A 1,038,328-nucleotide genomic window follows, 5' to 3' on the forward strand; every position below is an offset into this window, starting at 1 on the left:
CCCTGAGGGCCACCAAAATGGGAAGAGAAGGAAACTCAGCTCCCAAAATCCTCCCACGAGTTGGACTGAGGGCCATGAGGGCTGCGGGAGGCGGAGCAGGCTCCTGACATGGGACCCAGCACCCCTCCTCGGGGTGGGGGCCCGGAGCTCTGGGCGCCCTCGTGATGAGGCCCGCTGCAGGGCGATTAATCTTGCGAGGTCTGTGCGTCAGACCCCCCACCCCCAAGCCTCCCATGGCCAACCCCGCCTGCGCTGCCCTGGGAGTTAATCTCCGCTCTGGGGGACTTCTCAGCCGCTGTCACTGCTGCATTAATTCTAGGCAGAGGGAGGCAGGAAGGAGGGGACGCAGCTGGGGGCTGGTGGGCAGCTTCCTTGGGAGGGTTTTGTGATTAAGTGGCTGGTGAGGAAGGGTCTCAAAGGATGGGGCCTGGGTCTCCTTCAAGGCCCAGCCCTGGATGAGGGGTGGGGGCATCCCTATTTTTCCCCCAGACCATCAGAGCTCTTGTACCCCTGGCCTCTAGCCCTCATCGTTCACCAGCTGAGCCCCAAATGCAGTTTGCAGTTTTGACAGCAGATGTCTCTGCTATTATGATTTATCAAAATGCTTAAGGTAAATAATGCACACATATTTATAGGAAAGGAGGAGGTGGTAGAAGGGGAGGGATTGATCAGGGTAAGGGGGCTTTGGGGCCTGAGAACTCAGAGCACTCCTGCCTCTGTCCTCAGCCCTCCCTACTTAGACCCAGGGTTGACCCCAGCCTGGCCCTGGGGAGATGGCTGGGTGACACCAAGCCAGCCCAGTCAGCAGCCCAGACCTGGCCCCCAAGAGGGCAGGGAGCGAGGCAGCCAGTGGCAGGACCTGTCTCGCAGGACCCTGCCAGGCCTGGGAGGCGGCCACCTGGGGGAAGCTGCTGAGCCAGCCTCACACCTCAGCCATGTTTCCATGGCTTCATTGCGTCCTTGCTCCTGAGGGTTCCGTCGCCTTATCAACGGCAGCGGCCACTGCTCACCCTCACTCCCAGCAGTTGCCTATGGACCCACTGCTGCAGAGCCAAACCTCAGCCACACGGGGTGCCCCTCCCGGGCAGGCCTCAAAGCTGGAAGAGGGACTAGGGACTGGGAGCCTGGTGGGAAGACACCAGGGAGAGCGGCAGGCAGGAGCCTTTGTGGATTCAGGCTGTACCCACTTCAGGCCCCCAAAATACGCACACCCTGTCATTGCAGGGGAGGAAGCGGTGATCCTAGGTTACCCCCTAATCCCCTATCCTTGCTCCAGACTGTGACCTTTCTGGGCTTGAGAACATTTGGTTAAATAACTTAAATAAATTTATTAATAAATTAGGTATTCCAATTTGAATAGCAAAGGTATAAAAAAAAAAAAAAAGAAGTGCAGACAAGTTTAAGTAAGTAATACTCGACCCTAATCCCACATCTGGGCACAATCACAGGCAGCGTGTGGGATGACGGAGGAGGTCCTTCCAGCCAAAGCCTGCAGCATGGCCAGGTGCTTAAGGGCTAGCTTCCGAAAGCAGACAGACCTGGCTATGTGACCATGTATGTCTCGCTACCTCTCTGAGCCTTAACTTTCTCATCTGTCAAATGGAGAGAACTGCCTAAAGCCCCCCTCATAGGTTGCTGTGAGCCTGTCAGTGCAATGGAATGGCCCAGTCCCTGGCACACAGGCCACAGGCTCTATACCTTGAGGCAGGAGGATCTTGTTCAAGGCCTCTAGCCAAAGGGTACGGAGGCTCCAGGGGCTGGAGAAAGGAGGCTTTTTGTAGTAAGCTTCCCTCACCTGTGGACAGACCCCCAATTACGCTGGAAATGCGTGACAGAAAAATAATGTCCAGAAAGAGGAGAGAATGTGTTACTCAGCCCACAGATGTTTCCTACCCCTTCCATGCGTCGGGTGCCAGCGCTGCCCTTGCTGAGCTGCAGACCACAGCCCTGAGACCAGGCGATGTCACCAAGAATGACCAGTGTTGTGATGGGCTGGGGGTGGGGGGCAGGGGGCAAGGGACACTTGACCCTGTTTGCAAGGGACAAGAAAGCTCCGAAGGCGGGAGGAAGGCATCATACAGGTGGGAGATGGCAACAGGAAACGAAGCAGCATCTGACGAAGCATTGGGAGGCTGCAGTAGGCAGCCACCTGAACCCCTCAGCTGTGCCCTGAGAGTCCAGTCGCTTTGCACCCAAGCCTGGAGCCCTGGAGGACCCGGCTCACCTCCTCTGGGACTGCCCTATCTTCACACCCTGCTGCTTGGAATCTGAGGCAGCCCTTGTTCTCTGGCAGGAGGGGAATTTAATGCCGCTGAGAGCTGGCACGTCGACAGGCAGAAAGAGATGAAAGTGTCTGCACTGGCAGCCTGGCCGGCAGCCTTGGGGGACCCTCTTGCACCTCCACCACCCTCCCCAGCCATTCTCTACTCCTGTGTGGCAGGAACAGCCCTCAAGGGAGATGTGGGCCTTTGGGGACAGGACTCCCTGCAGGGCTCTGTGACCCTAGGGGACAGCTGGGCCTCTCTGTGCCATGCCTGCAGGGTGTTAGGGCCAAGGTATGGGTTATTACCATGCTGGTGGCTGCCTATCCCTCCCCTAACCCTGGCTGGCTGTCTTCAGCAGTCCCTGGTTAGCCCAGGGCTGTGGGTGGGCAGTGGGGGGCTGGGGCCAGGCTGTGCAGTGACCTCCATCCATCCATCTCTGGCACCTGGGAGCGGGTGGGAGCCTGTGCTGCAATCAGGTCAGACCCAAGTGGCCTTGACTACAGCCGAGCCATGTAGCCATCACTGCCTCCTTTTTTGTGGCAGCACAGAGCTGGGCTGAGCCTGGGGCCCCGAGCCAGAATCTATCCCTGTTGGAGATGGTGTGGGTCTTGGCACTAACTGTGAGGTGACCTTGTTGCTCTGCAAAGCACCCTGTCAAGCTCACCACCCCACAACCCCTGGCTATGTTGTCCTTCTTTCTTGGAACACAGAGAGGTAAGGGCACTTGGCCAAGGTCATTCAGCAAGGACACACACATACACACACAAACACAAACATGGCTTTGACACATGGTGACCAAAAAATAAGTAGGGACCCATGTGTCCAGACTCCCAGGCCCCCTCTCCATTCTTTTGGAAGCACCTGGTCTTTCTCCCAAGGTAGCCAGGAACCTGGGTTCTAATCAGGTCCCTGCTACCATCTTGTTCTTGTTCTTGGGGAAGTCATATACCCTCTCTAGGCTTCAGTTTCTTACCAGTAAAATGGGTAATAGTCCTGTCCTGATGACCTCCGGGGGCTAAAGAAGTAAACTTACTGGACAAACTGAAACCACCCCTGGGCCTCCAACCAGCCTTGGGCCAAGGGGAAGTACCCATACAGACATCCCAGCTCCTGGCCCACAATCACCCAGTATAGCCGCAGGACCTATCCTGCTTCCTTCTTCCTGCACAGCACAACCACAGCAAGCTCAGAGCAGAGGGTCAAAGGCCCTGTCTGGAGTCCTGAGTCAAGTCCAGGGCATGGGACAGGGGCCTCAGTCTGGGTGGGGGATAAAGGCAGCTAGAGACTAGGTCAGGCTGACTGGCTGCTGTCGGGGGAGGGGGCGCCTGGCAGGCGCTGGGCAGGCTGGGGTAGGGGGAGGCCTTTGGCGGCCTCAGAGAACAAAGAGGCTGGGGTTGCCAGGATATTCTGTGGAGCTGAAGCCGGTGGTGATGGGGCTGGGAGAGGGGCCGCAGCAGCCGTGGGAACTGCGCCTGCTGCCCCCACGCCAGCTCCCCCATCCAGAGTGGGCCTCAGGGCCATGCGAGGGCGCAGGCTGCGGGTGAGAGGGGCTGTCAGATCCCCCACTCTCTCCCCAGAGATGCACGGCTTTCAGGGTGGAGACCCAGGAAATGCTGGAGGCAGACACACAAGGCAATAGCGTCAGCATCACTGAGAGGATCACAGGTGCACACTGACACAAAGCCATGACCACACACCCAGGGTGATGTAGGCAGTATCACAGGGTCACACCATAGTCACAGAGACATCACACACACACAATCCCTGGTCAGTCCCAGCCCACATCCATGATGGCCACACAGACACAAAGTCACACACTTATTGAATCACCCAGTTTTGCCACAGGGTCACACAATGCCATGTGTGTTGTAAACCCAAAGTTATACACTCACATAGAATCACCCAATGTCACACACTCATATAGAATCACCCAAAGTCACACATTCAGTTGTACAAGCCGGTATCACACCAGGTCTGTTACAGAACTGTACAATGTCACAAGATCACACATGCAATGTCACAGAACATTCCAAAGTGTGGCCACTGACATACACCAACCCATAGCCACAGGTCTCACATCTGAGTCTCCAATACACTGTCACAAACCCATCTGCATATCACACCCAATGTCACACATAGCCACATTACTGCACAAAGCCTCACGCAATTGTGAGGCCCTTAAAGCATCTCTCTCTCTCTCTCACACACACACACACACACACACACACACACACACTCTCTCCATGCAGGGCTACCTGGAGGCTGGACTTGTCTCCAGCCCAGTGTGTGCATGCAGCCTCTCAAACCCCGACCGTTCTGTGTCCAGAGCTGGCTCTGAATGCCAGATCACCCAGAGGAAAGGCTCCTGGGTCACCAGGAAGTCAGTTTCCCAACTGTAGCAGAGGAGAGGTGAGGGCACCTGAGGCGAGGGGAATTGGGTACACAACCCTGCCAGGGAGCCTGCCTCTAAGGATGTCTCCGTCAGCCAGGGAACAGCAGGGGTGAGCCTACAACAGACAGAGGACAAGATATAGAGATGGAGAGACAGGAGGGGCAGAGACACAGAGAGGCTTAGAGATCAGGAAAGATGGAGACCCAAAGACACAGGAGCGTCAGGGACTGAAAGAGACCTTCAGGACATGCAGAGAGTGAGCCAGAGACAGACAGAAAGCTGGTGCAGGCTGGGGTCGGCCTGCACCCAGATAGGGGAAGGGCCAGAGGCTTGGCCACTCTATGGAGGTGGGGGTGGCCAGGGCTTCAGGGAGGACACACAGCCGGGCAGAAGGTGAGGGACATCTTGGTGAGATTTAGGTGAATAATAGTTTAAAAATAGCAACACCAGCTGCCATTGACAGAGCTTACTACAAGCCAGGTCCTTCCCAAGTGTGATCGCATTTCATCCTCAGGCAACTTTATGGGGGAAACAATTATTGTCCCGTTTCCCAGATGAGGTAACTGAGTCCTCAGCATGTTTTCAGCCAGCCTCACAGCTGTCCCCACCCCTGGCCTCCAAACACAGAGGGGCTGGCTTACCATTTCCACAAAGCAGCGTGAAACTGGAACAGGTGAGGAGCTCTGAGCTTCGGCTGTGTGCTGGGGAGTGGGCTCAGGAGACGCGTTGGGCTGTGGGTTGGCACACTGAAAGGTACAGGCCGGCTGAGTCACAGCACCCCCTCGGGGCTGGCACCAGAGCCATCCACCCCACACCTGTAGGTGTGCCAACGAGGGCCGGCTGAGGCCATCTGCAGCCTGTGTGCTGCCAGCAGCGTGCGGGGGCAGGAAGGGGCCTCCTGCCCGGTGCCCCCTGCTGGCCAGGCTCCCCCCACTCCCCACGGGAGGACTCTCCCCACCCTCCTCGAGGTTCTGGAGGTGCCGCCGTTTGCCTTGTGCTGGGGGTGAGGGTGCCCCCCCAGCTGCAACGCCTCCCCCTACTCCCTGCTGGACACCCCCCTTCGGCAGAGCCGCCTGGAGAGATCACAGGCGGCCACATGAAAGGGAATTTTTCCCAGGCAGAGCTGAAGTTGAAAGCTGCCTCCCACCGCCCCTGCCTGCCCCCGCTGTGCCAGGCCAGGCTGCTGAGGCCCTGGTGCTCGAAGGGAGCTTGTGACACCTAGGAAGGGGTTGGGGGTCAGCGCCACCCCCACCCAACATCGCTGCTTTCTCCTCTCAGGACAATGGCAGAGATAGCCCATCTCCCCCACCTCACTGCTCACTCAGCCTCAGAAATCGCTCCAGCTCTCACCCACCTGAAGCCAGGGCCCAACACTGTCAGGAAGTCCTTCCTCAAGTCTAGCCTCCATCTCAGCCAGGCTCAAAGCAGCTGGATGACAAGAACGCTCCCCCAGAGGATGGCTAAGCCTCCTCCTTCAGGTTGGCCTCTGTGATGTACAGGGAGGGGCATGCCACTGCCACCCCTTCCTGTTCAGGCTGCCCTGGCCCAGACCATGTGGCTGTGTGGTGACTTCCCCAGACATTTGACCTCTGAGGTCCCCGACAACCTTGTACCACAAACTCTCTGAGAGTGGGGACAGTCAAAGCCAAGGACACCCCTATAACTCAGTCTAGCAGCCCTCAGGCCTAAAGAGAAATGGGCGTGTATGCACAGCCAGGTCCCCACGAAGCTGAGCTGAAACTATTCCCTGGAGAATGACACTGGTGGCTTCAGGAACACCAGATCCCTGCCAGGTAAGAAGAAAGAAAGAAGACGCTGAACAGGCGGCTCAGCCTTACCCCCACCCACCTTATGCTGCTGGTTGCTTTACTCATCGGGCCCTGATGAACTTCGGTGAACAGAGGTGGCCCCAGGTGAGTGAAGGTCCCTGGAGGTCCAGGTTCTGGGGCATGGGGTGCAACCAGGCAGATGAGGTACTCTGGTACCAGCGACTTCCAGATTAAGAGCCTTTCCCTCCTGTCTGCTGGGCTGGTTGCTCCTGCTCTTGCCCATTCTGGATCCAGAGGCCTCTATTCCCCAAGAAATTCCCATTCTAAATGTCCCTGGGCCATCCTTCTTCCTCCTCCAGGTGGTCCCAGACAACCCCTGCTCAAGAACGGCCCCCAAGTCAGCCCCCCAAAACCGGAGAGCAAGAAGCCAGCGGTGCTTCGTGACACAAACATGCATTCGTTTTATTCACAAAACAGCCTGGTTTCCTAAAACAATACAAACAGCATGTTCATCAGCAGGAAGCTGGCCGTGGGCAGGGGGGCCCAGGCCGCAGGGGGCCCCCTGGGCACCCACCCCCACCGGCAGGGGACCACGCAAAGAAGCCCTTTCTTCTGTTGCCATTAGAGAGGCCAGAAAAAAAGGACTTATTTTCTCTAAGAAAAGTAGCCAGGATTGGAAATATCGAGACGGGGCTCCCCAGATCGCAAAGGATAAACGAACAGAACTTTCATTTTTTTTTTTCAAAATCATCACTGTTGGGGTAGGGGATCCCAGTCTGGGGACTGTGGGTGCAGCTCAGCCGGCCTGGTGCTCCCTCCCCTTCTGTGAGCTCCCTGCTGGCAGCTCTGCACGCGTGGATGGATACAGAGGGGCTTCTACACAGCGCCATCAACATTCTCTTTATGAACGTGAGTGGATTCTCCAGGCAAACTATGCACTATTTCATGGTCGGAAAGAATCAAAGGAAGTTTAAATGAGGGTGGAGTTAAACTGTGCTAAATTACAGTAGTGCTTATTAGTAACTAGATTTCAAAAGGTTACAGAAAATTTACATTCTCTACACAAAAACTGCATCTCCTGCACAGACAACATCGACATCGACACAGGAAGGAAACTGATTGTCCATTCTTTGCCCAGGAAGTCTCGGTACTTTATAGATTCGCCTTTACCTCTTTTTTGTTGTTGTTCTTCCGAAAAAGCAGTTAAAATTTTTTTTCTTTTCTTTTTCTTTTTATACTAGGGACGTGGAGATGTTAAAACGACAACAAAAAATATATATATAAAAACAGGAATGAAATCTGTGAGAGAATATTTTTGGTTCTAAAGACGGGTGCATCCGTTTGTCTTCGCCCGAATCCCTTGCTGGAGACCACACGAGCAGTGACATTGCACGGAGAGGGCAGCTTTGGGTTCCGCCGCCGTCACTGAAACCACCGGAAGGCGGCTCCTGTCGGAAGCATCACCTTCTGGCGGGGGCAGGAGACAAAAACAAGGAGAGAGTTCAGTCAGGGTCCAGGTAGGCCTGGAGCAAAGACGTTCCCCCGTGGATGGCCTCATGGTGGAGGGACAGGCATGGAGGAAGAGCAGCCACCCCTCGGAGCTCCTGCCACCCCAGCCAGGCAAAAGGAGGAGCTCGACCTGCTGGGCTGCTGGAAGGCCCGGAGGACTCTGAGGCCTCCTGAGCCACTGTGCCCAGGAACCCTCCTTCCAGAGAGGAAGACCCTTCCCCTGGCCCAAAGGCAACAGCGCCAGGTGGCTGTGGCATGTTTCCGTAAATGAGCGTGCGAGCACGTGCAGCGGGTGTGCATATGGGTGTGTGCCTCGTGCTATGCTGAGCTGTGCGGTATGGAGCTGTGGGAGGTGGGTATTTGGGCTATTTCTCAAGCAGCCCTGTCTATGTGTGTGTGCATGTGTGTCTACACTGGACTAAAGTGGGTGCCTTTGTGTGTACATAGGAGAGCAGAAATGGAAGGGCTGGGGCTGGGGCTGGGGCTGGGGCTGGGGTTGGGGTTGGGGTTGGGGTTGGGTTGGGGAGGGTAACCAGGAGGCCATGGCTGGGATACACCACTGTTGTTTTCCAACCATTCTGGACATTTGCGTCAAGCCCACTCGTAGAGGGGCGGGGATAGGGGCAGGGACTGCAGGCTGAAAAGATGCTTTTGTACCCAGGCCTGGCACTCCAGCTAGGTTGCTGCATCCAGGGGCACAGGGACGGGCCCTGCCACAGGGATGCAGAGACAGCAGCATGGGAACCCCTTGCCTTCTCCAAGCCAATCCCACAGTGGCTAGGTCCTTGACCACTCTGGGCTCATGGTCACCTTCCCTTACCCCAGCCCCAAAAATCTGTCAAGTAGGTGCCCCAGACCAAGGGTTCTTCCAGGCCTCAGAGCAGGGCACCCAGCACTGGAGCAGCTCTATCCTTGGGTGGCCTTGGGGGAAAAATGGCCCTGGAGGGGCAAATGAAGGGCTTAAGGGCACAGAGCCTGTGAAACAGAATCCCTTAAACAGGGCAGGGGAGAGACGCAGAGTTCTAAGTCATGGACTGGATGCTTTAGGCCATGTCTGAACATCAGAAACTTAGGACCTGGCCGGGCGCGGTGGCTCAAGCCTGTAATCCCAGCACTTTGGGAGGCCGAGACGGGCGGATCACGAGGTCAGGAGATCGAGACCATCCTGGCTAACACGGTGAAACCCCGTCTCTACTAAAAAATACAAAAAACTAGCCGGGCGAGGTGGCGGGCGCCTGTAGTCCCAGCTACTCGGGAGGCTGAGGCAGGAGAATGGCGTAAACCTGGAAGGCGGAGCTTGCAGTGAGCTGAGATCCGGCCACTGCACTCCAGCCTGGGCGACAGAGCGAGACTCCGTCTCAAAAAAAAAAAAAAAAAAAAAAAAGAAACTTAGGACCTGTATGGAAATATCAATACCTGACCCAGAACCCCAGGAGAGGAATCAGAATTCCAGGGCCTGGCTGAGAATGCTAGGTCCTTACCTGGAATTTCAAGCTTGCCTTGCAAATTATGGCCTGATGGAATTCTCAGAATGTGGTTCTGACTTTTGGGGCAGTAAACTGGTGTCTTGAAGCCAGACCCCCAGACCCCAAGGACTGGGGGGGCATCCCCCAGACACTTGCCCAGGTAGGAAAGGTGGGGTCAGGGGATGGGGGTGGGTTTGGACTGCCAGACAGACACAAGAGCCCACACACCTCCCTCTAAGGCGCTGTTACCTCCAGAGCAGCGGAAGGCTTCTTTTTGAGTTCCTCACATTTTCTGAATTTGCAAATCTGATGGCCAGTCTTTCGGTTCCTACAACTGCTGCACTGCTCGCAGTTGATGCGCCGCCGGCAGGGCGCGCACATGCCGCAGCGTTTCCGCTTCTTCTTGCCGGAGCTGATGGCAGAAGCCAGCTCTCCCTGCATGGGGTACTCGGCCAGGCCCGCCATGTGCAGCGCGCTCTCGGCCAGGAACACACCTGCCGGGGTCATAATGAAGAGGCCTGGGTTGATGGGGAAAGCGCCCAGGTAGGGGAAGTCGGACTGGCCATTGAGGGCTTCGGCACCTGCCACAGCCTCCATGTCAGGCAGGCCAGCACCCGCCTCGCTCATCAGCGGGAGGTGCTCCTGCACCACGCGCTTCAGCATCTCCGTGGACTGCGCAAACTGCTGCAGCGTCAGCTGTCCCTCGGCTGCCAGCTCCGTGGCCCGCTCTGCCTTGCTCAGCAGGCTGGCCACAGCACCACTTTTGTGCTTTGAGGTAGGGTTGCTTTTGTCCACTGCCATGGCCGCTGCCAGGTCATGCCCATTGGCCAACAGGGAGGCAGCGGCTGCAGCTGCAGTGGCCTTGTCAGCAGACTCCCCGCCCATCATGCTGCCACTGCCACTGCCACTGCCACCACTGCTGCCAAAAGAAGAGTAGTGGGAGAGCGGGCGGGAGCGGCGCAGGCTCTTGTTGAGGGGCTCGCTGATGATACCGCTCTTGTTTCGACGCTCGGGGGGTGGTGCATCATCTGCCACGGAGGCTGGTGCAGCGGCAGCCACTGCTGCACTCTTGTCTGCTGCTCCTGCCTTTGGGCCACTGCTGCCACTGCCACCGCTGGCATTGGTGTTGCTGCTGCTATTGCCGCCGGTGTCCTGGGAGCCACCGCCGAGGCTCGACATGGTGGGGCCGAGGCCCAGACCCTGCTGAAGAGGGAGCCTGCCAACTGCCAAGGGTCCACAGACCAGGACCTGGCCCTGCTGCCCACAACAGAGATGCCTGGTGGGCCTCGCTGCTCAGGGCAGGCACATGGTCAGGTGTCCAGGTGGAAATGTCTTCACTCTGTCACAACAAGAGGATATAGGGTCAGGGCAGCAGTGAACACCTCCCTCTTCAACATCGCCACCACCGCCACTATCAACTGTCCTGTCATCCTGACCACCATGAGCTTGACCAGGCATTTATTAATCATCAGATCCACCCTGGTGAGAAATTTCTTATTTGTACTATCTCAGTTAAGATCCACAAGAACTCTAGAAGCAGTGGCTGGTAATTCTCTACTTTATAGATGATGGAAACAAGATTTAGGAGAACTACCACTCTATGAACGCACAGACACCAAGTGGCAGGGTGGAGGCCCTAGTCCAGGCCTCCGCAGCCCAAATCTGCCCTGCTAGAGTCTAGGAAAACCTGCCGGAAGCAGGCAGTCCTTCTTGTGCTGGGGTGGGAGAGTGTTGGAGATGCTTATTAGCTGGGTGCAGTGGCTCACGCCTGTAATCTCAGCACTTTGGGAGGCAGAGGCAGGCAGATCGCTTGAGCTCAGGAGTTTTGAGGCCACCCTGGACAACATGGTGAAACTCTTATCTCTGCAAAAAATACAAAAGTTAACCAGGTGTGGTGGTACATGCCTGTAGTCCCAGCTACTCAGGAGACTGAGATGGGATGACTGCTTGAGCCCAGGAGGTTGAGGATGCAATGAGTTATAATCATGCCACTGCATTCCAGCTTGGGTGACAGTGAAGCCCTGTCAAAAACAAAAAACAAAAAACAAAAAACTACCTCCACATCCTAATCTTCCTTCTCTGTCCGAGGGGAAGAGTGCTTAATGGTACAGATTATACACTCCGGAAGGTGGCCCCTGAATCCTCATCTGGGGATTCCTAATACACATCAGTTATTTCAAGGCTCTGACATGTCCTGCAGGCAAAGGAACCTGGTTGCCTTTGTGTAACCCAGAGTTTGCTAATGAGTGCAGAACACTTATTTCAGGGATCTTCTCCCCTCCTACAGGGCGAGCAGCACAGGGCCAGAGGACAAACCGTCCCCTGCCACAGTGAGAGGACATGCTTGTGCATACCCTGGCACACACTTCCTCCTCAACCCCCGAACCACAATCATTATCATCTCAGACCCCATTCTTGTCTCTACTCAGGCCTCACTGTGGTGCTCTGGCCTCGCTCCCAGATTGGGGGGGGCGGAGGCCTCACAAGGCCTGCAGAGTAGGGCCTGGGTGGAGGCCTCAGTGAGAACCCAGAGAGCCGGGGTGGGCTGTTGCCTCAGTGAGAACCCAGGGGCCTCTGGCTGGGGCAGGCTGGCACTGAGGAGTAGGCATGACCCTCAAGGGAGTGGAGCCCAGCAGGAACCTGTCCTCTGGCCAGCTCCACGTTTCCGAGGCAGCCCTTCATGGGACAGGGCCTGCTCTACTCAGGTCTCAAGGCTAAGGCGTCTGAGCTGCCTCCTCAGCTAAAGGAACTGGGCCAGATGGAGCAGGGCAGCGGTTTCCTCATCAGTCCTGGCTCTCCAGCCTCCCTTCCGTCTGCCTGCTGTGGCCTAGCATCCCCCAGGAGAGGGGTGGGAGGACAGGGCCCAGCCCCAGAGCAGCTGGCGGCTCAAGGGGGAGGTGCACATCTGGTGGGCCCCATTGCGCCCTGGGCTTGAGGGCAGCACACACTGGATCTTTGTCCCCAGGCAACCCCACCGCCCCCCTAGTCACAGGACTCAAGCCTGTCCCAAGAGAGCATCTAGTCCAACCCTCTGCATTTACAGAGGGGGAAACTGAGGCCCCCAAGTAGGGGAGAGGGAGGCTTCCCCAGGACTAAGGAGTGGCCAAAGAGGACTGCGTGTGGGGAAAGGAAAAGCTCTGTCTCTAGGGTAAGAAGAGTAGTTGGCATCAACAGCCAGGTACTCCCTCTCCCTCCCCAGTGGGCACCGAACCACCTAGGGCTCCTTCCTTGCAGAGGGAAATGGGTGGGGAGGAAGAGCTGGGCAAGCTGGCAGATTCCACCAGGACAGAGCCGGGGGGCCCTGGCAGAAAATCCATGCTGGGCTGGGGGGCATCAGAGGTCAGAGCTGAAGCAAGAAGACCATGTGTGTCCAAGGATAGCTGTGTTCCTTCCCACTTAATAAGGGCCAAGACCAGGATGGTCTTTTCAGCCCCTCTCCTCAGAGATTGGTGACCCCTACAGGAATCAGTGACTCTGGCTAGGTGTTGGGGACCAGGGTCAGTGAGATCAGAGACAGAAACCATCAAGTCAGCTCATCCAGCTCCTGCTCAACTAAGCACATCTGCCCTGCCCCGGATGACAACGCCGGCAGCCCAGATACTGGGTGAGGGGAGAAGGCAGAAGGCAGGTGTCTTGTGGGCTGGCGTGATGGGGAGGAGGGCAGGCTGTGCCCCAGACCCTGTGTGCATCCCCCGCCTCTGCGGCCTGCTGGCTGGTGGCAGAAATCGATAGCTGCATTAACGCTGCTCCTGCTCTGCTCGCTCGCCCCCTCCCTCCTCCCAGCTCCAGGATCTGGCTCTGCGTGCGGGGCGGGCAGGTCAATTAGAAGTCAGCTCCCTCCAACATAGCCAGCCTGCGCTCAGGGCTGGCACTCTGGCTGAGTGTCTCGGCTTTTGTCTCTGTCCTGAGTCTCTCCTGGTGGGGACCAAACCTCATGTTCTGTTCCTCTCTTGGAATTTCTCTGATCTTCCACTATTCTGTCCTTCCTCAGGGCCCACCCACCCCCACCCTCTGAGGTCCTGGGACATGCTGAGCTTGGGACCAGAGGATGTGATATGTCACCAAACAGGTGCTGCAGGCAGAACACTATGGTTTTTCAGTCACAGAAGTAGGAGGGAGGTGGGTACACAGGGGGACTGGCTCACAGGGACAACTCTGTTTTCAAATCCAGAGTGGACAGACATGAACATCTGGTCCTCAAGCTTGTTCCAAATCGGCCCTGGTACCTGGCTCATCTTCTCCTTCAGACCTTAGGAAAAACTGATGCCCTGGTCCCAGTGGACCACTGACCAAAAATCCCATTTGCCCTACTCATGGAAGGGGAGGACATAGAGGGGACGTTCTCCCAGGTCCCAGCCTTCTACTCTAGGGCGCACAGCCACCCCATTCCAGGCCAGGAAGGGCCTGGCAGTGCCCAGGCAGCAGGGGAGGAGTCAGGGCTGTGTTGAAGCAGAGCGGGAATGAGCGGGAGGGAAAGCTGGCGGGCAGGCGGGCGGCGGCGGGCGCATCCATCATCGGCCCTGCCAGGAACGCATCCAGCCCCCAAAAAGAAATACTGCGCCTGAGGAGGGACAACAAAGGGCTCCGTTTCATCAGCAATGCGGAGCCAGCGCCCCGCCGCCCCGCCAGCCGCGGTCAGCCCACAAAGGACCCCTTTGTCCATGCAGGAGCCGGCCAGCCGGGCGCTGGGACCAGGGGCTGACGGGCGGGGACAGAGCACGGGGGGCTGAGGGGGGGACAAGTTACGGAAAGCTGGGGGGCAGAGGGGCATGTGGGGGCAGAACAGAGACAGGTGGTGGGGGCAGAATCTTGAGACAGAGAACTAGAGGGGTGGGTCAGAGAAAAGGAGAGCTCGAGAGGAGGGGGCAGAGGGTCAAGGTTAGTGGAGACGGTGTCATGGGAAGCAGTGTCTGGGGCAACAGGGTTCAGAGACCCAGGGACCCACGACACCTTGTCTAGGCTCAGGGACTTAAGGGTCTAAAAGACAAGTAAACAGCCTTGAGGAGGGAGTCCCAGAAGGCAGCTGGGCATGCCCATAGGAGAGGGACGCAGAGGGAAGGGTAGAGGAGAAGTGCCGAGGACACCAGATCAGACCCACTGTGTAGCCCAAGGCCTGAGAAGAGGAGGTGGGGAGGAGGTGGGGAGGAGATGGGGAGGAGGGTGGGGAGAAGGACTGGGGGGAGGTGGGGAGGAGGGCTTGGGGGAAGGTGGGGAGGAGGCTGGGGAGGAGGGCTGAGGAGGAGGTGGGGAGGAGGACTGGTGAGGACTGAGGAGGAGGTGGGGCAATGGGTTCTTGACCCCAAAGCATGGCTGCAGGGCCCAATGCCTCCTGTAGGCTCCAGCTCACTGGCTGAGCTGGAAAGAGAGGGAGAGTCATACCTGGGGCCACCCTCCTGGCAGTATAGGCCACCCCATGCCTCTACCCTAAGGCTCTGGCCAGCCCCAGAAGGCAGGGAGCCTGCCCCCTTCTAGCCAGCCCCCACCACCTGTGTTGCCACTCCGGTTTCCTTAACCAATGGATCCTATCAACTAGCATTTACTGAGTATCCACTGTGTCCCATGCCCTGTGTTCTTATGCTTTACAAGTCTTAGCTCCTGAATGCCTCCCTAGAACCTGGGGAGACAAAAACTAATTGCCAATTTCAGACATGAGGAAATTTAGGCTCAGAGAGGTTCAAGCTGTCAGTCTGAGGTCAAACAGCTGGTGCCTAGCAGGGGTAGAGCTTGAACCCAGAGCCCAAGTGTTAGTCACCCTGCTCTGTGGCCACCTTGGCAACTGACAAAGTGGCCCACGGCAGGTGACCTAGGTACCCCTAAGGCTGCTCTTAATCCCCAGGATTGTTACCTCTCCGTGGTTGGGGGCAAGCTGTCACAGACCCCAGGAGAGTGCCCCCACCTGGGGGACTTAGAGATGCCCAGGGCCCGGAATGCTAAGCCAGTGACATCATAATGCCAGCTGGCAGTGAGGTCACTGGAGGTGGTGGCAGTGCCCTTATTCAACCCTCAGCCCTAGAAGAGCCTCACTTCACCCCCTGCAGGGTTCAATCTTGAACTTTTGGGCCAGAAAGCACTGGGAAGGAGGGGACATCCTGGGATGAGATGGTGCCATCTGCATACAGACATGTACACAGGTGGCCCACAGCTGGATGTTCTAGATATTCATTTGCACACATCTTCCCTGCACGTACCCGGAGAGCAGCCCTGTACCTTATGATACCGGAGAGACAGCAGAGCACAGACTCAGACTCCAGCACTGTCTTCCAGGAGCACACAGGAGCTGGGCCCATAGTCACATGAACCAGTGTGAAACAAGAGCCGGAAGGGGACACAGTGAACTATCTGGGGCCTTCCTGGAGGAAGGGACTGCTAGGCTGAGAGTTAAGGATAAGGAGAAGCAACGAGAGGGGACAAAGGCATGAAAGAGAGCCTAGGCAGGCGGGGAAGTGGGCGTGAGGTATGTCTGTGAGGCTGACAGGGTCCCAACTGTGCAGAGCCTTGAGGCCAAGGGCAGCATTTTTATTATTATTATTTTTTAAATTTTTTAGTAGGGATGAGGTCTTCCTATGAGGATCACGCAATCCTCTTACCTGGGCCTCCCAAACTGCTGGGATTATAGGCGTGAGCCACTGCGCCTGGCTGGCAGGATTCTTAAAAAATGGTTTTATCGAGGTATAGTTTACATACTATAAAATTCTACCACATTAAAGTATACATATAATTTAATGACTTTTAGTAAATCTACAGAGTTATGCAACCATCACCACTACCAAGGGCAGGGTTTGACCAAGGTACCATCCCCCCTCTATTCCTTGCTGGCTGACCAGCCTTGCAGTCATCCTGCCTACCAGGGAGGCTTGTGGAAGAGGCTGTGTTTCAGGACCACCAACACCAGCCCAGCAGAGCTGCACATCCTGGCTCAATGCACCACTTTCTACGCTTCCATGCAGCACTTGACACCCCCGACTTGCCCCCTCCCCACCACCTTGGTGGGCTGGTCTCCTTGGCCTCCAAGTGAGGCAAAATAGGCAGACAGGCTGATGGTGCGCAAAACAGACCACAGGCTATGGTGGTTGAACCAAGCCGGGCAGTGGGGTGGAAGGGAGGGTGTTCCGTCTCTGATTTCCATGATTCAGCCTGGGGAGTTTCCAGAGGGAAAAAAAGAAGCCCTGCTCAAGCCCAGGGAGACTGGTCTTGGAGGCAGGGAGAAATGCAGCCCCAGGCGGAGAGCACAGGGCACACATCCAGCTATGGATGGACACACACACCCCCACACACTGGCCACTGTGAGCACCCTGTGGGTGGACTGGGGTGAGACATGGCCTCAACCCCACTAGAGTCACCCCAAGACTGACTGCCAAAGACAGAACAAGGGACAGCATTTCTATGTCCCTGACTCCACACCCCTGACCCTCTTATACCGCTCCTCCCAGGGCAGGTACCAACCATGCCTTGGCCTGAGGACTAAAGGGTTTGTGCTGGGACACAAGGGTTTGAGCAAACCTGGAGTACGTAGAGCTCTGTTTTCTCCCTCTTTTTTTTTTTTTTTTTTTTTTTGACGGAGTCTTGCTCTGTCACCCAGGCTGGAGTGCAAAGCCCCGATCTCGGCTCACTATAACCTCTACCTCCCGGGTTCAAGCAATTCTCCTGCCTCAGCCTCCAGAGTGGCTTGGATTATGGGCGCACACCACCACACCTGGCTAATTTTTGTATTTTTAGTAGAGATGGGGTTTCACCATGTTGGCCAGGCTGGTCTTGAACTCCTGACCTTAGGTGATCCACCTACCTCAGCTTCCCAAAGTACTGGGATTACAGGTGTGAGCCACCACACCCAGCCAGACTCTGTTCTGTTTTAAAGGGCTCCCCAACACAGCTGGAGGAGGGGATCAGCCCATTCATGAACAGCAACACTGAGGCCCCGGGCAGATGTATGTTCTTTTTTTTTTTGAGACGGAGTCTCGCTCTGTCGCCCAGGCTGGAGTGCAGTGGTGCGATCTCGGCTCACTGCAAGCTCCGCCTCCAGGGTTCACACCATTCTCCTGCCTCAGCCTCCCAAGTAGCTGGGACTACAGGCGCCCGCCGCCTCGCCCGGCTAATTTTTTGCATTTTTGGTAGAGACGGGGTTTCACCGTGTTAGCCAGGATGGTCTTGATCTCCTGACCTTGTGATCTGCCCGCCTCAGCCTCCCAAAGTGCTGGGATTACAGGCGTGAGCCACCGCACCCGGCCAGGATGTATGTTCTGACCTGGGACTCTAGGGAGTGAGATGCCTGGTATGCCTCTGATAAAGACAGGCCCTTTCCTCAATAGGCACCTCTCTCAGGCCAGGTTCCTTTCCTGGAAGAGTCAAAGTTCAGGAAGACCCTTCCTCATTTTTTGACCGTGGGAAAAAACTGGCCTCCGAGACAGTTTTCCCATTTGTCACATAGGACCAACCACAGCTAACAGGTACGGGGCTCTTCCTACGTGCCACACTGTCCATGCTTTATCTCACGTTATCCTCATACCCCATCTCTAAAGGAAGTCCTATTATTGCCCCATTTAGAGCAGGCAATTTTATTAAGCAGGTGTGATGATGCCCTGCCTATCTGGGATCCCCTGAATCTTGTAGTAAACATTTTCCAATGTGGTGATCTCTGAGCTGACACCAATCAGAAATTAGGGCTCATGTACCCCCTCAGGACCTCCCTCCTGATGGGCCTCACCATGGGACAAGCCAGGGAAGGCTAGCCCGGGGATACATGAGCCAAGAAATCAGAGATGGGGCACTGTTCTTCTGGGGCTCCTATGTGAGGTGTGTTTGCGTGTCTGGGGTTTGGGGAGGCATATGTGCATAGGACTGGCTAGGGAACTGGAGTCCTGAGGTCTAGGTTTGTGGCTCCACCCTGTCCCTCCCTGACTAGTGACTTTTACCAAGCTCTTTCCCCTACTAAGCCTGTCTCCCATTTGTAAAATGGAAACAAATGGCTCTTGCTCCTCACCCCAAACTACTGGAGGAGTCACGATCCCAGGGCATACTATGGGGAAGGAGGTAGAGATACAGAGGGAATAAAAAAAGGATTCCAGACAGTGATCCCCTCCACCCTCCATACCTCAGGAGGAAGGCCCCAGAGGCCCCGATCAGTCACTGATATGATCTGCAGGTAGGAAACTGATTTGAGAGAAGGGTTTTGAGCAGGACGCAGGGCTGAGACTGAACCCTAGAAGAGGTGAGACCCATTGGGGCAAGGAACATCCAGTCCCTTCTACTCTTAAGTTCCCCAGAGGACATTAAAATAAACAGCAGGTCCTGGCCAGGTGCGGTGGCTCACGCCTGTAATCCCAGCGCTTTGGGAAGCCGAGGCGGGTGGATCATCTGAGGTCGGGAGTTTGAGACCAGCCTGACCAACATAGAGAAACCCCATCTTTACTAATAACACAAAAATTAGTCGGGCACGGTGGCGCATGCCTGTAATCCCAGCTACTCGGGAGGCTGAGGCAGGAGAATTGCTGGAACCTGGGAGGCAGAGGTTGCAGTGAGCCAAGATCACACCACTGCACTCCAGCCTGGGCAGCAAGAGCAAAACTCCACCTTGAATGAATAAATAAATAAATAAGTAAGTAAATAAAAATAAACAGCAGGTCCTAATAGCGCACACTCACTGTTTGCCAGGCACTGTGCTACGCATTTCACATGCATTTTCTCACCAGATTCTACTACCATTATTATAATCCTAATTTTACAGATGAGGCAACTGAGGTTCAGGGACATAAAGTCACCTGCCTAAGGTCACAATGTCAGTAAGTGGCAGAGCCAGGATTTAAATCCAGGTCTGTACGACTCCAGGGCCTGGTGCTCCAACCCTGGCTGAGGGCTCCACAGCATATGGAGGGAAGACTTCAGCTAAAGGGTGAGGTTCAGTTCAGCTCTCGGCTTGCGGAAATCCCTTGGGTCCTGGAGGGTGGCTCTCAGGGCCCTGTTGCAGAGAAGTCTGCAGCTGTACCCCATGGCCCAGGAAAAGATGGGGAAGGGGCTGCGGGTGGGCCAGACGGGCCAGGCTGGGCCAGAGCTCCGGGCATTCCGGCGGCCTCCGCAGGAAGCAGAACGGGACGGAAACCAGCTCCTGCCTCCTCCCCCAGAATCCTGTGGGCAGCCCAGCCGGCCGCACAGAGGCCCTCTTTGTGCCTGCCCCAACCCGCCACCCGCGGCTGGCCCAGGGTTTTGAGTTTCCTGGGGGGTGGGGGCCCAGCCACTGCTAAGCCTCCATCTAGCTCCCCTCCTGGGGGCAGCCACAGCAGTCCACAGCTGGAGGAGGAAGAGAGGGGATGGCCAGGGCCACTCTAGAGACCCTGGGGGCCTGGAGTCTGCCCACACCCCATTCCTCCAACATTTACACACCCAAATCAGGGGCTGAAGGTGGGAAGAGGGACCCAGAGACAGAGTTGAGGTCACCCCCCCGAGTCTGCCTCTGCCAGCAGCCACCAAGCCTGTCATGACACACCTGGAACCCCCCCCATCCCACGCCATCCTGGCGCTCTTGGGCCTAGAGTGGTGCACACAGTGAAGCTGGGCAGTGGGCCAGGCAGTCCATGTCAAACCATTTCCCACTCTCCGAGGCTCCCCGGACACACAAGGCTCAGCAAGCTGAGGCCTCAAGCTCACTTCCCAGTATTTTGGGGGACAAAAGCCCCTCGGGTGGCATAACTGCCCAAGGATGCTGGGCACGTGGGAGTGAGCTCAGGGGGCTGGAGTGTGTATGGTGACAAAAGCACTGCATACAGTGTGTTTTCACGTGTCTACCCGGGAGGTGTGCTGCACAACTGTGTGTGAGTGCGTCCAGTGGACTCTGAATGTGCCCAGTTGAGTGTGTAGTCTCAGATGTCGCCCTCTACAGACCACAGCATTAAAGCATATACCGGGATCATGTACCAGTGCTGGGGGAGATCTTTGACTCTGTGACCTCTGAGGGTAAAGTGGAGGTATGTGTGTGCGACCCACGTCTGTGAATGTATATGGATGTCCAAGTGCACGCGTGTGCGAATAGGGTAGTTTATGTGGTGAGAGAATGTTTGTGGGTTCTTCTGGTCTGTACATGTCAACATTATCTTTGCCGCATGAATGTCAGTGTGTGTGTGTTCACATGCACTGTGAGTTTTGTCAGGAGCTCTGGGCTGTATGAGAGTCTGGGGCCCTAATGGAACGGGGATGGTGTAGACAGGAACTGGTGCCAGCTGCTAGGGCCCCTATGGAAACAGGAAGCTGCCCACAGGTGCACCTGGGCTGTGGTGGGGGCTGGGTTCCATCCAGGTTCAGTTTGTGCCTCTATGAAACCAATCCAGGGTTCCACTAGCCGAGAATCTGTCCCAGCTGTAAGGGGGACACCTGCCTTGTCTGCTGTTCAAGGTCCAACAGCTCTGGCCAGTGTCTACCGCCTGCCTGGCCTGAGCGTGGAAAAAACTGGAAAACAAAAGCCCCCAGACCGCAGGCCCTCCCTGCAGAGGCGTAGGGGAGGCAGACAAGAGGCGGGAGGCTGAGGAGGAGGGAGGGAGGTGTCGCCGCAGCCCCGGAACAGAAAAATAATGAGGCGAGAGGGGCCATGGGGCCAAGCCGGCTAGTTCCGGAGTCGCTATCTGACCTTGACAGATGCCACAGCTGGGCGCCTGGAGAGGAGCCGCGCCACAGTGCTGCAGAACCCCCCCAGCACCTCCCCCAGGCCAGGGTCGATGGAGGCTCAAGCTGGCCCCAGCCAGAGGCAGCCACCCCATGAGGTGGGAGCCAGAAGGACTCGGAGCACCTCCCAGTAGGGGGGATGGGGTAGGGGTGTCTGGAGGCAAGGGAGTGGGAGCAGGGCCACTGCAGGGCACAAAAGGCAGTAGTGGGGTCTTCTGAGGGTACCCCTGCCCTCAGGTAAGGCTACATGTGTGAGAAGCACACAGAGCCTGCCATTGTGTGTGTGTAGCTTGGCTGTGGGGCTGTGTGTGTGGAGAAGGGAAGTAAAGCGTGAGTGTTGGTGTGACAAAAATTGTACTTGTGTGCATGTGTCCTCGGGGTCACACGAGGCTGGGAAGACAGGCTCATGTCCCTGAAATGGGTGTGGCCACATCACTCGGTGTTGGCACTGATCACTCCCCAAACTCATTTAGAGTCACAGCTGTCCTGGTGGGTGCGAGCTGTGCTGGGTCTAGGGGTAGGATGGGAGACAAAGAGAGCCACAAGTCCTGTCACTTGCAGATGGGGGAGAGGCGCCTCTCCGGCCCTTCCTGACCTACCCTCTCTCCTGCTATAGCGGTTGTCCCAGGCACTCAGTGATGGGCACGGGGCTGCGCACCGCCACTCTAGGGACATCAGCCAGGGGCTGGGGTGAGTTGCAGGAGGGGATGCTGGGCTGGAGGTGGATTAGCAATTCCGAGCACTGGCTGCATAATTAAAAAATCATTACGGCAGGCGGGCAGAGCTGAGTGTGAGCTCACGCTCAGAGCGGGCGGGGACACTGCCATGGCACTCCCCCTCCCACTGCTTCCCTGAGGAAAAATCCCACCTGCTAATATAATTATGGAAAAACACAAGCACGGAAATTTGGTTTCAGCAAACAACGTGCCTGAGTGCCCAGGGCCTGCCTGGCCCTCAGCACAGCGAGCAGGCTGGCCAGTGGCACCCAGGACTCACGGAAGTAAGGCAGGCCCTCCTGGGTCCAGACATTACCTCTACTCCCTCAGCAGCCCCCCAAGAGAGGAGACTGGCAGGGGGATACAAAGCCCAGCTCCCTAAATCCCAAATTCAGGAGAAAATGGGCTGGTGCTGATGGTTTACAAACGGGGAAACTGAGGCTAAGGAATCTACATAAGGTCACTGTGTTTGTGGCAAAGCCAAGAGGAACTAGATCCGTGCTCAGTGCAACACCTCAGGGCTCAACACCCCCTCCTGACTCCCCCTATCATCAGTCATCCTCCAGCCTTCTCCGCTCCGCCTGGGATAAGCGTATCTCTCCTAGAGACTGAAGAGAGCCTCCAACCCAGGTACCCCGGCATGGCCCAGAGCCTACTCAGACCTGCACGCCACGATGGGGTTCAGGGACAGGGCGTCCTGGGCTCGTCTGGGTTAAGCCAGGCGAGCAGACCTGGCTCCCGCCCCAAGAAACGCGGCCAGCTCTGGGGCACAGGCCCCAGAACGGCAGGAACAGCCGCCATCACCTCGGGCCTGGAGCGGGCAGCGGGCCTGGAGCGGGCAGTGGGCGGCGCGGGAGGGAGCCGGGCCTAATTAGTCGGCCTGGGACCCGGGCGGGCGCCGGGGCGGCAGACGCGGCAGCCAGAGCCGCGCAGGCACGTCCGCGTCCGGCTGGGAGGCGGCAGGGAGCCGGGAGGCGCCCTGAGCCGCGGCGGGACGGGCAGCCTGGGAAGGCCTGGGCCAAGGAGATTCCGCACCGAGAAGGCCGGCCTCCCCTCATTCCTCGGTGCCACCAGGCGCAGCAATTAGAGGCTTTCAAAGTTTGTCCTTAATTGGTTTCATTTTTGCCTCATAAATGATTCATGGCCCCAGAGGTCTGGGAGGCGGAGGGAGTGGCAGGGGAAATTTGGGGAGGCTTTTGCCTGGGGCCAGGCTCCCTACCTGAGGTTGGGGAGGGTGCCGCAGCCCCAGCCCAGGAAGGGATGAGAGGGGCTGGGAAGCCTCGGGCAGGTGGGACCCTGCAGCAAAAATTAAAACCCAGGCCCTCTCCTTGGAGCGCCGACTAATTAGGAACTGCAACTTCTTTTCAGCACACCAGAGCTCTGCATCCAGGCCTGAAGCCACCGCAGCTGCTGGGGCCCTGGGAGCATGAATAATAATGTGATGATAACAAAATAACAGTGTCAGTAGTAATAATAAGATGGCGAGAACAACATATACGTGATCTCTTTCAGCCACCCCTGCTCCCCCAAACACTAGTATCTGTTTTACAGATGAAGAAACTGAGGCTCAAAGGCCTGCCCTCTGACCCTCAGTCTGATGCCACAATCCCTTAGCCCCCAACCCCCCAAGCTCTCAAGAGCACGGGACTGACTATTCACCCTCCAGGAATAGTGCCTGCCAGGAGGGTCAGGAGCTGCAGGGCCTAAGGAAGACTGGGAATGGTCCTGAGGCCTGAAAAAAGACCCCAGTCGGTACCAAGTGGCCCCACACCCACCTGAGCCAGGCTGCCTCTGCCCCTCAACAGGCTGTGCAACCTCGCAGGGCCTTAACTGACCCTTCTGTAAAATAGGAGCACATGAGCCCTATGCCCCCACATTGAGTGCTAACCCAGTGCCAGGCACTAGGATAGACAGGAGATACCATGGACCCCATGGTTTAACAAAGTCTGTGCAGAGAACCCTGAGCGCTCAGTCAATGGGTAAAGTGCTGGGGAGCAGTACCCGGAGGGCTTCTTGGAGGAGGTGAGGTGGGAGGAGGAAATGCCTCTCCTCTGACTCCATAACCAGCCCACACAGGATGCTCAGGAGTGGGTGTGGTCCACTTAAACCCAAGACTGGGGTTGGACCTTGAAGAAACCCAGAACTACAGACCACATGGGAGTGACAGGGATGCAAAGTGCCCAGCTCAGCCTGCCCATGATGCTCCCTTTGATCCTGAACAGCTATGGGAGGTGAGGCATACTAAACTGAGCAGGGCCCACCTGGCCCCTGGAAATCCTGAAGGTGAGGGAACACATGAAACAAGTCGGAAGGTAAATGCTGGGTGGCCTGACTCCCTTGGAGCAGGGCTCAGGGTCTCACAAATATCATCTCTTGTATCCTTCAGTTCCTCTGACACATGCACCAGGCTCCCCTCTCAAAACCTGGTCCTCAGGCCCCAGCCACAGCACAGTCCCAGTCAGCTCGCTGCTCTCCCACCCAGCCTGCCTCCAGTGGGCAGTGAAACAGCCCGTGCCAGGGCCAGCACCACTTCAAGTGGTTATGCATCCCTGCACCTCTCCGCAGCTCTCTAAATGGCATCTATGATCATCCCCATTTCCCGGATGAGCAAAATGAGGCTTAGAGAAGCTAAGGGACCTGCCCAACACCACATAGCTCAGGAGGGCCCACGTTCCTCATCTTGCTGGCCTCTTTGTGGCTCAGTATCCTTGACCTGTCCCAGGCCTGGCCATTCTTGCCCCAACCCTGACCCTTCTCCTGTCTAGACAAAGACCACACCAAAGCCCACACTCCTCCAGAAACTAGGACTTGATCCGGCCGAGGCTTGTGGTCAGAAGACCCACAGGAGGTCCAGGAGGTAGTGGGGGTGTCTGTGTACCCTGAGACCCCTGGGGCATGGGGGTCTTCTGAGGCTTGGATGGGGTAGTAGGGGAAGCTCCCACAGGCACACACAGGGATGGGGGTGATGGGGGTGAGGGGGCTGGCCATATTCTGTGGCTTCCTTCCTGGGAAGAGTCAACTTCAAGGCCCCTATCACCCATACTTGGGAGGAGGCCGCCCATGGGATTCTGAAGCTGGGGCACACATCCTCTGGAAATGAGACCAAGTTCTACCTGCCCCTGCTCCACCCTGCTGGAGGACACTGCTGAGGAGCCGGGCAAGGCTCACCCTCTCCGAGCCTCAGTGGCTTCATCTGCACACTGGCCCGATAATGTCCTTTGAGCGCTTTGAAAAAGTTTTTGAGAATAGGTTTAGAGGTTTTCCTTGAGAAAAGGGGTTTGGAAGAACTGGTCTATTTTCGGCTGGGGGCACTTTGGACACTGGGGTCAGTGTACCATAGCAGCTTGAAAATGGCTTGTTGAACACACAAACAAGTGGCCAAGTTCTTATCCTCAGCAGGTCTGGTCAACAAATCCTTCCCAGGTGCCGACTCTGGGCCAGGACACTGGTCTGCCCTTTGCTCCTCGCTGTCCATCTACCTGTCTCAGGGCTGCCCAGCCAGGTCACTGGGGTCCCTCTCCCCAGCCTGCCCGGAAGCTGTACATCTCCAGTGGGTCAGCACTGACGTCAGCAAGACTGGCCGGGCGTGGAGCCCGCCACCTCCGGAACCGCCAATTAATTAACTTTTTCAAATTAATTTCCCAAGCAAAATTCCATAATTACATCTGTCTCCATCAGTCCAAGCTGGGCAGGCAAGAGGACCCTGCAATGAGATGGAATGTGGTGTAAGGGGGTGGCCATACCAGCCCTGGGGCCAGGTCAGAGAGGCCACTGGGGGTTAGGTTTCACTACAGTCGGGCACTGGCCTGGCATCCTTATGGATCCTATCTGGGAAGGGAGGAGGCTGAGAGATTAGAGCATTCCAGCAAGAAGGTGGGGGCTCAGGGAGACCCATGGTCAGCCCAGCTCATTGGGATGCCCCATCCCCCACCCCATTGCCCCTAAACCACAGCGGGTCTTGGCATGGCCCAGTAGCAGCACAGGCACCGCGAGGCTGAGAAGGCCGCGGCTGCGGCGTTCTAATTTCCCAAAGGGGCTGAGATTAATTAGCTCACACACAGGCGCAGAGAGGGAGAGGAGAGTGGGAGCAGGAGCGGGCAGCATCAGGCGAGGAGCTGGCTGGCACTCCCCCCTGCCCGCCCGGCAGGCAGTCGGCGGCCTTGACAGCCTGGGTGCTCTGAAGGTCAGTGGCCAAGCTGGCTGAGCCAGCAGATTGGCACTGTCTCCTTCCCAGAATCCTCAAGACCAAGGCTGGGGTACAATGACCAGGAGGATAGTCTGGGGGGGAGGCGCTCCGCTGTCACCACCCTCTGTCGGTTCTGTGCCAGGTGCTCTGTCCACATCATCTTGATTGATGCTCACAGCAACCCACAGAAGTAGGCAACATGATTCTCCCGTTTCGCAGATGAGGACACTGAGGCTCAGAGCTGAGTGGGGCACTGGTGTGGGTCAAGGTCAAGCAAGTGTGGACAGTGGAGGCGACGCTGAAATGCAGGCTGGCCCAACTCTATAGCCCACCCTTCTTCCCCTGGACCCCCGTGCAGGTGTGAGGGCTACAGGAGCTCTGGGCCTGGGGAACTGGAACACCAGTCACAAAGCTCCTAAGTGTGTGTCTGCAGGGAATGGACTTACCCCTGCTTCAGAGAATGTGCAGGGCAGACTTGCACAGTCATTTCACAGATGAAGAAACTGAGACCAGAAAGGGGAAATGACCTGAGGCTGGGACCAGCCCGTAGTAAAGTCAACCCGACGAAGTGAACTTTAGTGAGCCCTGACCCAGGGCCATGCAGCGCCTGGTGCTAAGTGACACACGGACCATGGGATAGGGGGTCATTGTGGCTATGTCCCTGTATACCAAAGAGGAAGTGCCAGCTCAAGGGCACTTGCTCAACTCCTCCCTGAAGGGTGCCCAGGAGAGGGAAATGGAGCCCCGGGGGAGAGGGTGGAGAAGGTAAGCAACCCTGACCAGGCCCCGAGGCAGCTTCCCCGGACCTAACCATGGATTTTCCCAGAACCTGTCTACAGAAGAACCCAGAAACCCCAAGGGGCATCCATCTGCTCCCCAGGGGTCCCCCGCCCACCCACCCGCCCTCTCCCCTGGAGTTAAGGGGTTAGGTTAGCAGTTCCAAGGCTCTTAGGTTCAAACCTGGACAGTGCCTTGAGATACCAGAGGGTCCTAGGAGAGTTAAGGTGCTGGGCATGGGGGAGGGGGCTGGCTCAACTAGAACACTACGCATCTTGTGTGTAATGGGGCAAGGGGAGCCCCTCATCTCAGAGACACAGGCTCAGGCCATGTCAGGGTCCAAGTAGGCTTTGGAGTAGGGATTCCTGTCCTAGCTCTGCTGTCTCCAGCCTAGGTGACCTTAGACAGGTTGCTGACCCTCGCTGAGCCCAACCGCTAGCCACCGAAATGCAGCTGCTGACAGCCCCCACCTCGTCAGGTCCTGGAGAGAACCTATGTGAAGGGGTCACTGTAAGGTCCCCATGCAGTAGGTGCTCAACTAAGGATAGCTGTGTTGTTGTTTTTATTGTCATCATCTGCCAGCATAAGCGTGAACGTCACGGACAAGTCAGGCCAGGCGTGTTGGGTAAGCCAGGTCATGGCCCCGGTTCTCTCACCGTTTGCTTTTGAGCTCTGAGGCAATCCTTCATGCCTCAGTTTCCCCAGCCCCAAATACAGCGCATTCCCCCTCTAGCCTGCAGGACCATGGGGAGATGGACATGTGGTAGAAGCCTGAAGGTTACAATGAGGGTAGCACCCCACTGGTCAGGCTTGCATCTCCTCTTCTGCCCAAAGGAAGAAGGCCTACCTACACTTCTGGACAGCCTTTCCTCCTACCTCCCTGGCCCTCAGCCCTGCCTGCTCATGTTGGCTCTTCTTACATCTCCCACAGCCCTGTCAGCCCTCACAAATGCACATCCCAAGCCTCTCGCTACCCTGCAAAGGCTCCATTTGCCACCTGGAAGTCCCTGCTCAAGTCTAACTTGTAGACTTGCTGTGTGAGTGTAGGGGGTGGGAGACAGAAATCCTTGAAACTACAGTCGGCTCTCTGTTCCCTCTGATATTAGGAAGCCTCCAGGATTTTCCACCCAAGGACCATGGGTTCCTCTGCCCTAGGTCCAACCCATTCCCATCCCTCCCCGCAACCCCTGGCCCCCAGCTCAGCCTCTTCACTCAGGTACCTCATCATCTCCATCTGAGAACAGCCCTAGAAAAGGCTAAAGCCAAGACCTAATTAAGGAGCCCTTGTTATGGGATGCCACCCCCAGAAAAATGCCAGCTCTAGCGGAGCAGGTGGAGGGGCACACTCGCTTGGAGATCCACATGTGACATAATGAGAACTGATGACAACACACCCCACCCTCTACTTCAGGTCCTGCAGCTTTGAGACAGAGATGAGAGTCATACCAATCTCACAGGTGACAAACATGAGGTCAGAGAGGTGAGCAGACTTGCCCATGATTACACAGCAGGCAGTGACCAATCCAGGTGTGGAGCCCAGGCCTGTCCAACTCCAGAGTCCGTGGCACAGGGGCATCCAGTTTCCTGACTGGCCACTGCTATTTGTGTCCCTCAGGATGCTTGGGTCCCTCTCTCCTCCTCAACCACGGCCCAGTCCTTTATGGAGACCTGTGTGGCCAGGAGGAGGGAGCCCAACTGGGCCTGAGTCCTTATAGTCATATGCCCTTTGACCACTGCTAGGCTGTCTCAGTACTGTAGGCCCAGAATGACCTGTAGTCTGGGTGTTAGGAGACTGTGTCCAAAGCCCTTCATGACCATGAAGCCATTCCCATCAGACTCACTTCTGTCATCTGAAAAATCGCTTTTTTGGCAGCATATGGAAAATGGGTATACCCTTATTTCTGCCCAGTGCGAGGAAGGCAGGTCCCAACCCCAAAGTGGGGCAGAGGCTTAAAAAGGCTCCCTGAGGGCATATCCTCTGCTCTCAGCACCCCAGGACTCCCTTATACACAAGCCAGCTCTCTACCCATTTTGCAGGGCTGTAGACTTAAGAACCAGGGCCATGGCCAAAATCTAAGTGGGGACACTGGATAATGAGGGCCTTGGCAACTAAGGGAACAGAGAGAAGCAGGTGTGTGGTAAGCAGGGAAGGTGGGCAGAAAGACTCCTGGGTCCATTTGATCAGAGGTATCATTCTTCCCCCATCTCTGGCACACCCCTGCCACCTCCCAAGGACCCCATGCCCTGGGTCTGGGAACCAGCCGGCCACTTAGTGGTCCTGGGGAAATCGACTTTCCCTGGCACTCCCTCTCCAGCCTTTCCTTTTCCCAGCTCCCCTATATCCCTCCCCCATGTACCCAACCCACTCTGCCTGAGGGCAGGTGGGTTTAACACTCTCATGCCTAATACTTGGGCCTCCTCCCCAGAGGGCAGAGCCAGGTTTGCTATGGGAACAAACCATCTCCACCTCCCGACCCACACCTTGTAGAACCCGGTGGACACAACATGGCTGAAGGCCAGGCCTCTTCTGTGTAAGCCTAAACACAGGGCGTCTGGGGGAGCAGAGCCCTGACCACAGCAGGTGTGCCTGTGTGTGCCAGTGCCCTGGCCCACCCAATGGCATCATCTGGGGGTAAGCTATGGCCTGAGAATGATCAGACCCCAGCGTGTGGGGCCAATGGGGTGAGAGTGGCCTCCTCGCAGGGGGCACACCCGTGTGTGCCTGTGTATGTGCATTCGCCTAGGTATGTGCTGGTGTGTGTGTGCGCCAGAGGCTGGGCTGTGGCTGGAACCATGAGTGTGCTTCTGGAGCGCCACATGGGAGCTGTGTGTGCATGGTGCATGTGACCGAGTCTGTACCATGCGTGTCGGCTGGGTGTGCTGAGTCGTGTGGAACTACGTGTGCTGCAAGTGACTGTGTCTGTCCTAAGTGTGTGCCCGGCTGTGCCGCGTGTGGGGTGCGTGAGTGTGCACTCTCCCTGCCAGGCCGCAGGGCCTCTTGGGGCTGCTGGGGATGGGGTGACTCACGTCTCCTGAGCTAATCCTGCCGCCCGCCCGCCCAGCTCACCCTGCTCTGCTGGGCTGATGGCCGCCAGCACAAGAGGTGGGGGGGTGGCGCGGGCAGCCACGGCGGGGAGGCTGGCTTGATAAATAACCTGCTGCTTCCCCAGGCCTCTGAGAAGGGGAGGCTGCAGCATGGGGAGGAGCATGAGGGCGGAGGTGGGGGAGGCTGTCCTGGCCCCCTAGGCTCCGGATGCCCTGGCCCCCTCGGCCCAGGCTGAGGCTCCGGGGTTCCTGTTTCATCGAAACCTGAGCTGGGAAAAGCCTATCGGGTCATCTTGCCTGTCCCGCCGGCCACCAGGCCCAGGCAAGCTGCCCCTCAGGGGACAGGCCCGCAGCCTGGCCTCCCAGCCAGTGGGTGGTTGGGTGGGGGGAGGATATTTCTGTCCAGACTAAATGCAGCTCTAGGCCTCTGTCTGTGTACCCCCCCCACCCCAGCAGCTGCTCCCAGAGGCGCCCTGGCTCTGCAGGGCTGACTAAATATAGGCCCCCCACCCCAGCAAACCCCCCATGTTCACCAATTCCCAGCGGCCCCACCCACATGAGGCTCCACCCACATACCCCCCCCTACCCCAACCAGAGGGGAAGGCTGAGGAGCCCACTGTGTGAGCTTGGGGCAGCGGATCCCCCTCTCTGGGCTCTCAAGCTACAAAAAAACAAGCATTTCTCAGCTCTGGGCCCTGCCCTACCTAATGGGTGCTTTTGGAGTATAGACCACAAAGGTGACTGGGTTGGGGTCTTCGCATAGGAGATAAGGGCTGAGGTCCCCTCCCCAGAGCACCCCAAGCGCCTTTAGGCTTATAAACACGGCCCCTCCATCCTGCCCATTCTTTGCCCAGGCCGGGCAATACCAGGCTTCTCCAATCTGCCCTGGCCGGATCCTGGCCAGGAAACAAGTTGTGCCAGGCTTGGGGTGGAGGGGCGGGAGCATGACAGCTGCTATTTCCTGGAGGCCACGGTCGGGCACAACCCGGATTCCTGCCTGGCTCCACACTCCACCAGAGCCTCTTCCAGGCTGCAGGCCCTCCACAAGGCACCCCCTTCCCCGTGTCAGAGCTATTATCAGACCCCACAGGATCATCCCACTCCTCTCACTGCACTGGCACAGGCAGGAGGAAGGTGCGTGAATGCAGCTCGCCTCTAGGACTGGGGAGAGGTGGTCTCTGCAGGGTTCCACAGACTGAGAGGCAGCCCCAGCTTCCCTCCTCCTGCCTGCCTGCCCACCCGGCTGCTTCCCCCAGCCCCACACGCACCAAATTCCCCACATGCCTGTCTGTCTCTGACAGCTCGCGCAAATACTTGGCTGCGCGGGCACCCGCTGTTCTGAGCCTGCTGCGCCTCCTCCCTGCCTTCCCGGGGGGCTCTGCAGACGCAGCCAGAGATGGGAGGGGGCCAGAGTCAAGAAGCTCAGTGGGCAGTGGGAGAAAGCAAGGGCAGGAGGGACCAGCCTCAATGCAGCAGCACCACCCCCATCCCCCGGGGCCTGAGGGACCTGGGAGGCCACAGAGAGCCAGCCCAGGCGGGGCAGCAGCTGCCGACACCCCCGCTGCCCCCCGACACCCCTGTTGCCCCCCGGAACTTCCCAGGAGGACCTTCCGGAGGCCTCCCACTTGCCTCGGCTGATGAAACAGCATCTGCCACCCCCGCGGCGGCAGCTCAGGACAGGGCGGAGGGCACCACAAGGCCCCTAGGGAAGGCTTTGAAATCTGGACCAGGGCCCAGCCCCTCTTGGCAGTCCCAGCCCCCCAGCATAGGCCCAGCCTCAGAGCATGAGGGGTGCATTCCAGCCCTCCTGCAGTGTGCAGGGCACACCCGCCCAGCTGCCAAGCTTGGGATGTCTCCACTTGGACTGGCTGGGGGCCTTATTTGTCCCCACTGCCCTCCTTCCTGCTAGCCTCGTCTCCCTCCCAGGAAACCAGTGGAGGAAACACTTCCTGACAACAGCTGGGATTCTCTGCTGGACACTACGCCTCACTGGCTGGCTCCTTACCTCCCCCCACCTCAGTCCTTCCCTGGGAGTCACCAAATCACACCCCCACCCCACGTCTACAGCAGAGGAATCCTCCCCTCCCGGCCAATCTGCCACTAGCCCCAGCATCTAGGCACAGCACGGGCACTGAATGAATGACCTCATGGGTAACAACCTCCATTCTGCAGATGGGCAAACCAAGGTCAGGGGAGAGCCCAGAGAGCCAGGCCTCCCACACTGTGCTCTTCCTGAAAGGGGCTCACTGCAGGTCCCCTCACTATTCCTTTGCCTCCCAACACACTTTCTGCCTCGGGAGCCAATTGAGCCCTCCCAGGCTTCTGGAGGCATTAGGATGACTCCAAACAGAACCTCTCAGTGTTCTGGGTTCAAATGCCCAGTTAGGCTGCTCTAGATGACGATCCCAACTCTCCCACAGCTCAGCAGTGGTCCTGAAAACAATCCCAAGGTATTGTCATGGTGACGTTAGACCTTGAATAAAGCCTCCTCTCCCCATTGCACAGATGGGGCTGCTGAGGACCCCAAGGGAGGGGGAGCTGCAGGCGGCCATGAGTCAGAGGGGGAGCTGGGAAGCTGCCCGGCCCTGCCGGCTGTTGCTGGAAGCAACAGCCTGCATTTCCTCCTCACGCTGGTGCCTCGGGAAGCGTGGGCAGCGGGCGGCGGGCACCGCCGAGAGGACCCCTCCTGTGCCTGTGGGCCAGCCACATCCCCTCACTGCCTGACTGGGCCCACAGCCCACTCTCCACGCCGGCTAGAGTTCCAGAGAGGGGCTGGCTAGGGGCAGAACAGGCATTTCTGTCCCAGGTATGGGCTCATGTCACCTGAGGGCACCAGGCCCTGTGACCTCAGGGCAGCCTGACCCCTAGAGCTTTAATGTCCCCTGGCATCAAACAAGGAGACTGAAACATGACCATTTACACTTCCTTCTAGCAGCAAAATCCATGGTTCTGTGACTCCAGAATCCCAACAAGAATCCTGACTTGAAAAATGCCTCCATTCCAAGCATTCTATAATTCTAGACTCCCATGACTAAGAAATTCTAGGTCACCAAGATCTGACACCCCCAGGAAGAAAGGGGACCAGGTCCACTTCTGCCTACTGCTATGAGGCCAGTTAACTAATTTCCCATCTAGCTCTGGGGGAGGTGGGCCAGGCAGGAGAGGGGCTGGGTCTCTCTCATCAGAGTCAGCAGGAACTGGCATGAAGCTGTGTGGGGCCCCTGGCCCGGACAGAAACTGGTCTAGTCCTAGGGGACAGGCCACCTCCTCCTGGCACACACAGCCACTAATGCCACAGATGTCAGGAAGTCAGCCCGCACCAGAGAGAGTGAGAGAGTGGGTGGCGGGGGGTTTGCATGCCTGCACCCCATCCTGTGGCTAGGAGGGAGGGAGGGCGGGCGTCAGGTCAGGGCTGGTCTCTCTGCTTCTCAGGTTCCAAGCCAAGCTCCACGCTTTATCTTCCTGTCTTCACCACCCACTGCTTCCTCCTTCCCGCCACAGTCCCCTCACCTCCCAGGCCAGTTCCAGCCCAGGCCAGCTGGCAGCCAGCCAGGGCAAAGGCTCCCAAGCCCATCTGACAGATGGAAAAATTGTGGTCCATGAAGAAGATAGGACCTGCCCCACTGGCTTGGCTCAGCAGCCTGTTGCTCTCTGGTCACATCTCTCCGCCTTGCCCCCACCTTGCTTCCCAGAATCCTCCACAGGGCCAGTGGGTCTCCACATGCCAGCCTGTCCACCAGCACACCCCCATCCCAGTGTCCCCTGACAGTACTCATCCTCACCACCAGTCATCCAGTCATTCATTCATCCACTTTTATCCACCCAACTAGCCTATCAGCCCATCTCCCCACCACATCTGGCCCATTGCCAAGGGTTATGGGGGCCTCAAAGAGGAAAGAGCAAGGCCTGTGCCCAGCAAGCATTTAAGGAGTCCCTTCTGTGTGCCAGGTAGTGTGGAAGGTTCAGGAAGCAGCATACAAAGGCCAACAGCCTGTCAAGGGCTCTGCCAGGACTCCATCCCACTAGACAGTGGCAAGCCACAAACTCCCAAGGCCTCAGTTTCCTCATCTGTATATGGGGATGCTAACAATACACATCTGTCCCAGGTACGGGCTCATGTCACCCGAGGCTACTATGGGGATGAAAAAAGGTGAAAGTCAGAAAGCTGTTAACATGGTGCCTGCCACAGAGAGAACTTTTGTTGGGCTACCCATTATCACTGACTTTGTTACAATCTATTCTAACAATAGCAGTTGGCCAGCGCAGTGGCTCACGCCTGTAATCCCAGCACTTCGGGAGGCCAAGGCAGGTAAATCACTTGAGGTCAGGAGTTCGAGACCAGCCTGGCCAACGTGGAGAAACCCCGTGTCTACTAAAAATACAAAAATTAGGCGGGTGTGGTGGCGCGCGCCTGTAATCCCAGCTACTCCGGAGGCTGAGGCAGGAGAACTGCCTGAACCCAGGAGGCAGGGGTTGCAGTGAGCCGAGATGGTGCCATTGTACTCCAGCCTGGGTGACAGAGTGAGACTCCATCTCAAGAAAAAAAAAAAAAAAAGACAAAAAAAATAGCAGTTAACAGTTGGGGGCCACAACTGATTACAGCAGCAGCTAAAGTTCTTCAAACACTTATTTGGTGCCAGGCACTGAGGGTACAAGAAGAATCACTGCCATATCCCATTGCAAGGCTGGCAAGGAGCAGGCTCAAAAAGCCCCAATAAGCATCTGATGAATGAGGGGATCAATGACAGGAGGCATAGCCCTGCCTCCAAGGAAGGTATAAGCCAGCATGTTTTCATGGGTGAGTGTGTCTTTCTGCACACACGTGTGTGTGTATAAGCAGGTGTGTTACACATACGTATGTATGCCTGTGTGAGAGACCTGGGGATCCAGTGATGCCAGGAGCACAGCCACTCAAGCCCACTCAGGCCCCCAGCTGACATTACCCCTGCCAGTGATCACAGCAGAGCTGAAAGGACTGTGGCAAGAGCAGGGGCCAGGTCCATGGAGAGAGGCCTGGAAAGATGCTTTGCATAGTTCTGGCCATCGGATTACAGGCCCAGCCTAGGCCCCTACTTAGGGGTATAGGGGCCACTAGGTGTTGCCCCACAGGAACCCAGGCCCCCAGTGCCCGAACATTACGCCCGTACTGGCATGGCACACAAGTGTTCCTGCTGGCAGGCTGGGCACGTCTGAGGAGGTCAGAAAAGGTCACAGGCGAGGGAGGGAGTGGTGGGTCCAAGGGTGATGTGGGGTGTGCCAGACAGGGGAAGGTGGGTACAGGGCTCCCCGGGGGCCACCAGGCAGGCCTGGCTCTGCCCTGCTGGGGCCGGCAGCTGGAGGGGAGTAAATATAGCTGGGGCGTCCCGGCCACATTCCTGGGAGGCCAGTGAGGCCCGCCTGCCCGCTGCTCTAAGCAGAGCGCAGCAGCCAGGGCCCAGAGCCGCCACTGCCCTCTTCCCAAACAAACAGAAAAATAAATAAAACCAGCTCTCACGGCCGGCCGGCACAGCCGGTGGGGGAGGGGGCAGGAAGGGATGGACAGGGGTTGGCGGGGTGGACAGGCAGGCGGACCAGTTGCCGCGGTTTCTGTTCCACTGGGAAGGAGGAGGCCAACAAAAGAGGAAAATGGAGGAAAAGGGCAGGGAGATGGTCAGAGATGTCAGCGAAGGGGAGAGAATCCCGAAGAGATGAAGGGTGTCACAAGGAGAGGTGTGGGGGAGGTAGGTCAGGAGGGACAGGGAAAGTGTCAGGGGCGGGCACAGTGGGGGACAGTTAGGGCAGAGGCAGCCTCTGGGTCAGTCATTCAGCAGCAGGGATGCCCCAGGGGGCGGGTGGCAGGCAGAGACAAAGGGGGCTGTGTGGGCTGGGGCAGGGGGCCGGCTTGAAGGGCCATTAAATATTAAAGAGCTAGGCCAGTGAGTGACAGAGGTCATAGGAAGCAGGAGACTAGCCGAGGAGCGATGGGAGACCCTGAGGCGGAGGGCTGCCCCACCTCTGGCCTGTCTCTCCACCACCTCCATCATAGCCAGTCTCCTGCGATGGAGGGACAGGCTGAGGGTGGGAGGGGCTGTGGGGATTAGTGATGGCAGGGAGACCTCTGCGGTTCCCTCTTCCCTCAGGCTGATCTGGGCACAGCCGGCCTTCCAGAGCTGCCAGCCACCCTATCAAGAAAGCCAGGAGGCCTGTCAACACAGCCGCTGCCATGGCACCTCCTGGGGAAGGAGCGGGAGACATCCAGCTTCTCCTTCCCAGGAAAAATCAGCCAAGCCACCACTTTCCACAGAGACCTGTGGGGAGGGACGACTGGGCCTCACAGCTCAGCTGAGCCAGCAGGTCACCCCCCAGCCCTCCCACCCTACCCCAGCCTGGCGTCATTACTAGCTTCACGACCTTGGTCAGTCCCCTTGTCCCTGAGCCTGTGTCTTCACCAGCTCCACTCCACCCTAGGCTTGGTGTGAGGAAAGAAAGAAGGCAAATAACACCTTGAAAACATACTGAGGCCAAGAATCTGCACGCATCATCCCAGAGAAGGGTACCATGTGCCCCATGGGGTCTGTCCTATTATCAGTCCCATTTTACAGATGGGGAAGAGAAAGTCAGACAAAGTGATGCACCCGCAGTCACACACCTGGTAATCAGCAGAATGGAGACAGAAGTGCTAGGTGTGAGCCACATGTTATTTTCTTAGGATTCACGGGGGATGTGCATTCCTTGTCTCTATAAAAGCCGGTGTTTACTGAATACAGATTGTAGGTGAGCACCTCCCCCTGCCAGGCACTATGCAACCATCTGTGTCCATCTGAAAATGACCTTGTGAGGCAGGCATTCTCTTACTGTCCAATTTCAGAGATTAGGAAACTGAGGTTTGTAGAGATAACACAACTGGCCCAAATGTCATACATCCAGCTAGGCCGTGACATGGCCAGGATTTGGAGTCAGATCTGAAGGACTCTAGAGCCACTGCTCATACACACTTGTCTGGGTGGGGGTTAGGAGGACCTGGTAGGAGTGGAGCTCAGTGGTTCAATTGGCTCCGACAAGGGATACCCAGAAAAGGTCAAAAACAAGGTCACAACTGCTGTGGGGGTTGGGGAAATGGCAACTGTTTTGAGGATGGGAGAGGCAGAGAGCCTGTAGGAGCTCCAGGTGAGGGTACAAGCTAGGGTCCTGGCTAGAGTAATCTGCTTGGTCTACCCAGAGCCCCTGAACCAAGTAACACCGGCCCTGCCCCAGTGTGAGGATACTGAGGCTGACCTAAAAAGGGCCAATGGAGCCCTGTGTTGTTGGTCCCCAGGGTTCTAACCTGTGCTCCGGGGCCAGAGTGCCTGGAACTAATCACCTCTTCAGAGCCCCCAGTGCTGTGGAAGACGGGGCAGGATCCCCCCACTCCCTCCCTCCTAGGCCCTGTGAGCCCAGAGGGAGGCCAGCATCAGAGGCAGGAAATGAAGAAGAATTTGCGATCTAATTGAGCTGGCGGGGGATTAGGCGGCAGAATGCAATTACAGGGGCTGGAGCGGGGCCAGGGGCACTGACACCCCAAGATGTGGCCTGGCCCAGGTGACTTGGCCCAGCCAGTCTCTGGCCAGAGACACGAGACTTGGAGTTGGGAGTATGGGTACAGGCAAAGGTTGGGACCAGACTGCTTCTCAACATATAGAGGACCGCAAGGTTCCAGCTCCACGTGATACCCAGAAGCAAGAAGTTTTCCTGGGAATCCTCCCCCAGGGAACAAGTCTATGGGTTCTCATCTGGGGATTTGGCAGCCAGACTCACATGCTCTCACAGGCTCCATTCATACGTGTGCAAGCATGTGCTTACACTCCCAGGTAAGCCCCATATATCCACATTCACCTGCATAGGGGCAGGTCTCCCAGCCTGGAGACACACAGGCCAGCCCTTTGCTGCCACTGGCTCCACCAAATGGTGGGTTGTGGGGGCACAACCCCTCCCTCAAGAAAACCCACCCATGACCTTAAAATCCTTTTATTCCCGTAATCACATGCTACCATTGCCGTGGATATACGCTGTCACCCTGGCCCTGTCTCCCTCTGTGGCTTCCAAAACTCCCAGCAGGCAGGCAGACGGGGAGGCTGCCCAGTTACTGCTGGGGAGGGAAGGGTTGTAGGGGTTGCAGGGGAAAGGACTGGGTGTGAGAGGTTCAATTCTACACACACACATTCAGGGCCTCAAACAACCAGAGAGGGAGATTCAGTAAGACAGAGATACAGAAAGAGAAAGGAAAACATAGCCAGCCGCCACCGCCACAGACAGAGAGAAACCACTGTCCATACAGCACAGACAGGCCCACTCCCACATTCACAATTCAGACACACTCTACTCAGTCAGATCCCCCAGATTTATAAGCATATACAAAGCACACAGATACACACAAATCACAAATCCAAACTCTCCAAAATTCCAAGCACACACAACTCACAGAATATATTCATTCCCAGATTCACAGGGACATAGCCAATCTTCAGAAATACAATCCCAGATTCACAAACACACATGTACACATACACTACAGATCCACATACTTCTAGATCAGGACAGACACACATGCCCTGATTCATAAATCCATGTATGTTCAGACTCTGAGAAGTCACCCTGAGAAAGACATTCAACACAGAGATTCACAAATACAGACACACGACTTAGAGACACACATGTCCTGAGTCATAAGCACACATCACCCAGATTCCCACATCCCAGAGCAACAGACTAGTGCCACACAGCCTCATCTCTGTCAGCTGACACTGCCTCTGGCTTTAGGGGGCAGGTGGAGGGTTGGAGATTCCTGGGTCTTTGAGGGGGCAGTCCTTTCTCATTGCTCGAATCCAGGAAGGGTGGGCTCAGTGTTGGGGGGAGGTGAGGGGGAGTAAGAGAAAGCAGGAAAAAACTTTAGTGGGATATTCTTGTTGGGCAGTAGCGCGTGAGTAACGGGGGAGGTTTTTTGTGGTCTGGTGAGTTCCAGCTATGAGTGAGAGTTTAACTATTAATACACTTAATCAAGGACACTTCACACACACATACACAGCCACACACACAGCGCCACACACACACACACACACACACACACGCACGCACGCACGCACGCACGCACGCACGCAGCTAGGATGGGACCAGGTGGTGGGGGTAAGAGAGGGAGAGCCCCAGAAAAAAGAAAAGAGGGAAAGCCCCAATCAGGGCCCCAGAGGGCGGGGAAAGGGGGCGGAGCTTCTATCCTGGGCCTGCCTCCAGAGCTGGAGCAGTGATTCATTTGTGCACCACCAGAAGGGTGGGGTTTGATACACAGTAGGTGCTCAATACAAACATATTGGGCCAACAAATGAATAACATATAAAGAGTGGGCAATAATAACAGTAATAACAATGTGTGAACCCCCATCGTTGTTCAATTAGAGCATGCCCCAGAGCATCATGCTTGTTAATTCGGACTAAATCGTCAAGCCACCAGACAGGGGCTCTAGGAACCCAGGCTTGGGTCTGGCTCACCCGTATTCCCTCATTTCTCCACCCTATCCTGCAACCTGGAAAGTCAGCCCAGCCCACATCCCTCTCTCCCTCCTGGCAAGACCCCCTCCATTCCATCCTCCCATAAACAACAAGGTGCAGTCACTCCTAAAGAAGGCAGGGTAGGCCGGGCGCGGTGGCTCAAGCCTGTAATCCCAGCACTTTGGGAGGCCGAGACGGGCGAATCACGAGTTCAGGAGATCGAGACCATCCTGGCTAACACGGTGAAACCCAGTCTCTACTAAAATACAAAAAAAATTAGCCGGGCGAGGTGGCGGGCGCCTGTACTCCCAGCTACTCGGGAGGCTGAGGCAGGAGAATGGCGTGAACCCGGGAGGCGGGGCTTGCAGTGAGCTGAGATCCGGCCACTGCACTCCAGCCTGGGCAACAGAGCCAGACTCCGTCTCAAAAAAAAAAAAAAAAAAAGAAGGCAGGCAGGGTATTTAATTCCCCTGGACTTGTTTCTTCACCCAGATACAAACCTGCCCCCACACTCCTATGGGTCTCAGTTTCACATGTGCCAAATGGGTAGGAGGCAGGCAGAGCTGGAAAGCGGCAGCAAGAGTTTAGGGTCACAGTGGGAACCCTTGGAACATGGGCCTTTGCTGGCCAGGGCCCTGGATGTAGAATCCTCCCCTCCCCTTCCCCCACCCACCCCAGCCCAGCCCAGCCCAGCCCAGCCCAGCCCAGCCGGGTGGACATTCCAGGCCTCACGTGATAAAGACGAGGCCACTGGCCCTCGGGTAAGTCAACAGGCTCTGTCGCGGGAGAGATAGGAGGCCCTGGCCAGGGTCACCTGCTGAGCGGCGAAAACAGCCAGGACCAGATACACACATAAATAAGGCACCAACCCGACAGCCAGCCTGCCAAGGGTCTGTCTTCTGCAGAGGCTCACCTTGGAAAGGGAGGTGGCATGGAGAGGGAGGCCAAGGCTGACTAGGGACGTCCCTGGGAAAGACCCAGCTCCTGCGCGGATGAGGGGTAGGGGGGTTCTACCCAAGTTCCGGGGGCTGGCTGGGAACTCAGAGGCCAACCTCCCTCAGCTGTTCCCATCTCTTCCCAGGGCAAAAATCAAACCGTCACCCCCTCTCCCTCCTCCCCAAGGAGAGGACAATTTCCGTTCTGGGAGGGGGGTGACAGCTGCAGAGCGAGCCACTCCCCACCCCCCCAAGCTCCAGCCTGACTCTCATCTAGGGAAACTGCTAAATCAACAATACGCAGTTACGGGTAGGTAGCCCGCCGGCCTGAGTCTCCCCGCACGGCTCTCAGAAAGGGGTTTAGAGGGGGCTTCGGTCTCAGTTCCCGGTTTTCTAGTGGCGGTTGGAAACCAAGGCACGGGCGTCTTTCAGGAGGGCGACCAGGTGACGCTTAGGCCAGAGGCCCCCCAAAACGTCCAATTTAAATACTCCCAACTGCAAAGGACAGACGCCCCCCACCCCACGGGCTGGGGCAGCTGAGGTGGCGCCGGGCGTTCAAATCGCGCTCCAAACAAGTCCGCAGCGACTGCGCTCGCAGCCCCCGCCAGGCGGCCCCAGCGGAAAACTTGAAAGGGACTCTGTTTGCCGGCGGCCCTGGGGCGGCTCCGGCGGGGGCGAGGGCCGAGCGATCGCACACTCGCCCCCTCCCCAACACTTCCAAAGAAAATGCGGGGGGCGGGGACAGGGCCCACCACAAATCCAAGGGCTCCAAATAGCGCCCGCCGCGCGGGGAAAGGCGGGGGTCAGGAGTCTGGTCCGCCGGCCACCCCCTTAGCTCCCCTCCCCCCAGCGCCGATCCGAAGACGCGACTCTCTCAGACCACCCAAGGTCCAGGGGGCAAAGTAGGGCGCGGTTGCCAAACCTTCAGACCCCTGTCGCGGGAGACTTCAGGGAGCGGGTCTTTCCGAATGAGGCACTACAGAACCCCCCAAATTTACTGGTGCTTCCTTGCAGCCGGAGGCACCAGTCCAACTCCGCACACCCCTTCCGATTCCCGGGGGGGAATAAAGAACAAAAAGAGATCTTGCTCCCACTTTGGGCACTTCAGCTCTTCTGACAGGTCCCGAAGGTGGCCCCTCATTTAAAAACCGGGGTCACTCACTTTCCGTCGATCCTACAAATAAACAAAGCCAGGCGCACCCCGCGCTCCCCGCCGGAAAGCAGCCCATTACGGGCGAGGACAACTTCCCCCAGCCAGAAAATTAACACATTCCTCTCGCGGCGGTTCAGCCCCTCACTCCGCTCCGGGGATGCGAAGGGGAGGGGGGCTCAGGCGGAACTTCATGGGTAAATTTGGGGCCGGAGCAGCGTGGCAGGCGCCTGGGACGTACGCCCCCCCACAGTTCCGCAGCTAGAGGAACACCCCCATTCTCCCTCCCAGGCTCTGCACGCTGCTTGGCCCACGCGGGGCTCGGGAGACAGCCCCAAAGACTCCCCAAGGCAGGGAAGGGAGGGAGGGGCCGCGGGGCACCGTGGTGGTGGGGTACTTTGATGGAAAAAAAAGGTCAAACTTCATCAGCCTGCCGGGCACCCCGCGGGCAGCGGGGGCGAGGAGCCGGAGGAGAAATGCAGAAGTAGCCGCCGCCTCTTCCAAGTGGTGGGGGAGGCTCAGTCACGCGTGGTCGAGGGCGCCCAGAGCAGTTAACGTCGCCCCTCAACACAGGGCTGCGAGTGGGGTCTGATGAGGGGAGTGCGCGCCAGAGATCTACAAGCAGCCTCCCCCGCAGGCTGAGCGCCCGCCCAACGCCAAGAGGTGAGGACCCCGGGCGCCCGCCGCCCCAGCGCCGGAGAGCTGGAGTAGTGGCGGGGGGGGGGGCGGCACCACGCAGGGAGCGTCCCAGCCCCACTCCACGGCGCCCAAGCCGCTGTCCCAGACCCTAAAACGCCTCTTTTTGTCTGAACTCAGTGATCTGCGACCGAGCATACTGCGGCTTAGGGAGGCTTGGGTATAGCAGCGGCCACCGAGCGATCACCGGCGCTAGGTCTCCCAGGCTCCCAAGCACCGCGGCTCATGCTGCGGGCGCCCCCCCGCCCCTCCCAAACACGGACCCCTCCTTCCCCGTCCCCGGCTCTCCGCACCTGAACTTAGGGGGAACCCGCGCAGCCAAACTTTCCGCCGACTTGCAGCGAACTCCGGCCCCGGCCGCGCACCGAACCCCGGGGGAGGAGAGGGAGGTAGGCGGGGAAGGGGAGGGGGCCGGCCGCCGGGGGGGTCGAGGGAGGGCCGTGGCCCGACACCTACCGGCTCTCCGAGTCGTCCAAGCCGCCACCGCCGCCGTCGCCGCGAGGCCGAGGGGGAGGGGCGGGGCAGGGAGCCGCGCTCCGCTCTGGGCACCGCCGCCGCGGTGCGCTCCGCTCCAGCAGCCAGCAGTGCCCGGGTCCGGAGCCGGAGTCGCGCCGCCGCGGCTGGCCCGAGGCGGGGAGGGGGGGGAGCCTGCAGCACCTGCCCCTCCTCCCCCTCCCCGCGGCCCAAATTAAAAAACAACAAAAAGCAACTAATCACCCCCGAGCGGAGCGCGGCTCGGCGGGCGGAGGGCTCAGCGTCCGGCGCCCGGACTCAGCAGGCGGCGCGCATGGCTGGGCGCGGGCTGGGCAGGACTGGGACGCGGGGCCCGGCTTCAGGGGGTGAGGCTCTGCCGCTCTTCTCGCTCAGCTCGGGCGCCTGCTCTTGCCGCCAGTGCCGCCTCTGCTGCCGCCGCCTCTACATCCCCGCTCAGGCTCAGCCGCCTCTGCCGCCGCCGCCGCGCGCCCGCCCGAGCAGGAGCTATGAACGCTGCCCGGGGGCTGCCGGCAAAACCCGGACCGGACTCGCCGCTCCCTCCCCCCCGCCAACCCGCCTTCCACCTCGGCTCACTTCCCTCCTCCCGCCGCCTCCCTCCCAGCGCAGCTCGGGCCACTTGGACGCCGCGGGCTCTGAGGCCGGAGCTGCAGCCGCTGCGCCTCGAGCTCCCCGCGCCCTTACGCGGTCCACCCAGGCTCAGCTCCCTGGCGCGCCCTGTCTTCGCCTATTTCCCCCAACTTTACAAAAAAAAAAAAAAAAAAAAAAAAAAAAAAAAAAGGACGACCTCCCCGCTTTGGTGAGGCGGTCTGGGTTTAGAGACGCACCTCCGGGGAAATCTGCTATCTTTCTGTGCCCTCTTCAGCGGGGCCAGAAGCTTCGAGGACCGGGAGGGAGAATTTGGCCGCGACCCCCAGCTCAGGTGCGCGGCGGGCCAGAGATTCCTAGCCTAGGGCTCTTGGGAAGGAGTCGCGTGTTCCAAGACCCCACCCTTCCAAGAGCACCTTAATGGATTCAGTGGGCACTAGGGCCCCGGGAGAAAAGGGGCGGAGATTCCCGTTCCCATTTCTCAGATGAGGAAACTGATGCGAGAAAGGATAGTTTGTCTCTTAGACAGGCACCAGCCTCAACTCTCGAGTCCCGGGGCTAAAATGACTACCTATATTTGGTACCTTGAGACCATGGCCTACGCACTCAAAACCCGAAACAATGCTTGGAACAGCAGCGCTCAATAGGTACTGGTTGAAAGACAGAAGGAAAACTCAGCCTTGCCAGAGTCGGCGCCCAGTGGGGACAGAGTTGGACCCACATATCCCGCTTTCACATCATTGACCCCCCTTCATCTGCTCATCTTGGGCTAATCCTGCTGCTGCAGATGTCTTCACCTCACGTACCCATGGTGCAAGCCCCGGGCTCATATAATCCCAACTGCATATAATCCCAAAGTGGAAGTTTTCTCCAATTCTTTGGGATTCGTGGGGGCGTGTTTGTGCAAGGCCGACTTTCATCTGCGAGGCGAAGAAAACGCGGTCCCCAGACCCGAGCAGGGGAGGGAGAGGGGGAGGACAAGTTGGGGAAGTCAGCCTAGGGTTAAACGTTACAGCCTGAGATCGATTGGGGCCCAGATAACAGGGAGTTAACTGAGGCGATCCGGGCGCCTGCAGCCACAGGCGCGGCCTCGGTGGGAGAAGCGAAACTGTCTCCCACCTCGCTGCTTCCTCTCCTCTGCTCTGCGCAGCCTGGCTGTCTCCGAGGCTGGCGCGAGGGCTGTGGAGCATGGATCTCCTGGCAGCAGCAGCTGGTGCCCACCTTCCACGCCTTCTATATGTGGCCTTGGGGCCTTGACCCAGCCAGAGTGGTGTGGAGGGGGGAGGTGTCAAAGGGCAGAGCTCATCTGGAATGTGTCGCCTCTCTCCCACTCCTGATATCCAAGACCACACGAAGTGACCCTTCCCCAGGTGGACACCTCCTCCCAACCAGTTCCTTCCGAATGCTGAGAAGTGGTCTCCCTTAACTACTATGCCAAGAAATGGCTCCTTTGGGGAGGTGTTTAGTTTCTCTCCTCCTCACCGGCAGCCCTTTTAATGCCTCCCTCCAAACAAACATGCCATGTGAGTAAAAGTAAGGTGCCTGCTATGGAAACCGTTTTAAGATGCCCATCACGCCGGGCGCGGTGGCTCACGCCTGTAATCCCAGCACTTTGGGAGGCCGAGGCGGGCGGATCACAAGGTCAGGAGATCGAGACCACGGTGAAACCCCGTCTCTACTAAAAATACAAAAAATTAGCCGGGCGCGGTTGTGGGCGCCTGTAGTCCCAGCTACTCGGGAGGCTGAGGCAGGAGAATGGCGTGAACCCGGGAGGCGGAGCTTGCAGTGAGCCGAGATCGCGCCACTGCACTCCAGCCTGGGCGACAGAGCGAGACTCCGTCTCAAAAAAAAAAAAAAAAAAAAAAAAAAAAGATGCCCATCACCCCCATAAGATTACTTCTAAACTGCTTAAAGATGGGTATTCTGGGCCTGAGTGTGAGTATCAGGCACTGCGTTGGGCACTGACCGTGCAAGGAAAAAGGAAGCAAAATCCCAGGTGTAGGATCTCCAAGCATTTAACCCACCTCCATCTGCCTTTTCTGGGGAAGCTGAGGCACAGACTGTGAGGGAGGACCTGTTCCCTGGGAGTCAGCAGCAGGTCTCAGAGGGTTAGGATCCATGAAGTGAAACTCTATGCCACAGATCTCCTGAAGCCTAAGGTCAGTACAGGAGTCAGGTCATGCACACCCCCCAAAAAGCTTTATGCTGGGGTCCATGGGGGAGGGTGGGTAGTAATTCCACTTTAGAGAATTGCTATTACCCACTTTTTTTGAGACTCATGCCCCCACCCCCACCCCCAACTCAGGCGGGCAAAGGTCAAGGAGCCACAGGCTGCAATTGAGGAAGGCCAGGTGGTCCCAGTGGTGATGGCTTCCGCAGGGAAGGGGTGTTGACATGTCTGGCCCAGTTTAGACGGTGGATCTTGGAGTTTTCCCTTGCTGGAAATTAACACCTCAGGAGGGAGACCTAGACTCTCACCTATCCAACCCATGTGGGAGCCACAGAGGAAAAGGGCAGAATTGTCCACACAGAAAGTGTTACAGAAACAGAAAATGTCACGTGCAAGCCATCCACAAAGAACTCTCCACCACAGATGCCAATGAGACAAGTGGGGGACATTCAGGAAGGATGGGATGAGGGTCTCTGCCCTTGGGTGAGACTGTCCCCAACACAGCCCCCTTCTCCAAGAAGAAGGGAAGCCTGGTTCACTATTCTCCCACCTCTCCCTACCTCAAAAAGGAGTATTGAAGTCTCACCTTGCTATTAAACTTTTTGCTGAGTTTTTTGAAACAATCAGCCTTCAAGTCAGGAAGAAGTTCCTTCAGTCTCCAGCACCGCTGGGGAAGATGGCCCCTGCATCGCCGGCCTTGTCTTCTAGGGAGGGGTGTGTCCACCCGGGATCCTGGATTGTGCTCTCCTGGATCCTGCTGATAACACCCATGGCTGGTATTTGTGCAGCCCTTACCCTGAGCAGGGCATTGTGCTAAACAGTTAAGGTACATTATCTCATTTAGTCCTTATAGCAGCCCCTGCAATAATGTCATCCCCTTTATTCAGATGAGGAAACTGAAATGAAATTGGCATCAGAGCTGTTCTCGAACCCCTGAGGCCATGTGCTGTTCTAGGGAGGCTTTCCACAGCCTCCAGTGAGGCTCATCTGCTTCACATCCTGCAGTGGTTCCTCACAGACTACCCTACTCAGCCTGGCTTCCCTAATTGGCCCTCTTCCCCACCAGGCCCTGCTGACCAATGCCATTGAACACTGGCAGTTCCCTGACACCCTAAGACTCCTCTCCAGGTTCCCAGAGCTTTGCATGTACCATTCCCTCTGCTAAGATAGGCCTCATCAAGCTCAGCTCATGAACTCCTCATGGAAGACCAGGAGCACATATCACCTGGGAAACGTCTCAGACTGCCACTTCCAGCCTGAGTTCGGGCCATACCTACAGGGCCACCACTAGCCTTTGTACAAATCAGAAAAAGGTACCCACTTTTGGCAGATACAGGAAACCCGAAGGAGGTCACAGACTGCCTTTCAGCTTCCTAGGTCCCTTTGCTAGGTGCCTTTTTGCAGTGCATGTACTGCACAGCTATACTCTGTGGCCTGGCTTTGGGTCCCTCATCTGGCTTTGGGACCTCTCCTATGGCCACAGTGACCACAGTGCACAGAAATAGCTTTTATTTGCTCATCTCACCACTCATCCCCTTGCCACCACCTCCCGCCATGAAAATCCTTTGAAGGTAAGGAGGAGTCCCCTACCTGCCTTGGGCCCGAAGCTTGGCCTCCAAAGAGATACCAGTAATAACAATTGTAGCCAGAATCTTTCTGAGCTCTTGCTTATCAGGGACCATGCTAATTGCTTTTTGAACATAGGCTTATTAAATCCACAGGCTTGGACACCTGTGTGAGGTTACAAAGTAGCAAAACCAGGATTTCAATCCATGCCTTTTCTGAGGCATTTTCCATGACTGCCATTTATCTGCTAATATCTGTCATTGATTAAACATCCAGTGACTGGAAATGGCCACATGGAGAACAGTGTGGGAGTTAGGGTCTCCAATAAAGATGGCCAATCTGGAACTTGGTCTAAGGTTTACCCTTCTTTGGGTACCAGTTCTGTCACCTGTATCACAAAGGATGGGAGCAAGGGCATTTGTGGCTCAAGCCTGTAATCCCAGCACTTTGGGAGGCCGAGACAGGCGGATCACAAGGTCAGGAGATCGAGACCATCCTGGCTAACACGGTGAAACCCCGTCTCTACTAAAAAAATACAAAAAACTAGCTGGGCGAGGTGGCGGGCGCCTGTAGTCCCAGCTACTTGGGAGGCTGAGGCAGGAGAATGGCGTGAACCCAGGAGGCGGAGCTTGCAGTGAGCTGAGATCTGGCCACTGCACTCCAGCCTGGGTGACAGAGCAAGACTCCGTCTCAAAAAAAAAAAAAAAAAAGAAACCCTGCCTGCTGGGGCAGGGCACAGGATAGTGTTCAGTGGGGTCATGCTGAACTGTGACCTCAGCCAAAATCCCAGGGCAGGCTTGGGGGTGCACACACGGGCAGAGGCAGGGAGGAGCCTAACCACACCAGACTGTGGCCCCTGGCCTTTGGGTCTGGGCCCTTATGCACTGACCGCTGGACTTTAGTTCCTCCCCACCCCACCCCCATGACCTCTGAAGGAGCAGAGAGCTGTAAAATGAAAATTCAAAAAGCCAGGTCTCTCAAGTAACCCAGGCTTGCCCACTCCTGAGAATACAGTTTGGTGGCTGATGCCTGGCCTTGACCTGTGTAAACAGAGTGGAAAGGATGAGGACAGAAGGGAGACTCCAGCCCCAGAACAAAATGACTCTGGGGACAGAGGCTGAGAGAGAGCAGGAAGCAAGTCATATTTCCCATTGCCCAGACACAGCTACACGTGTGCCACAGACAACCAAAAACAGCCCTGTTCTCAGGCAGGCACAGGGAACTCAGCCTGTATATGGGATATTGATGGGGAGAGGGACAGTTTGGGGGCTCTCGTGCCCCTGACAATAATCCTTGGCTTCTCTAGGCATAATCATGGTTCAACTCTGTCCTAAGGGAGTGGGACTGAGTGCTCCCAGAGGCCAAAGCTGTGGCTCCAGCCTCCCTGCCCCATTTCAGGAAAAGGGAGGGAGAGCATGGCTGAGAGGTGGGGAGGTAACTGAATGGGGCTTTAGGGGAGGCAGAGGGCACAGTGTCCCAATCTGGAGCCCTACACCTGGAGGAGGGGTGCCCTGGGCAGGAGAAGCCAGCCTGCCCTGAAAGTGCCCTGCCCGACCCAAAGCCTGCAGGCTAGGGTGTGGTGGTGTGGAGGAGGCCTGCTGGAGGAGGCAGGGTGGGGCTCAGCCTCCTCTCTACAAATCTGGTCCTGGAGGGCAGTGCGGGGTCAGAAATGGCCTGCACTGAGACTTCCAAAAATGGCCCAGTCTCTTTCTCTTCAGACCTGGGGCCCCAAGGCCCCAGCTATCACCCCCTACTCTGCCCTCCCCTTCAGACTCCAAGGAATGGGGTGCTCAGACAGTGCTTGGGGGTGGGCCCGGGATGAACTGCTCTTTGAACTGGTGAGACTGGTTCTGTGTCTAGCCGCCTGGGCAGTCACGGGTTGCCCGCCAGGCCTGGGAGGAGGGAGGCCTCTAGAAAGGGCCCCTCGTAAATCGTTAACTCCCAGAGCCCAGCCGCCGCTGGATGCCCTGGGCCCCACCCCCAGTCGTGACTCTGGTACTGAGAAGGCCCATCCCAGCCCAGAAGCCAAAGGTTAGAGGTCAGAGCCAGAGGTCCCAGCACCTGGGCAAGTCCTTCCCCCAGCTAGCAACAGGGAGGGGAGCAGGAGGGCCTTCTTTTGAGATCAACTTTTAATCAAGATTGCAGATTCAGAATCATCCTCGTCTGCCCCCCAGCCTTCCTGCATCCCTGACCTTTGCCTCTCAGGAGAGGCAGGCCTCTGGGTGGGCTTCCTGGGGCAACCCCTGGGCAAGTCCCAATCCCACCAGTCCCTTCTCCTCCTGGAGATAATTATGCCAGTCCCACTCACTCCACCTCAAAGGCGTCACCAGGACTAGAAGGTGAATGAGATGAAGAAAAAAACTACTGTTCGGAATTGGGACAGGACCCTTTGTAGAGGAACTGTGTTAAGTGAACCCTTCACCAGCATGCTAGGTCATCTGTTTAGAAATCTCATTCCCATTTTGCAAATAAGGAAACTGAGGCTTTGAGAGGGGAGTGACTGATTCACCCAGGCTATGGCAGTTGTACAGGAAAGGGCCTGGATTTGGTCCAGTTTTTTGCTATCAAGCTGAGCCTTGAATGGGGTTCAGCCCTCTCCTCAAATTCCTAAGCTACAGGTGTGAGGACACACCCTAAAGGCAGAATGGGCTGGACAACCCCTCTCTCCAACGGAAACACTGTCAGAGGTCCCTGAGATGGGGGCCCATGGGGGAGTGTGTGTGGGCAGGAGACAGTCAATGCCCCCTCCCCCCGCAACCTCTCCAAGCCCCTCCCCGAAGGCAGCACTCCCCCGGGTCACACCCCCCTAGGTGCCACCACAGAGGAGACTTGGTTGCTGTCCCCTACTCCACCCTCAAGAAAAATTCTCCAGACTAATGAGGAGGATTGATGGTGCTACCACCCTTTTCGCTAGGGAGGCATCTCAGAAGCCGAGGAGATGAGAAAAAACAACATCAACTTTTAATCGAGATTGCAGATTCAGAAAAGATTCATAAGTGAAATGATTCCCTAAGGAAATATAAAAAGTTACTTACGGCATTGCTAAATTGGGCATGCTTCAATCAGGGGCTGTTGAGAAATCATTAAGATATACAAGACGATGTTTTAGATACATGTGAGCTCCGTCAGGAGTGCTGGCTATTGCTTCAGCTAGAGAGAGGGGATCTGGCCCTGAGCTGGCTGGCCTCCTGTGTCACCCACTCAATCCAGGGGAAAGAGGAGAAAATGAAGAGAATCCCTACCTGCCAGGCCCCAGAGACCACTGCCCAGAGACTGCAACTGTGTCCAGGGGCCCGGAGACTATAGCAAGGGAGAGTGAAGCACTGGGGCTGTGGTTAGATGGAACTGTTTATTGTTGGAAGTAACTTTTTTCCTCTTTCAAATGGCATAATGGAGAATGGTAGGGCTATAACTATCTACTTCCCTTGAAACACTAAAGAGGGGACACCCCCTTCATATCCCCTGATCCCTTTCCCTGTTCCTTGAGTTGGCCTGAGGAAGTGGGCACCCTACTTGGAGACAGAATTACCAGAATGCACTCTCAGACCTATGCCTGAGATCTTTGTGGGAGGGGCGAGGGGTAGGGGAGATCACTCTGTTTGGTCACTCCCTCCAGGGAACACTAGGGGAGTGAACCATCCTAGGAAATGTTCTAGGATGATCACTAGCTTTTGAGGACATCTTCCCCTCCCACTGCAGCCATTTTCCCAGGTGGAAGGCTTACCGGAAGCTCCACCTTCCGCTCTTGCTGCAGCCTGGGAGGGTTTTTTTTTTCCTCGGGCCTAGGGACTTTCAGAGTGAGTCTGGGACATCAGTGAAACATGGGAGCGACAGGGTCACAATGCATACTGATCTCTCTCTCCTTCTGTGCACTCCTGGGGCTCAGGAGAGGGATAAGGCCTTACCCATCTCCATGCTGTCCAGAGCCTGGTCCCAGTTGGTGCTAAATGTTTAGGGACGGCATTGGGATGCGGCTGGACCAAGTCTGTCCCATGTCGGGGGGGTAGGGCACAGGAAAAAGAGATGGACCAGGGCCTGCTGTGGGGGCTCTAGTGGCCACACCTGGACTCCTTTCCTTAGATCCATCTGCCTAGGTGAGCCCCCTCCTCCACCGCCAAATCATCCGGGAAGGCAAGAAACCTGAGCCGGATGGTGGTGGCCACGCTGCCTTGCGGGTGACCCGAACCCGATCCTGGCCAGGTCCTAGCCAGGCCAAGGCGCTATTTTAAACCCCAGCCCCAAGCTGCCGCCTTAGCCCGCCAGGCCATCTCTGATTACAAAGCCACTGCCCACCTCCCAGTCACTTCTTCCTCCCTGCCCTGGGACCCCCTAGGCTGGTACAGGATTCAGTGTGTCTTGGGGCAGTCTGTCAACTGGCACCAATGCTCCTCTTCATCCCCCAGCTCTGTCCACTGAGGTACCCTCATTCCTCCCCACACACAGGAATCCATCGAGCTGTATTCTGACTGAGATTTCTCCCATGGATGAGTTATCTTCCCCAGCAATGAGGGTACACCCTGGCCAGAAAGCCTGCAATGCTGGGCCCAGTTTCTGTTGGGGTCAGAGCTTGCAGGCCATTATAGGGCTGATGCTATAGGAAGAAAGGAAGTAGGTTAGACAGATGCAGGAACTTCCCGGCAGTGAGACTGTGCACTAGAGTGCTTTCCCTCCTGTCTTCCTGGGCAGGAAGAAGAAGAAAATGTCTCCAGAGGGAGCCCCCTCCCCAACCCCCTGGTTTAAAGGCTGTGAGTTAGGAGACTCTGTACCCTTTAGCCAACCCATAGTGCCTTCCTCCCTCCCACCTTCCAGGAGGGGGCAGTTGCTCAGTGCTCAGGTGGCCCAGCTGTCAGCTGGCTGGGCCGGCAGGACCTGTGTCCACAATCCTTTCTCTTGCTCGGCAGTAGCAGTAGCCCCCACTAGCTCTGCCAGCCCCAACACCAGCCCAAAACTGACCGAGAGGGAGGAAGCAGAGACACTGCCAGGGTGCCAGGGGAAGGGAGAAGGCTGGTCATCTGTGCTGGCTACCCCTATCTCAAGCTGACTAGACAGAAGGACATCTAGGCAGCCCGAGTGCCCACTGACCATGCCTGCTTCCCTGCCCCCATGACTCGTAGCCTCAGCAGTGAGGTGTTGGCACCAGGCCTGGCGCAGCTGAGCAGTGACGCCAACAGCCCTGCCATCTCAGGCAAGCATGGTTTGCTCCAACCTGGCAGTTGGGACCATGGTGGTGGTGGGGGGGCCGCATCTCCCACCCTTCTGGGCCTGAGACAGCAGGGGACAAGGCTGTTTTGGAAGACCTCTCTCCCCCATTATGGCAGATCTTTGGCATCCTCATGGGGGTCCTCGCTACTCCCTCCAGGGGACTGGTCCTGAGGTTAGACTGGTGGTTCTAAACTAGAGAACCTCCCAGGGGATATTTGGCAATGTCTGGAGACATTTTTGGTTGTCACTACCATTACTGACATCCTATAATGCAAAAGATAAAGAATTAAATGGCCCAAAATGTCAATAGTGTGAGGTTGAGAAATTCCAGGTTAAACCCTGGAAGGAATTCCCTGACTGATCTGGGAATATGGAAGCCAGCAGGAGGCATTCTCCATCCCCCACCACACATGCAGGGGCCAGGGATCATCTCCCACCCCCACAGGCAGAGAAGGCCCTTCTGCCATTCTGGCTTCCAAGGCCCTTTGTGGCCCTAGGAATGTGGTAAACTGCCTGCCTGCACCCCCTATCCCCCCTACCCACACACCAGCCTTTGGGCTTATTAGAAAAGGTGTCCACGATGGAGAGTCTGGCAAAGCTCTTCACCTGGGCATGGAGCGGGGCTCACAAGTCCCATCTCTAGGCAAACTCTACAGACCCCTGCCCATACGGGGATTTTAGGGCTATGGAAAAGGGTGGGGGGCCGTCCAGCCCCTCCAGGGGGCTGGTTGGAAGCTCTGGCCTCCTCCTCCTCCTCATCTCCCCACCCCCTTTCATTTCTATTTAGGAGGCAGCCATGGTGGCTCGGCTCCTGTCTCCGGTTTCCTAGGGAGCTCTGCTGAAGCAGCCCAGCCTCCGTGGGTCCATCTGTCAGGGAGGCTGTTCCGCCCCATCGATTGCTGTTCCCAGGGGGCTGTGCTGCTCGAGGGACCCAATGTGGCCGCCAGATAGGAGGGAACCACATGGATTAGAGACGGAGGGGGGGTCAGCTTGGCAGTAAGCAAACCAAGAGGGGCTGACAGCGCAGCAAGAAGGCACAAAGCTAGACAGGCATGAGAAATGCAGAGGGCCACCGGCAGTGAGGCAGGAGGCTGGCTGGAATGACCTCTGAAGCTGGCTTGCACCCTCAGGATTCAGTTTTGCATTTAGACACACCAAGTTCTCACTTGCAGAGACAACAACAGTAATAGCAGCTGACATTTATTGAGCAGGAACAGTGTGCCCGGCACTGGGCTGGGCTTGCACATCTCTACTTTCACTAGGGGATCACACCCACTCAAAGCAGGTGCTGTTATTCTCTAGCAGGAGAGAAAGGGGCTCAGAAAGGCTCTAGCACTTGCAGGTAGCCACACTGAAGAGTTGGAGCTAGACTTGGAAGCAGGTCAGCCTGGCCCATGGCTGTGCCCCAGCCCCAGGCGGGCAGAGCCAGGCCCTAGGGGGAGGAGGCAGTCTCACCAGGCCTGAGGCCCAGCCTGTCCTCCCCGCGGAGCCGCCTCCTCCCCTGGGCTGCGTGACATCTGCCCCGCTTCCCAGCCCCAGACAGCTGCCCAGAGAGCCACGTCAGCACTTCCAACCGGGGAGTCTGGAAACTGGCTCAGGCCCCTGAGCAAGAAGGGGACGAGGGGGCTGCGGCCTCCGACGGGATGGCTCTCAGAGAGGGTGACCCACTCAGCTGAGCAGGGAATGGGTCGGCATGACCTTGGGCCGAGTTTCTGTGTACCTGTTTCCCGTGCTGGGGTGTGTGTGTGGCTTTGGGAAGTGCGCAGAAAGACAGCAGCATCCTGGGTGGAGGTGGCGCAAATAATCCCGCACAGCAAGTTCCAGGACACCCGGGGCAGCCTGTGCACTCCCCGCGACGCCCCTCCAGCCCATCTACTCGGGGCCAAGTGGTTATTAGGTGGGGCTCACGAGAGTGAGGGTGGGGGGCGAGGAGGTGTCTGTGCCGGGGGCCCAGTCCCAGCACACTGGCCGGCTGGGGCCAGAGATAACCGGCGCCTCCCGGAAAATCATTAGCATCTGTTTGGGCCGCGGCAAAGTTGGCCTGCCGGCGCCTCCGCCCGCCGGAAACAGCCCCGCGCCCCCACCAGGGCAGGCGCTGGGCTCACCCGACACAGCGTCCCTCCCCATACCCGGCCCAGCTTAAACTCCTGTGGCAACTACATCCACCCGCGCTGGGAAGGGGGGCCTGGGTGCAGAGGCCCAGGGCTGGCAGGCAGGCAGACGGGGGTCGGGCCACGCCATCGGGGGCTTCCTCGCGCGGTTTGGGCGGTCCGGCCCGAGCTCCGGGCGATCCAGGCCGGCTCTTCCAGGCGCCCGCGCTGGCGGCAGCCCAGGGAGTGTGTGGAAATGACACCGCCAGGGCGGCGGAGATCCCCCCTCCTGACATTGGCTGGAAAGTGGAGCAGCTCGTCAGGGACAATCAATGGCGATCGATCGCCGCGCGGCGCGGGCGGACGGCGCGGGGGAGGGGCGGCGGGGCCGGCAGGGGTAGGGGCACCCGCGGCCGAGGTCAAACAACACAGACCCGCAAAGGGGCACAGCGGCTGGGGGGGGGTGTCACACGGACACACAATTTGTACAAGGAGGTACCAAGTACCACCATAGGCCACCCACACCACAAAGGAGGCACGCTCACCACACAGTTACACGACAACAGTCTCTGACACAAGTCAGAACAGGACACAACAGGGTCAGACACACCTAATGATATGACATACAGTCACACTATTCACAACCAGTTCACCATACCACAACAGATGTCCCTACATTAGACACCCACAATATCACCGGGACACAAAATGAGTCATACACTAGCTGGTCTCAACCACACAGCAGAAGGGAGTTACATACTTTGGGTGCACAACAGTCAAACAATAAAGCAAAAAAGTCATATATCATCCATCACCACCACCTCAAAGAACATTGTCAAATTGGGTCTCTACACTGTACAACACAATGGTGCCCATACTGGCAACAGGATGGGACCAGGAGCCCAAGTATAGTATGGCAAATGCTGCCATAAGTTGCACCCCAGTAAGAGAGGGATAAAGCTGTTTTGCCTTCCCCAACATGAATATAATTATACCCACCCAACATGGCACAATAAACAAACACCAGGCAAACCAGCATAAACTTGCAGGGTTCTGACAGGACTAAATGAACCACTACAGGTGACGTGCTTAGCACAGCACCAGGCACATGGTAAGCACTTGACACACAGGTGGTCTTGGTCATTGCTAATGGTTCTATACTACTAAGTCATATCTATATAATAATGACTGCAACTACTTAGCATCATTCTCTCCATGTTAGTCTAGTCCCTCCAGGAACCTGATTCACCCCAGCAGCAGAACTAGTTCTGCCATCACATACACCTGGGAAACACAACTCAAGTGTTACAAACACAATTCACAGCACTGCACTCACCCACAGAGAGGCCACATTCTCACTTCCCCCAATGTACAACCACACCTACCCCAGAATCCCCTCCACAGGGGCAGCAGGCTGTGCTTAAACAGCTGAAAGCTCTGGCTCAGAGACCTTGGTGGGGAAACCCCCCCAATCTCTCACCAGGTGCAACCCAACTAGTGTGCACAGCTACCGGCCCCATTTCCTGCCACTCTCACAAAGCTGTAGAACACAAAGCACCTCCCTCCCAAAGGTCACTCACCTAGTTACAAAGGGTCCCAGAACCTCCCAAATAAGCTCCTTAAAGACTATCCCTTGTCAGTCCCCCTCTCCATTCCCCCATTTCCCCCTAGAGAAGCTGAAGCATCAGTTTCACAGTCCCCAGAAAGGCTCTCCCCATTCCAAATCCAAAGCAGGAAGCATGGCTGGCCCCAGAACTCAGCAATCTCCCCACTCCCATTCCCAGCGGTGCATGTGTGTGGGAGCAGGGCCAAGATTCGTCAGTCCTTCAGCACACCCTTAAAGGCCACTCCTGTGGTTCCAGTGTAAGGCCAGCTGGGCTGTAGCCCTCACTTCCTCAGTTCAGGCCTGGGCCCACCCAGGGGCTTCCAGGAAATCTCTTGTAGCCAGGGAGCTCCCCCTAAAGGTCCTGTCTAGAATGACTCCCCGCATTCCCTAGTTCTGCCTGGCTGTGTGACCTTTGTTAATTCCCCAACCTCTCTGTGCCCAGATCCCAAGTTCTGCCTACAGATCCGAGACACCCTTCAACCCCCTCACAGAGGCTCTCTTTGACTAGGGAGAGAGGTGTGGGCCTGTGACCTAGAATGTGAGAGCAAAGATGCTGGCTGTAGGAGGTGCCACGATCACTCCATCATTTATCCCTCTCCCTTCCCCTTCAAACAGGGCTGGGAAACAGCTGAGGGAGATCTGGCCTCCTTCCACAGCATATCCCCTCCTCCATGGCGGAGGCAAATCCTCCCCCAACTCCAGGGTTTTATTCACCAGGCAGGACAACTGGACTCCCTTTTGTCCCCCAAGGTAAGCAGAAGGACAGACAGATACTGGGCAAGGACACACAGGCTGGCTAGGCATGTCCATCCATCTGCCTGTTCACCCTGTTTGTGGGCACACTGTTGCAAGCCTTAACAAGTGGGCATGTGAGCCATAGGCTGCAAAAGGGCCCAGCCAGTCTGCCCCGGGTCCCTGGTTGTCCCAGGAGCTAGCCCATCTCAAAGAAGGGCGAACCTCTAGCTTGTACAGGAATCCAAGAAAGATGTCTCATTGTCCAGGCCTACCTCCCTGAACCATAAGCACCCACAGTCACAACCTTTTAATTTGATAAGGCCATTTTCCACCAAGTATTGCCTATGGGTCAGGCTGGGGACCAAGTGCCCATTTTCTAGATGAGAAAATCAAGGCAAAAGACAGATAAGTTTATTGCCCAACTGAAAACCCATGGTCTTGTGATTCAAACCCAGACCTGATCCTGCTTTTTCAAAGGCTACAGAGCCTTCGTGTTTATGCGTCACACCCTGATGCATAAACACTGAGGAGTGTACATGCTCACAATTCTCACTCTCAAGCTCCTGAACACATGTGCAGTCCCCTTCTGCACAGACACATACAAGCTGGCCTAAGCTCTTCCATGCCTCGGGCCAGTCAGCCACATTCTCCGTGGCTCCCTCCTTCTAACAGGGACCGGCAGGCAGGGAATCTAAATTCCCAGGTTTCGGCCCTGACCCTGACCCGCCTCCTTTCCCACTCAGAGAACACATTCCTCCTGCTACAGAACGATAACCAGCCCCAGAGGGAGGCCTGGGGGAGAATAAGCAATTCTGGGGGCCCACTGCCTATGCTCCAGTTCTTTCCCCGGGTTTGACATAATAATAAGTCAGCAGCTTTCCCTGCAGGTAGTTCCCACCCTCTAGAGAGGCTAGACCCAAGGCTTCCTTCCTTATTCCAGGAACTTTCTTAGTTGAGATTCCTTTGGATCCAGCAAAATCCCTCACATGATCAGGCACTACAGCAGGACTCGTGGAGCGCTCAATACACCCTTCTCTTTAGTCTATCAGTGGGCAAAAGCTTGGGTTCTAGGTACCAACAGCACCCAGGCAGCTTTCCCCATCTAGGGGTAGTGATTGTTGATTCTCACAGCCCTGCCTGGGGTGCAGCCACTTGGTGGGCTCAGCAAATCTGGAGATATTTGCATACCCAGATGGCCAAGCCTTGAATTTCAAAGATTTCCCCATGAAGAGGCAGCTGGCTTCTAGGTGGTGGTCCTGGAGGCTCACAGCTGTTGGGCTGGAAGACTGGGGAGACCAGGGCCCCAAAATATTAGATAGATTGAAACAGATGAGAACATTTCCCAGGCCCTATCACTAGCCCCCAACTCTGTTCCTTCTGTCCCCCCCTCCATCTTCAAGGTCTAAGGAGCCATGTGCTGGTTGCCCAGGGTAGATGGGCAGGCAAGTGATACTGGACTAGCTGAATGGGAGCACAGGGACTGCTGCCTCTGTGAAATGGTAACAGGTGGGCACCAGAGAGCTGCTAGAAATGTGGGATCTCCTTGTTCACGTGAAACAATGGACAGGTCTTTGCCTCCATGTAACCTGGAGCCAGGTGGGCAGAGGTCCTAACCTGGAGCCTGGTTCACCTGTTCACACACAGAGATATGGCTAACGTAGCAGCAGGGAGGGCAGACGGGAGCTGGCAGCTTGACACTTCAGGTAGGCTTTGGGCTGAAATACAAGTCACTAGCCTTTTCCTTCACTGCAAGGTTGAGAACCTGACTGAACTTGGCACTGGCCCATCTGGTTCTGGATACACCACGAACAAAGCTTAAGTCCAGAAGAATCTCCCCACTCCAACAAAAGCCCCACTTGGGTTCTGCCCATGCAGATGCACTGACCACACACCTCATGGTTGTCACAGCTATGGGTAACCACTGCCCTCTGCTGGCCACCCAAGGCACTAGCATCCACTCAGACACCAAAGCCATCATCTCACTCCCCATGTAATCAAACACACTTCAGTCATCACCGTCATCTGTGGGCACTGAAATGCAACTCCACTCAGCTGTCCTCTGAGCTAGGGGGCTGACAGGAGACAGGAAGAACAGGGACCACCTCAGGGACACAATGTATCAAGGGAGAAATCACAAAGGAATTCTGCTCCCTCTAATATACATCTGAAACTTCAAAAGGAAGTGACCCTTCCCCGTCCTTTTTTTTTTTGAGTCGGAGTTTCACTCCTGTTGCCCAGGCTGGAGTGCAATGGTGTGATCTTGGCTCACTGCAACCTCCACATCCCTGGTTCAAGAGATTCTCCTGCCTCCGACTCCCAAGTAGCTGGGATTACAGGCATGCGCCACCACACCCAGTTAATTTTATATTTTTAGTAGAGTTGGGGTTTGTCCATGTTGCTCAGGCTGGTCTTGAACTCCTGACCTCAGGTGATCCACCTGCCTCAGCCTTCTACAGTGCTGGGATTACAGGCATGAGCCACCACGCCCAGCTGGAAGTGCCCTTTTTTATGCAGCTTGGAGGTTGAATCCAGGAAATAGTACCTGCCCTATAACTTGTTATGCACCACAGCCTCCCCAACTTGCCTTACTTCCTCCAAAGGAGGACTAAGCTGAGGTCACCTGGAACCATCCTTCCAAAAAGCTCAACTTCTCTGGCAAGTTTGGGAAAACCTTGGTTTCCTTTGTTTCTCCTGTCACTCTGCAGCAGGTGACTGAAAGTATCGAGTGCCCTCTCAAACAAGGCCAGCTCCCCTCAACTCTTTGTTCAACAAAGGTAGGTAGCCACACCTTCCAAGATGGCAGTGATGCTGGCTAGAAGGAGAAACTGCCCACAACAACCAAATCAGTATTGCCCCTTAATCAGATGGGGAAAGCTCTAGACAACTGTCGCCACATAGGCAGCTTAGCATTTGCCAACTACCTCAAACATGGAACATTTCTCTTACCCAAGATAGTGCTGGCTCTGCATCCCAAATATCAGATTGTATTTGTGGGGTGTTTCTAGAAACCTCCAAGTCAGAGGGCCCAGGAGCTTTGGAGCTTGTAAAGCAATCTCATTTTCTATGGAGAACTTTAAACCCAAGAAAGCTGGCAATTTGAAGACTAGGTTTTAAGTCAAAAAACCAAACCCTCCCCACTTACATTTTCTAGAGGCTCTAAAGTTTACGGAAGGGAAACATCTTTTTAAGATTTAAGATTTTTTTTTTGGCTGGGCGCGGTGGCTCAAGCCTGTAATCCCAGCACTTTGGGAGGCCGAGACGGGCGGATCACGAGGTCAGGAGATCGAGACCATCCTGGCTAACCCGGTGAAACCCCGTCTCTAGTAAAAAATACAAAAAAATAGCCGGGCAAGGTGGCGGGTGCCTGTAGTCCCAGCTACTCGGGAGGCTGAGGCAGGAGAATGGCGTAAACCCGGGAGGCGGAGCTTGCAGTGAGCCGAGATCCGGCCACTGCACTCCAGTCTCGGCGACAGAGCAAGACTCCGTCTCAAAAAAAAAAAAAAAAAAAAAAAAAAAAGATTTTAGATTTTTTTTTTTTTTTTTTTTTTGAGACGGAGTCTCGCTCTGTCGCCCAGGCTGGAGTGCAGTGGCCGGATCTCAGCTCACTGCAAGCTCCGCCTCCCGGGTTCGGGCCATTCTCCTGTCTCAGCCTCCCGAGTAGCTGGGACTACAGGCGCCCGCCACCTCGCCCGGCTAGTTTTTTGTATTTTTTAGTAGAATCGGGGTTTCACCGTGTTAGCCAGGATGGTCTCGATCTCCTGACCTAGTGATCCGCCCGTCTCGGCCTCCCAAAGTGCTGGGATTACAGGCTTGAGCCACCGCGCCCGGCCAAGATTTAAGATTTTTAAGTACTAAAAAGGAAGTTTAAAAAGAATCAAGAACAAGTGGCTCAGGGCAGGGAGAGGTGTACCTGGGAAAATGGCAGTTGTCACTCCTTGCATCCTTAGAAGTTGGGAAAGGAACATGGTACATTCACCAAGGCTGCTGCTGCTCTTTTTTTTTTTTTTTTTTTTTTTTGAGACGGAGTCTCGCTCTGCCGCCCAGGCTGGAGTGCAGTGGCCGGATCTCAGCTCACTGCAAGCTCCGCCTCCCGGGTTCACGCCATTCTCCTGCCTCAGCCTCCCGAGTAGCTGGGATTACAGGTGCCCGCCACCTCGCCCGGCTAGTTTTTTGTATTTTTTTTTTTAGTAGAGACGGGGTTTCACCGTGTCAGCCAGGATGGTCTCGATCTCCTGACCTCGTGATCCGCCCGTCTTGGCCTCCCAAAGTGCTGGGATTACAGGCTTGAGCCACCGCGCCCGGCCGGCTGCTGCTGCTCTTTCCTGTACAGCAGTTCACAGGAGGCCTGGGCTGGACACTCAATGGCCTCTTCTTGGCTTTTCCAAATGGGATCCCCAACCATTTGCTTTCAGAGTACAATGTTGGGCAATCAGGCTCCTCGGCTCTGGAAAAAACCCTTCTACCAATAACAACTTACAGAGGACGTTAAGAACAAACATACAAACCAACCACCATTCAATCAAAGAAAACTATTAAGCTGCTGTCTTGGCACTAAGGTATTCATATAGTTTTACATCTGCTAAGAGGCAGATTACACTGTGTTTCTGATCAGATAAAGATCCATAAATAATTTAATTTAATGAAAAGTGACTGCTCATCACAAAAATGTCTGCCTCTGCCTTACCCAGACCAGGAGGAGACACAGAATGAGCAAAGCTGGTTGGTGACTGTATTATACATTCAGTCAGAGGACAAAGGCCTTAAAGGCTTACTTAGTCCTAATCATTGAGCTTTTCTCCTTACATTTACTAAGTCAAATATGGCAACAACGAAGGAATTGCTTCATGAATAGTAACCCTGACAATACGATCCCATCTCATTTCCCTATTTCTAAGCCCATCTGAGAAATTGGTCTGGAAATATTCAGAAGGGCCTGAATATCAACCACTTACACCAGTCTTGGCTAAAAAAGGTTCTAGTGCCAGGGAAACACTTAAAAAAGGCTTTTGTGGGGTGAAGAAAACTAAGAAAAAGCCAGTTTTCATCTAAGTGCATGCACAATGTAAAAGAAAATGGGCTGGGCGAGGTGGCCTGTAATCCCAGCACTTTGGGAGGTCCAGGTGGGTGGACTGCTTGAGTTCAGGAGTGTGAGGCTGCAGTGAGCCATGTCTGCACCACTGCACTGTAGCCTGGGCAACAAAGTGAGACCCTGTCTCAAAAAAAAAAAAAAAAAAGGAAAGAGAGAAAAAGAGAGGGAAGGAAAGTAAGGAAAGAAACAAAAGGGAAAGTGGGGCGGAGGGAGGCAGGCAGGCAGGCAGCCAAAGGGAGGGAAAGGAAGAGAAAGGAAAGGAAGAAAAGGAAAAATAAAGAAGGGACCAGCTGGGTGCGGTGGCTCACGCTTGTAATCCCAGCACTTTGGGAGGCCGAGGTGGGTGGATCACGAGGTCAGGAGATCGAGACCATCCTGGCTAACACGGCAAAACCCCATCTCTACTAAAAATATTTAAAAATTAGCTGGGTGTGGTGGCGGGTGCCTGTAGTCCCAGCTACCGGGGAGACTGAGGCAGGAGAATGGCGTCAACTTGGGAGGTGGAGCTCGCAGTGACCCGAGATTACGCCACTGCACTCCAGCCTGGGCGACAAGAGCGAAACTCAGTCTCAAAAAAAAAAAAAAAAAAAAAAAAAGGGACCAGCTCCAGGAGTGCCCCAAAGGAAGTCTATTTCCTCTTGTTGGATGTATAGTGCAAACAGTTTGCTACCTTCAGTTATTTTCATATTAAAATTCTGCTTTCTTGGCCAGACGCGGTGACTCATGCCTGTAATCCCAGCACTTCGGGAGGCCAAGGTGGGCAGATCACCTGAGGTCAGGAGTTCAAGACCAGCCTAGCCAACATAGTGAAACCCTGTCTCTACTAAAAACAAAAAATTAGCCAGGCGTGGTGGCATGCGCCTATAATCTCAGCTACTCAAGAAGCTGAGGCAGGAAAATCACTTGAACTTGGGAGGTGGAGGTTACAGTGAGCCAAGATCGCGCCACTACACTCCAACCTGGGTGACAGTGAGACTTTGTCTCCAAACAACAAAAAACAAACCTCCTTTCTCCTGCCTAACATCAACCATCACTTGTAATAGTGTTTCATAAAGGGAAAATGAGGAAATCAAAAGGAGATGGGATTCCTAATGCTAGTGACAGTTTTCTGTAGGGGTAATAAAAATGCTTACTCCTGATTTGGAAGGAAGGAAAGATGTGTTTATAATCCTGACTCAGGAATGGGAAAAGAGGTGTTTTTATTTTTTATTTGAGACTGAGTTTCGCTCTTGTTGTCCAGGCTGGAGTGCAATGGCGCGATCTTGGTTCACCACAACCTCCGCCTCCCGGATTCAAGCAATTCTCCTGCCTTGGCCTCCCGAGTAGCTGGGACTACAGACATGCGTCACCATGCACCGCTAATTTTGTATTTTTAGTAGAGGTGGGGTTTCTCCATGTTGGTCAGGCTGGTCTTGAATTCCTGACCTCAGGTGATCCACCCACCTTGGCCTCCCAAAATGTTGGTATTAGAGGCGTGAGCCGCCAGGCCCAGCTGGGTAGTTAAGGGGTGCCACACAGCACACAGAGACAAAGTCAGAGTTTCACCTTAATTACAGACAAGGGACAGTTTATAGGCATTCCAGCCATTATTTAGAAATAATCCATTTCTCCTGACAAGCTACCCAGGTCTCAAAATAACCTGCTGAAGCAAAGAGGAATGATTCAGAAAGCAGAGTATCTTAGCAGTTGGAAGTGAAAAAAGAATGCCTCTATTGCTATGTTAGCATAGAGAAAGGGTCTCTCTCTGACAACTACCTTTTCCTTCTCTCCAGGGACCTTCCTAACTTCTTCCTCCCCACCCCTACAGCCCTCCTTCCAAGTCTTTGTACTAGTCAAAAGTGCATAAATCTGCAGGACAATGCTACCTTTGACCACTGACTGGCCAATAGCAAAGCATGTAAGTATCTGAAGTGACTTTTTACCAAAAGACACTGCCCCAGCTTTAACCTGACAAAGTACTTTTGGCTATTAAGCAGCAAACAAAAGGAAATCATACACTTGATGTTCTCCTGTAACTTTTCCAAGATAATCAAGGTTTCTATAGACTGGCCTTTACATATGACAAAGCCATAGACACTTCTGTGATGAGCAACGTGGTCCCAGATGAAAACCACCCTGAGGGACTTTTTTTTTTGGTGCGTGGGAAAAGTGGCTTCCCTCACTGGGCTTTCATTCTGGCCAGGTACATATACACAGACTGGACCAAAGAAGCTTCATACTCAAATTGGGCAAGACTAAAACGCATTCAAGGGCCTAATGTTGTTTGTGACCATCCAAACCCCTTCATTTGGCACCTGCACACCTGGAGGATGGCTTTTATTTGGCACTTAAAAATACTTAAGAACATTCTTGTGAAAATATCCATATTATGATCTAATAAATGGTAATAAGATGGATGCTAAGATGACAGGCAAATATACAATGAGCTTTCAGGATCTGTGCAACTGACCCACGGTCAACAGTATATAGCTAATAGCAAGCCAATAATTGATGGAAGGCTGGGTATGGTGGCTCATGTCTGTAGTCCCAGCACTTTGGGAGGCTGAGACAAGAGGATCGCTTGAGCCCAGGAGTTCAGGACCAGCTTGGGCAACATAGTGAGACTCCTGTCTCTAGAAAATTAGCCAGGTGTGGTGGCATGTGCCATAAGTCCCAGCTACTTAGGAGGCTGAGGCAAGGGGATTGTTTGAGCCTGGAAGGTTGAGGCTACAGTGAGCTGTGTTGTCATGACTCTGACTGCACTCCAGCTCAGGCAAGAGAATGAGACCCTGTCTCTCTCTTAAAAAAAAAAAAAAAGATGAATTCCCACTTGCCAATAATACTGAGAATACAGGGTGATTTTAGGCTTAAGCTAAATTCTAACTCCTTTCCCCACGACTGTTAACAGTTAAGCCTTTTCTGCAAAGTCAAGGATACTAATAAGCATCCTTGAAATGCTTATAAGAGAACTGTAAGAGGTTTTGGGTTTTATCACACAAGTTCCAAGGTGGAGGAGCAGTGACAGTGAGAGATAAGACAAGGTGAACAAGTTTAAAACCAAAAGCAGTGGACATTTATTCCTTAATTTTTGTGCAAGAGTGTAAAGATGCATTTGAAAGAACCTGATGGCTAGAGCATTAGCCATGGCTTTCAGGTTGGCCTAGTTTACAATCAGGAAAAGAAGGGGAAAAAAGTTAACTTGCCTAGTTCACATGAATGATGTTTCTGGCAAACACAGTCGTTTACAAGTTTCAAGCTATATTTTACTAGAGTCAAGGGAAGACTTCAAAAAGCCACATACAGTACAATTTAAAATTGGATGAACATCCTGCAAATGTTAGTGCAAAGTAATTATGTAGACTCTCCAAACAAGATTGTGCTCTTGTTTCCCAGGTTTGGTCAATGTTGCTCTTTTATGATTACAATCACAGAGGCTTAACTTACCAAATAGCAATGCCTCTGTGTTTTATGTCCTGTGTACCAAGATGTCACAAGGTTTTGATGAAATGCAGCTTAGTTTCATTAATAAAGCAAATTTCTTATTGAATTTAACAATCAGGTTCCTGGAATGCTGCATGTGTTAAGTTTCATGGAAATGCTCTTAAGCTTATGCCTCTATCTTGTTCAACAAAATCACTCTTAAGATATCCTTTTTACTATGTAACTGGAATTGTTTCATGATCTTGAAATGTAACCAGTATAAATGAACATTTCAGAAGTGGGAGAAAATCCACCACTAATCTCAGCTAGACAAACTTCTTAAAAATCAAAAAGCCTATTCACACAAAATTATATGTAATGACTGTAGTAATCAGTTTATTACACAGATTAATCATTCTTGAACGTACAAGCTCCAGAGGAGCAACTGGGTCTTTAAATATACACAAGTATTTCCATCAAATGAATTTTCACCCTTACATCCAAATAGACCTAAGCGGTTAAAAACATAAGAAAAATAAGAGCTATTAGCTATGTATTAACTGAGAAACCACATACAAACCAAAGAATATGGAAGAAAGAAGGGATGAAAGGCCAAAGGTTGAAGGGGTAGGGAAATGTAAAAGAGTTGGGAACAAAGCCCATCACACTTGATGTACTAATAGCTCCAATCCATTTAAATGTTGACCAGTTAAACTTAGACCTTAAAATGCAGGATGTGGGTAGAGTTTAATCTGGTTGGTCATAACTTTCACCTAAGACGTAGCTCCTTCGGAATAAAATGAATACAGACACAGCTTCATGTTCTTCACCTTGCTTTTCATAACTGTTTTGAGTTTAAATGGATTCCACTTAAAAATAATCTCCTACAGGTGAGTGGAGCCTTTTCTTTCCCATCCAAGCTCACACCATACCCACCACCCCCCTCACACCTTGCTGTTATCCAAATTTAAGTCAGTAAGAAAAGCTTTTAGTCTCACACCTAAGTAATGCCTGTAGAACTGGCTTGTCACACACACACTTCTCTGCTAGGAGGCAATGTTGGTACAGAAGTACAGTATTTCTAGTTTGTTGTTCCAAGTATGTACAACACGCAGCACTGCTGTATCAGGTAAACATGTGCACAGGGGAAGATGAGGCGTGGGCTCATAGAAAGCAGTCAAATGGAAATCAAAAGGACTTTCTCTTTCAGAGTTCCCCTATCTTTATTTGTAGAGGTTATCCAATAATTTCTTTAATTACATCGCATACTTCTGAGTCCATTCCCGAGCTATTCTGTTGTACCTGTACACACAAAGAGAAGCTTGGCTTAACACAGGTGTGGAGTCAGTAAGCAACAGATTCCATTCATTATCCCATCAAGTAACTTGAAGAGAGTAACTCATAGGACATTCAAGGAAAGGCCCCTTTCTATCCCAAATTTCTGATAAGCATTAATTCAATGATAATGGGAAGGATGTGTAAAATGTGAAAGTCTCCTTTAATTGCGACTTATAGAGGGTTCTGATTAAATTTTAGTATTTGTTGGCATATACCTTATTCTATACTTGATTGGCCTATTTCTACAGAAGACATCAACTCAATTCATTTATTTAAAGTACTTGAAACTATATGATTCTACATTATATAGTTCTTGAACTCATATACTAATAATGATTAAACTGACATAAGGCTGGGTGCGGTGGCTCAGACCTGTAATCCCAGCACTTTGGGAGGCTGAGTCGGGTGGATCATTTGAGCCCAGGAGTTTGAGACCAGTCTGGGCAACATGATAAAACCTTGTCTCTACAAAAAATACAAAAATTAGCAGCGTGTGGTGGCGCATGCCTGTAGTCCAAGCTACTCAGGAGGCTGAGGTGGGAAGATCGCTTGAGCTCAGGAGGCAGAGGTTGAAGTGAGCTGATATTGCAACACTGTACTACAGCCTGGGTGACAGAGTGAGGCTCTGTCTCAAAAAAAAAGGGGGGGGAAAAACCCAACTTTCCTTTCATATCAATAAAACTGGTTCTGGTAAAACTTATTTCAACAATTCGGTTGACAAAATGAATGGGTTTATTGCTTCAGAAGAATGTTTGAATAAAGTAAGCAGAGCAAATGGTTCTATAATTCTCCTATTAAAAAAGGGATGCTAGGCCGGGTACGGCGGCTCACGCCTGTTAATCCCAGCACTTTGGGAGGCTGAGGCAGGCGGATTACCTGAGGTCAAGAGTTTGAGACGGGCCTGGCCAACATGGTGAAATCCTGTCTCTACTAAAAATACAAAAAAAATTAGCTGGGCGTGGTGATGTTCACCTGTAATCCCAGCTACTCGGGAGGCTGAGGCAGCAGAATCATTTGAACCTGGGAGGTGGAGGCTGCAGTGAGCCAAGATCGTGACATTGCACTCCAGACTGGCTGACACAGCCAGACTTCAGTTCAAAAAAAAAAAAAAAGATGCTAGAAAAAAAAGAAAGATAAGGTCAGGTGTGGTAGCTCATGCCTGTAATCCTGGCACCTTGGGAGGCCAAGGCAGGAAGACTGCTTGAGGTCAGGAGTTCAAGACCAGCCTGGGCAACACATCAAGACCTAATCTCTATTAAATTTTAAAAAATAAAAAAAGGGATGCTGAGCCTGGGCAACATAGGGATACTCCATTGATACAGAAAATTTAAAAATTAGCTGGTGACCGGGTGTCATGGCTCACACCTGTAATCCCAGCACTTTGGGAGGCTGGGGCGGCTGGATAACTTGAGGTCAGGAGTTCCAGACTAGCCTGGCCAACATGGCAAAATCCTGTCTCTACTGAAAACACAAAATTTAGCCAAGAATGGTAGTGTGTGCCTGTAATCCCAGCTACTCAGGAGGCTAAAGCATGAGAATCACTTGAGCCTGGGAGGCAAAGGTTGCAGTAAGCCAAGAATGCACCACTGCACTCCACCTGGGCAATGGAGAAAGACTCGGTCTCAAAAAAAAAAATTAGCTGGATGTGATGGCATGTGCCTGTGGTCCCAGCTACTTGGGAAGCTCAGACTGGAGGACTACTTGAGCCTGGGAGGTTGAGGTTACAGTGAGCTGTGATTGTGCCACTGCATTCCAGTCTGGGCAACAGAGCAAGACCCTGACTCAAAAACAAAGCGGGGTGGGGATGGGTATGCTGGCCTCGCATGGTGGCTCATGCCTATAACAGCAGCACTTTGGGAGGCTGAGGTGGGAGGACTGCTTGAGGCCAGGAATTAGAGACCAGCCTGTGCAACACAGTGAGATCCTGTCTCTACAAACAAATAAAACAAATTAGCCAGGTGTAGTGGCGTGTACTAGCAGTCCTAACTACTGGGTAGGCTGGGGTGGGAGGATCACTTGAGCCCATGAGTTTGACACTGCAGTGAGCCACGATTGTGCCACTGTACTCCAGTCTGGGCAGAAGAGCAAGACCCTGTCTCTGAAAAAAAAAAAAGTGGGGGGTTAGAGGGTGGAGGCAGTGCGGTTTAGGAAAGTTCTGTTCAACAGTGTTCAACATTACTCCATGCTGACTTGGGAAATGACTTCTGGTAAGCATTCAGGCCCACAATTCTAAATATTGGACAAAACAGTTCTCTAATCAAAAAAATTTGTGAATAAATTCACAAATAGGAAAAAGCAAGAACCAACTGTTAGAATACCCCATTCCCAGTGTTACCTCCAATAAAAACAAAAAAGTATCTATGCCTCTCTAATCCAGTAGAATTCAAGTAATTCTTAAATTCTTTCTATTTTAACTTTAATTTTTTTTTTTTTTTTTTTTTTTTTGTAACAGGAATCTTGCTCTGTCGCCCAGGCAGGAGTGCAGTGGCGCAATTTCAGCTCACTGCAATCTCCACGTCCTGAGTTTAAGCAATTCTCCTGCCTCAGCCTCCCGAGTAGCTGGGATTACAGGTGCCCGCCATCACGCCTGGCTAATTTTTGTAGTTTTAGTAGAGATGGGGTTTCAGCCTGCTGGCCAGGCTGGTCTCAAACCCCTGACCTTGTGATCCGCCCACCCCGGCCTCCCAAAGTGCCAGGGTTACAGGCATAAGCCACCGCGCCCGGCCCTAAAAAAAAACTATTCACCCTCTCCTATCTACTTCCTCTTATAACTTCACTGAATAGTACATAAAACAACAGATGTTATTAGTGCTGGGCATGGTGGTATATGCTTATAATCCTAGCTACTCCAGAGGCTGAGGTAGGAGGACTACTTGAGCCCACGAGTTTGAGACCAACCTAGGCAACACAGCAAGACTCCATCTCAAAAGAAAAGAAGAAAAGAATAAATGCTACTAGAATACTTTTAGCTACTATCTCTTTTGATATCCTGACCACTGTTCAGTAATTCATAGTACAACTCTAAAACACCCAAATTCTACAATCAAGTTTTGTTTTTAAAAGAAATTTGGGGCTTTCATGCCTAATGGCATTTATTTACTTTCTTCCTTTAGATTATGTCAAATGGTAAAAAATCAATTCTCTTTTCCCATTAATTCACAAATACCTATAGCAGGCAAATGGGCACTTGATGAAAAATGCTTTATATATCAAAAGCCAAGCATAAGACATTAAGCTGTTGAAAAATATACCATAGGAAAATTTTTGTATGGGCATGGTGGCTCACACCTGTAATTCCAGCACTTTGGGAGGCCTAGGCAGGAAGATCATTTGAGGTCAGGAGTTCGAAACCAGCCTGGCCAACATGGTGAAAGTCTCTATTAAAACTACAAAAAAAATGAGCCTGGTGTGGTGGCCTGCAACTGTAATCCCATCTACTCGGGAGGCTGAGGCATGAGAATCATTTGAACCCAGGAGGCGGAGGTTGCAGTGAGCCAAGACTGCACCACTGCACTCCAGCCTGGGTGACAGAGTGAGACCCTGTTTCAAAAAAAAAAGTTTTTGCAGACAAGAGGAGTCACATGAAACAATCAGGGATAAGACTGGCATCATCTACTTATAATACTCCTCAATGCATATATTCTTTTCTAGCCCCAGGAGAGTATATTAGGACTTCACTTTAAATATCTGGCCCATATTCAGCCCTTAAACAAGAAAGATTTGTGATAAACATCTCCATCCCACCACAGATAACTTTCCATCTTGAGGCCATACTTACTTTTCTCTATCTGTTTTGTAGATCCGAGCAATCTCAGGCACTAAAGGATCATCTGGATTGGGATCACACAACAGAGAACAGATGGATAAGAGTACTAGAATGAAAAAAATCGTATAAATTAGTAGAGGATAAAAGCAAAGGGTTGAGAGAAACATGAGATGCCAAAACAGGAGAAAATTCTAAGAATTTATATTGTAATGCCTAGCAGCTTTGTAAGTTTTACTTAACTTTATATTAACAGTAACCAACAAGGATTTTTTTTTTCTTTCTTTTATAGCAGAGTTGGGGTTTTACCATGTTGGCCAGGCTGGTCTCGAACTCCTGACCTCAGGTGATCCACCCACCTCGGCCTCCCAAAGTCCTGGGATTACAGGCGTGAGCCACAGTACCTGGCCTAATTTTTGTATTTTTAGTAGAGTCAGGGTTTCGCCATGTTGGTCAGGCTGGTCTTGAACTCCTGACCTTGTGATTCACCCACGTAGACCTCCCAAAGTGCTGGGATTACAAGCATGAGCCACCACGCCTGGCAAATAGTTTTTTGAGACGGAGTCTCACTCTGTCGCCCAGACTGGAGTGTAGTGGCGCGATCTCGGCCCGTTGCAAGCCGCACCTCCCGGGTTCATGCCATTCTCCTGCCTCGGCCTCCCGAGTAGCTGGGACTACTGGCACCCACCACCATGCCCGGCTCATTTTTTTGTATTTTTAGTAGAGACAGGGTTTCACCATGTTAGCCAGGATGCTCTCGATCTCCTGACCTCGTGATCCACTGCGCCCAGTCTACCAACAAGGATTTTAAGAAGCTTCAACAGACTTCAGGTTAGGTCATTAAAAAACAAAAATGAAGGCCGGGTGCAGTGGCTCATGCCTGTAATCCCAGCACTTTGGGAGGCGGAGGCGAGTGGATCACGAGGTCAAGAGATTTAAACCATTCTGGCCAACATGGTGAAACCCCATCTCTACTAAAAATACAAAAATTAGCTGGGCGTGGTGGCGCGTGCCTGTAGTCCCAGCTACTTGGGAGACTGAGGCCGGAGAATCGCTTGAACCTGGGAGGCGGAGGTTGCTGTGAGCTGAGATCATAGCATTGCACTCCAGCCTGGGCGACAGAGCAAAAATCCATCTCCAAAAAAATAGTAATAATAATAAATAAAAAATAAAATAAAACAAATAGCAGAAAATTAATGTTAAACGGCATCCTGGTCTCCCAGATACGAATATAAGCCCCTTTGTGCAAAGTCTCACAATAATCCCATAATATAAGAGTTGATATGACTGTCTCTATGCCTGAACCCCTAAGAGAGCTGGCCCAGACAGGTGCAGTGACGTGTTCAATGTCCCTGGCTAGAAATTAGAATAGAATTAAAACTTGATCTAAATCCTAGACCAAGAACATTTTTCAGATCCCATAAAATTCAATTTTTTAGAAGCCCATATTCAAGGATAAATGGCTTTCAAAATTCCAAAGACAGGCCAAGTAAGAGGGCTCACTCCTGTAATCCTAGCACCTTTTAGGAGGCCACAGCAGAAGGATCGCTTCAGGCCAGGAGTCTGAGATCAGCCTAGGCAACACAGTGAGATTCTGTCTCTACAAAAAATTAAAAAATTAGCTAGATGTGGTGGCACACTCCTATGGTCCCAGCTACTCAGGAGGCTAAGGTGGGAGGATCACTTACACCCAGGAGGTTAAGGCTGTATTGACCTGTGTTCGCACCACTGCACTCCACCCTGGGTGACAGAGTGAGACCCTGTCTCAAAAAGGAAAAAAAAAAAAAAAAAAGACAGCCACACTACTGAATATTCTTAGCAAAAATGACAACCATAAAATCCAACAATCACTGTTTTCCAGTGGCAGGCACCACATTCAGACAATTGTTTTGTTTAATTTTCAGTTGAAAACAATTTAGTCTACATCAAGAACATAAATGCAAACACTTGCCCCCAAAAGGAGATGGTCACACACTCATTACAGAGAATACAACATACTTCTATGAATGTCTCAAATTCTCTTCAGTGACGATTTAGAATCTCATCTAAGTCACTTCCTCGGTGACAATCTGGGATGTAGCAGACAAATCTCAATAGTGTAATTTCCTTTATTCAATCTGTCATTAACTTGTTTTAAAATATTTATTTATGGCCGGGCGCGGTGGCTCAAGCCTGTAATCCCAGCACTTTGGGAGGCCGAGACGGGCGGATCACAAGGTCAGGAGATCGAGACCATCCTGGCTAACACGGCGAAACCCCGTCTCTACTAAAAACACAAAAAATTAGCCGGGCGAGGTGGCGGCGCCTGTGGTCCCAGCTACTCGGGAGGCTGAGGCAGGAGAATGGCGTGAACCCGGGAGGCGGAGCTTGCAGTGAGCTGAGATCTGGCCACTGCACTCCAGCCTGGGCGACAGAGCGAGACTCCGTCTCAAAAAAAAAAAAAAAAAAAAAAAAAAAAAAATTTATTTATTTATTATTTATTTAGAGACAGGGTCTCACTCTTTCGCCCAGGCTGGAGTGCAGTGGCGTGATCTTGGATCATTTCAGCCTAAACCTCCCGGGCTCAAGTCATCCTCCCACCTCACTCTATAGGGGAGACTACAGGTGAGTGCCACCACGTCCAACTAATTTTCTTTGTATTTTTTGTAGAGGTTGGGTTTTGCCATGTTGGCCAGGCTAGTCTTGATCTCCTAGGCTCAAGTGATCCACCTGTCTTGGCCTCCGGAAGTGCTGGGATTACAGGTGTGAACCACCACACCCGGCCATATCTATCATTAACTTATGCATTCCTTACTGAATGCAAAGGGGGCATAAAGTCACTGATTACATTAAGTTCAGTAGCCTCTGACATAATGAAATAAATTTAAATCCTTCTATACTAATGCTAATAGAGAGCAGCCATCTTTCTTTTCTCTAAAGTTCTGTACCAAGAGATAATAACTCTCAGCCTACTTTACTCCCAGCACATAAATTCAGCAAGGAAAGGATTCGCTCATATTCCTATCAAATCTATCCTATATAGATCAAGGGCTTCTGAGAAGTAAAGAAAAAGTTGACATGCCCTATTCGGTTTGGTAACAAAAATGCTATTTCCTTGCCTTAAGAGTATATGAAAAGTTTTTTAAAAAAAATCAGGAAAGATGTTTTGTGACTCTTCATTCCTGTTGCCCACAGTTCTGGCAGTTGGCATTCCAAAACCATTTTCCCACTGTCAGGTGTCATCACCTGAAGCCCTCTTCAAGCATAGAACATTCTAACATCAATTAAGAAAGACTTCAGGTATTTCCTGGAAATGACAACAGGAAGTTAGAAATTTTTGAATGTTCCTTTAACTGATTCTTCTAAATATTCTAATAAGTCAACTTTAAAGCACAGGTTTTAAAGAAAGGGCTTTTCCTTCTTTCCAGGAAAGGAAAGTAGGGCACTGGCTATCTGGACCTTGTGAAGATTCTTAGTACACTACTTAGCTTCTTGAATTCATGAAAAATTCATTTTGGTTTATAATATACTGATATGGTTTGGATCTGTGTCCCCACACAAATCTCATGTTCAACTGTAATCCCCAACGTTGGAAGTGGGGCCTGGTGGGAGGCGACTGGATCATGGGGGTGCATCCTTCATGAATGGTTTAACACCACCCCTTTGATGCTGTTCTTGTGATAGAGTTCTCATGAGATCTGGCTAATAGTGTGTGGCACCTCCCCCCATCTCTCTCTCGGTCCTGCTACTGCCATGAGGCTCATGGCACAGGTGGCTCCCCCTTTGCCTTCTGCCACGAGTAAAAGCTCCCTCAAGGCTCCCCGGAAGCAGATGCTGCCATGCTTTCTGTATAGTCCACAGAACTGTGAGCCAATTAAACTTTCTTTTTTTTTTTTTTGAGATGCAGTTTCACTCTTGTTGCCCAGGCTGGAGTGCAATGGCGCGATCCCAGCTTCCTGCAACCTCTGCCTCCCGGATTCAAGCGATTCTCCTGCCTCAGCCTCCCAAGTAGCTGGGATTACAGGCATGCCCCACCATGCCCAGCTAATTTCTGTATTTTTGGTAGAGATGGGGTTTCTTCATGTTGGTCAGGCTGGTCTCAAACTCCCGACCTCAGGTGATCTGCCCACCTTGGCCTCCCAAAGTGCTGGGATTACAAGCGGAGCAACTGCGCCCAACAAACCTCTTTTCTTTATAAATTATGCAGTCTCAGGTATTTCTTTATAGCAGTGCAAGAATGGGCTGATATATATACCTTTTTCTGTAAAGATAATAACTCTTATTTCTATAACCTGTATAGTTTCTTCATTGAACTTTTACCTATACATATTCATCAGTATTACTTTTTTTTTTTTTTTTTTTTGAGACAGAGTCTCGCTTTGTTGCCCAGGCTGGAGCACAGTGATGTGATGTTGGCTCACTGCAACCTCCGCCTCCCAGGTTCCCAGGTTCAAGCAATTCTTGTGCCTCAGCCTCCTGAGTAGTTGGGTCTATAGACACACACCACCCTGCCTGGCTAAGTTTTGTATTATTGGTAGAAATGGGGTTTCACTATGTTGGCCAGGCTGTTCTTAAACTCCTGACCTTAAGTGATCCACCTTCCTCGGCCTCTCAAAGTGGATTACAGTCATTACTGCACCTGGCCAGTATTTTCACTAGTGTTACAACGACAGTTACTTTCACTTCTAAAAACATATAATCAAATGGCTTTATGGCACACTTATCTGCTTCCTTTCGTTTTTTTTCAGTTTTTTTTTTTTTTAAATATATATATATATTTAGGTCCCCATCATGGATCTTCAAAGTAGAGGAAATACTGGGTCAAAATTTCTATCCTTGAAGACAGACTATATGTTAAAAGAATAATATCATACAGGATTAAGGCGTTTCATAGAACTACTTGCCCATACATTCAATTTACAAAAAGGGAATCATTAAAACCTTAAACCTGAGACAGTTAATACAATCAAATTCAACAAAATGGCACTGCAATTATTTTAAAGGATAGCTATCCAGATAGAACCTAACAAATCAAACTTGTAACAGTCCTTATCATTTACAATAGCTGAAAAAAAATCAATGCTAGGCAAGAGAAGGGGAAGAACAAAAAGAGATACGGCAATAATTTCAGCTATCTTGCGCCTCCAACACCCCACCCCACCCCACCAAAACACACCTCTCACATAATTCCACTTATCTTGGTCCCATTACTAGATTTACATCTCTATTGCTATTTGGTGAAGGAAGTGTAACCAACGGGAACTTCACCAGGCCAGGCACAGGTCCATAAACACTTTCTCAAGTAGCTCTTGAATTGTAAGGGGGCCCACCAAAAGAAAAGGGGACACACTTCTCTAAAAAACTACTTCACTACAACTTTTTTAAAAATGTGGTTCTCTGGCATCCTGTTTCTATTTCTGCCTAGGACTCTAAAAATTTTAAATTAATGCCTCAGAGTTTTGTTTGCTTTAAAAATTAAATTTCTTTCCTCAGCTGTCGCGAAGGTGCTCGGTCCTTCCGAGAAAGCTAAGGCCGCGTTGGAGTGAGAGCCTCACTTCATCCGGCGACTAGCACCGCGTCCGGCAGCGCCAGCCCCACACTTGCCCGCGCTATGGCCTCCGTCTCCGAGCTCGCCTGCATCTACTCGGCCCTCATTCTGCATGATGATGAGGTGACCGTCACGGAGGATAAGATCAATGCCCTCATTAAAGCAGCCGGTGTAAATGTTGAACCTTTTTGGCCTGGCTTGTTTGCAAAGGCCCTGGCCAATGTCAACATTGGGAGCCTCATCTGCAATGTAGGGGCTGGTGGACCTGCTCCAGCAGCTGGTGCTGCACCAGCAGGAGGTCCTGCCCCCTCCACTGCTGCTGCTCCAGCTGAGGAGAAGAAAGTGGAAGCAAAGAAAGAAGAATCCGAGGAGTCTGATGATGACATGGGCTTTGGTCTTTTTGACTAAATCTCTTTTATAACGTGTTCAATAAAAAGCTGAACTTTAAAAAAAAAAAAAAAAAAATTAAATTTGTGGGCCGGGCGAGGTGGCTCAAGCCTGTAATCCCAGCACTTTGGGAGGCCGAGACGGGCGGATCACGAGGTCAGGAGATCGAGACCATCCTGGCTAACACAGTGAAACCCCGTCTCTACTAAAAATACAAAAACTTAGCCGGGCGAGGTGGCAGGCGCCTGTAGTCCCAGCTACTCGGGAGGCTGAGGCAGGAGAATGGCGTGAACCCGGGAGGCGGAGCTTGCAGTGAGCTGAGATCCGGCCACTGCACTCCAGCCTGGGTGACAGAGCGAGACTCCGTCTCAAAAAAAAAAAAAAAAAAAAAAAAAATTAAATTTGTGGCCAGGAGTGGTGGCTCACACCTGTAATCCCAGCCCTTTGGGAGGCCAAGACAGGCGGATCACCTGAGGTTGGGAGTTCAAGACTAGCCTGACCAACATGGAGAAACCCCGTCTCTACTAAAAATACAAAATTAGCCAGGTGTGGTGGCGCATGCCCTGTAATCCCAGCTGCTCAGAAGGCTGAAGCAGGATAATGGCTTGAACCTGAGAGGTGGAGGCTGCAGTGAGCCGAGATTGTGCCACTGCACTCCAGCCTGGGCAACAAGAGTGAAACTCCTTCTCAAAAAAAAAAAAAAAAATTTAAGATTGAGTCTTGACATCCAAGTTATAACATGACAAATACTCAACACTTTTGACAACCGTGCCTTTATCCCAGTTTTTGGAGTACTTACAAGGAACCAGTTAACTGTCCGTTTTTGCTTCTTTAATCTTCATAACAACAATGAAATATTTATTATTGTTCCTTTTCTACTGATGACAAAACTGAGGAATACAGGGGCCAATGTGTCTCAAGTCTCATTTATTAAGAGGTGGATCTGAGATCTGCACACAGGCAATTGGATCTAGAATCTATGTTCTTTACTGTGAAACTACGTTGCTTCCTGTCTAAACACATGCGTTAAACAAATGCTAAATTATAAGCAGATAATTTCTACTAAAAATACAAAAATTAGTTGGGCGTGGTGGTGGGCGCCTGTAATCCCAGCTACTCGGGAGGCTGAAGCAGGAGAATTGCTTGAACCCCGGAGGCGGAGGTTGCAGTCAGTCAAGATCGTACCATTGCACTTCAGCCTGGGCAACAAGAGTGAAACTCTGTCTCAAAAAAAAACAAAAAACAAAAATTCATACACCACATTTCACCACACAAATACCAAAACTAACATTATTTGTCTATTTCTGGCCACTTAACATCCTTTTTTTTTTGAGATGGAGTCTTGCTCTGTTGCCCAGGCTGGAGTGCAGTGGCGCGATCTCGGCTCACTGCAAGCTCCGCCTCCTGGGTTCATGCCATTCTCCTGCCTCAGCCTCCCAAGTAGCTGGGACTACAGGCGCCCACCACCATGCCCAGCTAATTCTTTTGTATTTTTAGTAAAGACAGGGTTTCACCGTGTTAGCCAGGATGGTCTCGATCTCCTAACCTCGTGATCCACCCGCCTCGGCCTCCCAAAGTGCTGGGATTACAGGCGTGAGCCACCGCGCCTGGCCTCACTTAACATACTTTTATATGTAACTCTTGTTACAGTGTATATGCCTTTTTTCTTTTTTCTGCTTTTCTCAAACACAGTATTTTCCTATTTTTGCAATATTTGTAAAGTTCAATACTTTTTTTTTTTGGCGATAGAGTCTCCCTCTGTCACCCAGGTTAGAGTGCAGTGGTACCATCTTGGCTCACTGCAACCTCTGTCTCCTGGGTTCGAGTGATTCTCCTGCCTCAGCCTCCTGAGTAGTTGGGCACACGCCATCACACCCAGGAGTGTACAGGCACGTGTCATCACACCTGGCTAATTTTTGTATTTTTAGTAAAGATAGGGTTTTGCCATGTTGGCCAAGCTGGTCTCGAACTTCTAGTCTCAAGTGATCTGCCCACCTCAGCCTCACAAACTGCTGGGATTATAGGCATGAACCACTGTGCCTGGCCAGGGTCAATACTCTCTTAAATGCAAGTGCTAGAACCCATTTATTTTTTCCTCTTCTGTAAGTAACCTCTAATTTTCAGAACTAAATCACACTGTCACAAATGTACTTGCATACAAAGTTTTTTCAGCATTTGGGATTGTTTTCTTAGTATAAATAAATGAAACTAGAATTATTGGGTAAATGGGCATGGATGATTAAGTATCTTAACACATACTGGCAGACTGGGCTCTACAAACCTATACCTCTACTTGAAGTATAGAGTATTCATTTCAATATACCTCATTAGCATTTTGTCTCCTTTTAAAAATATCTTTGTTAATTAAAAAGGTAAAAAAAGGGAATGTAACATTCATTTATTTATTCTTTGGTTCCCCTGTGTCCACTCATCTATTAGGATCTGAATTTTTTTCTGATTTTTGTACTTCATATTTTAAACATATTAATCCATTACCATATTTGATTTTTCTCTTAAACAACTGATTTCATTTTCACAAAAGTACATCCAGTAAGCTCTTTTATCACCTCTCAGAGTAGAGCGGTGAGATCTGATAAAGATTCTTTTTTTTTTTTGAGACAGAGTCTTGCTGTGTCCCCCAGGCTGGCCAGGCTGGCCAGGCTGGAGTGCAGTGGCATGATCTCGGCTCACTGCAACCTCCGCCTCCCGGGTTCAAGCGATTCTCCTGCCTCAGCCTAAAATACAAAAATTAGCCGGGCATGGTGGCGGATGCCTGTAATCCCAGCTACTAGGGAGGCTGAGGCAGGAGAATCACTTGAACCCGGGAGGCAGAGGTTGCAATGAGCCAAGATTGCACCACTGCAGTCCAGCCTGGGCGACGAAGTGAGACTCCATCTCAAAAAATATATATATATAGAGAGAGAGAGAGAAAATTTTAATCCAACTGTGATTTCATCTGGGAATAATGAGAGAGAGAGTATTTTAATCCAACTGTGATTTCATCTGGGAATAATGTTCAAGGGTTGTACAATTTCAAATCAACACATAAGACAACTACATCGCTCAGTTCATTGATATAGAAACCTAAAGACAAGAGCTGGTAAAATATTTACCAATATTTCGTTCTTCAAGAACCTAATGTCTATGTTCACAGTATAAGCATTTGCCTAAAGGGCTGATCTATTTCCTGTTCTGGAATAGTATCTATTTTTTCCATTCATGAATCTCAAGGTTGGAAGAGATGTTAATTGTGTTTATGCTCTAAAAAAACATTCATGCCAGTGTCCATCTTTTTTTTTTTTTTGTGAGATAGCGTCTCACTCTGTTGCCCAGGCTGGAGTGCAGTGGCATGATCTCCGCTCACTGCAAGCTCCGCCTCCTGGGTTCACACCATTCTCCTGCCTCAGCCTCCCGAGTAGCTGGGACTACAGGCACCCACCACCATGCCCGGCTAATTCTTTTGTATTTTTAGTAAAGACAGGGTTTCACCGTGTTAGCCAGGATGGTCTCGATCTCCTGACCTTGTGATCCGCCCACCTCGGCCTCCCAAAGTGCTGGGATTACAGGCATGAGCCACCGCGCCCGGCCCAGTGTCCATCTTCTAACCTATGCTTGAGTAGCACAACTGACAAAGTAGTCACTATACCAACGAACACTTTTGCTTGAAAAATCCAACTCGTTTTCAGTTCTCAAGGTCCATTTCAGAATAAGAAGCATTACTATCTCTTCTTAAAAGAAAAATAATCTTTTCAAAAATAAGTAACTCTAAAAAGACAAAAGACACGGTTGCGTTATCTTGATATCAAATACCCATTGTTACCTTTTGAAATAGTTAGTGCTGGAGACCACTGTGATCGTAGAATATCAAGACAAATGCTGCCATTACTGTTAATATTTGGATGATAAATTCTTGTCGTAAATGCAACCTACAGAAAGAAAGGAAATTTTCTATAAACTAGTTTATTAGTATTATAGAAAGCACATTAAAAACTGCCACATTCCAATTAATTACCTTAGGTGGTTTGAAGGGGTAATCTGTTGGGAAATGAATTGTCAAGAAAAATACTCCACCCTGATAGGGACTGTCATTCTGTTGATAAAAGAAAAGTGGGATTAAAATGAGTAAATTACATAAACTGCTTATTCTGAATTTAATCTGAATACTTACTGGCCCCATTATTGTAGCTTGCCAATGGAACACTGAAAAATAACAAGAAAAAAGTCACCATGTAACAATATCTACATTGTATCTGTGCCATAGTAACATATCATTCCCCTTCTAATCCAAATTCATTTATAAATAATATGAGTATGAGCAAGATGAGGAACATAAAATAACAGTCTAAAGAAACAAGAAAAATGACTAGAATGGCCTAGAACACTGATAAGGTGCTCAATGAAAAATATTTGGAGCCAGGTGTGGTGGCTCACACCTGTAATCCCAACACTTTGAGAGGCTTTGAGAAGTGGAGGCTGCAATAAGCCATGACTGCGCCACTGCGAGACTCTCTCAAAAACAAAACAAAAAAAAGTATTTGGGCTAAAACTTCTTGAAACTTCATGTCAGAGAAACAAACTTATTGACAAGGCTCATAGTTCTACTTTTAAATAGCTATTTCTTTACCTCACGGGGTAAATCATTTCTTCAAAACAATTACATATAATATACTTTTTTTTTTTTTTGAGACAGAGTCTCACTCTATCGCCCAGGCTGGAATGCAGTGGCACCAATTTCGGCTCATGCAACCTCCGCCTCCCAGGTTCAAGCAATTCTTCTGCCTCAGCCTCCCAAGTAGCTGGGACTACAGACAAGTGCCACCACACCTGGCTAATTTTTGTAGTTTTAGTAGAAACAAGGTTTTGCCACATTTGGCCAGGTCTCAAACTCCTGACCTCAGATGATCCACCCACCTCGGCCTCCCAAAGCTGGGATTACGGGCATGACTTCTTTTATAATGCTGGTATACGGGGGACAAAACAGTAAAGTCAAGGTAGATAATACTCAAATTAAGAAAGACTGGTTTTAACAATGAGAACAAATTTCTAAAAACTCTTGTGTAGGTCTGTACATTACTGGTCCTCATTAAAGAAACAAAAGCATCATCTCTTCTAACGTAGAGGATAAGTTAAAGAGGAAAAAAGAGAAAAAAAGGAGTGAAATTTAAAAAGAAAATATTAGCTAAAAGCCCAAGGTTGATTACAAGCTCTAGGGATACTTCCAATAAGTTATAAACTTGTTCAATAAATAAATATCTTCCAAATGCAGAAAATGGTGCTTGTTCCATGTTCTCATGTTACTAAGTGCAGTATGAGAGATCAAAAGCCAGAGTTTTTATTTATAAGCAAGCTACTACTTAGTATACTTAACATTCATACTATGATCTGAGCAACCTAAGGGAAGTTGTCACTGGGGTTATATTTGAACAACCCAAACCAGATAACTCTTGTCACAAGGTAGAAGAAACATGAAGACTAAGAAGCCATATAAAAATCCACCAGAATGTCAGTCCAAATCCTAAAGTTCCTTCCAACCTCCTTAATATGAAACTAATCCCTATGGTTGGTTTGTTGCTCACTGGGACTTGAACCTAAAAATAGCAGCAGCTCGTTGATTAGGAGTTAAAGGTAAAGGACAGGAATTGCTGAGGCTCCCTTCCTTAGATGAGCCCTCCCTAGTACTTAGAAACACTTATATTAACTCTCTGCCGACCATTTAATGGACTGTGTAAGCCAAGGACAAAGCCATTCTGGGCCACTAAAACTGGACCTAGTATCTTCAAGGGAAGTCCTATAAAAAGCCCCTTATATGCTGTTTAAAGACACAAAAGCAGGCACCTGTAATCCCAGCTACTCAGGATGCTGAGTTGGGAGGATGATTTGAGCCCAGGAGTTCAAGTCCAGCCCAGGCAACATAGCAAGACCCCGTTTCCGAAAAAATAAAAATAAAAACAAGACTAAAACACACACACACGCTCACACGCATGCATGCACACACACACATGAATCTCACTCTATTTTTAATCACAAATATACTTACAATTTGAGTAAATAAAACATTGATAACTAGAATTAACCCCCAATAACAAGGCTAAAAACACTATTAGACAAAAGAATGACCAACTGGCCAAGGGACCTGTTCTTCTACTTAATTCTTTTATGTTATTTAAATTTGTGGTTATAATGGAAGAGTATTAATTGTACCTGCATTCCCACGCAAAGCTGTAAGAGTTGGGTAAGATAATAAGAAAGCACTGCTTTTAAGTGTTCTCAGGCACTGCCTGCCACAGTGGCGCCCTCATCTCTAATGTCTGCGCTACCTCTAGCTTGCTGAGAAGGGGGATAAACAAGGAGGTATCTAGATCATGACTAGTAGAAGGTACATTATCAGCAAATTGGCAAAGTAGTAAAGCACCCAGGAAGCAACTGGCTACAGAAGTTACTCACAAGAGTGTACCTTTTACCGGAAGGGTAAAGAAACCTCACTGTTACAGGTCTGGTACTGTGGTACTCTGTGAAAATAGATCTCATCAGAAGTCCACTGAACTTCTGATTAGCAAACTTCCTTTCCAGCATCTGATACAAGAAGTTGCTGGGGACTTCAAAACAAATCTACACTTCCAGCTTTTGGTACTTTGCAGGAGGCAAGTGAGGCCTATCTGATGGGCCTTTATGAAGACACCAACTTATGTGCTACTCTTGCCAAATATGTAACAAGTATGCCAAAAGACATCCAGCTAGCATGCCAATTACATGGAGACTGTGCTTAAGATTGGGAAACATTTCATTCTCAAAAAAAAAAAAAAAAAAAAAAACAATTATTTTTCTTCTTTCTGTTATTGGTAGTTCTCTGTTAGATGTATTTTTCCCCCATGGGGTCAAAAGGTAACTATGTATATGACTGCGAGTGGAAAAATAGGGGACAGAAATCAGGTATTGGCAGTTTTTCCATTTTAACTTGTGTGTGAATTTCTAATATAAAATTGAGGATGTAAAGCATTAATTCAACTCGAACTATTTCAGTGAACAAGTTTCAGCAGTTCACCTTTATAACAATTATAAACAGACCTGTAAATTTTTTCTGGACAATGCTAGCATTTGGATTTTATTTTTGTCACTAGTTATATCATTAGTTTAATATAAAAGAGAGACATGGAAATTATTTACATGATGAAAGATTTCAGAACTTAAGTGAAATGGGCAGTTTCACACTGATGTCATTTCAATAGTGATTTATTTCAGTCTACACTTTCCAAGAATGTGGCCATCTCTTAAAAAAATAAAACTTGTCTCTGGGTGCGGTGGCTCACGCCTGTAATCCTAGCACTTTGGGAGGCCAAGGCAGGTGGATCGCCTGAGGTCAGGAGTTCGAGATCAGCCTGACCAACATGGCGAAACCCCATCTCTACTGAAAATACAAAAAATTACCTGGGCATGGTGGCAGGTGCCTGTAATCCCAGCTACTCGGGAGGCTGAGGAAGGAGAATAGCTTGAACCCAGGAGGCGGAGGTTGCAGTGAGCCGAGATCGTGCCACTGCACTCCAGCCTGGGCAACAGTGCGAGACTCCATCTTAAAAAAAAAAAAAAAGAAAAAGAAAAGAAAAGAAAGCACTTTTAAAAAAAGAAAGCAAGCACTTAATAAAGTATTATTTTATTATTATTATTTTTTTAAATACAGATGGGCGGCTGGGTGCGATAGCTCATACCTATAATCCCAGCACTTTGGGAGGCCGAGGCAGGTGGATCTCCTGAGGTTAGGAATTCGAGACCAGCCTGACTAACATGGAGAAACCCCGTCTCTACTAAAAGTACAAAATTAGCCAAGCATGGTGGCGCATTGCCTATAATCCCAGCTACTTGGAAGGCTGAGGCAGAAGAATCGCTTGAACCTGGGAGACTGAGGTTGCGGTGAGCCAAGATTGCGCCATTGCACTCCAGCCTGGGCAACAAGAGCGAAACTTCATCTCATTAAAAAAAAAAAAAAAAAAAAAAAAAAAAAGAGAGAGATGAGGTCTCGCTATGTTGTCCAGGATGGTCTTGAACTCCTGGGCTCAAGCAATTCACCCACCTCAGCCTCCCAAAGTGCTAGGATTATAGGTGTGGGTCACCATACCCAGTCAAAATATAAAAATATTGAGACAATTTTAAAAATTAAATTTTCCATTAACCATTTAAGTACTAATTCTTTCCTCCTAGTCTTTTCAAGATCAATCTTCTTCTTTTCTTGCTAATACTACTACCAGACTTAAGAAGTTATTAGAAAAATTTAAATCAGAATTTTTTTTTTTTGAGATGGAGTCTTGATCTGTCGCCTGGACTGGAGTGCAGTGGCTCGATCTCGGCTCACTGCAACCTCCACCTCCCAGGTTCAAGCAATTCTCCTGCCTTAGCCCCCTGAGTAGCTGGGATTACAGGTGCGTGCCACCACATCTGACTAATTTTGCTGTATTTTTAGTAGAGACGGGGTTTCACCACGTTGGTCAGGCTGGTCTCGAACTCCTGACCTCAGGTGATCCACCCGCCTTGGCCTCCCAAAGTGCTGGGATTATAGTCATAAGCCACCAGGACCGGCCTTAAATCAGAAATTTTTAGCTAAATATTTCCTTTTTTGTGATTCCCTGTTCTTCCTACTAACACAAACAAAGCACAAATAGACTGTGGGATCAAAATCTACTAACAATTGGACAACGTAGAATCCCCAACAGGGTTGAAGCAGAAATGTCAACAAGCTGCTAATGTTTACAATTATGGAAAGAATACCCTTCTTCTTCTTCTTTTTTTTTTTTTTTAAATGGAGAAAGGGTCTTGCCATGTTGCCCAGGCTGGTCTCAAACTCCTGGGCTCGAGCGATCTGCCTGCCTTGGCCTCTCAAACTGTTGGGAATATAGGCATGAGCCACCAGCAGTGCCCAGCCAGAATACCCAGAATACCCTTCTTTTTTTGAGACAGAGTCTCGCTCTGTCAAGGCTGGAGTGCAATGGCAAGATCTGGGCTCACTGTAACCTCTGCCTCCCAGGTTCAAGTAATTCTCCTGCCTTAGCTTCCCAAATAGCTGGGATTACAGGTGTGCACCACCTCGCCCGGCTAATTTTTTGTATTTTTAGTAGAGATGGGGTTTCGTCATGTTGCCCAGACTGGTCTCAAACTCCTAAGCTCAGGCAATCCACCCACCTTGGCCTCCCAAAGTGCTAGGATTACAGGCATGAGCTACCACGCCCAGCCAGAATACCCTTCTTGATAGAAAATGACAGAAAAAAACACATATTTTCAACTAATATTGCAATCTTTCATACCCACACTACAAAAAGTTAAAGATACTCTAGCATACTGTATATTTTATATATATGTATATATATACATACATATATATGCATAGATATGTGTGTGTATATATATTTTTTTAAGAGACAGAGTCTCACTCTATTGCCCAGACTGGAGTGCAGTGGCACAAACTTGGCTCACAGCAGCCTCAAACTCCTGGGCTCAAGCAATCCTCCCACCTCAGCCAACTGAGCAGCTGGGACTACAGGCGAGTGTCACCATGTCCTGCTAATTTTTTTAATTTTTATTTTCATAAAGATCAGGTCTTGCTATGTTGCCCAAGCTGGTCTCAAACTCCTGGCCTCAAGCGATCCTTCTGCATTGGCCTACCAAAGTGCTGGGATTACAGGTATGAGCCATTGTACCAGGCAGAAGATTCTTACATTATTGTGAACTTTTAACTCAACATCATAGGTGATCTCATCTGTAATCCATATCTATTTAGTTTAGTAGATCATATCTGTTTAACATTCCAATAGGACTAAACATATGTAATCCATTGGCGTTAAACTCTGAATAAAAACCTATTCACATTCTGATAACACTATGTTAATTTGTCTTCACTGTTATTAAGGTCAAATTCCATCATCAAAAAAATGAGCAAAAACACATGCACGGGACTAAGTCTTTAAAACAGGTGAAGGAGAAGGAAGAAAAAAATTACTCATGTAGCAACCAAGACAAATAATCTTTATGCCTCTCATAAAATGATCTAGAATCTACAGTACCAATAAAAAGGCAGAGAAAGAGAAACTAAAACCCATTCAGGGTTTATTTGTTTAATGAAAGAATTTAATTAATGAAAGCATTTAAAGGCCTACCATTTAAATCTTGAGAATTTTGTCACATTGGTTGAATATAAAGATACCTGCTAAAACCACTGATTTAGGTTACTCTCTGGAAGCCTTTCTAGACTCCCTAGCTCTTACAGGTACAAGTATAAATCAGAGAAGGTAGTGAGAGAATACCAAACCTGCCTCACATTACAATGTTTTTAGAAATAGCTCAAGTAGCCGGGCGCGGTGGCTCAAGCCTGTAATCCCAGCACTTTGGGAGGCCAAGACGGGCGGATCACGAGGTCAGGAGATCGAGACCATCCTGGCTGACACGGTGAAACCCCGTCTCTACTAAAAAATACAAAAAACTAGCCGGGCGATGTGGCGGGCGCCTGTAGTCCCAGCTACTTGGGAGGCTGAGGCAGGAGAATGGCGTGAACCCGGGAGGCGGAGCTTGCAGTGAGCTGAGATCCGGCCACTGCACTCCAGCCTGGGTGGCAGAGCGAGACTCCGTCTCAAAAAAAAAAAAAAAAAAAAAAAAAAAAAAAAAAAAAAAAAAAAGAAATAGCTCAAGTAGGCTAGGCGCAGTGGCTCATGCCTGCTCCAGCACTTTGGGAGGCCACGGCAGGCGAATCACAAGGTCAGGAGTTCGAGATCAGCCTGGCCAACATGGTGAAACCCCATCTCTACTAAAAATACAAAAAATTAGCTAGGCGTGGTGGCAGGTGCCTGTAATCCCAGCTACTCGGGAGGCTGAGGCAGGAGAATTGCTTGAACCCAGGAGGCACAGGTTGCAGTGAGCCGAGACTATGCCACTATACTCCAAGTGGGTGACAATGTGAGACTCTGTCTCAAAAAAAAAAAAAAAAAAGGAGAAATAGCTCAAGAATTACTAGAAATTCAAGTAAAAAGGACCCCAAAAATAGTTACTGAATGAAATACTGGCCCACAAATATAAAATATTGCTACATTTTACATAAACATCTATTTCAAAAATCTTTCATTTAATGATCCATCTTAGGATTGATCAAAATTGACCAAAATAAAAAGTTTTGATAGTAAAAAACAAAAATAAGTTCCCAGCACTATGTTGGTTTAATACTATCAAACCAAATTATGCAAACTGAAAGTTACACAATCTGTTTTATGAGAGTTTAAATGTGAAGTTCACAGATGAATGATTACTCTTTAATATTCTGAATGAAGCCTTGAGGTTAAAAGGGACAGGCTGGGCACACTGGTTCATGCCTGTAATCCTAGCACTTTGGGAGACTGAGGTGGGTGGATCACCTGAGGTCAGGTGTTCGAGACCAGCCTGGCCAACATGGTGAAACCCCGTCTCTACTAAAAATACAAAAAATCCATCCTGGCTAACCCGGTGAAACCCCGTCTCTACTAAAAAATACAAAAAACTAGCCGGGCGAGGTGGCGGGCGCCTGTAGTCCCAGCTACTCGGGAGGCTGAGGCAGGAGAATGGCGTGAACCCGGGAGGCGGAGCTTGCAGTGAGCTGAGATCCGGCCACTGCACTCCAGCCTGGGTGACAGAGCGAGACCCCGTCTCAAAAAAAAAAAAAAAAAAAATACAAAAAATTAGTCAGGCATGGTGGTATATGCCTGTAATCCCAGCTACTTGGGAGATGGAGACAGGAGAATTGCTTGAACCCAGGACGTAGAGGTCGCAGTGAACCGAGATCACGCCACTGCACGATCTGCTGCACGCCTGGGCAACAGAGCAAGACTCTGTCTCAAACAAACAAACAAAAAAGCAGGGGACGGTGAGAATATCTGATAGTATGAGACTGAATCTCCAGACACCTACACTTGAATGCACAGATCTCAAGACAGTCACATTTACCAAGTGTTCAAAACAAAAGAAAGTTGGGTGCGGTGGCTCGCAGCTGTAATCACAGGGCTTTGGGAGGCAGAAGCAGGAGGATCACTTGAGCCCAGGATTTCAAGACCAGCATAGAAAACATGGTGAGACCCTATTGCGCTCTCTCTCTCTCTCTCTCTCTATATATATATATATATTTTTTTTTTTTTAATTAGCCAGGGGTGTAAGGGCATGTACCCATAGTCCCAGTTACTCAGGAGGCTGAGGTGGGAGGATCCCTTGAGCCCAGGAGTTTGAGGCTTCAGTGAGCTGCAATTGCGCCACTACACTCTAGCCTGGGCAAGAGTCATCCCCTGCCTTGAAAGAAGACCAGAGGAGACTCTGTCTCAAAAAAAAAAAAAAAAAAAAAAAAAAAAAAAAAAAAAAAGGCTGGGTGTGGTGGCTCACGTCTGTATGCCTGTAATGCCAGCACAGGGGGAGGGGGAAAGGCGGGGAGGGAAGAGAAGATAGAAGGAAACAGATACATGGCCATTCAATCTTCAGCTTATTTTTTTTTTTTTTTTTTTTTTTTTTGAGATGGAGTCTTGCTCTGTCGCCCAGGCTGGAGTGCAGTGGCATGATCTCAGCTCACTGCAAGCTCCACCTCCTGGGTTCACGCCATTCTCCTGCCTCAGCCGCCTGAGTAGCTGAGACTACAGGCGCCCACCACCATGCCCGGCTAATTTTTTGTATTTTTAGTAGAGATGGGGTTTCACCATGTTAGCCAGGATGGTATTCATCTCCTGACCTCATGATCCGCCCGCCTCGGCCCCCCAAAGTGCTGGGATTACAGGCGTGAGCCATCGCACTCGGCTGTGGGAGTTTTATTTAACTCTCCAAAGGGAACAATTTTTCAATGTGAGAAAGAAATGTATAGTGCTAACTATGGCAGAAGCGAAGCAAAGCAAAGACAAATTACTTCAGCATGCTAAAGAAAACTTCAAAAATGAAATCAAGTCCCCTGACTCCAATCACTTTTAATTAAAGATTTTCAGCCATTCTTGAATTTACCTAAAACAAAAGCACTTTTCCAACTGAATAGAAAGAGTACACTGATGGATGTGGCTGATATGATACAGTGGAAGGACAAACTAGAATCAGAAAACCTGAGAACGAGTCCACACAGAGAATCTCCATGAGCTTCTCATGGGACTCTTTTCTAAAACAGTTTAAAATTTCTACTCCAGTCACCTAAATGAGTTGTGGTAAGGCTTAAATGAGACAATAGTGTGTAAGAGCACTTACTAAATCATTTTGTATGGTTTAGGTACTTAGTCTGCCTTGTTTGGTACCAAATACTACAGTTACTCACGCTAGGTAAGTCAGAATACAATAATGTAAATGAGTTTTTTCATGACATGTACTTGGACTCATAATTTATAATATTTATCTATTTTATTTGTAAAGTAATCCTTGTAAAAGGGCCTTGCTTTCATTCTTCACGATTTAGTAGACCAGACACATTCTTTTTTTCTTTTGTTGTTGTTTTTGTTTTGAGATAGTCTCGCTCCCGTTGCCCAGACTGGAGTACAGTGGTGCAATCTTGGCTTACTACAGCCTCAACTTCCTGGACTCAAGCGATCCTCCCACCTCAAACTCCTCCTGAGTAGCTGGGGCTACAGGCATGCACCACCAGGCCAGGCTAATTTTTGTATTTTTTTGTAGAGACAGGGTTTCACCATGCTGCCCAGGCTGGTCTCGCACTCCTGGGCTCAAGTGATCTGTCTGCCTCAGCCTCCCAAAGCACTGAGATTACAGGTGTGAGCCACTGTGCAGACCCAGACACAACATTAGTAAGAAAAATCAGGAGAAAACAATTAGAGGCCAGGTGCAGTACCTCATGCCTGTAATTCCAGAACTTTGGGGGGCCAAGGCAGGCGGATCACCTGAGGTCAGGAATTCAAGACCAGCCTGGTCAACATGGCAAAACCCCGTCTCTACTAAAAATACAAAAACTAGCCAGATGTGGTGGCAGGTGCCTGTAATCCCAGCTACTTGGAAGGCTGAGGCACGAGAATTGCTTGAACACGGGAGGCAGAGGTTGCAGTGAGTCAAGGTCGCGCCACTGCACTCCAGCATGGGCAAGAGAGTGAGACTCCGTCTTAAAAAACAAAACAAACAAACAAAACTATTAAACATAAGCTAATTTAACCCTGTACTCATTTTGACCTTAATCTACATATTTACACAAGTGTTTGTAAGTATGCATACTTTAAAATACTTGTTAAATGTTACAATTTTTTTTTTGGAGAGTGAGTCTCACTCTGTCACCCAGGCTAGAGTGCAGTGGCACAATCTCAGCTCACTGCAACCTCCGCCTCCTGGGTTCAAGCAGTTCTCTGCCTCAGCCTCCCGAGTAGCTGGGATTACAGGCGCCTGTCACCACGCCCGGTTAATTTTTTTAGTATTTTTAGTAGAGACAGGGTTTCACCATCTCGTCCAGGATGGTCTTGAATGCCTGACCTCATGATCCGCCCGCCTTGGCCTTTCAAAGTGCTGGGATTACAGGCATGAGTCACCAGGCCCAGTCCTGTTTTTATTTTTTGAGACAGCATCTCACTCTGTCGCCCAAGCTGGAGTATAGTGGCATGGTCCTGGCTCACTGCAAACTCTGCTTCCCAGGCTCAGGTTCAAGAGATCCTCCCACCTTAGCTTTCCAAGTAGCTTGGACTACCAGTATGCACCAACACACCTGGCTAATTTTTTCGTGTGTTTTTTGTAGAGACAGGGCTTCACCATGTTGACCAAGCTGGTCTTGAACTCCTGGGCTCAACTGATCCACCTGCCTCGGCCTCCCAAAGTGCTGGGATTAGAGACATGAGCCATCACACCCAACAAAATGTTACAGTTTTTTGTGAATTAGTTTTACATAGCACAGTCTCATTCAAATATCCCCTCTTTAAAAAAGTTCAAAGACACTATATAGGAAAAAATTATGTTGCAATGAAGTGGAACACAGAGGAAATTATCATCCAATGTATGCATTAAGACATCTCATAGATTATTTTAGACAAAATTAAGCAGATAAACTGGACTTCAAAAATAAAGATCTGCTTTTGGCCAGGCGTGGTAGTTCACGCCTGTAATCCCAGCACTTTGGGAGGCCGAAGCAGGCGGATCACCTGAGGCCAGGAGTTTGAGACCAGCCTGGCCAACATAGCGAAATCACGAATCTACTAAAAACATAAAACTTAGTCAGGCGTGGTAGCATGCACCTGTAATCCCAGATACTCAAGAGGCCAAGGCACGAGAATCACTTGAACCCAGGAGGCAGAGGCTGTAGTGAGCCGAGATCATGCCACTGCACTCCAGCCTGGGTGACAGAGCGAGACCCTGTCTCAAGAAAAAAATAAATAAAGACCTGATTTCACAAGTATGAGCCAGTAGAAAGTCAGACACAGACACATATACTATCATCCTTAGTATTATCTTACTCAAGAATAATAGCTAGCTGTAGGTAAAAGCTCAAATCCTTCACTCCAGGAAAATACCCAGAAGGAATGAAGGTCAGGTAGGAGAGGACCAGAACAACTATACAGCCAATACCTGGCAGAAGATTCAAAATGTAATGAACAACACAGATGATAATGGGATGAACACAGAGTTGCTCCATTCATGGGCCACTAAAGGTTAAACACTGCCTCTTCCCTATAGCGTAATTGTTTCTTTTTTTTTTTTTTGAGACGGAGTCTCGCTCTGCCGCCCAGGCTGGAGTGCAGTGGCCGGATCTCAGCTCACTGCAAGCTCCGCCTCCCGGGTTTACGCCATTCTCCTGCCTCAGCCTCCCGAGTAGCTGGGACTACAGGCGCCCGCCACATCGCCCGGCTAGTTTTTTGTATTTTTTAGTAGAGACGGGGTTTCACCGTGTTAGCCAGGATGGTCTCGATCTCCCGACCTCGTGATCCGCCCGTCTCGGCCTCCCAAAGTGCTGGGATTACAGGCTTGAGCTACCGCGCCCGGCATAATTGTTTCTTCACACAAAATAACCATTGTTATGCTATTACTCCATTATTCCTTTTAAATACTTACTATCATCTCCAACAGGACCTGCTGAACACTGTGCTGGAGGGTCCCGTGCCAGATCATTCAATTCCTACAGAAAAAAGAAAGAAAAGAAATATATTCAATGTAAATGTACCTTTTATCCATTATTAAAGTTTATATTGTTACCAATATTCTCTGTCATGCTGGTGAAACTCTTTTAAGAGCATTCCTTCAGAGTAAGAGATGAGTAGATTGGTGAATCTTTAAGGTATTTTGGATTCTCCAATGCAATGTGTATTTTTAAAGTGGGTCATTTTTGCTTTGTTCAGAGCTTAGTAAATAAATACAATGAGGAAGGTAAAACATGTATTATGGGCTGGGAGCAGTGGCTCACACCTGTAATTCCAGCACTTTGGGAGGCTGAGGCGGGCAGATCACTTGAGGTCAAGAGTTCGAGACCAGCCTGGCCAACAAGCCTGTCTCTAGCGAAGATAGAAAAAATTAGCCGGGCATGGTGGTACATGCCTGCAATACCAGCTACTCAGGAGGCTGAGGCAGGAGAATCTCTTGAACCAGGGAGGCGGAGGTTGCAATAAGCCAAGATTGCACTACTGCACTCCAGGCTGGGCGATAGAGTGAGACTCCCTTTTTTTTTTTTTTTTTTTTTTTTGAGACGAAGTCTCGCTTTGTCGCCCAGGCTGGAGTGCAGTGGCCGGATCTCAGCTCACTGCAAGCTCCGCCTCCCAGGTTCACGCCATTCTCCTGCCTCAGCCTCCCGAGTAGCTGGGACTACAGGCGTCCGCCACATCGCCCGCCTAGTTTTTTGTATTTTTTAGTAGAGACGGGGTTTCACGGTGTTAGCCAGGATGGTCTCGATCTCCTGACCTCGTGATCTACCCGTCTCGGCCTCCCAAAGTGCTGGGATTACAGGCTTGAGCCACCGTGCCCGGCGAGACTCCATTTCAAACAAACAAACAAAAACAAAAAACATGTATTATGTATTAAAGAGCCATAAAAACCGTTTTTTTTTTTTTTTTTTTGAGAAGGAGTCTCGCTCTGTTGCCCAGGCTGGAGTGCAGTGGCGCGATCTCAGCTCACTGCAAGCTCCGCCTCCCGGGTTCACGCCATTCTCCTGTCTTAGCCTCCCGAGTAGCTGGGACTACAGGCACCTGCCACCATGCCTGGCTAATTTTTTGTATTTTTAGTAGAGACGGGGTTTCACTGTATTAGCCAGGATGATCTGGATCTCCTGACCTCATGATCCACCCACCTCGGCCTCCCAAAGTGCTGGGATTACAGACATGAGCCACCACGCCCAGCCAAAACTGTTTTAATGTAAACATTTCATTTATTATTTTTCAAAAAAAAATTTAAGGCCAATTTTAGTATCTCAAAACTATTAGGTTACACTTGGGACAACCTTCTAAAGTCATAAATGTTCCAAAATTATACTGGACCATCTGACAAGTTGATACGTTTTCAGTGGAAGTCCACTACCAGGGTTCTAAAAGTAGAAAAAACTTTGAAAGAATATATTTTAGACTGGGCACAGTGGCTCATGCTTGTAATCCCAGCACTTTGTGGGGTCAAGGCGGGAGGATAACCTGACGTCAGGAGTTCGAGACCAGCCTAGCCTGGTGAACATCGTGAAACCCCATTTCTACTAAAAATACAAAAATTAGCCAAGCATAGTGAGTGCATGTCTATAGTCCCAGCTACTTGGGAGGCTACGGCAGGAGAATTGCTAGAACCTGGGAGGTGGAGGTTGCAGTGAAGCAAGATCATGCCACTACACTCCAGCCTGGGGCAACAGAATGAGATTTTGTCTCCAAAAAAAAAAAAAAAGTATTTTAAAAGGCTGACTGAAGTAATAAAAGCCACCATCCATAAAGCTTTGTAGCTCCCAGGAGCGATGGCTCACACCTATAATCCCAACACTTTGGGAAGCCAAGGCAGCGCCAATCACTTGAGGCCAGGAGCTTGAGACCAGCCTGGCCAACATAGCGAGACCCTGTCTGTACTAAAAAAATACAAAATTAGCTGGGAGTGGTGGCACACACCTGTAATCCCAGCTACTCGAGAGGCTGAGGCAGAAGAAATGCTTGAACCCAGGAAAGGCAGGTTGCAGTGAGCTGAGATCATGCCACTGCACTCCAGCCTGGGCGACAGAGCGAGACTCCATCTCAAAAAAGAAAAAAAAAAGCTTTTTAGTCAGAGACTCCTCTACCTGTAATAATGTTTTATAATCAGTTACCAGCTTCTCAGCTTTTTAAACATAAAAGTTCAGAAACTTGAGACTTGTTATTGGGTGGGGATGCCTGAAAAATTACAAGGCAGGAAATCATACTATATTCCATTTCCCCTCAGCTTGGTTTTTGAGACAAAAACAAAGTTCTCAAGAAGAACTAGTGTTCGATTATATTTTAAAACTACAACAGTGAAAAGAGAAAAGTCTAAGTTTTTTAAATCCAAAAACCATTTAGACTCTTACGTTGTTTCATCCTCTCTGTAAGTTTGGAGTACAAAGCATAAAGTACAGAGATAAAGTTTGAAAAAGGGCCAGGCGCAGTGGCTCCTGCCTGTAATCCCAGCACTTTGGGAGGCCGAGGCAGGCGAATCATGAGGTCAGAAGATCGAGACCATCCTGGCTAAGACGGTGAAATCCCATATCTACCAAAAATATAAAAAATTAGCCGGGCGTGTTGGCGGGCACCTGTAGTCCCAGTTACTCAGGAGGCTGAGGCAGGAGAATGGCATGAACCTGGGAGGCGGAGCTTGAGTGAGCCAAGATTGCACCACTGCCCTCCAGCCTGGGCAACAGAGCAAGACTCCATTTCAAAAAAAAAAAAAAAAAAAAAAAGAAAGTTTGAAAAAAAGAAGGCTCTGGATTGAGATAATGATTAACTTACTCAAATATCTCAATTTTTGGATCTTGTGTCTCTAAAATAGAGATTTTCTGCCCATCTCAAGAAAAAAAGTAATAGTTCCCATTCTCAAATATTACTGACAGCACAGGTTGGTATAACTAAGAACATCTGGCTTTATTTAAGACACTGCTGTAGCAACAGGTTATTAAAATATAACTTGAATTTAACAATTGAACAATTCTGAGGTCCTGCCATGTTCACTAAGTGGAATTTTACTTTTGATTTCACTTTAATCTTTTGCTCCTTTCAAACTGAGTTACTTTTTTCCATGCTGAATGACATCAAGGTTTTTAACTCAAGCGCTACGATTTATCTAAGCAGAATACAAGATCCATCAGTCTGTTTCACAAGCCAGTATGATATAATTTTAAAACCCTAAGCCAAACTTAGACTAATAGACCTTTAAAGCGCTCATTCAACACTTCCTTGGCTGACGGCACTGATACAGCTGAATCTCAAAAGCATACTGCTAAGTGAAAGAAGCCAGATATAAGGCTACATGATGTATGATTCCATTTATATGACATTCTAGAACAGGCAAAACTATAGTGACAGAAAGCAGATCCATCGTTCCAGTGGCTGGAGGGAGTTAGAGGGGGGAATAACTATAAACAGACATGAAGAAAATCTGAGGAATGATAGAAGTGCTCAAAATCATTATTTTAGTAGAGATTGTACAACTATATGCCTATTTGTCAAAACTCAAATTGTACACTAAATTTTACGGTATGTAATACTGTATCTCAAAGTTGTTTATTATTGCTTTTTAAAGGGGAGGTAAGGTCTCACTATGTTGCCCAGGCTGGTCTCTAATGCCTGGACTCAAGCAATCCTTCCTCCTCAGCCTCCCAAAGTGCTGGAATTACAGGTGTGAGCCACAGTACCTCGCCAGTTTTTTATTCTTAAAAGTACATTTGGGCTGGGCACGGTGGCTCACATCTGTAATCCCAGCACTTTGGGAGGCCAAGGCAGGTGGATCACGAGGTCAGGAGCTCGACACCAGCCTGACCAACCCCATCTCTAAAAAAAAAAAAATACAAAAATCAGCCAGGTGTGGTGGCACACACCTGTAATCCCAGCTACTGGGGAGGCTGAAGCAGAAGAATCACTTGAACCCAGGAGGAGGAGGTTGCCGTGAGCTGAGATTGTGATACTGCACTCCAGCCTGGGCAACAGAGCGAGACTCCAACACACACACACACACACACACACACACACACACGACAGAGCGAGACTCCAACACACACACACACACACACACACACATATTTGGATTCAGAAACAGATCTTTTTAAAAAAAGAAAAAAAGCACATACCTATCCATCTTTACATGTGCATAAAATATCTCCAAAGAATACACAAGAAACGCCAGGCACGGTGGCTCACACCTGTAATCCCAGCACTTTGGGAGGCTGAGGCAGGTGGATCACCTGAGGTCAGGAGTTCGAGACCAGCCTGGCCAACATGCTGAAACCCCGTGTCTACTAAAAATACAAAAATTAGCCGGGCATGGCGGCACACACCTGTAGTCCCAGCTACTCGGGAGGCTGAGCCAGGAGAATTGCCTGAACCCGGGAGGCAGAGGATGCAGTGAGCTGAGATGTCATCGCTGCACTCCAGCCTGGGTGACAGAGTGAGACTCTGTCTCAAAACACACACACACACACACACACACACACACACACACACACACAAAGAAACTAGTTAATAATTGCCTTTAGGAAGGAAAGCTTAGGGGTGAGAATGGGAACTATATTCCTTTTATACATTTTGAATTTTATAAAAGTGTGTATATTGCCTATTTGAAAAATAAATTACCCTTTAAAATTTTCTTTTTCTCTTTTTTTAACCAAGTGGGTCTGTGCAAGAATTATCCTGACTACAAATGTGGATTAAAATAGCTTTAAAAATTGTCATCATGGCTGGGCACAGTGGCTCACCTGAGGTCAGGAGTTTGAGACCAGCCTGGCCAACATGGCAAAACCCCATCTTTACTAAAAGTACAAAAATTAGCCGGGCATGGTGGGGGCCTCTGTAATCCCAGCTACTCAGGAGGCTGAGGCAGGAGAATTGCTTGAACCTGGGAGGCAGAGGTTGCAGTGAGCCAATATCGCACCAGTCCACTCCAGTCTGCATGACAAGAGCGAGATACCGACTTAAGAAAAAAAAAAATAGGCCAGGCGCGGTGGCTCAAGCCTGTAATCCCAGCACTTTGGGAGGCCGAGACGGGCGGATCATGAGGTCAGGAGATCGAGACCATCCTGGCTAACACAGTGAAATCCCGTCTCTACTAAAAAATACAAAAAACTAGCCAGGCGAGGTGGCGGGCGCCTGTATTCCCAGCTACTCGGGAGGCTGAGGCAGGAGAATGGCGTGAAGCCGGGAGGCGGAGCTTGCTGTGAGCCGAGATCTGGCCACTGCACTCCAGCCTGGGCGACAAAGCGAGACTTCGTCTCAAAAAAAAAAAAAAATTGTCATCATTTGCAGTGTAATCTAAATAGTGAAAACCCAATTACAGCAAATAAACATACAATCTATAAAATTGATTATCTCTACATCATGATGAAAACTGAAGTTGAATCTAGTTGGAACATGTAGGCAGAAAAAAATAATATCCAAATATATCAGGCTGTGTTTTAACAGTTGGCTTTAAACCTATACATTAATTTTAACTTTCTATTTTATGAGAAAGAACAATAGGGAAAGTACAGCCAGCCCTCTGTGTCTACGGGTTCCACCAACTGTGGGTCAAATACACTGGGGAAAAAATGATGTCTGTACTGAACACGTGTAGACTTCTTTGGTCATTATTCCCTAAACACCACAGCATAACAACTATTTACAGAGCACTTACACTGTATTAGGTTTTGTAAGTAATCTAGAGATGACTTAAAGTATACAGGAAGATGTGCATAGGTTATATGCAAATATTGTGCCATTTTATATCAGGGACTTGAGCATCTGTAGATTTTGGTATCCATGGAAGGACCTGGGACCAACCTTTTATGGATACTGAGGGAGGAATGTATATATAATTACGTTTAGAAAAAAGTGATAGGTAAGGAACTTTGACAGTTAAAGTAGAACATTCTCAATTTATAAAAAGATTCTCAACCCGGTGCAGTGGCTTACGCCTGTAATCCTAGCACTCTGACAGGCTGAGGCGGGTGGATCACCTGAGGTCAGGAGTTCAAGACCAGCCTGGCCAACATGGTGAAACCCAGTCTCTACTAAAAATGCAAAAATTAGCCAGGTGTGGTGGTGCGTGCCTGTAATTCCAGCTACCCAGGAGGCTGAGGCAGGAGAATCACTGGAACCCGGCAAGCAGGGGCCGCAGTAAGCCGAGATCGTGCCGTTGCACTTCAGCCTGGGCAATAGAGACTGTGTCTCAAAAAAAAGAAATTTTTGTAATCCCAGCACTTTGGGAGGCCGAGATGGGCGGATCACGAGGTCAGGAGATCGAGACCATGCTGGCTAACATGGTGAAACCCCGTCTCTACTAAAAATTACAAAAAAAAATTAGCCGGGCGAGGTGGCGGGCGCCTGTGGTCCCAGCTACTCGGGAGGCTGAGGCGGGAGAATGGCGTGAACCCAGGAGGCGGAGCTTGCAGTGAGCTGAGTTCCGGCCACTGCACTCCAGCCTGGGTGAAAGAGCGAGACTCCGTCTCAAAAAAAAAAAAAAAAAGAAAAAAAAAGAAATTTTAAGGAAAAAAAAAAAAACCGATAAAGTAGAACACTAAAACTTTGAAAGCCAAATACATGTATGCATCATACCACTATAGCGAAAAGAAGCCCTCTAAATTCCTTGAGGGGAAGGCATCCTTCAAGGGATGTGCGGATTTCCCTTTCACTATATCCTTGAGTAGGCAACTTAAGCTATTAGTCAGTAAAAATTAATGCTTCTTTACAAACCACCCTCCTTCCCCAATCATAACAATTATGAAACAAAATAAAAATAGCATGGGAAAGATGTGTTTACCCCTTTGGTCCTCACCCTATGGTGTAAGGTGAAAGGAACAAGATGGAAAACTGAGAGGGGTTATAATTAACTTTGTAGAAAAATGGCTCTGAAGTCAAGTTTTAGTAGTCTGAATATTGCTATACAAATCAAGGCTCTTTGGTGGTTAAAATCACACTCTGAAAATATTTAAACAAAGATTATGATTCATAGCATTGTAATTTCAGGTCTGCGCATGGTGGCTCACGTTTGTAATCCCCACACTTTGGGAGGCTAAGGGGGGAGGATGGCTTGAGGCCAGGAGCTCCAGACCAGCTTGGTCAACACAGTGAGACTCTATCTCCACAAAACAAAAATTTTTTTAATTAGCCCAGCATGGTGGAGGGAGCCTGTAGTCCTAGCTACCTGGGAGGCTGAAGTAGGAGGATTGCTTGAGCCCAGGAGTTCAAGGCTGCAGTGGATTGTGTCACTATACTCCAGACTAGGCAACAAAGTGAGAGCCCATCTCTAAAAAAAAGTACGTATTTAAAAATACGTTTTTAATATGTTACATATGTGTTTATTACATACACAAATACATATGTATTTGTGTATGTTATATATTATATACACAATATACACATGTTATACATTATATAACAATGTATACATTGTTATATATTTTACATATTAAAAACATATATTAAAATACATATGTATATATAAAATTTCAGGGTCATAAGAGATCATTTAGAACTATTCCCAATTTTATAAGAAAACAAAATACAAAGTATCTAACCCAAGGGTAAGGACTTGAGTGTTCTGCTATACCATGGTTCTTTAAATCTGGATCTAAAATATTAGAAATGTCCAAGTTAGAAATGTCTGAGAATCGGCCGGGTGCAGTGGCTCATGCCTGTAATCCCAGCACTTTGGGAGGCCGAGGCGGACAAATCACAACGTCAAGAAATCGAGACCAGCCTGGCCAACGTGGTGAAACCCTGTCTCCACTAAAAATACAAAAATTAGCTGGGCGTGGTGGCACTTGCCTATAGTCCCAGCTACTCAGGAGGCTGAGGCAGGAGAATCACTTGAACCCAGGAGACGGAGGTTGCAGTGAGCCGAGATCGCGTCACTGCACTCCAGCCTGGGTGACAGAGCGAGACTCTGTCTCAAAAAAAAAAAGAAAAAAGAAATGTCTGAGAATCTACATGGTATTTGGGAAATTAAGCTGAACCTCTTTTAAGACTACTGAACTGCAGCCGGGCACGGCAGCTCATGTCTGTAATCCCAGCACTTTGGGAGGCCAAGGTGGGCAGATCACGAGGTCAGGATATCGAGACCCACTCTGGCTAACACGGTGAAACACCATCTCTACTAAAAACACAAAAAAATTAGCCGGGCGTGGTGGCACGCGCCTGTAGTCCCGGCTACTCGGGAGGCTGAGGCAGGAGAGTCGCTTGAACCCAGGAGGCAGAGGTTGCAGTGAGCCAAGGTCGTGCCACTGCACTCCAATCTGGGCAACAGAACAAGGCTCTGTCTCAAAATAAATAAATAAATAAATAAAATTACTGAACTGCAAAGAAAGAACAGTTAAACCAGTGATTCTCAAAACTGAGATACTGACACAGCAGGATCACCATCACAAGGAAGCTTACTAGAAATGCAAATTCACAGGCTCTACCCCACAACTATCAGGTCAGAAACTCTGAGGTGGAGTTGAACTGTTTTAACAAGGCTCAGGAAATTATAATGCACGCCAGAGCTTATTTTATGTCTGATGAGTTAAAAAGTATCAGAGACAAAAGGTGATACTAGAAAACTCACTACCAACAAGATTTGAGGGGAAAGCAAGGGAAGGCGAACGACAAAATGGCACAAACTGAAATCAAAGAGATGAGACTTAGAAGGCCAAGATGTGTTCCAGGTTTTCTTTTTTTCCCTTTTTGTTTTTTTTTTAAAGACAGAATCTTGCTTTGTCGCCCAGGCTGGACTGTAGTGGAGTAATCTTGGTTCACTGCAACCTCTATCTTTCCCAAGTTCAAGCAATTCTCCTGCCTCAGCTTCCCAAGTAGCTGAGATTACAGGCACCCACCACCACGCCTGGATAATTTTTGTATTTTTAGTAGAGACGGGGTTTCACTATGTTGTCCAGGCTGGTCTTGAGAACTCCTGACCTCAAGGGATCCGCCCGCCTTGGCCTCCCAAAGTGTGGAATTACAGGCATGAATCACCGCACCCGGCCCCAGGTTTTCAAGACTGATTGAAGGGGAGCAATCTGTCATCACCACAGTACATGCATTCTCCCTGCCTCACTCCTTTCTTAACTAGGGATGCAACAGAAACAATTTAATTTTTACTACTTGCTTATGTTCCCAGCACAACACTTAAGCTAATATTTGAAAGTAACTGCTTGCATATTTTTAAATTATTAATTTTTAAAACTCAGGAAATATTAGTAACTCATAACCTAGATGACTTTGAAAGACATAATTTCTGACAAATCAGATTATCTGGTGCTGATAGACTTAATCCCTTAGCACTCTTATTTTCTTTTTTTTTTTTTTTGAGACAGAGTCTTGCTCAGTCGCCCAGGCTGGAGTGCGGTGACGCGATCTTGGCTCACTGCAAGCTCCGCCTCCCGGGTTCACGCCACTCTCCTGCCTCAGCCTCCAGAGTAGCTGGGACTATAGGCGCCCGCCACTACGCCCAGCTAGTTTTTTTTTGTATTTTTAGTAGAGACGGGGTTTCACCGTGTCAGCCAGGATGGTCTCGATCTTCTGACCTCGTGATTCGCCCGTCTCGGCCTCCCAAAGTGCTGGGATTACAGGCGTGAGCCACCAGCACTCTTATTTTCTATTTCTCTCTTAATATTGTTGCCTTCTAGTATAAAGACAGACAAACCGGGGGAAACATGTATCAATATCAATCTCTCCCTGAACTAACTATAAGCAGACATGGTAAGCTTATCTGAGATTAAAGTCTGTATTCCCCCTAAAAAGATTCAAAGCAACTAAAAGTATAGAAAATACCCACCATGGGTCGGGTGCAGTGGCTCACACCTGTAATCCCAGCACTTTCAGAGGCCGAGGCGGGTGAATCACCTGAGGTCGGAAGTTCGAGACCAGCCTGACCAGCATGGAGAAACCCTGTCTCTACTGAAAATACAAAATTAGCTAGGCTTGGTGGCGCATGCCTGTAATTCCAGCTACTTGGGAAGCTGAGGCAGCAGAACTGCTTGAACCCAGGAAGTGGAGGTTATGGTGACCCAAGATCTCACCATTGCACTCCAGCCTGGGCAACAACAGCAAAACTCTGTCTTTAAAAAAAAGAAAGAAAAAGAAAATACCATAGATCAGGCGCAGGGGCTCACACCTGTAATCCCAGCACTTTGGGAGGCTGAGGCAGGCAGATCACCTGAAGTTGGGAGTTCAAGACTAGCCTGACCAGCATGGAGAAACCCCATCTCTACTAAAAATGCATAATTAGCCAGGCATGGTGGCACATGCCTATAATCCCAGCTACTCAGGAGGCTGAGGCAGAAGAATCACTGGAACCCGGGAGGCAGACATTGCAATGAGCCAAGACTGTGCCACTGCACTCCAGCCTGGGCGACAGAGCAAGACTATGTCTCAAAAAAAAAAGAAAAAGAAAAAGAAAAAGATAATACCCACCATGAACCTACAACCCAGCTTTGCCCAGTCTTAACATCGCCACACTAGCTTTGGATCTAGGTCCCCTGTGTACCCTCCCAGAACTGATTAATACCCTTAATATATAGTGTTTGTCATTCTCATGTATTCTTTCATACTTTTTTCTAAGAGTCCACAAACAAGACAGCACTGTTTACATGTTTTTAAATTTTTATTTAGATAGTGTTACATGGCATGTATTCTTCTATACTTTGCTTTCCCTCAAAATATTGAGATATTTTTCCATGAAGATACACAGGTAGATCTAGTCTGTTCCTTTTTCTTTCCTTTTTTTTTTTTTTTATTTTTTTGAGACAGAGTCTTGCTCTATCGCCCGCCCAGGCTGAAGTGCAGTGGTGTGATCTCAGTTCACTGCAACCTCTGCCTCCCGGGTTCAAGCGATTCTCCTGCAACTGCCTCCCAGGTAGTGGGGATTACAGGCGTCCACCACCACGCCCAGCCATTTTTAGTATTGTTAGTAGAGACGGGGTTTCACCACATTGGCCAGGGTGGTTTATTCCTTTTTCTACTGCTTTTTATTCTGCTACTCTATGTCTAAACCACAACAGATCCTTTATTTCCTATTTTTCACTATCACAATGATTTGGTAAATATTCTTGTACACGAGTACTAGGTTAACACTTCAATTTAACTAGAAAGTACCAACCCCCCCTTTTAAATTATAATTTCCTTGTCAACCCTATAGTCAATGTTTCACACAACAAATGACTTGCTATTAATTTTTGCTATTTATTAAGTTGAGATGTTTCAACTATTAGTCATTTTCTTCTAAATAAATCACTACTTTCTAAGTGTATTTTAAAAACTCTACAGACAGTCTGCATTTCAGTAATTGTTTCCATCAAAACAAACACTGTATGCAACTGTTGTTTTGGGGTTTTTTTTGAGACAGGGTCTCACTCTGTCACACAGGCTGGAGGATCTTGGCTCACTGCAACCTCCACCTCCCAGGTTTAAGCAATTCTCCCACCTCAGCCACCCAAGTAGCTAGGACTACAGGCACACATCAACATGCCTAGCTAATTTTTGTACTGTTTGGTAGAGACGGGGTTTCACCATGTTGGTCAGGCTGGTCTGCAACTCCTGACCTCAAGTGATCTGCCCAGCTTGGCCTCCCAAAGTGCTGGGAATACAGGCATGAGCCACCGTGCCTGGGTTATTTTTTTTCTTTAAGAGACAGAGTCTTGCTCTGTCACCCAGACAGGAGTGCAGTGGCCTGATCATAGCTCACTGTATCCTTGAATTTCTAGGCTCAAGCAACTCTTTCACTTCAGCCTCCCAAGTAGTTGGGATTACAGGTGCAAACCAAAGATGCTCTGCTAAGAAGATTATTTAAAGCAAGAGAGGCTGACCATAGTGGCTCATGCCTATAATGTCAGCACTTTGGGAGGCCAAGGGAGGAAGACAGCTTCAGCCCAGGAGGTTGAGACCAGCCTGGGCGACATAGGGAGACCTTATCTCTACAAAACATTTAAAAATCAGCTGGGCGTGATGGTGCGCACCTGCAGTCCCAGCTATTCGGGAGGCTAAGTAGCTGGAACTACAAGCAGGAGGGTCTACAACTGGGAGGACCACTTGAGCCCAGGAGGTCGAGGCTGCAATGAGTAGCCACTGCACTTCACCCTGGGTGACAGGGCAAGACCCTATCTCAAAAAAACAAAGAAAGCATGTCAGGTTCCAGGAAATCCTTTAAAAATACAATCTGGGCCGGGCGCGGTGGCTCACGCCTGTAATCCCAGCACTTTGGGAGGCCGAGACGGGCGGATCACGAGGTCAGGAGATCGAGACCATCCTGGCTAACACCGTGAAACCCCGTCTCTACTAAAAAATACAAAAACTAGCCGGGCGAGGTGGCGGGCGCCTATAGTCCCAGCTACTCGGCAGGCTGAGGCAGGAGAATGGCGTGAACCCGGGAGGCGGAGCTTGCAGTGAGCTGAGATCCAGCCACCGCACTCCAGCCTGGGTGACAGAGCGAGACTCCGTCTCAAAAAAAAAAAAAAATACAATCTGTGTGACAATACTGACAGCTTCCAGTAGTGATCAAATATACAGCTAATACTTAATTTTTGGCTTACAATACTTTTTCTAGGTAAAAAAAGATTTTTCTCATGAAGCCCATCCCTTTTAATGATACGCTATATAAAGATATTAGCAAAATTTGTCATTTATGTAATCTAACTTGTTGTACTACTAAATTTAGATAAAAATTAAAAGCTTACACTATCCCTATCACAACCCAGCAAGTAAACAAGGCCCAGCCTGTCCAACATGGTGAAACCCCATCTCCACTAAAAATACAAAACTTAGCTGGACATGGTGGCACATGCCTATAGTCCCACCTACTTGGGAGGCTGAGGCAGGAGAATCGCTTGGACCTGGGAGGCAGAGGTTGCAGTGAGCTGAGATCGCGCCACTGCACTCCACTCCAGCCTGGGCGACAGAGCAAAACTCCCTCTGTCTCAAAAAAAAAAAAAAAAAAAAAAGGCTAAACAAGACAAGACAGGTGCAGTGGAGGCTGACGCAGTTAGACTGCTTGAGGCCAGGAGTTCAAGACCAGCAGAGCAAGACTCCATCTCTACAAAATAGAAACATTTAGCCAGGCATGGTAGTACACATCTGTAATCCCAGCCACTTGGGAGGCTGAAGCCGGGGTATCACTTGTGACCAGGAGTTGGAGACTGCAGTGAGCTATGATATGCCACTATACTTCAGCCTAGGCAACAGACTCTGTCTCTAAAAATATTTTTTATAAAAACTAAACAAGGCACTATATTGTATTTATGCTGATAAAGTAAATGGTCTAAAATTCTGTTTAACAAAAGAAGATGCTGATTACCCTAACGTAAAACAAATAATTCAAAAAACTAAAGAAATTTTTTTTTTTTTTTTTTTTTTTTCTTGAGACAGAGTCTCGCTCTGTCGCCCAGCCTGGAGTGCAGTGGCCGGATCTCAGCTCACTGCAAGCTCTGCCTCCCGGGTTCATGCCATTCTCCTGCCTCAGCCTCCCGAGTAGCTAGGACTACAGGCGCCCGTCACAGCGCCCGGCTAGTTTTTTGTATTTTTTAGTAGAGACGGGGTTTCACCGTGTTAGCCAGGATGGTCTCGATCTCCTGACCTCGTGGATCCACCCGTCTCGGCCTCCCAAAGTGCTGGGATTACAGTCTTGAGCCACCGTGCCCGGCCAGAAAATTATTATTATTATTTTTTTTGAAACAGAGTCTCGCTGTGTTGCCCAGGCTGGAGTGCAGTGGCGAGATCTCTGCTCACCACAAGCTCCACCTCCTGGGTTCAGGCCATTCTCCTGCCTCAGTCTCCCGAGTAGCTGGGACAACAGGCGCCCGCCACCACGCCTGGCTAATTTTTTTGTATTTTTAGTAGAGATGGGGTTTCACCATGTTAGCCAGGATGGTCTCGATCTCCTGACCTCGTGATCCACCCGCCTCGGCCTCCCAAAGTGTGGGGATTACAGGTGTGAGCTACTGCGCCCGGCCTAAGAAAATTCTTTTTTAGACTCATCATTGACCTTAAATGCAAAACCAGATCTACACTTGAAGAGGGGGCGCAGAGTGTTAGTTAGAATCAGGAAGTCAGAGAATAAGGTCTATCACTGTTCGTTAAGTAGAAAAAGTCAGCTATGGTAAAAGCAGTTTTAAAGTCAGTGAGTTCCGTCTAGTAAGTTATTTATATCCAATAAATTGCAGTTAAGACATTAACATTTACCTACCACGTTTAAAGTTTCACAAAGGATAAACCAATATGAAATTCTGAGATTAAAAAAAAAAAAATTCTAAGCTAGACCCCAGATAATCTTTATCTATCTTCACAACAGCAGTTATGGTTTTAAAACATCAACACTAAACATTGCAATTAAAAAGATTAGACTTATCTTTCTTAGGATGAAAAAAATCTTAACTCTTTATTCTCTATAGGCCTCCTTTTCCTAGGAAGCTATTTTATTAACTGTACTATATAAATATAGTATCATATATGGCACTATATAGCTATATATATATATATATATATTTTTTTTTTTTTTTTTTTTGAGACAGGATTTCACGGTCGCCAGGCTGGAATGCAGTGGCGCAATCTCGGCTCACTGCAATCTCTGCCTCCCAGGTTCAAGTGATTCCCCTCCCTCAGCCTCCCTATATTTCATTTTTAAATTATCTACAACTACCAGAAGTTAACCTCTGCACAAACTCATCTCTATCCCTTTAATGTTTAATTACGACTCCTTGAATGAGAGACAAGGTGTATCATATTCTTCACCGCATTCTGTAGAGACTGGAACATGAGAGGCACTCAAATGTCTGAGTGGGTTAATGCTTAGTAGGCTACCAAGCAGAATTAGTGCTTAAATACTTACAAAGGCAAATAAAAAATTTCCAACCGGAAGTCTAGTCCATTCAGCCCAATAACCAATAGTATCAGGAAACAGAAAGTCTACAGGCCAGGCACAGGGACTCATGGCTATAATCCCAGCACTTTGAGAGGCTGAGGCTGGAGGACTGCTTGAGCCCAGGGGCTCGAGACCAGTTTGGTCAAAATAGTGAGACCCTGTCTCTACAAAAAATTAACAACAACAAAATTAGCCGGGATGTGGAAGCACATTCCTGTAGTCCTAGCTACTCAGGAGGCTGAGGCAGTAAGATTACTTGAGCCCAGAAGTTTGAGGCTGCAGTGAGCTATAATCTCACCACTGTACTTCAAGCATCTTGTGGGAAGGGGTAAAACTCTGTCTCAAAAAAAAAAAAGAAAGAAAAGAAAAGACCTGCATGCGGCCGGGCATGGTGGTTCATGCCTGTAATCCAGCACTTTGGGAGGCTGACGTGGGCGGATCACGTGAGGTCAGGAGTTCGAGACCAGCCTAACCAACATGGAGAAGCCCTGTCTCTACTAAAAATACAAAATTAGCTGGGCGTGGTGGTGCATACCTGTAATCTCAGCTACATGGCAAGCTGAGGCAAGATAATCGCTTGAACCCAAGAGATGGAGGTTGCAGTGAGCCAAGGTCATGCCATTGCACTCCACCCTGGGGAACAACAGCGAAAATGCATCTTAAAAAAAAAAAAGTTAGTTTATAGTGACATACACAATATATTACGATGTAATTACTGAACTTGAATGAAAAAGGTGTTTTGGGCCAGGTGCAGTGGCTCACGCTTGTAATCCCAACACTTTGGGAGGCCAAGGCACGTGGATCACCTGAGGTCAGGAGTTCGAGACCATCCTAACCAACATGCTGAAACCCTGTCTCTGCTAAAAATACAAAAATTAGCCAGGTGTGGTGGCGCATGCCTGTAATCCCAGCTAGCAGGGAGACTGAGGCAGGAGAATCGCTGGAACCCAGGAGGTGGAGGATGCAGAGAGCCGAGATCGCGCCATTGCACTCCAGACTGGGCAACAAGAGCGAACCTCCGTCTCAAAAAAAAAAAAAAAGAAAAAAGAAAGAAAAAAGTGTTTTGGGGTAAATGTGGAAAACATGAGAGAATAAGGAGTTTCTTTCTTTGAGTACTTTAGCAACCACTGAGATGGAAATGTGTTTATGAAGAGAATATAGTCATGCTAAACTTAACAAAAAGCATACATTCTGAGAAATCTGTAGCTGTAGAACATCGAAGTGTACTTACAAAAACCTAGATGGTATAGCCTAGGCCACATGGTATACAGCCTTACTGCTCCTAGGCTACAAATCTATACAGCATATTACTGTACTGAATACCATAGGCAACTATAACACAATGGTATCTGTGTATCCTAAACATATGTAAACAGAAAAGGTACAGTAAAAACATGGGGGAGAAAAGGTAAAAAATGGCACACCTCTATAGGGCACTCACCATGAACAGAGTCTGCAAGACTGGAAGTTGCTCTGGATGAGTCCATGATGAGTGAATGTGAGGGCCTAGGACATTACTGATTATTGTACACTACTGCAGACTTTATAAACACTGTGCACTCAGCCTATAATAAATTTACTTTTTAATTTACTTTTTAAAAAAAGGAATTGCACTACATTACAACAGCTACAACGTTACTAGGCAACAGGGATTTTTTGGCTCCACTGTCTTATGGGACCACTGTCATAATATCGTCTGTCATTGACCAAAATGTCATTATATGGCATATGACCGTATTCTCTGTTCATTATTGAATATCAAGAACCTTTCTCATTTTACCTTTAACTATCCTTTGCTCATTTCACAATTTTTTCTTTTCCTTTTTTTTTTTTTTGAGATGGAATCTCACTCCGTCACCTAGGGTGGAGTGCAGTGGCATGATCTCAGCTCACCGCAACCTCCACCTCCTGGGTTCAAGCGATTCTCCTGTCTCAGCCTCCCAAGTAGCTGAGACTACAGGCGCCTGCCACCATGCCCAGCTAATTTTTGTATTTTTAGTAGAGACAGGGTTTCACCTTGTTGGCCAGGTTGGTCTTGAACTCCTGTCCTCAGGTGATCCACCCACCTCAGCCTCCCAAAGTGCTAGGATTACAGGTGTGAGCCACCGGGCCTAGCCAACTTCTTTCTTCAAATTGACAAAATTGTATATATTTGTCACGCATAACATGTTGTTCTGAAATATGAATACACTGTGGAATAGCTAAATTGAGCTAATTAACATATTATCTCACATACTTATTTACCTCACATACTTGTATCTTTTGGCAGTGAAAACACTTAAAAAATCTACTCTCAGCAATTTTTAAGAATATATGGTTATTGGTCAGGGGCAATGGTTCACGCCTGTAATTCCAACACTTTGGGAGGCTGAGGCAGGTGGATCACCTGAGGTCAGGAGTTCGAGACCAGTCTGACCAACCTGGTGAAACCGCGTCTCTACTAAAAATACAAAAATTAGCTGGGTATGGTGGCGCATGCCTGTAATCCTAGCTACTAGGGAGGCTGAAGCAGGAGAATCGCTGGAACCCAAGAGGCACAGGATGGAGTGAGCCGAGATCACACCATTGCACTCCAGCCTGGGCAACACAGTGAGACACTGTCTCAATAACAACAACAAAAAAAGGCCAGGCGCGGTGGTCATGCCTGTAATCCCAGCACTTTGGGAGGCCGAGGCGGGCGGATCATGAGGTCAGGAGATCAAGACCATCCTAGCTAACACGGTGAAACCCTGTCTCCACTAAAAATACAAAAAATTAGCTGGGCGTGGTGGCGGGCACCTGTAGTCCCAGCTACTCGGGAGGCTGAGGCTGGAGAATGGCGTGAACCCAGGAGGCAGAGCTTCCAGTGAGCCGAGATTGAGCCACTGCACTCCAGCCGGGGCGACAGAGCAAGACTCCGTCTCAAAAAAAAAAAAATTTGAATCTAAACCGCTCCAAAATCTGAAACTTTTTCTGAGTACTGACATAATGCCATAAGTAGAAAATTCCACACCTGGTTTCATGTGGTAGGCAGCAGTTAAAACACTGTCAAATTTTATTTCATGAACAAAATCATTTAAAATATTGTGTAAAGGCCAGGCACGGTGGCTCACGCCTGTAATCTCAGCACTCTGGGAGGATCACTTGAGGTCAGGAGTCCAAGACCAGACTGGCCAACAGGGCGAAACTCCGTCTCTACTAAAAATACAAAATTAGCTGGACGTTACTTGAACCCAGGAAGTGGAAGCTGCAGTGAGCTAAGATCACACCACTGCACTCCAGCCTAGGCAACAGAGCAAAACTCCATCTCAAAAAAAAAAAAAAAAAAAAAATCGCGTAAGGCCTATAATTCCAACACTTTGGAGGCCAAGGCAGGAGGCTAACTTGAGTCCAGGAGTTCAACGCCAGCCTAGACAACATAGTGAGGCCTTGTCTCTACAAAATTAGCTAGGCGGCAGTGCCTATACACCTGTATACACAGTGCCTGCAGTCCTTGGGAGGATGGCTTGAGCACTAGAGTTTAAGACTGCAGTCAGCCATGATCACATCACTGCATTGCACTCCAGCCTGGGCAACAAAGTGAGACTCTATCTCGAAAAAATTAAAAAGGCTGGCACGGTGGCTAACGCCTGCAATCCCAGCACTTTGGGAGGCCAACCAGCCGGATCACAAGGTCAGGAGTTTGAAACCAGCCTGACCAACATGGTGAAACTCCATCTCTACTAAAAATACAAAAATTACCCAGGCGTGCTGGCGCACGCCTGTAGTCCCAGCTACTCGGGAGGCTGAAGCAGAATAGCTTGAACTCGGGAGGCGGAGGTTGCAGCGAGCTGAGACTGCACCACTGCCCTCCAGCCTGGGTGACAGTGCGAGACTCCATCTCAAAAAAAAGGAAAAAAAAGGCCGGGCACGGTGGCTCAAGCCTGTAATCCCAGCACTTTGGGAGGCCGAGACGGGCGGATCACAAGGTCAGGAGATCGAGACCATCCTGGCTAACACGGTGAAACCCCGTCTCTACTAAAAAATACAAAAAACTAGCCGAGCGAGGTGGCGGGCGCCTGTAGTCCCAGCTACTCGGGAGGCTGAGGCAGGAGAATGGCTTGAACCCAGGAGGCGGAGCTTGCAGTGAGCAGACATTCGGCCACTGCACTCCAGCCCGGTCAACAGAGCAAGACTCCGTCTCAAAAAAAGGAAAAAAAAAAAGAAAAAACTAAACTAATAAAATTATCTTCAGGCTTCAAAAAAATTGTACAAGGCCTATATGAAACATAATTGAATTCTGTGTTTAGACTTGGGTCCCACCCCCAAGATACCTAATTGTATATATGCAAATATTCCAAAATCCAGAAAAATTCAAATCTGAAACACTTAGGGTCCTAAGCATTTTGGATAAGGAATGATCAACTCTATTTTTTTTTTTTGAGACGGAGTCTCGCTCTGTAGCCCAGGCTGGAGTGCAGTGGCCGGATCTCAGCTCACTGCAAGCTCCGCCTCCCGGGTTCACGCCATTCTCCGGCCTCAGCCTCCCGAGTAGCTGGGACTACAGGCGCTGCCACCTCGCCCGGCTATTTTTTGTATTTCTTAGTAGAGATGGGGTTTCACCGTGTTAGCCAGGATGGTCTCGATCTCCTGACCTCGTGATCCGCCCATCTCGGCCTCCCAAAGTGCTGGGATTACAGGCTTGAGCCACTGCGCCCGGCCTGTATTTTTTTTTAGTAGAGACGAGGTTTCACTGTGTTAGCCAGGATGGTCTCGATCTCCTGACCTCGTGATCCGCCCGTCTCGGCCTCCCAAAGTGTACTTTTTTTTTTTTTTTTTTTTTTTGAGACGAAGTCTTGCTCTGTCACCCAGGCTAGAGTGCAGTGGTGTGATCTCAGCTCACTGCAACCTCCATCTCTTGGGTTCAAGCAATTCTCCTGCCTCCACCTCCTGAGTAGCTGGGATTACAGGTGCTCACCACCGCACCCAGCTAATTTTTTTTGTATTTTTAGTAGAGATGGGGTTTCACCATCTTGGCCAGGCTGGTTTCAAACTCCTGACCTCATGATCCACCCGCCTCAGCCTCCCAAAGTGCTGGGATTATAGGCGTGAGCGACCACGCCTGGCCTACTTTTTCTTAATTAACTTTTAAATTTCAACCACTCCGGGACTATAGGAACACTCTGCCTAGAATATTCTTCCCATCCTCTCCTCCCCCACATCCACCTTCAGGCTTCACTTAAATGTTGCCCTTAGAGACCTTCCCAGAAGCCTCTTTCCGCCACTTCCATTTATTTCTTATTAAGTACTACGGTAAAGCCCAGGTTGCTTTAACAAGTTTATACAGTTCATATTTATCTGTGTGGTTTATTATTATTTGAGACAGAGTCTCACTCTTGTCGCTCAGGCTGGAGTACAGTGGTGTGAATCACAGCTCACTATAACCTTGAACTAGGCTCATGGAATACTCCTGCCTTAGCATCCCAAGTGAGCTGGGACTACTGGCACATGCCACCACGCCTGGCTGTTGTTTATTTTTAAAAATTTTTTGTAGAGGTTGGGTGCGGTAGCTCACACCTGTAATCCCAGCACTTTGGGAGGCTGAGGCAGGTGGATCATGAGGTCAGGAGATCGAGACCATCTGGCTAACATGGCGAAACCCTGTCTCTACTAAAAATACAAGAAATGAGCTAGGTGTGGTGGCACACGCCTGTGGTCCCAGCTACTCGGGAGGCTGAAGCAGAAGAATCGCTTGAACCCGGGAGGCGGAGGTTGCAGTAAGCCGAGATCGTGCCACTACACTCCAGCCTGGGTCATGCAGTGAGACTCTATTTCAAAAAAGAAAAAAATCTGTAGAAACAGGGTCTCACTCTGTTACACTGTCCCAGCTGGTCTTGTGCTCCTGGACTCAAGCCATCCTCTCTCCTCAGCCATTCAAAATGATAGGACTGGCCAGGCAAGGTGACTCACGACTGTAACATCAGCACTTTGGAAGGCTGAGGTGGGCGTTATCACTTGAGCCCAGGAGTTCAAGACCAGCCTGGGCAACATGGTGTAACCCCACCTTTACTAAAAATACAAAAAATTAGCTGAGCATGATGGTACATGCCTGGAGAATCACCTGAGCCTAGGAAGTTGAGGCTATAGTAAGCCATGATTGCGCCACTGCACTCAATGCTGGGTGACAAGAGTGAGACTCTGTCTCAAAGAAAAGCACTAGGCATGAGCCTTATCTATGTGAACAATTTTTTTTTTTTTGAGACAGAGTCTTGCCCTGTCACCCAGGCAGGAGTGCAAAGGCATGGCGTGATCTCAATGGCATGATCTCAGCTCACTGCAACTCCACTTCCTGGGTTCAAGTGATTCTCCTGCCTCAGCCTCCTGAGTAGCTGGGATTACAGGCACACGCCACCACACCTGGCTAATTTTTTCTATCTTTAGTAGAGACAGGGTTTCACCATGTTGGCCAGGCTGTTCTCGAACTCCTCACCTTGTGATCTGCCCACCGCAGCCTTCCAAAGTGCTGGGATTACAGATGTGAGCCACCGCGCCTGGCATCTATGTGATTATTTAATGTCTCTTGACCCAGTAACAAATAGGGACCTGACTTCCAGCTTTTTGCACAGAGCCTGGTCCATCAAAACTGTCCAGTAAATATCTGTTAAAGAACCAGATAGTTACAATTACAGTGATTGTCACTGATTGTAAGACTTTAAAATAAAAAAAACATAGCAGAGGCTGGGCACGGTGGTTCATGCCTGTAATCCCAGCACTTTGGGAGGCCAAGGTGGGCGGATCATCTTGAGGTCAGGAGTTCCAGACCAGCCTAGCCTTGCTAACAAGGCAAAACCCCATCTCTACTAAAAATACAAAAATTAGGCCAGGCACGGTGGCTCACCCCTGCAATCCCAGCACTTTGGGAGGCCAAGACAGGTGGATCACCTGAGGTCAGGAGTTTGAGACCAGCCTGACCAACATGGAGAAACCCCATCTCTACTAAAAATACAAAATTAGCCAGGCGTGGTGGTGCTTGCCTGTAATCCCAGCTACTTGAGATGCTGAGGCAGGAGAATCCCTTGAACCCGGGAGGCAGAGGTTGCAGTGAGCCAAGATCACACCGTTGCACTCCAGCCTAGGCAACAAAAGCTTAACTCCATCTCAAAAAAATTAAAAAAATTAAAATACAAAAATTAGCTGGGCGTGGTGGCACACACCTGTAATCCAAACTACTCAGGAGGCTAAGGCAGGAGAATCACTTGAACCTGGGAGGCGGAGGTTGCAGTGAGCTGAGATTGTGCCACTACACTCCAGCCTGGGCAACAGAGTGGGACTTTGTCTCAAAAATAAATAAATAACTAAAACTAAAACATAGCTGAAATCAGGCTGCATACCATAATCAATGGCATGTCAGCTTAACTGGCACTAAGTATACTTTCCTTTTTAGTAGAATAATGGTACATCTTTCAATTGACGGCATTTTAGAGTCACTGAAATAAGGTACATGGGAAGGCAATAACCTCCTTCTCTGATACTGCAGCCATGGGATCATATACCTAACAATACAGAAGTTTAGCAGAGTGCGGTGGCTCTTGTCTGTAATTCCAGCACTTTAGGAAGCTGGGACAGGAGGATCACTTGAATACAGGAGTTTGAGAGCAGCCTGGGCCACATAACAAGACTCTGTGTCTACAAAAAATAAAAAACATAGCCAGGTATGGTGGCACACACCTGCTGTCCCAGCTACTGGGAAGGCTGAGGTGGGAGGATCACTTAAGCCCAGAGGGTCAAGGCTGTAGTGAGCTGTGATTGTGCCACTGCAGTCTAGCCTGGGCAACAGAGCAAGACCCTGTCTCCAAAAAACAAACAAACACACACACACACACACACACACACAAAATATAAGTTTAGAATTTTGGCAACCAGAGCCAAGGTAGAAGATAACTAAGTAAATGAGAGAGACAGGACAGGAAAATCGTAGGGATGCCAGTAAAACTACTTCTACTTCTATAGCAAGTAGGGGAACAAAAGCATTAGAAAGTATACATAGTACCAAAAGCAGATCAGCTGTTCCTTGCTACCAACTCCAGGAGATGAGGAGCAGGGGTGGCGACTCCACAGAGAATCTCTGTCAGGATCTGAAATTCCATCTATTTTTAGTTACTGAAGCAGTGGTCCCTGCTCTCTACCCCTCTATGTCCAAAACAAGGATGGCACATAGCCAGGTAGACGGAAAGAGTCTATGTGAATAGACAGATGGTGGAGCACCTATGCCAAAAGACTTCACTCACTAAGCTTCAATGGAAACACTGAAATGCTAGGAAAAGGGCTTCTTTCCTGGCATTTGTGCCAGGCTCTCCTCCACCAGCTGAATCCCTCCTTAGTAACTACACAGCAAACCAGAAACCTGAAGAACTTATTTGTTGGGTTACTGACACCCTCTTCTGTAACACTAAATCACGCATGTACCATAGTACGAAGCTTGAGAAAATGTGGTAGCGGGGGAGATGAATGCTAATATAATTAACTTGGTGTGTTTCTGTGCTACTTAATATGGCAGGATAGTGGAGACCTTAAAGAGATGCCAACTGGCTGGCCAGGCACAGGTGTAGTGGCTCATGCCTGCAATCCGAGCACTTTGGGAGGTCAAGGCAGGTAGATCACCTGACGTCAGGAGTTCGAGACCAGTCTGACCAATATAATGAAACCCCGTCTCTACTAAAAGTACAGTAATTAGCCAGACGTGGTGGCATGCACCTGTAATCCCAGCTACTCGGGAGGATGTGACAGGAGAATCACTTGAACTCGGGAGGCGGGGGTTGCAAAGAGCCAAGATCACGCCATTGCACTCCAGCATGGACAACAAGAGTGAAACTCCATCTCAAAAAAAAAAAAAAAGAGATGCTAACTGGCATCCTGTTTTCTACTATACTCTGTAAAACTATGATCACCCAAAAGAACCTGCATGGGCCGGGCGTGTAATCCCAGCACTTTGGGAAGCCAAGATGGGCAGATCACGAGGTCAGGAGATCGAGACCATGCTGGCTAACACGGTGAAACCCCGTCTCTACTAAAAAATACAAAAAAAAAAAAAAAAAAAAAAACAACTAGCCAGGCGAGGTGGTGGGCGTCTGTAGTCCCAGCTACTTGGGAGGCTGAGGCAGGAGAATAGTGTCAACCCGGGAGGCGGAGCTTGCAGTGAGCTGAGATCTGGCCACTGCACTCCAGCCTGGGCCACAGAGCCAGACTCCGTCTCAAAAAAAAAAAAAAGAACCTGCATGAACTATTTTTAGTAAGGAGCATATAGGTAAGTTTCAGTACTCTGATGTTTTGAAATACAGTATGTAAAAACTGTTTACCTAAAACTGTAAATCCTGGAAACTTAAAAGTAATACTTTTCATGGACTTTACTCTTTCAAAGCACAGTTGGTTAAGTTTCTGTTTTACAAATTCTCCAACACTAACCTAGAGTGTTCAAAATGATGAGTCTGACCACAGTTACCACAGTCTTCCTACAGACAGGCAATCTCTATAAGATGGGTAGATCAATAGTCACATAAACTGTTAAATTTTACTATGCTACAAAACTGGCTCTATCTGTAAAATTCATAAGAATAACTTAAGAGAAAAAAAAAAATTCAAGTTAAAAAAAAAAGCCAGATCCAAGTTTCAAGCCTAGGAGTATATTTCAGAATAATTATTCAAAACACCAACTGACAAGAGATTTTTGTGGCTCCCTGGAACATTCCAGCCTCCAAAACTAGACATGAGACACTATTAACAAAAATGTCAACAGGTACATCTAAAGAAATGTCTTTTTAAAATTACATTTTATGTAAGCTTAGAGATGGGAGCCCCTTTGTCCACAATGAAAGCACCCAACATGGCATCTAATCAAGTATCATCTACTACAGTAATAAAAAGAATTTACTGGCCGGGCGCGGTGGCTCACACCTGTAATCCCAGCACTTTGGAAGGCTGAGGCAGGCAGACCATGAGGTCAGGAGATTGAGACCATCCTGGCTAACATGGTGAAACCCCATCTCTACTAAAGATACAAAAAATTAACTGGGCATGGTGGCACGTGTCTGTAGTCCGTCTCAAAAAAAAAATCATCTTTGGGTTCTGTGGATGGGCAAGTTTAACGACAAGTGGCCATGTAAGACACAAAAGAGAAGACACACACAGAGAAGGTAATACAAAGATGGAGGCAGATGCTGGAGTGATGTAGCCACAAAACAAAGGAGCCAAGGAATGCTGACAGCCACCAAAGTTGGAAGAGGCAAGGAAGGATTCTCCCCTAGAACATCCAGGGGGAGTATGGACCTGAAGACACACTGACTTTAGACTGCTGGCCTCCAGAACTATGAGAGAATATAGCTGTTACTTTAAGCCACCCAGTTTGTGGTAATTTATTATGGCAACCCTAAGAAATTAATACAGATGGTATAAATATGTAAACAGTTAATCTAAAGAAAATCACTCGCTCCATTAGTGTGCTATTATTTTAAGAAATCTAACACTCCTACCACTGAGGCTTTTGTAAAAATCAACTTTGATTTCAAGGCTTGTTTTGAGTCAGGATCTCGCTCTGTCACCTAGGCTGGAGTGCAGTGCAGATTATAGCTCACTGCCACCTTGAACTCTGGGCCTCAAGAGATCCTCCTCTTCCACCTCAGTCTTCCCAGTAGCTATGACTACAGGCGTGTGCCACCAAACCTGGCTAAGTTTTGCAGTTTAAGCTGAATTGCTCAGGCTGGTCTCCAGCCAAGTGATTCTCCCACCTTGGCCTCCCAAAGCACTGGGATTATAGGCATGAGCCACTGTACCCAGCTAATTTCCAAGTTTTTCCCTGACATAAGCCCTTAAGAATTTGGCAAAGCAATTCTATCACTTACATTGGCATGATGCATTACAGGTGGTGGGGTTAGTGCTCAAAGATAACAGCAGACACTTCTACAGTAAGATAATGTTTAACAGAATTGATCTCACAAATCTAGACCTACAAAAATATCACATGTATTAAAAATGTATTTAAGGTGACAGTATTTTGAAGTTTGCTAAAGAATACTGGGATTCAGTCCCTTTTTTAGTTTAGAAATATTATAAGACTTCATTCTTTTCACATTCAGGTTTTTTTTTTTTTCTTTTTTTGCTTGGGGTGACAATGAAGTAAAATGTGAAACACATATCTAACACTGACACCTAAGATTTCGAGATTATACCAATTCCGTAGGTCAACATTATTGGCAAGTTAAGACACCATGATAATATTTAAAAACCTTAAAAAAAAAAGTCCACCAAATCCAAGAAGCCCATTCCCTCTGTAATGTCCCTCTAGTGCCCTCTATTGACAAAGTCCAAAATTTTGTTCACTGCAAAGGTGAAAGAGTCCAGCCCTTCACCAGCTCAAATACATACTTCAGAAGTTATTTAGTCAAAGCAGAGCAAGTACTGGAGGGTGAACTTGGAGCTGACTAATAAACTGCTAAGTGGCAGGGCTGTTTCACTATTTGTTCCTTTTTACTGCTGAGTAATGCTCCAGTATATGGATTTTCTACATTTTGTTTATATATTCAGCTAATGATGGATATTTGAGTTATTTCTAAATATTGGGTACTGTGAATAAAAATGCCAAGCACATTTGTAAAAAAATAACAACAAAACTACCTTTTATGTAGTCCATAAGTGCTAAACCCTCTTCTGTCTAATCTTCCCCACAGGCTTGCAGGGTATAATTCCCAGGGAAGCTGAGCCTCAAGAAAATTCACGAAGTCACTTGCCTAACGCCACAAATGCTCCAAAATTCCACTTTTTCTTTCTTCTTCTTTTTTTTTTGCTACACCACCTGATATTGGCATTCACTGAATATTGTTGGCAAACATGGAATACCATGCTTTAGCTACTAGGAATACAAAGAATAAGACAAGAACTTTGCCCAGGGGAGTTCAGTCTAAATGAGGGAATAATCAATCATGTCTACACACTAAGAAACAATTCTGCAGTTGAACTCTGACTGCCTGTATGCCTCATGCATGCTTCCTAGAGAAGCCATTTTTGCTGGGTCTCCAAGTATGAATAAAGAATTTAGGAGGTGGGAGAGGGGTGAGAAGAGATTCTCTGTATAAGCAAAGGTGCTGAACAAAGATCAAAGAGAACATGATTCTGGCAAGGACCAACTAGAGGTGTTACAACTACAGCAGCATTCCCCGGGAGATACTAATTACTAATATATATTATAGTAATAAAGACAGTAACATTTTTGTTCTAAATTTTACTTTTTTTTTTTGAGATGGAGTTTCACTCTTGTTGCCCAGGCTGGAGTGCAGTGCGCAATCTCAGCTCACTGCAACCTCCGCCTCCCAGGTTCAAGCAATTCTCCTCCCTCAGCCTCCTGAGTGGCTGGGATTACAGGCACCCGCCACCACACCCGGCTAATTTTTTTTTTCCTTGTATTTTTAGTAGAGACAAGGTTTCACCATGTTAGCCAGGCTGGTCTTGAACTCCTGACCTCAGGTGATCCACCTGCCTCAGCCTCCCAAAGTGCTAGGATTACAGGCTTGAGCCACTGTGCCTGGCATGTTTTTTTTTTTCTTTTTTGAGACAGAGTCTCACTCTGTTGCCCAGGCTGGAGTGCAGTGGCTCAATCTGGGCTCACTGAAACCTCTGGCTCCCACGTTCAAGCGACTCTCCTGTCTCAGCCTCCTAAGTAGCTGGGTTTACAGGCACCCACCACTACGCTCGGCTAATTTTTGTATTTTTAGTAGAGTTGGGGTTTCACCATGTTGGCCAAGCTGGTCTCTAACTCCTGACCTCAGGTGATCCACCCGCCTTGGCCTCCCAAAGTGCTAGGATTAACAGGCAAGAGCCACGGCGCCTGGTCAATTTTATCACTTTTAACACGTTTTTAGGAAATACTACATATTTTTGTAGTTTTAAAGCAGTAATTTGCCTCAAGAAACTTGCACACAAGAAAGCAAATGATGTCTACATTTGATTTTCCATCTGTGTTCTGAGGTATAAACATCATTTCATCTCCAGCATTGTCTATTTGACCATCACAGATCTATCCTATGTTTCTTATCATAATTCAATATATATTTGAGAAGTTACTGCCAGGCACCGTGGCTCACGCCTGTAATCCCAGCACTTTGGGAGGCCGAGGCAGGTGGATCACCTGAGGTCAGAAGTTCAAGACCAGCCTGGTCAACATGGTGAAACCCCATCTCTACTGAATATACAAAAATTAGCTGGGCGTGGTGACGGGCACCTGTAATTCCAGATACTTGGGAGGCTGAGGCAGGAGAATTGCTTGAACCTGGGAGGCACAGATTGCAGTGAGATGAGACCACGCAGTGGCACTCCAGCCTGGGCAACAAGAATGAACTTTGTCTCAAAAAAAAAAAAAAAAAAAAGTTATTTAACTGAAGCTTATTATGTATTAAATATTTCAAGTGTACTAACCCATCCTCAATTGACTTATATCTAGGAGAAAGACATTATTTATTATTCATTATTATTTGTTTTTTGAGATGGAGTCTCACTCTGACACCCAGGCTGGAGTACAGTGGCAAGATCTCGGCTCACTGCAAGCTCCACATCCCGAGTTCACGCCATTCTCCTGCCTCAGCCTCCCAAGTAGCTGGAACTACAGGCACCTGCCACCATGCCCAGCTAATTTTTTTGTATTTTTAGTAGAAACGGGGTTTCACCATGTTAGCCAGGATGGTCTCAATCTCCTGACCTCGTGATCTACCCGCCTAAGCCTCCCCAAGTGCTGGGATTACAGGCCTGAGCCACCGCGCCCGGCTGAGAAAGACATTTTAAACTGAAAGCAGAGTCCTTTGATTCTTAAACCCAAGGAGTCATATTATGTTAAAATAAACACGAGCAAAGAACAGGCATTTATTTTTCAGAAAAATTAGGGTGACCTATCCATGATGGGATAATTAATGTCAGCAGCAGTCTAACTGCAAAATATGCAGTCTGTATTCTTTCCTTTGCTACCATGTATCTGTTTGAAACAAATTTTCATATACTGTAATAAAAACAACATACAGTAAGACATTTAAAGTGGTACCTGATGAGGATGACTTTTATTATGTAAGAAAAATACTATGCTTAAAACTGATAGCAAAATAAGAATGACAGATGTTTCATCTTGATAGTTCTTTTTTTTTTGGGACGGAGTTTCTCTTTGTCGTCCAGGCTGGAGTGCAGTGGCGTGATCTCGGCTCACTGCAAGTTCCGCCTCCCAGGTTCACGCCATTCTCCTGCCTCAGACTCCCAAGTAGCTGGGACTACAGGCGCCCACCACCATGTCCGGCTAATTTTTTTGTATTTTTAGTAGAGACGGGGTTTTATCATGTTAGCCAGGATGGTCTCGATCTCCTGACCTTGTGATCCGCCCATCTTGGCCTCCCAAAGAGCTGGGATTACAGGCGTGAGCCACCTCGCCCAGCCTCATCTTGATAGTTCTTAATAATTTTGTTTGTGACATAGTTTGATTATATATTCTAATTAATTTATCTGAGATTGGGTGGGGCATGACGGCTCACACCTGTAATCCCAACACTTTGAGAGGCTTAGGTGGGTGGATCACTTGAGGCCAGGAGTTCAAGACCAGCCTGGCTAACATGGTGAAACCTGCTAAAAATACACAAATCAGCCAGGCATGGTGGTGTATGCCTGTAATCCCAGCTTCTTTTCTTGGGAGGCTGAGGCAGGAGAATTGCTTGGACCCGAGAGGCAGAGGTTGCAGTGAGCTGAGATCACGCCACTGCACTCCAGCCTGGGCCCCACAGAGCAAGACTCTGTCTCAAAAAAATAAATAAATAAAAAAATAATTAATGTATCTGAGATACTTTGTGCTCTGAATTTTTTTTTTTTTTTTTTTTTAAAGAGACAGATCTCGCTCTGTGGTCCAGGCTGGAATGCATGGAATGCAGTGGCATGATCACAGCTCACTGCACCCTTAAACTCCTGGGCTCAAGCAATCCTCCCACCTTGGCCTTTTGAATAGCAGGGATTACAGGCACATGCCACTGTACCTGGCTAATTTAATTTTTTGTAGACACAGGGTCTTGCTATATTGCACAGGCTGGTCTTGAACTCCTGAGCTCAAGCGATCCTCCTGCCTTGGCTTCCCAAAGTCCTGGGATTGCAGGCATGAGTCACCATATCTGGCCAGTGCTCTCAATTTTAATACAAGTATGCATGATTTCATACATTTTGGCTTGTATTTCATCAATAATATTACTTTGATAAGCATTCTAATAAAGCTGGGAAACACCAGATATGAGGAAGAAGAAAGCAGTTTATCAGAAGCCAAAAGAACTGAATAAAAACGATGTCAACTATTACAAAAGTTAAACAAAAACTGAGGTATCCACTGAATGTGGCAATTAAGTAATCATTAGTGAACTTACTAAATAGTTCCAGAACAGTAAAAAGACTACTCTTTCAATAATTTTGGGACTGAAATGTCAGAGATGGGAAGGATAAAGATGAGGAAGGAAGTAGCTCTTCTTGGGGAGAGGAAGTTTAAAAAGTTATTTTACTGCTTTTTTTTTTTTTTTAAATGGGGGAAAATCTTCAATAAGTTTGGATGCTAAGAGGAATTAGTGGAGAAGAGATTGGAAGTATGAAAACAAGGACAATTATTGGAGAGCAAAAACAAGAAAAGGAAAAAGGTAGGAAGGAGGGAGGGAGGGAGGGAAGGAAGGAAAGAGGGAAAGAGAGAAAGAAAAGGATGGAAAGCAAAAGTTAACTTTGGCAAAGGGAAAAGTAACGCTTCTCTAGAGATTAGAGGGGAGAAGGGCAATGACTAAAACAAGTAAACCTGGTGAGACAATAACTCTACAGTCAAGATCACCTGTATCTGAATCCTAGTTCTTCCTACTATAACCATATAGTCTTAGGCAAATTTATTTCTCCCACAGTTTCCTTATCTATTCTGGGGAGAACAGAATTATTAAAAGATTGTTGAAAAGATCAAGTAATTCCTGATGCACAGTGAGTACTCTAAAGAGGATAGCTGAAATGTTTTTTTTTTTTTGAGATGAAGTCTTGCTCTGTCGCCCAGGCTAGAGTACAGTGGAGCGACCTCCGCCCACTGCAACCCCCACCTCTCAGGTTCAAGCACTTCTCCGGCCTCAGCCACCGCGCCTGGCTAATTTTTATATTTTTAGTAGAGACGGGGTTTCACCATGTTGGCCAGGCTGGTCTCGAACTGCTGACCACACAATCCACCCTCCTCGGTCTCCCAAAGTGCTGGGATTACAGGCATGAGCTACGGCACCCGGCCAATCTGTTGAACTCACACACAAGATTTCTTTTTTCTCTGCAGAACAGGTACTCTGTTCATCTGCTGAGATTAAAATAATGTTTATGGTAGAAAGACAGTGGTTTTCAATCTTTTTAGATATTAAGGCTGCTCTGCCTAGGGAGTAGACATTCTTTATTCCTTTACTTTCCTAATAAACTCGCTTTCACTTAAAAAAAAAAATCCGGCCGGGCGCGGTGGCTCACGCCTGTAATCCCAGCACTTTGGGAGGCCGAGGCGGGCGGATCACAAGGTCAGGAGATCGAGACCACGGTGAAACCCCGTCTCTACTAAAAATACAAAAAATTAGCCGGGCACGGTTGTGGGCGCCTGTAGTCCCAGCTACTCGGGAGGCTGAGGCAGGAGAATGGCGTGAACCCGGGAGGCGGAGCTTGCAGTGAGCCGAGATGGCGCCACTGCACTCCAGCCTGGGCGACAGAGCAAGACTCCGTCTCAAAAAAAAAAAAAAAAAAAAAAAAAAAAAAAAATCCATTTGACTTTGATGAAAGATATATGCAGAAAGCCGGGGGCGGTGGCTCATGCCTGTAATCCCAACACTTTGGGAGGCTGAGGCAGGTGGATCACTTGAGGTCAGGCGTTCGAAACCAGCCGAGGCGGGCAGATCACGAGGTCAGGAGATGGAGACCATCCTGGCTAACATGGTGAGACCCTGTCTCTACTAAAAATACAAAAAACCTCAGCCAGGCATCGTGGCATGCGCCTGTAGTCCCAGCTACTCGGGAGGCTGAAGTTGGAGAATCACTTGAACCCAGGAGGTGGAGGTTGCAGAGAGCCGAGATCACACAACTGCATTCCAGCCTGGGCGACAGAGGGAGACTCTATCTCAAAAAAAAACAAAAAACAAAAATTAGTCAGGTGTGGTGGCATGCACCTGTGGTCCCAGCTACTTGGGAGGCTGAGGCAGGAGAATCTCTTGAACCCGGGAAGTGGAGGTTGCAGTGAGCCGAGATTGCACAACTGCACTCCAACCTGGGCAACAGAGGTAAAGACTCCGTTTCAGAGGAAAAAAAAAAAAAAAAAGGCGGGGGTGGTGGTGGCGAGAATAGAATACCAAATTTGCAATACTTGTTTTTGTTGTTGTTGTTGTTGTTGTTGTTTTGACACAGAATCTGGCTCTGTTGCCCAGGTGGGAGTGCAGGGGTGTGATCACAGCTCACTGTAGCCTTGATCTTCCATCCAGGCTCAAGTGATCCTCCTGTCTCAGCTTCTTGAGTAGCCAGGACTACAGGCACACATCACCATGCCCAGCTAATTTTGTTTCGCTTTGTTTTGTTTTTGTAGAGACAGGGTCTCCCATTATGGACCAATCTGGCCTTGAACTCCCGGGTTCAAGCAATCCTCCCACGCTGGCCTCCCAAAGTGATGGGATTACAGGCACGAGCCACTGTGTCAAGCCTAAATAAATTTGCAGTTTTAAGAGGTCTTATGAGCAACCTCGCCAACCATAAAAAGGGAAGTTGAGGAAGATCTTCAGGTTCCAAGACATAGTTTAAATATCCAATTGTTTGAACAAAAGAAAAAAAGGCTGCATCCTCTGGATTTATATACCTAATAGCTATGTAACGATAACACATGGCTTGCCAGAAAATACACTGGACACAGTCAAGAAATCCAGGTTCTCTCTTTTTTTTTTTTTTTTTTTTGAGACGGAGTCTCGCTCTGCCACCCAGGCTGGAGTGCAGTGGCTCAATCTCGGCTCACTGGAAGCTCTGCCTACCACGTTCAAGCAATTCTCCTGCCTCAGCCTCCCGAGTAGCTGGGATTACAGGCATGCACCCCCACGCCCAGCTAATTTTGTATTTTTAGCAGAGATGGGGTTTCTCCACGTTGAGGCTGGTCTTGAACTCCTGACCTCAGGTGATCTGCCTGCCTCCGCCTCCCAAAGTGCTGGGATTACAGGCATGAGCCACGGTGCCCGGCCTTTTTCCTCTTTTTTTTTGAGACGAAGTCTTGCTCTGTTGCCCAGGCTGGAGTGCAGTGGCGCGATCTCGGCTCACCACAACCTCCACCTCCTGGGTTCAAGCAATTGTCTGCCTCAGCCTTTCCAGTAACTGGGATCGCAGGCATTCACCACCATGCCCAGCTAATTTTTATATTTTTGGTAGAGACGGGGTTTCACTATCTTGACCAGGCTGGTCTTGAACTCCTAACCGTGTGATCCACCCGCCTCAGCCTCCCAAAGTGCTGGGATTACAGGCATGAGCCACCGCGCCCGGCCTACGGTATTTTTAAGCAATTTTCTTTCTTATTTTTTTCGAGATGGAGTCTCGCTCTGTTGCCCAGGCTGCAGTGCAGTGGCAAGATCTTGGCTCACTGCAACCTCTGCCTCCCAGGTTCAAGTGATTCTCCTGCCTCAGTCTCCCGAGTAGCTGGGATTACAGGTGAGTGCCACCACACCTGGCTAACTTTTGTATTTTTAGCAGAGACGGGGTTTCGCCATGTTGGGCAGGCTGGTCTCGAATTCCTGACCTCAGGTGGTCAGCCCTCCTTGGCCTCCCAAAGTACTGGGATTACAGGTGTGAGCCACCCCACCCAGCCTAAGCAATTTTTTAAAATACAGCACTGTTCAGCGTTACAACTACTTTCTTTAAGATCATGCTTTGGTGGCCGGGCGAGGTGGCTCAAGCCTGTAATCCCAGCACTTTGGGAGGCCGAGGTGGGTGGATCACGAGGTCAGGAGATGGAGACCATCCTGGCTAACACTGTGAAACCACGTCTCTACTAAAAATACAAAAAGAAATTAGCCAGGCGTGGTGGCGGGTGCCTGTAGTCCCAGCTACTCCGGAGGCTGAGGCAGGAGAATGGTGTGAATCCAGGAAGCCGAGCTTGCAGTGAACAGAGATCGCGCCACTGCACTCCAGCCTGGGCGACAGAGCCAGACTCCGTCTCAAAAAAAAAAAAAAAAAAAAAAAAATCATGCTTTGGTAACTTCCCAATCTCAGACATTTTTAAAGTGTATTGTCAGTCTACAGAAAAACTCAAAACATGAAACAGATAATAATGGAAGATTAATACATAAACTTCTACGGGATCAATGTATTTACAAAACTGGTTTTCCCAAGACCTCACACAAAACTATACAAAAATTAGCAAATTGGCTGGGCGCAGTGGCTCACCCCTGTAATCCCAGCACTCTGTGAGGCCGAAGCGGGCGGATCACAAGGTCAGGAGATGGAGATTATCCTGGCTAACACGGTGAAACCCCGTCTCTACTAAAAATAGAAGAACTAGCCGGGCGTGAGGGCAGGCGCCTGTAGTCCCAGCTACTCGGGAGGCTGAGTCAGGAGAACTGCGAGAACCCAGGAGGCAGAGCTTGCAGTGAGCCAAGATCGCGCCACTGCACTCCAGCCTGGGCGACAGAGCCAGACTGCCTCTCATTAAAAAAAAAAAAAAAAAGGCAAGTTAATTAGAATTGTATTTAAAAACTACGTAAGGCCGGGCGCAGTGTCTCATGCTTGTATTCCCAGCACTTTGGGAGGCCGAGGTGGGTGGATCACGAGGTCAAGAGTTCGAGACCAGCCTGGCCAATATGGGGAAACCCCCATCTCCACTAAAAATACAAAAATTAGTTGGGTATGGTGGCGCAAGCCTGTAGTCCCAGCTGCTCAGGAGGCTGAGGCAGAATTGCTTGAACCTGGAAAGCAGAGGTTGCAGTGAGCCGAGATCACACCACTGCACTCCAGCCTGGGTGACAAAGCAAAGACTGTCTAAAAAACAAACTTAATCTTGCATAAAGCAATACTTTCAAACTTTTAAAAATACAGGAAGTACTGTTTAAATGACTTAATCTTTTTACACTCCTGATTACTTAATGAACCCCAATCCCTTGTTACTTTAATCCACATACTAAACTGATGTCGACCAAAACGTGTATTTTTTTTTTTTTAATTTGAATTAGTTGCCAAAAAAATCTGGATTTGTGGCTTCTCTGTTTTTTTTGTTTGTTTGTTTTTGTTTTTTAGTGGACCATATGGCAACACTGGGTCCAAAGATTTTGGCAATGGCAACATTTGCAGGGAGCTGGTTAGCAGTTGCCCTCATCTGATAGCACATGCATTTTCTAGCTCCCTCAAATTATCTCTGCTCACTTTGGTACCTGCCTGGCTTTTATAGACATCAGCGTTTGAAATCTTTTTTTTTTTTTTTGGACACAGGGTCTCACTCTGTTGCATAGGCTGCAGCGTAGCGGCTTGATCACGGTTCACTGCAGCCTCTACCTCCCAGGTTCCAGAGATCCTCCCACCTCAGCCTCCCACCTAGCTGGGACTACAGTCACCCACTACCATACCCAGCTAATTTTTTGTATTTTTTGTAAAGATCATGTTTTGCCATGTTGCTCAGACTGGTCTCGAACTCCTGAGCTCAAGCAATCTGCCCACTTGGGCCTCCCAAAGTGCTGGGATTACAGGCATGGCCCACCGTGCCTGACCTGATATCTTTATTTCATTGAGAACTTTGTCTTGAGATGCCTTAAAAGAAGCTAGCCATAGGCTGGGTGCAGCGGCTTACACCTGTAATCCCAACACTTTGGGAGGCCGAGATGGGCGGATCTCCTGAGGTCAGGAGTTTGACCAGCCTGGCCAACATAGTGAAACCCTGTCTCTACCAAAAATACAAAATTAACTGAGCATGGTGGCGGCTGCCTGTAATCTCAGCTACTTGGGAGGCTGAGGCAAGAGAATTGCTTGACCCTGGGAGCCAGAGTTCATAGTGAGCCGAGATCATGCCACTGCACTCCAGCCTGAGTGAGACTCTGTCTCAAAAAAAAAGAAAAAAAAAATCTCTATCACAGAAATAGATCAAGTGACAATCCTGGCATTACTTTGTTTGAAAGCTATGTATACTAAACATTACCTGCTACTAGTAGGACACCATTAAAATGTACAATGCACTATTACTGTTAAGAAAAGCTTTTAGTATCCAACTCTGGTCAGTCTTCCAACTCCTCAAAGAATCAAGATATTTAGCCTTTTACCCTTCCCAAGAATAGAGAAACTAACCAAATACTTCAACATTACAGCACTCTAAGAGCACCAAAAAGCCTCCTACATCTGTATAGCAAAAGTAAAGAAGAAAAACAGGATGCAAGTCAAAAAGGTCTCTGATCAGCCAAGGAAACCACACAGTTCACGGAGCACATGAAGCCCTCTTCAGTCAAGAGCCTACTGGATCTTAATTTAGACACAATTTTAATAAGCTCTGTGATCTGGTTTCTTAGCCCACAACAGATGAGATGCAGCCAACTGGAAAAGGGCTGGGGGTGGTGCTGCTAGAGGCAGGCACTCAAAGCATCAAAATCAAAGCTGAAGACCTAAAAAGTCAGCAGAAAACCTCAAAACATAGCAGGGTGGGGCCATGTGGTGTAGATACCAACAATCCCAAAGGATCCCAATCCCTGCCCAGAACTACACACAATGTTCATAATGACCCTCTTTGCTATGCTCTTTTATAGCATAGGTCAGGGGACCTTAAGATGTATATCAAAATAAAGTCCATCAGAAGCTTTTTCCAAAAAAGACATGGCATTTCAAAGACTGCCAAATTCACAGACATGAATAGTGTCCCTCTGTCAAAGAAACAAGATACTGAATTCCTGAAGATGTCACATGTCAAATGTAGTTTTTCTTAGAAAAATTTCATTAGAACCCAGATGCAGCAACTCATGACATATAAGTCAAGAAGGTATTTAAGTAGAATTATTTTTTTTCAGGGAATAATTGGGAAGGTTCAAGATCAAGATCAATTATTGAAGCCAAGCAATGGGGATTCCACTGCAGACACATTACTAGGACTGAAGATAAGATAGAACTGATCTTGTCCATGCCTAGTAAGTCTGCTATTCAACTTAACATTGTGGTACAAAGAGTTTGGAAAAAAAAATTCATCTCCATTTTGTTTTCACAATCTTTTTGACTGGTATATCAAAATAAATTTCATTTTTCTTATCATCAGCAGTCTCAGAGAAGTCAAGCCATACTTTGTGAAGAGCTCTAGGGGTATAAACCAGGGGAAAATGGCTAATATTGAATTTTAAAAGTTCAGGCTGGGCCAGATGAGGTGGCTCACACCTGTAATCCCGGCACTTTGAAAGGCCAAAGTGGGCAGATCACTTGAGGTCAGGAGTAATCACTTGAGGTCAGGAGTTCAAGACCAGTCTGGCCAACATGGTGAAACCCCGTCTCTACTAAAAATACAAAAATTAGCTGGGCATGGCGGCAGGGTGCCTGTAATCCCAGCTACTCCGGAGGCTGAGGCAGGAGAATCTCTTGAACCCGGGAAGCGGAAGTTGCAGTGAGTCAGGATAGCACCACTGCACTCCAGCCTGGGCAACAGAGGGAGACTCTGTCTCAAAAAAAAAAAAAAAGGTTTAGGCCAGGCAAGACAGCTCACGCCTGTAATCTCAACACTTTGGGAGGCTGAGGCAGGTGGATCACCGGAGGTCAGGAGCTGGAGACCAGCCTGGCCAACACGGTGAAACCCCGTTTCTACTAAAAATACAAAAATTAGATGGGTATGGTGGTGCGTGCCTGTAATCCCAGCTACTCAGGAGGCTGAGGCAGAAGTATCACTTGAACCCAGGAGGTGGAGGTTGCGGTGAGCCAAGATCATGCCATTGCACTCCAGCCTGGGCAACAAGAGTGAAACTCTGTCCCCAAAAAAAGTTCAAATTATTTCTAAACTTGATGTTATTAAAAAATCTTACAAAGGCATATTTTAGGGAAAATCTATTCTAGAAAATATGTAGCAACTCATAAGAAACCATATTACCAGGGCAAGTATTAATTAAAATGTATGTTTTATGTCGAAGAGATATTTCCCTCTCTGAATAAGTCCATTACACACATAAATCAATGTAGAGATTAAAGTCTACATTTCTTTATCTGTAAATTATCACACATTATACCCACTTGCTCTTCCTCAGGTTTTAAAATAAGAGCACAATCTTCTACAAGTATTTGATAACTTCCCAATTAGATTCTATAAGGACCTAGCAATTCCTAAATGCCTTAAAAATACATATGTATACATTTTATTTGGATGACTATTCCTGTGTGCTCCTGACCCTTAAATGGTTAAGACATCTTTGCTTAAGGTTCAAGCTTCTTTATGGTATTTAACAAATACCATTTCATTTTAGTACAAGATTTATTGTCTAAAATCTGCCCTTCTTCATTTGTTAGAAATCGAAGTCAAAAGAAGTTAAGGAGCTAACCTAATTATAGTAACCAATGGGACTGATTCCACGCTAAGTCTGAGCAAAAATGAAATTATGACCAACCGCTGAGCTGAGGTATTTAAATCATAAATCTGTATTCTTAGTTTAAGACAAGGTGAAAACTGGTTCTCTTCCTCTTGCACACCCATCCCATCATCCTGAATGGATAACCCCAGTACCTACTTCTCACTAAGTAGCTACAGGTATAGGCCGTGTGCAGTGGCTGATTGATGCCTGTAATCCCAACACTTAAAGGAGGCAGAGGTGGAAGGCTAGCTTGAGCCCAGGAGTTCGACACCAGCCTGGACAACATGGCAAGATCCCATTCTCCACAAAAAGGAAAAAGATGTACTGAAGAAAAAAGTAGCTACCGGTTTAATGTAGCCAATCTGAGTAGCCAGGTGAAACACCGAACAGAAATTAATAGTGGTGCCTCCCTACTTCTAAGGAAAAAAACATGAAAGTGGCACTAACAGGTTACAACGTCAGAAAGGGGAAAAAACTAAATTTTAAGCCAATCTTATACTCTAGATGTATTATTAGGAAAACCTCCTTATCGATAACTAAATAATCCTTCACTTTAAAGAGCAAAGAAATCCTTTTTAATACAAAATCTAGTAAAATCCCTTCCCAGTTAACAGTCTCCGTAAACGTATCACTTAATAGCGTCAAGCCCATTTTGCGAAGAGACTGTGAAAGGAACTTTTGTGTAATTTCTCTGGTGGTTTTTTCAATGTTCAGGTTTCTACCTCTACCTTTGCCAATGTACAGCTTTTCTATTAAATCCAATCCTGCAAAACGGAAGTGTTAGTTTCTAACTACATATAGCAACCTCAAAGAATAAAATGATTCTCCCTCTACTTCCCTCCTCCCTCATAAGTCACCTTTTTTTTTCTTCTGAACTTCCAACTCTTAACAGTTTCTGAACAAGCAGGGTGGACCGATGTGTGCTGCCACCCAAGAGGTAAGTGAACTCAAGAGATACTTGTGGATCGGGCAAAACGACTTCCTCCGTCAGCCCGAGCTCAGGCGGTTTTGTGGAGGGAGCTAGGGCAGGTGTGGGAGGAGGGAACAGAAATGGGGCGAGCAGCCCTTTCGACCTCTGTCGAGGGGTCCGCCCAACGCCCCAGCGCCCCCCACGGCCCCAACCCCGCCATCCTGGCCGGACAATGGCCCTCAAGTGCAGCGGTAGTCCCAGACTGGAGAGAAGCCCTAAGAGCCCACACCATGCGGGCCTGAAAGGGCAGACAGGGAGGAACGCTAAGACCGCCAGAGCACCTCCGGCCTAAGCGCGGGCTGCGCGCCGGGGCCTCCGCGGGCGCCATCACTGGGAGTGGGGTATGGAGGCCGCCCAGCGGGGCCAGCACCGGCAGCGGGATCCAAGGAGGCCGCGAGGCCGACGGAGACTACGGCGGGAAGTGCAGGCCGCAGCCTGCTCAGCTGGTCAGCCCCGCAGCCAACCTCCGGCCGCTTACCTTGTGGATTCTCTTCAGAGCCATGGTGGGAGGCGGGTGGCGGCGGCCCCCGGGGCGGGGACGGGGGCGGGGAAGGGACGGGGAAGGGGCTAGGGAGCCTGAGGCCGCCTCGGCGATCGCGGTCTGCCGGAGAAGATGGAGAGTTGAGGAGAGCGGGTCTGGCGGCACGGGCTGAGGGCCGGGGCCCACTCAGCTCCTGGGCCTGCCGCAGCGGTCACCGCATCACCCGGCGGCGGCCCCTTTATTCGCCGCCGCCCTAGCCGCCGCCGCCGCCGCCGCCGTAGCTGCCTCTTCCTCCCAGGATCAGCGCCGCCTAGTCAGCCGCCGCGGATCCCTCCGCCAGAAAGCAAAAGCCCAAGCTCGGCCGGCGTCTCTCGGCCGGACAGTCGGAGGGACTGCCTGCCTTCCTGCCTGCTGCAGGTGGACCGAGGGACGCGCGGGCGGGCGGGCGGCGCCGCCGGGGTGGGGCCGTCGGAGCACGGGGTGGCCCCGACCGAGGGGCAGGTCGGGAGGCGCGGGGATTGGCGGGCTAGGGGAGGGAGGGCCGAGCCGCGCCGGCGGCGGAGGGATACGGGCCGCCCCTGTGAGTAAGCTACGCACCGCCGCCGCCGCCGCCGCCGCCGCCGCCACGGCGGCGGAGCGGGTGATGCTGCGAGGCCCTGGGCGGAGATCCCGCGAGAGCCAGAGCGCGAGTTCTGCAGGCTCCCGCGCCGCTACCGTTGACTTCCTTGCTGATGGGAATCCACGCGCGTGTCACAAAAGATCAATAAACATTAAAAGGCAAATGTTGTCAAAATCGCACGACCGTCCCCGTACCAGTTCCGGGAGGAGGCACTTAGGCCCACTGCAACGTTCCTGAAGGAGGAAGGGACTTGACCAAAGTCACACAGCTCTTCTGAAGTCCTGGTACTTAGCAGATCTCTTTCCAGAGGCCGCGCAGCTGCAGCTCGGGCACCCGCCACGAGGGAGATGTCTCAAAGCCGTTCGACTTGCCATGAGATTGGCCTTCCGGACCAAGGCCCCAGATGGAGAGGATTTGAATGTTGTGTTCTCTTCAGCTACTGGCATGTCTGCCTTGGAGGTGCCCAGACCTTGCTCAGCTTAGTGAATTGCAAATTGTTACAGGCAAGAGCTGTACCAGCTGCGTCAGAAAAAAAATCACAGTATGTGCCCCAAATAGTTAAAACCAACCGGCTGGGCGTGGTGGCTCACGCTTGTAATCTCAGCATGCTAGGAGGCTAAGGCTGGCTCATCATTTAAGGTCAGGAGTTCAAGACCAGCCTGGCCAACATGGTGAAACCCCATCTCTACTAAAAATACAAAAATTAGGCCGGGCATAGTGGCTCACGCCTGTAATCCCAGCACTTTGGGAGGCCAAGGCAGGCGGATCACGAGGTCAGGAATTCGAGACCAGCCTGGCCAACATAGTGAAACCCCTTATTTACTAAAAATACAAAAATTAGCGGGGCATGGTGATAGGTTCCTGTAGTCCCAGCTACTGGGGAGGCTGAGGCAGGAGAATTGCTTGAACCCGGGAGGCGGAGGTTGCGGTGAGCCGAGTTCACGCCAGTTCACTCCAGCTTAGGCAACAGCAAGAATCCGTCTCAAAAAAAATTAGCTGAGCGTGGTGGTGGGTGCCTGTAAACCCAGCTACTAGGGAGGCTGAGGCAGGAGAATCGGTTGAACCCAGGAGGCAGAGGTTACAGTGAGCTGAGAGCGTGCTATTGCACTCCAGCCTGGGCGACAAGAGCAAAACTCCATCTCCAAAAAAAAAAAAAAAAAACCAACCTCCTGCTCCAGATACCCATCAGGAGGGTCCACTGATAATCAAACCTAGAATATGTGGAATTGTTTTTTAGGAGATGGAGACAAAAAGCTAAATCAGTGAGCACCTACCCTGTGCCCAGTCCTACACCATGACTAGTGTAAGATACGGAGCAAGCCAGGGCTGGAGGGTGCTTATTACCTTGCTGGAGGCCTTACACAGGAAATAGTAAGGAATATTTTGCTGGGAGGTAATGCCCACATTCTGAAATCTACCCCTGGCGTTTTCTGATTCTAAATGTCTCCTTTCCGCTACGTCCAGAAAGGACCTTGCAGATCATTGATTCTAACTCCTGAATTTATAGAGAAGAAAAAACTGGAGCCCAACTAAGGGAAGGATCTTGCCAAAAGCCACACAGCAGGTGAGTGGCAAAGCTCAGACTGCCTCACCTACTGAGAAGGTTGGACCATTAGGACAGAACCACTGTGCACCCAGTGAGAGAAAATTGTATCCAGTGGTTCAGGGTGGGTATGGTTGAGGTTGAGGGTAAAGTGGAACATCTCACAGCTCCAGATATTTTCTTCCTAAGAAATGTGATGGGAGGGGTACAGACATCTCCACTGGACAGATTTTTTTTTTTATTCTCAGTAATAACTTTTATATTAGAAAAGCTGCTGGACACACCTGTAATCTCAGTACTTTGGGAGGCTGAGGTGGGAAGATCACTTGAACTCAGGAGTTCCAGACCAGCCTGGGCAACCTAGTGGGACCTCATCTCTACAGAAGATTGTAAAAATTAGCCAGGCATGGCAGCATGCACCTGTGGGTCCCAGCTACTTGGGAGGCTGAGGTGGGGAGGATAGCTTGAGCCTGGGTGGTCAAAACTGCAGTGAGCTGTAATGGCATCACTGCACCTCAGCTGTGGTGACAGAGCAAGATCCTCTCTTTAAAAAAAAAAAAAGCAATATACATTTGTTGCAAGACATACCTAGACATACCTATAAGTAAAGGACGGAAATAAAAGTCACCCACGCTCTCATCATCCAATAATTTACCACTTTTGACATTTGGTTAATGTCCTTCTAGTCTTTTTTTCCCTTACATATAAATATCAATACATATTTTTCTTTGAAAAATGTGGGGTCATTGCATAATACTGTTTGGTAATCTACCTTGAAAATAAACAATATATTGTTAATTTTCCTGTTTCAAATATTTCTACCTTATTTTAATAGCTGCATATTCTAGCATATAAATGTACTATATTTATTTAACTGGTCACATTTTGGGGAACATTTGTTTCCCATTTTTACTATTAAAATAATGCTGTGGTAAATATCCTAGATATCCTATAGTTCGTCTTTTTTCTTTTTTCTTTTCTTGAGATGGGGTCCCTGTCTCTCCCTCAGGCTGGAGTGCAGTGGTACACATCAGCCTCCACCTCCTGGCTCAAGTGATCTTCCCACCTCAGCCTGCTGAGTAGCTGGAACTATAAGCTGGAGCTACCATGCCTGGCTAATTTTTATGTATTTTTTTGTAGAAACAGGATCCTTTTCTTTAAAAATCCATATGACTCTTCTTGATAAACAGACTCTTCATCTTTAAACACCTCTAACAGTGCTTTAGGATAAACTCCTAGAAATGAAACTGCAGCCTCAACAGATATGCACATTTTTGCATCTGTGTTCATGAGGGATATTGGTTTATTTATTTATTTGTTTATTTATTAAGACAGACTTTCACTCTGTTGCCCAGCCTGGAGTACAGTGGTGCGATCTCCACCTCACTGCAATGTCCACCTCCGAGTTCAAGCGATTCTCCTGCCTCAGCCTCCCAAGTAGCTGGGATACAGGTGTGCACCACAACGCTTGGCTAATTTTTGTATTTTTTAGTAGAGACAGGGTTTCACCATGTAGGCCAGGCTGGTCTTGAACTCCAGACCGCAGGTGATCTGCCCGCCTCAGCCTCCCAAATTGCTGGGATTGCAGGTGTGAGCCACTGCACCCAGCTGGGATATTGATTTATAATTTTCTTTTTTTGTAATATCTTCACCAAATTTTCATATCAAGGTTCAGCACTTTGGGAAGCTGAAGCTGGTGAATCACCTGAGGTTAGGAGTCCAAGACCAGCCTGGCCAACATGGTGAAACCTGTGTCTACTAAAAAAAAAATACAAAATTAGCCAGGCGTGGTGGTGCATGCCTTTAATTCCAGCTACTTGGGAGGCTGAGGCAGGAAAATCACTTGAACCTGGGAGACAGAGGTTGCAGTGAGCCAAGATTGCACCACGGCACTCCAGCCTGGCCAACAAAAGCGAAACTCAGTCTCAAAACAGAAATAAAAGTTGGCTGGGCACAGTGGCTCACACCTGTAATCCAGCACTTTGGGAGGCCGAGGTGGGTGGATCACTTGACCTCAGGAGTTCAAGACCAGCCTGGGCAGTGAAACTCAGCCTCTACAAAAAATACAAAATTAGCCAGGTGTGGTAGCATGTGCCTGTAGTCCCAGCTACTTCAGGGGCTGAGGCAGGAGAATCGCTTGAACCCGGGAGGCAGGAGTTGCAGTTAGCCGAGATTGTGCCACTGCATTCCAGCCTGGGTGACAGAGTGAGACCCTGTCTCAAAAAAAAAAAATAGAAAAGAAAATGCAAGTTAAAGTCACAATGACAGGCTAGTATGAATGATGTGGTGTTTACAACTAATTGATCACAACCAGTTACAGATTTCTTTGTCCCTTCTCCATTCCCACTGATTCACCTGACTAGCCTTAAAAAAAAAAAAAAAAAAAAAATCACGATGAGATACCATTTCATACCCACTAGAATGGTTAAAATTAAAAACATTGATGGAAGTAAGTGGTGACAAGGATGTACAGCAATTGGAACTCATACATTGCAAGTGGGGGTGTAAAATGGTATAATCAGTTAGGAAAACTGGTGATTTCTTATTAAGTTAAACATGCATCTACCATATGACGCAGCAGTTCTACTCTTTGGTAAGCAAGAAAAATGAAAATATATGTCCCCAAAAAGACTTGTACACAAATATTTATAGCAGCCTTTTTTGAATATAGTACAAAACTGGAGACAGCCCAAATATCCATCCACAGGAGGATGGAGTAACACATTATGACACATTCAAACAATGGAACACTACTCAACACCAACAACAACAGGTCAAACTATTGATGCACTCAACAACGTGGGTGAATCTCAAAATGATAAGGAAAAGAAAAACACAATATGGGCTGTATGATTCCATTTATATGAAGTTCAAAAACACAAAACTAATTTTTGGCCGGGCGCGGTGGCTCACGCCTGTAATCCCAACACTTTAGGAGGCCGAGGCGGGCTGATCACAAGGACAGGAGATCGAGACCATCCTGGCTAACACGGTCAAACTCCGTCTCTACTAAAAATACAAAAAATTAGCCGGGCGTGGTGGCGGGCGCCTGTAGTCCCAGCCACTCAGGAGGCTGAGGTGGGAGGATCACCTGAGCCCAGGAGTTTGAAGCCAGCCTAAGCAACATAATGAGACCCCATTCTCAGTATTACTCAGCCTGCATGAGCCTTTAAAAATAAAAAAAAAAAAGGCAATCAAGGAAATTTTCTAGGGTAATGGAAATGTTCTGTCTATTGTTTTGGTTGGAAGTTACACAAGTTTATACAATTGTCAAAATTCACGGAACCTTGGCGGGGCACGGTGACTCATGCCTATAATCCCAGCACTCTGGGAGGCTGAGGTGGGCAGATCACCTGAGGTCAGAAGTTCAAGACGAGCCTGGCCAACATGGTGAAACCCCGTCTCTACTGAAAATACAAAAATTAGCCAGGCGTGGTGGCGGGCGCCTGTAATCCCAGCTACTCAGGAGGCTGAGGCACGAGAATCGCTTGAACCCAGGAGGCAGAGGTTGCAGTGAGCCGAGATCACACCACTGCACCCCAGCCTGGATGACAGAGTAAGACTCCATATCAAAAAATTTAAATAAGTAAAAAACTCATGGAACCAAACATTAAAGATTTATTATATGTAAATTGGATATATGTATAGAAACAATATCATAAATTTTTAAAGAGTGTGAAGAATTTTCAGATCTTACATAATTGATTTCGCCTTGGGGTCCTTTTTCTTCCCACTCACCCCACGTGGATCATACAGGCCCTGGTTTACCTTCTGTTATCTTACTGAAATTGCAAACACACTATGTTCCTGGAGTTTGATCTCCCCTCTTGGTTGTTAACCTAGTGCTGCAAACATTTTAGTATTTAGAGGCTTTCCCTTGGCAAAGGTGTTCCCACAGCTGACAGCTGTCATACAGCTGGAGATTAAATGATAAGGAAGACAGTCTCATTAATATAAATAGGCAGATGCCTGCTGTGGTGAAAAGTACTACTGAATAGAGAGTACAGCCCAAGCAGTTTGGGAACTCCCTGTTTCTGGATCTCAGCAACCCTATAGGAGAGCTCATTGTGTTTTATGAGAATGGCTGATGAAGGAGTATTGAATAACCTGTTATTGATTTCCTAGCTGCATCAGTATGATCCCTTTTTCTGGTATTTCCTAAGGTACAGTTTTAAAATGTAAGATTGTCCCAAGACATTCTAGACTCTGTAAGATGATACCACTATTAGAAGTTAGCTATGGCCGGGCGCGGTGGCTCAAGCCTGTAATCCCAGCACTTTGGGAGGCCGAGACGGGTGGATCACGAGGTCAGGAGATCGAGAGACGATCCCGGCTAACACGGTGAAACCCCGTCTCTACTAAAAAATACAAAAAAATAGCCGGGCGAGGTGGCGGGCGCCTGTAGTCCCAGCTACTCGGGAGGCTGAGGCAGGAGAATGGCGTAAACCCGGGAGGCGGAGCTCGCAGTGAGCTGAGATCCGGCCACTGCACTCCAGCCTGGGTGACAGAGCAAGACTCCGTCTCAAAAAAAAAAAAAAAAAAAAAAAAAAAAAAAAAAAAAAGAAGTTAGCTATTAGAGGCCAGGAGCGGTGGCTCCTGCCTGTAATCCCAGTACTTTGGAAGGCCAAGGTGGGCGGATCACCTGAGGTCAGGAGTTCCAGACCAGCCTGACCAACATGGAGAAACCTGGTCTCTACTAAAAATACAAAATTAGAGGCCAGGTGTGGTGGCTTATGCCTGTAGTCCCAGCACTTTGGGAGGCCGAGGCAGGTGGATCACCTGAGGTCAGGAGTTCAAGACCAGCCTGACCAACATGGTGAAACCCTGTCTCTACTAAAAATACAAAATTAGCTGGGCATGGTGGCGCATGCCTGTAATCCCAGCTTCTCAGGAGGCTGAGGAAGGAGAATCACTTGAACCTGGGAGGCGGAGGTTGCAGTGAGCCAAGATCGTGCCTTGCACTTCAGCCTGGGCAACAAGAGCGAAACTCCGTCTCAAAAAAAAAAAAAAAAAAAAAAAAAATTAGCCGGGTGTGTTGGCATATGCCTGTAATCACAGCTACTTGGGAGGCTGAGGCAGGATAATCGCTTGAACCCGGGAGGCAGAGGTTTGCGGTGAGCCAATATCTCACCATTGCACTCTAGCCTGGGCAACAAGAGCAAAACTCCATCTCAAAAAAAAGAAATACAAAAAAAGAAGTTAGCTATTAGAGGCTGGGCAAAGTGGTTCATGCCTGTAATCCCAGCACTTTGGGAGGCTGAGGCAGGCGGATCACCTGAGGAGTTCGAGACCAGCCTGGCCAACATGGCAAAACCCCATCTCTACTAAAAATACAAAAAAAAAAAAAAAAAAAAAAAAAAAAAACAAATTAGCCGGGTGTGGTGGCGAATGCCTGTAATCCCAGCTGCGCGGGAGGCTGAGGCAGGAGAATTGCTTGAACCCAGGAGGGGGAGGCTGCAGTGAGCCAAGATCATGCCACTGCACTCCAGCCTGGGCAACAGAGTGAGACTCCGTCTTAAAAAAAAAAAAAAGAAGTTAGCTATTAGAGGTTATCTATTAGAGGCTAATCTATTTATTTGGAAAGGTAAGCTTTGTGAGTTTGTAGTAACTCATTTTTTCATGGCCAAAAGTGGGAACAGTGGTTTGTCCAAGGAATTATACTTGACTTTACATTCCTTTTGTACTGTTGTTCTCTCTCATTAATGTAATTAGATTTGGGATGTGTTCTGCTTACCAGCATTTATTCTATTGTTAGAAGTTGCTAAGTAAAAAAATGACACTAGCTTTGCCACTTACTTCCTGTAACACTTTCTTATGTTTGTTAGCAGTCTGGTTTTATAGCCTAAAAGTCACCTCTTTTTGGAAGTTTTCCCTAACCAGTCACCCCAGATTAGGCAGATGCCTCTAGGTTAGAGTCCTGTCACCAGAGATTGGTCACACTCGATTGTAATTGTTGGACAACTATCTCATTCAATAGACTGTCAGTTTCTGGAGGGCAGAGATCTTGTCTCTATTGTTCCTCTTTTAATCCCCAGAGCCTGGCATCTCAGAGACACTTGTTGAATGAATTCATGAATGACTGGCTGAATAATGAGCAATTCAGGAAAAAACACTTTATAGTCACAGGTTTTGGGTAAGACAGTAGCTCCCTTAAAACACACACACACATACACACACACACACACTCCATGGTATGCCACAGGACTACAGTCTACACTTAGTGCAAAGGGGTTCAAAATTCAGTAGGAAGGAGAAATATTGTCCCTCTTCTGTCCTTGGATAAGATATTGTGCAAGTGTGGAGTTCCCCTGGCGAAATATTCTTTTTTTTCTTTTTCTTTTTCTTTTTTTTGAGATGGAGTTTCGCTCTTGTTGCCCAGGCTGGAGTGCAATGGCACGATCTTGGCTCACTGCAACCTCTGCTTCCCGGGTTCAAGCAATTCTCCTGCCTTAGCCTCCCGAGTAGCTGGGATTACAGGCACCCACCACCACACCCAGCTAATTTTTTGTATTTCACTGTGTTAGCCAGGCTGGTCTCAAACTCCTGACCTCAGGCAATCCACCAGCCTCGGCCTCCCAAAGTGCTGGGATTACAGGTGTGAGCCACTACGCCCGCCGCCCCCGCCCCCCACCCAGTGAAATATTCTAAAAGGAGAAGGAGATGGTGTGCACACTTGTGCTTTTTCCCATACTGACTTCAGTGGTGCTGAGACCAGTGTAGTACAATGATATAGTGGTTTAGAACCAGGGCTTTTAAAGCCGGTCATGGTGGCTGATGCCTGTAACCCAGCACTTTCGGAGGCAGAGGTGGGCGGATCATGATGTCGGGAGTTCGAGACCAGCCTGACCAACATGGCAAAACCCCGCCTCTACTAAAAATACAAAAAATTAGCCAGGCATGGTGGCGCGCGCCTGTAATCCCAGCTACTCGGGAGGCTGAGGCAGAAGAATCACTTGAACCTGGGAGACGGAGGTTGCAGTGAGCCAAATCGCACCACTGCACTCCAGCCTGGGTAACAGAGCGAGACGCCGTCTAAAAAAAAAAAGAACCAGGACTTTGAAGTCAGTGGGTCAAGCCCTACTCTGCTATTTATTAGGCCATACTGTGAAGTTTGGACAAGTTACTTGACTTCTTGAAACCTGATTTTTCTCATTAGTAAAATGGAGATAATGTTAGTATATTCATAGATTGTGAGGTTAAATAACAAGTGGTGTGTATAAAGTTCGGGGTGTGAAGGAAATGCTCAATAAATATTGATTATGGCCATGATGATGATGATGATGATTTTTCTGAGAAAAGAGGGATTATAAAAGACTGGTCCTAGCCAACCTTTTGCCCATGAGGGAAATCTACAAGCTCAGTCCTTGTGAAGCTGGGGTTTCGGGTTCCCAGAGGCTTCAATCACTCCTTTTCCTGTGATCTTGTGGCTGGGATGACAGTACATCAGCAGAGGATGGATCGTTTCCTGCAGGCTCAGCCCACACTCCATGTGGCAATCTTGGGGGCTTTCTGTCTGAAAAACAAACAGTCTGGCGGTTCAATCCACAGACAGTCCCCCAACCTTCCTCTATATCTTGGAGAGGAGGTGGGAAAACGAGGAACACTTGAATGAGAGGCCGTGCATATATGAGTTATCTACAAAATCTGTCATTTTTGGGGGACGTTATTTGAAGGGGAGGGGAGGGGAGGGGAGGGAAAAAACAGAAAACAAAGAAAGAAAAGTACTTGGAGTTTCAGAGGAGTGTGGGACTCTTAGAGATTACAAGGCCAGGAGGGTTGTCCTGGAGAAATAGAAGGAGAGTTTAAGGACAGTGAGGCAGAATGGGTGGCAGGGTAGTGTAGACAGCTGAATAACCTCCCTATTTTTGAGGACCTGGCAGTTCTCACAGCCTGTAACCTAAAAGGGACCAGCTTTTTCACACTAGGGAGACAAGGACACCGAATTCAAAATCTAATGGCTTCAGCAGCGAGTAAGACGTATAGTATAACCTGATATGTAGTGTTTCCAATAGTGTGTAGAGACTATATAATATAGATGATCTATGTGGCATATGCATAGAATAACATCTGTATTTGGTGGTAATATGAGGGGAGATTATGAAGGACTTTTGCTTTCTAAGCCATACATTTCTGAAATGTCAAATGTTTTACAGTGAACATATGTTACTCCTATATGAAGAAAAAAATAAAATTTAGTTGGGCACGGTGGTTCACGTCAGTGAGCCAAGATCAAGCCAAGAAAGAGAGAGAGAGAGAGAGAGAGAGAGACAGAGAAGAAGGAAGGAAGGAAGGGAGGGAGGGAGGGAGGGATTGATTTAAGGCCGGGCACGGTGGCTCACGCCTGTAATCCCAGCACTTTGGGAGGCTAAGGCAGGTGGATCACTTGAGGTCAGGAGTTCCAGACCAGTCTGGCAGACATAGTGAAACCCCATCTCTACTTTAAAAAATACAAAAGTTAGCTGGGCGTGGAGGTGCATGCCTGTAATCTCAGCTACACAAGGGGCTGAGGGAGAATAATCACGTGAACCTGGGAGGTGGAGGTTACAGTGAGCTGAGAACTCACCACTGTACTCCAGCCTGGGTGACAGAGCAAGACTGTATTTCAAACAAAAGAAAATTTGGGCCGGGCTCGGTAGCTCACACCAGTAATCCCACCACTTTGGGAGGCCAAGGTGGGTGGTTCATGAGGTCAGGAGTTGGAGACCAGCCTGGCCAATATGGTGAAACCCTGTCTCTACTAAAAATGCAAAAATTAGCCAGGCGGCCAGGCACAGTGGCTCATGCCTGTAATCCCAGCATTTGGGAGGCCGAGGCAGGTGATCACAAGGTTAGGAATTCAAGACCAGCCTGGCCAAGATGGTGAAATGCCGTCTCTACTAAAAATACAAAACTTAGTTGGGCGTGGTGGCACGTGCCTGTAATCCCAGCTACACAGGGGCTGAGGCAAAGGAATCACTTCAACCTGGCAGGTGGAGGTTACAGTGAGCCGAGATCGCACCACTGTACTCCAGCCTGGGCGACAGAGGAAGACTCTGTTTAAAAAACAAAAAAAAAGAAAATTTAGGCCGGACTCAGTGGCTCATGCCTGTAATCCCAGCACTTTGATGGGCCGAGGAGGGAGGATCACGAGGTCAGGAGATCGAGACCATCCAGGCTAACATGGTGAAACCCTGTCTCTACTAAAAATACAAAAAAAATTAGCTAAGCGTGGTGGCGGGCACCTGTAGTCCCAGCTACTCAGGAGGCTGAGGCAGGAGAATGGCATGAACCCGGGAGGCAGAGCTTGCAGTGAGCCGAGATCCCGCCACTGCACTCCAGCCTGGGTGACAGAGCGAGACTCTGTCTCAAAATAAATAAATAAATAAAATAAAAATAAAATGCAAAAATTAGACGGCCGTGGTGGCGGGCAGCTGTAATCCCAGCTACTTGGGAGGTTGAGGCAGGAGAATTGCTTGAAGCCATCTTCAAGCGATTGAAGGAGGTTGCAGTGAGCCAAGATCGCGCCACGGCACTCCGCCCTGGGTGACAAGAGCAAAACTGTCTCAAAAGAAAAAAAAAAAAAAAAGAGAATTTAAGGCCAGGCACTGTGGCTTATTCCTGTAATCCCAGCACTTTGGGAGGCTGAGGCGGGTGGATCACTTGAGGTCAGGAGTTCAAGACCAGCCTGGACAACATGGTGAAACCCCATCTCTACTTAGAAAAATACAAAAATTGCCGGGCGCGGTGGCTCAAGCCTGTAATCCCAGCACTTTGGGAGGCCGAGACGGGCGGATCACAAGGTCAGGAGATCGAGACCATCCTGGCTAACATGGTGAAACCCCGTCTCTACTAAAAATACAAAAAACTAGCCGGGCGAGGTGGCGGGCGCCTGTAGTCCCAGCTACTCAGGAGGCTGAGGCAGGAGAATGGCGTAAACCCGGGAGGCGGAGCTTGCAGTGAGCTGAGATCCGGCCACTGCACTCCAGCCTGGGCGACAGAGCGAGACTTCGTCTCAAAAAAAAAAAAAAAAAAAAAAGAAAAATACAAAAATTAGCTGGGCATGGTGGTACATGCCTGTAATCCCAGCTACACAGGGGGCTGAGGCAGAATAGTCGCTTGAATCTGGGAGATGGAGGTTACAGTGAGCCAAGATCGCACCACTGTACTCCAGCCTGGGTGACAGAGCAAGACTCTGTTTCCAAAGAAAAATTTAGGCTGGACTCGGTGGCTCATGCCACTAATCCCAGACTTTTGGGAGGCGGAGGTAAGTGGATCATGAGGTCAGGAGTTCAAGACCAGCCTGGCCAACATGGTGAAACCCTGTCTCTACTAAAAATACAAAAATTAGCTGGGCGTGGTGGCGGGTGCCTGAAATCCCAGCTACTTGGGAGGCTGAGGCAGAGAACTGCTTGAACCTGGGAGGCGGAGGTTGTAGTGAGCCTAGATCACGCCATTGCACTCCAGCCTGGGTGACAGAGCGAGACTCCGTCACCAAAAAAAAAAAAGAAAAGAAAAGAAAATTTAAAGTCTGTTAACACGCAATATTAAAAAAATAGAAGACTAGAAGACAAAGCTGAGAGCAATGGCATATGCTTATAGTCTCAGCTACTCTAGAGGCTGAGGCAGGAGGATACCTTGAGTCCAGGAATTCAAGTCCGGTCTGTGCAACATAGAGAACCCTATCATATCTAAAAATAAAAAAATAAAATTGAAGACAATCTGTCCATCAGTTGGAAAAGGTTAATTAGATTACCGTAATTAATACTATGGAATACTATGCCAGCATAAAAAGTGTTAGTTAGATCTATATATCCCTATGGAAGAACTACCACAGCAATTGTTGAGTTAAGAAAGCAGGCCAGGTGCGGTGGCTCACGCCTGAAATCCCAGCACTTTGGGAGGCTGAGGTGGGTGGATCACGAGGTCAAGAGATCGAGACCATCCTGGCCAACATGGTGAAACCTCATCTCTACTAAAAATACAAAAAAAAATTAGCTGGGCCTGGTGGTGCACACCTGTAGTCCCAGCTACTCAGGAGGCTGAGGCAGGAGAATCGCTTGAACCTGGGAGGCGGAGGTTGCTGCGAGCCGAGATCGTAACACTGCACTAGAGCCTGGCAACAGAGCGAGACTACGTCTAAAAAAAAAAAAAAAGCAAACTGCAGTAAAATGTATCTGATAGAATTATACCCTTCCTTATGTAGGTTAAAGAAAGTCTCAGTGATATATTCATATGTAAAAAATTAATGGAGTTGCACACTTAACATGTGCACTATTTATTATAAGTTATACCTCAATAAAAGGTTTTGTTTTTTTTTTTTTTTTTTTTTTTTGAGACGGAGTCTAGCTCTGTCGCCCAGGCTGGAGTGCAGTGGCCAGATCTCAGCTCACTGCAAGCTCCGCCTCCCGGGTTTACCCCATTCTCCTGGCTCAGCCTCCCGAGTAGCTGGGACTACAGGCGCCTGCCACCTCGCCCGGCTAGTTTTTTGTATTTTTTAGTAGAGACAGGGTTTCACCGTGTTAACCAGGATGGTCTCGATCTGCTGACCTTGTGATCCGCCCGTCTCGGCCTCCCAAAGTGCTAGGATTACAGGCTTGAGCCACCGCGCCCGGCCAAAAGGTTTTTTTAATCTTCATAAAATTTTGGTATTTTTTTTGTGTGTGTGTGTGTATGTGTTAGAATGCAGTAGCTCGGCCGGGCGCAGTGGCTCACGCCTGTAATCCCAGCACTTGGGAGGCTGAGGCGGGTAGATCACCTGAGGTCAGGAGTTCAAGGCCAGCCTGGCCAACATGGTGAAACCCCGTCTCGGCCAGGCGCGGTGGCTCAAGCCTGTAATCCCAGCACTTTGGGAGGCCGAGACGGGCGGATCACGAGGTCAAGAGATCGAGACCATCCTGGCTAACACGGTGAAACCCCGCCTCTATTAAGAAATACAAAAAACTAGCCGGGCGAGGAGGTGGCGGGCGCCTGTAGTCCCAGCTACTCGGGAGGCTGAGGCCGGAGAATGGCTTGAACCCGGGAGGCGGAGCTTGCAGTGAGCTGAGATCCCGCCACTGCACTCCAGCCTGGGTGAGAGAGCGAGACTCCGTCTCAAAAAAAAAAAAAAAAAAAAAAAAAAAAAAAAAAAAAAAAAAAAAAAAAGAAACCCCGTCTCAACCAAAAATACAAAAAAATTAGCTGGGCATTGTGGCGGATGCCTGTAATCCTAGCTACTTTGGGAGGCTGAGGCAGAAGAATTGCTTGAACCCGGGAGGCAGAAGTTGCAGTGATCTGAGATCACGCCATTGCACTCCAACCTGTGTGACAAGAGCAAAACTCTGTTTCAAACAAAAAAAAGAAAGAAAGAAAGAAAAATAAATAGAAAAAAAATCCTTTGTCTTCTGTGGGGTTCCCTAAATCACTCCATTGATTTCAAGGGCATTCCTGTTGCCTTCAATGGCTCTCTGTGGGAAAAGAAAATGAGGTGAACGCCTACCAAAGGCTTCGTGCAAATTGTGCCTACTCCAGATAATGTGATTGCTCATTTCCCTCTAATTTACATTGAGGAAATTGAACTTTTGGTTGAGGTCAGTCTTTTTTGAAGAAGGAAGCAGACGACCTTTAATGTTATGGGCCTATTGTCACTTCAGCACTGCTGTCAGGAAAGAATTGGGATCTGGTGGCGAAGCTAGACATGAACCGTATCACTTTTTTTTTTTTTTTGAGACAGGGTCTGGCTCTGTCACCCAGGCTGGAGTGCAGTGGCGCGATCTCGGCTCACTGCAACCTCCGCCTCCCAGGTTCAAGCGACTCTCCTGTCTCAGCCTCCCGAGTAGCTGGAATTACAGGCATGCACCACCACGCCCGGCTAATTTTCGTAGAGACGGGGTTTCACCATGTTAGCCAGGCTGGTCTCGAACTCCTGACCTCAGGTGATCTGCCCGCCTAGGCCTCCCAAAGGGCTGGGATTACAGGCGTGAGCCACCGCGCCTGGCCCCCTGTATCACTTTTTAAATGCCTATTTTTACCGTGCCCTAGAAGCATTCATTTGGAAAATCTCCTTTGCCAGTAAAAGCCAATGGGAAGCAGGCGCCGGGGGCCTGAGAGGCGGATGCTGGTTTTGAGAGGCCCGAATCGCTAGTGAGAAAGCTGCTTCTGCGGCCAGGCCCCTCCCTGGCCGCCCGCGGCTCTGTCCCTTCCCGGTGTCCTCGCCGGGGCAGCTGGCGCCCTCCGGTGGGGTAGGGCCGGGACCAACCGGAACAGCGCCCTTCCTCTGCAGCCCGCCCACTGACGTGCAATCTATGCGGACATGAGGGAAGCTAGGCCCACGGAAGGCAGAATGGCCAAAGAGATGGACATAAAGTGGAGCGGGGAAAGGAGGACACCCTCACAGTTTGGCAGCGCACTGTGCCAAGCGTTCATCTTCCAGAATAATGTAACTAATGTAGGGTATATGTTCTCCATTAGTTCATAAAGGAGGAGTGTCACACAAAATTAACCTTCTTTTTCCCCCCGCCATGAAAATTTATTTAATATTTTTGTTTAATTTAAAAAGTAACATATGCCGGGTGCGTTGGCTCACACCTATAATCCCAGCACTTTGGGAGGCTGAGGCAGACGGATCACGAGGTCAGGAGTTCGAGACCAGCCTGACCAACACGGTGAAACCCCCGTCTCTACTAAAAAATACAAAAATTAGCCAGGCATGGTGGTGCGCGCCTGTAGTCCCGGCTTCTCAGCAGGCTGAGGCAGGAGAATCGCTTGAACCCGAGAGGCAGAGGTTGCAGTGAGCTGAGATTGTACCACAGCACTCCATCTTGGGTGACAGAGCCAGACTCCGTCTCAAAAAACAAACAAACAAAAAGTTACATATGTTTGTGTAAACTATTAAAACAATACAGAAACAAACCTGTAGAGCTGGCTTATTTTACTTAGCATGATGTCTTCTAGGTTCATCTATGTTGTAGCATGTGTGGAATTGCTTTCCTTTTTAAGTCTGAATTATATGGATATTTATTGTGTTTATCCATTCATCTGCTGATGGACACTTAGGTTACTTCTACCTTTTGGCTATTGTGAGTAATGCTGCTATGAACTTGGGTGTTCTATAAAGAAATTTTATTTGTCAAAACTATATCATGCCATGCCAGGTATGGTGGCTCACCCCTGTAATCCCAGCACTTTGGGAGGCCAAGGCAGCCTGATCATTTGAGGTCAGGAGTTTGAGACCAGCCTAGCCAGCATGGCAAAACCCCATCTCCACCAAAAATTCAAAAATTAGTTGGATGTGCTTGCTTGAACCCAGGAGGCAGGGTTGCAGTGGGCCAAGGTGGTGCCACTGCACTCCAGCCCAGGTGAAAGAGTGAGACTCTGTCTCAAAAAACACGCACACACACACAAACAAACAAAAACAACTATATCATGCCATGGGTTAACAAAATAGTAGGTTAGGGAAAGTTTCTCTTAATAGAATTCTTCCAGGCCGAGCGTGGTGGCTCATGCCTATAAGCCCATTTCTCTACTACTGTAATTTCCCAGGAATAACTACCGTTAACAAATGGTACTTATCAGTTCATACTTTTTGTTGTTGTTGTTGTTGAGACGGAGTCTTGCTCTGTCGCCCAGGGTGGAGTGCAGTGGCACGATCTCAGCTCACTGCAACCTCCGCCTCCCAGGTTTAAGCAATTCTCCTGCCTCAGCCTCCTGAGTAGCTGGGATTACAGGCACACGCCACCATGCTTGGCTACTTTTTGTACATTTAGTAGAGATGGGTTTTTGCCATGTTGGCCAGGCTGGTCTCGAATTCCTGACCTCAGGCGATCTGCCCACCTCAGCCTCCCAGAGTACTGGGATTACAGGCGTGTGTCACCATACCCGGCTAATTTTTGTATTTTTAGTAGAGACAGGGTTTCACCATGTTGGCCAGGCTGGTCTCCAACTCCTGAACTTCAGTGATCCACCGGCCTTGACCTCCCAAAATGCTGGGATTACAGGTGTGAGCCACTGAGCCCAGCGACTTTTTCTTTTTCTTTTTTTTCAGTAGGGATGGGTCTAGGTATGTTGCTCAGGCTGAACTCCAACTCCTGGAGTCAAATGATCCTCCCGCCTCAACTACTGAGTAGCTCAGACTACAGGTGCCAGCATTGAGCCCTACGTGCACCTTTTTTTTTTTTTTGAAATGGAGTCTAGCTCTGTCACCCAGGCTGGAGTGCAGTGGCCCGATCTTGGCTCACTGCAACTGCTGCCTCTCGGATTCAAGCAATTCTCCTGCCTCAGCCTCCCGAGTAGCTGGGATTACAGGTGCCCACCACCACACCTGGCTAATTTTTGTATTCTTAGTAGAGACGAGATTTCGCCATGTTGGCCAGGCTGGTCTTGAACTCCTGACCTCGTGTTCTGCCCGCCTAGGCCTCCCAAAGTGCTGGAATTACAGGCGTGAGCCACCGCGCCTGGCCCAGGTTTATTACTCTTTTTTTTTTTTTTTTTTTTTTTGAGACAGAGTCTCGCTGTCACCCAGCCTGGAGTGCAGTGGCCGGATCTCAGCTCACTGCAAGCTCCGCCTCCTGGGTTTACGCCATTCTCCTGCCTCAGCCTCCCAAGTAGCTGGGACTACAGGTGCCTGCTACCTCACCTGGCTAGTTTTTTGTATTTTTTAGTAGAGACGGGGTTTCACCGGGTTAGCCAGGATGGTCTTGATCTCCCGACCTCGTGATCCGCCCGTCTCAGCCTCCCAAAGTGCTGGGATTACAGGCTTGAGCCACCGCGCCCGGCCTCAAATATTCAATATTCTAAACAATACTATAGGAAATATTCTTGTACAAATGTCTGTGCCCAATTAACTGTTTCCTTAGAACACATTTTTTTTTTTCTTATGCTTTTTTTTTTTTTTTTTTTTTTTGAGACAGAGTTTTACTCTTGTTGCCCAGGCTGGAGTACAATGACATGATATCTGCTTACCACAACCTCAGCCTCCCGGGTTCAAGTGATTCTCCTGCCTCAGCCTCCCAAGTAGCTGGGATTATAGACATGTGCCACCATCCCTGGCTAATTTTGTACTTTTTATTTATTTATTTATTTGAGACAGAGTTTCACTCTTTCGCCCAGGCTAGAATAAGGTGGTGCGATCTCAGTTCACTGCAACCTCTGCCTCCTGGGTTCTAGCGATTATTCTGCCTCAGCCTCCCAAGTAGCCAGGACTACAGGCACACACCACCCAGCTAATTTATGTTGTATATTTTCTGTAGAGATGGGGTTTCACCTCTTTGGCCAGGCTGGTCTTGAATTCCTGGCCTTGTGATCCGCCTGCCTTGGCCTCCCAAAGTGCTAGGATTATAGGCATGAGCCACTGCCCCTGGCTAATTTTGTATTTTTAGTAGAGACGGATTTTCTCCATGTTGGTCAGGCCGGTCTCGAACTCCTGACCTCAGGTGATCTGCCCACCTCGGCCTCCCAAAATGCTGGGATTACAGGCATGAGACACTGTGCCTGACCTGGAATAAATTTCCAGAAGTGAAAATGCCAGGTCAAAGACTGTGCAGGTTTAAAAAAAATGTTTTTCTTTGCTGGGTGCGGTGGCTCACGCCTGTAATCCCAGCACTTTGGGAGGCTGAGGTGGGTGGATCACAAGGTCAGGAGTTCAAGACCAGCCTGGCCAAAATGGTGAAACCCTGTCTCTACTAAATATACAAAAATTAGCCAGGCATGGTGGTGCGCGCCTGTAATCCCAGCTACTGGGGAGGCTGAGGCAGGAGAACTGCTTGAACCCAGGAGGCGAAGGTTGCAGTGAGCCAATATTGTGCCACTGCACTCCAGCCTGGGTGACAGAGTAAGACTCCATCTCAAAAAAAAAAAAAAAGTTTTTAAATTTATGGTGAGATTGTTCTGTAGTTAAATCCCTGGAATTACCTGTTTTCTGATGCTCCCAATAATACACTGGTCCTTATCAATCCTTTTCTTTTCTTTTTTTTTTTTTTTTTGAGACAGAGTTTCGCTCTTGTTGCCCAGGCTGGAGTGCAATGGCGCAATCTCAGCTCACTGCAACCTCCGCCTCCCTGGTTCAAGCAATTCTCCTGCCTCAGCCTCCTAAGTAGCTGGGATTACAGGCGCCTGCCACCAGGCCCAGCTAATTTTTGTATTTTTAGTAGACAGGGTGTCGCAATGTTGGCCAGGCTAGTCTTGAACTCCTGACCTCGGGTGATCCACCTGCCTCGGCCTCCCAAAGTGCTGGGGATTACAGGCGTGAGACACCGCGCCCGGCCCCTTTTCTCTTCCTTCCAACCTTTTTTTTGAGGTATAACTTACATGCCATCAATTTCATTCATTTTAGGTGTACGATTCAATGATTTTTATTTTTTTTTCTACACAGAGGTTGCAGTGAGCTGGGAATGCACCACCGCACTCAATCTGGGGGACACAGTGAGACTCCATCTCACACACACACAGAAAAGTGTGTATGTGTGTGTATATCCCCTATTGAAGGATATTTAAGTTGAGGAGTTGAGGTTCTTTTTTTTTTTTTCTTTTTGAGATGGAGTCTTGCTCTGTCACCCAGGCTGGAATCCAGTGGCACAATCTCGGCTTACTGCAACCTCCACCTCCTGGGTTCAAGTGATTCTCCAGCCTCAGCCTCCCAAGTAGCTGGGATTACAGGCATGTGCCACCGCGCCCAGCTAATTTTTGTGATTTTTAGTAGAGACAGGGTTTCGCCATGTTGGCCAGGCTGGTCTCAAACTCCTGATCTCAGGTGATCCACCCACCTGGGCCTTCCAAAGTGCTAGGATTACCGGCGTGAGCCACTGGCCCTGGCTGAGGTTCATTTTTTAGCCCATTAAAAATAGTAGAACGGGGCGGGGCGTGGTGGTTCACGCCTGTAATCCCAGCACTTTGGGAGGCCCAGGCAGGCTGATCCCTTGAGGTCAGGAGTTTGAGACCAGTGTGCCCAACATGGTGAAACCTTGCCTCCACTAAAAATACAAAAACTAGCTGGGCGTTCTTGGGGGCACCTGTAATCTCAGCTACTTGGGAGGCTGAGGCAGGAGAATCGCTTGAACCCGGAAGGTGGAGGTTGCAGTGAGCCAAGATCGTGCCACTGTACTTCAGCCTGGGCAACAGAGCAAGACTCTATCTCAAAAAAACAAAAACAAAACAAAAAAAAAACGCTGGGCGCGGTGGCTCACACCTGTTATCCCAGCACTTTGGGAGGCCGAGGCGGGTGGATCATGAGGTCAGGAGATCGAGAGCATCCTGGCTAACTCAGTGAAATCCCATCTCTACTAAAAATACAAAAAATTAGCCGGGCGTGGCAGCGGGCACCTGTAGTCCCAGCTACTCAGGAGGCTGAGGCAGGAGAATGGCGTGAACCCAGGAGGCGGAGCTTGCAGTGAGCCGAGATCGCGCCACTGCACTCCAGCCTGGGCGACTGAGTGAGACTCCATCTCAAAAAAAAAAAAGAAAAAAGTAGAATAAATTCCTAGATGTAATATTGCCATGTCAAAAGATATGCAAACTTAAATTTTCTATAGATATTAACAGATAGTTTACTAATGAAGTTGTACTGATTTACATCCCCCACCAACAGTGTTTCCCCACACCCCCAAAACATCCCTCATCATAAATGAGGTCACGCATAATTAAAAAAACAACAACAGGCCGGGCGCGGTGGCTCAAGCCTGTAATCCCAGCACTTTGGGAGGCTGAGATGGGCGGATCACGAGGTCAGGAGATCGAGACCATCCTGGCTAACACGGTGAAACCCCGTCTCTACTAAAAAATACAAAAAATTAGCCGGGCGAGGTGGCGGGCGCCTGTGGTCCCAGCTACTCGGGAGGCTGAGGCGGGAGAATGGCGTGAACCCAGGAGGCGGAGCTTGCAGTGAGCTGAGATCCGGCCACTGCACTCCAGCCTGGGCGACAGAGCGAGACTCCGTCTCAAAAAAAAAAAAAAAAAAAAATGGCCGGGCGCGGTGGCTCAAGCCTGTAATCCTAGCACTTTGGGAGGCCGAGACGGGCGGATCACGAGGTCAGGAGATCGAGACCATCCTGGCTAACACGGTGAAACGCCGTCTCTACTAAAAATACAAGAAAATTAGCCGGGCGAGGTGGCAGGCGCCTGTAGTCCCAGCTACTCGGGAGGCTGAGGCAGGAGAATGGCATGAACCCCGGGGGGCGGAGCTTGCAGTGAGCCGAGATAGCGCCACTGCACTCCAGCCTGGGGCACAGAGCAAGACTCCATCTCAAAAAAAAAAAAAAAAAAAAAAAAAACCAACAACAACAACAACAACCCGGATCTTGCTCTGTTGCCCAGGCTGGAGTGCAGTGGCATGATCAAGGCTCATTGCAGCTTCAACCTCCTGGGCTCAAGCAAATCTCCCGAGTAGCTGGGATTACAGGTGCATTCCACTATACCCAGCTAGTTTTTGCTTTTGTATCTTTTTTGTAGAGACAAGGTCCCACACTCTTGCCCAGGCTGTTCTAAAACTCCTGAGCTCAAGTGATCCTCCCTCTTCGGCCTCCCAAAGTGCTGGGATTACAGGGATGCGCCACAGTGCCCGGCTAGGCATTCTTTTCTTTTCTTTTCTTTTCTTTTTTCCTTTTTTTTTTTTTTTTTTTTTTTTTTTTTTTTTTTTTTGAGATGGAGTCTCACTCTGTCACCCAAGCTGGAGTGCAGTGGTGTGTGATGCAATCTCAGCTCACTGCAACCTCCACCTCTGGGTTCAAGCAATTCTCCTGCCTCAGCCTCCCAAGGAGCTGGGACTACTGGTGCATGCCACCACGTCTGGATAATTTTTTTGTGTGTTTTTAGTAGAGATGGGGTTTCATCATGTTGGCCAGGCTGGTCTTGAACTCCTGACCTCAGACAATCTGCCCACCTCGGCTTGCCAAACTGCTGGGATTACAGGCGTAAGCCAACCACACCTGGCCCCAGGCATAATTTTCATAAGTTTATTGGCCACTTGTATTTCTTGTTCAGAGACTTGCATGCCTGTATCTTTCTGAAGTTTGGTTTCTTCATTTGTAAAAATGGGGATGTAGACTCCTGGTAATCCTAAGCATGAGAGTTAGAAGGTCAAAATGAATTTCAAAGCTTGTGCAGTTCCTGCCTCCTTTTCTCCTACCCACTGTGAGTGATAGTCTCATGCATTTTGGCTTCCCTTTTGAAGAGGGCTTCCGACCCTGGAAGGGGGACACTAGGAGCTTCTGCTCTGAGTGGTCTTTGGGTCCTTTTGGTAACTCACTGGAAGCCCCCAGCCGATGGTAGCAGTGACAAACAGGATCCCCATTTGCCTGTACTCCTAGGTCACAGCTTTATAGGGGGGCCAGAGATTCTGCAAATTAAAAACAAGAATCATTGAGAGGTATTGTGGGAGGCTCTAAATTGGACCCTGAATATGTGTGTTTAAGAGGCAGGGTTGCCTACTGGCTGGAGGCCTCAGCACTGCCACTTATTTTGCTGAGTAATATTGGGCAAGTGGCTTCCCCATCTCTGATCCCAGTGTTTTTATCTGTAAAATGGAAATAATAATGGCACTTACCCAGTGGGATTGTTGTAGGCACTGATAAGCAAATGTATGAAGAGCACTAGGCACCTAACTAGGTAGCTATTATTCTTCTTTAACAAAAGATTTTATAACTTCTCTGTAAGTAGCTCTTAACATTGCTGTCAGTCAGTAAATTCCCTCTGGCAGTCTAATCGCAATCCCTCCTACTGCCATTTCAGGTCATTTACTTGAGTTCCATAGTGAGAGGAGGTCATTTTTAAGGCCCTCCTGTAGCTTTTTCTCTTTTCTCCCTGGTTCCAGGAATGGGCTGTCAAACTCCGTGGGGAGGGGAGGGCAGCACGAGGAGGGTGCTCTTGGGGGCACCTTCCACTCTTTCTTTGCCCTGAACCAATCGCTGGAGACTCAGATACTATCTGCCGATGGTGGGGGTTGGGGAGAGGGGCAACAGGCGGCAGGCGTGGGATGGGGTTGGGGGTCGGGTGGACGAAAGGCTCACCTGGCCCGGCTTTGGTATGTGGCTTTCCCTATTCCACTGGGGATTTTCACACGTCTCCTGCCAAAGCCCCAGGGGACCATTGAGCCTTTCTAGAGAAGGAATGATTTGGCCAAGCTTGGAAGTGGGCCCCTGTCTAGGGCCTAATAATCATCAGAAAGGCCTTCCTGGCTAGGCTCCCAGGATCCCTGGAGCCTCCTAAGGGGCTTTCACATTCAGGATCTTCTGGCCTCGTTTGATCACTCCATCCTGAGCTGGGGGTCTAGGCTGGGCCTCCACAGGCGGCCAAGCAATGCATAACAATGGCCCCCTGGGACTCAGCGCTCACCACACTCAGGGCCACATCTTAAGTACTTTGTAATAATAATAGCTTGCATTTACTGAGTGTTTATTAGGTACCAAACTCCTCACAACTATTCTGGGTGGAAGATACTGTTACAGACAAGGAAAAGAAAGCGGAAGGTCCTTAATTGCTCAGAATGATAACGCAACAAAATACCCGTGCTGGAGCTCCAAAACCAGTACTCCCCATCTCTTCCTCCTGTTGGCACTTTGGCCCCCCGTCCTTCTGTATCTGAAGAGTTTTCTTCGGGCTCCTCTCTCACCTCATCTCCGCCCTCCCCCGACACAACTGGGATTTTCAATACCCCCCACCATCAATCATTGTCCCTCCAATTATTGAAGACACCCCTGAGGTCACAAAGAGATTAGATCCCCAGTCCCTCCCAGTCCAGCCACCCTGCCATCCTTTCAGGTGCCATGCTAGACAACCCACCTAGATATCAAAGGTTACCAGTGCTGAGAAGGGGCTCTGTCCACACCTTCCTCATCCCAGGGTCAGCTGCTGGCCCTGGCCAGAATGTGGCTCTTTGAGAAGGTTGGGAAATGGCCTAGGCTGCAGCTTCAACCCCTTTTGTCAATTTCTCCCCAGGGTGGCCAGGTCTGGTTGACCCAGGCAACCCAACCAGCGGGGCTGAGGGTGAAACAAAAAGCTCTGTCTCAGCCACTTGCTAGCTGCATGGCCTTGGCCAAGTCACTTATCTATTTTGTGCTTCAGTTTCCTTATCCATAAATTAGGACTAAACATGACACCTTCTCCCTCAGGCTTTCGTGATGTAGGATACAATAGATTCCTCTTCAAAGGTTTTAGCCTGTTAACCTCCTTTAAAATTCAAGAGGTGGAAAATTGTTAAGTACAATGAATTCTGAGTTCCTCTTGAAAGAATCAGTATGTCCTTGTGTTCAGCTTCCCTGTTCTTTGTTCTCCCCCCACTTTTTTTTTTTTTTTTGAGACGGACTCTCACTCATGTTGTTGCCCAGGCTGGAGAGCAGTGGCACGATCTCGGCTCACTGCAACCTCCGCCTTCTGGTTTCAAGAGATTCTCCCGCCTCAGCCTCCCAAGTAGCTGAGGTTACAAGTGCCCACCACTATGCCTGGCTAATTTTTGTATTTTAGTAGAGACGGAGTTTCACCATGTTGGTCAGGCTGGTCTCGAACTCCTGACCTCATGAACCACCCGCCTTGGCCTTCCAAAGTGTTGGGATTACAGGCCTGAGCCACTGCGCCCGGATGTTCTCCATTTTAAAGTTTAACTTCTTGGTTCTTTAAGTCTCCTTGCCCCTAGTTTCAGTAAACGACCCCCTCCTAGCCTCTATCACCTGCTCTGTCTTTAGTCATCCTTAGTCACTTGCTCTGTCCTTAGTCATCTGCTGCTCTGTCCTTAGCCATCCTTAGTCACCTGCTCTGTAACCATCCTTCCCGCCGAAACAGCTCACCCTGCCTCCCCGATCTCTTTAAAATAGCCAATCGGCATTATCTTAGACTGTGCGGTCCAACCCTAGCCAATAGGGGAAAGACACAGCTGTAGGGACTAGCTGCGTCAGGAATAAGAACCCCTTAACCTGTGCGCTCTCACGTTTGCTCCATCCGCGAGACGTGCCCTTCTATAGAAGTAAATTACGTTGCTGAGAAAACTTTGCCTGAGTGCTGTTTTCACTTTGCAGCACCGAGCATTTACTTCCAACAGTGAGAATTAAATTAGATAATACACATCAATCATTAACACAATTCCTGAAACTAAATGTTGGGGAAGAGCAGAATGGAATGGTTTAGGTCATTAGTTTAGCACCATTGGTCCCAAATAAAGACAATTTTACTCCCCAGTCCCCAGGGATGAAAGTTTCCCTTCCCTGCTAAATGATCCCTTGGGGGGCCCTGGGTGGTGGGGGATTGGAACCACATGCAGGAAAACTAGAGTGGGGTGGCTATCTGATTGCATTATTATTTTCCTCCCCGCCCTGCCCAAGACGGAGTCTTGCTGTGTCACCCAGGCTGGAGTGCAGTGGCTCAATCTTGGCTCACTGCACCCTCTGCCTCCCAGGTTCAAGCAATTCTCCTGCCTCAGCCTCCAGAGTAGCTGGGATTACAGGTGTGTGCCACCACGCTTGGCTAATTTTTGTATTTTTAGTAGAGACAGGGTTTCATTATGTTGTCCAGGCTGGTCTCGAACTCCTGAACTATGTTGACCAGGCTGGTCTCGAACTCCTGACCTCAGGTGATCCGTCTGCCTCGGCCTCCCAAAGTGCTGGGATTATAGGTGTGAGCCACTGCTCCCGGCCACCTGGCTAATTTTTGTATTTTGAGTAGAGATGGGGTTTCGCTATGTTGGCCAGGCTGGTCTCGAATTCCTGGCCTCAGGTGATCTGCCCGCCTCAGCCTCTCACAAAGTGCTGGGACTACAGGCATGAGCCACTGCACCTGGTCCCGTGATTATTTTCTAGTTTTATCTCCCAGAGCTCCTTGGAATAGCTGCAAACCCAGGCTGACTTCTTTTCCTCATGCCTACCCCTCTCAACCTCCCATCAACTTTATCTCCTAACTTGACTCCTAAAATCTAACTCTAAATAGGCCCATCTGTATTTTGGCAATATAGTCAAAAGTCTGTTCCCTTTGACTCAGCAAGTCCACATCTAGAAATGTATCCTGAAATAACTAAAGCGCCTAGCAAGGATTTTGTTATAAGAATGGTCTTATTGATGTTATTTATAAACAGAAACAACCTCCATGTGTAATGATAGGAGACTGGAGATATATGTCTCCAACACAGCATTCTACAGCCATTACAAATTGGGCAGCAGAAAAAGGTTTTAATGACAGGAGCAAATCTTCAGAACATACTTTATTTAACTTGTCATATTTTTGAGGAAAATGATACAAACTTACCATATACTTCTTCTTGTTGTTTATCTATGTTTTCTAATTTATTTGCAAATGAGCATGTATTAATCCTGTAATGAAGAAGGAAAAGCCCATATTTGGCAAATATTGTGTACAATATTGTGTATTGTGTACAGATCGGGGTTGAAGGCCTTTGACTGGCTTTTTTTTTTTTAATTTTTCTTTCTGAGACAGAGTCTCACTCTGTTGTCTGGGCTGGAGTGCAGTGGCACGATCTCGGCTCACCACAACCTCCACCTCCTGGGTTCAAGCAATTCTCCTGCCTCAGCCTCCCAAGTAGCTGGGACTACAGGCACGTGCCACCATGCCCAGCCAAGTTTTTAATTTTTAGTAGAGACGAGGTTTCACTATGTTGGCCAGGCTGGTTTCAAACTCCTGACCTCATGATCCGCCTACCTCGGCCTCCCAAAGTGCAGGGATTACAGGTGTGATCCACCGCGCCTGCCCTGACTGGCTTTGTATTTAGCCCCTGGATGGATTCTTGTCTCTTGGTAGCCCAATGAACACCAGAGTAAGAAGCCCCAGCACATCTAGAAGTTAGAGTCAAAATAAAAGTAAGAAAGAGACATGAGCACTTCTGTGGTCCCTTTTTCGATACTCTTTGTCATCCTCATTTATGTGTTTGATGATCTGGAGAGTTGGGGACATGATTCTGACAGTGCCAAGGGGCCTGGGAGTTCCTTTCTCTTTTTCTGATACACAAAACGGATTATTTCTTATTCTTTTTATTTTTTTCTTTTGAAGCTGAGTCTTGCTCTATTGCTCACGCTGGAGTGCAGTAGTGCTGTCTCAGCTGACTACAACCTCCGCCTCCCGGGTTCAAGCGATCCTCCCGCCTCAGCCTCCCGGGTGGCTAGGATTACAGGAATGCGCCCCCCTGCCCGACTAATTTTGTATTTTTAGTAGAGATGGGGTTTCTCCATGTTGTTCAGGCTGGTCTCGAACTCCTAACCTCAGGTGATCACTACAACCTCTACCTCCCGGGTTCAAGCAATTATTGTGCCTCATCCTCCTGAGTAGCTGGAATTATAGGTGTGAACCACCACGCTTGGCTAATTTTTGTATTTTTAGTAGAGGTGGGGTTTTGCCATGTTGGCCAGGTTGGTCCTGAACTCCCGACCTCAAGTGATCCGCCCATCTCGGCCTCCCAAAGTGCTGGGATTACAGGTGTGAGCCACCACACCTGGTCAAGAACTTATAAATCAGTTCTATCTGGATGCCTGACCTGGTTCCTGGGGAGGTGGTCTCCTCAGGGCTTGGACACCTTAGGGAGGTGGGGGGAGTTCTCTTTTTAATTTTTATTATTTATTTATTTATTTATTTGAGATGGAGTCTTGCTCTGTCACCCAGGCTGGAGTGTGGTGGCACAATCTCAGCTCGCTGCAAGCTCTGCCTCCTGGGTTCACGCCATTCTCCTGCCTCAGCCTCCCAAGTAGCTGGGACTACAGGCGCCTGCCACCACGCCCGGCTAATTTTTTTGTATTTTTAGTAGAGACGGGGTTTCACCATGTAAGCCAGGATGATCTAGATCTCCTGACCTCGTGATCTGCCCGCCTCGGCCTTCCAAAGTGCTGGGATTACAGGCGTGAGCCACCACTCCTGGACTATTTTATTTTATTTTATTTGTTTTTTATTTTATTATTTTATTATTATTATTTTTTGAGACGGAATTTGGCTCTTGTTGCCCAGGCTGGAGTGCAATGGTGCGATCTCGGCTCACTGCAACCTCTGCTTCCCAGGTTAAAGCAATTCTCCTGCCTCAGCCTCCTGAGTAGCTGGAATTACAGCACCTACCACAACGCCCGGCTAATTTTTGTGTTTTTAGTAGAGATGGGGTATCACCATGTTGGCCAGGCTGGTCTCAAACTCCTGACCTTGTGATCCACCCACCTCGGCCTCCCAAAGTGCTGGGATTACAGGTGTGAGCCTGACTGTGCCCGGCCTGACTCTTTTTATTTTTACTTAAAAATAAATAATGAGTCTCACTCTGTCACCCAGGCTGGAGTGCAGTAGTGCGATCATATCTCACTGCAGCCTCGACCTCCTGGGCTCAAGTGATTCTCCCACCTCAGACTCCCAAGTAGCTGAAACTACAGGCGCATACCACTACTATTTTTGTAGAGACAGCATCTCACTATGTTGCCCAGACTGGCCTCAAATTCTTGGGCTCAAGTGATCCTCCCACCTCAGCTCAAAGTGCTGGGATTACAGGTGTGAGCCACCACACCTTTCTGGGAGCTCCCTTCCTTTTCCCCTTCCTCATCCTCTTCCCATCCAATATCCCAGCTCACTCACCTCCTCAGCCATCTATCACCAACACACCCTACCCAGAAGTAGGACTATTATTGTCCTTAAAAGCAAGCATAGAGTGCTCAAGAATATCTATAATAATGACATAGTGTGCCTTAGTCTTTCCATTTTGTTACTGGTAAAAGCAGCAGCCAGGCGCGGTGGCTCACACATGTAATCCCAGCACTTTGGGAGGCCGAGGTGGGCAGATCATGAGGTCAGGAGATCGAGACCACCCTGGCCAACATGATGAAACCCCGTCTCTACTAAAAATACAAAGATTAGCTGGGCATGGTGGCTCACACCTGTAGTCCCAGCTACTTTGGAGGCTGAGGGAAGAGAATCGCTTGAACCCGGGAGGCGGAGGTTACAGTGAGCTGAGATCGTGCCGTTGCACTCCAGCCTGGGCAACAGAGCGAGACTCCATCTCAAAAAAAAAAGCAGCAGCAGCAGCAAAGATGTTCTGGGCATCTTAAAATTTTGGGATCATTATGGGGGAGGTGGTGCAGGTGGTATGTGTGATAGGAATGCTTTTATGTTGGTTCTCAAAATGTAAGGAGTGTTTAGGCAGGTAGAAAACGTGGCAAAGGAGTGTTCAGGCCAAAGCCTGTGATAAAGCACACAAACGACGTGGGAGATGACAAGAAATGAGATTGAAAGGGCTGTGCATGCCAAGCTAAAGGTGTGGACTGATCCTGAGGGCAGTCAGAAGCCACTGAAGAATTTGGGGCCAGCAAGTACCTTCCAGCAACACAGAGATAAGTGTTAAAATAGCTGATGTTGGCCAGGCACAGTGGCTCACGCCTGTAATCCCAGTGCTTTGGGAGGCCAAGGTGGGAGGATCGCTTGAGTCCAGGAGTTCAAGACCACTTAGAGAGACCCCAACTCTACAAAAAAGTGAACAAAATTAGCCAGTCATGGTGGCATGCAACTGTGGTTCCAGCTACTCCAGAGGCTGAGGAGGGGGAATGGCTTGAGCCCAGGCAGTTGAGGCTCAAGTGGGCCACGATCATGCCACTGCACTCCAGCCTGGGCTCCAACCTGTTTCAAGAAAACAATCAAGGCCGGGCGCGGTGGCTCAAGCCTGTAATCCCAGCACTTTGGGAGGCCGAGACGGGTGGATCACGAAGTCAGGAGATCGAGACCATCCTGGCTAACGCGGTGAAACCCCATCTCTACTAAAAAATACAAAAAACTAGCCGGGCGAGGTGGCGGGCGCCTGTAGTCCCAGCTACTCAGGAGGCTGAGGCAGGAGAATGGCGTAAACCCGGGAGGTGGAGCTTGCAGTGAGCTGAGATCCGGCCACTGCACCCCAGCCTGGGCGACAGAGCAAGACTCCGTCTCAAAAAAAAAAAAAAAAAAAAAAAAAAAAAAGAAAACAATCAAACAAACAAACAAAAACGCTGATGCTCATTGAGCATCTGCTTCGTAATGAAAAAGATGATTTTGTTTAGTCCCTCCAACACTCTTCCAGGGTTGTTAGTATTATTTCCATTGCGTTGTAAAGGAAACTGGGGTATGAGATTGTTTTCTCAAGGTCACTGCTAGGAATTGGTCCTGGATCCTCTTCCTGTCATCATCTTGTTGGTCTGAGAGAGGGTAGGGGTCAGGGAAGGGCTCTGAGACGATGAGGAGACAGGACTGATAACCAGACGCCATGCCCGTCTGGCTGAGGGGGAGGATGGCAGCGCTCTCGAGGGTGAAGCACACGTTTCTGACTCGGGCGCCTGGGAGAAGCAGGCAAAGGCGCCGAGATGTGAGCCACAGGTCCCAGGTCCGAGGCAGGACCTGAGAAGCGTGGGAGCAGCACCGAGCAGCCCCCGCCTGCCTGCCCTGTGGTACCCTGGCGCGAGTCCAGCCGGGCGGCGCCGCTGCTGAGAGCAGCGCCCTCTAGCGGAGGCCGGGCCTTGGCCCGGGCCGGATGAGGTCACCAGCCGGAGGCATGCCGGGAAGGGAGCAGCCGCGGCCGTCTCCACCCGCTGGGGGAGGTCTGGGCGCAGCTGCGGCCTGGTCTGTCCGGTCTCTGTCCAAACTGCGAGCCTGTGCACGCGCGAGTCTAGGCCCTCTCACCGAGAGTTCTGCGGTACCTTCCTCTGCCTCCCGCGGCCACGGTGGTCTCAGACCCCTCAGATTCCACATTGGATCCCTTCCTCCCGTCCTCACACTCCTCCGGCTTCTCTTACCACGTTTTGGCTCTTCGACACCCTCGTGCTCCCCGCCTCATGCCTCACATCTCCGGGCCAGTATTTCACCGGGTCCCCTCCACATCCCACTCGCTTCTCTCTGTCCCAACTGCCTGTTTCTTCATTCATGCCAATATCTACTCCAGGCTGGAAGGCCACACCAGCCACCACCAGTCCGGCTCTTCAACCCATTTTTTGCCCTGCAGCTGGAGGACGGAAAATTTTTTTGTTTGTTTGTTTGTTTGTTTGTTTTGAGACGGAGTCTCGCTCTGTCGCCCAGGCTGGGGTGCAGTGGCGCGATCTCGGCTCACTGCAACATCCGCCTCCTGGGTTCAAGCGATTCTGAGGAAGGATATTTGTAAAGATAATGTCGTTCCTAAGATTGATGATCTTCAGCAGCCTTCCTTTCGTATAAAGATCAAACTTCTCCATCTGACCCACCAGACTTTGAGGCCTGGACCCTGCACCCTCCAGCCCATCTTTCACAAAGCCTCCTTCAGGGTGGATCCACAGTCACCTTCATCAACATCACTGGTCGAACTTGTTTAATACACATATTCTGGGTCTCTGTGCCAGACCCATCAAATCAGAATCCCTGGGAGTGGCACGCATTTTCACAAGGTTTCCTTAGTTGAGACCCGCTTCTTGCAGCTCCTCAAAAATTACAGGGTTACTGTAATCCCAGCACTTTGGGAGGCAGAGGCGGGTGAATCACTTGAGGTCAGGAGTTCGAGACCAGCCTGGCCAACATGGTGAAACCCCGTCTCTACTAAAAATACAAAAAAATTAGCTGGGCGTGGTGGCGGGCGCCTGTAATCCCAGCTACTTTGGAGGCTGAGGCAGGAGAATCACTTGAACCCAGGAGCTGGAGGTTGCAGTGAGCTGAGATTGTGCCACTGCACTGCAGCCTGGGCGACAGAGTGAGTGAGACTCTCTCAAAAACAAACAAACAGACAAAAACAAAAACAAAAAAACCAAAAATCCCCAAAAGCCAAAAACAGGGTTCTCCTCCCTCCTAGCCGGTACACAGCACAGGAGGTGCAGTTTCCCCTTACTTAGACACTACACCTCCTCTGCTTCCTTCACATTGAAGTTATAGGTCATCCCTCTCCCGCTCTCCTGAAGCCCCAGGCTTACTCCTAAAACAGTGCTTAAGTGGAGTTTTGCCTGTCTGCTTCTTTGTCCCCCAATCAGAATGTAAACTCCTTATGGCAAGGGTTGTGTCTGTCTTGTTCACAGAGCAATGTGCCTGGCGTAGAGAAGGGGATCAATAAATATGTGTTAAGTATTGAATTAATGAATATCTGGGCATATTCCAAGCTTGAGACAATTCTAGGACCTGGCATCTGGTGAGAGAGAAGAGGAACTAGAATAAGCCAGCCCTGGGGGTGGAGAAGAGGAAGTGATTGGGGAGTATCAGGCCCTTCCAGTCCCCCTCTAGCTGTCACCCACAGGGGTCTAGTTTAAGGATGTATCTCCTCCCAAGGATGCCAAGGAGAACCTGTGTGCATATATCAGCTTTCTTCTCTGTGGTCTCTGTGGACATCTTGACCCATCTCTACCCCTCTACTGGGGGGTTGAGTCCTACCTGTACCATCCAGAGCAGCTGGCAGATGGCATCTTTCTTTTATTTTTCTTTCTTTTTTTTTTTTTTTTTGAGATGGAGTTTCACTCTTGTTGCCCAGACTGGAGTACAATGGCACGATCTCAGCTCACTGCAACCTCTGCCTCCCAGGTTCAAGCGATTCTCCTGCCTCAGCCACCCAAGTAGCTGGGATTACAGGTGTGCACCACCATGCCCGGGTAATTTTTTTTTATTTTTAGTACAGGCAAGGTTTCGTCATGTTGGCCAGGCTGGTCTCGAACTCCTGACTTCAGGTGATCCACCTGCCTCCGCCTCCCAAAGTGCTGGGATTACAGGCATGAGCCATTGCGCCCAGCTTCAGATGGCCTCTTTGTACTCCAGCAGTACCTTGTCTCTCTGATTTTTGACCCATCAGAGAAATCCCAAGCCCAGTCTAGATAAATAAGCCATTACAGCCTCAAGAAAGCTGGGTTCAGACAGCAGGGCCAGTCCCTGCCGAGCCCATGGGAAACCAGCCAGCTAATGCTGCCTGGAGCCAACATAGACCACCCTGTACCCTGTGTTCTGGTCCTTCTCTGGATACAGAGTCAAGGAACTCTGACCCTGACCTCAAGTACATTTCTCACCATTTAGCTGGGAGTTGTGGGAAGGATTTAAATTGAGCCTTAATTAGAAGAACCATGGTCATCGCAGCTGTGGTTCTTTTTATTATTTATTTATTTTTTGAGACAGAGTTTCGCTCTTGTTGCCTAGGCTGGAATACAATGGTGTGATCTCAGCTTACTGCAACCTCCACCTCCCAGGTTCAAGTGATTCTCCTGCCTCAGCCTCCCGAGTAGCTGGGATTACAGGCATGCGCCACCATGCCTGGCTAATTTTGTATTTTTAGTAGAGACGGGGTTTCTCCATGTTGGTCAGGCTGGTCTCGAACTCCCAATCTCAGGTGATCCGCCTGCCTCAGCCTCCTAAAGTGCTGGGATTAAAGGCATGAGCCACAGCGCTTGGCTGGTTCTTTCTTTTTTTTTTTTTTTTTTTTTTGAGACAGTCTTGCTCTGTTGCCCAGACTGAAGTACAATGGCATGATCTCGGCTCACTGCAACCTCTGCCTCCTGGGTTCAAGGAATTCTCCTGACTCAGCCTTTCGAGTAGCTGGGATTACAAGCATGTGCCACCACACCAGACCAATTTTTTTGTATTTTCAGTAGAGACAGGGTTTCACCATATCAGCCAGGCTGGTCTTGAACTCCTGACCTCAAGTGATCCACCCACCTCGGCCTCCCAAAGTGCTGGGATTACAGGTGGGAGCCACCACGCCTGGCATTTTTTTTTTTTTTTTTTTTTTTTTTTTGAGATGGATTCTCACTCTGTTGCCCAGGCTGGAGTACAGTGGCGTGATCTTGGCTCACTGCAACCTCTGCCTCCTGGGTTCAAGCTATTCTCCTGTCTCAGCCTCCTGAGTAGCTGGGATTACAGGCATGTGCCATTATGCCCAGCTGATTTTTTTTTGTATTTTAGTAGAAATGGGGTTTCACCACGTTGTCCAGGCTGGTCTTGAACTCCTGACCTCAGTTGATTTGTCCCTCTCATCCTCCCAGAGTGCTGGAATTATAGGTTTGAACCACAGTGCCTGGCTGCAGCTGTAGTTCTTACTGGATGCTTACCATGTGTCAAATACTATTCTACGCACTTGACACATAGTCTCTTCCACACTTCAAACAATCCCTCTGCAGATTAGGAAACTGAGACCCAGAGAGGTTAAGCCAGCCCATACACTTGAAGGGATGGGTGTAAAGCAGAGTAGTTGAGAGGAGGGAGCCTGGGTGAGTTGGGAGGGATGCACACTTGGTGCAGCCGACAGAGGCTCGCCTCTTTGGCTGGAAGGAAAGGTGCATGCTGGGCAGTCAGCAGTGATGTTGATGCTCCCTGCCTGCCAGGCTGGGGTGCTGGTGCTTGCTCCTCCAGGCTCCACACCAACTGTTTTCTTCTGTGTTTCTATCTTAGGTGGCCAGTGCTATGGCTTAATGAATTAGAGCTGGGAGTCCTGGCTCTGGAACCTTAGGCAGGTTCCTGCCCTCTCTTGGCCTCAGTGTCCTCTCACTGAAAGGAGTGTTGCTCAGGCACTTCCAACCCAGCCCACGGCTCTCTCTATTCATAGCTTCAGAGCACGATTAAGCTCAGATGCAGAAGCAGCTTTAATTAACATCAGCCTTTTCCCAAAATAGCCCCTCCCCTGCCTCACAGGTGCCCTAGAGCACAGGACAGGCACAAACGAGGGAGGTAAGAGAGAGCAGAGGCCCTTTTGTCTGCACATCCCTGAGTAGATGAATTTCTGGCCTCCTCCTACAGTCTTGGTTCGTTGCCCTGGTGGGTCTCCAGGCTAAAGAGACAGTATCTATTCCTCCTTTTCCTCTTCCTAGTCTATTCATTTATTCATCCCTGAAAGGGGAGAGCCTTCTCTTTGCCAGGCATTGTTCTAGCCCCTGGGATACAGCCATGAACCAGATAGACAGCTGTCTCTGTCCTCGTCCAACTGGCCACCAGGTGTCACCAGTGCCAGTCACATGGCCTCTTGCAGGCCTGAGAAAATATGGGCTGGGATAGGGAAGTATGGATGAGTGAACCTGGCCAGCTGTGCTCAGCCAGCCTGATAAGTTCCAGTTGGGCATGGTGGCTCATGCCTTTAATCCCAGCACTCTGGGAGGCCAAGGCGGGCAGATCACTTGAGGCCAGGAGTTTGAGACCAGCCTGGCTAACATGGTGAAACCCTGTCTCTATTAAAAATATAAAAATTAGCCGGGCGTGGTGGCTCACGCCTATAATCCCAGCACTTTGGGAGGCCGAGGCAGGCGGATCACAAGGTCAGGAGATCGAGACCATCCTGGCTAACATGGTGAAATCCCATCTCTACTGAAAATACAAAAAAATTAGCCAGGCGTGGTGGCGGGTGCCTGTAGTCCCAGCTACTCCGGAGGCTGAGGAAGGAGAATGGCGTGTCGACCTGGGAGGCAGAGCTTGCAGTGAGTGGAGACCGTGCCACTGCACTCCAGCCTGGGAAACAGAGCGAGACTCTGTTTAAAAAAAAAAAAAAAAATTGGGCCGGGCGCGGTGGCTCACGCCTGTAATCCCAGCACTTTGGGAGGCCGAGACGGGCGGATCACGAGGTCAGGAGATCGAGACCATCCTGGCTAACACGGTGAAACCCCGTCTCTACTAAAAAATACAAAAAAAAAACTAGCCGGGCGAGGTGGCGGGCGCCTATAGTCCCAGCTACTCGGGAGGCTGAGGCAGGAGAATGGCGTGAACCCGGGAGGCGGAGCTTGCAGTGAGCTGAGATCCGGCCACTGCACTCCAGCCTGGGTGACAGAGCGAGACTCCGTCTCAAAAAAAAAAAAAAAAAAAAAAAAAAAAAAAATTAGCCAGGCATGGTGGCACATAGTGCATGTATGTAGTCCCAGCTACTCAGAAGGCTGAGGCATAATAATCACTTGAACCTGGTAGGTGGAGGTTGCAGTGAGCTGAGATCGGGCCACTGCACTCCAGCCTGGGCGACAGAGTGAGACTGTCTCAAAAAAGTGAAAAAAGCAAAAACAAACAAAAAAAGCAAGTTCCTCAAGTGGAAAAAAAATCTATCTCCTCAATCCTCCCTCGCCATAAAGATACATTCATGGCTTCCTCAACAGCCCAGCTGGCGTGGGACCTTGGGAATTCACAACCTCTGGAATTCTTTCTGCAGCCTGTTCCTCATAGAGAGTCCACCAGCCTTCTTGTAAATCCCTTTGGTGACCACAGCTCACTACTTTGCAATGCAGTCCATGTTATTAGAAGGTTCTTCCTGATTTAGAACCAAAATTTGACATTCACTTTGACTTGTCCTACTTCTGCCATCTGTGTTCGTAAAGAGGAAGGCTCTTCTGCCAAACCTGGCCCTTCAGGCACTTTAAGAGATTGTTCCGGTGCCCTGAGTTTGTTCATTTATTTGTTTGTTCACTCATTCATGACTCTATACAGAGCATTTGCTGTGTGCCAGGCCTTGGGGCCATAGCAGATAATAAATAAGGTTGAGGCCTGTCCTCCTGTGGCTTATAGTCTGTGTAAGAAGCCAACAACCAAACCTACAGTAATAATAAGGCACGGTCACGGCCAAATAGGAAAGATGTGGGTGGACCTGGAAAAGGAGGCAAGGCCCTCACCCACATGGGGACTGGGAAGACTTTCTGGGGCCATCTCCTGTGGTTAGGCAGAAGGTGAGCAACATCCATGAAGTTCAAAGTTTCAAAGAAAAACAGAGAGTTTTGCTGATGCTCCGAGCTTAGTCTGCTCACTGGAAAATGCAGCCTCATGGAAGAGGGGATGGGAAGAGCCACCTAAGCAGTGAGAGAGAGTACGGAGTGTCTGGAGGCAGATAAGCCCAGTCTTTCGGGAGCACACAAAGGAGGAAGGAACTATGAGGGAACAGGCCCAAGATGAAGGAAGAAGCACCTTTGGGCCCCTGAATGCCATCTCAATGACAGTGTTCAAGGCCCAGATCTAGCCTGATGTAGGTTACCTCTCTTGCAGGCACTGCATTTCCACTAACATGGCCCAAGAAAACATCTGCCATTGTTTTCTATTTTTTGAGATGGAGTCTCTCTCTATTGCCCAGGCTGGAGTGCAGTGGCACAATTTTGGCTCACTGAAACCTCTGCCTCCCTGGTTCAAGCGATTCTCCTGTCTCAGCCTCCCAAGTAGCTGGGATTATGGATGTGTGCCACCATGCCCGGCTAATTTTTGTATTTTTCGTAGAGATGGGGTTTCACCGTGTTGGTCAGGCTGGTCTTGAACTCCTGACCTCAAGTGACTCACCCGCCTCGGCCTCCCAAAGTGCTGAGATTACAGATGTGAGCCACCACATCCAGCCAACATCAACCTTTTTTTTTTTTTCAGATGGAATTTTGCTCTTGTTGCCAAGGCTAGAGTGCAATGGCACAATCTCGGCTCATCCCAACCTCTGCCTCCCAGGTTCAGGCGATTCTTCTGCCTCAGCCTCCCGAGTAGCTGGAACTACAGGCATGTATTACCATGCCCAGCTAATTTTGTGTTTTTAGTAGAGATGGGGTTTCTCCATGTTGGTCAGGCGGCTGGTCTTGAAGTCCCGACCTCAGGTGATCCACTTGCCTCAGCCTCCCAAAGTGCTGGGATTACAGGCATGAGCCACTGCGCCTGGCCCAGCATCAACTTTTTGATCATAACTCGAAGTATACCTGTGGCCCTTCAAAGCCCTCAAGGAGTCTTCACTCAAACTGCTGAAAGACCAAGATACCCCCATCTGGGGATCACACAGCTGTGTTAATGAACCTAAGACCGAGTTTTATTTCCATTTTTCTCTTATTTCCTTTTTTCTCTGTTTTGATTATACAAGCAATACACGTCCATTTTAATTAAAAATTTAAAATATAATGTTTATTATCTTACAGTTTCTGAGATTCAGGAATTTGGGAGTGACTTACCTGGATAATTCTGGCTCAGGGTTTCTTATGAGATTGCCATCAGGATGTCAGCCAGGGATGCAATCATCTGGAGGCTTGACTAGGACTGAGGGTTCACTGCCAAGGTGGCCGGTTCATAGACCTGGCAAGATATTGCCTATTGTTGACAGCAGGCCTTGTAGCTCCACCACTTGGACTTCTTCATGGGGCTGCTTGAGTATCTTTATGGCGGGGCAGACGACTTTCACCAGAGCAAGTGATCCAAGAAAGAGATCGAAGAGGAAGCCACAGTGCTGTTTAGGACATAGTTAGTTCTATATTTGGGAGTGAAATTTGGCTTCCCTTTTTGAAGGGAGAAGTATCAGATAACTTGTGGACTTTTTTTGTTTTTGTAGAGACAAAAATCTCACCATGTTGCCCAGGCTGGTCTCGAACTGCTGGGCTCAAATAATCCTGCCTCAGCTTTCCAAAGTGCTGGCATTACAGGGGTGAGCCACCTCACCAGGCCTATACACATCTTTTTTTTTTTTTTTTTTTTTCAGACAGAGTCTTGCTCTGTTATGCAGGCTGGAGTGCAGTGGGATGTTCCCAGGTTCAAGTGATTCTTCTGTCTCAGCCTCCCGAGTAGCTGGGGGGACTACAGGTGCCTGCCACCATGCCCAGGTAATTTTTTTTTTTTTGAGATGGAGTTTTGTTCTTGTTGCCCAGGCTGGAGTGCAATGGCATGATCTTGGCTCACTGTAACCTCCGCCTCCTGGGTTCAAGCAATTCTCCTGCCTCAGCCTCCAGAGTAGCTGGGATTACAGGTACACGCCACTACCCCTGGCTAATTTTTGTATTTTTAGTAGAGATGGCGTTTCTCCATGTTGGCCAGGCTTGTCTCAAACTCCTGACCTCAGGTGATCTGCCTGCCTCTGCCTCCCAAAGTACTGGGATTACAGGCGTAAGCTACCGTGCCCAGCCGTAATTTTTGTATTTTTAGTAGTTATGGGGTTTCACTGTATTGGTCAGGCTGGTCTTGAATTCCTGACCTCAGGTGATCCAGCCGCCTCAGCCTCCCAAAGTGCTGGGATTATAGGTGTGAGCCACCGTGCCTGGCCTAGACACACCTGTAATCCCAGATACTCAGGAGGCTGAGGCAGGATAATAGCTTGAACCCGGGAGGCAGAGGTTGCAGTGAGCTGAGACCCTGCCACTGCACTCCAACCTGAGCGACAGATTCTGTCTCAAAATAAATAAATAAATAAAACTAAAACTAAAAGTTTAAAGGTACAAAAGTGCAAAAGCATATGCAGTTAAAAGCAAGTCTTGGCCAGGCGCAGTGGCTCATGCCTATAATTCCAGTACTTTGGGAGGCTGAGGTGGGCAGATCACTTGAGGCTAGCAGTTCCAGACCAGCCTGGGCAACATGGTAAAACCCCTTCTCTACAAAAGATACAAAATTTAGCTGGGTGTAGTGGTTCACGTCTGTGGTCCCAGCTACTTAGAATGCTGAGGTAGAAGAAGTACCTGTGCCCAGGAATTCAAATTTGAGGTGACAGAGTGACCCTGTCTCAAAAAAAAGAAAAAGAAAAAAAGGCCAGGCATAGTGGCCCATTTCTGTAATCCCAGCACTTTGGGAGGCAGAGGTGGGCAGATCACATGAGGTCAGGAGTTCGAGACCAGCCTGAGCAGCATGGTGAAACCCTGTCTCTACCAAAAGCACAAAAATTAGCCTGGCGTGGTGGTGCCCATCTGTAATCCCAGCTATTTGGGAGGCTGAGGCAGGATAATTGCTTGAACCCAGGAGATAGAGGTTGCAGTGAGCTGACACAGTGCCCCTGCACTCCAGCCTGGGTGACAGAGATTCCGTCCAAAAAAAAAAAAAAAAAAGACATCTATATTAGTGGAAAAGAATTGAGAATCCAGAATAAACTCTCACATTTACGGTCAGTTGATTTTTTTTTTTTTTTTTTTGAGCTGGAGTCTTGCTCTGTTGCCCAGGCTGGTGTGCAGCGATGCAATCTTGCCTCACTGCAGCCTCTGCCTCCCAGGTTCAAGTGATTCTCCTGCCTCAGTTTCCTGAGTAGCTGGGAATACAGACATGTGCCACCACATCAGGCTAATTTTTGTATTTTTAGTAGAGATGGGATTTCACCATGTTGGTCAGGCTGGTCTCGAACTCCTGACCTCAAGTGATCCGCCGCCTCGGCTTCCCAAAGTGCTGGGATCACAGGCATAAGCCAATGTGCCCAGCCCTGTCAGTTGATTTTTATTTTCAACAAGGGTGCCAAAACAATTTAAGGTGAAAAAGAATAGTATTTCCAATAAATGGTGCTGGGACAACTGAATATGTACATGGAAAAGAATAAATGTGAATTACTATCTCACACCATATAAAAAAGAACTCAAAATGGATCAAATACCTAAATATAAGAGCTAGAACTATTTACACTCTTAGAAAAAGACATAGGCATAAATATTTGTGACCTTGCTTAGGCAAGAGTTTCTTAGATATGGTACCAAAAGGAAAAGTAACAAAAGAAAAGGTAGGCCGGGCACAGTGGCTCATGCCTGTAATCCCAGCATTTGGGGAGGTAGAGGCAGGGGGATCACCTGATGTCGCGAGTTCAAGACCAGCCTGATTAACATGGAGAAACCCTGTCTCTACTAAAAATACAAAATTAGCCAGGCATGGTGGCACATGCCTGTAATCCCAGCTACTCGGGAGGCTGAGCCAGGAGAATACCCGGGAGGCGGAGCTTGCAGTGAGCCGAGATCGTGCCATTGCACTCCAGCCTGGGCAACAAGAGAGAAACTCCTTTTTTTTTTTTTTTTTTTTTTGAGACGGAGTCTCGCTCTGTCACCCAGGCTGGAGTGCAGTGGCCGGATCTCAGCTCACTGCAAGCTCCGCCTCCCGGGTTCACGCCATTCTCCTGCCTCAGCCTCCCGAGTAGCTGGGACTACAGGCGCCTGCCACCTCGCCAGGCTAAGTTTTTGTATTTTTAGTAGAGACGGGGTTTCACTGTGTTACCCAGGATGGTCTCGATCTCCTGACCTCGTGATCCGCCCGTCTCGGCCTCCCAAAGTGCTGGGATTACAGGCTTGAGCCACCGCGCCCGGCCTCCGGCTAATTTTTTTGTATTTTTTTTTAGTAGAGACGGGGTTTCACCGTGTTAGCCAGGATGGTCTCGATCTCCTGACCTCATGATCCACCCGTCTCGGCCTCCCAAAGTGCTGGGATTACAGGCTTGAGCCACCGCGCCCAGCCGAGAGGGACAGCTACAATACTGGAGGCTGACTTCTGCTCTGGCATTGGGATATAGCTTCCCTTCTCCAGGAAGGGCCCAATATTTGAGGAACCAGCGTGAGCCATCAGGTGCTCAGGAGTTTGAATGATTTTTAGAGACCCAAATGTGGTGATGGTCTGGCGCAGAGCAGTTGTGTCAGCTTCAAAGAGCAGGACAGTTGAATCTTTAGGCTTAAGGGTCAAACTGCCCAGTCTCTTCAGTCATGCAGAGACTGAATTGGCTGGGTCTTTGTTTTGGGTACACTCCAGTTGATGAGTAAGACAATTGAACTGGCCCAATAAGCAGTAGAGCTGCTGAGCCTGCTGTTGAAGTGTCTCCTTTTTTTTTTTTTTTTTTTTTTGAGACGGAGTCTCGCTCTGTCGCCCAGGCTGGAGTGCAGTGGCCGGATCTCAGCTCACTGCAAGCTCCGCCTCCCGGGTTCACGCCATTCTCCTGCCTCAGCCTCCCGAGTAGCTGGGACTACAGGTGCCCGCCACTGCGCCCGGCTAGTTTTTTGTATTTTTTTAGTAGAGACGGGGTTTCACCGTGTTAGCCAGGATGGTCTCGATCTCCTGACCTCGTGATCCACCCGTCTCGGCCTCCCAAAGTGCTGGGATTACAGGCTTGAGCCACCGCGCCCGGCCAGTGAAGTGTCTCCTTTTTAAGCTAATAGATGAGGTCCACCTGTTCATATAGCCACACCTCACGACTTCTAAGACATTCCAGGCAACAGCTTATGCAACTGTGAATCCGAGCTTTGACAGCTCACAAGTTATCTTTAATTTGCTGTTCAGCCTGGAGAACTCCAATAGCAAGCTCCAAGTCCCTCCATGCATCACTACACCTCCAAACGGGTTCTTGATTACTGGAGCTGCCACTCTGGTCTTAGAAGGTATTCATTCTGCTCACTGCTCCAGGTCCGGGTGCCTCTCCAGATGATCCGAGGGGACCTTGGGTAGTCTGAGACACAGACCACACAAACCTAGGGCCCAAAGCAATTTTTTGTATTTTCAGTAGGGATGGGGTTTTGCCACATTGGCCGGGCTAGTCTCGAACTCCTGGCTTCAAGTGATCTGCTGGCCTTGGCCTCCCAAAGTGCTGGGATTACAGGCATGAGCCACTGCTCCCGGACTACATTTTTTTTTGTTTGTTTGTAACCATTAGATTCATTTTTATATTTATTAAGCAATAAGGAAACAAACAGTAAGAGTTGGGGGAGATAACCTAAAATGGTTTTCTTTAGGAATAATTTTTTTAAAAAATCAAATAACTGTTATTATTTTAAGTTGCATGAGACTGAAGCTGCACCTGGAGAGGAATTTCATTTTCATGACCTGCAAAATTGATTAGGCAATGAGCTATTTTCCCCCCATCCCTGTGAACACATTTATAAACTTCAGTGGGGGCAAATTCCATCCAATACTTTGAAAACCATTTCTCATCTCATAATTTACCCAAATCATGTGCACGACTGCAAGAGGAAATAAACAGAAATCTTTAAGCATACATAAGCCACAATGTATTATTAATCCTGTACAGACAATCCAGCATTAAGACTAATTTGATCTTTTAAACATTTTATGGAAAACATTTGACATTTTCACTAGAAAAGCCCACAAGCTTTCATAACCCCAAAGGCATACAGCCTCAACAGGCAGGACTCCATCGGGGTCTTCTTGAACTGGGCACTCCTTCACGGGTAGAAAAGCAGTGAAGACATGTGCGTCTTTCTTCACTTCCTGTCTTCACTTCCTGCTTCTCTGCACACACATCACAATATCTGGCAGAAGGTGGTTTTTGTCTTCCTTAGAGACATTAAACACCTTCACGTCATTTCTGTTTCTGATTTCTTCTACAAGGGCCAGTGGCTTTCCTTTAGGGACTAGGATTGTGCCAGCGATTATAGTCCCTGGGGTAGATAGCATCTCACAAACAGCTGGCATGAAAGTCTGACTAAACAGTTTCATTTTCCTGCTCTCATCAATGACGTACACTCTTTGCCCTGGGCCACTGCTGGAATCTGCATTCCTCAAGACGGGAAAGCCAACTGCTCAAAATAAGTCAGGTTAACCACATAATGCCCAACTTAGCATCCACATTTTCCAGATGGAGGCTCTAACCCAACTCTGAATAAAGGCCCGTGGATGCCGGACAACATGATGACATCAAATCCTATTCTTCTCCTTCCCTGTCTGACTTCCTTTCTATAAAATGCACTGGGGTCGTGGTCAGGGTTGCAGTTGGGTTGGGGTTGCAATTCAGGTCAGGTCCGGGTTAGGGTCCTGATTCAGGCCCTGCTCACCCTGTACCATAGGCCCCCAGCAATTTATTTCATTTATTTATTTATTTATTCATGTATGTATGTTTGTATTTATTTATTTTGAGATGGAGTCTCACTCTGTCACCCAGGCTGGAGTGCAGTGGCATGACCTCGGCTCACTGCAACTTCCACCTCCCAGATTCAAGCGATTCTCCTGCCTCAGCCTCCTGGGTGGTTGGGATTACAGGCATGCATCACCACACCTGGCTAATTTTTAGTAGAGATAGGGTTTCGCCATGTTGGCCAGCCTGGTCTTGAACTCCTGACCTCAGGTGATCTGCCCACCTTGGCCTCCGAAAGTGCTGGGATTACAGGCTTGAACCACTGCACCCAGCCCCCAGTTTGTTTTTGTTTATTTGTTTGTTTGTTTGTTTTTCTGAAATAGAGTCTTGCTCTGTCACCAGGTTGGAGTGCAGTGGCACCATCTCGGCTCACTGCAACCTCTGCCTCCTGGGTTCAAGCAATTCTTCTGCCTCAGTCTCTCAAGTAGCTGGGATTACAGGCACCCACCACCATGCCCAGCTAATTTTTGTATTTTTAGTAGAGACGGGGTTTCACCATGTTGGCCAGGATGGTCTCGATCTCCTGACTTCGTGATCCACCTGCGTTAGCCTCCCAAAGTTCTGGGATTATAGGCGAGAACCACCGAGCCTGGCCCAAAATTTTTTTAAATAAAAAAATAAGATATCACTTTATATACACTAGATGGCTAGAATTTAAAAGACAGAGAATAGCAAATATTCACTAGCATACAGAGAAACTGGAACCCTCACACATAACTAGTGGGAAAGCAAAATGGTGCAACCACTTGGAAAGCAGTCTGGCAGTTCTTCAAAAGTTCATTTATCTAGAGTTACCACAGGACCAAGCATCCCCTCTCCCAGGTACATACCCAAAAGAAATGAAAATGTATGTCCACACAAACACCTGGGCATCAATGATCATTGCAGCATTATTTATAATAGTCAAAAAGTGGAAATAACTCAAATGTCCTTAACTAATTAATGGTCAATAAAAGTGGTATATCAATGGAATATTATACACAATGGAATGTTTTTGGCAATAAAAAGGATAAAAAGAAATGAAGTACGATACATGCTACAACATAGGTAAACCTGTAAAACATGATGCTAAGGGCAGGGCGTAGTGGCTCAGGTCTGTAATCCCAGCACTTTGGGAGATCAAGAAGGGCGGATCACCTGAGGTCAGGAGTTCGAGATGAGCCTGGCCAACATTGTGAAACTCTGTCTCCACTAAAAATACAAAAAATTAGCTGGGCATGGTGACTCGTACCTGTAATCCCAGCTACTCAGGAGGCTGAGGGAGGAGAATCGCTCCAACCCAGGAGGTGGAGGTTGCAGTGAGCTGAGATTGCACCACTGCACTCCAGCCTGGGTGACGGAGCGAGACTCCATCTCAAAAACACACACATGAAAAACAGCCAAAAAACCGGAGATGCTAAGAAGTCGGACACAATCACATATTGCATGATTCCATTTATGTTGTGTCCAGTATAGGCAAATCTATAGATACAGAAAGCAGATTAGTGGTTGTCTGGGGATGAGGTAGGGGTATTGGTGGTTGGGGGTTGATGGCTATATTAGTCCATTCTCACACTACTATGAAGAAATACCCAAGACTGGGTAATTTGTAAAGGAAAGAGGTTTAACTGACTCACAGTTCTGCATGGCTTGGGTGGCCTCAGGAAACTTACAATCATGGCAGAAGGCAAAGGAGAAGCAGGCACCTTTTTCACAGGGCAGCAGTATGGAATGAGTGTAAGCAGGGAAAATGCCAGATGCTTATAAAGCCATCAGATCTCATGAAACTCACTCATTATCATAAGAACAGCATAGTGGAAACCACCCAATCTTCCAATTACCTACACCTGGTCCCACCCTTGACATGTAGGGATTATGGGGATTACAATTCAAGATGAGATTTTGGGTGGGGATACAGTCAAACAATATCAATGGCTAAAGGTACAGGTTTCTTTTGGGCATGACAAAAATGTTTTAAAATTAACTGTGGTGATGGTTGCACAACTATGTGAATATACTTAAAACCATTGAATTGAATAGCATGCTTTAAGTTGGTGAGCTATATAATATATGACATATCTCAATAAAGCTATTATCAAAACGAATAAATAAGTCTGGGCGCAGTGGCTCACGCCTGTAATCCCAGCACTTTGGGAGGCTGAGGGGCGTGGATCACCTGAGGTGGGGAGTTCAAGACCAGCCTGACCGACATGGAGAAACCCCATCTCTACTAAAAATACAAAATTAGCCGGGCATGGTGGTGCATGCCTGTAATCCCAGTTACTAGGGAGGCTGAGGCAGGAGAATTGCTTGAACTTGGGAGGCGGAGGTTGCAGTGAGCAGAGATCACACCATTGCACTCCAGCCTAGGCAACAAGAGCAAAACTCCATCTCAAAAATAAATAAATAAATAAATAAATAAATAAATGGTAGATCTCTGCACCCGGCTAGATACCTCCTTCCAACAAAATGTGGGTTCATTGTTCACCTCCTGAAGATGCACCAGCTCAGCCAGCCAGCTGTGCTTCCCTGCCTCCAATCATGCCATCATCTGGCCCCTCTTTCCTTGTCATGTCTACTAGGATAGCACCCTGTTTAGGGAAGACCATGACACAATAGTTAATTCCATGATGGGACAATAGAATTATAACAGAAGGGCAGTTGGAGTCAGACCCAGAAGCCACCCCTGGATTAGACATCAAATCTCTGTGTCTGCTGGAGAGGTGATTTGAGCCCAAGGTAGAAACCAAGGTGAGAGGGGCTGGCAACTCCAAGAGTTTGATTGTCAGTGGTGATAATGATGGTGATGGTGCTGGTGGTGGGTGATAAGAGTTAGCAATTACTGGCAGGATGCAGTGGCTCACACCTGTAATCCCAGCACTTTTCGAGGCTGAGGTGTGTGGATTGCTTGAGCTTAGGAGTTCTAAGCCAGCCTGGACAACATGGTGAAACCCCATCTCTACAAAAAAAAAAAAAAACAAAAAAACCCACAAAAATTAGCTAGGTGTCGTGGTACAAATCTATAGTCCCTGCTACTTGGGAGGCTGAGGTGGGAGGATCGCCTGAGTCTGGGAGGTTAAAGCTGCAATGAGCTGTGATTGTCATTGCACTCCAGCCTGGGAGACAGACCCTGTCTCAAAAACAAACAAACAAGCAAACAAAAACAAAAACAAAAAATGACTGGGCAAGGTGGCTCATACCTGTAATCCCAGCACTTTGGGAGGCCGAGATGGGTGTATCACTTGAGGTCAGGAGTTTGAGACCAGCCTGGCCAACATGGTGAAACCTCGTCTCTACTAAAAACACAAAACTTAGCCAGGTGAGGTGGCATGTGTCTGCAGTCCTAGCTACTCAGGAGGCTGAGGCAGGAGAATCATTTGATTCCGGGATGCGGAGGTTGCAGTGAGCTGAGATTGTACCACTACACTCCAGCCTGGGCAACAAAGTGAGACTCCATCTCAAAAAAAAACCAAAAAACAAAAAACCTTAACAATTACTGAGCATTTACAAGTCAGGTCTGCACATGCATTTATGCATTTTTTCTTTCCATTCTCAAAATAATTCTGTCAGATAAAAGATGTTGCTATCCCCATTTTAGGTATAAGGAAATTTGGGTTTAAAGAGGTTGCATATCCGGGCCAAGGTCACACAGCCAGGAGAAGCAGAGACCAGATTGGAAACCAGGTCTACTGTGATCAACTGATATTAAAATCCCCCCAATGTCCCTGTTCTGGCAGGATTAAGGGGCACTGAGGTTGTGTGGGCAAAAGAGTGGCTCCGTAGAGGCCAGAGGCCTCCCTACCCCATTCACACTCTGTCCAAGGCCCAGGGTCCCCTGAATGAAAGCATGGGGGCTTATTTCTCACCAGAAGCACTGATGATGAGTTTCAGGGAAGACTTGTGAGAGCTGTAACTCAGCTGGAAATAGAAATGAGAGCCAGCACTTCCAAGGTGTCTGGAGGGAAGAAGCAACTACCAGAGGAAGAAGCAGGCGTGGAGAGGCGTGTGGGAACTCAGCACCACCGGCCTGAGAGCTGCAGCCAATGAGCCAGGCAGCCTGGAACTTGGGCCTAACTTCCCTCCGTGGCCCTCAGCTTCCTCTTCGGAGGACCAGATGGTCAGTCTGGAAGAGCTGTGATGTCCCTGCCTGTCAATACAGCTGATGTGTGTCTGACTGCTGAGAACAATCCCATGCATGCAGCTGTTGTGACGCTTCCTAGGTACTGAGGTCCTGGCCACAGGCCACAATGGTCCCACCCACCCTCCAGTCCCATTCTTATACCACTGACTCTGTTATGAATCAAGTTGTGTCTCCAAAAAGATAATGCTGAAATCCTAACCTGTGGTAGTTGTGAATGTGACCTTACTTGGAACTTGGAAATAGGGCTTTTGCAGATGCAACTGAGTAAGGAGAGGGCATTAGGGTGGGTCCTAATCCAACGAGTGGTGCTTTTTTTTTTTTTTTTTGGAGATGAAGTCTCATTCTGTCCCCCAGGCTGGAGTGTAGTGGTGCAATCTCAGCTCACTGCAATCTCCACCTTCTGGGCTCAAGTGATTCTCCTGCCTCAGCCTCCTGAGAAGCTGGGATTACAGGCGTTAGCCACCATGCCCAGGTAATTTTTTTTTTTTTTTTGAGATGGAGTTTTGCTGTTGTTGCTCAAGCTAGAGTTGCTCAAGCTGGTGTGATTGCAGTTCGCTGCAACCTCCGCCTCCTGGGTTCAAGTGATTTTCCTACCTCAGCCTCCCAAGAAGCTGGGATTACAGGCGCCTGCCACCATACCCAGTTAATTTTTTGTATTTTTAGCAGAGATGGGGTTTCACCATGTCGGCCAGGCTGGTCTCGAACTCCTGACCTCAGGTGATCCATTTACCTCTGCCTCCCAAAGTGCCAGGATTACAGGCATGAGCCACTGTGCCTGGCCTTTTTTTTTTCCTTTTTTTTCTTTCTTTCTTTTTTTTTTTTTTAGAGATGGAGTCTCCCTATGTTGCCCAGGCAATCCTCCTGCCTCAGCCTCCCAAAGCACTAGGATTACAGGCATGGGCCACTGTACCTTGCCTGGTGTCTTCATAAGAAGAAAGGACATGTGAAGACAGAGACACACAGAAGGGAGAATGTCATGTGACGAAGTAGGCAGAGATTGGGTCCAGGCACACCTGGGAATACCAGAAGGTAGAAGTGGCAAGGAGAGATCCTTCTCTAGAACAGGGGTCCCCAGTCCCTGGGCCTTGGACCAATACTGGTCTGTGGCCTGTTAGGAACCGGGCTGCAGTGGGTGAGTGAGCATTACAGCCTGAGTTCTGCCTCCTGTCAGATCAGTGGTGGCATTAGATTCTCATAGGACCACAAACTATTGTGAATTGCACATGCAAATTGCACATGCGAGGGATCTAGGTTGCGTGCTCCTTAGGAAAATCTAACTAATGTTCGGATGTGAGGTGGAACAGTTTCATCCTGAAATCATCCCCCTACCCATCCATGGAAAAATTGTCTTCCAAGAAACCGGTCCCTGGTGCCAAAAAGATTAGGGACTGCTACTCTAGAGATTTCAGAGGAAGTGTGGCCCTACCAACACCTTAATTTTGGACTTCTAGCCTCTGGAACTATGAGAGAATAAACATCTGTTGTTTTTAGCCACGAAATTTGTGATACTTTGTTATGGCAGTTCTTGGAAACTAACATAAGCATGTTGAAGGCAACATGCTTACATGCCCCAGCCACACCAGCCATTGCTCTGTTCCTCCACCGGCCTGGCTCCTTCCTACTCCAGGGCCTTTGTGTGTGCTGCTCCCTTCAGAATGTTGCAGACCCACCCACCCCCCATCACTCCCATCCTCCTCCCAAACTCAGCGTAAATGGCCGCCTTCAGGGAAATTTGACCCTGGGTATTCCAACTTCTGCACACAGCAGTAGGCTGAGTGCATTCCTCGTAGCCCTGCCACATCTGTAGTTAACTACTTACTCATACAGTTGTGTTCTGCCCATTCCCCTGTCCAACTGTAGATGCCATGACAATGAGTACTGACCTGGCACGTGCACCAGCAGTCCTATCCCATGCAGAGCACAGTACACACAGGGATAAACTGCATGGATAAAGGGTGTGCAGAAATCCTGGCCTGGCATTGGAAGGCTCAGGTGGCAGGGGGCCTCTGCTCCCTTCGCAGACTGCACTCCCTCCCCTACCTTATAGGACCTTTCTCTCCAATCAGGCCAGGCTAGGCTGGCCTCCTGGCTTCCCTGGCCCCCATCATTCCCACTCTTTTTGGCCAAGCCACAGCTTACTTTGTCTGCATGACCTGGCCTCAATGCCTTCTGAGCCTGCAAGGCCTGCATTAGAGCAGATTCAGATTCAGGGAAATGAGCCCAGAGTAGCAGGTAGGGGAGGGAGAGGGGACAGAAGGAAGTGGAAGGAGGTGGTTTTTTTTTTTTTTTGGTAGAGACAGGGTCTCCCTATGTTGCCCATGCTGGCCTCGGACTCCTGGGCTCAAGTGATCCTCCCACCTCAGCCTCCCAAAGTGCTGGGATTACAGGCGTGATCCATAACGCCTGACCGGAAGGAGGTCTTAAGACTGAGACAATGTTGGAATTCTCTCTCTCTCTCTCTTTCTCTCTGTCTCTCTCTCTCTTTTGAGACTAGGTTTTGCTCTGTTGCCCAGGCTGGAGTGCAGTGGTGTGATCATAGCTCACTGCAGCCTTTAACTCCTTGGGCTCAAGCGATCCTATTGCCTTGAGCTCCCAAAGCACTGGGATTACAGGCGTGAGCCACCGTGCCCAGCTGGATTTTCTTTCTTTACGGCATATTTTAAACATTAAACAGGCCAGGCGCAGTGGCTCATGCCTGTAATCCCAGCACTTTGGGAGGCCAAGGCAGGAGGATCACGAGGTCAGGAGATCAAGACCATCCTGGCCAACATGGTGAAAGCCCGTCTCTACTGAAAATACAAAAATTAGCTGGGCATGGTGGCACATGCCTGTAATCCCAGCTACTCTGGAGGCTGAGGCAGGAGAATTGCTTGAACCAGGGAGTCAGAGGTTGCAGTGAGCCAGGTTCGCGCCACTGCACTCCAACCTGGCGACAGAGACAGACTCTGTCTCAAAAATAAATAAATAAATAAACAAACAAACATTAAACAAATGATACATGTTCAATGTAAGGAAAAGAAATCTTAGAAAACACAATGAGCAAAAAAGGGCAATAGAATAAAAATCACCCATATTCCAACTGCACAGAGGAACCTTTGTTAGCACTTTGTCATATATTCTCCTGGGTCTTTTTTTTTTTTTTCCTGAGGCAGAGTCTCGCTCTGTCACCCCGGCTGGAGTGCAGTGGCACAATCTTGGCTCACTGCAACCTCCGCTTCTCGGGTTCAAGTGATTCTCCTGACTCAGCCTCCCAAAGATGGCCTCGATCTCCTGACCTCATGATCTGCCTGCCTCGGCCTCCCAAAGTGCTGGGATTACAGGCGTGAGCCACTCCCTGGCCTTCTCCTAGGTCTTTATGTGAGCCTATTGTAGGTTAGAGAAAGTGTCCTGCACTCTTAGGACATGATTTTGAAAAACCAGACTTTCCAGGAAGCCTCATTGCTCCTCTGAGGCCAGGGCATCTATGAATGTGTGTCTTCCCGTGCCTAGTCATGATGTGGGGAAGGGTCCAGGGCAAGGACCCTCTGACCTGTATAGGAATGAACTATTGCTGCTCTGCAGGTGCCATTCTAGCCTCATTCTCCAGGCCTGCCCCGTTTTTGAAGCAGCTTACTGTAGCCAGAGACAATTCCCACCCCAAGGGAACTAAAAGCTTGCATCAAGGCCAAGGAAAAATTCCCCCTCTGCCCTGTGAAGGCTTGCTGAAAATCACTGACAAGAGGCAGGTTAACGGGAGGAAAAATATACAAATTTATTTGATCAGAGTTTTATGTGTCACAGAGGCCTTCAGAATGAAGACCTAAAGACAGAGGGCAAATTGTCTATTTTTATGTTTAGGTTCATCAAAGTATGGACACCCTTGTTGAAATATAATTGGACAGAAAGGGTATGTGCTAATGCTAATAGAATGAGTGGGGAAACCCAGCCACACCCGTCTGTCTAGATTCTTCTTGGCCTCTCTGAGCATGTGTTCCTTCTTTCTGAGTGTGGGGCAGGCCCCTCTCTGGAATGGGGGTTTTATAATTTATGCTCAAACAATGTAGTTCAGACTTTCCCTTCCCTTCCCTTCCTTCCTTTCTCTTGCTCTCTTTTTCTTTCTTTCTTCTTCTTCTTTTTTTTTTTTGAGATGGAGTTTCGCTCTTGTTGCCCAGGCTGGAATGCAGTGGCACGATCTCGGCTCACTGCAACCTCTGCTCCCGGGTTCAAGTGATTCTCCTGCCTCAGCCTCCCAAGTAGCTGGGATTACAGGCGTGCACCATCACGCCCAGCTAATTTTTTGTATTTTTAGTAGAGATGGGGTTTCTCCATGTTGGTCAGGCTGGTCTCGAACTGCTGACCTCAGGTGATCCGCCTGCCTTGGCCTCCCAAATTGCTGGGATTATAAGAGTGAGCCACTGCACCCGGACTTTATTTATTTTTTTTTTTTAAGATGGAGTTTTGCTCTTGTTGCCCAGGCTGGAGTGCAGTGGCACGATCTCGGCTCACCGCAAGCTCCGCCTCCCAGGTTCAAGCGATTCTCTTGCCTCAGCCTCCGGAGTAACTGGAATTATAGGTGCCCACCACCATGCCCAGCGAATTTTTTGTATTTTTAGTAGAGATGGGGGTTTCACTATGTTGGCCAGGCTGGTCTCGAACTCCTGACCTCAAGTGATCCATTTGCTTCGGCCTCCCAAAGTGCTGGGATTACAAGGGTGAGCCATTGCCCCTGGCCTTTTTTTTTTTTTTTTTTTTTGAGATAGGGTCTTACTCTGTCACTCAGGCTGGAGTGCAGTGGCGCCATCACAGCTCACTGCTACCTCCAGGGGTCAAGTGATGCTCCCACCTCAGCCTCCCAAGTAGCTGGGACTATAGGCGTGTGCCACCACGCCTGGCTAATTTTTTTTTTTTTTTTTTTTTTTAGAGATGGGATCTCCCTATGTTGCTTAGGCTGGCCTCAAACTTCTGGGCTCAAGTGATCCTCCTGCCTTGGCCTCCACTCACCTGGAGTGGATGTGGCGCAGCTCCTCGGCCAGGCTGCAGACCCCATTTAACAGCTGTCCCAGTTGCAGGGAGGCTAGGTGGAGCACCAGGCACTGAAGAATGTGCTCTGGTGGCTCTTCTAGCCACCAGTGCTGGGATTACTGGCATGAAATCAAGGCCAGAGCAAGTTGGGCTTTGGAGCAAGCCACCAGGCTTCAAGTCCCCACTCTCAATTACTTAGGTCAGTTATTTCACCTCCCTGAGCCTTGGATTATCCATCTATAAAATGGGGCTAGAATTATACCTACCTGACAGGGTGGCTGGTGAAATGATATACAAGTGAAGTGATATATGCAACACTTGGCATAATGTCTGGAACAAGGTAAACACATTATTATTATTACTATTATTATTATTAATTATTATTATTAGGTTGATGCATGGGATTTTATAACCTACACTCAAACAATGTAGGTTAGATCATTTTTCTTTTCTCTTCTTTTGAGATAGTTTCACTCTTGTTGCCTAAGCTGGAGTGCAATGGCCTAATCTCCGCTCACTGCAACTTCTGCCTCTCAGGTTCCAGTGATTCTCCTGCCTCAGCCTCCCAAGTAGCTGAGATTACAAGCGCCCACCACCACGCCCAGCTAATTTTTGCTTTTAGTAGAGATGGGGTTTCACCATGTTGGTCAGGCTAGTCTCGAACTCCTGACCTCAAGTGATCCACACATCTCAGCCTCCCAAAGAGCTGGAATTACAGGCATGAGTCACTGTGCCAGGCCCGCAATTACTTTTGCACTTACCTAATATCATCCCCACAACCAGAACCAGCAGGCTCTCTTGGAGAAGTCACAGGCGTGGCCGTTTCCTGCAAAGAGCCAAACCCCCATTCCTCTGTGCCCCTCCTCTCCCACACCAAGCGCTTTATAAAAAAAGCTCTTGTTACCGGAAATAACTGCTCATTTTTCCACTCCTCCCTCCTAGGTCACACTTTTGAGAAAAAGAATCTGCATTCTGGGAACCAGAAGAAAAATATGAGACGGGAAGCATCGTGTGATGTGTGTGCTGCCTTTGGCTGAGCGTGTGGAGTCCTGCTCAGTGTTGGGCACAGTGTGTTTGATCGTGGTGGCTTGAGGGGAACCTGGTGTTCAGAGCTGTGACTGTGGTGAGTGTTTCTAAACATGCTTGGTTTGGGGGTAGCATAGGGCAATGGAACGGAGTCTTTCTCAAACCTCACCCCTGACCCCAGGACTCAGGTCCAGCTCATCAGGGCTTTGAGGGAAGGGTCCTACCTCTCCCCAGGAAGAGGAAATACCCTCCTTCCCAGCACCACTAAAGCTGTGGTTTGGAGAGACGCCAGGGCTAGAGTGTTGTGGAGAAATCAATCGTTGTTAACGTCTCATTTTCAGGCTGCACTCAGAGAAGCTGCCCTTGGCTGCTGGTAGCGCCGGGCCTTCTCTCCTCGTCATCATCCAGAGCAGCCTGTGTCTGGGAGGCAGACGGTAGGCTCAAGATCAGCCTGGCAGAATGCCAAGCCTAGGGCCCCTGGCACCCAGAGGCGAGGGGGTGCCTGCTGGTTGCCCTATCCCCACTCCCTGAGCTCTGTTTTCCACTTTATTGACTAAGGTCCTCCCTGGGGTGAGTTCCGGGGACAGGGGAACCCAGGTCCCCAAGGGTTCTTGGTTGGGTAGGGCTGCACAGGACAGCTTCAAGTCTGGGTCTGGGGTAGTTGCTGCCTTCTTTCTTCACCACACCTGTGGTCTCCCTGGGGCTTGGTGGGGCATGTGTGTGTAGGACCTGCTCTGTTTTCAGCAAACATCGCAGAGACAGGAGCTTTGGGGTGACTAAGTCCCAGCCTGTCTCCTAGAGGTGTCTCTAAGAGCAGCCTTTGGGAGTGGCTGGGCACCAGGGAAAGGGGAACTGGGAGGAAATGCCCAGCCAGAGCCTCAGTCCCAGAAGGGCAGGCGGGCAAGGGGAGAATGATCATGCATTTCTTGGTGCCCACAGATGACCCGCTCCAGTCTGCATCCATCCATCCCGTGTCCCAGGGGTCACGGGGCCCAGAAGGCAGCCTTGGTTCTGCTGACTGCCTGCCTGGGGACCCTTTGGGGGCTAGGAGAGTCACCAGAGCACATTCTCCGGTGCCTGGTGCTCCACCTAGCCTCCCTGCAGCTGGGACAGCTGTTAAATGGGGTCTGCAGCCTGGCCGAGGAGCTGCGCCACATCCACTCCAGGTGACTCACTGCAGTACCCATGGTGACAGGGTTTCCAACATGTGTCACGCCCTTGATGCCTAGCCCTGCCCCTCCTTGAACCTCTCTGGCTGAGCTGGGCTGGGGGCTGGGGCCTGGCTGTCACCCATAGGTACCGGGACAGCTACTGGAGGACTGTGCGGGCCTGCCTGGGCTGCCCGTTCCAACATGGGACCCTGTTGCTGCTGTCCGGCTATTTCTACTATTCCCTTCCAAATGCGGTCGGCCTGCCCTTCACTTGGATGCTTGCCCTCCTGGGCCTTTCGCAGGCACTGAACATCCTCTTGGGCCTCAAGGTATGACACAGGGGGAGGTAGAAGCTCTGGCCAAGTGGAGGCTGTGGCTGGTGTGACCTGCCCTGAGCTGAATACTGGAAGTGGAACTGGTTTAAAGGTTGGAGTCCATGGAGTAGAACGTATAATGTCCTGGAACAGTGGGTTTGACAATGGCAAAGGAGGGATCAAGTCAGGAGCAGGTTGGGAAGCCTTGGAGGAGGAGGAGGAGGAGTTCACTGGGTGTCCTTGATGGAGGCCCCCCATCCCCATCCCGCTGTCCACAGGGCCTGACCCCAGCTGAGATCTCTGCAGTCTGTGAAAAAGGGAATTTCAACGTGGCCCATGGGCTGGCATGGTCATATTACATTGGATATCTGCGGCTGATCCTGCCAGGTGGGCCATCCTCTCTGCCCCCATTTCTAGATCTAACAAAATAGACACTAAGACACACAGCCTCTTGTGTTTCTTAACACACAGAACTCACTATACTTTTCAAAGCGTTTTCATGTCTACGAAATCCTTTAATCCCAAGGCATGAAGGATGTCACTATGATGCCTGGTTTGCAGAAAGGAATATGGGGCTTAGAGCCATTAAGTGACTTACCCAAGGTCACTCGTGAATTCTTTTTTTTTTTTGAGAAGGAATCTCGCTCGGTCACTCAGCCTAGAGTGCAGTGGTACCATCTCGGCTCACTGCAACCTCCTCCTCCCAGGTTCAAGTGATTCTCCTGGCTCAGGCTCCCGAGTAGCTGGGATTACAGGCACCTGCCACCAAGCCTGGCTAATTTTTGTATTTTTAGTAGATAGTAGAGACAGGGTTTCACCGTATTGGCCAGGCTGGTCTCGAACTCCTGACCTCAAGTGATCTGCCTGCCTCAGCCTCCCAAAGTGTAGGATTACAGGCATGAGCCACCACGCCCAGCCGTAAATTATTTCAATAAATATTTACTGCATGTTGTGTGCTCTCATGTACATTTTCTTTTATTTTATTTTTTTTGAGACGGAGTCTCGCTCTGTCACCTAGGCTGGAGTGCAGTGGCTCGATCTCAGCTCACTGCAAGCTCCGCCTCCCGGGTTTACACCATTCTCCTGCCTCAGCCTCCCGAGTAGCTGGGACTACAGGCGCCCACCACCTCACCCGGCTACTTTTTTTGTATTTTTTAGTAGAGACGGGGTTTCACCGTGTTAGCCAGGATGGTCTCAATCTCCTGACCTCGTGATCTGCCCGTCTTGGCCTCCCAAAGTGCTGGGATCACAGGCTTGAGCCACCGCGCCCGGCCTCATGTGCATTTTCTAATTCACACCCTGTGAGGAAGGAATAATCATTCCTGTTTTGTTTATTTATTTTTTAAAATAAGAGGGTTTTGCTGTGTTACCCAGCCTGGTCTCAACTCCTGGGCTCAAGCAATCCTCTTGCCTTGGCCTGCCAAAGTGAGGAGGTAACAAGCAGGAGTCACCATGCCCATCACTATTTTAGATTTTTTTTTTTTTTGAGACGAAGTCTCACTGTGTTGCCCAGGCTGAAGTGCAGTGGCACAATCTTGGCTCACTGCAACCTGTGCCTCCTGGGTTCAAGTCTTTCTCCTGCCTCAGCCTCCTACGTAGCTGGAATTACAGGTGCCCACCACCACGCCTGGCTAATTTTTTTGTATTTTTAGTAGAGATGGGGTTTCACCATGTTGCCCAGGCTGATCTTGAATTCCTGACCTCAAGTAAACCACCCACGTCGGCTTCCCAGAGTGCTGAGATTACAGACATGAGCCACCGCACCGGCCTTAGATTTTTTTTTTTTTTTTTAGATGGAGTTTCACTCTTTCGCCCAGACGGGAATGAAGTGGCACAATCTGGGCTCACTGCAACTTCTGCTTCCCAGGTTCCAGTGATTCTCCTGCCTCAGCCTCCCAAGTAGCTGGGATTTTAGGGGCCCACCACCATGCCCACCTAATTTTTGTATTTTCAGTACAGACGGGTTTCACCATGTTGGGTAGGCTAGTCTCAAACTCCTGACCTCAGGTGATCCACCCGCCTTGGCCTCCCAAAGTGCTAGAATTATAGGCGTGAGCCGCTGTGCCCAGCGGTTTTTTTTTTTTTTAAGTGCAGTTCTGAGAGATCAAGTGATTTATCCGACATCACATAGCTTAGAGAGAGGAGGAGAAAGGATTTGAACCCAGGTTTGTCCAGAGCCTGGACCCTAGACCACTTCACTGTGGAGCCTCTTTTTTTTTTTTTTGAGATGAAGTCTCTTTCTGTTGCCCAGAGTGGAGTACAGTGGTGACAAGATCTTGGCTCACTGCAACCTCTGCCTCCCAGTTGCAAGTGATTCTCCTGCCTCAGCCTCCTGAATAGCTAAGATCACAGGCACGTGCCACCGTGCCTGGCTAATTTTTGTATTTTTAGTAGAGACATGGTTTCACCATGTTGCCCAGGCTGGTGTCGAACTCCTGACCTCAAATGATCCACCTGCCTCAGCCTCCCAAAGTGCTGGGATTACAGGTGTGAGCCACTGTGCCTGGCCTAAGCCTGTGTGTTTTATTCCTCTGACTTGCAGGCTAAAGCTGCAGCTCTTCCATATCTCATTGCTATCTCCTAGGGCTTCTGCTAGGAGACTGATCTGGGTACAGGAGAATGCTGGAAATGTCACTTCCCAGGGCTGTGCCTGCCTCTCAGCCCTGAAAGCCATGGTGGAAAGGGGCGGGGCTGACATAGACATCTGAGGAAAGAAGTGAGGGAGGGCAAAGGGCAGTGCAGTAAGAGAAGGGGTGGGGAGGGCTTTTGGAGGCGCTGCCCCTCCTGGCCTCCTGTATAATGAGGGTGCACTGGACTCTCCATTCTCTGGCACCTACATACTGCAGGGGCCAATGACCTGGGTCTCACTCCTGAATTAGGTGGGAGATAGGGTTAGCAGGAATGACTTCTTGGGCTTCCCTGCCTCAGGACTCCAGGCCCGGATTCAAACTTACAATCAGCATTACAACAACCTGCTACGGGGTGCAGTGAGCCAGCGGCTGTATATCCTCCTCCCGTTGGACTGTGGGGTGCCTGATAACCTGAGTATGGCTGATCCCAACATTCGCTTCCTGGATAAACTGCCCCAGCAGACCGCTGACCGTGCTGGCATCAAAGATAGGGTTTACAGCAACAGCATCTATGAGCTTCTGGAGAACGGGCAGCGGGTGAGTGTGCAGGGGAGTGGGGGTCTCTGGGCAGAGGTCAGGACCCCAGAACCCTGGGCCCTAGCCAAGCGCTGATGAAAATTCACTGCCCTTCTCTGAGCTGTAGTGTCCCTAGCTGGTCCCAGGTCTGGGCAGGATTCAGCACTAAATGATAATGATAAGTAACATTTATTGAGCACTTACTACATGCTGGATGCTATTCTGGGTGTGTCATCTGATCACCTCATTGAAATCTCACCACCACCCTATGGGGTAGGGACTGTTAGCATCCCCACTTTACAGAGGAGGACACTGAGGCTCAGAGACACCATTGGAAAGTAGACGATTTCAACTTGACTATACCATGCTCTTGACCATAAAGCTGCCCCAGACGAAGCCTGTGAGAACATCTGAAGGATTTCATGTGGGTGCAGGGGAACCCAGATCAGAGTTGAACCCCAGAGCCCAGCCCCAGACCTGATTCCTAGCTGGAGCAGTTGACAGCCTTGCTCTGCAGGTCTTGCCCTAGGATCTTAGGAGAAGGATCTGTGAAGGGTAAATTTAGCCCGGCCCTGTCCCTGATTTCAGAGTTGGGTATCAGAGGCAAAGGCAGGCCAGACAGCATAGACCCCATTAGGGTGGCCACCTCCCAGGACTCTATCGTTACAGGCTGAGGGAGTGGGGCCTCAGCCTGTGGTACTGGGGGCCACAGCCTAGACTGGATCCTCCATTCTCCATCCGCCTGGTCCCTGGCTTAGTCTGGTCTTCCTCTTACCTCCTCTAGGCAGGCACCTGTGTCCTGGAGTACGCCACCCCCTTGCAGACTTTGTTTGCCATGTCACAATATGGTCAAGCTGGATTTAGCCGGGAGGATCGGCTTGAGCAGGCCAAACTCTTCTGCCGGACACTGGAGGACATCCTGGCAGATAACCCTGAGTCTCAGAACAACTGCCGCCTCATTGTCTACTCGGGTGAGGAGTTGATAGGGTGAGAGGTTGATAGGCTGGAGGGCAAGAGGAGTCAGGGGTCCCAGGGTCTCCCAAAGAGTCAGAAGGGGCTACAGCAGCACCATGCCCTGGGCCTGCCCTTCCTTCCCTGGGAGAAGCCCCCCTCTTCCCAGCACACCAGATTGCTTTTTTAGGTCTTTGTAGTCCCTCAGTGGAGCCTGAAGAGATGGGTTCTAGGGGCCCCTCACTTCATCTAGGATTCCAGAGGAAACAGAAGAGTCCCAGGCCAGTATGTACTGGGCACAGGAGATTGGGGCTGCAGCCTTGGCTCCACTACTCCCTCACTGTATGACCTCGGGCATGTTTCTGCTCCTCTCTGAACATCAGCTTCAGCTTCAGAAGTGAGAGGGTGGGGCCGGGCGCAGTGGCTCACGCCTGTAATCCCAGCACTTTGGGAGGCCGAGGCGGGCGGATCACGAGATCAGGAGATCGAGACCATCCTGGCTAACCCGGTGAAACCCCGTCTCTACCAAAAACACAAAAAATTAGCCGGGTGTTGTGGCGGGTGCCTGTAGTCCCAGTTACTCGGCAGGAGAATGGAGTGAACCCGGGAGGCGGAGGTTGCAGTGAGTTGAGATCGCACCACTGCACTCCAGCCTGGGCGACAGATATAGGCTCTGTCTCAAAAAAAAAAAAAAAAAAAAAAAAAAAAAAAAAAAAAAAAAAAAAGAAGTGAAAGGGTGGAATTTCATTCTCTCTGAAATCACTTCTCTCTTTTTTTTTTTTTTTTTTTTTGAGACGGAGTCTCGCTCTGCTGTCTAGGCTGGAGTGAAGTGGCTCGATCTCGGGTCACGGCAACCTCCACCTCCCAGGTTGAAGCGATTCTCCTCCCTCAGCCTCCCAAGTAGCTGGGACTACAGGTGCCCATCACCACGCTTGGCTAATTTTTGTATTTTTAGTAGAGACGGGATTTCACCATATTGGCCAGGCTGGTCTCGAACTCCTGACCTCGTGATCCACCTGCCTCAGCTTCCCAAAGTGCTGGGATTACAGGCATGAGCTGCTGCGCCCGGCCTGAAACCACTTCTAGCCTAGGATTGCATGAAACTCTAGTCCCAGTGGCTGGGGGGTGGGTAGGAAGAGGGGGTAGGGAGGGTTAGATGATCTTCCCAGCAAGTCCTCTAGGTGTGTTCGAGTGGGAATGTGTAAGATCCTCTCTCCACTCTCCCCCATTTCCCTGTTCCAGAACCTGCAGATGACAGCAGCTTCTCGCTGTCCCAAGAGGTTCTCCAGCACCTGCGGCAGGAGGAAAAGGAAGAGGTTACTGTGGGCAGCTTGAAGAACTCAGCGGTGCCCAGTACCTCCACAATGTCCCAAGAGCCTGAGCTCCTCATCAGTGGAATGGAAAAGCCCCTCCCTCTCCGCACGGATTTCTCCTGAGACCCAGGGTCACCCTGCCAGAGCCTCCAGTGGTCTCCAAGCCTCTGGACTGGGGGCTTTCTTCAGTGGCTGCATGTCCAGCAGAGCTATTTCCTTCCACAGGGGGCCTTGCAGGGAAGGGTCCAGGACTTGACATCTTAAGATGAGTCCTGTCCCCTTGGGCCAGTCGTTTCCCCTCTCTGAGCCTCGGTGTCTTCAACCTGTGAAATGGGATCATAATCACTGCCTTACCTCCCTCACAGTTGTTGTGAGGACTGAGTGTATGGAAGTTTTTTGTAAACTCTGGATGCTAGGTACTTAGGGAATGTGCCAGGTGTCTTTCATGGGGCCTTCCAGACCCACTCCCCAGCCTTCTGCCCTTCCTCTGCCTGGGGACGCCGAACTCTCTCGATGGTATCGACAGGCTCCCTTGCCCTTTGGCTCCTGGTCATGTTCCATTATTGGGGAGCCCCAGCAGGAGAATGGAGGAGAGGAGGAGACTGAGTTTGGGGTAATGAATCCCCCGGCTCCTGCCCTGCAGCATCAAGGTTGCTATGGACTCTCCTGCCGGGCAACTCTTGAGTAATCATGACTATCTCTAGGATTCTGGCATCACTTCCTTCCCTGGCCCCTTAAGCCTAGCTGTGTATCCACCCCACTCCGCCCCTGCCACCCCACTAGAGTACTCCCTCTCACTTGCGGTTTCCTTATACTCCACCCTTTTCCCTTTTTAAAGCACACCTCAGATTACCCAATGTGAGTGAGTTGTCTTTTTCCTGCTGGACTCTAACTGATATAACAGATGGGAATTACTGTCCCTGATGTCCAAACCTGCCTGCACATGCATGCCTCCCTGCACCCCTCCTTATCCTAGTACAGGGCAGCAGGGTGCTGGGTGTCATTTTCCATCTGGACAGAGCCTACTAGTCAGGCTGAGGGCACCTGTTCTTTCAGTGCCTTTCTCTTCAGTGAGAGGCTTGGGGAGCAGGGACCACAGGCTGGCCTGAGCCAGCACACAGATGATGCCACGAGGGTACACAGCTGTGTCCTGGGCAAGGGGCCACTCAAAGGAGCAGGTGACACTAACGATAGGTGCCAGATGAGAGAGCCTGCAGAGGGACAAGGGGAAAGAGTTTGTGTGATGAGATGGGACAGTCCCTGGAGGGCCTTGGACAGCACAGCCAACTGCCGTGCCGTACCTTCCGCCATCACGGTTACAACTGAGTCACCGATTCCACGCTGTGGTGGCGCAGTTACCCCCATCTGGGAGGGCAGGCAGCCTATCTCTGTTAGTTTCATTTGTCTCAGCAGGCTGGGCTCGTTCCCTCCCTCCCACTTTTTTTTTTTTTTCTTTTTTGAGATGGAGTTTCACTGTTGTCACTCAGGTTGGAGTGCAATGGCATGATCTTGGCTCACTACAACCTCTGCCTCCAGGGTTCAGGTGATTCTCCTGCCTCAGCCTCCCTAGTAGCTGGGTTTACAGACATGCACCACCATGCCCAGCTAATTTTGTATTTTTAGTAGAGACGGGGTTTCGCCAGGCTAGTCCTGAACTCCTGACCTTGGGTGATCCTCCCACTTTGGCCTCCCAAAGTGTTAGGATTACAGGCGTGAGCCACCGTGCCTGGCCTTTTTTTTTTTTTTTTTTGGTCACAAATGCTCAATATACATTTCTGAGTACAGCATCACTGCGGAGAAATGCTCCACACAGACACACATGGGTCAGAAGGAACTGGCTGCCCCTAAGGACGGCAGAGCCAAGGGAGTCAAGAGGGAACAGTCCCCACTCTTCCTAAGTATCCCAGCCACCCTGTCCCCAAGGCCTGAAGATCCTCCATCATCACACCAGTGGCTTGTATACTAGAAACCAGCCCAGAATCAAAGGCCTTTCCAATCCATCCAGTCCCTATCATGGGGCTTAGGCTGTGGAGTCTGATGGCCCCAGGTTCAAATCCTGACTCTACCACTTAGTACCTGTGTCTACCTAAGTATCTTGATAACCCTCGGTTTGCCCAAGTGTAAAATGGGGATAGCAGTGGCCCCTCCCCTGGAGGTTGCTGTGAGGAGTGAATGGTATCATATCTGTAGGTCCACAGAGAAGCCTGGTGTCCAGCACATAGCTGACCCACAACATGGGGCAGCTATTAACACTTTAGCTGCCGCTCCCAGATCCCAAAGGAGGCAAGCCTGCCCTCTGCAAACTCTGCAATCCCCACCTCTGTTCCTTTTTATCTCCTGTTATTTCCCAGCCTCCCTGGCTGTGCTGGGGTCTTGCTGATGCCGCCAGGGGACTTCTTGTCCCCAGGAGTTCCCCAGGGTACAGCACCAGAAGTCCCGCCATGAATGTTTGTCTGCATGTTCTTAACTGCAGACGAGTGAGATTCAGAGGTGCTGGGGAAGGCAGTGCCACCAGCAGGCACTGAGTCACCAGAAGGCCCAGTTTTGTCTTTCTGGCTCCTGGATGCATCATCCTGACCCCCCTGCTGACTAGACCCAGGCCCTCCCACTGCTGGGAGTGGTCCCCACCCCGTTCCTTCCTTCCCAAAACAAGTTCCATGGAGCTCCTTTTCCTTTCCTGTTTTCTCATCAGCTGGAAAGATCTGGGAAATGTCCTATGGTACATTCTAGGCTTATTCCAACAGGCCCAGGCACACAGAAAGTGGGAGGCCATGAGAGCCTCCCAAATCCCCCCTATCCCTTCTGGGGAGGCAAGACAGAGTCAGTGGGGGCCTCTGAAAGCCAATGTTTGAACTACAAATTGTGCTTGGGCTTACAAGGACTTTGGAGCTTGTCAACAAGGTCTGGGCCCTAACAGCCGAAGGACTGCCCCTGACTGATCAAGGAGAACAGACGTTCGTCACTTCCTTGAGCCCAGTGAGTCTCAGGGAAGGCAGACACCAGCTTCTCCGCCTGGGCTCTCCCTGGCTGGCCTTTGTAGGATGAGGGCCGCTCCACGGGGCCTCTGACATTCCTGCTTGGGGGAGGTGGTGGAATCTCCTGAGTTGGATTCACATTACAAGGGAAGGAGATTAGAGGTGCAATGAAGGGGCAGAGACTCAGAAAAGGAGATTCAGGGGTCTGGTGGTCCCTGAAGAGGAGGGAGGGACTTTGTGAGGTGACCTTGGGAAGGCCACCAGCGCATGTTTCTGGGCAGGGCCCTCAAGCTTTGATTTCTCCTGCCCACCACAGGGCTTTCTCTATAAATGTTCTGAGAGAGCAGCTCCAGCTGAGTCCAGTGTGCCCTTCTGACGCTCTGATGCCCAGGCTCCAATTTGCTTTTGCCCTAGTTCTCTGCCTGGTTTCTTGTTCTGAGCTAGGTCAGGTTAACTTTCCAAAGTCTCCCTCCTACAGATAAGTGACTTCATCGATGCTGGGCCTGGGTCCATCTGGTGCAGAGCAGGAGCCAGGGACAAGAGGGCCCCGCAGTGCTTCTTCAGGACTGTCTTGGGGGCCCAGTGCCCGCCAGTGGATGAGGTAGATGCCACCATCTGGCTTTGGGATCAGTGGCTCTGTAGGGAGAGTGGCATGGCCCTGGTGCAGCCTTGGCCCAAAATGGACTGCCACTATGATGCAGACTGCTAGCAGAACAAAGACAGCAACGATGATGGTGACCATGGGCAGCCCGTCACCTCGAGGTTGTTCCCAGATGCCACCAAGCACCTCCGGAAGCTGCCTCTGGGACTCCTGCCCTGATGAACTGTTCACAGCTGGAGAAGGCCAGGAGTAGTGGCCAGCCTGGGAGGAGAGTGGCAGAGAAAGAGGGTGACATGGATGTATACATACAGAAAAAGACTAAAATAGAAAGAGACAAACACCCAAAGGAACCTGAGGCAGGAGAATGAGGGCGGGAGGGACCAAAGACAAAGACAGAAAGACAAAAAGTCAGAGTAAAGACCTGGGGAGAGGTAGAGAATAAAGAGATAAACCACATGGCAGCAGAGACAATAAAAGAAAAGTCAGAAAAGGCAGAGTGGGATACAGAGAGGGAGAAAGAAAGATGAAAGGGGAAAGAAAAAGGCACATAAAAACAGACAGAAATAAAGATAGAGACAGAGACAGAGAAAAAAGAAACAGACACAGGGAGACAAAGACATTCAGACAGGGACAAAGAGAGTGCTGGTTTCATCCCAGTTCAGCGTATACAGTTTGGGCCCCCAAGTTTCCTCCCACTGTCCCCTCTTCCCAGGTCTCCAGCAAAATTCTTAAATAGATCCTGTGCCCTGGGTCAGGAGTCTTGGCACACTATGGGCTGCTGTCCCCACATCCTAGGCAGTGGGAAGAGAGCACCTGCTTCTTCAAGTCCTGGGGAAAGGGGGTCCTTGTCCAGCATCTTAGGCTCCCCTTACTCCCCACTCACACGGAAGACAGACAGGCGGTGCCCTGGTGGTGGGAGAGGTAGAGGTAGAGGTAGAGGGGACATGAACTTAGAAGGCAGGGGGATGCCTCATCCCATAGCTGTGCCCCCGCCACCCTGCCAAGGCCTCAGCATCAGGTTCTGGGGTCTTGGAGGAGAGGAGGTACCCAGTGTGGACTCCTGGCTCTGCCCACTATGGATTGAGGAAACCCTGTGCCAGTCTTCCTCTGTCAAAGTCCCAGTGTTCTTCTACCAAAAGCTGGGGGTCATGATCCATACCCCTGTCTGACTCCACCCTGCTGGATATCAGATGGGGGTGGTGGCACTGTAGTGAAGGTAGCAAACTGCAAAACTGTAAACCCTAGAGCTGAGGTCCTCACAGGCCCAATAAACTTTTACTCCCCAGCTTCCCCTTCCCAGATGGGCCATCCTGGAACAGATCTTAGCCGGTGGAGCCCCTCCCTCTAGCCCTGCACCCTCAGCGTGGCCCTCCCCATGGGAAGGCCAGGAAAGGCTGCCCAGGACAAGCCCATGTCCTTTAGCCCCTCAGTCCCCCTGTCCACACTATCCCATCTCCCACATGCATCCCTTTTCCTGTGGAAAGGCACCCCCCTCTCCCTACCTTGCAACTATCTCTGGGTCCCAGGCCACAGAGCTCCCAGGGCAGGGGGTGGGGAAGAAGCTCTAGATGTGCAGAGGAAAAGGAGAAGCTGAGGCTGGTGACAGACAGGGGGCCCCTGCAGGAAGTCAGCTTAGCCTGGCAGGAGGGGGCGAGCAGAGTCTACCTGGTGCATTGTCCGGGCTGGCACAGGGCTCCCTTGGGACTGGCAGCCAGCCGGGTAAAGGAGGGCTGGCCGCCCTAGCTCAGCCCCTACCCGGAGCTGCCACGTCTGCGGGGACCATGGGCACACACCCTGTGCACACACTCTCACCGCTCTCCTGTGCTTGCACTTCCGGGAACATCTGGGCTACCCTGGGCTCTGCCCTTAACTCTGATAGTACCTTAATCTTCCTCCTTGGCGCCTCCTTTCATGCCCCCTGCCAGCTTCGGGAGCCTGGATGTGCCTGCCCACCCACCCTCCACCAGATCCCAGAAGCCTGGCCAGAGCCCCGACCCAACCTGCCCCCCACCAAGTCATGCTGGCTCCTCGCCTTAACCGATTTCCTGGAGTTACTGTCCTTTGATCTTTTCTTTCTAAATGCAATATTTCAAACACAATGGAAATTGCAGATACATTCTCTCCTAATGAATACATAGTAAGGGCGGTAAGCGCGTCACTTCCTGCCGCTGCCAGGCGCGTCCTTCCGCGCGCTGTGACTGACAGTGCAGAGCCGCGGGGGCGGCGGCCCAGAGTTGGAATCGTGGTGACCAGCTGCAAGCATCCGCGTTGTGTCCTCCTGGGGAAGAGGAAACCCCCTTTTCGCTCGGTTGGAGCCGGCAGTTTCCAACTCCCTGGAGGTCATTTGGAGTTCGGTGAGACCTGGGAAGAATGTGCTCAAAGAGAAACCTGGGAAGAAGCAGCTCTTCACCTGAAAAATGTTCGCTTTGCCTCAGTTGTGAATTATTTTCACTGAGAAGGAGAATTACCATTATGTTATTATATTAATGAAAGGAGAAGTGGATGTGACTCATGATTCAGAACCAAAGAATGTAGAACCTGAACAAAATGAAAGTTGGGAGTGAGTTCCTTGAGAAGAATTTCCTCCTCTGGACCAGCTTATCTGGGGACTGCGTTGTTTAAAATAACAAGACTATGATCCATTTAAAGAAGATCTGAACCATCTCGTGGGATACAAAGGAAATCATCTCTAGGTGGCCAAGAAGATTTCTTGATTTTCTTTAAAAACACAAGAATAAGGTCTGGTTAGGGAATGAAAAATGTCTACATTTCAGAACAACTCCATTTTATCTAAAAAAGTTCTTACGATCGCCAATTTATTTGCAGTCTCTTAATGTATCCACCACCCTTTCAGCCAGTACTTGAGAAAATTTTTCTGAAATATGTCATTGAATTGTATTTCAGGCACAGAATATATGATAAATACTGATATTATGGGTAATCTGCTTTCCATATTTACCTGTGATATTTACTGTATAGTTTGTCATTACTAGCTTGCATGGAGTAGGATGCAGTCGAATTTGCCTTAGTGTTTCTGTTCAAATAGAGACCTGAATTCAAATATTGTAGTTTAGGTTCAAACACAGTATGCCTGTTGCAAAATTTACCAAATTTGTTGATTACCTCTTTTATTAAAGAAATGTTGGGGAGAGGGTAATAAATACATTGTGACAATCTTTGCAACTTACAGGGAATAGGACAGGTCATTAGGGTGTATTTCCCAGGTTTCCAATTGAGAACCTAAACCAAGAGAAGTGAGACAAACTGCCTAATGTCTGTATCCTCCTATTAACAGGCTGTGTGCTGTTGAGTTTCTCACTTACTCTCTCTGAGGTCCAGGGTCCTTATATGTAAAATGAAGAGATTTGTCTAGAGCAGTGGTTCTCAAAGTGTGGTCGGGGGGGCCTCGAGAGCCTTTTAAGGGTATTCTAGGTCAAAGCTGTTTTTATAACACTTAGCCATCATTTCATCATTTATAGTTTTTCCTTTTTTTTATTTGAGGAGTCTTGCTCTGTTGCAGTGGCACGATCTCAGCTCATTGCAGCCTCCGCCTCCTGGGTTCAAGCAATTCTCCTGCCTCAGCTTCCTGAGTAGCTGGGATTACAGGCACCCACTACCACACCTGGCTAATTTTTGTATTTTTGGTGGAGACGGGGTTTCACCATGTTGGCCAGGCTGGTCTGGAACTCTGGAGCTCAAGTGATCTGCCCACCTCAGCCAAAATGCTTACAGGTGTGAGCCACCACGCCCGGCCATCATTTATCTTTTTCACTCATTTTTTCATGAGTGTGCAGAGGAGTTTTTGAGAGGCTATCTGGTATGATATTGTAATAGGCTGAATGCAAAAGCAGATATGAGAATCCATCTTTTGTCTGTCATCAGACATTGAAGAGATTTGGAGAAATGTAAAGCAGCAGTACTCTTCTCACTAATGATTTTTGTTGTTGTTGGTTAGAAAAATGGTTGTTTTTAGTGGGTTTTAATATGTGAAAAAAATAAAAATAACTATTTGTCAAAAATGTTATTTACGTGTTTATACATAATGGGTTTTTGTTACTTGTAAATGATTAATAAAAATTTTAAGAAATTAAAAAAAATACATAGTAAGTCTCTAAATCTCCAAGGCTCAACCACCAGCTCTGTCTTCTATCAACAGTTTGTCACATTTATTTTTAAAATATAAATATTACAATGAAAACAGAAGCCCTCGTTTCCTGACCTCTCCCCTCCTTCTCATCACAGGGATAAACCTCTTATAGAATTTGATGTTTATTGGTCGGGTGTGGTCGCCCATGCCTGTAATCCCAACACTTTGGGAGGCCAAGGCAGGAGGATCACTTGAGGCTAAGAGTTCAAGACCAGTCTTGGCAACATAGTAAGACCTTATCTCTACGAGAAATTTAAAAAATGAACTGGGTGTGGTGGTGTATACCCATAGTCCCAGCTACTTGGGAGGCTGAGGTGGGAGGATCACTGAGCACAGGAGGTCAAAGACCATGAGCCATGTTTGTGTCACTACACTCCAGCCTGTGCAACAGAGGGAGACCCCATCTCAAAAAAAATAATAGTAATAGAATTTGATGTTTATTATTCTCACACAAGGCATTGTTTTCCCTTTTTTTCTTTTGGTTTTTATAAATATGAATTCTAGGCCGGGCGCGGTGGCTCAAGCCTGTAATCCCAGCACTTTGGGAGGCCAAGACGGGCGGATCACAAGGTCAGGAGATCGAGACCATCCTGGCTAACATGGTGAAACCCCGTCTCTACTAAAAAATACAAAAAACTAGCCAGGCGAAGTGGTGGGCGCCTGTAGTCCCAGCTACTCGGGAGGCTGAGGCAGGAGAATGGCGTGAACCCGGGAGGCGGAGCTTGCAGTGAGCTGAGATCCGGCCACTGCACTCCAGCCTGGGCGACAGAGTGAGACTCCATCTCAAAAAACAAAAATAAATAAATAAATAAATAAATAAATAAATAAATATGAACTCTATATTTCTTTGCATTTGCCTGAAGGCAACTTCATTTGAGAGTATGTATGTGTTTTAATGTGTCCAAGTCACAAAAACTGCCCACCAATGTCTCCTCTCTCTAGAGACAGTTTTTTTTAGCCCCCGCTGACTCTGTGGGACCAACCATCCCTCATTCTGTCTGTTGCTGTGCACTTACCATCCTCCCGTCCAGTCTGGAGAGCTGGAGACACCCTGGGAACTCCCCTCCGCTGGAGTCTTGATCCAGGATGAAGCAGAATGTAGCATCCTGGTTCCCTGTTTCTCAGCCAAGCTGTCCCACATCCTGACATCCAGGGACCCCACTCAGACCTCCAAATTCACTTGAGCCCAGATCCTTGGGCTGCTGACCTGATCTGCAAAGTAAGTGGGACCTATTGCTGGCTGGCCTTGAAGTCCCTGGCTGAGCCCCTCCCAACGGGATCAAAGACTCTGCTCATCCTCTGCTTCCCATCTTGGTCCATTTAGACTTCAGCCAGAGGGAATCTGGACTCTGCCATGGGTCCTGAACTTCGGCCACTGCTTTTCACCTCCTGCCTCCTCAAGACACATATGCCATTGCTCTGGCAGATACCTCCACTGGGGCGCCTGTCCCTGTGTCCAAAAGCCCAGTTTTTGATCCTTCTGATAACTACTTCTTTCCTTTCCCTCCCTCATTAATCCTGGATCTATCTCCTAAAGGGCTTCTGAGAGGTGGAACTTCCGGGACCAGACTACAGCCCCAGCCTTCTGTGTCACTTCCCTACCACTGCTGTGAGCTGCCTGCCCATTCCTGCCATCTAAACCTAAACATCTGTTACAGCTTAGGTCAAGTGCGGCCTCCTCTAGGGATGAATTTTTCAGCCCTGTACTTGAGTAACTTGCTTTCTTTTCCTTAAGCCTTACAGCATAATGTTTCTTACACGCTCCTAACATTTGTCACACTTTGTCTTATGTTACAGGTGTGTGGGGGCTCATTTTTCCAGGAACCATGTCTCTCGTTTTTTTGAGACTGAGTCACGTTCTGTCACCCAGGCTGGAGTGAAGTGGCAAAATCTCAGCTCATTGCAACCTCCACCTCCTGGGTTCAAGTGATTCCAGGAACCATGTCTCATTCCTTGAGAACCATGGGAGTTTCTTTCTTTTTTTTTTTTTTCTGAGATGGAGTCTTGCTCTGTGGCCCAGGCTGGAGTGCAGTGGTGCGATCTCAGCTCACTGCAAGCTCTGCCTCCCGGGTCCACGCCATTCTCCTGCCTCAACCTCCCAAGTAGCTGGGACCACTACTGGAGTCCCAGTGGGCACCCGCCACCACACCTGGCTAATTTTTTGTATTTTTTTTTTAGTAGAGACAGGGTTTCACCACGTTAGCCAGGATGGTCTCGATCTCCTGACCTCATGATCCGCCCACTCAGCCTTCCAAAGTGCAGGGATTACAGGCGTGAGCCACCACGCCCGGCGGGGTTTCTAATAAAGAACAAAAGTTTGCTGATACAAGTGGAACCTGGAGGAATGTACCTTCTCACCCCACAATACATACATATCTGTTCTTAATCCTGGAAGCATAGAGCAAGCAGAGCGTCCTTCACTTGCGGGAGGGCACTTCTGAGCCGTGACAGAATGCTCACTGCCTTGTTCCCGCTGTGTCTTTCTGGATTTTGTTGTCACAGAGCCTCTTAGGTTGGCTGGAGGGGGCTGTAATGATCAAGAATCTGCTCTTACATCATAGAGAACACATGCCCTGACTTTTGAGGCTCAAGCCCTGCAACCAAAAATAAAGACTCTGGGGTCCTCCCTACCATCACTGTGCTGGGCGGGAGGCGCCTGAGCCAGCTCCAGACACTAGGGTCACTTTTCCTTTCCACCTCTCCAGGGGAGGGTGAAAGTGGCTTTGCTGGCCAGAGGAAGGCAAAGAGCAACCCTTCTTTCACTCCATCGCCACCAAAGGCAGGCAGGCTGAGGAGTCTGCAGAGGGAGCTGAAGGACAGGGGCCTGTGGGAACATCCTGAGCAGGCCAGCGTAGGGTTGCCATGATAGACTCGGGGCAGGTCTGAGAGGTGGCTGACTTTTGAGGTCATTGGAAACTCTGGGCTAGAGTTGGGTAAGTAAGGAGCAAAGGCTGCTTTCCTCTACCACACCCCACTTCTAGCCTTGTAAAAAGCTATAGGTCTGTAAGGAGTGTGAGGTTTTTTTTTTAGGGTAATGGAAATGTTATAAAATTGGTTTTATTTGGGATGGGTGAATAACTCTCTAAATATATACAAACCACTGAGGCAGCCGGGTGCAGTGGCTCACGCCTGTAATCCCAGCACTTTGGGAGGCCGAGGCAGGCGGATCACAAGGTCAGGAGATTGAGACCATCCTGGCTAATATGGTGAAACCCCGTCTCTACTAAAAATACAAAAAATTAGCTGGGTGTGGTGGCGGGTGCCTATAGTCCCAGCTACTTGGGAGGCTGAGACAGCAGAATGGTGTGAACCCGGGAGGTGGAGCTTGCAGTGAGCTGAGATCACACCACTGCACTCCAGTCTGGGCGACAGAGAGAGACTCCGTCTCAAAGACAAAAAAAAACAAAAACAAAAACCACTGAGGCTGGTGTGGTGACTCAGGCCTGTAATCCCAGCACGAGGTGGGTGGATCACCTGAGGTCAGGAGTTTGAGACTAGCCTGGCCAACATGGTGAAACCCTGTCTCTACTAAAAAATACGAAAATTAGCCAGGCTTGGTGACATGTCTGTAATCCCAGCTACTCAGGAAGCTGAGGCAGAATAGCTTGAACCCGGGAGGCAGAGGTTGCAGTGAGCTGAGATTGCGCTGCTGCACTCCAGCCTGGGCAATAGAGGGAGGAGACTGTCTCAAAAAAAAAAAAAAAAAAAAAAAAAAAAGGCCGGGCGCGGTGGCTCACGCCTGTAATCCCAGCACTTTGGGAGGCCGAGGCGGGCGGATCACAAGGTCAGGAGATCGAGACCACGGTGAAACCCCGTCTCTACTAAAAATACAAAAAATTAGCCGGGCGCGGTTGTGGGCGCCTGTAGTCCCAGCTACTCGGGAGGCTGAGGCAGGAGAATGGCGTGAACCCGGGAGGCGGAGCTTGCAGTGAGCCGAGATCGCGCCACTGCACTCCAGCCTGGGCGACAGAGCGAGACTCCGTCTCAAAAAAAAAAAAAAAAAAAAAAAAAAAAAAAAAAAAGCCACTGAATTGTGCACTTCAAATGAGGACGGGGGAGAGGGTGAGGAAGGCATCCACATGGTGGGGAAGGAATGGGAACAGAAATGGGAGCTTGGTTACTGCAAGGGGAGTGATCTAATAAGTAATATTTAAGGATCATGGCAGTCAGAGAAGGGCCTTAGAGATGCTACCCGCTAGCACCAACAAGCACACTGACAATTCAGACCTCGGTTTCTTTCCTTTGAAAAAATTTGTTTTTTTTTTTGAGACAGGGTCTGTGGCCCAGGGTGGAGTGCAGTGGCATGATCTCCAGCTCAAGCTCACTGCAGCCTCGACCTCCCAGGCTCAAGTGATCCTCCCACCTCAGCTTTCTGAGTAGCTGGGACTACAGGCTCACACCACCATGTCTGGGTAATTGAAAATTTTTTTTTGTACAGATGATATCTCACTATGTTGCCCAAGCTGATCTCAAACTCCTGAGCTAAATTGATCCTCATGCCTAGGTCTCCCAAATCGTTGGGATTGCAGGCGTGAGCCACTGTGCCCGGCCCTCAGTTTCTAAATACCATTTGCGCCAAAAGGAATGAAGGCCCCTTAAAGAAATAGCTGATTCCAGGGCTGGGGCAGGTGAAGCACAAGGTGTATCCGGAGGCCGGGCGCGGTGGCTCAAGCCTGTAATCCCAGCACTTCGGGAGGCTGAGATGGGTGGATCACTTGAGGCCAGGAGTTTGAGACCAGCCTGGACAACATGGTGAAACCCTGTCACTACTAAAAATAGAAAAATAAGCCAGGCTTGGTGGCATGTGTCTGTAATCCCAGCTACTCAGGAGGCTGAGGCGGGAGAATCACTTGAACCCAGGAGGCGGAGGTTGTAGTGAGCCGAGATCATGCCACTGTACTCCAGCAGCCTGGACAAGAGAACAAGACTCTGTCTGAAAAGAAAAAAAAAAAACAAATCTTTGCAGATGTAATTAAGTTAAGAATCCCAGCACTCTGGGAGGCCGAGGGAGGTGGATCACTTGAGCCCAGGAGTTCAAGACCAGCCTGGGCAACATGGCAAAACCCCATCTCTACAAAACAAAACAAAACAAAGTACAAAAATTAGCCGAGTATAGTGATGTGTGCCTGTAGTTCCAGCTACTCGGGAGGCTGAGGTGGGATGATTGCTTGAGCCTGAGAGGCAGAGGTTGCAGTGAGCCGAGATCTCACCACTGCACTCCAGCCTGGGTGACAGAGCCAGACCCTGTCTCAAAAGAAAAAAAAGGGCCGGGTGTAGTGGCTCACGCCTGTAATCCCAGCATTTTGGGAGGCCAAGGCGGGCGGATCATGAGGTCAGGAGATCAAGACCGTCCTGGCTAACACAGTGAAACCCCGTCTCTACTAAAAATACAAACAATTAGCCAGGCATGGTGGTGGGCACCTGTAGTCCCAGCTACTTGGGTGGCTGAGGCAAGAGACTGCGGTGAACCCAGGAGGTGGAGCTTGCAGTGAGCCGAGATTGTGCCAGAGCGCCACTGCACTCCAGTCTAGGCGACAGAGCGAGACTCTGTCAAAAAAAAAAAAAAAAAAAAAAAAAAAAGGAAAAAAGAAAAAAAAAAATCTTGAGATCATCTTAGATTATCCAGACAGGCCTTAAATTCAATGACAAGTGTCCGTCTGAGAGACACCCAGAAGAGAAGACACAGAGGAAGTGATGTGAAGCCATATGGAGGCGCAGGTGATAATGCTGCACTACAAGTCAAGGGACACCAAGGAATGCTCAACAATCCCCAGAGGCTGAAGGAGACAAAGTATCATTCTCTCCTAGGGCCTTGGGAGCGACTGTGGTGCAGCTGACACCTCAATTTTGACTTCTAACCCCTAGAACTGTGACAGAATAAAGGTCTGAATGTCTATTGTTTTAAGCCACCAGTTTGTGGTAATTCGTTACAGTAGCCACAGGAAACATACAGTGGCAGATACCACTTTATGATTAAAGCAAACCTCCTCAATAACGGAACAAATCCAAATCATGCACGCCAGGGGCGGTGTGTGCACCAGTAGTCCCAGCTACTCAGGAGGCTGAGGCAGGAGGAGTATGAGGAGTATGAGGAGTACGAGGGGTACGAGGCCAGCCTGTGTGACATAGTGAGACTCGTTCTTGAAAAAAATAATAATAATAAAAATAAAAATAGAGCCAGGGCCGGGGCCCGGCGCAGTGGCTCACACCTGTAATCCAAGCACTTTGGGAGGCTGAGGCGGGTAGATCACTAGGTCAAGAGTTCGAGACCAGCCTGGCCAACATGGTGAAACACCATCTCTACTAAAAACACAAAAATTAGCCAGGCATGATGGTGTACACCTGCAATCCTAGCTACTTAGGAGGCTGAGGCAGGAGAATTGCTTGAGCCTGAGAGGCGGAGGTTGCAGTGAGCTGAGATCGTGCCACTGCACTCCAGCCTGGGTGACAGAATGAGACTCCATCGCAGAAAAAAAAAAAAAAAATTGAGCCAAGCATTGTGGCTCATGCCTGTAATCCCAACAATTCAGGAGGCTGAGGCAGGAGGGTCACTTGAGCCCAGGAGTTCAAGGCTTCAGTGAGGTGAGATTGCGCCATTGCACTCCAGTCTGGGTGACAGAGCCAGAACCTTCTCTCTTTTTTTTCTCTTTTGAGTCAGGGTCTGGCTCTGTCATCCAGACTGAAGTGCAGTGGCACAATCTTGGCTCACCGCAACCTCTGCCTCCCAGGTTCAAGCCATCCTCCCCATCCCAGCCTCCTGAGTAGCTGGGACTACAGGCAGGTATGGCCAAACCTAGCTAATTTTTCTATTTTTAGCAGAGACAGGGTTTTGCCATGTTGCCCAGGCTCGTCTCAAACTCCTGAGCTCAAGCAATCCTCCCTCCCTGGCCTCCTAAAGTGCTGGATTACAGGCGTGAGCCATCACACCCAGCCCTGAGACTCTGTCTCTTAAAAAAAAGGAAAAAAATCTTGCATTATTTGATAGGATGCAAAGAGAGGGGCTCAACATTGCTTCTTCGACGTCACTGCCAAGATAGATAACCTAAATCTTATCATGAGGAAACATCAGAGAAACCAAAATTAAGAGACCTTCTATAAAATAACTGGACTATAACCTTCAAAAATGTTTAGGTCATGAAAATCAAGGAAAGGCTGAGGTATTCCAGATTGGAGACTGAAGAGACTTTCAATGAGTAATTCTGGACAGGATCCTTTTGCTATAAAGAACATTATTGAAACAACTGCCAAAATTTGAATAGGATCTGAAGATTAGATGATATTAATATATTTATGTTAATTTCCTAATTTTGATGGCTGTATTGTGATTATGTAGGAGACTGTCCCTTGTAGGAAATACACACTAAACTATTCGGGGTGATGGGGCATCCTGTTGACAATTTACTCTGAAACAGTTCAGGGAAAAAAGTTCTGTGTAATGTACTTCCAACTTTTCTTGTGACTGCTTCATAATAAAATATTTAAAAAATAAAGAAAAAAGGGCTAGGCATGGTGGCTCATGCCTGTAATCCCAGCACTTTGGGAGACCAACGCAGGAGGATCATTTGAGGTCAGGAGTTCGAGGCCAGCCTGGCCAACATGGTGAAACTCTGTCTCTACTAAAAATACAAAAATTAGCCAGACTTGGTGGCATGAGCCTGCAGTCCCAGCTGCGCTGGAGGTTGAGGCATGAAAATGGCTTGAACCCGGGAGGCGGAGGCTGCAGTGAGCAGAGATCTTGCACTGCACTCCAGTATGGGTAACAGTGAGAGACTCTGTCTCAAAAAAAAAAAAAAAAGGAAAGAAAAAAGGATACCAACCATATAAATGATTGTGTATGTATATGCATATTGTCAAAGACTGGAAGGCAAATAGACTGGAAGGAAATTAATAACAATAATGTAATAAATATTAAGGAGGTAGGATTGTTTGTAACATTCCTCTGCTTTCGAATCTTTTTTATTTAATTTCAGTGATGGGGTCTCACTCTGATCATAGCTCACTGCAGCCTTGAACTCTTGGGCTCAGGAGGTCCTCTCACCTTAGCCTCATGAGTAGCTAGGACTACAGGCATGCACCACCATGCCTGGCTAATTAATTTTTTTTTTTTTTTGTAGAGACAGGGTCTTGCTGTGTTGCCTAGTCTGGTCTCAAACTCCTGGCCTCAAGAAATCCTCTGCCTCAACCTCTCAAAATGCTGGATTGTTGGCATGAGCCACTGTGCAGCCCTGACCTTAAATCTTTTGAGTTTAGTTCAGTAAATATGTGCTGAGGACCTACTATGTGGCAGGCATTGTGCCAGGTCCAAGGAATACTGAAAAAAGTCACAATGCTGGCTTGTAGTCTGTAAGAAAGAGAATCCTGGGATAAGGATGAGTGCTGCCAGATGCTGAGGACAGGGGACACCTCACCCCAGTGAGGGTGCAGAGGGAGGAGTGTTTCAAATAGGTACTCTTGCTTTTCTATTAATAACAACAATACCAGGCATGGTGGCACATGCCTGAAGTCCCAGCTACTTGTGAGGCTGAGGCAGGAGGATCACTTGAACCCAGGAGTTTGAGTACAGACTGGGCAATATAGCAAGACCCAATCTCTTTAAAAAAAGTAAAAAAGGAATAATAATCATGCATGTTGGGCCTCTCTGAAAGATGTAGGGAGTCCTATCTGCATTGGGATCCCTGAGGAGGGAGAGGAATGTGGAGAATTCAGAGTCCAGGGAGCATGGGCGGCTGGTGGGCTGGGCTTCCAGGCTGAATCATGGGAAAGAAGAACCTGGTCTGAAACAGTACTGGGCGGGATTGGTGTTAGATTCCAGAAAAAACCCCAGGCGGTCTGTGGTGGAACCTGATGGATCCCTCAGAAGGGAAGAGAATGGGGATGGGGCCAGGTTACCATGGTTGATCATTGTGCATAGGCACTAGAGGCCACGCTGGGCAGGCACAGTTGCTGCTGCAGCCTCACATCCTCATCTGGACATGGCTGAGCAGGGCCCCTGGAGCTGGTCCCAATGTGTTTCCTTCTATTCTTTTGACAGGAAGCTCCTGGAGAGCCAGTCCCCACCCCCACCCCGCCCCAGCTCTCCCTCTCTCTTCTCCACTATGGACAGAGCCTCCACTGAGCTGCTGCCTGCCCGCCACATATCCAGCTGACATGGGCACCGCAGGAGCCATGCAGCTGTGCTGGGTGATCCTGGGCTTCCTCCTGTTCCGAGGTAAGAGGCGCCTGCCACTTTTCCACAGCAATTCCTCTCCGCAGCTGGCCATTCTAGGCGTCAGTCCCTTTCTCAGAATACACATGCTTTCCATCCAGGGACTGTGCCCAGGGGAAATTCCAGAGCCTTTTCATGAAGGGGATCAGTTGGATTGGGGGTCCTGATTACCAGGCAGGGGTAAATGGAGCTATGGTTAAACCCTCTTGTGGGAAATTGCCCTGGGGGAGCTGGGCTCCCCATAGAGGCTGGCCTCCTGAATCGTGGGAGGGAGCTGTGTTCGTGCGAGACCCAGGCCCAAAGCTTCTTCTAGGATGTGCTCAGGCTATTCATGACGCTCATCTTCTGATCTTCAGGAAGGGCTGACGACGGCCACTCTATCAACTGTTCTAAGACAAATCCTCTGCACCTTGGGCTTCACAGGGAATCTGTTCTCTCCTTTCACATGAGAAGTAGCAGCCTAGGAATTCCAAATGTTGATTTTAAACTTAAATCACAGCAAGAGGGACTCAGGTTAGACACAAAGAACTGTTCACCAAGGAGGATGTGCATAACATTCTCACATCCAGGGGCTAGAGGAGATGACCTCCAGAGAAGGCTACACGGAAACGGCACCTCTCCGACAGGCTCTGCCAGCCAATGAGTTGTGAAGCCACTCATAGGGGTCCTGGCATCAGGGAGCAGTTGCTGGGAATCATGATGAGTCCAGGACATTTTGACTCACAGGGCAGCAACTTCCCTTTGACCATCTCTGCCCTGCCCCCACCTCACCCTCTACAAGTCCTCTGTGCTCAAAGCAGCAGAAAGAGTGCGCAAGAGGGTTCGGATGGGGAGGGGTGGTGGCCCCCCATCGGTGGTGGGTGAGAGGCCTGAGTACCAGAACACTGCCTCCTGGAGAGGTCAGGCATTTCTCTAAAAGCCCATGGGCTGGAGGACAAAACTCTGATTGTCTCCATCCCCTTCTACCCCCTCCATGACAGAGTCACAGTTCTCGGGCTGGGGGTCTAGGCTGTTGTGGAAACTGCAGGTGAGGCTCATGAGGTGGCATTTCCACAGGCCTAGACTTTTCCCAGCCTCCCTACACACTGTTTTCTCCAGGCAAGTGCCAGGGCTCTCAAATGCCCTGTGTCAGCTCTACCTAAGCCGCTATCACTGCCCCCCTGAGTTTCCTAACCTCTCATCCTGAAGTGTGCAGAGCACTTCCTGGCTCCTTCATCTTGATGGACTGAGGAATCCTGAGCACATTCAGGCCCATAAAGGGACTTGACTATGGATACCCAGAGGCAGGGCAGACTTGAGACCTGGAGGATTTGAGAGAATGGGGCAAAAACAAAAGTGTCTGGTCTTCATTGAGCTTGTCAGGTACTGCGTTAAGTGCTTCATATGCATTTTCCTTCCCTCATAACAATTTGCGAGGTACTAATACCACTTGCATTTTACTTAGTTATTTTTGAGACAGGGTCGCTCCACTGCCCAGGCCAGAGTGCAGTGGCGTGATCATGGCTCACTGCAGCCTTGACCTCCTGGGCTCAAGCAATCCTCCTGCCTTAGCCTCCTGTGTAGCTGGGGGCTACAGGCACAAGCCACCACACCTGGCTAATTTTTGTATTTTTTTGAAGAGCAAGGTTTTACCATGTTGCCCAGGCTGGTCACTTGCACTTGAAAGAAAACTGAGTCCTAGGCCAGACAGCAACAATGCCAGGACTTGAACTCAGGCTTGCTGGGCTCCATTAACACCCACGATTTTAACTACTAAACTATGCTTCTGAGGAAAATGGGGAGGGGTGCGTGTGGAGATAGACTAGAAGGGGATAACGCAGACAGGATTAGAGAGGGGAAACCAGGGAAATCAGAAATTCCTGTGGCTAGAGCTCTTTGGGCGTCTGCAGGCCCCGTGGTCAGAGACACCCTCTGCTGTAGACACAGATGCTCGCTAAGTCCCTCCCCTACTCACAGAGGAATCTTTGTTGGTGACAAGAAGTTTGGGTAGTGGGAGGGGCAAGAGGCAAGGAAAGAGCAGGCTAGTGGGTCTTGAAGCTTGTGACTTTGGAACTCCTCCTAAGCCACTGAATAGTTTTCTTTCTAGATAAATGCAGAAGGGCAGTTCCTTGTGCCTTCCCACCAAAAATTAAGTTATAACCTTACAGCATTTAGATAGTACATTAGGCTGGGCATGGTGGCTCACGCCTGTAATCCCAGCACTTTGGGAGGCTGAGGCGGATGGATCACCTGAGGTCAGGAGTTTGAGACCAGCCTGGCCAACATGGTGAAACCCCATCTCTATTAAAAATATAAAAATTAGCCGGGCATGGTGGCAGGCGCCTGTAATCCCAGCTACTCAGGAGGCTGAGGCAGGAGAATCCCTTGAGCCCAGGAGGCGGAGGTTGCAGTGAGCTGAGATCGTGCCACTGCACTCCAGCCTGGGTGACCAAGAGAGAAACTGTCTCAAAAAAAGAAAAAAAAAGTACATTAGATATGCTGGATTAGTAACGGATAGATGTTTTCAGGTCATGCCTTGGGTTAAAAAGATTCTCCCAGGGTCATCCCCAGCTAGAAAGGGTTTTCTCTAGCCTGGGCTTCCTGTAAATTTTAACTCCCCTCTTGACCATCCTCCTCCCCGCAACAAGGGAATGGGACTCTCAGAAATGGTGATCTAGAAAAACATGGCCCAGGGTTTGGTAATTTTACACTTGGAAACAATTAATTCTACACTATCCAAATGATAGCCCCATGGAGGAAGGCAGTGGCTTAAGGAAAATAAGCACAGCAGCAGGCTGCTACAGGCAGGGGTGGACCCCTGGCACCCAGCCGCCTCTGTCCACCCAGGCCTGGGCTGAATGCTCCCCTGATGCTGAGAGGCCAAGGGAGCAGCAGAGCCAGGCCAGGGGCTTCAGTCCCCACTCAAACAGAGGGACGGGAACCCAGCTGGGCGGCTCCACTTCCCCACGTTGTTTTCCTTTCACATTGTTCACAGGTTTCAAGAATGATTTCATTGTGGAAAATGAGCAAATACAACCTGACCTTTCAGGTTCCACATACACAGCAGGACACACACAGGGGCACATGAGCATGCACTCACTTTTGCACAGAGCCCCGCAGACACACTTGTACATACAAAAAAGCCACTGAGGGCTTCTGGCTGGGGACTCTTGGTGACTGACCCCTCTCTGGGTTTGGTCAATAACAACCATGTTCTATGTATCCTCTGCCTGTAAAAGTGAATGGGTTGCTCATGCTAGAGCTTCCCTGCCTCCTATATATACCTCAGAACTTACTTCCTGCACAGGCCCCTACCTCCAGCCAAGATACAAGCCCTAATCCCCATCCCCATCTCACTCACCTTCCCATCTCTCAGCCCCTTCCCTGGGGGCAGGACTAGGGTGACAGTAGCTTAGGGTAAACATTAGCCTACGGACCTGGAGTCCTGGGCCCTTCCTTGTCAAGGTGTGGCAGGTCCTCTGTCCTTCCTTAGAAATGTCACTAGTTTAAAATAACCTTCCCCTGACCCTGCATCACGTTGGTAAAATGCCCATGTTAGATTGAAGAGACAGGGAGGGACTTCGGGACCCTGAGCCATGAGGTGATGGTGATGTTGCTATTGAGTCACAGTCTCGGAGGAAGCCAGCACCGTGAGCCACAGCCCGCACCCTTTAGCCCTCTGCCTAGTGTGTCTGCCTTCTAGCATGGTAGGCTTAGAAAGCCAAAAGGGTTTTTTCTGTTTTCTTTTCTTTTTTTTTTTTTTGAGGGATGGAGTCTCACTTTGTCGCCCAGGCTGGAGTGCAATGGCACGATCTCAGCTCACTGCAACCTCCACCTCCCGGGTTCAAGTGATTCTCATTTCTCAGCCTCCCAAGCAGCTGGTATTACAGGTGTGCACCATCAGGCCAGCTAATTTTTGTATTTTTAGTAGAGGCAGGGTTTCACCATGTTGGCCGGGCTAGTCTTGAACTCCTGACCTCACGTGATCCACCCACCTTGGCCTCCCTAAGTGCTGAGATTACAGGCCTGAACCGCCGCACCTGGACAGTGTTTTCTTTTCTTTTCTTTTCTTTTGTTGAGATAGGGTCTCTGTCTGTTGCCCAGGCTGGAGTGCAGTGGTGCAATCATAGCTTGCTGAAGCCAGCCTCACCCTTCTGGGCTCAAACAATCCTCCCACCTCAGCCTCCTGAGTAGATAGGACTCCAGGTGTGCACTACTATGCCTGAAGAATTAAAAAAACAAAACAAAAAAAAACCTTTTTAAAGAGACAGGGTCTTGCTATGTTGCCCAGGCTGGGCCAGAAGGCTTTCTGAGGGTTCCTCTCTAGGCTCTGTGCTAGGCAGGGGACTTACCAAGCTATGTGTTTTGCTTTCTCTTGCAGGCCACAGCTCCCAGCCCACAGCAACCCAGACCTCTAGCTCTCAGGGTAAGACCAAACATGGCTCTACTCCAGCGTGTAGGCCTAGGAACTTAGGAAGGGTGAGAGGAGCTCTATGCCAATTTAGCCTTAACCTCAGGGGGCTGGGACTGTGGCTGGAGCAGGAGCTCTCAGGACTCACCAAAGCTGAGCTCATCTAAGAATTTTTTTTTTCAGCCTGGCCGAGTCTAATGTGCCTTGAAAGAAAAAAGAGGTGAATGGTTGGGAGTGAGGGGTGGGGAATGGGGTAGGGAGAAAGACACACAGATCTAGGGAAGAAGAGAGGGAGATGGAACAGTAGGAGGCCGTGCACCCCTCAGCCTCAGATGATCTGTTTCAGGAGGCCTCGGCAGTCTAAGTCCGACCACAGAGCCAGTTTCTTCCAACCCAGGTGAGTGAGTGCGGTTACTGAGGTCCCGGCTCCTGCCCCACATCCATTCATTCAGACCTGCTTGGAGCCCAGGGGTTCTTGGATGGGCGAGGGAGTGTGGTGTCACTAAACTTGCCCTACCTCCCACTCACCAACTGCTTCTGTCCTTGCAGGATACATCCCTTCCTCAGAGGCTAACAGCCCAAGCCATCTGGCCAGCACCGGTACGCCAGGTACTGTGTCATTCAGACTGCAAACGCCATCCAGGGAGGGCCCAGTGAGGACCCCGACACAGTTTCTGCTCTAAAAGAGAATATAGACCCGGGCGAGGGGGAACAGACAAGGAAACAGAACCTCACATTGATGATGACATGCAGGGTGAGAAGGGCTGCGGTGGGCACAAGCAGAAGTGTGGGAGCCCAGGCACATGTCAGTCACTTCGGACTTGGGGGCCAGGGATGACTCCCAGAAGCGGCTTCTGAAGCCAAGCTGAGAAGGGGTCAGCTGAGCACGTGGAGGCTGTGGGATGGAGGGTAGCGGGGCTTATTCCAGGCAGAGGGAACTGCCCAGAGGTGAACAAGAGAATGGCCCCTTCTGGAACTGGAAGCAGGAAAGAAGAGGAAGATTTTGGACTGAAGAGCCCTCCCGGTGCACAGGCCGGCCAAGGCCCTGAGCAGGCCCACATGTGCTTCCTCATTCACAGCAGCTCCAAAGAAGGCTGCGCAGGCCCCCATGGCACCCAGTAAACCTGTGACGCCGAGGGCAGGCACTGCGGATGGGCTCTTCCTGACCTGGCTGGGCCTAACTTGGGCCAAGCCACAGATGCACACATCAGGACTTGTTGAGTGCCCAAGGCGAGGGGCAGCGGTGAAAAACACTGGGTTCCATCTGGATGGGTTCCTTCTGCCCTCTTCAGGAGGCCACAGGGGTCAGGACCGACATCAGTGGCACCCTGGCTCAGGAAAGAAAGAGGCTTGGTGGGGCATAGAGGCAGAAACTTGGGCCTGGTCACAATGAAGGTAAAAGGAGCTTAGACTTGAGACTGAGAAAGGCATAGCCAGAGAGGAGAGGGAGGGGAAGGATACCCCAAAATGAAGGAAAAGGAAGGCAGAAAAGGCCGGGAAAGGGCTAGAGTCCTCTCAGGCAGGGAAGATTGGCCTTTGCTTAGCAGCGAGGGAGAAGAGCTGCTGGGGGATGCCCCCATCTTGGTCATGCTGTTTCATGGTGCAGGCGCAGGTGTCCCCAGCAGTGGAAGAGGCGGAGGCACAAGCAGAGGTATGTCCTGCTGCGCTCACCCTGAAGAGCAGTGGGCAGGAGATGTCTGTGACCCTTTCTCTCATCTTATCTCTTGGCTCTCAGATTTTTTATTCTCCCAGACTTATTTGGGAAGGGGGAGTGAGGAGGGATAAGGAAGTGGAACAGCAATTGGGCCTGAAGTATGATGCGTTGAGGAGGGAAGACACAGGTGACATAGCACCTTTTTTGTTGTTGAGAAGGAGTCTTGTTCTGTCATCCAGGCTGGACTGCAGTGGTGCGATCCCGGCTCTCTGCAACCTCTGCCTCCTGAGTAGCTGGGATTACAGGCACGTGCCATCAGGCCTAGCTAGTTTTTTTGTTTTGTTTTGTTTTGAGACAGAGTCTTGCTCTGTCACTCAGACTGGAGTGCAGTGGCACAATCTTGCCTCACTGCAATCCCTGCCTCCCGGGTTCAAGCAATTCTCCTGCCTCAGTCACCTGGCTAGCTGGGACTACAGGCACGTGTCACCATGCCTGGGTAATTGTGTATTTTTAGTAGAGATGGGATTTCACCATATTGCCAGGTTGGTCTCGAACTCCTGACCTCATGGTCTGCCCACCTTGGCCTCCCAAAGTGCTGGGATTACAGGCGTGAGCCACTGTGCCCGATTTTTTTTTTTTTTTTTTTTTTTTTTTTAATTTTTAGAAGAGATGGGGTTTTACCATTTTGGCCAGGCTGGTCTCAAACTCCTGACTTCAAGTGATCCACCTGTCTCAGCTGCCCAAGGTACTGGGATTACAGGCATGAGCCACTGCACCAGGCCAGCATAGCACTTTTTAAGAGAGTCGGAAACCTTTGCCCTTAACAGGCAGCCTGGTTTGTTGGAGCCTTGCCTGAGCAGAAACGTTCCTCCCACCTCAACCCTGGCACAACACAGACGGCTCTATTTTGCCCAGTCTGACCTCATAGCTCTGCAGCATAACGTCCGGTCCTTCCCTAGGGGGAAGCGGGAGGGAAGCTAGCTCTCTCTGATAGGCTGTGTCAGTCCCCTTCACTGATGCCCCAACCCCACTCCATTTTAGACACATTTCAAAATGTTCCCCCCAATTCAACCACCATGAGCCTGAGCATGAGGGAAGATGCGACCATCCTGCCCAGCCCCACGTCAGAGACTGTGCTCACTGTGGCTGCATTTGGTGAGAGCGGGAGGAGAAGGTGGGACATAGAAGGGAACCCCACCCCTGGAATTGACCTGGACTCTAGGTCTGGAAACGCAAGTTCAAATTTCACCCATTTGTTCCAGGAGGTTCTGGCTTATGAGGAAGACCCTTGTGGGAGGGGGGCTCCTGCCCCTCCAGTCCACTCTTCTTAGTTGTGCTGGGTTCCATGTTCTCGGGGGGATGGAGAGAGGGCGGCAGGCTGAGAGCTCACCTGTTCAGCAGAGAAGTGGAACTCACTTTGCTCCTGGAGCCTGTCTACAAAGTACTCAGCTGGGAAGGGAATGCCAGACTCTTGTTGGCCCCCGTTTTGTCGCCCCGACTGGCCCCCTTCACCCCATTCTTTTCTCTGTTCAGGTGTTATCAGCTTCATTGTCATCCTGGTGGTTGTTGTGATTGTCCTAGTCGGTGTGGTCAGCCTGAGGTTCAAGTGTCGGAAGAGCAAGGAGTCTGAAGGTGCGTACCCTGCCCTCAGGGACCCTTTTCCCCTCTGCTGGCAGACCCAGGGCTAGAGCCCCAGCTCACACCAGCCTGCATCTGAGGGAAGGAATGGCACATGAGTGCCTCTCCATGAGCGGGAGGGTCCCCTGGTGGGCTTTGAGAGGAAGGCTGGACTTGTGAGTTACAGCATGTGAGCCCCAATCCGTGCCTTTGGCTTTTACAGATCCCCAGAAACCTGGGAGTTCAGGGCTGTCTGAAAGGTAAGAACGTCAGAAGCATCTTCTATCTGACACCCAGATCCCAACTCCCAGAGGGAACTCACACTTCCCGCCTTCCACACGCACACACCTACACCCCCACACATCACACACACACCCACACACCTGAAACCCACCACACACCCTACACCTCACTACACACACCCACACACCACACACCACACACCCCCACACATCACACACACACCCACACACCTGAAACCCACCACACACCCTACACCTCACTACACACACCCACACACCACACACCCCCACATCATCACACACACACCCACACATCTCAAACCCACCACACACCCTACACCTCACTACACACACACCCACACACCACACACCACACACCCCCACACATCACACACACACCCACACACCTGAAACCCACCACACACCCTACACCTCACTACACACACCCACACACACACCACACACCACACACCCCCCACACATCACACACACACCCACACACCTCAAACCCACCACACACCTACCTACACCTCACACACCACACACACACACCACACACCACACACCACACACCCCCACACATCACACACACACCCACACACCTCAAACCCACCACACACCCTACACCTCACTACACACACCCACACACCACACACCACACACCCCCACACATCACACACACACCCACACACCTGAAACCCACCACACACCCTACACCTCACTACACACACCCAAACACCACACACCACACACATTATACACATCACACACACACCCACACACCTCAAACCTACCACACACCCTACACCTCACTACACACACCCAAACACCACACACCACACGCATTATACACATCACACACACACCCACACACCTCAAACCCACCACACACCCTACACCTCACTACACACACCCAAACACCACACACCACACACATTATACACATCACACACACACCCACACACCTCAAACCCACCACACACCCTACACCTCACTACACACACCCAAACACCACACACCACACACATTATACACATCACACACACACCCCATGTTATACACACCTCCCACACACCTCAAACACACCACATGCCCCATATCCCACTAGACACACATCTCACACACCACTCACACCACACACACACACCCCCCCACACACGTCAGACACACCACACACCCCACACCCCACTGCAGACACATACCCACACACCACACACACACACCCTACACATCACACACACCACACACACCCCATACATCACACACCACACACACCACACACACCCCATACATCACACACCACACACACACACCCCACACACACCTCAAACACACCACACACCCCACACATCACACACCACACACACACACCCCACACACACCTCAAACACACCACACACCCCACACCACACACACACTACACACCCCACACCACACACATATCCCATATTATACACACACCACACACACACATCACAAACACACCATATACCTCACACACCACACATACCCCATACTATACACACACACCCACACACCTCAAACATACCACATGCCCCACATTCCCACACTACACACACACCCACACATCTCACACGCACCTCACATACCACACACCACACACATCTCATACTGTACACACCACCCTCACACACACTTCAAACACACCACATACCACACCTCCCACCCCCCACACTACATACACACCCACACACCACACATCCCCTACACATCACACACCACACACACCCCATACTATACACACCCCCAACACATACCACAAACACACCACACACTCCACACCCCACACTCCACACACATACCCACCTACCACACACACCCCACAAACCACACACACCCCATACTATACACCCCTCTACACACACACCTCAAATACACCACAGGCCTCATACCCCACACACCACACTCCACACACATACCACACACCACACACACCCCACACTATACACACACACCACAAACCTACCACATACCCCACACCCCACACTATACACATATACCCACACACCCCACATATCATATACACACACTCCTACACACCACACACAACACATCCCACACCCCACACTACTCACACACACCCATACACTACACACACCCCCCACATACATTCACATACCACACACACTCCATACTATACACACACTCCCACATACACCACAAACACACAACACATCCCATACCCCACACTACACACACACCCACACACCACATACACCCCATGCACCACACACACACCCTATACTATACACACACATCCCACACACACCATAAACGCACAACATGCCCCATACCCCACACATCCACACCACAAACACACACCCCCCACACCCTACACTATACATACACACCACATACATACATCCTATACTACACACACACACCCACACCCTATACCCTACACACCCACCCACACCATACCCACCCTTATACCCATACTATACACACCCACCCTCCCCACACACATACCCCACACACCCACCCAAACCACACACACACCACACATCCCATACCCCACTACACATATCCACATCACACACCCCACACCCCATACCCAACATACACACCCAAACAACACACATACACCACACAGCCACACTTCACACACATCCCCCCATACCATACACACACACCACACCACACAACACACACACACCCCATACCCTATACTACACACACACCACACACCTCATACTATACACACACACACCACACACCCACCCAAACCACACACACATCACACACACACACACCCTGTACCTCATACTACACACACACCACACACCCACCCAAACCACACACACACCACAAACCCACATGCCACACAAAACACACACGTACCCCATATTATACATACACACAACATATACATCTCACACCACACACACCACACATACACCTCACACCACACACACCACACATACACACTCCCCCACACATCACATACACTATACATAACACTCCCATACCATACACACACACCCCACACACCGCATACCACACACACACCCCATACCACACATACCACACATGCATTACACCACACACACACACCCCCAACACCTCACACCACATATCCCATACCACACATATGCACCCCTCATTACCACATACACATCCCACACACATACAATCCTGACAGGCTCCCCTGAGGCCAGGGCTGTGGTGGGCAGGACAGGGGCAGACATGAAAAGGAATAATCAAATGACAGGAGATGGACTGAAACTCTTCAACCCAAGGGCTAAGCCTCTATAACCCCATCATGAAAAGTGTAGGAATTCAGATTCTAATACAAAAAGACATTCTCTCTAAGCTTAGGAACCACTTACTGAATACCTATTATGTGCCAAACACAATGGTATATATTTTATAATATTATCTCAAATCTGTATAGCAATCGTTCAAGGTATATATTACCTTTTTTTTTTTTTTTGAGATGGAGTCTTGCTCTGTTGCCCAGGCTGGAGTACAGTGGCACGATCTTAGCTCACTGCAACCTCCGCCTCCCAAGTTCAAGTGATTCTCCTACCTCAGCCTCCCAAGTAGCTGGGACTACAGGCATGCACCACCACACCCGGCTAATTTTTGTATTTTTAGTAGAGACACAGTTTCCCCATGTTGGCCAGGATGGTCTCAAACTCCTGACCTTGTGATCCACCCACCTCAACCTCCCAAAGTGCTGGGATTACAGGCATTAGCCACTACGCCCAGCCTCTTTTGTTTTCTTTTTTTTTTTTTTTTTTTTGAAGGACAGGCTTGCTTTGTTGCCCAGGCTGGACTGCAATGATGCCAACAGGGATCAAATGATCCTCCCACCTCAGCCTGTCAAGTAGCTGGGACTACAGGCATGTGCCACCATGTCCAGCTAATTTTTAATTTTTAAAATAGATATGGGATATCACTATGTTGCCCAGGCTGGTCTCAAACTCCTGGTCTCAGGTGATCCTTCTGCCTCAGCCTCCCAAAGTGCTGGGATTATAGGTGTAAGCCAAGACATTACTTCATTATACATTTTTAAAACTGAGGCTTTAGGCCGGGCGCAGTGGCTTACGCCTGTAATCCCAGCACTTTGGGAGGCCAAGGTGGGCGGATCATGAGGTCAGGAGTTCAAGACCAGCCTGGTAAACATGGTGAAACCCAGTCTCTACTAAAAATACAAAAATTAACTGGGTGTGGTGGCAGGTCCCTGTAATCCCAGCTACTTGGGAGGCTGAGGCAGGAGAATTGCTTGAACCCAGAGGCGGAGGTTGCAATGAGCTGAGGTAGTGCCACTGCACTCCAGCCTGGGTGACAGAGCAAGACTCCATCTCGGGGGGGAAAAAAAGTTGAGGCTTTGGCGGATGTGATGGCTCATGCCTGTAATCTCAGTACTTTGGGAGGCTGAAGCAGGTAGATTGTGTAAGCTCAGGAGGTCAAGGCTGCAGTGAGCTGTGATTGTGTCACAGCACTCCAGTCTGGGTGACAGAGCAAGACCCTGTCTCAATAAAAACTAAAAAAATAAAATTGAGGCTTTAATAGAGACTGTAACTTGGTAAAGATCAAACAAGTAGTAGGTAGTAACACCAAAATTTAAATGCAAGTCTTGGCCAGGCACAGTGGCTCACACCTGTAATCCCAGCACTTTGGGAGGCCAAGATGGCCAGATCCTTTGAGGTCAGGAGTTCAAGACCAGCCTGGCCAACATGGTAAAATCTTGTCTCTACTAAAAAATACAAAAATTAGCTGAGTGTGATGGCACATGCTCGTGATCCCAGCTACTCAGGAGGCTGAGGCAGGAAAATCGCTTGAACCGGGGAGGTGGAGGTTGCAGTGAGCTGAGATGGCGCCATTGCACTCCAGCCTGGGCGACAGGCGAGACTCCATCTCTAAATAAATAAATAAATGCAGTCTTCTGGTCTTCAAAGCACACTCTCATTTCATTATGATTCACCACCAACATATAGATTTTTTGAGACAAAGGTCTAAGGCTCAACAACCTCACAGTTCCTTGACTCTCCATTGCCCTGCCCTCCTCCTCTCTTTAACCCAGACACCCTTCCTCCCCCAGCTGCTCCACAGCCAATGGAGAGAAAGATCGCATCACCCTTATCTCCATGAAGAACATCAACATGAATAATGGCAAACAAAGTCTCTCAGCAGAGAAGGTACATTTTTTGTTTCCTGCCTTCCTTCCCCAAATTCACCTTTCCCCTCCTCCTCCTCCTTTCAGGCCAGAAAGGAGATACTTTCAAAGACCCTGGCTCTTCTCCCCTCTTCTCTACCCCGCCACTCCTAAGAAGTTCACTCTTCCCCATTATGCATTTATTTTGCAGGTTCTTTAAAAGCAACTTTGGGTCCCCATGAGTCCAAGGATGATGCAGCTGCCCTGTGACTACAAGGAGGAAGAGATGGAATTAGTAGAGGCAATGAACCACATGTAAATTATTTTATTGTTTCATGTCTGCTCCCAGATCTAAAGGACACTAGCATTGCCCCAGATCTGGGAGCAAGCTACCAATAGGGGAGACACTTTCCTATATGGACAACTGCTGTGGAAATACTGCCTGCTTCTCCCACCTTCTCAGAGCCACAGGAAAGAGGAGGTGACAGAGCGAGAGCAAGGAAAGTGACGAGGTGGATTGATCCTTTCTACTTTGCATTAAAATTATTTTCTAGCCTGCAGTCTAATTACTTTTAAGGTCTATGCTCCCATGCACATTTCCTAACATAATGTTCTAGCAGCTTTTGGGCCTTCTTTCCAAGGCCAGACATACATGCGGGTTTCTGCCTTATGGGCAGCTCTCTGAGAAACTTGGATGGTCGATAGAAGGGACTTTGCGTCAGGTTTTATCAGGTTCACCTGGGTGGTGGTGTTGTCGCTTTTGTTTTTTTTCTTCAGATGGAGTCTCACTCTGTCTCCCAGGCTAGAGTGCGGTGTTGTGATCTTGGCTCACCACAACCTCTGCCTCCCAAGGGTTCAAGTGATTCTCCTGGTTCAGCCTCCCAAGTAGCTGGAGCTACAGGTGTGTGCCACCATGCCTGGCTAATTTTTGTACTTTTTTAGTAGTGACGGGGTTTTACCATGTTGGTTACGCTGGTCTCGAACTCCTGACCTCAAGTGATCCACCTGCCTCAGCCTCCTAAACTGCTGGGATTACAGGTGTGAGCCACCACACCCAGTCATTTTGTTTGTTTGTTTGTTTGTTTGTTTGTTTTCTTCTTCTTTATACTAGCCCTGCTAAAGGAAAGCCTCAAAAACTTAGTTAAAAGCTCAAAGTTGCTCCTCTCCACAGGAATCTTTAGTAAAAGGTGAAAGATTTATATGATCTGAAGAGAAACCAGAGTATCACCTGGTTTATTTTTATTAGTAGGGCTGAGGCGACTGACTAACCACTCTAATAGAGGAGAGAAACGAGGGGCTGTAAACAGTGACCAGTCATCACCAAGGAAGTTTTGACTAGGAAATGCCAATGGGGAGAGGTGAATGAGATGAGGACAAATGTCCTCTGCCTGCCCCCAGGTAGACATGCATCACTTTGGTCTTAGCTATGGGATAAACACTGGGAAGGTTTGCGGTGAAGATAGGTCTGTGACTTCATCAACACAAACCCCACCCACTTTACCCCATACAACAGTTATCTTGTGTCCTAGATATAGAATAAAAGATTGTAGAAATACTGGAAAGTCATTTAAAGAGAAGGAGGAGAAGAAAGGAGGTGTCTGCTTTCTTAGTCATGTCTACCATGACATTAGTTTGGAAATGAATCTTGTGGAAAATTGAGGGACGAGTCATCCATGCGTGTCTTTCAGGAGTATTTAACTTTATAAGTACCGCTAATTGGCAGTTTGGAACATAGGGAGAACACTGCTTACTCATTCTGAAGCAACAATATGCTATTTTTTCCTGATTCGGGCTTCTCAAGGCGATGAGAGAGACAGCCTAGAACAAAAAGTTTCATCTTCTCTGTCTCATTAAAACTATTAAAATGAGACTGTGGAAACCTAGTGAGCAGGGCATAGTGGCGCATGCCTGTAATCCCAGCACTCTGGGAGGCCAAGGTGGGAGGATCGCTTGAGGCAGGAGTTCACGACAAGTGTATTAGACCATTTTCACACTGCTGTAAATAAATACTGGGTAATTTATAAGGAAAGAGGTTTAGTCGACTCACAGTTCCACATGGCTGGGGAGGCCTCACGAAACTTACAATCACAATGGAAGGGAAGCAGGCACCTTCTTCACAAGGCAGCAGGAGAAAGAGTGAGCAAGATCAGGGAAAACTGCCTTATAAAACTATAAGATCTCGTGAGAACTCACTACCATGAGAACAGCATGGAGGAAACCACTCCCATTATCCAATCACCACCCACCTGATCCCTCCCTCGACACGTGGGGATTATGGGGATTACAATTCAGGATGGGATTTGGATGGAGACACAGAATCAAACCATATCAACCAGCCTGGGCAACATGGCAAGCCCTTGTCTGTACAAAAAAATACAAAAATTAGCAAGGTGTAGTGGCACATACCTGTGGTCCCAGCTACTCAGGAGGCTGAGGTAGGAGGATCACTTGCTTCTGGGAGGTAGAGGCTGCAGTGAGCCATGGTTGATTGCACCACTCTCCTCCAGCCTGGGTGACAGGGTAAGGTGTGAAAGAAAAAAAAACAAAGGAAGAGGAAGAAGGAAGGAAGGAAGGAAGAGAGAAAGAAAGAAAAGAAAGAAAGAAAAGAAAGAGAGAGGGAGGGAGGGAGGGAGGGAAAGAAAGAAAGAAAGAAAGAAAGAAAGAAAGAAAGAAAGAAAGAAAGAAAGAAAGAAAGAAAGAAAGAAAGAAAGAAAGAAAGAAAGAAGAAAAAAAAAAGAAAAGAAGAGAACTTACTGTATTCTAAAATCTCCCAGGACAGGGCCTGTAACCTGCCCATGCCTGTAGCTCCTGTGTGACACACTGTGCCCAGCACTTCCTAGGTAATATAAACTGGCTCTTGGGTGAAGGAAATCTCGTCCTAAGATTGGGTTCTGCCACAGACTTGCAGGTTGACTTTGGGTGAAACTGTCCCCCTCCTCCAAGCCTGTTCTCTTACATTTTTACTTTTTTTTTTTTTTGAGACAGGGTCTCACTCCATCTCCCAGGCTGGAGTGCAGTGGTACAATCATGGCTCACTGCAGCCTTGAGTTCCTGAGCTCAACCAGTCCTCCTACCTCAGCCTCCTAAGTAGCTGGGACTCTTGGCATGAGCCACTGCACCTAGTTAATTTTTAAAAATTTTTTGTAGAGACAGGCTCTTGTCGTGTTGGCCAGGCTGATCTCAAACTCCTGAGCTCAAGTGATCCTCCTCCCTTGGCTTCCCAAAAGTGCTGGGATTACAGGCATGAGCTACTGTGCCTGGCGGGTTTTAAAGTGAGCTGGCTGGACAACTTGGCCTTCACTACCTTTTCTCATTCTTATATTCCACAGTTCTGTAGACTCTGGACATAAGAAAAAATGAATAATATGTGCTAAGTAGAGATCACTCTGGGTAGACAAGTCGCAGGCGACTCTGGACAAGCCTTTCACATTCTCAGGAGTTCCAATTCTCCTGTGTATTAACAGGGAAGAAGGTGTCCTACCTGGCCATTGCTACCTCACAGGCTAGTGACTAGGTAAAATGGGATAATAAATGTGGAGATACCTGGGAAGTGAGCAACTGTAACAGACAGCTTGGAGTAGGTCACCAGCACCCAGGTCCCACTTCAGGATCAAGGCACTTGTTCCCCAGCTGTGGGATTGTTGGCTGCTGAGGACTCACAGCTGGTTGATGATTGGCTGTGGGGGTTGGGAGTGGGGATGAAGACCTGGACCCCCTGCCTCAATTACCTGGCCCCCATTCCTGCTTCCCTTACTCCTCACAGCTGTTGTTCCAGGAGTGCTCACCAAGAAACCTTTAGTACGCAAATCTCAGTGTCTTGGAGTCTATTTTGTGGGGTACCTAACCTATGAAAGCAATACTGCAGTATTTTTGTGGGGGAGGGAAGACAGGGCCTGGCTCTGCCTCCCAGGCTGGAGTGCAGTGGCATGGCACAATCACAGCTCACTGCAACCTCAAACTCCTGGGCTCAAATGATCCTCCTGCCTCAGCCTCCCAAGTAGCTGGGACTATAGACATGTGCCACCCCGACCAGCCAATTTTTAAAAATTTTTTGTAGAAATGAGGTCCTGCTACGTTGCTCAGGCTGGTTACAAACTACTGGGCTCAAGAGATCCTCCCACCTCGGCCTCCCAAATTTCTGGGATTACAGGTGTGAGCCATCACACCTGGCTAGTTTTGTTTTGTTTTTTTTTTTTTGAGATGGAGTTTCACTCTTGTTGGCCAGACTGGAGTACAATGGTGCGATCTCCACTCACTGCAACCTCTGCCTCCCAGGTTCAAGCAAGTCTCCTTCCTCAGCCTCCTGAGTAGCTGGGATTACAGGTGCCTGCCACCACGCCTGGCTAATTTTGTATTTTTAGTAGAGACGGGGTTTCACTATGTTGGGCAGGCTGGTCTCGAACTCCTGACCTCAGGTGATCCGGCCACCTCAGCCTTCCAAAGTGCTGGAATTACAGGCGTGAGCCACCGCGCCCAGACTTGGCTAGTATTTTTTAAATAATTCATATGTATTTGATTTAAATCTCACAGCCAACAGCACATGACTTACTAGCCAGTTCTGGTCCAACATCCACCATTGGGATGGAACTCCTCAGATGACATAACAATGCCTAGGATTCTGTTTGTGCTGTTGTTATTCTGCCTGCCATGGGCACTCAGTTCAGCTGCTCATCATACTGGACTAATCAGGTCAAGGACATGGGGCTTCACTCTAGGTAACTCAGCTGACATCTTCATTATAAAACCACACATTTTCCTCTGACTCTGGGCAATGACCTGCATATATAAGCTGTTAGTCATAAGGTATTTATATGTGGGGGAAGAGGGAGAGAACTGGTATTAATAATCTATGAGATTGAAAGGATTTTACTCTGACACTGACACTGTACCCTGACACTACCACATGAGCCATGTGGATTTTCCTGTTGCTAAGTAACTCTTTCCTTTGGGAAAGGGTTGAGGATGAATTTAATGCTGAATTCTGCTCTGGAGCAAATTCTAGTAGAGAGGTTTCTCCTGGAGGAGCCTACTATTTATGCAAATTCGAGACCCCACCTCTGACAGGAAATCTGAGTGCAGCCTTCTGCAGCCCTTGCAGCTTCTCTGAAACCCTCTCTTCCTTCATTTCTAGACAACAGGATGATGATTGTTTACAAGATGATTTCCTCCCTTTTCTCACACAGGACTACATGGTCCTTAAACAGGAACAGATGGTGGGGATGGGGGGCTTGCTGCAGAATGTCCTTCTCTCATTTCTTCCCCCATCCTATGGGAGGGCAACCAATAAACCAGCTCAGACACACAGACCCAGTGGGATCATTTACTCAGCTTCTTTCTTCTAGGGCTGGATGGGGCAGCATCTCAACCATATAGGGCACAGGACAAACCTCAGTATCACCAGCAAGAATCCACTACTGTTCAATACGTAAGTAAGTGGAGGCTGGGCATGGTGACTCATGCCTGTAATCCCAACACTTGGGAAGTCCCCGGGGGCAGGATCACTTGAACCCAGGAGTTCCAGACCAGCCTGGGTAACATAGTGAGATACCACATCTAAAAAAAAAAAAAAAAAAAAAAAAAAAAAAAAAAAAAAAAAAAAAAAAAAAACCTGGGCATAGTGGCATGTGCCTGTGGTCCCAGCTACTTGGGAGGCTGAGGTGGGAGGATCGCTTGAGCCCAAGAGACCAAAGCTGCAGTGAGTTGTGATAGAGCCACTGCACTCCAACCCACGCAACAGAATAAGACCCTGTCTCAAAAAAATAAAGTGGAGAAAACCGAGAGAAACCTGAGGCTGGCCCTAAGGTAAAATGGTTTAGCAGATGAAGGATAGTTGCAGGCCCCCTTGACCTAGTTCTGGCACACAATTTCCCCAAGCCCAGCTAGTACTACTCTATTCAATTTGAATGTGCTGGAAAACACCGTGTGATTATGTCCACCAGTCTTTTCCTGGGTTTGTGGATGTCCTCCTTTCTCTCCTCTTCAAACTTCTTTCCACATCTACCTCCTCTTTGAGAACTGCCTTGGAGACCCCAATTTCTCTTCCCTTATCTCCTTCCCAGTTACCCTCTCACTCTTCCCGCAGGTCTTTTTCGACTGGCATCCCCATCCTGTACTCTTTGGGCCCACAGTTTCCTCTTTTACAAAACACAGAAATTGAACTTTACAGTGAGGATTACTTTTGCTGACTAGTTGATGAGTTTAAGCAGAAACTGGCACAGAAGTATTCTCAATGTTGAGCTTTAGAGTTGCGCATTAGTGCAAGTGATGCAATCATACAAAAATTCATCCGGAAGTGTTAGTTGAGGTGTAAACGAACTGAAGAATACATGTGCATACTTGGCAATATTTAAGAAGGTCATAATGATAAACCATTGTTGTTACTGTGCTAGAAGCAAATGAAAAGAAGTCTGGAAAAGAAGGGGATGTGAGGTTTCAGATGATGAGGAGAGAGGATGCTTAGCTACCAGAAAGCAGCTAAGATTTGGGGAGAGCCCCACCTTCCCAAATCTTGTCCAATACTCCTGAGCCTAGACTCTGCTCCTAAATAGTCTTATAATTCATAGTTCCTCTTCTCAATCCAGTTAACCCCTGCAGTGCTCTAACAGCCCACTCTCAGCCAAACGCCTCTGACTTCACGGTATTTTAACATCTCCAGGTAGTACCTCCAGACCTTTTCCCTGTGCCCCCGGACTCTGAGGTCCATCCCACTCTCAGTTGTCCATCTTCTAGAGCAGGCGGTCTAGCCTCCCCAAACCAGAAGAACTTCCTTTTTATATTCAACCACCTGGTGGATGTCCCTGATCAGGTCCCTCGGCTGCAGAGCACAAGTGGGACCTTCAGGATCCAGCCTTCTGTGAGCACATTGCTGCCTGGATTAGTTAGCTGGTCATAGGTTCAATGTCCCAGAACGGAGCTTTTGACTCATCTCATGGTTCCAGGGCCTCCTTCGCCTCTCAAGTTTAAGGACATCCATAATTCATTGGATTTAGGACGACCCAAAACCTTCTCATACTAGTTCACTTTTGCCATCTTCTCTTTTTGAAAGGGAGAAAATCACCAGTTTTAGTGGCCAGATTCAGGGTTTAGGGTGCATGAACAAGCAGCTTCCCAGCCCTTTTTGGCAGTGTTTTGCTTCTTGTCTTATTTGCAGGTAATCATTGCCAGATAGACAGGAATGGGTTCCAGTTAGTCATATCCAGGACCTTATGATATGCCCCATATACACCCCTTCACTCCTAATTTACAATGTCAAACAGTAAAAAATGTTTTCTCTTCCTCTGAGCCAGTCTATAAGTGGCCAGCATTTATTAAACACATACTACATGCCAGATGAGGTGCTAACAGCTTTACAAGCATTATCTTATTATATCCTACGGCAATCCTATGCAGATTTTTTAATCACTATGTTAAATTCCTCCTCCTAAATTAAGTGAAAATGACCAAATTTCTAGATAACTGTTACTTTCTCAGTGCTTATGGGGGTGGGGGTGAGGAAAGAACACTGTCTTCAAGTGCTCCAGGAGAAATTGATATTACAAATGACACAAGCTTTTAGTGGTCAACTAGTTTGGTAGTTTTCAAACATGTGGGTTTTCTTTCCTTTAGTAGACCACAAAATACAAAACAGAAAAAAGCAGAGCTGCTTTGATTGAAGAAGGGTGAGGTGCTAGTGCCTTCCCTGCTATGCCTTCCTCCCCACTCCCACTCCTCAATAGAAGATTCCAGAGACATCTGCACATTGAGCCTTAAGAATTCCCCAATTTAAAAACTACTAATTGAGGCTGGGCGCGGTGGCTCACGCTTGTAATCCCACTACTTTGGGAGGCCAACGCGGGCAGATCACAAGGTCAGGAGATCGAGACCATTATGGCCAACATGGTGAAACTCCGTCTCTACCAAAACCACAAAAATTAGCTGGGCATGGTGGCATGTGCCTGTAGTCCCAGCTACTTGGGAGGCTGAGGCAGGAGAATCGCTTGAACCAGGGAGTCAGAGGTTGCAGTGAGCCGAGATTACGCCACTGCGCTCCAGCCTGGTGACAAAGTGAGACTCCATCTCAAAAACCTAACAAGCAAAAATTACTAATTGAATCCAACCTTCTCATTTTATAGGTGAGGAGACTGAGGCCAAAGAAGAAGGAAAAAGGAGTTGTTTAGGATCATGCAATGATTTGTGGCAAAACCCCAACTATTAATATAACACCTATACAACTTCCAGGCCAGTGCTTTTTCCACTTGAAAGGCCTTGTTCTGAGTTTTTTTTGTTTTTGTTTTTTTGACACAGTCTCACTCCGTCGCCCAGGCTGGAGTGCAGTGGTGCGATCTTGGTTCACTACAACCTCTGCCTGCCAGGTTCAAGCGATTCTCCTGCCTCAGCCTCCCGAGTAGCTGGGACTACAGGCACATGCCGCCACGCCCAGCTAATGTGTGTCTTTTTAGTAGAGATGGGGTTTCACCATATTGGCCAGGATGGTCTCGATCTCCTGACCTCGTGATCCGCCCGCCTCGGCCACCCAAAGTGTTGGGATTACAGGTGTAAGCCACTGCACCCAGCCATTCTCTGAGTTCTTAAGTGGGCAAGATGTCAGTGATGCCAGGGCCGTGACTGTAGGAAAGGGCTGGAACTGCATGCCCTCTGGTGCTTTTACCCTTCCAAGTTTATGTCCAGGAATATACATCTCTCCCCAACTGCCTAAGTAGGTGCTAGTTGATATCATGATTGATTTGGTCTTCTTGGGTAAGACCTCAGTGAATTCTGGGTAATTTTTTGTTCGGGGATGAACTGTAGCCATCCACCTATGAAGGAAGAGTTGCTTTTATTTTTTGCTAGGCTCCATCCATATCTGGATGGGAAACAGCAAGAATATTTATTTCCTCATTTGCTTTTTACTAATCTCAGTGTCTGGCCCTTCAGAAAAGAAAGGAATGGGCTAAAGAGACAACTGGGCTGGAAGAGAGGAGAAAAGTGTCAGAGGGGTGTTGGAGTAGGATGAGTTGGAGGAAGGACAGGAACAGCAAAGATGGAGGCTCTTAATGCCGGCCCCAATACCTTTCCATGTCTTCTTTCTCCACCCCGACACCCTCTGACGTCCAGTGCCTGAGGAGCTGGGGCAGTAGGGGCATACCTAGATTGCCCTCCAACCCCATAAATCTACATCACTTTTCTATTTTCTTGACTCTTAAGCTTCCAAAGGCTGGATTCGGCATCCCCCAGACCCATCTCTGAATCTCCAGGGCCTACCACTGACTACACAGAACAGGCCTTAGCGTATGCTTCAGAAAGACATCCCTGACGAGCACAATAGTCATACTGTCACCCTCTAGCCTATAGTTTGCGAAGCCCTTTACAGGCAGGACTTCAGTCGCCCCTCCTTGGATGTCCCTAGGGTTAGGCAGGGCCGAAGCCACTATCCCAACTCTACAAATGAGGAAAAGCCAAGAGCCGTGCTGCAGGCAGCTAGCAGCAACACTCTTCCACAGGTCTTCTGACGAAGGTCGAAGCACTTCTCTGCATCTCCCACGGACTCCGGCGCAGAGCCTGCCGGGAGTTGTAGTCCAGTGCCCCGGGAACTCCTACGGACTGGACTACAATGACCAGCGTGCCCCGCGCTCCGCGCCCCCTTCTCTTTCAGCCTCGGGCGCGGGGGAGGTTCGGCAGACCTGCAGATTGGGAACCGATATGGCGGCGACTCTGGGCAGCGGGGAGCGCTGGACGGAAGGTATTAGGTCCCCGCCTGAAGGAGGGATAGGGCGGCGTTCGGGGGAGATCAGGGATGAGGATCCTGAAGACGCACAAGGGCTGAGATCCTGGGTCTGAGGTGATGGATGGAGGCCTGTGAGAAGATGCTGAGCCTGAGTAGGGTTGCGGATGGGGTAGGGAAGCTGGGTCCGCAAACCCAGAGTCACCGGTGACGACTTGTTGCCTCCGGCCCCCCAGCCCCGCCCCCGCCCGTGCCCCGCCCAGGGCCCGCAGCTGTCAGGCCCCGCCCGTGCCAGGGTGACTGGAGGGCCCGTGGGGGTGCTGCCGTCTCTCTGAAGCTTGCTAACCTGGCCCATATATTCCCCCTAACTGGGCCACCTGACCTTCAGTCCCTGTTTGAACATGTCGCTCCAGCCGGCATCAGGACCAGCCTTTTCCACCCTACAGTCAGGCAAAAAGTATTGATCCAATACCTATTGCGTGCCCCGCATTATGCTGATTCTGCAGCGGGGATTTGACTGACAGGGGTCCCTTAGCTTACAAAACTAGCAGCCCTCTGAGAGTTTGACGACTGAACAGCCAATTACAAAACGGACTAGTAATACAAAACGGCCTGGGCTACACAGCAAGATCAGGGATTTGGAGAGCACACTGACAAGGCACCTAACGCAGACTGGCTGTCAAGGGAGGTTTCTTGCAGAGAGTGTTACAAATGGTGACAAGAAGGATGCATTGGAGTTAGCCAGGCCGACTTACAGGAAGAGTGTCCAGGAGCAGTGGGTGGAGGTAGCTGAGGGATGTTAAGCGGAAGAAAGATGTTGTTAAAGCCTTTCCCAGGTCCTCCGAGAAGACATGAGTGCTCTGCCCCTTTTGACTGGATTGCTTATGACCCTCTTTACATTCTGCAGGTGTTGTTATTGAATCTTCTCCCTTTAAACCAGGGGTATCCAATCTTTTGGCTTCCCTGGGCCACATTGGAAGAATTGTCTTGGGCTACACATAAAATACGCTAACTGACGACTAAATAACTGATGACAGCTGATGAGCTTAAAAATAAAATTTCAAAAACACATCTCATAATGCTCGAAAAAAGTTTACGAATTTATGTTGAGCTCAAAGCCGTGCTTGGCCGCATGCCACCTGTGGGCCGCGGGTTGGACAAGCTTGCATTAAACTAACCTCTTTGTGGTCAGGAGCAGGTCTTACCCATCTGCCCCCTTGATCTAGCCAAGTTCCTTGGTATATATTAGTTCTATAATTGTTAGTGTGAAAGAATCGAACTCCTCTCTACTTTAAATCTTAGAGGTGGGAGGAACTGCAACAAAAAATACTATTTTACGAGCAGTGTCTCTTCTGACCATGGACCACAGAGAAACAGATGTTTATTCAGCTTTGTATGACAAAGTCAGCATGACATCCCTACCCCTGGCCATCATACTTACCTTCTCATGCTTAGGAGCAGCCTCCCAGAGAGCTAAGGCAGGTTGCAAAGTTGATTTTCAGGGTCAGATGGAGACCTAATGGAAGGGCTGTTGCTTTGCAGCTTACATTGATGCAGTTAGAAGAAACAAATACCCAGAAGACACACCTCCTGAGAGTCATGATCCCTGTGGCTGCTGTAACTGCGTGAAGGCACAAAAGGAAAAGAAGTCTGAGAATGAGTGGACTCAGACCCGGCAGGGTGAGGGGAGCTCCATGTATAGTGAGGAACAGCTGCTTGGGGTACAAAGGTGAGCATATGGTGGGATTGAATGAGTGATTTTATGGAAAGTGCTTAGAAGAGTGCCTGGATGTGCTATGTAAGTATTGACTGATGATGATGATGATGATGATGATGATGATGATGATGATAATGATAATTGAAGCATACTAGCTTCTTGACCTCAGAGGGAAGACTGAGTAGAAGTGGAGTATTAGGGTATAACACGAACTAACTACCCTGCTTCCACTTTAAGAGAGGCAGTAGAAACCGACTAGACACAACACACATCTATAGGACATTCTGTCAACAACAACAGAATGATTTTTTTCTTAAGGATACATAGAATATTCTCCAGGATAGACCATATCTTAGGTCATAAAACAAGCCTCAGTAAATTTAAAAAGATTGAAATCATACAGTGTATGGTCTCTGAAATCAAAAACAAAGGGAAATTTGAGAAATTCACAAATATGTGGAAATTAAACTACAAGCTCCTAATAAGCAAACGAGTCACAGAATAAATCACTAGAAAAGCTAGAAATGCTTTGAGATGAGGGAAAAGGAAAACACGACATACTAAAACATATAGGATGCAGCTAAAACAGTGCTTAGAAGGAAATTTATAGCTCTAAATGCTTATTTTTTTGATAAAAGACTCCAAATCAGTAACCTAATCTACCTTAAGGAAGTAGACAGCCTGGACAATACAGTGAAACCCTCTCTCTACCAAAAAAAAAAAAAAAATGTATATATATACAAAAATTAGCTTGGTGTGGTGGCACGAGTATGTAGTCCCAGCTACTTGGGAGGCTGAGGCAGGAGGATTGCTTGAACCCAGTAGGTCGAAGCTGCAGTGAGTCATGATCACACCACTGCACTCCTGTCTGGACAGCAGAGCAAGACCCTATCTCTCAAAAAAAGAAAAAAGAAAGAGGGATATCCCTACCAATCTAAATACTATGAACAATTGTATGCCAACCTAGATAAAATCAACAAATGCCTAGAAAGACACAAATTACTGAAACTGACTTAAGAAAAAAATGGAGTCCAGGCATGGTGGGTCACACCTGTAATCCTAGTTCTTTGGGGGTGCTGAGGCAGGAGGATTGCTTGAGACCAGGAGTTTTAGACCAGCCTGGGCAACATAATAAGACCTTATCTCTAAAAAAAAAAATACTTGGGCATGGTGGCACATGCCTGTGGCTACTTTGGAGACTGAAGCAGGAGGATCACTTGAGCCTAGGAATCTGAGGTTACAGTAAGCTATGATAGTGCCACTGCATTGCAACTTGGGTGACAGAGTGAGACTTTATTTCCAAAAAAAAAAAAAAAAAGAAAGAAAGAAAAAATGGAAAACCCAGGTAGACCTACAACAAATAAGGTGATTTAATTAACAATCAAAAAACTTCTGGCTGGGCATGGTGGCTTATGCCCGTAATCCCATTACTTTGGGAGGCTGAGGCGGGAGGATCACTTGAGCCCAGGAGTTCAAGACTAGCCTGGCCAACATGGCGAAACTTCATCAATACAATAAAAAACAAACAAAAAGACCCCACAAAAATTAGCCAAGCATGGTGGTGCACATCTGCAGTCCCAGCTGCTCAGGAGGCTGAGATGGGAGGATTGATGGAGCCTAGAAGGGTGAGGCTACAGTGAGCAGTGATTGCACCATTGCACTCTAGTCTGGGTGACAGAGGGAGACCCTGTCTGAAAAAAAAAAAAAAAAAAAAAACTTCCAATGAAGAGAAGTCCAGGCCCAGCTAGCTTCATTCTTTGAGGCCAGTAGAACTCTGTAACCAAAACCAGACAAAAATATCATAAGAAATCTAAACTATCAACCAATATCCCTTATTGAATTTTTTTAATATATATATGTATGTGTATATATATACATATATATATATATAAAAATCTTCAATAAAATGCTAGCAAAACAAATACAGCAACGTAAAAAGTATTACACATTTTGACCAAGTGGGATTTATCCCAGTATTGCAGGATTGTTTAACACACAAAAGTCAATCAATGTAACATACCATGTTAATAGAATAAAGTACAAAAATCACATGATCATTTCAATAGGTACAGAAAAAGCATTTAACAAAATTCAACACTCACTGCAACCTCTGCCTCCCAGGTTCAAGCAATTCTCCGGCCTCAGCCTCCCGAGAAGCTGGGACTACAGACACGCACCACCACACCCAGCTAATTTTTGTATTTTTAGTGGAGACGGGGTTTTACCATGTTGGCCAGGATGGTCTCGTGACCTTGTGATCCGCCCGCCTCGGCCTCCCAAAGTGCTGGGATTACAGGCGTGAGCCACCATGCCCAGCCCCAACACTCTTTCATAATAAAAACACTCAACTAGGAATAGAAGGGAACTTTCTCAACCTGATAACGTCCATCTACACAAATCCACAGTTAACATCATACTTAAAGGTGAACAACTGGGTGTTTTCCCACCAAGATCAGGAACAAGACAAGTATGTTCACTCTTGCCATTCTGTTCAACATTGTACTAGAGGGTCAAGCTAGGGCATTTAAGCAAGAAAAAGAAATAAAAGCCAACCAGATTGGAAAGAAGAGTAAAACTACATCCACAGATGACGTGATCTTGTAAATGGAAAATCCTAATGAATACACATACACATACACACATATACACACACACACAAATACTGTTAGAACTGATAAACAAGTTGGACAAAGTTACAGAATATAAGATCAATATACAAAAATTATCATTTTTCTATATACTAGCAATGAACAATCAAAAAATGAAATTAAGAAAATATAGTTGAGGCTGGGTGTGGTGGCTCATGCCTGTAATCCCAAAACTTTGGGAGGCCAAGATGGGAGGATCACTTGAAGCTAGAAGTTCAAGATGAGCCTGAACAACATAGCAAGGCCCTGTCTCTACTAAAAATAAAACTTAGCCAGGTGTGGTGGCATGCACCCGAAATCCCAGCTACTCAGAAGGCTGAGGTAGGTGGATCCCTTCAGCCAGGAGTTCGAGGCTGCAGTGAGCTATGATCACCCCACTGCAATCCAGCCTGGGTGACAAAGCAAGACCCTGTCTCTATAAATAAATAAATAAATTGTTTAAAAAAAGAAGATACAGTTGGCCTTTGAACAACACAGGCTTGAGTGGCATGGATTTGAACCGTGGATTTTTATATGTAAATTTTTAAAGATAAATGCATTGGAAAAACTTTTTAGATTTGCAACAATTTGAAAAATTTTGGCCAGGTGCAGTGGCTCACACCTGCAATCCCAGCACTTTGGGAGGCCAAGGCAGGAAGATTACTTGGGCTCAGAAGTTCGAGACAAGCCTGGGCAACATGGCAAAACCCCGTCTCTACTAAAAATACAAAATTAGCCAGGTGTGGTGGCACACACCTGTAATCCCAGCTACTTGGGAGGCTAAGGCAGGAGAATTGCTTGAACCCAGGAGGCAGAGGTTGCAGTGAGCTGTGATTGCGCCATTGCACTCCAGCCTGGGCAACAAGAGTGAAACTCTGTCTCAATTAATAATAATAATAATAATAATAATAATTCACAAACCATAGAGAATGGACATATCAAAAAAATTAAGAAAATTATATGAATGCATAAAATATATCTAGATACTAGTCTATTTTATCATTTAGTATCATAAAATATACACAAATCTATTATAAAAAGTTAAAATCTATCAAAACATACGCTCACAAACACTTAAGAGACTTTACATGGTGCCATTCGCATTTAAGAAAAATATAAACATACAGGTGCAGTATTAATCACAACCGCATAAAGTTAACAGTAGTGCTGTACTACTGTAATAATTTTGTAGCTAGCTCCTGTTATTTTGATGAGCCTCAAGTATTGGGAGTATCTGCTTAAAATGCCACATGATGCGGTTCACGCCTGTAATCCCAGCACTTTGGGAGGCCGAGGCGGGCAGATCACGAGGTCAGGAGATCGAGACCATCCTGGCTAACACGGTGAAACTCCGTCTCTACTAAAAATACAAAAAATTAGCCGGGTGTGGTGGCGGGCACCTGTGGTCCCAGCTACTCGGGAGGCTGAAGCAGGAGAATGGCGTGAACCCAGGAGGCGGAGCTTGCAGTGAGCCGAGATCACGCCACTGCACTCCAACCTGGGTGAGAGTGAGACTCCGTCTCAAAAAAATAAAAAGAAAAAAAATGCCACATGATGCTAATCATCTCTTTGTGAGCAGTTTGTCTCTTGAGTAAATTATGTATAGCAGTAAAAAGTAATCTCTTGCAGTTCTCGAGGTTTTTGTTTTGTTTTGTTTTTGATACGGAGTTTTGTTGTTGTCGCCCAAGCTGGAGTGCAGTGGCATGATCTTGGCTCACTGCAACCTCCTCCACCTCCCGGGTTCAAGCAATTGTCCTGCCTCAGCCTCCCAAGTAGCTGGGATTACAGGCACCCACCATCACGCCTGGCTAATTTTTGTATTTTTAGTAGAGACGGTTTCACCATATTGGCCAGGCTGGTCTTGAACTCCTGGCCTTGTGATCCGCCTGCACTTAATGCCAGCAGGTATGAAAACATTGCACTTTTTGCAAAATACCTTTTAATCTCATATTGAAAATGAAGCTTTTATGTGGGTACAGGACTGCTATAAGAAAGGCATACAGTCCATGATGTGATTATTACTTATCGCATGCCTGAGCTCAAGGCTTCCACTCGCCTCAGCCTCTCAAAGTGCTGGGATTACAGATGTGAACCCCACGCCCAACCCTACCTCATCAACTTTTTAATGCAGACAGAAGTGCCCTATTCTGGAAAAGAAATGTCACAAAGGATATTGTATTAGTAAAAACAAGAAGTGAGCACCAGGATATAAGGCAGGAAGAGACAGGCTAACTCTGCTATTTTGTGCAAATACAGTTCAGTTTATGATAGGGGCTGCCATTATATATAAAGCTGCTAACCCCTGAGCCTTGAGTGGAAAAGATGAGTACCAGCTGCCAGCCTTTTGGTTGTACAGCAAGAAGGCCTGGGCAACAAGAGCCCTTTTTCTGGATTGCTCAATTGATATTTTCTTCCTGAAGTCAGGAAGTACTTTGCCAGTAAGGGACTGCCTTTTAAAAGTTCTTTTGGATTAACTTGGTGTTATGGTGCATACTTGTAGTCTCAGCTACTTGGAAGGCTGAGGCAGGAGAATCACTTGAGCCCAGGAGTTGGAGGCTACAGTGAGCTATGACCATGCCAGTGCACTCCAGCCTGGGTGACAGGGACCCTACCCTGTCTCTAAAAAAATAATAAAGTTCTGTGGCCAGGCGTGGTGTCTCACATCTGTAATCCTAGCACTTTGGGAGGCCGAGGCAGGCAGATCACAAGGTCAAGAGTTCGAGACCAGCCTGGCCAACATGGTGAAACCCCATATCTACTAAAAACACAGAAATTAGCCGGGCGTGGTGGCAGGCGCCTGTAATCCCAGCTACTCGGGAGTCTGAGGCGGGAGAATTGCTTGAACCCGGGAGGAGGAGGTTGCATGAGTTGAGACCATACAATTGCACTCCAGCCTAGGTGACAAGAGTGAAACTCTATCTCAAAAAAAAAAAAAAAAAAAAAAAGAATGTGAAAAGTCAACCTACAGAATGGGAGAAAACATTTAAAAAGTGTATATCTGATAAGGGACTTTAATCTGGAACATACAAAGTTCTCTTAAAACTCAACAATATGAAGACAAATAACCCAATTGAAAAAATGGGCAAAGGGTCTGAATAGGCATTCCTCCTATATATTTCTCCATATATATATATAAAAAAGATATATATATCATTAGTAAGCATATGTAAACTTGTTCAACATCATTAGTCATTAGGGGAATGCAAATCAAAACCACAATGAGATACTGTACCACTTCACACCCACTGGAATAGCTATAGTCAAAAAGGTGGATAATAAGTGTTGATAAAGAAGCAGACAGCTGGGCGCGGTGGCTCGCGCCTGTAATCCCAGCACTTTGGGAGGCCGAGGCGGGCGGATCACGAGGTCAGGAGATCGAGACCAGCCTGGCTAACACGGTGAAACCCCGTCTCTACTAAAAATACAAAAAATTAGCCGGGCGTGGTGGTGCGTGCCTGTAGTCCCAGCTACTCCGAGGCTGAGGCAGGAGAATGGCCAGGAGGCGGAGCTTGCAGTGAGCCGAGATGGTGCCACTGCACTCCAGTCTGGGCGACAAAGCGAGACTCCGTCTCAAAAAAAAAAAAAACCAAAAAAAAAAAAAAAAAAAAAGAAGCAGATAAATTGGAACCTTTGTACATTGCTGGTAGGAATGCAGCCAGTTTGGAAAACAATATGGCAATTCCTCTTAAAGTTCAGAAGAAAGTTAAGATTATTGACCAACAATCTACTCCTAGTATATACCAAGAGAAATATAAATGTACTTCCACAAAAAAATTTGTACATGAATGTCCATAGCAATATTATTCACAACGACCCCAAAGGGGAAACAACCCAATGTCCATTAACTGATAATGGACAAACAACATGGGGTATATCCATACAATGAAATATTATTTTGTAACAAAAAGGAGTGAACAGATTCATGCTACAACATGAATGAACCTTGAAAAAATTACAGTAAGTGAAAGAAGCCAAACACAAAAGGCTACATGTTACATAACTCCTTTTATATAAAATATTCAGAATAAGCAAATCTATAGAGAGGGAAAGTAGATTAGTGGGTCCCAGGAGCTGGGGAGGAGAAGTGGGAATGACTCCTAATGAGTATAGAGTTTCTTTTTGGGGTGATAAAAATGTCCTGAAATGAGATAGTGGTGATAGATGCACACCTCTATAAATGTATTTAAAAACTAATGAATTGTACATTTTTAAAGGGTGAACTTTATGGTATGTGGATTATTTCTCAATAAAGCATTATTAAACAAATAGTAAATTTAGGAGAGGGAGTCCTGAGTGTCTGCCATGGAAGCAGAGATTGGAAACTGGGCTAGGGATTCAAAGACTCCCCATGGGCAGCTCATGTGGAAGGGACCTGCTGACAGCCCAGACCCTGCATTAGAGTCCAACCTGTGTTACTGACTTACGATGAATTTCCCAACAAAACTCTGAATCTCTGCCTGCCTTACTGAATCATATGGTAGCAAAAGACTGAAGCCCTTCTCAATACAAATTAGTAGGTGATGTATATATTATACATTGATACAATGCAATAATATTTAGATTTTAAAAAGAATGAGATAGGCCAGGCGTGGTAGCTCATGCCTGTAATCCCAGCACTTTGGGAGGCCAAGACAGGTAGATCACTTGAGGTCAAGAGTTCGAGACCAGCCTGGCCAACATAGTGAAACCCTGTCTCTACTAAAATTACAAAAACTAGCTGGGTGTGATGGTGCAAGCCTGTAGTCCCAGCTACTCAGGAGGCTGAGGCAGGAGAATCACTTGAACCCAGAAGGCAGAAGTTCAGTGAGCCGAGATTGCACCACTGCACTCCAGCCTGGGCTCTGTCTCAAAAAAAAAAAAAAAAAAAAAAAGAGGTAGATATATAATACTAGGTAATATTTATTTAGTATTAGATGCTCTCAAGCACTTTCATGAAGACTTTATTTAATCATAATATCAACTCTGTGAAATATAATTATTAGCCCATTTCAGAAGATAACACCAAGCTATAGAGGTTAAGCACACAGCAAAATCAAAGCTCAACCAAGGGATTTTGACTCCAGAGTTCATCTCTAATCCAGCAGTTCTCAAAGGGTGGTTGGGGAACCCCAAGACCCTTTTAGGGGATAGGTCTGCAAGTTTAAAACTGTAGTCATAATGATACAAACATGTTACTTGTCTTTTTCACTGATTTTCTCATGATTATACAGTGGAGTTTTTGAGAGGCTACATGACATGTAATTACATCATCACTGTTTAAAAATTTTTTGTTTTCATTTCTGGTATAGTAGATGTGGATTGATAGAAGTCACATAAATGAAAGCTCTTTTGAGGTCTTCAGTAATTTTTTTTCTCTTCCTGTACCATGCATTATAAAATGTTGCTGAGATCAAAAGTTCAGAACTGCCACTCTTGGCCGGGCGCGGTGGCTCAAGCCTGTAATCCCAGCACTTTGGGAGGCCGAGGCGGGTGGATCACGAGGTCAGGAGATCGAGACCATCCTGGCTAACATGGTGAAACCCCGTCTCTACTAAAAATACAAAAAACTAGCCGGGCGTGGTGGCGGGCGCCTGTAGTCCCAGCTACTTGGGAGGCTGAGGCGGGAGAATGGCGTGAACCCGGGAGGTGGAGCTTGCAGTGAGCCGAGATCACGCCACTGCACTCCAGCCTGGGAGACACAGCGAGACTCCGTCTCAAAAAAAAAAAAAAAAAAAAAAAAAAAAAGAACTGCCACTCTAAACTACTGTCTAGTCTAAACTATTATTCTATACTTCTTATCTTTATCTGTTAAGGATTGATCTCCAATCCTTTTTTGTTTGTTTGTTTGTTTGTTTGTTTTTTAGAGACAGGGTCATGCTCTGTTGCCCAGACTAGAGTGTAGTGGAACAATCATAGCTCACTGCAGCCTCAAACTCATGGGCTTAAGTGATCCACCTGCTTTGGCCTCCTGAGTAGCTAGAATTCCAGATACAAGGCACCATGCCTGGCTAACTTTTTAAAATTTTTCATAGAGATAGGGTCTTACCATCCTGTCCAGGCTGGCCTTAAGCTCTTGGCCTCAAGCAGTCCTCCTGCCTCAGCCTCCCAAAGCACTGGGATTACAAGTGTGAGCCACCACGCCCAGCCCAAAAATTTTTTTTTAAGCAAGATGTAGAAAAGTGATTATAATATGTTTCCATTTAGGTAAGAACAAAAATGGAGAGGACTATACCTGTACTCTCTGTACATAGGATCCATACAAAACTTCTAATGATGGTTGTCCCTGTGGTGGGATACTGGGGGACAGGAAATAATGAAGCAGGAGAATTTTTACTGTATAAACTTTAGTTCTGTTGGCTCTTTTTCTTCTATCATGTGTATGTTAACTTTCTTAAAACACAGTTTAGCTGGGCACGGTGGCTAACACCTGTAATCCCAGCACTTTGGGAGGCCAAGGTGGGCAGATCACAAGGTCAGGAGTTTGAGACCAGCCTAACCAACATGGTGAAACCCCATCTCTACTAAAAATACAAAAATTAGCCAGGCCTGGTGGCGCATCCCTGTAATCTCAGCTACTCGGGAGGCAGAGGCAGGAGAATTGCTTGAACCCAGGAGGCAGAGGTTGCAGTGAGCCGAGATTGCGCCACTGCACTCCAGCCTAGGCAACAAGAGCAAGACTCCGTCTCAAAAACAAAACAAAACAAAAAACACAGTTTAAAAAATAGCCATAGGAAAAAGAGAGAAAAAATTATAAACAAACAGAGTGATTAACTGTTTCTTCCGGCTTTGCTGTCCTGTGGTTCATCTCTCAGGATCTTAGCCTGAACCTTGGTGTAAGGATTGGCATACTCGTTCTACTCCCTTGCAGGGATATAGGAAGAATAAATAGTAGATGTAAAAGTACTTTGAAAGGCATTAAGTTCTGGGTGGGAGAAGGACATTGTTAATGAATTTGAATGTTTCATTAACGTGTGCACTAATTTTCTTCTAGGTTTGTTTTGGGTCCCACAGATTAGAGGGAGGATCAATGTATTATCTTGCAGTTAGTTGTACAAAAGGGGCCTTTGTAGACATACATGTTTCTGATTTTTTTAGGATCAAGAAATGCAGAAATTACTATGAAATTCTGGGAGTTTCTCGAGATGCCAGTGATGAAGAGCTTAAGAAAGCTTACAGAAAACTCGCCCTGAAATTTCACCCTGACAAGAACTGTGCTCCTGGAGCAACAGATGCTTTCAAAGGTCTGATCCTGAACCAATGCTCAATGGTGCCCTTGTCATGATTGGTCATAATAAGTTGCTTTTAGCCTTCCCCATAGTTGTTTCATAAGGCCATAAGGAGGGTTTTTCCCCCTGCCACACCTCTTAAATAGTGATCATCAACATAGCTCCCTTGATTTTACCTAGGCTGGAGTGCAGTGGTGACATCTCAGCTCACTGCAACCTCCACCTCCCAGGCTCGAGTGATCCTCCCACCTCAGCCTCCCAAGGAGCTGGGACTACGGGTGAGCATCACCATGCCTGGCTAATTTTTGTATCTTTTGTGGAGACGAGGTTTTGCCATGTTGCTCTGGCTGATCTCAAACTCCTGAGCTCAAGTAGTCTGCCTGCCTAGGCCTTCCAAGGTGCTGAAATTACAGGCGTGAGCCACTGTGCCCGTCCTCCATGATATTTTAAGTAATATATTCTTTAGGCTGAGCGCAGTGGCTCACACCTGTAATCCTAGCATTTTGGGAGGCCGAGGTGGGTGGATCACCTGAGGTCAGGAGTTTGAGACCAGCCTGGTCAACGTGGTGAAACCCCCTCTCTACTAAAAATACAAAAATTACCCAGGCCTAGTGGTGCACGCCCGTAATCCCAGCTACTCGGGAAGCTGAGGAAGGAGAATTGCTTCAACCCGGGAGGTAGAGGTTGCAGTGAGCCAAGATCACGTCACTGTACTCCAGCCTGTGCGACAGGAGCGAGACTCCATCTCAAAAAAAAAAAAGAAATACATTCTTTAAAAATATTTTGGACCCAACACATGAATACAAATCTTAAGAGCTTCACCTGGCCAGGCATGGTGGCTCACACCTGTAAACCCCAGCACTTTGGGAGGCTGAGATAGGAGGATTGCTTGAGCTCAGGAGTTTGAGACCAGCCCACGCAACATAGTGAGACCTCATCTCTACTAAAAATAAAAATAAAAAAAATTAGCCGGGCATGGTAGCATGTACCTGTAGTCCCAGCTTCTTGGGAGGCTGAGGTGGGAGGATTGCTTGAGCCAGAGGTCAAGGCTGCAGTGAGCCGTGATTACACCACTGCACTCCAAGTCACTGTTTCAGGCAGAGATCATCAGTGAATTCTAAAGCCATTGAGTGCTAGGTTGTTGTCACCTATGGGGTATTCTTGCCAAAATGTTTGACCTGAATCTAATAATGAGGAAACAATCAGAATATGAAATATTCTACAAGAATACTGACCTGTTCTTCCAAGAAATTTAACATAATGAAAAACAAAAAAGGTGGGGACAGTTTTAGATTAAAAGAAACTAAATGCAGTACTTGATCTTGCATGGATGCATTGGATGATAATGGACTGATGTTAATTTCCTTAGCTGTGATAATGGTGTTGTGATCACATAGGAGAATGTCTTTCTCCTTGGGAGATATATGTTGAGGTATTTAGGGGAAGGTGACATAATATCTGTGGCCTACTTTCAAATGGTTCAGCAAAATAAATGTATACTTATTACAATATATATGTACATATGTATATATAGAGTTGTGGGTAACAGAGTGGCAAGGCAAACATTTAACAATTTCCCAGGTAAAAGAATCATGAAGAAATACTCTTTCTGACTGCGTTTCTGACAGTGTTGACTAAATTACAGGTAGAGAGTGGGGGATGCCTTAAAAGGTTTTTTTTCGAGGTTTGTATTGATTGGTGCTACTGATTGTATGTTTAAATGAAATTGGTCAAGGTTCACACATTTGCACATAGAAAGGAGACATGTTGGTAAACATACGTAATTATTCAGCCTTTGAAACCTCCTTGAGACATTGGAAATACATTTCTTAATTTCAGAAAATAATTATCTAAAGTTAACTGAAATAAGACTATGATGAAGACTGTTTTTAGTCAGGCAGGAAGGTTTTTATTAAGATTGTTTCAGAGTAGAATTCAGGAAATTTTTCTGACTACAAGTTAGAATGTCACTATGGATGTGTGAACTGTTTCCAACATAAACCATTGCACTCAAGTGAAATAAGTACACTGTTTTGGCTAGATGCAGTGGCTCACACCTATAATCCCAAACTTTTGGAGGCCAAGGTGGGAGGATCACTTGAGGCCAGGAATCTGAGACTAGTCTCAGCAATGTAACAAGATCCCATCTCTAAAAAAAATTTTTTTAAAGTAAAGAACACTCTTCGTGTGTGTGTGTGTGTGTGTGTGTGTGTGTGACGAAGTCTCACTCTGTTGCCCAGCCTGGAGTGCAGTGGCATGATCTTGGCTCACTGCAAGCTCCCAAAGTGCTGGGATTACAGGCATGAGCCACTGTGCCTGGCCAGAACACATTTTTTATGAATGAGAGTGCTGACCAGTTGGAGAACATTTCCCCAACATTCCTGGGACTTGTGGTGACTGGGAACCCAAACTGAGGGGGGATTCCTAACTTCTAGGACAGCTGGGATGACTCCAGGACTGTTGATTGGGAGTTAACTCACTTCAGCAGTAGTTCTTAATTCCTGTGATTCCAATGTTGTTTCTGGCGATTAGGGAAAACCTGAAGGGCAAGCACTTTGAAGAACTTTCTAGGCCCAAGCACCTCTCCTTGGGCCCCTAGAAGTTGTCCAGCACGAGTCACCTCTAGGCTCTTCATCACTGCTGCTGTGATCACTCTCAGCCGTAGCAAAGACTGTGTCCTCATGTGCTGCTTCTTGTTGATTGCAGCAATAGGAAATGCATTTGCAGTCCTGAGCAATCCTGATAAGAGACTTCGCTATGATGAATACGGAGATGAACAGGTGACTTTCACTGCCCCTCGAGCCAGACCTTATAATTATTACAGGGATTTTGAAGCTGACATCACTCCAGAAGAACTATTCAACGTCTTCTTTGGAGGACATTTTCCTACAGGTTAGTTTCCCCAAATTATCATTCTTAAACATATTTCTTTATTTATGGCTCTCAGCAAACTCCTGTTTGAAAATCTGAATAGAGGGACAATGGAATAATGGAAACAGCAAGGATTTGGAATCAGTTGAGCAGGAGTTTGAGGCAAGTCTCCAGCCTCCAGCTGTGCATAATTTTGACCAGATCATTTAGTTTCTCTGACCCTGTTTCCTCTCCTGAAAAATGGGGCTGTTAATAATACCTACTTCACAGGGTCACTGTGAGGATTAGATATTTTTAAGTGCCTTTTAAATAAGTAACAAAATGCCTATTATTATTATTATAAAATAGCACTTACAAAGATAAAAGATAGGAAAGTACCCCCAGCAAGTTGGAAGTTGGTATAATTCAATGCCCAGGAAGTAAATTGAATTTTATGAGTTGCTATTAAAAGATACCAGTGACACAATATGGTATTGGGCACGGAAGCAGACGTGAACATGCCAAATAGGATTCATGGCCCAAATGCTCTCTCTCTTCTAGCCTTTTGGGGGTTCTCTCTCACTAGTTGCAAAGGACTATTTAAATGAAGTCAGGAGAGCTCAGCACACTTTAGCTCCAGCTGGTTCACTTGGCTTGCCTACTGTCTTATTTTTCTACTGGGTAAAATAGGCCAATACTCTATCCTTAACAAACCTAGCTGGGAACAAGGACCTTGAAAAAGACAAGGAAGGATTGGGTGCGGTGGCTCACGCACTTTGGGAGGCCAACGTGGGTGGATCACTTGAGTTCAGGAGTTCGAGACCAACCTGCAATGTGATGAAACCCCATCTCTACTAAAAATACAAAAGTTAGCCAGGCGTGGTGGCGGGTGCCTGTAACCCCAAATACTGAGGAGGCTGAGGTAGGAGAATCGCTTGAACCCAGGAAGCAGAGGTTGCAGTGAGCTGAGATCATGCCATTGCACTCCAGCCTGGGTAACAGAGCAAAACTCCGTCTCCAAAAAAAAAGAAAAAGGCAAGGAAGGAGTGTTCGCCATATCCCATACTAAGTATTTCTTTCTCTTTCTTTTCCAGGAAATATTCATATGTTTTCAAATGTGACAGATGACGCTCACTATTACCGCCGACGGCACCGACATGAGAGGACACAGACTCAGAAGGAGGAGGAAGAAGAGAAACCTCAGGTACCTAGGGAGGGAGGAGTGCTGCTGCCCATAAACAGTTGTACTGGACCAACCTTGATGGTACATGATCAAATTTTAGAAGTTGAACTTGAGATATGTTGCTAAGATGTGCTTTAGGAAAGCAAAAGCAATGGTGAGAAGAGCTGGAAAATTGGCCTAAATAGGCAGAATTGTATCCCCTCCCTCTGCCCATTCTTGGGGGCTCTCCCAGGATCTCAGCAATCCTGTGGGGCTGACTTCATCAAGGCTTTTTTTTTTTGAGAGAGGGTCTCACTGTCACTCACGCTGGAGTATAGTAGTACAAACACAGCTCACTACAACCTCGAACTCCAGGGCTTAAGCAATACTCCCACCTCCGCCTCTCATGTAGCTGGGACTATAGGTGCATGCCATCATGCCCAGCTCATTTTTTGTAGAGATTAGTTCTCACCCTGTTTCCCAGGCTGGTCACGAACTCCTGAACTCAAGTGATCCTCCTGCCTTGGTCTCCCAAAGTGCTGGGATTACAGGCATGAGCCCCTCTCTGGCTTCAAAATTTTCTTGGCTGCAGAAAATAGGAACTCTCTTCAAAATATTTAGAACTAAAGGGGGTTTAAGGTAAGGGATCAAAGGAGTCTCATGAAGCTCAAGGATAAGAAGCACAGCTGGGCCTTATGACAGACAGGAACAAAGAACTGGGATACTGTCAGGCTCCCAAGCAGCTGTGCTCTGCAGGACTCTTTGGGCCCAGATTGTCTCTAGTTTTCCTGCCACTCTTTGCCTCTGTTTTGTTTTCACCAAGCAGCTTTGCTTGTTCTACTTCCCCTTGCAAATAGCTAGTCTACAGTGCCTGATGGTGTGTGTTCTTCCTTAAAGTGACAACACAGAAGTGAAGGGTGACGAGTCTCAATCCCAGATTCCTAGGAGAGAAAATGTGATTATCTCTGCCAGAGTTAGATGTCCTCCCAGTCCATCAGCTGTGGCCAAGCATAATGCTAACCTGGCTCCTAGAGCCCCACTCCTGTAAGAGGCACAGTCTGGGCAGGTTTACCTTGAGATGTTTGCTTCATTGGTCTTGTTAATGGGGCTGCAGGGGGATTACTGGCTGTCAATCCAGGTTGTTGTTGGGCCTCCTTCAGCCTGCTCAGCAGAGAGAATAAAGGTTATTTGGTATAGATTGAGTATCCCTTATCTGAAGTATATGAGACAAGTAGTATTTCAGATTTCAGATTTTTTTTTTTTTGGATTTTGGAATATTTGCATTATACAATTATACATTTGACAATTCCTAATCTGAAAATCTGAGGCTGGGTGCAGTGGCTCACACTTGTAATCCTAACACTTTGGGAGACTGAGGCAGGAGGATTGCTTGAGCCTAGGAGTTCGAGACTAGCTGGGCAACATGGCAAGATCTTGTCTCTACAAAAATTTTAAAATTAACTGCACACGGTAGTATACACCTGTGGTCCCAGCTTCTCAGGAGGCTGAGGTGAGAGAATCATCAGAACCCAGGAGGTCAAGGCTGCAGTGAGCCATGTTTGTGTCACTATACTCTAGCCTGGGTGACAGAGCAAGACCATGTCTCAAAAAAAAAAAAAAATTGAAATCCAAAATGCTCCAATGAGCATTTCCTTTTAAGTGTCATCCTGGTACGCAAAAAGTTTTAGATTTTGGAGCATTTTTGATTTTGAATTTTCTGATTAGGACTGCCCAACCTGTACTTCTCAGCTGAAAGTACAACCTTCCCAGAAAAGCCTGGGGCTTTGTGGATCCTCCTATGCAGTGCATTGGTAATTTGTTATTTTCTTTGGGACAACTGTCTTATTTTCAATAAGCTTTATATTGATAAAGAACACTTACAGGCCAGGCGCAGTAGCTCACACCTGTAATCCCAGCACTTTGGGAGGCCGAGGTGGGTGGATCACGAGGTCAGGAGATTGAGACTATCCTGGCTGCGGTGAAACCCCATCTCTACTAAAAATACAAAAAAAATTAGCCGGGCGTGGTGGCGGGCGTCTGTAGTCCCAGCTACTCGGGAGGCTGAGGCAGGAGAATGGCGTGAACCTGAGAGGCGGAGCTTGCAGTGAGCCGAGATCGCACCACTGCACTCTAGCCTGGGCGACGGAGAAAAAAAAAAAAAAAAAAAAAAAAAAAGCACTTACAGCAAGTTTTTTTTTTTCTTTTTCAGACTACATATTCTGCATTTATTCAGCTACTTCCAGTTCTTGTGATTGTGATTATATCTGTCATTACTCAGCTGCTGGCTACTAATCCCCCATATAGTCTGTTCTATAAATCGTAAGTCTGATATTTCTCAATCTTTTTCAGTAACAGTCTGGGGGTGAAAGACTTGAAGGTTTTGCTGATACATTACTAACATTTCATTTCACCTTTTGCTGTAGAAAACACCAATTTGATGTTTAAAGGAACAGCTGGGTAGTCATGGTGCTGAGACTCAAAAATACTGAAGCAGTCTCCTGTGTGCCTCAGGAAATAGATTGTTTTGTTCTATAGTGACATCATCTGGTCAGCTGCAGAACAGCAGTAACTGGTTTTTGAAGGATCAGTAGAATTTAAGGTTTAGATGAACACATTATCACACCATGGTAGAGTTAGAAAGACTCTTTTGAGCTGTTGATAGGATTGCTGGACCCTGTGGGTCTCGGAGCATAGTATTCATAATGGGGATCAAGTGATTATTTTCAATTTTTTTGTTTTTGTTGAAGATAGAGAAATTCCTTGTAATGCTTTTTGCATACAGATTATAAACTCTGATAGGATTTTTAAAAATTTCTTCAATTAATTATTTCAGTTGATTCAGTTTCCAAAGTTTGGTCCCCAGACCAGCCATCATCAGTATCAACAGGCAACATGTTAGAAAGGCAGATTCTAGGGCCCCTCCAAATCCATTGAATTAGAGGCTCTGGGGGTAGGACCAGAAGCCTGAGTTTTAGCAAATCCTCCAGATTATCCTGGTCCACACTGAGGTTTGAGAGTCACTAGATTATCTTTTTTGTTAGTAATGAATAATAAATTATTGTTCATGATTATAGTTTAGTGGGAAAAAATCTTTTAAAAGTAGAATTTATTAGACAATATGTAACAGGAAGAGTCTTTGTCAGTGATCACTGTAGACTGAAGACCATCATTCCAGGTCAATCCAGGTCAGTATTTTCCTTTTTTGTTTGTTTTTGTTTTTTTGAGACAGAGTCTCGCTCTGTCACCTGGGCTGGAGTGCCATGGTGCAATCTGGGCTCGCTTCAACCTCCATCTCCCCGTCAAGCAATTCTTGTGCCTCAACCTCCTGAGTAGCTGGGATTACAGGTGGCACACACCACCACACCCGGCTAATTTTTATATTTTAGTAGAGACAGAGTTTCACTATGTTGGCCAGGCTAGTCTCGAACTCCTAACCTCAGGTGATCCACCCACCTCGGCCTCCCAAAGTGCTGGGATTACAGGCTTGAGCTGTTGGGCCCAGCTAGTATTTTCCTTTTACAGAGAGCGAAGCTGAGGCTGAAAGAGAGGTTTTTTGTTGTTGTTTTTATTTTTGAGGCAGTCTTGCTCTGTCGCCCACGCTTCCGGGCTGAAGTGCAGTGGTGCAATCTTGGCTCACTGTAATCTCCTTCCTCCGGGTTCGAGTGATTCTCATGCTTCAGCCTCCTGAGTAACTGGGATTATAAGCATGTGCCACCACACCTGGCTAATTTTTGTATTTTTTAGTAGAGACTGGGTTTCACCATGTTGGCTGGGCTGGTCTCAAACACCTGATGTCCACCTGTCTTGGCCTCCCAAAGTGCTGGGATTACAGTCATGAGCCACTGCGCCCAGCCTTCAGAGAGAGGTTTTTGCCATCAGGTCACACACCGATTTCCTCTGTTTTCCAGCTTCTCATGTTTTTCCATATGGCACTTCAGCTTTCTTTCTTGTGAGGCCCGCGGGGTAAGCACGGACCTGCTCTGTAAGATCCCCCAACCCCTTAGAGTGAGGGGAGAGCAGTCATGGCCTCGGCTCTTACTCTAATTAGAGAGGATCTAAGGAGAGGGCCGGGAAAAGGCCAAATAAAATGTAGCCCCTTTAAGTAGAATTTGTCCAGTTTGAAGAAAACCATCTTGGATTCTACACATTTCTGTCACATTGTTTTAACTTTTTTTTTTTTTTTTTTTTGAGATGGAGTCTCGCTCTGTCGCCCAGGCTGGAGTGCAGTGGCGCGATCTCGGCTCACTGCAAGCTCCGCCTCCCGGGTTCACGCCATTCTCCTGCCTCAGCCTCCCGAGTAGCTGGGACTACAGGCGCCCACAACCGCGCCCGGCTAATTTTTTGTATTTTTAGTAGAGACGGGGTTTCACCGTGGTCTTGATCTCCTGACCTTGTGATCCGCCCGCCTCGGCCTCCCAAAGTGCTGGGATTACAGGCGTGAGCCACCGCGCCCGGCCACATTGTTTTAACTTGAGTTTGAGGTCCCTTCTGTATTTCCTTACGGTTAGAATTTAGTCAGCTCAGTACTCTTAATGTTGCTGAGCACCAGATACCATTGGATGCCTTGGACCCACAGAGAGTTAGCTCTGAAGCATCATTGAAATATTTTGTCTGAGTTTCTTGCATTTCTCAGTTAGCAGCTATGTGCGAAGTACTTTTTATCATGTCCAAAATATTGCTTCTAGGTTGGTGTGAGCTATCTGTTTTTTAATTTGCTATATAACATAATCAGTTCATTCAACCAGCATTTATAATAACCTACTCTGTCAGGTACCATACTAGATCCTACACAACATAAAAATTGTTTGTTTTAAGCATTCAGCATTCTCTTTTAGCACAGAGAGCAGTAAAAGAGAGGTGAGTCTTTTAAGAGAATAAACTATGCTGAAGCTGAATTCATGGTATGAACGTGCTTACATAATACAATTATGATGATGTTATACGTATAATTTTGCTAAGGATATAAGAAGTGTTGGGTACATTAGAAAATGATATCTACCTCTGCTCTGTGAGCAGATGATGGTGATGATATCTGTGAGGTCAGTGCTAAGAGTAATATTGCCAAATATTATGAGCTCACATGAGCCTCTCTCTCCTTGTTTCAGGACCTTGGGCTACACCATTTCTAGAGAAACTCAGAACCTGCAGGTGCCTTACTTTGTGGATAAAAACTTTGACAAGGCCTACAGAGGAGCTTCTCTGCATGACCTGGAGAAGACAATAGAGAAGGATTACATTGATTATATCCAGACTAGTTGTTGGAAGGAGAAACAACAAAGTAAGATGCTGCAAAAGGGGCATTAGCCGGTGGCCGTGGTTCCTGGCAGGAGGCACCCCCAGCCTCCTGATCCCTCCTCTCTTCTTGTTTGGGGCTACACATGTTTATGTGAACAGAGTCAGAGGACAAAGGCCATTCAGGATACTACAAAAAAGTGGGGGAAATTTATTGACAGGATACATGTGGCCAGGACTTGGCAATCAGGAATTTAGGTGGCGCTAGTCACCTGTCTATATGCCCGTCCCTCTTTGGGTCTCTACCTCTCTGCCCATCTGCCCCCTCTCTTCTCCCCACCAGCTGCCTTCCTTTCTTTCTTCCAGTTTCCCTTTTTCATAACGTTGTTTGCCATGGTTTACAGTAGTCGCCACCCTCCTTATCACTCTCTCAAATTCCCAGCCTCACCAGTCAGTGCCCCTTTCTGCAGCACACACCTCCGTTAAGTTCTTGGTGCTTGCTGATTTGGTCCACAGTTTCCCAATTCCACACTCTGTAGAGGGAAATCTGATTGAGCCAGCCTTACTTTTTGAACCAGAACAAAGGTTTAGAGGTTTCTGGTATTGAATGAGGTGTCCCCTACCCTCACCTCCAGCTGGTTGTGGCCACACAGAACAAAAGTGACCCCCTGGGTCTGCCCCTTTGGGTGTGGCAGGCCTTCCCCCCTATTTCCCTTTCTGGAGACAGTGGGGATGACAGCGTCTGCCACTGGCTTACAGCTCCAGCAAGTATTACTAAGGAGTGTCTGCAGAAGGGGCAGCCCGGTCTCAGCCAACAGCTTCACCTTTGGTCCCACTTGAATTCTACACACACACTGCATTAGTGACTGTGTCTTCTCAAACTTGGTTTTGGTTATTTTTATTTTCTTTTTTATTTTTCAGGGGCTACCCTTTTAACTGAAGTTTTGGCTCATGTTTAAAAAGCAAATTCTGACTCATTTCTAAAGCCTTATTACTGAGTATCATTAAATATCTAATGGAGTCTGATAAAATTAGCTCGTTGGTCACAGTGCTGCTAAGCCCTCAGTGACCATCACACACTCCCAACTCCGCCCTCAAGTTAAACTCTCCTTCCTCTGTGTTCTTAAAGCACTTTGTTCAACCTGCTAACATAGTACCAATCACACAGTGTTAGAGTTCCAGAGATATATGTCAGTCTCCCCTGCAAGACTATGGGCTCTCTGGGAATAAGAACTTGGTCTTACTAATTTTGTGTCTCAGGGCCCTGGCACAGTGCTTGCTTCAGAACAGGTGCTCAGCAAATGTCTTTTGAAGAGAGGATTCTCAGGAGTAGAAAACAATGAAAATGCTGAAGATTGTGAATAACAACAGCAGGGTTAGTGTCCTAACTCACCCTTAGGGACCTGGTCTCTGCCCCCTATTTCTGTAAGGCAAAGTCCCACTGTTCTCTCAAAGTACATTAGGAAGTTGGTGAGCAGTGACTCTGGGATATAAGAGGAAATTAAATAGGAAGAGGAAATTCCATTTTTATTGAAAAGCACTGAGGGTTCAGGAAATACTCTACCCCATTGCTAAACTAGATTTTACAAGAATCAAAAATCAGGAAAGAATTTTGGAGCAGGAGAAAGGCCTCATACTAAAAGGCAGTATATAGGCCAGGCATGGTAGCTTATGCCTATAGTCCTGGCACTTTGGGAGGCCGAGGCAGGAGGATCACTTGAGTCTAGGAGTTTGAGACCAGCCTGGGAACCCCATCTCTACAAAAAGTATAAGAATAAGCCAGGTGTGGCAGCACATGCCTGTGGTTCCAGCTACTCAGGAGGTCAAGCCTGGGAGATCGAGGCTACAGTGAGCTGTGATCACTCCACTGCACTCCAGCCTGGGCTACAGAGCGAGATCCTGTCTCAATAAAAAGGCAGTATATACATGGATCCAAATCAGGTGAAAGCCAGTATATGTCCTGAAAGTCCCTATTGTCTGGGTCCTGGGAGGGCTTTGACTTTGTTGCTTTCTGCAAGAACTGGATGAAAATCTGCATTTCACATTCTTCAGACACCCCCTGCCCCACATCTTTCTCTATGGCAGTAAGATGCTGGAATTATGCAAAGAGCTCATGGTAAGGATTGCACCAGAGGTGGTTTCTAAGCTTTTGTCCCCATCCCCACGAGGCCTAGTTCAGAGCTTCAGCTCTCTCCAGGTATAAATAAAAATCCAGTGAGTGGCCAGGTACTATGGCTCATGCCTGTAATCCCAGCACTTTGGGAGGCCAAGGAGGGTGGATCACCTGAGGTCAGGAGTTTGAGACCAGCCTAGCCACATGGTGAAACCCCGTCTCTACTGAAAATACAAAAATTAGCTGGGAGTGGTGGCACGCGCCTGTAATTCCAGCTATTTGGGAGGCTGAGGCAAGAGAATCACTTGAACCCAGGAGGCAGAGGTTGCAGTGAGCCAAGATCATGCCACTGCACTTCAGCCTGGGTGACAGAGCGAGACTCCATCTCAAAAAAAAAAAAAAAATCCAGTGAGTAAGCATGAAGTGTGTACCCACAAGTTTGAAATGGGGATTATCAGCACAAACCCCTTACAAATCTATTTCTGGCATTTAAGTACAGTGGCTATGCAGAGCCTGCACACAACCCAAGTGCCATTTGAGAACAAGCAGCATCTGCCCTCTGAATCCAGCAGCAAGTGCAGCCAACAAGGTTAAATTTAGCACTTGGAGGTTGTAAAAATAAACCCACTTGAGAACAAAGTTCACTCTTGGCAAAATACCAAATGCAAACTGTTTTTAGCAAGGTTAGCCATTGACTTTTTAAATCTTTGGTTCATTTATTTTCTCTGCTCTTCCTTAGAATGCTTAATCTGGGTAAACTTTTTTTTTTTTTTTTTTTTTTTTTTTTTTTTTTTTTTTTTGAGACAGTCTCGCTCTGTCACCCAGGCTGGAGTATAGTGGTGCAATCTCGGCTCATTGCAACCTCCACCTCCCGGGTTCAAGCAATTCTCCTGCCTCAGCCTCCCGAGTGGCTGGGACTACAGGCACATGCCACCATGCCTGGCTAATTTTTTTAGTTTTTAGTAGAGATGGGGTTTCACCATGTTGGTCAGGCTGGTCTCAAACTCCTGACCTCAAGTAATCCGCCCACCTCGGCCTCCCAAAGTGCTGGGATCACAGGGGGTTTCACCGTGTTGGTCAGGCTGGTCTCGAACTCCTGACCTCAAGTAATCCACCCACCTCGGCCTCCCAAAGTGCTGGGATCACAGGCGTCAGCCACCACACCCTGCCAATCTGGGTAAACTTTTGTGAGCAATCCCTTACTATAAACACTAATTGTCCTGTTTACTTATTCGCAGCTGCATCTAGATAGTAAACCTGATGCCAGAGCAAGTGGCCACACCACGAGGCTAGGCTGAACGAAAGTAGCAGGCAGGAACTGCCTCTTGGCCTAGCCGAGCTGAGCTGAGGTCCTGGCCTGGACTGACAGAGGAGCACTTCTTTCCACACCCTTGAGTAGGATAACCTAGTGGGTAGAAGCTTAGGCTTTGAAATGGGCATAGAGTCCACTTCCTCCGGGAAAGGTTATGTGGGTGATGGAAGATGGCATGGGTGTAACTCTTAGCACAGTGTCTGGCACACAGAAAGTGCCTAATGTCTGGTGGAGTCCTGGCTTTACCTGGCTTTGCACTGTAGACCGGATGCAGTACCATCTCATGGGGCTGGATCATGAGGGCAGTTGGGATCCGTTGCAGTCTTTCAGCTGTCGAGACCAATCTGGGCTCTTTTGCAGCATGTTCTTGGGAGAGGTTCTGGGTCTTGCTTCTCTTGGCAATTTGCCTGAGTCAGTTTATCTTTAAGGCTCAATGCTCTGTCCATCTGTTATAGTGACATTCAGAGGAAGGGGAACTTTCTGCTAAGAAGAAAAGGTATTCTCTGGAACCTGCCATTCCCCAAAATTTTTTTACATTGCTTAGAAGTTATTGAATATTAACAGAATTTGTCAAAAGCAGCATATTCTTGAAGTTGACCCTTTGTTCATTGAAGGATGAAAGGATTCACTGGCAATTTAGAGAGAAGTTGCTCTGAGCTTGGTAGTGGGGATGTGGGACACGGTTCCTTGAAACACTAACCTTGTACAAGGTCCTTGCTGTGGAGCAGGGGTCTCTGAGCTGGTTTCAGTGAGCTTTATGAAAAGCAATGTGATATTTTGAGAAAAGCAGTTATCTTTCATCAGCTTGTTGAAGTGGCCTTCAATGTAGAAAATATAAAGAGTCACTAGCCCTTAATGTTTCCTGGAACAAGATTTCAGGGAATGAGGCATTTAGAAAAGCTGAGCGAATGAAAAACCTAAGGAAATAATTTCAAAGAAAAGCAAAACCACAGAATCTGTTTCAATACTGGTGTAACTGTGACTCCAGAGGACTAAAGGCACAGACTGACTTCACAGAGGCCTCCTGGGCAGAGGTTACCCACAGGCCAAGGAAGCCTGAGATTGGAGTTAGTGGCGAGCCCTGGGCAGGATGCAGGAGCAGAGAGCTTTCATTTGGATACGGCCCATGATCCTCCATGAAGCCCCATCACCTGCAAGGGTGACTGTGCCAAGACAAGCCCTGGCTAGCAGGCACTGCAGGCACCCTCACCAAGCAGGGAGAGCACATTGTTCTGGAGCCTGGGAGACCCACTGCTTGCCAAGCAACTGCTGGGCTAGAGCCCAGGCTGTTTGGCCTCCATTGTAGAGGGAGGGTTTTTATGCATATCCACCCCTCACCCTGGAGTCCTGCATTTAATCTGCACTTTGGGCCTTACTTGGGGGTAAATAGCATCATTGTGAGCAGAAATGCCAGACAGTGTTTTGTGTTGACAGAAACGTATTCAGAAAGCAATGCCCATTGTTCCCCCTGGCTAAATAATAATTCCTGTTTCCAGGCAGTTTGCTGATTAATCAGACAGGTGTCTTTCGTTCCACCAAGAAAAACAAAATCTGTCAGCAAGACGATTAAGAATGGATAGGCAGATTTCAAAACAATTAAAATAGCATTTTTACAAGTCTGGTCCTTTAAACATTGAGTAGCTGCCTGCTGTCAGAGGCTTTCAGAAGCCACACACCACATCCAAGCATGCCATCCTGTTAATATGCAATACGTCTCTAAAGGTGCTTTTCAGGCATTCCTCCCTGAGTATGCCTGAAACCTCACAAAAGAATAAAAAATAGAGGCAGCCAAACCACCGTTGAGTCAGGAAACATAGAGATTATATTCTGGTTAAAAATAGAATGACCTTCTCCACCATGAAGAGAAAATGAAATTCCTTTAGTCAAGGAGACAAAGGTCACCAGATCCAGATGATTCAACTTTTAAAAAGGCCCAGCTGCCTTTGGCCTTTGAGTTGTGGTGAGGAAATGAAGAATGCCAGTAGCGCCCTGGCCTTGTGTAGACGCACACCTGGCAGCAGTAGGCTCTGTGTGCCTTCGCACATGTGAGTTATGATGCAGCAATGCAGGAGAAGAATAGAGCAGCTGTCTGTTTCAGATGGCAGGAATAGGCCACTGGACTCCATTCTCTCCCAGCTGCCGTCGGAATCCCACTTGTAGGAGGCTGTGGTGCGGTCTCACTGCACACGCGCAGGTTTCCTAAGTCTGGTGCCAAATGTTTTCTTGGTAAGAACTAAGTTCAGTGCTTTTATAAGACAGCACAGATACTGTTGGACTGCAGGGTCACAGGTGCCCTTTAATCCTCCACACCTGGTCTAGTGCCTCAGATGTGTTTTGTGAATAAATGAGTAAATGTTTCTTACATTTAATTGAAAGAAAAAGCTTGAAATGAAGTAAAAGGAGCTTTGACTCCAGAAATGTTGAAATGAAACAAAGGAGCTCAACTCTTGATGAACTGGTTACCTCTTTTATCTTTCAGAGTCAGAGCTGACAAATTTGGCAGGATTATACAGAGATGAACGATTGAAACAGAAAGCAGAGTCGCTGAAACTTGAAAACTGTGAGAAACTTTCCAAACTCATTGGCCTACGCAGAGGTGGCTGAGAGGATAATGGTCCTATGCAGGGCTGGGGTTTTGCTACTTGTTCCTATTTATGTTCCTGATTCCATTTTATAATACAAAATTAGGTAATAGTGAACACTTTACTATTTGCTAAGTTCGTTGGTTGGGCAGAGTGGCAGGAGCATGGGCACGAGAGCCAGACGTGTCCTCACAGAATCCGTCCTGGGGAGTGACTCCAGGTCCCAGGAGGAGTTCATCTAAGTTAAATTAATGGCAAAGCATTGGATTCTGTTTCCCTGCTCCATGCCTACCCTGCCTCTGTGAATGGAGTTCAGGGCATCCCAGAGCAGATCCATGTTTTCTTCCTTCTTCCCTTCTTCAGTGAAGTCTTAAGACCCAGGCATTCCTAGGCTTAGCCAAAGCTTAATATTAGTTATTTACACTGTCTACCAAGAATTATACCTCTCCCTTCATTAGAGTCATCATCTCTGCCAAGATTTAGCCTTTGGAACATGTTCCTGCCCAGCTTTCCATTTTCTAGGGGAATATGGAGAAATTTAAACTATTGTAGTCAGTAGTTTTCTATTATTCCAATCTCTGCTCAGTAGCATTAGCAAACTGCCTGATTTGAGTTTCCTTTATTTCCTTAACCCTCTCTCTTTTAGAGGGTCCAGAAATTAAAACTACTGAGCAGCATCCGGAGGCAGGGGCCAGGGTGAAGGTATAAAGCAAGACCGAGCCTCATCTCCTCCATGAAGCCTCCCTAGTCCATCATAGAACCCAGAGAATGTCCCTTCGGTCATTTCTCCTCAGTGTCATCATTGGTGTCATCGCACTTGGGCTGAGTTCCTATATCCCACAGAGGCAGATGGTCAGACCCAGGAGGAGGCATTGCCATTTCTCCAGGCTGTTTGTTCAAGCCTAGAGATACAGGGGACAGATCCTCTCTCCCTGGATATGGGGGTCTAGCACTGGCCCCAGTAGCCACTTTGTTTAACCCGGTATCCTATAGTTTGTGATTTGAGATGCTTTTTCCATTTATTGAGTGCCTACTATAAAAGCAGGGGCTCTCACACATATTTTCTTAAGCCTCCTCACAACTCTGAAGTAGATGTATTATCCCTGGTTCTATGAATGAGAACATTGGCCCAGAGAGGATGACACAGGTCATACAGCTGATAGTGGCAGAGTGAGACAGCAGGCTGAGTGTCAGGTAGAAAGTGGGAGAGAGCATCCTCATGTCTCAGGTGATTCTAGCCAGGCTGGTAAAGCAGAACCTTTCCCGAGGATGCCCTGTCCTCCCCCACCCCATGACACCTCGTCCTTTCTATGGCAATCCTGAATCCATTCAGGACGTCCCTGCTGCTCTTTAAGGAGCAGGACCCTGTCTAACATAAATTCTGTACACAAAACAAGAGGTCCATCACAGGCAGGGAACCCTCCCACTGGTGACAAGAAAGAATTCAGTCACTGCCTGGGCTGTGTGGTTCTGGGCCTTCCTGTAGAGCTGAGCTGCCTGGATTATCATGACTCTGAACTTGGAAGGATCATTAAGTGACTGTAGCCTACTCTCCATGCTTCCTTCATATTGGAAGAAAAGTTTCTGTTAGAGAGTCGGCCGGGTGCAGTAGCTCATGCCTGTAATCCCAGCACTTTGGGAGGCTGTGGCAGGTGAATCACCTGAGGTCAGGGGTTCAAGACCAGCCTGGTCAACACGGTGAAACTCCATCTCTACTAATAATACAAAAATTAGCCAGGCGTGGTGGCATACACCTGTAGTCCCAGCTACTCATTCTCTGATGAGAATCGCTGCAACCTGCGAGGCGGAGATTTCAGTTAGCTGAGACCACGCCACTGCACTCCAGCCTGGGCAACAGAGTGAGACTGTATCAAAAAAAGAAAAAAAAAAAAAGAGAGCATCTACATTAGAACAGATTCCAAAGTAAAGTCTCTTCATCCCAATGCATGGCCATGATTTACACAGACGTGCCTAGCATGGCTCACCAACATCTGAACGGTTGTTCCCTACCATGCCTCTGCAGGCATTGCACAGGGTCAGGAGATGGGTTCACAGGTAAAGATTGGGGGCTTTAGTGGCTTGTAGGGGACAACTGCTCAGTTGTAGGGAGAGGGAGCATTTCTAGAAATAGCCAGATTTTGCTACCCAACTAGGTCTGTCCTCCTGGTTTTGGGGGCCCCTTCTTGATCCCCTCTGAGTGACTGAGGGAGGTTACATTGTAAAATGTGTCCATGAGCTAAACAGGCTTATGGAAAGTTCTTATATACACAAAAAAATCAAAGTTCTCCTCTCCCCATCCCTAACCTCTGCTAGAAAATTTGCCATAATGAAACTGACTTGACAGATTAAAAGACCCTGTCCTCGATGGCCAGGAATTGGATAGTCACCCATATTATGGACTTCATGGCAGCGATGAGTAATCTGTGATGATACTAAATAGAGGCAATAGTAACTAACTCCATTAAATGTCATGCTGATTGTCTGTTTTTATAGCACTGATGATACTGTTTTATTTATTACCAATAGACCACAACATTCACATCTGTTTTTCCTCAAGGGAACCATATTTGCTTTTGGTTGAAGGATTTATCTATTTGATACTATCCAGAATATTGTTAAACTATAATTTCCTGGGTTATATTTTAGATGGGTTGTCTGCATGGTGGTAAAATAAGCTTTTTCCTCTTGCCTACATCCTTTGGAAGATCTCCTGATCATACATAACTAGGTAGGGCTTATTCTTGCTGTTGGAGCTTGGCACCCAGCTCTAGACTGTTTCTTTGAGTATTACTGCAGATTGGAGACGTGTGTGATAGGAGCAGGGCTCAGAAATAGGGCTTGAGGCTCAAGCAGAAACTGAAGCTGTCATTCAAATGAAGGTGCTCTCTCTACTGCATGATCGACAGTGAGGAAAGGAGGATGAAAATCCTTCTTATCACTAAGAGCTTGAAGGAATCCACGTCCCCAGATTAGCAACCCTAGAGTTCATCTGCGCAAGCTAGGAGATGTGTAAGCTTCCTTGACCAGCGCAGGCCTTACAGCACAGGAGCAGTGACCAGTAAGGAAATGCCACTGCTGTGCTTTCTGTTGGAAACTGCTGGAAAATACAGTGAACTGGCCGGGCACAGTGGCTTATGCCTGTAATCCCAACACTTTGAAAGGCTGAGGCAGGCAGATCGTTTGAGGTCAGGAGTTCAAGACCAGCCTGGCCAACATGGTGAAACCCCGTCTCTACTAAAAATGCAAAAATTAGCCGGGCATGGTAGCAGGTGTCTGTAATCCCAGCTCCTCGGGAAGCTGAGGCAGGAGAATCGCTTGAGCCTGGGAGGCGGAGGTTGCAGTGAGCCGAGATTGCAGCAGTACACTCCAGCCTGGGTGACAGAGTGAGACTCTGTTTCAAAAAAAAAAAGAAAATGCAGTGAACTTCAGATGCCACTGGAACATGGGTTCTAGCAGCCTGGTCAAACTATGTGTCATTCTTTTTCCTCCTTATACTCAGGACGGGCTTTGTGAGGAGGCACTGTGCGGTTCCAGTGACTTTCTGTTACAGCTGGCCACACCACACAAGCAAGTGCCTCATCTGCATGCAGTGCTCCTCACAGGAGCTTGCACTTCATTCCTATTTATTCTGCCCTCATTTAAGGTGTGAGCTTAGTGTCCTAATATATTTATTTTTGGAAAGGGCCAAGTTACAAAACATCTTTTTTTGAGGCTGCACTGTTGATATGGCATGCAGTGACCACCAAGAAAGTATATACTCATGTGTTAGATACTGATTACATCATTTACATCATGCTCAGTATTTGGAATTGAAGATGTGAATGTTCTGTGACCAGAGTAGGGATGACACAAATGGAATCAGCTCCTGGTGGACTAAGAATCTTGAAAAAAATCTAGCCACCTCATCCACTATATCTGGATTAAATGTATTTTAACAAAAACATTAAACAATTTTATATAAAAAGAATGGCTACTTTTCCTTGGTTCTTTTACCTTTGCCCATGGCGTCCTTGGGCACTGCGCATCGCCTGACTCCCTTGGAGCCACTTCCGACTAAAGAAGCTTTTGATGCCTGCTCCAGTCTTCCCTCACCCATCAGTGGGATTATTTGCATTTAGAATAGAAGATAGCATTGTTGGCATCAGTTCCACATTTTCTATCAGATAACAGCAGTTGCAGTACATCACAGCCAATATACAGATCAAAACTACACTTAGCATCAGAAATTCAGGTGTTATCCCAGTTCCTTGCTGGCTTTGTTCCTAGTGGCCCATATTTAGGAAAGTTTTGGTTTAAAAATATAGTAAATGATATTTACATGATCCTAACTGGTAATGATAGCTTTCATTTGAAAAAGAAAGCGAGATGAGATTCAATTCAGCAATGATTGAGAACTTATTCTGAGCCAGATGGGCTGGGTTTTTGGGATGGGGGTCAGGGAACAGGTGAGGCCCAGCACCAAGACTCCTGGAGCTCATATCTAATGGGAAGGCCAGGCTTTCCACAGCGCTCCCCAGTGCAATGAATAGCTAAAGGGAGACCAAGGGGACCACAGACTCTATAACAAAGGAATTTAACCCAGTCTGAGGGGTCAGTGAAAGCAACTCTGAGGAAGAGAGATGTGAAATATAACCACCCTTCCTACAGAGATGAATAGATTTTTATTTAGTGAAGGAGCATGGAAGCAAGACTTCCAGTGCTCCCATTTCCATCACTAGCACTTCCACCCATCCAAGTGCCGAAGTCAGCAACCCAAGCCAGGCACAGTTATGTGCACCTGCATCCCAGCTACCTCCGGAGGCTGAGGTGGGAGGATCACTTGAGGCCAGGAGCTTGAGACCAGCCTGAGTGATATAGCAAGACCCCATCTCTGACAATAAAATTAAAAAGTTGGCCAGGTGCAGTGGCACACTCCTGTAATCCCAGCACTTTGGGAGCCCGAGGAGGGTGGATCACCTGAGGTTGGGAGTTCGAGACCAGCCTGACCAACATGGAGAAACCCCATCTCTACTAAAAATACAAAAATTAGCCAGGCATGATGGCGGGTGCCTGTAATCCCAGCTACTCGGGAGGCTAAGGCAGAAGAATCACTTGAACCTGGGAGGCGGAGGTTGCAGTGAGCCAAGATTGCACCATTGCACTCTAACCTGGGTGACAGAGTAAGACTCCATCCCTTTTTTTTTTTTTTTTTTTTTTTTTTGAGATGGAGTCTCGCTGTCTCCCAGGCTGGAGTGCAGTGGCCGGATCTCAGCTCACTGCAAGCTCCACCTCCCGGGTCCACGCCATTCTCCTGCCTCAGCCTCCCGAGTAGCTGGGACTACAGGCGCCTGCCACCTCACCCGGCTAGTTTTTTTTGTATTTTTTAGTAGAGACGGGGTTTCACCGTGTTAGCCAGGATGGTCTCGATCTCCTGACCTCATGATCCACCTGTCTCGGCCTCCCAAAGTGCTGGGATTACAGGCTTGAGCCACCGCGCCCGGCCAAAGACTCCATCTCAAAAGAAATAATAATAATAAAAATAAAAAGTCAAAAACCACTGGGCATGGTGGCTCACGCCTGTAATCCCAACACTTTGGGAGACTGAGGCAGGTGGATCACAAGGTCAGGAGATCGTGGTCATCCTGGCTAACACAGTAAAACCCCATCTCTACTAAAAACACAAAAAATTAGCTGGGCGTGGTGGCAGGTGCCTGTAGTCCCAGCTACTCAGGAGGCTGAGGCAGGAGAATCTATTGAACCCGGGAGGCAGAGGTTGCAGTGAGCTATCGCTCCTCTGCACTCCAGCCTGGGCGACAGAGTAAGACTCCGTCTCAAAAAAAAAAAAGTCAAAAACCCAAGAAACTTTGTGTGGTAGACTTAATTTGGCACCCCCTAATATTTATGCCTTTGTGTAGTCCCCTTTCTAATCGGGGCTGGCCTTTGATCTTTAACCAACAGAATGTGGCAAAACTGGCAGCTTCCATTTTTGCACTTGGAGGGAAGCCAGCTACCATGTAAATTCAACTACCTGAGACCACTACACTAACCAAAGGAGAAGCCATGCAGAAAAGAATCAAGCAACCAAGCTGACAGCAAGAACTGAGGACCCAAACATATACTTCAAGTTGAGCCATTTGTGTTACCCCAGATCATGCGCAGAGCAGAAATGTGCTGCCCCACCAAGTCCTGCTCAGACTGCAGAATTGTGAGCAAATAATAAAATGATTGCAGTCATTTTATTGCAGGTGCAGTGGCTCATGCCTGTAATCCCAACACTTTAGGATGCTGAGGCAGGCAGATGGCTTGAGCACAGGAGTTCAAGACCAGTCTGGGCAACATGATAAAACCCTGTCTCTACCGAAAAATAAAAAAATTAGCTGCATACCTACAGTCCCAGCTACTGGGGAGGTTAAGGTGGGAGGATTGCTTGAGGCCGGGAGGCGGAGGTTGCAGTGAGCTGGGATTGCGCCACTGTACTCCAGGCTGGGCGACAGTGTAAGACTCTGTCTTTAAAAAAAAAAAAAAAAGTTGCTGTTTGAAGTCATTGCATTTTATGGTGATTTTTAGCAATAGACAACCAAAATACTTTTCCTTGTCCCCATATCCCCTCTCTCTGTTAAGCTCCATCAATTTTTTTTTTTTTTTTTTTTTTGAGACGGAGTCTCGCTCTGTCACCCAGGCTGGAGTGCAGTGGCCGGATCTCAGCTCACTGCAAGCTCTGCCTCCCGGGCTTACGCCATTCTCCTGCCTCAGCCTCCCGAGTAGCTGGGACTACAGGCGCCTGCCACCTCGCCCGGCTAAGTTTTTGTATTTTTAGTAGAGATGGGGTTTCACTGTGTTAGCCAGGATGGTCTCGATCTCCTGACCTCGTGATCCGCCCGTCTCGGCCTCCCAAAGTGCTGGGATTACAGGCTTGAGCCACTGCGCCCGGCCGGCTCCATCAATTTTACCTCCAGAATATCCTAAGCCTACTCTCATCTCTGACACTGACTCTCAAACTACCATCCACTTTCACTGCAGTAGCCTTCTCAGTTAAAGTTGTCTCTGTGCACTTACACAGCCCCACTCCAGTCTATGTACCTCACTGCAACAAAAGAGATCTTTTCCAAGCATAAATTGGATCACATCATCCTCTTGCTTAAAATATTTCAGTAGTTTTCTTTTGTCCCTAAAATAAAAATCATCAAAGTCCTTAGCATGGCTTACCTTGCTTAGCAAGGCTCTGCCAAGTTCCTTGTCTCTACCCACTGCCCAAGCCCCCTCTTGCCCTATAATCTTTTTCTTTTATGCCATGCTAGCCTTTAGTTACTACACTCTACAACCCCTTTTGCCCCAGGGACTTTGTGTACATTGTTTCCTCTTTCTGGTATCCCTACCTACTCACCTGCCCCTACCCTCTTTGCTAAGCGCTTCCTAGTTACCTTAATAGGCTTCAGCTCAGACATCACTTCCTCACAGAAGCTTTCTCTGCCCCACCTGGCTAAGTTTCCCTTTAGATTTAGCTGGTTGTTTGATTATTGTCTGACTTTTCTCACTAGACTAAGTTCCTGACTGGTTTTACCTGAAATGAACCTTGAAGGGGCTGGTGTGCCATCTGTCACAAGGATTTGCTCCTTATAAGTGCAGCCCAAATTCTTTGACACTACTCCCATTGAAAGGTGATGGGGTCAGGGGGTGGAATCTGTGTCCCCTCCTCTGGAATCTGGACTCTGACTCCTTGACCACTAGAATACAGCAAAAATGACACTATGCCAGGTATCAGGCCCAGGCCTTAAGAAACTGGCATCTTCCATTTTCTGTCACTTTGAATGCTTCCTCTTTAACCCAATTTCCATGCTATCAGAAAGTCCAGGCAGCCTGTGGAGAGGAACCAAGACCCTTGGTCCTCAGCCCTAGCAGAGCTCCCAGCTGACAGCACCAACTTGCCAGTCACGTGAGTGAGCCGTGTTGGAAGTGGAACTTCTAATCCCCCATTGAACCATCCCAGCTCACACTGCATGGAGCAGAGATAAGCTTTCGCCATTGAACCTTGCCAAATTCCAGATTCATGAACAAAATGATTTTTTTCAATGACTTTAAAAAATTGGGGGGGTGGTTTATTATGCACCAATAGATAACCAGAACATCAGCCAAAATGGCAAGCCTCTGCAGAAAGGCAACCCTTCTCGGGCAGGATCACAGAGCTGTTTGTGATGTCATCCTGAGTCTCACTGAGCCCTGGTTGACCAGGAGCCCACAGTGCCTTTCAACATATAGAGGAGTCTGTGGCAGTGCCCAACCAGGGTGACCACCCCTCATGTCCATGCTAGGAAGCAGGTGCAGACCTGGATCCAGGGTTCTCTCTTGCTCATAACCTTCCACCCTGAGATGGTTGCTGGAGCCTACTGCTCTCCAGGGTTTTGCCCCAAATATGCAGAGAGCAGCCTGTTCCAGCTGGTGAAGGTGGATGTTGGATACCAAGGGACATCAAGCAGTGCCTCATGAAAGACCCTAGGGAGGGAATGCAGTTCGTGGGGAAGGCTCAGGGATCACTGCCCCAGAGGAATGTGCAGCTTTGTGCAAGGTGATTCAGGTGAACATTCACATTTGGTACACCAAGTTTTGAGAGGCGTCTGTGCTGAGGCACACAACCTACACAGTACCCTCTAGGCACACTCTCCAGTACAGTAGCCAGTAGCCGCACATGGCCATTGATTGATTGATTTGTTGATTGATTGAGACGGAGTCTCGCTCTGTCCACCTGGCTGGAGTGCAATGGCGCGATCTCCGCTCACTGCAAGCTCCGCCTCCCGGGATCGTGCCATTCTCTTGCCTCAGCCTCCTGAGTAGCTGGGACTACAGGCGCCCGTCACCGCGCCTGGCTAATTTTTTTTTTTTGTATTTTTAGTAGAGATGGAGTTTCACCGTGTTAGCCAGGATGGTCTCCATCTCCTGACCTTGTGATCCGCCCGCCTCAGCCTCCCAAAGTGCTGGGATTACAGGCGTGAGCCACCGCGCCCGTCCCACATGGCCATTTAAACTAAAATTTTTTTAATGTTAAAGAGCCATGATTAAGGTGATCTTGAGGAAAAAAAAAAAATTAAAAGCAATATCTCAGCCACATGAGTTACATTTCAACTGCTGAAGAGCCACATGTGGCTAGTGGCTACTGAACTGAATAGTACAGATGTAGAACATTTTCATCACTAGAAGTTTTATTGAACAGTATTGTTCTAGGCCCTTTAAGAGAGGTCAGCCAGGCACAGTGGCTTACGCCTGTAATCCCAGCATTTTGGGAGGCCGAGGTGGGTGGATCACCTGAGGTCAGGAGTTCGAGACCAGCCTGGCCAACATGGTGAAACCCTGTCTCTACTAAAAATACAAAAATTACCTGGGTATGATGGCAGTTGCCTGTAATCCCAGCTACTGGGGAGGCTGAGGCAGGAGAATCACTTGAACACGGGAGGCAGAGGTTGCAGTGAGCCAAGATTGCGCCACTGCACTCCAGCCTGGGGGACAGAGCAAGATTCCATCTCAAAAAAAAAAAGAGAGAGAGAGAGAACATGGTGAAACCCCGTCTCTACTAAAAATACAAAAAATTAGCTGGGCGTGGTGGCGGGCACCCGTAGTCCCAGCTACTCGGGAGGCTGAGGCAGGAGAACAGCATGAACCCGGGGGCACGGAGCTTGCAGTGAGCCCAGATCGCACCACTGCACTCCAGCCTGGGCGTCAGAGCAAGACTCCATCTCAAAAAAAAAAAAAAAAAGAAAAAGAAAAAAGAGAGAGAGGTCAACAGAGATGGCTTTGTCTCCAAGTCCATGAAAATAAATGCAAGAAACAAAACAAGGGCTCCTGCTGAGAGAACCACAGGGATGGCCAAGTTTGTCAGGCCGCTAGGGAGTTTTGGGGAGCAGCTTGAATGACTTACCCTGAGCTTTCTGCCTCCTTTCATAGTCACTGGTAACTTTTTTTCCAAACTCCTTGTTAGTATAGTCATTTCCTACTTGGGGGTATCACATTCCATAACTTCCATCCATGACATGCAACAAAAATGCAGCACAACATCCTGGTTAAGAACATGAACTCCAAGCCCAGCGTGGTGGCTCATGCCTGTAATCCCAACACATTGGGAGGCCAAGGCAGGCGGATCACCTGAGGTCAGGAGTTCGAGACCAGCCTGGCCAACATGGTGAAACTCCGTCTCTACTAAAAATATGAAAATTAGCCGGGCGTGGTGGCAGGCGCCTGTAATCCCAGCTACTTGGGAGGCTGAGGCGGGAGAATCGCTTGAACCCGGAAGGCGAAGGTTGCAGTGAGCCGAGATCATGTCCCTGCACTCCAGCCTGGGCGACAGAGCGAGACATCATCTCAAAAAACAAAAACATGGACGCTGGAACCAAACTGCCCATAGCAGAACTCTTGTTCCACAACTTACTAGAGTGACCTTGGGCAAGTTATTCATTCTCATTCTCATAGAGCTCGGGTAAAAAGGGGCTAATAGAAATTCTATGAGGGTCACATGAAATAATATAAACATAATGGTGCCACGAAATAGTGAACACAATATATATTCGCTCTGATGTTCTCCAAACCTAATCTTATTTGGGTTTCCAAGAAAAAAAAAAAGCCTTCAAAAGAGACTTGGTGAGTGTGTGTAATCACCGTATCCTTCCCTGACTTCATTTTACTAAACTCTCCTCCTTCAAGCCCTCTTCAGTCCTCCTAATCTCTTCAGGGCCCTCCTCCTGAGGTGGTGGCACATGGCTCTAGTGCAGCTGCCCAGAGCCTGGTATCAGAGTATGAAGACTTTGATCTCAGGTGAAGCCATTCTCGTTTTTTATCTTCTTCTATCTTCCGTGCTTAGGCCCCCCAAGTACTAAGTGTGTTCCAGGAGGCTGGAATATCATACAATGGAGGAAATTTGGAGATCAGGATAAAGATTTGGAGAAAGAGGCATGAGAAGCTAAAGATGCAGGAGTTGCCTATGCCGGCTCCATGCAGCTTAAGAGGCCCTGGATGAAGGCCGAGGGCTGCTGTTCTGAGTGTTGCCTGCTCGCAGTCAAGGAAAGTACAAGCCGGGCCCTGCCAGCTTCTCAGGACCGCGTAAGAAACAGAAGATGTAATAAAATAGCAATTTCCTATAAAATTAAATGCCTTAAGGGTTGTTAGCAGTTTCCTCGCCCCAGGCGGCTCCTTTAAGAGGCGGCTCCTCGCCCTGCTAACAGAGGAAGTCCCCGCCCCACGTTGCTAGGGTGCTCTGTGGCGTCGCATTCTCATTGGTGGGCGACGGCGGGGAGCACCCCCGAGGCAGCCATTTCCAACTAGCTGGCGGGGGCGAAAGATGGCGACGCCCCTCGGGTGGTCGAAGGCGGGGTCAGGATCTGTGTGTCTCGCCTTCGATCAACTGCGGGACGTGATTGAGTCTCAGGAGGAACTGATCCACCAGCTGAGGAATGTGGTATGCAGCCAGAGGAGCTTGGGGAGAGGCGGGGCCGGATGCCTCACTGATGGGGGCGGGGCCAGAACCTGTTCCGATGCCGGGCCGTGGCTAGAACGCATGGCCCATGGCGTAATCAGGAGGAGGCTGGGCTTGGTCGGTAGGGGTAGAGCCAAAAAGAGGCGGGCTTTCCTGAACCAGGGAATTTTAACTAATATCAAGCCATATTCTCCCTTCCGTTTGCCTGGTTACTGCAAGAGCTGGTAGAGTCCCTGAGCCTCAGTTTCCCCATTTTCAGTGAAGATGACGTCACTGAGTTCCCATGGCCCTCGTGTGCAGGCAGAGAAACTGTTATCCCTTCTATTATGGACACCCTTCCGCAGAGTCAAAGGCAGTGCCATGATGAATGCAGTAAGCGCAGATTTGGCCCTTGCCAATGCTAACTTAGGGGCCTCCAAGAACTTTACATGCCTTAGCTTTTGCCTTCTCAATCAAACCCCAGCTAATGGGTGCAAAGCATTGCAGTCACAGATTACCTGGGTAGGCATGATAGAATCCTGGCCAGCTGGAGTTCATGGTTTTTCTGGTTTTGTTTTTCTGTCTTGGTAAGAAGGTTGAATGTATCTCCATCTCAGAAATAAAACTGGCTTCACATCTATTTCTCATTCTAAGTTGTTCTTAGACAATTTCTTCCCTTCTGGGAAGTTGAATGTGGGGGAAAGGGGAGAGAGACATGTCCTATTAGCTACCCTAATGCTCTAATTCAACAAAATGTATGGAGCTCTAGGCACTGAATTGCCTTTGATTCCCAGAAGGTACCCAGGTCTTCCTCTTGGCAGCTGACCTTGGCATGGGTGTCCCCACCATCCAGAGTGCTTTTCTGTCTATCCCTTTTCTGGCCTACCCTATATAGCAGTCAGATCTCAGTTCTAATGTCCCCTTCTCCGGAAGCGATTCTGACCCTTCCCCAAGCTGTGTTGGTGCCTCCTCTGGGCCCCAGATCCCCTTATGTCTCCCCATCAAGGCACACAACATGTTAGAAGTGCTAGCTGTGGACTGCCTCCTCCATTAGACTGGCTGCTCCTTGAGGGCAGCACTTATTGCTGAGTCTCAGTTTATCTGTGGAACTGAATTCTCCCTTCCCAGGGCCTCAGTCTCATCCTACCACGAGCATTATCCTGTTATCCACTTTTGGTCCTGGTCCCTAGAGGGCGCCCCTTCTACTCCAGCCCCAGGCCCTCCCTCAGCCAGGCTCTGTTGCAGATGGTTCTCCAGGACGAAAATTTTGTCAGTAAAGAAGAGTTCCAGGCAGTGGAGAAGAAGCTGGTGGTAAGTAATGGCCTCTGCAGTCTCCTAATCTTCCCCCTTTTCCCAGGACCCCTGTGGTTAGGCAGGCTCATTAAGTATTAGCCTCTGATGATGGGTGCGGTGGCTCACAACTGTAATTCCAGCCCTTTGGGAGGCCAAGGTGGCAAATCACTTGAGGTCAGGAGTTTGAGACCAGCCTGGCCAACATGGTGAAACCCTGTCTCTACTAAAAATACAAAAAAAAAAAAAAAATTAGCCAAGCATGTGTGGTGGCAGGCGCCTGTAATCCCAGCTACTTGGGAGGCTGGGACAGGAGAATTGCTTGAACCCAGGAGGCGGAGGTTGTACTGAGCTGAGATCATGCCACTGCACTCCAGCCTGCGCAACAGAGTGAGACTCTGTCTAAAAAAAAAAAAAAAAAAGTAAAAAGAAAGGTCAGCCTCTGAGAACCTCCAGCCCTAGTAGCAAGGTGGCCAGAATCTCCCTGTGCCCTGGTGTCTATGTGTCTGTCTGAGAAGCGGGGCTGGTTAAGGGAGTCTAGGAGACCCAAGGCGGCCCAGGGTAATGAAGTGACTGCTGCCACCCCTGCAGGAAGAGAAAGCTGCCCATGCCAAGACCAAGGTCCTCCTGGCCAAGGAAGAGGAGAAGTTACAGTTTGCCCTCGGAGAGGTAGAGGTGCTGTCCAAACAGCTGGAGAAAGAGAAGCTGGCCTTTGAAAAAGCGTGAGTGGGCCTCAGTAGGGGGTGTGGGTTTTGGGGGACGCATCTGCTTGCTAGCCTGCCCACCCTCCCATCTTCCCCACCCAGGCTCTCCAGTGTCAAAAGCAAAGTCCTACAGGAGTCCAGCAAGAAGGACCAGCTCATCACCAAATGCAATGGTAGGCGGGAGGCCCGTGCTCTCCACCACGGTTATATAAACGGGCTCTTTCCTAACCACCCAGTGCCTGTGTCAAAGGCAGGGTTTCACTCTAACACCTGTCCCCAGCTGAGGATACAGGCAGGCCCAGGTGGGCCACACCTTCGAAAAGGCCTTAAGGGACCAGGCAGGCCACGGAAATGAGGGAAGCAGTCGGTGTACTATATTCTTCACCGCCATAAAGGAATGGGCTTGCTCCCATTTTTCCTGAAACATACAACCTTCTTAGTCCACCTTTTGTTTTCCCACTTTTGATGGGTTACTCCTAACTCTGATACAAGAGGAACACAGGGCAAGCACTGTCCTATTTGGGACTTGATCCTTAGTCTCAGGGTCAGGACTCAATAGGGAAGGGTGCACATGGTGACAGGGGGATAGGACTGCCAGATCTTTAAAATGGAAATTAATAATTATTTATATTTTTCTAAGACTGGGGATCACTGTGCTGCCCAGGCTGGTCTCAAATGCCTGGGCTCAAGTGATTCACCCACCTCAGCCTCCCAAGTAGCTGGGACTACAGGTGTGAGCCACCATGCCCAGTGAAACCAAGTTGTTTTGTTTTGTTTTATTGAGATGGAGTCTTGTTCTGTTGCCTAGGCTGGAGTGCAGCGGCACACGGCTCACTGCAAACTCCGTCTCCCAGGTTCAAGTGATTCTTCTGCCACAGCCTCCCGAGTAGCTGGGATTACAGGTGTGCACCACCACGCCTGGCTAATTTTTGTATTTTTGGTAGAGATGGGGTTTCACCATGTTGGTCAAGCTGGTCTCGAACTCCCCACCTCAGCCTCCCAAAGTGTTGGGATTACAGGCGTGAGCCACTGCACCCAGCCAAAACCAAGTTTTAATGGAAGCTTTTCTGACTTTTTAGTGTTGGCAGTTGATTTTGAAATTTTAAAACTATTGTGTAGGCCAAGTAAAATATCTGTGGGCTGCCAGTTTTCAACTCTGCTCTGTGCAGATGCCTGTGGGCCACTTGTTTGGCTCAGTTGGTGCCATAAGTTGTGGGGCACCTTTAGAGTCAGCTACACTGTGTCCTTACACCTCAGGAGCCCCGTTTATTTCTTAGAATGCTAAACTCCCCTTACCCAGTTTAAGTATGGGCTGGGCGCAGTGGCTCATGCCTGTAATCCCAACACTTTGGGAGGCCAAGGCAGGCGGATCACATGAGGTCAGAAGTTCAAGACCAGCCTGGCCAACATGGTGAAACCCCATCTCCACTAAAAATACCAAAAATTCCCTGGGTGTAGTGGCGGGAGCTTGTAATCCCAGCTACTCAGGAGGCTGAGACAGGAGAATTGCTTGAACCCGGGAGGCAGAGGTTGCAGCAAGCTGAGATCGTGCCATTGCACTCCAGCCTGGGCAACAAGAGTAAAACTCCATCTCAAAAAAAAAAAAAACATGTAGGTATGAATTCCAGGCACAACATCTGCTTTGTTCACTGCAGCAGATCTCCAGTAGGCCAGAGCCCAAGCGCAAGAGGTTCAAGGTCCTTCCTGGTGAGGCTCCCACATGGAGCCTCGAGTACCCTGCCTTTCACCAATTCAGCCTTCTCTCTCTCCTGGTGAGTGCTCTCACTGGGAAGATGCCAGCAGGCTGACATCTTGATCTGGCCAGGCAGGCTGACAAGTCTCATAGTAATTTGGTCACTGGCTTCTGCCAGGGCAGGGCCCAACAGGCAGTCACTGCCCCCATGCTCAAGGCCATTGGTCCCCTCAGTTTTGCCCTCTCCCTGGGCATCCCCTTACTTCCCAAAAAAGAACCTGGGGTTCTTTCCTGGTGGGGCCAGAGACATCCTTCCCCTAGGTAATTTCCTTCCAACAGAGATCAGTCAAGCCCACGGGGCTTTGGATCTGCTTGTTGGTAGGTGTGTGTGTCATGGGGACAGGTCCTGGATGCCTCCCCCAGAATATTCAAAACCCCTCCAGTGGGACACAAGCCCTCTTGAGCCAGTCTGGTGATGTGAACCTCACCCTGGCCAGTGCCTCCCACCCCATCCCTACAAACTCCCCTTGTGTGGTTCAGTTTGGTTTTTACACTTACATAGTTCTTCACTCTCAAAGGGATTTTCTAACCATTCTCTCATCATCGGGAGCCACAGGCTTTTATTTTCAAAGAGTCACACAAATTTCTAATTCTTTTTCCCAAACGAACTTCACAAGTAATTAATCCCACTTAGCTGGACGCCTGGGAAGGAGGTTCAACAGTCCTCATCCCATGACCTGGTGAACTCATGTCTTCATTCTCTCCCTCCACCTGTCTCCTCTTTTCCATGCTGCGCCTTCACTTTTTACCAGGTCTTCTCTTTTGTTTTTTTTTTTTTTTTGGTTTTTTTTTTTTGTTTTTTTTTTTTTTTTTGAGACGGAGTCTCGCTCTGCCGCCCAGGCTGGAGTGCAGTGGCCGGATCTCAGCTCACTGCAAGCTCCGCCTCTAGGGTTCCCGCCATTCTCCTGCCTCAGCCTCCCGAGTAGCTGGGACTACAGGCGCCCGCCACCGCGCCCGGCTAGTTTTTTGTATTTTTTAGTAGAGACGGGGTTTCACCGTGTTAGCCAGGATGGTCTCGATCTCCTGACCTCGTGATCCGCCCGTCTCGGCCTCCCAAAGTGCTGGGATTACAGGCTTGAGCCACCGCGCCCGGCCCAGGTCTTCTCTTTTGAAATCTTAAATGCTTAGACATTTCTGTATTTTCAGAGTTTGTGTTCTAGTTAATCCTTGTCCAACCTTTTTTTTTTTTTTTTTTTTTGAGACGGAGTCTCTCTCTGTCGCCCAGGCTGGAGTGTAGTGGCGAGATCTCGTCTCACTGCAAGCTCCGCCTCCCAGGTTCATGCCATTCTCCTGCCTCAGCCTCCCGAGTAGCTGGGACTACAGGCGCCCGCCACCACGTCCGGCTAATTTTTTGTATTTTTAGTAGAAACAGGGTTTCACCGTGTTAGCCAGGATGGTCTCGATCTCCTGACCTCATGATCTGCCCACGTTGGCCTCCCAAAGTGCTGGGCTTACAGGCGTGAGCCACCGTGCCCGGCCTGTTTTTTTTTTTTTGAAGCAGAGTCTGGGTCTGTTACCCAGGCTGAAGTGCAATGGCACGTTCTTGGCTCACTGTGACCTCCGTCTCTCTTGGGTTCAAGTAATTCTGCCTCAACCTCCAAAGTAGCTGGGATTACAGGCATGTGCCACCACACCCGGCTAATTTTTGTATTTTTAGTAGAGACAGGGTTTCACCATGTTGGCCAGGCTGGTCTTAAACTCCTGACCTCAGGTGATCCATCCGCCTTGGCCTCCCAGAGTGCTGGAATTACAGGCGTGAGCTACTGTGCCCGGCCCCTTGTCCAGCCTTTAAAGACAGTAGGATTTTCTTTCTGTGGGAATCAGAATTTTCCAGGGTGCCATGTGGGGCAGTTATGTAAATGAAGCACCCCAGATCCCTATAGTCTCCTTGGATTTTGATCCAACACAGAAAAATTATCATTTATTTATTTATTTATTTATTTATTTTTTAGAGACAGGGTCTTGCTCTGTCACCCAGACTGGAGTGCAGGGGCACAGTCATACCTCATTGCAGCCCCCAACTCCTGAGCTCAAGTGATCCTCTTGCCTCAGCAAGTAGCCAGGACTACAGGCGCGTTCCACCACCATGCCCAGCTAGTTTTTTTTTTTTTTTTTTTAAGTTTTGTAGAGGCGAGGTCTCACTATGTTGCCCGGACTGGTCTCTTACTTCTGGGCTCAAGCCTCAGAAAGTCATCTTTGCCCAAATGTACGATTAATTTGAGGGTAGGCTTTGCCACCACTATCTCACTGGTTCTTCCCTATACCACTGTGGGATAGGGCTGTCTCTTTCCCCATCCTTGAAATGAGGAAACAGGTCTGAAAATCCAGGCAACTCCATCTTCTCCCATCAACCCTGAAGCCCTAGCACAAGGCTGGGCATCCAGCCAGCCCCCGGGAAGTTTGGTTGGACTAGATGATTGAACTAGGTCATGTTTCTAAGTCCTAACCCCCCAGGAACATCCCATTCATTCGGTCTGCAAATATACTTTTTGTATACCTACTATGTGCCAGGTACTGTTTTAGGCATTAGGGATAAAGGTGTGAATAAAACAAAGATCCTTGTCCTAGTGGACCTTACATCCTAGTAGCAGAGAAGACAGATGAATAAAGTATATGGTATGTTAGGTAAAAGTGTTAAGAAAAATAAAGCAGGATGTCGGGCATGGTGGCTCACTCCTGTAATCCCAGCATTTTGGGAGGCCGAGGTGGATGGATCACCTGAGGTCACGAGTTCGAGACCAGCCTGGCCAACATGGTGAAACCCCATCTCTACTAAAAATACAAAAATTAGCCAGGTGTGGTGGCAGGTGCCTGTAATCCCACCCAGCTATTTGGGAGGCTGAGGCAGGAGAATTGCTTGAACTCAGGAGGAGGAGGTTGCAGTGAGCCAAGATCATGCCACTGCACTCCAGCCTGGCAACAGAGCAAGACTCAGTCTCAAAAAAAAAAAAAAGAAAAGAAAAAGAAAAAGAAAGCAGAAAGCAGGAAGAGGGAGTAGGAAGTACTGGGAAATGTAATTTTTAGATGAGGGAGAGTTTCTCCAAGGAGGCAACATCTGTAAAGACCTGCTGGAGTTGAGGGCAGGTGCCATTCATCTTCCAGCCTTTGGGCAGGACTGCCCACCTCTCTCCAAGGACCTTCTCCTGCCCTCATGTGGGTCCTCTGGTCCAGAATAGACTTGTGAAGTCATTGACAACAATCCTCAAACACTGCACTCCCCCAAGACTGCATAATAAACTCATTCATACTAAGGTATTAGCAGTTCTTCATGGAGAACTCCTGGGTGGGCAGCCAAGCTCTGAAAAGCCCCATGAGGGAATGCCTTATCTCAGGAAGGAGCCCTGGGATGGGAACCACCCCTCCTCCCTGCCTCTTTCCCCCACAGAGATTGAGTCTCACATTATAAAGCAAGAAGATATACTTAATGGCAAAGAGAATGAGATTAAAGAGTTGCAGCAAGTTATCAGCCAGCAGAAACAGATCTTCAGGTGAGGGGTCTGGGCCTGGCTGGGGGTGTTGATGACACTGGGGAGCCAGACCTCTGGCCCCTACATACCCTGGGCTGTCTACAGTCCACCACCAGCGGGCTCCATTGCAGGAATCACATGTCTGACTTCCGGATCCAGAAGCAGCAGGAGAGCTACATGGCCCAGGTGCTGGACCAGAAGCATAAGAAAGCCTCAGGGACGCGTCAGGCCCACAGCCACCAGCATCCCAGGGAAAAATAAAATGGCCGCCGCTTTCCTGTTCTCTGGCTGTAATCCCCAGCCTCTGCCTTCTCTGCTCTGGGAGTCCCCAGCCTCTAGGCCCTGCTACTTCCCTCCCTTTTGGGTAGTGGTAGCGGTCCACAAGGTGGGGGCTTGTAGCCTACGGGAGGAGCTGGGTCTTTGTTGTCTGGTAGGCACCACCGCTTCCTTTGGGTATTTAATCCCTTCCTATATAAACAGCCCTGGTTACCCAGTAACATCCCACCCCACTCCCAGTGTCCTGGTAAATTTAACTCTCCCAACTTGACTACAGGGCTGGAAGCCCTGACCAGAAACTTCAGAGACAGTGGGTTCCAGAACCACAAGGAATTTGGGAAGTCAGTTTCTATCACATGACAATAATGTTATACCTGCAAATTGCATTTGCACTTGCTGACCCCCAAACAAATAGGAGCTTCACAAATGGGAGGAAGAGAAAAGACAATGCTGTGTGTGGTTTTAAGGTGGAGAAACAATCTGGGAAGGGACCTGGACTTGCACAAGTTGCACAGGTAGGGCTGGATGGGATGGTCTAGCAACATTCTTTCAGAAGCCATCACTGAGTGTCCCCTAGATGATCATGGGGACACACCCAGGCAGAGGACCCACTTCAGGGGTCAGGTTAGCCCAGTGTAGCCTGTCCTGGGTCAGTTTGAGGCCAAGTACACAGGAGGGGTCAGTGCTCTTGCTCCAGGGCCAGCTGGGGCCTGAGTCATAGCAGGACCTTGAAGCCAGAAGTTTAAGGGCAAGTGGTGCCCACAGTTGTAAGACAATGACAGGTGGTGGCTGCCTCCCCACCAGTGCCTGTCCCCAGGGCAGGTCCTAAGGCTGTGGGGGCTGAAATTAGGGCCTTGTGAGTGCCTGGGGGAGCACAGGGCTGTTCTGGCTTCAGGGGCCTTTGGAGCTGGGACCACAAGCTACTTCGAAGCTTCCCACGGGACCCCACATCGGTATCCAGGGCCTGTTCTAGGTGCTGAGGCAGATTGTGAAAACTAGAGCTGTCTACTCCAGCCCCTTCCGATAGGTCCCACTGAGGGCAATGGGTCCAGCCAGGGTAGTACCTTCCTGAGGCCCTGAGGAGTCAGGGAGGCCTCTATTGGTCGGTACTCCTTACTCTACTGAAGGTTGGGGATCGGGGAGAGTGTAACTGGGACCAAGGAAGGTGGTGTGTGCACCCTTAGGAGCTCTAGCTGAGGCCAGCAATGGCAATGGGGGTCCCCTGCAGTGATGTTAAGACACCCGGGGCTGAGGGGAAGATGAAATTGCTGACTCTACCAGAGTCTCCTGGTCTGAAGGTCTGGCTCACAGCCTGAACCGCACACAGCAGTGCCTGACTTCAGGCAGATCCCTGCTGGGCTTCAGTTTCCTCACCTGTGATGGGTGGAGCTGGGCCTAACTCCTGGCTCCAAGGCTTCAAAAGTTGGGCCTGCCATTACCTCACCTGCCTGTCCGCCAAAACTTGGAGCCCACCCCAGGTACTCCGGCTTGTGCCTGAGAAGGGGGTTAGTTGGGCATGGGGGCTGGACAGGGAAGGGTGCAGGGCCCAGGTCTCTTCTGCTGCAGGCGCCGCTGGCTCAGGAGTGGACGCGGCCGCTTTAAGGCGCGGTGACCCCACGGCATCCTCGGGCGGGGCGGGGACAGTGCCGGCGCCACCAGCGGAGGCGAATGCGAGGGAGATAGTGCGCGGCGTCCGGCCCCACCATGCTGACAGCGCTCGCCCCGCCAGCCTTGCCTGGGATCCCGAGACAGCTGCCCACGGCCCCCGCGCGGCGCCAGGACTCCTCCGGTTCGTCAGGCTCTTACTACACGGCTCCGGGTTCTCCGGAGCCCCCGGACGTTGGGCCGGACGCGGAAGGCCCAGCGAATTGGCCCTGGGTGGCCCCTGGGCGGGGGGCGGGTGCCCAGCCTCGCCTGTCCGTCAGCGCCCAGAATAGCCGCCAGCGGCACGGGCCCGGCTCGGGTTTCTCGCGAGGCCCGGGCTCCGGCCCACTGCCACCCCAGCCCCAGCTGCGCACGCTGCCGTCGGGGGAGATGGAAGTCATCTTCGGCGTCGGGCCCTTGTTCGACTGCTCCGGCGCAGAGGATCGCGAGGCACAACAGCTCACGGAGCCGGCCTTCATTAGCCCTTTGCCGCCGGGGCCAGCGTCTCCCACTCCTGTCCCACGTCAGTCCCAGGCCCCAGATGGTGGCTCCCGCTGGGCCACCTACCTAGAGCTGCGGCCCCGTGGGCCAACTCCTGCAGCCCCAGCGCAGTTCGAGTGTGTGGAAGTGGCTCTGGAGGAGCGCGCCGCACCCGCCAGGCCCCGGACGGTGCCCAAGCGTCAGATCGAGCTGCGCCCCCGGCCCCAGAGTCCCTCGCGGGCGGCCGGTGCGCCGCGCCCCCGGCTGCTCCTGCGCACCGGCTCCCTGGACGAGTCGCTGGGCCGCCTGCAGGCCGCCGCGGGCTTCGTGCAGACGGCGCTGGCCAGAAAACTGAGCCCCGAGGCCCCGGCCGCGAGCAGCGCCACCTTCAGGCCCACGGGGCTGTCGGAACCTGCGACCCGGGAAACGTCCCGCAGCACCCGCGTGGTCCTGGAGAAGACTAAGTCTCGGCCACTTCGCGTACAAGATAATTCGGCCCCCGCCAAAGCCCCGAGGCCGTGGCCCAGCCTCCGCGAGCGCGCGATTCGGCGCGACAAGCCTGCGCCCGGAACGGAGCCGCTGGGTCCTGTTAGCTCCAGCATCTTCCTTCAGTCAGAGGAGAAGATCCAGGAGGCGCGGAAGACTCGATTCCCGCAAGAGGCGCCGCATCGAACTGTCCAGAGGGCACGGAGTCCGCCTTTTGACTGTAGGGTCCCCTCGGAGGTTCCGAGTAGGGCTGTGAGGCCAAGAAGCCCGTCCCCGCCGTGGCAGGCTCCAAACGGGGCTGTACGGGGTCCTCGCTGCCCGTCGCCCCAGAACTTGTCCCCGTGGGATCGGACTAGTCAGAGGGTGAGTAGCCCATCGTTCCCTGAAGCCTCCTCCGCGTGGGAAAATCAGAATCTCGCCGTCGAGGAAACTGTCAGCAGGAGAAGCCCTTCCCCTCCGATCCGTTCCCAGTGGAATCAGTGTGTTGCTGGGGAAAGGAGCCCGTCCTTCGAAGCCCCTTCCCAGTGGGAGATTCCACATTCGGCAGTCGGGGATACGGTGGAGCCAGGTAGCAGCCCGTCCCCGCCGGCCTTCTTCCCGTGGGAGGCTCCAGATCGTCCTATTGGAACTTGGGGCGCATCTCCCCAAGAGACGTGGGACCCCATGGGGCCAGGCGCATCGATAGCATTTACTCAGGAAGCTCAGAATGGGTTAACTCAGGAGGAATTGGCACCGCCTACACCGTCCCCACCCGGGACTCCAGAACCAGCAGAGATGCAGAGTCCATCCACGCGGGAGATTCCGGATCTTGCCTTTGGAGGGAGTCAGCCGTCCCCAGAGGTGGCAGCACCCGACAGCCACCTTGTGGGCACCCTGGACGCCGATAAGTGCCCGGAAGTCTTGGGTTCTGGAGAGGCGGCTTCAGGACGTCCGCGCGTGGCCATTCCGCGGCCTCGAGACGTGCGCAAGTTGGTGAAGACCACTTACGCGCCAGGCTTCCCGGCAGGAGCCCCAGGCTCAAGGCTGCCTGCGCCTCCTGCCGACCCCTGCGGGGAGGAGGGCGGCGAATCCAAGACGCAAGAGCCGCCCGCACTGGGGCCCCCGGTCCCGGCTCACTACACTTCCGTTTTCATCAAGGATTTTCTACCGGTCGTGCCGCACCCCTACGAGCCTCCAGAACCGTCCTTCGACACGGTCCCCCAGGACGCCTCACAGCCCAACGGGGTCATGCGGCGGAGGGCAGAGAACAGCACGGCGAAGCCCTTCAAGCGCACAGAGATCCGCCTGCCTGGGGTCCTGGCCTTGGGTCGCCGGCCCGAGGTAACCTCCGGAGTGCGAGCGCGCGGCCCTGGAGGAAAGAACAGGGATGCAGAGGCCCAGCGCCTTGTCCCCGACGGCAAGGGTCGGACCAGCCCTCTAGGCGGCGCCCGCAGCTCATCCCAGCGATCCCCCGTAGGGCCAGCAGGGGTCCGATCGCCCCGCCCCAGCTCCCCTCAGGTGCACGCCAGCCCGAGCCCTGGGATAGCACTGAAACCGAAGACACCTCCTACGGCCCCCGAGCCCGCGGCTGCCGTCCAGGCGCCACTCCCGCGGGAGCCCCTGGCGTCGGCGGGCAGGACGGCCCCCGCCCAGCCCCGTGCTGCCTCGGCGCCTCCCACAGACCGGTCCCCGCAAAGCGCCTCCCAGGGAGTGCGCAAGCCGCCCGGGGCCGCGCCCCGGGGGAAGGTCTTGGTGGACCCCGAGAGCGGCCGCTACTACTTCGTGGAGGCGCCGCGTCAGCCTCGGCTGCGGGTGCTCTTCGACCCCGAGAGTGGGCAGTACGTGGAGGTGCTGCTGCCGCCCTCGTCCCCTGGGCCGCCCCACCGCGTCTACACCCCTCTGGCCCTGGGCCTCGGCCTCTACCCGCCTGCCTATGGGCCTATACCCAGCCTCTCCCTGCCACCGTCCCCAGGCCCGCAGGCTCTCGGCAACCCCCAGCTACCCTGGGTCTCTGAGGCAGGGCCCCTGGACGGGACCTACTACCTGCCAGTGAGCGGAACCCCCAGCCCTGCACCTCCTCTGCTCTTCTGTGCGCCGCCCTCCAGCTCAGTTCCCACCCAGCCCGGCAAGGGTTCCTTGTTCCCACTGTGAGGCCCCGGGCAGATCCCCATGGAGTTGGAGCCCTTGGATGGCCTGGGAGGTTCTGGCATCCAAGCCCCTACCCTCCTCTCTTTCCGCTGCCTCTGTCTTTAACCCATCCCAGCCAGTCGTCGGACAGGAAGTGATCTTCAGAGAATGAATCTGAGCCCCAAGGCTGGCGGAGCTGGAGTCACCCAGGAAGTGGCTGCCTACTTCCTCTCCCAATGAAATTATGTATCCCTTTCCCAGGCATTCCCAGGGCATGGTGTGGTGTGTGTGGGTGTGTGTATATGTGTATATGTGGGCAAGCAAATAGGGAAAGTGAGGCATCCCTGGGCTTGTCCCCAGGAGCCCATCAGAGGAGGTGCTGGGGCTGCCCTGTGGCAGCAGGAACCGGAGCAGCAGGAGACAGGGCGGGGAACTGTCTGCCTTTCCTCATAGCAGGCCCAGGTGAGGTGAGGCTGGCCAGTGCCCCTGGTGAGGTGGCAGGAAGGACTGGCTGTCAAGTCTGCTCTTAGGAAGAGGAGCTGAGCTTTGGCCTTGGAGGCTACTGGGGGGAAAGTGGCCAGTACAGCCCCAGGCCAGGCTGGCTCTGAGAAAGGGAGCTAAGGCAGGGGGACAGCAGGTGGAAGCAAAGCAAGGAATACAGGGAGGGCCTGGGTCAGGGGTGAGCCTGGAACTTGGGGTGGGAAGATGGGGAGCCTGGCCCTCAGAGCTGAGCTGACTCATTTTTGGGCCAGGGGTGGGGCTTCTGTCCCCGACCCCCTACATCGGGAGTAGGTGAAATGGTCATCAGGAAGGTCTGAGAAGAGGGAGGGTTGGGCTCTTGTCCCACAGGAGTCTCTTGACCCCTCTGTGTGGTTAGAAGGTGGGTTAGGGCTGGCAGTAGAAGCGATACCCCTGGTGGAGTAGCCAGAGGGACCTGCAGCTCTTGGCAGATTCTACTCCCCAGTAACAGATGTGGCAACAAGGCCCAGAGAGGGGCTGGCCCTACAGACCAGTCACAGCAAGGGACAGGGCCCAGAGCCTGCACTTCAGTTGCCCTGAGATTCCAGGAGCCTCTGAGGGAGATGAGGGGGTCTGCATGAGGTGGGAGGTGGTGTGCGTGGGGGTCTGTGTATAGTTCTGAACCAGAAATGGCTGGCCCTTGCCAGCCTGGTGTGTGATGTGATGAGTTTGCGAAGGACAGTTTCCATGAGAAGCAGTGGCAAGGATGGGGATGGATGCCTTCGTTGTTCCAGGCCTGTCAGGGGGCCCAGGTCCCTAGCAGTCCCTGCCCTCTGCCCTGGACTGGAAATTGATTAGGAGAGCTATGAGTCAGAACAATTGGCCATTTTCTGGCTGGAGACACCAGCTCCGATGGCATGGAGGCCCTGGGACCACCCCAGGTGCCTTTACCTCATCCTGGTGTGTAATAAATCACTGACCATGGAGCCATGATGGCTGAAATAACTGGTGTGAGGTGCCTGATTTCCTGCCATGGCCTCTCAACACCCTCCACAATGTCCTTCCATGCCTGGGTATGGCCTGGGTGGAGGGGACCTCAGGGCTAGGGAAGGAGACCATGTGTGTCTTAGAAACACTGTAGCATCCCTGTCTCCCTGAATTTGCCTCCCAAGAGGCTGGCAGCCACACCTCATTCCTTCTGGTGGTTGAGTGGCCAGGGGGCCTTGGGTCAATCAGGCTTGGGTTTCTCAGCATGGCCCCTCTAGCTATGTGGCCTTGGATTTGTCACCTCTCTCTGAGCCTTTGTGTCGGAAAAGGCAGAATAAACATGACAGTCTTATTTCTCAGAAAGGTCAATGAAAAAAGATGACGGTAGCTAACCAACTGTTCCCACAAGGTACTCAGCAGAGTGCCTACCACTTAGCCAGATCACAGGATGTGGGAGGTATGGGCCCCTGTGTGTTCCTGCCCAGGCCCAGCCCCTTTCCTTGCCTCATTGCTCCCTATCTGTGAAATGGAGCTGAGATGGCTGGAGCCAGGGTCCAGCTAGAGGACATGCCCACGTGGCATCTTCAGGGCCCTGGAGGAGGGAGTGGGAGGAGGATGGGAGGGGTGAGGTGTCAGTTCCCCATTGGTCTAGGCCAGGTGTTCTGCGGCAGTCCCCACACCACACAAGCACACACACATCTGCACCTCAGCCACATCCTACACTTGCTGAACTGGCTCCTGGGGCCATGAGGCTGTCACTGCCACTGCTGCTGCTGCTGGGAGCCTGGGCCATCCCAGGGGGCCTCGGGGACAGGGCCCCACTCACAGCCACAGCCCCACAACTGGACGATGAGGAGATGTACTCAGCCCACATGCCCGCTCACCTGCGTTGTGATGCCTGCAGAGCTGTGGCTTACCAGGTGAGTCCTTCACTCACACCCCTTCTCAAGCCAGACCCCTCCATCCACCTCACATTCTACCACCAGCCTTTGATCCCCAATCCCTACCACTGGGCATCAAGCCACAGATGCAGTCTTTAATTATATTCCATGCCTCAGTTTACCCATCTGCCTGCCCAACAGAGAGCAGACAATCTGGGAGGCCTCTATCGTATCTTGAGACCCCAGGGAATCACTCACTTGTCCTTAGGCTTCTCCCTTTCCAGGCCCATCCTTGGTTCTGGACTCCCTCCCCAAACCTGACGGGGCGACTTTGGCTATGTGTACATGGTGCACGTGCACACGTGTGAGCACCTGCACGTGAGTATGCGTGTCTGGGTTCACACACACATCTGCTGAGCATGCCTGCGCACCAGTGTCTCTGTGAGGTGGGGGCCTGGGAGTACTTGTGCTGTTAGTTTTTCTTACCTTGTTCTTGTGGTTTAAAATGGCATATGCTGGCCGGGTGCAGTGGGTCGTGCCTATAATCCCAGCACTTTGGGAGGCTGAGTGGGGCCGATCGCCTGAGCTCAGGGGTTTGAGACCAGCCTGGCCAACATGGTGAAACCCTGTCTCTACCGAAAATACAAAAAATTAGCTGGGTGTGGTGGCGCCCCTGTAGTCCTAGCTACCTGGAGGCTGAGGGAGGAGAGTTGATTGAACCTGAGAGGTGGAGGCTGCAATGAGCTGAGATCACATCCCCGCACTCCAGCCTGGGTGACGGAGGGTGTGAGACTCTAAATAAATAAATAAAAATAAAATGGCACGTGCCACTGGGCAGGTGTGCCCTGGAGGAGGGACCCCAGTGCCCAGGCCTCACCTACCACTTTAGCATTTCTTTCCCATCCCCCACTCCCATCCCAGGGAGCTTTGGGGGCTGGGGGAGGGGCCGTGCAGCAGCCTTACAGGTGCTTCCTGCTCAAACAGCTCTCTTGCCGCCTTATTCTCCCCAGAGACTCTGCTCCTATCCTCCCCACCTCCCCCTAACTGAGCAGCAGTCCTGAGGCCCTGCCTCCCAGTCCCTCCTTGTTCCAGATGTGGCAAAATCTGGCAAAAGCAGAGACCAAACTTCATACCCCAAACTCTGGGGGGCGGAGGGAGCTGAGCGAGTCGGTCTACACGGATGTCCTGGACCGGAGCTGCTCCCGGAACTGGCAGGAGTGAGTTGAAAATCCTGCCCCCACCTCCCTCCTCCAAGGGCAGGCCTGGTGAGTGGAGATTCCCACTCACCTGCTCACACGACACACACTCCACTAGGACCCTGGTCCAAGGAAGGGGCTGGCTGGGATGAAGTCTGGGCTCTGGAGCTGAGAGCAAGTGGGAGAGCAGATGGCCAGCAGACAAGGTCACCTTGTGACCTTGGGCCAAGGGCTTTCCCTCTCTGAATTCCGCAAACACCCAGCATGTCCAGCTTGGTGTGGAGAAGGGTCTCTCCCTGGCTGGGCTCCTGCCAAAGCTGTACTCCTCTCCTCTCCACTGCCACCAGCTATGGAGTTCGAGAAGTGGACCAAGTGAAACGTCTCACAGGCCCAGGACTTAGCGAGGGGCCAGAGCCAAGCATCAGCGTGATGGTCACAGGAGGCCCCTGGCCTACCAGGTGATGCCCGGGGCTTGGGGATAGAATGAAGCTCCTGGAGCCTTGGTTTGCCCCACTGTGGGCTGGGCAGCATCTGAGGCTCCCACTGGGCTCCCCTAGGCTCTCCAGGACATGTTTGCACTACCTGGGGGAGTTTGGAGAAGACCAGATCTATGAAGCCCACCAACAAGGCCAAGGGGCTCTGGAGTCATTGCTGTGCGGGGGACCACAGGGGGCCTGCTCAGAGAAGGTGTCAGCCACAAGAGAAGAGCTCTAGTCCTGGACTCTACCCTCCTCTGAAAGAAGCTGGGGCTTGCTCTGAGGGTCTCCACTCCCATCTGCAGGCAGCCAGGAGGGCAGGAAGACCTTGCTCTGTGCTGCCATCCTGCCTCCTTCCTCCAGCCTCAGGGCCCTGGGGCCTGGGTGGGAGCCAAGGCCTTCTCCTCTGGACTCAAATAAAACCCAGTAACCTCACTTCTTTTCTTTGCAAAAGGTGCTTGGGGGGCTGGGAGTGCAGACATTGGTGTTTCTTCTGATGTCCCTTCTAAGGAAAAAAAAAAAAACAACTCTCAAAATCAATTTTTTTTTTTTTTTTTTTTTTTTTTTTTTGAGACAGTCTCTGTCACCCAGGCTGGAGTGCAGTGATCTTGGCTCAATGCAACCTCCACCTCCCAGGTTCAAGAGATTATCCCACCTCAGCCTCCTGAGTGGCTGGGATTACAGGCACCCGCCATCATGCCTGTCTAATTTTTGTATTTTTAGTAGAGACAGGATTTCACCATGTTGGCCAGGCTGGTCTTGAACTCCTGACCTCAGGTGATCCACCCACCTTGCCTCCCAAAGTGCTGGGATTACAGGCGTGAGCCACCGAGCCCAGCCTTCAAAATGCTTTTTCTATTCTCTCACTCCACAACAACACAGAAGATGGCTGTGACCAAATGCGTGGGGGCTTTCCCCCACACACCAGACAAGCAGTTCTGCAGCCGACACCAGCTGGGTGCCCTCCAAAATTTAACTCTGGCACTATCTACCTGGAGATAGCATCAGATCCCACAGGCTGAGGACTCAGTCCCCTGTTCTGTCCCCTATTCCTATGCCAGTTCCAACTCCAGGCCTCTGGAGCTTCTGGCCTATTGGCTTCAAGATGAGGTTTCCACAACCCCCTCTTTGAGTTCAACTAATTTGCTAGAGTGGTTCATAGAGCTCAGAGAAACATTTGCCAGTTTATTATAAAGGATGTTACAAAGGATACAGATGAAGAGATGTGTAGGGCAAGGTATGGGGAATGGGCTCGGAGCTTCCATGCCCTTCATGGATGCATCACCAGCCAGGAACCTCCACGTGCTCAGCTATCCAGAAGCTCTCTGAACCCCGTCCTTTTGAGTTTCTGTGGATAATTCATTAGGTAGGCATGATTCATTAAGCCATTGGCCATTGGCGAACAACTTACCCTCCAAGCTGTCTGCTCTCCCTTGGCTGGGGGTGCGGGGTAGGGGGCTGAAATCCTGCCTTGGTCTCTCTGGTAACCAGTCCCTGTCCTGAAGCTACCCTAGGGGCTGCTAGCCATCAGTCAATCATTAGCACACAAGAAGACATCATTTTGGGAATTCTAAGATTTTAGAAATTGTACTCCAGGAAACAAGGTCAAAGACCAAATATATATTTCACAATATTACATCCCTCCTACAGAAGGCCAAATATACATCCCTACAACTTCCAGAGGTAAGAGAGCGCCGTCAATGGCGTAGTGATGTAACCGCCCAAAGGGTTCACCTTGCCCAAGCCTAGACAGAGCTGATTTCTCAAGACCGGGGAATTCAATGAAGAGTAATGAATGCAGAGGTGGCTGTGCAGGAGACCAGAGTTTTACTATTACTCAAATCAGTCCCCTCAAGCATTCGGGGAGCAGAATTTTTTGTTTGTTTTTGTTTTTGTTTTTTTTTTGAGACGGAGTCTCGCTCTGTCACCCAGGCTGGAGTGCAGTGGCGCGATCTCGGCTCACTGCAAGCTCCACCTCCTGGGTTTACGCCATTCTCCTGCCTCAGCCTCCCAAGTAGCTGGGACTACAGGCGCCCGCCACCACGCCCGGCTAATTTTTTTTTGTATTTTAGTAGAGACGGGGTTTCACTGTGTTAGCCAGGATGGTCTCGATCTCCTGACCTCGTGATCTACCCGTCTCGGCCTGCCAAAGTGCTGGGATTACAGGCTTGAGCCACCCCGCCGGGCCAGAGCAGAGTTTTTAAGGACAACTTGATGGATGGCGGGGAAGCCAGTGAGCCAGGAGTGCTGATTGGTCAGGACTGAAATCATAGGAAGTCGAAGCTGTCTCCTTGCCTTGAGTCAGTTCCTCGGTGGGAGCCACAAGTCCCAGTGAGGCAATTTATGGATCTGGGTGGTGCCAGCTGATCTATCAAGTGGAGGATCTGCAAAGTATCTCAAGCGTTGATTTTAGGAGCAGTTTAGAGAGGGTCAGAATCTTGTAGCCTCCAGCTGCATGACTCCTAAACCACAATTTCTAATCTTGTGGCTAATGTTAGTCCATCCTACAAAGGCACTCTAGTCCTCAGGCAAGAAGGAAGTCTGCTTTGAGAAAGGGCTGTTATTGTCTTTGTTTTAGACTATAAACTAAAAACTAAGTTTCTCCCAAGGTTAGTTCAGCCTACACTCAGGAACGAAGAAGGACAACTTGGAGGTTAGAAGCAAGATGGAACTGATTAAGTTAGATCTCTTTCACTGTCTCAGTCATAATTTTGCAAAGGTGGTTTCAGTGACATCCCAGGTCTTCAGAACCATCATGAGAAAAGAGAACCAAGGAAAACTCGGCACGCAGGCCACCTTGTGGCACACCTACTCCAGCTACTCCATGCTGTCTGCGCCCCTCCCAGAACACACGTCTCACTGGGTCTACACCTAATGGCTGTTCATTTTCCACACTCTGCCTTTGACCCCAGCTGGTATGGATGGGCCCTGGATTTCTGACCAGCCAGATTCAACATTTTGGTTCTCAGTCCTGCTTTCCCCAGAAATTCTTCTGGCTGAGCCTTTTCCTTAGTAAAGGAGCCCTGGACCCCACCTAGGTCTGGGAACTGGAGATCGGTGGCACCAGAACTTTCAGTTTCCTTTGTGAGTGTCTCTGATCTGGCCAAGCCCTGGGAGAGAGACAGAACATTCTAACCCCAATTTTTAGAAATATTTTTATTTTACACAAGAGCCACGTGTAGGAAGACAATCTAATCCCCCTTTGACAGATGCAGAAACCAAAACTTAGACAACAGAAGAGGTTCAGGCCAAGTCCCAGGCTGAGTCGTAGCAGGGCTGGGAGGGGATTCAGACTTAGGGGACCGGGGAGGCCAGCTGCTGGGGAAATGGAGGTGCCCGGGGCAGGCCCTGGCCACTCCAGCTTCCCCGGGAGCTGCGCTCAGCCCCCTCCATCCTTCACCTGTTCTAGGACTTGCCTGAAGCCCCACCTTCCCTGGCCTTCCCTCAGGAGAGAACCCCCAGACACCAGGAGGAAAGTCAGAGCCCAAGAAACCCACTAAGCTGTCAGTAGGACAGGGTGTGGAGCCGGGCCCCCAGGACATGGACGTGTGTTTTTCTGTGGGGTGATTAGAGAGGCTGCATCAGTTCTGGTGTGTGGGCCCCTTCGTGCTACTGTGGATCTGGGACCTTGTTCTCCACCTTGTTCTTTATGTGTATTGTGTGGTTTGGGTTGAATTGAGTGTCCATGGAGCCCTGTCTGCAAGGGGTGGGGCTTGGTATCCACAGCCCCCTGGGGAGTTCTGGGAGGAGAGGGTGGAGAGGAAAGTGCTGGGGAGTTGCGGAGGCTTCAAACTGGTCCAGCAACTTGGGAAATTGGGAGTAGGAGCCAAGAGGGAGAGGAGAGGACAAGTGGATGGACAGAGGAACAGTGTGGACACCGGCAGGCAGGCGGACTCAGTGCTGTGGCATGAACCTGCTGTCCAGTTGGAGAGCGGTGCTGCCCCTTGGCCCTGCGGGCAGGGCCTGGCCATGGGCACAGCCACCCAGAAGTAGGTAGGCCCTAGAGTGCTGGGGCTGGGGCAGCCCAGAGGGAACAGAATGGGGACCTCAGGCCTAGCCCTCACCAGCTGAGGAGCCTGAGCTCTTAGGGCCCCTCCCCATGTCCCCCCTGCCATCCTCAGGCCCTGCTGGGCTGGGCCTGCCAGGAGGGGAGAGAGTTTGGGCATAGGACTGCCTTCCTGGGCTGGGTGATGGGCAGTCACACCGGGCTTGGTGTATAGAAAGGCCCCATGCTCCATCTGATGCTCTTGCTGTCTTTAAATTCTTTATACTTTTGGAATAAAGGCCTCACATTCTCACTTTGCACTGGGTCCCACAAATTATGTGACTGGGAGGGAAAGGGATCTGTGTCCTGACACAGGCAGCTCCATCTGCAGGGGCCCATCTGCTGCCTGCCTCAGGGACCCTGAGGGGTGCAGGTGGTGGGGGCAAGGCAGCTCAGACCAACCTGAATTTTAGGATTGGTTTCTGCAACCTTGCTATCTGCATGGCTTGGGTCAAATCACATCTACTGAATCTGTTTCCTTTGCTGTTAAAGGGGTTAATACTGCCCAGCACAGGGGTTACTTGGGACAGTGCAAATCCATGTTTCTTGGCACAAGGCCATTCCTTAATAACGAGAATGACTATGATGATGATGATAATGATGAACTGGTTATTAATAAATGGGGAAGGGCCTCATACAGGGGGTTACATAATAAGTGCCTGTTTCCACTCCCTCTTTCTCCCCTCACCTGGGGCTTGGTAAACTTCTGGTCCTCACCCCCTCGACTCTGGCCCTCTCTTGGGAAACAAGAACAGGTCCAGCACCCAGGTGCAGATGTGGGCAGGGAAGGGCACATGTGGCAGAGGCTTAGGTGGCTTTTACTGCCCTAGTGAGAGTTAATACATTACCTCTGCCCAGGCCCCCCTTTCGCAATCCGGAGCTGGGCATCTGGTTACAGATTTACTTCGAACAATGCCTGATATGTGGAGTAAAGTCCTCCTCCTTGGCCTTTGTAAAGTCCTCCCCTCTTCTCCTCAGGAACTGCTCAAACCTGTGCCCCAAAGATGAGGGCCCACGAGGACCCCGAGGGCCCGACACAGGTGCTGGGGGCTGGGGGTGGGGGCTAGGTGGGGGCGGGGGGCGGTGGGGGGCTGGAGGGCCTGTGCAGGCCTTCTCCCGGGAGGCCAGAGATAAACATTCTGATGAACTTGATAAAGAGTGACTGTCCTAAACTGAATGTGGCAACTGGGGGATGGGTGGGGGTGGGGGTCAAGAAGCCTGCAGCTTTGGGACTGGCTGACTCTAGGTTGGGGTTCAGGAGAGGCCTAACCTCCCCGCCAGTGACACCCCAAAGATCTCCAGGGGGCAGAGGTGGGACCGGATTGGACTTGTCCACAGTCTCGAGCCCTCTTGGCCCCCTCTCCTGTGGTCCCCAGACCTCTGACTTAGGGGTCCATTTCCCTGGCTAAAATGACAGGTCCTGAGGGCTCTAGAAGCCGGCACAATAGACTCATCCCTGTGGGAAGCAATGTGAAGTGGGAGACAACTGTGGCCAGGCCGAGTGGGAACCGGGTGGATGAACTGTTGGGGAGGGCAGGGACCCCACTCTCAGTTGCTGACAGGCCACTCAGGCTGCCTGATTGTTTTCGGGGCAGAATGGATTTTGCCTGTCCCCATCACTCCACCCTAAGCTACTTATCTCTGCTGCCCCTAGCATGAATCCCCCAGGGACCCTCCGACCCCCCTACCCACAGAGCCTAAGTTTGACATGTTGTACAAGATCGAGGACGTGCCGCCTTGGTACCTGTGCATCCTGCTGGGCTTCCAGGTGGGTCCCCCAGGGCCTCCCTGCCCTCACTCTGCACACTCCGCGGTGACTCCAGCCTGTCCCTGGCCAGCAGGGAGTATCCTGGGTAACAAGAAGAAAAACCTGAGGTCAGCACATGGCTGTCAGCAGGCAGGGGTGGGGAAGAGACTGAGTCCTGAAAGAGGATGAACTCCCTGGGGGCGTGTGACACTTGCCAGGTGGAGTGTTGGTGACAGGGTACAGAGCCAACTCCATGGAAGCCACAGGAATAACTTGGGTGGAAATTAGTGACCCCCAGAGTGGTCAGCAGTAGCTCTCTGGGAATCCCTTGTGGGGACTGCCTCTCCTGGGCAGGCAGCCAGGTCAAGGCCTGCTGAGGCAGGCATGAGGACACTAGGCTGTCCCCTCTCCCTGGAGCTCTAGGGTCCTGCCTCATGCACTCTGCTCTCTCCCTCCGCCCAGCACTACCTGACATGCTTCAGTGGCACCATCGCCGTGCCCTTCCTGCTGGCTGAGGCGCTGTGTGTGGGCCACGACCAGCACATGGTTAGTCAGCTCATCGGCACCATCTTCACATGCGTGGGCATCACCACTCTCATCCAGACCACCCTGGGCATCCGGTGAGCCGCCCAGCTCCCCCTCCCCCCCCACTGTGATCCACACAGCAGGAGCAGGTGGGCTCCCAGAGGACACCGGTGAGACAAAAAAGCCACTATCTGCCTCCAACTGCTTCTCCTATCCCAGGCCAGCCTTAGAGCTGGGCAGCGCAGCCCTGACCCTGGGAACCTTGATCTAGGCACACTCAAAAACCAAGCATCTGCAAGTTTAAGGGAAGGGAATTAAGGGAAGGGAATGTACCCTCGCTGGCTCTCCCCATTTTTTTTTTTTTTTTTTTTTTGGAGACAGAGTTTCACTCTTGTTGCCTAGGCTGGAGTGCAGTGGCATAATCTTGGCTCACCACAACCTCCACCTCCTAGGTTCAAGCGATTCTTCTACCTCAGCCGCCCGAGTAACTGGGATTACAGGCACGCACCACCATGCCTGGCTAATTTTGCATTTGTATCCACCCGCCTTGGCCTTCCAAAGTGCTGGGATTACAGGCATGAACCACCAAGCCTGGCCAGCTCTCCGCTCTTAAGCCCCATTCTGAATACTGCCCAAATGGCAGCCCTGAGCTGGCTCCCAGGGCCGGTGCCAGCCTCTTCAACAGCCCACCCTCCCAGGGCCCCACGCTCCCGAGTGCACAGCCCTAGGCCTGGGTGGCATTTGAGCTGTTTGAGCGGTGGCGGGCAGGGGAAGATTGTGAGAGAAATCTGGATGTGGGAACTGAGCTGTCCACTTCCGGGCAGGTGCTCCCTCCTAACAGTGCAGGAGCTGGTGGTGGGAAGGAAAGGGGGCAGGTTTTGAGTTGGGGGCTCCATTTGTTTTCTTCCTTGGGCAGCCAAAATGTTACAGTTGGTCTTCCCTGGGGCCTCAGCGACTTTCATCTGCCCTTATTCCTCGTGTCTCTGTCATTCTCTCTGTGCTCTCCTTTCCTGATCTCTCCCCATGTCTATATCCCTCCTCCCCCCCCATCTATATCCTTCCTCCCCACCCTGTTGCTCTGTGCCTCTCCTTCAGGCTGCCGCTGTTTCAGGCCAGTGCCTTTGCATTTCTGGTTCCAGCCAAAGCCATACTGGCTCTGGAGAGATGGAAATGCCCCTCGGAAGGTGGGTACACTTCTGGGGTCCACACTGGGGAAAAGGGAAGGCCCAGAGACCTGGAGGTCTGAGCAACTGTCCCGGGTCCAGACACCAGGGTGCAGTCATGGCAGCATCTTCTCTCCCTCTCTTGTCTCTGTACCTGGTCCATGTGTGTGTCCCTGACTCTACCCCCAGAGGAGATCTACGGTAACTGGAGTCTGCCCCTGAATACCTCTCATATCTGGCACCCACGGATACGGGAGGTGGGTTTGCACATAAGGGTAGAAGCTGGGTCCTGAGGAGGGGCTATATGGAAGTGAGGGTGGCCGCTGAGTTTGGGGATTTAAGGAGGTGGTCCAGGAGCTTTGTTCCTGCTAACAGTAGCCAGGTCACAACCTTTACATGGTGACTTACAGCTGATGTTTGCCCTTCCAGGTCCAGGGTGCAATCATGGTGTCCAGCGTGGTGGAGGTGGTGATTGGCCTGCTGGGGCTGCCTGGGGCCCTGCTAAACTACATTGGGCCTCTCACAGTCACCCCCACTGTCTCCCTCATTGGCCTCTCTGTCTTCCAAGCTGCTGGCGACCGAGCTGGCTCCCACTGGGGCATCTCAGCTTGGTGAGCAGGCACCAGGCCTGATCCCTGCCCAGCCCCAGCACCCCACCCTCTTCATGTCCTTCATCCTTCTTCCCGGATCCTGGCCCCAGCCTGGCCTCCCGTCCACTTCCTGATTGTGCCTCTGCCCCCAGCTCCATTCTCCTGATCATCCTCTTCTCCCAGTACCTGCGCAACCTCACCTTCCTGCTGCCTGTCTACCGCTGGGGCAAGGGCCTCACTCTTCTTCGCATCCAGATCTTCAAAATGTTTCCTGTGAGGACCTGGCAGGCGCCTGGGGCTGGGACTATGGCCAGGGCTTGGGCTGAGGTGGGAGCAGGTTAGCCTGGACAGAGACCTCCAGTGCCTTCAGTGCCCCCCACCCCCCTGCTTCAGATCGTGCTGGCCATCATGACCGTGTGGCTGCTCTGCTATGTCCTGACCTTGACAGACGTGCTGCCCACAGACCCGAAAGCCTATGGCTTCCAGGCACGAACCGATGCCCGTGGTGACATCATGGCTATTGCGCCCTGGATCCGCATCCCCTACCCCTGTGAGCAACATCCCTTGGGCCCCTCTGTCCCCAACTGAGACCACCTATGAGACAATCCTGGTGACCCCAGTCCAGCAGGTGACACGCCTAGCATTAGCCGCACATTTATAGTGTGCCCAGCAGAGCAGTGTTTTACTTAGACAAAGCTTCAGTCCCACTTCCTGGCTCTGAGTGACCCAAATAAGCTCCCACAACTGTATAGCTCCCATCCCAGCCTGAGGTCTCCTTACCTGCTCTTGCTCCTTCCAGCACTGCCCTGTCTATTCCTAACCATCACAGTCTCCTCACTGTAGCCAACCATCCTGTCTCCCTCCGGCACAGGTCAGTGGGGCCTGCCCACAGTGACTGCAGCTGCCGTCCTGGGAATGTTCAGCGCCACTCTGGCAGGCATCATTGAGTCCATTGGAGATTACTACGCCTGTGCGCGCCTGGCTGGTGCGCCACCCCCTCCAGTACATGCTATCAACAGGTAGCCTACCTGCCCTCCTCAGTATCTGATCTCCTCAGGGGTCCTCCAGGAAGCACACACACAGGAACGGGGTGCAGGCCCAGGGGCTAGGCTTAGGCAAGTCGGGAACACGCTCCAGACCTCATTCTCCTTGCTTGTGCTATGGGGGTGCCCTCTTATCACCCCTCTGTGGTTGCTGGGAGTAGCTGAGAAGACGGCGGAGTCCGAGGGGAACCACCATCATTGACAGCCCTCGACGTGCCCGGCTCTGGCTGTGCATTCTTATGCAATCTGTGAAGCATTTTGTGAGACGGGCACTGGTATTTATCCCAGGAGGAAATTGAAGGCCAGAATTGCCCACAGAATTTAAGTGCCAGGGCACTGGGACTAGCTTTGGAGCCTGAGCACTCTGGCCTGGAGTAAGGAGTGCTACAGCTGTTAGCTGCAGCCCCCACAGCGCCAGAAGACGGCGGACCGCTAAGATGATGGGGAACACAGGCTGGTGCAGAGGCTGGACCGAGCCCCAACTCGCCCTTTCCTTACAGGGGCATCTTCACCGAAGGCATTTGCTGCATCATCGCGGGGCTGTTGGGCACGGGCAACGGGTCCACCTCTTCCAGTCCCAACATTGGCGTCCTGGGGATTACCAAGGTGTCGCGACGAGCCGGAGCCAAGTCCCGATCTAATTCTGTGGGCCGTAGGCCCCGCCCCAACCCCGTCCCCACTTTGGTTTAGCCCCACCCTGTCTTTGAGAGGCCTCGTCCCCGCATCAAGCCCCAGCAAGTTTATGCCTTGCTCTTATAACGGGCCCCGCCCCTGGAACTAACCCCGCCCCTGGAACTAACCCCGCCCCAGCCTCGTCCCCTGGTCTAGCTCCTCCGCTGGCTCCCCGGCAGGTGGGCAGCCGGCGCGTGGTGCAGTATGGTGCGGCTATCATGCTGGTCCTGGGCACCATCGGCAAGTTCACGGCCCTCTTCGCCTCGCTCCCTGACCCCATCCTGGGAGGCATGTTCTGCACTCTGTTTGGTGAGTGTCTGGCGCGGGCCACGGGTCGCGGTGCAGGTCACCGAGTGGTGGGACCCACCTGGATTGCGCGTGCGCGACGCCTCCAGTGGTTCTCTTGCGCCCTTAGGCATGATTACAGCTGTGGGGCTGTCCAACCTGCAATTTGTGGACATGAACTCCTCTCGCAACCTCTTCGTGCTCGGATTTTCCATGTTCTTTGGGCTCACGCTGCCCAATTACCTGGAGTCCAACCCTGGAGCCATCAATACAGGTGCCTCCAGCTGTTTACTGTCTCCAAAGGTGGGGTGGGCCCAAAACTTTGAGCACAGCCCCCTCCCTCAAAGGCTCCACACAGCTACAGCCACAAATCCTACCCAACTCTGGGTGTCAATCAGCAGCTGAGAGCCTGGGTCACAGCTGTCCTTTACTAAGACACTTCCTGTGGACAGATATTGACCTTTACATGTGCTTATTTTTCAAAACAGCTCCATAGATCTATTTATCTATATTTATCATTTGTCCATTATCATTTCAACTTTCCAGATGAGCAACATGAGGCTCAGAGAGGCTCAGTGATTTGTCCCAGGTGAACAACTAGCAACTGGCAGAATTGGGATTTGAACCCAGAGATAGGAAAGACAGAGATAGGTTTGAGACAGGGCTTTGTACTGTTCCTTTGCCATGGCTGCACAAGAGGAAGTCCCTCAACTCTGGTCTCCGAATTGGGCCATGACACCCATTGGCCCTTGGCCTATTCCACAGGCATTCTTGAAGTGGATCAGATTCTGACTGTGCTGCTGACCACGGAGATGTTTGTGGGCGGGTGCCTTGCTTTCATACTTGACAACACAGTGCCAGGTATGGTTCAGTCCTGGGAGGGTAATGAAGAACTAAGCAGGACTCATGCATTCCAACAGATGGCCTCTAAGCTGGAGCTGTGGCTAGGTACCATGCGATGCAGTCCCTGCAGGGAGCATCAGGAACAGATGGGCTGGCGGAGTTCTCACTGGCTGGAGGGAGAGAATGAGGCACAGACATGCCTCAGAAGTCTTGAAGAGGATTGGGCCAGGAGAGTCACTGCTGGGTCCTGTGAATCCTTTCCTTTCCATTTGTTCCATTTCTTTCTTTTTTTTCCTTTTTTTTTTTTTTTGAGATGGAGTCTCACCCTGTCACCCAGGCTGGAGTGCAGTGGTACAATCTCAGTTCACTGCAACCTCCACCTCTGGGGTTCAAGTAATTCTCCTGCCTCAGCCTCCCGAGTACCTGGGACTACAGGTGCCTGCCACCATGCCCAGGTAATTTTCATATTTTTAGTAGAGATGGGGGTTTCACCATGTTGGGCAGGTTGGTCTTGAAGTCCTGACCTCAAGTAATCCACCAGCTGGGATTACAGGCATGAGCCACTGCACCTGGCCTCCTCTCCATTTCTTAATAGCCACTGGGCTAAGGGATGTCTTTGCTTTTTCAGAGTAGGACAGAGATAAATGCAGCATCAGTTTGTTGGCAAAATCCATCCACTCCAAATATGTCAGCAGCCTGCCACAATGGCGACTAGAAGAGCCACTAATATTTCCCTTTGGTACCAGAGCTTTTTGCAAAGATTGTGGAGGATACTTTGTGGGGCCCACATAAAGGTGCCAGTAAATATATAAAATAAATGTCATCAGGTGCTCTGATAACAAACAGTTAACATTTACCAAACATCTACTATAGGTCAGGCAGAGCTAAGTGTCTTACTTCATCCTCAAAAACCACAGTCATAAAGTCACAAAATTAAAACATCGAAGCCAGGTGTGGTGGCTCATGCCTGTAATCCCATCACTTTGGGAGGCTGAGGTGGGCAGATCACGAGGTCAGGAGTTCGAGACCACCTAGCCAACATGGTAAAACCCTGTCTCTACTAAAAATGTAAAAATTAGCTGGGTGTGGTGGTGGGTGCCTGTAATCCCAGCTACTCAGGAGGCTGAGGCAGGAAAATTGCTTGAACCTGGGAGGCAAAGGTTGAGTGAGCCGAGATCGTGCCATTGCACTCTAGCCTGGGTGACAGGGTGAGACTCCGTCCCAAAAAAAAAAAAAAAAAAAAAAAAAAAAAAAAAAAAAAAATTAAAACATCGCAAATCTGGGATATATATTTTAATTGAGACAGGGTCTCGGACTATCACCCAGACCAGAGTGCAGTGGCGCAATCATAGCTCACTACAGCCTCAAACTCCTGGGCTTAAGTGACCCTCCTGCCTCAGCCTCCCAAGTAATTGGGATTACCAGTGCACAGGTGCATGCCACCATGCCCGGCTAATTTTTGAATTTTTTGTAGAGATGGGGTCTCACTTTATTGCCAAGATTGGTTTCGAACTCCTGGGCTCAAGTGATCCTCCCATCTCAGCCTCCCAAAGTACTGGGATTATAGGTGTGAGCCACACCTGGCCTCTATTTTTTTTTTTTTCTTTTTTTTGAGACGGAGTCTTGCTCTTGTCACCCAGGCTGGAGCACAATGGCATGATCTCAGCTCACTGCCACCTCCACCTCCTGAGCTCAAGCGATTCTCTTGTCTCAGCCTCCCAAGTAGCTGGGATTACAGGCGCACACCACCACGCCCAGCTAATTTTTGTATTTTTAGTAGAGACAGGCTTTCACCACGTTGGCCAGGGTAGTTTCAAACTCCTGACCTCAGGTGATCCGCCCACCTTGGCCTCCCAAATCCTAGTCACCTCGGCTAGGATTACAGGCATGAGCCACCACGCCTGGCCTCTATTTTTAAATTGAGATGGGGGTCTATGTTGCCCAGGCTAGAGTGCAGTGGTTATTCACAGGTGTGATCATAGCATACTACAGCCTCAAACTCCTGGACTCAAGCAGTCCTTCTGCCTCAGCCACCTGAGGAGCTGAGAGTACAAGTGCATGCTATATACCATCTCACTAAATCTGGGATTTTTAACAACGTCCATCTGACACAGTCAATAGCCTGTGTCCCATCCAATGCACCATACTGCCTCTGCTGGAGGGCTTCAGGGGACCTGCGCTGCAGGACTGGGGAAGGCTCCATGGAGACGGGAGTTAATGATTGCATCAGTATAGGGACATAAGGGATGGTAGCAGCAAGAAGATGGGCCTCCATCCCCAGTCACTTACCGGCCTGATCACAGCCACAGGTCCTGTCTTCCTCCCTCTGTCTGAAAATCGAAGTGTTTATATTCATATAACATAGGTGTCAGAGGCTGTCTCTGCACAGCTGGTGGTTTGGGTTGGGGAGGACAGAGGAGGGCCAGGGTTCCCCATAGGATTTTAGGCAGAATCAGAGGGTGCTCTTGGTAGCAGCTGTCCCTTCAATGGATGGGTGGGTATTTGAACATGGTACTCACCCCTCCCCATTTAGAGGATGCTAGATTGGGGCTGGAACAGACCATCCTATGGGCCTGAGACAGTCAAGTGGCAGCCTCAGTGCCTAGGGGATATGAGGAGATGGAGAGCATCTGGGTAGGCGTCTGTACATGAAGAGGCTTCTTTGTGACTTGGGTGGCTAGATTAAGCTATCCTTAACGACAGCTGTAGAACCGCTGAGTCCCTTATACCCCACCTTTCAACCCACCTGAGCATCACAACTGTCATCCTGTGTGTCATGCCACATAAGCTCAGCAGTCTTCAGTATACACTGAGGAACCTAAAGCTCAGGGAGGTTAAGTCACTTGCCTAAGGTCACACAATCTGGATTCAAACTAAGGTCTAGCTGGCTCAAAACCCTGTCCTTAACCATGGAATAGCAAAAGCCTTTTCCAGCCCTTAACTTCCTGCTGGGGATGGGTCAATTTGCACTTGCTTTTTTTTTTTTTTTTTGAGACAGAGTCTCGCTCTGTCGCCCAGGTTGGAGCGCAGTGGCGTGATCTTGGCTCCGCTTCCTGGGTTCACGCCATTCTCCTGCCTCAGCCTCCCAAGTAGCTGGGACTACAGGCGCCGGTCACCACGCCTGGCTAATTTTTTGTATTTTTAGTAGAGACAGGGTGTTCTTTGTCTTTACCTATCCATAGCCCAAACTAGAAGGCAGTCTGTTTAGTTCAGCACATGCTGCTAGAGCTTACCAGCTTGGCCCTGAATCAGACACTGAGGAGGATATGCCAAAAAGTGTTAAGTCAGTAACAATTTGTGTAGAGGAGCTCCTGGCACAAGATAGGTGGTAAAACTAGATTTAAGCAAGCAATGAAATCAATGAAGCTGGGCTGGAGTTATTGGGAGGGTTTGATGAGGGAGAGTGGGTGAGGCCTAGGAAAAAGGAGGGGGCTTGGAGAGTAGAGAAGGCACTGAAGGTTGGGATGTAGTGGGCAGGCTGGCTGGTCTGCTAGACAGAGCTCTGGGCTGGCTGCCACGTATGTCTTGGCAGTGGTGCGAGGTAATCAGACACCAGGAACATAGTCCTACACCACACCTACGGCTCATCCCACTCTACTCTGCCCACTGTGTGTGCCCTTTGTACAGCCAAGCCCAATCAAACAGTGTCTCTTCCAGACTGTGTGTGCCCTTTGTAGAGCCAAGCCCAATCAAACAGTGTCTCTTCCAGGTAGTCTTCCCTGGGGAATTCACCTTCCCTCAGTGCCCTCTCCTGTGAGATTTTGGAACATAACTTGGTTTGTGCTACTCATGGGTTTGTTCTCAGCCTGGACGGCCAGCAAGTGGAAATCCCCACTCCTTCTGCTAGATTTATAGTATTTCAGTCTTTGTCGATCCCAGCCCTCTTGTGAAAACCTGAGATCTCATGTGACGCTCCTCCACCTGAGGGAAAATTCCTAGTTGTAAAAATTACTAGCCAGGCGCAGTGGCTCACGCCTATAATCCCAGAACTTTGCGAGGCCAAGGCGGACTGATCACTTGAGGTCAGGAGTTTGAGACCAGCGCCTGGCCAACATGCTGAAACCCCATCTCTATTAAAAATAGAGTAATTAGCCAGGTACGGTGGCTCACACCTGTAATCCCAGCTACTTGGGAGGCTGAAGCTGCAGTGAGCCGAGATCAACCCACTGCGCTCCATCCTGGGCAACAGAGCAATACTCTGTCTCAAAAAAAAAAAAAAAAAAAAAAAAAAAAAAATTTGGTGTATCCCTACCTCCATCAAAGATTTTATTTAGCTTGACTTTCTGAAGTTTGTATTATAAAAATGAGTTTTTCACATATGGAATCATAATACGAAATGTTAATACTGATTATAGTGTTTCAAAATATGCCTGCCTTACCCCTAGAACACAATCTGGGCCTGATTTGGTTCCCATGGGCCTAACACACATTACCCACACACTCACAGAGGTTGACAATAATATTTTTGTCCCTTTCTTCATCTTAGAAGTTTGCATAGGCCGGGCATAGTAACTCATGCTTATAATGCCAGCACTTTTGGGAGGCCAAGCCGGGTGGATCACAAGGTCAGGAGTTCAAGACCAGCCTGACCAACATAGTGACATCCCATCTCTACTAAAAATACAAAAATTAGCTGGGCGTGGTGGTGCATGCCTGTAATCCCAGCTACTAAGGAGGCTGAGGCAGGATAATCGCTTGAACCCGGGAGGAGGAGCTTGCAGTGAGCCGAGATCGCGCAAATGCACTCCAGCCTGGGGAACAGAGCAAGACTCTCTCTCAAAAAAATAAATAAATAAAATAAAAATTTGTACAATGGTGTCTATACACCTCCCAGGGGTATGTTTTGAAGAAACAATATAATGAAATTAAAGCACTTAGCACACAGCCTGGCACACTGTAGTTATACAATAAATACTAATTATAACTAGTATCCTTTAGTGTTCCTTAGAGCTCTGGCCAAATTAGGAGCTCAGAAACCATAGATTCAGCCACTTTTTAGGACCAAATGATAGTTAAGAAAGATACTTGATTCCAGAAGTCTGCCTTAGGAGTGCGTTACGGAAAGTGGGGGCGGCTGACGGTTGCTGGCCTTGGTAAATGATCCCACTGTCCTCTTCCAGGGAGCCCAGAGGAGCGTGGTCTGATACAGTGGAAAGCTGGGGCTCATGCCAACAGTGACACGTCTTCCAGCCTCAAGAGCTACGATTTCCCCATTGGGATGGGCATAGTAAAAAGAATTGCCTTTCTGAAATACATTCCTATCTGTCCAGTCTTCAAAGGATTTTCTTCAAGTTCAAAAGATGAGTTTGCAATTCCAGAAGACACTCCAGAAAATATAGAAACTGCATCTGTGTGCACCAAGGTCTGAAAAATGACTTCCAGGAAAGGTAGGATGTGTCTATGGTTTTTGTGGGAGGGCTGAATAATCAAAACATTCTTGGCCGGGTGCAGTGGCTCATGCCTGTAATCTCAGCACTTTGGGAGGCCGAGGCCGGCGGATCACGAGGTCAGGAGATTGAGACCATCCTGGCTAACACGGTGAAACACCGTCTCTACTAAAAATACAAAAAAAAATTAGCCGGGCGCGGTTGTGGGCGCCTGTAGTCCCAGCGACTCGGGAGGCTGAGGCGGGAGAATGGCGTGAACCTGGGAGAGGGAGCTTGCAGTGAGCCAATATCGTGCCATTGCACTCCAGCCTGGGCGACAGAGCAAGACTCCATCTCAAAAACAAAACAAAACAAAACAAAACAAAAAAATTCTTACGCTTTAACCAAAGAGAAACCAAACTACTCAGTTATCTTTCCTGTAAACTGTTTGAATGTCCTCAAAGAGAAGGTGAGCTGGGTAAAAAGTAAATATACGGATTTTGGGTGGAATTCCTTTACCATTTCATAGTAAGAGCAGAACTTCCCAACTAGTGTGGGCCACTAAGAGGCTACAAGTATGCTGAAATGCAGATCCTCTAGCCTTCCAGACACCTGGGCAGAATCTGGGCCAATTAGAGTCTTTGAGCTAAGAACCCCAGCCATGGGCAGCCTCATTCTTGTACTTCAGTATGCTAGACAAGTATCACTTTGATATGCGACATGGAAAATGCTGAGAAATACAGCACAAGAACAGGAAAAATCTTCTCATATACACTGCTTTGTTTCAATAACGTCATAAAATTAAAACCACCTAAAACAGGATGCCTTTATCCTAAAGAACACCTGTACAAGCCCTAATGAAGTGATCCTTTGTCCTTAGGGCTTCAGAATGCATGGGCAGCTGATGCTCGGAAACCTTCCATCACTATATGTAATGCAGATGCCTGGCTCTCTACTAAACACTGAAGTGGGTTCAATGTGCACATTCCCCCAGACAGACAAGAAAAGTTCCCAAAAAGAGAGGTTAGCCTAGATGACTCCTTAATAGTAAAAATAACAACACTTACAACAGGGCTTTCTATGTCTTAAGTGCTTACATATATTAACTACTCACATAATCCAGAGACAGTTATTACTGCCATTTTAGAGATGTGGAAAGGAAGGTACAGAGAGGTTAAGTGACATGCCCACGATCACAGGATTCACATCCAGGAAGTCTGGTTAGAGCCCCCACCCCCCCGCCTTTTATTTTTTTTGAGACAGAGTCTTGTTCTGTCGCCCAGGCTGGAGTGCAGTGGCGCCTTCTTGGCTCACTGCAACCTCCATCTCCTGGGTTCAAGCAATTCTCTTGCCTCAGCCTCCTGAGTAGCTGGGATTACAGCTGCGTACCACCACGCCCAGCTAATTTTTGTATTTTTAGTAGAGACAGGGTTTCACCATGTTGGCCAGGCTGGTCTCAAACTCCTGACCTCAAATGATTCACCTGCCTTGGCCTCCCAAAGTGCTGGGATTACAGGTTTGAGCCACTGCGCCCAACCTAGAGCCCCCTTTTCTTTTTTTCCCAACAAAAGCCACATTCGAGAATTTTTACTCTTACCGGCGATCACCTGAGGTCAGGAGTTCGAGTCCAGCCTGGCCAACATGGCAAAACCCCATCTCTACTAAAAAAATACAAAAATTAGCCAGGCGTGGTGGTAGGCGCCTGTAATCCCCAGCTACTCCAGAGCCTGAGGCAGGAGAATCGATTGAACCCAGGAGGCAGAGGTTGCATTGAACCGAGATTGCACGACTGCACTCCAGCCTGGGTGAAAGAGTGAGACTCTGTCTCAAAAATAAATAAATAAATTAATAAATAAAGAAAGAAAGGCTGGGTGTGGTGGCTCACGCCTGTAATCCCAGCACTCTGGGAGGCCAAGGCAGGTGGTTAACCTGAACTCAGTAGTTCAAGACCAGCCTGGCTAACATGGTGAAACTTGGTCTCTACTGAAAATACAAAGATTAGCCAGGTGTGGTGGCAGACACCTGTAATCCTAGCTATTTGGGAGGCTGAAGCAGGAGAATCATTTGAACCTGGGAGGTGAAGGTTGCAGTGAGCTGAGATCGCGCCACTATACTCCAGGCTGGGCAATAGAGCAAGACTGGCCGGGCGCGGTGGCTCAAGCCTGTAATCCCAGCACTTTGGGAGGCCGAGACGGGCGGATCACGAGGTCAGCAGATCGAGACCATCCTGGCTAACCCAGTGAAACCCCATCTCTACTAAAAAATACAAAAAACTAGCCGGGCGAGGTGGCGGGCGCCTGTAGTCCCAGCTACTCGGGAGGCTGAGGCAGGAGAATGGCGTGGACCCGGGAGGCGGAGCTTGCAGTGAGCTGAGATCCGGCCACTGCACTCCAGCCTGGGTGACAGAGTGAGACTCCGTCTCAAAAAAAAAAAAAAAAAAAAAAAAATAGAGCAAGACTTCGTCTCCAAAAACCAACCAACCAACCAACCAACCAACCACACACTGGGGTACACGTGACCACACCAAAGAACCTCCCCCCACTCCCAGAAGAATGTGAGTCAGAACTGTCTATATGGCTTTCTTAATCTTTTTCAACCTAACAAGCTCAAGAAAAGCCCTTGTGAAGAACAAAAAACAATAGAGGTTCTATTAGAGTAAGGTCACCATCATATTGGTCAGCCATAAAGTTTGTTACATGACTATCTAGGATTCCACTGACACTGAAGTCTGAGGTGATTAAGAAGCAAGGAGGGGCAATGGGGTTATTCTATTGCTGTATTCTGGACAGATACTTGCATAACAACATACCTGTTAGTTAGAATCTAACAAAGCCTGAAATCTTAGCATATTTTGCCAGCAAGATTGTCCTGAGGCACTGGGCCCATACTCAAGTGAGTAACACCACTACAGTACATTCTAGCACCAATAAACACAACCATCTGCTCAGTTCTACTATTATTTATTTTTTTAAATATTTTTGAAAAAATATAATTTTTTTACAATATTTTCAACTTAAACGCTATTCACACTGAACACGTATGGCAGCTTAACCTACCCAAATATGAAGTTTAAGAAGCCAAAACTGTTCTAGCTTTGTTAAAAGAAAAGTTGTGCTGCAGACTCTTGTGATGGTTAACAAAGCAAGGAAAAGCACCACTCAAATCATAATGTTACAGTATCTTTGTTCAGCTGGATTATGGGTTGGCATTGGTCATATGTTAGACTCTATACAGGCATAGCTATGATGCAGTGAATCCCTTAGAAGTTACAATTCTCAAATTACATACTTCCTCAGATGTAACATTATAACTCAGTATTTCTAACACAATAATGTACCAGAAAAGCCTGGAATGGCACTCATCTGCTGACTACCTTGTAGCCTCAGTAATATGACATACTCGTCTATAACAAATTATCTCTGACTAATAGACCTTCAGAAAATGGAGATTCTTTTTGATGGGGACATAATCAAATTTAAGTCTGAGAAATATGCTTAACAGTAGGAACTCAAATTAAATTTACTGATTTTAAAGTTTAGACATTAACAAGTGTTAGTTAACCCTAAGGGACCAGTTTAGCCTCAAAAAAAGACAATTTAGTAAGGTTTAGGTCTTTTAATTTGGTGCTTGTTCACAACTTGACTGGTGCTTCTTTCCTTGCTGTCTTCACATCAAGCCATGGGGCCAATTCTATTTTCAGTAAGTGTTTGACAGCTTTTTACTTAATAACAGTCTCAGCACTTTTATTAAGCATGCAGGACTAACAAAAACTTTGGCAATGCATAAGTGTAACACAGTGACGAGAGAGCTTTTACAATTAAGTCTTCTAATACTGCCTTCACAGTGTGGAAATTGTGCTACATCCACCAAAAGAGGGCCCCGTCTACTCAAATATTTCAGTACTTCACCCCAGGAACAAACTCCTTTGCATTTGGATTCAGATTGCTCTTGACCTGGAAAATAAGCACATAAAAAAGCAAGTTCATTAACATAGTTTCAGGTACTAATTCAACCTAGATCCTCATGCAAAAACATCTTCCAAACAAAAAAGACAAAAGGGCTGGGTGTGGCGGCTCACGCCTGTAATTCCAGCACTTTGGGAGGCCAAGAGGCGGATCACGAGGCCAGAATCAAGACCATCCTGGCTAACACGGTGAAACCCCATCTTTATTAAAAATACAAAAAATTAGCCGGGCATGGTGGCGAGTGCCTATAGTCCCAGCTACTTGGGAGGCTAAGGCAGGAGAATGGCATGAACCCGGGAGGCGGAGCTTGCAGTGAGCCGAGATCGCGCCACTGCACTCCAGCCTGGGCAACAGAGTGAGACTGTCTCAAAAAAAAAAAAAAAAAAAAAAAAAAAGACAAAAGAACTCAGTCTGTAAGACTATACGTAACCCCAAAAAAACCCAAAAAGGAGGAACCAGATGTAAGCTATACATCATATCAAATTACATCAATTTTTTCTTTTTTCTTTTTTTTGTGACGGAGTCTTGCTCTGTAGCCCAGGCTGGAGTGCAGTGGCATGATCCAGGCTCACTGCAACCTCTGCCACCTGGGTTCAAGTGATTCTCCTGCCTCAGCCTCCCGAGTAGGTGGGACTACAGGCACGTGCCACCACACCCAGCTAATTTTTTGTATTTTTAGTAGAGATGGGGTTTCACTGTGTTAGCCAGGATGGTATTGATCTCCTGACCTCATGATCTGCCTGCCTCGGCCTCCCAAAATGCTGGGATTATAGGCATGAACACCGTGCCGGGCCTAAATTACATCAATTTTCTAAAGAGAAAGTAGGAATTGAAATTCAGTTTGCTTAAGTGTAACCAGAAATCCAGTAACTTCACATAAATTAAAGGAATAGCACTGAACAAGGAATTCTGTTAATCAAACTATGGTATGTAGCTTTCTTTAAAGACTAAACACCAAGGAAACATGTTAAAACAAGTGTTGAAATTATGATTAAAGTAACTGGGGAATTGTTGATGGATTAATTTTACTTTAGAATCCTCGCTAAAAATGTGGAGTTGTTTTTCTACAATTGCCGTCTTCTAATTCCCACAGGAAGCATGGTATACAACAGGAAAAGAAAATGACATGGGGAACCAGAAGACCTAAGTCTGAAATCCCAGCCCTGCCCCTAACTAACTTCTATGTAAACTCAGATAAGTCATCTTTCTCTGGGATTCAATTTTTTGCATCAATTAAAAAAAAAACGCCGTGGGTGGGGGGAGATAGGCCAAAGTCTGAGTCTTAGAGACTCGTACCAATGTTATGCTATGTCTCTAAATCTTTACTCTCCTAAGCAGACCTGTCAGCATCTAGGAAGAACAGCTAGAAATTTTCCTCTGTGGTATTTTAGACTGCAAGTTGATAAAAATAAAAAGAAATGAGGACAGGTTCCAGGGCCTGAAATGTAGGTATGCTGGAAGGCTTTTACATTGAATTTGACCCTACATCACTTCAAGACTAATGCATAATATTAAACATGTTGAAGAAATAATTTTAGTTTCGTAATTTATACATAGCAGTTTCTTTGGACAGGATATAGTCTCCATTCCAGCAAGGGAAATAATGTATCTATACTTTAAAAGTATGAAGTTTAAGGAAAAAAAGCAGCATTCCTGTTCTCTTTGAGACAGGGACTCGCTCTGTTGCTCAGACTGGAGGGCAGTGGCACAATCACAGCTCACTGCAGCATCGGCCTCCTGGGCTCAAATGATCCTCTAGCCTCTGCCTCCCGAGTACCTGGGACCACAGGCCGGTGCCACCATACTCAGCTAAGTTAAACTTTTTGTAGAAATAGGGTCTCCCTTTGTTGCCCTGGCTAGTCTCGAACTCCAAAGTGATCCTCTCACTTTGGCTTCCCAAGGTGATGGGATTACAGGCATGAGCCACCATATCCAGGCACAGTGTTCTTAAATGAACTATCTTTCGGGAGCGACAGAAGAATAAGAATGAAACAAAGTAGTATCACATAGACTGAGAAGAACAAACCAGCTTCTGTACTATGGAATTATACTGGGTCCTGATTAAAGCTATATATTATGCTCAGCCAAGAGTGTTACTCTGCAGGGTAACTGGGATTATTTACGGTGACTTATGTAGCCATAAGTCATCATACTCCACAGACTATTCAGATCATACGGCTGCTCAAATGGGTTACCATCACTTACTGCAACAAAGGCTATACCACAATGTAAACTTCAGTGCTCTCTACACCATCCCTTAGAAGAATGTTTTCCAAATGCCCAACTCAGGCAGGTTGGCTGTATAATAAATCCTCTGTAATCCTTTTAAAAAATTAACATGCTCAGACAACTGAGCATGTTGGGATGCAAGTAAAGAACTGGTTTTTGTATTTAATGCTTCATAGGTAATTACAGTGTACAGATTAGTTCAGTGGACCCAGCCAGTTCTCACTAGTGCTGATGTTTAGTTGTAACAATTTTCCCCTCTTCCCCAATTTTTCTTTTTTTTTTTTTTTGAGAAGTCTCACTCTGTCTCCCAGGCTGGAGTGCAACAACGCCATCCTGGCTCACTGCAACCTCCACTCCCCGGATTCATGCGATTCTCCTGCCTTAGCCTCCCGAGTAGCTGGGATTACAGGCATGTGCCACCAGGCCCAGCTAATTTTTGTATTTTTAGTAGAGATGGGGTTTCACCATGTTGGTCAGGCTGGTCTCGAACTCTTGACCTTGTGATCCACGTGCCTCAGCCTCCCAAAGTGTTGGGATTACAGGCATGAGCCACTGAGCCCAGCCAAAATAAGATTAAAGAGCAAAACTTCTCCATCAAGCTACTTTTGTATAGGCAAGTAACATGATAATATTGTGTGTGTTTTTAAATTATTAATTCTTTAGGACATTTAAGTACCCTAGGGCAACATCAGGACTAAAAGCAGGGGCTAGAAGTCCATTTAAGACTAGCTCCACAGTGTTGCCAGAAGTGATTCCATGTCATGAGACTCTGCTTCCATCGTAAAAAGCAGCACAATTTCTTTTTCCTTTTTTTTTTTTTTTTTTGAGACAGAGTCTTACTCTGTCACCCAGGCTGGAGTGTAGTGGCGCGATCTCGGATCACTGCAACCTCTGCCTTCCAGGTTGAAGCAATTCTCCTGCCTCAGCCTCCCAAGTCGCTGGAACTACAGGTGCCTGCCACCATGTCCAGCTAATTTTTGTATTTTTTTTTCTTTTTTTTTTTTTTTTGAGTCAAGAGTCACTCTGTTGCCCAGGCTGGAGTGCAATGGTGCAATCTCCACTCACTGCAACCTCCGCCTCCCAGGTTCAAGTAATTCTCCTGCCTCAGCCTCCTGAGTAGCTGAAATTACAGGCATGCACCACCAACCCAGCTAATTTTTGTATTTTTAGTAGAGATGGGGTTTCACTATGTTGGCCAGGCTGGTCTTGAACTCCCAACCTCAGGTGATCCACCCACCTCGGCCTCCCAAAGTGCTGGGATTAAAGGCATGAGCCACCATGCCCGGCCAATTTTTATATTTTTTATTTATTTTTTTTAATGGAGTTTCGCTCTTGTTGCCCAGGCTGGAGTGCAATGGTACGACCTCGGCTCACCGCAACTTCCATCTGCCAGGTTCAAGAGATTCTCCTGCCTCAGCCTCTTGAGTAGCTGGGATCACAGGCATGTGCTACCATGCCCGGCTAATTTTGCATTTTTAGTAGAGATGGGGTTTCTCCATGTTGGTCAGGCTGGTCTCAAACTCCTGACCTCAAGTCAACCACCTGCCTCGGCCTCCCAAAGTGCTGGGATTACAGGCGTGAGTCACCACGCCCAGCCAGAAGCAGCACAATTTCTGAAGGGGAAGAAGATGCAGAATTCTTAAATAGATGGGAACTGGCTTTTCCACTTATGCAAAAGTTGCACTAGGTCTTAAAAGATGAAAAATAAGTTTTTACCACAAGATCTTCCAGAGAAGAGCCATCACTGATAACAAGGTCATTAAACTGGTCTTGGATTTGGTCCATAGTTTGTGGGAGATCTCGAGCTGGAATAAACCATTCATGCTCTTCTTCCTCTTCCAGCATTTCTTGGAAACAGCGTTCAATAAATTCTTCTTCCCATAACTCCTCTTCTATCTAGATTTATAATAAAGATAATTTGTAGCACACTTGGTAGATATCACTAGGAATGGCTTAAAATATCTTGAACTAAACCATTTAAAGGCACAAGGTCACACTTTCTTTTCTGCTTCTGTGCTAAGGAAAAAAAATGCTTACCATAATGACCTGCGAAGATCTGTTTAGGGTTTTTCTGTTTTTACTTTTATTAGTAGAACATTCTTTTTTCCATTGAGAGTGGCAGGGAAGAAGTAAAAAGAGATGCCTGTCTCTTTTTTCTGTGCCTGTCTACTCCTGACTCCTAAATTCTCTTGACTTTCACAGCAATCTGACTGGCGTATCTGACTGGCGTAAGGCAGTGGTTTCCAAATCTGATTGCTCACTGGAACCATCTGGGAGCTTTGAAAAAGTTTTCCAGGCTCCACCCTCATCCTCCTGATTCAGAATCTCTAGGGTGGGACCCTGAAACAAGCTCCCCAGGTTATTTCCATAAGCAGTTAAGCCTGGTAGTAATCAGCAGCCAAATAAGTAGGAGTGGTGGCACATCAGTCTACATACTTCATACATAAACACATTTCACGGACAAGATAAACACATCAAAGATAAACACATTTCACGGACAAGTACAATCATATTGAGGGCCGGAATGGACTATGAAAAAGAACATGTTTGTACAAAAAACTAACTTGTCTGTTGAATTCTTCTTCATTTTCCATCCACATGTACTCTGCAAATGGATTGTCATCTTCATGAGAATGACCGTTAATAATCACATCTTCATTGATGATGCTTGGGCTAGTACTGCTGCGACTTGGATCTTTCATGGCTGATGTTGGTTGTCGTTTTTAACCTTAAAAGAACAACAACACAGTTAATTTACTTATTTATTCAGGGTTTTTTCTTTTTGAGACAAGGTTTCACTCCATCCAGGCTGGAGTGCAGTGGTGTGATCATGGCTCACCACAGCCTTGATCTCTTGCCTCAGCCTCCCAAGTAACTGGGACTACAGGTGTGCACCACCACACCACCCAGCTGAATTTTTTTTATTTTTTGTAGAAACAAGGTCTGTGTTACCCAGGCTGGTCTCGAATTTCTGGGCTCAAGTGATCTTCCCCACCTCAACCTCTCAAAGTGCTGGGATTATATGCATGCGCCACCGGGCCCAGCTGATTCTTTCAGTTCTTAATGAGCATCTGTTTATTAGCAGGCATCATGAATAGGTGTTAGAGGCAGATGATACACGGTAAGTTGCACAATTGGAAAGCTTCATATTTTTTTTCCAAATGATTTTAATGTTTTAATAGGAGAGGATAGCTAAAACATCTAATGTTTTCCTTTTTGTTGTTTTTTTTTTTGAGATGGAGTTTCACTCTGTCACCAAGGCTGGAATGCACTGGCATGATCTTGGTTCATTGCCACCTCAACTGCCCAGGTTTAAGCAATTCTCCCACCCCAGCCTCCCAAGTAGCTGGGATTACAGGCACGTGCTACCATGCCCAGCTAATTTTTTGTATCTTTAGTAGAGACGGAGTTTCACCATGTTGGCCAGGCTGGTCTTGAACTCCTGACCTCAGATGATCTGCCTGCCTTGGCCTCCCAAAGTGCTGGGATTACAGGTGTGCACCACCGTGCCTGGCCACATCTAATGTTTTCTGATAACAGTAAATGAAGTACATCAGTTGCTTACATGGGACTCTCCAAACCATCCAATTTATATTTTATATTACATATCACTTGCTTTATAAAGCAAGCATGGTCGGCCGGGCACAGTGGCTCATGTCTATAATTCCGACACTTTGGGAGGCCTGGGCAGGTGAATCATTTAAGGTCAGGAGTTTGAGACCAGCCTAACATGGTGAAACCCTGTCTCTACTAAAAATATAAAAAAGGTCAGGGGCAGTGGCTCATGCCTGTAATCACAGCACTTTGGGAGGCCGAGGCGGGTGGATCACCTGAGGTCGGGAGTTCAAGACCAGCTTGACCAACACGGGGAATCCCCGTCTCTACTAAAACTACAAAATTAGCTGGGGTGGGGGTGCATGCCTGTAATCCCAGCTACTCGGGAGGCTGAGGCAGGAGAATTGCTTGAACCTGGGAGGCAGACGTTGTGGTGAGCCGAGATCAAGCCATTGCACTCCAGCCTGGGCAAAAAGAGTGAAACTCCATCTCAAAAAAAAAAAAAAAACTAAAAATGAAAAAATTAGCTGGGCATGGTGGCACATGCCTGTAGTCCCAGCTACTCAGGAGGCTGAGGTGGGAGAATCACTTGAACCCAGGAGGTGGAGGTTGCAGTGAGCCGAGATCGCACCACTGCACTCCAGCCCAGGCAACAGAGTGAAACTCCACCTCAAACAACCACCACCGCCGCCGCCGCCGCCAAACACAGTCTGGAAGACTGAGGCATCAAGTCATCAAGTGATTAAATGATGAAGAACAAATTCAATTTTTAAAAACTGACTTCAAAAAGTCCAGGGATTGAAAGTGAAAACAGATTTTTTTTTTGAGACAGAGTCTTGCTCTGTCGCCCAGGCTGGAGTGCAGTGGTGCGATCTTGGCTCACTGCAAGCTCTGCCTCCCAGGTTCACGCCATTCTCCTGCCTCAGCCTCCCGAGTAGCTGGGACTACAGGCGTCTGCCACCAGGCCCGGCTAATTTTTTGTACTGTTTTAGTAGAGACGGGTTTTCACTGTGTTAGCCAGGATGGTCTTGATCTCCTGACCACGTGATCTGCCCGCCTTGGCCTCCCAAAGTGCTGGGATTACACACGTGAGCCACCATGCCTGGCCTAAAACTAACAGATTTTTAATAACCTCTCAGGTTCTTCAGGTATAGTTCTGATCTCTCCTTCATAGCCCATTCTGTGTCTGCTTTTTCTCTAGGTCCATGTCAAGTTCTGCCATGTCTGGATTTCCTCACTGTACAGTGAGTTTCAGGCATCTAGTATCTTTTTTTTTTTTTTGAGACAGGGTCTCATTGTGTCACCTAGACTGGAGTGCAGCAACCTCCGCCTCCCAGGCTCAAGCAATTCTCCTGCCTCAGCCTCCAGAGTAGCTGGGATTAGAGGCGTGTGCCATTATCACCCAGCTAACTTTTGTATTTTTGTAGAGACTGGGTTTCACCATGTTGGCCAGGCTAGTCTTGAACTCAAGACCTCAAATGATCCACCTGTCTCGGCCTCCCAAAGTGCTGGGATTACATGCATGAGCCATCGCGCCCAGCCCAGTCCAGTATCTTTTCATCTGAGTATAAGTTGTATCAAATACAAGCCTGATGTCTTATACTACTCAATAGCTGATAACATGATCTAACCTAATTGATACATTGCAGGCTAAATATTTGAAGCACAAGGTTTCACATTCTAAAATATTCCAATTCATTAAGTTTGAAATCGCTAAAAATAGGTTTACATAAAACAATTCACCTGTACATAAACTCAAGCAGTATTGTGACTTGTGCCAAAGAAAGGTCTAATGAGGTCTGCTTAGTTCAAATTTATCATAATCAAGTAAAATACTAAATCTAAAATCTCCTACTGGAAATATATGTATTTTTTTTCCCTTTGGGATACATTTCAGGGAAAAGACTAGTCCTATGTGTGTTGCCTGGCCCTTTAAATTTTATGGATTTACCCTTAAGAGGACATAAGCGTAATAAAAATCCAGAGCTGTTCATGTAATATGACAAATACTAGATACGAATGACAATAGGATCACAGTGGTGAAAATTTTAATTGTTGAGAGGTCATCAACTAAAAATTTCTGGGAACTTCTGTCCTAGCTATAATATGTATGTCTACAAAAGAAACGCAGGCCGGGCTCTGTGGCTTACTCCAGTAATTCCAGCATTTTGGGAGGCCAAAGCAGCCGGATTGCTTGAGCCCAAGAGTTCGAAACCAGCCTGGGCAACATAGTGAACCCCATCTATGTACTACAAATACAAAAAATTAGCTGGATGTGGTGGTGCATGCCTATAATCCCAACTATCTGGGAGGCTGAGGCAAGAGAATCACTGGAAGCTGGAAGGCAGAGGTTGCAGAGAGGCGAGATCACACCACGGCATTTCAGCCTGGGCAAGAAAGCAAGACCCTGTCTCCAAAAAAGAAAAAAAAAAAAAAAAAAAAGAAAAAAAGAAAGGCAGACAGAAACAAGCTGGGCACGGCTCCTGCCTGTAATCCCAGCACTTTGGGAGGTTGACAGGGGTGGATCGCTTGAGCCCAGGAGTTTGAGACCAGCCTGGGCAATATGGCAAAGCCAGGTCAGTGGTGCATGCCTGCAGTCCCACTTGGGAGGCCAAGGTAGGAGGATCTCCTGAGCCTGGGAGGTAAAGGTGGCAGTGAGCTGAGATAGTGCCACTGCACTCCAGCCTGGGCGGCAGAGCAAGACCCTGTCTCGAAAAACAACAATGCAACGAAACAAAAGAAAGGCAGAAACAGACTCAGAGTTATGTGCTACGGTGATGGTAGAAAGAAAACATGAGGCTGGGCGCAGTGGCTCACGCCTCTAATCCCAGCACTTTGGGAGGCCAAGGTGGGTGGATCACGAGGTCAGGAGTTCAAGACCAGCCTGACCAACAGGGTGAAACTCTGTCTCTTCTAAAAAAATACAAAAATCAGCTGGACATGGTGGCGCATGCCTGTAATCCCAGCTACTCGGAAGGCTGAGGCAGGAGAATCGCTTGATCCCGGGAGGTGGAGGTTGCAGTGAGCCAAGATTGCGCCATTGCACTCCAGCCTGGGTGACAGAGCGAGACTGTGTCAAAAAGAAAAAAAAGAAAAGAAAATGATAGTATGATTTGTTAGGAAATTGAGGCACTTTAGCAGACAAGACAGAAAAAAGACAATGAATATTATTTTTATCATTAAACTTGGATGAAAAACTGTTTTGATAGCAAGTCTTGACTAAATAATCAGTTCCTCTAAAGAAAAAAAGGCGGCTAGGTGTGGTGGCTCACGCCTGTAATCCCAGCACTTTGGGAGGCCAAGGCAGGCGGATCACGAGGTCAGGAGTTCAAGACCAGCCTGGCCAATATGGTGAAACCCCGTCTACTAATAATTAGCTGGATGTGGTGGCGCATGCCTGTAATCCCAGCTACTGGGGAGGCTGAGGCAGGAGAATCACTTGAACCTGGGAGGTGGAGGTTGCAGTGGGCCAAGATTGTGCCACTGCACTCTCCAGCCTGGGAGACAGAGTAAGACTCTGTCTTAAAAAAAAAACTTAGCTGGGTGTGGTGGTTTACGCCTGTGGTCCCAGATACTCAAGAGGGTGAGGTGGGAGGATCACATGAGCCCGAGGTTAAGGCTGCTGACAGCCATGATCGCACGCCACTGCATTCCAGCCTGGGCAACAGAGCAAGACCTCATCTCAAAAAAAGAATTTACTATTTTAAAGTGTTTGATTCAGTGGTTTTAAAACCACCACCACTACCTAATTCCAGAACATTTTTGCCACCCCAAAAAGAAACTCCATACCCATCTGTAGTCACTGTCTATTTCCTAAGGCCCCCAACAGCAGGCAACCACTAGTCAGTCTACTGTCTGTCTCTACAGATTTGCCTATTCTGAACATTGCATATAAATGGAATCATAAAATATGTGTCCTCTTCTCATGTCTGGCTTCTTTCACTTACTACAATGTTTTCAAGGTTCACCTATGTTGCAGCAGGTATCAGCATTTCATTCCTTTTAATTGCAAATAATATTCCATTATATGGAGATACACATTTTGTTTATTTACTGTGATTAATGAACATCTGCGGTTGTTTCCACTTTCTGGCTATAAATATTGCTGTTATCGCTATTTATGTACAAGTTTTTATATGAGCATGTTTTCAGTTCTCTTGAACCCAGTGTGTTCAATGCTAGTCAGTCTTTTAGCTATACATTTTCTTTTTTTTTTTTTTGAGATGGAGTCTCACTCTGTCACCCAGGCTGGAGTGCAGTGGCACGATCTCGGCTCACTGCAACTTCCGCCTCCCTGGTTCAAGTGATTCTCCTGCCTCAGCCTCCTGAGTAGCTGGGATTACAGGCGTGCACCACGCCCTGCTAAGTTATGTATTTTTAGTAGAGGCGGGGTTTCATCATGTTGGTCAGGCTGATCTCGAACTCCTGACCTCGTGATCCGCCCGCCTCTGCCTCCCAAAGTGCTGGGATTACAGGCGTGAGCCACCACTCCGGGCCTCAGCTATACATTTTCAACTGTGACAGAAACAATGAGCAAAAAAGGTGGCTGACTCCCTCCCTACCACCAGACACAATCCTCACTCCAAATCCTTTTCCCAAAAGTAAGCACTGCTAATATTGTATACATTTTTCTTAAAAAGTAAACACATATTCAACAATAGTATTGTATTTAAGGGCCTTACAGTCATCATCTATTTAATACTCACAAAAGTCCTGTGGTTGTAGGGATTATGGCCAAATTCATTTCCATGACAAAGAACTAAGTCTTAAGTAACTTGTTCCAGGTTACACAACTACTGAACAGTGGAGCTGAAATTCAAGTCAAGTAGCCTGACTCTAAAACATGCACCAGGGCCCAGCACTTTGGGAGTCTGAGGTGGATCTCCAGACCCAGCTGTTCAAAACCAGCAGGGGCAACATAGCGAGACCCCTATCTCTACAAAACTACTAAAAAGAACTGCCAATGCAATGATAAACTTCCAAAGAAATGCTTAAGAAAAAAAAAAAAAGTTCAATTCTGGTAAAATACCTCTGTGGTATTTTAAACTACCCTGGTGCCATCTCCCACTTGGAGCTTGGTAAGCCTTGAAGACAACAGCCTGTGTTCTTGGTACAAGTTGGAGGTAGCAATATAAATATTATTTTTATTTTTTTTGAGACGGAGTCTTGCTCTGTTGCCCAGGCTGGGGTGTAGTGGCATAATCTCAGCTCACTGCAACCTCTGCCTCCCAGGTTCAAGTGATTCTCCTTCCTCAGCCTCACGAGTAGCTGGGACTACAGGCACGCGCCACTGCGCCCAGCTAATGCTTGTATTTTTAGTACAGACGTGGTTTCACCTTGTTGGCCAGGATGGTTTCGATCTCTTGACCTCGTGATCCGCCAGCCTCAAGCTCCCAGAGTGTTTGGATTACAGGCGTGAGCCACAGCGCCTGGCTGCAATATAATATTAACAAAGAACTCTGGTTGTTTTGACCTGGCTCCCTGAAGGACTGGCTCAAGAGTTTGCTGTGGGGAGTGGGATGGGGCAGTAGCACACATATTTGTCAATAACAGTTAAGGGTAAATATAGTAGCAATAACAGGGCAAACAATTAACACAGTAAAAAGCCTGGGAAGAAAGGCTGGTGAAGGAGATGCTTTGAGAGTAAGAGCTTTGAAAAGCTCCCACATATTCTGGTAGTCCTAGAAAGCCATGGGCATGTCAGTGCTGAGCAGATATTCAGAAAAGACCTGAAAATGCCCTAAGTTTTCACCTCTGGCTGAATTTCAGGCTCTGCCCATGCAGCAAGTGAAGGCAAAGGCAGAGTTGTTGAAGGTGTGCCTCAACACATCCACAGGACCCATATGCCAAGACTAGGGGAGTTGCTTTTTGCTTCAAGGCATTTTAAAAAATCTGTCAAATTACTAGCTCACCACTAAGCTAATGGAAGAGAGACTTCAATGGCCACACACACAAAAAGAATACAAATTTTACTAAACTCTTTCAGAAAAGGTACTAAAATGACAACTACAATAAGTGGCAACAAACCTGGGGAGAATCTAATTTCCAGAATCGCCACATTATATCATTCAAAATGTCATTTTTTTTCCTTTTTTTTTTTTTTTTTGAGACGGAGTCTTGCACTGTCACTCAGGCTGAAGTGCAGTGGCTCGATCTCAGCTCATTGCAACCTCCACCTCCCAGGTTCAAGTGATTCTCCTGCCTCAGCATCCCGAGTCGCTGGGACCAGAGGCGCGTGCCAGCACACCTGGCTAATTTTCTGTATATTTTTAGTAGAGACGGGGTTTCACCATGTTGGCTAGGCTGGTCTCGAACTCCTGACATCAAATACTCCACCCACCTTGGCCTCTCTCTCAAAGTATTGGGATTACAGGCGTGAGTCACCGTGCCCAGCCCACAATGTCATTTTCAACAAAAAGTATAAAACATGCAAAGAAAAAGTATGACTCATACACAGGCAAAAAATAAATTAATAGAAACTGTCCCCAAGGGAGCCCAGATATTAGATTAGACAAAGACTTTATTTATTTATTTATTATTTTTGAGGACGAGTTTTTTGCTTTTTTTGCTCAGGCTTGGCGTACAATGGCGTGATCTTGGCTCACTGCAACCTCCACCTCCTGGGTTCAAGTGATTCTCCTGCCTCAGCCTCCCGAGTAGCTGGGATTACAGGTGCCCGCCACCATGCCTGGCTAATTTTTGTATTTTTAGTAGCGATGGGGTTTTGCCATGTTGGTCAGGCTAGTCTTGAACTCCTGACCTCGTGATCTGCCTGCCTCGGCCTCCCAAAGTGCTGGTATTACAGGCATGAGCCACCATGACCGGCCGACTTTATTTATTTAATGTATTGTTTTTGAGACAGAGTTTTGCTTTGTCACCCAGGCTGAAGTGCAATGGCATGATCTCAAGTTCATTGCCCCCTGGGTTCAAGTGATTCTCCTGCCTCAACCTGCCAAGTAGCTGGGATCACAGGCATCCACAACCATGTCTGGCTAATTTTTGTAGTTTTTAGTAGAGACGGGGTTTTCACCATGTTGACCAGCCTGGTCTCAAACTCCTGATCTCAGGTGCCTCCCAAAGTGCTGGGATTACAGGTGTGAGCCACCGCACCCAGCCTATTTATTTATTTATTTATTTATTTTTTGAGACAGAGTCTCCCTGTGTTGCCCAGGCTGGAGTGCAGTGGCTTGATTTTGGCTCACTGCAACCTCCGCCTCCCAGGTTCAAGTGATTCTCCTTCCTCAGCCTCCCAAGTAGCTGGGATTACAGGCGCCTGCCACCACACCCAGCTAATTTTTGTATTATTTTAGTAGAGACGGGGTTTCACCATGTTGGCCAGGCTGGTCTCGAACTCCTGACCTCAGGTGATCTGCCCGCATCAGCCTCCCAAAGTGCCACTGTGCCTGGCCAAAGACTTCAAATCAAGTATATTAAATACGTTAAAAGAGCTAAAGGAAACCATGTAGAAAAAAATAAAAGGAACCATAGAATGATGTCTCACCAAATAGAGAATATCAATAGAGACAAATAATGGGCTGCGGTGGCTCACGCCTGTAATCCCAGCACTTTGAGAGGCCAAGGCAGGCAGATACCTTACGTCAGGAGTTCGAGACCAGCCTGGACAACATGGTGAAACCCCGTCTCTACTAAAAATTCAAAAAATTTAGCCGGACATGGGGGTGAGTGCCTGTAATCCCAACTACTTGGGAGGCTGAGGCAGGAGAATAGTTTGTACCCAAGAAGTGGACATTGCAGTGAGCAGAGATCGTACCACTGCACTCCAGCCTGGGCAAGGCAACAAGAGTGAAAACTCTGTCTCCAAAATAAATAAACAAATAAATAAGTAAAATTAAAAAAAAAAAAAAAAGACAAATAGAAATTCTAGAGTTTAAAAGTACAACTGGGCCAGTCGTGGTGGCTCATACCTGTAATCCCAGCACTTTGGGACTCTGGGAGGCTGAGGTAGGAGGATCACAAGGTCAGGAGTTCAAGACCAGCCTGGCCAACATAGTGAAACCCCGTTTCTACTAAAAGTCCAAAATTTAGTCAGATGTGGTAGCACGTGCCTGTACTCCCAGCTACTCAGGAGGCTGAGCCAGGAGTATCGCTTGAACCAGGAGGTGGAGGTTGGAAGTCATAGTGAGCTGAGACCATGCCACTGCACTCCAGCCTGGGCAACAGAGCAAGACTCCATCTTAAAAAAAAAAAAAAAGGTACAACTGAAATGAAAAATTTACTAGAGGGGTTCAATAGCAGATATGAGCAGGGAGAAAAAAGAATCAGCGAATTTAAGGAAAGGTCAATTGAGATTTATCCAGTCTGAGAAGCAGAATGAGGAAATGAAGAAAAATGAACAGAACGTTGAGAGACCCAGGAGACATCGACTGTGCCAAAATTTATATAATGGAATTCCCAGAAGAGAATAGGTCAGAAACATTTGAAGAGATAACAGCCTAAAACTCCCCAAATTTGATAAAAAGACACAAATCTATGTATCTAAGAAGCCCAATTAACCCCAAGTAGGATAAATTCAATATGACCCATACCAATACACAATACAATCGAATTGTTGAAAGACAAAGAGGGCATCTTGAAAACATCAAGAGAAGCAACTCATTACATACAAGGGATCCTCAATAAGATTAACAGCTGATTTCTCACCAGAAACCATGGAGGTCAGAAGGTAACATATTCAAAATGCTGAAAGAAAAACAATCGAACCAAGAATTCTTTATCTGGCAAAACTACCCTTTCAAAAATGAAGGAGAAATTAAGTCATTCCCAGATAAGCAAAAATGGACAGAGTTTGTCACTAGTAGACCCGTCCTATAAGAAAAGCTAAAGTGAGTCGTGCAGGCTGAAAGAACTCAATAGACATTAAACTGAATCCACACAAAGTTAAAATGCCAGTAAAAGTAACTTATACAGGTAGACACAAAAGTCTGTAATAACATATTTTGGCTTATTACTCCTCTTTCTTTCTACATTATTTAAAAGACAAGGCTGGGCACAGTGGCTCATGCCTGTAATCCCAATACTTTGGGAGGCCGAAGTAGGTGAATCACCTGAGGTCAAGAGATCGAGACCAGCCTGGCCAACATGGCGAAACCCCGTCTCTACTAAAAATACAAAAAAATTAGGTGGGTATGGTGGCAGGCACCTGTAATCTCAGCTACTCGGGAGACTGAGGCAGGAGAACTGCTGGAACCCAGGAGGCAGAGGGTACAGTGAGCCGAGACAGTGCCACTGCACTCCATCCCAGGCCAACAACATTGAGACTCTGTCTCACACACACACACAAAAAGACAAATGCGTAATACAAGAATTATAAATCTATGTTAAAGGGCATACAATGTATAAACATGTATTTTGTAGTAACAAATTACAAAATACATGTAATTATTTTGTAATTACAAATGTAATAATGGTGGGGGACACTAAGCTATAGTCTTTTGGATACACTTGAAACTAAGCTGATATTAACGCAAACTGAATTGTTACAAACTAAGATGTTAATTATAATCTCCAGGGTAACCCTTAAGAAAATAATACACAATAAAAATGTGTACAACAGCTGGGGTATATTATCATCCTATTCAGAAAAAGCCAGAAACAAATGGCTTCAATATCCCAAGAGTCAATGAACTCAAACCTATATATGTTGAGGGTCTTCCCTGGCTGAGAGAATGCCTTTCTCCAGAACAAAAATAATTAAAACTTAGAAGAAATGCTGGACACACAAAAGAAGGAACTAATTTGCTTGAATGACCTTTAAGGACCAAAAGCACGTAATGACTTAACAATATAGTAAAAAAACAAACTCTAGTACAAATAAGTCACAGAGGAAAACAAAAACACAAAACTGAGAAGTCGACTATAGTCATCTGTTACTTTTGTTTTTTTTGAGAGGGAGTTTCGCTCTTGTTGCCCAGGCTGGAGTGCAATGGTGCGATCTCAGCTCACCACAACCTCCACCTCCCGGGTTCAAGGGATTCTCCTGCCTCAGCCTCCCGAGTCGCTGGGATTACAGGAATGCGCCACAATGCCCGGCTAATTTTGTATTTTTAGTAGAGACGGAGGTTTCTCCACGTTGGTCAGGCCGGTCTCAAAACTCCCAACCTCAGGTGATCCACCCGCTTTGGCCTCTCAAAGTGCTGGATTACAGACAGGCGTGAGCCACCGTGCCCGACCTCATGTGTTACTATCTTATCTTTGGCTCATGCCTCATTCTGACCTGCTATACCACTGGCAGGCAGGCTGGGCGTGGTGGCCCACGTCTCTAATCCCAGCACTTCAGGAGGCTGAGGCAGGCAGATCACCTGAGGTCGGGAGTTTGAGACCAGCCTGACCAACATGGAGAAACCCCATCTCTACTAAAAACACAAAATTAGTCGGGTGTGGTGGTGCATGCCTGTAATCACAACTACTCGGGAGATTGAGGCAGGAGAATCACTTGAACCCAGGAGGCTGAGTTTGCGGTGAGCCGAGATCGCTCCATTGCATTCCAGCCTGGGAAAAAAAAGGCAAAACTCCGTCTCAAAAACAAAACAAAACAAAACAAAAAAAACAAAAAAAAAAAACTGGCAGGAATTAACCGAGAAAGCCAATAATTTTTCCCCAGGTTTCTTACATCCTGTATTTGTTTCAAGGCATATTATGCTTTAAAACCCTAAAACTGTCAGAAAATATATAAAAAATAAAAAAGATCAGTATTAATCTCATGCAAAGGAGATAACACGTTTTGATAACACAGCAAGACTAACTCAGAAAGACTAGTTTAATGTATCTAGTAGTCATTAAAATATATGTAAATCAGATTTTCCTAGTGAAAAATCACAAAAGAAGTATGGAGTACCTCTTACCCAAAATGCTTAGAACCAGAAGTGTTTTGGGTTTTTTTCAGATTTTGGAATACTGTATTATACTTGCAGTTGAGCATCCCAAATCTGAAATTCTGTGTCATGTTGGCATTCAAAAAGTTCTGGACTTTGGAACAGTTATCAAATTTTCAAATCGGGATGCTCAATCTGACATAAACAGTAATTTTTCACTTTAAGCTTTCAGTATTCATTTGAAAATTTTTGGACAGCGGGGTCTTTGCACAAATTTAGGATCAATTTTGTTAGGAACGCAAGCACTGATGTGCAGGCCGATGCGGGAGGATCACTTGGGATCAGGAATTCAAGATCAGTGTGGGAAACATACCAAAACCCCATCTATACAAAAAACATTTTAAATTAGCTGGGCATGGGGGTGTGCACCTGTAGATCCAATTACTTGGAAAGCTGAGACAGGAGGATTACTTGAACCATGATTGCACCACTGCACTCCAGCCTGGGTGATAGAGCAAGACCCCATCTCTCAAAAAAAAAAAGTGACAGGGATGAATGTAAAAAGTACATGCTACCTACAAAAAAAGAAAAAAAAAAAAAAGAAAAAAAAAGTTAGGTGTACAAATGTCTAAAGTGTATGTATTTTTTCCCTCTCCATCTCTGATCCTATCATAGAGGTAATTCATCAATGTTAACAGCTTAATATGTATCCTTTCATAATTGTTTATATAAACATGCATAAAGCATTTCTGTATTTTAACAGAATTATATTAAATATATTACATACAATCTTCCCTAGTCAACAGGTATTGGTATACTTAACTTTTTTTTTTTTTTTTTTTTTGAGACGAGTCTCGCTCTGTCGCCCAGGCTGGAGTGCAGTGGCCGGATCTCAGGTCACTGCAAGCTCCGCCTCCCGGGTTTACCCCATTCTCCTGCCTCAGTCTCTGGAGTAGCTGGGACTACAGGCGCCCACCACCTCGCCCGGCTAGTTGTTTTTTTTTGAGACAGAGTGGGCTGGATCTCAGCTCACTGCAAGCTCCGCCTCCCGGGTTTACGCCATTCTCCTGCCTCAGCCTCCCAAGTAGCTGGGACTACAGGCGCCCGCCACCTCGCTCGGCTAGTTTTTTGTACTTTTTAGTAGAGACGGGGTTTCACCGTGTTAGCCAGGATGGTCTCGATCTCCTGACCTCGTGATCCGCCCGTCTCGGCCTCCCAAAGTGCTGGGATTACAGGCTTGAGCCACCGCGCCCGGCCTTAGTTTTTTTGTATTTTTCAGTAGAGACTGGGTTTCACCTTGTTAGCCAGGATGGTCTCGATCTCCTGACCTCGTGATCTGCCCGTCTCGGCCTCCCAAAGGGCTGGAATTACAGGCTTGAGCCACCGCGCCCGGCCTACTTCACTTTTTAATGGATACAACACCACTTACTGAACCACCTCCTTCTGATGTACACTTACGTTCCCACTTTTTGCCATTACACACAATCCTGCTAAGATCACCTTTTTTTTTTTTTTTTTTTAGTAGAGACGAGGTAATAGTGCTTCCTATAGGATATATTCCTGTAAGTGGGAATAACTGTGTCAAGGGCCATGTGTATTTTAACTGTAAGAGATGACAAATTATTTATAAAAATGTGGCAATATGCATTCCTATTATACTATTTGGGTGCATCCCTTCTGCTGTATCTTCAACAATTTCAGATATTATATATGTATTATATTTTATTTTTGCCATCAGATGAGCTAAAAATGACATTTGTTTTCCTTTACAGCTTCTGGAAAGTCTTTTTCCACAATGAGATTACATTTCCTGTATTTTCTCTCAATATTTTTATAGTTTCAAGTTTTTACATTTAAATCTTTAGTTCATGTAAACATCTGAGTATGTGAAGGATCTATATTTTTCCATATAAATTACATCATCCCCCACTAACTAATGAGAGCTTATTCCTCATGTTTATCATAATTAAATTCCCATGTCTGTATCTATTCTGAGATTCTTTATTCCGTAATTGTGTATTTCTATACCAATATCAAAAAATGAAAGAATACAAGGAACACAAACCTTTCATCTAGATTCATCAAACAGCCTTTTGCCTGTTTTCTCTACTTTTTTTTTTTTTTTTTGGCTTAACCATTTGAGAAGTTGCAGGCATGATCTTTCAACCTCAACTATTTCAATTTTTTTATTTTTATTTTATTTTATTTTTTTTGAGACAGAGTCTCACTCTGTCACCCAGGCTGAAATGCAGTGGCACGATCTCGTCTCACTGCAACCTCCACCTCCCAAGTTTAAGTGCTTCTCCTGTCTCAGGCTCCCGAGTAGCTGGGACTACAAGCACATGCCACCACGACCCACTAATTTTTGCATTTTTAGTAGACATGGGGTTTTGCCATGTTGGCCAGGCTGGTCTCGAACTCCTGACCTTGTGATCCATCTGCCTCGGCCTCCCAAAGTGCTGGGATTACAGGTGTGAGCCACCACACCTGGCGTGTGATTTCTATTTCTAAAGTACAAGAATGATGTATATATATTACACTCATCTTTTTTACTTGATCTGTTCAATTCTGAAAGTGGTTTATCCAAGTCCTCCACTACAGTAGACAGAATATGTGACCCAGTCTGAGAATTGTTGTCTCATAAGGAACTTTTTTTTTTTTTTTTTTTTGAGACGGAGTCTCGCTCTGTCGCCCAGGCTGGAGTGCAGTGGCCAGATCTCAGCTCACTGCAAGCTCCGCCTCCCGGGTTCACGCCATTCTCCTGCCTCAGCCTCCCGAGTAGCTGGGACCACAGGCGCCGCCACCTCGCCCGGCTAATTTTTTGTGTTTTTAGTAGAGACGGGGTTTCGCCGTGTTAGCCAGGATGGTCTCGATCTCCTGACCTTGTGATCCGCCCGTCTCGGCCTCCCAAAGTGCTGGGATTACAGGCTTGAGCCACCGCGCCCGGCCTTTTTTTTTTTTCTTGAGACGGAGTTTCCCTCTTATTGCCCAGCCTGGAGTGCAATGGCACGATCTCGGCTCACCACAACCTCCACCTCCCGGGTTCAAGAGATTCTCCTGCCTCAGCCTCCCGAGTAGCTGGGATTACAGGCATGCGCCACCATGCCCAGCTAATTTTTGTATTTTTAGGAGAGACGAGGTTTCTTCATGTTAGTCAGGCTGGTCTCGAACTCCTGACCTCAGGTGATCCACACACCTTGGCCTCCCAAAGTGCTGGGGTTACAGGCGTGAGTAACCCCAGCACTTTTTTTTTGAGATGGAGTCTCGCTTTGATGCCCAGGCTGGAGTGCAGTGGCGCAATCTCAGCTCACTGCAATCTCTGCCTCCTGGGTTCAAGCAATTCTCCTGTCTCAGCCTCCAGAGTAGCTGGGATTATAGACCCCCGCCACCACACCTGGCTTTTCTTATTTTTATTTTTATTATTATTTTTTGAGATGGAGTCTCGCTCTGTCACCAGGCTGGAGTGTAGTGGTGCATTTCAGCTCAATGCAACCTCTGCCTCCCCAGTTCAAGTTATTCTCCTGCCTCAGCCTCCTGAGTAGCTGGGATCACAGGCGCGTGCCGCCACGTCCAGCTAAATTTTGTATTTTTAGTAGAGATGGGGTTTCACCATGTTGGCCAGGATGGTCTTGATCTCTTGACTTCGTGATCCGCCTGCCTCGGCCTCCCAAAGTGCTAGGATCACAGGCATGAGTGACTGTGCCCGGCCTTTTGTATTTTTAATAAAGACCGCGTTTCACCATGTTGGCCAGGCTGGTCTCGAACTCCTGACCTTGTGATCCGCCCGCCTCAGCCTCCCAAAGTGCTGGGATTACAGGTGTGAGAGACACCCCGCCCAGCCAGGAATTAACATTTTTGATAACTGATACTTTGTCTTATGTCTTTCACCATAATTTCATGTTTACTTTTCTTATGCTTTTTCAAATGTTCTATTAACTACTTCTTTCCTATGGTGTTTATTTTCCTACACTTAATAGCTTTAACTATTTTCCTAACAATTAAAAACGTACTCCAAGAGCGGGAGGCAGTGGCTTATGCCTGTAATCCCAGCACTTTGGGAGGCTGAGGCGGGTGGATAACAAGGTCAGGAGATCGAGACCATCCTGGCCAACATGGTGAAACCTGGTCTCCACTAAAAATACAAAAATTAGCCAGGCGTGGTGGTGTATGCCTGTAGTCCCAGCTACTCAGGAGACTGAGGCAGGAGAATTGCTTGAACCCGGGAGGCGGAGGTTGCAGTGAGCTAAGCCGAGGTTGCAGTGAGCTGCAGGTCGCAACAGAGCGACACTCCATCTCAGAGAAAACAAACAAACAACAACAAAAAACAACTCTCTACACCCATTTAGAATGCCTTTCCTTCTCCAATATACCCAACCCAATGCCTGCTCTGAGCCAAGGCAAGCCCTTTAAAATTATTTTACTTACACACTTCTTCCCTCCCAATCTTCAGTTTTGTGGAATTTAGCACTGGTAGATTCCTACTATTAGGTTTTCTCTTACTATATGTTTTAAAATAATTTTTGAATTGAATACTTGACACTTCACATTATCCATTTATATTTTACTAAATTCATCACTCAGGCCAGGCACGGTGGCTCACACTTGTAATCCCAGCACTTTGGGAGGCCAAGGCGGGCAGATCACCTGAGGTCAGGAGTTCAAGACCAGCCTGGCCAACATGGCAAAACCCTGTCTCTACCAAAAATACAAAAATTAGCTGGGTGTGGTGGCGGGCACCTGTAATCCCAGCTACTGGGGAGGCTGAGGCAAGAGAATTGCTAGAACCTGGGAGGTGGAGGTTGCAGTGAGCAGAGACTGCACCCTGTACTTCAGCCTAGGCAATAAGAGCAAAACTCTGACTCAAAAAAAAAAAAAAAAAAAAAAAATTAGCCTGGTGTGGCCGCGTGCAGTGGCTCACGCTTGTAATCCCAGCACTTTGAGAGGCCGAGACGGGCAGATCACGGGGTAAGGAGATCTAGACCATCCTGGTTAACACGGTGAAACCCCATCTCTACTAAAAATACAAAAAAAATTAGCCAGGAGTTGTGGTGGGCACCTGCAGTCCCAGCTACTCGGGAGGCTGAGGCAGGAGAATGGCGTGAACCCGGGAGGTGGAGCTTGCAGTGAGCCGAGACCATGCCACTGCACTCCAGCTGGGGCAACAGAGCAAGACTCCGTCTCAAAAAAAAAAAAAAAAATTAGCTGGGCATGGTGGTGCTCCCTTGTAGTCCCAGCTACTCAGAAGGCTAAGGCAGAAGAATTGCTTGAGTTTGGGAGGCAGAGGCTGCAGTGAGCCAAGATCACGCCACTGCACTCCAGCCCGGGTGACACAGCAAGACCCTGTCTCAAAAACAAGAATAAATTCATCACTCATAATTGTTTCTTTCTCTTTTTTTGACATGGAGTCTCACTCTGTTGCCCAGGTTGAAGTGCAGCTGCACGATCTCGGTTCACTGCAACCTCTGCCTCCCGAGTAGCTGGGATTACAAGCGTGTAACACCATGCCTGGCTAATTTATGTATTCTTAGTAGAGATGGGGTTTCACCATGTTGGCCAGGCTCGTCTCGAACTCCTGACCTCAGGTGATCGGCCCACCTCAGCCTCCTGAAGTGCTGGGATTACAGATATCTGCCACCATGCCGGCCACTCATAATTGTTTCTTATATTCATCATCTTCCCCTAACTTCCTATCTTTGTAAAATAGTTCCAAAGGCTACCTGAGGATTTATCATTCTAAGCCAGTGTCCAAAATATCTTTTGTCTTCATGTTTGAATAAAAATGTTAGTTGTATGGCCTGGCGCAGTGGCTCAGGCCTGTAATCCCACCACTTTGGGAGGCTGAGGTGGGTGGATCATTTGAGGTCAGAAGTTCTACAAAAGCCTGGCCAACATGGTGAAACCCTGCCTCTACTAAAAATACAAAAATTAGTATTTTTTGTATTGGTGGCAGGCACTTGTAGTGTCAGCTACTCAGGAGGTTGAGGCAGGAGAATCGCTTGAATCCGGGAGGTGGAGGTAGCAGTGAGCCAAGATCACGCCACTGCATTCCAGCCTGGGCAACAGAGAGCAAGATAGTCTCAAAAAAAAAAAAAAAAAAAAAGTTGTAACACCAGTATTTCCATGTAAATGTGCTGGAAAAAAAAAAAAATAGCTGTAACAGTATTCTGAGGCCGGGCGCGGTGGCTCAAGCCTGTAATCCCAGCACTTTGGGAGGCCGAGACGGGCGGATCACGAGGTCAGCAGATCGAGACCATCCTGGCTAACATGGTGAAACCCTGTCTCTACTAAAAATACAAAAAAACTAGCCGGGCGAGGTGGCGGGCGCCTGTAGTCCCAGCTACTCAGGAGGCTGAGGCAGGAGAATGGCATAAACCTGGGAGACAGAGCTTGCAGTGAGCTGAGATCCGGCCACTGTACTCCAGCCTGGGTGACAGAGCGAGACTCCGTCTCAAAAAAACAAAACAAACAAACAAAAAAAAAAGTATTCTGAGACGTCTGTTCTTCCTGTCAATAATCTATTGTCAATAATTCCAACTTTCAATGTTGCAGAAAATCAATTTTCTTTCCTTTTAAAAATCCCGTTCTAGGCTGGGCACAGTGGCTCATGCCTATAATCCCAGCATTTTGGGAGGCCAAGGCAGGTGGATCACTTGAGGTGAGGAGCTCGAGAGCAGCCCATGTCTTCTAATACAAAATATAAGCCAGGTGTGGTGGTGCACAGCTGTAGTCCCAGCTACTCAAGAGGCTGAGGCAGGAGCATTGCTTGAACCTGGGAGGCAGAGGCTGCAGTGAGCTGAGATGGTGCAACTGCATTCCAACCTGAGCAAAAGAGTGAGACCGCATTTCAAAAAAATAAAAATAGGCCGGGCACAGTGGCTCACACCTGTAATCCCAACACTTTGGGAGGCCAAGGGGTGCGGATCACGAGGTCAAGAGATTGAGACCAGCCTGGTCAACATGGTGAAACCCCATCTCTAAAAACACAAAAATTAGCTGGGCGTGGTGGCACATGCTTATAGTCCCAGCTACTGGCAAGGCTGAGGCAGCAGAACCACTTTTGGGAGGCGGAGGTTGCAGTGAGCCAAGATTGCACCACTGCACTCCAGCCTGGTGACAAAGCGAATCTCCGTCTCAAAAAACTAAGTAAAAATTTTAAAATCCTGTTCTAGATGACAGCTTAAGATGTTTAACACTTAAATTCATATATTTCACCAGATTTTGGTTAGGTAAGGGCAATTTTTTCCCAGTACTGCTGCCTGGAAGTCAGCAAACCCTTTCAATTTATCAACTTAGGGCTTTATTGTGTCTTCAGCTGTTTTCCCTCCTGAAATGCCTCTTAAGACATATTGGTTTCCAGCAGCGTCCTTTTACATTGTCTATGGAAGTTTAAAATAAAGAAATCTTTTAGGTTTTACAATCTTTCTCCACTAGTTTCATCTTTTAAGAATTCTCATTAAAATTCAAATACAGTTCTCTTCTGTTTCTTTCATTAATCTACCTCCATAGGCACCATCTTTTCTCATTCCCTTGGACTCTGTTTTGAACCACTGTGATCCTTACCTTATTTGCATATATATATTTAATCGTATTTTATGCATATAATACGTTTAAGCATACTTCCTTTGGCAGTTAGAGAGGATCGCAAAATTTTTCAATTGGTCTGTTTTCCACACTGAAGTCTGTGAAAAGCACTGAATTTTTTGTTTTACTATTTGGTGCAATAAGGTAACGATTAAAAAACATGGGCTCTGGGCTAGGGCAGTGGCTCACACCTGTAACCCCAGCACTTTGGGAGGCCAAGGTGGGCGGATCACGAGGTCAGGAGATCGAGACCATCCTGGCTAACACAGTGAAACCCCGTCTCTACTAAAAATACAAAAACAAAAATTAGCTGGGTGTGGTGATAGGGCCTGTAGTCCCAGCTACTCGAGAGTCTGAGGCAGGAGAATGGTGTGAACCCTGGAGGCGGAGGTTGCAGTGAGCCGAGATTGTGCCACTGCACTACAGCCTGGGTAACAGAGTGAGACTCCATCTCAAAAACAACAACAAAAAACCATGGGCTCTGGAACCAGGCTGCTTTACTGTGTGACTATGGCAAGTTATTTAACCTGAGTCTCAGTTTCCTCATCTGTTACATGGGAATTAATAACTACCTAGTTAGAGAACCTGGCACATAACAATTAGCATTATCTATCTCGGTGATTAAACGTTTAGGGCAGTTAAAGGTCTCTAGACCAAGGGACAAGGTAAAAATCACAGATCTTAAACCTATAGAGATGAAACAATGTCACAGGAAAATCCCAAAGTCTACCCTAATCTCAATGGTAGTGTAATAAGGGTAATTAGGTGAGAGCAAGGATGGATCATCCTTACTGATAAAAGCTCCGGTACATTAGAAATGTCACCCAAATTTATACAAACTGATAAAGGAAGCAGAGGCAATTCAAATCCCCCAAACTTGTGCCCCTCCAATATGGTGGCCATCAGCTACATAGATCTATTTAATTAAAATTTAGTTCTTCATTTACACTAGCCACATCTCAAGTGCTCATAACTACACACAGTACCTCATCATTGGACAGCACCACTCTATAAACAATGAAAAAATTAAGAAAAAAGGGAGTTACTGGAACTGAACCTTAGCCTATGTCGAATGCAAACTATTCATGCACCTGTGCAACAGGTGGTCTAGATCACAAAGGCAAAGACTTGGACAACTTTAATTTAGACCACAGTCAGAAGACCTTAGACCACAGAAGACTGTAGGTTCAAATCCCAGCTATGCTACTTAACCACCTTAAAGTACCCTAGACTTGTCACTAAATCACACAGCACCACATAATGGTTAACAGCACACAATCTCTGGACTATGTGGATTTGAATTCCGACTATCATTAGCTATGTGACATTGGGCAAGTTACTTCACATCTCATTTGTTATCTTCATTTTATAGTAGGGCCTATCTTCTAGCTATGTTGTGGATCAAATTAGTTAATATTTGTAAAAGCAATCAGAACAATGCCTGGCATTATTAAGTGTTACATAAATATTTGCTACATAAAAATAATCTCTCAAGCTTCTATTTCCTTAATTCCCAAGTAGGCAAGATAAAACTTGCTCTGTTGGGAGGCCAAGGCGGGAGGATCACGAAGTCAGGAGATCGAGACCATCCTGGCTAACACGGTGAAATCCCATCTCTACTAAAAATACAAAAAATTAGCCAGGCGTGGTGGCGGGCGCCTGTAGTCCCCACTACTCGGGAGGCGGAGGCAGGAGAATCGCTTGAACCCGGGGAGGCGGAGGTTGCAGTGAGCCGAGATTGCGCCACTGCACTCCAGCACTCTAGCCTGGCGAGAGTGAGACTCCATCTCAAAAAAAAAAAAAAAAGTTAAAAGAAAAAAACTTGCTCTGCCCATTTCACGTTTCATGGTAATGAATGAATAACAGGATGTAAATTACAAGAAAATGTTTTAAAAGCACAAAACGTTATTAGATTACAAGGCAGAGGTCTTGCCTTCCACATTCTTTAATCTCCCACAGTATCAACCAAATTGCTAAGTGTTGATTTAATAAATTTAAAATTTTTCACTAAAACTGGAGCATCACACTCTAGAGTCATAAACGGATAAACCCGAATAAGGCGCAGAGTGCTTAAGGAAAAACCTGCTATAAACTCATTCTGACCCAAAGAGGGTGAAATTACCTCAATTTGAGTTCCTAAGGAGCAATATGCACAGCCTTGAATCATTAGAGGAAATCTCCATTCCCTAACCTCCATTCCTTAAAGAAACACAAATGGGCTCTATAGTTATTGTCAAGTTACCTATCCTGTGATATTTTTTGGTGAAAAACAGTTTTCTTCAAGTTCACAACTGACAAGTGGTATAAACAGACTAATTTTCCCCAAATATCCTGTCTTTCACTAACTGGAAACAGAATGACAAAAGCAAATAGTGGAGTCTCATTAAAAATTATTATAGAGAACTTTTACTTATTGCAAACCTAACCTATGCCAGATGAAATTTCAAAAGCGACTTAATGAAAATATAAACCAACGTCTGATCTAACTGCTCTAATGAAATCTGAAAAAACAATGCCACCACGTTCCAACATTAGCCAGCACACCCAACATGAGCATCTGCTTTCCGTTGGAATAAACGTCAAAGGCTGTCAGCTGCTACACCTTCCAAGGCAAATTGGAAGCCAAATTCTTTCTAGAGTTTGGGGTTTTTATGAGTTGATACGGGTGCCAAATCAGAGAAAAGAGAAACAAAAGGAAACAGGTAAGACCCCTTTTAAGAGTCACTAAAAGGCCGGGCGCGGTGGCTCAAGCCTGTAATCCCAGCACTTTGGGAGGCCGAGACGGGCGGATCACGAGGTCAGGAGATCGAGACCATCCTGGCTAACACGGTGAAACCCCGTCTCTACTAAAAAAAAAATACAAAAAACTAGCCGGGCGAGGTGGCGGGCGCCTGTAGTCCCAGCTACTCGGGAGGCTGAGGCAGGAGAATGGCGCAAACCCGGGAGGCGGAGCTTGCAGTGAGCTGAGATCCGGCCACTGCACTCCAGCCTGGGCGACAGAGCGAGACTCCGTCTCAAAAAAAAACAAAAGTGTCACTAAAAAATATCACTGGTGGCTGCTGCAACAAATGTTTACAAGACATAAGTTCACCACAAGCCTTATTTATTTTTGGTGGCGGTGGCGGGGAAGGAGAGTAAGCCCAGAAAATTATTAAAAGGTGAGAGGACCTTACAGTTCATCTAACTCAACGCCCTCCTAGGGTAAGGGTTCCCAGTATTCCAAAGGTTCTTTTTTCCGGGACCTGAACTACAATACAACCAAAAATAAGGGGTCGGGATGGCAAAGAAACGGGAGAAAGACGATCATCTGATGAGGCCCGTCGACGGTGGCAGCGTTCCCCCAGGACGCCAAGAGTCCGCCAGTTCCTCCGCCCCTCTCCCCCCAAACCCCAGCCTCGGCTAAGGCGCGCACGCGCAGCAAGTAGGGGCTGCGCGTGGCGACGCGCAGGCGTAAAGTGGGTAGAAACAATGAGCTTTGTTGCCGAGGCGGTGGTTGGGGGCAGGGGAAAGGGTACCCGGCGGAGGGAGAAAGGACCGGGGGAATGGGCAATAAGGCAAAGTGCTATCCCGGCAGCCCTCGCGCCACTGAGGACCCGGATAGAGAGCTGCGAGATCCAAATCATTAATAATGACAATGAAAAAAAAAGCGACGGCCATGTCTCAGAGAAGAGAGACACGAAGTCGGCCCAAGCTAATCCCTCAGACTTGGTGGAAAGAGGCAGTGAACAACCGAGGCCGCAAGGGACTCGGTGGCCAATCACCCAGGGAACCCTTTAGGCCCCTCTGCCGTCGCCGACGTGCTGTCGCTCGACCGCCGCACCCCTATCGCCACTCCGCCCGAGGGGACCCCCTCACCCAGTGCACAGCAGCGGGGACGGCAGCCAACGAATCCTGTCGGCCTCCGCGGATCTCCACAGGCAGCGCCGCTCCCCCGCTCGACGTGCGCTTCGCCCGCCGCCTCCCTTCTCCAGTCCAAACAAACACCCTAGCCCGGAAGTGACTTCACTTCCGTCGCCGCCAGCCCCGCCCTCTTTTCTGTCAGCTCTGCCCTCCGAGGCCACTAGAGGCCGCGCGCGAGAACGCGCGACCCCGAAGGCTGTCTCGAAGGCTGTCTCCAAGGCTGCACACGGGTGCACGCGCAACGGCCTTTTAGCGTGCCCCTGCGGCCGCCTGCCGGGTGTACCGGGAACGCTGTCGCACGTTCTCTCTGAGAGGCAGGAATGGGGGCGTACCACTGTTCCCACACCCGCCCATCTTCCGGGAATGATGGGATGCAATGAGTGAGGCAGCTGGACACTGAAGAGCACCCTGACAAGACACACAGGCGTGGACTTTTACAGACGTCACACACACACCCCAAAAAAGTAATATTTAGATGACATAGCACACACACACCCATACACACCCCAAGAATGATACACAATGTCACACAAACAGCGACATGCACCGAGTCACATCAAGATCCTGACACAGAAAAATAATAAACTAAGGGTAATCACAGAGGCGTACTAAATGATATGCAAACACCCGCACTCAGACACGTGCAGGCACAAAAACACACTTTTTGAAGCTGGATGCAAACGCAAAATACAAATACATGTGCAAACTTCTTTGTGGCTAAAGGAGGAAATGCTGTTTCCACACAGGATAGAAGAGTGTGACTTCTGGGTTCAAGAATTTCCTAGTCCGTGGCCGGGCGCGGTGGCTCAAGCCTGTAATCCCAGCACTTTGGGAGGCCGAGACGGGCGGATCACGAGGTCAGCAGATCGAGACCATCCTGGCTAACACGGTGAAACCCCGTCTCTACTAAAAAATACAAAAAACTAGCCGGGCGAGGTGGCGGGCGCCTGTAGTCCCAGCTACTCGGGAGGCTGAGGCAGGAGAATGGCGTAAACCCGGGAGGCGGAGCTTGCAGTGAGCTGAGATCCGGCCACTGCACTCCGGCCTGGGCGACAGAGCCAGACTCCATCAAAAAAAAAAAAAAAAAAAAAAAAAAAAGAATTTCCTAGTCCGTGATTCTGGGTGCACCGGCCCCATAGTTATTCTTACCCATGCTTCCTTCCCGTCATCGTTGAGAAGCCCCAAGAAACATTTCTAGCGACACTAAGCAATGTAAAGAAGAGAGTATGTGTTTTTGTTTGTTTGAGACAGAGTCTGGCTCTCTTGCCCAAGCTGAAGTGCAGTTGTGCCATCTCGGCTCCCTGCAACATCCACCTCCCGGGTTCAAGCATTTCTCCTGCCACAGCCTCCCGAGTAGCTGGGACTACAGGTGCACACCACCACACCCCGCCAATTTTTGTACTTTTAGTAGAGATAGAGGTTTCACCGTGTTGGCCAGGATGGTCTCGATCTCCTGACCTCGTGATCCACCTGCCTCAGCCTCTCAGAGTGCTGGGATTACAGGTGTGAGCCACCGCACCCGCCCAAGAGTATGTGTTTTACAAATCTGGATGTTCAAATGTGTAGACACTATCTTTGAAAGAGGGACATAAACTAGTTTCTTCCCTTTGGAGAGGGAAAACGAGCGACTAGGAAACGGGTGCAAATAACTGTCTTTTTACTCTCCTGAAAAATTTGAATCTTTTAAAAACAATATGTTTGTAGTATTTACTAAGACAAAAAATTCCCTCCATGGGAAGGCTTGAATTTAGAAACAGGGTTGTTTCTCTTCAGAGCTATTTCATTCACTGAATACTGTTCTGGGCCAGTCCAAAGCCCCAAAGAAATGAATGCAGGTGGTTCTACCCTAGCTCCTGGGTCAACCACTTTGGCAGCACTTACAGGTCTATATTCTAAACTGTGAAGATAAGCTATCAACCTGAGGCTGCAGGAAGTCTGAACAGAACAACATAGGTATTTATATAGTCTGAGATGACCCAGACACTCTTCTGAAGACACAGTCTTGCTCTATCACCCCGGCTGGAGTGCAGTGGCATGATCACAGCTCACTACAGCCTCAACCTTCCTGGCTCAAGCAATCCTCCCACCTCAGCTTGTGAAGTAGCTGAGTACCACCATGCCTGGCTAATTTTTGAATTTTTTGTAGAAATGAGGTTTTGCCACATTGCCCAGGCTGGTCTTGAACTCCTGGGTTCAAATGATCTGCCCACTTCAGCTTCCCAAGGTGCTGGGATTACAGCTGTGAGCCACACGGCCTGGCCTAACCCAGACTCTCTTAAAAGGTAAACACGAAGCCGGGTGCGGTGGCTCACGCCTGTAATCCCAGCACTTTGGGAGGCCGAGGTGGGCGGATCACGAGGTCAGGAGTTCGAGACCAGCCTGGCCAACATGGTGAAACCCTGTCTCTACTAAAAATACAAAAATTAGCCAGATGTGTTAGCACACTCCTGTAGTCAGCTACCCATGAGGCTGAGGCAGGAGAATCGCTTGAACCTGGGAGGGAGGTGGAGGCTGCAGTGAGCCGAGACCATGCCATTGCATTCCAGCCTGGGTGACAGAGTGAGACTCTGTCTTAAAACAAACAAAAAGGTAAACATGAGATAATTGAATTTGTTATTTAGTAACACAATCCACTTAACTGGTTATAATGGTAATAAAAAATATTTGATAAATCATGTGAAACACTCAAAAGACCAATGCTGTTTTTCCCACACAAAGGGGTTAAGATCTCAATTTCCAGATCGCATTGAGAGTTCACCACTGTGGCTAAGCGTCAGGAGCCCAGTATTTCCTTGGCATTCTCTAGACACAAGGACACTGCTCGATTGCAAAATAAACTTCAATGTAACAATATTATGCTTGGATAGTGATGGTGATGATCTATAAATGGAAAACAAAATAATGAAGGCTAACAAGTTTGCTAATGATAAGGAAAGACACTGCAATGGGACCAACAGAGAGATCCAGTTTTAAAACACTGAAAAAATTTACGTAGCTGGTTCACATAGTAACCATCTTAAGATGGAGGTTGAAGTAGAAATCAGAAGACCCAGGATGGCTATGAGTAGGCCCCACTGTAAATCATCACCTTCCTACAGACCTCTCATTTCTCATCAATGTAAAAAGTATGTACCTTCTTACCCCAACACTCCAAATATAGGAATCTACCCAAATGGACAGATGTAAAGAGAGACATGTAAGAATATAGCCTCGTTATAAAACCCAAAAGATCAAAATGCCTAACAGGAAATTGGTTAAATGAATAATGATGCATTAAAATAAAATCATTTAAAATATGTATATTCATTGATATAGAATATATCAATGCTTTTTAAAAAAGCAGGTTGCAAAACAGCATGTTTGTACAATCTTTCAAAATTTTATATGTAAACAGGCACGAGTAGATATAAATGCCAAGTATCCAATAGAGTGGTCATCAAAATGTTAATAGTAGTATTTCCAGGTGGTCAGATTTCAAAGGAATCATTATTTTCTGAATTTTAAAATATTGTCTAAATTCTCTAGGAAAGCTTGAATTGCATATTGCATTTATAAACAGGAAAACACCCCCTTCCCCACCCCAAAATGAACTCTAACATAGGTTCCTGTAGTGCTTCGGTAATGGTCTTGTCCCTATGCTCCTTTGTATTAAGCTAGGCAGAGAATGTAGCTAGCTAGGGCAGGTACGTAGGGTTGAGTAAGGGCCTAACACTACAGGGTAAGCAAAGGTCCCTGCTCTGAATGAGGTGAGGCGATAAAGTATTATTCAGCTTTTAAAATGCCTACTTATGTCTGCACTGATCTAGGCACTGAGGATACCACAGACAGTAAGTGGTAGGTTTTCCTAAAAAAGTTGTTTAGTGAAGTTTAAAACTCACCTGGCCTTAAAGAGCCAAACTTGTGTAGGTTGAATAGGCAGCATGATCAGGATTTGGAAAACAATGTGTAAGTGTAGAATAGGTAAACGTTTTTGCAGAATCATCATGTGTGCCTACAGATGTGCTGAATAACTGGAAAGGCAGAAGCAATTCCTCTCTTCCAGCTGGAAAAACCCTTCCCTGCTGACTTTGTGCAGCTCAGCTTTTTGTTTCCATGTCCTCCCCATGTTCGGCTCTCTAGAAGCTTGCCTTTTAAAATAAGATGGGCCAGAGATACACTTGGAGTTTCAGCAGAAGCAACCAAAATCAGAAAAATGAACTAGGAAGTATCATGAAAGTCTCCCTATCCATTACAGCAATCATCACTTAAACTGCAATCCTTTTCCACAGGCTCTCACACCATAAAGCAGGTTTCCCTATTCAAATAGGGCATAGGCTAGGTTCCGTGGCTCACACCTATAATCCCAGCACTTTGGGAGGCTGAGGCAGAGGAATGCTTGAGGCCAGGAGTTCAAAACTAGCCTGGGAAACTTACCAAAACCCCGTGTTCACAAAAAATTTAAAAAAATAGCTAAGTGTGGTGGCACATTCCTGTAAATCCCAGTTACTCATACGCTGAGGCAGGAGGCTTGCTTAAGCCTAGGGGTTCGAGGCTGCCATGAGCTATCAGTGTGCCACCGCATCCCAACCTGGTAAGACGGTGAGGCTGTCTCTAAAAAAAAAACAGGTGGGGGTGGGCCAGGTACAGTGGCTCACACCTGTAATCCTAGCACTTTGGGAGACCGAGGTAGGCGAATCACTTGAGGTCAGGAGTTTGAGACCAGCCTGGGCAGCATGATGAGACCCCCGTCTCTTCTAAAAGTATAAAAATAAAAATTAGCCAGGTGTGGTTGCACACCTGTAGTCACAGCTACTGGGGAGGCTGAGGCAGGAGAATCACTCGAAACTGGGAGGCGGAGGTTGCAGTGGGCTGAGATCACGGCACTGCACCCCAGCCTGGGTGTCAGAGCAAGAATCCCTCTCAAAAAAGAAAAACAAACAAACAAAAAACTAGGGTTGGCTGGGCGCGGTGGCTCAAGCCTGTAATCCCAGCACTTTGGGAGGCCGAGACGGGCGGATCACGAGGTCAGGAGATCGAGACCATCCTGGCTAACACCGTGAAACCCCGTCTCTACTAAAAATACAAAAAACTAGCCGGGCGAGGTGGCGGGCGCCTGTAGTCCCAGCTACTCCGGAGGCTGAGGCAGGAGAATGGCGTAAACCCGGGAGGCGGAGCTTGCAGTGAGCTGAGATCCGGCCACTGCACTCCAGCCCGGGCTACAGAGCAAGACTCCGTCTCAAAAAAAACAAAAAAAAAACTAGGGTTTATGCAAGTGTAGCAAAAAAAGTAAAATGTGCCGGGCATGGTGACTTACCCCTATAATCCCAGCACATTGGGAGGCCTAGGGGGATCTCTTAAGCCCATGGATTTGAGACCAGCCTGAGCAACATAGCAAAACCGCATCTTCTAGACACATACACACACAACCCCTACAAAAATTAGCTGGGCATGGCAGCACATGGCCGTAGCCCTAGCTACTTGAGAGGTGGAGGCAGGTGGATCACTTGAGTCCCGGAGTTCGAGGCTGCAGCGAGCTATGATTGTCATTTATTGCCTGGGTGACAGCGCCAAAGCCCGTCTCAAAACAAAAACAAAACAAAACAAAACAGAGTTGATAGTTATTAAGTAGCTGGGATCTGATTGCTCTGTGATGTTTCAAATTTTCCCATCATGTAGGAAAACAAACTCTTCCATTTAAATCTCAAAAGCCAAATGGCCAATAAGCAGCAGCTACTTCTTATTTAACAACCCTGTCAAAGTTGAGCCAACTGAAATTGGTCCCGTTTTTGATAGGCAGGGGCAAGGAGTGAAGCTTGAAAAGCATTTCGTCCTAATCAAAGGTAGGACTCCTGCTGCTCTTTGTGTATACTCTTTTGGATCAGGTCCTTAGAAGAAACTTCTCATAGGCCGGGCACGGTGGCTCACACCTGTTATCCCAACACTTTGGGAAACCAAAGTGGGCGGATAACTTGAGTCCAGGAGTTTGAGAGACTAGCCTGGGCAATATGGCAAAACCCCTCTACAAAAAATATAAAACTTAGCTGGGTGTGGTGGCGTGCACTTGTAGCCCCAGCTACTGTGGAGGCTGAGATGTGGGAATCACCTGAGACTCGGGAGATGGACGCTGCAGTAAGCCATGATTGCACCACAGCACTCCACCCTAGTGACAGTGAGACCCTGTCTCAACAACAAGAAAACTTCAAAGGCAGGAGAAGACCAAAAACTTTAAGAATAAATCCTTTAAAATTAATATAATTGGGCTGGCTCACATCTGTAATCCCAGCACTTTGGGAGGCTGAGGCGGGTGGATTGCCTGAGGTCAGGAGTTCAAGACCAGCCTCGCCACCATAGTGAAACCCTGTCTCTACAAAAAAAAAAAAAAAAAAAAAAAAAAAAGAAGAAAAAATAATTAGCCGGGCGTGGTGGTGGGCACCTGTAATTCCAATTCCAGCTACTTAAGAGGCTGAGAATAGTTTGAATCCGGGAGACAGAGGTTGCAGTGAGCCGAGATCGCACTATTGCATTCCAGCCTGGACAGCAAGATAAAACCATGTCTCCAAAAAAAAAAAAAAAAAAAAAAAAAAAAAAAAAAAAAAAAAAAAAATTCTCTTCAAAATTAATCATGTTACTTCTCGACTGTTCTCATCAAGAATTTTTTCAACTAACCTCCACAGGGAGTTATTTGGACAAAAATTCTCTCAAGTTTCAGGCTATTACCCAATTACCAGTGCTTTAACTGAGATCCATCAGCAAGTTAGATCTGCCAGAGTGACAGAATTAACCATTTCCACTTTTCCATTCTCATTAAATTTCAGCAAACTAGCTGTTACCAAGCATCATCATTAGTTCCTATGTAAAGCTTGAGAGGTGCAAAATAAAGGAAAAACAAAGATAATAAACCGCTTGACCAGGCAAAATGGCAAACTCCTGTTGTAGTTCTATTCCACTAACATTCCTTGCAATTTCTTACCATATCCCCAACAAAATTACAAAACTTTGTTTGGCTAAAAATAAAGGGTAACAGTATCTACGGCTCTGAAAGAGGTTGTCTCCCATAAATGATTTTTTTTTAAAAAAGGTGACTATATAGTTTTTCCTTTAGTTTTAGCTTTGGAAAGAGTAGCAAAACCAGTACCTCAGGCAATAGTAACCAACCAAGCCAGGTAGGATCTGGTTACAATTACCTACCACCAACACATCTTCAGTTACAGGTAAAGTTCTCAAAGCTTGATCTCACTGACATTGCCATCACCTGGGAACTCGTTAAAAATGCACATCAGGTCGAGTGCGGTGGCTCACGCGAGAGCTGAGTGGGAGGCCGAGGCAGGAGGATTGAAGTCAGGAGTTTGAGACCAGCCTGGCTAACATGGTGAAACCCCGTCTCTACTAGAACTACAAAAACTGATTCAGCTGATCTGGCTGGTTAGGTAGGTGTCCCTTTACTCACTCACTGCTCCAAGTGTGTCCCTCCTGACCCTCCTGAAGCTGTGCAGTGTGTTGAAGAGGACAACCATCACCAATGGAGGACCGACCGGTCCTTTAAGGGTATACGTGTAGCTGGGTTTCCATTAAAACCTCCAAACAATCTCTCAAAAACGCAAATTATCAGTACTCATCCCAAACTTAAGAAATTAGAAAACATGGCAGGGAGCCAGCAATGCTTTAACCTGTAGGCAATTTTGATGCATGCAAACATTTGAAAACCGTTTTTTTGAGACAGTCTCACTCTGTCGCCCAGGCTGGAGTGCAGTGGCACCATCTTGGCTCACTGCAAGCTCGGCCTCCCAGGTTCACGCCATTCTCCTGCCTCAGCCTCCCGAGTAGCTGGGACTACAGGTGCCCGCCACCACATCCGGCTAATTTTTTGTATTTTTAGTAGAAATGGGGTTTTACCGTGTTAGCTAGGATGGTCTTGATCTCCTGACCTTGTGATCTGCCCACCTTGGCCTCCCAAAGCTGGGATTACAGGCGTGAGTCACCACACCCGGCTGCAAACAATTCGTTTTAAAGGAAAATAATTCCCATAACTATTTGTGCACGAGTGTTGATTCCAAGAATCTTGACCTTATCACCTAATGGTCGAAGTGGGAGAGTACTTCAAACCCAGCTAGCTCAACAATGAGGTGAGGGTCCTCTGTCAGGGTATAAAACCACCTCAAACTCATTAAACACTGAATACCCAGGCTTTCAGCTACACTATGATGGAAGGCAACCAACAGACTATACCCAGAGCTGCTTCTGTCCTAGTGCAAGTTATCTTAAACAGCCCATATGCTGCTCTGCAGTGTCCCAACAGATTTCTATTACATACCATGAGCTGCTTTTGTCACAAACTTTAGGCTGAAAAAAAACCCACTGTGAACAAAGCTAAAGTAACAAATTTAAGTACACTCTTCTCCCTGTATAACCTTACTACATGCCACAACATTCCATAGTTTACCATTTCCTTTTCCAGTCCCCATCACCTTAAAAAAAGGTGGCAGGGGAACCTGTCCTTAGAGAACTCAAATAATGGCTATTCCTAAAAAGCTATACAGAATGTTACCACTTAAAAATCACTGGAGGGGTTGGGTGCGGTGGCTCACGCCTGTAATCCCAGCACTCTGGGAGGCCAAGTAGATCACTTGAGGTCAGGAGTTTGAGACCAGCCTGGTCAACATGGTGAAACCCCACCTCTACTAAGAAAAACAGAAACATTAGCTGGGCATGGCGGTATGCACCTGTAGTCCCAACTACCTGAGAGGCTGAGGCAGGAGAATTCAGCCGAGATCATCCCACTGCACTCCAGCCTGGGCAAGACAGTCTCAAATAAATAAATCTCTAAAAGTATTGACATACACACACGATGGTTGGAAATTCATACTCTTGAATAATATTTCAAACGAACTTATTTTTAGAATACTCAAAGCAATACTACAGCTATCCAATTAACGTCTTATAAAGGACACTCTCAGATCCCAAATTTACTAGCAATGGGTCAACAAAGAAGAATTATGAAACAAACCCAAGGTACTTCTAAAAGCTTCATTCACTTTTGTAGAATATAAGATTAAACTAAGGGCTGAAATAGCTGTAGGAAACATGTTCTTAAACTTTACAGCAAACTTAAGTGGAAACATTCCTATTAAAAAGAAGTTTTCTCATAATCTGAGGGCTGTTATAGATTTATCACTAACAGCTTATTATAACAATTTCTGATTTCTAAATGCTCTCAAATGTAGATAATAAAGTAAACAAAGCATTCTTTCCTTCAACTTGCTAAATCCAACAAAGTAAAAGCTATGAAAAAGCCATCACCAACAGGAAACACTGAAGAACTCCATTGTGCACATAGTGCTTTCTGTACTTGCTGTTAGTTAAAAATGGGAATTAAACACAAGTGGGTAATTAGTAAAGGCTAAAATTGCAGAAGTAAACTGGCAAGGATTTTTTGTGCATGTCACATTAAAATCATCACCTGCTTTTCAACGGGAGAGACCATAAAATTTATCCAACTATTTGAAATATCCTTTAATGCATTTGCATTTAATGCAAAGGATATTGAAATATCCTTTAATGCATATCCTTTAATGCAAATATCCTTCCAAATGCATTTGAAAGACAATGCCTATCCTATTAAAACTTTGTTTCTTGGCCAGGGACAGTGGCTCATGTCTACAGTCCCAGCACTGAAGTGAGATCACTTGGGCCCAGGAATTCAAGACCAGCCAGGGCAACATGGCAAAGTCCTATCTATACAAAAAAACAAAAATTAGCCAGGCATAATGGCATGAGCCTGTAGTCCCGGCTACTCGGGAGGCTGAGGTAGGAGGGTCATTTGAGCCCGGAGGCTGAGGTTGCAGAGAACTATGACTGTGCCACTGCATGCAGTCTGGGTGACAGCGCGAGACCCTGTTTCAGGGGGGGGAAAAAAAAACCTGTTTACAACAGATGATCCAATATACCAAGAAGCCCTACATAATTATTTTGAAAAGTTGGCAGAACTAATTCTTGCACATCCATATTATTTCCAATTGTACTGTTAAGTCAACAGTATGTCTAAACACAAGCTTTTGCTGTTTGTTCACCTGCAGTATTTTTAATTCATAACGTTTTTAAAAACCACAAATGGCCTCACTTTTAGTTATGTAACAGGAACAAGAAATCCACCAGCAGCAAAATTTTTAAAACTCAGACCTTTAGCGGTAGTCTTTAGAACATTCACTCTAGATTTAAAAGTAATAAATTGTTAAAGCATGCACAAAGTTTAAGAGCGAATAAAAACCACAACTGACAAATATGTTGGTTAACATTCCAAACATGTATAACCAATGAACATAGCCTAGGGTTTTCTTTTTATTGGTATTCACTTCAGTAACTTGAATCCACAGATATAAGCAGTATATAACCAGAAAGTTACAAGTAAACACAAATTATACATGCAAATTTCTGTTCACAAAGGTCACATGTGCAGGTACATGAATTAGAAGCGTGCATCTAGGATTATGGCCAAACTGTTTTAAAAATGCAGAAATGTAAAATTACATCTTGAAAATATGAAGAGATGGTCTACACACTTCAAAAATCAAATGTTGCTTATACCAGAGATGTATGACAATTACGGGATTCAAGTGACAAGCAGTAAGATCTCAAAAATTAATACTGGTCAAAGAGAACGGGAATATTTTTACATTTCACTGAAAATACATTGACTACTAGAATACGAAATCTAGCAGGAACTCAGGGAAAAAATTACAAAATCTAAAGCCAATTACTTAATATTTCTTATTACCTAAACAACAGCATGACATTAACAGAAAACTGCACCTGCATTTGAATCGCCAATCTCACGTTAATGAAGTTCTCCAAAAATGAAATGCAACCAAAACAGGTTCAAACTCCAAATCAAAGTCTGCAAGGCTCAGATTAAAACATGGAATGTTTCAGATGAAAGTAATAAAAATACTATTGGTTTTGTTCTTTATTGAATGGAATAAAATGTTGACATTTCTTTGAAACTTGGAACTACTAAATTTCATTTTTCCAAATGGTTCTACATTTCTTTCTTAGTGGTGCAAGTTGTCTTAAGTAGCTTAGGAAGTCAATCTCTACAAAGTATTTCTGTCCGTTGCCATTTTGATAAAACAAAAACTATTCATTAACTTAACCATATGTGTATTTTTTTTTTGCTATAACACTTAACACATGAACAGACATCTATTATTTCTCCACTAAAACAAAAGAGTACAATAGTTTTCTTCTAACTATCAGTATTGTATTTAAAAAAGGTTAACATTAAAAACGAAGAACCATTATTTTCTTTGAAATCATTAAATCTTCTTGCACATCTTAAGTTTCCTTCTTCTGTCTGCGTTCTTCTGCCAATTTATTCAGAAATTTCTAAAAAGAGAGAGAGAATTAAAGCCATTAAGTCACCTTAGAGAAACACAGCAAAATGGATTAATTCCAAAACCAAATATCTTATATCCAAGTTTAGGGACTTAAACTATAATTTTGTCAATATTTTCAACAATTAGTTAATCCTTACTAGCACACAAAAACTGTTTCAGGACATTACAATAAGGCATGGGGAAAAAATGCTAAAAGGTAAAAAAAAAAAAAAAAAAAAAAAAGGGAATTCGAATGTTATAATTAAGCCTACATTTTAGAGATAAGAAAACAAAGACCACAGTCACACTGAACTGACACTACCCCAAGAACTATGGGTCTAAATGACATGCATTTTTATTTTATTTATTTATTTTTTTTGAGACAGTTTTGCTCTGTTGCCCAGGCTGGAGTGCAGTGGCGTGATCTCGGCTCACTGCAACCTCCACCTCCCAGGTTCAACTGATCTCCTGCCTCAACCTCCCAAGTAACTGGGATTCCAGGCACCGGCCATCATGCCCAGCTAATTTTTTTGAACTTTTGGTAGAGACAAGGTTTTCACTGTGTTGGTCAGGCTGGTCTCAAACTCCTGATCTCAGGTGATCTGCCCGTCTCCACCTCCCAAAGTGCTGAGATTACATGCATGAGCTACCACATCTGGCCTCAAGGCACTATTCATTAAATCACCTGAACAAACATTTTCTTGCCAGGCCAGCAGTAAATATTTTAGACTCATTGAGCCATTCAGTCTTAACTACTCAATCCTGCACTCCATTATAAACTAAAACAACTATAGATGACACTTAAATGATTATGGATGTGGGTTCTAGTAAAACCTTACAAAAGCAGATGACTGAGCAACAAGTGTAGCTTGCTGACCCCTGCCATTAAACCTGGGACTTCTAGAGTCTCTAGACACAGGAGCTCCATTAAGACACTAATGGAAGTACAAAAGACATATTCAAAAATCTAATCTAAAATGTCCAAAGTATCTTTCCATCTCATTGGAATTTATCAACTTAATATAGTTAATGAAAAATAGTACGAATTAAAAGCCGTTATATCCTTTAAAGAAAAAAAAAACAAAACACCCCACAAACATCCAGTTAGGAAATTATGAATATACCATTAGCAAGTTACTGTATTGCTTAATAGTTTCTTGATGAAGGTGACAAAGTTTCTTTAAAATACAAGGAAATAATAGGCCATCACGCCCGTAATCTCAGCACTTTGGGAGGCTGAGGCAGGCGGATCACTTGAGGTCAGGAGTTCAAGACCAGCCTGGCTAACATGGTGAAACCCCGTTTCTCCTAAAAATACATAAAATTAGCTGGGTATGGCGGCATGTGCCTGTAATCCCAGCTACTCGGGAGCCTGAGGCAGGAGAATTGCTCGAATCCGGGAGGCAGAGGTTGCAGTGAGCTGAGATTGCGCCGTTGTACTCCAGCTTGGGCAACAAGAGCAACTCCATCTCAAAAAAATAAATAAAATATAAGGAAATAATAAAAGGAGCCACAAGAAGCACCAAGCAACCTTTTATATTATTTCCATATTCTTCTCAACAATACATACAGTTTTTGACCCCAAACAGCTTAAAATCAAAGCAGATAAAAATATTTGTACCAGGGCAGGCACTGTGGCTCAGGCCTGTAATCCCAGCACTTTGGGAGGCCGAGGCAGGCGGATCACCTGAAGCCGGGAGTTCCAGACCAGCCTGACTAACATGGAGAAACCCCATCTCTACTAAAAATACAAAACTAGCCAGGCGTGGTGGTGCATGCCTGTAATGCCAGCTGCTCAGGAGGCTGAGGCAAGAGAATGGCTTGAACTCAGGAGGGGGTGTTGGGGTGAGCCAAAATCACACCACTGCACTCCAGCCCTGGGCAACAAGAGCAAAACGGTCTCAAAAAAATAAAAATAAAATAATTGTACTACATTGCTGCTACCATTGCAAATAACCACGATTCTTTCTTCATATACAGCATGGTAAGAGACATATAGGTGGCAAAGAGCAGTTACATTAAAAAACAAAACAACAACAAAAAAAAAAACAGACGATGATACACAGCCAGGAACCTAAATTATTTCCAAAGTTAAAGATTACATTCATCCATTTAGTCAACACAGAACATATCTAAAGATTGTATAACTATAGTTATCTTATTATAAAGCAGTGTGAAAAACCAAGGTATCTATAATTGAGTTGTTTAGCAACTACTTTTAAGTTTCAGTCATTATTTCAACAGGTAGTCCAAAGAGGCTGATAATTACAAAAACAAACTTCAATATATCTCAACAGGAATTATTCTTTTTTTTTTTTTTTTTGAGAGGGAGTCTCGCTCTGTCGCCCAGGCTGGAGTGCAGTGGCGCGATCTCGGCTCACTGCAAGCTCCGCCTCCTGGGTTTACGCCATTCTCCTGCCTCAGCCTCCTGAGTAGCTGGGACTACAGGCGCCCGCCACCGCGCCCGGCTAATTTTTTTGTATTTTTAGTAGAGACGGGGTTTCACCGTGGTCTCGATCTCCTGACCTTGTGATCCGCCCGCCTCGGCCTCCCAAAGTGCTGGGATTACAGGCGTGAGCCACCGCGCCCGGCCAACAGGAATTATTCTTTAGTGATGTTGTGGTTTATATATTTACGCCTTTGATCTTTATATTCTTTTGGTCATAAAAATAACAAGTGTCATTATCAATAATTTCAATATTAAAAAATTATTTAATATGAATGGTCATGCGACTTTTAGTATTCAGACTCCCAGCATCTTCCAAATTAGAGATACAGCCCAACAACAATTTGAGAATACCTGAGTAAGTTTAATTCTATCACAGAATTTATAACATGGTTAGAAAACACTAAATTGTTATGTAACAAGGGTAAACTATGACAAGAGGCTCAACAGATGTTTCCATAATCCATCAAGAAAGAAAGAAAGGGCCGGGTGCAGTGGCTCATGCCTGTAATTCCAGCACTTTGGGAGGCTGAAGTGGGCAGATCACCAGAGGTCAGGAGTTCAAAACCAGCCAGCCTGGCCAACATGGTGAAACCCTATTTCTACTAAAAATACAAAAATTAGCTGGGTGTGGTGGTGTATGCCTGTAATCTCAACTACTTGGGAGGCTGAGGCAGGAGAATTGCTTGAACCCTGGAGGTAGAGGTTACAGTGAGCCAAGATCACACCATTGTACTCCAATCTTGGCGACAAGAGTGAAACTCTGTCTTAAAAAAGAAAAAAGCAAATAAAAAGTTATCTTCAGGATAAAGCACTGCATTGAGTCTAGAGAGAAGACTATACACATTTTACTTATATATCCCACTTACTTCCATAACTTAAGTTTTCACAAAAGAACTCTCCTGTTTTACATTCAGCCTTACCTTTAATTTCTGATAATGAGGAAGGCTGCTGCAATGAGTATTCTTTGCAACTTCTTCATTTGTATAAAAGAGGGAACACAGCTTACAGTAAAACCCTGTTTTAGGTATCACATAGTCTATACCTAGAAACACAAACATACATTCTTACAAATCAAACTGAAGATTTTATTTAGTATTCACAATTTTACCTGTCAACATAATTTAAATGAAACATGTTTCTGAGAAGTTCAATACAGCCTTAGAAAACAAAAACAAAAACAGAACCATATTTTGCTTTTACCTAATTGATGTTTGAGGTCCCACCTAACTGTATTCTTAAAAAGAAATATAATACAGAAAAACAACACAGAAAGGCAAAACAAAAGCATGTGCAACTTGCAGGAAATTTTATGAGGAGAAAAGGGAACACATTGTGGGATGACAACAGAAAATAATACAAAATCAGAGACATGTATAAGAGGAAAATATGTCAATTAAGATTTATAAATTGTTCCCTATAGAAACAAAGGAAATTTAAAATGCTATCACAGTTTATATAAGACCAACTTTAAAAACTTATTTTAAAACCTAAGAGTTTGTTTTGAGGACAGTGAGGAAGGTGAAGAACAAAGACTTAAATCTCACCAACAGGAACATTGGGCTGATATGGTCCAATTCTATACTCATCTGGGATTGTATAGTCCTCCTTGTTCTCATCACTTTGACCATCTGCGTTTTCACTTGTATCTTTGTTGGGATCATCAGCGTTCTCAGCAGATTCAGCACCTGGTTCTGTGTTTTCCTCATTTTTAATTCCATTTTCCAACGCTGCTTCGTTTTCTTGATCAAGTTCCTCGATCTTGTCCACCTTAATTTCAACCAAACCATCATCATTTTTGTCACCAGATTTAAATGCCATGCCCGATTTACGAAGTTTCTGAAGTTCCGAATCTTCCTCATCACCAACCTCATCTAGAGTGACAAAACCTTCCATACTCCCTGGGAAACGACGCTGTTAAGAAAGACAAATTTACTCTGCAACAATTATCCTGCAGCATCCCTTCCATCTGCTTTACTTGAAGGGAAATGGATAGCGTCTTTGCCTTTTTTTTTTTTTTTTTTTTTCCCAGACGGAGTCTCGCTCTGTTGCCCAGGCTGGAGTGCAGTGGCATGATCTCTGCTCACTGCAAGCTCCTCCTCCTGGGTTCACGCCATTCTCCTGCTTCAGCCTCTCAAGTAGCTAGGACTACAGGCCCCTGCCACCATGCCCGGCTAATTTTTTTGTATTTTTAGTAGAGACGGTGTTTCACCATGTTAGCCAGGATGGTCTCGATCTCCTGATCTTGTGATCTGCCCGCCTCGGCCTCCCAAAGTGCTAGGATTACAGGCGTGAGCCACCACGTCCGGCAGCGTCTTTGTCTTTATTCATTAGCTCAAAATAGTAACTTCTTCCTTTCTCCCAAAAAATTACTGATAATTTGAAAAATAATTTAGTTTATTTTAAAACTAAAAAATGGAAAGTCTGCCTCACACAAAGAGCAGAAGTTAAATGAGGTAAGAACATTCATATTTTATCTTTTCTGAGACTACAATGCTGCTAGTGAATGTGTAAAAAACTTGATTTGGTAAAAGTTGAGCAACGTCCTTTGTAAGACAGTATATTACAAATACCTACTCTTTAGAGCAAATGCTCAGTTTCAAATAGTGTAATGGCTAAAAAACCAAGCTCTGGGCCAGGCACAGTGGCTCACGCCTGTAATCCCAGCACTCTGGGAGGCTGAGGTGAGCGGATCACCCTGAGATCAGGAGTTCAAGACCAGCCAGGCCAACATGGCAAAACCCCGTCTCTACTGAAAATACAAAAATTAGCCTGGTGTGGTGCTGGGTGCCTGTAATCCCAGCTACTTGGGAGGCTGAGGCAGGAGAACTTGAACCTGGGAGGTGGAGGCTGCAGTGAGCCGAGATCATGCCACTGCACTCCAGCCTGGGTGACAGAGTGAGACTTCGTCTCAAAAAAAAAAAAAAAAAAAAAAAAAATCATGCTCTGAAGAATAACTGCCTAAATTTTGGCTCTGTGTCTTATAGGATTATTTAACTTTTCCATACTTCGATTTTCCTCGTTTATGGAATGGAGATAACAACAGTACGAGCTACATATGGTTATTGTGAGGATTAAATTAATAAATCTGTGTATATACATATATAAAAAAAGAACTTAGAAAAATGTATGGCATTAAATGCCATTAAACGTAATTATTAGCATTTATAAATGTAAACATAATGATAAGCTCTAGTTAGAAAAATAAAGGAAGTTATTTGACCAAGCCATCAAATAAAAACCCAGAGGTAAATACTGGTTTTGAGTTGAATGTTACAGAAAAAGAACCAACGGAATATGGAACACGATGGCAAAAATTTCATTTCACTCTACTTGTTTTTCTTGAGACAGAGTCTCGCTCTTGTCACCCAGGCTGGAGTACAGTGGTGTGATCTTCGCTAGCCTCCCAGATTCAAGCAATTCTCCTGCCTCAGCCTTTCTGAGTAGCTGCTACAGGTATGTGCCACCACACCTGGCTAATTTTTGTATTTTTAATAGAGCTGGGGTTTCACCATGTTGGTTCTGAACTCATGGCCTCCAGTGATCTGCCGGGCCTCCCAAAGTGCTGGGATTACAGGCGTGACCCAATGGGCCTGGGCTGACTCCGAAATTTTATGAGTCATTTAACATAAAAAGTTTGCTTCAAAGGCATTTTAATGCCCTACTCCTTAAGCAAGGCAGGCAGCACAATGTGGGTCTTTTGTTTTACTCTTCTTTACACCGTATTTCTATATTTATATTCACTTTATATGTGTCTTCTAAATGACTTACATATTCAAATAATATTGTTTTAAAAGATACTAGAGTATCTGACCAGGCCAACATATCTCAAATAGGAAAAATTATTCAATAATTTTTGAATGAGTGGCAAAAGTTTTAACTATCTTGGGTCAATTAACTTACTGCAAACTCATGTCCTGTATTTTTTTTTTTCAAAGCTATACTATAATGCTGCCTACCTATATGCTACCACAACTATTTTTTTTAAAAGCTACACTATAAGGCTGCCTACCTATATGCTACCACTACAATACAGAAGCATGTATTTTGAGTCCTTCTCCCTCATTTTTAGTAAAGTTTCCTCTTTGAGCTGATGTTTTTTGCCAACTATAATAAAATGTCTTATTTAATTATTTATTGCAGAGTTTAGATTTAAATATTTATATTCTGGTTCATATCTATTTTCGATTTAAATCATGTAATTCTCTTTATCTGACACTGCTTAGGTAAATAACTTGAAACGATGATCTGATCTAATGTTCTACTAAAACAAACCAATATTATTTCTTTACCTTTTTAAGCTTTTTCTTTGCTGCTGCTGAAGCACTTGTATCTTTTTTCACAGCTTTATCTGAAGGTTCCTTTTTCCCATCAGAAGCCACATCACCTAAATTAGCAAGATCGGTCTCATCTCCCACTGAACTGCCACTTTCTAGCAGGGCTGCTGCTTCTTCTTCATCTACAAGTAGCTCATCTTCAGATTCAAGCAGCATATTAGGTTCCTGCTCTGTCTGGTCATCCTTTGTGTCTTTCTCACCATCTTCACCGGACTTCTCTTCTTGTTCTTTACCTTCGGTTGAACTTTCAGTCTTCTGGGAACCATCAGTTTTGGATTTCTTATCACTTGGAGATTCTTTGCCGTCTGGAGAGTAAGATCTTTTTCTGAAATCAAAAGGACACACCACAATTAATTTGTCATCTGAAAAAGTTAAGTTGAATATACTCACACATATGAAAAACAAAATGAAATTACCGGGATTTATCTTTTTTCAGTAAATCAATGCCTCTGTTTGGAATCTAAAAGACAAGTTTTACAGAAGTTAAATAATACATTTGCAGAATACACAATTATCCAGTGAATTAATAATTGGAGATGATCCCTATAATCAACTCAGCTTATTCAATCCCCATAACCTTATCCAAGAACCTAAGCTGCCTACAGTCAGACATTCATCATTATGACCATACCAACAGAGAAGTGGAAAATAAAGCATTCTGGTAGCAGAAAGCTATTAAAAACTTAAACAGATAAGAGCAATGAAGGTGTCCTCTAGGGAAGACTAGTTCTGCCATTAAAGACCAGAAAAAAAAGTTGCTCTTTTTCATTAACTAGTTTCTTTCAATAGATTTACCTCTTTCAATAAACTTACATTTCAAGAATCCTGTATTTTTTAGCATACAAAAATGTTTAGAAGAATGTTGTGGCTTTAAATATGTAAAAACAGGCTGTTAAATGATGACAAATCAAACACTACATACCCTCAGTACCAGTTTTTTATATTTCTCAGACAGGTCAACCTTCACACATCTCCCCTGAAACCAAAGGGCTTTTTTCAAACAATGGTCAACCATTGCCATTGCATCTTCTCTTGTCTCCATCTCAATAAAAGCCTTGAAAAGAAAAGAACACAAGAAAAGAGAAACCACAAAGCACATTATATTTTATAAAATTGTATAAAACCTTATTATGTATTCTACCTACTGGTTAGAAAATCTTCATTACTTTTTTTCTTTTCTGAGACAGGGTCTCATTGTGTCACCCAGGCTGGAATGTAGTGGCACAATCTTGGCTCACTGAAGCCTCGTTGTGCTGAGCCCATGTGATCCTCCCACCTCAGCCCCCCAGTAGCTAGGTCTACAGGCATGCACCACCATGTCTGGCTAATTTTTGTATTTTTTGTAGCGTTGGGGTTTCACCATCTTGCCTAGACTGGTCTCGAGCTCCTGGACTCAGGCGATCCTCCTGCTTTGGCCTCCCAAAGTGCTGGGATTACAGGTGAAAGCCACCACACCCGGCTAAAAATTTTAATCTTTAGCACAGAGTTAAAAAGTCACGGAATAGGGCTGGGCACAGTGGCTCACGCCTGTAATCCCAATACTTTGGGAGGCCACAGTGGGTGGCTCACCTGAGGTCAGGAATACCGAGAACAGCCTGACCAGTATGGTGAAACCCCATCTCTACTACAAATGCAAAAATTAGCTGGGCCTGGTGGAGTGTGCCTATTGTAGTCCCAGCTACCGAGGAGGCGCGAGGTTATAGTGAGCCAAGATGGCGCCACTGCACTCCAGACTGGGCAACAGAGCGAGACTCCATCTCAGAAAAAACCCAAAAACCAAAAAACCAACCTGTCAGATTTACAAAATCCCCAAGAATCACCGTAGTGCCAAATACTAAACCGTCTATATACACTATTTCTGCAAAAAAGTAATAAGCCTAGAAGATATTAAAATATTGTAAGAAAAATAAAAGTCTGAAAGAACACAAACTTGCAATGCTTAATTACAGAAGTGTTTAAAACAAAAAAAGAAAAACAGAAAAGGTGTTCTTCTCATTCTTATTTCCTTTTTGAGATAGGCTCTCACTCCACTGCCTATGCTGAAGTGCAGTGGCACAATCATAGTTAACTACAACCTTGGACTCCCAGGTTAAGTGTTCCACCAAACCTCAGACTCCCAGAGTAGCTAAAATTGTACAAGCACGCCACTTTGCCTGGTTAAATTTTTTTTTTTTGTACAGATATGGCCTCAGTATGTTGTCAGGGTAGTCTCAAACTCCTGGGCAACTCCGGCCTCAGCCTCCCAAAGTCTAGGGATTTACAGGCATGAGCCAATGCACCTGGCCTAACTCTAATTTTCTTTTTTTTTCTTTTGAAATGGAGTCTTGCTCTGTCACCAAGGCTGGAGTGCAGTGCGATCTTGGCTCACTGCAAGCTCCACCTCCCGGGTTCACGCCATTACCCTGCCTCAGCCTCCCCAGCAGCTGGGACAACAGGCGTACGCCTGGCTAAGTTTTTTGTATTTTTAGTAAGAGACGAGGTTTCACTGTGTTAGCCAGGATGGTCTCGATCTCCTGACCTTGTGATCTAGCCGCCTCTGCCTCCCCAAGTGCTGGGATTACAGGCGTGAGCCACCGTACCTGGCTAACTCTAAATTTTTTAAATAAAAGAACAACAACAACAAAAAAAGGATGAAATGAAACAACTCGTCCTCCAGATTTCATCACTAAAAATAGGGATACACTTTTTTTTTTCTTTTTTCTTTTTTTTTGAGTTGGGAGTTTCGCTCTGCCACCCAGGCTGGAGTGCGGTGGCGCAATCTCAGCTCACTACAACCTCCGCCTCCCACGGTTAAGTAATTCTCCTGCCTCAGCCTCCCCAGCAGCTGGGATTACAGGCACGCGCCACCACGCCCAGATAATTTTTGTATTTTTAGTAGAAACAGAATTTCACTAAGCTGGCCAGGTTGGTCTCAAACTCCTGACATCAGGTGATTCATCCACCTTGGCCTCCCAAAGTGCTGGGATTACAGGCGTGAGGAACCACGCCCGGTCACATACTAAAAAATCTTAAAGGATTTTAATAAATTATCTTCTCTAAAACTTCCTTATGTGTATTACCTGACTTTTCATCCTCATCAATATGTAGTTCTTTATTTTCCCATAAGGCTCAGCAAGCTTGAGAACAGCACTATCAGAATAGCCAGAATGGGGCAAATTGCTGAGATGTATCACACGTCCAAGCTCTTGTTTTTGATCAAACTTCTGATCTGGCTTTCCTTCAGGTTTCTTTAACAAACAACAGTAACAAAAGGAAAAACATGCAATAATTATTAGTTAACAGTTAAAAACATCCTAGTCTTTACCAATTATTTTATTTATTTATTTTATTTTATTTTTTATTTTTTGAGACGGAGTCTCGCTGTGTCGCCCAGGCTGGAGTGCAGTGGCCGGATCTCAGCTCACTGCAAGCTCTGCCTCCCGGGTTTTTACGCCATTCTCCTGCCTCAGCCTCCCGAGTAGCCGGGACTACAGGCGCCCGCCACCTCGCCCGGCTAGTTTTTTGTATTTTTTAGTAGAGACGGGGTTTCACCGTGTTAGCCAGGATTGTCTCGAACTCCTGACCTCGTGATCCGCCCGTCTCGGCCTCCCAAAGTGCTGGGATTACAGGCTTGAGCCACCGCGCCCGGCCCAATTATTTTATTTTTATAGAGACGAGGTCTTACTATGTTGCCCAGGCTTGCCTTGAACTCCTGGGCCTCACATAATCCTTCTCACCTTGGCCTCCCAAGGTGCTGGGATTATAGGCGTGAGCCACCACACCCAGCCTTAGCAGTAATTTTAAAGAACCAAAGTTAATAAATATTAAAATGATTTGTTAAACAGATATACAGCTTGCAAAAATAAACATTACCTTTATTCTTTTATACTTCTGGGATAAATGAACTCTCACTGGCTTGCCAAATACTAACGCTGGTGTGGTTGTGTAATAATCCACTGCAGCTTGAGCATCCTCTGTGGTTGCCATTTCAATAAATGCCTGAAATTGTACAAAAAGTTATTTCTCTGTTTTTTCCAATCAGCCTTCTCACACTGAACTACAGATATTTCTTCCTAAAAAATAACAATGCCCCAAATCTTTCCAGATATATTTAATCACTAAGTAGAAAACACTTTCAAGAACTAAAAAACCAAAACAAAAAACAGGCCAGGCCCAGTAGCTCACGCCTGTAATCACTTTGGGAGGCCGAGGCAGGCAGATTACGAGGTCGAGAAATTGAGACCATCCTGGCCAACAAGATGGTAAAACTCTGTCTCTACTAAAAATACAAAATCAGCTGAGTGTGAGGGCGCACACTTGTAGTCCCAGCTACTTGGGAGGATGAGGTAGGAGAATCACTAGAACCCAGGAGGCAGAGGTTGCAGTGAGCCGAGATTGCGCCACTGCACTCCAGCCTGGGTGACAGAGCAATACTCCGTCTCCCAAAACAAGGAAACAAAAAAACCCCACAAAACAATGTTGCCAATTTGCTATTTTATTATAAGGACCACCTCAGATTAGTTCATTCTACTGCATTACTTTATTATTTACTATGCCTATTGGACTAAAAATAATGACTTGAAACCATCATTTTGGTATAGATCTGAAATGGCTTTCCACAGAATTTTCCTTTTACAGCTTTTATAGTAGTATAATGACAATTACTACCTAAGGATCATAACTTATAGTTACTAATAATCCATGAGCATTCTATTATTATTGACATTTATCACTACTGGTCTTTTCCTCTACGACATTCCGCATTTGATAAACTTAAGACTACCTTGAGTTTTATTTTTCTAATACAAAATCATTTAATTCTTATAGAAAATATATTAGTGGCATGAATAAATGAATAATACCATTATTTTAATTCATACCTCATTAATTTTATTTAGAATCAGATGATTTGAAATGACTCCAAATGGTTCTACCAGCTGTAATAGCTGGTATCTCAAGTTTTTCCCTCGTTGAAAATCCATGATGTGAACAACTCTGCTAGTTTCCTGTCCATTAGGGGAAAAAAAAAAACAAGCAATTAAGTCTCTTTAAAGCAATATGAAACCAATTACGCATTAGGACTTTTTATAATCTATAATTAACCAGGGGAGTGTAAGTAAAACAACAACTCATAACATTCTAGAGAATTTTAAAACTACACATCAAACATCACTGGGTAAGCTCTTTCTGACCATAGCCAAATGGTTAAACTACTTCAAAGTGTCAAAACATAGTCTCTGCAATGATTTTTAAATTAAATATTGTACACATAACTGGACAGCAAAGGTTCCAAGATGCTGAATCAAGGTGAGCTCACTGGACTATGGGCATATAAAATTTAAAGTTTTAATTATTATCAAAGCCATATAAAAACCTGATGGTTTTCAAATTATAGCAATCATCCCATAAGGACCATGATACATATTCAACTAGTAAGGATTTAGGACAAATCATATTCCCCAAAATCGTAAATACAGTAAAAGCAAAAGCTTCATTCATTACTGACCACTCTGCCTTTTTGCATGTGTCTAGGTCCTTGCAGGTTTCCATTTCCAGCACCTTTATGGGAAGAGAAAGTTTTTAGTCTTGTAATCAATATACTTGCTTAAAAAAGCAATTTTACTGAAAAATGCACATCTTCCAAACACAAATGAAAAGCTCTTACAAATATGTGATTACCATCACTTTTCATGCAATGTTATTTCTGAGTAATATTTAAATGAGCCTTCTTTCACCTATAATCATTGCCTTTAATTTTTAGAAAGGGACCAGGTGTGGTGATTCACACCTGTAATCCCAGCACTTTGGGAGGTTGAGGAGAATGGATCATTTGACGCCAGGAGTTTGAGATCAGCCTGGGGAACATGGCGAAACCCTTGCCTCTACCAAAAATACAAAAATTAGCCGGGTGTGATGGCACACGTTTGTAATCCCAGTTACTCAGGAGAGGCTGAAGCATGAGAATCGCTTGAACCAGGGAGACAGAGGTTGCAGTGAGTGGAGATCGCACCATTACACTCCAGCCTGGGAGAGAGAGTGAGACTGTCTCAAATAAAGAAGCAAAATTTGCAGCCTGGCACAGCTGCTCACACCTGTAATCCTAGCACTTTGGAGGCCCAGGTGGGTAGATCGCCTGAGGCCAAGAGTTCAACATTAGTCTGGTCAACGTGGTTAAACCACATCTCTATTAAAAATACGAAAATTAGCTGGGCATGGTGGCGAGCACCTGTAATCCCAGCTACTCGGGAGGCTGAGGCAGGAGAAATGCTTGCACCCAGGAGGCGGAGGTTACAGTGAGCCAATATTGCGCCACTGCGCTCCAGCCTGGGCAATAAGAGCGAAACCTTGTCTCAAAAAAATAAACATTTTCAGTAAGGGCTCTGTAAGGAAAATTAACATGAATTTTATATAATTACCCAGATTTCCTCTTGGTCCAACTGCTGGTCCCCCAAGATGAAACGAGGGAGGTGGCGGTCCCAGAATTCCTGGTGCTGGATTTGTAGACTGCTGCAACATGAATGGATCACCCCTAGTAAAGTGAAGACATAAAATATAAATCATAATAAAGAGGTCCATTGGAAAGAATTAAGATTTAATGCTAAAGCACCCCAACATATGACCACAACCACTTCAATCTATCAGGGTATCTGTGAAGTAACTAGATCAAAGTCTACATTAACAATAAAAAAGTACAAATTACTACATAATATATATTCTAAAAATTGTTAACCGAAGTGAATTTTATCCGAGTCTCATTTTCAGTAAAGAAATTCTGAAAATACTTTATGAAATGTTGAAAGTTAAACCTGAATTCCTTACATTGATCTCCTTTACAAATGGTAGCTTAAAAAATTTAACTTACATTGTGTGTCCTGTATCATTGTCAGGATTCCATTCTGGGTAGCTTTAAAAAGACCAGAAAATTAACTTTAAAATAAAACTGTCCTTTTCACAAAACAACCTTGTTTGGCCTCTAAAATAGAGATTTATTAGTAAAGTTATCTGAGAGTCTAAGTGTTAGAAACATAGTTTTAAAGCATTTCCTATAGATACTTCAAAATAAAAAACTCAGAACTTCAAAATAATCCACGAGAATAAACTTGTTTTATATTGCTTGCAAATGTAGATAATGTTGAAATTTAAGTTTTTCCTCTATTTGTTAAATTGTAAGGAGGAAGTGCTGCACAAAGAATTAGAAATGTGGGTTACATAGAAACAAGAACAGAGCACAGATTTTCCTTCTCCAATATTAATACCAAGAGCACAGTTGAGTTGTGACATTAGAAAGAATAGCCCCAACAGAGTTAGGCATATGTGAAAATTCCAACTCCAGTGAACAATGGGCACTGTGTGCTGCCTAAGCAGGGAGTTTTCTTTAGGAATTCCATTTCATGGTAGCAGCCTGAACTCAAAAACCAAAGATCTCAAAAGCAAAAAAAAAAAACAAAAAACAAACAAAAAAAACACCACCAAGGATTTTCCTGAACAAAGAATTAGAATCTTTTAATAACCTACCCTCTTTTCTGTATCTTTTGCATTTTTAAAGCACGTATTATTAAAAATGTTACTGTGAATCCACTCTATATATCAAATACTATCTTTCACTATACCTAGTAAAAATCATCAATTTCTGTAATGACCAATGTGTATGTATCTTAGAAATATTAAATAACAAAATATCATTATTACTGCATCTAATATTCAATATGAAATTTCCAGATCTAAACATTTTACTTGTAAATAGTATTGCCCATACAGTACCACTATGTGATATTAACATTGTGAATATTACAAGTAAATGATAAACTCCCAAAAACCAATAATGGCTGATTCTGATTCACGATAAGGACGTTTTAAAGGTATTTCAAACTCCTACATTTCAAGAAGAAGCTGGCATCGACGACTGTGACTTGCTCCATTGATATGTTGACTCCACTCCTGCAGCAAAGTAAATTAGTAGAATTAACAAAAATAAAGCTAAAATATTTTCATCTGAACCATTCAAACTCTAGGACATTAATGTCTATGCAGTATTATAGGCTGTACAAACACCTGCCCATTCACTAAATCACACTGATTTAATTTAAAACCATTTCTCTGAATCCTTGAGGCTTGATCCTGCCCTCAAATACGCTATGCACATTCTTGGAAAAACTGGATTAACTTGTCAACATACTTAAAAGATTTGACAGGGAAAAGATATAGAGTTAATAAAGATCAAGAGTAGTAACTAACCTTGAGATTAGCAAGGCTTATTAACTTTTACTGTGGACCAAACTGAAGTATTCATTGTATGCTACTTTAGAGTACTCTGAATGATAAAACATCCATGTTTCTATCTACTTTTCTAGAAACTATATACTATAAATTTGAACAATTAGTTAAAATAGAATCTTTTAGGCCAAGCTCGGTGGCTCATGCCTATAATCCCAACACTTTGGGAGGCTGAGGTGGGTGGATCACTTGAGACCAGGAGTTTGAAACCAGCCTAGCCAACATGGCGAAACCCCATCTACAAAAAATACAAACTTTAGCCGGGCGTGGTGGTGTACGCCTGTAGTCCCAGCTTCTTGGAAGGCTGAGGCAGCAGAATCTCTTGAACCCAGAAGGCGGAGATTCCAGTGAGCTGAGATTGGGCCACCACGCTCCAGCCTGGGTGACAAAGACTCCGCCAAAAACAAAACAAACCAAAAACTTTAATCACATCCAGCTTTTGAGGATGTTCCAGGTTTACTACCTATTAAATACACAGTGAATGAAAAATGCACCATGATTAGCATTACCATAAAATGCTAACATGATTCAACAGGAATGGCTTTTCTAGAAAATGAATCCCATTTATCAAAATATTAAGCTTTCTTTATATTTCCCCAAAATAAAGAAGCAAATTTAAGGAATGCCTCAACAAATTTAGGGAGGGAAACATGACATTCTATCACTATTCACTCTTTCGTGGTTTATTTTAAATTGAAGAAGTAACTCTTATTTCAAATAATTTTTTTTTTTTTTTTTGAGACGGAGTCTTGCTCTGTCACCCAGGCTGGAGTGCAGTGGCCGGATCTCAGCTCACTGCAAGCTCCGCCTCCCGGGTTCACGCCATTCTCCTGCCTCAGCCTCCCAAGTAGCTGGGACTACAGGCGCCCGCCACCTCGCCCGGCTAGTTTTTTGTATTTTTTAGTAGAGACGGGGTTTCACCGTGTTAACCAGGATGGTCTCGATCTCCCGACCTCGTGATCCGCCCGTCTCGGCCTCCCAAAGTGCTGGGATTACAGGCTTGAGCCACCGCGCCCGGCCTCAAATAATTTCTTTAGAAAAAAATGCAGATATAAATGAGTTAACTTTTTAGGCAATGTAAGAATGAGGAGTCAGGAAAACTGGGCTCTGCCTAGACTGCCTAGGTTCCATTCCCAAATTACAAAGGTGTGAATCTTTGGTCCCTGTTATTTAAATTCACTGGGACAATAGTCTCATAGGGTTGTTGTGAAAAGGTAAACTGCTTATCAGACCCTTTCGAGGCACATGGAATGTGCTTAAAACAAAACAAAACAAAACAAAAAAACCGAACTGATTATAAAGCAGTCTTGTTTTACAATTCCTGCTTTACAACTCTTATGGATGTTTCACAAACTCCCACAAATTGTAATTTCTGTAACACCCACACTACCCAATACAATTATATTTGGAATATAAAACATGGTCAGGCGATGTGTTTTTAAAGGGGGGTAGCTCACTGAGAGCTGAACTAAATTAAAGTAAGGTACCAAATTACAAGATACATGCTTTCAAAAAGTTGCGGATTGGTATTTTATAAATGGGATCCTTTAAAAAAAAAAAAAAAAAAAAGGGTTTATATTTACATGACAACAGTTTAGGTACATTCCTCCGCTCTAGAAAAATTATCTAAAATCCTGTGAAAGGCCGGGTGCAGTGGCTCAGGCCTGTAGTCCCAGCACTTTGGGAGGCCGAGGTGGGAGGACCAACTGAGGTCAGGAGTTCGAGACCAGTCTGGTCAACATGGTGAAACCCTATCTTTATTAAAAATACAAAAATTAGCCGGGAGTGGTGGTGGGTGCCTGTAATTCCAGCTACTTGGAAGGCTAAGACAGAGGAATAGCTTGAACCTGGGAGGCGGAGGTTGCAGTGAGCCGAGATCATGCCATTGCACTCCAGTATGGGTGACAGCAAGAAACTCCATCTCAAAATAAATAAATAAATAAATAGAATCCTGTGAACTAAAATGGAACTCATCCAAATAGAATGGTACCTTTCTTAAAATGCTGAAAGCTATAAACTACTTCCAGGTCTCTTTTTAAAATAATGGCTAATAGTTAAGGAACTCAAGATCTCTCCAGTTGGCTCTACAATCATCAGCTATTTGGGTTATCTAAAGTTTCAATTGGAAAGTAATGGACCACTGACTTCTAGTTGGAGACCATTTTTAAAATGGCTGTAAGGGCCAGGTGCAGTGGCTCACGCATATAATCCCAGCACTCTGGGAGGCCAAAGCAGGCAGATCACTTGAGCCCAGGAGTTTGAGACCAGTCTGGACATCATAGTGAAACCAGGTCTCTTATCAAAAAAACCGGCAGGTGTGGTGGTACGTGCCTCACTTGAGCCTGGGTGGTGGAGAGTGTAATGAGCTACGATCACGTAAGTGCACTCCAGCGTGGGCTACAAAGTGAGAGACTCTGTCTCAAAAATATAAAACAAAACAAAATAAAATAAAATAAAAATGGCTGTAAGCCAGAGGAACCACAGGTAAGTTCACAAAATTTAGAAGCCTTGGCTGGGCATGGTGGCTCATACCTATAATCCCAGCACTTTGGGAGGCCAGGGCAGGCGGATCACCTGAGGTCAAGAGTTGGAGGCCAGCCTAGCTAACATGGTGAAACCCATCTCTACTAAAAATACAAAAAAAAATTAGCTGGGCATGGTGATGTACGCCTGTAATCCCAGCTACCTGGGAGGCTAAGGCAGGAGAACTGCTTGAATCCGAAAGGCGGAGGCTGCAGTGAGCCAAGATCGCGCCACTGTACCCCAGCCTGGGACACAGAGCGAGACTCCTCCCCCCCCACCAAAAAAAAAGGATTAATTAAACAAATACCCATTAATGACTTAGAATTCTCTGAACTAAAAATATTCAGATTTTACTTAAAATATTCTTAAGTTCTGGGAGAGGAATAAATGTTATCCTACTAGCCATGCTTCTATTTCATAGGAGCTAGAAAGGATACATAGCTGAACAGAAATTATATACAATCCTCCATGTTCTTTAAAGGTTCAAACTTACAGGAAAAGTGTGTCTGCTCTTTCAAAGTGATAGAAGGCAGGCCAAAATCAAAAAATCAGTCATGTACCTCCCAAACTCACCCATGACTAATGTGTACTACCAATCTATTACTGGTTGGTTTACGGTGAGGACTAAGTGAAAGAGTTTTATAAAAATCTATATTCCTGGACTCTACACTGAGGTAACTCCTGCAAAATCAGATTAATAAAGGATTTACACACCTTTTAAAGTCAGACATTTCTGTAGGAAAACTACATTCACCTTGATGTATTTGAGATACCTTAAACTATAGACAGAAAAAAAGAATTTGGGAAGCACTTACAGAATGGCAGAAAAAAGAGTTAACTTAATATAAACTCAAGTGACAAGACAGCCAAAGTGCTATAGTGGATAATTTTCTTTAAGTGAAAGGAAGCTGAGAAGCTTGAGATTGCACAGAAAAGCAATCTGATGGCTAGGTGCGATGGCTCACGCCTGTAATCCCAACACTTTGGGAGGCCAAGGTGGTGAATCACCTGAGGTCGGGAGTACGAGACCAGCCTGACCAACGTGGAGAAACACTGTCTCTAAAAATACAAAATTAGCCGGGCGTGGTGGCACATGCTTGTAATCCCAGCTACTCGGAAGGCTGAGGCAGGAGAATCGCTTGAACCCAGGAGGTGGAGGTTACAGTGAGCTGGGCCGAGACTGCGCCACTGCATCCATTCCAGCCTGGGCAACAAGAGCAAAACTCCATCTCAAAAAAAGAAAGAAAGAGAAAGAAAAAGAAAAGCAATTTGATGATCTAAAATGACCTAGAAAGAAATAAAAGCAACACCATCACTTTAAGTCACCTAAAAATAATGACACTCCATGACAAATTAAATTATTTTCTACTTAAGTTTTTTACTTCACAGTAAGAACTTTTGATCATGTAAACTATTTAACAATACCAATAAGTAAAAAGAACAGATTTTCCAAGTTATGCAGCAATACCAGAGAGCAGGATTAAATGTTTAAAAATTTTTCATTATCTACTTCCATCACAGAAATTTTCTCTAAGGTCATTTCTATAGAGGTTATAGAGGGTCCACTGCTAAAGTGAATATTTAAATATTTTTTCAACAGAATGCATATACGTAAAAAACATAGTGAGGCAACTAGAAAACTAGAAATTCAGATAATCCATGTGTTTAAACTTCTTAAAGTTGGTCCAATTTACACATTTAAACCACAGAATTAAACAAAAGGCCTCTAAAATACTTCTCAAATGTACTCAGTATATTGACAGAATACCAAAACTGGCTAGGACCTAAGCATTTTTACAGGCGAAAAGTACCTCTTGCACTAGGGTAGGGTATCTTACTCTTGAATCCATAGTTTCATCAAAATATGTAAAAACTGCTCTTTTGTTAATTTAGATCCATTTAAGTTATTAGCCTTCTTCAGGAACTAGAAGGTAGCAAAATTTGGAGAAAAAAAGCATAATCATACATAAAAACAGAAACTTTTCTCGAAGTCCTCTCATGGTTCCGTTGTGTTCCTTTATGATGTCCCAACAGCTTAATGACTCCAGTAGCAAAGATTTTTTAAGTCCCTTAACATCACTCTCATTTGAGACACTGTAACTATCTATTTTCCTCAGAATTTAGAGATCCTTTCTGAGAATACTGGTCACATTGCCATTTCTGCTATTATTTCCTTATAAACAGGCAAGAAATAACGTAGAAAAAATTGGAGTCACCAATGTTTAATGGACCTTTTCGTTCTATCAATTCACACGGGACCTAAAATTTAAAGTTTAGTGCTGATCAAAAACTAAAATGAATTCCATGATATATTTAGTAGAGCCAACAAATTTAGGAAAAGGTAACACCCAAAACATACACCAATTAAAATTTGCTGGCTTTTGTGAGTTTGGGGTTGTATTTCTTAATGAAAATACATCTTCTTAAATGTTTAAATAAACCTAAATTTAGTATTTATGTTAATTTACTTTGGTACAGATTAAAGATTAAACGACAAAAATACTGAGATCCAAACATAAGGAAAGGGAGTGACTGGTAATACTCTTTAACAGAATATTAAAAACAATGGTATGATTTAGTCTACTAAAAAAAATCCATACTCACTTACTAAAAAATGCTTATCAAAGGATTAGCTATGAAAAGAAAATGACCCTTCCAGATGTTACTGTAAAGAAAAACCCTGTAACAGTAACCATCAAATCAATTTCATGGCAGCAACTTGTTCCAGTTAAGTAGAGCACATCAGGAAAAATGGATGGTCACAGATTATAGATCAAGCTAGTGGGGTGCTATAACGATGACTTTAAGTCAACTGCACCATATATTGGGGGGAAAAAAGTCAGAATGAGTAACACTGAAAAAGTTGAAAGAGAAAGGACAACATATTTAAAAGGGCATTTTGAAAAAGTTCCCATTTTGGTAGATGTGATAATTAAAGCAAAGGAGAATTAGATTTTCTTTTCAAATGACTATATCAGAAGTCTAAGCCTAACTCAGAAAAAGAATTTGTTTATGAGGAACACAGAGCAGGATACTGTAGTAGTTGATTTGTCCAAGTCTCTAAAGGGATAGATGTAATATGGGATAATAAAAAGTGAGTTCTGAAGTATGTTTAAGAAAGTTGTGGAAAAGGAGAAAAAAAATGATGAAAAATTTCAGTCATAGTATGAAAGTTTGTGTTAAAGGGAAATTAAAAAAGGAAGAATGAACTAATCTAAAATATGAAACATACTGAAACAAACACCAGGGCTCTACATTAACTCTTTCCCTGTAGCCACAGATAAGGAAAAAAAGAGAATTGTTCAAGAATACATCTTTACTACATACAAATCAGCAATCAAGACAGATGGAGAGCTGAAATCTAGCATCCTGAATGGCAGAGCACATTGACTGCAAAAAAAATACTTAATTCAACAAAGCAGACAAAAAAACCTGCTTAAATATATGATTAAGAAGAACATATTGATGCCAAAAACCAACAAGATAATCTCAGTGGATGACAGCTTTGTGGCCAGAAGTAATCTAGGCAGAATACATTAATGTAAAGCCCTGGTTTAAAATGCTCAAAAACAATTACCTTCCAAATAAAGTAAGTGTTCTCAAAAGTTTAAAAATGCTTGATCAACTCAATGTCATCAGACTACAGAATTAGAGTCAAAGATATAGGTAAATAGGCACTACAATGTAAAAGAAATTAGAAGCATCTGTTGCGTTAACTCACCTTATTAGAATGAACTGGCAAATCACATATAGAGCACAGATGGGGATAACCCTTCGGTAAGAGTCCATGGAAGTCTTCAATATTGCTACTTGGAGGAGCGCCTCTCTTTTTCTCAAAGAGAGATCTCTCTTGTAAGGGGCCAGGACCACGTCCCATTCTCTCATACTCACTGTCAAATTTATGATAGTTATGCGAGGTCTCACCAAAAAAAGAATCATCCCTACACCTTTCTCCATCTCTTAATCTGTCATCTTCATAATCCATTCTGTCATAATAACCAGATTCTTGAGAACGACTTCCATGGTCATAATCAAGCACTGGGTTGAGACTAGGACCACGATCATCAAAACTATCTCTTCTAAAGTGCCTTTTTTCTTCCCAATCATCCCTAGGTACTCTGTATGGTGGCTCCCGTGTAGCAGATCTGCCATCTCTACCATAACTCAAGGTAGGGCCTTCTTCAGTTCTCCTCCTTTTAAGCTGTAGAAGGATTTGGGGCAAATTCTCAGGAGTAATCTTGTCCTCTGGATAACGACTCAGTTCATCTAAGTCTCTAGCAGACAGACCAAAGCTGGCCAAAATGTTACTGGCCTGGTCTGCATCTCCACGGTGTTGAGAAGATAAAGGGAGTGGACCTCTACTTCCAATGTTAAATATAGACTGCAAATTATGGGAAGAAGTACTAGCAGAAGACAGTGCACTATGAGCTCCTTGTTGATTCAATGAAGAACTCATTCCAAGATTCATTAAACTAGCAAGGCGTGCAGTACCCTGGTTCATCCTTCCAAGAGATGCTGGCATACTTAAAGACTGGGTAGCAGCAGCAAGAAGGCCTATTCCTGCCGCAGACAGGTCACGCCCATGACCCTGTGAGTCCCTACTGAGAGATGACTGCTGGAATGACTTGGACATTGTAGAACTAGCTCTTGTCTATTTTATAGATTAAAAAAAAAATTTTTTTTTAAAGACGGCCAAAAAGAAAGCTCAAACTAGAAAGCTAGGTTAACTTTGCTTCAAAAAATGGTAACGCCAAGAAAAAGGATCAATAAGGACTGCAGAATCTTCTTCAAGCTGAGAACCAGCAGACAACTCTGTAGAAAAATAAGCAATTTTAGTCATAAATCCCTTTAAGCAGATGCCGTTTTTTTAAGAAAAAAAAACTTATGCATCATGTTGATTTAAAAAAAAAAAACATTTAAGATCTCAAACTTACAAGGAATTTATTACATATCTTAAACAGATTCCTGATGTATGCAGAGCCTGCATATAGATATTTAAAAAGTAGTATTTCACGCTAAAGCTTAACTATTAAAGGGACTTTCATACTGAGTTTAAAAACATGTAAATTGAAAGGTTAGATGTCTGAGTACATCAAAATTTTGGTAAAAATATAGATGGGTTTCTTCTTTTAGAAGAATAAAAATACACCCTATAGTATGATGCTTAAGTTCCAGGAGAAGACTAAAAACAAAAAAAATCAAGGTCAGCAAGTCAAAGATGAATCAGTTGTATTGTGCTTTGGAAAATGAGACCTATTATCACTATCAGAAAGAACCAAGTAAAATCATAAGTAAATGAAGCTTAGGTTTCAAGTACCTAATATAAGATATAAGACCAAACATAATAGCTGAGACCTTTATACAGCAAAATCAATTTGAGGTGAAGATAGATGTGAATAAGAAAAATAAGTCATTTCCTATAGTTTTAAGGATTGCTGCCCAAATTTAAGTTATATAACTAATTGCCTTCTTACTGACCATCCTACATCAGGCAGTGCTTTCTTAATATCTAATCTTTTAAAGTAAGGAGAACTAACTCTGGTCAGTACAGGAATAGGAGCCCTCCCAAGAAAAAACCTAGGTACAGAAAATACAGGTGATTAAAAGAAGGGAACTCCCCAATTAGCATCCATCAGTACTCATTTAATGCTCAGGGCTACAGCATATCTACAGCACAAAACAGGAAAAATGAAAATGAGATCTTGGTTACACAGTTTCCTGTAAACTTTTCACAAGAATAGCCCAAATCACCTGGTAAATTTATGTTCTGATTATGATTCCCCAAGACGTGTTTCTAGATGAAACTGTTTTCTTTCTTAAATCATTATTGTACCTCAGAAACTGTCACATAAGAATTTCCAAATAATTTATATCATGATTGTCATAAAACATTAGTTAAAAGATATACATAACGTCTTCAGTGAAACAATTTTATAATCACAACTACATACAGAGGTAAATCTAAAGTTGTTTCGTACAGAATTCTATGAGGCATTGTTTAAATTTTCTATTTTTTGATCACCAATACACTCAGCACTGGTAGCTTAATATGTTAAACTTTAACAGTAAAACCAGACAATATCCAGTAGTTACAAGTCTATTACAGGACCAATTTCGCCAATGATAGATTAAAGCAAGGATACAAATGGACAAATACAGTGCAGAGGAAGTATAAAAAAGTTGCAGCAAGAAAGATTTAGACTAGATTTTTAAAAATAGATATAATCAAGTTTTAAAAGACACAGAAATGCTGTAAGAGGTGGCTGGAGTTACAGGAAGATGTTTTTGCACACCAAGAAAGATGAATTTGAGAAAATACACCAAAGAAACTATCAATAGTTCTAGACAAGATCCACTATGTAAACTACTTAAGCTTTAAGATTAATAAAGACGAGAGTAAGTGGACTTCTTTGGATGAAAGTTTCTTTGATATGTCTTATAAATGCCACACAGAATGGTGGCTGAGATGCTATGTAAATGGTGGTGGACCCTCTAAATTTTCACACATATTTTAAAAATCAAAACCTTTAGAGGGTTTTTCAAAATAAAAATGTTTAAGTATCAGGGTTATTAATTGCAGCTTTGACTTTCATGTTGTAGCCAAAGCTGTGTATTCCTGAAAGTCAGTCTTTTGAACTATTTTTTCCCTAAGAGAAATTATATAATGGTATTACAATTATGTTTAAAATTTTTAAAATGGTCATATTTTAAGGAAATGTGATTGTTAGATTACAGAGCTCTCAATTACATTTTTTGGTAGCTCATAGGAAAACAGTGGATCTACAAAAGGAAAAGTTAAGAGATGCAAAGGTAAAGGATAACCTGAAGACAAACAGAAAATGGATGTCAGAAAAACTCAGAAAAGAGTCAAGACAAACAATGTAAATCCCATGACAACGTGTAATTCCATTAACAACCACCTCAGTATTTTTAAGATACTCAGTTTCAACTTAAAATGCAACTCTATCAAGGATATTAGGGTAAAATTAGTGAAAAGCAACTTAAGTTAGATTTTGGATTAAACCACAAATAAACCAAATTCTTAAAAATGGTTTTATTAGAACAAAGTTGGGAGAAACCAGATGTGGCAGCATTGTTGAAAAAGCATTTATGAAAACAGTTCCTCTATCATGTCAATGCTGAACATAAGATGTACAAGCCACTTTTAAAGGTTCATTCACATGGGACCCACTGCCTATTAGTAAAGGCAGCACAATATTGAGACATTTACTAAGATTTACAAAAGATTAGCTTCTTTTACTATGTTTTTTTCCTGTAATTATAAAATTGCCTTTTTATAGGAAACTGCACTAGAAGTTAAAACAATTTTGAATATAGTAGCTTTGGGAGAACATTTATTATCAAAATCCAATTTACCTATTTTAAATCTCTATGTAATAGTGTAAATGCCCATCAATGCAGAACCTTTCACTTCCAAAAAAGAAAGCACCTGCACACCTCTAAAAACTATCAACATCACCCACAACTTCACTTCACAAATGCCATTTACTACAATCTTGATAATCAAATTCTTTTTTTTTTTTTTTTTTTTTTTGAGATGGAGTTTCACTCTTGATGCCCAGGCTGGAATGCAATGGCACAATCTCAGCTCACTGCAACCTCTGCCTCCTGGGTTCAAGTAATTCTCCTGCCTCAGTCTCCCAAGTAGCTGAAATTACAGACACACGCCACCACGCCCAGCTAATTTTGTGTTTTTAGTAGAGACACGGTTTCTCCACGTTGGTCAGGCTGGTCTTGACCTCACATGATCCCCCTGCTTTGCCCTTCCAAAGTGCTGGGATTATAGGCGTGAGCCACCATGCCCAGCCCGATAACCAAATTCTGAACAAATGAGCTTAAAAATTCATTTTTATAGACAACTCAAAACAAACTGTAACTTAAAACTATTTTATGATACAATTTTAAGCTGTTTAAAAATGTCAGCTTCACATTCAACATCTAAACAAATCTGAATATCATCCCTATGTATGGTTAGGAAACGTTTCAGTTAATATTCTACCTCCCATTCCATGAGAATCTGATTTTTGTTATTGGCTTTTTCTTCTCCAATTAAAAGAAATAGAGTACTAAAATATTTCTGAAAATTTTCACATACCCTGAAAATTCATGGAGAACAGAAGCAAACAGCTGTTCCAGATCTAAATTTCCTTAAAGATTACCTGTAAGTCCTTAGTCATTCTTTCAGAGGGTTATTTAGCATAATTACTAAAATAAGCACAAGCCAACTTTAGTTTCTTAGAAGGTATTAGAAAAAAATGAAAAGACTTTTAGCTTTTTTTTTTTTTTTTTTTTTTAAGACAGTGTCTGACTCCTCCATTGCCCAGGCTCACTGTAACCTCTGCCTCCCAGGCTCAAACCATCCTTCCACCTCAGCCCAACCAGCTGGGACTACAGACACACGCCACCATGCTCGGTTAGTTTTCACAGCTTTGGTAGACAGGGGTTTTCACCATGTTGGCCAGGCTGGTCTCGAACTCCTGGGCTCAAGCGATCTTCCTGCCTTGGCCTCCCAAAATGCTAAGAGGTATCTACTACTCTACATGGATCTTCAGCTATGCTCTCAACTGTGTGAGATAATCAGTCATTTAAATAATTTTTCTCTGGCAGGGCACGGTGGCTCACGCCTGTAATCCCTGCACTTTGGGAGGCCAAGGCGGGCAGATCATGAGGTCAAGAGATTGAGACCATCCTGGCCAACGTGGTGAAACTCCGTCTCTACTAAAAATATAAAAATTAGCTGGGCATGGTGGTGCACACCTGTAGTACCAGCTACTCAGGAGGCTGAAGCCAGAGAATCGCTTGAACCTGGGAGGCAGAAGTTGCAGTGAGCTGAGATTGTGGCATTGTACTCCAGCCTGGGCCACAGATCAAGAATCTGTCTCAAAAATCAAAACAAACAAAAAAAATAAATTTTTCTCTTTTCAGTCTTTGTAGTCAGAATTAAAAAAAAAAAAACCATACACAACTAATTTGAGATGGTTTACCCATAAAACTATAAAAGATTTATGGTTTAACCATAAAAATAGAGATACGCAGAGAAAAAAATGCCTTCATGACATTATTTTAATCCTTTAACTTCACATTGAGACTTACAAGCAACAGCTAGAAAACCTGTTTCTTGTATTTTCCTCTTCTGAACTGCAAAAAATGTTCAGATTTTCCAAATGTTCTATCAAGGCCAATCACCTTGATCATTTATTAGCTTATTCATGTGAAAATATACCAAATATGTTTTAGACAGCAATCAACAATACCAATTTAGTAAAAATGTCTTAACCCATGTCACTGGCAGATGGCAGACATAGTTGACTATCAGTAATTTCAAAGCAGCATCATTTGGAAAGGCAACTGCTTGATTTTTGTCATAAATCACACAAAAATATTGATTCCTGTGGTCATGACTTTCAAACCAAGCATCCAACTTATTTTCAATTCAAGAACAGGTTTCAGTTACTCTTTAAATTTTTCTTCATTTATTAAATTTTATAATGGTTTTATAAAGAACTTACCATAGTTTCCATTTTAAAGGTACCAGAAGTTTTCATTTTAATGTTGGTGTATACAATATTTCCTAATATATTCTGTAACAATGATTTCATTTAAGGGTTTGTTTTTTGAAGTGTGCTGAGGAACTACTCCGTTTTTTTCCTAGAGTTTCAGCCACTTTCAAATCTTATGCTATGTTTTCGAGTGTCACAATCTCATCTCAGTATGGCATGTACCTTGAGTGCCTTAAGTTTTTAAAATAGGCCAGGCGCAGTGGTTCACACCTGTAATCCAGCACTTTGGGAGGCCAAGGTGGGCAGATTACCTGAGGTCAGGAGGTTGCGACCAGCCTGGCCAACATGGTGAAACCTCGTCTCTACTAAAAATACAAAAATTAGCCGGGTGTGGTAAAGTAGCATGTGTCATCATACGATAAGAGTGTAGTGCCAGGAAGGCTGAAAAACAAGCCTAAGTATTTTCAAAAGTGCTTTAAGACCATTGCTCTTAATCCATCTAACAGATGTGAAGTCAACTTCTAGTCCACTTCCTGATCCTTAGGCTAAATAATGAGTATTGCAGAGTGGCATCAGCTGCTGAGAAGATAGAACACTACTTGTTAACCAGTGTAAGAAACTCCCACTCAGACCTGAAATAATATTGTCTTCCCAGGTTTAAATTTTTTTCCCAGTGACCTTCAATCAAGCAAGAAATAGTTTCAGATTGAAACTACACACAATTAATGGAGTAAACCCGTCTTACAAGATAGAAAGTTACCCCGTTTACCTGATGATGTTCACTGTCTATTTGATCTCGACAGAAACTTGGCTCTCTACTTTCTTCTCTGCTTAAGCAAAATCAGTGATTTCTTTCAAGGCTCCATTCTGGGCTGGGTGTGGGGGCTCATACCTGTAGTCCCAGCCCTTTGGGAGACTGAGGCAAGAGGATCACTTGAGGTCAGGAGCTCGAGACCAGCCTGGTCAATATGACAAAACCCCATCTCTGCTAAAAAAATACAAAAATTAGCCAGGTGTGGTGGCACATGCCTGTAGTCCCAGCTACTTGGGAGGCTGAGGCAGGAGAATCACTTGAACCCGGGAGGTGGAGGATGCAGTGAGCCAAGATTGTGCCACTGCACTCCAGCGTGGGTGACAGAGTGAGACTCTGTCTCAAAAAAAAAAAAAAAAAAAAAAAAAAAAAAAAAAAAAAAAAAAGGCTCCATTCTGTATCCCTAAGACCCCTACTCTCTTGACTTCCATCAACATTTGTACAACTTTTATTTCATACATACTAAATCTTGGGGGCCCAAAAGCCTTCGCGTGAATCCTGGTTCTATTACAAATAGCTGTGTGACCTTGCACCAAAAAGGGTGGGGGGAAATAAAAATAATACCTACTTCATAAGGCTGTAAAGACTTGATAAATTAGGCCAGGCACAGTGGCTCATGGCTGTAATCCTAGCACTTTGGGAAGCTGAGGTGGGATAATCACTTAAGGCCTCAAGCTTGAGACCAGCCTGCCCAACGTGGGGAAACGCTGTCTCTACTAAAAATACAAAAATGAGCCGGTGTGGTGGCAGGTGCCTGTAATCCCGGCTACTCGGGAGGCTGAGGCAGGAGAATCACTTGAACCCAGAAGGCGGAGGCTGCAGTGAGCTGAGATCGTGCCAATGCACTCCAGCCTGGGCAACAAGAGCAAAACTGTCTCAAAACAACAACAAAAAACCCACCAAAAATTAGCCAGGCGTGGTGGCATGTGCCTGTAATCCCAGCTACTGGGGAGGCTGAGGCAGAAGAATCACTTGAACCCCCAGAGGCAGAGGCTGCAGTGAGCCAAGAATGCACCACTGCACTCCAGCCTGGGTGACAGAGCGAGACTGTCTCAAAAAGAAGACTTAATAAATTAGTCGGCCGGGAGCGGTGGCTCAAGCCTGTATCCCAGCACTTTGGGAGGCCGAGACGGGCGGATCACGAGGTCAGGAGATCGAGACCATCCTGGCTGACATGGTGAAACCCCGTCTCCACTAAAAAATACAAAAAAATAGCCGGGCGAGGTGGTGGGCGCCTGTAGTCCCAGCTACTCAGGAGGCTAAGGCAGGAGAATGGTGTAAACCCGGGAGGCGGAGCTTGCAGTGAGCTGAGATCTGGCCACTGCACTCCAGCCTGGGCGGCCGAGCGAGACTCCGTCTCAAAAAAATAAATAAATAAAAAAAATAAATCAGTCTATATAAAACATCTAAAATAGTGTCTGGCACACAGCACCATAGTAATCATCTCATTTGGTGTAATCTGATCCTCATAAAACTAGGAAGGTAAAATCTATTTTTATTTCTAGATGAGAAAAACTTTTAGAGGTAAAAGGACTGAGATCCAAAGACACATGAATAAAGAGCTTATAAACTTTTTATCTGCACCATAGTCTCTTTCATGTGTCAACTTTAATGTCATACTAGTAACCACGTATTAGCTTTCAAAAACAGATTTAAAGACTGGTAGTAACAGCCAGGCGCAGTGGCTCACACCTGTAATCCCAGCACTTTGGGAGGCCAAGGAGGGCAGATTATGAGGCCAGGAGATTGAGACCATCCTGGCTAACACAATGAAACCCCACCTCTACTAAAAATACAAAAAATTAGCCGGGCATGGTGGTGCGCACCTGTAGTCCCAGCTACTCGGGAGACTGAGGCAGGAGAATGGCGTGAATCCGGGAGGTGGAGTGTGCAGTGAGCCGAGATCGCGTCTCACTCACTGGCAGTAACTTTTTTTTTTTTTTTTTTTTTTTTGAGAGGAGCCTCACGCAAGTTGCCGGGGTTGGAGTGCAATGGTGCGATCTCAGCTCACTGCAACCTCCACCTCCTGGGTTCCCGCAATTCTCCTGCCTCAGCCTCCTGAGTAGCTGGGATTACAGGCACACACCACCACACCCGGCAAATTTTCTGTATTTTTTAGTAGAGACAGGGTTTCATCATGTTGGCCAGACTGGTCTTGAACTCCTGACCTCGTGATTCACCCACCTTGGCCTCCCAAAGTGCTGGGATTACAGGTGTGAGCCAACTGGTAGTAACTTTTAACAGGTAAGATAAAGAACAATACACTATACTGCAGTAATTCTAGTAAAAGTGGACAAACTAAACATCTTCCTTCTTCATTCTCTATTGCCAACATGTGTTTAAATCACCCTTCAACCTATCTCCCATCCAAGCACTAACCAGGCCCAACACTGTTTAGCTTCCAAGAGCAGATGAAATCAGGTGCGTCTAGGGTGGTATGGCCATAGACCTTACCTTTCTATTCTCTCTGCCATAATCTTAGCCCTGCTTTTTAGCTGGCCTCCTAGCATCAAAACTCACACCTCATCATCTTTCAATAAAAACAACCTGAACCATCACTCATTTCACACTCTCCTGGCTCAAAAACCTACTACTCCCTACCACTTACCACATGAAATCCACACTATGATTTCCTTTTTTTTTTTTTTTTTTCTTCAAGACAGGGTCTTAATCTGTTGCCCAACGCAGCAGCACAATCTTGGCTCACTGCAGACTCAATCTCGCGGGCTCAAGTGATCCTCCCGTCTAAGCAGGGACCACAGGCACGCACCACTATACCCGACATTTTACATTTTTAGTAGAGACAAGGTCTCACTATGTTGCCTGAGCTGTTCATGAACTCCTGGGCTCAACTAATCCTCCTGACTCAGCCTCCCAAAGTGCTGAGGTTACAGGCATGAATCACTGTGCCCTGCCTCATATGTAATTTTCAATGCCTTTCATATATTGGTTCCATTCTACTTCTTTAAACCTTTTCCCCAACCATAACCAAACACCTTACAGAAACATCTGCTTGCTATTCCATTTACAGAAACTACTCTATGCTTGTGTAAATAAAATTAATAGCTGGGATGCATCCCTCTCTCATTTCATGTAATACTAGTAATTTTCTCAAGGCCTAGCACCTCCTTTTAATCATTCAATATATTACACAAACCAATGTATATACAAATACGAAACAGAATATTAAAAAGACCTTGGAAATAAATCTACATAGCAATTTCAAATGACTCCCTCCCCTTGTTTTTAAGTTTGACTACTTAATGTATGTACCCTTAATTAATTTTGCATTTCTGAACTTTATGCAAATCGACTTAAAATTTACTGTTCTGACTTACTTTTAAAAACTGATTTATCCACAATTGTGAGTTAAACCTACATTTTCACTGCAATATAGGTATCATTATGCATGCATATGTACTTATCTATTCTGCAGATGAACATTTAGGTTGTTTTCAATTTCTTGCCATTACCAAGAACAATGCTAATATTGCTTGGTGTCCCTTGGTGCATAACTGCAAAACTTCCTCCTCCATGGTGCTCTTCCAAAATACCACAGCCCACACAAAAACAGACACAAACATTAAAACTGATATGCTTTTCCAATCTTTCCAGTCACATATCTAAAAATCTCTCAACTCATAGGCTTTTCTCTCTGCTCTAGTTTTAATTATCCACTAAATTTTTCTACACACAAAGAATATTTGGAGTTCAAATGTTTGTATTGCTTTTCTTTTTGAGACAGTTTTGTTCTGTCACCAGCCTGGAGCACAGCAGCACGATCTCAGCTCACTGCAACTTCCGCCTACCAGGTTCAAGCAATTCTCCTGCTTCAGCCTCTTGAGCAGCTGGAATTACAAGCAAGCACACGTCATCACGCCCGGCTAATTTTTGTATTTTTAGTAGAAACGGGGTTTCAGCATGTTGCCCAGGTTGGTCTCAAACTCCTGGCCTGAAGTGATCCGCCCACCTCAGCCTCTCAAAGTGCTGGGATTACAGGTGTGAGCCACCATGCCCAGCCAAATGTTTGTATTTCTTTGACATCACTGTTCTTTCCCCAACTACTGCTTAAGTTGGGTGCTCAAATAATTGACTTTTAATTTTCACATATGGTATAGGTTCCTGTGTGTTACTATACCAAAGGGGGATGCTTACTATCCTAACAATCCTCACAAAGGAGGAAAAAACACCAAACATTTCATCCTAAAAGATCTGAAAGTTATGCATCTTCATGAACTAAATGCAGATGAGACTGTTCCCTATTATTAATTAAATGATTACTTTCCATACTTGTTGCATTTACCGCTGGCCAAGACATTTACCATAGGCACTCTGTTGCTTTTACTTTTCTTATCCATCTGCATAGTTGAGAACTACTCTCACCTGCCCCACAGGCACACTCTCCTGTTTTCCTACTAACCTGTTTTTTGCCTGAGAACAGGGTATCAACAACCACACGTTAGTGAGATTCTAGATTAAAGAGAATGTCACATAATATGTTTTTAAGGTTTGCGGGGGCGGGGGGGCGGGTAAGCAAGCATACTTTAAATTTTGGAATAGTTTTAAAATTTTTTCAAACCTAAGCTTTTATTAGTACTTCGTTTGTTTTTTTTTCCACTTCCAAAGAGCCTTGAGCTTTAATTTATACAGAGAACAGGGCTTAATGTACAACTGGAAAAGTATACCAAAGCTGCATCACATCATTGGCACTCTGCACTCCATCCACACGGAAGGGCCACAGTAATAAATTACATTCAGGTTAGGTCAGATAACAGCACTTTATCATGTAACTTTTACTGTATTACAAATAGGCTTATAATATAAACGTGTTAAGTTAAAACCTAAAACTTACACTCAATTTTTAAAATTACATATAAAACCCCTTCAAAGGTACATAGCTAAAACTCAACCCATAGGCTTGTTTTCTGTTTTACTTTTAATTATCCATTAACCTTTTCCACACAAACTTTTATCAAGAACTTCAGAGCCTTTAATCCTAATGATCCAATGAGAAAGGTTTCCTACATAGCTAATAATTATAAATTACAGCACTTTATTTCCTGAACAGCACTGTGCCTTATAGTAACCAATCACATAAACAGAAAATGGCAAAAACTACAGAACTACACTCCCAGCCTATAACCCTTCCAATTCATCCCAACAAACTTAGCACTGTCCATCCCAAATGTTAAGTCAACCATCCACTTTAATTTTTTTTGAGAAAAAATTAAACATTTAAAATTGAACATAAAAAATTAAACATCCAGTCTGTTGCCCAGGCTGGAATGCAGTGGCGCCATCTCGGTTAATTGCTACCTCCCCCTCCCGGGTTCAAGTGATTTCTCCTCCCTCATCCTCCCAAGTAGCTGGGATTACATTTTGGTGCCTGCCACCACGCCCAGCAAATTTTTGTACTTTTTAGTAGCAATAGGGTTTCGCCATGTTGGGCAAGCTGGTCTCAGAACTCCTTACCTCAGATGATCCGCCCGCCTTGGCCTCCTAAAGTGCTGGGATTACAGGCCACCGGCTACAATCATCCACTTTTAGAACCTGTTGCCAGAAGTGTGGGATAACTGTACTGTAATTCTAACTAAAGGAGGTATATAAAAACAAGTATCCCTAACTAAAAGATGTTCTAAGAACATCTATTATTCAATTCTTTGGCGGCAATTCATATTGTAAGCTAATTAGTAATACTTCCAATAATCATCATTTTAACATTTTTGCGTAAGAATGATTCCTGTGTTTGCTTATACCTACTACCCAAAATGTTACAAAACAAGCACTGCTTTCTGTCACTTTTGAGTACTTTTCACTTCAGACTTGAAGCAGCTAGTTTATGTCTATGCCAATTTCCCTTAAAAATACAGACGATTCTAGTATTTTAAGCAGTTACGGCATTTACAAAATGTTTTTCATTTTTTTCTCTCATTACAAAAGTAGATGTTTTTTCTCGTGGTAAATTCAGAAAAACATCAGGAGGAAACAGAAATCATCCGTAATGCCAACATCTGAGCAAACATTTTGGGGTATATCTCTATTTTCATGTTTTACATTGTCCTTTAAAAAACAATCGAACGACATTAGCAGTTTTACATCATTTTCCTTTCCAGTTAAAACTATATACATTACTATTTTCCCATCACACTCTTCACCTAAAATACTGTTTTAAGTAGCTGTATAGATTTCCATTTCCACAATAGAATTAGCAGATTCCCAAAACCTGAATCTTTAGATTTTTAAAAAACATTCTTAAAACTGGTATTAAATTTATATACGCAAATCTGACACACTACTCCCTTAGGATAAATTCCTGTAAGCACCGTCTTTCCATTTTAAGCCTATTATACTATGAAGGAGTCTGAATTAAGATCTAAGAGCTCCGAGAGTTCGACACCAGCCTGGGTCACATAGTGAGAACACGTCTCTACAGATGATCAAAAAATTAGCTTGATGTGGGAGCGCGCGCCTGTGATCTCAGCTACCCAGGAGGCTTAAGTGGGAGGATTACTTGAGCCTGGGAGGTCGAGGCTGCCGTAAGCCAGTGATCAGGCCACTGCACTCCAGTCTGAGCAATAGAGCGATCCTGTTTCAGAGAAAAAAAAGATCCAAGGCCTCTGCAGACCACACTGGCAGCACTGCTACTATTGCAATCTATCCGGGCTTTAACCTTCTCTTCTATAAAATTAAGGATTTGAACTACGTGATGCTCCTAAAATATGACATCATCATTGCACTCCTCAGTAAAAACCATTAACTGACTTGCAATATTAGCGTTTACAAACTCTAAAAGCATCAGTAAGAAAATTAGTATGTTTAAAGACTAAAACAAATGCATAGATCAAGGGTGGTTAAATCCTTCCAAATTAGTTCAAAATGTGATAACAAAAGCTGTACACGGCTGAAAAATATATAAAAATGATAAAGTGAAACTTCTCTGGGTAAAGTACAAAGTAATGTTCTAAGTATATACTGTTAAGTGCAAAGAAAGAAATACAAATTTAAAGCATTTCAACACACATATCTGGCTAAATGATCTTTTTCAAACCTTACATAACCAACAAGAATCTTCATGTAGTATTTTAATGTTGTTTAATTTCGAGTTTGCGAAAACATTCTATTTCAGTGGAAAAGGCATCATCCAGAGCGTTTTTTCAACGAAAATGTCTCAAGCCCTTCATGCTTTTTAAAACAATACTAATGTGAAACAACGTCGATAGACTGCGTAGATGACTGAGCCATTAGTAAAGATCTTTTTAAAGAGAAATCTTAAACATAAAAAAAAATTTAAAGTAGCCTGAAACATTTTTGTCCGCATAGTCAATTGTTTAGATTTCCCTGGGAGAAAAATGTGTTTTACCGACTACTCAGAAACCTTAAGCCAAGGTTTAAAACACAGAACGCAGCATCAACACAAAATCTCATGACCACTACCTACGAAATCAACAATTCTTCACATCATTTCAGCGCGCCCGAAAGACTAGACATTTCAGAACCACCATAACCGTTCTAGAAATGTCTGGCTGAAAAACTCCAACTGATCCAATAGAAATATTCCACACAGAACATGGCCACAGAGCAGCATAAACACCTAGGGGATATTCATCCACGGTAAATGCAGAACACAGAACATGGCACAGAGCTCGAAATGCAAAGAATGATGCGGCGACTACACCACGGTACTCCAAAACCCTTTGTCTGGAAACCGGAAGGTCCCACACCACACGATTCTCTCTACAGGAACCAGAACTAATAGTATTTTGATAAAGAAAAAAAGGATGTGAGGCGACTGACTAAACAAGCGCAAATCACCCGCCTCGCAGCGTACTGCAGGCGGCTAGCTCCACGACGCAGTACGAAAAACAAGCGTTAACGTTTCATTTTTCGGCCATTTTTACGCGATGGGGGGCGGGGAGGAATTGTTTCTGATGTCCAGCTAATGCCGCGCGCGCGCGCGTCTGGGCCGGGAGTCTTAGGGGGCGCTCTGAGGCGATGGGCGAGGAGTGGCGTGAAGGCCGTGACACCGGGAAAAGAAAGAAACGCTGCTCAAACAGCAGGCTCTTCGGAGTCTGCGAAATCCTCCATTTTGGGGAACATTTTCAGAGAAAAAAAGGCGAACGGGCTATTTGGGACCGGCGCTACCCAAGCAAGGACTTAGCTATCTTAACCATCCTCCCCAAACGGCAGGCCCCCAATGGACAGTCTGTCCCTCAGGCCTCCAGCGAGCTCCTCCCTCCTCCTCAGCGCCGCGGCCCGCGTGTAACGGGCTAGTCGTCCCGCCCCCGCCCACAACGAGCCCAGGACGCGCGGGAAGCTCGGCCGGTCAGCGCACCTCTTGACCCCCAATCTCCCGCCGCACCCTGGGCCCTCGGCCGGCCGCGTGTTTCCCTCCCGGACCGCTCACCTCCACCGCCCGAGAAGGCTGGTTGCGCCGCCACTGCGCTCCTAACATGGCGGCCGCCGATCAGGCGGCTCACATACGCAGCGCGGAGGGAGGCAGAGCGGGAGCGAGCAAGAAAGGCGCGCCGCCGGCTTCCCACAGCCCCTGTCGCCGTCGTTGTCCCCTCCCGGCGGACACGGAGAGCCCCCAGCCACCCCACCCCGACTCTTACCCGCTTCACGCCTACCTTAGGGAAAGGGAGAGGGAAAAGGAGAGGTACCTCTCTCCCAGCGAGCGGGACGCGGAGGCTCCCACAATCCCCCGCAGCAACGGCGCTGGCGAGAGGTGGCGGCAGCGGCTGCAGCCCAAGAACAAACCCACTCTCGCGAGAGAGCTCGCCCCCACCCCCTCGGTCCAGTTCGGCGCGCGCCAGGCACCTCCCCCTACTCGGCGCGCGCACCTCGCTCGCGCCCTAGCCTGAGGTAGTTGTTCTTTAATCCTGGAGATCCCTCTCCGTCATCCAGCTGAGGCGGGAAATGGAGGAACGTCCGTGGCTTACGAGTTCGAGTCCCATTCCCTAAAAGGCTGTTTGTCAACCTCCTGAATAGCATAATACAAAATTTAAATAGAGTATGCGTTAGAAGCGATTCGCAAGAGTCCCTGGCTCAGACCCGACTTTTATGCTCTCTGGTTGCTCAGTTTGCCAAGGAATGGTGGAAAGCGCCAGATATTGAGGCCACAAAGGGAAAACGATACAATTTTGGCTGGTTTTTATTTAAGTATGTCTATTTATCATTTATTTATTTGTTTGTTTGAGGCAGGGTCTCGCTGTGTGGCTCAGGTTGGAGTGCACTGGCGTTATCACGGCTCACAGCAGCCTCGAACTTCTTTCCTCAAGAGATCCTCCCACCTCAGCCTCCCCAGTAGCTGGGACTACAGGCTCGCACCACCACGCCCAGCTAATATTTTTATTTTTATTTTTTCCGCAGAGAAGGGGTCTCGTTATTTTGCTCAGGCTGGAGGGAACTCCTTGGCTCAAGCGGTGCTCCCGCCTCCGCCTCTCAGCATTGGATTAAAGGCGTGAGCCTCCACGCCCAGCCAGCTGGTTTTTGGCTTTTTTTTTTTTTGAGACGAAGTCTCGCTCTGTCGCCCAGGCTGGAGGGCAGTGGCCGGATCTCAGCTCACTGCAAGCTCCGCCTCCCGGGTTTACACCATTCTCCTGCCTCAGCCTCCCGAGTAGCTGGGACTACAGGCGCCTGCCACCTCGCCCGGCTAGTTTTTTGTATTTTTTTAGTAGAGACGGGGTTTCACTGTGTTCACCAGGATGGTCTCGATCTCCTGACCTCGTGATCCGCCCGTCTCGGCCTCCCAAAGTGCTGGGATTACAGGCTTGAGCCACCGCGCCCGGCCTGGTTTGTTTTTTTTTTTTGGAGACGGGGTCTCGCTCTGTCGCCCAGGCTAGAGTGCAGTGGCGCGATCTCGGCTCACTGCAAGCTCCACCTTCCGGGTTCACGCCATTCTCCTGCCTCAGCCTCCCAAGTAGCTGCGACTACAGGCGCCCGCCACCACGCCGGGCCAATTTCTTTTTGTATTTTTAGTAGAGACGGGGTTTCACCGTGTTAGCCAGGATGGTCTCGATCTCCTGAACTCGTAATCCGCCCGCCTCGGCCTCCCAAAGTGGCCAGCTGGTTTTTAAAATCAAGAATTCTGTGCAGGAGGGTCGTTGAGGCGGAGGACGGCGAGCCTTTTCCCTCGGAAAGACCACCGCCGCTTTTTGGTGAATTTGACTGCACCCTTGGGACTGAGGTACTGGTTAGGTACCCGGGTTGGCGGGATTTGAGCTCCGGCCTTCAGAGGCTTAAGTAAATTGTTTGGAGACCTAATCTGGCTGCAACTCTCTCCCCAACCATCCTTGCAGAACTCCGCATCTGGAGAGTTGGGAATTTTCCAGCACAGTTAATGGTTATAATATGGAGTGCTTTCTATAGGGTGGGCAATGCAATAAGCAGTTTACACATAACCCTACAATAACCTTGAGAGGCGGCTACTAGGGGATACCATTTGGTAGATCACAAAACTGAGACATTAAAAGGTTATGTAATTTGAGGCACGGTAGATGGCGCCTGTAATCCCCGCACTTTGGGAGGCCGAGGCGGGTGGATCACTTGAGTTCAGGAGTTCCAGACTAGCCTGGCCATCATGGCAAAACTCCGTCTCTACAATAATAATAATAATAATACAAAATTAGCTGGGCGTGGTGGTGCACACCTGTGGTCCCAGCTACTCACCTGGTAGGGAGGACGGGGCTAAGGATTGTTTGAGCAGGAGGCGGAGGTTGCCCTGAGCCTAGGGCACTACTGCACTCCAGCCTGGGCTATAGAGTCAGACACTGTCTCAAAAAAAGAAAAAAAAAAAAAGGTTATGTAATTTAATAGAGGTGAAAAAGCTAGTCAGTGGAGTCTTGATGACTCAACAAGGCACTACCTGAAATGGCATAGCCATAAAAATGAAGTTACTTGGCCATGCGGTGACTCACGCCTGTAATCACAGCACTTTGGGAGCCCAAGGCGGGCGGATTACCTGAGGTCGGGAGTTCCAGACTAGCCTGACCAACATGGAGAAACCCCATCTCTGCTCGAAATACAAAAATTAACCGGGCTTGGTGGTGTGTGCCAGTAATCCCAGCTACTCGGGAGGCTGAGGCAGGAGAATCGCTTGAACCCAGGAGGCGGAGGTTGCCGTGAGCCAAGATCGCGCCATTGCACTCCAGCCTGGGCAACAAGAGTGAAACTCCCTTTCAAAAAAAAATGAAGTTACCATCTCAGGACAGGGTAAATTGTTTTATCTACAAAATAAGTAGTAAGCCACTGATTCACAATATTACTTTATCTCAATCTAATTTAGTCAGTGATACAAGAAATATTTCTTGAGTACCTACTGTGTCAATATATTAGGCCTCAGGCAAACAGCAGGAAAGGAGACAAAGGCACTGCCCTCATGGAGCTTACACTTAATGCAGACTTTGAACCAATAAATACGTGTGTATTTGAGATGAGTGAATAATCTGAGGGGATGGGAAGCTTTCGTGAGAAACTGAGGTTTGAGTTAATATCTAATGAGTAGGCAATTAACTAGGTGAAGGGAATAAAGCATCCCCAGGCAGAGGGATCAGAATGTGTGAAAACTCTGAGGTAGACTTTGGGAAACTGCAGATTTTTTTTTTTTGGTTGTTGTTATTTTGTTTATTTTTGAAGACAGGGTCCTGCTCTGTTGCTCAGGCTGGAGTGCAGTGGTGTGACCATGGCTCACTGCAACCTCCACCTCCCGGGTTCAAGCAATCCTCCCGCCTCAGCCTCCTGTGCATAGACATAAAAAGGGCTGGAGATGTAGGAAAGGGCCATTTCCCTGGGGTTACAAATTGAAATGCAGAATCTAAGGTAAACTGGGTAATACAAGTCCTATTTTTTTTTTTTTTTTTTTTTTTTTTTTGAGATGGAGTCTAGCTCTGTCGCCCAGGCTGGAGTGCAGTGGCACGATCTCGGCTCACTGCAAGCTCCGCCTCCTGGGTTTCCGCCATTCTCCTGCCTCAGCCTCCCGAGTAGCTGGGACTACAGGCGCCCGCCACCACGCCTGGCTAATTTTTTGTATTTTTAGTAGAGACGGGTTTCACCGTTTAGCCAGGATGGTCTCGATCTCCTGACCTTGTGATCCGCCTGTCTCTGCCTCCCAAAGTGCTGGGATTACAGGCTTGAGCCACCGCGCCCAGCCACAAATCCTATTTAATGCTATCCAACACAAGTTCAGTTGGGGACACATAAATTTTAAGGTAAGGATATGGATTTAAGGTAAGGATATATGGGTCTTGAGCTCAGGCAAAGATTGTGGGTTAGTGACAAATTTACAAGTTAATACTGTAAATGAAGTAACAGGAGTTGAAAAATAAACTTAAAGCCAGGTGTGGTGGTTCACACCTGTAATCCCAGCACTTTGGAAGGCTAAAGCAGGCAGATCGCTGGAGGCCAGAAAGTTCAAGACCATCCTAGGCAACATGGTGAAACCATGTCTCTACAAAACATACAAAAATTAGCTGGGCATGGTGGCACACGCGCCTGTAGTCCCAGCTACTCTGGGGCGGGGGTAGACAGGGTCCGGGGTGGTTGACGTGGAAGGATCGATTGAGCTTGGGAGGGGGTGGCACTGCACTTCAGCTAGGCAACAGAGCGGGACCCTGTTTAAAAAAAAAAAGAGCGGCCAGGCACGGTGTCATGCCTGTAATCGCAGCACTTTGGGAGGTGGATCATTTCAAGTCAGGAGTTCGAGACCAGCCTGGCCAACATGGTAAAACCCCGTCTCTACCAAAAATATGAAAAATTAGCTGGGTGTGGTGGTGCTCGCCTGTAATCCCAGCTACTTGGGAGGCTGAGGCAGGAGAATCGCTTGAACCTGGGAAGCGGAGGTTGCAGTGAGCCGAGATCACACCATTGCACTCCAGCCTGATCAACATAGCAAGACTCTGTCTCAAAAAAAAAAAAAAAAAAAAAAAAAAAAAGTGGATGCAGTGAAAAAAGAGGCCTGAGCACCAATCCTTGAGGAACTTTAATCAAGTATAGCACAGGACACTTAGTGGACAGAGGTAGGGAGAGAAAAGCAAATATATGTATATGTGAGGGGAAGGCAGAGCAAGGAAAGCACAGAAATTGTGTTGCCTTGAAAACAACAACAAAAATACTTCTAGGACAAAGTGATCAACAGGGTCAAATGCTACAAAGAGGTCAAGATGAAGACCAATGACATCTACAAGATTTAGCAACATGGGTATCAGTGGTAACATTGAGAGTTGCTTCCACTAACGCGTGAAATGTCAGACTGGAAGGGCTGAATGTGGGAAGAAGGAAGACAAAAACTATTCAATGCAGAAAATTTCGGCTATGAAGAGACTAGAGGAGAGAAAGCAGGATTAAGGGTTTTTTGTTTTACTATGTGAGGGACTTGACCACAACTAATTGGCAGTAAGGATATCTTAGCGAAGAAATTGTTGGAAATACAAGGAGATGGGATAATCCATAACAGAGGTTCCTGAAAGGATAGGGAAGCAATATAATTTCCTTTACAGTAACAGGAGGTATGGAGCAGATGGTGTTTAAATTTCATTAGATTGGTAGAAGGAAGACATGGACATTATAGTCAAGTAACCTCAGTTTTCTCTGTGAGAAAGTCTTCTGTTGAGAGCTGGAGCTATAAGAGGGAAATTTATATATTTATGTATTTATTTTTTATCATATATATAAATTTAGAGACAGGTTATATATTTAGAGATGGAGTCTTGCTCTGTCACCAGGATGGAGTGCAGTAGCTTGATTGTGGCTCACTGTAACCTCTAATTCTGGGGCTATAAGCTATCCTCCTTCCTCAGCCTCCCAACTACTGGGACTCACAGGCGTGTGCCACCACGCCCAGGCAGGGAAAATGTTTAAATAGCCATTGTGAAAGTGGAACTGCAATCTTACATCTGTATGTTATGTTCTGTTTTTCAAGGTTTGAGCAAAGCTTACAAAATGTGATTCACATCTTTGAGGCCAATCATTTGAAAGGCTTGGAAAAGGAATTTGGTAGGATTCATAAAGGCTTGAGGGCTGGGGCTTCCCTCAAGAGATGATGTTGGCCAGGCATGGTGGCTCACGCCTGTAATCCCAGCACTTTGGGAGGCCAAGGTGGGCAAATCACAAGGTCAGGAGTTCGAGACCAGCCTGGCCAACATGGTGAAACCCCGTCTCTACTAAAAATACAAAAAATTAGTTGGGCTTGGCCGGGCGTGGTGGCTCATGCCTATAATCCCAGCACTTTGGGAGGCCGAGGCAGATGGATCACAAAGTCAGGAGATCGAGACCATCCTGGCTAACATGGTGAAACCCCATCTCTACTAAAAATACAAAAAAAATTAGCCGGCCGTGGTGGCGGGCACCTGTAGTCCCAGCTACTTGGGAGGCTGAGGCAGGAGAATGGCGTGAACCTGGGAGGTGGAGCTTGCAGTGAGCCGAGATTGCGCCACTGCACTCCAGCCTGGGTGGCAGAGTGAGACTCCGTCTCAAAAAAAAAAAAAAAAAAAAAAAGAGATGATGTTTAAACCCACCATGTAGCTAGCTTTGGAAAGACAAAATTTTTTTGGAGGGGATCCTACTTTTCAGTGACTCTTGAGTCTTCCACTCAAAAGCTGATCTGCTTTCTACTCTGCAAGTCTGATTCCAACTGATCTTGTTCTCAACTCTTAGATGAAACAGCCTCTGGTCCTCTAGCAGACAGAAACATGACCGCCTATCAAATCTCAGTTCAGATACACACCTACCCATGTTTGCATAAGGTTCTAATGCCATCTGGTGATTGTGCAGAGAAAGTCAAACTTTTTCAACTGAGTAATTATTTATTGAGGAACTTAGTGATGATGTGGGAGATTCAAAAGAAATATAACAGGTGCTTGGGGCTTATCAGCAAAAAGACACAAAAGAAACAAAAGTTTGGTTTTTGTTTGTTGGTTTGTTTGTTTTTTGAGACAGGGTCTCATTGTGTTTCCCAGGCTGGAGTGCAATAGTGCCATCTTGGCTCACTGTAGCCTTGATCTCCTGGGCTCAAGTGTTCGTCCACCTCAGCCTCCGAGTACCTGGGACTACAGAAGCACGTCACCAAACCCAACTAATTTTTTTTTTTTTGGTATTTTTTGTAGAGACGGGGTTTTGTTATGTTGCCTAGGCTGGTGTTGAACACCTGGGCTTATGTGATCCGGCTGCCTTGGCCTCCCAAAGTACTGGGATTAGAGGTGTGAGCCACCATGCCCGGCCACCAAAATTAATGCAAGATTTCATTCATCAAACGCCTATTTCATGAAGGACATTCTACAATGATGGAAAAGACAAAACTCCAGCCCTCAGGATCTTGGTTTGATGGAGATTGACAAGGAGTTTGACCTCAAAGTGGGGCTGTTTGTGCCCTCAAAGTGGGCCTGTTTGTGAACAGGGATGGGTAAAAAGCTATATTCACATTTGGGTGTGGGAGTGGGTGTGCCTCAGGAATGGTAAAGAATGGGGCCTTTCAAAGCAAGAACTGCTGGTGAGGCTTTGAAAGGTCTAAGTGACAAGTTTGGTACAGCTTAATGATGAAACTGTCTTTTTTTTTTTTTTTTTGAGACAGAGTTTCACTGTTGTTGCCCAGGCTAGTATACAATGGCACGATCTCGGCTCACAGCAACCTCCGCTCCCCCGGGTTCAAGTGATTCTCCTGCCTCAGCCTTCCGAGTAGCTGGGATTACAGGCGCATGCCAACACGTCCAGCTAATTTTTGTACTTTTAGTAGAGATAGGGTTTCGCCACATTGGCCAGGCTGGTCTCGAACTTTTGACCTCAGGTGATCCACCCACCTTGGCCTCCCAAAGTGCTAGGATTGCAGGCGTGAGCCTCCACGCCCGGCCCTGTGATGAAACTTTCAATGCCAAAATAGAGTATGGATTTGAGATGGTAATGAGGACCTTTTCCAATTTTGAGTAGAGGAAAAAGCAAGAAAAGATTGGAGGCACATATTTTGACACCACAAAATCCATTAAAATGTATTAGGTGAATATGAGGAGTCCTGTCATCAATAACATTATTTTTCTCGAAATTTCTTTTGATGAGAAAATTAAGCTTGACAAAGGTAAAAGTCCTAAAAGATGACAAAATGGAATTCACACCTTTGAGGTCAACCATTTGATATTCAGCAGCTGACTAATATTTGAGAGACTATTTGTTACTATTGTGTACTAGGCACTTGCCAGTACACAATAGGAAACAAAATAAAAGGTCTCTGTTCTCATGGAGCTCAGGAGTCTAGTAGAATAGACCACTATTTACATGCTCTATTAAGCAGTTGATAACACATTTTAATTACCATTGAGGGTAACGTACCATTATTCCTTTTTTTTTTTTTTTTGAGACAGAGTCTGGCTCTCTTGCCCAGGCTGGAGTATAGTGGCATGATCTTGCCTCACTGCAACCTCTGCCTCCCAGGTTCAAGCAGTTCTCCTGCCTCAGCCTCCCAAGTAACTGGGATTACAGGCCCGTTTCTTTTTAATGATTTCTCTTTGTTGAATTTCATATTGTTCATGTCTTGTTTTCCTGATCTCATTTAATTTTTTTTTTTTTTTTTTGAGATGGAGTTTCGCTCTTATTGTCCAGGCTGGAGTGCAGTGGCGTGATCTTGGCTCATTGCAACCTCCACCTCCCATGTTCAAGTGGATTATCCTGCCTCAGCCTCCCTAGCCAGTAGCTGGGATCACTGGCATGTGCCACCACACTAGGCTAATTTTGTTATTTTTAGTAGAGATACGGTTTCACCATGTTGGCCAGGCTGGTCTGGAATTCCTGATTTCAGGTGATCCACTTGCCTCGGCTTCCTAGAGTGCTGGGATTACAAACGTGAGCCACCATGCCCAGCCCTCATTTAGTTCTCTATCTGGATTTCCCTTGTAGCTCACTGAGCTTCTTCAATAACATTATTTTTAATTGTCAGGCAGTCCATAAATTGCCACTTCTTTAGGGTTGCTGGTGATTTATTTTGCACCTTTCTGTGATTCCCTGATTGTTTATGATCCTTAAGGCCATGCGTTAGTATCAGCACATTTTAAGGGGACACTTATTCTGGTCTTCACGCCTGGCTTTAACTGAGAAAATCTTTCAGCAGTCAGCTCATCCAGACACTGTGCACACCATGTGGTAGGCTATGGTGTGCACAGTGCCTACCTGGATGTGCAGTAGTGGGCCTGAAACCTGTATGTGGGAGCCAGCCTGAAGTGTAGGTCCACAGGTACTTGAACCTGACCTGGAGTTGCAGGTACCAGCCTGGAGTATGAGGCTGTGAGGGCCTGCCAGTCACTGGGTTTTACTGAGGTGGGGCTAGAGTTTGCATACAAGGCAAATCCGGTTCTCACTTGCATCTTTTCTTATTTCTGTGCCATACCCAGGTACTATCTGCCACTTGGCTTCCTTAGTTCTTATGAAGGTATTTTCTTGTATTGATTATTGTTCAAATTGGTGTTTCTGTGAGGTCCTAAGCACCAGACTGTTCTATTCTGCCACCTTACTGATGTCCTATCAAGTTTCCTGATTTAGATATACCTACAATAAGAAAGGCAACTACTATGATATTTCTTATGTGCTCTAAGAAGTTCCTATACATATACAAAGCATTTTATGTACATATATATGTGTGTATATGTATATATACATATTCTTTTGATTATGGCCACAAATTCTGTGCTGCTGTTCTCATGAAACGCAATTAATTTCCCCTCACCCTATATCTGGAAGGCCCTGTGACTGGCTTTACCCTACAGAATAATAGAATACAGAAACAAACTTTTGTTTTGGTTTTGGTGCGGTTGCTTTTTGAGACGGTCTTGCTCTGCTGCCCAGGCTAAAGTGCAGTCTTGACTTCCCAGGCTCCAGCAATCCTCCCATCTCAGCCTCCCCAGTAGTTGGGGGCATGCCCATCACCACGCTTGGCTAATGTTTTCTTTTTAAAAAATTTTGTACAGACAGGGTCTTGCCATGTTGCCCAGGCTGGTCTCGAACTCCTGGACTCACTCAATCCTCCCGCCTTTGCCTTCCTAAGTGCCAGAACTACAGGTATAAGCTACCATGCCCAGCCCAGAAATGAACTTTCAAGATCTGCTTTTATCCACTTAGAACCTTGTTGCCATACTGTGAGAATCTCAAGCCATATGAAAAGAGCAAAGATGCTACAGTCAGCAAGCCCAGCTGAACTTCCAGGTGACAGATCATGTCACCCACAAGTAAAAGTGGAGCCTCCACTTGGCTACACCCCAATCACTCCACAGAATTCCCTCCCCCTCCCCACAGACGTAGTCTTGCTCTGTTGGTCAGGTTGGAATGCAGTGGCAGGATCTTGGCTCACTGCAACCTCCGCCTCCCGGGTTCAAGGGATTCTCCTGCCTCAGCCTCCTGAGTAGCTGAGATTATGAAGTGCAGAGGCACAGCCACAGCTTACTGCAACCTTGAACTCCTGGGTCAAGAAATCTTCCTGCCTCAGCCTCCCTAGTAGCTGAGATTACAAGCCTGAGCTACCTTCTATTGTTTTTGTGTTTTATTCCTTCTTCACCCTTAATTTTGCAGAATACTATCATTGTATTTTTCCATATGAATGTTAGAATCATCTTGTCCAGTTACAAAAGCAAGTGTTTACAAAAGCAACTGTTGTAAACTGACAATTTCCATTCTATGCTGAGATTCCTTGGACATGGTATGACTTACTTTATTAGGCCTCTATTGTACAGTCATCATTCCAATGCCTTCTTCATATATAACTTAATTATTCTAAGCCTTACTTTCCTTTCAATTTCCTACTTATCCCCCTTGTTAAGCACAAATTTGTATTAAAACTGATTACTTGCTACCTCAATTAACTATTTTCAGGTGATACAGCACCAAGTAATCTTACCTCATTTTAACGTTTTTTCCCTTTCATATATTTCCTTTTCTTGCCTAATTGCCTTTGCTAGCCTTGAATGAAGCTTTCTCTTTTTAACTGATAGACATCCAGGGTTTCTTCATTAAGCATTACTGTGGCTTTTGCAGTCAGATACATTTTGTAAGCTTGGGGAGTGCCGAATGTCGACCATTTTAGCAAATGCTTCTTTTGAGACAGGATCTTTTCACCAGGCTGGAGTGTAGTGGTACCATCATAGCTCATGGCAGCTTTGAATTCCTGGGCTCAAAGGATCCTCCTGCAACAGCCTCCCAAAGAGGTAGGATTACAGGCATGAGTCACCATGCCCAGACAGCAAATGTTTTAGCATGTAGGGAGATTATGTAATTTTTTAGACCAATTAACCGCAAATATTCTTGAAATAATCTAAGAATTACTTTGTGTTGTATTATCATGTAATAATTTTACAATGTGCCTATTCAAGTGTTTTGAGAGTTTTGCTGTTACCCAGGCTGGAGTGCAGTGCTACAATCTCCATTTCTGCTCACTGCAACCTCGGGCCTTCTTGGTTCAAGCTGGGATTACAGGCTTGCACCACCATGCCCAGCCCCAAATCTTATTATATCCCCAATTTAGCAGAATATACATATATAAAGGGAACCCAACTTCATCTCCATCTTCTAAAAATTTAAGTAAACCCTTGAGGAATTGATTTTTAAATGTCATAGTGCCGGGGTGATGGCTCACGTCTGTAATCCCAGCATTTTGGGAGGCTGAGGCAGGCAGATCACTTGAGGTCAGAATTTCAAGTTCAGCCTGGCCAACACAGAAAAATATAAAAATTAGCCAGGTGTGGTGGTGCACCCCTATAATCCCAGCTATTCAGGAGGCTGAGGTAGGAGAATCACTTGCACCTGGGATGCAGAGGTTGCAGTGAGACGAGATCTTGCCACTGCACTACAGCCCAGGTGACAGAGCGAGATTCTGTCTCAAATAAAAATAAAAATAACCCATAGTTTCTTCAAGACACAACAGGGCAAGCATTGAGGAATTTTTTAAAAAAAGTGATAAATCATATCATAGGGCAAGACTAGGGATTAGAATGTGGCATTCATTAAGGCTTTCCAGAGGAATATTTTTTAAAAATCTAAAAGACTATATGTTTTGTTCCATTAGGACAAAAGAACCCACTGCAAGAGTAGCCGAGATGTTGACCGTCTGAAACAAGGTATTTGGCATTTGGAATTGGTGTAAGAATCTGTAAGTAAGGCATTTGAGTAGTCCCTTCAAGATGTTAGATTGAACGAGGTTGATGATTGAAGAAGCAGAAATTTACAAGACTTAATACATGAAAGCTCCTAAACCAAACACTACTTTTGGAGCCAGATTCATTCAACACCACACAAGTTCTTGTGTGACTGTGACTTTGAGCAAGTAACATGTACCTTGTAGGGCTGTTAAAAGAAGAGATGTATTAAATGTATTTAACATGGTCAACATGTAGTAAATAGTATTGATATTCTATGGCGTCACGTGTCCCAAAGTATACCTCAATGACAAAAATCATAGATTCAAAGATTTTATTTTTTATAGAACCCCAGAATAATAAACATGTTATAATTATACACTTCAATCTGGTTATAAGTTATATCCTGGCAGCTACTTACCAATATGCCTGCTTGTAAGAGAGGTTCTGCAAGTCAATTTACACACAAAGATGTTTCACAAATTTTCTCAAATATAAAGATATTTACAGATTACTAAAATAATAACAAAAGCCCGCACATGTGTTTTAGTTAACAGATGTCTGAAATCTAAATAGCAAGTCTCTGAAAATCCATTATTTTCTTTTTTTTTTGATACAGTCTCCGTCTGTTGCCCAGGCTGGAGTGCAGTTGCACGATCTCAGCTCACTGCAACTTCTGCCTTCCAAGTTCAAGTGATTCTCGTGCCTCAGCCACCCAAGTGGTTGGGATTACAGGCATGCACCACCACACCCAGCTAATTTTTTAATTTTTTTCTTTTGTAGAGACAGGGTTTCACCATGTTGGCCATGCTGGTCCTGCCCTGGCCTCAAGTGATCCAGCCTCCTCGGCCTCTCAGTGTTGAGATTCTAGGCAACCATGCCTAGCCAAATCCATTATCATCACTTAATGTTTAAAGGCTACATTTAGTTTCCTATATATTGTTAGGGTTTACTAGTAAATGATTTGGTAACCTGACACCTTTGTATTCATGTCCAAAAAAATTCTTTTACAAGAACAAAAACAGTACTCTTAGCCTCTCTCACTGGAGTATTACTGAAAAGCATGATATTCTTACTCTGTTTTGGGTACATTATGACAGAGAGGTTATTATTACCAACTGTCAGTAGAATTGAGGCTTCTTGACTAAAGGGGATTGAGGTAAACCTTTGGAAGCTCGTGAACACATTTCAAGACACAACATGGCACCTGTGTCTAGCTCTACGGTACAACATGGTACTATAACACATAGTTATAGTACCACATGGTGGCCAGACGGGGAAGGCAGCTTCTCTGCAACTAAGCTGAGATCTCAAAATAGGCAATGTCAAGATGGAACCAGAAGGGAAAAACAGCATGTGTAGAGAGGTAGCGACAAAAGGCTAATTAAAGACTGAAAGAAACCAGGGTGGCCAACAAGGGAATCTAAGGGTGATAAAGATAAGAGGCTGAGAGAGATAAGGCTAGACTGCATAAGGCTTGACAGACCATAGCAAGATAAGCAAGAACTGTGTCCTGTTCACCATTTATCCCTAACATCTAGCATAGAATTCAGTTAATAAAAGCCATAAACTCTTTAAAAAGGGTGTGAGTCTTCTGGCAAGATAAGTAATTAGCACAGATTATTGTCACTCACTGCAACTCAGCCTTGGAGGGAGTACACAAATCAGAAGGAGGTCAAGTGCCTGGAAAACTAAATGACACTGCCTGGAAGAACAGATCGTGGTTGGGGTAAGAAAAGGAAGCCCAGTGTAGAAAAGGATAGAATGCCATGGGGTTAGAGGTAGCAGAGGCTGGGACAGAACTTGTCTGTTCTGCCTCCTTTCACTCCTCCTGTTCTTTGCCTTACGTCCAACCCATCACTTGCTGGGGTAGCCAGCCTATTTGAACAGGTTTAGACAACCCTAGAGTTCTCTCCAAAAGAATTAATACTGAGAAGGAGAAGTTCTACCATTGTCACTCTGGTGAAGCACAGATTCTAACTCAGAGGCTCTTTGCCTTGAGGGGGATCTTTCCTCTCCTTCAACTCATCAGAACCCTTAGTTCTGGGCTTGGCTTCTCCCTTTTAGCAGCTGATAATGAAATCCCTATCCCCACGGCCGGGCGCGGCAGCTCATGCCTGTAATCCCAGCACTTTGGGAGGCCAAGGCAGGCGGATTACGAGGTCAGGAGATCGAGACCATCCTGGCTAACACAGTGAAACCCTGTCTCTACTAAAGAATACAAAAAAAATTAGCCGGGCATAGTGGCAAGCGCCTATAGTCCTAGCTACTCGGGAGGCTGAGGCAGGAGAATGGCATGAACCCGGGAGGCAGAGCTTGCAGTGAGCCAAGATTGCACCACTGCACTCCAGCCTGGGCGACAGCGAGACTCTCTCTCTCAAAAAAAAAAAAAAAAAAAAAAAAGAAATCCCCATCCTCTACTATAAGCTTATGGGGTAAAAATCAGCCATATAAGGACTACAGCATCCACTCTCAAAGACAACAGGCTCAACCACTAATCTCTACATGACAGAATAAACTAAGACCACAGAATGAAAATGGAATGTTTAAAGAATTTAGGAGGCAGTCGGGCCCAGTGGCTTGTGCCTGTAATCCCAGCTACTCGGGAGGCTGAGGCAGGAGAATCACTTGAACCCGGGAGGCGGAGGTTGCAGTAAGCTGAGATTGAGCCATTGCACTCCAGCCTGGACGACAGAGATTCCATCTCAAATAAAAACAAACAAAAAAAACAAAACAAAACTGTCAAGGTCATTAAAAACAAGTCTAAGAAGCTGTCATGGCCAACAGGAGCCTAAGTGTAATGTGGTATCTTCAGTGGGATCCTGGAACAGACAAAACATATTACATAAAAACTAATGAAATCTGAACAAAGTATGGACTTTAGTTAATACTAATGTATCAATATTAGCCCATTTAATTGTGACAACCATAATATACCAATGTAAGATGTTATTAGGGGAAACTGGGTAGGTATATATGGGAACTCTTTGTACCATCTTCCCAACTTTTCTATAAATCTAAAAGTATTGTGAAATAAAATAAAATTTGAAGTCCTTTTTACTGTGCTTTCCCAATGAGTATATCACCCTTAAGAAGCAGCACAGGGCCGGGCGCGGTGGCTCAAGCCTGTAATCCCAGCACTTTGGGAGGCCGAGACGGGCGGATCACGAGTTCAGGAGATCGAGACCATCCTGGCTAACACGGTGAAACCCCGTCTCTACTAAAATACAAAAAAAAATTAGCCGGGCGAGGTGGCGGGCGCCTGTACTCCCAGCTACTCGGGAGGCTGAGGCAGGAGAATGGCGTGAACCCGGGAGGCGGGGCTTGCAGTGAGCTGAGATCCGGCCACTGCACTCCAGCCTGGGCAACAGAGCTAGACTCTGTCTCAAAAAAAAAAAAAAAAAAAAAAAAAAAAGAAGCAGCACAGAACATTCTTACACCCTAAAGGGCCTTTACTGGAGGGCAAGAAAGGCCAAATAAGTAACAAGGACTCCTCTGAACAAGCCCTAGGCTACTAAACTGAAAAATTAATGACTCAGCAAGTTGGCTCATTATAAGCGTTCCTAAATAGCATTAAGGATAAAGATGTTGCTAAGCAGAGATTTTTAAGTTATTACAGTTAATTTGTTAATTCAGTGAAATTGTTTTTCAAGAGTACATTGACAGGTCCATTAACTGGAGCTGTTCACAAAGCCCTAATTAAGAAACAACATTCACAGGAGTCATTGTCACTCTTTTTAAGTTCTTAATTAGTAGCTCTTAGCATGGTGTTTTCCTTTGTGTGAATTCCTAGGCACTTAGCCATCTCTTTGTGTCCCTTTGGGACTTGCAGAATTTATCCCTTTGGGTTTTGCTTTACTGGTTGAAATTTGAGTGAGACATGATCTAAAATTTCAACATAAAATCCCACTGACACTAGCTTGTTTCAACCCAGCAAGTGAAATCATGGACAGGTGCCAGGAATAGTGTTTATTAATTGTGGTTCCCTCATTTTTTTTAAATTCAAGGTTGGTGGGGGTGTTTGGAAACCCTTATTTTTAGTTTTTCCTCTTAATATGGTACAGGCCTAAGACCTGAAACTTGGCCTAAGCAATGAAAAGAGGCACTTGTGTTTACTGCTACCTATGGCAGCTGGCAGCCTGGGTATTTACAGACCAGTAACCCTGCCAGTCTCATTCCAGTTTCCATTGCAGCACGGGAAAAGATTAACAAAAAAAAACTACTTCGTCTTGGTGTGGTAGCTCACACCTGTAACCCCAGCACTTTGGGAGGCTGAGGCGGGTGGATCACCTGAGGTAAGGAGTTTGAGACCAGCCTGGCCGACGTGGCGTGGCAAAACCCCATCTCTACTAAAAATACAAAAAAACATTTAGTCAGGTGTGGTGGCGTGTGACTATAGTCCCAGCTACTTGGGTGGCTAAGGCAGGAGAATTGCTTGAACCTAGGAGGAGGAGGTTGTAGTGAGCTGAGATTGTGCCACCGCACTCCAGCCTGGGCAACAGAACAAGGCAAAAAGAAAAGAAAAGAAAAAAAAACCTACTTTGAGGCCAGGCACAGTGACACCTGTAATCTTAGCTACTCAGGAGGCTGAGTCAGGGGGATCACGTGAGCCCAGAAAGTTGAGGCTGCAGTGAGCTGTGATCATGCCACTGCACATCAGCCTGAGTGAGACCCTGTCTCTAAAAAAAATAAGTAACTACTTTGAAGCCAGGCATGGTAGCATGTACCTATAGTCCCAGCTACTTGGGAGGCTGAGGCAGGAGGTTTGCTTGGCCCAGGAAGTCGAGGGTGCAGTGAGCTGTGATTGTGCCACTGCACACCAGGCTGGATGACACAATGGAGACCCTGTATCAAAAAAGATTTTAAAAACTACTCTGAAATGTTTTACTAATCTTCTTAGACTCACCAGGAAATAAATTTCTTTGCTTAAAAAAAAAAAAAAAAAACAAGTCAAGAGGGATATGTAGGTGAATAATTAACTTTATTTATCAAGTAGGAAATCCCATCAAATTATTTAAATGCACATGACTACACCATTGATGCCTTTTGGGATATTGAATACAGGACAGAAATACCAATTATTTCTCTCTTTTTAAGTAGCAACATAGGAACTCTGCTCATGGATAGCCCTACTATAGTCAGGAAAACAACCTGTATGCTTAGAACTTGAGGACTCAGATTTAAAATACTGTAACTCTTCATAACACAAAATTTTCCTCTTTCCTTAGGAGCCATTTTGGTTTTACCAACTTGGACTGAGATTGTGGCTGAATTTGAGAAGTGCAGACTGCTATTCTTTCTTAAGACTTCTCCCTTTGGAGCACATTAAAAGTGGAGAAAACTGGTATAAGTAACCCATGCAAAAAAAACACAAATCCCAAACACACAAAAACAGACTATTTTTACTACTGGTTAATTTCTTGCAGTCACCTTAGTGCCCTAAAAGATGAAGAGTATAGGCCGGGCACAGTGGCTCAAGCCTGTAATCCCAGCACTTTGGGAGGCCGAGACGGGTGGATCATGAGGTCAGGAGATCGAGACCATCCTGGCTAACACGGTGAAACCCCGTCTCTACTAAAAAATACAAAAAAAAAAAAACTAGCCGGGTGAGGTGGCGGGCGCCTGTAGCCCCAGCTACTCGGGAGGCTGAGGCAGGAGAATGGCGTAAACCCGGGAGGCGGAGCTTGCAGTGAGCTGAGATCCGGCCACTGCCCTCCAGCCTAGGAGACAGGCTCAAAAAAAAAAAAAAAAAAGGAGACTCCGTCTCAAAAAAAAAAAAAAAAAAAAAAAAAAAAAAAGATGAAGAGTATAACATTCTAAGTCAAAGCTATTGATAACGTTAAATTTTTCAGGGAGTCATGTTGCTACTGGCTCTGAACCTGTCACTAATGAGCTGTTCAACTTTCAAGGCCTGAATTTCATTCTCCAGGACAGAGGTTGGCAAACCATAGCCCGAGGGCCAATTCCAGCCTGTTTTATATGGCTCTCAAAATAAGAATGGTCTTTAAATTTGTAAATCATTGAAAAACATTTTGACACTGAAAATTTTATGAAATTCCAATTCAATGTCCATAAACAATGTTCTATTAGAACTACAGACTTGTTACTGTCTAAGGCTGTGTTTGCACTAGAGCTGCAAACATAGTTGCAAAAACCACATGGCTGAACAAATGTAATATTATCTGGCCCTTTACAGCAAGTTTGCTGATCCCTGCTTTTGAACAGCAGTGCATAATAAACTTTCTGAATTGGTGGAAATGTTCTCTGAGTTTTCCAGTAGGGTAGTCAGCAGCGAAACAGATTCTGAGATTAAGAAATTGATTAATTTTTATCAACTTACACAGCCACATGTAGCATATAGCTACTGCACAGCAGAGCTCTAGAAAATAAGGGTTGGACTTTAGATTCTAAGAATTCTCTAAAATTCTGATACTTGGCTGGGCGCAGTGGCTCATGCCTGTACTCCCAGTACTTTAGGAGGCCAAGGCAGGTGGATCACGAGGTCAGGAGTTCGAGACCAGCCTGACGAACATGGTGAAACCCCATCTCCACTAAAAATACAAAAATTAGCTGGGTGTGGTGGTGCGCGCCTATAATCCCAGCTACTCAGGAGGCCGAGGCAGGAGAATCGATTGAACCCAGGAGGTAGAGGTTGCAGTAAGCCAAGATCGCACCATTGCACTCCAGCCTGGGTGACAGAGTGAGACTCTGTCTCAAAAAACAAACAAAAAAACCTGTAATTCCAGCATTTTGGGAGGCCGAGGCAGGCAAATCACAAGGTCAGGAGTTTGAGACCAGCCTGGCCAATATGGTGAAACCCCCATCTCTACTTAAAATAAAAAAATTAGCCTGGCATGGTGGCAGGTGCCTGTAGTCCTAGCTACTTGGGAGACTGAGGCAGAAGAATCGCTTGAACCCGGGAGGCAGAGGTTGCAGTGAGCCGAGATCGAGCCACTGCACTCCAGCCTGGGCAACAGAGCAAGACTCCGTCTCAAAAAAAAAGAAAAAAAAATTCTGATACTCTACATAATTTTTCAAATCATAATTTTAAGTACCCTACCCCCGTCTGAGCTGCAGTAATTTAATTGGAACCTACATGACAAGAAGACTACATATATTACTTATCTTGGTGTCACACAGGGCTGTCAGACATCTGGGGTCGTGATGCGGGTAGATGATATTCAGGTGAAGGCATCTAGGATTCAAAGAGGAAAAGAATGACAGGCTGTCCCTAAGACAGGGTCCTTTTTCTAACAGAAAAAAATTGTTTGCACCCAGACTAGGACCAACTCCACAGGAGGAGTCATTCCACTCTCAGAGGTGCAAAACACTGCCCAAAGGTACTCAGCTACAACACCAAAACAGTGCTTGGAGCCAAACCTCAATAAAGACAGTGCTTGCTCTTCCAACAGTGTAACACCATCACAGGCACCACACAAGCCTGGATAGCTGACAACCGCTGGATGATTCCTGAAACAGCTTTCTCATTGTTTCAGATACCTAGGCACTCCAGGTAGAAGACCTATCAGTCGAATGTTGGCTGCAAAACAGGCATGGAAGCACTGATTGCAGACCCTGTTGTCAAACTCTTTAACAGGAATCCCCTTCCATGTTTTCAGTTGTTTTATCCAACATTCAGGGAGTTCCTGCCATGTGCCAAGCACTGTGATTGGGATCTAGCAGTGAATAAAACAAGATATACTGTCCTTTCCTTCATGGATCTTACAAATATAGGTTAATTTACCTCTCAATTGTTTCCTGATAGATACCAACTAGCCAACAGGCCTGGCACAGAGGAGGTAGTCAATGTTGGAATGAACAGGGATATTTACCTGAAAACTGCACATGCAGACTGTCACCTGCCACTATTTCCTCTCTTCAGATGGGTGAAGGATGCCCTACTTTCAAGTCATCCTAAAAAGGAAGACAAGCAAACTTAGTGATCTAGTACACAGAACGGTGAATAAATAGCAATGCATTGTATATATATATATTTTTTGAGATAGGGTCTCACTCTGTCCAGGCTGGAGTGCAGTGGCATGACCATGGTTCACTGTAGTTTCAATCTCCTGGGTCAAGTGATCCTCCCAGCTTAGCCTCCCAAGCAGCTGGGACTACAGATGCATGCCAACACACCCACCTAATTTCTTTTTTGTTTTTTATATTCCCGATGAATTTGAATGTTTGGCACCCCGGTCTAAAACAACAGCTCCTAAGTACCCTGATCTGGAGAGATGGAAACAGAATGCTGCTTGCCATTTATGATTTATCTTCATTTCTACAGCCTCAGGAATTATTTTATTTACCATTATTTGCCTTTTCCCTGCCTAGAGTACTATAAAGCTAACCATCCCCCAAGCCCTACAGATATCACTAGCCTTAAGACCCCATATGTAAAAGGCTATTCACAGTTGAGGCATTCACACAAAGCACTCATATTTAGTTGAGAGAATCCTATTAAGGGAATGCCAACTGATCTAACAAAACAAGCTTTGATAAACAACTCCCCTGCCCCCCAACATCCTCCCCAGTTCCTCCTGTGGAAACTAGGATGTCACTTTTCATAGCAACTGAGGGTCATCTCTTCTCAAAAGAACCTCTTCTCAAAAAATTAGCATTCCAGGCCAGGCATGGTGCAGTGGCTCATGCCTGTAACCCCAGCACTTTAGGAGGCAGGAGGATCACTTGAGCCCAGGAGTTCGAGACCAGCCTGGACAACGTGGTGAAATCCCGTCTCTACTAAAGCCTGGGCAACATAATGAGACTTTGTCTCTACAACTTAAAAAAACAAACAAACAAAAAATTAGCTGGTTGTGGTGGCACACACCTATCATCCCAACCACTTGGGAAAAAGCATTCCAAAACAAAATTACTACAAAGGGAACTCAATAATGGGGCAACAATTATAAAAGGAACTCACTTCAATGGGGCAACAACTATTCATTTCTGAAAATCAGTAAGCAACTAAAGCGAATATACTGTCAGCCCAAAGGAGAAATTAGTGTGGTTGTAGTTGTTCAGTTCCCAGAGCCCCCTCAATCGATATTTTAATATTTTATTAAAGAGCTAGAGAATGCCCATAATTTTAAAGTGAATTCCCATCAATGTTTCCCTAATAGGGAATCCCATAGATAACTATGGTTGTAAAATCCTCTACAAAGGGAATCATGACTAGCTTTTATGGTGGGTAGTGGGAGCTACGCACTTTAATTTCAGCGAAATTAGCAAAAATCCCATTGTATCTGGCCCCCTTTGAGCACTTAGTAGACACTAAAAATAAAGGTGTGACTTTTCCATCTATTTTTACCAACCCCCTCTTCCCATTAGCTTTGATTTATTTCCAAGGTATGATTCAAGTAACTTCTTGCTACCCAAACCTGTTGGACCAGAACTATTCAGGAAGGTCTGGATTTATTCTCTCTGCAAAAAGTCATGCTCTCACAGATTAAACCTTAATGCAAGCTTTTCCAACCCACAGCCCAACACAAATTGGTAAACTTTCTTAACACATTATGAGGGTGGTTTTTTTTGGCAATATTTTTTAAATTTAGCTATCAGTTATCGTTAGTGTTACTATATTTTATGTGTGACCTAAGACAATTCTTATCCTTCCAATGTGGCCCAGGGAAGCCAAAAAACACCCCTGCCTTGATGGATAAGCAACTATGCTGGCATCCTGGGGTAGTCAACACAGAGTTGGCATGAACCAGGGCCAGAATGCCAACCAGCTATTGGCTGCTGTTCTCCCAGCAGTGTAACACTTGCCTAGGTACAAGACAACCTAGGCAGCTGCCTACAGCTGGAGCCAAGAGAGCTGAAGGGATTGCACTCACCTGCAGTTGCATCTGCCACAGCTGGCCTCTCTGCAATGAAACAACTCCAGGTTAGTCAGCCAACAGTGAACACGTGTGCAGCTCAGAGTCCTTGCCCTCAAAACGTGGTATCTTAGGCCTGAGCCACAGAAACAACAGCAGACAATAAAACCAATAGCTTATCCTTGTTTAGCTTTGTTTTCACCTCTTGTTACTCATACACCACGGCAGTTCAACAGTAGCAAAAGAGTCGATTAAACAAGTATCCGGGAGCCTGGCTCTATCGCCTAACTAGTGTCTAGCCAAATGACACTGGGCGAGTAACCTCTCTATACCTCAGTCTCCTCATTTGTAGAATGGAGATATTATATTACAGGGTCTTTCTCTGTCACCCAGGCTGGAGTGCAATGGCACAATCATGGCTCACTGCAGCCTCCACTTCCTGGGCTCAAGTGATTCTCCCACCTCAGCCTCCTGAGTGAGTAGCTGGGACTACAGGCGCGAATACACCAAGCCGAATGGGGATATTACTAATAGTACTCTGTACGTAGGGTGGTTGGGAGGCTTAAGTGATATAAGCTAACCCCCAGGATAATGTCTGGTATAGTGTGGGCACTCTGTAAACACCTGAGGAGCTACATTCCAAAAAAGGCTCAGATGGTGAATATGAGTGAGTAAAAAGGGAAAAGTTATCCAGTGAGAGAAATGGGCAGTGAAGAGTGGGAAAACTAGATAGTCCAATATAGGACTTCCTGAAAGACAATAAAAACAGCACTTAGAAAAATAACTGCAGTATTGGATATGAGGGGAATTGGAGGCAGTAGTCATGCCAAGACCTCAACTACTGATTAAGAGCAATAACCAAAATGTTAGGCCGGGCGCGGTGGCTCACACCTGTAATCCCAGCACTTTAGGAGGCCGAGGTGGGCGGATCACGAGGTCAGGAGATAGAGACCTGGCTAACACGGTGAAACCCTGTCTCTACTAAAAATACGAAAAATTAGCCGGGCGTGGTGGCGGGCGCCTGTAGTCCCAGCTACTGGGGAGCCTGAGGCAGGAGAATGTCGTGAACCCGGGAGGCGGAGCTTGTAGTGAGCCGAGATCTTGCCACTGCACTCCAGCCTGGGTGACAGAGCGACACTCCGTCTCAAAAAAAATAACCAAAATGTTTGCACAAATGATAATAAGTATTTCTACATAGTCACTATTTTTTTTTTTTTTTTAACGGAGTCTTGCTCTGTTACCAGGCTGGAGTGCAGTGGTGCTATCTCGGCTCACTGCAACCTCCGCCTCCCGGGTTCAAGCGATTCTCCTAAGTTTTGTATTTTTAGTAGAGACGGGGTTTCACCGTGTTGGCCAGGACGGTCTTCATCTCTTGACCTCGTGATCCGCCCGCCTGGGCCTCCCAAAGTGCTGAGATTACAGGCGTGAGCCACTGTGCCCGGCCTCACAGTCACCATTATAATTTATATAAGGCTAAGATCATACCTTTTTCCAGCCATCCCCAAATTTCACTCCTAACTTCCTCCAAATAATTTAGAGAAACAGGAAAATGAGTAGAGAGGGTTCATTGTTCGCTGGGTCTAAAAACAGATCTAAAAATAGCGTGCCCCTTTCAAGGCTCAGGTTAAAGGGGCTGACTCAGTTCCACCGGACATTTGTTCCTCACAAACCTTCCAAAGTCCCTGCCCCTGGCACTGGGAGATGGAGGCTGTCAGAGTCAGGCTGTAGGGGACTCCCTAGGGAGAAGAGGGACGGTACAAAAACAGGGGACGACTCCGGGACCCAGGTCTCTTTCCGATGCCCTCCAAGTTCGGGGTCACGAGGGGACGAACCCCAATTTCATCCCGTGCCCCGGCAGAAGCCACCCTACATTGCTTCTTTCCCCAGGCTGGGAAACCTCCAAGGACTCTCCCCTCGGGGTCCTTACTCACGCGCACGTGTTCGGAGCTCCGCAGGGCGCAGCAGCACTGGCAGAGGCCGGAGGGGAAAGGGCAGCCGGGAGCCGAGGGGAGCCCCGCCCCGGGGCGGCTTATGGGCGTGGCTTCGGTGGGCGGGGCCCTTGACCCCGCCTAGGAAAGGCCGGGCTTAAAAAAAAAAAAAAAATGGGAGTGCGGTGGCAGAGGTGAACCTGCTTCTTATAGGAGAGAAGGGCTGGGGTCTGAGCAATGGCTGCGTCTGTTGGACTCCCAATCCATCTCTTAAGAGTAGAAGGGGCGCATAGTTCACAGCTGCTCAGGAGAGAATCTGTGTGTCCTAGTGGAGCCAGGCTTCCTGCCTGCCCACACTACGCGCCCCCGGAACTCTGGTTCCCCTCACGAGCGTGGCGCCTTTCCGTTGCTGCAGGCCCAGCCCACGCTTTTGCGCTTCCCACGCATATCCTTTTTCTGACTTTCTGCGGCAATGCTGTCATTCGGCTAATGGATCGCCCACCCACGCAGGTCACCTTGGTCCACGGTCTTCGGGATCTTTCCAGGAGGTTTTCGAATAGATTAAGCCAGTCACTCCTACTGCTTACCTCTGCAGGACCGGCATCCCTAGTGTCCTGCAGTGGGATTTTTCGCTGAGCTGCAGTAACTGAAAAACACTGGCTTTCTCTGCTAGACTTGTCCTCCACCATGGCACAGGCAGGCAAAGTCCTTGGTCAGGACAGACTGCCTGCAAGGCTACCAGGATTTCTTTGGAACACTAAAACTTCCCTCTCCCACTGGCTAGAGTCCATATGATTCCCCTGGGGTCCAGAGTGGAAAGGCCTACAAACAGTAATTCCTAACTCCGTGCTCTAATTCTCCCAAATTCCTTTCCGATACCCGCCCCTCAACAACAACAACCTATCCTGTGGGTTTTGCTGATCTCTTGCACCAGCACCATTGCCAGATGAACCCCTGGCAACCAAGCCACTGCCCTTGGCATCTGCCAACATGTTTCATTGTCTATTTCCTCAGCTCTTTCATAAAGAAAAAGGTATGCTTCTTGTGCACCCTAACTCTTGCAGACCTCTCCTAAGAAAGCCCAGAGCCCCAGTTTGATTCCAGCAAGAGACCCTAGGCTGTAGGGCCAAAGAGCCACTGGAGGGGAAGTGGCGAGCTCAAATCTTCCCCAGTTTTGATGGAGTTGGACACAGGCTCTGGTTGGGAAAAGGCTTCCATAAATACAGTAATTTAAAAAGTCACATGATCAGTGCTGGGCTGGTAGGCAGGAGCTCTGCTTTGCAGTTAAATAGGAATGTGGCTGAAGACTGCTGCCATAATCAATGCCTACATCCGGCTGTCACAGCGTGTTCATAAAGGAAGGTTATGAGAGCTATAAAACCAGGCAGATTGGGTGGGTAATTGTCCTGCTGAGCTCTACTAAAGGAGAAATTGCATTGGCATCTCATATATTTCGCTTTCTTTCCTTCCAAACACACAAAGTGGAGAGGGCAGAGCTACTCTGAAGGTTCATGAAAAGGAAAGATGAGGGTGTATGTGTGTGTGAATGTGCATGTGTGCTTTCAAAGAAGAGACAAGAAGTAACTGAGGACAGGGAGCTATGCAGACCTTTGGGGAGAGAGGGACTAATAACCTGGTGATGATTGGATTCAGATTAGGCCAGGTAGAAGGCAGAATTTGTGTGGAAGGCCAGCCATTATAAATAAGGCTGTGAGGTGAGCCATATTTTCATGTCCTGTTGAACATGTGGTCAACTTTTTGGCCTATAGGTCTTTCAGTGACCTTTGGAGAAAAACCAAGATGATTTCTTTTGTTCCCAACTTAAAAATCCTTCATAGTCAGGCCGGGTGCAGTGGCTCATGCCTGCAATCCCAGCACTTTGGAAGGCCAAGGTGGGCGGATCATGAGGTCAGGAGATTGAGACCATCTTGCCTAACACGGTGAAAACCCACCTCCACTAAAAATACAAAAAAAAAAAAAAAAAAAAAAAAAATTAGCCGGGCGTGGTAGTGGGTGCCTGTAGTCCCAGCTGCTCGGGAGGCTGAGGCAGGAGAATGGCGTGAACCCCGGAAGCGGAGGTTGCAGTGAGCCGAGATTGTGCCAATGCACTCCAGCCTGGGTGACAGAGCGAGACTCCGTCTCAAAAAAAAAAAAAAAAAAATCCTTCATAGTCAACCTTTTTGACTTCCATCCTTTTAAATTTTGGATTAATTTTGGTGGGTTGATTTATGTTTTTTTTTACCTGTAATATCAACTATTTTTCTACTTTTTTGTTTCCTCTTCTTCCAAAGACAAAATTGTTGAGAATGATAATAAAACATAAAAGGGAACATTTCTGGAAAAAGAAAAATGCAGCTAGATGGAAAGTAAAGGACTAGGGGAAGTCCATTAGCTCTAAGTTTGACCTCATAACTTAAAGCTGACCTCAAGTTACACCAGGTCCCCAAGCTTCTTGCCTGCCTTTCCCTTTCTCCTACATCTCCTCTCATTCCTGCTTCCCTCCTTAATGACTTCTGCCTCTGTGACTACTCTTTTTCTCTCTCCCTAGACAGGAACCACCAGTAGAGAAATATCTAGTTGTTTGTTCAGTTAGTCAGTCACTCAGTCAATCGACATTTACGAAGCATCTATCACGTGCCAGACTCTGTTCAGATGCTACAGACAAAGTCAGAATAATAGAGATTCCTGCCTTCCTAAAGCTTACAGTCTAGTGGAGAAGAATGACAAGTACTATATGTATTCTTGGTCACATGTCAGGGGGCAGCTAACATAGTCTAAGGGGTCAGGAAGAGTACTAGAGAGAGCTGTATTCTCTCTGGCTGATCCTAAGGGCTTAGAGTAGAGGAGGGACCCCTCCTCCATCTGTGTACTCCTCTTGCTGCTATGTACTAGCTACCCAATTAGAGTGGGGCTCTTCAGTTGTCCTTGTTATTTCTCAAAAGCATAGTTGGATTGGCAAGGATGTGGAGAAATTGGAACCCTCATACACTGTTGGTGGGAATGTAAAATGGTGGTGCATCTGCTTTGGAAAACCGTCTGGCAGTTCCTCAAATGATTAAACATAGAGTTACTTTATGACTCAGCAATTCCAGTCCTAGGTATGCACCCAAGAGCAAATAAAGCCTGTCACACAAAAGCCTATACAGAAATGTTTATAGCACCATTATTCATAATAGCCCCCCAAAACCAAATGTTCATTACTTGATGAATGGAAAAAAAACAGTGGCATATCCACACAATGGACTATTACTCAGCCCTAAAAGGGAATGAATCCTGTAATCCCAGCACTTTGAAGACGCTAAGACAAGAGGATTGCTTGAGCCCAGGAGTTCAAGACCAGCCTGGGCAACATAAAGATGGGACCCCATCTCTACAAAAAATAAAAAAAAAATAGGTGGGCATGGTGATACACAACTATAGTCCCAGCTATTTAGGAGGATAAGGTGAGAGGATTACTTAAGCCTGGGAGGTTGAGGCTGCAGTGAGCTGTGATCATGCCATTGCACTCCAGCCTGAGTGACAGTGAAACTCTGTCTCAAAAAAAAAAAAAAAAAGAAGAAGAAGAGGCTGCACAGGTACATGGTGCACCTGTAATCCCAGCACTTTGGGAGGCCAAGGTGGGGGGATCACTTGAGGTCAGGAGTTTGAGACCAGCATGGTGAAACCCCGTCTCTACTAAAAATACAAAAAATTAGCTGGGTGTGGTGGCTTGAGCCTATATTCCCAGCTACTTGGGAGGCTAAGGCAGGAGAACTGCTTGAGCCAGGGAGGCGGAGGTTGCAGTGAGCAGAGATGGAGCCACTGCACTTCAGCCTGGCAACAGAGCAAGACTCTGTCTCACAAGAAAAAAAGAAAAAAATGAATCACGTACTGATTCATGCTACAACATAGATGGACCTTGAAAACATTAAGATAGGCTGGGCACGGTGGCTAACACCTGTAATCCCAGCACTTTGGAAGGCCGAGGCGGGCAGATCACGAGGTCAGGAGATCGAGACCATCCTGGCTAACATGGTGAAACCCCGTCTCTACTAAAAAATAGAAAAAATTAGCCAGGCATGGTGGCGGGCACCTGTAGTCCCAGTTACTCGGGAGGCTGAGGCAGGAGAATGGTGTGAACCTGGAAGGCGGAGCTTGCAGTGAGCTGACATCATGCCACTGTACTCCAGCCTGGGCGACAGAGTGAGACTCCATCTCAAAAAAAAAAAAAAAGAGAGAAAGAAAGAAAACATTAAGATAAAGAAGCTGGTCACAAAATATCACATATTGTTTGATCCCATTCATATGAAAGTCCAGAATAGGAAAATCTGCAGAGACTGGAAGGAAAATCTGTAGAGACAGGAAGTAGATTAGGGGTTGCTTAGGGTTGAGTGGGGGACAAGGTGATAGCTAAGGGGCTTGGAGTTTCTTTTTGATGTGATGAAAATGTTCTAAAATTGTGGCAATGGTTGCACGTAACTGAGTATAATAAAAACCATTGAATTGTACTTTTTTTTTTGAGACAGAGTTTTGCTCTTGTTGCCCAGGCTGGAGTGCAATGGCACGATCTTGGCTCACTGCAACCTCTGCCTCCCGGTTTCAAGCAATTCTTTCAAGCAATTCCTGTCTCAGCCTCCCCAGTAGCCGGGATTACAGGCACCCACCACCACGCCCGGCTAATTTTTGTATTTTTAGTAGAGATGGGGTTTCATCATATTGGTCAGGCTGGTCTCGAACTCCTGACCTCAGGTGATCCACCCGCCTTGGCCTCCCAAAGTGCTGGGATTACAGGCGTGAGCCACCACACCCAGCAAATTGCACTCTTTAAATGTGTAGGTTGTAGGGTGTGTGAATTATATCTCAATAAAACTGTTTAAATAACAACAATGAAAAGTATATGGGGCCGGGTATGGTGGCTCACGCCTGTAATCCTAACATTTTGGGAGGCCAAGGTGGGAGGATCACTTCAGCCCAAGAGTACAAGACTAGCCTGGACAACATAACAAGATTCTGTCTCTATATATTAAAAAATAAATACAATACAATAAGATAAAATACAGCCGGGTGCATGGTTCACGCCTGTAATCCCAGTACTTTGGGAGGCTGAGGTGGGCAGATCACGAGGTCAGGAGATCGAGACCATCCTGGCTAACACGGTGAAACCCCATCTCTACTAAAAATACAAAAAATTAGCCAGGCATGGTGGCAGGCGCCTGTAGTCCCAGCTACTGGGGAGGCTGAGGCAGGAAAACAGCATGAACCCAGGAGGAGGAGTTTTCAGTGAGCCAATATTGGGCCACTGCACTCCAGCCTAGGCAACAGAGTGAAACTCCATCTCAAAATAAAATAAAAAATAAAATAAAATACACACACACACACACACACACACACACACACACACACACACATAAAAGAAAGCAGCATACTTGAGAACCTGAAAAAAAAATCTATAATTCTGCTTGTAATTGTGGGCTGCATGGTCACTGTCAATTTTCTTTTTTTTTTTTTTTGCAGTGGAGTCTCACTCACTCTGTTACCCAGGCTGGAGTACAGTGGCATGATCACTGCAACCTTTGTCTCCTGGGTTCAAGTGATTCTCTTGCCTCAGCCTCCCGAGTAGTTGGGAATACTGGTGTGTACTACCATGCTCAGCTAATTTTTGTATTTTTGTAGAGACCAGGTTTCACCATGTTGTCCAGGCTGGTCTCGAACTCCTGGGCTCAAGTGATCTGCCCGCCTCAGCCTCCCAAAGTGCTGGGATTAAGGCATGAGCCACCATGACCAGCCTGTCATTGTCAATTTTAAGAACTAAAATAAAAAGGACTTTGTATTCTGGGTCCTGTGGCCTCTCAGAGCTCCGTCCTCCATCTATGGAAAAACTGAAGGCATTTGGTCCACAGCACAAACAGATGCAAAGGGGTGGACTGGGCATTCCCATGCTTTCCTTCCATAACTCAACCCCCTCACTGTGACTCAGTTTAACATGTATGGCATACCTGCTATGTAGAAGGCATGTTGGACCTGAAAGAACCACAGTCTCTTTATTCCCTCTAATGTTTGAAATTGTTATTAACATATTGCCTTCTGTTTAAACGAAGCTCTTTAGACAATAGGCAATGTGCTACAAAGCATAGTTGCAAGGCAGCCTGGGATTGTGGGCTCCCTCTGCAGCATGCAGGGAAACATCATGGTGACACCAGCTAGAGCAAGATCAATTCCCAGTCCTTCTTGGAGTTGAACAAGTTCCAGGACTTGGTTCCTTCCTCACATGCCTTCAATCACCTCTTCATTTGGTTTCTAGACTCAATTTGTTAGTCTATTTCCATACCCCTCATTTTCTCACCAACCCCACCCCTACAATGTCCAAATTGGCCCTCCAATACTGAAACCATTTGCCGGAAATTCATTAAACTGAACACATGGGAAATTACAGAGGAGATTTCACTTGTCACTTAGGCTCAAATATAGAAAGTAATTTTAAAAGGACAGTGGTGGCGAGAGGCTATTTTTATCTTGCTTGTTTGTGCTGAGTTTTCTTATCTTGCTGTCTCTCATTCTTTTCCTGGCTACCTCTCCTCTTCTTTGCTTCTTCTTTAAACTAAACATTGGCCCTTTTAAAGGTTGGTTCTCTTACCTTGTTTTTAGAGTCTTTGTCTGACTTCATCGTTCATTCATTGAACAAATATTGAGTATCTGCCATGTGGCAGGCCCTGTGCTAGGCTCTAGGAGGAATACAATGATAAATAAAACAGACATAGTCCTTACCATTATGGAGATTACAATGGACATCAGGTAGAGTGAGTTCAGATTTGGTCACAGGAAGGCCTCCAGGTAAGCTTGCCCTGGCCCAGCTCAAACAGATACTTTAAGAAAAGGAGATTCTGCCGCTCTCTCAGGCATTCACTTGATGGAGTTACTTGCACCTTTGTGGTGCTAAGTTTACCAAATAGTAAATGGGCATGTAAAATAGCCAGAACCTCAGCATGTTTATTGGACAATAAACCAAATATCTCACAGCGATGCAAGGAAACTGAAGACCTAGGTTTCTGTGTGATATATACAAGCTCCCTGGGTAGAGAGAACATGAACCTAGGAGTCAGATGTGAATTTGATTTTGACTCCACCACTTATATGTTAGCTGTTTGACTTTTAGGTATGTTACCTCTTGGCCTCAGTTCCATCATCTATAAAATGGGAATACTAATCTCTACATTTTAGAGCTGTTGTGAGGATTAAATGAGATGTCATATATAAAAGATCAGGCAGGTACTCAATGCGTGTCGCTTCCTTTCCATTACTTCCCTATCCCACCCTTGAATCCCACAATTTAAAATAAATAAATAACCAACCTGGGCAACGCAGTGAGACCTCGTCTCTATTTATTTAAATAAATAAATAAAGATAAAGCCTAGTCTCCCAATTGACTGGAAATGAGGATTCTCAAATGGTATTCACCAATTATACGACCAGAGAGATGGGTTGTTTCTATATTGGTTACTATACATTGCACTATGCATGCAACTTGTGACAGATCACTATCTTATTCTGAAATAAGAGAAAGGCAAAAAAAACAACAACAAAAAAGAAATTATAGGAAAAAGACTGAAATGAGATATAATAAAGGACTTCCTCACCATGAGGGCTGGAAATATAAGTGGATGCCTGAGAGAGCTGCAAAAGCTCATTTTCTAAGAGCATCTATTTGGCTGGGCCAGGGCAGGCCTACCTGGAAGTCAGAAATAAACCTGATGGCCTCTTCATGTCCCATTTAGCCTAAGGAATCCTTTCAGGAGGAATTGCTGGCCTTCTTCCTTTTTGAGGCCAGGCGTGCTGCCAAGGCTTATTGCTCACAAGGAAAGGAAAAAAATGGCAGCTGCCATTTCAGGCACTTAATAAGTACACTAAATTAAGAAACTGCTGATTTGGTTTACCTGATTCCTCCTCTCTGATAAGGAAGAAATATCTTCAGTCAGAGGTTCCCTGAAGTTGAAAAGGAAGCCTGAGCTCCGACTGTGGAAATTGGCAGAGGTCACACTTAAAGGAATAAGCAGGGCTCGGCAGACAGTGCTAGGATTCCAGGATTCCCTCTCCCACCCCATCCATAGGAGATCACAGACTGCCTTTTTTCTTTTCTTTTTTTTTTTTTGAGATGGAGTTTTGCTTTCGTTGCCCAGGTTGGAGTGCAATGGTGTGATCTCGGCTCGTGGCAACCTCCACCTCCCAGGTTTAAGCAATTCTCCTGCCTCAGCCTCCGGAATAGCTGGGATTACAAGCATGCACCACCACACCTGGCTAATTTTGTATTTTTAGTAGAGATGGGGTTTCTCCATGTTGGTCAGGCTGGTCTCGAACTCCCGACCTCAGGTAATCTGCCTGCCTCGGCCTCCCAAAGTGCTGGGATTACAGGCGTGAGCCACCGTGCCAGACCTGCCTTTTTTCTACAGTTATTTGCAAAGGGTATTAATTTAGTTGTCCTTTTCTCCCTTCACCACCGTTTTTGTTTCTTCTTATTATTTTCCTTGCCCTTCTTTTCCTTTCATCCTCTCTTGTGCCACCTCCTTTTCTATTTTCTCCTCCTCCTCCTTTTTCCCTCCTCCAATCTCCATTTCAGCTGCTGGATCTCATTGCCCAACCCACTGGAATTTCTGTTCCAAGAACTTGAGCATTCCTTCTTGATCTAAAGTAACAATAGGCCGAGCATGATGGTTCACGCCTGTAATCCCAGCACTTTGGGAGACCGAGGTGGGCAGATCACCTGAGGTCAGGAGTTTGAGACCAGCCTGGCCAACGTGGTGAAAACATGTCTATACTAAAAATATAAAAATTAGCTGGGCGTGGTCACGGCTCCTGTAATCCCAGCTAATCGGGAGGCTGAGGCATGAGAATATCTTGAACTTGGGGGGCAGAGGTTGCAGTGATCCAAGATTGTGCCACTGCACTCCAGACTGGGTGACAGCATAAGACTCTGTCTCAAAAATAATAAAAACAATAATAATAAATAATAAACTAACAATACTATTCTGATAATAAAGATAATGCTCTGTATTTGTATAGAGCAAGGTTTCCCAATGTTAGTCAGGTGCACTGGGAGTAGATATTTCTATGCAGGATTTTCAGAGCTTGTCATGTGCTAATGTGAGTTGCGAATGTCCAGCAGGAGTTAGAATATGGGAACTCACATTTTGCAAACCTCTTTGACCTTTCTTTTTCTTCACACCCTGGGATAACTGGTCTTTGGAACACATTTCAGAAACACTTACATCATGTGTTAGACTCTTTAAAAATGCTGTAACATTCATTTCATTTGATCCCTACAACTACTCTATGATAAGACAGGGAAGTTATACTAGCCTTACTTTACAGATGAGTAAAACAGACCCAGAGAGTTACATGCCTGGCTTATGGTCACATAGCTGGCCAACAGGCAACAAAGCCGGATCTCCTTTTTTTTTTTTTTTTTTTTTCAATAGGTGCTGGCTCTGTCCCCCAAGCTGGAGTGCAGTGGTGTGATCTTAGCTCACAGCAACCTCCACCTCCTGGGTTCAAGCTATTCTCCTGCCTCAGCCTCCCTAGTAGCTAGTATTTAGGCACCCACCACCATGCCCAGCTAATGTTTGTATTTTTACTAGAGAAGGGCTTTCACCATGTTGGCCAGGCTGGTCTCGAGCTCCTGACCTCAAGTGATCTGCCTGACTTGGCCTCCCAAAGTGCTGGGATTACAGGCGTGAGCCACTGTGCCTGGCTGGGTCTTCTTATTTATGGCCCAGTGCAAATGCCTTGCACTGCATTTAAATATAACATATATGTCAACTATCATACTATGGCATATAATATATAATATGGAATCTAGAAGATATAAATGGCAAATCATGACATTCATTTTTTCCCCATAACTAAATATATTGCATATCTCCCATATGCTTGCCACTATTCCAGATGCTAAGAATAGAACATTAACTAAAATAGACAAAAACACAAATTCTTGCCTTCATGGAGCTTTCATTCTAGTGGAGGGAGACAGACATTACAAGATAAATATGTAAAAGATATTTTACTACATGTTATGTAACTATAAGGGCTAAGAATACAGTAGGGGGGAAAAAAAGGAAGATGTAGGAGTTACTATACAAGGAGTGAAGAGTGTCAAGACAGGCTATACTGAGGAGATGACATTTGAATGAAGACTTGAAGGAGATAAAGAAGTTACCATGCAGAGATTTTGGGGTTGGTTGAGTGGAAGGGAGTTCCATCAGAGAGAAAAGCAAATTCAAAGGGTCTGTGGCAGACTGAGCCAAGGGTGAGACTAATCCGGGGGGAGGCAGGGTGGTAAGAGATGAGGTAAGAGAGATTAAGGGGGTGGAGTCCAGACACCAGACTTTATAAGGAAAAGAAGTGATATAGTGCAGATGGTATGCCATGATATAATAATAATACCATATAACAAATCTATTATGTTGCTGCAAAACAAATTATCCAAAAACTTTAAGAATTTAAAGTAACAAATGTTACTTTCATACAGTCTCTAGGGGTCAGGATTGGGGAGCAGCTCAGCTAAGCTGGCTCAGGGTCACTCATGAGGTTGTAGTCAAGTCGTCCACTAGGGCTGCAGTCATCTGAGGCCCTGACGAGGGCCAGAGGATCTGCTGCCAAGATGGCTTACGTGGCTGTTGATAGAAGGCCTAGTTCCTTACTACACGACCCTCCATAGCACTGTTCACTACATGGCAACTGGCTTGCCCCAGAGTGAGTGATCAGATGACAGAGAGACCAACAAAGAAGCCACAGTGTCTTTTATACCCGAATCGTGTGTGTTACATATGATTACTTCTGTCGTATTCTACTGGTCACACAGACAAACCCTGGTATCATATGGGAGAGGGGATTTACAAGTGCATGAATATCAGGACATGGACAGCATTGCAGATCGATCATGCTGGAGGCTGGCTACCACACTGGCTTGTAGAAAATTTCCTCAGAATACCATTTCTTCAAGAAATACCAACAAATATGTGGCCCCTAAAATACTAGAGTTCCCAACCCTATCTGGGTTGAACCCTGAACAAAGACAGCCCAAAGAGCAGGGGCTTCAAAAACTGCTGACAGTCTGAAGGTTTTATTTCAATTCTGCATGGGTATGCTTTTTTCTTCAAAGCCCCACTTCCTCTAGGCCTGGCCTCATTATTTCATTCAGCCAATTAACTCAACTTGTAATAATCTTAGTTAAACCTGCAAATTAAAAAAAAAAAAAAAAAAAAAAAAAAGCAAAAAGAAAAGAAAAGAAAAGAAATAAACCCTTTGAGGAAATCTGTAGAACTTCAAAGGCAGCCTGGACCTCTCTGGGTAATTTAACCTTGAGATGACACTGAACTTTATGAAGGGCAGAGCAGACCCACCCATCCCCCTAAAATCCCTAGGTCTCTTCTTGTTGAAGAGAGGCATCCTGCCTAGTCTAAAAAGAACGACTGAGGACAGAGTATTTGCTCTGTCCCTGAAGGCCAGTACTAGATTTATCCAGAAACAAAAAACATGGCTCTCCTGAGACCCAGGGCGGGCCTCTTGCCCAGCCCCCACCAGACTCAGCCTTGGCTGTACAGTCCATCAGCCAGTTTCCTAAGCTGAGCAGCAGATGGCATCCCAGCCTCAGGAGCGAGCAGCTGAGGTTTCTGGCAAGAGCAGCATCACTGTAAGGAACTCAGACTGCGGCTTGGCATCTGGGAGCCCTGCCTCCCAGGCTCCCAGCTCAGGGAAGTTTCTGCTCTGTGCCTGCAGATTAGGATACTGTCAGGCCAGTATCTCAGAGAGTAGGGCCTGAAGCCCCTAGTCAGGAAACAGATGGTGAACACAGGGTCTTTTCTGAGAAAGATGAAAATCAGTGGTTTCTGCAATTATATAGGCACTAAAAAAATTTTTTTAAAAGAAGAAAATCAGTGGCTGCTATTCCCAGAGAGGCTGTTTTTCCTTCACTTGCCCTTTGCTTGAGAGGGTCCACAATGACTATATCTTGGTCTGGGGGCTGGCAGGTCCCTGGCAGGAGCCTCCTGGGATGGCCAGATGGAGCCAAAGACAACTTGAGGGATCAGTGGACTACTGAAAGCATTTAGGGAATTCCAAGGGTTCAAAATTGAACCTTCTTTTTCCCCTGATGACCCAAATGAAGAGCTATACCCCAGAGCTGCCCGCCAACGACACAGGTAGGGCTCAGTCCCGCAGGCCTTCTTTCTGTACCTCAATCTTCCTCCCTCTCCTTATGCTTCTCCTCCTCCCCCCCAACCCCTGCTCCTCCTCCTCTCTGTTCCATTTTTTCTCTCCTTCCCTTTTCCTCTGTCATCTCTATCCTTTTACGTCTTTCACTGTGTGACTCTATTTCTTTCTTTTGCTCCAGTGTAGGAAAGAAAGCTGATTACCAAACTGCCTCGGCAAAGTGGCCACGGGCATTCAGCCACACATAATTGCCTGTCTTTAGGGACTCAGACCTTGTCTATACTTGCCTCTCTCTCCCTTCCTCATTTCTTCCCTCCCTGCTGCTGATACGTGATGGTCAGTCCCAAGAAGACCTGGACAAAGAGAGATCCAGAGGTCACTAAGAAAATCTACTCTCCCCACTACAGAACCTGTACTCCCTGCTTTGTAGCTCCTGACAGGAAAGACTCCAGAGGCTTCCCAACAGGGCTGAGGTCCACTGAGCCTCCTGTTCACTGAGCACTCACTGTTTGCCACTAGAATGTGAGCTTGAGGGCAGGGCCCTGTCTACCTTGTTCACTGCTATATCCACCATATCTAGCACACAGTAGATACTCAAGAAATAATTGTTAAAAAATAATGAGTAGATGGATGGAAAGATGAATGCTGAGCTCTGTATTAAGTATTATGGGTACAGGGCCAGGTGCAGTGCCTCACGCCTGTAATTCCAGCACTTTGGGAGGCTGAGGCGGGCAGATCACGAGGTCAGGAGATTGAGACCATCCTGGCTAACATAGTGAAATCCCGTCTCTACTAAAAATACAAAAAATTAGCCAGGTGTGGTGGCATGCACCTGTGGTCTCAGCTACTCCGGAGGCTGAGGCAGGAGAATTGCTTGAACCTGGGAGGCGGAGGTTGCAGTGAGCTGAGATCACGCCACTGTACTCCAGCCTGGAGACAGAGCGAGACTCCAGCTAAAATAAAAAAAGTATTATGGGTACAAACATCAAAGGTGCAAACCCAGTCCATAAAGAGAAGAACACCCAGACAATCAATCACCTATGATCTGGAACAGTAACTATGAGAATGATGGTGGTAGAAGCTGCAGCAGTGCCTGAGTCTGTGCTGTGAAGACAGGGAAGACTTGGTTCACAAACTAGTTCAACAATTATTCATAAAGAGCCTACTAGACTCTGGGCTAAGCAAGGAATAAGGTAGGCCCTTGTCCTTAGGGAGCTCCCAGTTGGATGTGGGAGACATATGAGTAAATAAATAAGCAGTTAACAATCAGGATCACTGTTGTATTGGGAAAAATATTGGGCAGTAAGAACAGGAAGCAGAGGCAGCTCACCGAGTCTGGGGAAGGGCTTATGGTGAAGTGAGTTCAGGCTAAGACCTACCTGAAGGGTCAGTAGAAGTTAGCTGGGTGAAGAAGAGAGAGAGTTCCAAGTCAAGGGAACATCATGTAGGGTCAAGAGAGGCAAGTTTCAGGCCGGGCATGGTGGCTCACACCTGTAATCCCAGCACTTCGGGAGGCTGAGGCAGGTGGATCACCTGAGGTCTGGAGTTCAAGACCAGCTTGGCCAACATGTGAAACCCCGTCTCTACTAAAAATACAAAAAATTAGCTGGGCATGGTAGCGTGCACCTGTAATCCCAGCTACGTGGGAGGCTGAGGCAGAACAATCGCTTGAACACAGGAGGCGGAGGTTGCAGTGAGCAGAGATCGCACCATCACACTCCAGCCTGGGCAACAAGAGGGAAACTCCGTCTCAAAAAAAAAAAAAAAAAAAAAGAGGGAGAGAGACAAGTTTCAAGGAGCTGAGCAAATGTGTCAGGAACTCAGGAACTCTGGCTGAAGTACCAGTAGGGTAGTAAGTGGGGTCAGAAAGCAAGAAGCAAGAGAAGTGGGTGGGAGTGAGGTAGAAGAGGCCAAACTGGGTTAATGGGTCATGACTTTACTTTTAGGGCAGGGGAAACCATTTAAGACTTTTAAGGAGAGCAATACAATGAAGTTTGCATTTTAGAAAGTAGACCAGGTGTGGTGGCTCATGCCTGCAATCCCAGCTCTTTGGAAGGTTGAGGCAGGAGGATTGCTTGAGGCAAGGAGTTCAAGACCAGCCTTGGCAACAGAGCAAGAACCCATCTCTACAAAAAAATTTGTTTTGAAAGAGTGAGGCATGGTGGCATGCACATGTAGTCCTAGCTACCCTGGAGGCTGAGGCAGGAGGATCGTTTAATCCCAGGAGTTCAAGGTTTCAGTGAGGTATAATCATGCCACTGTGTTCCAGCCTGGGTGACAAAGCCAGACCCTGTCTCTAAAAGAATTACTCTGGGTGCAATATGAAAAATGGATGGGGTAGGGCCAGAGTGGCAATCCTAGAGATGAGTTAGGGAGTAGTCCAGGCAAGAAATGATGATCTGAGTTATGACAATGATGTTGGTGGGGGGAGAGGTCATATTTCAGTTGAGATTGAGGATAGTTAGGAATTTTCCTGGTCTAAAATGTAGGGGGAATACTGGCATTCCAGAGAAAGAATATACATACAAAGTTTTCAAGAGCTTGGCATGTTCTGGGAAGCACATGTGATTATGTATTTAGAGATGAGGTAGGAAGGAACCAACCTTTGCTGAAGAATTTGGGAAGCCCAGGGTGAAGCCAAAGCCATTTTGTTAGAGTTGGGGAAGGAGAGAGAAGATATGGCAATCTTCTGCAGTTACCCAAAATACCCACAGGGGTTCCAGAGGGTCATGACCCATTCAAGCATTTTCAGAACACACATATCAACCAAGACCCAGAACACAAGGGCAAACAATGTCCAAGGAAGTGAAGGAGGGCCTGGAAACGGGAGTAAGCAAATGAACTAAGAAAAAAGGTAAGGAGAATGGGGAGAGACAATCTGCCAAGCACAGTGAGATGGAGCCCATCAGAACCTGGAAATCCCTCCTGCAGTGTTGGGACTCAATCTTTCCTCTTCTGCCTCCAGATCTCAAAGGTGCCTTGATAGCTATCTCTAATTTGTGGCTGGGTGCGATGGCTCACGCCTGTAATCCCAGCACTTTAGGAGGCCAAGGCAGGTGGATCACCTGTGGTCAAGAGTTCAAAACCAACCTGGCCAAAATGGCGAAACCCCATCTGTACTAAAATATAAAAATTAGCTGGACGTGGTGGTGGGCACCTGTAATCCCAGCTACTTGGGAGGCTGAGGCAGGAGTATAACTTGAACCTGGGAGGTGGAGGTTGCAGTGAGCCAAGATTGCACCATTGCACTGCAGCCTGGGCATCAGACTCCATCAAGGAAGGAAGGAAGGAAGGAAGGAAGGAAGGAAGGAAGGAAGGAGAAATAAATCAATCCAATTTGTTCTCCAAAGAAGAGATTTAGAAATGGATAGAAATGAATAGAGAGAATGGACCAAAATTAGTGTAATGGTTAAAAAACTGGGCTCTGCTTCTTCCTTGATCTGTGACTTAGGGCAAATAACTTACTGAACCCATTTCCTCACCCATGGGTACTAAAAGCTTGAAATCAGGTAATGTGAACAGAAAGCTGACATAGTGAAGGTTCTCAAGAAATCTTTAGTGTTACTAAGATTTTGGTATAAGCCAGACGAGACGGGGTGTGCAAAGCAGAAAGAGCTAGGAAGGGCTGTAGAAGATGAGGACTGAGTGGAAGGGGAGTGAGTTCCAGCATGCTCAGATCCTTCAATGGCTTTCATAGCCTACAAAGCAAAACCCTACACCAAGGCTGGTTCCTGCCTACCTGTCCTGCCTCATCGCCCACTGTTCACAACCTCACTTTACAGACTGTTTTATCACCTTTTGTGATTCCCAGAACATACCATGCTCTCAAGCCTTTGCACAAACTATTCTTCTGGAAATAAAATGGCCCCTCAAACCTGTCTTCAACACCAAATATCAGGGAGCCTTCAGAGTCCTAGAGCAGGGTTTAGGAAGGAACTCAGAGTATGTATATTGTGAGAGGAGCACCATGCACTAAGGAGAAGGAGGCGCACAAGAAAGTTAATATGGCTGAAATAAATGACATTTGACAGAGTGCTTAGGTGAAACAGGGGCGGGCAGGCAGATCTTGAGCATGCTTGTCTTGGTAGTGAGGCTAAGACTAGAAGAGAAGAAGGAGAGTGGAAAGTTTTAGGGAAGCCCTCGCATAGCCCTGGCCTTCTACCTCCTTCCCTGTTTTCTCCATCCTTCCTTCCATTAGGGGCCAATTTTCCTGGGATGTAATTGTAAGCCTGGGAGTGTAGCCCAAATACCCACTTTTTCCTTTTAGGAGCCTCTACTAAAGCACCAGGATACAAAGGTCCAGTTATCTGGAAAGTGCTTTAGAAAGACATGTGCAAAGGGGCTGGGCACAGTGGCTCACACCTATAATCCTAGCACTTTGGGAGGCTGAGGCGGGCAGATCACAAAGTCAAGAGATTGAGACCATCCTGGCCGACATAGTGAAACCCCACCTCTACTAAAAATAAAAATAAAAAAAATTAGCTGGGCGTGGTGGTGGGTGCCTGTAGTCCCAGCTACTTGGGAGGCTGAGGCAGGAGAATTGCTTGAACCTGGGAGGCAGAGGTTACAGTGAGCTGAGATCGCACCATTGCACTCCAGCCTGGTGACAGAGTGAGACTCCATCTCAAAAAAAAAAAAAAAAAAAAAAAAGACATGTGCAAAGGACTGTGGAAGCCAGGAAGAAGGTATGGCTAACCCAGCCTAGGGGAGCCTGGAAAGGCTTCACAGAGAAGGGGAGCTGGGCCTTGGAAAAAGAGGAGATTATCAAATGGGAAGGGTTTCCTGGTGATGAGCACAACGTGAATGGAGTCAGGATGTCCTTGGTCCCTGGACTTGGAGGAAAAGGAGAAAAGGAGGAGAGTAGTTTTTCTTTTTTTTTTTTACTTTGAGACAAAGTCTTGCTCCTTTGCCTAGGCTGGAGTGCAGTGGTGGGATCTTGACTGACTACAACCTCCACGTGCCAAGTTCAAGCAACTCTTGTGCCTCAACCTCCCAAGTAGCTGGGATGACAAGCATGTGCCACCATGCCTGGCTAATTTTTGTATTTTTAGTAGAGATGGAGTTTTGCCATGTTGGGCAGGCTGATCTCGAACTCCTGAGCTCAAGGGATCTGCATGACTCTGCCTCCCAAAGTGTTAGGATTACAGGAGTGAGCCACTGCATCCGGCCTAGATTCTTCACTCCCACTCCTTTCCTCCAACTCCAGAACTGAGCTCTCCTTGCTTCTCTCTGTCCTGGCTCATCCTTAGAATCATTGCTGCTGCTGCTGCTGCTGCTGCTGCTACTGCTGATGATGATAAATATTATTATTTTGAGGCAGGGTCTCACTCTGTCATCCAGGCTGGAGTGCAGAGGCACAATCGTGGCTCTTGAACTCCTGGGCTCAAGCAATCCTCCCACCTTAGCCTCCCCGGTAGCTGGGATACAGACGTGTGCCACCATGTCTGGCTAGTTTTTGAAATTTTTAGTAGGGACAGGGTCTCCCTCATTGCCCAGGCTGGTCTTGAACTCCTGGGCTCAAGCGATCCTCCCACCTCAGCCTCCCAAAGTGCTGGGATTACAGGCATGAACCACTGTGCCCAGCTACAATCATTGATTATTAGAGCTGAAAGAAATCTTAGTGATCTTGTAGGTCATTCCAATCTTTGAATCTTGCAGTTGGGGAAATGGAGACCCAGGGGGAAGAAGAGGCTTGTTTAAGGTCTCTCAATGGATGAGGAACTTAGACCCAGAACTCAGAGTTTCAGACTCATCTCTGCTCACATTTCCCAGGGCCACATTGCCTCACCCACATTCTCCTCATCATTTATCCCCCAACCTCAGGGGCTGGGTTTTTTTTTCCAGGTGAGGGCAGGAAATGAATTTTTACCTAACCTTGCTATCTAATGATAATAAATACAACTATCCTTTATTGAACGTTTACTGTATGTTGGGCACAGTTGTAGATGCTGGAGACACAAACAGAACAAAGACTTTACTCTCATATAGCTCAGATTCTAGTGTGGAGAAAGAAGTTAATAAACAAACTTATCACGTATCAGGTGGCAGGTGATATCAGGAAAGTTAAGGTCAGAAAGGGGAATTGAGGCCAGGGGTGGTGGTTCATGCCTGTAATTCCAGCACTTTGGGAGGCTGAGATGGGCAGATGACTTGAGTCCAGGAATCTGAGACGAGCCTGGGCAACATGGCAAAACCCTGTCTCTACAAAAAATGCAAAAATTAGCCAGGCATGGTGGTGTGGGCCTGTAGTCTCAGCTACTTGGGAGGCTGAGGTGGGACGACACTTGAGCCTTTGAGGCAGGGGTTTCAGTGAGTCAAGATTTTGTCATTGCCCTCCAACCTGGGTGACAGAGTGAGACCCTGTCTCAAAGAAAATTAAAAAATAAATTTAAAAAAAAACCTTAAAGGCCTAAAACAACAGTGATCATTTACTATCTCTTTATGATATCTGAGGGTCAGAAATTCAGGAGTGGCTTAGCTGGGTGGTTCTGACTCAAGATCTCTCTTGAGGTTGCAGTCAAAAGATGTCAGTGGCCGGGCATAGTGGCTCATGCCTGTAATCCCGGCACTTTGGGAGGTCGAGGTGGGGTGGATCACCTGAGGTCAGGAGTTCGAGACCAGCCTGGCCAACATGGTGAAACCCCGTTTCTACTAAAAATAAAATTTAAAAAAATCAGCCGGGTGTGGTGGCGGGCGCCTGTAATCCCAGTTACTCAGGAAGCTGAGGTAGGAGAATCGCTTGAACCCAGGAGGCAGAGGTTACATTGAGCCAAGATTGCACCATTGCACTCTAGCCTAGGCAACAAGAGCAAAACTCCATCTAAAAAAAAAAAAAAAAAAAAAAAAGATGTCAGCTAGGACCACAATTATCTGAAGGCTTAACCAGAGCTGGAGGATCTGCTTCCAAGAGAGCTCATTCATATGGCTGTTGGCTGGATGCCTCAGTTGCTCACCATGTGGACCTCCCCACAGGACTGTTTGCTTGTACTTATGACATGGCAGCGTGTTCTCCAAGAAGGAGGGCAAAGAGGCAGCCACAATGCATTTTCTTTAACTATTCATTTTGAAATAAATTCAGATTTACAGACAAGTTGCAAAGACAATATAAAGTTTCTATTGTACCACGTACATTTCACCCAGCTTTCCTCTAATGTTAATATCTTACATAACCATAGTACATTTGCCAAAACTAATAAATTAACCTTGGGAACCAGGCGCGGTGGCCCATGCCTGTAATCCCAGTACTTTGGGAGGCTGAGGCGGGTGGATCACGAGGTCAGGAGATTGAGACCCGGCCAGCATGGTGAAACCCCGTCTCTACTAAAAATATAAGAATTAGCTGGATGTGGTGGCACATGCCTGTAATCCCAGCTACTCGGGAGGCTGAGGCAGGAGAATCACTTGAACCTGGGCAGCAGAGGCTGCAGTGAGTGGAGATTGTGCCACTGCACTCCAGCCTGGGTAACAGAGTGAGACCATGTCTCAAAACAAAAAACAAACAAATAAACAAAAAATTGGTACATTACTGTTAACGAAACTTTTTTCAGATTTCATCAGTTTTTCCATTCATGTTCTTTTTGTGTTCTAAGATCCCATCTAGGATATTATGTTGAATTTAGTCATCATGTTCGTATAGTCTCCTTCAATCTGTGACTGTTTCCCAGTCCGTCTTTTTTGTGATCTTGACAATTTTGAAGAGTACTGATCAGATCTTTTGTAGAACATCCCTCAATTTGGGTTTGTCTGATGCTTTCTCATAAGCAGACTGGGGTAAGCACAATGCCTTTTATTACTTTGTCTTAGAAGTCACACACCATTACTTCTATTCCATTCTATTCTTTAGAAAGGTGTCAGTAAGTATATATAACAGTTAAGGGGAGTGGAATTTGTTCTACCTCTTGAAGGAAGGAGTATCAAAGAATTTGTGGGCCTATTTTATGAGTTTATTTTTTGGGGTCATGCTCTAGGCTTTATTTATTTATTTATTTTGGGGGGTCACCTAGGCTGGAGTACAGTGGCATGAACACAGTTCACTGCAGCCTCAACCTCCTGGGCTCAGGTGATTCTCCCACCTCAGCCTCCCAAGTAGCTGGGATTACAGGCATGTGCCACCATGCCTGGCTAATTATTATGTATATATTTTGTAGAGATAGGGTTTAGATATGTTGCCCAGGCTGGTCTTGAACTCCTGGGCTCAAGCGATCTGCCCACCTTAGACTCCCAAAGTGCTGGGATTACAGGCATAAGCCACCACCCTCGGCCTTAAAAACATCACAAAAGGGTCAGGGAAGACCTCCCTAATGAAGTGACATTTGAACAAAGACTTGAAATAAGGAAAGGAGCAAACTATGGGGGTATCATGGGTAAAGCTTTGTAGACACAGGGGACAGCCAGTGCAAAGGACCTGAGGCAGGAGTGTGAGTAGCAATGTTTGAGGAATAGTCAGAAATCCCATGTGACTTGCCAGAGAGAGCAAGGGGGAAGGGTGTTAGGGCATGAGGTCAAAGTTTGTGGACTGAGAGCTAGGAAGTTCATGTGGGGCTTTGTAGGACATGGTAAGGAATTTGGATTTTATGTAGGGTGAAATGGGGAGCCATCAAAGGGCTTTGAGCAGAGGAGAGACCTGATTTTATTTTATTTTATTTCATTTCATGTATTTATTTATTTATTTATTTTGAGACGGGGGTCTCACTCTGTTGCTCAGACTGGAGTGCAGTGGTACAATCTCAGCTCACTGCAACCTCCACCTCCTGTGTCCAAGCGATTCTCCTGCCTCAGCCTCCTAAGTTGCTGGGATTACAGGCACAAGCCACCACACCCGGCTAATTTTTTGTATTTTTAGTAGAGACAGGGTTTCACTATGTTGGCCAGGCTGGTCTCGAACTCCTGACCTCAGGTGAGCCACCTGCCTTGGCTTCTTAAAGTGCTGGGATTACAGGCGTGAGCCACCGCACCCAGTCATGACATGATTTTAAAAAGATCACTCATCCGGGCCCAGTGGCTCACGCCTGTAATCCCAGCACTCTGAAAGGCTGAGGCAGGCGGATCACCCGAGGTCTCCAGCCTGGCCAACATGGTGAAACCCTATCTCTACTAAAAATACAAAAAAATTAGCCAGGCCTGGTAGCGGACACTTGTAATCCCAGCTACTCGAGAGTCTGAGGCATGAGAATTGCTTGAACCTGGGAAGTAGAGGTTGCAGTGAGCCAAGATCGTGCCACTGAACCCCACCTTGGGTGATGGAGCAAGACTCTGTCTCAAAAAAATAAAAAAATAAAAAATAAAAGGATCACTCTGGTTGCTGTATGAATAGACTATAGGTGGCAAGAGTGGAAGCTGGTTGTCAGATGAGGAAGAACTCAGTGTTCCTTCAGCAGGAGGCTCTTTCCATAGTCCAGGTGAGAGATAATGGTTATTATCTAATTTAATATCTAACTAAAGGGCCATTATGAAGATTAAATAAGACAACACATTTAGGGTGCCTGATGCATAGTGGGTGCTCAGTACAATAGAGCAAGGAAAAGCATGTCAAGAGGAGTAAATGAGAATCTCTGGGTTTGAACATTTTTTTTTTTTTTTTTTTTTTGAGACGGAGTCTCGCTCTGCCGCCCAGGCTGGAGTGCAGTGGCCGGATCTCAGCTCACTGCAAGCTCCGCCTCCCGGGTTTACGCCATTCTCCTGCCTCAGCCTCCCGAGTAGCTGAAACTACAGGCGCCCGCCACCTCGCCCGGCTAGTTTTTTGTATTTTTTAGTAGAGACGGGGTTTCACCGTGTTAGCCAGGATGGTCTCGATCTCCTGACCTCGTGATCCGCCCGTCTCGGCCTCCCGAAGTGCTGGGATTACAGGCTTGAGCCACCGCGCCCGGCCGAACATTATTCTTTAATGCTCAGTATGTGGCTTGGCTCAGGGCATATAAGGAAGAGAAAACTCATTTCTTGACTTTGAGGTGCTGAGTTGGGTGGGTTGGACATTCCTGCGAGAAATAATTCTAACATGACGGGCCAAGTTCTACAGCTGGTTCAGCATAGGGATTCTGAGGGTGCTGGGAGGAATGCCTGATTTGGGCAAACTACCAGAGGAGACTTAGTGTTAGCTAAATGGAGAAGAGAGAAAGGAACTGCTAGGCAGAAAGTATAGCATTCACAAAAGCCCAGAGGTGTTTCTGTGCCCACTTTAACTGCAACCATCCTTCTGTGGGGCTCGGAGAAGGTGGCTGAGCCAGGTCAAACTCAGAGCCGCTGAATTTCTTTTTCCTTTTCTTTTTTTTTTGAACTTTTTATTTATTTATTTATTTATTTTTTATACTTTATGTTCTAGGGTACATGTGCACAATGTGCAGGTTTGTTACATATGTATACACGTGCCATGTATACATGGCACCCATTAACTCATTATTTACATCAGGTATATCTCCTAATGCTATCCCTCTCCCCCTTCCCCCACCCCACAACAGGCCTCGGTGTGTGATGTTCCCCTTCCTGTGTCCAAGTGTTCTCATTGTTCAATTCCCACCTATGAGTGAGAACATACGGTGTTTGGTTTTCTGTTCTTGAGATAGTTTACTGAGAATGATGGTTTCCAGCTACATCCATGTCCCTACAAAGGACATGAACTCATCCTTTTTTATGGCTGCATAGTATTCCATGGTGTATATGTGCCACATTTTCTTAATCCAGTCTGTCATTGATGGACATTTGGGTTGGTTCCAAGTCTTTGCTATTGTAAATAGTGCCGCAATAAACATACTTGTGCATGTGTCTTTAAAGCAGCATGATTTATAATCCTTTGGGTATATACTCAGTAATGGGATGGCTGGGTCAAATGGTATTTCCAGTTCTAGATCCTTGAGGAATCGCCACACTGTTTTCCACAATGGTTGACCTAGTTTACAGTCCTACCAACAGTGTAAAAGTGTTCCTATTTCTCCACATCCTCTCCAGCATCTGTTGTTTCCTGACTTTTTAATGATCGCCATTCTAACTGGTGTGAGATGGTATCTCATTGTGGTTTTGATTTGCATTTCTCTGATGGCAAGTGATGATGAGCATTTTTTCATGTGTCTGTTGGCTGCATAAATGTCTTCTTTTCAGAAGTGTCTGTTCATATCCTTTGGTGACTTTCTGATGGGGTTGTTTGTTTTTTTCTTGTAAATTTGTTTGAGTTCTTTGTAGGTTCTGGATATTAGCCCTTTGTCAGATGAGTATATTGCAAAAATTTTCTCCCATTCTGTAGGTTGCCTGTTCACTCTGACGGTAGTTTCTTTTGCTGTGCAGAAGCTCTTTAGTTATTTCCATCTACCCCGACACACGGCTGGTCCTATGTGACAAGCCCCTCCTGCACTTAACTCATGGTCTTGCCAGTTATACCCCCAGCAGACCCTGCCATGCAGTGGATTAAGGAGTTCCCAAAACCCTGAGGCCTTTTATCCTCAAACTAGTATTACTCTAAGCACATACAGAGGGAGAGGAAATCGTTCTGTTACGGTATGGGGCTCCTGTGGCCAAGGCTTTGGCAAGCCTCTGGCTAGAGTGGAAATGTGAGTGCTGTGGTCCTGAGGCCCCTCCCCCACAGACTCACCAGCACTGATTCAAAAAACCCTGCAAAACACTCAGCCCATTTTACAGATGGAGAAAAGTGCCTTCTGCAGGCAGAAGACTTTGGTGTGAGACCGAACTTCCTCTTAGCCTTGGAAATCACCAATTACAATTCAGCTTGGTGAGCTTTCCTTCCAGAGAGACATGGGAAAGAGAAACAAAGAAGCAGGAAAGTCAAAAGGACAACAGAGAGCTAGAAAAACTGCGGACAACACTATTAGAGGGTGAAGAATGAATCAGGGGGCAGGAAGGGGCAGAATGTCTGAGGAAAGTTATAAAAAAAAAAAAAGAAAACAGCTGAAGAGTAGTAAGGAGAAAATGCACTTTCTCTGAAATAAATGCCAGCTGATCATTGTCCCCTCTGTTTCTACAGAGCGATATAGCAGCTTCAGCACCTGAGCTCAGTTCACCCTCACTAGCACCCCGCAGGAGAGGCAGGGCAGCGATCACTCCCCAGGAGCTTCTTGTCCTTCCATTCCTTCATTCCTTAAACAGATATTTATTGAGAACTGACTTTGGGTCAGAGACTGTTCAAGGTGCTGGGGAGATATATATATATATATATATATATTTTTTTTTTGAGACAGGGTCTCACTCTGTTGCCCAGGATGAAGTGCAGTGGTACAATCTCAGCTCACTGCAACCTCTGCCTCCTGGGTTCAAGCCGTTCTCATGCCTCAGCCTCCCAAGTAGCTGGGATTACAGGCATGTGCCACCATCCCTGGCTAATTTTTGTATTTTTAGTAGAGATGGGATTTCCGCTAGGTTGGCCAGGCTGGTCTCCAACTCCTGACCTCAAGTGATCCCCCTGCCATGACCTCTCAAAGTGCTGAGATTACAGTTGTAAACCACTGCGCCCAGTCTGGTGCTGGGGATATAATTGTGAACAGGCAATAAACAGGTAAGTGAGTTAATAAGCCCATTTTAGACAGCAGCACATACAATGAAGAAAATGAAACAGTAAAACGATGGGATGTGTCCAGGAGGCTGCCCCAACTAGGTGTTCTCATGTGGGCAACGACAGCAGTTAACAGGACCTTCCTCACCAGATCGCCGTGAGGATTGTAGGAGTTAATGGATGTAAGCGCTGAGCACAGAGCCTGGCAGAGAGCAACTCTCATCATTATTATCCTAGTGTAGGCAGGGCCCGTTTCTTAGAGGGTGTTTTGTTACCATCGTTGGATTGCGTGCTCTTTGAAGGAAAGGACTATTGTGTATCTTGTTTTCTGTTGAATAGACAACCCCATAGCACAATTTCTGGCATATAATCAGTAAATATTTGTTGGATAAGTAAGCACATTGCCCCAACCTTTTTTTCGAGATGCAGTATTGCTCTGTTGCCCAGGCTGCAGTGCAGTGGCACAACCCTGGTTCACTGCAACCTCCGCCTCCCAGGTTCAAGCAATTATCCTACCTCAGCCTCCAAAGTAGCTGGGATTACAGGCATGCGCCAACATGCCTCAATAATTTTGTTTGTTTGTTTGTTTTTTAGTAGAGACGGCATTTCACCATGTTGGCCAGGCTGGTCTCAAACTCCTGACCTCAACTGATCCACCCACCTCAGCCTCCCAAAGTGCTGGAATTACAGGCATGAGCCACCACACCTGACCACAAATCCCCATTTCACCAATAGAGAAACCAAGGCCCACTGGGCACAGTGGCTCAAACCTGTAATACCAACAGTTTGAGAGGCCAAAGCAGGCAGATCTCTTGAGCTCTGGAGTTCAAGACCAGCCTGAGCAACATGGTGGAACCCCTATCTCTACAAAAAATACAAAAAATTAGCTGGGCACGATGGCACACACCTGTAGTTCCAGCTACTCAGGAGGCTGAGGTAGGAGGATGGCTTAAGCCTGAGAGGCAGAAGGTTGCAGTGAGCTGGGATTGTGCCACTTCACTCCAGCCTGGACAACAGAGCCAGACCCTGTCTCAAAAAAAAAAAAAAAAAAAAGGGAGAAACCAAGAACCAAGGCTGAGAGTTTTGAGGATTAAAACCATCCAGCTAAGTTAGTGGCAGAACCCAAGCCTCTGAATGAGAAGGATCCAGACCCAGGGATTGGTAGAGCTCAGTCCTGATGGCTCTAGAGCCCATGTGCTCTCTGGATAAAGGTTGATGGAGAATGGTAGGATGTGGCTGGAAGAGATTCAGAGAGGCTTTTGATCCCACCTCAAAAGTGGGCTTAAAAGGACCCCTGTGCCCTGTGACTCTCCTTATTCTCCCAATATCTTTTGACCAACTACAAAGACAAGAAGAGCTTGGCACCCACCGAAAAGACGTCTGAATCTTGCTCATCCTTGCAGCTGCGGGCTACTCCCTAGCAGCCAGCCACACTTCCTGCAGAAGCATCCATTCCTTTCACCACTATCCCCTTGGCTACTGAGTTTTCCTTTTTCCTTCTTTCTTTCTTTTTTTTTCTTTTCTTTTTTTTTTTTTTTTTTTTGAGACAGAGTCTTGCTCTTGTTGCCCAGGCTAGATACAATGGCGTGATCTCAGCTCACCGCAACCTCCACCTCCCAGGTTCAAGTGATTCTCCTGCCTCAGCCTCCCAAGTAGCTGGGATTACAGGCATGTGCCACCACACCTAGCTAATTTCGTATTTTTAGTAGAGATGGGGTTTCACTATGTTGATCAGGCTGGTCTCGAACTCCCAACCTCAGGTGATCTGCCTGCCTCAGCCTCCCAAAGTGTTGAGATTACAGGCGTGAGCCTCCGCACCCGGCCCAGTTTTCCTTTTTCCTGTCCTTTCCTTCTGCCCACCTTGCCTAAAGCTCTCCCTTTCAGAGCCCTGTCTCTTCCCCTCTCATTCATTCCTCTTGTTCCAGATCTCTGATCTTTATATACCTCCCCTTCTCCTCCTTTCCCTCCTTCCCTCCCTCCATAAAGCAATAGCCTTGCTCTTTCCTCCCTAGATTGAAGGGCAGTAGTGTAGTAAAACAAATCGCTGTCAACAAAAGTACATTTCCACAGTATTCATCCCCGTGCAGAGAAGATTTATCAGGGTCTCTCACCCTGCACTGCTATGTAAATGTAATCTAATGGAAATATGATATCTAAGGAGTCTGAGGATAAAGTCTCCATAAAAACTATCAATTACTCACTGTGGCTTGGGTTTGGTTAACTCACTCACTGCCTTGCCTGGCTCCTGCCTCTCCCCATCTTGGGGGACAACTTGACAGGTGGTGACAGCTTATAAAAGATGCTTTCTGCTTCCTTGGACCCTAGGAGGTCATCTGGAGGATCAAATGTTTGCAAAGTGCTTGAGAAATTATAAAGTGCTACATAATTCAAGGGTATCATTATTTCTATTGTCATGTGGGCTGTCTCTATGCCTCTTTGGTTTGATAGATGTCTGCTCTGCCTGCAAGCCTCGGCTAACCCCATGCTTGGGTGTCTATAGTCTCCTTTTGCCTGCCTGCACCTATAAGCATTACTATCTGATTTCCTTCTTTCTAGGTAGTCCCTGGGAACCCCTGGAATCACACTGATGTCTGTTTGTCCTAATAGTTGAATAGGAAGATAAACTGTTGAGGAGGCTGAGAATCGTCTGAGTAGCCCTCCACATTTCCACCCGGGAGAGTGGGGCAGGTCCACAAAGGGATGGAGAACTAGAAGGGAGGCTAGAGTTGAAGCCAGACCCCAGAGCAGCTGTGCCAAGGGCCTCAAGATTGCATGTGCTGCCCCAGATTACTCAGGGGGCTGTGCTCAAAGAGGCCTACACTGCCCTCTGTTCCTAAGACAGGAAGAGAAGCCTGGCAGTTAAAGGCCCAGGATGTGAGTCCTGCGTTTAAGCCCCAGCTCTGGTACTTTTCACATTTCCTCTCACTTTTCTTATTTGCCAGACGCTGGTGATAATGGTATCTGTATTAGAGTTGTTGTGAGGAATAAATGAGGCAAACTTGTGAAGAGCTTAGCATGGAGCTTAAAACAACCATTTTGTTGTTTTAAGTGTCAATCAGAATGCTTTCTAGATCATGTGCCTTGCCGGTCAAAGACCTGGCCATGAGGATACAGAACTTGCCTGGTTGGCTTTCCTAGGAAAGGGCCCTTAGATGTGGGTTGTGCCCATTCCCCCTTTGGATCAGGTTGCTTCAACCCAGCAGCCCCTGGGGGCTGCAGTTGAGGGACTGGAGGAGGCAATAGAAAGGCAAGAAGAGATTTGGGGGAGGTAGGTGTCTCTTATGTAGAAATGTCAAGAGTCAGAGCTGAAAGTGAGGGAGGTGGCGGGGGTGGGGGGAGGAAGGAAGAATATAAGATGTCTCTAAGCTGCCAGAATCCGGATGGGGCTGCAACTCTGGGGCCCTGGCACTTCCTGCCACCCCCAGTCTTGGGAATGAGTCACTAGAGGGAGGAGTGCTGGAGCCATCATGCTCGGCCCACAGAGCATCGGGTTCTGTTCCCCAAAAGAGGACTGGTGGGAGGCAGAGGGAGATCCAGAGCTTAGGGGCCAAGGGGAGCTAGTCCAGGGGAGAGGGCAGGAATTCCTAGGGCTCAGTTCACCTATTGCAAGGCCGGGGAGGCAGGCCTTATCTTCCACCTCCCGTGCCAGCTTCATTCCCCATCCTGGCCATGAAAAATCGACCTACAATTTCTCTTCTGATTTCTGCCCCTGCCTGTCCTGAGTAAACTCTATCCAGTTTTCTCCAGAGAGGGCTGTTTCATATCCTTCTGGTCACCTACAATAGGGGAGGGGACAAAGGTCTACTCTGCCCTTTTCCACCTGGCTGCCTCTTAAAGTCTCCTCCCCTTTCAAAGCCTTTCTCTCTGCCTCTGAACAACCTGCCCATGACTCTGTTTTGGCCTTTAGCTTAGTTATGGGGATTTTTATTCCAGGAATGCCTTGTACCTCAGCCTTCCAGCTTCTCAAAGTCAGGGTCTTCCTTATGTCCTTAGAACCCAGCCAAATGTTAAGCATGAATGTATGGATATAGCATTGGCCCACATATATTGTTTTTTCTTCCTCACTGCTTTAATTGTTGCCATTCCTTGGCTCTTCTTTATAGTTTCCATTTACTGAGCACCTACTATGTGCCAGATGTCTTTACATATTCATGTATTTAATCCTTGAAATGACCTAATACACATTTTACAGATGAGAAAACTGAGCTTGGTGAGGTTAAGTAACTTGTCCAAGGTTATAGGGTCAGCAGGTGGCAGAACTGAGATTTGACAGCAAAGCCCTCACTTTTTTGTTCTGTTTTAAAAAACTATTGCCTGGGCACAGTGACTCACTCCTGTAATCCCAGCACTTTGGGAGGCCAAGGTGTGTGGATCACGAGGACAACAGATTGAGACCATCCTGGCCAACATGGTGAAACCCCATCTCTACTAAAAATACAAAAATAGACCGGGCGCGGTGGCTCACACCTGTAAGCCCAGCATTTTGGGAGGCTGAGGTGGGCGGATCACTTGAGGTCAGGAGTTTGAGACCATCCTGGCCAGCATGACAAAACCCCGTCTCTACTAAAAATACAAAAATTAGCAGGGCATGGTGGCACGCACCTGTAATCCCAGATACTTGGGAGGCTGAGGCAGGAGAATCACTTGAACTCGGGTGGCAGAGGTTGCAGTGAGCCGAGATCGAGCCACTGCACTCCAGCCTGGGTGACAGAGTAAGACTCCATCTCAAAAAAAAAAGAAAAGATACAAAAATTAGCTGGGCATGGCGGCATGCACCTGTAGTCCCAACTATTCAGGAGGCTGAAGCAGGAGAATTGCTTGAACCTGGGAGGCGGAGGTTGCAGTGAGCCAAGATCGTGCCACTGCACTCCAGCCTGGCGACAGAGCGAGACTGCGTCTCAGAAAACAAAACAAACAAAAAAAACTAAGAAAACCATTATTATTTTAAAATATAACTATTAGACGTCTTAGTGGTAACAATTTCATATAGAATTTTCTGTTACTTTGTGGGTTGCCTGTTTCTTTTTTTTTTTTTCTTTTTTTTTTTTTTTTTTGAGACGGAGTCTTGCTCTGTCACCCAGGCTGGAGTGCAGTGGCCGGATCTCAGCTCACTGCAAGCTCCGCCTCCCGGGTTTACGCCATTCTCCTGCCTCAGCCTCCCGAGTAGCTGGGACTACAGGCGCCCGCCACCGCGCCCGGCTAGTTTTTTTTTTTGTATTTTTAGTAGAGACGGGGTTTCACCGTGTTAGCCAGGATGGTCTCGATCTCCTGACCTCATGTTCCGCCCGCCTCGGCCTCCCAAAGTGCTGGGATTACAGGCTTGAGCCACCGCGCCCGGCCTGCCTGTTTCTTTACTGAGATTTAATTTATATACTGAACAATTCACCCATTTAAAGCACACAATTAAAGTTTTTAGTATATTTACAGAGCTGTGCAACCATCAACACAACCAATCCTAGAATATTTTCATCACCACAGAAAGAAACCTCATACCCATTTGTAGTCAATCCCAGATTGCCCCAACTCTAGGCAGCTACTAATCTATTTTCCATCTCTATAGATATGTCTAATGTGGACTTTTTATATAAGTGGAATCATGCAATGTGTGGCTTTTCTTACCTGGCCTTTTTTTTTTTCTCTTGAGAGGGAGTCTTACTCTGTCACCCATACTGGAGTGCAGTAGTGTGATCTCCACTCACTGCAAACTCCGCCTCCCGGGTTCACGCCATTTTCCTGCCTCAGTGCCCTGAGCAGCTGGGACTACAGGTGCCCACCACCACACCTGGCTAATTTTTGTATCTGTAGTAGAGACGGGGTTTCACCGTGTTAGCCAGGATGGTCTCGATTTCCTGACCTCGTGATCTGCCCGCCTTGGTGTCCCAAAGTGCTGGGATTACAGGCGTGAGCCCCCGCGCATGGCTTTTTTTTTTTTTTTGGAGACAGTCTTGCTCTGTCGCCCAGGCTGGAGTGCAGTGGCACCATCTCAGCCCACTGCAACCTCCGCCTCCCAGGTTCAAGCAATTCTCCTGCTTCAGCCTCCCGAATAGCTGGAACTACAGGCGTATGTTGCCACACCTGGCTAATTTTTTGTATTTTAGTAGAGACAGGGTTTTACCGTGTTGTCCAGGCTGTTCGTGAACTCCTGAGCTCAGGCAATTCACTCGCCTCAGCCTCCTAAAGTGCTGGGATTACAGGCACGAGCCACCACGACCGGCCAACTGCCTTCTTTTACTTAGCATAATGTTCTCACGATTCGTCTGTGTTGCAGCATGTATCAGTACTTCATTTATTTTTATTGTTGAATAATACTACATTGGGTGGATATACCACATTGTATTTATCCATTCATCAGGTGATGAGCATTTGGATTGTTTTCCACTTTTTGGCTATGATGAATAATGTTGCTGTGAACATTCGTGTACAAATTTTTGTGTGAACACATGTTTTCAGTTCCCTTGGGTATATATCTAGGTGTAGAATTGCTGGGCCATATGGTAGTTCTATGTTTAACATTTTGAGGAACTGCCAGATTATTTTCCAAAGCAGCTGCACCATTTTGTAATACCACTAGCAGTTTACAAAGGTTCCAATTTCTTCATATCCTCTCCAACACTTGTTATTATTTATATTTTAAATTATAGTCATTCTAGTGGTGTGAAGTGGTATCTGATGGTTTTTGCTTTTCATTTCCTTAATGGCTAATAACGTTGTTTGTTTATATATATATATATATATATATTTTTTTTAATTTTATTGAGAAAAGCTCTCACTCTTTTTTTCTTCTTTTTTTCTTTTTTTTTTTTTTTTTTACTTTTTTTTTTTTTTTTTTAAGATAGAGTTTTGCTCTTTTTGCCCAGGCTGGAGTGTAATGGTGCAATCTCGTCTCACTGCAACCTCCGCCTCCTGGGTTCAAGTGATTCTGTTGCCTCACCCTCCCAATTAGCTGGGATTACAGATGTGCGCCACCACTCCTGGCTAATTTTGTATTTTTAGTAGAGACAGGGTTTCACCATGTTGGCCAGGCTGGTCTCGAACTCCTGACCTCATGTGATCCGCCTGCCTCCGCCTCCCAAAGCTCTGGGATTACAGGAGTGAGCCACCATGCCCGGCCAAGGTCTCACTCTTTTGACCCGGCTGGAGTGCAATGCCATGATCATAGCTCACTGCAATCTTAAACTCCTGGGCTGAAGCCTCCGGAATAGCTGGGACTACAGGCACATGCTACCACATCTGGCTAATTTCTTTATTTTTTACAGAGATGGGGCCTTACCATGTTGTCCAGGCTGACTTCAAACTCCTGGGCTCAAGCAATCTTTTTGCCTTGGCCTCCCAAAGTGCTGGGATTACAGGTGTGAGCCACTGCACCTGGCCTGATCATCTTTTCATGTGTTTACTGCCCATTTGCAGATCTTCTTTTTTTTTTTTTTTTTTTTTTTGAGATGGTGTCTCCCTCTATCGCCCAGCCTGGAGTGCAATGGTGTGATCTCAGCTCACTGCAACCTCTGCCTCCTGGTTCAAGCGATTCTCCTGCCTCAGCCTCCTGAGTAGCTGGGATCACAGGTGTGTGCCACCATGCCCAGCTAATTTTTCTATTTTTAGTACAGATAGGGTTTCACCGTGTTGGTCAAGCTGGTCTCAAACTCCTGACCTTGTGATCTGCCAGCCTCAGCCTCCCAAAGTGTTGGAATTACAGGCGTTAGCCACCGTGCCCAGCCTTGCAGATCTTCTTTAGTGAAATGTCTGTTCAGATCCTTTGCCCATCTTTTTATTATTTTAAAAATTATTTTATTTTATTTTTTTTTATAGAGACAAGGTCTTGCTATATTACCCAGGCTGGTCTTGAACTCCTGGGCTCAAGTGATCATCCCATTTCACCTTCTCACATAGCTGGTACTATAGGTGTGTGCTACCCATCGCTTGTCACCTCAAATCTATTCCATTGATCTACAGGTCTGTCTTTACGCCAATACTACACTGTTCTGATTATTATAGATTTGTAGTAAGGTTTAAAATCAGAAAGTCTTAATCCTCAAACTTTGTTCTTTTTCAAGATTGTCTTGGTTATTCTAGGTCTCTTGCATTTCCATATAATTTTTAGGATCAGCTTGTCAATTTCTGCAAGGAAACCAGCTGAGATTTTGATAGAGATTCTGTTGAAGCTGTAGATCGATTTGGGGAGAAAGCCCTTGCCTTTAGCCGGTACACCATACCATCTCTCCATTCCAGTGCAAATGGAGAAGAGAAAAGCATATAAGAGGAGAGAGAGAGAAGAGAAGAGGACGAAAAGAAGAAAGGAAGAATAGGCATCCATATGGAGCAAGCTGAAGTGAATGCAGGGGTGGGGAGGTCCCAGGCCAATCAAGAGGCAGAATCTCGGGAAAAATGAATTCTAACTCATACTCTATTACCACAATTTCAGCCCATATGTTGGTAGATGGCCTGACTTTTTCCATCCCCAAATTATCCTCCTCTTCTCCCCAGGATCTCTTCCAAATGCCTGGTGGTTATGAGGATGCCTTATATGCCTTGGTTTATGGGATTGAATGAAAGCTCCCTGTTGAAAAGCCCTATGTCTCAATAATGGAAATAAATGAATCTCATCCCCACCCCCTTTCTGCAGTGGGAAGGGTTACAGCCCTTCTTGGTGAGTATCAGGAGAGTTGGCCTGCCCTGGGACCTCTGTTCTGGAGAGACTGGCATATGGAGGGTGTTCATGGGTCCCTAAGGGTGCTGTGGGGTGTGCAGGATGGGGAATGGGGTTGACTCTTACAGCCTCATGATGTGGTGAACTCAGCTTGGCCCAAAGTGTTTTGCTACAATCTCTGCCTTCAACCAGACCATCTTTCCAGCTAAAAACTGGTGAGGGAGTGAGGCTATGAGAGGTGGGGGTATAGGCTAGAGGAGAAATGAGCTTACCTCCCTCCTAGTGGATAGAGAAAGGACGATTAAAACTGCTCATTTAGCAAACGATTTAGCCAGCTGTAGAAAATCCTATTAAATGACAATTCTTATCTCTGTCTCTTGCTCCTGGGAAGAGCAGCTTTGGGCTTTGTGAAGACAAGGGCACAGTCTTCTGAATCTGGTCAAAGAATTGTCACCAATAAAAAGTTAAAACGCAGAGACAGGCAAACTTCACCAGGTCTCTTTGCCTCTTTCTACCCCTTTGCCCTAGTCCTTCATATCATCTGTTAATTATCTGGTTAGTTGAGCCTTTTCTCTATCCATTGTAATATAAATAGCAAGCATTTTATGGGTCCCCATTAAGCAATGTGATCAGCATCAATTACCTAATGAGACTCTGGAAAGTTGTGATTTAAAATCCTGTCCTCAATTGTGACTGGGCTTTGTCTGGAGCCAACGTGGTAATTGCGGTGACATCCAACTAATTGCACTCCAGATGTGGGGTCTCTGCTCCCAGCCCAAGTTTGGCCCTGAGGAAAATTTACCTTCTGAGAAGGGAACTGATCTTTGTACTTTGTTCTAAAAGGGAGAGTTTTTACCTCCTCTGAAGGCTCAGTAATGGGTGGACCTGTCCAATTCTGCCTGATAGCCTTAGGTACGGCCTCTGAGCATGGAAGAAAGAGAATGAGACTAGAGGAAAGTACAGGGATGCTGGAGGCTATCAGCTCCCTGAGGGCAGGGAGTTTTGTCTGATTTGTTCTCTGCTGATTCCATAGTATCTGTAGACTACTGAGAACACAGTAGGGGTTCCATAAATACCTTATGAATGAAGGAATAAAATCCCAGAATGATCCCTTCAGCCAGGAAGCCCTTCTCTTTGCAAGATCCTCCCCTCCCCACTAGGGACCTAATAAGTTTTGGAGATAATAAATGGTGGAGACTAAAGGATAGGATTTTTAAGACCCGTGGTTAGTTTAGGTGTAGTTCCCTGGAAGATGAGAGATTCTTTTGTTCAGTGATGATCCTTCTAGCCAGAAGATTCAGTAATTGCCTTGTTTGGGCTGATTGCCTGAGACACAGGCATTTGATGTGGACAATCTGGAGCATTTCATCTTCTTTAAACATCCCCCACCCTCACCCTCAGCCTGGTTAAGGATTACATTCTGGCTTTTTCCCAGAGCAATACAGGTGGTCCCTTTTCTTCCTCACTTTTCTTAGTTACCCTCTTGAATAAGAAGCAACTTGAAGCCTCTTGCCAAATCTATTCAATTTTCACCTGTCATTTATTCAAGGTGCAACATTTGACCTAGTTTATCATACATACCCTTCCTCTTGAAACACATTCTTCACTTGGCTTCCTGGGCACCAACATTCCCTTGGTTTTCCTCCCGTTTTCCTAGCAGCTCCTTCCCCTGTCTTCATGTTGTTATAACTTCATAGCTCTGTTGACTGATGCACATGGCAAGTCAATATGCTGAGACACCAGGTTGCAGCAGAGAAAGAGGTTTAATCATAGGGCTACTGAATGAGGAAATGGGAGGAATTCTTTTATTTATTTATTTATTTATTTATTTATTTATTTTTTGAGACGGAGTCTTGCTCTGTCACCCAGGCTGGAGTGCAGTGGCCGGATCTCAGCTCACTGCAAGCTCCTCCTCTCGGGTTCACGCCATTCTCCTGCCTCAGCCTCCCAAGTAGCTGGGACTACAGGCACCCGCCACTTCGCCCGGCTAGTTTTTTGTATTTTTTAGTAGAGACGGGGTTTCACCGTGTTAGCCAGGATGGTCTCGATCTCCTGACCTCGTGATCCACCCGTCTCGGCCTCCCAAAGTGCTGGGATTACAGGCTTGAGCCACCGCGCCCGGCCTGGGAGGAATTCTTAAATCCATCTCCGTGAGGACTTTGGGGCTAGGGTTTTTATTTTATTTTATTTTTTATTTTTGAGACGGAGTCTTGCTCTGTCACCCAGGTTGGAGTGCAGTGGCGCAATCTTGGCTCACTGCAAGCTCCGCCTCCCAGGTTCATGCCATTCTCCTGTTTCAGCTTCCAGAGTAGCTGGGACTACAGGCACCTGCCACCATGCCTGGCTATTTTTTTGTATTTTTTAGTAGAGACAGGGTTTCACCGTGTTAGCCAGGATGATCTCGATCTCCTGACCTTGTGATCCGCCTGCCTCGTCCTCCCACAGTGCTGGGATTACAGCTGTGAGCCAACGTGCCTTGCCGGGGCTAGGGTTTTTAAGGGTTTTGGAGTGTTATTAAGGGTTAAGGCCAAAGTATGGAGATTGTGGATTGGTCGAAGAGTGCAGGGTAAAGTTATGGGACAGAGACATGAAGAAACTGTTCTGATGCTGATTTGATTCCTCTGTGGGGTCTTTCAACCAGTTAGTATCAGCTGTTCTGCTGGAATTCAGGATCTACTTAAGCAATTCTTAAATAGTAGCCTTATGATTCTAATATAAGAAATCCTATCTATAGGAACAACAAGGATGCAGATGGTCAGTATCTAGTGTTACGTGACTTTCAGTTACAAGGAAGAATGTCAGAGTGCAGCCTGATTAATGCTTAATTAAACTGTGTTTCTGTCCAGAATTCTTGTTAACCCTGTGAGGACGTCTTCATCCTCTCAATGTTGAACGCCCAGGGAGCTGTCTTCTGTCCATGCTCATTTCTAAGTTATGTTCTCCAGCACTAATCTATAAGTACTATCAATACTGACAACTCCCAATTTATATTTCTAGCTTGAACCCTGTCTTCTGAGCTCCAGACTCAGATATCTAATGCCTACTTGACATCTCCACTTGTATGTCTAATAGGAATCTCAAACTTGATATGTCCAAAAGAGAATTCTTGATTCCTTGCCCACCATCCCCTGGACCTGCTTAGGACCCAATTCTCTCCAAGCAATATCTCCATTTACCTTTTTGCTCAAGTCAAATACCTAGGGATGACCCCTGACTCCTTTCTTTCTTTTAGTCCCCACAGAATCTGTCAGTTCTGTAAGCAGTGTCTTCAAAATATATTCTGCATCTGACCACTTCACACCCACTTTGTCATTACCACTCTGATCTGAGCCATCATCCTTTTCCACTTTACTTCACAGTTGATTTTCAACTCAGTAGTCAGAGTAATCTTTTTCCTGTGTGCCATCAAGAATCACACCTACCAGACAGGTGAGGTGGATCATGCCTATAATCCCAGCTCTTTAGGAGGCTGAGGCAGGCGGATCACCTGAGGTCAGGAGTTTGAGACCAGCCAGACCAACATGGTGAAACCCTATTGCTACTAAAAATACAAAACTAGCTGGGTGTGGTGGCTCATACCTATAATCCCAGCTACTCTGGAGGCTAAGGCAGGAAAATTGCTTGAACCTGGGAGGTGGGAGGCGGAGGTTGCAGTGAGCCAAGATTGCATCATTGCACTCCAGCCTGGGCAATAAGAGCAAAACTATGTCTACAAAAAAAAAAAAAAAAAAAAAATTAAGTCAAGGCCAGGTGCTGTGGCTTATGCCTGTAATCCCAGCACTTAGGGAGGCGGAGGAGGGCGGATCACCTGAGGTCAGGAGTTCAAGATCAGCCTGGCCAACATGGCAAAACCTTGTCTCTACTAAAAATAGCAAAATTAGCCGGGCACAGTGGTGGGCACCTATAATCCCAACTACTGGGGAGGCAGAGGTAGGAAAATTGCTTGAACCCAGGAGGTGGAGGTTGCAGTGAGCTGAGATTGTGCCACTGCACTCTAGCCTGCGCAATAGAGTGAGACTTTGTCTCAAAACAAAACAAAACACTATTAAGACAAATCTTATCTGCCTTCTTCTCAAAGTTGTCCAATGAGAAGGTGTTCAAAAAAAAAATGCATCCTGTTTTATTCATGAAAAAAAAGAGAGAAGGTACTCAACATTATTATTCTTTGAGGAAATGTAATCACTCAAGAAGTTCTTCCGTCCCACTACACAGACAAAACAAGTTCACTGAAACTGTGGTATTGCAGTAAAGAAAGAGTCTCCAGCCTGGGCAACACAGGGAGACCCTATCTCTACCTAAATAAATAAATAAATACTGGGAAAGTGGTGAGTGCTTGTGATCCCAGCTACTCAGGAGGCTGAGATGAGAGGATCACTTGGGCCTAGGAGGTTGAGGCTGCAGTGAGCTGAGGTTGTGCCACTGCACTCCAGCCTGGGTGACAGCAAGATCCTATCTCAACAACAAAAAAGTTTAATTGATGCAAGGCCACACAGGAGAACTGAAATCTCTCTAAGAACTCGGAGATGATGGTTTTGATGGACAATTTGGTGGGCAGGGTGCCAGGGAATGGGTGCTGCAGATTGGTTGGGCATGAAATCATTGGGGTATGCAAAACAGTTCTCCTGCACTGAGTATACCTTTGGGTGGGGTCACAGGACCCATTAAGTCATGAGTCTCAGGATTGGGCAGGATCAGTTGTTTGCCAGAATATCTAAAAATATCTCAAAAGACCAATCTTAGATTCTACAATAGTGATGTTATCTATAGGAGCAACTGGGGAAGTCACAAATCCTGTGGCCTCTGGTCATATGATTCCTGAGTAGTAAGGGATTATAGAAACTATGCCTACGTTTTAGCAGAATTCAGCCTCCTCCCATAATCCTAATCTTGTGGTCTTTCATTAGTTTTACAAAGCTGGTTTTCGGTCCCTGAGTAAGGAGGTGGTTAGTTTTAGGGAAGGACTATTATCATCCTTGCTTTCAAGTTAAACTATCAACTATAATTCCTCCCATAGTTGGCTTGGCCTATGCTCAGGAATGAGCACAGATAGCTTACAGGTTAGAAGCAAGACAGAATGAGCCATGTCAGACTTCTTTTACCATCATGATTTTACAAAGGCAGTTTCAGAAATGCAAATTAAATCCACATTGAGATATCATTATATACCAACCAGAATGCTAAAATTCTGACAACACCAAGTGTAGGAAAGGATATGGAGCAACTGGAATACTCACCTGCTACTGGTGGGAATGTAAACCGATACATGCACTTAGGTAACCTGGCAGGTACATGGCAGTTTCTATTAAAGCTAAACATACACCTTTTGTATTACCTATTAATCTACTCCCAGGTAACTACCGAAGATAAATGAGTGCATACATCTACAAAAAGACATGTTCAAAGAAATCTTCCTCATAATAGCCCCAAGTTGGAAATAACCCAACTATGCAGCAATGAGAGAATGCCTAAATCAACTGTGGTACACAGTCATGACTTGGTTGACAATGGAGATACCCTCTGAGAAATGAGTCATAAGGTGATTTTGTCATTGTGCAAGCATCATAGAAACCTAGATGGGCCTGGGCATGGTGGCTCACACCTGTAATCCTAGCAGTTTGGGAGGCCAAGGTGGGCAGATCACCTGAGGTCAGGAGTTTGAGACCAGCCTGGTCAACATGGCAAAACCCGTCTCTACAAAAAGCTACAAAAATTAGTCGGGCGCAGTGGCATGTGCCTATAGTCCCAGCTACTCGGGAGGCTGAGGCAGTAGAATTACTTGAACCCAGGAGGCGGAGGTTGCAGTGAGCTGAGATCGTGCCATTGCACTCCAGCCTGGGCAACAAGAGTGAAACTCCATCTCAAAAAAATAAAGCAAAACAAACAAACAAAAAAATACAAAAATTAGCGAGTCATAGTGGTGCAGGCCTGTAGTCACAGCTACCTGGGAGGCTGATGTAAGGGAACTGCTTGAACCCAGGAGTTGGAGGCTGCAGTGAGCAAAGATCACATCACTGCACTCCAGCCTGGGCGACAGAGCAAGACTTCGTCTCAAAAAAAAAAAAAAAAAAAAAAAAAAAACCTAGATAGACCACCACACACCTAGGCTTTACCTAGGCCTATTGCTCCAAGGTTACAAACCTGTGTGGCATGTCACCATACTGAATATGTGACACACTGGCAAGTATCTGTGTATCTAAACATATCTAGGCCAGCTGCAGGCATGGTGGCTCATGTCTATAATCCCAACACTTTGGGAGACTGAGGCAGGGGCATCGCTTGAGCTCAAGAGTTCGAGACCAGTCTGGGCAACATGGCAAAACCCCATTGCTACCAAAAAATACAAAAAGTATTGTATATGCATAATGACATGTTGGTCAGGAATGAACCAGATATACAATGGTCGTCCCTAAGATTTAATACTGTGGCTGGTCACAGTGGCTTATGCCTGCAATCCCAACACTTTAGGAGGCTGAGGTGAGTGGATCACTTGAGGTCAGGAGTTCAAGACCAGCCTGGCCAACATGATGAAATCCCTTCTCTACTAAAATTAGAAAAATTAGCCGGGCATGGTGGCAGGCATCTGTAATCCCAGCTACTCAGGAGGCTGAGGCAGGAGAATCACTTGAACCTGGGAGGTGGAGGTTGCATTGGGCGACAAGAGCGAAACTTCGTCTCCAAAAAAAAAAAAAAAAAAAAAAAAATTATAATACTGTTTTTTACTGTACCTTTTCTATGTTTGTTTGTTTGTTTGTTTTATTTATCTATTTATTTTGAGACAGAGTTTTGCTCTTGTTGCCCAGGCTGGAGTACAATGGTGTGATCTGAGCTCACTGCAACCTCCGCCTCCCAGGTTCAAGCAATTCTCTTGCCTCAGCTTCCCAAGTAGCTGGGATTACAGGCATGTGCCACCACGCCCAGCTAATTTTGTATTTTGTTTTTGTTTTTCAAGATGGAGTTTTGCTCTTGTTGCCCAGGCTGGAGTGCAATGGCACGATCTTGGCTCACTGCAACCTCCGCCTCCCTAGTTCAAGCAATTCTCCTGCCGCAGCCTCTTGAGTAACTGGGATTACAGGTGCCTGCCACCACGCGCAGCTAATTTTTTGTATTTTTAGTAGAGATGGGGTTTCATTATGTTGGCCAGGCTGGTCTCGAACTCCTGACCTCAGGTGACCCACCTCAGGTGACCCACCTCGGCCTCCCAAAGTGCTGGGATTACAGGCGTGAACAACCACACCAGGCCTAATTTTGCATTTTTTAGTAGCAATGGGGTTTCACTATGTTGGTCAGGCTGGTCTCCAACTCCTGACCTCAGGTAATCCACCCAACTTGCCCTCCCAAAGTGCTGGGATTATAGGCATGAGCCATTGCACCTGGCTGAAAACTGTAACTTAAAAGTGATTAAGATAGTTAATTGTATGTTATGTGTATTTTGCCACAATTAATAAAATAAAATAAAGCCCCCACATGATCTGGCCCTTGCCTACAATTCCTTTGCTCCAGGCTCATTAACCACGAGCACACTAAACATGCCCTAATCTCAAAATCGTTGCATCTGCTGATCCTTCTGTCCAGTCAAGTCTTTCTTGTAATATCTCCTTGGCTCATCTTCTCACTTCACTCAGACTGTTCTAGTATCACTTTTGAGAGGCCTCCCTTGACCACCATTAGTTAAGGTAGGCACCATTCCAGCACTTGCTGGCTTTATTTTTCTTCAAAGCACTTTTTGTTTATTTGTTTTTTATTTGTTTGTTTGTTGAGACAGAGTCTCGCTTTGTCACCCAGGTTGGAGTGCAGTGGCGCCATCTGGGCTCGCTGCAAGCTCCGCCTCCCGGGTTTAGGCCATTCTCCTGCCTCAGTCTTCGAGTAGCTGGGACTACAGGCGTGCACCACCACGCGTGGCTAATTTTTTGTATTTTTAGTAGAGACGGGGTTTCACCGTGTTAGCCAGGATGGTCTCGATCTCCTGACCTCGCGATCTGCCCACTTCGGCCTCTCAAAGTGCTGGGATTACAGGCGTGAGCCACCCCGCCCGGCGTTTGTTTGTTTTTGAGACAGTCTCCCTCTGTCACCTAGGCTGGAATGCAGTGGCACGATCTTGGCTCATTGCAATCTCTGGCTCCTGAGTTCAAGTGATTCTTGTACCTCAGCTTCCTAAGTAGCTGGGATCACAGGCATTTGCCACCATGCCCAGCTAATTTTTGTATTTTTAGTAGAGATGGGGTTTCACTATGTTGGCCAGGCTGGGCTCGAACTCCTGACCTTAAGTGATCTAACTGCCTCGGCTTCCCAAAGTGCTGGGATTACAGGTGTGAGCCACTGTGCCCGGCCACAGTAGAGCTTTTTGATAGAAATGTTCCATCATCTTTGTTGTCCACTATAGTGGACTGAGCATTTGAAATGTGCCTAGTGTAACTAAGAAACTGTATTTTAACGTTTATTTAATTTTAATTAAATCTAAATAACGTGCGGCAACTGGCTACCATATTGGACAGCACAGCTCTGAAGAGTTCAGTAGGAAGAGTTTTTGTTTATCTGTGAAATAAATCTGCCCCACCTACCTCACAGAGGTGTCTGGAACAAACAAGGTGAGCCACCGTGCCTGGTCTTCAAAGCACTTTTTAAAAAGTAAACTTGGAGCCGGGCGCGGTGGCTCAAGCCTGTAATCCCAGCACTTTGGGAGGCCGAGACGGGTGGATCACGAGGTCAGGAGATCGAGACCATCCTGGCTAACACGGTGAAACCCCGTCTCCACTAAAAAATACAAAAAACTAGCCGGGCGAGGTGGCGGGCGCCTGTAGTCCCAGCTACTCCGGAGGCTGAGGCAGGAGAATGGCGGGAACCCGGGAGGCGGAGCTTGCAGTGAGCCGAGATCTGGTCACTGCGCTCCAGCCTGGGCGACAGAGCAAGACTCCGTCTCAAAAAAAAAAAAATAATAATAATAAAAAAAAAATAAACTTGGGCTAGGCCCAGGCTGGAGTGCAGTGGCGCGATCTCGGCTCACTACAAGCTCCGCCTCCCGGGTTCACGCCATTCTCCTGCCTACGACTCCTGAGTAGCCGGGACTACAGGCGCCTGACACCACCTGCGGCTAATTTTTTGTATTTTTAGTAGAGAGGGGGTTTCACCGTGTTAGCCAGGATGATCTCGATCTCCTGACTTTGTTATCCTCCTTCCTTGGCTTCCCAAAGTGCTGGGGTTACAGGCGTGAGCCACAGCGCCCGGCCTTTTTTTTTCTTTTTCTTTTTTTTTGAGGTGGGTCTCACTGTATTGCCCAGACTGGTCTCAAACTCCTGGCCTTAAGGGATCCTCCTGAGAGAGGAGAAAGAAAGAAGCTAGTCAGGCAGGCAGTTAGGGTGGGTCCTTGGTTGAATTCTTTCAAACAAAAGAACTTCCACAAAGGGGCTTGTCTAAGACGTTCCCACAGCCGCATAGATAAGAAAGCCTACACAGGAGACTTGCCCACAGATGCCCGCAATGGAAAATTCTGTCCTCTGACACATGCACAGTAAGGGGAACAAGGCAATATAGAGTAACTCAAGCAAAGGGCCCGCATGTGCACTAGGAGGATGGGGTGGAGCTACCAGAAATTCGTGCCACATGCAAATGAGATGCCAAGCCCTCATCTGTTTCTTATAAAAGTTTTTGCATTCAACTGTAAATACGGCAACCCTCTTCTGGTTCCCTCTCCTGTGTTGAGAGCTTTCTTTCTTTTTTTTCTTTGAGACCGAGTTTCGCTCGTTGCCCAGGCTGAAGTGCAATGCCGCGATCTCAGCTCACCGCAACCTCTGCCTCCCCGCAACCTCAGCCTCCGGGGTTCAAGTGATTCTCCTGCCTCAGCCTCCCGAGTAGCTGGGATTACAGGCATGCACCACCACCCGCAGCTAATTTTGTATTTTTAGTAGAGACGAGATTTCTCCATGTTGGTCAGGCTGGTCTCAAACTCCCCGACTCAGGTGATCCGCCCACCTTGGCCTCCCGAAGTGCTGGGATTACAGGCGTGAGCCTCCATGCCTGGCCAACCTTCTTTTGCTTTTTAAACTTTCACTCCAACCTCACCTTTTGTGTCTGTTCTCCTTATTTCTCTTGGTTATCAAAGAACTCCAGGTGATACCTCACAACAAGAGACTGCTACACTGTGGTGCATTGGTGAGACTGTAACACTCCCTCATTGGCCTGGCACAGTGCTGGAATTACAGGTGTGAACTATGGCACCTGGGCAAACTTTTAATTTTAGAATAGTTTTAGATTTACAGAAAAGTTAGCAAGACAGTATAGAGTTCCTACATACTGCACACCCAGTTTCCCCCTTTATTATCATCTTACATTGGTAAGGCACTGTTGACCTAAAATAATAAAATGAATCAAATTAATATAGATAATTTATTTGGACCATGGTTGAAAACCACAGCCCAGAGTCATAGGTTCAAGTTGCCCTGAATATATGCTCTAATTAGCAGCAATTACAAGAGAGTTTTTAAAAGGTTAAAAAAAAAAAAAAAAAAAGAAGTGAGAGGATAGTTCCTAAATTGTTTACCAATAATTTATTGGTTCATTAAAATAACATAAGCTATCGATTGACTATACATTGTTCTTTATATCATAAATTCCAGGAACATGAAAATAATGAGTGAGGATCACATTGTGCAACTTGTGGCAACATTTTAGATAATTTATCAGCTAATCTGAAACTAAAGGAAAGAAGAAAAACAAAATACCTTTAAACAATTTCCACCAGGCATGGGTTAGGGTATGTAACTGAGTCTCAGGCTCATGTCTCTCTCTGTGCCTGATAAATTTTGCAGACCCCCACATTCCTCACATGCTCTGAGCCACTTTTCTTTTCTTTTTTTTTTTTTTTTTTTTTGAGACGAGGTTTCACTCTGTCACCCAGGCTGGAGTGCAGTGGCGCAATCACGGCTCACTGAACCTCGACCTCCCGGGCTCAATCGATCCTCCCACCTCAGCCTCTCAAGTAGCTGGGACTACAGGTGTGCATGATCACACCCGCTAATTTTTGTATTTTTTGTAGAGACAGGGCTGTTCACCATGTTGTCTAGGCTAGTCTCGAACTCCTGGGCTCAAGCAATCCACTTGCCTCGGCCTCCCAAAGGGCTGGGATTACAGGTGTGAGCCACTGCGCCTGGCAGTCAGACTTTTTTCATTTTTAATGACATTAACACTTGGGAGGAGTATTGGTCAAATATTTTGTAGAACGTGCTTTGACTGGGATTTAGCTAAGTTTTTCTCATGAATTAGGGTTATGGAGTTCTGGAAGAAAGGCCAGAGAAGTAAAGTGACATTCTCATCACATCATATCAAGCAACATGACTTATTACTATTGATTTTAAGCTTGATCACCTAAGCTTACATTTGCCAGGTTTCTACACTATAAAGTTAGTCCTTTATCTCCCTCTTCCCATCCTATACTCTTTGGAATTAAGTTACTATTCACAGCCTACACTGAAGGAGTGGGGAGTTGTAATCCACGTCCTTAAGGGAGAAGTGTCTAAATAAATTATTTGGAATTCTGCAAGGAAGATTTTTCTCTTTGCCATTTGTTTATTTAGTTAATTCATTTATGTCCATATATACTTAGGGATATTTATTTTGTACTTTGGGTTTTAATCTAATAATGCTTCATTTTATTGCTCAAATGGTTCCAATTTTGGTCACTGGTAGTTCTTTCAGTTGGTTCCTATGTCCCTTTGACACACTCCCAACATGTGTTTTTGTCTGAACTCTTCCTTTCCTTCTGATACTGCAAGATTCTCCAGGCTTGCATTATATATTTCCTGCCCCAACCTAAAATCAGCCATATTTCCAAGGAGCCTTGCTTTCTTTTATTACAAATATGTTTCATATCTAAAACTGTTATTTCTGGCTGGGCACGGTGGCTCACGCCTGTAATCCCAGCACTTTGGGAGGCTGAGGCTGGTGGATCACCTGAGGTCAGGAGTTCGAGACCAGCTTGGCCAACCTGGTGAAACCCCGCCTCTACTAAAAATACAAAAAATTAGCTGGGTGTGGTGGCAGACACCTGTAATCCCAGCTACTCAGGAGGCTGAGGCAGGAGAATTGCTTGAACCCAGGAGGCGGAGGTTGCAGTGAGCTGAGATAGTGCCATTGTACTTCAGCCTGGGCAACAAGAGCGAAACTCTGTATCAAAAAAAAAAAAAAAATTGTTATTTCTTTGCATTTTATCTGTATCTCCCACTAGAACATTAAGCCCTTAAAATCAGGACCTTTTCTGCTTGTTCACTGCTATATCTTCATTACCTAGAATAGTATCTGGCACATAGGAGGATATCAATAAAAGCTTAGTGAATGAATGAATAAATTAGTGAGGCCAAGTATTGTGCCTTTTTACATATTCTTTCTTCATGGTGTTATGTCATAAGAATTTGATCAAAGTATAGTTGTATTGATAGATGGATACATGGATGTATGAATGGACAAATGAATGAATTAATACTAACCAGATGGATACATTATTGGGTGTATGAATTGAGAAACAGAAATGAATTGAGAAACAGATGGATGGACATTGCCGCCACTACTATACTCTCTAGTCACTCAGGATAAAAACTAGGTGATGAGGGGCCTCATTCATAATTCCTTCCACACTTTCACCTCCCACATCCAATCAACCACTAAGTCCTGCCAATTTTGCATCTCAAATATTTCTCAAATCCATTTCCTTTTCTTCATTTCAATTACTATTGCCCTAGTGCAGGCTGTCTTCCTCTCTTTCCTGGATGCTGCTGAAGCCTTGTAACTCATCTCTTCGCTTTGTGCTTTGTTTCCATCCCCACCACCATCTACATTCCTGCCAGAAGAATTATTATAAAATACTGTTATGTCTATGTCACTCCCTTGCTTAAACCCTTAGGGTAAAGTCTAAGCTCCTTAGCATGATATAAAGTGCCTGCGATGACCTGGACCTTGGCCACTCCTCCACCCTCTCTTCTTGCCATTCTCCACCTTGCATTGATTTGTGTGCCTCAGAAATACCAAACTGCTTGTAGTTCCCATCAGTGGTCACGTGGCTTCTCTGCTCTGTCCTTTGCTCGTACTAGTCCCCCTGCCTAGAATGCCCTTTCCTCACATCTGAAGCTCGGAAGTCTTACTGGCTTCAAGTTGTTGAAAGCATGCATTTTTGCAGTTGTGGTTATGCTTATTAGGAGAGCCGGGGCTAGGGCACAAAATTTAAGTAGTTTTGCAAGTGAGAATGAACACATCTTTAAATCTTGTGCCCTGGGTGCTTTACTTGTCCTAGTCTTGGCCCATTCTTGTCTCCTAGACTGGGAGCTTCCAGAGGGCAAGAATTTTGTCTTTTATCCCTGTAATCCCTAGCACAATGACTGGTGTCTAGTAGGTGCTCAGTGTAAATGTTTGTGGGAGGGAAAGAGGGAAGATGAATCAGAAGTCCACTGCTTGGGCCTTCAAATCTAGACTCTATCTCTTACCAGCTATGGGAATCTGACCAAGTTATTTCTCTGCTCCTCAGTTTTCTTATCTGTAGAAAAGAAAAAATAATAACATCTCCATTATAGGACTTTTTTTTTCCATTTTAAGGGAAATTACCCATTTCATCAAAATTTTCAAACTTATTGCTTTAAAAGATTTTTTTTTACAGTGTTCTCTTATGACTTTAAATTTTCTGCTATACAGCTATATCTTCTTGTAAATTTTTTTTTTTTTTTTTTTGAGATGGAGTCTCGTTCTGTCACCCAGCTATTCTCATGTCTCAGCCTCCCAAGCAGCTGGGATTACGGGGGCCAGTCACCATGCCTGGCTAATTTTTGTATTTTTAGTAGAGATGAGGTTTAACCATGTTGGTCAGTCTGGTCTGGAACTCCCAACCTCAGGTAATCTGCCTGCCTCAGCCTCCCAAAGTGCTGGGATTATAGGCGTAAGCCACTGCGCCCGGCCCTTTTAAATGTTTTGATATTGTTTATGCCTTTTTCTTGATTGAGCTTGTCAAAAAAAGTTTTGTTGATTCTCTATAGCATCTCTTTTATTTTATTTTATTTTTTCTGCTCTTGTCACTCAGGCTGGAGTGCAATGGTGCAATCTTGGCTCACTGCAACATTTGCCTTCTGAGTTCAAGCTATTCTCCTGCCTCAGCCTCCTGAGTAGCTGGGATTACAGGTGCCCGCCACCATGCCCAGCTAATTTTTGTATTTTTATTTATTTATTTATGAGATGGAGTTTCACTCTGTCACCCAGGCTGGAGTACAATGGTGCAAACTCGGCTCACTGCGACTTCTGCTTCTAGCGATTGTCCTGCCTCAGCCTCCCAAGTAGCTGGGATTACAGGCGCATGCCACCACACCTGGCTAATTTTTGTATTTTTAGTAGAGACAGGGTTTCCTCATGCTAGCCAAGCTGGTCTCGAACTCCTGACCTCAGGTGATCTGCCCGCCTCAGCCTCCCAAAGTGCTGGGATTACAGCAGTGAGCCACTGCACCCAGCTTGCTTTCCTTATATGAGCATTTAAAGTCATACATTTCCCTTTAAATACCAGTTTGTCTTCTATGGCTATTTTTTATTTTGAAATATCTGCATTTTGATTTATTTTTTATCCCATAATTCTAGAAATATTTCCAAATGCATGGGGCTCTTGTTATCTTTCTGTCATTGAGTTCTATTATTATTTTTTTTATTATTTTTTTGCTTTTTTTGAAATGGTGTGTCGTTCTGTCACCCAGAAGAGAGTACAGTGGTGTGATCACAGCTCATTGCGGTCTTGACCTCCTGGGCTCAAGCGATCCTCCCACCTCAGCCTCCTGAGTAGCTGGGATCACAGGCATGTGCCACCATGCCCAGCTAATTTAAAATTTTTTTTAATTCATTAATTTTAATTTTAATTTATTTATCTTATCTCCCTAAGCTGATGAAGGATTTTTTATTTTTTGTAGAGATGAGGTCTCATTATGTTACCCTGGCTGGTCTCAAACTCCTGAGCTCAACTGATCCCCCCACCCCAGCTTCCCAAAGTGCTGGGATTACAGGCATGAGCCACCGTTCCTGGCCTTGAATTCTATTTTGATTAGAGAAAGTCAAGTGTTACAGTAGGTAGCTTAGAAAGGCATAAGCAGGGCAGGAGAGGGCTCCTCTCAACACATACACAACAGGAATGCCAGGTGACCATCAGGGGATGGCTAGGCAGTTGTTAACTGTCTCTCTAAACTAATAATTGGTCACAGCCAGTACCAGGGAAAGGCAGGCTCCTAATATATAGAAAACACCTGAAACTGCTATCAGCAGCTTTCCGGTAAGATCTCAGGAGTTGGGCGAGGGGGCCCAAGAATGCACTTTAAGAGGCAAAATGGTGGAGTTTAACTGGTATGCGACCTTGCTCTAGAAATGCTAGACTGGTAAGGGAAGAATGCCTCAAGCGAGCATGCTATGACTCCAGTAAGCACACTGCATATGCTCCCTTCCCAAGCTAGCAGGCCGCTGCTCATGCGGACAGCCCACCCGAAGGCCCCAAGGGAAGAATCAGGGGAGAAATAATGCAAGACCCCAGAAGTATGACAACATATAAAACCCACGCATGTGATCTCTCAAGTGTACTTTACTTCCTTTGTGTTTTTTTCAAGACAGAGTCCCAAATATTGGCTCACTGTAACCTCCGCCTCCCGGCTTCAAGCGATTCTTGTGCCTCAGCTTCCCAAGTAGCTGTGATTACAGGCGCACATTACCATGACCAGCTAATTTTGTATTTTTAGTAGAGATGGGGTTTCACCATGCTGGCCAGGCTGGTCTCGAACTCCTGACCTCGGGTGATCTGCCCGCCTCTGCCTCCCAAAGTGTTGGGATTACAGGTGTGAGCCCCCACACCCGGCCCCAAATGTATTTTACTTAGTTTCACTCCTGCTCTAAAGCTTTGTAATAAACTTCCACTCCTGCTCTAAAACTTGCCTCGGTCTCTCCTTCTGCCTTATGCCCCTTGGTCAAATTATTTCCTCTGAGGAGGCAAGGATCAGCATTGCTGCAGACCCATGCAGATTCGCCACTGGTAATAACTCTGGTGCCACATGACTTGTGACTCAGCTATGTTCTGCTGCTAACAAATTGATTTTTTGGTTTCTGATGAGATGTGCTTTCAGGCCTAGCATGTGATCAGTTTTTTCAGATGTTCCATGGATTCTTGAAAGGATAATTGTTGGCTCCCTCTCGGGGTTATGGTGAGAATAAATATTAGATAATACATATATAGCACCTAAAAAGTTGGCCGGGCGCGGTGGCTCAAGCCTGTAATCCCAGCACTTTGGGAGGCCGAGGCGGGCGGATCACAAGGTCAGGAGATCGAGACCACAGTGAAACCCCGTCTCTACTAAAAATACAAAAATTAGCCGGGCGCGGTGGTGGGCGCCTGTAGTCCCAGCTACTCAGGAGGCTGAGGCAGGAGAATGGCGGGAACCCGGGAGGCGGAGCTTGCAGTGAGCCGAGATCGCGCCACTGCACTCCAGCCTGGGCAACAGCGTGAGACTCCGTCTCAAAAAAAAAAAAAAAAAAAAAAAAAAAAAAAAAGTTGCTCACCACTTAGTAAAATCTCAAGAAATGGTGGATCTCATTGTTGATGCTGTTATTATTATTGATGAATAACAGTCTCAGTCATTGGTCTGTGTGTCCCTAGGTGCCCTAGGAATTGGGTAATTGAGCCCTCTCCCACAAGTCAGTGCTTGACAAACTGTGTGCAGTGCCTACACTAACCATAGGGCCAATTAATCTTTAATACACACAGAAAACATGACTCAGCTTACTAGAGTAGAAGAAGTTCAGAGTTTGAGTAAGACTGCCCTGTGTTGGGTCCCTGGCTTGCCCCTTGCCAGCTGCGTGACATTTCTGCTCCCCCAAACTCCGTTTTCCTTATGTGTAAGAACAAGTATGATTTTGGACTTGCAGAGTTGTTGGCAGGATTAATGTGAAAGTCTTCAGCATAGGGCTAGACACAAAGTAGACCTTTTTTTTTTTTTTTTTTTTTGAGATGGAGTCTTGCTCTGTTGTCCAGGCTGGAGTGCAGTGGTGCCATTCCAGCTCACTGTGAGCTCTGCCTCCCATGTTCAAGTGATTCTCCTGCCTCAACCTCCCAAGTATCCAGAATTATAGACACCTGCCACCACGCCCAGCTAATTTTTGTATTTTTAGTAGAGACAGGGTTTCACCATGTTGGACAGGCTGGTCTCGAACTCCTGACCTCAAGTGATCCACTCACCTCGGACTCCCAAAGTGCTAGGATTACAGGCATGAGCCACTGCGCCCAGCCAACATGAAGTAGACCTTTCGCAAGTATTAGTTTACCTCTTTTTCCTTCTACTGAACCTGCAGGAACAGAGAGGAAGTGAAATTAGAGTTGTAATGGTACAACCATTTCCATTCTTTTTTCCTGGTCTTCTCTCCCAAGGAAGCCTCTTTCCCAGCTCTGTAAGACTGTACATCTCTGATGCCCCTCCCCGGAGAGCAGTGTAAAACCAGCTGTGACTAGGGAGAAGGGAGAGAGAAGAGGATGTTGGAACGTGCAAATCAGTTCCCAGCTTCCTGCTGAGTTAGTGGGACACCTGCTTGGAGAGAATTTCCATTTTATTTCCTATCTGGAGCAGCCCAGTTAATTTTTCAGGCCGTGAGTTGCCACACATCACAGATGACGGCTCCTCAAACCCTCAGAGCAGCATCATCCTCCTTGGTGGCCACACAAAGTCAGGATTTGCCTCTGCCTTTCCTTGCTTTCCCACATTAGAGCAACATCTCAGGGGCACCCCTGCCTTGTCCTGGATCTGTTGCTGAGCCTCCTTTTAACACAAACTGTGGCTTCTACTACCTTCTCTCCTTTAAGCCTGAGTCCCAATGTACAAAGAGGATTAGCTGATTTTCTTACCTTTGAGTCTAGGTGGAGGCATGAAGCACAGAAGTGTGGGGAACAGAACAAGGGAAACTCCACACAGTATGTTTCTAAACTGCTCTCGGACAAATGGAGTAATTTTCCCTCCATTCTCACCACTACCTCCAGTTCCTTTGCCTCTGGTCATTTTGTCCCTCCTCCTACTCTAATTTCCACAAGTTAGATCAGACAAGGTTCGTTTTCCCTGTTTCTGCCTCTTGGCTTCAGGCTACTAGAGAAAACTAAAAACTATGTTCACTAGCTCCAATGTCTGATTTTCAGTTGTGATCAGGCCTTCAATGCTACTTAGTAATCCTTTCATAAAAATATGGAATGCTTCACAAATTTGCTGTCATCCTTGCTCAGGGACCACGCTAATCTTCTCTGTATCTTTCTAATTTTAGTATATGTGCTGGCAGAGGGAGTTTTTTTTTTTTTGGAGACGAGGTCTCGCTGTGTTGCCAGACCGGAATGCAGTGGTGAGATCTCGGCTCACTGCAACCTTTGCCTCCCAGGCTCAAATGATTCTCCTGCCTCAGCTTCCTGAGTAGCTGGGACTACAGGTGCACACCACCACACCCAGCTAATTTTTGTATTTTTAGTAGAGACGGGGTTTCACCATGTTAGCCAGGATGGTCTCGATCTCCTGACCTCATGATCTGCCTGCCTTGGCCTCCCAAAGTGTTGGGATTACAGATAAAAGCCACTGTGCCTGGCCTTTTTTTTTTTTTTTTTTTTTTTTTTTTTTTTTTTTTTTAAGAGACAGGGTCTTGCTTTGTTGCTCAAACTGGAGTGCAGCGGCACAATCATAGCTCACTGCAGCCTTGAACTCTTGGGCTCAACCAATCCTCTCACCTCAGCCTTCTGAGTAGCTAGGACTACAGTTGTGTGCCACCACACATGTCTATTTAAAATTTTTTTGTTGGCCATGCGCGGTGGCTCACGCCTGTAATCCCAGCACTTTGGGAGGCTGAGGCAGGCGGATCACGAGGTCAGGAGATCGAGACCATCCTGGCTAACATGGTGAAACGCCGTCTCTACTAAAAAATACAAAAAAATCAGCCGGACTTGTTGTCGGGCGCCTGTAGTCCCAGCTACTTGGGAGGCTGAGGCAGGAGAATGGCATGAACCCGGGAGGCAGAGCTTGCAGTGAGCTGAGATCGCGCCACTGCACTCCAGCCTGGGCGACAGAGCAAGAACTCCGTCTCAAAACAAGAAACAAAACAAATATAATTTTTTTGTAGAGACAGGGCTGGTCTCAGGCTCATGGCCTCAAATGATCCTCCTGCCTTAGACTCCCTAAGTGCTGGGATTACAGGCATGAGCCACCACATCTGGCTGGTAATCCTTATAATAGATTGTCCCGTCTCCAATGTATTTTGTCTTTCTGTTATGATTATTTGAGGTTGTGTCCAGTTTTAGCTGTTGTAAATAAAGTTGCTATGGGCTGGACAGGGTGGCTCACACCTGTAACCCCTGCACTTTGAGAGGCTGAAGTGGGAGGATTGCTTGAAGCCAGGTGTTTGAGACCAGCGTGTGCACCAAAGCAAGACCCCTATCTATATTTTTATGTTTTTATTTATTTTTTATTTTTTATCTTATTTTATTTTTTTTGAGACAGAGTCTCACTCTGTCACCCAGCCTGGAGTGCAGTGGTGTGATCTTGGCTCACTGCAAGCTCTGCCTCCCGGGTTCATGCCATTCTCCTGCCTCAGCCTCCCGAGTAGCTGGGACTACAGGTGCCCACCACCATGTCCGGCTAATTTTTTTTGTATTTTTAGTAGAGATAGGGTTTCACCATGTTAGCCAGGATGATCTCAATCTCCTGACCTCGTGATCCACCCGCCTTGGCCTCCCAATGTGCTGGGATTACAGGTGTGATCCACCGTGCCCAGCTCCTATCTATCCTATCTATATTTTTAAAAAGTTGCTATGGACATTCTCATGCATGTCTTTTTGTGGACATATGTTTTTATTTTTCTTGGGTAAAATATCTAAGAGTGGATTTGCCAGTCATAGGACAGGTGTATATTTAGTTTTATAAGGAAGTGAGGCTGGATGCAGTAACTCACGCCTGTAATCCCAGCTCTTTGGGAGGCCGAGGTGGGAGGATCACTTGAGGCCAGGAGTTGGAGACTCAGTCTCCATCAAAGTGAGACAACAGAGTAAGACCCCCATCTTTACAAAAAAAAAAAAAAAAAGTTTTTTTTCTTAAATTATCTGCTCATGGTTGTGTGCACCTGTAGTCCTAGCTACTCGGGAGGTTAAAGTGGGAGAATTGCTTAAGCCCAGGAATTCAAGACAGCAGAAAGTTATGATTGAATCACTACACTCCAGCCCAGACAACAAAGCAAAACCCTGTCTCAAAAAAAAAAAAAAAAAAAAGAATAATAGGCTGGGCATCGTGGCTCATGCCTGTAATCCCAGCACCTGAGGTGAGGTCAGGAGTGGAAGACCAGCCTGGCTAACATGGTGAAACCCCCTCTCTACTAAAACTACAAAAGAAAAAAGAAATAGCTGGGCATGGTGGCAGGTACCTGTAATCCCAGCTACTTGGGAGGCTGAGTCAGGAGAATCGCTTGAACCTGGGAGGCAGAGATCGCACCATTGCACTCCAGTCTGGGCAGCAAGAGCGAGACTCCATCTAAAAAAAAATTAAAAAAAAAAAAACCAAAGTCTGGAAGCAGTGGCTCATGGCCTACAATTCCAGCACTTTGGGGGGCTGAGGCAGGGGGATCACGAGGTCAGGATTTTGAGACCAGCCTGGCCAACATAATGAAACCCTGTCTCTACTAAAAATACAACAAAAAAATTAGCCGGGTGTGGTGGCAGGTGCCTGTAGTCCCAGCTACTTGGGAGGCTGAGGCAGGAGAATCGTTTGAACCCGGCAGGCGGAGGTTGCAGTGAGCCGAGACTGCGCCATTGCACTCCAGCCTGGGCGACAGAGCGAGATTCTCCATCTCAAACAAACAAACAAACAAACAAACAAAAGTGACAATGATTTTCCAAAATGGTGTACTGGTTGAGGCTCTTATTAAAGAGGAAGATCCCTGGGCTCTGTGCTGAATTTACTGAATCAGAATATTATCAGAATAAAGGACATAAAGAAGAGCCCATGTAATTTTACTTTTCTTTTTTTTGACACATGATCTTGCTCTGTTGCCCAGGCTGGAGTGCAATGGTGTGATCACAGTTCACTGCAGCCTCAACTTCCTGGGCTCAAGTGATCCTTCCATCTCAGCTTCCCAGGTAGCTGGGACCACAGGCACATGCCACCACACCCGGCTAAGTTTTTTAAATTAATTTTTAAATATTTTTTGTAGAGAGAGGGTCTCCCTTTGTTGCCTAGGCTGGTCTTGAACTCCTGGATTCAAGCAATCCTCCTGCCTCAGCCTCTCAGTGTTAGGATTACAGGAATGTAAACTGATCACCAGTGTGTCCAGCCCCATGTGATTTTAATGTAGGTGGTTTTTTGACTGGCATTTAGAAACCACTGGAGAATACCTTAGTATCTTTACTTTCTTGTTTTTCATTCCTTCCTCAATAACTGTAATTCTGGCCACCATGTATTGTGGTTGTAAATAATGAAATAATTGACCAACAGTGAATTAAGTAGTAAGGACATTTATTTATCTCATATAACAAGAAACCCAGAGATAGGTGGGTCCAGGTTTGGTTAATTCAGCCATCAGTAATGTCATCAAATAGCCAGGCTTTTCTCATTTCCTCTTCACTGACCTCAAAGTATTTGCCCCATTCTTGGGCTTATTCTTCATAGTCCTGAGATGGCTGTCACAGCTCTGAATAGCATGAGCTCACATGGCAACTCCCAAGGCAGAAAAGCAAGGGATGTCTCCCGCCTATAATCCCAGCACTTTGGGAGGCTGAGGTGGGCAGATTGTGATACCCTACCTTGTTTTAACCTGACTGACTCTCTCTTAGCTGAGAGAGCCAGACAGACTCCATTTTGGTTTCTTCACTTGCAGCCCCTTATCCCCCCCACTTAAGGACATAACTGGTGCAAGCTGACTCCAAGCACATCCAGGAATGCACTTACTAATAAGATAGTGAGGCAAGCTGTACCAGCAGCTCCTGGGAACGCACTTGGTTGATGGTACCCAAAACCCCTGCATTTATCTCTTTGTGATAGTTTAAGCCCCTGCACCTGGAACTGTTTATTTTTCTGTAACTGATTTCTGTAACCATTTATCTTTTAACTTTTTGCACGTTCTGCTTCTGTAAAATTGCTTCAACTAGACTCCCCCTTCCCTATTTAGACTAAGATATAAAAAGAAATATAGGCCAGGCGCGGTGGCTCAAGCCTGTAATCCCAGCACTTTGGGAGGCCGAGACGGGCGGATCACGAGGTCAGGAGATCAAGACCATCCTGGCTAACACGGTGAAACCCTGTCTCTACTAAAAAATACAAAAAATTAGCTGGGTGTGGTGGTGCTCGCCTGTAGTCCCAGCTACTCCGGAGGCTGAGGCAGGAGAATGGTGTAAACCCGGGAGGCGGAGCTTGCAGTGAGCTGAGATCCGGCCACAGCACTCCAGCCTGGGCGACAGAGCAAGCCTCCACCTCAAAAAAAACCAAAAACAAACAAAAAACAAAAAACAAAAAACCAAAAAGAAATCTAGCCCCTTCTTCGGGGCCGAGAGAATTTTAAGCTCTAGCGTCTCTTGGTCGCCAGCAATAAAGAACTCCTGAATTAGTCTCAGAGTGTGGCGTTTCTCTATAACTTGCTCGGTTACAACAAGATCACTTGAGGTCAGGAGTTCGAGACCAGCCTGGCCAACATGGTGAAACCCCCGTCTCTTACTAAAAATACAAAAATTAGCTGAGTGTCGTGGTGCACGCCTGTAATCCCAGCTACTTGGGAGCCCAAGGCACGATAATCGCTTGAACTTGGGAGGTAGAGGTTGCAGTGAGTCAAGATCACGCCACTGCACTCCAGCCTGGGCAACAGAGGGAGACTCCATCTCAAAAAAAGAAAATAAAAAGGAAGCTTTCTCCCTGAACATATTTATTGTTTTAGGGAGGAAAATCCTTTTCAGAATCTTCCAGAAAACTTCCTCCGAAGTTCCATTATCCAGAACTGGGTCACATGTCCACCCCTAGGTTTAAAGGAGGTTGGAGGAGGGGTGTTGGCAAAGTATCTAGCAGTTTTGAGGCCTTACAATGTGAGGCAGTCCCTGCCAGTAAGTATTGGGAACAGGCCCCCAAATCTGGTCATAAACTGGCCCCCAAACCGGCCATAAACAAAATCTCTGCAGCACTGTGACATGCTTGCGATGGCCATGACACCCACACTGGAAGGTTGTCGGTTTACTGGAATGAGGGCAAGGAACACCTGGCCCACCCAGGACGGCATTAGCGATCTGTGCCTTAAGGACATGTTCCTGCTGCAGTTAACTAGCCAGAGCCCATCCCTTTGTTTCCCCGCAAGGAATACTTTTAGTTAATCTACAGTCTATAGAAACAATGCTTATCACTGGATTGCTGACAATATGTGGGTAAATCTCTGTTGGAGGCTCTCAGCTCTGAAGGCTGTGAAACCCCGATTTCCCACTCCACACGCTATATTTCTTTTCTTTTTTTTTTGAGTCTGGCTCCGTGCCCAGGCTGGAGTGCAATGGCGGATCTTGGCTCACTGCAAGCTCCGCCTCCTGGGTTCACACCATTCTCCCCTCTCAGCCCCCTGAGTAGCTGGGACTACAGGCGCCCGCCACCACACCCGGCCAATTTTTGCATTTTTAGTAGAGACGGGGTTTCACGGCGTTAGCGAGGATGGTCTCGATCTCCTGACCTCTTGATCCACCCGCCTTGGCCTCCCAAAGTGTTGGGATTACAGGCGTGAGCCACCGTGCCCGGCTCCACACACTGTATTTCTGTGTGTGTGTGTCTTTAATTCCTTTACGGTGGGTTAGGGTCTCCACGACCGAGCTGGTCTCAGAAAGTAAGGAAGAAGAGTGGGAAAACGGCTTTTGGATCTGTAATCAAGAGTGTCTTAAATAAGACCTCATCGGCCGGGCGCGGTGGCTCAAGCCTGTAATCCCAGCACTTTGGGAGGCCGAGGCGGGCGGATCACAAGGTCAGGAGATCGAGACCACAGTGAAACCCCGTCTCTACTAAAAATACAAAAAATTAGCCGGGCGCGGTGGGTGCCTGTAGTCCCAGCTACTCAGGAGGCTGAGGCAGGAGAATGGCGGGAACCCGGGAGGCGGAGCTTGCAGTGAGCCGAGATCGCGCCACTGCACTCCAGCCTGGGCAACAGTGTGAGACTCCGTCTCAAAAAAAAAAAAAAAAAAGACCTCATCAAAACTGTTCTTAGAAAGTCACCTTAATTGCTAGATCCAATGACTTCTCTCCAGTTTTCCTCATACTGGACCTCTCCGTGAAGTTTTGTATTGCTGGCTCCCTCTTTCTTGAAACTCTTCTCTTGGTTTCTGCTATACTTTCTCTCTACCCCACCCATCATTTCCTCCCCTTGCGCTTCCCTTCACTACCCTTCTTTTCTTTATATATTGGTATCACCCTGGGTTTTGAACCAGACTCTGTCTGGGCACCTCTGAGCATAAAGCAGGCAATCCATTCTAACCATGTTTCTTTCTATCTTTTTTTTTTTTTTCTTTTTGAGATGGAGTCTCACTCTGTCACCCAGGCTGGAGTGCAGTGGCGCGATCTTGGCTCACTGCAACCTCCGCCTCCCTGTAAGGAGGAGACTACCCCTCATATTGTCTTATGACCAATTTCTGCCTCAAAGAAAAAGTAGGAGTTACGGAAAAGACAAAAGTGAAATCAGTAGTCAGACAGCCCGGCACTGTATTCCAGGCCTGGCAGTTAAAAGATTGACCCCTGACCTAACCAATTATGTTATCTATAGATTCCAGACAGTGTATGGAAAAGCACTGTAAAAATCCCTGTCCTGTTCTGTTCCGTTCTGATTACTGGTGCATGCAGCCCCTAGTCACACACCGCTGCTTGCTCAATCTATCATGACCCTGTCACATGGACCCCCTTAGAGTTGTAAGCCCTTAAAAGGGACAGGAATTACTCAGGGAGCTCGGTTTTTGGAGACATGAGTCCGCCGACACTCCCAGCTGAATAAAGCTCTTTCCTTCCACAACTCGGTGTCTGAGGGGTTCTTGTCTGCGGCTCGTCCTGCTACACCTGGTTCAAGCAGTTCTCCTACCTCTGCCTCTCAAGTAGCTGGGACTACAGGCACGTGTTACCACACCCGGATAATTTTTTAATTTTTTTAGTAGAGACGGGGTTTCACCATGTTAGCCAGGATGGTCCTGATCTCCTGACCTCGTGATCTACCTGCTTCGACCTCCCAAAGTGTTGGGATTACAGGTGTGAGCCACCGTGCCCGGCCCTAACCATGTTTCTGAGACCTAATGAGAACTGTTTGTGATCCACCCCTTGAACCCTTACGTTTGGGCCTTAGGCTGGTTTTCCCTGCCATGTTCCTGATTCTCCTTCTGCCATGTCTCCATCTCTTGTCTCCATTACAGAGCTTTGCTCTTGATAAGGACCTTACCAGCTTTTTCTTAAGGATAGACCTTAAAAAGTTATTTGTAACCTCCTGTAGGGTATGTCTTAGAATCAAAGGGCCCTTTGTTTTCCTGCACATCCTGGGATTTTGGAATAGAAGCTCAATTGCCCCACAAAATAAACGGATGATGAATTTGGAGTCCCAGGGTTTAAGAGATCAAGAAAAGAGGGACTAGAAGAGACAAGTCAGTTGACAGCTTGGTGAAGGAAGAGCTGAGAAGGATTAGTGACTGTGTGAGAATTTGGAAAGACATGTTCAAAGCTGAATTTTCTTTCTTTTTTTTTTCTTGAGATGGAGTTTTGCTCTTGTTGCCCAGGCTGGAGTGTAATGGCATAATCTCGGCTCACCACAACATCTGCCTCCTGGGTTCAAGCAATTCTCCTGCCTCAGCCTCTCGAGTAGCTGGGCTTATAGGTGCTCACCATCACACCCAGCTAATTTTTGTATTTTTAGTAGAGACAGGGTTTCCTCATGTTGGTCAGGTTGGTCTCGAACTCTTGACCTCAAGTGATCTGCCCACCTCAGCCTCCCAAAGTGCTGGGATTACAGACATGAACCACCGCGCCCACCTCAAAGCTGAATTTTCTTTTTTTTTTTTTTTTTTTTTTTTTTTTGAGAGGGAGTCTCGCTCTGTCGCCCAGGCTGGAGTGCAGTAGCCGAATCTCAGCTCACTGCAAGCTCCGCCTCCCGGGTTCACGCCATTCTCCTGCCTCAGCCTCCCGAGTAGCTGGGACTACAGGCGCCCGCCACCTCGCTCAGCTAGTTTTTTGTATTTTTTTAGTAGAGATGGGGTTTCACCGCGTTAGCCAGGATGGTCTCGATCTCCTGACCTCGTGATCCGCCTGTCTCGGCCTCCCAAAGTGCTAGGATTACAGGCTTGAGCCACCGCGCCCGGCCCAAAGCTGAATTTTCAATGGAAACAATGTATGTTATGATCCCCCCATGACTATACAAATTTTCACTGAAAACTTCCAAAGCCACCCAGTGTGTGGTGTGACTTAATTTCAGATGGACATCAGTGAAGGGGCCACAGGATTTATGAGGCTGACAGTGTGAACAGTCACACATCTGAGTCACACCTAGATTATTGAAGCCTTTTACTGGTCTATCTGCCTCTGGCCTTCCACCCCTTCCAACGTTCCCTCCTTATGGCTGCAGAGTGATCTTTCTAAGATGTAAACCCAGGCTATTTCCCTATTTAAATTGTTTAATGGCTCCTTAATTGGTGTTTCTCAAACTTGGAGTTCATATATCCCTTGGTTCTCAGATGTCTTGAGTAAACTTTAAGAAGTTTACTGGCTGGACACAATGGCTCACGCCTGTAATCCCAACACTTTGGGAGGCCGAGGTGGGAGGTTCACTTGAGCCCAGGAGTTTGTCACCAGCCTGGGCAACATAGTGAGACCCTGTTTCTATTTTAAAAAGAAAAGAAAAGAAAAAAATAAGGAGCTTACTATTTGTTTTAATTTCAGGATTAATCTTTTGTTTTGTTTTGTTTTTGAGACAAGGTCTCGCTCTGTTGCCCAGGCAGGAATGCAGTGGCAGGATCATGGCTCACTGCAGCCTTGACCTCCCCTGCTCAAGTGATCCTCCTGCCTCAGTCTCCAGAGTAGCTGGGACTACAGGCACATGCCACCACACCTGGCTAATTTTTGTATTTTTTGTAGAGATGGGGTTTTTGCCATGTTGCCTAGGCTGGTCTCGAGCTTCTGAGCCCAAGTAATCTTCCCATCTCAGCCTCCCGAAGTGCTGGGATTATAGGCTGAGTCACCGTGCCAGGCCAGGATTAATCTTAACAAAGTAATAATAACAACATAAGCATAGTCTGTAATACCTGGATGACCTCATAACTAAGCACTTTCAGGAGATTTTAGTGCCTTTTTTTTTTTGCACTTGTATTATTTATTAATTGGGTTGGTGCCAAGCGATTTTGTGAAATGACAGCATTTAACTTTTAATGCTGTAACTATTTTCATCTCATTGTTTACAGATATATCTGCAGCACCTAGAACAACAGTGCACATCATAAGTGTTCAATAAAGATGTGTTGAATAAATGAATGAATGAAGTTTCTCAAGCTAGGTTCTGAGATCCTTGGGGCTTTTCCACAGTTTGAAATCGCCTCAGTATGGCACGTGAGGCTCTTCACAATTAAGCTGGGAATACTCAACCAGTAATTTTCCCAGACAGTCTGGGCAGGATGTGGGGGCGTAGTCCTCTTTAGAAAATAAAAAAAGTGAAAGTATAAAGCATTTATGTACATTTTGACAGGCAGACGTGATATGCAAATAGATTGCAAATATAATGCAAATGACATGCAACTCCTCATGCAAATGAGCATCCTGTCTTTGGAATCCACTACCGTGTATTCACTGATTTGTCTGCAGTTCTGGCAGTAAATCTTTCAAGGGTTTGGGATGCAAGTTGCTTTGATGTGTGTGTACTAGGGAGGAGGGGGTGGTGGGATGGGGTCTCTCAAGGAGGAGTCAGTGTGGTGCTATAAGCTTGCAGCTTAGTATGAAGCTTAATATAGTACACAGTTTAATATGAGGTTATTCTCCTGTGATACTCTAAGGACTGACATTTCGGAATTGGTGGCGGGTGGTGGCAATGAAATGCAACTTCTTATATTCTTCAACTCTTTGGCTGCCTCACATCTTCTGTTCCACCCATCTCACACCATTGGGGTTCTGGTCCATAGGAGTAGCGAGTAGGGAGTCAGAGATCCTTGGCCCCAGGTCCTCATCATGAGGACTACAGAAGAGCTCTCGTAAATCATATCTGGAGAAGGTTATGAGCCTGGTGTGGAGTTCTGCACTTCCTAATCTCATGACAAGCAGAATTTAGCTGAATTTCTAGGCCTGTTAGAAAAAGATGAGTGGTGACAAAAAGCATGGAGACTTTCTGAGAAATATAGCTGCTTAATCTCAATGCCAATAATGTGATATCTGACAAAATTGGGACGCTTACTTGGAAATCTAAAGGGAAAAAATGTCAACTATGATTTTTTTCATGATAAAAACCTGTTCTTCCCTGTCATTGGTGTGAAAGGAAATTTTTGGTTACACAGACTCTTCCCCAATGATTATAAAAATATTGGGCAAATGATGCAAAAGAGGCTTTAGCAGGTATATTTTAGCCTAACTCAAGATCTGTTTTTCTCTGACACTTTGCATCAGACCTGGGTTCAAACACTCAATTTTCAGCTATATAAACTTGGGCAACTTATTCAACTTTTCTGAGCTCAGTTTCTGCATCTGTAGGGGAGTAATAGAATTACAGAATCCTTATGAGGTTGTTGTAAAGTCACATGAGATAATGCATGTACTTAACACAGTGCCGGGCTCATAGTGAGCATTCAATTAACACAGCTATTTGCAAGGACCGTCTGTAGATTTGCTGCCTAGATTCCATTCATCCTCCATCTGATAACTGTACTCCATTTATTCCTGGTGAACCATCATTTTCTTCTCATTCCATGTGGTCCTAGTGAAACCGACTCCATCCTCAGCACCAGGAGTAGAACATGTGGCATAAGCTGGGCATGGTGGCTCATGCCTGTAATTCTGGCACTTTGGGAAGCTAGGCCAGGTGGATCACTTGAGGCCAGGAGTTTGAGACTAGCCTGGCCAACATGGCAAAACCCTGTCTCTACTAAATACACAAAAATTAGCTGGGTGTGGTGGCACATGCCTGTAATCCTAGCTACTCAGGTGGCTGAGGCACAAGAATTGCTTGAACCTGGGAGGAAGAGGTTGCAGTGAGCCAAGATTGTGCCATTGCACTCCAGCCTGAGCAACAAAGTGAGACCCTGTCTTTAAAAAACAAACAAACAAACAAACAAAATAGAACATGTGACTTAGGTTTAAATCATTCATACCATTCTATTCTCAGGCCACAGTGATTGGTTCAAGAATGGGGACATACATAGAGTTACCGTATGATCCAGCAATTCCACTTCTAGGTAACCTTGTATAACCCTCAGCGTATGCAGAGGATTGGTTCCAGACACCTGAGTACACTAAAATCCACGCAGACTCAAGTCCTGCAGTCGGCTCTGCAGAGCCTGAGTATACAAAAAGTCAGCCCTCCATACATTCAGGTTTCACATCCTGTGAATACTGTAATTTCAATTTGCATTTGGTTAAAAAAATCTGCGTATAAGTGGACCCTTGCAATTCAAACGTGTGTTGTTCAAGGGTCAAGTGTATATGAATGCTCATAGCAGCGTTATTAATAATAGTCAAAAAGTGGAAGCAACCCAACCGTCCACCACTTGGCAGCAGAATGCTGCTGTGAACGTTCATGTACACCTTTCTTATATTCATACAATGGGCTATTATTCAGCAATAAAAAGGAATAAAGTACTGATTCATGTTACAACATGGATGAACCTTATAAACATTATGCTAAGTGAAAAAGGACATACACAAAAGGCCATATGTTATTTGATTCCATTTATATGAAATATCTTGAATAGGTAAACCTATGGAGACAGAAAGAAGATTAGTGGTTGCCAGGCACTGGAGTGGGGGGGAATGCGTAGTGGCTGTTACTGAGTATAGGGTTTCTTTTTTCTTTTTTTTGAGACAGGGTTTGGCTCTGTTGCCCACGGTGGAGTGCAATGGCTAACTGCCATTTCTGCCTCCTAGGCTCAAGTACTCCTCCCACCTCAGCCTCCGGAGTAGCTGGGACCATAGGCACTCGCCACCACGCCCAGCTAATTTTTGTATTTTTTATAGAGAAGGGGTTTCTTATGTTGTTCAGATTGGTCTCAAACTCCAGGGCTTAAGTGATCTGCCTGCCTTAGCCTCCCAAAATGCTGGGATTACAGGTGTAGAGCTTTTCTTTAGGGTGATAGAAATATTTTGGAATTAGATAGTGATGATAATCACACAACACTGTGAATATATTAAAAACTATTGAATTGCATACTTTAAAAAGATGAATTTTATGGAATGTGAATTATATCTCAATTTAAAAAACTAAAGCAGATAAAACAGTGGACACATGTCTCAAGTAGATCAATGAGAGCCAGTAAGACCCACCCTAATTCTTTGAAGTCATGAGGGAAGCAAACTAGTTCCTTTCTTTGAGGACTCTAACTTGAGAGAATATAGGGTCTGGAGCTGCTGTCCTGTCTTGCTATGTGTACCTCCGGAGACTGAATTATCCAACTCAGCTGAAAGCAGAGCCAAGAAATGGAGACACCAAGACCTGTTTACACATTGGAGCTACAGTAATTAATTGTCCCAGTTTGCCTGGGACTTTCCTGGTTTCAGAACTGAAAGTCTGTATATCATGTTAAGCTGGAGCTCCAAATCCACCTTTGCTTGAAGCTCAAGATGTTACCCGTGGACTTTTCAATTACAGTCACACACCATGTAATGATGTTTTGGTCAACAAGGGATCACATAGGCGATGGTCATCCCATAAGATTATACTACCGTAGTTCACTGTACCTTTTCTATGTGTAGATATGTTAATTTTAATTTTAATTTTTTTTTTTTTTTTTTTGAGACAGAGTCTCACTCTGTCACCTAGGCTGGAGTGCAGTGGCACAATCTTGGCTCACTGCAACATCTCCCTCCTGGGTTCAAGCGATTCTCGTACCTCAGCCTCCTGAGTAGCTGGAACTACAGGCGTGTGCCACCATACCTGGCCAATTTTTGTATTTTTGGATTTTTTTTTAGATGGAGTCTCGCTCTGTCACCCAGACTGGAGTGAAGTGGCGCAATCTCGGCTCACTGAAACCTCCGCCTCCTGGGCTCAGGCGATTTTCCTGCCTCAGACTCCCGAGTAACTGGGATTACAGGCAGGCGCCACCACACCCGGCTAATTTTGTATTTTTAGTAGACACAGGGTTTCACCATGTTGGCCAGGCTGGTCTCGAGTTCCTGACCTCAGGTTATCCGCCTGCCTCAGTCTCCCAAAGTGCTAGGATTATAGGTGTGAGCCACCGTCCGATCCTCTGTTTAGATAATATTTAGATACACAAATACTTACCATTGTGTTACAATTGCCTACAGTAATCAGTATAGTAGCACGCTGTACAGATTTGTAGCCTACGAGCATAGACTCTACTGTATAGCCTAGGTGTGTAGTAGGCTATACCAGTGGTCCCCAGCCTTTTTGGCACCATGGATGGTTGCATGGAAGACAATTTTTCCATGGATGTGGGGAGTAGGGTGGCAGTATGGAGGGTAGTGATGGTTTCAGGATGAAACCGTTCCCCCTCAGATCATCAGGCATTAGATGCTTATAAGGAGCACACAACCTAGATCCCTCCCATGCACAGTTCACAATATGGTTCATGCTCCTAAGAGAATCTAATGCTGCAGCTGATCTGACAAGAGGTAGAGCTCAGACAGTAACGTGAGCGATTGGGGAGGGCTGTAAATACAGATGAAGCTTTGCTTGCTCACCTGCTGCTTACCTCCTGTTGTGAGGCCTGGTTTCTAACAGGCCATGGACTGGTACCAGTCCATGGTTAAGGACCCCGGGCTATACCATCTAGGTTTGTGTGAATACATTTTATGATGTTTGCACAAGGACAAAATTGCCTAAAGACACATTTCTCAGAATATATCCCAGTCATTAAGCAATGCATAACTGTGCATGAGTCAATAAATTCTCTTTTTGGCGGGGCGAGGTGGCTCACGCCTATAGTCCCAGCACTTTGGGAGGCCAAGGCGGGCAGATCACTTGAAGTCAGGAACTCGAGACCAGCTTAGCCAACATGGCGAAACCCCGTCTCTTCTCACTAAAAATACAAAATTAGCTGGGCATGGTGGCACACGCCTGTAATGCCAGCTACTCAGGAGGCTGAGGCAGGAGAATCGCTTGATCCCAGGAGGCAGAGGCTGCAGTAAGCTGAGATCCTGTCACTGCGCTCCAGCCTGGGCGACAGAGCAAGACTGTTTCAAAAAAAAAAAAAAGGTTGGGCTCACGCCTGTAATTCCAGCACTTTTGAGGCCAAGGTGGGCAGATCATGAGGTCAGGAGTTCTAGACCAGCCTGACCAACATGGTCAAACCCTGTCTTTACTAAAAATACAAAAATAATTAGCTGGGCATGGTGGTACGTGCCTGTAATCCCAGCTACTTGGGAGGCTGAGGCAGGAGAATCGCTGGAACCCGGGAGGCGGAGGTTGCAGTGAGTTGAGATCGCGCCACTACACTCCAGCCTCGCAATAGAGTGAGACTCCATCTCAAAAAAAAAAAAAAATCTCTTTTTGTTTTTGCCAGCATCACAGGTTGGGTTCTCTGGAGGCAGGCACTGAGACAGTTTAGGGTTCAAGATATTTATTGTGGAACAACACCTTTGAAAAGGAGGCAGAAGCAGAATTGGGCAGAGGAAGAAGTTAAATATGATGCAGGCTCTTGGCCAATTCAGTAGAGAGTTCTGGAGAAAGTGTTGCCTTTCAGAAGTTTCCACATTGGGCCAAAATGGCTGAGCCACTATACTTTTCCCTTTTTTTCTTAATCTGAAAACTTCAAGTGATCCTTCAAATCTCAACCATAAGTGTTGCTTTCTAGGGGAAGCGCTTCCTGGAGCCCCCAGTGACATTAAGTCCCATAGCACCTGGTTTATCTCCTTTATGTGTAACAATTTGATTAATTACTAATTATTGTTTATTTTTTGTTTCATGCCTGTCTTGCGTGCAGAATTTTAGTTTCCTGAAGGAAGGGACTGTTCTGGCTAGCTATTGCTAGGTTACAAACTACTCTATACCTTCATGGCTTAAAACAGGCTGATGAAATAGGACCCATGTACTAAATCCAGCCCACAGTCTGTTTTTATTTTTTGTTTTTGAGACAGAGTCTCATTCTATTGCCCAGGCTGGAGTGCAGTGGTGTGATCTCGGTTCACTGCAACCTCTGCCCCCTGGGTCCAAGTGATTTTCCTGCCTCAGCCTCTGGAGTAACTGGAATTACAGATGAGTGTCACCACACCCAGCTAAGTTTTTGTATTTTAGGTAGAGACGGGGTTTCACCATGTTGACCAGGTTGGCCTTGAACTCCTGACCTCAAGTGATCCACCTGCCTTGGCCTCACAAAATGTTGGGATTACAGCCATGAGCCACCGTGCCCGGCCCACATTTTTTTTTTTTTTTTTTTTTTTTTTTTTTTGAGACTGAGTCTCGCTCTGTAGCCCAGGCTGGAGTGCAGTGGCCGGATCTCAGCTCACTGCAAGCTCCGCCTCCCGGGTTCACGCCATTCTCCGGCCTCAGCCTCCCGAGTAGTTGGGACTACAGGCGCCCGCCACCTCGCCCGGCTAGTTTTTGTATTTCTTAGTAGAGAAGGGGTTTCACCGTGTTAGCCAGGATGGTCTCGATCTCCTGACCTCGTGATCCGCCCATCTCGGCCTCCCAAAGTGCTGGGATTACAGGCTTGAGCCACCGCGCCCGGCCAACATTTTTTTTTTTTTTTTTTTTGTATAGCTGGCAAATTAAGAATTTTTTAAAAAAATGTTTTTCAAGGGTTGGGAAAAAAACAAAAACAAAAACAAAAAACAAGAACAATATGTGACAGAGATGGTATGTGACCCATGAAAGACTATAGGAAAAGTTTGTCAACCCATGAAGTGAAACAATCATTTTGTTATATCTCATAATTTTGTGGGTCAGGAATTCAGAAAGGGTTTGGCTGGGAAGTTCTTCCGTCTTATGTGATATTGACGGGGGCCTCTCAGTGGCACTCTAGCTATAGGCTGGTGTGGTTTGGAAGATCCAAGAAGACTTCACTCGCATGTCTGATGCTTTAGTAGGAGGCTGGAAAGCTGCTCTCAGCTGGGCCCCCTCCCTTTCCATATTCTGTCAAGGTAGTTGGAGTTATTACAGAGTGGCTAAGGGCTCCAAGGGACTGAAGTGGAAGCTCTTAAAGACTAGGCTCATTTCCGGGCGCGGTGGCTCGCGCCTGTAAGCCCAGCACTTTGGGAGGCTGAGGTGGGCGGGTCACTTGAGGTCAGGAGTTTGAGACTAGCTTGACCAACCGGAGAAAACCCATCTCTACTACAAATACAAAAATTAGCTGGGCACGGTGGTGCGCGCCTGTAATCCCAGCTAGTCGGGAGGCTGAGGCAGAAGAATTGCTTGAACCTGAGAGGCGGAGGTTGCAGTGAGCCAAGATCACTCCATTTCACTCCAGCCTAGGGAGTTTTTAAAGACTCCCTGTCTTAAAAAAAAGACTAGGCTCATGACTGGATAGCATCACCTCTTCTGTACTCTATTGGTCAAAGCAATCACATGCTAGCCCAGATTCAAAGGGAGATGAAAGATACCTCATCTCCTGATGACAGGAGTGGCAAAGATTTGAGGCAATCTTTAACAGTCTCTTCACTCATGATTGTATTCCCAGTGCGTAGCACAGCACCCAGTACATGAACTCAGTAAACTTGTTAACTAGTGGACATACTCTGGCAGGTGGAATCTGACCTATTTGTAATATGAAAGTATTAGATTTGGAGCTAAATCAAGGCTGAGGGCTTCTTGGACCCTTAGGGAGCACTTAGGTCCACACATTCCAATTTGGGGCTGCCATGCGCCCAGCACTATGCTGCATCTCTCAGCACATTTGGACTTCAGTTTCCTTTTTGGTTAATGAGGGGCAATAAAACAGGTATCTCATGGGATTCCTGTGAGAATTAAATGGCATAAGGAATGTGAGCAAATTTTATTAACGGTAATGTTCTGCTCAACATTAGGTTATTATTGTCATTGTTGCCCAGGGTGAGGTGTGGACAAGACCGTGGCCCTTAGATCCCCTGCCCTGGAGAAGTGCCTTTCAACCGGACTCCACTCCCCAGCTCTTACCCCTGCCAGTTCCTGAGGAGCAGGTGTTAGGAGAATGAAGCAGGGTTCCTATGGCTATGCAACCCAGTCCTAGCTGAGGATGATTTACTTCCTAACAGTAGCTCTAATGATGGTTCAGTGGGTCTCATAATTCCATAATGATCTTGGAGCTAATGCCTCTCACCCTGGGCGTCTCTGCAGAGGTCATGGGGAAATGGGAAGCCACAACAGCTAAACAAATAAGAATGATTAGCTGCATGTGGCCAACCTCTTGTTGCCTGAGTCAGCCTATTCTGTGCACCAATATGTGGAGTAATAAAGACGTTTCTGAGAAAAACCACATTCAACTTGTCATCCTCCCCCAGCTCAGAAGATGCAGTATTCCTCTCCCCAGAAAAGCCCCCGAAACTATTTGGTCCAGAAACATTCCCATACTTCTCACTTCCTGTGTGTCTCATTTTTAACTGGAGGGAGGGTTTGTCTACCTGAGTAGACAAAGAGTACCTCTTCTTTCAACCTTTCCACGAAAGCATCCATATAGCCTGGGCATGATGTATAATGTGCATGTAGGTCTGAGAGTGAGGTAATTATTTGGAATGTTAAGTAGGGATATAAAGCAGAATCCCCTGTGTGAGTTTGTAAGTACTCACACATGTATTTGTGTGTGATTTAACTTTGCTCAGTCTCTAGCATAATGTCTGTGTAGCCAACAGGCACGGAAAAGAGTAGTACTAATAATAGCTAAGATCAGCTGGGCGTGGTTGCTCACACCAGTAATCCCAGCACTTTGGGAGGCTGAGGAGTGTGGATCACCTGAGGTCAGGAGTTCGAGACCAGCCTGATCAACATGGTGAAACCCTGTCTTTGCTAAATACAAAAAATTAGCCGGGCGTGGTGGCCCATGCTTGTAATCCCAGCTACTTGGGAGGCTGAGGCAGGGGAATTGCTTGAACCTGGGAGGCAGAGATTGCAGTAAGCCAAGATTGCACCATTGCACTCCAGCCTGGGCAACAAGAGTGAAACTGTGAAACTCCGTCTCAAAAAAAAAAAAAAGGCCGGGCGCGGTGGCTCAAGCCTGTAATCCCAGCACTTTGGGAGGCCGAGACGGGCGGATCACGAGGTCAGGAGTTCGAGACCATCCTGGCTAACACGGTGAAACCCCGTCTCTACTAAAAAATACAAAAAACTAGCTGGGCGAGGTGGCGGGCGCCTGTAGTCCCGGCTACTCGGGAGGCTGAGGCCGGAGAATGGCGTAAAAACCCGGGAGGCAGAGCTTGCAGTGAGCTGAGATCCGGCCACTGCACTCCAGCCTGGGCGACACAGCGAGACTGTCTCAAAAAAAAAAAAAAAAAAAAGCTAAGATATATTCAGAACTTCCTGTGTGCCAGGCACTAGGCTGAATGTTTTACTTGTATTATTATCTCATTTAATCTCCATGATAATAGTTGAGATGAGTACTGATATCATCTCCATTTTACAGATAAGAAAGCTAGTCTCTAAGGATGGTTAGAGTTGAGCGACTTGCTTAGCTAGTGAGAGGCAGTCAGGACTTGGCCCTGATTCCAAAGTTGTCTTAACTGCTACAGAATTCCAAATTCACATTCTCTGATGACAATTATATTGGATTCGATTATCTAATGTTCTCAGACAGGCTGCACAGCAATCTTTATTCTCCACATGTGGTCTCCCAGAGCTCTGGAGTTTGGAAAACTTTATTAGAGACAGTGTCAGCAGAGGGAAGGGTTCTCCTATCATTGGCTTGCTCATCGAGGACTGTGCTGGTGTGGTCAGTTACTGCACTCACCATGCCCAGGATTTTCTTACAGCAGATGCCATCCCTTCTGCAGCTTCCTGCTCAAGGAAACAGCATTGGCTCTTGTGTCGGGGTAGGCATAGATTGGACCAGGGATGGGGTCCACATAGGCTGCCCTACAACAGCCCTGCAGTGGCTTGGTTTATAGAACTCTTCCAGGTTGGGCAGAGGCGAGGGTGGTGGTGGTGAGGATTACAATGAACTATTCTAGTTGTATTAGGCCCTTCTTGCATTGCTATAAAGAAATACCTGAGGTTGGGTAACTTATAAAGAAAAGAGGTTTAATTGGCTCATGGTTTTGCAGGCTGTACAAGCATGGCACTGGCATCTGCCCAGCTTCCATGGAGGCCTCAGGCAGCTTTCATTCATGGAGGAAGGTGAGGCAGGAACAGGTATGCCACATGGCAAAAGCAGGAGCAAGGCCGGGGGAGGTTCTATCCACTTAAACACCCAGATCTCATGAGAACTCACTCATTATGGTGAGGACAGCACCAAGCCATGGGACATCTGCCCCCATGACCCAAACACTCCCACCAGACCCCATCTCCAACACTAGGGATTACATTGCAACGTGAGATTTGGGTGAGGACAAATATCCAAACTATGTCACCAGACAACCTGGTTCGTCCTAAATTTGGAATGTAGAGTAAATTGCTCTTGGCCCATCAGACACCTGGGTGTGATGCAGATGACAAGAGTGAGAGAACAAGTGGCCCATGAGAGGGAGCCTTGTCTCCTTTACATCTGATGCCTGTCTTTACATCAACCCTTTATTATGGGTCAAAGCAAATCTGAACTGCTCTGTATGAGAAAAGGGTGAGGAATTTGGAAGCTTGAGGGAGGATGTGACAAAGAGATGTGAACAGGCTGAAAGGGTGAGGTGCAAGGAAAAGAGGAGGTAAAAAGTGATCCACGGAGGCTATATGGGGCGGGAGAGGGACTTGTGGGGAAAGGACTGTTCCTGCGGGCTTTCAAGTTGTTTGCTTGTGGAGAGTGATACTAACTTCCTCCTCCAGGCCGGGCGCGGTGGCTAATGCCTGTAATCCCAGCACTTTGGGAGTCCAAGATGGGCAGATCACGAGGTCAGGAGATCGAGACCATCCTGGCTAACACGGTGAAACTCCGTCTCTACCAAAAAATACAAAAAATTAGCCAGGCGCGGTGGTGGGCACCTGTAGTCCCAGCTACTCGGGAGGCTGAGGCAGGAGAATGGCGTAAACCCGGGAGGCAGATATTGCAGTGAGCTCAGATCCGGCCACTGCACTCCAGCCTGGGCTACAGAGCGAGACTCCGTCTCAAAAAAAAAAAACAAAAAAAAAAAACCAAAAAAACTTCCTCCTCCATCACCCCTATGATACCTTTGGTAAATTCTGCATTTCACACTCATACTTTTGTAGGTATCAGTTCTTGGTAGGGAAACAGAGGAGAGGGAGGGAACAGCTGACATCTAGGTTATACTCCATCTTCTCCTGCCTGATTTCTTTTCTTTCTTTTTTTTTTTTTTTTGAGATGGAGTTTCTCTCTTGTTGTCCAGGCTGGAGTGCAATCTAGGTTCACTACGGTGCAATCTAGGTTCACTACAACCTCTGCCTCCCAGGTTCAAACGATTCTCCTGCCTCAGCCTCCTGAGTAGCTAGGATCACAGGCATGCGCCACTACACCTGGCTAATTTTGTATTTTTAGTAGAGACAGGGTTTCACCATGTTGGTTAGGCTGGTCTTGAAGTCACGACCTCAGGTGATCCGCCTGCCTTGGCCTCCCAAAGGGCTGGGATTACAGGCATGAGCCACCTTGCCTGGCCTTCTAGCCTGATTTCTTTAGGATCTCTTAGGGTTTTCTTTTTTTTTTTTTTTTTGAGACGGAGTCTCACGCTGTTGCCCAGGCTGGAGTGCAGTGGCACGATCTCGGCTCACTGCAAGCTCCGCCTCCTGGGTTCACGCCATTCTCCTGCCTCAGCCTCCTGAGTAGCTAGGACTAGAGGCGCCCGCCACCGCGCCCGGCTAATTTTTTTGTATTTTTAGTAGAGACGGGGTTTCACTGTGGTCTCGATCTCCTGACCTTGTGATCCGCCCGCCTCGGCCTCCCAAAGTGCTGGGATTACAGGCTTGAGCCACCGCGCCCGGCCTCTCTTAGGGTTTTCAAGGCTAGTCTATATGTGTGTGTTGGCACATCTGATTATACACGTCTAGTTGTATAATTAATGCACCTGTAGCAATGTGCATATCTTTGTGTGACAGTGTTCATGTAAGTGGATGCAGAATGTTTTAATTTATCTACATATATAAACATGTCTATGTGCTGTGTGTATGAGTCTGAATGTGTAAGCTGTGTTCACAAGCGTGTATGCCAGGGCTGGTGGCACACAGTTTTTTCCAGAAGTGTCTGCCAGGATACAGCCCATCTCACATGTTCTCTTTACAATAGGGTATTAATATTCCTCTCAATGAGAGGTGGGTTCTCTTTCTCTCTCTTTGAATGTGGGCTGACCTTTGTGACTTACTCAACCAACAGAGTGCCGCAGAAGTGATGCTATGTGACTTCTGAGGCTAGATCATAAAAATACCATGCACTTTTATGCCACGTTCTCTTGGGATGCTCATTCTTGGAAACCAGCCACCAAGCTGTGAGGGGGCCAAGTAGCTATTTGGAGAGGCCGCTTGTCAGTGTCCTGGCTGACAGGACCAGCTGAGGTTCCAACCTGCAGCCAGCATCAATTGCCAGCCATGAGGGTGAGCATCTTCCTGTAGTTGGGCCACCCCAGCTGACAGTATGTGGAACAGAGTCAACTCTTCCCTGCTAAGCCTTGTCCAAACTGCTAAATAAATTATTGTTTTAAGCTACCAAGTTAGGGATGCTTTTTTATGCAGCAGTAGATAACTGGGACGGGGCTGTGGCTGTGTCTGCCCTGTGTATGAATTCCTGTGATTCTGTGGTTTTGTGGGTGTCTGCAGGCAGTGCATTGGTGTCAGGTGTCTGTGTACATTAATAGGTGTGTGGTTGAAGGCGCTTCTGGAAACAGAGTCGTGGTTCTTGGGGCTTCGCTTTGGCCTCAGTGGGAAGCTGTTTGGTGAGAACACTTTGAAATCTTGTCTGTCTTCTGGGTCCCTTCTTTTGAGTGTTTTTCCTTTGAAACCGAAAGGCTTGTTTAGCTGAGAGCAAATGCAGCTTAAATTTACTGACCTTCTTCTGGTCCAAGCCCCTTGGAGGTGCCAAAGACTTCCAGCAGGTGGGAGGCTGCCATCTAGAACCCTCACATCCTTTTCACAGGGGCTGGAAATGCTTTTATTTATTTTTATTTTTCCCCCTTTTCTTCTTCTGAGGCCTTCAGAAATGAGCCAGAGACAGAGAAAAGCACAGTTACTGGAGTCCTTGAAGCCTCTTGGGGTGGAGAGACCTAGAATTCTTGACTGCCAGGAAGAAGCTGCTCAGGTGCCGCTTGGGTCCCACAGTAGAGATCATCTGGTCTCTGCCCTGCCTTGGCTGTGGCAACCCACTCCATCTGAGTGCAGCCCAGGAAGTGCAGGAATCTGGTTCGGGAGCAGTTCCTCTTGATTTCCCCTGGAATGCACCTTAGCTTCCTGCTTCTTCCATGTTGGCCACTTGACTTAGCTTTTCTGGGAATGCTGAGTGCTCTGGCTTCACACCCCTGCCCTCGCACTGCCTCTCAGGACTTCTCAAGCGCTGTTATACAACAGAGGTTTTTTTTTTTCTGAGATGGAGTTTTGCTCTTGTTGCCCAGGTTGGAGTGCAACGGTGCCATCTCGGCTTGCCACAACCTCTGCTTCCCAGGTTCAAGTGATTCTCCTGCCTCAGCTTCCCAAGTAGCTGGGATTACAGGCATGTACCACCATGACTGGCTAATTTTTGTATTTTTAGTAGAGACAGGGTTTCTCCATGTTGGTCAGGCTGGTCTCAAACTCCCGACCTCAGGTGATCCGCCTGCCTCGGCCTCCCAAAGTGCTGGGATTACAGGTGTGAGCCACTGTGCCCGGCCACAATAGAGCTTTTTGATAGAAATGTTCCATCATCTTTGTTGTCCACTATAATGGACTGAGCATTTGAAATGTGCCTGGTGTAACTAAGAAACTGTATTTTAACATTTATTTAATTTTAATTAAATCTAAATAACATGCGGCAACTGGCTACCATATTGGACAGCACAGCTCTGAAGAGTTCAGTAGGAAGAGTTTTTGTTTATCTGTGAAATAAATCTGCCCCACCTACCTCACAGAGGTGTCTGGAACAAACAAGGTGATGAACGTGAAAGGGCTTTACTCACAAAAGGGATCTGAAAAGACAGCAGTGTGAACTGAGTGGGCTTATTCATACAACTCTGTTTATATATATACATATATATACACACACACATATATACACATATATATACATATATATATTTTTAAATTTTTGAGATGGGGTCTCACCCTCACCCAGGCTGGAGTACAGTGGCACGATCTTAGCTCACTGAAACCTCGACCTCCCAGGCTCAAGCGATCCTCCCACTTCAGCCTCCCGAGTAGCTGGGACCACAGGCATGTGCCACCATGCCCAGCTATTTACTTTATTTATTTTATTTTTGGTAGAGATGGGTTTTGCCATTTGCCCAGGCTGGTCTCGAACTCCTGAGCTCAAGTGATCCGCCTGCCTCGGACTCCCAAAATGCTAGGATTACAGGCATGAGCCACTGCACCTAGCCTGTTAATATTTCTGTTAAATGGTGCTTGCCTGGCTGTTTTGTTCTGTTTACATTTCTGTGTCTCTCATTTGACCCTGAGCTCTTCAAGGGTAAGAACCAGTAGGACTGTTTCACAGTTGTACCCCCACAGCCAATGGCTGGCATGTAGCTTGGTGCTCATGTTCAAGTGAATAAAATGTCTGCAGTCCAGAAAGGACTCCTGGCAGCAGGATTTGAGGTGTGTGGTGAAAGCTGGGTGGGCAAAGAGGAAGCGGCCGAGGAGAGGAGGCAGGTCAATACAGTGGTGAGACAGAGTGAGGGCTCCTGCTCCCCACTCAACATTTGAGACCCATCCAGAGAGAGCAGGGAGCCAACTCCTGAAGCCAGGAATACTTTCACACAACAGGGTATGAGGCTTGTGGGAGATTAATTGAGAAAGGCTGATCAGAGGAGAAATGATCTACTCAACACATTTTGCTCGTTGAGGAAGGCCAAATTGATCTTATAAATCTCCGCCTAGCCAGGGCTCTGGGGGTGGGTGCTGTGGTTTCCTTTGATTTGATTGATGGTGGCCGGGTTGAAGGTGATTCCTCAGGCTCTCTACCCTTCCAAGCCTTCCTTTGCTCTTCTGGGGAGTGGAAGAGGGATTCTAGAAACTCTCCAACAGAACTGCAAGAGAGAGACGGTTTTTAGCCTGTTGTTTACTTATTTAAAAGGAATTTTTTGTTTTTTTTGAGAGAGTCTCACTCTGTTGTCCAGGTTGGAGTGCAGCGATGTGATCTTGGCTCACTGCAACCTCCACCTCCCAGGTTCAAGCAATTCTCCCTGCCTCAGCCTCCCGAGTAGCTGGGATTACACACGCCCACCACCATGGCTTGCTAATTTTTGTATTTTTTTAGTAGAGACGGGGTTTTGTCATGTTGACTAGGCTGGTCTTGAACTCCTGACCTCAGGTGATTCACCCGCCTCAGCGTCCCAAAGTGCTGAGATTACAGGCGTGAGCCACTGCGCCCGGCCTATAAGGAAATTTTAAACTTACTTTTGCTCAATTCCAAGACTTATATAAGGAAACAAAGAGAGGAGACTACCAAAATCCCAGCACCCACTGTGATCACTGGATTTCAAACTTCTCACCTTTACAGTGGGCCTTCTTGCTTAAGGCCGTGTGAGTAGAGGCTGTCTACTTAGGTTCAACCCTGCACACTGGCTTCAGCAGCAGCTCAAGAGGCTTGATTTCAGAGCAAGTTCCTCTGAGAAGGTAGTTCTGTCAGGGTATGGCTTTGTCTGTTGGGACTACTATAACAAACACCTTAGGCTGGGTAATTTACAAACAGAAATTTACTGCTCACTATTCTAGAGACTGGGAAATCCAAGATCAAGGTGCCAACAGATTTAGGGGCTGGTGAGGGCTTGCTCTCTATTTCAAAATGGTGCCTTGCTGCCTTGCTTCACATGGTGGAAGGGAAGATCACTGTGTCCCTCCATGGCAGAAGGGGCAAGGCAGCTCCCTTCAACCTGACCTTGTTTTTTTTTTTTTTTGAGATGGAGTTTTGTTCTGTTGCCAGGCTGGAGTGCAGTGGTGCGATCTCGGCTCACTGCAACCTCCACCTCCTGGGTTCAAGTGATTCTCCTGCCTCAGCCTCCTGAGAGCTGGGACTAGAGGTGTGCACCACCATGCCCTGCTAATTTTTGTATTTTTAGTAGAGACGGGGTTTCACCATGTTGGCTAGGATGGTCTCGATCTCTTGACCTTGTGATCCGCCTGCCTCAGCCTACCAAAGTGCTAGGATTACAGGCGTGAGCCACCACGCCCAGCCCAACCTGGCCACCTTTTAACACTATCACATTGGATATGAGGTTCCAATGTATGAATTTAGGGGAGACACCAACATTCAGACCATGGCAGTGCTTTTCAAGGTTTGGAGACCGGACCTGGGGTGGCAGTGGGAGACAGACTATCCCTTTCCTACCACATACCTAAGCTGGTTAGATCTGTCCCAAGGAGAAAGGCCCCACTTTGAGCGCTGGCAGCTGTGTTCAGCTGGCCTCTTCTCTTGGCCCAAGCATTCATTTATTCATGCTATGAGAAGATTTGAGCTTATTCTATTTTTAAGGCTCTTACTCTTGTAGCACTTTATTAATATCTTTTTTATAACTTGTGCCAGTCTCTTATAATTTATATGTTCATTCTGTAATTTATCACTCATGAGGTATTTGTTGAACATTTATTATCTGTACTTATGGTACTAGGCAGTGACATAAGCTAGAATTATTCTTAGGCCCAGTTCTTCTCACTGGTCTCGTGGGTGTTCCAGGGGAAAAGTGAGCTGTTCTTTTTCCAAATCAGGCCCCAGGTGTTTTATCTAGACCTTTCTCATAAGTTGGCACTGTTCACTGAACTACTGCCCAGGGGCTTGTTCTCCCTTCCCATACTAGTAACCAAGGTTTGCTCAGTGGCTGTGAAGTCAGTTTCCCATCTGCTTGAAGTAAACATAATCAAGAAGGTAAATTGAGTGGTAGAAGTTCGTAGAGTACATGGAAAAGGGAAAGGAAGTCCAGAGATAGGTTGTTAGCTATTGGGGAATACTTGCCCTTTGGGGAGGTCACTGTCTGGATTATTGTTTTCTCCACTCACGAATGACCAGGAATCACTGTGTGGGGGCTCTGAGGGCAGGAGGGGGCAGTCATTTTATTCATCAGGTTAAGCACGTCTAGGAAAGGGCAAGGTCTAAAGGTGGAAGAGTGGAAAGAGAACAGGACTTTGGAGGCACCTAAATCTAGCTTTAACTCCCAGTTCTATCACTTCCTGACTGTATGACTTTGTGTAACTCCTTTAGCCTCTTTGAGCTTTAGCTTCCCCATTTATAAAAAGGGGATGACCATTCTGCTCAGAGGACGTTATAAGTAAATAAAATATGTATGCAGCACCTGGCACAGAAAATATTATATTCACTGGTACAGCAGAATTAGAACTGCACTGACACCAGCCTGGGGAACATAGTGAGACCCTGTCCGGAAAAAAAAAAAAAAAAAATAGCCTGGCAACAGTGGCACGCTCCTGTGGTCCCAGCTACTGGAGGCTGAGGGGGAGGATCCCTTGAGCCTGGGAGGTCAAGGCTGCGATGAGCCAAGATTGTGCCACTGCATTCCAGCCTGGGGGACACAGTGAGATGCCATATTAAAAACAAAAATCAGAATTGCAAGTGATCTTTATTTTACTAAATTTTGAGACAGAGTCTCACTCTGTCACCCAGGCTGGAGTGCAGTGGCACGATTTCAGCTCACTGCAACCTCTGCCTCGTGGGTTCAAGCGATTCTCCTGCCTCAGCCTCCCAAGTAGCAGCAATTACAGGCGCCCGCCACCACGCCTGGCTAATTTTTGTATATTTAGTAGAGAAGGGGGGGGGGTTTCACCATGTTGGCCAGGCTGGTCTTGAACTCCTGGCCTCAAGTGATCCGCCCGCCTGGGCCTCCCAAAGTGCTGGGATGACAGGTGTGAGCCACTGCGCCCGGCCACCTGATGTTATTTTTTAAATAACTGGTCCTTGTAAAAAATTTGCCCAAGTATATAAAGTGAGTGACTTACAGGTGTCGTATTTTGCATGAATTTGCGAGAAATTTTATTGCTGGAGACTCTCGGCTTATGTCCCAAACTGAGTCACAAGAACTTGATTTATTTTTACCCGCACCCCTCTGATTGCTTTCTGAGGGTCCTTCCGCTAGAAAGAAATTACACTGTTCGAAAATCAGAGAGGAAACTTCGCGGTTGCAGCCTGGAAGCAGAAGCAGGTGGCACGTATCTCTTCAGCCCTCGCTCTACCAGCAGAGGGGCGCTGGGGCAGCTCGTGCAGAGTCTGCAGAGGGCGGTGCTAGGGGCGGTGCTCCCACCTCGGTGCGTGGTCGGGGGTGCCGCGCGCTGTTCTGTCGGCCCGCGATTGGGCGAGGCCACGAGCTGCGTAACAGCTGCCAGCTCACGGGCTCAGACTGTCGCCGCCGCGTTTGCGCAGGGGGAGCTGGTCGCCGCTGCGGCCGCCTGGAATTGTGGGGGTTGTGTCTGCCACTCGGCTGCCGGAAGCCGAAGGTAGGGGCGGTGAGGGCCGCCCGGCCCTGGAGCTGGGCTGGGGGTTCAGGGCGCTTCCTGGGCCTTCTCCTGCCGGCGGCCTCGGCGCCTTCGCAGCAGTGTTCTCGGGACCCACACATCTTCACTACTGTCTCCAAAGCGGGACGTCCAAGTGGGCCCGGTGCACCCTGCCGAAGGCCCACCTTTCTTACCTTTCCCACTCAGAATGTCTCCATTCACCTCTTCATTGGCGGGAGATGAGGCCGTGGAAATTCGATATTGGCTTTGGCTCCGCACCTGTTTTTAGTGCCCTTGTCTGTTTGATTCTTCCGGCCTAAATTTCCATATCTGTCTGAAGGGGTGGCTTGAGTGTTGACCCGTGTGTCTCTTCCCATGTGGAATTATTGTCACTCTCTTAATGCTTGTTTTTCTTTGTCCTAGAAAATTTGCCTTTAGAGGTTACAGACTTTGGTTAGTGTTATCTCTCGGATCGTCTGGGGGGTTTGTGCATAAGCCTTGGACTCCATTCTCTGGGATTTCGGATAAGGTGGTGCGTGGGCAGCTGTACCCCAGGGGGTTCTCATTCAGGTAGTCCCGGAATCCTGGCTTTGAAAATCCCTGCTTCAGAAGTCAGGAGAGAATGACTTGACATATGAGCCCCTGGAATGGGACTCTGAGTGGGAAAAGCCAGGAATCAGGAAATGGTAACACCTGTGAGGCTGGGGCTTTCTTTGCACCGGAGGAATTAGAATGCCATTTGATGTCTTTTAAAAATACTTGACTACCTATATATGTAAGATCAGTTTTCTAATATTTTTAAATGCCTGGCTTCAGTTGGCTTTCCCACCTCAGTAAACCTAAATAAAAACACAAAACTGTTCTGAGAGATGGGGAGGCGGTTAAGTTAACCCAAACTAAGTAGACAGGAGGAGAATAAAATTTACATATTTGCTAAGAGACGAAACTGATGTGTTTATAAACAGTTTTTTTATTTTTTATTGAGGCGGAGTTTGGCTCTTGTTTCCCAGGCTGGAGTGCAATGGCACCATCTCGACTCACAGCAACCTCCGCCTCCCAGGTTCAAGCGATTCTCCTGCCTCAGCCTCCCCAGTAGCTGGGATTACAGGCATGCGCCACCATGCCCAGCTAATTTTCTTTTCTTTCTTTCTTTTTTTTTTTTTTTGGGATGGAGTCTCGCTCTGTCGCCCAGGCTGGAGTGCAGTGGCCGGATCTCAGCTCACTGCAAGCTCCGCCTCCCAGGTTTACGCCGTTCTCCTGCCTCAGCCTCCCAAGTAGCTGGGACTACAGGCGCCCGCCACCACACCCGGCTAGTTTTTTTGTATTTTTTTTTTAAGTAGAGACGGGGTTTCACCGTGTTAGTCAGGATGGTCTCCATCTCCTGAGCTCGTGATCCGCCCGTCTCGGCCTCCCAAAGTACTGGGATTACAGGCTTGAGCCACCGTAATTTTCTATTTTTATAGAGAGAGGGTTTCTCCCAGGCTGGTCTTGAACTCCCGAACTCAGGTGATCTGTCCGCCTCGGCCTCCCAAAGTGTTGGGATTACAGGCAGGAGCCACCTCGCCTGGCCTATAAATAGGTGTTTTTTTTTGTTTGTTTGTTTTTTGACATTGTGAAAGATACTTTGTTATGTGTGTGTCTTTTCAGCTCTCACCCCACCCAAGTTTTTTTCTTTTCTGATAAAAATATAGCCAGATTTGGGGATTAGGTAGGATTTTGATGGGAGCCAGAGTGTAACGATATTGGGATTGATATTTATACAACGTGGGTCAGAACTTGGTGTGTGGTTTTAGTTGAGAACATGGCCCTCGGGTTAAGATGGTGTTACCACACCAGATTTATTTCACCTGTCTTTCAGATGTTTAGTGAATTTAATCTGCTCATGAATACATGTGCTATTTTAATGAAATTGGCAATAGAAGAGACTTTCTGCTCCCATTTTACAGGTGATGGAAATGTTACTAGGGATGTGGAAGTCCAGGAATGAAAAGTTGCCTAGTACTTTGATTCCCACTTACTTCTTCCCTGTTTTCTGAAGGCCAGCTATTCTCTACTGAGGCCAACTGTGAGCCCTGGTGTGTTTCATTGGCAAGAGAAAAGGCTAATTAAGTGAAACCGAAAGGTAACAAAATGGATTTTAAAATAACAGACATGTGGAAACTTAATCCACTAATGAATGTTCTCCTTTAGAGTGGTGTGTGCAGGTGTAGGTGGTGGGAGTTGAGGGTGGCATCCCCTAAGTGATTTGGCTGTTGTCCAAGGCAGTTTTGAAAATCCACCTCTGGAATTGTTTTCAGAGACCTTTTTGAACCATGTGAGAGATCAGTTCCTTTAATATATTGAGTCATACTGTATTTTTTTTTTTTTTTTTTTTTGAGAGGGTGTCTCGCTCTGTTGCCCAGGCTGGAGTGCAGTGGCCGGATCTCAGCTCACTGCAAGCTCCGCCTCCCGGGTTCACGCCATTCTCCTGTATTTTTTTTTTTTTTGAGATGGGGTTTCACTCTGTGGCTCAGGCTGGAGTGTGGTGGCATAATCATAGCTCACTGCAAGCTTGAACTCCTGGGCTTAAGTAATACTCTCACCAAAGCCTCCTAAGTAGTTGTGACTACAAGGGTGCACCATCAGGCCCAGCTAATTTTGTAATTTTAATTTTTGTAGAGACAGGGTCTCGCTGTGTTGTCCAGGCTGTTTTCGAATTCCTGGCCTTAAGCAATTCTCCTGTTTTGGCCTCCTAAAATGTTGAGATTACAGGCGTGAGCCACTGCATACAGCCTATATATATTTAACCCCGAATGGCATGGGTAAGCAACCTTGTCACCCGACTTGTCTTCAGATGAGTTAACGGTTCTTTTGAAGTGGAAGTAACAGATTTTTGGAGGGTGGTGAACATGAGTTTTAATTCTGAGTCTACCACTTATTAGCCACATAACCTTGGATAAGTTACTTCACCTCTGGGGCTCAATGTACCACTACATAAAAGTGGCAATAATACTTTGAAGGGTGGTTAAATGAGGTAATTACCCATGAAAGCTCTTGGGACATAGGAATGCAATAAATGTTTTCACCCTCAAAGATTGAAGATTTGCTGTTAATGAGAATATTCAAAAGAACATGACAGTCTCTGGCTGGGCACGGTGGCTCACGCCTGTAATCCAGCACTTTGGGAGGCCAAGGTGGGTGGATCACTTGAGGTGGGGAGTTCAAGACCAGCCTGACCACCATGGAGAGAAACCCCGTCTCTACTAAAAATACAAAATTAGCCGGGCGTGGTGGCGCATGCCTGTAATCCCAGCTACTCGGGAGGCTGAGGCAGGAGAATCACTTGAACCTGGGAGGTAGAGGTTGCAGTGAGCCGAGATCATCGTGCCATTGCACTCCAGCCTGGGTGACAGAGCGAGAGACTCTGTCTCAAGAAACAAACAAAAAACAAACAAACAAGTCTCTAAAAGGAAGTTGTACCTTTTTCGAAAGAGGTAGATATTCTTTTTCACATGCTTGTGGATTCATACTCTGACCTGCTCAGCCTCCCCCCATCTTTCTTCATTTTCTATCCTTTCCTAAGTGAAGTTCTGCTGCAGAGGCTGTCGGCTAGTCTCTTGGAGTAAGCCTCTTTTCAGGAGAGCTAATCTGAACGCTCTTACAATGCTAGTCCCTTGGTTACTATTCCTAGGGATTTTTCTCTGGGGGCTCCAGATGGTGCTTGGATCATGCTCTGTATCACAGCCATCTCTAACTCCTGGATTCGGTGTCCATTTGGAGACCCATCCTGTGGAGCTAATCTTCTCTCTTTCTGAGCAAGGATGAATACTTTATCCTTTTCTGAGTCAGCCTTAAACTGCAAACCTTAGTCTTCTACAGCAGAAAGCCTTGCATTTTAATTATATATAGTCTAAAGAGGGAATAGCCTGCCCTTTTCTTTTCTTCCTTTACTTTCACCAAGGATTTCACTGCCGAGTAGGGGAGTAGGAGAATAGCCTGTTGCCATTCAGAGTGAGGCTTTGGGTAGCCCCTGATTCCTAGCATAAGCAATAACTGAGTTCATCTTTGGAACGAAAACCTTATAAAAGATTTGGGCTGCTCAGACATATGTGGAGAACCTCATGGAATTTTCCTAGCTTGTGAGGAGTTTATACCTGGCATTCTTACTTTTGCAAATTTCTACCCAGAATCCAGTAGCAACAAAACTATGTTCAGCCCAGACTTGTAGTTCCTTCAGATTCCACCAGGCAGCTATAAGACAAGGGTGTGGTTGTGCTGGCTGGCCATGTCTGCCCTCATCCTCCTAATACTGCCCTTGGCTTTGGTATTGAGAGGAAGTGGCATAATCAATTCGTGAGTAACATTCTCTGCCAAAGTGGAAGTCAGGGACAGAGAGTTGTCAGCATAGGACTAGACAAATGGAAAGAGCCAGCCTTGCCTCAGGAATGCTGCTAAAGTGCTGTGAATCCATGACAACCACTGTGTTTCTTGGTGTCACCTCATTTGTGAAATGGGAATGCCTTCATTGATCTCTTTCATGAGAAGGGTGGACCAGCATCCCAGTTTGCCCAGGACAGAGGGATATCCAAATATGGGACTTCTAGTGCCAAAAGCAGGAAAGTCCAGGGCAAACCAGGACAAGTTAGTTACCCTACCCATGACCATTATACAAATGAATGAACACTCTGTCCTTAGGGTTCATCTAAGACTCAACCCTTTGAGTTCAGTTAATTATTTTTCAACCTTCTGTTCATTATCATATTTTGAGACATTTTTCCCCCTTATTGTCTACTCCCCAATGGAATTTTTTTTTTTTTTTTTTTTTTTTTTTAGAGGGAGTCTCACTCTGTCACCGAGGCTGGAGTGCAGTGGCATGATCTCTGCTCATTGTAGCCTCTGCCTCCTGGGTTCAAGCGGTTCTTGTGCTTCAGCCTCCTGAGTAGCTGGGATTATAGGCGCCCACCACCACGCCCAACTAATTTTTGTGTTTTTAGTAGAGCTGGGGTTTTGCCATGTTGGCCAGGCTGGTCTTGAACTCCTGGCCTCAAGTGATCTGCCCACCTCAGTCTCCCAAAGTGCTGGGATTACAGGCATGAGCCATCGCGTCTGGCCACCCCCAATGGAATTTTAATACCACAGATGTATTGTGTATCTGTTTTTGTATTGTGGCCCTTTCGACGGCCACAAACCATTGTAATATCTAATATTTTTGCCCTAAGAATCAATTTTCACCCCTTTTGAGGGTAATATTGCACTCATTGAGAATGCATGGTCTTATCTGATACTCTTTCTTTAATATAGTCATCAAGGCCTGTTTTTTATCGAGAAGAAACAACTGGTTCCACAAGCTTTTTCTTTTTCTTTTTTTTTTTTTTTTTTTTTTTGAGACTGAGTTTTGCTCTTGTTGCCCAGGCTAGAGTGCAATGGTCATGTAGGGTAATTAACTTGTCCTGGTTTGCCCTGGACTTCCTGCTTTTGGCACTAAAAGTTCCACATTTGGATATCCCTCTGTCCTGGCTCACTGCAACTTCTGCCTCCTGGGTTCAGGTGATTCTCCTGCCTCAGCCTCCTGAGTAGCTGGTACTTATAGGCATGTGCCACTACACCTGGCTAATTTTTTTTTTTGGTAGAGACAGTCTCACTGACCACCTCAGGCTGGTCTTGAACTCCTGGGCTCAAGCATTTCTCCTACCTCGGCCTCCCAAAGTACTGGGATTATAGGTGTGAGCCACCACACCTAGCCGAGTTTATTCTTTATTGTTTTAATTTTCTTTGAGTCTTTGGATTTTGAGGTGGTCCATTTACCATCTGCTTCTCTGGTGCCTCTTGGGCCTTCCATCTTCACAGCTGGGACTGCTGTGTTGGCCCAGGTATCCCCAGCCTGGACATTGGAACCTTTGGGAAGGGTCTGATATTTGGCCCTTGTCACATTTCACACCTACAGAGAAATGGGGAGGGGTATGTTTCTGAGGTCTGCTCACAGGCCATGTTGTCACTGAGGAAGTTCTTGATCATCCTTTTAGTTACCACTTATCATCACTGGCAGAAGAACATCAAGGTAGTCAGTGAACTGATCTCCACAGCTAGCTACTTCCCTCTCTGCAAGTAGTTTGCTCCTTCAGTCTTGTGATGAGAAAGAGATCTAGAAACTGTAAGAAGAATCTGAGATACATCCTAAAGTTCTGGTGAGGAAAGCTGATGCCAGTGGACTTTTTTTTTTTTTTTTTTTTTTTTTGAGATGGGATTTTGCTGTGTTACCCAGGCTGGTCTTGAACTCCTGGCCTCAAGCAATCCTTCCACCTCAGCCTCCTGAGTAGCTGGGATTGCATGCATGTACTACCATGCCTCACTCACCAGTGGATTTTTTTTTTTTGAGACAGTGTCTTGCTCTGTTGCCCAGGCTGGAGTGCAGTGGCATGATCTCGGCTCACTGCAACCTCTACCTCCCAGGTTCAAGTGATTCTCCTTCCTCAACTTCCCAAGTAGCTGAGAGTACAGGCGCCTGCCACCATACTTGGCTAATTTTTGTGTTTTTAGTAGAGATGGGATTTCACCGTGTTGGCCAGGCTGGTCACGAACTCCTGACCTCGTGATCTGCCCACCTTGGCCTCCCAAAGTGCTGGGATTACAGGCGTAACCACTGTGCCTGGCCCTTTTTAAGAGGGTCTCACTCTCTTGTCCAGGCTGGAGTGTAGTGGTGTAATCATAGCTCATTGCAACCTCCAACTCCTGGGCTCAAGTGATCCTCCCACTTTAGCCTGCCAAGTAGCTAGAACCATGGGTGTGCACCACTATGCCTGGCTAATTTATTTATTTATTTATTTTTTTTAAAGAGACAGGGTCTTGCTTGCAACATTGCCCAGGCTGATCTTAAATTCCTGGCCTCAAGTGATGCCCTACCTTGGCCTTCTAGAGCACTGAGATTACAGATGTGAGCCACCATGCCCAGCTGTACCAGTGGACTTTTAAATGGACATTTCTTTACCTCTCAGGATAGTCTCATTTCTGTGAGGCTCCCAAGGGGACAGCAGCCATCTGACCAAACTCTAGAACTAGCAGGCTTCAGCCCAGTGGAATAACATAAAGTAGGACAATCGATGCAGACAACATTGATTGGTCATGCTTTGAGTGCTGTGGATAGTGGGTATTGGAAGCTTAAGGGGCCAGCTAGTAAGTAAGTATTTAAGGTTGCTTCTTCCCCCCTCCCACCGTTGAGACAGAGTCTCACTGTCGCCCAGGTGTGATCTTGGCTCACTGCAGCCTCCGCCTCCCAGGTTCAAGTGATTCTTGTGCCTCAGCCTCCTGAGCAGCTGGGATTACAGGTGCTTGCCACTGGGGCCGGCTAATTTTTGTATTTGTAGTAGAGATGGGGTTTTGCCATGTTGGCCAGGCTGGTCTCGAACTCCTGACGTCAGGTAATCTGCTTGCCCTGGCCTCCCAAAGTGCTGGGATTACAGGTGTGAGCCACTGCATCCGGCCTAAGGTTGCTTCTTGTTTTTCCCCACATCCCATCTCATACTCATGGGGAGTTGGGTTTGACTGTATTCTTGAAGTTAAGTCTGCATCCTTGGACCCAGCTGCTGAAGTCTAAAATGATGGTGCTTTGGGTTGGAAGATATTCTAGAGATCTTTATTTCCTTGCCAACATCAGGGCTGGCTGTTTGTGGTACTGTGGATGAGTGAAGAGTCAGGAGATACACGTATAGTTCTGTTACTGTCCAGTGCCTCCATTTTGCATTTGATAGGTTTTTATTTTTCTGATGACAAAAACTGAGCCCCAGAGAAGTGAAGTGGGCCACCTAATCATAGGATCTTTTTTAGGCCACCCACATAATAGTGGAACTCTAGTGTTAGAGCTGGGACACAAGCTAAGGGTCTTACAAAGGGTGGCCATAGAAGTTGATAGAATTGTTTAAAGCATTTTAAAGATGCAGGATGCTTTTGCAGTTAAAAGTCTCCAAGGAAGGAGGAGGCCCTGTCTCCACTTACTGCCTTGTATATGATCATACCCTCATGGTTGAAGATTTTTGCTGTCATGCTGTTTTTCCTCCTACTCATGTTGAAATGTGTTTTCTCTTGCTCTTACCTCAGGAAATGAATTTGAAGTCTTCCCCTGTATTAGAAACAAATAGTGCTCAGGGGCCAGACTTGTGTGTTTTCTGTAAAGAATGAGGCCAGATGTAACAGTGGACCTTATCTGGTGAGCCAAACAAACCTTCAATACATCTCTAAGAGAAAGAGAGAAGGAATGAGTGTATGTCAGAGTGGTTTAAACACACGTTGGAGTCAGACTCACTTGGATTTACATTCTGATATCTACTTACTAATTGTCAGATTGTAAGTTACTTATTTTCTCTAAGCCTTAGTTTTATGATCTGTTGAATGGGAATAGTAATATGTATTTTTATAGCTATCTTAAGAATTGAGAGAATATATATGGTAAGTGCTTCCTCTGGCACAATGTAAAATAGCAGTCCCCAACCTTTTTGGCACCAGGGACTAGTTTCGTGGAAGACTATTTTTCCATGGACTGGGGGATGTGGGGGATGGTTTGGGGATGATTCAAGTGCATTATGTTTATTGTGTACTTTATTTCTATTATTATTTTTTTGAGACAGGGTCTCACTCCATCACCCAGGCTGGAGTGCAGTGGCACAGTCTCGGCTCACTGCAACCTCTGCCTCCCAGGTTCAAGCAACTCTCCTGCCTCAGCTTCCTGAGTAGCTGAGATTATAGATGTGCACCACTACACCTGCTAATTTTTGTATTTTTAGTAGAGATGAGGTTTCACCATGTTGACCAGGCTGGTCTTGAACTCCTGACCTCAGATGATCCACCCGCCTCAGCCTCCCAAAGTGCTGGGATTACAGGCGTGATGCCCAGCCTATTTCTATTATTATTGCATTATAATATGTAATGAAATATACAACTATTCATAATGTAGACCTAGTGGGAGCCCTGAGCTTATTTTCCTGCAACTAGATGGTTCCATCTGGGGGTGATGGAGAGACAGTGACAGATCATCAGGCATTAGATTCTTATAAGGAGTGTTCAACCTAGATCCCTTGCATGTGCGGTTCACAATAGGGTTTGTGCTCCTATGAGAGTCTAATGCTGCCGCTGATCTGACAGGAGGCCGCACTCAGGTGGTAATACAAGCGATGGGAAGCAGCTGTAAATACAGATGAAGCTTTGCTCACTCACTCACTGCTTACCTCCTTGGATGGGTTCCTAACCAGGCTACAGACCAGTATCGGGGGTTTGGGACCCCTGATGTAAATGCTCTGTGTTGTCATCATTATTGACAACAGTAGTTTCCAGTTTCTGAGCCACATCTAGGTTTGAGGATAGGTTATGCTGACCAAGCAAGTTTTATCTTAACCATCATCTCATTGTCGTCTTAGTTGGTTGGTATTATATATTATTTATATCAATAGTTATAGGTAGTTCATGCTGAATAACTAAAAGTTGCGAGTAGCAAGGAACTTTGCTGCTTCTCTGCCATCTCCTTCCTTACTCAGCTTAGTGCTCATCTTTCTCAGGTTCTCTCTCATCAGGTTCTCAAGCCAGCAGGCCTTGTTTCCTGGGCAGTGTCTGACATGGGGATTTTATTGGGGTAGGGCTGGCTAGTCCAGAGCCTGCCTGGTCCCTCAGATAGTGTGTTCTCCTTATCTCTTGCTTTCTGCTCTTCAGCCAGGCATGAAGCAATTAGCTCATCAAGGGAATGTTGACTTTTGTCACTGCTTTCCTCTGATTTGTATGCTCATTTCTGGTCTTTGTGCACAGTCACGGAGGCACAGTCAAATACACTGACCCAGATTTTGTGCTCAAGTTGACTGTCTCTCGCTTTGAGATGTGCAACTGGTTCCACGTAGCAAGGGAGTGAGGAAAAAGCCCCTGGAGCCAATCCCATTATTTTGATCTCAAGCTGAGTTTTAAAAAAATCCAAGTACTATGACTATAGACCATACCTTCTCTGTATGAAACAAGGTAAAAAATTCACTATTTAGAGGGAAGGCCAATCTGAATTGGTAAACAATAGGAATTAGTACATTCAAGAAAATGCCATTGTCTTTTTAGCAAGCCTCTGCACTATCTTGTTTACCTAGTCTTGTTGCTTCCCCGGTTTCCTGTGACTGTGCTCCTGAATTATTACAGAAGCTTTTGCTTCCTATTTCCTGCTTCTGCTTCCTCCAAGATACTATATACCACTGCCACTTTGGGTCTTCCTATATATTGTGCTTATCAGAGAATACTTATGCTTGGAAGCTATGTTAGTCTGTTCTCGTACTGTTATAAAGAAATACCTGAGAATGGGTAATTTATAAAGAAAAGAGGTTTAGTTAGCTCATGGTTCTGCAGGCTGTACAGGTTTCTGCTTCTAGGAAGGCCTCAGGAAACTTACTATCATGGTGGAAGGCGAAGGGGAAGCTGGCACATCTTACATGTCTGGAGCAGGAGGAAGAGAGCAAGGGGATGGTGCTGCACATTTTTAAACAGCCAGATCCTGTGAGAACTCACTTTTGTGAAAACAGCAAGGGGGAAATCTGCCCCTATGATTTAGTCATCTCCCGGTAGACCCCTTCTCCAATATTGGGGATTACAATTTGATGTGAGATTTGGGTGGGGACACAAATTCAAACCATATCAGAAGCCTTCAATGGTACTCACTAGCTGCTGAATAAATTCCAAATATGTCAAGTTGTCTTGGTGTTCCAAGCCTATTGCAGTGTATACCCATCCTACCACTTTAGTTAATATGTCCCGTACCATCACCCATGTGTACCCCTTGCTCCTGATGAACTGATCCACGTGGTCCTCCGAGTATGCCTCATGTTTGTGTCTCTGCCAGTTCTTTTGCCCAGATACTCTCTCCTTCGTTTCCTACCTTTTTTTTTTTTTGAAATGGAGTCTTGCTCTGTTGCCCAGGCTGGAGTGGAGTGGTGCCATCTTGGCTCACTGCAACCTCTGCCTCCTGGGTTCCAATGATACTCCTGCCTCAGCCTCCCAAGTAGCTGGGACTACAGGCACACGCTACCACGGCTGGCTAATTTTTGTAATTTTAGTAGAGACGGGGTTTCACCATGTTGGCCAGGCTGATCTCGAGCTCCTGACCTCATGATCCTCCTGCCTCAGCATCCTAAAGTGCTGGGATTACAGGTGTGAGCTACTGCGCCCAGCCAGTTCCCTACTTTATGCTGCAGAGCTGCCACCTTCAGTGAACCTTACCTGATATGTCCTCATCTGTATCCCCATTGCAACACCTTTATTATAGAATTCGGCACACTTTATTATGGTACGATGTTTGTCTCTTATTATATGAGCTTCTCAAGGATATGGGTTGTGCTTTATTATGTGTCTCTTAGCATAATGCTGAGTGTAATATGGATACCATAAATGGTTGTTGAATGGATGTTTACATGAAAACTTAAGAAATGATAATAATCCTGTTGAAATCCTACTTCCCTGAAGCATTTCTTGATTCCCAGCCACAGTGAGTTCACATACTCCATCCCCAGAGCCCTTTGTTTTTGAAGCATTGAATTCCTTAGAGTAAACCTTATACACTCAATTGGATTAGAACTTCCTAGAGGGCAGACACTGCGTCTGTCATTCCTCTTCATGCATCCAATCCCCAGCACAGTCCTGGCACATAGAGAGTGTTCAATAAATGTTTGTGAGTTCAAGAGTCCTCCTATTTGGTCAACTGATGTACTTGCCAGTTTAGCCTCCTACGTTACTCACTGGCTGGGAGTCTCCAACTCAGATGTTTTTAGGGCCAAGTTGGGAACAGAGAGGCAACAGAGAATGGTGGGCCTGTGTCAAAGTGTAGTGCTTATGTGCTCCATGAGGGGTGGCTGCAACTCAGCCTGTTGTCATGGGTGAGTATGGCTCTAGTGAGTATGGCCTCCTCATGTCATATAGGAAGCCAGATATTCAGAATCTCTGGGGACTACCAAAGCATATTGGTGGTCTAGATTTGACCTATAGGCTACCCATCTGTATCCTTTGGGTAGAGGCTGGAGTTTCACACATTTAAATTCCTTGTAAAATAATAAACGTTGGGGAGGGGAGGACATAGCTTGAAAACTTTTGAGGGCATTTGGTGAAAGTCTGTCTTTGGGTAAAAGTGTCCTATGATTTTCTGTGGATAGTGACTTAATCTCTTGGGTTCAGCCCTGTAGAACATCTGTGGTCTGGGCTTTATCCTCCCTTACATTCTGATTTCACTGGGCTATGAAAAGCAACTTTTGTCCCTAGAAAGGTGGTGACGCAAGAACTTTTGCACTTTTTGCCCTTTTGCTCAGGCTTCCACTGAGGCAGGTTTGATGGTTCTTCCTGCTTCTGGCTACTTTGAAGGGCCTGGTGGTCAGGCTGGTGCAGCATGAGGTCCCAGAGGCCACTTCTGTTAATGACATCTCTGAGAAAGAGCTCTGGGTGAACAAACACAACTGAAAGGGAAATACATTGTACAGAATCACTGCTTAAATGTGGTCAGCCAAGGGGCAAAACAGTATAATAGCCAGAAGGAAGTCTGCATCTCCATGGAACCTTTTGTAAGGTAATATCTTGTCCTCTGGCTGGCTCATTTTTTTCATAGTCCCTAAGTGCCCCAGCAGTGCTTACTTGCCTGACATCACCTTCTAGGTCTGAGAGTGTTGCCACAAACGATATCCCCATCTCTAATAGAAATTAGCTGCCTGGAATATCTCGGGAAGAATACATGAGAAACTGAAAGCAGTGCCGTTTGTCTCTAGTGAGAGGCCCTGGGTAACTAGAGAATGGGGGAGGAGGGAGGCTTACTTTTCACTGTATGTCTTCGTGTGCCTTTTCAAATTTGAAACATATGCATATACAGTAAGTCCTCACTTGACATTGGTCATAAGTTCTTGGAAACTGTGACTTTAAGTGAAATGTATACAAAACCAATTTTACTATAGGCTAATTGGTATAAACAAGAGTTATGTTCCTACAGAATATTTCTTGTTACAGAAACATGACCAAACTTCTAAATAAAGACCAAAACACTTCTAATATTAAAAATTGAGATAAATGTGAGCTATACATACCTTTAAGAAGGATTAATAAAAACAAGTGAGATAATTAGTACCCGATTAGTTCAGGGTGTCGGGTGGCCAGAGCCCATCCCGGCAGCTCAGGGCGCTAGGCAGGAACCAGCCTTGGACAGGACACCATCCCATTTCAGGGTACACTCACACACCCTGATACTCATACAGACTGGACCCCTTACACACACCAATGAACCTAACAGCCATGTCTTTGGGATGTGGAAGGAGACTGAGGACTTGGAGAAAATCCACACAGACATGGGGAGAATGAGCAGACTCCACACAAACAGTGGCCCTGGCTGGGAACAAATTATTTTTTTCTCATCAATGTTATAAGGAAATGATGTTGATGGAAGCAATGTTATTTGGAGACCTGCTGTGTTATTTTTTAAATGTAGCTGAGCAGACCCACGTGTGGTCTTCTCTTCAAATTTTACTCTGTCCTCACTTTACTCCTGACGTATGGATTTCTCTGTAAACAACAGGACCCAGTCGCTGTAGACTGTCTCTGAGAGGTGACAGCTTTGCCTCTCTGCTCCCTAGGAATGTCCTAGGGTTTCTCATGCAGGGGTCTTTGGAATAACAATCAGGCCTAAAGTATGTCCAATGTTTTACTGTTTTCAAATTTTACTGTTTTCAATCTGATTCTTATGACATCCCCATTTATTTATTTTTTAGTTGTAGCTTTTTTAGAGACAACGTCTCATTCACACCCAGGCTGGAGTAACAGTGGTGTGATCGTAGCTCACTGCAGCCTCAAAATCTTGGGTTCAAGATATCCTCCCACCTCAGCCTCCTGAGCTGGGACTATAGGCATGTGCCACCATGCCCGGCTAATTAAAAAAAATTTTTTTTTTTTAGAGATGGGGTTTTGCTATGTTTTTTTTTTTTTTTTTGAGACGGAGTCATGCTCTGTCGCCCAGGCTGGAGTGCAGTGGCCGGATCTCAGCTCACTGCAAGCTCCGCCTCCCGGGTTCACACCATTCTCCTGCCTCAGCCTCCCAAGTAGCTGGGACTACAGGCGCCCGCCACTTCGCCCGGCTAGTTTTTTGTATTTTTTAGTAGAGACGGGGTTTCACTGTGTTAGCCAGGATGGTCTCGATCTCCTGAAGTCGTGATCCGCCCGTCTTGGCCTCCCAAAGTGCTGGGATTACAGGCTTGAGCCACCGCGCCCGGCCGGGGTTTTGCTATGTTTTTGAGGCTGGTCTTGAACTCCTGGCCTCAAGCAATCCTTCTACCTTGACCTCTCAAAGTGCTAGGATTACAAGGATGAGCCACTGTGCCTGGCCACACAACACCCCCATTTTGTGGTGGTAAAATATTGAGGCTCGGAGAGTCTAAATGACCCATTTAGGGTCACACTGCTAGCCCAGAGTAGGGCTGTGACTAATCCAGGTAGCCTTGTCTCCTATTCACGTACCTTGTTCTTAGTTCTTGTAGCAATGAGGCAGTCCTCTTTGGAATTCTTTACCATTTCCAGGGCCATTGCAGTTAGGGTGGGAATGGAGCAGTGGTGATTCCTCTTTCCTCTTTTGGTTTGAGCCCTCCTCTCAGGACGCTTAGTGACACAGGCCTGTCATCTCTGGAAAAAGGGGATCAGTAGTAGGTTTCTTCACGTTTTGGAGAAACCTAAACCAAAGCTCCAGTGGGGCAATACCTTTTAGGAGAGTTTGAACTGGCAGTCTGACTTCCTATTCTTTGCGGAGAATTATTGCTGCTATTAGGCAGAGGGCTTTGTTTCCAGGTTACAAATCTTTTTAGCAAAGAAGTAAGTGTGGAATAGAATTGGAAGGACTTGTGTAGTCCTTGAATATAATTTAATGCTCCACATCCCAGAAAGAGTAAACATTGTAAAGTGTGCAAGATGGGTTTGGATTAATATCCTGACAGCATATGGCTTGGCATGTAGGGCATTCCTTAGAGACCCTTCTCACCATACACAGCCTGCCTTTGCTGGGTGGCCTCTTCTCACAGGTCTTCCCAGCAGCTGTTGTGCACCTGGGTGAATCACCAGCTTCCCTGTGCTTTGAAAAAACCCATTTTAACTCTCATACAGGAGGTGAAATAAACAGACAACCTTGAAAATGTTTTCTAGTACAACCTAAGCTGTCTCTGAGTTTGTCCAGGGTATTCACCTCCATTAGCAGCACTGGCTGATCCTTGCCTCTGGTCTCTTCTGAATACAACATGGAAAATCACCTTGCCCTTTCGACACTGCCGCCCCTGACATCATGGGTGTGGAAGGTCTCTGGACGCTCCGGGGAGGCAGGAGCACCATGGACATGGAGGGAAGGCTCATTTGCTTCTTTTTACTTCTGTTAGTCCTACTGAAATCAGAATTTAAAGCCTTCAAATAGAATTCTGTGCATTGCTGACACAGCATGGAGTAGGGAAGGCTTCTTTGTAATTTCCGAGGAGAACTTGGGGGCATGTAGAGGTCATGCTTAGGTTCTTTCCTTACCCACACCTGACCTGTGCTGGGCCAAAGAGGTTTGTCCTAGAAAGAAGCACCAGCTGATGACTTAGTCGGGGCCTTACTGCTGTGCAGCTTTGCAGGCCTGGAAACTTAGTTCATCCAGGTTTCAGTTCCTGGGGGCCTGTCTCAGGCATGTAAAATTCATAAGAGACCATCAAGTCACAGTTCCAGTTAACTAACTCCAAGAAACATGATGACTAAGTTGATTTATGTGGACATGTAAGAGCATTCTCTCCTCTATAGGAGAGGTTAGCTGGAAAGCCAGCTCCCCTCTGGAGGAAACGAAGCAAATTATGGTGGAAAGCTTTTGGGTCGTAGCATCAGATACACCCAGATTTAAACCATGTAACAGCTGTGAGACTTTAGAGGAGCTACTCAACCTCCCTGCTCCTGTGTCCTCATCTGTGAAACCCCCTGGGGTTTTCAGATGTGTACATGGTAAGCACTCAATAAATGCTTTGTCTCACTTGTTTCTCTCTCTTCCCCTTCTCTCCTTCCCACTTTGTCCTAGGGCTATATTGAAATCTGACTATAATATACTTGTCAGTCTGTTAAGGCACCAAGTGCTGAAGATAGACTCATTTTTATTCTCTAGGCTCCCTTTATATATTCTTTGCCATCCACGGCTCTTCTGTTACCACAGGTTACAATAGGAACAGTTAGATTCTAGCTCTTGTCAGTGGCTTTCAACCTAAGAGTTCTTTCTGGTTACCATTCAGTCCACCATTATTTGCTGAGTACCCATTGTGTGCCAGGACCTGCTTAGCCATGGGAATACAGTGATGAATGAGACAGATGTGGTCCATGCCTTGAGGAACACCTCTTCAAACCCCTTCCTTAGATAGGTGACTTCTGTGGATGTCTGGCCCAGCTCATTCTGTGTTGCGTCATATTAATTTCCTTCTGAGAGGGCAATCTTCTCCTTAGACCTAGGGAACAGTGCCTCTTTGTGCCGCGTGGACCTTGCCTGCTGGCTTGCCTGCTCCCAAATGATGAAGAGCAGCGTGCTAAGGCTGAAGGAGAAAGCCCCCCAGGCCGCTACTGCCCTGGCCATACATGTCCCAAGAGCCTATACTTGGCACTCCTAAATGTTTCTTTTCTCCTTACACACAGATTATAGTGTTTACTGCTCATTTAAATTCAAATAACCTTCCACTCCCTTCTCTGCCTTAAAAACAAAAAAACAAAAAACAGAAACTATGTATTACAGGATAGAAAACAAAACAGGGCAGCCCTGGACCCCTGGCGGGGTTTGTTTTGACATCGTTTTTTTTTTTTTTTTTTTTTGAGATGGAGTCTCGCTCTGTCGCCCAGGCTGGAGTGCAGTGGCCGGATCTCAGCTCACTGCAAGCTCTGCCTCCCGGGTTTATGCCATTCTCCTGCCTCAGCCTCCCGAGTAGCTGGGACTACAGGCGCCCGCCACCTTGCCCGGCTAGTTTTCTTGTATTTTTTGGTAGAGACGGGGTTTCACCACGTTAGCCAGGATGGTTTCGATCTCCTGACCTCGTGATTCGCCCGTCTCGGCCTCCCAAAGTGCTGGGATTACAGGCTTGAGCCCCCGCGCCCGGCCTTGACATCGTTTTTTAATGAAGCCTTGCTGTGGGTTGCCTTTAATAGGGCTAATGTGTAATTCAGGCATATTGATAGTCTGCAGTTATAGAATCTCGCATCTTTTTCTACCTTGATTGTCATCAACAGTGTGAAAGGTAGATGCAAGGGCTTTGGCTGACAGGAGGTGGGACTTCTCTGCTTTGGCCTCCAGACTCTATCTTGGCCTCTGGTGGGTCCTATAAAGAAGGCCAAGCAGCCAGTTTAGTGATTTCTCAACTTCAAAATAGAAGCCTGGAGATAGCCCTCTGCCCTATCTCTCCTCTCCCTTTTGCCAATTTTACCAGCAGTTGCCAAGAACTATGTGTGGGAAAGCAGGCAGAATGACGCTGGAAATCATTTGTTTGAGAACTCCCAGTGGAGGAATGCATTTTCCTGTGCTTCTTCTCTTGTGGTGGTGTGTGCCGTTGTGATTTGGTACTGCTTGTCCCTCTGCAGTACTGAGACCTGTATATAACTCCTCCAGCCCTGTGGGGGTTTTAAACAATAAATTGCTTGCTGGGTGGTATTTCCCCCAAATCCCTGGGAAAGCAGGGGTGCATGTTAACAATTAGGGACCTAGTTGAGCCTCTGTTTCTGGCACTGTGACTAGAGGCATGGTGGGTGAGCCCAGATGAGCCATGTTTCCCACTGCTGCTCGGGCCGGGCATTTGTTGCACTTGGATGTAACATTAAGAGTCACAGTAGAGGCTTGGTTGGAAAGGAGAGAGCACTGCATAATTATTGCTTATGTACTGTTTAAACCTATCAGCCAACAGATGTCAAGTGCAGGAAAAAAGCACAATAATGTTATTATAATGGCATAATAGTTATCATTATAATAATCAGCTGGCATAGCTTTTGATAAGAGGCAGATCCTGAAATGAGTGCAGGGGGAAGGGTTAACCTTGAACTACAGCACAATGAATGAATGCTTAACCTTGCAGAAGATGCTGTGTAGAGGCAGATGACTCAGGTATGGAGTTGCTACCCTCTCTGCCTAGCTAGAGGAGCTATGGAGAATTCAGCTGGGGTTGTCTACCCTGCAGGTAGTATCTTTCTGATGGTGTGATGGAGCACACCATCCTTTGGTTTAAGGCATGCTACACTGCAGGAATACCATCCTAGTGCTCAGAGCTGTGGGTTCTGGGAAATGCAGAGACTTCATCACTGTGGTCTCATTTTGGGTTTTCAGAAAACCCAGCCTCATGCCCATAGTTGCACATGATGAATTTTGCTCCCTACAACAAACAGTGCTGCAAACCTAGGAAGTGGTGGTGCATCTCAGTTTTGTACGTATCAATTGTGGTGGGTTGTGCTCATAGAAGACAGACTTTTCTTTCCCAGAGAGCTTACCAGGAGCTACATTCCCAATTCTGGTTAGGAAGGTGGTGGTAAAGGGGTGAGGAGCAGAGTAGGGCTAATAGATGACCCACAAAGGCAGCATTGGGGTAGGAGAAAAAAGTCTGATTCAGGCAGAGCTGGGTGTGACTTTTTTTTTTTTTTTTGAGATGGAGTTTTTCTCTTGTTGCCCAGGCTGGATTGCAATGGCATGATCTTGGGTCACTGCAACTTCTGCCTCCTGGTTTCAGGTGATTCTCCTGCCTCAGCCTCTTGAGTAGCTGGGATTACAGGCGCACACCCTATGCCTGGCTAATTTTTTGTGTTTTTAGTAGAGATGAGGTTTCCCCATGTTGGCCAGGCTGGTCTCGAACTCCTGGCCTCAAGTGATCCACCCACCTTGGCCTCCCAGAGTGCTGGGATTACAAGTGTGAGCCACTATGCCGGCATGTTTTTTGTTTTGTTTTGTTTTGTTTTTAAAGAGACAGGATCTCGCTCTGTTGCCCAGGCTGGAATGCAGTGGCACAATCTTGGCTCACTGCAACCTCGACCTCCTGAGGTCATGAGATCCTCCCACCTCAGTCTCCCTAGTAGCTGGGACTACAGTCATGTGCCACCACACCTGGCAAATCTTTTAATTTTTTGTAGAGATGGGATCTTGCTGTGTTGTTCAGGCTGGTTTTGAACTCCTGGTTTCAAATGATCCTCCCACCTCGGCCTCCTGAAGTGTTGGGATTATGGGTGTGAGCCACCATATTTGGCTGTGGGTGTGACCCTTGACCTTACCATTTAATAGTTGAACAAGTTGCTTAACCTCGCTGAGCATCAGCTACCCATCTGTGTATGTGCTCATTCGTTTCCCATTTGTTTTTTATTAATAGCCCTGTCTATAAAGTACCTGTCACTATGCCTGACACTAAGTGGTGCTCAAAAAATACTTATGCCTCCCTTCATGCCACCCCCCACCTGCCTACCCTGCAGAAGAGAAGGGTAAGGAGAAGATCCTCCTGCTTCTGTAGAGGGAAAATGGCCTTAATTAGAGCTTTATGCGAACTTCTTTAGATGCTGATACTGCTTTTCTGAGCCACAATCTGTGGACCTCCTCTGAAGCTGCCTCATCAGGAGAGACTTTGATATTTAGTGTTTGGGCACATCTCTGCTTTATCCAAGGAGTAAAAGAGGGTTTAAAATCTCATCAGGGCACAGAGTGCCTGCTTCTGCCCCTGTAGCCTTGCTTCCCCTCCCTTCTTCCTTTGGGTGGGTCACTCGGGGGGCACTGTCTGCACTGGGGATTACTCATTTCTTTCAGTGGGTGCTGGTTGTTTGGTTCAGTGTCTTTACTGGGGAAAGGCTTTTGTGTTTCTGCCTGCCTAGGCATGTGCTGGGAACTTTTATTTTGGAAGCTTGGAACACTCAGACAAGGTGATATCTTTTTAGACTATTTCTGGCTGTAGGCTAGCTTATCACTATGGCTACCACCAGCTTAAAGAATGTCAGGACAGAAAGTAACTTCTGTAAGAAATTTGGGAGAGAAAGGGGAAAGGGGAAAGGGGAGAGAATAGTTTGGCTTAAGGTCATGTAGGGAGGAGAACAGCTCTAAGTAGAACGCTTTGATTTGGATTCAGCTTCATTTTCCTTCTCTCTGAAATTTTATTTTTTCAGTCAACAAATGTATATAGAACATCTGTTCCATTCCAGACACTGTTAGGCCCTCAGATACAGTGTCAGATAGGGTTCCTCCTTAGAGTGTACTGGTGAATTTGTCAAAGTTAGTAAAATTACACTTGCAGTAAGTGTACTGAAAGAAAGAGTTGAGAACATTTGAGAGGGATTTGACTTGGTCCTAGGGCTAAGAGGGTATCAGAGAAGTCTTCTTTGAGGAAGTGATGTTTGAGTAAATATTGTGAAGACCAAACAAGTATTTGCCAAGCAGAGTGAAATGAGGTTGAGGAAAATTTCAGGCCGAGGGCCTAGATTTGCAAAGGCTCTGAAAGCAGGCGGTGGGTGGGGAGTTGTATAAGGAACTGAAAGTATGGCTGGAGCACAGAGAGTGAGAGGAGCCAGCTGAGGTTGGAGGGGTTGGTGAGGGCAGGCCTTGTCAGCTGTGGCAAGGCATTTCGTATTTACCTGGAAAACAGGGGAAGCCTTTGGAGAGTTGGTGGTGGTTTTGGTGGTAAGATGATTTGCAAATGAGCAGCACCCTTTTGGACATTGGATGGATTTTGTTGAGTGAGTGAAAATGAAGATCAGAAAAGGAACATTACTGTAATAGGTTGTTTTCCTTCAGTCAGCTAAATGGTGATCTTGAGACTAATGCCCTGAAGTGTGGCCTTGTTCCTCCTGATTCATGTGCTCTCTCAGTGCCAGTAGTCAGTGTGTTGTTGGGGCACCTGGCCACTCAGCAGACATGGTGGCCCAGGGTGCCAGCATTTGGCATCTTTCCATCTGCACAGAAAAAGGCCTGGAGGTTTCAGGCTTGTCACATGTTAATGGCTGACAGCTACAGAGTCCTTTGTAACCTGCTATGTCACCATCCCTCTCTTGGCTGTCACTGCTGGGTAAGGGCTACCCCCTTCACCTTGGACCACTTAAGCCACTGACATTGGCAACTCCCAGAGATGTGATGTGCCAAGTTAGCAAAGCCAGCACCTGCGGTTTGTATAACATTCGGTTCTGGTTGATGTAGATGTGCACATGTTTTCTCTTGGCAGCAGCCAATGTAAGGAGGGCCGGAAATGGGCTGGAGTTGTTCCTCCCACTGTGTGGCCAGGAAAACTGAGGTACAGGAGTTGTCTGTGGTATAAAGAAAACTGGGTCAGAGTTACATGCTGCCAGACCAAGTGTTAAGTGCATGGTGGGTGGGTATAGACCCTAGACCAGACCCTTTAGTGATACTGTGGCCTTGCCCACTACTCCTTTCATTTATTCATCTGGAAAGCCATGCTGCATAGTGGTTAGGAGCTTGACCCTTGGATTGGGGCTGACTTTAGTTAGAATCTCAGCTTCTCAGCCAGACGCAGTAGCTCATGCCTGTAATCCCAGGACTTTGGGAGGCCAAGGTGGGTGGATCATGAGGTCGGGAGTTCAAGACCAGCTTGACCAACATGGTGAAACCCCGTCTCTACTAAAAATACAAAAATTAGCCAGGCATGGTGGTACGCGCCTGTAATCCCAGCTACTCAGGAGGCTGAGACAGGAGAATCGCTTGAACCCAGGAGGCGGAGGTTGTGGTTAGCCGAGATGGTGCCACTGCACTCCAGCCTGGGTGACAGAGCCAGACTCCATCTCAAAAAAAAAAAAAAAAAAAAAAAGCCGGGCACAGTGACTCATGCCTGTAATCCCAGGACTTTGGGAGGCCAAAGCGGGTGGATCACGAGGTCAGGAGATCGAGACTATCCTGGCTAACACGGTGAAACCCCGTCTCTACTAAAAATACAAAAAATTAGCCAGCTGTGGTGGCAGGCGCCTATAGTCCCAGCTACTCAGGAGGCTGAGGCAGGAGAATGGTATGAACCCGGGAAGCGGAGCTTTCAGTGAGTGGAGCTTGCAGCCTGGGGCAACAGAGCGAGACTCCGTCTCAAAAAAAAAAAAAAAAAAGGAATCTCAGCTTCTCCACTTGGAAATTGTGTGACCTTGGATTATTTACTTCACTTTCCTGCCCGTTAATTTTCTCAGCTCTAAATGAGGGATAATAATAGTGTCATGGTCTGAATGTGTATCTCCTCCAAATTCATATGTTGAAACCTAACCCTCGAGGTGGTTCCTTTGGGAGGTGATTAGGTCATAAGGTCTCTACCCTCATAAATAGGATTAGTACCCTTATAAAAGAGGCCCAAGGAGCTTCCTTGCCTCTTCTGCATGTGAGGACCCAGTAAGAAGGTGCCATCTATGAAGCAGCGATCCCTCACCTGACATAGAATCTGTTGGCATCTTGTTCTTGGACTTCCAAGCCTTTAGAATTGTGAGCAATAAATTTCTGTTATGTATAAATTATCCAGTCTAAAATATTTTTGTTTTATAGCAGCGTGAGCAGACTAAGATAGAAATTGGTTCTGAGAAGTAGGGTGCTGCTATAACAGATACCTAAAATGTGGAAGCAGCTTTGGAACTGGGTAATGGGTAGAAGGCTAGAAGAGTTTTGAGGTGCATTGCCATGAAAGGAGCCTTAAGGGTGATTCTGACGAAGGTTCAGAAGAGAGCTGTAGAGAAAGCCTCCGTCTTCTTAGAGATTATCTAAGTGGTCTTGATCAGAATATTCATAGAAATCTGGATGGTAAAGGCCATTCTGATGGTCCCTTAGATGGAAAGTAGGAACATGTTATTGGAAACTGAAGGAAAGGCCACCTTCGTTATGAAGTGGCAAAGAGTCAGGGTGCAGTGGCTCGTGCTTGTAATCCCAGCACTTTGGCAGGCCGTTGTGGGAGGATTGCTTGAGACCAGGGGTTTGAGGCTGCAGTGAGCTATGATTGTGGCACTGCACTCCAGCCTGGGCCACAGAGTGAGACATTGTCTCACAAAAGAGGTCATAAGGGAAACAGGTCTATAGTTTTCTTTTTTTTTTTTGAGACGGAGTCTCGCTCTGTCGCCCAGGCTGGAGTGCAGTGGCGCGATCAGGGCTCACTGCAAGCTCCACCTCCCGGGTTCATGCCATTCTCCTGCCTCAGCCTCCCAAGTAGCTGGGACTACAGGCGCCAGCCACCTCACCCGACTAGTTTTTTGTATTTTTTTTTTTTTTAGTAGAGACAGGGTTTCACCGTGTTAGCCAGGATGGTCTCGATCTCCTGACCTCGTGATCCGCCCGTCTCGGCCTCCCAAAGTGCTGGGATTACAGGCCTGAGCCACCGCGCCCTGCCTTTTTTTTCTTTTTGAGACTGAGTCTCGCTCTGTTGCCCAGATTGTGCAATGTCATGATCGTGGCTCACTGCAACCTCCACCTCCCGGGTTCAAGTGATTCTCATGCCTCAGCCTCCTGAGTAGCTGGGATCACAGGAATGCGCCACCACACCTGGTTGATTTTTGTATTTTTAGTAGAGGCGGGGTTTCACCATGTTGCCCAGGCTGGTCTTGAACTCCTGACCTCAGGTGATCCCCCTGCCTTGGCCTCCCAAAGTGCTGGTATTACAGGCGTGAACCACTGTGCTTGGCTGGTCTGTAGTTTTCTTGTAGTGTTTGTCTGGCTTTGGTATCAAAGTAATGCTGGCCTCAGAGAATAAATTAGGGAGTATTCCTTCGTCTTCAATATTTTGGAAAAGTTTGAGAAGGATTGATGTTAGTTCTTTAAATGTTTGGTAAAGCCATCAGGTCTAGGGCTTTGCTTTGTTGGGAGAGTTTTGATTACTGGTCAGTTGGCTTGCTAGTTACAGGTCTGTCTATTCAGAATTTCTATTTGTTTGTGATTCAGTCTTGGTAGATTTTGTTTCTATGAATTTGTCCATATCTAGGTTATCAAGCTTGTTGGTGTACACCTGCTCATAGTACACCCTCTTTTTTTTTTGAGATGGAGTTTCGCTCTTGTTGCCCAGGCTGGAGTGCAGGGGTGTGATCTTGCTCACTGCAACCTCTGCCTCCCAGCTTCAAGCGATTCTCCTGCCTCAGCCTCCTGAGTAGCTGGGATTACAGGCGCGTGCCACCATGCCAGCTAATTTTTGTATTTTTAGTAGAGATGGGGTTTTGCCATGTTGGCCAGGCTGGTCTCCAACTCCTGACCTCAGGTGATCCGCCCGCCGTGGCCTCCCAAAATTCTGGGATTACAGGTGTGAGTCACTGCACATGGCCTATTATACTCTTATAATCCTTTTCATTTCTGTAGAATCAGTGGTAATATCCCCCCTTTCATTTTTTTTCTTTTACTCTTTTTTTTTTTTTTTTTTTGAGACACAGTCTTACTCTGTCATCCAGGTTGGAGTGCAGTGACATGATGTTGCTTCACTGCAACCTCTGCTTCCCATGTTCAAGTGATTCTTCTGGCTCAGCCTCCTGAGTAGCTGGGATTACAGGCACATATCATTATGCCTGGCTAATTTTTGTATTTTTAGTAGAGATGGGGTTTTGCCATGTTGGCCAGGCTGGTCTGAAACTCCTGACCTCAAGTGATCTGCCTGCCTTGGCCTCCCGAAGTCCTGGGATTACAGGCATGAGCCACTTCGCCTCGCAGTCTTTTTTGTTTTTTTTTTTGAGATGGGGTCTTGCTGTACTGCCCAGGCTGGTCTCAAACTCCTGGGCTCAAAGGATCCTTCTGAGTACCTCGTACTACAGACATGTGCCACCATGCCTGACCCAACTTCGATTTCTGATTTTAGTAATTTGAGTCCTCTCTCTTTTTCCTTTTTGAGACAAGGTCTTGCCCTGTTGCCCATGCTGGAGTTTGGTGGCACAGTCATGGTTCACTGCAGCCTCGACTTCCTGGGCTCAAGTGATCCTACTGTCTCATGTCTCAGCCTCCCAAGTAGCTGGGACCACAGGCACGTGCCACCATGCCTGGCTAATATTAAAATTTTTTGTAGAAATGTGATCTTGCCATATTGCCCAGACTGTTCTTGAACTCTTGCGTTTAAGCAATCCTATCTTGGCCTCCCAGTGTGCTAGGACTATAGGTGTGAGCCATTGTACCTGGCCTCTTTTTAAAAAGTCCATCTAGGTGTAGATTTGTCAATTTTGTTGATCTTTTTTGCATAGCCACCTTTTAGGTTTGTTGATTTTTCTCTATTATTTTTCTGTTCTCTATATCATTGATCTTAGCTCTGATCTTTATTATTTTCTTTCTTCTGCTAGCTTTGGGTTTAGTTTGCTTTTCTTTTTTCAGTTCCTTAAAATGTAAAGTTAAGTTGTTGTCGGTGATCTTTTTGTTTTTGTTTTTTCTTTTTTTGAGATGGAGTCTCACTCTGTCGCCCAGGCTGGAGTGCAGTGATGCAATCTTGGCTCCCTGCAAGCTCCGCCTCCCTGGTTCACGCCATTCTTCTGCCTCAGCCTCCCTAGTAGCTGGGACTATAGGCGCCCGCCACCATGCCTGGCTAGTTTTTTTTTTTTTTGTATTTTTAGTTGAGATGGGGTTTCACTGTATTAGCCAGGATGGTCTCGATCTCCTGACCTCGTGATCTGCCTGCCTTGGCCTCCCAAAGTGCTGGGATTACAGGCGTGAGCCATTGCGCCCGGCTGATCTTTCCTGTTTTTTAATGTAAACATTATAAATTTCTCCTTTAGTATTGCTTTTGCTGTGTCCCATAAGTTTTAGGTTTTTAAAATTTTTTAATTTATTTTTATTTTTAAGACAGTGTCTCACTCTGTTGCCCAGGCTGGAGTATAGTAGCGTGATCTTGGCTCACTGCAACCTCTGCTTCCTGGGTTTAAGCAGTTCTCCTGCCTCAGCCTCCCAAGTAGCTGGGATTACAGGCTCATGTCATCACCCCCAACTAATTTTTGTATTTTTAGTAGAGATGGGATTTCACCATATTGGCCAGGCTGGTCTCAAACTCCTGACCTCAAGTGATCTGCCCACCTTTGGTCTCCCAAAGCACTGGTGTTACAGGTGTGAGCCACTACCCTGGCTCTCATATTTTTGGTGTATATTCTTTAGCTATTTTCTGTGTGGTTGCCGTGGGCATTACATTTAACATCCTGAAGTTATAACACTGTAATTTGAATTTATAATAGCTTAACTTCAAAAGCATACTCTGCTCCTTCAACAGCTCCATTTCTCACCCCTTTCAGTTGTTGATGTCATGATATTGCATCTTACACGTTGTGTGTCTAAAAACATAAGCTATATCTATTTTTTTAATGCATTAGTCTCTCAAATTATGTAGAAAACAAAATGTGGTGTTGCAACATCCTGGGGGTGAATTCTAGGGCAGGCTAGCTTCTTTGGGATCATGGGGGCAACGGGGTTCTGGAGTGGGGGCAGAGATGTGAGTCATTGTCTAAAATTGGAAATGTCACAGAAGATAGAGTAAAACTCCACTCAGCACTTAGCAGTGAATCTGGGACCAGCTGATGTTTTGCTGCCTGTCTTCACTCTGACCCCCAACAGATGGCAGCCATTGCTGCTGCCATCTTGGGAGTGAGTCCCTCCAAAGTTTCTGATGAAAGAAAATCCTTGTGTGTAATGAATGTGGTGTTGCAACATCCTGGGGGTGAATTCTAGGGCAGGCTAGCTTCTTTGGGAGCCCTTTGTCCCTTTTTCAACAGTTTGATTATCAAGATGTGTCTTACACTGTTTGGCTATGAGTCTCTTTGTATTCATCCTGTTTGGAGTTTGTTGAGCTTTTCAGATGTTTATGTTCATGTCTTTCATCAAATGTGGGAAATTTTGTGCCATTATATTTTGAAATATTCTCTCTGCTATTTTATCTTCTCTTTCTGGGACTTTCACAATGTGTATGTTGGTCTGCTTGATTGTGTCCCCTAGGTCCCTTAGTCTCTATTCACTTCTCTTCAATCTTTGTGCTTCTTTTCCTCAGACTGGAGAATTTCCATTGTCCAGTCTCCAAGGGTTCACAGATTATTTCTTTTGCTTGCTCAAATCTGCCTTTGAATTCCTCTAGTGAATTTTTTATTTCAGTTATTGTACTTTCCAGCTCTAGAATTTTTGGTTTCTCTTTAAGATGTCTATATCTTTGTTGATATTTTTATCTTTTTCCAAACATTGTCTTCTTGATTTTTCTCCATGCCTTCCTTTAGTTCTTTGAACACTTTTTTTTTTTTTTTTGAGATGGAGTCTCGCTCTGCCGCCCAGGCTGGAGTGCAGTGGCCCGATCTCAGCTCACTGCAAGCTCCGCCTCCCGGGTTCATGCCATTCTCCTGCCTCAGCCTCCTGAGTAGCTGGGACTACAGATGCCCGCCACCGTGCCCGGCTCGTTTTTTGTATTTTTTAGTAGAGACGGGGTTTCACCGTGTTAGCCAGGATGGTCTCGATCTCCTGACCTCGTGATCCGCCCGTCTCGGCCTCCCAAAGTGCTGGGATTACAGGCTTGAGCCACCGCGCCCGGCCCTTTGAGCACTTTTAAGGCTGTTGTTTTAAAGTCTTTGTCTAGTAGATCTGCCATTAGGTCTTTTCAGGGATAGTTTCTTTTTTTTTTTTTTTTTCTTAAATATACCATACTTGGGCCGGGCGTGGTGGCTCATGCCTGTAATCCCAGCACTTTGGGAGGCCAAGGTGGGCAGATCATGAGGTCAGGAGTTTGAGACCAGCTTGGCCAATATGGTGAAATCCTGTCTCTACTAAAAATACAAAAAATTAGCTAGGTGTGGTGGTGTGTACCTGTAGTCCCAGCTACTTGGGAGGCTGAGGCGGGAGAATCGCTTGAACCCAGGAGGTGGAGGTTGCAGTGAGCGGAGATTGTGCCATTGTACTCCAGCCTGGGCAACAGAGCAAGACTCTGTCTCAAAAAAAAAAAAAAAATATATATATATATATATACACACACACACACACACACACACACACACACACACACACACACACCATAGTTTTCTGTTTCATTGTATGTCTTGTGTTTTGGGTTCAAAACTGGACATTTGAATCTAATAATGTGGTAATCCTGGAAAGCAGATCTTTTGCCTTTCCCAGTGTTTGTGGTTTTGGTTTTGGTTTTTATTGTCATAGGCTTTGTGTGCTGAGGATTAGCCTCAGGTGTAAACTTAAGGTCTTCTCAGGTCTCTTTTGAGCCTGTACTTTCCCCTGGGTATGTGCAGTGTCTTTCTGATTTTTCTCACATATGTGAGAAAAATTAAAACATTTTTGTTTAGAGGCAGGATCTTGCTATGTTGTCCAATCAGGAGTACTGGGGCTATTCATAGACATGATTATAATGCACTATACCCTCGAACTCCTGGGCTCATGCAATCCTCCCATCCCGGTCTTTTGAGTAGCTGGGACTACAAGCATGCACTACTGGACAGGCTTATGTAGTTGCCTTTAAAAGTTCAGTTTTTTTGTTTGTTTGTTTGTTTTGAGACAGGGTCTTCATTGCCCAGGCTGGAGTGCAGTGGTATGATCACAGGTCACTGCAGCCTTAACTTCCTGGGCTCAGGTGATTCATGTTTCCTAGGCTGGTCTTGAACTCCTGGGTTCAAGAGATCTGCCTATCTTGGCCTCCTAAAGTGCTGGGATTACAGGTGTGAGTCACCACACCTTGCTCGAATGTTCTTTGATGTCTGACTCCCAAAAGGTGAAAAAGAAAAAGGATCAGGGGAGAAAAAAAAGCATTGGCCCTTTAACTCTCCAGGAAGTCACTTCAGCCTGAGGGAAAGGGGCTTGCAACAGTGCTGGGAGGAGCAGCAACAATCTCTGCTACTTCTTTGTCTGCACCTCTGTAATCAGAAGCAGCAATTAGAATCAGCACAGATCCCCAATATTTGGAAGACAGTGTTCTTTTTGTGCAAGCTATGTGCAAGCTGCTCCAGGAACACATACACAACTGCCTGCCATTGAAGGTGGGGGAAAAGTAGCTGCTACTTGTTAAGAGTTGAAATTGATAGACATTAACTGCAATTTGCCATCCAGGCCTTTCCCTGGAAGTTGCAAGGCTTCAGTTGTTTCCAGAGTTCCAAAATACAGTCATACTTCACTTAACAACAGGGATAGTTCTGAAAAATGTGTTGTTAAGTGATTTTGTCCTTGTGCAAACCTCATAAAGTGTACTTATACAAACCTAGATGGTATAGCCTACCACACATCTAAGCTTTGTTTGTATAGCCTCTTGCTCCTAGGCTAAAACCTGTACAGCTTGCTACTGTACTCAATACTATAGACAATTGTAACACAATAGTAACCATTTATGTACCTAAACATTTCTAAACATAGAAAAGGTACAGTAAAAATATAGTATAAAAGATAAAAAATGGTAGTTGGGCACAGGTGTCACATGCCTGGAGTTCCAACTACTTGGGAGGCTGAGGTAGGATTGCTTGAGCCCAGGAGTTCAAGATCAGCCTGGGCAACAGAATGACACCCCAACCTATTAAAAGAGAAAAAATAAAAAGTGGTACCCCTGTACAGTGCACCTACCATGAGTGGAGCTTGCAGGACTGAAAGTTGCTCTGGGTGAGCCAGTGAGTCAGTGAGTGAGTGGTGAGAGAATATGAAAGCCTAGGATGTTACTGTATACTATGGTAGACTTTATAAACACTGTACACTTAGGCTACGCTACATTTATAAAAAACTTTTTCTTCCTTCAATAATAAATGAAGCCGTAGCTTACTGTAATGTTTTTACTTTATAAACTTTAAAACTTAAAAAACTTTTGACTCTTTTATAATAGCACTTAGGTTAAATACATGCATATTATACAACTGCACAAAAATATTCTTTATACCTTATTCTGTAAGGATTTTTCTATTAACAATTTTTAATTTTACTTTTTAAACTTTTTTGTTAAAAATAAAGACACAAATACATTAGCCTAGGTCTACACAGGGTCAGGACCATTAACATCACTGTCTTCTGTCTCCACATTTAGTCCCACTGGAAGGTCTTCAGGGGCAATTACACACTTGGAACTATCATTTCCTATGATAATAGTGCCTTCTTCTGGAAATGCCTGCTTGAGGCTGGTTTACAGTTACCTTTTTTTTCTTTTAAAGCCACTCCTTGGCTGGGTACTGTGGTTCATGCCTATAATTTCAGCACTTTGCGAGGCTGAGGCGGGAGGATTACGTGAGCCCAGGAGTTCAAGATCAGCCTGGGCAACATGGCAAAACTATGTTAGTAGTCTCTATTAAAAATACAAAAAAAAAAAATTGCCAGGTGTGCTGCTGTGTGCCTGTAGTCCCCGTTACTTGGGAGGATGAGATGGGAAAATCACCTGAACCAGGAAAGTTGAGGCTCCAGTGAGCTGTGATGATGCCACTGCACTCCAGCCTGGGCCATGGGAATGAGATCCTGTCTCAGGAAAAAGAAAAAAAAAAAAGTCACTCCTTGCCCAGGCTGTAGTGCAATGGCATGATCATAGCCCACTGCAACCCCAGATTCCTCTCAAGCAATCCTCCTGCCTAACCCTTCCAAGTAGCTAGGACTACAAGTATGCATCACCACGCCTATTTTTGTATTTTTTATGTAAAGACAGGATCTTGCTATATTGCCCAGGCTGATCTTGAACTTGTGGCCTCAAGGGATCCTCCTGCCTTGATCTTCTAAAGCTCTGGGATTTCAGGCGTGAGCCACTATGCCTGGCCCCTCGTAAAAAATAAGTAGAATGAGTACCCTCTAAAATAACACTAAAAAGTATATTATAGTAAATACTAGGTGATAGGAATGTTTCAGCTCCATGGTCATCTTATAAGACTACTGTTGTGTAAGTGGTCTGTTGTTGACTGAAATGTTGTGCAGCACATGACTCAAATTTATATCAGACAAATTCTGTCAGCGCAATTGTTGTCTAGGTAGGGAGACAGATTTCTGTGCTGTTGACGAAGAGTTAGACTCTGTAAAGTATTTTTAGAGATTTATTCTGAGCCAAATATGAGTGACCATGGCCCATGACATAGCCCTCAGGAGGTCCTGAGAACATGTGCCCAAGGTGGTTGGAGTACAGCTTGGTTTTGTATATTTCAGGGAGGCACAAGACATCAATCAAATACATTTAAGAAATACAGGCCAAGCGCGGAGGCTCATGCCTGTAATCCCAGCACTTTGGGAGGCCTAGGCGGGTGGATCACAAGGTCAGGAGATCGAGACCATCCTGGCTAACACGGTGAAACCCCGTCTCTACCTAAAAAAAAAAAAAAAAAAAAAATTAGCCGGGCATGGTGGGCACGCACCTGTAGCCCCAGCTACTTGGGAGGCTGAGGCAGGAGAATCGCTTGAACCCAGAAGGCAGAGGTTGCAGTGAGTCGAGACTGTATCACTGCACTCCAGCCTGGTGACAGGGTGAGATCCTGTCTCAAAAAAAAAATTAAAAAAAAATAAAAAAGACAGACATTGGTTTGGCCTGTAATCCCAGCACTTTGGGAGGCTGAGGCGGGCAGATCACCTGAGGTCAGGATTTCAAGACCAGCCTGGCTAACATGGTAAAACCCCGTTTCTACTAAAAATACAAAAAATTAGCCAGGTGTGGTGGCATGTGCCTGTAGTCCCAGCTACTAGGGAGGCTGAAGTATGAGAATTGCTTGAACCCGGGAGGTGGAGGTTGCAGTGAGCTGAGATCACGCCTTTGCACTCCAGCTTGGGCAACAAGAACGAAACTCCATCTCAAAAAACAAACAAACAAGAAATACATTGGTTTGGTTTAGAAAGGCGGGACAACTCAAAGCGGGGGATTCCAGGCTGTAGGTTTAAACATTTTCTGGTTGATGGTTGAGTTTGTCTGAAGACCTGGGATCAATAGAAAGGAAATGTTTAGATTAACATAAAGGATTGTGGAGACCAAGTTTTATTGTGCAGAGGAAGCTCTCAGATAGCTGACTTCAGAGAGAGCAGGTTGTAAAATGTTTCTTATCGGACCTAAAAGGGTGCCTGACTCTTAGTTGATTATCTCCTGGATCTGGAAAGGAAGGAAGGAAGAAAGGAAAACAAGGGGATAGGGGATTCCCTATAGAATATGTGGATTTTTCCCACAAGGGACTGCTTTGCAGGGCCATTTCAAGATATGGCAGAGAAACATGTTTTGGGGTAAAATATATTTATTTTCTTCCTTGTTATGCCAGAGTCAGATTGGAAAGTAAGTCACAATATACACGGTTAAATAAAACCCATCTGATGAGAATTTACAGTTTGTAGGGCATGACTCCCCAGACCTTTTAGATAGGAATTTGGGCAAGATAAAATCAGAGCTTAGTCCTCAGTGCTTTCTACTCTACCATCTTCCCAGAATCCTCTTCCTTACTAGCTTTTGGACTTTGTTCTTATTACTTCTGTGACTTAGTTTCTTCATCTGAATAAGTGTGTACTGATACTCATCTCCTGGGGCAGTTAGGATGAAATGAAATAATGGAGGTCATGTGCTTGGCACATGGTAGGTGCTCAATGAATGGTGAGGATTGTAATGCCTTTAAAGAGCTCAAGTTTCATTAGGGAGAGAACCCATGGGCCCAACCCTATGGGCTGAGAGAGGCCGATTAAGGACATGGGGACAGTGGGGTTGGGTTTGCCTCGTTAGGGAAGGTTCTTGGAGAAGGTATTTGGAGTCAAGCCTCAACCTGTGTCCCTTACTGGGGAAGATGAGCAGCTCCTTCAAGTAGAGAGAAGGCAATGGGCAGAGGCTTTGAGTAGTAACCAGAAAGAATTGTTTTTTCTCTTCCTTCTTGTGAGGGAAGGGATGGAGTCATTAGAGAAAGTAGCTCGGTGCACTGGCTCTTTTGAGTCAGAGAGACCTGGAGTCCCGTCCTGGCTGTGTGCCATGTACATGTTGCGTGGCCTTTGGCAAGTCATTTCCCCTCCTGTCTGAGCTTTGGTTCCTTTATCTGTAAAATGGAGGTGATAATATCTTTTTTTTTTTTTTTTTTTTTTGAGACATTCTCTTGTTGTTGCCCAGGCTGGATCTTGTCTTACTTGCAACGTCTGTCTCCTGCGCTCAAGTTATTCTTGTGCCTCAGCCTCCCAAGTAGCTGGGATTACAGGCTTATGCCACCCAGCTAATGTTTGTATTGTTAGTAGAGACGGGGTTTCACCCCGTTGGCCAGGCTGGTCTTGAACTCTTGGCCTCAAGTGATCCGCCTGCCTCGTCCTCCCAAAGTGCTGGGATTATAGGCATGAATTATAGGAATTACAGGTGAGATGATAATATCTACTTATAGTGCTGGGTGAGGATGAAATAATTGCAATTACTTTTAAATGGCAAAAACCACAATTACTTTTGCACCAATCCAATATTTAATACATTTAATACAGTGCCCTTCACTTAGTGCATATTTAATAACTGATAAATTAAAAAATAGTGAAGCGGCCAGGCATGTTGGCTCATGCCTGTAATCCCAGCAGTTTGGGAGGCTGAGGCGGGCGGATCACTTGAGCCCAGGAGTTCAACACCAGCCTGACCAATATGGTGAAACCCCATCTCTACCAAAAACAGAAAAATTAGCCAGGCGTGGTGGCAGGCACCTGTAATCCTAGCTACTCGGGAGGCAGAGGCAGGAGAATCACTTGAACCTGGGAGGCAGAGGTTGCAATGAGCCGAGATGGCGCCACTTGACTCTAGCCTGAATGACAGAGCGATACCTTGTCTTCAAAAAAGAAAAAAACGAAAAACCAAAAAACAAAACGGTGAAGCATTTCTTTTGGGAAATTAAACTGTTTTAAATTCTGTGGTTAGATAACTTTTCTGAAAAGTCAGTTTCCATCTTGGAATCAGTTATCAGTTTCCCTCAATTTCTTTTTTTTTCTTTTTTTTTTTGAGACAGAGTCTTGCTCTGTCGCCCAGGCTGGAGTGCAGTGGCGGGATCTCAGCTCACTGCAAGCTCCGCCTCCTGGGTTTACGCCATTCTCCTGCCTCAGCCTCCGGAGTAGCTGGGACTACAGGTGCCCGCCGCCTCGCCCGGCTAGTTTTTTGTATTTTTTAGTAGAGATGGGGTTTCACCGTGTTAGCCAGGATGGTCTCGATCTCCTGACCTCGTGATCCGCCCGTCTCGGCCTCCCAAAGTGCTGGGATTACAGGCTTGAGCCACCGCGCCCGGCCAGTTTCCCTCAATTTCTTAAGGAGCACGTCACCCCGCTGCCTGACACCCTTTGATGGCTCACCATCATACTTAGGACCAACTCCAGACTCCTTACCCTGGTTATAAGGCCTTTCATATTCCGATCCCTGCCTGCCTTCCTTGGCAGCTTCATCTCCTAACCTCCCCCACTCCCTTCTGCTTGCCTTCTGTGTTCTGGACACAGTAATTTACTTTCTGCTTCTTAAACAGAGGGCCTTTGCTCTACCCGTACCTTCTGCATAGAGTATTTTTCTCTCATTCTTCATTAGATGAGCTCTTTGTCATTCTCACCTCAGTTCTGCTATTACTTACAAGAAGGGCTCTTCCTTTCATCTGGTGTAAAGTGACTACTTAAGTCACCATAACTTAACCACTTGATATTTTCTTTTCTGCTTCTTGTTGACTCTGTTTTCCCTCCACTAGAATGTAAGTTTCATGACAGTAGGGACGATATCTCTTTGTCACATTCACAGCTGTATTCCCAGTCCTAGGAACAGTACCTGGCATATAGTAGATGATCAAACAACATTTGTGTTCTTTTTGTTTTTTTTGAAATGGAGTCTCGCTGTGTCGCCGAGGCTGGAGTGCAATGGCATGATCTACACTCACTGCAAGCGCCGCCTCCCAGATTCACACCATTCGCCTGCCTCAGCCTCCAGCCTCAGCTGGAGGTGCCCGCCACCACGCCCGGCTAATTTTGTTTTTTGTATTTTTTTAGTAGACATGGGGTTTCACCGTGTTAGCCAGGATGGTCTCGATCGCCTGATGACCTCATGATCCGCCCGCCTCGGCCTCCCAAAGTGCTGGGATTACAGGTGTGAGCCACCACGCCCGGCCCAAACAACATTCTTTGAATGAATGAGCTGTGAAGTGCTCTTTTATTTCGCTGAACCTAGGTATAGAGGTGTTCAGGTTCCTACTGCTTTGTTCCTTAAATAAATGTAATCAAGATGGTTTTCTTTCTTGTTCATTAACTATTGTTCTCCTCCACTCCCATTAATTGGAACAATCTGTGGAGAGGCTATTTTTCCCTTCCTTCATTTTATGTGGCTCTCTTTCTTCCTAGCATTTTGTTATTGGAAAGGGGAGTTTGTGGTTGCTAGGCTTTGTGCATTGATTTTTAGGATTTCTGTCATAGGGAAGCAAGCTTTGGTGAATTTGTTTGGAATAAAACAAACACAAAAGCTCACCAGGATATAGCAAATTTATCTCACTCTGATTTTTTTACTGACATTTTTTTGTAGTACTCCCTAAGTTCTTAGATAAGGTCATTAGACAGGAATTGACAATGGCCAGATAGAAACAAATTCACAGAATGTGAGTGGGTGGCAGGGTGAGACATGGAGAGATCAGAGGGGATAGTGCTTCTCTTTCTGGTAGTGGCCTGGTTTTCCATGGCAAATATTGGCCATGGGAGTGAGACACTCCAGACCAGTGTAACTGTTCTCCTTTCATAGGGTCCGTAAGTTTGGGAGCTGTAGAGACTGTAGGGGGACTGCTCAGTGCTGGTGTGCCCACCTGGTAAGGCCTAGGCAATCCTAAATCTTTTTTTTTTTTTTTTTTTTTTGAGACAGTCTCTGTCGCCCAGGCTAGAGTGCAGTGGCATGATCTTCGCTCACTGCAGCGACCACTTCCCAGCCTCAGGTGATCCTCCCACCTCAGCCTCCCAAGTAGTGGGGACTACAGGAGCATGCCACCATGCCCAGCTAATTTTTGTGTTTTTAGTAGAGATGGGGTTTTGCCATGTTGCCCAGTCTGGTCTCAAACTCCTGGACTCAATCTGCCCACCTCAGCCTCCCAAAGTGCTGGGATTACAGGAGTGAGCCACCGCACCTGGCTAGCAGTTCTAATTCTTTGCTTTTCTAGGGAAGTGCTCCAAGCTCCTGGAAGTAAGGAAGATGTGGGACTCCAATCACTTTTGCAAATGTTTGAGTCCTAAATGTTATTGGTGCTCAAAGACCTGGCTCCTAAGATAATAAAATCCCAGGGATGAATATGAGAAAGAGAGAGTGTCTAGAACAGGGTTAGCCAAAGAGGTTCATTAGCTTTCCTAAAAACAGTTCTTTGTGTGTTGAGAGCTGTAGCCCTGCAGGTACTGGTCTCTACTCATGTCTAGGTCTCCTTTCTCCCACCTGAAGCTGCCTACTCCTTTTCCTTTTGTCAAAACACATGGTTACCTTTAACCTGAATTAGATATTGTTGACTCTTCACTATAAGGCTCTCAAATGAAGGATATTGGACAGCCTTCTTGTTAGCTTTCTCCTTCATTTTCCTTATTTAAAGACTTGGACTTATGGCTGACTGAGGGTATTTGGTTATTCTTGGTTTTTTTGAGACAGAATTTCACTCTTGTTGCCCAGGCTGGAGTGCAATGGCGTGATCCCAGCCCACCGCAAACCTCCGCCTCCCAGGTTCAAGCAATTCTCCAGCCTCAGCCTCCTGAGTTGCTGGGATTACAGGCATGCGCCACCATGCCCAGCTAATTTTGTGTTTTTAGTAGAGACAAGGTTTCTCCATGTTGGTCAGGCTGGTCTCGAACTCCTGACCTCAGGTGATCCACCTGCCTTGGCCTCCCAAAGTGCTGGGATTATAGGCGTGAGCCACCAGGTGCAGCCTATTATTCTTGTTACTATTCTAAAAGTCAGTGTCTTAACTTGCTTTAGTTACTGACTATCCCCTATCCTTCCGGAATAGTCTTTATGTTTAAACTTATGTAGAAGTCCACTTTTAGTGAAACTCTTGTTCCTTCCTCCTCCGGCCCCCCCCTTTTTTTTTGTGTGGTGGAGTCTCGCTCTGTTTCCCAGGCTGGAGTGCTGTGGCATGATCTTGGCTCACTGCAACCTCCACCTCTTGAATTCAAGCAATTCTCCTGTCTCAGCCTTCTGAATAGCTGGGACTACAGGCATGTGCCACCATGCCCAGTTAATTTTTACATTTTTAGAGACGGGGTTTCACCATGTTAGGCTGGTCCCCAACTCCTAAAGGTGATCTGTCTGCCTCAGCCTCCCAAAGTGCTGGGATTATAGGCATGAGCCACCATGCCTGGCCTTGCTCTCTTTTTTATGCAAGAATTTCAGCTATAAGCCAGCAAGACAGGGATTTGAAGGTTCTGGTAGTTACCAGAAGGTAGCTTTTTGGTAGAACAGCTTTTTGGTAGAGTGGCTCTCTCAACCAACTTTGGGCTCAAAAATCATTATTAAGGCTCCTCTCACTTATTTTATTACCCCTTTTCAGTCTTTTCTGTGCTAAATGATGATCCTCATTTCTTTAATCTTTTTTCACTTGCTCTGTTTCCTGGCCCCTGTGTTGTTTCTGCAGTTCTTCAAAGGAGTGTTTTCTTTCAGAAGTTTTCACAGCTGTCTTCTGGCTAGGGTTGTAAGTAATATGTTAGGCTCCATATCTTCTACTCCTCCAGTCTGTAACTTGTGTGTGTGTGTGTGTGTGTGTGATTGTGGAAATGTGATTGGGATGGGTAAAATGCACGGTTATGCTCTCCCACCCCATTGTGACTGTCATTCCTCATTCTGTGTCATGTAATGGTACCTCAGCTGGGGTCCCCAAACCTGAGATGATCTTGACCTTCAGGGATGGTAATGGCCTGCACTTCTGTGATGCCTAATGAGGCTACCTTTAAAAGGAATTTTTTTTTAGGTTGAGGGTTTTTGTTTTGTTTTGTTTAGAAAGTAAACATACTTGCATCTCTTTTTATTTTGACTTGCATTGATTTCATCTTCTTTCTTAAATCCTGAGTAAGAACTTCAAAATCAGTTGCTAGCCTTTGTGTTCACAAGAATTTAGTGGATCAGCCCCTGTATTCTTCACCTGTGCACCTGATGGAATAATATACTACTGTGGGGGAAACAGCTTCCAAAGGTCTCTCTTCGCTTACACATGCACACACACACAAGCACAACTGTTATAAAGAATAGGCACTTCTCTAGGAGGAACTTGTCCTGCTTCATGCAAATACCCTCCATTGCAGCAAAATTCGGGAAACTTTGAAAGAGGTACAATTAGTGATTTTTTTTTCCCCAAGAGGCCTCAAAGCTCTTAAAATAAACCTTAAAAAATCTGGTACTCAGAGCTGCAGCTCGGAAAGCAGACAAATTGCAAACCTGGTGCAATAAGACTCTTCTTCTCTCTTCTGATCTTTTTCCGTTTTCTCTCAATTTATTTTAACATCCCCTTTCATGGTCTTACCTTTCAGAAACTTGATTCAGTCCTTCCTTGCCAGCTCCTGGCAGGAGAAGCAGCAGGGCTTCTGGCCTTAATTTACGGTTTACATTTCTTCTCCATCCCCTCTCTTTGCTGCCCCAGTTCTTTACCTCCTCGCATCCTGCTGGCCTTTCTTCCATCAGAAAGGACAGTGTCATGTGTGACATGTTGCTTTGGAATTGGATGGCATCAGTATGAGCCTAGTGATTTGGGTAGAATTTGGGAATCTGTTTTGCGCATGTGCTGCTAAATGAGGAGATGGGGCCTTTTTCTTTTCTCTCTCTCTCTTAGTACTGTCTTTCTTTCCCCTTGTCCCCTGTAGCCTCCATTAGCCCTGTTGCCAGGGGAACTGGGAAATTCTTTACCATGATTAATTCTGGAGTATTATGCTATAAAGTTACAAAATAGCATTTCAGAGCAAGATGTCAGGGAGTCTCCCTGCAGTTCCCATGGAACCAGTTGACCTTTCAGTTACATTTTTTCAACATCTTTAGGGGCCCATTTGAAGAGAGCTAAAGCAATAACTAAGACTAAGCAAAGAAAACTAATTTGGAGCCAGAATATCTTAAGAAGCTTAAAAAATTAGAACCTGCAGATACATAATAAATAGGAGCTTAAGCTTTGTTCTTTTCTTTTTTTTAAAAAAATTATTTTACCTTTTTTTCTCATCTGCCATTAACTGAGAGAGCTTTGTTCTCTTCTTACTCCTTTTCTTTTTACATTACTTTTTGGTATTCTCCCCCACAGTTGGGGACTCTCCATTGTTTCCCTCATGGTGGGATGAATGAGGATCTTGCTGGTGACAGCCTGCTGAGATCAGGCAGGTGGAGGGAACAGGGGTGGGCTGCCTTCAGGTACTGCTAAATCCGAGGGGTTTGGTTCATCTGGGGAAGAGGTAAGCTTGTTGTCATTTCTAGATCCATTTGCCTCCCCCAGAGATTCTTAGGGACTAACTGCATTTTCAAGATGATTCTCTCTGAGGATACAGGAATGGAAGAAATTTTCTAGACAGAATTCTAAGAACATTTTTGTAAGTCTTCCTGAGCACTTCAGAGGCTCACCCAAAGATGTGTAATTTGTCTCCTTTAGATCTTCTCTAGCTGACACTAGTAACATTTCCCCATTCATTTGGTGTCATTTGGAGGCAGGCAGTTTGATATTATAGTTAAGATCTTGGGCTTTGCAGTCAGACCTGCTTTCTAATTCTGGCTCTGCCATTAATTAGCTCTGTGACTTTGGGAAGGTGGCCTAACCTCTTTGATCTCAGCTACCTCATCTGTAAAAGGGGAATAATGATGGTTCCTATGACGTAGGATTGTTGTGAACCCAGTATCGTAACTCTCTAAATGTTAGCTATAATTGTTTTGGGATACTGATGAAAAATCAGATTGAACCTTCTTGGCAAGAGAAAAGAAGGTCGAGAGTTGCTAGAAGGACCTTGAAAGATTGAAGGAAGACATGGGGTTGAGGGAGAGGAAAAGCATCTAGCAAAAAGAAAAGTAGAACTCTGGGCACTTCAATGAATTAACTGTTGTTGTACTACATTAGTAAATTCCAAGTCTTCCCCTTTGCTATTCCACCAAACTGATTTTTCTCCCAGGAACCCCAAACTGGTTCTGCTGGTTCCTCTGCAAAGATTTCATAGCCACAGCAGCCACAGTGTCCTCTGTTACCAAGACATCATTGTTTTTACAAAACATACTGCTGTGTTTCTCCACCTGCATTTTGAAGTGTCATAAATAAATAAAGCTGAACCACACTTGTCAGAATAGGTTCAAAAAGTGCATTTTGGGTTGCTTTACCTGTGTCTTGACAATGTGTTTATTAGCTTGCTTGTTAATTCCAGAATCAGTTTACTTGAGGCACCTCTGGGCCAGCCTGCTCCCACCAACACTCATCCTGAAGACTTCGAGAGAAGGACTCAGGTGGCTCACTGCTTCTCTCGGTGTTCCTGGGAAGTCAAAGTGGTGAATAGCAGTCCTCCTCAGGGGGCAGAGAGGAGACTGAATTACTTGTGGTCTGATACCTTCCAAACATGTCTCTGTGGGAAAGAAGAAATTGTGGGCAGGATGGAGCAGAGCAACAAAGGTTAGGAGCTTCTCCGTGATTGGAAAAACAATGAAGTACAAACAAAAAATTAGATGAAAACCTTTGTTAGACAGTTCGATTTACTTCCTCATGCGGATGGTAGATTCTGGACTGTTTCTCTCCACACCTGATAATTAGAACATCAAGATGATAATTCAGTCTCTGATAAGCTTTTGCTGTGATGTTGGTGGGAGAAAGGAGAGGCTCATCAGAAGGTTTTGCAGCAGAGGAGCTGTCAGTGCTGATTGCTTCAATTCTTGGCAGGGTCACCCATCAGAGAGTGGGCAAGTCTGGCTTGAGGAGGCTGCATATAGAAAAGGAGCAAGGCATAGGGTTTAAGAGTGCTGGCCTGGAGTCACAGGACCCAGGTTTAGAGTCTGACTCTGACATTACTAGCTGTGTGTTTTAGTTTCCCATAGCTACTGTAACAAATTAACACAAACTTTTGGCTTAAAACAAGAGATTTATCCTCACGGTTTTGCCAGAAGTCTGAAATCAGTATTACTGGGCTGAAGTTAAGGTATTGTCAGGGCTGTGCTCCCTCTATACCTTGTAGGGCAAAATCTGTTCTTCCTTGCTGCTGCTAGCTTCTGGTGGCTGACGATATTCCTTGGCTTGTGGCCACAATACTCCAGTCTTCAAGGCCAATATCTACAAATCTCAATCACCTTCATTTCTGTGTCTCTGTCAAATCTCCCTCAGCCCCTTTCCTATAAAGACACTTGTGATTTAGGGCCTATACTCATAATCTAGGATAATCATTTTAAGTTCCTTAATGTAATAACATCTGCAAAGATCCTTTTTTTCTCTTATTCCCTCCCTCAGCCAGACTCAACTCCTGTGCTCAAGGGATCCTCCTGCCCCAGCCTTCCAAGTAGCTGGGATTACAGGTGTTAGCCACCACACCTGGCTTCTTTTTTAATAAAGTAACATTTATAGGTTCTAGGGATTAAGACCTGATATCTTTGGGATGTTATTTTTCCGCCTACCATATTGGGTTACCTTGGGCAAGTGACTTTCATCAATATGAACTTATTTGCTTATCTGCAAAGTAAAAATTATTGTCAAATATTCTGTACTGAATTGCCATGAGATTTAAATGAAATCTTGCTTGCTCAGCACTTGGCAATGTGCCCAGTATGTAGTTGATGCCTGGTATCCAGAAAGCATTATTATTACGTAAACATATATCTTACATTACTATTATTAGTCATCTTCTGTGAAAGGGAGAGGATAGTTCCTTAAGAGTTTATTTGACCTGGCAGTAGTTCAAGACCAGCCTGGCCAACATGGAGAAACCCCGTCTGTACCGAAAATACAAAAATTAGCCGGGCATGGTGGTGTGCGCCTGTAATCCCAGCTATTTGGGAGGTTGAGGTGGGAGAATCGCTTGAACCTGGGAGGCGGAGGTTGCAGTGAGCTGAGATCACGCCACTGCCCTCCAGCCTGGGCAACAGAGCAAGACTCTGTCTTAAAAAAAAAAAAGTTTATTTGACCTGGGACAGTTCCCCTCATGCCTGCCTTGGCCTCCTGTGCCCTGGGATCTTTGACTGTCACCTGGTATGGTCTGCAGGTATCTCCAAGGCCACCCTCTTACCCAGTCTTATGTTTTCTTTTATCAGTGTATGGGCTGGTCTTTGGGGAAACAGATCTCTCCCTTTAGGGGGTATTAATAGCTGAATGCTTGTGTCTCCCAAAATTCATATGTCGAAGTCCTAACCCCAAGTGTGGCTGTATTTGGTGTAAGGAAGTACTTAAGGCTGAATGAAGTCATCAGGGTTGGGTCATGATCCCATAGGATTAGTGTCTCTATAAGAAGAGATTAAAGAGAGCTTGAGAGCCCGTTCTCTTTCTCTCTGTCTCTCTCTCTCTCTTGCTCTCTCTCTGTTTGTGTACGTGTGTGTGTACACTGAGGAAAGGCCATGTGAAGTCATTACAAGAGGGCAGCCATCTGCAAGCTAAGATGAGAGTCTTCAGCTGAAACCTTGATCTTGGACTTCTGGCCTTCAGAACTGTGAGAAAATTTTCCGTTGTTGAAGCCACCAGTCTGTGGTATTTTGTTAGAGCAGCCTGAGCAGGCTAATACAGTGGGCCTAACCTGGCTCATACCCACTTGTGCCCAGACATCTAAGAATAAGCTTGAACTCTGAAATTATTCCTAATTACCATTCAAAATAGTTTATGTTCCTGCTTTCCCATGGATAACTGTAACTCCATAATGAGGGATAGAAGAATATTATTTTTACAGTGGTATTTAGTATCTGTTAGCTATCAGCCAAAAGGTACATGTCCCCAGTGAGGTACTGTAAATACATTTTATCTGTTCTGTTACCTGCTGTTTCACAAACACATCCCTGAAGCATTTTAATCTTGTTTTTCATACTTGTCTTCGGGTGAAGAATTGTTCTGATTTGCAACTTTGGGGGATAATTACTATATTCATTAGTTTCTGTTCTTTTCTTCCTCTCCATTTATTTCTGGTTCCTTGAGAAAAATTTCCCCTAAATCTACACTAACAGGAGACAAGTCACTTGATTAAAAAGGTGTTTTCCAACACTGGTTTCTCTGGCTCACTGGGCTTGGTGATGTGAGGGCTGTGTCAGCATCTCCTTAGCTGGAGTAAAGGTCTCCCTGGTCTAGGCTTAGATGAGTAAGAGGCTTTCAGGGTGGGGGTTCTGACCTCAGGTATATTGCAAAATATTTTTTACGCTGAGATATTCTGGGCAAGGGGCAGGAGAGGCTCACCTAGTTTCCTTCTTATCAGTGATTCAGTCACAGACATTAATCAAGCATGTGTTATGTACAGGGCACACAGCATTGTGGTAGACATGGTTCTTGGCTCACAGGGGTGCTCAGCACATGTTGATTGAATGAGCACATGGCTGGATAGAATGGCCTTTGCATTCAGAGAGACTGAAAGGGCAGGCCAGAGGGTCACTGCCTGGGCATTAGTGAGTAAAGGGCACTGTAACCTCCCTGGAAATGTAACCGAATTGGGAACATCTTCTGCGGGCCGTGATGCCCTAGCACTTGGATCTATAAGAGGAAGCAGTAGAGGAAGAAAACTTTGTTGATGATGGTTTATTTTGCCTTTTTTTAAACTGGTATTTTGGCTCAGTCCCTTCTTCATTATAGACAGAGACTGTTACATACATTTTGTGTAAATGCAGATGTCTTATAAATGCCAAGTTATCATCCAAGACAGTTGAGAGAGGAGATGGAGAAATACTAGTTTGGACAAGTTGGCTCAGGATAAGAAAAGAGGCAGGGATGTATGTGAGATGCCTGAGAAAAGAACTGAAGAAGGCAAGAAAGCAGAAGTCAGAAAGAATTTGAATTAACCTGGAACAGAATGGGAGCCCAGCTTGGAGAAGTCAGGTCTGGGCTGGACACTCGGGGAAAGAGCACCAGAAGGATTTCTGTCTGTGAGAATGAGGAAGGACAGTGTGCAGTTAGCTTGGGGTACTGTGAAAAGAGGAGCACTGGGAAAAATGGTTTAACAACATCTACATTCCGATATCTCACCGTTATGACACTTGTCATACTATGTGGTGATTATTTGTTTATATGCCCCTTTTTTTCTCTTAGAAGGCAGGAGGGGGAGCATAGTCACCTCTGTATTTCAGTTACTTAACACTGTGTCCATCAGATAGCAAATGCTGCAAAAGATAGCTGATGAACATGCTTAAGGTCAAGGCCTCAGTGAGCCATCCACTAAGGACTGAAATGTGAGGGGTTTGTGGAGGCAAGTGGGTGTTGTGGTGGCAAGTGTGTAACTGGCTTAGGGGGTGAACCAGGATAGAACTGAGAAGTGAGTCTAACACAGACTCTTAAATCATCTCTTAATAATTTATGAAACGTCTCTTTTGTGTCAAGTCTTGAGCTAGTTAGGCAGAATGAACGTGGTCTCTGTCCTTGCGATGCTTAAGGTCTGGAAGGGGAGAAGGACAACTATATAAGAAAGTATAATAATGCTGTGATCAGAGAAGTACAGGTGCTCTGGCAGCTCCGAATTTGCTCTAGTGGGGAGGGTTGGGAAAGGCCTCAAAGGGGAAGTGTCTTTTAAGCTGTAGCCTTTAGGATGAGTAGGAATTTGTCAGATAAAAAGGAGGGGAAATGGCATTCCAAGCAGAGGGAATGACGTGTGCAGAAGCCTGGAGGTGGGAGACGAGATGTCTTCAGCATTGTAAGAAATGTTGTGTAAGAACAACTCTAGGCTGGGCGTGGTGGCTCACGCCTTTAATCCCAGCACTTTGGGAGGCCAGGGTGGGTGGATCACCTAAGGTGAGGAGTTCGAGACCAGCCTGACCAACATGGAGAAGCACCATCTCTACTAAAAATACAAAATTAGCCTGATGTTGTGGCACATGCCTGTAATCCCAGCTACTTGGGAGGCTGAGGCAGGAGAATCCCTTGAACCTGGGAGGTGGAGGTTGCAGTGAGCTAAGATCGCACCATTGCACTCACTGTAGGCTGGGCAACAAGAGCGAAACTCCGTCTCAAAAAAAAAAAAAAAAAGGCCAGTTCTAGACAGGGAGAGGAAAGAGATGAAGCTGGTGATGTTGATCAGGGCTGGATGGTGGCAGGTTGCGAGTATGGAATTTGGCCTTTATTCTGAGGGTCCTGGAAAAACCATTGAATGGTTTCAAGCAGGGGTTTCAAGCAGGGTAGGATAGGGTCAGATTCATGCTCTGGCTATAGAGTAATCCCTCTACATTCTTTTCTTTCTTTCTTTCTTTTTTTTTTTTTTTTTGAGATGTTGTCTCACTCTATCACCCAGGCTGGAGTGCAGTGGCATGAGCTCGGCTCACTGCAACCTCTGCCTCCTGGGTTCAAGGGATTCTCCTGCCTCAGCCTGCCGAGTAGCTGGGATTACAGGTGCCCTCCACCATACCTGCCTAATTTTTGTATTTTTCGTAGAGGTGGGGTTTTACCATGTGGACCAGGCTGGTCTCAAATTCCTGACCTCAGGCAATCCACCCGCCTTGGCTTCCTAAAGTGCTGGGATTACAGGTGTGAGCCACTGTGCCTGGCCAGTCCTTCTACATTCTAAATAAACATTTAATCAAGATATATATTTGTAATTTGCTGATCTTTTACCCCAGGATACTTTGACGTTGCATTAAATCCTGACCATTTACTCCAAATCACTGTCTGAGCATAGGAGCCTGAAGAATTGCATGGAGAGCGTGGCCTGCCGCAGGCCTGAGTCCCTGGTGTTTGATCTTAGACCCATGGCCCAAGGCAGCATTGCCGAGCCTGTGGTGTTCAGGGCTTGCTGCTCCCACCTCTGCTGCAGCTCTGCCTGCTCTCACCTCAGAGCCTCTTTGCAGCAGCTTAAAATTCCTCAGCCACTGCGCCTTCCTCTGCTCCATGCTCTCTACAAATTGAAATTTTTTATGACAATGTTATATCAATGGGAAAAGTTTTGAAAAGTAGGATTGAGAAATAAAGACTTCTTTGCCTTTTCTCCCTGCAAGGGAATTTGAAAAATATAGAAATTCTAAGTTATATGTTAAATATCCTTGGGGTTTCCTTTCCTTCTCTTTTGAAAGTTTTTTTTTTTTTCCATTAACCAAAAATCTGACAGAAATGCTTGTGGGAAGATAATTCCTTTTGGCTGGAGCTTATGCTCCACGTTGTGAGCTTTTTAATTTTCTTTCGTTGGTGGTGGGTTGGGACCCAGCTGTGCAGTTGCTGGAGCTCATCACAGTCCTGTTGCTGGGCAAGTTCTCCCTGTGAATCTGTGTTTTCCCCTTGTACCTACCTAATGAAAGCCACATTAGATAAATTTTTAATCAAGGAGATGAAGGACGAATTTTTCCTTAGAAAAGAAACCACAAGGCCCCACAGTACTGGATGCAATAAAATGTGAAGTTTTTGTTTGCATGTATGCTGTTTGGCATGGCTTTAATGTCAGAAAAACAGGAGGTGCTGTGAAAGTAGCATTTGCAAAGACACCATTCCAGAGAGATAGAGTGTATTTTTCTCTCTGATCTTTCTTCTCTTTCACAGTTGATGCATGCCCGTGTGTTCCCAGCACCTTGCACTAGTACGCAGTAGGTGCTTGGAGATGCCTGAGTGAATGAAAAGGATAGTTTTGAGCAGGGTCTTCTTTTTCTCCTGTTGCCCCCTTCCTCCGTCCTCAGTCTGTTTGTTCATTTCTTCATTCATTTGTTCATTCATTCAACATATATTTATTCCTTCTAGGCTGGTGTGGGGGCCAATGGTTGGGAATGGGGTAAAGGGAAGGTTTTCATTGAGTTGAGGCTGGGAGGCATGGTCAGATCTCTCCTTCTTCTTCAATACCTATTTTGTCCTTTATTTTGGAAAATAAATGTTCAAGGTATTATCAATACCACATCCTCCTCCTGAAAATTGCTGCCTTCTACCTGCTTTCACCAAATGGTTTTCCTTATGGCGAGGGAGGGTGGCAGAGGCAGTAGGGATGAAGCCTCTTCAACTCAGGGGCTGTGTAGTATGTCTCCATGCGCTGTGAGTGGTGGGGCTGTGGGGAGCCAAGCTTGCCTTGCCTGAGATATAATTCCTATAATTGAAGGCCTGGCTTTGGGCTGGGCTCCCAAAGTGTTGACATTTCCAGAGGACTCATGCCAGCACCAGACCTTCCCCGCAGCCCACATTCTAGCTTGTTACTGCTATTGAATGGGCTCCCTGCTTGCCTGTCTTCATCCGAAGAAGAAAGTGGCTTTCATTGAGAGCTTTTAGGAGGGGTTCGGGAGACTGGATATTGGGTATTCCAGAAACCCTGAGTTGAGAAAATAGATTCATCAAAGCCATGCGCCTTTGGCTTCCTCATTTTGCTGCTCTGGTTGGGTCTGGCCTCATTGACCGCTTGTGAGGGTTGCTCTTACCTGAGAAGTGGGGAGTGGCTATAGCAATTTGGGCATGAGAACAGGAGCATAGGGGAAGGGACATATTTAGTAGATAAAATTGACAGTAGTTGATGATGGCTGAGTAGGGGATAGAAGACAGGGAAGGGAGAAGGAGGGATTGAGAGCTCTTTGGTTTCTGGCATGTGCAGTAGAGCTAGGGAGTCCTGGAGGAGGATGAGATGTGTGGAAGGAAGAACAGAAGCTCAGCTTTGGACTCTTAAGTGTGGAACACACAAGAGGAGAGTACAGCAGGCATATCCCCCAGAAGAGGTGGCAGGAAGACTACCTAAAATCTCAGGCTGCTTTTCTGTTGAAGTTATCCGCTGGGGTTTAGGCCACTATGGGTAGATAATACAGTCCAACATCAAATTCTGTTTACTGGCTCCTTCTATTAAGTGAAATAGAAGTTGAGAGTTTGCAAGAGCTAACAAACCACTGAGCTGCCAGGCAAAGGAATGAATTCGTAATCAGAGGTCACAAACTGTGGTGACTCTGTTATCCAAGTCCCAGGCTTGTAGCGGGCTTCCTTCTCCCTTCTCTTATCTCTCCTTCACCGTGGGAAAGTTCTAAAAAGGAGAGATTTTTAGCAAATCAGTGCAGTGAGCTATGTGTTTGAACTCTACCTAACCTGTCTGGCAAAGAGATCTTGTATATAATCATGCTACTCCCCATAAACCCTTTGCTCTAGCATATATTGTTGAAATTAATGCATGTTCCTAATTTCATGCCTCCAGGCCTTTAAAAAACCACTCTTGCCCTGCCTGGATGCCTTTCTTACTGTCTTTGTTTCTGTAATTCCTTTTCCTCTTTTAGTCATCAAAGCTCACCTCTTCTAGGAAGTCCTCCCTGACCCCATCTCCTGAATGAGATGTCTGTTCTCTTCTGCCTCAGAGTCATCTGTGTCAGGGCTCTTTTCAACTCAGTGTTTGCCGTAATTGCCAATTTTCCCATCTGGTGTCTGTTCTCCTTAAGAGTGTGTGTTGCCGATCTATCTCCATTGCCTGTGTGGAAGCTCCTGGAGGACAGGACCCCTATTTGTATCTGCAGCACCTGGCACATGTCTAGATTGCAGCAGGTCTCAACAAATATGTGTGGAAGGATGAATAATCTTCTCTTTGGATGTGTTTGGGGTGGCAACTTGATGTATGGTCCCTAGTAGGCAGTATGGGTTTATTCATCTTTTCATAGAGCACAAATATTTGCTCTTTTGGTAGCTTTCCTTTATGGAAGAGTGAAAAACTTTTTTCCAAAAATATATTTTTCCAGATTGGCATGGCTGTTAACTGCTCACCTGGGGGTTGAAATGGCTTTGGCGTGGGTGTGTAACCACAGGTAGTAAGTGAACAATGTATCTGGGCAGCATATTGTTCTTTTTTTTTTTTTTCCATGGGTGCTCTTCACATTTTTGTGAGCTACAACCCAAGCATCTGGCTTCTCCGAGGCCAGGATTTGTGCCTAGTTGTTAATGGGAGTGGTTGCCTTTCAGGGTGAGAGTCTGTGATATTAACCAAGCTTCTTCTACCCAGTGTTTTCCGCTGGCATTACCAGGGGCTGCAGTGGCTGTTTTAAGGAGAGCTGCCACAAGAGGAATCCCTGAGCAGTGAGAGACAGGATGGAATAATTGGAAAGAATTGCCTCCTACTTTGCAGGAGGCAAGCCCTTTAGGCAAAATAGAAGGTGTAGGAAGGGGCTGAGTGATAGAGACAAAAAAGTAAGACTTACTGAGAGGTGAGTTGGTAGCTCTGTAAGGAAACTAGAAAGAACTGGGGCCCTTGTTGTAAGGGTGAGGCAAGGGATGGCCACTTGGCCTCTCTCACACCCTTGTTGCTCTTAAAATGATGTTTTCTTATTTATGACCCAGTGGGATTAGGTTCAGAGCATCTGCTGCCCAAAATGTAGACTCCTAATGCTTACTGATCCTTGGCTGAATGTGCTCTGCCTGGAGGCAGTTAGTGAAACAGACTGTTTCCAGGATATGTTTACCTGGGCAGGTAGCTGGCATGTCATCCCCTTACAGCAAATCTGGTTTGGTGAGAAGGCTGGCTGGCAAGCCATCCCCATGGAGCCTACTGTGGCAGGAGAGACTTACTGGGGTCCCACTGGCATCCCTATCACAAGCTCACTCACTGGAACCTAGAGTCCCTTTGCAAGTTCCAGCCTAGGACACTGCTGTTGGCTGAGCTGTACCCCTGTCAGTTGCAGGCTGATGACTCTTGGCAGGCTGGGATTTGGTTGGTGGCATCTTGCAGGGCCCCCTGACCCTACCTGCTGTCACAGATCCTATTGTGTACCCCTTGTACACATGCCTGAATGTTTCGTGATATACCACTCTTAAGGAGAACAGATACCAGATGGGAAAAGTAACTCTCTTGGGTTTATGTGTGCTTTTTTTGTTTTTTTTTCTTAATTCTCTTTAAAAAATAAATTGTAGCCTAGTTTGGCACTTCTCCATGCTCAGAATGTATTTATTTGTCATGTTCTTGCTGCCCTATGGAGACCAGCAGAGCTGTGAAGAGAAACCACCTCATTAGGAGACTCTAGAAGAAAACCAGGGCTCTCCTGGCACTTCCCCAGGGATATGGGCTCCTCCCCTTCCACAGCCTGCCAAGACCAGGGCCTGGGAAGGGCTCCCCAGGGCAGCGTGCTCTGTGCCAGTGTCCAATGATCTTAAGGAATTTAATTAAGCAACTAATAGACGAGGGGAAGTTTAAAGTTAAAGTGTGATTTTGTTGACATTAAACACAGTTATTTAAATATCAGCTAATTAGTGCTTTTTAATATTGCTTCTTGATCTTAAGTTTGGTTACTGTAGTTGACATAGGTACTTGACAGACCCAAGTTCAGTGTGGAGGCGTGGGGCACAGTTGAACATGGTCTTGGAGGAGGGGAAGAGAGAACACATAATTTACAGCTGCTGAAATAATTCAGCTGTTTCTCTTGCTGATTGCTCTCCTCCTCTGTACTGCTGAGGCAGTGAATTGTTAATGGGATGGGCTCTTGCTGTGCCAATCAGGGTTGGGATGAGGCCATTTTGATTGTTGGGAATAAACTCTGAGATTGGGAGGAACACTGAGTTTGAAGCCACATTTCCCCTCAGCCCCAGCATATGATCTAAGCTGTGTGGTGTGCTGTGATACCAGGGCTGTATCCTGTTGGTGAAGGCAAGCACTGATCTGTAGAGTGTTGTTGATGAGGGTAAGTGGTAAGATGAGAGTCTCAGGGTAGTGTTCAGCTTACAGATCTGCAGACAAACTGAGTTGTCCACAGACAGAGCAGATACCTCTTTGGAGTGGTTAGAAACCCCTTCGGAAGTCTGCCTGCCTGAAAAGAGCTGCTCTGTACTCCTGCCAGGACAAGTGACACTCTTCTGGATTAAGGTGTTTATCTGCTCATCTGTTCATCTGTCCACTCACCCATTTATTCACCTGTTTGTTCATCAGCCATACCTTTACCGAGTGCTTGCTGTGTGTTAGACCTAACTAGGGATTAAACAGTGGATGAGGAAGGAGTCCACGTACTCAGGCAATTCATATTTACGGTACAGTTTTGTGGCTGTTACAATAGTTGCACAGAGAATTATGGGAGTACATGGAGAATCCACAAAATATGGCAAATAAAATCCAACAGAAAATAGAAGTGATTATCTGACCAAATTGAGCTTATCCCAAGAATTCAAGGGTGGTTTCATGTTAGAAAATCTGTACGTAAAATTAGCCACATTAATAGGTTAAAGGTAAAACTATCTGATCATCTTAGAGGTAGAAAACACACTTGATAAAATTTAACACACATTCATGATAAAACCTCTTAGCAGTTTAGGCAAAGAAGGGGATTTCTTTACCTTGACAAAGAATATCTACCAAAAAACTGCAGAAAAGATCCTTTTTTTCTTACTTATTTTTATTATTTTTATTTTATTAAATCTTTTTTTAAAACAGAGTCTCACCCTGTCACCCAGGCTAGAGTACAGTGGTGCCGTCATGACTAACTGCAGCCTCCACCCCAGGGCCCAAATGATTCTCCCACCTCAGCCTTCTGAATAGCTGGGACCACAGGCACATGCTACCGTACCTGGCTGAGTTTTTAAAATTTTTGTAGAGACAGGGTCTCACTTTGTTGCCCAGGCTGGTCTTGAACTCCTGGGCTCAAGTGATTGTCTCTCCTTGGCCTCCTAAAGTGTTGAGATTACAGGCCAACCGTTTCTGGACTTCTTAAATTTTTAGAAGAGCAATATAATGTATTCATGTACCAAATGTCCAGTTTTAACAGGTTCCAACTCATGGGCAATCTTACATTGTTTTTTAATTTTTTAGTGTGATAAAATATATACAGCATAAGGCTGGGCACAGCAGCTCATGGCTGTAATCGCAGCACTTTGGGAGGCCAAGGTGGGGCAATCACTTGAGCCCAGAAGTTTGAGACTGCCCTGGGCGACATAGTGAGACCCCATCTCTACCAAAACACACACATAATACACTCTTATATACATATACATACACGCACACACACTCTCACACTTGTATACAGATATATACACACACAGAACATAAAATTTGTCATTGTGATGCCCCTCTATTTTATTTATTTAGTTATTTTTTAAGAGATAGAGGTCTCTCTGTGTTGCCTAGGCCGGCCTCAAACCCTTGGCTCAAGCTATCCTCCCACTTTAGTGAGCCACCACACCCAGCAATATTTGTCCTTTATGTGTCTGGCTTATTTCACTTAGAATAGTGTTTTAAGGTTTCATTCATATTGTAGCATGTATCAGAACTTCATTCCTTTTTGTGGCTGAATAATATTCCATTGGAGACACATACACACACCCACACCCACACCCACACCCACATTTTATAAAAATCCACTTATCTGTGATGGCTGTTTGAGTCATTTTCATCTTTTGGATATAGTGAATAATGCTGCTGTGAACATTCACATTCAAGCATCTGTTTGAGTCACTGTTTTCACATCTTTTGGGTATCTACTTAAGCAAAGAATTGCTGGGTCATATGGTAATTTTATGTTTAGCTTTTTGAAGAACCACCAAACTTTTCCATAGCAGCTGCAACATTTTATACTCCCACCAGTGATGTATGAGGGTTCCAGTTTCTTCACATCTTCACCAACACTTGTTATTTTCCTTTTGTTTAATAATTATAACCATACCTAGTAGGTGTGAAGTGGCTTTGATTGGCATTTCTCTAATGATGACTAATGATATTGAGCATCTTTTCATGTGCCTCCAGGCCATTTGTACATCATTGGAGAAATGTCTATTCAAGATAATTGCCTATTTTAAAATTAGGTTGTTTGTCTTTCTGTTGTAGGAGTTGTTTCTATATTACGGATATTAAGCCCTTATCAGATGTGTGATTTGCAAATATTTTGTTTTCATTCCCTTGTCTTTTCATTCTCTTGATCACGTCCTTTGCACAAAAATTTAAAAATATTTTAATGAAGTTCAATTTATTTTTCTTTTAGCACCTGTGATTTTGGTGTAATATTTAAGAAATCTTTGCCAAATCCAAGGTCATGAAGGTTTTACCCATGTTTTCTTCTAAGAACTGTGTAGTTTTAACTTTTTATTTATTTATTTTTTCGAGATGGGAGTCTTGCTCTGTTGCCCATGCTGGAGTACAGTGGCGCAATCTCAGCTCACTGCAACCTCCACCTCCCAGGTTCAAGCGATTCTTGTGCTTCAGCCTCCCGAGTAGCTGGTACTACAGGTGCCCGCCACCACGCCTGGCTAATTTTTGTATTTTTAGTAGAGACGGCGTTTCAACATATTGGCCAGGCTGGTTTCGAACTCCTGACCTCAGGTGATCTGCCTGCCTCAGCCTCCCAAAGTGCTGGGATTACAGGCGTGAGCCACCGTGCCCTGCCAGTTTTAGCCTTTTACATTTCGTCTTTTAAAAATCCCTTTTTAGTCAATAACACTTTTGTAAAAATCAGTTGACTATAGAGATGTGAGGGTTTAATTCTGGCCTTACAATCCTATTCCATTGGTCTATATGTTATCCTTACATTATTACCACACTTTTGATTAGCCTTATGTTAAGTTTTGAATTGGACTTGTGAATTCTCCAGCTTTGTTCTTTTTTTCCCCTTAACTTTGCTGGTTTTTGTTTTTGTTTTTTTGAGAGACAGGATCTTGCTCTGTCACTCAGATTAAAGTGCAATGGTGCTGTCATAGCCCACTGCAGCCTTGAGTTCCTAGCCTCAAGCAATCCTCCTGCCTCAGCCTCCCAAGTAGCTGGGATTACAGGCATGAATCACTGTGCCCAGCAGTTTTGTTCTTCTGCTTCAAGATTGTTTTGGGTATTCAGGGTCCCTTGAAACTCCATGTGAATTTTAGGATAGGTTTTTCCATTTCTGCAAAAAATGCCACTGGAATTTTGAAAGGGATTGCATTGCATCTGCATATTGCTTTGGGTAATACTATCATTTTAGCAGTATCATATCTTTGAATCATGAACCTAAAATGTCTTTTTATTTATTTGTGTGTGTGTGTATGTACAGAAAAATTGGAATGGAGATCTTCTTTTATTTCTTTAGCAGTGTTTGTAGTTTTCGGTGTAAAGTCTTTTGCCTCATTGGCAAAATTTATTTCTAAGTGTTCTTTTTGATGCTGTTTTAAATGGAATTGCTTTCTTAGTTTCCTTTTTGGATCGTTCATCTCTGGGATATAGAAATATAACTGATTTTTGAGTGTTGATTTTATGTCCTGCAACTTTACTGAATTTATTAGCTCTAACAGGTTTTATTTTGCTAGATTTGTGAAGGTTTTCTATGTATAAAATCATATCATTGCTTGGTCGTGGTGGCTTATGCCTATAATCCCAGCGCTTTGGGAGGCTGAGGTGGGTGAATCACCTGAGGTCAGGAGTTTGAGACCAGCCTGGCCAACAAGGTGAAATCCCGTCTCTACTAAAAATACAAAAAATTAGCTGTGTGTGGTGGTGCGTGCCTGTAATCCCAGTTACTTGGGAGGCTGAAGCATGAGGATTGCTTGAACCCAGGAGGCAGAGGTTTCAGTGAGCCTAGATCACGCCACTGCACTCTAGCCTGGGCAACAAGAGTGAAACTCCGTCTCAAAAAAAACTGCAACAAAACCATATATATATATATATATGTAATCTGCACATAGAATAGTTTTATGTCTTCCTTTCCAATATGGATGCTTCTTCTTCTTTTCTTACCTTATTGCTCTGGCTAGAACTTACAGTATTATGTTGAATAGAAGTGGCAGAAGTGGGTGGCTGGGCGTGGTGGCTCACACCTGTAATCTCAGCACTTTGGGAGGCTGAGGTGGGTGGATCACGAGGTCAGGAGATGGAGATCATCCTGGCTAACACAGTGAAACCCCATATCTACTAAAAATACAAAAGAAGTTAGCCAGATGTGGTGGCAGGCACCTGTAGTCCCAGCTGCTCCGGAGGCTGAGGCAGGAGAATGGCATGAACCCAGGAGGTGGAGGTTGCAGTGAGCCAAGATCACGCCACTGCACTCCAGCCTGGGCGACAGAGCGAGAGTCTGTTCAAAATAAATAAATAAAAGAAGTGGTGAAAGTGGGTATCTTTGTCATGTTCTTGGTCTTTGGGGAAAAGCTTTCAGTCTTTCACCATTAAATAGGATGCTAGCTGTGTGTTTTTCATATATGCCTTTTATTATGTTGAGGATGTTCTTTTCTATTCCTGGTTTATTGGGTATTTTTTATTATGAAAGGGTATTGGATTTTGTCAGTTGCTTTTTCGGTGTCCATTGAAATGATTATGTGGTTTTTTCCCTTCATTCTATTGATGTGGTGTATTACATTGATTACTTTTCATATATTGAACCACTCTTGTATTCCTGGGATAAAATAGAAATACTTGATCATGTTGTAGAATTCTGTTAATATGCTGCTGAATTTTGGCTTTCTAGTATTTTGTTCAGGATTTTTGCATGTATATTATAAGAGATAGTGGTCTGGAGTTTTCTTTTTTTTTTTTTTTGAGACGGAGTCTCGCTCTGCCGCCCAGGCTGGAGTGCAGTGGCCGGATCTCAGCTCACTGCAAGCTCTGCCTCCTGGGTTTACGCCGCCATTCTCCTGCCTCAGCCTCCCGAGTAGCTGGGACTACAGGCGCCCGCCATGTCGCCCGGCTAGTTTTTTGTATTTTTTTAGTAGAGACGGGGTTTCACCGTGTTAGCCAGGATGGTCTCGATCTCCTGACCTCGTGATCCGCCCGCCTCGGCCTCCCAAAGTGCTGGGATTACAGGCTTGAGCTACCGCGCCCGGCCTTGGAGTTTTCTTATAGTGTCTTTGTCCTGCTTTGGTTTCAGGGTAATGCTGACTTCATAAAATGAATTAGGAAGTGTTTCCCTTCTCTTCAGTTTTTGTGAAGAGTTTGAGAAGGATTGGTGTACTGCTACCCTTCTTAACAGGCACCTTGCTGGCCAGTAAGTGCCTGTTAAGCTCCTACCTTTTTGGAGCTCTGTCTTTGAAGTTGGGCCAGGTGAACTTTTCCATACTTTTTTGTCTTGACACTTCCATCTTGGCCACCTGTCTAGGCGGCCAGCCATTCTGATTATGCAGACTGGAAGTTGCCCTGACAGGGTCAAGTTGATAAGTTGGACTTTAAGACTGTGGTTTTTTCCATGTGTTCTCTGTTTCCTTTGACTGATGAGTGTATGGTCTGATCTTGGGTTTGTTGAACAAGAACAAGGCCTCTGAGCCATCCAAGAGATCAGAACAAGTTAACTGGTAAGGGAGTAGTTTCTTTGCTGAAAATAATGTATTTTAAAGTGTTTTCTCAGATATGTAACATTTCAGGGTGAAAGATTCCATTGAGCACAGTTTTCCATAGTTCTATTTTCACACATGATCATAGAGGTGGCCACACACACTTCTTTCCAAAGTAGTAATTTTCATATGTGTGCCATTAGGTTCTGCTGCTTCCACTTCCACTCAACAATTTTTTATGCACCTGCTTTTAAAGATAGGGGTCTTGCTATTGCCCAGCCTGGAGTGCGGTGGTGTGATCATAGTTCACTGCAGCCCTGAACTCCTGGGCTCAAGTCATCCTCCCACCTCAGCCTCCTGAGTAGTTGAGACCATAGGTGCACCACCATGTCCTGCTAATTAAAAATTTTTTTTTTTTTTTTTTTTTTTTGTAGAGACAGAGTCTTACTTTGCTGCCCAGACTGATCTTGAACCCCTAGCTTCAAGTGATCCTCCTACCTAGGCCTCCCAAAGTGTTGGGATTACAGGTGTGAACCACTGTTGCCCGGCCAGCACCTGTTTTTATGTATTACCACAGTCCATATTTTTACCTGTTTTAATGGCAGTGTTATTTTCCATTGTACTCTTCCAGATGATTCTTTTTAGATTATTGATTTTATTAAATCAATGGCTATTTTTTGAGTGCCGGGCAAAGTGCTGGGCTATGAGGAGACAGTGGTATGTTACACAGACAGTTGTCTCCCCCCGCCGTGGAGCTCCCAGTCAGATGGATTCTAGTTATACGCCCATGAAATAGAGCTTCACTGATACCTAAAACAGCCCTGGAGAGGATGAGGAGGTTGTGCAGTCCCTAGCTTTGGTTCCTATTGCTGCCTTCTAAAATGTGAGTGAAGTCTTGGCAGGACAGTGTCAGTTCTGCTTATAACTGGGCTCTCAGCAAAGCACAGGATGGAAACCCTGTGACCATGGCAGAGATGGCTCTGAAGTGGAGCTGCCGCAGCAGGGAGAACTGCTGTTTCCTAGGCAATACTCTGCTTAATATTTTTAGCATGTGGTCATGACAGAACTAAATGTGGTTTCTGATCCCAAATTGGTAATAAATGTAGCCATATTTAGAGTCAGAAACAATGCATTTAAAATCCTCTGCTCCTTAATTGTCCTGCCAAGTGCTGAGTTTAGGTTTCTTTGTTTCTTGGCTACCTACCCAGCTTCCTACCATTCCTTGGAGAAGGTGCCCGGATTTTCTCTGGGCGTTAGGTGGGATTGTGAAAGCCGTGAGTTATGGCTCCCTGAGCTGTGTTGAGAGGCATCTGATTTTTGTGTTTCTGCCCACATATGTAAATGTGTACATTTTAAAATTCATCTCCCTTTCAAGTTTTTAAGGATCTGGTATTATAAATAGTCTTGGGCTCTCAGGCGTGTTAAAAATAAAATGTTTCAGTTGCCGACTTACCTGGAAGACATAGTCAATACCAACATGGTAGTAGCAAGTCCTGTGCTTGGTGACCCATCCTCGTATTCTTGCTAAGTGTTTCTGTAAGTAAATGCTATTTTCTTGGGGCTCCCCAGTTAGTTTAAGGAGTACCCTAATTATTGCCTAGCTCATTATTACAAAGTTGTAATTTGTGTCTTTTTTTTTTTTTTTTTTTTTTTTTGAGACAGAGTCTTGCTCTGTCGCCCAGGCTGAAGGGCAGTGGCTCGATCTTGGCTCACTGCAACCTCCGCTTCCCAGGTTCAAGCATTTCTCCTGCCTCAGGCTCCTCAGTAGGTGGGACTATAGGCATCCACCACCACAACTGGCTACTTTTTGTATTTTTAGTAGAGACAGGGTTTCACCGTGTTGGCCAGGCTGGTCTCGAACTCCTGACTTCAGGTGATCCACTTGCCTCGGCCTCCCAAAGTTCTGGGATTACAGGCATGAACCACTGCACCCAGCCTTGACTAATTTTTGTATTTTTTAGTGGAGATGCGGTTTAACCATGTTGGCCAGGCTGGTCTTGAACTCCTGACCTTAGGTGATCCACCTGCCTCAGCCTCCCAAAGTTTTAGGATTACAGATGTGAGCCACCACACCCAGCCCCAACTAATTTTTATGTTTTTTAGTAGAGATGGGGTTTCATCATGTTGGCCAGGCTGGTCTTGAACCCCTGACCTCATGTGATCCACCTGCCTCAGCCTCCCAAATTGCTGGGATTACAGGTGTGAGCCACTGTGCCTGGCCTTTTCTTTTTAATAATTATGCTGTCTGAGACTAAGATGTGGAAGGCCACATTATCCACTGAATGTGAACAGGACATCATCCACCTGAGGCAAGTGACAATATCTTTTGTATATTCTGTTCCATAGTATGGTGCCCAGTGTGCTTAAGGAACTGACATTAATGCTGAAATTATCTTTGTGTGGTATTTGCTTTTAGAGTGTGAATGCTGAATGTTTGCAATAGAAATGGCACACAATTTGTACTTACCAGTTAGCAGAGAGTTCATTTAGAGCTATGGACTGGAAATCATACCTTCTTCCCTATCTTCGCCCCATTAAGAGGTCCTGATGTTTTCTGGAAGCTCAGAGACAGCAGGGGAAAGGAAAGATGAATTCTGATCTCTCCTTCCCCCGAACCCCAACTGTGGTATGTTATTGACTGTGGTGTGAAAGTCCCTGGTGTTCTTTGGGAGCAGGCTATAGAGAAAGCCCATCGCGCATACTGTCAGGAGATCCAGTTACTATTTTAAAAGGGGAGGGAAGAAAGAAACCCTGGGACCCTTACTTCCTGGATGCCAGCTGCATCTGTCTACAGTGGTCCCAGCAGTCTAGGTCAGCTGCATTTGCCCTGGCTGTTCCTACTCTCCCTGACTCCCTCTTAGAGGTAGGAGAGTGGCAGCAGGAATTTGGAGACAGGCCTGAGTCATCAGGAAGCCGGACTCTGAAGTGTCTGATGTCAGTCAGCTGGCACTGATGCGGAGCCAGCCAGCATTGCTTAAAGGTTTCAATGGAAATGTGTCTATAACCACCCAGAGTATAGTCCAGGTGTGTGGGCCGACTTGTGGCTCAGGGAAGCTAGTCTCCAAGGAGGGGCTTGGTTGTCAGAACAGAAGACAGTTCTCCATGGGGGTGAAGCCCTTGCTGCTTTTGTTTATCCTGTTCTTTGCTCAGAATTTTCTCTAATAATAGTAATGAGCGCTACAAACTTTTTGAGCCCTCATTTTGTGTCAGGCACTGTGCTATATGCTCTATGTCATCTCATTTAATACAGACAGTCATACTACAAAATAGTTACTCTGAAGTCCCCTTATAGATGAAGGGGTTGAAACTTGTAGAGGTTAAGCATCTGGCCCAAAGTCACACAGCTAGTAGGGGAGACTTGGCTCAAAATCCAGAGCCCACATTCTTCCTATTACACTGGAGTGGGTTGGAAGGGAATGGAGCTTCTGGTAACCTTGGTTGTTGTCAGACATGGGCTGATCACTCCCAATACCTCAGGCAGGGTCAAGGATCAGGTCTAAGGAGTAGGTTCCCTTGTCTGTATCGTGCTGGGAACTTCCAGTCTAGGACCTACTGGAAAGTACAGACTAGGATTCCTCTGATTCATCTGGTCAGCTGCTGGTATGCTTAGTCAAGCCCCATTCACCAAAGAGGACTCCATTTTTATCTGCCATGTGGAAATACTTCTGTCTTGTGTATTTTCTGCATGGAGGGGTGAGGTGTCAAGTTCTTGCCAGACAGTTGGGTGTGTGTATATACATGGTGTGTGTGGTTGTGGTTTGTGCATGTGTATATGTGTGTGTGTGCCTGGCACTGGGCTCCATGAAGGGGAGCAGGGATGCTTTTGCTTCGTGTACAGCTAGGAAGCTTGAGTGATAGGAGGTTAAGGGATCAAGTCACAAAGGAAGCCTGGCTGCAATCTGAGTCAAGGGATTTCTTCTTCCTGAATGCCTGTGCCTATGCCTTGGCTGGTCTGTGCCAAGGGCATTTAGTAATCAAGGTGCCTGTGTGTGGTGTGTGTGTGTGCATTCGTGTGTGTGTGGTGTGTGTTTGTGTGTGGTGCAGAAACTTGAACATAGTAGAGGTGGGTCTTTCCACAAGAGGGCCCCAGTAGGCTCATTTAAAAATTTCTGTCCCGACACAAAATGTACGTTTTTATTTATACTGTTGCAGAACAAATAAAATGATGAGTCCAGTTGCTGTGGCTGATTTCACAGACCCCTCAAGAGACAGCATGGCTGTGGAAAGAGCATGGCTTTTGAGGCCAAACTGGCTTTGAATTCTGACTCTATTGCTCTGTGGCTGCATGAACTCTGGCATGTTAGTTAACCTTTCTGAATTTTGGTCCCCTCATGGGTAAAATGAGCAGCATATTGGAACCACCTCAGAGGGTTGTTGTGAAGAGTAAATTAACTTAATACTTTGCTTGCAACATGGAAAGTTCTCTATAAATGTTCACTATAATTATTATTTGACATAATTAATTTTCCTGTGGGATGCCCAGATAGTATATTTGAATACTGGGGGAAGGGGTGGAACTGGGGTATTTCTCTTTCTCTGCCATGGCGATTGCTACAGTTATTATTACAGTTCCACAAAGTGTAAGGACTAAAGCCTCCGGGCAGTCTGAGGCATGACTGAGTGCCCAGAGAAGGTAGAATTGTGTCTGATGGGAGTTTCTTCTTGGAAAATTTACCTCCCTGCCCCCTCCTTCTGCTGGAGTGACTGATGCCCATCATTGTCCTGAGGTCATGTGTGTTGTGGGGTAGCTCTTCATCAATCATAGGAACTTATGTATGGCATTGAAGAATCCCTCTGTTGCACCCCTGGAGGGATTTTTTTTTTCTCTGTTCTCATTAAGACTCTAGTGAAATGTTGAAAAATCACATTTAGAAATGTGGCCTCAAATCTTCAAAATTTAGTGGACCCATTGAGCCTTTTGGAGTGGCCTACCCTTGTGCTTTTGAAGGGCCCTCTGACTGCCTCATTGCCAAATCCAGTGACTGATCTCCTGATATTGTTGCCTACAACTGGATTTTCTCATGATTCTCCACTCTCTTGACCTGTGTAGGTCTGCACTAATCGTGTGACAGCTCCTCTGATTTCCTTGCTTGCTCCTTTTTCCTAACCTGCAGCCATGAGTTGAAGACTATGCTTGGCCTACTGTCCTTTTCTCTCTAAGATAGAGAGAAAGATAGTCACCTGCTCCCTAGAAAGATAGTCACCTGCTCCTGTTGCTTTGGTTATCACCTCTGTGCTGATAGCACTGGAACTCTTGCCCTGCCTTAGCCCTGTCTACGTCTTCGTCTTCAACAGGTATGAGGTTGCCACAGCCTTCCTGGACCCATTGATAAGTTCCATGCCTAATGGCATTGAATTCCAGTTGTTCTCTATGTAGGTATTGAGTGCCTGCCATGTCTTCTGGGTCTTCAGCAGTCCAATAAAGATTGAGCCTTAAGCTCACTTCTAGCATTCAGATTATTTGAAAGCTGTGGCCAAGTAGGACAGATCTGGAGAGGGCCAGGCTAGGCTAGGCTTTTTATTCAGTCACTCTGCTTGTCATGTGATTTCTTTTTTTTTTTTTTTGAGACAGAGCCTCACTCTGTCGCCCAGTCTAGAGTGCAGTGGCATGATCTTTGTTCAATGCAACCTCTGCTTCCTAGGTTCAAGCAATTCTCCTGCCTCAGCCTCCCGAGTAGCTGGGGTTACAGGCGTGCACCAAGATACCCGGCTAATTTTTTTCTATTTTTAGTAGAGATGGGGTTTCGCCATGTTGGCCAGGCTGGTCTCAAGCTCCTGACCTCAAGTGATCTGCCTTCCTTGGCCTCCTAAAATGCTGGGATTACAGGCGTGAGCCACCATGCCTGGTCACGTCATGTGATTTCTTTTCACTGGAGGCACTCTCTTTTGTCTCTGTGATTGCAGGTTTTTTTTTTTTTTTTTTTTTTTTTTTTTTTTTTTTTTTTTTTTTGCTAGTTTGTTTAGCTCCCTTCTTGAAGATCTGTATTCTTCTCTACTGGAGTGGGAATGGAGTAGGTCATGTTCCACCTCTGGGAGTACAGCGAAAGGGCTAGGAATGCCCCTCACTGTTCTTTCCATTTCATCCCATCCCATGTTGCCTTCCCTCCAGGTGTCTATTCCCAGCTGGGCCTGTGGAGCCCTTCTTGGCTCCCTGTGCTCTCTGGCAGGGCTAACATCTGTACTGCCACTGTTCTCGCTTGCAGGCTGCACAGTGGATTTTGTAGCTCTCTGTAGCTCTTTGTAGCTCTCTGGTTAGGCAGAGGCTTGGATTCATTGTGAACCCTCTACCCTCCAACATCCTCCTCTAATAACCTTTTTTCTTGGGTGCCTTGGGTTTGTTGAGAGCAGTCTCTCTTTGCTTGGCCCTAGGCATGACTTCAAAACACGGGGGAGATATTATCCCCATTGTACAAATGGCCACTGGCTCAGGGATGTTCCAGTCCAGCCACCTAGCCAATTAGGGGCTGGACTAGTTAGAAGCCACATTTGTTTTGCTGTTCAAAGACTTTCCATTTAATTGCTGTCTACCTCTTGACTTTCTGTTTAGTATTGTCTCAGGGGGAAAAAGCTTGTTTGCCTTGACTACTCCAAACTTGTTTTTCTTGTCCTTCAAATTATTCTTTAAAATTCCATTTCTTTTCTCAAGCCTTTGCACATTGTTCTCCCTTGTCAGGGGCGTCCTTTCAGTGTCCTCTTTGCATTGTTTCCTTAGCTTCATATTTGTCTGCTTAAATTAGGTAGTGCACTTCTGTTTGTGTAAAGGTGAGTGACTGTACGTGTGCATATGAGTTTGTGCAGCCCATAAATAGTAATGAATGTGTGTCTGTGGAAGAGCTCATCCTCTAACCTTCAGTTTGTAAAGCAGGTGATTGTCCTACAGCTGTTGCTGCAGCTGGCAGTTCTGCATGTTGGTGGCTTGGCTCTCTGGATGCCAATATATGCTGGGAAAAGCACTGAGTGGGCTGGGTCTGCCTTGGGGCTCAGCAGAAAACTGCCTCGGGTTTCTCCCTTTTCAGCCAGGAGGGTCATCCTTTAACATATATTTCCTTTACCTGCTGGGAGTAGCTACCCAACAAAAGGCTTTGGTCCTCATTTGAGGCATGGGTCAGCTGGAGAGTGTGTGGATCTAACAGGGAGTAGGAGCTTTGGAGAGTAGTTGCCTGGCCTGGCCCTGATGGGCTGTGGGTCCAGGGGCAGCAGTCATCATTTCCATTCCAATGATGGAGTTGGCCGGGCACCGAGGCTCAGGCCTATAATCTCAACACTTTGGGAGGCTGACATGGGTGGATCAGTTGAGCCCAGGAGTTCAAGACCAGCCTGGGCAACATGGTGAAACCCCATCTCTACAAAAATAATAAATAAAAAAAAGCCAGGTATGGTGGCACACCATACCTGCTACTCAGTAGTAGTCCCAGCTACTCAGGAGGCTGAGGTGGAAGGATTGCTTGAGCTTGGGAGTCGGAGGTTGCAGTGAGCCGAGATTGTGTCACTGCACTCCAGCCTGGGTGACAGAGTGAGGCCCTGCCTCAAAAAACAAACAAAACAACCAATAAAAAAATGGAATGATGATTAGATGCTGGGTGCTGGACCAAGTACTTCCTATTCATTGCTTTATTTAATCCTCACTACCAACCTTTGAAGTAGAAATTCTTAATATACCTATTTTATAGGTGAAGAAACTGAGGCCTAGTGAAGTTGTGTCCAAGATCACATAGCTAGGAAGTGGCAGAGCCAAGAATTGGCCTTAGGTCTGTCTGACTCTAAGTCCATGTGTTATACTACCCAGTGTTTTTGTTTCTTTTGTTTCATTCCTTCACTTATAAAATGGAAGTAGGAATTCTTGCCCTTTCACATTTCCCAGGAGATTCGGGAAAACAAATACATGAACATACAGTGTAGGTTAATAACATAAGCATTTTATAAGATGGAATTCCAAGGGCTCCATGGCAGTCTACCGAGTTGGCTCTGCTTGCCCAGGGCACTTAGAACCTTTTCCAGTTCTTTCTGTGCTCTGATTCTGAAACTCAGCTACTGCCCATGGGTCCTACCAGGTGTGTCAGAAGCTGCCAGAGACCCAGCAATCCCGCTGCTTCTCCCTTTATTGGCTTCTTGCCATCCTCATCCCATTCTTTTGTTTTCCATTCTGGAGAAAAGACATTAAGGAGAGATGTCTTGTTTACACAGGCCCCAATCCCCATCCCAGTCTTGTCTGAATTGGTGGAAGACAAGAGGCACTGAGAGAGGTGGGGACTGAGTGGCCTCATTCCACCTGCTCCCCAAGCATCTGCTCTGGGATGCAGTAAGCTGGCAATACAGATTGGTGAGTGTATCCAACCTCTGTTTAAGCAGAGGTACAGCCTACAAATGGACACCTTTTTATAGAAAAATGGGCATCGATAGAAAAATGGGCATCTCAAGTACCTTATTATCTCTTCTGTCCCAAAGCCCAAGGATAGTTAAGGAAAGAGTTACTGGTGAAACACTGAAATAGTTTCCCCTTTCCTGGACAGAGTGATGGTATTTTATGTCAGAAGAGGGCCATAAATATAAAGATGTAGGTCTGTCCTCCATTGAAAGTCAAGGACGATGAGAAGGATTTTTTTTTTTTTTTTTTTTTTTTTTTTTTTTTGCACAGTATGCAGGGGCCATTGATGAGGTGAACCCAGAGTTTATGCATGGCAAGTGTTTCGGGAATGGCACTATCATCAGGCCAGGCATGCCAAACTGTGCCTCAATGGGATGCCATGACTTTGGCTTTACTTATGCCAGGGACTGCAGCTGGCTTTTGCTGCTGCTGCTGCCTCTGTCCCTGCTTGTGATGGTAGGCCATCCTGGCAAAGCATAGCTGTGTGCCACTTCCCTTTCCCCTTTTCCCTTCTCCCTCAGCTTTAGCATAAAGCCCAGGGCAGACTATGCCTGCCACTTCTTGAGTAAGGACCAAGACCAGGTGACGTGGCTGCAGGCCAGGCCTTAAAAGGACGGAGAACACTGTTTTCCATGCCTGCTTGCTGCAGAGTTGGTACTTGCTCTTGCTCTCTGAATGCCCCTGTGAAGTCTGAGGAACTATCTCACACCTTTCTCCCAGCCTCACCTAGGTCTCTCCTCAGTCCTCTCAATCCCCCCATCCCTTTCCCACTGCCCAACTCAGCTCCATGTTCTTGTCCTCTCTTTCTCTCTCTCATTCTCTCTCCCTGTTTTGTGGAAAAATATTTAGAGGCAATAACTGGGTCAGGCGTGCAGTCCATGTGGAATTATTGAGGGAAGATGAAGGATCCACTTGTGAATCCATCTCTCATCCTTAGTATTGGCAGAAAATGTTTCTGACAGTGTTAGCGTGTGTGCAGGAGATGGAGACGGCAGGGAGCCCTGTGGGAGCTGCCATTTCTCTCACCCTCCACTCCTCTTCCCACTCCAAGGAGTGGGGGAAGCTGCTGTGTGTGCATCAGCTGCCCCTGACCTCTTCTTCCTCAGTCCCTTCTGGGCCTCCTCTTTCTGCTGATTTGTCTTCTTTGCCCTTGACTATTTCCTTCTCATTTAGCTCTTCCTCCTCTTCTTTTTCCCCAGCACCAGTTTCGTTGTTGATCCCCGGCTGTAAGAAGGGAGCTCATAACTGTGTGTGTGTGTGTGTGTGTGTGTGTGTGTGTGTGTGTGTGTGTGTGTGTGTGTGTGTATACACGAGTATCTCATGGAAGGGGAGGGACATCTGTGGCTTTGGGTTAATCTTTGTTTTATTGTACATTGTCTTGATAATACTGTGAGCCCCCTGCTTCTATTCTTTATTCTTTTTTTTTCCCCCACAGCCAAGGCTGCAGCGTTAACAAAAGTATAGAGCAGTACAGGCAGCTCTAGGGTTGTGCCTTCTTAGGAACTGTCTCCCTAGGCCTCCCTAGCCTTCTCCCTCCTGATGTGGTGACCCCTTGCTCATCCTCACCCAGCCTAGCCCCTCTCCTGCTCACACCCAGGGATGACCAGTCACCTATCCAGAACCTAGTGTGGTGCTGTGAACTCAATCCCTGCCTTTCAGTGTGATTGGTGCCCCAGGGAGCCAGGTTGCTGGGGGAAGCTCTCATGGCACTCAGCCGTTCCATTTTGTCGGCAAAAAAAGAGGAGGGGAACTGGCAGAAAGCTAAGGCTTTTGCTGCTGGGTGAGTGTAGCAGCTATTTTTAGTACCCGAGCCTTTGCTTTTCCATTTGGCTGTGCTTTTTTAGCACAGTGCCGGTCCAGCAGGGCTGTTTTCCTTCATGGCTGCAGATGTCCTTAGGGAAAGTTTCTGTCGGCCCCTGAGAAGATGTGGGCTGCGCAGAGGGGTAATGGCTTCTGAGAGTGGGTTCAGGCACGCTTTAGGTCCCACTGCAATCATGCCACAGGTCCAATTTCTTAAGGTGAAGCAGGGAGAAATGTGGCAGGAGTGGGATAGAGAAAAAGTAAACATCACATTCTTCAGAGGTGCTGCCCTGTAATTAACTCACTTAAGCCTCAATTGAGTAAACTGCCTAATGAGGTATACTGGGGCTGGGGGATAATATTAAAACCTCTTATAAGGTCTGGGCTAATACTGACACAGCCTGAATTTTCCTAAGGTTTCTTGCTTGTTTTATTTTGTTTTTCTTTCTGCCTGCCTTTCCTAGATCATTTGCTAATTTGGATTAAGTTTTCTTGACTTCTATCCTAGTTTACTAGAATATTTTCACTTTTCTAGAATATTTTCACTTTTCCAAATAGAAACTCTTCAATATTAAGGAGTAACTCTCCATTTTCCCTTTTCCTTAACTTGGTAACCGCTTTTCTACTTTCTATTAAAATGAATTTGTCTGTTCTAAATATGTTGTATAATCAGAATCATACAATATCTGAGCTTTTGTGTCTGACTTATTTCACTTAAGACAATATTTTCAAGCTTCCATGTTGCAGCATGTATCAGAATTTCATTCCTTTTATGGCTGAATAATATTCTATTGTATGTATATACCACATTTTGAAAATTCATCTTTTGATGGCACTTGGATTGTTTCCACCTTTTGGGTATTGTGAATAATGCTACAACGAACATTGATGTACATATATCTGTTTGAGTCCCTGTTTTCGATTCTTTGGGGGATATGCCTAGGAGTGGAATTGCCAGGACATATGGTAATTCTATATTTAGCTTTCTGAGGAGCCACCAAACTATTCCCAAGTGGCTGCACTGTTTTATATCTACACCAGCAATGTACGAGGGTTCCAGTTAATCCACGTCTTCACCAACACTTGTTATTTTACTTAAAAAACATTACAGCCGTCATTGTGGGTGTGAAGTGGTGTATCATTGTGGTTTTGATTTGCATTTCCCTCATGGTTAATGATGTTGAGAACATTTTCATGTCTCTATTGGCCATTTGTATATCTTCTTTGGAGAAATGTTTATTCAAGTCCTTTGCCAATTTTTATTTAAATTTTTTTTTTTAGTGACAGAATCTCACTCTGTTGCCCAGACTGGAGCACAGTGACATTATCATAGCTCACTGAGGCCTCAAACTCCTGGGCTCAAGAGATCTCACCTGAGCCTCCTAAGTAGCTGGGACTACAGGTGCACACCACCACACCTGGCTAATTTTTTAAATTTTTAGTTTTTTTTTTTTTTAGAGAAGATGGCTAGCTATATTGCTCAGGCTGTTCTTGAACTCCTGCCTTTGCCCATTTTTAAATTGGGATGCTTGTCTTTTTATTGTTGAGATTTAGGAATTCTCAACACGTTCTGGACAATATACCCATAACAGACATGTGATTTATAAATATTTTCTCCCATTCTGTCTTTTCACTACTTTGATAGTATCCTTTGAGACCCAAAAACTTTTTAATTTTGATGAAGTCCAGTTTATCTGTTTTTCTTTTGTTGCCTATGCTTTTGGTGTTATATTTAAGAAACTATTGCCAAATCCAAGGTTGTTAAGATTACATCTATGTTTCCGTCTAAGTTTTATGCTTTTAGCTCTTAAATGTAAGTCTTTGATTCATTTCTAGTTAGTTTTTATAAATGATATAAGGTAAGGGTCCAACTTGACTTTTTTTTTTTTAAATTTTTTTATTTTTTTGAGATGGAGTCTCTCTCTGTTGCCCAGGCTGGAGTGCAGTGGCACAATCTTGGCTCACTTCAAGTTCCGCCTCCCAGGTTCATGCCATTCTCTGGCCTCAGCCTCCTGAGTAGCTGGGACTATAGGCGCCTGCCACCATGCCCAGCTAATTTTTTGTGTTTTTAGTAGAGATGGGGTTTCACTGTGTTAGCCAGGATGTTCTCGATTTCCTGACCTCGTGATCCGCCTGCCTCGGCCTCTCAAAGTGCTGGGATTATAGGCGTGAGCCACCGCGCCTGGCCCCAACTTCACTCTTATACATGTGGATATCCAGTTGTCCCAGTACCGTTTGTTAGACTGTCCTTTCTCCATTGAATGGTCTTGGCACCATTGTCAAAAATTGACCATATATGAGATTATTTCTGGACTCTCAATTTTATTCCATTGGTCTGTCCATCCTTATGCCAGTATCACCCTTTGATTACAGTAGCTTTGTAGTAAGTTTTGAAATCAGGAAGAGTGAGTCCTCTAACTTCTTTTACTTTCTTAGATGGGTACTCACTCTGTCGCCCAGGTTGTAGTGCAGTGGCGTGATCTCAGCTCACTGCAACCTTCGCCTCCCAGGCTCAAGCAATCCTCCCACCTCAGCCTCCTGGGTAGCTGGGACTACAGGCGTGTACCAGCACACCCAGAAATATTTTGTATTTTTGGTAGAGATGGGGTTTTGCCATGTTGCCCAGGCTGGTCTTGAACTCTGGAGCTCAGGCATTCCACCCACTGGCCTCCTAAAGTGCTGGGATTATAGGTGTGAGCCACTAAACCCAGCCCTTTCTTCATTTTTGAGATTGTTTTGGCTATTCTGGGTCCCCTAAAATTTCATATGAGTTTTAGGATGAGTTTCTCCATTGGGATTTTAACAGAGATTGCTCTGAATCTGTATGTTGCTTTGGGTAGTATTGTTATTAATAGTATGAAGTCTCTAATTCATGAACATGGGATGTCCTTCCATCCTTATATTCTTTTAATTTTTTTTTGGAGGATTGGGGTCTCACTCTGTCACCCAGGCTGGAGTGCAGTGGTATAGTCATGGGTCACTACAGCCTCAACCTCTGGGGCTCAAGTGGTCTTCCTGCCTCAGCCTCCTATGTAGCTGGGACTACAGGCTCACACCACTGTGCCTAGCTAATTCTTTTTTTTTTTTTTTTTTTTTTGTGGAGACAGGGTCTCACTGTGTTGTGCAGGCTGGTCTTGAACTGCTGGCCTCAAGGGATCCCCCCACCTTTGCCTGTCCTTTTTAATAGCTACTGGGGCTTGTACTTTGATTTGTTTGACTGTTTGAAAGGTGATGTGAGAGGTTTTGTGACTTGGAAATATTGAACTTTGCTGTCTTAGAGGATATTGATGCCATCTGTCTTCAGGTAGGATAATGGGTGTGTTTTAGAAGTGGGTGGTTACAAACGCTAATGTGGATTTGCACCCATGTTAGTTCACACACAGATCAGTTGGTTAGTTTCCCTCTCTCCTTATCATAGTCAAGACCACCCGCCACAACCTGATAAGTTCTAATGAAGAAGGAAGGGACCAGGGCTGTGATAGCTCATGCAAGAGTCCTGATTGACTGTATGGTTCTAGCCAGGGCATATCTCTTATTGGATGGCTGGATCCACCATGGGAGATAGAGGTTTCAGAATTATCTAGAAGTGGTAGAAGACTCGTTATACCTCTATGCAGGAAATGTCTGACATGTGAGCAAGTGATGACACGGGAATCACAGTGAGGGGGAATCAAGCACTAGCTTTTCATTGACCTTCTGTTTTCTGTGCTTGCACCTGCAGGTCCCTGACTATGGCTCTCCAGAGCCTGCCTTCATCTAGGATGGCTCCTCTGGCCATACTGCTTGGGCTGCTGATGGCTGCCTGCTTCACCTTCTGCCTCAGTCATCAGAACCCGGTAAATGTCTTTATTGCAAGTGGGAGGGATCCTCGATGAGGTCTTGAGAAGGCCTCCCTGTCACCAGGGCTGCTGTGGGAGTAGGGTGGGCTTTTATGTTTCTTTCTTATGTGAGTGTGGCTGGCAGTGGATCATGGAGTAGGTAGACTTCTTCCTTCCCATCCCTGTGTCTTCTGGCTTCTGTTTAAAGCTTATGGCACAGTTTCCCTTTGGGGAAAAGATGATGATGATGATAAATTAATAATTATAATCTTCCATGTACCAAACCTTGTAGTGAGTGCTTTATATATTTTTTCATTTAATCCTCCCAACAACACTATGAATTAGGCAGCTGCAGTTTTTATCCTCCTTTTAAGGAGAAGACTAAGACTCAGAGACATTAGGTAACTTGGCCGAAATCACACAGCCAGCTTGTGAGAGCTGTGAATGTCAGGATTCTTCCCAAAAGCTGAGTGCCTGTGTGGTGGGCATCAGTTCCAAGTAAGACTCTTTTTCTTCCCTCCTCCTCTCTCCCTTGTACTTTCTCAGTTCATCTCCATCTCTGTATCCTCCTTCCTTTTGTCTATAGCTCCCTGTTCTTTCTGGGCCACACTTCATTAACCTAGAGCTTACTGCTCCGGGCTTCTGCCATTGCCACTGGCAGGAGGAGAATGCCCGAAAAGGCCCTGAGCGTGGCCTGGCTGCAGCACAATACGGTTCCTGGCCCTGTTTACTTGGCTTGTCCCAGCAACGGCCTGCCCTTGACCAGTTCCTAATGCCCTCCCTCTCTTCTCCCTTGATAAGCTCCCACTGTCAGTTATTTGACAGTTTCACCCTCCCCTGGCCACCTTCCCCAACCCCAGGGCTCCCACTAAATGTTGGATAAAGCGCTGGAAGCTCTGGAGCGGGAGGTCCTTGAAGTGCAAATGACAATTGTGATGAATTTAATAACAATCCAGCTTAGCTGTGGTTCACCTCTGGCTCATGGCAAGCTTCCACCTTCTCTCTGAAATCATTTGTTTCCTCTCTGCCTTTCCCCCCACTTTGTGGAGCAGGAGAAAACATACAGTTGGGAGTCACGAGTCCTTTTGAGTTTTTAATGCCCTCTGAGATCCTGTTGGTGCTGTTTATTTGCCTCTTCTTCAAGGACAGTGAGAATGGGATTCCAGGGGCCCCTGAGAATGGGACTGGCTACAGCATGAGGTTGGGGCTGTCTCTGGCATAGATTGGCGGTGGAATGGCCCAGAAAAGAGCCTTGAGGGACCAGGGCTTTGTCCCCTCCCCAACTTGTAGCTCATGAGGATGCCGTGCTCCCCATTGTGAGCTTTAGCAGATGCACAATTAACAAAGGCATGCTGATGAATTTACTTAAGGACTGAGTTAGGAAGTCCCTTTTGGATAATAGTCCAACCAAATAGATGAGCTTTCAGAGCATAATTATTCTGGCCCATTTATATTAGCTCTATTGAGTCTAGTCTCAGAAAAATGTTAATACTGACTTTCATCAACAGAAGCTGCTTTTATCCTTATGTCTGTTCCTAAGCTGTATACATTTGTCATAATCTTTTATCATGTGCTAAGCACAAGTAGGAGTTGAAGCATCTTTTCTCTCATACCATAAAAATTGTTGCCCTGATGTCATTTAAAATCTAAATTATGCAGCCAGCCACCTTCAGAACAGTGAAAATGGGGTGGAGGTGGTTATGATCCTTTCTTCAGAGCCTGGAGTCCAGGTGAGTGCTCCTGATGACCTGGAATTGTCCTCCCCAAAGGCAGTGGGGCAGGTTCATGCCCACCCAGGAAAGGCTGGCTGTGTGTATCACAGTATGATCTGGAGCCAGCTTTCCTTCCTGGCTCCTGCTGCGGTACTTCCCTGGGATGCCACATCTTAGGAGGCATGTAGATGCTGAAGGGCTGTGGTTGTGTGTTACTGGCCTTTGAAAAGGTGGTGAACAATGAGGCAGGTACAGTAGTGGAGCCTTGTGGAGGAAGCACAGGCCCTTCGTAAGATCCCTTTTGCCTCACACTTTGGCAATTTGACTCTTTCTGAGCTTTGTTTCCTAATCTGTAAAACAGGGTTGGTACCTTCCTCTTAAGGTTTTAGTGTAGATTAAATGTGATTATATATAAAGCACCTGGCATTGAAACTGGCACAATATGGCCAATAAATGGTTAATGAATGTCAGCTGTTGTTTTTTTAGTATGGGGGTGCTGCTTCTATGGTTTAATTTGGGCTGTGTCAGGCAGGCTTCTGTCCCAAAATGTTGCCCTGGCAGTCTGTCTCTGTTACAGTGTCTGTCAACCCACCATTAGAGATTCATTCATTCTCTTGGATCTTGAAGGCTTTGGTTTTTAAGAATCTCTTATTCAGATACAAGCGCAAGGAAGTGTGACATGGTAAGCTGTTGTCAGCTAACACCTTAGCTAGGATTTCTTGCCAGTCACTTGAGAGGAAATTGGTATTTGGAATGATGGTGATAGGGAGAAGAGAGCGCTGATGATCCAGCATGGAAGGGAGCCCTGAGGAGCCAGCTGGGAAGGCACCAGAGCACGGGGTTTACTTCATGGCCGACCAAGGGCTGGCCTGCCTCCCTCTCTCCTGTTCAGGACACTGCCTAGGCAGATTGAGGCTAGCTGTGCTTGTTCTTACTCTGGGACTGTGGTTTCTTACCTGGCCCATGGAAGTCTTTGCCAAGGAAGGGCATGTGCTGGTAGATATGCTAAAGCGATCTTAATGTCCCAGCATCATTCCCTCAGCTCTCAGGGCACAACTTAATAGGACATCTGACCAAAAAAGAATCATAGAAGTGAGTCAAAACTTATGTATGGGCTTTGGAGCCAGGCAGGTCTGGACTTCAGTCTCTGCTGTGCTTTTCTGAGCAGTGTGATTTTGAAAAGCCCCATATCTGTCCTCCTATGGGACTAATATGATGTGCTTCACAGATGAGACTTGGATAAATTGAGGCATGGAAGGCATCTTGCCCCGGTGCCTGACATATGATCAGGGCTTAATAAACGGTAGCTACTGTTATCGTTACAACCTCATCCTCTTGATGCTGCTTTTTCTCAAAACGTTTTCTGAAACTCTGCTTTTGAACTCACTGTCCAGCCTGTGGTGTGTTCATATCACTGAACCTCTCTCGATGCTTCTGAGCCCTTGGCCTTTGAGGATAGTTAGGTGTGATTTGGGCAAAGCATCTAAAGACTCTCATAGCCAGGTCTGGTGAACAGGGTGAGCACAGATAGGGGAGAACCAATTTTGTGTCAATCCCCACTAAAAATCGAGGTGTACTTTAAAATGTACTTTTAAATGTACAGATTTTGTGTTTGCGTCTTAAAATCTGGTTCAAACATGATACCTAGAGGAGGTGCAAAAAACATTTTGAACAGTGACAGGATTGTTGCAAAGGAGTCTGGCCTCCTTAGGACTTGAAGCATGTAGCTCAGCGGTTCATCAGTCTCATTCTCTCCCTCCTTCTCGAATCCACTCTGTTAATCTTGTTAATGAAATCTAGAAAAAGAGGCTTTCCCAACCCTTAGCAGTTAAATGAACATCAGCCTACCTCGATTTTGAAGGGCTTCCTGTGCTACCTTCTTATCACCATCTCCCTTGCCGCTCTCTGCTTCTCTTGATGAGAATTTGGCTGCTTGCTTACAGCCTGCCAAGAATTACCCGGCTAATATGTAAACAAGGATTGAGGCTGGGCATGGTGGCTCATGCCTGTAATCCCAGCACTTTGGGAGGCAGAGGAGGGAGGATTGCTTAAGTCTAGGAGTTCAAGACCAGCCTAGGAAACATAGGGAGCCCTTGTCTCTACTAAAATTTTTTTTTTAAAAAAGGTTGCAAATTGATGCTTAGATATTTTAGTTTGGCCCTCTTAGTGTTCTAAAAATAAGAACATTTCACATAAAAATCTGGATTTCTGTTTTCAAGTCGAATGCCTGCGTGACAGTGGTAGACCAGCTGAGTAGCAGCTGCTTCCCCGAGTCAAGGCAGGAGGACTCCAGTTTCTACAGTCCCACCACTCCCTGTTGTTTACACCTGGTCCACTGATATACCTGCATCCCTGCCTGGCCCCTGGGACATTTCATTGACACACCTCCAAGGTAAATTTTACTGACTTTCTCCTCGTCCCGCAGTCTAATGCTTCTGACCAGGGCTGATCCTAGTGTATATAGGCTCTGGGTACTTAGCAGACAGGGTGGTCTTTGTTGTGGAATATGAGGTGAGCACCTGCAGCAGACTCACGTGCTTTGGGCTTTCCTCAGTCGAAGGCACCCAGAAGACACACCTGCCTATGGGAAGGGGCATTCATTCATCTATTTGTTCAGCAGTTTCAAACTAAGCGCTGTGCTAGGCATGGGGGTGATGAAGGAGACTGACATGGTGCTTGCCCTCTAGAAACTCAGCTTGTTGGAAGTCCTTGATGTCCATGTCCTCAGAATGGAGGGTGCCTCTTGCCAGTGTGTCTTCTCTGTAGTCTCATAAGCACACCTATTCTTCTATTCCTAGTTTCCTTTTGAGCTCAGATTTGGGCAAACTTTTAAGTTAAAGGGATAGGAGGGGTTTGAGGCACCAGGCTACGCAGGTGACATGCTTGAATGATGCCATATTGTATAGTCACTCCTGGATGTCACAACACAGCCTGGAATCTATGACTGCCTTTATAAGTAATAACAGTAACAGCCACCACGTACCCAAGGCCAGTGGTTTACAATGTAGTACCTCATTTAACTATGAGCTAGATGTTGTTATTATTTTCATGTTGAAGATATGGAAACTGAAACTTAGTTAAAAAACTTTTCCTGAGTCACAAGAAACTGGGATTTGAATTATTCCAGCATCTTAACCACTATGCTGGAGTCAGTGCCTCTCATAACTATGCATATAACATCTCCCAGGTGTGGTTAGATTTGAGAGCTGCTTCTTGCCAAGATATTTCCTTACTGGTCTTAGTAAGGCCTGAAATTCTGTCATCTAAATTTCATGCCTTTATTTCTTGTTAAACAGTAAAAATTCTTGGAGGGGCTCTACATTGTCATCAACAGCACCTTAACATTTTAACCTTTCCTCTGGCAACTAAAGATCAGACATTGAGGGACCCAGGCAGGAGGGAGTCCTTATCTGGAGTAAGGCACTTTTTTTTTTTTTTTTGGAGACAGGGTCTTGCTCTGTCACCCAGGCTGAAGTGTGGTGGTGCCATCTCAGGTAACTGCAGCCTCTGCTTCCTGGGCTCTAACGATCCTCTTGGCTCAGCCGCCCAAGTCTCTGGGACTATAGGTGTGCACCACCACGCCTGGCTAATTTTTTTGTGTTTTTTGTAGAGATGGGGTTTTGACGTGTTGCCCAGGCTGGTCTTGAACTCTTGGGTTCAAACAATCCACCCACCTTGGCCTCTCAAAGTGCTGGGATTACAGGCATGAGCCTCCGCACCCGGCGGAGAACGAAGTGTTATTTGAAAGTTAAGGCCGGGCGCGGTGGCTCAAGCCTGTAATCCCAGCACTTTGGGAGGCCGAGACGGGCGGATCACGAGGTCAGGAGATCGAGACCATCCTGGCTAACACGGTGAAACCCCGTCTCTACTAAAAATACAAAAAACTAGCCGGGCGAGGTGGCGGGCGCCTGTAGTCCCAGCTACTCCGGAGGCTGAGGCAGGAGAATGGCGCAAACCCGGGAGGCGGAGCTTGCAGTGAGCTGAGATCCGGCCACTGCACTCCAGCCCGGGCTACAGAGCAAGACTCCGTCTCAAAAAAAAAAAAAAAAAAAAAAAAAGAAAATTAAATAACTTTCCAGATGTATGCATATAACATCTCGCAGGTGTAGTTAGCATTGTTGGGAGACCAAAACGAGATCTATGTAAAGTACCCAGCACGGGTTTGGGCTCACAAGAAGATTCCAAGAAATATACTTTTTGTTACTAAGGGAGAGATTGGCAAGCAGAGAAAAAGTGATGACAGGGGAGGTGGGCAGGCTGAAATACCTCCCCATGTGCTAATGTGGGTTCCTCCTTGTTTTCCCAAATGTAATTTCCCAGAGCTCTGGAACCCTCTGGTTCGAATTTCCTGAGGCCTTATTACTTTTTTTGCAAGAACAGGTTTAAAAATGGGATAGGAAGGATGAGAGTCCAGGAAAGAGCAAAATGAATAATACTTTGTATTTATCTTTCATCGCTGTCTCCTGAGCTGAGAATGCTCCAGAGACACCATCTCATTAATCCTCTATGTTCTGCACAGGGTGGAAGGAAACAGGTTTTAGGAAGTGGTTTCCAACCTGAGCGTCTTCCTCCCTCAGCCCAGCTGGATTCTCACCTTCCCACTTGCACCCTTCCTCTGTGGTTTGCAGTGGCTCATAGGCACACTGGGGAATTGTGCCCTGCTGGGATGCTTGGGAATCAGCTGGGCCTTAGCTGCCAGCTTTTGTGCATCTGTAGTGGCCATTTGAGGCCTTACTCTCCCATTCATTTATGTGTTTTTTTCTTTTCTAAATATGTGTATTTTTATTGTAAAAATAATACGTACGAGTTTTAAACATCAAACAGTATAATAGCATGTCAAAAAGTAAAAGGCTTTTATTGTTTCCTTTTGCCAGCCCCTGTCCCTAATGTGTTCCCTTAACACGTTCAAGATACCATGGAATCTTCTAGAGTCATTCCCTATGTGTTTTCAAAAGTACCACATACACACAGGACAGCATGCTGCATTCATTTAGCCGTATCACCTCACATGTGCTGGTTCTGAGGCTGACCTTGTGAAAGGAACTGTGAGTGTCCAGACATGTGTGGCTGTGGGGTATAGGGGGGCATGGAGGAAAAGAACGTGCCACCCTAGGCCATTTTTTTTCCTGCTTACCTGGGCGCCTAGTTGCAGTGGGTCATTCCCTGTGTTTTCTTTTCTCAGAAGGAGTTTGCCCTGACCAACCCGGAGAAGAGCAGCACCAAAGAAACAGAGAGAAAAGAAACCAAAGCAGAGGAGGAGCTGGACGCGGAAGTCCTGGAGGTGTTCTACCCGACGCATGAGTGGCAGGCCCTTCGGCCAGGTATCAGGCCCAGCCCTGTCCCCACAAAACACACTCTGAATTCAAACTGTGTATGTCCTTTGTCCCCACAGGGCTGCTCCTTCAGGCTGCTCCTCTCTGGCCTGCAGGAGGGAAAGAGCATGGTCTGTCAGAGTGGTATCTGCTGCTGCAGGGCTCAGGGACCTTCATTTTCCAGCAGAACAGAGATTGCAGTGTCTTAGTGCCCTGGAAGGAAGGCAGGTGGTGGGTGGCTGTGGTTTCTGAGCAAGTGATTGAAAACTTTCTTTCCCTGCACTTCTGAAGCACCGGAGAGGCACTGACATGTGCCTCGCTCTGCAAATGCTATTTTGGGCTCTGCTGCTTGGCTCAGTGCTGCTGAAATATTGTTCATGGGAGAGTCCTGAGTGCCAGTGTGGGGCAGGTGTGTTCTGTTGTTAAAGGAACCTGTGCCGAGAAACGGGCTGGTCCTGGCCTGGTTTTTAAATAGTGCATCCTCAGAAGGAACACTATCCTAACCCTTTTGTGAGCCTGGGCCCAGGGCTTAAAATAATGAGAATAGTCAACAATTGCAGAGTCTTCACCATATTCAGGTACTGTACTAGGTGCTTCATATGGGTAATCCTGTTCAATTTTCACAATAATAGGAACTATTATTATCTTTATGTTCAGATGAAAGCATTGAGGCTCAGTGAGGTTAGGTGACTTGTCCTATGTCTTCCAGCTAACTTGCCCTATGCCATTGACCCCAGAGCCTGGGCCTACTCTCTTCCCACTTCTTCCCAGTCCTGGCTGTCCTTGGCTGGAGCCTACTACACTGACACTTGGGACTGTTCTCAGGAGTGGCAAGGTGGATGGCAAGCCCTGGCAGCTGCCACAGTGTAGTTTCATCAGCTTCTTGCCGATATTCATCACCATGTCCTCACTGCCCCCACTGCTGCTGTGCTGGCAGGCCAGCATTTGCTGTGCCAGCCAGCTTTCTGGTAGCAATATTGCTCCTGCTGTGTTTGCACATGGGTAGTTGCTGCCACAGAAGAGTGATGAAGCACCAAGGAAGCCAGGTGGGAGCTAATGGCATTGAGCAGAGGGAACTTTTAGGAATAGAGGTATTGGGTTCAGCAGATCCAACCTCTGCCTGCCACCACCCACCCCTCCCCAACCTGACTTCACTTGAGAACTGAGCCCCACTGGTCTTTAAGGACTAAAACCAGAGGCTCTCAGGGATAGGGCGTGGAAGATGTGGACTATATCCACGATTTTATATATATAGTGTTGCTTTTACCACTTTTATTTTTTTTGAGACAGGGTCTTGCTCTGTCACCCAGGCTGGAGTGCCATGTTGCGATTCTCGGCTCACTGCAACCTCTGCCTCCTGGGCTCAAGTGATCCTCCCACCTCAGCCTCCAGAGTAGCTGGGACTATAGGCTCAAGCCACCACACCCAGCTAATTTTTGTATTTTTTTGTAGAGACTGGGTTTTGCCATGTTGCCCAGGCTAGTCTTGAACTCCTGAGCTTGAGCAATCCACCTGCCTCAACCTGCCAAAGTCCTAGGATTACAGACGTGAGCCACCACACCTGGCCTTCTTGTACCACTTTTAACCATGCAAGTTCCTGGAGCAGATGGAAGTCAGTGTCCTGTGGCCTTGACTCCTACCCTATCTGTTTCTGTGGTTGAGTTAGTAGCTCCCTTCAACCAGTAGCATCCTGGTTCATGTTGCAGACTGAGCAATGTTGATGGTTCTGACCCTGGCCCCTTGCCCAACCCTCTGGGCAGTGGGGCTGCTATTAATGGCTAAAAAGAGCCCCTCTCTGTGTCCTTGGGGAGGGATAGCCAGAGCTTGTGTGACAAGAGTGAGCTGTGGACTCTGAGAGACTCCCAGAGAATTGGAGTAGAGCACTGATTTTTATAGTTAACTTGATGTTTCATTGACATCACCCTCTGCCTTGGAGTTTCTCAAGAGTCCCTGTTAAACTCTTCTGCACAAAATTCCTTTGGAGTTGTCTGAAAGAAGAAAGAGAAGGAAAGAGAAGAAAGAGGTGGAAGATATGTATAGTCCTTATCTTCCACGCCCTATCCCTGAGAGCCTCTGGTTTTAGTCCTTAAGGACCAGTGGGGCTCAGTTCTCAAGTGAAGCCAGGTTGGGGAGGTGTGGGTGGTGGCAGGCAGAGGTCGGGTGTGTTGCAGTTGCACCCAAACACAGAGGCCCTGTAATTCAGAGGGCAAAGCAACTCTGATTCCAGTCATGCCTGCCCCATCCCAGGAGCATTTTTTGCCCACACTGCATCTCAAAAGCAGGACTGGTGAGGGGAGGTTAGGTGGGAGGCTTGTTTTGGCCTCAGTATCTGATGTGGAGTGATTCAGAATCTGATGTCATGGCGTCAGACAAGTGGAGGCCCCAATAAAGGATTGACATGTTTTCTACGTATACTGTTTGGAAACTGACCTTTCAGGGGTCTGTGTGGATAGCTGGCACTTGCCTTCAGCCAGATTATGACACTTAATTTACCACATTCTGAATTCTGTCTGGGAGCTTCCCAACACATCTACCTAAAGGTTAAAAGGAATGTAGCCAGTCCTGGGAACTGGATGGGTAGGTAAATGGGGAGGTGGTATAATTTAGTGGTGAAGAGGACAGACTAGATTCAGCCAGTTTGGGGTTCAAATCCTAGCTTTGCTACTTAGGGGATCTTGGGCAAGTCACAGAATCTTTCTGTTCTTTGATTTTTCCCATTGGTGGCATGGGGGAAGTGTCCTTCCCTGCCTGCTGCAGAGGCTGTTGTATGGAGTGACATGGTAGATGCAAAGCCCTCTGCCTACTTCCTAACATGGAGAAATCGCTCTGTACACATCTGTTCCGATTTTCAGTGGTAAATTCTCCACTTGGCCATCCCTTCAATCCCATTGTGGAATCACTGGATGCCGGTGAGGGTACATGAGCATGTAGGCTTCTGTCCCTGTGACTTTACATGGGGAAGGGAACTTACGATGTGAAGAAGAGACTTGCATGTTCATGAAATGTCCTCCCTCCTTCAACAGATGCTTTGATCAAGGAGCAAGGGTAAGCACAAGCAAAAGGGGTTTGCAGAGTGTTTCCTGTCTAAGAGTCAGTGGCATGGCACAGGAAGATGGTGGACTTTAAGAAAATGGCAAGTTTATATGGACAGTTATTGTCCTTATTGTCCCCAGTTCAGTACCTTCTGTCCCCTCAGGACTCTTCAGGGAGGACCACAGCTCTGTTATCCTTAGGCTCCCAAGAGGGGAACTAGAGTTCGTGGGGTTTTGGCTGTGCTCATTTGAAGGCAAATTTCCAGACTGCCTGCTGCCTGGAACACCAGGCGACAAACTCATGACTTCGTGGGCCTTCCCTGCAGTCCAGGTAGGAATTGGGCCCCAGCCAGTCAGTCCTGGAACAGCTGCAGGTGAATCTCCTGAAGTCTGCCTGCCCCTGTTATTACTGTCAGCATCCTCACTGGGAGCTGCTTGTTCCTAGAAGTGATTTTCCTGTCTCTTTCTTCTGGTTTATTTTGGGATCTACCTCACCTTACGGAGGCACAGCAAGCATTTGAGTGTGGATACAGCATCAGCTGTTCACAAGCAAGCAGAGGAAAGCTGTTTGCTGGCAGGTCCTGTGGGTTCTGGGCAGGGAACTCAGGAATTTGTCCTGGGGCTGAGGACCCCTGAACACTAGGACTTTGTACCTGTGCAGTTGGTATTACAGAATGCCAGTTACAGACACTTCAGTGGGCTCCTGCACCCTGGGCATCTTCTGAGATCCTACTTTGTGCCGGGCATCATCTATAGCCAGAGATATAGGTAATAGCTCACATTTACTGAGCACTGACTCTGCCAGGCATCCTTTGAGGGCAGGTGCTATAACTATCCTCATTTTTACAGATACAACTGAGTCTCAGAAGGAATGACTTAGCCAAACAACCAAAAAGTGGTAGAGTTGGGATTCAAACCTAGATTTGTCTGGCTCTAAGCCCCAGCTCCTAACCGCTGTGCCATACTATCTTCTTGTGTAGCAAAAAGGACATGACCCCTGCCCTCTATCCAGCTCATAATCTCACAAAGGATACAGAGAACAAAGACAAAAACAGCCACCAAAGTATTTTGGATGTCCTGGTGGAAGTGTTTTGTGCTCAGTGAGGGCATAAAGGATGGTATGGCAAGGCCAGAGCCTTCTCTCTTTAACCCTGTGTTCTGTGTGGGGCACTTCATCAAATTTAATGATGCTGAATCTCCAACTCCACCTGCAGCTCTCTTTTTGAGCTGTGTGACCTTGCTCAGGTTGCTTAGAATCTCAGAACCTTAGTTTCCTCATCTGAAGATAGGGATGAAAATATAATACCTACTTCACAGAGATGATGTGAGAATGAAACAAGGTTAATATATGTAAAATGTTCAGCACAGGACCTGACACATAGGCCATATTCAATAAATGGCTATAGTTGTCATTTAAAAATATATTCCTTTGTTCTGGGCATGGTGGCATACGACTGTAGTCCCAGCTACTCAGGAGGCTGAGGTGGGAGGATTGCTTGAGCCCAGGAGTTTGCATCATTGGTACCTTGGTATCCGTGAATAGCCACTGCATCCAGCCTTGGCAACATAGTCTTTTTAAAAATACATATCTATGTATATACACCTTTGCTACCTCCCTTTCCTTGGGGACATGAAGGGGAAGTGGAGGTAAGGAGGCAGCCCTGGCAGAGGCCCCCTTGTTCTGCTCATTACCCAGTGCTGCATGTTGGTCCCATGTGGGCTCAGAGAAGCATAGCCAGCCAGGAGCAGACCTGGGGCTCCTTATTGACCTGATCTGACTCCAGGCGGCTGTGAGAGTCTCTGAAATATTGGCATTAGCACAAAGAGCCCACTCAATGTGAGCACGCAGGAAGCCTGTGCAGGAACACGTTCATATGAGGGGGAAAAAAAAGAGAAAGAAAAAAAATCCAAATCATCAACAACTGATGAGAGCAATCCAAGAATTATAGAGCACCAGCCATCTGGTCAGATCATTTCAGATCTGCACGAGCAATAAGAGGGAATTGAATTTTAAAAACCTCATTTATAGTAGACCAACTACTCTGGTTTCAAGTATTTAAGAGAGGAGTCTGATTTCCTGCAGGCCCTGGACATCTGTCTGAAGGAGCACCTGACTCTGGTCTGGGTGACTCTGTGACACTGTTTCTGCTGGGCCTTTGGCTCTTTGCAGCTTTGGAGGGGCGGTGTGGTTCTCCAGTCCTCTGACACCAAGTGGGTGTGCAACAACTCAATTCAAATCTGCCAATGTCTACGTGGAATTAGTCTCAGATCCCTCAAGTTAAAGGGCTAAGTCCATAAGACTGCTTCCATTTCAGATGGCAGTTGCAAGTCCTGGGCCACCCGTATTTCTGACTGACCAGGTATAAACTGGGGATTCTCACAATCTCCTTCTCAGGTTTGACAATAATTTGCTAGAATGGCTCTCAGGAAAACACTTTATGTTTATTGGCTTATTATAAAAATGCAACTCAGTAACAGCCAAATGGAAGAGTTAGATGCACGGGGCAAGATATTGGAGTGGGGGTAGGGAGTGGTGTGCAGAGCCTCCTAGCACTTCAGTGTGTCCACCAACCCTCATACTGAAGTGGAGTTCAGGAAGCTCTCTGAATCCCCTTGTTTCAGGGCCATTATGGAGGTTTTATTATGTAGGCATGATTGATTAAAGCATTGGCCATTGATAATTGATCTCAATCTCCAGTCCTCCTTCCCTCCCCTGAGGTCAGAGTGAGGTTGGGGCTGGAAGTTCCAGCCCTGTAATCCTGGGTTGGTCTTTCTGGCAACCAGCCTCCATCCTGAAGCTATCTAGAACCTCCAACCAAGAGTCATCTAATCAGTAGAAGAGCCCCATTGTTGGAAAGGGGTTTGGTAGGAATAACAAAATACACTCTTATGGCTCAAAAAATTCCAAGAGTTTTAGAAACAATGAGCCAGGAACCAGGGTCAAAGACTACATATATTTTTTATTATACCACAGTTGGAATGAAGGTGAGACTAAGGGGCAAAGCTCCCAGTGTGTTCTGCCCCCTCCCCAGGTCTGTGGTTGGGAGGCAGGTGACCCTCCCTCCTTCCCTCCCTGATCCTGGAGGGATCTCCCTTATGGGTTGTCTCATTCCCCATGGTCCCCAAGAGTATAATCTCTTCTGTCCCATCCTTCATACACAGACATGCACACACATGTGAGGCCCATGAGATTGGGTGGGAGTGAGGTTGTTGGTTCAGGACACTTCATGCCTAAGCCCCTGTGGCTCATCAAAGTGTGGCAGTGGGACTTCTTAGCTGCTGTTAAGAAAGTAATGACTTGAGGGGGATAGCCAGGGGTCTTTGTTGGATGATGTTTCACCCTGGCTCAAGCACAGTGCTGGAAATGTGGGGCAGGGGCCAAATAGAAGAAACAGCCTGATTATGTTGGGGTGGTCTGTCTTGCTTCTTGGACATGAGTTGCTATCTCTGGCAACTTTTCAGGATGAAGTATTCAACAGAGCTTACTTTTGGTGCTACTACTTTCTGCACAGTGCCACCCTTCTTACTTTGAGGGCTTTCTAGTCTTCTGGGGATTTCCTTAGAACTTCATTTGTTCCTCTTCTACCTATACTTCTGGTCCCTCCCTCTATAATTTCCACCTCCCCAGCCTTTGTTAAGCATTCTCCACTCTGAGCATCTCCTTTGCTCCTTGGTAATACAAGCTTGTTAGAGAGAACCACTTGGAGGATGGCAGGATGCCAGGTCTCTTGAGGCCTGTAGGAGCAGTTTCTGAGGCTTCAAATTATCCTGTACTGGGAGAGAAAAAAAGATGGTGGGCTGGAATACAGGAAGGCCCAGGAGGCTCCATGAGGACAGTTTAGATCACTTCATTGCAGAGAGACCTCATTTCTCACGTAGGGAGGTCTCTTCACTAGCTTCCCAGGATGGTTAATCACTGCCCCTCAGCAGCTAAATCCCACAGCCCCCTGGGAGAGCAGGTGGAGGCCAGGCTAGGAAGGCCTGCAACCTCCGTGGCAGCCACTGCCAAGACTGAGGCCATTTTGCAGCCGGCTGGCTGAGTTCTGCTCTGGCACCAAAGCATCTCTGCCCTGGCTTTGGCCTTCATTACCCGGATGGGACAGGCCAGGGTCCAGTTTGCAATCTGTGCATTTGGGTGGTGATGGAGAGCAGCTGTTGACCATCCTCTTTCTAACAAGCATTTGTATGCTTAATGCGCACCCTGAAGCTCTTATCTTCCCCTTCCTCTGCTTCTATCCACCTGTTCTCTCTGAGGTTTAATCAGGAGTGCTGAGCAGAGTGGCATAGCCTCAGCTCTCAAAGATTGGGACACCCAGATGGCTGAGATGGAAAACTTAGACCAAGTGGGGATGATGGAAACTAGCTGCCAAAATAGTCCCAGCCCTCATGCCACAGACTTTGTTTTAGTTCAGAGAACCTTTGTAGCTCTGAATTTTTTCCTTTTCTAATATTGGCCTCACCCCACTGGCCAAGACAACCCAGGGCATCTCCATGGTTAAGACTAACCAGGACTAGGAGTAGTTCTCAAGGGCTTGCCTAGAGCTTGAATGAGAGGCCCTTTCCCAGAACCTGTTAGTTTTGTCAGAGCCTTGGAGTTAGGAATTGGTCTATAACTTAGAGATAGTACTTCACTAGGTAAAGAAGAGAACAAACTCTGAATAGTGGTGTTGGTGGGGATAACATGAATAGAGACCTGAAGTGAGAGTATATCTGCTTGTCTGGAGTGACAGGTATGTGTAAGGGAAAAATGAGGTGGCGGGGATGGGTGGCATCTACTCTGTCAGCGGTGGGGGCCAGTGAGGGGGAGGGAGGAGATCAGAAGGAGAACTGACAAGCCAGTAGATTTAAAGGTGTGAAACTAAGTGTAACAGATGAGTCTGTCATAGAATCCAACCAGGAGCTGTGCTGGGAGATGAGGAGATGAAGAAAGATGATGTAAACTCCTGGGTTTGAGGAGTTTGATAGTAGAAGAGGAGAACTAAAAGGGCAATTTCAGTTAGAGATAGCCATATCAGAAAACTTGTTCATTTTGGGTTCCATTTGTTGAACTCCTGGAAGTATAGTGCTTGATGCCAGGGATACCATGGTGGGCATGACAGAGGTTGCCCACCTGGGCTTATAGTGATGGAGGACCCCCTATAGGAAGGTGACTCATTGGGAATGCAGAGGACACTGAAGGAAAGGCTTCGCTGAGGTGGGGTCATTGGAGCTGGATGGAGAGAGGTTTTGTGTATGTTGGAAGGCAGAGGGGAAAGGAATCAGTGTTGACAGATTTATAATCCCATAGAGGAGATCACTGATGGGGCAAAGTTATTTAGGTAGCAGATGGACAGTCTTGGCTTTATAAATGTGATGAGACTGAGAAATTAGAATCAGAGGCTGGAAGGGGACACAGAAAGGTAGTAGCGATATAGACAGAAATTGAAGAAGCTCCTATTAGATGTCTTCAGTTTTCTGAGCCAAGCTGAGGGTGGTCTTCTGCTTTGGGCGATGAAAGAGAAGTATCCATTTGGGTGCTTGGGAAATGGAAGGTTGGGAAGAACTACCATGGGGAAAGTTCTTGGACAACCAAGAGGTCAGAACTAAGCATCACCCAGTGTTAGGAAAGGTCCAGTTAACATCTGACAACCTGACACTGTGGTGGGTGAGGTTTGTTGACTTTCTTGAGTAATCTAAGCCCTGGGCAGTGCATAGGTGGACAGTGAGATGGTTGGAATCTGAGGGACGATAGGCGGATCATTCTGGGGACTCTTGGGTTGTCTCTGGGTATGGTGAGGGAGACTTTTGTCCATCTGGCCTGTGGGGCTTTGTGAAGCCAGGTTTCTGGCAAGCTCTGGAGAGCTTTTTGGAAGCTCCTCTGAACCTGCTCCAACCTTCCCTCTTCTGAAGACAGGGAACATCAAGGGAACTCTTTGAGGCCCTGGCAGTGCACAGGGCAGGGTGGGGGTGGCACCCCACTAGCCACTGATCTTTTGGCAGCCTCTCAAGAGCACACATGAAGCACGGCCTTGTGTGCAGGGGCTCTGTGAGCCTTTTGTTGCCTGGGTGCTAATCAAGCTGATTATATTTCTGTTCATGTGGGGGTTTTGTTTTGTTATTATTCATAAACTCATAAGTTGTTGGTTTTGCCTTATTTCCCATAATATGTGGATTTGGGCAAACAAAGATTGAGTTTTAGTTTAATTTCTTTAATTCCCAGAACAGTCTGTTTATGATTTGTGTAATGCAGCTGTTTGGAAGAAGAGAACCATTTCTTTTGATTAAAAGTTTTCGGATTTGATTACCTATGGCCATAATTAGTTTATCTGGGCAGAGGTGAGTTTTTAAGGAATAGTAATATGGTATATTTGTAAAGTTCTTTTTCCTTAGGGGAAAAAAGAAACGACCCTTGCTCCTCACCCCAGTAACCCTCTAAATGTTGTATAAACATCATCTTTTTAATCTCTATTCCATCATCTCCCAGTTTGGTCAAGTCATTCAGGCTCTTTTTTTTTTTTTTTTTTTTTTCCGAGACAGAGTCTCGCTTTGTCACCCAGGCTGGGGTGCAATGGCATGATCTCGGCTCACTGCAACCTCCACCTGCCAGTCTCAAGCAATTCTCCTACCTCAGCCTCCTGAGTAGCCAGGACTACAGGCGCCAGCCACCATGCCTGGCTGATTTTTGCATTTTCAGTAGAGACGGGGTTTCACCATGCTGGCCAGGCTGGTCTTGAACTCATGACCTCGTGATCTGCCAGCCTCGTCCTCCCAAAGTGCTAGGATTATAGACGTGAGCCACCGCGGCTGGCCAAGTCATTCAGGCTCTTAGAGGATAAGGAGGTTGTCTAGTATCTCATGACCAAGAAATGACTGAGGGGATCCTAGAATGGAAGGGGCTTACCAAAAAAAGAAAAAAGACAGAGGGGAAATAGGACCCAGGAATTCCAGTCTAGCAGTTGGGTGGGGAAAGGAAGAAAACTGATTTTTTTTTTTTTTTTTTTTTTTTAACATCCCCTTGTGCTAGGTGCTTTGTATATATTAAGTCCTCAAGATACCCCATAAGGGAGTAGTTATGTTTTCTCTTGGTCTCTTTTGGAGCCCGTGGTCCATTGGTAAAGGGGCTTCAGATCCCATTGCTTTTCCCAGATTTCCTTTCTTCTTAAGATGGAATCTGTGGGGTCATGATCTGAAAGCAGTTTTATTTGAAGTTTACATGGGAACAAAATAATGTGAATTTTGGAGGCCTTTGACACTGAGAGGGGGAATTATTCAAGCAGACACAGAATTATCAAGCTGCCCTGTTTGGGTTTCTAGGTTGGATCTTAGGGATTGATTCTGATGTCCCTAAACACAGTGGAGTAAGCAGCCCTGTGTGCAGTATGATTTGAGGACTGTTAGCTGGCTTTAGATTCCCACGGGGTTAAATTGTAGATGGAGAGGCTGGAGGAATTGTTCCCTAAAGACGGTTAGCATTTTAGCTTCCAGTATTTGATCAAAGTAGCTAGCTGAGGATACCTTGGAGTTAGGTATAGAGCAGTAGATTTCAAAGGGGAGGCTCTTTTACAAAGCTGGCAGTAATGGAGGCACCCAGATAAAGTGTTTCATTTACAAGAGTCCGTCTTAGTTTTGAAGTTGAGGGATGTACTTTGTGGGGTGAAGAGAAGAAGAAAAGTTCTAAGGAATGCTGAACATTTTTCACCTATTTGCTGGCTTCATCTGACACTGCTGATGCATATCAATGAGTCTTTGTTCTGAAGTGGCCGTTTGAACACAATACTCTCTCTTTTTTCTCTTTTCCTTGTTTTCATGCTCTCAGCCCCTTTCCCTTTTCCCTTCCTTCACACCCTGCCATCCCTGCCACCTCTGCCACCTTACCTTCCTAGCTGCCTCTACCTGCAGCTGAGTGGCAGGTGGCAGGGATGAATAGATGGAGGGGTCTGTAGCTGGGGGAATATTTTCTCAATTCTGCTAGCATCAAAGAAATGACTTCCAAGCCAATTCTTCTAGCCACGTATTTCGCTGATCAGTGAGAACTAGAGGAGAAACACATTAACGTTGCCAGAGAGGGGATTTGGGAAAAATCAAGTCTGTGGAACTGAGTGATCTAAAGTTATAAGCATTAAAAACAAATCCTGGAGTGCAGCTGGAATTCTTCCCAGCCTGCCTCCCACAGCCCTGTCCCTTGACACACACACCATGTGGCACATGAATAGTTTGTACCTCAGCTTTCCCAAAGATCCTAATACTAATGACAAGGTGTCCATTTGTGTTGCCCATCATTGGATATTTCTGGGCATAACGTGGGAAAAAAAAGCAATCCCAGGGGCTTTTTTCCCTTTTTGTGACCTCTTTGTTTCCATACGCTTGAAAAGGCTTTGGAATAGAACTCTCTTGAATTGAGCACACCTACCTGCTCATCTATTTTCCCTCCATCTGGCACCAGTCCAGAGTGAGGTCTTAGGAGAACAATGGCCTTTTCTTTACCCTTAATCCAGGAAGGTGCTTCTTGTCAAGAGAAAAAAAATCTTCTGGTTGTATGGGCAGAACTTCAAGTGGAGTATTTCGTCTCCTTTGGAAGAAAGATAAAGCCTATATGCCCTTTCTTCAGTGAGACATGTTCTTCACAGAGGCAATGGCCAAGAGCTCAGCCCAGGTTGTATGCTGGCATTCGATTGTTGCTGCCATGCCTTGAATATAGCATATAGTATAATGTTTTAGAGTTAGTCCACCTGGGTTCACACCTCTGCTCTGTCTTTTATAGCTAGTAGCTGGGCAAGTTACTTAATTACACTAAAGATTAATGAACTATCCCTTTCTGTAAAATAGGGGTAGTAATAATGCATTCTTCTGAGGATTATTTTAAATAGTAAATAAGGTAAACATGAAATGTTTACTGTAATGCCAGGTGCATAGTAATAGCTCGGTAAATGTTAGCTGCTGTTTTTTCTGTTGTATTAAAAATCAGTGGACATCAGATGAACCCAAATTGAGGTACAGTTTGCAGAATAACTGACCAGCACTTTTCAAGTATGTCCAGGTGACGAAAGACAAAGACTGAGGAACTGTCACAGATTGGAGGAGACAAAGGAGACGTGACGACGAAATACAGTGTGATAACCTGTATTTAGATTGTAGTGGATTAGATTGTGCAAAAGAGAAAAACATTAGTGGAAAAACTGGTGAAACCCAGTAAAGTCTATAGTTTAGTTACTACTGTTGTATACATGTTAATTTCTTAGTTTCGATAATTGTCCTATAGTTTTGTAAGATGTTAATAGCAGGGAAATCTGGGTGAAGAGTATACGGGAACTCTGTATTTTTTTTCTTTTTTTTTGCAACTTTTCTGTAAGTCTAAAATTATTTCAAAATAAAAAGCTAAAATAGAATAATGTCTAAGTGATCGTTTTAAGTAAAGGAGAAACTCACCAGGGTATAGCTGTGCCCCCAGCATAATAGGTAACACCTGAGTCAGTCTTGCCTCCCATGTCAGAGGGAGGGCTCTTACTCAGGGACCCCAACACCTGCCTCTTAAGCACCTGCACACCTGCTGTAGATGTACCACACCTGAGATGCACCTGGCATCCTCAGGCAAGGTCTGTTCTAGGCAGATAATTGGTCAGATAGCAATGCAGACACACACCCCAGATCAGATCCTGCAGCGAGGCCATACAGCGACTGGGGAGGAGGCCACTCATGTGGCATTAGGACTCTCTGCAGGGGTGAGTGATCAGGGCACTTGTCTCTGTTCTTTGGAATATAAATGAAATTCTGCCTGTTTTATCCTACTACCTAAGCACCAATCACTATGGCAGTATGTTTGTGGATTGTAATGCCTACCCCTACGCTCATTGTTTGATCATCCAGGGAAAGAAAAATAAGTTCAAGCCTTTGCAATAATTTATTATTTTCTTTCCTGCCAAGTGCCTTGCTTTTGCACAAAGCAGATATTTTGCTTGCTTTTCTTAAGTGTAAAAGGTACATGTACTTTTCTTATGACTGATGTGGCCATCCCTGTCATGCTAATAGCAGGGTTTGTAGAAAAAAGCCATTATTATCATTGGAAGAATGTGAGTCTTGGAGTTTTTATTTTTGCATTGAAGTCAGCTATCGGGGGTTCTGGAAAGTATAGAGTCTTTCATTCTAGCACACAACTCCCCTACAAGCATTTACACTCAGAATCCCATATTTTTTAAGTTAAAAAAATCAATGCTAAAAAATGTTCTTTGTATTTTAACTCAATGGCTAAGGTATACTGCTTTTTGCTATTGATTTACGAATTTTATTGTCAGACCCTTGGGATGTATGTGGATTACTCAATGCTGTGACAAATGGCTAGGCTCTGAATTATGTATTGTATTACGGGGGACTTCATAAACCATATTTTTCTATGGGTTATTTTAGGCATAAGACTAGTGAACTGCCATTTCTCTTTTAGTTACACGTGACTTTAAAAAGGTGGAGGATGCCAGTGGGAAGAAGTGGCTGGCTCAAGATTGAATAGCCAACGGCCCCAAAACCTTGTGAATGCAGAAGGTTGAAGTGGACAGACCTTGGGTGTGGATTGGGAGAATTGAGAGAGGAGAGAGAATCTGCTGGAAATCAAGCCTTTTGCTGCACCTTTGCTCAGGCTAGAGCCCTAGCAGAAAAATGACTGGCTTCCCCTCTCCTGGGGCTTCTGAGTCCTGAGAGTCCTACACCCTGAGTGGGCCTTCCCTACTCCTGCCTCCCCCTCCCCTACACAGCCACTTATGCTGATGGATGTGCAAACCCTTTACAGACAGTTTGGCACAGCTTCGCTTGCAGAGATCATCTGTCTCTTTTGACTGAGCAACTTTATGTTTGCGGCTCCTTTTCCTTGCACAGAGAGAAATTGCCTTGTGCCGGCTTCTGCCTTCTGATGGAAATGTTTACCTTCCCTAGGGAAAGGCACTATTCTTTGGGGGTAATGTCTGCTGGTGCTCCCCACCCCTTGTGGGAACATAAGCCTGTGCACAAGGGTGGACCGGAGGAGGCGGCCGTTGGAGCGTGCACGATTGCTACCGGGGCAGCCATCTGCCAGTGTCGCGGCTCACAGCCTGCCTCTGAGCAGGCCGCCGGGAGGGAGTGTCTGCACTCCTGGGGCCTGCATGCATTATGCACAGCCCATTCCCTAAATGAGCTTTCTAAGGGTATATAACTCCTTTCTACTCTGTTCTTGTATGGCCTGCCTCAGGGCACCTTTCAGAATCTCCCCTAATTATGCTTCTAGTGCCAAGGATTTAGAATTTCTGGTAACAGCTGATTTTTTTTTTTGATAGATTTCTGCAATTGCAATTGATTTATAGTTATAGGAGGATTTGTTTCTTCCAGGGAAATTATCAACTCTGCGATTATACAGTTTCATGTCAATGGTATTTTGACTTTATCCACAGCCACAGTCCAGCCTCCTTGGCCTGCCTAGCTTCTTCTGGAATGGACCCCTTGTAATTTGAGGAGGCTGTTCTAGCATTAGAATGAAATCTGAGCTTCCAGTTGCCGACCACCACCTTCCCCACAGATCGCCCCCCTCTTCCCCACCTTCTCTTCCTGAGATGGAGGAGTTTTTTCACAGGCTGCTTAGAAAAAGGAGATTCATAACATGACTCAATCCTCACCCACAGATCTAGGATTCCTGCCATCCAGTAAATTTTGGCAGGCAGGCTGTGTGTATGGAGGGTGAGTCCTGCCCCCCTATCCCTGTCCTGCTCTCCTCATTGCGTGTGCCTCTTGGGTGGAGTCTGGGTTGTCTAGCCTCTCATTTCTTCCGCTTTTCCTCTGAGCAGCCCTTCCTTCGTCTCTAGGGTTGGCCTTTAGTATCTGTAAGGAAAAGAGGACAGTGTCTCACATTCCTGGGACTTCACGGAGAGACCCTTGGGAAGAGTTCAAGTTCTGAGGTGTTTGGGTACTTGCCATGTGCCTACTGCTGCGTTAAATACAGTGAGGGCATAGCAGAGTGCCTGGGCCTTAAGCCTTAATCCTTAACCACAGCCTACCTGGGAATCAATTCAAACAAAAAGATTGGCAGTCCTACTAACCCACTCAAGGATCTGGATATGCAGGTGTCCTTGTGTCTGTCATTATGTTGATATGTCAGGGTCATTGAGGCCTCCAGGCTAGTGCTAGTGAGGCCATGATACTGTTGAAAGTGAGTTACTGGTAACGTTGGGTTTTCCTTTGCCCTCTGCTGGGGGAGAGGAGAGGAAAAGGGGCATTAGGTTCCAGAAAATCCTTGGCTATGAAGACTTTGGTTCAACTTTGTCTTCCTTTTACCCATCTCTAGATAAGACAAAAGGACCCTGAGTAAGAGTAGGGAGCAGAGTGGGACTTTGGGGAATCAGAGGCAATGAGAGACCAGCAGGGGCAGAGAGAGCACTTCTGGCCTACCAGCCTATTAGAATCAGAGCAAGGAGTGCCTTCTTCAGCCTCGCTAGCCAGTGAGACCCACGCTGGACCCATTGTTGGCATGGTCTAGGAGGAGCCAGGAGGCCCCTGCCAAGTCTGTCACCTACAATTATTGTTGCTACGTCTGAGCCGCATGCTCCCCTCTTTAAAGGCTCACAGCTACAGCAGAGCAAAAGGTCCTGAGCTGCTTGGCTTCTGTAGCGTGGAGGCTGACACACAGGGAGGGACTTAGGACAAATCTGGACCAGACCAGGTGTGGCTTCTTTTTAACCTAGCCAATAGGAAGCCCTTGTTTTAGGAACCTCCACCCCAGTCTGTGTAGATGTGTCTAGAGCTGAGCCTCTTTCTTCCAGTTTGGCCTTTGTGGGCTCTCCTTCCCATTTCTGGCCTCAACAAACTGACCTGCCAGCAGGTTCTGGAGCCTTCCCAGGCCTGCAGCAAATAGGGCTTGGCAATGATAAGATCTGTGGTAGGGCTGCATTTATTGGATGTCCTTTGAAATGAACTTTCCCGTAGTCCATAAGTGCCTCCTGGGAGCTTCTTCAGGGTCCTGGCTTCCCTTGAACTTCATGCTTGTGCTGACTCCCACACACATTTCTGTGTTTTTCATTTTAAAGATGATTGGTGATGAATTGGGGGAGGGGAGTGAGAATTTGCTTTCCTCTGCACCAGAAGTGCAGTGCTGCTAATTTCATTCTGCACACTTTGTCTCTGAGATGAGCAGGGTCCTCTGTGCCCATGTTTAGTACTGCTGTGTTGCTGGACTCTCCTGGCAAAAATTAGGCTAATGTCTCCAACAACTGCATTAGCCACTGAAATGAGGTTCTAAATTGAAGGTACTACACCAAGTCTCTCTCCAAGGTATCGCCTTGTTCTGGCTTTTATTATTCAAATTCATTCTCTCAGTGATTCTCCACAGACTGACTGGCACACTGGTTCAGTGCAGCACATTGTACTAGCCGAAAGGCAAGATCACCTTTTAAGAAGAGGGAGGAAGGAAAGGAGTGGGGGGAAAGGCAAAAGAGGAATACTTGCTGGGGTGCAAAGAATCAGAACTCTTATTCTAAGAGCGGCTTGGTGGGCCTGTGCAATGCTCAGAGATAGGAGGCAAAGGGATCAGACCTAGAATAGGGTGGAGGGGTACCTTCGGTGGGGATGTCATTGCAGTAGTGGTATCTATGCCTTGTAAGTTCACTATATCTTCCTTCCCTTTCTTGTTTATTGAGCACCTAATGCCTCACAGGGTGCTGAGAATTTTGAGGTGGGAGACCAAAGATCAAAAGGACAGAAATCTTTCCCTTAAGAAGCTCTTGATCAGCTGGATGCAGTGGCTCACACCTGTAATCCCAGCGCTTTGGGAAGCCGAGGCAGGCGGATCACCTGAGGTTGGGAGTTCGAGACCAGCCTAACCAACCCAGAGAAACCCTATCTCTACTAAAAATACAAAATTAGCCAAGTGTGGTGGTGCATGCCTGTAATCCCAGCTACTCAGGAGGCTGAGGCAGGAGAACTGCTTAAACCTGGGAGGTGGAGGTTGCGGTGAGCTGAGATCACACCATTGCACTCCAGCCTGGGCAACAAGAGCGAAAACTCTGTCTCAAAAAAGATAAAAAACAAACAAACGAAAAACAGCTCTTGATCTTAGTTTCACCTGTTTTCTGTCTTGGGTGGTATGGGAGGGAAAGGAATGGGAGGAGGGGGCTGGACCTTAGGATTCTTGCATTTTATATTGGAAGTAGGAGACTTTCAGCAGTCAGATGCCTGGATAGTTGAGAATTTGGCTCTTATATGTTTGTTTTTAAAATGACTTTCTTTTTTTTTTTTTTTTTTTTTTTTTGCCTGCTGACAAAGTAATATGTTTTCAAAGCAGAATACTTGGAAAACATAGAAAAACACAAAGGGAGACAACAACAACACAATCACCCAAATCCTACTGTGCAGATGTCAAATTAACATCATGGCTTGTGTTCTTCCAGTTGTTTGCACAAAAGTGCAATCATACTGTACAGACTATTTTGAGACAGATACTTTCCCTTTAGAAATGGAGGTTGAAAGTTAGAGCCTCCAGCACATAGGTATAAAGTGAACCTTAGGCATAAAGTGAACATTTTCCAGGTGCTGTTCTTTAATATATTCAAGTGTATGAATATACCAAATTATACTTAATTCTTACGGTTGGGCATTTAGATGGTTTCCAGTTTTTCACTGTTGTAAATAATTCGTCAGTGAATATACTTGTATTTATTTTGATGTATTCTCTGTGTTTTTAGGATTCACACAGAAGTGCTTGTCTTTTCTGATTCTTTTTGCCCAGCATTTCAGTGAAAGCAACCTCTTTTCCAGGCATTTTAGATAACACCATGATTTTGAGTATCTCTCTGCATTAACATCAGATGTCCTGGAATTTCTTCTCTATGTGGTCCCTGGATTATTCTTCTTTGTCCAGGAAATAGCTAGGTTCAGGTGAGATCGGGCAGCGAGAACAGAACACACATTCTCATTGTTTTGTGCCAAGATCGTAAGGTCCCCAGAGACCTCACATTGTCATCAACCCCTTTGATAGCAAGCAGTTATTGAATGCCTGCCTACCTGTGTCTAACCCAGAATCAAATGGAGGAGATGCAAAACAGGTCTCTACTCTCAGGGAACATGGTGACTGATTGAATAACAGAACTGACATGAAGCAATTCACACACAATGTATTGAGCACTTCCTATATGGTAGGTATTTGTTCTAGGCTATTTTGGAGGGAAGAGAAAAGGTAGATATGCTTTTCTTCTTCAAGGAAGCTACAGCATTTTTACGCAGTTTATATACAGTTAGCTAGCCACACAGGTCAATAACTGATAAATATCTGATTGTACAGACATCAAGTGTTACAGAGGTTCAACGTTGGTAGTCATTGGAGTGTTAGGGTTGCTTTGGTGGAAAAACTCATTCACTGAGAGAGTAATTAGGTAAATTTCAGAGAAGAGAAAAGATAGGAGATAAGTTGGGCTTGAAAAAGGTGGTATTTGATGAGGTGGAGTATAAAGGGTTTTCCAGGTGGGAGGAACAGCTTGCAAAGAGGTGGTGGCAGTAATGACTGTCTTATCATGGTGACCAGGTGTACAGGAGCACAGAACAGATTGAGGATGGAGAATTACAGAGAAGGTGAGGGAGAATTAAGGTTGTATTCTGAGAGTCCTGAGAATTAGGGGATCCAGAGCAGTACGAGGTACACAGTGGACGAGAAAAAAAACTTGCTACATTTGTATCTGATTAAAGAGAAGGTAAGAAAGTCTTGATTTCTCTCAGTGCCAGAACGTGCCAGAATGCCGCAGGCTCAGTCCTTGGACCTCTGCTCTTCTCTGTCTACACTTACAGCGTTGGTGACTCATCTAGTCTGATGGCTTCACATTTCATCTGTATGCTGATGACTCCTAGGTTTTTTGTCTCCAACCTAGACTTCTCTGAACTTCAGATCCATCTGCCTACCAGACACCTTTACTTGGATAGGCATCTTAAATTTAACATGTCTAAAACTGAGCTCCTGCAACTTTCCCCACTTCAGTTAATGGCTATTCTATCCCTTTAATTTTTCAGGTCAAAATCCTCACAGTCATTCTTGACCCCTTTCTTTCTTTAAGACCCCACATTCTATCTGACAGCCAATCCCAACAGCTCTGTCTTCAAAATGTATCCAGAGTTTGACCACTTCTCATTACCCCTGTGGTCACCATGATCTCTCACCTGGATTATTGAGTAGCATCTAACTAGTCTCCCTCCTTCTGTCCTAATTACCTGCAGTCATTTCTCAACACAGCAGCCAGTGATCCTTCTACCATGCCTTCCTGTGCTCAGAAATATCCTCTGGTGTTCCTTCTCACATAAAGTAAGGGCTAGCTCCTTCTTTGGCGTGCACAGCTCTATGATGCAGCTCACCGTTACCTCTGTCATTTCATTTGCTGCTATTCTCCCTTACATTCCCTCTTCTCTAGTCACTCTGGCCTTGCTGTTTTTCCCTAAACACACCAGGCTGTCACACCTTGGGACCTAAAATGTTCTTCCACTGGATGGCTTTGTGGCTGGCTCCCTCACTTCCCTTAGTCTTTCCTCACAAGTGACTTTCTTTCTTTTCCAGCGTCCGAAGCTGGATTGATGCAAAGCAACAAAATAGGTAAGGTAGTATTGGATTATAACTAAAATTATAAAATAAATGTACATGAGTCTAAACTCATTTAAATAAATGACTAGGGGAGAGAAGTTAAATCTTTTAAAAAATTTTGTTACTTTTTGTGCATATGTTATAGTTGTATATATTTATGAGGTACATGAGATGTTTTGATAGAAGCATGCAATGGATAATAATCACATTATGGAGAATGGGGTATCCTTCCCTTCAAGCATTTATCCTTTGTGTTATAAACAGTCCAGTTACACTCTTTTAGTTATTTAAATAGACCATTAGACTATTATTGACTACAGTCACCCTGCTGTGCTATCAGATAGTAGGTCTTACTCATTCTTTCTGTTTTTTTAATACTCATTAACTATCCCTATCTCCCCGTTCCTGTCCCAACTCCCTTTCCCAGCCTCTGGTAACCATCGTTCTACCCACTGCATCCATGAGTTCAATTGTTTTGATTTTTAGATCCCACAAATAAATGAGAACATATGATGTTTGTCTTTCTGTGCCTGGCTTATTTCATTTAAAATAATGATCTCTGGTTTCATCCATGTTGTTGCAAATGATAGGATCTCATTTTTTTTTTTAATGACTGAATACTATTCCATTGTGTATAGGTACCACAGTTTTTAAAATTCATTCATCTGTTGATGGACACTTAGGTTGCTTCCAGTGTTGGCTATTGTAAACAGTGCTGCTACAAACATGGAGTACAGATATCTCTTAGATAGACTGATTTCTTTTGTTTTGGGTATATATCCAGCAGTGGAATTGCTGGATCATATGGTAGCTCTATTTTTAGTTTTTTGAGGAACCTCCAAATTATTCTCCATAGTAGCTGTAGTAATTTACATTCCCACTAACAGTGTATGAGGGTTCCCTTTTCTCCACATCCTCTCCAGCATTTGCTATTGCCTGTCTTTTGGATATAAGCCATTTTAATTGGGGTGAGATGATATCTCATTGTAGTTTTGATGCACATTTCTCTGATGATCAGTGATGTTAAGCACCTTTTCATATTCATTTGCATTTGTATGTCTTCTTTTAAGAAATGTCTATTCAGGCCGGGTGTGGTGGCTCACGCCTGTAATCCCAGCACTTTGGGAGGCCGAGAGGGGGAGATCACTTGAGGTTGGGAGTTTGAGAAAAACCTGGCCAACATGGTGAAACCCTATCTCTACAAAAAATACAAAAATTAGTCAGGTGTGGTGGTGGGTGCCTGTAATCCCAGCTACTCAGGAAGCTGGGACAGGAGAATCACTTGAACCTGGGAGGCGGAGGTTGTGGTGAGCTGAGATCACACTACTGCACTCCAGCCTGGGCAACAGAGTGAGACTCCCTCTCAAGAAAGAAAGAAAAAAAAAAGTAAAAAAGTCTATTCAAATATTTTACACATTTTTTGATGGAATTATTAACTATGGAGTTGTTTGAGCTTCTTATATATTTCTTATATATTCTGGTTATTAGTGTCTTGTCAGATGGGTAGTTTGCAGATATTTTCTCCCATTCTGTGGGTTGTCTCTTCACTTTGTTGATTGTTTCCTTTGCTGTGCAGAAGCTTTTTAATTGGATATGATCCCATTTATTCATTTTTGCTTTGGTTATTTATGCTTGTGTGGTATTGCTCAAGAAATCTTTGCCCAGACCAGTGTCCTGGAAATTTTCCCCAATGTTTTCCTATAGTAGTTTCATAGTTTGGGGTCTTAGATTTAAGTATTTAATCCACTTTGATTTGATTTTTGTTTTTGTATATGGTGAGAGATAGGGGTCTAGTTTTATTCTTCTTCATGTGGATCTCCATTTTTCTCAGCACCATTTATTGAAGAGACTGTCTATTCCCAGTGTATGTTCTTGGCATCTTTGTCAAAAATGAGTTTACTGTAGGTATGTGTATTTGTTTCTGGGTTCTCTCTTCTTTCCATTGGCATATGTGTCTATTTTTATGCCAGTACCATGCTGTTTGGGTTATCATAGCTCTGTAGTATAATTTGAAGTCAGGTAATGTGATTCCTCCTGTTTTGTTCTTTTTGCTAAGGATAGCTTTGGCTATTCTAGTTCTTCTGTGGTTCCATATAAATTTTAGGATTGGTTTTTCTATTTCTATGAAGAATGTCATTGGTATTTTGATAGGGATTGCGTGAATCTGCAGATTGCTTTGGGTAGTATGGACATTTTAACAACATTGATTCTTCCAATCCATGGACACAGAATCTCTTTCCATTTTTTTGGTGTCCTTTTCAATTTCATTCATCTGTGTTTTATAGTTTTCATTATAGAGATCTTTCACTTCTTGGGTTAATTCCTAGATATTTAATTTTATGTGTGTAAATGAGATTACTTTTTAAATTTCTTTTTCAGATTGTTCACTGTTGGCATATAGAAATGCTACTGATTTTTAGGGCCAGGCACGGCAGTTCTCTCCTGTAATGCCAGCACTTTGGGAGGCCGAGGCAGGTGGATCACAAGGTCAGGAGTTCGAGACCAGCCTGGCCAATATGGGGAAACCCTGTCTCTACTAAAAATACAAAAATTAGCCAGGCGTGGTGGCGTGTTCCTGTAGTCCCAGCTGCTCGGGAGGCTGAGGCAGGAGACTCGCTTGAACCGGGGAGGTGGAGGTTGCAGTGAGCCGAGATCAAGCCACTGCACTCCAGCCTGGGCAACAGAGTGAGATGTCTACAAAAAAACAAAAACAAAAACAAAACAAAAAAGAAATGCTACTGATTTTTGTATGTTGATTTTGTATCTTTACCAAATTTGCAACTTTACTGAATTTGTTTATTAGTTCTGATAGTTTTTTGGTGGAGTCTTTAGGTTATTCCGACGCTGTAACCATTCCCTGGCTATTGCCTGTGTTCACTGAAGGCCCTGGAGCTCTACAATGAGCAGGTAGCAATACCAGCCAGGCCTATATCCTTTCCTTCAGAGCAGCCAGCTCCCCCAGGTGCTGTGTGGGACATACTTTCCCAGACGGCGCCTCAGTCTAGAGGTGCCACCTGGGAGTCAGGGACTAGAGTTAAAAACTTTAGACATCTACCTGGTGTTCTGTGGTATTGCAGCTGAGGTGGCACTTAAACCACAAGATGCAGTCTTCCCTCCCCTTTCCAAAGGCAGAGGAGCCCCACCCTGTGGCCACCACCACTACAGGCCCGTGGGGAGTACTGCCAGACTACTACCCTTAAGGTCCAAGGGCTCTTAAGTCAGCTTGTGGTAAATGCTGCCTGGCCTGGGACTCACCCTTCAGGGCAGTGTGCTCCCTTCTGGCCCAGGGCAGGTCCAGAAATATCATCTAAGAGTCAGATCCTGGAATTTGGGACCCCAGGGGCCTGCTTGGTGCTCTACCCACCTGTGGCTGAGCTGTCTCAGAGGCTTACCCGAGGCCCTCAGCATGGTACCTGGGCATCATTGCTGGTTATTCAGGGTCTAAGGGCTCTTCAGTTAGCAGATGATGAATGCTGCCAGAACTGGGTCCTTCCCTGTAAGGCAGCAGGTTCCCTTTTGGCCCAGGGTGTGTCTAGAAATGTCATCGGGGAGCTAGAGCCTAGAACAGGTGCCTCACAACTCTGACTGGTGCCCTATTCTGCTGTGGCTGAGCTGGTATTCAAGACACAAGATGAGGCCGGGCGCGGTGGCTCAAGCCTGTAATCCCAGCACTTTGGGAGGCCGAGACGGGTGGATCACGAGGTCAGGAGATCGAGACCATCCTGGCTAACACAGTGAAACCCCGTCTCTACTAAAAAATACAAAAAAACTAGCCGGGCGAGGTGGCGGGCGCCTGTAGTCCCAGCTACTCGGGAGGCTGAGGCAGGAGAATGGCCTGAACCCGGGAGGCGGAGCTTGCAGTGAGCTGAGATCCGGCCACTGCACTCCAGCAAGGGGGACAGAGTGAGACTCCGTCTCAAAAAAAAAAAAAAAAAAAAAAAAAAAAAGACACAAGATGAAGTCCTCCCCACTCTTTTCTCTCTTCTCAAGCAGAAGGGAGGGGCCTCTTTTGGAGCTGCGAGCTGTGCAGCCTAGAGTTAGAGGAGGGATGATGCCAGGATTCCCGTAGGTGCCTTGGCTAGTGTCTCAGGAGACTATGTTTCCCGCCCCTCTGCCACCCACTGTCTACTGTCTTTGGGTCCAGTTCAGCACTTGGACTCACCTGAGAGCTGCAGTCCTTGCGTTCTAGACAGGCTTTCAAGTTTGCTTAGAGACCCAGAGCACTTTAGCCTGTGGCGGCAAGGTTTGTGGGAACTCAGGTTTAAACTGCTGGGATCGGTGATTCCCCTTTGGTGTGGGCTGGTTTAAATGTTCCCTCCATGGGTAGATGTCAGCTGAGTTTGGTTCAGTTTTTCTATCTGCTCTAATAGGACAGCACCGAGTTCAGGGCCTCACAATTGCTGTGCTCTCCCTCTGCCAGCGCCTGGAGATGTTCTTCATACCACACTGTCACTGTTGGGGGGTGGGCGTTAGCAATCCAAGGCTATCTTTTCTGTCTCTTCAGTGCATCTTGCAGCGACACAGAGTTGAAAGAGGTACTGTGAATGCTCACCTGATTTTTGGTTTTCATGAAGGTGCTTTTCTTGTGCAGATGGTTGTTAAATTGATGTCCTTGCGGGAGGGACGATTGATGGAGCCTTCTAGTCCACCACCTTGTTCTGTCTCTTCTCAAGAGTTAAATCTTTCTTTCTTTAAAAAAAAAATTTTTTTTTTTTTTAAATTTTGACACAGGGTCTTGCGCTGTTGCTCCCGCTGGAGTGCAGTGGCACAGTCATGACTCACTGCAGCCTCGACCTCCCTGGTTCCACCAGTCCGCCCACCTCAGCCCCCTGTGTAGCTGGAACTACAAGTGTGTGCCACTGCAGTGGCTAATTTTTGTATTTTTTGTAATTTTGTATTTTTTGCACTTCTCAGAGTGGTTGGGTTACAGGCGTGAGCCACTGCACTCAGCCAAAAATTAGATCTTTCTTGCAGAAGAATTCCAATAATAGAGCTGGGCATGTGGCTCACGCCTGTAATCCCAGCACTTTGAGAGGCCAAGGCAGGTGGATCACTTGAGGCCAGGAGTTCAAGACCAGCCTGGCCAACATGGTGAAACCCCATCTCTGCTAAAAATACAAAAATTAGGTGAGTATGGTGGTGCATGCCTGTAATTCAGCTACTCAGGAGGTGAGGCACGAGAATTGCTTGAACTCAGGAGGTGGAGGTTGCACTGAGCTGAGATCGCACCACTGTACTCCAGCCTGGGAGACAGAGTGAGATGCTCTCAAAAAAAAAAAAAAAAAGAATTCCAGTTATATATAGATACTCCCCCCTCTAGAAGGTGGAGCTTACATCTTTCCAGTTGGGCTAGACTTACTGACTCATTTCTAAAGAACACATTTTGGAAAAGGAAAAATAGTCACTTTACAATGGAGAAATCTGGTAAGTACTACCTGTGATCAAGGGTGTCAAGTAAGCCGGGGTAATATCACCAGTGTTGTCATGTGGATATGATGCACCTTCTGGTATGATGAGACAAAGGGGCCTTTACCTCTGTGGTATTCTTCCTCAAAACCAACGACCCCAGTCTAATGAGAAAAACATCAGACAAACCCAGATGGTGGGACATTCTGTAAATACCTGACCAGTACTCTTCAACAACAGACAATAAACAACATTAAGTACTACTAGAATGTAAGCCCTGAGTAGACAGAGATTTTGGTCTGTCTTGCTCACATCTAGATCTTCAGAGCCCAGGGCTGTGCTTGACTCATAACAGGTATTCAATAAAGATTTGCTAATGAATGATAGAATGGTTTCTGTTGTATTGCCTGTTTATTCTTAAGGTGTGTAGGGAGTTTGTGTTTAGGCCTTTGTTTCTCTTGAGATTTCCAGTGGTTTCCCATTCCAATGGGGACGTGATTCCTATTGTTTCTTTTCCACTTTTGCTCAGCTTGGAAGTGAGAGTCAGGTTGGAGGTAGGTTGTACAGAAACACAATGTGTTCACTCCATCAGCAGGAAGAGCAAATAAATAGCTTCATTTACTACTTTCCTGGCAGAAATTGTTTCTGCTGCAGGTGAGGGCTGGTTTATGAGATACCCTCCCCATTTCATGTTTAAACCTGAAACATGATCCAGGACTGGCTTCCTGAGAGGAGGAACACTATCTCTGATTCTAGTTCAGTCCATGACAGATGTGGAGTGTGTGTGGATTTGAAGACAGTGGGGAAAGCATGGGACTCTTTGATGTGGAGAAAAGCCAGAGAAGGAAAATTCATCTACTCACAATTTGTACTGAGCTTCTCTTTGCCATGCACTGAGAATTTGTAGGGTGAAGATAATGGGAATGTGGACTGGTGCCACAAATCCTGTTCAGTAGAGCCTGACATCATGTGATCCCAAGGGAAATAAATTTGGGACAAATGAAAGAAAATCTACCTCACACAGTGAGTTATAGATACAGAGTTGAAAGGATTTTAAAAGTACCTTAGAAAAATATAATGGGTGAGGGATGGAGTTTTGAAGACCTCCGCTAACCATCATGGAGAAGAACCAATCTCTTCTACCCTCCGCACAATGCCAGGAGGTCCTCTGAGACATTTATGGAGATGGTGTCAGGTTAGTACCTTTTCACACACATGGACTGCGTTAGTGTGGGAAGAGACATGGAGCTAACCGCGCTCTGAAGGATTGTGGGCAGCACCTGTTCAACAGCACCTGTCTTCCCCTGTGTTAGAACTTGATTTATCTCTGTCTTAGTACATTTTATGCTCCTGTAACAGAATACTTGAGAATGGGTAATTTATAAAGAGCATAGATTTATTTCTTACAATTCTAGAGACTGGGATATCCAAGTTTGAGGAGCTGCATCTGTTGTGGGCCTAGCTGCTGTGGCATACATGGCCAAAGGCATCATGTGGTGAGAGAACAAAATGGGGCTGAACTTGCCTTTTAGGGGAAAAAAGAAAAAAAAAAAGAGAGACGGAGTGTTGCTGTGTTGCCTGGGCTGGACTCCTGGGCTCAATCAAATCCTCGCACCTCAGCCTTCCACGCAGTTGGGAAGCTAGGACTATAGGCACACCATTGCACCCAGCTGGACTTACTTTTTAAATAAACTACTCTTGTGAAAACGTACCCACTTCTGTGATAGTGACATTAATTCATTCATGAGGGCAAAGCCCTCATGACCTAATCACCTCTTTCAACATTGTTACATTCAGGATTAAGTTTCCAACACATGAACTTTGGAGGCCACATTTAAACTGTAGCAACCTCATAATATATTTTAAAGCTTCCATAGAATGTACTTCCCAAAGAATGAAGTCATACTGATTTGAGGCCTGAACAAGGTCATTAGGAGCAACAAAATGTAAGATAAAAGATATTTCCTTTGTGCCTGGCACTCTCCATCTCCTGTTGTTTTCATGTTCCCCTTGTCTTGAGCCCAAAGATGTAGCAGTTCTGCTTTCTGTTTTTGGTGTGGTGCCCATGATACCTGTGGTGTTCTCTGAACAAAGGCCTGTTCCTGCTGGGCACAAAAATTGGGCTGGGCCTGGGGCTATAGATTTCTTTTGGAGATAAATAAGCAGGGTATCTTGCATCCCCTTCCATTTCGCCTGTCTCAAGGAAGAGGCCAAGGGTCCCCTCTTTTTGCAAGTAAAACAGAATGTACTTTCTTAAAATGATTTAAATATCACAGTTGGGTTCAATTTATCTACAGAAATAGACTTATATAAAAGGCAAACTTAAAAAGGAGAAATTTCTACCAAATAATGGGCTCCCTTTTTGTTAAATTTTTTTTCCTACCTTTTTCAAAGCCATCTAGTTTAAAGTCTGAGTGTCCAGGAAAGGAGGGGAGGCCTAGAAGGAGAAGGGAAAGTAGAAGAAACAGAAGTACTTATAGATTCTTTAGGGTAAATCTGAAGTCTTAGTGATCATATGCTTTTTATCAGTACCAGCAATGCCGCCTGCCAATGCCAGGGGTTGCCCCTCCTTGACCTTTTTCTTCACCTCCTGCTCCCATACTCCTGTTGGATGGTCAGGCAAGGAGGGCTGGCCTCAAGAACCTCAGCTATTCTAAGTCCTTAGCTCTGCCTGTCTGCTGTTTCAGCCAAGCTAGATGGCCTAAGATCTCACACAGCCCACTTACTCCCATTTCCAGCCTTGGTGTGAACCCCTTTCCCCCATCTGCAGGGCTGTATTGCAAATTACAGCTGTGAAGCAAATTGCCACCAACTTAGTGGCTTCCAACACCGTCTCATTTATTATTTCATTGTTGAGGTAGGTCAGAAATCTAGGTCCTGGTTAGCTGAGTCTTCTGTTCAGGGTCTCACAGCCTGAAACCAGGGTGTTGGCCAGCCTGTGTCCCTTTCTAGTGGCTCTGGAAAAGAATCTACTTCCAGGCTCATCCAGGTTATTGCCAACATATCTTTGCAGTCACTTCCTAGAAGTCAGACTTCTGGGTCAGAGGGTAAATGCAGTTATAATTTTATTAGATGTTGTCAAATTCCCCTTTATAGGGGCTGTATATGTAAATTTCGTTTCCCTAGTCTCCCCTGCAAAGTACTTACAACCTAATAGGTGGAAAGCAGTTTTCTACTGTAGTTTTATTTTACCTTTCTCATGTGATGAGCAAAGTTGAAAATCTTTTCATAGAGTTAAATAGCATTGTATTTCTTTTTCTGTGACTTGTCTGTTCATATCTGTAGTGCTTTTTTTTCTATTTTTTTTTGGTCTTTTTTCTCCTTATTTTTTAAAAGCTCTTTGTATATTGGGGATATTAACACTTTGTCTATGATATTAAATTGCAGATACTTTACCTAGTTTGACATTTGTCTTTTTTGCTTATGATATTTTCCATGCATTTTTATTTTTTATAAAACTATTTTTATTTCTGCATAATCAAATTTATTAATATTTTTGTGATTTCTTTTGGATTTTGAATAATAATTAGGAGAGTTATTTACTACTCCCAGATTATAGAGTAGTTGACCTATGCTTTCTTTTCATACTTGTATGTTTTCATTTTATACATTTAAAGATTTAATTTGTTTGGAATTTATCTTGGCAGGTAGGCATAAGACATGGGGTTAATTTTTACCTTTTTCAGTATGTCCGTTGAGTTATCCCAACACTACTTATTAAAAAGTTTGACTTGGCCAGGTGCAGTGGCTCACTCCTGTTGTAATCCTGGCCCTTTGGGAGGCTGAGGCAGGCAGATGGATTGAAGCCAGGTATTTGAGACCAGCCTGGGCAACATAGTTCTTGTCTCTACAAAAAAGAAAAAAAAAATTAGCCAGGTATGGTGGTGCGTGCCTGTAGTCCTAGCTACTCCAGAAGCTGAGGTGGGAGAATCACTTGAGCCCAAGAGTTTGAGGTTGCAGTGAGCTATGATCACACTACTGTACTCCAGCCCGGGCGACAGAGCGAGACTCTGTCTAAAAAAAAAAAGTGCTTTCCCTATAGATTTGAGATTCTGCTCTTACTATATGTTAAATTTCTGTGTGCAGTTGGGTCTGTTTTTGAATATTCTTTTTGGTTCCATTGATAATTCTGTCTATTCATGCACCAGTACCAAACCATTTTAATTACAGAGGCTTTGCAATATGTTTTATTATCTAGTAGGTCCTTCTAGTTTTATTTCTGTGCACTCCTGTTTGTGTGTATGTGTATTTAGATGGCAGTTGGAGACATGAGAACTGACGAGCCCCAGAAGAGAACCAAGAGCATCCTGAGAAGTTTCAACTCTTAACAGTCAGGTAGAAGAGGGTAAGCTGGCAAAGGAGAGGCTGTAGCGGCAGGAACTCATCAGGTATGCAGTCTCAAGGAAGTCAGGGCAGAATACTTACTTTAGGACTGAGGAACTGGCCTCATGTGTCATGTGCTGCCAAGAAATCTCAGGAGGGGAGGAGTGGGAAGCATCAGTGGTTGTCACTGGGTGAGAGTGGAGTGGTGTGGAGTGGACTTTGGAGTGAACGGCGCGTAAGGAGGTCTAGACATTCCTTGAGAAGTTGTCAGTGTAAGAAAAATGAAAGGAGATAAGAAAAGATGCTACCCAGAAGGGGTCTAGGGAAGTTTTTCCTTATTCTTTTTCTGACATTGAGGTTAAATTTATATAATATAAAATTAATAATTTTAAAGTGAGAAGCTTAGTGGTATTTAGTACATTCATTATGTTGTGCAATCACCACCTCTATTTAATCCGAAAACATTTCATCACCTCAAAAGGAAATCCCATACCCACTGAGCAGTTTCTCCACATTTCCCTGTCCTCTAACATCTGACAGCCACAAAGCTCCTTTCTGTCTTTATGAGTCTACTCATTTTGGATATTTCATATAAATGGAGTCATACATACATGACTTTTTGTGTCTCTCTTCTTTCACTTAGCATAATAATTTTGAAGTTCACCCTTGGTGTAGCATGTATCAATACTTCATGCCTTTTTATGGCTGAATAATGTATCATTGTATGGAGATACCATTGTATGGACAAATTTGTTTATTCATCTGCTGATGGACTCTTTGTGTCTTTTTTAACAAAAAAGAAACTGAAGACTATTTATAAATGCTGATGAGAGACTCTAGTACATAGGGACAGAGGGAAGATTCAGGAGAGAAGGTGGGTAAGAGGTAAAGTTCTTCAAAAGGTGGACTCTATCCGCTTGCTAGTGGGAAGCTGGGGCGACCCCATCTGACAGCTTCTGTTTGCTCTGTGATGTAGAAGGCCAGGCCTCCACTGAGAGTGAAGAGTCAGAAGTTCAAGGGAAGGGTAAGAATCTGAACTAGTGATTGAGTAGTGAGTAGTATGTGCTAACTAGAGAATGTGGTTATGATTTATGGGTGGTGCTGGACAATTGAAATCTTTTCCCACTGTTTCAGTTCAGAAAAGGTCTTCTGAGGAGTCCTTCAAATGTTACATAGTCACAGAGGGGATATTTACTATTTCTGCCTCCTCCTTTCTAAGACAGTGTTCCAACCATATATACTAGAGCTTGGAGTTCTGCCACAAACGGAACCCACAAGGTGTAGCAGCTCCTCAAATTTGAAAAACTTTTGGTAAGTGTTGTGGGTTGGGTTCTCCTGCAGCCGATGCTGAGATAGAGGTTTGAATGCAGTATGTTTATTAGAGATCGACCCCTATGAAACGAAGGGGGAGGAAGTAGTATCGGGCAGAGGAAGCAGTCAAACTTTGATGCAAGCCTGATGAAGCCTTGTGCATCCCAGTGAGGAGTTCTGAAGTGAGTACTGTCTTTCAGATGATCCTGAATTAGGCCAAAATGGTTAGGTTTTTATATCCATGCCTGGCTCAGGCACTAGTTACAGGTTGCCCTAAACAATCATGACTTCATGCAAAACAGCTCTCTGCAACAGAGGCAGAGCTTGCAGGAGCTGAAAACTATAGACTCTCTGCTGACCAAAGCCAAGTCTTCCCTTGAAAGGGCCGAGGAGGATTCTGGGCTTATCTGCCACAGTATAGGTAGTCTAGTTGGGAGTCCAGCTGGAATAGCTTGGGGTCCAGGCATATGCGAACTGGACTTCTTCACAAGGACTCTTCCCATTATTGCCCCAGAAATTGTTCTGAGAAACTGAGCTGATGGACAGGAGCTAGGTGGGGTAATGGAGCTGGCATCAGAAGTTACACTCTGCTTTTCAGGTAGAATGAGCTCAGCCCTGGCATTTGAGGACAGGGCATGTGTTCCCATGGGGAATGAAATCCCACTTATTAGGAAGGCTTTATTGTCAGCCAGTCAACTGACCAGGAATGATTTGGATTTTGAAAATGTATCGTGATATTTTTGACTTCACTGTTATTTGTCAGAGAAATGACAAAAAGGAAAGGGCACCTAGTCAGCAGTCAGCAACTGTTTGCTGAACAAGTGAATGAAAGAATCATTGTGGGCAGAACAGCAGCAGGAAGCAGAGGGTCAGATTCTCTGTCATCTTTTCAGAGGAGTCTGAGCTCCAGTGGCAGCAGCTCCATGGGCCTAATGATTGCTCAGCATGGAAAGAGAGGGTGAAGGATAGAACCTGGAGCAGAGGCAGTGTTCCGGGTGGGCCAGGGAGGTACCCACATTACGGCAGACATGGGTGCCAGCTGCCTTGGCTGGTTTGGAGGAGGAAGGGGATGAGCACCTGGCTGTGGGTGGGTGGCTGGATGCTAGCCACATTAGCCACTTGGGATGTGGAAGGGTGGTCTGGTAACCTCTCCCTGAGGAGACTTTTTCTTCTTCCCATTGTTTGAGAACTTGGTGTAAGGGAGAAGGTTTTCTCTTAAGCCCAGTTCCTCCTATATCCTGAGAAATTCCAGGGTCCATACCCACTTCTCCTGTGACCTTTCCCTACTTCTGACATTTTCCTCTCATAGCCTGTCAGCCTCACCTCCTCTATCATCTTCTCTCCCAGAACTTAAAACAGTATGACTGCTCCCTCAAAACAATATGATTGCTCCCCCAATTTCCATAAGCCTATTGTTTTGCCTCAGGGAGCCAGGACTATAGCCCATCAGTGGCCATCTTGTTTTTATCTTTTGAGACAGGGTCTTGCTCTGTCACCCAAGCTGGGGTGCAGTGGCACCATCATAGCTCACTGCAGCCTGGAAACTCCTGGGCTCAAGCAGTTCTCCCGCCTCTGCCTCCTGAGTAGCTGGGATTACAGGCCTGTCTTGGTTCTTAGAATCTTTCAGTGTCCTTGTGGCCTCACTCTTCCCCACACAGCATGAACCTCTTGGCACCTATCATTTCTAAGATACTTACCAACCCCTTTGATTCCCTTATCCTGGTGTCATATGGGAAAGAGATGGGATTGTAACAGGATATTGGATTAGGAATGAAGTAATACCTAGAGGGTGGAAGTTAGGGTCCTGGGGTCTGGGCTGGTGTTGATGTCTGATTGTTAGTCCAAGGAGTGGAGTATGAATTGGAGATGAAGAAAGAAATATATTAGCTAGGTGCAGTGGCTCATACCCATAATCCTACTATTTGTGGAGGCTGTGGTGGGTGGATTGCTTAAGTCCAGGAGTTTGAGTTCAGGCTGAGCAATATGGGAAGACTCCATTTCTATTTATATAAAAATTTTTTAAAAAAGAAATTAATATTATTTTTTTCAGATGGAGTCTCACTCTGTCACCCAGGCTGGAGTTCAATGGCACGATCCCAACTCACTGCAACCTCCGCCTCCCAGGTTCAAGTTATTCCCCTGCCTCAGCCTCCCAAGTAGCTGGGATTACAGGCACGCACCACCATGCCCAGCTAATTTTTGTATTTTTAGTAGAGACAGGTTTTCACCACTTTGGCCAGGCTGGTCTCGAACTCCTGACCTCAAGTGATCCACCCTCCTCAGCCCCCAAAGTGCTGGGATTACAGGCATGAGCCACAACGCCCGGCCAATAATTCATTATTTTAAAACTCATTTATGGCCAGGCGCAGTGGCTTATGCCTGTAATCCCAGCACTTTGGGAGGCCGAGGCGGGGGGATCACTAGAGGTCAGGATTTTTAGACCAGCCTGGCCAACATGGTGAAACCCCATCTCTACTAAAAACAAAAAAAATTAGCTGGGTGCATGCCTGTAATCCCAGCTACTTGGGAGGCTGAGGCAGGAGAATTGTTTGAACCCAGGAGGCAGAGTTTGCAGTGAGCTGAGATCGTGCCATTGCACTCCACCCTGGGCAACAAGAGCAAAACTCCGTCTCAAAAACTAATAATAATAAAATAAAAAAAAATTAAAAAATGAAACTCATTTATGTAGAAGTTAAATCTGGCAAATTGCTTCTTCTTTTTTGACGGTCTCACTCTGTTGCTCAGGCTGGAGTGCAGTGGTGCAGTCATGGCTCACTATAGCCTTGACCTCCCAGATTCAGGGGATCCTCCTGCCTCAGCCTCTTGAGTAACTGGGACCACAGGTGTGCACCACCACACCCAGCTATTTTTTTTTTTTTTTTTTTTTTGTAGAGTCGGGGTTTCACTATGTTGCCCAGGAGAGCAGTTGGTCTCAAACTCCTGGGCTCAAGCCATTCTCCTGCTTTGGCCTCCCAAAGTGTTAGGATTACAGATGTGAACCACCAAGCCGGCCGGCAAATTGCTTCTATATCTGTTGTTTCGCTGGAGTCCATTGTTAGCTCTTTCCTGACTCCTTTTCTTCTTTCTTCTGGAAAGATGTAGCCATTTATTAAGGCCATCATAAACATTGTTTCTTCGGTCTTCACTTCCTGCCTCAGAGATTTCTGGCTTGAGCCCTCATTGTCATGCAGATGATGTCTAAGCCTGTGTTTCCAGCCTCAGCCTCACTCGCTGTGCCCCATCCCATGTTTTCAGCCCCTGATATATATTTGCCTGTCCCATTCGTGCTCCACAGTCTTCTAAACCAGCCTTATGATAATTTCCCTCCAAATTCGTTCTTCCAGTTGAATCATGACATCAGCATTCTCCCAGTTACCTCACCTTGAAACTTGGGCATCTCCTTCCTTCCTTTCTCCCAGCCTAGTCACTTGCATTGCTCTGTCCCATCACTTTTTCCATTCCCACTGCCCTCTCTCATTTCCACTCCATGACTTCTTTCCAAGCCGTGCCAACAGCTCCCTACCTAGGTTTCTGCCCCAATGCCAGGTGTATCTGCCTCTTGGTGCATCATACAATTGCTGGCCACCATATTAGTGTTTCAAAGCCACTGTTCTTATTGTCACAAGATTTTTCCCGGAAGAAACTGAAGTGGTTTCCCACTGGTTAGAGTTAAGATCCAACTTCTCAACCTGAAGTGTAAGACCCCACGCCCTCCCCCTTTCTTTCCACTGCGGTCCTGTACACGCTCACTTCATTTTCTAGCCATGGGACTGCTTCTGTTTCCCCTGATTGTGCCCTGGACTTTCCTTCCACCCTGTTTTTGTTAATGCTGCTTTTCACCCTGTAGCTTTTTCTCTTCTCTCCTTCTCCACTCCCCTGTCCCTTAGCCTGTATCATTTTTACCTGTTAAAACCATGTTCTTTTATATCCATTGCAATGGAATAATTTGACACTGTTGGGATGTACATTTGTTGCCACAGAATGCTATTCATGGCATGCTGCTAGATGGTGAGGCATGTTGCACAGCAGTATGTATGATATGATTTCATTCCTGAAAAAATTATTAGTAATAAGTGTAAATGTATATAGAGAAAAAAATCAAAACTGTGCCCTTGTTAATTATTATACTTGAAGAGAAATGATGATTATGGGAATTACAGGGTGAGAATATATTCCTGTAACATTTGATTTTTAAAAAATAATGTTTGTATATTTTTATAGTGATGAGAAAACATAAAGCAAGAAAAAAAGTTGTCCTCAACCTTCAAGGTGCATCTGAATTTTCACTTCCCTAGTTTCTCCCAGTGGCAGGTGCTCTTACTTATATTCTCCTTCCCCTCCACACCCTCTTTAATGAAGCTCACATCAAGCCTCAGGTTACAGTAATTTATGGACTTGCTTTATTCCCTGATTCTTTCTCCTAAATCAGGAGCAGTTGGTATCATTTGAATCCTTGAGCCCCTGCAGGGCCTGGCCCAGTGCCCATGCTCAAAGGCTGCTGCTTCAGTGCTTTTTGAGCTGGCCTGCTGTCTCCTGGGTATCCTGGGGCCTTCCTGTTCATGTAGTTTGGGAGGGACTGACTTTCCACGGCTGGAGCTATATGACTGATGAGGCTGATCTGTTGGGCTTAATCCATGACCAGCTTCCTGACCAGGATCTCACTGATTATGATTGATAAGAACGTGATTGGAAGCTTCACATGTGTTCTTACTGATCCATAGAGGAATCCATTCCCACATAGCAACCTTGGCCCTAACCTGGCATTAGATAAATTCAGTTCAGCAGTTCATCAAGACACCAAGTAATTGAAGTGTGCATTGCTGCCTTCTAAGAATGACAGGAAGAATGCTAGAAGGGTTTTGGGCCAAAGGGGCTGAGCTGTTCAGCCTTTAGGGAATCCATTATTCTACCAGTCTCCACCAATTTCTCTTTTGAGCTTTAATAATGTCTGCTTTGCAGGGGCTTCCAGGCCCTATCTTGGAACATGGATTCTGGTCTTTGTATCAAAAGACTTGTAGCACATGGGGAGAGACTTTCCTATTTTGTTTCAATCATCTTTCTTGGGGTGGGCAGGGGAAGTGTTGACAGCTAGTCAGGATTTGGTTGTTCCCGAGGTGCTGTCAGACTCACCATACCCTCACCCTGGCTCAGTCACAGAGAAGAGTCTGTGGTGGGCAATGGAAGTGCTGCTTTTGAAGCCATACAAACCTGGTTGGAGACTCAGTTCGATCATCAGCCTGAAGGCTGCTCTAGGCAGGGACCACTGTGAGTTGCAGGATACAAAATGCCTGGTAATTTGTGTTAGGTAAACATTTGTTGAATTGTACTAGTTGTGTAAACAAATAATTCTCATCTGCAAAATGGGAATACCTACCCCCTACGATTGTTGTGAAAATTAAACTAGATGACGTGTGTATAGCAGCTATTCTAATGCCCAGTACCAAGTGGTAATTTGTAATGCTAGATTTCTTTTAGAATTCTGTCCTCTTCCCCCGTATGCTGTTATATATTAGAAGTCTTCTCACTTTCTCTGTACATATTTACTAGGCTGCCGTGATAATGGCTTGGACTGGTCTCAGTTTTTTTTTTTTTTTTTTAAGACAGAGTTTTGCTCTGTCGCCCAGGCTGGAGTGCAGTGGCACAATCTCAGCTCACTGCAACCTCTGCCTTCCGTGTTCAAGTGATTCTCCTGCCTCAGCCTCCTGAGTAGTTGGGATTACAGGCTTGTGCCACCATGCCTGGCTAATTTTTGTATTTTTAGTAGAGACGGGGTTTCACCATGTTGGCCAGGCTGGTCTCAAACTCCTGACCTCAGGTGATCTGCCTGCCTTGGCCTTCCAAAGTGCTGGGATTACAGGTGTGAGCCACTGTACCCAGTCTTCTGTGGTTCTTGTAGCCATCCACATAGTCTATGGAGGCTCAATTCATGACAGTGGTTCATGGCATAGCAGTGTGGTACAGTGTAGAGGGCCAAGAACTAGGGAGAGTTTCTTGAGCTCTTTGTCATGTTTTCTTGTCTGTAGAAAATATTTGCCCTGTCTAAAATGTATATTGTTAGCTGGGTATGGAGGCATGTACCTGTAGTCTCAGCTACTTGGGAGGCTAAGGCACGAGGATGGCTTGAGTCCAGAAGGCAGAAGTTGCAGTGAGCCATAATTGTGCCACTGCACTACAGCCTGGGCTACAGAGTGAGACCCAGTCTCAGAAAAATAAATTTAAAAAATTATATTGCAACCCACATCTAATTGTTTTTGAAAGGGCATTTTCTCACCTTCATTATTCTTGAGTGACTCTGTGTCCCATAGCATGCTGCCCTTCCCAGTGCCCTGCCTGCACCCACTTCCCTTCCCTTGAATATCTGTCGTAGGACAGGAATTTATCACGTGAATCAACATTGACACCATATTGCGATAACAGTGGATAATGCTGTGCTCAGTGAGGTAGTACAACTCTTTTGTAGGGCTGCCTGCTAATAAAAAGGATTTTAATTAGCTTTTAGTGAAAGACACATATATGGAAGACTGCTTAAATATAAATTGAAACATTTAAATTCTATGGGTATGGGACTGGCAAAAAACCAAATATCATAACCAACCTGGCTACTTTGGTTGTAGGTTCCAAATATTAAATATAGTTCTGAACATCCTGGTAGGCAAGAGAAAAAGGGAAATATGATGAATCACAGAATTATCACTTAATTAAAAAGCTAATAGTTCTCAGCAGTCAGTTGTCTGCTGAGAAAGCAGCTTTTTCCTGGTGCTGGTAAGAATTGATCTAAAAGCATTTTTATCATAGAGATTAACCGTGTACTGGACAATGACAAGCTTGTTTCAGAAAAGACAGAAATGGTTTTTGCAGTCTGTTCCTTATGTAATAGACCCTGAACAAAATTTGAGGACATACAAGAAATCAGTGTTATATGAGTTTGTCTTTTATGGGGCAAATCTAGTGAGTATGCTTCTGTCTTAAGTTGGTACTAGAGTATAATATAGAATCCTCTTAGCAGAATAGATAAAGAGGCTGTCCTTTAGGCTATCTTTCTCAAATATCTGCTCTGTCAGGTTGGTTTTTGGCAGGGACTGAACAGTAGTCAGATTAAGATTAAAAGTTCTAGCCAGGACTTGGCATAATCTAGCTAGCCAGTGTTCAGCCTTTCAGTACAACATTAGCCCACAGCTCTTTCTATAGAACGATCCATTTGTGTCCACACTGTATGCATTGTGTGAAAATGAATGGACATATGTTGACTTCTTGATAAAAAACCTAATGATTTAACTGTTTTCATTAGTGTGTCCAATGGGTGGTAAAATCTGTATCCAGCAAGCTTTATGTTTATATTTAGTTTTATTTGGAGAAAAATACATCATTCACAGTCTATTGCCAAGTACAATAATATGTGCCACCCCCCACCTCCAGTAAAGTTGGTAGCTTTCAGTTACGTCAGAAATTATTTTGTTTATGATCAGAAGTGTAACTATAGGCTTTGGAGACTTGCTGAGAGATGATAGCTATGGCTACATGAGAGAAAGGAATCCTAGGTTTTCAAGTACTTGCTTTTGGTTTTCTAAAGTTCGACTTTGTGTGGGGAAGAAAAAAGTCATTGGAAAATGTTGGTGTAGCCAGTGCATATTTGCCAATGGAGATGATTCCTTCAGACCTCAGAAATGGGGAAAACCCCCTCCCAAGGGCAGTGTATGAATAAAATGGTTGTGAAGTGCTTTTCTTACTTTTTTAAACTTTTGGTTTTAGTTAGTCTTATAAGACATTATTCAGTAGAGTTTAGCTTTCCATTTTGTTCTGTTTGCAGCCACCTGACTAAAATACAGTGCAGTTCATTGTCCCTTTGCCCTTTGTTAGTAAGTTATTTTCTATCCTGTCTTCCTCCATCTCTGAAAGAGTTCTCTTGAATTGTTTGGGAGGGCAGCACATTCTGTACTTGTTTTTATCCATTATTTATGTTTGCATTGAATTATACTCAGCCTTCCTTTCAATTATGGAGATGGCCCTTGAGCTTTTTTGTTTCAGGGAGTTGGGTATCTGTTTTAACAATTAGCTATGGAGAGAACGAATTACCCATAATTCTCGTCCTCAGAAGAGATACAGTGCTAATGGGCCCCTGGTGTCCTAGCTGACTACTCTGGAGAGCCACTGCTCTTGTTTACTCCTTGGCTGAGGGTCTCCTGAATTGGAATTGGCAGGAGGTTCTCAGTGTGGTAAACCAGATTTGAGTCCCCCAAGGGGCCTCTGCTGCAAGGCGTCAGGATTCCGCTCATGTTTGTGCTGCCCATCATGCCTCTCAAAGCCCCTTTTCAGCTGATGTTTCACTGGGCCCCCACAATATTCTAGGGATGCACTATTTGCGAAATGAAGATCTACTTCTGTGCTGTCTGATATGGCAGTCATTAGCCATTTGTGATTATTCAAATTAAAATTAACATTTAAAAAATTAAAATTCAGTTTCTTAGTATCACTAGTCACATTTCACGTACTCAAAAGCCACATGTGAGCAGGGGCTCCTGTAATGGACAGCATCGATATAGAACATTTCTGTTATTGCAGCAAGTTCTGTTGGACAGTGATGGTCTAGAGAGTGAATGGCCAATACTGGTCGAGCTTCATTGACTGCTGATGTAACACAGTGTCCCTCTCTCTCACTACATCTCTTAAACAGCTGCTTGGTGACTATCATTATTGTTTGGCAGTTTTGTTAATTGAAAGTCATTAGGTGAAAAGTGCTCGATTTTTCTAGCTAAAGTCACTGGCAATAATGCCAGGTCTCTGCCTCATGTTGCCTGGCATTTGATGTGTGCAATGTGGTAGTGGTTCTTTATCCACTGGGAACGTGAAGAGTTGACATGCAGGTTGTGAGGCCGAGCAGAGAAGCCGCAACTGGTCATGTAACTGGCCTCTGCAAGTTGCCTTGCCTTCTCCTGCTGTTCTGCGTCTCCCCAGCAGAAAGGGGTGGAGAAAGCAGGTCTGGTGGAATCTAAAAGATAAGCTGAGAAAATGCTTAGCTTTCAAGACCTATATTCTGAAAGTCAAGTCTAGAGGGCTTCAGGAGAGTTGGTTCCAGAAATTAAGGCCTTTTTTTTTTTTAAATTCCTTCAAAACCTGGAATGAGAATTAGGAAGTTTTTTGTCAATTACAATTTTTGCCCATTGTAATTCTTTGTAACTTAAAAAAATTTTTTTTGGTAGAGATACGGTCTCACTATGTTGCCCAGGCTGATCTCAAACTCTTGGGCCCAAAAGATCCTCTCACCTTGGCAACCCGAAGTGCTGGGATTACAGGTGTGAGCCACCAGGCTTGGCCCTGTGTAACTATTTTTAGGCAAGGTGAGATTGTTCAAAGAAGAGTGTGTAGTAACCAAATATTATTTGTTTGTGTACCCAGAGATGTGAATGTGAGATTTTGCATGGAAAAATACATCCATATTGCACAAGTGGCTCAGGGCCCATACTAAATATCCCATCTCCCAGTTCCTGTCTGGATGGGTGCCTTCTTGCTCTGTGCTGTAGTTTGTCTGGAGTGTATTAGAGAGAATGAGGATGATGAGGAAGCACAATCATGTATACCACTGCCCTCAGTGCTGCAATCTCCTCCTCCAGAGCATATGATTTAGCCTGGCGTAAGCTGAAGATTTGGGCCAAAGAGCTGACTCTGTAACAATGGGATTTGATTAGTAGGATCTGGGGTGTGTTGGGGTTATCAAGTGTCTTTTTGATACCTCTCAACTCCCATCACTCCAGTGACTGTTTTGGTGCCTCTGTGTGGAACTTTGCCCTCTACTCTGCCCTTTCAGGTTGAGGTTTTCTCAAAGAGGAGGCTATTGGGGAAGTTCTTGCTGTGTGGTGAGATCTCTGTTTCTGAGCTTAAGAGGTATGGTAGTAGATGTTGGGAAAAACTAAGGGGGTTAAACAGTCAGTTCCTGAGAGAATTAACAAGGTTGCGAGACTGGAATCTCAGTCCGTAAAACAGCGGTTTAGGGAGATGGAGTTTTGTTGTAGATTGGGTCACTGTAAAGTGTCTAAAAATGTAAAATAACAAGAAAATCTTAGCTTGGGGTTTGGATAATAAAAATGTAGGGGAAATTGAGATATATGTCACGATTTTATACTTTTTGTAGTTTGGAAGTGATTTATTTATTTTGTATCCAAAAAAGGAATTGTGTTATATTCATAAAGGTATTATGTATTAAGCCACATGAAATCCCAGACAAATTTGGGAAACAGCTCATTTTTAGATTGAATGTGGGGAGGGAATAGTTAAAGAACCAGAATTAGACCTGGGGCAGGGTCGGGGGTGCTGGGGGAGAATTGCTTTTTCCTTTTCGAGACAGTCTTGCTCTGTCACCCAGGCTGGAGTGCAGTGGCGCGGTCTTGGCTCACCGCAACCTCCGCATCCTGGGTTCAAGCAAATCTCCTGCCTCAGCCTCCCGAATAGCTGGGCCTACAGGCGTGCACCGCCATGCACTGCTGATTTTTTCATATTTTTAGTAGAGACAGGGTTTCACCATGTTGGCCAGGATGGTCTTGATCTCCTGATCTCGTGATCTGCCTGCCTTGGCCTCCCAAAGTGCTGGGATTATAGGTGTGAGCCACTGTGCCCAGCTGAGATTTGCTTTTTTCTTTCTTTCTGGTGACTCTTTTGTTGCTCAGTTTAGGTCACAGTGGTCTTTGAATAAGAGTGACCATTAGCCATACCAATAGAAGGGAAATTGGTTTCTTAGTCCACTGTACTGGTGAAATAATGAAGTGACTATAAATCTGACCTTTTTGACATTGTGTCCTCAGTTTTTTTATATGTCTACTCACTTGTCACAGGCCCTAGGAATAATCAAATTTACTCCTCCAAATTTGAAATGGAGGAACTCTGAGGTACCATAGCCCAGAGATTGATTGCAGGATGGGGCAAAGCGCAAATGACTGTATCAGTACCAGCTTTGCTGTTCCCGAGGTCTATATATTCCGCTGTTTTAGTGGCTTTCCATGTAATGCATTTGACTTTTAGCTTCTGTTGCTAAAGTAATGGTAACATATTCTGTTTTCCATTTGTTTATTTATGGTCTTGTTTTCTACCCTTGCAAAACTTGATATAGGTACAAAGCTTCAGAAATGTACACATATCAGAGTAATAGATAACTCTTATTTTGTTACAAGGCAATAATTTAAGTTGACAGGTTTAGCTGATAACATAAAACACAAGAGAGAAATAGGATCAGTTTATAAATGTCAGCAGAACCCCTGAGAGTGAGTTGCTGCCTTGGACCTGACTCCGGTATTGTTGTTTTGTCTAATATATTATAAAGTGAAATAAACTGATGTGTGTGAAAATCTGGCTGACCAAGATTAAAAGAATAGGACTGTAAATTAGCTGCTTCCCTTATGTCACTTTAAGCAACTTTCAGAAGGGACTAAATGACAGGACATTAGGGTCTTGGGAAGGACTTGAAGTCTAGCTTCTCTGGAATTTCAAGAGGCCAAGAGCATGGATGGGCCTGCTTGGCAGATCCTATTGGGAATGAATCACAACCTGCCAGCTTTCCATGCCCTACTGTGCCTCTTTCCTGGGAAAATGGAACCTTAGAATGGAGGAGATTGTGAAGTCCAGATGCCTGGAAAGTAGACCTTGTGAAAGGTTATCGCAGGTTCTGTCATCATGACAGCCACAGCCTCCAAAATGAGACTGTGAAATATTTTAGTGATTTGGCAAAACTAAAATCAATTCAATATAATGGGGCATTGACACACAGAATCACCATCTCCCACATAGAAAATAAATATTCCTGCTTTACCTTGACATTTATTCCCCATAAACACATTGGCGTTTATGTAGCATTATCTTATGATCGTGTTTTATTCCCTATGACATGCTCTGTTATTGATGTCTGCAGAGCCAGGGAGGTGGCAGCGACTGTGTAGAGCATCCAGGAGCAGTTGGTTTTTAAGGAACTAGTTTCAGTTTTGCATAGTTAGTAGGAGTGGATGTAAAAACTAGGCATACGTATCATTTTCATGCATCTCAGTGGCTGCCACATACTCAGAAAAGTCCTTGGATTATTGCTTTTCATCTGTAGAGTAGTTTGGACTAATGTCCTTGTTTTGAGGTATCTCCTGCTGCAGAGGGAAAATAAAGTTCTAGGGGATGGGAGTTTTTAAAAAGTCATGCTTCTGTCCATCTGCCTCCAGGCAGAACTGCCCTGAACCCTGTCCAGATTGGTTAGGACACTCTTCTTTCAGAGGTTTCTGTGGATAGTGCTTACAGACTCTGGTTAGTAATTTCTGCTTTTCAGTCACAATGGGTGTTTAGGATGAAACATAACCTCATAAAAAGAGATGCTGGCCAGGCACAGTGGCTCATGCTTGTAATCCCAGCACTTTGGGAGGCCAAGGCGGGCGGATCATGAGGTCAGGAGTTCAAGACCAGCCTGGCAAACATGGTAAAACCCTGTCGTTACTAAAAATACAAAAATCAGCTAGACATGGTGGCATGTGCCTGTAATCCCAGCTACTCAGGAGGTTGTGGCAGGAGAATCGCTTGAATCCGGGAGGTAGAGGTGCAGTGAGCCAAGATCGCACCATTGCACTCCAGCCTGGGTGACAGAGCAAGAATCCGTCTCAAAAAAAAAAAAAAAAAAAAGAGAGAGAGAGAGAGAGATGCTTAGTTCTGAAGGCAAGAGGGGATGAAGGGAAATGATTCCTATTTTTAAAAACTCTTTAATCCTTTCTACTCCCACCTCACAAACTACTGCCAGTGTGGGAGCATATCCTCCTGAAGTACACATCCTCTTTCACTCTGGCTTCCCTGTGCAATCCTTGAGGGTCAGATTGGCTGGTCAGGTGAGGGCTCTGTTCAAGGTCATGTGGTAATAAAGGCATTGAGGTTGAACTCAGCATCTTGTTTGCTGGTTTGCATTTGCACAAGGCCCCTGTTCCCAGACTTCTGGACCATTTCCTTGTAAAGCCTAACCCTAGCAAAATTTTTGTCAGGTATTTCATTGTGAATATATAGGTTATATTTTTATTTATTTATATTATTTGTTAAAAATTGACAGGCAAATTTGTATGTATTTACCATGTACAACATGATGTTTTAAAGTATAAATAGGCCAGCCATGGTGACTCATGCCTATAATCCCAGCACTTTGGGAGACAGAGGTAGGAGGATTGCTTGAACCCAGGAGTTCAAGACCAGCCTGGGCAACATAATAAGATCTTGTCTCTACAGAAAATTAAAACATTAGCTGGGTGTGGTGATGCATGCTTGTAGTCCCAGCTACTCCGGAGGCTGAGGTGCGAGGATCTCTTGAGTCCAAGAGTTCAAGGTTGCAGTGAGCTGTGATCGCACCACTGCATTCCAGCCTGGGTGACAGAGTGAGTTCTTGTCTCAAACAACAAAACAAACTAAAGTATAGCTATGTTTCGGAATAACTAAATCTAGCTAATTAACATATGCATTACCTTACTTAGTTATTTTTTTTTTTTTTTTTTTTTGGTGAGAACACTTTACATTCTTTCTCTTGGCATTTTTCAGGAATACAATATATTATTATTATTTATGTATTTTGTTTTTGAGATGGAGTTTCGCTGTTGTTGCCCAGGCTGGAGTGCAATGATGTGATCTTGGCTCACTGCAACCTCCGCCCCGGCCTCCCAGGTAGCTGGGATTATGGGTGCCCGCCACCATGCCTGGCGAATTTTTTGTATTTTTACCATGTTGGCCAGGCTGGTCTGGAACTCCTGACCTCAGGTGATACACCCGCTACTGTCTCCCAAAGTGCTGGGATTACAGGCATGAGCGACTGCACCGGCCACAATGTATTATTAACTATAGTTACCATGTTATACAATAGAGCTCTTGAATTTATTCCTCCTATCTAACTGAAACTTTGTATCCTTTGACCAGCATCTCCCCAGCCTCTACCCCACCTCCTCAACCACCCTAGTTCCTGGTTAACTATGATTCTACTCTCTGCTTCTATGAGATCAACTTTTTTAGATTCCACATGTAAGGGAGATCATGTGTATTTGTCTTTCTGTGCCTGGCTTATTTCACTTAACATAATTCTTCTAGGCTCACCCGTATTATTGCAAATGACAGGATTTCCTTATTTTTTATGGTTAAATAGTATTCTTTATTTTGTGTATTCTGTTCATGCATTGATGGAGATTGAGGATGATTCCATGTCTTGGCTATTGTGAATAATGTTGTAGTAAACATGGGAGTGCAGACATCTCTATGACATACTGATTTTATTTCCTGTGGTTATTTTCCCAGTAGTGGGATTGCTGGATCATATGGTAGTTTTATTTTTAATTTTTAAAGGAACCTCCATACTGTTTTTCATAATGACTACTCTAATTCACATTCCCATCAGCAGTGTACAAAGCTTCTCTTTTCTGTACATCCTTGCCAGCACTTTTCTTTTGTCATTTTGGTAGTAGCCATTCTGACAGGTGTGAGGTGATACCTCATTGAGATTTTAATTTGTGTTTCTCTGATGATTAGTGATGTTGATCCTTTTTTATACGTATACTTGTTGGCCATTTGTATGTCTTCTTTTGCAAATTGGCTATTTAGGTCCTTTGCCTATTTAAAAACAATAATAATAATAATTATTATTTTTTTGCTGTTGAGTTCCATATTTATTTTGGGTATTTATCACTATCAGATGTACAGTTTGCAAATATTTTCTCCCATTCTGTAGGTTGTCTCTTCACTCTGTTGATTGTTTTATTTGCTGTGCAGAAGCTTTTTAGTTTGATGTAATCCTATTTGTCTATTTTTGCTTTTGATGCCTGTGCTTTTGGGGGTCATTTCTAAAAAGTCATTCTCAGACTAATGTCAAGGAGCTTTCCTTCTGTGTTTTCTTCCAGTAGTTTCATGGTTTGGGGTCTTACATATAAGTCTTCAATCTATTTTGATTTGATTTTGCATATGGTATATGCAAAAATATACCAAGGGTCTAATTTCATTCTTTTACATGTGGGTATCCTATGTTGCCAATACCATTTATTGAAGAGACTGTCCTTTCCCCATTTTATGTTTGTGGCACCTTTGTCAAAAATCAGTTGGCTGTAAATGCATGTATGGATTTATTTCTGGTTTTATATTCACAATATACTATTGATTGGTTGAATTCATCTCTATTTCGCAGGATGTGTTGGTATGTGTTTGAATAGTGTATGTTATTGATGACTGGTATTCTGAGTTATTTTTCATTTTAGAACTTATTAATACGTTTTAGGTATATAATTTATAATAGACCCCAATTATAACAGCATATTTTAAAGAAGCCCAAATGGACCCTTCCTACAATAAAATATACCAAATGATTGGTTTGTTTTTTGCAGCTACCTCCCCTTTTTCTTTTTAAAATGTATGCCACAGTTTTATACTTTTAATAGTTTTGAAGTAATTTATTTTGTGTCTAGAAAATGAATTATGTATTTTTTCCATAAATGTGTCGTTTTTAGCAACATGTAATCCCAGAAAAATTAAATAAATAAAAATTTGCTGGTCAGGTGCGGTGGCTCATGCCTGTAATCCCAGCACTTTGGGAGGCTGAGGTGGGTGGATCATGAGGTCAGGAGTTCAAGACCAGCCTGGCCAAGATGGTGAAACCCCGTCTCTACTAAAGATACAAAAATTAACCAGATGTAATGGTAGGTGCCTATAATCCCAGCTACTTGGAAGGCTGAGGCAGAGAATCGCTTGAACCAGGGAGGCAGAGGTTGCAGTGAGCTGAGATCACACCACTGCACTCCAGCCTGGGTGACACATACAAAAAAAATTGCTAATAATAAAAGATATGAATGCTCACTATAAAAAAATTCTAATTATAGAAATGTGTAATTTAGGAAGTACAAGGCCTTCTAAGTCCAGTTTCTTCACCAGAGATAACATATACTACTCCTTTAAAATTCTTTTTATTGTAAAATTAAACACAGATATAGAAAATTATGCAAAATGTGTAGCTTAATGAGTTATTACCAGGTGAAGTCACACCCAAGTCAAGAAATAGAACATTGCCGAGCATTTCAGCAGGTCCTTCCAACTATAATATTTCCCTCCTACCAAATGTAACCACTCTCCTGATTTTCATAATAATTGCTCCTTTACGTTTTAAAATAGTTTATGACTAAGTTTTGCACCCAAGACTATAGTTTAGTGTTGCCCATTTAAGAAAAGTTGTTATATCCTTTAAGTCTCTTTGAATCTATAGGTTACCTATCTATTCCCCAACCCCACCCCCCGCTTTTTATTTTTCCTTCTTATAAATTGTCTATTGAAGAGCTTAGGCCATTTCCCAGACTAAATTTTGCTGACTTCATACTAATGATGCATTTCTCCAACCTCTGTGTTTCTTGCAAATTGTCAGCTGGATCCAGAGGCTCAATCGGACACAGGTTCCATTCCTTTGGGAAAACTATAGGCAGTTTTGTGCTGTTTCATTAGGAAGTGCTTAATGTCTGATTGATTCTCTTTTTGTGGGATTGCAAGATGATGATACTCAAATCTATCATTTCTTTTTTATTTTTAGCTGCATTACTTTTATAAAGAGATATTTCCCCATATATATTATTTTGTCACTCAGTGGTAAAATTCATACAGGAAAGACAGGATCAATGTTTGGTTCTTTTTTCCGTATTTACCAGTTTTCAAGATAATGAGTTGATCCTCTAAAGATGATCAATGAAGATGATTCTTTTCCCTTTACAAACTCATAGATTCAAAGCATATTTTATGGCTTTAATTCATTGTAATTATTACTTTAATTGAAGTTGAAATTGTTCGATTTTTGATCAGTTGAAGGTTTTCTAATGAGTTATTTTCATGTTACTCTAATAGTCTTTGATAGTTTTCTTGCTATCTGGTTTGACAAGATATTCTAAGCTCGTCTTGTACATTTCCTTCCCAGGACTGGAATTAGCCGTTTCTCTAAGAAGTTTTAAGACTACATTCTGGCCATTAGGTCACTCATTACTACTGTGTTGGTCATTTTTTCTAGGCCTTTTCTGTTGACAAGAGATAGGAAATGTATGTTATAATATTCCTCATACATTCAAATGGATATTTCCTATTCATATTCAGGCTGAAAGGGTTTTTATTTAATCTCTTCGATATTACATCTGTCTCTTTTTTTCCCACACTAAGAGTCCTGATTCTGGACACAGGGGATTATACAATTAGAATATGTAATAATTATACTGATTTGATCTGCCTCATTTTATACATGCAACAGTTTCAGAATGGCAGTAATACTACCCCTGATATGATGACTGAAAATAGCTTAAAACATTTTTTTGTGTGTGCTCTCATTGTTCTTAAGCAGCTGGGTTGTATGTATATTCTCGGAGTATATAGCCATTATATACTTCCTTCCTTTTTAGCCCTTATTTAAGTCATTTATACAAATAACTATATATTTAATGTTTACCACCGGTCTTAGTTATTTTGGTTGTCTGGGATGTATTTTCTAATAAATTCTTCAGGAAGAGCCCATTGAAACAATAATCTCTGTGTTTTTGTATGTTAACTTTGTGTTCTTTACATACCAAAGCACTTTGGTAGGATATAAAATCCTTGGCTCACATTTTCTTTCTTTGAATACTTCATCTTCTGCTGGCAGTAGGCTTTGCTGTTAAAAACGCTGATGACAATCTAATTTTCTTTGTAAGTTACTTGCTGATTTTTGCTTATATGCCCAAGTGATCTTTTCTTTGCCTTTAAAATACAATTATTTTACTAGAATATGCCTTACTGTTGGACATTCCTGGTAAATATTCTTAGGTATACAGTTTATTATTTCAATACATAGTTTTAAGTATTTTTTTTATTTCAGGAAAGCTTTCTTGAATTATAATACTTTTTTGTTGCTCATTTTTATGTGAAATTAGATTTCTTGAGCTTTTAAAAAGAAACACGGCTTTTGGTATTCTGTTTGCTTGTTTAGGGTTTCATATATTTATGTTAGGTCTTCTTTGTCTTTCTTCATTGTTTATTAGTTTGTTGCACATCTTACTTTTTCCATTTCTGTTTGGTTTTTCCAATTTTCCTCCTTTTCATGTTCTATTTATCTTATGGGCATTTTCTGTTGTGATTATTTGTTCTTTTATTTCTGATTCTTCATTTGAGTTCTAGCACCTCATTTCTTTTTATTTAATTTTTTTTTTTAGAGGCAGAATCTTGCTCTATTACCCAGGCTGGAGTGCAGTGGTGCTATCATAGCTCACTGCAGTCTTGAGCTCCTGGGCTCAAGTGATCCTACCACCTCAGCCTCCCAAGTAGCTGGGACTGTAGGTGTGCACCACCATTCCTGACTGACTTTTTTATTTTTAGTAAGGATGAGGTCTTGCTATATTAACCTGGGCTGATCCTGAAATCCTCGTTGCCCAGGCTGGTCTCAAATTCCTGACCTCAAGTGATCCTGCTGCCTCAGCTTCTCAGAGTGCTGGGATTACAGGTGTGAGCCACCATACACAGCCTCTAGCACCTCATTTCTGATTTTTGTTATTATCTTTTATCATTTAAAAAATGTCTTTAGTGCATTTTGAAATAGGAAATTACAGTCTTTATATGTTTGTGGCCATGTCTTTCTGGCTTACTTTCATTGTATGTAGGGATGTTATTCTTTTCTTTCTTCTTCTTTTTATTATAATTTTATTGTATAGGATTGTACCATAATACTTTCTATTGCTCATTTTTATGTGAAAGTAGGTTTTGTGAACTTTTAGAAAGAAGCATGTCTTTAATTACCTTTTCTAAATTCATAGTGCTTTCTCTTCTCTTCTTTTTTTTTCCTTTTCATTCTGAGTCAAGCTTGAGAAAGTTTTTTCTTCTCTTGTTTTCAGGTAGTGTTCGAAAATATCGCAGCTTGCTTTATGAGGTTTCCTGGCTCTGTTTTCCTCCTCCAGTTTTATCTGGACTCTGTTTCCTTTATTTCTGTCGTCCAAGTCTACTCAGTTTTGATTTCACTTCTAGCCGTATTTTCTCAGTGTGGGGCCCTGTCCTGGTAGGGAGCACTGGTTAATTTTGAGAGTTCAGGGGGCTAGACAGCTGTGGCCCCTTGAAGTCCTACCCCAGACTTCTTGTCCTTGTCCACTGTTAGACATGGGTTCACTTGCTGTTATCCATTGGCCCATTATAATTTTTAGTGAATGCCTATCAGCTACTTAGGTGTTTTCTTGTTCCTGGCTCTCTCAGCCAACTTGTTGCTTCCCAATACCTTTGCACTTGGTTTTGATAGAAATGTTACTCATGGGTTTAGTTTTGCTATCTAGTCAGAGTCTGTTTTTAATGTGAGGATTTGGTAGATTAGACGATGTTGCTTTTGCCACATTAACATATGTTCTTTAAAAAGAAAGATGAAATCATATATGTGCAACGTATTTTTGCTTAGTTTAGTGATCTTGTTTATGTCAATACAAAGCTCCTTCTTTTTTGTTGAAGACTAATATATTCCATTGAAGGGATATGCTGTATTGTGTAACAGATCCCCTACTGATGGACATTTGTATTATTTCTCATTGTTTACAATTATTGGAGTGCTATAGTGAACATTTTATCCATATATCATTGTGCACTTCTGTGAACATTTCTATTAGATAAATTCCTAGACATAGCATCTGCTGGGTCAGATGGAATGAACAGTTACAGTTTTGATAGATGTTGCCAGATGCCCAAAAGCATTGCACTAATTTATCCTTACCCACAGTTATTAGGATGCCAGTTGCTGCAAGGCCTTGCCATTATTGGCCCAGAGGCTCTTCAAGGTATGAGTGTTTGTATATGTGTTTGGAGAGTGATTTACAGTTTTCTCTAAGAAACGAATGAGACCTATGGACCTTTTTAGAAAAATGTAATTGTATACTTAAAACTTTCACATATAATCTCAGAGGCTTCACCAGCTGGTCTCCAGTAATATTGTTCTTATTCTTGCTTTCCTAACCACCAGCGCCTTCTGCTTGATGAACTACAAAATACTTGAATGTTTAAGGATAAAGAGCAGTTGTAGAGCTGTGACCAATAGTTCATCAATCCTGTTATCAAAGGTGATAATCCTCTGAAGCCCATAATGAAGTCTGATGCGTGTGGTTTAGTAGTAGTTAAGAACTAAACAACACTTCTCTCCCATTCTCTCCCATACAGCACCACTGTACTCCAGCCTTGCTTGCTTGTTTCTGTCTTTGCAATTCTCAGTCTTTGTATCTTTCTCTAATTTTCCTTGTGGGTTGAGGAGTGATACTGTGGAATTAAAATACATTTAAAAATAAGAAGTTTATTTTCCCCTGATCCCAAATTAAAGGCTATCTTTGCAACAATGCATCCTTCTGCCCCACATTTCAGAAAGAGGAAATTGTTTTTCTTTCCATAATGCTCACTCGTCTTTGTTTTAGAACATATACACAATGGACATTCGCTATGTACCAAGCACTCTGCTCAGCCAGCGTAGGGAATATAAAGATGTTCTGACTTCAAGAATAATATAATCTATTGGGGAAAATTTGGCAAGTATTATAATTTTTATGGATTTGTTTCCCTCACTAGGCCAGTGATCTCTTCAAGAGCAGAGAGGCAACATGGCGAAACCCTGTCTGTACAAAAATACAAAAATTATCTGGGTGTGGTGTGCATGCCTGTCGTTCCAGGTACTAGAGAGGCCGAGGTGAGAGGGTCACTCGGACCTGGGAGGTCAAGGCTGCAGTGAACCATGATCATTCCACTGTACCCCAGCCTGGGCAACAGAGTGAGACCCTGTCTCAAAAAAATAATAAATAAAAATAAAGTAAAAAGAGTAGAGAGGCCTTGTTTTACTTTTAATTTTCCAAAAACCTGGCACATAGTAGGTGGTCAGTAAATGTCTGTTTAATGATTAACAAGAAGCCAAATGACTAAGAGAAAATGCATAGAGGAAGTGTCATTAGAGAAGAATAAGCAAGGCACTAGAGATGGAAAGGATGGGAAGATAATGTATAAAACTGTATGGAGTTGTTACTCAAACTAGCCTATTAAAAATGAACTGTCGCTTGAGCCTGGGAGGTCAAGGCTGCAGCGAGCTGTGACGCACCACTGTACTCTAGCCTGGGCGGCAGAGCGAGACTCCATCTCAAAAAAAAAAAAAAAAAAAAAGCATTGAAATTTGACAGGGAAAAAGCAAGGAAGGAGGTGGCATTAAGGACTAAGAAAAGCGTAGGGGGTGTTTAGCCAGAGCATGGGGTACCTGTGGACGAGGGGCGATAAGGCAGAGAATATCAGCAAGGATTTCAGTAGGTTAGGCAGGCCTTGAACACCATGAGGTAGTATTATTGGTACTTCGGAGGGCAGCAGGGAGCCACTGAAGGTTTGTAAGAAGGAGAGTGCCAACAAGACTGTCCTGGGGGATGCTCTACTTAACTGCAGTGGTACAAGGAGGGAACATTTATCTTTTCAGTGGGGGCTGGGTCTCATGATCTCCTGAAGTTCTTTCTAGCTCAGAATGCTGAGGTCCTGAAGTTGAAGTTATGAGGGATTTGCCTTCTTTTTTAAAATCTAAAATGGAGGTTTGAAAGAGGATATCAGAGAGATGACTTGTTGGAAACGACTTCTGTCAAAAGGGATCCAGACCACAAGTAGTCAGTAGGGCCTGAATCTGCCTGTGAATAGGAGGGAGCACCAAGGCCAGAGGTTCCAATACTTGGTACTTGGAGAGGACTTGGGAGTGGATAGTGGGTAGAGGGTTTCTCATCAAGTGACAGCGCAGAGTTCCCATTAGTTGCCCTGGATTGGGCATATGAGGGTGCAGCTGGGGGCAGCATCAGCTGTTGTGAGGGTGGGGTGGAGGTGTGAGGCAGGCTGCTTGTTGGAAGTGTGCACAGCCGCAGGTTTGCTGGAGGACCAACCTTGTGTGCATTGGCCCAGAACATCCAGGCCTCCTTGCCCATGCTTGGGTGGGCACCTGTCAGCACAGCCCTCTGAGGAGCAGAAAGCCAGAGAAGGTTAGCTGCTTTTATAAGCTCTTTGGTGCATTGTTGCAAAACTGGCTTAAGTTTGTGACTGAGCTGAGTTTATCAGGAAACCTGAAGCCCTTCTATCTTGTTGCTAGCTGGCAGTTGTGCTCATTTAAATCCTCCCCACATTTGCTTCAGTTTTGCTGCTGGATATGGCCTCTCTGATTTCTATTCTGATGTCTTGGGGAGTGGAACAGAGAATGACCCATCTTAAGTGGGTTTGGTGGCCTGCAGGTTTTGGCTGAGCCACGGAAAGCTATAGTGAGTGTTTTCAATGTGGTACAGGCTAAGTTTAAACAGCTTATTTGCTGCCCTCTCACTTTGGATGCCCCGCAGCCCTCATTGTTATTGAATTTTTTGCAGCCTTAATGAGGCAGCCTGACATGAATATTCTAAAAAATCATGTACTCTTCTTTCCTCTGCAGACCTCAATCAAGTATGTATTGAGAGCCGATTAACACACAGTTTGAGCATCTGTCATGGCATGGCCCTGGTCTCTTTCTCATAGCTGGGAAAACTGAACAAGTCACAGAGAGGCAAGAGCCAGGCAGAGGACATTATTGAGAACTCTCTGGTGTCAGCCCTGAGCATCTCCTATGCATGATCTCTTATTCCTCACAGTGAACCCTGTGAGCCCTGTGAAGTGGATACTCTGATGCCCATTCTGCAGATGAGTCATAGGTGTTATTTGCTCAAGGTCTCGGAGCTATTAAGTGGTGGAACTGGACCTGGAACCAGATCTTCCTGAGTCTTTGCCCTCTACCACCAGGCTGAACAATTGCCTAGGTCATCCAAGTGCTAAAGGCTGCAATTTCTTCCAGTGAAACCAACAATACAAGTGAAGAAAGCAAAGCACAACACTACTTCCTAGGTCTCTCGATACCAGTGATCCAAAACTTTAAGTTAAAAGGCAGAAAATTGGGATTATCTTACACTTTGACAGGTGAAAGGAGGCCCAGGTGACTAACCTCGTTTTGTTAAAGTTGCCTGTATTTAAGGAGGCGGGGATCCCCCAATGGGAGATGGACAAGGACTTAAGACCAGTTGTTTCTATGACTGCCATCTCTACACTGTACCTGTTGCTTCATCTGCCTCTTCTCCCACTCTGATTGGCTTTTTCACCTCCCTGATCCCTGCACCCATCACCCCCCAACAATAAATGAAATAGATGTGGAGTCCCATCCTTTAGAGCTGGTCTAGAGAGAAATTCTACCCTAAGAATTTTGCTGCAGGCATCCCTGTGGATTTTTTCCCTTTTCATTGCTGGGAGTATCCAAACTGAGGGGCTTTTGTGGCAGGGCCACTAGGGAAATTGTAGAGGTCAGTAGTAGCTGATACTGGTCTGAAATAATTCATAGAACCATGTTTGTCTGTGGAGGTAACAGATGCTGTAAACAAGAACAAATAAGAGCCAATTATGATGTCAGGATTCCTGGAGACTGATAGGGTAGGAGAAAAAAAGGATTAAAAATTGAAGCACAGTATCTTGGCACTTTGCTTTTTTAACCCTCTTATTAAATTATGACTTCTGTTTGAGGAAAATAAATGAGAACAAAGGGTATGTTTAGAATACAATCTCTGTTTTAAATTTGACTAATGAGGGGTTTTAGCACTTTCATTTGGGTCTCAGTCAACCTGTATTCAGAGTGTCAATTAACCAATAAATATTATGAAAAACAAGAGTCAGAAATGGTTGCACCACTCCTGCTAATGAGCTGCTAATGAAATTGTGCCTGGGTGGGAAATGCAGGCACTCTGGAATCCTCAAGAGTCTTCTCCAGAAAATGAGCAGTAGTGGTGCTAAGGCCTCTGGGAAACAGACACATTTAACTCCTTCACTTCCAATTTGCCAATTTGTTTCTTTCGTTATTATGAAGTAAAGCTCACTATCAGTATCTCAGGGTTAATTTCAATTATAGTGACAATTTTTAAAACTGTATTTTTGACTCAGTAATTTCTAAGTGGGATTAGAGAGCCCAAAGAGCTATAGCCATGCTGTGGTGTACCCCCACCTGCCTCACCTTTGGTTTCTTGGTGATTTCCTTTCTCTTCTAATTTTCTCAGGTACTTTCTCAATCTCCTCACCCCCAACACATACTTCCATGTGTATGTAATTGAAAACTGAATGAAGTCTGAATGTGTCCAAGGTTTTGTACGGGTGAGGGAAGCAGGTGGGACTTGCGGAGTTTGTCTTAAAAACAGTGAAATGATAGGAGCTAGTGGACCACAGCAGTCAGCTGGGTTATTGAAGATGAGATTCCCGAAATGGATGTGAAAGCCCAGGTACTATGATTAAGGGACTGGGCCATACCTATTAGTCTCACTTACTGGGTCTTCCTCTAAGTCCAAGAGGATCATGGGACACATTGAGGGTGGAGATCAAAGGGGAGCGGAGGCATCAACTGGCTAGGAAACAGGTGTGAGACACCCAGGATGGGTCTGCACATGAAAGTGGCCCCCTTCACCCCTAGTTTTCTTTATTCCATCCCTGGATGTATTAAATTCGGGGGCTGTGGTAGGCCCCCGAGGCTGGTGGAAGGAGTGAGTAACTGCACGTGCTTAAAAGTCTGATGCTTTTCTCAGTAGGAGGGCTGGCAGGGCCACGACAAGATGCCTCGTTTTTCTGATGAAAATACTATCCTTTACTGATGTCTCAATCTTCATTTCCTACCCAGTCCTCTGGTTCAGGCTTTATTATGTCTGATTAGGACAATTATAACAGCCTGCCAGGTGGCCTCCCTGCTTCTTGTCTGCCTGTTTTATATGCTGAGCTCCAGGTGCTTCATATGGAGTTCCTCATTGCTTGCTTGAAAGCTGTTCTCTGGACTTGGAAATCTAAATGCTGCTACTTCTCTCCCCATTTACTTCATACTTCTCAATGGCAGGCATTGGTCTTGTTCACAGTAGTATACTTCCCAGTGCCCAACACAGCAGTGGCCCTTTGTGGGCACACGGTAAGCTGTGGCAGAAGGAATGCCTGGAAAAGAGCAGACTCTTGCCCAGTCCTCAGGAGATGCTTGTGGACTAGCCAGTTATGGAAAGAGGCTCACCATGTCCTAGATGTGGTTACTTTGAGCCTTGTCCCGATGATGGTTCAAGGTACCTCTCTCACTAGAAATCTAAGTAGCATTGATAGTCCTCATCTGTGGAAAGCATTACTCTTGTGTATTCTGTGTAGAATGGTTGGTGACCGGCTGTAGTTTGTCCTCCTTGAGGACTGGAAAGGAGATGTGGGTTAGGGTGCTGTGGATGAGACTTTGGAGGGTAGTGGGGTAGTGGTAGAGGGGTATGGTGGGAGCTGTCAGGGTAGCTTTTCCCTGGGGGAAACTGGAGTCTTTTGTTCTGAGCGGCTTTCATGCAGCTTGGGGATTTCTGCCCTTGCCTGGAAGCCATGCTGGAGAACTCTTCTAAGGCCTGGCCCAGATTTTAGATTCTCTATGATTCAGAGTAAAAATAGGTTTGGAGAATATTCCTATTTTTCTCAGTTTGTCTTTGTTTAGTCCTTCTAAAAAATACATAAATATAATTATGATCCAGAATGGCTCATTATGTATTTTGCTATTTAAAAAAAAAAGGTCTCCATTTTTGGTTCCCTTAAAAACACAGTAACTTTAAGTGTTGTTTCAGGGATCAGCACCCTAGAGAGGTTTGTGCATGTTATTTGTTACTGGTTCCGTTCGAGTCCTGGAGACAGGATAGATGCTCATTTGTATAAGGCAGGGATCTTGCCAGGACTTGTTTGGGTGTTTTGAATAAAGCAGCAGGAGGAGAGGGTTTTGGTAGTCATGGCAACTGGGCCTGTAAAGTCTCAGCTCTGACCAGCCCTAGTTAGGAGCTTGGAGGCCCCAGTGAGGTGAGTGGCATTGCTTCCTGTTCTGTATTTTTGTATTCCTTTTGGTCTGGGGAAGAGGGAGTTGGCATTCAAGCTGACATTTCTGGAGGCCTACTGTGTGCCTGGAGCTGAGCTTGAGCTGTGGGCACAAATAATTGATTCCTGCCCTTCAGAAACTCAGCATAACCGGGAGTTTTTACTCTTCACACCTACCTATAGGACTTGACAAATAGGCTGTCTTTGCTTCATCCGGGTTGACATTTACCTTTTTGGGCTGTTTTGGGGACTGCTTTTTCTGGCGTACTTTTTATTTCTTCTGAGCACTGACACAGTTCTTTTTTCATTTGTTCTTCACAACAGTGCAGCACATTAGGGAAAACAGACATGACAAATTCTTTACAGTTGACACATAAGGGCATGAAGATTCAGAAAGATAAAGGAATTTGGCTAGATTCACCCAGCCAACAAAGATAGGCAAGTGAGGAGCAGAGTCCCAGGTCTTGTGGCACGGCCAGCCGGGGCAGCCTCTGGCTTTCTGCCATTGTGTCCATGTTATGACTGGAAGTCCCTGGAGCGGGGAGTTTCTAGGCAGGAGCCTATGGAGGACATCCCGTCCTTTTCACCCCTCCTGAAGTCCCATAACTACCAAAGCTCTTAATGCCAAGGCAGCCCCAAGAGCACCATGCATTCATTCCAGTTGGCCTGTCCTGGTTGCTAAGCTCCACAGCAGCCTCACTGTGGGCACCACCTGAGGAGGCCCTGTCACTGGGAGTCCGGGAGGGACAAGTTGCTAAGCACTGGGCACTGGGATGAGTTGGAGCAAAGACAGAGCCAGGTATAATTTGTTAATAGGTAAAACTGTCATTTCAGCAGTTATAAACTGGCCATATGTTTTGTTTGCTTTTTCTGTATTTAAACTGGAATACTTTCAGAAGGGGCATTTTTCACAGCCCTCACCATTCTTGTTTTCTTACAGATGAACCTCCTCACTCTCTTGCCTCCTACCTCCTGTGGGCATTTGACATGGCTCCTACCTCCTGGCCACTATTTCTTGCCTGTCCTTCTGCCAGGGTTCCTCTTGTCCTGGTGCTTCATGGCCTTAGACTTCCTAGGCTAATTTTCCTCTTCCTGACATTCCGAGAACTGCACTCCTGGGTCTGTGTCTAGGCCCTGAGCCTTAGTTCTCTTTCCTGGCCCCTAAAAATATTAACTGTCACATTGAACTGTGTCTGTTAGACTAATTGCTGTTCAAGGATTTACAAAGAGATGGTGGAGGAATACATTTCTACAACCACTTTGTTGAGATATAATTTATATACTATCCAATCCACCTATTTAAAGTGTACAATTGGAATAATTCTCAAATGTCCTAGGGAAGATTGGTAGAATGGAGAGGTGGTTTCTAGGCTGTGGTGTTTTATGGACCAGAAAAACTTAAAAAAAAATTTGGAGGACTAAGGCCAACTTTTTATTTTGCTGAGTTAAGGGCCTTAACATGGAAACAACACACTATCTACCATCATTATCTCATTTTTTTAAAAGGACATTTTAACACAAAAAAAGTATATAATTTCAGAAAAAAAATTATTTACATTGGGCACTTTTAATTTCTTGTTTCAGGACCATTGGAATGAATGCCACAATAAACAAAACACCTCAAAGCCTGATGGCTTAAAAAAACAGTAACTATCCAAAAAAAAAAAGTATGTAAGAGAACAGAACACTGTTCTTTTTGTATAGCTCTGACTCTTAGAACCACAGTAATAGTTCACATACTCTTCATAGGCTAACCAAATAAATAGTTAAGCCAACCAGAATATGGAGGGGCAGGAGCCATAAAATGGAATACAAATACTAACAAATGAGCTGAGCATTACTAATTAATAACATAACCTTAATGAAGTGGACAGAGAAGAACTAGCCCAAGTGACTTTGTGAAGCAGTATTTTGACCAGGTACTGTAAAGCTAAAATCAGAACAGTATGTACATGCTGTAATCTAGTTTGGTAAATGTATTTCTCACAGGGATATGGGTTAACAGTTTTGAAACTAGTTTATTTGTATACTAGAACAAAAATATACTGTAGATAATAAGAGCAGGTTTCTCAGTGTTAAAGAAATTATAAATAAGTAAAGTGAGAAGACTAATGAGCCCATGTATTAGATTGGAATCTGAAGTATCAGTATAAACTTGTAGTTTAAAAAAAAAATACAGATAAATAGACATAGAAATACAGATGTGTGGAGATATACACACAACAGTAACATCACAAGAAATATAGGTATGTGCATGTATATAGATGTCTGTATGTATATATATGCGTACATCTGTTAATGTCCTCTTTTGTTACTTTTGGCACAGATTATTAGAGAAAGTGAACTCAATGTCCCTTAAACATTAATGACTGATGATTACATGGAGGCCCTGAATGTTATTCTGAACCATATTTGTATATGTGGTTAGAATATATGTAATATAATATTCTAAACTATATATATTAGTTCCCATGCTGCTAATAAAGACATACCTGAGACTGGGTAATTTATAAAGGAAAGAGGTTTAATGGACTCACAGTTCCACATGGCCAGTGAGGCCTTACAATCATGGTGGAAGGTGAATGAGTAGCAAAGTCATGTCTTTACATGGCAGCAGGCAAGAGAGTGTGTGCAGGGGAACTGCCCTTTATAAAACCATCAGATCTCATGAGGCTTTATTCACCATCACAAGAACAGCACAGGAAAGACCCACCCCCATGATTTAATTACCTCCTACCAGGTGGCTCCCACGACATGTGGGAATTAGGGGAGCTACAATTCAAGATGAGATTTGGGTGGAGACACAGCCAAACCTTGTCGCCGTATATATACACAAATGTATGTATGTATATGTGTGTGTGTATATAATTTATATTGTTTATAAATTACCCAGTCTAAGGTATTTTGTTACACACACACACATATTTCTAGCTCCGCCTACTGAGAGGGCTTAGAAATACCAACACCCTAGTAGTAATGAACACACCTAGCATCCAGATCTTGGCTTCTAAACACTGTTCTCCAATTAAAAAAAAAAAAAAAAAAAGAGAAAACAAAAAACCAGGGCTCTTGAGAAGTGGCTGATTCCAGGACTGGGGAAAGGGAAATACAAGATGAACCTGGAACATATTATGGAATCAGAAAGTAAGCAAATACTTTTAAAAAGAAAATGATTGTGGGGAGGAAGGATTTTTCAAAGGAATATAAGAGCCAATCTAAAGGCACTTCTGATTGCTAAGGCTGAAACAATTTGAGCAACAAGATAAGTAATAATAGTGTTGGACCCATAGAATAAAATATCCATGAGTTCATACTAATATAAATAGAGGCATTACAATTTTTTCTTGCAGTGAAATAAATCCCAATTAATAAATGTGTAAAGAAGGAGGGAAGTAGCAAATTGCCATTAGATGATTACCACAGTGGTAATTGTTGCAGATGGATTCCCCTAATGGCATGCAATGGTTTTTAGAGTAAAGGGATGGATTTGTATAATCTGAAAGTATTTCCCCTATGATTTTTTTTTTTTTTTTTTTTTGTAAGTTGATGTTTTTTTTTTTGTAGTATATCCACAGTGTTGTGCAATTACTGCCACTGTCTAACTCCAGACCAACAGTGGTCAATCCTCATTCCTTCCTTCCTGCAGCCCCTGACAGCCATTGATCTACTGTTTCTATGAATTTGTCTATTCTGCACATTTCATGTAAAAGTAATCATATGATACATGCTTTTTTGTCTCTGGCTTTCACTTAGCACAACATTTTCAAGGTTCATCAATGTTGTAGGATGTATCAGTATTTATGGCTCCTTTTAATGGTGAATAATATATGGATATACTACTTTTGTTTATTCATTTATCAAATGATGGACATTTGGGTTGTCCCCTGATACCCAATATGATGGTATTAGAAGGTGGGGCCTTAAAAAAAGGAGGTGATAAGGTCATCAGAGTTCCACACCCCATGAATAGGATTAGTGAAGAGGCTTGAGGATGCCTCCTGGCCCCTTCTACCATGTGAAAACACTTAGAAGGCACCTTCTATGAGGAACAGGCTCTCACCAGACACTGAAACTGCTGGTGTGATCTTGGACTTCCCAGTCTCCAGAACTGTGAGCAATAAATTTGTATTGTTTATAAATTACCCAGTCTAAGTTACTTTGTTATAGGATCCCTAATGGACTAGGACACACTCTAAGAAAGCCATTAAAGCAGATGCTTTTGGTTCCCTGCCCAGACTCACTGGGATCTCCTTTTCCCATAGGGAGTGTTTCTTCCCCAGCTACTGTGGGGGTTCAAGACTCCCTCTTGCCACCTGTTCCTGGACCCTCTGAGGAGTCAAAGCTTCTTTGCCCAGAGCTTCTGCCTCCACCTGCTCTGGTAGCTGTGGCCTCTGACTGCCAGGAGGGCGTAGGTGGGGGTACAAAGTCCTCCCTGCCTCCTCATTTCCTGTCAACTGGAGAGCATCCTTTAATAAACCATGTGCACATGAAGCCCTGACTTGGTTCTTCTCCATGGGTGTCTCATCCTTCTTAGACCAGAAGGCTAGCAGTGATGTTCTTCTCATGATGATTGCGGAATACAATACAACCATGCAAGCACATTTCAAACATCTGTTTGTGGCCCATTTGTCAGCATCCCACTGGCCAACGCGTATGATAAGCAAAATCCAAAGTCAGGGTGTGGGAAGGTACACTCTGCAATGGGAGGAACTGTAAGGTCACATGGCAGAGAGTGTGACAAGCAGGGAGGAAGAAAACAGGTGACAATGTTGCAGTCTACCATAGATTACCCCCCAACCAAGAAAACAAGAGTTGTTATCTGGGTCCTGGCCTGTGACTAAAGTCAGTGACAGTCCCAGTGGGAGTCAAAATTCAAGCGTGAGGTGGCCTTACTCAATATGGACAGGGCTTTTTGCTTGATACGGACAGGGTTTTCTAGGCTAGGATACTGAGCCTTGGGATCAGCTCTGAAGGAGCCAGAGGTGGGAAAACAGACACTGTAGGCTTTGCAGACCTGTTTGCCTTCCTGGATCCAGACATTATTTTCTGCCTGTCCCCTTGCTCTCCATCCCCCTAACTCGTTACCTGTATGTATCTTGTTTTCTTTTTGCTCTGATTTGCCCTTCCCTTGTGTTCTGGTACATTTTCTTCTGTTGCAGGGGCTCTTGAAGGATGCAGGTCAGATTATACTATCTTTCTAACTTGGACATTTCCCCAGTGGGGAAGTATTTGAAATACTGCATTTCCTGTTGCTTTTGCCACTGCTGCTGCCATGACGTGTTTAGTATATTATAAATGAGCACAACCTGTATTTTGAGTTAATGCTATTGTGGTTGCTCTTACCCCCTGTGGTGGCTTATGTGAAGGGAGTAATTTTGGAATTTTCCTCAAAATAACTTGATTCACATAAGATCCTAGCCTCTTTTTCGGCGAGCTTAGCACATTATAACCTATTATGTCTGAAGCTTATAAACTCACATGCTTTTTTCTTTTCCACTTCTACCTTTGATCAAAAGTTTGAAAATTTAAAATACTATTTTTATTATATTACTAGTATTAGTACCGTTATTACTAAAAATAACTATTAACATGACTAATTACTATTATAACTCTACCTGCCCTAGTAAAAATCCTTCTTGGCCTTTCCATATAACTCTAGGTCAGCTAGGAATTCCCTCTTTCATTTAAACATTTTCACTCAACAAATGATTATTATTTTTTAAATTTAGAGACAAGTTCTCATTCTGTTGCCCAGGCTAGAGTGCAGTGGCGTGATCATAGCCCATTGCTGCCTTGAACTCCTGAGCTCAGGTGATCTTCCCACCTCAGACTCCAAGTGGCTAGGACTATAGGAGTATGCCATCGTGCCTGGCTAATTTTTTTATTTTATTTTTTTTGTACAGATGGGGTCTCACTGTGTTGCCCAACCCCTGGCCTCAAGTGATCCACCTGCCTTGGTCTCCCAAAGTGCTGGAATTACAGGTGTGAGCCACCATACTCAGCTAATTTTAAATTTTTTTCTAGAGATGGGATCTCATTGTGTTGCCCAGGCTGGTCTCTAACTCCTGGGCTCAGGTGATCCCCTCACCTCAGCCTCCCAAAATGCTGGGACTATAGGCAAGGGCCTCCTCACCTGACCAACAAATGATTATTGAGAGTTCATTATATGCTAGGTCATGTGATAGACCCTGAGGATAAAATGGTGAGCACTTATATTCACCAGATAAATAAAAAAACTAATGTGTAATTACTGATGGTGATAAGTGCTATAAAGGATTCATGGTGCTGTGAAATCTTTTGGAGGCAGGTAAATCTAGTGTGAGAAAATAGAGGATGTCTTTCAGAAGAAGTGACTTTAGCTGGGATTGGAAGGATGAGGAGATGGAGGCTGAGTGTGGGAAGAGGATTCTGGGCAAAAGGAACAGCACATGGAATGGCCCCCTGGTAGGAGGTAGCATGGTTCTTTCAGAAGGATGGAAAAAGACCAATGTGCCTAGAGCATAGGAATGAGGAGTGGACAAGGCTGGAGAGGCAGGCCAGGGCTAGATACTGCAGGGCCTCATTGACCAGGGTGAGGATTTTCATCTTTATTTTCAGAACAGTAGGAGGCCATGAAACGGTTTGAAGCAGGAGAATGACATAGGTTTGGTATTTTGGAAAAGAAAAATCAGTCACTGTAAAGAACAGTTTGATTGGGAGGTGAATCAGGGAGGCCAGTTAGAAAGCTATGATAGGGTCTAGATGAGAGATGGCGATGGTTCAGACAAAAGCAGTGGGGGAAGATGGAAAGAAGAGTATGCATTCAAGACACACATAGCAGGAAAAATCAACCAGTTTGGGAGGTAGATTGGGTATCAGTGTGGTAGAGTAAAGGGGGATGGCAGGGATGATGTGTTTAGCATACATCCAGGAAGGGACTATTGTCTTGTCAGTTTGGGATCTCTCCAGGTGAGGCAGCTTCTCCCCTTCAAACATTCAGAGATTGGATTAGTACTAAAGAAATTACCTCTTGCCCTATGATCATAGGAATAGGATAGAAGTTGCCAGTTTTGTTATTCTTGCCAGTATTCAGCCTCATCTCCTCCCAGAACCATCTTCTGCAGCTGTTTGATGAATATTTTCCTATCCTAGGAAGATGAACCCAGGCTTCCTGGTGGTACCAAGCCAGCAACCCCCACAGTCCTTCCAGTTAGTTCTGTGGCCTAGTCTCTCCTCAGCTTCTGTGGCCTATTGGGTTCTGTCTCAGTGCATTTGCACGTGGGGCTTCCTTGCTATGGTATTCCCTTTATTCCTAGTCTGGGACTCACTTTTTGCTTCATTTGACTCCTAACTTTATCAGGAGGGCCACCCCAGAGAAGGATTTTTCCACTGCACTCTGAACATTTTTTTTTTTTGAGACAGAGTCTCACACTATTGCCCAGGCTAGAGTGCAATGGCGTGATCTTGGCTCATTGCAACCTCCGCCATTCAGGTTCAAGCAGTTCTCCTGCCTCAGCCTCCCAAGTAGCTAAGATTACAGGTTCCTGCCACCACATTTGGCTAATTTTTGTATTTTTAGTAGAGATGGGGTTTCACCATTTGCCAAGGCTGGTCTTGAACTCCTGACCTCAGGTGATCCACCTGCTTTGGCCTCCCAAAGTGTGAGCCACCATGCCTGGCCTGAACATGTTTTTTATCCTTGAAAATAATGGTTGGGGTTAGAGGGAAATCATTATGCACATACTTCTATATACTGTATGTAGTTTCCCATTTTTTTAAAGTAAAACATACAGAAACTCCCTACTGAAGTGGGGTGGCAGGAGCAGAAACAGCATGGTGTGCAATATCCCTGTCTTCTTGATTGGGAATAGAGTGACTGGTGGAACTCAGAGTTTTCTCTGGGCCTCCCAGAATTGAGAAAACTGTTGACTACTTGCCTATATCATTATCCTTCTATTCTTGAGTTTACCTGATTATTTGAGAGAACTTGTGCTGTGTGCTTCCTTGGGAGGAATTTTTTCTGAAAGTCATTGATTTGGTTTCTTAAATCAAACTTAACACCAGCAAGGCAGTGCTATCCTCTGGCAGGAGAAAGCAGAGTCAAAGTCCAGGTGTCAGAAGCACCATCTTTGCTTCAAATCTTCCATCTCCTGAAAAGCCTTTTCCCTGAAATTCTCCATCCCTACAGCAGTTTCATGAATGAATGAATGGGTGTAGCATTCCATTTGTAGTATGTGCAACTGCACAGTTGCTTTTTAACTATACTTGAGTAGTTTTGTGCAGTGCATAGGAATAGCCCATCGATTCACAACACTTGTTTTTCCTAGCTATGGATCAACTCCATAGATAGATAGGTGGGTGTAGGTTTTCAGTTTCTCTTGGCTCCACTCCCTGCCTCCTTGGCTTGCTCTGTCCTCTTGCCTTCCAGTCTCTTCCTTCTTCCTTTTCATAACATTAAGTGCCACACATTTTATGTGCTAAGCCCTGGCCTAAGGGCTGGGAAATCAAAAAGGAGGAAATACAGTCCCTTTGCTTAGGAAGGAGAGAGCCTCATCGAAGGAGCCTAATTAAACAGATGCAGGTGGTGAGGTGTAAGCTTGCTGGGATGGCAGGCTGTCTGGGGTTCTGTGGGACTGACTGTCAGGGGAGGGGCAGGAAGAGTGTCATGGAAGAGACAGTAATGTAGCATGTCCTGAGGAATGAGTAGGTATCTACCACTTACCTGCTGCACATAACACAAAGCTTTTATTAGCTCAAGAAAACATAGAATAGTTTAAATATGCAGGTTCTAATTGGGGGACGTTGGTCTCTAGATTCAAGTATGAATCTTCTTGCCCATCTTACCCCATTCCCTTACAGATTTCCTTTATAGATTAGCTAAGTGAGTATGTGCGAGTGGTGTGTGTGTTCACAGGAGAGAGATGGGTGGATTGAGGAGGTAACTGAACACAGCTGAGTTGTGTCTTCATGAACTAGTAAGTCCTGTTGCTTGTTGGCCATCCTGGCGACTTTCCAAGGACCTTGTACCTCATGAGCGTTTTCTCTTCTTGGCTTTTAGGGCAGGCTGTTCCTGCAGGATCCCACGTACGGCTGAATCTTCAGACTGGGGAAAGAGAGGCAAAACTCCAATCTGAGGACAAGTTCCGAAATAATTTGAAAGGCAAAAGGTACAGTGTCAACCTTAGGGACTGGGAGGCTAAGTGATGACATTGATTTTGTATTGTAATACTTAAAACGTTGCCCAAATTCATGTGGCTTTTTTAAATTTGAAATTTAATAGCATAGAATTTGTGATAAATCTGTCAGGGTTTTATGAAGGTTTACTTCTACAGTCTTTGGAAAGAGATAGTTTGCAAAGCAAATTGATACTTTAAAAAAGGCTGTAGGGGGAATGCTTAACCTGCTTTAAAAATGAAGCTATTTTTCCCAGTACTTTAAGAGCACCCATTTGAATCCCAACAATTAATGCGCTGATTACAGATGAGTCATCTATTCATTAAAACAGGCCTGTTAGGCCTTCTGCTTTGCAGTAATACTTCCTTGGTGAACAATAAAATTGCATTTTAAAGTCTTTAATTCAGACTAACTTTTCCTCTCGTTAGTCAGTATTAAAACAGGCTTTCTTGTAGTATAAAAGTAGAAGCTACTGCCATTCTCCACTGGCTAGAGATTGCCTTATTCCTCAATAACCGGGTTAGATTATCCAATTTTAGATAATGCAGTGTTGCCATTTTTCTTTTTGTTGCCTTAAATTAGCATCCTTTCTTTTGCTCGATATTTCCTGAATGAAGGGGAGGGAGGTTGAGGCATGGAGTTGCAGGGGTTGCTGGAATTGTGCATTTTGAAAGCTCAGTAGAAATACCAGCCATGAAATTTCTAACACAGGGACCAGCAAATTATGGCCTGTGGGCCTTACTGGGACTGCTCCCTCCTTTGGTTCAGTCTGCAAATGAAATTGGTTTTTACATTTCTTAAAGGTTGGAAAAAAATCAAAAGGTAATATTTCATGACTCATGAAAATGTATGAAATTCAGATTTCAGTGTCCATAAATAAAGTTTTAATGGGACACAGCCATGCTCATTTGTTTACATACTGTCTGTGGCTGCTTTCTTGCTCCAATGACAGGGTTGATTAATTGGGACAGACACCATATGGATCACAGAGCCTAAAATAGTATCCGGCCATTACAGATAGTTTGCTGACCCTGTGCTAAAACATGTAAGAATTGGGAATTATTAGTTACGGATTGAGTGTGGTTAGTGTTACTCAGTCCTTGGATGAGGATGGTGATGATGATGATGATGATGATTTTTTTTTTTTTTAGAGATAGGGTCTTGCTCTGTTGCCCAGGCTGGAGTAAAGTGGTGTGATCATAGTTCACTGTAACCTCGAACTCCGGGGCTCAAGCAATTTCATTGCCCCAACCTCCTGAGTAGGCTGGGGCTGCAGGTGTGTGCCACTATGCCTGGCTATTTTTAAAAAAATTTTTTTTTGTAGAGACAGGGTCTCACTTTATTGCTCAGGCTGGTCTTAAACTCCTGGACTCTAGTGATCCTCCTGCCCTGGCCTCCCAAAGTGCTTGGATAACAGATGTGGACCACTGTGCCCCGCCTAGATTTTATAATTTAAACTGTATTTTGCAGGTGGGACGTGGTGGCTCACACCTGTAATCCCAGCACTTTGGGAGGCCAAGGCGGGTGGATCACCTGAGGTCAGGAGTTCAAGACCAGCCTGGCCAACATGGTGAAACCCTGTCTCTACTAAAAATACAAAAATTAGCTGGGTGTGGTGGCAGGTGCCTGCAATCCCAGCTACTCAGAAGGCTGAGGCAGAAGAATCACTTGAACCTGGGAGGCGAAAGTTGCAATAAGCCAAGATTGCGCCATAGCACTCCAGCCTGGGCGACAGAGCAAGACTCTGTCTCAAAAAAACTAAAACAAAAACCCATTATTTTGCAGTTAGATGTAATTAGAAGGAGGTCCTAGAGACCCACTTCTTACCTTAGTCTTTTCGTTGACATGCCTGTCAGAAAGTCACTCAGCTGGTTCATATGTACTTTTGTCAGGTGGCACTCACCCCACAAAACAGCCTGTTCAGATTTAGACAGTTTTCACTGTTGGAAAATTCTACTTCATATTGAGATAGAGGCATTTGCTCTCCTTACAGTCACGCCAAATTGGGAAGGATCTTTCATCTTCCCTCATCCCTTCAGATAGGCCTATACTTGGAGTGACCCAGGTCAGAAAATTACTCCTTTCTCACAACCATGTAAGAAATAATCAGCTGTCATTATCATGGCCCCTGCCAAACTTCTTTCGTGCACAATACACACATATTTCAGTGTCTCAAAGTACTTTTAGGAAGTCTTTTTTCACATGTAATCCAAGTCTTATTTTCTGAAGAAAATAATCTATTCTTTTCTTAGCTTATGAATATTGAGTTAGGGGTTGGGCGCAGTGGTTCATACCTGTAATACCAACAGTTTGGGAGGCTGTGGATCATTGGAGCCTAGGATTTGAAGACCAGCCTGGGTAACAGGATGTGTGTCTCTGCAAAACATATAAAAATTAGCCGGAGGTGGTGGCACACACTTGTAGTCCCAGCTACTCGCAGGGCTGAGTTGGGAGGATCACTTTAGCCTGTGAGGCAGAGGTTGCAGTGAGTCAAGATCGTACCACTGCACTCCAGCCTGGGTAGCAGAGACAGACCCTGTCTCAAAACAAACAAACAAAAAAAACCACCAAAAACAAAAATTAGCTGGGTGTGTGGGTATGTGAGTGTATGGTGTGTATTATGCCTGTAGTCCCAGCTACTCAGGAGGCTGAGATGGGGACAGTCCATTAATCCAAAATTCATGGCAGTCTCTCTACTATGTTGTGTGGCTGGCCACATTGCTACCTAGAGCTGCAATGCTTGCTGGCTCTACAGTCTGGGACAGAAGACCCTGACTCTGGCTTGTCTCAGAGAGTTCCTTTAGTACTGCCTTATTTCATTGCACATAGTTGGCTCTTAGCAACAGGTTTTCATTTGCTATTTATGCTTTAGGCTTTGCCATCTCTACTGGTTTTAGTCCATATCCCTGTCAACATCTCCATAGTACATCTCTCTTTTTGCCCTGGAGTAACCAGCTTCTTTGACTGTTCCTCCTGGGTTTGGAGGACTGAGGGTAAAACCACATTCAAGTTGTGCCATCTTGGGTTGAACATTTACCAAGGTCCAGTATGGTATAGTGGTTAAGAGGTTGGGCTAAGGACAGGGCCATTTACTTCCTCCATTGATTTATTTCACGAAAACCTATTGAGTGCCCATGTGCCAGGCATTGGGATACAGCAGTAAACAAAACAACCTCCACAAGGCTGGCGAACAGAAAACCAGGTACATAAGCACATAAGTAAGATATTATCTGGTCATTACTGATAGTTTGCTGACCCTGTTCTAAAACATGTAAGTATTGGGAATTAATCATGGATTAATTAACTGGCCCCAAAGGGAGGAAGGAAAGGAACCAATGTGGCTGATCTCAGGAACCTGTCAAAGACTAGATTGGTAACCTCACTGAGATCCCTGGAGCTGATCCAAGTCACAGCCATGCATCTTGACTAGAGAGAAGACATCCGTTGGGGAGCAAGGTTTTATCACTAGCACTTATTTCAGTTCAGGGAACAGAGGCAAGAACAAGGATGATATGGACAAAAAGAATAATTAACTCTTTATGCAAAGGGTTAGGTTTATAGGTTTAGGAGTTAGGACATTTCAGACAGATGAAACAACAGGAAGTCCCAGGCTTTATCAAGGAAAAGGCTTTGTCAAGTAGGAGAAGCAAGAAAACAATCAAGGTGACTAGAGGAGAAGAGAGAAGGAAGGAAACCGATAGGAGATGAGATTGGAGAGGTATGTGGGGGACCAGAATATGTAGCTTTTGAGGAACATGTTGTATGTTCTTCATTCACATTTAATTGTAATGGAAAACCATTGGAAGATTTTTTTCCCCCCTAAGATGGTGTCTTGCTCTGCTACCCAGGCTGGAGTGCAGTGGCACCATTTCAGCTCACTGCAACCTCCGCCTCCCGGGTTCAAGCAATTCTCCTGCCTCAGCCTCCCAAGTAGCTGGTATTACAGATGCCCACCACCACACCTGGCTAATTTTTGTATTTTTAGTAGAGACGGGGTTTCACCATGTTGGCCAGGCTGGTCTTGAACTTCTGACCTCGTGATCTGTCCACCTCGGCCTCCCAAAGTGCCGGGATTACTGGTGTGAGCCACCATGCCCAGCTGCCATTGGAAGATTTTAGGTAGGAGGGTGATTTAGTTGCTGTGTGTCTGGAGATGAGATTGACAGTGGACAAAAGAAGACAGAATTAGGATGTCATTTCAGTAGATCAGGTAAGACATAATGGGCTCAAGCAATCCTCCCACCTCAGGCTTCTGAGTAGCTAAGGCCACAGGCACACACCACCATGCCTGGCCAGTTTTCAAGTTTTTTGTAGACAGAGTCTAGGGTATCATAACAGAGACTGAATGAATTTGGAGATTTAATTTGGAGGTAGACTCAAGAGGACTTGCTTATGATTTCAACGTAGAGGTTGAAGGAAGATGCAGGGAGGGGCACGGATTGAGGATAAAGCCTCATTTTGGAGTTTGAGCAACTGGGTGGTTGTTGGTACTATTTATTGAAATAGAAAAGTTGGGAGACGGACAGACTTATAAGGAGAAGAATCAAGAGCCATGTTTTAGATTCAATAAGTTTGAAGTACTTGTTAAACATTTTAGATACAGATCTATCAGGTAGTTGTGCAAGACTCTGATTGGTGCTCAGGGGAGAGGTTGGGCTGGAGATGTTAATGTTGAGATCACTAGCAGATAGGTTTTTAAAGTAACTAGGGGAGGATGTCGAGGTGGAGAAGATTGACAGGGCTGAACTCCAAGGCATTCTGGGCTATGTGGCTCAGGTAGGAGATGAGGAACCAGCAAGAGTTGGAGAAGGAGTGAGGAAGTGAAAGAGCCATGAGAGTGAGGTAACAAGCCAGGAAAGGCGAGTGTTTTTGTTTGTTTGTTTGTTTTTTGTTTTTTTTCCGACAGGGTTTCGCTTTGTCGCCCAGGCTGGAGTGCAGTGGCGTAATCCCGGATCACTACAACCTGGGCTCAAGCAATCCTCCCACCTCAGGCTTCTGAGTAGCTGGGGCCACAGGCACACACCACCATACCTGGCTAATTTTCAAGTTTTTTGTAGAGACAGAGTCTTACTATGTTGCCCTGACTGGTCTTGAACTCCTGGGCTCAAGCAGTCCTCCCTCCTCGGCCTCCCAAAGTGCTGGGATTACAGGCATGAGCCACCACACCTGACTGAGAGTTTTTTAAGAAGGGAGGGTGAACTGTGCAAATGCAGCTTAGTGGTTGAGGAACATGAAGTGAGTGAAGAAGGGTCCATCGGATTGGTCATCAGTTATTGCTAATTTTGATTAGCAGTGTAAGTGGAGTTGTGAGGACAGAATCCAGATTACAGTAAATGGCAGTATAAATAGGAGTAAAAAAGGTGGGGATAGTGAGTGAAAACAATGTGTTCATAAAGCGTTACTCTGAATGAGAGCAGGGAAATGGCAGGATAACCAGAAGAGACTGGGGGGTAAAAGGAGAGTTGGTGTGCTGATGGGAATAATCCAGCTGAAGGGAGAAATTGACGATGGAGGCAGGAGGGAGAGGTGTAATTATGGGAGTTAAAGCTTTTGTAAAGGCAAGTGCGATCTGGAACTGAGTTTAATAGGATCAGGGACACTCATCCATTATAGTAGGAAGGAAAGTAGAAAACATAGACTTAGGTGCAGGTTAGCTTGTAGAACTGATCATGGGAAAATGAAGTTTTGGTCTATTTTTCGTAGTGAAGAATGAAGTGAGACCACCAGATGACTGTTTCGTGTGTGTGCATGAACTTGAGTGCACATGTGCGTGCTTGTATGTACGTAGTTGGGACTGAGAGTGGGTGATGAGAGATGGCTTAGGAGAGTGAGACTGATGAGATACACGGCAGAGATACATGGCATAATGGGATTAGTCCTGACCGAGTCTTACAGGAGGGAGGAGATAATGTGTTCAAGCTATGGTTCCTGAATATGTAGCTCCCTTGGGTATGTGGGGCGGAGCAGTGGTATCCTCATGCACTGGCAGTGGATGATGCTCTGTAGGGAGAAGGATTCAGGATTCTCTCCCTACGTTGTAGGATTGTGGTAACTATTTGAATGAAATATTACTTAAAGGGATTAACAAACTGCCTAACACATGGCTAAATGCTCAATAAATGAGTTACTAGCTATTATTAATTAGTTTAGGAGGACTGAGGTTTAGAGAAGGTGAGTGTTTTTCTCAGAGCCCTAAAATGTCTCTAGGAAGAATGAAAGCCCTTAGTACATGAGAACTGAGGCCTGCTGGAATCTCAGACTATGAGACTGACGTGCTCTTCCTGCCTGGAGTAGAGCAGACCAGTAGCCCCTTCCTCCTCACCTCTGAAATCTTGTGGGCATTCCAGGATATAGGAATCCTGAACCCAACGCCAGGCAGACAGTCTTGTTAAGCACAGTCCACACTCCACTCTTCCCTTCGTCCACATCATTCTTGTGCTTACCTCTGTTCATTGAACTAAAATGAATGCTAGTGGTAAAACCTTGCTCCCACATGATGGATGTCTTCTCTCTGGTTAAGACACGTAGCTGTGGCTTGGATCAGCTCCAGGGAATTTTGTGAGGAGACCATTCTGGTCTTTGGCAGGTTCCTGAGATTATAGCCACATTGATTCCTTTCCCTCCTCCCCTTGGAGGCTGGCCGTGGAAGGGGCTGACCTTGATTCTGCTCCTTAGTATCTCAGATCCATTCCTTGGTCAGGTTGAGACATACCTCCTGCCTCTCCTCTGTGCTCAGAGGTTGGTCTTACAGTGTGAATCTATCCAACTTGTTTTTGTAGACAGGCTGCTTTGTCTAATCAGATCAGGCACACACTGTGGGACTCAGGGCCCTGTTGTCCCCTTTCATGGAAAAATATATTAATAAATAAGGGTGCACGTTACTCCCTGTGTCTGAGTCCACTTCCCTCTGAGAGGTCCTGCCTGAGGGAGGAGCATTGCACAGGTATTCCAGGCTTATTTCTGCCTTGAGAAGCTGGCTGAGAGCCTCTGTTCATGGTTGGCTTCTGTCTGCCCCATGCCATTTCTTCCTCTCTCATGGAATGATCCCATTTTCAGCTGTGTCTTTCCTCTTCTAGCTTCAAGGTAAGGTCACTCTGTTAGACTTCTGGCTGACTGAAGGCAAAGGTATGATAGTACACTCAGAGTTAGAGCTGGCCTGGCTTTGCTTACCTTAGGGTGCCATTTACCCAGGGACATTTTCTTTCTTGGGAAATATGATGCTCCCCTCTTATTTATTTTTAGAGACAGGGTCTGACTCTGTTGCCCAGCTGTGGGAGTACGGTGACACAATCATAGTTTACCACAGCCTTGAACCCCTGGGCTCAAGTGATCCTCCTGCTTCCCACGTAGCCGGGACCACAGGCACGTACCATCACATCCCAGCTAATATGTTTAAAGTTTTTGTAGAGATGGGATCTTGCTATCCTTCCATCTTGGCCACCCAGAGTACTGGGATTACAAGTGCGAGCCACCAAGCCTAGCCATGCCTCCCTCTTTACTCTCAGTTTTCTTTGGACAGGCTGGATATCAACACCAACACCTACACATCTCAGGACCTCAAGAGCGCACTGGCAAAATTCAAGGAGGGGGCAGAGATGGAGAGTTCAAAGGAAGACAAGGTGTGTGATGATTTTTTCCTGTGAGTATAAGCCTGCAGCATGGCCTTGTTGTTTTTGCAGAGAATGGACTCATTTTTATGGGAACTCTTGCAATAAATATGGGATAACAATATTGTAAAATAATTTAAAGAACCATTAATGACAAGTAAGTAACCCTTTTAAACTATTAAAAAGAAGTGCTGGGAGCATTTCTGTCATGGTTTAGGTTAGAATTCTGTTTGCCATCCCTTGTCTTCAAACAGCTCCCTATGCTTGGAGAAATTGAGGCACCGAGCAGGGGTGGCCATTCTCTCCATTATCACGGGCATGAGTGGAGTGAGTAGACTTTACGGCCCAGATCTCTGCCTCACTTACACTTGAATTAGACACAGGCTTGTTCCAAAAGAAAGAGGAGCTGGCCCGGGAAGCAAGAAGCCTGAATCCTTGTCCTTGTCCTTTGAACATGTAGCAAATGTGTTTCTTCTAGGCCTCAGGTTCCTTAAATTTAAAACATAGGGCTGGAACAAGAGGATGACTGAGGTTTCCTCCAGCTCTAAATTTCTCTACAAGCTAAGGGAATGAGAGGAGGAAAAGGTGAAGAATTACAGCCCCTGGCCATGCCCCTAATGCGTGGGAGGGCTCACAGCTACAGGTCTATACCAGGAAGAAATCTCACTCTTAGATGGATCATGAGCTCTTGGAGTCATTTCTCTGTATTTCTGTTTGAGTCCTGTCAGTGTTTGAAAGAACCTTCTCTGATGGCTGCCTTAGAGACCTAAGTTCTCGTTCTCCCTCCCTCTTCTCCTTACAGTCCCCATTTGCCTTTTTTTTTTTTTTTTTGAGACAGAGTTTCGCTGTGTGACCCAGTTGGCCTTGTTGTTTGTGTGGTGGTACGATCTTGGCTCACTGCAAGGTCTACCTCCGGGTTCAAGTGATTCTCCTGCCTCAGCCTCCTGAGTAGCTGGGATTACAGGTGCCTGCCACTACACTGAGCTAATTTTTATGTTTTTAGTAGAGATGGGGGTTTCACCATGTTGGCCAGGTTGGTCTCGAACTCCTGACCTCAAATGATCTGCCCACCTTGGCCTCCCAAAGTGCTAGGATTACAGGCATGAACCACCGTGGTTGGCACTTGTTTGCCTTTATTTACCTCTTCACTCCTTCCCCTGAATCCAGGTAATATCTTAGAGAGACAGCATTAGGCTTTTGACAGCTTGTGTATTACTGGAAGAAGCCATAGGTTGTTTTGATCCTTTAGAACTAAATATTTCTGGGAAAATGAACCTTTTGGGGGATAGGAAGCTGGTGTTTACCTGTTTAAGTGTGTGAAATGCAGGCCCAGTCTCCACGTCTTTACTCATCTTACCAAAATCACTTCTCCTACATGGAGAGTGTATGTGGTGTGGGAGGGCACATGGCTCAGTGGCAGCAGCAGTGGGTGAAGGAAGGCAATGCTCGCAATTGCATCCTACCACAGATGTATTAGCCGAGGGGCTGAGGAGAAGCACATCTGCCTGGTACAGGTGAGGCCAGGAGAGGAGTGCCTGGGTGCCTAGAACAGGGCCTGGCCAGGGTTTTGGCTCCTTCCCACTCACTGTCGGCTCCATGTGGGACTGATGGGAACATTAAAAACCTCCTATTCAGCGTCTTCTCTGCGGATGGAGGACCCACTTAACCTTGTTCTCTTCTCTTTGCTTTCCCTGGGAGTGTGTTTGGATTTTCTTTTCTCAGGTGATGGCATTTCTCCCCACCCCAGTAATTCAATTAGTGTAGAAAAGTATGAATATTTATAAAATATTTAAAAATTACTTTTAATTTTTAAAATAAAATTAATTTAAATTTTAAATTAAAATTAATTTTTAAATTAAGTATTTAAAGATTACTTAAAAGTTCTAGTTGCTGATTTTTGTAATTAAAAATACTCCTCTCAGCCGGGTGCAGCACTTTGGGAGGGCAAGGCGGGTGGATCATCTGAGGTCAGGAGTTTGAGACCAGCCTGGCCAACATGGTGAAACCCTGTCTCTACTGAAAATGCAAAAATTAGCCCGGCGTGGTGGCATGCATCCTAATCCCAGATACTCCAGAGGCTGAGGTGGGAGAATCACTTGAAATCGGGAGGTGGAGGTTGCAGTGAACCCAGATTGTGCCATTGCACTCCAGCTTGGGTGACAAGAGAGAAACTTCGTCTCCAAAAAAAAAAAAAAAAAAAGAAAAGAAAAAGAAAAAATACTCCTCTCCCCTTCAAGGGGATCCCAATATCAGCACCCAAATGCAAGACCCCAGCTCCTGCTCATTTGCACCAGCTGCTCACCTCTGAGGTCTGGCTATCATACTCTTTCCTTACTTATGTGGAACTTAGGTTGTTAGCACCATCATTGAGGTGCTAAGTCCTGGCGTCCTTCTGCTTTCATTTGGAGCCTATCTGGACTGACTCAGTTCACTGCCAATGTGCTCTTCGAGCTGGCGCCGGGATTGGCAAATAAATGGATTTGAAATTGGTTGGGGAGTTTCTTACATATATCAAGCTCTTGGCTACAGATAGCATCCTATTTTTGTTTATTAATCTTTAAACCTAGCCTATGTGGTGTCTTACAAGTACAGGATGGTGCTTTTGTGATTTATATAGACAATACTGTCAGATATTCGGCCATATCCTCTTAATTAAATGAGTGGGTTTTTGGGAATTGGATGTTTTTGGGGAGGAGAACATCAATTACAGTGTATCCACTGGTAGCTTAGTAGGTTTAAGTGAATCAGTCTTTCCCGGAGTTCCTTGGTTCTTGGAAAAGCTGTCTCTCCCAGCAGATTTGGGTTGTTATGTTTGAATCTCGTCTACTTATCCCTCTATTTCCATACAAATTGCTTAATGCTTTTATGTTTTATTATGTCTGCTATTGTTCACCTGTATTCTACAAATTATTATATTTTAAGATATGGCCTTCTTAAGCTTTTGATTCTTGGCAAGATGTAATAGACTCATTTCTCCCTATTCCCCCAGCTAAGGGTAACTAAAAACCCTGGACATAATACTAAAAGCAAATGTAGGAAGACTCTAAAACACAGTCAGAAGGCAGCAGACTGGCTAGGGACCTTGGAGCTTGGGAAATGACATGGCAGTGAGTTCCTTGGATTTTCTTTTTGTCCTCTATATATTTTAGACTGAGTGTTGGCAAATCCCACATCCTGAAAATGTCAACTGGTGCAGATTTTAAAAAGTTATAAGAAAAGCCTGCTATTTCTAGACAAAGAATTGAGCAAAGGGCATCCTAACAGAACAGAAACCTTATTTACAATACCTGTCCTACTCCTGTCAAAGATCATGAAAATCTCCCCACCCCACTTAGTGCCAGTGCAGTGGACACTGAGGTGGGGAGTCTGGACTTCTGCCTCCTATTTGGTGGTAGTAGCAAACTGTACTCTGATTCCTCCACCAGGATTGCCCGGGGCCAAGTGGAGAGCCTGAACTCGTATCTGTTCCTGACAGTAAAACAGTGGTAGAAGGCAGTGTTCTGCTTCCTCCATCAAGATGGTGTCAGTGGGAGTTGAGCAGAGCTTGACTTTTCACCCTCTGCCCAGTGGATATTCTCTGCTTCCCCTGCTGGTGTATTACCAACAGAGACCAAGCGTGGATCCTGATTTTCCATCCCCCATCTGACAGTAGCAGGCTACTTATCCTGCTGAAGTGGTGTCAGCAGAGGCTAAGCAGGGAACTTGAATATCTGTCCTCTGCCTGGCAGCACCAACATGGTTTTTTACTTTTCCCTGATGATACGGTGTCCGCTGGGGTGAATGAAAAGTGTGTACTTCCACCCCCAACTTGGAGGCAGTGAGACAGTGTGAGGCAGCATTCTGTTTCCCTCTCTGGGGCAGTGCCAGTGGAATAAGTGAGAAGTATGAACTTCTACCCTCGGGCCAGCAGCAGTGAAGCAGTGCTCGATTCTCCCACCAAAGTGGTGTCAGTAGAGGCCCAGGGAGGAACCTAGACTTCCACTCCCAGTGGCCAGCATCCAGTGGTGGCAGGTGAAGCTGTTTGACTTCCCAACTAGAGAGTAAGGGTAGGATTTGGGAGAGAGGGGAGCTAGAGAAAGGGATTTTACATATGAAGTCCCAGACACACCCATTCAGTGACCCATACAAGAAACTGACAAGAATTAATACTACAAAAAGTTTAAGAACTGAACTATAGTGTGGAATGCTGCCCAGGTTTTTAGATTGACCTCTGGGTAGCACACAAAGGAAGCAGACCAGAGTAGCACTACAATGCTCTGAAAACTAAATTGTCATTGATGCCACAACCCACACAAGTGAGCCTGAACCAGTATACTAAACCTAAATAGGATGTCTACCTACTGAAAAAGATTAAGTGGGATCTGGAATTTCATAACTTAATACCCCAAATGTCTAGGATATAATTAAAAATTGCTTTTCATACCAAGAACCAGGAAAATCACAACTTGAATTAGACAATCAACAGATGCTGTTATGGATTGAATGTTTGTGTCTCCCCCAGATTCATAAGTTGAAGCCCTAATGCTGCAATGTAATGTTTGGAGGTAGGACCTTTGGAAGGTAATTAGATTTAGGTGAGGTCATGAGGGTTGGGCTTAAGAGGGATTAGTGTCCTTAGAAGAATAAGAGAGACCAGCACTCTCTCTACCATGTGAAGATACAGCTAAAAGGTGATTATCTGTAAGCCGGAAAGGGGTCCCTCACCAGGAACCACATTGACTCATACCTTGATCTTGGACTTCCCCAGCATCCGGAATTGTGAGAAATAAATGTATGTTGTTTAAGCTACCCAGTATATGATATTTTGTTATAGCAGCCCGAGCAGACTGAGACAGATGCTAATACTGAAATGACTCAGAAGTTGAAATTATCTAACACGAATTTTAAAATAACTATTATAAAATTGCTTCAGCAAGCAGTTATGAGCACCCTTGAAACAAAGTCTCAGTAAGGAAACAGAAGATAAGAAAAAAGAACCAAATGGAATTATAGAACTGAACAATATAATAACTAAAATTTTAAAAGTCACTAGATAGGCTCAGTAGCAGAACAGAGATGACAGAGAAAAGAATCAGTAAACTTAAAGACAGATAAATAAAAATTACACAGTCTGAACAACAGAGAGAAGATAGATAGGAGAACAAAAAATAAAAGAGCTTTAGGGACCTGTGGGACTGTAACAAAAGATCTAACATTTGTGTCATTGGAATTCCAGATGGACAGTAGAAAGAATATGGGGCTAGAAAATAATCAAGAAACAATGGCTAACAAATTCCGAAATGTGGTGAAAGGCATAAACTCACAGATTCATTAAGTGAATCCAGTGAATCCAAGTGAACTCCAGACAGGATAAACTCAAAGAAATCAACACCAAGATACATCACAGTTAAACTTCTGAAAACTAAAGACAGAAAAATCTTCAAAGCAACTAGAAAAAATAATACTACTATAGGGGAACAATGATTGAGCGATAGTGAATTTTTTATCTGAAACCATAGAGGCCAGAAGTATGTGGAACATTTTTCAATTGCTGGGGGAAAAAATGAACTGTCCACACAGAATTTTATAACTGTGAATATCTTTCAGGAGTGAAAGGGAGGTCAAGACACTTTTAGAGAGAGGAAAATTAAGAAAATTTCTCACCAGCAGACCTACTCTGAAAGAATGACTAAAGGATATTCTCCAAATAGAATGAAAAAAGAATAATAGAAAGAAACTTGAAATGTTAGGAATAAAGAAAGAACAATGTAATGAATAAAAAATAGGGAAAATGCAGCGTATCTTTTTCTTCTTGAGTTTTTATTATTTATTTTCTAATTTTTAACTTTTAAGTTCGGGGGTACATGTTCAGGTTTGTTATATAGATAAACGTGTGTCATGGGGTTTTGTTGTATAGATTATTTCATCACCCAGGTATTAAGCCCAAGTACCCAATAGTTATTTTTCCTGATCCCCTCGCTCTTCCCATCCTCCACCCAATAGGCCCCAGTGTGTGTTGTTCCCCTCTATGTATCCATGCATTGTCATCATTTAACTCCCACTTATAAGTGAGAACATGGTGGTATTTGGTATCTGCATTAGTTTGTTAAGAATAATGGCCTCCAGCTCCATCCATGTTTCTCGAAAGGACAGATGTCATTCTTTTTTTTATGACTGCGTAGTATTCCATGGTGTATATGAACCACATTTTCTTTATCCAGTCTATCTTTGATGGGCATTTAGGTTGATTCCATGTCTTTGCTATTTTGACAAATCTGACAAAAACAAGCAATGGGGAAAGGATTCCCTGTTCAATAAACGTTGCTAGGATAACTGATTAGCCATGCACAGAATATTGAAACTGGACCACTTCCTTACACCATATACGAAAATGAACTCAAGATAGATTAAAGACTTAAACCTAAAACTATAAAAACCCTGGAAGACAACTTAGGCAATACCATTCAGGACATAGGCATGGGCAAAGGTTTCGTGATGAAGATGCCAAAACCAATTGCAACAAAAGCAAAAATTAACAAGTGGGATCTAATTAAACTAAAGAGCTTCTGCACAGCAACAGAAACTATCAATAAACAACCTACAGAATGGGAGAAGATTTTTGCAAACTATGCATCCAACAAAGGTCTGATATCCAGCATCTGTAAGAAGCGTAAACAGATTTACAAGAAAAAAACAACCCCATTAAAAACTGGGCAAACTGCCGAAGTTCGACCCCAGCGAGATCAAAGTTGTATACCTGGCTGGGCGTGGTGGCTCACGCCTGTAATCCCAGCACTTTGGGAGGCTGAGGCAGGTAGATCACGAGGTCAGGAGATTGAGACCATTCTGGCTAACATGGTGAAACCCCGTCTCTACTGAAAATACAAAAAAAAATTAGGCAGGCATGGTGGTGGGCACCTGTAGTCCCAGCTACTCTGGAGGCTGAGGCAGGAGAATGGCGGGAACCCGGGAGGCGGAGCTTGCAGTGAGCCGAGATCACGCCACTGCACTCCAGCCTGGGTGACTGGACAAGACTCTGTCTCAAAAAAAAAAAAAGTTGTATACCTGAGGTGCACGGAGGGTGAAGTGAGTGCCATGTCTGTGCTGGCACTGATATCATTGCTGGTATCTGGCACTGGCCCCCAAGATTGGCCCCCTGGGTCTGTCTCCAAAAAAGGTTGGTGACGATATTGCCAAGGCAGCCAGTGACTGGAGGGGTCTGAGGATTACAGTGAAACTGACCATTCAGAACAGACAGGCCCAGATTGAGGTAGTACCTTCTGCCTCTGCCCTGATCATCAAAGCCCTCAAGGAACTGCCAAGAGACAGAAACAGAAAAACGTTAAACACAGTGGAAATATCACTTTTGATGCGATTGTCAAGATTACTTGACAGATGTGGCACCAATCTTTAGCCAGAGAATTCTCTAGAACCATTAAAGAGATCCTGGGGACTGCTCAGTTTGTGGGCTGCAGTGTTGATGGCCATCACCCTCATGACGTCATAGATGACATCAACAGTGGTGCAGTGGAATGCCCAGCTATTTAAGCACAGAGGAAAATATTTCAATAAAGGATAATTTGACAACTAAAAGAAAAGTGGGCAAAGGACATAAACACTTTTCAAAAGAAGACATACATGTAGACAACAATCATATGAAAAAAAAGCTCAACATCACTGATCATTAGAGAAATGCAAATCAAAACCACAATGAGATACCATCTCACACCAACTATAATGGCTGTTGTTAAAAAGTCAAAAAATAATTCCACCATTGTGGAAAACAGTGTGGCAATTCCTCAGAGACCTAAAGACAGAAATACCTTTCGACCCAGCAATCCCATTGCTGGGTATATACCCAAATGAATAGAAATTGTTCTGTTATAAAGACACACGCGTGCATATGTTTTTGAGTCTTTAAAATTGTTTGATAGTTGAAGCAAAAATTATGACATGATCTGTTTCTGAATGTATAGTGAGGAATTTTGAAGACAATTAGGAGGAGCAAAGGATTAAACATAATTGGAGGTAAGGTTTCTACATTTCACTCAGTGATAAAACATTGATACCAGTAGATTATGATGTTACTTATGTATATTATAATACTTAGAACAATCATTATTAAAACTATATAAAGTTATTCTCAAAAGCATAGGTAATCCAAAATGGAATTCTATAATATAAAATGTACCTTGGTTTGTCACAGGAAGGTGAGAAACGGGAAACAGAAAAGCAAAAACTGGAGGAAACAAAAAAATTAATAAAATGGTGGATTTAAGCTCTAACATATAAAAATATTACATTAAAACATAAATGTATAATAGTAAAATGTTTTATAATTGGTCTAAATATACCAATTAAACAGATTTTCATAATGAATTTTTAAATGAATTTTAAAAATATGCTTTCTACAAGAAATTCAAATATAATGGTAAAGACAGTAGGTTGAAAGTAAAAGAATAGAAAGTATATCATACAGATATTAATTAAAAAGCAGGAGTTACTGTATTAATATCAAAGTTGACTTTAGATTAAAGGAAATTATTAGGAACAAGAGCAATTTATATAATGGTAAAAGGACCAATCCACTAAAATATACAGTAATTCTAAATATGTATGTGCCACTTTTATTTGTATATAAAAATACCTGAAGCAAAAACTAACAGAACTAAAAGAAAGAAACAGACAAATCCACTATTACAGTTGGGGACTTCAACATCCCTTTCTCAGAATTGCTAGAACTACTAGACAACAGATCAGTAAAGACATTAAAGAGCTGAATAACACCTTCAACCAGAAAAATTTAATTGACATTTATGGAACATTCCATTCTACAACAGCAGAATATACATTCTTTTCAAGTGTCCATGAAACACTTCTCAAAATAGAGTATATCCTGAGTAATCAAACAAATCTCAACAATTTTAAAAGAACTGAAATTAGGCAGAGTATGTTCTCTCATTATAATGGAATCAAACTAAAAACCAGTCGTAGATAGGAAGAAAATCTCCAGTCAAGTCAAAGAGGAAATCTCAGGGGAGGTTAAAAAAAAAGATACATTGAACTGATTAAAAATGAAAATGCAATTTATCAAAATTTGCAGGATCCAACTAAAACTGTAAGGGAAATTTGCTTATATTAGAGAAGAAGTAAGGTCTCATACCTATAATGGAAGGTCCTACTTCAAGAAACTAGGAAAAGATGATTAAAACAAGCTCAGAGCAAGCAGAAGAAAGGAAATAAAGAGCAGAAATCAATGAAATTGAAAACATAAAAACATTAGAGAAAAATCAGTGAAACCAGAAGGTGATAAACTTCTATCAAGACTGACAAACATGGCTGGGCACGGTGGCTCACACCTATAATCCCAGCACTTTGAGAGGCTGAGGCGGGCAGATCACCTGAGGTCAGGAGTTCGAGACCAGCCTGGCCAACATGGTGAAACCCCTTCTCTACTAAAAGTACAAAAAAGAGCCAGGCATGGTGGCGCACGCTTGTAGTCCCAGCTACTTGGGAGACTGAGGCAGGAGAATCACTTGAGCCCAGGAAGTGGAGGCTGCAGTGAGCCGAGATTGCACCATTGCACTCCAGCCTGAGCCACAGAGCGAGACTTCATCTGAAAAGCAAAAAACAAAACAAAACAAAAACAAAAACAAGAAACCCACAAGACTGACAAACACATAAAGCACTAAGATAAAAATTACCCATATCAAGAATGAAACCAGGAATATCATTACAGATCCTGTAGACATTAAAAGGAAAATACAGTAAGAGAATACTGTGAACAACTCTGCATATAAATTTGATAACTTGCATGAAATAGTCCAGCTCTTTTATAAGCGCATATTGTCCAAATTTACCCAATATGAAATAATATGAGTAGTCCTATAACCATTAAAAAAAAAAGCAACTGAATTTGTAGTGAAAAACCTTCTATAAAGGAAGTCCCCAGGTTCAGATAGTTTTACTGGAGGTATTAACCAAACATTTAAAAATAATTAGCATCAATTCTACACAATTTCTTCCAGAAAATGTAAGAGGGAGGAATACTTCCCAACTTACTTTATGAGGCCAGTATCACACTAATACCTGAACCAGACAGAGTACAAAATAAACTACATGGCGACAATCCTCATGAACATAGAAGCAAAAATCCTCACCAAAATTTAGCCAATCAAATCCAGCAACATGTAAAAGGAATTATGCATTATAACCACATGGGGTTTATTACCAGAATGCAAGATTGGTTCAGTGTGCAAAAAATAATCAGTATAACCCACCATATCAGTAGGCTAAAGAAGAAAATCACATCATCATATGTCACTTAATACACGAAGAGCATTTGACTATATTCAGTACCCATTCACGATAACTCAGAAACCTAGGAATAGAAACCTTACTTGATAATGAGCATTTACAAAAAGTCTGCATGGAATATTGTACTTAACAGTGAAAGACTAAATGCTTTGCCATTGAGGTCAGAAACAAGGCAAGGGTGTTCACTCTTAACACTCATTCAACGCAGTCATAGCCAATGCAATAAGGCAAGGAAAGGAAAAAATAAAACTGTCTCATTTTCCAGATGACATGATTGTCTATGTATAACTCCCAAAGAACCTCCAAAGAAAAGCCTTCTAGAATTAATAAGTGAGTTCAGCAATGTCACCAGATACACAGACAACAAGGCCGGGCACAGTGGCTCACGCCTGTAATCCCAGCACTTTGGGAGGCCGAGGCGGGCGGATCACTAGGTCAGGAGATCAAGACCATCCTGGCTAACACGGTGAAACCCCGTCTCTACTAAAAATACAAAAAATTTGCCGGGCGTGGTGGTGGGCACCTGTAGTCCCAGCTACTTGGGAGGCTGAGACAGGAGAATGGCGTGAACCCGGGAGGCGGAGGTTGCAGTGAGCTGAGATCGCGCCACTGCACTCCAGCCTGGGCGACAGAGCGAGACTCTACCTCAAAAAAAAAAAAAAAAAAAAAAAAAAAAAGATATACAGACAACACAAATCAATTGTATTTCTACATACTAACAAAGAATATTTGGCAATTGAAATTAAAAGCATATGTACCATTTTACAGTTGCTCCCCTAAAAATGAAATATTTAGGAATAAATCTAACAAGACAGATATAAGATCTATATGCTCAAAAGTATAAAAGTTGGGTGAAAGATGATGATGGAGTTAAATCAAAGAAGACTTAATTAAATGGAGTGACATACTGTGTCTATGGATTGAAACACTCAACATAGTAAAAATGTTAACTCTCTCTATAAGTTTAGTGCAATTCCTATCAAAATTTCAGCAAGATTTTTTTGTAGATAAGCTTATTCTAAAGTTTGTATGGAAAGTTGAAGGAACTAGAATAGCTGAAATTTTAAAAAGAAGAATAAGTGGAAGAAAACACACTGCCTGATTTTAAGGCTTACTCTATAGCTATAGTAATCAAGGCAATGTGGTATTGGTGGAGAGGAAGAATCATAGATCAATGGAACAGAGTAGAGAACCCAGAAACAGACCCACACTAATACACCTGATTGATTTTTGACAGGTACAAAAGTAATTCAATGGAAGATAAATAGTCTTTTCAACAAATAGTGGGCATCCATAAGCAAAAAATGAGCTGTCACCTAAACCTCGTACCTTTAAAAAATTAATTCAAAATAGATCATAGATTTAAATGTAAAATGTGAAACTAAGAAGAAAAAAACCTTTTAGAATGAAACATAGAAAATCTTTGGAAACTAGGACCAAGTAAAGAGTTCTTATGACATGGCACCAAATGCAAGATTTATAAAAGAAAAAATCGATAAATTGGACTTCATCAAAATTAAAATGTTTTGTTTTGTGAAATACCCTGTTAAGATGATCGGAAGATAAACTACTGGAAGGAAATATTTGCGTATCATATACCAGCAGTCCTCATTTTATGTTGTATGGAATTGTAAAAATGTGCACACTGAAACTATGCAAAACAATCTTGATATAATCAAGGGAAAAATTATGATTGTTCCATGATCCTTAAACTGTTTTGCCAGATATTAAAACAACTACATTGCTATTAGTTTTAAGTATATATAGAAATGGAAAAGCAATACTAATATTTATTTAGTACACTGTAATTTAAAACTTTTAGAATTATGCCGGGCGCAATGGCTCACACCTGCAATCCTAGCACTTTGGGAGGATCACTTGATTCTAGGAGTTTGAGACTAGCCTGGGCAACATAGCCCAGAAATGGTCTATGTTTTCTACAAATAAAAAAAGTATTTTTCTACAAAAAAAAAAAAAATTCTTTTTTTTTCTTTCTTTCTTTTTTTTTTTTAGACAGGGTCTCTGTCACCCAGGTTGGAGTGCAATGGCAGGATTACAGCTCAAGTGGTCCTCCCACCTCAGCCTCCCGGCTGGCTGGGACTACAGGTGTGTGCCACCATGCCACACCAAAAATATATATATATATTTTTTTCTTTTTTGAGACAGAGTCTTGCTCTGTCACCCACACGGGAGTACAGTGGTGTGATCTTGGCTCACTGCAGCCTCCGCCTCCCAGGTTCAAGTGATTCTTCTGCCCCAGCCTCCCAAGTTACAGGTGTGTGCCACCATGCCTGGCTCATTTTTGTATTTTTATTAGAGAAGGGGTTTCATCTTCTTTCTAGTTTCACCTTCTCTAGTTGGCTAGACTGTTGAACTCCTAGCCTCAAGTGATTCGCCTGCCTCGACCCCCCAAAGTGCTGAGATTACAGGCATGAGCCATTGCGCCTGGCCAAAAAATTCAAATAATTTTTGTGTTTTTTGTAGGTATGGGTTTTCGCCATGTTGCCCAGGCTGGTCTCGAACTCCTGTCTCAAGCGATCCACCCACCTCAGCCTCCCAGAGTGCTGACATTACAGATGTGGGCCACCACACCCAGCCAATTTTTTAGTTTTCTGTGCGACTTGTGCCCGTAGTCCACTCAGGCTGAGGTGGGAGGATCACTTGAGTCCAGGAGGGTGAGACTGCAGTGAGCTGTGATTGTACCATCGCACTTCAACCTGAGCAATAGAGCGAGACCCTGACTCCAAAAAAAAATATGACATAGAACAAGCATCTTTTCTCTCTTGGCTAATTATCATACTTCTTTCTAAGTATGGATGAGCCTCCAACATTTCACCCTTTGTACTTTCAATGTTGTGAAATTTCTCAGAGAGTTCTTGTAATGTGAAGTTTTTTGCCAGTCTCATTTCATCCTTTTTATCACTTTCCTAATTTGTGTCTGTAAGTTTGCCTTTGCTAAGTTCCTCTGTCTGCACATCTAGAGCTTATCAAACAGTGGCAGTGTTAACATTCCCACCGTCAACCATCTCTTCTATAACTCCATGTACATTCAATTCAAATTTCATTGCCAAAGTTACCACCTTTCATTTATTTGCTGCACTTTCATCTTTGCTGGCCAGTTCTCTTTTTTAAAAAATAGAATTTAAACAATATAAGTACAGATGGAGTCTCGTGTATTGCCCAGGCTGGTCTGGAACGCCTGAGCTCAAGTTGTCCACCTGCCTTGGCCTCACAATGTTCTGGAATTACAGGCATGAGCCACGGTATATATAACATTTTTTAAATGCCAGAATTATAAAGATGGAGAACAAATTAGTGACAACCAGGGCACAGGGACATAAGAGAATAGAATGGGAGGATAAAGTATAGCTATAAAGGAGTAGCACATAGTAGATTATGTGATTGTGGTGGGACAGTTCTCTAGCATGATCGTTCTGGTAGTTATACAAGTCTACATCTCAGGTAAAATTACATAGAATGACACACACACACACATACATGTAAATGAGTACATGTAAAAACTGGTGAAATCTGAACAAGGTGTTTAGTTAACAGTATGGTACCTGTGTCCTTTTCTTACTTTTGACATTGTAATATCCTTATGTAAAATGTTAACATTGAGGGAAGCTGGACGAAGGGTACATGACAGTCTCTATACTATTTTTGTTATTTCCTGGGAATTTATAATTATTTCAAAGTAAAAGGTTTTTTTTGTTTTGTTTTGTTTTTTGGAGATGGAGTCTTGCTCTGTCGCTCAGGCTGGAATGCAGTGGCGCGATCTCGGCTCACTGCAGCTTCCACCTCCCGGGTTCAAGCGATTCTCCTGCCTCAGCCTCCTGAGTCACTGGGATTACAGGCGCCCACCACCATGCCCAGCTAAGTTTTGTATTTTTAGTAGAGATGGGGTTTTACGATATTGGTCAGGCTGGTCTGGAACTCCTGACGTCATGGTCTGTCTGCCTCAGCCTACCAAAGTGCTGGGATTATAGGCATGAGCCACTGTGCCTGGCCAAAAAGTTTTTTTTAAGGCCTTCTTGAGAGTCAGGCACACATAGTTTTTGTGAGACAGATGTCACTAGTTTCTTATTGTGCTCGCTTGCCTGTCATCTCACAGCTCTGGAAGGTGACTCAGCCTTCCCAGACCTCTTTGCTTGGCTTTGGCAGCCATCCAGAGACCTCTAGCTGGGTGCAGGGAGAGCGTCTCATGTTGTTTTAGCCCAGAGAATCAGGATGTGGCGCCCCATGGATGTGATTGCTCCGCTAGGAGCTTGGTCTTTTTTAAGAGAGGCTGATTCATTTCTTTGGTTGGTGTTTCTATGGAGTGCTTATAACTGGGGAGAAAAACCCATAGGTAATAGATGAGCAATTTGGAGCTGACAGCTGTTCATCATCCGGCTTTTTATAAATATCTGTGCCTTTTAATTTTTCTTGGAAGACAGATACATAAACCACCGTGACTTTTCAGACTCTCTTTATAGGCACTATCCTCTCAAATTGGGAAGAAAACAGTATAAAATGTTTAATTAAAGTCTTTTATTCACCTCTAATGTAACTTCGTTTTAAAATTTTTATATGTGAGTGGGGTGGGGAGGGATTGAGAGAAAATTGTTCGAGATTTGAGTATAGTACATATCGTAATTTAGCCATATCAAACAGTTGAACAAATTGTACACCTGTGGTTAGATTGACAGTAATGACAGTGATTTAATTTTCATCAGCAAATTGCTCCTGCTCTGACAGCTCTTACCCATAGTTTTCTATGTCCACGTTTCCCTAAAATATTGTCGGGTTGGGTAGGGCAAGGCCAAGATAGTCTATGCTTGTGAAAAGTGGAGAAGCAGGGTGTGGGTTATTCTACCTTAGGTCTCAGCTGTTTCATGTGCGGTTTGGGGTTGAAGATGAACTTGCATTACTTCCCCTTAACTCAGTGGTTGTGACAAGAAGCCTTTCTATTTTTCCTGAACATTGGAAATCGGACTTGAATAAGTGAACCTTGGAACATCTTGAGTGTGTTTTTAGAGCAGAGGCCTATATAGGTAGACTTTGAGGGCTCTCTTCTCTGGGCATCTTAGAAAGTGTTAGTATTTTTGATAGTGTAGATTAAAGAACACTGTGAGTCTTGGAACAGCAGTTTTTTGGGGATGGGTATCCATGGTAGACCACAGATATCTTGGGGAGATGTCTCTAACCATTTTAATCATCTCTTTGCTGCTCTGCTTAGGCAAGGCAGGCTGAGGTAAAGCGGCTCTTCCGCCCCATTGAGGAACTGAAGAAAGACTTTGACGAGCTGAATGTTGTCATTGAGACTGACATGCAGATCATGGTACGGCTGATCAACAAGTTCAATAGTTCCAGCTCCAGTTTGGAAGAGAAGATTGCTGCGCTCTTTGATCTTGAATATTATGTCCATCAGGTACTGTATTTCTTCATCCATAAGTCAGACTTTTAACAGCTCCAAAAATAAATCCCCCCTCCCTAAGCCCTAAGAAAATAGCATCAGCATCTTTAGTTCTCTCCCAGAGCACAGACTATTTTTAATCTAGGCTTATTGTCTTTCGTAGTAAGATACAGTCTTAGAGGCTAGAGCCAACCTCTTTTTCTTTTTTTGTCTGAGTCGGAGTCTCACTCGGTCGCCCAGCCTGGAGTTCAGTGGCACAATCTCGGCTCACTGCAACCTCCACCTCCTGGGTTCAAGCTATTCTCCTGCCTCAGCCTTCCAAGCAACTGGGATTAGAGGTGTGCACCACCATGCCCAGCTAATTTTTTGTATTTTTGATAGAGACAGGGTTTCACTATGTTGACCAGGCTGGTCTTGAACTCCTAACCTCAAGTGATCCACCCACCTTGTCCTCCCAAAGTGTTGGGATTATAGGCATGAGCCACCATGCCTGGCCAGCCAACCTCTTTTTCATGTGGAGTGTTACCTTCTTTAGTACCTCTGAGGGTACTGCACAGATAAAATAGACATAGTCCTTGTTATGTAGCGTATAGCCTGGAAGAGGAAGTAACTGAATAATGAACAATTGAACAAATTAATTAAATAATATAATTTAAGATTGTAATGAGGGCTCCAGAGGGTGATGTCTTAGAGCCTAGTCATGGACAATAAAGAAGGCTTCTCAGAGGATGTGACATTTAGGCCGAGTGTTATAGGATGATTGGGGTTGGCCGGGTGGAGAGGGGGTACTAGAGCAGGAGATGGCAAACTACTGCCCATAGGTCAAATCTGGCCCAACACCTCCTTTCCTAAATAAACTTTTATTGGGGTACAGCGACCCCTATTTGTTCATGCATTGTTTATTGCTATTTTTATGCTACAATGGCAGAATTGAGTAGTTGTGACAGAGACCATATGGCTCACAAAGTCAAAAATATTTACTACCAGGCCCTTTAGAAAAAGTTTGCCAACCCTTAGATTAGAGCATTCCAGCTAGAGGAAACAACATGTGCAGAGATTCTAGGGCAGGGAAGAGCTTGGTGAGATTGAGGGCCTGGAAAAGATTGGAGTGACTGGAGCACATGGCCTGGAGGGGAACACAGATGAAGTGGGAAGGTTTGGGGGTTGGAGAGGTGAGGTTGGAGATACCATGCTCTTTATGACTTTAGCCTTGATCCTAAGAACCATTGAAGAGTTTGAAGCAGGGAAGCAACTGATCAGACTTATAATAACTAATATTTGTTGAGTGTTATTACATATCAGGCACTGCTTCAGGTGCTCTGTACACATTAATTCATTGACTTCCGTGGCTTCCCTATGAGTATGTACCACTATTAATCCCATTTGGTAACCGAGGAAAATGAGGCACAGAGAGATTATGTAATTGCTCAAGATCATCCAGCCTAGTGAGTGGTAGAGCTGAAATTTGCAGTAAGCTCTGTCTGACCCTAAACTCTGTGCTCTAAAACTTTTGGCCACTCTGTTTCTCAAAGGCAACTGGTACCTTTTGAATTAAGCTCAAAAGGCGGAGCTAATGAGGAGCCAATAAAAGCCACTGATTTATTCAATAAATAAATAAAGTGTCTGCTAACTCCCAGGCACTGTTCTAGGCACTTGAGATACGTCTGTGATCAAAATTAGGGCTTAACCTTCTAGCAGAAGCAGATAGACAAACATAAGAAAGAAGTAATTATAAGTAATATGTTTGTAGGTGATAAATATTGTAGAAATACAAAAACTACGGTGAGATTGGAACTGGCAGCATTGAGAAGGGGCATCTCTGGCTGGAGGAACAGCAAGTGCAGGAGCCCGGTGGTGGGAACATGCCTAGCGTGTTTGAATCAGCTGGAGCTGAGAGTGGGCAGAGGAGAAGTAGATGGAGCTCAGAGAGATAATGGGAGGAAGAATATAGAGGGCCTGTAGGCCATGGAAAAAAGTGAACTTGGATATTATTGAAGGATATTGAGCAGAAGAATGACGTGATGTGACTGACTTTTAAAAGGATTCCTCCAGCTGCTGTGTTGAGAATTAGACTGCAGGTGGGGGGCTTGGTAGAAGCAGAGACCATATAGGAGGCTATTGCAGTAATCCAGACTAGGGACAACAGTGGCCCAGGAGGCTGTGTAATCATAATCAAAGGCTTGTTTGAGATCCTTGTCAAGACATAGATCCTCAATGTCCTCCCATGCACGACAGCGCCCTTGTTCTCTATAAACTGGGCTAAAACACATGCTTTCTTCCTTTAGGATTTTGCTAGCGTCTGTGGTGAAAGAGGATGAGTATGCACTGTGTCCGTAGGAATTATGGGGCAGCTTCTTCATCTTCTTTCTCTGCTCATAACTCTTTCTCAGGCCTCAAATAGCAGGACTCTGATCCTCTTAGAGAAAAAAAAATGAACCTCGGTTCTCATTCCCCTTGCCAGTCTTACTCTCCAGGGTAAAAACCAAAAACTCCAACAGCTTTTCCATTAGAGATATTTAAAGGATTAAGGATACAAGGGGTTATTTGCCAACTCAGTCCTCCTTTGATGTTGACAGCTTCTATTTTTTCTCATCTTAACATATTGGGATGAATCTTTAGGTATCAGGTCACCATGGGCTCTTGCACATGAAACACCAAAATGACCAGAGAGCTTATCATACCTGGAAGGGCGTGAGTCCACAGGAGGCTTGGGCTAGCATTACCCCAACAAAGTTTTTTGTTTTCCCTTGTAGGCCCTTTGTCACTTGGCAGTGTCTTCCCTAAGGTGACATCCCCATTCTGCTTTCACAGGCCACCTCACCAGACCCATCTTAAGGTCATCCCAAAATCAGTCCCTGGCAGAAGCCAAATTTGTCTTTTGGCAGAGAAATGTTCTGGATCATTGGTATTTTGATTGGAAGGGCTGGTGCATCAAGCTGCCATGCAGCGGTGTTAAGCTGTGGTTTCACTGGGGGATTAAGTAGGACACAACTTGGTCCAAGTCCTGGTTGTGATGGGGGCTTGGGGTGATGTAGTACTAGCTTTAAGGAAGATGGCACTTTCCTAGCCAGGAACTTCCCCAGTCCCTTCTCATTCTAGACTCACTGAATGGTGGTTTGAGGAGCTGCAGGCTCCAAGGACCCAAACCAGGTCTGCCAGGCTTCCTCACAGCCATATTTGAATTATTAAACGGGATATGTGAAAAGCAAAACCTTGTGTGTGGAAAACAGATGGTGAGTTATTTATGAGGAGCAGCCTCCATCCACCCCATCTACCTGGGGCAGTATATTTGCCTTCTCCCACGTGTCTCCTCAGCTATGTGCCACCATTTCTCCCCTTCAGCTGTTTCCTGTTCTCTCATTGTCTTGTCAGTGCCCTGCTTCTTTCCTTTCCTCCAGGGTGTTGACATAGTTCCCTCCTGCACTCCCTCCTCCTCTTCATCTCTGCCTGTCCCACCCCACCCCGAAGGCAGCCTGAGAACAGTTTTGGCCCCAGACCCAGATGGGAAGCTGTGGACCTGGGCTGTGGTCATGGTTTCTCCTATATGTCATCAGGGAGGGTCCAGCTTTTGATGTGCCCTGGGCAGAATGAATCGTTTCTTCCTCACTGTTAGTGAAATAAATCATGAGAAAACATCCCCAAAAGGCTGAAGTGCTTATATAAATGTCGGCATTTCTATCATGCTGAATTATCATTGTAGTAATAATAGATAAAGTGACTCTAGAACAGAAGGTCCGTGACTCTGGGCTGTGTTGCTTTGGAGCTGACCGAGTGGCAGCTGCTCCGCTAGGAACTCATACCAGCTTTGATAAGTGGCCATTCCAGGCATGGTATGACAGGATTCTGAGCCATAGTTTTGTATCCAGAAAACCCAGAGGAAGGACAACCAAATAATAGGCAGTGAATTCTTATATTGTAAAATCAGAGCGTGTGGGGAAGGAAGGAAGGTGCTTATGTCAGTAAAACACCCAGCCCCGAGTCTCCCTAGTTAGCTGGGCTGTGGCTCAACCAGTTATTCCTGTTCATAAGAACAGTTTGGGGCAGAAAAATGGCCATGGCCTGGGGCCACATGGCAGGGCAGACTTCATGCTTACTTCACAACCTGGTTTAGCCATTACTTCATGTCTGTGGTACCAGAGGCCCATTCATTTTGTTGGCACAGATACCCCAGATTGCCTTTTTATTCACACTGGAGCTTTATTTCAGGAACATTCTTTTCTGATCAAATTCATACTCATCAATGCAACAGTTATTCATTGAGCACCTAACCATATGCTCAGCACTGTCCTAGTCCCTGGAGCTACAAGCGTGGACAGACAGACAAAACCCCTGCTCTCATGGAGATGCCATCCAAATGTGTATGAATGATCTTTCAAGTGGCAAACAACAGGCTAGGCCACCACAAAACACTAGCAGAGTCAAATACCAATCCTCACACTTGATTTCTCTGTCAGAGTCCTCTCCTAGTTCAGAGAGGCAAGGACGCGGTTGGGAAGGGGCCTTGTGGAATCTGGAGGAGAAAAATGGGTAGCAGCCACTGTTGTTGGGCTTCAGCTTCCTGAGTTTTCCTCATGATTGATAGAGTGGGATTAGAATGTGGGCAAGATGCAGCCTTTGTGGCAACAAAGATATATTCAAGGGAGACTGTAGCGGGTACATGTAGAAACAGGATCCAAGGGAGACTGTAGCGGGTACATGTAGAAACAGGATCCAGTGACCTTTCTGAGGAAAGCGAGTCGTCTTGTTCTAGGTACTAATAAACCGTGGGTAATGAGATCCCCTGTAGAGGAAAAGAGAGAATCTGGACTTGGGGATTTGGTGCTTAAATGATAGCCTAGACCAGTGCTGCTGAATAGAACTTTATGTAATGATAGAAATGTTCTGCACTGTCTGATACATAGCCACTAGCCAGTAGCACAGGCTTAGACGAAAGCCTTTGGGAGAGTGATTTTCTTGCATATTTTATCACGAATGTCTTCAGATGCAGTCAACCTGAGATGCAAGAGAAAGGTACTTTTGTTATTCCCCTCCCCAGCACTCTTACAGCAACCCCCCTCCCAACAACAGGGCTCCTTTTCTAGTCCCTAGCTTCTAATTTAAAATCAGCTTAAAAAATCTGCCTCCACTGTCCCCATTGGGATTGGACATCAACAGGAAGCATGGCACCGTTTAGTGGTGCTGATGACGCCAGATTCTTTGTGTTAACAGCTTGTACATTAGGAGTAAGCTTTATGACTCATTACGATATTAGAATTTTCCAGGACATGTTTGGCATAAGCAATAGCTAGGTGTCATTTCCGCTGATTCCCACGCAGGTGCTCATCAATCATGTTAGATGAATTAGGAGTTCTCAAATTTAACAGTATTAAAAAATTGGTTTTTACAAACCTTTTCTTAGTTAGTCAAAAAGGCCATTTTTGCTTTTTCCATGGCTTTTTAATTTGTTTTTGAATAGTCACCAAAAGAAAGGCTCTAAGAAGAGCTTTCCTTTCCCTGATGGCTATGCTGTACTAAGCAGTGGCTCTGTTGCAGATGGACAATGCGCAGGACCTGCTTTCCTTTGGTGGTCTTCAAGTGGTGATCAATGGGCTGAACAGCACAGAGCCCCTCGTGAAGGAATATGCTGCGTTTGTGCTGGGGGCTGCCTTTTCCAGGTGAGCAGTGTAATGGACATCCCATTGGCCAGAATTGCTTGGCCTGATCTGCTTGGAAGAAGGGTACACTTGAATGTGCCTGTTTCTACTGACATTTCAGTGTAATCTCAATGAAACTAGAGTAAAATTTGATTCTGCCTTTATTCCAAGTAGATAGGAATTTTTACCCATGTTGTCACCATCTGTTACTCTCTCTTCCCCCATCTTATGTATATGGACATTTAATAACACATCTTAGGTCACATTCTCCGTTTTATTCAAAGCTCATAAAAAGTTAGACCAACTATAAATAGTAGAGAGGGAGGGGGATAAACAAGAGTAGATAGAGTAGATCTTTTGGCAGTAAAGCTACATCTAGTAATGATAAATGATGAGCCTGAACAAGGGGGTGCTTTCAGGGAGGAATGTGTCTTGCCCTAGTTGTCTGGAACCAATGTACATGTGGTCAGGTTATCGCACTCTCTAGGTTGGGAATTGTTGAGAATTTTGGTTAGTCTGGCTTGTGATGGAAGACTGATAGGGCAAGAGGAGTGGGGAGGTAGCATCTCAAAAGAGTAGATGCCAAAAGATATGTAGGTACCACATCATTCTACACCGCCTGCAAAGGTCAAGATGTCTGCATGCTGCAATTGGCTGTTGGAGCTATTGTTCCTCCCAGTTTTGAAAATCTGCTCTTAGGACCATTTGTGCCTTGAAAACAGGAACAAATATTCCGATTCTTGCTGCAAGGGCATGGGTGGAGGCTATTAGATGCTTAGATGCAGGTCACGATGTTACAGGAGAAAAGCTATTCTGAACATATTTACCATTATAGGCTTTGTTTCTAAAAGATTTCCTTTGTGCTTTATCTGTGCTTGTTTTTTAAATCAGAATTTCAGTCTGATGCTCTCTCACTCTGACAGGAATTCAGCATATTTTCTTAGTAAGTTGAAGGGCAGAGCTGGGAAAGCTGGAGGAGTTGTTCCGTGAGGAGAGGCACTGCTGGCCTTTGTTTCTCTTATCACCACTCTGCCTGGATCTTCAAGCCGGGGCTCCCTGTGTTGGTGGTGTTGACAGTCAAGGCTCTGGCCTCCAGGGCAACTCCACCTCCCTTGGTCTCACCTCCCAGAGCCAGAGTCTCCCAGGAAGCCCAGGGAAATCTCCTCCTGTGCAGCCACTGGAAAGATGGAAAATCTGCATATTTGATGTTAGTAGCTGCGGTTTCAGTCATGAGGAAGTCCAGGAAATCCAGGGTCTTAGCCTTATAAGACTTTAGAGACTTGAGAACTTACTAAAGCTCACTTTTTATTTCTCAGGCCAGAAAAGAACTAAATCCAACATTATTAACCTCTCTCCAGACCCTTTTTGGAAATCTTTGCCTTACTCCCGAGTACTTTTATTCTACCTTTAATATTAACAAATTATCCTATACGTCCCTTGCCATTGCTTCTGGAAATACATTTCTTGGGGGGAAACTGTGTAGCATTTTCATGTCATATCCTAGTTAAAGGGGACTAATTAAGTGACTTGAGAAACATGCGTTGGGCTTGCTTTGCAGACCCGTAACTCACCAAGGGACTGTGCCAATGTGTGGTATTATTAAGACTTTTCTGTGATTGTATTAGCTTAAGACCATGTTAACATTTATGCAGCATCAACTAAAATTTAAATAGAGATAAATATAAAATATTGCAATTTAGTGTTTTGGTGGCAAGCAAACTGCTGTATTCAGAATGTTCTAGCTGGGTTTTTGATGGCTCACTGGAGGGCTGTTACCGTGACAGCACGGTATGGAGCCAGAGCTTTTGGAAGCCAACAGCAGGCTCCCAAACACTGTGGAAATGTCAATGTTTTCTGCAAAGAGGAACCTGATGCAAGGTAAGGATATTTCTACACGGAGAGGTAGGTTTCAGTACTCTAGTCTGATATTCATCATTTACTCTTCATGTCTTAAGTATTGGCTCTGCATCTCTCTAACCACTTCTAGTATACAGGTGTGTATACACCTGCCACACATGTGCACAAACACACAACACAGTGATGGGACGAGCTTGCTGTTTATCAAGAGGGTGTTCAGCGGGTAGTGAGCACTCTGGAATCATGGACTCCCAGCACTGGGGATAGTATCTGGAAGATACTCTTTCTAGTTTTCTGCTGATGGGCAAGAATACTGCTAAGTGAGTCCAGATGTTTGGGTATTTAGGAGGATTAGGCAGACCACTGGACCTACAGTCAATCTAGTTTCAAATTTAGTTTCTGCCATTTCCTATCTGTGTGCCCATGGGCAACCTTTCTAAGCATCTCCTTTTTCTTTTGTTAACAGGGAACATTAATAGGTGTTCTCTGCATTTCATAAAGTTGAGTGAGTGTCAAATAATATACAATGACCTGTGAAAATGGTTGTAAAGCACCTGTCAGTGACAAGGTGGTATCAACATCATCCCCCTCATCGGGATGTGTCCTTTATACTATGAGTTTCTGCTATAGAAATTCTTATTTCTTTTCTTTCTACAATAAAAACTTTTATCCTTCTCATTTTCTCTTCTGTTAAGATGCTTATATTCTACCATGTATCTCTTGGTACTAATCTTTTTTTTTTTTTTGAGGCAGGGTCTCATTCTTTCGCTCAGGCTGGAGTACAGTGGCCTGATCTCGGCTCACTGCAACCTCCGCCTCCTGGGCTCAGGTGATCCTTCCACCTCAGCCACCTCTGTAGCTGGGACTACAGGTATGCAGCACCACACCTGGCTAATTTTTATAATTTTTGTAGAGACAAGGTTTCACCATGTTGTCCAGGCCTGTCTCGAACTCCTGGGCTCAAGCAATCTGTCTGTGTTGGCCTCCCAAAGTACTGGGCTTACAGGCGTGAGCCACTGTGTCCGGTCTCTTATTGCTAATCTGCTGCTTCATTGAGGGTATTTATTTGCCTGCTTGGGTTAATTGCTTAATAAGGTTTCCATATACATTTGTGTGGATGAAGAGATCTATTTCCTGGTGTTAAACATGAAGCAATTATTCCGAGATCAAGAAGAGAGAGTTCATGTAAATGTAACTGACATGACTCCTAAATGTTACATGGTCACTGAAATAAAGTTTATTTAAATATTATTCACACTTATATATGGGTCACACACGTTCATCTTCCTCTGTTTGCTGCACACATATAAGGCAGGTCAAGCTCTTACATAATAAGATACGCAGGGGTAGGGGTGCTGGTGCTTTTAGCAGCTTCATCTTTTTATGGTTTTTCTTTTGTCTCAAACCTGCTTTCTCCTTCTTCAAGTAAAGTACTTTCATTGGCCTTTCTGTGATGTGATTTAATCTCATGATGGCACTTGTGTGTGTCTGTCTGCAGTCTGACCTACCAGGAGTCTCTGGAGTTCCAGACAAGTCATTTGTGTTTCTGTATAAGGGGAGTCTTGAAAAGGCTTTGTGAAATTTAGAGGCCAGGCAGCCTTCTGTAATCTGGTTTTGGTTCTTAGCAAACTGGCCGCCTGCTTTTGTTTTCCTCTTAGCTGCCTATATATCTCTTTTACCTCATAGCTGTCAGGAGTTAAACTATCAAGTAACTAGTATGCTTGCCTCATGTAACACTGGCTTTGCTGTTCTTATGCCCCTGCCTCAGTCACCTGTGGAGTCCTATATCCTTCTTTAATAACCCATATTCTCATCTGCACATGTATGAATTATTATGCAATTACATGGGCTTATAAGCATTCATGTTTGCAGGACTTTTGAACTTTCCACAGTTTGCAGGATGTCATGGAACTGAAACCAGCACAAAAAGGATGTACATGTGCCATTAGTCATAGTGAGATTATGTACTCTTACAATGGATCCCCAGAACAGGATTCTGTTCTTCCCCCTTTATCCTTGGCATCTTCCTTGGAACCTCCTTGGCAGATTTTGGGTTATATATATCCCTTTGTAAAATGAATGTGTTCCCCTCCCCCAACCTTGTCCCCTCTCATCTCATGCTTTGTTGGCTCTCTTAATTTCCTCAGTTGTACTCTTCCTGCTGAGCGTTTACCAATTAATTTTAACTATTTGGACCTGGGTGCGATGGCTTACGCCCATAATCCCAGCACTTTGGGAGGCCGAGGCAGGTGGATTGCTTGAGCCAGGGTTCAAGACCAACCTGGGCAACATGGTGAAACCTTGTCTCTACAAAAAATACAAAAATTAGCTGGGCATGGTAGCATGTGCCTGTGGTCCCAGCTGTGCTACTCGGGAGGCTGAGGTGGGAGGATTGCTTGAACTTAGAAAGTCAAGGCTGCAGTGAGCCATGATCATACCATTGTACTTCAACCTAGGTGACCAAGTGAGGCCCTGTCGGAAAAAAAAAAAAGAGTAGACAGAAAGGAATACAGATGAATGCACATGAGCATTAAGTTAATGTACTTGAAACTACTATTCCTACAATCTGCTTTCTGTCCGTACCATCCTGGAAATTTTTCAAGAGTACTTTGTCATCATTGGCATCTTTGTGGTAGTCAAAATGTTGGCCGCTGCTTTCCTTAGGGAACTTTACCTCTTGGCTGCCATGTCATTATAGTCCCTTGGTTTGGGGATGACTGTAATTAATCACGCACTCCCCTTTTCCTTTTTTGGCAACATCATCATCTTAACTATCTTCTGTTAATAATTGTAGCTATTCACAAAGATTCCTCCAGCCTTGTCCTCCTCCTCTCTTTTCATTTTCTCCCGTAATGGTCCTATCTATTCCTGTGATTTCAAATCCAGCCTCACTGTGGATGACTCCAGTGTCTACATTTAAGTCCAGCCTTTTTCCTGTGGTCTTCTCCTACATTTCTACCACACTGTCTCATTGCACCTCAGACTCAAGAAAGTGGAACTCATTATTGTCTCACAAACTAGATTTTTCCTCCCACATTCTCTTTTTATCTGTTCTTGGCATTGTGATTATTGTAGTTCTCCAAGCTTGAAACTTTTGAGTGATATTTGAGTCTACTTCCTGCTTCACTTTCTCATTAACTTGGTGAACAAGTCCTGTGAATTTTAATTTCTACTATTGTTGTCTACTAGACAGTCATTCCCCATTTTTCTGGTGTTTAAGGTTTTTAGAGACAGGGTCTCATTGTGTTGCCCAGGCTGGAGTGCAGGGGCTCTTCACAGGTGTGAACATAGAGTACTACAACTCAAACTCCTGGGCTCGAGCAGTCTTCTTGCCCCAGCTTTCTGAGTGGCTGGGATTACAGGTGTGCGTCAGTGTGCCCGGTCTCTCCCTTTTTCATCTACTAAGGAACCTTGATAATGTGAGGGCAGCAATATGTTCAGGCAAAAGGTTCCCTTCTCCAGTTCTAGGAAATGAGCCATGAATGGTCTAAAGCAAGCCTGGAAATCCAATTCTCTATGAATGTGTGTTAGTTTAGAGATGGCCATGTGACCCAGTTCTGACCAATGAGACATAAAGAGATACTTGCTTGGAAGCCTCTGGGAAGGATTTTGTTATAATAAGATAGTAAGGAGACCCTTCCCACTTCTTCCTGCCTTAACTGCAGCTGTCTTGGAGCTGCAGCAGCTGCCTTGGACCAGTGAGGTGAGAAGCACACGAACAAAAAGCCAACATGCTGAGGAGGATAATAGAGGGGAAAGACAGGAGGAGGAAACTGGGTTATTTATGATGCAGTTTAGCCACTTTCATGATTTTGGAACCATCTACTTCCAGATTTTTCTTATGAGAGGTAATGAAATGTCTTTGTTTTTTAAAATCAGTGTTAATCATTATTCCATTACTTGCAACTGAACATATATTCATATTGATATGAATTCATTTGGATATTTCCAAAATCCCTCTCAGATCTTTTAAATTAAAAAAAAAAAAACTTCTTGATCTTCATAGCATTCACCTCAATTTGTGCTTAAATATCTGGTTAGTTACCTGTTTATTGTTAATATCCCTTGTTAGATAGTACTTAGGGGATAAGATCCCTTTTTTATCTTTATCCTGCTATCTCTCTAATGTATAGCATAGGACCTAGTATTGGGTGGATGCTCAGGAAATAATTATTGAATGAATACATGAAAAACAAAGGAATAAATTGATATCTTGGAAATGAATTGTTTTTCAGAGAACATTGGAGGCTGAGTGGACAGTGCTGTTTATATTATTAATGATGTAATCATGGATGATTCAGATACTGCACCTTGACCCTTTAAAATCTAAGGCCATGGAAATGAGTGTATAGCCCCACTGGCTGAAGGCCCAGAAAATAGGTTGGAGATTGGGATGAGGTCACATGCTGGAGATGCCAATGTTTGAATAGAAGTTCAAATGTGACCCCTAAGACTTGTCTGACCTCTTGTCTCTAGTAGCTAATTTTTCCACACTCTTATAGCGACAGGAGTGGTGCTCAAGCCTTTTGCATGTGATAAACTGATTAGCATATTAACTGAGATTGGCCTAGGAAATTGGATAGTCGTAGCTCTCTTAAGCTACATTCAAAGTCTGATTACTTTTTTCAAATGGCAAATAATGACAAATGGAAAATGACCTCTGACTCTGACCAGCTGTCCTGAGTACTACAGAAACTAAGCCTTCATTCTGGGGAGGGAGGCACCACTTTGCATAATACATTTGTCCCTTTAGCATTTCGGTTGAATTTGTCTTTGTGATGATGTGCCCTGCCTTGTTCACATCCTGTATGTGGCTGCCTTCAGATTTTTTCAGTACTCTCACCTTCTTAATTTCTTCCCTACATAACTCTCAGCACACAAAGTTCTTTGTTTTATCTTCATCTTTATTAGCATTTGTTGTTGGACCCCTAAACTGACTCTTTTTTTTTTTTTTTTTTGGAGACGAAGTTTCACTCTTGTTGCCTGGGCTGGAGGGCAATGGCGCGACCTTGGCTCACTGCAACCTCTGCCTCCTGGGTCCAAGTGATTCTCTTGCCTCAGCCTCCCAAGTAGCTGGGATTACAGGTGCATGCCACCACTCCCGGCTAATTTTGTATTTTTAATAGAGATGGGGTTTCTTCATGTTTGTCAGGCTGGTCTCGAACTCCCGACCTCAAGTGATCCGCCCGCCTTGGCCTCCCAAAGTGCTGGGAAAACTGACTCTTTAAAACATCTGCTTCTCTGTTGTAAGCCAGTTCTTTCATCTATTTCCCCACCAAATCGAAGGCTTCTTGAGCATGGGAACTGGTACTCAAATCTGTAGTGCTCACAGCACCTTATAGTGGGTAAGCTTCATGTGGCTGCTTTGAACATAAATGGTCTAACACAAAAATTGAAGTCACCAAAAATTGGTGGGAGAAAGGAAGCCACCAAGAGCAAGGAGTCTTTAAATTTTTTCTATGCTTCGATTTTGTTTGATTTTTCTTCCAGTGAGTATGTATTATTTTTGTAATTAAAATTTAAATAGTGAGTGATGAAACAAAGCAAAACAGCACTGGGAGACTTCTCAATCAATCACATGGCGTGTTTCCTAAGAAATTCTCTTAGTTCAAATACCTGAAGATATTGTATTAAATATTTAAACATTTCTTTAAATGCTTAATTCAGCCAATAAACTGTAGAACCACTGCTCTATGTAACTGCAGGGGAATTTAATAAAGTCATATTCTTTATGTGGTAGCCCTGTAAGAAAGTGAGAGAAATTCTAAAGCAAATATAATGGAAAGCTCAAATCCTAAGAGATATAAAACACTGAAACTGACAGCTGACCTGGGAACATTTGCTATTCCCTAGTGGCTGTGAGCTCTTGGTTTCAATAGGAATCATAATTTAGGGGACAAGAGACAAAGCTTAGGGGCCATGAAATAATTAGAAAAGTGAAAATCTTCCACTCAAAAGGAATTATTAGGGCAAATTGGCTTTGAGTGGAAGGGAGAAATATGCCCGCAGATCTTCAGTCTGTTTCCTAAGGAAACTGAGTCTGACATGCCTTCTGAAAACAGTATAACCCCACATAGGAAGCAATCTTTTTTTTTTTTTTTTTTTTTTTTTTTTGAGACGGAGTCTTGCTCTGTGCCCCAGGCTGGAGTGCAGAGGCACGAGTGGCGCGATCTCGGCTCACTGCAAGCTCTGCCCCCCGGGTTCACGCCATTCTACTGCCTCAGCCTCCTGAGTAGCTGGGACTACAGGTGCCCACCACCACACCCGGCTAGTTTTTTGTATCTTTTTTAGTAGAGACGGGGTTTCACGGTGCTAGCCGGGATGGTCTCGATCTCCTGACCTCGTGATCCGCCTGCCTCGGCCTCCCAAAGTGCTGGGATTACAGGCTTGAGCCACCGCGCCCGGCCAGGAAGCAATCTTGATAGAAAATCTAATCTGAATTTGAACATACTTGTAGATCTGACTTCCAATTTAAGGGAAATATTGGGGACAGGCGATATGTTCAATGATATAATAGACTTGCAATCAGCAGAGACCAGACTGTGGAAAACTGTAGAGCGGGCAAACTACTGGATTTTTCACAAAATAAGATACAAGAGAAAAAAATAAAGAGATGGGATGAAACCCATAAATTAAAAGATATTTAAGATGAATATCAACCAATTACAGTTACAATGTATGTATTTTTTGTTTTATTTTTTGAGACAGGATCTTGCTGTATCACCCAAGCCTAGAATGCGGTGGTGCAAACACGGCTCACTGCAGACTCAGTCTCCTGCCTCAGCCTCCCATCTAGCTGAGACCACAGGCGTATACTCCATGCCTGACTAGTTTTTATTTTTTATTGTTTTCTAGAGACAGGTTCTTACTTTGTTGCCCAGGTTGATCTCAAACTCCTGGGCTTGAGTGATCCTCCCACCTTGGCCTTCCAAAGTGTTTGTATTACAGGTGTGAGCCACCATGCCGGAGCTCTGTGATATATTTAGATCTTGACCAAATCAGCAATCTGCAAAAAAAGAAAAAAGAAAAAATCATGAGATAATTGGGAACTTTTAAACAATTACTTGGTATTTGGTAATATTAAGGATAATATTAAATTTTTGGTGTGAAAATGGTATTGTTTTGTTTTTGTAAAGAAGAGCCTTTTTAGAGAAGAAGCATGCTGAAAAATTTATGGGTAAAAGATAGGATGTCAGGCCAGGCACAGTGGCTTGTGCCTGTAATCCCAGCACTTTGGTCTCCCATCCAAGTACTAACCAGTCCCAACCTTGTTTAGCTCCAAGATCAGATGAGATCAGGCACGTTCAGGGTAGCGTGGTGATAGATAATCAAAGCACTTTGGGAGGCCAAAGTGAGAGGATCGCTTGAGCCCAGGAGTTCAAGACCAGCCTGGGCAACATAAGGAGACCCCATCTCTACAAAGAAATATTTTAATTTAGCTGGGTCTGGTGGTGTGTTTCTGTGGTCCCAGCTACTCAGAAGGCTCAGGTGGGAGGACTGCATGAGCATGGGAGGTTGAGGCTGCAGTGAGCCATGATCAGGCCATCGCACTCTAGCCTGGGCAACAGAGTGAGACCCCATCTCAGAAAACAACAACAACAACAACCAAAGATAGGATGTCTCCATTGTGCTTTATTTTTTGATCTGAGGAGGTGGGTAGGTGGCTGAATCGGGGTATAGATAAAATAGTACTAGCTATGACTTCATAATTTTGAAAGCTGAGTGCAGAGTCCATGGAGATTATTATACCATTCTCTGTATTTTAGTATATACATGAAGATTTCCGTGAGAAAAATTTTTTTAAAACATAGTTTGAAATTGACAGAATTTCCAGGTTACTGGTAGATGCAGAAACAAATCCTCTTTGGAGGAACTTACATCCAGGCCTCAGAGCATCCCCACAAACAAAAATCTTCCAACGATCACGAGCTCACAACCAAAATATCACAAAGCACATGAAAAATAAGGCACTATGAGTTAAAGACAGCAGAGACAAATAATCAGACTTTTAAAACTATAGCTAGATGGGGTGCAGTGGCTCACACTTGTAATCACAGCACTTTGGGAGGCTGAGGCAGGAGGATCGCTTGAAGCCAAGAGCTTGAGACCAGCCTGAGCAACAAAGTGAGATATGTCTCTATTAATAGTTTTTTAAAATAAATACAAATTAAAAAAATTATAGGTAGTAAAATTCACAGAAAACAAAATATGAAATAATTATTTTAATATGCTGAAATAAGATTTTATCAAAAATATGGGCTAAAAACAATATGCTATCAAAAGTGACAATGGACAGATTTGAAAATGATGAAAAATTAACTTCTTTTAAATTAAAATAATTTTTTTTAACTTGGCAGATAAAATTATATGTATTTATTTTGTAAAACATGTATGTAAAATATATATACATTCCGGAATGACTAATCTTGCTCACAGTTACCATTTTTGTGGTGAGAGCACTTAACATCCCTCCCTCAGCATTTTTTAGAAATACAGTGTATTGTTATTAACTGCAGTCACCCTGCTATGATAGAGCTCTTGGACTTGATCCTCCTGTCCATCTGAAATTTTGTATCCTTTGACCAACATCTCAATACTCCCCTGCCCCAGCAACCACCCCAGCCCTTGGTAACTACCATTCTACTCTACTTTTATGAAGTAAATTTTTTTAGATTCCACATATGTGCGAGATTATGCAATACTTGTCTTTCTATGCCTGGCTTATGTCACTTAACATAATGTCCTCTAGCTTCATTTGTGTTGTCACAAATGGCAATTTTTCTTTATTTTTTTTCTGGCTGAATAATATTCCATTGTTTATATATATCACATTTTCTTTATCCATTTATCCATTAATGAACAGTTAGGCTGATTCACAAAATAGAACTTCTTGAAGTTGAAAATCTAATTGCAGTTAGGAATTCAGTAGACAAGGTAAATAGCTGGTCAGACACAGCTGAAGAGTAATTAAGTAAACTAGAGTATAGAATTGAAGAAATTACCTAAAGTGCAGCATAGACAGAAAAATGAAAAAGAGGTTAAGAGATGTGAAGATTTGAATATAAAGGTCTCACATGAGTTTCAGAAGAATAAAGAGAATATGTGTGAGATAGGCTATATTTAAAGAGGTTTGGCTGATACTTTTCTAAACCTCTTTAAATTGATGAAAGACATGAATTCTGATTCAGGAAATCCACTGAATCCCATGCACGATGATTCAGAAGATAATCCATTTCTGGTAACATAGTGAAACCACAGAAAGGTTGGGTTATAAAAACAGAGGCCAGGTACAGTGGCTCAATCACACCTGTAATCTCACCACTTCCCGAGGCTGGGGTGGAAGGATCGCTTGAGGCCAGGAATTCAAGACCAGCCTGGGAAACATAACAAGACCCTATCTCAAAAACTTATAATAATAATTAAAAATTAAAGCAGGCAAATAGTAATGAAGACAGATTAGCTGCAAAGTACCAGGAGTGGGGAAAGAGGGAAGACAGTGCTTTTGGTATTCTTAGCCTAGTTGCTTGGCCTGACACTGGGCTCTGTCTGACATAATTTTCATCAGTTCTTCACAGCAGTTTCCTCCACAGTTCCATTGCCTACAACATTCCTCTCTTGGTGTTCCACTCACATCCCGTTAGACATCTGGATTCAAGGAAAAATCCACTATGCTTCCCAAAGTTGGAGTTATTTCAGGTCTGCCTGTTTTCTCATTAAGGGCCTGTTGAATGGCTGAGGTTATTAGAAAGAGTGTAATTCATCTCTTGGAGCAAAGAGAAGAGTGGAACTACAGAGACTGGCAAGGAGGCCACCAGCCAGCAATGGGCTTCCCTTATTGTTCCGAAAGTTCTTACTTTCTTACCTCCTACCAGGTTTCAGTTTCTCTCTCTCTGTTTTTATTTTTAATGTCCTCCTTGGTTTTTGCAGAGAATATACATGCTCATCATAAAATATTTAAATGATACAGGAGACATCGTCATCTGTCATGACAGTGTGAGGAGCTTTGTTGACCCACTTCTAGTAAAACTTGTGTATGTTCTTTAAAAATTAGTCTTTGGGAATAGTCCCAAGGGCAAGTAGTAAATAAACATCTGCTTACGGAAATTCATGACATTTGGTGTGAAAGGTGGGAGTCTGTGTTATCTGACATAAGACATCTCCCTCATTGCCTGCTTCCAGCTTGGTGAGGTGGAGATGCCATTCCAAAGTGCTGTAGCCAGGCACCCAGAGCTCCCTTTCCCCCCAGTCCAAGGGCTTGCTTCCCAGAAGGAGCAGACTGTTAACATTTCTCTCCTGACCCTTGCTACCTGTTGCTGAGGCCAAGTCCCCAGCAAGTTCATTTGAGAGTTTGGGAGTTGGGGGGTGGGAGAGTCCCTTCCTCAGCCCATCTCCTGCTTGTAGAATGGAAGCTCTATCTTGGATCTTGGCTGTGGCACGCAGAATACTGGAGTCCTAGTTGCCTTTCCGCAGCTCCTGAGATGGTGGTTCCATGTGATGAAGGGCCTTAGGCTGCTGTCCCCCAACTCACTGAGTACTCAGAACCTTGTTATTGTTTCTACCTCTAGCTCCAGGGTCCTAACTCAGAGGTTTTGCCTGAGGGAGAAGCAGTTCATAAAACAGCTCCTAATCTCTTCCCAAAGGAACTGACTGCATTTGCAACAGAGCCTGCAGAAGTTCAAACCTAAGGACACTTTGAAGAACTTTGGAGGTGGTGGTGAAATGAAACTGGGAGGAGATTCATGGATGTAGCATCAGAATCAAACTATAGGTGGGCTAGTTTGCTGGAGGGAACTGGGGAGTAAGCCAGTTGGAAGGAGCCCTCCTAGGATCAGAAGAAATATCAAACAGGGACCTCAGCAACTATTCCTTCAAAGGGGGCAACGTTGATTTGATTCATTTGTGGAGAAATTTGTGCCCTAGGACATTGTTGAAAACAATAGAGCTCTTTATGTTTCAGGGATTAACCTTCTGTTTTGCAAATCTTTTCCCAAATGTGTATTTCTCTTCATCCTTATTTATGATACTTTTCTATATGGAAGTTTAAAATATTTATTTAGAAAAAATGGATACTTATTATTTTATGGTTTCTGTTTTTTATGAGATACTTAGTAAAGCCTTTTCTGCAATGAGTATTTTTCTTCATATTATTTCAAAAATATGAAATATTTCAAAGAGGAGTCCAGAAAATCTTATGCTCACTACCCAGATTTAATAAACTAAAATTTGTTATATTTGCTTCAGATTTTTTAAAGAAATAAGATATTAGATATCATTGATGACCCTTTCATGATCCTTTATATTTCCCTTTGTTCTCCCCCAGAGGTAACCACTGTTCTGAATTTGGTGTGCATCATATCTTTTTTTTTTTTTTTTTTTGAGGCGGTTCTCACTTTTGTTACCCAGGCTGGAATGCGGTGGCACAATCTCGGTTCACTGCAGCCCGACTTCCTGGGTTCAAACAATCCTCTTGCCCCAGTCCCCCAGGTAGCTGGGACTACAGGTGAGTGCCACCACACCTGGGTAATTTTTATATTTTTTGTAGAGACAGGGTTTCACCATGTTGCCCAGGCTGGTCTCAAACTCCTGAGCTCAAGTAATGGGCCTGCCTTAGCCTACTAAAGTCCTAAGATTACAGCCATAAGCCATCACTCCTGGCCTATTGTATCTATTCTTTATAGTTTGTTATATATATCTGTCTTCATTGTATCCCCCCTCCTGCATACACACACACAGAAACTGTTTTAGTAGTTTTCTATGTTGTTACATGTAGCTCTATGTACATTTTCTGTTTAGCATCCCACTATTTGAAAACCTTTGTTAAGGAACATTTAGATTGATGCCAATTTTTTGCTATTACACACAATGTTGGTTACATATGCAAGTATGTCCCTAGGATATATGCCTTAAAGTAGAATTGCTAGGTCATATGCATACTTTCAGTACCACTAGATAATGCCAAATTGTTTTCCAAAGTGGTTGCTAGTGGAAATAAACCACTGTGTTTCAAAAAACTCATACTGTGTTTGAGGGTTCCTATTTCTCCATATCCTTGTCAATGTTTCGTATTAAGAGTTTCTATTTTTTGCCAATTTGTGGGTATGGTATAGTATGACATTCTTCTTTTGAATTTACTCTTTCCTGACTACTATATAAATTATTTCCCCCCCCACACACACACATACAATTGGAATTACACGATACAGATTTTTTGGTTTGGATTACATATATTTTTGTGTTTTCAATACAACCATCTTTTTAAATTGCCTCTTAATATCTTTTGCCTGTTTTTTCCCATAGAGTCTTTTGTTTATTTTTTAGTTGGCATTTACATATTATATATATAATCTGGGTACTTATATATTTTATATGTATTTTCATGAATTATATATAGTCTGAATACTGTCTTTTTTCAATTATATGCATAGCAAATATAATCTTGTGTGTGGCTGGTCATTTCACATTGCTTATGTTGCATTTGTTACAGACATTTTAAAGTATTTTTAGAAAGTCAGAATTATCCCTCTTTTTCTTGAAGTTTATGCTCTGTGTGTTTTAAGAAGTCTTTCCTTGAGGTATAGAGATATTCGCCTATATTAACTTCTGAGAGTATAAAGTTTTGATGGGTTTTTATTTTAATATTTATTTTTATGTATGCTGTGAGATACAGATTTAATTTTAGTTTTTGTCATGTGGCCAACTAGTTGTTCTGGCATTATGTACTGAAGAGTCTATCTTCTCCCCAGTGAAATATAATGGTTTCTCTACTATATACTAAATTATCTTATTTGTATTGGTTTGTATTCTGCTCCATTGTTCTCTTTTTCTATCCTTGCACCAATCTCTTATTATTTTAATTACTGTAGCTTTATATGTTTTGACATCAAGTAGAACAAAACCTTCATCCTTATTCATATTTAAAATTACCTTGGATCAGGGATGCAAGGATGGTTCAACATATGCAAATCAATAAATGTGATATGTCACATTAACAGAATCAAGAACAAAAACCACATGAGCATTTCAATGGATGCTGAAAAAGCAGTGAAATTTAACATCCCTTTGTGATAAAGATACAAACTGGCTATAGAAGGAACATGCCTCATAATAATAAAGGCCATGTATGACAGACATGGCAGACAGCTAAGATTATACTGAACAGGGCAAAATGGAAAACTTTTCCTGCAAGATCAGGAAGAAGACAAAGATGCCTACTTACATCACTTTTATTCAACAGAATACTGGAAGTCCTGGCCAGAGCAATTAGGCAAGAGAGAAAAATAAAGGGCATCCAAATTGGAAAGGAAGGAACAGTTTAGACAATGTGAACTTTTTTCTTTTTCTGAGACTCACTCTGTCACCCAGGCTGGAGTGCTGTGGTGCAATCATGGTGCACTGCAGTCTTGACCTGCTGGGCTCAAGCAATCTTCCCACCTTAGCCTTCCAAACAACGTGATCTTCTACTTAGAAAAATCTAAAGACTCCACCAAAAAAAACTGTTAGAACTGATAAATGATTTCAGTAAAATGGCAGTATATAAAATCAACATATAGAACCAGTAGCATTTATTCTTTATTATTATTTTAGAGACAGGGTCTCTGTTGCCCATGCTGGAGTGCAATGGTGCAGTCATAGCTCCCTATATAACCTCAGGGCTGAAACAATCCTCCTGCCTCCACCTCAGTAGCTAGGACTGCAGGTGTGCTCTACCATGCCTGGTTAATGTTTTCATTTTTTTACACAGATAGGGTCTCGCTGCGTTGCCCAGAATGGTCTTGAACTCCTTGAGGACTGCTTGAGGCCAAGAGTTTAAGACCATCCTGGGCAGCGTGCCTTGGCCTCCCAAAGCTTTGAGATTACAGGCTTGGCCATCGTTTCCAGCCAATAGCCTTTCTATATACTGACAGTGAACAATCTGGAAAAGAAGAAAGCACTTCCATTTACAGCAGCTACGAAGAATACCTAGGAATCAATTTAACAAAAGAAGTGAAAGATCTATAAAAGGAAAACTATAAAACACTGATGGAAAAACTTGAATTGGATATGATATAGTGTGGATATTTGTCCCCTCCAAATCTCATGTTGAAAGGTAGTCCTCGGCCAGGCCAGTGGTTCACGCCTGTAATCCCAGCATTTTGGGAGGCCAAGGTGGGCATTTCACCTAAGGCAAGGAGTTTGAGACCAGCCTGGCCAACATAGTGAAACCCCATCTCCACTGAAAATACAAAAATTAGCTGGGTGTGATGGCAGGCACCTGTAATCCCAGCTACTCTGGAGGCTGAGGCAGGAGAATCACTTGAACCGGGGAGGCAGAGGTTACAGTGAGCTGAGATTGTGCCATCGCACTCCAGCCTGGGCAACAAGAGTGAAACTCTGTCTCAAAAACAAACAAACAAACAAACAAAAAGGTAATCCTCTGCATCCTACTTTATTCATGAGGGAAAAACAAAAAAGAAAGATAATTCCCAGTATTAGAGGTAGGATCTGGTGGGAGATAATTCAATCATAGGGGGCAGATCCCTTGTGAATGGTTTAGCACCACTTCCTTGGTGATAAGTGAGTTCTCCCTCAGTTAGTTCACGTGAGATCTGGTTGTTTAAAAGTCTGGGACTGCTCCCTTCTCCCACTGTCGCCGTGTGAGACACTTGTTCCTGCTTTGCCTTATATCATGATTATAAACTTCCTGAGGCCCTTACCAGAATCAGATGCCAACACCATGCTTTCTGTACAGCTTGGAGTACCATGAGCCAAAATAAAACCTCTTTTCTTTGTAAATTACCCAGCCTCAGCTGAGCACGGTGACTCACGCTTATAATCCCAGCACTTTGGGAGGCTGATGTAGGCAGATGACTTGAACCTGAGAGTTTGAGACCAGTGTGGGCACCATGGCAAAACCCCATCTCTACAAAAAATACAAAAATGTGCCACTTGTGGTGGTGCATGCCTGTGGTCCCAGCTACTCAGGAGGATCACTGGAGCCTGGGGAGATTGAAGCCACAGTGAGCTGTGATCACACCACTGCCCTCCATCCAGCCTGAGTAACAGAGTGAGACCCTGCCTCAAAATAAATAGATAAATAAGTAAAAATTACCCAGTTTCAGATATTTCTTTATAGCAGCATAAAAACAGTTTAATACAGGACACACAAAAATGGAAAGTTTCCATGCTCATGGATAGGACTAATTAATATTGGTAAAATGATAATACTACCCAAAGCAATTTACAGATTCAGTGCAATCCCTATCAAAATACCAATGAAATTCTTCAGAGAAATAAAAGCAACAATTCTAAAATTTACATGGAACTACAAAAGACCCCAAATAGCCAAAGCAATCCTCAGCAGAAAGAACAAAGCTGGAAGTGTCACACTACCTCACTCAAAATATAGTACAAAGTTGGCCGGGCACAGTGGCTTATGCCAGTAATCCCAGCAGTTTGGGAGGCCAAGGCAGGTGGATCATTTGAGGTCAGGAGTTCAAGACCAGTCTGGCCAACCTGGTGAAACCCCATCTCTGCTAAAAATACAAAAATTAGCCAGGCGTGGTGGTGCACGCCTGTAGTCCCAGCTATTTGGGAGGCTGAGGTGGGAGAATTGCTTGAACCCTGGAGGTGGAGATTGTCGTGCACCAAGATCATGCCACTGCACTCCAGCCTAGGTGACAGAGCACTCTGTTTCAAAGAAAGCAAACAAACACCTGCAAAGCTGTAGTGACCATATCAGCATGGCACTGGCCAAAAAAAAAAAAAAAAAAAAAAAAACCGACACAAAGACCAATGGAACAGAACCCAGAACCCAGATGTAAATCCACATGTTTACAGCCAACTCATTTTTAACAAAGGCACCAAGAACATCCAATGGGCAAAGGACAGTCTCTTCAATAAATGGTGCTGTAAAAACAGGATAACCATATGCAGAAGAATGAAACTGGACCTCTATCTCTCACTGTATGCAAAAAAAAAAAAAAAAAAAAAAAAAAAAAAAAAATCGGTTATAGACTTAGGTCTAAGACCTGAAATTATGAAACTACTAGAATAAATATTGAGGGCCAGGTGCGGCAGCTCACACTTGTAATTCCAGCTTTTGGGGAGCCCAAGACAGGAGGATCGCTTGAGGCCAGGAGTTTGATACCAGCCTGGGCAACAGAGTGAGACCCCTTCTCTATAAAAAATGAAACTAGCTGGGCACAGTGGTGCATTCCTGTAGTCTCAGCTACTCGGGAAGCTGAGGCAGGAGGATTCCTTGAGCCCTGGAGTTCAAGGTTATAGTGAGTTGTGATCATGCTGCTGTGTTCCAGCTGTGGTGACAGAGCAAGATAATTGTCTGAAAAGAAAAGAAAAGATTGGGGAAAGGCTCCAGGACATTGTTCTGGGCAAAGATTTTTTTGTGTAAGACCTCAAAAGCACAGGCAACCAAAGCAAAAATAGACAGATTACATCAAGCTAAAAATCTTCTGCACAGGCTGGCATGGTGGCTCACACCTGTAATCCCAGCACTTTGGGAGGTCAAGGTGGGCGGATCACAAGGTCAAGAGATCAAGACCACCCTGGCCAGCATGGTGAAACCCCATCTCTACTGAAAATACAAAAATTAGCTGGGTGTGGTGGTGCGCTCCTGTAGTTCCAGCTACTCAGGAGGCTGAGGCAGAAGAATTGCTTGAACCTGGGAGGTAGAGATCGCAGTGAGCTGAGATTGCACCATTGCACTCCAGCCTGGCGACAGAGTGAGACTCTGTCTCAAAAAAAAAACAAAAAAACAAAAAAACTTCTGCACAGCAAAGAAAACAACCAACAAAGTGGAGAGACAACCCACAGAACGGAATAAAATGTTTGCAAACTATCCATCTGACAAAGGTTTAATAAACAGAAAATATAAGGGGCTCGAACAACTCAATAGCAAAAAAAATCTGATTGAAAATGAGCGAAAGATCTGAACAGACATTTCTCAAAAGAAGACATACACATGGCTAATAGGTATATGAAAAGATGCTCAGCTTCACTAGTCATCAGATAAATGCAAATTAAAATCACAATGAGATATCATCTCACTCCAGTTTAAATGGCTTTTATCAAAGAGACAGGGAGTAATGGATGCTGGTGAGGATGTAGAGAAAGGGGAACCTTTGTACACTGTTGGTAGGAATGCAAATTAGTACAGCCACTATGGAAAACTGTATGAAGTTTCCTCAGAGAACTAAAATTAGCACTACAATGTAATCCAGCAATTCTGCTGGGTGTATGTCCAAAAGAAAGGAAATAAATATATCAAAGAAATCACTGTATATTCATGTTTGTTGCAGCACTATTCACAATACCTGAAATACGGAATCAACAAAAATGCCCATCAGTGGATTAATGGATAAAGAAAATGTGACACATACACACAATAAAAAGCCTTTAATATGCAGCAACATGGGTGGAATTGGAGGTCATTATGTTAAGTGAAATAAGCCAAGTACAGAAAGACAAATATCACATGTTCTCACTTACATATAGTAGATAAAAATGTGGATCTCATAAAGAGAGAGCAGATCGGTGGTAACCAGAGGCTAGGAAAAGTACAGGAAAGAGGAGATGAAGAGAGGTTGGTTAATATGTACAAATACACAGTTTGATAGAAACAACAGCTCCATTGTTTGCTAGATCAGTAGGGTGACTATAGTTTACAATAATCTATTGTGTAATACATTTCAAAATAACTGGAATGTAATTTGAATATTTCTAGCATAAAGAAAAGACAAGGCGGGGTGTGGTGGCTCACGCCTGTAATCCCAGCACTTTGGGAGGCCAAGACGGGTGGATCACGTGAGGTCAGGAGTTTGAGATCAGCCTGACCAACATGGAGAAACCCTGTCTCTACTAAAAATTCAAAATTAGCTGGGCGTGGTGGTGCATGCCTGTAATCCCAGCTATTCGGGAGGCTGAGGCAGAATTGCCTGAACCTGGGAGGCGGAGGTTGTGGTGAGCCGAGATCGTGCCGTTGCACTCCAGCCTGGGCAACAAGAGCAAAACTCTGTCTCCAAAAAAAAAAAAAAAAAAAAAAAAAACAACAAAAGGGCAAATATTTAAGGTGATAGATATCCCAATTATACTGATTTGATATTTACAAATTATATGAATGTATTAAATATCACATGTATCCCACGCATGCCTGTGTTCATTATAGCACTATTCACAATAGCAAAGACATGGAATCAACCCAAATGCCCATCAGTGATAGACTGGATAAAGAAAATGTGGTACATATGCAGCTGTAAAAAGGAACAAGATCATGTCCTTTGCAGGACATGAATGGAGCTCGAAGCCATTATCCTCAGCAAACTAATGCAAAAGCAGAAAACCAAACACCACATATTCTCACTTAAAAGTAGGAGCTGAACAATGAGAACACATGGACACAGGGAGAGGAACAACACACACTGGAACCTGTTGGGGTGGTGCGCTGGGGGGCAAGAGGTGGGAGAGCATCAGGATAAATAGCTAATGCATGCAGGGCTTAATACCTAGGTGATGGGTTGATAGGTGCTGCAAACCACCATGGCACATGTTTACCTTTGTAACAAACTTGCATGTCCTGTACATGTATCCCGGAAATTAAATTTATTAAAAAGTTACATGTATCCCCAAAATATGTACATCTATTATTTATTAACTTAAATATTGCCTTGGATATTTTTGGCCCTTTACTCTTCCATATGGATTTTAGGCATACTCTGTGAGGCTCAACAAAACACTGGATATTTAAGTTAGAATGCAGTAAACGTATAGATTAATTTATGAGAATTAACATATTTATAAAATGTGTTTCTGTCCATGAACATGATATATATTTCCAGTTTGATGGTCTCACATCTTTTAATAAAACATCATAATTTTTTCCATATAGGTAGTGAATCTCTTTTGTTATGCCTAACTACCTTATAGTATTTGTTATTGTAAAGAGGTTAATTTTCAAGTTTTTATTTTATAATTGTTCGTTGCTGGTATATGACTTTATAGCCAACAAATTTGCTGATGTCTTATTAGTTCTAATAGTTTATGTACATTTTTTTCTTGGATGTTATTTGTAGATATATCATTTCAATATAAAAATAATTTTGTTTCTTTTCCATCTTTATCCTCCATTTCTCTTTCTTATTGCAATGTCTAGCACCTTTAATGCAGTATTTATTGAAATACTAATAGGCATCCTTATCCTTTTCCTGTCTTTAAAGGGAATGATTCTAATATTTTACCACTAAATATGATGTCTTCTGTAGGTCGATGAATTTATCGACCTAGTGGTGAATCATCCTTACATTTCTGAAATAAATGTTTCTGGTCATTGTATTAGTTATCTATTGCTGTGTAACAAATTATCACAAACTTGGTGGCTTAAAACAATGCACACTTAATGTATTATACTTTCCGTAGGTCAGGAGTCCAAGTGTGACTTTGTTGGGTCCTCTGCATTGCTGTAGTCCAAGGTGTCAGCTGGAGCTAGGGTCTGATATGGCGCTTGACTGGGAAGCATTTCCTTTTAAACTGGTGTGGTTGTTGGCAGAGTTCAGTTCTTTGCAGGTTGTCAGATTAGATGCCTTAGTTTCTTGCTGGCGGGAGGCTGCTCTCAGTTCCTTGCCACATGGCTATCTCCATAAGCAGCTCACAACATGGCAGCCTGCTTCTTCAGAGTCAGCAAGGGAGAGTGTTTCTCAGTGAAGCAGATGTTACTGTCTATGTAGTGTAATCACATACACAGTGTCATATACATCCTATCACCTTTGCCTTATTACATTGGTTGGAAGCATGCCATACTCCTACATTCAATGGGAGGTAATTACACGAGGATGCGTCTGGCTTTGGCCTAGACATCATATTTCTGGAAGTGACAGAACATGGCATAATAGGATAGATACTTATTTTTTCCCATGTAAACAGCATCTTCAGGTCAGCAGCCTCGGGTTGGTGTGGCAGCTCTATTGTGGGTAGACTCTTGGGTCTTGAGTTCCTTCGAGTCACACTAGGATGCCATCTCTAAGGAATAGCCCTTTTCTTATCCTTCCAGATGGCAAGATCTACATTCCATGGAGCAGGGTGGAAGGAGCGACATAGAAGAGGAGGTAAAGGGCACTTAAAAATCTCTTAAGGAGGATACCAGAAGCTGTCAAATGATGCTTCTGCTTATAATCTGTTGGCCAGAACGTAGTGCCTTGGCCATACCCCCCTGCAAGGGAGGCCGAGAAAGGTAGTCTTTATACTTTATTTGCCCAGCAAAAATTCTGCTACTGTGGAAGAATGGGAGAACAGATTGTGGGGGACCACTAGCAGCTTCCACATCAGCTAGCTTTCAGTTACAAAAGAAAAAGTTCCTCTTTTCTCTTGCCTCTGGAATAGTTTAGCATAAGATTATTTATTTATATTTTAAAAATTATTTTCTAAATTTTTTTTCAATAGATTTTTGGGAACAGGTGGTGTTTGGTTGCCTGGATAAGTTCTTTAGTGGTGATTTCTGAGATTTTGGTGCACCTGTCACCAGAACAGTGTACACTATACCCAATGTGTGTAGTCTTTTATCCTTCACTCCTTCCCACCCTTCCCCTGAGTCCCCAAAGTCCATTATATAATTCTTAGGCCTTTGTGTCCTTGTAGCTTAGCTCCCAAGGATTTTTTTTTTTTTTTTTGATGTTTGAAAAGATAACTTGAAAAATTACCAATGACTGTATTTCTTATGTGTAGAAGAGCATAGCGTACCAAGAGAGGACTGGACTCACCTGGACCAGGTATGCTGTGAATATGAGAAAGGCTGGCTGTGGAAAAGGAGCCTGCTAGGGGCCGGAGCTTTACATATACTGTCTCATTTAATCCTCACAACAACTGCCAGAGTGAGGGGTAGGATTTTGGCTTTGCAGAGGAGAGTCCTCGCCCAAGAGCATGCAGTTAACTTATGGGATGGTTGCACTTCAAACTTAAAGCATTGATGTTAAAGCCCATATTCTTTCTATAGTTTGAAGAGCTAGCAGACTGTCTCAGAAAGGGCCATCTCTCTGAAGGTCTAGAGTGGGATTCCTAGTCTTTCTTTGTCACTCACACAAGCTTTTGACTTGGATATCTGGAGGATATAGGTAATGATGGGGAGAGGGAGCAGGTGGGATTTGTGGCAAGGTCTCCCTCATTCAGCCTAGCACCCATAGTCGAGTAGTGATTGCAATGAGACTCAGTACATCCGTTCTGCACCTTGCTTTCCTTCCATGGTCTACGTGTGCATTAGAAGGTGTGCGGTGGGCACTGACTGGAGTGAGCCTCCTCAGGAGTCCAGTACCTACAGGCTTCTGCCCATTGGCAGCAAACCTGAAAGAGAGCTCTGACCAGCCTTTTTAGAAATAGCCTTGATTTAACCAGAGTAAGCATGCTTCTAAACTCTGCGGCTATGGTCCATTTTTTGGATCAAGCCCCTTCTGGGTGGGTTCTCTGTGATATTTAAGTCACAAGGACATAGATGGGGAACCTTCTCCATTGTATTTCTTCTCTCCTTCTGCGAAACACTTTTGAGTGTTTGTTTGTTAAATTCTGATCAGTTAGATGTTTCCTCTCCCAGCATCTCTTCTTCTGTTACAGTAGTTCATTACTTAAAGGGGAGAATCTGTCCAAGGATAGGGGGCGGGCAGTTATTGAACGATGGCAGGAAATACCGACCCTCTACCCTGATGATGACCAGCCCTGCTTCACAGCCTGTGCTGCCTGGGTAGAAGCCTGCTGGGGGAGTCTTGGGGCTTTTTTAGGGAGTTAGTGTATCCTATTGTCTCAGAATGTGTGCAAAATGTGGAATGAACAGCCCTGAGTAAAAGAGGCTGTCATGTGGCTGTGGAACAGAAGGATTTCCTTGTATTGGAGAATCCATAATCCCTTTGTTTCATGGAAATCTCTAAGACTGACTTCTCAGGCTACTTCCCAGCCCCCATTGCATTTCACTTGCATACACAACCTTGAGGTCTAAAGCTAATTTATTTCTATCCCATTTTCTCTCAGCTTTTATTCTGCATTTAATCAGTTGCCTTGGTCCCACAGCCACTTCAGCCAGGCTGCCGGGAAAAGATTATAGCTGGCTCTGGTGCCCCAGCCTCCATCCAGAGCATCTGGCCAACATGCCAGAAAGCAGAATGTCTCAGGCCTTCCTACTCTTTCTGACTAGCAATTGCAGGACGCGGTAGGCTATAGAGACTCTTGTCATGAAGCCTTCATTTTTCAGAGCACCCGGAAAAAGGAAAGAATAAAGGCTATTTTAAAAAGCCAGCTGGGGGCTGGGCGTGGTGGCTAATGCCTATAATCCCAGCACTTTGGGAAGCCAAGGCAGGTGGATCACCTGAGGCCAGGAGTTTGAGACCAGCCTGGCCAACATGGCGAAACCCCGTCTCTACTAGAAATACGAAAATTAGACAGGTGTGGTGACGGGTGCCTGTAATCCCAGCTACTTGGGAGGCTGAGGCAGGAGAATTGCTTGAACCCAGCAGGTGGAGATTGCAGTGAGCCGAGATTGCGCCACCGCGCTCCAGCCTGGGCGACAGAGCAAGACTCTGTCATGAGAAAAAGAAAAGCCAGCTGGGGCCTGTGTGGTGGCTCATGCCTCTAATCCTAGCACTTTGTGAGACTGAGGTGAGAGGATCACTTGAGCCCTGGAGTTTGGGACCAGCCTGGACAAAATAGTGAGATCCCATCTCTAACAAAAACAACAAAATTATCTGGGCATGGTAGGAGACTGAAGTGGGAGGATCCCTTGAACCTGGGAGGTAGAGGCTGCAGTGAGCCATGATAACGCCACTGGACTCCAGCCTGGGCAGCAGAACAAAACCCTGTCTCTAAATAAATAAAATAAATAAAAAGCCAGCTGGAAAGCATCTGGAAAATAGAATGAAAGTCACCTGCCCAATTCCAGCAGTCCTCCCCAGGTTACCTTCTACGGTTATCTGGTCATTTAGATTCTCATGGCAAGGAGTTGAGACTAAAGGCTGCTGTGGTAGAGTTGCTGTTTGGCATTAGACTGGGATCTCTGTGGGCATCCTAGAACAACCTTCCCTCATAGTGGTCACACCGGTGCCTCTGCTCTGAGCAAGTATCTTTCCACAATCCTCATTGTCTAGATGGAAAACTCTTGGGTAAGTGTACGCTCACATTGGGTTGGATACGAAGGTTCAAAGAGGAGCAAAGGCCAAAGTAAAAAATGGGACCAGGAGTGAACTTGCTGGGCAGTCCAGGAAGAGAGGGCAGGAAGAGGCAAGCCCTGGTGCCTACCTGTGTCCCTTAACGTGAAATTACTGTTGCACGCATGCGTTTCCCAAAGCTTTAGCCACGGACAGTGATCAGTGGTTGAACGGGGGAGCCTCTGTTCCCACTCAGTGCCTCTGCTGCAGTGATTTGTTCAAGACCACAGAGCCAGCTGGCAGTCAGAATGAGAAGATGAGTCAGAAACTGAGTTTTCAGGATAAGACATGGCCTTCAGATGGCATTTCCTGTGCAGTTAGAGAAGTCCTAGGATCAGAAGGGATGTGTTCCTGCAAAGTTCATGTAAAGCCACCCTCTCCAGCCCTGTAACTCACTATGAACTTTGACTTAAGTGAGCTGCAGTTTCCCCTTTTGCAAAGGAGAGAACTGTTGGGGGCTCATCAAGCTAGAAGATGCCTTTTTAAACGTGGGTCAATGTAAGCCTTTTCCCAAAAGTTTCCACCTGAGTCATTCTACAATTGTTGAAAGCAAATAAACTATCTCCTAAGATATTCAAGATACACTGTTACCAGCCTGACCAACCCCGTGAAACCCCATCTCAACGAAAAAGTTTTAAATTGGCCAGGCATGGTAGTGTGTACCTGTGGTCCCAGCTATTTGGGAGGCTGAGGCAGGAGGATCACTTGAGCCCAGGAAGTTGAAGCTGCAGTAAGCTATGACTGCACCCCTGCACTCTAAAGGAATGCAGCCCTTGTTCCCAGCCTTCTTCCCCTCCCTCCCTCCATATCTCTCTCCCTTCCTTCCTGCCTTCCTCTCTTTCTTCCCTCCCTCCTGTGTTGCTGCCATCTGCCCTTAAATATGTGTAGTGACCACTGGGGGCCCCATTTTTCTCTTGCCATGGCGAATCTTGATGGTGTTCATGAAGTCTGTACACAGAGGTTCATTCAAACTGTATGGCTAAGATAATTTCTGAGATTTTTGGTAGAAACAGGGTTTCACTGTGTTGGCCAGGCTGGTCTTGAACTCCTGGCCTCAAGTGATCTGCCTGCCTTGGCCTCCCAAAGTGCTGGGATTACAGGTGTGAGCCACCACGCCTGGCCAGGATATATAAGATTGTTTTCCCTGTGGAACACGGTCTGACTTCTCTAGTATTTTGTTAAGTGTCCAGATTACTTACTTAAATTTAAACTTCATGTTTTCAACTCTGATTTGGTAATACAGTCACATAGCTCAAAATTCAAAGGGCACCAGAGGATATGAAAAGTATCCTCCACTGTGTCCTTCCATCGTGTCCCTTTGCTACCCTGCTTCCCTGCCTCAAGGCAACCAGTGTTGCCAGTTTCTTCTAGAGATATTTTTCCATGTTCAAATACATATTTCCATATATTGTTTTTATGCTATTTTTACATGAAAGGCAGTTTACTGTAGAGTCATCATTCTGTAATTTACTTTTTCTGTTTAACTACATAAGTATTTTGTTTGCTTATTTGGTAGAGATAGGGTCTCACTCTCACCCAAGCTAGAGTGCAGGGATGCAGTCATAGCTTACTGCAGCTTCAACTTCCTGGGCTCAAGTGATCCTCCTGCCTCAGCCTCCCAAATAGCTGGGACCACAGGTACTCACCACCATGCCTGGCCAATTTAAAACTTTTTCGTAGAGATGGGGTTTCACTGGGTTGGTCAGGCTGGTAACAGTGTATCTTGAATATCTTAGGAGATAGTTTATTTGCTTTCAATAATTGTAGAATGACTCAGGTGGAAACTTCTGGGAAAAGGCTTACATTGACCCACGTTTAAAAATGACAGTGCTTCGATTAATTAGACTTATTACTAGGCAAAATTTATTGTTTAAACGAAGGAGGTATTTGATTGTTGTGTCTAAAAGTGATTACTGATGGCTTTTTAGAGCCAGCATGACTCACAAAACATCTTTGATTTGAAGTTTGGAATGCCTATGTCATTAGTTCTGATTGGGAGTCTGTGTAATTCAAAATTTTAGTTTAAAATCTGTTGAGGCAATAAAGAAGCCACATGCTGTGTCTCTTTGGCTGCAGCATGTTCCCTCCACTGTGCTGGGACTGTTTTGTAAGAACCAGGTGTACGGGTCTGCGCTAGGTGTACAATGGCCACCAGGAGCTTTGGACTCTGGGGAGGCCCAAATGCTTTGTCTTTGCAATTGTAAAAAGTAAAAATAAAAAGCTTGGCCAGGCACAGTGGCTCACATCTGTAATCCCAACAGTTTGGGAGGCCAAGGCGGGCAGATCACCTGAGGTCAGGAGTTTGAGACCAGCCTGGCCAACATGGTGAAACCCCGTCTCTACTAAAAATACAAAATTAGCCAGGCATAGTGGTGCACACCTGTAATCTCAGCTACTTGGGAGGCGGAGGTGGGAGAATTGCTTGAACCTGGGAGGTGGAGGTTGCAGTGAGCCGAGATCACGCCATTGCACTCCAGCCTGGGTGACAAGAGCGAAACTCTGTCTCAAAAAATAAAATAAAAAATAAAAAGCTCAACTTTTCATTTTCTCTGTTGAAACCTGCTGACAAGTTAGGCTTGCTTCTAGATCCGAGTGGCCAACTGGTTTGGCCGTGGCCCTTTCCATGGTCATGCTTCTGGTAAAGAGATTATCCTCAGGGTAGGGGATGTGATGGGTGTGGTAAGAGGGCTTCATTCAGAGTGTTTGCCAGGGCAGTCACTTTAATGCTTCTATGAGAGCCAGGCTATGCGTGAATACAAAAGCCATATATCGTGCCCTTTAGAGGAGTGTGAGGGTTTAGACTCCTCAGGGCCAGCTGAAAACTTCTAGAGGTCCTACACATTGAAAATAATATGGTGCCCTATCTTCCCTGACCTCCCTGCCTTCATAAATAGGTAATGCAAAATAAACGTAATTCTAAATTTTAGATTAAGTCCTCTGGTCCCAGAATGGATGACTAGTTAGATTTTTTTTAAAATAATGCAATCCCAGCACTGTGGGAGGCCAAGTGGGTGGATCCATTGAAGCCAGGAGTTCAAAACCAGCCTGGCCAACAAGGTGAAACCCCGTCTGTACCAAAAAAGATACAAAAAGCAACCAAGAGTGGTGGTGTGTGCCTGTAGTCCCAGCTACTTGGGAGGCTGAGGTGGGAGGATCACTTTAGAAGGTCACAGTGAGCTGTGATCGCGCCACTGTACTCCAGCCTGGGTGACAGAACCAGGCCCTGTCTCAAAATAAAATAAAATAATGTATCATAAATAAAACAAAATAGTACATCAAATATCAAATTGACCCAATTTTTTTTTTGCCTCACATGTTTTAGGTACCCATGTTTTGCCCAAGGACAAATTCAGTCTTTGTGTTGTCTGATCCAATGTTAGGAGTTTCTGATTCTTCTGAGGAGCTGCCCTTTTCCAAGGATTTGGGGCAGGAATTATGTTACAGTGTCAAGAATTTTGAAGTTAAAATTGTTTTTGTTTATTTACAAATGTCTTTGTCCGAACAGAACTTTAAAGTAGCTTTGAAATTTTTCTTCAAGAAATGTATTTTCTTTTTGAGTGTTCCTTGATAAAATCAGTCTTAATTTCAGTTCAACTAGTGTGTAAAAACACACAGTGAGTGATTATTAGTCCCCGAAGGAGGCAAGACAGATGGAGCCTAGAATGGAATTGGCTTTATGATTAATTGAATCCTTGAAGAGTTGAATAGAGTTAGAGCTGATTCGGCCCAATCAGCGCCTTGAGACGGCTGGTGCTGTCCCGTGCCTGGGAGAGGAAAGGGTCACAATAACCCAGATTTATCCTCTATTAAAATGGATTGGATGTATGCACCAGACGGTTCCCATTTTTAAACCATTGATGCAGGATAATTGGAATGGAAACAAACAAGATTAGAACTAGATTACAGGTATTTGTGCAAGTTGCCTCCTAAATCAATCAGAGTCCATGATTTGTTCAGAGGGTGCATTATCATTAGAGTGAATCATTGAAACTCAGAGGCACATCTGGAGCTGTCCAGCCAGGAGGGGAGGCAGGGGAAGGGCAGTAGAGAGCTGCTTGGAGTTGGGAACTAGGTACAACTCCAGAGTGCTTTTCTGTCTTTCTGGGCAGAAGTCTTCCAGAGAGAATTTAATTTTGCTCTTTTTTCTTTACAGCAGGGATGCATAATGTGTAGGTTTGAAATAACTGCCTCTTCACTTTAGTGAATGGACACTTTTTTAATGTTTGGATCAAACAGACACCTGGGGTAGCTGCTGCCTGTGGGGACCCTGCAATCCACGGGGAGGGTAGGGAGAGGGCCTGGCGCTATAGGTGGACTAGCCATATTAATCACCAAGTCCGTTAGGATGATGGGTGCCCTGCTGCCTTGCCAGGGGGCCTGTTAGTACAGAACATCATCTGCGGAGCTAGAGATTGCAGGGTTTGCCTTCATCAGTGGGCTTTACTTCACTGGCCAGGCACTGAGGAAGCCCACGTTCCCGCCCATGGCTCTGCCACCACCTATCTCTAGCCATGGCCATGGGGTGGGAGGTGATGGAAACATGTCCAGGGACCCCTGGACATGGGATACAGTCTTGGGTTGACAGGCAGAGAACTGACATTTAAGTATCATTTTACTTCTGTGGGACTTTAAGCCTCTCTGTGAAAACAAGAGCACTAGATACAAGATTCTTTCTGGCTTGAGAAGTGTGCCGTGAGTTCTTTCCTTCCTGAATTGTATACCAATGCCAAGTCCCTGGCAGCATGCTGGGTTAGGCCCATAGAAGCTTCATGTGATAGGCAAGTCTCACCATTACCTTTGAACTACACTGGTTTGTTTCTGTTCTTTTTTCCATTTTGAGCTGCCGTGAGTCAGGCTGCAGGCAGCTCATTTACACAGGAGTCAGCCGGAAGGAAGGTGGCTTGAATTCTACTTTCGTTTTGTCATGGGAGGTGTTTTCCTGCGGAATTGCTAATCAGGCAGGTCAGAGGGAGCCATAAGGGATCTCACTCCTCCCTAGATGGAAACAGGTACAGCAAAGCCTCTCAGAGGAGGCCAAAAACAACTCCCCTGACAGCATTTCTTAACTCTGGCACTCTCAAAATTGAACATACTTAAAATATCCCCCAGGGGTGGAGGTGAGGTTTCTTAGTCCTGCATCAGAGCTGGTGAACCAGGGCCCATGCCACACCCTTAGGGTGCTGTAGAGATGAGAGCTGAGCCCTGCTTCTCTTCTCTCCATGTGCCCACTGCCATGTCCTGCCATTACCTCGGCCCCTCTAGCTGCTCTGGCTGTAGCTTCCACTGCTGCCATTGTGCCAGGCTCAAATGAGTTTAATTTGTCTATTTTGCTGGTGTCCCCTTTGTGAAGAATAGCGCCTGAGAAGCATCTCATCCCCGTGTCTGATACAGCCTTTGTTCTTACCAGAGGCATCGCCCTGCTTTCCAGCTCAGCCTCAGCTGGACCCTTTGCCCACACCCTAGCTTGGGCCCTCAAGAGCAAGCAGAGCTCAGATTTTCCTTCTTGCTTTTGTCTGGGTATAAGGGGATGGTAGGGGTTGGTAATCCCACTTGGGAGGCTATGTCTGATTCGCTAGAGCTCACAAGCCTCAAGAATGCATAAGAAACTCGGTGTGGTGGCTCACGCCCGTAATCCCAGCACTTTGGGAGGCTAAGGTGGGTGGATCACCTGAGATCGGGAGTTCGAGACCAGCCTGGCCAACATGGCAAAACCCCATCTCTACTAAAAATACAAAAATTAGCCAGGCATGGTGGCGCATGCCTGTAGTCCCAGCTGCTTGGGAGGCTGAGGCAGGAGAATCACTTGAACCTGGGAGGCACAGGTTGCAGTGAGCCAAGATCACCCCACTGCACTCCAACCTGGGTGACAGAGTCTCCAGAGCAAGACTCTGTCTCACAAACAAAACAAAACAAAACAAAACAAAAACAAAAAACATGAGGGAGGGTTGGTGGTATAGTATCAGTCCTGCCTGAGACTAAGTAGTCTTTGGCATCCAAGTTCTAAGGAGTTCATTCCTGTTTTGTACTTGAGCCTGGATATTACCTCTCATCTGCCTTGAGTGCTGTTTCTCCTGAAGTCCTGCAAGTGCAGCTGCTCTATTCAGTGACAAGAGGACAGACCAGACCCTTGAGCCCGCTGGTTATACAAGGTGCAGGAGAACTTATTCAGTGCCCTTCTCAGCCTTTGATTTTTCAGATCTTGATTGGAACCTATCCTCTGCGCCAGGGGCGCATTCTAGCTGCCTTTGCTAATCCCCCGACATAGCCCAGTGTGAGAGGAAGCTTTGATTTTAGCCTTCAGGATGACACACACTACTTGTGGCCCCCTGGCCCACCTATCTGCCTGATGCCCAGAGCTGTGGGCAGGGTATGTATCATGGAGATGGCTGGATGAGCTGTTTCCAGCAGAGGAAGCTCTTGTCTAGGGGTGGTTAGGATCCATCTCTGGGAGGAGAGGGATGTTCACTTGGCATGTGTCTCACAGAGACTGTCTCTGCTTGGGCATCACTGTCATTCATGTTCATAGTTTCTGCCAGGCCTCACACTTGGGTGTAGAGTTCTGTGTTGGGGAGGGGTGGAGCATGGGAGTCCGGGCAGGGTAGAGTGGGTAGTTGGACAGGAATCTCCTTGGACACACATCTGTGTGCCTCATGGGTAAGAATGGTCCTGTCCGTGCCCTGCCTTCCTTTGTGTGGCACTCCAGCCTCTGACTACTAAGTAGGTGTGAATTTCTTTTTTTTTTTTTTTGAGACAGTGTCTCACTCTGTCACCCAGGATAGAGTAAAGTGGCATGATCTTGGCTCACTGCACCCTCTGCTTTCTGGGTTCAAGCGATTCTCATGCTTCAGCCCCCCTGAGTTGCTGGGACTAATAGGTGCATGCCACCGTGCCTGGCTAATTTTTGTATTTTTAGCAGAGAAGGGGTTTCACCATGTTGCCCAGACTGGCCTCAAACTCCTGACCTCAGGTGATCTGCCTGCCTCAGCCTCCCAAAATGCTGGGATTACAAGCATGAGCCACCACACCTGACTGGTAGGTGTGATTTTTTTTTTTTTTTTTTGAGACGGAGTCTCACTGTATCGCCCAGACTGGAGTGCAGTGGTGTAATTTCGGCTCACTGCAACCTCCGCCTCCTGGGTTCAAGCAGTTCTCCTGTCTCAGCCTCCAGAGTAGCTGGGATTACAGGTGTGCACCACCACGCCCAGTTAATTTTTGTATTTTTAGTAAAGATGGGGTTTCACCATGTTGGTCAGGCTGGTCTCGAACTCCTGACCTCTTGATCCACCCGCCTCAGCCTCCCAAAGTGCTGGGATTACAGACGTGAGCCGCTGTGCCCGGCCAGGTGTGATTCTTGATGGCACACAGGAAGAGGAAGACTAAGCCAAGGAGTGGTCATGTCTAAGGGCTTCCCACCAAGAGGATGCTTTTTGGAATAGTGCTTGATGCCACCCTCCACCCATGGGTGTTTTGTTAGAAGGTTAACTTTGCTCTACATCTGAAAAGAACTATGCTAGGGAAGTTCTGTCCTAAGGAGATGCCATCCAGGGATGCAGAGGGCCCCAGAGACCAGGAGCACAGGCATCCCACTGACTTGTACAGTGACCTTGGCCAAACCCCTTGGCCTCTCCTGCCCTTTACTGTAAGTGGGGAATATTCTCCTACTCCTCCTGGAGCCATGGAGAGATAGATGAAATTGTCCCTATAAAATGCTCTGATTGTCTTGGAAGAAAAATGTTGTATCACTGCCAGTTGTTGTTATTAATAGTGACACTTAAAAATCGATAGGGCATTGCTCTGAGGAGCTGCAAATACTGCCCACGGCTGGCTGTTTTCCAGTTTATTCTCACCTTTTCCTAATGGAGGGAGGGGCAGATGCTGCCCACCCTGCACACCTTGCTGGTGGTTGGGAGGATTAATCTTGAGGTAATGAGAACAACTGGGGCCCATGAACTGGACAAATGCATTTGCCAGCTGGGCTTGTTGCCCATGGCAAGCATGCTCAGGGAGGCCAGCTCGTTTGACAAAAGTTTACTGAATTTCAACTCTGTTACACTCTTAGCGGATAGGAAGATGCATTTGGCATGGTTACTGCCCTCAAAATGTTTAGCATCTAGACCAAGACATGAAGAATATTTAGAAAAAAGAGTACCTACAACGTGTCAGGCACCGAACTAAGAGAGTCACTACATGTTCTCATTGCATCTGGCCAAGTAAGTACTATTATGGAGTAAAGACAGTTACTATTTCCATTTTATGCATGGAGAAACTGAGGCTCGGGGAGGTTAAGTACTTACCTAGTGTCGCCCAGATAGACTGTGTCAGAGTCAAGACATGAACCCAGGCAGCGTGACTTCAAAGCCAGACTTTTAACCACAGTGTGGTGCCAAGTGGTGATAAATGCTGAGAGAGAGAAAAAAAAAGAAAGAGAGATTGAGAGCACGCGAGAGCAGGCGTGAGCGTGGGAGAGCAAGCGCTTTTCCTACAGGACTGACTTGGGTGAGATTTGCGCATCTGGGACAGAACAGGAACTCTGCAGTCCCTGCCCGCCACTGGCCCACATACAATTTGGGTTCCTGTTGTTTTCTCTGTCCATGAATCATACTGAGCTTTACTCCTTGCCTTTATTTTCATGTGCCATCGGTCAGATCTAATCCCGGGGGAAATATCCTGGTGCATGTGTATCAGCAGTGGGCAGAGGATAAGAAACTTGATTTCAGTGCCTCACTAGTCCCATGAAATGACTCTCATGAAATACTCCCGTATGATCTGGACTCTGGGGAGGATAATTTGGGGACTCTCCCCTCCTTTTTTGTTACATTGGTTCTGGTGCCTCTGTAGTTGGATTCTCCAGTGGAGTCCTCCATTCACTTGCTGCCTCTCACCAGGGAATCTTTTGGGGACTATTGAGAACCTGAGTCACCTCTGAGGCATGAGTGCCATTCTCAGCTTGTGGTCCCAGACCCCGAATGCTTCTCACAAGAAATCTCCTTCTTACTGGAGACAGGCACCCAGGGTGAACCTTTTTTTTTTTTTTTTTTTTTTTTTTGAGACAGAGTTTCACACTGTTGTCCAGGCTAGAGGGCAGTGACGTGATCTTGGCTCACTGCAACCTCTGCCACCTGGGTTCAAGCGATTTTTCTGCCTCAGCCTCCCAAGTAGCTAGGATTACAAGTATGCACCACCACACCTAGCAAATTTTTGTATTTGTAGTAGAGATGGGGTTTCTGCATGTTGGCCAGGCTGGTCTCAAACCCCTGACCTCAAGTGATCCGCCTGCCTTGGCCTCCCAAAGTGCTGGGATTACAGGTGAGAGCCACCATGCCTGGCCCAGGGTGAACCTCTGATAAGAACGTGAGGCCGCCATGGCAGCATTAGACCTGCCACACTGGGAGGAGATTTTGCCTGTTGTCACCAAGCACAGGAGAGGGACTCTGCCATTGGGGAGGGGGTCAAGCACAGTATTTTTAGCAAGCAATCCTTTATTGTTTATTCAGCCACTTTAAAAATAGATACCACCCTTTCTTTCTAATTGGCACCATTTTTCATCCTCTGTCCTTGCTTTTCATACACTGAGCTGTTCATGAATATTTATTTACCTTCCCAGAGGCAACTCCATATATGTGTGTGTGCGTGCGTGTGCCTCTAAAACTCACTGCCCTCCTTCCTTTCCCTCATGAAAGGTGACACAGTGGAAGTCCAGGATGGAAGGGCAAGGGCCCTTGGTTTGAATACCTTTCTTGATGCTGCAACTGATGAGTTTCCAGACCTCTCTTTTGGACCCCTGCTTGTCTCTTAGGTTACCTCCTTCCCTGCCATGGGACTCATAGACTGGTTGTCCAAACTGTCCACGTTTTTTAGCACTCAGCCAACCTTAAGCACCCATATCACGCCTCCAACCTGTTTGCCTGACTGAAGTGTTTCCCCTTGGCAGTCAAGTCTAGGATCCCTGAGGTGCTTTGATGAAGCACCCTGGCTTGGACATTCAGCTCTTCAGACTTATTTCATTGTTCTTGGCAAAGGCTATAGAAAAGGCAAGTTCATAGGCAAAATGTGGAAACAACCCGAATATCTGTCAACTTTATCTTTTGACTTCATCTCTTTTTCCTCAGTATAGCCGCTTCCCGTCAGCCATGCTGACACACAGGCCCCTAGCGGTTTTGTAAAGCAAGAGCCTAGAGCCCCCTTTGGGGGTGTTGCTGTATGCTGAGGATTCTGGAGAGAACCTCCCCCATGTGACTGGGCCCTTCTGCCTGAGTTGTCCCCATTCCTGAGCCATTGTTCTGTCTTTTGCTCACCCAGGTGGCTGAAAAGACAGGATGACTACCTGAGCTTTTCAGCCAGGGAGTTTGTTATTGATGATGTCGTTCACTTCTCAGGAGTTTTGCATCTAACACTGCCCCTATGCTCTCGTGGAAGACCACATTCTCTCACTCTTTACAGATCCTCTAGACAGAAATGATTCCAGATATCATTATGTTCACTCCTGCATCCTGGCAAGGAACCCTCTCTCGTAGCCATTCCCAACACTCATCTTGTCTGGCCTTAAAAATTAATTTATTCATTAAAAAATATGAATTAGCTGGGTATGGTGACTTACGACAGTAGTCCCAACTACTCAGAAGGCTGAGGTGGGAGGATCACTTGAGCCTGGGAGGCAGAGGCTACAGTAAGTGAGATCACGACACTGCACTCCAGCCTGTGTGACAGAGTGAGACCCTGTCTCAAAAAAAAAATTATTAAAAAATGTGATGACTACCTATTATGTGCCAGGCATTTTGCTAGACTGAGGATGTGGTGGTGAACAAGACAGATAGGTGTTTCTTTTTACATGTCAGAAGTTGATTTTTTAGTCAGTAGGTCATCAAAATTAAATACTCTTGTGCTTCAAAAGATACTATCAAGAAAGTGAAAAGGAAAACCACAGAATGGGAGAAAATTTGTATAAATCATATATCTGGTAAGGGACTTTTACCTAGAATACATAAAGAATGTTTGCAACTCAACAACAGAAAACAACCTAATTAAAAACTCCCACAATTCTACAATAAAAAGCTGACCCAATTAAAAAATAGGCAAAGGATCTGAATGGACAGCTGTCCAGAGAAGATAATGCACATGTGCAGTAAGTACATGAAATGATGCTCAACATCATTAACTCCCAGGAAAATGCAAACCCAAACCACAATGAGAGAACACTGTGCACTCAAAAAGATAGATAATAACGTGTTGACAAGGATGTGGAGAAATTGGGACCCTCATATACTGCTAGTGGGAATGTAAATTGATCCAGCCATTTTGAAAAACACTACTAGTTCCGCAAATGGTTAAACATAGAGTTGTCATGTGATCCAGCAATTCCACTGCTAGGTGTGTACCCAAGAGAAGTGAAACCATATTCCACACAAAAACTTGTACATGCATGTGCATAGCGTCAATATTCAGAACAGCCAAAAAGTGGAAACAACCCAAGTATCTGTTGACTGAGAAGCGGGTAAATATAATGTGGTATATCCATACAATGGAATATTTAGCAATAAAAAGAAATGAAGTACTGATGCGTATTATGAATGGATGAAACTTTTAAAAAGTCGAAGTGAAAAAAGCTAGTCACAAAGCACCACATACTGGATGATTCCATCTCTGTGGAATGTCTGGAATATTAAAATCCGTAGGGCCTAGTGCTGAGGGAGTGGGAGTTAGGAAGAGCTGGGGGGGGCACTAATAGGTATGAGGGGGCAATGAAAATGCCTTAAAATTGTGGTGATATGTTGCACAACTCTGTGAATACACAAAAAGCTATTGAATTGTACACTTTAAATGGGTGAATTGTGTGGTATGTGAATTTTACCTCAGTAAATCATTTTTAAGTCAGTAATATGTGTTATGAAGAAAATAAAATAGGATGATAACAGGGTTCTTTAGATGAGTGAGTTAGACTTTTCTGAAGAGATGTCATTCTGGCCTAAACTCAAATATAGATGGAGTCAGCCATATGTACATTAGGCCAAGGGTTTTCCAGGCAGCAGGAATAGCCAGTGCAAGGGTCCTGAGGTAGGGACAAGCTTGGCTAGTTGAGGAAGCAGCCAGAAGGTGAGTGTGGCTGGAATGGAGTGAGCCAAAGAAAGACTAAGAAGAGGTGAGGTTGGGGAAGTTGGCAGTGCACCTACAGACCTAGGTGAACTAAATTTGGATTTTATTCTAACGGTAGCAGGAAGCCACTGATGTCTTTTAATTAAGGGAGTAACAAGATCTGATTTACATTTTAAAAATGATCCCCTGGCTTGGCTCAGTGGCTCACACCTGTAATCCCAGCACTTTGGGAGGCCAAGGGAGGTAGATTGCTTGAGTCCAAGAGTTTGAGGCTGCAGTGAGCTATGATTGCACCACTGTGCTCCAGCTTGGGTGACAGAGCGAGACCCAGTGTCAAAAATAAAATAAAATAAAAAAATAAAAGATTCCTTTGATTGCTTCACAGGAGAGAAGGAACTCTTCATGGTTTCAGACTACAGCGCTGCCTACCTTGTTATCTTAAATCTCTCACGGGAGGAAGCTCTTCCTGGTATCTAGTTCAAGTCACCTCCTCTCATCAGGATTTTGGGTGTTAGATCTGATGGCCGTGGTAGTGCTCCATAACTAGGAAGCTTATTGTTCCCCAGATTAGGCTATAGAGTCAGAAAGCTTCGTATCTTTCCATGTTTGTGGCTACTCTCATCATAAGATTGTGGCTATCCAGACTCAGGACCGTGATGTCTGCCTGATTTTCCATTGCTAGGGCTGTCTTTGGCTGTGGTACCTGGTCCTAAGATGAGTAGAGCAATCCCGCCACTTCCACCAGCTAGCAGCATACCTACTTCCTTCCTCTGAGGTGGAGGACAATCTGGAGGGTTAAGCAACACAGGGTGCTGTGTGAATGGGCTTTCTAATGGATCTAGGTAGCTCTTGGGAAACTGTGTGAGAAGCTCAGGATGTTGTGAGAAGCTTTCGGGGAGTCAGCTCAGGATGGAGGTGCACTTCTCTGGGAAACGTGATGGATAGCACATAGTGATTAGAGCTTTGCTTGCTCTACAAATATATTTTTTTAATTTCATATGTATTGTTTCCTCTGACTAAGTAATATATTCTCAGTGTAAGCTTTTCAAACATTAAAGTAATACGTAATATAGAAAGTTGAAATTATACCAAAAAGACATAGATCAGTTACAGAGATGAACTCCTAATGGTGGTTTATTTACTCATGCAGCAAATATTTATTGAGTCCCTACTATGTGCTTCCTCTGAGGATTGCGATGAAAAATAAGAGAGGTAATGGCTGGCGTAGTGGCTCACGCCTGTAATCCTAGCACTTTGGGAGGCCGAGGCAGGCAGATCGCCTGAGGTCAGGGGTTCAAGACCAGCCTGGCCAACATGGTGAAACCCCATCTCTACTAAAAATACAAAAAAAATTAGACAGGTATGGTGGCGCATGCCTGTAATCCCAGTTACTCAGGAGGCAGAGGTTACCGTAAGCTGAGATCGTGCCACTGCATTCCAGCCTGGGTGACAGAGTGAAACTGCCTCAAAAAAAAAAAAAAAAGAGAGGTAATATAAGAATACTGAGCATGCACCAGGCACCTAGTAAGCATTCAGTAATGGTAGCTTCCAGTATTGTTGTTACTGTAATCCTGACTGGAGGCAGAGGTATGGGCATCGTGAATATTTTCTGCAGCTTTTCCTCGACTGGAGGGCTGGGATATCTGGGCCGTGAAGGTCATTGTTTTTTCTCATATAGTGTTCTAAGACCTTAGGGGCTTAGTCAGGGCCTTTAGTGCCCTCTGGCCCTGATACCAGGTCTGGTTCTTCTATGGATACGTCACTTCTGGAAACAATGTGTGAAGCAGCCGTTTTCCCTCTTGTCCAGTTTATTAGCTATGTGTTGTTGTATAACAAATTATTCTCAGACGTAGTGGGTTAAAACAACAGTAATAATTTATTATTTTTCTGTTTCTTTGGGTCAGGAATTTGGAAGTGCAGGCAGGGTATTTACTGGGGCTGAGGATCTGCTTCCAGTTGACATGCCTGGCTGGTTGATGCCAGCTGTTGGTGAGAGGCCTCGGTTTCTCTCTCGGTGAGCCTCTCCACAGGGCTGTGCAGGTTTCGCCATGGCTTCCCCCGGAGTGAACAACATAGGACAGCAGGATGGAGACTTCAGTTCTTTTTGTGACCTAACCTTAGAATTTGACACCATCACTTCCTCTTTATTCTTTTGGTCACATAGATCATCTACAATTAATGTGGGAGGCACCAACACAAAGGCTGGAATCACTGGTGGGGATCACCGGTGACCGTGCCGGAGACTGGCACCACACCTACTATCCGGGGACTCTGTCCTAGGCACTGTGGAAGGAGACCCCACACATGCAGGGACAGTCAGTCACCTCATGGACCCTTGTCTGAGGCAGGTGTTCACTGCAGCTCGCAGGGCCTGTGCCCTTCCCCCGTGCTCTGGCCTCACGGTGCTGAGCTGTCCAGCTCAGTAGCTGCCTCTTGGCTGAAGTGGTGGTGTGTCAGGGGAGGACAGTGGTTTCATTTTTGAGTCTTTGATCATGAGAGAAGACTGAGCTCTTCTGGAAGTCTGCCAGTGGCTTGTGCTTCCAGACACTGGATTTCTTGAAACGGATTGACCAGCTTACCAGCCCCTTGCTACAGGCTTCTTGCCAACCTTTCAGAGGACAGAGCCATTTTCTTACCTTGAAATCCAGTCATTTCAAGAAGAGAGTAGACAGTATTATACTAAAAATGGGCTGTTTTTATCCTTTACAGTTTTATGTCTTCTGTAAGGAAGACTTAAAAGTGGGAGAGGTAAGAAGTAGGTGGCAAAAGAACTTCTTGAGTAAGATCCTGGGCTATGGATGGACATACGGCTTGTTGCTGTGTATCTCTGGGCAAGTTACTTAACCTAAGCCTCAGCTTCCTCAGCTCAGAGAAGAAGACGACAGTGGTGCTTCACAGACTCATGTGAGGATTAAATGTGATAATGTAGGATGACACACATGAAGCTCACAGCATAGAACACAGCACATTGTAAGGAAATACAGCAAGAGCTGTCACTAAAATATTGTTAATGTTAATATCATCATCATCCTTATGCTCATTGACTCTGAGTGAGACCGAGAGAGGGGCATTGACTTACCAAGCAACATAAAGGAAACCTAGGCCGGGAAACAGGGTCTCCTTCCCTCTCTAGCTTTCATACTTTCCATATTGAATGTTCTTCCACATGATGCCTGAACCACAAATAGAAGTTTGGGCAACTCCCAATTATCCCTAGTGTGAATAATTCACTCTGAGATAATCTGTGTGCCTGGCTGGCTTCCCAAATCAGCTGAGTGGATTATTCTCCTCTTTCAATTATTCAACAGTACAAGTAATTGGGAGCTGGCATTAGAATGTAAAGGCCGTGAGGTCATCTCCTGTTGTTCTCAGTTGCGCAGCCCTGCCAGTGGTGATGTTTCAGAGCAGTGCGGAGGCTGTAGAGCAGAGCCCAAAGTGGGAGGACAGAGGTGGTGACAGGCATGATGGTGAAGAATGAAGGCCCTCAGATGGCAGGCTGGGGGAGGTGAAGTTAACAGCCACAGGCAGGAGAGCCCAGGAGGAATGGTTTATAAAGGCTGCCTTCTCTCTCCCTGGGCTGTGGAGAGAGACCCCGTTGCAGCCTAGTTCACCCTTTCCTGAGGAGCTCTTTGGATCTAGCTTTTGGTTCTGGAATGTTAGTGTATCCTGGAGTCTTTTAAAACATGACCAGCCACCCCGTTCTCTTCTGTTTGCTGCTCAATTTGATATGAAGGGGTGCACGGGGAGACCTGAGGAGCCTCTTCTTTCTGGAGGGTAGGGTCTCTACATTGAAAATAGCATGTGTAGAAGTGTGATCCATTCATATAAAAAGTAAATGGGTAAAGATTTATATATAAATTTATATTGCACATATATTTTTAAATATGTGATATAAAAATCTGGGCCGGGCGTGATGGCTCATGCCTATAGTCCTAGAACTTTGGGAGGCTGAGGCAGGAGGATCACTTGAGCCCAGAGTTTGAGACCAGCCTGGGCAATATAGTGAGACTTAGTCTCTACAATAACAACAACAAAAATTAGTCAAGGCTGGGCACGGTGGCTCACACTTGTAATCCCAGCACTCTGGGAGGCCACGGTGGGAGGATCACTTGAGCTCAGGAGTTTGAGGGGAACATAATGAGACCTCAGCTCTATATTAAAAAACAATTTAGTCGGGTGCAGTGGCATATGTCTGGTCCCAGCTACACAGGAAACTGCGACAGGAGGATCATTTGAGCCTGGGAACTCAAGGATGTAGTGAGCTGTGATCACACCACTGTACTCCAGCTTGGGCGACAGAGCGAGACCCTGTCTCAAAAAAAAAAAAAGAAAAAACTCCGCTCTTACCTCTGATGGTCTGAGAAACAGGGACTTTTTCTTTCTATTTTGCACTCTTCTATACTGCTTTTTTTTTTTTTTTTTTTCTTTACCATGAACTTACATGATTTATAATTATTTAAATTACTTATTATAAAATAAGACACAGAAGTTGCTGTTGGGTTTTCTGGCATGAGCCCTTTGAATTCTGTTTTAACATTCATGATCACTCTCTGGGCCACTTTATCCTTATACAACCTTTAATTGTATAAGGATAACCTTTAATTGGCTTGGGCTTGAGGGAGGGACTCATCAGTTTGCCCAGATCCCTTCAGGCAGGTGGCCAGGCAGGCGTTGCTCCTGCTGTACTGTAGGAATACTGTGGCCAGCCTCAGCTCCATGCTGGGACTGAACAAGCACTTCTCTACCCCTGTCACTGGGACCTCAGGCCTGGGTTGTTGTCCTCCCTCCTGCTCTTACTGCCCCTCTGTCCCCCTTGCCTGAGGACCCAGGACCCGTTTGTCCTGGACTTGGTGGACCCAGGGTTAGCCTCATGTTACCCACATAGTCCTCTCTTTGCCTCTGGGGAGAAGGATTAAACTCTTGGTTCAGGTACTATTTTGAGGTATTTGTCCAAGTTTAATAGTTGTGAAGGAAGGAAAAGGTTAGTTGCTGTTTGAACTGTTTCTCTGAAATTAACAAAAATTAGTTTGTGGCTCAAGAAAAACTGTGTGAGCTCAGTTTCTGGAGGGTCATAGTTTCTGAGGTTCTCTCCAGGTTTAGCTGGTGCTTGGTTCCAGCCTGTGCTGAAGAAGGGCAGGGAAAAAGTGGGAGGGAGGAGCTTTCTTGTCTCTGGGGCTCTTAACAGCTGTAGTAAATTGTGGCATGTGTGGAGCAGCAGCAGAGCCAGCCCGAGGAGCTCTGAGCCAGAGGGTCCAACCATGGGAAAGCTGCTTTTTAGCCCAGCTTGAGGTTCTTACACCTGGACCCAGCATGGCTGCGTTGAACCAGACCTTCAAACATGGCTCTGAGTACCAGGCATGGCTAGAGCATTTAAGTACTCCACGTGGGAGCTAAGCTTTGTCTTTCTGCATTTCTAGGAATGGCCTCAGTGGACAAGTAGTGGTGGCAGAAAGAACTGGGTAACCAGATGTTGGCTAGCACCACTGCTTTCGGCGGGCCCCAGGTTGTTGGTGAAGTCAACAGAATCACTTAAGAATGTGCAGAACTCAGGAACTGAAGCCTCATGATTCTCCTGCTAGATCTGGCTTCCAAAGGTCCCCATAACCCCCATCCCCAGCTGGCCTTGGAACAATGAGGCCTCCTATGTCTCAGCTCTCCCCAAGGACCCTACAGAGCTCATTCTGGGCTCTTGGAGGATGTCATCTGTGTGGCCTGAAGGAGACCTGAGTTTCTGGAGACCCTTGAGAAGGGAAGCTGCTTTGATAATTAGCCAGAGAGATGACTGAGCCTGTTGGTTGGAGCCCAATGAGGGTATTAGAAGAGTGTGCAGTGGGCCCTGCAGGTGAGGAAAGGCCAAGGACCTCTTTTCCTTCAAGCCAGGTTGTTGGGAGAGCCCCACTGTGAGCCCTTTGTGCTAGGCATTGAGCAAAGTGGCAGCTTTTGTGGTGCTGGGGATGTGGGAAGTTTTCTACTTTTGCAGCTATTATGCTGAGTTTCCCTCCCTCCCCAGGATGTAGGGCTATACTGGAATAGAGAGCTATCCTGTGAAACCATTGGTGTGAATGGGGAGAAAATCTGGGCTGAGCCTCGTCCCCACCCTTGACCCCGTCAAAGGTGCTGAGGTTTCCAGGTTCAGGGGAGTTAATCTTTATGGTCTGTGCTCTGAGAAGATGATTCAAGTTAGTTGGTGAGAAAACCCTGCAAAGAGTTGGCTGCTGGGGGAACTCCTCACTATGCTTTTAGTGCTATGTAGATGTCCTAAGTGGAGCTGTTTGAAGTCGAAAAGGTCCTGTGCATGGTCTCAGGGGCAGGTCTGCAAGGATGGGCTGCTTTTAGAAGTACAAGCAGCAGGGCCTTTGGAGCATTTCAAGCTGGTAGGTCACATGGGATCTCTGCAAACAAATCTCCAACCAGACTGTTAATAGACTTGGCCACCTCCCTTTCCAGCCCCAGATAGTCAATTGTCATCTAGTACCTTGGCCTAGGGTGGTATAAAACAATGTGGTGAGCTATAAAGGCTCTTGATTTTTGTTGTTTTTGGTCTTTCAACACATTCTGTTCTCCTCTTTGGAAAATAATACTTCCTTTCCTTTGGGAATCTCTTCACCAGTGCCACATGGTGTGGTGAGGCTGTTAATCTTTATGCCCTACCTGTTCCCTTCCCAGTTAGGTCATATGATCTAGACTTGCCACTCACAGTATCACTTCCCTCTGGACAGTGATTGGTCCAGGGGTGGGCGCATCACACAAGCAGGACCAATCAAAGTTCTTCCCTGGAATTCTTTTTTTTTTTTTTTTGAGTTTCACTCTTTGTTGCCCAGGCTGGAGTGCAATGGTGCAATCTCAGCTCACTGTGATTTCAGCTCACTGTAACCTCCGCCTCCCAGGTTCGGGCGATTCTCCTGCCTCAGCCTCCCGAGCAGCTGGGACTGCAGGTGCACACTGCCACGCCCAGCTAATTTTTATATTTTTATAGAGACAGGGTTTCCCCATGTTGGCCAGGATCTTCCCTGGAATTCTATACCATTTGGGAGGATGCTTTATGCTGGGATTGGCTGTTTACGGGAAGAAAACTGGAGAGAAGCAAAGCGTAGAGGTGCAGGCTGAGAGAGGGCCTTGGCACATTACTTAAGCCTCTGGACCCAGCTGTGCTTTTACCTTTATCATCCCTCCTCATGATGGGACCCAATACACTCTCTTTTCCATAGATGAGGAAGGAATTCAAAGGAATTCAAATTCCTCTGCATTTCATTTTGGTCCCTTATAAATAGAGTCCTAACTAATACAGAACAACTTCCAACTGATCTGTTTGCTTCCAAATAGCTAATGTCATGTCCAGGGAAGCTGCTTCCCTGGTGAAATCCTGTACCTAACACTGTGTTTTGCACACACTGGGTGCTTGCCTTGTGTTTCTTATGTGGTAACTGTACCCTCACCATCTGCCACCATCCTTTGGGAGGAGAGTGGAGACCTAAACCTGGGTCTCCCAGCCTGCCTTTGTTGGTGGCAGTGAATCCGGTCATCTGTGCATACATTTTCATCTCCCTTCCTCTCTGCCTCTGCTTCTGCAAAGATAAAAACAATCTGCTAGTCTTGCTTTGCAGGGACCTTGCCAAACATGCCAGTGCTGGGGCGTTTATCGGAATACCTCAGGCTGCTGTCTTCCAGATGTAGATAAGAGGACATACTCCCAGGGCACAGAACTGTTAGAGCCGTGGATGTGATTATCTCCCTCTGAGATCAGGCTGTCCCCTGGTGCCCAGTGCGAGCTGGTGCTAAATTTATTGTGCCTAAAACATCAGGGTAGTATTAGAGGTTCCTTGCCCACTGCTTCTTTCCCAGGCTGCTTGTGCCAGCTGCAAGGCCCTTGTAAGGCTGTTAGGTGTCTCTCTGTGGCAGATTCATTGTTCCATATTTTTATTTAATTACTTACTTTTACAGCTCTTAGAATAAATCTAATTACCCATCTGTTATGCTACATTATGCCACTGTGGTTCATGCAGTTCTTTCTCATCGTATATGATATTTGTCAACTTGACCTTGCCCTCTTCCAATGTTGTTGCTCCCCTGCGTGGCTCTGTGCCACCTCCTCAGTGGATCCTTGGCACCAGCCAGTCTATCAGGGACCTCGGCAGAGTTGACTGTGAGTGGCTCTCAGATGGAACAGGGGTTGGTGGAGCGTGGAGTATTGCAGGAGGAGAGTGGCCAGTACCATGCTGACCTGACATAGGCATGGAAAGTTGGGCTGGTACTGTGTTAGAGTCCCAGAGAAGAAAGCAGGAGCTCTAGCCTACAGCTTCCAGTCTTCAGCCAGAGAGGGCTGCTGTCAAGGAGGACAGCCAGGTGAGGTCAGGCTGAAAGGAGGTGACAGTGGCCACCTGTGGACATATCTATGGACTGTCCTGCCATGGCTGGCAGGCGGTGCCTAATCCTAAGATTGAGTCAGGGCTGATCTTAGACACAGCAGAGGTGGGCATTTCCTACTAGAGGTGATTTCAGGAATCATGTGAAACTCCCTGCTTCCCAAATCTTTTTTTCTTTCTGCTACTGCCTAAAATTTGATTAATACCATTAGAAATTTGTTTATTGGTTTTATATATATAAACTTCTCTTTGTGGTCAAATACAGACATTCCCAGGAGGGGGACTCCGGGGGGGCTACTGGCCATCTGGGTTGCATCCCTTAAGCAGACAGGGGATATGCAGTGAGGAGGACACATGGTTAAGGGAATCAAAGTGCAGGGAGATGGGGGAGAGAAGTCAGAACTCAGGGCAGTCACGGAGTCTGATTCCATGAGCTCTTGGAGTGGGCAAGGTGCTCAGAAAGGAAGGGAGGTCATGTGCCCAACCCATCCACGTGCCTAGTGCTGGGGCTCAGTGTCTCAGCTGGGAGGGGGCACAGAGCCAGCCTTGTGTCTGCAGGCAGCTCCTGTTAATTGAGTGCTGGGCATTGGGCTCCACCATCTAGAGTGAGCTCGCAGCTGAACAGGCAACAAGGCACAGTCCAGGTCCTTGAGGGAGTTCATGGTTTAGGAGGGAAGCTGATCTTGTCAGGTCTGTTAAGAGGATGGAAAGGAGGGCCCCAGGAATGCTAGCAGGGGCCCTGTGAGGGTCAGGAGGTCAGCGAGTGTTTCTCTGAGGAGATCGTGTCTGGGGGTTTCTTGCAGTAGGAACTGGCCAGATGAAGATGGGGATGGGCAGGGGCAGGGCGCCCAGGCAGAGGCGGTGGAGAGCACAGCACACTGAGAGATTCCTCTCTGTTGATTGAGATGAGTTGAGAAATTCATTGGGGGAAGGGAGGTCCTCCCTCCTCATCACTTTGGTCCTGAAACAGGGTTATTTTCAGCAGATCTCCTGAATGGAAACGCCAAGCCTGCTACTGTCACTGCTTCTAAAGCATATTCCCCAGGGGCCAGGGGAGGACCTGTGTGGCACAGGCTTTCTGTGGTGGAGGCACTGTGGTCAGAGGCTGTGCTCTACTGCCTCATCCCCACAAGGCACCCGCAACCCAGGGCAGGGACTGCTATGCTGACTCCTCCTCCTCCTCCTCCTCATTCCCCTGCCCCGCCTCCAGCCCAAGCCCACATTAAAGGACTTCCGACTTGGAGATGGGCCCAGGTTGGAGCTCATTATAGCCCAGTGGCCAGGCCCTTCATTTTCCCTTCCAGGTTAAGACTTGGCAGGCATCAAAGGTTGCAGGAACACCCCACAGGCCTTCTCCCTTAATCGTCTCGCTCTTGCCCTGTCTGCGTGGCCTCCTTAGCTGAGCTTTTCCCACCAGAGCCTCTGGTGACTTTCCACAAGTTTCCCCTCATTCCAGCAAGCAGATTCAGTGACTAATTGCTGGTAATTTTTTCCTCAAGACTCTATTTATATAGGCTGTCGTGTTGGGGGCGGGGGAAAGCGGGCTCTAGTCCTGGGGGGGCTGCCGTTCCCTGCAACTGCCATCGTTAGACTGAGGCCCATGCGGCATTGATAGCCACACTTTGTCTTTATTCTTGTATTTTTTTGTCATTGCGACATTTGGTTCTTTGAACATCTAACATCCCTTTTATGCTTCTCATCTCCCACAGAAGATTGTTGTATTTTGTCCCCCACTGAAGCTGCGTTTTCTTTTTGTCAGATTTCTCACTTTCTTCTTTATTGTATTTTGATCAGTGCAGCCATGGAGGTCTGGGTTTTATTGGGAGCTTTTCATCTTTGGGGCAGTGGCCCTCACGGCCTGGGTCTTCTGGCCAATGCTGGGCCCTGCCTCAGGCCCCTGAAGCAGGACTTTCCCACCAGGGTGAGAGAGGGTCCAGGGATTCTCTAGCCTGGTGGTTCTCAAAATTAAGCATGCCTCAGAAGCACCTGGAAGCCTTGTTAAAACGCAGATGGCTAGGCCCCTCCCCTAACGGTTCCGATTCAGTGAGTCTGGGGTGAGGCCTGAGAATTTGCATTTCTAACTAGCTCCCACATACTGCTGGTGCTGCTGGCCCAGAGATCAGACTTGGAAAACCACTGCTTTAGAGTAATTCCTCCTTCACCTTGAGCCAGAGTGTGCAGGGCCCAAGGAAGGAAAGAACAGCAGGGTACCAGGTTTCTCCTTCTCCATGCTGGGTCCAGCTCTCAGAAACACGATGGAGGATGTTGCCAGGGCATCATAATAGTAAACACCTGTACAGCGATTTCACCTGCCCTGTCTCACTCGATACTCACAGCAGGTCCCTTGGTGAAGTAGCACAGCTTCTTGACAAATAACAGAAGTCAAATTGAGATAAGTTAAGGCCTCCTTCCTGGCCATTAGGCTAGTAATTTGTGGTGTGTCCCCAGTGGAATCCAGTTTTCTTAGCTCCTATTCTCGAACTTTCATGACTCTGCTACTTATTAGCTATGTGACCTTGGGAAAATTACTTAGCTTTCTATGACTCAGTTTGTTGATGAGCAAAATGGGAGTAATGGTGTCTGCCTCATAGAGTTGTCATGAGGATGGCATGAGTTAATGCTTGAAAAGCACTTGAGAGCTATCAAATGGTGGCCTCCAGAATCCCCTCCTCTCATGCAATGAGGGGCTGCGGGCTTTTTGTTTTGTTTGTTTTTGGCATTTCTGTCACAAGAGGCGCAAGAAGATGTACTACTGCCCACCAGACAGCCTTACCCGGCCATCAGGACAGGGCTCAGTCACTTTGGAAAGTCACTGCCCCCCCACCGAGTGAAATGGCCTGAGGAAGCCTGGTGGGTGGCATCTGCCGAGGATGGAGCAGTAGCTGAGGGGCTGGGTCAGTGTGTGAAGCCTAAGACCAGGAGGAGGGGTAACAGGAGAGCAAGGCGGCCGGGTCGTCCACTCTTCAGGGGCTGCTGTGATCCCGTTCCTTTCACTGCCCAGCCCTGGGTGGTGGCCCTTAGAGGATTAGTTTGGAGGAAAGCTAAGGCTAAGTCTGCCATTTTGGTGGTTTTCTCTTCCTGCCTTGCCCCCACCTTCTGACTTGGGACATTTACAGCAGTAACGGGGGTTTGAGTAGAAGCCTAGTCTTGATTGTGCTAGTGATATTGAACCTGTTGAAAATTACATGCCGGGTACTGTTACATTCAGTATCTCGTTTAATCCTCACGAGCCTCATGAAGTAACCCTCATTTGACAGAGGAAGCTGGGTCCTCATTTGTATAAGTAGGGTGACCACATAGTTTATGGGGCACAAATTATGAGAGGCAGGTTAATTGACCTGTCTTAAGGGTTGTACAGAAAGAAGTCCAGGATTCAAAGTCAAATCTGTGTGGCTCCAGAGCCCTTGGTCTTTGCTAAGCTGCCCTGACACTGCCCTCTGGAGTGCTGTTATTCCCTCCGTGGGTGCCTAGCATTGGCCTGTGTCCCAGGATCTCCTGCCCCTCAGCTCAAGGTCCAGGTTCCGGGGCCATGAAAGCGCTTTATTCACCTTTGTATCTTCCATAGAACTTAACACAAAGCCTTATACAGAGAGTGACCATATGTTCTGTTTATGCTTCTTGTCCCAGTGCAGTAATTAATGGTGCCTCTTTCTTAAAAGTGTCCCAGTTTGGACAATAAATTATGTGGTCACCCTACTTATACAGCGTCCTCCCAACCCAGGGACAATGGCATTTTAATAGAGGACCCTGAAAGACAGAATTGTCTTTAAGACTCAAAGAAGTAAATCCCAGATGGTGAAATTTTAAGCGTTTATATCCCAGTAGGCAAGAGAATGTAGACAAAGATTCTGCTCAGCACCCCACAAACCTACCACAAAGGACTATTTCTAACACCCGACTTGAGGGTTGTGGGGGTCACCAGGCCTGTGATGAGATTTGAAGGGGCAGGAGTCCCACTGTGGCTCATGCAAGTGTCTGACAAGCAAGACCAGAAAAGGGGAGGGAGAGCAAAAAGCTGTTGCTTCCACACCTCCCCAGGCAAGAGGGGAGCCCCTGCCTAGCATTTGATTGTTCTCAAGCCCCCAGCCTCCCTGCAGGAAAGAGCTAATGGGGATTGGCCCTCTTCCCAGCATCACCCTCAGCCCCTGGTGGGCCCCTGGGCTCAGCTTCCCCACGCTTTCTTGTGGGGCTTTGTTCCCTCAGGCCCTGCCCTTGTACCCTGGACATTGGTCCATACTCAGCCATGGCGTGTGCAAGTCACATTCCAGGCTGTGTCCTTGCCCCATTTGCAGGCAGCTGAAAACTGCTGTGCATATGTCAGTTCACACTTGAACTGGTTTAATGTTTTTTTCTTTTAAGTTGCAATCTAAAATTCAGCCAGACAGGCTTTAACGAGCACTAAATCGTCAAGCCTTTTGTTTCCCTTGCTATTCAAGCCATAGAGATTTTGTGTTTGATTCAGCAACAATTGCTGAATCTTAAACAAACCATTTACATTTTGACATTAACTATTTTATGAGTGTAACTTTTTCTTTAGCATTAGAATGATTCCAGCAGAAGGCCTTTTAATGATTTATCAGAAATAGAGTTAAAAGAGTCTGTGGAAGGTGATTCTTAACATTTTCTTTTGGGGAAAAAAAGTCGGTTTTCATCTGCCTTCAGTTGGGCAGTACATACAGAAGTTTAGCCTTCCTCCTCCTATTTTAATAACTTTTGATCTTGTCAAGGTCATTCTTCCAGCATGCCCTCTTGCTCAGCTCCTCCATTTTTCAGACAACCCTCGCACCCAGTGGCTTCTCTCAGAGTGACTCTCTGCGCATCTCTGTCGGCTGTTAATTTCTTCTGATAGAGACGGGAACGATGTTCTTTCTTTGCTCTAGCGCTGGTACTCTTAGCTGAGGCCCCTGTGCACACTGGGCGTGATCAGTATTTGGCAACCAGCTGACTGGACAAAGAGCCTCAGACAAATAGCATGTTCACAAACGAAGCCATCCATCATTCTGTCCCTTGAAGCTGTAAGTAATTGGAACTTTTCTCCAGTTCTTAAAGATGTCCACAGAATGGGAAGTCTCCACTTTCCTTTAGGTTCCCATTCGAGCATCTGGTGAGTCAGGTCAAAGGGCCTTGAGCAAGGTCAGGCGTCCCAGTGTTGCTCCTGCATTAGGGGAAGCTCTGTATTTTTCTCAGCCTCCAGTGAGACCTGGTGAACCCTGCACCTGGCTGAGGAGTCAGTGGATCTGCCCAGTTTCCTTCTCTGTAACAGTGTGAGCCAAGTGACCAGGCCCAGGAAACCCATGCTGTGGGGGGCCTGAGACTCCGTGTGAAATGGAGCTGGCTGAGGAGGCCATGTTGATCCGCCCCCATGGAAAACCAGGAGCCGGGGTGCTGCACTTGCCTCTCAGAACTAGAACTAATTGTTCTTAAAGATCTTTCCAAATACCAATGATGCAAAATATTTGGATGGTTCACCATATTGTTCACCATATTTAAACTGTCAGAACCTTAAATATCTGAGCAAAACCTCAGCAAACAAAGGATATTTTGGGGACTTGTTATGTATGTTGCGCGGCAGAGAGATTTGTAGTCTATACGACTTCCAAATCCTGTAAACGAAGTATTTCAGTGTTGTCATTTTCAGCTATAGACCGTCCTACGATCATTGCCTTTTCTTTTGCTATTAAGAGATGGCTCATTCATAAACATTTCTACAGTTGTGTGGCAAACGCAAAATAGGCCCTGCATGATTCCACTGGCTCTGATTGAGGAGATGATTTTTCACACAGTGAGATTTATCACATTTATCAAGTTTATGACAGAACACAAGGAGGGTGAGGGATGTGGAGGTTGGAGGGAGAGCAGATCTGAGTGAGGAGGGAAGCTCTTTCCTGAGCCTCAAAGGGCCGGTTGACAAGGTGTGTTGCCTATAAGCTTGGAGCAAGGATTGTCTGGGCCATTGCCTTGGATCCCCTCTTCCCCTGCGGGGTCTGGCCTCCTCTGCTGTCCCCCAGCTACGAGACATGGGGATAGTTATACCACCAACTGGTTTAGAAGACCTAAAATAACATCCTCTGCGTTCTCTAATAAAGTTGATAAATCTCAGTGTGTGAAAAATCTCCCATATGTTTTAGCCTAAATTTTCTTCTGCTTAACCTTGTTACTCCTGCCTTGCCTCCCTCAGACTGCCTGAGACAATTACTCAGGGACATTCTTTGAATAATTAGAGGCTGCAGATAATTCTCTTTAGCCCGCTTTCTTCCATTTTCCCTACCCTGTGGTCTCCCTTTAGCCAGTTCTAATTAGCTGCTTTGATCCTTCCTCCCAGTCTCTCCCTCTAGCTTGTTAATTACATTTCTCCCCCATGAATTCCTTCTGTACTGGCTTTGTCTATCCAGTCAGAGGAGCTGAGAATGAGAATCTAAGGCCACTCAGTGGGAGGTCTTCTTTGTCCCCCAAAACAGATAGCTCCTCTCCCTTCTGAGAAGCCTGAAAACCCTGGCATTCTGTCTTAGCAGAAAAGTACAAATAATAGTTTTTGTTAAATGGCATACTATGATAAAACAGCTGTTATCCTAATGCTTGGCATTTGCCGGGAACTCTGTGTGTGTTTACGTATATAAAATCACATTTCATCCCCTAACAATCCCATGAGACAAATATTATTGTTATTAATCCCGGTTTTACAAATGCAGAAACTGAGGCCCAGAGAGGCTTAGTAACTTACCTCAGTCACGCAGCTGAAAACACTAGAATCTCAGACTTGCTCGTAGGTCTCTCTGACTCCAGAGCCGCACTTAGTTTTTTGCTTTCTGGGTTTGGGCTTTTTGGTGGAGAAAAAAAAAAAAAAAAAAAAAAAGGAAAAAGTCCAGGTCATTGGCTTTTAGCCCACCAAAAATCTAACCAACCAACCACCAACCAACTGTGAGATAATTGTCACCTCTTTACCCTCGGTATAGAAGAGGCTTTCTCAATTGAAATCATAAAACTGGCACAGAAGCAAAATGGTGTGGTGCATGGGGTATCTGGGCAGTTGAAAATCTGCTTCTAGAAAAAAAAAGAAACCAATAAATTCTTCACTTGCTTTAATTCTTAATTCTCTTTTCTGACAGTTTTCTCTCTCAGGAGGTTAAGGAAGCAATAAGGAGAAGGGCTTCACTGAAATTATATGCTGAGCAACAACAAGGATCTGTCTGGTAAAAAAAAAAAAAAAAGTTTAGGGAACCCCAGCAGAAAGTGACTGTGTTTGGAGAAGCAAAAAGGGGAAGGTGAAACTCTCTGCCTCTGAGTTTTAGGGAAAGTAAATTTCAGAGGGTCCAGGAGAAAGTAGATGTGATGTCTGAACAGGAGCTTCAAAAGGAAGGATGACTCAGAGTTTGAAAAATGAAGTGTACTTAACAGAGTCACGAGTGATTACTGCAGGGAGCAGGGAGCCACCTAAAGAGACCCACGTGGCTGCAGGGGGCACAGTTCGAGCTGAGATTTTGTCTAGAGATGAAAACGGGACCTGTAACCAAGAGCAAATAGAGAAGAAGGATGCAACCTCCGAGAACACTGTCAGGAGCACCAGATGGGTGAGACCTGGGAAACGCTAAGAACAGCAAAGGCGCCTGTGCCGCTACTGTTGAGAGTGAGAGGGATGGCAAAGAAGGCTTTAGGCCACCTGGTTCAGTCAGGTGATTTAGCAGATGCCAGAGAGGGTATCTCTGTCCTTGCTCTCATTCTGTTTGCCTCTGCCTTCTCTCTCAAGGAGAATGGCCTTCCTGCAGAAAGTAAAACAAACATAGAGTTAAGTGGAACTTGAGACCAGGAGTGTACAAAAAGTATAATGAGCCACTGGCTTCTCCAGATTAGACAGGGTCTGAAAAATTAAATGCCAAACAGAAACTTAGGGACATCATCATCAAACTGTGTGCAGGAATCTTTATGGCATTATAGGGATTGGGAGAGGGGCAAGGAGACACAATGGGCAACTGTTCTGGTTTTCAAAATAACAGAGCAAGTTTTTGAGATGTGACTTAAGAGTATTTTTAAAGAAAAGAGGTCATTTCTTAGAGTTAGTGTGAGTTCCATAAAACCAGGTCTTGCTGGACTAGTTTAATGCTTAAATTCTCCCTCCTGTCTCCCTCCATATAGAAAAGTTTAACACATTCTCCTTGATGAATTATTGAAAGTGGACACACCCATGTAACCACCACCCAGATCCAGAAATGTAACATTATCAGTACCCCAGAGGACTCTCTCAAGTTCCCTCCCAATTCTAATTTTCTTTTTCAGAAGATTTGCCAGGCTGGTAGATTAGGCCAGTATAATAGACACAGAGGAAGTCTGCGTTTCAGGAAATCATTTGACAGAATCTCATAATAATCTAATAGATCAGATAGAGAAATGATGATAAAGACGTAGATTTGAGGCTGGGTGCCGTGGCTCGTGCCTGTAATCCCAGCACTTGGGAGGTCGAGGCGGGCAGATCACTTGAGGCCAGGAGTTCGAGACCAGCCTGGCCAACATGGCAAAACCCTGTCTCTACTGAAAATACAAAACACACACACAGGCACACACACACACACACAAAACTGGGCGTGGTGGTGAGCGTCGTGATGTGTGCCTGTAGTCCCAGCTATATGGTAGGCTGAGGCTCTGGGAGGCAGAGTTTGCAGTGAGCTTAGATTGCATCACTGCACTCCAGCCTGGGTGACAGAGTGAGGTGAGACTCTGAATCAAAAAAAGAAAAAAAAAAGATGTAGATTTGTAGCAGCTTGAACAATCAGACTTAATCAATGTTTATTTAGAAATGGTTCAGTGTCAACAGAGACTTCACTGTAGTGATGTGCCAAAGAGCTCGTGGCAGACTCTGTCCTGTCTAACCTGCATTCTGGTTCTCATGTGAAGACGTGGGAACAGATGGCAGTGATCAGGAAGAGATAACCATGTGAGATACATGACAGTGAGGATCCAACAGAATAGTGACAGGCTAGGAGGAAGGGTCTAGGTAGCCAAGTGGCATTTTAAATTTTATTGTTATTAAACTTCTAATTTATAAGTAATTCAGATTCCTTGTTTAAAACAAAAATCTCACCACCCAGAAATAAATATATGGTGTCATATCACCCAGACCATTTGTAATTTGCTTTTTGCCTCCTGACAATATTTATTCTTTAGTAAGAATAAAATCGAAGCCCTGTGCTGGGGTTCAGAGCCATGTTGGGGATCCCCGGCTCATCAGAAGATCATGTGACCAGCCTTTAGGGATTTGACCTAGGCAGGCCACTGTAAGCTCTGTGAGGCTGCTACCAAAAACCTAGAGATGGCCTGAGGCATTAGGGGCAGAATGGCCCTGGGGCAGAGGCAGCCAGGCCCACTGGACTCTGGGTGGGGGGTTGTCCAGCCTGGATCCCTATGGGTAGGTTTGGGCACCACCACTGTGGGATTCGTCAGTAAGTCAACAGGGTCAGGAAAGTGGACGGTTTCAAGAGTCACCCTGAGAATGACTGCAGAATCCCGTGAGGCCACATTGTGAGAGGGGAGCTTTCTCTGGATGGTTGGCTCCTCCCAGCTTTCAGAAGGGCTGACCCATCTGGACAGGATCAGGAAACCCTTTCTTTCTTCAAGGGTAGACTTAGGACCAGAGGGTATAAGCTTCATGATAGCAGATTTTAGCTCAGTGTCAGAATATGTTTTTCTGGCAGTTGGAGGAGTTTTAAACTAGCATAAAGCTGCCTTGTTTGATGATGTAGTCTTCAAGTCCTGGGCTGCCAATTACCAGAGATGCTGTACTGGATAAAAGGTTGGGCATTGGCTCTAGTTATCCCAAATGCTGGTCCTCAGAACATAGGAATCACATGTAGCATTTATGAAAAAATCAGGTCTTCAGAGCCACATTCTCTGAGATTATGATTTAGTATATGAAGGGAAGGGCTTGGAATCTGTATTTTCAAAAAGGGCTCCAATTGTTCCTTGGAGAAATGGCTGATTCTATGGCTGGCATAGGAAAAGAGCAATATCTTGTACAAGAACATCTTGTGCTGGAAGGTAAGAAAATATTAAAGGGTGATGGAAACATGTTAAAAAGATACAGAAGCCAGCATGAAGAGGCCTGGTGATTAAGGATAATTTTAGCATTGAAGTAAATGATAGAAACTGATTCTATTCCATAGATTAAATAAGAATCTATTAATTCATACTGATGTCAATAAATGAATGAATGAAGAAATGGGAAAGAAGGAAAATCTCTTCTTTCAGGTAGAGTGCCAGCAAATAAAGATAGAAGCAAGAAGAATAAAGATAGGAGTTTGAAGGATAAAGATAGGAGTTTGAATATCATCATTTGACAAACATCGTGGTACAGGTTGAATATCCCTTATCAGAGATGCTTGAGACTAGAAATGTTTTGGATTTTGATTTTTTTGTTGTTGTTTTGTTTTTGGAATATTTGCATTATATACTTACCACTTGAGCATCCCTGATCCAAAAATCCAAAATCCAAAATGTTCCAGTGAACATTTCCTTTGAGCATCATGTTGATGCCCAAAAAGTTTCAGATTTTAGAGCATTTTGGATGTTAGATTTTTGGACTTATGATGCTTAACCTGGAATAATTAATCAAGAATTGTCAATGATTGCCAAAACTACTACATGAAAGTTTGATGAGGAATAGGCTGTCTTCATATCTTAAAGTGTCTCCCCACAAAATATTAATTTCAGGGGAACAAAGTATTTTTAGAGTGAGAAATCTGGCAGATACCACCACAACCAAGTGTTCAAAGAAAACATCCAGTCGTGGGACTTACGGATATCACTTGCCCTCCTGTGTGATACACTGAGAAAGATACAGCACTGTGTTTGTGCATTCCTGCCAAAGCCGCAGCCTCAATCTAATCATGAGAACACATCGGACAAATCCAAACTGAAAAACATTCTACCACTGGCCTGCACGTTTCATAAATGTCAGTGTCATGAAAGACAAAGACTAAGGAAGAGTTCCAGATGAAAGGAGTCCAAGGAGACAGGCTGCTGTGTACATCGTGTGGGCATAGATCGAACGTGGGATCAAAATTATTTTTCTAATAAGAATATTATTGAGAGGGCTCTGTGCAGTGGCTCACACCTGTAATCCCAACACTTTAGGAAGCCGGGGCGGGAGGATTGCTTGAAGCCAGGAGTTCAAGACCAGCCTGGGCAATATTGTGAGAACCCCCATCTAAAAAAAAAAAAAAAAAAAAAAATTTTTTTTTTTTTAAAGAAAAAGGAAGGGAAGGGGGGTGGGAAGGACTATTATTGGGACAGTTGGCAGTATCTAAGTAAATATCTATAGATTATTGTGTCAGTGTGAGTTTCCTGATTTTGATCATTGTACTTTGGTTATGTTCTTAGGACATTCACACTGATATGTTTAGGGGTAAAGGGTCTTCGTATCTTCAATTACCCTCAAATATTTTGGAAAAGAAAATCTGTGTAAATATTAATAGAGACAGAAAATTGTGGTAAATGTCCACAATTGGTGAATCTGGATGGGAGTTTATTTACTATTCTTGTAGCTTTTCAGTAAGTCATTTTTCTGTGTGATTACTTTTCAGTAATTTTTTTTTTTCTTTAGAGAGACGGAATCTCACTCTGTCGCCCATAGCTTACTGCAGCCTCAACCTCCTGGGCTCAAGTGATCCTCCTACCTCAGCCTCCCGAGTAGCTGGGACCATAGGCACATATGACCTTGCCCGGCTATTTTTTTTTTTTTTTTACTTTTGCAGAGACGGGGATTTTACCACCCTGTGCAGGCTAGTTTCAAACTCCTGGACTCAAGCAGTCCTCCCGCCTTAGCCTGTCAAAGTGCCGGGATTACAGGCATAAGCCACCACACCTGGCCTATTTTCTGTAATTTTTTACATCACTAGTCTGAAATGGTTTCAGGAAATAAACTGCCCCAGGTGACTGTGATGCAGGGCTATGTTGGAGAGCTACCAGATGTCCGTCAGGAAGGTCATTTGCTGCCCCTCCCTCTGAGGTTCCCTTTATCTCCCCAAAGATGGGCAGATGATTGTGTCTCTGTGTGTCTTGTGTGTGTGTCTGTTTGTCAAGAGGTTCTAGAGACCCTCTCGTGAGTTGCTGTTACTGTGGTGAGGAGTGGGTGTCTCATAGTTGCTTACGTGGGCGGCTTCCAGTTAGGGGCTGTACATGAAGGGGTTAGATGATAGCCCTGCCCTTCCCCAGTGTCCAGATGGAACTCCTGAGGCCATATAGGTCCCACCATTCAAGTGATGCGCAGATCATGTGTTTTGTTATTCCTGGAAGCTTGACTTTGCAGTGGAAGATTTGTATGGTGTTTTTTTTGTTAAACTTAATTCGGTAATTGTATTTTTTTTTTTTTTTTTTGAGACAGAGTCTTGCTTTGTTGCCCAGACTGGAGTGCGGTGGCGTGATCTCAGCTCGCTGAAACCTCTACCTCCTGAGTTCAAGCGATTCTCCTGCCTCAGCCTCCTGAGTAGCTGAGATTACAGGCGCCTGCCACCGCACCAGCTAACTTTTGTATTTTTAGTAGAGACGGGGTTTCACCATGTTGACCAGGCCGGTCTCAGACTCTTGATCTCAAGTGATGTGCCCGCCTCAGCCTCCCAAAGTGCTGGGATTACAGGCATGAGCCACCACTCCTGGCCAGTTGTTTGTATCTTAGCTGATTGATTCCCTAATCCCACTCATCCCTGGATGTCAGGCAAATATAGCTGTCTCTTGAACCCATCTATTTCAGGATTACACATCCTGCAAATTCTTGCTTTCCCAGATGATGGAGGCTACACATTAGGACATAAGCAAGGTGGGGCCACCAGAGGAAATCTTTCTCTCTGGGCAAGAAGGTGAGCATGCACTTCATCAGGTGAATGATTGAACCTGGCCCCATACACCCCTGAGATGTGCCCTCTGCCCTCAGTGCATGGCATCATCTCAGAGGCATTTCAGACGAAAAATGGTAGTTTTTTCCTGTCATAAGGGAATGAAAAGAGTATTTGTTGCACTGAGAAATGTCACGAGGACTCGTGAGTGAGCACATCCCTCTGCTGTGCCTCTGGTGTCCTGGTTTGGCCTGGCAGTCTCAATCACAGAAGCTCTCTTCAGTTACACCTTAGCATTTCCTTGGCCCCCGTCTAACTAGTCCCCCTCATCCTTACTCCCATCCTAGAGCTCTGCCTTTTCCAGTTGTTCTCCTTTTCAGAAATTCAAACTTCCTTTTCAGCCCTTCTGGTTGACCCTGGAGCAGAATTTCCGTGCACACGCCCTGCTGGCCCTGACACCTGTGCAGTGGCCCAGGACCCCACACTCAAAAGGGCCCGAGCCTGGCTTCATGCTCTGTTCTCACTGTCTTGAAATTTCTGATGATTCTTGAACAAAAGGCCCCACGTTTTCATATTGCACTTGGGCCTGAAAATTATGTGGCTAGTCCTGAGCCCAAGGGTGGAGAAGTCAGCCCTGGCGTGTGTATTGGGCAGCAATCTCCTGGGCCCCCTGGCCGAGCTGGGCCGCCCTCCCTGTGGTCAGCTCCTTCAGTCCCCCTCCACCCAGACACATGCTCAGCTTCAGTTAGCTAAACTGTGACCTCTGACTCTTGACTGATTGCCCAAATTGCTGTCACCCTGACCCAAACTCTTTGGTTTTTGCAAATGCAATCACTTCCATTTTTGCAACCCGCCCCACCCCCAGCCCATCCCCCTGCAAGATTTACAGAGTAGCAGCTGCTGCCGTCCCTCTGCACACAGACAGCTGACTTGCCTGCTGATTGTGAACATCCCAGTAATCCAAGTGCTAATGGTATTTATTTAGTCCAGCCGGCTTAGCCCTGAACAAGGTTTATTCTCATTTATCGCATCGGAGATGAGCTACGTCCTTAATATCCTTCTGTTGACTTTGAGCACACCAGCACCACTAATGTCACTTTGAGGCGTGCCAGGTCCCCGCCCTCTTAACTCACTCAGATCCCCAACTGTCAGGATACCTACCTTCCAGCCAGCAGGACTGGCCCCTCCAGGGGTGGGCTGCAGCTCTGGTCCGGAGTCCATAGGCTGGAGGAGGATGGGGCTGGCATACGTGATATGTGCTCGAGGCATCCGGGCTGAATCAAGCTGTGCTCTCAAGAATGTGGTCTGACTTCTTCGTGTAGTAAACCTGCTGTAATTATCTTTTGGCCACAGTGCATTGGCTAGCACTGTGGCATTTTGGCATTCATTAACTATTCTGTCTTTAACACGGGTAGTCCTAGCTCTGCCTCATAGGTGAAAATTTGCCCAAGGTCATCAGCCATTGCTCATGAAATTCCCAGCAAGGGTCCTCCAGGCCCTGGCCCCTGCATGTCCAGAGGCCTCACTCTGAGCTGTTTTGGTAGTTGCCTCCCCCAGCCCCAGGCTGTGCACATTTAGAGCCCAAGGCGGAGCTGCCTGTGGAGAGAGGGTCTGTTTCTGGGAGCAGATTCTGCCCTTGGCAGGAGATTGCTCAGGAAACCCTCAGCTCTACTGGCCCTGCCTGGATGGACGGAGGAGCAGCTGGAGGCGCAGGCCTCATCTTCCCCCTCTTCCTCTGCTGTGTTTCTGCAACCCCTTCCCTGGGCAGCCCTAAAAGGCCACTTCACAGGGTGGCCTTTTAGGAAACTCCTGAAGCTGTGGGAACCCTGGGGTAAGGCCCGGAGTTCCCAGGGTCCCATGGGCACCTCGTTTAAGCTGATCATGTGAAGAGGCCAGGCAGGGCATGGACCCAGGGCTGCCAAGGCTGCGCACTGTCACAGCCCAGGTTTGGCCGTGGTCCTGCCCTACCCACGGACCTGGCTGTGGGTGAAAACATGAATTTATTGCCTTCTGAACCCGATTTCAGCAATTTACAAAAGGTCAGACTTCCTCTTTTCTCTCCGGTTTACTTATCCCATGTTGGAGCTCTCTTCTCTCCTACTGGAAATGGAGTGGGAAGAGCTGCCTGAGGGAGACAGAGTGGGTGGGACTGGCTGCTGCTGGCTTGGCTGTGGGTGGCTCCCGGCCCACATCAGCCTACCTTCTGAAGAAGGGACTTCTCTTTGCCCTGGTCCCAGTGCAGCAAGTGGAAGGGCTTTGGTGGCCCAGCCCTGGGTGATTAACTGGGGCTGCGATGATGGGGTGCTGTGATGAGCTTTGTGCTGTCTTTGGAGGGCCTTGTCTCTGCTGCTCCGAGGGCCCATGAGGGATGGGACTCCTTGGCAGTGTTCCCAAAGGCTGATGCGATGTCAGATCTCGCAGTCCCCCTTGGGGAGGCAGCATTTGATGTTTGTGTGAATCTCTCAGAGTGGTCGTCTTCTCTTCCTGGACCCTCCTGTCATGGGTGAATGTTCCTTAGGCACATGATGGCAGAGACAGTCCTAATTAGCTCATGCTTTGATGAAACAGCTGCCTGTCTCAAGTTGGGGGGGGCAGGGGAGCAGCTCAGCTCCCAGGCCCCCCTGCAGCAGCTCCTGCCTCCCTGCCTATCTGGAGAGGAGCTGTCAGCCTCCCTTCCCCAGGGACTCTGGCCCATCTCCAGGCAGCTCTGCAGACACAGGGGTGGAGTTGCTGTGGGATGGGCTGGCACCCACCCTGTACTTCCTTTCTGGCTGAGAGGCTACAGAGTGACACGTGGTCCAAAGGAGCCTTTCCCTTTAGAAAACTGGCTCAGCGTGCTCTGTCTGCTCTGGACCTTGAAGCTTGTTCCTGGTCGGAATAAAAGCGGGGAGCTATCTTCATTCCATTCAGCCAGCTTTGGGGGCACGCCTGCTGTGTGTCGGGCCCTCTCCTGTACAGTGGCACAGTGTGTCTTTTCTGGGTTTAGGACCAGGAGCCAGCTCCTTCTGATTTGTCTTTGTTTCCTTATATCCTGGCTCACTGTCGAGGACCCTGTGAGGGCCCCCTGGCCAGGAGGGTTGGGAGTTAGGAGGAACAGGTGCTTTCTGGGTCTCCAGGAGCTTGTGGTCATGTTAAGGGCAGGCAGCCAGAGGCATGTAGTGGCTTTGGTAGACTGCAGTGTCCTTTGTGGGCTAGTTGGGTGGGTGTGACAGCCACCATCTGACTGCTGGCTTGGCCCCTTCACCTGCTGCTGGCCTCAAGCTTTTGTGTGCCCGTCCCCTCTCTTCTCGGGGCCTCACAAGTGGGCTGCTGAGAGGGAAGCCCTGACCTGCCCAAGGGCCTGACCATCCGGTCTCTGTGCTTGCCACTTGCTCCTTAATTAATCGCTAATGCAATCTTGCAAGGAACCTGCAAAAGGGTATCCTGCTAGGGATCCCAGCCATGTCCCCTGCATGGCACCCTGCCCTGATGGGGGTCCCCGCCAGGCCCCTCATCCCTTCATGGTCCTGACTGTGGGAACCCTGGGGTAAGGCCCGGAGTTCCCAGGGTCCCATGGGCACCTCGTTTAAGCTGATCATGTGAAGAGGCCAGGCAGGGCATGGACCCAGGGCTGCCAAGGCTGCCAGACCCCCTCATCCCTGGGAGGTCTGGGCCTGAAATGTTTTAATCACATCATTATTTCTCTAGCCCAGAATGGGGAGAGGAGTTCCAGAGGCAGCTCAGGGTTTTGAGTACTTTAGTGCGGTGTGTTTCTCTGTTGATATGTTCATGGTTGTGTACACGTGTTCTTAGTTTGTTCGTTCGTTAGTTCGTTCGTTAGTTCGTTCGTTCGTTCATTCATCCATCCATCCATCCATCCATCCATCCATCCATCCATCCATCCATCCATCCATCCATTCATTCATTCATTCATTCATTCCCTACTGTCCAGGACCTGTGACATGGCAGGCTCTGTGCTGAGTGCTGAGAATACAGGGCAGAGAAGCTGACAGTAGCTGCTGTTATAGAGTGGGAGCCCAGTGGGAGGCATTGGGTGGTTCTGTTTTAGGATCTGCCTAGGTATTCAGAGGCTCCTGTCTCTTGCACTTTCTTCCTGCCTTCTCCTACAAGCATTTTCTATGGGCAGTCTGAGTGCCGACCCAGGAGAGGAGAGGGATGGGGCGCTGGCCTTCGGGCTGCAGACCCAGAGGGGAACAGACCCATTAGTAATTGCCCCAGTGTGTGATGTGCCTGGGGTCACGGAGGAAGGAACATCTGGCACTGGCTTGGGAAGCGCCAAGAAAGGCTTCCTACGGGAGGGACGCTGAAGGAGCACCTTTGGCATCAAAATGTCTTTGCAGTAGTAGAGGCGAGTCACCTTCCAGCCTACTCCAGCCCCTTGGCTGCTGGGGAGTGGGGGCTGGCATGGGAGCCCTCAGCCCTGTCACCTGTGCTGTGGGCCACTGTTCCCACATGGGTCTGTGTCAAATGGTCTTTGTTTCCCCAGCTGAGTTTGACTTGCCCTGCGTGGGAACCTCCATTGTTCTTGTTTCTGCCCAGGATGGCTGGCATGGGCTCAGTTCCCTGACCACCCGATCCCTGGGCTGGGCACGGTAGTCATGCTTTCCTGTGCTTCTTCCCCAGCAACCCCAAGGTCCAGGTGGAGGCCATTGAAGGGGGAGCCCTGCAGAAGCTTCTGGTCATCCTGGCCACGGAGCAGCCACTCACGGCAAAGAAGAAGGTGTGTTTCCATGCCCTTCCGCCTGCCTGGCCCCCAGGATGCCTGTGGGGCCTGAAAGGAAAGGGTTCCTGTCCAGGCTATGCATGTTACCTTGGGGACCTGAGCGTCATCTGCTGGGTGGCATGGGGGAGAGGTTACACTAAACTAAAGCAGATGGCAGTGTGCCGAGGTGACTAGAGGCCTGTGGGCAGCTCCTGTGGTGTGCCCTTGGGCCCTACTCTTGGCCTCCCACCCTTGGTCTCTGTTTACCTCCCATTTACTCACTTGGTAATGTTGAAGGTGTCTGAGTCTCTACTGGCCTCACAGTCTTGGGTTCTAGGGTGTAGCTGTAACTGAGGTGTTAGGTGGGGCTGGGAGGAATGGGGCTAGGTTGGGGCACCTCTGTCTGCCTTCCCTGGACCTCAGGGCAGGTCCAGCTCACTTGGCCTCTCACCTGCCCCTGGGTCTCTGTCCCCAGGTCCTGTTTGCGCTGTGCTCCCTGCTGCGCCACTTCCCCTATGCCCAGAGGCAGTTCCTGAAGCTCGGGGGGCTGCAGGTTCTGAGGAGCCTGGTGCAGGAGAAGGGCACAGAGGTGCTGGCCGTGCGCGTGGTCACGCTGCTCTACGACCTGGTCACGGAGAAGGTGAGTACCCAGGCCCACCCGGTCTCCTCGTTTGCTTTGTGTGTGCTTCTGGATGGATGGACAGACAGATGGAAGAGACTGGGGACATCAGGGAGGATGTTGTGTGAGATGTGGTGGCTTAGCTGAAACCTGAGGGCTGATGAGTGGGAGATGGCCTTGCCAGCCATGGTCACAGCCAAGTGTGCAGGCAGAGGACTCAGCATGAGCAAGCCCTGGAGCAGCCAGGACCGGGCCCCCAAGGGACAAAAGGCTGAGGGGGTGGAGCAGCCCGGAGCGCCTTTGAATGGCACTGACTCTTCGGATTCCAGAAACTTGGAGGTGCCTCCTCTGGGAGCTTTGACTCTGGGCAGCGCCTCAGAGCGGCTGCCCTTGAGAGTCCCAGGGACCCAATTGCTTGCCACTTGGGAGGAGACTTGGTACCCGGCCCTCTTTGCAAGCTTGAAGAAGCATCTTAATTAAGGAGGAGAGAGGAAAACCAGCCAGGCCTGGATTCTTAATTCAGCTGCTGCAGAGAGCATTGGCAGGGCTTCCTCAGTTGCCTCTCTAGGGCCACACATTCCCCAGAACAGCCGCATGCCGACTAGTGGAGCAGGGCTGGGCAGCCGCTGGAACTGCTGCCGAATGGCAGAGGCTGGGCCCTCCCCCGGCTCTGCACACGCCTCCCCCAGGCCTTCTCTCCCAGGCTGGGCCCTCCCCCCGCTCTGCACACGCCTCCCCCTAGGCCTTCTCTCCCAGGCTGGGCCCTCCCCCCGCTCTGCACACGCCTCCCCCAGGCCTTCTCTCCCAGGCTGGGCCCTCCCCCCGCTCTGCACACGCCTCCCCCAGGCCTTCTCTCCCAGGCAGTGTCGGGATGGCTGTGGCTGCCTCTGTCTGTCACTCTCTCCCCAGCTCTCTGACTCTCTCTGCCTGTCTTATCTCTCGGTCTGTTTCTCTCTCTTCTCTTGTTCAAGCTGCAGAAATCCAGTTTCTTAGAACAGCAGGCAGCCATGTGGTGCTCAAATCCAATTAATAAGGCCCGGGCACAGTTCAGGTTCTGGGAGGGGGCCAGTGAGCCTGGAGAAGGACATGAAGGACATGTAGGCTGGCTGGGCATTTCCCAGGGAAACTGGGCTCTGTTCTCTGGTGTCTTGGGTGTATGTCCCTGCTGTCCCCAGCCCTGGCATCCTGGGCACTATGGCACCCATTGCTAGCACACTACCAGCAGGGAGGCTCGCCAAGGCTGCCCCGAGGCTGCCGGCCCTGGGAGCCTGCCTCTGGAAGCTTTGGGGTGCTGACATGATTGGGGAGGGGAGGACTGGCATCTCTCTACAAACAGTGCGGCAATGGCCCCTTCTTTCCGGGCGGACAGCAGATGAGTTCCAGTCAGAGAGATTTAGGACTGACTGTACATAGGCTGAGGCAGTCAGGGCTTCTCTGTTCTTGTGATTTCTTTTTTCTCTTTTTTTTGAGACAGGGTCTCTCTCTGTCACCCAGCGGCGTGATCTTGGCTCACTGCAACCTCTGCCTCCCAGACTCAAGTGGTCCTCCCACCTCAGCCCCCTGAGTAGCTGTGACTACAGGCCCATGCCACCATGCCTGGCTAATTTTGTTCATTTTTTGTAAACAGGGTCTCACTATGTTGCTCAGGCTGGTCTTGAACTCCTGGGCTCAAGCAATCCTGCCTCAGCCTCCCAAAGTATTGGAATTACAGGCGTGAGTTACTAAGTCCAGCCTCTTGCAGCTCTTAAGAAAGAATGAAGACCTAGCCAAAGTAGGGGTGGGTCCAGAGCTGCCTGAAGGTGGAGGGACATGAGCTGTCCACCACGATGGAGGGGCACCGTGCAGCTCAGGGGGATCGCCGCAGCACGTTGTCGTGACAGCCGAGGACTGTGGAATTCCCATGGGCAATGTGACACCCCATCAGGGTGCTGGGGTCTGCCAGGCCCCAGGCAGTCCTCGTATGTGCCTTGGCCTGTGACAGGACCTCTACTGAGAGACCATGCCCTGGCATCTGGGCTTCTGCAGCGGTGAGATGCCTGCCTGGGGTTTGGATTCCATGGCCTCTGGTACATCTGAGGAGCTGAAGGGCCACAGGGGGACCCTGCCTGCCTGTGCTGCCTGCTGTGCCGGGTGCTGGGGAAATAGTCCGCAGTCCCTGCTGTCCCCGAGCTTTCAGGCAGAGGTTTATCAGAGAATTGCCCTGAGTGTGTGTTGTAGTCTGTCTGCTGCTGCTTTAACAGAATACCCTGGACTGGATAATGTATAAAGAAAAGGCAGTTTTGGCTCATGATTCACGAGGCTGGGAAATCCACGATTGGGTGGGTGCCTCTGGTGGGGGCCTTTGTGCTGCATGGCGACATTGTGGAAGGTGGGAGGGCAACAGCACTTGTGGAAAAAAGCATGCTGGGCCGGGCTTCTTTCTAGAATAACAGCCGCTCTCCCGTAAGGAACCCGCTGCCCTCCTGACCTAGGCAGCTCCTCTTAATACTGCTGCCGTGGGAATTAAGCTTCCAACACTTGAACTTCTAGGGAAATGCATTCAAACCACAGCAGCATGTGAGCGCAGAAGGCCAGTCGGGGGAGGCCGGCCAGTGGCGGTGAGGTGTGCAGGGAGCCGTGGAGTGAGTGGGGCCATGTGGGGGCGCACCTGGAAGTGGGAGCTGCGCCTCCAGAGGCCCCAGGGGAGAGTTAGAGTGACAGGAGTGGGTGTGAGTGGGTCCAGGCTGCGCACAGTGGGGGCGGAGCCTGCAGAGCCTCGCAGTCCCAGGGAAGGGATTGATTTCGTCTTTATCACCCGCGATGCCAGGTTGTGAGGATTTGGGGGCTGGAGGAGAGGGGGAGAGCAGGAGGCAGTGGACTGCAGGACACGGGGGACGAAGGTGGAACTGACGGGATTGGGGTGTGTTTTGGAGGCGAAGCTGGCAGGACTGAGGGGTGGAGTAGGAAAGAACCAGGGGGTCCCTCTCAGCCTTTGCTGTCCCAGGATGCAGGATCGCACACCTCCTCAGCTTCCTCTGCCAGCCCCGATGAGCCCCACGGCTTCCTGCTACCGCAGGAAGCACCAGGTGGTCCACTGTGGCCTTGTCTTCTCCTGGGCTTCCATCTTGCCTTGTGTATCTTCCCTGTGCTTCATTCTCCCCTGGAGTTAGGGCAGGCATTCCTCCTTTCTCGACACAGGCACACTTTGTACAGCTGCATGGGGAATCTCTGCCCCGTCCCAACCCTCCCCACCCTCTACCTCTGACCTTCAGGTAACCTGCCTGCTTGTCAGGGTTCGGGTGTTGCCTTTCCGGCTGCTGGCTGCCACTATCTTCTGCTGATGAAGCTGGGCTTCTGCACTTTACAGACAGGCTGAGTTTCTCCACTTAAGAGGTGATGGCATTGGGTCTCAGGGAGGCTGAATGCTGGCCATGGTCATTCAGCAAGTCAGTGGTGGAGCAGGAATTTGAAGCCAGCCTGTCTGCCTCCATGCTGCATTGTTAGATTACCTTTATCATGCTATTTGGGAATTAGTTAATTTTCATTCTCCTGCTAGACCCTAAGCTCCTTGAGGGCAAGACTGTATCTCCATCGTGGTTTCTCCAGCACCTGCCACCACACAGGTGTTTCTGTTGGTAGATGAATGAATGGAGGAAGAGGTGGGCCCTCAGGGGTCAGCCTTGTGCCTTCATGTCTGAAGGGCAGAGCTGGCCAGGTGTGAGCTAACTGCTCCCCATGTGTTCTGTCCCCACCCCCACCCTACCTGGCCCACGGCTGTGGCGGATGGATGGCAGATGTTCGCCGAGGAGGAGGCTGAGCTGACCCAGGAGACGTCCCCAGAGAAGCTGCAGCAGTATCGCCAGGTACACCTTCTGCCAGGCCTGCGGGAACAGGGCTGGTGCGAGATCACGGCCCACCTCCTGGCGCTGCCTGAGCATGACGCCCGCGAAAAGGTGCTACAGACACTGGGTGTCCTCCTGGCCACCTGCCGGGACCACTACCGTCAGGACCCCCAGCTCAGCAGGACACTGGCCAGCCTGCAGGTTGAATACCAGGCGCTGGCCAGCCTGGAGCTGCAGGACGGTGAGGACGAGGGCTACTTCCGGGAGCTGCTGGGCTCTGTCAACAGCTTGCTGAAGGAGCTGAGATGAGGCCCCACACCAGGACTGGACTGGGACGCTGCTAGTGAGGCTGAGGAGTGCCAGCGTGGGTGGGCTCTTCAGGGAGGAGGACATCTTGGCAGTGCTGGCTTGGCCATTAAATGGAAACCTGAAGGCCGTCCTCTGTCTGCTGTGTGTCTGTGTAGACTGGGCACAGCCCTGTGGCCAGGGGGTCAGGTGAGTAGTTGGGTGATGGGCCCTGGTGACGTGCAGGGGTCAGCCCAGGGCATCCAGGAACAGGCTCCAGGGCAGGGGCCTGGGCCCAGGAGTTGCAAGTCTCTGCTTCTTACCAAGCGGCAGCTCCGTGACCTTGGTTAGTTGCTTAATTGCTCTGAGCTTGTTTCGTCATCTGTCAGAAGAAGTGCCGTTAAAGGAGAAAAATCACGTGGAAAGCGCCACACTAGTGCTGGCACCCCCCAGCTGTGAGGCAAGGTGGGGAATCATTTCACTGCCCCTCTACCGGTGCCCATATGACAGCTTTGAGGTCGCTGACCTGGCCGGAGCCCAAGGCCTCTCTGTACACAGGGGTGCTGTGGTGGCCCAGGCAGCTCACGGGCTTGACGGCTACTGAAGTGGTGGGTGCTGGAGCAGCGGATGCCGGGGTGGGGTGCTGAGAGGTGCTGGACTCTGGAGGCCAAGGGGCCGGGCCTGACTCTGGGAGAAAGCTGGCAGTGGGAGCCCAGGAGAGCCCAGGCCTGCCTGGCCCACCTGACAGGGCAGAGGTGCCTCTCTGTGGCCTTGCCCCACTCCTGTGTCCAAGCAGAAGCAGGGCCAAGCCCAAGGAGGGGGCCTCAGAGGTGGGAGCAGCTGTGCCTGGCGAGTCCCGGCCCCCACCCAGGCTGGCGGAGTGCTGGGCTGGAGCTGGCTGCAGGTTGCCATGGCAACCCGGGTTCTGGGCTTTTCAGACTCTGATTCTGGTGTGTTTGTTTCTCAGCTTTTCCCAGTGCGCCAGAGGCTCGCTCCTGCGGGCCCAGGCAGCCCCTCCGGGCTCCAGGTGGTAAAGTCCAGAGGACCAGTTTGGGTCAGGACTCTCCTCTCCCTGGCTCTAGGCCTCGCTTGTAGAAATCTCAGTTTTACTGAGCTGAGGGCACACCGAGGCCCAGAAAAACATGGGGTCAGCAGTTGGCCTTCCCTGCAGTCCCTTTGCTTGGCCACCTGGCTCTTCTCAGCCCTTCTCCTGCTCACCTCTTGCTGCAACACGACACCTAGAAAGCTCAGAGCAGAGCCATGGCCTGCACGGAGCCCATCCCAGCAGGGCAGGCAGGAGGCAGGAGGCAGGAGCCCAGGCTGAGGCTGGAGTAACAGCTTCCCCAGGGCGCTAGGCCTCGCAGCTCGGGCAGAGTGGGGATCAGACTTGCAGTCTGCCAGCCGTTGGGTACCTGCTGCCTTTACAGCCTTGCAGGAGCCTTCAAAGTAGATTTTACAGATGAGGAAATCATGGTTCAGAGAGGCCAAGTGATCTGCCTGTGGGGAAGTGGTGGGCTTGCGGTGCTGATGGTGCTGTGGGAGGCTTGAACAGGAGGCTGAGAAGGGGACGATGTTGAATTGACGGGTAGCAGAGGGAGGACCAGGAAAAGTGTCCGGGCATGTGTGGCCACAACAGGGCAGGCAGGGTTCAGACAGGAGGTGCCAGCCTCTGGATGAGGCCAGGGTCAAGGGGTGCTTTAGAGGTAGTGTCGCAGGCTCTGGGGTGGACTTGAGAAGGGGCAAGGTGAGGTTTGATGGGGAGAGGGGCTGCCTCAGCAGAGGCTAGAAGAGAGGAGGACTTGGGGCTGGGCTGGGGATGAATCTGTTCTGGGCTTTCAGTGTTCAGAGGCAAGCACCAAGGCTGGGCTGTGGGAACAGTGGAGAGGCGAGAGTATGGGGCCTTGTGGGAAGGCCAGGCCGGGCGCTGGGCTGTGTCAGGACCAGGCTGGCCCTGAGGCCTCTGTGACCACCAGGGTCTGGCCCGGGGTGTGGAAAGGGTCCCTATGGGAGGAGTGCCACTAGTAGGGGCCTAACTGCAGGCCCCAGTGTCCCCTCTGCTCCCAAGTGTGCTGCCCTCAGCAACGATTCTGTAAAGCAGAGGGAGGCTTTGGGCCAGGTGCTCTTGAGGGGATTTCTGGGAGCGAGGACCGAGGAAGTGGGCACCTGGGGGCTGCAGGGAGGGGGCTGGCCGGGGAGGTGGGACTGCATGCGCTCTGCCCTCATACACTCAGAGCATCGGAATGGGAGTTGAGGCTGCAGTCTCTCTTCTCTTTGGCCTCATCCAGGTTCATTCTGGACTGTTAAGCAGATCCTCCAGGGAGAGGGTGGCGAGGCACCCCAGGGTCTGGGCTTGGGCTGTTTCGGGGTGGGTTCTGGCTCCACGTCCTGATTCATCACTGCCTGTTGTCTGTAGGTCAGAAAGGAACATCTCTGCCTTTCCTTTGGGTGCCATTCTGGGAACTGTGGTCAAGGAGGGTGACCAGGGCTCGAAGTGAGGCAGGGAATGGCGATGGGGGAGGCTGGAGCCTGCTTTCCTGTCCTCCCTGTCTTGGGATGGGCTGAGGGCTGTGCCGGGCTGACACCCACAGGCCCTGAGTGATTACTGGGTCCCTGCTCCTGGGCTGGGCTGACCCAGGCTCTAGTGTGGGAGGATGGCAGGGAGGGTGGCGGGCCTGGGTCCTCACCCTATCCCTCAGCAGCTGTGGTGTTCTGAGTTCACCTGTCCGTTCATTCTTTCTTTCACACTGTGGCTGTTGAGCAGTTGTATGTGTCAGGCAGTTGGAGCTGAGAAGGCTGCTGAGCTGGCTGAGGCTAGGGAAGGCCTCCCAGAGCTGGTGACGGCCAGGCTGAGCCCTGCAGGCTGCGGGAGTAGCAGTCAGGGATGGGCAGTCTGGAGGGCCAGTCGGGGGCAGGCAGGGTGAGGGCTCCAGCCCTGGGAAGATACAGGAAGACCAGAGAGAGTGGCCATTTGCAGCACCCACAATTTTGGGTCCTCTAGCAGCTTGTGAGCCCTGCCAAGGGCTGTGCCCTCATCCTAGCAGGCATTCTCTGGGCTGCTGCTCATTCATTGATTTGTTCAACAAATCTGGTTGGGTACTACGAGCCAGGCACTGTTCTAGGGCAGGAAGTGGTAGGACAGGAGGGGAGAGGGCCAGACCATGACAAATGCACATGCTCCAGGGGAGGGCCAGGCAGGGAAGACAGAGCCCAGTAGGGAGGGAAGAGGGGCAGGCACTGCTGTTTCCCCTCAGTGGTGGGGAAGGCCTCTTGAGGAGGGGCCAGGCACAGGAGCGCAGCAGTGAGCCGTGGGGGTGCTTTGCAGACAAGGGGATAGCAGAGGACAGGCCGAAGCACTTCAGGAAAAGCCACGAGAACCAGGCCTGGAGCAGGCAGAGCCCGAGGGAGGAGTTGCAAGGGAGTGCCACCTGGGGAGGCCATGGAAGGGACCTGGGTTTTTTTTAAGGTGGGGCTGTTGAGAGTTGGGTGCAGAAGAGAGATCTGATGTAACCCACCTTTTTTGTTGTTGTTTTCTTTTTTTTTTTTTTTTGGAGACAGGGTCTTGTTCTGTCACCCAGGCTAGAATGCAGTGGTGTGACCACAGCTCACTGCAGCCTTGACCTCTTAGGCTCAAGTGACCCTCCCACCTCAGCCTCCAAAGTAGCTGGGACCACAGGTGCACGCTGCCACGCCTGGCTAATTTTTTTTGTATTTTGTAGCGGTCTCCCTATGTGTTCCAGGCATGTCTTGAGCTCCTGGGCTCAAGCGATCCTGCTGCCTCAGCCCTCCAAAGTTCCGGGATTACAGGTGTGAGCCCCTGTGCCCGGCCTCACCTTTTCTTATAGTTGTGTTGAGAATAGATGACACAGGGGCCAGGAGGGGCAGGGAGCCCAGGGCAGCATGCAGGGGGCGGCTGGACAAGGATGTGGGGCAGGGTGAAGACCGAGGACTGTGAGAAGTGTGCAGAGTCCAGATGGGGCTGAGGCAGAGCTCAGGGGCTCTGCTGCTGGGATGCGGGGTGTGGGGAGAGGAGTCGAGGAGGCAGCCTCACGTGGGGATGGAGCAGATGGGTGTGGGGAGGAGCTGGCACCAGAGTGGGAGGCTCGGAGAGCAGGGGAGCGACTGGGGCTCTGAGGTGGACCCCATTTATGTTTATACGGAGATGTCAGCAGGACATCTAGGTGGGAGTGCTGACAGGCAGCAGCAGACAGCCTGGAACTGAGAGAGAGGCTGGGCTGGGGGCACTGACCAGGCCTGGGAACCTCACACAAGGAAGCCGCGGGGTTCAGAATGTGGCCAGCTGGATGTTAAACACAGCCATTATTAAAATTAAATGATGCAAGCATACAATTAAGTAACAAGAAAGCAAAGGTAATTTTTAAAAACTAGTAAAAGAAGAGCAAATTAAAACCAAAGGAAGCAGAAGGAAAGGAAATAATAAAGAGTGGAAACCAATAAAATTGAAGACAGTAAAATTAGAGAAAATCAATGAAATTAAAAGATGGTCCTTTGAAAAAGAAGACGCAAATCAGCAGCCTCATGGATGAAAAGCGGGTGTCGCTATAGGCTCTACGAGCATTAAAGTATGGTGAGTAGTGAGTATTACGAACAACTCTAAATAAATACATTGTAAAATCAATTTGACAACCTAGAAGAAATCATGGACCAATTCCTTGAGAAACACAGCCTTTCACTGTATTAGCTTTCTATTGCTGCTATGCTAACAAACTACCATGAGCTTCATGCCTTAAAATATTCCCAGTCAATTTTCTTACAGTGCTGTAGGTTAGAAGTCTGACCCAGTTCTCATGGGGCAAAAATCCAGGTGTTGCAGGGCTGTACTCCTTTCTGGGTGGGGTCCGTCCCTTGCCTTTCCAGCTACTGGGGGCTGCCTGTGCTCCTTGGCTCCTAGACCTTCCTCTGTCTTCAAAGCCAAAAAAGCAAGTCAAGGTCTTCTCATAATGCACCATTCTGACCTCCTCTTCTGCCTCCATCATCCACTTTTAAGGACCCTGTGATTACAGTGGGCCTACCTGGATGATCCAGGATAATCTTCCTGTCTGAAAATCAGCCAATTAGCAACCTCAGTTCCATTTGCAACCTGGATTCGCTTTCTGCCATGTAACATAACACATGCGCAGGCCCAGGGATTAGGAGTGGGCATCTCTGGGAGCCATTATTCTGCCTAACACAAGCTGCTAAAACCCACTCAACAACAGATAACCTGTGTAGCCCTGCATCTACTAAGGAAATGGAATTTGCAGTTTAAAACCCTTCCACAAAGAAAATTCCAGACCGATATGGTTTCACTAGCAAATTCTACCAACTAATACCAATTTTATACAATCTCCTCCAGAAAATAGAAGAAAATATTTCCAAACTCATTTCATGAGGGCAGCATTGCCCTGACACCAATACTAAACAATGATATTTCTTTTCTTTTCTTTTTTCTTTATTTTTTTTTTTTGAGACGGAGTCTTGCTCTGTTGCTCGGGTTGGAGTGCAGTGGTGCAATCTCAGCTCACTGCAACCTCCACCTCCTGGGTTCAAGTGATTCTCCTGCCTCAGCCTCCCAAGTAGGTGGGGTTACAGGCACCTGCCACCATGCCTGGCTAATTTTTTGTATTTTTAGTAGAGATGGAGTTTCACCATGTTGGCCAGGCTGGTCTCGAACTCCTGACCTTGTGATCTGCCTGCCTTGGCCTCCCAAAGTGCTGGGATTACAGGCATGAGCCACCGCGCCCGGCCTGACAATGCTATTTCAAGAAAAATATCCTACAGGCCAATATCCCTTGTAATCAACAAGATTAGGGAGATAATGGCGACAGGAGATCCTGTAGGCTGTGGTAAAGACTTTAGATTTTTCTGAAGTCTCTACAAAAATCCTCAACAAAATATTGGCAAATTAAACTCAACAATATATAAAAGGATAATGTAACCAAATGGAGTTTACCCTGGGAATGCAAGGCTAGTTCAGTCAGTTCACCGTATTAACAGACTAAAGAAGAAAAGGCCACACCATCATCTCAACAGATGTAGACAAATACTAAGTACCCATAATAAAAACTGTCAGCAAATTGGAACAGAAGGGAATTTCCTTAACCTCATGAACAGAAACCACATAAAAACCTACATCTAACATCAAACTGAAGGATGAAAGGTTGAATTCCTTCCCCCTCAGATTGTAAAACAGGCAAGAATGCCCACTCTCCTGACTCCTTTTCAACATTGTACTAAAAGTTCTGGGTGCTGCCTTAAGGCAAGAAAATGAAACCGCATACACATTGGAAACGAAGAAATAAAACTGTCCCTATTCACAGATGACATGATTGTCAATGTAGAAAATCCCATGGCATCTGTAAAAATTTCACAGAACTAGCTAATGACTTTAGCAAGGTCATAGGATACAAGGTCAGTGTATACAAATCAACTGAAAAGTGAAATATGTGCAGGATTTTATGCTGAAAATTATGAAATACTGATGAAGTAAATCACAGAAGATCTAAGTAAGTGGACGGATCTACTAAGTTCATTAATGGGTTGGAAGACTCAACGTTGTTAATGATGTTGGTCCTCACTAAATTGATCTCTAGATTCAATGGAATCCCAGCAGGAATTGTTTAGGTATCAGGAGTCTTATTTGAAAACTTATATGGAAATGCAAATGAATAAGAATAAGAATAGCTAAAACAATTTTGAAAAACAAGAACCAAGTTGGAGGGCTAACACTTGCTGATTTTAAGATATAAACCTATAATAACACAGTGTGGTATTGGCCAGACCCACACAGATATAGTTAATTGATTTCTGACAAACATGCAAAGGCAGTTCAGTGGAGAAAAGATTGTCTTTTCAATAAAGGGTACTGCTGTCATTGGACAGCTTTTTTTTTTTTTTTTTTTTTTTTTTTTGAGTCTCGCTGTGCCACCCAGGCTAGAGTGCAGTGGTGCAATCTTGGCTCACTGCAACCTCTGCCTCCCAGGCTCAAGTAATCCTCCTGTCTCAGCCTCCCAAGTAGCTGGGACTACAGACATCAAATCTTTTTGCTTAATTTTTTGATGGGTTGACTGTTTTCTTACTAATGAATTTTGAGGGTTCTGTTCATTTTCTGGATACAAGTCCTTTGTCAGATATGTGATTTACAAATATGTTCTCTGTGTTTGTAAGTTTTTATTCTTTTAACAATTTCTTTCACAGAGGTTTTTTACTTTGATGAAGTCCAATTTATCAATTTTTAAATTTTATGAATGGTGACTTTGATGTCTCTAAGAACTCTGCCTAACTCCAAAGTCACAAAGATTTCTCTTTTGTCGTCTTATAAGAGTTTTATACTTTTACATTTAGGTCTCCGATTTTGAGTTAAATTTTGTATAAGATGTGAGGTACTGTAAATTGGTCAAGGCTCATTATAAAAAATATGGATGTTGAGGTCGGGCGTGGTGGCTTACGCCTGTAATCCCAACACTGTGGGAGACCAAGGTGGGTGGATCACCTGAGGTCAGGAGTTCCAGACCAGCCTGGCTAACATGACAAAAACCTGTTTCTACTAAAAATACAAAATAAATAAATAAATAAATAAATAAGCCGGGCGTGGCGGCGGGTACCTGTAATCCTAGCTACTTGGGAGGCTGAGGCAGGAGAATCACTGAACCTGGGAGGCGGAGGTTGCAGTATGCTGAGATCGCGCCATTGCACTCCAGCCTGGGCAACAGAGTGAGCAAGTATCAGTGTTCATGTGAAAACCTGTGTGTCAATGCTTCTATAAACTTTATTTGTAAAAAATAAAAAACTGGAAACAACTCAAATGTCTCTTATCTGGGGGATGGATAAACAAACTGTGCTGCGCCCTTACAACAGAATACGACTGCAGTAAGGAGTGAGCCACCGAGGCACACAGCAGTCTGCGTGCATTTTGAAGCCGCGCTGATTGAAATGCACTGCGCCATATGCAGCCAGACCCAAAAGACCACGTACTGTATTACTCCACTTAGGTACATTCTGGAAAAGGGAAAATGATAGGGAAGGGTGTTGCCAGGACTTAGGATTGGGGAATGTTTTGATGATACTGGGATAGCACAGGGGAATCCTGGGGGAAGGGTGGTGGAACTGTTCCATCTTCCTTGGTGGTTTGACTGCGTTTGTCAAAACTCATGGAATTACACACCAGAAAGAGCAGATTTCACTATGTGTAAATTTTCACCTAAGTTATTATAACAGCTCATCCTTTTGTAATGACATTTTACCACAATCGGTCCTATCGTCTGGGTGGTAGAAGGACACATCACGGCATGCTCCTGGGCTTCCCTCCAACTTCGCGTTTTAGCACTGCCAGCCCATGGCTCGAAATCTGATGTGGTGGGAGCATTTACCCATGGAAATTGGGAAACGCTACAGATCAAAGGTGAATTTGTTCTGTTGATTGTGGAGACTTAAAGTGATAAAGAAAATGTTAGTAATGCCAATTAAATGTAAATGTGTCTTATCTATAGCAGTTACATCGTCAGTAGCACAAAAAAATGGAAGAAATTGTCAAAGTATTTAACAACTATTATCTGACTCAGCAAAGAAATCACTCACTGACAAAGTGAAAGTCCAACATAGGTTTTTGTTATTTCACTTTCATTTATTCCTTAAGGTAAACACAAATATCAAGCAGCATTCTTGTCGGAACTAGTCTCATTTATCAGTTACAGCCATAGGTTGGCTGTGGATGCAAGAGTCTGGCAAAAATCAATGAAAGCCTTCTGTGGGAATCAGTTGGCTGGCTGGGCTTCCCAGTTAGAGTCCTGTACGTCTCCTTTTGTGAACGGTGTGCTGCAATTCCTTTATAGCGGTCCAGTGTGTTCTAAATGCACAAACGTGCGTCTGTTCGCATCCGCCCCGGCGTGGCCCTGGAGAGCCGGTGGCTCAACATTGACCAGCAAGCCCCTGCTGGGCGTCACTGAACATGGAGGAACCAGATGGGAGCACTGGAGCAACTCAACGTCAGGGGCCATGAGGAGAAGGAGCTGGTAAAGGAGATGAGGGACACGCATTGGTTAAGGGCAGGGAACCGTGGGAATCTAGAGAAGGTGTGACAGGAAGGGAGTGGACACTGGCATCACTGTTACTCAGAGGGCTCAGGAGGGATGGCCCAAAGCTGGGGGCCCTCGAGGAAGTGCGTCTCGAAGCCAGGTGGTGGAGCCGGCCACTTGCCGCCATGTGACTTCACCTCCCCAAGTCACTTCCTCAGCTGTGCAACTGGAGGTGCAGCAATGGCCCTGACACCTTCGGCTGCACAGACGAAATGGGGTGACGAGGGTAAAGGCTAGACACAGGCTCTGAAGTGCCCAGCACATGGCAGCTCCTTCTCTCTTGCTTCCGTGGGGAGGTGGCCTTGTCCTGGGAGGAGGGTGGAAGAGGTTGGGGCTGGAAGCTGTGAGGATGAAGGCTGCAGAGTGAACTGTGTTCTTTGAAGGTGTTGCACAGGAGCCACGGGAACCCCTGCAGGACGCTGAGCAGGCAGGGACCAGAACAGAGCCATCCTGGGAGAGGCATGGGTGCCGCTAGCCACAGGAGAGCAGGAGCTGTGTGCTGAATGCAGGGAGTAGGGAGCAGGTCTGAGGGGCCACCAAGGCACGGTGACAGGCTCGGGAGGCACAGTGGGGTGGAGGGATCTGGGACTCGGCTTTGGTCCTTGGCTCTGCTCCCCCAACCTTCCTCTGGAGAGGCATCAACAGGACTGCTGAGAGCAGGGGCCCATCCTGGATGAGAAATCTCCGGATGCAGAGGGGAGGCAGTCCCCTTTGCAGATGGCACAGGGGCAGGAGTGAGCACACTGGAGGCTGCAGGAGGCCCCAGAGGCCCCGCACGCACGCAGAGGCAGGTCCCCTCCTGCTTGGCCCAGTTCTGTCGTGGTCTGTGAGGTGAGAGGAGGGGTCAGGACTTCGGGACAGGGTCTCTGCACCTCAGACTTGGCTCTCCAGGCCCCAAGCACCTTCTCATTTGCCAGCGTTTTCCAACACTTTGACGGGTTGGTTTAAATCAATAATGGTCCTCATTGGTCAACTACTGTCTATCAAGCACATGCCAGGCCCTGTGCCTCTGAGGAGGATGAGCAGAGCCAACACTGGCTGTTTCCCAAAGGTCAGTCCAGTGAGGGCTGCTTTCTCATTGTGGCACAAGGCAAGACTTTAAGAGATACATAAACGGATGGTCTTTTTTTGTTTTGCTTTTTAAGAGCGACAAGGTTTTGCCATGTTGCCCAGGCAGGTCCCGAACTCCTGGGCTCAAGCGATCCTCCCACCTCAGCCTTCCCAAGTGCTGGGTCTACAGGCATGAGCCACCACACTTGGCCTGTCGGAGTCCTTTTTGGTAAGGTGACTTGATGAGACAGGAAGGAAATGCTAAAACCAGCACAGGGTGTCCTAGGGGCAAGTGCATTCCAGGCCAGGAACCATAGGCGTGAAGGCTGAGGCAGGATGTGCTCGGCATGTTCAAGAACTTCAGGGACACCAGGGACAGATGCAGGATGGCAGAGAATGGTGAGAGAAGAGGCCAGAGCCAGCAAGAGGCCTTTAGGACTCTGGCTTTTACCGAGGGACATGGAAGCCGCTGAAAGGTCTGAGGTCAGAATGACCTGAGCTAACCTGTCTTAAGGGGCTACTTGGCTGTGGCAGACACTGGCAGGGAGGCTGGCTGTGGCCCCCACCGCCGGGCACTGGCAACCTCGTCCTTTCCTTCCACAGTGGACCAGCCTTGGTCTGTGTGTCCTGCAGAATACAGACGTGATGGGGAATCACTCTCCATATCAGGTTTTAAGGGAACACCGTGGCTTCCATCTGGCCGCCACTCGCAGATCACTGCTCTGGGGAAGCCAGCTACCACCAAGCTGTGAGCTGCCTGTGGAACGCGCCGTGCGGCGTGGAACTGAGGCCTTCTGTCAATAGCCACGCAAGTGAGCCTGGAAGCAAATCCTCGCCACGTCAAGCCCTCAGAGACGGCAGCCTTAGCTGGCATCTTGGCCACTTCATGAGACCCCAAGTCAGAACCATCCAGCTGAGCTGCTCCCAGATTCTTGACCTTCAGGAGCCATGCGAGGTCGCTTTAGCTGCAACTTGCTACACAGCAGTAACAGCAGGATGGCTTAGGCCAGGTGATGACAGGTAAATTATCCATACGTTTTAAAGATCAGAATTTTGATTTTTTGTCACTAGAAGCCCATTGCACTATAGAACCACCTAAGAATTTTGATTTTTAGGCATTTGGCAAGAGGGAGGAGGGAAAGGGCAGTGACGTGGGGAAACCGGTATGGAGGGTATGGGGATGGGCGGTGGGGAGTAGGTGGCAAGCAGTTTGGACAGGTCAAGTCTGAGATTCATTAGACATCCGAATGGAGCGTGAGGCGGCAGTCGGTTATAAAAGCCAGGCTCTGGGAAGAAGTCGGCATTTCTATGTCTTTACATGTGAGATTCTGCCTGAGCTCAGGAGGGTGGGCACAGACACAACCTCTCAGCCCCAGGAAAGGAGGAGCCCCCAGTAAGGCAGGCAGAACCTGAGTGGGGTGTCCTGGAAGCCGAGTTAGCAGCATTCAGGAGTCCTTGTCCTCCTCCTCCTCCCCGCCACGCCCCCAGGCAGCTTGCATGATGAGGTCTGAAGACCATTGTCAGTGTCACTGGCAGTGGAAGGCAGTCGCCCTGACGAGGGGAGGTGGAGGGAGCAAGGCGACAGCCGGTTGGAAGTGAGAAAGGATCATGGGGTTAAGGGGTTTTCATCTCGAAGGCCGCTATCATCATAGGTGTGTGTGTGCTGACAGGAAGGACACAGGAGAGGGGACATTTATAATGAAGACAGGGATGCCTCCGAGGTTGACATGAACCTCAAGGAATGGACATGTCAACTCCCAAGGTGGGGGTGCAGGGTGGGGCACTCAATAGGACAAGGGGCATGGCCCTCCCTGATGGGCTGGCATGAGCCGTGCAGCCTAGAGCCACAGTCTCCCTTCCGGGCATCCCCATCCTGGAAGAGAGGGACACCGGGAGGGCCCAGAGCACCACAGATGCTGTGAGCACTTGAAGGAAGAGATGACGACTTTGGCCTCTTGGATGTTGTGGTTTCATAGTGGACTTTATTGGGAAAAGTTAGTGTAAAAAACATTCAAAATTTGTAAAATTTATATAAGATGGTAAGTTATGCCTTGTAGTTACAGTAATCACTATAGTAATCACAAATAAGGTAAAGTCTAAATTACTGCCTTAGCACACACTATTTTGTCAGGTTTTTCTGCTGCAAGCCCAAGGTGGGAAACACTGCAATTATTAGAAGTGAGCCCAGTGATGAATTTGCATTTGAAGCTGGAAGAAAGAGGAGAAAAGTGTGTTCTGATTACGACACTGTAGCCTAAAAAAAGCAACTTTATTAATGACCTGCAGCAGCGTACATTAGTAATTGTAACCATGCATTTAAATTCTCATTTCATGTCATAAAGAGAGTAATCAGTTTTCTTCATGAAACATTACGTTTTACTGAGTTTGCTCCTCTAAAGACCTTTCTGAGAACATTCCTTCTCCAGGGACTGCTTCCTGAGATGCCCAGGTTGCTTACCACAGGTCATCTTTGGTCATTTAAAAGAAGTCAAGCTGTCTGGACTGCACCCTCTCAACTGAGGTTGAGCCAAATTCCCTTCTCTCAAACCCTAATGCCGCCCTCACTAAGAGAATGGGCATCTCGGCTTGCTCAAAGCATTACTAACAAGCTAATGTGGGATTCTCTTTGGTTATGGAATTTTTACTTTGATTTAAGCATATAAAATACAGCTAGAAGTAGGCTCCTGCATTCTAAAAGCATTTTTAATCAACTTAAACTATGTTCTTGGAAAATTCACCACCTGGACTGGTTCACAGTCTGCCCATTTCCCTGTGGAATCTGACATCAGTGTAGTATTTAGCAAATTCATTTGAGTGACAAACAGTGACTGATCCTCAGGAGCCCCGAGGGGTGGGGGCAGCTGGCCTGGGCAGACTTAGATACTGTCCATGGCTTTGAACTCGCTGAGGGCCTGCACTGGGTTCACGTGCTTCTTCTGAGATGCCCGTTTAATCTTGGTCTGCGTCTCATCCTGTTTCTCTCTCTTCACCAAGGGCTTTTTCTCTGGTGCCTTCATCTTCCATGACACAGCAGGAAGGTTGAGGGAAGCCATACCCTGCGACTTTTGGTATTTGGTAGAGGCGACGTAGGATGCTTTCACTGTCTGCACCACAGCATTCATCAAGTTCTTGGCTGCCTGGATCAGGGACATGGCGCTGTCCACCTACAAGGCAGACAAGGGTGGTGAGAAGCACAGGCCTGACCTCCAGCATCGTGGACACAGGTGGGCTGTGCCTGAAGGGGGGCCCCCTACTCCTCTGCAAGACCAGGGCCTGGGCAGGTGGCAGAGGATTGGGCAGCAGCCTGTTGCTGAGGAACACCCTCAACAGTTGCTCTTACCTAAATAGCCTGGAAGCGCCTGCCCTCAGACCCTTTGAAGAAGACATGAGGCAGCCTTGCCTTGCTCGCCCCCACCCCCCAGCAAGTGTTTATTCACTCAAAGCGGAAGCCACTGTGAGTGATCCCAGAGCTATAAGTACGTGGGGGAGGAGAAGCAGGAATCGAGACAGGGACGTTTATGGCAAAGCAGATGAGCAAATGGTCTCAATATGTTCAATATAAGAAGTGTTTCTTTTAAAGGAAATTTAATGGGATTAAAAGAAGCCACGGAGGCTCGCTGGACCCCAGTCCACTCAGCAAACCTCTTTCCCCTGCCCTAGGTGAGAAAGGCCTCAGAACTGTGACCTGATAAAAAGAAAGAGATGCTACCCAAGCGCTCTGAGGGGTGAAGGGCTTTCGAGAAAGCATCCTATCTATGTCTACTCTTAATTCCTCTCTGGGGGAAGAAAAGGAAGTTTTGTTTTATTTTGAGACAGAGTCTTGCCCTGTCACCCAGACTGGAGTGCAGTGGTGCCATCTCGGCTCACTGCAACCTCTGTCTCCCAGGCTTAAGCAATTCTTGTGTCTCAGCCTCCCAAGTAGCTGGGACTTACAAGCACCTGCCACCACGCCCGGTCCCAAGGAAGATTTTTAAAAATTTGTTCCCAGTGAGTGGCCAGCAAAGGGGAGGAGGCCAGCCTTTCAGCCCTTGCAGTGGCCCACACGTGTCACAGTTCTACAGGGAACAGATGATGGACAGACCTTGGTCTCCGGAGGCTGGGACAGGACTTGGGGTTTCTGCTCAGCACACTTTCCCAGGGCAGGTGTGTATGTGGATAGGAAGTGACTTTCATTTCTGACAAGGGTCAGCACGTTCCCACTGGCCCTCTTTTTTCTCAGCTAATGCTTACCCCAGAGACAACGAGCTCCCCGCCGAGATTCTGCACCTCGGCCTTGACCTTGCTGCAGATGTTGAGCTGGTGGCAGTAGAGGGCGATGCGTTGCAGGTAGGCCAGCAGGTCCTGCTTGCAAGCCGAGTCCGGGCACTGAAGGGAGAGCACGCTTAGCACCTCCCACCCTGGCCTGGACCAAGCACCTCCCACCCCATGGGTGTTTCTTAAAGGTTCAGGGTGGCACTCACATGCTTCCTGTCCTCTTGCTGGAGCAAAATCACCCAATTACCTGAGGCAGTCACAGCCCTTGCCTACACTCTGCTTGGGGATGGAGGCAGGTGATCTGATGGAAGTCGTTCATGGGACCCTGGCTGTGCCGCACGGCACTGGTTGTACAGCCAAGGCCTTCTGAGCCTCCCGCTGACTTCCCTCCTGTGACAGCAGGGAAACCACTCTGGCCAAGGATCCCCTCACCCCACATGGCAGGGTGGAGGCCTGTGCCCCTCAAGGTGAGAACAAGCCGGCTCAGCAAGTAGGAGCCTGGCTATGGAGAAAAGTCCAGATGTTTTGAGCTAAGTAAACAAATAGCTCTTCTGCTCTGAGGCACTTTGCGTTATTAAGGCCTGATGACAAAAGCCACTCACTGCAGGCTGAGGTGGAGGATAAATGAGTAAAGAAAGCAAGAAAAAAAGCAGTCAGGGATGGTCAAAGAGAAAAGGGTGGCCCCTGCCCAGTTCCTGTCTCCCCCCATATCTCAGGGTTTTAGAGGCTCCCAGATTAGGACCAGCCTAGAAAGCTTTACCCAAAGGAAGAAACAGAGCACCTCTTAAGTGTTCATAGCAAGCAAAGTACACCACAGAGAGTGGTATGAACTGAAACCCTGCAGACCATACTGGAGATGAGCTGTATTCTAAGTAGTCATGGAAGCAGGGCAGCCATGTGATTTGCATTTTCAGATGACAGTATTGGCAGCTGGATGCAGAAGGAAGTGGAGAGAGGAAAGAATAGGAAATCAGGAGTAGCCGCAGTAGTCCAAGTGGCTATGGAGCTCTGCAGACAGGACAAGACTGGTTTGTGTTGAGATACATTTGGCTAATGGAAGCAATAGGCCCTATTACCGATTGTGTGGGAGTCAAGGATGCCTTTACAATCTTTGGCTTGAGTAAAGAGGGACGTCTCACACATCCTGTGGCCTAGATGAGGCTGAGAGTTTTGATATTTCAGGGAAGATGGTGGGGAGGTTTGTTAACTACAGAGAAAAACTGTAACTGAGAAAGAGCCTCTCTTGATCAGGCTTAAAACACCAAATGAAACATATTGTACATTTCCAGGTGATATGAACCATATTTTTGTACCTATACAGTGTGAGGGAATAGGGGGATGACGGCAGGGTGACTAAGAGCCACAGTGCTGAGGATGAAGAAACCTGGCCCCATCTGGGCACACCATCCTTCCACAGCACTGGCCACATGGCTTCTGGCTGCCCTCAGCCCCTGCCCAGAGAGGGAACTGAGACACAATAGACAACAGCAGAGGTTAATTTGGCTACAAGTGACGGAAGATTCCAGGACATCCACATCTGCTCTAGAGAATCCTTACGAATCTATGCTGGGATTAATAAGAACCATTTTTAGAGATGGGTGGCAAAAGTGCTGTGGCCCATGAAACTTACCCTGAATGGACCAGGCTGGGCTGCCTGAGTCCCAGAAGGAGCTTGGAGACCCACCTGGCAGGTCTGTCACTTACGTGATTTGCGATGGTGCGGCCAAGCCTGTCCATCCTGGATCCTGCCTCAGCAATTTTCTTGGCAGCACTGATGACATCTGATGTATTTTTGAGTGGTCCTTTACCTCTGAGAAGAGAGAACAAGGATCATTGTATGCAAAGCCCCTCACAGTTGGAGATGAGTAGAAAACAGATGTCCACAAAGCCCCATGGCCTGGGCTGTCTAAGCCGCTGTGCAGGTGACCTGTGGAGAAGAAAGTGGCCCCTGTGCAGCCTGGTGGGGCCAGGGTGCTGCTCACCGGGTGAAGTCAGTCATCTCCATCATAATCATGCACATCTGCTTGGCCAGCACAATGATGTCATTGCCACTGTCATCCCATTTGGACACTTCAGCATCCAGCTTGCTCTTTTCTTCCTGGAAGCTGGCCACCTGTTCCGCAATCTTCGCTTTTTGCTCCTGGGGAAGCTGAGCCATGATCGCCTGTGATCAGAAGCACAAAGAGCTCTTACATAAAAAGAATATGAAGTTCTCAGAGTGCATTAGCCAAGAATATTTCCAACAGGCAATCTATGGCATAGGTAGGATAATGCTTTAACAGATTTCATTTTGCCTAAAGGGCTATTTCTCTCATTTTTTGCAGACACTTACAGCAGCCTGAATTTCCGACCCACTTTCGAGCACAAGTTTTAGTGTGGAAGCAAACAGCGAGGGGTGGAAGGCTAATGCGGAAGCTTTGGAATCACAACTGTGCAGGGACAGAACCTGCTTTTTAATTCTTTAATATAAGACAAGAAATGAGAGAAAGGGTTGATGAAAGTGTGGAACCCTTTCCCTGGTGGGCCCTGGTGGACATTTCCAGCTATTCAAGGTGAACTGAAAGTGGCTTCAGAATGTACACCTGAAGAAAGAGGGCTGAGCACTAAGGCCATACTCGAGCAGCACCTGGAGGCCTGCTGCCCACCTCCAGCCCACAGACCTGCGGCTGAAGCTCCTCCCTCTCAGCTTCCCAAAGTGCTCATGACGGAGCAGGACATAAGGCAGCGATGTGCTCGCTGTTCACGACAGATTTCCAAGGAGTGAAATCAAAGACTCCTTAGAAATATTTCTTGGCATCCTCCCCAAAACATAAATGCTATTGATTGAAGATTTAATGACTCAAATGAATGCAATGGCTCTGACTGGCTTTCTTGAATGTACCACTGTTATTTTTTTAAACCCATGAATAATTAAATAGTTCATACCCATGGCATCACTGAGATGGCTAAAGGCAGCAATCTTTTTCAAATTTCACGATCCTTTCAACAAACACTGCATTGACTAAATTTCAGCCCTTTCCTGACCCAGGGCTCTATCGTAAACCAAAGCCCCAGGGCACTGCAGAGGCGGCCCAGGACCTGGTCTGTCTCTAGCTGAGGAGGCTACAAGTGACTAGCAGGTGCCACAACTTAGTTTAACTTCAGTCTACTGCCAGAGAGAGAAATGGTGTTCTGAATACTGAGGGTGTTTTCCTGGAAGCAAGAAAGGGGACAGGGAAGGTGGCAGCACAAGCTGAACTGCCCCACAGAGCGCTTCCTTACCCGGGCACTCTGGCCAGCTATCAGCTGATCGTCTTCTGTCTGGACGCTTGTCCTACTTCTGACATCGAAATCTTCTGTCTCAAAGTCAGAGTCATCCAACTCCTCAGGGGTCTGCCACCAAGACAGAGATCACAAGTCAGACACATCTCTGGGTCACAGGCCACCAGCCCCCAGCCACCCTGAGCCTCTTGGCCAGGTGCACGGAGGCCCAGAATTCTGGATTTTAATGTGCAGTGTTCTGAACAGTATGATGAATAAAGTCACAATCACTCAGCATTTGTCTCGAGCCTCTGCTTCACTGCTGCACGCGCTGGGCTGCCTGGCCCACAGCAGGCCTGCGCTGGCTTCACTGTGTGTGGGGCTCAATGGCTATCACTGAGTCAATTCACTATTTCTTTATAAGACATAAGGTTGTTTTTTTTCCTTTGAGACAGAGTCTCGCTCTGTCACCCAGGCTGGAGTGCAGTGGCGTGATCTTGGAATCAATGCAACCTCCATCTCCCGGGTTCAAGTGATTCACCTGCCTCAGCCTCCGAGTGGCTGGGATTAGAGGCAACACGCCACCACGTCCGGCTAATTTTTGTATTTTTAGTAGAGATGGGATTCCACCATGCTGGCCAGGCTGCTCTTGAACTTCTGACCTCAGGTGATCCACCCCTGCCTTGGGTTCCCAAAATGCTGGGTGGGATTACAGGCGTGAACCACCGTGCCCGGTGACATAAGGTTTTTACTTCCTAATTTACTTCCCCAACACCTGTATTTTAAAGACAAAGATGAGAACTGTCCTGGATAGAAAAGGTACTGACTTAAAAATAGAGGTGTTTTGTATAGTATTAAGCAGATTTGTTTAACTTTCCTACTTTATGACAAAAAGAAAATTAAATAACTGAGCCTTCTGTTAGGGTACCAAGGCTGCTTGGAGGAGTAAAAATAGGCAATTTTAAAGTATTCTTTTGACTTTCATCAAAAGAAAAGAAGGGAGAATATGACAGGTAAGGGCTGAGTAAATACCCACGGGACTGATTACTCGTCCTAGCTCTTTGCTTTAATTATGAAATAAAATTCTTATTTTGTACCAACTACCAGCCTCTCATGATTAGCTACTGACTTGAAACATAATGTTGTCCTCTGGCAGTTATCAGTAAGGGGGCAGCAGGCAGAACAGCTGGGGTTGGCGCTCGGCCCAGCCGGCTGGCCTGTGACAGGAGGGCAGTGAGGCGAGTCCCTCATCTGTACCAGGATCTAGTCCAAGCGCAGCCCAAGGACTTGCTGTGAGGTTCAAACAAGAAGATATGCAAGAAACATTCCGGAGCCACCAAGAGCGTGCTGCGCAAAGGCTGGGCCTGTCCCTTGATGAGGTAAGGAGTGGATGCTCACTCAGGTGGCACCAGGCAGCATGTCCGCGTGAGGTCCTGGAGGCCGACGGACTTGGTGACACAAAACACAATGCCAGCACTGACGGTTTTAACACTGCAGTCACACATGCCTTCGGGACTGGCATGCAATCAGTTAAGGGGCTTTTCAAAGGCCCACCTCCTAACATCATCTCTGCCTTCCCAGGACCCCATCGCAGACCCAAGAACCGTTCTTGCCAAGAAAACAGAGTACTCTCATTCATTCATTCATTCATTCATTCATTCATTCATTCATTCATTCTCTCTCTGCCAAGCATTCTGGGCCCTAGAGATACAAAGTGACAGACAGATAAAAATTCCTCTCATGCGTATTCTAATGGAAGAAATGGCAACAAAGTAAGCAAATGAATTATATGACACATCAAAAGTGGCCAGTGTATAAAGAAAGCAGAGAGGAATAAAGCGAGGTTTTAACTCCATGCGGGTGTTAGGAAAAGTCTGATGAGAAGGTGCTCTCAAGGAGGGGGTAGGCGGGGCGGGCGGCAGCATTGAGGCTGTGGGGAAGGGGCGTTGGCCCAGGGAACTGCGTGAATAGCAAGGAGGCCACAGAAGGGGGGCTTAGCTCACTGCCCCTATGTCACCGGCTTGCCTGGAACCCCATGAGCACAAGGGGAGATCAGCAGGAGATGAGGTTGGAGAAGTGACAGGTTCTAGTCCTAGAAAGCCTTGTAGGCCAGCATAAAGAATGACGTGGCTGCCTGTAGAGAGGATGGCACAGAGGATAACATGATCTGACTGAAGCTTAGAGAAATCGCTCTGGCTGCCCTGTGGCTCATGAGACTGTAGGCACCCAGGATTGGAACGGGGAACCAGCTGAGTGGCACCTGCATGAACCCGGGTGAGAGGTGCTGGCGGCTTGGACGAGGGTGAGAACATGTTCAGGTTCTCTACTGTGAAGGGAGAGCCAAAAGAATTCACAGATAAAGCGGATGTGGGGTATGGGACAAAAGGGAAATAAAAGATCCGAGGTCTGCGCATGAGCAAGGGAAGACGGAGTCACTATCAACATGTGCTGCCTGGGTGGAGCAAGTGAGAGGGAGGAGGCAAGGTGCACAGGCAAGTGTGGAACTTAGGAGAGTCGGCCTCTAGACAGGACTCTGAAGAGGCCAAGGACTTCCCAGCAGGCCACACCCATGTTTCACAGGCTGAGGAGATGGGGAGAAACCAGCCAAGGAGACTGAGTAGGGGTGTGGGTCAAGAGATTTTTTCCCCCTTAAAAATGGGAGAAATCATCATAGGCTTGGGGAAAGGTACAGAAGGCAGGGGGTGAAGAAGCTGGGACCCCAGTACAAGGACATGCAAGGGACGGCCTCGGCCAGAAGCACCAACAGCAATGCCCATAGTCCTAGGAGGAAGGCAGAGCACACAGGCATGGATGCAGCCGGGTGGCCGTACTAACTGCCTCAGTATCCTCAATGAAATCGGCAAGAGGGCCAAATAGCACAGGGGCACAGGTGTGGGTGGGTGGACGGGCACCTGTTGCAGGGCAGCAAGGGCCCACAAATGGCCGCGGCTTCTGCGGCTCCGTCGGCGTGGCTGTGGCCATCTGCACTGTGCTCAGGAGAGCAGGATCTTGCTAAGACTGCACCTTGCAAGGCAAGTGTAAGGAAACAGCTGGGCAGAGGAGTGAGAATATTCAACTATGGACTCAAAGCTGAAAAAAGACTGAACCAAGGACACAAGGGGCTGAGTGAGTGTCAAACAGGGAGGACCAACTGACTGAAGACCCCACAGTGGACTCAAAGGCTCGCTGGGAGTTGCAGGACTCAAGGGCGCAACCTCAACAATAGAACCGGGCTGCTGGGGATGACAAAGACAATGGCAGGCAGTGACAAAAGCTGAGGTACGGCTATGGCCACGAGGCTGAGGTGGAGGAGGACAAGACATCAAGAAACTGAGACGCCCAGGGGCTGGAAGGATAATTCTTGAATGAAGACAGGAATAGTGTCAGAGAGCAGGAAGGTAAGCCGGGAGCTCAACCACAGATGCCGCAGAGGCCCGTTTCTCCTCTGCCCTTGCTACAGGCCCTCCAGGCATTCTGGCTATGGGGAAAGGGGTTCAGCACTTGGCCATGAGCCTAGGAGCATCACCTGAAGCCACTTCTCCCCGCAACACCCTGGGGTTCCATCATCCTGTCTGCCTGCAGCCTCTCCGAAGAGAGGGGCACTCCATGTGAACAGTAACTTGAATCTGCATTACAAAAAGACTTCCTTCTCTGATACTAGCTTGAGAACCATTATTTTCTATAATTTCCTGCCTAACTCAAACTGAAGCCTCATGTTGTAGAGACTGTTTATCCTAAATTAAATCGTCAACTCAGGCTAGCTCCTCTTCTTGGCCCAAGTTTGGGCTCCTTGCAACTAACAGTCATTTTAGACAACATAATTAAATATATCTCATTCTAACAGATTTTAGATTCATGGTTTTAATATACTGCTACCGCATCTGCCGAGTTCTAGAATGACGCATTGCTCAAGTTTAGCAAATGATAAGAAAGAAGCTGTTAAGTCTGAAATGCAGTTACTCACCCTTATCATCAGCACTGCTTTCCTGATGTCCCGGATGCCATCATATACCAGGCGGGAGGCATCGATAAACTCATTCTCATCCATTGGCTGGGCAGGGTCCGAGCTGAGGGCTTCCACGGCCGCCTCTACTTGCTCAGTAAAACGTGGCATGACTGTGGAGAAAGGGGCACAGCAGATGTCCTGGTATGCAGGCAGCATCATTCCCCTGACCCTCCCTGAATCACTCAGCTAGACAGAAAGAGGTGAGGCTTATGATGAAGAGCCTCTGCTTCTATCTATGTGAGGAGTATTTATGGTTGAAATAAATGCAGTATTTTACAACAACTCAACAACTCAAATCATCTTTTTCTCTGCAACAGAGGGATTGGATGGTTGAGAACTTGGAAGTGAGACTAACTTGAAGCCTTGCTTAAGAATGGGACCTACCTTAATTTAGTCTTTACTCACTAATAAGAGGTTAAACTCAGAAATTCATCTTAAATAGTGTGTTTAGAATTAGTCCCATGATTACTCATGAGATACATATGAAGAAAATATGCTTGTGAGGCCTGAATTTGGCTATGACCAACTTCTCAGGAGCCCAATGTGCCATGAGACCAAATCTGAGTTCCCGACTCCTCCTTCCTCACCACAGGGCTGGGCTAATCGGGTGGCCTGCCCTACTCAGGTTGCAGTGTGTGCGAGCACTGAAAAGCTAGAGTTCCCGTACCTGTGTTGGAGAGAAGCTTAGTGGCTTCCAGAACCTTCTCTGTGTAGACTCCAGGCTCATAGTTGTCCATCTCTGAGGTGACTACGTGAATGACCCGGGCTGCCCGGCCTCGAATTGCACCAGCTGTGCGGTCCAGGCCATCCACATCCTTCTCCTGGAGAGCAATGACACATTTGTTCACATCTTCCAAAATGTGATTCTCTGGAGAACAAGCAAAAAGCTGAATGAGGAAGGAGGCCTTCTATGAGAAGGTGGCAACTGTAAGCTGGCATCTATCATTTATTGTTTGCTTGGTGCCAGCCACAGTGCTGAAAGCTTTACATATATTTCATTGGAGAGACCAGTGACTAGTGACAGAGACAGAAACTAAACCTGTTATCACCCTCAAGAATAACAATCTTCATTCCAGGCTTTAAAAATAAAACAAAATAAAACAAAAAACAGGAGACATGCCCATCTTTGAGACACAGTTGTTCTGTAAGCCTGGCAGAAAATCACAGAAGCATCAATAACTTCTCTTCCTCTAGCTTCACTGACCCTGTGTCCCAAATAAAGGAAAGGCTAAATTAGAACAAAAGTCCACTGTCCGCTCTCCCTCTCCCTCCAGGAGATGCTGATGATATTCAGACAATCTACCAAGAAGCCAGTACAGCCCAGGGATAGGAGAAGGTGCTGGAAAGCAGGTTGAAGCCTCCTCTAGAGGAGCCTGAGGCATGAGATGAACTATTTAATAACCCTCTTCATGGTACACAGATGGGCTTATTGTGATATTTGAAGGGTCCCTAGAGGTGAAAACCCCTGACTCCTATGAAGCTGATGGGTGGCTCCTAACAGTCACACAGCTGAATTTGGGCAAAACACCACAACTATTTTTCCTCAAAGGAAAAAGCCTGACACTATACATTTTTAGGAACCCCACCACAAAGAGTTTGCTCAAACTCATCTATAATAACAACGTGGAAGCAAACCAAGAGAAGAGTGGATAAGTGAATTATGGGAACTATGCAGCCATTAAAGTGCATATCTGGAGGCTGAGGCAGGAGGATGGCTTGAACCCAGGAGGCAGAGGTTGCAGTAAGCCGAGATTACGCCGCTGCACTCCAGCCTGGGCAACAGAGTGAGACTCCGTCTCAAAAACAAAAACCAAAACAAACAAAAAATACCTTTCCAGAGAAGGCCAGGAAATAGTAAGAATTCTTATTAGAGAAGGGAAAACTAGATTACTGCAATATAGTTAAGACCATATTTTGATCTCTATTAATTACAGATTATGAGACTTGCCAGGGTTTATACCAATGAACTAATGAAAGAGTAAACATATTAAACTTCTAACATAAACACATTTTAAGAGGGACATTTAAACCAATTACAAGAATAAACGGATTTGGAGCCCATCACAAGCATTTCTGAAGTATATAAACTCTAATAATTCAAACTAAAAAATGTACTGAGCAGGCCGACCATACAAGGTCTTGGGTTAAAAATTGTTGCTTTTACTGGATCTAACACGATACCATTAAGATGAAACTTGCATTGCTAAGGAAAAGAAAGGAATAAAATGGAAAGAAAGTGTGTTGATAACAAAACTAAGAACCAATATTTTCTCATATCATTGATTTTAAGACTCATCCCTGTTTCAGAATCAATGAAGTATGGCATTCCTTCCCGTTCATTAAACAAAGTGACCCAAACTTCTACCAAGGATTTTTTAACCTTTGTCTAGATACATCTATTTTTTTTTTTTTTTTTAAATCCATCTAGACTTTCTTGAATTCATCCTGGCCTTCTTCTAGATGAACCTAAACCAGGAAAGGGTACGCCATTTTTTAGAGTAACATTCCCCACTTCAGGAAGCTGAACAAAGTAATATTCTCTACCCTCATGAAACACTTGTCTCTAGGAAAGCCCCAGCCTCGCTGAGGCTGCCGCCCAGGACAGAGCACCCAGCCTCCTCTCCACAACTGAACCTGATGCGGGGAGGTGCGAGTCCACTGTTTAACGGAGGGGGACAGGCTGTGCCCACACTAACTGAAACCATAAATCATTTTAGCTAAGGAAACAGCATAGGTCCACTATGAGTAGATACACAAATCTGTACCCATGAACAGCTGTCCAACACATGATTTATAGGTGTGCTTCTAATAGAAAAAAATCATACACACACACACACCAGTCCATATAAAATATGGACAACTATATGTAAATGAATATAAAAGGAATTATATTATGGACACTATTGTATCTTTTTCACTTGAAAACCTTTCTAGGTATGGCCCTACAGATCTACCTCGTCCATTTTAATGGCTGCATAGTACCCTACTGAAGAGATGGAGGGGCTATAATTCACTTATTCAATCTTCCCTTAGACATTCTGGTTGAAGAAAACATCCCTATACAGGTATTTTGGCAAACATTTGTGACACTCCCCTAGAGAAAATGTCTAGCAATGAGATCGCTGAGTTAAAAGGTATATATGTTTAAAGTAGAAGTATGGTACCTAATTGCCCTCCAGGAACGATGCTGATTGGCATTCTCCATAAGAGATGTCAGAACTTCAGTCTACAATGTGTAGCAATAGAGCCTCTTCTTTGTACCCTCTGCCCTGGGTATCTTTATAGCAAGCAGCGTATGCAGGGCTGCTGCACACAAAGAAAATGAAAACGATGTTTCATACTTTATGTAGAGGATTTACCCTGTGACATGAACTATTCTGAGGGCTTGCCATGTAAACTCTATGTAGTAGGCTTAAAAAGGAAAAAAAAAATCACCGGCCAGGTGATTTCTGATTACATGGTGGCTCCTGCCTGTAATCCCAGCACTTTGGGAGGCTGAGGCGGACAGATCACAAGGTCAGGAGATCGGGACCATTCTGGCCAACATGGTAAAACCCCATCTCTACTGAAAATACAGAAATTAGGTGGGTGTGGTGGCAGGCGCCTGTAATCCCAGCTACTCAGGAGGCTGAGGCAGGAGAATCGCTTGAACCCGGGAGGTGGAGACTGCAGTGAGCCAAGATCACGCCACTGCAGTCCAGCCTGGCAACAGAGTGAGACTCCGTCTCAAAAAAAAAAAAAAATCACCACTAATCTAACTTCACCACTTCCTCCAAAGACAGAAACTCTGTCTATAGTTTAGCATTTCTGCTATTAAACACAAAACCAACATTTAGGTACAGTAATCTTTCTATTTAATGACCTCCCAATCAGACCAAATATTTTGGACACACTGACACTTAATGAAGGAGAGTGCAAATTACCACTCCAAGTGTTGCTCCAAAGCATTTAATGCATTATATTGTTTCTAAGAGCATTTAGTAAAAAATTTAATAAACCCAATTACAGCTTCTCTAAACAATCACTTGCATCTTCAAAAAAAGGGAGCCAAAACTGCAACATGTAAGCAGAGTGAGAGAATGGAAATCAATAACATTTCCATGGAAAATGTTTATCAAATACAATCCAAGTGAAATTCAAAGAGTCTCTATCACTTTGATGAATTTCAAACCACTCTCCTTAAGGGATTGGTCAATATAAATATATTCTTGGTTTGCTGAATGCTACCATTTTAAACCATCTCCAATATTTACAAGGCAGCATTTGGAATAGAACAGCTTGTGGCTGAGGAGACCCTACCCCTCCTCCCTGGAGGTATCATGCATATTCCTCTCTTTCTATGCAAGTGCGACTGTCACATTATTTGGCAATGACCAAAGTTCCCCTGCCCTACAGCCTCATAAAATGCTGGCATGGGGTCTTGGTGGCTGCACCAGGTTATACACAAGATGACTATTACTTTTTGAGCCACAGATCAGGACATGACTTGTTCTAAGTATGAGGGAATTTCTGGAACCAATGGGGCAGAATATCCAGAACAAAGGAGTTGAAGCCCTACTCCATAAATGATTTACTCATGGACGGGTTCTCAGTGACTGGACAGCGCTATAGCCAATATCCAGGCCCCATGGAGTGTAAAAGAATTTGATGGTGGAAAATCACAAATGCAAATACTACATAAAACCTCTCACACTGTATCAAAGGGCCTCAAGCCCCAGGAGACAGAAGAAAACAAACACTCCAAGGAGTCAGGGTGCATCCCTGCTGTTCGTTTAGTAAAAGCTACGAAGCCCACCTACCTCAAAAGCCAGATCCTGTGCTGGGCACTTGCCAGGCAGCCCCCTACTCAAAAACAAGCCCATCTCACTATGGGTCCACCAAAGCACCACTATGCTTTAGGGCCAGGGGACATTGACAAATGAGGCAGGGTCAGGTCAGGGCCAAGATGTGGCTTCTCATCTAAATACTGCCCGTGACTGCTGTAGATGACACTTGCCTAGGCTGTGTGTCAGGTGAGATGGAGAAGTATCTCCAGTCCCCCGAAATAAAAACTGCTAAAGCTGGGCCGGATGCGGTGGCTCACACGTGTAATCCCAGAACTTTGGGAGGCTGAGGCGGGTGGGTCACCTGAGGTCAGGAGTTTGAGCCCAGCCTGGCCAACATGGTGAAACCTTGTCTCTACTAAAAATACAAAAAATTAGCAGGGCATGGTGGCAAGCACCTGTAATCCCAGCTACTCGGGAGGAGGGCTGAGGCAGGAGAATTGCTTGAACCACCAGGAGGCAGAGGTTGTGGTGAGCTGAGATCCCGCCATTGCACTCCAGCCTAGGCAACAAGAGCAAAACTCCATCTCAAAAAAAAAAAAAAAAAAAAAAAAAGTGCTAAAGCTACCATGGGTAAGGTATGTACGTAAGAGTATAAAGGAGTCTGAATGCTGCAAATTAACTGGTCATTCCAGTAGAAACCTGCACAGGCATCTGCTTGTCTCCATCCTTTATCTATTCCCCCCAAAAAGCATATTGTATAAATCAGAGGAATTATGAAGAAAGGTCTTGCCCTATTGGTGATTTAATTACTTAACATTCCTAAGCAAGGCTGTGACAGAACATCAGAAAAACACACCAGGGTAGACTTCTAAAATTCAGATGCTCTAAAACCACCACCACCTTTGACTGAAAGAATTGTTCCATGATTTTATTTGCTAAATAGAAACTGTCTAAACTCCTTTCCATCAAATCAATCCCCTCTTATACTCTCATACATTTGCATAAAAACGAAACACACTCACCAGACAACAGTGTATCTGTTAAAAGAATGTGATTTCTCTTTACATTCTTTTATGTCACATGCCCTAAAGATATTGCCTAGAATCCACTAAATGCTGCTGCAGAATCCCTTTTCTTCACTGACTTGACGAATGGTGCATGAGGGACATTTGATGCTGCTACATTTTACTTTGCTATAAGGAGGACTGAAAATCCCTTGAGACCAAGCCTGAGACATACCCAACCTAATCTCAAAAAAGTAACTTTAAGAATGTAGTATTTATCCGGAGGAGGGCTCTGCATTTAGATTTCAGAATTTGTTGTTTGCTTAAAAGTGTGCTGTGAAGGTGGAATGTTTTTCTCTAAACCGATGAAAAAGAATAATTCAGTACTTCATTGGGAAAAACAACAGAAGGCCAAGATTTCCCAAAAAAGCCATTGCTGCATTTTTGGCACCTGCAAAGATGTGCTTGCAAATGAGTTTTTTGTTTTAAAGTACCAACACCTGCAATTTGGCAGTCTTGCAGCAACATGGTTTACCCCCTACTTTTTGCAGTTTACAGATTGCCTGCTCCTCAGTTTCTCAAGTTAAGCCAAGACTACCCGTCCTAAGGAGAGAGTGCGAAGACAGGGAGGCATTGGTATGCAGAATACACAGTCACTCTTATATAGGTCACTGCTGGAGGGCTGTGCTGTGCATGTACTTAAGCCCCGCTTCTGTTTTGAGCCCTACTGCCACGTTCTAGCCTGTGGTTCCCTGGGGTGACAGGTAGTTTCAGCCCTACAAAAACTTAGCCACTGATTCTGCCCACAGCCACTGGCCTCAGGAAGTCTGGCACTTTCAGAGAACAAGCCGTGTAGCAAAGGGCAACAGAGGCCCCGTTAAATGGAGAATGCATTTATAGTTACTCAACTCTAAGAAGATGGGATTGAAATTTATCTCTGTGCGATAAACACTGAATTGCATTTGACAGACATTTTCTATATGAATGCAATTTACTAAGTCATTACCAGTTTATGTTTATATAATGAAATCAACTGTTTTTGTGAGGTGAATTACCCAGATTTATTTTTTGCAAGTTCATAATTAAATGGCACTTAAATATTTCCTCTCTGTTTTCTATCTGTGCATCATGCAGACATTCTGTCTTTGGAAAAGTAGGCAGATAAACTATGACTGCGATCATCTCTGAGAGACAGAAGAGAGGCTTTCCAAGAAGGGAAGAAATTATTTTTAAAAAGAAACTAAAGGTGATGATGTTGAGAATCCCTTCTTCTCCTAAGTTTCATAGGCTCATAACAAATAACCACAGTCTCCACCAAGACACAGATCAATGTTTTTTTCTAAACACAATGGCAGCAAGAGGGATGATGGATGGTCATAGTGTTCTACCGGCCCCAGTTGAAAGACCTCACTCTATACAAGCAGGGATAAGCCTTTGCCACCCAGGTTTCTAATTCATGCTCCTAGGATTCAGACCAGCCCTATCAAGGGAAACATCTCCAACCCCAGCTACTTCCCAGTAGCTGAGTAGCTGTCACTTGAAAACTCTGTAGCTGATGGCTTTTTAAACATTAAAATGAAAATCAGCACAATATTATTGTTAGAATAATTTACCTGCCAAGACGTAGGAGTGTTTGCCCATTAATACAACTTAGACAAAAGTAATTATGAACATCTTCACATACTTCTCTGGGGAACCAGCTCATTACCTGAGACAGCCAAGAAGTCATCAATGGAAGTAATGTCATCGACAGCATCTGTGAGAACACGGACTTGTTTTTCCCACTGTTCTTTAAAAAGGTCCATGTTCTCTTGGGCCAGTTTACTCTGTGGTTTTGCTGCTAAAGCCAATGCAGCATTAATAACCTGCAAAAGATATTAAACTTCATTGTTTACTCTTTTTCAGAGTCATGGCTTTGCCTTACATGCATTTCACTAGGAGACATCACACCACATGCTCTATCCTAACTATCACAAAGACAGGGGAAGAGTGTTAAACTACAGGTTTTATATGGTGAGGTTGAAGTAATACATATTTTATTTGCAAACTATGGACAATGATAAAACAAAAAAAAAATTAACTGTACTAGCTTATTCATGGTGGCAAGTCTACCATTTTCAGTGACACTAAATTCTAGGCTTTTTACTCCTCATATAGACACATATATAGCCACATCAAAAAATACACAGTTAGAATTATATGCCACTTAAAATGGACTATGCTGATTCTTATTGTAAATACTTCTCCATATCATTAAATATATGTTTAAAACACTAAGTTTATTATTCTATGTTATGGACACACTGTTATTCTCCTACTGTAGGATGTCTGGGTTGTTCTGGTTACTCACCACAAATATCTTGTGATGAAAATGTGGCATTTCAGGTTCTCGATACATTATCAAAATGTATTCATGAAAAATACATTGTATCTAAGCAAAAGTATTTTTCATTTTCTTCTTAATGGACGAATATTTGACAAAAAAACTGCTCAAAAAATGTATAACCTATTAAGATTTAAAAATAATTTTAGGCCAGGTGCAGTGGCTCACACCTGTAATCCCAGCACTTTGGGAGGCCAAGGCAGTCAGATCACCTGAGGTCGGGAGTTCAAGACCAGCCTGACCAACATGGTGAAATCCCATCTCTACTAAAAATACAAAATTGGCCAGATGTGGTGGTGCATGCCTGTAATCCCAGCTACTCAGGAGGCTGAGGCAAGAGAATCGCTTGAGCCCGAGAGGCGGAGGCTGCGGTGAGCAGAGATTACACCACTGCACTCCAGTTTGGGCAACAAGAGTGAAACTCTATCTCAAAAAAATAAATAAATAAAATGAAAAAAATAAAATAAATATTAATTTTAAAGCCTGGATAACATAGTGAGACCCCATCTCTACAAACAATAAAGAAAATGAGCTGGGCATGGTGGCACACACCTGTAGTCCCAGCTACTTGACAGGCCAAAGTGGGAACACTGCTTGAGCCCAGGAGGTCAAGGGTACAGTGAGCTGTGATCCCACCACTGCACTCCAGCTTGGGCAACACACTGAGACTCCACCTCAAAAAGACAAGCTGGGCATGGTGGCTCAAGCTTGTAATCCCAACACTTTGGGAGGCTGAGGCAGGAGGATTGCTTGAGCCCAGGAGTTCAAGACCAGCCTGGGCAAACATAGGAAGACTCTGTCTCCAAAAAAACCAAAAGACAAAAAACAGCTTTATTGAGATAAAATTCACCTATCTACAATTCACCCATTTAAAGGCCACAATTTCATTGGTTTTTTTAAAGTATATTTGCAGTTGTGCAACATTCACCACATTCAGTTTTAGAACATTTTCATCACTCCAAAAAGAAACCCCATCCATATCCATTAGCAGCCATTTCCCATAACTCTCCTTACCCCTCCCTTTTTTTTTTTTTTGCAACCACTAATTTACTTTCTCTCTCTATGGATCTGTCTATTGTGGACATTTCAGATAAATGGAATCATGTAACATGTAGACTTCTGTAACTTGCTTTGTGTGTGTTTCTTTTTGAGACTGAGTCTTGCTCTGTCACCCAGGCTGGAATGCAGTGGCGCGATCTCAGCTCACTGCAACCTCCCCCTTCCCAGGCTCAAGTGATTCTTGTGTCTCAGCCTCCCAAGTAGCTGGGGTTACAGGTGTGCGCCACTACGCCAGGCAAATTTTTGTATTTTCAGTAGAGACGGGTTTTCACCATGCTGGCCACACTGGTCTCGAACTCCTGACCACCTCCCAAAGTGCTGGGATTACAGGCATGAGCCACTGCTCCCGGCCTAACATAATGTTTTAAAAGTTCATTGATGTGTAGCATGTACCAGTACTTTGCTCCTTTTTGTTGATGAATAAGATTCTGTTATATGACCATGCCACATTTTATTTAGCCATTCATTAGTTAATGAACATTTGAATTATTGCCACTCTGTTATGAATAATGTTGCTATGAACGCTCATACACGTTTCTATGTTTTTATTTCTCTGGGAATGGAGTAGAACTGCTGGGAAATATAGTAAACTTTGTGTTTAACCTTTTGAGAAGCTGCTTTACCTTTTTCCAAAGTGGCTGCACCATTTTACATCCCACTAGTGTGTATGAGGGCTACCATGCCCTACATCTTCACTAACACTTGTTATTTTCCCCCTTTTTGGTTAATTCTAGACATGCTAGCAGATCTGAAGTGATCACCCTGATGGCTGATGATGACAGGTATTGTTTCATATGCTTATTGTCCGTTTCTTTATATTCTTTGAAGAGATGTCTATTCAGATCCTTCAGCTGTATTCATTGAATAAGTGAATAATGAGAGTAGTATGAAAATGGGCTGAGAGAATAATTAGTAGGATTCTTAGGTACAAGGTGCTTATGGGTTATTAGAAGTAAATGTGTTTATTTTATTTTTTTGAAACGGAGTCTCCCTCTGTCGCCCAGGCTGGAGTGCAGTGGTGTGATCTCGGCTCACTGCAACCTCCACCTCCTAGGTTCAAGTGATTCTCCTGCCTCAGCCTCCCAAGTAGCTGGGACTACAGGCGCATGCCACCACACCTGGCTAATTTTTTGTATTTTTAGTAGAGACAGGGTTTCACTGTGTTAGCCAGGATGGTCTCGATCTCCTGACCTTGTGATCCGCCTGCCTTGGCCTCCCAAAATGCTAGCATTACAGGCATGAGCCACTGTGCCCAGCCCGGTAAATGTGTTTATAACATGCAACTTGGGAAGGAGGCAAAGACAAGAGGAAAGTGCTGGACCTGGATGAGGCAGGAGTGTGGGGGCAGCCCTGAATGGAGGAGTCTGGGGTGAGTTTTCAGATGCTTTGGATCATGGGTGTAATTCCCGATTTACTGGAGGTGTATTCAAGAATGTTGTAACTTAGCCCTCAAAGGCTGGAGGTGATAACAGACTAAAGAAGACTCAGACCCACTAGATTGGTGCCACTATTCCTCTTCTCTCCTAAACAGTTAGAACTGGTAGATTATCAGACTATCAATTATAGATTCACAGGCATAGGGAACTGAGCCATCCCAGTTTATGAACTATTAATAGCCCAACACTTCCATAAGTGCCTGGGTTTAGGCAATAATTTGGAAGAAGAGATCCTTGTTTTTCTCACATGTTATGCTGTGGTCTCCCACATTTTCATCCAAGAGACTTATTCCTTCCTGCCATTCCTTATCCACCAGATGTGTTCACCATTGTAAGACCACTTTCTTCATTAATTAACTTATTAATTCAATAATGTATCCATGTATCAGAGTGGAGCTATGCACTGTAAGAATATCTGGCTAGTAAAAATGTTTCCTAAGAGAGCCAAGTAAACATGGGCAGGGAATTAATTATATGTTTTAAGTATTTTCCACTACAAAGGGAAATCTTTGTAATATATCACATACAGTATAATGAGGGGAAGCACCTTGCCTAAGGTTAATTTTCTCATTTTGATTACAGAATTGTGTACAAAAGACAGCTGATAATATTAAATACTCATTTCTGATTACTCTTACTAAATTTGGAATAGAAAGAGGTGTCCTGGCTGAGCACAGTGGCTCATGCCTGTAATCCCAGCACTCTGGGAGGCTGAGGTGGGGAGATCGCCTAAACCCAGGAGGCCAAGGCTGCAGTAAGCCACGATCATGCCACTGCACTCCAGCCTGAGTAACGGTGAGACCCTGTCACTCTTTTAAAAAATATATAGATATGTCCTTAACATACTACTTTAATCATCCAACACGACACTGAATTGTGAAACTTTTATAAAATCATTTACCTTAAAAAATCAAGACATTATTAATTGGAATACTTACTGTCACCACTGGTTAAATAATAATATAATGGACTTTCTAGCCAATGAAATAAGGTAAGAAATGAAAATAATAGGAAAAGCTGTTAGAAAAATGAGAAAAATCACACATTCCAATGCAAATTACACAGAAAATTGAAGTATATAAATTATTATTTTTTTTTTTTTTTGGAGACAGGGTCTCCCTCTGTCGCTCAGGCTGGAGTGCAGTGGCATGATAGCTCACTACAACCTCCACCTCCCAGGTTCAAGCGAGTCTCCCACTTCAGCCTCCTGAGTAGCTGGGATTACAGGTGTGTGCCACCACACCTGGCTAATTTATGTATTTTTAGTAGAGATGTGGTTTCACCGTATTGGTCAGGCTGGTCTGGAACTCCCGACCTCAGGTGGTCCACCCGGTTTGGCCTCCCAAAATGCTGGGATTAGTGGCGTAAGCCACAGTACCTGGCCTGAAAAAACTCTTAGAATAAAAGTTCATTAATGTAACTAAAGACAATGTAAAATAGTAAAAACCAACAGCTTTTCTATATGCCAGGAAGAAATGAAGGGAGTGTCAGATCTCCCACAAAGCAATTCATATGAAATATGTAAAGGTTAAATCTGTAAAGAAACAATCAGTTTCAATGAAACTGAATGAAAGTTAAGAAAGAAAAAAAAAACTGAAAGAAAGTTTAAAAAACGAAACTGAATGAAAGTTTTAAAAAAGTCACTTCGGTTATATACTAAGTCGCCATATGTACTAAGTCATCATTAGTCACAATATTTATGTCTTAGAAAATTCTATTTCAAAATAACAATGGGAGAAGTCAACCTATAAATACAATTATGTATGTCTATATTTAAATATATATTACAGATTAAATATACAATATTATGTAAATCAATAAGGAAAACACCAAAACAGCAGTAGAAAAACAGGGACAGGAATGGACCACTTAAGGTAAAGTATAAATGATGAGAAAACAGCTATTGGGTGGGGGTGGAGTTTACTCTTATTTATAACTTTAAAAACAAAAATTAATGTTACTATTAAATTTGCAAGGAGCCCCCAACTAGGCAGGATCACTGTGCTGATCGTTAACTTTTAAAATGCTATTGTTGGCTTGAGCCCCAGTACAGTGTGACATAAGGGTGGCAAGGGTGGACGTCCTTGTCCTATTTCTGATCATACAGGGAAAGCATTCAGTCTTTACCATTAAGTATAATGTTAGCTACCGACTGTTGATGGAGATTCTTTATCAGGCTAAGGAAGTTCTCTCCTATTCCTAGTTTGTAAAGTGTTCTTTCAGGATTGGATGTTGGATTTTCTCAAACACTATTTCCATTTTGTTTCCATCATTCTGGCTATTTTGTCTTTGTCTCCTTTGCTGTCTCGTCGTCTTCTACGCTCTTGGGATTTCCTCAAAGCTCAGTTCTATGCTGCCTTCTCTACTCTTTCTACTCTTCCTACCCCTGGGCAATCTCATCTAATCTTTTCCCAGAAACCCCCCTTTTTTTTTCTCTTTCATTTGGCTTCTAAGACACTGCCAGCTTCTGGGGCTCTGGTCCTGACAGCACTTCCTCAGGCTCTTGTGCTGGCCACTGCTCACCTTCTGAAACTCTCAATGTTAGGGACCCCAGTTCCACTCAGACCTTTCCTTCAGGGAGACTCACTCCCTTGGTGATGTCTCACATTTATACATCCTGTTCAGACCTCTTCCCTCAACATGACATGCATCCTGCACGTCTAATAGGCACCTCAAAATTAACATATCCAAAACTTAGATCTCTTTCCCCAAACCATCTTTCCTTATCAAAATAAATGGGAACTCCGTCCTTCAGCTGCTTAGACTCAAAACTGTGTTATATTCCCTGACTCTCTTTCTCTCTCACCTCACATCTAATCCTTCAGCAAATTTCACCTTCAAAATATATCCAGACTCTAATCAGTGCTCACCATATCCACTGTACTCTTGGCCTGGATTAGTACAATATCATCTGTTTTAGTCTATTGCTTCTGTAATAAAAATTACCACAAATTTAGTGGCTTAAAACAATACAAATCTATTATCTTACAGTTTCTGGAGGTCAGAATTCTGAAATGGGTCTTACATAACTAAAATCAACAACATTATCATCAGATCTGTGTTCCTTCTGGAGGTTCTAGTGAAAAAGCCAGCCCTTGACTTCTCCAAATTCCTGAGGATGCACACATTGCTTGACTTGCGGCCAGCCTCTGCTTCCTTCATCGTATTTTCTTCTCTGCCTCTGATGCCCCTGCCTCCCTCATATAAAGACACTTGTGATTATATTGGGGGGTCCACTGGGATAATCTAGGATAATCTTTCCATCTAAAGAGCCTTAATTTATCCATCCCTGAAGAGTCCCCTTTGCCATGTGAGGTAATACATTCCTGGGTTTAGGGAATTAGGAAATTGACATGTTTGGGAGACCATTATTCTGTGTACTGCAATTTCCTAAAAAGCCTCTCTGCGTCTATCCCTCTTCACAGAAGTTAGAGAGATCTTGGTTTTTTGTTTTTGAGACAGGGTCTCACTCTGTCACCCAGGCTGGAGTGCAGCAGGGCCACAATCATGGCTCACTATACCCTCGACCTCTGGACTCAAGCAATCCTCCCACCTCAGTTTTCCATGTAGCCGGGACTATAGCCTTGCACCACTCTGCCTGGCAGTTTTTTTATTTTTATAGATACAGGGTCTCGCTATGTTGCTCAGGCTGTTCTAGACCTCCTGGGCTCAAGTGGTCCTCGTGTCTTGGCCTCCCAAAGTGCTGGGATTATAGGCGTGAGGCACTGCGCCTGGCCGAGATCTTGTTATAACCTAAGTAAGATCATGTCACTTTTCTACTCAAAGCCCTTCAATGGTTTCTCATCTCAAAAGCCAAAGGCCTACGACCAAGGCCTCCAAAGGCCCTGCAACCCCTAAACTTGTTTTAGGTATCTGATGTCCTTCCTCCAAGCTTTTGCACTTGCTGTTCCCTCTTCCTGGAGCTCTCTCCCCTGAGACATCCTCCGTGGTTTGCTCTGTCATTTCCTTCAGGTCTTTGTTTATGCATCACTTTCTCAGTGAGTCCTTCCTGCTCATCCTAACTATAATATTTAACACATCATAATCAAAATTTGTGGGGCAGCTAAAACAGTGCTTGGAGGAAAATTTATAGTATTAAAATGTTTAAATGTTACCTTAGAAAAGGAGGAAGGAAGGTCTCAAGGCAATGAGTTAAAGCTTCCAATTTTAAAACTAGAAAAGGAGCAAATTAAACCCAAAGCAAGCAGAAGGAAAAAAATAAAGAGTAGAAAATTAATGAAAGACAAATTACCAAAGCTCACTCAAGAATAAAAAAATAACCTAAATATCCCTATGTCTATTAAAGAAACTGAACTCATCATTAAAAACCTTCCCACAAAGCAAATTCCAGGCCCAGCTAGAGTTTACCAGTTACCAGGCTTCACTGGTAAATTCTCCCAAACATACAAAGAACTAATACCAAATATACATAGATTTTTCCAGAAAAAAAGTAGGAAACACTTTCCAATTTTAAGATACTGAAATCAGACATTACAAAAAACCAAAGCAACAGACCAGTATCAATATGCAAGCCTTATGAAGAGAGCACAACACCTCTGGGGGGCTGTTACACCTGCAGACCTCAGTCAAGGAGGGGTGGGAGGCACAGGAGGGTAGAGATGGGAGGATACAGAAAATGCTTAGAGAAGCTTTTAGTGAGAAGCATCTCCCTTAAGCTCTCTGTGAAACTGCTTTGTAAAAAACCAGATTAGAGAATACCAAAGTGGAAAAGTGAAGTGATTCAAAGACAGATGGTCCCATGATTGTGAAATAATAGGTTAAGTGACAGCTGAGGCCACAGGTCTGCCCCGTCCTGTATGTATGGGGTGCTCCTTTAAGGGCCATGTATTTTCCCACCAGCTAGGGGCCAGGCCAGCCTGGGTTTATGCTTATTTGATGCGTGTCAAGCATGTCAGCCACAAATATGATCAGGGTTCCCATAAGCACAATGACAGAAAAAGAAATATGGAAGATAAATCTAAGGAGGCAGAAGGAAGAATAAACAATTTCAGAAGTAACTTCTCAATTTAGTGAGTGAGAAATACCAAAAGAAAAAAGAGACCTGGCACAGTGGCTCACGGCTGTAATCCCAGCACTTTGGGAGGCTCAGGAGGGAGGATCACCTGACCTCAGGAGTTTGAGACCAGCCTGGGCAAACAAAAAATTTCAAAAATTAGCCAAGTGTCGTGGAGTCCACCTGTGGTCCCAGCTACTCAGAGGCTGAGGTGCAAAGACTGCTTAAGCCTAGCAGGTCAAGGCTGCGGTGAGTCATGATGGCCCCACTGCACTCTAGCCTGGGTAATAGAGTGAAAACTTGTCTCTTAAAAAAAAAAAAAAGACAGACAAAAGACAAAAGTAGAAGCTTCATATACTTAATTCATCCGTTGTGTAGATTTCCAAGAAAAGCCATGCATTAAACCAGGCATTATAAATTATTTAAGTGCCAGATTTGTATTAACTTAATGTTAATACGTATGTGTAATGCTCATTCTTGCATAATGAACTAAGAAAAAATATCGAGTGAGATAATCTCCAAAATGCCCTCCTTTGATTTTAAAGACTCAAAATGTCAGAAACCTGCTGCTGTTTACAAGGTTTGGGATTTTTGTGTTTTTGTTTTTTCTTCCTGGCCAGCACACCAAATGGTTTTGAATTTAAAAATTAAAATATTTAAAGCAGCTACTATAGACTAAAACTTGGGCACATCCACAAGCAAAACATAGGGTACAGATTTTAGTCCCTTCCCAAACCAATTTGTAAACTGCTTCCTTGTAAAAGTTTGTGAGGCCGGGGCACTCTGCTTGGATGGAGGCAGGTCCCTTTCCAGAGAAAAGAGTGAGAGACAGTAGCTATCAAGTAGAAGGCAATGCAGAGAGAGAGCTGACCTACCTCCTCTTTTCTTAATGATAACAAATCGCCAAAAAATGTGGGTTCCTTCTCCCAATAAAATACAACCACTTTTAGGTTACGTCTTCCTCAACTCGATTTTATATTTAGAGAAGGGGTCATAATCTGTCACCCAGGCTGGAGTGCAGTGGTGTAATCACAGCCCACTGCAGCCTGGAACTCCTATGCTCAAGCGATCCTCCTGCTTCAGCCTCCTGAGTAGCTGGGACTACAAGTGCACACCATCATGCCCAGCCACTTCTTTTATTTTTGGAGATGGGGTCTTGCTCTGTTGCCCAGGCTGGTCTTCAAATACTGGCTTCAAATGATCCTCCCACCTTGACCTCTGAAAATGCTGGGATTACAGATGTGAGCACAGAGCCTGAACTCAACTTTACTATCTCAAATATTTTGAGTTAAAGTTGTTCAACTGCTAAAAAGGGAGTACTTTAGAATGGATTTTCCTAGGACAAACTTCAAAATGGGGATGAAAGACCAGGCACGGTGACTCACACCTGTAGTCCCAGCACTTTGGAAGGCCGAGGCAGGTGGATCACCTGAGGTCAGGAGTTCGAGACCAGCCTGACCAACAAGGTGAAACCCCGTCTCTACTAAAAATACAAAAATTGGTTGGGCGTGGTAGCAGGCACCTGTAGTCCCAGCTACTTGGGAGGCTGGGACAGGAGTATTGCTTGAACCCTGGAAGCGCAGGTTGCAGTGAGCCGAGATTGTGCCACTGCACTCCAGCCTGGGTGACAGAGTGAGACTCTGTCTCAAAGAAAAAAAAAGGGGGGGTGGGGTGGGGGGCGAAAACTCTTCTAATGGTCCCATCTGTCATTTCTCTCCACCAGAAACTAAAAATAGCGTATAGGAGCCAACTCCAAACTGTGGTGCTGCCTATGTACAGCAGCCTAGGCATGAGACATAAAACACTAAAACACATCCTGGAAACACTGAGCACCTCTTCCACACTGTGAAGAAAGGTCAACAGTAGCCTTACTATAAAGAAACGTACCCTTTAAAATAATGTTTGGCTACATGCTGCGGCATATTAAAAACACCAAATTAAGCTCCCAGTGAATTAACTAACTACCCTAGTTAGTTACCTAACGTGTTGATTAACTTGCCTAGACCTTGGAAGGGAATACCTCGAAATCAGGATCTCTGGTGCTTGTGATCACTGCCCACATCAAACCGGAGAGGAGGCAGAGGTCTCCACAATCAAGGCCCTCTTCCTCCGAGGAACACTCCTTCGCTTCCTTAAAGGAGAGATCCTCTTAGCATGAAACACATGGGCCACAGCAGGCCAGAGGCAGCGCATAGAAGAGTTTGAGTTATTCTCCGCAAAGATTTTAACAACTTTAAATTAGTTACCAATTGTTTAAAATTGAGACATGACAAAACATCTGAATTGCAGAATTTTTGTTTAAAATAATGAAGGGGGCCAGGCATGGTGGCTTAGGCCTGTAATCCCAGCACTCTGGGAGGCCGAGGCAGGCATCATTTGAGGCCAGGAGTTCGAGACCAGCCTGGCCAACATGGTGAAACCCCATCTCTACCAAAAATACATTAGCCGGGCATGGTGGCACATGCCTATAATCCCAGCTACTTGGAAGGCTGCAGCAGGAGAATCACTTGAACCCGGGAGGCAGAGGCTGCAGTGAGCAGACATCATGCTATTGCACTCTAGCCTGGGTGACAGAGTGAGACTACATCTCAATTTAAAAAAAAAAAAAAAAAGGAAGAAAGAAGAAGAAACAAGGAGGAGGAGGAAAGGATCCGGCAATAATGGGGCTGGGGTGGAGTCAAAGCTGCCTACTGAAATTCAAGCACATGATGCCCAGTTTGCTGTGACCACGTCTGTAAACACCTACTTTATTTGCCATTACTGAACCTGCCCAGTCCTGTGTGCATAGCAGTTTGTGAGCAAGGGTAGCAATGAGCCCAGGTGATAATCTGAAGAATAATCACACTTGAAAAAACACGGTTTTTTTCAGGACACATACCCAGTACCAAGTGTGGTCTGGGCACCGTCTGCCTAAAGCCTATTCTTCTTGAGATCTGTTTTAGTAGGAAAAATGAAACTGCAAGGGAGAGGAAGACACGATGCTTTCTGACAGCTAACTCAAACCCATGTGACATGGCTTAGCCACACAAGTTATGCACACCATCGTTTTCATTAGAATCTACTAGACTCTCCATGTGATTTTTTCCCTGGGTTTTAAGATCATTTATATAAATACTCTTGGTAGGTGTGATCAGTGTATGCTACCATCTGTTTCCACATATTTGTGAAAGCATTGTCACTTTTCAAGCATTTCAAGACCAAATGGAAAACCAAAGGCATTAAAAACAAAGTGCTGATAGGGTAAATGGCAAACAAACTTGAAGAAAGAATCCAAATTCAAATCTGTCTCATACAACTTGGCCATCCAAGATCCTTCTGGATGTGGTGATTGGATTCATTGCAAATATCTATGCAGCTGTCAACGACTGGCAGATTTCAAGACTGGACTAACGTTGGGAAAATGTCCATCAGATGGTATGAATTCACAATGGGTCCATCACAGTAATATTAAGGCAGAGCAACTCTCATTGGCAAATTAATCCCCATGGTTAGGTGTTAGAACAAATGTCCTGCTAACCTATGTACCAATGAGAATGCCAGATTAATAACCACCAAGAGAAGCTTTACTTATTTTGGTTGCCTACCTTGAATGTCAGGGATTATTTATATGAAAAAGCCAAATAATGGTCACAGAATATTTTAAAATTTGTTGCAGACATAACACAGAAACTTCATACCTATGATCTCTATTTCACTACTCCAGTCCCTCTGCTTACTCTCCTTTATTTGTGACCACTCCCTTCTGGCAGGACATGTAAAGAGAAGTAAGTCCTCAGAGTATGCCATGAGCAATTTATACATGGGAAAGTGGAGAGGCAACCTCTTCTACTGAACCATCACTTATACTCCTTAGAAACCCCTGGAATGACAAGGAACGTCAGCCCAGACAAATGGACTCAGCTCTCCTCACAGGAGGCAGGCAACACACTGGGCACTTAAAAAGCATTCGTTGCCACGTATGCTTCAGAGCCTTTCTAGAGCGCCAGATGCGTAATGCAGCTTCATCACCAGTCTTCCAATATACCATTATAAATGGAGACAAGTTCTTGAACTTTCACTTCAGCAGCTGGCCAAATTTACTATCTGCATCGTAAGGCTGCTTTATGACACTACAGAATAAAGACACTAGCTTGTGAATTTGGTTTCCTCCAACACAAAGACCGAAATACTGGCCATTAAAATGAATATAGGTAAATAGTGTGGGGTAACTCTCATGGTTCCAGGATGGTCAGATGTCACAGATGGCCCTCCCTCAAGGAGGGTGTAAACTCACCCTCAGAGACACTGTGGTCACTGCCACCCTGTATTTTCCAGCAATGAAGGGCACCATACCTTCCCCCACCCCCCAAGACAAAGTCTCACTCTGTTACCAAGGCTGGAGTGCAGTGGCGTGATCTCGGCTCACTGCAACCTTCACCTCCCAGGCTTAAGCCAGCCTCCCACTGTAGCCTCCTGAGTGGCTGGGACTACAGATGCATGCCATCATGTCGGGCTAACTTTTGTATGTATGTATGTATGTATGTATGTATTTTTTTTTAAGAGATGGGGTTTTGCTATTTTGCCCAGGCTGGTCTCAGACTCCTGGGCTCAAGAGACCCACCTACTTTGGGATCCCAAAGTGCTGGGATTACAGGCGTGAGCCACCGTGCCCAGCCCACTATGCATTTTCAATGAAGGGCAAGGAGTAACATGTAATCTCAAATGCAAATGTCACTTAATGTTAAACAAAAAATATTCTAAACTCTGTGGGTTCTGTGTCAGTGATTTGTTCCCAAGACTTCCATCTAAAATCCTAGACAAAACAAAACTTTACAAAATAAACCTCCTCTCCACTCTAATCAAAATTCAATTTGGTTATGCTGTCACCAGTGTCAGCTGTACTTTACCTGAGGACAGAGGGCTTCCAACTGACTTGCAGACATTCGAACAAGCTTTACACCTTCTTCATTATTTGAGATGGAACAGGCCAAGTTGGCAACCTATAAACATAAAAAATAATCTTTAAAGATTTTTCTCTTTTGACTACTAAGGAAAACACACATACCTGGCCCCTACCTCTGACCATTCTGGAACAGATGACAAGAGGGCCAAGGGTGCCTTCCTTCTCACAGCCTGATTATTTACTTAGATGAGGACACATTTTTAACTCCGCACAAAGCAAACTATACAGACTCATAACATACATCAAAAAGATCCCAGGGCCTGTAACTCACAGGCTTTGCATGGCCTCTAACCCGCGTGAACAGTAACTTCAGAAAAAGGTTCTTCTAGTATGGGAAATAAGGTAGAAAAGCTGAGGAATCAAGGGCATCAGGGAAGAACTGTTGTTATCCTCAGATAAAAATGTGTTTTCCAGTGTTCTTGAAGGAAGGAAATAAAAAACTCTAAGGTGCTATTCTCATTTGACAGGGAATAGATGCTTAACTTAAGGCAAGATGAATTTTATTTGAACATCACGCAATTTTTCAAATAAAAAAAAATAACAGGAAGACAACATCAAGATGGACCAAAGGCAATCATGATCAAAAGTGGAAAAGGCAACTGGTTATGTTTCATAGTTAAGAGCAAAACTGCCCTTCAGCTGGCTTCTCAAAAACACTGACAGCTTGAATCTCTCCTGGCTGATGCGGCTTAATTTGAACCGAAATCTTTACCTTCCTGTCCAGCCGTCTCAATGATACAGCTCACGTAGCCAGGAACAATCCTTCAGGTTGCATCATACTTCCTTTGCTGAAGCTCTGTAATGTTACTATGTAGAGACTGCTAAGGCTGTGATCACTTATCCATATTTCTAAATGAACAGGCTTGCCAATTCCATCAGCAATAACTGGGCCCAACTGAATACATGGTACTGACTGAGACACATCTTTACCCCAGCTGTAAACTGAGTTATGAATGATAAAGGCGTAGGCAGTTGAATATCAGAGGCACTTTCCGGGAATTTAAATGCTAGAGTAAACAAGGGCAATGGCAATAACCTTTGATTTTTACTCCTCCACCCAATTTAAGCACATAAACACATCAGAAAAATTATACACTATTATGGCAGTTGTTTGTTGTGTCACAGGTTAAGGATTATCAGCTTTCTGTAAGACTGCTAACTATCAGAATCCTGCAATGCCCAAACACAAGGAGAAACTAAAGAAGTTAACATGCAATTTAAACATAAAAATGTAAGGGAACTGGAAAGTCAGATCTCTGATGTTTATGAGTCCTTCAAAGTCCCATAAAGAAGCAACACTTACACTCCCTGACGCTTACAGTTCCACCTTCTCTGTCACCCGGACCCAAGCAAAGAGACATTTCTTTTCAGGATGACGATCTACAGAGATGACTGGGGATTTCTATTTGTTTGCTTAAAAAATCACTGCAAAATACGACCTAAGATAAATTTTGTAAAATATATGACTTTAAAAAAAAGGAAACTGGCAGGGCGCGGTGGGTCAAGCCTGTAATCCCAGCACTTTGGGAGGCCAAGACGGGCGGATCACGAGGTCAGGAGATCGAGACCATCCTGGCTAACATGGTGAAACCTCGTCTCTACTAAAAAAAAAAAAAATACAAAAAACTAGCCCGGCGAGGTGGCGGGCGCCTGTAGTCCCAGCTACTTGGGAGGCTGAGGCAGGAGAATGGCCTGAACCTGGGAGGCAGAGCTTGCAGTGAGCTGAGATCCGGCCACTGCACTCCAGCCTGGGCGACAGAGTGAGACTCCGTCTCAAAAAAAAAAAAAAAAAAAAAAAGAAACAAATATTCACTGAAGGAGAAAGCTTGAATTAGATGTGTTCATGAAGAGTAATCTACAACTTCTATTGCTTCACTGCCTTAAGACGACATTTTGAACAACAAACATAAAATCTGATGATGATCACTGAAAAAGTTAGCATTTTGGGACTAACAAAGATCCCTGGTGAGGTGCCCAGCACCCTGCCTATTCCCATCATTTGGGAGGCCAGTTGAATGTTGGATCCAGGACAGTCACTACCAGCACAATCTTATTTCAATCTATATTCTCAATCTTATGAATCCTTAAAACTCAGAAAAATATTTAAATTAAGAGCAAAAGATTTTAAAAAAAGAAGCAAAAGATTATATAAGTACTCTCTACATCAGACACATGAGGGTAGTGTGTGGCTAAGGCTGAAATGGCTGATTTATTTAAACCATCTTTTCTGTTTCATGATTACAAACACTAACAAAACAAAGGTTATGGAAGACTTGTTCTTTATTGTTCTTTAAAATATTTCTGGTGTACTGTTGAAGCAGTAATGTTCTATAAGAGCACACTGCCTATTTCAGGAGGCCTGGGAGGAGGAAGGAGTGCCTGTCACTAACAGTCTTCTCCAGATGAATGAGCTTCAATTCACCCCCCAGGGACAGGGCTACTCACTTCTAACAATGACAAATGTGCAAATGCAACATCATGACCACAGCTCTCTGAGAGGCTAACCTCACATACTAGTGTCAGGCCTGACTACAATGAAAGGAGAGGGTGAGGAGAGGAGCTTCGTAAATGCCTCTGTGGAAAATCTGGGGCTCTAGAATGAGGTAACAATTAACAATGAAACTAAAGAAGATCCTGAGGTTAGAATGAGAAACACTCTGAGCTGGGTGCAGTGGCTCACAGTCCAAGGCAAGAGGATCACTTGAGGCTAGGAGTTTGTGACCAGTCTGGGCTACATAGCAAGACCCTCTCTCTATACATTAAAAAACTTTTAGTTGGCTGGGTGTGGTGGCACGCACCTATAGTCCCAGCTAATTGGAAGGCTGAGTTGGGAGAATAGCTTGAGCCCAGAAGGTTCAAGCTGCAGCAAGCCATGACTGCAAGACCCTGTCCCAAAAAAAGAAAGAGGCCAGGTGTGGTGGCTCATGCTTGTAATACCAGGCCCTGGCCACATAGTGAAACCATGCCTCTACTAAAAATAAAAAAATTGGCCCAGCCTGGTGGCGTGCACCTGTAATTCCAGCTACTTGGGAGGCTGAGGCATGAGAATTGCTTGAAGGGAGGCAGAGGTTGAAGTGAGATGAGATGGTGCCACTGCACTCCAGTCTGGACAACAGAGTGAGACTCTGTCTCAAAAAAATAAATAAATAAAAAGAAAAGGAAAAGGAAAACACTTGGAGCAGTTAACTTCCACAGAGAACCCAGCAGAGCCAAGACTTTGTAGAACAGTGAGAAGTATCTCTGGATTTGTTAGGAAAATAAATTATTATCTTTGCTACCACAGTTACTTGTATTAGCAACTAAAATGTCTCTGATTCCAACTATTCGAAGAGGTAGGCTAAGACTGACACCACAACCACTTATTTGAGATCAGGTAGCCTTCTTTCATACCATCTATGCCTACTGTGTGGAAGTTTGGACCCTGCAGAAGAGCAGGTTTCAGAAAACATGCGAACAATCGGCCTTGGGTTTTGCTGGTTTCAGGAAAACCCAAGCTCAAATCTGAGCTGTTGAGGAAATGACTCACAGCCCCGCTGTGTCAGATCAACAGATTAGACATCTGTACATGACAGACAACTTTTTCAGTCTTTTAGGAAGGCTCTACCTTTACTCCACAATGGATGATCTTTACTTACATAAAATTTGTTAAGTGAAGTTTCATTTAGGAAAAAATCCCATTATGACTTTATTTCAATCTTGCTCCTTCTGTAACCATGATGACTATTTTTCTCTATTACACACAGATTTATGATTTACTGAAGTCCAACACAGTTGTTTCCCACTTCCTTCAGTAACTGCTCCTGGGTTCCTATTTGGCTGAGTTCCTCTTATCCTGGAATGTTTGTAGGAAGACAAGATAAGATTTCTTTTTGTTCTAGATAGTAAATTAATGACCGACTCATAACAGCTTATACCTGTTGTAGGAATAAGCAAGTGAGAAGAGATGTGGGACAGGGAGCTTTTAAGTCTACATAATGACCCACCAATGCAGCAGCAGCCCAAAGGAACAGAGCTCAAAACATACATCTCTTCCCCTGGGCCAAGCTAGCACCCAAGTTTTCTTCTTTAAAATGGTCTGAATGCCTGAAAGTCAAAAATAACAAAAAAATCAAAAACTCAACTTTTACAAACTTGTCGTACATAAAGTAAAAGTCCCAAATGCAGGTCATAACATTTCAGAGGCACTCAATAAGTTTTTAACAACTACTTCCAAACCCACAGGGGAAATGATGATAAGCCCCCATCTTTCCAATTTCCAGGGAAAGGTGTTAAAGGTGTTGGTGATCTTATCAAGAGAAACAAGATATCTTACAATCCTGAAAAATGAAGTATGCACGGATAATAGAAAAATTCTACAACTAGATTGTGGGGTGATGGTTGCACAGTTCTGTAAACTTAACAAAATCTGAATTGTACACTGAAAATGAGTAATTTTATGGTATGTAGATTATGCTTTAATAATGCTTTTTCAATTTTTAATGCAGAGCTAAGCAGGTGAGAAATTAAGAGAAATTCTCAGAGGCTAGAAAAGAGAAAGGAGAACTTCAGAGAAGTAAGCAATCACCCAAAACAGTGTTTCCTCTGGTCGGTGGGTGGGGGGTTTTATAGGGAGGTACCATTTCATGATGAGAACTTGGGTTTTAATGGGCCAAGGCCAGGGTCCTCTCAAGGTAGATAACTCAGATCAGAGACTGCACAGAGCTGGAACAGGCAAAAGGCAACAACCCTAGTAAGTGATCAACCCTAAGAGTGATCAAGAAAGTCACCATGGAAAGAGTAGGGTATTTGTCAGTCTAAGCATTTGCTTAGGGAGGAAAAGAAGAAAAAGCCCCTATACCCCACTCCAAACTCTAATCAAAAGCTGGCCCTCCGCAGGGGTTTAGGTATAGAAATTATGTTATGTATATGGTTCAGAAAACTTTTACATTTAAGAGGTTATGAATTAGTAGTACCTCTAAGCAGACGGCAGAAGCAAATATAAATGAAAATTTTACCTCATTTTGAACCAATTCTTCAAATACCTCCTTATTTTCCTCACTGCCATACTAATTCTAGTCACCGCTAACAACCTTTTCCAACTTTTCATCGGCTGAGAAGGCGTGGGAATCATATCTTTTCTCCTAATTAGCTGATGACACGCCCGAACAGATGCCAGGAAGGTAAGCTAAGCACAGGCCTCAAAGAATTCCCACAACAAAACTCCAGGAATGTGAACTCACAAATTAAAAAAAAACAAAAACAAAAAACAAACACAGAATGTACACAAGGAAATGAGCCATCTTGGGCAAGAATAAGCAAAACCACCGCCTGTGTAATCAGATCCATAATAACGCATATACTCAAATGATCGAAAATGCAATATTAAAAATATATTTATGTTAACAGAAGAGTACAGATAAGGAAAAAGACACTCAAAAATATTTAGTCAGATTTGAAAAGGATAAAACCAGAAGTTCAAGAAAAAAGCAGTAATTTCTACCACTTCCAGAAATTTAAAATAATATTGACTTAAACTCTACTGAAAAGAGAATTAGTAACCTAGAAAGTCAAAATGAAGAAATTCTTTAGAAAAACCAAGATATTTTCATCTTATGGAAAAGGTGAAAACCACAAAAGAATTTAAGAGATATGCAAGATAAACTGAGACAGTCTACTATTTACCCAGAATTTCAAAGAAAGAACAGAGAGAATGATGGGAAAGACAATGCTGAAAGAGATAATGGTTGAATGTTTTTCAGAAGGGATGAAATATTATTTTCAGACTTGGGAAGACAAATTCCAAATGGGGCAAATAAGAAGAAATCCACCCTAGACTTGTCGTAGTAAAGCTTTAGGATAACAATTTTTTATTTTTGAGACAGGGTCTCATTCTGTCACACAGGCTGGAGTGCAGTGGTGCAGATCACCACTCAGATGATCTTGTAATCATTTCCATTCACATGGTATTATATGAACCACTTTTAGTGTTCTCTACTTCTAGTCTACCTAACTGTGTGAATAATTTATAAGTAAAGCTAGAAAAGGTACTGTCTGAACATTAATCCATCAGCTCTACTGATGAGAAAACAAGAAGGCTATATTAGGCCATTCTTGCATTGCTATAAAGAAATACCTGGGATTGGGTAATTTATAAGAAAAGAGGTTTAATTGGCTCACAGTTCTGCAGGCTGTACAGAAAGCACAGTAGCACCTGCTTCTGAGGAGACCTCAGGAAGTTTCCAATCACGGTGCAAGGCAAAGGCAGGAGCAGACGTATCACATGGTAAGACGAAGAGTAAAAGAAGGGGTTGGGGGGCTGGGGAGGAAGGTGCCGCACAATTTTAAATGACCAGATCTTGTAAGAAAAACTCACTATCACAAAGACAGCACCAGCTATGACAGATGCAAACACCTCCCACCAGGTCCCTGGAGATTACAATTCAACATGAGATTTGGGCAGGGACAAATACCCAAACTGTATCAAAAGCTGTATCCAAACTGCATCAAGAGCAAAGGTTGGGCAGAGTGCTGCTTTAGTCATGCCTATCAATGTTCCAAGAAAAAAGAAGAATCCTAATGCCCCTTGAGAAGAAGGTTCATCCAACTGCCTTTGCTTGATCATCCCAGAATTTGACGAGGTAGTTAAATTCAGCCCAAAAAGCTTATTTTTGGTTAAAGTGTTAAAAATAGTACATGTAAGACAATTTTGTCTCAAACAAAAGTAAGGGTCTGAACTTACAAACCTTTGAAAATATGAGAAAAATCAAGCTAGCATGCTTAGAATTCTTCTGGAATCCAAGGTCAGCATTCTCCCCAAGGACATCTAACTTCTCTCATGAAAACATTCCATAATCTGAGAAAACTGAAGCTTCATTTAAAATTTACTTTTTACCAGAATATCAGCCTACAGTATCATATAGAAGCACTGAGAAAATACCCAAGATGTCACAGGTAGTCATGTAAGATCAGTGTTTAATTCAAATGCTCCTTACAGAGACTTTTTCAAGGCCACTTTACCACACATTATCAGCATACTATGGAATAAAAGGTATAATGCAGATCATTCAATTTGCAGTTAAAATATACATTTCAAACCAATAAAGCCATACTCTATGAAGTTCCAGATAATGGGAAATACTGTGTGTGTTGGGCAGTGGGGGTAGAGGTATAGGTAACAGCTCAAAAGCATGCCAGTTACATTCACTTTTTGGTTCTTAATTCACAAGGTAGTCCATGGAATGGAATCTTATTGTAGCAAATTCATTATAATAACAGCCACATTTTAATACAAGGTCTGGAGCTGAGGGGAAAGGATTTTGGACTGAAGTTACTGGTAGCAATGGGGAAAAGATGAAACACAATCAGTTGTATATATCACATGAATAATATATCATTTTTATAGGATTTCATTAATGGCATTTTCCCTATGCCACTCTCTCAATTTACAAAATTGAAAATGTACTCAGAAGAGAGCAAAATAAAAGGCAAAACAATGCTCTTTAGCTGTTTAAGCTGCTCATAGCCAAAGGAGGAAGGCAAGGAATGAAGCAATTAAAAAGGACACATGGGTACTGTGTTATTGACGAAAAGGTTAATATTTCTGACAGCAAATAAATTCTTCACCTCAGTACGCTTTAAATTGAAGAGCAACATAAAGAAATCATTAACTTGATAGGGGAGAAAGGGGCGAGTATAAAAGGTGTTATCCTTACCACGGCCTTGAAAGGCCATGCTGTTTTATAAACAGATGAAAGAAATGCCCTCAATGCTATGCTACACTCCAGAACAGAAGAAAATGGTAAAGGGAAGAGCCATCCAGCCCACCAATACTGGCCCTCTGGCTCCTGCTCCCCCTACTCACTGGCCTTGAGGATACACAACATCTATGCACCCATCACATAAGAGAAGTGGCTTCAACACCACGCAGGGAGTTACCAGATTCCATTGACAAGTGCAGTATGATGAGGCAGTCACAGGTCCCAGCCAGACCCTCAGAAAATAACAGTTAAGAGAGGTCTCATGGCGAATATTCTGCTGTTTGCTTTTAAGTGAAATCATGAAAGATTCTTATTAAAATAAGGACCCAGAAATGGGCACAGTAATGTGCGCCTGTAGTCCTAGCTACTTGGGAGGCTGAGGAGGGAGGATATCTTGAGGCCAGGAGTTCGAGACCAGCAAGGGCAAAAAAGCAAGAACCACATCTCAAAAAATAATAAAGATCCAACAGGCAGCCAGCACCACACAGACTCCCTGACACTGTGTATACACAGGGGGACTAGAGGAATTTACTTCTGTTGATAAAACCTCAATAGTCAATATATGGTTTTTATTATTGAAACGAATGTTCTATTTCCATAGTGTGATATGCATACAAGGCATCATAAAACACTTCCACTTCTGAGTGGGTGATAGCCCTACTACTACTCAGGAACTATTCATATATTTGAAGCAACTTTATGTGAAACTCCAAATTAAAGCATAACCTTTTTATACTATTTTATTAGGTCTAAGAGAAAAGTATTTCTATTAAAGCAATAGATAAAATTTCCAAAAACCAAGTTAGCAAGAGTCAACACATCTGCCCCTAATTTGTTTTGGTCATGTATTAACATGCTACTGAAACAGCTTTTGTTCAACTTCCATTTCAAACGCTGATAAAATGGACAACTTTCACATATCACCTCAGTACAATTTCTACTATATTATAAAAAATATATACACTATATAAAATACATATTTAGTACAAGATAATCTTTATGTGAGTGGGGATTTTTGTTGTATTCGCTACTATATTCCTAATGTCCAAAACTGTGACCAGGACATACTAAGAAATCTATAAATACTTGTTATAAGAATTTTGTTACAATTTTCTTCTCCCTCAAATATAGGAAGTTTGCTACAGGTTTTCAAAAGCTTCATTCTAGCCACTCCCATCCCCCCAAAAAACTGCTCAAATCAATGTCAGTTAACCTTTTCAAAAAAAATCTCCAAATTTTTCCCATCATCTCTACATCCCATAAGTTTTCCCAGTTCATTCCTCTTGTGTGCATTGTGTATATGCAAGATGCATTAGGATGCTCTTTTGTGCAAATGTTACAGATTCTTCAGAATAAGACAAAGCCCACTAACACTGACGATCAGTCATAATGTAGAGCTCTGCATTTCCAAAGTACAGTCTTCAGTCCACTGAATCAGAATCTCGGGGAGGGGGCTGGGTGGTAGCCCAGGAATCTGAATGTTGAGCCCCTGGGCAACTCTAATGTTTATTAACTTTGAGAACCAATAGGTTCCCTCATCTAGTAGTTGTTGAGCACCTACTATGTTCTAGGTAGTATTCTTGGCCCATGTCCTCAGACAACTTACATTCTTTTTGGTGTATGGGGTGGGGCCAGACAAATAAGAAAATAAATCCAATAGTTTCAGATAGTAAGAGGCGCTACAAAGGATGTAAAACTGGTGACAGAATGAAGAAATCACTGCTAGAGGATGAAATGTAGGGAATGAGGGTTCCAGGAAAGTTTTTCTGCAGAAGTGACACGTGGGTAGAGGGCAAAGGTGGTGACATGTTTAGGTATGGTCAAAGATGAAAACTGGTCAACTATGGCAGAAGTCATTCAGCAAGGAAGACACAGGACTGAAGACAGTTGTAGGCAGGGAAATTTATAGGCCATGGTTGAGAATCTGGATTTTTCAATATTATCCCAGGCTTACCTAGACGCCACAGGATGAGTGGGTCAGGGGAGGGACAGGGTTAGTGCAAGAAAATAATAATAATAATAATAATTATGAGGCTGCTACAGAAGCCCAGTGAGAGATGGCAGTGCACACTAGGGAGGAGGCCACAGAAACTAAGTAGACCAGGAACAGTGGCTCACACTTGTAATCCCAGCACTTTGGGAGACCAAGGTGGAAGGATCGCTTGAGTTTGAGAATAGCCTGCACAACATGGTGAAACTCCATCTCTACAAAAAATGAAAAAAAAATTAGTGAGGCATGGTGGTGCACCTGTGGTCCCAGCTACTCAGGAGGCTGAGGTGGGAGGATCATCTGAGTTTGGGAGGTCAAGGCTTCAGTGAGCTGTGACTATGTCATTGCCCACCAGCCTGGGTGACAAAGTGACTTCTTGTCTCAAAAAAAAAGGAAAAAAAGAAAAGTAAAGGTGCTATCTTATGCCTAATCTTAGGCAGCATTTTTAAAACATCAGAGGCCAGGCGTGGTGGCTCACACCTGTAATCCTAGCACTCTGGGAGGCTGAGGCAGGTGGATCACCTGAGGTCAGGAGTTTTGAGACCAGCCTGGCCAACATGGCAAAACCCCATCTCTACTAAAAAAACTACAAAAATTAGCCAGGCAGGGTGGTGGGCGCCTGTAATCCCAGTTACTCGGGAGGCTGAGGCAGGGAGAATCGCTGGAACCGTGAGGCGGAAGCTGCAGTGAGCAGAGATCACGCCACTGTACTCCAGCCTAGGTGACAGAAGAAGACTTTGTCTCAAAAAACAACAACAAAAAAAATAGGCCAGGAGCGGTGGCTCATGCCTGTAATCTCAGCACTTTGGGAGGCTGAGGTGGGCAGGTATTCGAGACCTGCCTGACCAACATGTTGAAACCCCATCTCTACTAAAAATACAAAAATTAGGTGGGCGTGGTGGCACGTGTCTGTAATACCAGCTACTCAGGAGGCTGAGGCAGGAGAATCACTTGAATCTGGGAGGTGGAGGTTGCAGTGAGCCGAGATTGCACCACTGCATTCCAGCCTGGGTGACAGAGAGAGACTCCGTCTCATAAATAAATAAATAAATAGATAGATAAAACATCAGGTTGGATAAAAGGAGAAAGGAGATATATATGTATTTTTTTTATTTTAAAGAAAGGACACAAATGGAAGGGGGCAGCCAATAATATGTAGAACAATGCAGCAGCAATCCTGATAGGATAGAACATGAGATGGAATATAAGAAGGTGATATACTAGGTGAGTTTCAAAACCATACATAGAGCCAAACACCTACCCGCATCCACACTGATAGGAACGAACATGATGACACTGAGCAGCAGCACCTATGTAGGGAAAGCCTAGGGACTCTGACCAACTGTGAGCTCAATGGGCATCACAGAGTGAGGCTGCTGCCCAAAAGGCTGAAGGACTCCCGGGATACACTGGGCAGTCTCCTTCCAGAATGATGACAGCCTCCACTGCTCTACGCTCATCCCCAGACCCTGGAGCAGGTGTTCCATGAGGGCTGGCCTTGAGTGAAGGGCATTCAGAGGAGAGCTGGGACAAAATGAGCCTCTGAAAGGCTCAGGGAAATTATCTGGATCAACAAAAGTATAAGAGCCACAGAAGAATTTTTAATTTTTATTTTATTTATTTATTTATTTTGAGACAGAGTCTCTCTCTGTCGCCCAGACTAGAGGGCAGCGGTGCGATCTCTGCTCACTGCAACCTCTGCCTACCGGGTTCAAGTGATTCTCTTGCCTCAGCCTCCCAAGTAGCTGGGATTACAGGCATCTGACACCTCACCCGGCTAATTTTTGTATTCTTAGTACAGATGGTTTCACCATGTTGGCAAGGCTGGTCTCGAACTCCTGACCTCAGGCAATCTGCCTGCCTCAGCCTCCCAAAGTGCTGGGATTACAGGCTTAAGCCACCGCGCTTGGCCTGAATTTTTAAATTTTTTAGTAGGCACATTAAAAAAGCAAAAAGGTACCAAAAATTATTTCAACATACAATCAATATAAAAAAAATTATTACTGGGCTGGGCACAGTGGCTCACGCCTGTAATCCCAGCATTCTGGGAGGACGAATCACTTGATCGAGATTGGGAGTTCAAGACCAGCCTGGTCAACATGCTGAAACCCTGTCTCTTCTAAAAATACAAAAACAGCCAGGCGTGATGGCAGGCACCTGTAAATCCTAGCAACTTGAGAGGCTGAGGCAGAGAATCACTGGAAACCAGGAGGCGGGAGGCGGAGGTTGCAATGAGCCGAGATCACGTCATTGCACTCCAGCCTGGGTGACAGAGCAAGACTCTGTCTCAAAAACAACAACAACAACAAAACAACAACAAAAAAAAAAACAAAAAAAAAATAAGCTATTTAATATTCTTTTTCCATATTTAATATTCTTTTTCTATACCACATCTTGAAAATATGTAAGTATGTGTCAACCCAAAATATCTGAGATAGGTCTCAATTTAGAAAGTTTACTTTGCCAAGGTTAAGGATGCGCCTGTGACACAGCCTCAGGAAGTCCTGTACCCAAGGTGCTTGGGGCACAGATTGGTTTTATACATTTTAGGGAATCATGAGACATCAATCAATATATGTAAGATATACACTGGTTCTGTCTAAAAGACTGGACAACTTGATGTAGGGAAGGGGCTTCCAGGTCATAGGTAGATAAGAGACAAACAGTTTCATTCTTTTGAGTTTCTGATTCCCTTTCCAAAGGAAGCAATCAATCAGATATGCATTTATCCCCACGAGCAGAGAAATGACTTTGCAAATGGGAGGCAGGTTTGCCTTAAGCAGTTCCCAGATTGACTTTTCCCTTTAGCTTAGTGATTTGGGGGTCCCAAGATTTACTTTCCCTTCCCTTCACGTATGTATCTTATGATTTTTTGTTTGTTTTTGTGGTTGTTATTTTATTTATTTTTTTTGAGACGGAGTCTCACTCTTGCCCAGTGCAGTGGCACAACCTCGGTTGACTGCAACCTCCACCTCCTGGGTTCCAGCAATTATCCTGCCTTGCCTCCTGAGTAGCTGGGATTGCAGGCACCCGCCACCAAGCCCAGCTAATTTTTGTATTTTTGGCAGAGATGGGGTCTCACCATGTTGGCCAGGCTGGCCTCGAACTCCTGACCTCAAGTGATCTGCCCACCTCAGCCTCTCAAAGTGCGACGATTACAGGCATGATCCTGCCACCGTGCCAGGCCATTTATCTTATGTTTAAAGTACCTCTAATTCACATATGTGTAATCAGCAAGAATATGGACAGGAGGGGCTCCAAAAAAAAAGGAGATTGTGACTCCCCTCTCCTAACAGCCAGATAATCTACCAGTTAAATATGCTGTCTCTGGAGGGAGAGTTTACCACTGCTGAAGGATCCAAGAAAGACTACCTGACAATAAAGATTACAAGTGAAAGGGATTTACACACCATACTAAGAACCTATGATTCTATGAGAAAGGACCACTCACTTTGGTGCAGAGATGGAATCAGATTCCCTGCAGAGAAGAAAAAACTTGACTCAGAAAAGACAATCTCCAGGGAAAAGGAAAGCTCAAAGCAAAGAGCACCCAGTAAGACAAGTGGTAAATCACTGGGTAATGACCATAAAAAGGATCGAAACAAACCTGCCCTGCCTTACCTCTTCTAGGTGGTGTTTATGACTTTGCAGCATGCTAAGGTGGCCTGTGTAATCAAGCTACCTAAAAATCATGCATTCCACATACCTTTAAGATGGGGAGGTATTATATAATTTGTCTGGTCTTTGTCCTCGATTTCTGGGAGGAAACCTCTGTATCTTTGAAATTTCAGTAGTAATGAAGAATGTTATTAATGCATGGCAAGCCCTGATAGTTTATGCTAAGGAGATTCCTCAGGATAGGGGGTCAACCATGTGATTAGAGGACTGGGGCTTTGAGGGAAGGGGACTGGAGATTGAGTTCAACCATATTATTATTGGATCATCATGCCTACACAATGAAACCCCAATAAAAACTCTGAACACTGAAACTCAGTGGAGCTTCTGGTTGGTGAAAACACCAATGTGACAAGAGGATGATGCATTGGGAGAGGCACAGAAGCTCTATATTTGAGATCTTCCCAGACTCCATCCTATATGTCTCTTCATTTGGCTGGTCCTGATTAGTATCCTGTATAATAAAATATTCTACGAGTTATTCTAGTGAATTACTGAACCTGAGGTGGGTCATAGGAACCCCTTAGATTGGTACCTGGCTGGTCAGAAGTACAGGTGGCCTGGGAACCCCAGAACTTGCAGCTGGCATGTGAAGTGAGGGCAATCTTATTGGGGACCATGCCCTTAGCCTACGGGGTCTGCACTAACTTCTGGTGATTAGCATCAGAACTGTATTGCCGTATTTTAGGAGGAGCACTCAACCCAAACACATCTGACAGACTTCTCAGAGGCTGCAGTGTCTGGTCCTCTCCTTTCTTGCCAGAGGTTTATCACCATCAGCCCTGCCCAGCTTTCATATAGCACTCTTACTTCCCTTACACCACAGGGAAAATGGCAAATGGCCCTTAAAACCAAAGTTGGCCTGCAGACATTTAATCCAGTTAGAAGAGAATGAGAAGAAATGAAGCAGTCAAGAAACTAACACTCACAATGAAATATTTTACCTTTGCTTAAAACAAGTCACTGACTAGTTCAAAGTGTTTCATTGTAATACAAAAGTGGTGGGGAGGAGAAGCCTTGTCACTGAAGAATAAAGTTCTGCCATAAGTCAGGAATTTGAGGCTTCTACAACACTTTAAAAATTCACTTCCTTTTCATGGACATACACAATTATACATCCTCTGTCTCTATGACCGTATATGTAATTTAACTGTTTGCAGAATGGGACTACAAAGCCTATGGTTATGCCTCAAGCAATGAAAAGCCATGTGTCATTTAATGCATAGTTAATGTATGTGGGGGTGTGGAGAGAAGACAGGTTAGAAAGGGGTCAGAACTGAGCTGTGATGGGGAACACCAAACTCTCAATTCTAGGGGGCCCTTGATTAGTAGTGTTCAGAATTAAATGAAATAAAACAAAATATATAACCTTGAAAGAAGTTCCTGGAGCAAGATCTCCAATACTTCCTGGCCCACTCAATGCTTCAGTGGGGTGTTAGGCTGTCCACTAAGCCAGTGAGCTTTGAGTGCACAGTGCTCATTATTGGAGGGATGTAAGCCAGGTGAACTTAGGCAACTTACTTAACCTCTCTAAGCCTGTTTCCTTACCTGAGAAATGTTGTGGGAAGTACACTGTACTTGCACATAGCTGATACACAGTAGACACTCAGCAAATGTCAGCTCTCTTAGGCTGGAGAGGCCGAGGATGATGCAGCTGGCCCTAATAAAGGATGCTCCAACACAGACAAGGACTGCCCTCTCTTCTGCTGCCACACTGAGCCCTTTACCACGCTGGTACCCAAGGCCTTGGGCTGGCAGCATCCTTGCTTCCTACCATGCGGAAGAACTTTCTAATACATATGCTAACTATAGGACACTGGCTTCCTGAGCGCAATCTTTGTGTATCTGGAAGTTACACCTCATGCTGTCATGTGACTATTGTGAACAAGATTATGCTAAATGGAGACAACAAAATCGAAGTCTTCTAATTTTAGTTTCAAATGCCAGAATCATTAACTTAAATAGAAGACTGACCTATGTATTCTGTACATAATGAATTCAGGTCAGAATAACACTTAAATTAATGTTCAAAGAAAACCACATAAAATTAGTAATGCACGATGTGATTACTGATGTTTTCCTTGGAAAATTTTTATGGTATTAACACGGCCTAGCCAGGCACAGTAGCTCACACCTATAATCCCAGCGCTTTGGGAGGCTGAGGTGGGCAGATCACTTGAGGTCAGGAGTTTGAGACCAGCCCCATCTCTACTAAAAAAAAATACAAAAAAATTAGCCGGGCGTGGTGGTGGGTGCCTGTAATTCCAGCTACTCAGGAGGTTGAAGCAGGAGAATCGCTTGAACCCAGGAGGCAGAGATTGCAATGAGCTGAGACTGCATGACTGCACTCCAGCCTGGGCAACAGAGCAACACTCAGTTTTAAAACAAACAAACAAAAACAAAACAAAACATGGCCTAGTATCACTATAAATCCAAAAGTACAAGACACACATTTTACATAAGGTCCCATTTTCTGTTTTTACACAATGACCAGCTTACCATATGGTCTATGGAATATCTTTATGAAGTATTAGATATTCTGCATTAAGATTATAAAATCAAGTAACTTGAATACATGCTTATTTTGCATCCCATTTCCAAAACACAGCAATAACGAATAAATTAAGTAACATAATATCAGTTAGCAAAAGGAGAAGTAAGCCTAACTTACCTGGGAATTAAGTCACAATTCACTTTCTTCTTGCCACCCTACAAACCAACCACTTACATACAGATTTCTACCAAGCAAATATAACTAATTAGCCCCATGTCAGGGCTCAGTTTTTCCACTTTATGCCTGAGTCTGTGTCTCAGGCATAAAGCTAAGCATTTGACATACATCATCTATTTAGGTCCTCGAAATAATCCCAAGACAGATATTATTAGTGTCCTAATTTTACAGACAAGAAATGGAAATTGAGGAAGGTTAGGTTAACTTGTCAGGATGCAAGCGCAGGCAGTATGGTTCCTGAGCTCTGGCTCTCAGGCACTGCTGCTTTCTATACTATCTTTTGAGTCTAGTCATGTCATGATTTACCTTTATTTGCATTAAGTGGAGATGTTAGGCTTCCAGGATAGGAACTGTTAATATTTAATAATGTACATAATTAATGTAAAGTGACCAAAATGGTAGTTTTCCCTAGATGTTAAGTGATAATGAAAGACTATCATCTCATACGTGTTGTATGTTAAGTGAGCCCTTACAAATTTTAGCTAATTAAATAATGTGATTAAAACTCACCACATTTCACCAAGTTGCCTACACATCAATGAAACTGCTAATTCACCTACCTCAATCAATTTGTTGGCATGTTCACGGAAAACTTGGGCATACTCCTTAACTTCTTTCTCATTTCCATTCTTTGCAGCTTCAATCAATACCAAAAGTGGAACATTGGTTTCCAAGAAAGAATCTGAAACGTGGTCCATGACAGCTTTGCGGAGCTAATAATTAAATTGTAAAAATTTGATTTTATTTCTACCAAAAAGGTATTAAATAGATTGCTTTTTATTCTGTTGTAGACTTTAATAAAGTTTATGGTAGACTGGCTGCACTTACATGAGGACCCCTCATGTAAGCCATACAGTTACGTAATCTGCAACACAGGAAACATATGATCGTGGAGACAATGGTTTACATTACTGTAGTTACAGCATTTCAGCAACAGAATCTCAGTTTTTAAGACAATATATCCTTTTTTCTTGGGAATTACAAAACTAAGGCTTACAACTTAAATAATACAAAAGCTGAACAGAAAGCAGCTCTGGGTTGAACTGGCACATAGCCTTGGAATATATGTAATTAGCCTAATTGGCTAAATAAAAAGAGAAGAGAGAAAAAGGAGCTATCTGGTTTATCTGAAAGATTCACACACTACGAACCTTAAAACTTAAGGTTCTCTTTATAACCATTTCTGATACTGCTTCACCAAAAGGAAACTGAATAAAGATATATTCTATCTTTAATTTTGTTTTATATCAGACATAAGCAATAAAATATCTATCTATTATCTCTTAAAAATTGTATTACAACTTAAGTCTTAATACATTATTTTATAAAATCAACCCTAACCTCTTTAAAGACTAAAACTCAATTTGACTCCAAAATGTTAATGGGGTCATTTATCATTAAAAGGCTCGATTTATCTATTCTCTATTTACTAACTCAGAAAATTCAGCACCTCAAATATCTCTATACCTACCATATTTGGAACTGAAAACACTTCACCAGGATCTAAGGGAACTGCAAGTGTGTAATGAGCATAGAGCAAGTCAAATAAATAACTGAAATTTCTGTCTCTATTGTACATAGCCAATACAATAAGATCCTTCAGGATTATTTTCACAGGTCGCCAAGTCATTTTAAATTTATTTTCCTACCTGTACATGCCTTTCACACTAGAGCTAACTTATTCAGTCCAACACAGTGAGACTGTATTACTCCATGTCTTCATGAAATCTGATTAGCCATTAAGAAGCATATTAGCAACAAAACAAAGATAGGCCCTTTCTTGTGAAAATCCATCCTTTCTCTCAATAAAAGAATATAAGGCCAGTGCTTATTAGGATTTTAATCAAAACTACAAAATTGAGAACTTAGAAAAACAATCAGCACTTTCATCCAGATTACCTGTCTACGCAAGTCCCTGGTCTTCTTGGTCATTTTATCTATTGCAGAATTGAGTGCATCACTTCTTTCTTTACGTCCAGCCTGGATAAAAGGAAAAGAGATGAGCATTTTATTCATTTACACAGAAACCTAATGACAGCCTATAGCCATTTGTGCTCATGTCAACATTGAAAAAACAGTACAACTTCTTAAACCCAAAGTCGGAAAATACTGGGGAGCAGAGGGGTGATATGTGGCTTTATTCATAAAAACCCAACCTTTTTATTTTTTATTCTTGGGCTCCACATTATCTGATGATTGGAATTAAGGGAGTTTTGCCAAAATAAGAGAAGCCAAGAGACAAAGAGCTTTGCTTAAAGTTTGGCTTTTAAAAATTAAATTTATATTTTTACTCAAGGTTCAGCATACACCAATTTTATTAATGAAGCAGCTCTCCTTGAACTGCAGCAAGAACAGGGTACACCTGATTTTGATGAACTCTTGAGATTTGAAGAATGTCAAGATGTGAAAAATGAGACCTGGCACTGAAACAATGTGAAACAACACATTTAAAAACTAAGATGTACCTGATAGGTCAGAGCTAATAATGTTTATTATGCAGCTCAAATCATAATGCTTTGTGGGATTACTTTGGTTATTTTTTTAAAATCCTAGGCTAAGCTTTAATGCAGTTATATTGCACAGAAAAGAACCTACTAGTCACTCTTGAAGTAGTATGTAAAACAGCATTTCTTCAGAGGTCAAGGTGTTGAGTCGAGATTTGCCAGGGTAACATTCTAAGCAGAATCAAATGGAATAAAATAGACAGCAGTTGAAAGAAAAGGGACAAAAGTCTTTTTTTAAATCCCAGGTGGAGATTGTTGTGTCCCTGGAAATACCTACATCATGTAGGTTAAACTATAAAGTATATATAAAGTATATTAAAGCTTGTTTTCACAAAACAAACATGGTTCTTTCTGAAAAACATGTCAGTAAATCACAGGAGAGATACAAATGAACAAAGGAATTGAGCCCACTGTTCCCCCTCTGGATGCCCTCAAGACATTTTGATATGGGTATGCTCTTAGTACATAAGCCAGTAGAGCAGATGAATGGTTAGGAATGGGGAGATCTGTTTACTAAGTGCCTTTAATGGACATTTGTTATTCACTTTATGTCTTATCCCTTACCTGTCAATTGGGGAAAATGCCACCTATCTCTCTGTAGACTGTTAGAAATATTGACGGATATAGGTTATTTAGCAAAGGGCAGAAAGGAGACAACAGGGAACAGTAAGAGTTTAAATATAAGTAAAACTGATATGGTCACTATCAAATCTGGTTATGGTCTCATTCCTTAACCCGTTCCCCCCAGCACTCTTGTACTGCCAATAAAATTAAGTATTCCATTAATATTGATGGGGAGGAGAGGTCTCAACAAAAACTCATTCAAATAGGAAGATTTCTACCTGCAGGAATAAACTGATTTATTCAGGGCCATGAATGTCAATCAACCAACTGAATGGACCCCCTTCTCAGCCAGGGCATTCCAAAGTAAACTTGAAAAACTAGTTTAGGCCATCATGGGAAGGAGGGAGTCGGATGTGCCTCATTATACTCTCCTTCCTTTGGAATTCAGGCACAACTGACCAGCACTAACATTAAAACAGAAATCTAAGACTGAGAAAGCAGATTATTTGTAGCAATAAGGTACCAAATTCCAACCGGACTCTAGTATAACATCACATGGCAGATAGCAGGTCCTGAAAGAAATCCAACTGTTAACCCCAAAATGTATTTCTCTGAAATATTAATATTTTGAAATGGCCCTGCAAATTGGTCACTTTTGGGGAAAATCTACATTCTGCAGAGAATTTCCTTCCCTTCTAGGTTTTTTCCTGATTTAGGAGAAATTTAACTAAGAGTCTGGCACCTTTTAGGATCTGATAAAAGGCATCTGATTTGCCATCTAATATCTGAAGTCTACTACCTGGAGGCTTCATCTACATAACAAGAACCTTGGCTTCCCACCCCCATCTATCTTAACTACAAACATTTCTTTCTGCTGACTTCAGCTCTTCAGGGAGAGCTTAATCCTTTCAACCAACTGCCATCAGGAAATCTTTGAATCCACCTATGACCTGGAAGCCCCCCTCCAATCCTTTCAAACTGTCCAGGCTTTCAGGACCAAACCAATGTACACCTTACATGTATTGACTGCTGTCTACCTATAAAAAGTCAAGGTATGACCCAACCACCTTGGGAATACGTTCTTGAGACTGTGCCTTGGGCCTTGGCCACTCATATTGGGCCCTAGAATATTTATTTCTTCAAACATTCTACAGAGTTTGACTCTTTCTTGTTGACATTAGTCAGCTTGAGACGTGCAATTATTTACTCACAATCTTAAAGCTCAAAATACCAGAATCTAAGATAAAGGTAGCTAAAACTGAATCACAATCAAACTGACTTCACAATTAATGCTTTAATCAGGAAAGTCTCAGCATATTCCTTAAGATACTCAAGCACTCACTTCAAGAAAATTTCTCTAAATAAACCCTGTAAAGTTTGCCATTGTTCCCAGCCACATTTTTCTGGTGTTTCTAATAGATCATTTGTTCTGGAAAACACTTAGAATCTGAAAGCCAAAGGTTGAGCATGTAGACTTCATGAAAGCCCAATCCCCTACAACCTAAAAAGCCCAGGAATTTTCTCAATTTGAGTAAAAAGATTTACTGTTCAAGTTATGTAAAACCAAATCCTTGAACTTGACTTTTGAAAGAATTACAGTCACACAGCAAAATTCACTTTAAGATGCAATGCAACCCACACCATGAATCTGTTAATTCTGTCTTTGTCAAACTACCCAAAAAATCAATTTGTCTTTCTTGTTATTGCAGGAAATAGAGGTTTATGCCTCATTAATCAGAAGGGGGGCAGTTTAGGAGCAGTTATTTACTAAGCCCTTTAAGTTATACTAGACAGACTATTTTAAAATCACAGCATAATTTTAGAAAAATACAGTCCAAATAGCAAGTTTAGGGTACCAATCATTTAAAATGTAATAGAGATGAGTACACACAGACACACTCACAACCTTAACACTGAGCTTGAGGAAAATATAAAGCTTGCTCATCTTAAAACAAGATTCTGCCAGGCGCGGTGGCTCACGCCTGTAATCCTAGCACTTTGGGAGGCTGAGGTGGGTGGATCGCCTGAAGTCAGGATTTTTGAGACCTTTGGCCTCAAAGCTCAAACCTTTGGTTTCAGCCTGACCAATATGCTGAAATCTCGTCTCTACTAAAATTACAAAATTAAAAAATCAGCCAGGCGTGGTGGCGTGTGCCTGTAATCCCAGCTACTTGGGAGACTGAGACAGGAGAATCCCTTGAACCCAGGAGGCCGAGGTTGCAGTGAGCCGAGATTGCACCACTGCACTCCAGCCTGGGTGACAGAGCGAGACTCCATCTCAAAAAACAAACAAACAAACAAAAACAAGATTCTTCTTTTGAGATTAAAGTTATGATTTTTTTATTTCTAGCATTAACTGGACAAAAATTAAGTTACTCAAACATAGCCTTAGGAAAAGCAACCCTGTAGCATATAACTATTTCTGGAAGTAGTGAGGAAACTTTTTACTCCAACCCTTGTTAGTCTGGAAGGGATGAAATATGTTCCTGGCATTGCTGGTGGCATCTCAAGGCACATTTTAGTCCCTAAATGAAAAGGCAAAAGTTTGCAGGTGAACCTACAAAAAAGCTACTCAAACTGACTGCAAGAAACAAGTATCATTCCACCGTATTTCTTAGAGAAAAAGGGCTCTAAATTGAAAGATCCACATAATTTCTTCCGCCAAACAAAGGCTTTCTTTTCTTCTTATTCTACACATTCTCCCTAGGGAACCTGGTCATTCCTACTGCTTTAATGAACCTATGGTCACTCTGCCATCTTCCATGCTGACCTACCCACATACATTTTTGTTCTTCAGACATGCTGTGCTCTCTCTCACCTACCTAAAATACTCTTCTCCCCTCCTTCCAACTCCTACCCATCGTTCAGATGAGATACTACTTCCTTGTGGAAGCTTCCACTGGCCAACCTCAGCCCTAAGTTCAAGTTCAGTGTCCCCACAGAATGCTCCCACACCACCTCATGTTTCCTCTCAAAGATCATACCTTAGGATAATTACCTGTTGACTTGTCTGTCTCCCACTGGACATGAATGAAATGAGAAATCAATAACCAATTAGTGACATGTTTAAAAAACATAGGACTTCATGTGTAATCTATGTGGCAAGTCATCAGTCTCTGCTTCCTTGTCACTAGTTAAAATATAAGACTTCAAATAAACCTCTGCTTTCTATCCTCATTTCAATCTAGAGTAAGCCTGAGGTGGGTAGAGGAGGGTAAAATACAGTGTTTTAACCCTTAACATTTAAGGACTGTTTAAAAAGGTAACAAACAGTGAGGTCTGATTAGTTTAACAGAATGATCTCATTAGTTAGATAAAATACCTCCTCAGCCATTAGAAAATTAAACAACAACAACAAACAATGAATTATGGCATTTTACAAGACCAAGTAAGAATGAGCATCTGAAGCTTCTTCTACCCCAGACAATAAAGAATGGAAAGAATTGTGCAGGATCTTCACCTCTGCACAAAAGAGAACTGGGGCTGTCATCCATACAGTACAGACCTTCAATAAAGCAAGAGATGAAGATCTTGAGAAAGGAAGTGATAACCAAGCTGTTGCTCACAACCAAGAAGGTTTCTGAGAGGAAAGAGAACTTTAAAGAGAATATCAAGAAAAATGTTTGAAAACTAAGGGAAACTAGCATCTTTTAGGGAGTCGATACATGTCTTCATGAGTAGGGCTAAAAGGCCTGCTGTGGGCTGGGAAACAGTGTCGTACAACATACATTTAATAAATAACAGGAGAAGCAATCTGACCTTGGTTGTTCTACCCGGCCCATAAATGGCTGGTGGGCTCTGCCTAAGCTGAACCTGTAACAAGAGTTGCTGGGAGTGCTTTATGCAAAGCTCAACAGTAGATCAATCTTAGAATACAATGATTATATAGTCCTGCATTCCTAAATTCTTTTCAAAGAGTGCCTCTGCTTAAATTACAAAGAGCAGAACAGACACTGCAGACATACACAGACGAACACAACAAGTATCAAGACGAGCTCTCGAGGAGGACAGTCTTACCTCACTGCTTCCCCTTCAGCCTCAGGAAGCACCTTTCAGCAATGTGCAATACAAGGAGGAATCAACATCTCAACTGCAGATGGAATGCTGACATGCGGCTATAAAACCTTACAGGTAAGAAATGATCTTGTTCTCTTTGGGCCAAATTTTTATGAATTTTCTTTGCATTAACAATATCACATATTCAACTTTTTTTTTCCTTGCCATATCACTTGTCACTGCCCCTCCAGCCCAGAACCTATTAAGAGGGTTCTCAGATGATGGTTTCCAAGCTTCATCAACCAAAAGTGCTAGCATCTAGCCAACAAACATGCAAACTAACCCCTTAAATTTAGAAAACTGGGTCAGAGAGCCCACTAATATTGAACGATTCTTCAAGTAAGTATGAATGGGTATCTCACCTTGTAATTTTATCCTGTGCAAAGAGCTTTGTATAGCCCCTTGGGCCATCTATGCAGGTAAGAGGAAATACATCAACATCAAAAGCTACTCAGAAATGTAGAGAGGAGAAAGGAAGGACAACCCCAAACTTGGCTATGTATTTCAGAATAAATGATAAAGCATGCTACACAGAGAGGAGAGGGGAAACATGAACACAATGAAGCCACTAGCAGAAGAAGAGTTTTAAAAAGGGGGGGTTGCCATAAAAATTTCAGTCTATGCTTTAAACCAACACTTCAAGATGGGCTGGGCATGGTGGCTCATGCCTGTAATCCCAACGATTTCTGGAAGGCTGAGGTGGGAGGAGAGCTTCAGCCCAGGAGTTCAAGACCAGCCTAGGCAACACGATGAAACCCTGTCTCCACAAAAAATTAGCCAGGCATGGTGGTACGCACCTGTAGTACCAGCTATCTGGGAGGCTAAAGAGGGAGATCAATGGAGTCTGGGAGGTCAAGGCTGCAGTAAGCCACAATTATGCCAGTGCACTCCAATCTGGGCAACACAGTGAGACCTTGTCTCAAAAACAAACGAACAAACACAAAAACTTCAAGACAACTTCTGTTATTTTTGTTTTGATGTCTATAATAGCAGAAATAAAACATCTTCATAGTATAAATGTTCATCTGTCCAAACTCCTATGGAAGATCTTCCATAACCTAATGCCCAACTTAGGTGCACTGCTCCAAGATTTCTGGCTGAATTATCTAGCCCTGGGCACAAAATACAAGGGAAGCAGGTCGTCACATGATTCTGACCCTGAAACTTCCCCAACAGCAACAACTGCACATGGATCCAAAACTAGAAGGGTGTGTCCCAAAATGTGTAAGGTGCATCCAAAGAAACGCCACTTACTATTGTTAGTGTAACCAGAATCCCTTTCTACTGCTTTCTCAGTTGTGTTTACTAACAAGATAACAAAAGGACTTTAAACATCAAAATCAGCTGGCATGGTGGCTGACACCTGTAATCCCGGAAATTTTGGGAGGCCAAGGTGAGAGGATCTCTTGAAGCCAGGAGTTCGAGACCAGCCTAGGCAACACAGTAAGACCCCATCTCTCCAAAAAAAAAAAAATTATTTTAATTAGCTGGGTATGGTGGCATGTGCCTATAGTCCTAGCTACTCTGGAGGATCACTTGAACCAGGAGCTCAAGGTTACAGTGAGCTATGATCATGCCTCTGCACTCCAGCCTGGGTGAAAGAGCAAAGACACTGTCTGAAAACACACACACACACACACACACACACAAAATAAAATAAAATCAACAGAAGGCAGGGATGGAGACAAGGATCCAGGCAGAAATGGAGATTCTGGTAGTCTAATGTAGACATTCTACTATTGAAAGATTCCCTTCTCCTTCAAAAAAAGACAGGCTAGTAAAACCCACTTACCCTAATACAAGTCTGGCTACAGCATAGGCCTAAGTATGTGGCTGCCAGTTAACACCTTAAAAGGTTCTTAGCAGAGGACATAAGACCCACAAAATCTAGGACCTCCACCCCAAAAATGGCTTTTTTTTTTTTTTTTTTAAGACAGAGTCTCACTCTGTCACCCAGGCTGCAGTGCAGTGGCTCCATCTTAGCTCACTGCAACCTCTGCCACGCTGGTTCAAGCAATTCTTCTGCCTCAACTTCCTGAGTAGCTAGGATTACAGGCTCGTGCCCTGCTAATTTTTGTATGTTCAGTAGAGACAGGGTTTCACCATCTTGGCCAGGCTGGTCTGGACTCCTGACCTCGTGATCCACCCACTTCGGCCTCCCAAAGTGCTGGGATTACAGGCATGAGCCACTGTGCCTGGCCAGCTATCTTTTTTTTTTTTTAAGCAGGGATTGAGACTGCCAGCAACAAGGTTTATTTTAACATGCTTCTCCAAAACACCTCTGGGCAACACTTTGGTGCCAGGGCATACACAATTTTTGGAGCTGGGTATGATGAAAGAAACATTTGCCTTTTTAGCATAAAGCAAATATAAAGTTCCCTCTCTACCCACCCTCCCACAGAAGAATAGGAAATTTCATGAATATATCTGTACATTTGCTTCTCCTAGTAGGGGAATAACTCTACCTAATCAGCAATACATATGAAAAGCAAACTCTCATGTGGAGGAATGCAGACAACTACAGTCACCTAAGCCCTGCCACTTGACTCACTTGATTTGCTCAAAACCATTTACAAAGAGGAGATGGGTTAGATTTTACTTCTCCTTTGCCTTATCATGAACATCTAAAGCACTGAAAATTGAAACAGATCATATGGACAGTACCTTCCAGAAGTAGTATTGCCAGTTTAAGTCAAAGGCCTATGTTTGTGGAAGAAAGCTGCTCTACAGCGAAACCAAGAAAAAGTTTCAAAAGAATAGGTATGTAGCCCTTTAGCTAAAGAAAGATAAAGACCAAAAAATGATACGAAATTCCATCAATGGGAACTCTGTACTCCACCAATTTTAAGGCAAACTCCATTTCTTCTTTGGTTCCACAGCCTGAACCTCTTGAACCCAAAGAGTGGGCAGGTGAGAAAGATGGCTGATGACCTGGAAGGGGCTGTGCATTCTGGGCACCATGATACTGCAAGCATTACTGCCCACTTCCTTAGAGGCCTTCAAAAAATAATTACTCTTGATTGCATTGATGCTTCTCTGGGCAATTTTCCTTGCCCACAAATCTGTTATAATAGTACTGAGATAATATAATTTAAGCAGTCTCCATTTATTAGTATATAAGAGGTAGGCCAAGCAGACTAAAAACCAAGAGTTTAAGGGCAAGGAGATGCTTTTCCTTCTGCATGTTAACACACAACTCATTCCTAATCGTGGTGGCTCTAATCCAATTGACTAAAATGCTTTTCTCCCCAAGGAACTAAAGTGGTTACATGAGAGAAGAGTTTAATCCAGCTTCTCCTGCATGACAAAGGGTTTTTTTCATCAGAAGATAGCTGACTTCAATAAGGGCATTTACAATATCCCAAGGGCTTATTTTCATTTAAGAAATTTAAAAGAGACCACTCCTATGAGACTACTGTCCTTAGAACTTCTGGGGGCAAGTTCCTGTAGAACAGTAGCTCTGAAACCTAGGGTGAGAGACCCTGTAGGAATTGGACTCAACCTTATCCACAGAAAAATGAACAAGCAAAAAAATTTCACAAGACAGTTTATGGAACCAGGTTAAGAAGTTCTAGCCTATTGAGAGAGACTATAAAAAGGATTAAGGTCAGAGGGGAGCAGCATTCCCAGGGTCTAAACCAGGACTTGTTTCCTTCCCTTCTTTAACCAGCAAGAAGGAACAGAGAAGACGTACTAGTGCAGGCTCATTGCTAAGGACTCAAGAGTCTGTTCACTGGCAACTTTGGCTTGGGAATTTCCATTCAGCCTACAAAATTTGTCTAAGAACCACACTGCCAATCTCATCTTCTTTGCTTCCCCTGTCCCTTCACAGGTGTCAGACCTGCCCTGTGGTATGAAGACTCGCAGAGCATTCCTGCTGCCTTCTGTCTCCCTTTGTACTTCATAGGCATTTTTTCCTCTTGTACTTCTAATCCTATCTTGGGATCACTTCTAGGAGAACTCAAACCACACACCTGCACTGCTGCAGTTTTCACAGCACCTTTACACAGGGCTGTAAGGAAGGGACCTTGGAGTCTCACAGCTCTCACTCTAGCACAACACTAAAACAGAAAAATTTTACCCAAGACAATTACTTCTTAGATCTGCCCAGTGGGATGAATCCCTCAGAACCAAAAAGGCCAACGATTTTCTTGTTTCACAGACACCGTCAGTAGTTTTAAAGACTTCTGTCCTTAGGTCTGAGATAAGATCCACAAAGGATAAGTGCCAATGATATGGGAGAAATAGGTATGTTGGGTCAAACCAGTAAGGCAAGATGTAGAAAAGATTTTACCTTTGTCAGGTCTGAAAATATAACACTGATTCATCTAGAAACATCTTTTGTGTTTATACAACACTAAACATGGAGCTATACATCCACAACTGAGGTCTGGGAGAAACTAGAGTTAGGGCAAGCAAAATCAAGCCAAAACAAAAATCCCAGGCCAAAGCAAGAGTGACCTTTTGTATTCACAAGACAGGTTCCAACAGCAGCAGGAGGCTCAGTTAAGTCAGCCACTGGGAACTAGTGTGCAAATGCTCTCTTATTTCAGTGTCACAACCACCAACCTCAGTACCAGCAGAGGCTTTTAGTTTCGGAATAGGTGAGATTCTGAGGTAAAATACAAGGGACCATGTCAGAATCTAGCTACACAGTATCACTTGTCCTAAATCATCTCTGCTTCGCTGTTAATGCTTAGGGCATGTGCATTAAAATGACTGTATCAACCTGCCTTGTCCTCCCAGGAGGACATTTAAAGATCAACTCAGCATTATTTTTCAATCAGTATGGCGACAAAACATTGTTCTAAAATAGGAAAGAGAAAGAGAAATCTTTTTAGAGTTCACCTGAAATTCTCAAAGAAAAAAATAACCACATGCTTTGTTTTGCAAGCTTCCCCTCCCCCTTTATTCTTGGTTTATAATGTTAAGCTCTTGGTGACAAAGAAGCCAAGCCCACTTAGCTAGTTTATCAACACATCTAAAGCAAATCATAGTCATACTTTGATTTTAACCAAGCATGACAACAAGGCCACTGAATAGCTTTCCAAACTACCAGTGCAGCGACACTACCTTGCATAGACTGATGTTAAATCAGCACTTCATAAATTGTGCAGGCTTCGCCCATTTAGATGATCTCTCTATGCAGAATCGGCAGTCTAACACTGGCTCTCACAAGCATTAAAAATCATCACTCTGCTAACCCAACTCACTGTTCAGATGGGTCTTCTTGAATGCAGCCTTTATTACAACCTCACTGCTGCTTCCTACACTGAAGGAATACCATGTTTTTAAGTCAGGAGTTCTTCTTTCTCGCTTTATTGTAATCAGGGGGTCCTGCAACGACCCTGATGCTGTTACAAAGCACGGTGCTTTATAACAGTAAAGCTTCTGGAAAACCCAAACAAAAGACACGTCATCCGGTGACGTCAGCCTATATACAGTTCTGTGTGGTCGCAGCACATAAGCAATTCCATTCTTGTGCCGTTTCTCGGAAAAGCTTTTCAGTAAATGCACTCATGCTGCTCCAGGAGCTCTTCTCTGCAACAAGCCACCCATCTGCCATCAACAAGTTAAGACCAAGAGAACTAACGGCTGCGGAAAGGAGACTGAAGCTTTGATTAACCAGCTGAGCAGTTAGAGGTGGAGAAATTTAATAACTTATATTTAAAACTGATTTAGGGATCAGAGCAATCACAGAAAATGAAACCAATGCTTTCCAGAGGAATATCCTAAGGAAAAAACAACTCATCCTGGTGGATTCAATTTTACTTGGAAAGCCTGGGACACAGAAAACAGGAAACTGGTCAAAGGCTCCTACATGTTAGAGCCTTTTACAGACTCACTGCGTTGAGTCTAACAACCGCGACTGAATGCAGCCTCCAATGTGCTCAGAAGAATGGGTAAGTCTGTGCATTTATATGTCTTGTACATTCAACAAGGAATCACGCTTTTAAAATAAGCTACCGAATTCACATTTTATGAGGGAAATCACTGTCATATTTTGGATTTTGAGGTTTAGGTAAAAGCATATATCGCTGATGACAGAGACATGTTTTATCTTCTTTTTAAATGGTTTAAGTTTTGGTCCAGTCATACCAATAAGGTTAATTTTTCTGCAGTAAATGAAAAATAAGTTACATGCAGTGAAATCTTTCGCTATATTGTTGGTTGTTGTTGTTTTTAATAGCCCATACGTTCTGCTGAAAAATATTCTATCTTCTTGTTTTCCTTAAATTATATTCTGCAGGCTTACATTTCAAGTGGCCATTAGGGGCCCCTATGCTGGCAGCAATATATGCAATGAGTATGGTTTTAAAAATGCTGCCTGCCCTGGGTATGGCGTGTCCACCCAAATGCCGCTGCGAGAAGCTGCTCTTCTACTGCGACTCTCAGGGCTTCCACTCAGTGCCAAACGCTACAGACAAGGGCTCTCTGGGCCTGTCCCTGAGGCACAATCACATCACAGAGCTCGAAAGAGATCAATTTGCCAGCTTCAGTCAACTTACTTGGCTCCACTTAGATCACAATCAAATTTCAACAGTAAAAGAAGATGCTTTTCAAGGACTATATAAACTTAAGGAATTAATCTTAAGTTCCAACAAAATATTTTACTTGCCAAACACAACTTTTACCCAACTGATTAACCTGCAAAATTTGGACCTGTCTTTTAATCAGCTGTCATCTCTGCACCCAGAGCTCTTCTATGGCCTTCGGAAGCTGCAGACCTTGCATTTGCGTTCCAACTCCCTGCGGACTATCCCAGTACGCCTGTTCTGGGACTGTCGTAGTCTGGAGTTTCTGGATTTGAGCACAAACCGTTTGCGAAGTTTGGCTCGCAATGGATTTGCAGGATTAATCAAACTGAGAGAGCTTCACCTAGAGCACAACCAGCTGACGAAGATTAATTTTGCTCATTTCCTACGGCTAAGCAGTCTGCACACGCTCTTCTTACAATGGAACAAAATCAGCAACTTGACATGTGGGATGGAGTGGACCTGGGGCACTTTAGAAAAGCTAGACCTGACTGGAAATGAAATCAAAGCCATCGACTTGACAGTGTTTGAAACGATGCCTAATCTTAAAATACTCCTCATGGATAACAACAAGTTAAACAGCCTTGATTCCAAGATCTTAAACTCCCTGAGATCCCTCACAACCGTGGGCCTCTCTGGCAATCTATGGGAATGCAGCGCCCGAATATGTGCTCTGGCCTCCTGGCTGGGCAGTTTCCAAGGTCGGTGGGAGCACTCCATCCTATGCCACAGTCCTGACCACACCCAAGGAGAGGATATTCTAGATGCAGTCCATGGATTTCAGCTCTGCTGGAATTTGTCAACCACTGTCACTGTCATGGCTACAACTTATAGAGATCCAACCACTGAATATACAAAAAGAATAAGCTCATCAAGTTACCATGTGGGAGACAAAGAAATCCCAACTACTGCAGGCATAGCAGTTACTACTGAGGAACACTTTCCTGAACCAGACAATGCCATCTTCACTCAGCGGGTAATTACAGGAACAATGGCTTTATTGTTTTCTTTCTTTTTTATTATTTTTATAGTGTTCATCTCCAGGAAGTGCTGCCCTCCCACTTTAAGAAGAATTAGGCAGTGCTCAATGGTTCAGAACCACAGGCAGCTCCGATCCCAAACACGACTCCATATGTCAAACATGTCAGACCAAGGACCGTATAATGAATATGAACCCACCCATGAAGGACCCTTCATCATCATTAATGGTTATGGACAGTGCAAGTGTCAGCAGCTGCCATACAAAGAATGTGAAGTATAATATCTACCTGTCATCAAAAATCACATCAGATAAGTAACCTATTTTACATAGTAGAGGCTAAATACATATCTAATTTTTACCAATGGTGACATTAAGCCTAATTTTCCAAACTAAGTGGAGACTTAGTTTTTGAAGTGTTGAAGTATTTTTAATTTTTTAAATGAAACCATATTTTAAGTGTTAAATGAATCAATGCTCACATTAATTTGCACTCCTGTTGGAAAGTCTAAAATGCTTACTTCAAAATAAGAAATGTATGTAATTATATACAATCGTGTGTAAACCTTTACACTAAGGTCTCCATATGCTATTTTTTTCTACTGAAAACAATTTAGAAAGAAGCTATTGGGCAGAAACAGATATGGATCAATACCTGTTTGATCAATGCTCTCCATCCCATGTACCACAACTATCTTGCTGCTTAAAAGGAGACTTAGTAAAGTTCTCTTGTATGATAATTTGGTATTTACTCAAATCTTCAATCTCTTGCCAGTGTGGGAAATAGAATTTTATGTATGCTGAAGACTGGTAAATATTAAACATTCTTCTTCCAGAGTTTTTGCCTGGGTTAGTAGATATTATCAAAGGCCATATCATGAAATCAGAACCCTTTAATGTAATTCTAGTAAGCGGAGTGACTCATTAATATATTTACACAATGAATCCAAGTGACTATGAAAAGGTCTCATTACAATGAAATCAATACTAAATAATTACACCGACTTCTTACACATTTCTCGTTTGACTTATAATGGACATGATTTTTGTGGCATTTAGGCAATTGTTTTAAACTAGTATTAAATTGCCATTATACTAATTAATGTACTAAATCCTATGTTTACATTAATATGTGAAAAAAGACTTAGAAAATATTTGAGATAAACAAGACAAACTGAGTCAATTTAACAATCCTGACATGCTCCCTCCAATTTAAAAGCAACATACACACACACACACATAGACACACATACACTCTCTCTCTCTCTCTCAACTATCATGATCAAAGATGCCTTGACAAAGGGGTTTAAACCTCTTTCTTCTGCTTTTTCCTGATCTTCAAACCTCAAAGAGTCAAGTTAAAAATAATTGGCTAGCAACAGGCATGACACTGATTCTTACTGTATTACAAAGGAACCATGAAAAAAAGCACTTTCTAACTATTATATAATGAATTTTGATCTTTCAATAAAGATACGCATTCACACTGTAAGTGTAGTTCAGTGTAGGTGAAGAAAACAGCATCACTGAGATGAATCTTATGGTAGAACAACTCGACATGCCTATGCAGCCACACAGTGGTAACTTGAAGGCAGCACGGAGGTGAGGGATTAAAAGGAAAGGCAGATTTTGAAATCCGACTCACAGGTTAGCTGGAGTTACAAGGCAGCCAAGAATGATTATACACAATCTGCACCAAACAGGGAAAGGACCTGCTGCTGAAAAGGGAAGAGGGGTAGATTCTCCAATGTAAATATAAACATTCCATAATTAACAAATGATAAGGATGCCACATTTTCATGCAGAAAAGAACCACAGGCATTCAGTTTCTTCTATTATGATTTCTACAGAAAACCTATTACATATTTGGAATTTAGATGCAAGCTACCCATTCACACAGAATTTTTCCATAAACATCGTTCCATATATTCAAAAAACTGTAAAATTACAGCACTAACTTGATTTTAGAAAACGAGCATTTTTTACAACTGCCATTTACTGTATGTAGAAAAAAGACATAAAACCTTAGAGAAAGCCACTATCATTTGCAAAGTTATCTTTTCCCCAAAATCAATATTAACATGATATCCTTCATTCAGGGCATATTTTCTTCCCAGGATCAAACTGAAAACATGCTAAGGCTATAGTTTAACCCATAAGATGTAATCATGATTTTTCTTCTTTAATACTAAAAGATGGGTACCTTAGTACCCTTCACCTAACATCTCTCAGTAAAAAGCAGACAAGATCACAAATTACAGTAAAAATGTGCTCTCTTTTTTAAGGTGGGCAGATTAGTTTGTCAAAGTCTCAGCCCAGTTCAATTCAGTTGATCTTGAGTGGTGAGTATTTCGTCTCTTGTTAAAGCAGACCCTGGGGCTTGTCTGGGCAGAGACAGAAGCTGATTTAACAGCATACAGCACAGCGCCCTACTTCCCCACAGACAGGCTGAATTAGAAGCCCCTATTACAAATTAGAGCACCATGAGCTAAAATTTACCAACCCATTTATCAGGGCGACCATAGTCACAAATGTCAGTCAGGTGACAGCTTGGTCACAACACAACTGTGTCCTGAGCACACAAGATTCCATCGGCCCTGAAGGACAGTAGAAGAGTATTTTTCATCATTTCAAACCACAACCAAAATTAAGATTCAGACTGCAGGATGGGTAAGAAATCCCCTTCTTTGGCTGGGAATCTCCACCTTAATCCTTAAAGGACCATAACTGGCAAAATCCTTAGTGTACGGACAAAAGCAAATTGGAAAAGTAAGCCATTTACTAATTCAGAGGAACAGCATAGCCAAGGCTAGAGAGTCATACTTTCCAGATGAAAAAAATCAAAATTTTTTGCCTTCCATATTTTTTGGGTAATGCCCTTTAAGAAAAGTGAATGACAGTAGTACCAAAAAGGTATTTTCCTTTCTCATTTAAAGCAAAAACTTCCTTTTTTAATTGCCTGTAGAAGGCAAGATTTCCTTTCATTTTTGTCATTTGTGTTTCAGAATCAGCACAGGTTTGAAGATTAGACTGTTAGTCATCTGTGCTTTCTTAACCAACTGGCTAGAACGGAACAGCATCACAGCAACGCTGCGGATCTTGGTTACAGTGTCAGGGCTTTTGTTTTTTGGTGGGGTTTTATCCTCTTCACCACCACTACCCACTCCATTTTTTTCTATTTTTAAGATTAGAGGAAAATGACCATTAAGAACCAGAAAAATAATTAATCTCTCTGGAAAAGGGAAAGCTAAGGAAGACTATGATACCATACCCATCTAGAAACCAAGAACTAGTTTGAAATCGTTTATATTCATTTCTGTAGCATGACAGGGATTTCAATCACCTTTCTGAAAAGAGTGGGCTGATGAACTTGCAAATCCACACACAACTCTGAGAATACTCACTGCCAGCATCAAAAAGCAAAGATACTAATTTTTTAAGCCAAAAATCTGTACTAACACATGTAATTTCTTAATGTGCCTAAGTTAATTTCTGTACCAATTCAATAAATGGAATTGACTGAACTTCCCAACGCCACTAATTATTAAAATCCATCTGCTTATTCTAATGCTAGTCACCAAGAGCTAGACTCCATCTTTCCAATAAAAATGAGCCCTATGTAGCACTAGGCTTGAATTCTAAAATTCAAAACAGGCATTTCATTTTCTTAAGGCACACTTCCTACACACAGCTATCAGGGGAAAAAGCTATAAATGTCCTGTTCTTTTTCTGAAGTGCGGATATCAATATAAAATTTGTTAAAGAATATTTTTAACAGCTGACTTACATGATCATTTTCCTAATACAGCAATACAGCGACAGACCTATCTGAAAAGTCTGTTTGGGGACATACTTTTCATATCTTATTGATTAAAGCCCTTGAGCCAGAAAAAAGAAAAAAAGAAGTGAGACAATAAGGCCATCTATAGATAATTAAATATTTCTCTATCTAACCTGGGGCAAACTCATAGTACTTGAATAAGGCCAAAAACAAATAGAAAATGACTGCTTAAGTTTTCATTCTGCTATTGCAAACATTTGGAAACTTCTGCAACTCTTTCAACTAACATTTTTGTCCTTAGTGGTTTTTTTTTTTTTTTAAAGTCTGATATATGGAATGTTTGGTGAACCTTCCTATCAACACTGAGACTGGAAACTCAAAGTACAGTCCAAATACATTGTGTTCAATCACCTTCAAGAGCCATTTTTCATTTTGGGTGGGAGGTGGGCAGATGGGTTGAGGGTGGGAAGAAAATACTATTATGCAGGGTGTTTTGGGAGTGGGGAGGGTAACATAAAAAGCAGTGTACAGGAAAGTTTTGTTATTAAAATTGTGTATACTGTAAAAAGTGAACGCCTTTTTTTTACCTTTCCTTGATAACCTATCCATTTTGACATGTGAAACTTGAAAAGTCATTTGTGACAGACACAGAAATCTTAAATGAACAGTTGTTTTGTTCCATGTTCCTCTACAATGTCAAATGTGTCCACTGAAAAAAGGGGCAGGTAATCATCACCTGTCTTCATTCACAGAGAGGCAAAACTAAGATAAGAAGAAAGTAAAGGTAAAGTGGTGGGAAGGGAGAGTGCCTAAAAAGCTGTCATGCAGTAAGAAGCTGCTCTGTCAAGAGCCTGAGCAAGTGGACAAGCAACTGTACCAGGCTCACAGGGCGTGGAGTTGGCTGCCCCTCTGAATCCTCCATTACAGTGAACTGACACCAGAGAGCTTCGGAAAGGTACCCAATTGCCTGTACCTAGCCAACAACGACTTGACCTCTACCTTGGGGGCTGGGTGACGTCCATCCCAGCAGCACCTTGCACGCCACTCCTATGAGGGAGGTCCACAGGTGCTGACACACTAGGACCACGAGGATCCCTACATGAACTCCTCCACCCTGGATGCCGACTCAGTGAGTATGGATGGGAAAAGGAAGGGAAGATTTTAAACTACAGTTGACGGTTGAACAACGCTGGGGTTAGGGGTGCCAACCCCGCTGCTCCACACAGCCGAAAATCTGCATATAAGTTTTGACTCCCCCAAAACTTTTACTAATAGCTACTGCTGACTAGAAGCATTACTGATAACATAACATAAACGGTCGGTCCATATTAAATAACACATATTTAATACCGTCAGTCAAAATAATACATATTTTGTATGTTATATGTATGATATATGGTATTCTTACAATAAATAAGCTAGAGAAAAGAAAATATTATTAAGATACTCATGGTGGGGCATGGTGGCTCATGCCTGTAATCCCAGTACTTTGGGAGGCTGAAGTGGGTGGATGACCTGAGGTCAGGAATTCGAGACCAGTCTGGCCAACAAGGCGAAACCTCATCTCTACTAAAAATACAAAATTTAGCCAGGCAACCTGGTATGCGCCTGTAATCCCAGCTACTCGGGAGGCTGAGGCAGGAGGATTGCTTGAACCCAGAGGCGGAGGTTGCAATGAGCTGAGACCATGCCACTGCACTCCAGTCTGGGTGACAGAGTGAGACTTCATTGTAAAAGAAAGGAAGGAAGGAAGGAAAGGCCTTCATCCTTGTTGTCATCTTCATGTTGACCGAAAAGGAAGAGAAAGAAAAGGAGTGGGTCTTACTGCCTCAGGGGTATCACAGGCGGGAGGAAATCCACATATAAGTAGACCTTAACGATTCATACTCAAGTTGCTCAAGGGTCTACTATAACGTCCTTGGCTTACTACAGATCAATATCCTCAGGACAGCATTCTACACCTGGGCAGCGCTGGGGCATAAACTGCCCTAGCTTCCAGGAGCTGACTGCCAGGAGTCTGCCATGTTTGCCCAGATGCACTTATTGTTTCTCCAGCACCACATCAGCATAGTAGGACCACGTGGAGAAATAGGCAAAGCCACCCTTTTCCCAATGTCAGGGAAGCTGGGGTCAGAGAGACTAAGAGAACTCTCACACCAGGAATTTCAGCAGTAACCAGGGCAGAAGCAGGAAACAGAGAACACAATTCTATTGTCAAACTCATCCTATAAGCACTAGAGGGCATAGGTGATGGTGGTTTTAAATTGCACAAAGGAACACAATCCTACACTTGATCGAGTTAAAAGCAGAGCTTATTAACATAATTCTCCTACATTTTAATTTTGAAAATCCCATTAAAAGCTACATCTGATTTCTTTATCAGTTTTTTAATTAATTTTGTCTGTATGCCACAGCATTCTCAGGTTCCCACTCAAATATACAATAGATTCTTCCTGATCTGTTTAAAAATCTGGGGTAGTCATATCTCCCTGAGAGAGACAAAATGTACTACAAATTGTCTTTTACAAAGAGGGAAGGGGAAAAAGGTGAAAGTCATAGCTACTGCAAAAACATTTCTCCTTAGCATGAATTTGACCTTTATCCTCAAGGTTTTGGGAACACTCTTAAGGGATACATCTTAAACCTCCCCTTCTACTATCTGAAGAGGACAGTAAAGAGCAAGAAATCTCCAAAGTCAAGTACAATCAAGCATCCTATCCTGTAAGGCCCACAAATGAAAATACTACGCTCTATATATGGAGGCTCAAGAGCAAAGGCTTGCCCAATGCCTCCAAGTCAGGAACTCCTGCTAGAAATCCAGCATGAAGAAGCATCTGTGAACAGCAACCCTGATGGGCAGACGCCAACAGTTCATGCCTCACTTAGGAAACAGATTTGAAAACTGCAGCCCTTGGCTGGGCGTAGCGGCTCACGCCTGTAATCTCAGCACTTTGGGAGGCCGAGGTGGGTGGATCATGAGGTCAGGAGATCGAGACCATCCTGGCTAACATGGTGAAATCCTGTCTCTACTAAAAAATACAAAAAATTAGCTGGGCGTGGTGGCGGGCGCCTGTAGTCCCAGCTACTTGGGAGGCTGAGGCAGGAGAATGGTGTGAACCCGGGAGGCAGAGCTTGCAGTGAGCTGAGATTGTGCCACTGCACTCCAGCCTGGGCAACAGAGCAAGACTCCGTCTCAAAAAAAAAAAAAAAAAAAAAAAAAAAAAGAAAGAAAGAAAAAAGAAAACTGCAGCCCTAGAGACAATTGTCAAAGCCTTTTTATAGCTTCCATCAAGATTTTACCAAAAACCACACAGAATAGGCGTAAAAACGTCATAAACATTAAGTTTACTGAATACTGACAATAGTATTTAGAGCATAAGACTTCCATCTTTAGGCCCTGGTATTTGTACCAAAAATAAATAAATAAATAAATAAATAAATAAATAAATAAATAAATAGTTACAACAAAATGTACAGGTTGCTTTTCCTGGAAAAATCACTGGACCAAAACTCTACAGCCATTTTTTAATTAATTAATTATTTCCAGATCAGGTTATAAGACTGGCTAATTTTTGCATTTCTGGTAGAGACAGTGTTTTCCACGTGTTGCCCAGGCTGGTCTTGAATTCCCGGGCTCAGGTGACCCACTCGCCTCAGCCCACAGAGAGTTGGGATTATAGGCATTCGCCACCACGTCCACCCTCTGCAGCCATTTATAATTAGCCCACCAATTTCATCATCACGAGGGCCAAAAAAGTTTCTCTTGTGATGAACAAAAACATTTCCCATTGCCTAGCTGTCAAATACATGGAGGGCAACTGCTCAGTACCCAAAACCTCTAAAAACAATGTTATTTATCATTTACATATAACCTACTTATATAGAGTCAAGGAAACTTAGAATAAAACTAGGTACAGAATAGTGAAATAAAGATATAAAAAGATCAAAAGCAGGACTCTTAACCCCAAAGGTCCAGGATATGTTTCAGGATGCAAGAACATCTTAAAATTGTAATACAATATTGTATGTGAGTCCAGATATTTTATCAGATCTAATGGGTTTTGATAAATTACAAAAAGGGGTTAGAAAGCCCTAGTAGAGCAATGAAATTGCTCTATATACTATTTCTAGTATACACTATACACCAATTTGGCCCGGATCTGCCTGGTGGCCAAAGCAAAGAATAAAACCAACAGCTTTCATCGGATTAAGTAGCACAATGGTTTCTCTGGAGAAAGAGACACTTAAGTGAAAAAACCTGTGAATTATTTATAAAATGCAGCCAGCTGTAGGAACAATAAGGAATAATGCTGGACTGTCCCTCTAAGAAGGTTCTAGAAAACAGGCAGAGTTGCTCTTCATGAGGACCCTTGATAAAGGCTAAGGGTAAGGAGCCTACACAAGCATGCTACACACTCTATGATGACCTAACCTTTGTCATGACCCAAGGGTGGGTGGAGCCTAGAAATTCTGCAAGAATGAACCAAGCACTTTCAACAGCTGGTGTTTCCTCTTTATCACATACCTGGGACCAGACTACAGGGCTCCAACACACAAGGGACACCCAGTAAACACCTACTACATTACATTACACATCTACACGAGGAGTACAATTTAAAACTAAAAACTTTTTCTGGCCGGGAGCAGCGGCTCATGCCTGTAATCCCAGCACTGGGAGGCAGAGGCGGGTGGATCACGAGGTCAGGAGTTCAAGACCAGCCTGGCCCACATGGTGAAAGCCTGTCTCTACTAAAAACACAAAAATTAGCCAGGTGTGGTGGCGAGCACCTGTAACCCCAGTTACTTGGGAGGCTGAGGCAGAGAACTGCTTGAACCCGGGAGGCAGAGGCTGCAGTGAGCCAAGATCACGCCACTGCACTCTAGCCTGGGCAACAGAGCAAGACTCCATCTTCAAAAAAAAAACAAACCACGTCTTCTACTACATCAGGAATGAAAAGAAGAATATTTTATACAACATCTCTGGTTGTGCATGAAACCACCTTTGCAAAACTATGCAAGTGAGAGAAATCTACCATAACTGATTCCATTTTGTTTCTAACCTCACAAGCTGTCTTTGTTCATTCCTGTGCACAGGCTAAGCTAACTATGGGAGGAATTTAGTTTATAATTTAGCTGAGGAATTTAGTTTACAGCTTAACTTTAAAGCAAAGATGATCACAGTCCCCTCCCAAAAACTACCCCCTCTTCCCATTCGTGGTCTGCAACTGCCTTTGTAAAACTAGTGAAAGGTGGTAAGGTTAAAATTATTCTGATAAGATTTAATCACAGTTAAAACAGTAGCCCATTACTGTTTCCTAGCTTGCTTTTTATAATTGTTTACTGCTCAGGAGTCAGTTAGCCAATGGTCATAATAAGATTTGTAACTTTCCCAATTGCTTCTATAAATAACAACACTACTGTGAAACTTAAGACTGGTAGGCAACAGAGTGAGACTGTCTAAGAAAGAAAAGGCCAGGTGCAGTGGCTCCTGCCTGTAATCCCAGCACTTTGGAAGGCAGGTGGATCACTTGAGATCAGGACTTCAAGACCAGCCTGGCCAATATGGCAAAACCCTGTCTCTACTAAAAATACAAAAAGTAGCTAGGTGTGGTGCGCCTGTAGTCCCAGCTACTCTGGAGGCTGAGGTGGGAGCATCACTTGAGTCTCAGAAGCGGAGGTTGCAGCGAGCCAAGATCATGCCACTGCACTCCAGCCTAGAAAATAGAGCAAGATTCCAACTAATTTAATAAAAAAAAAAAAAAGGACTGGTGTTTGAGATATTTTTCAGACTGCATTCTAGTGGACCAACTGACGCCACCTACACTGGTGACCCATACCAAGAAACAGTTTTGACACTCCTATGATTTCATGCCCAGCCCAGTCAATCAGCAGTATCCACTCCCCTAGCCCCTGCTTACCAAACCATCTTTAAAAACCTAGTCTCCAAATTCTCTGGGAGGTGAATTTGAAAGGTATCTCATCCACCTCAATCAGCCTTGCGATTATTAAACTCTTTCTCTGCTGCAACTTCTGCTGTCTCAGGGTACTGGCTTTTTCTGTGCAGCAGGCAAGAAGAACCCAATTGGGCTGTAAAATGTTGATGATAATCATACATGTTCTCCTTAGGTAAGAATCTATAACACAGTAACTAATTTCCTAAGAAAGAACACATTTAAAATGATAAAGCAGCTAGGTACGGTGGCTCACACCTGGAATCCCAGCACTTTGGAGGCCTAAGGCAGGAGGATTGCTTGAGCCCAGGAGTTCAAGACCAGCAGGGGCAACATGGCAAAACCCTGTCTCTACAAAAAATACATGTATACACAAAAATCAGCAGGGTGTAGTGACACTTGCCTGTAGTCCCAACTACCTGGGAGGCTGAAGTGGGAGGATCACCTGAGCCCAGGAAATCAAGGCTGCAGTGAGTTGTGATCACACCACTACAATCCAGCCTGGGCAACAGAGTAAGACACTGTTTCAAAAAAATAAATTTTATATATATATAAAAAAAGATAAAGCAATCATTAGCCTGAATAACAGTCAGAAATTTAACTGTCTCCTTCTAGAAGCCATTAAAAAAAACCACCTAGATTTTCAACAGGGGCAAGTTAAGTTGCACATCAGTTAGGAGCCCTTCTCCACACTTGAGCCTCTGACCCTGGACAAGTCCTTCAACCTTTATGTACCTTGGGTCTTTGACCTATAAACCAGATTTAATAGCAATAACAACCACAGGGGGATCTATTCATGTAAAGTCCTGAGGCTAGCACAGAATAAATGCTCAAAATTGTTTTGTTATTTTTAACAGCAACATGTAGAGAGTGAAATGCTACAGATCCATCAAATAAAGAATGTAATCACATTAAAGACATGTTAGACCTATGTGCTGCTTCCTAAAGCTCCACTTTCTAGTCTTTCTTCTCTAAGTTAATGTGCAGTATTCAAAATGAGAACTGATAATTAGCTAGAACTTTCAGTAAGCCTCAACAGCCTTGTTACACTTTTTACATCTAATATTGATATAAAACTGACCACATTATCTCATAATCAAGTAACTTGTTTTGCAAAATGTACTATAATATTAGATATGATATTACTCTGGTTTGGCTTTATGAATCAAGGCTAAATTTCTAAAGGTTTAAAATCTCTAATTCAAAAATTCCTTCTGAATAAAGTAGTCACTTAAAATCAAGTGATGCCTTTTCCCTGTTTAGTAAAATTATATAGTACAACAAGTACTATCCATTATCATAAAATAATACTATTTTTTCAAAAGAAATAAGAAATAATGTCATTGATGTCTCAGCTTTGGACAATTATATTTGAGGACAAAATACATGGCTGAGAATTAAGGATCACTATTATTTCCCTTTTTGCTTAGAAAAAAATATATACTTTAAGTCTATCACATCGAATTTAGGAAGCAGCCCTTCCAATTGTGGCAGATTTGGTTCCAAGGCAGATTTGCCAGAATTATTGAGGAGTGTGGGCAGGAGAGGTATGAGAACTTAAAACACAAAGATAATCCATTAGTTCAATGCATGCAGGAGTGTATGTTTCGTGATAGCTGGAGAGTAATCTTCCATATTACCGAAATCTCTATTCCTTATAAAACTTGCTCAGAATTAACCTATCTCAATGAAAGACACACAATCTTATCAGAACTTATCAGATCTTATGACCCAGATTCTTCAAGAAAACTTCTTTCTTGGCATTATCTTTCCAATATCATAATCTAGTTTATCCAACAAGAAAAATCCTTTTTTTTTTTTTTTTTTTTTTAGATGGAGTCTCGCTCTGTCGCCCAGGCTGGAGTGCAGCAGCATGATATCGGCTCACTGCAACCTCCGCCTCCCGGGTTCACGCCATTCGCTGGGACTACAGGCGCCCGCCACCAGGCCAGCTAATTTTTCATATTTTCAGTAGAGACAGGGTTTCACCGTGTTAGCCAGGATGGTCTCCATCTCCTGACCTCGTGATTCGCCTATCCCAAAGTGCTGGGATTACAGGCATGAGCCACCGTGCCTGGCCGGAAAATCCTTTTATCTCCTTCATCCACAACTTTTCTCTACTTTCCCACATCTCTTGACCATGGGCTTACTGCCTGCTTCTCCCAAATCCACAAAACTAAGTGCCTATCAGCTACAAAATAATATACACGATTTGGAAATTACAATAAAAAATACAGTCATTCATCTGAGCTATCTTTTCAGTCCACACTTCTCTTTGCTCTTTGTACAGATTCAAGTGTACAGATTCAAGTATAAAATACCATTTATCCATTTTGCTTTCACTTTTAAAAGACCAAGAATACCTGCCATTTAAGATGTACTTTTAATAATTAGCACTCACTCCAGTTCTATGACCAAATAAAGTCCCCAACACCCTTCATACATTTAATAAAAGTTGCTCTCTTGCTGTTTTTAAGTGGGAGTGGGTAATGTGAATTGGGGCGTAGAAGATATGGCAAACATTTCAGAAATGTAGAATTCTTTAAGAATAGCCAGTAATCTTTCATTCCAGTTCTCTTGGGATTCCATAGAATTGGCCACAAGAAAGCTGTGACCTTTCATGTGAAAGTATGTTCTGCCAGTTTTTGATCCAAATAGAAAAAAAAGACACAAACATCAGGCAATAGTAACTATTCCATGCAAGGATTGCCCATGTGGCGCATACATTAAGAATTGTGTTCAGAGCTGGGCGTGTTGGTTCACATCTGTAATTCCAGCACTTTGCGAGGCTGAGGTGGGCAAATCACCTGAGACCAGGAGTTCCAGACCAGCCTGGTCCACATGGCGAAAACCCGTCTCTACTAAAAGTACAAAAATTAGTCAGGCATGGTGGCGCATGCCTGTAATCCCAGCTACTCAGGAGGCTGAGGCAGAAGAATCTCTTGAACCTGGCAGCCGAAGGGTTGCAGTGACCCGAGATCATGCCATTGTACTCCAGCCAGGGCGACAGAGCAAGACTCCGTCTCCAAAAAAAAAAAAAAGGCAGTGTTCAGAAGTGCCTTGACAGTGTTAAGTCTCTATTTTCCCTTGTAATTTACCAGGAGAAAAAAATGGTAGTGGGAAAGAAAAGAAGAAGAATATACCATCCCCAGCATACTCCTGCAGGTAACTGGGACAGTACCACATCACCACATCTCCCTCTTCTCTCCTGATAGTCCCTTCAAGCCAGTGTGTGCAAAAGCTCTCTGACACTTGCTGTCAACTTCCAACAACTAGAGCCCATTTTATTACTGTATTAAAACTGCCAGTCTTTGGGAGGCCTAGGAGGGTGGATCACCTGAGGTCAGGTGCCCAGACCAGCATGGATAATACGGTGAAACCCCGTCTCTACTAAAAATATAAAAATTAGCTGTGCGTGGTGGCACATGCCTGTAATCCCAGCTACTTGGGAGGCTGAGGCAGGCGAATCGCTTGAGCCCGGGAGGTGGAGGCTGCAGTGAGCTGAGACTGCGTCATCGCACTCCAGAGACAGAGCAAGACTCCGTATCAAAAACAAACAAACAAACAAACAAAAACAAACCTTGCCAGTCTAAGATTTGTCTACTATTCCACATGAAAATCTAACAGCAGGTGGTCAGGAATTTTCTTAGTTTTGATGCAGCATTCCTAAAGTGTCAAAAAGCATTATATTGCACAAGTGCTTTCATTTAGACACTCAATTTGTGCTTGCTTTGAATTAGGTATGTGAGGAGTCAGATAGATTGTGAAGAACAGGACAAACTATAAACGGTTTATCTGAAGTTCAGCTGACACTCCCACCAAATCCATCACCTAATTTATAACTAAAATTATTAAACAAACATATTTCCAGTAAAAACATAAATCTACTGGCTTTCCAAAAACAATAATCAGTATTTTGATTTATTCATCAATTATTTCCGTATCAGAGGTACCACACTGGAAAATCATATTTTTAAGATCTCACCTTTCAAATATTTTATATCAATCTTTAAACACACACAGACACCACCCCATCCTCAGTTTAAATTGAGATGGGAGTCTGGGGATTACATATACTAAATGAAAAGCTAGACTCTCTTCTGTTTTTTGTTTAGTTTTTTAGACTGGGTCTTACTCTGTTCGTTGCCCAGGCTGGAATGCAGAGTTGCAGTTTTGGCTTTCTGCAACCTCTGCCTCCTGGGCTCAAGCGATTCTCCCACCTCAGCCTCCCAAGTAGCTGGGACTACAGGTGCACAGCACCACACCTGCCTAATTTTTGTATTTATTGTAGAGATGGGGTTTTGCCATGTTGCCCAGGCTGGTCTCAAACTCCTGGGCTCAAGCAACCCACCTGCCTCTGCTTCCCAAAGTGCTGGGATTACAGGCGTGAGCCACTGCCCCGAGCCCTGTTATTTGTAACCAGCATTTTAACTAACTGAATACCAAGACCTGATATTAACAAAGATTAAGAAGACTATGAGTGGAACGCATTAGGAAAGTGGGGGATGCAGAACAATTAAGATTCAATATATGACATGTTAAAGTTAGAATGTTTATTAGCCATCCAAGTAGAGATGACAAGTCCAGAGGAATGGTCCAGGCTGGAAACATAAATTTAGAAGTCATCATCCATGAATACAGGTATTTAAAGTCATGAGCCTAGATGAGATCACCAAGGGAATGGATGTAGATGGAGATGAGACTCACAGAACCATCCTTTCCTCCTAAGCCAGTCTAAGAAATCTTTCAACAATACCTAAAAAGTGTCAGTCACAGAAAAATAAGGATAGGTGTCAAGGGACGCATTCCCTCAACATCAAAGTCACTTGAACAAATCATGTGTTATTGGACAATTAACAGGAATATGGTCAGATTGATTCATGAAAATGACTGGAAACATGACATATCAAAGGAATTTTTAATCAATGAAGAAAATACATGTATACTAGGAATTGAGAATGATGACTACAACAAGCCCATCAATCATAATATGCTCCATGCCAAGTAAGCTGGTAAATAAGGTGGAAATGGCCCTGTTCTTAAGTCAATGTAATAAACTGAAGAACCAGTGAAAGTTCATGAACAATCAGAAAAGCAGGGGTTAATTCTGAGGGGAATGCAGAACTCATGTACTTGAACTACAAGAGAGCCAAAGGCTGGGCGCAGTGGCTGACACCTGTAATCCCAGCACCTTGGGAGGCCGAGGAGGGCGGATCACTTGAGGTCAGGAGTTCGAGACCAACAATGGCCAAAGTGGTAAAACCCCATCTCTACTAAAAATACAAACAAAATTAGCTGGGCGTGGTGGCAGGTGCCTGTAATCCCAACTACTTGGGAGGCTGAGGCAGAAGAATTGCTTGAATGCAGGAGGCAGAGGTTGCAGTGAACCGAGATCGTGCCACTGCACTCCAGCCTGGGTGACAGAATAAGACCCTATCTCAAAAAAAAAAAAAAAAAAAAGCCAAATATTCCACTAAAAGGATATTATATAATTTTATCTCATATAATATCCTTTTATTATTTGGGTTACAATACGATAGAGGTTTGGGTTACAAGGTATGTGCATTTATCAAAATTCACTAATAGTAAAGATTTGTACATTTCGCTATGTATAAAACTTATCTTTAAAAATACTAGGACAGGCGCAAGAGCTCATACCTATAATCCTAGCACTTTGGGAGGCCAAGGTACGAGGATTACTCAAGCCCAGGAGTTCAAGACCAGCCTGGGCAACATTGCAAGACCCTATCTCTATAAAAAATAAAAACATTAACCAGGTATGGTGGTGCATACCTGTGCTGCTAGCTACTCAGGAGGCTGAAGTGGGAGGAAGGAGGACTGCTGGAGCCCACAAGTTCAAGGCTATAGTGAGCAGTGGAATATCACTGCATTCCAGCCTGGGCAATAGAGCAAGAACCTGTCTCAAAAAAAAAAAAAATTACTCTAATTAATGACACATATGGGACAGTGTTTAGAGGTAAATGTACAAATGTCTGCAACTGAATGTGAAATGCATCAAAACAATAAGATGGATACACGGATGGCTAAATATGTCTCAAAGGAAATATGTAAACATTTAATAGAATTAAGAAGTGAATTCATATGTGGGTGTTCATTGTATAATTCTTTCAGCCTCTCTATATGGATACTTTTCAAAATAAAATGCTGGAAAGGGAATTACAGTTGTAAGTTATGGTACTGTCAATCTAATATACTATTAACTTCAACTAGACCTTACAGTGTTGCACAGTGGTTAAGAGCTCAAATTCTGGAGCCAGGCTGGGTTCGAAGTAGCACCTCTACTTACTAGCTGTGGGACCTTGTATAAATCATTTAACCTGTATGCATTAACAGTACCATGCTTCATGTTTTGATGGTTAAATATGAATGGACAGTGCCATCAATATTACTGATATTTAGAAAATAGGAAGGCACTTAAGAATGCAGTGGTAGGCTCACACCTGTAATCCCAGTACTTTGGGAGGCCAAAGTGGGAGGACTGCTTGAGGCCAGGAGTTGGAGACCAGACTGGGCAGCACAGCAAGACCCTATCTCTATTAAAAAAAATTTTTTTTTTTAAGAATGCAGTGGATAAATTAGTTTTGAGTCTGGTACAAAAGGAACAGCAGGATTTCAATATGGCTGGGTACAGGGAAGGCCAGAGACAGTAATCTGAGAGATGATGTCCATTAATAGTGAAGTTACTCTGGGCTCGGCCAAAGTAGGACCAAATGACAAGAAGCCTCTGGGGCTAGGAAGGGAGCTTAGATTTAACATGGTTGACAAGAGCAGTCACTCCAGATTTTTGAAGATGGCTAGGATATGAAGACCAAAGCAGTGACTTAAAGAGATGTATTCTGGCAATTTTTCTTGTTCTGCAGAGAAAAACCTGTAACTTCCACTATTAGAAAAAGGCTGTTAAGGGAGATTTAAAAAAAAAAAAAAAAAAAAAAGGAAAGAAATGTATTTAAAGGGCAGGCAAAGGGTAAGAACCAATGGTCAAGTGAAAAAGAAGAAATGACTCTCTCCGAGAGGAACAGGCAGCAGATTGGGGCATGAGGGAAAAACATGAAAGGAATCATTCATTCACCAGAATGTACTAAAGACAGCCTTGGAGCTCCCATGACAACTTTCAAGTGTTCATTATTAATCTCTAGTCTAAAACTATTTTCTGAAAAGATACATAATTTCTCTCTAAAATACTTCCATATTTACAGCTTTCTTTTCAAGTCTCAATAAGGATTTCCTCTCATGAATTAGGCACAGAAAGGCAGATCCAGTTTCTACCTTGTAAAATATGGGGCAGACAAGGGAAACGCTCTTGCTTGAGTCCAATTTGCCCTAGTAAAATCTACCCTTTTGCCAAAGCTTTGTTAAGCTATGATCACGGCCACTACACTCCAGCCCAGGCAACAGAGTGAGACCCTGTCTCTTTTAAAAAAAAAAAAAAAAAAAAAGGAAAAGAAAGAAATGCACCATCACAGTGTACTGACAATGTTAATTTTACTCCCTCACACACTACAAAAGAGTGTCTTATAAGGTTTAATTTGTTACGTTCATATATAAGAGGTTCATTAATGAACACTGTTAGAAATCTCAGTAGAACTGCTGGTTTTGTTAAAAACTATGTGGCATGGCTATCAATATAATCTTAATAAAAGCCCCAAGCCATTACCTACTTCCCATCTTAACAGAAATTAAAGATAAGAAATGACATCTTGAGGGTTATATTTCAAAAAATATATATCAATAAGTTTCAGGATTTTGGAATCCCTTCATTCTCTACCCAAAATTAACTCTATCATATCCCTAGTTCCCTCTCCAGGGTCAAATACTTTCTCCTTCTTCAGAAAGATTCTTTCAAAAATCGTAATTATAAGAGCACTTCAAAGTCTCAAGTAATAACACACGTTTCTTTTCACATTTTCACTACAATCAAGACTAGCTAACAACTCAAATTTCTCTACTTAGGCAAACTACAAAAACTGTCAAATGGCAGACAGTAAAATTCTACTGCCATTTTTACTTAGCCAACCCAAATGGAAAGTACCTACCAAAAATTAACTCTTACTGCTATTCCAGCTCTTTTTACATGAAGGAAAGAGACATGCTTACAGTGACAAAGTAAAGACCTTGTCTCACCCACCAAATACTGTACAAAACTGTAGACTCCCCAAACACCTCCAGGCAAGTGCCAGCAACTAAAAACCACTGGTAAAACAGCATTCTAAGTTTCTTAAAAGGAAGATAAAACTCACCTAGATGCAAATTTTTAGGAAACAGGAAAAAACAAAAACCAGTTTAACCCAGTATGAACTGAATTTTCTCTCAGTGAAAGTAAAGGGCATCTACTGGTAAATTTGCAGTTTCCTGCAGCCACAATTATATTAATATCTATACATAGAAAACACAAGTGCTGGCTGGTTAGTTTGTTTGGTTTAAAACAAGACAGTTTAGGCCGGGCGCGGTGGCTCGCGCCTCTAATCCCAGCACTTTGGGAGGCTGAGGTGGACAGATCCCAAGGTCAGGAGTTCGAGACCAGCCTGGCCAATATGGTGAAACCTTGTCTCTACTAAAAATACAAAAATTAACTGGGCGTGGTGGCCAGCACCTGTAGTCCCAGCCACTCAGCTACTCCGGAGATTGAGGCAGAAGAATTGCTTGAACCCGGGACGTGGAGGTGGCAGTGAGCCTAGATCGTGCCACTGCACTCCAGCCTGGGTGACAGAGTGAGACTCCGTCTCAAAACAAAAACAAGCAAAATGACAGTTTAAAAGCCAGTCATGGGTTTGGTGTTTGAGTGGACCAGTTTTGCTCTTCACACCCTAAATCCCAATATTTTTTTCTCTCTGAAATGGAAAGTATCTGTCAATGATTATAATGGGTACTCAAAAGATGTGAGTTCAGTGAAAATACATTACCAATGCTGGGAGGAAAATCCCTCAAAGTGTATGTTCCATGGAGTATGAAGTACACCAGATGTGCATCCACAGGATGACATTATTATATAAGCCATCATTACCCTTTTTAATGAACAGTGTCTACAGAGAATAAGGGGAAACAATGTAACATGACAAAAAATTATTCAAAGAAGAAGGAACTGAAAAATGTCTACAGAGAGGCTTATTGGGAAATGTTTTCCTAATATAGAGGCTTAGTGGGTCAAATCAATTTTGCATTTTAAATCTTTTATTCTATTTTCACTGTACCACATAATTTCTATATTTTATACTATTGCAGTCTGAGGAGTTTGTCGAACTGTTCTGTCCTCCTTTCCTTCTCCCACTTAAGTTTCTCTAGCTCTCAAGCATTTATACTTTTCACTTAAGTCTATGTAAGAAAGTATGTGTACAGACACAAGTACATGTGTTCAGCTGGGGGGAAATGGAGGCAAATAGCCCCAGATCAAGACAAAATAGCCCCTATTTATTTCAAAGAGAAAGCCATTATTTAGCTCATTTCTTGTCAAAGATTTTTTTAAGTTTGGCTCCCCCTCTGATTTTGAGTCTTGTACTGACTGCTCTTACTTGTAGAAAAAGAACCACTCACTTGAATATATGTAGAGTCACATTCAGTGCTTGCATTCAGAAACTTGTATATCCATAAATAATTCACAGATATCCACACACATTTTTGCAGATGTGGGTAAAAAAATAAAAACAAAATATTCTTAAAACTACTTACAAGTACGAAAGTCTTGCAGATGTAATGTCAATGATAATTGTGAAAGGAAGGTTTATCATAGAATGTTATAGCAGGAAAGGCTCCAAAAACCTTCACTAACCCAGTTCTATGACTGGGCTGCTTCTTCCATTCATCCAGGTCAAATGAATTTTGATCTTAAACAACTAAAATGGTCTATGTGAAAAGAATTTTCTTTAAATCCAAAAACTCAAAGTCAGGCAATTTATTATTACCCATGACATTTTTGCAAAGGAATCTGTATTTGAAATATGTCAATTTATTTCAAACCCTCATTTGAAATGTGAAGATTCTTTCCTAGAAACACCAAATTGAAAAGTCCTCTCCCTTTTTAGAAAAGAAATATAAAAGCAACAGCCTCACATAAACTGTTTAATCTGTGCCCATGATTGTAAAATGTCAAATCCCTATAATAAATTCCTTATATATCTTTCCTAGTTGTTCTGCTTTTGTGATTTAACCCTGGATTGACCCAAACTTATGTGAGTGTAAGTAATCTAAGTGAGAAAGACATTTTTAACCCAAAACAGAAAATCCTCTAGCCACAAAACAAGATAAACACATGTACCTGAAAATAAAAACAAAACTTCAATACTTTTTTTTAAAAAAGTATATACTTCCACTAGCTAGGAAGGATAAAAAAGGGAGGGGGGGGGGGGGGAACACACGCAATGTCAAAAGACAAATAGCTATAATATACCAAGAGCTCCGGCAAAGAAAAACATACACATGACAGTAGAAAATGGGCAAAGAATAAGAACAGACACTTCATAAAAGAGCAAATCCAATGACTTACAAGTATATTAAAAAGATTATTTGAATTCAACAGTGGTCAAGGGAAATGCAACTTAAAGTAATAATGAGCAGGATGGGAGAGGTGGCTCACGCCTATAATCCCAGCACTTTGGGGGGCTGAGGCGGGAGGATAATTTGAGGTCAGGAGTTTGAGACAAGGATGGCCAACATGGTGAACATGGTGAAACCCCAACTCTACTAAAAACACAAAAATTAGCTGGGCGTGGTGGTATGCACCTGTAATCCCAGCTATTCGAGAGGCTGAGGCACAAGAATCGCCAAGGTGGGCAGATCACTTGAGGCCAGGAGTTCGAGACCAGCCTGGCCAACATGGTGAAACCCTATCTCTTAAAAAATACAAAAATTACCCGGGTATGGTGGTGCACACCTGTAGTCCCCGGTACTTGGGAGGCTAAGGCAGGAGAATCACTTGAACCCAAGAGGCAGAGGTTGCAGTGAGCCAAGATCATGCCACTGCACTCCAGCCTGGGTGACAGAGTCAGTCTCATTTAAAAAAAAAAAAAAAGTAATAATGAACAACTGCTTCACACTCATCAGATCAGCAAAATTTGAATGAGTAACACCTACTGTTAGCACACAGAAATAAAAACACACAACACATGGGAGGAGAGTGGTCAAATAATACATAGTGTAGTCATGCCATGAACTATTACTCAGCAATAAAATGAACGAATTAGAGGTAAACCAGAAGGCTTGCAAGGATTTCTATGAGTTACTGATGAATAAGATGATACAGGTTTGTGAACAATGATCTCACTTTTGATCAGGCAAACACTTATGCAAAAAAAATATATATATATATATATGCACACAAAGAGGGAAGGGAAGCAGGAACCTACAGGCAGAGGAAAGTATACAGTTATTGATTCCAGATTGGTAACACTGGTTCTTAGGGGGAGAGGATGTGGAATGTGGAGCAAGGCGGGTGGAAGGGGGAAGGAGGGAAATCGGGGGAATAAGCATGTATATAAATCTCATTTATGGAAAGGGTATGTGTGTATGTAAATTTTAAAAGATTACCTTTGCCTTTACACATTTTTGTATAAGTATACATGTTAAAGTAAAGTCTAATTTCTTACGAGTACATTAAAGACGAAATACGACCTATATAGGAAGAAACTATAACTGAACTATAGTAGTCATGAGATTCCCTGGGTCTTGGAAAGGAAGGCAAGTGACAAATATGTATCCCCCCACCCCCAAAAGAAGCAGAAAATGAAAAGTATGAAGGCAGTGGAGAAAATTAATGTATAATGGAGAAAAGGCTGGAATCACTATCCAAGAACACTGCCCGAGAAAGAGGTAAAAGAAAGTACCTCGAGGTGAGCCTGGAAGCAAAAAAAAATGTCAATACGGAAGGAAGGTATTTGGCTATTAGCCCACAGCCTCACAGGCAAGGCTCATCTTCATGGGTCATACTGAGGCAATGTTAAAAGCACTGAAATATTCCATATCCCTACTACTCAAGTACTAAAGGGTAATGCCAGGCCCATTAGAGGCCTCCAAAATCCTGCTCCAGAACTGTAGCATTACTAATTGAGTAGCACCCATGTTACTTATTTTTATTTTATTTTATTTTATTTTTTATTTTTTGACACGGAGTTTCGCTCTTGTTGCCCAGGCTGGAGTGTAATGTTGTGATCTCGGCTCACTGCAACCTCCAGCTCCCAGGTTCAAGTGATTCTCCTGCCTCAGCCTTCCAAGTAGCTGGGATTATAAGCACCCGCCATCATGCCCGGCTAATTTATTTTTTATTTTTTTATTTTTTATTTTTTTGTATTTTTGTAGAGATGGGGTTTCACCATGTTGACCAGGTTGGTCTTGAACTCCTGACCACAGGTGATCCGCCTGCCTCAGCCTCCCAAAGTGCTGGGATTACAGGTGTGAGCCACCATGCCTGGCCTTTATTTATTTTGAGATGAAGTCATACCCTGTGGCCCTGGCAAGAGTGCAGTGGTGCAATCTCGGCTCACTGCAACTTCCTCCTCCCGGGTTCAAGCGATTCTCCTGCCTCAGCCTCCCAAGTAGCTGGGACTACAAGTGTATGCCACCACGCCTGGCTAATTTTTGCTTTTTTTTTTTGAGACAGGGTTTCACCATGTTGGCCAGGCTGGTCTCAAACTCCTGGCCTCAACTGATCTGCCTGCCTCAGCCTCCTAAAGTGCTGGGATTATAAGTGTGAGCCACCGTGCACAGCCAGGTAGCACCCATGTTAACCAGGTGTACGCCTCCCCTGCTTAGAGACTAAAATCACCCATTCCTCAAGGATGCTGTCAGAGTCTACCTTCACCCACAGGCAAAGTGGCATCACCTTCTATGATGACTAGCTGCCATCATCAACTGAACAACCTCTGGAGGATGTGAAGTCAAGGGCCCCAGAAGCCCTGCAGACAGAAATCAGGCACAAGAATGCCCGTCAGGATAGGAAATGAGGCTCAGTTGAGACAAGAGACCAATAATGAAAATGACAAAGGCAGTGTGCATTCTCTCCCCTCTGTCATCCATGATATGTTCTACACAGAAACCATTTTGTGGAATTATCCTGCACCTCAACTTCCCAGGAATATATCATGGGTGACATTACACTGCACGTTTTCTATACTGACGCCAGCTGGCACAAGGCAATAAATGCTTTTTGTTTGTTTACTGAATCATCTTCTTTCTTCATATAACACAGCATGCCAGTTTTTACCATTGCTTAAGGTAATGCTCAATATCCCCCAAACAGAATGTTTGTGCATGGCTACAGTTAAAGATCCAATATTAGAAAGCAGAGACTACTATCAATCTTCAAAAGACTTATTAGACAGGGTTTTTGTAGTGATAACAGGTAAAACTTACATCTGTAGAACCATCCATCTTTGGGCTCTAAAACCAGAGAGCATCACTCAAAATTAAGAAAAAACAAATGAAGATTTTCTGGATAAGACCCTGGATCCAGAGCTAAAGACTACCGGAGTCGCTGGATACACAAACTGAAAGAGACTACAGTGAAACAGCAAAACCTTCAAAGTTGTTATAGTAAATGAAGACTTTAAACCATCTGTGATGAAAAAAATAAATTAATGAAGTATAAAGAGATCTAACACCATGAGATAAACATTTGAAAGAAGATGGTAAATGCCTGATGGCTACATAGATAATACAGTAAGATGTACTATTATTAGTATTAATTATTTGCTAAATAGAAGTATCCTCAACATTATACAGAACAGTCAATAACAGAGCACCTAGCCTAAGGCCACTCGATCTGACTTGGTTGAAAAACAATTCAAACATGAAAGAAGCCAAAGTGACTACATGCCAGACATGTGAGCTTCATAGAGTTCATTGCAATTAAGGGACTATAAGCTGATGCCATAGTACAGTGAATAGAAACAGAAGCATCCAGGATTAAATATCTAAGAAAGAAGAAGAAAGGCAAAGACAGAAAAAAGGAGTAAAAAAATAGAGAGGGAGAGCACAAATTGTGGATGGTTTGGCCAAAAGAGGGGATGTGGAATGAGACTCGGTAGCCCTAAAAGCAAAGCAAATAAACGTTAGGAAAACATTGTTTTAGAGGAAAAAACAAAATAAGTGTAAGTCAGCAAATTATCATAGTAAAACCTATTTCACAATCAAGTATAATAACTTTCAATATAAGGTCAAAAGACACAAAAATCTTGAGAGACAGAGAGAGAGAGTGTGTTACCGTATCCACAAAAAATATTTCTGGAAGATACACAAGAAACTGTAAGAAAAGAAACTGTAAGAAGAGAAACTGAATGGCTAGGTAACAAGGATGACAGGAAATGCTCATTAGATACTCTTTTAGACTGCTTTAAGCCATGTAAATACGTTGCCTATTTTAAGAATTTTTTAAAAAACTTTTTATCAGGTATAAGGAAATGCAACCATAAGGATCTCAGTTCAGTTCAACAACAGACCTTTTTCAAAACAAGAACCCTATGAAAGCCAGCAAATGAAATGCTCTCTAATCACTAAAGCAACTAATCACTAATCCAATGAGTAAATTCATAGATAACATCTGATGGCAACTGTTCACATCTCCTCAAGTGGAGTGATGATACCAGCAAGCCCACGTGCCTCACTTCAAAGTCAGCCCTGCTTAACTATAAAGATTTTCCTAATAAGATTTTTCTCTTCAGAGATTTAAGAGCTCTAAAGAGAGAGAATGTTACAACATGAAAGAAAAAGAGAACTTCTAGACCTCACACTGCCTGTCCCACTGTCTTTTTTTGTTTTTGTTTTTTAAATACACAGGCTATGCCTAGGTTTACTGTTTTTGGTTCTAGGGTGTGTAAATTATCTTAAACAATGAGACAGTGGGTTTGTTAAAACAAAAACGACAAAACCCTATTCATAATAGCTTCTTCCTCTAGTGCTATTTAAAAAAAAAAAAAAAAAAAAAAAAAACTACAGAAGAAATACAAACACAACTTATAGAAAATGAACATGAGACTACATGAATAGTTACAGTATTCAAATAAATAGTCTACTTCAAATGCAATCACCAAATAAAGTCCAAACGAGTAGGAAAGAATAATGAAGAAATTTTATGCAGAGATGCCTATACTAAACTCAATTCAGAGAACGAACACTGACGATCAGAGCCGTGCTTCCCCATGCCAGATAACTCAGAATTAACAATAAAGAAGTATGCCAGGCAAGGTGAAGTGGCTCACGCCTCTAATCCCAGCACTTTGGGAAGCCGAGGCAGGCGTATCACAAGGTCACGAGTTCGAGACCAGCCTGACCAACATGGTAAAACCCCATCTGTACTAAAAATACAAAAATTAGCTGGGTATGATGGTGCACACCTGTAATCCCAGCTACTCAGAAGGCTGAAGCAGGAGAATCGCTTGAACCCGGGAAGCGGAAGTTGCACTGAGCCAAGCTCACACCACTGCACTCCAGCCTGGGCAACAAAGAGAGACTCCGTCTCAAAAAAAGTATGCCAGGCCCAATCAACATGCACATTTTAATAGTAAAGAGAGTATATTATGAATCTAGGAATAAAGCTAACAACTTCAGGCAAGACAGTTAAGACAAATGGAGACCAACAAAATAACCTATGCAGCACAGTCAACAGGGACAGTCTTAGACATTATCATCAGAATACACATGTAAAAAGGAAAATTCTCCAAATGTATTTGACCATGACTGAAAAAGAAGGGAGAAGGAAAGGGGGTGGAGAGAGAGAACTAAGCTCTTAAAGGAGAATGATAAATGCAATAGCTCTCTGAAACTACTGGAAATCAGAACAGCTAAAAAGAGGACTTAAAGTGTGAACAATTCAAATACAAATTATTAGTTACAGCAATGTTAATAGTAACACTAGTATTAACAGCAGTGGTTGTGCCTTACATGACTCTTTTCTATACACTTGTAACCATGATGTGTGCATAGACACCATTATCATCCCCAATTCACAGTTGAAGAAACATAGACTTGGGAAAGCTTAGGTAACTCTTCATGCTCAGTGCCGCTGTCAAGCACTATATAAGTCTCTCCATAGAAAATCCCTTCAATAACAAATTTATCTTTATGCCAACTGCATATACACATTAGTAAACGTAGTTCAAATATCTCTGGAAGGAAAGCAAAGCTTTAAATTAGGTAGAATTTATTACCCAAGAAGCAAGACCCCTGAATCTCAGCTAGGCAAAGAAGAATTTAAAGAAAGAGAGGTGCCACTTGATTTATCTCTAGAAACACAGGTAATTATAAGTGCTCCCAACAAGTTCAAAACTAACAAGAGATATACTGGCCTATACAATCTCTGCTACTTTCAGCTTTTACTCAGTACCACATAAAGAACACCAACTTAATGACTATTAAGCTCCAAAGCAACAGAAATGGGAGTTGCCCAAATATTTCCTTTTTGTAATGCACCAAAAATTTACCTGGGGCACCAAAATTTGCTCTATCTCCTAGTACATCAATTTAGAGTGAAATGTCCCTCCCCCAAAACATGCCCCACAAGCAACTGCCCACACTTATCTAAGGGTGGCCATCTCTACCATAACACATCTTTCTTACTTCCTGCCACAGGGCCTGAAATTTCACCATCAGGCTTCTCTTCAAGAATTTTCTTTTTAAAAAGAAAGTAAACATCCCCCGAATAAAGCAACAATAAAAAGTGGACAGGGGACATAATATTTGAATTCTTCAACTAATACTTTGACTAAGAAATTATGACATTGGCCTGCCACTCATGCCTGTAATCTCAGCACTCTGGGAGGCAGAGGCAGGACGACCACTTGAGTCCAGGAGTTTGAGACCAGCCTGGGCAATGTAGCAAGACCCCTATCTCTACAAAAATGGAGGGAGGGAGGAAGGAACTATGCCAGCTTTAAAAAGGAATGTTGTCAGTCTCCTCCTCACTCCAAAAGAAGGTGAAAATCCATGCTGTTGAACTATAAGTACTACCCAATGGAAGCAAAAAAGTAAAAACCTATTTTTAAGTAATTAAGTTAATGTTGCTAAAACAAACCACTTAAAACTTCTGCTACATCTTTTTTTGCAATTCCTTCAAGTGGACCTAGAACAAAGCTTTCAGATACTACTATGTATTTATGAGTGCCAATATTTCAACCAAAATACCAAACCCAAAGCTCTGACTGCAAATAATAATCCAAGCATGTAATTAATGGAAAAATTAGTTCCTTTTCATAGTTCTCAGAGTTGTATAATCAAAGTTTAGGTGATTATATGCAGAATCTTCTAATAATCCAAACCATTCAAAAATCTTTAAGGGCTAACAATGTACATAACACTTTTTCAGAGAGAAGACACCCTGTCCCCAAATGAAAAACAGTCAGCTTGAAATGACACCAGTTCAGCATAATTTGAGGTTTGTTTTTTTTTTTTTTTAACTATTTTTGATTCAGCAATCCTTAATTCAACATTTGTATAATTTAAATGAAATAGTCACAGAAAATTGCAGGCCATTAGTTTGTCCCATACAAAGCCAGAAGATTAAAGAGGTCAACGAGGTACACAATGTAGGATTTAATGTAGACTATGTAATTCTGGTGGCAATAACAGACACAGGCCATGTTTCAAAATGGGAAAAATACTCTTTACTTCATGTAGGATGAACAAATTGCCTGAACTCCTACAGGAAATACAATTTAAAATACTTACCACATCATTAGCAAACTGACATGTGAAAAAGCATGTAAATATCTTTAAATAGTTTTACAAATATATAAGATAATTATCTACTGATATAGATTATATACTGATATAGGTCACATAAAAGTCACCCATTGATAGTGTACAATTTAATGTTTTTTGGTTTATTCACAGATATGTACAATCATTACCACAGTCAATTTTAGAGCATTTTATCACCTCCTAAAGAAACCCAGTACCCTAGGGCCAGGCGCAGTGGCTTGCGCCTGTAATCCCAGTACTTTGAGAGGCCGAGGCAGGTGGATCACCTGAGGTCAGGAGTTTACGACCAGCTTGGCCAAGATGGTGAAGCCCTGTCTCTACTAAAAATATGAAAATTAGCTGGGCATGGTGGTAGGCGCCTGTAATCCCAGCTACCTGGGAGGCTGAGGCAGGAGAATCGCTTGAACCTAGGGGCAGAGGTTGTAGTGAGCCGAGATCGCGCCACTTCACTCCAGCCTGGGCCGGACAGTGAGGCTTTGTCTCAAAAACAAAAAACAGCCGGGCGCGGTGGCTCACGCCTGTAATCCCAGCACTTTGGGAGGCCGAGGCGGGCGGATCACAAGGTCAGGAGATCGAGACCACGGTGAAACCCCGTCTCTACTAAAAATACAAAAAATTAGCCGGGCGCGGTGGCGGGCGCCTGTAGTCCCAGCTACTCAGGAGGCTGAGGCAGGAGAATGGCGTAAACCCAGGAGGCGGAGCTTGCAGTGAGCCGAGATCGCGCCACTGCACTCCAGCCTGGGCGACAGAGCGAGACTCCGTCTCAAAAAAAAAAAAAAAACAAAAAACAAAAAACCCTGTATCCTTTAGCTATCATTCCCTGCCCCTATGCCTATATGTGAATATTTAAATGCTAAACTGTTAAGTACCCAGGACATGGCAATCAAGTACCCAGGACACAGCAATCATACTTGTTTAACAAGCTTAAAAGCTCTAAATTTGTCCTTTTCTTAGTAATATTTAGTAGAAATTCAGTCTAAATTGGCTCCTTATGCGTCAAGGATCACAGATTTATCCATTTATCCATTCTCTTCCACAAGACTCTTCAGATAATTCCTATTTGTGAAAAGGGGGAATCAAGGCAATCAAAACTTTTTTTTTTTTTTTTTTTTTTTTTTTTTTTGAGACGGAGTCTCGCTCTGTCCCCCAGGCTGGAGTGCTGGAGTGCAGTGGCGCGATCTCGGCTCACTGCACGCTCTGCCTCCCGGGTTCATGCCACTCTCCTGCCTCAGCCTCCGGAGTAGCTGGGACTATACATGCCCGCCACCGCACCCGGCTAATTTTTTGTATTTTTAGTAGAGACGGGGTTTCACAGCGGTCTCGATCTCCTGACCTTGTGATCCACCGGCCTCGACCTCCCAAAGTGCTGGGATTACAGGCATGAGCCACCGCGCCCGGCCAAAACTCTTTAAGTATGTCCCTCACCCATACCAATGCATGCTGCTTCGTACCTACCAACAATTAAATAAAAACAAATAAAGACGAAGCCCGTAAACACATTTTAAAATGTCTTATTTGATACTATCTACATGACAAACAGTAACCACCCTCACTCTATAGCACGTGCCTTTCCTGGGTTTAGAAAAGTAGAACCAAGCTCCAAGTCCCACTTTGCTGAACTTAACAGGGCCTTAAAGAATGTTAGACACTCTCTTCCTCCACCCACATTAAATATACACCCCCGAAAACTGTTGATTCACCGGATTCTCAGCTGCCAAAGAAAGTAGACTAGCTTAGTGTTTGACATTTCCTTTTGGCAGTCATTAGTCCTTAATGTGTCACTGTCTAGAGGCTAAACGGAATAGTTTTATTCATTTCTACTTTAGCAGTTCATTTTCGTGGGCCTAAGAAAATGTATCAAAAGCTAAATCCACCCTAGAAGAAAGTTGCCAATCTAAGATTTTATGATACAAAAATAACAATATGATCAAAACATCTCTTTCCACAAGCCCCAGATTGCTGAAGTCTGATTCAGTCCTGGCTCCTTCTGCTGTAACTTTGTACACAAGAGCAAATTAAAGGGAGAAAAACAAACATTTCAAAGACCTATGACAACGTCAGTGAGCCACCTACTAATGGGGAAAGAAGACTGCTTCTAGCCAGTTATGTTTATTAAATGGTTTTTCATTCCCACCAAGCCAAGAGGTTTGCTATCTCCTGCACACTAATTAATTTTTGACTCTAAATCTTTGTTTTCCCTTAGCCCACTCCCCAGGGCCAATGAATGCCAACCCTTTCTTTCTGTCTTTCTATATCCTATTTACTATACATAATTCTATACTTGCTCCAGTGCTTTATAATAATAAAATAATAGGTAATTTTTTAAAATCTCCATTGTACTAGCATTATCTAAGCCAGATCTTCTCAATTCTTATTTTCGTCTCCTAAAAAAGAACACCAAAGAAAAGGAAAGAGAAAGACAATAGATTTAGTCAAACAAGGCTCCCTATATCTTTTAACAACCAACAACCGAAGTGAGGAATCTAAAATTATACTGGCCAACAAAACAGTGTTACAGCCACCTAAAATTGTGTTGAGGCAAATTCTCAAGTATAGGAAACCTGAAGACAGCAAGCTAACCCCTCCACCAAAAAACACCTGATTACTGCCACTTATTAAATTCAATTCAATCAAAGTCTAGTGAACAATGTAAACATCACTACTAAATTATATAATAGTCAAGCAGGTAAGAGACAAAAGGTTTCATACTATACAAGACAGAGCTTTAAAAATATGACTCTGGGGCCAGGTGCGGTGGCTTGTGCCTGTAATCCCAGCACTTGGGCATGCCGAGCGAGGCAGGTGGATCGCTTGAGTCCAGGAATTTGAGAACAGCCTGAGCAACGTAGCAAAACCCCATCTCTACTTTTATTTTTTAAATTTTAAAATTTTTTTTTTTAATTTTAAAAATTTTTTAATTTTTAAAATGCTCTGCTTATGGAGTGGCCATTCTTTATTCCTCTGCTTTCTTAATAAACTTGCTTTCACTTTGGTTAAAAAAAAAAAAAAAATTAAATGACTCAGGGAAGGGCTAAGTCTCCAAAAAAAGCCTGAAGAATTGCACAATGGAATGCCTAGATGAATAGTCAATGATCATTTTTGACCTTCTAAAAAAGTGCTTATTTTTAATGTAGCCAAGAAAATTATGCACTGTTCAGTAACTACAGTAGACTCCTTTTGGGGGAATCCAGAAACCCAAATTGAATATAGTGACAAAGGGTTTACTTCGAGGACACATGTACAGAAGAACCCAAGTACAGCACGGCAACTGGTCTTAGGAGCGGCCATACAGGAAGCCCAGGACACTTCTCTTAGCTGGCTATCCCATTCTCCAATCTCAAATGCCTGACCCATTCTCACCCTCTTTGCTGCCTATCTAATTCATAGCTGCTACTCACCCACAAGTTCACTTTGTCAAGACCCCTATGACCCTGGCTCTACTTAATGGCATCATTTCCTTTTTCAGTTTCCATTACTAATTGCATCATTTTCCCATTATTTACCCATACGAATCCCCAAGAGAATCTAATTGGCCTAACAATCAGCATAGGCACCAGCCAGCCTATAAACTGGAGAGTGAGAAGAGGACTGAGTGGGACAAAACAAGGCCTTCCAGGGGTTGCAAAGCATGCAAATGCCCTCCGAAGAGTGTACACATGGTAAGGACTGTGCCCTCAGACACCTAATATGCTAACACCTACTCAACTAACCATCATGGTGATGACATGTCCTTTTAAAAAAAAGAAAAAGAAAAAAAAATTATTATGAGTTTTTTCTAACATATCCACCAAAAGGATTGAGAATACTAAAGGAACTCCCTCACTTAACTATCATCAAACTTCAAAAATCATCAACTTTCTGCTTTCTTGTTTATCACCTTTCCACTGGTTTTTCTGCTGGAATGCTTTTAAACAAATCATACATCTCACTTTATAAGGAATTATCTTTTTTTTTTTTTTTTTTTTTTTTTTTTTTTTTGAGATGGAGTCTTGCTCTGTCGCCCAGACTGGAGTGCAGTGGCGCGATCTCCACTCGCTGCAAGCTCCGCCTCCCGGGTTCACACCATTCTCCTGCCTCAGCCTCCCGGGTAGCTGGGACTACACGTGCCCGCCACCGCGCCCGGCTCATTTTTTTAATGTATTTTTAGTAGAGACGGGGTTTCACCATGTTAGCCAGGATGGTCTTGATCTCCTGACCTCGTGATCCACCCGTCTCAGCCTCCCAAAGTGCTGGGACTACAGGCATGAGCCACCGCGCCCGGAATTATCTTGTATGTAACTATTCCTCCTACACCAACTTTCATATCTGTTCAAAACTTGAGGGTTAAGGATAATTCACACTTGATCAATACCTTAAATCCAAAAAATACAATTATTGCTGTTTATTAACATAACCCCAAAATTAGTGTAATTCTAGGTTCAGAGTGGTTTTAAGAAAATGGTTAATGTAGCATTGGATAGAAAAACCTAGTTGAAAAGAGTAGTTAGATTTTTAACCTCTACAGTTGGCCAATATGAAAGCCCTGTAGAAAGCAAGTAAGAGGTGGCCAATGGTGTCAGGTGTTTAACTGCCATGATTAGAAATTTTAATTTTAAAATTGGATTTTTATCTGAATGCTACAACATTTAATATTGCTTTGAAAAAGAAAACTCAAACAAATTTCTTAACCCATTTAGGCCTGGTGTTCCATTATTGGAACACTAAGCTTGTGGGAGTTATTTATATCCTACTGCTCAAGGTCATTGCCAAGGTCTGATTTTCCACAAAAAAACATTTGCAACCTCTGGCATAAACCTTGAGTCTGTTTCCTTAATTGAAAAACTTTAATGGCATAAGAAAAACCAGTTTTGAAAAGGTGAGGGAGGTGAGAGGATCCTTTATCACAACATAAATCACTAAAAAGGATATATATTAATGGCCAATTTTAGAAAACAAGCAATTTTCCTATATACAGTGGCTTCAGCTATTTTTCACCAAAAATACAGAATCTTCAAAGTAACATAAACAATATGCTCTGCTCCTGGCAACAAGTGTGTTTATTAACATGAGCTTAAAAGATTAAAGTTCAGTATCACTGGTCTTTGTGTGAAATGAAGTCTCATTCTGTCGCCCAGGCTGGAGTGCAGTGGTGCCATCATGGCTCACTGCAGCCTCAACTTCCCGGGCTCAGGCTACCCTCCTACCTCAGCCTCTCGAGTAGCTGGAACTACAGGTGTGTGCCAGCCACCACGCTCGGCTAATTCTTAGTATTATTATAGCGATAGAGTTTTGCCATGTTGCCCAGGCTGGTATCATTTTTTCTAATAAAATATTTCAGGTCATTTTACACCAGGAAATAATAAGCAATATTCATATAAACACAAGAGCAAGGGCAAGCCAAAACACTAATCTTTTCACTCCTAGAAGATGACTTTCATATTTGAATCTATAAAACCAGTAATTCTCTCTCAAAGCAAGGAGAAGTAATTCAGGCTAATATGTTCCCGTGTTAAATTGAAAGGACAGTTAGCAAGGAAGCCTTGAAATACGATGCCACACTGTGTTCAACTTGGTAGATTATTATAAACTGCAAACATTAAAGTATCTTCAACTGGGTTTAAAACCAGAGCAGGAGGCCAATCACTTCAAAACATCTGAAAGTAATACTTGTAAGATTATTTACTGACCAGATGTTATTTCAGCATAAAGTAACTCAAAGGAAGTATCTTCCGTATGCTTCCAAATTATGACATTACAAAAAGCCCTAATGGCAGTTTGAGAGAATGACCAAACGGAATCAGTTCCCAACAGTCTTTGGTTCTATATATCCAATATTCCTCTTTAAAACAGGCCAGTCACGGTGGCTCATGTATGTAATCCCAGCATTTTGGGAGGCCAAGGCAGGTGGATTACCTGAGGTCAGGAGTTCAAGACCAGCCTGGTCAACATGGTGAAACCCCATCTCTACTAAAAACACAAAAATTAGTCGGGCATGGTGGCAGGCGCCTGTAATCCCAGCTACTCGGAAGGCTGAGGCAGGAGAATCACCTGAACCCAGTAGGCAGAAGTTCCAGTGAGCCGAGATCACACCATTGCACTCCAGCCCAGGCGACAGAGCGAGACTTCGTCTCAAAAAATCATACATACATACATACATACATACATACATACATACATACATACATACTGAAATAAAATAAGCAAGCCATTGAGTTGCTGGCAATGACTTCATTAGCAGTCATCAGATATGAACAAAGATTTAACTCAAAATGAATAAAATAATCCACTCTAAGAATAAAAACATATTCCACAGACTTGTGCCCTTCTAAGTTGGCATTACGACTGAGAAATATATCAACCAAAGAGGCAACTTTCAACACAGCAGGTCTGAAGTTAGAAAGGAGGAAATTTCCTGTCTCTAACAAGGACAGTTTGGAAACTCAATGCTCATGACAGAACCTGAACTGCCCATCATGAAAAGCATCTAAATGGCATCCCTTTATGTAACTATATTTAATGAGGGGAGGAGAGGGTTAAAGACAAAAAAATAAATAAACAAACAATATGGCCAGTTTGAAGGCAGACAAACCAAACATACAAACCCAGTTTGTTTAACCCTTAACTGCCATAGTCACAATGAGCTTTTATTTACTACCTCAAGTCCTCTAAGAAACCTAATTTTAAAAAAATTAAAAATGAATGGATAAAAAATATGAGGGTAGGTCATGACTGATAAGCTTTTAGTTTTACATGTTTGTCACATATGAGCATTCTAAATTAAATAGGTGGCCACCCACAACTATCAGTTTGCTACATTTAAACAATCACAGTATTTTTAATATATCAATTTTTTATTATCAACACATGACAACTTTGCCAAAAAGTAAAGCCTACTCCTTGGGCCAAAAAGGATAACTGAAGAAGGAGAAACTATATTATATTTTCCCTAAAAATACCGATTTGCATATACATTTTACAGTTTTATGTTCACATCAAACATGGCATTGCATACACACACGAGAGGAGAGGGAGAGACCTGTCAGCTGTGATTGTGATTAGATGCTTGAACTACAAAATCATGCAGACTGGAGATGGAGACTGCCACTTTGGCTCTTTGCTAAAGGCAGAGAGCAAGCCATGGAGCAGACACAGAAAGCTGTAAAGCACCTGTCACAGAAGGATGTCCCTTGGTCCCCACCTATCCAGATCCCTGTTCACCCTATTCTTTGCTACACTTTTATTTTCTGTTCTTTTGTCCCAAGGCATCTTGATATTTTTTAAAAACACCACCCATTATATTCCCATCTTCATGATTTTTCTTGGTCTTACTTGAGAGACTCTCTGTGCATTTTAACAAGGCCAGTTAGACGGGCAGCTATTAATGACCCCAATTCCCACCAAGAAAGCCGCCCTGGGGAGATTACATTACTTGATCAAGCTTTAACAAGTTCTATCCTATGGAAGTATCAGCTTACTGCCCATCATCCATGGCATCACATGTAAAGAGCACCACCAGGAGTATCTCTGGACTGAAAAATCAGAAGCCTTAGTTCTAGTTCTAACTGTTCAAACATGGGTGTGACACCATGGCCTAACACTGCACTAGTTTCAGACTCAGCTTTGAAAACACTGGTTGAATTCTGGTTCTGGCTAAACGTAATAAATATATTCCACCCTGTCTGTCCCACTGAATGTAACTAAAATTCCTGAGCAGAACACATAGAGTGGCAATCCAAAAATTGAAATAAAGAACAGTCGAATCTACAACTAAAGTTGGAGACTGCAACACTCTTCTCTCAGTAATTCTTAGAATAATTAGATCTTTCCCCAACCAAAAAAACAGCAAGCTATAGAACAATGCCATCAACCAACTAGATCTAAGTGACACTTTCACTCCACCCAACAATAATAGATAACACAGGCCAGGCGCGGTGGCTCATGCCTGTAACCCCAGCACTTTGGGAGGCCAAAGAGGGTGGGTCACCTGAGGTCAGGAGTTCAAGACCAGACTGGTCAACACGGTGAAACCCCATCTCTACTAAAAATACAGAAATTAGCCAGGCGTGATGGCGGGCGCCTGTAATCCCAGCTACTCGGGAGGCTGAGGCAGGAGAAATCACTTGAGCCGAGATCGCGCCACTACAATTCCAGCCTGAGTGACAGAGCAAGACTCCGTCTCAAAAAAAAAAAAAAAAAAAAAAAAGCAGAATACATATTATTTGTCAAGTGCAAACAGAATATTCACAAAGGTAGCACTGGGTCATAAAACAAGGCTCAATGAACAAATTTTTTAAAAAACTGAAATCATGGAAGTTTATGTTCTCTGACCATATGGAATTAGAATTAAACTAGAAATCAGTAACAGAAACATAGCAAGAAAATCTCCAAATACTTGGAAATTACACAACATACTTCTAAATAAGCCATTAATCAAAGAAGAAGACTCAAGGAAAATTTTAAAATATCTTGAACTGAACAAAAATGAAAATACAGGCTGGGCACGGTGGCTCACGCCTCTAATCCCAGCACTTTGGGAGGTTGAGGTGGGAGGATCATTTGAACTCAAGAGTTCAAGACCAGCCTGGGTAACATGATGAGACCCGATCTCTTAAAAAACAAACACACACACAACAAAAAAAAAACAAAAATAATTTTAAAATGAAAATACAACATATCAGAATTTATTGGATGCAGACAAAGCAGGGCTTAGATTAGGGAAATCTATACCACTATATCTTTACATAAAGAACAAAGGTCTCAAGTCAATAACCTAAGTTCTCACCTCAAGAAACTAGTAAAGACAGAATAAAATAAACTCAAAATAAGTAGACAGAAAAAAAAATTAAAAAGCAGAAACAGATGAAATTGGAAGTATTAGAGGAAAAAAATTAATAAAACCCAAAGCTGGATTTTTCAAAAGATCACTAGAATTGATAAACTTCTGGCCAGACTGACAAAGAAAGAAAAAAATAAAACAAATTATCAACAATAGTTATGAAACAGAGAATATTGCTACAGATGCTAAACATTAAAAGGATAATAAGAGATTGCAACAAACATCTCCATGCACACAAAATCAATTAAGTGGATAAAATGAACTAATTCATTGAAAACCACAATCTTCCAAAATTTACCCAAGAAGCAACACATAACATAGTTTTATATCTACTGAAGAAACTGAATTTATAATTTAAAGCCTTCAGAAAAATTAATTGGTTGGGCTGGGCGCCGTGGCTCATGCCTATAATCCCAGCACTTTGGGAGGCCGAGGTGGGTAGAACATTTGACATCAGGACTTTGAGACCAGCCTGGCCAACATGGTGAAACTCCATCTCTACTAAAAATACAAAACTTAGCCAGACATGGTGGTACACACCTGCAGTCCCAGCTACTGGGGAGCTGACTGAAATAGATTAAAAATTGGCAAGTTCCTATAAAGGACCAAACAGCAAATATTTTAGGCCCTGGGGCCATGTGGTCTCTTTAGAAACTACTTGGCCAGGCATGGTGGCTCACACCTGTAATTCCAGCACTTTGGGAGGCTGGGGTAGGCAGACTGCTTGAGCCCAGGAGTTTGAGACAAGCCTTGGAAAAATGGCAAGACCCCATATACAAAAAATTAGGTATGCTGGTGCACACCTGTAGTCCCAGTTACTGGGGAAGGTGAGGTGGCAGAATCACCTGAGCCTGGGAAGTCAAGGCTGCAGTGGGCTGTGATTGCACCACTTGCAGTCCCAGCCTGGGTGGCAGAATAAGACCGTGTCTCAAAAAAAATAAACAAAACCAAAAAGAGAAGGGGAGGGAGCGCAGAAGAAGGGAGAGGAGGAGGAAGAGGAGGAAAGAAGAAGGAAGAAAAGAAGGAGCAGGAGAAGGAAGAAACAAAATGGGTATGGCTGTGTTCCAATAAAACTTTATAAAAATAAGTGGCAGGCTAGACTTGACCTGAGAACTGTAATTTGTCAACCCCTAGACCACATGATAATGAATGTCACTTCCAAATTCTACCTTCACAATTTTATACTTCCAAGGTCAAGAATCACTTTGATATACACTGCAAGAAAAGAATGAAGCAAATGCTATCACAGAGAGATAAAAATTGAGTCTCACTTCAAGACTTGATAGAAATGTATACTATAATTTTTTTAAAAACCAAACTAACCACTTTAGCCAAACTAGTCCTGAATTAACCATTACCTCGAAAGGACGAATCAACATATTAATGTGTGAAAAACCATCAAATTTCCCTATTAATAGTGCTTTGGAAATGAACACAGTATATGACTATAAATAAAACCTAAAAATCGAAGACACACAAATCTAAGGGTCTAAGTTTTTTAAACTTTGTGACATTAGCAACGTAAAAAACGTATTTTTTAAATGTGGGAAAAAATATCAAAGAAAATTTATAGTGCCCATCGCCCCACCAGCTAGAGATAATTACTAATAATCTGATATATTTAGAGGTTATTACCTGTTAATCCAGAAATACTACGTTAGGTATGAAGTCTTTTCAACCCTGCTTGACGGCTAAAGAGCACAAAGTGATATAAAGGACAGTTTAACAGCAATCCTGAGGAGGCTAAACTCCTATCCATCTGCTGCCTGACACTGGACAGGCTTACATGCCTGCTCCATCATCCTGATTTCAAAAGCCCACTCCACTACTGCTCCATCAGGCCAGCACCACTTCAACAAATACATGAACATGCATCTTTCTGGTATTAAAGATTAAGAACTTGCCTGCTAAATACTGCAATTAGCAATGCCAGGATAGCTTATACACAGGAAGTACTTACTTCAAACCCCTTTGAAAGCAACACAAATATAACTGGGGTAAGACGTCTTCCTCAGAGTTATGAAGATCTTTTAAACTCCTTATCTTGAACCATAAGAAAATCACACATAATTTTTGACAAACAGGGCTTTCAAATTAAATAAATGCTGCTCTACAACATGGATGAACTTGGAGGACATTATTACTAACTGAAATAAATCAGACACAGAGACAAAACTATTGAATGATTTTTACATGTTCTCTAATACATAAAAACAAGAGAGTAGAAAGGTGGGTTACCAAATGGTGGGAGTAGGGGACACTTAGGTCAAGGGGTACAAAGTTGCAGTTATGCAGGATGAATAAATCTAGAGCTCTTGGCCAGCCATGGTGGCTCACACCTGTAATCCCAACACTTTGGGAGGCCAAGGCAGGTGGAACACTTGAGGCCAGGTGTTTGAGACCAGCCTGGCCAACAGCGTGGAACCCCATCTCTACTAAAAATACAAAAATTAGCTAGGCTTGGTAACACAAGCCTCTAATCCCAGCTATTATGTTTGGGAGGCTGGGGCACGAGAATCACTTGAACCAGGGAAGCAGGGGCTGCAGCAAGCTGTGATCGTTACCACTGCACTCCAGCCTAGGTAACAGCGCAAAAAATATACATATATTAAAAAATCTAGAGCTCTAATCTATAGCATGAAGCCTATAGTCAATAGCATTGTATTGTACTTGGAAAACTTACTGAGAGAGTAGATTTTAGGCCCTCTTACCACCCACACACAAGGTAACTCTTAAGATAACAGATAGGTTAAATGGCTTGACTGTAGTAATCTTTAACTATGTATATCTACATATCACATTGTATACCTTAAACATATACAGTAAAATTTATTAAATAAAAAATAAAAATAAATGCCGCTGTCAAAAAAGCAAGTCCTACACAGGCTCAAATTTTGCATTCAATGCATCATCTACTTACATAAACTCTCCCAAACCCTGTTTATTAGGCAGCTCACAGAAAAGCTTACACTGACAATTCAATAAAATAATCTTCAAATGCCTCTACAGAACTATGGACTACTAATTTAGGTAAGCATCTCTTGCAGAAAGGAAACCCAAGCGTTCAAAGAAAGATGGAAATCATACCATAACTGTATAACAAAACTCAGCCTCTGTACCTGCAAATCACAGAGCCCATTTAAACATCTACGGCACTCAAGTACCACCAGTCTAGTATGGAAAGATACTCTAAAAAGCTCTTTTGCTCCATGTCAGGCCTCTGAGCCCAAGCTAAGCCATCATATCCCCTGTGACCTGCACGTATATATCCAGATGGCCAGAAGCAACTGAAGATCCACAAAAGAAGTTAAAATAGCCAGTTCCTGCCTTGACTGACGACATTCCACCACTGTGATTTGTTCCTGCCCCACCCTAACTGATAAACTGACTTTATGACAATACACCCTCCCCACCCTTGAGAAGGTATTTTGTAATATCCTCCGCCGCCCTTAAGAAGGTACTTTGTAATATTCTCCCCACCCTTGAGAATGTACTTTGTAAGATCTACCCCCTGCCCACAAAAAACTGCTCCTAACTCCAATGCCTATCCCAGACCTTAAGAACGAATGATAATCCCACCACCCTTCGCTGACTCTTTTCGTACTCAGCCTGCCTGCACCCAGGTGATTAAAAAGCTTTATTGCTCACACAAAGCCTGTTTGATGGTCTCTTCACACTCCACTCACTTCAAGCAGCTATCCCAGACCTGGATCTATTTTATTTAGTCTAGGATATCCACTTTTAGAAATTTAATATTGAAATTTAGATTCTAGTATTTATTTTAGTTCGGGGGGTATTTAATCTTAATGGAAAACTCTGCCACCATTAAGATGTTATAAAATAATATTTGTTAACTTGGGACGATGTACAAAGGTAAAAGTACTAAGAGCTCAGACTTTCAGGTCAGACAGATCTGAGTTCAAACTGCACCTGTATGTATATGTACTTTTGAGCAATTATCAACTTAATAGGGTTATGATGGGGATAAAATGTCTCAGCACAATGGCTGGCATATGGTAAGCAGTATAAAAGTATGGACAATCATTACTAACAGCATTTTTAAAAAGAGGAGACGGTAAGAAAAGAACAGATATAAGTGTACATATACACATATCCAGAATTAAGTCTGGAATGTTATAAACAAAAATGAATTGTGGGATTACGGACAGTATATAATGAACTTTTAATATATAAAATATATAATGTAAATATATACACATGTATAATATATACAATGTATAATGAACTTTTACAATCGGGAAAAAATTAAGCTACTCTAATTTTGAAGAGAAGAAAGTGCAGTCACAACATAATGCAGTAACAAGTTCTTCAGAGTCCTTCAAAAGCTCTGGCTAAACTAGAGAGATTCCAGGAAGGCATTTGCAAAACTGACAAAGGATTAGCATCTAAATTGAGTGCCTCACTTCACTACAATAACAATATATCTTTTCAAAAGATCTTTGAAAATGAACATTAGCTGCATACCATTCATACATTTCACATCAAACTTACCCAAATTGAATTAAAATTTTATACTTGATATATTAACATAATCACATTCCTCAAATATATGTCCAGTTCAACCAAAGTATGTCCAGTTATTGCATTCTTCTTTTGGATCCTACAACCACCATGCCCAATGTTTTCAGGCAAGAACAAAGATAAAATATATCTTTAAGGAACATTATCCTTACAAGGTCCTAAATTGAACCAATTTTCTTCTGTCTAAAATTACAGTTTTAAGTATTAAAAGAATACAAGCTACAACAGCTACTATGCATGGACTACTATGCCATTCTGGACATTCAATGAAGTTGATCCTAACCTCTTATCCACTCACTTTAGCTGGCTGGTTACTTATTGGTTAGAACTATCCAACAGAGATACAATGCAAGCCAGAAATAAACCACCCACATAATTTTTATAACATAGATGTAAGTTATAGATACATATATAATCAATGTAAATATGATTTTTTTAGTAGCCATAAGTGAAAAGAAACAGGTAAAAATAAAGTTTAATAGCAGATTTTATTTGACCCAATATATCTAAAATAATATCAATCAGATAATTTACATTCTTTTTTCTATACTAACTCTGAAATCTGGTGCGTACTTAACAGCAAACTTCAATTTAGACTTACCACATTTCAAGTGCTCAATAGCCACATATGGCGAGTGGCTACCACACTGAATAGCGGAGGGCTAGAACTACTTATGCCCATGGCATGTGTTTGTTCTTACCAATTATAAGCCCTAACACCAGTCAGTCAAACATGACCATGACCTGCTGGGCAAGACTGCACTGGTCAAAACCAAATGGAGTTCATTTCAAAGACTGAGGGGTCCTTTATGTTTCAGACGTTGTGTTAAGTATTTTCAGATTTGGAGGTTTTGGGGAAGGGGTAGGTTTTGCTTATTTGTTTATTGAGGAGTCAGGGTTGAAGGGGGGTATGGTAACAGAGACAAGTTTGTTTCCAATAAATTCTACTATTGGAAAAATACACGCCTTAAAAAAGCGAGAAAGGAACATATTAACAGTCAGCATATCCCTCAGCAGAATGAAAGGCATGAAATAAAGAAGTCAGCTGTATAAAGCATAGGGCCCTTCAGAAGGCTTTTTCAGTAGCATTGAAATAATTCAGAGAACATTAAAACACACAACTGAGCAACCAAGTCAGCTATGTATTTGAAAAACAGAAATTTTAACCCATTAACCAGACAGCAGACTTTTTTAACCCATTAACTTAATAGTATGAAACCTAGTTCTACGGATATTTCATGTTTACAGGCAGAAAACACTGAGAGAGTTAAAACTGTTATTTCATGCTCTGCATAGAAGAAGAAAAAAACAGAAAATATATATCCCTAAATGCTAATAAGTAGTGGTGGTTCAGTAGTTTAATGCACATGCCTGACTTTCAATCATGAAAAAAATAAAATGGTAATAACTTTTTCAAATTTAATTACATTTCATTTTAATTTCAATCCATTCACTTTTAAACCTTTTAAGATTATGACATCCATCCAAAGCTGTTTTTCTCTCTCACAGGCAAAGCAACTTTAGGCTGACAGAGCCAAAACAAATTAAACTTAACCACAATAACCACATTTCATTTCAAGGAAACCTGGAAGTCATCTCTGAAACTACAAGGATACCCTGAAGGGTCACAAAACCTCCACTGTCATGGGTCTGTGGTATTTCCCTAATGTTAAGAAAGTAGAGGTCAAATGCATTACTTTCATATCAATATTTCCTTACAGCCCATACAGTAAGTTAGCGGTAGAGCCAAGACTACCTACCAACTCTTCATCAAACCACTATGCAAGCAACAACATTAAGGCTGCTAGCCTCCTGACCCTTGGAAACTTTAAAAGGGAATTTGGCCCTCAGCTGATGAATTAAACTCTGCTCTAAGATATCACTTTCACTTAATTGCTTATTTCAGAGTATTTGGTTTAATTTTTTCAACAAATGTCATGTGTATACTGAAAGATCCACAGGAAGTAGAAATAAACCACCACAGCCTCCTCCTTCATCCCCTGTAGAATGTAAGGCCCATAAGGGTAAGGGTCTTTGGTTTTTTCCCCCTACACTATTACATCCTTAGCAGCATGAAAATCCAAAATTATTCATTTTATTCATTCCTCCAAACAAGCATGAGTTCATTAGGCAAGCATTTACTGAGTACCTCTTGCAGCATTATACTAGACCATGAATGAATATTTTTAAGGAGTTGTCATGTTCCAAAGGCTTAAAACCTAGTTGCAGAATAAAATGGATAAAGGAAATGCAATTAAACAACAATTCAAAGGAGTATACAATAAGGCACAAAACGTCAAGCACCAAAGAAACAATGTAAGGTGATGTAGTTTGAAATGGCCTTCAGCAAAGAGATGAAAAACAAATGTGGGGCCTGAAAGAAGAGCAGATCAGGTTTACACAGGTAGGAAGGGAATTTCCAGAACATAATGAACAATGCCCTACTACTAAAGACAGGAGCTCAGCCTGGCCTGGGCAGGAAGAACAAAGTGGAAAATGGAGAAAGTGAGGAGACACTGAAGTAAGATAATGGCAGTGGCGGCAGAAAGGGACAAATGGAATAAACTACCAGAGCAGTTTTTCCACCTTAGTTGCACACTGGAATCAACTGAGAAGTGTTTTAAAACAACTGACACCTGGATCTTGACCCAGAGATTCCGACTTAATTGGTCTGGGGTACACCTGAAACATCAGGATTTTTAAGTTGCCCAAGGACTGTAATGTGCATCCAAAGAATCACTGTCTCAGAGAAAAAGCCAGTGGAACCTGGTAACAAGCAACACAAAATTAAGAAAGAAGACGCTTTAAGAATGTGTGTCTAGGCCGGGCGCAGTGGCTCACGCCTGTAATCCCAGCACTTTGGGAGGCCGAGACGGGCGGATCATGGGGTCAGGAGATCGAGACCATCCTGGCTAACACGGTGAAACCCCGTCTCTACTAAAAATACAAAAAAAAAAAACTAGCCGGGCCTGTGGTGGGCACCTGTAGTCCCAGCTACTCAGGAGGCTGAGGCAGGAGAATGGCGTGAACCCAGGAGGCGGAGCTCGCAGTGAGCTGAGATCGCGCCACTGCACTCCAGCCTGGGCGACAGAGCAAAACTCCGTCTCAAAAAAAAAAAAAAAAAAAAAAGAATGTGTCTATAAAATTACTAACAACATGACAGAATCCAAGAAATAGAAAAAGTGAGTATTATGTGAGCCTTTCTGGACTTTACAACAATGTTTACAAAGTTTCAGGTAGTAAACAAGTTTTAATTAACATAGGTTATTTCAATTATCCACATAACATAATTTGTCTAATATTTTTCAACAGAAATAAAATGAACCATTTTTTTAAAATCAAGGTAGAAGTCAACCAAAAGATTACAAAATAAATCTTCTAGAAAGCCTCCTGGATTTCCCAGATAGAAATAACCTCAACCTCCTTGCAATTTCCACAGCATTTTGGCTGTACCTATGATGACACTCCTATTAAACCCCACATAGAAACTTTGTTCCAGAAGGGAGGGATCAGAGTCTCATTCCTCCTCTTACATTGTGCCCAACACACTGCTTTGCATGTGACACATACTCAGAATGAACTGAGTGACAGGCAGACATTGCTGGTTATATTCTGAAACTCACTAGAGGGTCTAAATGTTTTTGAATGCTTCATAAATAAGCAAAAATCTATCCCCAGTTGCTTCTGCTTCTTCCAGACCCTTTCATCATTCTAAGCTTTCTTCAAGTGTGCTCCACTGCCCTCCCCGTTTATCCTCACTCCAATACTTTTTGACAGCACCAAGCCTGTTCACTGTTACACGAATCAATAAAAGGAAACTAAAGATTTTTACCTTTAGGAGAAACATACCCAGAGACCATCTCCTAAAATACATTTCTAAATCTCAAGATTTCTTTCTTTTGTGTTTTTTTGTTTTTGAGATGGAGTCTTGCTCTGTTGCTCAGACTGGAGTGCAGCGGCGCGATCTCGGCTCACTGCAAGCTTCGCCTCCCAGGTTCACGCCATTCTCCTGCCTCAGCCTCCAGAGCAGCTGGGACTACAGGCACCCATCACCATGCCTGGCTAATTTTTTGTATTTTTAGTGGAGAAAGGTTTCACCGTGTTAGCCAGGATGGTCTCGATCTCCTGACCTCGTGATCCACCCGCCTCGGCCTCCCAAAGTGCCGGGATTACAGGTAATTTTTCTGTATTTTTAGTAGAGACGGGGTTTCACCATGTTAGCCAGGATGGTCTCGATCTCCTGACCTTGTGATCCGCCTGCCTTGGCCTCCCAAAGTGCTGGGATTACAGGCGTGAGCCGCCCTGCCCGGCCAAGATTCATTTCAAGATCCCTACCATAATACTCAAATTTCAGCCTCACATCACACATTGTTCCAGTTTTCATTTAAGAATGCTATTGCGGCCTCCAAGTCTTCAGTATAAATTAGTGCTTCCCAGCTTTTATTACATTGATGGCATGAATAGAGAGCACTGTTTGTATGGCACTCTAGGTTTCAAAACCTCAAGGTTACTCATGACCGGGGTGATTGGCCCAAGAATGTGACCAACCTCAAGACTCAAGGGATAGCTTATAGACTGATTAGAAGGCTCTAGAATGGAGCAATCGGAACAGATTTATCACATACTCCTTCCCACCAAAGTCTGTTTTTGAAGTGATTTTCTAATCATAACTACATCAGACACTTTTACACCATTTCCAGCACTACACATGATAGCAGATGACTGATCCACTTACCATGGGTTTTTGTTCCCTTGTTTAAGACTGCAACACTGTGAGCCATTCTGCAATATATCCATTTTTTAAAATATTTTCTAATGTTCAATCTTAGCTATGGATTCTTAAATGTGTCCCACATTTTCACTGTGACTTAAAAACCACTTTTTCCATTTGACTTAACAAAACATCTAATCTCATTTTTCTGAAGTAGACTGCCTATAATCAAAATATGGCTTTTTTTTTTTTTTTTTTTTTTTTTTGAGAAACTCTCGCTCTGTCACCCAGCCTGGAGCACAGTGGCGCGACTGTGGTTCACTGCAGCCACAACCTCCCAGGCGTAAGCGATTCTCCTGCCTCAGCCTCCCGAGTAGCTGGGACCAGGTATGTGCCACCATGCCCAGTTAACTTTTGTATTTTTTGGTAGAGATGGGATTTCACCATATTGCCCAAAATGGTCTCAAACTCTTGGGCCCACGCAATCCACCCACCTCAGCCTCCCAAAGCACTGGGACTACAGGCTTGAACCACCATGCCCAGGGGCAATGGCTTTAAAAAATTCAGTATGCATCACTAATTTCACAATATGGTAGAAACAACATAAACAGAGGAAGGCATTCATCTTCACCCTAGGAATTCCACCATGACTTACCATCACCCATTAACTTTTACAGGCCTATAAGTGAACAGACAAGGTGATGGCAAATGAACAAATGAGAAAGGACCAAGATTTTTTTTTAAGTGTTAAACAGGCAAAAAACACTAGTGATGACAACTACTTTGTACTGTCCTTCTTCCCCTTAAAAGTATTTCATATAATTTTTCCTTAATTTATTGCTAATTAGCCACAGTAAGATATTGAGTCCAAGGTCTAAATGACAAGAACCCTAAGCTAGCATTAAATAACCAGAATAGAAGTATAAGGGAAGGAAAAAAAGAAAGACATACAGCAATAGAGAAAAATGGACAAATGCAGAATTTTCTATGGCCTTTAAAAAAAAAAGTCAGGTATCAAATTTCATAGCCTGGGTTTTTACGCACAAACCTTAAAAATTCAAAAACACTATCCAGAGTTTGCTTCATGTAACTCTTCTTGGCAATTATCTACTCTTATGACATTCAATACGGTTCATGAAAAAACTTTCATAAACTATAAATACTGAAGAGGCAGGTTTTCAACATTCCCTTTTGCCCAAAATTAGACAGCCACCTCCTTGGGATAATGAAAGTTTAGTGGTATAGAAGGTCATTATTCTTTGAAGAGGCATGCTAAAATACTAGAGGTGAAGCATCACAATGTCTACAACTTTCTTCCAAAGGTTTCGGGGGAAAAAAGGATGTTTGTGTATATACACATATATACATATACATTTATATACACACACACCTACACATGTATCTACATGTTAACTGATGAATACAGATAAATTTCCTAGGTATTCACCGTATGATTTTTGTAAGTTTAAAATTTCTCAATAAGCTGGAGAGAGGAAAGAACCACTTAGCCATTTATCCATTCCTTAAAAAATCTGACCCACCCCCAAAAATCAAGGAGTCAAGGACATATTTGGTATTTATAGTGAAAACATCTCAGATCCAACATGTTATAGAAAACTCCTCATCCATAAATATCTTACTTTAAAAAAAAGCTGTCAAACTCACATTGCCCATGTACTCCGAAAGCAGGTCCTGCAGGGCCTGGCGGACAGCATTACACTCTGCCACAATTCGCTCACGACGGTCATCACGCGTGCAAGACGAGTCGGCCATCAAGGCAGCCCCACTAATGATGCTTTCCAGGCGCTCCTCCAGGGAAGGCCTAAAGCGCTCCTCGCTGAAGCTCAAGGGGTCCACAATGATTTGTTTCTGCAGAGAAAGTATTACCAAATGTTAGTACTCATCTCTGTTGCCTCCTTTATTCAAGGTGTGAAAAGTGGTATTAGTAATATCAAGATTTAACACAAAAATTCCGACATCTGAAAGAAAGTTATACTTCTTAACAGATAAGGGGCTGTCCCACAGAAGTTAGCCTACTGTTGATCACTCCTCAAAGAAAGCACTGGAAGTAATGCTATGCAGCCAAACAGGGCATGATAAGGTATGATACCACAAATACAAATATATCACACTCACACAACTTATTCTGAACATCTAAAGGTAAACTTACATAAGACGAGCGATTCAAATCATCAGATGAGAATTACAAGGAAAATAAAAGTTACCTCTTACTTGCAGAATATAAAACTGCCTTGTGATATTTAGAACTGTTGCACCACAAAAAATTTAAAAATAAAAGCAAAACAGGCCAGGTGTGGAGGATCGTTTGAGGCCAGTTCAACACCAGCCTAGGCAACAAGGCAAGACCCTGTCTCTACAAAAAAATAAAGTAAGTTGGGCATGGTGGCACACGCCTATAGTCCCAGCTACTCAGGAGGATCACTTGAACCCAGGAGCTCAAGGCTGCAGTGAGCTATGATTGTGCCACTGCACTCCAGCCTAGGTAACAGAGCAAGACCTTGTCTCTTAAAGTACGCGCGCGCGCGCACACACAGACACACACACACACACACACACACACACAACTGATTTCTAACCTTAAAGTTTCAGAAAGAAATGCATTTACAATGAATTTCCATCTATTTGCCTCATCTTACACATCTAATCAAGTTTTCTAAATAATTCAGTCTCAAATTTATCCTGTTATGTCTAAATTAGAGACTTTCTTTCCTCAAAGACCTCTAGTATTCTGTAAGAGATGATAGCAATCCTCCCAAAAAGCTACGCTGTGAGGAAGAACTGCTCCAACAAGAATAAATCCTTGGCCGGGCGCGGTGGCTCAAGCCTGTAATCCCAGCACTTTGGGAGGCCGAGGCAGGCGGATCACAAGGTCAGGAGATCGAGACCACAGTGAAACCCCGTATCTACTAAAAATACAAAAAATTAGCCGGGCGCGGTGGCGGGCGCCTGTAGTCCCAGCTACTCAGGAGGCTGAGGCAGGAGAATGGCGGGAACCCGGGAGGCGGAGCTTGCAGTGAGCCGAGATCGCACCACTGCACTCCAGCCTGGGCAACAGCATGAGACTCCGTCTCAAAAAAAAAAAAAAAAGAATAAATCCTTTTTCTGTCTCCCCTTCCTGCCCGACTCCACTTACATCCAGCTTTTCTACTGCTTAGTCAGGTCTGGTCACAAGTAAGCTATAGGTACAAGGTGAAACATCGGCATCCTCAAGACAGCAGCTACTGGCCTCCCTCCAATTCCTCCACTTGATATAATTTATCCTCACACTGATAAATGTCTGTGCAAATATTATGGCTTTAATTTTTTTTTTACAGAGACTATGTCCTTATTGATTTCAACTTAAATGCCAAATTTTTTCTACCAAAACCTTGCCCTTTTCCAATAAGTATGCATTTCTTCCTTCCCTTCCAAAGAACCCTCAATTTTCAAACTGAACATGCAATACCTTCCGTTCATTTATTAACCTACAATTTAGCTGATCATTTTTTGTAAGATTAGGTTATTACAGGATTCCTCTGGTCAAAACTGAATACAAAATGCTTTCTGGCCAATAAAAATGAGAAATGAACGGTACAGAATTTTAAGAGTAACAGAGCCTCAACAGGCCTGAGATCATTTAGAACAAACCCTCATTTTACAATGTTTAAATGTCCCTGAGAAGTTAAGCAGTTTCTGGTAGATACTACTCAACTTAGGGCAAAATGTGCTACTACCTTGAAAGATACCTAATACTGCCAAATTTTGATGAGAGGAAAAACAACATTGCTAGTAAATTTTAACATGCACCGTAAGAGTTTGTTATAAAATACTTTAATGTTTAAAGCTCCATGGTAAAAACTGAGTTCTAACACCATGATCTTTAGACTTAACACTGCCTTCTTGCTTTATGAAAAGTCTTAAATCAGCCATGCGTATCAACAAGGATCAACTACCTAAGCGAAAGTAAAGTGGCAAAAGAAAGAAAACGTAAAGGCAAGGAAAAACTTAAAAACAAAATGCACTCCATTGTATTTTTTAATTCTATATTTCATAGCATCCCTACTTTATGAAAGGATCCTGGTCACCTGGAACACAATTTCTGTGTTTTTTTTTTTTGTTTTTTTTTTTTAATTTGCCCCAACAGTTACTTTTAAAGCCCAAAAAAAAAAAAAAAAAAAAACCCCAACTTATACTGCTGCCATCTACTGGAAGCCATGAGGCATTGTGGGTAGGAATTAAGAACACATAACCCACCAAAAAGTTAACCCTTAGAGTTGTGTACACAGGACAGACCTAGAGCATCATTTATGAAAAGTAATTATGATATTGTGCTAAGAAAGTATTTTAATCCCAAATTTGCTTCCACATGATTAAATTTCTGTTCATTATTCCAATTTAGTCATTGAAAAGAAGTATATCTAGGCAGACAAGAAAGATTAGAATGATGGTACTTTTGCTGCAGTCACTTATGATGTTTCTTTATCTCCCAATAGACCATGAACCTCTAGGGAGCTGACCCTATGTGTACTTTGTTTCTGTATCTACCATAGCTTCACATCTGCCAGAAGGTCAAAATCTTGGTTGAAATGAACCAAACTCATAACCTCAGTAAAGAATGACCTCATAGGAAACGCAAGCTACATAAAAGAATCCAGAAGTTTAATTCAAACTAAAAATAAAAATAAAAATAAATGTTTTAGGCCAAGTTAAAATCAAGTAGACTGATGATTCATAATTTATTTTGACTTAGATTACAGATCTAAGTGGAAATTGAGCTATCATCAGAAGCCTTGATCACTTTTCCCCAGACACCTTTTATCTTTTGGGGGATGGTCAAGAGCTGGAAATTTCCGCCCAAGCATAACTTACATCAAAGTTATTGAGTGCATATGCCAGTTCTCCTCCTCCTCCACCCTGGTGCTGGGAGGCATCGTCTGAGGCAGTGGCCTGGGCTGCATTGGAAATGCCTGTGACCGCCTGCTGCAGCTGCTTGTATATCAGGTCCCTGTTGGCCTTATAGGCTGCGACATCAGGGTGCTGTAGGCATGCCTGGGATGCAGTATAGAGGATCGGAACGTTCTTCTGCAGGATTCCTCTAGCTGCAGCCATCTGATCACGATGGCCAACATCTTTCAATTCCTACAAGAGTAAATAAAACAAGGAATTGGAGCACTCTTTATATGGGCTCTACTCATATAAAAATTTGTCGGTAAATGCTGAAAAGTTAGAATTTCTACTAATTAGACATATTATTTTCATTAATCTAGTTGAGAGTCAATCACAAACAAGGCAGTATGGCTTAGCAGGTAAGATTCTGAGCTTTGGAATCACACAGACCTAGATCTGAATCCACCCTGCCCCCACCTCTACTTTCTCCTGGCTATTTTATGACCTTATTTTAAACCCTCGGGGTTACGTTTCCCCTTCTGTCAAAGAAAAGCAGTAATAGTACCTTTCTTATCATCGTTTTGAGGATTAAATGGGATAATGTATGTAAAGTACTTAGCACAGAACTAAATAAGGCATTAAATAAAAGACAAAACAAACTAACATCTTGATTACAACTCTATATAGATATATGTACCTATACCAACCAAAAATAGAAAAATCATGAAGAGGTAAATTCAAACAGAGTTAAGACTTATTATGAGGATTATTTTTTATTAAGTTACACCATTTTATTATAAGAGTTTTGTGAAATTTGGGTCAGGAAGCCACAGGTATATATGAACTACATAACTAGGTGAGGATATGGCAAGGCCATTCTCACAAGCACATAACTCCTTCTCTCCCCCTCACCACCCCAAAGACCACTTTAGGACACAGAACCATACTTTTCTTACACAGTACATTAAACAGTTCACAGGTCACTAGGCCATAAAGTTGAGGCATATGTGCTTCATAGCCCCAATCGATGATTATAATACTCTGTACAGATACAGTCTTAAACTATTTTTTTTTCCATTTCTTCTACCCCATAATTATAATCCGTAGTAAGAAGGATTTGAGGTCCTTGGCATCATTTCCACTAATGATGGCATCTACTTGGTAGGCTGAGTAGATATGCTAAGTGACAAATAAGTGATGCCAAAAATATGCAAGATGGGAATGGGAAGTGGGTATTTCTGGTATCCTCCTTTCACTCACATTATTCAGAAGGGGAAAAAAAAGGCTTTAGTAAAAGTGGATCACCACCACAGAAGAAGAATACAGGTGGTAACTCTAAATGATCACCAAATGGTAGCCCAACTCTATTTTACACATTAAAATGTCAACATTAATGTCATCAACTAAATAAAAGTATAAATTTAAACATTTTGAGTATTACATGTGTAAACAGTAAGGGAAAATTGACCAAGTTAGAAAGGACAAAGTCAATTACTCAATTAGCCATCTGACTTAGCTATTTAGTGGTTCATCTTTCTAGATGAGTTCCTAATTAGGCATTAGAGACACCAAACTGGCTTCCTTTTTCTGAAACTTCATCTCAGTATATATTTAGGTTTGCATCTTTATTCAAACCTTGTATAATATGACAGCTTACTTTTCCTCCTAGAATTCTTTTCTCGTTTGGAATCTAAATTTGCAAGTAATAGCTCACAGCACTCCAAATGCCCTGTAACACAGTACATTAGGCTAAACATTCAAAAACAGGACCCTGTAGATTTAAAGAATCAGTTATCATTTAAAGACTCAGGCTACAAGGGGCTATGACTAAACATTACACTTAAACAGCTGGTGCACATGTTTTGTGTGGCACTTTCTAAATGTCTTGCCGTCACCACAATCTGAGGGACTCTAAAAGTTTTCTAGGAAGGCATTTGCCTTTAAGCACTTAAATTGTCTACTGTTTTATAAAAATGCTTTGCAATCAGCTGTGGCATTCCTCCTAAGTGTCTATGACCTAGATCAGCATAGCTTCTTATGAAGGTTAGTTACCAAAGAGACTTACGGTCATCTCAAGTTAGTAGGTGCAATAATTACTATTCAACACATGACTTTCCTAAGCCACTGCCTGATATGGTATTACCAACTTCTACTTTTCCAAAGGCTACATTAGGCTAAATATTCAGAAGCAAGACCCTGTGGATTTAGAGAATTGGTAATCATTCCAAGACTTGAGTTATGACAAGGAGCTAGGGTTAACCATTATGCTTAAACAGCTGGTGCATATGTTCTGTGCGCCATTTTCTAAATGTCTTGCCCTCATCACACTGTGACAGACTTCTATTTACAAAGTATGAGGGATATATTTTAATCCATGATGAAAATAATAATGAAATACCATCATTTGTCCTGACTGCTAAAGTGTTCTTTTTTCTCTCTTTAGAACTGCTCTTGACTTAGCACAAAGAAATTAGATTTTGTTACATAAAGAAAACGGACACCATCACAGTACACCACTATTTATTGTAATAAGCATAATGATTAAAAGTATTCTTTTCAACATATATAATGCCAATAAGTAATCCAGATTACTGAGGAAACTGACCTATTAAGCAACATAATAGATTACTTATGAAAATAGAGTCACTTGGTCTACTTTAGCTTTCATAATCCCCAACTTTACCAACCCAGTGATGGTTCAAGCAGACTCAGGAACAGTCAAAGAACTGCTTTCAATGTAATCTGAATGATATCCCATGGATTGACCAAGAAATAGAAATTAACTTCTAAGCAATCTGTGTAACACTGCCTCTAACCAAGAGCTAAAAATTCAAGTGAAAGTTTCCTCTCATTTCTCTCTTAACAATATAAAATTACAGCCATAGATTTCTCTTGGATACAAATGGCTACACTTAAAAAAAGGGTCCGTGGTCAAACAATCCAACCAGTCCAAATTATTTACAAATAAAACACTGACAATAACATTACTATTCAGTGTCCAACTTTTCAGAAAAAATAATCACAAAAGGCAAGAATTCATAGACTAGGTAATAAAGAAGAAGCATTACATTCTCATCAAATACCTCAATAAGCTCTCTGCACACAGATGGAGGGAATGTAAGCATCAAAGCATTATTACATCACTAGCATGTTGGGAAGCCAGAGTCGACAATGTGAGGCAGAGGTGGTCCTTCTCACAGGACCTAGGGTTGATGCCAACCCATCCTTACTTCTGCCGTCACTTTTACACTTACAGTCAAATAACGGCATGGAGCTAATGGAAATTCAACACTTCTAGTCAGCAAATAATATTCCAGCCACACTTAATTAGAAAGTAACTGATTAGCGCCACACTTAGAATCCAATTCCAGTACAGCAAAGTGGTTTAGTCACTCAGTTGTTAAACAAGTATTTATTGAACACCACTATATCCAGGCAATGTGCTAGGCAGTAGTGATTGTAGGAACAATTAAAACACTTATCTCTGTCCTCTGCTGCCAAACAACCTGGGTTCAAATCCTGGCTCCACCACTTGTTAGATGAGTGACCTTGCGAGATTATATAACCTCTATTAAAATTAATATGCGACCAGTTATAGTATCTATCTCACATTATTTTGTGAAGACTAAATGAGTTTATGTTTACAAAGGGTTTAAAACAGTGACATCAGATGGCCAACTAGCAGCTCCTAGCATTCATCCCCCTCAAAACAACACCCGAAACGACTAAACAACTACATTTTAATAAAAATAACTGAGAGCACCAGAGCACATCAGAGGAGTTACAGAAACCCTGGTGACAAACTCAGGCTGGCCACATGGAAAACAGAAGGAAACACCAGGCCTTCACCACCCTATACCCCAACCAGGATCACCTGGGAACCAGGACAAACCTCCCCACTGTGAGGAGGTAAGCAAGAGGATCTCAGCAACCCCCATCAACACCCTGGACACATACAGACCTCACCACTGTCCCTGCAGTTCTCACAGGCACTAAGCCCAGCTGAGGGAGCTGCCTAGAGTTCACACTGCTGTGCTCCCTCCAAGAAGGGGACAACACTGTGACCTGCCTTCTACAGCCCATGCAACTACTGCACTATACCATCTTGGAAATGGAACCATGGCTGGAGTGTTCTCGCTCCTGGTATGAGTAGCCACAGCTTCCCTTCATCCCCAAGGCTAAGTCACCACCAAACTGTCACGACCAATTGGGCAGACATCCCCAAGCTGCAAGCAACTGTTATACCCTTACTCATGGGGCCAAGGAGAGAGGAAGCCACTCCATCTACCCCTCTTCTCTCCCTGTATTAGCCCATTCTTGCACTGCTATAAAGGACTACCTTTACAGGTTTAACTGGCTCATGGTTCTGAAGGCTGTACAGGAAGTATGGCTGGCGGTGGATGGTTCAGGAATCTTACTATCATGGCACAGAGCAAAGAGAAAGGAATCATGTCTTACGTGGCCAGAACCGGAGGAAGAGAGCAAAGGGGGAGATTTTAAACAACCAGATCTGTGAGAACTCACTCCCAAGAATAGCAAGGGGGAAATCCCCCTGCACCCCCACCCCTGCAATCCAATCACTTCCTACCATGCCCCTCCTGCAACAAAGGGGGTTACAATTAGACATGAGATTTGGGTGGGGATATAAATCCAAATAGTATCACTCCCCTTCCAGGGAAAACAGTACCTTCACCGCTCAGAGGAGTCACCCCACACTAGTGCCCAACCTGAAGCAGTGCCCTGCATCCAAGGAAATGGCACCCAGAGCAGTCACGTATCCATATACTTTAGCAGAAGTGCCCTGCATCCCAAGGAATCTGTGCCTGGACTGTCCAGAAAATTCAAGCCCACCAGGCCTGAGCTGAAGCAGCACATTGCCCCCTAGGGAACTGGTGCCCTGAACCAGCTGAGCATCCCAGGGCTGAGCTGACATAATACCCTGCATCCAAGGGAAACAAGGGAAACAAACTCTGCTCAGTGGCTGAGCAGAGACATTCACCCTACAGGCCAAACAACTCTAGTATTCTGTTTCCCTAAAGTTGGATCCCCTAGAGTGTGAACTGCTGAGACACTCCTCTCCTTGCAGAGTAATCACTGTGCTGTTCCCTCCCCTCCCCAGAGCCCACACAACAGCTGTGCTCTGCCATTCTGGGATATGTGCTGCTGTTGCACCTGGCTTCACAGAGCCTAGGATACTGCCAAGCTCCACCATCCAGGGGCCTAGAGTCACTACTGCATGGTGCCTCAGCCTCTGGGCTCCAACTTGCCACTGAGCCCTATTGGCTCAGGTTCCCAAATTGTAGCTACATATACCCTGCTCCCTAGGCCCAAACCTCCAGAGCACCCCTTCTTCCCAAGTTGCACCAATGCTGTGCCCTGCCCCCTAGGGGAAGAATCATAACCTCAACCTAGGCCCCTGGTCCAAAGCTACTGGGATACCTCAGATTCAAAGATCCTGAATTTATAGGCAACTGACATCCAACTCTGCCAGAGAGAACAAAGCCAGGTACCCAATACATCCCAAGATCAAGGTGCCACAGTAAGTTCACAAAACCCTGAGCCTGGGACCCCAGCCCCACAGCTGCCCCAAGCCCCTGTACCTAGAACCCAGTGCCACAGCAGCTGCTTATACATTGTCATACCTGACACAAACAGTGATCCCCTCAGCTAAGTCTCCCTACTGTGGGAAAAACAAGAAGAGGAGGACCCCAAAAACCCTGACACCAAGGACATACAAGACTACAACTACCACAAACTTCTACAGCCTAGGCAACTGAAGCACCCAAAGTTACTGCTAACATTGAACACAGGTGAAGAAGCTGCATGAAGACTGTACTACTGCTCCTAATGGACACAGAGTCAACACACACTCCCCAACCAGCATACTAAAATCCAACTGCAAGGGAAAGTCTCTATAAAACCCATTCAAAAGACTGTAGAAGAAGTGATTGTTCCACCATATGCACAGACGTCAAAACAGGGACACAAGAAACATGAAAAAGCAAGTAAATATGACACCAAGAAAGGAATATAACTCTTTAATACTAGAACCCAATGAAACGGAAGTCAATGTGAGCCCAGGAGTTCGGGACCAGCCTGGACAACGTAACAAGACCCCATCTCTACCCACCCCTCCCCTCCCCCGCCAAAAAAAATAGCTGGGTGTGACATGCCTGTAGCCCCAGCAGTTTGGGAGGCTGAAATGGGAGGATCACTTGAGACTGCCGAGAAAATGCCACTGCACTCTGGCCTGGGCAACAGAGCAAGACCCTGTCTCAAAAAAAAAAAAAAAAAAAAAAAGGGAAATCAACAAACTTCCAGAAAAAGAATTTAAAATCTTGGCCCAGATGCAGAGGCTCACACCAGTAATCCCAGTTACTTGGTTGTGGGGGCGGGGGCGTGGGGGTGGGGCTAAGGCACAAGAATCATTTGAACCTGGGAGGCGGAGGTTGCAATGAGCCAAGATCACGCCACTGCACTCCAGCCTATGCGACAGATGACAGCAAAAGTCTGTTTCAAAAAGATAAAATAAAATATTATCGTAAGGAAACTCAAAAGAGAGACAGATAAAAAATTCACCAAAATCAGGATATAAATGAGAAATTCAACAAAAAGAAAGCATGAAGACGACCCAACAGAAATCACGCAGCTAAAGAATTTAATGATGAAAAACAACAAGGAAGAATTCAATAAAAAATACAATAGAAAGTTTCAAAAGATTTCATCAAGAAAAAGAAAATCTTAGAACTTGAATGAAAAAGAGTGACAAAAGCCTGCAAAACTTATGGGATAGCATTAAATCACCCAATATTCCCATCATGCGAATTACAGAAGGAGAAAAGAAAAGGCATAGAAAACCTATTTAATGAAATAGCAACTGGAAACTTCCCAAGTCTAAGGAGAGATATGGACACACAGATCCAAAAAGTCCCCAAAGAGACTGAATTTAAAAAGTAGTTATAGTTACTGGGTAGTTGTACACCCAAGGCGCATTATAGTCAAATTGTTAAAAGTCAAAGACAAAGATAAAATTCTAAAGACAGCAAGAGAAAAGCATCGAGTCATATGAAAGGGAATCCCCAATAGAATAACAGCAGATTTCTATGCAGAAACCCTACAGGCCAGGAAAAAGCAGAATGTTATATTCAAATAGACAAAAAGAATTATATAAACTAAAAATCTTCTGCACAACAAAGGAAACAATCAACAGAGTGAACAGTCAACCTGAAGAACAGGAGAAAATATGTGCAAACTATTCATCTGATAAGGGATTAATATCCAGAATATACAAACAACTCAACAGCAAAAACTCAATCTGATTTTAAAATGGGCAAAAGTAGCTGGGCACGGTGGCTCACACCTGCAATCCAGGTACTTTGGGAGGCCAAGGCGGGCAGATCACTTTTGAGGCCAGGAGTTCAAGACCAGCCTGGCCAACATGGTGAAAACCTGACTCTACTAAAAATATAAAAATTAGCTGGGTATGGTGGTGCATGCCTGTAGTCTCAGCTACTCAGGAAGCTGAGGCAGGAATCGTTTGAACTCGGGAAGTGGAGGTTGCAGTGAGCCGAGATTGCATCACTGCACTCCAGCCTGAGTGACACAGTAAAACTCTGTCTTAAAAGAAAGAAAGACAAGGCTGGGCGCGGTGGCTCAAGCCTGTAATCCCAGCACTTTGGGAGGCCGAGACGGGCGGATCACGAGGTCAGGAAATCGAGACCATCCTGGCTAACCCGGTGAAACCTCGTCTCTACTAAAAAAATACAAAAAACTAGCCAGGCGAGATGGCGGGCTCCTGTAGTCCCAGCTACTCGGGAGGCTGAGGCAGGAGAATGGCGTAAACCCGGGAGGCGGAGCTTGCAGTGAGCTGAGATCCGGCCACTGCACTCCAGCCTGGGCCACAGAGCCAGACTCCATCTCAAAAAAAAAAAAAAAAAAAAAAAAAAAAGAAAGACAAATGAGCTAAACATACATTTCTCAAAAGAAGACATACAAATGACCAACAGGTATATGGAAAGATCCTCAACATCACTAATGATCAGAGAAAACCAAATCAAAACCTCAAAGAGGTATCATCTCATTCTAGTTAGAATGGCTATTAGCAAAACGAAAGGAAAAAAAAGCTGGGAAAGGGGAACTCTAATATACTGATGGTGGGAATGTAAATCAGTATAGCCAAATACATAAAACTGTATGGAATTTCCTCAAAAAACTAAAAATAGAACCATCATATGATCCAGCAATCCCACTACTGGGTATCCAAAGGAAAGGAAATCAGTATGTCAAAGAGAGACGTGCATTCCTTTGTTTATTGTAGCTCTATTCGCAATAGCCAAGATATGAAATCAACATAAGTGTCCATCAACAGACAAAATGTGGCATATATTCACAACGGAATACTATTTAGCCATTTAAAAAAGACAAAATTCTGTCATTCGTAGCAACATGGATGAGTTTAGAGGACACTATGGTAAGTCAGATAAGCCAGGCACAGGAAGATAAATACCACATGCTCTCACTTATATGGAAGCTTAGGAAGTTGACTCATAGAAGTGAGAAAGGGTAGTAGGGAGAGGCAGGTAGCCAAAGCTCAGTTATCAGATACAAATATACAGTTAAATAGGAGGAATAAATTCTACTAAAGGAGGCCAGTGGACAGTGCCCAAAAGAAAGAATGAAGTTTCCATCAGGCTGGGTGGGCCCTTTGGATAAAATGAGTATTTGTTTAATTTCCAAGAAAAGCATTAGTCTACTGTAATATACACCAAGGCCCAAGTCTATAAAAGGCCATTTTGTGAACAGGGGGCACACAGGAGCCCATAACCAGTCTACTCAGTGAATTCTCTTTTAGGAGGCTAAGTGTAAAGAATTAGGCCCAAAGAAAACTACAAATGACCATGACTCACTATAAACCCAAGAAAATGGGAATACGTATCATTCAAAATCCTGGCAGAAAAAAGTAAGTAAAATCAAATCAGGTGACTCAAAGGCAGTTTAGAGACTATGCTATTATACAAAGGTATGGGCAAAATACAGAGAAACTACAAAGCTGGTAGGACACTTAGGCATGAAGGGACAAGAGGAGGCAGCAGTTACCAAAACCAGGGAGCAAGATGTGTAGAGAATGCCACCAGACAGGAAAGGCATCACTTTTAGCAACCCAGGGCACCCAGCAGGAAAGAGGCCTGAGGGTAACGACATAGCATCACTCTGTATCTCCTTTGACCTCCTGCTGGTGCTCCCACTCACCAAGCCCAAGCAGGAGTCCACGAATGAAATCCAGGCAGGTTAGGTTCCTGGGGCAGAGAACAGGGTAAACAAGGGTGGGAAACAATATGGAAGGGCAAACAGAAGATTATCCAGCATGTATATAGTAATTCCAATATTTCTGTGACATCTTATTTCAGAAAACTTTGGCATTTGCTATTACTTTTTTAAAAAAATACATGAAAAAATACATAAGGGATTATGTTCAAGGAACTCTTCACAGATGCATGGCACAAGGTATTAAAACTTAGGCATTGAGAAGTATTTGGCTTTGGAAGAAAAAAAACAAGTCAGGTAGCATTACTTTCTAGTAAGTTTCTTGAACAGCATATAAAATTCCAGACGATGCGTGGTGGCTCATGCCTATAATCCCAGCAATTTGGGAGGCTGAGGCGGGTGGATCACGAGGTCAGGAGTTCAAGAGCAGCCTGGCTAAGATGGTGAAACCCCATCTTACAAAACAAAAAAATTGGCCAGGTGTGGTGGCAGGCACCTGTAGTCCCAGGTACTCGGGAGCCTGAGGCAGGAGAATAGCTTGAACGCAGGAGGTGGAAGTTGCAGTGAGCCGAGATCACACCACTGCACTCCAGCCTGGGCGACAGCGAGAGTCCACCACAAAAAAAAAAAAACAAAAAAAAACACCATCTATTTATTTATTCCACCATTTTGCAATGACGCACAATAATGGCAGTCTTAATGTTTATTTTGTCTAAATAATAGTCAGTCTTCATACACCAAGATCAGACTACGTTTTTAAACCAGTAGGACTATTTGCCAAACTGTATCTTTTAAATATAACTTAATATTTACTTCACATATTCAAACAAGAATTTGTGTCAAAACCATTAATTAAAATAAATTGTGAACGTAATTTGGCCAGCTTGCCACATTTATAGGATGACCATTCTATTAAACAAGTTATTCTCAGGATCAATTAGCTCCAGCAAAAAGAAAAGATACTTGTAATTTATATGATGGAGACTAAGCTAACACAAAAATAAATTATAAAAGCACACTGACAGGAGGCTGAGGCAGGAGAATTGCTTGAACCCGGGAGGCGGAGGTTGTGGTGAGCCGAGATTGTGCCACTGCACTCCAGTCTGGGCAACAAGAGCGAAACTCCGTCTCAAAAAAAAAAAAAAAGGCACACTGAGCCTACACTAACTTAGGCATACCAACCTAGCTATATATATTACCATGTATAATCTTATGCACTAGAAATCCAAAACCAGGATCTCATATATACAGTTAGTCTGATCATATCTTATGACTTGAAATAAAAGCAATAAACTATTATTCACCAATTGTCTCCTGAGAAGGGCCTTCTTAGTGCCTGGCACTGTATTAAATACTGTACATATATTATTTAATTGAATCCTCTCATGGCATAGATTTTTAATATTAATGTAAATATAACCAAATGACTAAGAAGTCCCCAAAAGAGCTGTCATATATTAAACATTAATAGTATTTAGGTAGCCATGGTGGTTCATGCCGGTAATCCTAGCACTTTGGGAGGCCAAGGCAGGAGGATCTCTTGAGCCCAGGAGTTCGAGACCAGCCTTGATAACATGACAAAATCCTGTACCTACAAAAAATACAAAAGTTAGCCAGGTGTGGTGTCCTGTGCCTATAGTCCCAGCTATTCGGGAGGCTGAGGTAGGAGGATCACCTGAGCCTGGGGAAATGGAGGTTACATGATGGCACCACTGTACTCCAACCTGGCAACAGAGTGAGACCCCCTTTTACATATTTACTAACAACCATCTTGTCGCAATGAAAAAAGTCTGTAGCAGTCATAGCAGGTTGCCTACCCAAATCCATTCCCTACTCCCACTCCCAACCCAACTTCCCACTACCTGTCAGACCTTTCGCTGGGTGTTTTGTTGGGTCTTAAGGCTACCCCTTAAGCAAGAGCAGAAGGTGGATCTGGATTACTCTGAGTCAGGCAGACTCCTTTCCTCTTGCCAGGGATAACTGAGGAATAGGCATGTTGCACAATTCAGATTTAGGACAAGTCTGCTAGGAGCTTCTAGATTGTTTGCTTATAAAGAGAGACATATGGAAGAAACAGTCCTTTTTGTTCTCACTGGACATATTATGTGCAAATGTCATGCACAGAGCCTCTGCAGCCACCCAGTGCCAGGCACACTGAAGACAGCAGTGATGAAAAATATCAAGAACCTGGATCCTTGATGATACTGCAAAGCCCTTATATTTAACAACCCTGAAGTCACTTAGCCTAACTCAGGACTTACCATTACTGAGAAAATAAATCCCCCATTTTTTCAAGCAGTTTGGAAGTTGGGTTTTCTGCAAACTCCAGTGCAAAGTATCCTAACTGATAAAGGTATTAGCTAACAACAACAATTCTTCTTCTTGGGGCTTGTTTTAAAACAAGAATTTAAACCATAAGCATGATCAGGACTATGAAACGTCTAAGAAGACGGATAGCAATATATGGATCTTCTCTGAAGAATGTACACCTAAAATACACAGCGTCCAACAGCAAGGGCACAGGAAAGGTTTCAAAGCACCCCAACAGTGAAAATGCCAAAGGGTCAAAGGGCTACTGGAGCTTGGAAAAGTAACACTGATCCTCATGCCACACAACGGAAACTACTAATAACAATAAGAAACAGTTAAAAAGTAACAAGACATGGAGCTGGTGGGGCAAGGTATGGAGATACTTTCTGATACAGAGACAATTTCAGTATGTTTAAATGGATTAAAGTTTTATTAAAAATCTGAACAAAACTGCACCACTAACTCAGGTTAATCCTTAAATACACAAAGACCTATTACCTCTCCAGACACTACCTTCATCACAAGTTGTCAAGCTACTTAAGATAAAATGTTCACAAGAATTAAAATAGGAACATAACATGAATGCAATGTAATTATAACTTTATTAAGAGCACAATACTGAAAAGACACCTTAGTTTAAATGTTTTAATGAAACTATATTGGCGAAGGTAGGTAATGGTACTTTCAGAAAACACAAAGAATGAGTTTTTCCCTCTAGACAGTAAAATAAACGACTTTAATATATCCCCAAATCATGACTGTACCTGTTGTCTTTTGGCTGCCATAATGTTCAGCTTATCCACTTCAGGTTTTAGGGCTTTATACTGGATTCCTAAGTCTTGTTCATTGCCAGCATTTCTCAACTTCAAGATACCATCTTCCACCTATGAAAAAAAAAAAAAAGCCCCAAAAACCAAAAATTCTGAATGTAAGTCTGTAAATAAAGATGGCATCCTAGAAATTTTCATTCCTGTTAACAGCTACTCAAGAAGCAATCCAAACTTAGCACTCTTGAGTTTGCATGGTCCTCTAACATTTAAACAGCAATCACACAGGAGCTTCATAGTGGGAAAGACACTAATACTGGCCTCTACCTTAAAGTACAAAATTTAACGCATCTTGGTTTTCTCAACTCCGGAACTCTACTAGTACAAGGAAAGATTTAATCATTACTGGAAAAAGGGAAGGAGTCAAAACAGTATCTTTGCTACAAGTTCTTCATTTTAGACAACACTGGCTCTCAACAGAGCCAGGATGATACATAGTTGGACTAGAGGAGTAAGTGGAAATTAAACAAAAATATCTCTGGTCCACTGAGATAAACCAAATTCAAAACCAAACTAAATCCTAAGGAATGCTGAACTAAGGAAGGCCAGTAGCGATCTTCCTGTGATAGAACAAATTACAGACATAGGCCTGTATACTTACAACTTTCAGCTGAACAAGTAATTTGTAGACATCTGCCATGTCAGCCAAAATCAGCAAGCGGGTAACAGCAGAGAGCAAAGCTCGAGCTGCCCGAACCATGTTGCCTCGCTTCACAGAAGAGCAGGGATCATCTGCGAACTCTCCCGCAGCAGTCTTCATCAAATCACCTGTTTTACAGAATGAAAAACAAACTCAGCAACAATGAACTCAAATAACTGATCTACATTTTTAAAAAATATAAAAATAATCCAATCTTTGTATATTTCATGCACAAATTTAGTTTAAGAGTTTTCATTTTTGTTGTTGTTTGCTGTTCCTTTGTTTTATAGCTATCACTTAAAAAAGCACCTTCATATATTGCTGGTGAAAGCAAAATATCTGGAAAGTGACTTGGTACTATATATTAAGAGGCTTAAAAATATTTCCCTTTGATCTAATAATGCTCCTTTCCAAAAAAGGGCATTATATGTATCAAAAAAAAAAGAAGAAAAATTCAAGATTTGAACGGGAGAAAAAAAGCTTATCTAATGCAATCTACCCTCACATCCATAGAATACAGAAACAGGGCAACAATTATGCAGAACCGCAACAATTATGCAGAACCACCACACTTCATTAATCATCCCAACTATGCAATGTGTACAGCCATAACAGAGACTCATCGGTATGTGAAAATAGAGTTCAGCCACTGATTCATTCCTTTCCTTCGCAGAACACTACCGAAAGCTCAAATGCTCAACAATAAGCATCTAGTAAAGTAAATTATGGTGTAGCCTACAAATGACTATTATGAAAATATTTATAGATATGAAAAATGTTAAGCAGAAACAAATGAAATTATAAATGTATGTTTCTTTTTAAATACAGAGGAAAGACTGGAGTCAAAAGGCAAATAATAGTTATCACGGGGTTACACACTGCCTCTTTACATATTTGGTACTTATAAAAAGTTTCTATAATGAAGAGGTACTGTATCTGCAATTTTTTTAAAACTAGCTAAAAACATATAAAATAGATTTTACTATAGTTAACAGGAATATCCAACTTATACAATCCTGAGCTCAAGAATTTATTTATAGCCTGGGCACGGTGGCTCACACTAGCAATCCCAGTGCTTTGTGAGGCCGAGGCAGGAGGATCTCTTTAGCCCATGCGTTTGAGGTTGCAGTGAGCCATAACTGCACCACTGCACTCTAGCCTGGGTGATAGACCAAGACCGTGTCTCTTAAAAAAAAAAAAAAATTAAGAATTTATAACATTTCCTAGAAACTTGTGGAACTTACACTTTCTGTCATTTGTGTCTATTAAAATTATTTACGGTGCCCACTGTCACTCTTTTCTTACAGCTATAAAGGGCCAGTGTTGTGTCTTGTCCACTGGTTATACAAATAGGGCCTGTATGGAGACTATCTTTAGAATCTTGGAAAAGCAATTACTCCCTCCTCCTTTGGCTGAGCAAGCCCACTTCAGTTCACATTAAAGTCTAAAAGCCATTCACTCTCTCATGTCTTCCATGAATTTTTTTAAGGCACTTTCAAGAAGTCTAGCTATTTCTCAACAGACCTATCAAATTTCTCCTAGCTATCATCATTGGATGCACAACACAAGCAGAAGAGGGGGAAAAAAAATTGCCTCACATGCATATATTAATTAGGCTTAGAAGCACTGTATAATTCTAAGAGTAAAGAAAAGCTCCACATATTTGTCAGGCCTGAAAAACTTCCAATGAATTACAGTTAAAAGGCTTTCCTGGATCTAACACAGTCTTCTCTCTTATATCTTCAGGAAAACACAGACATATGGCAATCATTATGTGGATTCGTAACATTAATGCTGATATCTTATGGTATTTTAAAAGATGGAGCTCATTCATTCTTTTATTTGTTCAACAAATGTTTGAGCACCTATCAAGGGCTGTGCCCTACTGGAGCTCTATGGAGGGAGGCAGACAAAAAATTAACAGCCAGTTAAGACAAGGCATCTGGTCTCGAAGGGTTCACAAATTATAGAGTATTACAATGCACCCAAAATTAAATAGCCTTGTGAACAAGGTGCTATGGAAATATGCTTAAGAAAACTATTTACTCAGGGAAGAATTTCTCTGCAACTCTTGCAGAGAAGAGATATTTGCCTTAAAAAAAATATTAATACTGTCTTAGGCCAGAAGTGGTGGCTCAAACCTGTAATCCCAGCACTTTGGGAGGCCGAGGTGAGTGGATCACCTGAGGTTAGAAGTTTGAGACCAGCCCGGCCAACATGATGAAACTCCGTCTCTACTAAAAAAAATACAAAAAAATAGCCAGGTGTGGTGGCGGGTGCCTGTAATCCCAGCTACTCGGGAGGCTGAGGGACGAAAATCGCTTGAACCTAGGAGGCGGAGGTTGCAGTGAACTGAGAATGCACCATTGTACTCCAGCCTGAGCAACAAGAGCAAAACTCCATCTCAAAAAAAAAAAAAAAAATACATATAAATGTGTGTGTGTGTGTGTGTATATACACAGTCTTAAACAGTATTATTACCAAACAAGAGAACAAGCAAGAGATGTTGACCCTATATAATAAGCAGAACTTCACCTAATTTAGCACTTGCTACAAACTAAAAACAAACAAATCCACTTTCAAAACACAAAGCTGAACATACCATCCCCACCTTCAAATAACTTATCCAGAAAAGATGGATCTGACCACTAAGAAATTATGTGGCATTTTAACATGCAAGCTACAAAAAAGAAAACACAAGGTGTCATGGGAATTCCAAGGAGGAAGCACTAACAACCAGTTTGGGGAAGAAATGAAATGCCAGCAACAGCTTTATGGAAGGTATCGTACTCTGAAATGAACCCATCCCTCAAAGGAGAGGAAGGATGTGGGCAGCAGAGTTAAGGGAGTTACCACCTCAAGCAGAAGGAACAGTAACATAATAATGTCCAACACTGGCCGGGTGCTGTGGCTCACACCTATAATCCCAGCACTCTGGGAGGCTGAGGCCGGTGGATCACTTGAGGTCGGGAGTTCAAGACCCGGCTGGCCAACATGGTGAAACCCCATCTCTACTAAAAATGCAAAGACATGGTGGCAGGAGCCTGTAATCTTTACTCAGGAGGCTGAGGCAGGAGAATCACTTGAACCCAGGAGGCGGAGGTCGCAGCGAGCCGAGATTGCGCCACTGCACTCCAGCCTGGGCGACAAAGAGAGAGTCTGTATCAAAAAAAAAAAAAAAAAGTCCAACATTTATTTAAATTATCTACTCTACGGCACTACACGTATCTTTAAAATTCTGTTACCCATCTAGAAAGTAAGTGGTAGTAATCTTTGCTTATAAATAATACAACTAAAGCTTATACAGATTAACTAACTTAATCCCTGCCACCTTAACTAGTAAATGGCAGAGCTGGGATTTGTAATGCCAGTATTTACGCTCTTTGTAGAACCACTTATCATGCTAAGGTATACAATAAGAAGGCTTATATATTATATATTAATATATAATTCATATATTAATTAGGCTTAGAGGCATAATATCTAGTTTGAATTATCTAGTCTGAGGAGAAAGGGATATGTTTAGAAGAAGCAGAAGATGGCCAGGCGCGGTGGCTCACACCTGTAATCCCAGCACTTTGGGAGGCCGAGACGGGCGGATCACGAGGTCAGGAGATCGAGACCATCCTGGCTAACACGGTGAAACCCCGTCTCTACTAAAAAAACACAAAACTTAGCCGGGCGCAGTGGCGGGCGCCTGTAGTCCCAGCTATACTGGAGGCTGAGGCAGGAGAATGGCTTGAACCCGGGAGGCGGAGCTTGCAGTGAGTGGAGATCGCGCCACTGCACTCCAGCCTGGGCGACAGGGCGAGACTCCGTCTCAAAAAAAAAAAAAAAAAAAAAAAAAGAAGCAGAAGATAAGAGTAGAAAGGCCGTAGACAAACAGAATTCAATTCCCTCAACCAAAGGGAAGTCAAAGTACACAGGATTAACCTGTCTAAAGTACATACAATAAACCTAACCAGAGACATGGATCAGAAAGCTACAGTGAGAGCCCAGAAAAGAGTGGTAGTAAATTACAAAGGCAGGGGTCAAAAGATCTGATCACCTTTGATTAAGCACAGTAGATTCTTTAAAGGTTGCAAGCATAGGGCCTTTCTGAGTGGGAGAAGAAAGCCAGAGCTGTATGAAAACACGAGTTGGGAAAGATTTAGGAAAAAAAAAAAAGTTAGGACCCTCGAGACTGTGGACATCGGAATAAGGAGAGGAAGATTCTGTAATAAAAGAAACAGAATAAAGAGAACTAAGACTGTCAAAAACGAGAAGGCCAGACTTGTAAGAGAAAACTAGTCAATCAAAACAAATGTAAACATAGAGATTAATCAACTATAACTGAGAACCCAGAAATATATTCCGATTTTAACAAGAGTGCCAATAATATTCAATGAAGAATGATCTTGTCCACAAATGGTGCTAAGACAAGTGCAATATGCAAAAGAATTAAGTTGGACCCCTATCTCACACCATATACTTACAAAATTGATCAAAACCTAAATGTTAGAACTAAAATTATAAAACACTTAGAAGATAACACTTCATGACCTCTGATTCACAATGGTTTCTTAGCTATGACACCAAAAGTACAAACAACAGAACAAAAAACAGATAAGGTGGACATCATAAAAACATTTAAAATTTTGTGCTTCAAGGAACACTACTAAGAAAGTAAAAAGACAACCCACAAATGGAAGAAATTTTCTGCAAATTATATATAAGGATCTAGTATCCAGAATATATAAAGAACTCTTATACTAAATATACATATTTTTTTAAGTTGGCTGCAGTGGCATGTGTTTGCAGTCCTAGCTACTTGAGAGGCTGAAGCAGGAGAACTGCTTGAGCCCAGAAGTTAGCATCTAGCCTGGGCAACATAGCAAGACCTGGCTTCTTTAAAAACAAACAAACAAACAAACAAAAATAGACAAATAATCCAATTTAAAATAGGCAAAGGATTTAAACAGGTGCCCATCTGAAGATTTAGAAATGGCCAATAAGCACATGAAAAGCATGATGCTCAACCTCATTAGCCATCAAGTAATACAAATCAAAACCACACAAAGATATCACCTCATACCTAGTAGGATGCCTATCATACAAAGGGCAGATAATAGCAAATGGCAAGAATATGGGGAAATTAGAACTCTCATATCCCAATGTTGGGAATGTAAAAAGGTGCATCTGCTTTGGAAAACAATCTGGCAGTTCCTTAAGGTGTTAAATGTTGAATTATCATATGACTCAGTAATTCCACCGCTAGGTGGATATGGTTTGGATCTGTGTCCCTGCCCACATCTCAAGTCAAACTGTAATTCTCATTGTTGGAGGTGGACCTGGTGGGTGGTAAGTGGATCATAGGAGCGGTTTCTCATGAATGGGTTAGTACCAACCTCTTGGTGCTGTTCTTGTGATGGTGAATGAGTTCTAATGAGATCTGATTGTTTAAAGGTGTGTGTGACACCTCTCCCACGCCCTCTCTTGCTCCTCCTCCTGCCATGTTAGATGCCTACCTGCCCATTTGCCTTCCACCATAATTGGAAGCTTCCTGAGGTCACCCCAGAAGGAGATGCCACTATGCTTCCTGTACAGCCTGCAGAACCTTGAGCCAATTAAATATCTTTTCTTTATAAATTACCCAGTCTCCGGTATTTCTTTACAGCTATGTGAGAACAGACTAATATACGTTGGTGCAAAAATAACTGCAGTTTTCACCATTACTTTTTTTTTTAAATGGCCAAAACCACAACTACTTTTGCACCAACCTAATACATACCTACACAACTAAAAACCTATAAATGAATGCTCACGGTGTCACTAATCATAATAGCTGAAAAGCAGAAAGAAACCAAACACCTACCAACTGGAAAACAGACATACAAAATGTGGCATTATCCAGTATTTAGCCGTAAGAAAAAATGAAGTGCTGATACATGTGCAACATGGATGAACTTTCAAAACATACGTTAAGTGAAAGAATACTGTATTGTTCCATTTATATAAAATTGCCATTTGCCACAATAGGCAAATCCATAGAGACAGAAGGTAATGCTTGCTGGGCAATGGGAAGGAGGTAAGAAGAATCAGGACTAACTTGTAATAGGTAAAACCAGGTTTCTTTTTGGGATGATGAAAATGTCTGAAAGTACACAGTGGTGATGGCTGCACAACCTAATGAATATACTAAAAACCACTGAATTGTGCACTTTAAAACGGTGAATTTTATGTATGTGAGTTATAGCTCAATAAACAAAAAGGAAAAAAAAAAACAGTATTGAATGCAGTAACATGAAAGAGCACAGGTTCTGGAGCTGGATATAGGCTGAAGTTTTGGCTTTGCCACTTGCCAGCTACGCAACTAGACTTTATGAGTCTGTTTCCTCTTCTGTACAACATGTAGAATACCTGCTGTGAATGTCACTTAAAATACCTTGTAAAATGCCTAGTTCAGTGCCTTGCAGCACTAGGAGACAAAATAGGGTTGGTAGAAAGGATTGATACTAGGTAAAACAAGCTCAGAAGACAGAGAAAAGGTCTTCATTGTGTTTCATCAGTATTCACCTATTCAACAGCAACCTTCAAGAGCATTCATGCCTCTTTCAAAACATGCTTACTGATCACCTTCTATGAACCAGGCACTATTCTAAATGCTCCAGGAAATGAACCAACCAGGCCAGGAAAAAATCCCAGGCTCCAGGGAACTTACATTCTAGTGGGAGAGAAAGACAATAAACAATAGTACTGGGGTAGGGTCAGGGGCAGTGACAGAAAGGAGGACAGAGAAAAGGGGTGTAAGGTACAATTTAAAATAGCGGGATCAAGGTAGGCCTCCTTGAAAAAAATACCATTTGATTTGAAAACAGTCTTGACAAAGGAATCACAGGAATAATGTGGCTATCTGGAGGAACAGCATTCCAGGTAGAGGGAACACCAAGTCAAAGATCTAAAAAGATTATGGAAGGCCAAGGAAGCCAATGTGGCTGGCACAAGACGATGAAGAAGACGAGTGGCTTTCTGGGAATTGCACATACCAGACTTCAAGGGTAATACAAAGTTATAAATAAGACTGCTCTTTCAAGAATTTGGCCTAAGACCAGACACGGTGGCTCACACCTGTGATCTTAGCACTTTGAAAAGTCCAGGCAGGAGGACCCTTGAGACCAGGAGTTCAAGACCAGCCTGCGTAACACTGTGAGACCTCATCTCTACAAATAATAAAGAAAAAATAGCCAGGCATGAGGGCATACACCTATAGTCTTAGCTACTTGGGAGGCTAAGATGGGATGATCACTTGAGCCCAGGAAGCCAAGGCTACAGTGAACCATGATTGTGCTACCACACTCCAGCATGTGGGTGACAGATAGCCCCATCTCCAAAAAAAAAAAAAAAAAAGAATTTGGCCCATTACCAGGAGGAAAAGTCAAGGGCTACTAAAGGAATTATTTTCTACTTTATTTTCAATTTTATGTAGCACCTATAATCCCAGAATTCTGGGAAGCTGAGGCAGGAGGATCATTTCAGCCCAGAGAGTTTGAGATCAGTGTGGGCAACATAGTGAGACCCTGTCTCTATTGAAAAAATAATAATAATAATTAATTAGCTAAGTGTGGCGGTACATGCCTGTAATCCCAGCTACTCAGGAGGTTGAAGTGGGAGGATCACTTGAGCTCACGAGGTCAAGGCTACAGTGAGCTGGGACAGCACCACTGCACTTCAGACCTGGGCAACAGGGCAAGACTCTGTCTCAGAAAATAAAAATCTTGTGTAGGGGTACCGGTATAATAAACAGTAAGATCATAAACTCGGAAGTCAAACTAACAAAAACCACAGCTTCACCACTAAGTAAGTCTCAGGTTCCACAGTTGTAAAACAGAGATAACAATACTGATCATCTTCACTCTGCACAGTAGCACAGGACTGTAAAAATGACCATACAAGTTCAAACAGTGTAAACTGATCCTAATCAGAGATTAATCACAGAGAATTATGATTCTCCTGTGACCTTTAAAATTTTTTGGCAGTTTGCAACACCATGTTTGAAGAAAATAAAAAAATAAATTTTTTAAAAATAAGGCCCCCCCAAAATTTTGTCAGCCAGGCATACGAGCTCACAACTGTAATTCCTGCACTTTGGGAGGTCAAGGTAGGAGAATCAATTGAGCCCAGGAGTTTCAGATCACCCTGGGCAACAAAGTGAGCTACTTGGGAGGCTAAGATGGGATGATCGCTTGATCCCAGGAAGCCAAGGCTGCAGTGAGCCATGATCGTGCCACTGCACTCCAGCGTGTAAAAATTAAAAATAAATACTTTTGTCTAAGCATTAAAAATTCCTTTATTGTCTATTATTAATGTATAGGGATATGATATAGTCAACCAATATTTATTTAATGTACTAAATTAAAACATTATAAACACTGAAACAAAGTATTTTAATTTCCTTGTTAAAAAAATTTTTTCAATAGTAGTCTGAGCAATGCTTCCCTGCCTTCTTCTTGTCATTTACACTAGGGTGCAGAATGAGCATCTTTTGTAGCCCTTTGGCGAATCATCATATTCCTTTCTAAGTTTGGATCCATTTCCAACATTTTATCCAATATCTACACTTATTTGTCATGAATATCTTCAAGAGTTCCTTTAATGTGTCGTTTTTAATGATGTCACACATTCTCTTGGACATCATAACCACATTCCTCATTTAAGTCAAGAAGTTTGCCTTCACTAAGTAGTTCTAGCTGCATAGCCAGAGTTTTAAATAGCAGCTGGGTCAACATTTTCACAACCAGCTATTTCTTCCCTTTATATTCTAATGAAATTTCAATTCCAGGTCTACCACTTTTCATTTCTTTGTTGCACATTCGCCTTTGTTGGCTAATTCCCTCTTTCAATTATTCAATTCTGTCAAGGAGTTCATGTGGGTTTATCACTAGGAGAAAAGGAAGCAACACAACTACACACTTTGCATAAACTGAACAGATTTGCAGGGAACTATCACCAACAGACTTTGAAAGAGGTGACATGACTGGTCATGACGCACATCAGTTATTTATGCAGCTATTTGTACACTTAAAAGCCAGCAGCAACGTTTTTACAGTTACCCTTGAACAACATAGTCTGGGTTTGAATTGCATGGGTTTACTTATATGTGGATTTTGTTCAATAAGTATATTGAAAATTGTTTCAGAGATTTGCAACAATTTGAAAAAAACTCAAATCATGTAATCCAGAAGTACCAAAAAATTAAGAAAAAGGTGTATCATGAATGCATAAAATATCACTAGCCTATTTTATCATGTACTACCATAAATATACACAAACCTACTACAGAAAGTTAAAACTTATCAAAACTTAGGCACACAAACACAGGCCATACATGGCGCCATTCGCAGTCAAGGGAAATACAAACAAATGTAAAGATGCAGTTTAAATCATAATCAAACAAAAAATTAATTGTAGTACACACTGTACTACTGTAATAATTTTGTAGCCATCTCCTATTGCTATAGCAGTAAGCTCAAGTGTTGTGAATATCCACTTAAAATGACATATGATGCATCTGCATGTGATGCTAATCATCTCCACCTGAGCAGTTCACAGCCAGTAAATTGCATATGACAGTGAAAAGTGGTCATTCGTAGTTCTCATACATTTTCATCATGTTTAATACAACACTCAAAACGTTGACACCATGAAGCTCATACGAAGTGCCACTAGTGATGCTGAAGTACTACCAAGAAGTAGAGAAAAGTCATGACTTTATAAGAAAAAGCTGAACTGCCTGATATGCACTGTGAATTGAGGTCTGCAGCTGTGGCTGCAGGCATGCGCCACCGTGCTCGCCCTTCTGTTGCATTTTTTTTTAGATGGAGTTTTGCTCGTTGCCCAGGCTGGAGTGCAGTGGCACCATCTCAGTTCACTGCAACCTCCGCTTCCCAGGTTCAAGTGATTCTCCTGCCTCAGCCTCCCAAGTAGCTCAGATTACAGCATACGCCACCATGCATGGCTAATTTTTCTTTTTTTTTTTTTTTAAGTAGAGACAGGGTTTCTCCATGTTGGTCAGGCTGGTCTCGAACTCCTGACTCAGGTGATCTGCCTGCCTTGGCCTCCCAAAGTGCTGGGATTACAGGTGTGAGCCACTGCCTCTGGCCTGCTGCTGCACTTTTTAATGGCATTTGGGAACCCTTCTCTTGGTCAGCAGAAGCTGCTTCCACTATTATCTTGATATTTTTAAAGCCACATCTCTCTTATATTATCAAACCACCCCTTGCTGGCATTAAATTCTCCAGCTCTAGATCTTTCACCTCCCTTTTGCTTTAAATTGTCATATAACGACTTTGCTTTTTCTCAAATCTTACTAGTCTATAGGTACGCCCTTTTTTTTTTTTTTTTTTTTTTTGAGACGGAGTCTCGCCTTGTTGCCCAGGCAGGAGTGCAGTGGTGCGATCTGGGCTCACTGCAAGCTCCGCCTCCTGGGTTCATGCCATTCTCCTGCCTCAGCCTCCCAGTGGCTGGGATTACAGGCACTCGCCACCACGCCCGGCTAATTTTTTGTATTTTTAGTAGAGATGGGGTTTCACCGTATTAGCCAGGATGGTCTCGATCTCCTGACCTCGTGATCCGCCCACCTCAGCCTCCCAAAGTGCCGGAATTACAGGTGTGAGCCACCGCACCCGGCCAGGTACGCCTTTCTTATAATAGCCCTGCACCCACATAAAACCTGCATTTTCAACACAAGATAAAATTATTTTTGTAAAAAGTGCAGGGTTCTCATATATTTTTGGGACAACAAGAGTGAAACTGTCCGAAAAAAAAAAGTGCAGCAGAAGGCCGGGCCTGATGGCTCACGCCTGTAATCCCAGCACTTTGGGAGGCTGAGGCCGGGGGATAACTTGAGGTCAAGGGTTCAAGACTGGACCTACTAAAAAAATAAATAATAATAATAATAATAATAATAATATAAAAATTAGCCAGGCATGATGGCCTGGGTGACGTAGCAAGACTCCATCTCAAAAAAATGTTAAAAAAATAAAAAAGTAAAAAAATTTTTAAAATACCTGTCAATTAGTTTATACAGTAAATTTTTAAGACATTAAAAGTGCTCTCTGCACACGAAAGGGCAAACTGGGGAAACTGAGGCAGACAGGAACTATGTCCACGGTCGCATGGTTGTAAAACCTGACTTTTGTCCCAGCTGTTTCCTGTCAACTACGCTACATCTAGTATTAACCAAGATACAAAGGAGATGAAACTTACAAGAACTCAATACTACTGTACCATCTGCCATGAAATAAAATCTGTCATCCGGTGACGCTCTCTCCTGAGCTGTAAACAAAATAAGTTCCTCTGGAGTTTAAAACAAAGACAATTGGCAATTATAAAGTAAACAAACAAACAAACAAAACCCCACAATTCTTTATTAGGAGAAGAAAAGATCAAGAACTTTTTGAAGCATCAAATATCATGAGTAAATTCCCCTGAAAGCAACCAAACTTTATATAAAGTTACAGGGAAAGGACAGGCTTGGAAAATATTTGGGCGATGGATAAAAAGAATAAAAGGCTTGTTTGTTTTAACCTGAGCCTGTTGCGTTGCTCCTTTAAAACAAAGAATGCTATGAAGTAATGTTAATGAATACAACTACTTTTCTCCCAGAACACTACTTGGTGTAGATGAAATAAGGTATTGGAACTGGGTCCAAATCCAGCTTCGATATTTGACGGCTGTGTTACTTTGGGTTGCTTTATCTCTAGCTGTTTTCTTTTCTGTAAAATGAGTACACTATCTCCCATACCTTACTCGGTTGTTTTGAAAATTAAATGAGATAATATATGCAAAGCTCAACAAATACTTCTGTGCCCCCTTTTACTTTTCCATCTACTTTTTCCAATTTTTAAACCTATTTAGAACATGTCATTATCCACACACCAGCTGTTTCTTACCTTTTTAGAAATAGTCATGATAGCAAGTTTCCTAAAGGACAGAGGAAACGTTAGCTTTTAATTTTAAATGTTGAAGCTATAAAGGATGAGGAGAGCTTCCTTCACTCCACTGTTTATACTGCAGAAAGTAGTAATAATTGCTCCTTTTGTGCTAATAGCTACAACCAAAGCTTGCTGTGCCTTAAGTTTTTCCAACTGCTTTTTATTTTTAAGCAGTTTTTGTTGTTGTTGTTGTTGTTTTGGGTTTTTTTGTTTTGTTTTAAAGAAGTTCTCAAGTCAAGATGGGATTCCTTCCAGTTCTCAGGAACTGGTCATCTTCCTCATCTATCCCATTTACAGTGTCACATCCCAAAATTCTACAGTATACTACGACAAGAAAGATTCCCAACCACAATGTAATGGCTCAGAAATCCAGCTATGGAAACATCTCTACTGCCTCTAAAAGCCCTCCAAGGAACCTCAATAAATAGGGCAAAGTTCTATCTTCTTCCCCAAAACAATACTAAGGATACTTTTAAATAGCTTCTTCACCAGAACCTTTCTACCTTTAAGGTCCAGAAAAAAGAATTTTTGCCAGCCCAGTAGAGAAATACAGCTTATCTTCGATAAATTATACAATCTACCCCCCCTCCAGGTATCTTTATCAATTGAAATGATTTTCATTTTCATTTTAAATAGCAGATATATAACAATCCATACTGCACAGTGAGAATGGAGATCATAACGTGTTTATGTCCTGGGGAAGGTATGGGATAATAAACACTAAAACCAACACATACCAAAATATCAACAGAGCTTAATCATAAGGCGGTACAGCCTGATTGTTTATTGTTTATTTTTACTTTCTATAATGAATACTTTCATATTAAAAGAAGTTTTTAAATGATAAAAATGTTAATATCTTTAGTTCATTAACATTAACATAAAAGTCAGGCTTCAAATTTTCTTTTTTCTGAAGTATAAAAATCCGTGGCTGCTAGTTCATGCAAAAATGAAAAAGTAAAACTTGCACATACTACAAAATCTTTTTGTAAAAGCTTATAAAGTCAGCTAATAGAGGGGTTTATCCAAAATAAGAGTAAGCCAAGTGGTAAAATAAATGGGTACCTGTAGCCCCAATTTCATTTTTAAAATTTTTTGTAGAGTTGCTGCAGGGAAGAAGATTCAATGGTTACGTGGACCTTACGTAGGCATTTCTTAAACAGAACACTTTACAAGAGCATATTGTTTTATTATCAACTGCCAAATCCAAAAGAGAAAAGAGATTTTAAAGACATCCACCTGAATGTTTTTGCAAACCAGCAAAACAGCCCTGTGCGAAAATGACAAAAGCTTCCAGGAGAAGAGTTAGACACCATCAACTATCTTAAACATGTTCAAATTACTCATTTCAGGATCAGTTTCATGAGCATACTTAGAATTCCAACTCTCCCTTCTCCTACTGATTTCCCAGACAACCATGCTCAAGTAACTTTGCTCTTTTTTCTCAAAATGATTTTAACTGTCTAAAACCTTTTATTTCTTCTCAGATATATACTTCTCCTTTTTTTTATTTTATTTTATTTTTTTTCCTGAGACGGAGTCTCGCTCTGTCACCCCGGCTGGAGTGCAGTGGCGCGATCTCGGCTCACTGCAAGCTCTGCCTCCTGGGTTCACGCCATTCTCCTGCCTCAGCCTCCCAAGTAGCTGGGGTTGCTGGCACCCACCACCATGCCCGGCTAATTTTTTGTATTTTTAATAGAGACGGGGTTTCACCACCGTCTCGATCTCCTAACCTCGTGATCCGCCCGCCTTGGCCTCCCAAAGTGCTGGGATTACAGGCATGAGCCACCGCGCCCGGCCGATATATACTTCTTAACAATAGGAGACTTCAGTCTTTAAAGTAAAAAACTACGATTATAACTATTTCTTAACACCATACTCCTTTGAATATGTGAAAAGTGAATAAAACTCTTGACATAACAGTATTAAAGAGAAGTCTTTAGTTTGTTGGTATAAAATAATGTTCTTAAATCATATTACTCTCTAGAGGATAGTGTTCAGCCACTAAAAATTATGTTGTAGAAGAATACTTAATATTACCGAAAGATGCTCAGTATCCATTAAGTGAAAAAAAGCAAATGGCATAATCAAACCCAACATATCTCTACCCACATGGGCATATTAATAGGAAACAAACTGCAAAGAGTTTAGGACAAAAATGTTAACCATTAGTTTCATCTCTAAGTTACAAAATTATAAGTTTGTATTTTTTTCTTTTTGCTCTTACTATCAAAACACATGTTCACAGCAGAAAATTAACGCTCATTTTAAAACAGTTTTTAATTCTATCCAGGGAGTAGAACTAGAAGAAAAAAAGAAAAAGAGAAAGTAACCAATATCACAGGCAAGCCTATAATAAAACTGCCCTGTACTTAACAGCTTGGCATCTTTTTACACGTGTTTTACAGAGTAAAAAATATCCAGCCCTGGATTTGAATGAATACCCAAAACCTCCCTATCATGAGATTCCTAACTCTTGAAAGTTACGTTTTGGTGCTTTAGCTCCAAAACCTACTGATAAACCTACTTTATACCAAATTTTCTTAAATACATCTGATTTGATTAAGGGATCTCACCAATAAGTGATAGCTTTTTTTTTTTTCTTTTTACAGTCTCGCTCTGTCGCCCAGGCTGGAGTGCCGTGGCACAATTTCAGCTCACTGCAATCTCCACCTCCTGAGTTCAAGCAATTCTACTGCCTCAACCTCCAGAGTAGCTGGGATTACAGGAGTGCATGACCATGCCCAGTTAATTTCTGTATTTTTAGTAGACGGGGTTTCACCATGTTGGTCAGGCTGGTTTCAAACTCCTGACCTCGTGATCCGCCCACCTCAGCCTCCCGAAGTGCTGGGATTACAAGCATGAGCCACCGCACCTGGCCAGCTTTTTTTTTTTTTTTTTTTTTTTTTGAGACAGAGTCTCGCTCCTTCACCTAGGGTGGTATGCAGTGGTGCAATCTTGGCTTATTGCAACCTCCACCTCCTGAGTTCAAGTGATTCTCCCACCTCAGTCACTTGAGTAGATGGGGCTTCAGGTGAAAGCTACCACACCTGGCTAATTTTTGTATTTTCAGTAAAGACAGGGTTTCACCATGTTGGTCAGGCTGGTCTCGAATTCCTGACCTCGGGTGATCTACCTGCCTCAGCCTCCCAAAGTGCTGGAATTACAGGCATGGGCCACCACGCCCAGCCTGATAACTATTTTCATCTGTTATTCCATCAACGTTCATTTTACAAAATAATAAAAAAACAGGACCAAGACTTCACAAAATTATCTCCTAACTTCAAGATAATCCAAAGTTAAATATTATTTCCTACCCCATCCCAACCCCATGTCCCACCACTCCCACCCAGCCAAATTTTAATTCATTTTCTATGATCTGGTAATAAAATAAGACATTTTCCACACTTGTCAATGAAGACAAATTGGCAATATAGATGCAAAAAATAATAGACTTCATAACACAGCCCTTATAAGAAGGAACCAAATGGTAGCACATATTTGGCATAACCCACAAGCCCTATGACATGAGGATGACCTTGAATAAAACACTTTAATCTTCTCAATCTTAAGCCTTCCATTTATCAAGGAGGGATATTTGGTAAAAACGGACCCCTAGATGATATTCCTGTAAGTACAGATAAACTAAGAATGACTCAAAAGAATCCCTGACAGATGCCTTAAGAGAACTTTCTGGGATGCAGTTTTTTTGTTTTGTTTTGTTTTTTTAATCCACCCAATTGTTTATCTTTTGAAAGTCAACCCAGAAAAGAGGCCAGGTCTGGCGGCTCATGCCTGTAATCCCAGCACTTTGGGAGGCGAAGACAGGCAGATCACCTGAGGTCAGGAGTTCGAGACCAGCCTAGCCAACATGCCAAAACCCTGTCTCTACTAAAAATACAAAATTAGCCAGGCGTGGTGGTGGGTGCCAGCAATCCCAGCTACTTGGGAGGCTGAGGCAGGAGAATCACTTGAACCCAGGAGGCAGAGGTTGCAGTGAGCCGAGATTGCACCACTGCACTCCAGCCTGGGCAACAGAGCAAGACTCAGTCTATTTAAAAAAAAAAAAAAAAAAAAAACCCAGGAAATAAACATTTAATATGAAGTAATTTAAATACTATAAGCCCATCTGAATCAGAGCAAGTCTAGAAAACCTCTTAACTTACCCCCCCACCTTCCCCATCCCCTGAGGGTAAGGAAAGAAGCTTTGAAATTTCTTTTTCCAGTTGACAGACAGAATGGATTAAAAAAAAAAGAAGTTAAAATAAAGTAACACACATATTCATGTTCTCATTTTCCTTACTAATTCAAGTGTGCCCTGCTGCTATTCAGAAACACTCCAAAGAGAGGCACTTACTTCCTGATTACACATTCAAATAAATGCATAACATGCATTTCAACTTGGAATCACTTTCTTAAGAAATTAACTAGTAGAAATCATGTTACTGCAACATCATGGTTGAAGTCATGCCAAAACCAAAATTTTAATACCTAAAATAACTTCCTCAGCTACACTGACTGTACAAATATATTAAGGCAGTAATATTACACACTGTAACTTATAAGTATTATTATCCTGGCTAGTGTTACTTATTTTTGTGAGTTTAACAAGACAGACTTTTTACTAAAAGGGGAAAAAATGAACCACTTCAAAATGACATTAGAATTTAATAACTTCACTCTTCTTTCCTTAATTCCAAGCTGGCTACAGCAGAACCCAAGTCTCTGCAAAGCAGCATATGCTCACACAAGGGTAGTGATCCAGAAGCAGACAGCATCCTTGACACATCCCAAGTCAAAGAAAATATAGCCTCCGCCCTAAAGACTTATAGTTTAAGTCAGGCAGACAACTTTAAGACATAAAATTCCCAGATGACAACCAGCTAATGATTTTCCAGAATTTATATTTTGCTTTTCCTGCTCAAGTTAAATGAAGAGCAAGCAAAAATGGATTAAGTAGTGAGACTGAAGGAATGGGGTCAATAACAATTTTTAAATTAATTACAGTCTTCAGGAACATCTGAAAGGTAGGAATTGGAGTGGGGGCACTTCTAACAACAGACCAAGCCACAATGGGATCACATGAAAAGAGACATCCACAAAAATAAGAGGAAAAAACAGGATGAAAATTCTACCAAGACAAGGGGAAAAGACAAGATTACAAATGAGAAGCCAGAACTCAATGGAAGAATATGAGAAAAAAATCAGCTGATTTCTTGCTAGTTTTAATAAAGTTATTATACTAATCTGAAAATCTAATTAACTTAACTTTAATCTTTTTCAAAATGTTGAATGTTTCCCAGCTACCGCTCTTCCAGAGCATCATTAACACTTTTTGAAGCCCATTCCAAAGTAAACCTTCCAAGTAGGAATACTTGTCATTTTTCTCCTGTGAAAAATTAAAGAGCCCGTATGTGAGATCAAGCTCATGATCTCAACCCGATTAAAACCACACTAACCAGATCAGACAAATTAAAATGTAATCTCTCTCACACACACCCACGCAATGCTCTTCAAAGCTATGTTTTAAGTCTTCACATCATGAACCCAGCAAACCCTGATTCCATTCTGCCTCCTGTTTACCTCTCAAACTCCACTTAAAACAGTCACTGATATTTGCTTCGTCCTAATCACATCTGTCTTTTAACATCTGTCTTCCAGGCTGTCTATAGTAGATGTGGGTGCATCAGTCTCAAGCTGTCAACATCTGCACTGGACAGCAGACCAATTTTCGCCTCCTTCAATCTTGACTCTAGTCAGTTGCCAGGGAGAAAATCATGCCTCAAGAGCCTGACAGCCTGTGCTCAATGTCCTTTTGTCAGGGACGAAATACATTATTTTTCTGAAAATTATCTTGCCAAGATTCACAGTGAAGCATGTATACATACACATACACATACATGTGTGTATTTTTTTCTCCCTATATACAAATTATTCAAGCTGTACCAAAGAAGATGGCATCTATGTCCTTAGCTTCACTACACAGTTATACACAATTACTGAAATAAAAGAATGTCTCTCCATTAACATCAATTAAGAACTCTCATTTTCCATCCTTTATAACAACGCCCTAAGAGACCCTCAGTTTTATATGACTGGGTAATTCATGCTTTAAAGATTTTTAAAAAGCTGAAAATGAGTGCAGTACACCAACATGGCCCATGTATACACATGTAACAAACCTGCATGCTGTGCACATGTACCCTAGAACTTAAAGTACAATAAAAAATAAAATTAAAATTAAAAAAATAAGAACAGCTACAATGAACAGTAATTGCCCCTCTCTAAAAAGAAAAAAAAAAAAAAAAAAAAAGCTGAGAAAACAAGTACCATTAGAGTATGCTCACAAATCAACCATAGGTACTAAGATCCCCCAGATGCTTGCAAACTCACAGATTTTAACTATTGTGTTAGCAGCCAATAAATATTCCTTTCTTGTTCTAAAACTAACAAGACCTTTTTATTTTTGAGACGGAGTCTCACTCTGTCACCAGACTGCAGCGCAGTGGTGCAATCTCAGCTCACTGCAACCTCTGCCTCCCGGGCTCAAGCAATTCCCCTGCCTCAGCCTCCTGAGTAGCTGGGAGTACAGGCACATGCCACCACGCCTGGCTAATTTTTTGTATTTTAGTAGAGACAGGGTTTCACCATGTTGGCCAGGAGGGTCTCGACTTCCTGACCTCGTGATTTGCCTGCCTCGGCCTCCCAAAGTGCTGGGATTACAGACTTGTGAGCCACCACACCCGGCTGACATTTTTTACATAAAAGATGGTTTATGTAATGACTGAGATTTAGTATTGAATAACATTGACTGCTTTCAGGAAGCTGAGATCTCCTACTCAAGGAAAATGCATTCGCGGTATCAAAGTTTGCCTAAAATGGAATGACCCGAAAGCCAAAACCCAAAAAGAAACGTTTCAAAGAAATCCTAAGACAAATCTGTCTAAACATAAATAGATATGAAAGGGGAAAAACTGTAAGCCAAACATTAAGATGTGTGCTTGTTATTTATGGACAGGAATATTTAGTAAAATAACTTACTCTACCTTCACCTTCTGGCCACCTGGGGAAGAAAGGATGTATAGTTGTCACAATAAAATATTTTTTCAGCATTGAAGAAGAGGCTGCAGTGAATTACCCAGAGGTTTTCATGGTGTTTGCCATGAGAATAACAATACATACATGAGAGGTGACTGGCTGTGGTTAGTGGTATGATAGTCACAAAATGAAGGTCAAACCAAATGGCAGGCAGTAAGTCACTAGACTTAGCTACAATCAATCCTTGCTCTGTTCAGCAGAACTCAATCACCTTTTCCCAGACTACCATAATCTTGTCCTACCATTAAAACCAAAATTACAGACACACACAATCATTTCTTGATTTTCTACTCCAAGGTAATTTAACCTCTGCTATGCCATTAGACTAATAAAGAGAAATCTAAAAGATCAGCATCTCCAGCCCCATGTCTTAATTTTTGAAAACTTGGTGGCATTCCAATTAAAAAGAAAATAACAGGGCTTCAACAAATCAACAGAGAAAGGAGCACTAACGTTTATCAATATTTATCATTGCTCTAGGAACTCAAACACCATGATGTTTCAGCTGTATTAATAAATATTAATACATGTGATTAATAAACACGAAATAAGGTTTGACATTCATTACAACCAAAAAATGCAAACATTTTATAAGGCAGCATTTTACACCTGTAAGAACACAGGTCCTTACAGCACACACTGCCTCAACACCACCCTAAATGACTCAAGTCACAGGAAAACAAATCACTACAACTTTTCACATACCAGGTCCCTTAGTTTTACCTATTGAAAAGATCAGCTACTTGAACAGGCCCTGCTGGCAGTTAACATGCATGACAACTGGCCAATTCTCTCCGTCAATTCTGTTACAGCAGTAACAGAAGTCCCTTCCTGCATAGTTCCATTTCACTCTCCACTACTATGGTCATCTCCAGACTCTAGGTCCTGCCTCTGGGCTCTCTACCAATCCCTTTAATCCTTCCTGCACACAGCTAACACTAATCTCCCTGCAAAAACTCTACTTTTCCTCATATTCTGTATTGCCCAGATGGTGGAACTTCTTAAAACAGGAAGAAAATTAAAGAGACAAATTTCAGTTTCAAAGGGGAAAAAAAAGCTTTCAAAATAAACACAAACCAATGCTGGAAAGAACTCCTCCTTGAGGTAATAAGTGAGTCCTGTGTCACTTGATATATTCAAGCATATGGGACCTGCACCATTTAAGCTGTGAGATCTGTCCCAACCATAGACTTCTGATTCTAGATCATGTCCCTAACAGCCCTCCCTTCTTCACATGGCATTCCAAGTCACCCTCAAAAAACGCTCCAAACTAGATTAAACCTCTCCTGCGGCTGGGCGCAGTGCCTCACGTCTGTAATCCTAACACTTTGGGAGGCCAAGGTGGGTGAATCACGAGGTCAGGAGTTTGAGACCAGCCTGGCCAATATGGTGAAACCCCATCTCTACTAAAAATATAAAAATTAGCCAGGCGTGGTGGTATGCGCCTGTAGTCCCAGCTACTCGGGAGGCTGAGGCAGGAGAATCACTTGAACCCAGGAGGCAGAGGTTGCAGTGAGCCAAGATACCACCACTGCACTCCGGCCTGGACGACAAGAGTGAGACTCCATCTCAAAAAAAACAAAAAAACAAAAAACCTCTCCTGCCAGCAGTGCTCAACAAGACTAGCACCCACCTCCAGCCAGGGACCTCACTGTTCCTCATGCCCATCTTGCATAGTCTTACCTGGATGAGTTTCCTCCTGCTCCCTTTCTACCTTTTAAGATCCAGTGTAAGCTCAAACACCTTTAGTAAACTTTCCCAATCCCATGCTTACCCTCCCATTCCTCTGCCACTCATGCTATTAATTATTTTTCGTATTCATGTGTCATTATAAGCTCTGGGGGGGGAAATACCCAGGAAAAACAGCCTCCTATGTGCTAGAATATCATCTCCCTCTCAGGGATCACACACTATCAACCAGACCATTCCTCACTCAGATTTCCCTGACACAAGCTTCTTCCTGGGAAATCTACTGTTGCTCAGTGCACAAATCATATACTGAGCAAAATACCACTAGAAGCAGTGCAGGAATACATAAAGGTGGACTTCAGTTTCTTTGGGTCTTCTCCCCCTTCACTGACCCAGAAATGCCCATGAGCTATAGGGAAGAAGTTACGGAAGTAGCAATAAGACTTTGATCCTGGCCTTTGAGATCCAAGTATAAACTGTGGCTAATGGATTATAAAACACTGTTGTAGTAAGAAGCTGTTCCTCATCACTCCACTTCAAATTTAACATTAATGCGCCTCTGTTCATAATGTCTCTCCTTTTTCAAAAAAGCTTCATTTAAGTCTTCTCATCTCTGTCCCCTGAAAGTCCCCTATCTGGCTTAAGAGCCTTCTTTTTCTGGTCAGAGCCCTATTCAAGGATTCATAAAATAAATTTATGTACCACAAGGCAGCTGCTACTCTTTATCTACTGTTAAAATGTACATGGATGGGGAATGTCTGCTAATGGGTATGAGGTTTCTTTTGGGGATGATAAAAATGTTCTGGAATTAGATTATGGTGATAGCTATACAAGTCTGAACACCCTCAAAAACACTGCATGGTATACTTTAAACGGCTGATTTTTATGGTATGTGAAATTATAACTCAATTAAAAAAAAAAAAAGCATAAGATTTTCCATCCCTACCCATGCATTTACATTTGGCACTGGAAAGGAAAACACACTTCGAATTTTGAGAAAAGAGCATTTTCTTTCACTGTACTTTTCAGAGAATAATCAATTATCTTACTCAAACATTTAAGTGCCTATCACGGACCAGGTACCAGCTTAAACACAAAGAGAATGGTCACCAGACCAGCACAGAACCTGCACTGCTGGAGCGTGGAGAGGAAAAGGAAACCAATTTAAATTACCTCTGTGATAAGCGCTAAGACGAAAAAGTACAAAGGTAAGATTGATCTAATGAGGATGGGGGGGATATGGGAGGTTAACAGGATCCTAAAATAAGAAAAGAGCACATCTAAAAGGCGTATGTACACCTCCGCCTATATAAGGTAGCTACTCAAAAACTAAGCAGATTAGTAGTACAATTAAACTCCTAGATTACAGGGATTTGGAGGCCATGCAACTGGTGACTGGCTCCTATCCACCACATGTGGCCCACCTGACCATTTCATTAGCCTTGAAGTCAAGTGATCCTAAGTTTTTAAGTATGTGAATTTTTTTAACCTCACTTACAGCATTATCGTGAAATTTCAGTATACTCACAAATGTGCATATTAATTATTCATGTAGTCAGGGTCTAACACAAAAAGAAAGTTACACATCAAAAACTGTGTACATTCCAATTTCTGGTTATTATGATTGCACAGGAAGCACTGGACATGTACAAACCCAAAGGTCTACTTTTTGGCTCAAAAGTGTAATAAACAAACACATAAATAAGTACTTTTTTGAAGACAGTAAGCTCATATCTTTAACAGCCTGGGAAAACCCTAGATCAGGGTTAGCAAACTACAGCCTGTAATTTTTCCAAGTTTTGTTAGAACAAAGCCATGCCCCATGCCCATTTCTTTATATTCTGTCTATAGCTGCTTCCCAATTCAACAGCAGAGCTGAATATTAATAGTTTCAACAGAGACTCTTTTTTTTTTTGGAGATGGAGTCTCGCTCTGTCACCCAGGCTGGAGTGCAGTGGCATGGTCTTGGCTCACTGCCAGCTCCACCTCCCAGGTTCACACCATTTTCCTGCCTCAGCTTCCTGAGTAGCTGGGACTACAGGCACCCACCACCACGCCCGGCTAATTTTTTGTATTTTTAGTAGAGACGGGGTTTCACTGTGTTAGGCAGGATGGTTTTAATCTCCTGACCTCGTGATCCGCCCACTCAGCCCCAGGAACTACAGGTGTAAGCCACCGCACCCAGCCCAGAGCTATTATGATCTGAAAAGCCAAAAATACTTATTACCTGGCCTTCTAGAATAAATTTGCCAACCCTCATCCTAAACAACGTCAACACTGATTCAGAACAAAGACATCTTAAAAATTCTTTAAAAATTAAGTGTTTCAGTGGATGGCATACTTTCATTTATCAGAAAAATTCAGAACAGTTAGGTCAGGGTTTTATGTAAATGCTTAGGACCACTGAAGCCAGGGCAGGGAAAAGTGTTTGTATAAATTTTCTTTTGCTGCCTAATAAATTCCAAGAGGTGGCAGCTTAAAACAATTATTAACTGCCAGAGTTTTCTATGGGTCAGGGATTTGGGGTTGGTCAGGACTGATGTCTGAAACTTGACTGGAGGTGGAGGATCTGCTTCCTAGGTGGTTCACTCACATGCTTGACAAATGTGTGCTGACTGATGGTGGGAGACTTCAGTTCTTCTCCACAGGACCTCCTGAGTGCACTCACGACATAGCTGCCAGCTTCCCCCAGAGAGAATAATCCATGAGAAAAAGTAGAGTGGATACAGCCCTATTTTTACAACTTTGCTCCCAAAGTAAATAGTGCCACTTCTACCACATTCTAGTCATTGTAGGAATCACTAAGTTCAACCCATGTTCAAGGGTTAGGCGCTATTTTTTTTAAGGGAGGGGTGTCCAAAGACTCTGCAGGCATATTAACACCACTACAGGGTTTCAAAAGATGAGTAAATGGCCTCAACAACATAGCCAACAAGTCTTAATTGATTAAGCAATCTGTGCTTCATATTTTTGTAATATGTATTTTGTTCTATTTATGATAGAAAATTTGTTAAAATTCTCCAAAGAAAAAAGCCAAGAGAAAAAAGCAAGGCATTTCAGCTTTTCATATCTGATGCAATAATGATGATGGGAGGAAGTTATATTTTGGCTTTGGCTCTTTTTTCCCAAAGAGAAGGCAAATTATGGTGGATAGGTCATGACAATAAATAATTGCAAAACTGGACTAGGATAGACAAGTCCTTATGATTCAGAACCACATAAAAGATTATCATATATAAACAAAAATAACAAGAGAAATTCAGATATGCATTCAAAATTGTGGGGGTTTTGGGGAGCAGGGAATGTATCTTATACCATGATTGCTACATATCTGCATTGGAGAAACTTCTGAAATAAGAAACATATAAAGTCAACTTTAAATATCACCTACAACAATTAAATGCATTTTGAAAATAAATGTGCCCAGGCGCAGTGGCTCATGCCTGTAATCCCAACACTTCAGGAGGCCAAGGCAAGCAGATCACTTGAGGTCAGGAGTTCGAGACCAGCCTCCAATAAGGTGAAACCCCAACTATACTAAAAATACAAAAATTAGCCGGGTGTGGTAGCATACACCTGTAATCCCAGCTACTTGGAAAGCTGAGGCAGGAGAATCGCTTGAACCCAGAAGGTGGAAGTTGTGGTGAGCCAAGATCGCACCACTGCATCCCAGCCTGGGCGACAGCAAGACTCCAACTCAAAAAAAGAAAGAAAAGAAAAGAAATGTCAATCACTAGACCCAGCAAACACTTGTCCAAACTCATCTGTTAATATAATTGTGAGCTTCGTTATAGCAGACAAGAAGGGCTGGGGAGGAGAATGTACCACAGAATACAATTAAGTAATAGCCTGATCTCCTCAACATCAAGCTCAAAAAAATTGTCCTGAACTGGACCATTAAACTACTTTAAAATAAATTAATTCAAAACCCACTGTACTGGGCTGAATAGCATCGCCCAAAAATTCACATCCACCTGGAACCTGTGAATGTAACTTTATTTGGAAACAGTCTTTGCAGATGGTATCAAGTTACAATGAGGTTATACTGGAGTAAGGTGGGCCCTAATTCAATGCTTGATGTCCTTATAAGAAGAAGGAAATTTGGACACAGAGACACAAAAAAAGAAAAGTATATGATAACAAAAGCAGAGACTGGAGTAATGAGTCTACAAGCCAAGGAATGCTAAGGACTGCTGGCAACCACCAGAAGCTAGGAAAAAGGCATGCACAGATTCTTCCTAAGTCCCAACAAGGAATCAAGCCTGCCAACACCTCGATTTCAGATTTCTGCACTTCAGAATCATGAGAGAATAAATTTCTATTATTCTAAGCCACCAAGCTTGTCATAGTTTATGTTACAGAAGCCCTAGGAAACTAATATACCTGCTTAATTAGTACTGTGGAATTCTAATAATTTCATTTTCAGTATTAGAAATATTTATCTTCAGCCTGAAAACTGAAAAAATATTTACCACTGAAGGTTATTTGTTCACAAATTCAGAAAACAACTGGAGATGTCATCTCCATCTAAGACACTGCCCATTTTAGGGTACTGCCACAAGGATGAATTTGACATAAGACTCTGGACTATGCAATCTACCATCAGGTATGAAAGATCTATGAAGTTCTCCCAAGGGCTAGTAGAGCACCTGTAAATAGCAGGGCTCAATTTACCTTAGCTGATAGCCAATAACCTAAAAAACCTACAGCATTGTTGAAATTCTCTGACTGGAATAGAAACCTAACACAAAACCACAGGTTTCAAGGGTGGGGGCTGTGGGTCATGCCTGCAATCCCAGCACTTTGGGAGGCCGAGGCAGGTGGATTGTTTGAGCTTGGGAGTTTGAGACCAGCATGAGCCACTGGTGAAACCCCATCTCTACTAAAAATAAAAACTGCAGGTTTCGAGAAGTTTACTTTCCATATTTAAAGTCTTCCTTCCACACTTGTCACATAGTAAGGACAATTTTTCTAGCATTAATTACTGGTAAACTGTGGATTACCATTTTACTTTTTATCAATTCTGAGTTTCCCAAAACATGATTCCTTTATGCCCAGATTTATTTAAGTCAAGCTCCAACCAGTGCAAATATGCATGGCTGATTTAACATACTAATCTGACATAACAGAACAATTTCTAGAGTATTTTCAGAGTAGGTATTTTTCTATTTTATCACACCCATCTCTTCAGCATGAATTAAAAAGTATTACATAGAATGAAAGGTAAACTTCTGTCCCATGTTTCCTATCAAATTGTGTTACAACATTTCTAAGACTTAACTATTACTTGAAACACCCAAGAGAAGTGGATTCAGATTCTCCAGATGTCCCTTTGCAAGCATCTCTCATGATTAAAATTTGAGCCAGTCCAACTTAATATATCTCCGATAACTAAGTTACTGAGCAATTGGCAAGCATGAGAATGAGAATTAAAATATGATCCAGTCCAAGTTAATACATCTCCAATAACTGAGTAAGTTACTGAGCAATTGGCAAGCATGAGAACTGAGAATACTGACCACAAAAAAAATCTCCTTCAAACACTTATTTTCTAGAAAGGCCTGCCTCTCTTTACATGAAAAGCAGTAATGACCTACCTTGTTTTCGAACATCTTCTACAGCAGCCACAAGCTCCTCCTTGAGAAACTGGCTCTCCTTCGCAATTTTATCCCCCTTCTCCAAGAAATTCTCAGTTGCTTGTTCAACAGATGCAGCCAAAACATGAGCCTTCTTAGAACGACCTCTCTTCTTATTAGAGGGCCCCTTACTATTGGTGTTTACCAGGGTTGTAACCTAAAAGTTTCATTTTTAACATTAAACTGGAGTCAATTAAAATGACTAATATCTTTAAAGATAGCAAGATTAAGTTATTCTTTAAAAAAATCACATTTATGAGATTCCACTGAGCATTAACATACAATTCCCCATATTTAAGATATACAGCAATGATACTATATTTAATTTCCAAAATAACTCAGCTTTCTCAATGTGTACAGATTTAACACATATTTTAATTTCTCAAATATCATCATTAGGTTTTTAGTTTGATTTTACAAATTAAAAAATGATTAGAGACAAGCTAGATGTCTCTACTATATGTCACCCATATAGTATCTGGAACACTCTATGTTCCAGAAATAGGTTAACAATGAACTTAGCTTTATCTGGAGATCGTACTGCCACTGTTTTCAAACTTTGCAAAAAATTTTTTTTTTTTTTTTTTTTTTGAGACGGAGTCTTGCTCTGTCTCCCAGGCTGGAGCGCAGTGGCCGGATCTCAGCTCACTGCAAGCTCCGCCTCCCGGGTTTACGCCATTCTCCTGCCTCAGCCTCCCGAGTAGCTGGGATTACAGGCGCCGCCACCTCGCCCGGCTGGTTTTTTGTATTTTTTAGTAGAGACGGGGTTTCACCGTGTTAGCCAGGATGGTCTCGATCTCCTGACCTCGTGATCCGCCCGTCTCGGCCTCCCAAAGTGCTGGGATTACAGGCTTGAGCCACCGCGCCCGGCCTGCAAAATGTTTTAAGATAATTTGCTTCTGAAGTCTTTTCACGGTTTATTCACACAAATCTCAGCAATTAATTAGTAAAGGCCCCTAATAAAGGAATGATTGCCCAAAGAAGCCTACGGTGATGATGCTTTATGTCCTAGAACATTACCATCATTAATACACATAATACCGGATGATCTGTAGGTTAAAGATGATTAAGATATGCTACAGTGCAAATTTGCCAAACAAGACTCATTTTCTCTCTCTCTCTGAATCTCTCACATACAGACAACAGACACACTATTGCAAAACACTAAAGGTACACAGCTAGTTGCTAACAGTTTATGAACTACCCTAACATTGTGACATTTATAACATAATATACCAAACCTAAACCCTCAAGTTCAATTACCTGCTAATTAATCCCACACAATGAAAGGTGTGTTAAGCAGAGTGAGACACCTTAACAATCAAGGATCCAGATCCCACCTTTCTTGGGTTTCCCCTCTAAAGAAAGGTGAAGTATCTGCAAAGCACAAACATTTGCAAAGTTGCACTACATACCACGGACCCCAGTTACTAGCAATAAGACCGAAGAAAACGACCACAGCAGCGTTCTCAAAGGGTTAAACAAACCCATGCATCAATATTCAAATCATCTAAGAACTGTCACCTAAACTCAAGTACTGGAATTAAGGCTTTGAACTAAATAACCTTGCTCTTATGGTTGTTACCCAGGCCTGTACTATAGAACCAGGTTACAATGTATTTGTGTTTTCAGATTCTTACCTGTGTAACAAGAGGCTCCAACAGTCTCTCAACTGCCAGAGTCCTGATCTCTAGACTTTTGGGATCCCACTTGAAGTTTATGTTGCCTGCCTGGACAGCAGTCATTTCTAAAAAAGAAACAAAAAATCAGTCAAGCAAACATCAAACACAAACATGAAATATGTAACAAATCTTCTCCTACTTAAATCTTCTCCTACTTTGGGACTTTTGCATCAGGAAAGTTATATTCACTACAGATGAAAAAATTCTAACTAGCCTGCACATGAGGACCCAGTAAACCTTACAATCTCTTAAAATTTAATCATTTCAGGCTTACAAATACTAGGGGTACTACAAGAGGGCATTCCCAAACACACAGAACGTTTCCCTTTGGGCTTCTCTAGCGCAAGACTTCCTACTTCAGTTCCTACTCAGTTTATCTGCCCAATCTTTAGAAACAAGATGAAAAGCTAAAGTGAACCTTTTTTTTTTTTCTTTTTCTTTTTTTTGAGACAGAGTCTCACTCTTTCGCCCAGGCTGGAGTGCAGTGGTGTGATCTCGGCTCACTGCAAGCTCCGCCTGCCGGGTACACACCATTCTCCTGCCTCAGCCTCCCAAGTAGCTGGGACTACAGGCGCCCGCCACCACGCCCAGCTAATTTTTTTGCATTTTTAGTAGAGACAGGGTTTCACCGTGTTAGCCATGATAGGATAGTCTCGATCTCCTGACTTCGTGATCCACCCGCCTTGGCCTCCCAAAGTGCTGGGATTACAGGTGTGAGCCACCACGCCCAGCCGAAAGCTACTTTCAAAGACATTGCTTCAAAAACGAATACAGAAGATCCTGATTTTTCCTACTCCACAACATTTATGGTATAGTAGTATCTAAAAGGTATGCCTCACTTCATTTTTTGATGGATTCCTAGAGAAGGACTTGTCTTATTCTATTAAAACTTAATGCTTAATCGGTTGCCCTCTGCACCCACAGCTATTATCACTCATAGCCAGAAGAAATTTCAAATCACACTTAGTCAAATATCACTGTATCAGTGTCAAGGGAAACTTCTGTCAGACAGCAGCTTTAAGAATAGGGAGAAAACATCAACGAAAATAACAGTCTTTTCTTCTAAAAGTAGTGCCTTAAATTATTAAAGAAAAAAAAAGACAGAAAAGGCATGAAGTTGAGGTAAACACTAATATAAACTTTCTAGACAACAAACTGCTGGTAGACATCTAAAAGCATAAAGGCTGGGCGTGGTGGCTCACTCCTGTAATCCCAGCACTTTGGGAAGCCAAGGTGGGCAGATCACCTGAGGTCGGGAGTTCGAGAACAGCCTAACCAACACAGAGAAACCCTGTCTCTATTAAAAATACAAAACTAGCCAGGCTGCTGGTGCACACCTGTAATCTCAGCTACTCAGGAGGCTGAGGCAGGAGAATCGCTTGAACTTGGGAGGCAGAGGTTGCAGTGAGCCGAGATCACGCCATTATACTCCAGCTTGGGCAACAAGAACAAAACTCCAACTCAAAAATAATAATAAAACAAAAATTTTTTTTAAAGAAAAGCTTAAAAAAGTACCTTCCTGACCCAGAAAATCTACTGCTAAAATTCTATTCTAAAATTAAGAAACATGTAAAAACTTGGATACAATGATGTTCACAACACCACTGTATATAAACATTAATAATTATAAATTACCTAAATTTTAAACAACAGATCACTCAATAAATTATGTAACAATGACACAATGGGCTACAATGCTACTCTTAAAAACAATGTTGTCAAATTAAAAAACAAAACAACCAGCCTGGCCAACATAGTGAAACCCTGTCTCTACTAAAACTAAAAAATTAGTCCACTGTGGTGGCACACACCCGTAATCCCACCTACTCAGGAGGCTGAGGCAGGAAAACCACTTGAACCTGGGAGGTGGAGGTTGCCAAGATCGCACCACTGCACTCCAGTATGGGCAACAGAGCAAGCTTTTGTCTCAAAAAAAAAAAAAAAAAAAAAAAAAACCAGTGTTATCAGTGCCCAAGTATTTGTTTCTGTTAAATACAATTTGCATGGTGGTTCATGCCTATGATACCAGCACTTTGGGAGGCCAAGGCAAGAGGATCAGTTGAGCCCAGGAGTTTGAGACAAGCCTTGGCAACACAGAGCGACCCCATCTCTTTTTTTTTTTTTTTCCAAAGGGACCATTCCCATTAATAGAAACCAGGGTTCCAGGTCTGAAGCACTGTATTGTGCAGAAAGGGGACAAGACTAACAAGATCATATCAAAAGACACAGGAAGCAAGGGCTCCCACCAGCCAAATTTAGGACAACTATCAAAGAGAATAATAACTGTAACTGTCTGTAACTAAATAATTAAATAAATATCCTTAAGACCATAGGGATCCTCAAAAAAAGGGTGTGGGGAGGGAATTTCTAGAATAGAATTAGAAAATGACCATCTTGCAACCTCCACTGTAGTAATCGATCTAGCCAAGGATTAACAATGAATGTCAAAACCACTGGGTAAAAACTGGCCAGGCGTGGTGGTTCATGCTTGTAATCCTAGCACTTAGGGAGGCCAAGGTGGGTGGATCACCTGAGGTCAGGAGTTCGAGACCAGCCTGGCCAATGTGGTGAAACACTATCTCTACTAAAAATACAAAAATTAGCCAGGCATGGTGGCGGGCGCCTGTAATCGCAGCTACTCAGGAGGCTGAGCCAGGACAATCGCTGGAACCTGGGAGGCAGAGGTTGCAATGAGCCAAGATCATGCCACTGCGCTCCAGCCTGGGCAACAGAGCAAGATTCCATCTTAAAATAAATAAATAACTTTGAACTAGATCCCTCATAAAAGACCACCAACTACTGCCTTCTTCAGAGAGCTTTGGTGGAGATTAAAGAAAGTATGATCCATTGAATAATGCGTGAGTCCATGCGAATATGAATAAAGAAGGAAAAGTTCCTCCAAACAACAGGAAACAAACTAATAAATGTAGAAAGAATAATGTACTTAGAAAAATCAGCATTCAGGAACTATAATATTAACTGCTTCAGGTAAGAATCAAAGAATGCTAACCAAGTAGATTAGCATTCAGTTTCTCAGTAAAGTGTGATCTAGTGTCATAGTAACTCCCAACAGATTATTTATGAAAAATGGGGGAAATAGTAACTTTATAGTCCAGAAACCTGAGATGCCACCTTAACCAAGTAATCAAAATTAACATCCCAAATAAGGGCACAAACCCACATCATGTACCTCCTAACACAATGCGCTGAGAAGGTTACGACGTCACTTCTGTGTAATTTTGCCTGAAAATTACATAACCTCAACTAGTTATGAGAAACATCAAATTCAAAGGGTGAGACGGTCTACAAAATAACTGGCTGTAGTCTTGAAAAATGTCAAAGCAGCCGGGCACAGTGGCTCACGTAATCCTAGCACTTTGGGAGGCCGAGGCGGGTGGATCACAAGGTCAGGAGATCGAAACCATCCTGGCAAACACTGTGAAACCCCGTCTCTACTAAAAATACAAAAAAATTAGTCAGGCGTGGTAGCAGTCACCTGTAGTCCCAGCTACTCTGGAGGCTGAGGCAGGAGAATGGCATGAACCCTGGGGGCAGAGCTTGCAGTGAATGGAGATCGCGCCACTGCACTCCAGCCTGGGCCACAGAGCAAGACTCCGTCTCAAAACAAAACAAAACAAAACAAAACAAAAGAAGAAAAGAAAAGATGTCAGAGCCATAAAAAACAAAGATAGATTAAGAAACATTTCCAGAGGCTGGGCACGGTGGCTCACGCCTGTAATCCCAGCACTTGGGAGGCCGAGGTGGGCGGATCATGATGTCAGGAGATAGGGACCATCCTGCCTAACACGGTGAAACCCCGTCTCTACTAAAAAATACAAAAAAAAAAAAAAACTAGCCAGGTGAGGTGGCGGGCGCCTGTAGCCCCAGCTACTCGGGAGGCTGAGGCAGGAGAATGGCGTAAACCCGGGAGGCAGAGCTTGCAGTGAGCTGAGATGGCACCACTGCATTCCAGTCTGGGCGACAGAGCAAGACTCCATTTCAAAAAAAAAAAAAAAAAAAGAAAAGGAAATATTTCCAGATTAAAGGAGGCTAAAAAGACTTAAACACAGTGATTCTGGACTGAAATTGTATTGAGAAAGGGAAAAAATTGAGACAATTGACAAAATTTGACTATGGGTACTGAATTAAATAGTAGTATGGTATCAATGTTAAATTTCTGAATTTTCATCATTACACTGTCATTATCCAAGCATCAAATCTAGAATCACTAGAGATCGGGGTGCCAAAAGGAACCTGCATTTGCCTAATCTGGTAACACAGAACGCCAGTGTCCCAGTCATCTGTTTCATTGAGGGTGGATGAATTTGCTGTCTACTTTCATGTAATGTCAGGCCTACACTTTGGTTTTTAAAGGTTATTTGTCCACTCAACTGATCAACCCAAGTCAGTAAACCTTAGGAAATGGAATGCTCTAGATTGCTAAAGGGCTGACAACAGCTCAAGCAAATGTCATCAAATGTCACAGATAAGACACTTCAGAAGAACTATTTGCCCTATGGATCCTACATATCCTAGCATTCCAGAGATACTGCATTAACACAAACAAAACATAGAACCTTCCAGGATTGTAAAGGGAGGGAGCCAAGAGGAAACTTAAATGAAGCGAGCTGCAAGCAGACATTTAGGTATATGTGGTCACATGTGTGTTTAATTATTAAACAAGTACAACATAACTATTTCACTTTCTCAAAAAAAACTTTCATTCTTTTTTTCTTGAATAAAAAACATTCTTGGTCTTCTGTTTTCCTAATTTTGATACTTTGGAGTACAAATAATTTCATTTACTTCTTAACTTAAAAAAGGTGACACAACAGCACAATATGCACAACAGCACAATAATGAATTGCAAATGACACCTGGCCTCTCCAGGCTAGGGATGGGGACCACTAGGAGGAGCCAGGACTTCAAAATCAGAAAGCTTGTGCCCACTTGTTCATCAACTCTAGGCAATCTTTACCACATGAACCCAGGGTTTCTAGACCATCTGACTTTTCAAGAGAGGCCAGGGATGCAGATTTTCACATGGAATCTCCCAACTTTAATGTTAGTAACAACTTCCAAGAAGTCTTACTTTGCAAAAATAAATTATTTAATATTAGGAAAAAAGCCAGGTGTGGTCGCTCCCACCTGTAATCCCAGCACTTTGGGATGTCATAATGGGAAAATCACTTGAGCCCTGGAGTTTGAGACCAGCTTGGGCAACACAGCAAGACCTTGTCTCTACAAATAATTTAAAAATAAAAAACAGGCCAGGCACAGTAGCTCATGCCTGAAATCCCAGCACTTCGGGAGGCTGAGGTGGGCAGATCACCAGGCTGGTCAGAAGTTCAAGACCAGCCTGGCCAACATAGTGAAACCCTGTCTCTACTAAAAATACAAAATTAGCCGGGCATGGTGGCGCATGCCTGTGATCCTAGCTACTCGGGAGGCTGAGGCATGAGAATCACTTGAACCCGGGGAGGTGGAGGTTGCAGTGAGATGAGATCACGCCACTGCACTCCAGCCTGGGCAACAGAGTGAGACTTGGTCTCAAAAACAAAACAACTAAACAATTAGCCAGATGTGGTGGTGTGCACTTGTAGTCCCAGCTATTCAGGAGGCTGAGGCAGGAGGATCGCTTCAGCCAAAGATGGTGGAGGCTGCAATGAGCCATGATCTTGCCACTGCACTCCAGCCTGGGCAACAGAGTGAGACTCCATCTTAAAAAATTAAAATTAAAAAAAAAATTAATTCACCAGACTCAGCCTCCCTAACCCTGCTTCTAAAGGAGTTAAGGCAAAGGACTCCAATCACTCATTTACATTAAGAAACTTAAAATATACTAACACTTGAAAATTGAGAACTCAGTGTATTTTCAAGACTTTCAATAACCATAATGCAAGCAGACTACCCTATATATTACCTTTAATCAAAAGCACCAAGAAGCTTGTTTTTGCTTTTTCCTTTACTTTATCACTTACTTCTTGCCCTGTTCTAGCCACACTGGCCTTCTCTTTCGGTAAGTCCCCGAAGACACTGCCTCATCTGTGTTCCCTCTGCCTGGAATGCTCTCTTCCCCAGAAGACCATTTCTTTCCTAACTTTCAGATTTCAGCTCAAATGCTGTCATGACTGAAGGGCACTCTAAGGACCCTACTAATTCCATTACTTATGACCCTGCTTAATTTTCTTTTAGCTCCTATGGTCTTCTTTGTTTACTTATTGATGCCATTATTACAGTGTAAGGCTCATGAACGCAGGGTCCTGCCAAGAGTGATGCTGAACATCATGAAATGATGCTACAGAGCCAAGGCATGTTTTTGTGATCCCAATCCTAAAAGGATTTCAAAAAATAAAAGTATCTTAAAATCTAAAGAGAATGTATTCTACTTGAAACATTAGCTTCTGGAACCAGCTCTGTCACTTACTCTCTGACTTTTGGGTAAGTCACTTCATCTTTCCGGATCCTTGGTTTTATCATCTATAAAAAGAAAGAAGTTGAATTCTATACTTCAAATCCTTCTACTCCTGAAATTCTGGTGCTCTTTTCATTTATGTTGTCACTCAACAGCCACTGAATTGTTTTATTAAACTTAGTTAATTTTCTCAGATTTAGCATGTGGTCTTCAGAGCTATTAAGTTTAAGGATGATAACTATGCCTATGTTTCTTTACATCCCTTAAGTTGCTGGCTAGGAGCTTTATGCAGGGCAGACAGTATTAGTTGAGCTGAATTTATGCAACATGATTTGCAAATATTTACAAGCCTCCCAAGACAAAGCTCCTGCCTTAATCTTAGTCATATCTTCTGGTTCTCTACAAATAATGTATTGTTCAGAGTAACTAAACAAATAACTTTTAAACTCCTGGCAGTTTCTACTTTTCCAATTAACTTACAGAGCACTCCTTCGCAAGATCTATTACAAAACCTACTAGAGCTAGCCAACCTTAATGAACTACAGCAACCTTAGGTTTTTTCAGGAGAGATCATGCTTAATGGATCTAAATAAAAAGTTAAACTGCAGTTATTTGGTCTTCATTACCTTATAAATGGCAATCCTGGCTATAAAGCAAAAGTTTGCTATAAATTCAGAAAGGGGCAGAGATGCAATCATTTGGCTAGCAATCTACAACAGAAAGAGAAATGGAGAAGCAATGAAGAGAAAATAAAAGCATAGTTCTGTCAGACCCAAGGGGGCTGATAATTGGCAAACTGCCTCATTTGTGCAAAGAACTACGTACCTGCTCCGAAGATGTTCAACATTCACTTATAAAAGATGGCCATACAGGCCGGGCACGGTGGCTCAAGCCTGTAATCCCAGCACTTTGGGAGGCCGAGACGGGTGGATCACGAGGTCAGGAGATCGAGACCATCCTGGCTAACACAGTGAAACCCCGTCTCTACTAAAAAATACAAAAAAACTAGCCGGGCGAGGTGGCGGGCGCCTGTAGTCCCAGCTACTCGGGAGGCTGAGGCAGGAGAATGGCCTGAACCTGGGAGGCGGAGCTTGCAGTGAGCTGAGATCCGGCCACTGCACTCCAGCAAGGGGGACAGAGTGAGACTCCGTCTCAAAAAAAAAAAAAAAAAAAAAAAAAAAGATGGCCATATCATCCTTAAAATGTGTCTGCTCCCGAATTTTCATCATTATATTGTGGCAGATTTAGACTATCTTTACCACGCTACTCAATGCCATTTTTTTTTTTTTTTTTTTTTTTGAGACGGAGTCTTGCTCTGTCACCCAGGCTGGAGTGCAGTGGCCAGATCTCAGCTCACTGCAAGCTCCGCCTCCCGGGTTTACGCCGTTCTCCTGCCTCAGCCTCCCGAGTAGCTGGGACTACAGGCGCCCGCCACCTCGCCCGGCTAGTTTTTTTGTATTTTTTAGTAGAGACGGGGTTTCACCGTGTTAGCCGGGATCGTCTCTATCTCCTGGCCTCGTGATCCGCCCGTCTCGGCCTCCCAAAGTGCTGGGATTACAGGCTTGAGCCACCGCGCCTGGCCGCCAATTTTTTTTTTAACAGCAAGGTTAACTTAATGAAATGTTAGGATGGTTCGTTTAAATGCAAATCAGGAAATTTGGAAATTAAAAGTACCCAAAGCAACGTTAACTGTCACACTGCACAAGACAGAAGACTGTGGATTACTCAGTGCTGTCACAAGTATGCCAGGTTGCATCTGCATCAAGCAGAGTTAACACAGACTTCAGAACCTCAACTCTCAAATTTCCTGGTAACTGCCAAAAAGTTCAAGGTAACTTATGATTCAGACACATTCTGGCCTGTTATCCCAGCACTTTAGGAGGCCAAGGTGGGAGGATCACTTGAGCTCAGCAGTTCAAGACCTGTCTGGGCAACAGAGAGACCTCATCTCTAGAGAAAAAAAAAAAAAAAAATTTAGCTGGGCATGGTGGTGCACACCCGTGGTCCCAGCTAGCTACTCAGGAGGCTGAGATGGGAAAATCACTTCAACCCAAGAGGTCAAGGCTGCAGCGAGCCATGATCATGCCACTACACTGCAGGCTGAATGATACGGGCAGATCCTGTTTCAAAAACATACAAAAAAATAAATAATAATAATAAAACACTGAAATCATTTTTATTTGGCTCCTTTTCTTATTTTTCTTGAGGGCACCAAAGGCAATGGGAGCAGTTGGAATTGCTGTGCTACAAGCATCAGGAGACACACTGATTAAAACAAAAAGCACTAAGCAAAGGACAAAAAGCAAACCTAAAAAAAACAATATTCAGCCAACCACTTAGCCTTCACTCACAAATATGAGTGCCTCCCTTGTACAGGCATTATCCCAGAAAGCAGTCAACAAAATAAGAACCCTGCCTTCATGAAGCCTTCATTGCAATAATGGCATAAATAACTAAACAAAGAAGACAGTATCAGAGCTAGGAAGAAAATTAAGCATTGTAATGGTAATGGAATTAAGCAGGGTCCTTAGAGGCCTTTCTGTCTTGACAACATTTGAGCTGAAATCTAAAAGTCAGGAAAGAACCAATCAAGTGAGTATCTGGGGGAAGAGAGCATTCCAGGCAGCGTGAACACAGATGAGGCAGTATCTTCAAGGACTGACAGAATGAGAAGGCCAGTGTGGCTGGAACAGAGCAAGAAGCAGTAGGTCAAGTGAAGGAAAACAAAACAAGCTCCTGAGGTAAACTGACAGTTTGCTGTACGGACTGGATATCTATGTTCATTTTCTTAGCTTCCATCATATTATAGTTGAGACCATTAACAATGGAAGAGTGTTTAACAGAAAGCTGCACCAAGCCCTCCTAACAACTGATAATGGATACAGAGGAAGTCCCTGTTTCCATGAGACTGGATGACTAGTCTAAAAAGCAAAGAATGTGAAACAAGCATCTGGACTGGAGGCACAAGAGAAAAAAGAAAATACAGAAGACATTTTTGTTTTACAACAATTGGACTGAACTGATTTCCCTGAACCAAAAATCTTTTTTTAAAAAATAAAAATATCACCGGGCACAATGGCTCACGCGTGTAAATCCCAGAACTTTGGGAAGCCAAGGCAGGCAGATCACTTGAGGTCAGGAGTTCGTGACCAGCCTGGCCAACATGGTGAAACCTCGTCTCTACTAAAAATTACAAAAATTAAGCCACGCGCCTGTAATCCCAGCTACTCGGCAGGCTGAGGCAAGAGAATCACTTGAACCCAAGAGGCAGAGGTTGCAATGAGCCGAGATCATGCCATTGCGCTCCAGCCTGGGCAACAAGACTGAAACTCCATCTCAATATATAAATAAATAATAAATAAAATAAGCAGCCGGGTGCAGTGGCTCACACCTGTAATCCCAGCACTTAGACGGATCACCTGAGGTCGGGAGTTCGAGACCAGTCTGATCAACAGGCAGAAACCCTGTCTCTACTAAAAATACAAAATTATCTGGGCGTAGTGGCGCAGATCTGTAATCCCAGCAACTTGGGAGGCTGAGGCAGGAGAATCGCTTGAACCCAGAAGAAGGAGGCTGCAGTGAGCCAAGATCGCACCATTGCACTCCAGCCTCTGCAACAAGAGCGAAACTCTGTCTTAAAAAAATAAAATAAAATAATAAAATTAAAATATCGGGAGGCTGAGGCAGGAGAACCACTTGCACCCAGGAGGCGGAGGTTGCAGTGAGCCGAGATCATGCAGAGATCATGCACTCTAGCCTAGGCAACAGAGCAAGACTCCATCTCAAAAAATAATAATAATAATAAAAAATAATAAAAATTTTAAAACACAGTGGCACTAAGGGAGGAGAAACCTTTCACATGGCTAAGAAGCCCACAGGGAGAAGAGTGAGGTATTTTTATTGGAAAGTCAGGCAAAAAGATGCCTGGACTTGACTAGAGAGTCTGAGAAGTTACCCAGACTGAGCAGGAAAACAAGAAGAACCAGGCTCAGTGGCTCACATCTGTAATCCCAGAACTTTGCGAGGTTGAGGCAGGAGGATCACTTAAGCCCAGGAGTTCCAGACCAGCCTGGGCAACATAGGGAGACTTCGTCTCTACAAAAATAAAAACTAAAAAAGGAAAGAAAACAAGAAAGAATGGCCTCTAAAACTTGTAGTATATATCTTGGATAACCTATTCAGTCATTCATTCATCAATGACTGACCAATTATCAGTTCTGGGATCCTGCTAGATGTCGGATCCTGCTAGATGCTAGATGAACTGGAAATTGCTAGCAGATCACTGTAGCAATTAATTATTAAGACCAAAAGACCATTCTGTCTTTGTAACACAGAAATCTGGAAGATGTTACTTACCCAAGTGTTTAAACTTAGCATCATCAGTGGAACAACCTGACTCACCAAATTCCCTAAGAAAGAAACATCATCAAGCCAGGCACAGTGACTTGCACCAACAGTCGCAGCCACTAGGGAGGCTCAGGCAGAAGGACCACTTGTACCCAGGAGTTTAGGAGTTTAGCATGCAATGATTGTGCCTGCAAACAGCCACTGCACTCCAGCCTAGGCAACACAGCAAGACTCCATCTCAAAATCAAAACAAAACAAAACAAAACCAGACACAGTTGTCTCACGCCTGTAATCCCAGCACTTTAGGATGACAAGGTGGGCGGATTGCTTGAGGTTAGGAATTTGAGACCACCCTGGCCAATATGGTGAAACCCTATCTCTATGTTATTAAAAAAAAAAAAAAAAAAAAAAAAAAAAAAAAAAAAAAGCTTACAGGAAGCTGAGGCAAGAGAATCGCTTGAACCCGGGAGGCGGAGGTTGAGGTGAGCCGAGATTGCACCACTGCACTCTAGCCTGGGTGACAGAGCGAAACTCGATCTCAAAAACCCAACAAAAAAACATCACCACACCTATCTGACAAATCCGAAATGGAGAACATCTACAAAACTGGCCTAAACTATACAAAAATGTCACTGTCCCAAGTGGGAAAGGTGGAAGTGAAGGCTAAAGACATATGACAACCGAATACAATACGTGATCTTTTCTCGATTCCTGATTTTTAAAAAGAAAAAGAAAAACCATAAAGGGTATCACTGGAACAACTGTGAGAATCTGAATGTGAATACAGTCTATACAAAAAAATCAGTACTTCTGGGGATCTTGTTAAAACAGATACTGATTCAATACATCTAGGGTAAGGCCTAAGATTCTGCATTTCTCAAGAGCTCCCAGGGAGAGCTAATGCTAACCCTCAGACTGCTCTTTAAAAGGTATTACATGTTACTGTATCAATGTAAAAGGTCTTGAGTGTGACAGTAGTGTCAGGGTTATGTAGGGCCTGTTATGTTATTCTTCAGAATAACATGCTGAAGACTGAAGTGCCATGAGGTCTGCAGTTTACTTTCAAATGACTCTGAAATAAAGTTTCTATCGAGTAATTGAGAAAATTTGAAAAAAGTTAACAATTGGTCAGCTGGTAAATCAAGTGCTCACTGTACTTCAACTTTTCTGCAGGTTTGAAGATCTTCCCCCAAAAAAGTAGGGGGAAAATGCTTACACCGTCTATATAGGAAAAGAGTTACAATACAATAGAAGGTATAAGGTTGTAAGTGCCCCACCCAAAAGACAGTCCCCAAATAGTCCGGAAGACCTCACTGAGTATCTGACATACTGCTTGAGGGCAGGGAGGCTGTTTCAGGTCGTGAAGGACGACGGCGCCAAAGAACATCAGGACCTTCCAGGAACCACAGTGAGTGAAAAATAGAGGATGCACAGTGAAGTGGCAGATAACAAGCTGAAAGAAAAACTAAGAAATTCAGCCTGGTTCGGCGGCTCACGCCTGTAATCCCAGCACTTTGGGAGGCCAAGGCAGGCAGATCACAAGGTCAGAAGATCGAGACCATCCTGGCTAACATGGTGAAACCGTCTCTACCAAAAATACAAAAAATTAGCCGGGCGTGGTAGCGGGAGCCTGTAGTCCTAGCTACTTGGAGGCTGAGGCAGGAGAACGGCGTGAACCCAGGAGGCAGAGCTTGCAGTGAGCCGAGATCGTGCCACTGCACTCCAGCCTGGGCGACAGAGCAAGACTCTGTCTCCGGGAGGGCAGGGCAGGGCAGGGGAGGGGAAAGGAGGGGAGCTACAAAATTCAGAAGACATTAGAGGGTTGAACTTTATTCTTCCTATCTTAAAAATACCTGGACCCATTTTATTTTTACTGTTCATAACAACTACTTGAGAAACACTGAAACAACCCCTTCCCTCTGCCCCCTAAAAAATAAAGGTAAAGGAGCAAACCCCGCCTCTTCCAGTTACCACAGTGAAAGTGGGAAGGGACGAGACATGCCTTCACCAGAGCTGCATTTTCACAAGTATAGGACCTCTTCATGCACTTAACTGCAAAGCTGAGTTCCTCAAACTCCATGAGCCCCAAACCAAGCATCCCCTCTATACTCCACTGTATTCCCACTGTAGCCTTCCCCTTCTCCACTGACCAAAGTTCCACCAACCCAGGTTCCTAGAAGGAGGCTCTAGCCTCATTTTCTTTCTCCTCTGCACCTCAGTAAACACCTCACTCACCCTACTAACCCCCTTCCTGTTCTCAGGGCTCTGTTATTGCTGGTTGAGAATATCGAAGTGTCTTCTAATTTCCAATCATTCCCCAGGGAGCCCCAGTTATCATTATCACTGGGTCACTCCCTCTGAAAAAAAAAAAAACATAGTATTGCTTCCCCAGCACACAGGATGAAGCCAAAACTCCTGCAAGCCTCACCTGTTCTAGCTTGTCAGCCTCATCAACTGTCTCCACTCCAAGAAAATACTCCCCAATGCACCTGCATGCCTCCAGATCTATACACAAGACTGTTCCTCTGCCCAGAGCACCCTTCAAGTCTTCTCAAACTGGAAAGCTACTGATTTTCCTTCAAGAATCAGACATCTGTCATCTCTGCCTCACAAAGAGCCACAATATACCACGTTCCCCCAGCACTTGCCACACAGCACTATTACCTGTGTGTGTGTGTCTCCCATGAAACTGAGAGCTCTTTTGAGCACATGCACCATGGTTTTTTGATCGTGGTAACTTTCATCTAATCTAACACTCTATACATGTTTAACTGAATTAGCTCAACTGCTCTATGTACAACGAAGTAAGAAACATCTCTCATGACAGATTAGCAAAAAATGGGTATAAACTGCCAATTTATTTATTTTTTTTTTTTGAGACAGAGTCTCACTCTGTCGCCAGGCTGGAGTGCAGTGGCATGATCTTGGCTCACTGCAACCTCTGTCTCCCGGGTTCAAACAATTCTCCTGTCTCAGCCTCCCCAGTAGCTGGGACTACAGGCATGCACCACCACACCCAGCTAATTTTTGTAGTTTTAGTAGAGATGGGGTTTCACCATGTTGGCCAGGATGGTCTCGATCTCCTGACCTCATGATCCACCCGCATCGGCCTCCCAAAGTGCTGGGATTACAGGCGTGAGCCACCGCGCCCAGTGCCAATTCTTACCTATCAGCTATTTTACCAAACCTAATCTCGTGAGTTCATAAATTTCCTGGGGTTAGCAATGGTGGCTTACACATTAACATCTCTCCAACACACAGCACACTGCTTTGCAAGGCAGAAATTCAGTACCAAACCCTTTCTGGATGACAACATCACCAGCATGTGGCCTTCTAGAACTTATTATATACCCAACTAGCCCGAGAGACATTTCCTCTTCTAACCAATTTGTGACCTGCTATTAAAACCCCCCTTTTAGCTTCATTCAACAGTCAGCCTACAGTCACACCACTTCAAGTACTCAGACAATAGATCAAGAATGTCTAAAGTGGAAAATACCCTAACGTACCACGGGTAATGATAAAGCACATTTCTGGAGAGGAATCTGGAAAAATTTTAAGAGCTATAAAAAAGTAGCATATCCTGGAAATAATCCAAATGTCCATCAACACATGAATGGATAGGCCAGACGCAGTGGCTCACACCTGTAATCCCAGCAGTTTTCAAGGCTAAGGCAAGTGAATCATTTGAGGTCAGGAGTTAGAGACCACTCTGGCCAATATGGTGAAACCCCGTTTCTACCAAAAATAAAGAAGTTAGCCAGGTGGTAGTGGCGCACACCTATAATCCCAGCTACTCAGGAGGCTGAAGCAGGAGAATCGTTTGAACCTGGGAGGCAGAGGTTGCGGTGAGCCAGGATCGCACCACTGTACTCCAGCCTGGACAACAGAGAGAGACTCTGTCCCAAAAAAGAAAAAAGAATGGATAAACAAAATATGGCATACACATACAATAAATGGAACATTATTCAGTCTTTAAAAGGAAAGAAATTCGGCCAGGCACAGTGGATCATTCCTGTAATCCCAGCACTTTGGCAGGCCAAGGCGGGTGGATCACCTGAAGTCAGGAGTTCAAGATCAGCCTGACCAACATGCAGAAACCCCGTCTCTACTGAAAAAAAAAACAAAATTAGCCAGGCATGGTGGCGTATGCCTGTATTCCAGCAACTCAGGAAGTTGAGGCAGGAGAATCACTTGAACCCGGAAGGTAGAGGTTGCGGTGAGCCAAGATCGCGCCATTGCACTCCAGCCTGGGCAACAGAAGTGAAACTCCATCTCAAAAATAAAAAGGAAAGAAATTCTGGGAGAGGATTCTGGATTCCAAAACAGCAGAGTAGGAAGCACCAAAATCAGTCTCCCCACCTAGACAATTACACTGGCATAATTCGTCAGATGTAATTCTGGGGATTGCTGAAGAAAGCTTGCAACTTCCAAGGAAAGACTGGGACAGTAAATTGGGTTAATTTCGGTCAACTTCAGCCCTTAGCTGAGCAGCAGCTACCCCATTCCCTAGCCCCCAGCGATGGGCAGACAACCTAGAATGCATTCCTGAAATAGCCTGCAAGCAGCTTTTGGGAACCAGGATGGGCAATAAGGACTCTGTCCTCCAAATATTAGGGATCCATATTCTAACTGCTGATTGCTGCTTCTAATCAGGGATAGGCACACACTGAGAAGGATAGCCATTATTGCACCCCTTCCATGACTGCAAGCCCTCCCCGTCTAGCTGAAGTAGACTTCCAGAGAATTTAATGGGCCAATGGCCTCCACCCCCATACTTCCTTCATTTTCTCTTTTTCCTCTTTAGGAGCTAGACTTTAAAGACTAGGATATTCAAAAGCAATCATGAGGGTGAGGGGGAGATAAAGAAAAAAGTTACCATGGTGCATGCCCAGAGAAAGGTGCAGGCTCAAAAAAGACCTGAGAAGTCCTTAAGTTTGTATGTCGGGCTGACCCTCAGCATAAAAACTAACTGTAATAAATAAACAAAAAAACCCAGCAAACCCTTGGAATGAGAAGAATCCAATTTTCAGAGTTAGCACATCATTAGATTCAAATGTCCAGTTTTCAAAAAAAAATTAAAAAGTCACAAGGCATACAAATATACAGGAAAGTATGACCTATTAAAAAAAAAATTAACCAATAAAAACTGTCCCAGTTGCTGGGCACGGTGGGTCATGCCTGTAATCCCAGCACTTTGGCAGGCCGAGGCTGGCTGATCACCTGAGTTCAGGAGTTCGAGACCAGCCTGACCAACATGGAGAAATCCCATCTCTACTAAAAATACAAAATTAGTCGGGCATAGTGGCGCATGCCTGTAATCTCAGCTACTCAGGAGGCTGAGGCAGGAGAATCACTTGAAGCCAGGAGGCAGTGCAGTGAGCCGAGATTGCGCCATTGCACTCCAGCCCGGGCAACAAGAGCAAAACTCCATCTCAAAAAAAAAAAAAAAAAAAACTGTCCCAGAGAAAGACCAGATGGAAGACCTACTAGACTAAGACATTAAAACAACTGTCTCATAGATGTCCAAAAAATGAAAGGAAGGTGTGGGGAAAAAAATCAAGAAAATAATGTATTTTAAAAATAAAAATACCAGCCAGGTGTGGTGGTTCACGCCTGTAATTCCAGCACTTTGGGAGGCTGAGGCAGGCAGATCACAAGGTCAAGAGATGAAGACTATCCTGGCCAACATGGTGAAATGCCAACTCTACTAAAAATACAAAAATTAGCTGGGTGTGGTGGTGCACACCTGTAGTCCCAGCTATTCGGGAGGCTGAGGCAGAAGAATCACTTGAACACAGGAGGCAGAGGTTGCAGTGAGCCGAGATCATGCCACTGCACTCCAGGCTGGCAACAGAGCGAGACTCCATCTCAAAAATAAACATAAAAATAAAAATATTGGCCAGGTGCAGTGGCTCATGCTTGTAATCCCAACACTTTGGGAGGCCAAGGCGGGCAGATCACTTGAGGCCAGGAGTCTGAGACCAGCCTGGCTAACATGGCCAAAGCCCATCTCTACTAAAAATACAAACATTAGTCAGGCAGGGTGGCACACACCTGCAGTCCCAGCTACTCAGAAGGCTGAGGCAGGACAATCACTTGAACTCAGGAGGTAGAGGATACAGTGAGCAGAAATCACACCACTGCACTCCAGCCTGAGTGACAGAGCGAGACTGTCTTTAAAAAAAAAAAAAAAAAGGAAATATAATTAAAAAGATACCAAAAAGAAATTCTAGAGTTGAAAAGTACGATGACTAAAATTAAAAAGTCACTAGGGGATTCAAAAGCAGACTTGAGCTGGCAGAAGAATGAATCAATGAACTTGAAAATAGGGCAATTGAAATTATGGAGTCTGAGGAACAGGAAAAAAAAAAAAAAAAAGACTGAACAGAGAGCCTAAGGAACTTGCGAGGCACCATTAGGTTCTGGAAATGAAGAGTGATAAGTACATTCACAATATTCACAAGAATTCTACTTCTAAGAAGTTATACTAAAGAAATAATCTTTTTAAAAAAAATAGCCAAGCATGGTATCTCATGCCTAAAGTCCCAACTATTCAGGAGGCTGAAGTGGAAGGATCGCTTGGGCCTGGGGAGGTCAACGCTAAAGTGAGCCATGATAGCACCACTGCACCCCAGCCTGGGTGACAGAGTGAGACTCTGTCTCAAAAAAGATAAAGAAATAATAATAATAATAATAATAATAATGATCAAGGATGGGTAAAAGATTTAGCTACAAACTAAAGCAGCCCTGGAAGCTTGCTAAACGTCCAACAGAGGACTGACTAAAGTTAGATAATGGAATAGGAGGGGATCATTAGCATGCCATGTTAGCATTATAAAATTAATCATATTTCATCAATTCTAAAGCACAAATTATTTCACTTTTTTTTTTTTTTTTTGAGACGGAGTCTCGCTCTGTCACCCAGGCTGGGGTGCAGTGGCCGGATTTCAGCTCACTGCAAGCTCCGCCTCCCGGGTTCACGCCATTCTCCTGCCTCAGCCTCCCGAGTAGCTGGGACTACAGGCGCCCGCCACCTCGCCCGGCTAGTTTTTTGTATTTTTTAGTAGAGACGGGGTTTCACCGGGTTAGCCAGGATGGTCTCGATCTCCTGACCTTGTGATCCGCCCGTCTCGGCCTCCCAAAGTGCTGGGATTACAGGCTTGAGCCACCGCGCCCGGCCTATTCCACATTTTTAACATTTCACATCTAAAATCTGAATATATCTAACAATGGACAGCATTTCCTAGTTTATCTGGCAGCATTTCTTCCTAGTGATACATAAAAGTTAATCTTAATAAGGAAATGTTCCAGTTATGATTAAGTGGACAGTAGGTTACAAAAGAGAACATAATGGAAAAATCTGGTTTTTATAAGTTATATGTAGTCAATATACATGCCTATAAAAAATATTAAAGGATATACACAAAACATTAACAGTATTTCTCTAGGTCATAAAACATGAGTTTTATAAAAGAAAAATTTTAATAAGCTGGGTATAAAACCATGTTTCCACCCCTTATCAACCTGGCACAACCCTATACATACCATATCTATTATAATTAATTCAACATTTATTGACTAGTACCTGCTACCTGCTATAGGCAAAGAAATGAGTCAGGTATCACAGCAAAGAGAAAGATACTAAATAATAACCCACTTAATATGGATAAAAACATGTTCTGTCCAGCACTGCATAATTGAAAGAATAAATCAGCATTTTATCACATGAAAAATTAAAATATCCTTTTTTTCTCCTTGAGACGGAGTCTCACTCGTCGCCCAGGCTGGAGTGCAAATGGCGCGATCTTGGCTCGCTGCAAGTGCCACCTCCCAGGTTCAAGCAATTCTCCTGCAAACTGCAATTTTGCAGTTTTTGCAGGAAACTGACAATTCTTTTTTTTTTTTTTTTTTTTAGAGGGCGTCTCACTCTGTTGCCAGGCTGGAGTGCAGTGGCACAATCTTGGCTCACTGCACCTCTGCCTCCCGGGTTTAACCGATTCTCCAGCCTCAGCCTCCCAAGTAGCTGGGACTACAGGTGTACACCACCACGCCTGGCCAATTTTTGTATTTTGAGTAGAGATGGGGTTTCACCATGTTTGGCCAGGTTGGTCTCAAACTCCTGACCTCAGGTGACCCACCAGCCTCAGTCTCCAAAAGTGCTGGGATTACAGGTGCGAACCACTGCACCCGGCCTAAAATATCCTTTATAAATCATCTTATTCGTGCCCGGACATGGTGGCTCACGCCTGTAATCCCAGCACTTTGGGAGGCCAAGATAGGTGGATCACCTAAGGTCAGGAGTTTGAGACCAGCCTGACCAACATGGTGAAACCTTGTCTCTACTAAAAACAAAATCAGCGGGTGTGGTGGTACATGCCTGTAATCCCAGCTACTTGGGAAGCTGAGACAGGAGAATTGCTTTATCCCGGGAGGCGGAGGTTGCAGTGAGCCAAGATGGTGCCACTGCACTCCAGCCTGGGCAACAAAGCTGCACTCCAGCCTGGGCAACAAAGCTAGACTCCATCTCAAAAAAAAAGAAAAAGAAGTCAGTAGTGGATAGCGTTTGTTAGAGAAGGATGGAGCATTCCAGTAAAATGGCAAACAAAAGGAACATAAATACAAATGCCTGGTTGATACCCAGGAGTGGTGGCAACAATTTACAGTATTAAATAAGTCTGAAAAATTAAATTAGGAGGCCAGGCGCAGTAGCTCACACCTGTAATCCCAGCACTCTGGGAGGCCGAGGTGGGCAGATCACGTGTGGTCAGGAGTTTAAGACAAGACTAGCCAACATGGCGAAACCTTGCCTCTACTAAAAACACAAAAATTAGCCGGGCATTGTGGCGGGTACCTCTAATCCCATCTACTCAGGAGGCTGAGACAGGACAATCACCTGAACCCAGGAGACAGAGGTTACAGTGAGCTGAGATTGTGCCACTGCATTCCAGTCTGGGTGACAGAGCAAGACTTCATTTCAAAAAAATAAACAAAATTGGACAGGTGCAGGGGCTCACGCCTGTAATCCCAGCACTTTTTGGGAGGCCGAGACAGGCAGATCACGAGATCAGGAGATCGAGACCATTCTGCCTAACATGGTGAAACCACATCTCTAGTAAAAATACAAAAAAATTGGCCGGGCGTGGTGGCGGGCGCCTGTAGTCCCAGCTACTCAGGAGGCTGAGGCAGGAGAACAGCATGAACCCGGGAGGCGGAGCTTGCAGTGAGCCGAGATTGTGCCACTGCACTCCAGCCTGGGCAACAGAGCAAGACTTCATCTCAACAAAATAAATAAAATTGGCCAGGCGCAGTGGCTCACCCCTGTAATCCCAGCACTTTTTGGGAGGCCAAAACAGGCAGATCACAAGGTCAGAAGATTGAGACCATCCTGGCTAACATGGTGAAACCACATCTCCACTAAAAATACAAAAAAGTTAGGCCAGGCACGGTGGCTCACGCCTGTAATCCCAGCACTTTGGGAGGCCAAGGCGGGTGGATCACGAGGTCAGGAGATGGAGACCATCCTGGCTAACGTGGTGAAACCCTGTCTCTACTAAAAATATAAAAAGTTAGCCAGGTGTGGTGGTGGACGCCTGTAGTCCCAGCTACTCAGGAGGCTGAGGCAGGAGAATGGCATGAACCCAGGAGGCGTAGGTTGCAGTGAGCTGAGATCACGCCACTACACTCCAGCCTGGGTGACAGAGCGAGACTCCATCTCAAAAATAAATAAATAAATAAATAAATAAATAAATAAATAAATAAATAAATAAAATTGAAATACAAAATTAGCCAGGTGTGGTGGCACACACCTGTAATCCCAGCCACTTGGGAGGCTAAGGCAGGAGAATCACCTGAACCCAGGAGACAGAGGTTGCAGTGAGCCGACATCAAGCCACTGCACTCTAGCCTGGGCAACAACAGCGAAACTCCATCTCAAAAAAAAAAAAAAAAGAAATAGGAGAAAAAAGTAATATATTACATATAAGCTGAGGACTGCATGGAGAAGATTTCATCAGTGATTAGATCTGGGTGGAAAGGAAGAAGAATGGGCTGCAGATGGTTCTCAATTTGCCCAAATTTGGTATTTGAGGCCCTCCACAATCTGACTGTTGCCTCACCCGTCATCATTCCATCCACAAGCTAGACTCCAAGCAGAAAAGACTTTTTCCTCCTTCACTCAACAAACATCTAACTTGCCTTCCATGCCAGGTATTAAGCACCAAGACAAGGACTAAGGCCATCATCAGTTCCTGCCTTCAAGGAGTTTACAAGGCTCCTTTCCTAGCAGTAAAGGCAAACAGGTACATCAATAATAACGTACAGCGTGATGTAATGCACCACCCAGTGCTAAGAAATTTGCTACCAGGAACGAAAGTGCTGAGTCTTAAAATATGACTAAAAGCTCATTATGAAAGGTTATGTTGAGAGAGTAGAAGGGAAACACTGATGAAACAACTTTACCCTAGGCCCCCAACATCCAGTCCATTTTTTTTTTTCTGAGTCAGGGTCTCACTGTGTTGCCCAGGCTGGAGTGCAGGGGCATGATCATAGTTCACAGCAGCCTTGAATTGTTTTTAAATACTGTATGCCTCAGCGGCATTACATACATTCACCATCTATTTCCAGAACTTTTTTCATCTTCCCAAACTGAACTCTGTACCCGTAACAATAGCTCCCTATTCCCCTTCACCCGGCCCCTAGCAACCACCATTCTATTTTCTTTCTTTTTCCTTCCTTCCTCCCTCCCTTCCTCCCTTTTTTTCCTTTCTCTGAGACAGGGTCTCACTCTGTCACCCAGGCTGCATGTGACATGATCAGAGCTCACTGCAACCTCCCAAGCTCAAGTAATGAATCCTCCCACCTCAGCCTCCTGAGTAGCTGGGACTACAGAGCATGTCACCATGTCTGGTTGATTTTCTTTTTTTTTTTTTTTAGAGGTGGGGTCTCATTAAGTTGCTCAGGCTGTTCTTGAACTCCTAGCTTCAAGTGATCCTCCCAACTCAGCCTCCCCACAAAAACACACACACACACACACACACACACACACACACACACACACACACAGGATTACAGGCATGAGCCACCCTGTCCAGCCCCAATCCATATTTAAGTCCTGTCTCATTTCTCCAAAATACAGCTCCCTTCATCCCTACCACCTTGAATTCCATCATCTTCCTAGCTCAACTCTCTGCTTCCACATGCACACAGACAAGCCTTCTCCAAGCACGAGCAGGAGTCTTAAAAAAGAAATCAGAACGTGAAACTCCCTACAATGGCTTCTTACACCTCTAGAATAAAACCCCAACATGGCCTTTGCCTTCTCTGGCAATCTCACATGAGGTATTCTCCCCACCCAAAAAGTACCCAAGCTGCACAAGTCTTCTCTCAAGTCTCTAAACACATGGAGCCTTTCCTGTCTCAGGACCTTTACAAACGCAGAGCGCCCTGTACCTTCTCTCCATATCCTCATCAGCATACACCACCCCCCCCAACAATCAGGGCTGTCTGTCATGCCCCACAGTGAGTTACTTTCTCAAAGAAACGCACCCGCCGGGTGCGGTGGCTCACACCTGTAATTCCAGCACTATGGGAGGCTCAGGCAGGTGGATCACCTGAGGTCAGGAGTTAGAGACCAGCCTGACCAATATGATGAAACCCCATCTCTGCTAAAAAAAAAATCAGGCTGGGCATGGTGGCTCAAGCCTGTAATCTCAGCACTTTGGGAGACTGAGGTGGGTGGATCACGAGGTCAGGAGTTTGAGACCAGTCTGGCCAACATGGTGAAACCCTATCTCTACTAAAAATACAAAAAAAGTAGGCGGGCATGTTGGCGCGCACCTGTAATCCCAGTTCCCTGAGGTTGAGGCAGGAGAGTCCCTTGAACCCAGGAGGCGGAGGTTGCAGTGAGCCGAGATTGTGCCACTGCACTCCAGCCTGGAGGACAGAGCGAGACTGTCTCGAAATAAACAAATAAATAAACTGGGCGTGGTAGCTGGCACCTGTAATCCCAGCTACTCCGGAGGCTGAGACAGGAGAACCGCTTGAATCCCCAGGAGTTGGAGTTTGCAGTGAACTGGGATCACCTCACGTTGAACCCCAACCTGGGCAACAGAGAGAGACTCCATCAAAAAAAAAAAAAAAAAAAGGGAAATCCCAAAACCCAGGCAGGGCAGTTACCCTGGATCTCCACATCTGGTTCATGTCTCCAGAAGAGACAGGAATCCCACTTTGGACACCTTGAGTTTGAGAAGCCTGGGACACTCAAAGAGCTTCCCAATGCACAGGTGACCATGTGGGTCAGGAGACACATCTGCACTCAAAATAAAGGCTTGGACTTTTAGCACATAAGGCTGCTTACAGAAGAGACTGCACAGAGCAGTGATTCTCATCTTGGAGGAGGAGGGTACCTCTCATCTCTAAGTCACTATATGAAATGAGGTATCACTGATGGGAGTGAAGGTGATGCCACATCAGTGGTGTGGAGGACAAAGATACTTTGGGTATGAGAGGAAAGAGTGAGGGCGAGGAAAAGAAAGAAACTGAGATGAGCCAAAAGGAAAAGAAAGCCAAGAGAGTGATATCACAATTCCCCAAACACCTATGCCCTTTTACCCTTCTCATGACTTTGTCCCTTCACTTAAAAAAAACTTGACTCACGTTTCATCCTGATCAAATGCCACCACCTCCTGGAAGCCTTTCTGGACTTATCCAAATAAAACTTATTAGCCCCATCTCCGTGCCTCCACAAGTTTCTTTCGCTGTTAGTATTAGGTAAGATTCGACTCAGACAATAGTTTCATTAGTACTGTTATGGCACTTACTGCAGTCCGCTCTGTACTACATCTGGGGTGTGTATCTCCCCTATTACACTGTGAGCTCTTAAGTGGATTAAAAAATTATTCTTTAACTGAATAAAAATCCAGATGGGGCCAGGCACCCTGGCTTAGGCCTGTAATCACAACACTTTGGGAGGCCGAGGCAGGAGGACCACTTGAGCCCAGGAGTTCCAGACCAGCTCGGGCAAGACGGGAGGACCCCATCTCTACCAAAAATACGAAAATCAGACGGGTGTGGTGGCACGTGCCTGTAGTCCCAGATACTTGGGAAGCTGAGGTGGGGGGATCACTTGAGCCCAGGAGATAGAGGCTGCGGTGAGCTGTGATCCCGCTCCAGCCAGGGCGACCCTGTCTTTAAAAAAAATGTTTGTTCAGAAGTCCAGATGGGTAAATAATTAGGCAGAAACTATGGATAATTCCTACACTCATTTTTCATTCTTCCTGTAAAACAAAATAACACATCCTAATTAATTCGATTTGCAAATTCCGTTCCTTAAAGTAACACCCACCTGTCCAGTATTTTAAAGTCACTGCTAACTAAACACAAATATCCGCTCCACAAAATGCCTATCCTGTCCCAACAATGATGTAAGCATTTCCTTCATCATAAATATAGAATACCCCGAATTTAGTCGTAGACTTAACATATCTCGCTCTTTTCGAAATAATTGTGAACTCTGCACAAAACACACACACCAAAAACATATGACCAAGATGCAGGAGGACGTAAGAGGGAGTCAACCCTGGAATTGTGCCAACCGCCGCCCGCATTACTGAGAAGCCACTGCTGCCAAGCAAAGGTCAGGCATTCATTCAGGCAACATTTTTTCCAACAAGTGCTTCACACTCGCACGCACACACACGCTCCTTTAAAAGTCAACAACAATTAAAAAAAAAAATCTCTAATGCCACTCTTGAAAACTAGGGCTGAAAGCGAAGTGCGTCCAACCGACAAGAAGTCCAGGAAAGCTGAGTAATCCCCGAGTCCAGGTGGACGGTCACGCCAAAAGTCCACACGGGTGTGGCGCGCCTAACGCGAGGCTCTATGGGAGAAGCCCGGGTTCCAGCCTCCGGGTTCGCCGCGCCCGCGTCCCCGTCGCCCCACCGGGAAGTCTCGGCGGCCGGGAAGGGGGAGGGGGCAGGGACGCCTCGGAGCCGGACGACAATCAATTCCCCGGAAAGCGGCTCCCAGACGCGCCGCCCCAGGGAAGGAAGGCGGCTAAGGGGCCCGGCGGGGGCTGCCGCGCGCGCCGAGGCCGCGGCAACAAAGTTTAGAAACCGCGAGAAAACTTTTCCAAGAGGAAAAGCAGAGGCGGCGCGGGGCCTGTAGTGTCTCCCCAGCCGCGGCGGCCCCCTGACTTCCCGAGCGCTGGGAAGCGCCGGCCGTACCCGCCCGGGCCCCAGACTCGGGCCCCGCGGGGGAAGGGGCCGCCGGCCCTACGCGGGTCCCACGCCCGCCCGGAGTCCAATTCCTGGCGACGTCGCCAAAGAGACCGCGCCCCGCCAGCGTGCCGCTCGCAGGGCCCAGCTTGGGACGGCCCGGCCCAAGGACCCTCTCGGCCCGGCCCGAGAGACCGCGCCCGCGAGGAGGGAGGTATGAAGTTACCTGCGGCGAGCGGGGTGAGCGCTAAATTCCGGAGGCCCGAAAATGACGGCCGCTGCTTTGTCTCCCTCCAGTCCGGCTAGGAGGAGGAAATGAGCAGCCCCGCGCCCCCGCCCCCGGCCCGCCCCCCGCCCGCGGCCCCCGCCCAGGCCCCGGCCCCGCCCGCCCTTCCTGGCACCTCCCTCCGGCTCGCTCTTCTCGGCGCCTCCCGCCGCCGCCCCGCCCGCTCTTCCCGGCCGTTCCGGCCTCTGCTTTTGGGGAAAAGGAAGGCCCCCACCGCGAAGAGAGTCTGGCAACGCCGGGCTGGGACCCCCGAGGGACCTCTTCCTCCCCACCGCCCACCTCAGAATTCCTTCCTCCCCGGCCCCTAGTGGGAGTTTAGGCCCGGAGTGACCCCCCCGCCACGAGAGGGAGGAGGAGCGGTGACTCCTGGAACAGCCCGCGGGCGGGGAGGGCTGCTGGAGGGCAGGTGAGTCAAGGCTCCGCGCACAGGTGAGGCTCGGGGCGCGGCCTCGCGCGGGCCCCCAGCCGGGTGGAATCCCAGAGACGCGACGTGGGGTCCTGGGCACCCTCCCCTCAAGAGTGTCACAGGTGTCCCGGAGTCACAGGCTCCTGGAAGAGTGATCTCGGCCCACTACCTGGCTTTAAGAAGGAGAAGCAGAGGCTGAGGAAAGGCCCCACAGCTTCGGGACAGAGTGGAACTAGAATCTGACTCTCAGGACCTTTCATAATGTAAGGTGGAAGCGCCCCCAGAATTCACCTAACCCGTCCCCTCACTCCACAGATGCGGACACCCGAAGCCCTCTTGATCAAGAACTTTTTTTTTTTTTTTTTTTTTTTTTTTTTTGAGACGGAGTCTTGCTCTGTAGCCCAGGCTGGAGTGCAGTGGCCGGATCTCAGCTCACTGCAAGCTCCGCCTCCCGGGTTCACGCCATTCTCCGGCCTCAGCCTCCCGAGTAGCTGGGACTACAGGCGCCTGCCACCTCGCCCGGCTAGTTTTTTGTATTTCTTAGTAGAGACGGGGTTTCATCGTGTTAGCCAGGATGGTCTCGATCTCCTGACCTTGTGATCCGCCCGTCTCGGCCTCCCAAAGTGCTGGGATTACAGGCTTGAGCCACCGCGCCCGGCCTTTTTTTTTTTTTTTTTTTAAAGACGGAGTCTCCCTCTATGGCCCAGGCTGGAGTGCATTGTCGGGATCACGGCTCACTGCAGCCTCAAATCCCTGGACAACCGACCCTACCACCTCAGCCTCCGGAGTAGCTGGAACTACAGACACAGAGCCTCACTATGTTGCCAGGCTGGTCTCAAACTCATGGGCTCAAGAGATCCTCCTCAGCCTCCCAAAGTGCTGGGATTACAGGTGTGAGCCACCTTGCCGGGAGGACATTTACCACAGCAGCTGTCCCTTTTTGGGCTTGTTCCTGCCCCGCCCCCAGCTCGTCCTCCCTCCCAGCTCGTCCTCTTCCTCCAACAAATTTGAGGGACCTGACTTCTATCTCTATTCCTCTGGTCATTTAGGGAATTTTACTCTCACGCTTTCTTATCTTCATGGTAAATACTACAAAAACAAAACAATTACAAAGCAAACAACACATACAAAAAAAAAACTACACGCTCACTATCAGCCTGGTATAGAAAACCCTAATGATGTTTCCCCTGCTCGCGGGATGATGAACAAGATGGATTTCAGTATTGGCCTATAAACCTGAAATAATGCAAGACAACAATGTCCACTGCTGGCCTTGTGCTGAACAGAGGGCAGGGTGCTAGGGAGACCTGCCCTCACTGTGTTTACCCTCTACTCCTCACATCGCCCTCTCCCCCAAGGGAATGTAAACTTCTGGAAGGCAGGAGCTGTATCTCTTACAGCACCCAGCACATCGCCCATCCCCTAGGGAGTGCCCAGTGAACATCTGTGGGTGAATGTGCCCACTGTAATTCAAAGTACTGTGGGCCTGTGCTAGTTAAGAGATGCTGACAAAGGGCAGTAGGACCATGAAGTGGGGAGAGAACAACCTTTAAGAAAAAGAGGATGGGCACAGTGGCTCACGCAAGTAATCCCAGCACTTTGGGAGGCCAAGGTGGGTGGATCATGTGAGCTCAGGAGCCCAGCCTGGGCAACATGACAACCCCGTCTCTACAAAACAATACAAAACATAGCTGGATGTAGTGGCACCACCTCTAGTCCCAGCTACTTAGGAGGCTGAGGTGGGAGGATCGCTTGGGCCTGGGAGTCCAAGGCTGCAGTGAACCATGATTGCACCACTACACTCCAGCCTGGGCAACACAGTGAGACTCTGTCTCAAAAAGAAGAAGAAAAAGGCAAACCCTGACAAGGTCATTCTTGTCCAACTACACCTGTCCTGTTTCTGGCTGCAGGGTCTTTGTTCCTGTAGTCCCCTCTGCCTAGAGTGGCTTTGGCGTCCCTCTACTTCAGCTGGCTAACTCAGAACATAATTGATATACTTTGGATATTTTTCCCATCCAAATCTCACATTGAAATGTAATCCCCAGTGTGGGAGGTGGGGCTGGTGGGAGGTTTTTTGGGTCATAGAGGAGGATCCTTCATGGCATGGTGCTGTCCTCCCAGTTCTAAGGGAATTCTCATGAAATGTAGTTGTTTTAAAGTGTAGCACCGGCCAGGCACGGTGGCTCACACCTGTAATCCCAACACTTTGAGAAGCCAAGGCGGGCGGATAGCTTGAGCCCAGAAGTTTGAGACCAGCCTGGGCAACATGGTGAGAACCCATCTCTACAAAAAAATACAAAAAAATTAGCCAGGCAGGCTGGGCACCATGGCTCACGCCTATAATCGCAGCACTTTGGGAGGCCAAGACGGGCAGATCACCTGAGGTCAGGAGTTCAAGACCAGTCTGGGCAACATGGTGAAACCCCATCTCTACTAAAACTACAAAATTAGCAGGGTATGGTGGTGTACACCTGTAATCCCAGCTACTCGGGAGGCTGAGGCAGGAGAATCATTTGAACCTGGGAGGCAGAGGTGGAGCCGAGATCATGCCATTGCACTCCAACCTGGGCAACAAAAGCAAAACTCTGTCTCAAAAAAAAAAAAAAAAGCCAGGCATGGTGGTGTGTGCCTGTAGTCCCAGCTACTTGGGGAGGTTGAGGCTGCAGTGAGCCTTGATTGTGCCACTACACTCCAGCCTGGGCAACAGAGTGAGACCGTGTCTCAAAAACAAAAAGGTGTGGCACCTCAGCCCCCTCCTGCTCCTGCTTTCAGCATGTAATGTGCCTGCTCCAGCTTCACCTTCCACCATGAGTAAAAGCTCCCTGAGTCCTCTCCAGAAAGCAGAGCAGATGCCCAGGCCTTGCTTATACATCCTGCAGAACCATGAGCCAATTAAACATTTTTTCTTTTTTCTTTTCTTTTCTTTTTTTTTTTTTGGTGTGTGTGTGTGTGTGTGTGAGAGAGAGAGAGAGAGAGAGACGGAGTTTCGCTTTTGTCACCCAGGCTGGAGTGCAGTGGTGCGATCTTGGCTCACCGCAACCTCTACCTCCTGGATTCAAACGATTCTCCTGCCTCAGCCTCCTGAGTAGCTGGGATTACAGGTGCACACCACCATGCCCAGCTAATTTTTGTATTTTCGGTAGAGACAGAGTTTTACCACATTGGCCAGGCTGGTCTCGAACTCCTAACCTCAGGTGATCCGCCTGCCTCGGCCTCCCAAAGTGCTGGGATACAGGCATAAGCCACGGCACCCAGCCTGTTTTTTCTTTATAAATTACACAGTCTCGGGTATTTCTTTTTAGCAATGCAAGAACAGCCTAACACAATAGTAATCAGTCAATAAATATTTGGATGAAGTAACAAGAGACAGAGTTAAAGGATTATGCTCCATAACTTTGTATATTCATCACTTCACTCGGGACAAGATTCTTAATTTTTAAAGCCCCTTGTTCAAAAATTATTAACCATTTTAAGACAGCAACAGCAGAGTATTAAACCAAGCATGGGATCTTCCTTTATTTTTTTATTTTATTTTATTTTATTTTATTTTATTTTTTTTTTTTTTTTTTTTTTTTTTTTGATACGGAGTCTTGCTCTGTCACCAGGATGGAGTGCAGTGGCGCAATCTTGGCTCGCTACAACCTCTGCCTCCTGGGTTCAAGCGATTCTCCTGCCTCAGCTGACTACAGGCATGCGCCACCATGCCCAGCTAATTTTTGTATTTTTAGTAGAGATGGGGTTTCAGCATGTTGGCCAGGATGGTCTCAATCTCTTGACCTCATGATCTGCCCGCCTCAGCCTCCCAAAGTGCTGGGATTATAGGTGTGAGCCACCGTGACCGGCCAGCATGGGATCTTTCTAAGCATGGGACCCTGAAGATGAATTTGCAGGGTTGGTTTTGGGAAAAGAAGGGTAAGGTGACAGAAAGAATATGAGAGATTTGCAGTGTGCCTAAAGAGAGTCAGTTTCCTACTCCTGAGAAATCGTGAAAAGCTTACCAGGGAAGCCTGGAGCATTCTCTATATCCCAGGCACTTGCTGTGTGCTGAGGAAGTGAATAAAAACTGAAACTGACTTGATCCCTGTTTTCACACCACTTATAAAGTGTAATAATGAAGACGAGTATTAAAACAAGCAAGCTGACCAGGCCCAGCACTCTGGGAGGCTGAGGCAGAGGATCCTTTGCGCTCAGGAGTTGGAGACCAACCTGCACGACATGGCAAAACCCTGTCTCTACATAGGATACAGAAATTAGCTGGGTGTGGTGACACACACCTGTAGTCCCAGCTATGTGGAGAGGGCTGAGGTGGGAGGATCACTTGAACCAGGGAGGTGGAGGTTGCTGTGAGCTGAGATTGCACCACTGCACTCCAGCCTGAGCAACAGATTGAGACCCTGTGTCAAAACAACACACACACACACACACACACACACACACACACACACACACACACACACAGACATGCAAACCAGGAAACAAGAAAGGCAAGTGTGAAGATAGGAGAGAGATACATGTAGGTTTGGGGGTAAGTTAACTACTCTGGGATTCAGAGACCTGAGAAGTGACCTTTATGTGGTGACCCACCTCCAGTCTGGCTTTAGCATTTGCCTTTCTACCAAAACTGCTTTTATCAAGGTCCCTGATGGCCTCCACGTTGCAAAATCCAATGGTCAGTCTCCTTCCTCAGTTGACTTGTACAATCAGCAGCATTTGGTCGCTCTCCTCCTTGAAACACTTTCCTCACTGGGCCTCCAGGGCACAAGGCTTTCCTGATTTTCCTCCAGCCTTCCTGGCTAAGCTTCTTAGTCTCCATTGATGATGCCTTCTAATTCCTCCTAACCTCTAAATGTTAGAGCAGGGATTCTCCAAGTGTAGTCTGGATATCCCTGATAACTTTTCAGGGAGTAATGTGGTAAAAACTATTTTCACAATAATTCTAAAATATCATTTGCTTTTTTATGCTCATTCTCTCCTGGCTGTACAGTAGAGTATTCCACAGGCTACATAATGTATGATGTGGCATCACATGGAATGTGAAAGCACATATGACAATCCAGCTATCTTTTATTAAGTCACATAGAGATTTGTAAAAATGCAAAACAACAACAGTTCTCACTGAATTTTTCTTTTGTTTTAGAAAACATGGTTATTTTTACTTTTTAAAAATGTTATTTAGGCTGGGCGCGGTGGCTCACGCCTGTAATCCCAGCACTTTGGGAGGCCGAGGCAGGCAGATCACAAGGTCAGGAGATTGAGACCATCCTGGCTAACATGGTGAAACACCGTCTCTACTAAAAAATACAAAAAATAAAAAATTAGCCGGGCGTGGTGGCGGGCTCCTGTAGTCCCAGCTACTCTGGAGGCTGAGGCAGGAGAATGGCGTGAACCCAGGAGGCGGAGCTTGCAGTGAGCCGAGATCGCACCACTGCACTCCAGCCTGGGCGACAAAGCGACCGTCTCAAAAAAAAAAAAAAAAAAAAATTATTAATAACATATAATGGATTCGCTATTGTTATTTTTTAATGAAGTAATGAATATTTTGAAATTGTTTACTTTAATTTATAATGTGGGGTCTTGCTCTGTTGCCCAGGCTGGAGTGCAGTGGTGCTATCATAGCTCAGTGCAGCCTTGATCTCCTGGGTGCAAATAGTCCTTCCACCTCAGCCTCCCCAGTAGCTGGGACTACAGATACACACCACCACACATAGCTAATTTTTAAATTTTTCTTTTGTAGAAACAGGAGTCTCACCCTATTTACCAAGCTGGTTTTGAACTCCAAGCCTCAAGTGATCCTGCTGCCTCAGCCCCCCAAAGTGTTGAGATTACAGGTGTGAGCCACCCTGCCAGGCCTGTAGTAAATATTGATAGATAAAACTTTCATAAGCAAGAGTTCTTTGAGATCTTCAAATTTTTTAGAATGTAAAGGAGTCTTGAGATCAAAAAAGTTAAAAACTTTGGCTGGGTGCGGTGGCTCACGCCTGTAATCCCTAGCACTTTGGGAGGCAGAGGTGTGCAGATCACCAGAGGTCAGGAGTTCGAGACCAGACATGGTGAAACAAAGTTAGCTGGGCATAGTGGTGCACACCTGTAGTCCCAGCTACTTGGGAGGCTGAGGCGGGAAAATCGCTTGAACCTGGTAGGCAGAGGTTGCAGTGAGCCAAGATCACGCCATTGCACCCCAGCCTGGGCGACAAGAGCAAAACTCTGTCTCAAAAAAAAAAAAAAAAAATTAGCTGGGTGTGATGGCACATGCCTATAATCCCAGCTACTCCAGAGGCTGAGGTAGGAGAATCACTTGAACCCTGGAGGCAGAGGTTGCAGTGCACTCCAGCCTGAAGTTAAAAACTTCTATTAAAGTGTCCCAGGACTCTGTCCTTGGACTTCTTTTTCTACTAATAGCTGCCATTACCCCATTGATGCCAGTCTTTTGACTTGAAATATGCTGACGACTTCTGGTATATATCCCTAACCTGAACCTTTCCCCTGAATTTGCAACTCACTTATCCAGCTTCCTACTTGATGTTTCCACTTAGATAGCCAATAGGCATCTAGGCATCTCAAACTTTATTTTCTTTTTGAGCCAGGGTCTCACTCCATCACCTAGGTTAGAATACAGTGGTTCGATCATAGCTCAATGAAGCCTTGATCTCCCAGACTCAAATGATCCTCAGCCTCCCAAGTAGCTGGGACTACAGGTATGTGCCACCACACACAGCATTTTTTTCTTCTTCTTCTTAGTGGAGCTATGTTCCCCAGGCAGGTCTCAAACTCCTGAGTTCAAGTGATCCTCCTGCCTTGGCATTCCAAAGGATTACAGGAATTACATGGCATAAGCCACCATGCCCAGCCATCGAACTTTATATGTCTATATGTCCAAAACTGATTTCCTAATACCTCTGTCCAAAGCTGCTTATCCCATAAGTTTTCATAATTTCCTTAGATGGCAACTCCATCCTCTCATTTTGGCCATGGCTGAGGCCAGAAACCTTGGCATTATCCTTGGCTATTTTCTTTCTCGCACACATTTCAAATCTGATTCCTTAGACCCTGTACTTCTGCCTTCAAAACAGATTCAGAACCTACTTTTTTTTTTCTTTTTTGAGACAGAGTCTTACTCTGTCGCCCAGACTGGAGTGCAGTGGCGCGATCTCGGCTCACTGCAACCTCCGCCTCCCAGGTTCAAGCAATTCTCCCGCCTCAACCTCCCGAGTAGCTGGGATTACAGGTGACCACTACCACACCCAGCAATTTTTGTATTTTTTTTTAGTAGAGACGGGGTTTCGCTGTGTTGGCCAGGCTGGTCTCGAACTCCTAACCTCAAGCGATCCACCCACCTCGGCAAGTGCTGGGATTACAGGCATGAGCCAACGCACCAGGCCCAGAAGCCACTAACTTTTTACTGTCACCATTGTTACCATCCTGAATCAAGCCACCATCATCTCTTAGCCTCAGTTTTGCCAGGGGAGCCCCCAACTTGTCTCCCTACTTCTGCACTTGCCTCCCTCAGTCTAGTTTCAGTTCAGCAGCCTGAGTGATCTTGTTAGAAAGTAAGTCCAAGTGGCCAGGCATGGTGGCTCTTGCGTGTAATCCCAGCACTTTGGAAGGCTGAGGCGGGCGGATCAGGAGATCGAGACCATCCATCCTGGCTAACGTGGTGAAACCCCGTCTCTACTAAAACACAAAAAATTAGCCGGGCGTGGTAACAGGCACCTGTAGTCCCAGCTACTTGGGAGGCTAAGGCAGGAGAATGGCATGAACCAGGGAGGCAGAGCTTGCAGTGAGCCAAGATCGCGCCACTGCACTCCAGCCTGAGCGACAGAGCAAGACTCCGTCTAAAAAAAAAAAAAAAAAGTCCAAGCATGTCACTCCTGTTCCACCCAAACCCTCCAGTGGCTCCCATCTCCCTCAAAGTACAGAGTGAGGTCCTTATAAGGGCCTCACCTGCCCCCATACTCTTCTCTGACACAGTGTCCTCTTTGCTATTCCTGGAACACATCAAGTAGGGGCTCTTGCCTTAGGGTGTTTGCTTCCTGCCTGCAATGCTCTCCTCCAAATAGCTGCCTGACTCGCTCCCTCACCTCTGCCAGGCACCTTCTCAGTGAGGCTTCCGCTTGGCCACCTTATTCAAAATTGCAACCCCTTTCTCAACATCCCACCCCCCTCTTCCTTGTTCAGTTTTCTCCTTAGCTTATATCACCTTCTGATATATAAAATCATGTTTTAAAAATACATATTTAAAATTTAAAATAATGTCATATATGGTATATAATTTATGTGTAATTTATTGCTTTTCTTCTGTCTTATTCCTATTAGAATTTCAGCCACACAAGGGCTAGAGTTTTTGTCTATTTTGTTCAGTGCTGTATCCCTGGTGCCTAGAATAGCGCTTGGCACAATGTTAACAAGGTAGATGGGGAGGGAAGGAAATAACTTGATTTTAGACCAAGGGAACAAGGAAGGTTGAAGGCCCTGAGTCCCATCTAGGAAAAACTTTCTGTGATTTGGGAGCTGCTGAGGTGGATAGAGGCCAGACTTGGGAGGGCTTGGTGAGAGTTTAGACTTGACTGTTAGGGGAATGGAGAGCCACAAAGGATTCTAAACAAAGAGATGACAGGATCATATTTTGTTTTTTAAAAAAAATCACTTTGGAAGAAAAAGATAGTGAAGCAATGCATATAATATTGCATTTACGTTTGAATAGCATATACACATTCATCTTAATGCTCTTTTCTCATAGCAGCAGAGCCATTGAAAATGCACCACTCTATTCAGAACCCCCCCCCAGAAATACTGAGTACATGTGGATACAAAGGAGAAAACCAAAGACACCAGAGCCTACTTGAGAGTGGAGGGTGGGAGAAGTGTGAGGATCGAAAACCTACCTATGCTGTACTATGCTTATTACCTGGGTGACAAAATAATCTTTACACCAAACCCCCATGACATGCAATTAATTTATCCATGCAACAAACCTGCACATGTACCCCTGAACCAAAAATAAAAGTTGGAAAGTAAAGGAAAAAAAAAAAAAAACGCTCTAGTGCTTCCCATCTCAGTCTGAATAAAATCTATATGATCTTGTCCAGTCATCTCAGACCCATCTTTGGCTTTTTCTCTCTGTCTTTCCATTGAAGCCCACACTGGGGTCTAGACATTCCTGTAAGGCATCAAGCACTCTCGGACCTCAGGGCCTTTACATTTCCTGTTCTCTCTGCTTGGAATGGTCTTCTCTCTGATAACCCTTTATCACTCCATCACTTCACCCAGATCTCTACCCAAACGTCATGTTGTCCAACAGGCTTTCCCGGGTCCACTCTGTAAAACAGCACCAGCAGCCAGGCGCAGAGGCTCATGCTTATAATCCCAGCACTACGGAAGGCCAAAGTGGGAGAATCACTTGAGCTCAAGAGTTTGAGACCAGCCTGAGCAACATAGCAAGAAATTGTCTCTACGAAAAATTTAAGAATTAGCTAAGTGTGATGGCATACACTTGTAGTCCCAGCTACACGGGAGGCTGAGGCAGGAGGATCACTTGAGCACAGAAGGTCAAGGCTGCAGTGAGCTATGATTGCACTACTGCACTCCAGCCTGGGCGACAGAGTGAGAGCCTGTCTCAAAATTTAAAGAAATAAATTAGCACCAGACCCGTTTCCCTTTCCTCCTCCCCATTTTATTCCCTTACCCTAATGTACTTCAGAGCACTTACAACCACCTAACACAGGGGTCCCCAAACCCTAGGCAACAGACTGGTACAGGTCTGTGGCCTGCTAGGAACCAGGCTGCCCAGCAGGAGGTGAGCAGCAAGTGAGGGAGCATTAAGGCCTGAGCTCCACCTCCTGCCAGATCACGGCGGCATTAGATGTTCATAGAAGCATGAACCCTATTGTGAATTGCACATGCAAGGGATCTAGGTTGTGCACTCCTTATGAGAATCTAATGCCTGTAATGCCTGATGATCTGAGATGGAACAGTTTCATCCCAAAACCATTCCCCCTACCCCACAAAACCAGTCCCCGTGCCAAAAAGGTTGGAAACTGCTGACCTAACACATTGTATGGTTATTTATTGTCTGTCTGCCCTCAATAAAATGTAAGATTCATTAAAGCAGATATTTTCTCTTCCGCTCACTGGTTTTGTTTTGTTTTTTGATATGGAGTCTTACTCTGTTACCCAGGCTGGAATGCAGTGGTGCAATCTCAGCTCACTGCAACCACCGCCGCCCGGGTTCAAGCGATTCTCTTGCCTCAACCTCCCGAGTAACTGGGATTACAGGCATGCAACACCACACCTGGCTAATTTTTGCTATTTTTCATAGACATGGGGTTTCACTGTGTTGGCCAGGCTGGTCTCAAACTCCTGACCTGAAGTGATCTGCCCAACTCGGCCTCCCAAAGTGCTGGGATTACAGATGTGAGCCACCATGCCCGGCCTCTACTCACTGTTACAACTCTAGCACCTAAAGCAGTGCCTGGCAGTTAACAGGAACTCAGTTGAATTAATGAGTAGTTAAGTCTGTGAGGATACACAGTAAATGTTACAGTAGTTACACGGAGGGAGGGGAGTAGAGTAGAGGAGGCTTTAGATCAGATTAGATGGTTTAGACTACATAGTGTAGTATATAGTATGTAAGTGTCATGGGGACGGAAAGAAGTGGATAGATTCGGGAGTTATGCAGAAGAAGAGAGAAGCCTAGGCCTTGCCGATGGATTGGATATGGAGTTTCTGGGGAAGGAGAAGTCAAGAATCATCTTCAGGTTTCTGATGTGATCAGTGAGGAAATAGTGGTGCCATTTACCCAGAGAGAGAGACAGCCCTGGAGGTAAAGCTTGTGGGGAAATGGGTGGAGAGTCATGCAGACAGTTATTTTTGGTCATGCTTAGTTTCGGTGCCTACCAAACATATATGAGGAAATGTTCTATAGATAGGGAAATATCCAGACGTGAGCTCAGGAAAGACCCAGTGTGGAGAAAAAGATGTGGAAGTCACCTGCACTTAGAGAATGTGTACTAGGAAAACATGAAGGCCCAGACCCAACATTTGAAAGAGAAACCAAAACAGGAGACTGTGTTGCCCTCTGCAACCCCAGAGCCCTCCTTTTTTTTTTTTAATTTTTTGTTTAAAATGCACCAATTCCTTTCCCGCATCAGGATCTTTCCATTTGTTGTACTCTCTACTTGGAAATCTCTGCCTTAACTCTTCACCACCCTGGCTCCATCTCATTCTCGAGGGCCAGTTTCTTTTTTTTTTTTTGAGACAGAGTCTCATTCTGTCACCCAGGCTGGAGTGCAGTAGCGCAATCTCAGTTCACTGTAAGCTCCGCCTCCCGGGTTCACGCCATTCTCCTGCCTCAGCCTCCCAAGTAGCTGGGACTACAGGTGCCCGCCACCATGCCCGGCTAATTTTTTGTATTTTTAGTAGAAACGAGGTTTCACAGTGTTAGCCAGAATGGTCTCAATCTCCCGACCTCGTTATCTGCCCACCTCAGCCTCCCAAAGTGCTGGGATTACAGGCGTGAGCCACTGCGCCCAGCCAAGCACCAACTTCTGTATCATCTGGTCAGAGAGGCCTTTCCTGACCACACTCCAAACACCCCAGTGTCTCTCTACCACATCACTGCATTTTTGTTCTTTATAGCACTTGTCCTGCTCTAGAATTGTCTTGTTTGCCTGCTGGCTAATCTTCTCTCTCCTCCAGTAGGAGGAACTCCATAAGGACAAGAACTTGTCTCATTTTTTCACTTCTCTGCTCCCATAATTTAACACAGGGCCTGAAACATAAAATGCACTTTAAAAATATTTGCTGAAAGAATATAGGCTATAGACATAGGAGAAAAACTAAGTGTCATTAAAATCAAGGACTTGGTCACTGATTTCAATTGATGGCATTTGGGTTGAAACTTCAGGTTTCAACTTACTTTAGGTTGCCAAACATAGTGCACATACGCATCAAATTTAAGGCTGTGCCAAGAATATTAAGGAAAAAACAAAACAAAAACCCTATCAAAGATCATTTTAGAAATTCTCTACATCATGAGGACTTTGTTATTATTTACCTACCTGTCATGATTGCTTCATTATCATGCTGGTAAATAGCTTCACAGTTTACAAAGCACTTTCCTGGATATTGTCTCATTTGAGGCACTCCAAATCCCTAAGCAAGGTACTCCACAACTGTTTTTCTGTTGTTTGTTTTTTGTTTTGTTTTGTTTTGTTTTTTTGAGACAGAGTCTCACTCTGTTGCCCAGGCTGGAGTGCAATGATGCTATCTCAGCTCACTGCAACCTCCGCCTCCAGGGTTCAAGCGATGCTCGTGCCTCAGGCTCCTGAGTTGCTGGGATTACAGGTGCGCACCACCACACCCAGCTAATTTTTGTATTTTTAGTAGAGACGTGGTGTCGCCATGGCTAGTCTCAAATTCCCAACCTCAAGTGGTCTGCCCTCCTCCACCTCCCAAAGTTCTGGGACTATAGGCGTGAACCACCATGCCTGGCCACCACAAGTCTTTAATCCCAGCACTTTGGAAGGCCGAGGCTGGCGGATCACGAGGTCAGGAGACTGAGAGTATCCTGGCTAACAGGGTGAAACCCCGTCTCTACTAAAAATACAAAAAAATTAGCAGGCACCTGTAGTCCCAGCTACTAGGGAGGCTGAGGCAGGAGAATGGCGTGAACCTGGGAGGCGGAGTTTGCAGTGAGCCAAGATCGTGCCACTGCACTCCAGCCTGGGTGACAGAGCAAGACTAAGAAAGAAAGAGGGAAAGAGAGAAGGAAGGAAGGGAGGGAGGGAGGAAAGAAGGAAGGGAGAAAGGGAAGGAGGGAGGGAGGGAGGGAGGGAGGGAGGAAAGGAAGGAAGGAAGGGAGGGACGGAGGGAGGGAGAAAGAGAGAAAGAACCAAGGCCAGGTGCAATGGTTCATGCCTGTAATCCCAGCACTTTGGGAGGCGGCGGCAGGCAGATCACTTGAGGTCGGGAATTCCAGACCACCCTGGCTAACATGGTGAAAGCCTGTGTCTACTAAACAAACAAACAAAAATTAGCTGGGAGTGGTGGCGCACGCCTGTAGTCCTAGCTACTCAGGAGGCTGAGGCAGGAATCGCTTGAACCTGGGAGGCAGAGGTTGTAGTGAGCCAGGATGGCACCACTGCACTCCCCCAGCCTGGGCAATAGAGGGGACCCCATCTCAAAAAACAAAAAAAGGCAGAACTAAAATGAGCAAAAATGTCAGAATGATGAAGACAAGAGCTGACTTGGCAGCTTTGTAACGAAGGTTGGAAAATCTTTACTTGTGGCCACGAAGTGATGAGCACCTCCTCCACCAATTAAGTTCCATAGAAAAGATTAAAGGGACTCTTGGCTTAGCCTGAGGAAAGCCAGCAAAAGGAGTTAGATTTGAACAAGAGTCAGTAAAAACAAAAGATAAAACCAAAGTGTGGGCCACATCGGGGTTAGCCAATGCCTGATGGCCCTGGTTGCCTTTCAGTTTATTTTCAGATGAGTGGGAGGAAAGCAGGGGAGGCCTGCCCACCCTAGTTTTGTCTGTTGGTTTAGTTAACATCGGAGAATTTTCCTCATTTCTGTAGAGCCCAGTAATTCTCAACTCTGTCTGCACACAAGAATCACCTGGAGAACTTTTTAAAAATACGATACTCAGGCACCACCCCCAGGACTCGAATTCAATTGTTCTTCAGTAGGAACTTAGCGTTTAAAAAAATCTCCCTGGGTGATTCTCATGTGCAGCCAGAGTTGAGAATCACTGCTACCTAATATAAGCTTGAGCAGAAAACAAAGTCATGTATACCTAAAACTTATTACTTCATTTGCTCATACAATAATAATTGTTTTAACACACTCAATGAGTAAAAATAATAACAGCTCATATTTACTAAGTCTTTGGTGTATGCCAGGCTCTGTGCTAAGTACTTCATATTTCATCCAAGCCTCTCAACAATCCTACAGTAGTTACTGTTGTATTCCTCATTCTATAAATGAGAAAACAGAGACTTAGGTCATACTAAGATTATGTGGCAGTGCTGGAGCCCAGATCTGCCACAATCCAGAACCACGCTCTTTTTTTGTCATTGTTGTTTTTTCAAGATGGAGTCTTACTGTGTCACCCAGGCTGAAGCGTGATCTCAGCTCACTGCAACCTCTACCTCCCGGGTTCATGCCATTCTCCTGCCTCAGCCTCCCGAGTAGCTGGGATTACAGGTGCCTGCCACCACACCCAGCTAATTTTTGTATTTTAGTATAGACAGGGTTTCACCACATTGGCCAGGCTGGTCTTGAACTTCTGACCTTGTGATCCGCCTGCCTCGGCCTTTCAAAGTGCTGGAATTACAGATGTGAGCCACTGCGCCCGGCCCAAAACCACGCTCTTAACCACTCCCACTTAGCCTCTGAAATGTCAATGGCTTTTTAAAAATCTTTCTTGAAAAGCCACAGTCGGGCCGGGTATGGTGGCTCATGCCTGTAATCCCAGTACTTTGGGAGGCCGAGGCAGGTGGATCGCCTGAGGTCAGAAGTTCGAGACCAGCCTGACCAACATGGTGACACCCTATCTCTACTTAAAATACGAAAATTAGCCGGACATGGTGGCAGGCGCCTGTAATCCCAGCTACTCAGGAGGCTAAAGCAGGAGACCCGCCTGAACCCAGGAAGTGGAGGTTGCAGTGAGCAGAGATCATGCCACTGCACGCCATCTTGGGTGACAGAGTGAGACTCTGTCAAAAAAAAAAAAGCCACATTCAAAATAGTTTTCCTGTCAAGATGATACCATAATGGAGGTGATTTAAATGCCTCATTGTTATGCTATGTATGTCTTGTCTTTTTGCACAGCTTCAAGCTGTCTGACAGGTGGGGCTGTTTGGGGAGGTCACAGGACCACGGCTTCACTTGCATCCCTTTCAGGCCTCTTCTAACAGAGGACGCCATTGGCTTTACCCAGTGAGTTAAATTTTAAATCAAAATAACCAAACTTAGGCCCTTGACACTTATGAAAGATGTGTAAGCTTCTCTTTATTCATGTTATTCATCTTCCCTGTAGAAACTAGCAAGATTTAGTTCTTAAAATCAGTCAGCAGTGGATGTTCATGATTCTTCCCTTTCTAATATGATCAAAGATGTGTACATAAAAACAAACACTTCCCGCCCCTTTCATGCTCATATTTTTGTTGATAACAATGGGGAAGGAGAACCTAGGGGGGAAACATTAAAGACTGTGACAACCAAGCAAAATTATGTCTGAAAAGAAATAGTTTTAAAGGAGAGAGGGTTGGAGGAGGAGGAATGTGTTTTTTTTCTTCTCTTTAAAGTATCAGTGGGCTTTATTTTGGAAACCTGGCTTTTTGTATTCACCATTGTAAAAATTCTTTTTTTGTGTGGCGTCTTTAGATTGTTATAGGGGTAGGAAATGTGCTATCAAAATAAGAATTGTTTCATGGTAATATAAACCAAATTAAATTAATACATTTCAGATCTCAGATGTATTGGTGAATGAGTCATCTGTCTTCTTTCATTGTTTCTGTTGCCTAACAACAATCTTTTTTGAATTCCAAGAAACTTGTAGAAAAAGAAAACCTTTTGGAACAGAGCAAAGAGGTACATCTGCCAGGAATCTTTACATGCCCCTGTAGATCCCTCTATGCCCATAGAGATCCCTCTATGGACACTCTGAATACAGGTGGACTTAAAGTAGAAGCCAGCCCGGCTTTTGGTTTTGGTTTTTGCATACTGAATTTCATTATGGGTTGACTGGAGTCAGGTGGCATGAGCTGTCCCTGGGATTCCCAGATTCCATGAGCTCACAGTGGAGTCTGGTAAACCTAGATTCCTTCCTGGCTCCCTCCATCAGTTCTTAGCAGTCCAGTTTCCTTTTTTCTTTAAGCAAAATAAATCACTCTTCTGTCTGCCTGCAAGTCTGGGAGCGCCTGCCCTCTATCACAAAAAGCTATTATCATATTCATTCATTCGTTGACTCAGTCAACAAATATTTTGGAGCATCTACTATGTGCCGAACATTGTACTAAGCCAGGAGATACAGTGGTGAACAGCCTTCATGAAATGTACACTCTGCTCTGTCACCCAGGGTGGAGTAGAATGGCACAATCACGGCTTACTGCAGCCTCAACCTCCTGGGCTAAAGCCATCCTCCTACCTCAGCCTCCTGTGTAGCTGGGACTACAGGCATGCACCACCAAGCCCAGCGAATTTTTGTATTTTTTTGTAGAGACAGGGTTTCACCATGTTGCCCAGGCTGGTCTTGAACTCCTAGACTCAACTGATCTGCCCATCTTGGCCTCCCAAAGTGCTGGGATTACAGGTGTGAGCCACTGCACGAACTTGGCCTGCGTTTTTTAAAGACCACTTTGCTGTATAAAGAATAAAGTGTAAAGTATAAGAGAACATGAATGAATGCCTGTCATCTTTTTTTTTTTTTTAAACATGGTCTCACTTTGTCACCCAGGCTGCAGTGCAGTGGTGCAATCATGGCTCACTGCAACCTCTAGCACCTGGGTTCAAGAGGTCTTGCCACCTCAGCCTTCCAAGGAGCTGCAACTACAGGTGCATGCCACCACACCCTAAGGTAAATTTTTGTATTTTTGTAGAGACAGGTTTCGCCATATTGTCCAGGCTGTTCTGAAACTCCTGGGCTTAAGGGGTCGACCTGTCTCCATCTCCCAAGGCACTGGGATTATAGGCATGAGCCACTGCGCCTGGCCTATCATCATTTATTCATTTATTCATCTATGCAAAAATATTCTTTGAGTGCCTAATTGCTAAGCAATGGGCCAAGCACTGGCAAATCACACTGGCAAAATATCATCCCACCACTCAAGGAGCTTATAGGTCAGCTGGGGAGACAAAGAAGAACATAGGCCCTTATAATGAGCTAAGTACGGTGCTAGGGGAAATATCCATATGTTATGGGAACCCAGAGGAATTCATTCATTTATTGGTTTAGTAAATATTTATGTGCCAAGCTCTTGGGACACAACGGTGACCTAAGCAGACAAGACACATCCCCCTACAGTGTTTACAGGGTAGTAATGTAGAGTGTTTACAGACAAGTAATGTCTGTGGGAGACAGACATTAATGAAATGCTCTCACAGACCTATCATTACCCATTGTGATATGAGTTATGAAAGAAAAATAACAGGCCGGGCACGGTGGCTCACGCCTGTAATCCCAACACTTTGGGAGACCGAGGCAGGTGGATCACTTGAGGTCAGGAGTTTGAGACCAGCCTGGCCAACATGGTGAAACGCCGTCTCTACTAAAAATACAACAATAAAAAAAAAATTATCTGGGCATGGTGGCAGGCAGCTGTAATCCCAGCTACTCTGGAAGCTGAGGCAGGAAACTCGCTTGAACCTGGGAGGCGGAGGTTGCACTGAGCTGAGATTGTACCACTGCACTCCAGCCTGGGTGACAGAGCGAGACTCTGTTAAAGAAAAAGAAAGAAGGAAGGAAGGGAGGGAGGGAGGGAGGGAGGGAAGGGAAGGGGAAAGAAAAGGAAGGAAGGAAAGAGAGAGAGAGAAAGAAGGAAGGAAGGAAGGAGGGAAAGAAGGAAGGAAGGGAAAGAAAGAAAGAAAATAGAGTGTAGGAGTGTAAGGGGGGGCCTAGTGTAGTCTAAGAGGACTCAGGAGAAGCTATTTGAGCTGATGCCTGAAGATGGGTTGCATGTAAGTAGTTAAGTAGGTAAAAGAGAGGGGTACTAGCACATGAGGGATTCGAGAAAAAAAAAAAAAAGAGAGAGAGAGGGGAAGAGTGCTGTGGACCCGCTGAGCTCCAGCCCAGCTCCAGCTCTGCGGGTCAGGAAAGACTTTCTAACATCTAAGCTGAGTCCAGAAGGATGAGTAGGAGTGAGCCAGCTGAGGAGGAGTTGGGGTGGAAGGAAAGCATTCCAGAGCAGCAGATAGCTTGTGCAAAGGCACACAGGCAACTGGGCATGGTGGCTCACACCTGTAATCCCAGCACTGTGGGAGGCCAAGATGGGTGGACCATTTGAGCCCAGGAATTCAAGACCAGCTAGGGTGACATAGTGAAACCCTGTCTCTACAAAAATAAAAATAAAAAATAAAAAAATTTGAAAAAAAAAAGCTGGGCATGGTGGCCTGCACGTATGGTCCCAGCTACTCAGGAAACTAAGGTGGGAGGATCACTTGAGCCTGGGAGGTCGAGGCTGCAGTGAACCATGGTGGCACCATTGCATTCCAGCCTGGGTGACAGAGCAAAGCCCTGTACCAAAAAAAAAAAAAAAAAAAAAAAAAACACCTGGAGGCAACAGAACATAGTGGATTGGAGGGAAAAACGTGGTTCAGGCCAGGTGTGGTGGCTCACACCTGTAATCCCAGCACTTTGGGAGGCTGAGGCAGGCGGATCATGAGGTCAGGAGATCGAGACCATCCTCGCTAACACAGTGAAACCCTGTCTCTACTAAAAATACAAAAAAATTAGCCAGGCGTGATGGTGCGCGCCTGTAGTCCCAGCTAGTCCAGAGGTTGAGGCAGGAGAATGGCGTGAACCCGGGGGACGGAGCTTGCAGTAAGCCAAGATCATGCCACTGCACTCCAGCCTGGGCGACAGAGCGAGACTCTGTCTTAAAAAAAAAAAAAGTGGTCAATAAGCTGGGCTGTAGAGTGGGTGATGTGGTCAGAGAATGGAGAACTCAACTGGATCAAAATCCTAACATGCTAAGAAGGGCATGCTAAGGGCAGTAAGGAATAGCTGAAGGAGTTCAAGCAGGAGAGTGACCTGGTCAGATGGAGCATTAGAAACTGCTCTGGCCACAGAGAGGATGCTGGGCTAAGCCCCCACACGATGCCACACTTTATCCAGCACGGCAATTCTACTGAGAGTGGGCATTATGCCCTCAGGAAATTCATTTGGGGATTTTTTTGAGATGGGTGAGGACCCGTTTGGCAAATGACACTGGCCACCCCATAAGTGCCTCTCCTCACTGTCCAGGCCTGGAACAGCAGGATCCCTGAATTTGGAGGCATCTGTTTGTTGTACTGAGCAAGAACCCATCGTTGCCTCCAGGACTGGGCATGCCAGGGACTCCAGTTTCCTCTGCCTAATGGACCATAATGTTGCACCACAATGCAAGGTCTCTTTAGTTATCAAAGGCCCCTCAATAATTTGCTTGAAGTGAGGCCGTGACCCCCCTGACTACTATCATTCACCCCCAGCAGTCTTTTTTTTTGAGACGCAGTGTCCCTCTGTCGCCAGGCTGGAGTGCAGTGGCGCGATCTAGGCTCACTGCAACCTCCGACTCCCTGGTTCAAGCGATTCTCCTGCCTCAACCTCTGGAGTAGCTGGGATTACAGGCATGTGCCACCACGCCCAGCTAAATTTTATATTTTTAGTAGAGACGGGGTTTCACCGTGTTGGCCAGGATGGTCTTGATCTCCTGACCTTGTGATCCACTCGCCTCAGCCTCCCAAAGTGCTGGGATTACAGGCGTGAGCCACCATGCCTGGCCCGTAGTCTGTATTTTCATTGGGTGCTGGGCATTGTCTTCTGACTGCTGTGCCCTTCCAGGGACCTGTGTCTCCATTGAGGCTGAAGCTCAGGAGACCAGAGTAAGCTTTCTAAAATGTGGTCCAGGCAGGTCCTCTCTGTCTCCCATGGCTGCCCATTGTTACAAGATAAATCTGAACAATGCAGCGTGGCCTGCAGGGCCCTTTGGGAGCTGCTTCTTTCCACCAGCTGTCCCCCTGCCTATAGGGCTTTTCCCTTAGATCTTCCTGTGGCAGTATCTTCTTTGCATTCAGGTCTCAAATCAAATGTCACCTTCCTCAAAATGCCCTTCCTGACCACCCAGTCTAAGGTATGTCTGAATAGTCGCTCTCCTTCCCATCACCCTATCGTATTTTCTTCATAGCACGTCACCATTATAAAATTATCTGTTTGTCCAGCTGTTTATCGGTCTTCTCCTTCCAGGATGTGGCCTGATAGCAGAGGTTTTGTCTGTCTTGTTCACTGTTTTATCCCCAATATATAGAACAACGTCTGGCACATAGTAGGTGCTGAATGAACGAAGGAATGGTCCTAGCCTATATTTGCAGCCTCATTCCCTTCCATCCTGTCCTTGCTCCCTGAGCTTCGGAGGGATGGAGGTCTTTAGACCTGCCTCACTAATTGAGGCCACTACTTCCTTCAGCCTGGACTGTCTCTCCTTCTCTCCTCACCATCCTCACCACCCACCTCCTTGCCCCTATGTTTATTCTTCCTTTCATTCCAGATTCTGAACTTCTCCCACATATTCAATCCTAGCGCACACCTCTGTCAAGGCTCATCTCACTGAACTGCAATGACATGTTTATCCGACATCTGTATCACCTGTCTGTAAGCTGCAGGAAGACACCCTTTCACTTCCTGACGCCCAGCACACAACACAATAACCACCACACAGCAGGTGCTTCACTAATGATCGTTGGTTGACCAAATACCAATATGTGGTTCAGAGAAACATGGATTAGGACACTGCTCATTTTTATAACAATGGTAGGAAGAGCTGTCATAAACCTTAAGCCTACAGCAGAGAGGCAACCCCTTCCTATAGGCCAAACCAGGAAAATAACACCATATTAAATTCTGAAAATTAACAGCAAAAAGAGGTGGATGTGGCCAAAAAGACCCTGCTTCTCACCATCTGCCTACTGCCAAGTGGAAGAGAGCAGTTAATTCCTGGGTGAGAAGTATAGAAGCATTCTCACTATCAGCTCTGGCAGGATCAATCAAAAAGTCCCAGAAAAGTGCCAGCTGAAGTTTGCAAAGTGCTCCCCACTCCACCAAGCATGTCCTCTACCCTTATCTCACTGGGGCCTAGGGGCAAGGAACGTAGGTCAGCCTATCTGTCAGTCTCAGAGAAACTCCTGTTGGTGTCTAGTTGGGCAGGCTGCTGGACCTCTCTGAGACTCAATAGCTTAATAGCTGTGTCTTTATTATGCTACTTGGAAGCCCTTAGCAGGCTCATCCAACTTTCAGTTGCTAAGCTCCTAGAAGTCTGCGTAATTATTGTTGTCTAAAATATAGAACAGCAGAATGTGTAATTAGTTGCTTTTAATAAAGCCATTTTGGATGAGGCTGATGCTGATGATGCTGAGGATGATGGCAATTTTGATAATGATGATGATGAAGATGTCCCTGAAGACCAGGTCCAGGAGGGAACTCTTACCTTAGAATGGAGCCAGGGCAGGCGCGGTGGCTCATGCCTGTAATCCCAGCACTTTGGGAGGCCGAGGTAGGCAGATCACTTGAGGTCAGGATCAGCCTGGCTAACATGGTGAAACCCCATCTCTACTGAAAATACAAAAAAAGTAGCTGGGCGTGGTGGCAGGTGCCTATAATCCTGGCTACTCAGGAGGCTGAGATGGGAGGATTGCTTGAACCCTGGAGGTGAAGGTTGCAGTGAACCAAGGTTTTGCCACTGGACTCCAGCCTGGGTGACAGAGCGAGACTCCGTCTCAAAACAAACAAACAAAAAGCAAAGAGAATGGAGCCAGAGCCAGTGTCATAGGCAAAGGGCTGATCAGGATGTTTCATTGCCCAGCAATTGAGCTGGACCCTCAAGTTGGGCCATCTGTGACCTCAGGGCTCTACTTCTTACTGGCTGTGTGGTCCACTGAGCCTCAGTTTCCCCCTTTCTAAATGGAGAAATTATTACGTGAATTAAACGGTTGTTGGGAGGCTCTTTTGAAGTGATCTCTGTAAAACATTATCATGTTATTACAATGTCTATATATAAAAAATGCTTTACAGTGATATTAACCAAATCCTTACATGCAGCATACTTTATGGCGGGCTACATTCTTCTTTATTTTTTTTAGACTGAGTCTCACTCTGTCACCCAGGCTGGCTCACTGCAACCTCCACTTCCCTGGTTCAAGCAATTCTCCTGCCTCAGCCTCCCGAGTAGCTAGGATTACGGGCCTGCACCACCACACACAGCTACTTTTTTATTTTTAGTAGAGACAGAGTTTCACCATGTTGACCAGTCTGGTCTCGAACTCCTGGCTTCAGGTGATCTGCCCGCCTAGGCCTCCCAAAGTGCTGGGACTACAGGCGTGAGCCATTGTGCCTGGCCTGACAGGCAACATTCTAAGAACATTCATAAATTCATTCATGTATGTAATAATTCTACATGGTAGATACTAGCATCACCCCTGTTTTATAGATAAAGAAAGTAAGGCGCAGGGAAGTTGAATAATTTCACCATAGTCACAGACAGAAAGTGCCAGCACAGGGTGTGGAAGCCAGGCAACCTGAGTCCAGAGGCCAACCTTTTAACCATTATACTACACAACCGTGGCAATGATAGAAGTGCACTGCTCACATTTCCCTTTGAGAGAACTGCTGTGGAGAGTTGACTGACCTTGGAATTTATCACAGCATTCACATAAAGGCCACACTCTTCCCCTGAGCTGCTGTCAGCCAATGACTGAGCATGGTGGAGTACTAGAGTTAGACCATTCCTGCCCAACATGAGATCTTCCAATAAGCAGCACTTTTTGTGTATGTGCTAAAATATATATATATAACATAAAACCAACTATTTAACTCCTTTTAAATATACAGTTCAGTGGCATTAAGTATATTCAAATTGTGCAACTATCACCATCCACCATCCATCTCAACAACTTTTTCATCTTCCTAAACTGAAACTCCATATCCATTAAACAATAACTCAGCCTGGTGTGGTGGCTTACGCCTGTAATCCCAGCACTTTGGGAGGCCAAAGCAGGCCGATCACCTGAGGTCGGGAGTTGGAGACCAGCCTGACCAACCAACATGGAGAAACGCCATCTCTACTAAAAATACAAAATTAGCTGGGTGTGGTGGCACATGCCAGTAATCCCAGCTACTCGGGAGGCTGAGGCAGGAGAATCACTTGAACCTGGGAGGCAGAGGTTGTGGTGAGCCAAGATTGTCCCATTGTACTCCAGCCTGGGCAACAAGAGTGAAACTCCATCTCAAAAACAATAACAAAAAACAGTAACTCTCTATTAATCTCCTCCCCCTACCACTAGCAAACACGATTGTACTTTTGTTTGTTTGTTTTGGTTTTGGTTTTTTTGAGACAGAGCCTCACTCTTTCGCCCAGGCTGGAGTTCAGTGGCGCAATCTCAGCTCACTGCAACCCCCACCCCCCAGGTTCAAGACTCTCAGCCTCCCAAGGAGCTGGGATTATAGATGCCTGCCACCATGGCCTGGCTAATTTTTGTATTTTTTGTAGAGACAGGCGTTTTGCCATGTTGGCCAAGTTGGATTATACTTTTTCTCTATGAATTTGACTACTCTAGATATCTAATATCAGTGGAATCATGCAGTATTTGTCCTTTTGTGACTGTCTTATTTCCCTTAGCATAATGCCTTCAAGGGTCATCCATGTTGTAGCATGTCTTAGAATTTCCTTCCTATTAAAGACAGAATAGGCCAGGCGCGGTGGCTCACGCCTGTAATCCCAGCACTCTGGGAGGCTGAGGCAGGATGATCACCTGAGGTCAGGAGTTCGAGACCAGCCTGGCCAACATGGTGAAACCCCATTCTACTAAAAATACAAAAATTAGCTGGGCGTGGTGGCAGGCAGCTGTAATCCCAGCTACTCAGGAGGCTGAGGCAGGAGATTCGCTTGAACCCAGGAGGCAGAGGTTGCAGTGAGCCAAGGTCACGCCATTGCACTCCAGCCAGGGGGACAAGAGTGACACTTTGTCTCAAAAAAAAAAAAAAAAAAAAAAAAAAAAAACTAAATAAAAAGTAAAATAAAGACAGAATAACATTCCATGGCATATGTACACCACACTTTGTTTATCCATTCATCTGGTAGGCAACCTTTGCTCAAGGACTCTCAATCAGTCTGACTGAGACTTTTTCAGAACATCACTTCAGTCTGACGTTCCTCCTACCTATCCTCCCTCATTCTCCATCTCCTTTTACAGATGGTTATGCCTGCATCACAGTCAGAAAGCTTTCACCACCTTTTCCTGCTCCTCCTCCTTTTTCCTTCACAGATGTTCCCTCATTAATGTCTTGTATGCCTAAACTCAGCTTGGTGTCTGTTTCTCAGAGGACTGTATGGACATGACGGCCTCTTTTTTTTTTCCTTGAGACAGAGTCTCACTCTATTGCCCAGGCTGGAGTGCAGTGGCATGATCTCGGCTCACTACAACCTCTGACTCCTGGGTTCAAGTGATTCTCCTGCCTCAGCCTCCCCACTAGCTGGAATTACAGGCACCCCCCCATCATGTCCGACTTTTTTGCATTTTTAGTAGAGATGGGGTTTCATTATGTTGGCCAGGCTGGTCTTGAACTCCTGACCTCTGGTGATCCACCTGCTTCGGCTTCCCAAAGTGCTGGGATTACAGGTGTGAGCCACCACACCCGGCCCCATTAATGTCTTGCATGCCTAAACTCAGCTTGGGTGTTTGTTTCTCAAAAGGACTGTACTGATATAACAGCCTTTTTTTTTTTTTTTTTTTTTTTTTTTTTTTTGAGATGGAGTCTTGCTTTGTCGCCCAGGCTGGAAGTGCAGTGGTGCGATCTCGGCTCACTGCAACCTCGGCCTCCTGGGTTCAAGTGATTCTCCTGCCTCAGTCTCCTGAGTAGCTGGGATTATAGGCGTGCACCACCACATCCAGCTAATTTTTGTGGTTTTTTAGTAGAGATGGGGTTTCACCATGTTGGTCAGGCTGGTCTTGAACTCCTGACATCGGGTGATCTGCCCGCTTCGGCCTCTTAAAGTGCTGGGATTACAGGCATGAGCCATCGCGCCTGGCCACAACTGCCTCTTAATAAATATTATTTATCATTATATTCTTGGAAAAAGGAAGATGTATTTAAAGTAAATTTGTAAAAACAATTTAAAATAGTTATATAGAATAATTGTGGATCATATATTCTTTTTAAAACTTATTTTGCTATATAGCATATATATTTGTATACATGTAGATATGCAGCTATTTCAATATAGAAAATTTAGAAAACATAGATAAGTTGAAAGAAGAAAATTAAATTCACCTGTTATTCCATTACCCTAGGTTTTCATTTGGGGGTACATCTCTCTAGATGTTTATGTGTACATATCCAGTATCTCTTTCTTTTTCAGGAAACTGGCTACTCTCATAGTATTAATTGGGTACGGTTGACTCTGTAGAGCTTGGATTTCATAAACTGACCTAATTATAGGAATGCATTAATTCATCCACTTCATTTAACAAATACTATTGAGTGCAAGGAATACGAGATACACACAACTGTATGGAAAACATACAGTTTAGTGGTGGCTATCAACACACATCTCCAGTCAATTACAAAACACTGCTGTGTAGACTGAGAGGAGAGGAGGGCCACCCAGCCCAATCTGGTTTCCTGGAGAAAGTGATGTTTAAGTCGTACTGTTTAAATATCGAGGAACAGCAAGGAGTTAGTCAGGAAAAAGAGGAAAATTTAAGAGAGACATTGTCAGGCTAGAACCTAGGCAAAGGGGGCCATGTACAATAGGCTTGGTTGCTTGAGGAGAAGATGACTCTGTCTACAACCACCAAACACCATTACTGACTCTGTGTGTATGCTTGAGTGTGTGTGTGTGTGTAGCAGCCACTCAGACTGAGCAAGGGATAAGACTTTAACCAGTCAAGAACTCTTGGGCAGAGACTATGAATGGAAAAAGCAGATACTTACATATCCTCCAGGGGAGGAGAGGAGCTAATTGATCCACAAGCTTAGATTGGAAATATCAGCCAAGAATTAAGCTCTCTAAGGGCAGAAATGGTAGCTTCTCTACCCTTGTGGAGTTCATAGGCCCAAGACAAAGCCATGTACAACAAGGACCCTCAATTGTGACTAGTGACCATGGCATCACTGGTTCTCTAAAGAGACCTCAGGTAAGAGGAAGACACTTCGGACAATCCTGGCATGATTCTAAGCCATCTCTTCTCAGGAGTGCAGTTGGTTCAACATGAAGTATGGATCTAGCATCTTGGAAGTGGTGCAAAAAAAATGTAAAAACCCAGCCTTTCCCTGAATCAATCTGAATTATTTATCAATGTCAGCAGCAGCACTGCCCATCACAGAATTTCCAAGAGAAGGTTGTAGGTCAGCAGGAAGTAAGTGTTGTTGCAAATATTGTTTTGATGTTAACTTTTTTAAAAAAGTTGTCAGGAGTCGATATTTTATTTTCTGCATCCTGAAATTCTTGTTGACCAAGTTCTGTTTTAGCACATGGGCATAAATAAACGTATTCAATGATAATATCAAAAGGGCTCTAAGTGTTCTGACAGGCACCACCATCTCATTAAATGTGAATATCTTTACAGTGTAACTCAATTTAAAAAAAAAAGAGGTAGAAAACCACAGTACGGTATTTTTAGGTACGTAGGTGAGGCAGGCGCCCACACATGCCACCATATCCTTCTGAACAGTAAAGACGACTCCTCTCTTCTCCTGGGCTTGGAGGGGATGGGGCTTTGATGACCTGGCATTGCTTCCTCAGTGCCGCCTTCTTTGAGAATCAGCCAGCCCCCCCACTCACATCTCCAAAGCCAATGCTTGTCAAAGCAGCTGCCAGAAAGTGACATGGAGAGTCAAGGCTCAGCCAGGCGTGGTGGCTCATGCCTGGAATCTCAGTGCTTTGGGAGGCCAAGGTGGGAGGATTGCTTGAGGCCAGGAGTTCAAGACTAGCCTGGGCAACATAGTGAGACTCTGTCTCTACAAAAATTTTAAAAATTAGCCAGCCATGCTGGTACACGCCTGTAGTTCTAGCTACTTGGGAGGTTCTAGCTACTCAGGAGGATCATTTGAGCCCAGGAGTTTGAGGCTACAGGGAGCCATGATTGTGCCACTGTACTCCAGCCTAGGTGACAGATTGAAACCCTGTGTAAAAAAGAAAAGAGAGCTATGGCCCATCTCTGTGGTCAGTGAAGCCTCGGCACCAAGATGGACAGGAAGACACCTAGTCCTGGTAACTGGACTCCTAAAGATAGCAATCGCAAAGGCCACGACTGTCCAGGGGTCTGCATGTTCTGTGCATGGGAGAAATGTCACCACCTCCCTCAGGCACAGGCCTGGCCAGGGGTCATCACTGGGTGGGTGACACCCACTGGTCTTCTCAGCCAACTTGGCAGTCAGGATAAAAATAACACCAGCCGCATCATTTTCCAAAATTAAGGGCAATGCTGTAGCAAATGTATGCAGATGTATACAGACACAGATGGGAACAAGTGTATTTAATTGTAAATGAGTCAGAACGGAGCAAATGAGATTTCCCTTATATTTGGGTTCCAAAAATTACAGAGAAAATGTGCCTGAGGCAGAAACAAACTAAAAAAAAAATGGGGGTAGGTTATTGAGGCCGGAGCCACGTGGGACAGAACCTTTGGACCCCGAAGGCTGGGATGGCTTTGGCCTCCTGTCGGGGTTATGAAACTGTTCTGGCTCCAGAGAACCCAGTCCCAGAGGCCCTGAAGTGGCCACAATGCTAATGGGATGAACACAGGCCCAGCTGAGCAGGACTCACTGTGCCTCAGCCTCACTGTGTCAGAGAAAGCAGAGAAAGGAACAGAGGGCTGTAATGGGACTGTCCCCTAGCAGGGAGCCAAAGGCCAGCTTTTGTGTTCTCAGAGAAATAAGCAGAGACAGAGAAAAAGAGAAAAGGAAAAAAAAACACCTCTGCCAGCTCCATGTGGCCAGAGAGGGGAAGAGAGAGAAATGTGAATGGCAACGGAATACTTTTGATTGGAGAACGCCATTTCTCCTAAACGGCTTCAAGGCAGGCAGCTAGTAGCATGCCAGGCCCTTGGAAGACATTCAGTAAATACTGGAAGGAAAGGAAAGAGAAAGGATGGAAGGCGGGCAGACTGCGTCATCCTGCAAGTCCCTCCCATTCTGTGGAGTGGAGAACTGCAGAAGCCCTAAGGCAGATCACCCAAGTAGAAAGGAACACCCTCCCTGGCGCAGGGGAATGCGGGGACTGAGCGTGAAAAGTGAGCCACACCCTCTCCCCAGGCCTCCTATCCTGTACGCTCACTCTCCTCCAGAGGGAGCACCTCCTGTGCCTAAGCAATAGTAATTTGCCCCTCGGAGAACAGAAAAACATTGGTTTCAGCACAGCAGGAGGCCCAGCTATCCCCAGGGCAGCAATCTGACACCAAGTCAGGAAGCTCTGTGCATCTGGGCAGGCTCAGAACTCAGCAGAAGGTCTGGCACCTTGTAGGCATTTCTCGAGTGCCAGCTAGTAAACGAAGTTATGAATGCATGCATGCCTGAATGAATGCAACAAAGATGCACTCCCCACACTAACATGGTCTCGCTCGGTGGTTTGGACCCTTTCCCCCCCCTCGCCAGGCTTGTTTCTTTTGTGACTCTGCCTCCCAGCCTGTAGGAACAGCAAACTCCACCTTTTTCCTCAGGTCCAGCTCCCCTGGCTGAAGGATTCCAGGAGGGCGGGAAGCACAAAGTCTCCTCTTGGGGAAAGGGCCGGGAGCACTTTTATCCCCAGCCAACCCTGCATTCTTTGGCTGATCACATTTGCAGTCCTGGCCTTATCTCCCCAGAAAGCCCAGAAGGCGAGGGTGGCCTTGCTGACATTTCAACTCAAGGCCACCCTCACCATACCCCCAGCCGACTCTCACTACTGTATTTCAGCCCTGAAGAAATCAGATCCTGTGTGTCTGGTGTTCTATAATGGGAGGTGGGAGGGTTGCAGGGGGTGTCCAAGTGCTCTGAGAACCACATACCCAGGACAGCACATGTCTCAGTCCCACAGGCCCTCTGAGCCAGACTCTCAGCACCCATCCCTGCCAGTTGCCAGTGGATACAGAAACGAGGGAAATGAAGAAACAATGCTCTTGAACAATGCCCAGGAGAGCTGTGGGCAGCCGGGCATCATCTCTACCACTCCAGTCTGCCATATACCGGCCTAGTAGAAGGGCTTACTTCAAATGAAGTCAAGGAGAGTTGAAGAACTGACTCCAAGCTGAGCCCCGCATCTGCTTTTCACAGGCCTGTTTTTTGTTTTTTGTTTTTTTCTTTTTTTTGAGATGAAGTTTTGCTGTTGTCACCCAGACTGGAGTGCAGAGGCATGATCTCGGTTCACTGCAACCTCCGCCTCCCAGGTTGAAACAATTCTCCTGCTTCAGCCTCCCGATCAGCTGGGACTACAGGTGCGCGCCACCATGCCCAGCTAATTTTTATATTTTTAGTAGAGACAGGGTTTTGTTGTGTTGGCCAGGATGGTCTCAAACTCCTGACTTTGTGATCCGCCCGCCTCGGCCTCCCAAAGTGCTGGGATTACAGGCATGAGCCACCACGCCTGGCATGCCCAGCTAATTTTTGTATTTTTAGTAGAGACGGGGTTTCACCATGTTGGCCAGTCTGGTCTCGAACTCCTGACCTCAGGTGGTCCACCTGCCTTGGCCTCCCAAATTGCTAGGATTACAGGCATGAGCCACCGTGCCCAGCCTCACAGGCCTATTTTCAACACTGGCTTCCTACAAAAGTGCTGGTCATTTTCTTCAACCTGCCTCCCCTTCCTGCCCTGGCTTTCTTCATCTGACTCTGCACTACATTTCTGCTTTTTAGCCTTCCATCTTCCTTCCACTTATTTTTCTTCTTCTTCCTCCTCTTTCTACTTCTCCCCGTCTTCCTCATCTGCTCCATTTGTTCAGCACTTCACAGTTTATGAAGTGCTTTCAGGTACATCAGGCATAAGATGAGTTCAGGGGTGTTGATGACAAAGTGGGGACCATAGCATATGCCAAACTAGGCAATGAGAAAGCAGATTTTATTAAAATGGAGAGAAGAGAGAGACTCACCAGGACTTCAAAATAAGAGGGAAAATCATCTCGTGGAAGCTTGAAGCTGGGCTTTGGAAAAGCAGCCCCTCTCTTCCACCTTCTCCATGTGAGGCCTGAAGACTGACATCTCTGCCTGTGTTTTGTGAGATATCTGTCTTGGTTTGGGGTACCCTGAAACAGGGGTTCAAGTGCAAATAGTTTATTTAGGAGGTGATTCCAGAAAACATTGGTAGGGGAGGGAGGAAGTAAGAAATAAAAAGAGAAGGGCAGGCCAGGCTATGTACTGTTCTCACTAACTGGAATGCTCTTCTCTTTCTTATCCAAATGTTGGGCCAGGTGCAGTGGCTCACACCTGTAATCCTAGCACTTTGGGAGGTCAAGGCAGGCGGATCGCCTGAGGTCAGGAGTTCAAAGCCAGCCTGGGCAACATGGCAAAACCCTGTCTCTACTAAAGATACAAACAATTAGCCAGGCACATTGGTATGTGCCTATAGTCCCAGTTACTCGGGAGGCTGAGGCAGGAGAATTGTTTGAACTTGGGAGGCGGAGGTTGCAGTGAGCCGAGATTGCGCCATTGCATTCTAGCCTGGGTGACAGAGTGAGACCTTGTCTCTAAATAAATAAATAAATAAATAAATAAATAAATAAATATAAATAAAAGAGAAGGAAACCACTAAGTGGTGTATATTAACTCACTGCAAGGACTGCTGGGGGCCCCTAGAAGACAACGGGGAACATGTATCAGGGATATCCTAACTGAGAAACTGAGGGTGAGGAAGCTGGGGCGTTTATCCACCAACACCAACACCGCCCCACCCCCCCCAACAACGTGTGTACGCACCCGCATACACTTCTGTCATCGACTAGGGGCTGCTTCCTGAGCTGAGCCATTCACTCTCTGGCAATCCCTACTTTCCCTTTGTAGAGAGGCCAGGTGTGTTCCTGTGGCCACAACAAAGCCCTCAGGCAGCGCCCCAGGTGTTTGTGTGATCAGTCACAGAGGTAAGGACTAAGAGGATTTAAGGGGGGGTAACAACATCTGCTAGAAACCCCTATAGCCTTCCAACGTGCACTCTTTAACTTGAGCCAGTTTGAGTGGGTTTCTATCCCTTGAAGCTAAACAGTCCCTCACTAAGCTATCTTCCCTCTTCCTCATCACTCCCAGTAGATAAGCAGAAAGCTTCCTTACCCTCCCTCCTTTCTCTTGTCCTTGTTGCCTTCAAATGTCCCTCCTCCCCATCTCAAAATGCCTTCGAATCTCCACCCATTTCTTTTTCCTTTGCTTTGAGCTTGGAACCTTTCCCTTCTACATGAGCTTTTGCACACATAGCCACACACATCCTACTTCCTCCAAGACATCGTTCTGTCAGTAACCCTCCTTGAATGATGAGCAGGAGATCTAAAGGAGCATGTTCCAGGCAGAGGAAGAGCAAGAGCCAGCACTTACCCGGGGTCTAAGGGGGCCCCACCCAATGCCTTCCTGTCATCCAGGATACAAAGTCCAAGCCCTGAGCCTTGAACTCAATACCTTAATCCGATTTACTGTTTCTACCTCATCTACTTCTGTCTTTCCTACGCATCTCACAAATCAACCAACATGTATTGAGGGCTTTACTATATACCAGGCATGGACCAGCCCTAGGGGAACAGTAGTTAATAAGACAGGCACAGTCACACAGTCCCTGTCCTCACAGAGTCTACAGCCCATCAGGGATGGAGAAGAGAAAAATGGGGTAGAGATCACAGGAAGGCTGCCCTTCTCTGAACCAGTAAGCATTCAGGGGAGGAGCCTAGAGCCACCTATCCTTCTGGTTTCTGTGCCTCTACCCATCTACTGTATCCAGCCTCCAACAATCCTCACCTCCTGGTATCCACATCTGGTATAGTTCCTTCCCACACTGTGCCAGAGTTGATCTATGTGACCAATATAGAATATAGCAGAAGTAATGGTATGTCACTTCTGAGATTAGGTTATAAAAGACACTGCAGCTTCTGTCTTGGGCTCTCTCTTTCTCAGTCTCTCTCTCTCTCATCAGTTGCCATATCAAGTACATCTATGGAGAAACTGAGACTTGCAGTAAACAGCCATGTCAGTGACTCATCTTAGAAGTAGATCCTCCAGCCTCAGTCAAGCCTTCAGATGACCGCTGAAGCTGGGGCATTTATCCACCAACACCAACACCTCCCACCCCGCCAAACAACGTGTGTACGCACACACATACACTTCTGTCATTGATTGGGAGCTGCTTCCTGAGCTGAGCCATTCACTCTCTGGCACTCCCTACTTTCCCTTTGTAGAGAGGCCAGGTGTGTTCCTGTGGCCACAACAAAGCCCTCAGGCAGCGCCCCAGGTGTTTGCATGACTGCAGCCCCAGGCAATGCAACCTCTTGAGAGACCCTGTGTCAGAACCATCTTGCTAAGCTGCTCCCCAATTTCTTTCTTTTTTTTTTTTTGAGACGGAGGTTCACTCTTGTTGCCCAGGCTGGAGGGCAATGGCACAATCTCAGCTCACTGCAACCTCCGCCTCCCAGGTTCAAGTGATTCTCCTGCCTCAGCCTCCTGACTAGCTGGGATTACAGGTGTCCACCACCATGCCCGGCTAATTTTGTATTTTTAGTGGAAACGGGGTTTCACCATGTTGGCCAGGCTGGTCTTGAACTCCTTACCTCAGATGATCTTCCCACCTCTGCCTCCCAAAGTGCTGGGATTTCAAGGGTGAGCTACCATACCCGGCCCTGCTCTTTAATTTCTGACCCTCAGAAACTGTGAGATAATAAATGTGTAATGTTTTGGCCGGGTGCGGTGGCTCACACCTGTAATCCCAGCACTTTGGGAGGCTGAGGCGGTTAGATCATGAGGTCAAGAGATCGAGACCATCCTGGACAACATGGTAAAACCCCATCTCTACTAAAAATACAAAAATTAGCTGGGCGTGGTGGTGGGCACCTGTAGTCCCAGCTACTCGGGAGGCTGAGGCAGGAGAATTGCTTGAATCAGGGAGGTGGAAGTTGCAGTGAGCCGAGATCACACCACTGCACTCCAGCCTGCCAATAGAGCAAGACTCCGTCTCCAAAAAAAAAAAAAAAAAAAAAAAAAAGTGTACTGTTTTAAGCTCCTTCATTTTGGGGTACTATGTTACATAGCAATAGACAACTAATACACTGCCTTTACCATATGCCCTTCCCTTCAATATGCAGGGCCTTGCTGCTTACCTCCTACCAATCCCTTTGTTCACCTGCTCACCAGCATTTCTTGGTAGGCCCAACAGAAAGTGTTACAGCATGATTCTGAAGCTGCTTTCAAAGCTCGAAGTTGGCTGAAACACTGCATACTTTTCTTTCTCTTGGCAGTTTTTCTCCTTAATTTATGTTCCCTTATACAATTCAAAGGAAAAAAAGAAGCCATAATTTCCTGATTCATTTACACTCCCCAGTTCCCTGTGGCTTTGTGAGAGTGATTCGATGTGAGAGGTCTTTCTCGGAGCCCCTTAAAGTTTCTACTCTCTCTGTGAACAAAAGAAGTGAGCTTGCCAAGAGTAAATGGAACTTGGACCCCAAAAACGTTGGAGTTGGATTTTAAACCTGGAATTTGTGTTCTCTGAGTGGGGTCCAAACTTGGCAGCTTTCTTGCCCTGCTCTGATTCAGTCGCTTTGCCTCTTTGGGACTGCTTTTCCACTGGAGCTTTACACTTCCCAGGGTGGCGTCCTCAGAGGTCATGATGAAATACACACTCAATGCAGAGCTGTCTTCATGCTGTAGCACAGGGCTTGGCATGCTTAGAACCGAATCACAGGACTGGAGTCTCCCAGCAGGGGGTTCAAGCTCTAGACTTTGGCTTCGCCTTTTCATTTTAATTTTCTATCCTGAGAAGCAGCTGTGAAAATTCTCAAGGGATATTAAACCACCTACGTGCCCCAAGTCACCACCCTAAGATTTGGCATTGAGGGGATCGTTTCTCCAGACTTTATGATAATTCAGGGTAGAAGATAAGGCAGAAAAGCGAGAACTAGTTTTAGTTATTTTGGGCATCGGTGATTGTGTTCTGCTCCTTTGGAGTGAGCACAAATTGCTCTGAAAGGCCTGAAGGAGTTGGGAGGATTCAGAATAATATTTACTGAACCCCTTTTATGTATAAGATTGTTGTTTCTCTTATTCTTCACAAGAACCAAGTGAAGGAAGAAGGAATTGAGGACAGTTTTATTCTTTTTTTTCTTTTCTTTTCTTTTTTGTAGAGATGGAGTCTCACTTTGTTGCCCAGGCTGGTCTTGAACTCCTGGCCTCAAGTGATTCCCCTGCCTCAGCCTACCAAAGTGCTGGGATTACGGGGGATTACAGGCATGAGCCACCACCACCACACTCGGTCTTTTTTGTATTTCTTATTTTTTTGAGACAGGATCTCAGTCTGTTGCCCAGGCTGGAGTGCAATGGCACAATCATGGATCCCTGCAGCCTTGGCCTCCTGGGCTCAAATGATCCTCCCACTTCAGCCTCCCAAATAGCTGGGACCACAGGTGTAAGCTATCACAATTGGCTACTTTTTGTATTTTTTTGTAGAGATGGCGTTTCGCCATGTTGCCCAGCCTGGTCTTAAACTCCTAGGCTCAAGCAATCTGCCCAACTCAGCCTCCCAAAGTGCTGAGATTATAGGCATTATAATATAGGAGCCACTGCTCCTGGCTTGGTGGTAGTTTTAAAATATGGCTTCAGGCCAGGCACGGTAGCTCGCGCCTGTAATCCCGGCACTTTGGGAGTCCGAGGTGGGCAGATCACTTGAGGTCAGGAGTTTGAGACCAGCCTGGCCAACATGGTGAAACCCCATCTCTACTAAAAATATGAAAAATTAGCCGGGCATGGTGGCAGGCATCTGTAATCCCAGCTACTCAGGAGGTTGAGGCAGGAGAATCACTTGAACCCGGGAGGCAGAGGTTGCAGTGAGTCGAGATCACATGACTACACTCCAGCCTCGGTGGCAGAGCCAGACTCTGTCTCAAAAATAAATAAATACATAAAAATAAAACATGGTTTCAGATTTTTTGACCCTTCTCTCATCAAGAAGTGGGGACCAATTCTATGTCCTCTTTCTTTGAATCTGTACAGGTTGGTGACGTCTTCTCCCGTAGAGGATGGTGGAAATGATATTATGTGACTCCCAAGGCCAGGGTACAAAAGGCCATGAAGTTCCTGCCTTGTTGGCTGGGACACTCACTCTTGGAACCTGAAGTCACCATGTAAGAAGTCCCAAAGGTTACCATGCTTTGAGGAAGCCCAGCCGTGTGCAGAGGCCATATAGAGATGCTTTGGTTGGCAGTCCCAATTGAGCCCAGTTTCAAGTCATCCTAGCCCAAGCACCAGACATGTAAATGAAAAAGCCTCCAGATAATTCTGGCCATTAAAGACACCCACCTTTTCAGCTATGCCAGCTAAAGCCCCAGACATCATGAACTAGGGATTTCAGGAAGTGCCATTGTACCTCGTCCAAATTACTGACCCATAGAATCTGTGAGCACAATAAATTGGTTTTTTTATTTTTTATTTTTTGTAGAGACGGGGTCTCCCCATATTGCCCAGGCTGGTCTCAAACTCCTGGCCTCAAGCAATCCTCCCGCCTTGGCCTCCCAAGGTGTGGGGATTATGGGCATGAGCCACTGCACTCAGCCTGTTTTTTTTTTTTTTTCCCCTAAGGCCACTAAGTTTGAGATTGTTACACAACCATAGGTAATCATAACAGTATTATTATCCCCATTGTACAGATGTGGAAACTGAGACTTGGAGAAATTAAGTTTTCAGGCAAATGACAGGACAATTTGCACTCAGGTCTGTTTGACTATAAACTCCGTCTTTCCCACTACAGACCCAATAAAGGATGGGGTGAAGGCACTAACTGGGTTGGGGGAGGGAATCATACTGTCGTACTTTTCCTCATTTAAACCACACCTCAAATTCTGCACTCGCCTTCTCTTCACAGGGCAGACACGCCCACACACTTCAATTCCTGGAGACATTGGCAAAGATCAGCACAGCTTCCCTGACCAGTTGATGTCTGATGCTGAGTGAAAAAAGGTGGAACAGAATCCCTGGGTCTGGAGGCCTCATCTCCAGCAGCGCAGACCTGTATGCTGGTGCCTTATCGACCCATTTTTCAGGCAGATCCCACTCTCCAAAGGTGCTCTGAGCCATGACCTGTCTGACAACCAGTCAGTAGCCCTTTGAAGATTAGCCTAAAAAAAATGGGTCCACTGGTGGGGTGGATATGAGGCAGATTTAGCTCTTTGTTTCCTGCAGAGAGAGGATATGAGTCTGCTCTCTCCTCTTCCCTGTTTACAATAGCGCTGAGGGTTTCATTTCATTAGTCTTTATAAAGTCTCTGGAGGATGTCAGATGCCAGGTACTATAATGAGTGTGAAATTTAACTACTTTTTCATCAAGGCAAAAAATCCAGCCTGCAGAGATTCAAGGGCAGGGAATCTGCTTGTAAAAGACAGGAACCCTACTGTCAACTTTAAATAAATTGCAACTGAAGCATGATCGGGTACCGAATTATCACAGCAAGTCCTCTCAGGGGCTCTTGCTGACCAGCAAGGGATCAGCAATAAGAATGCGGTCTGGGAAAGTGGCCAGGTTGAAGCCAAAACCCTGCTACCTCTCATGGCCAGGGGCTTCCAATGGCCTGTCATTTTTCCCCCCTGGAATATACCATTCTCCCTACAGAGGCTCACTGTCCTGCTCTGCAGGCCTTCTTCCATACCCACCCCACATCCTCTCACCCCACCTCCGTGCCTCCCTGCTCTTGCAATTATTTCTGGTGAGCGCTGCTGGCCGAGTTTTCTAAAGGTACAGCCCTGACCATTATTAACCTTTCAAGAGCAAAATGCCAGGCAGGGGGTGGCGGCTTACACCTGTAATCCCAGCTCCTTGGGACGCCGAGGCAGGCGGATCACCTGAGGTCAGGTGTTCAAGGCCAGCCTGCCCAACATGGGAAGCCCTGTCTATACTAAAAAAATACAAAAAATTAGCCAGGCTTGGTGGCAGGCACCTGTAATCCCAGCTACTCGGGAAGCTGAGGGAGGAGAATTGCTTGAACCCGGGAGGTGGAGGATGTGGTGAGCGCGAGATTGCGCCATTGTACTCCAGCCTGGCAACAAGAGTGAAACTCTGTGTCAAAAAAAAAAAAAAAAAAAAAAAAAAAGAGGCCGGGCGCGGTGGCTCACGCCTGTAATCCCAGCACTTTGGGAGGCTGAGGCGGGCAGATCACAGGGTCAGGAGATGGACACCATCCTGACGAACACGGTGAAACCCCGTCTCTACTAAAAATGCAAAAAAATTAGCCGGGCGTGATGGCGGCGCCTGTAGTCCCAGCTACTCGGGAGGCTGAGGCAGGAGAATGGTGTGAACCCGGGAAGGTGGAGGTTGCAGTGAGCCGATATCGCGCCACTGCACTCCAGCCTGGGTGACAGAGCCAGACTTTGTCTCAAAAAAAAAAAAAAAAAGAGAGAGCAAAATGCCAATAGTGCTGTGTCATAGGGGGCACACCTTCTATTTACAGGTGCTTTTTCAGTTCTCAAGGGACTAGGCAAAGAGAGGATTTTACTTTAATAACAAGCAGGTGCTTAGAATTAATGCAGGGGAGAAAAAGCCATGAAGGAATGCGAGCAAGCGGTGGAGAATCCAGGTCAAAACCAGAGGAGATATGGGGCAGCATATCCAAGAAGGTTCTGGGCCAAAGCCACTAGGAGCAGCTTTGTTCAATTCCATAGGGAAGCAAATTAGCATTTACTGAGCTCTTACTATGTGTCAGGTGCTGCTGATGATATTTTAATATATTATTTAGTTCTCATTGCAAACCTGTGAGGTCCCATTTTATGAATGAGTAAACTGAGGCTCAGAAAGAAGTAATTAATTAACTGAAGTGATTGTCCCAAATCACACAGGTAGTATGGGAGGGACCTGGGATTCAAACCCAGATTTTCCACATTCTCTATTTTACCTACTGCTAGAGAGAGGTATTTATTGTCTTTGCCTTGACATAGACATCCTTCAGTGTGTGATGCCCACACAGAAGGTTAAAGATTATTTCTAACATGTTTATAGAATAACCTGAATGAAAGAAATTTGTTATACCCCTTGAGAAGGTCCCAGAAGAAGCTCTGAACTTCGTTGGACACAGAATCTAGTCTATGCCATAGAAGCACTCACTAACTCTGCCCCCGAATCATCAACCCCTTGTCATCAAGTCTAAACATCATCCCAACCACAACGCTTTTCAAGTACCTACACTTCTTTTTCTTTGAATTCACTTAAAGATGACTCCAAATACCTATTCTCAGCCGGGCGCAGTGGCTCACTCCTGGAATTCCAGCACTTTGGGAAGCCGAGGTGGGTGGATCACCTGAGGTCAGGAGTTCAAGACCAGTCTGGCCAATGTGGCGAAACCCCATCTCCACAAAAATACAAAAATTAGCCAGGCATGATGGTGGGTGCCTGTAATCCCAGCTACTTGGGAGGCTGAGTCTGGAGAATCACTTGAATTCGGGAGGCAGAGGTTGCAGTGAGCCGAGATCAACTCTCTTGAGGCTGACAGAGCACGGGCGCCCAGCTGTCTTGCCAAACTCATGAAGCTCAGAGCCTCAGGCAGTGTCATGGAGGCCCTTCCACTCTTCAGCCACATAGGACACCACTGACACATCTGTCACCCCAACCCACTGGTTCCTTCAGATCAGGAAGCTCTGCTGTTTTGGAGCCAAACTTGAAGCAGCGGGTTTGTGGGAGTCCAGCCTCTCTTTGCGCTTGCTGAGAGGCACTGTCAAGGAAGGGGGTTCAGTTTTGCCCAGCTCAAAAGACCCCTGACTTCAGATATCTTCCCAATCTGGCTGCCCTCCAGGGCACCCTCCTCTCTCCCTGTCCGCTGTAGGACTCTGGTACAATCTCATCAGTGAGCTTGGGACTAGGGGTAGGGGGAGCAATGCAAAATGGAAGCTTTCAGCTCATTCTCCATTATCGCTCATTACAAGAAATGAAACCACCACTCACTCAGTTGCAAGCCAAAAACTTCTTCATTTTCAATTCCTTTCTCTCTTTTATACACTATAATAATATTCAATGCAGCTGTGCACGGTGGCTCACATCTGTAATTTGGGAGGCCGAGGAAAATGGATCACTTGAGCCCAGGAGTTCAAGACCAGCCTGGGCAACATAGAGAGACTCCCCATCTCTACAAAAAATTAAAAAACTACCTGGGCATGATAATGCGTGCCTGTAATCCCAGTTACTCAGGAAGCTGAGGTGGGAGGATCACTTGAGCCCAAGAAATTGAGGCTATAGTGAGCCGTGATAATGCCACTGCACTCCAGCCTGGGTGACAGAGCAAGACCCTGTCTCTAAAAAAGAAAAAAAAATTCAATCCATTAGCTTGCCGCGTCTAACCTTTAAAATATGTCCAGAATCTAATCATTTCTCACCATCTCCAGTGCTATCATCTCAGTCAAAGCCCCCATTGTCTGTTATTTGGATTCTTGTAGTCCTAACTAGTCTTCCTGCTTTCATTTTTTTTTTTTTTTTTTTTTTTTTTTTTTTTTAGAACACTTGGAAGATACAGCCAGGTGCAGTGGCTAACACCTATAATCCCAGCACCTTGGGAAGGCCGACGTGGGCAGATCACGAGGTCAGGAGATCAAGACTAGCCTGGCTAACATGGTGACCCCGTCTCTACTAAAAATACAAAAAAAAAAAAATTAGCTGAGCGTGGTGGCAGGCGCCTATAGTCCCAGGTACTCGGGAGGCTAGGGCAGGAGAATGGCATGAACCCGGGAGGCGGAGCTTGCAGTGAGCCGAGATGGCACCACTGCACTCCAGCCTGGGCGACACAGCAAGACTCCGTCTCAAAAAACAAACAAAATTAGCCGGGGGCGGTGGCACGTGCCTGTAATCCCAGCTACTTGGGAGCCTGAGGCAGGAGAATCTCTTGAACCCGGAAGGTGAAAGTTGCAGTGAGCCGAGACCACGCCATTGCAATCCAGCCTGGGTGACAGAGTGAGACTCTGACTCAAAAACAAAACAAACAAACAAACAAAAACACTTGGAAGATACTCAAGCGGGCAACTTGAAGGACAAGTGCCCCTGCTTCCATTCTTTCTCCCTTTCAGTCGATTTTCTGCACAACATCTAGAACAGCACTGGCTAGCTGGCTATTTAAACATACATTTATATTAATTAAAATTTCATTTCCAAAGTCATACTTGCACCATTTCAAGTGCTCAATAGCCAAACATCCAGCCAGGTGCAGTGGCTCATGCCTATAATCCCAGTTACTAGGTGGGGCAAATGCTGGAGTTCAGGAGTTTGAGGCCATCCTGGGCAACACAGCAAGAACTCATCTCTAAAAGAAATACAAATAGCCACACATGGCCAGTGGCTACCATACTGGGCAGAGTAGACACAGGGCATTTTCATCATTGCCAGAGTTCTATTGGACAGAACTGATCTAGAGTGACCCCTCTAATATTTCAGTCAGATCCTGTCTCTCACCTACTCAAAATGCTCCAATGACCTCCCATTACACTTAGAAAAAAATTCAGACCTGACCATAATCTACACACATTATGTAACCAGGCCCCTGCTATGCCTCCTATCTCATTTCCTATTGCTCTCTCTGCCTCTCACTCACTTTGAGTCACTGGCTTCCTTGACATCTCTCTCTCTCTTTTTTTTTTTTAATTTGGGACAGAATAACACTCTGTTGCTCAGGCTGGAGTACAGTGGTGTGATCTTGGCTCGCTACAACCTCCACCTTCCGGGTTCAAGCAATTCTCGTGCCTTAGCCTCCCAAGTAGCTAGGACTACAGGTATGTGCAACCATGCCTGGATAATTTTTGCATTTTTAGTAGAGATGGGGTTTCGCCATGTTGGCCAGGCTGGTCTCGAACTGCTGACCTCAAGTGATCCACCTGTCTTGGCCTCCGATAGTGCTGAGATTTACAGGCTTGAGCCACTGCGCCCAGCCGACATCTCTTGAATATACCAAGCTTGCTTCTTCCTTAGGGCCTTTGCACTTGCTGTTCTCTTTACTGTGAACACTCTTCCCTTAAATAATCACATGGCCCACTCTCTCACTTCATTTAGATCTCTGCTCAAATGTCCCCTCCCTGAAAAGGAGTCACGTCCTCTCCCTCCACTCCCAGTCGCTCTCTAGTTATGTTGTCTGTTCTTTCTCTTTGTCTCTCTGTCTCTTTGTCTCTCCCTGTCTCTCTCTCTCTCTCCATATAGGAATCCTTCCACCTCAGCCTCCCAAGTAGCTGGGATTACAGGCATACTCCACCACACCCAGTTAACTTTTTGTATTTTTGTAGAGAAAGGGTTTCACCATGTTGCCCAGGCTGGTCCCCAACTCATGGGCTCAAGTGATCCTCCCATCTTGGCCTCCCAAAGTGCTAGGATTATAGGTGTGAGCCACTGTACCCGGCCTGCTCTGTATTTTTTAGTAGTACTTCTTACTGCCTAACATTGCATAATATATTCATTTGTTTATTTTCTGTCTCTCCCACTACAACCCTTGCTCCATGAAGACAGAATCTTTGTGGTTTTGTTCATTGCACTATCCTCTTGTGTCCAGAATACCACCTGGCACACAGGAGGGACTCAGTGAATGGTTATTGATTGATTAAATGAATGGTTCTGCAAATGCCTCTGAGGCAAATAATTACTTAAGACTTAGCTACCGTCTTGGAATGGAGAAGAGGAAAAAAATGAAAAGGGAACAAATATCTGGCAACCGTAGGGGTGTCTCTGTCCCTCACTGGGCCTCTTCTATCTCTTTGAGTCTCCTTAATAAATTATCCTGTTGCAAGTCTATATTATAGAATTTGGTGTATATACTGTGTCTTATGCTTCTGTAAGGCTTGTTTTGAAAATGTGAATTTGTTCCAAAGTGATTGATCTATCAGGGAGCAAGTTGAGCAAAAATGCAAATTTCTTTTTTTTTTTTTTGAGACAGAGTCTCTCTCGGTTTCCCAGACTGGAGTGCAGTGGCGCAATCTCTCAGCTCACTGCAACCTTCGCCTCCTGGGTTCAAGCGATTTTCGTGTCTCAGTCTCTTGAGTAGCTGGGATTACAGGCATGTGCCACCATGCCGGGCTAATTTTTGTATTTTTAGTAGAGACTCAGTTTCACCATGTTGGCCAGATGGATTTCGAACTCCTGACCTCAAGTGATCCACTCGCCTCAGCCTCTCCAAGAAAAATGCAAATTTCATGTTTGCTTCTGGTAAGTGCAGAAAACCACACCCGGCTGAACCAGCCCACACAGAGGAATACATAAAACCTGGACAAACACCACGCATAACACATCTGCATGTGGTGTTAACTTCCCCCTACGTTTCAGATAACTCCCTCCACTGCTTCACAATAACTCGCAAGCTGCAACTTTTCTGATACCTACTTCCACAAGCAAACTTCAGGTCTTTTTCAAGGGAAAGTGCCATATTTACTACAGTATTTATGTTTTTCTTTTCTTTCTTTTTTTTTTTTTTTTAAAGACAGAGTCTTGCTCTGTCGCCCGGGCTGGAGTGCAGTGGTGCAACCTCGGTTCACCGCAACCTCCGCCTCTTGGGTTCAAGTGATTCTCCTGCCTCAGCCTCCTGAGTAACTGGGATTACAGGCACGCGCCACCACGCCCAGCTACTTTTTGTGTTTTTAATAGAGATGGGGTTTCACCATGTTGGCCAGGCTGGTCTTGAACTCCTGACCTCAAGTGATCTGCCCGCCTTGGACTCCCAAAGTGTTGAGATTACAGTTGTGAGCCACTGTGCCAGGCCTCTATGTTTTTCTTAATGACTTAACATTTGTAAAGCTCTGCTATTATTTTTGTTGCTGTTGTTTGTTGTTGTTTTTGTTGTTGTTTTGAGACAGAGTCTCACCCTGTTGCTCAGGCTGTAGTGCAATGGCGCTATCTTGGCTTACTGCAACGTCCACCTCCCGGGTTCAAATGATTCTCCTGCCTCAGCCTCTCAAGTAGCTGGGATTACAGGCGCCCACCACCACATCTGGTTAAATTTTTTTGTGTTTTTAGTAGAGACAGGGTTTCTACATGTTGGCCAGGCTGGTCTCAAACTCCTGACCTCAGGTGATCTGCCTCCCAAAGTTCTGGGATTACAGGCGTGAGCCACTGCGCCTGGCTAGTTTTCAATGTGTCACTGATGAAGTTTTCAGTGTTGTGACCCATTTTTTCCCATAAGCCCTGAGGGATTTTGCACAGCTCGGTGATTTTTTAGGTGCACACATGTCACCTTATAACAGAATTGACTATACTTGGGTACACCTAACATCTCCCCAAGATCCCGACTAGATGGAAAGCACCTTAAGGACAGGGACTGGCCAGGCACAGTGGCTTCCACCTGTATTCCCAGCTCTTTGGGAGGCTGAGGTGGGAGGACTGCTTGGGCTCAGAAGTTTGAGACCACCTGGGGAACATAGGGAGACCACATCTCTACAAAAAAATTAAAAATTAGTCTGACATGATGGTGCATGCCTGTGGTCCCAGGTACTCTGGAGGCTGAGGTGGGAGGATCACTTGAGCCCAGGAGGTTGAGGCTGCAATGAGCCGGCATCATGCCACTGCACTCCAGCCTGGGTGACAGAGTGAGACTCCATCTCAAAAAAGAAAAAGAAAAAGAAAAAAGGACAGGGACTATGTTTTATTCAGTTTTGAATCCCCAAAATTTCCCAAGACAGTAGCTTGGCACTTAATTGACACTTCCAAAATATGTGTTGCTTAGTTGACTGCACTGCACCTTAGGCTTCTTTCAGTATATCCCTGAAAAACTGAGCTTGGAACAGGGATAGTAAGGAAAGAACTCTGAAAAATACCTGCTCAGGGAAGGTCTTTGCCCTCCCAAAGCTGCTGGCCAGAGCAGCCTCCCAACAAGGCCCTCAGCAATGGAGAGTCCCCGGGCAGCAGAGGAAGGGAGACACAGGGTCCCAGATGTCATGCCAGCAGGTGGCCCCCACACCCAGGCCACCCAGCAGCACCCTTTGAAGAGGCCCAAAAAAGATATATTAACATCACAAAACTTAATGGACCAGAAAGGGGAAAAATTAACATAAATTACCTTCAGCTGAAATCCTGCCATCTTTGGCAGCTAGAGAACAAGTTTGATGTGGTGCCTGAGGAAAATCAGGCCTTGGAAAGCAGCGGGCTTAATGGGCTAAAATATCACCTCTGACCCTCCCTCAAAACAATAACTCCCCAATCATCTGGGCCTAGTAACAGATAATGCAGGGTGAGCAGCAGGAGGAGGCTGGTTTACTTAAGCAGCTTTCTGGCTGGTCCTTTGTCCAGCATGGGCTTTGTGGTGCTTTTCTTGGGTGTGCAGTGCTTTTATTTGTTATATATATGTTATATATAAAATATGTTTTATATATGTTATTTATGTTTTATATATGTTATATTTAAAATATGTTTTATATGTTAGATATAAAATATATGTTTTATATATGTTAGATATAAAATATGTTTTATATATGTTAGATATGTTTTATATGTGTTATATATAATATATATTTTGTATATAATATATAGCATATATAATATATAAAACATATATATTATATAAAATATATAACATATATTATATATAAAATATATTATATATGACATATATAAGTTTTACATATAACATATATATATATATTAGAGACAAGGTCTCACTGTGGCCCAGGCTGGTCTCAAACTCTTGCTCTCAGGTGATCCTCCCACCTTGGCCTCCCAAAGTGCTGGGATCACAGGTGTGACCCACTGCACCTAGCAGGCTGTGCAGTGCTTTCCATGGGGTGATGGAAACTTCTGTCTATCTGGGAATGGTAGGAGTGTCTCTTCTCGTCCTGGGCCTCTCCTGTCTCCTTGAGTCCTGATAGTGAAAGAAGCATCTTTACTAGAAACTACCTGCAAGGCCTCTTTAGATGCTAAAGATTGATCTCCCTGCCACTCCCCATTCCCCTTTTCCCTTGTTGCAGGGCTTAGATGGGCTACAGTGAGGCTTGCTTGGAGAGAGAGCAGAGTTTCCGGGGTGAGGGGCTGGGGGAAAGAGAGAGGAGATGTGAGAAGGAGGAAAGTGAGCGAGCGCAGCAAGGCAGCAAGCTGGCATTAGAGAAGAGAAGATGGGCAGTGGCTGAGAGATGCCTTGTGGCAGGAACGACTAGGGGCTTTCAGGAACAGCGATGTCCAAGATGCAATTTTAAGTTGCTGGCTGAGCTGTGTGTTATGTGGCCCCTTCTGTTCCCCTCAAAGCTGTTAGCAAAAGTCGGCCACACATGGCCTTGAATGAGGGATGCTTTGGAGTGGGGAGATGGAGGCAGTAGGAGAGGAGAAAAGGGCAAGACACACAGTAGGTTGAGAATTCAGCAGAAACAGGAAATAAGGTCAAATATTTTTATAGAACTTATGGAATGGCAAATACAGTTCTAAATGCTTTATGTTCCTATATTACTGGTAATTCATTTAATCCTCATTCCAATCTTACAAAGGAGGAAGTAGGCCGGGCACGGTGGCTCACACCTGTAATCCCAACACTTTGGGAGACCGAGACGGGCAGATCACGAGGCCAGGAGTTCAAGACCAGCCTGACCAACATAATGAAACCCTGTCTCTACTAAAAATACAAAAATTAGCCAGGAATGGTGGCGCGTGCCTGTAGTCCCAGCTACTTGGGAGGCTGAGGCAGAAGAATTGCTTGAACCTGGGAGGCGGAGGTTGTGGTGAGCAGAGATTGTGCCACTGCACTCCAGCCTGGGCAACAAAGCAAGACTCCATCTCAAAAACAAACAAACAACAACAACAACAACAAAAAGGGATGAAGTATTATTATCCCCATTTTATAGATAAGGAAACAGAGACACAAAGAAGTTAAATAACTTGTCCAAGGTAAATGGCAGAGCTAGGATGTGAACCCAGGTTCCAAAGCCATTTCCTTACACATTACACACTTCTAGCCGGGCCCGGAGGCACATGCCTGTTGTCTCAGCTACTTAGGAGGCCGAGGCAGGAGGATTACTTGAGCCCAGAAGTTCCAGGCTATAATGTGCCGTGATCATGCCTAAAAATATTTGTTGCACTCCAGCCTGGGCAACATAGTGAGAGCCACATCTCTTAACAACAACAAAATCACACACTTCCACCCCTCAAGAACCCTCAAAGGCACAGGTTTCAGGACATGAGTTTTCCATCGTACATGGGGATAGGGGGCAAAGTGTGTCCATCTAGCTTAACGCAGAGGGAAGGATGACCCCAGGAGGCTGGGAGACTCGAATCAACCCAAGTGTCTCATAATTGGGCTATATTTAAATTTGGAAGAGGGGGCCAGGTGATGCCCCAAGTTTTTTCCTGCATTAAGGGGGTCTGTGAGTCCAAGACAGGCATCCCATCCTGGAAGAGGTTGTGATGTCATTGTGGAGGGGACACATATCTCCAAGTAGAATAGCTCTTTGTGGAACAGTCAGAGAACCTGCAAGGCAACAAGGCAGTCAAGGATCCAGTGTGAGGTCTCTGGGTGAAAATGATGTATGCCAGATAAAGTGCCTCATGGGAAGAAAAAGGCAGGGAGACTTCACGGAGGAGGCGGCGGCAGGCTGCAGCAGTAAGGCCTCCTGCAGAGCCCTCGGCCAGCATCACAAAGCTCTGAAGTCTGTTTCAAGCATTTCCCAGTCCTGGCTCCTTTTCTTCAGGCTACTCCTGGCTCTGTTTGTTCCATTTCCCAGACTTCCTCTTCTCAAGTCAGCAAAACACAGGGGAACAGGGTAGTCAGAGGCTGGGTTCTGACTACTACTGACTCATGAGTCAGTAGAAGAGGCTCCAGGTCCTGAAAATGATCTGCAAACTGAATTTGAAGGGAAATTTTGACTTCCCATCCCAAATTAACTTTACTTAACATTTGTTTCTTAATTGAGATATAATTCACATACCATAATATTCACTGGTTTTTTGGTTTTTTTTGTTTTTTTTTTTTGAGACGGAGTCTCGCTCTGTTGCCCAGGCTGGAGTGCAGTGGCCGGATCTCAGCTCACTGCAAGCTCCGCCTCCCGGGTTCACACCATTCTCCTGCCTCAGCCTCCCGAGTAGCTGGGACTACAGGCGCCCGCCACCTCGCCCGGCTAGTTTTTTTTTTGGTATTTTTTAGTAGAGACGGGGTTTCACCAGGTTAGCCAGGATGGTCTCGATCTCCTGACCTCGTGATCCGCCCGTCTCGGCCTCCCAAAGTGCTGGGATTACAGGCTTGAGCCACCGCGCCTGGCTAATATTCACTGTTTTAAAATGTACAATTCAGTGGCTTTTAACATATTCACAAATTGTGCAACCATCATCACTATCTAATTCCAGAACGTTTTCATCATCCCAGAAAGAAACCTTGTACCCATTGCCAGTCACCCGCCAGCTCTGACAACCACTAATCTACTGTCTTTATGGATTTGCCTATTCCGGACGTTTCCTACGGATAAAATCATGCACTAGGTAGTCTTTTGTCTGGCTTCCTCCACTCACTGTGATGTTTTTAAGGGTCCTCCATGTTGTAGCACTTCATTCCCACTGGCTCCTGGCTGAAACAGCTTCTGTTTCAGGTAAACTGATCCGTATTCATCTGTCTCGTTTTTAGGGAGGCATTTTGTTCTGTGACTTCAGCTCTCTGATGGATCTAACAAAAGTTGTTGATTTTCCATTTATTTGACTTTTTGATTTTTTCCTTATTGCAAGCAAACTGTTTTTTGTTTATTTGTTTGTTTTTTGAGATGGAGTCTCACTCTGTAGCCCAGGCTGGAGTGCAGTGGTGCGATCTCGGCTCACTGCAACCTCTGCCTCCTGGGTTCAAGTGATTCTTGTGCCTCAGCCTCCCAAGTAGCTGGGATTACAGACGTGTACCACCACTCCCAGCTAATTTTTGTATGTTTTAGTTGAGACGGGGTTTCACCATGTTGGCCAGGCTGGTCTCGAACTCTTGACCTTAAGTGATCCACTCACCTCAGCCTCTCAAAGTGCTGGTTTACAGGCATGAGCCACCGCACCCGGTCAGAAGCTGGGATTTTGATAGGAATTGTGTTGAATCTGTAGATCGATTCTGGGAGTATTGCCATCTTAACAATATTGTCCTCCATGAACACAGGGTATCATTCCATTTATTTAGGTTTTTGCTAATTTCTTTCGACCTTTTTGGTTATTTTTCAGTACCTTTGCATTACTGTTGCATTGCCGTGGCTCAGCTGCTACGGAGCTGAAAAGTTAAGATGTGAGAAGCGGTGAAAGGCGTTGTCATCATTTCTCACCAAGGGCAAGACTAGGACTTCCCTGGGAGTGACCCATACTGATGCTGGGCAGTTACCAAAGAGCCTTCATCAAAGTGCGGGGCACAGCTGCTGGTCAGCGTGCATCTAGCTCTGTCCCTCTCTGGGCCACTCACTGACTCTCAGCTCTCGAATGCTGAGATGAGGAATCTCTCAGGCTCATTATTCCAGGAAAGCATCTTCTTGGGCCAGGCTTGGAGCAGCAGCCCCAGTGACCCTGAAGTCTGGCCCCTAGCTCCTGTCTGTCCTTGGTATTTTTCTTGCCAAGAGGGACAAGGTGCCTTCTCCAGGAATGTCATTGGCAGAGAGGGCTAGAACCATGCAAATTATATTTTCAAGCCTTTCCCTAATCACATCAAAGTCTTTTACAAGGAGTCTTCTGGCCTAATTGGAGTTTGATAATTACAAATTATTTCTAGCAGAAATGCTGACTGTGGGAAAGTAGGTTGGAGCAAATTTGATTCATATTAAAGTCATGGTCAGATCATCATGAACCTTCAGGGTACTTAGTTTTCCACCAGTTTCTCCCTGGTTCCCCCACCTCTCTCTTTGGCCTGGCTGAGCTGGAGACTCGCTTAATACAAATTACTGCATTAAAATAAAATCATGAGAAAGCTCAGGGGAACATGGCTGAGTAATGGAGAAGATAATAAGCTTGGACAACCACCTCAGCCTTCTCGTCTTACTCCCTCAAGGCAGGAGAAGGTTCACAACTGATTTGGAATCATTTCTAACAGTAAACAGGAGGGAAACTAGAGCTTAAGTGGTTTAAATAAAAAATAGTAATAATGTAGCAGATTGCTATCACTCCACTGATGTCACTCAGTCCCTACATCTCTGAAGTAATTTCTACTTTCTACATTATGATGGGAAGAGCTGTGGGTGTTTTTCAGAACAAAGAGACAAAGCTGTGAGAAAGGAACTAACACAGAAATGGTTTTTGTTCACTCCTTCATTCATTCTTCCTTTCATTCATCAAGCATCTGGACTGACTCTGTCCTAGGCACTGTACTGACTGCAGGAGATGCAGAGATGGGGAGGTGGGGGACTATCCCTGCCCCCCAGTTGCTCTTAGAATAAGGGGAGGAAGAGGCTGGGCATGGTGGCTCATGCCTGTAATCCCAACACTCTGAGAGGTCGAGGCAGGCTCATTGCTTGAGCCCAGGAGTTCAACACCAGCCTAGGCAAAATGGCAAGACCTAGCTCTACAAAAAATACAAAAAAATTAGCTGGGCATGGTGTCATGCACCTGTGGTCCCAGGTACTCAGGGGGCTGAAGTAGGAGGATGGCTTGAGCCCGGGAAGTTGAGGCTGCAGTGAGCCAAGACTGCTCCATGCACTCCAGCCTAAGCAACTGTGCAAGACGCTGTCTTTAAAAAAAAAAAAAAAAAAAAAGGTAAGGAGAGGCAGATGAGATGTGTAGCCAGATAAGCCACATCACCTGCAAATTGTGTTGCTTCCAAGAATCTGTCCCTTAAGACTCTTCCCCTGCCCTGCACAGTGGCTCATGCCTGTAATCCCAGCCTTTTGGTAGGCCAAGGTGGATGGATAGCTTGAGTCCAGGAGTTCGAGACCAGCCTGGGCAACATGGTGAAATCCCATCTCTACCAAAAATACAAAAATTAGCCGGGTGTGCCAGCACATGCCTGTGGTCCCAGCTACTCAGCCGGCTAAGGTGGGTGGATCACTTGAGCCCGGGAAACAGAGGTGGCAGTGAGCTGAGATCGTGTCACCACACTCCAGCCTGGGTGACAGAGCAAGACCCTCTCAACAAAACAAAAAAACCCCACCTCTTCCCCTAGCTTGGGTTAGGTTGGACAGGGAGAGTGAAGGGTGATCATCTCACCTTTACCTCTAGGAGCTGGAAATTAGAGCTGCTAATGCACCATTTTATTATTTATTTATTTATTTAGAAGCTCTGTTACCCAGGCTGGAATGCAGTGGTGTGATCTTGGCTCACTGCAACTTCTGCCTCCTGGGTTCAAGCGATTCTCCTGCCTCAGCCTCCCAAGTAGGTGGGATTAGCCACCATGCCTGGCTAACTTTTTGTATTTTTAGTAGAGAGGGGGTTTCACCATGTTGGCCTGGTTGGTCTTGAACTCCTGACCTCAAGTGATCCACCCACCTCGTCCTCTCAAAGTGCTGGGATAACAGGTGTGAGCCACCATGCCTGGGCCACCATTTTAAAAAGAAGTAAATGAATAAAAGAGAAAGAAAGAATGAAGGAGAGAGGAGGCAGGAGGGTCATTGTTCCCTACAGGAGAGCTTTGTCATTGATCTAGTAGCTTTGGAATGGACAATTCTCTTGGTCTAGAGGTCCAATTCTTTGGAGATAGAATGTGTCTCCAGAGGTGAAGGAGATGATCAAGGAGATCATGAAGAAAACCGAGAAGGGTGCCTGAACCTAAAAGGCAAAGTTTGGTAGAAGCTGCTGCCAATAACAGGGTGCTCCTCCCTGCCTGCCTGCCCAAGAGAGGTGAGAATGAGGAAGAGGGTGGCTAAGCAGGGTCTGGAGGTCAGCGGAGAAGCATCAGGGGACGCAGCTTTCATTCCACACCAGCAACAGCGACATTCCACGGAGGGGCAGATCCCTGTGGGCTGCCTCCAAATGTCCATGGCTTTTTATTGTTGGGCACAGTGGCCATGATTTCAGCTCCTCCTGGATTTTTGGTAACAGTCATCCTCAAATCTTCTCTCAGTGTGAAATGGATTGCTGCATTTCCAGGGCTTAATTGTCCGCCCTAGCTAAAAGCACTCTGCCAGTAATGAAAATACATCTACTCTTTTTATCAAGAAAAAAGGATAATAACTCAGCCAGCTTTAGCCTACATTTTATTGAACATCAGCTGAGCTTGTTTCCAAGGACATCTCCGATGTGAAGCAGAAGGCTGCTGGTAGGGTGGGGGTGGGGGGACAGGGGGTGCTGAGAAAAGGTCTGGGGAACAAAGGGCCCAAGGGTGCCCAAGGCCAAGGCTGCCTTCCTTACTCCCTCAGAGCACACAGCTTTCCAAAATGATAAATGTGCCTTCCCGGGAGCTGGAGTATGTGACTACTCAAAACTTAAAATCCTTTTGTTTTTCATGTAAGGTGAATGACAACCATAGCAATAATAATAATCATGGCACATCAAGGGACATGCAGATATGCTCTCACTTGATTCTTACAACTCCCTGAATGGCCAACAGGGCAAATGTTATTGCATCATTTTTATGGATAACGAAACTGAGACTGAAGGAAGGAAAGGTGACACCCAGTGTCATCAGTTGGTATTAAAGTCGGTGTCTGTTGCCTGAGCTGGGCAGTCTTTCCATGGCTCCTCTTCCAGAGGTGGGGTGGGCCCTAGAGAGCGGGGGATGCTGGAGGGGGTTCCTGGTGCAAGGATAAGGCCCTTGGGGATTTATGCAGTTCGAAAGACTGCATTCAAAGATGCTAAAGCAAGTTCTGCCTTCCCTCAGTTCCACCTCTAACCTCCTCTTACACCCATGCTCTGGCCACACTGACCTCCTGTGGCTGATACTCCTGATCACCTACTCATACGTAGCCCTTTCCCATTTCTTTGCTTAATGAAGCTTAATTTTGCTTCCAGAAGACTGGGTTTTACATTTATTTATTTATCTTACATATACATCTTTTATTTCTTTTTCTTACCTTATTTCAGTAGTTAGGACCTCCAGTACAGTGTTGAATGAGGGTTTGTGTTTTCTTTCTTTTTTTTTTTTTTCCATGCTTACCATTTTCCTGACCTTGAACTCCTGGGCTCAAGCAATCCTCCTGCTTCAGCTTCCTGAGTAGCTGGGATTATTGGCACACGCCACTGCACTCTGCTCACAGAAGCCTTGTTTTTGTCAGAAATGGAGAGCACTGGTTCTTCAGTAAAGTTCCACAGAAGCTAGGTCTCTCCCTTGCTCAGCTCTAAACCAGTCTCAGTAATTCCATTCCCTTTGCTAATGACAGGTTTAGATTCCTAAACCAGGCATGTTGTGTAATTTTCCTATGCCATGAGATGTGAAGAGCAATCTGTGCAGGGTTGTGGGAAGGCTTGCCTTGTTCTGAAAAGGAGCGAGTTTGCACTATTCTCTCTGCCTTTGGACACTGCATGGAGATGAGGATGTAGTAGGAGATTGGAGCTTTGGCAGCCATCTTGGTGTCTGGAAGGAAGCCAGCCCAAGAGAATGGCTGAGCAGAAAGAAGGACGTAACCTGGTCCTTGATAATGTTGATTTGCTAAACTAACCAACCTTAGAATCCTGTCCCCATGGCCCCCAGCCTTCTTTATGTGAAGGCAATAAAATTCCTTCTTGTTTGTGCCATTTTGAATTGGGACTTCTCTTTCTACTAAAAACATTCTAAATGATACACCTCCTTTCTGCTCCTCAAACCCTCCAAGCTCGTTCTTGTTTCAGGTGTCCTCACTCGCTGTTCCTGCTGTCTGGAACAGGGTTCCACCAAATCCCCCCGTGGCTGTCCCCTTCTTATCATTCAGGCCTCAGCCCAAAGGTCCCTTCTCCAGAGAGACCTTCTATAAGCTACCAATCTTCCAGTCACTATGTATTCTTTGTATCATTTGTGAATATCAGAAGCTAACTTTTTATTTATGCTTACTATTTTTCTCACCAGAGTGTAAGCTCCATGTGAGTAAGAACTGTGACCCATTTGCTCATCGCTGTACTCCCAGCAACTGACACAGGGCCTAGCACATAGTAGGTGCTCAATAAATATTTGGTGAACGGTGAATGAACCCCAGAGACAATCTCATCATCCTGTTCCCCAACCTTCCTTTCCCCCATGCTGTGTGTAGTGTGTCCACACCGTTGGCCTTCCATCAATTCCTTTTGCAGGTCCAGAAAGAAATAAAGAAGGCAGTAGAGAAGGAAAACATCAGAAACGCAAAATTATTTTAGGCTTAAATGTAAAAGGAGAACAGGCTGATTGCATAACATATGTAGATATATGCAAATTACCATGCAAGTTAAATAGAAGAGAAGTTTGAAGTGGTGGGAAATCCACAGGCCCATGTTGGGTGTGTTTTCCTTTTCCCTGGGAAGCAGTATCGACTTCTCAGTCTTAGAAAGTGGGGGTGCTGACGCACAGTGAGAGGAAAAGCAGTTGAGAGTTACACAAGTAACAAAGACCTTAATTTAGCTGTTGTTTTTCTGAGAGACAGAAATCAAAAACATTCCACTCATCCACTCTAAATAGTAGGACTAGGAAGCATAAAACTCTCTTCGGTTTTACATGATGGCCAACTAAGATTACAGAGGAAGAGGGAGAAGGAAACAGGGAGAAGAAGAAAGACAAGAGAACAAGAGACGACCTGAACATTGCCCCAGCCCTTCAGAGGCAATAACCAAATCCATGTGATAATAATCCTTTATAGTCACAGAAAAAACAAAAGCCACACTTACCCAAACCGCCTTCTGGGATTATAAAAACCAGGCGAGAGGGGTGTGGCCGGGTGCAGTGGCTCCCACCTGGAATCCCAGTGTTTTGAGAAGCCAAGGTGAGAGGATCTTTTTTGTTTGTTTCTGTTTTTTGAGACAGTCTCACTCTATCACCCAGTCTGGAGTGCAATGGCACAATCTCGGCTCACTGCAACCTCCACCTCCTGGGTTCCAGCAATTCTCCTGCCTCAGCCTCCCAGGTAGCTGGGATTACAGGCACCCGCCACTATGCCCAGCTAATGTGTTCATTTTTAGTAGAGACAGGATTTTGCCATGTGGACCAAGCTGGTCTCAAACTCCTGACCTCGTGATTTGCCTACCTCGGCCTCCCAAAGTGCTGGGATTACAGGTGTAAGCCAACGCACCCAGCCTCTAGGTTATTACTGATTTCAAACATTTGAAGCCAGTGTCCCCATATCACCAACTCCTGTGCTGTTGCTCTGGTCATCATCGGGTCTCACTTTTGTTCCTGCAATGGCCTTGTGACTGGTCTCCCCACTCCTAACCTGGCCTTTCTCCTGGCTGTTCTCCATACAGCAGCCCCAGCCATCCTGTTAAAAGGAAGGCAGAGCTTGTATCTTCTCTGCTCTAAACCCTGGCCTGGCTTCTTCTTCACCCAGTGAATGAACCAAGTCCCTGCAATGGCCTACAGGGGCTACAGCCCTTGTCTTCTGACCTCCTCTCCTCCTTCCCTCCCTCCTGCTCACCCAGCTCCAACCACCCTGGCCTCCCTTCCTGCTCCACACTTTACCTACAATCCCACGCCAGCCTTTGCTCTCTGCCTCCCTCTGCCTAGAGTGCTGCCCTTGTACCCTGACATCCTCTTCGCTCACTCCCTCATCTTGGCAGGTCTTGACTTAATCATCACCCTCTCATCCAGGCCTTCCCCAGCTACCCCATTTGATATTGCAAACTCGGGGGGACATGGTGGCTCATGCCTGTAATATCAGCACTTTGGGAGGCCAAGGAGGGTGGATTGCTTGAATCCAGGAGTTGGATACCAACCTGGGCAACATAGTGAACCCCCACCTCTACAAAAAATACAAAAATTAGGTGGGTGTAGTGGTGTGCACCTGTAGTCCCAGCTACTAAGGAGGCTGAGGTGGGAGGATCACTTGAGTCTGGGAGATTGAGGCTGCAGTGAGCCGAGATCATGCCACTGCACTCCAGCATGGGCAACAGAGCAAGATCTTGTCTCAAAACAAATAAATAAAATTGCAAACTCAACTGGGCTCGGTGACTCACACCTGTAATTCCAGCACTTAGGAAGGTTGAGGGGGAAGGCTTGTTTGAGACCAGGAGCTCAAGACCAGCCTGGGCAACATAGCAAAACCTCATCTCTACAAAATAAACATTTACAATTTACAAGGAGGAGAAGGAAAAAAGAAAAACATATAAAGAATTAAAAACTTAGCCAGGTGTGGTGGTGCACACATGTAAGTTGTAGCTACTCAGAAGGCTCAGGCAGGAGACTCTCTTGAGCCCAGGAGTTGGAGGCTGCAGTGAGCTTTGATGGTGCCACTGCACTCTGGCCTGGGCAACAGACAGCGAGGCCCTGTCTCTAACGGATAGAACAAAACCACAAACTCCTCTGCCCTCCATGCTCCCTGCCCTCTTTCCCTGCTTTATTTTTCTCCATGGCTCTTACTCTCTAACTTATTGCATATTTCGTGTATTTGTCTTGTTTACTGTCTGTCCCTGTAGAATAAAAGATCTGGGAGAGCAGGGACTTTTGTCTGTTTTGCTGATTGCTGTCTCCTCAGTCCCTTGAAAAGAGACTGACAAATTAAGCCCTCAAAAAGTATTTACAAAGGCCGGGCGTGGTGGCTCACGCCTGTAATCCCCGCACTTTGGGAGACCGAGGCAGATGGATCACTAGGTCAGGAGATCGAGACCATCCTGGCTAACACGGTGAAACCCTGTTTCTACTAAAACTACAAAAAATCAGCCGGGCATGGTGGCACATGCCTGTAGTCCCAGCTACTCAGGAGGCTGCGGCAGGAGAATCACTTGAACCTGGAAGGTGGAGGTTGCAGTGAGCCGAGATCACACTACTGCACTCCAGCCTGGGCAGCAGAGCAAGACTCGGTCGTTTTAAAAAAAAAAAAAAGTGTTTGCTGATGGTCCATTAACTTGGATTAACTTAGTTTTATGGAAAACATGACATTATTCTCATTTTTGTTATCTTAGGGAGGACCAGTGAAGATTTCCTCACAGGCTCAGACGGGGCTTCACACTCATGCTTGAGAAGCCTGGGCCAGAGGCTGTAAGTCCCTGGAGACAATTCCTAGCTCTGAACCCCCAAACTGGTCCCAGAAAGGGTAGGCCATCTTTGACACTCAGCTCACATCGGCTAGGTGCCTGAACAGCAAATGTCAGTGCCTCCTCCTAAATGCAAGCAGATTTACTTTGCAGACGGTAAGGATGCATTTTAATTTGTTGATGTGAAATCTTAATTGAACTAAACTGCTAGAGGTAGTCTCTGTTCTCTGTCATAGCCTTAATTTAGTTGGCAAAACAAGATATCATCAGAGGAAAATCACAGGCAAAGACGCCCGTGCCCAGAGGGTTTGAGGAACACCCTTCTGTGCTTGGAGGTGGGCTGGTCTGTGACTGGCACCAGCACGAACCCCATCCGCACACCTTCAGATGCCAACTCGGCTTTCCAGGGATACTCAGGCAGCATCACAAGGGCTCAGACACATGGGACCCCCACAGCAGCCAGACTCCACATGACTCCCTGTCAGGTTTTCAAAGCTCTATTTTTAGTATGAAAGCAGGGAGATGAAGCCTTTCTTACCTGAAGGCACAGAAGTGTGGGAGGTGGCAGGTCTATCACTCACTTGCTGCGAGACCTTGACCTTTCTCCTACCTGTGCCTCAGTTTCTTCATCTGTGCATCAAGGAGGCTGGAATCCATGTTCCTATTCTTTATTTTTATTTTTTGAGACAGGGTCGCACTCTGCCCAGGCTGGAGTGCAGTGGTGCAATTCAGCTCACTGGCTCACTCACTGTAACCTGAACTCCTGGGCTCAAGTGATCCTCCTGCCTCAGCCTCCCAAGTAGCTGGGACTACAGGTGTGCACCACCACAACTGGCTAGTTTTTAAATTTTTATTGTGGAGACAGGGGCTCGCTATGTTGCCGACACTGGTCTCAAACTTCTGGACTCAGTGATTCTCCCACTTCAACCTCCCAAAGTGCTGGGTTACAGGCATGAGCCACATAACTGGCCTCTATCCTGAGTTCTTGGTCATGGCGTCTGCTCAGCTGTTTGCCTCCCCGTTTCCTACAGGGGGTCAGGCTGAAGGCCTTTCACTAGAGTGGCCTCATCCCTGACCCACAGAAGCACAGGTTGCCATTGCCTTGGCCTGGGAGGGAGCCTTAGGAATCATTCTTTTGGTGACAGAGATACTCATCCCACCTCTTTCCGAGACCCCTCTCCCCAGGGGCCTTTTACACATGTTGCTTGTCCCACTGCAGCTTGTGTCTACCAGGCCTGTCCATATCTGGAGAAGACCCTGAGGTCTTGCTCCAAGAAGTATAGGCTGGCTGGCAGGAATCGGGCCCCTCGGGCAGTCCAGCCCAGATTTCTGCATTATCTTATTCCCAGGAAAGCCTCTGCAAGGGATTTCCCAGGGAAGTGACTCAGGGCTTGGTATCTCCCCACAGCTGTGAAAGAACTGGGGGCAGATTAGTGGAGGACAGGTTCCTGAGTTGGCAGGTCCTTATCCTGCTCCCTCATTGGACACCACAGGAGGGCCGCTGTAGGTCCCCAACACCTACATTTAGTCACAAGTTCTCATGCTGGGAACCAGGCGCCAGGAGGTTTAGGAAAGAGGCAATTCCTTGCAGAAGAAAGATCATAGCTTTGCAGTAGAAATGACCTGGCAAGTCCCTTCTGTTCACTGAGCCTGTTTCTTCATCTGTTAGGTGGGGATAATTAAACCTGTTTCAGGGAACTGTTGTGAGAATGAGATGACATAATGCTTCTAGAGTGTGCAGCACTGTGCCTGGTCCATAGCCTGCCATCTCCAAATGGGGGCCATTGACACCATTATTAGTTTTAAAGCCCTAGCTCAGTGCCAGGCTAGGAATCTGCTGAATAAATGAAACTGTGATATTCAGCCACCAGAGGATACGCAGATTTGCAGCTTCTTTCAACTCTTTGGAGACCGTAGTGACCTCCACATCACACAGACACAGGCCGGAGACTCCTCTCTCCCCTAATTCCTCTGCCCCGTGCTCTGCTTCTCCCTCAGTCTGGGAGGAAGCCAGCACCAGCGAAACTCTGATGTCTGTTTGGCAGGGTGAGGGCATTTGAGAGAGAAACTGTCAGCTCTGCCTCCCTCCACACTTGGTGGAAGATGGAAGTGGCCTTTTCCCATCACAGGATGGAAAGTTTAATGATGCTAAGCTAAAGTCATTGGGGCCTTGTACACAGGAAGGGCCTGGACTTCTGCGCAGCCTTCCTTGGGGCTTGGTCCTTTGTAGAGACTGGGCTCAGCCTTTGATTAGGCTACATTCTTCTACTGAAAGTGCCAAAACCCTCTCAAATTCTTGTGTTTTTTGTTTGTTTGTTTGTTTTTACACAGGGTCTTGCTCTGTTGCCCAAGCTGGAGTACAGTGTGCATGATCACAGCTTACTGCAGCCTCGAACTCCTGGGTTCAGGTTATGTTCCCACCACAGCCTCCTGAGTTGCTGGGACTATAGGCGCACACCACCATGCCTGGCTAATTTTTTGTATCTTTTGTAGAGAGAGAGCTTTGCCATATTGCCCAGGCTGGTCTTGAACTTCTGGACTCAAGCAATCCTCCCACCTCAGCCTCCCAAAGTGCTGGACTTACAGACATGAACCACCGTGCCCAGCCACCTCCTTCAAATTCTTAAGCAAAAATGGAATGCATTGACTCGCAGACAAGAGACCAGACTCAGGAAGGACCCTAATCAGAGTCCAAAGAAGGAAGAGCTGTCAGAATCAAGGCCACAGGGACTGGAACCAGATGCTCAGCCTGCAGGGAAATGCTGTCCCATGAAGAAAATAAAACCTATTGGTTGGCTGGGCACAGTGGCTCATGCCTGTAATCTCAGCTCTTTAGGAGACTGAGGTGGGCAGATTGCTTGAGCCCAGGAGTTTGAGACCAGCCTGGGAAACATAGTGAGACCTCATCACTATATTAAAAAAACAAAAAACAAAAAAAGTTAGCCAGGCATGGTGACGCACGCCTGTAGTCCCAGCTACTTGGGAGGCTGAGGTGGGAGGATCACCTGAGCCCAGGAGGTCGAGGCTGAAGTGAACCATGACTGGGTTGCTGTACTCCAGCTTGGGTGACAGAGTGAGAACCTGTCTCAAAAAATTAAAAACTAAGGCCGGGCGCGGTGGCTCAAGCCTGTAATCCCAGCACTTTGGGAGGCCGAGGCGGGTGGATCACGAGGTCAGGAGATCGAGACCATCCTGGCTAACATGGTGAAACCCCGTCTCTACTAAAAATACAAAAAATTAGCCGGGCGCGGTGGCGGGCGCCTGTAGTCCCAGCTACTCGGAGGCTGAGGCAGGAGAATGGCGTAAACCCGGGAGGCGGAGCTTGCAGTGAGCCGAGATCGCGCCACTGCACTCCAGCCTGGGTGACACAGCGAGACTCCGTCTCAAAAAAAAAAAAATTAAAAACTAAAAAAACAACAAAACCTGGTGGTATGAGAAAGACTGGGCCCACTTTATGTTGGGAGGTCACGAGGGGCAAGTCATGCCAGATCTGTGGATAGAGCAGTCCCAGGCAGAGGTAATAATCAGTGCAAAGGACCTACGTACCAGGAAGGGCACCAGGAGAGGTGACAACCACAAAGGAGGCAGGGCCATGTGACGAACACAGCCTAGAATGGTATTCATCCATGCTTCCTGGCTTATAACTCCCATAGCCCCTGTTATAGCCTTTTTTATAATGTTGGGCTGCTTTAGGCCTCAGAAGCAGGCCTCAGAAAATGGAATCTCTCTCTGACTCCTGCCCTCCTTTCACTTTGCTCCTTTTTCTCTCCAAGGCAGGACTCAAATCCTACCCACCTTTCTATCTTGGAGCTGGCTGTAAAGAAATTCTCTGACCTACCTTGTCTGACTGTAGGCCATAAGACCCTCATTTCAGAAGAAAGGCTGCAGAGAGGCCAAGAAGAATCTGAACAGACAGGCTTTGCTGGGTTTCCCCACTCAGTCTGTTAACATTAGATCATCCCTTTCTTGTCCAACCACAGTTCTACATGGCTGTCCATGCATCCATCATGCCTATCCAATGCAGTCTCCATAAAAGGCCCAGGAGGACAGGGTTCAGAGAGCTTCTAGACAGCTGAACCCATGGAGGTTCCTGGAGGGTGGCGCTCCCTGGGAAAGCACGGAAGTTCCACACTCCTTCCTATATCTCGCCCAATGTATCTCTTCATCTGTGTCCTTTGTAATATCCTTTATAATAAATAGGTAAACATGAGTAAGTGTTCTCTGAGTCCTAGCAGAAAACTGCTACTCTAGCAAATTAATCAAACCCAAGGATGGGGGTGGGGTCAGTCAGAAGCACAGGTGAAACAACCTGGGGCTTGCAATTGGCATTGGAAGAGGATGCAGTCTTAGGGACTGAGCCTTCAAACTCAGGAATCTGATGCTATCTCCAGATAAATAGTGTCAGAATTGAATTGAATTAGAGGACACTCAGTTGGTGTCCACTGTAGAACTCACTGCTTGCTTATTGGTGGAAAGAAATTCCCACATATTTGGTACAGAAGTCCTCTGTGATGGTTGTCGTGGTATGAGAGCAGAAGAAAAACAGTTGGGGCCAGGCACGGTGGCTCATGCCTGTAACCCCAGCACTGTGGGAGGCCGAGGCTGGTGGATTGCTTGAGCTCAGGAGCTCGAGACCAGCCTGGGCAACATGGCAAAATCCCATTTCTACTAAAAATACAAAAAAGAAAAGAAAAGAAAAGAAAAGAAAAAGCCAGGTATGGTGGTGCATATGCCTGGGGTTCCAGTTACCTGGGAGACTGAGATAGGAGGTTGCAGTGAGCCGAGATTGTGCCACTGCATTCAGCCTGAGTGAGACAGAGGCTGACTCTGTCAAAAGGAAGGAGGGAAAGAAGAAAGGAAGGAAGGAAGGAAGGAAGGAAGGAAGGAAGGAAGGAAGGAAGGAAGGAAGGAAGGAAGGAAGGAAGGAAGGAAGGAAGGAAGGAAGGAAGGAAGGGGAAAGAAAGGGGAAGGAAGGAAGGAAGGAAGGAAGGAAGGAAGGAAGGAAGGAAGGAAGGAAGGAAGGAAAAAAGAGAAATAGTTTTTGTTTTTGTTTTTGTTTTCTATACAGGCCAGATGATGAATGAATTTATAGGCCAAGAAAGGAAATTTTCTTAAAAAATAAAATAGAGTCAGGGTTTCACTCTGTTGCCCAGGCTGGTCTCCAACTCTTAAACTTAAGCAATTCTCCTGCCTCAGCCTCCCAAAGGGCTGGGATTACAGGCTTGAGCCACCCTGCCCCCTGGAAATTCAATTTTATCCAAAGGATTATGGGGAGACTTTTGATGGGTTTTAAACACTGAGGGACTTGATCAAAATTATTTTCAAAAGAACACTCTGGTTGCTATGTGAAAAGGAGACCAGGGTTAGAGTAGAAGGAGGGTTTGGGGGAAAGTCTAGTCTAGCAGACTTGAAGAGGTGATGATAAAAGTTCTGTTCTGCAGAATAGAAAATCCAGAAATAAATCCACATATTTATGGCCAACTGCTTTTCAAAAAAGGCACCAAGAATATACACTGGGGAAAGGATAGTCTTTTCAATAAATGGTGCTGGGGCTGGGCACAGTGGCTCACACCTGTAATCCCAGAACTTTGGGAGGCCAAGGCAGGAGGATCACTTGAGCCCGGGAGTTTGAGACTTGCCTGGGCAACACAGTGAGATCCTGTCTCTACTTAGCTACTCAGGAGGCTAAAGCAGAAGGATTGCTTGAGCCCAGGAGGTGGAGGCTCAGTGAGCCATGATTGCACCACTGCATTCTAGCCTGGGTGACAGAGTGAGACCCGGTCTCAAAAATTAAGAAAAACATGGTGCTGGGAAAACTGGATATCTATATGTAGAAGAATGAGACCCCTATCTTTCTTTTCTTTTTTTTTTTTTTTTTTTTTTTTTTTTGAGATGGAGTCTCGCTCTGTCGCCCAGGCTGGAGTGCAGTGGCCGGATCTCAGCTCACTGCAAGCTCCGCCTCCCGGGTTCACGCCATTCTCCTGCCTCAGCCTCCCGAGTAGCTGGGACTACAGGCGCCCGCCACCTCGCCCGGCTAGTTTTTTGTGTTTTTTTTAGTAGAGACGGGGTTTCACCATGTTAGCCAGGATGGTCTCGATCTCCTGACCTCGTGATCCGCCCGTCTCGGCCTCCCAAAGTGCTGGGATTACAGGCTTGAGCCACCACGCCCGGCCGAGACCCCTATCTTTCAACTCAAAATGGGCTACATGCGGTGGCTTGGGTCTGTAATCCCAGCGCTTCAGGAGGCCGAGGTGGGAGAATCACTTGAAGTCATAAGTTTGAGACCAGCCTGGTCAACATAGCTATACCCTGTCTCTAAAACAACAACAACAACGACAAACCCAAAACACACACAATAGCAAACAAACAAACAAAAATCAATTCAAAATGGATTAAAGACTTAAACATAAGACCTGAAACTATAAAACTATCAGAAGAAAACATGGGGGAAATGCTTCAGGACAATGGGCTATGCAAAGATTTTACAGGTAAGACTTCAAAAGCATAGGCAGTGATATGGTTTGTCTCTGTGTCCCCACCCAAATATCGTCTTGAATTGTAATCCCCACATGTCAAGCAAGGGACCTGGTGGGAGGTGATGACTGGATCATGGGAGTGGTTTCCCCCATGCTGCTCTCATGGTAGTGAGGGAGTTCTCACGAGATCTGGTTGTTTGATGAGCGTCTGGCATTTCCCCTGTGCTCTCTCTCTCTGGCCATCATGTGAGACACGCCTTGCTTCCCCTTCACCCTCCACGATTGTAAGTTTCCTGAGGCCTTCCTAGTCATGTGGAATTGTGAGTCAATTAAACCTCTTTCCTTTATAAATTACCCAGTTTCGGGTAGTATCTTCATAGCAGTGTGAGAACAGACTAATATGGGCAGCAAAAACAAAAATAGACAAACCACAGCAAACGAAAAAGCTTTGCACAGCAAAGGAAATAATCAACGGAGTGAAAAGATAACCTGTAGAATGGAAGAAAATATTTGCAAACTATTCATCCAACAAGGAACATTCCATAATATGTAAGAAACTCAAAAAAACTCAACAGCAAAAAAAAAAAAATTCCTCTGAAAAATGGACAAAGAATCTGAATAGATATTTCTCAAAAGAAGACATACTAACAGCCAATAAGTCTATGAAAAAATGCTCAACATCATTTATCATCAAGGAAGTGCAAATCAAAACCACAAGAAGATATAATCTCACCATGGTAAAAATGGCCTTTTTTTTTTTTTTTTTTTTTTCTGAGACAGAGTCTCGCTTTGCCACCCAGACTGGAGTGCAGTAGTGTAATCTCGACTCACTGCAACCTCCGCCTCCCAGGCTCCAGCAATTCTCTTGCCTCAACCTCCCAAGTAACTGGGACTACAGTTGTGCGCCACCACGCCCGATAGTTTTTGTATTTTTAGTAGAGACAGGGTTCTGTCATGTTGGCCAGACTGGTCTCAAACTCCTGGCCTCCCAAAGTGCTGGGATTACAGGCGTGAACCACCGCACCCAGTCTAAAAATGGCTTTTATCAAAAAGACAAAATAACATAAGTTGGGAGGATGTGGAGAAAGGGGAATGCTTGTACACTGCTGGTGAGAATGTAAATTATTATAGTACAGCCGCTCTGAAGAACAGTATGGAGGTTCTTCAAAAAACTAAAATAGAACTACCATATGATCCAGCAATCCCTCTGCGGGTATAACCAAAAGAAAGGAAATCAGTAAATTGTGGAGATATCTGCATCCCGATGTGGACTACAGCTCTCTTCACAATAACCAAGATACAGAATCAACCTGAATGTCTATTAACAGATGAATGGATAAAGGAAATGTGCTAAATATACACAATGGAATACTATTCAGCCATAAAGAAAGAAAGAAATCCTGTCATTTGCAGTAAGACATTATGTTAAGTGAAATAAGTCAGACACAAAATGAGAAATAACACATGTTCTCACTCATATGTGGGAGCTAAAAAAACTCAAACTCATGAAAGTGAGAAGAGTTGTGTTTATTAGAGACTGAGAAGGGTATGGGGAGGGGAGGAGAGGGAGAGGTTGGTTAATGGATACGAAGTTACAGCTAGATGAGAGGAATAAGTTCTAGTGTTCTCTAGCACTGTACAGTGAATGTGGTTAACAGCAATTTAGCGTACATTTTCAAAAAGCCTGGACAACATAATGAGACCTCAACTCTACAAAAAAACCTTTTTTTTTTTTTTTTTAAATTAACTAAATTTGGCCGGGCACAGTGGCTCTTGCCTATAATTCCAGCACTTTGGGAGGCCAAGGTTGGTGGATCACTTGAGGTCCAGAGTTCGAGACCAGCCTGGCCAACATGGTGAAATCCCATCTCTATTTTAAAAAATACAAAATTAGCCGAGCATGGTGGCACATGCCTGTAATCCCAGCTACTCAGAAGACTGAGGCAGGAGAATCACTTGAACCTGGGAGGTGAAAGTTGCAGTGAGCCGAGAACGTGACACTGTACTCCAGCCTCGGTGACAAGAGAGAAACTCCATCTCAAATAATAATAGAGATGGGAGGGTTGAAGCTTGGACTGAGGTGGGAGAATTGCTTGAGCCTGGAAGGTCGAGGCTGTAGTGAGCCATGATCGCTCCACTGAACTCCAACCTGGGCGACAGAGCAAGATCCTGTCTCAAAACAAAACAAAACAAAAAGCTAGAAGATAATATTTTGAATTTTCACAACATGAAGAAATTATAAATATTTAACATGATGAATATACTAACTACCCTGATTAGATTATTACACATTGTATACATATATCAAAATATCACTGTGTATCCCATAAATATGAACAATCATTACATGTCAACTAAAAATAAAATTGGCCGGGTGTGGTGACTCATGCCTGTAATCTCAGCACTTTGGGAGGCCAAGGCAGGTGGATCATCTGAGGTCAGGAGTTCGAGATCAGCCTGGCCAACATGGTGAAACCCCGTCTCCACTAAAAATACAAAAATTAGCCAGGCATGGTGGTGGGCACCTGTAATCCCAGCTATTTGGGAGGCTCAGGCAGGAGAATCCCTTGAACCTGGGAGGCAGAGGTTGCAGTGAGCCAAGAGTGTACCATTGCACTCCAGCCTGGGCAACCAGAGGGAAACTGCGTCACACACACACAAAAAAATTGAAATAAATTTAAAACAAAACAAAAAGTTACATTCTGGTCAGTTAAATTTGAGATGCTGCAGGGTGCAATGGCTCACGCCTGTAATCCCAGCACTTTGGGAGGCCGAGGCGGGCGGATCACTTGAGATCAGGAGTTAGAGACCACCCTGGCCAACATGGTGAAATCCCCTGTCTACTAAAAATATAAAAATTAGCCCAGCATGGTGGCACATACCTGGAGTCCCAGCTCCTCAGGAGGCTGAGGCAAGAGAATCACTCGAACCCCAGAAGCGGAGGTGGCAGTGAGCTGAGATCCGGCCACTGCACTCCAGCCTGGGCGACAGAGCGAGACTCCGTCTCAAAAAAAAAAAAAAAAAAAAAAAAAAAAAAAGATTGTCTCAAAGAAAAAAAAAATTAGCCAGGCGTGTAGCAAGCACCTGTAGTCTCAGTTACTCCTAGGCTTGGTTGGGAGAATCGCTTGGGCCCACAAGATCAAGGATTCAGTGTGCCATGATTATGCCACTGCACTCCAGTCTGGGTGAAAGAGCAAGACTGTCTCAAAAAAAGAATTTATTTTTTTTTGAGATGCCTATTAGATGTTGTATTAGGTTCCTACGGCTGCTATAACAAATGACCACAAACTAAGTGGCTTAAAACAACAGAAATGTATTCTCTTACAGTTCTGGAAGCCAGAAGTATGAATGCAGGGTGTTATCAGATTGATTCTTTCTGGACACTCTGAGAGAGAATGTGTTCCATGCCTCTCTCCTATTTTCTGGTAGTGGCCAGCAATCCTTGGCTAACGGACACATCACTCCAGTCTCTGCCTCCATCTTCACCTGGTATTCTCCCTGTGTGTCTCTGTCTCTATGTTTCTCGTCTTTTTGTGTGGGGGGAACGGAGACTCGCTCTTTCACCCAGGCTGGAGCACGGTGGCGCGATCTCAGCTCACTGCAAGCTGCACCTCCTGGGTTCACGCCATTCTCCTGCTTCAGCCTCCCCAGTAGCTGGGACTACAGGTGCCCGCCACCACACCTGGCTAATTTTTTGTATTTTTAGTAGAGAAGGGGTTTCACCGTGTTAATCAGGATGGTCTCAATCTCCTGACTTCATGATCTGCCCGCCTCGGCCTCCCAAAGTGCTGGGATTACAGGTGTGAGCCACTGCGCCCAGCTTTTTTTTTTTTTGAGACAGCATCTCACTCTGTCTTCCAGGCTGGAGTGCTGTGGTGTGAACCTGGTTCACTGCAGCCTCGAACTGCTGGGCTCAAGTGGTTCTCCTGGTTTCACCTTCCAAGTAGCTGGGACTATAGGTGTGCACCACCACTCCTCTTCTTATAAGAACACCAGTCATATTGGATTTAGGGCCCACCCTAACCCAGTGTGATTATTTTCTTATATATCAATCTATTTTACACCAAGTCAAAATCAATGGCAATCTTAACTTGATTATATCTGCAAAGACACTATTTTCAAATAAGGTCACATTCACAGGTACTGGGGGTTAGGACTTCAATATATCTTTTTAGGGAATGCAATTCAACACATAAGAGATGTCAAAGGGTAGATCAAGTAGGCTGATAGGTATACAAAGGTGAAATTCAGGGGAGAGGTCTAGTTTGGAAGTACTAATTTTGCCATCACAGTAAAACACTAGTGGGGGCTGGGTGCAGTGGCTTACGCCTATTATCCCAGCATTTTGGGAGGCCAAGGTAAAAGGATCCCTTGAGCCCGGGAGTTTGAGACCAGCCTGGGCAACATAGTGAGACCCTTTCTCTATAAAAAATAAGAAAATTAGCCAAGCATGGTGCTACATGTCTGTATTATTTATTTTTATTTTTTGAGACAGAGTCTCTCTCTGTTGCCCAGCTGGAGTGCAGTGGCGTGATCCTGGCTTACTGCAATCTCCACCTCCCAGGTTCAAGCAATTCTGGTGCCTTAGCCTCTCAAATAGCTGGGATTACAGACAGACACCACCACGCCCAGCTAATTTTTGTATTTTTAGTAGAGACTGGTTTTTAGCATGTTGGCCAGGCTGGTCTCAAACTCCTGACCTCAAGTGATCCACCCACCTGGCCCTCCCAAAGTGCTGGGATTGTAGGTGTGAGCCATCATGCCCAGCCGCATGACTGTATTCCTAGCTACTTGAGAGGCTAAGGCAGGAGAATCACTTGAGCCCTGGGGACAGAGGCTGCAGTGAGCTAAGATTGTGCCACTGCACTCCAGGCTGAGTGACAGAGCGAGACTGTCTTAAAAGAAAAACAGTCATGAGACTACATGTAGATAGAGAAGAGAAAGGCAACTAGGTTGAGTTCCAGCACTTTCCAACATTTAGTAGTTTGTTAAAGGAGGAGGAGCCAGCATAGGAGACAAAGAAGAAGTGCCCAGTGAGGTAGACAACCAGAAGAGTATGGTGTCCTGGAAGCCAAGAGGAGATTATGTTTCAAGATGGAAGCGGCAGTCAACAATACTGAGGAGTGGCTTTTGGACCTGGCAGCATGCTGACCATTGATGATCCTAATGATGATCAGTTTCAGTGGAGTTTTTTCTTCACTGAAGAGAGAATGCAAGGGAGGAAGTGAAGGCAGCAACTATACACAACTCTCAAGAAGTTTCGGTCGGGCACAGTGGCTCATGCTTGTAATCCCAGCACTTTGGGAGGATTGCTTGAGCCCAGGAGGTAGAAGATGCAGTGAGCCATGTTCACACCACTGCAACCTAGCCTGGGCGACAGAGCAAGACCCTGTCTTAAAAAAAAAAAGAGCCGGGCGCGGTGGCTCACGCCTGTAATCCCAGCACTTTGGGAGGCCGAGGCGGGCAGATCACAAAGTCGGGAGATCAAGACCATCCTGGCTAACATGGTGAAACCCCATCTCTACTAAAAATACAAAAAATTAGCCGGGCATGGTGGCGGGCGCCTGTAGTCCCAGTCCTAGCTACTCGGGAGGCTGAGGTAGGAGAATGGCATGAACCCAGGAGGCAGAGGTTGCAGTGAGCCGGGACCGTGCCACTGCACTCCAGCCGAGGCAACAGAGCGAGACTCTGTCTCAAAAAAAAAGAAATAAAAAAGAAAAAGAAAAAAAAAGTTTTGCCAGGAAGCACAGTAGAAAAATTGGGTGACAATACAAGATAGAGGGTAGGGTCATTTATTTATGTTTTAAAGCTGGGCTATATTAGAAAATGTTTGCATGATATTGAGCATGTTCTAGGGTAGCAGATGGCCACTGATAGGAGTGGGGACACTTAATCCAACGTATAAGAAAAAAGGCAGATAATTTGAATACGCATGCAGGTAGGTAAGTAGAATTGGTGCTAGGAAAATGAGGGAGCACCTGTCTAATTGCTTCTGTTTTCTCCGTGAGGCACGAGGTGAGACCATCAGCTGAAAGGGAGAAGTAAAAAGAGTGAAAGATGTCTGAAGAGACAGGAAGAGGTATGAAATATAAGTTGTGAAGAGTGAGAAAGTAAACATATTAGAGGAATGCTGGAGGATTACAGACTAGTGTTAAGTGTCCTCTTGAAATTTCCCACTCATACTTTGGACTCTCTCTAGACATCTTCCTTCTGGGTCTGCCACTTCTCTCAGGAAAGCACTCTGATCCTTGGTCCTGTTTAGGTCATATTCCTGTCTCTGGTCCAGTCATTGTGTACAGAGGATTCAATATTGGGATTGGACGGACCTGGGTCATATGCCTACTTTGTAACCAGAAGGGCTGGGATTGTGACTGGCAGCCCCACCAGAACCACATGGAATGGTGGGAGGGTAGTTCTCCAAAGAAAACAGAGATGTTAGACAGGTGGGATAATACTCTTTCTCCCCTGCTGCTCTCCCCAGGATGTCCTCAGGCTCAGTGAGACGACGTCCGTCAAATTGTGTTCTGAATTTCACAGTACTACAACGTAAAGGATTATAACAGTAGCACTTAGTAAGTGCTGGATGTATTTAATTATTCTCTCAGGAAACAATTGTTGAGTCTCTAAGTGAGGCTTTGTGCTAGGCTCATGAAGGATGAGACAAATCATGCTCTATTGAAAAAAAAAAAAAAAAAGCCAGATGTAGTGGCTCATGCCTGTAATCCCAGCACTTTGGAAGGCCAAGGTCTTGAAGACAAGTCATGAATACAGTGTGATCTTTCCCATCAAAAGACTTGTATTTTAAATATTTTTAGAAGTTAAAAAAAAAAAAAAAGACTTACACTTTAGTAAAGATGTATTAGTCAGCTTTTGCCAGGCTATGCTGTGGTAACACCACCAAAATATTCATGGCTTATAGCAACAAGGGTTGATTTCTTGCTCATCAGCTTCAAGTTAGTTTCAGCTCTGTTGCAAGAGTCTCGTCATTCGAACACAGGCCATTATCATGGCAGATGGTAAACAGGGGACTGTGATAGCTCTTAAAGCATCTGCTCTGATCACTTTCATTCTTGTTAGATTGGCTAAAACAAGCCATATGGCCAAACTGGTAACCAATGGAGTGGTAAAGTATCAGTACCACAGGGAGGTATTGACAGTCACACGGCAATATGAGGCAATATTTTACAGAGAGAAGTGAATAACTAGAAAATATAATCATCACAAAGGGTTAGAAATAAATGAATGCCCATCATATACTAGAAAGCATGGCCAGACATGGTGGATGGCTCACACCTGTAATCCCAGCACATTGGGAGGCTGAAGTGGGCAGATGGCTTGAGCCTAGGAGTTTGAGACCAGCCTGGGCAACGTGATGAAACCCCACCTCTACAAAAAATACAAAAAGTAGCCAGGCATGGTGGCACATGCCTGTAGTCCCAGCTACTCGGGAGGCTGAGATGGGAGGATCAGTTGATCTTGGAAGGTGGAGATTGCAACAAGCTAAGATCACGGCACTGCACTCCACTGTGGGTGACAGGGTGAGACACCATCTCAAAAAGAAAAAAAAAAAAAAAAAAAAAGGAAAAAGGAAAGGAAGGAAGTGGTCAGAGTCTTATGATCCAGGGCATTAGGAGTTCAAAGGTAGAGCAAGACTTTCCAGTTGGGGAGATCAGAGAAGGCTTCTTGGAGGAAGTGGTTTTTGAGTTATGACTTAGTATTAGAGGATCTGGATGGTTACAGAAGAAGGCAGGGTATTCTAGCAAAGGAACAGCATGAGAAAGGCATAGAAGAGGAAAAGTAGAATGCTTAGATAGGAATGGTGGATGGAGGGCCGGGTGCGGTGGCTCACGCCTGTAATCCCAGCACTTTGGGAGGCCGAGGCGGGCGGATCACAAGGTCAGGAGATCGAGACCACGGGGAAACCCCGTTTCTACTAAAAATACAAAAAATTAGCCGGGCGCAGTGGTGGGCGCCTGTGGTCCCAGCTACTCAGGAGGCTGAGGCAGGAGAATGGCGTGAACCCAGGAGGCGGAGCTTGCAGTGAGCCAAGATCGCGCCACTGCACTCCAGCCTAGGTGACAGAGCGAGACTCCATCTCAAAAAAAAAAAAAAAAAAAAAAAAAAAAAGGATGGTGGATGGTTTAGTTAGCCTGAAGTAGGGGAATTAGGAGGAAATATATTTTAAAAATTTTTTTTATTTATTTTGAGACAGGGTCTTGCTCTGTCACCCAGGCTGGAGTGCAGTGGCATGATCATGACACACTGTAGCCTCAACTTCCCGGGCTCCAGAGATCCTCCCACCTCAGCCTCCCAAGTAGCTGGGACTACAGGCGCATGCTACCGCATTTGCCTAATTGTTGTGTTTTTGGTAGAGACAGGGTTTCACCATGTGGTCCAGGCTGGTGGAAGAAATAATGGAAGGATGAGACTCCATAATGAGTCAGCCTGTGGGCCTCCAAGAGGTTACAGAGTATCCCATCCCCACAATCCAGCTCCCCAGCAAGGGGTTCCTGAACTAGGGAAGTGCCTGTAATTGCTGGTGAGTTGAGAGTGGGCAGGCTTTTTGCTGGACTTTTCTGCCCTTCCTGGCTTGATCAAGCCCAGATGTTAGCCCAACATCAGCTTCTCTCTCTCAATGCCTCGTTTCAAAGTCTTGTTGGGAATTATACTCCTAATGTTCTTAAAAATGTTTCCATGGTTTCTGTTTGTTTCCTCTGCCTGCTTCAGCCAGCCTGATATCCAGAAGACACTTCCAAGCTAGGAGATGTTAAAACCCAAAACGAGGTCTTCCTAAAGGCAGGCAGATGGACCAAATAACCGGGCTGGTGCAGCGCCCATGCTTGTAAAGGAAGCCTCAATCTTCAGCCTGCTGCCTTCTCTCTTCTGTAGCAGCAAAATTAATTTTTGTTTGTTTTCTATAGAATAAGATCCCTAGCCTGGGTGACATAGTGAGACTCATCTCTACAAAAAGATTTTTTAAAAATTAGTCTGCATGGTGGCATGCACCTGTAGTCCTAGCTACTTGGGAGGCTGAGGTAGGACAATCCCTTGAGCTCAGAAGTCGGAGGCTGCAGTGAGCTATGATCACATCACTGCACTCCATCCTGTGTGACAGAGTGAGACCTTGTCTCAAAAAAAAAAAGCATAAAACCCTATAATTTATTTTGTTCACAATGTCATAGAAGAAAAATATAATGGCTCTTTACAGTTTCATTCATTACAGTATGAATTTCATTGTGTTTTTTCTCTTCTGCTTATCAGGAATGATTTGAGTTAAATATTTATGTAACAAACTTTCTGCTTGTTATTATGTGATAAAAATGTGATGATCAGTAAAATTAATTTTATCACAGTCTTGATGGTTTTCTTTGTAGCTATCAAATCCAGTACACAGATGGGAAAAATTTTGTGAGAGTGGGTCCTAGCTTGTTGGAGCTAATGAGCTTCCAGCATGGTGGGCGTGTAGTCTAATTGATACTGGCTCTGGGCAGGCTTGCACTTTTAATCATTAATGCCCTGCAGCCTGCTGGAAGCATGGAAAGAAACAGGCTGACTAGGATGTGCCAGGAGAAGGGCCAGAGCCACAAGGAGGCCTCCCACTGCCTAGGAGGGGCCTGCCTGAAGGCACAAGTAGAGCTCAGGACCCATCTGCTGGGCACAGACCTTGGTGGTCCTGCCTCAGGGGAGGCAAAGGAATCCTCCCTTGGGAGCCTCCAATATCAAAAATCTCAGTAGGTGCCGGGACCCATCTCAGGCCTGGGAGGTGGAGGGCTTATATATCACTCATTCCATCATTCATTTACTCAAAACTATGTATTAAGCATCAACTCTGTGCCAGACACTGGGTACAGTAATAAGCAAGACAGACATGCTTCCTGTTCTTTCAGAGTTTCTGTTAGCCTTGGAAGCAGATAGTAAGCAAGTTAAGAAATAAATGAGCTAGATAAGGTAAGTAGTAAGTGTTGTGAAGACAATAAAAGAGTAGTGTGGGCCAGGCATGGTGGCTCACATCTGTTATCCCAGCACTTGGGAGGCCTAGGCAGGCAGATCACCTGAGGTCGGGAGTTCGAGACCAGCCTGACCAACATGGAGAAACCCTATCTCTACTAAAAATACAAAATTAGCCAGGTGTGGTGACACCTGCCTGTAATCTCAGCTACTCAGGAGGCTGAGGCAGGAGAATCACTTGAACCTGGGAGGCAGAGGTTGCGGTGAGCCTAGAGCATGCCATTGCACTCCAGCCTGGGCAACAAGAGAAAAACTCGGTCTAAAAAAAAAAAAAAGAGTAGTGTGATAAGAGTACCTGGGTACGGGGTAGGTTTACACTAGATAACAGGGAAGGCTGTTCTGCAAAACTGTCATTTACACCAAGACCTGAGAAATGGGAAGGAGCCAGCTTTACAAAGTGCTGGGGGACAAGCATTCTAAGTACATATTTGGAACAACAGGTGCAAAGGGAGAATGATTTGGAGATGGAGGTTGGAGAGCTGAATGGCAGATTATGCAAAGTTCTGTAATGCCAAGTAAATTAGTCAATAGACAATTAGTAAAAATCAGAAGGCCAGGTGCAGTGGCTCATGCCTGTAATCCCAGCACTTTGGGAAGCCAAGGCAGGCAGATCGCTTGAGCCCAGGAGTTCGAGACCAACCTGGGAAACATGGCAAAACTCCAACTCTACAAAAAATACAAAAATTAGCTAGGCATGGTGGCGGACACCTGTGGTCGCGCTACTCAGGAGGCTGAGGCGGGAGAATCACTTGAACCCAGGAGGTAGAGGAGCTTGCAGTGAGCTGAGATTGTGCCGCTGCACTCCAGCCTGGGTGTCAGAGTGAGACTCTGTCTCAAAAAAAAAAAAAAAAAAAAATCAGAAATTCCTCTAGGTATTTCAAGTAGATGGAATTTAATTTGAAGAATTGGTAACAAACATTTTGGAAGAAGTAGAGAAGCAAAAAGAAGATGAGGTTATCCAAAGACCAGCATTTACAGGAATTCACTATCAGCCCTAAGGCTGGAAAAGCAAAATAGGAAATGGTGGTAATCACAATCAATGGCTGAGCCATGGACGCTGCTGTATAGGAAATGAACTGCTTGAAAGTGGGAACCCAAGAGCAAGCAATGTGGCCATTGCTAGAGGTGCCATCAAAATGCAGAAAAGAAAATGGCGGCCAGGCGTGATGGCTTACGCCTGTACTCCCAGCACTTTGGGAGGCTGAGGCAGGTGGATCACTTGAGGTCAGGGGTTCAAGACCAGCCTGGCCAACATGGTGAAACCCCGTCTCTACTAAAAATACAACAATTAGCCAGGAGTGGTGGTGTGCGCCTGTAATAGTACTCAATAAATATCATCATCATCATTATTATGCAGTGTCATATCCGGATACCATCGTACAGGCCCCCCTTCGTGAGCTCTGCATTTGATATGCAGAACAGACTGCCAGGGCAATCTGACTACCTGACTTCACATCTGTAAAATAGGAATAAAGATAATCACAGGTTTCTTATGAGGATAATATGTGTAAAATACTTAGCACAGTGCCTGGTACTTGTTTAAGGTCCCAATAAATATTTGCTATCTATTGGCTGTACTGAAAGTACAACCAGTATCATGTGAGGGATACTCAGGCTTTTTGATGAGACAAAGGAGTTCTTAGGACTTGGAAAGGTTGGGAACAAGGGTCCTAGGAGCACTCAGTCCAGAAAATCGATAGGATCAGAGAAATTTCCATTCCCATCTTCACTCCCACAGGACTCATGCAAAAGATCTTTATTGTGCTTTGCATCTGCAAACTCTGTTTGGGTCTGTAAGCATGAAGTCCACAGAATATGAAACGTGGTGGGGGCTGAAGGATTCTGATGGAGCAGTAGGGTACCAAACAATACAATTAGCATCATTCCAATTATCTATTGCTGTGTAGCAAAATATCTGATAGCTTAGAGCTTGAAACAATCATTTTTTTGTGCTCATGATTCCCTGGGTCAAGAATTTGGAGAGGGTACAGTGGAGGGTGGGTTGTCTTTGTTCTATAACATCTGGGGCCTCAGCTGGTAAGATTTAAGGGACGTGGGTCTCTCAACAGCTGGGGCTGGAATCACTGAAGGCTCAGTCAAAAACATGTCTAGTTCCTGGGCTGGGTTGACTGGAAGATTAGGACTGCAGGCCAGAGTGCCTACATGTGGCCTCTCTGGATGGTTTGGCTTCCTCACAACATGGTGGCTGTAGAATAGTCAGACTTCCCATGTGGTAATTCAGTTTCTAATCATGAGTTTTTCAGCTACCAAAGAGGAAACTACATCACCTTTTTTGACCAAGCCTCAGAAGTTTTTCAGCATTACTTTTTTTTTTTGAGACAGAGTCTCACTCTGTTGCCCAGGCTGGAGTGCGGAGGTGTGATATCGGCTCACTGCAACCTCTGCCTCCCAGATTCAAGCAATTCTCCTACCTCAGCCTCCTGAGTAGCTGGGATTATAGGCATGTGCCACCATGCCCAGCTGATTTGTGTATTTTTAGTAGAGATGGGGTTTTGCCATGTTGCCTAAGCTGGTCTCGAACTCCTGAGTTCAGGTGATCTGCTGGCCTCGGCCTCCCAAAGTGCTGGGATTACAGGCATGAGCCACAGCACTCAGCCTCCCAACATTACTTCTGCTGCAATTTATTAGTTTCAAAGGAGACATAAGCCCACTAGACTCAAGGGGAGGAGAATTAAACCCTATCTCTTGATGGGGAAGAACAAAGTTCTAGAAGAGCATGTGGGATGGGAGATATTATTGTGACCATTTTTAGAAAATATAATTTGCCAAAGGCTTGCAGGTTAGAATTCATTCTTCCCATGGACTTGCCAACCATCTCAAGAGAACAAGGCCTAAGCTCCCCAAGGATGATGGGGCCAAAAGCACATGCTCCTGTCTGTGCCCTGCCTTACCATGTGGAGGAAGCCTCCTGAAGACCCAAAAAGAGAAGTGATCTGAGGCCCAGAATGAGTCCTCAGAGAGTCCCCTGGCGAACACTCAGTGAATACATACCATATCAGAGAGCAAGAGAGCTGCAAACTGTGCTGGGATCCCATCTCATATGACACTGCATAATGATAATGATGGTGATGATAAGACATTTACTGAGTGCCCATTTGGGAGCAAGCATTTAAATGTATTTTTGTTTTTCATTTAAGCCTCCAAAAGGAAATGTATAACCTTTAATGCATATCTTAGAAAAGAAAAAAGATTGAAAATTAATGAGCTAAGAATTTATCTTAATAAGTTAGAAAAAAACCACAGCAAATAAACTCAAAGTAGAGGGAAGGAAATGACAAAGTGGAGAACAGAAATTGAAGAAACATGCCACAGAACACGCCACAGAGAGGATGAGCTAAGCCAGTCACAAGCTAATTGTGTGAAAATTGATAAATCCCTGGTGATAATGATGAAGAAAAAGTTGAAAGAAGGCAAAAATATTCAAAGTCAGGAATGAAAAGAAAGTTATTGCTATGGATGTTACAGGCATTAGAAATAAAATAAGAGGACATTGTGAATAATTTTGGGCCAATAAAATTGAAGGTATATTCGAAATAGACAAATTGGTTGAATATATAACTTAGCAAAACTGACTCACCTTGACATAGGAATCTGGATAATCCTATAACCATTAAAGAAATGAAATCAGAAGTCAAACATGTTCCATTGAAGAAAATCTCAGGCTTCACTGGCAAGTTCTAATCTTTTTTTTTTTTTTTTTTTTTTTTTGAGATAGGGTCTCCCTCAGTCACCCAGGCTGGAGTGCAGTGGCACGATCCTGGCTCATGACAACATCCACCTCCCAGGCTCAGCCTTCCAAGTAGCTGGGACTACTGGCACGCTCCACCATGCCTGACTAATTTTTGTATTTTTTAAAGAGGTGGGGTTTCGCCATGTTGCCTAGGCTGGTCTTGAACTCCTGAGCTCAAGTGGTCTGCCCACCTCGGCCTCCCAAAGTGCTGGGATTACAGGAGTGAGCCACTGCGCCCAGCCAAGTTCTAATTCTTAAAACACCCCAGGAGAGTATTATAATTCCCGTCTTCAGATGAGGAAACAGGCTCCAAGAATTCAAGCAACCTGCCTAAGGGCTCAGAGTTAGTCAATGTCAAAGCCAAGATTTTTTTTTTTTTTTTTTTTAACAGGGTCTGGCTCTGTCACCTAGGCTGGAATATAGTAGCATGATCTTGGCTCACTGCAACCTCCACTTCCAAGGCTCAAGTGATCCTCCCACCTCAGCCTCCCAAGTAGCCAGGACCACAGGCACACACCACTATGCCCAGCTAATTTTTTTTTTTTTTTTCTTGTAGAGATGGAGTTTCACCATGTTGGCCAGGCTGGTCTCAAACTCCTGAACTCAAGAGATCGGCTTGCCTCAGCCTCCCAAAGTGCTGGGATTACCGGGGTGAGACATCACATCAGTCCTGAAGTCAAGATTTGAACCCTGGTTGACCTGGCTCCAAAACCAGAAAGCTCAGCCATTATACTCCTCAGCCTCTTCTTCAAATGCTACAGCCAGTAGCCAGCAGCATAGATGTGAGGGTGAAGGACAAGGCTGTGGTCCAGAAGCCCTAGAGACAAGTATCTGATATATCCACTCAGAGAAGAAGGAACCTGGAGATTATCCCCAGGACCCCACTCTGCCATCCTTCAAGACCTATTCAAATGCTACCACTGCTTCTCTGCAGAGCACCATAAACCCTGCCCGGAGCCCTCATAGCTGCCCTAGCCCCCCTCACCTTTAAATGCCTCTGTCTCTGGGCCTTATCTATATATTGTCTGCTGTGTATCATTCTCACCAAAGTTTTCCAACCTTGGAAATGCATGGCTTTTCTCAGGTGAGACTACAGGTCTTGGTTTAAGAAAGCTGCACTGAAAAGCAAAATGCTAGTCTGGGCATGGTGGCTGACACCTGGAATCTCAGCACTTTGGGAGGCTGATGGGGGAGGATTCCTTGAGCCCAGGAGTTCAAGACCAGCCTGGGAAACAGAGAGAGACCGTATCTTTAAAAAAAAAGAAAATAAGAAAAAAAAATCAAAGAAAAAGAAAATAGAGGGGCATGGTGATGCACCTATAGTCCCAGCTACTCAGGAGGCTGAGGTAGGAGGATCATTTGAGCCCAGGAGTTAGAGGCTGCAGTGAGCTATGATCATACCACTGCACTCCAGCCTGGGAGACCCTGTCTCCAAAAAAAAAAAAAAAGAAAAAAGTTAAATGCGCCACTGTAGCAGATCACTGGGGCTCTGAAGACTGTAAGGCAACTACCATAGTCTTCTAGACCAGGGATCTCTAACCCCTGGGCTGCGGACGGATACCAGTCCCTGACCTGTTAGAAACTGGGCTGTACAGCAGGAGGTGAGCGGTGGACAAGTGAGTGAGCATTACCGCCTGAGCTCTGTCTCCTGTCAGATCACGGGGGCATTCGATTCTTTTTTTTTCTTTTTTTTCCTGTTTTTGAGATGGACTTTTGCTCTGCCATCCAGGCTGGGGTGTAGCGGCATGTAATCTCAGCTCACTGCAACCTCCACCTCCCCGGTTCAAGCAATTCTCCTGCCTCAGCCTCCCAAGTAGCTGGGATTACAGGCACCTGCCCCCACACCCGATTAATTTTTTGTATTTTTAGTAGAGAGGGGGTTTCACCATGTTGGTCAGGCTGGTCTTGAACTCCTGACCTCGTGATTCACCCACCTCGGCCTCCCAAAGTGTTGGGATTACAGGCATGAGCCACCACTCCAACCGGCATTAGATTCTCATAGGAGCATGAACCCTATCGTGAACTGCACATGCGAGGGATCTAGGTTGTGCACTCCTTATGAGAATCTAATGCCTGAGTACAGTTTCATCCTAAAACCTCCCCTCCGTCTGTGGAAAAATTGTCTTCCACGAAACCAGTCCCTGATGCCAAAAAAGTTGGGGACCGCTGTTCTAGACCACCCAAAATATGTTCTTGCTAAAAGTTATTTTAAGATTTTCACTAAAATAAAAACTAAAAATTTAAATATTCTCATGGTAAAATTTGTGGTCCCTGAAGATAGATTTTATAACAAGCATGAACTGCTCCACAATATAACGTAGCATTTCACTGTCTTTTGAAATCAAAATTAAATCCAGTTTAAGTTCTGTGGAATGCTAGATTTTGCTTCCATCTCTTCACCCCATCCTGGGTAATAGGGTAATCCATCCACATTCTTTACCCACTAACTGTGAACAGGGTGGATTTCTCCATGCCTTGCCTTGGCTCAGCCATGTGACTTGCCATGAGCAGCAGTATTTTAGCAGATGTGACATGAGCAGAGGTTTAAAATGGGCATGCACACTGGGACTGTTGCTGGGGTGCTTCTGCCATCTCCATGAACATCCCCCGGCTGGCCTGCTGGTCATGAAAGGAGGATGAGAGACACGTAGAGTGGTGCCAAACCATGCCAGCCAAAGCTGGCCTATAGCAATGAACTCCAGCTGGTCCCCAAACACATGCACTAAATAAACACTGTCGTGTGCTGCTAAAATTCTGTGATTGTTCTACCGCACTAATTACTGCGACCATGGTTAACTGATACAAGCCCCTTCTTACCAAGATTACCATACTGGCCATTGGCTGTGGCCAGTTGCCACGGCTAATACATATGCCCAGCCTGGCTGTGAAGCACATCTGCAGGTGGGGGGTGCCGTCCCATCTCCTCTGTGACAAGCTCAGTCACCGTGTCCTTTGAGAACAAAGGCTCCCAGAACTGCAGCCCTTTGTGCTCAGCCCTCATAGGCATACATGGCCCTCAGTGAAATCTGATCGCCTGGGTTTGATTCTTGGATCCATAACCTTAGGAAGTTCACTTTATCTATCTTTGCCTTATCTGTCAGATGGAAACAATAATAGTACCTACTTCACAGGGTTCTTGTGAGAAATAAGTGAATACATACAACATGCCTCACACAGCGCTTCCTGGCACACCGTAGGTATGCACTAAATGCTGTCTGTTATTATTAGCACACATGTGGTCACCCACATATTCTTCCTCCTAGGTCCTCCCATCTCAGAGGACACATCCTCGTGAGTGCAGGTTTCTGCCATCGATGGAATTCATACCTTCATTCCCTCTCTGGTCTTGAGAGTTTCAACTAACCCTCTTGAGTTGAGACCATCGCGCTTTAATCTGGGAAGCATTATGCCTCCAATCCTAATCTTTGTTTAAAAAGTCTGTTTGGAAGTTGTCTTCTGGGAATCCTGCTGCTTGCAGCTTCTCTTTTCTACTCTGAACTACACCAACCCTCATGGGGGTCAAGAAAGTCCACACTTCAAGGACATGAAGTCTGGCTCTCTCCCGCTCCTCGCCCCAGGGATGAAATGCCTTTCATTCTTTTGAGGTGAGCCTGCAGCTGAGAAAAACTAGACATGGTTATTTCCTCAATAGGTCATTCTGCTACATTTAATTCTCAATAAATCTTCACCATGAGATTTGAATTCCTTGGCTTTGTTTTATTCAGTGTGTACCTCCAGCACTTAGGACACAACCCACACTTAGTAGGTGCTTGATAAACGTTGTGTAAATGAATGAATGAAGAATATGAATCACAGGGTGGGAACAATTTTCAAACTAGGGGTGGAGAAATCAACATGACCATTCACTGTGTGCCCAGCCTCGTGCTTGACACTGAGGTCCAAGCAAGAAAAGTAACAAGGCACTTGGAGCTTGTAGTCAAGTCCTCAAAGACTAAAGTCTACAAAGTAAACAGAGCTCAACCACACAAATCACTTGTTCTGCCTATCCCACATCAGAGAGAACCCAGTGTAGTGTTGGTTCAGAAGAGGCAGGATGTGGCCTAAGGTCTGAAGGCATGGGAGGGACTGGGGCAGAGGGCATGGGGGGCCCAGCTTACCCTGAGATAAGGTGTCCCAGAACACCACGAGCAAGGGCACAGCACAGGAATGAGATGGCTATTTGTGGAAAAGAACCATGACACCAGCCCGAGCCATTTGCAGCACTTGTGATAGGGAGTCATGGGGGTAAACTTAGCTATTTCAGGCTGTGGGTTGAGTGTTGAGACCTGGAGGTTAGGCTGGGAGTGGATCCTAGCAAAACAGGCCACAAAGACTGGGGCCCTGAAGTAAGGTGTGACAGCACCCACTAGCAGCAGGGCTCTCTTTCCTCTCATTCCAGGACCAGGCGAGATTTGAACCCCTGCCAGAGCCTCCAAATATGAGCCCACCACAGGGGCACATCCCTCTGCTCCTCTAAGAAGGTGAAATTTGTATGGGTCAGGAGGCTTTGGTTTCCAGCGACAGAAAAACTCTAGCTAACTTAAGCAAAAAATGATTGTATTAGAAAGAAATGAGGGTGGCTCACAGAATCAAAGAAAATGCTAAAGAGGCTGTCCCAGAAACAGGAGGAAGCAGGACTGTGAAATCAAGGGCTATGGAGCAATCCCTTTATGGTGCCGCCTTGGGGATACATTAATTCCATTTACTTTGTTTCTTTCTTTCTTTTCTTTCTTTCTTTTTTTTTTTTTTTTAATAGAGACTGATCTTGCTATGTTGCCCAGGCTGGTCTTGAACTCTTGGCCTCAAGCGATCCTCCTGTCTAGTCTTCCCAAAGTGCTGAGATTACAGGTGTGAGCCACTACACTGGGTCCCATTTTCATGTCATTCCATTTCAGATTCAAGGAGGTGTCCAGGCACAGTGGCTCATGTCTGTAATGCCAGCACTTCGGGAGGCTGAGGTGGAAGGGTCCCTTGAGCCCAGGAATTTGAGACCAGCCTGGGCAACAGAGCAAGAGTACATCTCTATTTTATTTTATTAATTTATTTATTCATTTATTTATTTATTTTTAGTCAGAGTGTCACTCTGTTGCCAAGGCTAGAGTACAATCTCTGCTCACTGCAGCCTCTGCCTCCTGGGCTCAAATAATTCTCCTGCCTCATCCTCCCTAGTAGCTGGGATTACAGGCGCCTACCACCACGCCTGGTTAATTTTTGTATTTTTTGTAGAGATGTGGTTTCACCACGTTGGCCAGACTGGTCTCAAACTCCTAACCTCAGCTGATCTTCCTATCTTGGCCTCCCAAAGTGCCGCGATTATAGGCATGAGCCACCATGCCCAGCCCCATCTCTATTTAAAAAAAAAAAAAAAAAAAAAAGATTCAAGGAGGAGAGAGCATCTGATTGGCCTAGCTTGGGTCACACGCCAATCCCTTAGCCAGGGAATGGAGGTAGCCTTCGCTGACAGTCCACCAAGATTATAACAGCTGAAACAGTTGCCCCAAGCCAAATCTCCAAAGCTAGTGCCAAGGGAAATGGATACTGGGCAGGCCAAAAGAGTGGCTCTCTATTACAGGACATGTGCACTGGGAAAACCTAGGGCCCAGTTGGTGCTGGAGGCTGGGGAAAGTGGGACGATGGAGCAGTTACCTGAACAGATAGGTGTACCTTTGTGACTGGATCCCTAGGCCTCAGAGCCCAGAGTCCACTTCAAGTTCCTCCTTCAGGGACCTTCAGGACTGTTAGGGTGAGATGTGGGCTGGTATGGAAGAAGGGGCTATTAAGGTTCTAAGTGGTTGCAGTGAGCTGAGATCACGCCGTTGCACTCCAGACTGCTCAACAGAGCGAGACTCCGTCTCAAAAAAAAAAAAAAAAAAAAAAGGTTCTAGGTGGGAATCCCAGGCCAGTGTTGAGAAGTGAACCCGTGGAACTTAATAATTTAATAGTTCCAAAGTGAGAGGAGGGAGGGACTTGGCTTTTCCTGGGATATGGCAAGCATGGACAGCAAGCCCACTCTCAATCTCCAGGATGCCGAGAGGGTCAAGCGTTCCCCCGGCTTCCCCAGGCCCCTCACACCACAAGGAATTTCAGAAGATCAGAGGCAAAGGCCAGTGCTCATGCAGGAGAGAAGCAGGGAGAAACCTCCTGCTTCATGCAGTCGAAAGAGAGTCAAACGGGGGCGGGGGTTTGTTAGGAAAGTGTAATTACCAAGCCTGCCTGTTCCTAAAGCCTGGCACAAGGAAAATGGGACCATCTGGGATCTTGATGCTGTACAGCGGGGGCAGAGGCAGACTCAGGGCAACCGAAACCTCTCCATGTGGTTGGAGCCTCCCTGAGCCTGGTCCAGACCTGGACCAGCTCAGTCTGAGAGGTGGAATGAGTTCTGAGCACGGGTCGCACAGGGACTTGTAGGCTCTTCAGGAACCAGGGAGGAGTGGGCTTATGAGAATGTGACATCAGGAGGAGGAGACAAGAAGGTTCTAGATTCACTCTCCATTCTTCCCTGCCCTGCTTAGAGCCACAGGAAGCTGACCTCTGTGTACTTACTGCCCTGGCTCCTTGCCCTCAGCTTCCTGTTGGGTTTGGCCAATGGAAGGCACTGGCAGGAGACTAGCTGATAGGATGAGAAAGAAGTCAGGGCACTCATTCCACAACCTCAGCCCCACTGCTGGGCCTGGGTGTTGGCAGCAGCTGCCTTCCTCTGTAGAAGGCCACAGCTCCCGTGGGGCAACAGCTCTCCCACAGCCACAGCTGTCACCAAGTTCTGCCAATACCACACCCAGGCACAGTGGCTCTCACTTGTAATCCAAGTATTTTGGGAGGCCAAGGCGGGCAGATCCCTTGAGGTCAGGAGTTCGAGACCAGCCTGGCCAACATGGTGAAACCCCATCTCCACTAAAAATACAAAAACTAACCAGGCGTGGTGGCGCACACCTGTCGTCCCAGCTACTCAGGATGCTGAGGCGGAAGACTCACTTGAACCCAGGAGGTGGAGGTTGCAGTGAGCCGAGATCGCACCACTGCACTCCAGCCTGGGCGACAGAGTAAGAATCTGTCTTAAAACAAACAAACAAACAAAAAAACCCAGCGTGCCTCCTCTTACCCTTTCCGGCCTCCAGGAGCTAAGGGCTTTCTTCTGCAGCAGGCCCTGGGTGCCCCCTGGCCCTCGTAGTTTCCTGCAGCCCCGGTCGCCTGTGACTAGTCTTTTCATTAGCCTCTCCTCAGCTCACCCTCTGAAGGAGCCGCCTTTTTTCTGCAGGCCCCTGGTGGAACAACCTCTTACCGTAGCATAGCAGCGTGGAAGCCCCCTGCTTGCCCAGGGCTGCCTCAGAGAGAACAACAGTCACGGAATCTCAATCAAGGGTTCTCTGCTGTTTGGCAGGGCCCTTAAGAGGTTATTCTGTCACCTCCCTGCCTCCACACATGGAGAATAGTAATAGGGCTGAGACTGGCCAACCCGAGAAAGGCCTTCGGCCGAGGAGAGGCCCTGTGGCGTCAGCTGCCCCCAAGGATGGGTTCTCTGCACGCTGCCTTGCTTCTGTTCCTTCTGCTGCCATCTCAGCCAATTCCTTGTCCCGTCAATGAAAAGCGTGCAACTCTGTCCTCCATGGACTCTTTGTAGCAGGGAAGCCAGGGCTTTTTTATAACCATCTCCTTAACTTCAGTAGTCTTCCACTTACCTCTTCCTTTGCCCAGGGATAATCCTTTTTTCTGCCCCCACCACTACCTCTCACTCAGAGCGTGGTGAGGAGCAGGGAGAAAGATTGGGAGCCTTCTCTGAGCCTTGCACTCCCGCCCCAGACCTTGGTTTTCCCAGGAAGCAGCAAGCAGGGGCAGGCCTGTTTCAGACTGAAGGCAAGACAGATGCTCATTAAGGAAGCTGAGAACCGAGGGAGGTGACTAATGGTGTCAGGAGCAGAGCCCAGCAGGAGCAGAGAATTGAGCAACAGGATCAGAATTGAATGTGGGAGAAAACAGGAGAAGAGAGGAGTCAGCGCCCAGAGCCAGCGCGGCTCTCACTCCCAAAGGATTCTTTTAGGAGAAAACACAACCAGCCTCCTCCCACAGCCTGCTCCTGTCCCTCCTGAAAGCTGTCGTCTTTGAAGACTACGCTGTCACCTGGTGTGGGGGAGGGGTGGCTAGGACATGGATACAGATAAAGGTAAGATATTCATTCATTCATTTCACAAACATTCACTAAGTGCCTGCTACATACAGGGCACCAGCAGTGAATCAGACTAGCAGAATCCCGGCCTTCATGGAGTTTATTACCTGATGCATTTAAAATGCAGACTTACAGCTGGGCGCAGTGGCTCATGCCTGTAATCCCAGCACTTTGGGAAGCTGAGGCAGGCAGATCGCCTGAGGTCAGGAGTTCCAGACCAGCCTGGTCAACATGGCAAAACCCCATCTCTACAAAAATACAAAACTTAGCCAGGCGTGATGGCAGGCAACTGTAATCCCAGCTACTCGGGAGGCTGAGGGATGAGAATCACTTGAACTGGGAGGCAGGGAGGCTGCAGTGAGCTGAGATCACACCACTGCACTCCAGCCTAGGTGACAGAGTGAGACTCCATCTCAAAAAAATACAATGCAATGCAATGCAATGCAACGCAACGCAACGCAACGCAACACAACACAACACAACACAATACAATCCAGACTCCCTACTGTGACCCACAAAACTGCACATGGTCTCTTCAACTGCACTCTATGCCCCTCTTTCTCTCACTTTGCTCTAGCCACAAAGGCCCTCCTGCTCTGCCCTGAGCATGCCAACTTCACTCCTAACTCATTGCTCTTGCCTTGGCTGTTCCCTCTGCCTGGAACTTTTTCTCTCTGATGTTCTCGTGACTGCTTCCTTCCGGTCATGTAAGTCTCAACTGAGAGATTTCCCAAGCAGAGAGAAAGGCACTCCAGGGAATGTGGAAAGCTTGTTGGCAAGGCCTGGTGTGGGAAAGAGCTGAAGAACTAAAAGGAAACCAGGGTGGATGAGGCAGAGAGGGCAGAGGGAAGCGGGGGAGATTTAAGCCGACCTCCCCTGAAAGTTGACCCTGATCAAAGGCTGTGATCCAGGGAGCAGGTGACAACAGAGGAGAGCCCAAAGAAGAGTTTTTGAGTTGGTCACAGCTTCAAGTAACCAGGGAGCATTCTGAAAAGCTTTATGAACAATTCACAACTGTCCACCCAGGACAAGTTCCCACTCCCCTTGCCAAGAGTTTCCCCCAGGGAATGAACTACCCTGCACCACTGGGCTGCCCAGGCAGGAAAGCCAGGCAGTTTCCTGCCAACAAAGAAGCCCTGGGGCAAAGAGCAGGGGCATGAATTCAGGGCCCTGTGGGTGTGGCACTGCCAGGTCATGCGGCATGAACAGGTTGAAGCCAGCGTGGAGCTGGTCGTGGTGCACAAGAGGTGTCTGGTACAGTAAGAGAGACACACCATGAGGATGGAGGGGGGACTGGAGATAGGAGGGGTGAGTGGTACTTGCCTAACAAGAGGGTGGAAGCAAGGCAGGCAAATATTTCTGACGTGGGTAGAAGAGGAAGCTGTGGTTTGAGACATCAGATGGTGCCTCCCCTTTGTGTGGTGCCCAATCAGGGCACTGCCACCCCTACGTGTCTCAAGGAGCCCATCTCTCACTTTGTGGGGCATTTACTAAGGATCCCATAGCATCATCCCATGGGAAGGATGAGGAGGTAGGGTACTGATGTTTCTCAAGGTACCTGCATGGAACCTGTGTTGGATGAAAGGCTAGGGAAGAGTCTCACCGCATTTATCATGAGATCTGGCACACTCACTCAGTAATCAGTGTCTACCGAGCATCTACTATGTGCCAGGCGCTGTCCTGGGTGCTGGAGGAGTGGCAGTGAGCAAGAACACATGGGCCCTGCCATTACTGAGCGTAACATCCCAGTGTGTGACAGGCAGACTTAGTACCCATTCCACACATTTCTTTCTTTCCTTCCTTTTTTTTTTTTTTTTTTTTTTTTTGAGACAGGGTTTCCCTGTGTCACCAGGCCAGAGTGCAGTGGCATGATCATGGCTCACTGCCACCTCAACCACCCAGGCTCCAGCGATCCTCCCACCTCAGCCTCCCAAGTGGCTGTGACCACAGGCATGCATCACCACACCTGGCTATTTTTTAAATTATCTGTAGAGATGAGATCTTGCTATGTTGCCCGGGCTGGTCTTGAACTCCTGAGCTAAAGCAATCCTCCCACCCCAGCCTACCAAAGTGCTGCAATTACACCATGCCTGGCCTCCATGTGTGTTTCAGTGTGTACACAGAACAGGTAGGTGCTATCTCATGGGAGCCTACAATCCACTCCCTTCCTCCATAATCTCCCCCTATCCCCACCCACACCCAGCTCCACATGGAGGGCCCTGGGCAGGGGAATAATTCCAACCCCTCACACTGGGGGCCAGCTCATTCTGATTTCTCAAGAAGTTTAATTTTGCCAACAGCCAGAGGCAATGACAGCAGCTCTGGAAATTTGGCTTCTGGTACTCTGGGCTGGGATAGGCAGCCCAGAAATAATTGCCTCTTTGAGTGCTTTATTGGAATGTGCACGTGCTTCCTGCTCTATAGGGGCTGTTCTCTCCCAGGGCTGCTTCTTAATGTGAGGAATGAATTAGGCCTGTGAGGCTGCCGGGGCTGCTTCAAGGAGTGGGTGGAGGGTAGGTCCGCCTGAGGGAGGGACCTTATCCAACCCTTTTCCTGCAAAATCACATTATAGGGACAGGTGTTTGGAGAGCCATCTGCAATCTATCTGTCGCAAGCACCAAAGCCTCACCAGGTTATGATCCTAAAGTTACCCCCAAGGTCTTCCTCCAACCCTACATTGCACCAGAAGCAGCTCACAGAAGTGCCTCCCTGCGCTGGCTGAGGATGGGTGGCCCTGAGACTCGGGCTCTGAGCTCTGAGGGCTGCTTTGCTCCAGGCGTGCCCCCTCCACGCTGCTGCCCTTTGCACAGGTTGCCTGTGCCTCCTTGGTCGGGGCAAGGAAACAGAATGCTAATGATGATGAGTCCAGGTTTCCCCGGGTGTGGAACCAGCCAGATAGATGGATTCCAGTGCCACATCCTGGCTCCAGCCTCCACACCTGCCACTGCACCAAGATGGCCGCCTCCCCTGCTGACTGTGGGCAGGAAATGAGGGGAGTGAACAGGCAGAGAGCAGAAGTGAAGGGACTGAAATGCAGGAAGAGATTTCATTTTTCTCTGCCCCAAATCTGGTGGAGTCTTCCCAAGGTCACTGAGTCTGTCTCCCTGACTCCAGCCCAGTCTGTGGCCTCCCAGCCTCCTAGGGAGCCCAACCCACACCCCCTGACTTGCTGGGCACCTGGACATGGGGGATGAGGGACTTCAACTCCATGCAATTATTTCAGCTCTATGATTTAGCTGAAATCCTCTGGGTTCAAGCTGTTGACTATAATCTCTCTAAAATAATCACCCTCCTTTTATTTAGGTTATAATGTGATGTTAAGGCACACAACGGAATGGCTGTTAGGGACATAAGGACCTCTAGGCCTGAGAACTCCTGTGGATGCTGCTTGAAGCTCCAGTGCTCCTGCAGGCCCACAGAAGTGCTGTGCCATGCCACTCCTCTCCAGTCTTGGCTTCTGGAAAACTATTCATTCTTCAAAATCCCAATCAAAGATCACCTGTTTGGCCAGATGTGGTGGTTCATGCCTGTAATCCCAGCACTTTGGGAAGCAGAAGTGGGAGGACTGCTTGAGCCCAGGAGTTCCAGACCAGCCTGGGCAACAAAGTGAGACACTGTCTCTACAAAAATTTAAATATTAGTCAGGCATGGTGGCACACACCTGTAGTCTCGGCTACTTGGGAGAATCACTCGAGCCTAGGAGTTTGAGGCTGCAATGAGCCATGATCTTGCCATTGTACTCCAGCCTGGGTGACAGAGCAAGACCCTGTCTGTAAAAAAACAAGATCACCTCTTCTTTGAAGGCTTTTCAGATCTGATCCCTTTTCAGGTCTAGTTGATTGCTCTCCTTTGAGTCAATACTTCATTCTGCAAATGGCCTGATCTTGAACAAGTTACTAATGATTATGGGACCTCTGTAAAATGGAGATGATAGATCCCTCACAGGGTTAGCAACGAGTTAAAGGTAATGTACTTTAAAATTTTGCGTTGTACTTGGCACATGATCAGGGCTCAAAAAATGACAGTTTTTCGAGTGATAATGGCAGTGATTGCACTTTTTCAGTCATCTGTTTACATATCTGTCACCTCTAATAGATTGTGTACTTTTCAGGACAAGGTCCACAGTTGAGTCACTGCTGTAGGCATGGCACCTGTGAGCACCCAGTACAGAGTAATGAATGTCAGTGTTACCTTTAAAACACTTACAATAATACCAACTGGCTTCTAACGAGTGTTTGCCATATGCTGGCCACTGTTCCAACTAGTTTACCAAGATTATGTCATTTCATCTTCACAGCAATCCTATAAAGTATTCTCATCCCCATTTTACAGATGAATAACTGCAGTTTATCAAGGCTAGACAATTTGCCTGAGGTCTTACCGTAAGAAGTAGGAGATGGAGACAGTTCTTGAATCAGATCAGTCTGACTCCAGAGTTTTTGGCCACCCACCCAACTCCACTGTCCAGTGTGTTCTGTGCTATATCATAATCCTCAGGTCAACTGTCTTTCTTTTCTGCCTGACAACAGGAATTGGGTTTGGTTTATTTCTGTAGCCACTAACCCCTGCACAGACTCTGGCACACAGTAGGCCACACATTCAATGTTTCTTGGATAAGTAGATGAGAAAAGGAGAAGGAGAAAGGAGATGGTCAAAGACAATCAAGAAGATAGGAGGGCTGGGTGGGGCAAGAGATGTTCAGTTTCGGAGAGCCATGGGAGCTGAGGCTTCAAGTGGGCAGGGAAGGGTATGGCCTGGCCCTGGGGCTCACACACCTTTCTTGGGGCTCCTTGCCATTCCTACCATCCCAAGTGCAAGTGCATTTGGAAGGGCATTCCCTTGGAAACAGACTGAAGCTCAGAAGAATCCAGGCTGAAGGCTCAGGTGCCCCCCTTCTCAGGCAGCTCCTTCCCACTCCCAGGACCCCTGGCCTGAGTTAGGGGAAACAAAAAGAGGTTTGCAGCATGTGAGCCAGCATTTGGGAGAAGAGCAAACAAGAGCAGACAGAAGCATCTCTGTGCCTTAGGAGACTAGACAGTGGTGACCAGGAAGTCACCCCCCTTTCTGAGCTCACCATTCAGGGCCTGACCTGACTGGGGAGGCTTGTAGCTTGGGGGAGCCAGCCTTGGTGGAAGTAAATCTCTCTGGTGAGTGGGTGGGTGCATCTCTGGCTCCCTGTCCCATCAGCACCCTGGGGTGGGGCCTGCCCGCCAGCTGACCCCAGGACCTGGGTTGCAGGAACCCTTACCAGCCACTCAGCCTGGCGTCTTCAAGCCCAGTTGGTGCTAGAGGGAGAGGGAGTTTTTAATTTATATTTCTCGGCTTGATTCAGAGTCTGGGCAGCTATTTTGACTGCTTCAGAGGAATATTCTTTAATCCTGAGTTTCTTTTTCTCATTATGGCTCGAAAATTAAAATCTCTCTGCCTTGGGCAAATGAAGGCTGAGTGAGAGAAGGCTGCTGCCACCACACATTTCTTATTTAAATCAATTTGGAAACACCAAATGCTTTCTCTCAGGGCAGGTGACCGAGGGAAGAGGACAGGGCAGAGTTTAGCCTCCTCCTTGCCACGTCCTGGGCATTAATCCTCCCATTATTCCTGCAGCCCTCGCTGACCTGGCCTAATCACAAACTTAATAACACCCTGCCCTTGCAAAGCTCTTCTCCGTGCATTATTTCCAGCAGAGCCTCACCACAGCCCTGCATGGAAGGAAAGCAGGTGTCCTTGTCCTCACTTTTATTAACAAGGAACTGAAGGCCCCTCGAATTTCATAGATGAAAGATGGAAGCCTCTGAGGTCCTTTGGGAAGTGCAGTGGGGTGGGAGTAGAGAAATTGTGACCCCTCCCCTTCGAGTCCCCTTGCTTCCCAGAAGACAGTGGAGCCAGCACCCCTTCTTCTCATTGCTCCCAGAACACTGAATGGGAGACCCACTCAGGAGCAACGTGATCTAGGGCAGTTCCTGTCCACCCTCTGAGCCTCAACTCCCTTATATTTATTTATTTTTATTTTTATTTCATTTTATTCACTTTTAAATTTTATTTATTTATTTTGAGACAGAGTCTCCCTGTGTCTCCCAGACTGGAGTGCAATGGCACAATCTTGGCTCACTGCAACCTCTGCCTCCCGAGTTCAAGTGATTCTCCTGCCTCAGCCTCCTGAGTAGCTGGGATTACAGGCATGTGCCACCACACCTGGCTAATTTTTGTATTTTTAGTAGAGACAGGATTTTCACCATGTTGGCCAGGCTGGTCTTGAACTCCTGACCTCAGGTGATCTGCCCACATTGGCCTCCCAAATTGCTGGGATTATAGGCTTGAGCCACCTTGCCTGGCCTATTTTATTTTTATTTTTATTTAGATGGAGTCTTGCTCTGTCTCCCAGGCTGGAGTACAAGGGTGCAATCTTGGCTCACTGCAACCTCTGCCTCCCGAGTTCAAGCGATTCTCCTGCCTCACCCTCCAAGTAGCTGGGATTACAGGCATGCACCACAACGCCCAGCTAATTTTTGTATTTTTGGTGGAGACGGGGTTTCACCATGTTAGTCAGGCTGGTCTCGAACTCCTGACCTCAGGTGATCCACCTGCCTTGGCCTCCCAAAGTGCTGGAATTACAGCTGTGAGCCATTGTGCCTGGCCAACTCCCATATATTTAAAAAAGGGGTTGCCCTAAATCATGCCTAATGCCACCTTGCCTCGCTTGTGCCCAGACCCCAGGGAAGGGAGGATGGCTGTTCTCTGCTGCATTGTTTCATCTCTAGGTTTCCACTCTCTGTCCCTGTGTGGCTGCTCCTCTTCCTGGGCCAGCACATCCAGTTGTCTTTGCCCTGCTCTTCTTTCTGTTTGCAGATCTCTCCCTCACTTGCTGACAGAGTCTCTGAAGGATATCTGGCCTGTAGGGTCTTCCGGTGGAGTTCCAGAACATGCCCTCTGCCATGGGCCTGGAGACAGTGTCTGGTGGGAGGTGGCCCTGGGATGGCCTGAAAGCCATAGTTGCACCGGTTTTTACCAAGCTCATCAGGAGGTGCGTGGGAGGCTTCCAAGGTCTGAAACAGGTCTCCTACCCTGAGGGACACAGGTTTCGAAATGAAGGCTGCCTCTGTCTTGAGCATTAGAAATTGTGACTTCCCTGTGGGTAAACAATAGCACCAGCCTTCTTAGGGACACAAGTCCTGGTGGAAAAGGAGCTCTTGTTCCACCTTTGCCCCACTCCCAGCTCCCTGGAGGACCTGGTAGTTTTCCACATTCTTTTACTCCCATTTGTGGGGCTCTGGAGCCTGGCCAGGTATCTCCCGATGGGAACCAGAATGCAAGGCACCACAGGCCCCTAAACCTCTCCAACAACTGTGTGTGGTTGTCCCTAGTGCAAAACGCCAGCCACATTCACCTTCCCCTCCTCCTCCCTGGAGAGTGGGAACTGAGGGCCTGACCACTATCTTTTTCATCACCTCAACCCCAGGGACCACACAGGAGGAACTCCAAATCTACCCTGAGCCCGCAGGAGGGGCAGCACAGGGGCCTTCTAAGGATGGTGCAGGTGGGAGCAAGAGCTGAGGCAGGGAGGAGTGGATGAATACTTCCGGGAGATAAAAGATTTGAATTGCACCTCAAAACCCAAAAGGAGGATGCATTGTTGAGGCAGGGAAGATAAAAATAAGCAAAGTGGAAAGCCGAGGATTTGAATTTAGACAGATCTAGGTTCACATTTCAGCTCCATCTCAAGCTGTGAAATTTTAGGCAACTTCTGGAGTCCTTGGTTTCCTCCTCCACGCTCCACAATGGTGATTATTCCATAGTGTTGTTGCAGCATTCAATGAAATAATGTACATAAGAAACTTACCAGCCAGGTGCTGTGGCTCATGCCTGTAATCCCAACACTTTGGAAGGCAGAGGTGGAAGAATCACTTGAGGCTAGGAGTTCAAGACCACCGTGGGAACATTGCAAGACCTTGCCTCCACTAAAAATTTAAAAATTAGCAGTGTGCCATGTCAAAACCTGTGGTCCCAGCTACTCGGGAGGCTGAGGTGGGAGTTTGAGGTTACAGTGAGCTACGATCACACCACTGCACTCCAGCCCAGCCAACAAGTGAGACTTTGTCTCAATAGAAAGAGAGAAAGAAACTTACCAAGTTTTCTGGTATATATTAAGCACCCACTAAATGGCTGCTATTATTGTTATCACTATGTTGGTGATGGGGAGTCAAGAAGTGGGAATTGAAGAGCAGACCTTCTTGTTTGTAGAGACGGGCAACCAGAGTGAGTAGGGGAAGAAATGCCCAGACAGGGGTCTCTAACAGAAGCCATCTGTGGTCTCATGAGGGCCTAGCCTTGCCACTCTGGTGCTGTCTCGTTGACTCAGATATAGGCTTTGATTTCCTTGGAGAAGCTCAGTTTACAACAGGAATAAGCAGCATCTTGGGAAATTCGAGTCCCAGAGACTGGGCAGAGTCGCTCTCACTGTCAGATAAAGGGGCCCCTGTTCTGATTCCCATCAGTGACAAAGGATGACGCTCAGGCTGCCACTGAGCATGAGGGCCAGGCCAGAAGGAACTGTGGTTGGACAGGTGCCAAGGTCTTGGGAAAAAACTGAGGTCCCAAGAGAGAAACCAGAGCTGCCCCAGTGGGTACTGCCTTCCCTTTTGTGCCTCTCACTTTTTGCTCCCATCCCCAATTTCTTTTCTTTGCTTCTTCTTTTACTTTTTTTTAATAGAGATGGGGTCTCGCTATGTTGCCCAGGCTGTTCTTGAACTCCTGGCCTCAAGTAATCCTCCTACCTCAGGTTCCCAAAGTGCTGGGATTACAGACGTGAGCCACCACAACTGCTCCCCCAACCGATGTCTAATCCCTCCAACCCCTATCTCTGACAAGGAGGGTGGGACCAAGCTGAGATGTGTCAGGGTAGGTGGTGATGATACCATAGACACTGGGAGTCCTCTCCTAGAGGTGCTGGTTACAGTATTGGGCTTCCTCCTACATCACTAGACCTGGGGGACCCATAAAAGATTGGAGGGCCAGGAAAATGAAGTAGCAGTCCTAAAATCCTGAGAGTGAGAATTCACAGCTGTCGGCTTTCCCTCACCCCATTTCTTCTTCTTTTCTTCTTCTTCTCCCCCCGCCCCCCTCGCCGAGAGAGAGTCTTGCTCTGTCACCCAGGCTGGAGCACAATGATGCGATCTCAGCTCACTGCAACCTCCACCTCCGGGGTACAAGCAATTCTTCTGCCTCAGTCTCCCGAGTAGCTGGGATTACAGGCGCCCGCCACCACCCCCAGCTAATTTGTGTATTTTTAGTAGAGATGGGGTTTCTCCATGTTGGTCAGGCTGGTCTTAAACTCCTGACCTCGTGATCCACCCACCTCAGCCTCCCAAAGTGCTGGGATTACAGGCGTGAGCCACCGAGCCCGGCTCTTTTCTTGTTTTCTTCAACCCAAGTTTCCTGTTTCTTCTTTCTCTTCTCACTCTCTTTTCCATTCTCTTTTTTCTGCCTCTTCTTCAGACTCGCTTTGCAAGTTTTCAACTTCTGTTCCCAAACCCCCTTCACATACAGAAGAGTCTGTGTTTCTCCTGTGTCTCTTCTCATTTATGTCTCTGATTGCCTTACCCAGAGAAGGGACCCCTGCCTTCTCTGATGGAGGCTTAAAAGAGAGCAAAGCCCCAGGGCTGGGGTAGCTGAGGCTCAGCGGACCATGGGGGTGAGGCCTGGGCCACGTGGAGATGGAAGCATGAGCCGGCTCATGACTGCCTAAAGACTGGTATTGATTGGGCTCTGGTGACTCATCACTCAGCGGAGGGGTCTGGGAGAGTGATGTCACTGTTGACACTAGGGCTGCCCCATCCCTGCCCTGAGACCTTTTCTTGCCTTGCTGACTTCTTTTCACCTCCCTTTATAGGGCAGGGCTAAGGAAGCAAGTTTCACCTTTGATGACATTTAGAACCACAATGTGGTTTTTTTAAACCAAGAATTTCCTTCCCACATCCTCACCTCCTCCTCCTCCTCTGCCTGTCTTGCGGTGGGGGGGGGTATACTCATGTGCACGTGGGCATTCTCTGTCTCACACATGTGTGCACATTTCTTTTATGTATGTACAGCTCACGTGCATGCACACACACACACACACCCTCACTCACACTCACACATACTCCCACCTGCCATCTGTTTCCGTCAGTTGGGGGAATCACATAAACCGGGCCTCCGAACTGTGCAGGGGGACTGGAAGGGGCTGATTCTCCCAGATGGGGACCTGAGGAAGAACCCCTGTGTGCTCTTGTCTGCTGGCACCTCGATGCCATGTGCCTCTTGACTTCAGAGGCTGCACCCTTGAGCCCCAGTGAGCCCAGCATTTGGGTAGGCACATGTGTCCTTGAGAAGGTGCGCTTCCAATTTCATAATCAGAAGAAAACTGAGGTGGAATTGGGTTGTGGGCTGTGAGTAGGGACAGTGGGGGTATATGGAGAAAGACATAGACTAGGAGGGCCAGAGACTAGAAACTGACTCCGAGACAAATGTCATCATTGTCCCTTCTCCCACCCTCCCCCAAATTAGATGTATATTTCTTTCCCTCTACATTTTGAGAAGAGAGAAAGTTACATCTCACTTGGTAACCAAGTCCCAGGAATCTAGCTTAAGCCAGGGCAGAGGAAGAGTTCCCAACATGAGGCTGAATATTAACGCTATGTAAATCACATGCAAATGTATTGAAAGCAAAAATAAATAGATGGTGGGTCTTGAAAAAGGAACAATTAGACTGAGGTGAAGGCAGTGGAGGAGCCACAGCCTAGTAACGGGGTAACTTCTGGAGTCTGGGTGCAGGCTGTGCACTCCTGTCCTCTAGAGATCCTGGCCTGTCAGTGGTTGGTAAAAAATGGTTTGTTTTGGCCATAAGCAACTAACTGACAAGTCCTTATCAAATGCATACCTGGCCTGGTGGCAGAGGTGGATTTTCTGGGAAGCTAATGAAGCTTGGCGGGCAGTGCTCCTCATTTGTACAGGCCCCTTCCAAACCCTGCACTTAATTCATGTTCATCATCTTGTATTTTTTTTCTTAAAGAGGGCCCCCCAAATTGTACAAGCTTTGGGCCCCACAAAACCTGGGTTCACCTCTGCAGTGAAGGGGATAATTGTGTAAAATGTTGACAAGCTCTCTGTTCTTGGTTTAATTAGCAGCCTCCTTTGAAATAATCTCTATCAGAGATGTGTCTATATGCACAGCCTTATGCGCCCCTTTGCCTAGGTGGAGGGGGCCCCATGGCTGCTCCTGTCTCCAAGACACCACGATTTTCTGCCTTGAGACTGGGGTAAGAGGAGGGTGAAGGAAACTGCTTTGTTTCTAAAGGGAATGTGGCGGAAAACCCCAAGGAACAAGTACCTGATAATAAATAATGATAATATCTTACCTTTGTAAAGCCTTTAAGAGTTTCCAAAGGGAATGTGTCATTTGAGCTTCACAATACCCTGAAGCAGGAAGGAAAGGTATTATGGAGATTTGTTACAGACAAGTAAACTGAGGCTCAGAGGAGTCTAATTACAATAATAATAGTTCAAAAGCACAAAGCTATTTTATCAGCTGGAACAATCCCGTATGTTCACTCATTGAATCTGCACAACAATTCTATGAGGTGGGTACAATTATTATCTTTATTTTAGAAACAGGGAAACTGCACAGAGAGGTTAGCCAAACTCAAGAGTAGCCCAGCCAAAATCCGAACTCAAACAGTCTGGCAGCTGAGTCCTCGCCCTCAATCAGTACGCCACTCCAAAACCTTGTGCACAGTCATGGGCTAGACTTCAAGTCCTGAGCCGTCTGACCCGTTTCTCATCACCACTAAGCACTAACACGTCCCTCTGAACCAGAAACTCAAAGCCTAGAGGGAGGGGCAGGAGACTGGTGGGAAGTCCAGGTGACTGACCATAAGGATCAGAGTCTAGTCTTGGAAATGGCCCCTCAGGACAGATGAGTACCAGTGTTCCTCCTGGACCGAAAGCACAGGGCAGGAGGTGAGCCAGCAGGCACCAGCCCGCCTAGAGCCCGGGGAGACTTCTTAAAGAAGCTGGAATGTGTTGGTTCCTTTCAGGAAACAACGTTTGACCACCTCTCCCCACTCCTTACTTACAGTCAAGTAAACTGAGGCTCAGAGCTGTCTAATTACAACAATCATAGTTCACAGTCAAGCATGATGGCTCATGCATGTAATCCCAGCACTTTGGGAGGCTGAGGTGGGTGGATCACTTGAGGACAGGTGTTTGAGACCAGCCTGACCAACATGGCGAAACCCCGTCTCTACCAAAAATACAACAATTGGCTGGGTGTTGTGGCGCGCACCTGCAGTCCCAGCTACTCGGGAGGCTGAAGCAGAAGAATTGCTTGAACCCAGAAGGCAGAGATTGCAGTGAGCCGAGATTGTGCCATTGCACTACAGCCTGGACGACACAGCGAGATTCTGTCTCAAAAATATATAATAATAATAATAGCTCACGAGCACAAAACTATTGTATCAGCAGGGACAATCCCCACTTCCCAGACCAACGAGATCAAGATTATGGTCAGAAGTGTGTTTAGGGAGATTACCATGGCAACGAGGTAAAGGATGATGGACTAGGAGCAGGGGTGTGCTAGAGGGAGACTGGTTAGGAGATGGTGGCAGAAATTCAGGTGAGAAGTGATGAGGCCCCACTTGAACCAAGGTGGTGGCTGTGTGGCTGTGGTATAGAGAAGAGAGATGCTACAGGGGAGAATGAATGAAGGGAGAATAGGCATGTCTTCTTCAAATGACACAGCCCACATACGGGCCCCAGTGGAAGAAGCAGGGTAGACAGTGGGAAGTGCTGGCGGTGGCGGGGTGGTGGGGAGGGCAATAAACAATGAGGCCTGCAGGATGAGCAGCCCCTGGAAGCTGCCAGAGTTGCTAACATCCCATCTTCCTGCTCTCCCCCAGTCAGTCAGGCTGGCCCTGCCACTGGGCTCTGTGTGTGTGTGTGTGTGTGTGTGTGTGTGTGTGTGTGTGTGTGTGTGTGTGTGTGAGAGATGGTGGGGACAGGGGGGTGGTGCTGGGGCTGGGGAGAAAGGAGAAGTGTCAGCCCTGGGCTCTGGGGCCACATACAGGGAGGTGAGCTATGGGGAGCATCACAGAAGCGTGATTTAGAGTCTCATTCCCACCGCCCTTCACCGTGCTGCAAGGACAGTTCAATGTAATATATAATTACCGCCACCCCACAAGGCTGCACTGTACACAGAGCTCCCACCTTCCTCCCGCTCCCTCCTGCCTGCCTTCAGATTATAAATCAGTTTTCAATCCTGAATGCTACCTGTAAATGTTCGCACTCAGGATCCTCGCCTCATATTCCTATGTCTCTGGGGGGTGGTTCAGGATGTGAATGGCCTGCTTCCCCCAGTCCTGATTCTGACATCCCAGCCCCTGATTGATGGTGAGAGGAGCAGCAGGGAAGCTGGAATTGGCTCTAGGGTCTCTGGTGCCCTGGCCTGGGGAGAGGGGTGGGCAGCTCTGGATCTACCTGACTCAGCCAGGCCTGAAGTGGACACTCCCCAGTGTACAGAACTGTGGATATGCTCCGGACCAATTGGTGGGAAGGCACTGAAACTGACCCCTCCCCGAAAATGACAACTTTTTTCCAGCTTTGTCAGATGTGCCAGAGCAGGCAGGTGAGCAGGTTCACTAGAGTGTCCAGAAGACAGCAGCCTCCCCATAGGCTGATCTGGAGATGAAGAGGCACAGCCATGCCTTTCCCCGAGCTGGGATGGGAAATCCCACGATGCACCTTTGAGATGATGAAAGGACAAATCAAGAAAGAAATTCTTGGCCAGGAATTGTGGCTCATGCCTGTAATCCCAGCACTTTGGGAGACCAAGACAGGCGTATCACCTGGTGAAACCCTGTCTCTACGAAAAATACAAAAATTAGTGAGGCATGGTGTCACGTGCCTGCAATCCCAGCTACTTGGGAGGCTGAGGCTGGAGAATATCCTGAAACCTGGAGGAGGAGGTTGCAGTGACCCGAGATCACGCCACTGCACTCCAGCCTGAGCGACAGATCAAGACTCTGTCTCAAAAAAAACACACACACACACACACACACACAGAAAGAAATAAATTTTTTCTTTCTTCCTTTTTTTTTTTTAGGAGACAGTCACCCCAGCTGGAGCGTAGTGGCATGAAGCTGGCTCCCTGCAGCCTCAACTGCAGGTGTGTTATGTCACCACCATTTGCCGATTACCCCACCTGAAGAAGGCCCCCCGGCCCTGACCTATTACTTTCTATCTTAGCACCCTGTTTGTTCACTTTGTGGTACTAGTTATGATTCATAATATTCTATATTGTCTAGTGTCTTCATTTTTTGTGGCTTTTCACTCCTGGACTGGAATCTCTGTGAAGGCAGGGGCCACATTGCCTAGTCAATACTGTATTCCAGTGACTTAGCATCAAGCTTCACACATCACGGTGTTAGTTATATACTCTTTGAATGAACTGAATGCATGGAGCCGGGGTGGGGTGGCTGCCAAAGAGAAGGCCTTCAAAGCTGAGGCTGACTGTGCCTGCTCCCCTGTGGCAGCCCCATCTGCAGACAGCAGCTGGGCAGCTCCTTCCCAAGGAGACCAGGCTCACGACCCCGGGGGAATTGAGAGGCCTCTCCAGACCTTGGGCCCCTTCCTCTCCCTTGGAAACACTCCAGTTGTGACCCCTCCTAGCTGTCCCTGGAGCTGCCTTCTGAGGACCAGGGGTTAATGGCCAGTGTTTATCACCTCCCACTCCCTGACAAGATCCCCAGGTCGCTGGAAAGCTTGGCCCAGCCCAAACTGATACCTTGCATGGGCCAGGGACTCAACCTGGGGACAGCAAAGAGGGACTGAGGAGGAAGCTCCTCCAAGCATTATACTATCCATGAAGTGAATGCAAATGAACTGAAAGCACCTTTTGAATAAGCAGCTTTTACTGAGAGAGCTGCTCTAATCCCTAAATGGCTTTGCTCACAGGGAGGAGCTTCCTGGTGGTGGAAGGGGTGGGAAACGGGGTTGCACTGTCAGGAACCGGCTCTGCAGCGCCCTTGTCCCTGCACTTTTAGATTCCAGACACGCTTCTTATGGCTAATGGAACTCCAGATCTCTAACCTTGGCCTCCCTATTCCACTCCCTGCCCCCGCCCCCAGAGTCTGCCGAGCCCCGCCTCTGTGTTTCCAGGAGGCTGAGGCTGCTGGGTGCTGGGTCTCAGTTTGAGTGATTCTCTGGGACTGGAAGCAGCTGAGCACAGGTCCAGTGATGTAGCCCTGTGGGCTCTCTGGTGACCACGTGAGACATCCCTGGGCCTGTGTATAAAGGTGTGTCGCCGTGTGCGCCAGTGGGTTTGTGTCCATTTACACACCCCCTGGAAACAAGTGTCATTGTGTTTGTGCCTCTGTCTGTCCCCACCCCCACATCCCCATCCATCTGTATTCCTCCCCAGGTTAGAGGGGGCTGGCCTCAGCTGGGGAGTCATGCTTTTTCAAGGACTAATGACTTTTATCAGAATGATAATGAACTGATGACACAGGGAAGCCCTGGGCTCTGGAGAGAAGCCAGAAAGGGAGCAACTGGGGACAGAGAGGAGGCTGGCAGGGTTGGGAGCCTAGAGGACTATGCCTCCCAGAAAGGCCAGCCAGCTCCATTCAGCTTTCAGCGGGGGAAGGAGACAGGGACAGAGGAAACCCAGGGGATGTTGGAAACACATTCTCCATTTCCCTTCCCTGTCCCTCCTGCCTCTTCCTGAACCCGCCATTCCCTGCTTTGCTATTCCTCTCGCCCTCCCAAAGCACTCCCTTTGACTATGGGTCTGTGAGGCTAAGGCTGGCTATTCCCCCCTAGCCCTGACCCAAAGCCAGGTCCTGCCCAGAGATGGAGCGGGAGCTGCTCCTAGAATTCTGAGTGGGCAGAGACACATAGGTGGCCTGAGCAGGTCTTGAAGCACCAGAAACTGTAAAGCTGCCCCTTGGGCATGGAGCTTGTCAAGGCTAATTGGCCTCAATATTCTTTCATAATGAATGTAGGGCCAGGAGAGTTGTCAGTGGGGAAAGGAGAGGAGAATTCAGAAGCTCACAGAACATCCACACCAGGGACTTGGGAGATCACAAAACCAGGAACTGTTCTCATTGGTCAGAGAAGATAAGTGATACCCACCTCCCAAAGATTTTGGAAAGATTTCAAGCAGAGCCTGCAGCGTGCACGGGGCTCCCCGCACTGGAAAAGCTCCTTCGCCTGCTGCAGAGAGGCAGCCACCTCTCCCCAAGCCGGAGCGCTCCAGCCCCTTTAGCACAGGCCGGCATGCAGTGAATATTCAATAAATATCAGCTGTTGTGGATATTAGCATAATCTTCTGGTGCAAAAAGTCTCTGAGGGTGGTCCCTGCAGAGAGGGGTCAGTTTCTAGGACCCTGGGATTCAGAAGGAACAGGGGACAGTGCAAAGCAGGCGTGGTACCAAGAGACCCAGTTTAAAGACCAAGGAGACAGGCATGCCGGGCCCCTCCCATGGCCTCTCCTTCTCCTGCCCCAGTCTTTCAGGGGGCGTCCTCCCTCCGGGGCCTGCAGGGAGTCCTCCTTCTGTCCCAGGCAGGCCCAGTGACCTTTTGCTCAAGTCTGCAAATATATTCTTGTCTAGTCTTGGAAATGAAATTGTGCTCAACATTTGTATAGGGCTTTTCCATTGCCCAGCCCTTTACAGACATTAGCTAATTAAATGGAGGAGGGGTAGAAAGGAGCTGGCCTCTGTAGTCAGGGACCCCAGGCCCTTTGGACCTGGGCCCCAGTCTCACTCCTCCCTTCTTTCCTGCAAGATTGGCCTTCCTCTAAAGAGAAGGCAACTCCTGAGGCGTTGGCCACTGAGTCAGAAAGCAAGGGAAGCTGGGAGCTTGGTAATCATGGAGTGGGTAAGGGTCTTCCTGAGGTCATCCTGTCCCACAGCCACACCCAGCAACAGGCTTAGTCTGAAAGTGCAGGTCTGTGTCTGCCATGAGTGGGCCGAACACACAGGGCACACAGCTGTGTGGCCTGTTCTAGGGATGGGGCTAACCTCTCACCCTATCTAGGAGGCACAATTGTGGACAGCTGCTCCCAGCCTGGAGCGAAGCACAGAAGCCTCTACCTGCCCCGGTCTTCCTGGCCAGGAGGATTGGAGGGGAGCCATCCAGGGTCAGCAGAACAGCTTGCCCTGCCCACCTCTCCATCACCACCCTTCTAGAACTGCCCTCCAGGACACAGCAAGTGAACTCTCACCTGGGGAGGGTGGCAGGGGGGAATTGCGGGGGAGGGAGAGAGATCAGTTACGGAAACTGACATAGACATAGGGAGGAAATAGGCCATATTTCGAACTGAGACTGTGGAATAAAGGAAAGGAAGAAGACTAGAAGGAGAGATGGAGTAAAAAACATCTTCACGGGGTGCCCGTAGTGTCAAAGATTGAGGATTTCTTCGCGCAGCCACAGGCAGCCCCATGTTGGATTCCTCTAGCCTGAAAGAGCTCCCCCTCCCACCCCACTGCCTATTATCCCTCATACCCATAAGAGACGGCATCACGGGTGCCCACTTCACAGGCGTGGGCTTCTTCACGGGGCAGGCGGTGCACGTTTTCCTCCCTGATCCCGTCAGAAACTGGAAGGTGGAGACTCGCTCTCCTTCCGCGGCCTGACTGCACCCGGCTCACCCTGATCCCATCAGCCTGCTTGGAGCCAATTGAAGAATCAGCAATTCTGGAGACCCCGCCAGGTCCAGGAGAGGAGGACCTGACCTCCCCGCACCGTAATTATCTGTCTCATAAAAAACAGGCATTGAACTTCATAAAACCAATTAGGGCTACAGGGCCAGGTCATGGAAACAAACGGGAATTTAGCTCTGGTGACAGTGGCAGTCAACTCCAAGGACAGAGCAGTATGTGACAGCTCCGTCCTCTCAGGCCCAGCCCCAAAGGCCACCCAAACAAAGCTCCTGTAGATGCAATAGAAGAGGTTGAGGTCAGACCCAAGGAAGGACTGGCTGGCAGGGGCAGGGAGCACTGGAGTAGTTTCTTCCCTTTGTGACAAGCAGCCCAACAGAGCCTGAGTCCTCCCTCCACAGCCTTCTCTGGTTCCAGAAAACCTCAAGAGCTTCCCATCATGTTACCAAGGCAACTGCAGCCCTGCAAGATTCACAGTGAGGATGGAGAGAGAGCAGAGACTGACAGGAAGCCCAGACAGAATGCCAAGGTGGAGGCACACATCTGAGACTGAGCAGGGAGGCAGGGGCTTTGGGCCAGAGCAAACAGCTCCTGCCTCTCTGTTTGGGCTGTTCCAGGATCTGTTTTCCTGCAGGCTGTGAGTTTGTTTTACACACCCCAGTTCCCTGTGGGCGAGAAAACAGCATCAAAGCTTCCTTCCCTGTCAGGTGGGGATGCAGTGGGGGCAAAGGAGGGCTTCTCCACAATTTCCCAGCATGGCAGATGCTGCAGCTCCTGGCCCAGCCCACGGGCAAGGGTTCTCCTGCTTTCAAAGGCCAGCAGGACCCTCCGCCATCACCACCTGTTTGCTCCACCATGGTCCCCTTGGGAGGCAGAGTCCTGCCAAGGGATCAGCAGCACAGGCTGCATTGGTTGGAATTGCAGAGAAGTGTGTTTGGCTCCTGGCTTGGTCATTTTCTAAGACTCCATGACCTTGGTGAAGTCACTTCTTGCTCAGATTGTTTCCTTAGATGAAAATGGGGATAATATGATGAATTCTTAGGATTTAATAATATCATATACGTCATGTGCTTACACCAGGCCTGGCACTGAGTCAATTTTTTTTTTTTAAAGCAGTTTGGGAGTCTCTCTGAGCCTATTCTGGCTCGGGAGGCTGCCTGATTTAAAAAATAATAATAAGTTAAATGGAAAAGAAAAAAAAAGCTGTTAAAGGCTGGGCATGGTGGCTCAGGCCTATACTCCCAGCATATTGGGAGGCCAAGGTGGGAGGATCACTTGAGGCCTGGAGTTTGAGACCAGCCTGGGTAATATAGTGAGACCTCCTCTCTTTTAAATTAAAAAAAAAAAAAAAGCTGTCAAAATTTTATCATTATTGTTACTATTCTAATTTTTATTATAATTGTGTGTACCTCTGTTTACTCATCTATAAGATAGAAATCATGATTAGTCCTAATTCAATGAGTAGTTTGCAGATTTCATGAGAAAACACGTGAAATGCCTTGACCAGCACCTTAGCCATGGGAAGTGTCAATGAATAGGAGTGATCCCTACACTCCCCTCCTTACCCCTACCCCAGGCCTTCAGATTGCCTACTGGGGAGCCACCACCAAACTGGGCCAAACTCCCAGTTCCCTAAGTAGTAGGGGCTATGGAAATGCGGTTTCTGGAGCTGTAGTCAGGGAAGCCATTCCTTTTTCCTTTTCTTTTCCTCCTTCCCTGCCCTCTGGGGAAGTCATTCCTAATTGCAGTGCCAGTGAACTTCAAACTCACTCCTGGCCAGGAAGGAGCCTTTGACCTCTGTGCTTCCTCATTTCTGTCTCAAGCCTGAGGTTCCCTGAACAGGCTGATGTCCAGCTAATGCCCAGTGTCCTGGAGAAAAGGAGTAAATTCCATTCTAAATGGAAAAAGTTTTGCCCCTATACAGAGGGCCAGGTATCAGGCTCGGGGTGGGGAGACACACGGGGGATGGATAAGGTCTGCACCTCTTCCAGGTGCCTAAGTTCCCTGTCTTCTGTTGGCCCAGCTGAGGCCTTATTTCAGCAAGGAGATCTGAGATGTGACTGAGGAGGGTGGACTGCTCCCAAATCCTCACTGCCTTCTTCCCTGAAAATACCAACACTCCTCCAGGCCCCGTCATGCTTTTGACCTTTGAGAGGGATGAAGAGGCTGATTTGCGATGGGCTTTAAACTGACACAGTTTCCTCATCCTTGGCCCTTTCCACAGATGAGCACCTCACTGGTCCATTCCCACACTGGTTGCACAGGTGGGTGTCTCAGGGGTCTGCAGTGTGCCACGAGCTAAAGATGGGCTAGAACTGCAGCTGGCAGAATTTAGATGAAACCTCAGGGAAAACGTCCTTGGTGAAAGAGCTAAGAGACACAAAGAAGGCTACAGGCCCACGCAATTTTCTTCTCCTCAGGTTTTCAATCAGAGAAGGCCTCTTCCCTACCCACTACTGCCCTAGAGAGCTCCAGACTTAATGCCTCAGTAGGGCTGATAGCTGTGAGAAAAAAAAAAAATCGCAAAAAAAAATCATGTTTTAAGAAAGTTTATGAATTTGCGTTGGGCTGCATTCAAAGCTGGCCTGGTGGCCCTCAGACTGTGGGTTGGACAAGGTTGGGTATCCACCCATAGCTGTCAGGACATTTTTTTTTTTTTTGAGACGGAGTCTCGCTCTGTCACCCAGGCTGGAGTGCAGTGGCCAGATCTCAGCTCACTGCAAGCTCCGCCTCCCGGGTTCACGCCATTCTCCTGCCTCAGCCTCCCGATGGGACTACAGGCGCCTGCCACCTCGCCCGGCTAGTTTTTTTGTATTTTTTTTTTAGTAGAGACGGGGTTTCACCGTGTTAGCCAGGATGGTCTCCATCTCCTGACCTCGTGATCTGCCTGTCTCAGCCTCCCAAAGTGCTGGGATTACAGGCTTGAGCCACCACGCCCGGCCAACTGTCAGGACATTTAAAGAGGGTAGGGCAACCCCACCCCACCCCAAGGCAATCCTGTGGCCCTGTGGGATGAGGTAGACCCCTGAAGGCCTGAGAGTTTCTACAGAGCCAGACTCTAAGGCAGGGGTGTCTAATCTTTTGGCTTTCCTGAGCTACGTTGGAAGAAGAACTGTCTTGGACCACACATAAAATATGCCTGTAATCCCAACATTTGGGAGGCTGAGGCAGGCAGATCACCTGAGGTCAGGTGTTCGAGGCCAGCCTGGCCAACATGGCGAAACCCTGTCTTTACAAAAATACAAAAATTAGTCAGCATGGTGGCGTGAGCCTATAACAACAGCTACTTGGGAGGCTGAGGGACGAGAATCGCTTGAACTGGGAGGTGGGGAGGTTGCAGTGAGCCAAGATTGTGCCACTGCACTCCAGCCTGAGCGATAGAGGAGACTCCATCCTCACCCCTTCAAAAAAAAACAAACCAACAAACAAAAAAAAACCCACTAACACTGATAGCTGTGAGAAAAAAAAAAATCGCAAAAAAAAGTCATGTTTTAAGAAAGTTTATGAATTTGCGTTGGGCTGCATTCAAAGCTGGCCTGGTGGCCCTCAGGCTGTGGGTTGGACAAGTTTGCTCTGGGGGGAACAGATGACTTGGTCAGATAGAAGGGTCCAGATCTAGGGATGACTTGGGCCTGTCCCAAGTACAAGTCCACAGACTCCAGACTTGGGCCTGTGCCCTCAGCTCTGCTGGCAATGCCTTTGTCGGCAGCCCAGAGGTCCCATCCTCCACACCAACCACCACACCCAGGACTGCCCTCCATCCTTCGGACAGAGAGAAGTTGGAGGTGCTAGAAGCCAAAGAGCCAGCTACAGGCATCGTACCCCCCACGCCATCCCCCTAAGCCAATGCTCACGCAGGCCCTGTTATTGGAAGCAGAAACTCCTGAGTGTGGGAGGCTTTGGGGTGACAGGGTGGGGAGGAGGAAGCCAGAAGAAGACAACCGGGAAGAAAGTCCTAACAGTGTCAGCTCCGGGTGAGGAATGTGCTGTACCCCGCCGACCAGCTCAGTAGTCCAGGCTCAGCCCATCCCCATCTGATGGGGCCAGGAACAGTCACAGAGGACTGTAAGATCTGGGAGAAAGAGAAAAAGCCTTTTTTTTTTTTTTTTTTTTTAATGATGAAGAAGGTGATGAGCAGGTCATGGGCCATAGCAACACAGATTAACCTGACGAAAAGTTCCGAAGAAAATTGGGACATTCAGTTCTGCCAAGACAGTCAGATCAGGGTGAGCTACTGGCGGCTGGCAAAGGGTCAGTGGTTACACTGTCCCCAGCCTAGGACCCAGCCAGCCTTGGCCATAGCTGGAGACTTGCCCCACTTGCTGATCTCCCAGAGGCAGAGGCCAGATTCCTTCCAGTCCAGGGAGTCTGGACAAGTCATAAAAGTGTTTCCTCCGAGTCTCTGTCTGGTCCTGCTAGAAGAAAATTTTTTTTTTTTTTTTTTTTTTTTTTTTTTTGAGATGGAGTCTCGCTCTGTCGCCCAGGCTGGAGTGCAGTGACCGGATCTCAGCTCACTGCAAGCTCCGCCTCCTGGGTTTACGCCATTCTCCTGCCTCAGCCTCCCGAGTAGCTGGGACTACAGGCGCCTGCCATCGCCCGGCTAGTTTTTTTCTATTTTTTAGTAGAGACAGGGTTTCACCGTGTAGGCCGGGATGGTCTCAATCTCCTGACCTCGTGATCCGCCCGTCTCGGCCTCCCAAAGTGCTGGGATTACAGGCTTGAGCCACCGCGCCCGGCCGAAGAAAATTGTTTGTCCATCTGTCAGTCTGAAGGTGAGTGGGGCTGGGTGCTGTGATTAACGCCTGTAATCCCAGCACTTTGGGAGGCTGAGGCAGGAGGATTGCTTGAGACCAGGAGCTCAAGGCCACTTAAGCAACATAGACCCCATCGCTACAAATAAAAATGTAAAAATTAACCAGGTGTAATGGTGAGTATTTGTAATCCTAGTTAATAGGGAGGCTAAGGTGAGAGGATGGCTTGAGCCCAGGAGTTTGAGGCTGCAGTGAGCCATGATCATGCCACTGTATTTCAGCTTGGATGACATAGTGAGACACTATCTCTTTTTTTTGGGCGGGAGGGATGGAGTTTCGCTCTTTCACCCAGGTTGGAGTAAAGTGGCGTGATCTCGACTTACTGCAACCTCCGCCCCCCGAGGTCAAGCGATTCTCCAGCCTCAGCATCCCAAGTAGCTGGGATTATAGGTGCCCACCATCATGCCTGGCTAATTTTGTATTTTTAGTAGAGACGGGGTTTCACCACGTTGGCCAGGCTGGTCTCGAACTCCTGACCTCAGGTGATCCGCCCGCCTCTGCCTCCCAGAGTGCTGAGATTACACATGAGCCACCACCCCCGGCTGACGCTATCTCTTAAGAAAGAAAGAAGAGAAAGAAAGAGAGACAGGTGACCGCGCCAGTCACCTTCAGATTGACGGACAGACAAAATTTCTGATGTTCCATGAGCCACGGCTAAGACATCAGCCCAGAATCCTCTTCTCGGATGACTCAGGAGCGCCCCCTTCTGTCTGGTTTGTCTGAAACCAGTGTGGGGGACAGGGAGAAAGAATTGTTAGATTCTAATCAGAATGCCCAGACAGCTGCTGCAGGAGGAGGCCCCACCAGAAGGGTCCTCACTTTAGGCTGCCCCCCTGATACTCCCACAGCCTGAATCAGAGCTGGACTTCCCCAGGGGGGATGAGGACCAAGGGGAGAATGTCTAGAGTGTGGTCGACCCGAGAGGACGCCTAGGCTGTCATACCTGGGCCTGGCAGCCTGGCCTGTGGGCACATGCCCAGAGCTCTGGAGGGCTGTCCAGCCTGCAGATGTCCCTGGCTTCATGAGAAAAGTCATGGTCTGGGTAACAAGACCAGGCTCTTCCTCTGAGCCTAAGAAAGAAAGGGCTGAGACAGTCATTTATCTCAGGGCTATGAGTGTGTTGTAGGGGGAAAAGCCAGCCATGGGAAGCACAAGAGGGGAGACGCTGCTTCTCCCCAGCAACTCCCCCCGGAGCCAATGAGACATGTTTCCCAAAGGACCTCCAGCTTCCTGTGTGCAGGTGCAGAAGAGACCTGCAGACTCCTCTGGTGTTTAGTTCTAACATTCCATGACCTACAGGATTGCACAGCTCACCCCCAGGCAGCGGCTGCCTTCTCTCCTGGACCATCTGCTGCTCCCCTTTCCTAGTTTATTCCTTAGTCTGATTTTTAAAAATTTATTTATTTATTTGCCATATAGAGTCCACATTGGATCTTCAGTCTGATTTAAATCTATCTTGCTGCATCTAAGTGGCAGCTAGAAGAGAGGGAGGGGGAAAGCAAAGGGGATGCTGAGAAACTGAGGAGGAGAAAGACAAAACAAGGAGGAGTGGAGAGGACTGAGGAAGACCCGAGCAAATATCTGAGAGGAGCCATCTGCCTGGTGGAGAACAGCTTCAGCATTGTCCCTAGTCACTCTTCCTGTCAACACTTCATAGCTGCAAGTCCACGCTCACACTACATGTAGGTGTGGACACACACACACACACACACACACATCACATACTTAGGCTGTGGGGAAGACCTGGCTGTGTGTGGGGCTCGAGGGGGCAGTCTGCCCCCACCTGCATACTTATCTTCTCCTCCTCACGTCTCCCCAGCCCCCAGCCTTCCAGCACTAGTTCTTTGTGCTTTCAAAGCAGCTCCCTCCCAGAATGCTACCTCCAGGAAGTGCTGAGCTGAGAGAATGGGGGAATGGAAGGAAAGGGAGCTAGTCCTCTTCCCTCCAACAGCACTGCTCCATCAAACAGCACCCCCTCCTCCCCTCACCTCCACCTCTTTCATCACTACCACTGACAGCTGCAAAAACAGCCCTTCTCATCCTGAGCAGTGGGCTGCGGGGATGTGCCCATCTATTTCCTATCCACTTCCCGGGGCAGGAGACAGCTGAGGACAGGGTAGAGAAGCAGCATCGCTATCCGCGCCAATACCCTCTCCCTCCCTTCCCCCATAAGTAAAGAAACAAAAGAGAATGCCCTCCAGCCAGGCCCTAGAACCAGTGTGCAGTCACCCCAGCTTTCTAAAATCCCTGTCCAGGCTGCCCCTGGCCCTGTTCTCCCAAGGTAGACTCTATTTCTCAGACCTTGGAAAGTCGCTCTAGGATATCTCACCGTGAAAGATCCACTCTTGGAATGCTGGGAGACAGTGATGGATTCGCCCACACACTAGCAACCTGCTTCCATTAACTCCTATGTCCAAATAATTTCTTTAAATCACCAAGGATGAGGCTGGGGAGGGGAAGGCAAGCCTGTGACATCAATCTCCAGCAGGGATTCCTCCTTCAAACTTGGCCAGGGCCAGGCAGGAAAAATACCCAGCACATTTTTCTGGGACCAAACTATGGAAATGAGACCCCAGCCCACCCCGCCACCCACAGTGCCTCTTCTCACCTAAGTTCTTGTCCACCCTCCCCCTTGGCTCTGTGGAAAGACAACACAGAGGCTTTTCCACCCCTTCCTGGAGGTTTCAGGGCTCTGGCTGCTCCTTGGCAAGGTGTGGGCTGCCTCCTGGGGCATCCCAACCCCCCTAGCAGCCAAGAGAGCATCTCCTGTGTGACCAGCACCCAGGGTGACCCAAAGGGCAGGGCACGAACTAAAAGCTAAGAGCTGTACCTCAGTTACCAGTTTACCATTCCTTCTCAAATTACCCCAATTGTTGCCCTCGTTTTACAAAAGAGGAAGTGGAGACTTAGAGGGGTCAACTTGTACAAAGGTAGCTGCTAGAAAGGGACAGATCTGAGTCAAGCACAGGTCTTCCGTCTCCAAAGTCTGCTGTTAGGGAAACCATGTCCCAGTAGGGAAGGGGAGCAGGAAGCAGGTGACATTTCAATTGCTTAGTGTTCCCATCTACCCTTGGCTCTGGAACACAGGTTCATCAGCTCACACCTACTGTTTTAGCCCCAGCCCGGCTTACCCTGCCTGCTGCTAAGCCAGCCTCCAGCTAGGAAGTTTGTACATCTTGGGGATGGGCCAGGTGGGGCCTGGAAGGCAGAGGGGAGAGAGAAAGGAAGAGCTGGCATTTTGACAGGGCCCAGGAGCAGGCAAGGGGAAGAGAGCTGGGCAGATGGGCCTGAACCGGCCATGTGGGGAGGCTGGGCCTTGGGAAAAGCGTAGGCATAATGGGGCCTGGCTAAAGCATGGCTTCACCCATTTGGCACTTCTTCCTTCCTCCATTGTCCCTATTGCTCCGAATTGTCTGCTTTAGATGTGATTCTTTCCAAATGGGCACCCTCCACCTACAAAGGGACTGGCATGGGAGAGATTACTGACATCATAGTCTTCTTCCAGTAGCAACAGCAGGCTGGGGAACTGGCGGCCCAGACCACCACAGGAGCAGTTTGTGATGTTCTGTTCCAGCAGATTGGAGAGGGTTTTCCGTGGCTCAGACCTGAGGCCGAGGAGCCAGAATAGAAAAAGCAGGAGAGAGGAGGCCCCTGAGCTCTTGGACAACCAGTGGGCTTGTTGATGGCCTGGAATACAGGTGTCCATATAGGCTTTCCCCTGCGAGAGGGAGAAAAGTCAGCACTGTCCAGCCCTGTGGCTCTGATGACAGTGGGACTTAGTGCGGGTGTCCCCCTTAGAGGTGCTCTACCTCTTGCAGGCCCTGAAGTTCCCATAAATGAAGGGAGAATGAGCAAGAACCAGTCACTGGCACTTGCTGGTTTCCATTTCTCTTATGTTGTTTGCAACCTCTGCCTCCTGGGCTCAAGTGAGCCTCATGCTTCAGCTTCCCAAGTAGCTGGGACCCCAGGCATGCGCCACCACACCTGGCTAATTTTTTTGTATTTTTTGTAGAGATGGGTTTTTGCCATGTTGCCCAGGCTGATCTCAAACTCCTGAGCACAAGGGATCTGCCCACCTCAGCCTCCCAAAGTGCTGGGATTAAGGGTATGAGGCACTGCACCCAACCTGTTTTTTCTTTTCTTTTTTTTTTTTTTTGAGATGGAGTCTTGCTCTGCTGCCTAGCCTGGAGTGCAGTGGTGCAATCTCAGCTCACTGCAACCTCCACCTTCTGGGTTCAAGCGATTCTCCTGCCTCAGCCTCCCGAGTAGCTGGGATTATAGGCATGCACCCCCACGCCTAGCTAATTTTTGTATTTTTAGGAGAGACAGGGTTTCAGCACATTGGCCAGGCTGGTCTCAAACTCTTGGGCTCAAGTGATTGGCCTTTCTCGGCCTCCAAAGTGTTAGGGTTACAGGCGTGAGCCACTGCACCCAGCCTGTTTGTTTTTTCTATAGTCCTTTTTTAAAGCATGACTCCATGTCTCTCTGAAGCAGAAACTCACCTCCTGTCTCAAGTGTTTCATTGAGTGGAGGTGGAGTGGTATATCTTTCCTTTCCAGAATCTGGGAGACCTGCAGTGGTTTGAGTCGTCTAGTGGAACTGCCTTAGTCAGTTCAGGCTGCTATAACAAAATACTGTAAACGGAGTGGCTTATAAACAACAGAAAATTTTTTTCTTTTCTTTTTCTTTTTTTTTTTTTTCAGAGAGAGAGTCTCACTCTGTGGCCCAAGCTGGAGTGCAGTGGCACTATCTCGGCTCACTGCAACCTCTGCCTTCCAGGTTGAAGCAATTCTCTTGCCTCAGCCTCCCAAGTAGCTGGGATTACAGGCGTGCACCACCATGCCCAGCTAATTTTTGTATTTTTAGTAGAGACAGGGTTTCACCATGTTGGTCAGGCTGGTCTTGAACTCCTAGGCTCAAGTGATCTGTTCGCCTTGGCCTCCCAAAGTGCTGGGATTACAGGCGTGAGCCACTGTATCTGACCAGAAATTTATTTCTCAAAGTTCTGGAGGCTGGAAATCCAAAATCAGAATCAAGTTCTGGGAGGGGCCTTCTTCTTCCTTCAGATGGCCAGCTTCTCATTGTATCCTCAGCTGGCGGAGCACAGAGAGAAGAGGCAAGCAAGAAGCAGCAAGCTCTCTCAGGACTCTGGTTTTAGAGACCAGGTCTTGCTCTGTCACCCTGGCTGGAGTGCAGTAGCACAAATAGCTCACTGCAACCTCCAACGCCTGGCCTCAAGCAATCCTCCTGCGTTGGGCTCCTGAAATGCTGGTATTACAGGTATGAGCCACCATGCCTAGCCCCGTTCATGAATGAAGGCACTAATCTCATTCATGAGGGCTCCAATGACCTCATCTAATCCTAGTTACCTCCAAAAGCCCCACCTCCTAATATCATCACTTTGAGGGGTAGGGTTTCAACGTACGCATTTAGTTGGGGAAACTTAGTGTACAGCAGGGACCAAACACATCATGTCAAGAGAAGCAAGAGACAAATACTTCGAAACTGGCCTTGATCCTTAGAATATCATCTGGTTACTCTTAAATAAGGGCTCTCCAAATGCTGCCTCTGTAGATCAAAGCCAAAGAACCCAACTCATCAAGAGTGGCTGCAAAAGGCACAGCCCACACAGTCTGAGCACTAGAGAGGATCCCTAGGCATCCCCTAGATTCCAGGCCAAAGGCCCTCACCACCTATTTGGTGACAGACTCAAGTATGAGCTTATGGATTTTGAAATGGAAAGCAGCTGGTTCGGGAAGGAGTCCTTTGCACATAGAGGTGCCCAATAAATGCTGGATGCTGGGAAACTAATATACTCCAAAGGAGGCCAATGTTCTGTAATTTGAGGAGAGGAGGCTGAGTAGGAGTAGGGGGTCTTGCTACTTTCAGTCAAGGTAACCCGGAAGCCTACTCTGCACCCCTACCAAACTGGAGGTGGGAGGACAGGTTACCATTAGGTCAGATCAGCCTCCTAAGCTGGTGTGAACCATTCTCAGGCCACCGCTGAGCCTACCTAGGCTCTGGTCTTGTCTAGACACTTCCTCTCCAGCTGAGGCTGGGAAGCAGGTGTAGTCACTCACAGCCTCACTCTTCACAGTGCTGCCATTAGGACCCTGATTAGTAGAGCCCCATGCCGGGTTGCTAATGGGTTGAGGACATTAAGCATAAATGCTTTCCCAGATATGGGCTTGAGCAGAGCCCAGGAAGAAACAAATATTTTAATCTCAAATAAATAGAATGTCGGCGGGGAGGGGTTCCCTCTGCTTACTCGGCATCTGTTGTCCTCCCATCCTCCACCTGCCACAGTTGCTGCCATTCTCAAGTCCCAGGAATTCCCTGTCCAGGCAGTGGGGTTCATGGCAGATCTTCACTCACCCAGGCATATGAGAATGGAAGAGATTCTCAAGTTTTAGAGGGAGGGGGATTTTGTGGACTGCCTTGTCCTATAACCCTGATGGTCAAGAAGTCCTTGACAAGGAATTTGGATGACTCTTGTGATAACCCAAGCACACTTCCCCTTGGTTGGGGAACTGGAGAAAAGGACTGAAGATCCATGAGGGACACCTTTTGACACAAACTAGTTGCTTTAGACCAGTGGTTCTCCCAGTGCGGTTGGGACCAGCAGTATTGGCATCCGCACCAGCTGGGAACTTACTAGAAATGTAAGTTCTCAGGCCTACCCCAGACCTACTGAATCAGTTCTGGGTGTGGCAGCAGGCAAACTTGTTTTTTGATTGTTTGTTTGTTTTTGAGACAGTGTCACTCTGTTGCCCAGGCTGAAGTGCAATGGCACGAACACAGCTCACTGCAGCCTCAACCTTCTGGGCTCAGGTGATCCTCCCACTTCAGCCTCCAAAGCAGCTGTAACCATAGGCACACACCACCAAGTCTGGGTAATCTTTTGGTATTTTTAGTAGAGATGGGGTTTCACCGTGTTGCCCAGGCTGTTCTTGAACTCCTGGGCTCAAGTGATCCACCTGCCTTGGCTTCCCAAAGTGTTGGGATTACAGGTGTGAGCCACTGCGCCCAGCCCAAACTTGTTTTAACAAGCCTTCTAGTGGTTCTTATCCACTTTCAAGTTTGAGAACCGCTGCTTTTGGCTCTCCCTCTCGGACTGAAGGGGAATGTCAAGAGAAGAAAGAATTATGAGGGATGCAACAAACAGTCTCATCGAAGGAAAAAAAGAAATTGGAACTTTCCCAATGTGGAAATCTTGAGCCAGGCCTCAGAAGAGGCCTCTGATCCTCTGCGGCTGTAAATGTCAGAGCAGTGTCTAAGTGGCCCTGTGAGGAGGGAGTCTGCGGAAAAATAACCAAGCATGACCTTTCGCATTTTGCCCAGAGCAAGGCAGGATAATGGAGCAATCTTTTCAGGTCATTTATCTCCTACTCAGCTTCAGCTTTTCTCAGCTACCTTTCCCTCCAGCTGGGGCCCCCTAAAGCCCAGCCCTCCTCTCCTCCACCAGCCCTCTGGCCAGGCCCCCTGCCCGTCTATCTTTCCCCCTCCTCCATCAAATGAGAACTGGTTCAAACTGTTTCTATTTTCCTTTCTTTCTTTCTTCCTTTCTTTCTTTCTTTCTTTCTTTCTTTCTTTCTTTCTTTCTTTCTTTCTTTCTTTCTTTCTTTCTTTCTTTCCTTCTTTCTTTCTTTCCTTCTTTCCTTCTTTCCTTCTTTCTTTCTCTCTCTTTCCCCCTTCCTTCCTTCCTTTCTCTCTGTTTCCTTCCCTCCCTCCCTCCCTCCCTCCTCCCTCTCTCTCTCTCTCTCTCTTTCTTTCTTTCTTTCTTTCTTTCCTTCTTTCTTTCAGACAGAGTCTTGCTCTATCACCCAGACTGGAGTACAATGGCACAATCTCAGCTCACTGAAACCTCTGCCTCCCTGGTTCAAGCAATTCTCCTTCCTCAGCCTCCCAAGTAGCTGAGATTACAGGCACTCGCTATCACACCTGGCTAATTTTTGTATTTTTAGTAGATTCAGGGTTTCACCATGTCTGACCTTAGGTGATCACCCACCTCGGCCTCCCAGAATGGTGGGATTATAGGCCTGAGCCACCGTGCCTGGCCTCAAACTGTTTCTTAAGCAGACCAGCAAGGAATGAGGCCCTATTCCATAGGGAATAAGAGGAGAAAAAAAAAAAAAAAAACACTATAACCTGTAATGGGGCAGCCTCTCTTCATACCCCACCCCCTTTCTTTCCTTTTCTTTCCTTTTTTTTTTTTTTTTTTTTTTTAATGGAGTTTTGCTCTTGTTGCCCAGGCTGGAGTGCAATGATGTGATCTCAGCTCACTGTAACCTCCGCCTCCCCAGTTCAAGCGATTCTCCTGCCTCAGCCTCCTGAGTAGCTGGGATTACAGGCATGTGCCACCACGCCCAGCTAACTTGGTATTTTTAGTAGAGACGGGGTTTCTCCTTGTTGGTCAGGCTGATCTCAAACTCCCAACCTCAGGTAATCCACCTGCCTCGGCCTCCCAAAGTGCTGGGATTGCAGGCATGAGCCACTGCACCCAGCCTCCTCCCTTCTTTCCTACTCAGGCCATACCAGTTCATCATTCCTCCATAAAGAGTGAAGCCACCCTTTCCCTGGCCTTGTACACAACACCTGAATGGTCACACTTGCAAAGAAAGAAAAGGATAAAATCTAGGCTCTTAACCAATCCATATGTTTCCCAAGGGCCAATAGTGCTCTATAGCTTATTCTCCTATAACTGCCATACTAGATAACGAACACACTAGATTCCTAATGAATATTTCATACATTGAACTCAAGGGAGCTCCTAGAAGCAAGAAACTAAGGAGTCTGTTTCCAAATTGGACCCACAAGAGGAATCAAGACATGGGTCCTCCTGAAATGACTAAGGAAGAAGCAGCCTTCTGCTGCCTGTGTGCCCGTGCACTGCTGTCTTCATCTGTTCATTCACTCCACAAGCATGTATAGCACACCTGCTATATGTGGACCCTAGATCATATGTTCTAGTGGGAAAAACACATATGTAAGTAAACATATAATATTTCAGGTGATGTTAATTGCTTCAGAGAAAAACAAAGGATGGTAAGGGGAATAGGGATGGTGGGAATGGGGTCCAAGAAAAGCCTCTTTGAGTGGGTGTCATTTGAGCAGGATCCAAAAGGAAGTGAAGGAGCCACATTTTCAGCTATCTGGGGAAAGAATGTTCCAGGCAGAGGGTATAGCAGCTGCAAAAGCTCTGAGGTGGGGGTGTTTTACAAGGCTTGGAGTGAGTGAGGCTGGAGTGGAGGAGTAAGGGTGAAAGATGTAGGATATGAAATCAGAGAGAAATTGGTGCTCAAATTATGTAGGGCCTTGTAGATCATGGTAAGGATTTTAGATTTCTTTCTGGGTGAGAGGGGAGGTCATTAGAAGGTTCTACACAGAAAAGTGACACGTTCTGATTTAACGGGACTACTCTGGCTGCTGTGTTTAGAACAACCTGTAGGGGGCAGAGCAGAAACAAGAAAACCACCCAGGAGACTATGTCAGAGCCAGGAGTTTTCCCCTCAAATTCATCCTTTCCTTCCACATTTTAGCTGGGGACATGGCTGCTCAGAAAAAGGACTACATTTCCCAACCTCCCTTGCAACTAAACGCAGCCATGTGACAAAATGCCCGCAAAGAGGATGTGAGCGGACCGGGCGCGGTGGCCTACGCCTGTAATCCCAGCACTTTGGGAGGCCAAGGTGGGTGGATCACGAGGTTAGGAGTTCAAGACCAGCCCGGCCAGAGTGGTGAAATCCCATCTTTACTGAAAGTACAAAAATTAGCCGGTCGTGGTGGCAGGCGCCTGTAATCCCAGCTACTCGGGAGGCTGAGGCAGGAGAATTGCTTGAACCCAGGAGGTGGAGGTTGCGGTGAGCCAAGATAGTGCCACTGCACTCCAGCCTGGTGACAGAGCGAGACTCAGTCTCAAAAAAAAAAAAAAAGAACATGAACTAAAGAAGGTAAAACGTGAGGTGATGGATATGTTCATTAGTGTGAAAATGGTAATCATTTCACAATGCATACAGATACCAAAACATTACATTGTACAGCTTAAATAATATATACAATTTTAATAGAAATGGGGTTTCACCATGTTGGCCAGGATGGTCTCGATCTCCTGATGTCGTGATCCGCCCACCTCGACCTCCCAAAGTGCTGGGATTACAGGCGTGAGCCACGGTGCTCAGCCTCTAATTCTTTTTTTGAGAGAGTCTTGCTCTCTTGCCCAGGCTGGTGTGATAGCTCACTGCAACCTCTGCCTCCTGGGTTCAACCGAGTCTCATGCCTCAGCCTCCCAAGTAGCTGGGATCACAGGCACACACCACCATGCGTGACTAATTTTTGTATTTTTTAGTAGAGATGGGGTTTTGCCATGTTGCCCAAGCTAGTCTTGAACTCCTGGCCTCAAGTGATCTGCCTGCCTTGGCTGGAATTACAGGCATGAGCCACCGCCGTGGCCTGTATTGTACCTAATTCAAAGGCTCAAATTGCCTGTAATTTCCCAGGCAAGCAATGACACTGGGTGGTTCTGATGAGGGTGATAGTGGTATAACTGCGGATAAGTGACCAGATTCTGGCGATAATTTAAAGGGTAGAACTTGACAACACTTCCCGAGGGATTGGATAAGGGGACATGAAAGGAAGAGAAGAACCAGGAATGACTCCAAGACTGGGGCTCTAGTAGAACAGATTTGCATTTATTGCCCTGGGGAAAACTGAGGGACTGCTGAGTCTGAGACGACTATGAGAGAGATTCACATGGGGGTGGCAAGTAGCCGCTGGATATGACCACGACCTATCAACACAGCTGGCTTTAAAGTCCAGAGATAGATGGAATTAGTTAGGGAGTGAGGATGGATGAAGAAGAACAGAGGTGTAAGGACAGCCCTGAGGCATCCAGAGATGGGGAGGTGGAGCCAGCCAGGATATGATGGAGGTAGGAGGAGAACTGGGCGTGTCATGGAGGCCAAAGGAAGAGCGTGTTTTATGAAGAAACCATCCATGTCAAATGCACTGCTAGGATGAGTAAAATGGGGACTCAAAAATGACAGCTGAAATTAGCAACATGGAAATCACTGGTGAGACTGACAAGAGAATTTGCCGTGGAGCACTGAGGACAAGCAGGGATGGGAAGAGAGGAAGTGGAGACAAATACAGATGATTCTGAATTCCTGGCAGGTAGAAATCATTAAAGCATCTAATTTCTACCCTTCCTATCATAGTTCTAAGCCTTCTAAAGGACATGAGGGCACCCAGCAACTCAGTCTATCCAGCTCCCCTTCCACGTTGGTCTGAAGGGCTCTGCAGTCTCTCCTCTCCCAAATTCACCCTGTTGCGGGGAGCCCCAGCCTGCCTGCAGCTCTGCCTCTGCCCTACTGGCTCCCAAGGCCGCTCTCAAGGACTACCTTGGCACGTTAGGCAGCCAGGCCTGACTCTCCTGGATCACAATTAGTGCTGCTGCTAACGATGTTTGGCCTCTGTGGAATAGCAACCTGGGAAGTTCTGATACTTCCAATTTTCCCCCTCAGTGCTTTCGCAGATGCAATTTCCCAGCCAGTGCCTTGTGCTCTCCAGCCCTAGGCCCTGGCTGCCTCCTTGCCAGGGAGAATTAAGCCTGTGCCTCAGATGCCACTCCAGAGGGCCTCAGCAGTTAGGTAAAACCATCTCCTGGCCACTATCATGGCATTATCATATTAACACAGGCACTGGCTTTCAGGGAGGCAGGGGGCTGCTATAAGGAAGAGGTGGAGGAACCAGGCCAGCCCTACACAGCACACAACGAGCATTGCTAGTCAAAAAAAACGGATGGCTGGAGATAAAGGAGCCCTCCCAGATGAACTCTGGAGTTTTCAGTGGAGATGCAGCTCAACCATCTCCTCTTTCCTGATGAGGAGCCCACCCAGTGCTCCTCTCTCCAGCAAGGGAGGGCTGCAGCAGCCAGAACCCTGGACACTGCCCCACGGCCTGGCGTCCTGGGGCTGGCACCAGACCTGGTCAAGACGGGCCCAGCTCTTCTCAGCCACAGCAGTACCAAGTCCTGGACTCTTGCCTTGAAAGTGCCACTCATAGGAGTGTCCTGATCTCCCAGGTCTGGAGACTTTACTTCATTGCTCTGATGGGCTTCCAGCTCTCTGGGGCATGGGGCTGTGGTGGGCTCTACATTTCAGGGTCTTGAAGGAGAGGCCAGAGGGTTGCCTTGGGTTAAGGGCACTGGAATGAACTGGACTTTGGCTTCTGCTACATGGGATAAAGATGAAAAATCAACATTTCTAAGGTACCTACTACATGGGAGACCAAAGGTAAGGTCTTTTTATTGTTGTTGTTGTAGTAAAATATACGTAACACAGGCCAGGCACGGTGGCTCATGCCTGTATTCCCGACACTTTGGGAGCCCAAGGCAGGTGGATCACCTGAGGTCAGGAGTTCAAGACCAGCCTGGCCAACAAGGTGAAACCCTGTCTCTACTAAAATACAAAAATTATCCGGGCATGGTGGTGGGCACCTATAATCCCAGCTACTTGGGAGGCTGAGTCAGGAGAATCACTTATATATATATATATATATATACACACACACACACACACACACACACACCATAAAATCGACCATTTTAGCCATTTTAAAGTGTCCAGTTCTGTGGCATTAGGTGCACTCATACTGTTATACAACCATCACCATGATCCCTCTCCGGAACTTCTTCATCTTCTCCAGCTGAAACTCTGTGCCCATTAAACACCAACTCCCCCCAGTGCAGGATCTTGCATATTTATCTCTTGTGATTTTTGTTCTGAGGTAGGACATATCCCCCCACCTTTCTTTTCTTTTCTTTTCTTTTCTTTTTTTTTTTTTTTTTTTTTTTTGAGACAAGGTCTTGCTATATCACCCAGGCTGGTCTTGAACTCCTGAGCTCAAGCGATCCTCCTGCCTCAGCCTCCTGAGTAGCTGGGAACACAGGTGCGTGCCACCATGCCTGGCTCCCAGTTTTCACAGACGAGGACACTGAGAGGAAACACAGGAAAAGCAGTGCTGCCTTTCCCAAGGACAAACAGTCAGGAAGAGGACTGGAATCCTGGTCTGCCTGATTCCCAAGCTCTCTGTGGTTTCCCATCCTGAGCTGACCAAGATTTAGGGCCACTATGGGAATGGCATCATCGAGTGATGTCACTGATGATTAGTGATTTCATACATGATGTCACAGACTGAACACAGTGGCAAGGTTTCTAGACAGCATGGCTTATACTTCTCAGGAAAGCTTCCCAAAGCAAGGCCAGGCGCTGTTAGTCTTTGGCCCACCACAGAGCGTTCAGAAAGTGAGGATTCCTCACACTCTCCTTTAAATTAGTGCCTGGCTCCAAAGCTGGCTGTGCTCATTCCCAGGCAGTGAGCCCTCGACACCACTCAAGGGCTCACCCTCTGTGGAACAGTGAAAGGAGGATGGGCTAGGGAAACAGGCTTGGGTTCCGATCCTGGCTCTGTCACTCTGTACCCATTTGAGGTAGACTCTTACGGGAAAAGAGACCCCTTGAGTTAGCTCAGGCACAGAAGCTTAGTATAAAAATACATGCGGAACCACTTCTGGCCTGTCAGGAAACTCCAGGGGCAGGTGCTGAAGCTGGGGAGAATCTGGATTCAAGACTCCTCAGGGAGGCCAAGCATGGTGGCTCATGCCTGTAATCCCAGCACTTTGGGAGGCCGAGGTAGGCAGATCACGAGGTCAGAAGATCAAGACCAGCCTAGCCAACATGGTGAAACCCAGTCTCTACTAAAATACAAAAATTAGCCGGACGTGGTGACACGTGCCTGTAGTCCCAGCTACTCGGGAGGCTGAGGCAGGGGAATCACTTAAACCTGGGAAGTGGAGGTTGCAGTAAGCAAAGGTCGCGCCACTGTCCTCCAGCCTGGCGATAGAATAAGACTCCGTCTCAAAAGAAAAAAAAAAAAGACTCCTCAAGAGCTCTTCAGAAATGAAAAGGTCTTCCTTCTCAGGCTCTGCCTGCCCTCAATGTGATTCTGCCACACTGGGCGCATCTGCATCTCTTCCAGGCTGCGCTCCCTGCTGGGGAATTCTGCTTCAGGTTGAGGTTACTAAGAGGGAATCCTATTGGCCAGCTGTCTTTCCGCACCAGGCAATAAGTCAGAGGAGACTGGCTAGCCCATGGATCAACGGGCTAGGGTTAGAACCTTCCTCTGATGTAATCACCTAGGGCAGAAGAGGCAGGGGTAGGTAAGTGGTGATTTAAACAACTAGGGTAGAGGTGATGTCATATGGTATGTAATATGGCCTCCTGCAAAGTCTTTGCCAGTACAAAGTCCCTTAGAAGGGATCGTAGGGTGGGTAGGTAAACAGCACTAATACACTATATTGTGTATCTTTAGGCAAGTTACTTAACCTCTCTGGGCCCGTTGCTTTCTCATCTATACAAATGGGACCATAACTCCTACCTCATAGGGTTGTTATAAAGATTAAAAGCCCACTGGAACTCCAAGAAAAGACGAAAGGGGACGACGAAAGTCTCAAAGTGCCTGGCACACAGTAGTTGCTTGATAAACATTGGTTTCCCTTCCCTTCCCTTCCCTTCTGTAGGAAAGGCCGTATTTTGTTCTCTCTTGTTCCCTTTGTTCTTCTTTTGTTCTCTTTTAATACATTTTGTTCTCTATCGCAGAAATGGGCCTCCTAGCCAACCACCTAGTAGAAGAGAAAGAGCCACCTCTCTCCTTTTTTTTTTTTTTTTTTTTTGTTTTTGTTTTTGAGACGGAGTCTCGCTCTGTCACCCAAGCTGGAGTGCAATGGCACGATCTTGGCTCACTGCAACCTCTGCCTCCCGGGTTCAAGCGATTCATTCTCCTGCCTTGGCCTCCCAAAGTGCTAGGATTATAGGCGTGAGCCATTGCTCCCAGCCGGAGTCCTCCCCTCTCTTATAATCCTGAAGAACCACTATTACTAACCCTCTTCAAGAACCATTGACAGGACGAGTGATGGGGAGCAAAGAGGGCGCCTATGTCAAAAGGAAGATAAATGTGCCTCATGCTTAGGAAGACACTATGATGGAATGCCTGGACAAAGCAGCATTTTTCTTTGAAATGCTATGAGACGATAAAAATGAAAATAGGTCTTCTCCAACTCGAGGGCCTAGGGTAGAAGAATTATTTCTCAGTGGTTAATCCATGCTCAAAGGAGTTGTCCTAGGCCTCATTCAATCATTGACTCAGCAAATATTTATAAAATGTCTACTATGTGGCTGTCTCTGCTTTCATAGAACTTACAGTCTCATCAGGGAGAGATAATAATCAAATAATCTGACTAATGAATATACAAATACAAACACGATGAGTGTTATGAAAGAAGGGGTCAAGATTCTATGAGAACTTTTAGAATCTGACCTAGATTGGGGAAACAGACCATGTTAAAGATTTGGACCTTTATTTTGAGAGCAATAGGAGGTTGCTGAAGGGTTTAAACAAGGTTTTGGCATAATCAGATTTGCGTTTTGAAAAGATTGCTCTGGTTACAATGAGGAGAACAGATTGAAGGAGGCCTGTTGTGGTAATGCAGCAAGAGATAATGGTATCTTGCTTTGGTGGTGGTGATGGTGGTAGAGACAGAAGTTATGGATTAAAGAGATATTTAGGAAATAACAGCGTTGGCTGGGCGCAGTGGCTCACGCCTGTAATCCCAGCACTTTGGGAGACTGGGGTGGGCAGATCACTTGAGGTCAGGAGTTCGAGACCAGCCTGGCCAACATGGTGAAACCCCATCTCAAGAAGGAAGGAAGGAAGGAAGGAAGGAAGGAAGGAAGGAAGGAAGGAAGGAAGGAAGGAAGGAAGGAAGGAAGGGAGAAAGGAAGGAAGGAAGGAAGGGAGAAAGGAAGGAAGGAAGGGAGGAAGGAAGGAAGGAAAAGAGAGAGAGAAAGGAAGAGGAAGTAACAGCATTTACAGGACTCAGTGATAGATTAGATATGGGGTGAGGAGGAACATGGTGACAACAAGGATTTGGGCTTATTTAAATGCATGGAAGACCAGAAGTAAAGTCTTAGACATATTGCCTTCGGGACACCCAACTGCCAAAATTGAGCTGGCAGCTGGATACACAGTCTAGAGCTCCAGGGAGGGGTCACGGGTGGAGATGACAAATGTGTGGGTCATTTTCTCAGAGGCAGTTCAAAGGCAGTAGATGAGCTCGCTTAAGGAGAGAGTAGAGTAAGAAGAAAAGAGGTCTAGGACCAACTCTGAGGAACTCAGACATGTCATTTAGGGCAGTGGATCTGAAAGTATGCTCCATGGAACCCTGGGGGATCCCCAAGACCCTCTCAAGGGTCTGTGAAGTTAAAACTATTTTCTTTCCTTTCTGTTTTGTTTTTGTTTTTTTCAGATAGGTTTTCATTCCTGCTGCCCAGACTGAAGTACAGTGGTGCGATCTTGGCTCACTGCAACCTCTGCTTTCCCAGGCTCAAGTGATCCTCCTACCTCAGTCTTCCGAGTACCTGGGACCACAGGTGTGTACCACCATACCCAATTAATTTTTGTATTTTTTGTAGAGATAGGTTTTGCCATGTTGCCCAGGCTGTTCTTAAACTCCTCGGCTCAAGCCATCACCCTCCCACCTCGGCTTCCCAAAGTGCTGGGATTACAGGCTTGAGCCACCGTGCCCAGCTTAAACTATTTTCATAATAGTGTAAGATATGATTTGCCTTTTTCATTGTGTTGACATTTGCACTGATGGTGCAAAAGCAATGGTGGGTAAAATAGCCTGCACCTCAAAACAAATCAAAGCAGTTGTGCTAACCTGTGCTAGTAGTCATAGTACAATTCACTGCCATGCACATGCACTAAAAAAATTTCACATTTACTTAGGAATGTTCTTCATCAAATGGTAAAGATTATTAATTTCTACTAAATCTCAATCCTTGGGTACTTCTTAAAAAATATTCTGTTGGGCGCGGTGGCTCACACCTGTAATCCCAGCACTTTGGGAGGCCGAGGCGGGCAGATCACCTGAGGTCGGGAGTTTGAGACCAGCCTGACCAATATGGAGAAACCCTGTTTCTACTAAAAATACAGAATCAGATGTGGTGGCTCATGCCTGTAATCCCAGCTACG

The 1,038,328-nt window shown here is 45.7% G+C and overlaps 17 protein-coding genes, 2 long non-coding RNA genes, 2 other non-coding genes and 3 pseudogenes across 49 annotated transcripts; 12 read left to right on the forward strand and 12 right to left on the reverse strand.

Moving 5' to 3' along the window:
• Positions 1-6,862: 6,862 nt before the first annotated feature.
• CXXC5 (CXXC finger protein 5) lies at positions 6,863-42,646 on the reverse strand. 4 transcript variants are annotated; one of them, XM_050795070.1, is made up of 4 exons: positions 42,342-42,401; positions 25,242-25,465; positions 9,650-10,739; positions 6,863-7,892 (listed from the first exon to the last, which is right to left on the reverse strand). In XM_050795070.1, the coding sequence occupies exons 3-4, from the start codon at positions 10,577-10,579 to the stop codon at positions 7,848-7,850; spliced, it is 975 nt and encodes a 324-aa protein (XP_050651027.1). In that variant the 5' UTR covers positions 10,580-10,739; positions 25,242-25,465; positions 42,342-42,401; the 3' UTR covers positions 6,863-7,847. The 4 variants fall into 4 exon arrangements, with proteins under 4 accessions (XP_050651027.1, XP_050651025.1, XP_050651026.1 ...); XM_050795068.1 differs by lacking the exons at positions 25,242-25,465; positions 42,342-42,401 and adding an exon at positions 42,505-42,646; XM_050795069.1 differs by lacking the exon at positions 25,242-25,465 and having other exon boundaries at positions 42,342-42,417.
• A 22,708-nt stretch (positions 42,647-65,354) lies between these two features.
• On the reverse strand, positions 65,355-132,782 carry UBE2D2 (ubiquitin conjugating enzyme E2 D2). Of its 5 annotated transcripts, XM_050795091.1 has the most exons (8): positions 131,919-132,095; positions 91,997-92,060; positions 83,426-83,567; positions 80,169-80,200; positions 80,013-80,090; positions 79,821-79,926; positions 70,102-70,195; positions 65,355-66,287 (listed from the first exon to the last, which is right to left on the reverse strand). In XM_050795091.1, exons 2-8 carry the CDS (start codon positions 92,051-92,053, stop codon positions 66,242-66,244), a joined length of 555 nt encoding a protein of 184 aa, XP_050651048.1. In that variant the 5' UTR covers positions 92,054-92,060; positions 131,919-132,095; the 3' UTR covers positions 65,355-66,241. The 5 variants fall into 5 exon arrangements, with proteins under 5 accessions (XP_050651048.1, XP_050651052.1, XP_050651049.1 ...); XM_050795095.1 differs by lacking the exon at positions 83,426-83,567 and having other exon boundaries at positions 131,919-132,782; XM_050795094.1 differs by lacking the exons at positions 65,355-66,287; positions 83,426-83,567 and adding an exon at positions 66,297-68,421 and having other exon boundaries at positions 131,919-132,782.
• LOC126957343 (60S acidic ribosomal protein P1) lies at positions 75,547-76,090 on the forward strand. Its single transcript, XM_050795103.1, has one exon. The coding sequence runs from the start codon at positions 75,677-75,679 to the stop codon at positions 76,019-76,021; it is 345 nt and encodes a 114-aa protein (XP_050651060.1). The 5' UTR covers positions 75,547-75,676; the 3' UTR covers positions 76,022-76,090.
• Positions 132,783-174,805: 42,023 nt separating the features above from the next.
• On the reverse strand, positions 174,806-185,334 carry LOC126956103 (cancer-related nucleoside-triphosphatase-like; annotated as a pseudogene).
• A 112-nt stretch (positions 185,335-185,446) lies between these two features.
• Positions 185,447-193,316, forward strand: STING1 (stimulator of interferon response cGAMP interactor 1). 2 transcript variants are annotated; one of them, XM_050795064.1, is made up of 8 exons: positions 185,447-185,686; positions 185,931-186,023; positions 186,529-186,755; positions 186,886-187,069; positions 187,333-187,441; positions 189,983-190,221; positions 190,985-191,171; positions 192,394-193,316. In XM_050795064.1, the coding sequence occupies exons 3-8, from the start codon at positions 186,529-186,531 to the stop codon at positions 192,585-192,587; spliced, it is 1,140 nt and encodes a 379-aa protein (XP_050651021.1). In that variant the 5' UTR covers positions 185,447-185,686; positions 185,931-186,023; the 3' UTR covers positions 192,588-193,316. The 2 variants fall into 2 exon arrangements, with proteins under 2 accessions (XP_050651021.1, XP_050651022.1); XM_050795065.1 differs by lacking the exons at positions 185,447-185,686; positions 185,931-186,023 and adding an exon at positions 186,030-186,159.
• Positions 193,317-195,127: 1,811 nt separating this feature from the next.
• On the reverse strand, positions 195,128-197,883 carry SMIM33 (small integral membrane protein 33). Its single transcript, XM_050792973.1, has 3 exons — positions 197,796-197,883; positions 196,924-196,946; positions 195,128-196,301 (listed from the first exon to the last, which is right to left on the reverse strand). The coding sequence occupies exons 1-3, from the start codon at positions 197,881-197,883 to the stop codon at positions 195,912-195,914; spliced, it is 501 nt and encodes a 166-aa protein (XP_050648930.1). The 3' UTR covers positions 195,128-195,911.
• A 255-nt stretch (positions 197,884-198,138) lies between these two features.
• LOC126956105 (nucleotide triphosphate diphosphatase NUDT15-like) lies at positions 198,139-200,127 on the forward strand (annotated as a pseudogene). Its single transcript, XR_007726245.1, has one exon. The product of XR_007726245.1 is annotated as a nucleotide triphosphate diphosphatase NUDT15-like (transcript).
• Positions 200,128-209,247: 9,120 nt separating this feature from the next.
• On the forward strand, positions 209,248-222,983 carry ECSCR (endothelial cell surface expressed chemotaxis and apoptosis regulator). The gene is made up of 10 exons (XM_050795082.1): positions 209,248-209,395; positions 213,753-213,797; positions 214,129-214,179; positions 214,332-214,391; positions 215,389-215,433; positions 216,478-216,591; positions 216,970-217,068; positions 217,277-217,313; positions 222,364-222,460; positions 222,629-222,983. The coding sequence occupies exons 1-10, from the start codon at positions 209,335-209,337 to the stop codon at positions 222,635-222,637; spliced, it is 618 nt and encodes a 205-aa protein (XP_050651039.1). The 5' UTR covers positions 209,248-209,334; the 3' UTR covers positions 222,638-222,983.
• Positions 222,984-223,526: 543 nt separating this feature from the next.
• LOC126957849 (U5 spliceosomal RNA) lies at positions 223,527-223,642 on the reverse strand. The gene has a single exon (XR_007726992.1). It is a non-coding gene; the product is annotated as a U5 spliceosomal RNA (small nuclear RNA).
• A 3,390-nt stretch (positions 223,643-227,032) lies between these two features.
• On the forward strand, positions 227,033-265,399 carry DNAJC18 (DnaJ heat shock protein family (Hsp40) member C18). 3 transcript variants are annotated; one of them, XM_050795056.1, is made up of 11 exons: positions 227,033-227,132; positions 227,760-227,846; positions 232,049-232,135; positions 233,660-233,846; positions 243,536-243,681; positions 246,373-246,558; positions 247,611-247,720; positions 249,888-249,997; positions 252,784-252,956; positions 258,815-258,895; positions 264,855-265,399. In XM_050795056.1, coding segments are annotated over exons 3-11 (1,035 nt in total). In that variant the 5' UTR covers positions 227,033-227,132; positions 227,760-227,846; positions 232,049-232,095; the 3' UTR covers positions 264,857-265,399. The 3 variants fall into 3 exon arrangements, with proteins under 3 accessions (XP_050651013.1, XP_050651012.1, XP_050651014.1); XM_050795055.1 differs by lacking the exon at positions 264,855-265,399 and having other exon boundaries at positions 258,815-262,884; XM_050795057.1 differs by lacking the exons at positions 227,033-227,132; positions 264,855-265,399 and having other exon boundaries at positions 227,760-227,842; positions 258,815-262,884.
• LOC126957353 (uncharacterized) lies at positions 248,323-249,878 on the reverse strand. The gene is made up of 3 exons (XR_007726719.1): positions 249,560-249,878; positions 248,751-248,839; positions 248,323-248,619 (listed from the first exon to the last, which is right to left on the reverse strand). It is a non-coding gene; the product is annotated as an uncharacterized LOC126957353 (long non-coding RNA).
• Positions 265,400-270,144: 4,745 nt separating the features above from the next.
• SPATA24 (spermatogenesis associated 24) lies at positions 270,145-278,559 on the forward strand. 4 transcript variants are annotated; one of them, XM_050795076.1, is made up of 6 exons: positions 270,145-270,333; positions 271,576-271,641; positions 272,212-272,342; positions 272,436-272,497; positions 277,463-277,565; positions 277,650-278,106. In XM_050795076.1, exons 1-6 carry the CDS (start codon positions 270,217-270,219, stop codon positions 278,089-278,091), a joined length of 921 nt encoding a protein of 306 aa, XP_050651033.1. In that variant the 5' UTR covers positions 270,145-270,216; the 3' UTR covers positions 278,092-278,106. The 4 variants fall into 4 exon arrangements, with proteins under 4 accessions (XP_050651033.1, XP_050651032.1, XP_050651035.1 ...); XM_050795075.1 differs by having other exon boundaries at positions 270,146-270,333; positions 272,427-272,497; XM_050795078.1 differs by having other exon boundaries at positions 270,149-270,333; positions 272,427-272,497; positions 277,676-277,838.
• An 857-nt stretch (positions 278,560-279,416) lies between these two features.
• Positions 279,417-284,000, forward strand: PROB1 (proline rich basic protein 1). Its single transcript, XM_050794976.1, has one exon. It carries the CDS (start codon positions 279,525-279,527, stop codon positions 282,558-282,560), a length of 3,036 nt encoding a protein of 1,011 aa, XP_050650933.1. The 5' UTR covers positions 279,417-279,524; the 3' UTR covers positions 282,561-284,000.
• A 633-nt stretch (positions 284,001-284,633) lies between these two features.
• On the forward strand, positions 284,634-286,970 carry MZB1 (marginal zone B and B1 cell specific protein). Its single transcript, XM_050795089.1, has 4 exons — positions 284,634-284,902; positions 285,956-286,080; positions 286,407-286,517; positions 286,617-286,970. Exons 1-4 carry the CDS (start codon positions 284,729-284,731, stop codon positions 286,771-286,773), a joined length of 567 nt encoding a protein of 188 aa, XP_050651046.1. The 5' UTR covers positions 284,634-284,728; the 3' UTR covers positions 286,774-286,970.
• A 4,383-nt stretch (positions 286,971-291,353) lies between these two features.
• SLC23A1 (solute carrier family 23 member 1) lies at positions 291,354-308,311 on the forward strand. 3 transcript variants are annotated; one of them, XM_050795032.1, is made up of 15 exons: positions 291,355-291,620; positions 292,235-292,348; positions 292,790-292,947; positions 293,948-294,036; positions 294,205-294,272; positions 294,445-294,626; positions 294,758-294,878; positions 294,999-295,155; positions 295,477-295,624; positions 296,149-296,254; positions 296,500-296,629; positions 296,736-296,879; positions 297,371-297,466; positions 302,569-302,835; positions 307,873-308,311. In XM_050795032.1, the coding sequence occupies exons 1-14, from the start codon at positions 291,585-291,587 to the stop codon at positions 302,814-302,816; spliced, it is 1,797 nt and encodes a 598-aa protein (XP_050650989.1). In that variant the 5' UTR covers positions 291,355-291,584; the 3' UTR covers positions 302,817-302,835; positions 307,873-308,311. The 3 variants fall into 3 exon arrangements, with proteins under 3 accessions (XP_050650990.1, XP_050650991.1, XP_050650989.1); XM_050795033.1 differs by lacking the exon at positions 297,371-297,466 and having other exon boundaries at positions 291,354-291,620; XM_050795034.1 differs by lacking the exon at positions 292,235-292,348 and having other exon boundaries at positions 291,354-291,620.
• On the forward strand, positions 293,726-724,513 carry SIL1 (SIL1 nucleotide exchange factor). Of its 3 annotated transcripts, XM_050795054.1 has the most exons (11): positions 293,726-293,742; positions 484,924-485,078; positions 554,957-555,071; positions 561,948-562,086; positions 627,590-627,698; positions 635,225-635,324; positions 650,830-651,021; positions 656,539-656,660; positions 719,559-719,655; positions 720,113-720,277; positions 724,030-724,513. In XM_050795054.1, the coding sequence occupies exons 3-11, from the start codon at positions 554,967-554,969 to the stop codon at positions 724,384-724,386; spliced, it is 1,386 nt and encodes a 461-aa protein (XP_050651011.1). In that variant the 5' UTR covers positions 293,726-293,742; positions 484,924-485,078; positions 554,957-554,966; the 3' UTR covers positions 724,387-724,513. The 3 variants fall into 3 exon arrangements, with proteins under 3 accessions (XP_050651011.1, XP_050651009.1, XP_050651010.1); XM_050795052.1 differs by lacking the exon at positions 293,726-293,742 and having other exon boundaries at positions 484,945-485,078; positions 561,951-562,086; XM_050795053.1 differs by lacking the exons at positions 293,726-293,742; positions 484,924-485,078; positions 554,957-555,071; positions 561,948-562,086 and adding an exon at positions 579,365-581,667.
• On the reverse strand, positions 305,759-334,950 carry PAIP2 (poly(A) binding protein interacting protein 2). Its single transcript, XM_050795099.1, has 4 exons — positions 334,832-334,950; positions 311,573-311,736; positions 310,725-310,904; positions 305,759-306,767 (listed from the first exon to the last, which is right to left on the reverse strand). Exons 2-4 carry the CDS (start codon positions 311,708-311,710, stop codon positions 306,711-306,713), a joined length of 375 nt encoding a protein of 124 aa, XP_050651056.1. The 5' UTR covers positions 311,711-311,736; positions 334,832-334,950; the 3' UTR covers positions 305,759-306,710.
• On the forward strand, positions 334,254-923,891 carry LOC126956106 (uncharacterized). The gene is made up of 4 exons (XM_050792974.1): positions 334,254-334,330; positions 334,819-334,968; positions 913,812-914,055; positions 923,271-923,891. The coding sequence occupies exons 1-4, from the start codon at positions 334,254-334,256 to the stop codon at positions 923,283-923,285; spliced, it is 486 nt and encodes a 161-aa protein (XP_050648931.1). The 3' UTR covers positions 923,286-923,891.
• MATR3 (matrin 3) lies at positions 345,137-382,988 on the reverse strand. 7 transcript variants are annotated; one of them, XM_050794987.1, is made up of 15 exons: positions 382,743-382,895; positions 367,505-368,595; positions 360,863-360,924; positions 359,849-359,890; positions 359,403-359,515; positions 358,493-358,545; positions 357,867-357,992; positions 356,860-356,985; positions 356,067-356,234; positions 353,930-354,061; positions 353,424-353,467; positions 352,963-353,332; positions 350,218-350,440; positions 349,594-349,715; positions 345,137-346,234 (listed from the first exon to the last, which is right to left on the reverse strand). In XM_050794987.1, exons 2-15 carry the CDS (start codon positions 368,414-368,416, stop codon positions 346,184-346,186), a joined length of 2,544 nt encoding a protein of 847 aa, XP_050650944.1. In that variant the 5' UTR covers positions 368,417-368,595; positions 382,743-382,895; the 3' UTR covers positions 345,137-346,183. The 7 variants fall into 7 exon arrangements, with proteins under 7 accessions (XP_050650944.1, XP_050650942.1, XP_050650943.1 ...); XM_050794985.1 differs by having other exon boundaries at positions 350,218-350,584; XM_050794986.1 differs by having other exon boundaries at positions 350,218-350,584; positions 382,776-382,866.
• On the reverse strand, positions 401,475-401,675 carry LOC126957759 (small nucleolar RNA SNORA74). Its single transcript, XR_007726928.1, has one exon. It is a non-coding gene; the product is annotated as a small nucleolar RNA SNORA74 (small nucleolar RNA).
• LOC126957706 (uncharacterized) lies at positions 457,481-457,577 on the reverse strand (annotated as a pseudogene).
• LOC126957352 (uncharacterized) lies at positions 689,672-716,428 on the reverse strand. 2 transcript variants are annotated; one of them, XR_007726718.1, is made up of 3 exons: positions 716,097-716,428; positions 708,839-708,934; positions 689,672-690,064 (listed from the first exon to the last, which is right to left on the reverse strand). It is a non-coding gene; the product is annotated as an uncharacterized LOC126957352 (long non-coding RNA). The 2 variants fall into 2 exon arrangements; XR_007726717.1 differs by lacking the exon at positions 689,672-690,064 and adding an exon at positions 706,683-707,720.
• On the reverse strand, positions 736,448-914,192 carry CTNNA1 (catenin alpha 1). 4 transcript variants are annotated; one of them, XM_050794981.1, is made up of 18 exons: positions 914,068-914,192; positions 888,822-888,928; positions 887,143-887,338; positions 860,748-860,914; positions 860,084-860,203; positions 847,728-847,997; positions 844,524-844,727; positions 784,619-784,699; positions 783,280-783,432; positions 766,532-766,624; positions 753,462-753,618; positions 746,651-746,851; positions 745,942-746,093; positions 741,999-742,109; positions 740,720-740,901; positions 740,442-740,547; positions 738,714-738,848; positions 736,448-737,647 (listed from the first exon to the last, which is right to left on the reverse strand). In XM_050794981.1, the coding sequence occupies exons 2-18, from the start codon at positions 888,924-888,926 to the stop codon at positions 737,360-737,362; spliced, it is 2,721 nt and encodes a 906-aa protein (XP_050650938.1). In that variant the 5' UTR covers positions 888,927-888,928; positions 914,068-914,192; the 3' UTR covers positions 736,448-737,359. The 4 variants fall into 4 exon arrangements, with proteins under 4 accessions (XP_050650938.1, XP_050650939.1, XP_050650940.1 ...); XM_050794982.1 differs by lacking the exon at positions 914,068-914,192 and adding an exon at positions 895,291-895,308; XM_050794983.1 differs by lacking the exons at positions 844,524-844,727; positions 847,728-847,997; positions 860,084-860,203; ... (2 more) ...; positions 888,822-888,928; positions 914,068-914,192 and adding an exon at positions 795,057-795,144.
• LRRTM2 (leucine rich repeat transmembrane neuronal 2) lies at positions 795,313-800,882 on the forward strand. The gene is made up of 2 exons (XM_050795044.1): positions 795,313-795,746; positions 796,094-800,882. Exons 1-2 carry the CDS (start codon positions 795,743-795,745, stop codon positions 797,638-797,640), a joined length of 1,551 nt encoding a protein of 516 aa, XP_050651001.1. The 5' UTR covers positions 795,313-795,742; the 3' UTR covers positions 797,641-800,882.
• Positions 923,892-1,038,328: the final 114,437 nt, after the last annotated feature.

The sequence above is a fragment of the Macaca thibetana genome, chromosome 6, assembly GCF_024542745.1.
Source record: "Macaca thibetana thibetana isolate TM-01 chromosome 6, ASM2454274v1, whole genome shotgun sequence".
Lineage (NCBI taxonomy): Eukaryota > Metazoa > Chordata > Mammalia > Primates > Cercopithecidae > Macaca > Macaca thibetana.

Bases quoted from the DNA above. Each gene is read 5' to 3' on its own strand.
- PROB1 (XM_050794976.1), top strand. From the start codon at position 279,525: ATGCTGACAGCGCTCGCCCCGCCAGCCTTGCCTGGGATCCCGAGACAG.
- MZB1 (XM_050795089.1), top strand. From the start codon at position 284,729: ATGAGGCTGTCACTGCCACTGCTGCTGCTGCTGGGAGCCTGGGCCATC. The intron at 286,081-286,406 runs GTGAGTTGAAAA...CACTGCCACCAG, and splicing joins TGCTCCCGGAACTGGCAGGA to CTATGGAGTTCGAGAAGTGG. The intron at 286,518-286,616 runs GTGATGCCCGGG...GGGCTCCCCTAG, and splicing joins GGAGGCCCCTGGCCTACCAG to GCTCTCCAGGACATGTTTGC.
- SIL1 (XM_050795054.1), top strand. From the start codon at position 554,967: ATGGCTCTCCAGAGCCTGCCTTCATCTAGGATGGCTCCTCTGGCCATA. The intron at 656,661-719,558 runs GTGAGCAGTGTA...CTTCTTCCCCAG, and splicing joins CTGGGGGCTGCCTTTTCCAG to CAACCCCAAGGTCCAGGTGG. The intron at 719,656-720,112 runs GTGTGTTTCCAT...CTCTGTCCCCAG, and splicing joins CACTCACGGCAAAGAAGAAG to GTCCTGTTTGCGCTGTGCTC.
- SMIM33 (XM_050792973.1), bottom strand. From the start codon at position 197,883: ATGTTCCCGGAAGTGCAAGCACAGGAGAGCGGTGAGAGTGTGTGCACA. The intron at 196,947-197,795 runs GTAGGGGCTGAG...TCCCACCACCAG, and splicing joins CGCAGACGTGGCAGCTCCGG to GGCACCGCCTGTCTGTCTTC. The intron at 196,302-196,923 runs GTGAGTGGGGAG...CTCTCCTCCCAG, and splicing joins ACCGCCTGTCTGTCTTCCGT to GCTGGCCACTACTCCTGGCC.
- LOC126956106 (XM_050792974.1), top strand. From the start codon at position 334,254: ATGGCAAAGAAACGGGAGAAAGACGATCATCTGATGAGGCCCGTCGAC. The intron at 334,331-334,818 runs GTCCGCCAGTTC...ACTCCGCCCGAG, and splicing joins GTTCCCCCAGGACGCCAAGA to GGGACCCCCTCACCCAGTGC. The intron at 334,969-913,811 runs GGAAGTGACTTC...CAGCCGCGGCGG, and splicing joins CCAAACAAACACCCTAGCCC to CCCCCTGACTTCCCGAGCGC.
- CTNNA1 (XM_050794981.1), bottom strand. From the start codon at position 888,926: ATGACTGCTGTCCAGGCAGGCAACATAAACTTCAAGTGGGATCCCAAA. The intron at 783,433-784,618 runs GTAATCTGGATG...TTTAATTATTAG, and splicing joins CCAGGGACTTGCGTAGACAG to CTCCGCAAAGCTGTCATGGA. The intron at 740,548-740,719 runs GTGAGCAGCACC...CTCTCTTCTCAG, and splicing joins GAGATGACTGACTTCACCCG to AGGTAAAGGACCACTCAAAA.
- MATR3 (XM_050794985.1), bottom strand. From the start codon at position 368,416: ATGTCCAAGTCATTCCAGCAGTCATCTCTCAGTAGGGACTCACAGGGT. The intron at 359,516-359,848 runs GTAAGTTAAATT...TCACTTTACTAG, and splicing joins AATGATACAGGACACACAAT to GGGTGATCCATTCATGTTGC. The intron at 357,993-358,492 runs GTCAGTAATGAA...CCTAATGGACAG, and splicing joins ACATGCAAAAAGGCAGAGTG to GAAACTAGCAGAGTTGTTCA.
- SLC23A1 (XM_050795032.1), top strand. From the start codon at position 291,585: ATGAGGGCCCACGAGGACCCCGAGGGCCCGACACAG. The intron at 291,621-292,234 runs GTGCTGGGGGCT...TGCTGCCCCTAG, and splicing joins ACCCCGAGGGCCCGACACAG to CATGAATCCCCCAGGGACCC. The intron at 296,630-296,735 runs GTGAGTGTCTGG...TTGCGCCCTTAG, and splicing joins CATGTTCTGCACTCTGTTTG to GCATGATTACAGCTGTGGGG.
- STING1 (XM_050795064.1), top strand. From the start codon at position 186,529: ATGACCCGCTCCAGTCTGCATCCATCCATCCCGTGTCCCAGGGGTCAC. The intron at 187,442-189,982 runs GTGGGCCATCCT...TCCCTGCCTCAG, and splicing joins TCTGCGGCTGATCCTGCCAG to GACTCCAGGCCCGGATTCAA. The intron at 190,222-190,984 runs GTGAGTGTGCAG...TACCTCCTCTAG, and splicing joins TTCTGGAGAACGGGCAGCGG to GCAGGCACCTGTGTCCTGGA.
- DNAJC18 (XM_050795055.1), top strand. From the start codon at position 232,096: ATGGCGGCGACTCTGGGCAGCGGGGAGCGCTGGACGGAAG. The intron at 246,559-247,610 runs GTTAGTTTCCCC...TTTCTTTTCCAG, and splicing joins TGGAGGACATTTTCCTACAG to GAAATATTCATATGTTTTCA. The intron at 247,721-249,887 runs GTACCTAGGGAG...TTTCTTTTTCAG, and splicing joins AGGAAGAAGAGAAACCTCAG to ACTACATATTCTGCATTTAT.
- PAIP2 (XM_050795099.1), bottom strand. From the start codon at position 311,710: ATGAAAGATCCAAGTCGCAGCAGTACTAGCCCAAGCATCATCAATGAA. The intron at 310,905-311,572 runs GTTAGTTTTTTG...TTATAAATCTAG, and splicing joins AAGAAGAATTCAACAGACAA to ATAGAAGAGGAGTTATGGGA. The intron at 306,768-310,724 runs GTAAAAACTTAT...CTTATTTTCCAG, and splicing joins CTTCTCTGGAAGATCTTGTG to GTCAAGAGCAATCTGAATCC.
- CXXC5 (XM_050795068.1), bottom strand. From the start codon at position 10,579: ATGTCGAGCCTCGGCGGTGGCTCCCAGGACACCGGCGGCAATAGCAGC. The intron at 7,893-9,649 runs GTAACAGCGCCT...TGCCCCCGCCAG, and splicing joins AGCCTTCCGCTGCTCTGGAG to AAGGTGATGCTTCCGACAGG.
- ECSCR (XM_050795082.1), top strand. From the start codon at position 209,335: ATGGGCACCGCAGGAGCCATGCAGCTGTGCTGGGTGATCCTGGGCTTC. The intron at 214,180-214,331 runs GTGAGTGAGTGC...CTGTCCTTGCAG, and splicing joins GCCAGTTTCTTCCAACCCAG to GATACATCCCTTCCTCAGAG. The intron at 216,592-216,969 runs GTGAGAGCGGGA...TTCTCTGTTCAG, and splicing joins GCTCACTGTGGCTGCATTTG to GTGTTATCAGCTTCATTGTC.
- SPATA24 (XM_050795075.1), top strand. From the start codon at position 270,217: ATGGCGACGCCCCTCGGGTGGTCGAAGGCGGGGTCAGGATCTGTGTGT. The intron at 270,334-271,575 runs GTATGCAGCCAG...GCTCTGTTGCAG, and splicing joins TCCACCAGCTGAGGAATGTG to ATGGTTCTCCAGGACGAAAA. The intron at 272,498-277,462 runs GTAGGCGGGAGG...TTTCCCCCACAG, and splicing joins GCTCATCACCAAATGCAATG to AGATTGAGTCTCACATTATA.
- UBE2D2 (XM_050795091.1), bottom strand. From the start codon at position 92,053: ATGATCTGGCACGGGACCCTCCAGCACAGTGTTCAGCAGGTCCTGTTG. The intron at 80,201-83,425 runs GTAATTTTTTGT...GTTATTTTTCAG, and splicing joins GCACCTGCCACCATGCCCAG to TGTTCCATTGGCAAGCTACA. The intron at 79,927-80,012 runs GTAATTAATTGG...TTCTTTCTGTAG, and splicing joins ACCCCTTCAAACCACCTAAG to GTTGCATTTACGACAAGAAT.
- LOC126957343 (XM_050795103.1), top strand. From the start codon at position 75,677: ATGGCCTCCGTCTCCGAGCTCGCCTGCATCTACTCGGCCCTCATTCTG.